A 1,033,692-nucleotide genomic window follows, 5' to 3' on the forward strand; every position below is an offset into this window, starting at 1 on the left:
TAAGGAAACTGCCCTTTGTAGCTCATGACTTAAGTCATCTTGGGGGAGGTGCTGATGTAGTTGCATTAAAATTGTACAGTACCTCATGAAAGGAACTTTCTTTTGGTCAGGGTAACTCATGAGTTACTATGAGGTTCAGCTGCCCCTTCTGGTCATGCATCAAGGTTACTAAATAGGTCACAGTGAAAAACAGTCAGAAGCAATGAGCTGAAAATTAAACTGCAGTTAGTGATTAATTTAGTTTTGTGATTAGAATAAATAATTGGCCCCTTGATTATTTACATTTATTGTTGCACAATCTCATTAAAAGAAGGAGCCATATGATATCAATTATTCTGCACAATAGCCCTTGTTAAAACAATATTATAAAGGAAGAAGAAAGGAAAAAGTGACTATTCCGCTAAATTAGATACCAAGCAGTGCCTCAGAGTAAACTATAGTAAAATTAATCAGCTTTTGATTTGAAGAAAGAAAACCATCTCAGAAAATGTATTTTTTAAAATTTATTTTAACAGACAAATCTCCCATGCTAAAAGGTATGTGAGATAAAGAAATAAAAGTGTAATGCAGGAGATAGAACAAAGATTTAAGAAAACAAGAAAACATTTTTCCCTGTCAGTGGAAGCAAAACCAACTTCACCAAACTATAAATGCAGGTCTGAAAACTGCTGTAGGCTTTGCAGGTCTAAAATTACAGCTTTAGAAGCAAGCTTGCTAGAACACAAAACCTAACATTTCTTAGGTGTATGTATTTCATTATTAACAATTAAAAGCACTCTTAGAAAACAGTTTTTAGCTTATATAATGAAGATGAGCAAATTTATTTTGTGATGTTTAAATTTAGAACCTTATCCTGAAAATCATTATTAAATGAGAACTCTTTACTCACATGAGTAACCCCATTGTCTTCAGTCAGAGCTACCTACATGATTAAGTATTACAAATAGGGCTATCGATTAATCACAGTTAATTCACGCGATTAACTCAAAAAAATGAATCACAATTTTAAAAAGTAATCATGATTAATCGCAGTTTTAATCTCACTGCTAAACAATAGAATATCAATTGAAATGTATTAAATATTTTGGATTTTTTTTTCATTTTCATATATATTGCGTTCTGTGTTGTAACTGAAATAAAAATGTATATTAGTTTTATTACAAATATTTGCACTGTGAAAATGATAAAAAATAGTATTTTTCAATTCACCTCATACAAGTACTGTAGTGCAATCTCTTTGCCATGAAAGTGCAACTTACAAATGTAGATTTTTTTTTGTTACATAACTGCACTCAAGAACAAAACAAAGTAAAACTTTAGAGCCTTCAAGTACACTCAGTCCTACTTCTTGTTCAGCCAATCACTAAGACAAACAAGTTTGTTTACATTTACAGGAGATAATGTTGCCCTCTTCATATTTATAGTGTCACCTAGAAGTGAGAACAGGCATTCACATGGCACTTTTGTAGGTGGCATTGCACGGTATTTATGTGACAGGTATGCTAACCATTCATATGCCCCTTTATCCTTCATCCACCATTCCAGAGGATATGCTTTGATGCTGATGACGCTCGTTTAAAAAGTTGTGTTAATTAAATTTGTGACTGAACTCCTTGGGGGAGAATTGTATGTCCCCTGCTCTGTTTTACCCACATTCTGCCATATATTTCATGTTATAGCAGTATTGGATGATGACCGATTTTAAGTATTTAAGAATACTTTCACTGCAGATTTGACAAAATGCAAAGAAGGTACCAATGTGAGATTTCTAAAGATAGCTACAGGACTCGTCCCAAGGTTAAGAATCTGAAGTGCCTTCTTAAAATCTGAGAGGGACTAGGTGTGGAGCATGCTTTCAGAAATCTTAAAAGAGCAACACTCCAATGTGGAAACTACAGAACCCAAACCACCAAAAAAGAAAATCAACCTTATGCTGGTGGCATCTGACTCAGATAATGAAAATGAACCTGTGTCAGTCTTCACTGCTTTGGATCATTATTGAGTAGAACCTGTCATCAGTATGGATGCATGTCCCCTGGAATGGTGGTTGAAGCATGAAGGCACATATGACTCTAGCACATCTGGCACGTAAATAACTTGTGACGTCAGCTATAACAGTGCCATGCAAATACCTGTTCTCACTTTCAAGTGACATTGTAAACAAGAAGTGGGCAGCTTTATCTCCTGCAAATGTAAACACACTTGATTGTCTGAGCAATTGGCTGAACAAGAAGTAGGACTGAGTGGACTTGCAGGCTCTAAAATTTTATATTGTTTTATTTTTTAATGCAGTTTTTTTGTACATAATTCTATATTTGTAAGTTCAACTTTCATGAAAAAGAGATTGCACTACAGTACCTGTATGAGGTGAATTAAAAATACTATTTATTTTGTTTTTTACAGTGCAAATACTTTAAATAAAAAATAAATATAAAGTGAGCAGTGTATATTTTTGTATTCTGTGTTGTAATTTAAATCAATATATTTGAAAATGTAGAAAACATCCAAAAATATTTAAATAGTATTCTAATATTAACAGTGTGATTAATCACACAATTAATTGCAATTAATATTTTTAATCGCACAACTAATTGTGATTTTTTTAATCACTTGACACCCTAATTACAAATTAGGGTTTGAGGCTGAGGGACCTGATCCTACAATCTACTCCTAACATTGAATTCAGAGGGAGTTTTTTCTGAGTAAGGGCTGATAGATTGAGCTCACATAGAAACTCAACTTTCTGTGTGTTTCCTTGATGAGACAAGTTAAAGGCCAGAGTCATTCAGTGTCATCCAATATCTGATGCCAATGTATTGTAGGTGTCTTCATTCTGCCAAAGCTTTTGTTTTTTAAAGACCAGAGGATTCTGTGCCCAGAATGTATTACATTTTAATTATAAGAAAATAGTGTGGGCAATGTGCATAGGTATTATCCCGTTATTAAAAATTGTTCATGCAATTAACCATGCTGCCTTCTGGCTCCATGTTCTTAAAAAGCTAAATAGTGACTTTTTTTTCAGCAAAACTTATCAGGGTAAGGATTGCAGGATTTAGTCCAGTATCTTTCTATTAAAGTTATTATCCATGTGGGTGGAACCAGATGAGTCATCACTGCTAGTTGTATTAATAGCTTTGTATTATTATCAAGTAATATGTTAATATAGACTTGTCTCATTTGGGGTATTTTTCCATACCCTTTAATATCACACAGGAATGACTGGAGAGTTTAGTACTGATTGTAAGTGCTATTGTTCCTGGTTCCCTTGCTCTGTATGCTAAACTACAGTTAAAGGGACACAACTACATTAAATACTTATATTTTTAACTGTTCATTCTCGTAACATAATTTTCAAAGTTGGAAAATATCCCTTTATTTGCTCCTGATTTTGGTCCTTATTTTGGTCATCAGGCAGTTTCCCCCCTACCCTCCACCAAGTAGGAAATGGTAGATAACATATCAGCCTTTTTTTCTGTTTCTGTAGCTGTAGCCTCCTCAGTGATGTGCTGGCCAGCAATATGCACAGCTCTAACCGTGTTTAATAGTTGACTGCATGCATAAGAATAGATGATATTTTAGGAAAAGGTCACCTGATGAACAAGGCTGACTTTGTACATGGACAAGAGCCTGTAACAAAAATCTCAATCTAAATACCCTCCTTAAAAATCTGAACATAGATGTGATTTTTTGTAAATGGCCCTTACCGTTATAATTGGCTAACTCAAAACCCTAGACTGAAGTTTGGAAGTGTTTTAAGTCTGAATCCAGATTAGGGTTGCCAACTTTGGTTGGACAAATTCCTGGAGATTTCATAACATGACATAATCTTTAACAACAGGTTCATCTTTAATTCCTGGAGACTCCAGGACAATCCTGGAGGATTGGCAACCTTAATTCAGATCCAGATTTTGTGTTTCAGGACCATCTTTAATTTTGAATAATCCTAAATCTACCTCCATGGTTGCTGTTTCACAGTAAACCAATATCTTTGGTTTAGAACCTGCTCCTGTCCGTAAACAAATATAGTTGCCTTTTGAATTTATTTACACTATTTGCTTAATTCACCATTCAAGATTCAAAAGCAGGATGCAGCAGTTTTTGTTCGGGGCCCAGCACAAGTTAGCGCAGCCTCATGGCGATTCTAATTTACACCAGCTAGTAATAACTCCTAAAGAACCATAACAGCAGCCTGGGATCACCAGAGCACAGAGGCAATACCCTGTAGCCTGGGGACTGTCTTAGGGATGGCATTGCCAGTCCTGTACCACCCAGTCATTCCTCCATGTAAGAGGAGTCCTCAGCTGGCCTCTGAGGGCAGCTTTATGGTCCCTTTGCACTGCTGGAACCCTCTTTTCCTCTTTGGGTCTGTTGCTAATGTTACCATCAGTAGAAATTTTACCATTCACTTCAGTGGGAGCAATACTGGTATGCTAATGTTTAAATTAGGTGCCTGTAACTGTTAAACAGAAGTGGTAGTTACATAAGAGATGGATTCTGCATGCTTGGGTTAATGCTGTGCAGTTTAATTTAAAAAACAAATTGAACAGTAAATATGGTATTCCCTTTTATGCCGCAACATACACATTCAAACCGTCAGATAAATATGCAGGGAATTGTTTAATTTTCATTGTTATTTGGGAGCCAGGTGAATGTCTGAATTTGACTCCAGCTAAAGGGCTTCCTTCAGCTGTAGTTCAAAGTAGATGGTATATAAATAAAGTTTAACTTGAAATAGTTAAATAGATCTGTGATAAATGAAGGGTGGGGGTAGCTCCCTTTTATGGACACCCAGCCAGCCAGTTAGCTATAAAATCCCTGTTAGTAGCTGTTCTCTACTTGCTTTACCTGTAAAGGGTTAAAAAGTCCATAGGTAAAATGAAGGGAGTGGGCACCTGACCAAAAGAACCAATGGGAAGGCTAGAACTTTTTAAAATTGGGGAAAAAACTTCCCCTTTGTCTGTCTGTGTTGTTCTCCCAGAGAGCAGAGACAGGGCTGGAACTATGCTGTAAAAAGTTTTGGGCCAGGTATGAAAATCATCAGATCATACCTAGAAACTACTCATTTGAAACCCCGGATATGTAAGTAGATCAGGAAATGCCTAGGAAGACACAATTAGGTTTATCTCTTTTATTTCTTTATGGCTTGTGGACTTCTCTGTGCTAACCCCAGATGCGTTTGTTTTGCTTGTAACCTTTAAGCTAGACCTCAAGAGAGCTACCTTGATGCTTAATCCTTATAAATGTATTTTTTTAAATCTAGCAAAAAGCGTAAGTTCCAAATGTATTTTCTTTCTTTTTGTTTTTAATAAAATGTACCTTTTTTTAAGAACAGGATTGAATTTTGTGTCCTAAGAGGTTTGTGCATATATTGTTTAATTAGCTGGTGGCAACAGCTGATTTCCTTCGTTTTCTTTCTCAGCTCTTCCCCAGAGGGGGAGTGAAAGGACCTGAGGGCACCCACTGCCCGCCCCCCAGGAAGGAATTCCCAAGTGCACCTTTCTGGATTCTCAAAGGGGTTTTTGCACTTGGTTGGTGACAGCATCTACCCATCCAAGGTCAGAGAGAAGCTGCAACCTTGGAAATTTAATACAAGCCTGGAGTGGCCAGTATTAATTTTTAGAATCCTTGCGGGCCCCCACCTTCTGCACTCGAAGTGCCAGAATGGGGAATCAGCCGTGGCAAGATCACATGAAATACCACTTGATCTTTCAAGGCCCAGACCTCTCCTCTCACCCCTGAGGCCTCTTATGGTTTCAGTGCCCTGCTATTCAGGCAGTTTTCTGCCAATGAAATTTACTAAACCTTCTACTTGTATGTCAGTGGGAAAGGAAGAAAGAGATTATTGTTGTTGGTTTTACTCTTGGAGATAGTCAAACACTGTAATGACGGGTGCCAATGTAAGAATCTACATAGATATTAGCATTCCTTGCTAATGTATATCCGTGCTTGCTTATAGAGACCATCATTGGTGCAGGAATGATTGGTCCAGGGCCTTTATGGGCTCCCTTTTCCATCCCATCACAGCTCCTTGTTTTCGTACCTATCCTCACTATGAAACACTTTCTCAATCTCCTTTATAAATCCCTTTCCTAATAACAAAAATTTATCTTAGATTACCTCAATGAGAATAACACCAACTCCTTTAACCCTCCCTCATAATTGAGATTCCTGAGAACTGGTATAATCTTTATTGTGCTAAACTGGAACCTCTCCCAGGCAAACATAAGGCCTTTCCTGAAGTGAAGTGCCCAAAACGTTACGCATTATTCCAGATGAGGCCCTAAAAAATGCCTTATACATTAACATACAGTCTTTTGTGTTTTCTGTCCTGCTAGTACACCCTAGACTGTTTGCCTTTTTAATTGCAGCTGGTTCCTGGTTTCAAGGTTGGGGGGGGGCGTTGTTTGTTTGTTTTTTACAGTAACCCCAAATCCTTTTCCTGATTGCTTTGCTGAATGACTGTTCTATGTAAGCACATATTTCCTAGCATGGTTCATTGCCCCCAGATTAATGATTTTATCTGTGTCTGTAGTGAACTACATTTGTGCTCCACTGACCCAGTCATCTAAATAAACAAAATCCTTATGAATATGGGTGCTATGTTTCTTTGCCTCCAGTTTAAGATTATAGGTAAAGCTGGAGATATTATTTTCAGTACTGTGTCCTAAATCCTCTCTATATATATAATGAATAAGAGAAGTACTTAAATCCCCTCCTCTGGGTTGGATATCTTCTTTCCAACTTGAAACGTTTCTATCTGCATTATAGAGACCACTGTCTTCTGTATTTGACAGTTTTCTGTATAGCTTCCTATTTTACTTCTTTTTCCGTGACTCTTTGATTTACTCCTTAATCACTGACATGAAACTTGGTTTCTGAAAATTTGGAATTCATTGAATTTCCCTCATATGTCAAGTCCATATCTATCTCGAAAGAGCAACAGCAGTTTAGTTAAACATTATTTCCTTTGTCTAAATTCATGTTGGTTGGCTGTAATCAAACAGCTTTTCCAGGTTATTTAATATTTTTCTTTTTAGTGTTTTACTGGTTTTCAGTGTGCTCCCTCACAGAGGGCTCCTAACTTGTCCCACATATATATATATATATATATATATATATATATATATATATATATATATATATATATATATATATATATATATATATATATATATATATATATATAGTGGCATCAGTAGAGTAGGTTATTTTTTGTTTTTTCCCACAAAGTGTTCAGATGGTTACAATAAGGACCCATGGTATAGAGATGATAGATATTTAGAATAAGAAATAATATTACCTACCAGATTGTATTTTTAAGATTGTCAAATTTGGAACCAAACATATTATAGAGACTTTTAAATCCTTTGTTTTGTTAAACTGTTCTCATTATGTTGCACTGAAATGCAAGCATTTCCAGGGCCACATGACAAGGTATCTAACTGTAAAATCAAAAGGTGGGTTACATAGTTCACAGAATTAGAAGCCAGAGTTTGTTTTTTAACATGGTATAATTAACATTCCTAAACAGATTCAGAGAACAATTTTTCTTTCTGAGATATTGGGGAACCATTCTGTGTATGTGTGTATAAACTCTTTGGGTCTGGGACAATATTATGCTTTGTGTTTGTACAGCGCCCAACTCAATGGGCCTCTGATCCTGATTGGTGCCGTTAGGGGTACTTCATTACAAGTAGTAAATAGTAATGTCTGTGTGTAAATATCCATTCTCTCATGTACATGCACACTCCTCATTCCTAGCATGACAAAGAACTCCTAGATATTGAAGTATTTTTATTTGTTCACATTTAAATGATACGTCATTAATAATCTCCTCCTTACAGTAACCTGTTTTGTAGAAATAGAGGCTGAAAATGAGATTATTTTCCAGAGCATATGGTCAGCCTTTGGAATTTACTGTCACATAAGTCATTGGGACAAAGCAGATGGGTTTTGTAAACTATTGGTAATTATGTGACTACTAGAACTAAGAACCCAATCCTGCAATCTTGGCAGAGTCAAAAACCCCTGTGCCAGATAATGCAATCCCATGCAGTATCTTTGGGGACCATTCTGTTAAATTTATGTATGATTGTGTTCTATTCCATGGGGAAGGGTTACCACAACTCCTCCAGAAATAAAGACAATTGTAGTGATTAAGCAAATCACTAAGACTGTAAATAATTCCAGGGAGGTACCAACCTTTGGGATGTCTTGCCTTTTACTAGTTCAAGCTGGGTTTTCCATCGTAATGGAATAAAAGAAAGGGCTTTTGGTGTAAGAGGATGAGAATGAGCTTGAACTGACACAGAGTCTTGTCTTGTCCATTTGCTGAATCAAAAACCTTCTGTCCAAGCAAGACCCCAACCCTTGAAGGTTTGGAAGGGATACTGGATATTGGCCCCATAAGGAAGCTGTGCGATGGGAACTTTTATTGTTTTTTATATGTTCTGTCTGTGATGCTTTGCTCCTAAAAATACATGTATTCTACTGAGAAAGAGCTGTGTGATAAGTTGTAAGTGCTGGCAATACATTTAGTTAATAGCTGTCAGAGAGAAGGCGATGCATAGGTGCTGCCCATTAGGCAGCCTACCTTGCTGGGAATCTCATCACAGTGGATGCTAGGGGGCTGTGCAGCCTTAAAACCCTGGTCAGAAGGGAATGGGACAAGGACGGGTCTCTACCCAGAGCAGGTGATGGCTGGAGACCTGAGACCTGACTGGAGTGGACCATGGGAGGGGGGATACAGGTGTAGTTACCCTGAAAGTGAGACACTCCCAATGAAATCAAAAGGATTGGTTTGAATGTGGAGTGACTGAAATATTGGCCCTAAACCTGATAATTAACAAATAAGAATAATTAAAAGTATGTCATGTTTCAGGGCATAAACAGATTTTCTGATAGGCAAGAAAGTTGGTGAACCCCCCCCCCACACACACACACCTTAGATACACACCCACATATGTATTCCACTGCACAGTTGGATATTATGGGCAATTTTGCCTTCTACAGAAATATCAGATATTGATCTGTCAGGAGCAGGACACTGGACTATATCTGATCTGGTATGGCAAATCTTCCGTTCAGAGGCCCGGCCTTTGACTCTGGTGAGAGCAGGTGTGCTGGAGCAATTTTTGTAGTGGGGGTACTGAGAGCCATTGAACCAAACTGTAAACCCTATATATAATAAATCCACTTCAAGACAGGGGGTGCAGTAGCACTCCTAGCACCCCTAGTTCCAGCACCTCTGGGTGGGAGTTTGAATGTGCAAGGAACAGAGGACTGAGCCCTCCTCTTTTTTTAATTTGGTGTTTATATGCATGGATACTGTGATGCTCTGTACTTTGGGGGAACACCCTGCACCCCCATGTTCATCCTTATAATATGATTGTGTGGTATCCAATGCAAAGTTTGTCATGTCGGGTGTCTTTGGAAGGCTCACTGAGCATTGTTGTTATAGTAATGTTATAGGTTGTAATTTCATGTATATAGTTATGAGGTTGAAAATGGGTCCTCATGGCTTAAAACAAGCCCAGACAAAACTCTCCAGTACAGAGGGGCAGTCACACCTCATCAGGGTATGTATGCGACAAACGCAGCCCAGTCTCACAGGAACAAAGTAACACTGGCCTAGGCAGCAACAAAGTGAGTCACTTCCCTTCCCTTGGTCAGTTTGGGACTACGATGAGGTAATTCTCACCTGACTCGGGGGGGCGGGGGCAAAGCCAAGAGGGAAGAAAGAACATGATACAAAGGAGAGACACTTGCCATGCTCTCTCTCTTCCACCTCCATCAATAGACACCACCACCAAGTGACTGAAGTGCTGTTCAAAGAGGAGAAGCTGACTGAAGGTCAACCAGCCAGCCTGTGATGAGAAACATCTCAGTTTGTAAGGGCACTGAATGTGTTAAGATCAGCTTAAAATGCATTTTGCTTTTGTTTAATTTGACCAAATCTGACTTCCTGTGGTTTGACTTATAATCACTTAAAAGCTATCTTTTGTAGTTAATAAATTTGTTTATTCTACCTGAAACAGTGCATTTGGGTTGAAGCGTGTCAGAGACTCCCCCTGGGATAACAAGCCTGGTATATATTGATTTCTTTGTTAAAGGGATGAACTCATATAAGCTTGCAGTGTCCAGCAGGTATAACTGGACACTGCAAAACAGAGGTTCCTAGGGTTATGTCTGGGGCTGGAGATATTGGCTAGTGTCATTTGGTTGCACAATCCAAGCAGCAGCTGGCCAAAAGTGCTCACTCACGTAGCTGGGAGCAGCTTACATGCTAGAGGCTGTGCATGAACAGCCCGGGAGTGGGGGTTCTCAAAGCAGAGCAGGGTAAGGCTGGCTCCCAGAGTCAAGGATTGGAATGACCTAGCAGATCACTGGTCCAGATAACACCAGGGGAACGTCACAGATACCAAGTCCTAGCATATGCAAGTCTGCAGCTATTTAAAGAAATTGACTTCCATTTGAAGTAAATTGTTTTATGTTGCCTATATAGTTTTTTGTTGAAGAGCAACTCAGTAAATGACTGCACTTGTAATGCAGAGACTAATACCTCACTGAGGTACAAAATAGATGTCGTGTACACAGCAAACAGAAATTAAAGTTAATTTTTTAATCAGTAGCGAAAGGAAGGATGCCAGTAAAAAAAGCGGATGAGAATTATATCTCAGCAAGGGGTCTTAGCTTTTAGCAATTAACTGGCCCGTATTGCACATTAACTTTAATTGATGCCTTCCAGTAGAAACTATCATTTCTGTCAATAGCAATTTGACAAAAGTTGGTAAATCAAAGAGTAATAAAATTGCCAACTCACAGTCTGCTGTGTGGGAGGCAAGTCCCTGTCCCCGTAGACTGAGTTTAACAAAAGAAGGAGACAAAGCTCTGATTTCTTGGAACCTGACAGTAATTGCTATTTAAATTTCATGAAGTGTGATTCTCTGGTTCATCTGTAGTGTGACACTGGAATAAATTGAATGACCTCATTCTGCCATTAAACCTGTTTTACTGAAAGAAAAGTCACTTAAAATGGGGAGGATATATATTCTCTCTCTGTGGTCTCTTGTGGCATGTTTATTAAGATATTTTCTTAAAAGAGCCATCTGCTGAGAAATACCAGTTTTAGTGCTATTGACTTAACACTGTACATCATTAAAATAATAATTCTGGAATTAGACATACTACAGTTTTCTGTTCTGTGGTTGAGATTCCAAAGGATGGGGTGCAAAGTGAATGAAAATACATCAATATTTTCTGAAATTATCTAATCCTGAACTACACAGGAAACTGTAAGGTATTTCCTTGTCAAACAAGATAGTGTGACATTCACATAGGGTGTAAATAATCACAGAATTGAGCTTTTCTTATTGTTTATTCTCAAAACAAAATGTCATTTTTATAAAAGGTGAATGTAAATAAATATGAATTAGTAAATTATAGTAGAACAGAAACAATGTAACTTCAAACAGCTGTGGCAAAAAAATCACACACTGCACTATTCTTCTCAAGTACAATGCTCCAGATGGTATACCCAAAGAGAAAGGAAAGTAATTGTACCTCAGCGATCTGAAAAAAGACATCACTTTTTAAATCGGACTTTAGTAAAATACAAACCTTGACAAACCATGATAAGAATATTTCTTCTGGGTTTTCTTCATATTTTTTCAGCTAGCCTTTTTCATTGTCACTAGATTCAATGCTCTCTCTTTTCTGGAGAAATCATACAATACACAGTCAAAGTTACTAAGAAATATCAGCCATAGCCTAAGTATCAGTTTAGTTAGACATCCTCTGGACAAAGGGCCAAGGTCTGGCAAAGCACTATATACAGACACAAAATGTTCTCAGTGTGGTGGATTGCCATGTAGGAGCTGACTGCTGCAATTCTGGCTCCCCTCAAAACATATCGCAAGGCTGCTCTTGAGGATGTGCAAAAAGAGCTGCAGAAGAGTATATTTTTTGGAGCAGGACTCAGTGATTAAGGGCTATGATCTACGTTTGTACATTTATGCTGCCTGATCAGACGACAGTCCTTATACACAGATTCCCCTTGCAGATTATTTATGCTCCTAACATGGGGTAAATAGGAGTCATTTCTGCCACCCACCAGAATATGGATAATACTGCTTTTGCAGTGTGTATGTGCACCCCTTTGATGGCCATTTGCACATATGAGCCAGAATTTGGCCTATAGTGTTGATGATTCCTGAGGTGGAACTCTTCTCTTTGAAAAAAAAAAAACAGGAGTATTTGTGGCACCTTAAAGACTAACAAATTTATTTAAGCATGAGCTTTCGTGAGCTACAGCTCACTTCTTCAGATGCATAGAATGGAACACACAGACAGGGGATATTTATACATACAGAGAACATGAAAAGGTGAAAGTATGCATACCAACAGGCAGAGTCTAATCAATTGAGATGAGCTATCGTTAGCAGGAGGAAAAAAACTTTTTGAAGTGATAATTAAGATGGCCCATAGAAGGTGTGAGGAGAACTTAACATAGGGAAATAGAGTCAATTGGTGTAATGACCCAACCATTCCCAGTCTTTGTTTAGGCCACAGTTAATAGTATCTAGTTTGCATATTAATTCAAGTTCAGCAGTTTCTCTTTGGAGTCTGTTTTTGAAGTTTTTTTGTTGCAAAATTGCCACCTTCAAGTCTGTCACTGAGCGGTTAGAGAGGTTGAAGTGTTCTCCCACTGGTTTTTGAATGTTATGATTCCTGATGTCAGATTTGTGTCCATTTATTCTTTTGCGTAGAGACTGTCCGGTTTGGCCAATGTACATGGCAGAGGGGCATTGCTGGCATATCACGTTGGTAGATGTGCAGGTGTACGAACCCCTGATGGCGTGTCTGATGTGATTAGGTCCTATGATGGTGTCACTTGAATGGATATGTGGACAGAGCTGGCATCGGGCTTTGTTGCAAGGATAGGTTCCTGGGTTAGTGTTTATGTTGTATGGTGTGTGGTTGCTGGTGAGTATTTGCTTCAGGTTGGGAGGCTGTCTATAAGCGAGGACTGGCTTGTCTCCCAAGATCTGTGAGAGTGAGGGATCATCTCTAAGGATAGGTTGTAAATCTTTGATGATGCGCTGGAGAGGTTTTAGTTGGGGGCTGTAGGTGATGGCTAGTGGTGTTCTGTTATTTTCTTTTTTAGGCCTGTCCTGTAGTAGGTGGCTTCTGGGTACTCTTCTGGCTCTGTCAAATCTGTTTTTTCACTTCAGCAGGTGGGTATTGTAGGTTTAAGAATGCTTGATAGAGATCTTATAGGTGTTTATCTCTGTCTGAGGGATTGGAGCAAATACGGTTGTATCTTAGAGCTTGGCTGTAGACAATGGATCGTGTGGTGTGTCCGGGATGGAAGCTGGAGGCATGTAAGTAAGTATAGCGGTCAGTGGGTTTCCGGTATAGGGTGGTATTTATGTGACCATTGTTTATTAGCACAGTAGTGTCTAGGAAATGGACCGCTTGTGTGGATTGGTCTAGGCTGAGGTTGATGGTGGGATGGAAATTGTTAAAATCTCGGTGGAATTCCTCGAGGGCTTCTTTTCCATGAGTCCAGATGATGAAGATGTCATCAATGTAGCACAAGTAGAGTAGGGGCGTTAGAACAACGCTTCCTTAACTCTCGTTCCCTAAGTCAGCCATAAAGATGTTGGCATACTGAGGGGCCATGCGGGTACCCATAACAGTGCCACTGAGTCATTACTTAACCATTGCCCTACCAGGTGAAGGTGGTTTCTTCACAAGGTTGGAGTTAATTAAATGATCCCCTTGATGAAGAACTATTAGACACCCACAACATCTTCACACCATAATTATTTAATTAAGTGTTGGACACACTGGAGAAAGAGGTCTAGAATTAGCACAAATAAAGTATCCATTAAGATTCACTAATTTTGATATTGTGTGTCAGTGTTTTCTTTTCTGTTATTCTATTCTGTCTTCTCCTTTCTTCCACTTGATTTAACTCAATTCTTTCTCTTTCCTAATTGTTTGCTTACTCTCTTTTATTTTATTACTTTTCCTCTTCTCCTGTGCCTACCTGTTCTGTCCCCCATCTACTTTCACCTTTTCCTCTATCTAAAAGTTTTCCTTTTCTCTTCTCTGCCTTCTCCCATCACTCGCTAATCTTTTCACATCTGGCCCACTTCTTCTGTCTCTTCCAACTGTTTATTTTCTTGAGCTTCTGCTTCCCCAATTGTTACCCTCTGGCCCTATTTTCTTCTTGAATTCACCTGATCTTGCAAGAAAAATCGTCACCAAACATTTTCCACAAAACTCATACTCCTGATATATCGGTATCAGAAGCACTACAGGGCTCTTTGGTAGTTCCTCTTAGACTAGTGAGGCCATATTATCACATCAGTTGTTTGTATGCAACTTCCTTAGAAGACACATTGTACAGTTTAGCAGAGTTTGTGATCAAGACAGTCTATGTTTCAAGTTTTAATAAACATGAAACCAGGAGTGTGCAATCTTGTTTCTGTAACTTTCCCTTCTTCTCCTGTTTGTCACTGTTGGCCAGTGAATATTTTCCTTTCTTACAATTAGGCCTGGTGTACACTATGAGTTTAGTCGAATTTAGCAGTGTTAAATTGAATTAACCCTGCACCTGTCCACGCAACTAAGCCATTTTTGTCAACATAAAGGGCTCTTAAAATAGATTTCTGTACTCCTCCCCAACGAAGGGAGTAGAGCTGAAATCGACACTGGCGGTTCGAATCAGGGTTAGTATGGACGCAATTCAACGGTATTGGCCTCCGGGAGCTATCCCACAGTGCACCATTGTGACCGCTCTGGACAGCAATCTGAACTCCGATGCACTGGCCAGGTAGACAGGAAAAGCCCCGCAAACTTTTGAATTTTATTTCCTGTTTGCCCAGTGTGGAGAGCTCATCAGCACAGGTGACCATGCAGTCCCAGAATCGCAAAAGAGCTCCAGCATGGACCGTATAGGAGGTACTGGATCTGATCGCTGTATGGGGTGACGAATCTGTGCTATCAGAAATCCGTTCCAAAAGACGGAATGCCAAAACATTTGAAAAAAATCTCCAAGGCCATGATGGACAGAGGCCACAACAGGGACTCAATACAGTGCTGCTTGAAACTTAAGGAGCTGAGACAAGCTCAATACAGTGCCGCTTGAAACTTAAGGAGCTGAGACAAGCATACCAGAAAGCCAAAGAATAAAGCGGCCACTCCAGGACAGAGCCACAGACATACCGCTTCTATGCTGAGCTGCAGGCAGTTCTATGGGGGCCGCCCCCACTACCCCACCCCTGTCTGTGGACTCAAATGATGGAGTACTCTTAGGCCTGGTCCACACTAGGACTTTAATTTGAATTTAGCAGCGTTAATTCGAATTAACAGCGCAGCCGTCCACACCAGGAAGCCATTTAATTTGACATAGAGGGCTCTTTAGTTCGAATTCTGTACTCCTCCCCGACGAGGGGAGTAGCGCTAAATTCAACATGGCTATGTCGAATTAGGCTAGGTGTGGATGCAAATCGAACTTAGTAGCTCCGGGAGCTATCCCACAGTGCACCACTCTGTTGACGCTCTGGACAGCAGTCCGAGCTTGGATGCTCTGACCAGCCACACAGGAAACGACCTGGGAAAATTTGAATTCCTTTTCCTGTCTGGGCACTTTGAATCTCATGTCCTGATTGGACATCAGGGTGAGCTCAGCAGCACCGGCAACGATGCAGAGCTCTCCAGCAGAGGAGTCCAGGCAATCCCAGAATAGAAAGAGGTCCCCAGCATGGACTGACCGGGAAGTCTTGGATCTGATCGGTGTGTGGGGCGATGAGTCTGTGCTTTCGGAGCTGCGCTCCAACAAACGGAATGCGAAGACCTACGAGAAGGTCTCCAAAGCCATGACAGACAGAGGATATAGCCAGGATGCAATGCAGTGCCGCATGAAAGTCAAGGAGCTGAGACAAGGCTACCATAAAATCAAAGCGGCAAACTGACGCTCCGGAGCCCAGCCCCAGACATGCCGCTTCTACGAGGCACTGCATGCCATTCTCGGTGGGTCTGCCACCACTGCCCCACCAGTGTGCGTGGACTCTGACGAAGGGATAGTGTCGACGGCCAGTTCCTAGTCGATGTTCGCAGATGGGGAAGATGAGGAAGGAGATGAGGAGGGGGAAACAGTCGACAGCGCTTCCAACGCTGATTTCCCCGACAGCCAGGATCTCTTCATCACCCTCACTGAGATCCCCTACCAACCCTCCGCAGCCGTTACCACAGACCCTGAATCGGGAGAAGGATCAGTGGGTAAGTGCTTTAAACATGTTAACATTTATTTCTTAAAAGAACAGGAAAATATAGACTAGGCGAACAGAAGGTCTATATACAGGGGAATGGAACAGGCATCTTCCACGGAGATCTCCAGGAAGCTCTCCTGGAGGTAGTCGAAAAGCCTATGGAGGAGGTTCCTGGGGAGAGCTGGCTTATTGGGTGCTCCGAGGTAGCACACTTTTCCGCGCCACGCTCTCAGCTGGTACTCCGGGACCAGTGCCTTGACGAGCATCGCAGCATAGGGCCCTGGCTTGTGCTGGCTTTCATTCAGCATGCGCTCTCTCTCTCTCTGTGACACCCTCCTCAGGGTGATCTCGCGCGCAGACTCCTGCATGTAAGTAGAGTAATTTGTGTACTATTAGTATTGGTAGTGCTTCACTGTTCCTTAGAACAACAAGAAGCGTCACTTTAGAGCCACGTGCTGGAGGCTACAGAGTGGCAGCATACAGGGATCTTTTCCAAGGGAAAACCGCGAGGGGGTGGAACAGGGGCAGAGTTTATGCTTTCAGGATTGCCTGCAGCAAGAGGACAGAGCTGGACATTGACTTTTAAGCAGCCAAAAGCCTTTGGCTTACCATGCCTGGCTGCTCCACGGATTAAGCTTTCCTGCCCTGCTCGTCTGGTCTGCAGTGCAATACCCCAGGCAATGAAAGCGAATGCAGAGAAATCGAACTTTCCCTGAGTGAGTGAGCATGAGATAGGTGCCGTCCTTGGTCTGGTTCACAGACAATGAGTAGACTGTTTCGTTTTTGAGGAAATTTATCTTTGTAAGCAATTCACTCCCTTTTCCCCATCACACAGCTTCAACAGTATCCCGACCTGCTCCACCATGCCCCTCACAGAGGCTGGCTCAGATTAGGCGGCGTAAGAAAAGAACACGGGACGAGAAGTTTGCTGAACTTATGGGCTGTTCCAGAGCAGAGGCAGACCAGCAGAGCCAGTGGAGGGAGAACCTCACACAGCAGCAGCGCTCACAAAGTGAACGGGAGGACAGATGGCGTCAGGAGGACCAGAAGGCGACTCAAACACTGCTTGGACTACTGAGGGAGCAAACGGACACGCTCAGGCGCCTTGTCTATGTTCTGCAGGACCGCAGGCAGGAGGACAGAGCCCCCCTGCACTGTGTCTGCAACCGCCCTCCCCCGCCACACACTCCAATACCCACCTCACCCAGAATAACAAGAAGGAGGGGCACCAAGGGCCGTGAAAACTGTCACTGCACCAAAGCGGACTGCTAAATTACCCAAAAGTTCACAGTCCCTACATTTTGAAAAGTTCTTACCTTTACTGTGTTGTCGAGTATTAAAAGTAGTTTGCTGTTAATTACTGTTTCTGTCATGTTTGTTTGCTGAAGACTTTCTGTGAAGGGGGGAGAGGGATTTGATAATTGCATAGGACATTCACCATGAACAGGGTACAGACATGGGGGCAGGATCAATAGCAGGTTACTCACTGAGTGCAGTCACTAGGCACCCTGGTCAGTCTGTGAGGTGTTTTTAATGTTCTGTTAATAGGCGGCAGGTGCCCTGCTCCAGGTATACTTGGAGGTGGGTCTCTCCCCCGGCTCTGCCTGGATCGGGCCCTGGCCCACGCGGGTCTCCCCCTGCCCCGTCAATTCCCTGCCTGGAGCAGGTCCCAGCGCCCACCTGCCACCCCTCCCCCGGCATGTCATCTTCCCCTCCCGCGCTGCGTCCCTACCTGACAGTAGAGCGGCTACCGGCAGAAATGCTGTCTGCTGCCCCAGGGTCCTAGTGCCTGCCATCCACAAATGGCAAGGCAGGTTGCCCTCACCCTGCCCTTCTACCATAGCCCTGAGCCTCTACAATGCCCCAAACCCTCAGCCCCAGCCACAGCACGCAACCCCCCTACGCCTCCTCCCCCTTCCCACACACCCCTCCCTACGCCCCCACCCCCAGCCCAGAGGCTGCACCCAAACTCCGTCCCAAAGCCTACACCCCTCACACCCCTCCCTGCACACTCACCTGTAACCGTCCTCCCCCAGAGACCGCTGTAGGAGCAGTAGCCTATCATTCCTAGAGTCTAGAAGCGGTCTCTACATCACTGCACACCCCACCCACCATAGTCTGCGTCCCTTTTTCAACCCTTTAACGTGAAATCATTGTTAAAGAAAAAGGTTTTTAAATAACAATGCTCCATTAACTTCATTTTTACACGTGTGTTGGAAGGGAGCAAACAGGGTGAACGGGGTATGAAACTGCAGAGGAGAGTCAGCAGTAACTGGGTAAAGAAACAAGGGCAGGTTCAGCTTCTCTGTAAAGCAACTGGACAGTCATAGGTTACGCTGCTCTCTGAGGAACCTAGCTTTCAAAGCCTCCCGGATGCACAGCACTTCCCGCTGGGCTCTTCTAATCGCACGGGTGTCTGGCTGAGCGTAATCAGCAGCCAGGCGATTTGCCTCAACCTCCCATCCCGCCAAAAAGGTCTCCCCCTTGCTCTCACAGAGATTGTGGAGCACACAGCAAGCTGCAATAACAATGGGGATATTGTTTTCACTGAGATCCGAGTGAGTCAGTAAGCTCCGCTATCTCCCCTTGAGACGTCCGAAAGCACACTCCACCACCATTCTGCACTTGCTCAACTGGTAGTTGAAGAGTTCCTTCTCACTGTTCAAGGCGCCTGTATAGGGCTTCATGAGCCAGGGCATTAGCGGGTAGGCTGGGTCCCCGAGGATCACTGTAGGCATCTGCACATCCCCAACAGTTATTTTGCGGTCCGGGAAGAAACTACCTGCCTGGAGGCATTTAAACAGATCAGAGTTCCTGAACACACGTGTGTCATGAACCTTGCCCGGCCACCCGACATTGATGTTGGTAAAGCGTCCCCTATGGTCCACCAGTGCTTGCAGCACCATTGAAAAGTAGCCCTTTCGGTTAATGTACTGGCTGGCCTGGTGGTCCGGTCCCAGGATAGGGATGCGAGTCCCATCTATAGCCCCACCGCAGTTTGGGAATCCCATCGCGGCGAAGCCAGCTATGATGACCTGGACGTTTTCCAGGGTCATTACCTTCGAGAGCAGGAGTTCAACGATTGCGTTGGCTACTTGCATCACAGCAACCCCCACGGTAGATTTGCCCATGCCAAAGTGGTTAGCTACTGACCGGTAGCTGTCTGGCGTTGCAAGTTTCCAGAGGGCTATGGCCACTCGCTTCTGCACAGTCAGGGCTGCTTGCATCCGGGTGTCCTTGCGCTTCAGGGCAGGGGACAGCAAGTCACAGAGTTCAAGGAAAGTGCCCTTACGCATCCTGAAGATTCGCAGCCACGGTGATTCATCCCAGACCTGCAGCACTATGCGGTCCCACCAGTCCGTGCTTGTTTCCCGGGCCCAGAATCGCCGTCCCATAGCATGAACATGACCCAGTGCCACCATGATCTCCACAGCACGGCGTCCTGTGCTTTCTGAGAGGTCTGTGCCAGTCTGAGACTTCATGTCCTCACCGCGCTGCCGTTGCCTCCTCGCCCGATTTCTCAGCATCTGACTGTTTGAAGAGGTGTACGATAAGGTGCGAGGAGTTGACAACGGCCATAAGTGCAGTGATGATCGCAGCGGGCTCCATGATCGCAGTGGAGTGCTGTGGCATCCGCGCTGTCACTTATAACAGGAAAAGTGTGCGAACTGATTTCTCTCCGGCGGGAGTGACGGTTGAATGCTGACAGTTACCAAGGACCACCCTCGACACAAACTCCACCAGAGAGGTCCTTTGGGGCCATCTGCCTGTCCCAAGTCAGGGTAAAGGAGGAGGGTTGGGCGTGGGGCTAGCAACTCCACCCTGTAAAAAATCAGCTTGCTACAGAAACGCCAACAATAGAGTTAACAGAGACTTTTAGCCTAGAAAAAGAAGGGTCTTCAACTAGAAGATGCATGACGCTGGGTGGTGAAAGCCGCGAGGAAGCCACTAAGCCGATCACCCTTCTTACAACCAGGAGGATTACCATCGGCACATGGAATGTGAGGACCATGTACGAGTCAGGAAAGATGGCACAGGTTGCAGCAGAGATGAGGAGCAACAACCTGACCCTACTAGGCATTAGCGAAACAAGATGGACGCAAGCTGGACAGAGACGACTGTTGACAGGAGAGCTGTTGCTGTATTCAGGACATGAAGAGAGCGACGCACCCCACACACAGGGAGTAGGCTTCATGATGTCCAAACAGGCACAGAGAGCACTGATTGGTTGGGAGGCACATGGTCCCAGGATCATCACAGCATCCTTCAGAACTAAAATGAAGAGGATTAAGATGAATGTTGTTCAGTGCTATGCTCCAACCAATGACAGTGAAGAGGAGGACAAAGACTACTTTTACAACAGACTCCAGAAAATATTAGAGACTCTCCCAGACAAAGACATTACCATCCTTATGGGAGACTTTAATGCCAAAATTGGACCTGATAACACAGGATACGAACAAGTCATGGGGACCCACGCTCTGGGAGAGATGAGTGAGAATGGAGAGAGATTTGTGGATCTGTGTGCACTTAACAACCTGGTCATAGGAGGCAGCATCTTTCCTCACAAGCGGATCCACAAGAGTACCTGGGTATCGCCAGCAGGCATGACAGAAAACCAGATCGACCATGTCTGCATTAGCAAGAAGTTCAGAAGATCCTTGCAGGACGTTAGAGTTAGAAGAGGAGCAGACGTGGCGTCCGACCATCACTTAGTGGTGGCCAGATTGAAGCTGAAGCTGAAGAAGAACTGGATAGACGCGTCAGACAGAAGAGCGAAGTACAACGTCAACCTTCTGAAGGACCATAAGACCAAGGAAGATTTTGGATTGACGCTGAAGAATAAGTTTTCAGTACTACAGGATCGGTCTGAGGAAGAGGAAGACAGTGTACACAACAGATGGCAGAAAGTGAGACACACACACTTAGGTCAGCATGCCAGGAAGTGCTTGGAATTAAGAAACACCAGCAGAAAGAGTGGATCACAGCAGAGTCCTTGACAAAGATAGAAGACAGAAAGAAGAATAAGGCAGCAGTCAACAGCAGGACTAGAGCAGCAAAGGCCAAAGCTCAAAAAGAGTATGCTGAAGCCCACAGAGCAGTGAAGAGGAATATTAGGAAGGACAAGAGAGATTATGTGGATGGACTGGCAGCAGAAGCAGAGCAGGCAGCATACAGCGGTAACATGAAACAGCTGTACGATACTACCAAGTGACTGTCTGGAAAGTTCAGCAAGCCAGAACGTCCCGTTAAAGACAAGCAGGGAAAGTCTATAACAGGAATAGAACTACAGATGAACAGATGGGCGGAGCACTTTGAGGAACTCCTGAACAGACCAGCACCACCAAATCCACCAGACATCGACACAGCCAACGAGGACCTCCCAATCAATTGCGATAAACCAACCAGAGACGAGATCAGAAAAGCCATCACCATGATGAAGAACAGGAAGGCGGCTGGACCTGACGATATCCCAGCAGAGGCCCTGAAAGCAGACCTGGATGCTTCAGTGGAAATGCTGTACCCCCTCTTTGAGAAAATATGGGAAGAAGAAGTGATTCCGGCTGACTGGAAAGAGGGCTATCTCATCAAAATCCCCAAGAAAGGAGACCTCAGCAACTGTGCCAACTATAGAGGAATCACACTCCTGTCGGTGCCAGGGAAGGTCTTCAACCGAGTCCTCTTAGAGAGAATGAAGGATGCCGTCGATCCACAGCTACGAGATGAACAGGCAGGTTTCCGGCAGAACAGATCATGCACGGACCAGATAGCAACGCTCCGCATCATAGTCGAGCAGTCTATGGAGTGGAACTCCTCGTTGTACATCAACTTTGTTGACTATGAGAAAGCATTCGATAGTGTGGATCAAGAGACCCTCTGGAAGCTCCTTCGGCACTATGGCATCCCAGCAAAGGTGGTCAACCTGATCAAGAATTCATACGACGGCATACACTGTAGAGTGATCCACGGAGGGCAGCTCACAAACAACTTCCAGGTGCGAACCGGAGTCAGACAAGGATGCTTGTTGTCACCACTTCTCTTTCTTCTCGTCATCGATTGGATTATGAAGACATCCACTTACAAGCGTAAGAATGGAATCCAATGGTCATTGTGGACCCAGCTTGATGACCTGGACTTTGCCGACGACCTTGCACTCCTTTCGCACAGTAAACAGCAGATGCAAGAGAAGACCAACGTAGTGGCAGCCACGTCATCACAGGTTGGCCTCAACATCCACAAGGACAAGACCAAGATCCTTAGGATCAATTCCATCAGCAACGACCCAGTCACACTGAATGGAAGCCCCCTGGAAGAAGTGCAGTCCTTCACCTACCTAGGTAGCATCATCGATCAGCAGGGTGGCACAGACGCAGACATCAAAGTAAGGATTGGTAAGGCAAGAGCAGCCTTCTTACAGCTCAAGAACATCTGGAGCTCCAGAGAGCTGTCTTTGGCAATAAAGATTCGACTGTTCAACTCCAACGTGAAATCAGTCTTACTGTATGGAGCTGAAACCTGGAGGACAACCAAAACAACCACCAGGAAGATCCAGACCTTCATTAATAGCTGCCTCAGAAGGATTCTCCAGATCCGCTGGCCAGACACCATCAGTAACATCCACCTCTTGGAGAGGACCCATCAACTCCCAGCAGAGGAAGAAATTAGAAGGAGAAGGTGGGGCTGGATAGGACATACACTACGCAAGCAGCCAACCAACATCACCAGACAGGCACTGCAGTGGAACCCCCAAGGCAAGCGGAAAAGAGGCCGCCCAAGAAATACCTGGCGACGCGACCTTCAGGTTGATAGCAAAAAAATGGGCTATACCTGGAACCAGCTAGAACGAATGGCCCAGGATAGAAGACTATGGAGATCTGTGGTTGGCGGCCCATACCCCGGTTGGGGTGACGGGCATGAATGAATGACCCTCGACACAGTTTTCCCCCCAGCAGGCATTGGGGGCTATACCCAGAATTCCAATGGGCAGCGGGGAGTGCGGGGACTGTGGGATAGCTTCCCACAGTGCACCGCTTCCAAAGTCGACGCTTGCTCCGTTACTGTGGACTCACAGTCGAATTAGTGTATTTAGTGTGGATACACAAATTTGACTTTGTAAGGTCAATTCCACAAATTCGACTTAAGTTGATTCGAAATAGTCTTGTAGTGTAGACATACCCTTAGTTGCCATGCCTGAGGATTTTGCGGATGGGGAAGATGATGAGGAGGAAGAGAACGAGGTTGAGGAGAGCACATAGCACACCATTCTCCCCTACAGCCAGGATCTTTCTCACCCTGACTGAAATACCCTCCCAAGGAGGTAACCCAGACCATGAAGCAGTAGAAGGGACCTCTGGTGAGTGTACCTTTGTAAATATAAGACATGGTTTAAAAACAAGCGTTTTTTAATGATTAATTTGCCCTGAGGACTTGGGATGCATTCGTGGCCAGTACAGCTACTGGAAAAGTCTGTTAACATGTCTGGGGATGGAGCGGAAATCCTCCAGGGACATCTCCATGAAGCTCTCCTGGAGGTACTCTTTGCAGAAGGTTTCTGGGGAAAGCAGCCTTATTCCATTCTTCCATGGTAGGACACTTTACCATGCCATGCTAGTAGCAAATAATTTGGTATCATTGCATGACAAACCCTCGCCGCGTATGGTCCTGGTGTTTGCTGGCATTCAAACAACATCTGTTCTTTATCTCTGTGTTATCCTCAGGAGAGTGATATCGTTCATGGTAACCTGGTTGAAATACGGGAATTTAATTAAGGGGACATTCATAAGTGGCCATTCCTACTGGGCTGTTTGCCCATGGCTGAAAAGAAAATCCTCCCCACAGTTAGCCAAGCGGGGCCAGGTGGGGGGGGGGGAAGGGGAGCCATTGCCACTGAACTGTTCACATTTGGCTAGCAGAGATCTTCCCTGATTCCCCCCACCACACCACGTGGCTGGTGAGTTAAAGTGGTCATCCCAGAGAAAAGGATGGGGGGGAGGGTAGTTTGGTTTCTGCTGCTGCACGTTAACATGAAAACCGCAGCCCTAAATGGACAACTCAGCAGGCTTTGCTTGGTATGGTAAAGGAGGGCACTGCTGTTATGTAGGCTGCAGAAGCCAAAAGACTATGGCTTACCATGGCCGCCTGCAAGCCAAATTCTGTTACCTGGCGTGTTTGATCTCTAATACCAAAGCCACAGGCACTCAATATAAGATGCAAAAATTACCTTGTACAAAAATCACAGGTGCTATGTAATGCAAATATTGGTGTTCACCGTGAAAGAGTATACCCATTGTTCTGTAAAATGTATCTTTTAAAATACCTCTCTCCCTTTTTTTTCCTCCCGCAGCTGCAAATGTTTTAAGCCTCCCTCCTCTGTCCCAAAGGCTATCTCAGATAAGGCAGCAAAAAAAAAAAAATGCATGTGCGATGAAATGTTCTCTGAGCTCATGCAGGCATCCTGCACTGAAAGAGCTCAACAGAAAGTGTGGAGGGACACAATAGCACAGAACAGGAAAGCAGCCAGTGAACGTGAGGAGAGGTGGTAGCAAGAAGATCAGAGGAGGCAGGATGCAACACTGGGGCTACTGTGGGAACAAACGGACGTGATCCAGCATCTGGTGGAGATTCAGGAACGTCAGCTGAAGAGACTGCCACTGCAGCCCCTGTTTAACTGCCCTCCCTCCTCCCCAAGTTCCATAGCCACCTCTTCACCCAGACGCCCAAGAACGCGGGGGTGGGAGGGGAGGCTCCGGGCACCCAACCACTCCACCCCAGTGGACAGAAGGCTGTCATTCAACAAGTTTTGAAGAGGCCTTTTCCTTCCCTCCTTCCCACCTCCCACACCCCACCCGGGCTACCTTGTGAGTTATCTCCCTATTTTTATAATCAATAAAGAATACATGGTTTTTAAACGATCGTGACTATTTCCAAGCTGTGATAGAAAGGGAGAGGGTGGTTGGCTTACAGGAAATTAGAGTCAACCAAGGGGGCGGGTTTTCATCAAGGAGAAACAAATAGAACTGTCACACAATACCCTGGCCAGTCATGAAACTGGTTTTCAAAGCTTCTCTGATGCGCAGACATTCCTGCTGTGCTCTTCTAATTGCCCCGGTGTCTGGCTGTGCGTAATCAGTGGCCAGACAATTTGCCTCAACCTCCCACCTCACCATAAATGTCTCCCCCTTACTCTCACAGAGATTGTGGAGCACACAGCAAGCAGCAATAACAACGGGGATATTGGTTTTGCTGAGGTCTGAGAGAGTCAGTAAACTCCGCCAGTGACCCTTCAAACGTCCAAATGCACTCTCTACCACCATTCTGCACTTGCTCAGCCTATAGTTGAACAGCTCCTTACTACTGTCTAGAGTGCCTGTGTATGGCTTCATGAGCCAGGGCATTAAGAGGTAGGCTGGATCCCCAAGGACAACATCCCCAACAGTTATTTTCGGGTCTGGGAAGTAAATCCCTTCCTGCAGCCATTTAAAAAGACCAGAGTTCCTGAAGACGCGAGCGTCATGAACCTTTCTCAGCCATCCCACGTTGATAAGAACATCTAGCCCAGTATCTGTCTACCGACAGTGGCCAATGCCAGGTGCCCCAGAGGGAGTGAACCTAACAGGCAATGATCAAGTGATCTCTCTCCTGCCATCCATCTCCATCCTCTGACGAACAGAGGCTAGGGACACCATTCTTACCCATCCTGGCTAATAGCTATTTATGGGCTTAGCCACCATGAATTTATCCAGTCCCCTTTTAAACATTGTTATAGTCCTAGCCTTCACAACCTCCTCAGGTAAGGAGTTCCACAAGTTGACTGTGCGCTGCGTGAAGAAGAACTTCCTTTTATTTGTTTTAAACCTGCTGCCTATTAATTTCATTTGGTGACCCCTAGTTCTTGTATTATGGGAATAAGTAAATAACTTTTCCTTATCCACTTTCTCCACATCACTCATGATTTTATATACCTCTATCATATCCCCCCTTAGTCTTCTCTTTTCCAAGCTGAAGAGTCCTAGTCTCTTTAATCTTTCCTCGTATGGGACCCTCTCCAAACCCCTAATCATTTTAGTTGCCCTTTTCTGAACCTTTTCTAGTGCTAGAACCTCTTTTTTGAGGCGAGGAGACCACATCTGTACACAGTATTCGAGATGTGGGTGTACCATGGATTTATATAAGGGCAATAATATATTCTCAGCCTTATTCTCTATCCCCTTTTTAGTGCCAGCCAGCATAGCTCTTCTACTAGCAGGCCCACAGGTGCAGCCAGTTCCAGAGGCCAGGCACCAGACTTCTCCCCAGCCCCAATCTATTTCTCCTGATTGGGGCTGGCTGAGCAGGGGCTAATTAGGTGCTTTTGCACCAGCACCCTGCTACACACCTCCCCCCCTTAAGCTGGTGCCGGGCCTGGTCTCCCTCGGCCTCACCTTCCGTGGCCAGGGATTTTCTTCTGAGGTTGGGCCTCCTGCCCAGCCGAGGGGTCCCCTGAAACAACCCCATGGGGCTTTGGCACTGTAGCCCTGAGGATTAATCTGTTGGTCTGTATAAAATGTCTTTTTGATAAAAGTGTGTAGGCTGCATAGATTAATAGAATTTGCAATAAGCTGTAATGCAAGATACCTAGAAGCTTCTATGCCAGACATCCTGGCCTATTTCCTCTGTGATGCTGAAAGCAACCTTTAAGACCCTTACTCAGAAAAGTAATAATAGGAGACAAACCTACGCAAATTGTCTAGGGACTTTTTGAATGTCTGCTAACCTTTCACCTAGTGAGGGTGAAAAGGAGGGTATTTCTGCCCACAAAATCTAACACGTACACCACAAGATACGTAGATAGTTGTCATCCATACGCACATAAAAGGTCAACCTATGAAAACAGGTACCCTCACCTTTCCATGGGGGAAAGACAAATTTGGGCATAGGAGGAAGGATTTCTCCCTATAAAAAGGTTGACAATCCTCCATTAGGTAGACGATACATCCAGCTATCTCCCATCGTCTCACCCCGTCTCCCCTTTTGAAGGCTGTCAACTACTGATGGTATTTCTTTTCACAGCTGTAAGTATAAAGTTCTAAGTTCTGCTTTGCTTTTAAAGCATCTAATCTTATAGACTTATACTCAGTCTTTTTATTATTTCCTTTTAAAATAACACCTACGTTCAGAGTGAATTAGAACTGTGTAATATCATATCATATCTCTTAAAGAACTGTGATATTTTGTAACTTTGTAATCTCATACTGCTTTTAACATTTTACATTTACTTCTTGTTTCATTGATTTTAAATAAAAGGTCTTGTTTGACTAATTCTGTCTCAGTATAGTTTTTCTGTCACATACCCCAATCTCCTTGTATAAATTCTGTGAAGCCTGATTCAAGACGAACTTTATCTTCTGATCACACATATTGGCGAGCCATACCCATATTATTAATATTTATCAATTATTATTAACATTCTTAATTAGAAAATTAATTAAATAAAACTAAATTAAGTGAATAAATTCCACTGTCCCTACTAACCCTCCCCAAATCAGGCTACAGCACTCCCCACCCACAAAAGGTACATTGCGTAGGGGGTGAGGCACCCCACAGGTCCACGCTTACCCAGAGGTCCTCACACCATTCAGAAGGCTGGGCCGGCCGCCCCAGAGGCTCCTCTTTCCTTTCCAGTGGGGGTGACGGCTCAGAGCTCACTGCCCCGAGTCGGCCCCCTGTCTCTGGTCCAGGTCCTCTGTCCCTTTGCTGTTGGGCCTCACTCTGCTGAACACCTTCTACCTCCCCGAGGGCTCCCTCCCCCAGGTGGTCCTGCCCCGGGAGCTCCCTGGGCTCCTCGGTCATTCCCTCCCGTTTACTTTCTTGGCTCTGTTGTCCAGAATGTTCTACTTCTCCCCCCGGAGGTTGTGGGGCCTTCTCTTGCTCCCGATCTGCCTCCCCCAGGGCCTTGCTCTCCCCTTTCAGGGTTCTTTTTCCCCTCGTTCTCGGTTGCTTCCCCCCAGCCGCCTTTCCCCTCAAAGGAAAGTGCCAGTCTTGCCCTAGGACCACGGGGTAAGCTAACCCTTCAGTTACCCCCACCCGCTTCCAGGTAAACCGCCCGTCTACTTCAAGAGGTACCTGGGCCACGGGACAACATTTCCTATCCCCGTGGATGCAGTCCACCCACATCCGTCCCCCGGGGATAAGCCAGTGCGGCTTCACCAAACGCCGCTGTACAAAGGAGCAGGCGGAGGCCGTGTCCACCAGACCCCTCTGGGGCCTTTTTTCTACCCGCACCGGGATGGTGGCCAACCCACGCCTCCTTTCCCCTGCTCCACTCCTAGTCCATCCACAAAAGTCCACCGCCCCACACTCCATCACTGGGCAGTCCCGACTTTTGTGTCCCAGCTGGCCACACCGCCAACACACGAACTGCCCCGGGCGGCTAGGGGTCCCCTTGGGCTCCTCTCGTCGCTTGTCTGGCGGCTTCACCCCGCCGTGCTCACGGGGTTTCCTGCCCCCCTCTGGGTCTCGCAGGACTCGATGCTCCCTCACTGGGAAGTCAGCCTCCGCATATTCCTCAGTCCGTTGTACAGCTGCTTCCAGAGTGGCCGGCTGGTGTCGCCGCACCCAAACCCGCACACTGTCAGAGAGGCCCTGTAGAAATTGCTCAAGGACCACTTGGTCCATTATCTGGCCCACCGTGTGGGCATCGGGCCTCAACTACCGGGTTGCCCAGTACGTTAACTTTTGTGCAAAGGCCCGGGGTCGCACACACCCTGTCCATCGGGCTGCCCGAAGCTTCTGGCGGTATTTCTCGGCCGACAACCCGAGGCGGTCAAAGATTGCCACCTTCACTGCATTGTAATCCCTGGCTTGGGTCTCCATCAGGGCCATATACGCGGCCTGCGCCTCCCCGGTGAGATAAGGGCCCAGCCGTAGGGCCCAGGTGGTACGATCCCAACCGTCTCCCAGGGCCACCCGCTCAAAGGTGCCTAAAAAGGCATCGGGGTCATCGGCGGGGGACATTTTACAAAGGCTGAGGCCTGGCGTTCGGGTCCCATCCCCCACAGCAGGACTCACCAATTTCTGCAGGAGCTGTTGCTGTACAGTTGACTGCTCTTTGATGAAATCCTGGAGGGCTTTCTGTTGCTCAGTTTGCCAGACGAGGAGAGCCTGCCACGCCACCTGGTGGGACTCCTGGAAAGACTGCAGCATCTTTTGCATTTCGGTTTGCTGCTCCACTAGCCATCGTAGGGTGTTCTCCATGCCCAGGCCACCACACTGCATCTATAGCACAGATCCCGGACAAGCCCCCCCATGTAACCAGGTCCTTTCCTGGGCCACCCCCTGCTGAGCTCTGTGCTCCCTCAATAAAGCACTGTGAGGCTTTTCTTGCTGCAGCACCCATGGCTTTTATTTACACACAGTTCCCACCACCAGCGAGACTATTTACAAACGTACAGGTCTTCCTATCTCCTCATTACAAGGAGTCTCCCTTCCCTGACCATTCCCTCTTTGCACTGGCTGCCAGCCAGCCTTTATAGCTCTTCTACTAGCAGGCCCACAGGTGCAGCCAGTTCCAGAGGCCAAGCACCAGACTTCTCCCCAGCCCCAATCTATTTCTCCTGATTGGGACTGGCTGAGCAGGGGCTAATTAGGTGCTTTTGCACCAGCACCCTGCTACATATAGACATGCCTTTAGACAGCAGCTCCAGGACATACCCTCTAAGGGGGGAGGAGGAGGAGGAGCTGGCGCTGGCAGCAGCAGCAGCAGCAGCAGCAGCAACAACAACAACAACAACAACAACAACAAAGAGTCTTGGTTGTATTACTTGTTGTATCTTCTCTTTCACTGAAACAGAATTGTTCAAACAGTCCTCCCCACATGCCAGCAACACCCTGTGAACTATTGTTTTGATTCCAGTGCTGCTACCTTTGAAGTGTTGCAGGTACCTCCCTTTGAATCACTTATTCCCAAAGTATGGCTCAGCTGGGCAAAAAACTGATTTCTGAGGTGACCAGATCATGTATGTAGAAACTTAGATTTCAGGAGGAATTAAAATGTAAGTTTATTAAACCTGAATACTGACTTTAATAATGAATTATTGTTCATGTTTTTTGGGTATATTAAAAAGTATTTCCTTCTGTAATAAGTGTATGTAATGTTGCTATTCCTAATTTATATTCATTGATGTGTTTAATTAGGCTGGAATTTTCAAGCTTTCCTGCCTAGAGCGAGGTTTGTACATCTGAATACAGGCACCTAAATATGACTGACTTGTTTTTCAAAGGTGTGTGCAGTTTCCACAAATTTCAGTACTGGTTTTCTCTGTACTTTGAAAATAAAGCCAGTTGTATTTATGTACCTATATATGGATTTAGGCGGATAACTTCAGGCACCCAAGTTTGAAAATTTCAGCCTTAATTTACAGTTTTGACCATTACATATCGTAATACACCTGTGTAGGTATTAAAGAGATGCAAAAATGAAAGTCCTGAGAGACAGTGAATTTCTAAAACCCCAGACATGTGAAAGCCTGAAAATTGTAAGTTAAGGTAAAACATTTAAAAACATCAAAAACTGGAACTTATGGAAACACAAAGCAAAGGTACTTTAAGCAGCCTGCAGAGATCAATGTTCTTCAAAGACTTTTTTCCCCCTTAAGTAATTCCCCCTTTACAGCCTTAACTCCAGTTAAATCCAGGTTCTTTTTTTGGGAATTGCCTTAGCTTTTTGATACTGTAAGTCACTGTTTTCTAATTATTAGAGCAGGGGACTGGGAATCAGGACTGTTGGATTCTATTCATAGTTTTGAGAGAATGATGTAATTAGATGACTGGGTATCTAAGCACTGTGAAGATCTCATTAAGACAAGATTTATGCTAAGGGGAGGCTATGGCATGTTTCTTCTATGTGGCCTGTGTTTAGGATTGCCAGGTGTCTGGTTTTTGACTGAAAAGTCCAGTTGAAAGGGACCCAGGCAGCTCCAGTCAGTGGGGCCAAGGAATACTCCCTGACTTCCCTGGCTCCACATAGCTCCCGAAGGCAGCTGGCATGCACAGCTCCTAGGGGCAGGGGAGCCCACACCCCCTCCTGCACTCCAACCCCCAGCCCTGGCCCCACACCAGAGCCCACACCTCCTCCTGCACCCCAACTCCCTGCTCTAGCCCTCACCCCCCTCCCATACTTCAAACCCCTTGGCCCTAGCCCAGAGCCCACTAATGCATCCCAAACCTCTATCCCTAGCCCCACCCTAGAGCCCACACCTCCAGCGAGAGTTCACCTCCCCCTCCTACATCCCAACCCCCTGCCTCAGCCCTGAGCCCCTTTCTGCACTCCAAACCCCTTGGCCCCAGCCCGGAGCCCCCTCCTGCACTCCAAAACCCTCATCTCTGGCCCCACCCCAGAGCCCGCACCCCCAGCTGGAGCCCTCACACCCTTCCACATCCCAACCCCCTGCCCCAGACTGGTGAAGGTGAGTGAGGCTGGGGGAGAGTGAGCAATGGAAGGATGGGGGATAGAGTGAGTGGGGGCAGGGCCTCAGAGAAGAGGCAAGGCCTCAGGGCAGGGCAAGGGTGTTTGGTTTTGTGTGATCAGAAAGTTGGGAACCCTAGACTGGACACCAAAAATCTGGTTACCACAGTAACCGTCATCAGCCTCTGCCACCAAGAGGGCGGGAAGAGCAGCTGCTGCTGGAGGAGGAGACAGAGTATGGCGCTTGAGGAGCGGGGCCAGCAGCTTGACTTGCTACCTGTGATGGCCCATCCCGCCTTCTCAGCCACCTGAGGCCCTGGCTCTCTCTGTCCCCTCGCTCCAGGGACAGACATACCCCTCCCGGCTGCACCTCAACTGAGCAGGCAGGCTCTGCATCAGTTCCTCCCACCCCAGTTCTGCAGGCGACAGGTGAGTCCCAGGGAGCGGGAGTAAGCAACAGTGGGGCCTGTAGTGTTTGGTTTTGAAAAAATATAAAGACGGCAACTCTACATGTATTGTAATTTCCTGTGTTCTCCTCAACACCAAGGAATTCCTCCAAAGGCTATCCCTTGAAACCACCAGTCAGACTTCCAAAGGAAAAATTCATGTAAACTAGTATATTAGTTTCCAGTGTAAATTACCCAGACTTCTTGTTGGTTTGTGTTATACTACAGCAGTTAGGATCAACTGCAGTGCTTGAGCTGGCAGTCCCATGTTTTAAACAACATCATCATAGTGTTAGATTTTGTTTATTCTGTATATGGAGCACGATTCTCTGAAGTGTTGTTTTACTCTGGAAAATTATGTTATAAAATAGTATCTATAACAACCTGTGTGGAACTTGGAAGGAGGAGCACTAGTTGCTGGAGGAAAGAGTTTGGAGGAGGCACTAGAAACTCAGTCTGGATCCACGTGGCTAGAATGCTAATTCAATCTGCAGCATCTCTGTAAATAGCTCTCTTAATAAAGAACTGGTTTAATTTTACCAGCAAAGAGTTCTTTTATGTTATTACCAATCATGTGCTACTTGAAACAGTACTTTCTTCTTTATTGGATCAGCTTCTTATGTGTGTTCAGTGTAGGGTTGCAAACTTTGTACTCGCACAAAACCGAACACCCTTGTCCCACCCTGCCCCTCCCATCCTCTGAGGCCCTGCCCTTTTCCCCGTCCCTTCTCTGAGGCCCCGCCCCCACTCACTCAATCCCCCCTTGCTCTGTCACTCGCTCTCCCCATCCTCACTCACTCATTTTCACTGGGCTGGGGCAGAGGATTGGGGTGCAGGGGTGTGAGGGCTCTGGCTGGGGGTGCAGACTCTGGGGTGGGGCTGGGGATGAGGGGTTTGGAGTGTAGGGGGGTGTTCTGGGTTGGATCGAGGGGTTCAGAGGATGCGAGGGGGATCAGGGCTGGGGCACGGGAGGGGGTCTGGGGTGCAGGCTCCAGGTGGCACTTACCTCAATCAGCTCTCAGAAGCAGCGGCATGTTCCTCCTCTGGCTCCTATGCGGCGGCGCAGCCAGGCGACTCTGTGTGGTGTCCCGTCTGCAGGTGCTGCCCCCGCAGCTCCCATTGCCCACAGTTCCCAATGGGAGCTGCGGGGGTGGCGCCTGGGGCAGGGGCAGCGTGCCGAGCCCCCTGGCTGTCCCTATGTGTAGGAGCCAGAGCGGGGACATGCCACTGCTTCCGGGAGCCGCATGGAGCCATGGCAGGTAGGGAGCCTGCCTTAGCCCCACTGCGCCGCCAGCCGGACTTTTAGTGGCCCAGTCACTGGTGCTGACTGGAGCCACCAGGGTACCTTTTCGACCGGGCATTCCTGTTGAAAACTGGACACCCAGCAACCCTAATTCAGTCGCTTATCTGCCAACTTTTATGACCAAAATAAGTTTTTTACAGCTTTTTACTGCTATTAGCCATGCAGAGCCAACATGGTCTAAGAAACTGGGCTGGATACTATTCCTTCTGGTGCATCATCAGCAGGATAATTTGCTAAGTTACTTGTGCTGACTCATTGATGGCACAGTTGAAAACCATTAAAGGCGCAAACCCAGCATAGATCATAATCTATGCTGCAACATAGACTGAGGCTGATGCACAAGAAAAAGAGGCTGTAGAACTGGCAGGTAGAAAAAATATTTTTCCTTGTAACCTGAGAACATTTGACATGCAAATCACTGAGACACAGTAAACATAGATTTCAATTTTTACAGAGCCTCTGTTCAGAATTGAACCACACTTTAAAGTTTGCAGAAGTAAAAGTGGCTGCCATCAGTCATGCTGTTTTATAAAACTAACAAGTCCTCTGAAGTGATATCTTAGTCCGTCTCTATAAGAATGTTTGCATCTGATTAGAGTTCTATCTCTTGCAAAAGAACCAATAAACTAAAGTCTATCTGTCATCTCATAACTTCCATCTGATGTGTGGTTGTCAGAGTATGTGTGGAATGGATAATTCCACTATGTGATGCCCAAAAATATGAAAATTCATCAGTTGTTGTCTTCTTTATTTCTAATTTCTTTCTGGCTTCCACCAATGATTGTTAATGATTGTGGGAGTGAATAGCTCCAAATTTGAGGGTCCTTCTTGGGATCCTCTGTTCAGGAGTTTGACTGGGAAGGTCTTTCTTTCTTTCATTCATTCATTCCTTTCTTTCTTGCAATGCCTTAGCTCCTTCATGGTGAATACTTTGCGTTACTGTTGAATTAATAAGTTTCTTCAGCAATCTTTCATACATCTTTAGGAGAGATTAGTGAGTTCCTGAAAGACAAGGTGGGTGAGGTTCCGGTAATATCTTTTATTGATATTCGTGAGAGAGACAAGCTTTTGAGACAAAATTCCCCTGAGAAATCACAGCTCAGTGGTGGAAATTTGCAGAGACACCAGCTTGAACATTTTTCAGTTCCTTCCTCCCCCCCCCCCCCGTCTTATCTAGTTTCAGGCATCCTTGGATAACAGAAGTTCAGTTCCTTTAGCTCAGTTCATGGCTGCATGCTGAAATCTCTGGCAGACATTTCTAATAGTTATTTATGTTTCTTACAAACAAAAGGGCATTTGTGCTATTCCTTCTGATATTGATTGTTGTTGGGCAGGTGAGAGCAACAGTGCTAACTGTGTTTTAAAATACATTTTACATTTATAATGTGCTTTTCATCCCAAAAGATATCACTTTACAGACTTTTATATGCACAGGACTCACTTGTGCTAAAACACTAAAATGCTGTGTCCTATCTCATCTTTAATCTTATCTTAAAACCCCAGTAGCAGTATCCCCAACTATTATTCAGTAGGATTCGTTCTGAAATAACAACTGAATTTGGAACTGATTTTGGATTCCAGATCCTTCGAAGGTCAGGATAATTAGTTCATGCCCATCTTTACACTTTATTTGCCTTTTCCCATGGCCTCGAACAAAGTGTTTCCTCTCTCTCAGCTTCATTTCCTTCATCTGTAAATTGCAGTTAATGCTACTTATCTTCCTTTGTAAAATGCTGTTATATATCTATATGTTTATTACTGAATTTATTAAGTGGTTATACTTAGAGTTGGGGGAAATTTTCCATGTGAATCACTTATTCATTGTAGAGTGCAAGTTCGGATCGACTGGTTGGGGGGAAAAATTCTAAATGCTGAAATAGTTTGTTTCTCTGAAGTTAACAAAATTTATACTTTGCTTTAAAGCAGCTAACAAGATAATGCTTATGAAATATCCTCTCTAAATACATCGTTAGATTGCCATAGTTGATCCAACAGCTTTGCCTACCATATGAAAACAGACCCATAACTGACCACTTCTGCATCTCCATTGGAGGTAGCAATAGTGGTAACTGTGGCGTAGACAGGACTCAGGCACGTTTTACCACAGAGTCATGTAATCCTCTGGGAGTAGTTACGTACCACAGTAGAAGAACACACTGGTACTACATAACAGCCATCACTATTGCTTTCTCTGGTGGAGCTGCAATTATGGTGAACTATGTATGGGTCCTAATTTTGCTGTTTAGAAACAGTCGGCGAGGTTATGGATCTGCAGGAATTTTTGTTCATCTCATGTACTCACTAAAATTAGGGAATTTCCATCCGAATTATCTTTTAGGGAAAACAGGGAGATCTAATGTTCAGTTTCATGGGGTGGGGTAGGGGAATTATCCAGAGGTGCCGACTTTCTACTTGCCGGGTGGTGCCTGCCCCAGGACCCACTCCATCCCCTTCCCCAAGACCCCACCTCTTCCCCAGCTCTTCCTGTCCCTGCTCTGCCTCCACCCTGCCTCTACCCACCCCTGCTCTGCCCCCACTCCACCTCCACCCCGCCTCTTCCCCCACCATTCTGCCCCTTCCCCTCCGAGCGCACGCTGCCCTCACTCCTTGCCCACCCCCCAGTGCCTCCTGCACACCACGGAACAGCTGATCTGCAGTGGGCAGGAGGCACTAGGGGGGAAAGGGAAATGCTGATGGGGGGGGGGCTGCTGGTGGGTGCTGAGCACCCACCATTTTTTCCCCGTGGGGTTTCCAGCCCTGGAGCAGCCACAGAGTCAGCACCTATGAAATTATCAAAGATGTATCTAGGGAGCTGTTGACAGGAATCAGAGTTTACAACAGAGCCAGTCTCCAGGCAACCTAACAAGCACAGCTTGTTGGCTGCCTAGTTGGCTACACCACCAGACTGGTTGACAGAGTCAGCAGACTGGCTCTTAAGATCAGCAGCAGCAATTCAGTGGCTGCCTCAAAGCATTTGCCCATGGCTAAGATAGCTCCTGTGCTGCCTTGTTCCAGTCCTGCTCCTGTGTTGGACTCAGCCTTGCCTCACTCCAGGTAACCTGGTTCGTGACTTCTGACTTGAGCTGTAGTCCTTGGCTCTGGCACCTGGCCTCCAACTCCAGCTCTGACCCTACCCTAGGCTCCAATTCCTAGCTATTGATGCCTACTCTAAGCACTAGGCACGAATTGTCCACATCCTAGTCACTGACAGCTGTTGTACAATTCAGACCTGACGCTGGGCAGAAATGAGTAAGTGGTTTGTTCTCTCAGACACAGCTCAAGTGCGAGAACTATCTCTTTTAAGTTTATCAGTATAATCTTCTCATGATCCAGTTCATTTATGCATTATAATTAACACAAGTTGCAAACTTTGGGAAGATTCTTCTAGTATAAAGAATCCAAAACAAATACAATCTTCAGACTAGTCACGTTGCAGCTTATACTAAGAAAAGAATAACTACCTGCATCATTTAAGGGCATATATATGGGGCTTGTGTCTTTAGTCCCTGAGCCATCAAAAATCCCATTAGGAACTGTGAAACCTGTTCCTATCCCCACTCACCAGAAAGAATTTAAAGCCTCACAGAGGGGGGCAAGAAGAATAGCCTTGAAATGCGATTAATACTCAAACTCCATGAGAAACTCAGGGGAATAACCATGCATATTCTGGGATGTCTGCAAGGAGAACCTGCCCCTTCCCTGGCAGAATGGATGCTGCTGATGGCTCCATCATAGGCAGGTGCACATCTACCCCCTTTTGAGGGGGATGAAAAGCCCAGGAAGGAAGTTAAAGCTGCTTGGAAATTCTCTGGCTCGTCTGCAGGGCAGCTCCACCCCACTCTGTACTAACAGATCCCCAGCCATGAAGTGTCTGCCCAGAGAGGCCTCCATAGGGTCCCAAAAAAAGTGGAGCAGATTGGTGGCTTTCAATCTGTGGTCTGAGGATCCCTGGGAGTCCACAGGCTATGTCTAAGGGGTCCGTAAAAAGTTGTTGTTACCACAGAACAATGGTTTTCAACAGGGGTCCGCAGACAACATCTAAGATTTCCAAAGGGATCTGTATCTCCATTTGAAACGGTTTAGGGGTCTGCAAAAGAAAAAAGGTTGAAAACCACTGCTCTGTGCAGATCAGCCTTGCTTCTGGTGGTTTGTGATCTGTTGTTTTAGTGAGTCTAAATTCTTGGGCACTTCCATCAGCAAACCCTTCCCTCTGGTTGAAAAACAAGAAGGAATCTTAATGAGTTTAGAGTTTCCACTTCCACACACAAATGACATCCACAGAGAGGAACATGGGGACCACAGTATGAACTGCACACGCAATGGGCCGAATGCAGAAATGATATGTAAGGTGGTGGAAGTTCTACTGTAGTAGGTGGGTGTGTGGGTATCTAGGTCTTGAACTAAATCCTGCTGTCAGCTATGCTGATGTAAACACAGAGTAACTATATTTACACCAATATAACTGAAAGCAGAATGTGTCCCACTGTCTTAAACTTAAACTTGCTACTCTTTTCCTGTTTGAGCTCCAATTTTTATATTTGTTCACTTTTCACTAAAATGTAGCCAAGTTCTTTTGACTCTCTACGTGTCATGATGCACTGTGGGAGTGCTCATGTGAAAAACAGAATAAATCCAGTGAAGCAAATCAAGTTGCAGCCAGCAACAAAAGTTGTTTATAAAAATTCTTGGCAGGGTTGGTTATTTGAAAGGGCAGCAGCATTAACTTCTGCATTTTTGTGACATTCATTCTAATTTGTAACACTTGTTTTACCGTTAATTTTAGGAATGTCTCTTTCTGACAACCCCACTTCTTTAATGTGCTTTGAAATTACACATCTATCTGAAGCATGTATATAGGAAAAATGTGTTAACTTTTTATGGGGAAAGAATGTTATGAATCTTTGGAAATACATTATTTTATTGAAAAAAAACATGTTTTTTTAAATTGTTTTTAATGTCAAAAACACTTGAATCTTTCTAAAATTACCCAAAAGCATGTTTATAAATTAAGAGCCAAATCTTATGAACCTTACTAATGTGAATAAACGTTACTATCCTGACTTTAGTAAGATTATAGATGTGCGTATGGGTTGCTCATTTGAGCTGGGCTCACAGGACCCTAAACCTGAAAGACATAGAATCATAGAACTGGAAGGGACCTCGAGAGGTCATCTAGTCCAGTCCCTTGCACTCAAGGCAGGACTAAGTATTATCTAGACCATCCCTGACAGGTGTTTATCCAACCTGCTCTTAAAAATCCCCAATGATGGAGATTCCACAACCTCCTTGGGCAATTTATTCCAGTGCTTAACCACTCTGACCATTAGAAAGTTTTTCCTAATGTCCAACCTAAACCGCTCTTGCTGCAGTTTAAGCCCATTGCTTCTTGTCCTAGCCTCAGAGGTTAAGAATAAAATGTTTTCTCTGTCTTCCTTGTAACAACCTTTTATGTGTAACCCTTCTGCCAGGTGAAGCCAGCAGCAACAAGGGTCAGATTCAGTATTGAGGGGTTCCTTTTCAACAATACAACACAAAACCGGCATGAGCCCCCACCCAGTGACCTGGGACAATTACACACCACCTCCTGGGCACCTCTAAGAGGCAGTATTTCCCCTTTTGCAAGCACAGAGTCTGACTGTAGCAAAAACTTTTAATAAAAGCAGGGAATTAACTCAGCATTAATTTGGGAAAACACTGCAACTAGGGCTCATAAACACAAACCATGAGCAAAAGACCCACTCCCAAGTAAGTTGGGCAGTGTCCTTTTCCCCTCAGGTTCTTAAGTCCATCAACATGCCCGTCCCTTCTCCATACCCCACTCACAGTTGCTGTCCTTGACCAGTGCAGCCCCAGAGTTCAGAGGTTCATCCGCAGAGTTCACCTCCCACCCTATGTGGAAGGTGAAGGGGGAGGGGGTAAGGAGGCACCTTACACACTGCACTGCTCAGACACTTGCTCATCACCCCAATGGCCAATTGCCACACCTCTGCGGGGCTCTGCTCTGGCCCTCTCCACCAGCCGCCCTGCTGATCATGCCTTTCCGCCAGCAGTCCTGCTAACCGCTTGCAATGCCTCTCCACCAGCCACCCTGCTAGCCACTTGCAATGTCTCTCCACCAGCCACCCTGCTGGTCACTTGCCACACCTCTCCACCAGCCACCCTGCTGTTCACACCTTTTCACTAGCCACCCTGCTAGCCACTTGCCAAGATGTCTTTAACCCTCCCCACCCCCAAGATTTCAGCTTTCAGTGATTCAGCTGTTAGTGGAGGATCCTCATTGCTTGTGTACCCTGGGCAGTCTCTTGCAATAGAGACACTGTCCCAAAGTAGATCTAATACTTAGACCCACTCGAGAGACCGGGTAGGAAGTAGCTGAGGAGTGGACAGTACGGTGAGTTGATGTTTGGCCAGCATGTTGCGGACGGATCCCCACTGACCCAGTGGTGGGACCCCCGCACCGTCACTGTCAGGGCCCTGGGCTGGAATGCAGTGGAGTCGGGTGGGCCTGTGTTCCCCTAGCTCTGCCACCCTGCCTCGGGGTGGCAGAACCCCATAAAGTGCTACAGATTCTTGCCGGAGCTCCCCTGCCTGAGGGGCGCGCCACGGACACTTGCCGGTGCTCCCCTGCCTGAGGGGTGCGCCACGGACACTTGCTGGCGCTCCCCTGCCTGAGGGGTGCGCCACGGACACTTGCTGGTACATCCATGTCACGCCAACTACGACGGCCCATCTCCCTCCGCTAACTCTCCATTGAGAGAGAGATGTGACCATGGCCTTTCAATGAAGCAGTAGCTCCCTGCCGCCCCCAGCAGCTCGGTGGAACAACTGAGAGCATGCTACACAGCCTCCCCCCAGTAGCTTTCTTCACCTTCTGAAATAAAAAATTGTCTCCGATACATTCCCCAAGAATTTGTTGGATAATCCGTGCCCTGCTGTGTTATTTTCCCAACAGATGTAGTTGAAGTCCCCCATCACCATCAAGTTCTGTTTTTGATGATTTTGTTAGTTGTTTAAAAAAGCCTCATCCATCTCTTCTTCCTGGTTTGGTGGTCTGTAGTCAGGGGCGGCTCCAGGCCTCAGCACGCCAAGCGCGTGCTTGGGGTGGCAAGCCGTGGGGTGCGCTCTGCCGGCGCCGCAAGGGCGGCAGGCAGGCTGCCTCCGGCGGCTTGCCTGCGGAGGGTGCGCTGGTCCCGCAGCTTCGGAGGACCCTCCGCAGGTAAACCGCTGGAGGCAGCCTGCCTGCCGTGCTTGGGGCGGCAAAATCCCTAGAGCCGCCCCGTCTGTAGTAGACATGTTTCAATGTCAGACAAAAGAATTATATGCTGGCTTTTTCTTCCTGGCTGAACTCTTAATGAAAGCAGAAACTGGTAATAGAATGAAACATGAAGAAGAAAATGAATGATTAACACATACTGCAAAGCACCAAAGAGCTTGCATTTTCATATAAGGATCATAAAGTCAATATTAGAAAATGCATATTATTTTGAACTGACATATATGTGACTAAATACAAAATAGAAGAAACTGCTTTCTTTCCACCTCACTTTCTTGTGACTCAATTCTGCAAGGAGCTGAGTGTTCATGGCTCTTATTGAAGCACCTTGGCAGTTGGCACCTTGCAGATTGGGTCCTTAAATATCAGCAAATGATGGAAGTTAGAAATGAAAAAGGCCTTTCAGCTCATAGTCCATCTCCTTGATATGTAGGATTGTTCCCTCTTTTACATTAACTAATGTTTTGTCATGTTCTTAAAGGTCCCAAGTAATGGGGCTTCCACCATTTTCTTTGGGAGATTTTTTCACTGTTCAAGAGGATGTCATTGTTTGGAAATATAGCCTGATATTCATCTTAAATCTTTCCTTTCTTAATTTCATCTAATTATTTTAGTTACATTCCTTTGTACTATCCATATCAATGAAACTTGATTAAAAACATTTCTTGCTTAAAACCATCATTGTAGTCTTTATATTTCATCTTTAAATTTTTTTTAATATAGTTCTTTGTATGTCTTCAGGTTGCTTAAAGACCTTGTAATTTAGGAATCTGGCAAGGAGGAGCTTCGATGAGCTCTAATTTCTGCATAAGGTATTCCTTTTTATTTATTTATTTATTTATATCACTTTCTTTTGTTAAAATTAAATGTGCAGTTTGGGACATACAAGCCTTTCATAGTGTGAACCCAAATAAATTCCGGATAATAAAACCAGATCTGTCACACATACTTATACAGACAGTAATTTTGGGTGCACTGGGGTTTCTATATTAAATTGAAAATGTATGAGGTTTCATATATCTGCAGTGAAAGGAAGCAGAAACATCAAATAAATGGCTATATAATAATGATAATAATAACAGAATTTCACAGGTGTTCATGATTTTTTAGCAGAAATTTATGAGGCTGCGAGAGATGAACTTGGTGGTGCCATTGAGTATAAACATAACAATTCCGCCTGCATTGCACATCTGCTTAGATGTGCATGAGGGTGAGATGCATATACATATGGGGGTCCAGAGAAAGGTGATAAGAATGATTAAAGACATGAAAAAACTTATATGGAGAGAGATTGAAAAGACTGGAATTGTTTACTTTAGAAAGAAGATTAATAAGAAGGGATGTGATAATAACATATAAAATTACATTTGAAAAAATAATGTTAAAAGGACATTAAGTTTGGGCACATTTTCATGGGGACAGCAAAAGACATATTCCTTACTCCAGGGTGACTACCAAATTTTAAAGCCAAAGCATGGATGCATTTGAGCTTCTCAATGAAATGGTTGTAAAACACTTTTTAACATTGAAAAAACAATGTATTTTTCCCTAACCTCATTTTTGAAAATGTCTGAACTACTTTAGCTGAAACGTTAAAACAAAACACAATACAAACAAACAAGCAGTTCAACAACAAGAATAAAAACAAACAAACACTCAACATGCAAAATTTCATCCTGAATGGTTTAAGCTTGACAAAGTTATAAGCAACTGAAAACAGGGTCTTACAATGGGAAGTTCCTGGGCAACTTTAGTTAGAGATATCACTACCTGCACTGTCTATATTAATGATAAATGATAGACAGAAGGTAGATTGGGAACATCTCTTCTCCCTATCTCATAACCCAAAACCAATGGGACATTAAATTAAAAACTTGCAAAATAAAAACTGGTAAAAGGAAATACATTTTCATATGGTATGTAATTATACTGTGGAACTCATTGCTACAGGATGTGTTTGAGGCCAATAATTTAGCAAGATTAAGAAAGGAAATGGACATTTATATGGATGACAAAAATATTCAAAGTTTTCATAATTAATTATAACACACATTTCGGAACACTGACCTTTCATAAGTCAGTCTCTAACTATTGGAGACCAGGATGAGAATTAATGTGGGGAACAGATTATTCCACATTTACCTAGTGCAGGTTTCTTATACCTTCCTCTGAAGCCTGTGGTGTAGCCACTGTCAGATAGACATCTAAATTGGACATAACTATTCTACTTCACTCCAAAGTCTCAAAGTTCTCAATCTCAACTCTGCACTTCTGGGGTCAAAACTGTGAAGAGGGTTCCAGGACACAGCATGCTCAGAGGATGTAATGAGTTCATTTTAGCACAGATTGTGCCTGATCTGGCTGTCCTGACCTCACACATTAGACCTGCATGGGCCAGGAATATGGAGGTGTGCTTTCCCAATGTTTGGGGGGATGTGTGCCGTTTATTTACTCTTGTATATGGATTGTGGGTTAATTAGATCAAAAACACTTTAAAATAGCAAGCAATGAACAATAAAATAGACACTGCAGTATGCTGTATCTGCTACAGCCACTAGGTGATGCTGTTTTTTATTGCATTTGTATTGTAACAATGTGAAAACTAGATATTACTCTGCATGTACAGGATTCACAAAATATTTAATCGATCAAATTGGCTGTAATATAGGCCTAATAGAGGAATAATTCAACTTTTTATTTTTGTTACCAGTGCTGTTCTCATTCTAACACACATCCTGAGGCAATGTGTGTCATGAATGACATTTCACTTCCTTCTATTTCAATAGAGTGCAGAGATGGAAAATAGATATACACAATATAAGGTACTGTATCAAATACAAGTTCAGCTCATTAGCAGTAACTCCCGGTGTTCCCAATTTATACTTTGGTACTGAAGTACTTTTATTATAAAACACTGTTCCTGCTGCCTCATGAACCAAATAACTACTTTTCTTGTTATTGTTGGGCTATCTTACCCTGCCTTTTCTGGCCAGATAACAAATGTTATCAATTAACTGATTTTGTTCTGATATTTTTGTTTTGTGCCAGACAGCAGTCTGACTCTAGGTGATTTTACAACTTTTTTTTCCTGGTTATTACATTTATATTTTTTAAACATTGATTTTGTTACTGTAATTGTAATTACAACAAAGCCAGCCATGAATCTGTAAACATTATTCACATGGCTCTCTGCCTTGCTTTTTGAAAAGTATTGAATTTGTTATTCATAATTACAATGGGTCCTTCAAAAACAGTTATTCAGGGAAGGGGAGTACCTGGGATGATTTACTAGAGTGAACAGTTCTGCCATTTCGCTGCTTTCAAAGGGCCAAGTCCTTAATTGAGCAAAATTCCCATTTCTGTTGATGGGCGTGTTGCTAGATTAAGGACTGTAGAATTTAATGCCAGCTAATGCCTGATAAGACATCTTCATTTCCCTGCAATTCATATGAAGGCCTGGGCTTCCACAACAGAGGCCTCAATTCGAACTTGACTTAAAAAAAAAATCTATTGAATGTATTCATTTTCCCTTTACCGTCAGCAGCAGTTACACCTTTTCAGCGATGAAACAACTCCAGATTTACCCTGGAAATCTGTCAGAAAAGAAGACGTGAGTATGTACTAAGTTGAAATCATGTCTATCTTCTTTTGTTGTCTATCATGTAATTTCTGAAAACATACAAAAGCATGTAAAAGCTGTTTTTTTAGGTTTGGCTTTACCAAACATTCCATGCAGCAAAAATCTCTTAATTGTTTGTTATAACCCTACTCATGTAAACATCCATTTGCATACTTCTAAGTCTATAGAACTGTAGATAGTTAACTTTGAAATAACCAGTTCTAAGCAGTAAGGCACACTAGAGGCCAGATATTACTGTAATTTAATTGCATTTCTTGCATGTGTTATAAAACCCAAAACTGGAAGTGCAAGCACAGCAGCTTTGTGCTAGGGCCTGAGAACCAGAACGTGAAATTGACCATTCTGTTTCACAGTCTTGTGGAGTTAAATGGAAAAAAAAAAAGGAACAGTGTAAACAGTGAAAAATAAATCTGATTTAAAAAGTTTTTTATTGTAGTAATAAAACATGTTAGTAACATAAGGCCAAATCCTGAGAGTTGCTGAACACCTACATCTCCAACTGACTTCAGTTTTTGGACTGCAGTCTTGGGTGCTCAGTATCTCTGAAGATTTGGCCAGAGGTATGGATATTTTTAAAAAAATGTATGTTTTGTATCTTGTATCCTGACAACTTCTTTCTAAACATATATATATATATATATATATATATAATCAGCTGCTTGAAATATTCCCTTGGTACTACACCTCTACCCCAATATAATGTGATCTGATATAACACGAATTCGGATATAACCTGATCAAGCAGTGCTCTGGGGGGGCGGGGCTGCACACTCCAGCGGATCAAAGCAAGTTTGATATAACGCAGTTTCACCTATAACGTGGTAAGATTTTTTTGGCTCCCGAGGACAGTGTTATATCGGGGTAGAGATGTATATGGTAGTCTGACCATATGTGGTAGGAGGCATTTTATCAATAAAAATGTTTTTATTTTTATACTTTGAGTTAAAACATCTAGGGTCCTTGTCTATGACTAGGACTCCTAGGGTTAAGAAAATACAAATTAATAATAATGATCCCTTTATAAGATAATTGTGTGTCAGAATCAGAGAATACCATTTCCCTATTTAACTAAGAGAAAGCCTTGAGGCTGGTATCTCTTTTCATATTTTAAATTAATAACTGATACATATATCATGGGATTGTATCAAAACCATCTAGGAAAATCTATGGAGCCTCTAATGGGCCATGCAGAGAAAGTGGCTTACCCAATCCCCAAAGAGGTGTACATTTACAATACACTGCACAGGCAGTGATAATGTTCACCTATATCTTGATGGTGAACAGCACCACACATCCCGCTCTCTGCTGCAGTCTATCTGAAATAAGAGTAAGAGGGATCTGAGCATAAACATGTGGAGCATGCCCCTTTGCTTCTAGGCAACACATCATCAAAATGTTCTTCCATGGCTCATGGGCACAGAGGGCATGCAGAGTGATTCCTCTGTAATGTGTCAAAAGGCCAGATCAAGTGAGCTTCTACTTCATGTTCTTGCTGCTGGCTGCAGGATTGCTGGTTCATGCCTTAGTCATTCTTATCACAAAGGCAAAATGAATATTGCAATATTAAATTTTAATAGGAAATTCAACCTTTATTCTGTTTCAACTAGAGTGTTTAGCAGTTTCATTGACAAACAAGCATCACATATCTGGTGTGTGGGCTTGCTCTTTAGGGCTCTTCCATGATAATGTGTCACTGGATCCAGCATTCTTTCAGTTTATCCCTGCATCTAATTACCGTCTCAGATAAACTTACAAACTAGAGACTCAAAGATAATCCTATTGCTTTCCAGTTGTTCAGCATTAGATTTGCATCACAGAAACTTCCTTTAGTCACCCTAATCTTAGTAAAGTCTTGAGCGCCATAGTGGCCCTTCTGCTAAGGACTATAAGGTGAATTTGCTCAAATTGATTCAGGAAAGTAAACAGAACACCTCTGTGTGCCTTCCTGGATCCTGCGACCCAGGGAGTATTCCCCTGAAGGAGAACAGAGTGTGGAACTGCTGCCTGACTTCCCTTGGGCAGCTATTATTTCTGCTGGAGACTGAGGCCTGGTCTACACTATGATTTTAGGTCGAATTTAGCAGCGTTACCTCAATTTAACCCTGCACCCATCCACACGATTAAGCCCTTTTTTTCAACTTAAAGGGCTCTTCAAATCAATTTCTTTACTCCACCCCCGATGAGGGGATTAGCACTGCAATTGGCCTTGACGGGTCGAATTTGGGGTAGTGTACGCAATTCGATGGTATTGGCCTCCGGGAGCTATCCCAGAGTGCTCCATTGTGACTGCTCTGGACAGCGCTCTCAACTCAGATGCACTGGCCAGGTAGACAGGAAAAGTCCTGCGAACTTTTGAATTTCATTTCCTGTTTGGCCAGCGTGGTGAGCTGATCAGCACGGGGTGACCATGCAGAGCTCATGTAACCAACCGCCCTCCTCCCCATGCTCCATAGCCTCCTCACCCAGACACCCAAGAACGTGGTGGGGGAGCCTCTGGCCACCCAGCCACTCCACCGCAGAGGATTGCCCAAGCAACAGAAGGCTGGCATTCAACAAGTTTTAAAGTTTTTAAGTTTTAAAGTGTAGTGTGGCCTTGTCCCTCCCTCCCTCCCCCACCCCTCCCGGGCTACCTTGGCAGTTATCCCCCTATTTGAGTGATGAATTAATAAAGAATGCATGAATGTGAAGGAACAATACTCTGCAAGCGGTGATCGAAGGGGGAGGGGAGGGTGGTTAGTTTACAGGGAAGTAGAGTGAACCAAGGGGGGGTGGTGTTCATCAAGGAAAAACAAACAGAACTTTCACACCGTAGTCTGGCCAGTCATGAAACTAGTTTTCAAAGTTTCTCTGATGCACAGCGTGCCCTCCTGTACTCTTCTAACTGCCCTGGTGTCTGGCTGCACATAATCAGCGGCCAGTCAATTTGCCTCAACCTCCCACCCCGCCATAAACGTCTCCCCCTTACTCTCACAGATAGTGTGGAGCGCACAGCAAGCGGTAATAACAATGGGAATATTGGTTTCGCTGAGGTCTATCTGAGTTAGTAAACTGCGCCAGCGTGCTTTTAAATGTCCAAATGCATATTCTACCACCATTCTGCACCTGCTCAGCCTATAGCTGAACAACTCCTGACTACTGTCCAAGCTGCCTGTGTATGGCTTCATGAGCCATGGCATTAAGGGGTAGGCTGGGTCACCAAAGATAACTATAGGCATTTCAACATCCCCAATGGTTATTTTCTGGTCTGGGAAGAAAGTCCCTTCCTGCAGCCATTTAAACAGACCAGAGTTCCTGAAGATGCAAGCGTCATGCACCTTTCCCGGGCATCCCACGTTGATGTTGGTGAAATGTCCCTTGTGATCCACCAGTGCTTGCAGCACCATTGAAAAGTACCCCTTTCAGTTTATGTACTCGCTGGCTTGGTGCTCCGGTGCCAAGATAGGGATATGGGTTCCGTCTATCACCCCACGACAGTTAGGGAATCCCATTGCAGCAAAGCCATCCACTATGACCGGCACATTTCCCAGAGTCACTACCCATGATAGCAGCAGCTCTTTGATTATGTTGACTACTTGGATCACAACAGCCCCCACAGTAGATTTGCCCACTCCAAATTGATGCCTGACTGAATGGTAGCTGTCTGGCGATGCAAGCTTCCACGGGGTTATTGCCACTCACTTCTCAACTGTGAGGGCTGCTCTCATCTTGGTATTCTTGCAGTTCAGGGCAGGGGAAATCAAGTCACAAAGTTCCATGAAAGTGCCCTTATGCACACGAAAGTTTCACAGCCACTGGGAATCGTCCGAGACCTGCAACACTATGCAGTCCCACCAGTCTGTGCTTGTTTCCTAGGCCCAGAATCAGTGTTCCACGCCATGAACCTGTCCCATTAACACTATGATGTGCACATTGCCGGGGCCCGAACTTTGTGAGAAGTCTATGTCCATGTCCTCAACACTCTCGTCACCGCGCTGCCGTCGCCTCCTCGCCTGGTTTCGCTTTTGCAGGTTCTGGTTCTGCATATCCTGCTGGATAATGCGTGTGGTGTTTACAGTGCTCATAATTGCCATGGTGATCTGAGCGTGCTCCGTGTTCCCAGTGCTATGGCGTCTGTGCTGAAAAAAGGTGCGAAACGATTGTCTGCCATTGCTTTGATGGAGGGAGGGGCAACTGATGACATGGCTTACAGGGTTGGCTTACAGGGGATTAAAATCAAGAAAGGGGGTGGCTTTGCATCAAGGAGAAACACAAACAACTGTCACACAGGATGGCCCCCTCAAGGATGGAACTCAAAACACTGGGTTTAGCAGGCCGTTGATTTCACGGAGGGAGGGAGAGGGGAGCAAATGAATACAAAACAAATCTGGTCTATTTCTTGTTTTGATCCATTCCATCTATCTTATACATCTTAGGCTGGCAGCAGATGGTGCATTACGATTGCTAGCCATCATCATCTCCTGGGTGCTCGCCAGAAGATGGTGCAGTATGATTGCTAGCCATCGTCATCTCCTGGCTGCTCATCAGAAGACGGTGCAGTACGACTGCCGGCAGGACTGAGTCTCCAAGAGATGAAACTTAAAAAGGGAATGACCTGGCTGAGTCACTCCTATGTCTGCCCAGGTGCCCCTCAATAGCCATTTCTGGGGCTATACTGACTTATGTCTTCCCTCCCTAGCAGACAAGACATTGTAGCTGTTGAGACTGTGCATTCCTCCAGCAAAAACTCAGATTGAATTCTGGCCTTGTGAGTTTTGTTAACCTTTCTGAGCACCACTCTTCAGATCAGTGCTACAGTGTGGCTCATTGCATCAGTTTACAACAGGTCATATTACAAGCAGATACTCAACTGAATGAGTCCATGCATATATAACAAGTACCATGAGCCGATCCTTTCCAACACTGCTCCTCCTAATGTCGAGAGACAAGTTGCCTTGCAGAATCTGCTCCTTAGCGTGCAAGACTTGCCATATCTATTCCTGTTTAAAGATGTGTTTACTCCACCAAACCACCATCTCAGCTCAAGTTTGGACAATTCCTTCAATATCACCTCCAGGTGGCATGCTAGGTGGCAAGAACAAGCTTCAGGCATAATCAATGGCTATCTTGTGTCAGATCCAACAGTGTAGCCCTCTGGTTTTGATCTTCCATGTTATCTTCGGGTAAAGCTCAATTGCTTCAGATGTGGAGTGATCAGACATGCTGCTAGTAACTATGAATGGGGTCTTCGTGATTCTACCTTTTGCTGCTGTGGCCAGTTGGAAGATTTAGGCCACATAGTTGCAGGCTACATCCATTGACAAGGGCTGCTTGTTCCCTTAATTTTGCATTTTAATTTGTACTTCGTCTTTTGGAGACAAATTAGTGGATGGATCAAAGGCTTTTGCTAACAAGGTTTTAAGGTTCCTTACAGAAGTGCATTGACAAATCATGACAGTAAAGAAAAAATAAATGAATTGATACAAATGTTTTTTTTTCTAACTTCAGGATAGTCACACAGGACTTTTACTGAAAAGGCAATTTAATCTTACCCTTCCCTTTGCTTTAACCATTAACAAGTCAAGGAAACAAACACTAGATTGTGTCTGTGTTAAGAGACAATAAAGTAAGGTGGATGAATGTTGCTATGAGCTAACAGTACAATGTTCAGGGCAAAACATCTACATAAGAAAAATTATCTTATCCCACAGGCAGCCAGAAAAACATTTTAATAACTTCTAAACAGGCACAAGCAATAATACCTTATTGTGATGTAAAAGTAATCTGTCTCCCAGTTTTATCTTAAACTGGAAAATCATAAGCAAGGTTACTACGTGACTGAAAACCTACACAATTATGAATAAGAAGTCCAATGATTAAGATAAAACCTCCATTTAATAATCACAGGTCACTCTCTTGGATTAAAATGATACAGCTAAATAATGTTGTAACATTCAAAAACTTGAGCTTGCTTAGCCATTAGTTCAGAAGCCTCATCCAAATTCCATTGACGTCCATGAGATTCTTCCCATGGATTTAGTGGATTTTAAATAAGGCCTCAGATGAACACTGGAGCAGCAAGCACTAATCATCACATCCACCCAAAGGATGCACTGCTGTAAAATAGTACATATCTGTCTGTCTATTCAGCCACCATTTAAAGCAGGGGTCTCAAACCTTATTTCCTGTGGCCCGCCATAGGCGCCGACTCCACCGGCAGCCAACCTCCCTTTCCCCCCTTCTCCCCCCGCCAGCACACCATGTTCCCGCTCCTCTGCCTACCTCCCAGTGCTTCTTGCCTCCTGTTTTGTGGTGCTTAGGACTTTCCAGGAGGGAGCAGGGATGCAGCATGCTCAGGGGAGGAGGCGGAGAAAAGGAGGGGCTGGAGCAGAAATTTGGGGAAGGGGTTGGCATAAGGGCAGGGAGGGGGCAGAGTTGTGGTGGGGACTTTGGGGAAGAGGTTGGAATGGGCATGGGGAAGGAGTGGGAAGAGGCGGGGCAGGGGCGGGGCCTCATGGACTAGATGAGCAGTCTGAGGTATGAAGTTCAGCATGTATGATTCTTTGCTGAGAGTAGCTGGGAAGAATGTTTGTTAAAAGTTGCAACGTATTTTGTATGAATAGTTACTTTAAAAAGTTCTTGCCATTACAGCTATGTTGATAGACTATTAGTGTAGATCATCATCAGTGTTACTGACCACATAAGGAATAGTTACAGGTGTTTATATTTTATTAAAACCCCTCTTCGCAATACAGTTTTAAAAATGTTAATACATTGACTTTTAATAGCATACTATATTACTCTTCATTTTTTTCATTTTTTACTATACTTTTGTATTGTTGTATGAAAAGGTTTCAGTGATGCGGCCCTCGGGCCAATGTACTAGTCCTCATGTGGCCCTCGTGGTGATTTGAGTTTGCGATCCCTGATTTAAAGTCAGCCACATCTGGGGTGAAGCATAGCAACAATGTGCAATATTTTAGGACAGTGAATAATACTGGATCCGTTTGCAACTAGAGAGAGACTTTGAGCAGAACGTTATTACCCAAGTTGGAATTTGGCCAGGATACAAGAGTTAATATGTATCTATGTATCTAAAAAATAGTATTATGGGCTCTTTTAATGATCGCAGCAAACAGGACCTCTGTTTTACATCTATGGATCAATCCTGTAAGGTTCTGAATATTCTGGCTCAATCCAGCAATGCACTCTAACCTGTGCTTAATTTTAAGCATGTGAATTAACCAGTTGCTTAAGTGGGATTACTAATAGCCTTCAAATTGAACATACATTTAAGTGCTCGTTGCATTGTGCCAGAATGCTCGGTATTTTGAAAGGCTGAGTTGTTAATCTGAAATGTAGCAAATGAAGCATACTGTAGCATTGGTTTAGTAGTGATTTAGAGAAAAGTGTCACTAACACCACTTCTTCAAGCGCTTGCACATGTCCATTCCAATGTAGGTGTGTGCATGCCGCGAGCACAGTGGCTGGAATTTTTTCCCTTAATGTTATCTATTGGATCAGCTCCAATGCCTACTGGTGCCACACACTCCTTCTTACCACCCGGGACAGTTGCTGGAACTTCCCTCATTGCTCAGGCAATTTCTCCCAATGTTTTTTCTTCTCTTTCTTATCTATATAGTTATTGTAGTTTACTTAGTTTGTTAGCTAGTAGTAGCTTTAGTAGTTAGGGGGGTTTGGACATCTCCACACTTAGTTGGAGAGGCTTGTCCTCACCCTGTGCCAAGGTATGCCTCGGTCACCAGGCTTCAAGTCCTGCACTTCCTGCAGCAAGGCAATACCTAGGAGCTCCCCACACTCGAGCTGTCTCAAGTGCTTAGAGGAAACTCATTGGAAAGACAATTGCCAGATCTGCAGGGACTTCAGACCCCGCACCAAGAAAAACCAGGAGGCGATGTTGAAGGTCCTCCTCATGGAGACAGACCTAAGACCAGAATCAGAGCTGTGCTCAGCCTAAGCACCAAGCACCTCAACTTCAGTGCAGAATGCTTCTTCCGCCAGTCAAGAGTCCTGGAACCAATCCGCCTCCCCGGTGCCTAAGAAGAAGCACCGTAAGCACCAGAAGAAGAGTCATTCTTCTTAGAAAAAAGAACAGGAGTACTTGTGGCACCTTAGAGACTAACAACTTTATTTCAGCATAAGCTTTCGTGAGCTACAGCTCACTTCTTCGGATGCACAGAATGGAACACACAGACAGGAGATATTTATACATACAGAGAACATACTTCCACCTTTTCATGTTCTCTGTATGTATAAATATCTCCTGTCTGTGTGTTCCATTCTATGCATCCAAAGAAGTGAGCTGTAGCTCACGAAAGCTTATGCTGAAATAAATTTGTTAGTCTCTAAGGTGCCACAAGTACTCCTGTTCTCTTTGCGGATACAGACTAACACGGCTGCTACTCTGAAACCTGTCATTCTTCTTTGAGTGCTTGCTCATACCGATTCCAATTAGGTGCGCGCGCACTGCGTGTAAGTTCATCAGAATGTTTTTCCCCTAGCAGCACCTGTCGGGTTGGCTATGGAGCCTCCTGGAGTCAGGCCTTCATGGCACCGCGTATAAGGCCCTGCTGACCCATCACCTCTCCAGTTCCTTTTTACTATCAGTGGCGGGCATTGGAACATTTTGTCTCTTATCTTCAGTGAGCAATCCGCTAGTGCAGGGGTTGGCAACCTATGGCACGCATGCCAAAGATGGCACGCAAGCCCATTTTTGTTGGCATGCGGGGCGGGCTGAGCCACTCAGCCCGTCCGCCCCGGCCCCAGCCCAGCCACTCAGCCCGCCGCCGCTCTGGGGTTCCCGCTGCTGGCCCCTTGCCAGCCGGGGTCCCACTGCCAGTCCCTCTCAGCGCCCGCTGCTGGGCTGGGTGAAGGAACCCCAGGCCGGCAGCGGGCTGTGACCAGGGTCCTCAGTGTGGGTGTGCAGTGCGCTGGCATTGGTCTGGGAGGTGCAATTGAAGGACTCTGGGTTCAGAGACCCTTGGCACTGGCATTCCCTGGCACCAACCGCAGTGCAGGATCAATCTCAGCACTGTTCACAGTCTCCTGTTCTGAAGAAGAAACACAGGAAAACTGATAGAGGGCACGCCCCTTCCCACCCAAGGGAATATGAACCCAAGGGAGGGAGACCGGGGCAAGACAGTACCTCCTCTCCAGCTCAACAGTCACCACCTTCGACTCGGGGCCCACAGGAGGGACCATTTAGTCCGGTGCCACTGGAGGAGACCCAGGTGAAGGATTTGAATCTCCCATCCAGACCCGAGACTTATGAGGCAGTATGGGACCTGATAACATTGACAGACCCACACTTCCCCGACCACAATGTCACAGCACCAGTCCTGAGTCCCCAAATGACTCACCGGTGAAGTCAGGGGCAAGCCAGCTATGACTCTGCAACAATCCACATCGCCCCCGCACTGATCCCCGGCAGCGATGGGCACAGCGCCACCATGGTCCCTGAGCACGGACTCATTGGCATCTGCAGCAGACACTGACCCTATATGTCCCGGAGAAGCCAACATCGTAGCCGCTGGCACTCCCAGTCAGCGGGGATGACCCAAACCTTTCCCCCAGTACCGTGGCCACCACAATGGCAGGTACTGGCTCAGATGCCAACCCAGTGGCCCTTCTGGACCCCATGTGCTTACCACCCGTCCCAGGGGTCTGCCTTGGTATGCTCCTTTTCTGTCATATCCGAGAGAGGTACTGCGTCTAGGGCCAGGGATTTCTCCTGGGCATCAGCCACCTCTACCACTGCCAGTGCCAGGATTGGTACCATGCCCGGCACCGACAACAGACTTGGCACCATACCTGGCACCATATCTGGCACTGTGGCTACACTTAGTACCACAGACAGTACCATGGCCGCCACCATGACCGGTGCTGGGGCCGGCTCTGAAGTAGACTCTGACTTGGGGAAAGAGCCACAGCGTTTTGAGGAGCCGGATGGGCAGGAGGGCCCCTCCTATATTCTGGGCTCCTCCTCATCGTCTCCAGATGAGACAGTGGCAGGGACAGCCTCGCCCCCGCTCCTTCCCAACAGCAAAGCCCACCTTGAACTTCTGAGGTGGGTCGCTCAGAACCTCGGGGTACAGATGGAGGAGATCACTGAGGCGTCAGACCCAATAGTAGGCATTTTATCCTTGACAGGACTCACCAGGGTGGCCCTTCTCCTCATAAAGATCATTCAGGAGAATACAAAAATCCTCTGGCAAACACCATCCTCTCAGGCTTCTACAGCTAAGGGAGTTGAGAGAAAGTACTTTGTGCCCTCCAAGGGCTATGAATAATTGTGTACCCATCCCACACCGGACTCATTGGTAGTGGTGGCTGTTAACACAAGGGAAAGGCAAGTGCAACAAGGACCTACCCCTTGAGCTAAGAATGCAAAGAAGCTGGACCTCTTCGGGAGGAAGATATACTCCACCTTTGGCAAACCAGCAGGCAATCCTTAACCGATATAACTTCAAGTCTTGGGACACAATGTCCAAATTCTTGGCCCTTGTCCCACCAGATTCTAAGCCGGAATTCTCGGCTCTCATGGACAAGGGCAGACTTAGACCTCAGACTTAGACCTCTCCAAGCTTGGCTGGCATCGGTGTATCAACCAAGCAGGCACAGTCTAGACATGATGGTTACCCTTCCACCAGACATTCTCAAGTCTCTTCACTGGTGGCTCGACCCGCACTTGGTGTGCGCAGGGGTCACTCTTTCCAAACCCCGTCCATCTCTACGTCTGACCACCAACGCCTCGGCCATGGAAGGGGGGGCACACCTTGGGTAGCACAGAACTCAGAGCCTCTGGTCTCAGGAGGAACTGATGCTTCACATCAACATAAGGGAGCTCAGGACAGTCTGGCTGGCATGTCTGGCCTTTCGGCCTCTCCTGGAGGGTAAGTGCATATTGGTCCTGACAGACAATACAACAGCAAAGTTTTTTATCAACAGACAGGGGGAAACACGCTCCTCTTCCCTGTGTCAGGAAGCCCCCAAGCTCTGGGAGTTCTGCATAGCACACTCCATATTTTTGGAAGTGTCCTATCTTCCAGGGTCACAGAATGAACTAGCAGATCATCTCAGCAAGTCTTTCCACAACCACACATGGTCTATATGCCCAGATGTGATAAACAATATCTTCCATTGGTGGGGAGTTCCCCAAATGATCTGTTCACCATAAGGGGCAACAGGAAGTGCCTACAATTCTGCTCCTTCCTGAACCACAGCCTGGGTTCGTTGGCAGAAGCATTTCTTCTCCCATGGAAGGACTACATCTTTTACATGTTCCCTCCTATACCGCTGGTTCACAAGGTCCTCCTCAAGATCCAGAGCAATGGAACCTCAGTGATCCTGGTGGCACCGGTCTGGCCACGTGAGCATTGGTACACCACACTACTGGAGCTATTGGTGGACACTACTGTCACTCTACCGCTAGTTCCGGACCTCATCTCTCAACATCACAGAAGGCTTTGACACTCCAATCTTGAGTCTCTCCACCTCACAGCTTGGAAGCTGCGTGGTTGAACCCGCTAGAGCTTATATGCTCAGACCCCATTAGGGAAGTTCTTCTGGGCAGGGCTGCCCAGAGGATTCAGGGGGCCTGGGGCAAAGCAATTTCGGGGGCCCCTTCCATAAAAAAAAGTTGTAATACTATAGAATACTATATTCTCGTGGGGGCCCCTGCAGGGCCTGGGGCAAATTGCCCCACTTCCCCCGCCCCCCCGGGCAGCCCTGCTTCTGGGTAGCAGAAAACCTTCAACCAGAGCGACTTACCTAGCCAAGTGGAAGAGAGTCGCGATTTGTCGCTCACAGAGGTGTATCCCTCTAACACAATCATTTGGTCCCCTTTATCTTGGACTACTTCCTAAAGTTGAAACAGCAGGTCTTGTCTCACTCCTCGATAAAGGTTCACCTGGCTTTCACCCAGGAGAGTGTGGACGCTCCATTTTCACTAATGAAATGATGCGGCAATTTCTCAAGGGATTAGACAGATTATATCCTCATATTTGCTGGCCCACTCCTGCTTGGGATCTTAACTTGGTATTCTTGAGGCTGACGGGGGCCCCCGTTCGAGGCCCTAGCTACGTGTTCACTCCTTAACTTTCCTACAAGGTGGCCTTTTTGGTTGCAATCACATCAGCCAGAAGGGTGTCCAAGTTCAAGGCTCTCACACCCGACCCTCTATATACCATTTTCTACAAAGATAAGGTGAAACTGCGACCCCACCCAGCTTTCCTCCTGAAGGTGGTCTTGAGTTTCCATGCCAATCAAGACATATTCCTTCCAGTCTTTTTCCCGAAACCCCATGCCAATAGCCGCGAGCAGAGGCTCCATTCCCTGGATGTGTGGCATGAATTGGCTTTTTATATTGAACGAACTAAGCCATTCAGTAAGTCAAACCAGCTGTTTGTTGCTGTGGCAGACAGGATGAAAGGCCTCCCAGTGTCCACGCAAAGGATATCATCGTGGATCACATCCTGTATTCTGGCTTGTTACGACCTCATCAAGGTTCCTGCCCCGGCTCTGACTGCACATTCCACCAGAGCCTTCCTGGCCCAGATACCGATCTAGGAGATATGCAGAGTGACTACGTGGTCTTCTGTCCACACCCTTCACTTCACGTTACGCCATCACCCAGCACACCATGGTGATGATGCAGTGTTTGGCAGGGCTATGCTTCAATCAGTGATTCCATAAACTCCGACCCCACCTCCTAGGTAAGGCTTGGAAGTATCTAATTGGAATCAATCTGAGAAAGCACTCGAAGAAGAAAAAATGGTTACTCACCTTCTCATAACTGTTGTTCTTCGAGATGTGTTGCTCATATCCATTCCAAACTCACCCACCTTCCCCTCTGTCGGAGTATCTGGAAAGAAGGAACTGGAGAGGCGGCGGGTCGGCAGGGTCCTATATGCGGTGCCATGAAGGCATGACTCCAGGGGGCTCCAGAGCCAACCCGATGGGTGCTGCTAGGGGAAAATCCTTCTGGTGAACTGTGCCCGCAGCACGCACACACCTAATTGGAATGGACATGAGCAACACATCTCGAAGAACAACTTACGAGAAGGTGAGTAACTGTTTTTCCCCTGGTGCGGAAAGGAAGCAGGCAAGGAGATCTGAATAGAGTGAGACCCATGTTGGGTAACTCTCCCTCTCTGGCGCTGCAGGAGCCACCTCCACTAGCTTTGGTGCCCCCACAAGCTGCGTTAAGTGCCATCTTGCAGCAGACAGTGTACCAGTGTGTTTGCAGTACCCCAGAGACATTTGTGGCTGCTAGAGACCCGCTCGCTCTCCTAGGGTCCCGGGAGATTCAGGACTTGGCACCACCAGTATTGATAAGGGCAGAGAGCCATCCCCCTGCTTTCACACCACCATGGCCACCCTCCAGGGGAAAACCCCCTATGGTAGCTTTGGCTCGGACTTCTCTGCGACACCATTTGCTGGCACTGAGAGGGTTGGCACCACCTTGGTCTCCAGGCCCCAGCTGATCTTCCTCATTGGACTCCAAACCAGGGTCCTACTCTCTCCACTGTCAGGACCACCGCACTATTCCTATCCTGCTGTGGCCTCATGCGCTATGGTGCCCCCGAATGCTTGGCCTCTGGGACCGTGGGGATTGGCACCCATGCAATGGCCTTTTTGGAACCTGTGTGGGTTTCCCCCAGGACAGGGCACTGTTTCGAGGCATTCATATTCTGTGGCCTCGAAAAGTAGGGCACCTCCAGCACCATGCCACGAGATCCCTGACCTGGACTCGGGTGCCGAGCCCAGTGCCGAACCTCGAGAGGGGGACCCACAGGTCTCGGTTGAGACAGAGGAAGGAACAGATGCTCTCAGCCACCTGAGCCTCTTCCCCAAATGAGGCAGTGGTGGCTACTGGTGTGTCCCCACCTCAAGATGACCACAGGTCTTACAAGCAGGGCTGGATTCACTTTTTGTGGGCCCAGCGCCAAACATATTTGTGGGCCCCCATAGGGCAAGGTGCAGGGGGGTTGAAGGGCAGTCTCCAGAGTGAAGGGCGGGCTGGGGGCAATGAGGCACAGCGCGATGGGAGCAGCCCAGCTTTGCGCAGCCCAGCAGGAGGGCTCTGTTTACAAACCTGCAGCTGCCAGATGCACACTGGCCTGCCCAGCCCTGTGCTGCCAGCATGTCCCTTCCCCTTGAGGGTGGGCCCACACCACACCACCCCCTGCCCAGTGTCCCACCCTTATGCCCAGTGCCCCCTCGCCCAGAGACCTCCACCGTAGATCTCTATGCCCAGCCCTCACCCCTCCCAGAGACCTCACCCACTGGCCTCCCACCACAACTGCATAGCACCCTGCACACCACACCACTGACCCAGTGCCCCCCCCATAGACCTCCCCACTTCCCACCATCTTCCTCACAGTCCCAACATCACAGCTGCACAGCACCCCATATTCCTGAGAGGATTCTGCACCAAAAAATTAAAAAGTCTGTATTTTAAAATTCTGCAAATTTTATTTGTCAATAAATAAATGTGGAGGCTACAACATGGCAGTGGGGAGCACAGGCCACTGGTTGCATGGAGGTGGGAGATCACCCTGCAGCCTCTCCCCACCCCACCCCTGGGACAGAGACTCGGCAGTGAGGCTGCACCCAACCCTGACACAGTTCAAAGTCCAGGTCTGTCCCAGAAACACCCTGGGGCCCAGCCCCCCTGTGCCAGGCGCACCAGATGTGGGTGAGCCGGCTCAGCCCGGCAGCAGGATCCAAGTGCAGAGGGACTTAGTGTGGGGGGATCCAGGTGGAGATAAGAGTGTTCTCTGTGGGGCAGTCTGGGTGCGGGCGGCTCAGTGGGAGACAGGGGCGGCTCTAAGCACCAGCAAAGCAAACACCTGCCTGGGGCAGCCCATTTGCAGGGGCGGCAGAACCAATAGGGGGCTCTGGGAGTTGTAGTTCCTTGGTTAGCTCCCTGCCTATAGAGCCAGCCCTAGAGCAGGGAAAGAACTACATTTCCCAGCATTCCCTTGGCCACTACCAACTGGAAAGGAAGGAGGGGGACCTCATGCGGCAGCGTGCTGTGAGTGCTGTGGAGGGTAGGGACACCATATTTTAACATTCAAAAAACAGGACACTCCACGGGGAGGGAGTGTAGCCCCACCCTGCCACCATCCACTCCCTCCGACTGTCCCCGACAGAAACCCCAACCCATCCAACCCCCCCCCCACTTCCTGTCCCCTGATCACCCCCTTCCGGGACCCCTGCCCCTAACTGCCCCCCAGAACCCCACCCCCTATCTAAGCGCTGCTGCTTCTCGTCCACTGATTGGTCCCCTGATTGCCCCCTCCTGGGACCCCTGCCCCTAACTAAGCCTCCCTTCTCCTTGTCCCCAGCTGCCCCCTCCTGAGACCCCCAACTTCCCACCAGGACCTCACCCCTACCTGTCCCCTGACAAACCCCTGGGACTCCCATGCCTATCCAACCGCTGCCTGTCCCCTGACTGCCCACCCGAACTCCTGACCCATCTAACCCCCGCTCCCTGTCCCTTGACTGCCCCCAAACCGCCTACCCCTTCTCCAACCCCCCAGCCCCCTTACCGTGCCACTCAGACGAGTGTGTCTGGCTCTGCGCAGCGCCAGACACACTGCTGCATATATGCTGCCATGCTCCCCCACAGAGCCCACAGCTCCCCCCCCACACACACACACCCAGCACCTGCCTTCCAGATTTGAACACCTCAAAATTCAGGAGTGCTCAAGCTCAGTTTGGGCAGCTGTTACTTCATTTCTCCCAAATCAAATATACTGATCCACTGTAACTTGCTGTAGAAAAAGTAGGATAAAATTGAGCAAGAAATGCTTCCCAGTGGTTATTAGGACTGGAATTGCTATTTTCAACAGCCATTGCCTTTTTTGTTTGTTTGTTTGTTTGTTTGTTTAAACGGAAGACAGTGATATTGCATTGGCAAATTCCTCATAGAAAGAAAGAGTGAAACAAAAGAATAATAAAGGCACCTCAACTTTTCCTCATTGATGTAGGACAGTCTTATAATATGCATCCAGATATCCTCCAGTCACACACGCTGAAAATTGTTCCACTTTACTGCAGTTCTGTAACCATATGGGAACCAATCCTGTCTGTGTTCTGTGCACATCTAAAATTCCTGCTGAATGACCCGCCCTGGGAGTGACTTACCAGTGACCTAGGGCTGCAGCGGAAGGAGGGTGCAGGTGTGGGCGGGGAGAGCCCCGGACTGGGGCGGCAGGAGGTGTGTGGGGGGCACTGGTAGGGGGGAGCCCAGGGCTGGGGTGGCAGGGAGGTGGCTGGAGGGTACTGGTGGGGGGAAGGGGGAAGCCCAGCTCTGGGGCGGCAGGGGGTGTGGATGGGGGGAAGAGCCCAGGGCTGGGGCAGCAGAGGAGTGTGGGGGGGAGCCCAGGGCTGGGATGGGGGGCAGCCAAAATTTTTTTGCTTGGGGTGGCAAAAAACCTAGAGCCAGCCCTGGTGGGAGATCTGGATGCACAGAAGCTCATTGCGGGGTTCCAGGTGCCGGGGCAATGGGACTCTGCAGGAGATCCAGGTGAAGGTGTTTGGGGCTCAGCAGGGGGGGTCTAGGTGCAGGGGAGGTGGGGTTCATTTGGTTGGAGGTTCAGGTGCAGGTGGTTGGGGCTCAGTGGGGAGGGTGTCTGGGGGGGCCTCATCGAGGTGGTACAGATACAGGGGAGGTGGTGCTTATCAGGGTGAGGGTTTGATGGGCCTTCTTAACAGGGAGGCTGAAGCTTCTTCCAAGGGGATGCCGTATGCTGGGCTCCAGCTTCCCCCCCTGCCCCTGCTTCCCCCAGCCCTTTCCCCACCGCTCCATCTCCTCCTCATCCCACCCCCTTCCTTCCCCACTGCCTGTTTCCTCCTTCCCCCGCCACTGCTTCCCCTGCCCCCTTCTCTTCCCCATCCCATGCCCCTTTCCCACTGCCCCATCTCCTCCCCACCCCCTTCGTCCCCACTGCCTCTTTCCCCTTCCCCCAACCCCCTCTTCCCCATCCCCTTCTCTTCCCCATCCTATGCCCCTTCCCCATGGCTTCATCTCCTCCCCACCCACCCCTTCCTTCCCCACTGCCTCTTGCCCTCTAGCCCCAGCCTGCCCCTTCCCTTCCCTTCCCCACCATAGGCACTCACTATTGTACAGAAAACAGGATGGCTCCCAGCACACAGAAGGGAAGTTCAACCAGCACTAGGACCCAGAAAGTGGCATCTTCTGAGCACATCCTCTTATTTCAGCCAGGCAGCTCTGCGCTTGCAGAAAGGGGGGAGGCAGTGGCATGTGACTCGGTGTGCCCCCACACCTCACCTCTGTTTGGGGGCACTGCCCCTCAAACTAAGCCCATAGGCGTTCTCAGCTGCCACCCCCTTCCCTTTGCTTCTTGGTCACTTTTGAAAGGGAAGCAAAGAAATCTGCAGGGGATCTGTTTTCATTCTCCCAGGAACACCCCACACAGAACCCCCACTGGCTAGTGCCCACCACAGACCCTCCAGAGATCCACTCCCCCACACCCTTCCTGCCCCCCAGCTACACTCACTGGCCTGCTGGAAGTGACTATGTCCATGCATGGGCTGAGCCTGCAGCACTGCTGGGTCTGGTCAGGGATCCCTCTGGCCCCTCGGAAGTGGCACAACCAGCCAGGAGAGAGCAGGAGCCCGGCCTGCCCCGGCCAGGCTCCCTCAGGACCCATATGCCTGGAGGGGCCCAGCCCATCACTCACACCCCAGGAGTTAGGCGGGAGAGAGGGGGGTGAAGAGGAGTGAGAGGTGGGTGGGGCCTCCACTGGGCAGAATCCAGGCAGAGTGGGTTGGAGAGGTGGGACCACAGTCCGGACACCAGAGCCCCTTCTGAGTGTGAGCCCGGCACCATGGAGCCACTAGCACCATGGTAAACCTGGTACTCCCTACCAGGACTTATTAAAGTGGGCGGCCTCAAACTTGCGTATCCAAGCTGAAGTGGTCAGAGCCAAAACATGGGTTACAGGACATTTTGTCATCAGTGGGTCCCTCAAGAGTGCCTCTACCCCTTAACGAGGCAATCATGGACCAGTTAGAGCACTCTGGCACACCCCCGCTTTCTTCCCTCCTCCAACCGAAAGAATGGAGTGCAAATACTTTGTACTAGCCAAAGGGTATGAATTTCTATTTTCACACCCTCCTCCAGGATCTCTAGTGGCGGTGGCCACCACCAATGAGAGGGAACATCAAGGTCAAGTGGACCCCATGCCATAGGAAAGGACCCCAAAGGCTGGATTTTTTTGGCCAAAAAGCCTAATGATGCTTGGGTTACAATTCTGAATAAGCAGCAAAGACTCCTGTGGCACCTTATAGACTAAAAGACGTATTGGAGCATGGGCTTTCGTGGGTGAATACCCACTTCGTCGGATGCATGTCTGAATAGCGAACCAGCAAGCTTTGCCAGGCAGCTATGTTTTAATATTCGGGAAGCGGTGCAAAAATGAAAGGACATGCTTCCTCAAGAGGCCAGATAGAAGTTGCTAGTTGAAGAAGGGAAGACAGTAGCCCAGGTCTCCCTGCAGGCAGGGGCGGCTCTAGCTTTTTTGCCGCCCCAACCATGGCAGGCAGGCTGCCTTCGTCGGCTTGCCTGCGGGAGGTCCCCAGTCCCACGGATTCAGCGGCTTGCCTGCAGGAGGTCCGCTCGCAGGGACTGGCAGGGCACCCCCCATGGTTTGCCGCCCCAAGCACGCGCCTGGAGCGCTGGTGCCTGGAGCCACTTCTGCCTGCCACAGAAGCCTTGGATGCCACTGATTCTGCGGCCAGATCGATGGCTACGGCTGTTTCCATGCACAGAAGCTTGTGGTTACAGTCTTCAGGGTTTCCCCAGGAAGTACAGCAAACCCTCCAGGATCTCCCATTTGAAGGGCCATGGCTCTTTTCAGAGCAAGCAGATGCCAGAGTCCATGGACTTAAGGACTCTAAGGCAACCCTAAAATCTCTGGGTCTGTATATACCAGCAGTGTCCAGAAAACACTACAGGCCTGAACAGACTGGATGCTATTTCATGAAGCCTGCCACCAGGACCAGCAAAAGAGGCAGAATAAAGGGTTTGGGCATAGACTCAGTGGTCTCAAGAAGAGCTCTCTTTTCATATCGGTATCAGGGAACTCAGGGTGGTCCGCCTAGCCTGCTAAGCATTCCTGCTCCACATTACAGACCCGGTGGTTTTGGTTCTCACGGACAATACTACTGCCATGTACTACATCAACAGTCACAACACAGCACCTTCTCTCCCCCCCCAGCATTTCAGGAGGCAATTTGTCTGTGGGAGTTCTGCATCACACACTCAGTTTATCTAAAAGCATCTTATCTGCCGGGTACATAGAACCAACGTGCAGCTCTTTCTCCACTCATCACAAATGGTCTCTTCGACCAAACTTTGCATGGGACATCTTTGTGTGTGTGTGTGTGTGTGACTCCCTGATAGACCTGTTTGTGAGAACAGAAAATGCAGTTATGCTCCCTGTGAGGCCACACCCCAGGGTCTCTTATGGATGCCTTCCTGTTAGCATGGACAACTCACCTGTATGATGCCTTTTCCCCACATTCAACTGATAAACAAGGTTTTTACAAAGATCAAGCAGGACCAAGCACAGGTCATCTTCATAGCCCCAGTGTGGCCCAGACAGCAATGGTTCACTACCCCATTAAGCCTTTTGGTAGAGACCCCAATCCAGCTTCTTCTACACTTGGACCTGGTTTCCTGAGACCACCATCAGCTGTTCCACCTGAACCTCTGCTCTCTTCATCATCTGACAACCTGGAACTGCCATGGCTGAATCCTGAAAAGCATGGAGCAGGTCAGTAAAATTCTATTAGACAGTTATAAATCCTCCATCAGGGCAACTTACCTGGTTAAGGGGAAGTGATTCTCCACCTGGTCTTCCCAGCATAGTGTTCCACCTCCACAGTCCTCATTGCAACTTATTTTGGAGTACCTTCTGCTCTTGAACCAGCAAGGCCTGGCCTTTTCTTCAGTCAAGGTCCACCTGGCAGCCATTTCAGCCTTCCATCCTAAGGTCGACAATAAGGTTGGTCTTTTTGCAAAAAATGGTAATCCGCTTTCTCAAAGGCCTGGAGAGGGTGTACTCTCTCAGGGAAAGGAGCCGATCCCTCCTTGGGACCTGAACGTCATCCTGTTAAAGCCTACAGACCCACCCTTTGAACCGCTAGCAACGTGCTCATTGTTCCACCTCTCCTGGAAAGTGGCCTTCTTAATGGCCAGAGAATTTCGGAGATCTGAGCCCTCACATCAGAACCCCCCTACATAATCTTCTTCAAAGATAAAGTACAACTGTGCCCACCTACAAAGTTCCTTTCAAAAGTGGTCGCAAAATTGCACTGCATCCAAGCAATTTTTCTACCAGTATTCTATCCTACACTGCATGTGAATAAGGAGGAACAGTGCCCACACTCTTTGGAAGTTAGATGGGCCCTGGCATTTTATATTCAAAGTACCAAACCGTTCCACAGGCCAACTCAGCTGTTCATAGTGATAGCAGAGAGAATTAAGCGACTCCCCATCTCTGCTCAGATGATTTAGTCTTGGATTACCTCATGTATACGCAGGGCCGGCTCTAGATTTTTTGCCACCCCAAGCAAAAAAAATTTTGGCTGCCCCCCATCCCAGCCCTGGGCTCCCCCCCACACTCCTCTGCTGCCCCAGCCCTGGGCTCTTCCCCCCATCCACACCCCCTGCCGCCCCAGTGCTGGGCTTCCCCCTTCTCTCCCACCAGTGCCCTCCCCCCCCCGCCACCCCAGCCCTGGGCTCCCCCCCACCCCCTCACCAGTGCCCCCCCCCACACACCTCCTGCCGCCCCAGTCCTGGGCACTCCCCCCCCCCCCCACATACCTGCACCCTCCTTCCGCCGCAGCCCTGGGTCACTGGTAACTCGCTCCCAGGGCAGGTCATTCAGCAGGAATTTTAGATGTGCACAGAACACGGACAGGATTGGTTCCCATATTGTTACAGAACTGCAGTAAAGTGGAGCAATTTTCAGCGTGTGTGATTGGAGGATATCTGGATGCATATTATAAGACTGTCCTACATCAATGAGGAAAAGTTGAGGTGCCTTTATTATTCTTTTGTTCCACTCTTTCTTTCTATGGGGAATTTGCCAATGCAATATCACTGTCTTCCTTTTAAACAAACAAACAAAAAAAAGGCAATGGCTGTTGAAAATAGCAATTCCAGTCCTAATAACCACTGGGAAGCATTTCTTGCTCAATTTTATTCTACTTTTTCTACAGCAAGTTACAGTGGATCAGTATATTTGATTTGGGAGAAATGAAGTAACAGCTGCCCAAACTGAGCTTGAGCACTCCTGAATTTTGAGGTGTTCAAATCTGGAAGGCAGGTGCTGGGAGTGTGTGTGGGGAGGAGCTGTGGGCTCTGCGGGGGAGCACAGCAGCATGTATGCAGCAGCGTGTCTGGCGCTGCGCAGAGCCAGACACGCTCGTCTGAGTGGCACGGTAAGGGGTCTGGGGTTTTGCAGAAGGGGTAGGCGGTTCTGGGGGGGCAGTCAAGGGACAGGGAGCAGGGGAAGTTAGATGGGTCAGGGGTTCTGGTGGGCAGTCAGGGGACAGGCAGCGGTTGGATAGGCATGGGAGTCCCAGGGGTTTGTCAGGGGACAGGTAGGGGGTGGGATCCTAGGGGGGAAGTTGAGGGGGTCTCAGGAGAGGGAAGTTGGGGACAAGGAGAAGGGAGGCTTAGTTAGGGGTAGGGGTCCCAGGAGGGGGCAATCAGGGGACAAGGAGCAGCAGTGCTTAGATAGGGGTGGGGATCCTGGGGGGCAGTTAGGGGCAGGGGTCCCAGGAGGGAGTAGTCAGGGGACAAGGAGCAACAGTGCTTAGATAGGGGTTGGGGTCCTGGGGGGCAGTTAGGGGCAGGGGTCCCAGGAGGGAGTAGTCAGGGGACAAGGAGCAGTGGTGCTTAGCTAGGGGGTGGGGTCCTGGGGGCAGTTAGGGGCAGGGGTCCCAGGAGGGGGCGATCAGGGGACAAGGAGCAGCGGTGCTTAGATAGGGGGTGGAGTCCTGGGGGGCAGTTAGGGGCAGGGGTCCCAGGAGGGGGTGATCAGGGGATAAGGAGCGGCGGTGCTTAGATAGGGGGTGCGGTCCTGGGGGGCAGTTGGGGCAGGGGTCCCAGAAGGCAGCAATCAGTGGACAAGGAGCAGCAGTGCTTAGATAGGGGGTGGGGTCCTGGGGGGCAGTTAGGGGCAGGGGTCCCGGGAGGGGGTGATCAGGCGACAGGGAGTGTGTGTGGGGGGGGCTTAGATAGGTTGGGGTTTCTGTCGGGGACAGTCGGAGGGAGTAGATGGTGGCAGGGTGGGGCTACCCTCGCTCCCCGTGGAGTGTCTTGTTTTTTGAATGTTAAAATATGGTGTCCCTACCATTCACAGCATTCACAGCACGCTGCCGCATGAGGTCCCCCTCCTTCCTTTCCAGTTGGTAGTGGCCAAGGGAATGCTGGGAAATGTAGTTCTTTCCCTGCTCCAGGGCTGGCTCTATAGGCAGGGAGCTAACCAAGGAACTACAACTCCCAGAGCCCCCTATTGGTTCTGCCGCCCCTGCAAATGGGCTGCCCCAAGCAGGTGCTTGCTTTGCTGGTGCCTAGAGCTGCTGGTGTATACGGGCATGATACAAACTTGCGGGAATCCTTCCTCTGGCTAACCTGAATGCTCATTCCACAAGATCTCAGGCCTCTTCCTAGCACAAATTCCTATTCAAGACAGCTGCAGGGCAGCAACCTGTTCCTCAGTGCACACATTCTCGGTGCACTTTGCCATTACCCAACAGGGCAGGGATGATGCCAACTTTGACCACACGGTCTTGCAGTCAGCTTTTACTTGAACTCCAAGCCCACCTCCTTTGCAACCTGCTTGTGAGTCACCTACATTGGAATGGACATGTGCAAGCACTCAAAGAAAAAAACCCAATAGTTGCTAACCTTTCTGTAACTTGTTCTTTGAGATGAGGTGCACATGTCCATTCCAAGACTGCCCTCTGTCTCCGACCCCTCTTATCCGAGGCAGTTGGTCCCCGCTCCAGTCGGTCCGGCCCGGCTTGTACCCCGTGGGTCCTTGCCGCGCAGGCTCCGTGGGGGCCGCTCCGGTGACCGTTGCTCTGTCTTTGCAGGGGGGACAATGGAGACTCTGCTGCAGCTGGCAAGATGGGGCCTCTTGGGCCGTAGCCTCTCCCTGGTCCAGACCGCGAGGAGCCTCCACTGTGGGGTCGCCAGCTGGATCCATGTGAAGTTGCCCCCTGAACCTAAAGAGGTTGATCGCTGGACAGAGAAACGAGCCTTATTTGGGGTCTCGTTTCTCTGTCAACCCCCAGAGCTCAACCCCCGGCTCTGCCCCAGGCCCCGCCCCCTTCACCCCTTTGGGAATTCTAGGAGACTTCCAGGTTCACCCCAAGGACTTGATCATAGGGCCCAGCTGGCTGCGAGGCTGGCGGGGAAATGAGCTACAGAGATGCATCCGCAAGAAGCAAATTGTAGGTCATCGAATGTTTGATCAGGATTACAAGAACCTTAACAAAAGGATCAGGTTCCTGTACAGACGCTTCAACCGCACTGGAAAGCACCGCTAGGAGCAGACCTGTGAGAACTCTCCATGTGCATCCTGGAAGGAATGGCATCCTGGGTGTAACAGGTTTAGCACCTGGAGCTGTGCACATATTGGGGTGTTGTAAAATCATAATAAACTGAGTTGCTCTTCTACAACTACCTTCTACCTTTGATCCTACTTGAAGCTCAGTTCCGACCTACAGACCCTCCTGCTTGTCCAGTCCTGAGCTACCTTTGCTGATTATTTCTTCACCACCATCACCCTTAAATTTATCTTCTTACTGCTTCTCTTAGTTTGGCTCCCCATATTGCTCTATTGCAACCCCTCCCTGTAGTATCTGGTTTCCAGCTTCATAGTTTGTCACACCAATCTTAATATTGAAATGACACAAAACATTAAATTATTTCAATTATCAGCACTCAGGAAAAAAAAAAAAAAGAATACAAGCACCGACTTTTCAAACTGCTGGGGGTGCTCAACCCCCCGGCTCTGCCCCAGGCCCCGCCCCCTTCTCCCAAGGCCCCAACCCACCCTGCCTCTTCCTGCCCCCGCCCTGTCCCTTGCCGCTCAGTTCTGCCCCCTCTCCCGAGCGTGCTGCATTCCTGCTCCTCCCCCTCCCTCCCAGCCTCCCTGAACTCGGCGAAACAGCTGTTTGCGGCAGCCAGGAGGCATGGGGACGGAGGGGGGAGGCTCTGATCCGCGGGGCCACCGGCGGGAGGGTGGTGCCGGGGGTGGGCAGGAGCTGATGGGGGGGGCTGCCCCGGAACACCCACACAGTCGGTGCCTATGGGTAAGAAGAAACTGAAGGTGCGTGGCAGAACTGTTTATACCAGTGCTCTGAGCGCATGGCACCAGAGGGTGCTGGAGCTGATGTGCCGGATACCACTGTGGGAAAAAATTCCAGCAACTGTGTTCAGGATGTGCACACACCTACATTGGAGTGCAACACATCTTGAAGAACAACAGTTACAGAAAGTTTAGTAACCATTTCCCTCCACATGTTGGTTTTTCTTTAAGATTTCAATTAAAGTATTAACAGCGCCCAATACTGCTTATTTTGTATGATCTGAGAAAATCACAATTTGAGGTGGTTAGGTTGTTTGGACTTTAATCAAGTATATGAAATTGTAAACAAAAATTGTTGAATCAATAAAAATAAATAACTGAGGCAGTGGTGTCATCTTTATAGGGATAAGGAAGTCAAGGCTTTTAAGTTTTTGGTGACATGGAGGTTACAAAAGGATAATTTATTGTTTTGTGTTATGTTGCCATAAAATAAATGATAAAACTACCAGATAATTTTCAATAAATATAATAATTCGATCTCTCAAAATTTGGAAACACAATACAATGGATTAAAAATAATTAACAGAATAATACATGTCCTAATTTCAATTTAGTATTCTCTATAAATTCTCAGACCCATTGATTTTAATCACAAATTTTTCACCCTGAGCTTTTTAAAGAAATCAATGTCTGTAGAACAAAATTTTCTAGTTGATGGCAAAAGATCTATTGGGAGATACTTACTAGTTTTAATAAATAATTAAATATTAGTCTCTATTTTACATCATCCTTTTTATCTTGAGAGAGGGTGGAGATGTTAACATATGCATACATCCCCTTGCCCTCCTCACAAACACATGCAATGTTTGTAGATCCAGTACAAAACAGAAATGTCTTTTGTTGCACTCAGAGCATGATATCATGACATTGGTTTTCAACTGTTAGAATACTGACTTCTTTCTCACCACAGGAAATGATTCACACCCCAATATCAATATGTGAGTTTAGCAAGAGGTCTGCGGCTGAAATTTTACCTCAGTAAATAAAATACTTTTGAACTCACGTCACAAAAATGTATTTACAGTTCAGCAAGGTTCCTGATAAACAGGGGTTAGTTGTGTAGCTCATTGTACATCATACCATCTAGTTTTGACACTGCTAGGGTATGAATAGGAAAATTATATGACCAAGAGTTTGATTCAAAGCCCATTGAAGTCAGTAGAGAAACTCCCATGGATTTCAGTGGGCTTTAGACTAGGCTCCAGGTGAGAATTAAGGCAGGATCAATGGGATCTTTGTCCCACTCTTTCAGGAGGGTGAAATGTAGCATTGAGTTAGTAAGAAGCAGAAAGAATAGCACAAACCTGGATAGCCACCTACTGCAGTCATAGGACTCAGGGAGGAGGAGATTCACCTTATGTCTATGGTTCTCTCCTTAATCCTTCATGTCATATCAAAATGAAATCTGTGGTGGCACTCCCTGGAAGCATGTGACTCAGACTTCTTCAGCATGGCTGGGACACACTGTCAACTCTGCAAGGGTACCCAATGTTTTAGTTGGGAACCAAGTTAGTAGCTAGGTCGAATGATGGAAGAATTCTACCATTGACTTAGCACTGTCTACACTGGGGCATAGGTCAGTCAGTTTAACTGTCTCTCAAGGGGTGTGAATTTTTCACACCTCTGAGTGACCTAGCAGGGTTGACCTAACTTTCTAGTGTAAACCAGCCCTTACATCTCTCCATGTGAGTTCAGTGTAAGCTTAAAAGTGTACAAAACTAAAAGTAGTTTTCATGGTGAAAATTTGTAAAGAAAATTATGGTGTAAAAGTAATGAGGAGCTATTAGTTTGCACAAGAACAGTCTCTACAAGTAGACTATTAGGAATACTATTTGGTTCTGTACTTTTTTCATTAAAACGTATCAATGGACATGTGTAATTTCCCCCAAGTTTAGTTTATTTTTAAATGAAGTATTACAGTTAACATGATTTTGTACTGAAAGTGAAACATCTGTATACAAAGTTTTCCTGATAAAATTATGGTAGTGCCAGATGCCACTATTTATAATTTTACATATTCATAAACAATCAACCAATATAGAAAAAATAAAGAAAATTTGGATAAAAGGAAAGCATAAATGAGGCAGAAATATAATTTAAACTTCCTATTCATAAGAAAGATATAGCACATTATTGTTTTATAAAAAAAGAACACTTCTTCTTTTCAGTGTTTCAGCGTATGTTGTTTTGCTTAATAAGAAAATCCTATATTTTTGTCAGTGCATATATTTTGACTAAATAAGGAGAGAAGCATAAGCCATTTTAACCACAATTCATTTGCGCAGTTAAAGTAAAATAGTGTTATAAAAAAATGAACCAGTCACACATACATATCTAACCCAAGATGTATAACAAGGGATCGGTGTCTCTTGTGGCAGAATTATACATGTTTTATTTTCAGCCTTCCAGGTGCAGCTTCTCTTTTCATTCACATAGAAAGTTTTGCTTTTTTATGAGACTGTTTAAAAGCCAAACTTGGAAACTATACAAATCATACAAATGTTCATTTATGCAAATAAGAATTTGTAAGCTCATGTCTACTTATGTGTCATCTTAACTGCTTTAATACCTTGAGTAGAGGGAAGAATTTTCGACAATAGAAAGGCAAAACTTCATAGACTACTTAATAAGAATGAAAAAAGCATAAAGAAAAATACTGGATTCTCTAAAGGGCCAAATTCAAAGGGTCAAAAGTGTTATTGTTTTTTTGTCAACTTCACTGGAAGTTTTGACTGAGTAAGGAGTTCAGGATTTTACCCTGTATTTTCAAAGAACAGTAATTTGTTTTGACTTTACTACATATTACAGGGGTGGCCAAACCGCGTCACTTTTTCAGTCAAAGTGTGGCTTGCGGAGCTTCCTATGCTTTCACTCCGTTCTCCACCTACCGGACTGGGATGAGGGGAGCTCGGGGCTTCTGCCCTGAGGCAGACTGGTGGGACTAGGTGCTTCTGCCCTGTGGGGAAAGGTCTCTTAGGGATCCAGCCCTGCGGGGCGTGCTTGCTGGGGCTTGGGGCTTCATCAGGAGTGGGGCTGAAGCCCTGAGACCTGGCAGGCACGCCTGGCTCTTGAATTTCTGAAGATTATTGCATGCAGCTAGGAGAGTCAGTAAGTTTGGCCACCCCTGGCATAGAATATATTTGAGTGTATATACATTAAATGTGTTGGCATAATATCAGACATCAGGATTTGTTAGACAATTTGTCCTTTGAGAAATTGTATTAAACCAAAGGGGAAACAAGAAAAAAATGTATTTTAAGGTGTTTGTATTGTAAAGCACTTCAAAAGCCTCACAACACCTCTGTAAGGTAGGTGATTACTCATTTAAAGATGAGTATCCTGAAGCATAGAGGTTACATGTCTTTCACACAGTGAAGAAGAGGAAACAAGAGGTTGTGGCTCCCTGACATCTGCTGTACCCATGAGGCAACAATATATGCAAAGAACAACTCCAATTATCTCCAATGTCTGTCTTAGAGGACATGTAGATAATCAGAGTATGTGATACATATAGTTTGACCACTGTAAACATTTTGTATTCAGAGAATATAAACACATTTTGTATAAATTAAAATTCAGATACTGGGAATTTATGTATTCCCCCCTTGTCTCAGAAGTATAAGGGTGTGTGGCTTCTAGTATTTGTAGTCCCAGCAGCAATAACAAATTTGCACTAATCACTCACTGTTTGCGGAGGGTGCAACTACCATTAAAAGAGCAGCTTTGTTTTTGATCTTGTGGTTATAGCTCTATATATGGGAAAAAAAATCAAACACAAAGAGATACCATGCTACTACTCCTAAGATATTTAAGTTTCTCATGGGGTTGTGTGTAACGCAGGCCCCCTGGCTGGCTCTCCAGGGGTGAAAACATGAATATGGACAGCCTCCTTATCAAACACAAACAGTATTGACAAGAAATGTGCTGGACCAGTAATAAAGTGAGCTTCCTGTTTAGGACATTCAGTTCCTCTTGAAAAGTGATTTGTGAGAAAATCAGCTTTCTTTTTCAAAAAACATGTATTTTTTGGCCCTTATGGTTTTGGAGAAAAACAAAAAAATATGGCTACAGTGCACTCTGAAGGCTCAAAAAGCAGAAGGCAAATAAAAAGAACCCCCAAAATATTTTTTAAAATATGATTTTAAAACCAACTATAGTTTTTTAAAGAGCCCTTGTGATTAGTTGTTTTTTTTTTAAGATTTGTGAGTGGTAATACTAGAAAGTTTCCCCTGACAGAGCTGCTGCTGTTTCACCGCAGTAGGAACGAGGACCGCTCACACGCTAGGGGTAGCCTTTCTTACATTGTGCTTCAGGGTTGTAGATTTAATATCACACAGCAATAGTCCTTGCTCCAATCAAGCACAGTCACGGGGGTGTTCTTTGTGACTCATTAAACAACGGAAGCGCAGAGCGGCCCACTTTGAAGCTTATGTGGAGCACCTTGCAAAATGTGTCCGTCCCTTTACACTGTGATCCAGAAGAGGTCACAGTGGGGGGCGTGGGGTAGCCCGCACGATGTGCCCCTCCTAGCTCTGTGTGACAAGCTGCCAGTGGGCGCATGCTAGAGGGTGCGCCATACCCTTGAGACTATGCCCGCCCATGGACTGACCCCCTCCTCCCCATGTCACCCAGGAAGTGCCCGTTCTGCTCGGATAGTCCGAGCTGCGGGGGGGCTGTGCTAAGGCGTCCCCCAGAGCCCAACGCTCCCCTTTAATTGTAGCCCCCACCCCCCACTTGCCCATGCTCATGTTCTGAACTCGACCCCCAGACTCCCGAGGGATGACAGATAGGAGCCCGCCCCTGCCCCCACTAAAGATGGCGAACAAACTAGATCAGCCCTATATCGAATCCTCTCAGTGAAAGTGGAACGACGGCGTCCCACTAGCCCAGCCTCTGCCCTAATCAAAGATGGCGTCTGGAGGCGCTGACCAAACCCAAGATGGCTGCCGACTGCCAACCAATCACGAGCCTCTGGGCTGCCGGCTCAGGCTAGAGTTGTGTGAGCTCCGGCCACCCCTTAACCTCACCGGCGCAGGGCGGGACTTCCTGTGGGAACCGGGCTGCCTGCGGGGGGGTGTGGGAGAGCGTGAACACCAGATGGTTGATTCGTGAGCGTTCGCTCAGAAGAACCACGGGGCCGGCGGGAGGGGGACGGAGACCTGCCCGTCGCCCGACGGGGACCGAGCGGGGGGCAGCCCGGGCGGGGGATGGACGCAGAGAAGATGGATGAGAATGAATGGAAATACCACGGGGAAGGGAACAAGAGCCTCGTCGTCTCCCACAGCCAGGTACGGGGGCGGGGCGGAACCCCTCTCCCGCTCGGGGGGCCTGGCCCCGGCTCGCGCCCCGCGCGGGGCTGGTAACGGCTGCCGGGGGTGGCGGCTTGGGCCGTTTCGCTGTCGCTGTTGCGCACGAGCTGCTCCGAGCCCCTCCGACACGCCAGGGGTCGGAGGGCGCAGGTCAGAGGCCATGGCCCCTACTGCTTAACGGGATCCCAGCTCAGAGGGCAGGGAAGCCGGGGGTGGAGTCCTACGGCCTGTCGCCCCGGGTGGAGCGGGAGCAGCGAAGCTTACGAGGGTGTGTGTGTGGGGTAATGTCCCCCACTGAGAGGGGTGGGGGATGGGGGAAGTAAAGCCCTAAATAAATTACTCTCTGCACCTTCGCCTGTAGAGGGGCAGCAAGGAGTGGGGGCTTCAGGGAATTTTACCCCTTCTTGTAATGGTAGACGGAGGTCTCCTCCCAATACACTCATCTGAGAAGGGGAGCTGTGGGATGAAATCCTAGGACAAGTCTCCCCTGCTGCCTCTCTTTCTCCCACAGATGTAGAGAACTAGGATTACTTTTGAAAAGTGATTTATTCCTTTGAGCTCATTCATGCCTTTAAAATATTCCAATTTTTTCCACACACAGTCCGCCCAGGTGGAGAGAGGGAGACTTTGCCTGGTGCTTTTTCTCATTTCCTGGACAGGTAGTTTCCCATTCTAATCATGCATCTAGGCTCCCATCTCCTGGTTTCCGTCCCCCGGGTGGGGTGTGGTCTGGAGTGGAACTTTGTCACAACTGTGGAAGGAGCTAGCATAGATTGTTTACCTGGCATTTAAACCTGCTGCCTTCCTTAAAGTCTGCACCTCCTTTTAAGGGGGAAAAGGACCTGATGAGTAGTCATTTAGTATATTTTTGGCGGGGAAATGTGGGGGAAAGCACCAGGGAAAGTCTGTTACCTTACACTGTGGGTGAGGGAAGGAGGGAGAATGAATAAAGATGTGGAAAAACATTTTAAGAGGTGACAGAGGAGCACTAGTAATAGCTCCTTCCCCCTCTCCACTAGAGAGAATTGAGTTTGTGGCTAAGGCAATGGACTAGGATTAAGGAGATTTGGGTTTTGCTTTTGGCTCTGTCATAGACTTCCTCTGTGAAGAAAAAAGCATGTCATTTAATCTCTGCCTCCGTTTTCCATCTGTAAAAAGGGAATAAATCCATACCTCATTGGGGAATTGTGAGAATAAATTACTTAACCTTATGTGCTCAGACGCTGGCGATGAACACCATAGAAAAGCTTATAAATACCTATGTGTATTCTATACTAGATTAAAAAGGTGTGCAGTCATTTTACTGCTGCCAGGATATTATTACTCGTCTTCACTTCTCTTTTGCTATGCATTTTCATTTATTGCAATTATTAGGCATCAGTACTTTATACATGCTTTTAAGACAAGTATATTAGTGGTTCTGGCAAGGTTTCTGTAGCTTGTATACTATTTCATTTGTAGCCTTGTATGCTAATTCCAGCATGGATATAAGTGGCTGTTATTTTCCAAGATATCTCTTATCTTCTGATACTGTTCATAGATTTAAAACAACCCTTTTTACTATTGGTAAGGCAGAGATGACCAAAGACAAGAGGAATTTGTGTAAGCATTTATGGTTTGAGCTGATAGTCCTTAAAACTTGCTCCACCTGTATTTTTACTGGTCCAGCACTGAATATATCAGGTTCTAAACCTCAGACCACTGCAATTGCTTTTTTCCTTGTAATGTATTAATCCGCTTAGCTAATGAGAATTCAAAACCATACATAAAAATGTGCTAAGGCTATTGTGGCACCTATTTTATTTTAGTTTGGAGACTTTTCCACTTTCGTCTCCGCTTATGTTGAAAATTTTCATAAATAAGTTACTGAGAGGGTTGAATATAGATTTGCTCCTTCTTTACAATGTTAAGGGGTTTTTTTGTGTGCATTTCTTCAAGGTGCAATTTTAAAAATACCAGTACAACATTCAGTAGTTGGATGGTTGGAATCTCGGAAACCGTGCTCCACTGTACTTAAGGGATTACTTATTCCAGGGCCATGATGCATTTTAAACATGTAGAAAGTGTAGAATCCTGCCTTAAATTCCATATAACTGTCAAATCTCTCTTCAACACCGCAAAAAAAGTTTGAGATGTTTGCAGCGCAAATGGGAGGATGCGTGTTGTTGCTCGAGTACAAACAGCATCATGCCAATTAATCTTGCTTCTTAATACTTAGGTTTGTGGGTCACTTATGAACTATTTTAATTTAAAAAAGTTAGAACATACAAAGTACTGTTTAAATATTAGTTTAGTTTTGTTGTTGACAATCATTAGTCCTATGTGCTGTTGTCATTCTAATAGTCTGTTGTCAGTCAGCCTAGGTGTGTGCTAATGGAAGAGTTGCATACGCAAAGTAGTGACTAAAGTTTCGTTCAGCCCAAGCATGTGTCACACTTTCTTGTATCTCAATTGTGCAACAGTTGTATCTATGCTTAAATGCAGTTCTTGCTTCGCAGTGGGTGATATGTGAATTAACCTAACTTGAGGCTGAAATGCTGCTAAAAAGTCCTTGTCTCTTAAACTTTTTAAACTTGAATGTTAGCATATGAGACATGTGTCTTGGGATCATTGTTTGGTTGCCCTAGAATACTTGACACATAACTTATTCATAAGCAAGATTGCTTCCATTGGTGTGTGCACAATTGCACCTATGTTTGGATTAGACTTGCTTAAGGCAAGCCTAATCACACTATGGTTTTCTCCTGTGCAGTACCATTGTGGTTAGGAATTGCAGGTATAGAAGGCCCTTCAGTGTGAATAGTCCCTTTATTGCTATCTCACATTTCACCAATCACTCCTTAGGTAGTCTGTCTAATATTTTTCCCAGGTGGTCTTTTGAAATCTCCCATAAGTTCGGAGCACTGTGCTGTGAATTGTGGAATATGTACCTAGAAGGCAATGCAGCTGCAACTATGCCGTGTAACACAAATGTGGATGTTGAGAAACGTTTCATCAGAAAGAGCAGGGTTAGTGTGGGTACCTTGCACCATTGATATCCGCACTGGTGCTATCCCATCAGTTCACTTGTCCTGTGGTTCAGCGCTTTAAAGGGCCTTAGCAAACCTGTTTTTCTTCCTCACTCCCACAATTGAGCCAGGAGAATGAGACTTGTAAGCAATTGCTGTAATAAAGGTTTTCTACATTGGAGAATGGTCTCCTTTTTGTGAGCCATGGATTTCTATCAAGTGGGGATGGTGTCTCACTTGTCAGAAGGGAGCTGCACATCTTTTGTATAGATTTGCATTTTTAACCAGTGTTTACCAGCAGAGATTCCTACACTAAAATTTGAGAGCAATTTTCTAAATTAGGCAATCCCTTCTTTAGAAATTCTGTATTTCAAACGGGGCTTGAAATTAGTGTTTTATATTTCTGCTATAAAAAGAGAGCTTATGAATTCTCTTTTTTTCCCCCTCAGTGTATATAATCTAGTATGTATGCTTTTCCTTTGGTTTATTGGAACTGATAACTTCTATTCATGTTTTTTGTGTGCATAGGTATACTCTGGTAACCTAATGTTTTGTTTAAAATTATAATTGTAAACAATTGGTTTGTGTTTCAAGGCACATGATGATTTAGAGTGGTCCAGAAAAAGAGGGATTTCTCTTACTAGCATGTTTTTGTGGGGGCTTAATAAACCAAAGGAGTAATTATTTTGGGAATCTGGGAGAAACAGGATTTTAAGTCCTGCTATGCTTTGATCAGTGTGTCTTTGATACCACAATGATAGATGTATAGTATGCAGAAAAAATACTTTGCTTTCAGTGTGGAGAAATCATTTTTTGTTGTTGTTTTTTCTGTGCTTATCTTGAAATCTCTTTCACTTCAGAGGAAAATATGCTTATGCTTTCTGGAGGTCTTGTTTGAGTTGCATGTAAAGATTATCATACGACTACTTTTTCTATGTGAAATATATAATATGGTCATCAATATCTTTTTATTAATTTAGGAATTAAAATGTCTTCACTGAGAGAACTGGACTTTTTGTCACTTTCATAATAAATGTATACTCACTGGGATTGTCATAGTTGCTGGGAGACAACTCTCCCAGTGCTCTAAAAAACCCACCTCCATGAGGAGCGTAACTACCAGAACTGGGAGCGCGGCTCCCAGCGCTGGTGCACTGTCTACACTGGTGCTTTACAGTGCTGAAACATGCAGCGCTCAGGGGGGTGTTTTTTTCACCTGAGCCAGAAAGTTGCAGCGCTGTAAATTGCCAGTGTAGACAAGCCCTAAGTTAGCTAGACAGCTTAGTTTGGTTTATGAATTAGATACAGCCTTTGCAGTTCAGTTTCCCATTTTTGGAGCGCAGGGACTAATACTATTTATTAATTGCCATCTCACTGAGAAACTCAATTTTGCAGATTTTTGTGGCATTTGGGGCATTAAATTGGGAATGGCTAGGAAGAACCTAAATAGCTACGTTTTGAGACTCTATGCCAACACAATTGTTTCACTGTATAATGTGCGTAAAATGGCCAGCTCCACAGAATTTATCAGTGGGGTTTAATGCCTTTAAGACTACAGGTCTCAGCATACAACACTCCCTCATGTTCAGAGCAAATTGCAATATGGCACATTGTATGCTGGAACTTGTCTTTATGTGGCATCTGTGATTCCATTTTCATGAGAATTCAGAGCAGCCCTCTGGTTCATGTCAAGTCATTAATGAAGCCCTCAGATGGACAAAGTCTGGTTATGTCTGAGTTAGAACACTTGTCACAAATGCAAAGGCTTACAAAATAATAAAATAGCAGATGCTATTAGGCATTTTTCTGTTGGCTTGAAAATCCTGGGGGCTTTGAATGTAATGTCAGCGTTAGAGGTGGAATTCTAAGGCCTGGTCTACACTAAGAAGGGGGGTCGAACTAGGGTACGCAAATTCAGCTACGTGAATAGCGTAGCTGAATTCGAAGTACCCTAGTTCGACCTACTCACCCGTCCAGACGCGGCGGGGTCGAACTCCGCGGCTCCCCCGTTGACTCCGCCACCGCCGTTTGCAGTGGTGGAGTACCGGAGTCGACCGCAGCGCTTCCGGAGTTCGAACTATCGCGCCTAGATCAGACGCGATAGTTCGAACTCCGAGAAGTCGAACTCACCGCGTCGACCTGGAAGGTAAGTGTAAACCTACCCTAAGATTTAAGAGAAATGATAACATATGTAATGCGATGCCTATGGCAGGTTGGTGCTCTTGTTAGTTTTTCCTTCAGCCAATATTGATGCTTTACTAATATTAACATTCATAGTAATGCTGTTAATTGAAGTTACGGGTTTTGTGTGTTTGGGAGGGGGTTATAATACAGTATATCATTAGTACTAATTGTTTGACAAACAGCATGCTAACGTGGTGCTAGCAGTAAGGGAAGAATGGGAGAAATAGCTCGGGTTGCATACATGCTATTCCAAAAGCGCTTTAGACCAGTGGGTCTCAATCTTTCCAGAATACTGTACCCCTTTCAGGAGTCTGATTTGTCTTGTATATCCTAAGTTTCACCTCATTTAAAAACTACTTACTTTCAAAATCAGACATAAAAATACAGACACATCACAGCACATTATTACTGGAAAAATTGCTTGCTTTCTCATTTTACCATATAATTATAAAATAAATCAATTGGAATATAAATATTGTTGTAACATTTCAGTGTATAGTATATAGAACAGTACAGTATAAACAAGGCATTGTCTGTATGGCATTTTAATTTGACTGACTTCACTAATGCTTTTTATGTAGCCTGTTGTAAAACTAGGCAAATATCTAGATGAATTGATGGTACCTCCTGGAAAACCTCTGCGTACTCCCAACGTACGTCTATTCCTGAGAACCACTGCTTTAGAGGAGAAAATACCACTGGTTGGTATGATGATCATTTTCTAAAGACTTCTGTTCTGAACCTGTTAGCTTGTTACAAGACTTGCACAAAAACTAGTAACATTATGACTAAAGTCTAAATGACTGATTACTCTGATGCTCAATGAAGAAGCTGCCGTGCTTTCAAACCAAAATAGTCTTCATATGTAAACTGTTGAAATACTAAGTTTATAAATGTTTTTAACAGCTGATGGTACCAGAGCACTTAAGATTTTTCAGAGGTATTGATAATGAAATAATATGAAGTTGGTGTGCTTTGTAGCTTGCTGAAACTTTTCTAAACAGTTAAGGTGAAGTTATAAATATATAGTATTGTTGCCTACAGGTTAACAGCAGATTTAATAACTAAATACATATTAATGTGTCTTTTTTGAGAGACTACTATGAAATAATTGACTTGTTAGTTACAGCTATGTTTATTCTTTTGAATGGAGTGTGATGTAGATTTGTTTCCTCTGTGTGCCTTTTAAGATCTTTAATTTGCCATGTTATAAGACATAACCCATGAAGATTTTCCAACCCGATCCTGTTCATCCCTGTGCACTTGTGCAGAATTGTCCTATTTATTAATATCTTGAATTTTGAAAACCTGTTTCCTTTTGGCTTATGGTCTCATATTTCTTCTGGTTGCTGTTTTGTGCATTACAGCCCTTTGCATTGAGTGTATTTGAGAAAGGAACTAGATCTTAGGGGAGCCGTGCTACAAAGCTATTTTTTGCATTGTCGGTTGGCTATTTAATCAAATGTGCAATGAATGCTGTCAATACCACCTTTTCTTTTCGGGGAGAGGAGGTTTAGCTGTTTTTATAGTGTGTTTTTTTTTATTATTTAAAGAACAACAAAATAAAGCTCTTGTTTCATGGCAGTTTGGAGTTTTCAAAGATGAGTGAAAGACTGAGATTTCTTATGAAAGGAAAAACATAAAGTGAACTCCAAATCTTTGATATAATATACAGCTCATTTCATAAGTGAAATGACTTCCAAATCTTCTGAATATTACTTTAGTATCAATACTTCAAAGAAATAGCACCAAAAATGCACAAAGAGTATAATTCATGTCAGACTGCAAGTTGAACATGTTTTTCCTGCTGAAGGAGCTGTGCGAAGTAATCTCAGGCTCCTGTGACTACATATGTACTAAGGCCTAGTCTGTTCTACATAGTTAGGCTGATGTGAGTTGCCTTGCTTCAACTGTGTGCATGTGTCTACACTCAAATTTCACTGTGATGAAGTGCCCTGTTACAGTGATGCAGTAAAACTACCCTCGCTGAGTAGCATAAAGTCATGGTCAACCTAGTGAGGCCCACAGAGTGAGTGTAGATACTACATGGCATATGCTGACCCTAACAGTCTTCCAGCAGTTGTCCCACAATGCCCCATTCTGTGCAACAGTGACCACTCTGGTCACAATTTTAAACTGCATTGGTCAGGGGTCACAGAGACTGGAAGCTGCTCGCTCCCTCCCTCCCTCCCTCAGAACCTTCTGCATGTTTAAGTGCTTTTTTTCCTGATTGCCCATTTTGGGAAGCACACCTAGCAGCTCACCCTTGTTGTGTGCAACTGACCAGGCAGGCTCTATGCACTAGACCAGGGGTTGGCAACCTTTCAAAGGAGAGCCATTTTTTTGTTTGTCCTTGTCTTTGACCAAAATATTTCAAGAGCTGCATCACACGCAAAGCTACTTGTAGAGTTAGAATTTATCTACTACTAATAATTGAATATATGAAAATTATTACTACTTACCAATACTTCTACTGTGACTTCTGCCATTTGAATATTAAACAGGAGAGGGCTCCAGGCTGGTGCAGGGGATTGGGGTGCAGGAGGGAGTGTGGGGTCTGGGAGGGAGTTTGGGTGCAGGGAGGGGGTTCTGACCTGGGGCAGTGGGTTGGGATGTGGGAGGGGGTGTGAGGTGCAGGCTCTGACCAGGAGGCGCTTACCAATGGGAGTTGCGGGTCGATGCTTACAGATGCGGACAGCGCACCGAGACCCACTGCCCCTTGCCCCAAGGGGTGCACAGAAATGTGCCACCAGCCAGTCGCTTATTATAATAATAATAATAATAATTGGAGATATACCAATCTCCTAGAACGGGAAAGGACCTTTAAAGGTCATTGAGTCCAGCCCCCTGCCTTCACTAGCAGGACCAAGTACTGATTTATGCCCCAGATCCCTAAGTGTCCCCCTCAAGGATTGAACTCACAACCCTGGGTTTAGCAGGCCAATGCTGAAACCACTGAGCTATCCCTCCCCCGCAGGAGCGGCGTGAGGCCAGAGCCCTTCTGTGCCACTGGCCAGAAGCTGCCTGTGGTAAGCACCTCCCAGCCAGAGTCTACACCTTGCACCCCCTCAAAAAACAGCTGCCTGCAAGGGGGCAGCCAAAGAGCCGCATGCGACTCCGGAGCCGCAGGTTGCCGCCCCCTGCATTAGAGACACTCCTTCCTGGTCAGTTGAACAGTTGCTTAGGAAGTACTGGATCTCCTGGGCCTGTGGGCAGAAGAGGCTATGAGAGCACAGTCACAAACCAGCTGTAGAAAAGTGGACTTTTATGAGGAGATTGGATGGGGGAATTCAGCTAAAGGGCTATGGCAGGGTTTAGCAGCAGTGGCGTGTGAAAGCGAAGGAACTTCACCTGGGATACCACAAGGCCAGGGAGTACAACAGTAGATCTGGTGCTGAGCTGCAAACTGCCACTTCTACAAGGAACTGCATGCCATAGTTGGTGGAGTTTTTAAACTAAGGGCTGGGGGAAAGCTGAGAGGTGCGGAGGAGCACATGGTTCGGATATCCCTTAGGGGAGGATCTATTAATACTGAATCTCTATGTCCTAGTGAGGACAAGAGGATGGAAAATGATAAAACACAGGCAGGGTCTGATCATAAACAGTCAAATAAAAAAAGAGTCCCATTCAGTTACATCATGTAATGGAAACAGCTAAAAGGAGACAAGTTTTTAAAGTGCTTATATACCAATGTTAGAAGTCTAAATAATAAAATGGGTAAACTAGAGTGCCTCATATTAAATGAGGATATTGATATAGTAGGCAACACAGAAATGTGGTGGAATGAGGATAATCAATGGGATACTGTAATACCAGGGTACAAAATATATCGGAAGGTCATGCTGGTGGGAGAGTGGCATTATATGTGAAAGAAAGCGTAGAATCAAATGAAGTAAAAATCATAAATGAATCAAACTGTATAGAATCCCTATGGATAGAAATTCCACGCTCTAATAATAAGAATATAGCGGTAGGGATATATTACCAACCACCTGACCAGGATGGTGATAGTGACTGTGAAATGCACAGGGAGATTAGAGAGGCTATTAAAAAAAAAACAAAAACCCCTCAATAATAATAATGGAGGATTTAAATTATCCCAATATTGACTGGGTATGTGTCACCTCAGGATAGGATGCAGACATAAAGTTTCTTGACACCTTAAATGACTGCTTCTTGGAGCATCTGTTCCTGGAATCCACCAGAGGGGAGAGGCAATTCTTGATTTAGTCCAAAGTGGAGCACAGGTTCTGGTCCAAGAGGTGAATATAGCTGGACCACTTGGTAATAGTGACCATAATATAATTAAATTTAATATTCCTGTGACAGGAAAAATACCACAGCAGCCCAACATTGTAGCATTTAATTTCAGAAAGGGGAGCTACGCAAAAATGAGGAGGTTAAACAGAAATTAAAGGGTACAGTGCCCAAAGTGAAATCTCTGCAAGCTGTGTGGAAGCTTTTTAAAGATACCATAATAGAGGGTCAACTTAGATGTAAACCCCAAATTAAAAAACATATGAAGGAACCAAAAAAGAGCCACCATAGCTAAACAACAAAGTAAGAGAAGCAGTGAGAGGCAAAAAGGCATCCTTTAAAAAGTAGAAGTTAAATCCTAGTGAAGAAAATAGAAAGGAGCATAAACACCGGTAAATGAAGTGTAAAAATACAATTAGGAAGGCCAAAAAAGAATTTGAGGAACAGTTAGCCAAAGACTCAAAAAGTAGTAGTAATTTTTTTTTAAGTACATCAGAAGCAGGAAGCCTGCTAAACAACCAGTGGGGCCACCGGATGATGGAGGTGCTAAAGGAGCACTCAAGGACAATAAGGCCATTGCGGACAAACTAAATTAATTCTTTGCATCAGTCTTCGTGCTGAGGATGTGAGGAGATTCCCAAACCTGAGCCATTCTTTTTAGGTGACAGATCTGAGGAACTGTCCCACATTGAGGTATCATTAGAGGAGGTTTTGGAACAAATTGATAAATTAAACAGCAATAAGTCACCAGGACCAGATGGTATTCACCCAAAAATTCTAAAGGAACCCAAATGTGAAACTGCAGAACTACTAACTGTAGTCTGTAACCTATCCTTTAAATCAGCTTCTGTACCAGATGACTGGAGGATAGCTAATGTGATACCAATTTTTAAAAAGGGCTCCAGAGGTGATCCCGGCAATTACAGGCCTGTAAGCCTGACTGCAGTACCGGGAAAACTGGTTGAAACCATAATAATGAACAAGATTATCAGACACATAAATGAACATAATTTGTTGAGGAAGAGTCATCATGGCTTTTGTAAAGGGAAATCATGCCTCACCAATTGACTAGAATTCTTTGTGGACCAAGGGGATCCAGTAGATATAGTGTACTTAGATTTTCAGAAAGTCTTTGACAAGGTCCCTCACCAAAGGCTCTTACGCAAAGTAAGCTGCCATGGGATATGAGGGAAGGTGCTCTCATGATTGGTAACTAGTTAAAAGAGATGAAACAAAGGGTAGGTATAAATGGTCAGTTTTCAGAATGGAGAGAGGTAAATAGTGGTGTCCCCCAAGGGTCTGTTCTGGGACCAGTCCTATTAAACATTTTCCAGATCATTTATGAATAAGGGGTGTAAACTGTGAGATGGCAAAGTTTGCAAATGATACAAACCTTCTCAAGATAGTTAAACCCCAGGCAGACTGCCAAGAGCTACAAAAGGATCTCTCAAAACTGGGTGACTGGACAACAAAATGGCAGATGAAATTTAATGTTGATAAAAGCAAAGTAATGCAAATTGGAAAACTTAATCCCAACTATGCATATAAAATGATGGGGTCTAAATTAACTGTTACCATTCAGTAAAGAGATCCTGCAGTCATTGTGGATAGTTCTCTGAAAACATCCACTCAAATGTGCAGCGACAGTCAAAAAAGCGAACTGAATGTTGGGAATCATTAAGCAAGAGATAGCTAATAAAATAGAAAATATCATATTGCCTCTGTATAAATCTATGGTACACCCACATCTTGAATACTGCAAGCAGATGTGGTCATCCCATCTCAAAAAAATGTATTGGAATTAGAAAAGGTTCAGAAAAGGGCAACAAAAATGATTAGGGGTATGGAATGGCTTCCGTATGAGGAGAGATTAATAAGACTGGGACTTTTCAGCTTGGAAAAGAGACGGCTCAGGGGAGATATGACTGAGGTCTAGAAAATCATGACTGGTGTAGAGAAAGTATATAAGGAAGTGTTGTTTACTCCTCATAACACACGAACTAGGGGTCACCAAATGAAATTAATAGGCAGCAGGTTTAAAATGAACAAAAGGAAGTATTTCTTTACACAAGGCACAGTTAACCTGTGGAACTCCTTGCCAGAGGATGTTGTGAAGGCCAAGACCATAACACGGTTTAAAAAAAGAACTAGATAAATTCATGGCGGATAGGTCCATCAATGGCTATTAGCAGAATGGGCAGGAATGGTGTCCCTAGCCTCTGTTTGCCAGAAGCTGGTAATGAGCGACAGGGCATGAATCACTTGATGATTACCCAGTCTGTTCATTCCCTTTGGGGCACCTGGCACTGGTCACTGCCAGAAGACAAGATCAGAGGCTAGATGGGCCATTCTTATGTGGAGACCACACCAACACCCCACAAGAACACTGTAGATACCTTGAAGGAGTCCAAGACAGAGACCCTTGCTGTGAACAGCAAGGAGGTAAAAGGAGGAGGGGAGAGATGTAGTTGGGGATCTTCAGCCATACCACAAGCCTGGACCTATTTGAGACTTTGCCACAGTCTAGCCAGTCCCTCCAGGTAAGCGCGAATGACACCGGTGAAGGCAAAGGAAACTCAGGTAAATGTGTGCATGCATTTTTTTCTTATAGTGCTTAATTATAAAGATGGCACCTGGCCCATCCCCAAGCTAACAGCACAAAGGTATTGACTTTCCGAACAGGTGCAACAAACATAGGTAGGGTTGGCATCCGCTTGTCAGACCCCTGTTGGGTTATGTGGTGGAGAGCGTTTGCAGGGCACTTTTTTTGGGTACATAGGATGTCCCTTGTATCCTTCTGAGAAATCCTGATGAACTTTAATGAAGACACTTTGCAATCCTTTCCTGAAGGTTTCTAGGGATGCCTGCTTTATTTCTGCCATGATCAGACAATTTCCCACATCACTCTGCAGTGAATTCGGCTGGCACCATTGCAGTAAACAGGCTAGTGGCATACTGGTCCAGGCAACTTGGGATGCCAGTAGCAGCTGTGTTTTCTGTGCTTTAGTGACCCTCAGGAGTGTGATCAGATAAAATCACTATTATCTATGGAAAATAGTGCCAATGTACAGTGCTATTGCCCTCTACTTCTATCCATGGAATAGGAACTGAAATTGTATAGATTCATGCAAAAGAAAATCCTTACTCTGGCAGATCATGGTCAGACTGTGGCAGGGACACAGAGTAGTGCTGAGATTGGGTGCTTCCAAAGCTGAAGTGTCAGTAAGCATTTCTTATTAAAAGTGTTTATGGCAGGGGTGGGCAAACTTTTTGGCCCGAGGGCCACATCAGGGTTGCACAACTGTATGGAGGGCCGGGTAGGGATGGCTGTGCCTCCCCAAACAGCCTGGCCACCGCCCCTATCTGCCCCCTCCCACTTCTTGCCCCCTGACTGCCCTCCTCAGATCCCCCAATCCATCGAACCCCCCCTGTTCCTTGTCCCCTGACCGCCCTCTCCCAGGACCCCCACCCCCATCCAACCTCCCTGTCCCCTGACTGCCTCGGCCTCTATCCACAGCCCCCCCGACTCCCACTCCCTATCCAATCGCCCTCTGCTCCTCATCCCCTGACCACTCCCTCCAGGACTGCCCCTGGGATCCTATTCCCTTATTCAACCCTCCCTGCTCCCTGACTGCCCTCCCAACCCCTATCTACACTCCCACCCCCTGACAAGCCCTCGGGACTCCCACTCCCAACCTTTCCTGTTTCCCATCCCCTGACCACCCCCCAGAACGTCTGCCCCATCCAACTGCTCCCTCCTCTCTGACTGCCCCCCAGGACTCCCCGCTCCCTTACCCAATCCCCCTGCTCCCCACCCCCTTACCAGCAGCAGGAGCTTGCAGCCGCGACACCTGGCTAGAGCTAGCTGTCTCCCCATGCTGCCCAATGGGAGCGGCGGGCCAGAGCACAGCCTGTGTGTGTGTGTGTGTGTGTGTGTGTGTGTGTGTGAGAGGACACAGCGGAGGAGGGGCCAGGAGCTCAGGGGCTTGGCACGATGGTCCCGCGGGCCGTAGTTTGCCCACGTCTGGTTTACGGGAATGAGAAAGGAAGTTGTGAAATTATCGCTTATATCAACAATCTGTAACCCGCCCCCCCTTTTTTTGGTCCTATGATTGCAGAGGTGTTAACTGGCCATTTTATCTTGAATGGTCTCTTACAATATGTATGAGGTGCTGTAGCTGGGTTGGTCCCAGGATATTAAAGACAGGTCCTGAAGAAGAGCTCTGTGTAAACTTGAAATCTTGTCTCTCACCAGCAGAAGTTAGTCAAATAAAATATATTATCTTACCCACCTTGTCTCTCTTTTATTATGTGTTAACTACTTATGCTAAACCATCTGTTCCAGTTTATGTTTAGCTGTGACACAGAGTACTTTTCCCAGACCTGAAAAGCTCTGTGTAGCTTGAAGCTTGGCTTCTCCACCAGAGGTTGGTTGAAAAAAGATATTGTCTCATCCACCTTGTTTCTCTAACATAAAAATGTAGCAACATATGTATATTTGTGTGTGTAAGTTCCAAAATGCTCCACACTGCCTATATTTTCCCCTTGAGGATAGGATGAGCACAAATGTACCGGATGCTAATTACATTGCTTACCCTACTATAGTGATGAGTGCAGTATAAGAACCAACCTAGAATAATTTACACCTATAAATTTAACTGAACCAGTCTCATCCTGTATAAGTAATATTGGAATCAAATCAAAACTATACAAACAGGGTGCATCTTCACTAGGAAAAAAGGCGTGCATTTAACTTGAGTTAGCTAGTGGTAACTAACAGGAAGTAAAATCCTAATGAAGGAAAAGCATTTAGTAGGTTGAGTTAAAGACTATGGCGAATCTAGGGTTTACCTTAATCTGCTAGTTTGTGTCAAAACTACAAAGTGTCCTGTATTACTTGCCATGTGTGTTGAATAACTTGAGTTACAAGCATATCTTTTTTTCCCCCGGTGACAAGGCCACAGAGTTTTGCATTGATTTAAAATCACACCAGTAAACCGGTACAGCTATATTAATAGAATCCAGAACTAGTTTAGCTATCATCTTCTTCCCTTTATATATTTTTTTGAATTTGACAAAGACTATCTCTTAACTACAAAAAAAGTTCTCAAATCGAGAGCTCTCTCGATCTAAAATCCTAGTGGAGACGAGAGAGAGAATTTTTGTCGCTATGTAGTTGAGATGAATCCTGTACCTCCCGATGGAGTTTACTTTGATTTAGCTACAACAAGATAAAAAATACTTGTGCCTGCTCCACTAAATTTCACATCAGGAGAGCTCACTTAATGTGAAAATAAAACAAAACAAAAGAACCACCCTTTTTTTTCCAAGTTGTCCTTTAAATCTTTACTTACAGTGTTAGCACCCAAACATTGCAGTGTGTACTAAAAGCATTGAAACTGAAAACAAAATGTTTTTTTTCGCAGAGAGAAATGGAAGCGAGAAACACTGAGAAGTACATTAGATGCTTGAAATTCTCCATTTTAATAATCTGAAATATTAGCATCATGAAAGAGAAGAGATTTAAAAAAAAATCCCAAATATGCCTTTCCTCTAGAGGCTGACCTTTGATCTGCCAGTGTTTGACATGATGGATGGAGGAAGGGCCCAACTTGCTGTCCTTGAAATAGCTTTTATGTTCCCTGTAGAACATGGGTTTCAATTTTTTTGTCTAGATTTTTTTTTTAAGGGTCCTATTGAGAACCCCAGGGATTCTAGGAAATGGCAACATGAGTGTGCAAAACTGAGGTTATCAAACTTCAGAAGTGTGTAAACGCCTCTGGACACTGTCTTGTTCCTTTTCATTCCTGCTTTGAACTTATGAAAGAGTGAATTACTTTCTGTAAGTAATGGAATCATCTCTCTGCTCTGAAGTACTCCTTTTTCTCGTCTCTTTTTTTCTGCGTAAGTGTGATAACTGCCATGAAGGAGTAATTCATAAACTTAGGGCTTGGCTACACTTGAGAGTTACAGTGCTGCTGGTGGCTTTACAGCGCTGCAATTCACTCTCTGTCCACACTGGCAAGGCACATACAGCGCTGTATCTCCCTGGCTACAGCGCTGGTTGTACTCCACCTCGATGAGAGGAATAAAGAGAACAGCGCTGCTCTTGCAGCGCTGGAGTGCCAGTGTAAACAGTGATTAATCTTACTACGCTGTAACTGACCTCCGGAACCTTCCCATAATGCTTTTAAGTAAGGATAACACTCTTCGTTTTGTTGTGATGCCTCTCTTTGGGTTTGGCTACACTTGCAGCTGTACAGCGCTGGGAGTTAAAGCTGTCTTCGTACAGCTGTGTAGGGAAAGCGCTGCAGTGTGGCCACATTTGCAGCATTTGCAGTGGTGTTGGGAGTGGTACATTATGGGCAGCTATCCCAGCGTTCAAGTGGCTGCAACGTGCTTTTCAAAAGAGGGGGGTGGGGTGGAGTGTGACAGGGAGCGTGGGGGAGACGGAGAGAGTGGATTTTTGGAGTCGACACTGTCAGCTCCCTTCCTTGCAAGTTCTAAGGACTTGAAGATACACAGAACCAACCTTCAATCATTTTAAAAGTTTCAACCCCTTTCCCCAACCCTCTCTCATTCACTAAATGCAAATAGCCTTCAGACCAGATAAGCAGCTGCTCCAAAACGGACCCCCCCCCCCCCGCTGCTTCTCCCCTCGAGCAAACACTAGCTGTGGACATTCATCCCCCTGCTTGCCTCATTCACTGCAAACAGGAGCTGTGTTTGTTTTTTAGATAAGCAGCTCTGGGAGCCCCCAGTTCACAACAAAACAAAGAGAGGCATCACAACAAAACAAAGAGTGTTATCTTTACTTAAAAAGCATTATGGGAAGGTTCCAGAGGTCAGTTACAGCGTAGTAAGATTAATCACTGTTTACACTGGCACCCCAGAGCTGCAAGAGCAGCGCTGTTCTCTTTATTCCTCTTGTTGAGGTGGAGTACAACCAGCACTGTAGCCAGGGAGATACAGCGCTGTAGGTGCTTTGCCAGTGTGGACGGGGAGTAAGTTACAGCGCTGTAAAGCCACCACCAGCGCAGTAACTCTCAAGTGTAGCCAAGCCCTTTGTTTTGTTGTGAACTTGGGGCTCCTGGAGCTGCTTATCTAAAAAACAAACACAGGTACTGTTTCCTCGAGCAGAGGCAGGCAGGGGGATGAATGTCCACAGCTAGTGTTTGCTTGAGGAGAGAAGCAGCCCGGGAGGGAGGGGTGTCCGTTTGGGAGCAGCTGCTTATCTGGTCTGTGAGGAAAAAAACAAAGAAGGCTATTTGCATTTAGTGAATGAGAGAGGGGTGGGGGAAGGGGTCGGAACTTTTTTTTTGGCAGTTTCACACTTTATTGGGGTTTTAAACAATGACGGATGATTTCAGATTCAACACTAAAGGGAGAGGACCCCACCTGCAGCTCCATGGGCTGAGCTCCACAACCCTGTCCCCGGGCTTGCAGAGTAGCCCTGCTTGTCTGGAGAGCCTTGCGTGCCCTCCACAGGCCCAGCCCCCTCGTCTTCGCAGTTCAAGCCCTGCACAGATCGCATGGGGGGACTGAGGCAGATGTAGGGTGACTGTCTTTACACAGGATGTCCCGCAGTCCCTCTTCCCCGTTACGAACGACACAGGTTTGAAGGACTATTCTTCCCTGAAATACTTGCATTTAAAATGAGCAGAGCTTGCAAGGCAGGGAGCTGACAGTGTCAGCTCCAAAAATCCTCTCTCTCCCCCCCACGCTCCCTGTCACACTCCATCCCACCCCCCTCTTTTGAAAAGCACCTTGCAGCCACTTGAACGCTGGGATAGCTGCCCATAATGCACCACTCCCAACACTGCTGCAAATGTGGCCACACTGCAGTGCTTTCCCTACACAGCTGTCCGAAGACAGCTTTAACTCCCAGCGCTGTATAGCGCTGCAAATGTAGCCAAACCCTTAAACTCTGCCTTCCTTCTCTCCACACTTGCCTTCCTTCAGTCTACTGGAGTAGCACTGTAAACAGGACTGAATACAATTTAAGCCCCTCCTTAGGTGTTCTCTGAAAAACTGTTTAGAATAGTACAGGTTCCTATTGAGAATGGAACACAACTCTTTAGAATTGAGTTGCTGTTTTGAATATTTTTCTGCCTGACAGTTTATGCTTTTGATGAATCCAGTTAATTTTCCAATGCAGTATGTAATTTTTTTTCATAATTTACTTCAGTTTTAGGGGTCTCAGGAGGACAAAAGCATAAATACAGACTTCTAACACTATTCAGTACTCATTTATTTCAAATTACAGTATGTTGAATACCTTTTTAGAATAGGTAAAAATTACTATTCTCAATATGGCATTTTGCAATATCCATAACATGTTATATTGTACTGCTACAAACCAAAGATTTGGGTGGCCTATGTAGCTAAAATAATACAGGATTCCAAAGGTATAGTGGAAATTGATGCAGTGGAGGGTGGTGTTAAAGTCAGATCTTTAGGACACTTTAGGGTGTGCACTGATGAAGTTTGAAATGTATAGGACAAAATCCAATTCTGTTTTCCTCTGCATTCTACTGCCTGAATTATGGTTTTCTTTACATAGTAATTGTTTGTATGAACATGTGGCTTTTGGACATAAGAGTATGCACCATACTTCTACGCTGTAGTGCTTAATACACTGGTATCTTAAAATATTCTCTTTAATAAAGAGAACTAATTTTTAAAGATCTGAGGGAGCTTTGGAGGAAGATGTAGCCTTTTGGGGTTTTGGCCAGATCCTGCACTCATTTGAAATCGGTTTCTTTTTATTGACTTTAGCGGGACCAAGATTGGGCACTTAATCATTAGTTGAAGAAAAAGATTCCAATCTTTTGTCTGAAATTATCACTGAAAAGCTTTGAGCCTGTATTTTGGGGGAGAAGAGATACTAGGATTTTTATTTGTTTGTAGGTGAGTAACTTATTTTTGAGCTAAAATTAATTGCAATCAGGGACAGCTTGAAACCAAAACAAGGGAAGAATATGACAACTGCTTTTTAGTACCCAGCAGGATGTATCTGCCATAAGCCATTGGGACAAAGTGAATGAGGTAATATCTTTTATGAACCAGCTTCTGGGTAAGGTTCTGTAGTATGTATAGCAGAGAACTCAATGCTACTTGATTTCTGAGAAGTAAGGCATATGTATTTAAAAAAAAAGCCCAACAACTTGCAACTGAACCTTCCTTTTCCTAATATATTGACATTTTTTCCTCCTCCCAATGTCAGCAATATCTGATGCATTGTTTATGGAGTGGTATTGTATTGGTCAGGTATGCTTTATTAGGTAAGATATTGACATTGGACTAAATTTGTGAAAGTTTTCTTCAATTAAATTATTAATCACTACAGATGCTTAACTCTTCTCACCTGGATAGTATTGTTCAATCTCTAGAATTGGGAACAGTGGAAGATCCAGTTTGTAATTCTTCTTTTCATAGATTCTTAGTTTAAGGCCAGAAGGGACCATCTGGGTATGTCTATATTGCAGTTAAACAGTTGGCCCATGTCAGCGGTTGGCCCATGTCAGCTGATTCAGGCCTTTGGGCTGCAAGACTGTAAAACTGAGGTGTAGATTTTTGGGCTCGGGCTGGAGCCTGGGCTCTGAGACCCTCCCCGCTCACAGGGTCCCAGAGCATGGGTTTCAGCCTGAGCCCAAAGGTCTGTACTGCAGTTTTACCGCCCTGCAACCTGAGCCTGAGTCAGGTGACACGGGCCAGCTGGGGTGTTTAATTGCAGTGTAGACATATCATTAGTGTGGTGATCTGTATATATATTTAAAAGTAACATGGAACATTGCATTCACTTTTCCCTCATATCACAAGAGGCATATAACTAAAGAGACCTGCATAGGAGGAAAAAAAATGGGTCTGTGCATTTTTTAAAATTTTTGCTTCTTTATGGTGTATAAAGGCCTGAAGGGTTCTTTCTCCCCCCCCCCCAAAAAGTTAGTTTTTTCTGCTTGGTTTTTACTTTAGGAATTTAGGTCTGTGTGACTTGAGAAACAGTGAAACAAAAACTTTACAAGAATGTATATCATAGGCCATTAAATTTCATCCAGTTACTCTTGTGCTGAGCCCAATAACTTGTCTAATGAAAACCGGTTATTCTTGAAAGTGTTAATGACTGTCATCAAGCCAGTCTTTGGTAGACAAATACTGACCTTGTTAGAGCTGATGGATGTGCCAAGCATTCTTCTTTCAGGCCAAATGGAAGGAATATTTAAATGCCCCCTTTATGTAGTGATAACTGAAACAATAGGAGGCTACCACCAATGGCAGTGGGCCACATGGTGGAGCTAAGCTATGTGGGCTGAAGGGGCTAGAGATTGATTTGTAGCAGCTGTGTGTGTGAGAGAAGCAGAAAGCCATGACAGAAATAGATGTGTCACCCTGGGAGGATGCCAAGAGATAGGGTTGCTTTTGGGTACAGTACTTGTTGGAAAAGCAGATGTGGGTTTCTGAATAAGAACTGTCTGTTTTTGTTTCTACTGTGTTCAGGGAAACAGGACTTCACATACATTTTTGCAAATAAAAAGGATTGTGCGATTTGCACCACAGAAATACCTGACTCGTATTACTTTTCTCCTCTTAATAGAAACAACTCAAAAAGGTTCCAAATATTGTTTAAAAGCCTGGGCCAACTGGGGCAACAGTATTGTCCAGAAAGGCATCCAGCCTTGATTTCAAGACCTAAAGTAATGGAGAATCTACTGCTTCCCTTGGCAGTTGGTTCCATGGTTAATCACCCTGGCTTAAAAAAAAAAAGTCTTATTTCTAAGTTGAATTTGTCTGGTTTTATCTTCCATAAACCCATGTTGATTGGGATTAGTTACATTACCCTTCTTTTAATATTTGAGTCCTGAATCAGCCATTCCAGTATATTGCCCAGATTCAATGTCAGACTGATAAGTTTTTAGTTATCCAGATCAGTTTATCTTTTTTTCAGATATGGGCACATTAGCTTTTTTCCATGTTGTAGAACTTCCTTGGTATTCTGAGACCTGCTGATTTTAAAATGTCTAACATCGTCTTTAAATACTAGTGGAATAGAAAGAGTATTATCATATGATATGACTACATCATTTGTTTTTTTCCAAAAACAGAATAGAAATATTTATTGAACAATTCTGCCTTTTCTGCATTATTATTGATAATTCTACCATTTCCATCTTGCAATGGACCAATACCATTGTTTAGATTTCTTTTTGGTCCTCATATACTAAGGACAAGAAGGAGGTGTGTGTTTTTGTTTTATTTTAACTCTGCTGGCCGGAGATTTCTATTTGTGTCCCTTTGTTTCCCTTATCAATGTTCTGCAATTCCTAGCTTCTAATTTATATTCATTACTGTCAACTTCCCCTTTCTTCCATTTCATTCATATATATAATTTTTTGTATAGCTGCCTTCACTTCCCATCTAAACCAGGTTGCTTTTTTTAACCAATACAGCCTCATTCTAACATGGGGAGAGAATGGGTGTCACTGGTCCAGAGGGAGGGAGATGTGGGACACGTGGTGGAGGGCAGAAGTGAACAGGGGTTATATGGTGCTCTTGGGATGCGGGAGAATGGGGGATAATGGTATGGGGCGGGAGGACAAGGGAGACAGAGCCCCTGCCATGGTGGGAAGGAGGAATGGGGCGGAGGCACACAAAAGCTTTTACATGAGGGAGTGAGTAAGTGGGGTTACAGGGATTCCCTGAAATCAAAGGGGTTTGGAGGGTTGCACGCAAGGAGTTTCTGGGGGGAGATGGAGGGATGCAAGGAGCCTCTGGCGTGCGCACTGAACTTGGCCCAAGTAACCCACAGTGTGCGCACTCTCTAGAGTGGCTCTTACGTAAATTAAGCTGTCATGGGATAAAAGGGAAGGTCCTTTCATGGATTGAGAACTGGTTAAAGGACAGGGAACAAAGGGTAGGAATTAATGGTAAATTCTCAGAATGGAGAGGGGTAACTAGTGGTGTTCCCCAAGGGTCAGTCCTCGGACCCATCCTATTCAATTTATTCATAAATGATCTGGAGAAAGGGGTAAACAGTGAGGTGGCCAAGTTTGCAGATGATACTAAACTTCTCAAGATAGTTAAGACCAAAGCAGATTGTGAAGAACTTCAAAAAGATCTCACAAAACTAAGTGATTGGGCAACAAAATGGCAAATGAAATTTAATGTGGATAAATGTCAAGTAATGCACATTGGAAAAAATAACCCCAACTATACATACAACATGATGGGGGCTAATTTAGCTACAACGAGTCAGGAAAAAGATCTTGGCGTCATCGTGGATAGTTCTCTGAAGATGTCCACGCAGTGTGCAGAGGCGGTCAAAAAGGCAAACAGGATGTTAGGAATCATTAAAAAGGGGATAGAGAATAAGACTGAGAATATATTATTGCCCTTATATAAATCCATGGTACGCCCACACCTCGAATACTGTGTACAGATGTGGTCTCCTCACCTCAAAAAAGATATTCTAGCACTAGAAAAGGTTCAGAAAAGGGCAACTAAAATGATTAGGAGTTTAGAGAGGGTCCCATATGAGGAAAGATTAAAGAGGCTAGGACTCTTCAGCTTGGAAAAGAGAAGACTAAGGGGGGACATGATAGAGGTATATAAAATCATGAGTGATGTTGAGAAAGTGGATAAGGAAAAGTTATTTACTTATTCCCACAATACAAGAACTAGGGGTCACCAAATGAAATTAATAGGCAGCAGGTTTAAAACAAATAAAAGGAAGTTCTTCTTCACACAGCGCACAGTCAACTTGTGGAACTCCTTACCTGAGGAGGTTGTGAAGGCTAGGACTATAACAATGTTTAAAAGGGGACTGGATAAATTCATGGTGGCTAAGTCCATAAATGGCTATTAGCCAGAATGGGTAAGAATGGTGTCCCTAGCCTCTGTTCGTCAGAGGATGGAGATGGATGGCAGGAGAGAGATCACTTGATCATTGCCTGTTAGATTCACTCCCTCTGGGGCACCTGGCATTGGCCACTGTCGGTAGACAGATACTGGGCTAGATGGACCTTTGGTCTGACCCGGTACGGCCTTTCTTATGTTCTTATCTGTTTAAAAAAATTGAATAGTGCCAGGACAAGTACTGATCCCTGTTGTATACCACTTGAAATGGACATTTGATGATTATTTCTCCGTTGACACAAGTTTCCTTAGATCAGTGGTTCCCAAACTTTAACAACCTGTGAACCTCTTTCACTAAAATGTCAAGTCTTGTGAACCCCCTAGTAAAAATGTATTTCCAGGGATTTTCTCCTTTACCTGAATATAAATTATAAAAGCAGTGATCCTGAAAATATAAAATTTGTCTTTGATATGCTTATTACACACTATTAATTATTAATCATTACAGTATTTTTATTACATTATGAAAATGGCAACACTCTTCCAAAATCTCACTTTCATAGCTTGTATCACTTTGAATAAGCCTGTTATAAGACAAGGCTCCTATGTTTCATCAAGGAGCATCAGATGTGAAACAGCATGAAGGTATTTAAGAAGCCAGCTCAAAGAGTTCTTCCTACACAAGCATTCAGATCTTGAGCAGTCCAGGCAAACAATGCACGTTACAACAAATCTTAAAGTTGTTCTTCGTAATAATTTTAAAAACAATACTAGCTGCCTATTTAATTTTAAAAACAGCAAACAATATCCACCTTCCTTTCCATTTCTTACAAGGAGTCTTGAAGTTTAAATCTCCTCAATGTAATAGATATGCTTGCTTTGATCTGCTTAGCTCTTGGAAGTCCAGGGGCTCCGTGCTGCTGGCCCGTGCTTCCTGTGGTCCCTAGGGACAGCTCTGTCCACCATTAAGGAATCTGTTCCCGAGAACCCCCTGTAACATTTTGCGAACCCCCCAGGGGTTCACCAACCCCAGTTTGGGAACCACTGCCTTAGACCTAGCAGTTAGCCATTTCTCGCAGGGTTTCAGATGTCAAGAGTGGATCCTGGCAAACTCGAGTAGTTCATGCTTTCTGCTTGTGCAAATGTCAAACTTCCTTGACATTGTCAAGAAAACATAGCTTTCCTCACTTTGTTTGAGGTACAATCTTACCCACTTCACGTGGTACAGAATTAACCAGGATGGAAAACAACATTTGGATACCTAAACAATACTGCTATGTGTGGCTTCTAGATGAAGTGCAAGATTGTCAGTGCTTTTAGTTCCGCTTTAATAATTTAAGAACTGACTTTTTTCTTCTTGTTCAGTTGATATGATTGTGGATGAAGAGAACTGTAGAAGCATGTTTAGCTCTGTAGATCATACCTGACAGGTTCGCTTTGACTGTGCAGTGCTTAACTACTTAGGGTATGCAGCTGGGTGGTGTAGTTCCCAGCTCAGGTAGACTAACTTGAACTAGCTTTGGTTGAGCTAGTGCACGAAACATAGGCAGTGGGGCTGTGGTGGCATGGGTATGGCTATATGGGAGACCTTACAGCAGTGCAGTTGCAGCAGTACAGCTCTGCCGCTGTAAGGTCTGTAGTGTAGACATAGCCTAAAGGAGAGGTGTAATATCACTTGAGTTTTGCAGGTATTAGCCTGAAACCTAACATAGTAGAGGGAGAGAAGAATACAGTGTCTGAAAGAGAAATGTTCCCAACAACTTTATTGATCTGTGGTTATCGGAGGATTATAAATATTAACTGGTTACAACTCTTAGTTCTGTGTTAGAACCATATTGGGCAGGGTGGGAGGGGGGAGTGAGGGCAGGTAAGGGGCAGAAGGGAGATAAGGACCCCTTGGTCCTGTTTGAAGATTTATAGAATTTACAGGTTGGTAGTGGCAATAAGATCAGAACTTTTACTGTAGACTCCTGTACTTAAATTAATATTTTCTACAGCTAATTGTACCAAGTGGTCTTGTATCCAAGAAAACACCAAATAGAAGACGTATTAATGGTCTCAGAGCATGTAACTAAGGAAATTGTTATTTCTTAGCAAGTATATCAGATATATAGGGCAGTGACAATGCAACATTTGATTTTTTTAAATAAGAAAATTCTTTTGTGAGTATATGATCATGTACAGAGCTTTGATGTAGTTTATTTTGGTGTGTGTTGCCTCTAGTTTAGTAAGACACATTTGAAATTGAAGTACTTTTGTGTATAATCCAAGGAGATAGCTAAATTAGATAAAATAATTGAAAGCAAGAGAAATGAGTGAAAGCATTTCACTGTTACCCACAACTGAAAACTATATAGGCAATTTCAGGAGTCTGGTATTTTCATACAGTTCTCTCTTCCCATACTGTCTCAAGATCCCTTCCAGATTAATACTGGCTTTCTTTCTCCAAATTGCATATATTTCCAGGTAATACAATACTAGTGGGATGCCTTCTGGAGTTGTCCTGTGAATCTAGCACATGCACAGTTGTATATTTTTAGACAAAAAACTTCATTAAATAGTAATTGAGATAGTAGGATAAATAAATATCTGCACAGTGCTTTGAATTTGTAAAGCACTCCATGAATGCTTTTTTATTAGTCATAACAGTAATAGGGGCTTTAAAAATGCTGTGTTAAAAGGAAATACTGATAATTCAGGAAGTTCTAAATTGACAGAAAATTTAAAGCAAAAGAAAAATTGCTGGAAAGCTTGGAAATGCAGAGTATAAGATTAGAGTCTGAAGTCTTGTCTGCCATGGGGAAATTGACCACAGTAGTTCTTCAGGGGACACTCTGGAAGTGGATTAAGCTAAACCAGAAACAGGCAGTCTTAAAGGGAATTATTCTGGGATAATTATTACGTATTAAATTCACGCCTACCTTATCCTGGAGTAACTTCTCTGTGTACACTAAAACTGTTTTCTGCTCCCTACTGCTTAGTACACATTCTATGTAAGAATGTCTCTTGTCACACATATTGCATGTATCTGACATCTTAAACTCTCTTCATACTCCAAAGATATGCATATTGGTTTTATTAAAAATGTGCCACAGTTATGATACTCATGGATTGGTCACTGGATAAAAAGATAGGAAACAAAGGGTAGGAATAAATGGTCAGTTTTCAGAATGGAGAGAGGTAAATAGTGGTGTCCCCCAGGGGCCCAGTCCTATTCAACGTATTCATAAATGATCTGGAAAAGGGGTAAACATTCAGATGGCAACATTTGCAAATGATACAAACCTTTTCAAGATAGTTAAATCCCAGGCAGACTGTGAGAGCTACAAAAGGATCTCTCAAAACTGGGTGATGAAATTCAGTGTTGATAAATGCAAAGTAATGCACATTGGAAAACATAATCCCAACTATGCATATAAAATGATGGGGTCTAAATTAGCTGTTACCACTCAAGAAAGAGATCTTGCAGTCATTGTGGATAGTTCTCTGAAAACATCCACTCAATGTGCAGCGGCAGTCAAAAAAGCGAACTGAATGTTGGGAATCATTAAGCAAGGGATAGCTAATAAAATAGAAAATATCATATTGCCTCTGTATAAATCTATGGTACCACCCACATCTTGAATACTTCATGCAGATGTGGTCATCCCATCTCAAAAAAGATGTATTGGAATTGGAAAAGGTTCAGAAAAGGGCAACAAAAATGATTAGGGGTATGGAATGGCTTCCATATGAGGAGAGATTAATAAGACTGGGACTTTTCAGCTTGGAAGAAACACAGCTAAGGTGAGATATGATTGAGGTCTACATAATCATGACTGGTGTAGAGAAAGTAAATAAGGAAGTGTTGTTTACTCCTTCTCATAACACACGAACTAGGGGTCACCAAATGAAATTAATAGGCAGCAGGTTTAAAATGAACAAAAGGAAGTATTTCTTTACACAGGGCACAGTCAACCTGTGGAACTCCTTGCCAGAGGATGTTGTGAAGGCCAAGACCATAACACGGTTAAAAAAAGAACTAGATAAATTCATGGAGAGTATGTCCATCAGTGGCTATTAGCAGGATGGGCAGGAATGGTGTCCCTAGTGTCTGTTTGCCAGAAGCTGGGAATGGGCGACAGGATGGATCACTTGATGATTACTGGTTCTGTTCATTCCCTCTGGGGCACCTGACATTGGCCACTGTCAGAAGACAGGATACTGGGCTAGGTGGACCTTTGCTCTCACCCAGTATGGCCATTCTTATGTACTTAGGTTGTATGGTGCAGTCCTCCTATGTTTATTTCGTATTAACAGTAACCTTAAAAAAGAAAAATGGGAACATCCATACACATTTTTGCTGCTTTCTGATGTGTAAAAAAAGTGCTAAAAGACATCTTCAGGAATTGGACCTTTTTTTCCAGCTTGATGTTTATGTTAGAAATTTAAGGGGCAATTTTCAAAGGCGCAAATGACTACTGGGGCTTGTTTTACAAAGAGTTTTCATACCACATGAGTTAAGTCCAAGACAAGCCCTTAAGATGCCCAACTCCCATTTGTGCCTATGAAAATTTCCACTTTATGGCTGGTCTATCAAGTCTTGAAGACACTGTGAGTGGTGAACTAGAAGAATGACATCAGAAGAGAGTGATTACTGGGAGAAGGAAATTACAGTTAAGAGTGCTTAAACTTCAGTTTTTGTTGGCAGTTAATAGCTAAGGACAACAAAATTATTAACACTTTTGGGAAAAGATGACTTTGTTAAAGATTTAACAACTTAGCTCTTAAAACTTAAGTGAAGGGACTAACAGTATCAGGAAGGATTTGATTTAAATCAAATCTATTTAAATCACTAGTCAGGAAGACTCAATTTAATTATGGATTTCTACATAAATGTGCATACTTGTTGGTTGGTATAACCTTAATACAACTCAGAGATAGATGAGACCCAAACTGGGTCTCTTTTATGGCCTGCTGCCATTATAAGTTTTCCCTTCTAGTGAGAGAATGGTATGGTAGATCTCATCAGTGAAGGCTACACTCAAAGACCTCAAGACTTCTGGAATATGCTGCTCAAACGGTTTCATTTTTGTTTCTACTGCCTGTCCCTCTCTTCTCACATTTATCTTCAGACTTCTTCTCCTTGTCTAAATCTATTCCACCCCCAACAATCTTTTATTCATTGAACTTTTTGAAACTTTGCACTTTTAGAGAGAGGTAAGGGATTGACTCTGTGTACACACAGACAATAAGGTTGAGGTCTGTTATTTCTCACATCCATATATTTATTTAAAAACATTTCTGCTGTTAGCAAGCATGTTATCTCTGGAGGCACAAATGTACAGTTTGAGAACTGGAAAACTAAGCGTCTCTGATGGTATCTTCTAGACCAGGGGTCTCAAACACGCGGCCTGCGGGTCACATGCGGCCCGCGGGGTGATTTTCTGCGGCCCGCAAGCTGTTCGAGGCCCCCCCACCCTGCCCCAGCTTTTATGTAGAGCGGCTCCAGCCCAATGCGGACCAGGGGAAGGGCAGGCTCCTTGCTTGCTCTGCCCCCGCGCCAGCCGGAATGTGAGGAAGGGAGGGGCACAGGGAGGGGGCAGAGTTGGGGTGGGGATTTCGGGGAAGGGGTGGGAAGAGGCAGGGGCGGGGCCTCATGTAAGGGGTGGAGTGGGGGCAGGGCTGAGGGCGGTGGGGGGAGGTGTCAGTAATGCAGCCCTCGGGCCAATGTACTAGTCCTCATGTGGCCCTCATGGTCATTTGAGTTTGAGACCCCTGTTCTAGACTGAGCACTGAGTCCCATTGGGTAGATAGAAAGATAATAATCTATATAATCTAATCTATATAATCTAAATAATATATACAGACGCCCCTGGGACCCCATAAAATTGGGTCCCTAATCCATGAACTATTGGAACTCATTTACAAAACTTTTCTTAAACATTACATGAATATATTGTCTCATAATATAGAATTAGAATTTATAATCCCTATTCCATGAGAGTTTTAATTAAGATATATCTTTAGATAAGTATTTTCCTCAAAAAGCATTTAATGAAAAAAAATTCAATTTAAATAAAAATCAATTTTTTTTTGAAAATCATTGATTTTTATCCACTCTGAAAAGTATACATCCTTTGAAAATCCCAACAGGTCCTCCAGCAGAAATAGACGAGACCAGATTTAACATTAATGGTATCTCAAAGGTAAATAAGCAGAAAAGAAACTCTAGCAACTTGTTTTATTTTAAATTTATACTACAGTACCCAAGTACTCAAATTTTATTTAATGCTTTGCTACTATATTTTGTTTTAAAGCGTACAATAACACTATGCTAGTAACTCAGGTTTATTTTATTCAAAATGTGACTGCTAGTTCAATTTCCCAGTGCAGCTAGGAACCAGCGACTTTCTGAAAAGAACTTCAGAGTTCTGCAATATTTCCAGTGCTCTTGATACAGAAACAAATTTAGTGCTTTTTCCTTAATATTAGGAAAATAGGTCAGTTGCTTCAGTCCTTTAACACTATGACAGTGTTCATAGCAAGAAATCCACAATTTCTGAATTCTGGTTGGCACCTTTGCTTTTTCAGTTATTGTTCAGTTTTAGCTCTATCACAGATGTGGGTTCTATTTTGTATTTATTCATACAAATGTGATATTTACATTCACAAGTCCTAGAATAGGAACAACCTCTGAGATCCTGAATAAACATGTTTTATTCTGCCATACCTGAAATATTTATTCTGTTTGTTCTTACATCCCTCGCATACAAGTGTATGGGCATGTCTACGCTACGAAATTAGGTTGATTTTATAGACGTCAATCTTTAGTAAGTGATTTTATGCAGTCGATTGTGCGTGTCCCCACTAAGCGCATTAGGTTGGCGGAGTGCGTCCTTGATTCTGTGGTTAGCATCGACTCACGAAGTGATGCACTGTGGGTAGCTATCCCACAGTCCCCGCAGCCCATTGGAATTCTGGGTTAAGCTCCCAATGCCTGATGGGACAAAAACATTGTCATGGGTGGTTTTGGGTACATGTAGTCAGTCTCCTCTCTCTCCTTGAAAACAGCAAACAATCATTTCACGCCTCTTTTTCTGGGTTATCTGTGCAGATGCCATAGCATGGAGCCCGCTCAGCTGCGCGCTGCTTTTGACAGCATTGTAAACACCTCGCGCATTATGCAGTATGTGCAGAGCCTGGCTAGGAGCCACCAGCTGTTTGGAAAGCTGCAAGAAGGGACTTTCTTCCCAGACCAGAAAAATAACCGTTGGGGATGTTGAATCATAGAATCATAGAATCTCAGGGTTGGAAGGGACCTCAGGAGGTCATCTAGTCCAACCCCCTGCTCAAAGCAGGACCAAACCCAACTAAATCATCCCAGCCAGGGCTTTGTCAAGCCTGACCTTAAAAACCTCTAAGGAAGGAGATTCCACCACCTCCCTAGGTAACCCATTCCAGTTCTTCACCACCCTACTAGTGAAAAAGTTTTTCCTAATGTCCAACCTAAACCTCCCCCTCTGCAACTTGAGACCATTACTCCTTGTTCTGTCATCTTCTACCACTGAGAACAGTCTAGATCCAGCCTCTTTGGAACCCCCTTTCAGGTAGTTGAAAGCAGCTATCAAATCCCCCCTCATTCTTCTCTTCTGCAGGCTAAACAATCCCAGTTCCCTCAGCCTCTCCTCATAAGTCATGTGCTCCAGCCCCCTAATCATTTTTGTTGCCCTCCACTGGACTCTCTCCAATTTATCCACATCCTTCTTGTAGTGTGGGGCCCAAAACTGGACACAGTACTCCAAATGAGGCCTCACCAGTGCTGAATAGAGGGGAATGATCACATCCCGCGATCTGCTGGAAATGCCCCTACTTATACAACCCAAAATGCCATTAGCCTTCTTGGCAACAAGGGCACACTGTTGACTCATATTCAGCTTTTCGTCCACCGTAACCCCTAGGTCCTTTTCTGCAGAACTGCTCTCCAGCCATTTGGTCCCTAGTCTGTAGCAGTGCATGGGATTCTTCTGTACTAAGTGCAGGACTCTGCACTTGTCCTTGTTGAACCTCCTCATATTTCTTTTGGCCCAATCTTCTAATTTGTCTAGGTCCCTCTGTATCCTATCCCTACCCTCCAGCGTATCAACCACTCCTCCCAGTTTAGTGTCATCTGCAAACTTGCTAAGGGTGCAGTCCACACCATCCTCCAGATCGTTAATGAAGATATTGAACAAAACCGGCCCCAGCACCGATCCTTGGGGCACTCCACTTGATACCGGCTGCCAACTAGACATGGAACCATTGATCACTACCCGTTGAGCCCGACCATCTAGCCAGTTTTCTATCCACCTTACCGTCCATTCATCCAGCCCATACTTCTTTAACTTGCTGGCAAGAATACTGTGGGAGACTGTATCAAAAGCTTTGCTAAAGTCCAGAAATAGCACATCCACTGCTTTCCCCTCATCCACAGAGCCGGTTATCTCATTGTAGAAGGCAATTAGGTTAGTCAGGCATGACTTGCCCTTGGTGAATCCATGCTGACTGTTCCTGATCACTTTCCCCTCCTCTAAGTGGTTTAGAATTGATTCCTTGAGGACCTGTTCCGTGATTTTTCCAGGGACTGAGGTGAGACTGACTGGCCTGTAGTTCGTTGGATCTTCCTTCTTCCCTTTTTTAAAGATGGGCACTACATTAGCTTTTTTCCAGTCATCCGGGACCTCCCCCGATCGCCATGAAATGCCAATAGTTATCCTTGGGGACCCAGCCTACCCCTTGCTCCCATGGCTCATGAAGCTGTATGTAGGCAGCCTGCACAGCATTAAGGAGCAGATGAACTATAGGCTGAGCAAGTGCAGAATGGTGGTAGAATGTGCCTTTGGATGTTTAAAGGGGTGTTGGCGCAGTTTGCTGAGTAGGTTAGACCTCAGCGAAAGCAATATTCTCATTGTTATTGCTGCTTGCTTTGTGCTCCACAATATCTATGAGAGTAAGGGGGAGAAGTTTTTATGGCAGGGTGGGAGGTTGAGGCAAATCGTCTGGTAACCAGTTTTGAACAGCCAGACACCAAGGCAATTAGAAGAGCACAGCAAGGCGTGCTGCACATCAGAGAGGCTTTGAAAAACAGTTTCATGACTGACCAGGCTGTGGTGTGACAGTTGTGTGTTTTTGTCCTTGATGCAAACCCGCCCCCTTTGGTGAATATACTTCCCTGTAATCCAATCCCCCTACCCTCCTTTGACCACAGCAGGCACAGGAAATAAAGTCCCTATTGTTCTGACTCCATTCATTCTTTATTTATTAAAAAAAACCTTGAGATCGCTGACTAGTAAAAGGTAGCCCAGGTGTACAAAGGGTTTGATAACGGGGTGGGGTGGGGGAGGAGGGAAGGACAAGGCCCCATTGCTTATTGTAGCCACACTATAAATCAAAGCTGTTTGAATGACAGCTTTCTGTTGCCCATCCCCTGGAGTTGAGTGGCAGGGTGCCAGGAGCCTGGGGGAGGAGGATATGGAACTTGATGAGGAGGGCAGACGGTTACACAATGGATGCAGTGGGAGTCTGTAGTCTAGTTGCCTTTCCTGCAGCTCTACCAGATGGATGGGGTTGTCAGGGAGGGGTAGTAACTCTGATAGGGGAGCAGTCATACTCCTAGGAGTAGTTCATCCACTTTGGTCCCCACTTGACACCCAGCTCTGACCTGTAGCTCCAAGTAGCTGTCAGCATGCGACAGCGGCCACACCCCGGAAACCGTCTTGACTGGCGGGTTAAACCAGGTGAGGGTAGCCGATGAGTCTGAGACCCTCGGTGAGTTAGGGCCTGTCTACCCATTGCATGCGAAGGCTGGATCCGGCTGACTGAGGAAACCTGGCTCAACGGTCAGGAAGGGCAGTGACAGCAAGCGTTGTGGATCGCTCAAGAGCACGACAAGACACGCAGGCGTCCTGGTCATCCACTGCACCCTGCCCTATCTCCAGCCATCTCGACTCTTGTCCTGCCACTGGATACAGATAGGAACTGGGAAAAGAGAGTGAGGTTGACGTCGCACAACTCTCCCTCACTTTAATCCAATTCATGCGCAAGTCTCGACATCATATCATATCAAGTCCTGTGGCGATGGGTGAGCGACGAAGCAGCAGGTGTGGATACACTGGGAGCTGTAGCTGCGGACCTGCACACAGGTGGCTCAGGTATAATGGTCGTTCCTCACTGACCGAAGCAGCAGTGGAGCTTGGTGTCTTCTTGAGCGACTGAGCAGCCCTATTCAGGATTGCACTGCTCACCTCCATAGAATGAGGGGGCTAGAAAAGGTGCCCTAAACATTGCCTGCTTCACCTTACTCTGGCCAGCATATACCGCAGCTGGCGGGGATCCCATAAAAGCGGTCAAACAAAAACAAAACTTAGAGTGACACCGATCACCATTGGCACATGGAATGTGCGCACGCTACTGGACAACATCACGGCAGACAGACCGGAGAGAAGAACAGCACTTGTCGCCAGAGAGCTCGCACGCTACAACATTGACATTGCAGCCCTTAGTGAAACTCGCCTTGCTAATGAAGGACAGCTGTCCGAGTCAGGCGGAGGCTATACATTCTTCTGGAGTGGCCGCAGCAGTGATGAGCATCGCGAATCTGGAGTTGGCTTTCCCATCAAGAATCATCTTGTTCAGAAACTTGTCGGTTCCCCCAAGGGTGTGAATGACCGACTCATGACAATGCAGCTTCCGCTTCAAAAAGGAAAACAAGCTACTTTGATCAGCGCATATGCTCCCACAATGACCAACCCAGAGGATGTAAAGGATAAATTCTACGAAGAACTAGATGCTGTGCTATCATCCTGAACTCTGATGGCACTGTGCTCCTTACAGAGAAGATGCAGATTCTCCACAGATGGGCTGAACATTTTGAAGCAGTTCTCAACTGCCCCTCAGTCATCAATGATGAGGCCATTGACAAGATTCCTCAGGTTGCAGTCAATGACTCCATGAATGCTTCCCCAGAAGAGGACGAAAGCCATCAACCAGCTGTCAAGTGGCAAAGCCCCAGGGTCAGATGCCATACCAGCAGAGGTGTACAAAGTCGGTGGACCCATGCTGCTACGGAAACTCACTGAGCTATTTGTCCTTTTGGAAGCAGGGATCCATTCCACAGGAATTTAGAGACGCGTCCATCGTGCACCTCTATAAGAGGAAGGGCAATTGCCAGGTATGTGACAATCACTGTGGAATCTCACCGCTCTCTACAGTGGGGAAAATTCTTGCATGGGTTCTGTTGAACCGATTGATCACTCACCTGGAGCAGGGCTTACTGCCAGATTCACAGTGTGGCTTCCGCAAGGGACGTGGGACTATTGACATGATCTTCGCTATGCGTCAGCTACAGGAGAAATGTCAAGAGCAGAATCGTGAACTCTACACAACTTTTGTGGACCTCACGAAAGCGTTCGACTCTGTCAGTCGCCAGGGCCTGTGGAGGATCATGTCGAAATTCGGCTGTCCAGACAGATTCATACGAATGGTACGTCAATTTCATCACGGTATGATGGCTCGTGTCCTGGATGACGGTGAAACATCTGAGGCCTTCCCAGTCACCAACGGCGTCAAGCAAGGGTGTGTTTTAGCACCCACTTTGTTCAGCATGATATTCTCTGCCACTCTGACTGATGCCTTTCAACACTGCACTGAAGGAGTAGGCCTGAAGTACAGAACTGACGGGAAACTATTCAATCTGAGGCAACTGCGTACCATCACCAAGGTGAAGGAAACTGTACTTTGAGACTTTCTCTTTGCCGATGATTGTGCTCTGAATGCTAGTACAGAGCCAGAAATGCAAGCCAGTATGGACAAGTTTTCATCTGCATGGAACAACTTTGGTCTCACCGTTAACATCAAGAAGACTGAGGTCATGCACCAGCCAGCTCCCCATGCTCCGTACTCGGAACCGTCCATCACTGTAAATGGATAGAGACTTCAGGCAGTGGACCACTTCACGTACCTGGGCAGTACCCTTTCCCGAGCAGTGTCAGTCGATGATGAAGTAAACTGCAGAATTGCTAAACGTTGAGGGATCAGCCTACCAACAAAGCTGAAGGTCTATCGAGCAGTGGTGCTTCCAACTCTGCTGTACGCCTGCGAGACATGGACTGTGTATCAGAGTCATGCACGAAGGCTCAATCACTTCCACATTTCCTGTCTGCAAAAGCTTCTAAAAATCAGATGGCAGGACAAAGTGCCCGATACTGAAGTCCTTATCAGAGCCAGTCTGCCGTCAGTTCACACACTGCTGATGAGAGCCCAGACCAGATGGGCCAGACATGTTGTGAGAATGTCAGACGAGTGCATTCCTAAACAGCTCTTCTATGGAGAACTCACCCAGGGAAAGTGCTCCCATGGAGGACAAAAGAAGCGGTTCAAGGACACGCTGAAGACCTCTCTGAAGTCCCTCGAGATCAACACCACTATATGAGAAACTCTCACACTGAACCGTCCAGCATGGCGCAGCCTCATTCACACAGGCAGTAATACCTCTGAGGCGAGGCGTACTGCTGAGGCTGAAAGAAAGCGTGAGCTGCGCAAGCCCAGAGCTGCCTGCACATCATTGACAGTGCCATCACATGTCTGTCTGACGTGTGACAGGACGTTCCACGCCCGAATTGGACTGATCAGTCATCTTCAGACGCACAGAGTCCGGTCATCGAACGAATGAGTTGTTGAGGTCTTCATTGACAACGATGGACGAACATCATCACCAGATGCCTCCTCATGTCCATTTGCTCTTCCATTAGCCTCCTCATCTCCTCCTGCGTGTTCCGATCATGCTCACTGTATGCTTTCCTGGCCTCCCCCACCAAATGCCTCCATGCATTCAGCTGTGCCCTATCAGTGCGGGAGGATTGCATGAGCTCTGAAAACATGTCATCTCGAGTGTGGGTTTTTTTTTTTCACTTTCTAATCTGCAATAACCTCAGGGATGGAGTAGATGCGGGGAGCATAGAAATACTTGCAGCTGGGGAGGGAAGGTAGATTTTTAAGAAGATACATTTCTGAGAACAAAAGGGAGACTCTTTCACAGTGAATCAAGCAGTTCACAGCAGACAGCACATGTGTTTTAGGTACCAGGTCGCATTTTGTCTTTTATATTGAGCACCTGCCGGTATGGTGACGCACGTGGCTGGTGTCTATGGAAAGTGGTGGGGTACTGGTAGGGTCTCCTCCCTCCCCACCCCCGAATGGCATGCAGCTGATCATAGAAGTGGCATGTCTGGGGGCTCTGACCCGGAGCAACTGTTTGCCTCCTTTGTCTTTTGGTAGGCTTGCCTGAGCTCCTTAATTTTCACGTGGCACTGCTGCATGTTCCTGGTGTAGCCTCTGTCTGCCATGCCCTGTGAGATTTTGACATTGTAATGGAGTGGACTCACCCCTGCAGCACCTCCTGCTGGTTGTCCATGGGAATTAGCTCTTCCAGCATCCTGGAGCGCCCCCTGCAGGCTGGTGATCGGCCTTACCGCTGACCCCCGTGTCCCTCCCAAGACTTCGGTGCCCCTTTCTCCAGGTTGCTGCCCCCCCTGGCAGTACCTCCACACTCTGGGTCTCCCCACCCTGGGGAACCCCCATCCACTAACCCCACCTTGCCTCAATGTTAAGGCTACTGCCAGTCACCATCTAGCCCCACTCCCTGGGGCAGACTGCAGTATATGCCACTCATCACTGGCAAGATTGGGTTGGACCTGCTGCCTCTCTCTATAGCTGAGCTGCCCCTCTGCAGCCCCGGTACTGGTCTTAGGCCCGCAGCCTCGGTGTTTTTCCGGGCTGGAGCTCCCCAGCTCCTCTAGCCTTTCCCCAGCCCTGCTCCACTCTCAGTACCCTGCTCAGCTCCCTAGAAGCCAGGCCCTTCTCTCTCTACAAGCAGAGAGAGACTCCTCAGCTTCTGGCTGCCCATGCCTCCTTATAAGACTCAGTTAGTCTGTTTGGGGCATGGCCCCAGCTGCAGCCACTTCCCTCAATCAGCCAGGGTTTTGCTCCCTGCCCCAGCCCTCTGCAGGGCTTTCCCAACGTCTTCAGGGCTGGAGCGGGTGCTTACCCTGCTACAGGCATATATAGCAGCATTTCTTCTGCTGGATCGGAGTTCTGCCTGCACAGATTCTTCTCCCCATACAGCAGTCAGATCCAGTGTCTCCCATTCGCTCCATGCTGGAGCTCGTTTGTGATTCTGGGACTGCATGGTAACCTGTTCTGCTGAGCTTGCCACACTGACCAAACAGGAAATGAAATTCAAAAGTTCCTGGTGCTTTTCCTGTGTATCTGGCTAGTGCATCGGAGAGTGGTCACATTGGAGCACTCTGGGATAGCTCCTGGAGGCCAATACCATCGAATTGCACAGTGCTGCGTCTACACTACCCCAAGTTTGACCCAGGAAGGTCGATTTTTGTTGTACTCCTCCCCGACGAAGGGAATACTGCTGTCGATTTTAAGAGCCCTTTAGGTTGGCGGAACGGGATTGGCTGTGTAGACGCATTCATTGTAAACTCGACCTAAAGTGGCTAAATTTGACCTAACCTCCTAGTGTAGACCAAGCCTATGTGTTCAGTGACAAACCCTTATATTTGATCCAGCTTCTTGTGTGCTGCCAAAGTATTCAGTGTGTAGACTGTTTGGCAGTTGGAAACCTTCCCATTAAAATGATTGGATGCTTTATCGGCATTATGTAAGCATTGTGTGGAGATCAGCAAGCGTCACTTGTTTCTGCTCTTTTTGATTACTTTAGTCTAGCTGTATAGAATCTCTCTTAAAACTTATCAGCTCCAGCTCAGGGAGGCTTGGCACCAGCTTATGTAAGTTTGGGGGTGTATGCATTTGTGTAGAAATACCAGGATAGTTGGGGTTTTTATCTTTAATAAGAGGGCTAATTTTATTACGGGATTGTTTTAGTTGTATGGTGTTCTCTGCCAGTGTAATCTCTCTGCACATCAGAGAGTAAGGCCGTGTCTACACTACACAATTAAGTCAACCTATGTTAGATCGATGTAAAGCCACTGCAGTAATTACTGCATTTTTTCATGTGCACAGTACTCTCCTTCTGCCGGTGGTGTGCGTCCTCACCAGGAGTGCTTGCACCAACTTAAGTGAGGCAGTGTAGGGGCTGACAGCCTAAGCTGTCATCCCTGCATGGAGCTCATAGCTATGAGCCCCGCTGCCAGGTGCTTACAGCCCAGGCTGTGGGCTCCACATGGAGCCCCGCTGACAGGCAATGTAAGTAACGCAGTGTCTGCACAAAGAGAACAGGAGTACTTGTGGCACCTTAGAGATTAACACATTTATTTCAGCATAAGCTTTTGTGGGCTACAGCTCACTTCTTCGGATGCATAGAATGGAACTCACAGACAGGAGATATTTATACATACAGAGAACATGAAAAGGTGGAAGTACCCATACCAACTGTAAGAGGCCAATCAATTGAGATGAGCTATCATCAGCAGGAGGAAAAAACCTTTGAAGTCATAATCGAGATGACCCATAGAAGGTGTGAGGAGAACTTAACATGGGGAAATAGAGTCAATTAGCGTAATGACCCAACCATTCCCAGTCTCTGTGTAGCTCTAACTACATCTACCTAAGTGCTATGCCTGTCATGGAGCTGGAGTTATTAGGTCGGTGTAGTGGGGGGACTTACATCGGTGAGAGCAACCCTGTAGTGTAGACGCTTACAGAGTTAGGTTGACCTAAGCTGCCTTATGTCGACCTAACTTTGTAGTATAGACCTGGCCTAAACAACCGAACAAAACAACCCTTTAAAGCCACTTTAGTCTGTCGTGGCTTGTGTTTCTCCTCTGTGTCAGCCCATAACTCACTTTCACTGCATAGATTCTTTTGTAACATCTTACTGGGTACACTCTTAGTCTTTCCTGAGAAGTCTTTCCTTTCAACATCCACTCTGGATAGTGCAAGCAAAAGGCAAAGCTATTCTTCAATCCACCTACTTCACTTAATGAGAGTGAGTAATCTCTGAATGTAAGAGCACACAGTACCAGAGACAAATAATTTCAGACTGACTGAAAGAGTAGGTATTTTTTATTTCTATTATATTACAGCACAGAAGGCCTAATTAGGTTTGAGGCCCTATTGTGCTACATACTGTACATACAGATAAGGCAAAATTGAGCCTCACCAAACTGGGTGTTCCAGGCATGAAGGGGACTCCTTGTATATAGAGTGAAAAGGGACTCACCCACCTCTTTAGCATAATCCCTATTCCATGTTCCCTTCTCCCTGAAATTAAAAAAAATTCTCCATATGGTCGGTGTGAATGAAGGGTGTGGGTTGTGCATGCATGGGGTGGGATACAGTTTGTCCTAATCCTCCCTGGTCTTGTGGAAATTTGTGTTTTTTTGTTTTTCTTTTTTAAATAAATAACATTTGGGACTGTCTTCCACAGAGTCCCCACCCCCTCCTTCTGCTTTCTGAGGGGAGACCTTGGTAACCTGTCTCCAATAGAGCCATGCAACTTGGAATAGGTGATGGCAACAGAGAGCTAGAGCTAGTAAAGGTTTAGAACCTCCATGCAAAACTCCAGGGATGAGCCAGGTTTGCTAGTGGGCCTCACAGCCCTTTCCACTCTCCCCTACAGCAGGATGTTATTGGGGAGTCTTTGTGAGGCAATCGTTATGGAGATTTGCTCCTTTCTAGACTTCTCCTGTGGGTTTTTTCATGTGATGGGATGCATTGGATTGTAGGAAGACATGGTCCCTAGCCTGAAGCTTTATCAGTTTTAAGACTAGACACAACAAGTGAATGTAGCTTTCCCTGTTTCTTATTAATTAAACAAACCCTACCTACATTTATCCTTATGTCTTCATTTTTTTAAATGACCAGACCACAGAATACTATTATTTCCCTAGTTACTTGTTATTCCTGGCTATGACCCTGCCCATGGTCCAGTTGCCACTTATTTCCCCTAATATCCCTGACCTTAACACCCCAAACTGAAAGTTATACCAACACAGCACCTATTATGGACACACACCTTGGTCCATGTATTGCCTTTTACCTGTGTAGCTTATTCCCTTTTCCATATGGGAATAGCTATGCTGATATAAACCACCTTTTATACCATTATTGCATCCACACTGGTGAAGTTGTATCACATTAAGTATACCTGTGTAGTAGTTATTAATGTGGTACAACTTCTCTGTGTGGAGAAGCCCCAAATTGTTTTGCTACCTCCTGCTGCTTGAAGGGGAGACCTGAGACGTTTTTATATATAGCACACTGCATTTACCTTTCTCATTGCATTTATCTTATTCTGGTCCCACATTTTGCTGTCTGTCTCTCTGACCTGGACATTTTAGTAAACAGAGTCCTTGGTCCTTTCATGAAAGGTCACTTTCTCTTATGTGCATGCATAGAAGGGTGTTACCTTTTAAGTACCATTTCCTTTGTAAGATGAATGCAGAGAAGAGGTTTTAGAAAAGAGTAATCTTGTTGACTTAGTGCTTGAAGTCCTGAAGAATAATCACTCCCACTTTCAAAATCTGTTTGCTACTTAGTTTAAGACTAGTCTGTTGTATCCAGATAAGTACACTGTCTCCGAGATTTCATTTTCAATATCCTTCTGGTTGAACATTCAAATCAGTTACAAGAATGGGTGCCACATACCAGTGGTGTCTCATCATCGCATTAGAGATTTCATCACATAGGTGACATTGTGCATACACCTAATCAGCACAAGTTTTCCTTTGTGCTCTACATCTAATCCTTCAAAAACCAGCACATTTTTCCTTTGCTGTAAACATTTTTGCATCTGTGTACTATCTGGTTTTACAAAAGGTAGATCGTGCCAAACCAACCTGACCTTCTTTGAGAAGGTAACATATTTTTTAGACAAAGGAAATGCAGTGGATCTAATTTACCTCTATTTCAGTAAGGCATTTGATACAGTTTGTGATATAGCATGGCCAGAGGGCAGTAGGAGAGTGATAGATAGGAGATATGCAAGCCCCAGAATGATGAGAGCCTTATTCCCTGTAGAGGGAAGAGAGGCTGCTACAGATTAGAGCATCTGAAACCAATTAAGCCAATTACAGTACCTGAAGCCAGTCACCTGATAAAACCCCCCTGCTTCAATTGGACAGTTGGAGGAGTTGAAGCAGAGTGGTTTGGTGTTGGAGCGGAGAGCACTTTGGAGGAGTGTGTGGTGGGCCAGAAGACCAAGACCCTAGGTAAAGGGAAACCTGGCTTGTGCAGAGCAGAGGGACTCTACAGACACAAGGGGTTGGGAGAAACTTGGCCCAAGCGGAGAGGGGGCAGGAAGCCCCACAAGCTGAAGGGCCGGAGAGGGAAGTAGCCCAGGGGAAGGAATCGCTAGTTCAAGTGGTTCACCGCTATCCCTAGGGCCCCTGGGCTGGAACCCAGAGTAGAGGGCGGGCCTGGGTCCCTCCCTCTCCACTCCCCTTTCTGGGACACTAGTGGGACAGTTGATACCTCAGTTCAGGGGTGAGAAATGGCCCCCTGAACCCCCACAAGAGGAGAAAGTGTGAGACCCATCATAATAGTGCCGGCAATTTGCCACAGGTTCCACATGGGGAATTATTATTTAAATTGGAAAAGATGGGGATCAATATGAAAATTGAAAGATGGATAAGGAACTGGTTAAAGGGGAGACTACGACGAGTCATACTGAAAGGTGAACTGTCAGGCTCATAGGAGGTTACTAGTGGAGTTCCTCAGGGATTGGTTTTGGGACCAATCTTATTTAATCTTTTTATTACTGACCTTGGCACAAAAAGTGGGAACGTGCTAATAAAGTTTGCGAATGACACAAAGCTGGGAGGTATTGCCAATACAGAGAGGGACCGGGAGATTCTACAGGAATATCTGGATGACCTTGTAAACTGGAGTAATAGAAATCGGATGAAATTTAATAGTGAAAAGTGCAAGGTCATGCATTTAGGGATTAATAACAAGAATTTTTGTTATAAACTGGGGACGCATCACTTGAAAGTTAACAGAGGAGGAGAAGGAGCTCGGAGTATTGGTTGATCACAGGATGACTATGAGCCACCAATGTGATATGGCTGTGGAAAAAAGCTAATGTGGTCTTGGGATGCATCAGGCAAGGTATTTCCAGTAGAGATAAGGAGGTGTTAGTACCGTTATCCAAGGAACTGGTGAGACCTCCTCTGGAATATTGTGTGCAGTTCTGGTCTCCCATGTTTAAGAAGGATGAATTCAAACTGGAACAGGTACAGAGAAGGGCTACTAGGATGATTGGATGGATGGAAAACCTGTCTTATGGAAGGAGACTCAAAGAGCTTGGCTTGTTTAGCCTAACCAAAATAAGGCTGAGGGGAGATGTGATTGCTCTCTATAAATATATTAGTGGGATAAATACCAGGGAGGGAGAGGAATTATTTAAGCTCAGTACCAATGTGGACACAAGAACAAATGGATATAAACTGGCCATCAGGAAGTTTAGACTTGAAATTAGACGAAGGTTTCTAACCATCAGAGGAGTGAAGTTCAGGAATAGCCTTCCAAGGGGAGCAGTGGAGGCAAAAGACATATCTGGCTTCAAGACTAAGCTTGATAAGTTTATGGAAGGGATAGTATAATGGGATAGCCTAATTTTGGCAATTAATTGATCTTTGACTATTAGCGGTAAATATGTCCAATGGCCTGTGATGAGATGTTCGGTGGGGTGAGATGAGTTAGTTACTTCCTTCTTTCCTTCTGTGTGTGTGTGTGGTCTGAGTTGCCCACATGCTCATGGTTTTTATTATTGATTTGGGGGGGGGGTTGAAGGAATTTTTTCCCCAGGGCAGATTGCAGGCCGTACAGGAGGTCAGACTAGAAGATCATAATGGTCTCTTCACTTTAAAGTCCATGAGTCTTGGAAGTTGCCTTCTTTAATTAAATATATTAAGTAAATAACAGGAAGGAAAACAATTGATCAACTCCGTGTTTTATTCCCCAGTTCCTTACACCTTCTTGTCAACTGCTGGAAATGGGCCATTTTGATTACCATTAAAAAGTTTGTTTTTTTTTCTCTCCTGCTGGTAATAGCTTACCTAAACTGATCACTCTTGTTACAGTGTGTATGGCAGGGGTAGGCAACCTATGGCATGCATGCCGGAGGCGGCACTCAAGCTGATTTTCAGTGGCACTCATACTGCCCGGGTCCTGGCCACCGGTCTGGGGGACTCTGCATTTTAATTTAATTTTTAAATGAAGCTTCTTAAACATTTTGAAAACATTATTTACTTTACATACAACAATAGTTTAATTATATATTATAGACTTATAGAAAGAGACCTAAAAATGTTAAAATGTATTACGGGCACAGGAAACCTTAAATTAGAGTGAATAAATGAAGACTCAGCACATTGCTTCTGAAAGGTTGCCGACCCCTGGTGTATGGTAACACCGATTGTTTTGTGTGTGTGTGTGTACCTACTGTATTTTCCACTGCATGCATCTGATGAAGTGGGTTTTAGCCCATGAAAGCTTATGCTAAAATAAATTTGTTAGTCTCTAAGGTGCCACAAGTACTCCCGTTTTCTTTGGTAATGTGTCTCATTGCTGAGACTGCATAGAATGAATGTAAGAAAACTTGTAGCTATTTATCATGAGATAATGATTTATCGAAATTAATTTTAAGGGGTTATTTGTTTTAAAGTTTGCCACTTTACCAGAACTGCATCTGTTATTTGTAAGAATGGAAGTTGCAAAACCTGAGTTCTAAACAGTTGTGTAGATGTTGCAATGTAAGTACAGTGACCTCAGATTGTCATCTCTCAAAGCTCAGTTACATTAAAGGGATGTTGCACTATCTTACTTCAAACTTGCTAAGAGGATTTTTTTTTTTAAATCAGGATATCTTTCCAAATTTATTTTATCCTATTTGCTTATCTGAGATGGATGCCGTAGAAGTATGTAAGATTTGAATTAAAGTTGCTGTGGGGAAACGGTCAGCATGTCACTTATCTGAATGTTTAAAACACGGAGGAAAATACTTATTTCAGTTGAAAAGTGTACATGGAAAGCACTCGTGTAATACTTCAGAATAAGCAGTATGCAAGTTCATGAATGTTGAACTCAAACCCAACATTTAAGCTATCAAGAAAAGTAATAGAACTATAGAAATGAGCAAATGCCATGCAGCAATTTTTGTCAATACAGTAGTCAAATGCAAGTTAATTTGTTTTAATACTAGATTTATTTACAACATTTTTTTATAGTGTAATGTTCAATCCAAAGCATTGGAACCCTTTCAGGATCAGTTAAATTGGAATTCAGAAGGGGTGTTTTCAGTTTAGTTATAATGTTGGTACCCAGACCTCACTTGTTAGTGTTTTGACATTGCCATCCCCATCTATCTTGCCTCCCTCCTGGTGCTCTTCCTTTTCACACTATTCATTAAAAATAGTTATTGCTCTTTCCCATTCAGCAATATGCAGTTAAAGCTTTCAATGCCCATATTCAGTTCTGTCTTGCCATGGTGCCACCGTTGAATTGGGCACATACAAGCACAGTAGACAAAAGTCTCTGGCTATGTTGCAAATAATTTCTCCACATACTCGCAGTTAACATAACAGAAAGATGCAAAATCAACAGTGTCTTCCCCAATTTGTGTTACGGGCATCTTTTCTGCTTTCAAGACACTTTAATCAATAGGAGCAAATGACACATGTAGTTCCTTTTTTGTCTCGTATAATATAGTTGGAACTTTTCTAAAAGTTAGGCAGCTAAGTGTTTAACACAGAAAACAAATGTTTCATTTTTTTCCCTACTGTGGCCCCCACAGTTGTGTAATAAAGGCTGTCTTCTAGGACGTCCTAGTTCCCTCAAACTAGGTGCCATTCTGGGACTTAACACATAAGAAAAGTAAATGCAGCTAAGGAAGTATTTGCAGATTGGCTACTTAGACTGTAAGCTCTTTGGGGCAGGACTGACTTTTGAGAGTGCAAGGATTCCTGAGGCGACTTCCCTTCTCCAAGGAAAGTGGTGTTTTATTAGACCTTTAATCAGCTATTTACAACTCAGTTTCTTACTAAATCTAACTTAGGCCAACAGTTGTTTGTTTCATCTTGGACTCTTAAAAATGAAAGTGGTCATCCGGGATAAGTGTGTTTTTACTTTCATTCAGTTTGCCTATGATTAACTTGTGAACTTCAGTGTTGGTTTCCTGTATAGAACTGAAAAAAAAAATGCTGCAGTAACGTCGCTTTGTGTCTTAAAAATCTTGACTTGTAGGAAACGTGGTTTCAGGGGGAGGGGCCCTATTAGAAATCTACAATATTTTGTCCAATATGTCACATATGACTTTTTAGTTGTAAAGCTGTGGCTCTTTTTTCCTTTATACCTGCTCACTTTCATAAACTTAGTGTTACCAGGTGGAATTTCATCACTGCAGCTATTTGGTAAGTGTTGTGAATAGACGTCTTTGGAAAATCTTGAAATCATGTATTGATTTTTCAGGCAACTAGGTCTCTAGCAGAACCATGCTAAGTCACGTGGAGCCAAAATTCATGGAGAAAATACTTGGTTTCATTTTGTTTTTTTGTTTTCTGTGGTGGTCAATGCCATAATATCTGAGCAATTTATCAGAACAGTCCTGTGAGGTATGGAAGTATTATCCTTAATTTACAGATGGTGAGTGGAAGCACTGAGTGAGTGCCATGTCCAAGAACACAGAACAAGAGGAAATCTGTCAAAGCTGGGAGTAGTACCTAGCTTGAATCTCGATTCAGTGCTTTAACCACAAGATCTCCTACCTTGCCGTTCTTTCATGTTTAAATGAATTGTTTAATAATTTTGTTTTTAGAAATTAAACTGCATAAACTAACATACTGTTTTTAGTGCTAATGTAACAATTTCCCCCCACCTCACTCTCTCCCTTCCTTAGCGTTGTGTGGTGCTGCGTTTTCTGAAGTTTTCCCCAAACCGCAATAAGGTAAGACACAACACACTCTTCTGACTTGTTAATGTTCACCCACTGTGTTAAGAAACTCTCCACTTCTATCCCATATTAATGCCCACTTTTATAATGGAGTCCGTTCTAGGGCCTATGCAATAAAGTTTTGGAGCCCACTGGGAAAAGCATTGTGCTGATTTGTTAATTTGGTGCTGCTCTTGGCAGTACAGATTCAGTAGTAGACACTGACAAGGAACTGTTAAGGGTTTTTTCAGTATAAGATACTTTAAAAAGCCCTAAGGAAGTGGGGTGGTGCTATCAGACAATTATAAATAGCTTCTACCCTGGCCTAGAGTTGAACAATTTAGTGGTAACCCACTACGTCAGCTACAAAACCAAATATTAATCTGACATGTCTTACAGTATCTTCAAGAGCTCATTCTTTTAGGGCTTTTCTACAGGAACACTTAGTTATCTAGCACTGTCCTGCCACGCACTGTGCACATGTGGACCTAATACTTTTTAGTGGACTTTGATCTACCATGCTTTGAAACTGGTTAGATAAATGCTCAGTATAGGATTTTTAGTGTGTGTCAGCAAGGTCCACACAGATACTTACTGTGCAGTGGGCTAGTGTGGGGTACATTTACTTCCTGGCTAGTAATGACCTACGTGTTTTTGTAAACAAGCACTAAGTCTGCTCTCACTTAAGGAAACTGAGAAGATGGATTATAAGCTTTTCAAGGCAAGGACTGAGTCCTTTTATGTGTTTATATACAGCCTCTTTCACATTGGGGTACCAAACATGACTAGGGCCTCTGGATGCTACCACATCATAAAATAATTGTAATTCCCTTTCTTGACCAGCAGTTCTGTTCCTATTGCTTACTTCAGAATTCTTCTCTCATTAATGCTTCTTGAGTCATTGGAGGCTGTTGCTCAAATATCTCAAATACTTTATTCTCAAGGTTAGAAATACTTTGAGAATGCCCCTTGCAAGATTACACTAGATATTATGTTAGGCCTTGGGGTTTTTTTCCTATCATCACTAAAGACCTGCTGACATCTTATGAAAAAATTGTCAAACTTCCTTTGTAGACAGTGCTGTTCATCTTCACCTTCCTTCTAATTCATAAAATCAGAATCTTTATTTAGTTCAGCCACTCTTGCTGTTCACTCCTCACTTGAAATCACAACTGCCTTGAGTTTTATACATCACACTAAGCCCTGCTTGCATTACAAGTACACCTCTACCCTGCTGTAACGCGACCTGACGTAATATGGGTTCGCATATAGCGCGGTAGCAGTGGGGCTCGGGCAGCGCTTTAAAGGGTCCGGGCTCCCCACAGCAGCTGGAGCCCCGGACCCTTTAAAGCGTCGCTGGAGTCCTGCTGCCGCTACTCCAGGGCTGCAGCAGCGGGGCTCTGCTGGTGATTTAAAGGGCCTGGGGCTCCCCGTGGCTGGAGCCCCAGGCTCTTTAAATCACTGCTGCAGCCCTGCCACCGCTACCCTGATATAACGGCATTTCACCTATAATGCGGTAGGGATTTTTGGCTCCCCACGACCGTGTTCTGTCCGGGTAGAGGTGTACAATAATTTTGTTGTTCATCTGGCCTGGTTCTAGCAAATGCAGTTGAGCTCTGTCTACACAGCAACAAATGAGTTGAGCTAAAGAATAAGCTTTAGCAATAGATAAACATGTAAGCAACAAAGAATTTTTTTAATGAATTGATTTAAAAAAACAAACCAAATCCTAAATGTACACTTTATATACTGCAGTCAGTGGATGGATCTCTGTCACAATTCTGGGAATACTGTACCTCTGACCCCTTCTTGGCCTCCTTGAGAGCACTCTTACACAGGTCTCAGGCCTCTAGCTCTCACCTCTTCAAGGCAGGAACTCCTGTCCCTCTCCCTCCAGGCTGGGGATTTAGGCTGCAATTTCCTTGCAATTCATTGTGATTATCACAGCAGGGGTGACTTTAGTCTAGTGCCTGCAGTTCTGCGCTCTCTCAGGGGCTATGGCTGTATTTACCAGTAGTCAGTCAGCCTTCACAAAGCAAAATATATTTAGTACAAAAGCATTACAGAAAAAACATTAAATAATAAATGGTGTACATGCTGTGACACATGGCAGTATCCTGCAATATCCTTGGGGGAAAAAGCCTTATTGAATTAAGTTTATGTATCTTTGAATCCATTGTATTAAATGTAAAGGTTATGCATTATTGTGGGCTGGGATTGTATGTAATCTCTCTACGGGGGAAATGGGATGTGAATCCCGGGAAGTGTTATGAACTTCAGAGGACTGTATTGAACAATGTATGAGACAAGAATGGACTTTTGGGACAGACAGTGTTAAGTGGTTTGCTCAGGGAATATCTAGGGGCAAATTCCCCACCTCTGGTTATGCAAAAACCCAGCCTTTTGAAGGAATGCCCTGAGGAGAGAACCATTGTCTGGTGGTTACTTGCTCTTAGGGTCTCAAGGTCAAAGGCCCAAGCTGTATAAAGAAAAGACTAACCCATTATTGGGGGTGTTCTGGACTAAAGCAGTTACAAACTTGTAACCACAGAAAAAACCCTTGTTGGAGTTGGAGAGAGATCTCCAGAAAGCTTGTTTGTATGTGTGTAGGTTCTTTTATTGTTTTTAATGTTTTTCTCAGTACTGGTTTAAGAATAAATGTCCTCGCTTATAAAGCGCTGTGATAAGTTGTAGCTACTGGCAGTTACAGCTGTTCATGGCTTTTGCAGAGAAAGCAAAGCACAGCTGCTTGGCCTGCTTAGGCAGTGTGGCTTGAAGAGACTATCACAATGCAGGCAGGGAACTGTGCATCCTGGGAAAATCCCTGGTCAGGAGGGAGACAGATGCAGATCTCTGCCCAAGAGAGATGAGTCCTGAGGAACCTAAAATGAGTGCCTTTGGTGGACTGTAGAGGGGGAATTACATGCTAAGCATACCAGGTGTTACCCAGCATCTACATGGGATACTGGTAGGTCTCTGTTCCTAGTTCCAGAGTTAGTCACCCTGAGTCAGCTCAGGCTGACCCTTTATACAGTTCCTAGTTATTTGTTTACTGGTCCTCCTGAGCCCAGTTAAAATCAGTATATGCAGTTTCCCCCAGGGGGTAGTATGTCTCAGAATTGTTCACCTGTCCAGGGATTTGCATTAGTTACTTCCAAGTGATTCCAGATTCCGCAGGAGAAACACCTAGCGAGCCAGGAACAAAAACATGCCTTGATACAAAAATATATGATTATTTTATGTACCCATAGCGACTGGCACATCTCAATATAATAGTCTTGAAAGTTTCCATGCTTCTGAGGTCTCACATCTGTCACATCTCCCCTGCTGGAAGATAAAGAAGTCAACCCCATGAATCCTTGGCAAGTAACAATACAAGGTGAGAGGGGAAACTGAGTCATGTATATTCTTTCATAAAAATACATCAGAAGTTTACCAGTTTTCCACATTTCTTAACTACACTGCTTCCTAAGTATCAGAGGCCCTACTTAAGATGTGCCATGCTAATGATATAATAAATAGTAGGCAACAACTGACACCGATATAGGTCTAGTTATGTGTCCAGTAGCGCCATAATCTCTGATATCTGGCTAGCTCTGAAAACTATATACTCTTATGTTAAAAGAAACAGAGCAAAATTATCTTCTACAGTGATTAGGACCTGGCCTGCTTAGTACTGGAAACTCCAAAAGCTATTTTTTCTACAGAATGTAGTGGAAAGTTGTGCAAAAATGAGATTTTCAAAATTTTCTAATGACTGAAGTGAGCATGAAGCTGTGCATCATGTTTGCTTGTGGCCCCTGTGAACAAACGTTCTGTTTCTAATTACTGGACAGAGCTAAGTCTTTGTCCCCATTGGTCTTATAAAGGAGCCTACAACTTTTGTTGTAGGATCAATTTTGTACATTACTGTCTTGTATCTAAGCCATCAAAAGTTAAACTGATTTTCATGCTCTCTTTCATACAAGTACCCTTCACTAAATTCCACTTGATTATCAATATGTTTGCAGTTGTTTCATCTGATTTTAGGTACAGAATACTTTAAAAGGTAAAATTTATTTCATTTTCCTGATTCAAAGTGGCTAGTTTGTTCCTTCCCCACTCCTTGGAGAAGTATAATGAGATAGTTTAGTTGACCTTGGTATACTTTTCAGCCATTATGTTATGGTTATATGCTGTCTGTATTCATTCATTCATTCATTCATGCCCGTCACCCCAACCGGGGTATGGGCCGCCAACCACAGATCTCCATAGTCTTCTATCCTGGGCCATTCGCTCTAGCTGGTTCCAGGTATAGCCCATTTTTTTGCTATCAACCTGAAGGTCGCGTCGCCAGGTATTTCTTGGGCGGCCTCTTTTCCGCTTGCCTTGGGGGTTCCACTGCAGTGCCTGTCTGGTGATGTTGGTTGGCTGCTTGCGTAGTGTATGTCCTATCCAGCCCCACCTTCTCCTTCTAATTTCTTCCTCTGCTGGGAGTTGATGGGTCCTCTCCAAGAGGTGGATGTTACTGATGGTGTCTGGCCAGCGGATCTGGAGAATCCTTCTGAGGCAGCTATTAATGAAGGTCTGGATCTTCCTGGTGGTTGTTTTGGTTGTCCTCCAGGTTTCAGCTCCATACAGTAAGACTGATTTCACGTTGGAGTTGAACAGTCGAATCTTTATTGCCAAAGACAGCTCTCTGGAGCTCCAGATGTTCTTGAGCTGTAAGAAGGCTGCTCTTGCCTTACCAATCCTTACTTTGATGTCTGCGTCTGTGCCACCCTGCTGGTCGATGATGCTACCTAGGTAGGTGAAGGACTGCACTTCTTCCAGGGGGCTTCCATTCAGTGTGACTGGGTCGTTGCTGATGGAATTGATCCTAAGGATCTTGGTCTTGTCCTTGTGGATGTTGAGGCCAACCTGTGATGACGTGGCTGCCACTACGTTGGTCTTCTCTTGCATCTGCTGTTTACTGTGCGAAAGGAGTGCAAGGTCGTCGGCAAAGTCCAGGTCATCAAGCTGGGTCCACAATGACCATTGGATTCCATTCCTACGCTTGTAAGTGGATGTCTTCATAATCCAATCGATGACGAGAAGAAAGAGAAGTGGTGACAACAAGCATCCTTGTCTGACTCCGGTTCGCACCTGGAAGCTGTTTGTGAGCTGCCCTCCATGGATCACTCTACAGTGTATGCCGTCGTATGAATTCTTGATCAGGTTGACCACCTTTGCTGGGATGCCATAGTGCCGAAGGAGCTTCTAGAGGGTCTCTCGATCCACGCTATCGAATGCTTTCTCATAGTCAACAAAGTTGATGTACAACGAGGAGTTCCACTCCATAGACTGCTCGACTATATGATGCGGAGCGTTGCTATCTGGTCCGTGCATGATCTGTTCTGCCGGAAACCTGCCTGTTCATCTCGTAGCTGTGGATCGACGGCATCCTTCATTCTCTCTAAGAGGACTCGGTTGAAGACCTTCCCTGGCACCGACAGGAGTGTGATTCTTCTATAGTTGGCACAGTTGCTGAGGTCTCCTTTCTTGGGGATTTTGATGAGATATCCCTCTTTCCAGTCAGCCGGAATCACTTCTTCTTCCCATATTTTCTCAGGGGGTACAGCATTTCCACTGAAGCATCCAGGTCTGCTTTCAGGGCCTCTGCTGGGATATCGTCAGGTCCAGCCGCCTTCCTGTTCTTCATCATGGTGATGGCTTTTCTGATCTCGTCTCTGGTTGGTTTATCGCAATTGATTGGGAGGTCCTCGTTGGCTGGGTCGATGTCTGGTGGATTTGGTGGTGCTGGTCTGTTCAGGAGTTCCTCAAAGTGCTCCGCCCATCTGTTCATCTGTAGTTCTATTCCTGTTATAGACTTTCCCTGCTTGTCTTTAACGGGACGTTCTGGCTTGCTGAACTTTCCAGACAGTCGTTTGGTAGTATCGTACAGCTGTTTCATGTTACCGCTGTATGCTGCCTGCTCTGCTTCTGCTGCCAGTCCATCCACATAATCTCTCTTGTCCTTCCTAATATTCCTCTTCACTGCTCTGTGGGCTTCAGCATACTCTTTTTGAGCTTTGGCCTTTGCTGCTCTAGTCCTGCTGTTGTTGACTGCTGCCTTCTTCTTCTTTCTGTCTTCTATCTTTGTCAAGGACTCTGCTGTGATCCACTCTTTCTGCTGGTGTTTCTTAATTCCAAGCACTTCCTGGCATGCTGACCTAAGTGTCTCTCTCACTTTCTGCCATCTGTTGAGTACACTGTCTTCCTCTTCTTCAGACCGATCCTGTAGTACTGAAAACTTATTCTTCAGCGTCAATCCAAAATCTTCCTTGGTCTTATGGTCCTTCAGAAGGTTGACGTTGTACTTCGCTCTTCTGTCTGACGCGTCTATCCAGTTCTTCTTCAGCTTCAGCTTCAATCTGGCCACCACTAAGTGATGGTTGGACGCCACGTCTGCTCCTCTTCTAACTCTAACGTCCTGCAAGGATCTTCTGAACTTCTTGCTAATGCAGACATGGTCGATCTGGTTTTGTGTCATGCCTGCTGGCGATACCCAGGTACTCTTGTGGATCCGCTTGTGAGGAAAGATGCTGCCTCCTATGACCAGGTTGTTAAGTGCACACAGATCCACAAATCTCTCTCCATTCTCACTCATCTCTCCCAGAGCATGGGTCCCCATGACTTGTTCGTATCCTGTGTTATCAGGTCCAATTTTGGCATTAAAGTCTCCCATAAGGATGGTAATGTCTTTGTCTGGGAGAGACTCTAATATTTTCTGGAGTCTGTTGTAAAAGTAGTCTTTGTCCTCCTCTTCACTGTCATTGGTTGGAGCGTAGCACTGAACAACATTCATCTTAATCCTCTTCATTTTAGTTCTGAAGGATGCTGTGATGATCCTGGGACCATGTGCCTCCCAACCAATCAGTGCTCTCTGTGCCTGCTTGGACAACATGAAGCCTACTCCCTGTGTGTGGTGTGCGTCGCTCTCTTCATGTCCTGAATACAGCAACAGCTCTCCTGTCAACAGTCGTCTCTGTCCAGCTTGCGTCCATCTTGTCTCGCTAATGCCTAGTAGGGTCAGGTTGTTGCTCCTCATCTCTGCTGCAACCTGCGCCGTCTTTCCTGACTCGTACATGGTCCTCACGTTCCATGTGCCGATGGTAATCCTCCTGGCTGCAAGAAGGGTGATCGGCTTAGTGGCTTCCTCGCGGCTTTCACCACCCAGCGTCATGCATCTTCGAGTTGAAGACCCTTCTTTTTCTAGGCTAAAAGTCTCTGTTAACTCTATTGTTGGCGTTTCTGTAGCAAGCTGATTTTTACAGGGTGGAGTTGCTAGCCCCACGCCCAACCCTCCTCCTTTACCCTGACTTGGGACAGGCAGATGGCCCCAAAGGACCTCTCTGGTGGAGTTGCTGTCTGTATTATTCAGAGAAAAACATCAGGTCTTGCAGTCTCAACGGAGCTACCTAGTGACAGTCCTCTTCTTTTTGGTTTACCATGGTGTTTAAGATAAACACTTCTAGGATGGCGTCTCAATCTCTTGGTGGGTGGGGATGGGGGATGAGATGGTTCTGGATCCAGACATCTGTACTGGTGCACCAACACTGAATGAAGTGAAGTGTGCCATCTCTAAACTGTAAAACAGACATGCAGCCAGTGCTGATGGCATCCCCTCAGAGCTGCTAAAATGTGCTATTGATCCTGTAGCAGAATCACTTCTCCACCCCAGACGAAAGATAGCCAGAACTGGAACCCCACCTACTGTCTGGAAGGACGGTATTGTGATCTCATTCTACAAGGGCAAGGGACTGTGCAGTGAATGTAAGAGCTACAGGCAGATCACCTTGCTTTCCGTTCCAGGGAAGGTGTTTGCGCATGTTTTCTGGCACACCTGGAGCCTTTGCTACATGGGAAGTGTCGTCCCCAACAGTCAGGCTCTGCGAGGAACAGGTCCACATTAGACGCCATTTTGGCCCTTCGCTTGTTTTCGGAGAGGCATCGCAAGTTCAGGAAGCCCCTGCATGTAGTATATGGAAGGCCTTAAAGGGCGCAGGTGTCCTTACCCCTCTGCTGGACTTGATTAGAGAGCTGCATAATGGAACCAGTGCCCGTGTTTGTCGGGGGAATTGGATGTCAGTGCCTTTTAAATCAGTATCTGGTGTTAGGCAGGGTTGCATTTTGGCCCCTTCACTCTTTTTTGTCGGGCAATTAATTTCATAATGCAGCATTCCGTCAGGTCCATAGGCATTGAGATCAGTGATCTCTCAGGGTATGTCTACACTACAGGATTATTCCGATTTTACAGAAATCGATTTTTGGAAACAGATTGTATAAAGTCGAGTGCACGCGGCCACACTAAGCACATTAATTCGGCAGTGTGTGTCCATGTACCGAGGCTAGTGTTGACTTCCGGAGCGTTGCATTGTGGGGAGCTATCCCATAGCTCCCGCAGTCTCCCCTGCCCATTGGAATTCTGGGTTGAGATCCCAGTGCCTGATGGGGCCAAAAATTTGTCGCGCGTGGTTATGGGTAAATGTCATCAGTCAATCCTCCCTCTGTGAAAGCAACGGCAGACAATCATTTCGCGCCCTTTTCCCTGGATTAGCACGGCAACCATGGAGCCCGTTCAGCCTTTTTTCACTGTCACCGTATGTCTACTGGATGCTGCTGACAGACGCGGTACTGCAGTGCTACACAGCAGCATCCCTGTGCCTTTTGCAAGTTAGCAAAGATGGTTTCCAGCCATACTGTACCGTGTGCTGCTTTGCAAGTTGGCAAAGACGGTTACCAGTCATACTGTATCGTCTGCTGCTGTCATGGGTGCTCCTGGCCGGCTTCTGAGGTCGGTCGGGGGCGCCTGGACAAAAATGGGAATGACTCCCCAGGTCATTCTCTTCTTTAAGTTTTGTCTAAAGGGAGAGTCAGTCCTGCCTAGAATATCAGGCAAGCCTACTGAAGAACCAGAGAGGCAAACGGTCGCTCTGGGTCAGAGCCCCAGACATCCCACAGAAATTATGAGCTGCATAACATTCTAAGGGGTGCCCCTACAACAACCCCACCCGTTGCTTCCCTCCTCCCCCACCCCTCCTGGGCTACCTTGGCAGTTATTCCCCCATTTGTGTGATGAAGTAATAAAGAATGCATACATTCGAAACAACACTGACTTTGATCTCTGCTTGCAGAGGCAATAAAGTGGGGAGGGGAGGGCAGTTGGCTTACAGCGAAGTAGAGTGAACCACCATTCTGCACTTGCTCAGCCTATAGCTGAAAATGGGAATCTGTGACAAGCAGTAGGATAGAAGCACAGGCAGGACTTTCCATTTGTGTGTGGGCCTTTGGTTGACACTGGTAAAATACAAAATGTCCCAGGATATGTATGTTGGGGGACATTCTAAATGGCAGCGTAATTTTTTTATTTGCAGCAAAATGTAGAGGTCTAAGTATCTGATTGTGAGCCCTGGTAGCAAGGAGTAGGCTGGGGTAGGCGCGACTGCGCGGTGCTGCTGACTGGGAGAGCAGCCTGAGGCAGAAGCCTCCAGCTGGCATGATATTCCAGGCAGGACTGAATCTCCATTACACAAAACTTAAAGAAGAGAATGACCTGGAGTCATTCCCATTTTTGCCCAGGTGCCCCCGGCCGACCTCATCAAGGCTAGCCAGGAGCTGACAGATACCAGTCATACTGCACCGTCTGCTGTCCGCAAGGCAAGGCAAGGGGATGCTGCTGTGTAGCGCTGCAACACCGCGTCTGCCAGCAGCATCCAGTAGACATACGGTGATGTTGAAAAAAGGCGAGAAAAGATTTTTTTTCCCTTTGCTTTCACGGGGGGGTGGGGGGGGGAGCTGATGACATAGACACTGAACCACCCGCGACAATGTTTTTGACCCTTCAGGCACTGGAACTCAAACCAGAATTCAAATGGTTTTCGGTGAGTGCGGGAACTGTGGGATAGCTACAGCTGTCAGTCGCCCCTCCCTCTGTGAGCATCCATTTGATTCTTTGGCTTTCTGGTACACTTGTCCCAGCTCCTTAAGTTTCACGCAGCACTGTGTTGAGTCCCTGTTGTGGCCTCTGTCCATCATGGCCTTGGAGATTTTTTTCAAATGTTTTGGCATTTCGTCTTTCGGAACGGAGTTCTGAAAGAACAGATTCATCTCCCCATACAGAGATCAGATTCAGTATCTCCTGTGCGGTCCATGCTGGGAGCTCTTTTTTGATTCTGGGACTGCATGGTCACCTGTGCTGATCAGCACTCCACACTGGGCAAACAGGAAATAAAACTCAAAAGTGAGCGGGGCTTTTCCTGTCTACCTGGCCAGTGCATCCAAGTTCAGATTGCACCATTGGGACTGCTCTGGACAGCACTGTGGGATAGCTCCTGGAGGCCAATAGCGTTGAATTGCGACCACACTTACCCTAATTCGAAATGGCAATGTCGATTTCAGCGCTACTCTCCTCGTTAGGGAGGAGTATAGAAATTTAGTTTAAGAGCCCTTTATGTCGACAAAAATGGCTTCGTTATGTGGACGGGTGCAGGGTTAATTTGATTTAACGCTGCTAAATTCGAGATAAACTCATAGTGTAGACCAGGCCTCACTCACAGTCCTTGACTACGCTGATGACATTGTTCTTTTAGTACAGAGCCCTGACAGGTTTCATGAGGCACTCCAGCATATGGAGGGGGAGTTAGGGAAGAATGGTCTCCATGTTTCATGGTCAAAGACAAAACTGCAAAATCTAGGACCCAGGTCCACCTGTGACTCCAATCACTTTGAACAACAAAACTGTCAAAACAGTTTCCAGCTTTTGCTATCTGGGTTTTATACTTACCAGCTTCTCCAGTTCTCACATGGAGATTCTCCGTCGGATTGGCATTGCAACATCTGTAATGGGCCATTTACAATGGATATGGAATCAACATCATCTTAGTATGACAACCAAGTTCAGGATTTATTCGAGCTGTACCCTTCCCATACTGTTGTACGGGTGCGAAACATGGACACTGTGCCACACATACTGGACAAAGCTGGAGGTTTTCCACACAAAATGTCAACATCATATATTGGGCATAAAGTGGAATGACTTCATCCGTAATGTGGATATTTATGGTTGTTTGAGTTTACAGACTACTGGGGCCATTGTCCGCAGGCAGCACCTTACGTGCTTTTTGGACACGTTGCAAGAATGCTGCAAGACGTTCCAGTGAACGCCATTCTCTGGGTGGCTTATAACATTCAGGATAAAATTCCACCAAATGAGGAATGGCGGTGGCCCAGAGGCAGATCTCCTATTACACTGGTACATCAGGTCTGTTCCGATGTTGGACTTTCAGGCTGTCAAGCTTTCGTGGTTGAACAGGAACGTACCAAATGGCAAATGATCTCTCTGGCCGACTGTTTGGCTAAGCGTAGAAGAAGAATGCTGTCCCAATTTATCACACAATACTCAGTACACTGCTTTGTTTCTAATCCATAAGAGAGTAATTTGCATAATACAAATACAAACAACCAAACCCAACTGCAGCTGATGGTAATATGCAGATATTAAAAGAAACCAACAAAAAAAAACCCTATTGGATTATGTGAAGACTGGCCAAATAGCCAAGAAGAAACTCATGTTTTTAATCTTTATATTGAGTGACCCTCCTGTTGGAGGCATTCAGCACTCAACCTTACAAATATTACACTTAAAGAAAAAGTATAAAAGGTCTCCTCTTAAAATTGCTGACGTCCTACTAATTACTTAAATGGAAAACTAACTTGGTCTTTCATTTTCTACCCTTTTTCCATTGTTTTTGGTTAGTCAGACAATACTCTTGTCAGCAGCTTCCTTTCATTGGTTCTTTATATTCAAGCCTGCAGTGTTGGCAGAAAGTTTATTTGCTGCTTTAAAATTCACATGGAGACCATACACTGCTTTTACCTCACCCCTTCTCTGCACATCACGAACAGTCATCCTTCTTAACACATCCCACTCTTATTTAAGACTACTGCTTATACTAAATGAATTACATTATATCCTTCTCCATATCTGTTTTTGTAAGGGAAGGTTTTTTCATAAAGTTAGTAGAATGATTAATTCTTAAATTAGTGGGCGTTGGAAATAACTTTGTCATGGGTAGTTCATTGACTCGATTTTTGTCAAGCTTAGTAAAATGTAAGCTGAAACCTACTCTCTGTAGTTTGAGAGAGTAAACCCCTCACATAGAATCTGTTGGAGTTGTTTATAGTTTGGCATGTTTGTAACTTCAGTTTCCAGTTCTATGATGTCCAGTTCAGCAATCCTAACAACCATCAGTTGAAAGTAAAACTTACTCCACTGCCCCTTGTTGAAAAACTTGCATATTAGCTGGGAGTTTTTTTGAAATAGAATACTAAAGGTATGGTGTTACTATGAGCCAAGGTGACAGCGTGGAAAATCACAAAAGACTAGGAAACAACGTGGTCACCATTATTTTTAAATTACTGTGCAAGTTCATCAATCCATAGATTACAAGGCTTGTGAGTAGGGGTGGGAACGATTGTGTTCATATAGTCTAATTTCTTGTATAACGCAGACCATGGGACTTTCCTGAATTAATTCCTGCTTGCCCAATAGCTGTGGATGAATAAGAGAATATCTTTCAGAAAAAAAAATCCCAAATCTTAATTTAAAAAAGGCCAGTATTGGAGACTCTACCATAATTCTTGGCAAGTTGTTTCAATGGTTAATTACTCTCCCTGTTGAAAATTTGTGCTTTATTTATCATCTGAGTTTGTCTTCCAGGCACTGGGTCTTGGTCTAACTCTGGTAGGTTGAGGAGCCTACTATCAAACTTTGGATCCCAATGTAGGTACTTAAAGACTGTGATCAAGTCACTCCTTAACTTTCTCTTTGTTAAATTAAATAAATTCAAGGAGCACCATCACTATAAGGCAAGTTTTCCAGTTCATCAGTCATTCTTGTGGTTCTTATCTAAACCCTTCTCAATTTATCAACATTCCTCTTGTATTGTGGACATCACTACTGGAATACTGTGTCCAGTTCTGATCACACTAGTGCAAAGGTGGGCAAACTACGGCCCGTGGGCCACATCTGGCCCATGGGACCCTCCTGCCCTGGGAGGCTAGCCCCCGGCCCCTTTCCTGCTGTTCCCCCTCCCCCACAAACTCAGTGCGCCCCGCCGCTGACGCAATGCTCTGGGCAGTGGGCTGTGAGCTTCTGGTGGCAGCGCAGCTGCACCCAGTGCTCTGTGCTGTGCAGCGTGGCTGTAGCACTGCCAGCCACTGGTGCTCCAGGCAGCGCGGTAAGGGGGCAGGGAGTGGGGGGGAGTTGGATAGAGGGAAGGGGAGTTTGGGGGGGGTTGGATAGGAATTGGGGTGGTCAGAGGGTGGGGAACGGGTTGAATGGGGCCAGGGATCCTGGGGGGCCAGTCAGGAAGGAGAGGGAATTGGATGGGGCATCGGGGGGTAGTTAGGGGCAGGGGTTCCGGGGGTGGTCATGGGACAGGGAGCGGGGTGTGTGTGGATGGGGCAGGGGTTCCGGGGGGGGGGGGCCCTGGGGGCGAGAAGCACGGGGGGGAAGAATGGGGGACCACGCCCCCCTCCCCTAACTGGCCCTCCATACAATTTCTGAAACCCAATGCGGCCCTCAGGCCAAAAAGTTTGCCCACCCCTGCACTAGTGCCAAATCCAGACATAATATAACCTCCCCACTCAACATTCCCCTCTATATTCATCTGTTATAACCTTGGGCTTCTTACACTCTCCAGGCTCGGGTAACTGTTGTCATCACCACGCTTTGACTTGGAAGTTTTACCCGTGTGTCATCCCTCACAGCTCCTTTATTCCCTGCCCTCAGGAGCAGAGTACTCAATAAAACGATGGTAGGTGCTCTTCTCAGGCCACTGCAGGAATACCCAGTCATCAAAGGTTCACTCCAGACTTGATTAGCAAATTCCATTAATTACAAGTAAACCCACAAATTAACTAAGTTACTGTTCATCTATAGTCTAGGCCCTGCGAAGGTGGCATTTATAGTCCCCAGTGAATTAATATCTGGTGCCTTGACAGTCTGTTCCTGGCAACTGCAGCCAGGTCCCAGCATAGCCCACCACTAGCCAGCAAATCTCAACTCTGCCTTCCAATGGTCCTCCCCCAACTACTGGAATTTGGACAACTTACCAGCCACAAGGCCTTTAACAAAGTCTTCAGATGTTACATTATTATCATGTCCACCCACAGATTTTACTTCCCCTACAAATTACATAAAATAATACTAACTGAACATTACTTAACATATTCCACAACATCCAAGGATCACATAGTGATTAGTCCTTTTGGTCACAGTACTGGGAACCCATGTTTAGCAGATTATCCACCATGGCCCCTGAGTTTTTTCAGTCACTGCTTTCCAGGATAGAGTACCTTATCCTCTAAATATGGCCTACATTCTTTGTTCCTAGATGTATATATTTACATTTCATACAGTGGATAACACTTCTACAAATACTGTTTTTCTGTGTAGCCAAAGCAAAGGGAATGGAGTTCTAGTATTCTGTCTTTATTATCCAGGCTCTTGTATAGCTTCTATCACAGTAATATCCATGTATGTTGTCAAGTTTTAATGACCTAGTTCATAATCATGACCTGGATATCATTCTATTGTAGTAGTTACTCCTGAGGGCCTCGTCTGAGTAATCATCACAGGCTTCAGTTTTTTGAAGGGTGTTACCAGTTTTACTCATTACTTTGGGTACATTCATTTACTAAGGTTACTTTTTGAGCTGCACTTTCACGCTGCCACCCTCCTATGCCCCTGGACTCAGCAGGCTGGGTCGAGCTGCAGTTTCATGTTACAATTGTACGGGCAGTAACCCACTTGATGAGCAAACCCCACCGGGTTCTGTAATTCTATCAATGTGCTGCTTGTGTCACTTGCATTTTCATACGGAGCTCTGCTTCTTCCTTCTGAAGGTTCTCTCCCAATGGAGCTATCTTGCAGGACCTAGGTCCCCCAGGGCTGCGTTCCTCTCACCCCAGAAACTAACTCACTCTCTCTCACACTTGTCTGAGCGAACCGGGTCAATCAGCACTTCTAAGCTGACCCCTTATATGATCCTGGACTCAACAGGCTGGGTTGAGCTGTACTTTCACATTACAAGTGTACTGGTAGTAACCTACTTGATGAGCAAACCCCACAGGATTTTTGGGTGTTACAGGGATCTTTAGCTTAGGTAAGAGGATTGTTGCTGCAGAGCAAATGAGGAACCAAAAACACAAAAGAGAGAGAGGGAAGGATCAGTCATTTTAACCATAAAAGTTATTTATTGCCATACAAGGAGAGCCAAACAAACAAAACAGACTATTAAATCTAGCTTAAATTTGAGTATAAAAGTCAGGTTTAGAAAACTATATCTGATCACACAAGTTAGGGTTAGAAAGCTATAGCTAGAGTAGGAAAAAAAAATAGAGAGAGGGTTGGGTTTCTCACCACTCCGTGAAGCTTGAACTGGTCGGGGTTCCCAGCTGGTAGTGGTAGCTGAGGGTCCAGAGAGCTGGAGACATGCAGAGCCCCCAGCACAGTCGGGAGAAGATGAAGTCCCAATGGAACTGATGAAGATTTTGGATCCAGGCATCAGAACCCTTACTTGAGCCTGGGTAGGGGTTTTTGTAGGGAAGAAACAATGGTTCAAGGGAGAGTACTAGATTTGTTTATAGGTAAACTGATGGCTCAAGGGAGTATACCAAAGATTCTTGCTTGCTTATGGGTCTGGACTCGATGATCTTTCGAGGTCCCTTCCAGTTCTAGGAGATTGGCATATCTCCAATTATTACCTTTATTACCTTTATATACCTGCCCCTGGAAATTTCCACTACATGCATCCGACGAAGTGGGTATTCACCCACGAAAGCTCGTGTTCCCAAACGTCTGTTAGTCTATAAGGTGCCACAAGACTCTTTGCTGCTTTTACAGATCCAGACTAACGCAGCTACCCCTCTGATACTTCAGTATTTTGGATACCAATAAAAGATTTATTACTAGAATTGGTCTGATCACGCCTGCACACACCCAGCTCAGTAGTTAACATCTGGAGCAGAAATCCCCCATCCTGCAGTGCTTCCCTGCTTTTCTGGTCCCAGAGTTCAGTGCGGTTCTTGCCTTGGAATCTGTTTTCCATTCTGTATGCTAAAGGAGATGCTTCCCTGTCCCATCTTTGATGCAGATGAGGCTAGGGCAGTTGCCTTAATCCTGTCACATCCTGTTCAGGTGTGTCTCCCACTGCCTTTTCATTGCTTTTTGTAAGTCTTTCTTCTGAATGGTTTTGGTTCAAGCAGGGGTGGGGGGTGGGGAAGGAATCTTTCATGAGTCAGACAGGCTGGATACACAGAGCTGACAGGTAACAAGGGCAGCTGCAAAACTTCAATTCAGAGTTGTCTAATCATCTTATAGACTTGTTCTTTTCCCCTCCTTTTCATAGTTGTTAATAGTAAGTTGCATACTGATGAACAGAGTATGTACTAGTTATCTGAAATGTGCTTTGGTATTTCAGTGAATAATATGGCAGCAGGAGTGATCGTGTGCATCATTTGTGCAAACACTGCTGTAGCATGTTATGGAATTGAGTTCTGAAGTGGAGCTGATTTTAGCTGGCTTCAGCATTCCATGTTTTGGCTGGCAGGCACTGTGATTGTCAGACGGTGGTTTGAAAATCATTTTTGTATTTTATATAGGATATTATATAATTTTAATGTTATGACATCCTATTCATATTTAGAAATGACTAGTTTTTCTTGGAACAGAACTGAAGACTTAATGTTTGACCCTGGAGGTGTTGTTTATCAACTTGAAGACCAAAGCTGTGTACCCAGCTGAGAAACGATGATTTTAGAAGCCCAGTAATTTGACAGCCATGGAAGTTAAGAGACAGCAAAGGCCTTCTAGGTCATTTGTCTGCAATGGAGGATTACTTTGTAGGTATCATCTGTCATAAACCTCTAAGCACAGAAATGTGGCCTCACCTAATGCAAAATATTTTAAGAAGAGGGTGCTGTAACAAAGGGTCTTCTTACACAGGTGGGAGGAATATGGCTGCCTTTAGGCAGCCTGTTTTCAGGTCTGTCAGCATGGTATCCTGCTGAGATTTGTTGCCTGCTGACCAACTTTTTTTTTTTTTTTTTTTTTTGGGTGAGGGCGAAAGTTCATGAGTCAAGAAACAAGAAATCAATTATCTATTGAGAGGTCATTGTTTTAGTACTGAATATTCACTATTGGCTTCTGGTTTTGGTACATTTTCAAGCAAAACAGAGAATATTCCTTTCCTTAAACTTTCCCCAGTCTCACTTGAACCTCCACAAAAGAACCTAAGGGAGAGTCAGCCTTACAGTTGGAAAAAACAAAATGCGAGGGATAATGCTACTTGAGTTAATTAAATAAGACAAATCTTAATTTTTCTAGAATGACAAAAATGCCACTTAAACGCTTTTTGCTTCTTTCTCTTCCTACTGGTTATGTAATAGTCTAGTATATAATCTTTTTTCATATTGGTAATCTTTTTTGGTTAACGAAAACCAGACTATGCTAATACAGATAAGTAAACTCAGGCAATGTCTACACTACAGAGTTTTGTCAACGAAAGTTATGCCGCTTTAATTAAAGCACTTTAATTAAACCTCTGTTGGATGTCCACACTATGCTCCTTGTGTCAGCAGAGCACATCCACACTAGCAGCTCTGGAACTGACAGAGCAGTACACTGTGGGTAGCTACCCCACTGTGCAACTGGTCACGGTGTTTTGGGAAGGGTTTGTAATGCCTCATGGGGCAGGTACAGTGTCATATGATTCTCAATCCTATCGTTCTATAGGCATCCTACTAGATCACCAGCCACTTTTCAACTGAAGTGTGTGGGGAGGTGGAGGGTGGGGAAGTGTGTGTGACAGGCAGTGTGTGTTTGTGTGTGGGGGAGACAGAAGCAGTGTGTGTTGGGGGAGAGTGTGTCGGCATGCCATCTCTAAGTTCAGACAGCAGCCTGAGCAACCAATCCTGAGGGAGGGGAAGGGGTTATCTCCTCCCCACCCCCTAAATTCCCTGTAAGCTGCACAGCAGCCTACTTAGTGCTGCACAGGTGCACAGGGAACCCGTCTGGGTGGCAACCTGCCGTGGCCAGAGGAGGGGTGCCCCTTCCCTGGCCCCCAACCCAGCCTGCAGTCCGGACTTGCTGCGGCCGGATCGGGCCTGGCCCCAGAGAGACTCCTATCCTGCTGAGACTGGCGGAAGGGTGCCTATTCTGCAGCCCCAGAACTCCTGTGGCAGGGAGAGGCACCTTTCCCTGCCAGCCGAGGTGCTGCTGCTGAGAGAGAGTGCTGGGGAGAGTCCTCTCTCCCCACTGTAGCCCTGGAGCACCCTCCTGCACCCCAAATCCCTCATTCCCAACCCCACCCCAGAGCCCTCACCCCCTGCACCCAACCCTCTGCCCCAGCCCTGAGCCCCTCATCCCTGGCCCCACCCCAGAGCCTGCACCCCAGCCCTGAGCCCCCTTCCGCACTCCAAACCCTCAGCCCTGCCCTCCACCACATGAATTTTGTTATGTGCAAAATTCATTCCTTACATAGGTGGGAAAAATTAGAGGGAACACTGTACTCTCCTTGTCCACATCATCCCCCAACTCTGCTACAGCACAGCGGTCTCCCTCACCCTCCTGCAGCAGCAGCCCACTCTGCCTGCCGCTGTGTTCCGAGTGCTGGGGAGAGCAGGATTCCACATTAATGGTTCTGTGATTCCCTTAGAGTTCTCCCACAGTCTCCACGGATACAAAGAGCAGCATCCTCAGGAGCTCCGTGAGCTCGCAATGCTGAGGAAGGTCAAAGCTTCCAGGAGTTTTGAAAGGGAAGGGATGCATGCCTGCGTAGCTAGGTGCAGGGCATCTGTGTTCAAAACAGTGAGCAGAGTGGTCGCAGTGGGGATTGTGGGACACTCGGGGAGGCCAGTTATGGTGACATAACAAATGACAGTGTCTACACTGATGCTTTAACTTTGCTGCGGAAATCTGTCTCTTGTCAAGGTGGTTTTATTTTGCCACCAAAAGCAGCTTTGTAGTGTATATGCCCCAACTGTTTTGTTGGCAAAAGGTAGTGTAGACGAGGCGTTGTAGTTGTGTAGTCCATATAAGTTATTTATTGGTTAAGAAGTTTCATTGTGGAAAAACTAAACTAACTAGGTAAACAGCATTAAATCATAAAGTTTGTCATCTTTAGAACTGTACATGGGTAAAAGCCTTTTAGTTTTTGCTTCAGAAGTGCTGAAAGCTCTCCCAGAATTAGGATCCTCAGACAGTTTTGAGATTATAAAATTAAACATATTATAGATAAAATGTTAATTCACACTTCACATTGCATTAAAGAAATGCACCAGCTACAGTGTCTGATTAATCAGTTAGTTCTCACACCAATAAGTGGGGTAAATTAAGTTTACCAGATCTTATTGAAAAATACCTGTATCGCTACAGCCCTAACAATCATGCACCCTTCAGTTTAAAAAATAAAATAAAATACACACCTGTGCACTGTTTATGTAATAAATCTAATCGTAACATGTTGTTAATCTGTTTCAGATTTAATACATTTCTGTATCTGTTTTTCTCTCTGTCTGATGGTATAGTCCCTTTTATCCTTTTCTCTTACTTTCCTTACATGTGTTCTCTAGCTTCTATTTGTTGTTGTCCCTCAGATTTTCACTCTTCTCTCTTCCACATCAGTGTAAAAATCCCCTTTTTCTCCCCACTCCTTACTCACAGCCACTCAGATACTTCCTCATCCATTTATGCCCACCATCTTGTACATAGGGTTTAAAACCCACAGAAGCCTAAATGACAATAAGGGGGTACATTGTCTAGGGCAACAACTAGGTAAAAGTCAGGTAAAATTAAAGGCTGCTCTCACTCTCAACCCCTCTGTCTGTGGGTGGGAAGGAATATAATCTCCCTGTTTAACCCCCATAGATCCTCCGGGCTGCTGCAAGAGTGGCAGTGACAGTAGAGAGGGATCTTGGCTAATCTACTCTTTCCCTGTCTCTTTTTTTTTTTTCTCTCAATCCTCTCATCTGCCTTTACAGCTTTTGCTCAGAAATTTCCTAAACATAAGTAGAGGGAAATTGATCTGATTCTTGAAAGTTTTACCCATAAGGTTTCAGATAGGAGCAGTGAAATTGATCATAGTACTGTGTGTGTCAATATGCAGTTTTTACCAAAGCTGTGAGCAGTGGCACAGGCACTCGTGCGGTTTGTCTGCAGACTTAACAAGGCATTGCTGCGTGGATTTACACTTGCTCCATGTTCGGAAACTTGTATTTGCAACTGTAAGGGCTAGAAACTTACTTTAATTTCAGTGACAGCTTTAGGATCTCCAGAAGTTGATGGCACTTGCCCCCAGTTTTTGGAAAATTTCCAAGACAAGTGGATATTTCAAGTGCTGTGTATTATTATTATTATTTTATTATTATTATTATTATTACTGCATATATTCACAAAATACTTATGACCATGTACTATTCTTTCTTTTTCAGGCACCAGAGGAAATCTTAAGCCACCTGCAAAACATAGTAGACTTCGGAAAACACGTCATGAAACAGTTTTTTGGGGAGAAATATGTTCATTATGGGGTAATCATTTTATCCTTTTAACTTGTATAGTTTAAGTGCTTATCCATTAGTCTTTTTAGAAACATTTTATAAGTGAAGTGATTTTGCTTGATGCAAGATATGCAGACCTTTTTGTGCATGTTGTCCATATGAGATGCACAGCTTTGACCAGAGCTCATGCTCTGCACTACATTGTGATCAGATCACTAGATTTTGCCCCAGAGACTGAGCCATTGAAGTTTTATCAGTTTGGAAGTGTTTGGTGGGGGTGGGAGTTTGGTAGCAGTTGGTGGGGGTGGGAGTGAAAGCTTTCATGCCTTAATTTGGTTCATATGTGGAAGACTCAGCCATCTGAGGTGGCTGTGTAGCATTTTGCCACCGATTTGGTGGGAGAAGAGAAGAGATCTGGTTTATAGCGGTTGCCCTGGATTACATGACAATGCGGGCTCTTGTTTCCTGGTGGGCCAGATCAAGGTGGCTTCTTAAGACCTCAGACATGAGTAAGACACAGGAGAGATTTATGAAGAAAATTAAATCTCTCATTCTGGAATGTTGGTTGTTGAAGTAAATATTTTTACCTCTGTAAATCTTCCATTTCAGTTGTGAAAGGATAGCATTAATTGACCGTCCTCAAGCACATGAGCTTGAGTTTAGAATACTCTACATCTTCATGTCAATAATTATATTAAAAATGAAGCCCCATTCTGTTTTAATAGGTTTTTATGGCATAGAAGTTATATCCATAAGTTTTTATGGTACCGGACTCAACCTGGTGCTACCTGTTTTCACTGTGGTTTTTGTTATTTTTTTTGATACTGTGTCATGAATTACTGGGACTGTGGCACATCCAGCTCACTGAAATGAGACGGGTCCTGTTGAAAAAATAGCATATGATCATATGTGAAAAATGCGGGAGACAGCTGTATCTTGAACTAATAATCCATATCTCTTTCTACATGATTATTATCATACTCTCTGCTACACTGGGGGAAAGAGTTAACTCAGTCCTGGGAGGTTTTACACATTACTAGGAAGCCAAACTGTGACTTGAATTCAATTGTTGATGCTCATAAAACGGCTGTTTGTGCAGTGGGGCGCACTGCCTTTGGGTCAAACTGAGAGGCAGGGACGCAGTCTGCCTCACTGGCAGTCCAAATGCCTGTGGCATCAGGGGCCCACCTAAACTTGCAAGGAGAGATACAGGTTTTGGTAAGATAACATGTATAGGCATTTTGAATTAATTGTTTCCCTCTTTGTTTCTATGGTTAAATAAATGGTAGTTTGTTTTGAGCAAACTGTTTGGTTACTGCATTTTCATACTGATCACAAATGCTGAAGGGAAGTCTACCACAGTGGCCATGACCCAACTGGGCCTGCTGAGGACATGGCTGCTGAGGAGGGGTGCTGTGAGCTTGCAACCTAGTCTAAAAGTGGGGTGAGTTAGAGGGATTCCACTGTAAGAGAAGTACAGGCCTGTCCCCTGGAAAGGGTATTCGTAGGGGATTGGTGACTGAATACACCCCTGTGTTCACATCCTAAACACAATTGTAATATGTAAAAATATGCTGTGTGCTATATCATTTGAAAACTAGTAACTCATTGGTCAATAATATCATGGTGAAATTTAATGTAGCAAGATTATATGTAAAGTTATGAACATAAGCTGAAGTTATGACTGAAATGTGTTTATCAGACAAATCTGGGGAGGAGGCAAACCAGTTTCTCGAAGACATAGGACAAGGCACTACCTCTAGCCAGGTGTCATGAAAGTTGATTGGCAGTCACTTTCAAGTGGCCATTCTTTGGCAGCAAAGGAGGGCAGAAACAGATGGCTTTATATTTTAACAAACAGCAGCATGGAACCTCTTTCACCTCAAGAGCCAATGTCTCCATCCTCACTGCTGGAAGGAACTTTATCTAGGGGCGACTCTCAGGAAAATGCATTTCAGAGGGTGACTGGACTATAAATGAGAGGGGTAAAAACACCCCAGGTATGCTCTCTCACTCTTTCACCTGAGAAGACAAAGGAAATAGTCCTTTGGGGACTGATCCTGACTTAAAATATTTGGTCAGCAGTGTTGCAGGGAACCTGTGGTAAGAATTTTACCTTGAACCAAGTCTAGTTTCTTTAGTTACTAGTTTTATTTTCTTTTCTCTTGTAACCATTTCTGACTTCAATGATTTATATTTGTACTCACTTAAAATCTGTGTCTTTGTAGTTAAATTTATTTTATTCTTTAATCAAAGCTAATCCAGTGTTGTGTTTAAACTGAACTGTTTTAGCTGAAGTAGCAAACTGTTGTACATTGACCCCTTTCAGGGGCTATGGCCCTCTAATAACTGAACTGCCCAGGAGAGGGCTGGACAGTGCGGAACACATGTTTTTGGGGAGAATCCGGGACTGGGAGCATGTTGGGGGTCACCCTGACAATAGTAACCAAGATTGATGGAAGCTAAGGTGTGGCTGGCAGGCGGCAGCTATACACAGATACTCGGGGTGTTACCTGTAGGCTGGAAGACTGTTTGTGAGCGGCACAGGTGGGAGCTACAGCAGCAAAGCATTTGTGAGGCACCCAGGGTTGCAGGGCAGGTGGTGACACAACCCCTCACTAGGCTGGATTGGATCTCGGAATGTCATAGGGTCAAAGGCACAGCTCGCCCTGAACCATAACACATGTAATTAAAGACTATCATAGTGCATATGTAAAAAGGAGACAAATTAAGGCAACATTAATTCTGGTACTTCCTAACTTTGGAGTGTTTGACGTTGCAACCTAAATAACATTATTTTAATGTAGCTTTGTTGTATGTAATGTCATATAGATTACGGGGAAACTATTTCACAAGCATTTTAATGGTGGCATCTTAACTATTTTATTGGGACCACTTTTTTTGTTCTGAATATAAAGTCTTAGTTACCATGAGCCTGAAAATGCAAAGCTTAGAAGGACCAATTTAAAATCTCTAAATATATTAAATAGCCTTTCTAGACACAAAATGATTCAATTTTAATGTCTCATGACCTTCTGGAGCCAGAAGTGAATGCTGTATGTCCAATTCTGAAGGGAGAAAGCTCCCATTTCTATCCTGCTAGGGTTATGAGTTCTGTTACTGTTATATAGGTAAATAATATCCTTTCTGGACCTTGACACAACTTTTGTTGTCAGGAAATTCTATATTTGAGGGCAGAGGAAGGTAAACACATTTTCTGGTAAGTTGATTTTAAAAAAACAAAACCAAACCCTGAAATTGCTTAGAATAAGTTCCAGTGTAAGAATATTAATGGTAGGGGGAAAAGTTTAGGTGAGGTAGGATAGTGGTTAAGATACTTGACTGAAATTCTGGAGATATGGGATAATTCCTCAGTTGGCTATAGACTAAGTGTTCTTGAGCAATTCACTTAATCTTGCTGCACCTCAGTTCAGTCTGTAAAATGCGGATGATACTTTCTACCTTACTAGGATATAATGAGGATAAATTTATTACCTTTTGCAAGGTGCTTAGATACTACAGTGACTGGAACAATAAAAATACCAAGATGGAAAAGGATATGATAAAATGACTTAAGACCTGATTCTTCAGTTAAGTCACCTGGGTATCATTTCTATGTAAGGGGGGGGGGCATGGGGATCCGGGGGGAGGGGAGCGGGGGAGAGAAGGGATATTGCCTCTACAGATTGGCATTGTCAACTTTATCTATGTTTATATGGATATACATTTAGAAAAAATTGTCTTTAAACATCATTATTGTTCCACTGGCAGCTTTATGCCTTAGATAAATATAGAAGGAAGTAGAACTACCTGTTTTCTTGGCTCTGTCTGTGAGTAAGCTGCTCATTTTTGTAAAATAAAAGCTCAGTGGAGCTTGCAGTATAAATAGGGCACTATTTTTACTTTTTATACTGCAGTAAAATCTTGGGTTTAATTAAAAAAGGCAGATTTGGAATATATCTATTGAACAACAACAGCGAAAAGCTAAAACATTTAACACAGCTAAGACACAAAAGACTAAAAGCTGTTGGCTTCTCTCATACCACATATAGCTAAATCAACTCCACAGTGGGGGCTGACTTGTGAACACTGGTAACATGATAGATACATTCCAAAATACAGTATTAAATGCCGCCCACACCTCAAGTCTACTTTTAATATATCCCAGTCTCTTTTGGTGTGGAAGAGGAGACACAAATGTAGTAAACCCTAAATCTAAACTGCCAAATTAGGGAAAATGTTGTATTTGAAACTTTATGTGGAATTACAATTCAAGTGGACTGTGCAAATGGTTTTAACACAAGCGTTTCAGTAAGATAAGAGAATACTATTACATTATGAGATAATGCACAAACTCCAGATTATAGCCATTCATGCAAAAGAATTAGAGTACCCCTCTGATCCTTATTAGCACAAGGTGAGAGATGCAATTATTTTTTTTATTATAATTGAGATCATGCAATTATGAATGGAATCCTGCCCGGCCCACGATACATCATTACTTAATCTATTGTCTTTGACTTCAAACTTGTTTTGTAAGCACGGACTGCCCAGCCTGTTTCTCAATGTGGCATGTTGGAGGAAGGGGTCTCTTCTTCACCCAGCCCTGCCCTCTCTTTCTAGGGAAGGATGGTTAACCTTCAAAATGTCTGGCTTCTTTTTGCTCTTTTTCTGGCTGATGAATTTAGCCTGGGAGAGCCTAATATTTTGAGACTTGTAATCCATTACCTCCTTATGTCAATTCTTTGATAGCTGAGTTGCTTCCCTGAGCGAGGAGATCAGATCTAGTTATACTACAATCTAGAAGTTCCTGGGCTCTATTTGGTTGCTGTATTAAATCCCTAAATACAAGAACTTTGCCAGTTTGTACTTATAAACTTATACTTATAAAGACAAACTGATTTTGTTACTTGAAGAAAATGCATAATGTTCCTGTAGTTGCATGAAACTGACAAACTGGCGAAGGGCTTTTTCTGTGTCTCGTGCCAGGATATGGTATTGCTTATCTGGTCTCCTCAGACACTCAGGGTAAGATGAAACTTGTACTGTTTTATAGGGTTGAATAACAAACAAAACTCTCAACCAAACCTTGAATTTATGTAAGGTTTTGACCTACTTTGTTGACACCCATCCAAAATTTTATGTATTTATGTATTTCCATGTAAAATTTTATTTTAAGATATTTCCTTTTAAAAGAACCTGTCTGTTAAAATATTAAAAATTTGTGTTTTAGGAAGTTGTTCAGCTACCTTTGGACTTTGTAAAACAGCTTTGTTTAAAGATCCAGTCTGAGAGGCCAGGTAAGGATCCCATTGCTATAATTAAGATTCTTGCATTCAGCTGTAAAATTTTCAGTTAAATTGCATGAGAAAAAATTAATTTATAAAATCTGATAAAGTTTTTTGATAAGTTACAATTTCATTTAATCATTGCTGTTGCCTAGTACTTAAAGGGACACAGTCAACTTGCAAATCAGACTGTTTGGAAATGTTGTATCTATGTAACTAAATTACTATCCATGGAAAAAAAACAGGGAGAAATTGTTTCAGTTTGTTTAACATGTGCATTTGTAAGCACTTTGTGTAGTCGGGTTTTTTTCTTTGCTAAAAAGACCTTTACAAATAGTAATGGGAACAGAAAACCCGTTTTCCATTTTTGTAATGGAATTAAAAAATAATGTGGACATGTAAAGGTAACTGTGCCTTGGGGTTGGTCAGTTTCAAAAATTGCAAGTAGATGTTTGGTTTTTAATATTTTCGTTTGAGGCTAGATACTGATAATATCTTAAGTATTTTTGTTTCTGCTTTACTAGTGAAAAAGTATTTTATGTAAAATGAACCAGAATGTGGAAGTTGACCTGTATCTGTTGTCACCCATAACTAAGCATTCATTTACTAAGAAGCTTGGGTTTTGAACCCTTTCTCTGTAGTCTGCATGAAAACTGAATCATAAGTGTTGTTCAGCTTCCTTGTTTCCACAATGAAATAGTATGACACTTGTGAAGTAGATTTTCCTAGAAAACTCACCATATGTCATATTCTAATCCCTACAGGGGAAAATTCAAAAAATATCCCTCTTCTTACTGATTCCTCTTAGGCTCTTGGGTGGTTAGTTGAACAAATTCACAGGTTTAAACTAGTGCAGTCCTCTGGGGAATGATATGGTACTAAAGTCTATGTAAGATACAACATTATACTTTATGGTGCCTTCAATCCAGAAGAACTGGAATTGCTTTACAGATTAAGTACAGGACTCTCTGTACTACGTTGCTGAAATAGATCCACCATTGGGGGTGGAATACAGAGCACAGTTTAACAGTGCCAGTAATACTACACAATAGTATTAATTAGCCTGGGAAATGAATAATTTAACTGAAATTACAGGAGAAATTATGGTAGACTGCATTAGTTACTAGAATTGGAATTTAGCCAGGATGATGGGACCTAATCCTCTCATTTCTAAGGGGGAGGGCCCCCCCCCACACTCAGAGCTCTCAGAATTTTCTTCAGAGTTCCTATTCTTGCACTGACTGATACTGAGGGCTTGTCTTCACTACTGGGGAAAGTGGACCTAAGTTACACTACTCCAGTTATATGAATATTGTAGCTGGAGTCGATGTAGCTTAGGTTGACTTATTCCAGTGTTTTCACTGTGCTGAGTTGAAAGGAGACGCTTTCCGGTCGACTTACCTTATTCTTCTCGGGGAGCTGGAGTACCAGAGTCGACCAGAGAGCACTCTGCTGTCGATATAGCAGGTTTTCACTAGACCCATTATATTGACACCATCTACATCTATTGCAGCAGCGTCGATCTCCCTGGTAGTGAAGACAAGCCCTGATTCTTAGTTATAAGACACTATCACATGCTATGGTTGTATGACAGCTTGATGAGGTCAAGTTCAGGTTGGGACAGAAGTTTTGTTTTTAACGGGGAAATATTTCCAGTCAAACCTCAATGGCTTTAGAGGTTTTTCATACAGTATATCTTTCTAAAAAGGCCACCTAATTTAGGTAGGAATCACTGATGCTTGAGATTTATGGGCCAGTGTCATCTGGCATGAGGTTTATACTCTCACGTTCTTCATATTAAAGCCAGTCAGAAAGGCAGTATGTTTCCTTGGATATACAAGGCTTGCTTTTTGACTCTCACCCATCCCAGCTGAGTATGCAACATCTGCTTGACTTGAAGCTAGTGAAATTGCCATTGCTGACTTTTTTATGTGTTCTGATGTATTTTAATGTACTCAAGTTGTCTTCTGTTTTCTTCTGATTGTGTATTTTTCCTTGAAATGGAGCCTGCACATGTTGTTCCACCAGTATTTTCTTTTTGATCTGCTTGCAACAAACCTTCAAACAATTTAGTGTTTGCTCATTAAAGTAATTAAGCTAATCTTTGTAGAATTTACTCCTTTGTCATCCTTCTCCTTTAAAGCGAAGGATTTTAGTAGTTTTTGCTGAAAGCTATATTTCAGTGGCTCTGCTTTCAGTTGGAAGAATCATAGGACTGGAAGGGACCTCGAGAGGTCATCTAGTCTGTAATGGAGATACAGGTCTGTTTCATCTTACGCTGGGGTTATGTTCCGTGGTCAGCGCGTAAAGTGAAAACCGTGTATAGTCAAAATTACATTGAGTGTAAGGGCGGGCGGATTCGCCGCACTACAGGAACAGTATTTAAATTATTTCTCTTTTGTGTTTTTGCTGACCGCGTAAAGCTGAATTTGCACATGTTAAATGTGCGTAAGATGTGACAGACCTGTATACCTATCTCATAGAACTGGAAGGGACCTTGAGAGGTCATCAAGTCTAGTCCCCTGCCTTTACAGCAGGACCAGGTACCCTCCCTGACAGATTTTTTGCCCCAGATCCCTAAATGGCCCCCCCTCAAGGATTGAGCTCTCAACCCTGGGTTTAGCAGGCCAATGCTCAAACCACTGAGCTATCCCTCCCCCGCACTGAGTATTAGTATAAGACTAAGTATTATCTAGACCAGTGGTCTCCAACCTTTTTACGTCCAGGATTACTTTTTGAATCTAAGGGCAACCCAGGATCTACCCCACCCCTTCCCCGAGACCCTGCCCCTTTTCCAAAGCCCTGCCCTGCTCACTCCATTCCCCCCTCTCTCCATCACTTGCTCTCCCCTACCCTCACTCACTTTCACTGGGCTGGGGCAGGGTTTGGGGTTCGGGAGAGAGTGTGGGCTCTGGGCTGGGGCCGAGGCGTTTGCAGTGTGGGAGGGGGCTCTGGGCTGAGCCTGGGGTGCAGGAGGGGAAACAGGGTATTGGCTCCAGGGAGGGGCGGGGTCAGGGCTGGGGCAGAGTGTTGGGGTGCAGGAGGGTATATGGGATACTGGAGGGTGCACAGGGATAAGGGTTAGGGTGCAGCCTCCCACTGGGCAGCGCTTACCTCTGGCGGCTCTAGGTCAGCGGCAGGCGCAGCGAGGCTAAGGCAGGGTCCCTACATACCAGGCCCCACACCACTCCTGGAAGGGCCCATTGTGCCCCTGCGGCCCCTGGGGGAGGCGGTGGAGAGCCCATGGCTCCCCGTCTCTGCAAGCACTGCCCCCACAGCTCTCATGGCCAATGGGAGCTGTGGGGGCAGTGCTTGCAGGCAGGAGCAGCATGTGGAGGGAGATCCCTGCCTGCGGGGCTGTGCTGCCTGCTTCCGTGAGTGGCATGGGGCTGGAGTAGGCAGGGAGTCTGCCTTAGCGGAAGCCAAACTTCACCCCCAGAGATCACAATCAATTGGGCGATCCTCTAGGATTGCCCAGTCGATCATGATTGACCAGTTGGTGACCACTCATCTAGACCATTCCTGACGAGTGTTTGTCTAACCTGCTCTTAAAAATCTCCAATGATGGAGATTCCACAACCTCCCTAAGCAATTTATTCCAGTGCTTAACCACCTTGACGGTTAGGAAGTTTTTCCTAATGTCCAACCTAAACCTCCCTTGCTGAAATTAAAGCCCATTGCTTCTTGTCCTATCTGTAGAGGTTAAGACCGCCTTTTTGCTGCTGCTGTTTTTGGTGGACTCTCAGCCTGGACTTCAAGGAGTTTCTGGTGCTTTAGAGAGGGCTTCTGTAGGAATTTACTGTTTGTTTTGGAAATGTGATGTCAGTGTGAATCCCACTCTATTTGCACGTGTGCAACATGCATGTGAGATCATAGTATTTTGGATGGCTATATCCATCAGGACAGTGCATGTCCCTTCTGCCTCCTCATTCGCCCATAGAAAGGCATTCTCCCTCGACCCTCCATTTGATCACTCCTACTGCCTATGGCAGCAAGACAGAACCTGCTATTCTTTAGTTACAGCGAAATTATTCAGAATTCTCTACTAGCTGTACGAAACTACAACAAAAGGAACTCAACCCATCTGAATTGATTTCTGATGGTCGGATTCTCCTGTATGGGGCGGCACAACCTCAGCTGCCCCTGGCAGACTCTGAGTATTTGAGCTTCAAACTCTGGTACTAAGAGTGCCATAATCTCAGTGCTGCCCTTACAGGAAATCTGTTCCTTCTCATCATTACCAGGACATACCTACCTCTATTCCTCATACTTTCTTTATCCCAAAAAGAAATGGAGTGGGGAGAACTTCATCCTCTCCTAGAGCTGAGGGAACTTAAGTATTTATGCCATCTCAGGTTGTGGATGGTAATGTTGGCCTCAATCTTGCCATCTCTTCAGGCTAAAGACTGATTCATGGTTCTCAACTTGCAGATCCATGCTTCCATGTAGCCATGCTTCCTGATCACAGGAAGTACTGCAGATTCACATTGGGTCTAACCACTATCAGTACACATTACTGCCATTCAGACTCCTTACAGCACCAAGAGTCTTCATGAAATGTCTAATGGTGGTAGCAGCACATTCAGAGACAGGGCATCCATGTCTGTCTGTACTTAGATGATTGGCTGATCAGAGGCAAGTCCCAGAAGGAGACTGCAACAGCCCTCGAGTACGTGCTCTCATTGTTCACCCAGCTAAGCTTCCTTGTGAACTAAGAGAAAATATCTCAACCCATTACAGATGATAGAGTTCACAGGGGCTATGATCAGCTCTCAACTGGCAAAAGTCTCCCGAGGACGTGTTCCAGTCCAGATGATTGATGATAGGTTACCCAAAGTGAAGTTCAGTTAAGATGGTACTTACTTATCTCAGGACTGCTAGGCTACATGTTGGTGTATATATGTGATGCCATTTGTCTAGCTTCACCTGTGGCTCCTATAACTTCATGTGGTGTAAGGACCTCAGCTGAAGAAGAGGATCACAGTCCCAGCTCAAGCAGGAACCTAGTTGGTGGTTATACTTCAAGAATGCCTGAAAGGAAATTTGATTCTCTGTACTCTCTCTGAAAATGACATTCTTCATGGATGCATTAGGAACTGGGTGGGGACCCCGTCTGAACCACTTGCACATGCAAGGCACCTGATCCCAGGACATCTTGAATCTCCACATAAACTTCCTGGAGCTCAGGCCCATGATATTGGCTTGTGTAGCACTCCTACCCATCCTACGGAACTCCATGGTGAAGATATTGACAGACAATACATCTGTCAATGAGCTACATAGACAAGCAGGGAGGAGTTGGTTCATCACCCCTCTGCCAGGAAGCAATCAAGCTATTGTTGTGGTGTCATCAACACAGAATAACCCCATAGGCTCTGCGCCTTCTGGGAGTCAGCAACAGCCTGGCATACTACTTCAGCAGGCATTTAGTAACCCAACCACTGGTGGTCACTGCAAAAGCCCATCATAGGGTCAATATTCTGTCAACAGGGGATTCCCACAATAGACATTTTTGCCACCAAATATCCAGGATTTGCTTCGGAGGAGGCATGAGCCTGGGTTTGTTGCCAGAGGCATTCCTGCTACAGTGCACTCAGGCCTCTTTTATATGTCATTCCACAGATTCCACCCCCCTCCCCAACCCCAGGGTAACATCCAAGGGCACAGTAATCCTTTTTTACTGGTTGAGGATAGTTATGTCTGTCAGACCTATTGCAGATTTGGCCTCACAACTATTTCCCAGCCTGTCTGAACATAGTATTCCAGGATTGTGGTCAGATACTGCACCTAGACCTGCAGTCATTGCACCTGAAAGATTGGATGGTGGTTGGTTGAGCAGTACTGCTAAGAATTTCATCTGTTAGGAGCAGTCTCCCAGAGCAGAAAGCCATCAACAAGGAAGACGTGTTCCTCATAATAGAAAAGATTCTTCATATGGACAGTGCAACAATCAATGTCCAGAAGAGGCACTGATACTGAGGATCCTTGACTACTTGCTGCCCTTGAAGCATGTTGATCTAGTGGGCAGCTTCCAAGGTCCACCTCACAGCAATATTGGCGAGTTTGCTCATTCTTCTCAGTTGTCTTACTTGACAGTATCCCATCGTACCTGTGCAATGTTCTTTCTGGTTACTGTCACTTTGGCAAGGTGGGTCAGTGAAATCCAAGCCCTCATGGTTGGACCTCCCTATAAATTCTTTCAGAGAGAGAGTTATGCTGTGATCACATTTCAAGTTCCACCATAAGGTGGTTGCAGAATTCCACCTGAGCTAGTCAATCTTCCTCTGTCTTCTTCCCAAATCTTCACGGGGGGGAAAAGAAATGACATACTCTGCATGTCTCCAGAGCCTTAGTCTATTACATTGACAAGATCAAGCCTTTTAGTTTCTCGTCATCTCTTTGTAACCATAATCTGACCCTTCAAAAGGCCAGGCCATCTAGTCACAGATTCTCTAAATGGATCACACGTATTTCCATTTTATCAGATAGCTACGGAATATCTCCCTCTGAATGTTGTGACCATCTCCGACAAAGCACAGACAGCATCTTCAGCCTGCTTCAGGACTGTTCAGTATCTGAGATCCGCAAGGCAGCAAAGTGGAGCCACCCAGTGACCTTAATCTAACATCATGCTCTAGACCTAGCAACTAGATCAGATGTCACATTTGGGAGATTAGTGCTTCGTTCATTATTTGACTAATGAAGCTGAAACTCCTCATTCCCACCATCCAGTGAGAAGACTGCTTTCCCGCCACCTACAGTAGGATCCATGCTGATGCATACTCAAAGAACGAATAGTTATGCTACAGCAGGGGTTTTCAAACTGGGGATCCGGACCCCCTCAGGGGGGTCATGAGGTTATTACATGCGGGGTTGTGAGCTGTCAGCCTCCACCCCAAACCTTGCTTCGCCTCTAGCATTTATAATGGTGTTAAATATTAGTGTTTTTAATTTATAAGGGGGGTTACACTCAGAGGCATGCTGTGTGAAAGGGGTCACCAGTACAAAAGTTTGAGAACCATTGCCCTACAGGAACTGTAGTGATTTGACTGTAGTTAGTATGGATTCCACAACTTGCCCTCTCCCCCCATTTTTCAGAGTCCTCCCAATTGCGGATTGCAAGGGAATGACAGAGGGTGTCAGTGGCTGCACCCTTTGTGCCCTCGCATAGGAGCACAAGGAGGTTCTGCCCCAATGAAAAGATTTAGATCTTGCACACACAGTGGGATCCACGGTTTACAATATCTCCATCATATTTACTCTGCAGAGTAAGTAATAGTTCAGTCTTTTACATGGATAAGGCATTAGCATGGTTGGGCATTAGGAAAAGCTTCTGAACTGTCAGGGTGGTCAAGCACTGGAATAAATTGCCTAGAGAGATTGTGGAATCTCTATCATTGGAGATTTTTAACAGCAGGTAGGCAAACACCTGTCAAGGATGGTCTAGATCAGGGAAGGGCAAACTACAGACTGCGGGCTGGATCTGGCCGTCAAGGCTTTCAATCTGGCCTGCAGGATTGCCTGCCCTGACTCTGCGCCGCTCCTGGAAGTGGCTGGCAACACGTTCCTGTGGCCCCTGCAGGGGGCTTGCAGAGAGCTCCATGCGCTGCCCTCGCCTGCAGGCACTGCCCCCTGCAGTAGGAATAGGGAACTGTGGCCAATGGGAGCTTCGGGGGTGGTATCCACAGGCAAGGGCAGCATGCAGCAGAGCTGCCTGCCGCACCCCACCCCCCGGAGCCAAACATGCTGGCCACTTCCAGGAGCAGAGCCAGGGCAGGCAAGGAGCCTGCCTTAGTCCCGCTGTGTGCTGCTACCACCCCAGAGCTGCTCGAGGTAAGTGGCGCTGGGCCAGAACCTGCACCCCACCCCCCGTCCCTGAGCCCCCTCCCGCACTCTGCACCCCACCCCCCTTCCCTGAGCCCCCTCCTGCACCCTGTAGCCCTCCTGCATCCCAACCCCTTGCCCTGAGCCCCTTCCTGCACACCACACCCCCTCCCACATCCCATCCTTCTGCCCCAACCCTACATTCATGGCCCTGTATCAATTTCCCCATCCAGATGTGGCCCTCAGGCCAAAAAGTTTGCCCACCCCGGTCTAGATAATACTTAGTCCTGCCATGAGTGCAGGGAACTGGACTAGATGACCTCTCGAGGTCCCTTCCAGCCCTATGATTCGATTCTATTATTCCTGTATAAACAATATGTACTTGACTGGGGTATGAAGACAGTGCTTCTGAAACAGAGATCTGCATAATCAATGAGTAGTAAGATAAATTTGTTAGTAATGGTATTAATCTATTGGCAGGCAATTAAATTCCAAGCAGTAAAAATTTCTTGCTAGGAATGTATAACTGGTCTAGATTTTTCTGTTCGCTTTCTTTACAAATTTACTACAAATCCATCTCCACTAATTTTAATAATGTTGGAAGCACTTTTGAAGAGATGTTTTAACTAGGGCTGTTGATTAATCTCAGAACTCACACGATTAACTCAAAAAAATTAAATGCGATTCAATTTTTTTTATCAAAATTAATCGCACTGTTAAACAAGAAAATACCAATTGATATTTATTAAATATTTTTGGATGTTTCAAATTTTCAAATATATTGATTTCTATTACAACACAGAATACAAAGTGTACAGTGCTTGCTTTATATTACAATTATTTACACTGTAAAAATGATGAGATAGTATTTTTCAGTTCACCTCATACAAGTACTGTAGTGCAATCTGTTTATCATGAAAGTGTAACTTACAAATGTAGATTTTTGTTTGTTACATAACTGCACTCGCAAACAAAACAATGTAAAACTTTAGAGCTTCCAGGTCCACTCAGTCCTCCTTCTTGTTTGGCCAATTGCTAAGACAAGTTTGTTTACATTTACGGGAGATACTGCTGACTGCTTCTTATTTACAATGTCACCTGAAAGTGAGAACAAGCATTCATGTGGCACTTTTGTAGCTGGTGTTGCAAGTATTTACATGCCAGATATGCTAAACATTCATATGCCCCTTCATGCTTCGGCCACCATTCCAGAGGCCATGCTTCCATGCTGATGATGCTTGTTAAAAAAATGTGTTAAATTTGTGACTGAACTCCTTGGGGGAGAACTGCATGTCTCCTGCTCTGTTTTACCCACATTCTGCCATATATTTCATGTTATAGTACTCTCGGATGATGGCCCAGCACATGCTTGTTTTAAGAACACTTTCACAGCACATTTGACAAAATGCAAAGAAGGTACCAATGTGAGATTTCTAAGGATAGATACAGCACTCGACCCAAGGTTTAAGAATCTGAAGTGCCTTCCAAAATCTGAGAGGGACAAGGAGTGGAGCATGCTTTCAGATGTCTTAAAAGAGCAACACTCTGAGGCGGAAACTACAGAATCCAAACCACCAAAAAAGAAAATCAGTCTTCTGCTGGTGGCATCTGACTCCTGATGAAAATGAACATGCGTTGTTCTACTCTGCTTTGGATTGTTGTCGAGCAGAGCCCATTATCAGCATGGACACATGTCTTCTGGAATGGTGGTTGAAGCATGAAGGGACATATGAATCTTTAGCGCATCTGGCATGTAAATATATTGTGATTCTGGCTACAACAGTGCCATGTGAACACCTGTTCTCACTTTCAGGTGATGTAAACAATACATGGGCAGCATTGTCTCCTGCAAATTGTAACCAATATTGTTTGTCTGAGTGATTGGCTGAAGTAGGACTGAGTGGACTTGTTGGTTCTAAAGTTTTACATTGTTTTATTTTTGAATTCAGTTATTTTTTGTACATAATTCTACATTTGTAAGTTCAACTTTCATGATAAAGAGATTGCGCTAAGTACTTGTATTAGGTGAATTGAAATGCTATTTCTTTTGTGTTTTACAGTGCAAATCAGGGTGGGTTTGATTTAAATGATTATTTAAATCACTAGTCAGGAAGACTTGATTTAATCCTGGATTTCTACATAAAAGTGCATTCTTGTTTGTTGTTATAACCTTAATACAACTCAGAGATAGATGAGACCCAAACTGGGTCTCTTTTATGGTCTGCTGCCATTATAGGTTTTCCCTTCTAGTGAGAGAATGGTATGGTAGATCTCAAATCAGTGAAGGCTACACCCAGAAAGACCTCAAGACTTCTGGAATATGCTGCTCAAACAGTTTCACTTTTGTTTCTACTGTCTGTCCCTCCCTTCTCACATTTATCTCCAGACTTCTTCTCCTTGTCCAGATCTAGTCCGCACCCAACCATCTTTTATTCATTGAACTTTTTGAAACTTTGCACTTTTAGAGAGAGGTAAGGGACTGCAGAGGGACAATAGGGTTGAGGTCTGTTATTTCTCATCTCTGTATATTTATTTAAAAACATTTCTGCTGTTAACAAGCATGTTATCTCTGGAGACACAAATCCACAGCTTGAGAACTGCAAAACTAAGCATCTCTGATGGTATCTTCTAGACTGAGCACTGAGTCCTATTAGGTAGATAGAAAGATTAACCTAGATAATCTATATAGAAGCCCTTGGAGCCCCATAAATTGGGTCCCTAATCCATGAACTATTGGAACTCATTTACAAAACTTTTCTTAAACATTACTTGACTATATTGTCTCATAATATAGAATTAGAATTTATAATCCCTATTCCATGATGAGATATCTTTGAGCTATAATGTATCTTAATTAAAATTATCTTTAGATAATTTTTTTCCTCAAAAAGCATTTAATGGAGAAGTTTTTTTAATCATTGATTTTTATCCATCTGGTTCAAATATTGTAATAAATATAAAGTGAGCACTGTACACTTTGTATTCTGTGTTGCAATTGAAATCAATATATTTGAAAATGTAGAAAACATCCAAAAATATTTAAATTGTACTCTTAGTGCAATTAATCACGATTAATTTTTTAAATCACTTGACAGTCCTAGTTTCAACCACTATAACATCTAATCAGTTACTCTTGAGGGCATTCTGCACCCAAAATTAAAAATTCTGCGCAAATAAATGTGGAGGCTCCAGCTTGACATTGAGGCGCACAGGCCACTGGCTGCACAGAGGTGGGAGATCACTGTGCAGCTCCCCCCCACCCCGGACACGGACTCAGTGGTGAGGCTGCACCCAACCGTGACACAGTGCAAGGACTTGGCCTGCCACAGAAACACGCCCCCCTCACGTCAGGTGCATCAGGTGTGGGCAGGCAGGCTCAGCAAAGCAGGATTCAAGTGTGGAGGGGTTTAGTGGGGGGGGAATCCAGGTGTGGGTTGAGAGGGTTCTGTGGGGGGCAGTCTGGGTGTGGGCAGGTCAGTGGGGGATCCGGGTGCTGGGGGGAATCTGGATGCACAAGGGCTTATTGGGGGTTCTGGGTGCAATTTTAGTGGGACTCTGCAGTGGGGGTCCAGGTGAAAGTGGTTGGGGTGCAGCGGGAGACTGAGTGAGGGGGGAATATAGAGCTTGGTGGAGGGTCTGGGTGTGGGAGGTTCGGGGGGGGGTCCAGATGCTGGGGGAGTGGGCTCTGATATTGGGATACAGGTGCGGCTGATTGGGGCTCAGTGGGGTGGGATCTGGGTGCAAGTATCTCGTCGAGGTGCAGGGGGAGTGGGGCTCATCGGGGGGGTTTTGAGTGTAGGGGGTGAGGATCAGTGGGAGAGTCTGGGTATGAAGAGGTCTGGATGCACGAGGGTTGGGTGGATGGAGGAGCAGCTCCCTGTACAGGGATCCCCCCCGGTGATTTGGAGTTACTTGAGAGAGAAGCAAAGGAGCAATTTTGCTTCAATCCCAAGCCAAGGAGATATGATTTCCAGCTTTTGAGAAAACAAAGCAAGTTTAATAGGTCCCCAAACAAGCTGCCCTTGGGAAGGTTCCTCTTCAGAGCTATATAACCAGTAGTACTGCACTATTCAGGAAGCAGAAGTTAGAAGCATAGGCCAGTGGAGAGAGACTATGGGCAAGAAGTGCAGCTCTGGGAGAAATCTGGGGATGGGTCTGAACCAGCAGGGGAAGAGGAATTCCTGTCCTCCCCTGCCCAGCCAGGGCTAGCAGCTGAGCCTGGCACAGGATTGGGAACAGGTCTTCCCCAACCTTGTCCCATTCCCCATAATGATCTTTCTGCTGGCTGCCCTGGGCACCCGAAACATCCTGCTGGGGTGGGTCGCATGACTGCTCTTGTGGCTTTCCTTTTCTTCCCTGTCAGTCATTTTTCTGTGGGGAAGCAAAGAAATCTGCAGAGGACATAAATTCTGCGCATATGCAGTGGCGCAGAATTCCCCCAGAAGTAAAATTCAGTAGACAAGTGGTAAAATAACTTTGCCCTGTCTGAGTGCTGCCACTAGGTCTACATCCTGTGAAACTGCAAAAGTTGGTAGTAAAATGATGGGAGATATCCCATTGATAGTGACTTAATTTTGAACTGACCAGTTTTGGTTTACCCTTCCAGTATAAAAAAGCCTAAGGAACTACATGGCAATCGTATACTTAGTACTCAACATGGAGTTAGGTTTGGTGGAAGAATCACCATTTTTAGTGATTTTGGAACAGCCCTGTTTTATTTTTGTATCCCTGACTTGATGAATATTTATTGATCAGCCCTCTAAAGCAATTTTCTTATCTATACCCTCAGAGACAAGTGAGGAAGAAGCTGGATTTTATGTAAACATGTAACAAAGAAATCATCATTGTCTCTTGGGTCCTAGCTACTGTTTATACACTGAATCCCATTTTCTGAATTTAGGAAGCTCTTCTGATGTGGTAAAATTCTGTCTAATTTCCCTCTTTCTCCATTTTTCTTTTTCTGGAACTCCTGCAGTCAGTATAATTGTCCCATAACTGCAGTGTTTTCCCTTCTCCACTAAGAATCCAGCTCTGAGAGATGTAATGGGTCAGTCCTAGGGACTGATGAGTGTGTGTCTGGGTGGGATGGGAAGAGATGATTAGTTAAAAATTCATTACACTTTATGTAAGTAAGCTACGCTCTGGGCCTTGTGTCATGATTCCCAGAACAGTCTTCAAACAGGAAGCGGACATTGTTTCTGAAACAGGAACTATGTCGTGGTTTATTAAGATCTGACCATTTTCATTTTGGGAAACAGTTGTGTGTGGCTTCACTTCAGAAGTGCCTCCTGTTTTGAAAAGGCTGGTGATGAGGAATGAATATACTGACTACATGGAAATAATATTAGGTAATTTATGAAGGATTAGGTTTTTGTTTCCATGTAATTTGTGATGACTTCTAGAAATAAAACTGAGTAAATTGGATGCTCCCAAGAGTGCAGTTGTATTCTGTTATGAATGTGGAACAAGTGTCTAATCCCCTCTTTCTTCAGTAGTTCTCTCTCCGAAAGTGTCCTTTCTTGTCAACTTCTGTAACGGTTCTGTTACAATATGTCATGCTGTTAGATTCTTCAGTAATAGAAGTGTGGCAGAATATGCTTCTCTTAAGAAAATTCAGAAATTATGCTTAGCGCTCAAGAAAATTCAGCTGTTCAAGCCCTGTCTTTCTGTTGATCACTATACACTAGTAGGGATGCTGCATTTGGTGAGCACCAAAGAGATAATTATTAAACACTGGAAGAATATCCTGTCTATGCTATGCCTTGTAATTATATTTGAAACGGTCTATTATAAACATGGTTATAGCCTGTCACATTTTTCATATAGTTTGTGTCAACACATTGTGGTTACCAATCACATTCAGAAACCATACTACAGACTAGCACAAACTTACTTGATCGCAGCCCCCCTTCTTTGTGTCTGTAGTAGTTTACGCCATCCCCTTTCCCCCACACCACACAAGTACATATCCCAAACTATCCAACACTGCTTAGGAAAGTTAGGAAGTATGGCAAGAGACCACCCTTGCTTAATGATCTTCAATGATCTAAAAATCAAAAAAGAGTCTGACAAAAAGTGGAAACTAGATCAAATTACAAAGGATGAATATAAACAAATAACACAAGTATGTGGGGACAAAATTAGAAAGGTCAAGGCACAAAACTAGCTAGAGACATAATGGGTAACAAGAAAACATTCTACAGATTCACTAGAAGCAAGAGGAAGACCAAGGACCGGGTGGGCCCATTACTCAACGAGTAGGGGGGAAATAACAGAAAATGTGGAAATGGCAGAGGTGCTTAATGACTTTGTTTCCGTTTTCACCGAGAAGGTTGGTGGTGATTGGCTGTCTAACATAGTGAATGCCAGTGAAAATGAGGTAGGATCAGAGGTTAAAATAGGGAAAAAAAACAAGTTAAAAATTACTTAGACAAATTAGATGTCTTCAAGTCACCAGGGCCTGATGAAATGCATCCTAGAATTCTCAGGGAGCTGACTGAGGAGATATCTGAGCCATTAGCAATTATCTTTGAAAAGTCGTGGAAGATGAGAGATTTCAGAAGACTAGAAAATGGCAAATATAGTGCCCATCTATAAAAAGGGAAATAAGGACAACCCAGGGAATTACAGACCAGTCAGCTTAACTTCTGTACCTAGAAATATAATGGAGCAAATAAGTAAGCAATCAATTTGCAAATGTCTAGAAGATAATAAGGTGATGAATAACAGCATGGATGTGTTAAAAACAAATTGTCAAACCAACCTGATAGCTTTCTTTGACAGAGTAACAAGACTTGTGGATGGGGGAAGCGGTAGACAGGGTATATCTTGACTTTAGTAAAGTTTTTGATACTGTCTCGCATGACTCTCATAAACAAACTAGAGAAATGCAACCTAGATGGAGCTACTATAAGGTGGGGGCAAAACTGTTTAGAAAATGGTTCCCAGAGAGTAATCATCAGTGGTTCACAGTCATGCTGGAAGGGCATAACGAGTGGGGTCCTGCAGGGATCAGTTCTGCATCAGGTTCTGTTCAATATCTTCATCAATGATTTAGGTAATGGTAGAGAGAGTACAGTTATAATGATCTGGACAAACTGGAGAAATGGTCTGAAGTAAATAAGATGAAATTAAGTAAGGACAAATGCAAAGTGCTCCATTTAGGAAGGAACAATCAGTTGCACACACATAAAAGGGGAAATGACTGCGTAGGAAGGAATACTGCAGAAAGGGATCTGGGGGTCATAGTGCACCACAACCTAAATATGAGTCAACTGTGTAACACTGTTGCAAAAAAAGCAAACATCATTCTGGGATGTATTAACAGGAGTGTTGTAAGCAAGCCACGAGAAGTAATTCTTCTGCTCTACTCCGCGCTGATTAGGCCTCAACTGGAGTATTGTTTCCAGTTCTGGGTGCCATATTTCAGGAAAGATGTAGACAAATTGAAGCAAGTCCAGAGAAGAGCAACAAAAATGATTAAAGGTCTAGAAAACATGACCTAAGATTTAAAAAATTGGGTTTCTTTAGTATGGAAAGAGAGGACTGAGAGGGAACATACCTTTTCAAGTACATAAAAGGTTGTTACAAGGAGGAGAGAGAAGAATTTTTGTTCTTAATCTCTGAGGATAGGACGAGAAGCAATAGGCTTAAATTGCAGCAAGGGAGGTTTAGGTTGGACATTAGGAAAAACTTCCTAACTGTCAGAGTGATTAAGCACTGGAATAAATTGCCTAGGGAGGTTGTGGAATCTCTATCTCTGGAAATATTTAAGAGCAGGTTGGTCTAGATAATACTTAATCCTGCCGTGAGTGCAGGGGTCTGGACTAGTTGACCTCTTGAGGTCCCTTCCAATACTGTGATTCTATATGCAGTAGCAGTGCTTCACTTGAATCCGTTTCAGCTTTTTGGTTGTAACGTTGAGGTTTTTTCCTGTGGCACTAATGAGCCGATGATTCATTGTAATCAGAGCGAAACCAAAACTGTGATTGTGGTCCATGCTCACAATTAAATGTGCACACCACATCATAGCAAATGGATTAATCTGTCAAAATGTACAGCGACATCTGGAGTCAAATGCACAGTGCCATCTGAGGACCTGATATGTCTGGAGGAATCATCTTTGCGAATTATTCATTGCTGTTAATAAAATGTGCACTGTAAGGTGGGTTTTTTTTTTTTGCAATCCTAAAGCTTCTCTTGCCCTCCTAGAATACGTTCCTTGCCCACCCAGGGGGGGTCCATTCTCTAGTTTGAGAACCTTTGCACTATCTGATAGTAAACTGTTGAAATCTGGAAGAAAAAAAAAATCTGTGTCCTTCTGGAGAGGAATGTTCTTTCTGAGACAGTGTCTGTAGAAGTGTAGATTGTATCAAAACGGGACCAACCCTCTTCCACTGATTTAAAAAAAAAAGGGGGGGGGGGAGAGGGGATGGGGGGAGCATGAAGTGACAGATGTGAGCAGGAGAGAACATCATTTACAAGTAAAGGGTAGGCTCCATTTCTTTCTTAGTTTTGGTCATTTCATTTGGCCTTACGTTATCACTGCTGCCATTTCTAATGCCCAAGCTGGGTTTTCTGGATGCAGTACTGCTTGTCAGTGACAGATGTGATTCTAGGAGAGGATAAGTTTTCTTTGTCTTCTGTATTTCTTCCTCTCAGTTGTCCATCTCCTCTTCCTTTCTTCCCCCCATCACTCTTCCTATGAGGCCTGGACTATATTTGTAAAGTTGCCCACTTTAACTAAATTGATTTGAAATCATCCTAGATAAATTGGTGCAAACCTGCTATGTAGACATAAACTGGTTTAATCCTTGCTTTTATTGGTTTAGTTTAATTCAGTGCAAGATCAAGTGATTTAAGCAAGAGTTAAACTGGCTTAAGTGCATCTACATGAAGATTTTGCACCAAAACTATATCTGGTCCAAATCTAGTCATTTAAACTGGTGCACCTTTTCTTGTATATACAAACCCTAAGAGACTGTGCACTGAAGCTGTGATATGTTCACTTGATCATATGCTAGGAGCAGGAGTAGGATTGCATCTGAGTTATCATCCCACGCTGAAATAAGGCCTAGCCGCTTACATGTCCTCATGAATCTCATAAGAAAATAGTCCCTGTCTCTTCCTAGCCCACTTCCAACTGAGGCTTTATTCAGGGTGATTTATACCATGATGCCTTGAGTTAGACTGGGAGGACAGCTAGTGCTGCGTCTTTGTCTTTACTTTAAAATCAGTGGTAAACAATGGCTGTGTCCTACATTTACCTTTCTTGATGGTCCCCCTTTTCTGCAGTGTAAAATAAACATGTACACAAACTGTTACTTTTCCCTATTTTTCCAGAGTCTCGCTGTGATAAAGACTTGGACACTCTTAGTGGCTATGCTATGTGCCTTCCTAACCTCACCAGGCTGCAGACCTATCATTTTGTGGAACACCGGCCAATCCTCTGTGTGGAGATCAAGGTGAATTTGTTAAATATGGGGAAAAAATAATTGCTCCTTCTGTGTTCTTGTAAAATAAAAGTATATGGTAACTATATATTTAGTTTGAAAAATTGTGCAGGTACTAGGTAGAGCAATAATCTTTGCCTTTTGCAAATGCTAGCTCAGGGGTGGCTAACTTGAGCCTGAGAAGGAGCCAGAATTTACCAGTGTACATTTGCCAAAGAGCCACAGTAATATGTCAGCAGCCCCACATCAGCTCCTGATTCCAGTGCCTCCCAGCAGCCCTGCCGATCAGCGCCGCCTCCTCCTCCCTCCCCGTGCCTCCCACCAACCACAGTCAGCTGTTTCATGGTGTGCAGGAGGCTCTAGGGGAGAAGGGGCGGGGGCAAGGGCAAGGCAGGCGTGGGGCAAGGGGCAGGAGCCTTGGGGGAAAGGGTGGAGTGGGGTTGAGCAGTGAGCACCCCTGGCACATTGAAAAGTTAGCGCCTGTAGCTCCAGCCCCAGAGTCGGCACCTCTGCAAGGAAAATATGAGCATCACCTATTAACCTTAGTAATAGATATTGCCTGCTCTCTATCTCTTTAAAGTCCTTTGATTAGATATATGATATATGAGAGAAGGAAAAGAATAGATTAAAAAAAAGGACATGTAAATAAATCTATTAAAATGCATTTTAAATGTTTGTTTCTTGCAGCCGAAATGTGGGTTCATTCCTTTCTCTAGCCATGTTTCGCAGGAGATAAAGCACAAGGTGTGTCGTTATTGCATGCATCAGCACCTAAAGGTAAATCTTTAAATATTCAGCCTGCTTTTCCTCTTACTGGCAGTGTGCTTAGTTTTATTATAAACATGCTACTGAAATCCTGCTTTCCTGTTGAAACATATACGTGTGTTGCTTATTTCCTTGATATTTAAAGAGGTAGGTATTTAAGTGTCACTGAATTGCTGGATGTGAGCATGAGAGGGAATATGAGTATATAGCTGGAGATGGAGAAACTTTGTGGGAATTTGGAAACAAACAAGGGTAATAGTAATCTTTGCTCAGCTTTGACAGTTTTAGTTGTCAGTGTGGTAAACTGCCATGTCAAATTAAGTTTCAAGTACTTTTCAGTAAACATGGTCCAGGAAGTCATGTAATGTCCGTGGGTGTCCAAAGAGCTCTGTGTTAGCTTTAAAGCTTTTCTCTCTGACCAACTGAAGTTGTTCCAATAAAAGATTACATCAGCCGCAGTGTGTAACAACAAACACTGAAATCATTCACTTAGCCATTAATATGTACATCATGTACTAATACCTTATTTAAATATTAGCGTTTGCGCCTAGAATGGGCCTCACTCCTAATGTGTGAGATTCCCCCTTTTAATGCTGTGGAGTTTAAATATGAAGAGAAGGTAGCCCTCTACTGGCCAGAAATAGTATGTCCAAAGGATTTAAATATTCTGAAGCTCCCTAAGACAAAACTGGTGTGTATTTCATAAACCAACTATTGTATTAACTGAGAGCATTCATAGTGATATGTGTTTCAACAGGTAGCAAATGGAAAATGGAAGCGATTGAGCAAATACTGTCCCCTAGATCTCTTCTCAGGGTAAGAAAATATTTACTTTAACTCCAGTGATTTGCTGACTGTGTGTGTCTGTATAGCTAATTGTCTTAAATTAGGTTGGATTTTGTCTTAGGTTAAGGAGCGCAAGTGCTGACAAATGTTTTGTGATTTATAGCAACAATATTTGTGCTTTTCCTGCATCTTTGTTTTTAAACCTCAAGAATTTAACTCAGTAGCTGTTAATTATTGTATGTGGTCCAGATGATAAAACATCAGACCTCACAAGAACTTGGATACTACTCAGATTTGTTTGCTCTTTTATGGTATGTTTCTTTGTACTGGCTTCATCTTGAGTAACGATATGGGAATATATTCAGCGTGGGTGATGAATGGTTGGCCTTTTGGGGTCCTACTGTTACTGTAACGGTAATATAATGAGACAAGTGTGTTTTGTTAAAATATTACATATGAATTTTTCTCTAGAAATAAACAGAGAATGCACTTTGCCTTGAAAAGCTTATTACAGGAGGCACAGAACAATTTAAAAATATTTAAGGTAAGATTGACTGAAATTGCTTGCATGTTTTTTATACTATCTTGTAAATTATTGGGTCCATTTAACTTAACATCTGAATATTCAAAACCCCACTAGATATCTAGTTGAGGATTTTCTGTATTCAAACTTTCTAATCGCAGTATGGAAAGATGTATGTAGATTTGATTTTATGGAAGGTAAATCAATACCTCACTTAATTTTTGTTGGAAAAGTCTTTAAGATATAATGAGGCTGATGGGACTGTATTACAGCATCCACAGGTAATACCATAACTACTGCATGCATGATTGGGTTTTTCCTTTTAATATAAGGTATTTTTCAAAATGTTGCAATTTTGAGTGCTCCTTAAAGGGTATATTTTTGCATATCGTTTCATAACTTGTGTGGAATATGTTGTACATCGTTTACTTAAGAGTATAGAGACATTTCTTCTCCGTAGAGGAAGTTAAATGTTACTTAATTGCCCACAACTGATGCAGCAAAAACATATAGCAATACATGAACGCTACTCTGTAGACTATGTAGATATCACATGCATATGTGTTAATTCTAGAAAACAAGCTCTCTCTCTGTCTGAGCTATTTCCAACATAAAACAAAGTAGCTCTCCAATATAAGCTATAACTCCAATTACATTATTTCAGCTGTGTTGAAGCATTGGTAATTTGATTTTTAAAAGTGGTGGTAATGGGGGGAAACCAAACCCATCAGTGCCACTCTAACTAAATTGTTATGGGCCTATTGTCCAAAGTCTATTGAAGTCAATGTAGTGGTTTTTTTAAATCTGTTTATGAAAAAAAATCTTAAGGCTTATGGTTAAACTTACGGGGCTGGGAGGAGTGTTCTGTGCAACTAATAAACCAATTTTATATTTCAATTTTGAACAATTTTAAACTTTATGAACCAAGTCACTTTTCCTTCTGGAGTCTGTTCAGTACCTGTGCCTTGTCTAGCAGCTAAGAACCTACTAGACAATTTACCCCAGCATGCAGTATTGCATTTGTGACTGATAAATGTCTAATTGATGCAGTTGTTCAACAATTTTAATTATTTCTTCTGAGAAACATGCATTGTAACCATCTTTGTTACATGATCAGACTCTCTGCTTGTATCCACTGAAACATGCCTCTTCAACTGTTAAATCTTGCACTTAATGAGTCTGTTCAGTGTTCTTTATAATTAAATATTCATATTTGGACTTTCTGAAATGCATAAGTATTTCTTTGCTCAATTACAGAATGGTGAACTAATTTATGGCTGTAAGGATGATCAGGACTCTCTCTCTGACTGGAATGAACTTGCTCGTCACTTAAAACCATTCTTCTTTCCTGCAAATGGGATGGTCAATGGACCACATTGTACAAGGACGATTATTAAAGAATTAATCCATGTAATAACAATGACTCTACTTAGTAGTACTGATTCCTGCAGGGCAGGTAACGTGAAGACGGTTCCCATTTCACGAGGAAGGAGCTACTGTGAAGCAAGTGCTTTCAGTAAGGAGTTGGTAAGAAATGGTAAGAATTGTTTCACAGTAATTAAATATATCGTAATACAATTCAGGGTACATAATACACTGATTCAGATCACTGCATTTTATTTTCTGTGTGCTACTTAGGGTGAGAGTTGAAGCAACAAGAGTGGGAGCTTTGTTACCTGTTTAAACACAAGAAAGTTAATGGGCTGAAAACCCACTGCTCTAAAATTCTTTTACATTCACTCTAGATAATTGATTTTGACTGAATTTAAATTTGAATTAATACTTTTTAGTATTGCATCTACTGATGAAGAAACTCCACTCATCAGTGCAAGCATGTAAAAGCAGTAATGGAGAAAAAGGAAAGAAAAAATGTGCTCCAACTGATTACAATACTGTGTCTAAAAACACTGTAGAGTTTCTTGCCTTAGCTGCTATTTTAACTTAGTTTAGTTTGGATTAATTTTTGTTTTTTCCCGCATGAGGTGGGTATTTAAAAGGGAAAAGGGTGTATATGTGTGAGAAATGGAAATAAGGATTGGGAGTTGGGGGGGGGGGGGCAGAGCGCATTACTTCCTCACTACTCTAGTCTTGCAAAAGTGCAATTGGTCTTCAAGATATTGCCGCTGGTTGGGATGCAGCTCCTATAGTGTACCACTATGTAATCATGGAACCATTTCTAAGCAGCAATTGGCATTCAGTGCGTGTGCTTGATCCTAACATTTCAGATGCTGCATTACATACCCATGTTAGTGTTTTGACTGAGATTTTTCTTTAAGTTGAACTCCTGAGTTGAATTTCTTGGGGGGGGGCTTTTTTTTTTTTTTTTTTAAGTCAGTACACTTTTCTACAATGTATAATAGCTACTCAGGATCTGAAATGCTATGACTTGATGTAATCTAGATTACCTTGTAAATTAGTCTGACTCTTCGGGGGGATATTTTCAAAAGCACAAAGTGGAGATGAGGCGTTGAACTGCCCCTTGTGTCTTTGACTATTTCTGGTGGTGTAAGACAGAGCATGGAAATGTGTGAGGGAGATTTTTTCCGTTTTGCCTTTTTTTTCCTTTGAATGTTTTGTCATGAAAGAAAGAAAATCTGATTCCATCCCATAAGATTCACTGCACAGTCAAACTCTAGTGTTATACATAATATAGTAGTTCAAAATGTGAAATGTTGAATGCCCATTTCTTAGGATTTTACTGTTTTAAACCTAAGAATTAGCCTGTAGCTTTTCCTTCAGCTGATGAAGCTGGGGAATAGTTGGGTCTATTATGTAAAAACAGTTTTTTTTTTTTTCAAACTACATAATTTGAAAATACTTTTTTTTCTAGGTAAAAATAAAATGGAGAGCTCTGGCTTACCACGGGGCTGTCTCCTTTATAAAACCCTTCAGGCTCAGATGCTGGACATGCTGGATATTGAGGGACTTTATCCTTTGTACAATAGAGTTGAACAGTACTTAGAGGAGTTTCCTGAGGAGAGGTAAGATTTCCAGCCTGTCTTCTGTATTGAGCTCAGGAAGGTATAACGTGATAATTTGCACTGCAGACTCTGGAAAGTTTCTGTCTGTATTTGTCTTCTGGTTTCGATACAAATTCAGGGTATCATAAAACTTGGCGGAATGGATGAGACCATTGGTTCACAGTATAGCATTATGCCTCTGGAGGTGACCCATACATAAAGCTATAGGGGAAGGATGAAAAATACCAGTGAAATGTATTATTAGCTTTATGTCTGGCCTTGTAAAATTGCGAATGTTAATGACCATTAAAATGTGCAGCTCTGTTTTAAAAAAGCATCAGCCTTAGTCTTTACATCTGGCAGAACAGTACTTCCTTTTTTTCTAATCACACTGCCCTTTAATTTCACCACTCATCCCCTTATTCTGATATGGGACTGGGTATTAAGGCGGTACTGAAAGTTTTCACGGTGATCTTTATGCAAGCCCCACCATACCATTTTCATGGACCTTTTTGGTGTCAGCTGTCTCTCTAAGAGGCAAAAAAACTGGACACCGCACTTCAGATGGTGATGGCATCATCAGCCACTGTCCGTATTTAGGAGCTTGGGTCTCCACTCTGCACTCTCTGCCTTCTTGCACCGTTTTTTTCTTGTGTAGTGTGTAGGCTCAGCAGTTCCTTGCGTATGGAGGTCTTTGTTCCACTTCTTGCCCATGGGCTCTCTCCACTGGCCTATGCTTCTAACTTCTGCTTCCTGAGTAGTGCACTACTGCTGGTTACATAGCTCTGAAGAGGAACCTTCCCAAGGGCAGCTTGTTTGGGGGCCTGTTAAACTTGCTTTGTTTCCTCCAAAACCTGGAAATCACATCTTCTTGGCTTGGGATTGAAGCAAAATTGCCCCTTTGCTTCTCTCTCAAGTAACTCCAAGTCACAGTGCAGATTTACCAATGTAGATGGATTTCCTCTTAATAGGGGTGAGGAGGGTGAAATTTTTCATAATCTTTCGCTATACCATGGTTGTAACAAAGTAATATCTGAAGTGTCTCAAACCTTAATGTATTTAGCTTGTCAAATGGAGGTATGGAAGTAGTATCCCCAGAAGGCGAAACTGAAGGACAGATGTTAAAGTAACTTGCTCAAATAGAACCCAGGTCTCCTGATTCCTTGTTTGTTGTTCTAACCTTGTCGCCATCATTCAGATTTGTGGATTCCTTGATACCATGGGACAGATTACTTTATTGTGCCTCACTCTGCTGTTGATACAGAAAGATACAGCCTAATTTTTGCAGGCTGGCCAGGTGTGTAGACACAATACAGCACTGTACAAAATCTATTTCAAATCCTGCTGTTCCTGAATCATCTTTGGTATCTAGAGACCCATTATGTTGCCTTGATCTTCATGCTTTTCATTTTAGCGTCTAGATATGGAACTTCTAACTTCACCGTTCATGTAACACAGCAGATAAACTTCTGCACAATCTAATTTGGGGGCAATTTTCTGGTTGATGTGAATATATTCCCATCTAGATTTCTTCTAGGAGAAATAACCAAGGCCCTGGGAATTGAAAAAGCAAGAAAGCTTGTTTTCCCTCTTCGAATCTATGAATAAAAAGTAGCTGTGAACAGATGAGATGTACTAGTTCTAAAATCTTAAAGGACGTGGTGACTGGAAACAGTTCAGTTCACTAACTACAGATGCTACTTATTTTGTTTAAAAAATCAGCTAGTTTTTAAATGCAAAATATGTTTTGATTTTTTTCTTGTCTAGCACTTTAAGGTAGTTTTATTTAATACAAAAATGCTTTTGTTCATTTTTTAATTGAATTTGAATTTTCATCGAAATAGAGATTGATACAAAATCACGAATAGTAAATAAGAAATGCACATTTAATGTAAGGGCTATATTTAGTTGGAAATCAACATGTTTTAATGCTTACCATCCAATGAGAATCACCTCCCCCACTTTTTAGGAAAAGAACTAAAAAGTACAAATGCAAAACATGATTAAAATTGATTACCTGTCCCACTTCCCCTTTGTTTACCTGAGCTCTTTTTGGCAGTAATTCATGTGATAAAAGGAATTATTTCACAGGCTGTGAAATTAGGCTGTGGAATTCATCACAGGATGACCTTAGCGCCAAGAATTTAGTGCATGTCAAAGAGGGATTTGACACTTGAATGAATAAGAGTATCCAAAGTAGTTATTTTTAAAGTTTTGGCAGGGATTTGAAACATAGTGCATTAAGATTTTTAAGCCAAATTCTAACTATTAGTATTTAAGATGAGACCACTAGGATGTGTGTATGGGAGTTAGTTTATTCCATATCTGCTTACTATTGGTTTTTCTTAAACCTGCTTCTGATGCATCTGGTGCTGGCCACTGTCAGATACAGGATGCTAGACAAGGTGGAATGTGATTCAGTGTGGTAGTTCCTATGTTAAACTCTTTCTAGTGGTTGTCGAGGTGAGCAAGCTTGCAGCAATGAATCCCTTGGTATTATTCAGCCAAGAAAGTTGACATGATTGTCTAATATTTCCTATCTCACGTCTAACACTTTTTGTCACTATTGAAACTTGTCCCCAGTTTATAATCTGATATAGAAAAATGTTTCCTCAAATTCTGCCTCGACTATACTGAAACAAGTGTCACTCCTCCTCCTTTGAAAGAGGCAAGGCATATTTTAAGGTTGTGGATCCCCTATTATCATGTTTTCTCCCTCACTCGATGGGCAAGTTTCTCAGTGTTTAGGTTTGTGGGAGTGAGACATTGATATGTTGATTACAAATTGATTTCTGATTGTATAGAAATAACTGGTAATGTACTCCAGTAGTAATAGCAATGGTCCAAAAGGACACATATTTACACGTTAATTACTTCAGTTAATTTAAGGCTCAGTTTTGTTTTTCTGTAAATATGGGAAATGTACTAGTGGAAAAGAAGAAAACAAGGACCCAGACAGAACGTATTAAGTCCTTATAGATAGTGATAGGTTCTGCTGCGCATCAGTCTAGTGGAGGAGAAATGGTCCATTACATATTGGAAACCAGTGAAGAAATAAAACAACAAAGTAAATTCTTAATTCCCCTGTTCCCATCCAGTTTGCAGGAGGTACATAAAGATGTGCTCATAACGTGAAATTCCAATATCTGTTCAGTTGCTCAGTGTAGTGCTTTTATAAGTGAGAACCTTCTGTGTTTGCATCACTGCTGCTTGCAGTGAAATAGATGAGAAAGTTTATGGAGTGTAGCTCTCATGTGAAATTATTCTAGTAAGACCCTTTCTGAAATAGAGATAGTGATGAAATACTATGTTAGTTTAGGCTGTAGAAATCCAAGATCAGTAGTTGTGAGTTTACCAGATTGCCATCATAAAATGGTGACCTATATAGCAGCTTGTATGGAATAAGTGCAGTAAATGCCTTCTGGTATCTGTTGTTGGGGAAATACTAAGCACTGAGGGTTAAACTGGTTTTACTTCAGATGGAAAATCAAGTCCAGTTTGTTTTTGTAGTAGAAGATCACTTTAAGGCGAGGCCCTCTTTCATTTTGTATTGTCCTTTGTATTCCTTAAAATGTAACCTCCTTGTGTAATTTAGACACTAACCACAAGAGGGTAATAGAGCTTCATTTGCAAAAGGTACGGTTTACTCTCTGAGCTGCTTCTGATATGTGGAAATCAACATTTTGATATAGAACTGAAATATTACATATATAGTGAGCAACCTTAATACTGAGTCCTGCTAATAAATAGTTGGCAATATAACACTATACTTTGGATTTCTTAAAAAGCATGGTAACATAAATTCAATCTTACATATTTTCTGATGTGTGCATAGATTAAGCATTTCATTTGTATTCTTTACCTGTATATATCTAGGGTGACCAGATGTCCCGATTTTATAGGGACAGTCCCGATTTTTGGGTCTTTCTTATATAGGCTCTTATTACCCCCCCATCCTCATCCCGATTTTTCACACTTGCTGTCTGGTCACCCTATATATATCCTTTCTAGCTGCTGTGCATTAGCACTAAACTAAAAACTTGTTCCCAGCTTGATATTATATATTAGCCGACTCATGCACTTATGGCTTCAGTTTCTTAGGAACTAAAAAGCATTTTATGCAACAAGTCTTCTAGTAAAAATGCTGCTGTTGGGAGCCTCTGCAAATTGTGGAGGAAGATCTGCTGTTTCTCCATTTTTACAACATTGCAATTCTTTCCCATCATAATGCTGTTTTACTTTTAGTAAAGGTTTACCCTCACCTGATGAAAACACCTTTTTTGAAAGGTTTGGGCCAGTAAAAATTGGAACTGGATCAGTAAAACTTCTTCCTGTTTTTTGTACTTATTAGAAGTACATCACAGATAGATGGACCTTACAATGAAGCATTTTATGAGAAACTTCTAGATCTTTCAACGGAAGATGATGGAACAGAAGCATTTGCGTTTACAAAGGTACCTTTCTTCAGCGTGGGTGCTTAAAGCTTATTTTATTCTGTCAGCTTCCATAAAGTATCTAATATATAATTAAGCTTGGCAGAATTTGATTTCTATTTTTTATAATTTTGATGGATATTTGATTTTTTTTAAAGCATTTTTAATCTATTTAAGCTTTCAGAGTTGTGGGAAATTTTGGGGAGGTCAGACACTTAATGACAGAAAACTCCCTTCAGAAAGTTAGATTTATAACCATTAAAACAAATTGTCAACATCAAGGTAGTAAATAACCTTAATTCAATCAGCATTTTTCTTCCTTTACTTATCTGTAAATTTCAATTACTGTCAATGGAAATATTTTTCATCGGTATGTGTGTTTACAGTGAAAATGACTACCGATAATCTAATCCTTCCAAGCTTGTGTATACTGTAACAATCAATGAGAGAGAAAATCCGGTGAGATGCTGAACAGTTAAAATTCCCATTGAAGTGCTCATCCCCTTTGAAAATCAGCTCATACTACCACTTTTTAACTAAACAAAGGAGCTAGCTATTCACAAATTCCTTACTTCTTTCTAAATCACATGGTACATTTAAATGAATAGCTATTTCCTATTAGTTTACCTAGTATCATAGAATAAATATGTACTCATGCCAAGCAGTCTGTGTGAAGAGTTAACCATTTGTAACATGTGACACAGAAAAAATGTTAGTGAATACAAAAAGTCTGAGGAGTAATGACCTCAGTATAATCTCCTCAACACCTGAAGTGATTATTACTTTACACTTTCATTGTGTACTTTGGTGTTGTGTCTGTGCCTGAGTCTAGAAATACTTATTCAAATGCTCTTATTGTGGAGATAACTCATTCTGTTTTTACCTTGTGTATAGGTTCAGCAGTACAGAGTAGCAATGACAGCTAAGGACTGCTCCATCATGATTTCCCTTTCACCTTGTCTACAGGATGAATGGTAAGGAATTCTGAAAGACAGTTCATTCAGACAGCCAAGATTAAAAAAAAAAAAAATTCTATAGTTGATTTGAGTCAAATAATCTTCAGGGTGTTTCACAGTTGGGTTGCCCATGTTGACAGTGGGAATACTAATCATGAAGTTCTGATTAAAATATTTAGAATAGGAGGCTCAACTTTTTTTTTTCTTTTTCTGTTTTAAAACACTGAAATTACTTACAGCAGTAGCTCTCAAACTTTTGTACTGATGACCCCTTTCACACAACAAGTCTCTGAGTGCAACCCCCCCGCCCCCGTATAAATTAAAAACACTTTTTTAACACTATTATAAATGCTGTAGGTGAAGCAGGGTTTGGGGTGGAGGGTGACAGCTCGCGACCCTCCCCCACGTAATCACCTTGTGACCTCCGAGGGGTCCCGACCCCCAGTTTGAGAATCCCTGATATAAGGCTTGTATTTGCTGCAACAGTTAGCTTGAATTACTGCACGCTAGCAGTGAGAGCAACCACACAGCAAAATAATACTGGAGTTGGATAGTGATTAGATTAACTGCTGATGAGTTTGTTGTAACTTGAACTGTTGCATTCGCACTGCATTACTAACTCATATGTCAGCGTCACTTGAGCTTCAATACCTTTTCTGACAAGCTACCTAGCTCCAGCTAGAGATTTTAATTTGGGCAACTCTCAAGTTATAATTTGAGCTAACTGCTATGACACACTCTTAATTTGGAGGCTGAAATCTGTTTCAAAGTCCTAATGTTGATGATATGCCTTTAAGGATAAACAAAAATGAATTACCTCAGTCACCATGGCAAAAGAGTTATGTTCTCATTCTTTATCACTGCACATCTTTTGATCCCTTTCTGGATATTAGGATTTATTCAATTTCTTATCATTAGTGCGATAGAGTATTGGATGGAAGACATACTTGGTAGTGGCTGTGTTCATTCTGGGCTTGTCCTCTGATTTGAGGTATGCAGGAAAGCTGCTTTTGAAAATAGACAGAGCCAACTTAACCCTTAAGTGACTGACCTGAAGTGTCAAGTATCTTGCTCTCATTCTGTCAAAACATCAAGAGGTGCAACTTTTGTTGCAACCACACAGCTTTAGTAACTTAGTATCCATGTTGACTTTTTTTGTCAACACAACCCTAGTCACCTCCTCAGACAGAAGCTAATTTTCCATGTGGATTAGTGCTGTTTGGAGGATGAACTCTGAAGAAGGTAATCTCTCTTCTCTAACCTATAGTACTTGAGAAAATAAGATAGAAAATTCTCCCATCCAAACCTTTTACTTAGATTTCGTAGGTCACTTCAGGGAGTTATTTTCTAATATTGTTTTAAGATGTACTCATAACACCTGAATGCTAGTTCTGATAGGCAGAAGGCAATTTTATTCACTCAGGCCAGGACAATAAGTTGAACAAAGTAAGTTTCATACAGTGGAAGAGGAGGCTATTACTTCAGTTTAGTATATAAAAAGGATATTTGTGAAATAGCATTAACACTACCTGCCTACCATTATGTCTGTGCAGGTGATGGTTGTTTCTGGCTGTAGAAGTTCAGTGCAGTACTTCTGACAAACTTTGCATTTATACAAGTAGCTCTTATTGCCAAAACTGCCAGTTGAGATTATTTCATTTAGCAGTGCTAGTGATAGAGCAATTTAGGGAGGTTTGGTTTAAATTGGTGTGGAAACTAACAGAAAAAGGATTGGCATGTGTAAATAAATGGTTTATTCATTCCTGTTCCCACATCATTTTGGACTGGAAAAACTAAACCTGAGTTAAGAATGAACCGTGGCTGCTTTTAAAAGCTACATCAGCTGAAGTCCCAGTTTTCTGGTTTACAATGCCTAATAAATGTGGAGACACTGGTAATGTGATCTTTACATGTAAAGCAGAGTTATTTGTGATAAAGCCTTAGATAGGCACTGGGCTTTGAATTTCCACTAAGAGCATAAGTGGTCTGTTTGCTTTAAACAAATTGTCTAGCAACATTCCATTGGTCTTCTTTTTCAGCTCTGCTCAAAGGCCTGTCGTTCTGGCATCCAAATCCAGATTTACCTTTTCAGTTTCTGTCCTGGACCTAGATCTTAAGCCATATGAAAGCATTCCACATCAGTACAAACTTGATGGCAAGATAGTAAACTATTATTTGAAGAATGTACAGGCCAAAGATGATCCAATGATGTCAAATCTGTTCAAGGAGAATGAAGACTGCACATTAGTTCTCCATAAAGTGTAACTGTTTCCTTAAGGTTATGGTTGAAAGTGAAGGGTTAATGAAATGTAGTTATGTTGATTTTCTATTATGTTCAGTGCATTTTTCAGCTGTGAATGTTTTTGCTTTAAGGAATATATTTTAATGGGTATGCCTTTCAAAGACATGGCATAGTACTTAAGAAACACCTTCCAATATATAAACTTAATCTGAAGGAATGTGTTCAATATTACAGAACAGATGTGTGCCATACCCTGCAACAACATGACAGATCAACTTGAGGTTTAAGTCCATGTTCTTAAAATTGAATGACTACTATGTGAAGCACCAAATGAAATGTTCTCGATTAATTCTCATTTATTCTTCAGTGCAGAGTTAGGAACTTCCAGATACGTTGCACTAATGCAGAAAGCCTGATCATAAACATGAGAATTACAGGATGGCCTTGCACCTTGTGCATTTTAACACTCAATATTTTAAAACAAAAGCAACCCCCCCACATTAATAAAACCAAATTCAAAATTAAGCCGCACTGAGCACATTAAAAATGCACTAAACTTAATACAAAATAAATTGCTGCCCATGTAATTTAATGTTTAAAAAACAAAACACACTACTGAATTGTATAATTGCTCTTTGGTGCTGGCTAGGTAGAGCTTGCCATGTTAGTGCAAATCTATTTTAAGCGGAGTGAGTGAAATTGAGAACTTCAGACTCTGCTTCCAAAAGTGTTGTGATCAGTCTGAAAAAGCTTTCTGTAAGGATTTGTATAAATGTAAGTAGAAATTCACAAAATAAGGGGTAAGGGTTAGGAATTTTACTAGGGAAGCAGCCTTGATTTTTAATTATTCGCTGGTTGAACATATCAGGCTTTGATCGAATGGTCCACACTGAGCTAGTCCTGCTAAATTAGTGAATCAGGAACTAGCTCTTTCCTAATTCAACTTTAGCTATAGGAATTGTATACTCAATTATTGTCCATGTGATTTTGGACTTAAATCAGATGTGTCTCAACTTTTTTTGTGCATTAAACAGCAGCTAGCAAAGGCTGTTCTGGAATCAGGCTGTGACTGCAATGACATTTTTTGAGAAAAGGGTTGACAGATGGTATCTGCTTTATCTTGTAAAGTTCATTGTAATCGTAGGTTGTGACTTTTCCTTGATGGTGGGTGTCAGTTAACTTTGTACCAACATTTAGCAGTGGCATTAGTTTGTGTGGTAACAAGTTAAACACATCTGCCAAGCTGGAGATGATTTGTGTGGATGAGGTGCTATTCCCTGATTCTTGTGAAGTTTAAAAGTGAAACAGGTTCAACTAGATCAAAAACAGTGGGATGAAACTATTAAGAAATGTGGGTATTGTGGTATAATAAACTACAGGTTCTCTTAGCTGTTGAAAAGCTTTCTTTACATTTCTTTGGGGCTCTCATACCCTAAGAATGTACAAGGAGATGTTATTCAAGCCCATCTTGAAATGCTGCTATCTGTATACAGTAGGTATGTAGTAGTAATAAGTTTGAAAATATGGAGGTTGTCTTAACAAGGACTTACCTCTCCTTATAAAGTAGTACAGTAGATTTATATTGGGAGCTTGAATCTAATGCCCTTTGTTTCATTGCATTTTATTTGAACTTCTTCAGAGTATTGGCTTTCATAAAAAATGGCGCCATGTTCATTGGCAGGACCCAATGTACAATTCTGTGAAACCAGGGCCCGTTTGACAGTTGGGCCCAGAGTGGTGATATTCCTAATGAAAACTTATTTATACAGCAGTATTGCTTAACACTTAAAAGTGAACCATGTTACTTTGATCCACTAAACCTACCACCAGTTAGTAATGTGCCTTTCTGGGGTGCAGTTGTTTGCTCTTTAGATTAGACTTGTTATATCCACAGCAATCTGACTTAGTTGTTGATTTATTGCAGTCTGTTGTGTGGCTAGCTGCAGTGTTGTAATAATACCACCCTCTGAGCAGAGAATTAAAAGATAAGTCACATTTAATTCAAAGGGGCTGGTCATCTTTAGTCAAAATGATGAACAGTTATCTACAGCAGGAAAAAAAAAACTTATTGTGGTCAGGTTTATGTTGTAATTTTCCACTCTTGGTGTATGTACACACCATAGTTCAGTTTCCATGTACATGCAGGAAGCATCTAACTAGTTTGCTGCCATATGTATTTTTAAAGAGGAAACTTGCTGGCACAAGAATCAAGATTACACAAAAATAGTGAAATGGCTGTAGTAGTATTAGTTAGTTCTGCCTGCTTAGCAGCAGAACCCCAAAAAAACCTTTTCTATGTTTGAATAAGAAGAAATTTGAAATAAACTGCAGTCTGGCAGCATTTAACGCCTACTCTTGCTCAGCCGCATGCTCGTTCTGTGTGGGTAGGAAGACTGAATCAAGCCACTCACATTGGTGCTTCAGTTATTCCTTGCCAGAACAGACTGAGTGACCAAATAGATGATTGATATTTTCTGGTATTGACTGACAAGCTTACTGTTTTAAAACAGGCAGGTCTAATCCAAGATCTACCAGCCTTACTCGGCTTTGTGTGTGCATGTAAATGTGTGTACACTGCTTGCTCCATCAAAACGTATGCCAGATCGTAGTTGTGTATGCATACTTACAGAATCATGCACTTGAGTTTGCAGAAGAACTCTTCATTGAAACTACTTAGCAAGAGAGTTCTCCGTTTACATATATTATAGCCTTTTTGGCCCCCTGAGCCCAGAAAAATATTTACTCCCAACATATATGCAAGTACACCATTTTTAAGGTACTAGGGATTAATTTTGAGCTTGCCTGCTGTGCTTTCCCAATGTTTAGAGGACTCCAAAAGTAAAACGAGGAGGTCACTTAACTATATGGAAACTGGCTGGCTATTGCAGTACTTTTAAAGCGCCAGTGCAAAATTGACTGTCTTCCCTTTGAGAAATGCTAGACATTTACAAGTGAGCTAATACTAAAATATCTGATGGGCATAATGAGGTTGCAAGAAATGTCTTGAAACTGCTTCATATTTGTTTATAGAATGCAACGTGTAAAGTATCAAGTTGACAATATGCCTCAATGATGGTGCAAGCTTTCAAACCAAACCATGATAAACAGTAATTGAAGTGCAACACTTTGTGAAAGTAGTAATGTCTATTCTACAGCCACATTAAAGAAGAAGCAGCATCTGTACTGTTTCACTACCATTCACAAAATTGATTTCTAACCACCTGACTATTCTTCACAAACTTAAATTTGGCTGTATTGGTCATTTATTTCTGTACTTCTATCTTAACTGAGTAGAAGGAATATTTAAATACAACTTTATTCTGCTTTCAGTGTCACTGTTCTCTGTTTTAAAATCACTGTACTTTTTGTATACAGCTGTGAAATGAAATGTCCAGTTTTTATTGACTTGAATTTGACAGCACATGTTCCTGTAACCCGTTCTAGAAAATGTTAAGGACAGAAGAACCACTCTGGTACATTAAGTCAGAAATTTAAATTTATAATGAAATTCACTCTAATTATTTTATTTGGCATTTTTGTATATTTAAATTGCTGTATTTATTTTTCATGTCATGACAATTTATATATAATGTGCCATAATTGTACAGATAGCATGCTTTATGGGTATGGTTTTTAAATGGAAAATAACTTAATGTTTATATTCAATAAAATTATAGACTGCATAACTCAATATCATAATTAAAAGAATTTCCAAATTTCTACCAGTTATAAGTTTTGTAAGTGGTATTCATTTCTTCATGCCAACTGATTTGATCAGACTTTCAATGGAGGCCTCAATCCCCAGCAAAAGGAGCATATTTCTGAAGCACTGGGGTCCATTTTCAACAGCTGCTTGCTTATCCTGCACAGCTGCAAGAAAAGAAAAGATTAAATACAAGTAAGTCCTAACTACAGCAGATGTCTTGTGCATAAAACCTAGTTAAGACGATGGTACTGGGTTCATGTGCCTTTTTAGGAAAAAGTGACTGGAATTATTTAACACCTCTGCCAAGCAGCTTGAGTTAGGAACAAGTTCCACACTTTGCCACTTAACCTAATCATTTGAATAAGGGGTTTGAAGCCTTTGCTTTATTTCTGTTAGACTAATGTACACAACTGGATACATAATTATTCCAAGCTTAATCCTGATGTTTGCCTCTGTCTTTAGAAAAGCAGACTGGTTATTCTCAAGCTTTAGAAAGCAGTAGAATGTAAACTAAAAATTGTTTGGTTAATACCCTTACAAGGAAAAAGGATTCTGAACTTCTTGCTTTTCGGTAAGGGGCCACATCTGAATAATTTTCATGTTTCATTAATTCATAGTGATAAAGCAATTTATTTTAACAGAATAAACATAGCTTTTGGAAGCTGCAGCATCTCCTCAGGCATCCTAGACACTCCTACAGAGCCTGACAAAGTAGTATTGTGGTTTCTGGACAACTATCACAAACCTTTCCTCTACCAAATGTGCTGCCATCAAACAGATTTCAGATAGCTTCTACCTGCTTAAGATCAGTCAATTTGGAAGCATGAGCTATGTACAATAGAGGCAGAGGAGGAAGTACTGTAACACATTAGTCACTGTATAAATAAACACCTAACAGTCAAAGGCAGTTAGATTTATAAACACAAAGCAGAACCATCAAATGTTTTTGGAAAGTGTCTTCAATGAGACAGACTCCAGAGGCACATAAAATAGGTAGCAGGGAAAACAGGCTGCTTCTCTTTGACTGACACTTCCACCATACCCTGCAATACATAATAATGCCACTAAACTTGTCAGGGGATCCTATATTTTTTTCTAATAAACTTGATATGAGAGAGCAAAACCTAATTAAAAAGCCCAAAGTTTGTTACCTGTCGGACAAGTTAAAGCAGCACAGCAAGGTAGATGGACCCCCGCCACCCCCCAAAACATTGAGCTTTGACAAGAATTTTTTTTGAAGGGGTCGGGGTGAAATGTTCAGATTCTAGGTTAACAAAAGTTGTTCTTGGCCTGAGCGGTCATTACTTTCAAAAAGCATTACCATTACATACCAAGCACATTTTTAAAACAGGGAACACTTAGTAGACATAGGTTTATGCCTATTAGGATGATAGGAATATTTTTGAAACTGAGGCACTGGTCTAATAAAATGCCAGCTCTTTCATGTCTGTAGCCATTCCTACAATACCAGTCAAAATAGGTTCTGCTAGATCTGCCACACATCACAAGTCAGAGCATGAGCAACGTGCTGTATTGAGAGTCCAGGACACAAACTATTTAAAGTCAGTAATAGGGAAACCACCTTTAAAATATACTACAGACACATTACCTTGCACTGGTATTCTAGGCAGAAGATCCAGGACAGGTGTAACTCTCCCTTCTTCATCCACATATATTTTCCAAACAATCATTAACTCAAACCTGTATCATGTATATTGGGAAGCACCTTTATTTAATAATAATGCACAAAAGTAGCTTGTATTTTTCTATGCTAAAGTTTTCTTCAATGCATAATATTTTTCCTGCAGAAAATAACTTGTCAGAAAGTTGCTGCAGTTACATCTTTTGCCCACCAGGGGCCACTGTGGTGCTAGAACAGAGCAGCTGCTTCTGGGCCATCCCCAGCTGCAATAGGGAAGGGAGTGCCAGGTCAGGATAGAGGGGGACAGACAGCACGGGGCTACTGCGGGGGGTCACAGAGTGGGGTTCATAAGAGCTACTAGGGGAGGACAGATTGGGGCAGTGGCTGAATGGGAGTGGAGGCACAGGGCTGGCTGAGTGGGAGTACAGACACATGAGGGCAGGGACACACAGGAGGGTGGCTGAGTGGGTGTCGGGGGGAGGGGTGCAGGGATACATGGGAACAGGGGCAGATGTGCCTGACTGTATGGAGGCAGCTCCCTAACAGTTGCTCCCACCCTCCCAAAAAACACCTGTTCCATACTTCACCCAACAACCCTCCAGATTCACTTCCAGGCTCCTCCCCTGTCCCTCAGCTCCTCTGTTACCCCTGACTCCCCCAAACCTTTGCACTGTTTCTGGGGGGTGGGTGGGAAATACGGTTATGTATTGTAGTTTAAATGCATTACTCAAAGTTCTGTATTTATATGCCTAGTAAGGAATCTATTTGTCAATGATCATTTTTCATTGTCTGTATTGTAACAGGCATAGTTGCTGACATATTTTGAAATAAATTACCAAAATAATTGAAACGTGTTATTTTGACAAATAAAATATGAGCAAGCACTCGAAGAACTAAAAATTCTGCACATGTTGATTCCAATTAGGTCTGTGCATGATCGTTGGAAGATTTTTACCCTAGCCAACCCAGCACCCCCTCAGTTCCTTCTTACCACCCGTGACGGTCGTTGAAACTGTGGAGCGCGGCTTTGATCGCCACTTCCCTAGCTCTTAGCTCGTTTATACCTGTAGATAGTTGTTATAAAGTAGTTGTCAGCAGTTTCTAGTTGTAGTTGATAGTAGTTAGTGCATATAGTAATTGGAGGTAAGGGATGTCTATCCTTCCCGGTACCTGGGCTCATGCCTAGGTCTCCAGGTTTCAAACTGTGCTCGGCCTGCCTCAACCCAATGCCTGTGGGAGACCCCCACGACTCCTGTCTGACGTGCCTGGGGGAATCACATCAATCAGATAAGTGCCACATTTGTAAGGCATTCAAGCCTTGGACAAAAAAGGAGTGGGACTTTTGTTTGAAGCAGCTCCTCATGGAAGCAGCACTTTCCTCGGCCCTGTGCTGCGAGTCTGAAGCGCACCTCCGGCACCAGAACAACCCGGCTCCGGCACTGCTACCAGCGCGGCACCCCTCACTGTCTCCGGGATCCAAGAGGCAGCACAAGCAACCCTGCTGCTCCTGTACAGTCACTGGCACTGCCTGGGCCCCCCTTGGAGCAGCGTCCTGCGCCAGACCACCCCGTGAAGGCTCCAAATCCGGCACCGCAAGTGCCATTGAATCCGGTGCACATAAGCTCCCCGGTGCATACCGTGGTCGAGCTCAGCCTCCCTTCCACCTTGGAGACTTTCTCCACTGCTCGCGAGCTGATTACGCTCACCGAGCTGGCACTGTCACCACCTTTGGTACCACCAGGGCGGGCTGTCCCTTGAAAGGGAAGCCCTCCATGATGCGCCCTCCATCTCAGAGTGAGATGGGTCGGCACCGATCTAGGTCCTGATCCAGGCGCTGGTCTCGTCCATGGCATCGCTCGCAGTCCCGGCACCGATCACCATCTCGGCGCTGGTCGCACTCACGGCTCGCTCTGCCTCACAAAGATCTTCTTCCCAGTACAGTCGGTACTGTTCCAGCTCCCAGAACCAATCTCGGTGCCAATCTACTCGGAGTCATTCCCGGCCCCGCTCCAGCCGTAGATCTTCATTGAGGTCCAGATCTGCCTCCCGGCACCGATATGACCGTCCGTCCTGGTCTAGGTTGCGATACCGCTCGAGACTGTGGCGCCAATCTCCATCTCCATGGCACGGGCCAACAACACAGGACAGTGCAACCCAGCATGAGCGATCGGCTCCACCTTGGCCGTCCCGCCCCCAACTCAAGGTTGTCCCAAGCGGAGAGTGGCTATCATGTCCATGACCAAGACACGGATGGTGCCAGCCAGCCAATGGGATGATGAAGGGCAGGATCCTGCTCAGGGACCCCCACAATGGTCCTTTTGGACCCCTTGGGCATACCATCAGGCCCAGGGCGCCCCCTCATGGCCTTCTTGCTCTGCCCACTCGGAGCCCTGGGTCCCAGAGGCCACTGTCAGTCATCCCCCCCCACCCCCTGGGGATCAGCAGGGCTGCTGGGGGGAGGGGGGCAAGTGGGGAAATTTGACCCAGGCCCCGGGTCCCCCAGGAGCCCTGTGAGCCCTGGCCCGGTGGCGGTCCAGGTCTTTGGCCGGCATTTTGGCACTGTGGGGCCCTTCAGTGCTGCTGAAGGGCCCCCTGCCGCCCAAGACTGGGACCGCCGCCGGGTGAGTACAAGCACTGCAGCTCCCCCGCTTTGCCCCAGGCCCCCTGAATCCTCTGGGCGACCCTGGGGATCGGAGGTGACAGCCCTACCCTCAGCTCAGGCCCATGCCCCTAGCATGGCAGATCTAGAACAGCTAGACCCCCCGCAGCATGACTTGCCAGGACCCATTAGTCCTGGGCATATCCTCATCTTCGCCTGATGAGGTGGTGGTGGGCACATCCTCCTCTGGCCCACCACCTATAGACCTCCGTGCGTACCAAGACTTACTTCGTAGGGTGGCACAAAACATGAACCACCAGGTGGAGGAGGTGGTGGAGGTCGAGGATCCGGTGGTGGACATTTTATCTGCTGATACCCTCACATGGATAGCCTTGCCATTTATTCAGACCATCCAGGCTAATTCCAATACAATGTGGCAGTCTCCGGCATCTATTCCTCCCACTGCCAAGGGGGTGGAGAGGAAGTACTTGGTCCCCTCCAAAGACTATGAGTACTTATACATTCACCCCCAACCGTGCTCCCTCGTTGTACAGTCCGTTAATGAGAGGGAAAGGCACGGTCAACAAGCTCCCACCTCTAAATCCAAGGACAACTAGATGCCTGGATTTATTCGGGCGCAAGATCTACTCTACTGGCAGCCTACAACTCAGGGTGGCTAACCAGCAGGCCCTCTTGAGTCGTTATAATTATAATACCTGGAATTTGATGGGGAAGTTTAAAGAGATGGTTCCTCAGGAGTCCAGGAAAGAGTTGGATGTCTTGCTGGAGGAGGGCAAGAAAGTAGCCAGGACATCCTTGCAGGCCTCAATAGATGCGGCAGTCTCGGCAGCTAGGACTCTAGCCTTGAGCATAGTTATGTGCCTCATTTCATGGCTGCTGGTGTCTGGTCTCCCACTGGAGCTGCAGCAAATGATTCAAGACTTGTTCTTTGATGGCCAGGGGCTATTTTCAGACAAAACTGACTCGACTCCAGAGTCTGAAGGATAAACGGGCCATCATGTGCTCACTGGGCATGCATACCCTAGTGACGCAATGTAGGCCCTTCCGACCCCAACTGCAGCGCATCTACCCTAACCCCTGGCTGAGACAGGACTTCTCTAGAAGACATGGCTGAGGTGGTAGGAGGTGGCGGCAATCTGATCCTCAGATGGGCCAGAACCAGGGCCCCCTCAAACCATCAGTGGGGCCCAAACAAAACTTTTGAAGGTGTGCCCAAGGGCGGAGCACCAGTCTCTTTACAGGATCCTTCCCCAACTTTTACCAACCGCCTCTCCTATTTCCTCCCTGCATGGTCCCGGATAATGTCAGACTGCTGGGTCCTACGCATGGTGGAAAGTGGATACCACCTTCAGTTTGTTTTTTCCGACCCTCCCTCCCTCCCCATCCCTCTTCAGGGACCCCTCACAAGCAACTCCTCCTACAGGAGGTGCAAACACTCCTAACTATTGGGGCTATAGAGGAGGTTCCACAGGAACTGAGGGGCAGGGGTTTTTACTCTCGTTACTTCCTAATCCCCAAGGGAAAGGGGTGGGGGGAGCTATAGCCCATTCCGGACCTGTGCAGACTCAACAAATTCATGGTAAAGTTGAGGTTCTGCACGGTTTCCCTGGGGACTATTATCCCTTCCCTGGATCCTGGAGATTGGTACACCACCCTTGACATGAAGGATGCGTACTTCCACATAGTGATTTACCCACCACACAGGTGCTTCCTTCGCTTTGTGGTCAACCAACGACACTTCCAATTTACTGTCCTCCCCTTAGGCCTATCCGTGGCACCAAGGGTCTTTACAAAGTGTATGGCTGTCGTAGCTGCCTCACTCCATCGACAGCGGATCCAAGTGTTTCCGTACCTCAACGACTGGCTCATTCGGGGTCACTCCGAGCTCCAGGTGCTATCTCATGTTCAGTTCACCATGAGCTTGTTCAGACAGCTGGGCCTGTGCTCAATGTCAAAAAGTCCACTTTGCAGCTGACACAAAGAATAGACTTAATCAGACCAGTCCTGGATTCAAATCTCGCCCAGGTGTGCCTACTGCATGCCTGCTTCCAGTCCATGGTGAGTATTATCCACGGCCTCCAAAGCTGCCTGACCTCGACAGCACACACGTGCCTAGGACTACTGGGACACATGGTGTCTTGCACCTTCATGACCAGACATGCCAGACTACGCCTCTGTCCACTTCAGGCCTGGCTCTCATCAGTGTACTGTCCAGGCCGGGACAATTTAGACACAGTGCTCACGGTACCGATGGAAGTCTTAACCTCTCTGGTTTGGTGGCTGAACCCCAACTCGGTATGCAGGGGGATGCCATTCCATGCCTCACAGCCCTCCATAGTCCTAACCACGGACGCATCATCTCTGGGCTGGGGCGCTCACCTTGCGGACCTTTGCACACAGGGCCTTTGGTCCATACAAGAGATAGTTCCCATACATTGATGTGCAGGGTTGAGAGCAGTGCGCCTGGCATGCCAGGTGTTCTGCAAATACCTTCAGGGCCATTGTGTCGCAGTCTTCACAGACAATACAACGGCCATGTTTTACATCAACAAGCAAGGGGGGAGCGCGATCATCCCCCCTCTGTCAGGAAGCCATTCACCTGTGGGAATTCTGCATAGCCCACTTGATCGTCCTGGTGGTGTCGTTTCTCCTGGGGGTGCAAAACACCTTGTCAGATCGCCTCAGCAGGTCCTTTCTGGCTCACGAGTGGTCAATTCGCCCGGACGTTATCCATTCAGTTTTCCGGAAGTGGGGCTTTCCCCACATAGACCTTTTTGCCTCTCGCGAGAATTGGAAGTGTCAGGTGTTCTGCTTTCTCCAGTGGTGCTCCCCAGGCTCCCTATCGGATGCCTTCCTGATGCCGTGGAAAGACCACCTGTTCTACGCCTTTCCTCCATTCCCGTTAGTCCACAAGGTCCTTCTCAAGTTGTTCAGAGACAAGGCCCACTTAATCTTGATTGCCCTGGTGTGGCCCAGGCAACATTGGTACACCACTCTCCTTGATCTGTTGGTGACCACACCAATTCCCCTCCCGTTGTGGCCGGACCTGATCACTCAAGAGCACGGCCAACTGTGTCATCCGGACCTGCAATTCCTCCATCTCACAGCATGGATGTTGCATGGCTAACTCAATCTGAGCTATGTTGCTGCCGCTCAGTGCAGCATGTACTCTTGGATAGCAGAAAGGCCTCTACTAGGTCCACGTATCTGGCCAAGTGGAAGCATTTCTCCTGCTGGTGTGCCCGGAGCAATACTGCCCCTCTGGAGGTGCCAGTACCTACCATCTTAGACTACCTCTTGTCCTTGAAACAGCAAGGCCTAGCGATTTCATCCATCAGAGTACACCGAGCAGCGATTTCAGCCTTCCACCCAGGCGAAAATGGGCGCTTGGTTTTCTCCAATCCCATGGTCAGCAGGTTCCTCAAGGGATTGGAATGTCTGTACCTGCAAATTCGGCATCCAACCCCTACGTGGGTCGTCAACCTGGTCCTATCCAGACTTATGGGTGCCCCGTTCGAGCCGATGTCCACTTGCTCGCTCCTGTACCTCTCCTGGAAAACAGTTTAGGCGAGACGTGTCGGAGCTTTGAGCCCTCATGTCAGACCCACTGTATATGGTGTTTCATAAGGACAAGGTACAGCTGTGACCACACCCCGCCTTCCTTCCTAAGGTGGTGTCTGACTTCCATATAAACCAAGACATCATCTTCCTTCCTGTCTTCTACCTAAAGCCACATGCTTCTCGACAAGAACAACAGCTGCATTCCCTAGACGTTTGCAGGGCCCTCGCCTTTTACATCAAACAAACAAAACCTTTTAGGACGACGACCCAGCTGTTCGTAGCTGTGGCAGACCGGATGAAGGGCCTCCCGGCCTCCACACAGTGCATCTCCGTCCTTAATTACATCATGCATCTGTGCGTGCTATGATTTGGCTAGTGTCCTAACTACGCATCTTACTGCCCATTCTACCCGGGCTCAAGCTTCGTTCTCTGCCTTCCTGGCTCATGTGCCCATACAGGAGATCTGTAGGGCAGCAACTTGGTCATTAGTACATACCTTCACTTCCTACTATGCGATAGTGCAGCAGTCCAGGGGTGATGCTGCATTTGATTCAGCGGTCCTTCACTCCGTGACATCTCACTCTGACCCCACCGCCTAGGTAAGGCTTGGGAGTCACCTAATTGGAATTGATATGAGCAAGCACTCGAAGATGAAAAGGCAGTTACTAACCTTCGTAACTGTTGTTCATCGAGATGTGTTGCTCATATCCATTCCAAACCCGCCCTCCTTCCCCTCTGTCGGAGTAGCTGTCAATAAGGAACTGAGGGGGTGCTAGGTCGGCAGCGGCATATATCCGGTGCCATAAGGGCACCACTCCAGGGGGCGCCTCAGCTGACCTACGAGTGTTGCTTGGGTAAAAATCTTCCAACGATCATGCACGCAGCACGTGCACACACCTAACTGGAATGGATATGAACAACACATCTCGAAGAACAACTAGTTACAAAGGTGAGTAACCGTCTTTTTTTCTGGCACAGAATTCCCCCAGGAGTAACTAATAAAGAAGACTGGGTAAATCTTGTAGTATAATGAGAGAGATTGGAGGACAGGGGGAAATGATCACCTCCAACTTAGTGTAGTTCCGGTTTCCCTGTATAAGTTAGCAAATTAATGCCTTATCACTTTCATAAACTGAGGGAAAAACTGGTTCAAATAATCTTAGTGACCATTATTTCTTTCTTTTGCATTAGAAGTAATAAACACACACACATCCTCTGAGGACCCTATCAATTATTCACTATTACAAAAGCAAAATGTAATTCAAGCAGCTTACCCCTCCTACTGAGCAACAGCACATATGAAATACTGATAACCCCACACATCACCCTGTACCTCAGACCCTCCTAACTCTTTGTGCATGAGGTGAAACAAACAGGCCCTGCAGCATGACATCGAAAATTGGCAAATCTGGACCGCTCAGACCAGGGTCAGGAAGACATTGCTGAATCCCAGGCCCTCGTGGAGAATTCCTGCCAACTGCCCCTGTCTGTTATATTGATAGGGATCTAGCCTCAGGATCTCTCCTGACCACAACTGTGGCAGAGTATCACGGGAGAGAATGAAGATGGAACAAACCTGCAACCTCTAATTTGAGACCCTTCCAATTTAAGGTATAATGTGTGGCAGGGACATGTTTTTTATTTGAATCCTAGGGTCCCAAACCTTTCATTTTGGGTTTGTTTGTGGGTCAGTCCCATAGTGGAAGATACCTACTTCCTGGTTTTGGATTGATGCAATTCAGCCTTGCAGGAATTTTGGACCAGATCATTAGAAATGTTACAAGAGCAGGTATTATGAGATTTCCAGTGTCTTGAGCTAAGATCTTAGGAGAACACCTTAGATTTTACCCAGCACTGAATCCAACTTTGAACTTGGGCTACAAAGAGATTTGAAACTGCTTCCTTAGCCCTTGACTTTTAGAGCTCTTAAATGTACAGATTTGGGGCCAAATCCTGCTCACCTTACTGACATGGCTCCACTGACTAAATTGAATTACTGTCATCAATGAGATGAGCAGGATTCAGCCCCTGGCTCACAAACAATAGTTGTAATGGAATACATTGCAAAAGAGATGTTTTCAACTATAACTGATTATGATGAAGTCTAATACTAGTATAACTTATTTAAAATGTGATTCAATATCTAAAATTCTACTGGAGCCTCCTACCATCTCTGTCTATCTCTTTTATGCTGTATATTTTTTAAAGGGCTCTATAAATTAGCAACATATAGTTGTCATTCCCAGAAAGGCCACAGTAAAATAGCTTGCACCATATGCTATTTGCTTCTTGTCTCCCAAGATTTTTGTATGTGCTGCATCTATGAAAAGCATCACACAACCCCCATGGTATACACTAGAGAAATAGGTGACTTTTCTTTATAAAATAAACAATGTAATTCTGAGATTAAACTACCTTTCAATGTGTAAAGGTGAAACTGAAAAACAGTTATTGCTGGATTTATCTCCAGCTCTAGAGACCATTAACTCAAATTTCAGGTTTTGTTCAATTCTTTTTATTAACATCTGTATTTAAGCATCTTGAAATTGTCTTACCCAGAAAGTTCAGGGCTCCTTATAACCAGGTAATCTCCAGACGGTCCTTCAGGAAGTGTTACAATATCAGGATATTTGGCCTGTTAATAAAAAGGGAAATAAGAATATAACCATGCAGTAAAGGTGGTAACTACACAAACTGGCTTCAGAATATATGTTTTTTCCAGTTACGATTGATCTTAAGAACTATTAAAGACAAAGACTAAAACATGCTAAATTTATACTGAAGTGTATTGCAAAGCTCTAACAATGTTTAGACAAAATCAGATGTATGTAAGAGCAAAATGTATATTAAATGTACAAAACAAAACCTTCATGAATATACTCAGTTTGTTAGCATTGTGGCATGTCCATCACAGCTCTTTTTTTTTTTCCAGTAGTGATTCTCCAAAAGAATGAAAACTCAACAAAATGTATTAATTTAGTTGTTGGTTACTCAGATCATTTGTTTATTAAACATGTGTTAATGTTTCATCTTTTCTTAATACTTACCTTAAAATGTGAGTGTCAACACAATAAAATGTAAATAACAGAATTTCTCTTCTAGAATGACAGGCCAAAACTGGAAGCTATTTCTCTCCTTGACATCAAAACATCTTAAATTGTGGGGAAGCTTGGTAACACTCCAGAGTCAGACTAAATTTGCACTTAAAAGAGGAGGTTATTATCTTTAACTGGAGGTTCTTCGTGATGTGCGGTCCTATCTGTATTCCATTGAGGGTTTACACCCCTGCACCATGCGTCTGGAGCCAGAGAATTTGAAAGTAGTGTCCATTAGTTCACGCATGCACCCCGGCTCGCTTCATGGTTTCATCCAAGGTGATAAAGGGCATCTGTAGTTCCTTTTCCACTGTATATCCAACAGATCTGTGCAGAGGAGGAAGAGGGCAGGAAGTAGAATACAGATAGGGACTACATATCTTTAAGAACCTCTGTTATAGGTAAGTAACCTCCTCCTCTTCTTCAAGGATGGTCCCTATTGTATTCCACTGAGGATGATTAACAAGCAGTATCTAAGTCAGAGGAGGATGCAAGGATGAAGATGGAAGGGTTGAGCAAAGGACAGTTGCACTGAAGAAGGCAGCTGCTGCTGAGTCCTACACCAAGGCATAATGTGTAGCAATGGTGTGCACTGATCTCCTTGTAGCTGCTCTACCTGTCCTAGAGTGGTACATCATGGAAGAAGGCCATATTCGAAGTCTGAGTTCTCATAAAATGGACCCATACCCCAGAGTGTGGAGACAGGCCAGATAATTGGGAGAGTGTAATGCACCCCAAAATCCACTTGGAGAGTCTGTGTGTGGAGAGTGCCTGACATTTAATTCTTTCAGGTATTCTAACAGTCGGGGGATTTCCTGATTGGTCTTGTCCCATAGAGGGAGTGGAGGAGTTGTCCTTCAGAGTTGTGCAGCTTTGGGAAGAAAACAAAGTGAATGGATTGATTAACATGAAACTGGGAGATGACCTTTGGCAAAAATTTGGGATGCAGGCACAAGGAGACTATCTGTATGGAAAGTCGTGAAAGGAGAAACCCATCATGGCCCCAAGTTCACCGACCCGTCTCGCCAAAGTGACAGCAATAGGGAAGGTGGCCTTTGTGGAAAAGAAGGCTATAAAGCACGATGCCAGTAGTTCGAAGGGCCGTTTCATTAGTACGGATAGAACTAGGTTGAGGTCCCACTGGGGAGTGATGGGTTGTATGGGTGGGAAGGTTCTGATGAGGCCTTTTCAAAATCTTGCAGTCAACAGGTGTATAAAGACAGAATGTCCTTCCACAGGCTGGTGGAAGGCACTAATTACCACTAGGTGGATCTTGAGAGAGTTGAGAGAGAGACCTGATGTCTTCAATGACAGGTGGTAGGCCCAGGAGGAGGGGAATCCCCACTGCTTCTCAGGGAAAGTCCCTTTTATTGGGCTCAGGAGGTGAAGCATTTCCACATGGCTCAGTAACAACACCTAGTGGATTCTTTCCTGCTGCTGGAGAGGATGTTTTGCATTTCTGAAGAACACACCCATTCTAAAGAAGATGCCCATCCAACTACCATGCTTTGAGGTGAAGCGCTGGTGGATTGGGATGTCTGATCTTGCCATCATGTTGTGTCAGTAGATTGGGGAATGTGGGGATGGGCGGACATACAAAGGAGGTTGGGAAACCAGAACTGTTTGGGCAAGTCGGAGGCAATCAGGATGACTCTTGCTCTGTCTCATCTGATCTTGTGGAGTACTCATCACCCTGAGAGTGGAGACCACCCACTGGAACAACATGTGCTGCATTTGCAGTTGATAGGGGAGGCAAAGAGGTCGCTGGTCAGATTCCCCCACTGGTCAAAGATGTCACGCACCATGAGTTCCCACTCATGATCGATCACAAACTGCCTAATCAGCAAGTCTGCAATCACATTCTGAATCCCCGGGAGATATGCTGCAGATAAGAGGATATGGTGTGTGATGCACCAATTCCAGAGGTTGATTTCTTCTAAACATAGAACGGTCGAGTTTGTGAACCCTTGTTTGTTGATGAAGCAAACAGTGGTGGCGACGTTGTCCAACATAATAAGGACGTGATGGGAATGGGTGAATGGGAGAAATGCTTGGCATGCCTTTCTTACAGCCTGCAGTTCCAGAATGTTGATGTGCATCCTGGAGTCCATGTTCCCTCCACCATGTAATTTGCCCATGTGCTTTCCCCAGCCTACAAGTAATGTGTTGGTGATGACTGTCTTGTCCAGTGAGGAGACGAGAATGGGAGAACCCCTACACAGACCTGGCATGGGTCCGTCCATCAGTGAAGGGAAAAGAGTACCCGGGGGGGAGGGACTGTCAGCATGAGGTTTGGGTGAGTAAACCACCTGGAGCCACATCTGAATGCAGCGAAGATGGAGCCAAGCGAAGATGGTGACGTACGTGCATGGGGCCACGTGGCCAAGGAGGGATAGTCAAGTCCTGGCTGGGACAGATGGATTGTTGATTATGTAGTTTATGAGCTCTTGCAGAGCCTGGAACCTGTCCCGCAGTAGGTAGGCTCTTGTGCTATGACCGCGTGGATGGAGGCCCCTCTGAAGTCTAGGGATTGTGTCAGTTCCAAGATTGATTTTTTGATGTTGATGCTGATTCCAAAGGAAGAAAGGTGACCATCTAACATGGAAGTTGAAGCTTGGGCTTCGCATCTGGATTGTGCCACCTGGAGCCAGTTGTCAATATATGGGAATATAAGGACCCCATGATGCCTGATGTAAGCAGCCACGATGGAGAAAACCCTGATGAAGACTTGGTGACCAGCACTGAGTCCAAATGGAAGAACCCTGTACGAAAATGATGTGAGCTGATTGTGAACCTCAGGAACCATGTGTGGGCCAGATGAATGTCCATGTGAAAGCAGGCATCTTGTAATGACGGGATGATCGTTGCTAGTGTGACCATACAAAATTTGGGCTTGCAGATGAAGTGATTGAGAATGTGGAGGTCCAGAATTGGCCTCCACCCGCCTTTCTTTTTGGGTATCAGGAAGTAAGTTGAATAGAACCCCATCCCTTGATATTCTGGAGGAACCTGCTCTATCACTCCTCTTTGTAGTAAGGAGTTTGCCTCTTGAGTGAGAATGCTGGCATGAAAGTGGTCCCCGAGGAGACATGGTGGGGGGACCTGTGGATGAGGTAGCATGCTGAACTCAACCATATAGACATGGTGGATGACATTTAGCACCCATTTGTCTGTTGTTATTGCAACTTCAAGCTGGAAAAAAAAAGAGTGCTAGATGACCCCCAAGGGGAGTGGGATGGTTGTATGGCAGTAGGCAAGGTGGTTGACAGTTCTCTAGAGTTTCTAAGAAATACTTTTTCTGTGAGAGCTGCATGTGGGAAGAGGAAGGCTGTGAAGGTGGACCCAGAGGGTGAGATCTTTGAATCTTTTGATGCTTCCATGGTGGTTTGTAAGGCATCTGATGTAAAATCTGGGATGTCCTGTAATGTTGTATGGATGGCAAGCGGTAGAATTTACACTTTTGCACAGGTGTGTAAATATCCAAGGAATGAGGTGTAGCTCTTGCATCCTTGAGGGTGTGGAGGGAATCATCTGTTTTCTGGTTTAAAAGCTATGATACATCGAAAGGGAGGTCTTCAATGGTATTTTGTACTTCCCTGGAGAAACCAGGGGCATGGAGCCACAATTCCCATGACAGAACTATGCCTGTAGCCATAGAGCAAGATGAAGTATCTGCCACATTGACAGCTGATTGAAGCGATGTCCTTGACACCAGTTTCCCTTTCTCTAAGATTGCCTGGAAGTGGGCCTGGTCTTGCTGCGGGAATTTTTCAACAAATTCCTCCAGTTTGCTGTAATTCGGGAAATCATATCTGGCAAGTAATGCCTGATCATTCGAAATCCTGAATTGAAGGCTGGCTGAGGAGAAGACCTTGTGACCCCAAATATCCAATGCTTGCCCTCCTTATCAGATGGAGTGGAGTATGGGTGTTGCTGTCTGGACTGTTCCTTTGCTCCCGGACCACAAGTGAATTGGGGGAGAGGGGTTGTGTGAGAAAAGAAGCTCAGACCTCCTTAGCTGGTATGTAGTAGCATTTTTCTGAACTCTTGGGGATAAGCGTACATATGACTGCTGTATGCCATTGCCAAATTATTGTAGCTGGCTTGAGGATAGCATCGTTGATTGGCAGAGCATCTCTACCCGGCGTTGAGTGAAGGTTGTCCAGGAGCTTATGCTGAGTGTCCTGAATCTCCTCCAGGGGAAGCTGTCTTGCCACTCTGTATCTCCTGGAACTGGTGGAAGTCATTTGGGGGAGAGGAGGATGCTAAAGTCGCTGCCACATCCGGTGAGGATGACGGGAATCTGCTCCAGTGGTACCATCAGAACTCGACTGAGTGGCTCTTCTTTCATCACCGGCTCCAAGCATCTACTTGAAGGTGCTTGAGATGGGGAGGCAGGTGAAGTTTCCCTCATGGAATGGGTGGGTTCTGAAGGTGGGGTATTGGGGCCTGGCCCCCCAATAGGGCCAGCATGATGGACCTGGAGGTGCTGCAGTGGGTCACATGGTGGGGAGACCAGTGGCTCCATGGCTGCAGGACTGGAAGATATTGCCATGACGTAGGTGGCCTCTTTGGGTACTCGTAGTGGCAGTAGGGGATGGGCGGTCCCTGCCCTTCATTCAATTCCTGTGAAGATGAAAATTTGGATACCGGTTCCATTGGTGGTACCATCAGAGCTGGTGGAAGTGTGTAGACAGTTGGAGCAGGGGATGAGGCGTGCCTCATCTGTGGCATGTCCTGAGTGCCAGATATCCTCTCCCAAGAAGTGGAAGGTCCCTGAAATTGTGGAGACCTCAGCTCTCCCAGGGCAAACACTTCCTGGGGATCTGGCACTTTTCCCTAGCTCCCTGGTGTTAAGGGTACTTTGTCTGTACCTGGAACCAGTATCAGATTGGTGGTCTTTCCTGGAGTGCACGAATCTTGTACTTTCTGGGGTGGCAATGTTGACGGTGTATGCGGTTTGGTACCTGGTACCAGCAGATCTGGCAGTTTGTGTGGCCTCTTCTTGTGTTTGTGCGCTTTATAGCGTGTGCTCCCTCCCCATGACTGGAACTCATGGAAGGAGCATCCCTTTTCTTAGGTTTGGAGGAAGACTTACTGCTATGCTTATGTGTATGCTTCCTTAACCACCAGCATGGGCTCCATAGAGGTGGTACTGCTGGTGCCAGACTAGGAAACCGTAGGCAGAGGTGCACTCCTGGTGGTCTCAGGCTGATGTTCAGGGGAGGTTCCCTGACATGGGTCCAAATGTCACATGGCAACTTCCATGAAGTGCTTCCAGAGGAGAGAGCCTGACCTTTTTGGATATGGCTGGGGAAGGACTGGCAGATACTGCATCTGGGTGTAATGTTGGCTTCTCCCAAGCAGTAGAGACAGCGTTGATGTCCATCGCTGACCGAGAAGGAACACAGGCAGGAGGCACAGATTTTAATGCCTGGGGTCTTTGGCATAGTTCAGTACCCACACATGGAATGGAGGTAGAAAGGAGAGGGTGTTTACAGGGAAACAAACTCCCAAAGTCCCAATTCCACTCCTAAAAACTATGAAAAGCAGTAAAAATAAACAAAAAATACTGTAAAACTAACTATATATAACTTTTCAAGGTGCATCAGATGCAAGAGGACACTAATAGTTCCAACCCAGACCATGCAGTGGTGAGAAGGAACTGGAGACATGTCGGTCTGCCCCACCCTTTATCACCTCAGATGAAACCATGAGGCGAGCATGGTGCATGCGCTGACCAACTGACACTACTTTCAGATTCTCTGGCTCTGGATGCATTGTGTGCATGTGTAAACCCTCAGTGGAATACAATAGGGACCATTACACAAAGAAAAATAAAAGCACGCTTTTAGTCAAGTATTTATTTCTTCAAATGTCAAACATAATAATAGGCACCCAGACCACAGAATGGATGCCCATCTTGTAAATAAACAACAACAGAAGGGAAGGACTGCCCATAAATAGATCCACCTCACCCATGCTATGCTCAACAGCCTTTAGAGAGAAAAAAGACAGGCTTTCCAGCATGTTTAGAAGATTAAAAAATCTGGGACCCGGTGGACCAAAATGAGAAGTGAGTACCAAATCTTGTCCAGTTCCCTCTAGTTTATATTGAGGGTGCAATAGCTTGAGCATCTCTACTGCTCTCCGTTGTGGAAGTATACCATGTGAAGAGAAAGAAGAAGGTGCATGAAAAGCTGTAAAAGTAAGGCTAAGGTGGGAAAAGGTGCAGCATCTCAAGCAGGGGAAGGATACTACCATGAGAGGAGCAGAGAGAGAGAAGACAGTAGGATGTGACAAAGGAAAAAGGATGTAACAAACTGATAAGTGGGTGGGACAAAGCTATGCAGCTCCTTTACTGGCTACAGAAATAGTTGTTAGCAATGTTGTTGTGGCCATATTGGTCCCAGGATATTAGAGATACAAGGTGGGAGAAGTGTTCTCTTTAATTGGACCAACTTCTGTTGGTGAAAGAGACAGCTTTTGAGCTACACTGCTCTTCTTCAAGTCTGGGCAAGGTACTCAGAGTGTCACAGGTAAATACAAAGTGGGAGAGATTGTTTAGTATAAGTAGTTAACACATTGTGACAGACTACACCCTTGTATTCACACCTTATACACTATTGTAATAATCTTTGAACAAAGTATGCCTCCTAAGGTATCATTTGAAAATTTACTGGTCAATATTGTCCTGATAAAGTATGTGTGGCAACACTGTATGTGAAGTTATAAAATTAATACATGTTCTAAAACCCACAGCCCTCCCCAAACAAAAGTTGGTAAACAATTCTGTTCTAAATAAAGGAATGTGTGCTCTGCTTAATTTTCATTAAAGCAGTAAACAAAGTTATTAAGCAGGAAGGGAAGGCAAAGGGAATTCAAACAGTTGAAAACACCAGTAGGGAATATCCTGCCATATAGACTCTTTTTGGATCCTGGTTCTCAGCTGGAAATGTTTTTCAAGAGGGGGACAGAAACTATAAAAAGGAGGGACAAACATCCCAAGGCACCCCACCTCTCTCTCCCTGCCCATTGCATTCACTGTGCCTGAAGAGACAAAGGAAGCAGTCATTGGACTCTGGGAGATGGTTCCTGGTCTGGGAGTTTGGCCAGTAATCTGCTGGAGCACATGGTGAAAAACTTTGCTTGAATGTAACAGAGTTTGTTAGGCATTAGTAAATATTTTACAACCACATCTGACTTTTATGCCTCATTAGTTGTACTCACTTAAAATCTCTCTCTGTAGTTATTATTATTTTACTGGTTTATCTAATCAAGTGTGTTTAAATTGAAGTGGCTGAATAACTGTTTGAGATAATAAACTGGCATATTATTCCCTTCAAAGTCTAACATTTAAAGTATTTTTATTGTTTACAAGAGGGTTGGGCAGTACAAGACATACATTTCTTGGGGGAAATCCAGGACTGGGGGCGGTGTTGGGATCACTGCAGTATGAGCAAGGCTGGTCAGAGCCAGGTGTAACCCAACTGTGGCTGGTATGCTGCAGTTTCTCTCTCACACACACACACAAATGTGGCTTGCTCGCTGGAAGGCTTTTGTGAGTGGCCTAGGTGGGAGGTACAAGGCATTGTAAGGCACTCAAGGTTGCAGGTCTGGACTGTGCTCTGGTATGTCACAGATATTCTAGGGGACTGTTCCAGGTGAAGTGGTCTGTTAACACCCCTGTAATCATCGGACAAAACAGGGAGGTTAGTGTTAAACCTAGACCATCCCTGATCAGTGTTTGTTTAACCTGTTCTTAAAAACCTACAGCAATTCCAGAGCTTAACAACCTTTATAGTTAGAATGTTTTTCCTAATGTCTGTCTAACCTTAATCTCTCTCTCTCACGCGCACTACAGATTAAGCCTATTATTCTTTGTCCTACCTCCAGTGGACACAGAGTACAACCGATCACAGTTCTCAAACATATTTGAGTCTTAAATATATTTGAAGACTTATCAGCTCCCCTCTGTCTTCTTTTCCTGTGACTAAACATGCCCAGTTTTTTTAACTTTTCCTCATTGGTCAGGTTTTCTAAACCTTTTATCATTTTTGGTGCTCTCCTCTGGATTCTCTCCAATTTGCCCACCTCTTTCCTAAAGTGTGGAGCCCAGAACTGTATACTCCAGCGGAGGCCTCTTATTGGCATCTTGTTTGGAAGTAACAAAGGGTACAATTTTCTGTTGCCAAATAAATTTTTCTCAAGTGTTGGAGAGGCTTCTTTAGTAAATTATGGACATGCGGAAACTTTACAGTGTGATCCTCTGATCTTGTGAGAAGTTCAGGTGGTTTGGATTAGAAACAGAATAGAAAGCATTAATATCTCAATAGCCCCTCAATAGAATCTTTCCCTGCCACCACAGCCCTGAGGACTGGGGTGGGTGGGGGAAGTGACGTCTCTCCCCACCGCTGCCCCAGGGCTGGGGCGGGAGAGTCGTCTCCTATTCCCCACCTCACCCCACAAATGCCAAAATCTAAAGGAAAAGGGCCTATTTCTCACTTCAGTTATATCCATGTAACCCAACTGAAATCATAAAGGTTGTCTGGTTATAAGTGAAAGTAGAACCTGGCCCAACAACTCAAATCATGACTTATTTAATCCCCACTTCCTGGAGTGACAATGAGAAGGAAGCAGGAAGTGAAAATCCTACCACATCCAGAATCAACGTCAAATGATGGCAATTTAGGAAAGAATAAACAGGAAATCTGCTAACACATAAGCCACCATAGCAATTATGGATATAAAATGTGATCACCTTACCAAGGAGATTAAAAAGTAGAAAATCTGGTGGATAAATTAAAACAATAGATTAACACTACATAAAAGGTGTAATAGTAAATTTAAGTATGGGGGACTAAGAACGGATGTGTCCCCCCACCCATTATGTAACTATTAAACAGACTGGATACACAGGAAAAAATATCTGAACTACCTTTGGTAATATAGAGGTTCTTAGAATTTTGGATTTAAATTTGAAAGAATAAGTCAAAAATTAGCTTGAAAACAAAAATCTTGAATAAGAACAAAATGCTTATTTTCTCAGATATGGGAATGAGCACAAAAGTGAAGAAATGGGAAATATGTCCCATAAGTAATCAGTCACCAACAGTAAATATTGAAACAATATTTTTTCTAGCACTTAGGACACAATAAAACGCTAAGCTACTACTTCTGGGATGCTGAAAGTACAAGTCTATTAGACAAGAAAAAGCAACTCAGGTGTGGCCTGGCCACCATGCTGTCCTGAGTGATTGGTGTTGGGACAAGATTCCATTGTTGCCGCTGCTGACATCATCACACCAGGCCAAGAATATTTTGAAATCCCTAACCTGATGAGTAATTCCCTCTGGTTACTCGGGAAGCTATGTTTTCACTCAATCAAACAAGCTGAGAAGTGACTGTTAAACAGAGGGTGCAAACTGCCAGGTAGTCTTCAAATTTTTTTTTGCTATACAAAGCTCTGCAGGAGTTACAGCTCTCTCATACATGTAGCGTTGCCCCTTTATATACAGTTTAGTATTTTATAATGGAAATCCTGGCGCACAATTAATCTGAGTGATATGAATGCTGCTATGGTCATTAAAGATTAGAATCAAAGCACCAAAAGTTTGAAATTTGACTACACAAGCTCTGTCCCACAACATTCAGTATAAGGTTTCCAGACTAATGGAACTACTGAATCAGCAAACAAAGGAATATATGAGAAAATCTGTAGAGACTGGGATTTTTTTTTTTTGCACTGGAAAGTACTGGATTAGATTTAAACCTCAAGGTCTTTTAAATTGAAATCATCTGAAACAAGAATATAAAAAATGAAGCATGAATGTTATAGTTTAAATGTAATTAACATAGTCAGCAACTTTATATACAGTCGATTTAGGGATTTGTTTAGTATAAGACACATGGTAAATGTTAAACACAAACAGGGAACATTTAAACAACACCGAGGTCTTGATCTGAAAGGAATGACTGACACACTCTTCCTTAACTAATGGTGTTGTTACAAAGAAAGTACATGCTAAAACTCAGGTTGACCTAGCCACGTTGTTCAAGGGTGTCTGTACCTAAGCCCAGGTATAGACACTGCTAGGTTGACAGAAGAATTCTTCTGTTGACCTAGCTACCACTTCTCGAGGGGGTGGATTTGCTACAGTGACAGAAAAACCCCTTCCTTCAATGTAGCAAGTGTCTATGTCGGTATAGCTTATGTCGCTCAGTGTGTGAATAAGCCACACCCATAAGAGATGTAAATTACACTGACCTAAGCACCAGTGCGAACAGCACTATGTTGGTGGGAGAGCTCCTGCCAACATAGCTACCGCCTTTTGTGGAGATGGTTTTATTATGCCGATGGGAGGGCTCTCTCCTGGTATAGAGCGTCTTCACCAGACGCGCTACAATGGTGCAGCTGCACCACTGCATCTATGCCACAGTAGTGCTTGCAGTGTAGACATAGGCTTAGCACAGGCAGTGTCCCAGCATAGCTTCCTGTTCCAAATTCACGTAATTATTAAGAAATAATATTTTGACCACTTTAAAAAGAAAACTGTACCTATATTTAGCACAGCTCATCTGTCTCACCTGGTAAGAACCAATTTTCACAAAGAAACTATAACACATTTGATTTTCACCATGAACATAAAATATTTGAACACAAGGGTTTTAATTATAACTAAGAGTACAGCAGATAACCTATATTAATTATAATTTTAATAAATTAAAAAATAAAGATCCCACAGACTTGTATAACAGAAACAGAGCACCATTTAGCATGCTGACAGGCACTAAGGTCTTACATTATGGAAGGGGGGCTAGATCCTACAGCTAATTGATTATACTGGGAGATGTTACCCACTTCTCTCCTTGCATCCTTACCAGCCAGTTTCACAATAAATTCAGAATTAATGCTGACAGTCATGGTATGACTACACTACCAAGCCCCTTCACCTCCTTTCCTGGGGAGGCTTGAGAATAATATACTAACCAAGTGCTTACAATGTGAGCACAGACCAAACTCCTTGGTTTTTAGGACACTGAAAATCAATCAGGTTCTTAAAAGAAGAATTTTATTTATAAAAATACCCAGGAGGGATTTTATGCTACCCTTACCTTTATGTATATGACAGACTTTGATTACAGAATCAGAGAACCATAGAATATGAGGGTTGGAAGGGACCTCGGGAGGTCATCTAGTCCAACCCCCTGCTCAAAGCAGGACATAATCCCCAACGAAATCATCCCAGCCAGGGCTTTGTCAAGCCTGACCTTAAAAAAACCTCTAAGGAAGGAGATTCCACCACCTCCCTAGGTAACCCATTCCAGTGCTTCACCACCCTCCTTGTGAAAAAGTTTTTCCTAATATCCAACCTAAACCTCCCGCACTGCAACTTGAGACCATTACTCCTGTTCTGTCATCTGGTACCACTGAGAACAGTCTAGATCCATCCTCTTTGGAACTCCCTTTCAGGTAGTTGAAAGCAGCTATCAGATCCCCCATCACTCTTCACTTCTGCAGACTAAACAATCTCAGTTCCCTCAGCCTCTCCTCATAAATCATGTGCTCCAGCCCCTAATCATTTTTGTTGCCCTCCGCTGGACTCTTTCCAATTTTTCCGCATCCTTCTTGTAGTGTGGGGCCCAAAAGTGGACACAGTACTCCAGATGAGGCCTCATCAATGTTGAATAGAGAGGAATGATCACGTCCCTCGTTCTGCTGGCAATGCCCCTACTTATATAGCCCAAAATGCCATTAGCCTTCTTGGCAACAAGGGCTTGCTGGCAAGCTGATACCCTGACTGATTTCAAGGTACAGCATTTAATAAAATAAAGAAAGTTTGAAATACATAATATAACCAGTTGGTTTACTATACCTATCTATTGCTTGGTAAGATTTGTAATGAAAAAATATTTATTGCTTACTGCTTACCTAATAATTTTCAGAAAGGAAAGATGGTCTTGTAGACTCAGGAGGTCTGGATTTAGTTCCTGATGTCCAAGTGACTAAATTTCTCAGTGCCTCATGATATTAAATGACAGTAACAGGTCCTTTCTCACACAATTTACCTGTCTTATTTATTTGGACTATAAGAAATTCAGACTGTTTATTACTATGTGTTTGTACAGCACCTAGCACAATGGGGACATGACCTAGTTACTTCGATTACTTAAAATACAGTAATAAGTAATAACACCTGTCAACAGGAATATAGATCTTAGACACTTTGAGGGGGAAACAAGATTTAAGTTTTCTTGTTACAACTTTTCTATACACACAACCATGTGGTGTGCCTGACAAAAATACTGCAAAATGAATAATTCATGCTTTTCTATTTTGGTAATTTAATCCCCAAGTACTGTTTAATATTTTGCTCAAAAAGGTTGAGAAATTTCTTGCCCCGCCAAAGGTATTCTGTCTGAGATGCAAACAGATCCATATATCACAGGTGTAGCCAGTTGCTTATGGAAAAACACCACAAAATTAATATTGTATAAAATATTGCTAACAAAGCTAACGTGTATTTTTTATAAAATAGATTAGGAGTAATTAATAAATATGGTAGATCTATGTATTATATTAATGTAAAAAAGCACTAGTTTTGTAATACAGATATTAAAGGCTTTTTATCCGCTGATCTCAAGTGCAAAAGTAAGTAGTAATATCCTCAGTTTACAGATTTGAAAACTGAACGGCATAGAAACTAGCTAACTTGCCCAATTATATCATGTGGAAAAATCTAGAATTTATTCAGTTCTCTTTACTCCCCCCCTTTACACAGTGCTATCATCTCCTCCTCCCAGACTTCCCCCCCAAAATATGAATACTACAATACAGAAACCCTTCAGGATTATAGGCAGTTTTTATAATTATATTCTAAACTATTCAATACTAATCTTAGTGGTCAAATCCATTTTCTCACCAAAATAAATTTGGTGAGCCATACTAATACACAAGGGTATGTCTACACTACAAGAGTAGTTCGATTTAACTTAGGTCGAATTTGTGGATTCGACCTTATGAAGTCGAATTTGTGTATCCACACTAAGGACACTAATTCGACTTTGTGAGTCCACACTAACGGGGCAAGCATCGACATTGGAAGTGGTGCATTCTGGGCAGCTATCCCACAGTTCCCACAGTCCCCGCTTCCCATTGGAATGCTGGGTAGAGCCCCCAATGCCTGCTGGGGGAAAAATGTGCCGAGGGTGGTTTTGGGTAACTGTCGTCATTCAACCGTCACTCCCGCCCTCCCTCCCTGAAAGCGCCGGCGGGCAATCTGTTCGCGCACTTTTCTGGTCAGTGACAGCGCAGACGCCACAGCACTGCGAGCATGGAGCCCGCTGCGATCATCGCTGCACTTATGGCCGTTGTCAACTCCTCGCACCTTATCGTCCACCTCTTCCACAGTCAGTTGCTGAGAAATCGGGCGAGGAGGCTCCAGCAGCACGGTGAGGACATGAAGTGTGAGAGTGGCACAGACCTCTCACAAAGCACGGGATCCCGCGCCGCGGAGATCATGGTGGCAATGGGTCAAGTTCATGCTGTGGAACGGCGATTCTGGGCCCGGGAAACAAGCACGGACTGGTGGGACCGCATAGTGCTGCAGGTCTGGGATGAATCACAGTGGCTGCGAAACGTCAGGATGCGTAAGTGCACTTTCCTTGAACTCTGTGACTTGCTGTCCCCTGCCCTGAAGCGCCAGGACACCCGGATGCGAGCAGCCCTGAGTGTGCAGAAGCGAGTGGCCATAGCCCTCTGGAAACTTGCAACGCCAGACAGCTACCGGTCAGTAGCGAACCACTTTGGCGTGGGCAAATCTACCGTGGGGGTTGCTGTGATGCAAGTAGCCAACGCAATCGTTGACCTACTGCTCACAAAGGTAGTGACCCTGGGAAACGTCCAGGTTGTCATAGATGGCTTCGCCGCAATGGGATTCCCAAACTGCGGTGGGGCTATAGATGGGACTCACATCTCTATCCTGGGACCAGCCCACCAGGCCAGCCAGTATATTAACAGAAAAGGCTACTTTTCAATGGTGCTGCAAGCACTGGTGGACCATAGGGGACGTTTTACCAACATCTACGTCGGGTGGCCGGGCAAGGTTCACGACGTGCGTGTTTTCAGGAACTCTTGTCTGTTTAGACGCCTGCAGGAAGGTAGTTTCTTCCCGGACCACAAAATAACTGTTGGGGATGTGGAGATGCCTACAGTGATCCTCGGGGACCCAGCCTACCCGCTAATGCCGTGGCTCATGAAGCCCTATACAGGCGCCCTGGACAGTGACAAAGAACTCTTCAACTACCGGCTGAGCAAGTGCAGAATGGTGGTGGAGTGTGCTTTCGGACGTCTCAAGGGGAGATGGAGGAGCTTACTGACTCGCTTGGATCTCAGCGAAACCAATATCCCCATTGTTATTGCAGCTTGCTGTGTGCTCCACAATCTCTGTGAGAGCAAGGGGGAGACCTTTATGGCGGGATGGGAGGTTGAGGCAAATCGCCTGGCTGCTGATTACGCTCAGCCAGACACCCGTGCGATTAGAAGAGCCCAGCGGGAAGCGCTGTGCATCCGGGAGGCTTTGAAAGCTAGGTTCCTCAGAGAGCAGATTTCTTTACAGAGAAGCTGAACCTGCCCCTGTTTCAGTTACTGTTGACTTTTTTCTGCGGTTACATATCCCGTTCACCAGGTTTCCCCCCTTCCAACAGACGTTTAAAAATAAAGTTAATGGAACATTGTTAATTAATAAAGTTTTCTTTACTAATGAATTCGCGTTAAAGGGTTCAAACAGGGACGCAGACTATGGTGGGTACGGTGTGCAGTGATGTACAGACCGCTTCTACACTCGAGGAATGACAGGCTCCTGCTCCTACAGCAGTCTCTGGGGGGAAGACGGTTTCAGGAGGATGTGCAGGAAGGGGTGGGTTTGCAGGAAGGGGTGAGGGGTGCCGTCTTTGGGACGGAGTTTGGATGCAGGCTCTGGGCTGGGGGTTGGGGCGTAGTAAGGGGTGAGGGGTGTGTGGGAAGGGTGAGTAGGTGTAGGGGGATGATGGCTCTGGCTGGGGCTCAGGGCATCGGAGAGGCTCATGGCTAGGGTGGAAGGGCATGGTAAGGGCAGCCTGCCTTGTCATTTGTGGATGGCAGGCACTAGGACCCTGGGGCAGCATACACCTCCCAGACTGACCTGGGACAGCAGACACCTCCCAGAGTGACCCGGGTGCCTACTGACTGCACTCTGTGTGTGACCTGCTGTTGATCCTGCCCCCATGTCTGTACCTTGGTAATGGTGGCTGTCCTATGCAATTAACAAACCCCTCCCCCCCTTCACACAAAGTCTTCTGCAAAGAAACATGATGGAAACAGTAATTAACAGCAAACTATTTTTAATACTCAACTACACAGTTGGGGGATGAAACTGGGATTTGGGATTGGGTGAGCCAGGAAGGGAAGCAATTCTCATACTTTAGGGAATGAGAGCTGTTTGGTACATGAGCGCTCTGCTGGGGTGGAGTGACAGTTTTCATGGCCCCTAGCGCCCCTCCTTCTTGTTATTTTGGGTGGGGGGGACAGGACTTTGTGGCGGGGGAGGGCGGTTGCAGATACAGTGCAGGGGGGCTCTCTCCTCCTGCCTGCGGTCCTGCAGAACATCCACAAGGCGCCGGAGCATGTCCGTTTGCTCCCTCATTAGGCCAAGCAGCGTTTGAGTCACCTGCTGGTCTTCCTGCCGACACCTGTCCTCCCGTTCGCTGTGTGAGCACTGGTACTAGGAGAGGGTCTCCCTCCACTGGCTCTGCTGGGCCGCCTCGGCTCTGGAGCAGGCCATCAGTTCAGCGAACATCTTGTCCCGAGTCTTTTTCTTTCGCCGCCTAATCTGCGCCAGCCTCTGTGAGGGGGATGCCGGGGCAGGTCGGGAAACAGCCGCAGCTGTGTGATGGGAAAAAGGAAGTGATTTCCTTGCAAAGATACATGTTTGCGAACATTGAACACAGTCTAGTCTGTCTCTGTGAACAAGACCATACACGGCACCTATCTCATGCGCTCTCAGGACAAGTTCGAATTTTCGGCCTTCACTTTCATTGCCTGGGGTCTTGCACTGGAGATCAGACAAGCGGGGCAGGACAGCAGAATCTGTGTAGCAGCCAGGCATGGTAAGCCGTAAACTTTAGGCTGCTTAAAAGTTAATGTATAGCAGTGCCCTCCTGCTGCAGGCAATCCGGAAAGCATAAACTCTGACCCTGTTCCACCCCCTCGCGGCTGTCCCTGGGAAAGATCCCTGTATGCTTCCCCTCTGCAGCCTCCACCACGTGGCTATTAAACGACGCTTATTGTTATGCAAAGGAAAAGTGAAGCATTCCCAATAGTAACATTACACTAATTCCCCTAATTAGATGCAGCAGTCGCCGAGCGAGATCACCCTGAGGCGGGTCACTAAGACAGACAGAGAGCGCATGCTGCGTGAAACCCTGCACAAACCAGGGCCCTATGCTGCCATGCTCGTGGAGGCAATGCTCCCACAGTACCTGAGGATAGCCTGGCGCGGAAGAGTGTGCTTCTACGGAGCACCCAATAAGGCACCTCTCCCCAGGAACCTCCTGTGGAGGCTTTTCGAGTACCTCTACGAGAACTTCGTGGAACTCTCCCAAGAGGATTTCTGTTCTATCCCCATATGCATTGACCTTCTTTTCATATAGTTTTTATTCCTGTTTTTAAAAAAATAAATGTTTACATGTTTATAGCACTTACCGACTGATCCTTCCCCTGATTCAGAGTCCGGGTTAACGGCCAGGGAGGGTTGGTAGGGGATCTCTGTGAGGGTGATGAAGAGATCCTGGCTGTCGGGGAAATCAGTATTGTAAGCGCTGTCGCCTGCCTCGTCCTCCACAAACCCTTCCTCATCTTCCCCATCCGCGAACATCGCCGAGAAACCGCCCGTCGACACTATCCCATCCTCAGAGTCCACGGTCACTGGTGGGGCAGTGGTGGCAAACCCACCGAGAATGGCATGCAGTGCCTCGTAGAAGCGGCATGTCTGGGGCTGGGCTCCGGAGCGTCCGTTTGCCGCTTTGATTTTTTGGTAGCCTTGTCTCGGGTCCTTGATTTTCACGTGGCACTGCGTTGCATCCCGGCTGTATCCTCTGAGTGCCATGGCTTTGGAGACCTTCTCGTAGATCTTGGCATTACGTTTGTTGGAGCGCAGCTCCGAAAGCACAGACTGATCGCCCCACACAGCGATCAGATCCAAGACTTCCCGGTCAGTCCATGCTGGGGCCCTCTTTCTACTCTGAGATTGCATGGACCCCTCTGCTGGAGAGCTCTGCATCGTTGCCGGTGCTGCTGAGCTCGCCCCGATGTCCAACCAGGAATTGAGATTCAAACTGGCCAGACAGGAAAAGGAATTCAAATTTTCCCGGGGCTTTTCCTGTATGGCTGGTCAGAACATCTGAGCTCGGACTGCTGTCCAGAGCGTCAACATAGTGGTGCACTGTGGGATAGCTCCCGGAGCTACTAAGGTCGATTTCCGTCCACACATAGGCTAACTCGACATAGCCATGTCGAATTTAGCGCTACTCCCCTCGTCGGGGTGGAATACCGAATTCGAACTAAAGAGCCCTCTAGGTCGAACTAATTAGCTTCCTGGTGTGGACGGTTGCACGGTTAAATCGAATTAACGCTCCTAAATTCGACATAAACTCCTAGTGTAGACCAGGCCCAAGACAGTTAACCTGTCTTAGTGTGATTAAAGAGGACAAATGCATACAAATTTACCAACTACACTTGAAATGGCTGCACAATTCAAGTGATTTGAATATTTTGTCCCACGGTAGTACTTTAACACAAATACTAATCCAGAAGTTAAGCAGGCGTAAATGTGTTTTAATCCTCACTAAGGACCACCACCAGAGGTTCTGTGCAGCATCAAAATTCAGCAGCTTCTTGTCCACTCAAGTGTTTGAAGTAACTTTCAAGAGCGTCACAAATAATATAATTGTAAAAAACACTGAAGATATGGTTCAGAGCACGTTGAGGCACAAGAGTTTTATTAACATAAAAAAATAATGAACAAACAATCAGTTATGGATTGTGGCATCATTTAGGCAGCTGCTATGCTGATGACTTCAGAGTTAAAGTATTGTTTTCTTCAATCTAGTCCTTTTTTGGAATTCTTTACTTAGAAAAAAAATAACTCTGACTCTACGGAGCTGCACTATAAACACTGGCTTGTTTTATTTTGTAGCCTTGAATTACCTTTGATAAAAACAAAAAGTACTCTGAAATTCACACACCCAAGGAGACAATTCTAAAACATTTTAGTAATTAAAAACAATCCTAGTTACTTTGAAATGTATGTAAATTCCTGGACTAAAAATCATACAGGGACTGCAATATTAAGAATGGTTACAGCATTAAAGAAGTAGCAAAACCTTTTTAAAAAGAAAATTTCCAACCCATAATGTACATATTACCATATACTCAAGTAATCTCATTTACATTATGAACAAATGTTGGCCAGACCCAACTGTTCTGTATATTTCCAAAATTTGTCCTTTCCTTTGTCCCCCACTACTAAAAACTCTATTCCATGCTGTAATAATTTCCCACCTTGGTTATTGGAAATTGCTTTCTGGTCTTCCCTTATTTGCCAAGAGTCCTCATTTTCCTACATCAATTCTTTCCTAATCCCCTGCCTCCCCATGTACTGTACAAGGACCACAAACAGTATGTTAACATCCTAGCACAATATCACTATGTACTTGGTGTGCTGATTGCAATATACCCATGCACACCTTCCACTGAAAATTATCTATGGATGGGACATTTTAATATTTATATACTAGTGTAGCATTATGCAGAGTGAAGGAAATTCTAAGATGAAACTGTAAAGTGATGCTTCATTTGCTTCTTTTATCCACGTATTCCAGGAGCCTGACATCAGTGGGTGACGATAAGTAAACCACACACTATACAGATTGCTACAAGAACCAAAACTGCTAAAAACTGATCACAAGTTAAAGATGAGTTGCAAGGTTAAGACACATGTTTAAGAAAGCATACCAGTTTTGTTGGAAAAATTATTTGCTATTTTATAGCAGTCACAATAATCTAAACTAGATGAAAACAACAAGAATATTTTACATACTTCTTAACTTCATGCCACTACCCATAAGGAAGGGCTGTGTGCAATTATAACATCCAAGGGCTGGATTTGCCTTTACACCAATTTTATATTTAGAATAACTGCATACATTCAAACCTGTATATCAGGGAGGAGAATCCAACCCCACGTCTCCTCCTCATCCCCATTCTCTCAAAGTAGCAGCCCAGGTAGAATATGTGACTTTATGCCAGTCCTGAAAAATCATGTTCCCCTTTATACAGGGATGATATTTCAGGCTTAATTTGGATTAACTCATTTGTCTGAACAATCAGTTGTGTGGCCCCACATGGGAAATAAAACATTCTAATCAAATAACCATTATTTGAGACATAATTTTCATGAACTCTTCACTTTCCTCTTTGCTCTATAATGCACTGTGACTGTGCTGTGTTTAAATACACAAACACATATTTTTTTTTTAAATTGGTCTGCTAAATTCATGCTGAATTAGACAGTTGTGTGGGGGGTCAGTTTCCATGGTTTTCAGCAGACTTTTGGTCTTCAGAAACAAGTGAAAATATTAATTAAATAAATCCCTAAGAAAAACAGATTACATCAATTAAAATAAAAAAAAATCAAAAGTGAGGTAACTTATAAAAAAATTAAAGATCTGATAGCCTTTGAAATGCCATATAATATTCAGTACATCACTACACTATAGACTGTAGTGGTACCGTACAGATTATAACTCTCCTAGTTATAATCTGAGGTAGCAAACACTGATTAGCTCATTTCAGCAGAAAGGTTGCTGGTGCCAAAGCAGATGGAACACTGGGTAAAAAGTGGATGAGGAGGTACTGTAGTCTTTATATTTCTGCCATGAGAAGAAGCAAAGTCTACTGTGATATTTAGCTAAGAGAATGAGACGCACAAGTCTCACTCTTCTCCACAGAGAGGTCAGATGCTATACAGTATAGACATAACTAATGATAACAAGTTAAGGACCTTTTCTGATCTCAGCTGTAACAAATTTTACATCTACTTAAATGTGAGGTGGCCAGCATCAGAAGGAGCAAATGATAACTCTTTTCTAAATATTTTTTCCTCAGCAAATTTAATTGTGATCCAAAACTGAAAAGTGTAGTAACTAAACCAAGAAGAATGCAAATAAAGAATATATAAACACATTTCTCAATGTTTAGATTACGGATACATTATAACTCCAACAAGCAGCCAGCAAATACCGGAAAGTGGCCAACACTCCTTTATCCAAAGATGTGAGGGCTTGGCACGCTAATATATATATATATATCTTTATTTCAGTTTAAATGCATCTCTTTATGATAGCCTGCAGATCAATATGTCATGAGACAGAATATACAACTCAGTTCTGATGCTCTGTGGAAGGCAGACATAATGAAGTACAATGCATTCAATTCTGATTTTCCAAGAGCACCCTGAATTTTATTTTTTGGTGCTTTATACAGAAAACCCATGTAAGACTCCATAAATACACAGCCATCACAAGGGGAATACATTCTTATAAAGGGAGTGACTTTAGATATCCTAGTTAATAATGCACTGGAAAACAATATTTGGAGACACTCAAGTGTCTCCAAATTATAGCACATGTGGTGCCAAGACTATACAATGATGTATCCATTATAAATGCATCTGACGAAGTGAGTATTCACCATGAAAGCTTATGCTCTAATACGTTAGTCTATAAGGTGCCACAGGACTCTTTGTCGCTTTTTACAGATCCAGACTAACACGGCTACCCCTCTGATACTTGACACCCATTATAAAGATATACATACAAATGTAACTGTTAAAATATACAAGGTGAGGCTGAAAATTAAGCTAATAACAAACACAGCATCTCCCTGATACTCTGTGTACAGAGTTCTTATATTCCCAGGGAGCAACTTTGGATTTAGTTATTTGCTCCTCCTTTCTGGTAGGAACATTCAAAACATTGGAAAGTTATTTTTATCCTTCCCTTTTAACATGTTTTTATTGTCCTTGTTTTTAACATTCTTGCAGTTTTAGGTGTTTTCATTAAGCTACCAGAAGGTAGTTTCTTCTTTCCACTGCATTTCTAATACACTGCATGTGTTTTCAATTATTCTTTGCAGTGTTCAACTATTCCTAACTTGAGTATGTTATTTGTGGTATACTGTGGATTTCAACTAATTTCTTTTGCTTCATAACGTTCCCTCTCATTTCTTCTATACTATTTCACATTAATTTATGCTATTTTCTGAAAGGGTCTAACAGTTATCAACTAATGATTAATTTCAAGAGAAATAAGAAATATATCATTTTGCTTTACTTCTGTATAGGTTTCCAATAGACAAATGATGAATATTAAAATCTGTCACAAAAATAATGTCTACTAGAGACAGATCTAAATTTTGCCATTTGGACAAATATTTTTTTTAATACTTATAATAAAAATAACAACAAACAATGCTATGGTTAGAGCAGGAGTCAAGCCAAGTGGTTAGTACAGGAATTGGTAGCCAGGAATAGGAGCGCAGGGTTGAGCCACAGTCAAGAGGCTGGATGCCAGAGCCAAGGGTCAGAGCTAGAGTCAGGGGTCAGAAATTGAAGCCAAGAATCTGATCCAGGTTATCTGGAGTGAGGCAAGGTGGGATCCAAGGCAGGAGCAAGGCTGGGTCCAAGGAAGGAGCAGGGCTGGAAAAGGCTGAAACAAGGCAGGAGCAGGACTGGAACAAAGTGGGAGCAAAGGCTAGGAACAATTAGGTGCAGAAACTATCGTAGCCATTGGCAAATGCTTTGAGCAGCCATCAAGCTGCTGCTGGGCTTAAGAGCTGCTCTGTTGACTCTTCCCACTAAGCGGGTTGGTGTAAACAATCAGGCAAGCTACTACAGGCTAGCTGCGCTCATTAGATTCCTGGAGACTGGCTGTGCTGCAGGCTCCGATTCCCGACATTCGTGACTGGAGATCGTAAACACCTGCTGCCATTCCAGTTCCTGGAAGATTCCACAGCCAAGAAGAAGGAGAGCCAGATGTGGAGTACCCACAGGGACAAAACATCTCTAAGAACTCAAGTTACTGCACAGGTAAGGAACCTCTTCATCTTCTTTGAGTATATGTCCTGATGTATACACCATCAAAGGAGAATCTCAAGCAATTTCTCAGTGTGGAGGCAGGTGCTGAGGCGGCAAATCCAAGACAGTTTGGAGGACCTCATCCTCCCTGATTGAACTAACCTCGTTATCTCCAGCCTGATTCTTGCTTGCATATATATACCTGCCTCTGGAAAATTCCACTACATGCATCTGACGAAGTGGGTATTCACCCATGAAAGCTCATGCTCCAATACGTCTGTAAGTCTATAAGGTGCCACAGGACTCTTTGCTGCTTTTACATCACCAAAGGCAGTGTCAATCTGGATGCACATGTGATGGCATCATGTTTTGCAAAAGTCCAATAGGTAATCTAGGATCATTGAGAGGGGAGCTTCTGAGGCTTGAAAAGAGTGGTGAGAACACCAGGAAGTGTTTCCAGTTTTGCGGGTAAGTCTCACAAGTAATAGGTTTTCTGTTAGACAAAAGGATTGACTGAACATTGGCTGAGCAGTTTAACTCTATGTCTGAGAACCATCTAGAAGCCAAGCCTTCAGGTTCAGAGATGAAAGGCTGGATGGATCAGGGTGCTTGAGCTCTGTGACAAGAGATTCTCCAAGAGGGGAAGGCAGAGAGGGATTGCCACAGAAAGATTAAATAGAACCACACTTGTCTCGGCCACAAGGGTGCTATCAGTAAAGCCCTTGCCCCTTCTTGTCTCAGTTTGAGCAAGGTCCTGAGGATTAGAGGTATAGGTTGGTAAGCATACAGTAAGGCAGAGGGGTAAAGGTACTAGTAAGACATCTTCCAAGGAACTTGGCCATATCCTCCTCTGGAGCAGAATAGGTGACATTTTTAATTGGTCAAAGTTGTACTGATCGAAGGTTTACTTTTGGGAGGCCCCGATTTGGAAAATGCCATGAAACAAATAGAGTCACTGAGCTCCCACGCATGGTCCTGATGGAAGTTCCTGGTCAGGGAGTCTGAAATTGCGTTGTGAAGGTCTGGCAGATAAATCACAGAGAATTCTATGTGATGGGAGGTATACCAATTCCACAGCGTTAGCAATTCTTCACATAAGGACTGGGATCCTTTCCCCATTGTCGGTTTATGTAGTAAGTATCTGCCCTGTTGTCCAACATTACCCCGACAGAGTGGTTCTCTATGTGATGAACAACATACTGACATGCATAATGGACTGCCTTTAGTTCCAGGATACTGATGTGGAGTGATATATTTTGTGAGGACCATTTGCCTGTGCCGTGACACCCCATAAAATGCACCTCCAAACCCAAGAGAGAGGTGCATCATGAGGATTTTCGAAGGTAGCAGATGTGAGAATGGGATTCCTCCACAGATCTTTGAAGGATCTTTCCACCATCTGTGAAAGTCTAGTACCTGTGGAGGCACAGTGATTCATTTGGAGAGACTGTGTTTGTTTTGGGTATATGTAGTCATTAGCCACACCTAAAGACACTGAGATGCAGTCTCGCATGTAGCCTAATGAATGTGGAGGCCAACAAGTGGCCCTGGAGTCGTAGTCAGGTCTTTGCAGTTGTTTGTGGGCTGTTGTAGAGTAAAGATATAGCACAAAGGAATAAAAAAAGAACACAAAGCCATTTTCCCCCTTTGCGAGTCATATTTAAGAACCTAAATCTATTCCCATGGAAGTTGCTGGCAGGATTCCTAGTGACTTCAATGAAAGTAGGATTTGGCTTCATATACCAAATACATTTTATCCCAGTTGTGTAAAAGAACCAAAACTTTAAAAACCGTCTCCTAGGTTCCTTTCCATTTTCAGTCTATTTTGAGTTTTGTACAGTAAAGTTATTGGGTAGTTGTGAAAAAAACACTAACAGAAGGTGTTATTAAAATTTCAAGTACAATATGTGAGATGAATATGTTAAGATGCAGACATAATCTTTTTAGTTTTTTTTAAAACCTCAATTGCCATGCCACACACATTACAAGATGGCTATAAAAGTCATTTTTGCCATTCTCTTGCAACCCACCCAAACAGATCGGCAGGAGGAGATGCCACTATCTGTAATGGGGAAAAAATGAAGCAATGGGGGAAAATAACTATGTTTTAGCTTTAAAAGGAAACCACAAACCGACTTTTTCTTTTTCCCTAAGTAGCTGGTTGAACATGCTGCCAGCAAACCGTTCCTTTTAACTAAAAAAAATTCATAATATTTATGTCATCAGTTTACAACTCCATCAGCAGACAGTCTCTTAGTGGAAAAGCATCTCATTACTGATTATTTCCTAGCTAATGTTAAAACCAACTAATGTGCAGACTTCTCAGACAACATAATAGACAGCAAGTGACATAAGAATCAGCTCATATGAACAACAGCAATCTGTCCTCCAGATGAGATGTCAAATCGAGGTCTCTTCTGCTTGTAACAGGTAGAAGTTAAGATCCTATGTTATTTTTCTAATTTAAGTTTTATTTGATATGATTTAAGGCAGTAACACAGTACATAAAGGAAAACAAAAATATGTACTTCTCAGAAAGAGTATCCTGGTCCAAAATACTCTTTTCCTCAATAAAACAAGTTCTCATGTTCAAGACTGTACATGAACAATTGTTGAGCACATAATAGTTGATATGTTTACCTACAAATTGACTGCACTACCAGTATAACGCATTACTATTAGGGTACATGAATATGAAAGGCCCATTAAAGTAACCATCATATTTTGATATTTCTATCTAACGCACCCTCCCCCCCAAATAGCTAAACACAAAACTAGTAATACCGATTTCTATCATTAAAAAACCAAACAACTTGCGCCTTAACTGTGGTATTGCATTTACATTCAAATCATTTTCCTGCAGACTCAGAGCTGTATCTTGCCATTAATCTAGATGAAAATTGCTCCACTTTACTGCAGTTCTGTAACAATATGGGAACCAATCCTGTCTGTGTTCTGTGCACATCTAAAATTCCTGCTGAATGACCTGCCCTGGGAGCGAGTTACCAGTGACCCAGGGCTGCGGCGGAAGGAGGGTGCAGGTATGTGGGGGGGGGGGGAGTGCCCAGGATTGGGGCGGCAGGAGGTGTGTGTGGGGGGCACTGGTGAGGGGGTGGGGGGGAGCCCAGGGCTGGGGTGGCAGGGGGGGGGAGGGCACTGGTGGGAGGGAAGGGGGAAGCCCAGCACTGGGGCGGCAGGGGGTGTGGATGGGGGGAAGAGCCCAGGGCTGGGGCAGCAGAGGAGTGTGGGGGGGAGCCCAGGGCTGGGATGGGGGGCAGCCAAAATTTTTTTGCTTGGGGCGGCAAAAAACCTAGAGCCGGCCCTGCGTATACATGAGGTAATCCAAGACTAAATCATCTGAGCAGAGATGGGGAGTCCCTTAATTCTCTCTGCTATCGCTATGAACAGCTGAGTTGGCCTGTGGAACGGTTTGGTACTTTGAATATAAAATGCCAGGGCCCATCTAACTTCCAAAGAGTGTGGGCACTGTTCCTCCTTATTCACATGCAGTGTGGGATAGAATACTGGTAGAAAAATTGCTTGGATGCAGTGCAATTTTGAGACCACTTTTGAAAGGAACTTTGGAGGTGGGCACAGCTGTACTTTATCTTTGAAGAAGATTATGTAGGGGGGTTCTGATGTGAGGGCTCAGATCTCTGAAATCCTCTGGCCATTAAGAAGGCCACTTTCCAGGAGAGGTGGAACAATGAGCACGTTGCTAGTGATTCAAAGGGTGGGTCTGTAGGCTTTAACAGGATGACGTTCAGGTCCCAAGGAGGGATCGGCTCCTTTGCCTGAGGCCTGGTCTACACTAGGACTTTAATTCGAATTTAGCAGCGTTAATTCGAATTAACCGTGCACCCGTCCACACCAGGAAGCCATTTAATTTGACCTAGAGGGCTCTTTAGTTCGAATTTGGTACTCCACCCCGACGAGGGGAGTAGCGCTAAATTCGACATGGCTGTGTCGAATTAGGCTAGGTGTGGATGCAAATCGAACTTACTAGCTCCGGGAGCTATCCCACACTGCACCACTCTGTTGACGCTCTGGACAGCAGTCCGAGCTTGGATGCTCTGACCAGCCACACAGGAAAAGTCCCGGGAAAATTTGAATTCCTTTTCCTGTGTGGACAGTTAGAATCTCATTTTGTGGTTGGACATCGGGGCGAGCTTAGCAGCACCGGCAGCGATGAAGAGCTCTCCAGCAGAGGAGTTCATGTAATCTCTGAATAGAAAGAGGGACCCAGCATGGACTGACCGGGAACTCTTGGATCTGATCGGTGTGTGGGGCGATGAGTCTGTGCTTTCGGAGCTGCGCTCCAAAAAACGGAATGCAAAGACCTATGAGAAGGTCTCCAAAGCCATGAGAGACAGAGGATACAGCCGGGATGCAACGCAGCGCCGCGTAAAAATCAAGGACCCCAGACAAGGCTACCAAAAAATCAAAGCGGCAAACGGACGCTACGGAGCCTGCCACCACTGCCCCACCAGTGACCATGGACTCTGACGATGGGACAGTGTCGACGGCCAGTTCCTCGGCGATGTTCGCCGACGGGGAAGATGAGGAAGCGTTTGTGGAGGACGAGGCAGGCGACAGCGCTTACAACGCTGGTTTCCCCGACAGCCAGGATGTCTTCATCACCGTCACGGAGATCCCCCACCAACCGTCCCCGGCCGTTAACCCGGACCCTGAATCAGGGGAAGGAGCAGTCGGTAAGTGCTTTAACCATGTAAACTTTTATTCTTAATATAACAGGAATCTGAAGTATGTGAAAAGGAGGTCTCTCTATATATGGGGATAGAACAGAAATCCTCCTGGGAGATCTCCACGAAGCTCTCCTGGAGGTAATCGAAAAGCCTCCGCAGGAGGTTCCTGGGGAGAGCTGCCTTATTGGGTGCTCCGTGGTAGCACACTTTTCCGCGCCAGGCTTTCATGAGGTACTCTGGGAGCATTGCCTCCCCGAGCACGGCTGCATAGGCCCCTGGTTTGTGCTGGCTTTCACGCAGCATGCGCTCTCTATCTCCTTCAGTGACCATCCTCAGGGTGATCTCGCTCGGAGACTCCTGTATCTAATTAGGGGAAGTACTGTAATGTTACGCCTGGTCCAAAGTATTTTTCAAAAAACTCCGGACAGACGGCATAGCACAGACTCAGCACGCTGCTGCGTGACGAGCGTAACGGAAAGCCAAAGAATCAAATGGACGCTCATGGAGGGAGGGGGGACTGAGGACGCAAGGTATCCCACAGTTCCTGCTGTCTCCGAAAAGCATTTGCATTCTTGGCTGAGATCCAAATGCTTCTAGGGTAAAACACAGTGTCCGTGGTGGGTCAGGGCATAGCTCGGCAATTTACGCACACACACACCCTCCCCCCCCCGAAGTGAAAGGGAAAACAATCCTCTGTTGACGCTTTTACATGTCACCGTATCTTTACTGAATGCTGAAGATAGACGGGATGCTGCAGCACTGAACACCAACATCCTCACTCCCCCCCGCCATGGGTGGCTGATGGTGCAATATGACTGATATCCATCGTCATCATCAGCCTATTGGCACATGGGGCAGTGCAAAAGGACTGGTAACCATGCGTACTAGCATCCGTCAGGTCGATCAAGGGCGCCTGGCCCTAATTTTTCCTGGTAGATGGTACAGAATGGCTGATAACCATCGTCGTCATAGCAACAGGGGGCTGAGCTTCATCAGCCCCCACCCTTCATGTGTAAAGAAAAGATTCAATTGCCCCTGGACTAGCAGCAGGATGCTGGGCTCCTCTCCTCCACACTCCTTAATGTCCTATCTGGACTATCATAGCAACTGGAGGCTGCCTTCCACTCATTTCTCACTAACAAGTCACTGTGTCTTATTCCTGCATTCTGTATTACTTCATCACACAAGTGGGGGGACAATGCTATGGTAGCCCAGGAAGGCTGGGGAAGAATGGAATGAACAGGTGGGGTTGTTGCAGGAGCACCCCCTGTGAATAGCATACAGCTCATAATCTATGCAGGATCTGACACAGAGCAGCTGTGCTCTCTGGTTCTCTGATACACTGGTTCTCTAGTACGCTTGCCCATATTCTAGGCAGGACTGATTCTATTTTTAGATACCAAAAAGGAGGGATTGACTCTGGGAGTCATTCCCAATTTTGGCTTTTGCGCCCCTGGCTAAGAGCAGCCAGGGGCACTTATGACAGCAGCAAATGGTGCAGTGCAAAAGGACTGGTAGCCATGCCCATCTTATTACCAATTTATGGTATGGTAGATGGTACAGTATGGCTGGTAACCATCTCTGCTGTCATGCAAAAGCAAGAGCATGCTGCTGTGTAGCACTGCTGGACCGCCTCTGTCAGCGGCATCTAGTACACATACGGTGACAGGCACAAAAGGCAAAACAGGCTCCATGGTTTCCACGCTGTGGCGTCTGCCAGGGCAATCCAGGGAAAACGGGCTTGAAATGATTGTTTGCTGTAGCTTTCCCGGAGGAAGGGATGACTGACGACATTTACCCAGAACCACCCGCGGAAATGGTTTTTGCCCCATCAGGCACTGGGATCTCAACCCAGAATTCACAGAGACAGACTACACTGTGTTCATTGTTCGCAAAAATTTATCTTTGCAAGGAATTCACTCCCTTTTTCCCATCACACAGCTTCGACTGTCTGCAGACCTGCCACAGCATCCCCCTCACAGAGGCTGGCAAAGATTAGGCGGCGAAAGAAAAAGACACGGGACGAGATGTTTGCTGAACTTATGGGGTGCTCCCGATACGAGGCAGACCAGCAGAGCCAGTGGAGGGAGACCCTCTCTCTGTACCAGCGCTCACACAGCGAACGGGAGGAGAGGTGGCGTGAGGAAGACAAGCAGGCGACTCAAACGCTGCTTGGACTAATGAGGGAGCAAACGGACATGCTCCTGCGCCTTGTGCATGTTCTGCAGGACCTCAGGCAGGAGGACAGAGCTCCCCTGCAGTGTATCTGCAACCGCCCTCCCCCGCCACAAAGTCCCATACCCCCCTCACCCAAAATAACCAGAAGGAGGGGCGCCAGAGGCCCTGTAAACTGTCACTGCACCCCAGCAGAGTGCTCAAGTACCCAAAAGCTCTCATACCCTAAATTTTGAGAAGTCCTTTCCTTCCCGCCTCACCCAAGCCCCCATCCCAGTTTCATCCCCTAACTGTCTAGTTGATAATAAAATATACTTTTCTGTTAATTACTGTTTCTGTCATGTTCTTTTGGAGGAGACTGTGTTTGAAGGGGGGGCAGGGGGTTGGTAATTTGACAGGACAATCACCTTTACCAGGATACAGACATGGGGGCAGGATCAGCAGCACGTCACACACACACTGCAGTCAGTACGCACCCTGGTCGGTATGGGAGGTGGTTTGCAGGTTCTGTGTGGGTGGGGTGGTACGTGACTTTGTAGCGGGGGAAGAGGGTTACAGATCTCATGCAACGGTCCCTGTCCTGGACCACAGAGCCACGCAGCAGAGGAATCTGTATCCGTCCTCCCCCGCCAAAAGGCCACATAGCCCCCGCACACAGAGTCCCAAAAAGGAGGGATGGCAGGCTCCGTTGAAACATCCAGTCCGGCACTGCAGACCGCTCTGGGAGCAGGAGCCTGTCATTCCTCGAGTTTACAGGCGGTCTTTACATCACTGCACACCCTACCCAGCACAGTCCGTGTCCCAGTTTCAACCCTGTAACGCAAAGTCATCAATAAAGAAACCTTTGTAAAGTTACAATGGAACATGTATTTTATTTTTAAACGTGTGTTGGAAGTTGGGGAAGCGGGGTGGGCGGGGTATGTAACTGCAGATGCTAGTCAACAGTCACTTGGTAAAGAAACAGGGGCAGGTTCAGCTTCTCTGTAAAGAAACTGAACAGTCACAGGTCACGCTGCTCACTGCTCGCTGGTACTTGAAGAGTTCCTTGTCGCTGTGCAAGGCGCCTGCACAGAGCTTCACGAGCCAGGGCATTAGCGGGTAGGCTGGGTCCCCGACGATCACTATAGGCATCTGCACATCCCCAAGAGTTATTTTGTGGTCCGGGAAGAAACTACCTTCCTGCAGGCGTCTAAACAGACCAGAATTCCTGAAAACACGCACGTCATTAACTTTGCCTGGCCACCCGACGTTGATGTTGGTAAAACGTCCCTCATGGTCCAGCAGTGCTTGCAGCACCATTGAAAAGTAGACCGATTTCTCAGCAGCTGACTGTGGAAGAGGTGGACGATAAGGTGCGAGGAGTTCACAACGGCCATAACTGTAGTGGGATCCATGCTCAAAGTGCTGTGGCGCCCGCGCTGTCACTGAGCAGAAAAGTGCACGAACAGATTGCCCGCAGGCGCTTTCAGGGAGGGAGGGAGGGAGGGCGTGATTGACGGTTCAATGATGACAGTTACCCAAAACCACCCTCGACACATTTTCCCCCCCAGCATGCATTGGGGGGAAATCCCAGAATTCAAATGGGCAGCGGGGAGTGCGGGAACTGTGGGATAGCTTCCCACAGTGCACCGCTTCCAAAGTCGACACTGGCCCCGTTACTGTGGACTCACAAAGTCGAATTAGTGTCCTTAGTGTGGATACACAAATTCGACTTCATAAGGTCGATTCCACAAATTCGAATTAAGTTAATTCGAAATAGTCTTGTAGTGTAGACGTACCCTGAGAGAGTACACCCTCTCCAGGCCTTTGAGAAAGCGGATTACCATTTTTTGCAAAAAGACCAACCTTATTGTCGACCTTAGGATGGAAGGCTGAAATGGCTGCCAGGTGGACCTTGACTGAAGAAAAGGCCAGGCCTTGCTTGTTCAAGAGCAGAAGGTACTCCAAAATAAGTTGCAATGAGGACTGTGGAGGTGGAACACTATGCTGGGAAGACCAAGTGGAGAATCACTTCCCCTTAACCAGGTAAGTTGCCCTGATGGAGGATTTATAACTGTCTAATAGAATTTTACTGACCTGCTCCATGCTCTTCAGGATTCAGCCATGGCAGTTCCAGGTTGTCAGATGATGAAGAGAGCAGAGGTTCGGGTGGAACAGCTGACGATGGTCTCAGGAAACCAGGTCCAAGTGTAGCAGAAGCTGGATTGGGATCTCTACCAAAAGGCTTAATGGGGTAGTGAACCATTGCTGTCTGGGCCACACTGGGGCTATGAAGATGACCTGTGCTTGGTCCTGCTTGATCTTTGTCAGAACCTTGTTTATCAATTGAATGTGGGGAAAGGCATCATACAGGTGAGTTGTCCATGCTAACAGGAAGGCATCCATAAGATATCCTGGGGTGTGGCCTCACAAAGAGCATAACTGCATTTTCTGTTGTCACAAACAGGTTTATCAGGGACACACACACACACACACACACACAGAGATGTCCCTTGCAAAGTTTGGTCGAAGAGACCATTTGTGAGGAGTGGAGAAATAGCTGCACGTTGGTTCTATGTATCCGGCAGGTAAGATGTTTCTAGATAAACTGAGTGTGTGATGCAGAACTCCCACAGACAAATTGCCTCCTGAAAAGGGGGGGGCGGGGAGAGAAGGTGCTGTGCTGTGACTGTTGATGTAGTACATGGCAGTAGTATTGTCCGTGAGAACCAAAACCACCGGGTCTGTAATGTGGAGCAGGAATGCTTAGCAGGCTAGGCGGACCACCCTGAGTTCCCTGATACCGATATGAAAAGAGAGCTCTTCTTGAGACCATTGAGTCTACGCCCAAACCCTTTATTCTGCCTCCTTTGCTGGTCCTGCCTGGCAGGCTGCATGAAATAGCATCCAGTCTGTTCAGGCCTGTAGTGTTTTCTGGACACTGCTGGTATATACAGACCCAGAGATTTTAGGGTTGCCTTAGAGTCCTTAAGTCCATGGACTCTGGCATCTGTTTGCTCTGAAAAGAGCGATGGCCCTTCAAATGGGAGATCCTGGAGAGTTTGCTGCACCTCCTGGGGAAACCCTGAAGACTGTAACCACAAGCTTCTGTGCATGGAAACAACCGTAGCCATCGATCTGGCCGCAGAATCAGTGGCATCCAAGGCTGCCTGCAGGTGGAAGTGGCTCCAGGCACCAGCGCTCCAAGCGCGTGCTTGGGGCGGCAAACCGTTGGGGGTGCCCTGCCAGTCCCTGTGAGCAGACCTCCTGCAGGCAAGCCGACGAAGGCAGCCTGCCTGCCATGCTTGGGGCGGCAAAAAAGCTAGAGCCGCCTCTGCTCGTGGTCCGGTGTTCTGGGTGCTGTCAGTATTGGGGCAGTTTTTGTGGTCGGGGTTCGCGTTTCTGGAGGCAAATCCTGGTGTGGTGAGGAGTGAGACCGCTTTTTTGTGGCTTTGTTAGGACCAGGGTCCTTAGCAGCCATTTTTGCAGAGGACCCCATATCAGAGGCAGCTACAGGTGAGGACTTGCAAGGAGATGTCCTGGACTGGGGGTCAGAGGTGGGTCGGAGGGATCTCGCCACCATTAAAGTTTTAATTGAAGGTCCCCGGCCTTTCTTGTCCGCGCTGTGAGTTTTGTACAGTGGGGACACTTTTGGGTAACGTGTGTCTCCCCCAAACAAAGGACACACTCTGAGTGGCTGTTTGTCCTGGTATTGAGAGTCTGCAGATCAGACAGCATTTGAAACCTGGAGAGCCAGGCATGTCTGAAAGACTAATTGAATGAAGAATGGGAATGCTGAAGAATGGGTCTTCAGCAACTGCCCAACTGAGGCGTGGAGAAAAACTGGAAAGTTTTTTTTTTAAATGTGAAAGTGAAAGAAAAATGAATGGAGAGAGAAACAATGAAAATTAACTGAGAAAAGGGCAGAAATCAAAGAAATATGAGAGTATAAGGGCGCTGATGTTGTTCCAACTGAAAGCAAGGGCGGTAGAGAAGGAACTGGGTGGCGGTTGGCTGCGCTCATGGGGTAGCTGCTCAGAGTGACGCGAGATCGCTGCCACATGTGTGCAGCCAACTGGGGCACTGCTATCACAAGTCTCTGACTAGAAGCACAGGGCATCAAGACACCTAAATTGGAGCACCCACAGGGACACTCCTCAAAGAATCACCTTTTGGTTAACTGTGAAATTGGTCAATCTCATTTTGCTTCTGCTAGGAAAATTGTGAGCAAAAACAGCAGAGGTGGGATGGAATCTCCACTGCATAAGTAGCACAAAGTGGACTTAGCGACTGGAGATAGCCAAAGGACACTTTTGCAACTTATGGCCTTCATTTCTATGTGACTTGGTATCTCATCTGTCAAATAGGGATAATACTACTAGATAATACTACTCCGCTATCTGACAGCAGTGTTGTGAAGATAAATTCAGTGATATTTGAGAGGTGCTACGATACTGTAGTAATGAACATCACAAGGAAATAAATAATTACTTATTCAGGGCATGCTTTGAATGGTATGCAATAATGAAGGTATAGGGCCACAGATTGAACGAGGAAGATTAAAAAAATATATGGAGCAGTTGAATCAATCATAGAACACTGTTCATCCTGTGCACTAAAGGAGATAGGGGTCTCATGGAAAAAATAGTATATGATCAGGTAATTGAAAACACTATCATAATATATACTATATGCACAAGAGAACCCACTTAAGGTTATATAAGCAACCTTAATTCTGACATACCCTAACTTCTGAGTGCGTTTTTGCAAGCAAAGCATTCTTTTAATAGTTTTGTTTTGATATTTAATGAATATTACCTGTACACACAAGAATATTATCTATACACACAACTGACATAATGCAAAGTTTGTTTTATCCTTAACTAGAGGGCTCAGCACTCCTCTCTAATGTAACTTGAGCACTTACAAAATAACAAAAATCTGTTTTTAATTTCTCTTTATGTCTCTCTGCAGAGTCAGCTTTTTTCCTCTGTTCTCCTATATTTTAGCTCTTTAAGGAAATTAGTGACCACTGATTACAAAAAGGAATGCAGTAACTGCTATAGGTTTCATACATGAAGTGTACTGCCAATCCCAACTCTTGGTCTCACATTTTGTGCTGGATTGTTATGGATTTGTTCTCCCTATAGGCATTTTCTCCAACAGGAAATTTTATTACCTCACACTTGGTAAAGCAACCCCCATCCTTTCATGTATTTATATCTGCTCCTGTATTTTTCACTTCATGCATCCAATGAAGTGGGTTCTATCCCACAAAAGCTTATGCCCAAATACATTTGTTAGTCTCTAAGGTGCTACAAGGACTCATCATTGTTTTTGCTGATACAGACTAACACAGCTACCACTCTGAAACCATTTAAAATCCAGTAATTTTCCAGGATTTACCACAGCTCAGGATTCCAGCTTCACCTGTGGTCCATATAGCTCCCAACTGCAATGATTAATCATGCCAACTAAGTGAAGAGCACTTTAAAGAATTCATTAGATTCACTTATTTTTTATAGGAGAAAAACATTATATTTAAAGTAGATTTTCAATACTACCTTTCTTGGCAAATCTGTGGAAGGAACAAAGAAAAACAAGTTCCAGCCAAAAACTGGCATAACAATTTAATTTCTTCAAATATTGAAACCATTGTGGTGACATTGTAATTACTAATGAAGTACACAAAATTCATTTAAAAAATATCTCTTACACATTGAAAAAACTTTGCATTCTAACTTTGCAAAATGTGCAGTACTGTTTGGAGAAAACAAAAGGAAGAACAAGTTCTTCCAGGGAAATGCATGCACTTTTGAAAGTTTTCCCCACTCTCCTTTTAGAATCTTTTTTGTGTTGCTAATATCTGGATAGACAGTCAGTGCTCATGCTGGTCTTCAAATGACTTTAGTAAAACTACTCACATGAGTAAGGGCTGCAGGACTGAGCTCTCAGCTGCTTTTTGAACAAAGATTGCTGCCTGTATTTGGAATGCATTTATCTGTACTGTTCTGTGAATAACTGTAAACCTTGGTGGAAGTATAATGAAGCTTTGTGGTTTACAGAGACAGTGAATAGAAGTGGGCAGGGAAAAACAATATTACATATCTACCTACACATCAAATCTGATACTGTACATCATCTGCATAAAAAGAATATCCTCTTCTGCATGTATTATGGGTTATTTGCCTGTAGCTATAGTAATTTCATGGGTTTATATTCTGGAGCAGCAATTTGAGGAGAGACCCATTCAGAAACAAATGGCTGATCCAACAATAATACAAACCCCTGTGATTGAGGATATTTTTTCATGTAAACTAGCAAAATACAATGTTCAATGACAAAGAAAAAAAACAGGATATGTAAAAGCAAAATCAGAACACGTCCACATTTCAGAAATAGATAAGTAATGGGTTCAGATAAAATCTCCCCCATCCACTTAAGGTCTCACACTAAACAGGAGACATAAGAGAATGAAGTACACTATGATAACATAACAAAGAAGTGTAAAACTAAGAATGATTATGGAATATTTCAATCTCAGGAGTGCATTCTGGCTGGTGTTATATGTAGATGCACGCCATAAAATGCATAGCTGGCAATAGGATAGGAGATCAGGAGATAGATGGCTGCCCCTGCCCTGCTGGCCTTTCCTCAATGTCACATAAAAACACATCACTTTCAGCCACAGAAGGGCATTACATGTTTGTGTGTGTGTGCACACTCCAGTTTCTAAACAAACATTATCATACAGCCCCCTCTGCACATTAGTCTTGCTCTTAATAGGCATGTCTCACTGAAGAATTAGCCCAGATGATTGGTGAGCATCGATGTTAGCCTAGCTCAGGTGTGAACAGCCACATTGCAAAATTCTACCAGAGATACTGTGCCTTCACTGGTGCCGTGATCCCCTATGTATGGGCTTGTCTATACTAGCGCTTAAGTCGATGTAAGTTACATTGCTTAGGAGTGTGAAAAAGCCACCCCCTGAGCGACGTAAGTTACATCAACTTAAAGCAGTGTCCACACTGTGCTATGTCGGCAGAAGACGCTCTCCCGCTGACATAGCTGCTACCTCTTGTTGATGTGGAGTAATTATGCCGACTGGAGAGCATTCTCCTGTCAGCATAGTGTGTCTTCACCAAAGGCGCTAAAGTGGCGCAGCTCTATCACTGCAGCTGGGCTGATGTAGCACGGTAGTGTAGACTAGCCCTATGTCACTAGGACTTCTGGGGGCATATTCCATACTCCTTCTGTGCTGAAATAAAGTGAGCTGCTCTATGACTCTTTCTCAGTGGATAGTGGGAGAACTTGTCTGTCCTTTTGGACACACAGGTAAAGGCATTACAAGATGGCATTACGAGATAGTCAACAATTAAGTGATTTAGCCTGCATAATCACTGTAACGTAGGTGAGCTTCCAACTCAAGTGACAGTGGAACCCAGGCTCTAACCCAAAGCCCCAACCATACCAGCTAGCCTGGGATAAAAGCAGCAGTTAACTTGGATTCACCACCTACATAACTTGACTGCAGTGGTAGAAGTGGAGTACATTCTATCTGTTTTCAGGAACCAGGTAGAACTTGACCCAACACACACAGGGTGAGATTTTTCAGAAATGCTCATTGTAGGCCAGTGCCCAAGGCTTTTGAAAATCTCACCCCTACCCTATACATTGTGACTGTATGAAGGTAGCAATGGTTTAAAAATAGTAAAATTGTCCTTGGAAGAGATGTTACTGACACTACGACAAAGTGTCTAAACTACTGACTTTCATCCTCAAAGGATCAAAAGGATATTTTAAACAGATAATGCTCAAGGAAAAAATTAAGTATTTGTTTCATGAATAAATGACCTTCAAAGGGCTTTAGAAAAATCCATGGCCTACAAACACAGCAAGTGCTCAGAATCTTACTTTCACCAAGTTTTTCTTTCAGATCTGTCTCTCAGAGCATTCAAACATACTATTCTCTTATTGCAGAGCCAGCTTTGTGCTCTAGCCAGATGAACATGCTCTAGCCAGACCCATGGGTAGATAAAGCTTTTCAGACAAGGCAGAATGTCCTTCTGCAGTAGAATGATAAGTCACTCTGGATGCTGAGGGAGTGAAGTTTCTTGTCTTCAGAAGAAATGTAGGGTTTCAGGAAAAATACAGGTAAGAGTATCATTTGATTGGCGTGGAACTCGGAAACAATCTTGGCAAGAAATTTGTGGTCTAAGTTGAAGAGAGACCCTTTCTTTGTGAAACACTGTAAAAGGAAGGTCTGCCATGATGGCTCTGAGCTTGCTGACCCTTGTAGCTACTAAGAACACCACCTTCATGGACTGGTGTGCCATGGTAGAAGTCATCATGGTTTTGAAAGATGGACTAGTGAGCTTGCACAGGACATGGAAAAAGTCTCATTGTGGGGTAGGTTTAAGTACTGGTGGAAATGTCCTGATCATTAATTGTACTGTAGCTGGGTGAATAAAGATGGACCATCCTTCCACCGGAAGGAGGAAGGTACTAATCACTGCTAGGCATACTTGTAGTGAACTAAAAGAGAAATCTGAAGTCTTTAGAAATAGGAGATAGCCTAGAACTGGAATACTTACAGCATCTGCAGTATGTTGGTGCCCAGGCTGAAAAGCATCTCCTTTTGGCTCAACAGCAGGTTCTAGTACACTCTTTTCTACTCTGGTTAAGGATCACCTAAATGGAGGCTGAACCTGAGCATGCTATTTCTGACACCATCCAAAAACCAGGCTATGAGATGGAGTGAGCCTGGATTGGGATGCTTGGTCTCACCCCTATTTTTGCCACTAGCTTCCCCTCATCTAAAAGAGACTGAAATGGGGTCCTGTCCTCTTTGGAAAGCTTGTCTGTGAAGTCTGCAAGCCTGTAATACGTATTAAAATCATATTTTGCTAGCACCACTTGGTAGTTAGCAACACAAAATTGCAGGCCTGTGGAGGAGGAGACCTTCCTCCCCAGGAGGTCTAGACTCAGAGCTTTTATCTACCAGGATGGGCTTTTGATAGTGCGACCTAGCCCTTTCAGCAGATTTCTGTACCACCAGCGAGTTGGGAGCAGGATGGAAGAATAAGAATTCAGCCCCTTTTGCAGGAACAAAATACTGTGTGTCTGACCTTTTTGATGTAGGGGCACAGGAAGCTGGAGTGTGCTATACTTCTCTAGTTGGTTCTAGTCTGACCTTATTGATGGGCAGAGCCACCTTACTCGGTCCCACCAGCTACAAGATGTCCAGGAGCCGGTGTTGAGGTCTTAGACCTCCTGTGATGGGATCTATAGGTCACTGGCTAATCTCTGTAACAGCTCCTGGTACTGGCAATGGTCATCAGGCAAAGAAGGAGTGACTGTTTCGTCTGGGGATGATGAAAAGCCACCTTTGAAACCATTGATACCTGCAGATCCAGTTCCACCTCCTCCTCCTTGAATACTGATGGAACCAGCTGGCGAGAGGGAGAGGAGCAGTACAACTCCTGAGAGGGGTCCAGATAACTGCCATAAGGATCCCACAGACCCCCAATAAGGCCAGAAAGAGGGATCTATTTGTTACAGGGAATCCAAGGGAATAGGTACCCATAGTCCCTGGTAGTTGGGTCAAACCCAGTGGAAGGGAAAGCATAACCTCTCAATAGTCCATTGGGGCACAATTGAGTCTATGAAGATACCAGTGCAGCCATCTCCTCTGATTCATCCAAGTCTGAGAATCCATCAGTAGTGGCAGTGCTGTCAGTACCGGGGCACTCCTGCTGGATGTTTGGATGTGTGATGGCTCCTGGGACAGTTATGTAGGCTCCTCCTCTGGAATAAGGAGGACTGGGCTGGAAAGAAGAGGAGACTGTGGATAAGGGAGGAATATATCCTACGATGTTATATAAGTCTCAATATCCCCTGGTGTCTGAGGGGTTCCTGCAGTTAAGTCTGATGGATCTGGTGCACCCACAGCGACTGGACAGTCTTTAGATGGACCAATGATAGGTCCAGACAGCACTCATAAATAGAGCTGGAGAGTATATACCCTAACGCTTGTACCGAGGTGGACCGACAGAACTGGCAGATCTTCCTTTTTACGTATCTTGCCCTCGGATCTGAGACTCTTCATCGGAACTGGTTCCTTAGGTTCCACTTGTGACGTCTCACCTAACCTGCACTTGCTCAGTGAGGATGCATGTTCCTTAAGATCAGTCCTCCATGGGGATCTGTCCTTGCGCCCATGAGTGCGCCCTCTACTCTCATTGGAGCCCTGGAAGAAGAGTCCTTGGATTTAGATGTTGACGGCTATGCTCCAAGGCACACTCTTGGAGGGGCACTGCTAGGCAGTTGAGGTTGATGTACGTGTGCAGGGGGCGGGATGTCTCCCTGGCCAAGATGCCTTCTCCACCAGGTGCTTCCACAGGCAAAGTTCACAGGCTTCTTGAGTTTTGGGTGGGAAGGAGCAACAGATACAGCACTTTGCAGAAACATGTACTTCATCCATAAAGTACAGGCAGTGCTGATGTTCATCACTGATAGACACGGATGAAGGGCAGGAGAGGCAATTTGTGAATGCCAGGACTCTGGGCATAGTCCCACAGCTGGGGAGAGGTTCCCCAAATGGGAAGAAAAAATACTCTACACTATACTATAAACTTTTTAATATTCACTACTAATCTAAGACTATTACTATTTACATATGTTTTCTATATATGTTATGCAATGAAGTGAAGGAGGACATGATTCAGACTCAGGCCATGAGGTGGTAAGAAGGAACTGTGGAGTTGTCAACCCGCATTACCCTTATACCGTTGGTCGGGAGCACGAGGAGAGCTACTTGACATGTGTGGGCCAACAAACACTACTTTGAAGAACTTCTGAACTCGGGGGTATAATGGGCATGCCTGCCCACATGTGGAACACATAGGGACCATAATTTAAAGAAGAAATGCCTCTTTTCCCTTTCAGAACCATTTGGGAGGTGGAAACACATCTCAGCACTGCTCCACATGAATAAGCATGGAGGCATGCAGTATGTGTATGTAAGGCAAGGGAGGGAAGTGAATGAAGGGACTTCCTTTACAAAAAGATACGTGACTTGAAAAGCAAAAAAACAATGTATTGATTTGTAAGCCCTGTAAACTAGCATCCTATGATGTCACAAAAGACATCAAGCTCCAACAAATATCACAGGGATTTGGGGGCCTTGAAGAAGGGAAACTGAAGTAGTGGATTAAGAGTGGAAATGATCTTTCACTTAGGTCATATACAAACTCAAAATTTTTAGATCATATTTTCTCAGGAACAATTTATAATCAAAGCAGGACACTTCATGGCTCATGTTGTGCAAGCAATATAATGCCTTCTCAAAGGATCACTGTGCAATGTGCCTGCCACAAAATGATCTCAGCATGGTGCACATATATGCTTAATTAAAGACATGGGTATGACATCACTCACAACTAACTCTGAGGGGCCATTTTACAATCAACAGTGGATGGAGTCTATGATGTAATCAATGTTAGTAGTTTTTATGCTGATCCAGAGGAATTTTCAAATACCATATACACTACAAAGATAGACAGACAGGAGTTGATTGCAAAAGAATTGCTGTAAATGTGCTCCCTATGGATACATACCAACAAAACTTATGGACTTACCCCTTACTAACATAAGTCTATAAAATTTACAGGCTTTGGCTCTTGGAGTCCCTATTTTGTTCAAACTGTATGCTCACAATTGGTACCACAAGCAAAATACAATTCAGTGCATTTCGTTTAATATCCTTTCTATCCAGTAAATCAACAAATTTCTCTATCTTACCCCAAGGTCACAGACACATATTAAAAATTTCATAAGACTGTATAAGGCATAATCCATTTGTTTTATACACACACTATTTAGAACATTGTATCTTGGCTTCACTAGAGTGGAGTCGGCCTTGCAGATAACCTTGGCTTCAAATTTTATTTAGAGATGTCAAAGCGGAGGACACTCAGAAGCTAATATGCCAACCTATTGTTGGCTCCAGTCTATTCTGCCTTTTGCCTGTCACATTTAAACATGTGGTATGAGTGAACCAGAAATGATAGACGTGATAAATAGTAACTGACAAGCAGTTTGAACCAGAGATTCAAATGACAAATAGAGGTAGGGTTGCCAACTTTCTAATCACACAAAACCAAACACCCTTGCCCCACCTGCTGCCTACCCCCTTCTCCAAGGCCCCATCCCCACTCAGTCCATCCCCCATCTCTTTGTTGCTGGCTCTCCCCAACTGTCACTCACTTGCTGATTTTCACCAGGCTGGGGCAGGAGCTTGGGGTGCGAGAAGGGGTGAGAGCTATGCCTGGGGGTGTGGGCTCCAAGGTAGAGCCAGAAATGAGGGGTTCAGGGTGTGGGAGGGGGCTCCGGGCAGGGGATTGGGATGCAGGGGATTGAGGTGGGGCCAGGGATGAGGGATTTGGGGAGGGAGCTCCAGGCTGGGGAGTGAAGCCAAGGGGTTCAGAATGTGGGAGGGGGCTCCAGACTGAGTTAGGGGCTTGAGATGCAGGGTGGGTGTGGGCTCCAGGAGGGAGTTTGAGTATGGGAGGGAGTGCAGGGCTGGGGCAAGGGTGTGGGCTCCGGCTGGGAGTGCGGGCTCTGGAGTCGGACTGGGGATGAGGGGCTTGGGGTGCAGGAGGGAGTGCGAGCTCCAGGAAGGAGTTTGGGTGTGGAAGGGGGCTCTTGGCTGAGGCAGGGGATTAGGGTGCAGGAGGGGGTGAGGGCTCAAGCTGGGGTTGTGGGCTCTGGGGTGGGACCGGGGATGAGAGATTTGGGGTGCAGGAGGGGGCTCAGGCCTGGGGCTGGGGTGCAGGAGGGTGTGTGGGGTGCAGGATCCGGGCAGCGCTTACCTCGGGGGGCTCCCTGGAATCGGCAACATGTCCCTCTGGCGGCCAGGCAGCTCTGCATTGTGTGTGCTCACTGCCTTTGCCCGCAGGCACCACCCCCACAGCTCCCATTGGCTGCAGTTCCCAACCAATGGGCGCGGAGGAACCAGTGCTGAGCCCCCTGGCCATCCCTCTGCTTAGAAGCCAAGAGATATGTCGCCGCTTCTGGGGAGCTGCATAGAGCCAGGAAGGGAGCCTGACAGCCAAGCCAACCAGACTTTTAACAGCCCGGTCAGCAGTGTTGACCAGAGCCGCCAGGGTCCCTTTTTGACCTGGCATTCCGGTCGAAAACCAGACACCTGGCAACCCTAAATAGAGGTCAAGCAAAATCTCAGTATTATCTAACTGCAGTCTTTTGATGTATATGAGGCTTTCTGAAACAAATCTATTAATTCACCAACACAGCAAATACATAACAAAAATTACATCTAAAATTGATATTATATATTAATTGTATTATAGTAGCACCCACAAATTCCAACCAATATCAAGGCCCTATTTATTGTAACTGCTATAAAAACAACCCTGATCCGGAACTGTTTGTTTATTAAGGAGGACTCACAGAGCTGAAAAAGCTGTGTTACATGACTGAGGGAAATATATCCTACTATTTCTTAATGTTTCTCATCAGTAAAAGAAGAGGTGATCAGTCTGATTATTTTAGTCAAAAATTATGCAGCTGATATTCTTACTCATCAGTTGGCGATAAATGAAGTATTCGGTCACATGTTACTGACTATGATCCCTAAGCAAAAGAGTTGCTCTACTGGGAGTTTCAAAGTTAGCCAAATTGATTTTATTTTATTTTTTTTAAAAAAAGAGAAAGAAATCAAAGACAAGATCAAATATGGAGAAGTGTCAGAGTCTTCAGAAAATGTATTTTTCGAAGGCTGGGGAGAAATAGTCTTTTAGAGTTTAGTATTTAATTATAACATTTTGGACTCAAAAAATCATTCATAAAATATTTGACTTGGAATCTTACACTTAATCTAACTATTAAAAAGATTACATCACCAGATCCCTGTTTTTTCTTTTATAAGAGTTTCATTAAAGATCAGAGACTAAGATCCTTTTATAAAGAACTAACAGATGCTTAGTTGAAAATATAAATGAAAGCACATTTCAGAGGCTCTCTAATCATTTTAAAAAAAAATGAGATCAGTAAAAAATAATTCTGTAACAATCATATTATCCTCAAAGCAACGCAGCAAACCATTCAGTGTCATAAAATGTTAAACACCTTCGCTGTTATTAACAAAGAATAAGAAAAGGGTACTGGAAAAAAGCATACATGATATAGTTCATCTGATACAATTCTTTTTAAAAGGGAAGTGAAACAGCAAGTAACATACTAAAATCCTTTTTTCCCAAAGCAATCTAAATTCATAGCCTGTAAGATTACAAGTGCAAAAACAGATGGGTTTGGACAAGGAATATATTTTCCTGGCTTTAGAAGCATAATATAAACTTACTGTATTTATATAAGGAAAATGTAGAGCGTTTTCACCTAGAAGTACACTAGTCTGTAATTAGTGAGTAAGCATGGAATCCTGACCAGGCCCTTTGACTACTAGTTTACAGGACACCTTAGCTGCATAAACTCACCAGAAGAAACTTATTCCTGCTGTAATTCCAATACTTTAAACAGATTTATACCAGGCATTACTTTGGTCAATTTATTATATTTAGCTGTATTTTTTTACTCTTAAACACAAGATTTTATAATAGGAAAAGAGCAAGCTGATAAAAGAGCGAACCCTGAATGATCTAAAACTGAGCCTAGGTTTGAGGTTGACTATATTCTGTGATCATGAAAGAAGAAAATTAAGTCAATTGGGAAATTCACTTCTATACTCAATACCCTCTCCCAAGCCACCATTTTCCCTTACTCTCACCAAGCCCTGCAAGCCCTTACTTAACTTTGCTTTTGTCAAGGGATTGAATCATAGGGCTGGAAGAGACTTCAAGAGGTCATCAAATCCAGTCCCCTGAGCTGAGGCAGGATTAAATATAGCTAGACCATATGTGACAGATGTTTGTCTAACTCGTTCTTAAAAACCTCCAGTGACAAGGATCCCACAACCTCCCTATGTAAGCTCTTCCACTGCTCAATACTTAGATTCCACCCCCCACATCTCACCTAAATCTCCCTTGCTGCAAACTAAGTGAATTACTTCTTTTTCTACCCTCAGTGGACATGGAGAACAACTGACAACCATCCTCTTTATAACAACCTTTTACATATTTGAAGACTTACATCTCCCATCAGCCTTCTCTTGTCTATACTAAACGTGACCAATTCTTTCAACCTTTCCTCATAGGTCAGAGTTTCTACTTCATATTTTTGTTGCTCTCCTCTAGACTCTCTCCAATTTGTTCACCTCTTTCTTAAAATATGGTACCCAAAACTGGACACAGTACTTCGGATGAGGACTCATCACTGCCAAAAAGAGTGAAACAATTAACTTGCCTCTCTTACATATAACACTCCTGTTAATACATCCTAGAATGACATTTACCTTTTTTGAAACATCACCACTTTGTTGATTCATATTCAATTTACAATTCACTATAATCCCCAGAGCCTTTTTCTAGAGTTCTGCTGCCAAGGCAGTCATTCTCCATTTTATACTTATATGATTTTTCCTTCCTATGTATAGCACTATGCAGTTGGTCTTTACTGAATTTAATCTTATTTATTTCAGACACATTCCTCAATTTATTGAGATCATTTTGAATCCTAATCCTGTCCTCCAAAGTGCTTGCAAACCTTCACCACTTGCTATCATACACAATTTTTCCCCTTTTAAAAAATGGGTACCATTCTTTGTAATTTTTTGGTGCCTAAGTACCATTAGTAATGCACAATTGCAATATAAATCACAATTGTAACATTAATTAAATGCTATTTTTGTATTTAATATAAAATATGCAGAAACATTAGTTAAATATGAAGTCAAGTAACATATGAGCTATACTTCAATTAGAGCTTAGAAAGCCAGTGCTGTCTATATTAACACTGCTGCTGGTGGTAACAGCAGTGGGAAATGTTAACAAAAAATCCTGGGTAATGTCAGTGCAGTGATGGAAATTTGCAAGTGCATTTTCTAAAAGTTTTTAGATGTACATGCAGAGATACTGTGTATTAGTAGAATGCCCTCAGCCATGGTATTCACTCCCTCTACTGGTATGGCAGAGCCCAAAGGCTTGTCTAAATGGTCCATTTATCTGCACCATAGAGAAAAGTAAATTCTAGCTCACACTAGTGTGTTGCACACTAACTGTCTCAGCTGAATCCTTCTGGAGCACACGAAAAGTTCTCTAGTGTGCATTAACTTAGTACTGTTTGAAACAGGACTACAACAATATCCACGAAGAAACTTTCAGTGTGTGCCAGCAGGGTCCAAAACAGGCCAGTTAGTGCATAACATGCTAGTGCACACTAAAATTCACACCCCTCTGGTGCAGACTAATGCGCTATGTAGTCGCCCAAGTCTGCTTTCAGTTTCTAAATGTGTGCACGGAAGACACTGGGCACATGAATAATATTAATACAAATTAAAGGTCACCAAAAAAAGATCCAATCCCCAAAGCACCTATGACTTCTCCATCCCCACCACCTCTCTATTCAACTCTACTTGTACAAAAGCCCAGGACTGGCTTGAAAGTCAACAAATTCAAGGTCTGGTAAACTGATTGCTAAATATGCTCACAGAAAATGCCCTTCCTCCAATTCCTTTATAATGAACCCAGGAGTCTGTTAACTCAGGCACATCAGCTGATTTCAACTGCTGTGGTATTAAACAAGTTAAAATTCCAGACTTTTCTTTGCAGTAGGATTAGAAAGGAATCTGATTTTTGCATACTATTCAGTACTGATGAGTATTAGGCAAGAGATTTAACTGCCGGCCACCACAGTCAGCATGAAGTATTTGTTAGGGTTTTTTAAATTATTAAACTATAATTTCTGTGCATTTTAAAATATTTTATTTTTAAAATATATTTAATGCCCATAGAAAAGTTGCTATGGCAATAGGCCCTGTCTAAATAAATAAATGTGCACAAAAGAGTCTGAATGGGTACATGTTTTTATAAACTAAAAATCCTCCAGAAACACATATCCAACTGTGTAGCTAAATTACTGGTAAATTAAAATAGCTTCTTAACTTCTAAAATTGAGTGTTTTATTCCACAGAGGATTAAAACCTGATAATACTGTAATCAGTGGCTCAAGATTTCAAAGGCTAGCATGTGTTACGCACATATCTCCTCCTCCCCTGAAATTTTTAACATGTATACACGTATACCACATGAGATGGGAAAACCCAAGGCATCATTACCAGTCCCCAAGAAGCCATCCCAACTGCAGCCACAGGCCCCAACACCTCATCCACGGAGTCCACACCCACTCAGCTGCCACTGGATTGGAGAGCAAGCCAACCCTGCACTCACCCGCCCATGAGTTTATGTCCTGCAGGGCTGAACCAAGCTTCCCGCTTCAGGTGTTGTGACCTGGCTTAGGCATTGTCCCAAGCCTCCTCCCCCCCACCTCCCAAGTGGCCCTGCTGCCAATCATGTACCCTGCACATAACAAGTGTATGGTTGTGGCAGCCACTGGTTATGCATACACTCAACTGAAATTTCATACTTTAGCCATATATTATATCTTAGCTGATTCCACAGAACTGTACCAAAACCCTTTAAAATGTGGATGCTGTACTTGTTATAGAAAAAAAATGAGTTTTATTTCTTCAGATGCTTTTTATGAGTGGGGTCACCAGCTCATCATCTGGAATTTTATTACAACTGCATGACTCATTTTGAAGGGGTAGTAAGTTATCTTCCTCCCTATTGTGGAAGCCATGTTATAAAAATCTAAGATTTAGCAAGATTTGAGTTTGTCAAATTTGGCAGTATCACTTTTAATTAAAAAATGTTAACATAGGAGCAGTGTCCCTGTCTCTCATGCAAGCATGCGGTAGGATGGGGAAGAGGGAAACAAGAAAAGCAGCTTCTGCCACCCATCATGAAATGTACAGGAAGGCCAGGTAGACTTTGCACTCTAGGAAGCACAGAGACTGCTGCTTCTACTCTCCTTCTAGGAACAGACAGTGGGAACTCTGGGAGGCATATTGCCTTACAGAGACAGAAAGTCTCTCAGTGCTCCAAACGGGTGGTCTGGTTTCACAATATCCTTTGCTATGGACTGTTCCTAACTGCGCAAATGAACCAATAGTTATTTATTTTACACAAAAAGCCAAACCAAGAACGCTATTCTAATGGGTCCAGATCAACAAAAGCCCTTATCCATGGAAACTTACTAAATAGTGAGTAAAGACTCAGATGCTGTGGTTCAACAACTGAAGGAGAAGAAAATGGAAAAAATACAGACTAAATATTTTCTTCTAAAGGAGCAAGAGTGCTTGACATTCAAAATTAGTCAATAACTTTGTATACATCAGTGTATACAAAAACCAAACTGTGTATTCTGAAACAAATGTGGAATAACTCTTTTATCTTTAAGGATTAGCTTTACGAAAGCAGAATCAAATACATTACAATCCTAGGATACATTTGCAATGTAGAGTACAGAGAATTAGCCAGGTCTCTAACAGTTTCTCTGTATACAAAATTATCTTTTCATAGTTATTTACAAAGAAAAAGGATTTGATTATTTGTTAGCAGTGTTGCCAACTTGTTATTTTATGATGAGTCTCATGGTATTTGGTATTTTTCTTGAAGCCCTGGCTCCTGGAATCAGGTAATTAGGTGAAAATTTCAGCTTCCATTAAATAAATAAATAAATTAAAGAAAAAAAAGGAGCTCTGCAACCAGGGGCAATAAAAAATTATTCATTTATTTCAATCTTGTGATTGTTCAGCATTTAGGGCTAGTAATATAGTATTTTAGGACAGTACTTTTCATGAGGAAATGTATCCAGATTATGCTTCAACCTAAAATGCCTCCACTATACATATGAAGTTAGTAAAATTTTCATTACTATGCCATGTAGGTTATTAAACAGAGTTAAATGATGCCTAAAGAACATTAATATTGCAAAGTGAAGCATCCCAAGGAAAATACTCAAGTTAAGATTGAACATGCTAGCTTTAACTCTGCCCTTGTAGCTCATGCATTATTACAGTCTTTAGTTACAGAATCACATGTTGTTTCCATAGGAGCCCTAATTTATTTAGTGTGGAGGATGGATGGTGCACCGTAAATGAGGCAATGTGTTTCGCTAGTCTTTAAGGTTGTGGTGAGGATTCCTTAAGCATAGCTCACTTTATGCTGACTGTTCCTGAAACGCACAAATGGATTGTTGTCAATAGTGGGCTGGAGAGCACTGCACTTCATCTGATCCTTAGTTGGTGGAGCAGTATTGCAGGCTGCTCCAAGTTATTCCAGGACCCATTTCAGTCCCCAATAGCTACAGGATATGGAGAAGCGGAAAAGTGACTTAGAGCCACTTCTTCACTCCCAGCTATACCAGTCATGAATTTTGTGCAGCATAGTATGTGGTCCTGAGAGCCTATAATACAGTGAAAGAGGATTTGTGTATGCATAAAAATATTACATTGAAGGAACCTTGCCTCATTCAATATGCTGCTAAAAAGTCTTATTAGATATATGCTTTTAAAGATGGTATTGAATGATGCCACCAGACTCCATAGGATTGATCGATCATGGGGCAGAGTAAAGAATTACTCACTTTAGTATGGCATTGGAGGACTGAACCCATAATTTGTAGTCTGTAAAGTGCCTTTGAAAATGGCAATATATTAAACTCAATAAATAATAAATCATCATCACAAGTAACAGAAATTTATACATAATGCTATCCTTACCAAAATGGCAGGGAACCAAAAGAGCATTTTCACCAACACATCAGGCAAAAAGGCAGAACTCACAATTTAGAGTAAAACTAAATCTATTACACATATAATTGTGTGTAGTGTAGAAACACCCAATAGATTACTAAATTCTGTTTTAAAATGTGTGCTGAAAGTACCAAGCTAGTACCCTGCTGGGAACCATTTACATTGATATTGATTTTTTTCATTTATTATAAAAACAAATTAAACAAAATAGTGTAAAAAAGGAAAAGAATAAGTCCTAGAATGTCTTAAGATGGAAGATTTGCTACTTCAATGTGGATTTCCTAGTTCTGGCAACTGAATTCTATTAATAATAAAATAAAAGAAATGAAGCAAGCTGACTAGCCTTAGGACATGGAGTCGTACAGCAGAAGGATCGCATATTAGGAAGAAAAGGATAGACAGTCTGTCCCAAAATTAGAGTATAAACATTTGATGTCTTCCAGAAGTGGAAAGATTTGAAATTTAAGCTACATATTCAGCACATTACATAAATATAGGAGCAGAATGAGAAAATTATTTCTAACTAAAGAGGGTCTTTAGTTTTGGCAGTTAAAAATATAGGAAAAAGAAAAAAACTTTGTTTAACCACTGAAAAGTTTTCACAACACACAATTTAAGTAGTCAAAGAATTTGTGAAGAAAAAACCACTATCCTATAAAAGTTCTCAAATATAGGACACCAAGAACAGTTGAGAAATGTTACATAAATCACAATGACTTATTTTTGTTAGTAGTTACAGTGAACTGTATAGCAGATATGGAGCATTAAGTTGTTAGACTGAGATTAGGAAGGAATCTTCATACCCAAATACAGTAACAGCAGCAGCAAGTTCCTATAGCATCCTGTCATAGAAACCATCTTGGAATGGCTACAAAAATATTAAAAAATGGTTTAATACATCATGCAAGGCTAATAATAATTTTAATAAATTAGAGAAAATAAGGATGTTTTGAGTTTAACCTTAAACAAGCAAATTATCATTTTTTAAATTTTAGAGTAAAAAGAATACTCATGAAAGGTGTTATAGACTATTTAACATGGTGACTGAAGTCCTTTGTTTATCCAATAAATAGGTACAGTTTTGTAGTGCAAGCTTCCTTCTACGCAGGCCCAGCATACCTAAACTCTGTCCCTAAGGAACTACCTCACGGAGTTAAAATAATAATTCTAACTCCATGCTCATTCGGTCTGTGGCTCTCTACTGAAACTGTCAGTGTCACTAATTGAGTATCTTTCCAGGACCTGAAGAAGAGCTCTGTGTAAGTTAGGCCTGGTCTACACTAGGACCTTAAATCGAATTTAGCAGCGTTAATTCGAACTAATCGCTCAACCGTCCACACCAGGAAGCCATTTAATTCGAACTAGGGGGCTCCTTAGTTCGAATTTGGTACGCCACCCCGACAGGTGGAGTAACGCTAAATTCGCACTTGCTAGCTCGAATTAGGCTAGGTGTGGATGCAAATCGAACTTAGTAGCTCCGGGAGCTATCCCACACTGCACCACTCTGTTGACGCTCTGGACAGCAGTCCGAGCTTGGATTCTCTGAGCAGCCACATAGGAAATGACCCGGGAAAATTTGAATTCCTTTTCCTGTCTGGACAGTTGGAATCTCATTTCTTGCTTTGACATCGGGGCGAGCTCCGCGGCACCTGCAACGATGCAGAGCTCTCCAGCAGAGGAGTCAGCCCAATGGAAGAATAGAAAGAGATCCCCAGCATGGACAGACCGGGAAGTCCAGGATCTGATCGCTGTGTGGGGCGAGGAGTCTGTGCTGTCGGAGCTGCGCTCCAACAAGCGTAATGCAAAGACCTTCGAGAAGGTCTCCCAAGCCATGACACAGAAAGGATACAGCTGGGATGCATTGCAGTGCCGCGTGAAAGTCAAGGACCTGAGACAAGGCTATCAAAAAGTCAGAGCGGCAAACGGACGCTCCGGAGCACAGCCCCAGACATGCCGCTTCTACGAGGCACTGCATGCCATTCTCGGTGGGTCTGCCACCACTGTCCCACCAGTGACCGTGGACTCAGTGGATGGCATAGTGAACCAGGACAGTTCCTACTCGATGTTCGCCAATGGGGAAGACGACGAAGGGTCCGTGGAGGAAGGCGCAGGCGACAGTGAACACAATGCCGCTTTCCCTGACAGCCAGGATCTCTTCCTCACCCTCACAGAGATCCCCTACCAACCCTCCCCGGCCGTTAACCCGGACTCAGAGTCAGGGGAAGGATCAGGCGGTAAGTCGTATAAACAAGAAAACATTTATTTGTATGAAAACATGTATACAAAAAATAGAAATTCTATATGTAAATACTATATCTAAAAGTTTTTAACGGGAAACTATACGAACAGTAGGTCCACACAGATTGGGATGGAACAATAGTCCTCCATGGACAATTCCACAAATGCGTCAAAAAGTTCCTCAAATACCCTCCGCAGGAGGTTTCTAGGAAGAGGTGCCTTATTTGGTCCTCCGGTGAAGCACACTCTTCCACGCCACGACATCCGTAGATACAGGGGAACCATCGCCTCAACCAGCATGGCCGCGTAGGGTCCCGGTCGGTGAAGTGCCTCCCTTAACATCCTGTCTTTCTGTACTTGAGAGACCCGCCTCAGGGTAATCTCGTTCATGAAGTGCTGCATCTTATTAGGGCAATTAGCGAATAGTTACTGTTCTTAATGGTTTACTTATACTTTGCATAACAAAGCCCCTCGCTTAGCAGCCACGTGCTGTAGGCCACAGAGGAAAAGCATACATTGATCTTTCCCCTGCAGTGTCGGGAGTGGCTGGAAAAGGGTCATAGTATCTGATTTCCAGATTGCCTTTAGCAGGAGGGCACAGCTATCCGTTAACTGATAAGCATAATCTACTGTAAGGCTTACCAGGACTGTCTGCTAGACGGATTCAGCTATCTCTCCCAACTTCTCCGCTCTCCTGTGCAATGCCGCAGCCAATCAGAGCGTAGCCCAAAATGTCGTGCTTGTCTTGAGACCACGTGAGACTTGTTGCCCGGTACAGTCTTGTTCATAGAAATTGACTAGACGGTGTTCACTGTCCGCAAAAATGTATCTGTTCAAGGAAATCACTAACTTTCCCCATCACACAGCTTCGGATCTTTCCCGGACTGCCCCGGCATCCCCCTCGCAGAGACTGGCAATGATTAGACGGCGAAAGAAGACGACTAGGGACGAGATGTTCGCTGAACTGATGGCCTGCTCCCGAGCAGAGGCTGCAGAGCAGAAACACTGGAGGGAGACCCTATGTGAGCAGCATCGCACACTCATGGAACGTGAGGATAGGTGGTGGCAGGAAGACCAGCAGACCACCCAAACGCTGCTTGGTCTCATGAAGGAACAACGGACACGCCGTCGCCTTGTTGATGTCCTGCAGGACCGCAGGCTGGAGGACAGGGCCCCCCTGCAGTGTCTCTGCAATCGCCCTCCCCCGCCAAGAAGTCCTGGCCCCCCCTCACCCAAAAGTACAAGACGGAGGGGCGCTAGGGGCCATGAGAACTGTCACTGAACCAGAACAGAGCGACCGTGTACCCCGCACTTCTCACGTTAGAAATTTGTAGAAGTGCTTCCCTTATAGGCTCAGCCAGTCCCAAATCCAAGTTTCATCCCCCCACTGTTTATTAGATTAATAAAAGATGTTTGCTGTTAATCACTGTTTCGGTCATGTCTTTCCTGTCAGAGGATTTTTCGGTGTATGGGGTGGACAGGGGTTTCATACTTGCACGGTATAGCCTACAGTACGAGGGTACAGACTTGGGGAAAGGATCAACTGCAGGGCACACACACACTGCAGTCAGTAGGCACCAGGGTCATTCTGTGTTGTTTATGCTGCCCCTGGTCATTCCGTAATGTGTATGCTTGTCCAGGGTCCTAGCGCCTGCCATGCCATTAATGTAAAGGCAGGCTGCCCTTTCCATGCACTTCCAACGGATCAACGAGCCTATCCGCTGCCCTGAGCCCCAACAAGAGCCCTCATCCACGGACAGATACTCACCCTTCTCCCACACCCATCGCCCCTTCCTACGCACAAACCCGCAGCCCACTGCCGTCATCCAAACCCTTATGCAAAGAAGGCACCACTCGCCCCTTCCTGCAAACCCTCCCCTTCATGCAGAACCACTTTCAGCCGTCCCCCACCCCAGAGACCTATGTAGGAGCAGGAGGATGTCAGTCCTCTATGGAGGAAGCGGTCTGTACGTCAGTGCACACCGTGCCCAGCACAGTATGCGTCCATGTTTCAACACCAGAATAGAAATGCAAAGTAAAACAAAGATTTATTAATAATGAGTGTAACAATTACTTTGCTTTAAAACGTGCTTTGGAAGTGGGGGAAACTTGGAGAACGCGGCATGTAGACGCAGATCGAAATCGACACAAACAGACACAGGCCCAGGGTCAGTTTCTCTTGAAAGCAAGTGGAGAGTCATAGGTTACCCTGATCTCCGAGGAAACTTGCTTTCAAAGCCTCCTGGATACACAGCGCTTCCCGCTGGGATATTCTCTCGGCACGGGTGTCTGGCTGAGCGTAAACTGCAGCCAGGCGATTTGCCTCAACCTCCCATCCGGACAAAAAAGGCCTCGCCCTTGCTCTCACACAGATTGTGCAGCACACAGCAAGCAGCAATAACTACGGGGATATTCTTTTAGCTGATGTCCGAGCGAGTCAGTAAGCTCCGCCATCTCCCCTTGAGACGTCCGAAAGCACACTCCACCACCATTCTGCACTTGCTCAGCCGGTAGTTGAAGAGTTCCTTCTCTCTGTCCAAGGCGCCTGTATAGGGCTTCATGAGCCAAGGCATTAGCAGGTAGGCTGGGTCCCCGAGGATCACTGTAGGCATCTGCACATCCCCAACCGTTATTTTGTGGTCCGGGAAGAAAGTACCTGCCTGGAGGAGTCTAAAGAGACCAGAGCTCCTGAACACACGTGCGTCATGAACCTTGCCCGCCCACCCGACGTTGATGTTGGTAAAACGTCCCCTATGGTCCACCAGTCCTTGCAGCACCATGGAAAAGTAGCCCTTTCGGTTAATGTACTCGCTGGCCTGGTGGGCTGGTGCCAGGATAGGGATGTGAGTCCCATCTATAGCCCCACCACAGTTTGGGAATCCCATCGCGGCAAAGCCGTCTATGATGACCTGAACGTTTCCCAGGTTCACTACCTTTGAGAGCAGTTGCTCAACGATTGCGTGGGCTACTTGAATCACAGCAACCCCCACGGTAGATTTGCCCACGCCAAAGTGGTTCGCTACTGACCGGTAGCTGTCTGGCGTGGCAAGTTTCCAGAGGGCTATGGCCACTCGCTTCTGCACACTCAGGGCTGCTCGCATCCGGGAGTCCTGGCGCTTCAGGGCAGGGGCCAGCAAGTCACAGAGTTCAAGGAAAGTGCCCTTACGCATCCTGAAGTTTTGCAGCCACTGTGATTCGTCCCAGACATGCAGCACTATGCGGTCCCACCAGTCCGTGCTTGTTTCCCGGGCCCAGAATCGCCGTCCCACACCATGAACTTGACCCATTGCCACCATGATCTCCACTGCGCGGTGTACCCTGCTTTGTGAGAGGCCTGCGCCACTCTCCTCACCGCGCTGCCGGAGCCTCCTCGCCCGATTTCTCAGCAGCTGGCTGTGGCAGAGGTGGACGATAAGGTGCGAGGAGTAGACAACGGCCATAAGTGCAGCGATGATCGCAGCGGGCTCCATGCTCGCAGTGCTGTGGCGTACGCGCTGAAACTGACAAGACAAGGGCACGAACAGATTTCCCGCCGGCGCTTTCAGGGAGGGAGGGCGGTTGTGAGTGACGGTTGAATGATGACAGTTACCCAAAACCACCCTCGACACATTTTTCCCCCAGCAGGCATTGCGAGCTCTACTCAGCATTCCAATGGGCAGCGGGGACTGCGGGAACTGTGGGATAGGTTCCCACAGTGCCCCGCTTCCAAAGTCGACGCTGGCCCCGTTACTGTGGACTCAGAAATTCGAATTAGTGTATTTAGTATGGATACACAAATTCGACTTCATAAGGTCGAATCCACAAATTCGAACTAAGTTGATTCGAAATAGTCTTGTAGTGTAGACAAGGCCTTAGAAAACTTGTCTCTTTCACCAAAAGAGGTTGGTTCAATAAAAGATATTACCTCACCCACCTTCTCTCTCTAATTAGTGCCACTTGTGATATGGATAACTACCCACTAGGAACTAAATTAAATTCTTCAGCTTATTTTTATAGAAGGTTATTCAGTGGAAATTAGAAAAGAACAATTTTGGGGTTATTACCAATGTTGGGTGGATCTGAGCTGGTGACCTAAAAGTGAATATCTCTGTATCCTATTCCCCTGAGCCGTCATGGTCCTAAGAAGAGGGCACAGTGAACAGACATTGGGTTCCACAAATGAGATGAACAGCTAAAAGAACAACAATTCACATAAGATGCTAGGAAACATGAATAAACTGAATTAAGCTAGCAACCAAGAAAACAGAGCGCTATTAACAATGGAAGAAAGCAAATGAAGGTTGGATACTTGTAACCGAAGTTCTTTGAGATGGACTCTGCATATTCATACTCTTTGGATGCGCTAACTGGTGTAGCTGAGACAATCAAACTTTCTCATAGCAGTTCCTGTTAGAATGCTCTCGCACCCCTGCTCCACCCACTATCAACATTAAAGTGTGTTCTGACACCATGGTGCCCACTGAGGTCCTTACACCACTAAAATGGGAATACCAAGTAATACTGAAATTAGGACTCCACGGGAGCAAGATAGGCAGGCAGGGTGTAAGAAAATGCTGAGTCCATCTTGAAGAATTCTGGTTACAAGTAAGTAACCTTCATTTTTTCAAGCATTATCTGCATATTCCCATTCTTGGGATAGTTTAGCAAGCAGTACAGAGAGATAGAGGAAGGGAGGCAGAGTCCTCATTAAACAATGATTAGAGCACCACTCTGCCAAACTTTGCATCAGACCTGGCTGACAGATCCAATGCATAATGTTTCGTAAAAGTGTGACTCAAATGACACATAGCCATTTTGCATATTTCAATAAGAAGAATATGTTTAATACAAATACAGTCACTGTTCTAGGGATCTAAGAGGAACAGAAGAAGATAGGTAAGCTCCTCTGTAACACTCTTCAATACATTGTCTAACCCATCTAGATAGAGACTGTGCTGGAAGGATCAGACCTTTAGAGTTATCCACATACAAGATAAATAACTTAGGCAAGGACATGAAGTTTTAAATTCAGATAACATCAGAGTGCTCTCTTTGTATTTAAGGAATGTAACCTAGATTTTCCCTTTATTTTACCAGGTTTTGGAAAGAATACTGGTAAATTAATACTTTGATTTACATGAAACTTTGAAATAATTTCAGGAAGGAGTTTAGGGTACTAAGAACCACCTTGTCCTCATAAAAAGTAGTATAAGGGAAGTCCACCATCAAGGCATCTAGTTCACTAACTCTTCTAGTCGAAGAGCTTGCTATTTATTAAAGCTATCTTTATTAAAGATGAAATAAGGTGTGGAAGCCAATCTGCCTTTGGTTTGCCTCTGTCTCTATTTTTCCACATCAGCTGAGGCTGAAAGCAGTTTTTCTTTGCACTTAGCATAGTCCGCACTGATTCTTGACCTTTAACACAAAACAACTTCTCCTTTATCTCAGGGCTAAGCTGAATTTCAAATTAACCCGTGCCTAGACAAATTGCTCACACTGTGTCAGAGGCTTTTCTTTGGTGATTAAAGGCCCCTCTGAGATATATGATCTTATCTAGATTGAAGGTACCTTCTAATGGGCATTGTTTAAATGAATTTTTCACGCATGTACAGATTCCAATCATTTAAATACCTGCAGGTTTTAGGACCATAATGTACGTACATGTAATATGCTGGGGTACCCTTAGGGGGTGAGGTGGAATGTTTAGACTGTCCCTTACCCATTTTCCACTTACACACACAGAGAGGGTGCCCTGTCCGCGCTAGCGGCTCAAAAACTAAGGATCTTTCCCTACAGGGCACTTACACAGGAGAGACTCACAAGGAAGACTACGACTCTCCTACACCTCCCTTCAGCAAAGAGCGTCGGCTAGTCTCTGGGAGACGGTGCCGCTTACTCTAATTGCATCCAGTGAGATGATCAGATTGTCAGTAGCCCACACAGAAGGGAAAGGGGAGGGAAGATGGGTTCACACACTCTTAGACCCAGGCAGTTTCCTCGCCGGACTATGCCAGGCTGAGTCAGCCCACCGTGGGTCGGATCTCCTAAAGATCCACTAGTTACCGGGCTTGCGTTAGAGCAGTCCTGATCATTAGCTTCCGCTTCACAGGGTACTCTGGACGTCTTCCGATAACGATCACTCACACTGGTGTACACACACACACACACACACCAAGGCCTCTTTTTTTTTCCTTTTTAACCTTTTTTTTTTCTTTACCTTTTTTTTTTTTATTAACCACGATGCATCTTTACCTGGTCCGGACCAATACCATGAGGCGGTATGACAACCCCTCTTGAGGCGGTAAAAACCCCTCAGCACCGGTGCATTCTAATGCATTTACCTATGCATTACCTTATGCGTATACCTTGTTGGCCAACTCAGCAGTTCCCTATACTGCTATAAACTAACCTTATTGGGGCCTTTCCCCAATACCACTCTGCATCTGATCCTGCTGCACAGTCAATAAGTTCAGATGGCGTGAGCCGAACAGAGACAGACGTCCTCACGGACAGTCCTCCTCCGATACCCCAACAGAGATTTCAAAAGGTCTCATACCTCTCATGTGGCGCCATGGGGTTCGAAGGGGAATGATCCGTAGTAGCCGTCTGTGGGTCCGTGGGCGTTGCCATCCCGGACGAGCCCCCAAATTGTCGGAGAAAAACTCAGTTCTCGCTTTTTGTTTGGGTGCAGCAAAATCAAATACTTTATTATTTCTCCAGTAATTACAATGGAGGGAGAGAGTGCCATAGGACACAGGGTCATCCCAGTCCCGGACAGGTCTCTCAACTGGTAAACAATTACATCAAGCCTTTATACCTTTGTTACAGACAATTTCTAGCAATAATACAGATGGTAAAAAGCAACAAATACATTTTGTTTATACATAAGCTTTTCTGCTATCTTATTTGTCTCACTACTAGAAAAAAGCAAGACTGCATATTGCAAGGTCGTAATAACTTTCACACAGTTCACTCTGTCTTACATTATCTTGCTTCTACAAATCTCACGTCATTAGGGTCACAGCTAGCCTAACTCATGCTAACTAACTAACATTCATTAAGATCTCTTCAAATTCTTGTTAATTATTAATTGGCTTCCACAAGGAGCAGCTCACTAGAGATTCAAATGGGGGAGAGGTAAGTTGTGCTCAAACTACATTTAAAGGGTCCTATACTGGTAGGTACAGATGCAATAAGCCCTTTAAAAGTTTTTCATCAACATATGAGAAAGTTACTCACCTTGCAGTAACTGAGATTCTTAGAGATGTGTGTCCCTGTGGGTGCTCCACTCTAGGTGATGGTGCGTCCTGGCACTGTAGATCAGAGATTTTCGGTAGCAGTGCCTGGTTGGGGTGCACGCACCCAGATGGTATCTCCTGTCTAGTTGGAATCTTCCTGAGTGCGTGCGCCCCACACCCTCCTCAGTTCCTTCTCTACCGTGGAGAGTCATCTCAGTACTCCAAAGTAGAGGGGAGGAGGGTGGGGAGTGGAGCACCCACAGGGACACACATCTTGAAGAACCTCAGTTACTGCAAGGTGAGTAACTTTCTCTTCTTCTTCGAGTGCTGTCCCTGTGGGTGCTCCACTCTAGGTGAATGTGTAGCAGTACCCACTACGGTTGGTGGGACTTTGGAGATACGGTAGGGAGTACTGAAGATAGTACTGTATGACCTACTATTGTGTCTACCGTGGTGTCTTGCATTAGAGCATAGTGTTTTGCAAACGTGTGTTCAGATGACCATGTAGCTGCTTTGCAGATATCAGGAATGGGAACGTCGTGTAGGAAGGCAATGGATGCTGATATGGCTCTAGTGGAATGAGTTCTAATGTCATCGGGCGGTTGAAGATTCTTCGCACGGTAACAGGATCTGATGCAGTCAGAGATCCACTTGGATAGACGTTGTTTAGAGATAGCCGTGCCTTTTGATCTTTCAGCAATGGAAACGAAGAGTCATGGAGACTTGCGAAATGATTTAGTCCTGTCTAAATAAAAGGCAATTGCTCGCCTGACGTCGAGAGTATGCAGGGTTGCGTCCTGTGGAGTTTTGTGAGGTTTGGGGTAGAAAGTAGGTAAATATATAGGTTGGTTGAGGTGGAAGGTTGATACCACCTTAGGAAGAAATTTAGGATGTGGTCTCAAAGTGACTTTATCTTTGGAGAAGATTGTGTATGGAGGGTGGGCCATCAGGGCACTCATTTCACCAACTCTCCTTGCTGATGTTATGGCAACTAGAAAAGCCACCTTCATGGACATATGGAGATCAGAGGAGGTAGCCAAGGGCTCAAATGGAGGTTTCATGAGAGCATGAAAAACGAGATTAAGATTCCATGTAGCCACTGTTGAGTGAATTTCAGGGTAGAGATTTTGCAGGCCAGAGAGAAAGCGTTTAATGGTGGGGTGTGTAAAGAGTGAGTACCCATCCAATAGTTCATGGAAGGTGGTAAGCGCCGCCAGGTGCACTTTGATGGAGCTGAGCGAAAGTCCGTCCTGTTTTAGTTTGAGGAGGTAATCTAGAATGTTAGGAAGGGTCACGTTGTTGGGTGCTAAATGTTTATGTGAGCACCAAAAAGCGAAGCGCCTCCATTTCTGAAGGTAGGTTTTACGAGTGGAGTCTCTCCTACTGTGCAAGAGGACATATAGGACTTGCTCGGAACAGGCTAGTTCATGGGTTTGGAACCATGAAGGAACCAGGCTGTGAGGTGGAGCTTCTGGCGCTGGGGGTGAAGGACTCGTCCGTTGTCCTGGTAAAGGAGGTTTGGCCTGTTGGGGACAGCCCATGGGTGACGGGAGGACATGCGGAGAAGGTAGGGGTACCACGTCTGTCTTGGCCAAGCCAGGGCAATAAGGATGACCTGGGCCTTGTCGTCCGCGATCTTCCGAATAACCCTGTGTAGTAGAGGGATAGGTGGGAAGGCGTACAGGAGGTAGCTGTTCCATGGGACGAGGAATGCATCCCCTAGGGATGCAGTCCCGAGTCCCGCCCTGGAGCAAAACAGGGAGCATTTTCGATTTCGGGTTGTGGTGAAGAGATCTATTGATGGGGTGCCCCAGTGGGAGAAAAGCTGTTGGAGTACTGCGGGGTGCAGTTCCCATTCGTGTTCTGTCGAGAAGTGCCTGCTGAGTGCATCGGCAGTAGTGTTGTGGCAGCCTGGTAGGTAGGAGGCGATGATCTGTATTCGATGTTGTATGCACCAATTCCATAGTTGAATGGCTTCCATGCAGAGGGAATGTGATCGGGCTCCCCCCTGTCTGTTTATGTAATACATACATGCTATGTTGTCTGTTAAATCTCGCAGGTATTTGTTCTTTATAAGGGGAAGAAAATGAAGGCATGCTCTCCTCACTGCTCTGAGCTCTAGGAGATTTATATGTAGATGCGTCTCTGATGGAGACCACCAGCCTTGTGCCCTGTGTTCCCCTAGATACGCTCCCCAACCTATCAGGGAAGCATCTATGGTGAGCATGAGCGTTGGGGATCGTTGCTGGAAGGGAACCCCTGCGCAGAGGTTTTGTGGACTTGTCCACCATTGTAGGGAAGTTATAACATTGGGAGGAGGAGTTAGCAGCATCCCTAATGGATGTCTGCTGGGTTTGAAACTGGAGTTGAGCCAGCCCTGGAGGCATCTCATATGTAGCCTGGCATGTTGAACCACGAAGGTGGTAGCTGCCATGTGACCAAGGAGCTGTAGGCAGATTCTTGCTTGTGTCCTGGGACGAATAGAGAGCGTGCGTATGAGCTGTGTGATAGCGAGGAATCTGTTGTATGGGAGCGAGGCCCTGCTCTGGGTTGAGTCGAGATGAGCTCCAATGAACTCTATCTGTTGAGTGGGTATCAGGGTGGATTTTTGGGTGTTTATTTGGAGACCTAGGCTGTGAAAGAGGGAGATGGCGAGATGCGTGGCTTGAAGTGTGTCGCCATAGGAGTTGCCCTTGATGAGGCAATCGTCCAGGTAGGGGAAAAGTGTGACTCCATGTTTGCAGAGGTGAGCCACAATGACGGCTAGGGTCTTGGAAAAAACTCTTGGAGCCGTGGAGAGTCCAAAAGGAAGAACTCTGTATTGGAAGTGATCCTGACCAATTGTGAATCGTAGGAAGCGTCTGTGAGCTAGATGAATTGATATGTGGAAGTAAGCATCTTGTAGGTCGAGGGCTATGAACCAGTCCCCTTGATCCAATGCGGGTATTATTGTGCCTAGTGTGACCATCTTGAATCTTTGTGTCCTCACGAATTTGTTCAGTCGGCGTAGGTCTAGTATAGACCTCCACGCTCAGGTCTTTTTCTGTGTTAGAAAGTAATGGGAGTAGAAACCTGTCCCCTGGTGTTGCATAGGCACAGGCTCCACTGCGCCTAGTTGCAGAAGGTGAGCCTCTTCTGTTTGAAGTAATTGCTCGTGAGACGGGTCCCTGAAGAGGGACGGGGAAGGGTAGGAGGGTAGGATATAAAAAGGGATGGAGTAACCAGTCTGAACTATTTCGAGGACCCAGTGGTCCTGTGTGATCCGCTGCCAGGCATGTTGCAAATACTGGAGGCGGTGGCCAAATGGACAAGTAAGTGGTGGAATCAAGGGGTGGTCGTGCAGACCCTCGATCAATGCTTCAGAACTGTTGTTTATTGCCCTGTGGATGGAAGGTGGTGGCTTGATTTTGTCTGCGTTTGGGAGGTCTAGTACGATTCCTAGTTGTGTCATACGGTCTGGATTGAGGGCGATAGTACTGATGTGTGCGTGGTCTTTGGTAGGGTTGGTATCGCTGTCTCATGAGATGGTGAATGCCCAGGGTGCGCAATGTCGCTCTGGAATTCTTCATGGTGTGGAGGAGTTCATCAGTTTTTTGGGAGAAGAGTTTGTCCTTATCAAAGGGGAGATCCTCCACCTTAGTCTGGAGTTCTTTAGGAATGCCGGATGCAGAGAGCCATGAGGTTCTGCGCATAACCACAGCAGTTGCAGTAGTATAGGCTACTGTGTCCGCCGTGTCTAAAGACGCCTGTAGGACCGTTCTGGAGATCAGTTGTCCCTCAGACAGGATTGATTTGAAGTCTGCTCTTCTGTCCTCTGGTATGTAGGAGGCAAATTCGAAAGCTTATTGTAATTATCAAAATCATAGCTGGCGAGGAGGGCAGAATAGTTAGCAATCCTGAACTGTAGTGTAGAGGATGTATAAACTGTGCGGCCCAGGACATCAAGGCTTCTAAGGTCTTTGTCTTGCGATGTGGGTCGATATTGTGACTGTTTGGTCCTCTGTGCAACTGCATCGATGACAAGAGAGTTCGGTGGTGGATGAGAAAATAGGAAGTCTGCGTCCCTTGCAGGAACGTAGTATTTACGTTCGGCCTTCTTGCAAGTTGGTACCTGAGAAGCTGGGGTTTGCCAGAGATTGTCAGCTGGCTCCATGAGTGCTTCATTTATAGGGAGCGCAATTTTTGAGAGCGCAGATGGTTGAAGGATTTTAAGGAGTTTGTGTTGCTTCTCCTGAACCTCTTCCAAGGGAATATCCTGGCTGAGCGCAACCCTCCTAAAAAGTTCTTGGAACTGTTTGCAGTCGTCCATGGTCTGTGGAGGTGAAGGGAGGATAGCTTCATCTGAGGCTGATGGAGAGTTAGGGTTAGGCGAGTCAGGATATGGTGCGTAGCTCCCCGGCTCAGGAGGGGGCTCAGGCACCGTGGAAGTGGATGGAGCAGGAGATTGAGGTACCGAAGGAAGATGATTGGTAGGAGGATTCTGCCACAGGTACCACTGAGGCCAAGGCATGGGGTAAGAGAACCCAGGCATCACCCATGGGGGGGGGGCAACATAGGGAAACTGAGGCTGCTGAGCTTGAGTCGTGACCTGAGGTGGTATGGGTGCCTGTGGAGGAGAAGCAGGAGGGGAGAACTCTGCTTGCTGCTGTAGCTCAAGGTCACCGTCGGTGACAGCCAGTTCAGGTGGAGAAAGTGGCAGGTCAAGAAAGGAGTCCTCTGTATCTAGGAGCGAGGCTCAGGTGGCACTAAAAGGTCACTTTGAGTGAGCAGCTGTTGTTCCTGGTCTCTAGGCTGAGCTAAGCCTGCTCTCTGCTCTAGCTCTTTACTAGGAGAGAGTGACAGAGAGTGTCCTGTTGTAATGGGCTTGGAGGTGCCCTGCAGGGGGTCTGCTGCTGGTGCGCGGGTAGCAGAGTGGCTGGGTGCCGACGCTCTTCTCGGTGCGGAGGCTGATCGCACTGTTGGCACCGCAGCTATTTTTGTTGCTGAGGCAGAGCGCGCTGGCGGGATCGCGGCCACTTTTAGCGCTGAAATTGACCAGGCTGAGAGTAGCGCGGCTGTTCTGGGTGTCGGTGCCGAATGCACTGCCGGCACCGCGGCCGTTGCTGGTGCCGAGGAAGTACGTGGTGCTGGTGCTGTAGCCTGTCTCAGTGCCGAAGAGGATCGAGGTGTCCGCGCCGCAGTCGTTTGCGGCGCTGAGGGGACCGAATGAACAAGTGCCTTCCCAGCGCGGGAGGTCTGGTCCCTGCCTCTCAGCTCTGTCGGAGCAGTAGCTGAGGCATCAGAAGAGGCTGAAGCAGCTGTACTTCGTGCTGTCGGCACAGGGGGTAGGGATCTCGCGGGGGACCCCTTACCCTTGTTAGAGTCTCGTTTGTGAGACTTTTGCGCTTCGTGCCTCTGCTCCAGGGAGGGTGAAGTGACGCTCCCCACCGGTTCTGATCTGGCTGGGGAGCGTGTGGGAGCGGGTTCCACTTTTCCCATCTCCAACAGTGGCTGCAGGGATTTCTCCATCATAATGATCTTGAGGCACAGATCCCTGTCACGACGAGCTCTTGATTTGAGGCTCGCACAGTGTTGGCACTTCGCGGGGATGTGGGTGTCCCCGAGGCACTTCACACACTGAGAGTGGCCATCTGACCGTGGCATGGAGTCCTGACAGGAGATGCATCTTTTGAAACCCGAAGCTCCTGGCATTATGAGTTAGAGATGGGCGAGGAAAGTGTCTCAATGGGAGACAAGCCTGAGGGTTTTTTTTTAAACTAAGTAACTAACTATGTAACTATATTAAAGGAAGGGAAACAGTTGGGAAGTAATTAATAATTATTTCTATGTTTCCTATAGAGATCAGGGAAGAGAAGGCAGCACTGCCCCGAGTCCCGTCTTCAGCCGAGGATGGTTGAGAAGGAACTGAGGAGGATGTGGGGCGCACGCACTCAGGAAGATTCCAACTAGACGGGAGATACCATCTGGGTGCGTGCGCCCCAACCAGGCACTGCTACCGAAAATCTCCGATCGACAGCGCTGGGACGCACCGTCACCTAGAGTGGAGCACCCACAGGGACAGCACTCAAAGAAGAAGCAAAAAACCCCAATTGATTTTCCATTAATGTGAGTATGGAATGCTGCTATGGCTGCTAAATGGAACTTTAAGAAAGAGAGAGACAATCCATTGCTTTTAAATGTAACAAATATTCTAAAATAAGTTACATAAGAGCTGAAACTGTGTCAACATTTTTATCACACACCCATAACACAAATCTTTTCCATTTAGATTGTAACTTTTTCTAGTAGATAGTTTCTAGCATTAATTAGTACTTGCTGCACTTCTATAGAGCACAATTTTTCTAAATCTGTCACTGGACTATTGCCCAGGTTGTCAGATGTAATGATTAGGAATCTGTGTAGAAGACCTTCCCTTCTTGCTGGGACAGTGAGACCATTGTTATTGGAAGCATCTTATATTTGCTGTTGGATAAAAGGATTAACTCAGTGTCCCCTGTTGCCTCACCCATGCGGGAACAATTAGAATCACCCTAGCTAAATCCTGTCTTATTTTCTTTAGGACTTTTTAAGGTAGGGGGGAAATGCATGCATCAGACCCATTTCTTTATCAAGGAGAAACACATATGTCAATTATTGACTTTCTGAATCCACTCTTGAGCAAAAGCAGGGGCATCTCATATTGGATAGGACAGTGAATAGATTTATGCCTGGAAACCCCCCAATGGTTGAAAATGTTCTGAATCATTGATTCCTTTAGAGACCACTCGTACATCTGTAAGGAATCCCTGCTCAGTTGATCTGCTATCTCATTGTGTTCTCCTGCTACACATAAGGCAATTGGGTAAATATTGTATAGGATATAACAGTCCCAAAGTTTTATCAACTCATTGCATGATTAAGACTAACAAGCTCCTCTCTGTTTGTGCAAATATTAGACATATTGTCTATGGCCACATGAATTACTGCATTCTGCACTTGTGGAAGAATACTTTGAGAGGCAGACAGTCCAGACCTAAGTTTTAACATGTTTATGTGCAGCAGATGTTCTCTGAAGCTTCAAAGACATTGAAAGAAAAGGTTGTGGAGATGTGCTCCCCTGCTCTTATCTTGGACGCATTTGTGGTAACTATTAATGTAGGGGGAACTGGGTTGAACAAAACTCCTTTGTGGACTTTGTGTGGCTTCAGCCATCACATTAGAGGCAGATGCATTTTTACCATATTGTCCATGCTAGGTGTGAAGCACCTTAATAGACAATGTTGAACTGGCCTCATTCTGAGCCTGGCATATCGAGTCACATACATTGTGGATACCAGAAGGCCTAAAAATATATATATTTAAGAAATTACCTTCTGTGAGGATTGTTGTATGGTGCTGCTTAGTTTCAAAACCTCTTTTCCAGAAGGAAAGCCCTCTCTCCTTTCTGGAGTTGAAGATTTCCCCAAAGAAAGAAATCCTTTGGGATGGAGACAGAAGGGACTTTCTTTTGTTTATGAGAAGATCCAACGTTCCAAATAGAGAACAAATGATCTCTTCTTCTGACGGAGCCCTTAGGAGCCAATTGTCTAAGTAAATGAAAATTAAAATCCCTTACCTCCCCAAATACGCTGCAGGCATGTGGTGAAAACTCTGGACACAGTAGAGAGGGCAAAGGGTAAAATGGTATATTGGAAATGGTCTGGACCAAGAGTAAAACAGATATTTACAATAAGAGGGTCTTATAGAAATACTAAAGTACACATCTTTGCGATAGAGAGCAGTGAACCAATCCAGAGTAGACTGGATTAGAGCCAGTTAGAGCCAGAGTTAGCATTCTGAAATGAAACTTCCTGAGGCATCTGTTTAAAGCTCTGATATCTAGAATTGGTCTGAGAATTCAATTGGGGGGATGGAAGGGGTGATTAGAAGGAACCCTTTGTTCTTCTATAGCTCCTGCTTGCAATAGGGTTTGCTGAACTGTTTTGTTTTATACAATATGCAAGATTCTTTGGGCAAGGATAATTTCTTCCTGTACATTTTGAACAACTCCAAACACACTGATAGAGTTTAATAATTGTTTTCCCTCTGTGATTGTATAGTAAAGGACAATATAACCTAAATAACTGTATGAAGAGGCAATATGTTTTCCTAGTATCTATTCATCACACACATGCTGACTAGCAATTATGGCAAACTAAATTGTTATACATTCCATAACTATCTTCTTAGAAATTTCTCATTGTGTGGCTTCAAACAAACAAAAAATGTTCAAAAGATTAAAAGGCCCTGGAAGTCTCTCAGTAAACTCCTTCTGGTAGATACATTTGTCATTTCTGAGACTAAGCAGACCCAAAGTCTCACCAAGCTGTGACAGTCTACAAAAACTCAAGCTGAGTGGGAAGGAATTAGCCTCACTGGCACACAAAGAACTTGTGGTAATGTACCATGTTCCTCCCCCCGCCCCCTCTTTCATGTTTGGGTTACTGTATTAACATCAATGCAGCTTCTTGGTAGCTGTGCTTCAGTGTCATATTTCAGGATGTAATTTACCCTTACAATAATAAAGAAAAGGAAAATGCTTCAGTCATTTATTTTCCATGTGCATGTTGCAGTTATGGTGAAATCAGTTGCTGTAAAAGGACAAAAGAAAAAAAAAAACATGGCAAGTTTTATGCTAAATCTTGAATGAAAAAGTTTGTTTCACGTAGATCTTAGTAGTCTACACAGGGAAGTGGGGATAAAAATGTGAATTCTGGAAAAACTAGATCTATGTTCAGAAATAAAGGTTATGCTTGGATAGGTATACAGTCTCTCTAAGCATAATAAATCTACAGTAAAATCATGTCACCTGGAAAATGATTAAAAACATTTGCAGTAGAATCAGAACTAAATAAACAGCAAATGTTTTCCAGTTCCCTTGAAAATAATGCACTTTCTTGTTACTTACATAAGCATATAATTTACGGAGAGCTTCCAGCTGAGCCTTGTCAGCCTAAGGACCAAATGCATTCTGCTGCTTTTCATTTTCCCCAAAGTGAGGTTTTTAGTTTTCTGAATAACTTATTAGATGATTCTCTGCACACAGAAGAGAGCAGCACTTTGTCCCCAGGGAAAGAAGCTATTTCAGACTTCATTAAGGAGTCGTCTAACATGTTTCAACAATCCCTACTGTTGCTCTCTTTGTTTTAAAGATATCAGTCTGATTTTGTTTCATTTGCAACTGGAGACTAAATGACACCAAGCAGAATCTACTGTTAGGTTAGATTACCAGGTAAAATACATTTTACATTTTCAATTATTGCTTACAGCATGACGTGGAATGGCTTAAACTACATGTTTAATAGTGTGGTGTTTAATACTTTGCAAATATGTTTAAAAGTTAAAAAGATTAGTTCTTTATAGCAAATACTATGTATAAAAGCGTTTCTAAATTAAGAAGGTATGCAGTATTGGGTGATCTGGGCTTCTTTGTTCCATATGAATGCTTGGGATAGCTAATCATAATTAATTTCTATGCAAATTAATTTCAATAACAGTATGTTAATGTTCAGAAATAATTTTAACCCTTATGCATTGTCAGAGAAAGTGATTAACTCAGAGATTTCTGAACTTACTGTGAATAGAGTCAGATAAAGAACGTATATAATACTCTCTAAGGAATGTTTATAAAGGATCATTTGTTTAGAAATTAACTATTTCCTATCACATAAGGCAAAACAACAGAAAGACTGAACACAGTAAGAAAGAAAAACAAAATAAGTGACAAACAATTAATTACACATTGTAATTGTAAGTGAACAGCAGAGAGGATGAAGAATCTTATATAAGCATGACCTAAACATTTCTGTAGAAAATATGTCCTATTAACCCAAATGATAAAGTATACACTATATCAGGGAAAACTATTGTTTAGTGTATTAAGCAACAATTACAAGAATATAATAATTTCAACATAAATCAATACTAGGTGCCCAAGTCACAGTGTTGGTGATATGCAATGATTTACAGTTATTTTAATTGTTCAAATCTATTTTTTTTAATTTTCATTTGATTAAAATTTGACAACACTATGTTAAATATTATTTTATGTTTGCTAATTTAGGAGTGTCAATAGTAGGTGCAAAGGGTAGTACCAGTTGATTCTGTGGCCTTTTCTTATCTTACAGGTCAAGGACACTAGCTGGAAAAAAAATGTAGCATTAAACTTTCAGCCAGCATTGAGAAATTAATGTTCTTTATGTTAAACCATAGCACTTGAGTTCACATGTATCAGTAGAAACTGATTATATAAACTAGTTTCACTTTACCTTATAGAAACTGTAGTTACAGGGTAGTTTTACTCTTTGATACTTGTAACTACTACTACATTCACACAACTGGATGGATAATTCCAAAGTTAATATAATGCAGTTGATAGATCTGAATTCTAAAAATACATGCATAAAGTATGGGAAATGTATAATAAGTATTTCTGTAATTTAGGCAAATCTCTGGTTAAATGAATGAGTGGTAATTAGCTATCAAAACAATCACTATTTATTTGCAGTGCAATTCTTGTGTAACTACAATGTAATTACAGTCACAATATTATTAAATATAACCTAAAGATTTAACTGTAAAGATGTCACTGAGTGCTTGAAAAAACATGCTCAAGGCTTCTCCTTACAATCAGCTCTTTCATCCAACCCTTTTGAAGTTTGGCCCATCTATTGTTCTGTAATCTATAGTTCTGTAATGTGCAGATTTATGAACAGTCAAAAGAATTCAAGTCAATTACAAATCACAAAGAAGATTAGGCCACTTGCCCTCGATCACATCTGCAATGTTAGGTATCAGGAAATAAGCAAGCTTTGAAAAAGGGACCAGTTAGGATATTTCTTGAGTTTCTGTGTGTTGGCATGTTCAGTAATATTTCTTTCTCGTAAGAAAAAGGTACCAACATTCAGTGTCACAGTGTATACAGCTTAATGAAGGGTGTAAATCTAGTAATTGAAGAAGGCATTTGGGTGCAATATAGCCTGGATTCTGTTCACAACTCTGCCACTAGTTCTGTATATGAGCTTGGGTGAGACATGTAACTGTACCTCAGTTTACCCATTTGTAAAATAGGAATAACGCATACCTACTTAATTAATGTTTGTTAAACTACTCGTTCATACTCAGATGAAAGTAGCTAAACAAAGATTATTATAAAGAGGTAAGTACAAATTTACTGTTCTAAAAATTATTTACTACTAACTTCCTGTACAAAAACCAAAATATGAAAATTCTGCTATGAGTGGCATGAAAAACATGGAAGCCACCATATGCTTTGCATCAAGAAAAGGAAATCTTGGAAAACCTGCAGTATGAAAAATGACCTGACATATTAGCAGAAAAAAAATCTGGTAATTAAAGAACTGTTTTGGGGGGGAGGGATAGCTCAGTGGTTTGAGCATTGGCCTGCTAAACCCAGGGTTGTGAGTTCAATCCTTGAGGAGGCCACTTAGGGATCTGGGGCAAAAATTGGTCCTGCTAGTGAAGGCAGGGGGCTGGACTTGATGACCTTTCAAGGTCCCTTCCAGTTCTAGGAGATTGGTATATCTCCAATTATTACCTTTATTACCTAACATCTTACAACTATCTATGCACGAATATAAAGGCATTATTTGAAAAGGGATGTGCTGACTTAATTTCACTAAATAACACCAACAGCTAATCTATTATTCATCTATCAAGGATGGTCAATCAGACTTAGTGACATCCTCTAACTCAGTATTATTTACAATTACACACATTATGTATACTTTCAACATAACGAACCAAAATCTAGTTTAAGACAAAGGACTATTAAAATAGCAGAAAATGTAGGTTTTTGTGGGTGCTTCATGTTATAAGAACTAGAGCATGAAAACTTAATGCCCATGCATTTGTACTGTAAATATGTGATTATGGCTTCCAGTATATACAGAAGTTTTTGTATCATAAAAAGATCTAAATTTCTCATGCTCTGACATTGACTCAAGATGTCATGCAAGAAATCTCATCACTATTACTGTGCAAACACAAAAAACACAGCAATTTCCTATAAATATTTTTTGATTAAATGGATAACTAAAAAGACATCAACTACTTAACTTTACCTTTCCTAATATTAAATGTACTAGATGTCTTCTACTTCAGCATTTTAAATGGATGCTGCTACTGAAACTGTAAATATTAAAAGGAACTTCATTTTTGCCACAGTTGTTGGGATCCCAAAATATTGCTATTTTGAATCCTGTTTTAAATGAATTATTCTAGCTCCTAGGGCAGAGGTCCCCAGACTACGGGGCATATCCCCCTTAGGGGGAACACAGAGGAATGCGGGGGGGTGGGGAGGGGGAGCACGGCGGGGCCCAGGACAGTCCTCACAGGGGCAAGAGAGGGAGCGCCACCCAGCCCTGCTCTGGCCCCGGCTCCTGGTCCCAGACTCAGCCCTACTCCCAGCCTTGGCCCCCAGCCATGTTCCGGCCAGGGCTTCCGCTTCTGGCTCTGATCCCAGACCTACTTCCTGCCTCGGCCCCTGGCCATGGCTCTGTTCCCGGCCCCAGCTGCGACCCCAGCCTCGGCCCCCAGACCCCTGTCCGCACTCCCCTCCCAGAGCAGCGGCCCTGCTCCTGCCCCTGTCTCCCAGTGGGGGGGTGTGCAGACAGGAGTAAGGGGGGGCACAATTGTGAAAAGTTTTAGGACCTCTGTCCTAGGGTGATACAACACTTATCTTAAGGCCATGACTAATATTCAAAAGACTCTGGACACTTAACAGAATTTAACTAAAAGTTTCATTTACAAGAACAAAAGGTCAGTATGACCAAGGAAAGCTAGTGCCAGAACAAAATTCCTAACAACGTCTCCCCCAAACACAAATAAAGCCCTACCGCACAACTATCATAATCTATTATTTGCCAAGCCCTAATGTGCTCAGTGGTTTACAAGGCACAAAGATAAATACAAACCCTGCTTGAAGAGCTTAAAAAAGAAAGGAAAGTAGTTGCTTTAAGCCTCTCTTGGAAGGATGCCACAGATTTAGTCTAGTCCAGGGGTCTCAAACTCAAATGACCACGAGGGCCACATGAGGGCTAGTTCATTGGCCCGAGGGCCACATCACTGACACACACACCCCCACTGCCACCAGCCCTGCCCTCACTCCACCCCTTCCATGAGGCCCCACCTCTTGCCACCACTTCCCTGCCCCGATTCCAATCCCTTTCCTGAAGTCCCCACCCCAACTCCGCCCCCCTCCAGAAGTGTGGCAGGGGCTCAGGGCAGGGAGTTGAAGTGCAGCAGGGGGTTGGGGTGCAGGCAGGGGGCTCAGGGTGCAGAAGGGGTGTAGGATGCAGAAGGGGGCTCAGGGCAGGGGGTTGGGGTGTGGGGTGCAGCAGGGGGCTCAGGGTAGGGGTTTGGGGGGCGGGGTGCAGGAGGGCTTTGGGCTCCGGGGTGGCAGCAGCGCACACCAGGCCAGGGCAGGCTGCCAGCCCCGGCCACGCTCTGCTCTGGGAAGTAGCTGGAACCATGTCTCTGCAGCCCCTGAGGGAGGGGGGACGCAGGACTCCGCATGCTGCTTGCCGCGCCTCCAGGTACCTCCCCCGAAACTCCCATTGGCCACGGTTCCCTGTCCCCAGCCAATGGGAGCTGGGGGGGGGCGGTGCCTGGAAGCCAGGGCAACACACGGACGGAGCCCTCTGCTTTCCCCCCCCCCCCCCCCCCGGCTGAAGGAACATGATGCTAGTCGCTTCAGGGAGCGGCACCAGGCTTGAGGGGGGCAATCCTGCAGCTGTAGTTTACCCACCCCTGGCCTGGAGGTAGGCTGGGGGGGGTGGGCGTGGGCCGCTTGTTTGAGCCCCTGGTCTAGTCTATAAAGATGGCAAGGTGTATTCCAAATCACAAGTCCCCATCAGAGAAGGCCCCATTTTCTCATCTTTGCAGGATAATAATGTTAGCATCTACAACAGGGATGGGCAAACTATGGCCCGGGGGCCGCATCCTGTCCTCCAGACGTTTTAATCCATCCATCGACCTCCTGCCGGGGAGCGGGGTCCAGGGCTTGCCCCACTCCGGTGCTCCAAGGGGCTCCACATGCTGCCCCTGCCCCCGCAGCTTCCATTGGCCACACCTGGCCATGCCTCTGCATAGGAGCCAGAGGGGGGACATGCCACTGCTTCTGGGAAGTGCTTGAGGTAAGCGCCACATGGAGCCTGCACCCCTGACCCCCTCCTGCACCCCGACCCCCTCCCGCTCTCCGAACCCCTTGGTCCCAGCCCAGAGCACCCTCCTGCATCCCCAACCCCTCATCCCCAGCCCCACCCCAGAGCCCGCACCCACAGCCGGAGCCTTCACCCCCTCCTGCACTCCAACCCCCAATTTCATGTGCATTCATGGCCCGCTATACAATTTCCATACTCAGATGTGGCCCTCGGGCCAAAAAGTTTGCCCACCCCTGATCTACAAGGTTGTCACAACAAGTCAGAAGACAAAAGCTGGTGAAATACTCGTCATAAGTACCTCTTTTTGGAGTGCATTCCACACTTGAAAAACAGCTGTGACATACTTGCTGCATTCCAGAAAATGCTGGAATCATGTCTAGTGGGTTTTTTTAACTCTGTTTGTTGGCAAGAGTAAACATAATTTGACGACTGGTTCAGCGTAGGAACTCCATGATCTTTAGCCATTTTGAGATGTGTTTTTAGTAGTGTAGGGGACAACTCAATATGGAACAATCCTTTTGGATTATTGTCCTTGTGTACTTCACTAAAGATGATTTGGGACACAACAGAAAAGAAGTGGATTTGCCAGTGTGTGAATAACCCAGTCATTCCTGAGATTAAGAGGTCCTGCAGCCATAAGCAATAGTGGTGATCAAGGGCTGGAGAAAGTATTCCTTCAATTACAGCCATCAATGAACTCTTATCTGCTTCCTGGGCTGGAGGCACGATTTGTATCTAACAGAAGACTAACAACTTTCTCTCTAACAATACAATGAACAACCACCATAAACTTAAACGTAGAACCAAATGTACAGCTAGTTACTTATTAGATGAGCAGTGAACATGTATTTGAGCAGTATGGATCTGGACATCTGTTCCATATTCAGGAAAGGATTTCCAGTTCCGTGCTGCCTGAACACAGTGCTTATCTGTTTAAAAATAAAAATAGCCCTGTATCCAGGGCTATATTTGAATTCAAGTGTACTGCTCAACTGTAGAGAGTCACAATTACAAGACTGGTTAGAGAGCTCTGTCACTACAGACTTTATCCAACAGATTAAATTGTCCATGCCAATCTGCCATTTTGGGATATGAGAGCAGTCCAGAGTGGATAAAAATCAATGATTAAAAAAAATAAAATAAAATAAAATAAATTGGATTTTTTTTTAAATCGGATTGTTTGATAAAATGCTTTTTGAGGAAAAAACCTATCTAAATTAAGATATATCTTTGAGCTATAGTGTCTCATCATGGAATAGGGATTATAAATTCTAATCCTATAGTATGAGACAATATATTTATGTAATGTTTAAGAAAAGTTTTGTAAATGAGTTCCAATAGTTCATGGATTAGGGACCCAATCTTATGGGGTTCCAGGGGCTTCTGTATAGATTATTTAGGTTAATCTTTCTTTCTACCCAATGGGCCTCAGTGTTCAGTCTACAAGATACCATCAGAGATGCTTAGTTTTGCAGTTCTCAGACTGTGGACTTGTGGCTCCAGAGATAACATGCCTTTAACAGCAAAAATGTTTTTAAATAAATAAATAAACAAACAAATAAATAAATAATATATAGAGGTGAGAAATAACAGACCTCAACACTATTGTTCCTCTGAAAATTTCTGTACACAAGTCAATCCCTTAACTCTCTCTAAAAGTTCAAAGTTTCAAAAAGTTCAATGAATAGAAGATTGTTGGGGGCAGAATAGATCTGGACAAGGAGAGAAGAAGTCTAGAGATAAATGTGAGAAGGGAGGGATAGGTAGTAGAAACAAAAGTGAAACTGTTTGAGTATCATATTCCAGAAGTCTTGAGGTCTTTCTGAGTGTAGCCTTCATTGATTTGAGATCTACCATACCATTCTCTCACTAGAAGGGAAAACCTATAATGGTAGCAGGCTGTAAAAGAGACCCAGTTTGGGAATAAGAACCATTCAAGAAATATATGTTTGCTGATGATATTTTAAAGAAAGTCAAACCAGTGAACTGGTGGAAGTCACTTAAGCACTTGGATTCAGAGACTGTTGAAGTGATAAAAGACAGTTACTCACCGTTGTAACTGTTGTTCTTCGAGATGTGTTGCTCATATCCATTCCAATTAAGTGTGCGCGCGCCGCATGCACGCTCGTTGGAAGATTTTTACCCTAGCAACACTCGGTGGGTCGGCTGGGTCGCCTCCTGGAGTGGTGCCGTTATGGCGCCCAATATATATCCCTGCCGACCCAACGGCCCTTCAGTTCCTTCTTGCCGGTTACTCCGACTGAGGGGAAGGAGGGCGGGTTTGGAATGGATATGAGCAACACATCTCGAAGAACAACAGTTACAAAGGTGAGTAACCATCTTTTCTTCTTCGAGTGCTTGCTCATATTGATTCCAATTAGCTGACTCCCAAGCCTTACCTAGGCGGTGGGGTCGGAGTGAGATGTTGCAGAATGCAAGACTGCTGAGCCAAATGCTGCATCATCTCTGGACTGTTGAACTAGTGCGTAATGCGAGGCAAAGGTGTGAACCGATGACCAAGTAGCTGCTCGACATATATCCTGGATGGGAACATGGGCCAGGAAGGCGACAGATGAAGCCTGAGCCCGAGTAGAATGGGCAGTGAGGTGGCTAGCCGGAACATGAGCCAAATCATAGCATGTACGGATGCAGGACATCACCCAAGATGAAATTCGTTGGGATGAGACCGGTAGGCCTTTCATCCAATCTGCCACAGCTACGAAGAGCTGAGGTGACCTTTGGAAGGGGTTTGTTCTCTCGATATAGAAGGCGAGAGCCCTGCGAACGTCTAGGGTGTGCAGCTCTTGTTCCCGTCGCAATGTGTGTGGCTTCGGGAAAAAGACTGGGAGGAAGATGTCTTGATTGACATGAAAGGAAGACACCACCTTAGGAAGGAAGGAGGGGTGTGGTCGCAGCTGTACCTTATTCTTATGGAATACCGTATACGGGGGCGGTCAAGGCCCGAAGCTCAGATACTCGTCGCGCCGAAGTAATAGTGACGAGGAAGGCTGTTTTCCAGGAAAGGTACAGTAGCGAGCAGGTGGCCAGTGGTTCGAAAAGGGCACCCATAAGCCTGGCTAAGACCAGGTTAAGATCCCAGGTAGGAGTCGGTCGTCTGACTTGAGGATACAAACGTTGTAAGCCCTTGAGGAACCTTGAGACTATGGGGTGAGAGAAGATCGATCGGCCATTTTCCCCTGGGTGGAAGGCGGAGATGGCTGCCAGATGGACCTTTATGGACGAGACCGCTAGGCTCTGTTCTTTCAGGGACCAGAGGTAGTCCAGAATAGTAGTGTAGTGAGGCGGCCTGGCTCCCGGCCGCACCTGAGAGAGAGGAACCAGAACAGCCACCCCAGTGGGCGGAGCCACCACCACCTGTTCCCGCCCCCCGGAAGTCAAGGGGCGGGACAGGAAGTATAAAAGCCCGGCCCCAGCGCTCAGTAGGGGCCCAGCGGCCGGAGAGGACAGACGCTCCTGCTCGGGCTCCCGCTGGACCGAGCCTCCCTCGAGCCAGGTACCCTGACCCGGACGGACCGAGCCTCCCTCGAGCCAGGTATCCCGACGTGGACCGCCCGAGCCTCCCTCGAGCCAGGTACCCCGAGGTGGACTGGCCGAGCCTGCCCCGAGCCCGGTACCCCGAGGAGCGTCCCGAGCGTCCCCCTGACCCGAGTCCAGAGGAGCGGCCCGACCTAGACAGCCCTCAGCACGCCGAGGAGCCCATGGTGTGGGACCCTGCTGCCGAGCCCAGCGATGAGCAGGTACCCATGGAGGGGGAGATGGGAAGTAGCCCGGGGGTAGCTGACCCCAGTCTGGCTATGACAGAGGAAGAGCCGATGTCGGTGTGTTGCGGTCAGGACCCCACCGACACAGCAGCAGACTGACTGCCGCTGTTAGGGCCCCGGGCTAGGACACAGTGGAGTGGGTGGGCCTGTGTCCCCCCTGCCACCCCACTCACGGGTGGCAGCCTCCCCTCCAACCAGCGCTCCGGCATCGTAGCCTGCACTTACTTGCTGTTGCTCAGCTCCTGCTACAAGGACCTGAGCCCTGACTTTGTTGTTGCTGTAGCCCAGCTCCTGCTACAAGGACCTGAGCCCTGAACTATTATTGTTGCTCAGCTCCTGCTACAAGGACCTGAGCCCTGAACTGTTATTGTTGCTCAGCTCCTGCTACAAGGACCTGAGCCCTGAACTGTTATTGTTGCTCAGCTCCTGCTACAAGGACCTGAGCCCTGAACTGTTATTGTTGCTCAGCTCCTGCTACAAGGACCTGAGCCCTGAACTGTTATTGTTGCTCAGCTCCTGCTACAAGGACCTGAGCCCTGAACTGTTATTGTTGCTCAGCTCCTGCTACAAGGACCTGAGCCCTGAACTATTGTTTGCTGCTCCGCCCTGACTGAGGGCCTGGGCTTCCTGACTTTGGTATTGCTCAGCTCCTGCTGCAAGGACCTGAGCCCCTTGAACTATTGTTTGCTGCCCCGCCCTGACTGAGGGCCTGGGTTTCTCTCATTGACTCTGTGCCGCTCAGCCCTGACGGAGGGTCTGAGCTTAGAACTGTTATTTGCTGCCCCGCCCTGACTGAGGGCGTGGGCTTTATTGACTGCTTGCCTTTTGTTCAGCCCCTGCCTGAGGGGCGGAACCCCTGGACCTTCGGAGACTGATCACTGATTTAGGCCGTGTAGTGAGGCGGCCTGGCTCCCGGCCGCACCTGAGGGGGCCGAGCCCCCGCACCGGACTGTTACAAGTAGGAACAGGCATCTGCGTGGGCACTAAGTTACACTGGGTGCACCAGCAGCAGAAACGCTTCCACTTGGACAGATATGTCATCCTAGTGGAAGGCTTCCTACTGCCCAAGAGCACCTGCTGGACCGAGGCAGAACAACGCAACTCAGACTGGCTCAACCATGCAGCAGCCACTCTGTGAGATGAAGAGACTGCAGGTTTGGATGGTGAAGCCTGCCCAAGTTCTGTGTTATCAGATCGGGCCAGAGTGGCAGAGGAATCGAGTCTGCCACTGCAAGGTCGAACAACATGGTGTACCAGTGCTGCCTCGGCCACACTGGAGCAATCAGGATCATGCGGGTGCTGTCCCTGCGGAGCTTGAGAAGGACTCTGTGGACGAGCGGGAACGGTGGGAAGGCATAGAATAGGTGCCTCTTCCACGGAATCAGGAACGCGTCCAAGAGGGAGCCCGGGGAGCGTCTCTGGAATGAGCAGAACACCTGGCATTTCCTGTTCTCTCGGGAGGCAAAGAGGTCGACATGGGGAAACCCCCACTTCCAGAAAACCGAATGGATGACGTCCGGGCGGATCGACCACTCATGAGACAGGAAGGATCTGCTGAGGTGATCTGCCAGAGTGTTCTGGACTCCGGGGAGAAAGGACGCTACCAAGTCGATCGAGTGGGCTATACAAAAGTCCCAGAGGCGAACGGCTTCTTGACAAAGGGGGGAGGAGCGTGCTCTGCCCTGCTTGTTTATGTAAAACATGGCCGTTGTGTTGTCCGTAAATACTGATACACAACGGCGTTGGAGATGGTCTCGAAACACTTGGCATGCTAGACGGACCGCCCTCAGCTCCCGCACATTGATGTGCAAAGCCAGCTCTTGAGATGACCAGAGACCCTGAGTGTGAAGGCCCTCGAGGTGGGCACCCCAACCCAGAGATGATGCGTCCGTGGTTAGAGCCATCGAGGGTTGCAGTGGGTGGAATGGCATCCCCGCACAAACTATAGTGGGGTTCAACCACCAGGTTAGGGAGTCCAGGACCTCCTGGGGAATGGTGAGTACGGAGTCCAGGCTGTCTCTGCGCGGCCTGTATATTGAAGCTAGCCAAGTTTGAATGGGGCGGAGGTGTAGCCTCGCGTGCTTGGTTACAAAGGTGCAGGAGGCCATGTGCCCTACCAGGCTGAGGTAGTTGCGTACCGACGTTGTCGGGAAGGTTTGGAGACCTCGAATAATGGAAGCCATCGCTTGAAAACGCGACTGTGGGAGGCAGGCTCTGGCCAGATTGGAGTCCAGAGTCGCTCCGATGAAGTCTAGTCTCTGTGTGGTTGTTAGAGTAGACTTCTCTGCGTTGATCATGAGGCCGAGGCTCCCGAAGAGGTCTTTGACTATGCGCAGGTGCTGCGACACTTGCGACTAGGAAGTCCCTCGAATGAGCCAATCGTTGAGGTACGGGTATACGTGTACCCGACGACGGCGGAGGGAGGCGGCGACTACGGCCATGCATTTCGTGAATATACGCGGAGCTGTAGAAAGGCCAAACGGGAGTGCAGTAAACTGAAAGTATTGAAGGCCAACCACAAAACGGAGGTACCGTCTGTGCGGCAGGTAAATTGCGACGTGGAAATACACGTCCTTCATATCGAGGGCGGCATACCAGTCTCCCGGATCCAGGGAGGGAATAATGGTCCCCAGGGTTACCATGCGGAACTTCAGCTTTATCATGAATTTGTTGAGTTCTCGCAGGTCTAAGATCGGTCGCAGACCTCCCTTTGCCTTGGGGATTAGGAAGTAGCGGGAGTAAAACCCCTTGCCCCTCATGTCTTTTGGTACCTCCTCTATGGCTCCTAGAGCTAGGAGCGACTGGACCTCTTGCAAGAGGAATTGCTCGTGAGAGGGGTCCCTGAAGAGGGATGGGGAGGGAGGGTGGGGTTGAAACAAACTGGAGGTGGTATCCCAATTCCACCGTGTGCCGGACCCAGCGGTTGGAAGTGAGCTGGGACCAGGCAGGGAGGAAATGAGAGAGACAGTTGAGAAACAGAGGAAAAAGATCCGGGAAAGTAACTGGTGGGCCGCCCTCGGGCGTCCCATCAAAAGTTTTGCTTGGGCCCTGCTGGTGGTTTAGGGGGGTGCCTGATTTTGGCCTCCTTGAGGGCCAGACTGCCTTCGACAATTGCCTCTGCCACGCCTTCTGCTAAAGTCCTGACACGGTCTAGGCGGGGCGTAAGGGCGGTGTGGCTGTGGCCGGAAGGTCCTGCGTTGGGTCACTGGTGTGTGCATACCCAGCGAGCGCATTATAATGCGATTATCTTTCAGACTTTGCAGTCTGGGGTCAGTCTTATCTGAAAACAGGTCTTGGCCTTCGAAGAGCAAATCCTGAATGGTTTGTTGCAATTCAGGGGGAAGGCCCTGATACTTGGAGCCAGGAGATGCACCTCATCATCACTCCTGACGCCAAGGTTCTGGCTGCCGAGTCCGCTGCATCCAGAGAAGCCTGGAGGGAGGTTCTCGCCACCTTTTTACCCTCCTCGAGGAGAGCGGTAAACTCCTGGAGGGACTCCTGCAGAAGAAGCTCCGTGAACTTCCCCATGGACACCCACGTGTTACAGTTATACCGACTTAGGAGGGCTTGTTGGTTTGCCACCCTAAGTTGGAGGCCCCCGGCAGAGTATATTTTACAGCCTAGGAGGTCCATGCGCCTAGCCTCCTTTGACTTTGGAGCTGGGGCGTGTTGGCCATGACGCTCCCGTTCATTCACCGATTGGACCACTAAAAAGCAAGGAGGTGGATGAATGTAGAGGTATTCGTACCCCTTTGAGGGGACCATATATTTCCTCTCAACCCCCCTTGCTGTAGGTGGAATTGAGGCCGGGGACTGCCAGATGGTATCCGCATTGGATTGTATGTTGCGGATAAATGGCAGGGCCACTCTAGTGGGTGCATCAACCAAGAGGATATCCACAACAGGGTCCTCTACTTCAGGGACCTCCTCCACTTGTAGGTTCATATTCAGAGCCACTCGTCGCAAGAGGTCCTGATGGGCCCTGAGATCAATCGGTGGAGGGCCTGAGGAGGATGTTCCCGCCAGCGCCTCGTCAGGCGAGGAGGAAGAGGAGAGGCCCGGGACCAAGGGGTCCTGTGGGGGTTCCTGTACTTGCAGAACGTTCTCTGCGTCAGGTGGAGTCTGGGTGTCCACAGCTGGGATCGGAGCCTCATCTGTGCCCGTAGGTGGAGGACGGCTTAGCGTCGCCTCTGGTGCCCGGTGTTCTGACGGGACCGACCATGGATCCACTGGCGGAGCACCTTGGGATTGGTGGTATGCCCACGGTGTCCAGAAAGACCAGTGATGAGGTCCTTGGTGGGGGATGTCAGAGTCACGTTCCTGCTGGCAGGATGCACAACCAGCCTGAGAGGACACCGATGTGTGTCTGGAAGGCCACAGCGGTGCCGAGAGATCCTGGGGGGGCGCCACAGATCTGGATGTGCGCTCCCGGGTCGGTAGCGGAGAGCGGTACCGTGAGCCATAACGGTACTGTGAGTGAGACCGGGACCTTCTACCGTAGCAGTGCCGGGAGGTCGACTGGTACCTTGAGTCCCTTTGTCTAGAGCAACTGCGGGAAACACGGTGCCAAGAGTCGGATCGGTACCGGGAGTACCTGGTCGGCGACCGAGATGTCGACCGGTGCTGCAAGTGCGACTGGTACCGCAATGGAGAGTGGTACTGGAACTGCGAGCGGCGCCGGGAGTGGGAATGGTGTGATCGAGAGCATCTGCAAGATCGTGATCTTGAACGATGACTCTCTGTTGGGGGCAACGGAAGGTGGCCTTACCAGGGCCGGTTTCCCGACGGATTTATAACCCGCACTGGCGGTGCTGGAGGTTGAGGCCGTGTTGACTCCATCATGGCAATGAGCTCCCGTGCCGTGGAGAAGGTCTCCGGTGTAGAAGGCAGGGCAAGCTCAACCACAGCATGAGCTGGGGAGCTGTCAGGCACCGGACTCAATGGCCCTTGTGGGACCGGAATCGACGGCGCCGAGCTCAGTGGAGTCGCAACTGGCGGTGCCACGACTGACGGTGCCATGGCAGAGGATGGTGCCGGGCAAGCCGTCTTCGAAGAGCACGCCTTCTGTTGAGCTGCAGCAGTTGGAGCGCTATGTTGCTTCCTGGGTTTCGGGGACAGGGAGCGGTGCTGAGCAGATGTCGGTGCCAGTAAAGGTCGGTGCCGGGGCTCCTTCTAGGTACCGGAGCGCTCCAGGGCCGAAGGGGCGCTCCTTACCGAAGCAGTCTGTTGGGTGCTCAGTACCGACGCTGCAGGACTAAGTGCCGACTCCATGAGGAGCTGCTTCAATCTAAAGTCCCGCTCCTTCTTCGTCCTTGGTTTAAAGGACTTGCAAATGCGGCACTTATCTGTAAGGTGGGATTCCCCTAGGCACTTGAGGCAGGAGTTGTGGGGATCCCCTATTGGCATCGGCTTTTGGCATGCCGAGCACGGTTTGAACCCCAGTGCCTTGGGCATGGGCCCGTACCGGGGCAGGGGAAAGGGGCTAATCCCCGATCCCCCCTTTTAACTATATACACTAACTATAAATACAACAACTAAAACTAACTATAACTACCAAAAACTCGAACTATAACACAATTAGCAGTACAGAACTACGAGTAGCTAGGGATGTGGAGATCAGCAAAGCCGCGCTTCACAGTTCCAACGACTGACATGGGCGGTAAGAAGGAACTGAAGGGCCGTTGGGTCAGCAGGGGTATATATTTGGTGCCATAACGGCGCCACTCCAGGGGGTGACCCAGCCGACCCACCGAGTGTTGCTAGAGTAAAAATCTTCCGACGAGCGTGCACGCGGCGCGCGCACACCTAATTGGAATCGATATGAGCAAGCACTCGAAGAAGAAGCTTACTTTTAACAGCAGTAACTTCTTCTGCTGGTGTAGAAAGAATATTTTCTTCCTTTGGACTAATTCATTCCAAATTGAGAAACCGTTTGGGACCTGAAAAAGCAGGAAAGTTTGTTTTTCTTTTCCAGATTATGAACAAACAGAAAAATGAAGGTGAAGATGACTGACTGCGGAAGCCAATATTTTAAGTTTCTCATGTTGACCTGGCCGACGTTGTCGATGTATTTTTTTTTAAAATATTTCATTTAACTATTTTAGTTAAAAACAATTTTAACAAAAACAACCCTGATTTTAAAAAACTTGAACGTTTAACTAAATTCAAAGATTTATATGCTTGTTTTGTTAAAATATTGTATGTTTGCTGTTGAAGAAAAAAATCTGGAATAATAACGTTGTTTTAGTTAAATAAAACAATTTAAATGTCTGTCTGGTGATGTTCTCCTCCTAATACAGCACGGCAAGAAAATCCTGCAAATATTAATGATTAACCTGTTGAATTGGAGATAGTTCACCTCCTAATGATTTCATAAATATCTGCTTCAATTACCTTTGGTAAATGAAATAACCAAACAATCATATAGCTGTAAAACTAATCTAAGTTTTCAAAATAAATCATTTTAAAAATGTATAGTGTGTACCTTCTAAAAATGAAACCTACATCTACCACTCAGCTATGAAGATTATGTATTAAGGTTTTAACAACCAACAAGAATGCACTTTTATGATGAAATCCATGATTAAATCGAGTCTTCCTGACTAGTGATTTAAATCAATTCCACCCTGGAGCAGTCTAAGTATTTTCTGATAACTGTGCTTTAAACTTGCATTAAATGACATATATTATAAAAAGCTGTATCTATATCTCACTTTTTCTTTTTTAGGACACTGCTTGTGAAGGGAAAAACATGCAGACTGCATCTTTGCTTTATTATTTCCTGCTTGCCTGTTGGTGTATTGATTTTGCTCAAAATCAAACAAATGAAATTCCTAGGAGGCAAAGAAGGAGAATGCGCTATAGAGGATCAAGAAAGGGCTCCTCAGTATACCACAGACGAAACAGACAACCACAGATTAAGACTTCAACTACTGTTGCTGTAGTACCAAGCATTCCCCTTATTAATATTGATGACGGCATTACAGAAGTATTTGACTCTCTTATAGGTTTGGGTGGACATGAATCCAGTTACAGTGTCTTACCAGGTAAGAAGAGAACAATGATGTTTTGCATTATACCGCTATACTTGTAAACCCTCCTCACTGTAGGCCACACTTTTCCTTTGCTTTAAAAGAAATTAATGCAACTGTAAATTTCAATTATTCACACACATTATATATATCTATATATAATCGGTCAATGGTAAAAAATTATGTGAATGAAGAGTTAAGGTTACTTGGTGGTATGTAGAGTTGAGCAAAACTCAAACTTAACTCTGCTCTCTTTCAGCAATGCCCCAATATGCCCCATTAATACACACACCTTTACTTTGCCAACCCCACAGCTGCTGAAATGTACAAGTGCTTTACCTCCTTTTACAACCCATTCACACTCATCCACAAGATCCTAACACTATTAAAGGATAAAAAGGTTGCCCACACATCTTCCCTCTACCTTCTTTAAGCAATGTCTCAATATGCACATACCCACACCAGCTCTTGGCACTACTAGATTTGGGAAGTTCCAGATCCTAGTATACACCCACACAATTAGCCAACTCCCCAGAAAGAATACCACATATATACAATTTTAAAACCATTTCACAGCCTTTTACAACAACTTTACACTTACTCACAGGACACCATCTCACTTTACCTTAACCATCACAGTTAAATCTGACATTAATCACACTCACTTTATCTGGAGTACATGAAGACAATAAAAGCTTAGACTACTCTCATATTATAGCTTGCTACTGTTAATACCCTTCGTAATAAAACCCCTGTGCCTTGCTAATTATAGAATGCACACAATTCTGCATTGAAATGATGTATAGTGGATCCTGAAGATATACAAGCAGCTCTTCCCTTTTCTAACACACACCAGAGGTTGCAAAAATAGATCTCATATAATAATCACAGCTGTCAGACACCACAAAGTAATCCACAAACATCCTCACCTCACAAACACACTTTTACCAAGCAGGCCCAACTACTGCCTCGAACATTTGGTGTAGGTACACCTAATACACTGACTGTACCTGGAGTGTATTCAAATAATTTCCAATGGTTATTAGCCAGCTCCAAGGGAACAGAGGGAAGGTGGGGTTTAATGGTGCACTGGAAGATCTGCAGGGTAAAGGATGGTTGGGGTTCAGTGGAAGAGCTGGGTGTCCAGAGGGGTTGGGATGCACTGGTAGGCCAAAAGGGACCATCATGATCATCTAGTCTGACCTTTGGCTCACTGCAGGCTGCAGAACCTCCCCATCCACTCTGGAAATTGGTCCATAACCTTTGGCTGAGTTACTGAAGTCCTCAGTGAATCCACCATTTATTCTAATTCAAACCAGCAAGTGACCCATACCCACTTTCCCCAGGGTCTCTGCCAAGCTGACCTGGGGGAAAATTCCTTTCTGACCTTAAATATGGCAGTTAGATCCTGAGCAAATGGGCAAAACCCACCAGCCAGACCCCTGGGAAAGAATTCTCTGTAGTAACTCGGAGCCTTTCCCATCTAATGTCCCACTTCTGGCCATTGGAGATATTTGCTAATAGCAACCACAGAGGGGTCATATGCCAGTGTAGGCAACCTGATCATACCATCCCTTCCATAAATTTATCAAACTCAGTCTTAAAACAAGTTAGATATTTTGCCCCCACCACTCCCTTCCCTTGGAAGGCTGTTCCAGAACTTCACCCATCTGAAGGTTAGAAACCTTCATCTAATTGGAAGTCTGAACTTGTTGATGGCCAGTTTATATCCCTTTGCTCTTGTGCCAACATTGGCTCTTAACTTAAATAACACTTCCTCTCTCTCCCTGGTGTTTATCCCTCTGATGAATTTATACAGAGCAATCATATCTCCCCTCACCCTTCGTTTTGTTAGGCTAACCAAGCCCAGCTCCTTAAGCCTCCTCTAATAAGGCAGGTCCTCCATTCCTCTGATGATCCTGGTAGCTGTTCTTTGCACCTGTTGGGGTGCACTGGCAGCACAGGGGGTGTAAGGAGGTTGAGGTTCAGGGTGGTTGGGGTTCATTGCAGGGCAGCTGGGGTGCACTGACAGAGCTGGGAAATGCAGGGGGATGGGGAAGCCAGTTTGGTGCGCACTAGCAGAGCTGTGGTGTGTAGGGTGGTTGGTGTGCACTGGCACACGTGGTGCAGGGTGGTTGGGGTGCACCGGAAGAGATGTGGGGTGCAGAGGGGTTGGAATGCACTGGCAGAGCTGGGGTGCAGGGATTTGTAGTGCACTGGCAGAACTGTGGGGGTCAGACAGGTTGGGGTGCACTGGAAAGCTGGTGCTGCAGTGTAGTTGCAGTGCAGGAAGGTTGAGGTGCATTGGCAGAGCTGATGATGCAGAGGGGTTGGAGTGCACTGTTAGAGCTGGGGGTACCATGCCTCCCTCACACCTGAGCCCCCAATCTCTCTTGCTTCCCCTACCATCCATCCCCATTTATCCCCCACCCCATAAGCTCCCTCCCCTTGCTACAGCCCCAAACCCCTCTTTCCTATTCCTCCAATCACCTTCTCCATTAACACACCTCCCCTCCCAGGAAGAATTCACATATCTATTTCCCCACTTGAAATACTTTGATTACATTCCCCCCAAAATAAAATCGCCACATGTGGACTCTCAAATGGCTGAATCCAGCCATTCAGTCCAAAACTTCTTTAGTCTTAGGAGGAGGTTTGTCATTAACTTATCCTTAGATATGTTGACGGAATGGTGAGATCAGAGCCCTCAAGAGGTCTGTTACTCATACAATCATTAATACTTCTCAGTTTAACAGTACAAAACACCAAAAGGAAACTTTTTTGGGGGGACCCTGTAACTTAGGAACCCATTGGTTAAATACCCCCAAATCTGGATCACTAACACCATATAATGTTCTCAGGAGGCACACCAAATTTCAAAGCAAGCCAATAAACAGTTCAGATTTTAGAGCACTTCCAAGATTTAAGCTTTTTTGGTACCAGCAGATGCGTAATATAAAAATGTACATTTTGTAATACCATTCTCAGTTTGGGGCCCTCAAAGATTTAGTGGTTGCCACACACTACCTTGGATAAAACTTGACAGATTGAGACCATTTTGACCTGCATCATAACAATGGTTTTATCTCTAACTTTGGGCAAAAAAAAAACCACCTAGAAATTTTTTTAAAACTTTTTTTCCCCTGAGCATATATCTTTGGAACCCTGACTCAAATGGCACCCTCCTGAGGCACACCAGTTTCAGAGAAATCCAGCTAAACATGACAATTTTAGAGGACTTAGAAAGCTTGATCTTTAAATAGATGTCATGAGCCAACCTTAACTATAGTGGCATCTATTTATATGCATATAAACCTTAATATTAGGCAATACTATCAACTCCACCTCTAATAGACACACCTACTTAAATAAAAAAATAAAAGTTTTATCATCCTAATTACTGCAGTACTTTTTTTTTTATAATTTACTGTGTTCAGTTAATGAAACTTGTTAATAACAATCATTTCTGCATGTCTATGTCTTTAAGAGTAATATTTTCTGTAATTTTCCACACACTGGCTGCACTTTACCTAATACATTTTTTCCCTTAGCCTGACTAATGTTTTCATAACCTCAAAATAGCTTTTAAGGTCATGCAATAATGTTCATAGCTCCTTTCTTAATATATCTGGTAAGTCAATTAATGGCTCACTGGCGCCCTAATGGCAATAGTATTAGTGATACTCAAGACAACTTCAGATATTTTCCCAAATGTTAAAAACCGTAATACTTAAAATATTCCTTGAACCAAGTGTTTTGGGTATACTCTGATTTGTTTTCTTAATAAAATAAATTAATATCTCTGAGATAATGGCTCTAAATCTCAAAAGAATATTAGAAATGAGACTCAATGTCAGATATGTTATCAGTGGAAAGACTGATCCTCACAAGCATACAAAACACACTCTTAAGAGACAAGATCACCAATCTCTGTCCATATTTATAATCTGGTGATATTTAAAAGAAGCTGAATATAATCACATAGGAAGAGACAAAATCTACTGATAGGGTATAAAAATAGTGCATGTTATTTCAGTGTCTACTTACTGACTCTTTAATCTAGTCATGCCTGTTTAGAAATTCTCCATACTAAAAATCATTTTGTAATTTGGGGCGGAGGGACTTGCTGCCTTAGGGTCCAATAATGGAGTATTTCACTTATGTTTGTTAAAATCAGACCCAAATCATAATAATCTGATGGTTGTTTGGTGGACTATGTGGACTAAATGAGTGGTCTCTATCCAAGTCCTAGTCAAACATCACAAAAATCACTACCACAGTTTGCATATCCAAAAAGCACTAGTTCACATTATGAAAATTTTCTGTGTGTTACAGGATGTGTTGCATACCCAGAGAACTTTTGAAACCATCTTGCGACTTAAATGGCAGAAAAAAAATTTATTCACATTTTCTAGAACAATTCACTTTTGGTCTGGAACTTCTTTCAGACTGAACTAACCATCTCAAAACAAGCTTGAAAATAGGAGGTTTTAATGGGAAGGCTGACAAAACTCTGACTGTAGTAATTTCAGTGGGTGCTAATATAATGCATTCATAATAGATACTATTTACATGAAACCTTTAATTTGAAAACATTCTTTAAATTAAATAGAAGAAAATACCACATAAATAGCATGTACTCTATTTAAGCCATTCTGATCTTTCTGTCAGAGACCATCAGTTATGCTGAAATAATGTGCGGTTTCCTTCACCCCCAGTTCTGTCCATTTTTGTTTATCTAGACTTTTACCCAAAAGTTGAGGTAAAGCCACTGGTCTTATTTTAGTCGTAACCCAATACTGGATTTGTACCAAATTTCCAAAGATTGAAAGTCCTGTGCTTATCTGCCAAAGATTTCAACCACAAGGTATTATTCAGTCTAGTTTTTAAAGTTCAAAATTTTAGTTAAGATCAGATTTGCAAGTGTCTATTAAATAATAGACCTGCTATCATTAATTCTGCTTCAGGAGTAGAAAAAAATCTTACATTTCTGTTGCTCCAAAGCACTCCCAGATCTTACTCTCCTAAATGATTACTCTACTCTCCTCACTCTTGCATAACTCCAATCAAAGACAATTTGTACAAGGCATGTGTATGAAAAGGAAAGGATACAAACAGAATATGAATTGTGTAAGATCATGTACACAGGGATGAAATAAGTAAGTAAAAAGTTTTGTTACTTGTAAGGCAACTTTCCAGTCTCTTTTTTCTTGTTTATGGGCTAGGTCCTGCCTGTAATGTAGATCAGTGTAATGAGAGGTACAGAGTTGCACTACTTAAGGGGGTGCAGCCTCTCCTACTCCTTGCATTGCTGGTCCTGTATGGTGTGTGGATAAGAGGGGCAGGGAGGGACATAGTTCAACTTCCTCTCTGCCCCCTATGGGATATCGTGAATCCCTGAGGAACTAAGGATGAGGTACAAGGACTGCAATTCTGCCTGGTCCTTATACAGGTCAAGCAAGAGGGGAAAAGTTACTTGCTCCCGTGTCATCACTCATCATCATCATTCATGCTCATGCAAATTGGCTAGGCGGGATTTTGTCCCTATATGTATAACCCCACCCTTTAAGAAATTTGAATTTAAATGGAAAGCAATATTAATAATTGAATATATACATCTGTAGAACAAAGCCAAATCCTGACTCATTTCTTACTCAGTCTTCATTCAGACAAGACTTTCCTTGACCTCAGATATGGTCAACAACAAAAACAAACCAGAAATTTTGAAGAAAAGCAGAGATATTTCCAGCTCAGATAAGATATATGCTACTCTGCAGCTGCTGGCTTTTTATTTTTATTTTTTTTAGGGGCAAGAAGGCTTAATCTTAGCCAGAAAAATGAAGACCTTATAGCCCTTAGATACAAGATAGGACTTTAAGGGAATTCCTACTCCACCTTCTTCACATACTCATAAACCAAATGAGGAAGAATTACACAGCAGTCAGGCAATTTTGCAAGGTTAAGGTCTTTGAGTTTGTGTATTTTTACTGTTGTATTTTCTAAAAGTATAAGCACCTATGAAGTTAAACCCCCATTTATATGTAATTCTTCAAAGTCTGGTGAACTGTCTGAGGTATCTCAAAATCTCAGCTTTAAAGACTTCTTTCTGTTTAGAGGATCTTAAAACCTCTTATAAAAGGTTTTAAGACTTTTTGCTTTCTCTTTTATTGCTGATTGTGAGCAATATCCTTCACCAGTCCCCTGGGCCAAACTCCTGAGAGAAAGGCGGGAAGGGGTCTGTAAGGGGGAGACTACATTACCGGCAGACTGAAAGGAAGGAAGGACTCTGTAGGCATGACTCCTGTGTGTTTCCATAAAGAAAAGGGTAGCCACTTTATGACTCTTGTGGGACTAGGGAGGCTGGATGGGAAGTGGAAATAGGTCCATCTCTCAGGGAGGAGGATGTTAATCACTTCAACCTAAACTACGCCGCTGCTTGGTCTGGATTGTGTGGGGACTGACCACAGAAAATAAAGTAGTGAGCCAGAGCCACTGGAGACAAACGGCTCATTGGAATCAGAAAGTTTTCACTTTTCATGGCAGAGGAAGCTGTGCAGATAAAACAACTTGTGGGAAGAGGGGATAACTTTGCAGCTTTCTCAAACATCTTAGCACAAACTTTGTCTACCTGCAGGCTAGGAGTATGAATTTCTTCCTGCTGGTTGCTAAGGGGGTGGGGATCTTTGCCTTTCCCCGAGATTGAGGAGTCTCCAGTCAAACTTTCCTGCTTGCTTTGCAAACTGTGGGAATAGGGGTCCCATGTTTGGTTAGAAAAAAACTTCCATGACACTGATTCTGGCTTGTCTCAACAAAAGGAGCTTTTGTGAGCTCGGCTCAACCATCCTGGGGTGGACCTTGCACACACTTTGGCCTGCTGTTTCTGTCTGACATTTCTGAGAAGGAGTGTACTTTCTTTCAAACCCTCAGGAACTCAAAATATTTTTTTTCACTTTAACTGTTTTGAGGAAAACAACCTCAAAGCCACTGAGGAAAAAGATACATTTAATTAAAAATCTTAAAAATCGTGTGAAAATTCTGCTGCAAAGGAAGGCCTTCAGTGTGCTACATGTGCTGTTTGGAGGCTAGGGTGGCCACTGCCACATCCCTAGAATACCTGACTTTCCAGTATTTCTGGGAATAGTGTGGGCACACCTTGACCAATGTGACATTGCACAATGCATGAGGCACATTGCATCGAGGACACGATTTTGAAGAGCTGTCACTCCACACCCACTGGCATGACTTCAGCTGGTGACACCAGCAGGTCTGGAGCAGCATGCTCTTGAAAATGCTGTTTCCCATCTGTGATACCAGATAAAACCAGTACTGGCCGGGGACAAAACCATAGAAAAAAATGTCTGTCTGGCTTAAAACCTGATGAACTGTCTATCTACTGGAGGCAGAGAATCTTGGAAAATTCTTCCTGAGGGGTGACCTGAAGCTCTGGTTCAGAGCAAAGTTCTGATCAGCCTTCTGTTGCCACAGACAAGGAACATCTCTCCATGAAGACTCTCAGACATGGAAGGGATTAAGAATAGAAATTATAACCAGTTCCCATCAGATTTCCATATCATAAAAGCCACCATCAGAATTGATGCTAATTGTCCCCTCTGTAGGCAGAGCAGGGAGGCCAAAGATTGAAAAGGACATGTATAATTAACTATACCATCCCATCTCCCACCTTAATGACCCTACCAGGTCAGGACTGAGGCACAGTGGCAGGGCAATGTGAGAGTAGCTGATATAGATTCTGCTCATGTTTAAACCATTTTTTAGAAAAAAGATTTTTATTTACAACTGTATGGCATGTTTTAATAAACACTAAACTCGCTTAAGGCTAAATCCTGATTCTGCTGTTGTAATTCTTCTTTTCACTCCAATGGGCAAGGATTTGGCCCTGTTCTGTTCAGGTTCTTATACCATGCTCATCACCTTAGAATCTGAATGCTTTCTACTCATGCGTTAAGCAACATGACTACACATCTGTTACATGTTGTTTGTTCTCTCATCCTTCCCCACAGGGAGATAGATGCATGTGCAGTGGAGTCTCATGGTTTGGAAGTGATGAGGTTTGTGAATGTCATTGTGATGCTCTTGCTTCCTAGAGAATATGGTGATGGATGCTTTAGAAATATATACTCAAAATAAATATTTTATGTTCTCTTCAGTTCATTATCAACTATTGAGGACTCAGATATCCAGAGTGAAATTGTAAGCTAAAGCATTTTACCTACATATTTGAAATATCCCCATTATATAAAAATGTCTGGTGTAATTTTTACAGAAAAGAACAATACGCACATTTAAGAATTCTTCCTCCATACTGTACTCAAGCACCAAACTAAGACTCTCCTACATAAATACATTCTGTAGAGAAATCATTCATTCACTTCCAGGTTAAGAGCAATAAAAGCATTTAACACCTGAAACATTAATTGGCTGAAAAGCATCTACTGAAGATCCAGTAAACTGAAATATTTGCCTTTAGCATTAGTCATATTCTCTGGCTTCCCCAACCAATTTACTATTAACATCAAGTATATCAAAGATCTAAACAATGAAACTGTATAATGTGTATTTCAGTTTAAGCTATCAAAGAATTATTATTTAATTCATCTCTTGCTTTTGACCTAATTCTTTTTCTTTTATTAGGAAAGAAAGGGCACTGTACAGCTAATGGGATGATTATGTACGATAAAGCTGTGTGGGCCCCCAAACCTTGCATTACTTGTCTTTGTTCAAAAGGAAAAGTGATTTGTGATGAAACTACATGCCCTTCTCTGACATGTCCCAAAACCATGATACCTGAAGGAGAGTGCTGCCCAGTTTGCTCTGATATTGGTACAGTACACCATACTATCTTCTTATCCATCATTTAATTTTCTATTTGTTATTTTTACTATTTTAAAACTACCTCAAACAAAACATTAAATGAAGGCAAAGGGTAAGTAATATAACCTATAAAATACAAGTAATGATTTATGCAATTTTATTATACATATTTAACTGTTTTTCTAAAATATATATTATAGAAACTATTTGAGGGAAATTCTATGGCCTGTGTTAACAGGAGGTCAGAACAGATGAACAAAATGGTCCCTTCTGGCCTTGGAATCTTTGAAACAAACAATTTTTTAAAATACAGAAAGTAGAAAAGTTCAAAATTATGTAATAACAGCAGCTGTACAGATCAACAGAATCAACAAAAATTATTCCATAATACAATTCAAAACGTATGTAAAACTCTATGTTGCTCCCAAATGGAAATATGCTCTGTCTGCAATGGGAAAAGGATCAGGGCCCCGCATTTTCTATTGATTTTTTCCCTTTTCTGTTTTCTCACCCCCTCACTATCATCCCTATGCTTTTTCAGCTAATGAAATAAAAGCATAAACTTTACTCCCTTATAGTACATACCAAAAAAAAAGTTTCCATTTATAAAGTGTTAATAAATTATTTCTATATGATATAAAAGCTCATTAGACACATGAGTAGTATGTGTTATAGATCATTATAAGCACATCAGAAGAAAGCAATGAAAAGTAGTAGTTACAAGCAGTCTATTAACCTGTTGGACAATAACATCCATGACAACTGATCAACCATTTATTAAAACCTCCGTTAATCATTTATTAACCCTGGATATATTACCTATAAAATTAACCCTAATAGAAGGTGTGACCAAATGTCCAAGTTATCCATCACTCCACACTGCAAAAACCCCACTAAACTTTTCACTATAGAAAAGCATCTTTTCTATTGTTAGAATGCTGCATTGTTTCCAGTGAAGCCAACAACAACTGAAGGTCCCCACCTAGCAGGATCAGACCCTAGCATTTCTTTTGCACTTAAACTTGATAGTGGAGAGTCTAGTTGTGCATTCAGGAAACAAGTACCAATATTGCTGATCAGACTTTAAAGTAACAAAGTGATAAAGATGTTCTAAATACCAGTTTATGTGTTTTAGTAAAACAAGTTTCCAAGGTTCAGTAAATATTTTCTCTTAAATAGGGTATACAATTTTTAAAACTATTGTTTTTGAGTAACACTAATTTCAAATTATCACTAGAATTTCTATTTTAAAATAAAGAATCAGAAAAAGTTATGAATGTAGTTGAGTCCGCCCTCCTTTTGGCAGATGGAACTCACAAACAAATACAATGGGTGGTGAGCGTATAAAAAGTGTACTGGCTCATGTTGACCAAGTGAGAGGAAGTAGTTAACATGGCAGAATATCAGTTAGAACATCCTCCAACCTTGTGGTTTCTGGCGATGAAAAGAAAGGAGAGAAACTGGATTGGTGACATTTGCATAGATAAAAGTATTATTTATCCCACAAGAATGCACACTATTTAACTTTTGTACTTATGGTGACAATAGTAGTGGTATTTTTTCTTTCTATATCTCTGCTGGGTTGAGCATGGGTGGAAAGTTGATTGTATAACTAGTAGCAAGATTGATGTAAAGAGCAACAATTATACTTGATTTATTCAAATTGGCATGGTTTGCATGTGCACATGCATATGTACATGCACAAATTGCACTGCAATCTTTCCACTATGGCTCTGAACTTCACAGGGATCTGTGAGAACAGCTGAATCAACATACCGGTATCTCTCCAGCCAACCTCCCCTCTCCAGACAGCTTTAACCAGAGCTGTACCAGCTAGCTGCTGCTCCTTCAGTGAGGGAAAAGGGTTCTGGGAACCTAGTGCTTACTGCAAACCCCCGTCCCATCTCCAGGCACACTTTTTTTCTATTTGGGACCTTGTGCCAGGCACATAACATTAACAAATGCAACAGTTCAAAAATGTACTACCAAATCAAGCCTATATTCAAATTCTTTTGGGACTTCTTTGATGCATTCCTATTTATCATATTAACACCTTTACAAAAAAGAATACAGATAACTATTCTATGTTGTAGCTGCTGTAAAGGCTTAACCATTGATTGTCATACTCACTTAAAATCTGGATTCTCCATTAACTAGCTGTGTTCAGTAAAATTAATCAGATGCTGGATTTGCATAATGATTGTAATATTATTATTCCCTCATAAAGGTATTATACTCTGACATTTGAATCATTTTTACATTAAGGATTCATCAAGAACCACAAAACAAACATTCAACATTTTAGTGTAACAAATTTATAATATATTATAATTAAGATTATAAATAAGAAATACATTTTTCATTCCTTAAAATCACATTCTCAGTGTGAGTTTATTTCTTCTATAGTTAGAATATTTATAATGTTTGGGGGGGGGCATAATAGTTACTAACACTAACTTCATTCTCATTTCCTCTTATACTGCCATTTTATTTTTTTCCCTCACTTTCACTACCATGGACACTCATTTTCAGTACAAAATATTTCACTGGATGACACACCTGAAATTTCTGGTGCTTCTCCAGAGCCCAATGACCCTAGTGACCCAATGCTATTGCAACCACTGCATACCCAGGCTGAAATGGATGAGTTACTCAGACGAGAGAAGGAAGAACTTGAAGGGAGAGAAAAGAAAATTCACAAAAAGGATGAAGAGAACAGGAAGAGAAAAGAAAAGAAAAGTCAGGAGGAGAAAAAAATACATGACTATGAAGCCCATCAGAAAGTAGAGGAGGAAATAAGCAGGAGAGAGGAAGAAAAAAGAAGAGCATATGAAGAGGAAGAGCTACAAATTGAAAAGGAAGAAGAAGAAAAAAGAAAGGAAAACAAACGTCCAGAGCAAGAAAGAAAACAACAACAAAGTGAAGTGGAAGAAGGGGAAGAGGAAGAGGATGAACATATTTTACGAGGTGATGTTTTCAGAATGCCCCCTCGATTCCCAATTCCTGTTCCTCCTGCAGAAATTCCTCCTTTGCCAACTGGATGTTCGATTTCTGACACCACAGTAAGCTGCATTAATGGCAAACTTACACAAATACCACCAATTACTGATCCAGAGCTAACAAGCTTAGAGCTTGAAGGTAAGAAAATAAGTTTGCTTTATATTATTTTCTTCACCAATTAAAATTTAGCCCTCCCCAAAACCCACAATTTTAATGTTAGCATATTATAATGTAAAATGCTTTATACTACTAGTTTCTTATCACAGAAAGAGATTTAAAGGCATTTTACAACTAAGCCTGAGAAGTTAGGCAACACTGTAAGCCTGAGAAACAAGCAACAACCGAGAAATTAAAGGTTTTATATTCCACTATGAGTGCCCTCAGAAGTTCAGGCCCATGTACTGCACATTAATTTATGATTTCTCTTATTACATTAGCTCTCCATCACTAACACTTTGGTGCTCCTGAAGATGGTTTTGTAATTGTAGTAATTTTAGATCTATGGTAATCTAATAAAAGACGTTAGTACCATGTTGCTACAATCTAACTTGCTTTTCAAAATTTAGATGCTACTAGTGTTGAGACACAGAGACATACAGTTGACTTTATTTCCATGAATACATTTGTACTTGTACATTACCTAGTTACCTGACTCAGACCATATAAGATGCAACACATTACTAAGATATATATATATATATTTAACTATCTGTCCTAGGGAACACCATCACTTCCATTCCAGATGAAGCATTCAATGGGATCCCTAATTTGGAAAGACTTGATCTAAGTAAAAATAATATCACTTCTCCAGGCATAGGTCCACAAGCGTTCAAAGTAAGCATGCATACTCTTTCTAACATCTCTGTCACTGATTTGTGCTTGAAGTAGATCTCGCAGAATACTATAGGGCAAATCATCAGCTAATGTAAATGGTTGTAGCTCCGCTGGAGTCAATGGAGCTATGACAATTTGCATTGGCTAGGGATCTACCCCTATGTAATGAATATATGATTAATCAAATTTTGCCATTTTCAACAAATCATTTTTGCAGTTTTCAGCCAGTTATATAGTTGGTCAAATACTATTCACTGAAAAAGTTATTTACTGAATTATTATTAATTATTATTAATATTTTTCTGGTATTTTACCAGCTTCAGTTTTGAGATTTTTAAAAATATTTTTTCCATCATCATAAAGTGCTTCATTTTTAGAAACCTCATAGTACTTGGACTCTCTTTTAAAGAAAAGTAGTATAGAAAGGGAAGCTTTTGAAGGGTGCTGGCTTGACAGCCCTGCACAGTGAAGTTCTTTATATGTCTAAAAACATAGACGTTGCCCCACCAGTGTGCCTCATTGTCTAACTTGGAATGACCACCTCTAATGTTCTTTCTTTAGAACTTGATCAGTCATTAGCCTGCTAACAAGGGTACCTGAACTGGCATCGGATACTGCAGTGTTTTTCTTTATGGTATTCATCTTGAAAGGTGCTGAGCACTCTATTTCCAATCTAGCGAAATACTTAAGCACGTGTTTAACTTTCAGCATATGATCAATGCCATTGCTGTCAAAGGGACTACTTATATGCTTAATTAAGGCCAGGGCCGGCTCTGGGGTTTTTGCCGCCCCAAGCGGGGGGAGGGAAGAGCCGCAATCGCGATCCGTGGCACTTCAGCAGCAGCTCCACTGCGCCGCTTTTTTCTTCGGCATCAATTCCGCAGCAGGTCCTTCCCATCGAGAGGGACCCGCTGCCGAATTGCTGCCGAAGAGCCCGACGTTCCGCTCCTTCCCCTTGGCTGCCTCAAGCACCTGCTTGCTGAGCTGGTGCCTGGAGCCGGCCCTGATTAAGGCACATATTTAAGTGTTTTGCTAGATCAGGGCCAGAATGCTCAGCATGTCACAGGATCAAGCTCTACAAGGACACCTGAGTTAGGACCCGGATGGTGACCATCAGCTCATTTCACACAGGCCATCTAACAGCCAATAAATGCTAAATACAAATCTGAGCTGGATTTCTAGCCAATAACCTAGAGAAGTAGAATTTTCTTCATAATTTACATGGAAAATGAGCTTTTGAAGTCTTCCAATACTAACTTTGCAAAAGATTGAATACCTGTGTTACTTATTTAATTAGCAATATGCACATATCAGAATTATTTATTAGTACTGCATTGATTGTCCATAATAAAAATCTTCTGATAGTAAGCTGTAGTCACAAAAAGTGTTTGGACCCTGATTTTGGCCTCAATCCAGAAAAGCATTAAATACGTACAGTATATAGTCCCATTGGTTTAAATGCCCTACCGAACAGTGTCCTTACACCCCCCACAATTGCACTTACGTCTCTGTTGTAGAATTTCAACTGTTAGGTGAAATAAAATAGGTCAGAATTATATTTCCCCCCTTTTTATTCTCTGAGATTTTTTCAAAAGATCAGATTTTATTATAAAATATTTTTATTTATACTTGTATTTTATAAAACATACAAAATTCTAAAAAACACACTAAAGAATAAAAGTGAGTCATAGACAAAAAAGGCTCATTTGAAACTGTACCCCCTTCAAAGTCCTGTCAATGGAAAATTTCCCCCAGCTATTGAAATGTTTACTGCCATATTTACTCTTTTGCCTGCAGGAAACTTTTGCCCCTTAGCTCCACAGGATAACTGAGGAGACAATGTTTAATGTCAGCCAGGGTAAGCGCTACCATACATAATGGTATCAAGGACTTTCCGATCATGCTTATGTAATCCTTGGATGTACATATAGTTTATCTGATTGATACACACAATATGAGAGACAATGTGGATGAGGTAATATCTTGTATTGAACCAACTTCTGTTGGTGAAAGAGAAGCTTTTGAGCTTACACACAGAGCTCTTCTTCCTAGAACACTGAAGCTTTACAACTTATACATCATTTTAACTCTCAACCTGCAAAAAGGCCACGTGCCTCTACTCCTAAGCCAAAAAGTCTACTGAACTGTAGTGGACCAGTAGCCCTAGAGGCGATTTACTGAAAAACATTGACTACTGTAGATTAAGTACATAATATGAAATGCTATAAAGGCTTGTAAGTATCTAAGAATTCCTAAATATTATGAAAAGGTTAGATAAGTGAGGTGATTGGATGAGTCAAGGATTAGTAACAGGACTGGGGTCCAGTATGGCTGGAATGGCGGCTGGCTGGCCCATGTAAAAGAGGCTGATGAACTAAGTCCAATTCTTGGGTGACAGATGTTCATATCACAAAACATACCCTCCCAACTGACACCCTTGTTGGTAGATTATACAGAAAGGCCAATGGTTCAAGTACTTAGAGAAAGAACTCCTTTCTTACCAAAACACTGGATATTCCACAACAGCATTGAGGCGCTACTGCTACCCAGTCTTTACCTGTTCTGTGTATATAATACTCAAGTCTCCATTTTATCAACTTTCTGCTTTTTATGAAACTTACCTAAGACAACCAACAGCAGCATCAGCAACAAAATTCACATGGTTAGTAAAATGGCAATTACAATTTTAGGTTATTTGACAATATAATTTTACATTTTGTTAACTGAATTCTGATTTCCCCCCAATTAAGATCCTGAAAAAGTTAAAACGTTTGTATATGGATGGAAACGCACTAGTACATATTCCTCCTGAATTACCATCAGCTTTAGAAGAACTTAAAATAAATGAAAACCATCTCCATGCTATTGATGAAGACAGTTTACAAGGTATTTAAGAAGTGAATATTGAATCAATGAAATTATATTTGAAACTCAAAATGCAGAATAGAATTTTGAGATCTTGCATATTAAGCAAAATCTGGATAATTTGAGACCAATTTTCATTTGCCATTGTAGATGGAAAAAATTAAAGTTAAATATGAGTAACAGACTCAGGGGCGGCTCTATGAATTCCGCCGCCCCAAGCAGGGCAGCGCGCTGTGCTGCTCACGCTGCCGGGTGCCGGTCCCGCGCCTCCGCGGGACCTCCCGCAAGACGTGCCGCTGGTCCCGCGCCTACAGTGGAGCTTCCGCAGTCATGCCTGCGGGAGGTCCGGTCGTCCCGTGGCTCCGTTGGACCTCCCACAGGCATGACTGCGGAAGGTCCGCCGGACCCGCCTGCCGCCCTCCAGTTAAAATGCTGCCCCACGCGCGCGCTTGGCGCGCTGGGGTCTGGAGCCGGCCCTGAACAGACTGATCCTGCAAAGACTTATACACATGCTGAACTTTACATTCATGAGTAAAGTTAAGCACATGCACACATCTTTGCCAGTCAGGATCTAAATGTATTTTTGTTGGTCATTGCCAATCAAGGCAGCATACTACTGCAAGATTCTAGGATCTTCTGTTTCTTTAGGAAGCAGAGACCTTGTGTTAAATATCAGAAACTTAATCATTAGATTGATAAATAGATGTGTTTTTCCAGGTGTCTGTACGGCAACAAAACCCAGAAGACCTGCATGAAACTTGAGTTTTTAAAATCTGAATTATCTTGTAATTCTGAGGAACGTCAGTGTTTTTCACAGCAAAGTCTGTGCTAATGCTCAAGTTCCCTAGGGAAACTGGACTGTGCACTGCACAGGGAGTATGTAGACCTACATCCCAGTGTTGCTGCATTACGTACAGTGGAACCAGTATGGATATTTTTATACTCATGGGACAGGGAACAGGTTTTGATCTCTGCGCATCAAGAAAGCAGAATAAAGCTTAGATGCAACTATTCAACATTTTTGTTTATGAACTTTAATATTTTGTAATTGAGAATGAAGACCTTTTTGTCATGAAATGATCATTTTTGTTTACATATAGTTGCCAACATTTAGTTCTTCTGAAATATATCTGGAAGATCAAGGTCTACAATACCCACTCCCTAGGAAGGGGGATACAGGACACTCCATGCAGAGTTCTCAACACATAGTAGTACACTGAGGTGGGGGAAGGACCTGTGAACCTACAAAAGGTGCAAGTAACATGACCACTAAACAAATGAATGACTGGAGAGCTGTGGGAGAATCCTACAGATATTTGGGCATCTGTGCAGAAGGTCAGCACCAATATATTGCTCCATGCACCCTCCTGAGGTCTTGAATGACTAAGGAGCTTGTGCTACCATTAGCTCCCTGCACCTGCCTTATTTTCCCATTCTGAAAGTACAATATTAAAATAACAATCCTATGCTGAAAATTGCACGGCTCTCCTGGAGGACAATAAAGAAGTTATATAATGGGCTGTAAACAAACTTTGTATTATCAATACATTTCAGTTGCATTTTTCATAATTTAACTATATTTACAGTATAGTTTTTGAACATGGTACAGTAATTGGCTGAAATTTTTTCAAATGATTGAAAATAAAAATAATTTACAACCTATGAATGCGAGTATAAAATTGTTTCCTGTGCTAAGACCCATTCAGGCAAATATGATATTTTCCCATACTTTTGAATGGATTTAAGTAATGTTAAAAATTGTTAGAACACATCTCATGTTTTAATAGGGTACAAGATTCTATAATACTTTATTAAAATTTATCACCAATTATTTTATTTTCTACAGAATTAAAGAACTTGGTGACCCTAGAATTAGAAGGCAATAAACTTAGTGAAGCAAATGTCAGTCCTTTAGCTTTCCGTCCTTTGAAAAGCCTGTCTTATTTGCGCCTTGGAAGAAATAAATTTAGAACTGTCCCACAAGGTCTTCCCACATCTATTGAGGTAAAAGACCAAAAATCTTTATTTTTCCAGATGTGTTCCTTTTCTTCTTTGTATGTACTCCACTACCACTGTAAAGCACAGATGATATTTTTACATCTTAATAATTTGTTTCAAGACATGTTGTCATTGGTTGCAAAGTCATTATTGCCAGAAATTTACTTATTTACTTATATTATACAAACTCTACTACAAATGGCATCCATCTAAATCTCTGGGCACTGGAAATCCTGTGTTTTGGCCAACTCTGTTCATATACCTCAACTAGTACCTCATGCAAGTTTGTCATGCCTTTCCTATATTAAATAAATATTTTTATTTCTCTTGGCAAATTTGTGTCCAGAAAACATTAATTATATGACAACAGTCTTAGCATTCAATACATCCACATACTCATTATGCAACAGCAAGCAAGATGCAAAGGTGTTTTAAAAATAATTATTATTCCATTAATCTGTCTTTCAAAGTAATTTGTTTCCACAAATGAAAAGTATATTAAATTTTGAAATACTGTGTGTTTTTTCCAAAATCAAATCACGCAATTACTACTACTGAGTTTATTATGCAGACGTGTTCAGGTAATTATTCTGATACCTGGAAAACAGTGATTTTAGCATGAGAGGCCAATAACACTTAAAAATGAACTTTTTAAGTCACAACAGGAAAAAAAATAAATATTGTTTTGCAAATTTTCTTTTTCAAATGTACTTGTAGGAACTATATCTGGAAAATAACCAAATAGAAGAAATTTCAGAAATTTGCTTTAACCATACCAGCAATATTAACATAATTGTGCTGAAACACAACAAATTAGAAGAAAATAGGATAGCACCTTTGGCTTGGATTAATCAAGAGTAAGTACCAATTTAAGATTTAATTGTTTTGTTATCCAGTACTACTAGAAAACCCTACTATGAAAGTAATATTTGTACCATGTAATGAGGCTCCTCTCATTTAAAAAAAAAACAAATCATACAAGCTCTGTTTTAAAAATCCATGGATACCATGATAATATCATCATTATGTTAACAAATTCAATTATCTTTTCATCCACATTATAATTTATCACAATCTAAGTAATATATAATATCACTTTTAAAATAACACTGTGATATCATGGGTCACTTCCACTCACAAACCAAGCTAACATTTCATTAAACCTCAAGTAGGAAGAATTGATATAAATCAAAGCTATTTAAATCACCAGTTTTAATCATGATGTATATCAGCACCCTGGACACCTCATTTTTTACTAATCTTATTTTAATCATGGTTTACATTTGTACTTTTAAAGTTTTTTAAAAAAGAAAGATGGGCTCTCACTGATTGGTAACTATTAACATATGTTGATTTGCAACTAAATGTACACTTTAAACTAAATTAAGTGCTTTTTTGTGGCTCACCAGGAGGATACACTATATCTACACACTTTTATATAGATTACCTTATACTTATTCAGATTCTTAATTTTAATATGTCATTATGCTCGAAAATGGCAAATAATGCATTTCTTATTTAATAGACTATGATTAATTTTGTAAATTGTGATTTGTCTCAATTTCTGTTTGGATAGAAGTTAAAATTCAATTAAATGCAAAAACAGTATTTTACTTTCCTTAATTAAATAAAAATTTCTTAAAAGTGAAGGATCTATAAGACAAAAACATTTACCAAAACTTTTTTATAGCATTTAAAACTAACTGATTTATTAAACAAAGCAAATGTTATGTGTAGATAATTAAGTGAACTGATTGTTTCTGTATCAGAGGGGTAGCCGTGTTAGTCTGGATCTGTAAAAGCAACAAAGAATCCTGTGGCACCTTATAGACTAACAGACGTTTTGCAGCATGAGCTTTCGTGGGTGAATACCCACTTCTTCGGATGCAAGTGGTGGAAATTTCCAAGGGCAGGTTTATATATGCAAGCAAGAAGCAAGCTAGAGATAACGAGGTTAGTTCAATCAGGGAGGATGAGGCCCTGTTCTAGCAGATGAGGTGTGAAAACCAAGGGAGGAGAAACTGGTTCTGTAATTGGCAAGCCATTCACAGTCTTTGTTTAATCCTGAGCTGATGGTGTCAAATTTGCAGATGAACTGGAGCTCAGCAGTTTCTCTTTGAAGTCTGGTCCTGAAGTTTTTTTGCTGCAGGATGGCCACCTTAAGATCTGCTATTGTGTGGCCAGGGAGGTTGAAGTGTTCTCCTACAGGTTTTTGTATATTGCCATTCCTAATATCTGATTTGTGTCCATTTATCCTTTTCCTTAGAGACTGTCCAGTTTGGCCGATGTACATAGCAGAGGGGCATTGCTGGCATATGATGGCATATATTACATTGGTGGACGTGCAGGTGAATGAACCGGTGATGGTGTGGCTGATCTGGTTAGGTCCTGTGATGGTGTTGCTGGTGTAGATATGTGGGCAGAGTTGGCATCGAGGTTTGTAGCATGGGTTGGTTCCTGAGCTAGAGTTACTATGGTGCAGTGTGCATTTACTGGTGAGAATATGCTTCAGGTTGGCAGGTTGTCTGTGGGCGAGGACTGGCCTGCCACCCAAGGCCTGTGAAAGTGTGGGATCATTCTCCAGGATGGGTTGTAGATCCCTGATGATGCGCTGGAGGGGTTTTAGCTGGGGACTGTATGTGATGGCCAGTGGAGTCCTGTTGGTTTCTTTCTTGGGTTTGTCTTGCAGTAGGAGGCTTCTGGGTACACGTCTGGCTCTGTTGATCTGTCTCCTTATTTCCTCGTGTGGGTACTGTAGTTTTGAGAATGCTTGGTGGAGATTTTGTAGGTGTTGGTCTCTGTCTGTGGGGTTAGAGCAGATGCGGTTGTACCTCAGTGCTTGGCTGTAGACAATGGATCTTGTGGTGTGCCCGGGATGGAAGCTGGAGGCATGAAGGTAGGCATAGCGGTCGGTAGGTTTTCGGTATAGGGTGGTGTTAATGTGACCATCAATTATTTGCACCGTAGTGTCTAGGAAGTGGACCTCCCGTGTAGATTGGTCCAGGCTGAGGTTGATGGTGGGGTGGAAGCTGTTGAGATCGTGGTGGAATTTTTCCAGAGTCTCCTTCCCATGGGTCCAGATGATGAAGATGTCATCAATGTAGCGTAGGTAGAGAAGGGGCGTGAGTGGACGGGAGCTGAGGAAGCGTTGTTCCAGGTCAGCCATAAAAATATTGGCATATTGTGGGGCCATGTGGGTGCCCATAGCGGTGCCACTGATCTGGAGATATATATTGTCATCAAATTTGAAATAGTTGTGTCTGAGGATAAAGGCACAGAGCTCAGCAACCAGTTGTGCTGTGGCATCATCAGGGATACTGTTCCTGACAGCTTGTATTCCATCAGCGTGTGGGATGTTGGTGTAGAGAGCCTCTACATCCATGGTGGCCAGGATGGTGTTTTCTGGAAGGTCACCAATGCATTGTAGTTTCCTCAGGAAATCAGTGGTGTCACGGAGATAGCTGGGAGTGCTGGTGGCATAGGGTCTGAGTAGAGAGTCCACATATCCAGACAGTCCTTCAGTGAGAGTTCCAATGCCCAAGATGATGGGGCGTCCAGGATTTCCAGGTTTGTGGATTTTGGGCAGTAGATAGAATAGCCCTGGTCGGGGCTCTAAGGGTATGTTGATTTGTTCCGGTGTTAGTGTAGGGAGTGTCCTGAGTAGATGGTTCAGTTCCTTAGTGGGATCTGAGGGAAGTGGCCTGTAGAATTTGGTGTTGGAGAGTTGTCTGGCAGCCTCCTTTTGGTAGTCAGACCTGTTCATGATGACAACAGCACCTCCTTTATCAGCCTCTTTGATTATAATGTCAGGATGGTTTCTGAGGCTGTGGATGGCATTGCGTTCTGCACGACTTAGGTTATGAGGCAAGCGATGTTGTTTTTCCACAATTTCTGCCTGTGCACGTCGGCGGAAGCATTCAATGTACAGGTCCAGACTGTCATTTCGGCCCTCAGGAGGAGTCCATGTGGAGTTCTTCTTTTTGTGCTGTTGGTGGGAGGGTAACTGTGTATCAGTGCGCTGTTCAGTGTTGTCCTGAAAGTATTCTTTGAGTCAGAGACGGCGAAAGTAGGCTTCCAGATCGCCGCAGAACTGTATCATGTTGGTGGGGGTGGCAGGGCAAAAAGAGAGTCCCCGAGATAGGACAGACGTTTCTTCTGGGCTGAGTGTGTGGTTGGATAGATTGACGATATTGCTGGGTGGGTTAGGGGTACCACGGTTGTGGCCCCATGTGGCAGGTAGGAGTTTAGACAGCTTACAGTCCTTTTTCCTTTGTAGAGAGGTGAAGTGAGTGATGTAGATCTCCTGTCTTATTTTAGTGAAGTCCGTTTGTATGGAAGTTTGGTTATTGATGAGAGTCTCCAGGTTGGAGAGCTCTTTTTTGATGTTTTCCTGTTTGCTGTATAGGAGGCTGATCAGGTGGTTCCTCAGTTTCTTTGATAGAGTATGGCATAATCTCATGATTGTTTCTGGTTACCATATCCTTCAAGATTTTAGATCTAGTAGATCTCATCCTCTCACATCTGGTTTTTATTCAAAGATTGGAAGAGAAAACAATCTTTCCTGCTTTTTAACCTACCAATTGGCTTCTTAACACTCAATTAGTCATTGAACTGAATTAGTTCAGTTAAAACTTAGTAGCGAACTTAACTGCTCAATATTTTTTAAATTTAATTTAAATTATTTTAATAGTGTATCCAGAGAGAAAGTGGGTGAGGTAATATATCTTTTATTGATCCAACTTCTGTTGGTGAGAGAGATAAGCTTTTGAGCCACACAGAACACTTCTTCATAGAACATTTAATAGCAAATAGTAAGTTTAGGTATTAACTAGGTCTGTCAATTAATCACAGTTAACTCACATGATTAATTAAAAAATAATTGTGATTAAAAAAATTAATATTGATTAATCACACTGTTAAACAATAGAATACCAATTGAAATTTATTAAATATTTTGTGATGTTTTCTACATTTTCAAATATATTGAGTTCAATTAAAACACAGAATACAAATTGTACAGTGCTCACTTTATATTTTTTATTACAAATATTTTTACAGGAAAAAACAAAAGAAATAGTATTTTTCAATTCACCTAATACAAGTACTGTACTGCAATCTCTTTATCATGAAAGTTGAACTTACAAATGTAGAATTATGTACAAAAAAAACCTGTGTCAGCTATACTAAATATTCATATGCCCCTTCATTCTTCAGACAGTATTCCAGAGGACATGCTTCTATGCTGATGATGCTCATTAAAAAAGTGTGTTAATTACATTTGTGACTGAACTCCTTGTGGGAGAATTGTACATCTCCTGTTCTGTTTTACCTGCATTCTGCCATATATTTCATGTCATAGCAATCTCAAAGGATGACCCAGCACATATTCATTTTAAGAACACTTTCACAGCAGATTTGACAAAATGCAAAGGTACTAATGTGAGATTTCTAAAAATAGCTACAGCTTGACTCAAGGTTTAAGAATCTGAAGTGCCATCGAAAATCTGAGAGGGACAAGGTGTGGAGCATGCTTTCGGAAGGCTTAAAAGAGCAACACTCAGATATGGAAACTACAGAACCAGAACCACCAAAAAAGAAATTTAACCTTCTGCTGGTGGCATCTGACTCATGATGATGAAAATGAACATGTATTGGTCTGCTCTGCTTTGGATCGTTATTGAGCATGGATGCATGTCCTTTGGAATGGTGGTTGTAAAATGAAGGGGCATATGAATCTTTAGCGCATCTGGCTCATAAATATCTTGCGGCACCTGCTACAACAGTGTCATGAGAATACCTGTTCTCACTTTCATGTAATATTGTAAACAAGAAGTGGGCAGCATTATCTGCTGCAAACTGTAACCAAACTTGTTTGTCTGAGCAGTTGGCTGAAGTAGGACTGAGTGGACGTGCAGGCTCTAAAATTTTACATTGTTTTATTTTTGTTTCAAGACATGTTGTCATTGGTTGCAAAGTCATTATTGCCAGAAATTTACTTATTTACTTATATTATACAAACTCCACTACAAATGGCATCCATCTAAATCTCTGGGCACTGGAAATTCTGTGTTTTGGCCAACTCTGTTCACATACCTCAATAGTACCTCATTCTTATTGCAAGTTTGTCTACATTTGTATGTTCAACTTTCATGATAAAGAGATTGCACTATAGTACTTGTATTAGGTGAACTGAAAAATACTATTTCTTTTGTTTTTTTACAGTGCAAATACTTGTAATCAAAAATAAATATAAAGTGAGCACTGTACACTTTGTATTCTGTGTTGTAATTGAAATCAATATATTTGAAAATATACAAAACATCCAAAAATATTTAAATAAATGGTATTCTATTATTGTTTACCAGTGCGATTAATCACAATTAATTTTTTTAATCGCTTGACAGCCCTGGTATTAACATACGTTGTCAATTTCAAATTTAATTTTCAATAGATTTATTCAAAAAAAATAAACCTGTACTTAATGTGAATAAAAATATACAATATCTTTTTTTTATCTACCCTGATCTCAAGGCTAAAGATTATGTTTTGTTCAGAGCCAAAATGAATACCAACAATAAAAAAGAAACTGTATATTACAAAGAAATACTGATATATTCTAGCCAAATTCCTTATTAGCTAAATAATCACAGGTGTTGATCACATCAGTCAGTCCACATTAAAAATGGTGATTAAAATAGAACTTTTCCTCTCCTCATCCCTGACAATAAAATTCTATCTGAAGCTGGGTTGCTATTTGCTGTCTACCAGCACCCCTACTTTGCCTTCAAAAAGAAACAGAAATCACAAGAACAACTAAGGGTACGTCTACACTATGGGATTATTCCAATTTTACATAAACCGGTTTAGTAAAACAAATTGTATAAAATCGAGTGCACGCGGCCACACTAAGCACATTAATTCGGTGGTGTGCGTCCACGGTCCGAGGCTAGCATCGATTTCTGGAGCGTTGCACTGTGGGTAGCTATTCCATAGCTATCCCATAGTTCCCGCAGTCTCCCCCGATCCTTGGAATTCTGGGTTGAGATCCCAGTGCCTGATGGGGCAAAAATCATTGTCGCGGGTGGTTCTGGGTAAATGTCATCACTCATTCCTTCCTCTGGGAAAGCAACGGCAGACAATCATTTCGCGCCCTTTTTCCCTGGATTGCCCTGGCAGACGCATGGAGCCTGTTTTGCCTCTTGTCACTGTCACCGTATGTGTAATAGATGCCGCTGACAGAGGCGATTCAGCAGCACTACACAGCAGCATTCATTTGCTTTTGCATGATAGCAGAGACGGTTATCAGCTGTTCTGTACCATCTACCATACCCTTGTAAATTGGCTATGAGAAGACGGTTACCAGTCCTTTTGTGCTGTATCCTCTGCTGCTGTCATAGGTGCCCCTGGCTGAGATTGGCCGGGGGCGCAAAAGACAAGCAGAGACAGTTACCAGTCATATTGCACCGTCTGCTGCTATCATGGGTGCCCCTGGCTGAGATCGGCTGGAGGCGCAAAAGACAAAAATGGGAATGACTTCCTCAGTCAATCCCTCCTTTATGGTATCTAAAAATAGAATCAGTCCTGCCTAGAATATGGGGCAAGTGTACTAGAGAAGCAGTGTATCAGAGAACCAGAGAGCACAGACCCTCCATGTCAGATCCCACCAAAATGATGAGCTGCATGCCATTCACAGGGGGTGCCTCTGCAACAACCCCACCTGTTGATTCCCTCCTCCCCCAGCCTTCCTGGGCTACCGTTGTAGTGTCCCCCCATTTGTGTGATGAAGTAATAAAGAATGCAGGAATAAGAAACAGTGACTTGTTAGTGAGATAAAATGAGGGGAAGGCAGCCTCCAGCTGCTATGATAGTCCAGACAGGACATTAAGCAGTGTGGGGGAGAGGAGCCCAGCATCCCGCTGCTATGATAGTCCAGGCAGTACAGAATCTTTTCTTTACACATGAAGGGCGGGGGCTGATGGAGCTCAGCCCCCTATTGCTACGATGAAGATGGTTACCAGCCGTTCTGTACCATCTACTGGGAATGACCAGGAGTTTTTTACCCAGGCGCCCCCGGCCAACCTCACCTGAGGCCAGCCAGGAGCACTCACGGGCTGATGATGAGGACAGGTACCAGTCCTATTGTGCAGCACCATCTGCCACAAGGATGATGATGAGGACGGTTACCAGTCATATTGCACCATCTACCACCAGTGAGGGGGAAAGAGGATACTGCAATTGAGTGCCGCAGCATCGCGTGTACCAACAACATTCAGTAGACATAGGGTGACATTTAGAAGAGTCAAGAGACAATTTTTTTCCCTTTTACTTCTGGGGGTGGGTGGGGGCTGTAAATTGACGAGCTATGCCCTGAACCACCATGACAATGTGTTTGACCCTACAGGCATTTGGAGCTCAGCCAAGAATGCAAATGCTTTTCGGAGACTGCAGGAACTGTGGGATAGCTTGAGTCCTCAGTCCCCCCTCCCTCCATGAGCGTCCATTTGATTCTTTGGCTTTCCGTTACGCTTGTCACGCAGCAGTGCGCTGAGTCCCTGCTATGGCGTCTGTCTGGAGATTTTTTAAAAATGCTTTGGAATTTCGTCTTCTGTAACGGAGCTCAGATTTGCCTGCCCACACAGCGATCACATCCGTACGGTCCATGCTGGAGCTCTTTTTGGATTTTGATTTCGGACTGCATCGCCACCCGGGCTGATCGGAGCTCCACGCTGGGCAAACAGTAAATGATATTCAAAAGTTCGTGGGGCTTTTCCTGTCTACCTGGCCACTGCATCCGAGTTCAGATTGCTGTCCAGAGCGGTCAGTGGTGCACTGTGGGATACCGCCCGGAGGCCAATACCGTCGATTTGCGGCCACACTAACCCTAAACCGATATGGTAATACCGATATTAGCGCTACTCCTCTCGTTAGGGAGGAGTACAGAAACCAGTTTAAAGAGCCCTTTATATCGATATAAAGGGCCTCTTAGTGTGGACGGGTGTGGCGTTAAATCGGTTTAACGCTCCTAAAACTGGTTTAAACGCGTAGTGTAGAGCAGGCCTAAGAGTTAACAGACAGGGTCATGACAATACATGGAAGATATACAGTAACTGGGTGATATTAATTTTTTAAGAAAAGATGCTTATCTTCAGGTACCTAGGTCTGATCCTGCAGCACTTATTCATATAAGCAGTCCCACTGAAGACAAACTTAAAATCAAACTTTATGTCAGTATCAATGGGACACTGAATTAAGTGAAGCAAATGGGACTACTCACATGTGTACGGGTTGCTGGATTAGGCCCATTTTAGTGCCACCTTGGCCAACAAGCATTAGTGGTAAAAAATGCAAACCATCTGGATAGGAGCCATGGGAAAAGAGCTGTTAACTGTAAAGAAAAAATGGTGTTTTCTAATATAGCATACTAGTCTATTGCAAATCTGAGATGCTTATCAAGCAAAAATTAGTCCCTGGGATTTCCTATCTCTGTACTCGTATTACTACAGATTTTCCCCCATCCCAACAAAAGCATAAGAATGGCTCCTGAATGAGAAGTTATGACTTACATTTTTGCTACTCTGATCTTTTTTCCAGAAATAATTATGTCTCTGCCCACACACTATAAAATGAATGTCTTTCTATTAACAGAAACCTCTCTCTCACAGAAAAAATATTTTCCCATACTTAAGCAGCTGGACTTCTTGCCACCAACTGAATGTTATTTTGTATGGAGTCCAATGTAAACTATATAGTATACTGTATCATTTACATGTCCCTTTTTGTTTCCTTTAATGCAGGAATTTGGAATCTATTGATCTTTCTTACAATAAGTTATATCACGTTCCCTCCTATCTGCCAAAATCCTTACTGCACCTCGTACTTATAGGAAACCAGATTGAGAGAATACCAGGATACGTGTTTGGTCACATGAAGCCAGGGCTGGAATATCTCTACCTTTCTTTTAACAAACTTAACAATGATGGAATAGATCCAGTGTCATTCTATGGAGCTTATCGGTCTTTGAGAGAGTTATTTTTGGATCACAATGAATTAAAGTTTGTACCATTTGGAATCACAGAAATGAAGGCATTAACCTTTCTGAGGCTGAACAACAACAAAATACGGTATTTACCAATTCTGCTGTGTTAACTGAGAATATAAAAAGGGATTTGATAAATACTACACTATACTTTAAAATATATTAACTTCCTACTCTACATTTTCCATGAACCATACATTTTAAATATTGTTAGAAGGGACTGAATCCTGAATTCCCTATTGCAATATTTTCCAAAACCATATACAAAAAAGAAGTGTGGTTTAAATCTCCCAATACTGTTTTAAAAAAGTGTACAACTCTGAGGTACCAGTATTCTCCAAGTACTCAGTTTGTTGAAGATTTGGAGTCAAATCCCCAGCTACAGCTGTGCTCTGCTTGCCACAGCAGAGGAAAGCAGGGGAAAAGGTGTCTCTAAGTCACCTTTTTGCTTTTCTGATCCTAAGGCTGACCGGAGGCCCAAACTAGCTGCTGACATAATTTGTAGCAGTCTAAGGGCTGGTCTAATTTATGCTGTGTGGAGCAGACTCCTGCTTATGCAACCATGGCTCACCAGAGTGCAGCACTTTCCAGAAACATCTCCTCCAGCCCTGTCACACTCCCTATGAAGCAGGTGATCTCAGAGTGGCTACACCAACTTTCTGTCACCTTTGCCAGGGGAATCCTCAAGTGCTCCTTTAGGGCACTTTTTCAGCTGGTTTGCATTGCCTGAACAGCACAAAGCAGCTTCATGGGCCAAGAATCTTGTCCATGTTGTCAAGACAAGAATTTATCTAATAACTAATGTATTCCAAGAATTTCTTAATAAAAGGTAAGTAATTATATTAAGAGGTAGCAATGTAAAAAGAAACATTCACACTGTGTTACAAAATACCATTTGTGACCTAAACTCATTTTTTAAATACACCAATTATGTCTACTTGAAGCTTCAATTAGCATACATCTACTAATTCAGACAATAACTGAAAGACTATCACTACAGTATAGAACTAAAAATAAAAATAACTACCTTTGGGGTAATTTATAACTATTTTTAATTGCTGATCAAGTCCAAACCTTTTTTTAGAAAAACCTTCTTAGTATCTCTAAAATGAACAACTTGTATGGAAGGAGCTTACTAGTACACTTTAGTAATAAGCCAAAATGTATCTTATAATTTCACAGGACAGTCCCTCCAGAACGCATCTGTAGAGCTATTGTCAATGATGACAATGTTGATGATGACAGTAATGATGATGAAGAGGAGGTTGAAGATTCACATTTGGAACATCTTCATCTTGAAAACAATTTTATCAATACAAGAGAGCTGTCACCATATGCATTTTCATGCATAAGATCCTATTCCAGTGTTGTTCTGAAACCACAGAAGATCAAATAACAAACACCATATATTTTCATTGCAAAACCCATTTTCTTACCTGAAGTGACATTATTTATTCTCCATCGGATACACAGATCAGCTGATCTCCTAGTTAAAAGATGTCTCAGCACTGTTCATATACCATTATTTTCCTAACGGTTTCAATTGATATATTAGTGTATCACCTAAAGACTGCTTGATTTGTTTAGTTTATACTGTTAAATATACATACAACACACACAATTTAATAAGGGACTTTTTCAAGTTCTATTAATAGCATGTCAACTTGAAAAAGAGACTAAGGCTAGGTCTACACTGGGCGGGGTTCGACCTAAGATACGCAACTTCAGCTACGTGAATAGCGTAGCTGAAGTCAGAGTATCTTAGGTCGATTTACTTGGCCGTGAGGATGGCGGTGAGTCGACCACTGCCGCTCCGCCGTCGACTCCGCTTCCGCCTCTCACCGCGGTGGAGTTCCGGAGTCAATGGCAGAGTGATCGGGGAGTGATTTAATTGCGTCTACACTAGACACGATAAATCGATCCCTGATAGATCGATCACTACCCGCTGATCCGGCGGGTAGTGTAAACTTACCCTAAGTGGGGATATGGTAGAGGTATATAAAATCATGATTGGTGTAGAGAAAGTACATAAGGAAGTATTGTTTACTCCTTCTCATAACACAAGAACTAGGGCTCACCAAATGAAATTAATAGGCAGCAGGTTTAAAACAAACAAAAGGAAGTATTTCTTCACACAATGCACAGTCAACCTGTGGAACTCCTTCCTAGAGGATGTTGAGAAGGCCAACATATTAACAGGGCTCAAAAAAGAACTAGATAAATTCATGGAGGATAGATCCATCAATCGCTATTAGCCAAGATGAACAGGGATGGTGTTCCTAGCCTCTGTTAGCCAGAAGCTAGGAATGGGTGATAGTGGATGGATCACTTGATGATTACCTGTTCTGTTCATTCCCTCTGAAGCACCTGGCTTTGGCCACTGTTGGAAGACAGTACTGGGCTAAATGGACATTTGGTCTGACCCAGTATGGCCATTTTTATGATGGCAGTAGGGAATGATTATAAAAGACTCACACCTTTTATTTTCCAGATAATTATTTTCAATAATCTATTGGCCTGCTCCTCTGAGGGATACTGTAAGAAACTGCCACTCTGTTTTACCAAACAAACTGGTGATCCCGAATGATCTTTACTTTTTCTGAATGGATGAAAGAGAAGATGGAACAGGTTAAATCAAGGGTTGCCCTTTAAAAATGGCCTCTATGTTGTAGTAGGCAGCACACAAAAGAGTCTGAAGTCACATGTGCACATCCAGGTTTTTACCCCTTCCTCTGGAGTTGAAATTATTCTGCAGTCGGGTCTAGTGATGCAGATGAAAATATGGATATTATTTCCCACTTTTACTATGCAAATTCACTATGTAAATTAATAGGATTCATACATAAACAGACAGTCAAGGACTAAGAGTTTTTTGTTTTTAAACTTAATATCAATAGCTATTATATACAGCATATACAGTGCACATACACACGGCAGATTACTCTGTTTTCTCTAAAATGAAACAACCACTAATGTATAGAAGATAGAATTCTGTTAATTTTCTTTTAATTTTTCTCTTATAAAATTAGATGACTATACATGACGCACAATTATATTCTGCCTGAATGCAAACCAAATTATGTAGAATTCACTGCTTGTAAAAATTGGCGTGGTATGTGGCCTTTTTTGTAAAAACAACTGCTTTGGTTATTTTGCTTGATTAAGTATGGTCATACAGGTATGAAGTACAGATTAACTTTTTTATGTTCTACTTTTCACAACTTTAATAATTAAAATATTTTTGCATTTCTATGCATTAAATCCTTTTCAATTTAAATTTTTTTTGAGAGGATGACTATATTATACTGTTAAATAAGGTCTAGACTTAAGAGAAAGTATATTAAAAAATTAAAAATCAAAACAGTGCTATTCAAGTTTTAAAAGGAAAAGAGAACACTGAAGTTGTTTTTCAGCACTGTTGAGAAGTTCTCGCTAAAAATGCAGCCCTAAAAAACATATTCAGAATACAAATCTACCCAAAGGAGAAGTTGCAGTAACCCAAGCCTCTTTATCACAGAGCTTTGGATATTGTTAAAACAACTGTAAGCAAAAGAGTGCATGGCAAATCTCACTTAATATATTGGGGCCAGAAACAGGAGTTTTAAAGATGTGAATTACTATAAATTATGGAAAGGTTTTTGAAATATCTGATCATTTTAGGTGGTAAAAAGTCCCTTATGTACGTCCATGCATTTTCTTACATACTGTGATAGGAGAGAAAGGGAGGAGTATTCTATATATTACATTTTAATAACTGGCTATTTTTCCTATTCTAATTCAACCTTTTAGGAAACATGTTCAAAAAGAGCAACTCCTTCTAATAGAGAGACCAATTGCAGAAACGGAATTGGTTGACACCACTAGAAATATAGTGGATAATTTTTTTTAAATAAAATTTTCATAAAGGACTGTCATTAATGCCAAAACTCCCATTGACTTAAAGAGGAACAGAATTGGACCCTGGAATATTAATGACTTAGGACCACCTGTCTGATTCCTCTAAATATTTCAATGTATATTGAGCATGGGCAAGTTAGACTCATTCATTCCTCAAGCCTTTGCTCTGTATTACCCAACCAGCTATGTCATTAGGGAAATTAAATAACAAGTGTATTCTTAGTTCTAACATCTAACTGTGGAATATGTCTGAACAACATCATAACATAATAAAACAAGAGAAGAAATATATATATATATATATATATATATATATATATATATATTTTGCAGAAGGGAAAAAGCTTCTCACATAGGAGAGGGTGGGAGAGGGGAAGAGGAGCAGGGGTATGTGAACACTGCTTCAGCTACTCCCAATTGAGAACTCTTCCTCCTTGACCCCAGGGAGAATATTTATTGCTCCCAGCCTCTCTCCCACTGCAAAGCTCCACTCTAGCTAGTGGGGGGAGAGTTCTCTCAGATACTCAGGAGTTCTTTGCATGATTTTGTAGAAACTGTCAGAAGTCATAGATAGTGGCATAAATGTTTTCAACCTTTTAGAAGTAGCAAGGCCATGCAAACATCACAAGAACATCTACTGAAATGGCTTACTTGTATCTAAGTATTCAAGTAACAACACACATTGTCAGCATCATATCTATTTTTGGTTGTGTGGAGGTTACTGCACACAGGGATTACTTTCAAAAACTTTATCACAAGTATCCAATACCAATTTCTTCAAAATTTCATTGCCATTCAGGAGAAAATGGCCAAAATTACAGTTCTGCATCTCAAATAATCATGTACACACTTTGCTATTCTATTTTCAATGGCCAAAACATTATACAAGAAACTTAACAAATTCATTTGAATCATTTTTTGAATTCTCTAAATTTTAATTAATATTATTTGTGTCCCTGTGCCACTTATAGGTCATTGGTAATGAATGCTATTGAAAGGTTTCACTTTTCATCCAAGCCAGGCAAAACTGTGCCTTAAAGGCCTGTAGCAGAGGATGGCACAGGGTACCCCCTCTCCCCCAAAAGGAAGCTCCTAGAGACACTGGATCAGATTTTCAAAAATATTTAAAATACTTAAAAATATTTAAGTGTCTAAAGACACAGATAGGCACCTACTGGGATTTTCAAAAGTGCCTAAGCAGGTGAGACACCTAATTCCCATTGGTTTCAATGGGAGTCAGGTACCTAACTTGCTTAGATGCTTTGCAAAATCCCACTAGATGCCTATCTGCCTTTTTAGATATCTAAAAACCTTTGAAAATCTGGCTTGTTGTGCCTGCTTGAGAAACAATGCCTCTTGGACAACAGGGGGAATCAGCCACTTTACAGGGTGCAGCATAACATTTATGTTTGGCTGGCAGAGCACTGCCCACATGAGTTATTAACAGTTGGGCATTGAGTCATGGGGGCCTCAGGTAAAATCCTGGACCTACTGAAGTCCATGGCTGGGCTGCATCATGCAATGTGTCTCTCTGCTGCTGCTGGGCTGGGTTTGGGCAGCGAGTCTCCCCACTGCTGCTGGGCTGGGCCTGGGCTGCGACTCTCCCCATTGCCAGTTGCAGTGATCTATCAGAAATGAAGGGATGGGACCACCATTCTCCCTGGCTGGTGCAACAGCACGGCCAACAGAAAAAAGCCAAGAAAGCCAGAACTCAGGGCCTGTAGCTCCCAACCTGGGACTGTGGGTTCTGAGGCCAATCAGAATCAGGGACAGCTGAGAGGGATGTGATTGTTTCAAAAACTATTTTGAAAAAGTACTTGCAGATAAAAAAGTTACTTATGCTTTAAATACCTTTAAAATGTGCTTAAATACAATTACAAAGTACAGAATGTTCAAAGTGACTGCGCACAAGTATGTACGGCACCTCAAAATACTTATATACGTAAATACAAATGTATTTAAATAGATGGGGACACTTGGCAAAACCCCCACTGACTTTATTGGGGCGTAAATTTCATCCCTCATGCTTGAAAGCTAAGGACTGTGTTTATATCTGGTCCCTGCACATGACTAAGGTCATGTCTACACTAGCGAGTTTACAGCAGCACCGCTGTAAGATAGCTCATGCAGCTGCTCTATGCTGACAGGAGAGAGCTCTCCTGTCCACTTAATTAAACCACCTACAAGGAGCAGTAGTAGCTATGTTGGGAGGATAAGCTCTGTCAGTGTAACTTATGTCTCTCAGAGGGGTGTTTTTTTCACACCCCTGAGTGATATAAGTGCTAGTGTAATAGCCTAAGGCTACACTACAGAGTTTGCTACTTCATTGCTGTAGCACTGCTAGTGCAGATGCTCTAAGCTGATGGGAGAGAGCTTGCAGGGGCTTAATTATTCCAGCCCCTGCAAGCAGCAGTAGCTATGTCAGCGAGAGAAGCTCTCCTGCCAACATAGCATTATCCACACAGGCGCTTAGGTCAGTGTAACTTACGTTGTTCAGGGGGGTGACTTATTCACACCCCTGAGTGACATAACTTAAACCAATGTAAGATATAGTGTGTACATAGCCTCAGTGAAGGAGGAAGAGTGGGAAGGGAAGAATGGCAGAGAATTGGGAAAAACCCAATCATCCTTGTTTGAAGCAGGCATGTATAGTACAGGGCAGGCCCCTTCCTGTCACAGGGCTGGGTTCCCTGGATTCTTACTGAAAACAGTCATCATGCACATCAGTGAGAAGTTCAGCACCAAGTGCTTTATTTACAATGGGCTTTATACAGGTTTGTTCCCCAGAGCATAAGTCTTTACAAACTACCAAGGCACAGGGCAGGAGTTGGGGAGAGATCTCACCTCTCTGAGACCTTAGGCTTCTCTGGCCCTTCCTTCTAGCCTTCCCCCTCAATAATGTCTCTTCCTGCCTCTCTTTTAACTGTTAGCTTCAGCAATGAGTTAATCACTTAGTACTTAAACTACTACCTCATCAATTTACTTCATGTGGGGACCCTTCCTAAAGGTACAGATTGGTGAGTCAGCTTTAGGTTACTAACACTCTTGCACACTTCTCTGGTACTAAGAACAATACTAAATTTGTCTTTGTATTTATGCTTACTCAGGTAAAAGATCCAGTAAAAGCAACTGTTAAATTAGCTATTACTTAAAATCATGAATAAGACTTATGTGCTCTTAAGTACAATCTCATGTATTGTGTAATTTCTTATTAAATTCAACAAAAGGCAGCTGAATTTTCAGATGATACAAACATTTTGCATTTTAAGCAATGTTTTTCAGTCAAGTATCTAAAACTGCCATTCAAAAATGAAGTGCTTGTCTGTGAGCTTTAATCTAGTCCAGAGGTTCTCAAACTGGGGGCCGGGACCCCTCAGGGGGTTGCGAGGTCATTACATGGGGGGTCACAAGCTGTCAACCTCCACCCCAAACCCCGCTTGCATCCAGCATTTATAATGGCGTTAAATATATTAAAAAGTGTGTTTAGTTTATTGCGGGGCAGTCACACTCAGAGGCTTGCGATGTGAATGGGGTCACCAGTAAAAAAGTTTGAGACCCACTGATCTAATCCTCTTTGACATGGAGCTAATCAAAGCACATAAATGAACTGTTAATATATGCCAGCAAGATGCACGTGGACAGTTAGTCTGCAGCAGCTAGTGCAGAGTAGATTCACACCCCAGTTTGCTGAGAATTAAATGTTGGGATAGACAAGCCCTCAATCTCACAATGTATTTGTGACAAATGTTGATTATATTTAACTTTCTGTAGCTAGTACAGCAACTATCACATATCATGGTGATGATAAAACTTTGAGAACCATGCCAGAGTTGCCTTTTTTGTATTGCTTTTTAATGTAGCATTCAAATCACATGCAATTGTCTGTAACACTTTTGTGAACCAGAAATAAATGTTATTGTCAAGTTTCGAATTTCAAGCCTTTTATAATTCTTCAGATAACTTCTAAAACAGCAGTATCTCCAACTCGATTGCTAACTAACAGTTTTTCATTACCATTCTTCAAACATCTCATTGTATACTCCCCAGTTTTAAACTGTACAGGAATCTTGGAAGAGGAACAATTAAATTGAGTCTTCTAATGTTCTACAGTTTTAAATTCCATGGTTACCAGTAAACTGTCTTTTTTATTGTGTTCGGTGAATCAAATGAACAATGCAAAGTGTTAAAACACAATTTCCACTAACAGCTGTCACTGGAAATTACCATAAGTTCAGCAGAAAAAGGAGTGCTAGTAAGCAATAAGCACAGACCAAAAGCAGAGTGGGGCAACTTGTCAAAGATCAAAGAAAAGGCCTGGAAAGTCCCTGCTGACATGACAAAGATATTTCTATAAATTTAATTAATGGAAAATAGAAGTTTAGCTCTGTGATGAACTGGGAAATTTGTGTGGTTGTTTTTTTTTTTTTTTTTTAAATAAATATCTCATACCCTCAGCTTATCTGGTTGATACAAACTTGCCTGACTCCCTGGAATTGAAAAGGGTTGATAAGGGGAGAAACCAACAGAAAACAAAACAGTAGCAAAAAGAAGTCTCCTTGAAGAGATTTCTCTTCAATGGGAGGAAACTACCTGGTTGGTGAGAGTAGTGATTAAAGGTGCTCCAAAAAACTCAGACTCTAGAAAAGGGAGAGGTTTTTGGATGAGCTAGGAGAAGCTGACAAGTTGGGAAGACGGAGAGAGAGAGACAAGGCAACACATACTCTGAGAGCAGGATGGGCTGGAGTTAGCTGGGATGAGGCCAACTTGCAAAGGTATAAGTAATACACATGTGTAAGCCTTTCACTGTTGTTACATTTTGCTTTAAATGCTTTCTATCTTTTAAGTAATGAAAAAATGACGCTTTGTTTTGAAGAAACAGTTTCTATATCATTGCAAATGTATACTGTCACAGGAATGCAAAGAAAAAGGGGTTGCTAGTGCCCAATACTGCTGGGCCTGCAGAAGAAGTCATGATTAATACGCAGAGGGCAGCAACAAAGGTCCTGGTCCAAGAGTGGGCAAATTGCAGAATTCCACAGGAGTGAAAAAGATCTGAGGTCTGACACCTATGGTGGAGAGACCTGAAGACGGGACAGCGGTGTAGCTAAATAAGTAGCCATGACAAGTTGTATCCATATGAAACATATTTTATATCATTTAATAGAAAATGTATTTGTAAACAGAATAATTTATTTAGTGGACTTTACTGTCATTTCACAATATACCTTTAAGCAGCTATAATCTTGCCATGACATACTAAAAACATCACAGTTATAAACTTCATGTAAAAACAGATGAGACCAAACATAATATCCTGTTTACCTATATACATTATAATTTAAATTATATTAAATTGTATTTAAATTACTCAAACTCTCTTTTCCTATTTTTCAACAAATATTTCACCAATGTGTAATTAAGTCCTATATTAAGATTATTTGTATGAAATATATTACATAAAATTTACTAGCATACAATGAGGCACTATCATAGGTAAAATTAAATAATCAAAATAATGTCATGCAGCATTGCTGCTACTAAACATATGTTTGCTCTTTCAGAGTGAAATTCACTTCAGGAGCATAAAGCCTGGGTAATCTTTTTAGCACTTGAAATGGAACAGTTACAGTAAGTGGTTCTTTGAGATATGCTGTCCATATATATTTCACTCTTGGCACCCCACTGTGCTTGAGATCAGAATCTTTTGGCCAGCAGTGTCTGTTGCCACTGAGAATCCTTGGGCCCCATACCGAGGGCATAAAGGGCAGAGCAAACCAAATTGCCACTCAGTTCCTTTTCCCATACAAAATCCATATGTTATAGGACTCCATTGCAGCAGGGAAGGAGGGTGGATTGTGCTCTATATATGGACAACACATCTAAAAGAACCACATTTGTTATAAGGTAAGTAAACATTTCTTCTTCTTCAAGTATTTGTCTGTATATATTCCACTCTTGGTGAAACATAAATAGTGATCTGATATAAAGAGGTCAGAGACAATTTAAATAAAGATTGCAATGCAGCTCTGTCAAAAGAAGCACCAGATCTGGGCACCTCTACCAAAAAAGTGTCTCGTAAAAGCAAGGACCAAACCCAATGCAGCTGCTCTACATGTTTCTGAGAGTATGTCTACCAGCAGCTGGAAGGCGTGATTCCTAGCTCAGGTAAATGTGCATGTGCTAGCTCTGCTCAAACTAGTGCACTAAAAATAACAGTGTGGCCAGGCGGCACAGGTGGTGGCTTAGGCTAGTCACCTGAGTATGTACTCAAAAGGGGTTGAACAGGATTGTACTTGGATGGCTAGCCTGAGCTGCTGCCCATGGTGCCACAGCCATACTTTATGCTAGCTTTGAGCAAAGCTAACGCATGTATGTCTACCTGAGCTGGGACTTACCTCCCAGCTTCTATACCCTGACACAGGTATTAAGGAAGCCACAGAAGCTGTCTGACCCCTAGTGGAGTGAGTTCTAATCAGCGCTGGACGAATCTAAAATGGCTATCTTGTAACCATTTAGAAAGTCTCTGGCCCTTCAGTCTATATACATGCAGCAAACAGTCTCAGGGAGACTTGGTTCTATGTATGAATGATAATGCCCTAAGAAGATCCAGAGTGTGTAGTCTGGCCTCTCCCTAATTGGAATGTGGTTTCAGGAAGAAAACTGGTAAATGGATCAAGTGAAAATCAGTTACTACCTTAGGTCAGAACTTGGAATGGGACCTAAGGGTAATCTTGTTCTTACAAAATACCATACATGAAGACTTACCTAGACTCAATCTCCTGTGCATAGTGGCACATTAAACAACCCACTCCTTCTACTGCTGTCTGTCCAGAGCAAGATGTTGAACTCCATCAAAAGCGGTCTCCATGAAGGGCCTTCTATAAAAACCTGCATTTCCCCGTTCTTCAGGCTGATATAATTACAACTAAGAAAGCTGTATTCATAGACAAATGGAATGGGGACCAAGTTGCCATGGGCTCTAAAGGATGTCCCATTACGCCTGTTAGGAGCACATAAAGATCCCAGGCTGGAGGAGGTTCCTTAACTCGGGGGAAAGCATGTATAAGGCCCTTTAGGCAGGGGGAGCTCTAGGCACCAGCAAAGCAAGCAGCTGCTTGGGGCAGCCCATTTGCAGGGGCGGCAGCTAGCAGGGATCGAGCCTGGGAGCTGAGAACCAACAGGGGGCCCTGGGAGTTGTAGTTCCTTGGTTAGCTCCCTGCCTAAAGAACCAGCCCTGGAGCAGGGAAAGAACTACATTTCCCAGCATTCCCTTGGCCACTACCAACTGGAAAGAGGGGGAGGGAGTATGGTAGCTGAAACCTCATGCTGCAGTTTGAGCTCGCTGCTAGAGCGGGATGGCACTGTGAATGGGGAATAAGTGTGCCCAAGGAGTAGAAGGCTTTGGCCCAGATATCCCCTTCAGAAGACATCCCCAGACTGGCTTAGGGATACTGGTGTGACCTCACCTTGCAGCCTCCAAAGAAGGAATTGTGTGGACTAAATGGACAGTGCCCCTCTCTATCTGAAGCCTAGCAAGGGAGGTATGTGGATCCCACTAGAATTTAAAATGAGAAGTAAGGGAGGGGAGGCTCTGGACCTGGGCAGCTTTAGATACAGTACCAGGCACGTAGGAGGATTTCCACTTCTGAACCATGGAAGCAGAAATTGACTTTTCCAGATTTAGCTAATATTCAGAAAGGGAATCTAGCACCTGTCTTCCAGATTTGAACACCTCAAAATTCAGGAGTGCTCAAGCTCAATTTGGGCAGCTGTTACTTCATTTTTCCCAAATCAAATATACTGATCCACTGTAACTTGCTGTAGAAAAAGTAGGATAAGAAATGAAGAAGCAAGAAATGCTTCCCAGTGGTTTTTAGGACTGGAATTGCTATTTACAAAAGCCATTGCTTTTTTTTCCCCCTCATTTATGGAGGACAGTTTTATAATATGCATCCACATATCCTCCAATCACACAAGCTGAAAATTGTTGCACTTTACTGCAGTTCTGTAACCATATGTGTTCTGTGCACATCCAAAATTCCTGCTGAATGACCTGCCCTGGGAGCAAGTCACCAGTGACCCAGGGCTGGGGCAGAAGGAGGGTGCAGGTTGGGGGGGGGGAAGAGCCCAGGGCTGGGGCAGCAGGGGGTGTGGGTGGAGGGGGCAGAGCCCAAGGCTGGGGTGGCGGGGGGGGGGGGTTACTGGGGAGGAAGGGGGGTGGCCAGAGCTGGTGCAGCATGGGGGGGGGGGTGGTGAGCCCAGGCCTGGGGTGCCAGGGGGTGCGGGTGGGGGGGGGAGATTAGGCTGAGGCAGCAGGGGGTGCGCGAAGGGGGAGGCCCAGAGCTGGGGAGACGGGGTGCAGGTGGGCGGGGAGAGCCCAGGGCTGGGGCAGCAGGAGGGTGCGGGGGGGAGCCTAGGGGTGGGGTGGGGGCAGCCAAATTTTATTTTGCTTGGGGCAGCAAAAAACCTAGAGCCGGCCCTGCCTTTAGGAATCTGGTCACAATTGGGAGGGAGAAGGCTATGTTCTGGATGGGAGGGCAATTTGAGGATATGGCTCCCAAGTGCACGCAGATAGACCTAAAAGAGAGTTCTGAACTCTTTAGAGACAGAAAATAGTTCAGAATAGTTGGAATCTGGAAGTCAGTAGGTGATAACTGACATTGTTCAGCCCCAACTTCTTTCATTTGGCTGCCAAAATTATTCTGGTGGAATCTTTTCTACTTGAGAGCAATAAATTTTGGACATCAGAAGAACATGATGTTCTCTCCATCTCCGTCAACCAATCAGTAATTAGGCTGAAAGGAGTAGGGTGGATGGAGGATGCTCCCATTGTCCTGAGATTTTAAGTCTGACAGGAGAGGTAAAGGTCTCAGTGGATGAGCTGATGGTAACTTCAAATCTGGGTACCAGAACTGCCTCGTCCAGGCTGGGTCTGGTCTGTCATGATAACTGTGATCCCATCCTGCCTGATCTTCCTTAATACTCTAAGAATCAGAGGGACAGGAGGCTAAGGATACATCATTCGTATTGAAGAAGAAATGCATCCAACAAGGATGCTGAACTTAGGCCTTCCCTGGAGCAGAATTTTAGATATTTCTTCTTCTCTATTGCAAATACGTCTATCAATGGAAGATGATTATTTCTCACTAGTTATCCATTAAGAATTGTCTGCTTAGACTATCTGCCACGGCATTTTTGCAGTCCTAGGAGGTCAGGCACTATGGAAGAAATTTTTTCTCTAATGCACTAACTCCAGAACCATACTGGCTTCCTGACATAGAGGGGAATGACAGGGCTTCTCCTTGTTTGAGTAAATAAAACATGGTTGTCGTGCTGTCAATCATAATTTCAGAAACTGAAGGATAGGTAAGAAAGCACATGCTCATTCAACTGAGCTCTAATACATTTATAGATTATAAGGTCAGAAGGAACCATTGCAATCATCCAGTCTGACCTCCTGTATAACACAGGCCACAGAATTCCCTGAATTAATTTGTTTGAACTAGAGCATATCTTTTAGAAAAACATCCAATCTTGATTTTAAAATTTCCAGTAATGGAGAATCCATCATAGCCCTTGGTAAGTTGTTCCAATGGTTAATTACCCTCACAGTTTAAAATGTGTACCATATATTTCTAGTCTGAATGTGTCTACCTTCGACTTCCATTGGCTCTTGTTATACCTTTGCTAGATTGAAGAGCTGATTATCCAAGTTATGTTTCCTATGAAGGCACTTACAGACTGTGATCCAGTCACCCATTAACCTTCTCTTTGTTAAACTAAATAAATTGAGTTTCTGGAGTCCATCTCTATAAAGCATGTTTTCTAATAATTTTCATGGCTCTTCTCTGAGCTCTCTCTCAATTTATCAACATCCTTCTTGAATTGTGCATACCAGAATTGGACACAATATTCCAACAGTGGTCACACCAGTACCAAATACACAGGTAATTTAACCTCCCTATTCCTACTTTCAATAATTGCATTAGCTTTTTTGGCCACATTATCACTCAGTGAGTTCATGTGCAACTGGTTAACTGCCAGGTAAGTCTACACAGAGAAAGTTAGTTAAACTGAAATTAAAAGGAGCAGTCACAAGGGTGAAATACCTGCAGGTTGCATGTAAACTATTTTAAAATACCATAATAAAGGCTCAAACTAAATGTGTACCTCAAAAAAGAAAAAACAGTAAGCGGACCCCTTCCCTGCGTCACCCCCCCCCAAAAAGCCACTATGGCTAAACAATAGAATAGAAGAGGCAGTCAGAGGCAAAAAGATATCCTTCAAATATTGGAAGAAAAACCTACTGAAGAAAATCGAAAAGACAAACTCTGAAAAGTCAAGTGTAAAAATATAATTAGGCAGGGCAAAAAAAATTTGAAGAGCAACTAGCAAAAGACACAAAAACTAAACAGCATTTTTTTTAAGTTCATCAAAAGCAGGAAGCCTACCAAGCAATCAGGGAGAAGCCAGACTACACTTGGGAATCATCTGTCTAAAGGGATTAAGGAAAAGGTTAGAAAGGGGAATTTGGGGATGTATTTACCTTGCTGTTCAGGGAAGAACAGAGAGAGTGGAGGTGGCAAATAGCCTTAAAAAAAGATGAGGACAAACCCTGGAGACCTAAGGTAACAAACAAATACTCTAACTTTTTGGCAGGCTTTCACGTTTACATGAGTATAATTTGTGTGAGGAGCCCCAAGAGGTATATTTCCATCCTCAAGTATGAGGACTTAATAGTGAGGGCTCATGCTACATGTGGTGGGTTAGCATGGTTAAGGCATAACAGAGAATTTAGATAGAGTGCAGTAGAGGAGCCTGATTTACCCTGGAGTAAAACAGACCAGGAACTTTGGCTGGAGATATGACTCCTTATCATCCCACCAGCTGGCACTCCCAGACAGCAGGTTGCCAGGGCCAAAACGTCACTTTCAAAATAAGGATATAAAAGCCAATGTGTACTTTGCATTAATGGTGGGAAATGTTTTCGTAATCAAGGAAGGCACAAACACTGCAGTAGGGCGTGAGGAGGTCAGCATAGCACAACCTCCTATTAGGGTGGTTTCAACAAGGCTGTAGGAAAGAGGGTCCACAAGGTCCCAGTGCTTCAGGAGATGTTACAGGGAGAGGCAGTAACCATGGAAAAGGCTCCTTCTCCAATTAAGATACAGAGTTATGGAATTTATTATTGGACCACTCAAGGAAAAAAAGATGCAGCTTATTTATGGAATGGATTTTTGGTTGGTTTTCAAATCCCATATGAGGGCTTGAGGTGCCACTCTTGGGCAGAGAACTTGAAGTATGTTAAAGGCTTCAAGCATATAGTAAGGGCAGAGATCATCTTGGAGATGACAGCAGGGAGAGTGGAAGGTCCTTTCCCATACATCCCAATGCCAGAATTGCAAATGTCTCTCCTGAGTGTGGTAGAAAAGAAGATGATAGGCTTATCCATCACCTGTCCTACCCCCGGGGCTCATTGGTAAAATGATTATACTGACCACCCGCTGTGTTCAGTGAGATACTCGTTATTTGATGCTGTGATGGCCACACTCCCTAACCATGGCTCTGGAGCAATGTCAGTAAAATGTGCCATCATCTCTGCATTCTGATTCCTTCCAGTGCATCCCAGGGACTTCAACTTGCTTGGATTTCAGGCTGCTACTATTATGATAAAGCCATGCCCATGGGGCACTCGGTATCATGTATCATTTTCTAAAGATGCAGCTCCATATCGCACCATGTGATACATGCCTGTCTTCTGCACAATTTCGACGTCTTTTTATGTGCAAGAAGATTAGGGATAGGTAATTGTGAGTACACACTTCACGCATTTCAGAACATAGCTGAAGTCCTCAGGGTCCACCTCATCACAGGCCCTACCCAAAGGGTAACATTCAACTGGACTCATTTCAGGCATTCAACTGGACTCATTTCGGGGTTTCTAGGGTACCTACAAAGAAGTTGGAATTGGTCATGGCACTGATATGGCTCTAAAAGGGGCAAAGAAAATTACTCTGAGGGAACTACAGGTGGTCTTGGGTCACCTAAACTTGACATTCCAGGGTTGTGGCTCCCAGTCAGGCATTTTGTGATAATCTGGCATCTGCCTCTTCTGCAGTGCGAAAACCCCACTGTTTTATCAGAATGACAAGGGAAATGAAGGAAGACTTTGAAGTGTGGGAAAGATTCCTGGAAGAGTTAATGGTTGTTTCAATATGGCATTCAGACTGGTTGCTCAAGACAGCTGCAGGTATAATCCAACGCCTTTGAAGGTATAGATTTTGGGGGTAACCTTCAAGGTGAGTGGTGTGCACAGAGGTGTCCAGAAAACATCACCTTCTTCAAGTTTTTTCTTATACTGGTGGAAGTCACTAGTTGGGGAGAAAAAAAAACCTTTCAGAACAAGAAAGTCCCTTTCTGGTGTGGCAACCAACTCATGGTCCATATTGTAAATACCCAGTCAAATAAGACTAATGAGGCTGGTGAGGGCCTTCATTTTATACTGCCTGTGGTTTAACATCCTTTTTATGTAGTGCATGTTCCATGAGTGGATAATGGTGTTACCAACACGCTCTTGATTTCAGGACAACAGATTCTGGGAACTCTCTGTCTAGTGGGCCTGTCCTCCTGGAGTAGGTTGGCAGGTTTCTCAATCCCATGTGGGCATTTCATAGTAAAGAAACTTTCAGAAAAGTGATCCAAGATGGGTGGGCGGGTAACAACAGGTTACCCCTAACATCGGAAAGCCTTAAAAAGCTGTCAAAGCTCTGTCTGGGGCTGCGGGAGGAAGGCCATGTTATTTAAGGTGGCATTTGTAGTTGCCTTCTTTGGCACTTTAAAAGTGAGCTGGTGTCTATGGCAGCTGCAGAATGGTCCCAGAATGGTCTGCAGGAGTGATATCCCTGTGCTTAAGGTACTCAAAAACAGACCAGGTTAAAGGCACTGGAAATCAAGGTAGCAAAGAGTTCTGTAGCACCTTATAGACTGACAAACATATTGGAGCATCAGCAAAGAATCCTGTGGCACCTTATAGACTAACAGATGTTTTGCAGCATGAGCTTTCGTGGGTGATTACTTCTTTTTGGAGCAGAGCAGTGTTTTCAGGGCAGCAGGGGCATATATAGCAAGCAAGCAACTTGTTTCTTGCTTGCTTGCTTGCACACTGCCACACTGCTTCCACTGCACTGAAGAATCAGAAGACTACCAACTCAAACTGCTCAAACTATAAGGTGCCTGCTACAGCTTTGCCTGCTGCTGCTGACCAGACTCTAACTGGCTGCCCTCTGATATTGGAGCATGAGATTTCTTGAGTGAATACCCACTTCGTTGGATGAATGTCAAGGTCAAGGAAATCAAGGTGTTACAGGACTTACGTCAGCACCAAGGAAAAGATGTCCGGGAATGGCAAAATGTAATTAACCCAATATGTATGTTTGTTTCAGAAGCTATCCAGAGCTACGCAAGGTTTGGATTTGTGTACACACCATAGTGCGTTGGGCCCACAAGAGGGCAGCCAGGATGTCAGCTGGATCTCAGCTGGGCTCCAGGACCAAAGTGGTTCGCATGCAGAAGAACTACGCAGTGGGATTAGCTCATGCCACTTCTGCACTCACTGACAGACAAGGGCTAGGAACAGACTCAGCCCAGGTGGAGAAGGCTAGGAAAAAAGTAAATAACGGGGTCAACAAGATATTCCTGGAGAAAGGGGATTCAGTGATAAAGCACAGGGACATTCATTACAATCGGCCAAAAGTCTTCAGGGATGATGGAATACATCTGCCAGATGGAGATGCTGACATACAGCTAAGGCATGTGTAGGCATGGACTGTGGTACCGGGTGGAGTGGTTGGATGTAAAGCAACCAAGTCGCTGGTGCCCTCCCCCTCCCCCCCCCTCCCCCCCCGTGGATGGCTTCCAGTGTGGTTAAAAGAATAAAATGAATGGTTCGCAGAGATAAAAGACCTGGCATTTTGGTGAAGGGCCTTGGGCTCATGTGATAAGGTGAGACCCTATGGCCCTCGTAGGATGATGTCAGACCTTGTGGCCCTTGCAAGCCAAGGTCCCTACCCTGCTGCACCCTCTGTCCCCCTCACAGGGTTGGGGAGGGTGCTAGGACTCAGAGAGAACTGAGTCCTGGGGTGTAGGCTGAGGTTATGGATTATATGAAAAGAAGCCCTGTAACCCTGGTGCTAGTTATGGGTTATATGGTAAGGAGCCCTGTAACACCTGCACTGGAACAAATTAAATGCCTGGTATAGGAGAGTATGGGTGATGGGCAGGTAGCGCCTCTCTGCTGTGTTCAAGTCTAATAAAAGTTGTGACCTGTTATTAATTCCACGCATGTGTCTGTCATCATTTTGCTGCTGTGTCCACATCAATTCTTCAAGGGAGTCAACAAGCATGAGGACAAGTATACAGTATACTTGGACTTTCAGAAAGTCTTTGGTCCCATGCCAAAGGTTCTTGACCAAAGTAAGCAGTCATGAGATAAGAGGGGAGGCCCTCTCAGGATCAGTAACTGGTTAAAAGATAGGAAACAAAGGGAAGGAATAAATGGTCACCATGCACCATGGAGAAAGATAAATAGTGTGGTTCCTCAAGGATCTGTACTAGAATTGTGCTGTTCAACTTATTCATAAATGATCTGGAAAAGGGGGTGAACAGTGAGGTGGCAAAGTTAGCAGATGATACAAAATTATTCAAGATAGTTAAATCAAGAGCAAAAAGGCTTGTGTTGGCCTTGGTGATAACATAGCAAGGTGAATTTCATACTATAGGTGTTAATTTACAAAATGTAATAGATAGTGTCATAGGTTTATTCCCCACTTTGAACTTTAGCATTCACAAGATGGGGACCTGCATGAGCTCCTCTAAACTAATCCTAGTCTAGATCTGGTCCTGCTGCCACCAGTTATGTTTAAAGTGGATAACACACTGCCTGTTCCCCCAAAACTCTCCCTGGGGAACACAGATTCAATTTCCCTGAATCTCAACACAAAGGGAAGCAGCCCACTTCCCCCCTCCCTCTCTCTCCTAGCCTACTCCGGAGAGATACACACCGATTCAACTCCGTGAATCAAACCCAGGAGGAACTCACTCTTCCCCCCTCCCCTTCCCCTGAATTTCCACATGAGAAGGAATTAACCAAGTCCAAAGAAAAGAAAAGAATTTATTAAAAGAACAAAAAGAAAGTACACTATCTCTGTAATACCAGGATGGAACAATACACAGAGTCTAACCTATAAACCTGGAGAGAATTCCCCCTCCCCATTTCTTTCTCAGTAAAAGCAAAGTAACAGCAATAGAAATAAAGAGATTCCTTCAGCAAAACACACAATTGCAAAATGTAGAAATAAACTTATAATACTAGTACGCCTTTCTAATACTCACTAGACTGAATAGATGAAAAGTACTGCAGAAACCTGGGAGGACTTGATTAAGATGCCTGGACTCCTTTAACTCCCAAGAGAGATTCAACTCAAAACAAAGAACACAGAAAAAAAACTTCCCTCCACAGAGATTTGAAATTATCTTGTCCCTGATTGGTCCTCTGGTCAGGTGTTCCTCAGGTACTGCTTGTTAACCCTTTACAGGTAAAAGAGACCTTAACCCTTAACTAACTGTTTATGACAGATAGTATACTTACAAACTTGAGAGAATTTGAGTTTTGATTCTCAGTCATATAGTATTTTCATGTATTGCAAATAAGATTGTTAAACAAGGAAAAGATCAGACAAGGGAAGTATGAGCACCTGCTTTCCTCTGCCAACAATATATTTCCCTTTTTATTTACAGACATGAATGAACTTCTAAAATGTGTTTTAAATGACAAATTTTTCCACATTGCTCTTTGGCAATTTATGCCATATGCAAATGTCATCTAATCAATTGAAACAGACATAAGAAAATACTCTTTCATAGTTGATGCAGTAAGAGAAGAATTTGCAATTTGTCAACAAAACCTTACACTGTATAAATGTTGACTTTCTATGTTAAGCAATTATTTTAAACAAACTAAATTATGAACAAATAAAACCTGCAGCTGACATTTCTGCTTCATTCACACTTGATTGCCAAGTACATTTCTCAACTGTCTAATATCTGACACAAAGAAAGTATGGCAAATTCTTAGATTTTGGTAAGATGGAGGTATTGAAAATTGGCTGTCAAAAATGTAAATAAAAAGATAAAATTCTTATAAAATATTTGTCAGTTTAAAGTAGGATCAAATCTTGATCATGTCTCAAGTGAAAAATGTATTCAGTGATCTCATTCTAGTTCCCATTTGTTCACATAACTAAAAACCATGAAGGAATTTTGTATAAATAGCACTCACTGTTAACAGAAGCTCAATACAGCAATATAATAAACATTGCACATCAAATAGTGGTGTATGAAAGGACTATGTTAATGAAGCATGAAAAGCATTTACCAGAAAATGGTGCAAGTTTCTTACACATCATCCTTTATGAGTGGAAGAGCGGGAAAAAGGAGATGGGGGCAGTGAGGGCCATGTCCCAGTGTGGACTGGTTGAGGGCATGATGTCAATAGGCCAGTACATATAGAGATGAAACACATGGAGGCATGCATAGTTCCCAGGATCATGGGGAACAAAAAAAAAGAGAAGGGCTGAACCTGTCAGCAGGATCTTTCATGAAGAAATGCTCATGGATTAGAAAGATGCTACAGATATTAGCTCTCTTCTAGCCCAGCTTCTAGTATGTACCCCTGCCACTCTGAAATTGTGAAATGCCAATTGTGAAATGCTATTGTTGTGCTTTTCCCCAACTTTTGGCTAGTTCTTGAACTCCCTTTTGCCTCGCACTTGATTCCTTCCCCTCCACAGATGCATCCCACTGGGATTATATGGCCCACCAAGGGTATTAGTTAAACACTTTAGATACCACCATATTTACTCACATATGTAACATCGAGGCTACACGTTTAAACACTAATTTTGCTGTTTTTTTCTGTGAAATTTAAATAAAAGTTGAAATTTCAGAAGTGGCAAAATTAGTGCTGTCAAGCTATTAAAAAATTACTTGCGAATAATCGTGCTTTTAAACAACAACAGAATACCATTTATTTTAAATATTTTTGGACGTTTTCTACATTTTCAAATATATTAATTTCAATTACAACACAAAATGCAAAGTGTACAGTGCTCACTTTATATTTACTTTTTATTACAAACATTTTCACTGTAAAAAACAAAAAAAAATTATTTTTCCATTCACCTTATACAAGTACTGCAGTGCAATCTCTTTATCATGAAAGTTGAACTTACAAATGTAGAATTATGTACAAAAAAAATGTAAAACTTTAGAGCCTAAAAGTCCACTCAGTCCTACTTCTTGGTCTGCTGTGAAAGTGTTCTTAAAATGAATGTGTGCTGGGTCATCATCCGAGACTGCTATGACATGAAATATATGCTGAATGCAGGTAAAACAGAGCAGGAGACATACAATTCTCCCCCCAAGGAGTACAGTCACAAATTTAATTGATGCATTTTTAACGAGCATCATCAGCATGGAAGCATGTCCTCTAGAATGTCCTCTGGTGGCCAAAGCATGAAGGGGCATAGGAATGTTTAGCAAATCTGGCATGTAAATACCTTGCAACGCTGGCTACAAAAGTGTCATGCCTGTTCTCATTTTCAGGTGACATTTTAAATAAGAAGCAGGCAGCAGTATCTCCCATAAATGTAAACAAACTTGTTTGTCTTAGCAATTGGCAGAACAAGTAGTAGGACTGAGTGGACCTGTAAGCTCTAAAAATTTTACACTGTTTTGTTTTTGAGTGCAGTTATGTAACCAAAAAATAGAATCTGCATTTGTAAGTTACACTTTCATGATAAAGAGATTGAACTACAGTACTTGTATGAGGTGAATTGAAAAATACTATTTCTTTTATCATTTTTACAGTACATATATTTGTAATAAAAAAAAAATATAAAGTGACCACTGTGCACTTTGCATTGTGTTGTAATTGAAATCAATATTGAAAATGTAGAAAAACATCCAAAAATATTCAATAAATTTCATTTAGTATTCTATTGTTATATTTTTTTAATTGTAATTAATTTTTTTGAGCTAATCGTGAGTTAACTACAATTAATTGACAGCCCTAGCCAAATTTGAAATATCTGTTTGAAAATCAAACAAAACCAAGCACTGATAATATACTTACCTGTCAGACTCTTTCCCAAACATGTACATTCCCATTTCCTTTCGACATGTGTTACACATCCTTGTGACCATTTCTTAAGTAACATTATCCTTCTATTGCAGCTAGCTAACAATAAATCCAATGCTCACTATCCCAAGGGTAAAAGTTGTGATTTTGTTTCCTTTGGCACCATCAAAACATTTTGAATGGGAAAAAAAACAGAGGATGTGTGAAATAAGATCTCTGGTTCAATGAGGTCAACAACTTCTGCAAGGCTCAAACTATTATAAAATATACTGGATCAAAATTTCTGCCTAGAAATAGTGAGGACATCAATCACAGAATTCTCATATTCAACAGATCTCTTTTTCCATCTAAGCAACAGGACATAGTATGTTAAAGTCTGATCAAAATGCATTTAGGTATATTAAACTTTTTATGTGTTCTACAAACATTAAATGAAGCTTTATTGCATCATTCTAAGCACCAAACAGCTTGCAAAGTTAAAATAGCAAGTATGGCTACAACCTCAATTGGGTTTAAGAAATTCAATGACAATGTTCTCCCTACATGTACATTCAAACATGGAGTGATTTTATATAAATCCAAGCAGAAGGCCCTCTTCACTACGTCCTTTCTTGATCACTGTGGACAACACCACCATCCTGTCTCTAACCTGGGCATCATGTCAATTTGGACTTTTCTATATGTCCTCACATGCAGACAGCAAACTGGAGGGAATTAAGGCTGAGAGAAAAGCCCTAATTAGGAGCTCACCTGTGCAGGAACAGGTGGGACTTCCATAAAGCCAGGGAGCAGACAGCAGAAAGGGGCTGCTGGGAAAGGTTGCAGTCACTCCCTGGAAAGGGGAGAAGTGTTTGAGGCTGCAGAGGCACATAGCCTGCAGTTACTCCCTGGGAGGAGGGAGTGGAGAAACTGGTAGACTCAGAGAAGGAGGGGAGAGCCAGAAGGTTAGGAAAGGGCTCAGAGAAATGCAGCAAGGTACACAGTACAACAGACCTTGACTGCTGACTAGAGAGCCCCTGAGCCTGAACCCAGAGTAAAGGATGGGCCCAGGATCCCCAACCAGCCACTGGAAAAGTGGCACCGGCAAGGCAGCAAGTAGGAAGACTGCCTGAACCTATTTGTGAGAAGAGACTTTCCACTTCCACCAGAAAGGGAAAACACAATAGTGATCTAGCTGGGGGGCTAGGTTACAAAGAGATGGCAGCAGCTTCTGGAGCGAGAGAGGGGCAGCTGACAGAGGCGCAGGAATGGTGTGCAACTGTAGGAAAAGGTGTCAACCTGGTGAACTATTCGCCAGAACAGCCAGAAGGAGATGTCAGTGAGTAGAGGCCCCATTACACAAAGCATGTCTGTTGTTAGTGCGTTTGGCCTACATTTGCTCCTGGATTGGAGCAAAACACCAACAAAAACACCAGCATGGGAGCAGTTAAAAGCAAACCTCTATCAAGTTTCTTTAAAAAAGGAAGCAGATAAATAAAAGAAAGACTAATTTAAAGGTGCACTTTCAGAATCTTTTTATTATATTGCCAATGTAAAAATAAAAATCATATTGACAGTGTCCCTTTAAATGCAGTGAAAGTTTTTAACGAAAGGGAACATGGGAGGCTAGAAAGTGAAAGTTGATGGGACAGACAACCCTAAGCTCTTGAAAAAACTGCTTTAAAAGAAATAAAGATAGAACAGATTTTTCTTGAACTAATGTATTATCTCTCCCTTTTCTATTTTAACAATGATGTTTTTGTTTTGCTCTAAAGTGCAATTGAATAGCCAATATTTCTACAGTTGTGGTCAGATATTAGTTCTCTGAGAAGACTCGTTTTGGAAAACACAAATCAGCTCTTATATATTTTCCCTATGAATTGCTTTCAGGTTCTTCAGCATGTGTGAAAAAAAGTTTCCACAGTGAAGTATAGATTTATTCTAGTGTTGTTACATACAAAGCCTACAGTTTTTTGTATGTGTACTCATTATGCTATTGGAATAAAAATACTTGCAGATTAATACCATTTTGTAGATTAACATTAAATATATCTAAGCAATTTTAAAGATTTTATAATTTTAAGAAATATAGAATTTTTTTTTCAAAATAGTCCATATTCTAAAAAAGCAGTATTACACAAAATGTACTCAAGAATAGGCATTTGAGGATAGAAATTAATATAAATTAAAATAGGTATTTGGACACTACAGTGTTGAGCACCATAGAAATGCCTATAAATTACTAAGATAAATGAATGAGTAAAATATAGATTTAATGTATTAAAATACAGTGTTATTAGATCCTAAGTTCAGAAGGCACTTGTAAAGAATCACTTTCACCCAAGTTCTGTAATTCAACTAGTAGACTGTTTAAACTGTGGCTTACAACTCTCCTTTCAGGTAAATGAAGTGAAGAAAGGAGGACTCCAGTATCTAATCTAAAAAAAATGGTGGACGGATACTAAAATACCAATATTTACACCTTTTTAGGTCAATTTCCCAACCCCTCACATATTAAATCCTCAATTATGAAATCTTGTGTGTAGATATGCGCAACTCCTATCCAGGTTACTAGTTACAGGTATAGACATTCTAACTCATTAATATGTTCATAAGCCCATTTACAATCCTAACCCCTTTTTTTCCCCTAGAATACTATTTCACAGACCCACATAATCATCCATTTTTATTCTCTTTTAAATATGGGAACTCACTTTTAAAATCATTTCCAAACTATTATAATCATTCCTAAATATACAACCAATATTGTACATACCGCAGCTTAGGCTAAATGTATCATGGGTATATAATAGTCATCACACTTCCTCACAGTTATGACAATTTCCACCTGCTCATGTGGTAGACACCTGTAGCTTGTATATCTGTGTACCTATAGCTGTAGTTTAGCAATTAACATTTGTGAGATACTCCTCTCCAACTCTTCAAACCCAGCCTAACAAAACCCAGTTCATCACTTTTTCACTGTGCTTCTTCACCTAGACACACAAAACCAAAGAAACACCTTCTTTTTGATGAAAAACAGAGCAGAAAAATACCATTCACAAGTCTTGAACCACCCTGTAATCTGGCTGGTTTTATAGTGCAACTGAGTATATCAAACAGGTTAGCAGAAATAAAAGACTCAATCATGAGTAGGATGGTCACTGACCACTGTGAATAACAAATACTTGATAGACTTGTAGAGATTTTTGCATTGTACAAGGAATTAAACAGATAAAAACTCCACCAGGACTGCAATAACAATCCACCTGGCATCTCAGAGAAACTATATATTTAATAGACAATTAAACAAGAAAATGTTGAGCACATGACAACTCCTCTTTTAACATAAGCACTTTAATATAGTGCAACAGCTGGTACTTTCATTTACATAAAGATTCATAAATCCATGAAAGAAATTCAATCAATCTTACTTTTTACAAAGAGGCAGTGTGGTCTGAACATAGACTAAGGGAACCAAAAACTCAAATTCTACTACCAGACCTGCCACTAACTGACTATATTGCTGTAGGTAAGTGAGTCAAACTCTTCACTAGTTAGTCTCCCCATCTATAAAGCAGAGATATTTATGTCCCTGATGTATCAGCAGATTCAGAGAAAATAACATGTAAATCAAATAATTTTACCATTGACAAGGAATCAAACATAGATAAAATGATGGCTTTTAAAGCAGGTCAGAACTTGATTAACTTAACAGAAGCAAATACCGGGCATTTACTTGGTTCCAATGTGACATTAACCAGCATTATGCCAACCAATTTTCAAGTATTGTTTCCTTTAGCCTAACCCTGAGGATTCAGCCTTCCCCACAATCCTCTCACCATCTGCCCATGAAGGGGAACAAAAATACACAAAGGGTTCTCAGTTCGTGAAGACTTAAGGTCTACCCTTCTTCCTTCAGACTAATAGAGTCCACTAGTTATCTCCCATGTCTCATGTTTAATCCCTCTGAGCCTCACATGCACACTGGACACCAGCTGCAAAAAAATTACCACTTATAAATGTACAGCTTTTAAATTCCTGTCCTTACTCCTCATTAAAACTAAAACTGGGCCTTCAGAATGCTACAAGGAAGGTGAAAAAAATCCACCATACTCCTTGCAATCTTGCCCCAAAGGAAAAGTTCCTCTTTGGTTATCAATTATTATCAATCAGACCCACAGGCTCTTGGAAACAATGGTGTATGAAACTAAACCTCCATTCGATTTCCGGGAAGCAAATACCACAGAAAGACTGCTGCATGACCACCTCTGATGATTTCATACATAGTGAAGGAGACAATCAACTCTCCCTTCCCTGCCATAGCCTAGTTAATGAGTGAAAGAGAGATGGAGAAATCTCCTCCGCAGCTCCAGCTTCCCAGTCAGGTGGGATCTCCATGTGTGATCTGGGCGATAGATGAGAGAAGGCGGCTCTGGAGCAGCTGAGCCTGCCCCTCTCTTCTGAGGACCCCAGGTGTAGAATTACTGGTTAAATTGGAAAAGATGGGGATCGAAATGAAAATCCAGAGGTGGATAAGGAGCTGGCTAAAGGGGAGACTGCAGAGGGTAGTATTGAAGGGGGAACTGTCAGGTTGGAGGGGGGTTACCAGTGGAGTTCCTCAAGGTTCGGTTTGGGTCCGATTTTATTCAATCTATTTATTGCTGACCTGGGAACCAAGAGTAGGAGTGGGCTGATAAAGTTTGCGAATGACACCAAGTTGGGAGGTATTGCCAATTCGGAAAAGGATCGGGATATCCTCCAGGGAGATTTGGATGACCTGGTAAACTGGAGTGTTAGTAACAGGATGAAATTCAATAGTGAGAAGTGTAAGGTAATGCATTTAGGGATGACTAACAAGAATTTTAGTTATAAGCTAGGGACGCACCAGTTGGAAGTAACAGAGGAAAGAAGGACCTAGGAGTCCTGGTTGATCGTAGGATGACTATGAGTAGGCAATGTGATGTGGCCGTTAAAAAAGCTAATGCGGTCTTGGGATGCATTAGGCGAGGTATTTCTAGTAGGGACAAGGAGGTGCTAGTCCCGTTATATAAGGCGCTGGTGAGACCTCATTTGGAGTATTGTGTGCAGTTTTGGTCTCCCATGTTTAAGAAGGATGAATTCAAACTGGAACGGGTACAAAGAAGGGCCACTAGAATGATCCGAGGAATGGAAGGTCTGTCGTATGAAAGGAGACTTGAGGAGCTCGGTTTGTTTTCCTTAACCAAAAGAAGGATAAGAGGAGATATGATTGCACTCTTTAAATATATCAGAGGGATAAATACCAGGGAAGGAGAGGAATTATTTCAGCTCAGTGCTAATGTGGACACGAGGACAAACGGATATAAGTTGTCAGTCAGGAAATTCAGGCTTGAAATTAGACGAAGGTTTCTAACCATCAGGGGAGTGCAATACTGGAACAGCCTACCGAGGGAAATAGTGGGGGCGAAGGACCTCCATGACTTTAAGATTAAGCTAGATAAGTTTATGGAGGAGATGGTATGATAGGATAACGGGCTTAGTCAATAGGTCAATTAAGTGCCACACTGGTAAATTGTACAATGGGTCAATGACATGATATAACCTTTTTCCAGAGGGTATGGCTGGAGAGTCTTGCCCGCATGCTCGGGGTTCAGCTGACCGCCATATTTGGGGTCGGGAAGGAATTTTCCTCCAGGGAAGATTGGCAGTGGCCCTGGAGGTTTTTCGCCTTCCTCCGAAGCATGGGGCAGGGGTCGCTAGCTAAAGGAGTGGGTGGATCGGCTTATGTGGCCTGCATCTTGCAGGAGGTCAGACTAGATGATCATAATGGTCCCTTCTGATCTTGAATTCTATGATTCTATGTGTCATCTACCCCATCCGGATCTGATCAAATATGTCCCACAATAAACCAGGAGGGGGAGGGCATTCTCTTTGATATCCACTGATTTGGTAGGCATTACTGCAAAAAGAAGGCAATGCTGTAGTGCACAAAGAAATGACATGCCAATAAACAGGTAGTTACTTGGGAAATCTTATAGAGGTTCTATGTGTGTCAGCCAGTGAAATCACCATAAACCTGACAGAATACATAGCACTATGATCAGCAGGGTGTAGACTGGACAATTTATAGGCTTGAGAAACAGGCAACTTAATCCACCTAATGACAGATGCTTAGGCCTGGTCCTAATCAAAATAACTAAATTTGTACAACTCCTATTGTGTTTATACGCAGTGAGTACTGGTAGGGGAAAAGAACCTTTATACTGGCATAACTATGTCCACACTAAGGGGTTGCACCACTTTAGCTATAAAGGTTTCAAATCAGTACAGTTCAGGTAGTAGAACAACTAGCCCTTTTATCTTATATCTTATCTTATATGTTGAAGTCATAATTAGTAATAATGTCTCATACTTGGAGGGGAAGTAGACTTCAAACTACAATCATAACTCGACTTGCAGTCATTGCTACATTTTAACATACTTTTAGATTTTAAAAAAATGAAACAAAACCTCTACACTTGCTTGTTCCTTTTCTCTTCAGTAAGCTCTGGGGTAGATTTAACACTATAATAAAATAAAGATGTGATATTCAAATGCATCTAAAACAGCTTAGAACTGACCACCTACTGAAAGTTAGCTGGAGTTGGGTGCTTAACTCCCTTAGGCATCTTGGGGGGGGGGGGGAGGGAGGGAATCTAAAGCATTTTCAGCATCTCTTGTAAGACACCACCATCATAATAAAATATAATTTATATCAGTAATATTGAACCCAATTGTTCAAAATCATAAGTTAGTTTCCATCCTATAAAAATGGTTTAATACATAGTATATTTAGGCACACATCACTTGTTATCTCCTGGCAATCACAAAACACTATTACCCAAATAAGCTTTGAGCACCAGAACACATGATTCTCTTCATAAATGCCCTACTCAATAAAAAGAATTCCACATCAATGCTGCAAAAGGCAAAAAATAACCATATATTTTCTTCTTCTTCATAGAACTAAGCATAATGTTGTTGCATCATTTAGCAGACATTTACTTTGAGTACTTGAGTTGCATTATTACTCAATAGCTTAAAAAGTGCATCTCAAATTTACTGTGTTAACAAATGTTATCCATCGGGGAACAATTACAGTCCCAGAAAATGGTCTGTTTAATCCATTGCTCTCTCACTTTCTGAGCAAAGGATATTTTATGATTTTATTTTATGTGGGGTGAAGAGACAGTTTATTACTCACAATATTTATAATGCATTTCACATTCATTATCCTGAAAACCATGATACAGTCTTACTGCAACAAGAATAATTTGTTCACATACTATAAAAGTGGTATAATTCGCTCACCTCTTCAGAGATTACTCATTGTACATATTCTTGCTGACCAATATCAAAACTGTTTAATATCACTGCTAGCAACCCAAATGGAAATTATCCCATCAGTAATATGTGCCATCAGCTTTCAAATAGTTTATATAAAACAACAAGGAATTTTATTTTCCAAACCATACACACATTTAATATGTAATCCTGAATTAATGTGTCTTTCAGGCTACATGAATGATGCCAATTGAGTGGTGAAAGTAACATATTATTTTGTGCATTTTTGTAAGTATGAAAATCCATTCAAAATTGCTCTAGCAAACTTTTATAGTGACCAAAATAGGGAAACCAAAAACTTAAAATACTGACATTAAAAAGTCTATAAAAATATACAAAGATCTCTAACAATCTATTTTCGCATTGTGTGTTACCTTTTATATAGGCCATTAAATCTAGACCTTTTTCTATATTCCCTTGTGACATTTTTCAAGCTTATAAACATGCTGGAATACAGCTGTAATTCAACATCCCATGGTGAGTCACTTGTAGTAAGGGATCGAACCTAGAATCCTCTGGATCTAAAATGACACGCCTCTATTACTTGAACTAAACAATTCATATCTGTTAAGGCTACAGTGGACTCAACCATTATTTTTTAAGCTGAAGAAAAATATTTTGGGAACGGATGGAGGAAGTGAATATATTTTACAGGTTTACCAGTTTCTTATGTACGGAAAGCCATAGTTTCAATCAAATAATTATACTATTATATGTGCTATCGTATAATTAATTCTGCAAGTTAGAGCTATCTGAATTAAATTTCTAGATTTGATCCTTTCTTCTTGCACTGATTTGTAGTTTTCCCATAAGACTCTGGCAGAAAGAGTATGTGTGTTGAAGATCATCAAAAGACCTTGTGTGGTACGTATGCGACAAAAGTAGTATTAATATGGAAATCTGAATGATTGACTATAGACTACTGTTTTTAGAAACATACACTATTAGGCTAAGACTATGATGGAATGAACTCATCACTTAAGCAAATGATCACGTCCCCTCCGTGCATAGAATCATAGAAGATTAGGGTTGGAAGAGACCTCAGGAGGTCATCTAGTCCCAGCCAGGACTTTGTTGGGCCTTAAAAACCTCGAAGAATGGAGATTCTACCACCTCCCTAGGTAACCCATTCCAGTCTTCACCACCCTCCTTTTCCTAATATCCAACCTAGACATCCCCCACTGCAACTTGAGATCATTGCTCCTTGTTCAGTCATCTGCCACCACTGGGAATAGCGTAGCTCCATCCTCTTTGGAACCCCCTTCAGGTAGTTAAAGGCTGCTATCAAATCCTCCCTCACTCTTCTTTTTTGCATACTAAATAAGCCCAAAAAGAATGAGGAGTATTTGTGGCATCTTAGAGACTAACAAATTTATTTGAACATAAGTTTTCTTGGGCTAAAACCCACTTCATCAGATGCATGCAGTGGAAAATACAGTAGGAAGATATATATACACAGAGAACATGAAAAATGGGTGTTGCCATAGCAACTATAGCAAGACTAATCAATTAAGGTGGGCTATTATCAGCAGGAGAAAAAAAAACTTTTGTAGTGATAATCAGGATGGCCCATTTCCAACAGTTGACAACCGTTGACATTTTTTCATGTTCTCTGTGTATATATATCTTCCTACTATATTTTCCACTGCATGCATCCGATGAAGTGGGTTTTAGCCCACGAAAGCTTATGCTCAAATAAATTTGTTAGTCTCTAAGGTGCCACAAGTACTCCTCATTCTTTTTGCTGATACAGACTAACACGGCTACCACTCTGAAATAAGCCCAATTCCCTCATCCTAGCCTCATAAGTCATGTGCCCCAGCCCCTAATTATTTTCGTTGTCCTCCACCGGACTCTCTCGAATTTGTCCACATCCTTTCTGTAGTGGGGGGCCCCAAACTGGACGCAATACTCCAGATGTGGCCTCACCAGTGCTGAATAGAGGGGAATAATCATTCCCTCGATCTGCTGGCAATGCTTCTACTAATGTAGCCCAATATGCTGCTAGCCTTCTTGGCAACAAGGGCACACCGTTAACTCATATCCAGCTTCTTGGCCACTGTAATCCCCGGGTCCTTTTCTGCAGAACTGCCACTTAGCCAGTCGGTCCCCAGCCTGTAGCAGTGCACGGGATTCTTCCTCCAATTTGTCTGTATGTATGCCAATAAAAGATTTAGGAATACCTTCTATGTCTTTCGGGAACTTGAGTTTTGAATTGCTCTTTTATTAATCTAGCAGATGTCAAACCAGAAGCACTAATCTTATGGAACTCTGTCACTTAGGCTGGTAGAATACTGCCGAAACTCTCTTCTTCATTTGTTCTCCATGACCAAGCATTTTATAATTTATTTTATTGTATCTGAGAACACGTACCTAAGTGAGAACATTCATACGCTTTGTAAAACAGAGTTCAGAGAATGAATTTAGTGAGGTAATTCCTTCCTGTGTATTATTAATATTTCTTGAAGTTATATGTAAACTTTTCCATAATAAGAACATGATCTTTCAACAAATTTGGTTTAGAAGAGATCCTACAAGTCAACCTACTAAATGTTACATGCTCACCTTCTGAAAGAAATGTAAAAACTCAGCTTCTTCAAAAACACGTAACAGGTTTGACAAAATTCATTAACCTGGAGACAAGCATGCAAGTTGCAATAAATGATGTTTACAACAATGCCAAGTTATAAGTCTGACATTTTGCTGTTTCTAAAAATAATTTTAATGACATTTCACACAAATGGAATGGAAACTATAACTATTTTAAGTTTAGAGATGCCAGCTTCTAACATACTAATTTATTTTTAAGAGGAAAAAAACGTAACACTCATTAAGAGACCATATAGTACCACCCCAAGCATCACCCTCACACTCCCCAGAATGAAAAACTGGTTGATGCCAAACAGAGAATTTATGCATCTCTTGTAGCTTGACGAACAAGTGTTTTTAACATTACTCTAAGCAAAGGCGTTGATCTATTTTATTGCTGTTGTACAATGAATCATGGAAGTATCTACAGGCTTGAATAGACATATTTTTTTCTTAAAACTTCCAAGCCAATTCAAATAAAAAATAGCTTTAAATATTGCCCTTAGAAGTAAAAGCAAGATGACTTTGTAGCAAAGACTCATGTAGACTGATCCATTGTCAACTACCCTGTCATATCATTGACGCAAAAAAAATATGGCAAGAACATCACACATATATTTAGAAAGTGAGAGTTTTACTTTTTAAATTAGTTTATTTTGTTAACAAGGAAGTACAGCGTTAGCTTGATTTTGTGTTTCAAAAGAGAAAACTTTTCCTAGAATCTAGTAACTGGAAGACTCAGTAGCTTGACACAGGTTGTGGAGCCTTTCAGCATTAAGTCGGTGGTTTGACTTCAGGCCAGGTCAAAAGATGTAGTTACTCAGGGCTTGTCGACAGGGTGCAGCAATGCACACTAATGGAATGTGATTTGTAAGATGCACTACTTGGTACTTTAGTATAGTACTGTTTCAAACTGTGCACGAGGGAACTATTAGTGTACACCAGCAGGGTCTACACAGACAAATTAGTGCGCCACATGTTAGTGCATTTTAGAAATCATAATCCTTTAGTGTGCATTGCTGTCCTATGTAGACATGATCTTTACAACTATTAGATTATCTGTGTGAGCATGATTGTGTTCTCAGTTCATTTATAGTGGACAAAAAATTCTCATAATGAGAAAGTTTGTAAGCAGTATCAGCAGACAGACCAGCAACTGATTAGGCATGGAGACTGAACTACACCTCTACCTCGATATAACGCTGTCCTTGGGAGCCAAAAAATCTTACCGCGTTATAGGTGAAATCTTGTTATATTGAACTTGCTTTGATCCACCGGTGTGCGCAGCCCCGCCCCCCCGGAGCACTGCTTTACCGCGTTATATCCAAATTCGTGTTATATCAGGTGGCGTTATATCGAGGTAGCAGTGTACTTACAGACCTCTGTATCTGGTCTCTCCAAGTTACAGTTGGGGACTGTTGACAATTTGCACTGCCACTGCTCATCCTGTACCTTTTGTAGAAGTAATAATACAAATATGCATTTACATAGTGCCTTTCACTAAAGGTTGTCAAAGCACTTTTAAAAGACCGATAGCTACATTTTACAGTTGGGGAATCTAAGATAGATTGCCAAAACCCACATGGGATGTCAACAGAAAAAACAGAACCCAGGTCTCTGGACTCCTATGTCCCTCTCTAACCAGTGGACCACACTCTGCAAAACTATCATTTGTCATTAACACTTAAAAATTAAAGAAGAAAACTTTTTTGTTCTGGTTAACTGTATGTCTGAAAATCATGTGGACACGTTACTGTATGCTTGAGTTTACAGCTCTTACATACATGCTCAAAAACACAATACACAGGCATATTTTAAGATACTAATCATACACTATTTAGTTTCAACATGTTGATAATTAAAGGCTTCAGGCTGTACAGTGAGACCACGTTTATTTTTGGTTTCAGATCTTTTAGTTGATAAGTCAGATGCTAAAACAACTTTTCAGAAAAAAGGTTTGAGTACATTAACACATACATAAAGTGTTGATGCAATAATTTTATGTTTGTTGTATACATAAAATTAAACAAACATAATTACTTTGCACATCAACACAGAGAGTGAAGAATCAAGATGAACCACAGAAGTGGAAGAATAAACTTTCCATATTCAAGTAGTGCAAAGAGTGTGGTCTAACTTGAGAAAGCTCAGAACTTAACTAAAACCAAAACATATGACTGCATTCAATATATATACTGACTTCTCAGCAAAAAAGGAATTTGTCATGTTATTAAAATGCCATGGCTAGTCTCCAAGAGAGAATCTGTACAGTCAGAGTTACATTAATCATTTTCATGTAAACCACCTTTATAAACAGTGGCCATTAATGAAAACTTATTTTGCCTTCCACTAAGACTTGTATACAAGCTTTGGAAAAAAAGACAAAATTCTCAACACTAGAAAGCTGTCTTTTGATTGCATTACATACTGGTCTTGGTTTGTGCTTCATCCAATCACAAGTTAGTCTATTCATAAAAGTAGCATTTGTTTTAAAGAATATACCAATTTTATATGAATAGACTATGTCATTAACTGAAATTAATAAATTAAGTTAATTGCTTAAGAACAAGCCAACCAACTGTCTGATAATCTCACTTGTGATTAAAAATATGGACTACATTTTGAGGCAGTATTAAAAAAAAATCATCCTTGATTAGGAAACTTCTAGGAGCCAGTTACTCTACACTAACTGTCTCTTCCATGTAACTTAATGTCATAGAGTCATAATAACTTTATCGGAGGTACTATTTTTTTCACATCTCTAGTTTTATACCAGGATATTTAAAAAAAAAATCCTTGTTCATAAAATGGATATTCAGCAATGTAATGAAATTTGATCCTCAGAAACAATTTACTTTAACTATTACATTAACAAAGTGCAATAAGATCACTTTTCACTTCAAGATTTCAACTCTTGCAGTTAAAAAGGTAGGTAACATTTTCTCTAAAGTTGTTAAATGACAACTATGGTTCAGGAAATCAACATTTATTTTGTACAATTAACATTATTTAGAGCTTCTGAGTTGTCAGGCAGAATATAAAACAGCTGAGTCAACATTTTTAAATTGCAGTACTAAATGAGAGGGGTAAGCTAATGGAAAAATGCCCACTGAATGTGAGTCTGCTTCCTTCAATACATAAAAGTAGAGATTAAGGAAACAGTAGGTAATTGAATTCAGATGTTAACAAGCTAGTAGAAAACTGGTATTTTACTGTAATTTTGTTTAGTCAGAAAAACTGAAACTTGTACATAGCAGGGAGATTAGTTGCTCATGAAGAACCAAGAAAATTTATTTACTGTATCTGAAACGTCTTGTGCAAGGTAAATAGCATCAATAAGTTATATCTACAAAGTCCTTTTGAACCACCGAACCATTACAGTCAACTGCTTTTACTATTCATTGTTAAGAAGTGAGTGATTCTGCTCTCTGCAGTATAAATAACATTCTTAGGCAGGTTGCTAAGAGATCTGTTGATGTGAACTGCAGCTGTAACTTAAAAATTCAGAGGTATGTTGAACATTATCAAGAAAATAAGTTCCTAATATCGACCCATAAATTTGGCTATTCAAGCTTGCATTCAAAACATTTATGCTGTCCTACATGCTGTGCTGGCTTATTACATGTCTTGTAAAACAAACCACAAAGTAAAGTAGAGACAGTGACCTTGCTGTAGAATTCTGTAATATTAGTTAGTTTTATAGTAAATTGTAAAAGATTTTGTGAATTTTTGAAAGAACATGATTAAGTTCCCAAAGCCTCGTTTGCCATATTGGGATTCCCAACTATCCAAACTACTACCTCCACAATGCTCCCTTTTACTATTAAAGAGACAAGACAGACTTCATTACAGCAATTTTATCCAAATTTGTTCAAGTAAATGGATGCAAACAAACTCATTCAATACACAGGCAACATATTTTCTTAGGAAGTTTGTTCTAATGCTGATAGCATTTTGAAATCTAGAACTACACATCTCAAATATTAAAAGCAGTATCTTTGACCTTTTGGCGTGGAACTTTGATTGTTAATGAAAGTAATTTCACTATTTGGGAAACACTGATCCATAATGGGTGTATAACTCATCTACTCTAGTCAACCTGGAACATACAAAAAAGAACAATGCAATGAGCAACACAAGCCTTATTTTCTTTAGAATAGTAACTTCAGATTGGAAATGTTAGTGTAGCATATCTGCTTCTTTTCCCCCTTAAAAATACAGTAGACAAAATAACTAGTGCTACTGAAACAAATCTGTAACCTTATCGACATGTCATCAACATGAACTTATAATTCCTTGCCATCCAAACATTTTATCAGGATGGAAAGGAACTAGAATTTTTAACATTTTTTCCCTCTTGCAAGATTATCGGAATTGTAACATAAAAAAGAGCTATTTGCATTAGTAATGACAAAGTAACATATATAAAACTGGATAAATGAAAATCCTGAATTTGTCCTAAACCTAGAGACATAAGCCATTAATTACACATTGACTATGCAAATTGCAGTATAGGCAACTCACATTAGTGTCATATCACTTTAAATAGACAATCTGATAAAGGTAAGGCGCATATAACCCTGCTTCTAACTATATTTTGTATGGATGCTGTAGTATGAATAATGTAAAACATTTCTATTTTTCACAGATCTAGCTTAAACTTATAGCTCCAATCATGATTATAACATATTGCAAACTAAAGACTGGACTTATGTTAACATAAGCAAGTTCCAGCAATAGGTATTTATTCCAATGTTCCCATTAATGACCATCATCCTTGCTAAAATTTTTTTACCGTTTTAAACAACTTTGTTCCTTGTATTTAGGGTGACCAGATAGCAACTGTGAAAAAAAGGGACAGGGGGTGGTGGGGTAATAAGTGCCTATATAAGAAAAAGTCCCCCAAAACAGGACTGTCCCTATAAAAATGGGACATCTGGTCACCCTACTTGTATTTAATAATATAATGTAGGCTTTTAATCAGAAAGTCTGGTGTACATTGGCCTGTTGCTAGGTATTTACTGTAAGTAAGATGTCTAATCTATATACAATTACAAAAAAGAATAAGCAGTGTATTAATTTTACAGCTTTAGTGTTTGAATAGGTTTGATAACTTGCTGATCCTCATCACTACTTATTCTTTGAATGAATGTGTGTTCACATTTTGGTAAATGCCACACTCTATAAGGAATGATGCACTGAAAAATTATTTTTAAAAAGTTTGTTCTCATATCAGGAATGGATTTGAATGGACTTCACTGTACTTCCAATGGCCAGGTGCCATCCATTATTAAACTTCAGGTTTTACCAAGTCTTCTACTAGACGTCTACAGTTAAGCTAGATGTTTTGGCTGTGATACAAGCAGTGATGAAAACCATATGAGTAGTAACAAGTCTTAATGCCTTTCTTCAGTACTAAAATGGGCTAATCTGTAGAAGCAGTTTACTCAAGTATCATCCAGGGTGCCAGGCAGATCAGGAACTTTTCAAGCTGAATTTTTCCTTGAAATGCCCACTCTCAATTTTACAGCACTCAACACAAGTTTGTTAATACTTACTTAAAATTTAAAAAATTGGAATAAATCTCTTAGGTGGATTATCACTGCTTTTGGAAGACCTGCCACATTTACCAGGTATGTTACATTTTTGTATCTATTCGCATTTAAACAGCAGTACAGAATTAAGCAACATATTTTCAATTACTATATGAAGATAACACTGTTAGGTAAATAAGTGCTTTGCAGTACTAAATGATTTCTAAAGTAAAAATATTTTTCATAATATACTTTGTAGTTCAAATATTTTCAAGTTTACTGAAATTTTAGAATCAAATAGATTAAAAGCAATAGTGCTCTAAATGAATAAGCAAACAATAATCAATCTTATAAAAAGAAGAGAAGGGATTTATTTTGTCATGTAAACATCTAAAGCAATATATGATAAATCTTTCCTTGTTATTTTAATCTATGCACAGCCCTGTTCTATAATCATTACTTACAATTAATATACTTCTAAAAGTTGTTTTAATGAAAAATTTATTTTATCAAGTATAACAGAAAACGATTTAAAAACAAAAATAAAGAAGTGAACAGAATAGACGTTTAAATAAGTGAAAACAGCAAAAATGCTCACAGATTAATGTTCATCTAACTTTCAAAGTACAAGTAAAGTAGACTCTATCCATATAAATAAATAAAATAAAATAAAATAAAAAACAATACCTCAGCTATTTTATTTAAGACTGCATTTCTTATAGTTGCACTGTGTATCTTTAACATAATGCTGTATTTTCCAGACCATGCCTTAGATGTTCTTATTCAGAAAGTTTCTTAGATGTTCTTATTCAGAAAGTTGTTTAATTTTATTTTTCTTAGGCATTAGTCCAAAGAAACACAAAGAGTTAGAATATAAAACCATTTATTTTTGGTAAGGAACAATGACTAATAGAATCCAAACTATTTTTAAATATAGTGGTCAAAGGAGCTATTATCTTGCTTTTCTTTGGATAAAAGCTCTGCACAGACTAATGATTTGTGATACTAATGAACACAAGGATTTTCCCTGCCTGTCTTTAGCAAAACCAGTGTTTTATTCCTGGCTCATTTAAACATTTCCTTTTCAGAAACAATACTCTAGGAAACTTGCCTCCCTTTATCAAACTACCTTAACAGCAGCTCTTTCTAAACATGGCTCTTAAAAGAACTAAATATTGACTACTCTCCTGTTAACTCCTTCAGTGTCATGACTTATAAGAAAACAATGATCACATGTTGCCATTTTCTGCTTCTGGAATCTAGCCATGGAGATTCAATGTTTTTCTTTGAATTTATGCATACTTACCAGGGCCTTCAAATAATCTTTATGCCCCCAAACTGATTTATTGTATTTTCTCTTGTAATGCACATTTACTATTTTAATATTATGAAGTTACTGTACTGTTACACAGGAATTTCGAATCCAAGTTTTATTACATCTGAACGGTGTTAGTCACATTAAAACAACATTAAGAATTTATCATAAACTTTATGTAATAATATAGAAATACCAAGTACTGTACCACACTAACAAATGCATAAAAAAGAAGAGTTAATCTCTTCTGTATGTTATCTGGCAACCTGAGGTTTGGGATAAAACAAACAACCTTTAGAATTCCAAATCATAGAGGCTAAACTGCGTTCCAAGGGGAGTTTGTAGAGGCACAATATCTTCTAGAGCTTCAGGGTGTGCAAGGAAAACATTACCATAGCAGTGTGTCTAAGTGCTGGGCATGCTTTCTGCACCCCATCAACTTCCTGCCTGGTGCTGGAGCACACAGCCACCTCTACTGCCCCACCCTTAAATTTTGGGTGGCTTGTGCTCCTGGAGGTGCTGCACAGGAGCACTGTCTGAAGTCAGGGAAGCACAGGGACTCTATGCAGTTGATGCAAGTAGAAGAAATGCTTCTTGTGCCCTTCCCCACCCCTGCTGTATCTGGGCTAAATCTCCCCCTCAGTGTTCTGGTCAATTAGTAAGTATGAAAACTGCTGAGGGTATACATTATCCTGACAACAGTAACCCATTTCACATACTTTATTACATAGTTACATATTTAAATATTTCATAAAATGTCTGGATTAAAACATTTGGAGCATTTATATTAATCTACTGGGATTTAAGCAGACACAAAAGTTAATAAAGACGTTAGAACTAAGCTAAAGAATTACAATGTTTTTGCAGAAAATGTTCAATACCTCTTCATTGTGAAATTCAGAATTTCACAACCACTAAAACATTTAAAATTTCAAATGGAAATGCGTGCTACTTCCCACTGACATTTCTGTCAGTTATACATCCATTTCAGAGGGAGAATAAGAATAGGTACCCCTGATACCCCGCTACTTTATAGCATAATAATTTTTATATTCCCTGGGATTTATGAAGTTACTTCCAGTATAATTAATGTAATGCTTAAAACACAGTTTCATAGAATCATAGAATATCAGGGTTGGAAGGGACCTCAGGAGGTCATCTAGTCCAACCCCCTGCTCAAAGCAGAACCAATCCCCAAATTGTCCCCTCAAGGATTGAACTCACAACCCTGGGTTTAGCATGCCAATGCTAAAAACCACTGAGCTATCCCTCACTCCCACCCAAAATTTAAAAAGCCAGGCCAGAGACACTAAGGCCCAGATCCACCATGAAATCAATTGGAGTTAATAGCCTAAGTGATATGCCCAAGATCACAGAGCAAGTTGTGGTAAAGCAGGGAATAGGACCAAAGCCTCCCATGTGCTAGGTTAGCACGTTAATCACTGGACCATCCTGCCTCAATAGTATTAAGAACAATGAGCCTGACACATACACACACACAACATTGGTCTCATATAAGTAAATAAAAAGCAACAATGCAAAACAACAAAAACACAAACTGGAATTTAGCATACAGGTGTGTTGCTTTGGCCTATAAGTGAGTGCACTCACTTTCCCAAAGCTAGAACCAGAAAATGACAGAAGTAACAGTGTCAAAGTGCCTGCATCAAAAGAATCTTTAGCCATAAATTGACAATTAAACATTTAATTTAACAATCAAACAAGGATCTACATCCACCCAACATTTCCCAAAAGAATTCTATGACATCCCAAAAAGAGATTATCTTATACACAGGATATGCATAACAAAGTTTACAGCAGCGCCTCTTGTGTTCTACATAGAATACAGTAGGATACACCCAGCTCCGCAAATTAAGTCTAAATATCCTAGGAAGTGGACAATTAGAGCAAAAATTGGGTCTCCTGAATCTCAGTACTGTGTTCTAAACAAGGAGACCATGCTGCCTTCTTCAGTTTCAAGTCAAAGCTATCTTTGCTCCTGGACTGGAGTACCTCTTTCCTAGATCCACCTAATCAGATTAGTGGACCCAGTTAGGTTTGAATTTTCTATGAGAGACTTACCATATATCTGTGGGCCACTCTATTAACAGCCTAGTGAGTAAATATGATTGTCTTTTGTCCCCTGAATTCCCCTACCTATATATACTATCTTCACAGATAATCTGAGGGGATGAGGGGTTTAGAGAGAGAGCAAGCATGTAAGGATGAAATCAGAGAGCCAGTGGTGAATATCATACTCTTGAGTCTGACTGATTGCAGCAGAGAGAGTTTTTTAAATCCTGTGCCATGGCTGAGATACAAGAGAAAAGCAATTTCTTCACCTCCACTGTAGCATCTAGAAAGCGTTGAACTGCAAAAAAATTCTAGGTGGCTGATTAAACCAGACAGTTTCTATTTGCAAAGAACTTTTGCTTCTTATTCAATGTGACTATATGAATATAACTGATTGGATTCTAACAACACTGGCTACATCCATGGTAGCTGATCCATGTTAGGAGGGGACAAATCAAATTTATCCCATATTCCATAATTGTCTAATATGAAGCATCTGGCAATGTATATTGTCAGAAGCAATTTCTATATTCCTAACTGACAATTCCTATATTCCTAACATAGTGTCTAATTTTTGCCAGTTTTGCTTGCAAGATTTCTAATGTGCTGGAGGAGCTTCAGTGACATATCTAGCAGATGGAACCATTTCCCCTGTTATTAATAAACTCTGATAAGGGGTTTTGGACCTACTGTTGACTGTTCATTAATGTTTTCTTTGGGAAAAGATATTAGCTCTCCTTAGGCAAGCAGTTTAGCCATGCTCAGGAAGTCATGTGGACAGTGACAATCTTGACAATTATTGTTTATGGACAGGTTATTAAGAAGACTGCAGAGAAACAATCTGGAACTCTCCAATTTCTCTGACCCAGGGTCAATATGATTTTCCTCTGGGCATGGAACTGAGACTGCACTTGCTTCAATGGTTGATTACTTTCTTCCAGTCTTGGAGAAAGGTCAGGTGTCCAGACTGATTCTTTTAGAGCTGTCTTCAGTCTGATACTATTGGCCACAATGTTTTGTTCATTTGCTTGCAGAATCTAACTGGTATAATTCAGTAGTTGCAATGTTACCTTAAATAGAATTATGAAAAGATATTGCTGAGCAATTGCTCATCAGTCTTACTGGCAATTTCACAGGGTTCTATTTGATCACCCAATGTGTGCAATTTATATGGTGTGCACTGGGGGAAACTGTCAGAGATCTGGATTGCATTGGTATTAATTCACAGATGATTCAAGGCTCAGGCCTGAATGGTGCAGACTCCCTGCTTTCCCAAGGATTAGTCATGGGGAGTGGATGAGAGCAATCTGGCACAAGGTAAACCCAGAAATTATTTATTGGATATTATTAACAGGCAACGTGAACTAACATCTCTCCCTGCTTTTGCAATGAGATACATGTATTTTGTTGAGATAGTCTGAAATTTGGGAGTGTATCTGGATTCCTAAATAGCCATAGTAATGTAAAAAATACTTTTTAATCTGCATATGTCTGACCATTCCTCTGATGTGGATATAACCCAACTGATCAACATCTCTGGGACCTCTGCACTGGATTACTACATGGGACTGCACTTGGATCAGCCATACATTACAACAATAAGTCTTATCTATTTAGATTGTAAACTTTTCAGGGCAGACTGTCTATGACTCTGTCCATGTAGTGCCCCAAGAACAATGGGGCCCTTATCTTGGGGTTTGGGCCTATAGGTGCTCCTGTAACACAAATAAAAATATTACTTCTGTTCCCAGTGATGGCCATTGGCTTACAGTTAATTTACAGGTACAATTTAAGTTTCTGATCTTAAACAATACAGACCTATACAATTTGGATCTTTGTCACATAAAAGATCGACTCTTTCCCTATATGCCATTGCAACAATAGTAATAAGTGCAGGGCTTTTACCAGGAATCTTTAGATCTGAATACCTAAGACAAGAGGCAAGTTGATCCAGAGTTTGAGAACTTACAACTGTAGATTTTTTTCCCCCCTCAAATTTGAGCACATGATCAGAGAATGTTCTGATGGATGCATTTTATACCTAATATAAATATTTACCACCCCCCTAAATGCAATAGGAACAGTAAATCAGTTTAAAACATACTGCAATTTAATGCTAACAGCCATCAGATGATTAATAAACTGGGATCATATCCTAAAAACTTGTACCAAGTTTTGCTACAAAACTCACATACAACATGTGTCTCATAAGTCTAGAGCCCACTGTACTACACTCAAACCCTATTTCAGTGTATTATCAAGTGACCTTTTAACTGAACTCAATAAACTCCTTCACTGTTGCATAAGCATCAACTATTCTGCAACTTCATTCTTATTTTTTGTAAGAATCATTTTTGGCTATGGCCAAAGAGTGTTACAAGAGATGAATTAAACTAGAAGTATAAAGAAGTTATTTGCAGTTCTACATTCTCTAACTTTGGCTATATTTTGTTCTTTTCCCCCCCCAGATTATTCTCCGTGAGAAGACATGAAAGAATATGTGTTGCTTCTCTTCTTGGGTTTGTGCTCTGCTAAACATTTCATTGGCCTTTCACACTTTACATTAAAGCATATGATGCTGCAAGATATGGAAGATGAAAATGATGATGATAACTCTTTATTTCCAACTAGAAGACCAATTCCGCCAGAAGTTCCTTTTGATATGTTTCCAGTATGTCCCTTTGGATGTCAGTGTTATATGAGAGTTGTCCACTGCTCTGACCTTGGTAAGAATAAATCTGCATGTCTGTTTATCATTGGAATTATTCTTTGGAAATTTTTTAAAGAACGTGAATTCTGCACTTCCATGAATTATGAACTTATGAAACAAAACATGTTTGAGGGACAAAGTAGTATTCATTTTCAAAGAGACTAATTTTTTTCTACTACATTGTTTCAGTCAGATATCCAAAGGATATCATCTATGAAATTCTCTCCCTGAGGCCTTGTCTACACACACAACTTATACTGATTTGTTCAAACCAGTTTAGAAACTGATGTAATTCAAATCAGTGCAACCTCCTTGTGTGAGGGTTGACTTGTATCAATGTAATTGAAGTTGGTAAGCAATTTAGACTACATAAAACTCATTTCCTTAGTTATAAAATGCTATTTTATTTAGACAAAGATTTGCTTTCCTATCTTTAAACAAGATTATTTCAATCCAACAATGAGAGAATAATGCCCACAAACATAAAACAATCTTATGTTCCTAAAATTTTCAGAGAGACACATTCTGCCTTCACATATTTCCTTTATTTCAATTGAAAATGTGCCAAAGTATATGAGGACAGAATATGACCTGTATCAAATGTGCGATGTCTTGTATTTGTATTAGACAAGTCCCTACTCCTCTCTCCCATAAAAGTTTATATCTAAAAAGTATTTGATTTGCAGAGCTGTAGATCACATGACGACAGAAAAGGATGACAAGAGACAAAGAAGCCACAAATCAGCCACAAGGAAATTATAATGCAAGAACATAGAAAGAATATCATTTTTTTGTTTAGGTTAAGACTGAATAGCATAACCATAATGATGACATTTTGACCAAAGGAAAATATGTTAATAACACTGTAAGATTCATAGATATATAATATAGTACATAAGGATCACAGTCTCTAAAATTAATGACTACAGTCTCTATCTGTGTAAGCGTTTGTTGTTAGGATTTACATAATTCGAGGATGCCAATGGGTTGTTTTAACCTGAGTTTATAACAAAATTGGGTATTCTTAAAGAAAAACCTTTTTCTTTTAAATCCCCACTCCACTGACTCCTTTTCCTCTTCCTTGTTACCCTCACCCCTCTATCATTCCCACCAGCTCTGCCTACTCTTCCGCTTTCCATCCTGATCTGCCCACTCCTCCTGCCAACACAAATCCTCCCGCATCTGGATCCCTCTCCTTATCTCTGGTGACATTTGCCTCACCCATGGACCTCCCTCCATTCTCACCATCTCCACCGCCTACACCCATGTCTACCATCACATCTGCTCTTCTCATGCCACAATTCTCAACCTCATGCCCATCCCCTTTCTTTCTCCCTTTTTCTTGCTTTCTCTGGAATGTCCATTCAGTCTCTAAAAAGATTACTGCCATCCACAACCTCTTCATATCTCGCTCCTTCCAGTTCTTGTCTCTCACAGAATCCAAATCCCTTCATATGACAATGCCTCTGCAGCTTGCCTCTATTATAAAGGCCTGTCCTCTCAAACTCCCTGTGCTGGATCAGACTGGGTGTGCTTCCTCCTCCCTTTTCCCACTCCTTCTCTTCATGAACAGCACTGTATCTGGCTCTCCTCTCTCCCTTCTCGTTGCTGTTATCTGCCTTGCACCCAACTCCTCCCCATCAGCCTTCCTCCTCTCTGATCTGTGCACTTTCTCTTTCTCTCTTCACAATTCCCCTCGGCCTTGGTGAAAGCAAGATTTTTTTTAAATTCCAGAATAAAAAACTTGTGTAAATCTCCTGATCGCATTCTTTTTCTCTAACACCTAATATGTTGTCTAGAGAATATGCTCTTACATTTTAAAAAAATAGTTTTATACATGAATTTCATCAAAAATTCTTTTAAGAATGATATTACTTCCACGAGCTATGAAACCTTTTTTCTTCTGGAATTGTTTAAAATTAAGGCAACTCATCTTTTTTTCTGCTTCCATTACAGTCCAATGGCAAAATTCCCATTCTTTTAGGTCCCAGTTCAGAAAGGTAACTATGTACATGAACAATCTTAAGAGCATGAATAATCCTTTGACTTCCATGGGAGTACTCATATGCTTACAGTTGAACAGACATTTAGATACCTTGCTGAAATGAGACCTACAATAGAAGCAGACACATGCTTAGTTTTTATTAAAACCATTAATGTTCTATCCTAGAACTGAATTCACACAAATATATAAATCAGAGCCAAAGAAATATTAATGAGGTTGTCACAGGGTGCTCTACTCACTGCTGGACGGCCCTGGGGATTAGCTCTGCTAGGCTGACATCTCTTCCAGTGATCACTCTCCATCACTCTGTCTCTTTCCTTCCCTGTGATCCCTCTCTCGTTCCAGGGACTGCAACCTCCTCTTTATGACTCGGCCCTCCAGCCAGGTCATTATATGGTTTCCCCTTCTGGGAGTATATCAAAATCCCTTCTCACTAGCAGTCTCAGGCAGTCTTCCCTTTCACTGTCCTATAGTGCCACTCCCTCAGGGTCTGGTATGGAAACCCAGGCCCACCTTCTAATCCAGGTTCCCAGCCCACGGACCCTACAACATGCAGCCAAGATCTGTTCAGTCCCTAATCTTGGTGTTTACTCCCTGGGCTGCTTCCTGCTTTGCATTCCTTCTAGATCCTGCTCACTTCAGGGTATGCCCTTCCCTCAGGGTGAGGGCCAGGCCTCCAAGGTCCTACTCTTTTCCTGGGTTCCCTACTTCCCTCTCTACTGAACAGAAGGTGACAACTGCCTGCCTCTCAGCAGCCTTTGCTACTGCCAGCTGCCTGGGTTTATACTAGCCCAGCCCACCCATGCTCAGGTGAGCTTCCTCTAATCAAAGCTTTCCACTCAGCCTATATCTCACTCATTTGCTGCTTAATGGCTGATTGGGCCTGCTTGGCCTAATCCAGATCTCGCAGAAGCAGTGTGCGCATGCACACACACACATCTTTCTGTACTGAAGTTTTTGTTGTTTTAAGATCTTAGCCTACATAATATCCATCTCCAAGGATAAGAGACACAAGCCTGTTCCCTTTGAAGGTCTATTCTTCTAAGAAGTATAACCCTACTTAACAATCATAAATGTGCTTGTCATTTCTCTTTAAGTTTATATTTATTTAACTGAAGAGTTCATTTAACAGGAAACATTCTAAAAATTTACAGTAAAATAAGACTAACACAATACTGATTTTCTAATCAACCCACTATTCATATATTTAGTGACCCAAGAGTAATACAAAATAAAAAATACCAAAAAACTAATAAAGATCCTTATGCTCAAAATAAAAACAGCACAGCAATTTCTTCCTAGGGGTCATAAAAAGTTATCAAAGCCATAGGATTTCTGCACAGGATATGGAGCAGAACATGCCACTTAAATAACAAATAGAATCTACCACTCTTTTAACTACAAGAGTAAAGAATAAACTAAATTAAATGTTCAACAACCATAAAAAACAGTATTGTTAGATCTAAGAGCTACATTCCAGTACATAAGAATGGCCATACTGGGTCAGACCAATGGTCCATCTAGCCCAGTATCCTGTCTTCTGACAGTGGACAATGCCAGGTGCTTCAGAGGGAATGAACAAAACAGAGTGATCTATCCCATGTTGTCCCTTTTCAGCTTCTGGCAAACAGAGGCTAGGGACACTCAAAGCATGGCTTTGCATTCCTGTCCATCCTGTCTAATAGCCACTGATGGACCTATCCTCCATGAACTTATCTAGTTCTTTTTTGATCCCTGTTATAGTCTTGGCCTTCATAACATCCTCTGGCAAAGAGTTCCACAGGGTGACTGTGCGTTGTGTGAAGAAATACTTCCTTTTGTACAGTAGCCCTGTATCAGCATATTTTCTACCAATAAGTGAAGCTCCTAATCTTCAAACCTGATCATTTGCAACACAAGCCCTCACAATGTGTGACATCTATGCTTTAGTTCATGTCAACTCATTATTGAAAGATTTTTTTAAAAAAGGGTATAACCTATTATTATGGATGTTTTCCTCATTATCTGAACAAAATAAACAACTTTTGCAATCTGTAACAGGGTAATTGTGGTTGGGGGCCCTGTTACAGGTTGCAAAGCTGTTTTATTAAATTCAAACATTTAGAAAAGATCCATAAAACAGATTTTATATTTAAAATAATTATACATTTGTCAATTATGGCACGTCATTAAACACAGGCCATTTGGAACCAGGTAGTAGGGTGAGCTCTTGTGGAATGCCACAACCTTTATTTCTGCCCTTTCTATATTAATTACACCTTCCTCCCCCAGAACAAGTACTGCTGTCTGGACTCTACCTTAGGACTGCTGTACCCTCTTCTTCCCCACTGCCTTCCTGAGGCCATGGTCTGAACTCTCTCCTATCTGGAATCTCCTGTCAGTTCCTGCTTAGTTTCCCATCCTTCCCTGATAGGCCTTTCTCCAACCCTGGATGGGAGGAAGTGGGGGAGAGACGAACAGAGGGTCCAGAGCTGCAAGCAGCAGCCTTTGTCTCATGTAATATATGTGCAATGGGATGGAGGCCGAACCATGTCTGACAGTGAGCTTTCTACAGAGGATAAGATTATATTTCCTATTGCATGCTCTTGTTCTAAACTTACATTTTATGTTTAATAAAGAAGTTTACATAGCTTAAGTTAATTTAAATTATTTTGGGATTCAAACTCAAGTTTAAAAAGGCACAGTTAGAAATCCTCAGAATTTGCCTATTCATGCCAGCTAGCAACCAAAGCTGAAGACAATAAGATCATTAACTGGAGCAGCAAAAAACAAAACTAAACCCTGAACTCCGGTATTTCCAAATACAAAAAGTGGGACTGATCCGATTTTTAAATGTGTTCTTTTTTAAAATTATAAATCTAAACATCCAAGGTGAAATTCATTGCAATGCAGAAGGCCCATGAAAAATCCCTCCATACCCCACTTTACTTCTCCTCAACGTAACTTCCACTCTGTATTTAAAGTCATATCTACTTACTTTATTGACAAATACACCTCTACCCCGATATAACGTGACCCGATATAACACGAATTCAGATATAACACGGTAAAACAGTGCTCCGGGGGGTTGGAGCTGCACAATCCGGTGGATCAAAGCAAGTTCAATATAACGTGGTTTCATGTATAACACAGTAAGATTTTTTTGGCTCCCGAGGACAGCGTTATATCGGGGTAGAAGTATAGTAGTTTTTACTCTTAATTCTGAAGAACACAAAGTAATATAGAAGAACACACCAGATTCAATTCTGCCTTATAAATCAATAGTTAGCAAAGAGAAATAAAGACCACATTTGAATTTCAGATCAAAGGTAGAGATTACATACTAATAGTTTTTAAAAATCATATTTTGACTTGTAAGCTGATCCTACATAATATGGATCCACTGAATTACTGAATACCACGAAGCCACTTTATTGTAACTTTTCTAACCATAACTATTTAGTTTAATAAGCAAACAGGATGTGTACATTTTATTTTGAGTAACCCTACCAAACTATTTTTTACTGAAAGTGCAAGTCAAGATAAATCTTGTTATTTTAAAATGTCCTGTATAGAAGAGTACCAGCATGGGAGTCAAGAGAGCTGGGCTCAGTTCTAACTCAGTGTGACCTCTCTGTTTCACAGTTTACCCATTTGTGAAATGGAGAAAAAATGTGTATCTGTTTTTCTAAAACACTTTGAGATCTATGAATTAGAAATGTGTTTACGTATTATTGTTTACTTTTTGTATTTTATGAAGCTTGGATATTGAAAATAGACTAGTCAGTTTAACTTTTTATTTTATACAGTCAGTTCCTACTCATTTTCACTTTCTGGTGCCTACACTTTAAAATGATGCTACAAACTTTTGGGGGAAACGACAGATGAATTTTATTCTTTTAAAAAGAAACTGTTTCAATGGAATACTGAAAACAATGGAATTGTGGGCTGATGTTGAGCTTTGTATAAATATGAAACTTTTTTTAAAAGCTAAAATTATAAGATGCTGACCTAACAACATATGTATTCAATGCAGAGCTAAAAACCACACATTTACATTCTCAGTGTGTTGTCCTGCTTAGCAGTTAATGGTTTACTGTATATCAACATAGTAGGTATTTATCTAATTTTTTGTTTATCATTAACACTAAATAGGTTTGACTTCAATACCAAGCAATATTCCACCTGATACTCGCATGATAGACCTTCAAAACAACAAAATTAAAGAGGTCAAGGAAAATGATCTCAAAGGACTCACATCACTTTATGTAAGTTTGTTATTTTCTGATTCAGTGTTATTTAGGCAACTCAGAGATTGTATTTATTTATATAAATTATGTCCTTCCTTCTACAACAATTGAGATTAATTAGAATAAAATATTTTGATGTCTTCAACTCTGGGTGCATACACATTACAGACTGCAATCTTGTCAGTTTACATGGAGCTCACAACATCCAGACACGTGCCGTGGGCAGGGAAAATACATTCAAGCTTTTAAGTACCCAGAGAGAAATTTCTCTCAGCTTTAACTGACTGTAAGACAAATTTCCCACTCTCCCCATCTAAGTACTGTAACCAACAGCCATAAACTTAATCCCACATGTGAAGGAGATGTCAGGGAGGAATTTTCAAAAGCACTCACCTAACTCTGCTTCCATTGAAGTGAATGGTAAAACTCCTATTAACTTCAAATGAAACAATGTAAGGCCAACACTGAGCTCCTTTGAACATCCTGTCTGCCTTATTAATTCTTTAAGATATAGACAAGCATACTAAATTAAAATAATATGAAAATGATTAAAAATTATGATGAGAAAATGACACTTTAAAACTAGAATATATCAATTTGACAGGATTGTACCTGATACTCCCTTCCAGAAGTGCAAGCAAAATAGGATGGGCTGGGGTGACTGGGAGGTCTAGATCAGGAAAATCTGTTATAAACAACTAAGGTAAACAAAAATAAAAATCACATGCCTTTTGCAAAATCCCTCCTATCTCACAAATATTTGAGATTTTTTCCCCATATCTTCTATCTCCTCACAGATCATGCAGCATATCTTGGTTTCTTTAATAGTCTCTTAATTCAGTTTTTAGACATAACAGACAGCCACCATACACAAAGAGAAAAGAAAAGAACAAATCCACACCTCAAGTCAAAGTAAAAAAGTCAAGTCAAGTCAAAGTCAACTGACCAACATAGAGTACCTTAAAAAGAGATCCTCAATGTCACGGTAATAAATAAAGGATAGAGAGGTTTGACTAATGGAAAAAATCCTTTCCGACAGCACTTGGTCTCTCAACAACAAATGAAAGTTTAGCAAATCTAATGTACTCCACAGTCTATCAGTAGAGCTTTTACTTATTGTGGATTCATTGGTAGTAGAGAAAATAGGTATTATACAATCTTAGTGGTTGCCACACTAAGTGTCTACTTGTCAAATGCCTTGCATCCAGATACAAAAATGTAATCAGTATGAACTTTACAGTAAGTTAACGAAGAACACACTATTTTTTTATTTAAGTGAACGCTAACTGATACTAACCTCCAGTGTCAGAACACAGAGATAAATCAGAAGCCATTACTAAGGCTGTGAGTCTGTCACAGAGGTCACAGAAGTCATGGATTCCATGACTTTCCGGGACCTCCACAGCTGCAGCTGCCGGTGTGGCTGACCTCAGGGCCGCCCGAGCAGCTGCTGGGGCAGATCCCAGGGTGAGACGTCCAGGCGGCTGCTAGGGAGGCCCCGGGGCTGGCTGCTGGAGCGGACCCTGAGGCTAGCAGTTGCTGAGGCAGCCCCGAGGGAAGCTGCACTGGATTCAGCCCCAGGAACTGCTACGTTTTTGTCAGGGATATTTACAGTAAAAGTCATGGACAGGTCACGGGCTGTGAATATTTGTTTATTGCCGTGACCTGTCCATGACTTTTACTAAAAATCCCCATGACTAAATCTTAGCCTTACTAATCACTTCTAGTTGTGACCTAATTGAAAGCTCATAATCTCTTGATAATAAAGAAGATTTGGTTTTTCAGGTCAGTTCATCTGAGACCATTTAGCAAGACCTACAGAGTTCTGATTGAGAACAAAGTTTGTTTTCTTTATGCCGCTTGTCAGAGCACTAGTTTCTTTAGCAAAGCCACAGATGACAGCAAATGATACTTTAAAAGCAGAATTTCCTTCCAAATCCCTCAATCTATTTCCTTATTTTGATGGGGAAAAGATCAAGTCTGATTTTCTCATAATTACTATGAAGTGACAATGTGACATTCTGTACCTGGGGGGAGCGCCCTGTAACCCCTATATTCCTCATTTATATATAGTTGTGATCTTGCATATAAAGCAGGCCATGTGAGGTATCATGAGAAAGGTTATGATCTGCTGAAAGTCATTTTTCTATTCATATATGTGTATCATCAATACATATGAAATTATAAGAATTGTGTTATATGATATCACTAAAACATGCTGTAAGTTGGGGAATCAGACAGATATTAGCCCCCCAGAGAAGGCAGCAAGGAAAGTAACCAACACCTGGGCAGGATGTCAAACAACCCATCAACAACCATTGTCCAGCAAGGGAGCTTTAATGCAATGACACACCTGCATGTGTTCAACTGTTTATCTTTACCAGGGAGTTTGCCTGAAGCGTTTGGTAATCTGCTCAGGTTTGCAGAGGCTAGTGTATATCCACTTTCCATTGATGAAGTGGTGAACCAATTAATAAATGTGCACTGCTCATCTTGAGCAGTGCAAGACGGTATATTCCTGAGGTACAGTGCTGGGAGCTCGGGGGATTTGGCTCTGGTGCCTTTCTCTGTGCGATTCATGGGTGGCTCTGGGAGCATTCATGCAATCTAGCTGGGTGTGGGTCTCCACATGTGGTTTCACAGAGCGGTGAACAGCACCTGGAGGGGTTTAATGCTGGGTCACTAGCAAGGCATTGTGAGAGAGAGCCCAGGCTAGAGAGAGTTAAGGGGGCACAGCAGCCCCACAGTCCCAGACTGCACCCCGGGGATCCCGTCACAAACAGTAATAACATTTCATCAGTACTCTCTGAAGCAATGTAAAGTAGAAACATGAACAGTCAAGACACTGAAATATAGAAGTATAATCTGACATGCAAAATAATCTCAGGTAACACAATGTATTGATCATACTCTGTCACATGGCAGGCCCTCAACTAGTGAGGCAATGATTTCTAAAAGAGCACAGAGAAAGCAAGATTAAGAGACCTGTCCAAAGTAGGGATATTTTGTTTAAATGAACAGAAAAATAATTTTAAGTACATCAGTGTTCAAAGATAATGGAAAGTAAGACAAATGAAATGTTTTTGTTGTTATATACAATTTACTCATTCCTTTTAATTCTGGCTGGGCAGATTTTCATTAATAAGCCATTTTGAATACATCAACCTCCTCTCCGGGAGCAGTACTGAGACAAAGACAATTAAAAGTCTTGAAAAGGACTGAGATCATGACAGTGGGGAGAAAATATTTTATTCCTCCTCTTTAGCATAATTCCTAATTTTCCCATATTGTACCTCATACAATTTATTTACTTGCTCTTTTTTCAGTTCTTGCAAGGTGCTGAGCACATTCAACATCCTTTGACTAAAACATGAGTAGATGACTCTCAGTACGTCACATGATTTAACCTTCAAATCTCTATAACATACTGCCTGTTTCCCTCTTTGTTTGTCTTTCCACGATACGCCCACCCTCCTTTCTCCACATTCACCAAGGGCACTTTTTGTCTCCCACAATAATCATGGGGAATTGAAAGCTGGTGTTGAAAGATAGCAATTTAAGTTGGGATTTTTGTTTTACAAAAAAACAAAAAATTAACATAAAAGAACAAAACAAATCTAGATGGAGACAGTCTGCCAGTCCAAGATGTGGGCACAGCACTTTTTGATGCCAATTGGAAAACAAATCTAATTCTTTCCTCATTATTTGGCCTTCCCAACTATATTTAGCTGTACTGGCTTATGGTCTTCAAAAATGTGACTACAGCATCACTGGTATGTTATGTTTGAAACAATGAATATAGAAAAAAGCAGAAATCATACAATTTATCCCCATGAGTAGACATGTCATTTTTTTGCTTACTACACTGAGCAGTAAACAATCAGCAAAAGGAGCAAAATATTTATTGCACAGCTTACTTTAACAATCATGAGAATATGAGATTAGCGTCTCTCTCGCAATCACTCACCTTTGGTGCATCCCAACAGCACTTTTCTCTTACTTCTTGTGGAAGCTTGAAGTTCTAGGTACATTTTTTTGAGTAATTCAATTTTTATGGATTTATGATTAAGTAAAACATACAACATGAAAGATGTTTTTAAACAAAAGCTATTTGAAATATGCATTTATGCATTCAATTATTAGTAAATAAGTTCTCATTTCCAAGTATGTTAAATTAGTAATCAGGAACTCTTTAATGACCTGAAAATCAAAAAAGAATCCTACAAAAAGTGGATGCATGGACAAATTGCTAAGGATGAGTACAAAAGAATAGTGCAAGCATGTAGGGACAAAATCAGAAAGGCTAAGACACAAAATGAATTACACCAAGCAAGGGACATAAAAGGCAATAAGAAGACATTATTTAAATACATTAGGAGCAAGGAAAATGTAGGTCATCCTCTGCCTCAGCAGGGAAGGAGAGCTAATAACATCAAAAAGGCTGAGGTGTTTAATACCTACTTTGCTTCAGTCTTCACTAAAAAGGTTAATAGTGACCAAATACTTAACATAATTTATAATAATATCCAGGAGAAAGGAACACAAGACAAAATAGGGAAGGAACAAGTTAAAGAATATTTAGATAAGTTAGATGTATTCGAGTAATCAGGGCTTGATGAAATTCACCCTAGGGTACTTAAGGAACTAGCTGAAGCAATTTTGGAACAGTTAGCAATTATCTTCAAGAACACATGGAGACAGGTGATGTCTCAAAGAACTGTCTTTAAAAAGGGAAACAAAGAGGATTGGCAGAATTATAGACCACTTAACCTAATTTCGATACCTGGAAGGATATTGGAACAAATCATTAAACAATCAATTTGTAAGCACCTAATAGATAATAGGGTTATAAGGAATAGCCAGTGTGGATCTCTCAAGAACAAATTATACCAAACCAACATAGTTTACTTTTTTGACAGGGTTACTGGCCTAGTAGATGTGGGAAGCTGTAGCTGTGATATATTTTGATTTTAGTAAGGCTTTGGACACACGTGACATTCTCATAAACAAGCTGAAATGTGGTCTATAATTACTATAAAGGGGTGCACAACTGATTAAAAGACCATATTCAAAGAGTAGTTCTCATTGGTTCACTGTCAAACTGGGTGGACACATCTAGTCCACCTAGGATCTTTCCTGTGTCTTGTTCTAGTCAATATTTTCACTAATGACTTGGATAATGGATTGGAGAGTATGCTATAAAAATCTGTGGATGACATCAAGCTGAGAGGGGTTGCAAGCACTTTGGAAGACAGAATCAGAATTCAAAACAACCTTGACAAATTAGATGATGGTCTGAAATCAACAAAATGAAATTCAATAAAGGCAAGTGCAAAGTATTACATGTAGGAAGGAAAAATCAAATGCACAACTACAAAATGGGGAATAACTGTCTAGGAAAGGATAGGAGGATTATAGTAGGATCAGAAGTTGAATGTGAGTCAACAGCGTGATGCAGTTGCAAAAAAGGCTAATATTCTGGGGTACACCAATAGGAGGGTTGCATCTAAATCATGGGAGTTAATTGTCCCGCTCTACTCAGCACTGGTGAGGCCTCAGTTGGAGTATTGTGTCCAGTTCTGGGCACCGCACTTTCAGAAAGAAATGGACAAACTGGAGAGAGTCCAGAGAAGAGCAACAAAATGATTAAAGGTTTAGAAAACCTGACTATGAGGAAAGGTTAAAAAAAAAGATATGTTTAGCCTGGGGAAAAAAGAATAGGGCAGGAGCTGATAATCTTCAAATACATTAAGGTCTGCTTAATAGCAGCTATAAAGAAACTGGTAAAAGGATGATGATCAATTGGTCTCCTTGTTACCGCAAATATAGGACAAGAAATAATGGGCTTAATCTTCAGCAAGGGAGATTTATGTTAGATCTTAAAAAAAAAACTTTCTAATGGCAAGGGTAGATAAGCTTGGGATAGGCTTTCAAGGGAGGTTGTGTAATCCCAGTCATTGGAAGTTTTTAAGAACAGGTAGGACAAACACCTGATAGCGGTGGTCTAGGTATACTTGGTCCTGCATCAGTGCACGAGGCTGGACACCTCTCAAGGTGTCTTCCAGCCCTACATTTCTACTACTCCATAAAATAATATGTAATTACCAAAAATATTTACCAATGTCCTCACAAATGCATGATTAGATATTGGATTTTAATACTGTTTTCTTACTTTTCACATTTTTCTTAGGCACTGGCTTTGAACAACAACAAAATATCTAAGATCCACCCAAAAGCCTTTCAATCAACAAAGAAGTTGCGACGGCTGTACTTGTCCCATAACCAGCTAACAGAGATCCCAGCAAATCTGCCAAAATATTTAGCAGAGCTACGGATTCATGATAATAAGGTTAAGAAAGTACAAAAGGAAGCATTTCAAGGAATGAAGGCTTTACATGTTTTGGGTATGTCCATCTTATTGGAACAGTATTAAAATGACTGCATGTCACCAGTTGACAAGAGTATTTCAGGACTGCATTAAGCAATATGGTGAACGTGCTAATAAATACAGTACAGACATCATAGCTATTTTACACACACAACTCCAAGAGCATGAGATTTCTATACAGAATGTCTGCATAATTGGGTCATAAATCACTATGGAAATATTATAGAAGTTTTATTAGCTTTTTTTAATAAAATGTTATTTTGCCTATTTCGCCAATTTTATAAACAGAAGTTGGTGAAAATGCTAAACTGCTACATGTTCTTGAAAAATAGCTTAATTCAGAAAGAAATTAATCTACATCCAAATATTAATGGTCTTGTGAGGCAGCTGGCCAAAACCTTGGGTTCAGCTAGAACCGCAAATGAGTAGGCTCCCTCACAGCTCAGCTTCTTTACATATTCTTTCTATGAAGGTTGATCACTGAATTTGAGATGTCACATTTCATGGACAACTGACTATGATGCCATGGATTTCACCACAGGAGAAAACAGAAAAGCTAACTCAGGGTCGGGGGGGGAAAAGGCTCAGATTCAAAAATGCAAAATCTGCAGTAGCAGCAAAGAATATACAGTTACTGGCAACTTTTGTTTCCTACATGTAGTTTCTGTTCAAATTTTCCTTATATAGAAGTTCCTCTTTAAAGCAAGATATCTATATTAGGGGAAATTTGACACACCATCATCAATTAAAGCATCTTTTATTTGCTTTACATAACTGAAATTCAGAGCTACCTAACTGTACCTGCTAAGTGGATCAGGTTTTGGTAACTTTGCAGGTCAAAACATGCAATCCTTACTCAGGCAAAACTGTGACATATAGCTCCCCAAAGAGGCCAACAGGCAGCATCCAGCTGCTCCTGCATAGCCAACAGGACTGTCATAACAGATAGTTAAGGGTTAACAAGCTCAGTAACCTGATGAACACCTGACCAGAGGACCAATCAAGGGACAAGATAATTTCAAATCTCTGGGGAGGGAAGGCTTTGTCTGTGTCCTTTGTTTGGATTGCCGTTCTCTTTTTGGATCTAAGAGGCCAGACATATCTTCAAGTTCTCCAAGTTTTCCTGAAGTATTTTCTTCTATTCAGTCTAGTGAGTATTAGAAAGGTGGACTAGTCTTCTAATTTAATTTCTGCATTTGCAATTGTGTGTTTGCTGAAGAAATATCTTTATTTCTGTTTGCTGTTATTTTGATTATTCTGAGAAAGGAGGTGGGGGAGAGCCTCTCCAGGTTTATAAGTTAGACACTGTATTTTTCCATCCTGGTATTACAGAGATAGTGTACTTCCTTTCTTTCTTTTTAATAAAATCTTTTCTTTTTAGAACTTGATTGATTTCTTCCCTTGTTTGGATTTTCAAGGGAAGGGGAGGGGGAAAAGTGAATCCCTCTTTGTTTGATTCAAGGAGTTTGAATCAAGGTATCTCTCCCAAGGACAAGGGGAGGGGGAAGAAGGTGGGGGAATGGATTATTTCCCTTTGTGTTGAGATTCAAGGTGTTTGGATCTGTGTTCCCCAGGGGAAGTTTTTGGGGGAACAGGGAGTGTGTCAGACACTTAAAACTTGACTGGTGGCAGCAAGAACCAGATGTAGATCTAAAATTTTAGTTTAGAGGAGTCCATGCAGGTCCCCATCTTATGAGTGCTAAAGTTCAAAGTGGGGAATAAACCTATGACAAGGACCACTTCAAAATTCCAATTATAATCCATGGTCATAGTGAGGTTATTCCATGGAACTCCAGACTGTTTTGCAATGTAGAATTCGGGAGCGGGGATTTGCCATTTAAAAAGAAGTGTGCACAAACTGCATAATCCCAGGACAATCTCCTCTGAATTATAGCACAGAAATTTTAAAACTCAGTGATGTAAAGCATGCTTTTTTTAAAATCAAATTACCAAAACAGTCATAATGATTACAAGTGAGGTGAAAGCAGAGTAGCTTTTAGTAAGCCTTGTATAATTAGACATACTAGAATTAACATGCAATGTGTATTAGTTTAATTATAAAATACTTGCTTTGGCAGAAATGAGCGCAAATCCTCTGGACAATGATGGAATAGAACCAGGTTCTTTTGAAGGCGTGACAGTCTACCACATCAGAATTGCAGAAGCTAAACTGACCTCAGTTCCCAAAGGTATGGGTTCTTTTTTCTAGTAAGGATATGTATGAATAATCTATAGGACTTTCAGATGTGTGCTATGTACAATAAGAATCTTCCCCCCACACCAATGGTCTCTTGAATAACCTGATTTCATACCTATTATTTGTCTTTAAATTTCTGAAGTACAACATTACAATATTCAAAATAATTATTTCCATCCAATGGGTTCTAAATTCGTTCCTCTCTCCACTCCATCACAAGCAGCTGCCCATCCTTCCCATCTGCCTTTTTCATCCTTGGCATGCTGTTCCTGAGCACTGGTAGACACTCTCTCTTGTTCTCAGTGATTGAGGAGATTCACTTCTCCCACTGTCCCACTCTGTCCAGATGGTGTGTGCCACCTTCATTAAGGTCTAGAAGCAGCAGAAACAGTAACAACAAACCAACAGCAAGGAGGGGCAATTCAGCCTAGCCCAGAGAACAAATTAGGCCAGGCATCCCAACAAATTACAACTCCCTCCTTTAACTTTCCTCTGGCAGCCTCTCCCAAACGCTTAAGAACCATGCAGGTCTAAAAATACCTGGGAATTAGCCAGTGTCATAACTGAAAACTGCCACAGATACTTAGTCAATCTGAAATAACAGTTATTTTCTTTTTTTATTCCTCTTCCAAGTAACCTACATAATGATCAACTTTCCAAGTAATACTTCCTTTCCATTCAAATTTTAACTTTTTTTTTTTTTTTTTGGTTAACAGAGATGCTTCTCAAGAAGTTGAAGCATTAAGAATCCAAGCTTTTGATTCCACATGGAGGACAATTACTGGATATGATTCCTCCTTGATCATGCCTCTTTGTGAGCACTTAACTTTTTAGATAGGCAAAACACAGAAACTTCTCCAAAACCACTTGTCCTTGCTATATTGAGTTATGCCTAGGTTTATGATTATGAGTCATAAGTGAACTTGCACTCTTGTGCCTAATAAAACATTTAATCCATGCTAGGCATGATTCTCCTCTGGTCTGGGAATCTGTAGATTATTCCCAAACCTGAACAGCAGCACAATCCAGTACCATCTATAGGCCTGATTCTTTCACCCTTATTTACAAGTAGATACATGGATTTCAATGAGATTATTCACGGAGTAAAGTATTACTCAACATCAGTGAAGGTGGCAGAGGTTGACCATATAAACAAAAATCCAACAAGAATAATTAAAAAGAAAGACAGCAGAAATCTAAAGATATTGGACACTATAATTAAAATACTTATAAAAATATCTAATCAATGTGCCAGAATATTTAACTAATCTAGGGTAAGATAAATATATTAATTTCTTTTAAAAACAGACAATGAATAATTAGTCAAAGTCCATTTATTGTTGATTTCATTATAAAATTTCAAAGAGAAAGCAAATATTCAGGTCAACAATTGTTCTGAACAACAAACCCTATCAATTTAAACTACAAATGAAGTCTAGAAAAATCAAAAACAGAACATACATTTATATTTTTTGATCCAGATAGCAAACCCAGCACCTTTCCAACCTTCCCCAAAATAAAAAGGGAGGAAGTCGTCAAGAATTTAATAAATATAAATATTTTAACCAATTAAATTGCATTGATTTTTCTTCCCTTTAGGGCTACCATCCTCTTTACTAGAGCTTCATCTAGATGACAACAAAATTACTGCAGTTGAACTTGAGGATTTTATTCGGTACAAAGATCTTCAAAGGTAAAATGCAATATGTAGAATGATTCCTCCAAGAAGCACTGCTTGGTGGAACGTCAAAATTTCGAGGACTTTCTCCATCACTTTAGGTAACCATTTTGGGGATAGGGTACGGTATAGTGAAATAGATTAAAACATTCATTTTGTAATTGCATTAGAACAATGATGTCCAAACTGTGGCCTCTTTAATGTGACTGGAAAACATGATAGAAGAAAATTTACATTTGCCATCTTTTGGAATGCTGTATGATACACCAGTCTTTGTCTTAACAGAGTGCCTAAGAGCATGCAAGGAGACACCAGGTTCAAGCAAGTACTCTAAGTGCTTCAGGTGCTCAGACTCTCGAGCCTCTAAATAGCTGGCTGGTTCAGTCTACTCCACCAACTAACTTCAAACCGCCTCCTCCCAGATCTCCACACTCCCTGCCTCCATGATCACTGCTCCCAACTTTCTCCTAACTGACATGATTATCTCCTCTGCTGGAAACCTATTGCCCTCCTGAGCAGTGTAGAGAAAAAGCAGCAGCAGACTCATCATATTGCTTTTTGCTGGCACATTTCTGCTCAGCAGATTCATCATAAATGTTTCCTGGTACTCTTTTCCCCTCTCAGGACGGGAGGGTGAGTGAAGAATAAAGCAGCCTCTGAGCTTCTGCTCCTTTAAGAGGTGGGGAGCAAGGTACTGAGAAAGTGGAGAGCTGGCTGGAGTCATGCAGTTCTTCACAAGGGAGGAAAAGGGGAAAAAGCAGTATCTAATACAGGAGGAACTAGGGCACCCAGCAGACAGTGCATGGGAAAACAGCAGGAGAGTATAAGTAGGAGAGTTCCTCTCCAAGGCCCAGCTGGTACTCTGAAAAAGTGGCTGAGTAACTTTGAATCTAGAATTTGCTCTTAGAAACTTAAGCTGGGAGCTGCTTGCAAGACTTCCAATTCAGTCTAAGAAACTAGAATAGAGGGGAGTGAAGAGAGCTTTACATTGTCCTTCCCTTCCTCAATTTTGTCCCCTTAACATTTTGAAACAATATTTTTAGCCCTGCAGCTTGTCACTGCCTGAGACTAAGTTAAAGTGTGACACAATTTATGTGAAGAGGAAATCTGAAAGTAGAAAATAAAAGTAAGGTACAGTAACTACTCCTGAGAATTTTGGGGATATGAAGAGTTACACTAAGCTGAAAATGATTAAATTTAGTTCTCTAAAAATTAATTTTTTCCTGATACTGTGTCTATATTATAACAATACAAAAATATTTTTCATTGTGCATAAACATATTGATTGGGTATACTATTTGTTTAAATGTGACAGGTTTCAGAGTGGTAGCCGTATTAGTCTGTATCAGCAAAAAGAATGAGGAGTGCTTGTGGCATCTTGGAGACTAATAAATTTATTTGGGCATAAGCTTTCATGGGCTAAAACCCACTTCATCAAATGCATGCAGTGGAAAATACAGTAGGAAGATATATAAACACAGAAAACATGAAAAAATGGGTGTTGCCATACCAACTCTAACAAGACTAATCAATTAAGGTGGGCTATTATGAGCAGGAGAAAAAAAACTTTTGTAGTGATAATCAGGATGGCCCCATTTCCAACAGTTGACAAGAAGGTGTGAGTAACAGCAGGGGAAAAATTAGCATAGGGAAATAGTTTTTACTTTGTTATGACCCATCCACTCCCAGTCTTTATTCAAGCCTAATTTAATGGTGTCCAGTTTGCAAATTAATTCCAATTCTGCAGTTTCTTGTTGGAGTGTTTTTTTTGTTGGAGAATTGTAACTTTTAGGTCTATAATCGAGTGACCCAGGAGGTTGAAGTGTTCTCCGACTGGTTTTTGAATGTTATAATTCTTGACGTCTGATTTGCGTCCATTTATTCTTTTGCGTAGAGACTGTCCGGTTTGGCCAATGTACATGACAAAGGGGCATTGCTGGCACATGATGGCATATATCACATTGGTAGATGTGCAGATGAATGAGCCTCTAATGGTGTGGCTGATGTGATTAGGTCCTATGATGGTGTCCATGTAAAGAGTATGGTTTATTTATACAAATATTGCTGATTTTTTGTTTTGTTTTAATGTTTGCTCCTGATGGAATAACTATTGCATACCAACTGAATAAATAATGTACAATTGACCAAATATTGTCCTTTAAGTGGAGCTAAATTGAGCAAATGTTCTGTTCCAGATTAGTTCCATAGACCAATGCTGATTTACTTTATAGCAAAATTAACATTTTTTTCTTTTCTGATTTTTAGTTTTCTCCTGTATTCTCCTGTGTGCAAAACTTGATTGAAAAGGATGCTCAGCAATGCTGTTATAAATCACCATGCATCAGCAGTTAAGCTTTCTTGTCTTATTTCTAGGTTGGGACTGGGAAACAATAAAATCAAAGATGTGGAAAATGGAAGTTTTTCCAGTATACCAAATGTACGAGAAATACATCTAGAAAACAACAAACTGAAAAAGGTTCCTCCTGGACTACCTGATCTGAAATATCTGCAGGTAATATACCACTACAAATGGTTTTATTTTTTGTTTTGTTATGCTGCTTAGGGAACAAATTACTTTAACAGTTACGTATCTTGGATACTGTCCTTACAACAGATACTCCTGGGGGAATTCTGTGCATCAGTGGACATGCAGAATTCATTTGTCTCAAATCATTTTGTATTTTCCTGCATAAAAAATATTTTGCCTAAGAAATGCTGCAGTTTCGCCTTTTGCCCGCCAGAGGCTGCCTTGGCGCCAGAACAGCCAGCTGCGTTCATACCAGCTGTTCTAGTGCCACAGCGGCCTCCGGTGGTCAAAAGGCGGAACTGCAGCACTTCTTAGACAAAATGTTTTTTATGCAGGAAAAATACAAAATTCTATGCCCAGTGCTGCAGAATTTCCCTAGCATCCTGCCCGCGGAGCCAGGTTAGGACAGAGTGGGGCACACAGGGCTGCTGCGGGGGGGGGGGTGTCACAGACTGGGGCTCAGAATGGCTAGTGTGGGGGACAGATCGAAGCATGTGCTCAGGAGCTAATGGGGTGACAGCTTTGAGCCTGGGGACGGGGGCTGCAGAGACCAATGGAGATGAGCGGTAAGGGGACAGGGGCAGATGTGCCTGACTGAATGGGAGAGGCTTGGGGTCAGCCAGGGTCTGCATCAGGGAGGCTTCCCAACACCTTCCCACCCCCCTCTAAAAAAACCCCAAAATCTCCCACCCACACCCTCCAGGTTCACTCCCAGGCTTTCTCTCCCGCTCAGTTCTTCCGTTACCCCTGACTGCCCCAAGCCTTTGCACTGTTTCTGACAAGTGCAGGAAATACAGTTCTGTATTATAATTTAAATGAATTACACAAAGTTCTGTATTACTATGCCTCGTAAGGAATCTATTAGTCAAAAAAAAAAATTACAGAATCTTTTTTTTTTTTGGTCTGTATTGTTACAGACATACTTGCTAACAGATATTTTGCAATAAATTACCAAAATAATTATAACTGACATGATTATATATTATTTTGACAAATAAAATATGCAAAAATTTGCAGAATTTTCAAATATTGTGTGCAGAATTTTTTGGGGGGCCTATTCTTTGGCCCAGAATTCCTCCATGAGTAAACAGACAAATGGGAAATAATGTATGTGTTTGAAGGGATAACCAAGTGCAAGTAGCAGAATCACTCAACATAAGCAATTCTTTGCAAAGAAACAACAGCCCAAAAGGTATTTTGTGTGGTAAAGTAATATCTAAGAAAACAATTGACCACTGGCCCACCAAAACAGGGCAAATAGGTAATAAGTAAATTTGTAACAGAGGCTTGTACACAGACAGGCCGGGACTGAAATATTTTCATCTCATGTTGAAAAACATTTATTTCCAAACCTACAAATTTATGAGATTACCTATTAAAATCAAGTTGAAACTGAAGAGTAGAGGGGGAAATCAAGGTGAAATGAATGATGCAGGTTTAAGGTTTGGCATTTAGGAACACACCAAGGTTAGAACAGGTCAGAATCCAAAATGCTTCCATATGCAATACAATATTGCATAAGTGGGAGGAGAAAAGCAAGCTGGCAATCAGAATGATGTAACTTTAAGGTCTAATATTTCACAATCTGCCATGTCCATTACTTTATTCTACTGCAAAGCCAATAATCTAAGTTTACAAATAGTTTAGAGTATTTGTTTCTAGCCCTGACAGCTAGCAAGACATAGTAAGGCTGTAAAATTATCACTAGCATTACTTTTTATTTATTTTTTTAAAGTATAGTAAGTCAGATACCTCAGACTGTTGATTTTTTTATTTCCCTTGTTAAGGCTGTGTGTTTACCAGAAACATGAACAAAAATAAAATCAAGAATGAGCCAAATCTGCTCATAAGGCAGAACAGTTAGAGCAGGGATTGGCAACCTTTGGCCCGCAGCCTGCCAGGGTAAGCCCCCTGGAGGGCCGGGCCGGTATGTTTATCTGACGTGTCCACAGGTTCGGCCAATTGAGGCTCCCACTGGCCACGGTTCACTGCTCCAGGCCAACGGGGGCTGTGGGAAGCGGCGGCCAGCACATTTAGTACAAATATTTGCACTGTAAAAGATAAACAAAAGAAATAGTATTTTTCAATTCACCTCATACAACAGGGGCTGGCAACCTTTCAGAAGCGGTTTGCCAAGACTTCATTTATTCACTCTAATTTAAGGTTTCACGTGCCAGTAATACATTTTAACGTTTTTAGAAGGTCTCTTTCTATAAGTCTATAATAAACTATTGTTGTATGTAAAGTAAATAAGGCTTTTAAAATGTTTAAGAAACTTCATTTAAAATGCAGAGCCCCACGGACCGGGTGGCAATGACCTGGGCAGTGTGAGTGCCACTGAAAATCAGCTCGAATGCCAAAGTTGCCTACCCCTGTCATACAAGAACTGTAGTGCAATCTCTTTGTCATGAAAGTACAACTTACACATGTAGATTTTTTTTTACATAACTGCACTCAATAACAAAACAATGTAAAACTTCAGTGCCTACAAGTCCACTCAGTCCTACTTCTTATTCAGCCAATCGCTAAGACAAACAAGTTGGTTTTACATTTACAGGAGATAATGCTGCCCTCTTCTTATTTATGTCACCAGAAAGTGAGAACAGCCATTTGCATGGCACTTTTGTAGCCGGCATTGCAAGGTTTTTACTTGCCAGATATACTAAACATTCGTATGCCCCTTCACGCTTTGGCCACCATTCCAGAGGACATGCTTCCATGCTGATGAAGCTCATTAAAAAACAACAACACATTAACTAAATCTGGGTCTGAAGAATTGTATGTCCCCTGCTCTGCCATATATTTCATGTTAAAGCAGTCTCCGATGATGACCCAGCACGCTGTTCATTTTAAGAACACTTTCACTGCAAATTTCACAAAATGCAAAGACGGTACCAATGTGAGATTTCTAAAGATAGCTACAGCACTTGACCCAAGATTTAAGAATCTGAAGTGACTTCCAAAATCTGAGAGGAGAAACTGCAGAAACTACAGAACCCGAACCACCAAAAAAGAAAATCAGCTGTGTTCTGGTAGCATCTGACTCATGATGATGAAAATGAACATGCATCGTTCTACTCTGCTTTGGATCATTATCGAGCAGAACCCATCATCAGCATGAACACGTCCCCTAGATGGTGGTTGAAGCATGAAGGGACATATGAATTTTTAGCACATCTGGCATGTAAATATCTTGACACATCGGCTACAACAGTGCCATGAGAACACCTGTTCTCACTATAAGGTGACATTGTAAACAAGAAGCGGGCAGCATTATCTCCTGCAAATGTAAACAAACTTGTTTGTCTGAGCGATTGGCTGAACAATAAGTAGGACTGAGTGGAATTGCAGGAGCTAAAATTTTATATTGTTTTATTTTTTAATGCAGTTTTCTTTGTACTTAATTCTATCTTTGTAAGTTCAACTTTCATGATAAAGAGATTGCACTACAGTACTTGATTTGGTGAATTGAATAATACTATTTATTTTGGTTTTTTTACAGTGCAAATACTTGCAATCAAATATAAATATAAAGTGAGCACTGTACACTTTGTATTCTGTGTTGTAATTGAAATCAATATATTTGAAAATGTAGAAAATATCCAAAATATTTACATAAATGGTATTCTGTTATTGTTTAACAATGTGATTAATTGTGACAAATTTTTTTAATCGCTTGACAACCCTACTAAGTATATTGAGCTGCTTGAGTTTATCACTTTAAAGCATGTTTTCTAATCCTTTAATCATGATCCTGGGCTCTTCTCTGAACCCTCTTCAATTTATTAACATCCTTCCTGAATTGAGGACACCACAACTGGACACAGTATTTCAACAGTGGTAGCATTAGTGCCAAATACAGACGTAAAATAACCTCTCTACACCTACTCAAGATTCCCCTGCTTATACATCCAATAGCAGCATTATCCTGTTGGCCAGAGAGATGCACCAAGATCTTATGTTCAGATGATTGCCTACCATGAACCCCAAATCTTTTCCAGAGTCATTGTTTCTCAGGATAGAGTCCCCCATTGTCTAGCATGGCCTTCATTCTTTGTTCCTAGATGTATACATTTACATTTAGCCATATCAAAACACATACTGTTTGCTTGCACCCATCTTACCAGGTGATCCAGATTGTTCTGTATCATTGACCTGTCCTCTTCATTATTTACCACTCTCCCAATTTTTGTTTCATTTACCAACTATATCACTGATTATTTTGTTTTCTTCCAGGTCATTAATAAAAATAAAAATGTTAAATAGAGTAAAGCCAAGAACCAATCCCTTCAGGACCCAACCAGAAAACACACCCATTCATTGACGATTCCCTGTTTACAAATACATTTTTGAAACCTATCAGTTAGCCAGCATAACTGTTCATTTCCTGGTTTTCAAAATTTTGAGTGTCACTATACTAAATGTTCTGGAAAGGAACAAGGTTAACTGTGTGTTAAAGTTTTTTGCAGGGTAGACTGATTTAAATCAAAGGAATTTAAATCACCAATTTTAATCATTTTTTTCTTTTTCTGAGGAAAGGTTTAACCTAATTGATTGACAACAATTAAAATATGTTGATTTGAAACCAAATATAGCCTTCACACTAAATTTGGTACTTCTTTTTGCTAACCAGGAGACTATACTATGTCTCTACACATTTATGTCACCAATTATATTGCTTAAATTGCTACTCAGATTATTAATTTTTTACTTTTTGCTATGTGAGAAAATTGGAAATAAAGCATTTCTTATTTACTAGATGATTCATTTTATTTGCAATTTGTATCAAGCTCCACTTGTATGGAAATTGGAATTGAACTGAAAATGCACAAAAACATCACTTTTAAAAATTTAAAGTGGAATAGCTATTCCTGATGAACAACCTGTGTGGATGACTGAACGCGATAAATCGATCCCCGCTAGATCGATCACTGCCCGCCGATCTGGCCGGTAGTGAAGTCATACCCTAAGGTGCCACAAGGACTCCTCGTTGTTATTCCAGAATAACTCACCACGTAGACAAGCGCATACAGATCTATGCAAATACATTTTTTGGTTTTCTGGCAATTCTGAAAAGCCAAGAAAAAAATAGTTTCAAGTTGAACCAAAACCAAAAATTTTTGTTATTTCTGGTGAATTGAAAAGTCGAAAAAATAATTTTGCGTCAAACAAAACCTTTATACTGACATTTCAAAATGAAATATTTTCATTTTGAACATTCTAAAGTTTTTTATTTAAAAAACAAAGGGAATTTGAAACAAAATGATGTTTCAAACTGAAAAAAACATTTTGTTTCAGAGATGCCAAAAGAAAGTGCTCTCACCTCAATGAATATGAAGTTTCCCAATGCAAGTACAATTTCCAGAGTACTTCCACTGCCTAGGAGGTTTAGACGGAGAGGTACATGTGGGTAAACTACTCAGCTGATGTACACCTTGGCACAGAGCGCAGAGCTTGGGAAGATGTGTTTAGGGAATGCTAGCACCACAGAGTTCACTTAACGCCTTTGGGTTCAAGTAGTGTGTTTTAAATAACTTCACTCCTGGGGGGCAAGGCTACCTTCAACTTACTCCTCTGAAATTCTTCAGGGCCAGGCTAGCTACTCAGGCTGGTAGTGTGAGAAACAGATTTAGGCCTAAGGCCAGGTCTACACTAGAAACTATGGCGGGGTGGTGTTTTTTGTGACATTACTGTACTGGCAAAAGCCCGAGTGTAGATCCAGTTATACCAGCATAGAAGTGGTTTTACTGGAATTACTTATTTCTTTTTATAAGCTGTGTTTATATTAAGAGGGTTTGCTGATATAGCTATACTTTTTCTAGCATAGAGCTGGCCTAAGTCTCTACGCTGTTTACAGTTAATACAATACACATACTAGTGAATGCACATGTTAAAGGAAAAGGTATATTGGTATGTTATGCATATAGTCAAAGCACTGTGATAACAGGATAATAAATTAAATCTGACAAAATTTTGCAAAATGATGGAAAAATCCCCTTTCTAGTGACCTATTACCACTTGACTTTCAACTGTTGATACTATAGGGTCTTACATCCAACTGCTCTACAGAAAATCCAAATTATAATTTTTGTTTTGTCAGTGACTGCATCAGTATGTTTTTCCCTACTTTCTCTACTAGAGGTTATTACATATTTTTCTCTTTCTTATTCCTACAGGTTGTCTTCCTTCACTCTAATAATATTGCAAAAGTGGGAGTAAATGATTTCTGTCCAACAGGAGGAAGCTTGAAGAAGACATTATACAGTGGCATTAGCTTATTCAACAACCCTGTGAAATACTGGGAAGTTCAACCTGCAACGTTCCGTTGTATTTTAGGCAGAAATAGCGTGCAGATTGGGAATTACTGAAAGTGATACAGAAGTTTGCATATTCCAAAACTATGTTTAAATAGACATGTTATGTTGCTGGTTTTACAATACTTGAAATCTATTGTAAAAGGGAAATTTTACACCCTTTAACCAGTTTACAAAATATTTACACTAATTTAGAGATTGTAAACTAGAAACACAATATACTTTAGCAGTCCTTTGTTTTATCTGATAATGTTAAACTTACATTTTTGAGTAAATTATGCAAAAACCTTGATTTTCAAGGAAAGGACGACTCTTGGAAACTGAACTGGAAACTGTACTTTGATGTTTCCTATTACAGATTTTAAATTGTTTACTTAAATCTACTTACTTTGTTTTTTCCAATACAGAAGCAATGAAAAGCATTAAGTAAAAAAAAAAAAATTCTATCATGACTTTTTTCAGTACTGAAAATATTTTATTTTAAAAAGTGTATATAGAATGCATACAAATGTGCAAACAAAAAATATCAGATGTAGTGTGTCAGATTTTTCACTGGTAAAATAAATTGACTAAGAGAAATTAAAAAGGTATGGTAATTCAAATTTGATGCTGCTCTAGTTCTTCTAATGTCACTAAACCAGATTATATTTAGTCTTTTTAGTTAAATGAAATTGGGTTTGATACCTTAGAATTAAGACCTTAAAAACTCTTAGCTTTTTAGTATTTATTGTTGCAACTCTTAACCATAAAATGTCCATCAGTGTTTTGCTACCAAAATAATTGTATGCTCTCTGAATACTAAAAGGCAGCATTCAAAATTTACCATCTGCTTCAAGCTTATTAGGAGCTGTTATTAAAACCTCTGTAGGGCAGCACAAAAATAGTAACATTTCATATATATATAAACTGTAATCATGTTCTTTACTTTAAATATGATTTTTTACATTTCTGACATCACATAAACCACATTAATAGTAATTAATTATCTAAAAGTTCTCCAACATTGCTGAATATAAGCAGTGTATAATGTAAATGTAATTGACATAACTGCTTATGTTGGATAACATGCAAAATATGAAATACTGACAGTACTGTATAAAATGGATATTTTATATATCTATTTAGTGTATATTTGTTACTCGTATTCATCATAAATTAAATGAACTTAAAGATTACCCTGAAATGTAAGTCTTTTAATAAAAAGGTTGGATTGAAACCAAATTATTTTGTCATGCTTTGGTCTATCCTGTCTGAGTGGAATATTGATAACATATACATCATCACTCACCACTCAGTTTATTATTTTTAAGCATTATTTTTGCAACATACTCCCAGCACACAATTATAAATATTGATACGTATAATTTCTGTAGGTATCTCAACGTAAACTCTTATAGTTCTTTTTAGGCTTTCCTTGTATTATTCTCTGTTCCAGTTCTGCACACACTGAAAATAATTTAATACTATATTTTCTTTTACTAAAGCACCAAGTTCCGTGTTTTCTTTATTTGAAGTTCTAGTGGAAAGTGATGAAGAAAGGTACTGTATGCAAGCAATATTGCAAGGAAATTCAACCGCCCTTTCCCTCTCACTTTTTTCTCTTAGATGATATTCAAAGAGATTATTCACTTTGTTATCTAGAAGTCTTTAGATAAAGTCTTCTAAACATTCTCCACTTAGCACAATTTCTTATTTTGACTTTAACCCCACAGTCTTTTCTGATTGTATTGCACAATTTTTGTGATCAGAAAAGTTTCTGGAATATGGGTCAAAACAAGAAGAAAAGAGAGTTTTTCAAGACAAATGGGAGAATTTATATTTTTTCACAAAGGTAAAAGATAAAATTCAAAGCCTTATTTGTCAGCAAACGATTGCTGTTCCCAAGGAGTATAACATGTATCGGCACTACGACACGATGCACCGTGAAAAATATGATGCATTCACTGGAAAAATCCAAGAGGAAAAAGTTCAGCAACTTAAAGCGGGATTTGCCAAGCAAAGAAATTTCTTTTCGGGGATTAACAAGACTATCGAAGATTCAGTAAGAGCAAGTTTTGTGATAAGCGAAATGATAGCTAAATCATCGCGACCTTTTACAGAAGGCTTATTCGTAAAAGAATGTCTTATGAAAGCGAGCGAAATTTTATGTCCTGATATGAAGAAAGTTTTTGAAGGCATAAGCTTGTCTGCCAATACAGTTGCCTGCAGGATAACGGATTTAGCTCATAATGTGCAAAAACAATTGATTCAAATGGCAAAAGACTTCAAAGCATTTTCAATTGCTCTTGATGAGAGTACAGATGTATCAGATACCGCACAGTGTGCAGTGTTCATTAGAGGTGTAGATTGCACTTTGAATATAACTGAAGAATTGCTAGACTTAATGCCACTAAAGGGTACCACAACGGGACGTGACATATTTCAAGGACTGGAAGAGTGCATTGAAAAAGCTGCACTGCCATGGAACAAACTTGTATCTTTGGCTACGGACGGTGCACCATCAGTGTGCTCTGAAAACGCTGGTGTGGTTGGATTATTGAAGACCAAACTGAACAGCCTCAATATACACCTCTACCTCGATATAACGCTGTCCTCAGGAGTCAAAAAATCTTACCGTGTTATAGGTGAAACCGCGTTATATTGAACTTGCTTTGATCCACCGGAGTGCGCAGCCCCCCGCCCTCCCCCCCCCGGAGCACTGCTTTACCGCGTTATATCCGAATTTGTGTTATATCGGGACACGTAACCTCAAGGTAGAGGTATATCAGGAATTAGCTTCACCAGTATACATTGTATTTTGCACCAAGAAGCCCTGTGTAGTAAAAGTCTACAAATGAAGGAAGTTATGGATGTAGTTTTTAAAACTGTTAATTTTATACGTGCACGAGGGCTGGATCACAGACAGTTCACTTCTTTTCTAGAAAGTAGGGACAGCGAATATGGGGAACTTCTGTATCACACTCAAGTTAGATGGCTGAGTCATGGAAATGTTTTGAAGTGTTTTTTTGCACTTAGAGAGGAGATTGATTCCTCCATGAAAATTAAAAACAAGGAGGTTCCACAGCTTGCTGAATCCACTTTTATCTGCAACCTTACCTTTCTAACAGATGTAACTGATCACCTGAATGCACTGAATTTGAAACTTCAGGGTAGAAAATAGGTGATAACACAGATGTATGACACTGTTAAGTCATTCAAAGTCAAGCTTACTTTGTGGGGGAAACAGCTGACTGCTGGCAATTTGGTTCATTTCTCGACTCTGAAATTCCTTAGGAAAAGTTGAACCCAAATCCTTGAAAGAATATGCAGAGATCATTTCTAACTTACACAAACAGTTTGATGTGCTGTTTAAAGATTTCAAGGTACTTGAACGACATTTTCAACTTTTTTCCACACCATTTGCTGTTGAAATTGACTATGTTGCAGAGGAAATGCAGATGGAGTTAGTGGAGCTTCAGTGTGACACCATTTTGAAGCAGAAGTCTACAGATGTTGAAATTCCAGAATTCTACAGGTTTGTTTCACAAGAAACATTTCCCATGTTATTCTCTGCTTCCGCAAGGATAATGGCAATGTTTGGAAGTACATATATATGTGAACAGTTTTTCTCTTCCATGAAGATTAACAGATCTGTGTTAAGGTCAAGGCTCACTGATGAACATTTGAAAGTTATACTGACATTGGTTTCGTCTCAGGATATCAAACCTAATATTGATGCTCTGGTTGATGCAAAACGCTGCCAGCTAAGTGGCCAAAAATGAAATGACTGTCAAAATTAACACTGACTTTTCACATTACAGTTAAAGAAGCTGTTAAAAAAGTTAATAAATTGACTTTTAATAGCATACTATATTTTAATACTATACTACATTACTCTTTTTCTTCTGCCTACCTCCAGGCGCTTCCCACCGCCAAGCCGCCAACGCTGTTGGTGGCGCTTAGCACTTTCCAGGAGGGAGGGAGGGAGAAGCGGGGAGCCGTGCACTCAGGGGAGGAGGTGGAGAAGAGATGGGGCAGGGGCGGGGCCTCATGGAAGGGGTGGAGTGGGAGTAGGGCCAGGGGCAGTGAGGGGGGTGTCAGTGATGCGGCCCTCCGGCCAATGCACTAGTCCTCATCTGGCCCCCGTGGTCATTTGAGTTTGAGACCCCTGGATTAGAGCATCCTGGGAATGCAACAGGGGGAAGAGAAACGCTGAAATAGCTGAACATTCTCCTATAGCACAATCCTAGCAGGATTTGTCTGAAGGCAAAATTACATCTCATATTCATTGTCACTGCCTAGCTGAAATCTTAATCCAGGCACAGCAGTGAGGGAAAGATTCGGAAGGAATACAAACGACACAGGGATTTTACCAAGGCTTCTAACCTTTCTTCACAGCCCTTAAGACTGGTTGATGCAAAACGCTGCCAGCTAAATGGCCAAAAATGAAAAGACTGACAAAATTAGCACTGACTTTTCACATTACAGTTTTTAAAAAGTTAATACATTGACTTTTAATAGCATACTATATTACTCTTCATTTTTTTCATTTTTGACTATACTTTTGTATTGTTGTATGTACTAGTCCTCATGTACTAGTACATACAACCAATGTACTAGTCCTCATGTGGCCCTCACAGTGATTTCAGTTTGAGATCCCTGACATAGACTTTTCTGCCTAATTCCCTTCTCCCCACATGCTTGACCTCTTCTGACCAATCCGCTCCAACCTGCCTCTGTTAGAGTTCTCTCTCTTCCTTACCCCTGGATCCTCATCCCAGTGTTCTTGCCCAGCAAATCCCAGTTCTCACCTCCACTCTGGTTTTTCATCAGATCTGTCTCTGCTCCTCCCCAACACCACTCCCCCTTGCTCCAAGTTCCTGTCACTTTGCCGAGGCAGCCCCAGTTTCCAACCCCAAGCTCCTCATCAAATCTCAGTCTCACTGCGCCCCCAACTCATAGGCCCTCGTTATCTTCCTCAGATCACAGCCCATCTCCCCCACATGCCAACTCCCATTTTCCCTCCCCCACACCAACTTCCAGTCCCAGGCTCTTTAATCCAATCTACTTCCCCTGTCCCTTGTCCCCTCTGGATATGAATCAGGCAGCTACCTCCTCCATGCTCCCTAGGTCCTGCAGAAGGTCATATCACAGAAGAGAGCGTTTCCCTACTTTCAGTTCTGGTTCCCAGACCTAGCCCTTGAACATCCCACAGCAATCCAGAGCTGCAAATACAGGGCAAGCCCTGCTCAGCCCTGGGCTGAAGCATGTCCACTGCAGACAGAATCTTCAGAGATTTTAGTTAAACTCTAAGAAGTCTCTGCTGAGCATGCACTAACTCTGATTTTTCAAAGGCTTACCACTTGGGAAAAATCAGAGTAGTTTTTTACAGGGAAGGCAGAGAATATATCCCTGACTAAAAGGGTGCCCACCCACCAAATTTCAAGCCCACTATAGCTTTTCAAATAAAAGGTCACTCTAACACAGGCAAACAATGAATTTTTCCCTATTGTTCTCTGAAACAGCGGAATGTTTTAGCTGAAAATCAATCAATCAATCAGCTTGAGGCAGACAGCCAGCATGGGATATTTTAGCCCAAGCCGTTACAATTGTGCAATGTTAGAAGCAACTGAAACCAGAGTCCTATAATGATATGTGTTAGGCAGCCTTAATAATAGGTGTTGCTACCAGCCCCACATATAATAATGAATGGTACAGAGAAGGTAGATGTGGGGCTTCTTTTCTCCCTGTTTCACAACACAAGAACAAGGGGACAGTCAAAGAAATTAAAGGGTGGGAAATTCAAAACCCACAAAAGGAAATACTTTTTTCTCATAAGGCGTAATTAATATGTGGAAATCATTACTAGAGGATGCTGCAAGGCCCAAAGTTTAGCAAGAAAGTTTAATAAGAAAATGGACATTTAAATGGATTACAGGAATATCCATAATTTTAAAAGTTAATGTTAAAAAATTGTGGAAGCAATATTAAACTTCAAACTTCAGGGAGTAAACCAATCTTCTATTTTATACTAAAGTAACTACTGGGGTTAGGAGGAAACATAATGTAGAGGGCAGATTATCCCACATCTGTTTTAAGCAAGTTTGTCTGCAACTTTTTCTTAAGTACCTCAACTAGATGGAACACAGGTCTGAATGAACTAGTATCAGAATTTCTGTTTCCTATTGTTAGTAGAAAGTTTCAAGTATATCTGAGTTAACATAACTCAATTATGTAACCTGTTTTTTGTAATTAGGCATAAGTCTCTATAAGGCAAAGCCTATTGAAGACCATGAAGTCTTACTCTTTGTTGTTACTATTGTTACTCTTCTAATAAATTACTGCTATAACCATTTTGACATTTTAAAATATTTAACCAATATGTGACAGTCAATTGACCAATTATTTTTGAATATGTCACATGCCCAGCCCTACTTCAACGAGATGTCAAACCCCTTTCCTGGGCATGGTAGCTGATTGAAATACACCATAATAATATTGGATATGTTTAAGTGCTTGTTCAGCACATGATACCAAATGGTGGACACAATACACTATGAAGGTTACAATAAAAAAAATGGAGTTCACAATTACACCCAGACTTATCCCACTCTGTTACAAACCTACATATGATAATTTGTTTATCTCTGCACATATAAGAAGAATCTCAAACCCAAAACTCAGTTGTGCCAAACACCTGCAATTATTAATTATTATTATTATTATTATATTAATTCCTGGAGGGCCAAGGGAATAAATTGCCTTTATGTATCACACTTCTAATTAGCAGCTTACTATACACTAGCCCATGAACTACTCAGGACCCAATTTACAAAACCAGCAATGTTTGAAACTAACCAATTCCTGACTAATCCCATCTAGAGCAAAGAAGAAAGATACAGAAAAGTGGGGAGGAAACTGCACTCCCAGCCTTTGTTTGCTCCACAGCTGTAAGCGCATGTGAAAAAGCCGAAGCATGCCTGATGCACATCCTTTTTATCTTTATTGATGCTATTCTGTTGGACCCTGCCAGCAGGGTATCTGTTTAAACACAGGAATCTCTCCCCCACCCACACTTTTATTTAAATATATTTCTGATAATCAGTTCTCCTCAGTCCCGTATTCACCAAACTCCATAAAATTTATCTTGTAGCACACATTTTCTACAAACAACTGTGTTCCTAAAACAGGCTTATAAAAGGACAATAGATCTTTTTCTTTGCTCTTTTTTCTTTGAATTTAACAATTCCTTACAGCACAACAGTTACCAAAATTCCACCAGAGGATGGCAGCCTAATCCCAGTATATCAAGTAAAGTAGTATTTCTGTAGAGAGTTAGAATAATAAGTGAATGCAGTAAAAACACCTATACTCAACTGTACTGTAGCAGTCAAAACAGTATATATCACTTAAAGGCTTTAAGGTCATTTGACAGTTTAGCGTAATCATTATAGAGTACTGGACCAGGATTTAGGAGGCCTAGATTCTATTCCCAGTTCTACCATTAGCCTGCTGGGTGACCTTGAGAAGTCATTTGGCCTCTGTGTCCCAGTTTCCCCGTCAGTAAAATGGGGATACAGATACTGATCAGCCTCCTTTGTAAAGAGCTTTGTGTTCTATTGATGTAAAATGCTATAGAAGAGCTAGGTATTATTATTAATCAAGTAACTACACATTTTTAATAAAACAATACACATTTTTAAAAACCTATTTCAAAATACTGTAAAGTCTTGATTCTAACCTACACAACCAGAGAAATACTGTACACTCAATTTGTATAAACCACATGTGTTATATACAAGTGACAAATATATTTTAAATATTTCAAATATATCTTAAAAGGTAGAACAAACACAAAGTAAATCTATACGTTTTGAAACCCAAACTCCTATGACTAAAACTAATTTATGCTTAAAAAAATAAAATCAAGACCTTTCAAAATTAAGACCAACTTCAGCCATGCCACTCCCTTTGTTCCTCATAAGTACTTGACTTCAGGATTAAAGGCACAGTCCGTTATGGAAAAATAACAGGTTTTTAAATTATATTATTTTACATACAGTGCCTGAGCACTTTTTTGGCAACAGGAGTTCTATATCTAAAGAAATAAGTTAAAAAAGCACGATTTAGCTGATAATACTGCATGGTTTTTGAAACACAGTGCTCTATGCCACATAAGGATAATGAAGCCAATTAGCCAGTGATTACAACAAAAGTAAAAGTAATATTCTCGGTTCTACATGTTATCTCTCAGTCGGGTTTGTACAGGGAGAGCTGCAATTCTGTCCCCTTTGTGAGGACAGCACACTTTCTCAGGCATTAAGTCTCATGTTTTTTACCTATCCTGGGGCAGAATGTCACAATTCTCCCACTCTTAGAAAAGGAGATGGGCTAGAGCAACCTGGGGTGTATCCATCATTATTAAGTTCGCAGGTTCAACTGATCTGAACACATTATTTCTTCCCTCCAGGAGTCTGTGACCAGTGGTGTATAGTGACAGAACATCCATCTTAAAACAAAAGCATTATTTATTTTGTAGTAAGAACAGAGGTCTTAGAAAAAAATGGATTTTAAAATAACTGCCTATATGACAAACATGTCCATCTTAACTAAAGATTTACCATCGCCTGATGGTAAACTGGGCATGCCTAACCTCTTCACAGACCCCCCCAGAGAGGTCCTGTCTCAGTTTGGTCCCCCCAAACACTTGCCACCCCTCTCTTGAGAGGGTCCCTTTTTATCCTGTCAGAGATCTTTTGACCTTCTGTATTATGGGTCCTAGCCATTCCTGGTCTAACTAGTTTTGTAGGCTGGCTGGAGACCAAGGATAGAATAATCAAAGCTAACAGTCTTGACATTGTCCCTTAACCACTCTTAAGTGTTTGCTGATAGGTGGTTATCTGGGGCCATTCTTCTCCTTCCTGCCTATATTTCAGACAGACTCCTACTGAGGTTAATCAATATATTCACTCAGTAATCATCAACTCAATTGTCAGACCAACTTAAAGTATTCACAAATTTACATGGCAGAGCCCTATCCATCAGAGATGGTTTTGTTGATAATTTGAAAATACTTTTTCATTTCATAAGCCACTGCCTCCTAAAGCATGAGAGAAAGGGGATGAAGACTAGCTGGGGTGGAAGTGGGGCAAGGACAACTCTCTCATTTGTTCTTCAGTCTCAGCTTTCAATTAAAAAAACTGTCTAATTATTCTAGTTCTGAAGAAAACCTTCAAAGTATGAAGTGTAACCAACACAGAGATGTCTGCCTGAGTTTGCAGAGAGCCTGAAACAGCAGCATTAATTTATTTAAATGGGAACTAACTTGTGCCAAAGATGATACTTTAGATATCAACAGAACTATTTAACTGCTAATCAAAGCATGTAAAGACATGCCTACACTGGCAGTGGTGTGTAGAGTATGCGTAGCTACATGCTGCAGTGAAAAGCCAGTTATGTCCACACTGCGGAGGCTGGAAGCTTTCCCCTATACTCCCGCTGCCAGACACTTTCTCTAAAGCGGGAAAAGGCTCAGGCAGCTCCCTGTGCAGGAGAAAGGCTACAGCAATGGGGAGTTGCCAGAGCTTTTTCCCCACTGTCTTCCCCATGCCAGAGCCTTTCCCTGCAGCAGAGAAAGGCTCCAGCAGCAAGACATTAAACTGCTACAAACAGCAGCATAAACATGGGAGGCACTGCTTGGGAGTCTCAAGAGCCATGTAGGGTACACACCCTAAGATTTCAGTGTGTCGTTACTTGACTACACAATGCCTCATTGTCTACACTGCTATTTATACCCATGCTAGAGGGGCATGCAGTATATAGTAAATGTACTTTACATGCAACCGTAAGTATAGACATAGTCTCAAAAAGTAGAAGTACCACCATATTATTAAGATATAAACCAACATTTCCCAAAGCGTGGCAGACGCCAAGGACTACCCAGGGGACTGGAAGACCTATAATTAAGATGTTCAGACTTCTAACAGTTCATAAAGATGGATGAGATTGGTTTCATAAAGGCTGTTCAGCTTTTGGATGTTTGGAAAATACTTCTGTAAACTACTACTGTTTTGTCTATATTCATTCTCCCTTAAACTAATCACTTAAAAAGCATTCTCCACAGACATGTTTGGTTAAAAAAAAGGTTCAGATCTGCCACATAGATCCTAAGAAGAAACTTCTCCCATCCACACATATACACAGTGATGAATTACTTTTCAGTTATGTGCTACTGAATTAAACAAAACAGCATTATTTGATATTCAGTAGTTAAATACTAGTCACAAATGTTATTCACTGTGAACAATACCAGCAATTATCTAGCAATAGTCTTGCATCTAGTCTGACCTAGGTCAGATTTGATGATTCGAGTGGATTTTTGACCCTACTACAATCTAGGAGTCTGTGAATATTTCATATTTAATTACAATCTCAGGTAACAGTGATGTCTTCTGGTATACTAAATTATTAAACAGATCTTCCACTTCAATCTTAAAAGACATACCTAATATTGTACTAAATAATTTTGCAACTGTTCTAAATTTAAACTATAAAAACTATGCAAGAGAGCTGGACTCCTTCCCTCCTATAATTCACCTGATTGGAGGCAATATCGAAGTAGCTTACTTAATTTTCTTAACAGAAGTTATGGGTGCTATTGGCTCATTGGCATCAGTAAAAGCTATTTTAAATGTCTAAGAGAAGGTGGGCCAGAAAACTAAAACTGAACAGTGGGCGTCTCGACATCCAGTATTCACTTACAAGTTTTGAGCCATGACCATTTATCCTTATTTTTCCTAATCTTCTTTTTTCCTTTCCAAAGTTTCTAAACACTTTTCAACTTGTCTATGGTTTACACAAATGTTATCCTTATAGTTTTTCCTTTAAAAAATGATTAGGAAGAAACCTCCCTTTTTGTAACAAAAGCATGAATTCTGATCAAAAGTTTTAACTGAAGAGATGGACTACAAGCCATCAGGAACAGTATCCCCAATAACATCACGGCAAACCTGGTGGTTGAACTTTGTACTCACCCACAACTATTTCAGATTTGGGGATAATTTATACCTTCAAGTCAGCGGCAATGCTATGAGTACTCGCATGACCCCACAGTATGCCAACATTTTTATGGCTGACTTAGAACAACGCTTCCTCAGTTCTCGTCCCCTAGCGCCCCTACTCTACTTGCCCTTTATTGATGACATCTTCTTCATCTGGACCCATTGGAAGGAGGCCCTTAAGGAATTCCACCATGTTTTCAACAATTTCCACCCCACCATCAACCTCAGTCTGGACCAGTCCACACAAGAGATCCACTTCCTGGACACTACAGTGCTAATAAGCAATGGTCACATAAACACCACCCTATACTGGAAACCTACTGACCGCTATACTTACCTACATGCCTCCAGCTTTCATCCAGACCACATCACACGATCCATTGTCTACAGCCAAGCTCTAAGATACAACCGCATTTGCTCCAATCCCTCAGACAGAAACAAACACCTATAAGATCTCTAGCAAGCATTCTTAAAACTACAATACCCACCTACTGAAGTGAAGAAACAGACTGACAGAGCCAGAAGGGTACCCAGAAATCACCTACTACAGGCCAGACCCAACAAAGAAAGTAACAGAATGCTACTAGCTGTCACCTACAGCCCCCAGCTAAAACCTCTCCAGCGCATCATCAAGGATCTACAACCTATCCTGAAGGACGATCCCTCACTCTCACAGACCTTGGGAGACAGGCCAGTCCCCGCTTACAGACAGCACCCCAACCTGAAGCAAATACTCACCAGCAACTACACACCACACAACAAAAACACTAACCCAGGAACCAATCCCTGCAACAAACCCCGTTGCCAGCTCTGTCAGTTTATCTATTCAAGGGACACCATCATAGGACCCAACCACATCATCAGGGGCTCGTTTACCTGCAGATCTACCAATGTGATCTATGCCATCGTGTGGCAGCAACGCTTCTTTGCCATATACATTGGCCAAACCAGACAGTCTCTACGCAAAAGAATAAATGGACACAAATCAGACATCAAAAATTGTCACATTCAAAAACCAGTAGGAGAACACGTCAATCTCCCTGTACATTCAATAACAGACTTAAAAGTGGCAATTCTTCAACAAAAAAACTTCAAAAACAGACTCCAATGACAAACCGCAGAATTTGAACTAATTTGCAAATTGGACACCATCAAATTAGGCCTGAATAAAAACTAGGACTGGATGGGTCACTACAAAAAGTAGTTTCCCTCTCTGCTGATACTCACACTTTCTTGTCAACTGTTGGAAATGGGCGACGTCCCTTGATTGCACTGGCCTCGTTAGCGCTACAAAAGTAATTTTCCTCCTTTGATACTCACCCCTTCTTGTCAACTGTTGAGAATAGGTCACTTCCACTTTAACTGAATTAGCCTGTTTAGCACTGATCCCCCACTTGGTAAGGCAACTCCCATCTTTTCATGTGCTGTAATATATATCTGCTTTCTGTATTTTTCACTCCATGCATCTGATGAAGTGGGTTTTAGCCCACGAAAGATTATACCCAAATAAATGTATTAGTCTCTAAGGTGTCACAAGGACTCCTCATTGTTTTTGCTGATACAGACTAACACAGCTACCACTCTGAAGACTGAAGAATGACATTTTATTTTAAATTAAAATACAATGTGGTATTTAGAGAGAGATACAAATAGAAACCACATCACAATTAGGAAAACACATAGGTGTGTGACAATTGTTACATACAGTTATGTAATGCTTCCCTTGTTATAACTTTAAAAAATGTATGACAATAAAAGTAATGATTACTTGAAATGAATGAAAGCATAATAGCACATACCATTTTTCGACATTTGTTTTGTTCAGAAAGGCTTAAAAAAATCTTTTTTTTTTTTTTGTTCCTTTCTGGAGAGACTTGAGGTTTAAAAATGAAGCTGCTAACAGGAAACATATGGAAAAGCTCTGCAGTAAATGAAAAGTTGGCTTGAACTCCATGTGCCACGTATCACATCCCAGTGTCTCAAATAATCTGGTAAGTTAATAACATTCACATTACATGCTCAATGAATCACTTGAGACTGATTATAGCATATGAAATTTAAGTATAAAAACAAGCAGAAAAGCTGATAAATTCTTTTAAAAAATTCCAAAAGTAGCAAACATTTTGAAAAAATATTATCCAGTGCTTCAACTCTCTTTAACTTGCTGGCTAACATAAGCCTTGAAAAACATCCCATAAAAGATTAGCTCAACAACATATGCTGCCAACAGACAGACTTGTTGCTGTTTGTTTATAAAATGTGAACAGTTCTGTACAAAATGTAATATTAAAATTATTAACTATTATGTTGCCAGAGAGATGAGAAGATGCAATGCTTTTATCCTGGAGAAAAGAAATATTCACCAGAGCAACTAAAGTTACTACTCTTCTCATTCTCCTTTTCATAGCATATTATTTACAGTATAAGCAGCAAAGAGTCCTGTGGCACCTTATAGACTAACAGACATATTGGAGCATGAGCTTTCATGGGTGAATACCCACTTTGTCAGATGCAAGAGTATTTACGGTATGTTCACCTACCATTATAAAATGCAAGGAAGTAATAACCTTACAGCTGTAACACCCCAGTTCAGTAAAACTTTTAAAACTTTTAAGTCTCGTTCGAGTCAATGAGATTTAAATACATGCTTAGAGTAAAACATGTTCTTAAGTGCTCTGCTGAACAGGGTTGGACTTGAGAATGTGCTTATTTGTTTTCTTGAATTGGGGCCTAATTTAATTAAGTTTTGTAATTCATTACCACTCCTGTTGTCCTAAACTGGCAAACAGGTGGTCCAGGGGTATGATGGCACCACACCTTAAGCTGGGGGTGGTTCATTGTCTGGCTTGCTGAGGGAAGGGGTATACTGCTTTAAAGGGAGGTAGACACACACAAACTTAGTTGCAGAAGCAGAGCAGATCAGTGTGGTGACACTGACTCATCCCCTAGGGGCCAGAAGAGAAGGGAGTGGATAAGGGGGCTTCTCCCACCAGGCTTGCCCTTTTCCCCCCAGACCAGATGGCAACTGCAGCGGCCTAGCTGGGTATGGGGGCTAGGGCTCTTCAGGCAATTGGGCTTTGGCATTTTGAAGCATACAGAATGTATGTGAGATCCCAGACGGGGAGTCATTGTTAATTTTACATTATATTTTCATTGCAGATGTGGGAGTACGGGCCACACAGACAGTGGTATGGATATGTGGGCACAGCATTATTTACTGGCCACATAGGTAGCGTCCAGGTTGTCTGAGGGTTCACAGCTGAGACTCAGTAATGAAGCAATCCTGAGCTGGCAGAGGAGGGACATGATATCGGACCAGCTGCTGCCCTTGTGTACACTCTGAGGGTCTGACAGTGGGTACCAGATATTGTGAAACAACTAGGAGTACTTGTGGCACTTTAGAGACTAAAAAATGTATTTGGGCATAAGCTTTTGTGGGCTAAAACCCACTTCATCATACGCATGAAGTGGGTTTTAGCCCATGAAAGCTTATGCCCAAATAAATTTGTTAGTCTTTAAGGTGCCACAAGTACTCCTTGTTCTTTTTGCTGATACAGTCTAACAGGGCTACCACTCTGAGATATAATTGTGGTGCACTTTGGGAAAAATGATTTGGGAAGGCGTAAAGGGGTAGCCTTAATGCTTATTGCTAAGAGGGACTTGAGGCAGATCCTGGAATTTTTTCCAGGAGTAAAAATGTTTTGGTTGGACATGCTGCAATGCAGGGTGTGGCAGGGAGCAATGAAGCACCCCCTGTGCCCAGGTTAACAAGGCTAGGAGGATATGAACAGGGAGGTGATCAAATTCATAGGGATCACAGAGGGGTTGGGTAACTTCAAATCCTGATATAGCATATGGGGCACCATTAGTATTCAGGGAGGATGGGGTTCATCTGTCAGACTTGGGCACAGACACATTTTTAGCTGATATTAAAGGAGGCATTAGGAGATGTCTGAGAACCCAGCTGGGTATGTGAGGGAAGAAGCTAAGCTAACTGCTGGAGCTCTTTGTGGTGGATGTCCAGTGCAGGTAGTCCATAGGGAGGGGATATAGTTATCAGATACATGGTTTGGTAAAGGATTTAAAAGGCGTGTTTGTTAAAGGAGTGGAACAGCGGGTGTTTGGGGCGCCTATGGCTGGTACAGCAGGGAGCCTACTCATCACTCCCTTATAACCCACCTTAACCCTCATTCAAGGGGGGGGTGGGGATGGTAAAGTCACAGCAGCGGGTTGGCTGGGGACAAGAATGGAAAAGGGGGGGGTGCTGACAGAAGCCCCCAGGTAGATATTGAAATAATCACAGAGATATTTGCACTGTACACTTGTGTCTGCCGGGTACTTCCAGACATCTAATAATAAAATTGCTGCCTAAGGCCTGGTCTACACTATGTGTTTAAACCGATTTTAGCAGTGTTAAACCGATTTAATGCTGCACCCGTCCACACAACTAGGCCCTTTATATTGATATAAAGGGCTCTTTAAACCGGTTTCTGTACTCCTCCCCGACGAGAGGAGTAGCGCTGAAATCGGTATTACCATATCGGATTAGGGTTAGTGTGGCCGCAAATCGACGGTATTGGCCTCCGGGCAGTATCCCACAGTGCACCATTGTGACTGCTCTGGACACCAATCTGAACTCAGATGCACTGGCCAGGTAGACAGGAAAAGCCCCGTGAACTTTTGAATTTCATTTCCTGTTTGGTCGGTGTGGAGAGCTCATCAGCACAGGTGACCACGCAGAGCTCATCAGCACAGGTAACAATGCAGTCTCCTGAGAATCGAAAAAGAGCTCCAGCATGGACTGCACGGGAGGTACTGGATCTGATTGCTGTATGGGGAGAGGATTCCGTGCTAACAGAACTCCGTTCCAAAAGACGAAATGAAAAAACATTTGAAAAAATTTCCAAGGCCATGATGCAGAGAGGCCACACCAGGGACTCAGTACAGTGCCATGTGAAAGTTAAAGAGCTCAGACAAGCCTACCAGAAAACCAAAGAAGCAAACGGAAGGTCCGGGGCAGGGCCGAAAACATGCCGCTTCTACGCTGAGCTGCATGCAATTCTTGGGGGGGGGGTCCGCCACCACTACCCCACCCCTGTCCGTGGATTCCGAGGTGGGGGTGGTAATCTCAACCATGGCTGAGGATTCTGCGGACGGGGAAGATGAGGAGGACAAGCTTGTAGAGAGCACACAGCACTCCGTTCTCCCCAACAGCCTTATTCCGTCCTCCATGGTAGGACACTTGACCACGCCATGCATGTAGCAAGTAATCTGGTATCATTGCATGACAAAGCCTAGCTGCGTATGGTCCCGGTATTTGCTGGCATTCAAGCAACATCTGCTCTTTATCTTGCTGTGTTATCCTCAGGAAAGTGATATCGTTCATGGTAACCTGGTTGAAATTCAGGAATTTAATTAAGGGGACAGAGATGGGCATTCCTACTGGGCTGTTTGCCTGTTGCTTAAAAGAAATCCTTCCTTGCAGGTAGCAAAGCAGGGGGAGGGGGCGGTGATTGGCGCTGAGCTTTTTCGCGTTTGGCTAGCAGGGATCTTCCCTGCTACCAGCCACAAGGTGCGGGGAGGGGTAAAGCAATCATCCCAGAGAATTGGATGGGGGGAGTGGTTGCTGCTGCTGCATGTTAACAGGAAAGAAGCAGCACTGAACAGGCTTTGCTTGCTATTTGGTAAAGGAGGGCGCTAGATATATGAAGAAGGCTGCAGAAGCCGAAAGACAATGGCTTACCATGACCGCATGCAAGCCGAATTCTGCTGCCCGGACCTGCGTCTGTGAGATCTCTAATACCAGAGCCGCAGGCACTCAATATTAAGATGTAAAATGCGACCTTGTAGTGAAATCACATGTGCTATAGTGAATAGTGATGTTCACCGTGAAAGAGTGTAAGCATTGTTCTGTAAAATGTATCTTTTTAAATACTTCTCTCCATTTTTTCCCTCCCTCATGCAGCTGTAAATTTTTCAAGCCTCCATACTCCATCCCGAAGGCTATCTCAGATAAGGAGGCGGAAAAAAAAAGACAAGAGAAGAAATGTTCTCGGAAATCATGGAAGTGACCCACAATGAAAGAGCTCATCTGAATGAGTGGAAGGACGTGGTATCAAATTACAGGAAAGATGCCAGTGAACGTGAGGACAGGAGGGAAGCTCGAGATGAGAGGTGGCGGCAGGAAGATCAGAGGAGGCATGATGCAACGCTGGGGCTGCTGTGTGATCAAACTGACATGCTCTGGCGTCTGGTGGAGCTTCAGGAAAGGCAGCAGGATCACAGAGTGCCGCTGCAGCCCCTGTATAACCACCCTCACCATGTTCCACATCCTCCTCACCCAGACGTGTAAGAACGCGTGGGGGGAGGCTCCGTGCACCCGCCCACTCCACCCCAGTGGACAGCCCAACCAAAAGGCTGTCATTATTGTGAAATTTTTTTAGTGGCCTTTTCCTTCCCTCCTATCCTCCTCCCAAACCACACCTGGGCTACCTTGTCAGTTCTCTCCCTCTTTTTATAATGAATTAATAAAGAATACATGATTTTTAAACGATGATGACTTTATTTCCTTAAGCAAGCTGTAATCGAAGCGGGAGGGTGGGTTGCTTACAGGGAATGAGTCAATCAAGGGGCGGGGGGCTCATCAAGGGGAAACAAACACAGCAGTCACACCGTACCCTGGCCAGTGCTGAAACTGGTTTTCAAAGCTTCTCTGATGAGCACCGCTTCCTGGTGTGCTCTTCTAATCACCCTGGTGTCTGGCTGCGCGTAATCAGCGGCCAGGTGATTTGCCTCAGCCTCCCACCCCGCCATAAAGGTCTCCCCCTTACTCTCACAGAGATTGTGGAGCACACAGCAAGCAGCAATAACAATGGGGACATTGGTTTGGCTGAGGTCTGAGCGAGTCAATAATGTGCACCGGCACGCCTTTAAACGGCCAAATGCACATCCTACCACCATTCTGCACTTGCTCAGCCTGTAGTTGAACAGCTCCTGACTACTGTCCAGGCTGCCTGTGTATGGCTTCATGAGCCATGGCATCAAGGGGTAGGCTGGGTCCCCCAGGATAACGACAGGCATTTCAGCATCCCCAACTGTTATTTTCTGGTCTGGGAAGTAATTCCTTTGCTGCAGCCGTTTAAACAGAGTAGTGTTCCTGAAGACGCGAGCGTCATGAACCCTTCCTGGCCATCCCACGTGGATGTTGGGGAAACGTCCCTTGTGATCCACCAGTGCTTGCAGCACCATTGCAAAGTACCCCTTGCGGTTTACATACTCTGTGGCCTGGTGCTCCAGTGCCAAGATAGGGATATGGGTTCCATCTATCGCCCCACCACAGTTAGGGAATCCCATTGCAGCAAAGCCATCCACTATGACCTGCACATTTCCCAGAGTCACTACCTTTCGTAGCAGCAGCTTAGAGATTGCTTTGGCTACTTGCATCACAGCAGTCCCCATAGTAGATTTGCCCACTCCAAATTGATTCCCGACTGACCAGTAGCTGTCTGGCGTTGCAAGCTTCCACAGGGCTATTGCCACTCGCTTCTCAGCTGTGAGGGCTGATCTCATCTTGGTATTCTGGCATTTCAGGGCAGGGGAAAGCAAGTCACAACGTTCCATGAAAGTGCCCTTAAGCATGCGAAAGTTTCTCAGCCACTGGGAATCGTCCCAAACCTGCAAAACTATGCAGTCCCACCAGTCTGTGCTTGTTTCCCGGGCCCAAAATCGGCGTTCAATGGCTAGAACCTGCCCCATTACCATCAGGCTCTCCAAAGCGCAGGGGCCCGCGGTTTGAGAGAATTCTGTGTCCATGTCCTCATCACTCTTGTCGCCGTGCTGCCGTAGCCGCCTCCTCCTCGCCTGGTTTTGCAGGTCCTGGTTCAGCATAGACTGCACAAGAATGCGTGAGGTGTTTACAATGTCCATGATTGCTGTCTTGAGCTGAGCAGGGTCCATGCTTGGCGTGCTGTGGCATTTGCACAGTTCACCCAGGAAAAAAGGCGCAAAACGGTTGGCTGCTGCTGCTTTCACGGAGGGAGGGGTGAGGCTGTACCCAGAACCACCCGCGACAATGTTTTTTGCCCCATCAGGCACTGGGATCTCAACCCAGAATTCCAAGGGGCAGGGGACACTGCGGGAACTATGGGATAGCTACGGGATAGCTACCCACAGTGCAATGCTCCGGAAATCGACGCTAGCCTCGGTACATGGACGCACACCGCCGAATTACTGTGCTTAGTGTGGCCGCATGCACTCGACTTTATACAATCTGTTTAAAAAAAATGGTTTCTGTAAAATCGGTATAATCCCGTAGTGTAGACGTACCCTAATTAAACCAGATCCAATGTATCCTGTCCTTTTTCCAGTATAGCCAAACAATGGACTTGACATTATCCGTTGATCACCCAGGGAAAATAAAGCTTCTGTTGCTTCAAAGGGGACACCCATTAACCTAGTTTCAAGAAAGGGATAACTCTTTGCAAAAGTTAGTGGCTGGAACCTGAAATCTTGTAAAGTGCTCCCAAAGAGATCACTACCTTTGAGTGCCCAGCCCATGTTATTTGTAACTCCCTGACTTACTTTTTTGAACTCAAGACCTCTTAAAACAATTTCTTTTCAATGACATCCTTCTTACTATTCCTCTTTGTTATAGTCCCTCTCTTGTTCCTTTCTTATGACATCCTATGAAATATCAGTGACCCAATTTTGACTCATTCCAATTTATGGAGGTAAGCAAAGAGGAGGAAAATATCCAACTATCCCAATACCTCTCCCCTTCTTCTCTTTCTGGATCACTGCCAATTTTGTTTAAGCTTTATTCCCCTATACTTCGGAAAACACAAGAAGACAGAATAATGTCTCCCTTTTCGTGAGACAAAGTGGGTGAGGTAATATCTGTTATTGGACCAGCTTCTACTGGGGATAAGAACAGGAATACTTGTGGCACCTTAGAGAGACTAACAAATTTATTTGAGCATAAGCTTTCGTGGGCTTCAGCTCACTTCTTCGGATGTATAGAATGGAACATATAGAGAGGAGATATATATACACATACAGAGAGCATGAAAAGGTGGGAGCTGTCTTACCAACTCTGAGGGGCCAATTAAGTAAGAGAAAAAACTTTTGAAGTGATAATCAAGATAGACTAGTACAGACAGTTTGATAAGAAGTGTGAGAATACTTACATGGGGAGATAGATTCAATGTTTGTAACAGCTCAGCCATTCCCAGTCTCTATTCAAGCCTAAGTTGATTGTATCTAATTTGCATATCAATTCGAGTTCAGCAGTTTCTCGTTGGAGTCTGTTTTTGAAGCTTTTCTGTTGCAAAATTGCCACCCTCAGGTCTGTTATTGAGTGACCAGACAGCTTAAAGTGTTCTCCTACTGGTATTTGAATGTTATGATTCCTGTTGTCAGATTTGTGTCCATTTATTCTTTTGCGTAGAGACTGTCTGGTTTGGCCAATGTATATGGCAAAGAGGCGTTGCTGCCACACGATGGCATAGATCACATTGGTAGATCTGCGGGTGAATGAGCCCCTGATGGCATGGCTGATGTGATTAGGTCCTATGATGATGTCACTTGAATAGATATGTGGACAGAGTTGGCATCGGGCTTTGTTGCAAGGATAGGTTCCTGGGTCCGCGTTTTTGTTCAGTGGTGTGTGGTTGCTGGTGAGTATTTGCTTCAGGTTGGGGGGTTGTCTGTAAGCGAGGACAGGTCTGTCTCCCAAGATCTGTGAGAGTGAGGGATCATCTTTCAGGATAGGTTGTAGATCTTTGATGATGCGCTGGAGAGGTTTTAGTTGGGGGCTGAAGGTGACAGCTAGTGGTGTTCTATTATTTTCTTTGTTATAAATATAATAATTGGAGATATACCTGTCTCCTAGTACTGGAAGGGACCTTGAAAGGTCATCGAGTCCAGCCCCCTGCCTTCACTAGCAGGACCAAGTACTGATTTTTGCCCCAGATTCCTAAGTGGCCCCCTCAAGGATTGAACTCACAAACCTAGGTTTAGCAGGCCAATGCTCAAACCACTGAGCTATCCCTCCCCCTGTTGGGCCTGTCTTGTAGGAGGTGACTTCTGGGTATTCGTCTGGCTCTGTCAATCTGTTTTTTCACTTCAGCAGGTGGGTATTTAGGGCTACAACAGTGGCTCTCAAACTTTTTACTAGTGACCCCTTTCACACAGCAAGTCTCTGAGTGCGACCCCCCTCCCATATAAATTAAAAACACTTCTAAATATATTTAACACCATTATAAATGCTGGAGGCAAAGTGGGGTTTGGGGCGGAGGTTGACAGATTGCGACCCCACATGTAATAACTTCGCAACCCCCTGAGGTGTCCCAACCCCCAGTCTGAGAACTCCTGGGCTACACAGAGCTCTTCCTCAGGTCTGGGAGAGGTATTCAGTGACACAGCTAAAAACAAGATGGAACAGATAGTTTAGCATAAGTAGTTAGCGCATATTCAAGGAACCATTCAAGGTGAAGGTGAATGTTCCATTAAATTATGTGCTAACTACATGTGCTAAACTCTGTGTTCCATCTTGTTTTTATCTGTGACACTTGGAGTACCTTTCCCAGACCTGAGGAAGAGTTCTGTGTAGCTCCAAAGCTTGTGTCTCTCACCAACAGGAGTTGGTCCAATAAAAGATATTACCTCACCCACCTTGTCTCTCTAATATGCTGGGACCAACATGGCTACAATAACACTCCCTTTTTGTAAGTCAGCGATATTACTAATTTAACTTTTTAGTTTGAAAAAAAAAAAGAGAAAACTGCTGGGGACAGACCATTTATATATTAATATGATCAGCAATTACTCTTAAAGATGACATTGCTATTGATCTGATAAACTGCAAGGGATATTACAATACAAGAAAAATGCATAAAGTGTTTTAGGCTTAATTGTCATTGACCAAAGCCATGCTTTCATACTTCCCTCACAGTGATATTTCCTTGTAGGGTAAGTATTGTTTGCTGAAGAGGAAGTTTTTCACAGTCAGTTACGAGATTTCCACACGGAAGGACTATGGAATAATTTCAAATGATAAACCCTGCCAATCTGTGAATAATTTAAAACAATATACCATGTAGTTTGTAAGTTGTCGGTCTACTAGCATTTAGCAGACAGAACTTTAGAATTTCACTATAATGTAGTTTGCTATTTTGAATACTGATGTTTTTAAATATTTACATCCTCAGCTGCTACATACAATTAAGAGTACAAGTATTTTTCCATATTTTTTCCTCTGATTACTCATATTTTTCCCTATTGTTCTTCCTCCTATTACCCTTAGCATCACAAAGTTTTTTGTAGCATAAAGGAGACACTGCATCTATAAAATTATTCTAACAAAATTGGAAAGGGAAGAAAGTAAATTTTTAATTAATAACTTTATAGTTATTTATTACACTAATGCATAAGCTAACGCAGAAACATAACACTTTGTTTCCCATATTTACTAACGGTATAACTTTTTCCTATCCCAGTGAAGAACAAAAGCATGTAATATGCTCACTGCTACTGAATGCAGTGGATCTTTGTCCAGAAGGCAGGAAAAAGGGGAGTGGGACAAGACGAAGGACCTACCTGAGCAGAGCAGAGCCAAGCCAAGGGGCAGGAATGGCCCAAAGTGGTTTGCTGCCCAAGGTGGAAAACATTTATGCAACCCTCCCCCTGGTCTAAGCAGCTAAGCGATGCATGCATGCATATATAAATAATAAAATAAAATAAACAGAAACAGAAACAGCCAGCTAACCAGCCTAGAAATGACCCAGCCAAAGGAGGAACAGAAAGTGCTCAAACAAGGTGGGGGACGTGGAGGTATTTATACATTGTGCATTCTGGAAGGAACGCTTTCATAAGTCAGCAGCACCCTCTAACACCCATGGATCAAAGGAAGACTACTTTTTTATGATCTGCAGTAGGCAATGCCCTAATTGCCTCTCGATTTAGTCCTGAGTGGAGCGCAGGATCTGGTCCAACAAGTAACTATAACAGGACCGCTTGGAAATAGTGACCATAATATAACATTTAACATTTCTGTGAAGAGGGAAGAACACCTCAGCAGCCCAACACTGTGGCATTTAATTTCAGAAAGGGGAACTATGCAAAAATGAGGAGGTTAGTTAAACAGAAATTAACAGGTATAGTAACTAGAGTGAAATCCCTGCAAGCTGCATGGACACTTTTCAAAGACACCATAATAAAGGCCCAACTTAAATGTATACCCCAAATTAAAAAACACAGTAAAAGAACTAAAAAAGAGCCACCATGGCTTAACAACCATGTAAAAGAAGCAGTGAGAGATAAAAAGGCATCTTTTAAAAAGTGGAAGTCAAATCCTAGCGAGGTAAATAGAAAGGAGCATAAACACTGTCAACCAAATTAAGTGTAAAAATATATTAAGAAAAGCCGAAAAGGAGTTTGAAGAACAGCTAGACAAAAACTCAAAAGGTAATAACAAAATGTTTTTTAAGTATATCAGAAGCAGGAAGCCTGCTAAACAACCAGTGGGGCCCCTGGACGATCGAGATACAAAAGGAGCACTTAAAGACGATAAAGTCATTGCAGAGAAACTAAATGAATTCTTTGCTTCAGTCTTCACGGCTGAGGATGTTAGGGAGATTCCCAAACCTGAGACATCCTTTGTAGGTGACAAATCTGAGGAATTGTCACAAATTGAAGGTCACTAGAGGAGGTTTTGGAATTAATTGATAAACTTAACAGTAACAAGTCACCGGGACCAGATGGCATTCACCCAAGAGTTCTGAAAGAACTCAAATGTGAAATTGCGGAACTAGTAACTATTGTTTGTGACCTGTCCTTTAAATCAGCTTCTGTACCCAATGACTGGAAGATAGCTAATGTAATGCCAATATTTAAAAAGGGCTCTAGAGGTGATCCCAGCAATTACACACTGGTAAGTTTAACGTCAGTACCAGGCAAATTAGTTGAAACAATAGTAAAGAATAAAATTGTCAGACACATAGAAGAACATAAATTGTTGGGCAAATGTCAACATGGTTTCTGTAAAAGGAAATCACGTCTTAATCTATTAGAGTTCTTTGAAGGGGTCAACAAACATGTGGACAAGGGGGATCAAGTGGACACAGCGTACTTAGATTTTCAGAAAGCCTTTGACAATGTCCCTCACCAAAGATTCTTACGTAAATTAAGTTGTCATGGGATAAGAGGGAAGATCCTTTCATGGACTGAGAACTGGTTAAAAGACAGGGAACAAAGGGTACGAATAAATGGTAAATTCTCAGAATGGAGAGGGGTAACTAGTGGTGTTCCCCAAGGGTCAGTCCTAGGACCAATCCTATTCAACTTATTCATAAATGATCTGGAGAAAGGGGTAAACAGTGAGGTGGCAAAGTTTGCAGATGATACTAAACTGCTCAAGATAGTTAAGACCAAAGCAGACTGTGAAGAACTTCAAAAACATCTCACAAAACTAAGTGATTGGGCAACAAAATGGCAAATGAAATTTAATGTGGATAAATGTAAAGTAATGCACATTGGAAAAAATAACCCCAACTATACATAAAATATGATGAGGGCTAATTTAGCTAAAACTAATGAGTAAAGAGATCTTGGCGTCATCATGGATAGTTCTCTGAAGACGTCCACGCAGTGTGCAGCGGCAGTCAAAAAAGCAAACAGGATGTTAGGAATCATTAAAAAAGGGATAGAGAATAAGACGGAGAATATCTTATTGCCCTTATATAAATCCATGGTACAACCACATCTTGAATACTGCGTACAGATGTGGTCTCCTCATCTCAAAAAAGATATACTGGCATCTGAAAAGGTTCAGAGAAGGTCAACTAAAATGTGCCTTTTGGAAAAAAGCTTCATCCTGAAACATGACTCTACCTCATTTTGTTTAATTTTGGGAAGAGTGCCAGCATTACCAGAGAAGGAAAAGGGATGTTTTAAAAAACTTTAATTATTCATAGGGGAGGCTGTCTGTAAACTGTGCAGTTTCACTAGTATACACATTTTATTTCTTAAATGGCCAATTTACTAGACTATGGAATGTCCATTTCCAGTTGGGGAATGTAAGAATTTAGGTTGATACTGGGCAAAGCTCTCAAATCACCACTCAATATTTAATTTCATGCAGGACAATGTTTTGTCATTGGCCTGTGTATTTATGAACAACTCATGATATCGAGTCCTATTTTTAATGCACTGCACCAGGGTTCTTCATCTTTTCAGGTTGGTGACCCCTTATTCAAATTCAAAAATTTTCATGACCTGCTTACATTCACTATAAAAGTAAGAATAAAATATGTATCTCTGATGATAATGATAAGTTTAAATAATGCAACTACTATTTCTACAACTAATGCATTTGAACTCAGAAACTTTGAAGGTTATGGCAACCCAAAAGTTATCCTAGAAATTTTATTTTATTTCTCTAAGAATTAAATTAAATTTTTCCAATACCTCACTACCCCATTTATTGTCTTTGTGCAGCCTACAGTTCAGAAGCACCACACTAGATTCTGAATTGCCTCTGAATCTATTTATCTGCAGCTATTTGTCTTTGGGCACTTTGGTTTGGCTAAGAATTTAATTTTTGCCATTTGAAATTTAAAATAATAATTTAAACTTCATATGAGACATCTCCATACATATCATAACACCCAGAGAGCTGATGAGATCAACAAAAATGCATCATACACTTCCAATGCAATAGTAACAAATCTGAAACATCTATGGACATATTAAACTATATCAGACAATTTTTAAATCACACTGTTTCAAGCTTAAATATCCTGTGCATATGGAGACTAGTCAAGCTTCAACAACTGTGCTTTAACCATGCTTTAACAAAAAATCTTTATGTCCAAGAAAACTAAATAAAAAAATTTCACTACTATGCTGTCTTTTAAAGCTCCTAACATGGAAATAAGTCCGTAGAAAACTAAAACAAAAACATCTGCTGTAAGATTGCTTTTTCAAAACCAGATGCTCATTGCTGCAAATTGGTACTGTCATTGCCAAAAAAGTTAAATCATCCCCACCCTTTCATTCAAACAGCTTCAATCTTGCATATTTTAACGTCTGCAAATCTGAAATTTAATCTTTGCCTGTGAAACAAAATGACTTATAAATTAAGAGAGCAAAAGCAAATGTTGAACAGTGAAACAATGTACATAATATACACTAACAGTTTCCTAAAGTTATTAATCCTAGACATATACCTATCTTCTAAATTGAACTCTGTTCTCAGAATTTAAGAAAGTGTTGTTTGTTAGGAAGGATGTGGTATAGCATGACCCCTTGGGGAACCAAAGCTCTCACAGAGAATTCTCTAAGTGTAGTTTTTTGTATTAGTGGTGTTACTGAGCTTCTATTCTTCATGAGCCTTTGTCCATTTTGGGATTAACTTTCTAGCTCTCAAATCTCAGTGCAGTTAGGCTTGCTATCAGCACACATACTGGAGAATTTACAAAATCCCTACATGTTAAAAGTTATAGTTTAAAAACAGATCTGGAAAAAACAAACCAAAACACAATCTATGAAAAGGATGGTAACAAATATCACACCTTACATTTAACATCTGGATAAAGCTGGACTTCACAGCTTCTTAAAAACATCAACTTTAGAAAGAATGGACCAGAGCAGGGACTGACTGGGAGTCTCAGCTCTGTACCAATCATTTCTCCAGCCAATTGGTGGTCTAATACAGGTCACGGATATGGGAGAACTTCCTCTAATGCTGCTACAAATGCTGCTCAAAATGGCTAATGGGAGAAGATGAATGTGCCGATCGAGGCCACATGAACTGAGCCCTCCCCGCAGGTCTGGGGCACCGTTTAGCCCTCCCTGCAGGTCTGAGACAGTGGGAGAAGCTTCAGACCCCACTTCTTTCCCCCTAGTCAGCCTGCAGTCGAACGAGATAACCCACTGAGCATGGGACTCCGCTCCAACCCTGCTCAATTCTTCAGCTAAGCAGCAGATGCAGTGTAAATACAAGTATCAGAGGGGTAGCCGTGTTAGTCTGGATCTGTAAAAGCAGCAAAGAGCCCTGTGGCACCTTATAGACTAACAGACGTATTGGAGCATGAGCTTTCGTGGGTGAATATCCACTTCGTTGGATGCATGTAGTGGAAATTTCCAGAGGCAGGTATAAATATGCAAGCAAGAGTGAGTCAGGCTAGAGATAACGAGGTTAGTTCAATCAGGGAGGATCAGGCCCTCTTCTAGTAGTTGAGGTGTGAACACCAAGGGAGGAGAAACTGCTTTTGTAGTTGGCTAGCCATTCACAGTCTTTGTTTAACTCTGAGCTGATGGTGTCAAATTTGCAGATGAACTGAAGCTCAGCAGTTTCTCTTTGAAAAGATAATGAGGTTAGTTCAATCAGGGAGGATGAGGCCCTCTTCTAGCAGTTGAGGTGTGAACACCAAGGGAGGAGAAACAGCTCAGAGCTTCAGTTCATCTGCAAATTTGACACCATCAGCTCAGGATTTGGCAGGTTGCAAAACTCCATCCAATAAAGGCAAAATAATGCTGCTTCTGGAGTATGAACCCAAGAGGTCCAAAACTGGGTGTGAAGTCTCCTCCACAGCTATTGATGGCATGGCTACAATCTGTTCTGTCAGTTGATGAAAAAGAACTATATCCTCTGAAGGGGACAGAACCATTGAGAACCTCACAATGCAATCTGCGAGGTCTGACCCTCAAACTCCAGGTGTGTTTCTTATGTATGTTCTATCAACATTGGTTTCTCCTCTTCTGACAATGTACCTGGAATATCAGGAGATCTATCTTTGTCTTACATCCTATCGTTCAATACAACATCTTTGGATCTGGAGGCTGAAACACCTCTCTTATGGTGATGGAGATAGGTTTTTTTTGGCTAGGCTTGTATGTCATGGGAGTGCCCTGCAGAGAGTCAATAAGGCCATTTTATCCACAGTGGAACCTGCCATTTTGGTCAGAATGCCTTATTCAGACCCTGGTGATAAAATTTTTGTTGATAAGGATCCTCCTCATACTGTCTCCTTATCAAAGGTCTTCCCTTATGGTGTGGTTCCTGATCTGGCTCTTGCTATAAAGTCTTTCCTCATGATCAGTTCCTTAAATTGTTCCAGAGGACATGGCATTAAGGAACACTTGCCCCATGGATTAGCTTTGGATACAGAGGCTTACAATATCAAGCAATCTCTGCTCTTGGTCTTGGGATCAATAGATTTCAGATTAGAGGTAGAAAGTTGGCACTGCAGGGAGTGGCATTATTTTCTCATAAGTATAAAGCAGGATCCCTTTAAGGCTGAAGGTTCAGAACTCTGTGGCTTGAAATTATTCTTCAGTCTTTCCCATACACAGATTCCAATGCCAAATTGGTAGAGGGGATGCCTTTCCTGTTCAAGTATGTTGATCCTTCCAAGAGAGTTCCCCATAGTATTACCCCCAACAGTTGTTTTATTTTGCCCCTTTCTGGGATCATGAGCTGCCTACCCATTCTTAGAAGATTCATTCCCATCTCTATACAGAAGCCCATTGCCTCTTCATATGAGCCATATATACTCTATAGAGAAGGGGAACTCCTGGGGCGTATATGCTCAGAATACAGGCTAGAGAAGGAAAATGGGTATAAATGGGTACAAGTAGTATCAAAGACATTCTTTTTGGGCTTACATCAAAATCAGGGCCCATCCCATCCCTGATTGATCTACCTTACTTCTTTAGGTAGTTATGATATCCAAGATATAGAGAAACAAGTTGTTCAATGAAGTTTCTCAGGGTGGTTATATGTGAGTATTTTGCAGAGTACAGACCTCTGCTGTGTCAAATCAGCAGTTTCTGAGTTCACAAAAAACTAAACAGTAAATAACCCCCAATACAATATGTAATACTAAAAAAGAACTTCTTTGTGTTTGAGAGTTCATATCAGAATACAGACTGAAAATCTAACCAACTCTCATGATTTGAATAGAGAAAGTCAATAAGTCCACATTTCATGTATTACAATCATTGTGACCTAAACTCAAGCCAAAGGTGATTTAGGAAAATAAGTCACCTTCAAGCCAACGCTAAGTTTCAGCTCGAAGTACATCGTTTTCTATTTCTTTGCAATCTGACTATAAAATAAATTAGTAATAAAAATTTTCATGGAATTGAAATTAATTGTAATAAAATTAGCAAATTTGTGTAGGAAACACTAGATTGCAGCCTAATTGTATTGGACTTTCCAAACAGTAAACAAACAGAAAAAAAGGGAAAGAAGTGTTCAGCATGATCACTGAAACAGCTTTCGGTACATGGTGTTAAATTTAATCCCCTCTTCACTCTTCATGTTAAGGAAATTCCTACCTCACCTCAAACCAAAAATAAAGAGAGAACAAGATCAAACCACATAAACTTGACCAGGGTCACAAAATATAGCCTTATTTGTATCCAAGATAGTTTGTGCAACAAAAAGGAACACACAATTTTAATCTACCCTGCAATCTTCTATAGCAAATTACACTTCAAGTGCAGTGCTTTACTACAATTCAAAACGACACAGTCCTTCCCCATTGTAGATTTTAAGAGCATCATATCAGATCTTGAGTATTTTATCTCTAGAGGATTTGCAACACGACCATTGTCTGGGAACTAGAGAAAAATTTTATCAGGTATGGAATTATAATTTAAATTGCATGCCTTCAAAGTAATTTGAATATATCTTTACATGGAGCGTGTTTCAAGTGTGCGTATGTGCTTCATTTGGCTTTGGTAATAAAGTGCAGCTACTCCATCAATCCATCATATTCATAGACTTGCATCAAAAACAAACTTTTAAACAACAAAAAACAATTTACAAACTGGATCAATAAAATATTTAAATTGAATTATTTTTTATTATTCACAAATTCAACCCCTCAGATTTTTTTTATAAGATTTGAAGTACCCATGTAGTTCACCATAATCTTTGGCAACTAATGTAGTACAGTGACTGTGCTTCTAATAGTTATAGCATATTTAATAATAAAGTACATAGGATTTATAATTTTTCTTCTTGCAAGCTTCCTTTTTCAGTTCAGTTTTTCTAATATACATAGCTTCTTTATGATATTTCCAGTGTTGATAACTTTCACGATTTTATCATGATTAAAAAAAAATAAAATTATGTAAGTCCCCAATAATGGAATCATGATAATGCATGAAAGCCTCATCTTAATTTTTTTTTTAAATGTCTACCCCTCTTGGTTGTAAAGAAAAGCTTGAAAACATGAAACAAGTGCACTCTAAAGGCTCAAAAGTCAGAAAGTAAGTAAAAATAACATTTAAAAAAATTTTTAAATGTTCATTATTTTGAAGTCAGTCTCATGATTTGGGGGCTAGAGTCATTTTTTGACTGCTTGGGGTTGGTAGTAATGTAGTTCTCTCATCAAACTAAAAGCAAAATGAAGTGCCTCATTAGAACTATCTAATGCAATAAAACAATTGCGGTGATTTATCCAGAACGACTTTCATCATTCACCCTAAAAAAAACAAAAAATAAAGTAACTAAGTGTGCCCCTTTCTTAAGGTGCACTTTTGGTTCATATCACAGTTATTATTATCTGCTTTGTCTAGATGAAATTAGAAATCAAATAATCATCAACTATCAGCAAAGAAAGATAATCTAACACTGTGATGTACCAATACTCAACCTGCCCATTTTCCATAAATAATACCTTCAGTTATCCAAAAGCAAGTGCTTATTTCTCAGCTTTTATCTGTTTCATAGAAATATTTTAGCTATTCTTACACAATGTATAAAAGTGTTTTTAAATTTTTTTTTAAATTGTTTTCAGCCTTAAAGGCACATTGTAAAGCTGGGTAAAATATCAGCTGAACACTGGAAGCACTTCATAGCAGGATGTTTTCTGTGTAAAGAAAACATACGAGTCATTCTAAGAAATCACTTAAACACTACAGGAGTAAAGATATGTGAGAGGCCCTCCTCATAACAGGAGAAAAGCTGAGGAAGGACAGAGAAAGGGATGTGGGATTAACTTTATTCCACCCAGCAGCTGCAGTGAGCGTAGAGAGAATGAACTAGACTTCCCTCCTCCTGAAGACCAGGCAGAAAAGGAAAAGGTAAAAAGACTGCCAGCAACTGATTTGGGTGAGAGGAGCACTAAAGAAAAAAGGCTAAATGTAACCAAATATTGTATTGGAAATCCTTAACATTAGTAAGTGGGGGGGGCGGAGAAGGAAGCAAAGACAGCATGCAGGTGGGTACAGAGTGGTGACTATTACACTGTCAGTAAGGTCTCATGAATGTAACCTGTCACCTCAAGACTGTGGGACTTTGTCTGGATTGGTGGGAAGAGAGTAGCGGGTGTTTAAGGGTCCCCTCTCCCAACTCCAAAAGGGACACGCTGAGAGGGGAGAAAGATATCATCTGAACTGGTGGGCAAGCTGGCAGGATTCAGGTAAGCCACTGAAAACTGTACATCAGGGAGAGGGTATATGAACCATACACCTCCAGCCTGAGACCCCTTTCACACCATGATCCCATCCAGGGATCAAAGAAGGACTAATTTTTTTTTGGTCTGCAGTGAGCACTGCTCTAGTTTCCTTTTTTGGTACCAGGAAGGAAATGTTCCATCGCATATGTTAGGATGGGGTGGGGTTTTTTGCCTTCCCCATAGCAGCGCAGGCTCCCAGTGGGGTAGGTCAGGAGGGAAGGTTCAAATTGTCACAATAAAGCATCAGGTGTCCAACGCAAGTACTCATTCTGTACATGGTCTGGTTCCCTGATAAACCAGAATTGGAAGTGGACTTCAGGGAAGGCATCCCCTAAAAAAGCTGTGGAATGGCGTTGAGGTTCCTAATGTCTGTTATAGCAAGAAAACAACCCCATTTCCACAGCCCCTTAACCCTCATACAAGAGAAGGGCAATGGGGTCCCAGTGATGGAAGAGCAGCCTTTCACTGGATCAAAATAATTAGGGAAGCAATCATAAACTGCAGTGTACTAATTATTGCTGGGTAGTTCCCAGATGAGTTAAGTAATAAAGTTGTAGCCTAATTAAACCATTATTCTTTCCACCTCTACAAGACAATCTCACTTTGGAAAAATCTGATTATCCCCATTACTGCTATCAAGAGAAGCAGAAAGACAAGAGCTTCAGGTATTTTCAGGTGGTCACATACCTAACTACTAAGCAGACCCAAACCTGTTAGCCTTTAAAAACACCACACATCAGGTATATTTAGAATGGAATGTCAATTCTCTTTCAAGCATCCATTCAATACCCCTTTAACTACGATTTGTCTCAATTTTGATAATTTATTCAACAATTGATTCATCTATATATCTGCAATATTATTGTTCAAGCAAGCACAAATGTTCATGAGTGTATGGGGTTCTCAAAATAATAGACTTTAAAGTAATTATTTGGATGCTTAGAATTTTCAAGTACTAGAGCACAGATTGAAATCTTTTAACCTGCAAGAATGTGACTTTAACTGGATAGTAGCACATTTTCTCAATTTTGAGAAGGCAACATTTTTTTCTTGACTCCACAACTTCAGCCTCCCAGGAATACGAAGAGCAACAAGAACTTTGGCTGACTTCACTACTGAAGATACAACTAACAACTAATGCCTTCTGCAACTTTTAGAAGTATCAGTTCTTCATTCTTTTTCAGACTCTGATAATACTGAATAAACCCTGAAATTATTATTGAAGTAATTATAATTATTATTAACTATGTCTGGGAAATCCTCATATTGGCTTGTGACATCAACAGTTTTTGTAACTGCTGATGTAGCTCAAAGCCTCTTTCCTGCCAAATTTATTTATTTTTTCTCTGCTTTGCCTTCCTTCCTTACTGTCAATAAAATATGGCCTAGACAAATCTTTTATTCCCGTGGTTATTTGTGTTACATTATTGCTCAGATGATTTCAGCAGGACAATAATTTATCACTATAAAAATTTAAATTAATCAACGGGAGGTAGGGAAGGACAGGAAAAAACTTTAAACTTCACAGGTGACTATACCTCAAAAAAGTAAAATCTCCTGGTAAACCGGAATAAAAATATGTTTAATTATAGTGTTTTGAGCAGTTAAATTCGTTTGGTGCATAGACTGTGGTATTTTCAGTTTTAACCAGGAATGGCATGCGATTCACCTGAGGTCGTTTTTACCAGGGCAAAATCATGGCTTCTACTGCTCTGTGAAAACCTAGTTAGTTCCAGTTCAAGACATTTTCTATTTTGAAAACTGTTTCATTAACACACTCCATATTATACTTTTTTAGTTATATATTCCAAGTGCGGTTACATAAGGCAATAGATTTAGAGATTAATTTAGGTTTGTACAAATAAAAAGTAAAACTGCAGTAGGTGTCATGCTAATATATGTAATATAATACTGAACATTGGAATGTCTGTATTAGGGCTGTTGATTAATTGCAGCTCACGCAATTAACTCAAAAATATTGCAGTTTTAATTGCGCTTTTAAACAATAGAATGCCAATTAAAATTTATTAAATATTTGTGGATGTTTTTCTACATTTTAAAATACATTGATTTAAATTACAACACAGAATACAGTGTACAGTGTTCACTTTATACTATTACAAATATTTTCACTGTAAAAATGATAAACAAAAGAAATAGTATTTTTTAACTCAACTCATACAAGTACTTAGTGCAATCTCTTTATCATGAAAGTGCAACTTACAAATGTTGAGGTTTTTTTAGTTACATAACTGCACACAAAAACAAAACAATCTATGACGTCAGAGCCTACAAGTCCATTCAGTCCTACTTCTTGTTTAGCCAGTCACTAAGACAAACAAGTTTGTTTATATTTATGGGAGATAATACTGCCCACCTCTTATTTACTGAAAGTGAGAACAGGTGTTCACATGGCACTTTTGTATCTGGCATGGCAAGGTATTTACATGCCAGATATGCTAAACATTCACATGCCCCTTCATACTTCAGCCACCATTCCAGAGAACATGCTTCTGTGCTGATGATGCTCGTTCAAAAAATAATGTGTTAATTAAATTTGTGACTGAACTCCTTGGGGGAGAATTGTATGTCTCCTGCTCTGTTTTACCTGCATTCTGCTATACATTTCATGTTACAGCTGTCTCAGATGATGACCCAGCAGATGTTGTTTGTTTTAAGAACACATTCACTGCAGATATGACAAAACGCAAAGACGGTACCAATGTGAGATTTCTAAAGACAGCTACAGCACTTGACCCAAGGTTTAAGAATCTGAAGTACCTTCCAAGATCTGGGAGGGACGAGGTGTGGGGTAGGCTTTCAGGAGTCTTAAAAGAGCAACCCTCTGATGCAGAAACTACAGAACCCAAACTACCAAAAAAAGAAAATCAACCTTCTGCTGGTAGCATCCGACTCAGATGATGACAATGAACATGCATCAGTCTGTACTGCTTTGGATCGTTATCGAGCAGATCCTGTCATCAGAATGAACACATATGCTCTGGAATGGTGGTTGAAGCATGAAGGGACATAAGAATCTTTAGAACATCTGGCATGTAAATATCTTGAGACGCCAGCTACAATAGTGCCATGTGAATGCCTGTTCTCACTTTCAGGTGACGTAAACAAGAAGCGGGCAGCATTATCTCCTGCAAATATGAACAAACTTGTTTTTCTGACCAATTGGCTGAACAAGAAGTAGGACTGAGTGGACCTGTAGGCTCTAAAGTTTTACATTGTTTTATTTTTGAATGCAGGGTTTTTTTGTACATAATTCTACATTTGTAAGTTGAACTTTCATGCTAAAGAGACTGCACTACAGTACTTCTATTAGGTGAATTGAAAAATACTATTTTGTTTTTACAGTGTAAATATTTGTAACAAAAAATAAAGTGAGCACTGTACACTTTGTATTCTGTGTTGTAATTGAAATCAATATATTTGAAAATATAGAAAACACCCCAAAATATTTAAATAAATGGTATTCTATTACTGTTTAACAGCACGATTAATCGTAATTTTTTTTAATCACCATTTTTTTAATTGCTTGACAGTCCTAGTCTGTAGCATCTGACTCTAATTAAGGCCACTCTGATGCTATAAAAGGGCTCACTCCAGTCAGGCCAAAGGAAGCAAGGGAGCCAGAGGAGAGGAAGTGCGTGCGAGGAACTGGGAGTAAGAGGCGTGCAAGAAGCTGAGTAGGCATACAGCTGGAGAAGCACAAGCATTATCAGACATCAGGAGGCAGGTCCGGTGGTGAGGACAAAAAGTGTTGGGAGGAGGCCATGGGGAAGTAGCCCAGGGAGTTGTAGCTCTCGTGCAACTGTACCAGGAGGCACTCTAGACTGCTTCAGTCCACGGGGCCCTGGGCTGGAACCCAGAGTAGAGGGCGAGGCCAGGTTCCCCCCAAACCTCCCAACTCCTGATCAAACACAGGAGGAATTGACCTGGACTGTGGCTTCTACCAGAGGGGAAGGTCTTTGGGCTGTTTCCCGACCCACAGGATGAATCTGTGAGGCAAGCAAATCCGCCAATAAGTGCAGGACCCACCAAGGTAGAGGAGGAACTTTGTCACAATATTCTAATAATAATTTTATTTTCCTCAGTTTCAAAGTTTAAACCCAAATTTACCAGTGCCCTTTCCTAAACTCCTTTTTCCTGGGAAATTGCCAACTCTGGTTTTAACCTTAAGATTTTGTTTTCAGTTGCTTATAAAATGTTGCAAGTTTTCCATCTTGGATGTCTTTTTGTTTTGTTTTGTTTTTGACTGAGGTCTTAAGGTTCAGCTGTTTCTGAGAATGAGGTTAGGGAAAGTATGTTATTTTTCCCAGGTTACATTTCTTACAACCATTTCACTAAGAAGCTATAGCAGTTCCATGCTTTGTGGGGGAGACTTGAAATTTGGAAAAGGATTGCCCTGGTGCTAGGAACATGCCTTTTGCCATCATTGTGAAAATCTGTCCAAATTTGGACAAATTTATAAACTTCTGAAGATTCTCAGCTCACACACGTGCAGTAGAAACTTTGGCAGCTACGTTTTCTTAAGATTCCATATGCACTGAGCATTCTTCATCCTCTCAGATCTTCTTCAGGAGGAATAAATGGCCAATGGCCTGAGCAGACCCCCTGCACTGCTGGAGGCAGAGCAAGACTTTCCCTCTAATTGCTCCTCCTAGCCACCGGGGTCACTGTGGTGCTGAGCACAGGAATGAGATTCCTATCCCCGTTGGAACCCAGGCAGCACAGGGAAGCAAGAAGCTGCATGATTTGAACACAGAGAGGTGAGGAACAGGGGATGGAGTGGAAGAAATGCAGAGAGTGGGGACAAGGGCAGGAAATAGAATCAGGAGGGGGGCAGAAGATTGGTCAAGTGGATAGGAACAAGAAAGGGAAAGAACAGCAAAGAGATGGGGAACCCTGGGCAGGAGCTGAGGACAAGGACAGGAGCAGGGGGGAGACTAGATAGAGGTAGGAGCCTGGTAAGATGGGACAGGAATAAACCAGAGGCATGAGGGGACAGTTGGGGGTGGGGAGCTGAGGGGACAGGAGATGGTAGGAAGATCAGAGCAGAAGGAGTCAGGGGCAAGAGTGTCTGTGACCACTAGAGCACAGAAACCTCCAAAACTCGGAATTTAACCCATTCATTTGCTGTTGGCAAAGTGTAAATCTCCCTCCCATACTAGTGGCACACCCACACAGACAGTAATGGCCTTCTACTGCTACAATTTACTCAAGTGGTACACAGTTCCACCGTTAATCTAAAGATGCCAGTCCTCCTGAGGACCCATGTTGAAGGTCAATATGATGACATTTTTGTTTTATCAGTTGTTAAGTTTCATTAAAAATTATGAAATTACATTAAAAATTACATTACAACATTAATATTTCAAAATCAACCACTTAAAAGTTAGGAGATGCCAGAAATAAGGCTGTGCATGCAATTGCCTCCCTTGTGCATATGTATTATGATGCAGCCTTTATTTATATGATCACATAACATTTTTTTCCACAGAACACGACCTCATTCAGTGCACAGAATGGATCATGCTCTGGAAATTAATAAGAGTTGTGGTGCGAATGAGGCTTTTGTCAGTAGAATCCCACCTCATTTTTTGCAGATGTTGGAAGGTGTGTAGTAAAGGACGCTGAGACTGCAGGAAAAGAGAGGATAGTTTTGTAGTAAAGGCAGTGTAATGCCACCCTGGAGAACTGTATTTTCTCCCTGTCCCTGCCAGAGCTATGCATCACAGGCAAGGCATGAAAATCAAAATTTTCACAGGTGGCCACTATGTGTTACTTGAAATTTGGGTATCTAACGTGAAACATCTGAAGTCTGATTTGCAGAAGTGAACAGCACTCACAGCTGCAACTGACATCAGTAGTTTGGCTCTGAATAGATCAAGTGTTATAAAATATTAAATACTCTGAAAAATCAAGCCAGGCACTTCCTAAATTGGACATGCAAAATTAGCTGACATTTTTGACAATTTTGGTTTGTAAAATGGCAATACCACCATCACCTCCCGGGGGCATTGTGATGATATATTAATGTCTGTGACGAACTAAGATACAATGAAAGCACCATAGAAAAGCCTAGGAGGAAATTAATAATTTTGTATTTGGTACAGAGTTTGGATGGCATCCAGTAAATAACACGTGGGGCCACATGATGAATGATTAGAATAGAAATAAACAGTGAATAGCTACCCATTTAGTGAGTATCACCCATCCTGTGCACTGAGTCAGGCAGAGGTTTTGTGGAAAACAGTTTATGACCATGAAATTAAAGACTATCATAATGCAGAAGCACAAAAGGGACAAATTAACCCAATCTTAATTCTGGCACTTACTAAGCTTTTAAATGCTTAATTTTCCATCTTGAACATTCTTTGGCATAGTTTTTTGGGATATAATCTACAGATTGACTATGTTTTAAACCTGTGGGTTGGCAGAAAACTCAGTTGTGCAACGCAGTAGTAACAACTGGATTTTTTTTTCCTTTTTGAAATGGGCGTTTAAGTACAAACATTACATTAATAGCAAAATAGAACTCAAAATGTCACCAAAAGCAGACAATATAAGCTCCTATCAATTTTTGCCTGCCACTTGTACATAAAGTATTTTTCATTACTTGCAGTGTCAAGAACTATTATACCTTCAGGGACAATGTTACACTCACATTTTTTCTGCAATTAACTCATTTCATTCACAATTTAAGATGCATTTCCAGTGCAGTATTATAACGTGTATTAATAACTCCAGCATATTGTACTATGTAAGTAATACGTAATATTTGTTCTTTGATACAGTGAGTTCAATTCATTAATGACAGTTCCCAAACAAACGGAAAATGTATAACCCATATATTTATAGTGTTACAAAAGCTGTGTCAACCAGCTCTTTGACAGAATAAAAATAGACTACCAGGAAAATCTTCCTGAGATCCTGTCAGATAAGGCTTAGGGATAGTTTTCTAAGTGGTGAAAAACCCTTAATTTAGGACTTTTGCAACTAGACTGGAGAGAACAGCAGGAACTGTGCCTTAGGAAACCATTCTGAATTTGTACAGAAATGGACTGGATGATTTAATACTATTTTCATCTCTAACTTTCATGATTTGTTTGAATCAACTGAAGGCATAAGAAATGTCTGCTACCACAATGCCTGGTAGCATCCAACATTAACCTCCAACTGTGGTCAGGATGGATTCGGCATTATACAGAATTCCAAGTTACCTGGAAATGATGCTATGGAACTTTTGCTGCATGTAATAATATGAAAAAGGTTCTGTATCTCATCCAGAAGCAGTACAGAATTGCAGCTAAAGACCTTGAGTAATTGTGCAGTGAGATGGTCACCAGGAAAGCTGTTTAAAGTCCTAGTCTTGACAAGTACTCAGCATCCTCATTTACCAATAGAAGATGCGGCTACTATTTAAATGTGTATATATGGAATCAGATAAGTTTGAATATTTTAACCATAGCTAATTGGAGGCAATGTGGTGAAGTGGATAGAGCACTGGACTGGAATTCAGAAGATCTGAGTTCTTTTCCTGACTCTAGCACTGGTCTACTAGGTGACTTTGGACAAGTCACTTCTCTTTGTTCCTCTTTGAGATGTATGGATGAAAAGTGCTATTTAAGAGCATAGTATTATTATTAGAATTAATTTATGCTGTGCTATATGTGAGGGGAGATATCCCTTCTTGACAGGTGGTCAGTTGATACCCAGAAGCAGTATCCTTCTAATATAGCTGTAAATGTTTTTCATAGCAATTAAGGTATATAGTCTTAAAATCTAGCCAATATTTGTCTCAAAACTGTCACAATGAATTGCACAGATTGACTGCTTATTCCATAAAGAAATGTACATTTAAAACAAATGTACTATCTTTCACGATCTTTGAGCATTCCTCAACCTATGAAAAGTTTCCTTTTTAAAAGTTAGCAGTTAGCTAAAAACTACCAAAATGGTATTAGACATAATTGTATTTTCTTAATTATTTATATCGCATGCCCTTTCCCTCATTCAGATTGTGGAGTAAAAACTGTCCACAGACTCCAACAAGCATAGGAAACCCAACAGTCTGTGGAACTAGTTAGAACATCAGGATGTTTACTGTACTCCATAGAAACTCCACCCACGTCACTTTAAAATAGAATTTTAGGGCTGTGCCTGTGCCTCCATTAGCAAATTCCCCCTCTTCACCTTGAAAAGAATGCAATGTCCATGGATTCCAGTGCAACTCTCAGGCTATATCGCCACTACCATGGTAAGTCGACCTAATTTACGCAACTCCAGCTACGTGAATAACGTAGCTGGAGTCGACATAGCTTAGGTTGCCTTACTGCAGTGTCTACACCGCACTGCATCGATGGGAGACACTCTCCCATCGACTTACCTTACTCTTCTTGTTCCGGGTGGCGTACTGTGGTCGATCGGAGAGCACTCTGCCATCGATTTAGTGGGTCTTCACTAGACCTGCTAAATCAACCCCTGGTACATCAATCTCCAGAGCATCGATCCGGCAGTAGTGCAGACATAGCCTGAGGCTGCAATAATGGCCCCTTTCCCCCCACACACTATGTCTGTGCAATCTGTAGAGTGAAAAAGAGGAGAATGAAAATTCCCTTTTTCCCACCCCCAATTGGTATAGAACCCTCTAGCATCACACTTGACCTGGGCTTTAGGATTTGGGCCCCAGAGAGGGAAAAAAATATGGAAAGATTGCAATTCACTTGTCTGAAGGCCACGTTAATAGGTGCCTTAGAAAATACAAAATTGAAAGAATAATAATTTTTGGTGGTAATTATACAAGCTAAATTTTTATGTTCCCTACAATAATTATTTTTTCCTAATTTAAAAAATAATTACACTTTTTTCTTATATTGGAATTTAAATATGGTTTCATCTATTTATGAATTTTGTTTCTTCTTCTCAACAGGGTACTACATGCAACCAAAAAAATGAGGTTTCTATGTCAACTATCAATTATCCCTCTTCTATTTGGAGCTATGGTCATTGGTCAGCATGAAGGTTATGATTTTGAGGATGAATATGACCAAGAGCCAGATGATGATTACCCACCTATTTTTCATTTTAATCCCAGTGTAGAATATGTAGTTCCTCATTTTCCTACTCCAGCCAAGTGTGCTCAAGAATGCTTTTGCCCACCAACTTTTCCATTATCAATGTACTGTGACCATCGGAAACTTAAGATGATACCACATATTCCTTCCCATATCCAACAACTCTATCTTCAGCATAATGACATTGAAGCTGTGACTGCAGAATCTTTTGTTAATGCCACTGCCTTGAGAGAAATTAACCTTAGCCATAACAAAATTAAATCTCATATGATTGATCATGGTGTTTTTGCCAAACTTTCAAATCTTGTGCAACTTCACTTAGAACACAATAAATTGGATGAATTTCCATTTCCTCTTCCCAGCTCTCTAGAACGACTCTTTCTCAGTTCCAATGAGATTTCCAGATTACCTGGAAATGCCCTGCAAGGGTTAGTAAATGTGACCATGCTTGATCTCTGCAATAACTATCTTGATGACTCCCTACTCAAAGGAAAATACTTTTCAAATATGAAAAATCTAATGCAGATCAACCTATGCAACAACAGATTACAGTCTATGCCTCCTGATCTCCCATTTTCACTTATATATCTGTCTCTCGAAAATAACTCAATTTCTTACATTCCAGAAAACTATTTCAATAGACTTCCAAAAATAACTGCTCTAAGAATGTCACACAACAACCTGCAGGAAGTCCCATATAATGTTTTTAACCTTTCCAACCTTGTAGAGCTCAATCTTGGACACAACAAGCTGAAGCAAGCATTCTATATTCCAAGAAGTCTGCAGCATTTGTATATCGAAGACAATGACATTGAATGTATGTTGATTATTATTAGTCCTTTATAAAAATGAGAGAGGTGTTTCTATATCTGTAACATTTTTTCTTTTGCATTACTTTTGCATAATTTTTCTGCTTATTACTCAAAGACTTACTGACTTTTAACCTAAACTCTACGCCAACACTACTGGGCTATATTCAGTCTTCCTAACACAAAGAGGTTTCTGCCTTGCTGTAATGCAGGTTACCTCGGCCTGCCCTTTTTGGAGGGTCCCATCAGTTGGGGCATAGGGCTCTATAGTAGCCCTAGTTCCACAGCTTGTCCAAGGAATGCTCTGAATTGTTAGTTATCTTGGACAATCAATGGAGGAAACACTGCAGAAGATTTGTACTTCTGCCATCTTCCTATCACCTCTGAGCAGGCTCTCTGTCAGACTCTGCTCCAGCGTCCTCTAATAAAAATCAACTAACAAGTCTAGCTTATTATTTAAAAATTGTTTGTAGTAAAGACATTTGATAAACATTTATATAGAAAGAGGCAACTATTAGTACATTTCCCTTACATTAAAATAATCTATTCTAGGTCATTTTAACACCACAAACCTTCCCCCTTCTGCTTGATCAAAAGCTATTTCTGTTACTGATTTTTCCATATATGGAACTCTAATTTAGAGGCAGAATAATAGCAATATTTTACATCAGTTGCATGGGTGGGTATTATTCCTGTTTCTAGCTATGAAAAAGTGGATTTTAAAGAAATCTGAGTTCTCTTAATATTTTCAGTGTTTAAACTAATATTTTTCACTCTTTTACAGTTATAAATATTACTTTGATGTGTCCTTCTATTGATCCAAGGAATATCAATCATTTAACCTATATTCGGATGGACCAAAATAAGCTTACAGCTCCAATAAGCACATATGCATTCTTCTGCTTTCCCCACATACGCATTATTTATTATGGTGAACAAAAAGGTAGTGTCAGTCAATCAACACAACTGAGAACTCCAGTTGTCCACAGATTTTTAACACCAGAAGAATATGATGAAGCAGAAGATGGTCATGAAACAGAAGATGGTCATGAAGAAGGAGAAAGAGAAGATGACTACTTTCATCCTTACTTTTAATGAAGTAATTATAAAGTACAAGGAAAGTATAAATAAAAGAGGTGAATAATTTGGGGCACTAAAAGAGAGTTATGAGCAATATGAACTGTGTAAACAATTTTTCTGTATCTGCTCAATAGTGGTTAAATCAGATTCCAAGTATATGCAACAGTGCTTTCTAAACTTTTCCCAGCAACTAATTATTAGGTGAGTGAACTAATCCTTGACTGTAGCAATCATTACCCTTTCCCTTTCACTCACATTCCAACTCAGAAGAGAACTTGTTTATGGTAGTTTTGCAATTTGGGCTAAACTTTTTGCATATATTTTTGTTGATTTAAAATTAAAATATATACTGAGTGGTTTTGGTTTAACACAACTGAAAGTATAAAATGCTCTTAATTTGAGAAAAACGTTTAGGACCTTAACTGTGAAACTGGTCTGCATCATTTGTGCAGTATCTGTATCATCTAAATTCAAAGGAAAATGCACAATGAGTAGTTTCTTAATAAAGTTTCAAGTTAGTGCAGTATTGCAACATTAGAATTAGAGAGAAGATTCATTAAATAGAAGTTGTCATATAAAACATAGCAACATTAAAAAGACATTAGAAAAAACAAAAATATTTTCTGATCTAGCTTGCACAATAACTATTGATATAGATTTTATTCCTTATTACTTTTTTTCCATAGATGAATAAGTTATGTTACTTTACTTCCTGTGCCATTATACATTCAAAAGCACATACTACTTATTTTGTTCTTTTAAACAGAGCTTGGATAAAACTGGTTTTTGTTTCATAAGAGAATGTATCCGGGGTGACATAGGAAATTTTCACAAATTATCCTTTAGAAAAGCAGCCCTGGTGGTTAAAATATAGAAAACTAACTAAATAAGAATAATGCTATGCTCATTAGACATAAAAAGGTGTTTACTTTCATCCCTGTTTAAACCATACAGCTGTGTTTTTATGCCTTTTTAATTTTTCAGACACCTCTCTGCTTTCATATGTCATATGTGTCTGTACTTTCATTTTCAACTGGATGCATAATAGACATATTTGTTTTAAAACTTTAGAAAATTTTAATCATAAGGTTTTTTTTGTTTTTTTTTACAATGCCCTATGAATTGTATAAAAATACACAATATATTTTGCTTGTAAATCTACCAGTGCATCTCCTTTATAAAAACAGGCTTCAGTTGATCAGTTATTGTGGGCATCAAGTGATTCAGTGTCCAGATCTTTGAGATATGTTTTTGGTTGTTATTTAACAAAACTCTATACATCAAAAATATTTATGTTCTACCTATCCATTATTTCAATTTAAATGGAATTAATCATTTCATGCTTTTTGTTGTATTTCAGGAAAACACTATGTAGCATGACTTTTCTCTTTTTCTGTAATACATTATAAATTTAGACTACTATTTTTAAAACATGAGTCTCAATTTAGGTAGCCATTTTTTAAATCTTGGTCACAGCTTTTAACGAACATTAAGACCACTTAAATATAGCATAGTTAGAAACATTGTACATGCTTCCTCAAACTGCTGACACTTTAAGACTAACGTAAAACTTAGTTTCAATTTTGTGTTTTATACCTACAGTTAATCCAGCAGTAAATATAAATTGATTTTTGGATATTAAAAAGTGTGCATAGCTGGATACTACAAATTCAAGAGATTGATTATTAACTTCAATAGCAATAACATGTTGACATGGCTTCTCAGTATTGGCATATGCTTCTTCTCTTGAGAATATATACACTTAAATATGTTCCCTATGACCACCTGCTAATTTTATTTGTCTTCACAAGTATTAAATTTGTAGTCCCTTCAAGCATTCTTCTTTTTTTCACTATATATTACACTAGATTTTGTGACAACCCAGTGACCTATCCAGCAACATGACATGTATAGTTAACAACCAGAAAAGATGACCAGGAAAGAAAAGCTTTTGTTTCCTCACAAATGACTGCAAAAGAAACGTCTAAAAGTAGTATTCAAACAGCTGACTTCTGCTGCTGATACAACATTTGTCTATAGTGTTTTAGTTTGTTCAGATAGTTATGTGAGTTTATTTAAAAAAAAAACACAAAAAAAACCAGCTAAAAATGAAAGTGTAAACAAAATCTGCATTACAATGCTACCTGTTATAACAGTCAACAAATAATAAAAGCCATCACAGGGCTTTTTCAAGAGGTTTCACTCTAGTAACTGAAGGAAGCTGTTGCATGATGTGGAGGATACATGCGACTAGGAACCAAGAGATCTGGGCTCTGCTTCTAGCTTTGGGCAGATTTATGCTTTATTCATTTCAATCACATGAGCGGGATAATGATACTTTCCCACCTTTGTAAAATACTTTAAGATTTATAATGGCTAGGTAGCCATTTTTTCATTATTATTCAACAGTACAGCAAGTTTGACTTTATTATGGCGTATTTTTAGAAAATGTTGATAACCTGTAGTCAGTTAAATGTACTGAACCAATTAAATCAAAAACATTAAATTTTCAAACAATGTTTTTACCAGAACAAAGTTCTTAAAACTAGAAGCAAAAATGACTAATATAGAAATTTTGCAACAATTCGTGAACACTGTTGCAGTAAAAAAAAAATTAACTTATTTTTTACAGTCTCCATTCTTTCCTTTAGTCATAAAAGCATTCAGATTCTTTTAAAGTCCTTCTAAAATGATTAAGCATTAGTTTTTGTGACATTTACTTCAATATCTTGATATATTAAAAAAGTAACATAGGAAAGAATTTCCTTCACATCCAACAGATGTTTTTTATTTCAACTTTTCTGATTGCTTTTAATATATTCACATTCCACTGAAATATGTAATAACTTGAATAAGTTTCCTTTTTATATTTGTTTTTAAATTGTACTCTGCAAGCAAATAAAGAAATTTCCTGCGCAAAGAACATGAAAGGAACCTGTAGTGAGTTTGTACCAGATTGAATCCCAAAGCTGCTTCCAAGCAGCTAACAACTTCTTTACATTACTAATGTGAGAACATTAACTTTGACACTTATGGAGATTTTACATATCTACACATACACACAAATATATGATAACGTGTGCATTTACCATTCTCTTCTCAAAAGTTATTGTACCAAATTTTTAAAACTCTAGTAACCTATGCAAGTTAGAAGGTAAATAAAAGGTAATATAAACTCTCAGTTCAGGGCATACATTCATGACCTAGAGGAAACACATGAAGCACTGCATAATTTTTTTTAAGAGCATTCTTGGATTTTTCCTCTTCCTCCAACTCATCAGACATGGGTCATACAAGACTCAGGAAGCCAGGCTAAATAGACAAGTAAAGCAAATCTTATATTCCTGTGACATCACCAGGACTAGTGACATTATTCCAACTTCATTTTTATTGTCAGTATATGGAAATACTGTAGCATCTCACATGTCAGGGTTGAGGATGTGGAAGGGAAATTATCCCTTTTCAAGCAAAGAAGAGACTGGGAAAAGAAAATATAGGGCAGGAGATGAAAAACAAAATGTAAGGAAAACACCAGATTGTATTCACCCAAGAGTTCTGAAGGAACTCAAATGTGAAATTGCAGAACTACTAACTGTAGTCTGTAACCTATCATTTAAATCAGCTTTTCTACCAAATAACTGGAGGATAGCTAATTTTTAAAAAGGGCCTCCAGAAGTGATCTCGGCAATTACACACCTGTAAACCTGACTTCAGTACCGGGCAAACTGATTGAAACTATAGTAAAGAACAAAATTGTCAGACACATAGATGAACATAATTTGTTGAGGAAGAGTCAATGTGGAAATCATGCCTCACCAATTTACTAGAATTCTTTGAGGGGGTCAACAAGTATGTGGACAAGGGGGATCCAGTGGATATAGTGTACTTATATTTTCAGAAAGCTTTTGACAAGGTCCCTCACCAAAGGCTCTTAAGCAAAGTAAGCTGTCATGGGATAAGAGGGAAGGTCCTCTCATGGATGAGTAACTGGTTAAAAGATAGAAAACAAAGGTTAGGAATAAATGGTCAGTTTTCAGAATGGAGAGAGGTAAATAGTGGTGTCCCCCAGTGGTCTGTACTGGGCCCAGTCCTATTCAACATATTCATAAATGAGCTGGAGAAAGCAGTAAAAAGTGAGGTGGAAAAATTTGCAGATAATACAAAACTACTCAAGATAGTTAATTCCCAGGAAGACTGTGAAGAGCTAAAAAAGAAATCTCTCAAAACTGGGTGAATGGGCAACAAAATGGCCGATGAAATTCAATGTTGATAAATGCAACATAATGCACATTGGAAAACATAATCTCAACTACACAAATAAAATGATGGGGTCTAATTTAGCTGTTGCCACTCAAGAAAGAGAACTTGGAGTCATTGTGAATAGTTCGCTGAAAACATCAACTCAATGTGCAGCAGCGGTCAAAAATGCGAACAGAATGTTGTGAATCATGAAGAAAGAGATAGATAATAAGACAGAAAATATATTGCCTCTGTATAAATACATGGTACGCCCACATCTTGAATACTGCATGCAAATGTGGTTGTCCCAGCTCAAAAAAGATATATTGGAATTGGAAAAAGTTCAGAAAAGGGCAACAAAAATGATTAGGGGTATGGAATGGCTTCCCTATGAAGAGAGATTAATAAGACTGGGACTTTTCAGCTTGGAAAAGAGATGACTAAGGGGGGATATGATTAAGGTCTATAAAATAATCATTGGTGTGGAGAAAGTAAATAAGGAAATGTTATTTACTCCTTCTCATAACACAAGAACTAGGGGTCACCAAATTAAATTAATAGGCAGCAGGTTTAAAACAAACAAAAGCAAGTATTTCTTCACACAACACACAGTCAACCTGTGGAACTCTTTGCCAGAGGATGTTGTGATGGCCAAGACTATACCAGGGTTCAAAAAAGAACTAGATAAATTCATGGAGGATAGGTCCATTAATCGCTATTAGCCAGGATGAGCGGAGATGATGTCCCTAGCCTCTGGTAGCCAGAATTTGGGAATGGTCAACAGGGATGGATCACTTGATGATTACCTGGTCTGTTCATTCCCTCTGGGACACCTGGCATTGGCCACTGTCGGAAGATAGGATACTGGGCTAGATGGACCTTTGGTCTGACCCAATATGGCGTCATATTGTTATGTTCTTATGTTCTTATGAATGAGACACTAAAGGCAACAAAGGAAAAGATGTCAAATTAATTTATGGTTATAAATAAGTGGAGTGAACACAGGAAGGAAACAAAGCTTTTCAGAGAAGAAAATTGTTAGTAATTTTTTTTTAAACTATTAAATAGACGGTTCATTGACATGACAATTACAAGTAAATTCAGAACATAACAACCAGTACAAAACTAGTTTATCCATTTAAAAGCATGTTTTGGGTGAGGGTCTGTAGGGAAATGGCAGAATATTGTTTTATTTCCGGCTATGTTGGGCTTGTAAGTATCAGATAATTTGATTCCTGATTATTATATGCTGTAGGAGCATCTAAGAGTAATGTATCTATTTGCAACATAAACAAAGTCAAGTTTTTTTTTCTTTTCTCGACATTCAATCAGTAATGTCTAGAGCTTTAAAAAAATCTGGAACCAGAAACTTTTGCAGGGTATTCACTCAGTCATGGGGCCTTGCTGCAGCTGCCTATCAGTTTCCAAACTTTTGGCCCTTGTGGTGACCCAAAACTATACTATTTCATTAAACCTTGGAAATATTTCCAACTTATCTGCTGAGAAGCTTACATATGTAACTCCTTTATTGTGTACCCTTATTTCTTGTAGATCTTTTTTAATCTTTTTCTGACTTCATTAAAAGACATAAATTATCTATTTGGGAGATCAGTTTATCATATCCCCTGGAACTTGTACTTTATAAGTTCCTCCTTAGCTCCTTCTGTGCCACTGACACATCAAGAAGTCCAGTTCCTCCAATGATTACAATCACAATAATTGTGGTACTTCTTCCCAGGTTATGCCAGTGAATTCAATACCCTCTGTCACTGTCTTCCACCAGTTCTTTCTTAGCCTTCCTCGCTTTCTCTTTCCTCCCTCCAGTACCTAATTCAATGCTTGGTCAGCTTGTCTCTCATCTTCCATACACTGAACATGTCCCAACCATCTGAGCCTTCTTTAATGATATCTTCTAATATGTCCTGCTCTGTGAGCTCCCTTACTCTTGCATTTGTTATTTTGTCTTTACATTGAATTTGTAATATCTTACTCAGCCTTCTGGGAGAGGCAGTCTTCAATTTCTTTTTGTTAACCACTCTCATTGGCCAAGCCTCTGCTCCATATAGTAGTATGCTCAGTACAATCAAATAGTATAATCTAGCCTTTAGTTTGAAGTGGAGACCTATGTTTGACCAGATGTTGTTAATCTTTCCAAAAGTGCTGTTTGCTTTTCCTAATCTTGTAGGAATATAAGATAATATAAATAAAGTCAGACATACAAGATAGAAATGCTAGGAAAAGGCTGCAGAGGCAAAAGCAGCAGCATAGAGGAGAGATTTCAACCAGCTCTACAGAATAGCAAATGATCTCACAGGAAAGACAGACTTTCACAGGTCTTGGGCCTTTCTAGGACTCTCATCGACAGATGTTAAAAATGCATGAAGAACATGCCAGACGATGAAAAGAACATTTCCACTCCATATTAAACTGTCCAGAGCTGACAATCATTCACAGATTCAAGAGAAGTGCCAATACCAAGTTAGAAATAGAAGATGGACCAATAACACCTGATGAAATTAAAGCAGCGATCAAAGCCCTAAAACACAGGAAAGTTCCTGGGGTTGACAGAATTCAAGTAGAGGTGTTAACAGTGGGAGGCCAAATTCTGATTGAGCGGCTAACAAAACTGTAACAAAATATGGTGAAAGTAGCGCCACAGCATTGGAAAGAAGGTATTATCATGGCATTGCCAAAAAAGGGTGTACTTAGTGCATTAACTGGAGGGATAGTACTGCTACCAGTCCTGGGCAAAGTATTGGCTACTGTTATGCTGAATAGAACGAAAAGGGCAATGGATGAAATATTACAAGAAAAACGGCTGGGTTCCATGGAGATAGATCATGTCGTGAACAGATAGTCACTCTGACAGATCACTGAAAAAGCTACTGTTTGGCAAAAACCCATCTTAATTAACATTTAGAAAGTGTTCAACAGTGTTCACAGAGAGACCCTGTGGAATATTGCTAGAAGCTATGGGATACCAGACAAGCTAGCAACATAATAAGGAGTTTATACAATGGAAATGCCTGGCTGAGTAGATGCCTGGCTGAGTGAGGTGAATGGTTCCATATTGTGCCTGGAGTTAGACAAAAGTGTGTGCTATTACCAATTCTCTTTGCATTAGTAATAGACTGGGTGATGAAGTGAGCGACAAAAGGCATCATGGATGGTGTAAAATGGGTTAGTGGAGACTAATTACACTACCTTGACTTTACCAATGACATTGCTTTACTAAGCACACCTCTACCCCGATATAACGTGACCTGATATAACATGAATTCGGATATAATGCAGTAAAGCAGCGCTTGGGGGTGGAGGGGCTGCATGCTCCAGCAGGTCAAAGCAAGTTTGATACAACGTGGTTTCACGTATAACGCGGTAAGATTTTTTGGCTCCCGAGGACAGCGTTATATCGGGATAAAGGTGTATACTGTAGAATGAAATGACTGCCCTTACATCAGAGGTAGAACAGGAAGCAGCAAAAACTAGATTTGAAGTAACTGCAGAGATTACAAAGGCAGGAAACTGGACAATATATGCAAAGATGTATCTAGATGGAAATCTAACAGGAAAGAGTTCTGCTGTCTGCAGACCGTGATGACACTTGAAGGTGCTGTGATAAAGCTTACCCTTAAACCATATAATATTCACTTTAGTTTAAATTTGCTTTCATCCAAGCAGATTTTACAAGGGAAGACACGCTTGTAGTCCCATAAGAACTGACAACAATTTTGGCTTTAAATAACCCTCAGAATCCTCTCTAAGCACTTTCATAATCTCTTGGTTGGAAAAGCCATAGGAAACATTCTCTAGAGAGCCTGTTTTATTCCTAATTGGCTTTTATCAACATAGGTGTCCTTTCTTTGTGCATTCAGCTCAACCATCCTATCTTCTTCTTCCACCAAACCCCATACTGCATGACTATTCCTCTCCATCTTTTTCCTCTGAGGGAAATTCATTCTTTAAAATACTCTAATGATGGCTTGAAACCAAAAATCTTCAACTGAATCAATGTACAGTAACTCCTCACTTAATGTTGTAGTTATGTTCCTGAAAAATGTGACTAAGTGAAACAATGTTAAGCAAATCCAATTTTCCCATAAGAATTAATGTAAATGGGGGGGTTAGGTTCCAGGGCATTTTTTCCCCAAACAAAAGTCTATATATATATATACACACACAGTATAAATTTTAAACAAATAATTTACTGTACACAGCAATGATGATTGTGAAGCTTGGTTGATGTGGTGAAGTCAGAGGGTGGGATATTTCCCAGGGAATGCCTTACTGCTAAATGATGATCTAGCAATTGGCTGAGTCCTCAAAGGTTAACTCGTTTTTACTGTAGCCTCACACGCTACAGGGCAGCACGAATGGAGGGAGGGGAGACAGCATGGCAGACAGAGAGAGAGACACACACCGTGTGTGTGTGAGAGAGAGAGATGTGCATTTGCCCTTTAAGTACACTGACCCCACTCTAAGTACACTGCCTTGTCAAGTTAATCAGCAAGCTGAGATGCAACTGCTGCCAGGAAGCACCCTCGGTCCTGAGTCCTGTCGTGTGTCCCCCCTGCTCTATAGAGATGGGGTAAGCAGGGTGCAGGAGCAGGGGGAAGGAGGACACCCTGACATTAGCCCCCTTCTCCCCTCCCCCCTCACAACAAGCAGGAGGCTCGGGGAGCAGCTCCAAGGCAGAGGGCAGGAGCAGCACATGGCAGTGGGGGGAGGGACAACTGAACTGCCAGCAGTTGGTAGCCTACTGGGCAGCTGCTGCACAGGAAACTTAGGGGAGAGGAGAGCTAATGGGGGGCTGCCGGTCCACCCTGGTTCCAAGCCCCCATCAGCTAGCTGCAACGGGCTGCTAGTCCTGCAAGTAGCAGACAAAGCAAGGCGGTTGCCAAACGACGTTAGAAGGGAGCATTGCGCAACTTTAAATGAGCATGTTCCCTAATTGATCAGCAACGTAACAACAAAACAACGTTAACTGAGATGACTAAGTGAGGAGTTACTGTATCTGGGCTGAGTCTTGACCTGGTGCTAGCCAGGCAAAGTGTGAGGGAAGTGAGACCCCACTACAAAGTAATAAAATCCAATCAACTGCTACAGCACTATACAGGAAGCGTTTAATTTCAAAACGTGTATAAACAGACCTTTTAAGTGTTACCACTAGTGGCAATGCTTTAGGAGCTCAATGGGAAGCTGTTCCTTCAGAAGAATGACAAAGGGTATGTCTACACTTCAATTTGACACCTGCGGTTGGCCCATGCCAGCTGACTCAGGTTCACAGGGCTAAGCCTAAGGGGATGTTGAACTGTGGTGTAGACGTACAGGCTCAGACTGCTGCCTAAGCTCTAGAACCCTCCCACCTCACAGGTTCCTAGAGCCTGGGCTGCAGCCTGAACTTGAACGTCTACACTATAATTAAACAGCCCCTTACCCCAAGCCTGAGCCAGCTGGTTGAGGCCAGACGCAGTTGTCTAATTGCAGTATAGACATACCTATACTTAATTAGCATTAATATTTATTTGGATTTACAAAATGTTAAAAAAAGATGCCTGCCTATATGCTCTAGGCACTGTAGCCATTACTTAAAAATACATCACAGATAGTACCCCAATATAACTTAGGTTCATCAGTATAATTCAACAAAATGTACAATCAGCAAGCCCAGCACCTTCGAATCTCAAATCACCCTGTCCTCCAACAATTCCCTCCCTTTCTCTGTGAATTCTCAAAATTGCTTTGTAAAAAGATGAGCTTCGCAGCATGCCCTGAAAGTCTTAGGCTCAGGCTACTTCAGACAAAGGGAGTAAGGGGGACTAGCATTCTAAAGGTATAGGGCCCCCACAGAAAACTTGACCTCTAGGTTCCCCATAATTTTTCATTATATTTATATTTGCCACCCATCTTCCTTTTCCAAGAAGAGGTTCCTTTTCCAAAGAAAAGTTCCTTTGTGATTGCTTTCTGAGGAGACATAGGCTATTGTTCCCACAGATTGTTTTGGTTATCCACTATATATGCTACTGTGCATATACACTTTTACAGACTATTTGTATGGTACATAACACTTTTCATATATTGTTTGATTGTCTTCCTTTATCTTCTATATAAACATTTCAGACTTCGAAGAAACTTTCACAAAACAAACCTGCATCTGAACATATATTGGTTTTGGGACCATCTATGCTGTTGTCCCATCCACATCTGTGCTGTTGTTCCAGTAATCTAACCATCCACAACCTTACTACCATCTTGTCAGCATTTTGGTAATAATTCAGACAACTAATGGTCCTTTACTAACTTGGTCCTAGTTTGTAAAGGGCTATGTAAATGAATAAAAAGACCTTATAATAAGCACAAAAACAAAATAACCAGCACAAATGGACTAAGCTGGTCCATATATATTCCAACATCTAATCTAATTAAAATTCTATCTGCTATATATTTTATCAACGTATTAATAAAAAAATTTGGAATGCCAATCAATAAACACTACAGTAGTGAATTTGAGAAGATTAAACTGTGCATCTGGAAAAAAAACTTACAAGCTGGGGTGGGGGGTTGGTTGGTAAATATTGCAATTTTGGTTTTTTTTCTTATGTGGTAGAAGGATAACTTCAGCATTACAGAGATTTGGAAATAAGAACTAAGGCTTGAACTAATCAGACCACCAACACTGTTAACGAGGGAAAAGCTGTATTTCAGAAGCAAAAAATAGAAAGGAATGAAGAAGCATGCTTAAGCTGATTTCTAAAAAACAACATTATGAGTTCAGTTCTAGCTACATTTAGCATCTTAATCTTCTGAAGTACTTGGGCATTTCATTGTTTATGTAATACTTCACACTAGTTATTCTGATTAAGTATAGTACTTATATCCAAAGCGTCTACTATTATATGCATTGCCGTTTCCAAACCGTATCACTGGCCAGCTGCTATGACAAAATCATGTTATTTTAATAACTTCTGCAATTACTCACAAAAATTCATATAAAAGGGCTGCTGAGTGAGGTTTAATGTTTTATGCCAAATGTATGAACTTAGTAAGGTGTCAAATTTCAGTGACCTGCTTCAACTAAATGATTTTGATACTATATGTTCCTAGGGCTATCCCACAAGTTTATGAGTGGATCTAACAGAATACAGTAGATTTATTTGTGTATGTATTGCATGAATGACTCACAGTGTCTATCAAGCACCAAGAAACTAAGTAATAATCTACACTTCTTCCTTCCAAGTACAATGTTGCTCTAACTGCAGTATTTGCCAATATTATCCTTTACAGAATGTGTACAAGATGAAAGCCAAGGTCTTTAAGCAGCTGGAAATTTTTTTTAAAAGAGTTCTAAGTGAAGTGCAACAAATCTTCTAATACATTGTTAAAAAACAGGAATAAATAATACCATAATATAAATCTAATAAACACACAAGTATACATGAGTCTGGGGTGGTTTTAGGATAAAATCCCCCTGTCCTCCTATATGCATTGCTGCCATCACTGGTGACATCACATGTTGGACCAAAACTTCAAAAAGGTCTGCTACAGTGGTGGGCTTCAAATATGAATTGGGATTAATAAATTGTTTAAAGGGAGAAATTATACAAGGTATCTGCTGTGGTCTTCTACCTACAGAAATTCTACATAGAACTAATCGATTCTGTTATCTCCTAAATGGAGATAGTTGGCCCTTTGACAGGAATCTGAGTCACTGAAGTAAAAGAACATTCCATGACTCCAATATTGCCAACCCCAAGCATTCAGAAAACATGAATCAGACCCCCTCAAAAATGTGACCAGTTTAAAAAATACATTGTGTGTGTGTGAGAGGTTTTGAGATTTTCGAAGAAAACTGCATACTCCCAATTTGTGAATAATTGTGACAGTTGGCAATTTAGACTTGCACAGGGTGGATTGATTTAAATAACCAATTTTTATCATGAATTAATTCAGTAAACAGGAATCCTTGACTTAAATAATTGATTTTAATTGTGTTTTGCATTTATACTACTTAGTTATTTTCCCAAAGAAAACCATTAAACCATTTTAATAACCATTAAAACATGTTGATTTCCAACTAAGTATAGGTTTTACACTAAATTGGGTGCTTTTTTTGTTTGTTTTGTTTTTTTCCGATTTCACTCTCACACTAAGTTTTTATTCATGGATTGGAAGAAGAAAACAAGCTTTCCTATTTTTTCAACTCCCAAGTTGGGTCTCTTAACTTTGAATAAACTAGTCATGGTACTGAATTAGCTCAATCAACTGAAATGAAGAAAATATTTTCTCTGCTGTCAAAAGCTGGTTTAGTACATCAAACTCTGGATCTAGGTACTTGACCTGTGACTTCCACCAGTTCAGTGGTTTGACTTTCTTGAAAACGTGGCAGCAATTATGTTCTTCTTAATATTGTTTTTTGTATTTAATTTAAAATATTGTGTTGACTTATTATAAGTTTAGACCTTAACACAGACTGTAGATTTCGAATTTAATTTTAAATATTTATTTTAACAATACCTGTACTTAACATAAATTTAAAAAAAAAATCTGATGTAAATAAAAAAATCTGGTTTTATTTTTAATTCTAAATCATTTAATTTTATCCACCTTGTATATAGCATAGCTTCTTAGTTACCTTCTGTAGATTTTCTTCAGAAAGCTTTGGTCAATTAGACAGCAATAATTAAGTTTGTTCAGATCTGCAGGAAGGAACCCACATTCTACTTTTATAACCAACTGTGTCCAGAGCAGAACAAATAACAACTGATCAAACAATTTACTAAGTCAGCTCTAATGAAGACCAGGTGAAAAAATTCTGAACTTGCAGATAAATGCAGAGTATTTATTGTTTCTTGTTGATTTTCCAGGTCTCCTTATACTACCATAGTATCCACAAGCAGCCCGCTTCTAAAGGCCCCTCACACAGTCATGTGGGAGGAGCCACTGGACCCAGGACTCAACTAAATATGGGGGACAACTAAGAAATAGCAGGGCAGGGAGTAAAGATCACAGGTTCAAAACTAGGAATCCAGAAGGGGACACTGAGCACAGAACCCCCGACAGCACCCACTGCACCTCAAAGCTGTCTAGGGAGCCAGCGAACGCCGCCCACAGGAACTCTGCCTGGAGACATGAGACAAGGGAGAAATCGAGATAGGCCCCATAGTCACAGAGCACCTCCCCATCAAACATCCTCCCCCCTGGGATTATAGATTGCCACTTTGGCTAGGGCCAGGATGAGGTTGATGAGGAGATCTCGCAACTTCATGGGGCCATGGACAGGCTGCGCAAATATGAAAAGGTCTGGGGAGAAGTGCAGCCAGAACCTCAACAGGAGGTTCTGGAAGAGCCAAAATAGGGGCTGCAACCTGGCGCATTCTAGATAGGCATGTACCAGGGTTTCCACTCACGCCACAAAAGGGGCAGGCATCAGGGATGGGGGTGAACCGCGCCAGGTAAACACTCGTGCTCACGGCTCCATTGAAGGAGTCGCCAACTGATATCCCCGGCAAGTCGTGGAACCAGGGTGGAATATAGGCTGGCCCACTGAGGTTCCTCACCCTCTGCAGGTGGTAGTAGGTCCCGCCACTTGGTATCGGGGTGGGAAACAAGGGTGAGAAAGTGAAACGTGTGGAGCACGAGTGTGTAAAGTTGTTCTCTTGGCACAGTTTGGAAACAAACTGGCTCCAGGGCATGCAGCCAGCTTGGGTTATGAACGGAAGGGGGTTGAGGGGGCTCGTGGGGCAGGGGCCCAATGAAAAAGTGTGAAGGGCCTGGGCTGAAGGGCAGGCGGGGAGCACCCTCTCACAGGACCCGCTCAAGGAAATCCCAAGAGGTGGGTGATAAGATAAAGCAGTGGACCCACGCTCCACCAAATGGCTTCAAGCACGGGTGGGAGAGAACTCATCTGCCACCCATCCCCAATCATCAGGCCAGAGTTCTTGACACAGTTGACCTGGGTGGAGGAGGCCACCGACTAGATCGCCGGGTAGGCCTCCCCCCTCACTAGGTCACCTGGAGCCTGGACCACGAGAAGTATGTCATCAGCGTACATTGACAGCATACAGCCGCAACTACAGCTCTCGAAGCACCAACTCTGTCAGCCTCCAGCGGAGGAGATAGAGGAAGGGCTCGATCGCTAGAGTATACAGCTGGCCTGACAGTGGACACCCCTGACGTACCCCTCGCCCAAAGCTGACTGGTTCAGTCAGGGTTCAGTTGAGCCTGACCAAACTCTCCACAGAGGCGTACAGCACCTGTCATCATGACAAATGATAAGTGATTAAATAAAATGTCAAAACTGCATCTTCAAATATACTGCATAGAGAGCTGTTCATGAGCATATTATGTCTATTTGGAGCAGCAAGTGAGAGCATACACAAGCAATTTTCTGCTCATCAACAGCCCCGAATTGCTACTCTAACTGTGGTCTTACTGATTACTGACCACTTGAATGGTATTCTGCAAAGGTCTGTTAAGATGTTCTAACATTAAAGAGCCTCCTCATGAGCATGGATTAGAAAGATGCCCAGAATCCTAGAAATTAAACAGCTTCCTGATCAGAGAAAATTAGAGCTTTCTTAGGCCAAGACCTCCACTTTAACATCTCTTCCTCATCTCCATATCTTCAATGAGATTGTTATGTAAATGAACACCCTGCATCTTTAAGCAGGAGGTATTTGGCTGGCTGGCGCAATGAAGAGAACAGTGCTTTACGGCTGGGGGAGGAGGGAGATGAAAACTGTTGCAAAGGGGACAACGTCGTCACTGACTAGGAATGCAGGGTTTAAGAGGGGCAGCCCTGCACCTGAAGCTTCCTTTTACACAGAGTAGTCTGATGCAGGACCCTCCTTCCCTTTATGTGGTAAAATACCAGGTTTGGTCAAGACCTGCTGTGGGCATTACGCTAGCCATCCATTTTTAGGGGGGTTGGAAAGGAATTTTTCCCTTACCACCGTATTGGTTTGGGTATACTAGGGGGGTTTTGCCTTCCCCACAGTGGGTTCAGGAAGAGCTCTCTACATACATGGCATGAAGGCAGTAGGTTATATGTCACAACTCCTTATTTAAGTGCAAGGCAGATATCCAGTGCAGGTACTCCTTAGAAAAGGTATACAGTGACTAGATAAATGGCTGGAAAAAGGACTTAAAAAGAGGTGTTCATTAAAGGAATGAATATGGGGGGTGGTTGGGGACTCCTATGATTGGTACAACGGGGAGCCAATCCCGCCCCCCCTCCATTCTTATAGCCCACCTTAACCCTCCTACGAGGGGGGTGGATGGTAAGGTCCCAGCAATAGATTTGCTGGAGGGACCTGGATGGAAAAAGAGGGGGAGCTGGTGGAAGCCCCGCTAGGTATGGTAAGATCCCGGCAATAAATTTGCTGGAGGGACCTGGATGGAAAAGGGGGGGCAGGGGAGCTGGTGGACTCCCTGCCAGGTATGGTACGGTCCTGGAAATAAATCTTCTGGAGAGACTTGAATGGAAAAAGGTAGTTACAGAATAAACATGGGGGTACCTGCATGGTACACTTTTATCTGCCGGGTAGTCCCAGACATCAAATAATAAAGTTGTGGCCTAATAAAACCCATGTCAAATGTCTTCTATCATTCTTTCGGTACAGCTAGACAATACATTCCCCCAAAAACCTCAGCATATCTAATCCCTGAACTGCCTACACTCTTAGCACTCCTAGAAATTTTTTCAGAGGGACACAGCGGCTATGTCTAATACTGATATCTAATACTTTGAGTTGAAGCCCTTAGCATACAGTATTTTACATCCTAGAACTCTTCCTCTGAACTGTTGCTGCTTGAGTTAGAGCGTAATGTGACATGAAAGTATGGATGGAACTCCAAGTTGCCACTCTGCAGATATATTGCAGTGGAAGCATGGGTTTTTTTGGAAAAATACAGGCAAGTGTGCTGACTGATTGATGTGGACCTCTGACACAATCTCAGAGAGGAATGTGGGGTGTAACCTAAGGGAAGCCTCCCTGTGAAATACTGTGTAAGGAGAGTCTGTCCTCATGGCTCCCAGCACACTGATCCTTTTCACTGAAGTGATGGCTACTAAGAATGTCACCTTCATGGACAGGTGGGTCATGGCACATTTCACCAGTAGTTCAAATGGTGGGCCTGTGAGTGTTGAAAGTACATGGTTATGGTGCCATTGAGGCATAAGTTTAATGACAGGTGGGAAGGTTCTGATCAAGCTCTTCATAAATCGAGCCATGGTTAGGAGTGTGAAGATACAACATCCTTCCATCGGGGAGAGGAAGGCACTAATTCCAGTTAAGTGTACTCACAGTGAACTGAGGGCAAAATCTGAGGTCTTTAAGAAGAGAAAACAGTCTAAGATAACTACAATGACCACGGTATCAAGTGCATGCTGGTAGCAATGCGCCCAGGCTGAAAAGCACTGCCATTTAGCTAGATAGCAGAGTCTAATAAAATCCTTCCTGCTTTGGGTCAGGATTTCCTGAACAGAGGTGGAGCATAAGCATTCTATGTCCATCACCCATCCAAACGCCAGGTCTTGAGGTGGAGTGGGCTTGGGTTGGGGTGCTTGACTTTCCCCCTGTCCTGAGTGGAGATCTGAAATACAAGACCTTGATAGGAGGGCATGTGGACATCGTTAGGGGTTCTGTGAAATGGAATTGTGTGAATAATATCATGCCAATTTTTTAAAAGGGCTCCAGAGGTGATCCCAGCAATCACAGGCTGGAAAGCCTGCCTTCAATACCAGGCAAATCGGTTGAAACTATAATAAAGAACAAAATTGTCAGACACATAGATGAACATAATTTGTTGGGGAAGAGTCAACATGGTTTTTGTAAAGGGAAATCATGCCTCACCAATCTACTAGAATTCTCTGAAGGGGTCAACAAGCATGTGGACAAGGGGGATCCAGTGGATATAGCGTACTTAGATTTTCAAGAATAAATGGTCAGTTTTCAGAATGTTTTCCCAGGGGCCCAGTCCTATTTAACATATTCATAAATGAGCTGGAGAAAGCGGTAAACAGTGAGGTGGCAAAACTTGCAGATACAAAACTATTCAAGATAGTTAAGTCCCAGGAAGACTATGAAGAGCTACAAAAGAATCTCTCAAAACTGGGTGACTGGGAAAAGTAACGCACATTGGAAAACATAAACCCGACTATACAAATAAAATGATGGGGTCTAAATTAGCTGTTATCCCTCAAGAAAAAGATCTTGGAGTCACTGTGGATAGCTCTCTGAAAACATCCACTCAATGTGCAGCAGCGGTTAAAAAAGCGAACAGACTGTTGTGAATCATTACGAAAAGGACAGACAATAAGATAGAAAATATCATATTGTCTCTATATAAATCCATGGTATGCCCACATCTTGAATTCAGTGTGTAGATGTGTTCGTCCCATCTCAAAAAAGATATATTGGAATTGGAAAAGGTTCAAAAAAGGGCAACAAAAATTATTAGAATTGTGGAACGGCTTCCGTCTGAGGAGAGATTAATAAAACTGGGACTTCTCAGCTAGGAAAAGAGACGAATAAGGGGGGATAAGATTGAGGTCTATAAAATAATGATTGGTGTAGAGAAAGTAAATAAGGAAGTAGTATTTGCTCCTTCTCATAATACAAGAACTAGGGGTCACCAAATGAAATTAATAGGCAGGAGGTCCCATAGTGGAGTTCCCCACTGTGCGAATATGGTGGTTAAGACTGTCATGGATCACCCATTCATAGTCTGCAGAGAAGCTCCTGCTTAGTAGGTCTGCCAGGAAGTTCTGAACATTTGGGAGGTATGTGGCCTGTATGGTGATATGATTTCTGATATACCAGTTCCAAAATCTGATTGCTTCAGGCAGAGGGGACGAGACCTCACTCCTCCCTGTTTGTTTGTTTGTTTATTTATATATATATATATATATATATATATCAATCACTGTGGTGATATTGTCTGACATTATCTGTCCGTGGAGTGAGTGTCTGAGAGAAGAAAGGCCTCACACGCCAGGCAGATTGCTTTTAGCTCCAGTAAGTTTATATGTAGCCTGGCCTCTTGGGGGCTCCATGTACCAGAGCAGTGTAGCAGTCCAAGTGAGCGCCCCATCTTGTACAGGAGGCATCCATCAAGATGGTTGCCCTCGGCATGGGAGGCTTAGTTTGGGTTGGCTCACCAAGTGAGAATTCTGGAGGGAATGGTGACTTTGGAGTCTACGATCCCTGCTCAGTCAGTAGTTCAAGTGGAACCAAATTTGTAAGCACCACAGGTGGAGCTGTGGGAAAGATGTCACAGAGGTACACGCGACTATGTGGCCTAAAAGGGAGAGGCACCGATGTCCCATGGTTTGAGGTTTGCAGGTGATGAGAGAGATCATGTGGGTCATCGCATAAAATCTGTTTTTGGAGAGGAATGCTCTCACAGACATTGAGTCCAGCAGTGCGCCTATAAAATTATTGTCTTTGTAGGTGACAAAACAGACTTGTCTTCATTTATGCAAACACTTAAGGTGGCAAGGAGTTGCTGAAGAAATTGTTGCTGATATAACCTCTTGGTGGGATTGGCCCACAAGGAGACAGTAATCCAAGGTATGGAAATTCTGTATATCCCTGACATCTAATCTGGGACTCTACCACAGCAAAACCTTTCAGGAATGCCCTATATGCTGTTGAGAATCCAAAATGAAGGATGTGGAACTGGTAATGCTGCTGGCCAACCATGAAATGTAGCACCTTCCTCTGTGATGGATGAATGTCCACAGGAAAATATGCATCCTTCATGTTGAGAGCTGCAAACTACACTTCCTCCTGAAGGGAGGGGATTATAGGTGCCAGTGTCACAGGCCCAAAGACTCCCTCCCTCAGGGAGTCCCCTGGGAAAGCAGATCAGCATTGTATGTTGCTAACACGGTTGTAAGCATCGCAAGGCATTTTAGGGAGGTGGGGGAAGATCAAAGGTATGAGTGCAGAATGGAAGATTCCCTTGCAGGGAGCGAGAGGCCAAGAGGCAGAAGGAAGAAAAAAGCAGAGAACGGGTTAACTCGACACTTCAGCTAGCTCCATGTGAAGATAAGACACTGGCCCCGGTCCAAGGTCATGAGCGCGACAAGCGGTGAGAAGAAGAGAACGAAGTTGAGCCATGCTGCAGAGACAGCAGTGAGAACAGGGAGAGCGAATGAAACAGTGAAAGCCAACAGGGTAGGTGGGGACAAAGTCTCTGGAGCCGGTGTGTTTTGGGAAGCTGAGGAGGCCACAGCGAGCTGGTTAGGACTGGTACAAAGAGCACCAGGAACAGAGGGCCATGGATGACAACACCCCGAAAGGCCCCCGGGACTTAAAAACCCTCCTGAAAGCCAAAGCAAGCCAGAGATTGCAGCGGACCCCAGACAACCTGGGCCCAGGGCAAGAACTCCCGTCCACCCCTCCCGCTCTTCTTCTTACATTACACCCAGGCTTGGCCAGCCTCGGGTCGTGTCTGTGTGAGTATGAAAGTGGGTTAGGGCTTGGGGCACTAATGCTTTCTTCCTTCCTCTGAGTGACGTGGGGAGCACCCATCACTCTCTGCTGTTATTTTATTTTATTATTAATAAAGCTTTAAAACTTAGACACTTGGTGTGTTTCGTCATCTCCTCCCCAAAAGATCCTGTGGGCCTCAGCCTAATCACCTGACGCCTCAGGCAGATTGGTAACAGAAATCTGTCACACCAGTGGTGTCATCATGAATTTCAACTTTTGGATAAAGACATTGAGCTGCCAAAGATTCAGGATGAGTCTCCGTCCTCCGTGCTTTTTGGTAATTGGGAAATATGGTGAGTAGAACCTTTCTCCTAGTACTGAGGTGGGATGCTCTCTATCGCCCCCTCAGAGTAACAGGGATTCTGCCTCCTACTGAAGAATCAATTAGTGAAAGGGATCCCCAAAGGGGAATCGGGAAGATGGTTTGTGAGGAGGGAAGGAGAGAAACTCTATGGAAATCTCTGATAGATAATCTCCAGAACCCAACTGGTGATCTTGTTCCAACTGTGGGCAAAGAAAGTAAGACAGCTTCCAAAGATGACAGGAGGCGCAGTAGGTGGCAGCGGTGGTGGTACATGGTTCTTGACATGTATATCAAAAATGTCCTCTGGGCTGTGGCTGGGAAAGGTTGGAGTGAGCGAGAAACAGGACCTCTGAATTCTCTGTCACTTATGAAGAGGTTCAGGTGGATGCTGGGAGTTTGAGCTACACAAAGGGGGTAGTCGTGGTTGAAAGGGCTGTTTACAGTATTTCCTCTAGGGGACTGGAGTTTAAATCCCCAGTGATCACAGGGTGGATCCTGAGTCTTTTAGAGTCTTTTCAGTCAGAGCTCATGGGCCTCTCCAGTTCTGGGTGGCAAGGATTTGCAGATACTGCACTTAGCAGAGTTATGTGCCTCCCCCAGACAGAAGAAGCATCAGTGATACTCATCACTGAAGGACAAGGAGCGAGAACAGGAGACACAGTGTTTGAATACCAGGACCCTGGGCATAGTCCCAGGACTGGGGCGTAGAGGAGAGGAGGGGGCGTTATTTAGTTATATACTAACTAAAATTCTTAAGATATACATTATTTCTAATTAAATTTTTACAAGTCCTGCAACAGAGACAGAGGACACAATTCCAACTCAGTAGTAAGGCAGTAGTAAGAAGGAACTGGAGACATGTCAACCAAAATGCCTTATACCCTAAGTTGGGCGCATGAGGAGAGCTGCTGCGCATATGCAGGTCAATGGACACTGCTTTGAAGAAAATTCTGGACTCAGGCACATGGTGCGCATGCTTACGCATGTGTGGAATACATACAGGGACTATTGCTTGAAGAAGAACTGGAAGTTCCACCCTTTAACACAGCTGGTGGGATGGAAATGAGAAAGAGTCACAGTGGTCCTGCCCCTTAATCCCTTAGTTGCAAGCATGAAGATGTAAAGGGCACATGCACCACCCCAATTGCATTGTTAGCAAAAGTCTCCAATTCAAGTGCACTGTGAGCACATAAACCTACAGTGGAATAAATGTTTTTTACTTTTAGTTGTTCCAATTCAGAGTCCCATTTCCACAGATTCTGTGTTTAGCTTCTGCCCATCATACTTTTTCTGTTACAGATCATCTGTATACCAAGGTGAACTGTGAAGGTGGAGTAAAGGGAGAGGGCATTTAAGAGTCACCATATTGATTACTGAAGACCTAACATTGTTATCTCCTACAGGGAAATCAGTGGAGTGGTCCACTAGCAGCAGTCTACCTTAGAATGCTAAGGACCCCAATCCGGCCCATTAACCTATGAGGTCAAGACAATATAACAAAGTCCACCAGGCACAAAGGGATTAAAGGTGATCCCTGACTTCAGCCTGAAAGTTATTTCAACTTTGTGTTATAACAGTGATTCTGATTCAAGATGCTCCGACTCCAGCCTATGTTTCATAACATACTAGGAATGTGATTATGGTATGACAACTGAGATCATAGCTAGGCCATTTTGCCTCATTTGCATATAGAAAGAAGTCAACAGACTTCTTTTTCAAAAATAAATCACATTTCTGAGTGGTGATGGCTATAAACTGCAGAAATTTAAAAGCAGCAGATGTTGCATATAAAAATATTCATTTCCTCAGTGAGAGCTTCAGGACAAACATCTGGTTTCTTAACAATAAAGTAATTACAAAAATGTGTCACCTCCATCCCTAACAGGTTCACCCTTTATGTTCAGTGGTATATTCTCAAGAGCTTCCAAGAAAACTGGTAGTCTAAATGAAAAGGGGAATATAACTTTATTTTGACAAATACGGGTTTTTTGCTGTATGTTTTTTTAAAGACTCGAAAAAGCAACTTTGTAAACTTTAAAGTCAGTCATCTGGTTCCCATTTATCTTGACTGCCAAAAATATATAAGAATTAAAAGGACAAAAGAAGATATATAGCAGACATTTAGAAAACTGGTGCTCCTACTTCATATCTAAATCATAAGTCTTGATGCAAATTACTAAAAATTCCTAAATTACTAACACAGAATTTTCCCCAAAACAAACATGCATTGTAAAAACATCTAACACGTTGTCTAAGACGTCACTGAAAATACATACCTCATTGAATTAACAGACTGCACTTTATAAGATATAGCATCCTAAAAACAAATAAGTTGTATATTTTTGTGTTTAACCCTAATATCACTAGGAGAAAGTAACAAAATCGATAGTACAGAAGAAGTCTGAATCTGCTAATGCTGACAAACTTGAATTTCATGCTTAAAACTTGGACTTTCTCTAAATACAAGTTGTAATGCAACATTTTACTGTTCATAAATGTGACTAATATAGAATACATATGTTTGGGCCTATCTTTGTCTCAATCAGAAAGCAGCTGCTTTGTCTCTTAGCTAAAATATTAGACAAAATGAAAAACACATGACTTGATATATAGGTCTTCATTTAATAAATTAATATTTTATTTACTAAAAAGAGGCGAAATGATTAGGCATGGTAGAGCAATACACATTGAATATGACCAGTTTTAGTACGTAATATTGCAAGTTAGAGGAACTAGACAGATTTACCACTTATTAAAATTAGTCTGAGTACAACCCCCTGCTCCAGAATATTACCTCTCACCCAGGGGAAGAATGCTAGCACAGCCTTCTTTACCTCATGGGAAGTGTTTTAAGGCTGACAAATCTCTGAAGTAGTATTCATTTCAGCATCTTGGAAATAAACCACAGCTTTATTCTCTTATTCAGCCGTGTGGGATTAATGCATAGATAACAATATCTATACTGAAGAAAATCACTGGAGAACTCAAACTCTGCTACAACGGTAGGTGTTCTTTTCTAAGAAAACATCTTAATCCACAGCTCATCTAAAACAGTTTTAACTAAAGTAACTACTATATCAATTTCATTGGGAAAGTACAATAGAAACCTTTCATGTTAACTTAGAAACTTATTACTTCTTGATTTTTTCAGTAAGGGTACAAACAATGAAGTCTTCTCAATTTAAAAAAAAAATATACGCATTTTTTCTTTTGTTCATTTTCAAATCCATTGTTTCCATAGACAAAAGACTACAAATTTCTTAATTTAAATTAGCTTTGAAAATCATTATTTTGAACTTCTAAATAAGACTTGGTCTTTTTGTTTTTAACAATTTAACCACATGCATGCCAAGTATTTCAAATACTGTTTAACAAAATTTTCTGGCTATCAAACAAAAATGAAAGAAATATGATATCTTGCTAAATGTAAGTGACTGCAATGAGGTTAGCATTGCCCTCATTATTTGGAAACTAGTAAGCTTTTATTTATTACTTCTTAATATATCTTTTGCTGTTAACTGCAGATTTTTATAAGGCTAACATCTAATTAAAGAATACTAAGAGTTAAAAGTTGATCCCTGTTTCTTATGCATTAGAAACCCCTGCCAACAAGTCCTCTAGGCTTTAAATATTGTTTTGACAGATTGCATTTTTATTTCCAGTCACAAAGAAAGTGTTCTCAATAGTCAACACTACCATTTCTTCTCCAGCTCAGAAAAAGCCAGACTCATTTTCTCTGCTAAAATGACGACTTTGCAGACCATTTTTTTTTTATTTTTCATTGCGCCTTTGGTGAAGTTAGTACCACCAATTCAACAAGAGTCACTCAGTCTTTATGAGTATGATACAGACATTTTTGAAGAACTGTTTAAACAAGATTATGAAGACAAATCCCAGGATGCAATAAAGAAAAAGGTATTTCATTTATATTATAAATTAGTTATATAATCTTTTAAAAACCTGACAAGCGTTATGAATGAATTAGTTGTCATATCCATGTATACACATTTTACAGAAAATTCTTGTAATGATAGGGAAAAGGCGGATCACTTAAAAATTGAAGCAAAACAAAAATAAAATCACAAAAGGATTCTTAACTATGGTTTTAATTAAGGGTCTGAGAAACCCAGAGAATATAGGCAATCACAAAATTGATGGCTGACACACCATTCTTAGATCCCTTACCCTGGTGTGCCCAGGTATTTCAGAGATCTCAAAAGAACATGTCATGTCCAACAGACAACAAGGTGAGCCAAAGATTGAAAATCAGCATGTAGTTAGTCTTAATTCAGGATTTGTGTTTGTTTGTTTTGATGTTATAGTAGTATTTGAAACACTTTCATGAAAGTATGTACCATACATGTAATATATCATAAACCATAGCAGTTCTTTTGAGCTGGCACACAACCAATTGTAATATAATAGAGCTTTTGTTTTTTAACTTATAGTCTGTAATAGCTCTGAGTGGTTGTATCCTACCAAGCAACAGTAGGGAATCATTGCAATATTAATACTCCGTTTGTATGGGCTGAGGAGAATAGAGAAGAAAGTGTGCATTACATCAATCCTCAGCACCTCCCTAATGACCAATTGTGCGTGATGCTGCTGTCAATCCTGATGCTCAGGAAGTCAGGTACTTAACAAGAAGGAAGATTTAGTGCAAAGTGTCAACCTAAAATACAAATCTCATAGCTCTGTTCAGACTACTCCTGCTTCCTGCAGCTCCCATTGGCCTGGAGCAGCGAACCGCGGCCACTGGGAGCTGCGATCACCCGAACCTGCGGACGCGTCAGGTAAACAAACCAACCCAGTCCACCAGTGGCTTTCCCTGAACAAGCAGCGGCTCTAGTTTGCGAACCACTGATGTAGACCATCCCTGTTTGGTGTTTGTCCAACCTGGTCTTAAAAACTTCCAGTGATGGGGATTTCACAACCTCCCTTGGAAACCTATTTCAGAACTTAACTACCCTTATAATTACCAAGTTTTTCCTAATAGCTAGCCTAAATCTCCCTTGCTGCAGATTAAGCCCATTACTGCTTTTCCTACCTTCAGGGGACATGGACAACAATTGATCACCATCCTGTATAACAGCCTTACTATATTTGAAGACTGTTATCAGGTCCCCCTTCAGTCTTCTTTTCTCAAGATTTTGTTTTGGTTTGGTTTTTTTTAAAACTTTTGCTCATAAGTCCAGTTTTCTAAACCTTTTATCATTTGTTGTTGTTATCTGGACATTCTCCAATTTATCCGCATCTTTCCTAAAGAGTGGTGCTAAGAACTGGACACAGTATTCCAACTGAAGCTTCCCCAGTGTTGAGTAGAATGAGAAAATTACCGCTCATGTCTTACATACAACTCTCTTGTTCATGCAGCACAGAATATTATGCACCACAGAATATTTTTGACAACTGCATCACACTGTTGACTCATGCAATTTGTGATCCACTATAACTCCCAGATCCTTTTCTACAGTACTACTACCCAGACAGTTATTCCCCATTTGATTTTTCCTTCCTTAGGGATGTATTTTGCACTTGTCTTTACTGAATTTTATCTTGTTGATTTCAGATCAATTGTCCAATTTGTCAAGATCATTTTAAATTCTAGCCCTTTCCTCTGAAGTGCTTGCAACCCCTCTGAGCATGGGGTTATAAAAGTATATTATTCACTCCATTATCCAAATCGTTAAAAGGAAAATATTGAATAGTACTATACAAGCACTCACCCCTACGAGATTGTACTAGATACACCCTCCCAGTTTGACAGCAAACTTTCAACCACTCATGCACCACCTTAAAGTAATTTTATCTAGACCATATTTCGCTAGATTACTTATGAAAATGTCATATGGAATTGTGTGGAAAGCCTAACTAAATTCAAGATATACATCTACTGCTTTCCCCCCGTTCACTAGGCCAGCAACCCTGTCAAAGAAGACAATTAGGTTGGTTTGGAATGATTTGTTTGTGACAAATCCCTGATAGCTATTCTTTATAACCCTATTATTCTCTAGGTGCTTACAAACTGATTGTTTAATAATTTGTTCCACTATATTTATTTCCAAGTGTCCAACTTAAGCTGACAGGTCTATAATTCTCCCGGTCCTTTTTGTTTCCCTTTTTAAAGATGGGTACTACGTTTGCCCTTCTCTAGTCCTCTGAGTTCTCAAAGATAATTGCTAATGTTTCCAAGATTACTTCAGTTAGTTCCTTAAGTACCTTCAGATGAATTTAATCTGTCCTGCCCAACTTGAATATATCTAACTTACCTAAATATTCTTTAACCTGTTCTTTCCATATTTTGGCTTGCACTTATGCCTTTAATATTGCCTTTTTGAGAAACTGCCAGATCTCCTGAACTCCTTCATCCCTTAGATTTTCTTCCCATGGGATTTTACCTGCCAGTTCTCTAAGTTTGTTAAGTCTGCTTTTTTGAAGTCCATTTTCTATTAATTCTACCTATGAATCTTTATTGTGCCACTTTCGCTTCTTCCTTTCCTTAGAATCATTAAATCCATTATTTCACGATCACTTTCACCCAAATTTACGCAAGCAGCCAACCAACATCACCAGACAGGCACTGCAGTGGAACCCCCAAGGCAAGCGGAAAAGAGGCCGCCCAAGAAATACCTGGTGACGCGACCTTCAGGTTGATAGCAAAAAAATGGGCTATACCTGGAACCAGCTAGAGCGAATGGCCCAGGATAGAAGACTATGGAGATCTGTGGTTGGCGGCCCATACCCCGGTTGGGGTGACGGGCATGAATGAATGAATGAATGAATTCACCCAAATTGCCTTCTACCTTCAGATGTGCAACCGATTCTTCCATGTTGGTCAGAATCAAGTCTAAAATGGCTGTTCCCCTGGTTATTTTGTCTGTTTTCTGAAACAATACATTCCAAAAACTTATTGGAAATTTTGTGTTTTGCCATATTACTTTTCCAACAGATGTCTCAATAGTTAAGTCCCCTGTTATTACCAGATCTTGTGTTTTGGATATTTCTGTTATTTGTGCTAGAAATGACTCATCTACCACCTCTAGTCAATCAGTATAAGTTATGGGTTGCAGCAATTATACAATCAAGTCTTATCTTACTTGTTTTTACATTAATTCCTCTCATTTCATCTTTCTTCAAATAGTTCAGCTGTTAACCTAAAGCATACAGATCTTTGCTTTATTCTAAATTTGTGTGAATAATTTCTATATCAGGTGTTTATTTGGTTACCATAGTAATGAAAGAATAGTTGTCTTTTTGCAATTAAAACACTGATTTACACAAACGAAAGGACTGGCGATCACTTAAACTAGATGTATGAACAACTGATAGCTACCTAAGAATTCAACATCCTTTACAAAATTACTGAAAAGACTAAAGCTTAATATAAGCAGGCAAAGCATCAGATGATATGTACTTTTAAAATTATTTTCATAAGCAGGAGACTACCGTACTTCATGACCAAAAAGCAAAATGAGAAGGCATATATGTAAATAGGGAAAATGTCAGTAGATATGTATTTGACTGATTCAAATGCTCAAATCAAAATCCATATAAACAGTGCATATAATTAAACTGAAAGTCTACTGTAGGCCACTCTGCATAGTAAAGTGTTAGGAATGTAGCTGGTCATTATTTCCATCAAAACAGTTTTCCACAGACAAATGTTTCCTTGCAACAAAAAAAATAAAATAGTTCCTTATGTGCTACAAGTACCTTTGGATACTTTCCTGTTTCTCTACATCCTTTCTATATATGAGTGACCAAAAATGGACACAATATTCCAATTGGGGCCAAACCAGAGCCAAGTAGAACAGTACTATCACCTCCCAAGGTGATTTGCATACTATGCCTCTGTTAGTGCAGCCTACAATTGCATTTGCACTTTTTTTTTTTCTTTCTTTCTTTTTTTTTGCAACAGCATTGCGTTGCTGACTCAGGTTGAGGTAATGATCCACCACAAATCTCTGATCCTTTTCAGCAGTGCTGCTGCCAAGATAGTTATCTGCCATTCTGTATTTGTGCATTTGGTTTTTCTTCCCTAAGTTTAGCACCTTTGTCTTTGTTAAATTTCATTTTGTCGTGTATAGCCCATTTCTTCAAGTTATCAAGATCCCTTTGAGTTTTAGCTCTATCTTCCAAAGTGTTGGCAATTCCCCCAAGCCTTGTGTCATCAGTGAATTTGATCAGTATGCTTTCTATTCTTACATCCAGCTCATTAATAAAGATGTTAAACACCAGACCCAGAAAAGATCCCTATGGAACATCACTTGAAACCTCCTGCCAACCTGCCATCATTCCATTAATCATTACTTTTTCTATGCAGTTGTTTAACCAGTTCTGTATCCACTTAAATGTATTCCCACTGAGCCCACATTTCTCCAGCTTACTTATCAAATGTCATGTGGGACTGTGTCAAAAGCCTTGCTGAAGTACAGGTATATTATGTCCACCGCATTCCCCCTATCCACCCCACCAATAACCCTGTCAAAGAAGGAAATCAAGCTGGTTTGGTATGATTTGTTCTTAGTAAATCCATGCTGGCTGCTAGTGATTACACTTCATCCTCCAGGTATTCACAAATGGAATGTTTTGTAACTTGCCCCAGTGTAAGAGGCCATAGAGCCTACTGCAGCCATTACAATAAACTGTCACCTGTACTGCTGTTTCACAGTTACTCTGTGGCCTGGTTGGGCAGTAACTGCTTGTCTTACATCATTTCAGCACTCTCTCCAACTACTTGTGCCAGTTGCTAAGTAAAAGATTTGCCCCATAAAGTTTTTTTTTTTTTAAGTATATGTAATTCAGACTTGATGTATCATAAAATCCCTGGAGCAATTCTACATTCTTATGTAGTTGCAAATTAACTAGTTATGTAGCAATGACTGTTCAAAGAAGAACACCCATATCTCTTAGATCAAGATCTATCACTACATTTACATTACTATGAAGGCAGCATTCCAAAAAACCCTTAGTTCAGGTACAACAGAGATCATGGAGTTCACACCTAATAAATCTGGGCAGAATGTCAAAGCAGCATCAATTTTAAATTTATGTTTGTTATATTATATTTCTAAATTCAATTTCCATCTGAACAGATTCTATCTACTGTTGATGCAATTTACACCTAAGTAAAATAAAACTGAAAGATTAAAGATAAAGCCTCTCTTCCACTTGCTTAATTTTGTGTATTTGACAGTATTTTGTATATAATCAGTTTCACTGTTTTGCTGATAAACTTCCTGTCTCCTGTGGAAACCACCAATGAGTTCTTCTTTGAAGGGAACTTACATGCACACTACAGCCGGGATCGACGCTCTGAGATCGGCTCACTGGCGGTCGATTTAGCGGGTCTAGTGAAGACCCACCAAATCTACAGATCGCTCTCCAGTTGACTCCTGTACTCTACCCCCAGTGAGAAGAATAAGATAAGTCGACAGGAGAGTTTCTCCTGTTGACCCCCACAGTGTAGACCCCGTGGTAACTCGACCTAAGGTACATCGACTCCAGCTACGTTATTCACATAGCTGGAGTTGCATAGCGTAGGTCGACTTACCGCAGTAGTGTAAGACATAGTCTTAGGCTCTGCAAGAGGTTACTTACCAGAAAACAGCAGCAGCAAGACTGAAACCGAGGCCTTGTCTACACTAGAAAGGGTTTGCTGGTATAGCTACATTGGCTAGTGGAGATAGAGTTTATATCAGCAAATGAGGTTTTTTTGCTCATGTAACTGCATTTACACTATGGCTTTTGCCAGCATAGCTTTGTCAGCTAGTGGTAGGATTTCCCCCCACACACACTCCTAATCAACATAAATATGCCAGCAAAACTTTTAACACTAGGTGGGTTTTGCTGGTATAATTAAACCAGCAAAACTATCTACTTTGGATGCAGTTTTATCAGTATAAAAGAAGAGCTGTTGATTAATCGCCATTAACTCACGCGATTAACTCAAAAAAAGTAATCACGATTAAAAAAATTAATCGTGATTAATCGCAGTTTAAATCACACTGTTAAACAATAGAAAACCAATTGAAATTTATTAAATATTTTGGATGTTTTTCTATATTTCCAATATTTGATTTCAATTTACAACACAGAATACAAAGGGTACAGTGTTCACTTTATATTACATATATTTGCACTGTAAAAATGATAAAAAAAGAAATAGCATTTTTCAATTCACCTCATACAAGTACTGTAGTGCAATCTCTTTATCATGAAAGTGGAACTTACAAATGTAGATTTTTTTATTACATAACTGCACTCAAAAACAAAACAATGTAAATCTTTAAAGGCTACAAGTCCACTCAGTCCTACTTCTTGTTCAGCCAATCACTCAGACAAACAAGTTTGTTTACATTTACAGGAGATAATGCTGCCTGCTTCATATTTACAATGACAATTTACAATGTCACCTGAAAATGAGAACAGGTGTTCACATGGCACTATTGAAGCTGGCATTGCTAGGTATTTACATGCCAGGTATGCTAAACATTCGTATACCCCTTCATGCTTCAGTCACAGACATGCTTCCATGCCGATGACGCTCATTAAAAAAGTAATGCATTAATTACATTTGTGACTGAACTCCTGGGGGAAAACTGTACATCTTCTGCTCTGTTTTACCCGCATTCTGCCATACATTTCATGTTATAGCAGTCTCTGATGGTAACTCAGCACATTGTTCATTTTAAGAACACTTTCACTGCAGATCTGACAAAATGCAAAGAAGGTACCAATGTGAGATTTCTAAAGATAGCTACAGCACTTGACCCAAGGTTTAAGAATCTGAAGTGTACAAACTGATTCACTGCCAGCGAAGGACCATCCTGTGAACTGAATAAGGCAGGAGTCTGGTAGAAAAACTAGTATGTGATCATATAATTAAAGACCGTATCATAATGCAAATACACAACAGGGCACAACTGATGTTTCATAGGCAACCTTAATATTAGCATTTCCTAACTTTTGGGTGCTTCATTCTGCAACCTTAATGTTCCTTTAGTATTGTATTTTGTGGTTTAATTTCCTACATTTTTAAAAAAGCAAAGGGAAAAACAAATTTAAGAATGGCTAGCCACACTGGGCCAAACTTTGGCCATCAGCAGAGTTAGAACCATTACATACAATACAAAGACCTCTACCACCTAAGCTAATGGAGTAACTAATAGCAATAATACATTGTCTTCCTCTATGTCAGCTAGTCATTATTGAGGGAATGACATACACTTAGCCACCAGGTTAAAGTACCTTGCTGAACTGGGGCAAATATCTGCAAGGGGATAGGTTTGGAAAGTAAAGTTTATATACACTTGATAAAAGATATTAGCATGTTCAATGTTTCAGGAGAAAAATTCTCACTGACATTTTATTCAGAAGTGTATTTTATTTTACTGAGACTATTTATGTATATAGACGGCCTCAGTGTATTAGGATTGTTACCTATTTGCAAATAGTCTTTTGAATGCTGATGCCAATTTGAAATCTAGTCAATTTCTAAGATTAAGTTAAGAGCAGTTTCAGGTATACTCCTGTTCCATATTCTCCTCCTACTCCTCATTATTTGTTGTTTTATAACATTTTCCTATTATTTAAGAAATACTTTTCTTTCTCCTCTCTGTGTGCGAAACCCACAAACAAAAGGGGAAACTGGGTATATATCAAATGCTGTCCAAATGCATGAAATAAACAATGTTTTTCTCTGATTCCTTTCAGTTAGAAGTATTCATTATAAGAATAGTAAGCAGCATATTTTAAACCGTAGTACAATATTTAAGTTTGCCTTTAATGGTTTGGTTTAATGGCTTGCCTTTAATGAACACTCCATTTTATTACCTTTGTTCTTACAGGGAAAAGATGGCATGATTGTTTCTCCTGACTCTAACATACAGCTGGAACTGCAGAGAGATGAGAGTGTACCTAAAGTACGACCAACCAAAGATACAAGTAAGTTATAGAAAAGTTACATTATTAAGCTTTCTAAAATAAAATATTTCACATTAAAAAAATAAGAGTTCAGTGAAAGACAACTGCATATAGCATTCATCTTTTCATTTATAAACAAGGTTTTCATGAGCTCGGTGGGATTTCTGCTAACTCTGGGGTGGAAATTTTAAAGAAGCTCCAGATACATTCTGAATACATGCAGACCAGTTTATCTGATGCTCCTATGACATCCTCTAAGCAAACACACATATTGAATGGCCAAATGAAAGCATAATAAAGCTAACAATATGGACTAGACAATCAGGAAAAAATAAGTCGACTAATTCATGTTGAAGTGAAATGCGCTCACCGCAGCCTGTATGTGGTGAGTCTTTGGCAGGATGGTGAGACGTAGAGGTATTACCCTTTAAGGGCTCTCTCTCAACAATAGGTGAGGGGGGGGACAGGGACAGGTCAGGGGAGGGGTCACTGCCCTTTCTGCAGACTGGAATGTAATGAGCGTGTTTAGAACCCACACAGCCCAGGAGAAGCTGTTTTTTTACCTGGATCAGGCTAGCAGCTCCCACTCACCCACCCATAACATTTGCAAAAGAATTGGATTTCTATACAGCCAGCCGTGGGCATTACTCTAGTAGCCCTTTTTCTAGGTGAACTGGAAAGGTATTTTTCCCTCATCACCAGGTTGGCCAAAACAGGGTGGGGTGAATTTTTTTGCCTTCCTCACAGTAGGTCTGGGACCCAGTAGGCTGTGTGTGTTTGAGTTTGGGGGTAGGGATTAGGTTATTATGTCACAACTTCATAAGTAATAATTGTGCCAGATATCCAGTGTAGATAATCATCATAGAACGGATACAGTTATTAGATAAAATGGTCTGGCAAAGAATTTGAAAGAAAGGATCCCTTAAGGGACCTGTGTAAGAGGGAATGTTGGGACTTCTACAACTGGAACAGCATGAAAATCCCTCTCCTTTTCTAGCCCCACAACAGGATGGTTGGGACCACGTTGTGGATTATGTGGAAGTGATTATGGAAATAATCATGACCTGCATTATACAATTTATTGCAGGGTTCTTTCAGATATCTTCAGTGAATAAATTTGCACTCTAATTACACCACATCTATTTCCTGCTATCTTTCTTATAGCATGGCCAGACAATGAGTGAAGTGAAAAAGTAGAGAGACTTCTATGGAGAGTGATCTGCTCTCAGCACCTCAACTTCAGAGAGGAGCAGAATATGTCTGTACTGTAGCTAAACAGAGCTTTATACGTTAAAATCAATACCTTGAAATGCATCCAGAAATTAAGTAGAAGCCAAATTAATTGGGCACAATACACTCCACAAAAGGATCATGGTTAAGGTTTCCACAGCTACATTCTCCACTAGCTCAAGTTTCCCAGTAGTTTTCAAGTGTATCCCCACAAACAGCTTTTCTGTAATTAACTATGGTGTGGTCCACATGTGAAAGGAAAAAAATAAATAAAATAAAAAATAATAAAACCTCCACCTCAAGCCCCCATCTTCTTGTCAAAAATAAATTAAATAAAACAAACCACTCTTGGGTACGACTGCTATCTAGAAAGCCAGGATCAAACAATGATTTAACAAGACCCTCAAGTTAAAAACATTTTAATCAAGGAACAATTATAGCCTCCACCATCTACAGACATTTCCCCAGCCAGCCAACATGCTCTGAAATGAATCATCTGCCAATTAGTTCTCATCCAACAGTGAGCAAAGCTAGTGCACCCTCCAACTCCAATGAAAGAATCATGCAATGTTGATGGTGTACTGATGACAATGATTCTCCAACCATTTCACTATTTCCTGTATTCACATACAAAATGAGCAATTGGAGTCTAATGGTAGAGATCTGAAATCACTGGCAAAAGACTGAATGCAAGGCTAATGAATGGGGTCCAGTATTAACCCCAGGAATCTCTCAATGGAAAGAAATAACTGAAGGCTTACCAATTCTCAGCTTGCCCATACCTAGCAGCCATTTCATCAAGACTTCATTAGTTATGGGTATCAAAAACTGCCAATTGTTCTAGAAACTGCCAATTGTTCTTTGTTAGGTGGATAGCAAAAAGACAAGTACCTCCTATGCACTATACCCAGATATATGTGGAAGATGACTAAAGGTTTCAATACCACAAAGAGTTAGAGATTAGAACAAACAGAAGTTTAAGCACAATTGAATTCAAAGCTGCAACATTAACTTTGAGGCAAGGCTTGAATATTCCATGATTTCATGAATGTGCAATTTGCCTTAGCATCCTTTGCTGCCTTCTGCCTTTGCTGCAGAATTGTGCTCCAGAATCCAAATATTGTCCTATTCTTGTGTGTCTTTCCCAGCCCTTGAAAACATGAAACAATTAGAAATTGATAGTTTTCATCCTGAGCCTGCAGTATATCTGAAACAAAAGGTCAAAGGCACAACCTGCCCCATTACATCAAATGAGATATCTGAAGCCTAAAAATAAAGTAAACACCAACATTAAGTATTTCACTGCTAATTATTTTAGCAGACACATTTGGACATTTCTCTCATTTCCCAAAATGTCTCCCAACAAGCCAAAAGCTCCAAGTATTTCCCTACTCAACCAACAAAACCTTCAACTTTCCCATACAAACTTCTAAAATGCAGTTATGTTAATATAAAAATCTTTGGCACAATGGAGATTAAATCAACAGTGACAAAGTAAAAACAATTAATAAACTATTGGAATATTAATTTCACTTTTTTCATTTAATAAATTAATTTATTGCCTATATTTTTCAATGTAAATCAAACTGGCCAGCAACTTCTAATCTGCCACAGGATCCAAGAAACTTGAAGTATTTATGTTCTGCTTACACAGAGCACACAGGCCATGCTCATAAGATGTAGGGTAATTTATGGTCTCACTCTCTGACTGGTTCACGTGAAAGCTTTTGCTTTTCTAAGATTTTTTTTCTAACGTAACTTCCACTTTGAAAGCAATCATTTTTAAGGAAGGCAAGTGACATTACAATCAGTTATACTGAATGCTTATACAGTTGTAGTCATTTCAAACCAATTCAATAACATAGTTGAGTAACTGTGATAAATGGTGCTTCAGGAATAGATTTTAAAAAGGAAGCTAGAATGTGTAAGTAGAAAAGTGCAATTCTCAATACAAGGGATGTCTAAGAGAAAGGATTTGATGACTATGATGTCTTTTTTGATCCTACCTTGAGAACAAATATATAAAATCCTGAAAGACAAACCTTAACTCAATGAAATTCTATTTTTTGTATTAGTTTAAAGATTGATTGCCAATCTTATAGCTTTGTACTGACACAAGACAATCAAATTCTTTGTTTGCAGATTTGCCCACTTGTCTGCTGTGTGTGTGTTTAAGTGGATCGGTATACTGTGAAGAAATTGATATTATTGCTATTCCCCCTCTGCCAAAGGAAACAGCCTATCTTTACGCACGATTCAACAAAATAAAGAGAGTGGCAGTCTCAGATTTTGCTGATATTCGTAAGCATATTTAGACTTTAATCTTTTTAATTAGGTGATATGTGCTTATAGTTTAAAGTTAAGTTCTTCCTTGCATATAGGGGAGGGAGGGAAGGGGGAAATACCAAAACAAGATACATTTCATATTCATTGTTGAATTCCACCATTGCCTTAATATGTGTTATATGTAACACCCTACTATTAGAAAGGAATTGTAAAAGCAAATCTGAAAACCTAGCTAAGCCCAACCTATGGCGTGCGGAGAGGAGGGGGACATAGTTGTACATATATTACAAAGCTTCCAGTCTTGATAATATCGGGATGTCTGGTTACCCTAACTCACAAATACCATGAACCACATAAGTAGTATTGTGTCTCAATCTGGGTTGTCTTAAAGAAACCAGAAAGTATCAAGAGGAATTCACAGAGGTAAAGAAAATATACACATTTATTACTTCAGACCTTTTTCTGTGCTGATTGCCCTGCTCTCCCTAACTAATTAGTAGGAACATACAGCAGAGAAACCTGGTCTTAACTAAAATTAAGCGTGTCACCGTTAATGCAATGCTAAATGTTTAAATTAAATACCAAGCTCTCAAAAGTAAAGAAATTCTACAAATTAAGATTTCTCTGACATTGTCAAGTCCATCTTTTTGTTCATATGCAGTATTATTTATTCTCTTCTTTGTTGAAAGTGACTTTAAAAGCATTTGTCTTAAGAACTGGGCTTGCTCCTTTTTGTGGTTCTTTCGGAAATATGAAGAAGGCCTGGAAAGTTTATTTTATTTATTATTTTTTCTTATGCTTATCTTTGACCGTAGAAATTTAAGTATGTTCTTGGCTGAAAGAGATAATGACTAGATAACTAATCAAATGGTGACAGTTCTAAGGCCAACAGTGTAGAGAGAAAAGAGAGGAGATTTTGTCAGACTTTAAAAACTGCTTTTGTTTTTATTTACCTATTTAACCTCAATGACTAATTAACATTTGGAAGGACATGTTTGTTGGAAGGACGTGTTTTACTTATATTCACCCTATCGGGAGATAGAATAAATCTCTTAGAATCTGTGTGTTCAAGTAAAGTGAACATACACATCAAGGGGACTGAATTAAAGTTACACAGGCAGCTACTATTATGGCATTTCCAAACTTTGAACGTTTAACTTGGCAACCTTACTATTCAGTTTTCTTCAATGTAATTTCCTAATTTTTTTAAAATAACAAACAGAAAAAACAGAAACTACATCAAGTGGCACCCTCCTGACCCCCCACATAGGTGGTCATCTGGAACAGGACCCTTAGATCCACCGCACAGACCTCTTATCACTTGAGCTAACCAGTAAAAATAGTAGGCTTTTATTCTCTGTGTGGATCAGTCACTAATTGTTAGCCTCTTTACAAACCTTTAGTGAATATATGTGAACTGAGAGTTTTTCAGATGCTTATATCTTGACCACATTTGGATGGATTTTCACAGGGACAAGAGGCACATCCCTAAAACCCGGGCAACTTCTGTGCCAAATTTCAAGTTTCCCTCTAAAAGATGGAGACACTAGAGCATTGGTAGGCAACCTATGGCACGCGTGCCGAAGGTGGCATGCGAGCTGATTTTCAGTGGCACTCACGCTGCCTGGGTACTGGCCACCGGTCCGGGGGGCTCTGTATTTTAATTTAACTTTAAATGAAGCTTCTTAAATCATTTTAAAAACCTTTTTTACTTTACATACAACAATAGTTTAGTTATATATTATAGACTTATAGAAAGAGACTTTCTAAAAACGTTAAAATGTATGACTGGCACGCGAAACCTTAAATTAGAGTGAATAAATTAAGACTCGGCGCACCACGTCTGAAAGGTTGCTGACCCCCTGCACTAGAGCTTCTCAATGAAATGGTTTGATGTACATAATTTTAACTGGGCAAAACTACTTATTTTTCCCTAGCCTTGCTCTTGGCTGAACTGTTTGTTTTGTTTTGTGTTTTTCAGCCTAAGGCATTTGTGGAGAATTTTAGCCCAAACAATTAAAGTTTTAAAAAGTTATAAGAAACTGAAAACAGGGACTTATAATGCAATCATATTTATAAGCATTTCTACAAGAGCCACTTATAATAGGAGTATATTATGCTTTAGTGCATTTTACACACCATGAAAAATAAATGTAATATTCGGGTTTTTGTTTCCTTTATATAAAGCTACGTTAAGAAGAATTGATTTAACTGGAAATATGATAGACGAAATTGAAGATGGTGCCTTTTCAAAGCTTCTGTTATTAGAAGAACTTTCACTTGCTGAAAATAAATTGATGAAACTTCCAGTTCTGCCCCCCAAGCTAATTACATTTAATGCAAACTACAACAGAATTAAGAGCAGAGGAATCAAAGCAAATGCTTTCAAGGTGAGTAACAGAGGTTATAAAAATTGGAGTAACTTACATAAAATTAGATAAATAACCATTATCATAGATGTAGTGTTTGTTAAATATTTGTAAACTTTACTGTAAGCCTCTGAGCATAGGTATAGGAGGTTTTTCAGATTTTTAAAACAGTATGCTATTTATTTAAGGTATATGGAACAACAGCAATGCTCTGTTAATGATGCAAATTAGTTTAATTTTAAATAAAATTTTGCCCCTCCTCACTTCTAAAATTCACATAAAAAAGTACATTTGGTCTCCAAATTGGTTGATATGGGGCCAAGGCAGAATTATTTTTTTTTTAAACACACCTAGGAAGTGAATTGGACAAGAACTTCCGAAATAAGACACTCTTAAAAGAGTTTTTATACTAAAAGATTTGAGGAGGACCAACAACCTCTCCAAGCCTTGTGATACTTCCTGCGGAAATGTCCTTCCTGCACACCTCAGATGAGCTACAGAAAGGAGGAAAATGACACTCTGGTTTCCCACAGCTACCTGTGTTCTTATTCAGTACCCCTCTCCTCCAGCATTATACATGTGAGTTCTGTAGAAAGAGGGTTTTGTAAGAAAATCTGATTATCTGCAACAGAGGACAATTTTCCGCTACCCCCATGACTCAGGAGGCCTATTAATCTTCAATGAGCTTCCACTGGTTCACCCCAGGCCTGAGTAGCTTATTTTGGTTTGCCTGGGACCTAGTCAACTACTAATACTGGGAATTCTGAGGAGTATCCTAAGAGTCTGGGAAATGCAGGTAGGAGAAGTGAGAACATGGAGCTAAGCATCTTCAGGCTTACTAGTAGGATCCTAACAATCCCAATAAGGCTTTTAGTGAAAAATACTTGTAGCCTTAACTTCACCTTAAATTTTTTGTATGGAAATAGTTCTGTAGCTATGGAGAGCTATTACATTGTTACATAATAAGCTGTGATTATGTAACTAAACTAAACAGGGCTTCATTTGGTTCTAATTGTGAATTTGTATGTCAAGTTGTTGGCACAGCAACCCAGAAAAACATGTTGATATATGGCAAAAAGAGATTACTCAAAATAGAAGAGTCACTGAAAGCACCATGACACCTGCTCACACCAGTCACGATCTAAAATTCTTCACCACAAGAAGGACGTAGCCCACCTTGGTATTCAGCTACAAATATGGTTATGGAAAGTGAGGGAAAACATTAACAGAACAACAACGAACAACAACAAAATATAATTACAATCACAAGAAAAGTTAACACTAGAGGATATTTTAATCACAGCCATATTCAAATACTCTTAAATAAAGCTATGGCATTAAAGCCTGAAGTTTAACAGAACTTGTTTTATTAAATTTTTCAATCTCTCAAAAATGTAACGAAACCTGTTCAAGCAATTTCTTAGTATGTTAGGGCAGTGGTTCTCAACCAGGGGTGCACGTACCCCAGGGGTACACAGAGGTCTTCCAGGGGGTACATCAACTCATCTAGATATTTGCCTAGTTTTACAACAGGCAACATAAAAAGCACTAGCTAAGCAAGTGCAAACTAAAATTTCATACAGACAATTACTTGTTTATACTGCTCTACATACTATACACTGAAACGTAAGTATTCAAATTGATTTATTTTATAATTATATGGTACAATTGAGAAAGTAAGCAATTTTTCAGTAATAGTTTGCTGTGACACTTGTATTTTTATGTCTGATGTTGTAAGCAAATAGTTTTGAAGTGAGGTGTAACTTGGGTACACAAGACAAATCAGACTCCTGAAAGGGGTACAGTCGTCTGGAAAAATGAGAGCCACTGTATTAGCATATTACATACAGTACTTCCAACAAAAGAGCATTTAAACAGGATGGCTTTATGGACATATATTAGCTAAGGTATGTATTCAGAAGAAAAATGCTGATATCTATTGTTAAACAGGCATGGGCCACAGGTGGAGCCCCTGGCTCTGTTCCCCCCGCGGCCAGAGACCTGAGTGCCCCTCTGAACGGAGGAGCCCCAGGTCAGCCTAAGCCCTGAGCTTCCCCTCACCCGCCCACTGCGACTCCCATCCACATACTCCAAGCCACCCCAGGGAAAAGCGTCTCATCCAGAAGAAGCTTTTGAAATGCCCCATGCAGGTTCTGGGGCGGTATGTGCTACTCAACTTGCTGGGTTCATCAGTAATCTCTCTGGAGTCCTGGGAGATTGCTGATGAACCCAGGAAGTTGAATACCACATACCGCCTCCTCAGCCAATCTGGAACCTGCATGAGGCATAATAAAGCAAAAACCTCTCCTGCCAAACCCCACAGGGGTCCAGCAGCAGCACCAGGAGAGAATGAGTCTCTCCTGGCCTATTATACCTGCTGCCCATGTAGACAGGCACAGGAGGGACTGAACTACTGACAGTGTAATCAAGGAAAATCAACACTAATTTTTTTTTCTCCTTTTTTCTACAGAAGCAGACCAATTTGTCATATCTCTATCTAGCACACAACACACTGGAATCTGTACCTCTTAACTTACCAGAGAGTCTGCGTGTTCTGCACCTTCAGGTCTCAAAGTATTTTTTTAATATTGTACAACAAAGGGCACAGATAATCATTTAGATAAAATAAGACCACTCTTGCTTTCTTTCATTATTCGTTTTCAATTTGGTTCACACAGTTGTTGTGTTACCATTGTCCAAAAACATTCCATTGAAAACTAAACATTAGTACAAACATGTACCTAAATATATTTAGCACCATAGCACATGTGCTCATCCTATCTTTGAAACATTAAAAAGCAATAAAGTAGTTGAGACTTCAAATAATTATTCAGAATAAAGTAAAATAGAAGGTCTCCTAGCCACAAAAGCTGTTTAGTGGCTGATTGTAAATGCAACACTGGAATTTGTCACTACTTTGTCTATAAACACTGTTTGTTTCTTTATTTCAAGGGCAGTCACCGGCCACAATGAGCAATAGAATAACTTTTGTCAACAAAATGTACTGGATTTCAGTACCAATGTAAAATTACTGGTTAATAACTGCACCCATAGAATAAACCCTTCAGAAGCCTTAAAAACAAACAAACTTAAGATTTAAACTCAAAAACAACAAAATAAAAAAACAAGAAAAAATGAGAGCCATAATTAATTATTGGTAAGAGTCAGATACTTTCATCTAGGTTTTGATGCTGAAGCATTTTCAAACTATCTTTGTTTTGTTTTGCTTTGCAGTTTAACAACATAACCTCAATCACAGATGACACATTCTGCAAATCCAACAACACGCGTTATATCCGTTCGCGTATGGATGAGATAAGAATGGAAGGCAACCCAATCATCTTGGCAAAGCATCCTAATGCTTTTTCTTGCTTGAAAACATTGCCTGTAGGAGCATATTATTAACCACTACCTATTAATTATACTAAAACTTAAGTATGGTAACAGATGATCATTCCTGTTCCTTTTTTAAATGACTATATCCTTTCCCTTTTAATTATGTTTTTCTATATACCTATTCTATGAACTTTTAATCAGGTTAAAAATGTAGTTCTAGTCTGAAAAATCACTATGTAAAAAAAACAGCATCTGCTCACTTGGCAGACCCAATACCACCTGTACTTTCAGATTCATGTGAGTTTATAACAGTGTCAAAAGTATGGGCTTAACCAGTGGTTTAATTGCAATACTCATATGAATAAGGATTGCAGGATCAGGCTGTAAGTTTTAATTACTTTATTCATACTAACACTGCAAAGCAAACACAGCTGTGAGAATGTTATTCTGGCTTGCACATCAGCAGAATTGCTAATTAAGTTCCAAGAGACAGCCACCCACCCACGCAACTCAATTGCAAGTTGGAGGCAATGGGGTTGCACTGGTGTAACTACAACCAGAATCTGGCTCAAATCATTTTAATTACTAATTAAAATCCATGACCTGTAAAAAGCACAGGTTCACTCTAAGTCTTTGCCTTGATCAGGAAAATCATTGAATTCAGATCAGGCTTCGAGCAGATGAACTTCGTTTTTCTTTTGGTAAACCAAGAAAGTTTCACTGGAACTCACTAAGAAAAAATAAAGATGGACTTTTACAATGTCACTTTTTAGAATAGGAGCCATAGTTCAATTACTGGAAAAATGTAAAAAACAGACACAGAAAACTTTAAAATGCTTAGGAATAAAATGCAAAGTTGGTTCTATCTTAAACTGTAAAACTGTGTGAAAAACTAATACAATTATATTACCAACATGGTTTTACCCTTTTAGCTTTTTTCAGATGCAAGCAATATAAAGGGACAATCTCATATTAATGGTGGGGGCTTCTGACTGACAGTTCAGATTAAATAAAGATAACTACACCTTAAAGATATTGATTCTGACTTAACACAAATACACGATTTCAGATTACTTCTCTTTTTCTGTTTTTGTTTGTTTCAATAGGAATTTGCACAGTCCTCATTTGGCTTAGCTGCTTCATAAATACAAATGTACAGAAAACCCTAATCACTAATACTAGACTTATTTTTCCTGGACAACTGGTAAATGAAAGGAGCTTGTTGAAATATGAAAAGTTCTCAACTTCATAGCTACTATTTTTTTTTATTTGTATAGTTATTTAAATTTCAAATACATAAAGGTATTTCACTTTGGAATCACTGTTTTTCCTTAGTAATAAGCCAGTTTACAGTAACAACTTTTTTTTAATTTCCAGTCTAATTAAACAATAATATGACAGTGCTTGACCTGAGCAACGAATGTAGTTGAATTGAATATTATTATGTGCGCATTAAAAGCCCGAGGTACTGTTAGTATGCACCTATGAAAATTGAAACCTAATAGGCTTTTTAATAATGTCAAAATCAAAAATTGTTTGGCTGGTTTTAATTTTCTTGGAGAAGAAAGTGATTATTTTATTATAATTATTTAAAAAATAAAAATAAGCCAGAAGATTTTTTTTATCTTGAATCCATAATTAAGAAAAATCACAATCAGACTTGCACCAGTATTGTTTCGTTTTTATTTCTTTTAAATCCCCTGACATTTTGAAAACTAAATCTATCACTCTTGTTGGGGTTGATGAATTCACTAGCAGCTAGAACACTTGATTTTCATTTTCCATTTAAAAAAAATTACTCGAGTCATGAAACTCCTATGCTTTAAAGTTTTTAATATAAAAATAAAAACATCCACCCCACAGCAGCCACGATTATATTCCAAGTTCAAGTCAAGCTGATGCCAAAAGGAAAGAAGAAAAACATTTCTTTGTCCTAGTAGTGGCCAATGTATAACAGGAAGAAAATTCATCTTAACAATAACCAGTATGAGTAATAATGTTGTACATGTAGCAGGTGCACTATATCTTGCTCTCATTCCAAACCTTGATTAGTAGAGAAAGCTCTTTCAATACGTAAATAGGACCAAAGAACAATGATTGAAGTTGGTTTAGGACTGCTTTCCTATGAAAACACAGGTTTTTATACATATTAGAAAGAATCACCAATATTTCTTAAAAACGCTCTTTAACGGTCATTATTAAAGATTTATTTATATATTGTACCACAAACTAGCAGGTAAATTAATTTAATCTCCTAATATTCTCTCAAAAAAGCTAAAATGCTACAAGACGACAAGGGATAGTCTCTGAAATATTAGTGTATGTAATTTTATATTGTTTAATTTATCATCCCCAACACAGTGTAGTTTAGCTCTCAAAAGCCTTACAGTAATATAGGAGATGGGCTGGGAAATTAAGGAATTTTTGAAAAGTCTATCATGTACTTGTTTCGCCTTCATTTCTAATAATCTCTTATGAAGCTGAATACAGATTTCTTAATCTACTGATTTTTTTTGACCAATCATTCTTTTGTAATCCACGGCTTTTTTTAATGAAACTTGAAAGTATTTTTTTCTTCTTTATTAGTCCAGCAGTATCAGTTAAGATACAGAACTCCTCATTTAACGTCCTCCCGCTTAAAGTTGTTTCAAAGTTATGTCACTGCTCCATTAGGGAACATACTTGTTTAAAGTTGTGCAATGCTCCCTTATAACATCGTTTGGCTGACTTTACAAGGGAGCATTACACAAGTTCCTCTTCTCCACTTCCTCCCCCTCCCTTTCTCCCTCCCTTCCAATGTTTCCCCCGTCCCCAAACGGCTGTTTGGTGGTGCTTAGGACTTTCTGTGATGGAGGGAGGGAGGCAGTGAGCAAGCGAGCGGGGAAGCTGCCTCCACACCCCCGGCAGGCAGGGCCACCCGGAATGCAGGGGCTGCAGGGATCTGAGCCCTGGCCTGCAGCTCTAAAGCCCCTTCCGGAAGCCAGCCAGAGAGAAGCAGCGCTTCGAAGGGGAAAGCGCCGCTTCTCTCCTGCCGCTGGCTGTGTGGCTGCCCCTGCTCCTCCTGAGTCCTCCGGCCTATGCTCGCAGGGCCACATTCCAAAAGAGGCTTTAGAGCTGCAGGCCAGGGCCCTGCAGCCCCTAAAGCCCCTGCATTCTGGGTAGCCCTGCCTGCCGGAGGGGGGAGGCAGCTCCCAGAATCGTGGCTATGGGGGCGGTGCCGCGCTATGCAGAGCCACCTGCACACCCCCTGCACCAAACAGGAGCTGCCCCAGGTAAGTGCTCTGCACCTCCTGCCTGCCCCAGCCCTGAGTCTCCTCCCACACCGCGACCCTGAGCGCCTTCCCGCACCCTAACTCCCTCCCAGACCCGGCACCCCACCCTGAGCACCCTCCCGCACCTTAACTCCCTCCCAGACCCTGCACCCCCAGCCCTGAGCCCCAGGGATAAGCCAGGGGCACCTCCCCACCACAGTACAGTACTGTACAGTATATAATGCCTTTTGTCTGCCCCCCAAAAATTTCCTTGGAACCTAACCCCCCGTATTTACATTAAATCTTCTGGGAAAATTGGATTTGTTAACATCGTTTCACTTAAAGTTGCATTTTTCAGGAACATAACTACAGCATTATGTGAGGAGATGTCACATAATGTATGTCAGTATGTCAGCATAGCTGAGTGCAGATCTTGTTACTTTGTATATCCTCTGTACCAGCAGCAGATGGCCTTGCCTATGTTAGGATTTTAGCCATTGATGTAGTGTCACCAGTGTAAACCCCTCGTGTAGATGCACTGGACTGGCGCAGTGAGTCTGTACTAGTGATGATACCGTGGTGTAGCTACACTGGTGACTAAAATCTAAGAGACAAGGGTTCACAAGACATTGTTTTTATCAAAATTCTACTTAAAGTAATTCCTCTTTCAGAGGTGGGAGTGATAGTTATATACTTTAAAATTTACATATTTAAAATCTGGAGGACCATCTCTATGAGATTACAACATTCTTATGTTAAGTTACATTTTGGAACTGTAATGTTTGACAGTGTCACTTTAAAACAACTGCATCTGCCTATTTATGTTATTAATTTATTCACACGCTATAAACTCGCTGAGAAGCCAACCAAGTATACTGCTCTGTACTTTCTTGTGATAATTACTGATTGCTTGCTTTAAAATCAGACACTGACTACATAACTCTCATTGGATTTTGTGTCAGTTTAACATTTTACTGCAATCATCAGTTCATATATCACTTAACAGTTTTAAATACAGTCCTACCAACTACATAACATCCATGTACTATACATTTTTTGCGTACAAAATTCAAACAAGCTTGATCTTCCAGTCTAGTAATACGAAATTATTATGGCTCTTAAAAGAGAAAGTTCTATAAATGAGCAACTAACAAAAACCACCTGTGACTGCTTCAAACCCCAAAGGAAATATTTGTACGGAGACTGTCACATATTTGCGGCATTTACTAAAAACAAACTGGTTACTTGTGGCAACCCAACCAGCTGACTGTCCCAAATTCCTTATCAGACGTTTGAAACAAATAAAAAACTGCCCTCCAAACCATTGTTTTAATGTCTCCCAGTTACTAATATTTTATTGCCCTCCAGCAAATCATCAAAACAAAAATCTCATCTTCAGAGTGGTCCTTCATACTACAATAAAACACACCATAAGCAACACTGTCATTATTTCCAAATATGAACCTGTAACAAAAGGCTTCAGTGTGATACTGTGCAAAGTCATCTGGTCATAACATTCATACAAAATCTAATACAACAGACAAAATGGTGATGCTGTATCAGGCCCATAGATTAAGATGTCTACTGTAAAGTGAATACTGTACCAATCTTTATTTTTAGTGTAGGTGTATCCTTTTTTATTTTCCGTACTAACAGTACTATTTTAACCACTGCTCACATGCCCCTAGGTGCATTAATAATAAAGCCAAAAAAAAAAAACCTTAGCAGTCAAATTATCATTTTTTCTGCTGACTGTTTGTGACACCTTTGAACCTCTTGCTGTCTCTCCTATCTCAGAAAACATTCCTTATACGTCTGGTAAAATTATCACAATGTTGTCAAGAACAAGTGGTCCTCTAAGTCTCTTAACAGGTCTATACTCATTAAGCATGCGTGGTAAAGAAAAAAAGGTCCCCAAAAAGTATGTTTTTCTTAATCCTCTTCTAGTAATTTTTTTCATAGAAAGGAAAGTAACTTTAGAATCATTACATTTGTCATACTGATGGATAAAGTGTTCAATTTGTTATGTTTACTACTTATTAGTTAACATTAATATTTTGCATCATAAACTCCAAGAATTGAAGCAAGAAAATCTTTTCTGTTCCTTATTATTCAAGATGTTCATTAATAAAGTATTTTGCATGTAATATTCAGGGACTAAGAGAAGTGAAAATGGCTTTCAAAAGGATTATGATCTGAGGTAGTATCTTAGTGAGATGTCAGGGTTTTTTAAAAGATTTTTTCCCAATTTTTTAATATGTATGTCTACTAGACTTCTAATGAACTATATGACTAAATATGAAAACTACAAAAACTTTTTAATGAACAATACATTTTTGGTCAAAAAAAGTATTTCTTCATATTCTGCTAATTCATTTGAACAAAATGGGTCAAATTAATCTGATCTAACTCCACTGAAGTCAATGCACTTATATCAGAGATGAAATTGGCTTAATAGGTCTGTCTTACATGTTTTACTAGTTTCTCTTAATTATCCATTTTAAAACTAATCTTTAATGAAAATATTCTTTCAAACAGAACTGTATGCTTTGGAAAAATACAAGAGTTAATTCACAAGGAAATTAATAATTATTTTGAAAGCTGGCTCCAAGAGGAATTGTAGGACCAACATTTCCATATGAACTTTGGATTTTTCATACATGAGGCATACTTTTTTTGTATCTACAAATTGTTTCTCCTGTCTTTAGAGGCATAATGGAAAAAATCTTACTTTCAGATGATAATATGTTCAACAGCTCAAAAATCTTTTGGGTAAAAGGCCATAGTCAATTTATATCATAACACTTAACATTAAAAAAATTGCAAATTAACAAAAAACAAAAACAAAACACAAACACAATTGTGCTCTCTTTGTATTTGACAACACTTTGTCAATAGTCAGTTTCACTATTTCCATGCACAGTCATTTAGTAAAGACAGAAAAAGTGTAACAGAAAAAGACGGGGAAAAAAGCAATAGTTACATTGTGCAAGGTGCTTTGTCAGGTAACAGAAATTTTTAAAAGTCAATTTTAAAATACATCATGTTGACAGTATCTCTTTAAATGTTAAGTTTTAAGCTTTAAAAATGATCAACTTAAAATAAGAATACATGCAGCTCTATCGTTATTCAAACACTGTTACAAAACATGGGAAGAGAAAAGTTCACTTTGCCAGTGTTTTTAAAAGAGTTGCATAATAGGTTGTAATTATCTTCAAACCTGCCCCCTTTTTAACTTCAAAATGGATTTTGGAATGACTGACATTTACTGTAGAAAGTTACTATATTCATGGAGTTTACACACTTAATGGCTGCTATCATGGAATTTACACACATGAACTATGGACCAATAAAGCATCATTGCAGCTCCTAGCATCGATGATCCATATGCCCTCATGTCTTCCCCTACCTCCTCCTTTCTGCTTCTTCGTATAAGACCCCAAAAAGGAACAGGAATAACTGTGTGTACAGTGATACTTGGGATTAGAGCACTTCAGGGTGGCATGATCACTCAGTTGCTAGATCAGTTAGTGATGGAAAAGATTTCTTTTTCATATCATAAAAGATTATATTAATGTTTACCCACCACATTCTTGCTCCAGGACACAGTTAGGAAATCTCCCTACACATCAGAAAATAATTGGGTTACAGATCGTCTCCATTGTTACATTACAGCTGAAAACAGAAAAGGGTAGAGTATTTCATGGTGGACAGAAGATATCTGAGCACAATAAAATTACCACAACATCACCAGGAGCAAATGGCCCACCATGCTAGCATGTGCAGTGCCACTCTTGCACGGTACCTCTGAGCGTACCTAGGAAGGGTTCTGCACTAGCTGGAAGAATACTAGCAAGGAACTTCCATGATAATACCAACAGCCTTTACGATACATAAAATGTTTAACTAGGGAGGCTAGATCATATTTTAGCCATGTGTGGTCAGTTAATTCTATTACTAAGAGACTGAATGATAGAATTTTGAGGTCAGGTTGATTTTTGGAGGAAAGTCAATGATTGAAAGCTTTCTTCATAACCCTGTTAACAGGAGTTAGAAAGAGCAACAAAAGCAAAGGAGTTGAGTATCACATGAGCAAAAACCTCTATGAATGTACTGGAGGAACAATACAGAACAGTAATATAAAAGTGTGTGTTTGTAATCATAAAAGAAGATATTAAAGGAGTAAAAGAATTATGCTACATGTACAAAAAAGTAATGGTACACAGCAGATTTTAGGTTGAACTGAGGTTAATTCAGAGAAAATGTTCAGGAAAGGAAGTAATAAGAAAGAGGTGGTAAAACTGATTTAGGGAAGTATTTAAGAAGGCAGGTAATGTTCTTTGTGTATAATTATTTTTATAGTTTAAAATTTTTACCATGTTATCTATTTGTCATCTTGGGGCTAAGAAAAAATGTTGATAAGTTAGTTAAACAAGCTTGGAATATGCCTACTGTAGTTGTGCATGTTGAAATAAAAAAACAAGGGAAAAGCACTGTGTGTTCATTCAAATGCCTAGCACACTTATGAACACTAATAAAAAATAAGAAAAATCAATTAGAAATACCTCTAAGAGGGTTCAGGCTATTTTCTAAGTCAAGAAAAAATATTCTCATGGCCTAAAAGCCATCACACAACTTTATTCAATGGCAGAACATCCTTTAAACAGTTAGAAACTTCAATTAAAACCTTACAGATAAAAAAATAAAGTAAAATTGTATTACCATGAAAGTTCCATGGCTTGTAAGAAAACTGTACAGGATCACAGTTCACTTTCACAATTCTGCTCAATGGCACCTCTTTCATAGCAAAGTCATAGCTATTCTTGGACCTTTTAATGAATTTAAGCCCCTACTCTCTCTTGAACCACATAATATCAAACTAGTGTTAACCTTACCATACACAAGCCCTCCTCAGGTACATTCTCCATTAATAAATCTTAATTTGCTATCTCTTCATTTAATGAATATGTTGTTTTTGTTTAGGTAAGTTCTTTTCTGTTTGCTTTTTCACTGGCATTACAGACAGATATTTGAATAGTTATCAAGCTATGCTATAACTATGCTATTACAACATTATGATGTATCTGCAAATACAGTACTTAACAGCATTAATAGGACCTCAGACCTTGAAATTACTGTTGTGACTTTCTGGTTTTTATTATTACTTATACTATATTTTTATTGTCTAAGACCTCTGAAAAATAAAAAATATTACAGAAACAAATTGGTTTATATTTTGCTACAGAACTACCCATGTTTTGATATCTTAAATTCTCAGCTGTGAACATGACTACAACATAATTTATCCTGCATTAACATATAAAAGTAGAATTGACAAAATCTGTAAGCATTCTGTCAGAATCCACAATCATTCCGCTGCTTTGCTGAGCTGATTTTTGCCTAAATACATGCTTATTCCACTTTCAAGACACATTTTAACATCACCTCCCAGGCTAGTAATCATGCATATATCAACAGCCATGTCATCCCAATACAAATATGTAAAATAAATTTTAAAATATCCATAAAAATGAGGAAAAGTTGAGTCAAATATTGCATTTTTTCTTAAATTTTCCATTGGCTTTTACTATGTTTTTTTTCAATAGACTACACATGGTCTGAAATCTTCCAGCTTTACCAAGGAGCAATGGGAGTTTTCTTGAGCAACGACAGAATGAAGATAGATCATTTGAATATCAGCTTCAGGGTTAAATTGTGCATAAACAACCATTTCAATTTGTAAGCATGTAAAATATCCTGTCAAAAAAGAGGAAGTTCCTGTGTCTGTTCTCAAGTTGTGTAGCTATATCTTTGGAATCTTCTTCTTTCCTGGACTACAATATCTGGTATGAAGAGGTTACTCAATTTTTTTCTTGTCTATTTCTTTATTTTATGGTTGGTTAGTTAAACCTTTATCCCTAATAATGCATTTTATTTTAAAAAAATATGCATTTTAGTAAAAAAAAAAGCCAACCATCACCACCACCAGCAAAACTGTAGCATGACATCTTATGCCATCACAGTTCTAATGGATTTGAACGGGTAAATCCCATGACATTTTTACATAAGGTCCACTACTGCAGAGTCACATCTTGAATAAAGCTTTTTTATTTTTATTTTTGGCTACAAGAGGTAACATTTGAAATTAATGTTTTTTTATAAAAATTTCAGGGAATAATAAATTTTATTACTTTGAGATGGTATGCTGAGTACATATTTTGCCAATTGATTTATTTTTTAAAACTTAAATCACTGTTCTTCCCAATAAAACTACAGAAGAATGAAAGAAACACCACTAAGGAACAAATTATTATTTACATGAAAAATTATACAAAACAATGACGAGAAGTAAACTAACTGAAGAACACTATAGTTTAAAGTTAATTGTATTCTCCAATTAAAATTAGGGGACAATTGCTCCCCTGCCTATATAAAACAGCTCCAAATGTGGTCTTCCGAGATATGAAAAGATTGAGAGGCTGAAATCCAAATTATTGCTCATCACTGAGAAGCAGTGTTTAGATGTGACATAGCCTACAAATGTTGCTTTATTTTGACATATTATTTTGCATTAGTTATTCTGAAAAGAAATCTCAGTTGTACTACCTACTAAAAGACTGGCTTATTTTCACCACTTGAAAACATCAGATGCCCTACATTTCAAAAAACACTGCAGATACATATATTATTTCCTATCTCTCTGATGTTTTTACAGTCATGCTGGCATCCTGATCCTGGTAAAGAGGGTCTACCATGTCTGCACGGAATATAAATATCACTCCCACCCCTTCCAGTCAGCAGGAAAGGCAATCCAGTGACCTTCTCCGGACCTGGCCCCAACTGCTTCCTGACCTTCTTGTCCATCCTAATAAATTTTCCCCCTTGTCCCCACCTGCTGCAAAAGGGCAACACCCCTTTTCTTCCAACTAGCCAGAGAAATACTCACTTACATGAAGGTCGCAGTCAGCACAGTATTTTAAATTTCACTGATGCATTTACACTTGATTTAATCAGACTGCAATTTGTCTGAACAAGAATATGAAAAATGCTATGACAAAATCAACTTAAATAACACATTAATAAATAATTTGTCTTTTGTACATATGGGACACAAAATAGCCAGTAAGTCTATAAACCTTTGGATAATGTTCTTTCTCCTCCAATTTCAAGTTCAATAGTAGTATAATTAAAAAGTGAGTTCTACTCAAAATTAAAATTGTTCTAGTATTCTGAAAAGTGCTATGGAGAGTAATACTTATGGTCAATTTGCCCTTTCATAATAAAACTCTTATTAATATCAACACTTAGGAATGATAAGGAATGAAATATACAGAATGTCTTGTCACACACTACCTTGAAATGTTTGAAGGTGCATTTGCGATGTTCACACCACTCAGCAAAGGATGAAAGGCTTCTGAAAAATAGCAAAAGGTTTCCTCGTTCTTCGGCACTGTAGAAAAAAAAAAGAACAATCTATGCAGTGACTTCAGGCAGCTCTGGTAAAAAGCATCTATGATGAGTATATATGACATGGGTTTTTTCTGCTAAATAATTTATAGCTAAATTCATTACATTTGTTTCTTAAGTCGAGAACTTGCAACAAGTTGCATAATAGAAGAACCCTCCACATACAAGCTAATTTAAGGCAATGGGTATCTCTGCAGTGCTCACTGGAGGATAGAGATGTTAGTTTTTAAAATTTCTGTAGTACTACTGCTAATAAGATGTAAACAGAAAATATGGGACTCAAGGAACATACTACCAAAATGAAAGATATAAAAACAAATAAGAAAGAAATGTATATAGTTTTAGCATTACATCATCTCTTTTAGGTATGGTCATTTTTTATTTTAATATATACTGGATTTCATATTTCTGAACCCAGACTCCTGCCCTCCGCACCCAGTGTTAGGGGCTTTAAGGATTCAAGTAAGATCTCTCTCCTCCTATACTCTCACACACATCTTTATAACAACAGAGACTCTTCTCACTTTCTTGGACCACCAGAATACAGTCTTCATGACTATAGTATATCTGAGCAATAATCAAGGGGTCATTAGGTCATTTTCAACACCATGACATTAGGCATGGCGATATCAATGCAACAATTTATTTTCAGCATCAGTATTTTCCAAGACTTTTAGAAAATACCACCCCCCACACCTTACTTTCTAGCCATATGGACCAATATTTAATCCCAAGACTACTATGATTTTCTCAACTATTAACTGGGCTTTGCACAACTCAACTACATCTTTGAGACACAATCAATATCAAGTTCTCAACCTATTCTATTAACCTATTCTATTAATCAAAACATGCATTTTAACTTAAAATAGAGATGTTCCTATATTTCTGGCATAGTTATATTAGCCTGAGCCTGTATTTCTTCACATGAAATAGTTCTGTTAAATCAATGGAACTTCTGTATGCAAAATGAATACAGGATTGAGCCCACTATTTTTGTTGTTAAGAATTTACATTATGCTAGTGCACAAAGCACTCAAGCACGATTAGGGCCGCACTATGCTGGCTTGAAAAAACAAAAAGTGACAAGGTTCTATCCCTTATTAAAGCCTCAAGAAACCAATGTTTAAACCATTTCCCCCAGAACTTTAGGCTTTTGAGTTCACATCTATAATTATGTTTTTAATAAAACTGCTCAAAATTTCTTAATTCCATAAAAAACATCAATGGAATATATATCTCAGTGTGACATTGGCAGACCAGGTGTCAGCCCATGCCAAGGCCCCAGGCCTCACTGAACACAGACAAATGCATATCTGGAAACCTGTCTGGCATATCTCTGTGTTAGCATTGTTAAAATAGATGTTCAGTTGATAAGAATGTGTTTAGATTTGATGAAATACTTGTAGAATGCTGCATGTATTGATCTTACCTATAACATCTGTAGCCCATGGTATAAAGTTTTACAATGCAAACATTTGATATACCTCTATAACTCTGGTTTCAGAGTAGCAGCCGTGTTAGTCTGTATCCGCAAAAAAAAACAACAGGAGTACTTGTGGCACCTTAAAGACTAACAAATTTATTTAAGCATGAGCTTTCGTGAGCTACACGAAAGCTCATACTTAAATAAATTTGTTAGTCTTTAAGGTGCCACAAGTACTCCTGTTGTTTTTTCTCTATAACTCTGTAACTCAAACAGGAAAGACGCATTAATTAGTATTAAGTGTTTGTCCTGCACCCAAGAAGGCTTATTGAAATCAAATGAGCCACTGTAAAGCATCAAAAAACTAAGACTTTGCTGACTGCCTGTGCACGTATACACAGAGGAGACAGGTGCCACACTTGTTTGAATGCTGCAGGGAAGGGAATAAAAATCCCTGACCAGAAGGAATGTCATCGCTATACTGCTTGAACTCTAACGCATGAAGATTTCTAAGCATAAGTCAGGAGTCCCCAGATGTTTAGCTTGGGATAGCCCTAAAGGAAATAGGTGAATGCACATCTGGTGAGTGCACATTTGTAACTACAGTACAGGGTTTAAAAGCAATAGTGTTTAATGTTTGATTTGCCCTGAAGACTTGGGATGCATTCGTGGCCAGTACAGCTACTGGAAAAGTCTGTTAAATTGTCTGGGGATGGAGTGGGAATCCTCCAAGGACATCTCCATGAAGCTCTCCTGGAGGTACTCTGAAAGCCTTTGCAGAAGGTTTTTAGGGAAGGCTGCCTTATTTCATCCTCCATGGTAGGACACTTTACCAAGCCAAGCCATTAGCAAATGGTCTGGAATCACTGCAGCACAAAGCATGGGAGCGAATGGTCCTGGGTTTTCACTGTATTCAAGCAATATCTGGTCTATATCTTTCTGTGTTAGCTTCAGGACAGTAATATCATTCATGGTCACCTGGCTGAAATAGGGAAATTTTTGTAAGGGAACAGTAAAAGGACGCTGTTTACGCTTGGCTAAAAGGGATCATCCCTGAGGAGGGTGAAGGGATCATCCCAAATAGCCAAGCGGAGGGATGGTGGGAGGTGTGTGCCACACATTCACCCGAAAACCACAGCCACTCCTTTTAAATGGCAAACCCAACCACAATTGCTTGCTATGGGAAAGGAGGGCACTGCAGTTTAAAAAGATTCCCACATTTTATCAAGGCGTTGGAAGCCAAACCGGCATACCCGTTGGCTTATTGTGGCTGCCTGGAAACCAAGTTCTGTTGCCCAGCCGTGTGTGGTGTGTTACCACACCGGTAGGCGCTCAAAATAAAAGGAAAAATGCGACCTTGTACCTAAAGCACATGTGCTGTCGGCTGTGAATTGCTTGATTCACTGTGAAAGAATCTCTCTTTTGTTCTCAGAAATGTATCATCTTAAATTTTACTCTCGCTTTTTATCCCTCCGCAGGTGCAAATGTTTCTATGCTCCCCCTACCATCTCCGTCCCTGAAGTTATCGCAGATTAGAAGGCGAAAAAACACACACTCGTGATGACACGTTTTCTGAGCTCATGCAGTCTTCCCGCACTGATAGGGCACAGCTGAATGCATTGAGGCATTCAGTGGCAGAGTCAAAGAAAGCATTAAGTGAGCGCAATGAGAAGAGGCAGGATGCAAAGCTGAGGCTAATGGGGAAGCAAACGGAAATGCTCAGGCGTCTGGTGGAGCTGCAGGAAAACCAACAAGAGCACAGACCACTGCTGCATCCACTGTACAACTGCCTGCCCTCCTCCCCATGTTCCATATCCTCCTCACCCAGACACCCAAGAACGCAGTGGGGGAAGGCTCCGGGCACCCAGCCACTGCACTCCAGATGATGGCCCAACCAACAGAAGGTTGTCATTCAAACAGTTGGCTTATAGGGAGTTAAAATCAACAAAAGGGGCGGGTTTGCATCAAGGAGAAACACACAAGTGTCAAACCGTAGCCTGGCCAGTCATGAAACTGGTTTTCAAAGCCTCTCCGATGCGCAGCACACCTACCTGTGCTCTTCTAATCGCCTTGGTGTCTGGCTGTTAAAAATTGGCAGCCAAGCAATTTGCCTAAACCTCCCACCCAGCCATAAACATCTCCCCCCTACTCTCACGGATATTATGGAGCACACAGAAAGCAGTAATAACAACAATGGGAATATTGGTTGCGCTGAGGTCTAATCTAATCACCAAACAGCACCTGCGAGCTATTAAACGTTCTACCACCATTCTGCACTTGCTCAGCCTATAGTTGAACTGCTCCTTACTACTGTCCAGACTGCCTGCGTATGGCTTCATGAGCCATGGGAGCAAGGGGTAGGCTGGCTCTCCAAGGATAACTATTGGCATTTCAACATCCCCAACAGTAATTTTCTGGTCTGGGAAGTAAATCCCTTTTTGCAGCTGCTCAAACAGTCTGGAGTTCCTAAAGATGCGAGTGTCATGCACCTTTCTTGGCCTCTCTACGTTGATGTCGGTGAAACATCCCTTGTGATCCACCGGGGCTTGCAGCGCTGTTGAGAAGTACCCCTTGCGGTTTACATACTGGTTGGCAAGGTGATCCGGTGCCAAGATAGGGATATGCGTTCCATCTATCGCCTCACCACAGTTAGGGAACCCCATTGCAGCAAAGCCATCCACTATGACCTGCACATTGCCCAGAGTCACTACCCTTGATAGCAGAACGTCAGTGATTGCACTGACTACTTGAATCACAGCAGTCCCAACAGTAGATTTGCCCACTCCAAATTGATTCCCAATTGACCAGTAGCAGTCGGCCGTTGCAAGCTTCCACAGTGCTATCGCCACTCGCTTCTCAACAGTCGGGGCAGCTCTCATCTTCATATTCCTGCGCTTCAGGGCGGAGGAAAGCTACTCACAGAGTTCCAGGAAAGTGGTCTTACACATGCAAAACTTTCACAGCCACTGGGAATCATCCCATACCTGCAACACTATGTGGTCCCACCAGTCTGTGCTTGTTTGCCGGGCCCAGAATCGGCGTTCCACTGTATCAACTAGCCCCACTGCCGCCATGATGGCCCAATTGCCAGAGCCCATGCTTTCGGGAACGTCAGTGTCCATGTCCTTATCACAATGGTCCTCATGCTGCCATCCCTTAGCCAGGTTCTGCACATAAAGCAGTATAACGCGCAAGGTGTTTACAATGCTCGCAACAGCAGCGGTGAGCTGAGCGGGCTCCATGCTTGCTGTGCTATGACGTCTGCATGGGTAACCCAGGCAAAAAGGCATAAAATGATTGTCTGCAGTTGCTTTCACAGAGAGAGTAAGGGAGGGGAGAGTGACAACATGTACCGCTGCTTGGGGTTCTCTTAAATTTCCTGTATCTTTCAACTTTAACTAGAATTTCTTTCAGACAGAATTATTCCCACTGAGAACAATAGGTGTAAAACAGCCAAATGAGATTATATAATATTTTGCTGCAAGGCCTGCAATCTTCTATTAGCAGTAAGCACAAGCTAGGTAAAAAATTTTGACAATGGAACACAGTGATAGATTACAAGATGCTCATCATGTTTCCAGTCTGGCTTAAACAACTGTTGACATGAAACCCTGAACTTTTGTAAAATATATATCTCAGTCATTATATGCAGATCTAAATGTATCTTGATTCTGACTAACATATTTAGGCTTGAAAGGATTTGATTTTTATGGGTAAATCTTAGTAAACGTTGATTTAACTACATGCCCACAAACAAATGAAAATATATTTCCATAGATAATACAGATTTATAAATCAGCAAAGTAAGAAAAACGCTGCTCAAAAACTTAGAGTTTAAGGATACTTATTTCGTAAATTTTGGCATGTGATGTAACTTTTTGAATCACAAGATCTACTGTCATTGCATAATGACCACCTACTGTCTGCCCCTTGTAATTTTGCAAAACGGCAAACATTCAAATTGAAAAAAATCTAGAACAAACTGCTTAAAAATAAACATTGATATTATCCATTGAAATTATTTTTAAAAAATCTAATTCTGCCAAGCCCACCTACATTATAAGCTGTATGTAGTGTTGTTCGTCTTGTCAGTCCCACAATATTAAAGAAACAAAGCAGGAGAGGTAATATCTTGTATTGAACCAACTTCTGTTGGTGAGAGAGACAAGTTTTTGAGCAGGGGTTCTCAAACTGGGGGTCAGGAGGTTATTAAATGGGGGGTCACGAACTGTCAACCTCCACCCCAAATCCCGCTTTGCCTCCAAAATTTATAATGGTGTAAAATATATAAAAAGTGTTTTTAATTTATAAGAGGGATCGCACTCAGAGGCTTGCTATGTGAAAGGGGTCACCAGTAAAAAAAAAGTTTAAGAGCCCCTGCTTTTGAGCTTACACAGGTCTGGGAAACATTCTCAGCATCATGGCTGAGGTGGAATGGATTGTTTAGCATATGTAGTTAATACACATGTGGTACCACGGTGGATAAAAATCAATATTAAAAAATTATTTAAATTGGATTTTTTTGAAAAAATGCTTTTTGAGGAAAAAATCTATCTAAAGATAAAGATATGTTATAGCTCAAAGCTATCTCATCATGGAATAGGATTATAAATTCTAATTCTATACTATGAGAATATATTCATGTAATGTTTAAGAAAAGTTTTGTAAATGAGTTCCAATAGTTCATGGACAGGGCTGGCTCCAGCTTCTTTGCCACCACAAGTGGTGAAGCGAAAGAGAAAAAAAAGATAAAGCCGCTTCTTTCTTCAGCAGTAGGTCCTTCGCTCCGAGAGGGATTGAGGGACTTGCCGCCCCTTTCCATTGGCTGCCCCAAGCACCTGCTTCCTGTGCTGGTGGCTGGAGTCGGCCCTGTTCATGGATTACGAACCGAATTTTATGGGGCTCCAGGTGCTTCTCTATAGATTATTTACACTAATCTTTCTATTTACCCAATGAGATTCAGTGCTCAGTCTAGAAGATACCATCAGACATGCTTAGTTTTGCAGTTCTCAAACTATGGATTTGTGGCTCCAGAGAGAACATGCCTGTTAACAGCAAAAATGTTTTTAAATAATTAAATAAATATATAGAGAGAGGTGAGAAATAACAGATCTATTATCCCTCTGCAAATTTGTGTACACAGAGTCAATCCCTTACCTCTCTCTAAAAGTGCAAAGTTTCAAAATCTTCAATGAACAGAAGATTGTTGGGGGCGGAATAGATGTGGACAAGAAGAAGAAGTCTGGCGATAAATGTGAGAAGGGAGGGACAGGCTGTAGAAACAAAAAAGTGACACTGTTTGAGCAGCATATTCCAGAAGTCTTGAGGTCTTTCTGAGTGTAGCCTTCATTGATTTGAGATCTACCATACCATTCTCTCACTAGAAGGGAAAACCTATAATGGCAGCAGGCCGTAAAAGAGACCCAGTTTGGGAATATTTTAATGAAGTGCCTCTACCTGTGGGTAAGACAGGCATGCATGTAAAATGAAAACAGTGCAACAAAGAAATGCAGGGCCTGGTTGACCGAATGAAACAATATAATGAGAAGTGTTCCTTCTCAGGAGGAAGCTGCGTTGAAGATGATGAAAGGAACATGTCTGAACATGCAGGATCTTCAAGTTGGTAAACTTTTTTATTTCATACTGCTTTCTTAAAGACTGCCTTTCTTCCTTCTGCACTATTCTTGAATTTTCATGATTGAGCAAAAAATATAGTTATTCTATAGTACTTCATTTTAGATGCAGTTGTGATAAAAAATTAATAGCCAGATCTTCCTTTTACAATTTCACCTTTAAAGTACTACTGGGTGTCAGTGAATGCAATGAGTAATACTAAATGAGCAGTATGGTAATAAGTAAATAACTGCACTGACTTATTTTGTTTAGGAGAATCCATCCTTAACCTACAGGATTCTGAAGACTATCTACCTTCAAGATCACCATCATCTTCTATAGTTTCATAGTTATCTGCCAATGATAGTGTTTCAGTCAGATCATGTATGTCACATAGCCACACTATATCACCTGTACCAAAAAGGAAAAAAAATCTCCATCATCCACAAACAACCATAAATAAGTTTGTGATAAGAATCAGCAGATAATAAAAAGAGGTAATTGATGAAAAAACTGCCCGGTTTGTTTATGCAACAAACTCTCCTTTCTGTGTGATTGAGAACCCACACTTCATTAACATGGTTCAGTCATTAAGACCAGGATACAGTCCACCCAATAGAGCAGATGTTGCAGGGAAATTGCTGGATAAAGTGTATGAAAGAGAAATTGAGCAGTGTGCAAAAGGTCTAGAGGGTAAAATTGTTAACCTGAGTCTTGATGGGTGGAACAATATCCACAATGATCCTGTTGTATGTGCTTGTGTGACAACAGAAGAAGAGAATGTCTTCCTTACAGAAACAATTGATACATCAGGAAATGCACACCCAGCAGAATACTTACAAGAAGTAGCAGTAAAAGCTATAACAAACTGTGAACAAAATTCAAATGTCTAGTACGCAACTTGGTCACAGACAATGCTACAAATGTATCCAAGATGAGAAGAAATTATTTAGAAGAGAGTGAAGAGAGACCCAGGCTAATAACATATGATTGCAGTGCTCACTTCATGCACTCCTAGCCAGAATTCAGTGTTCCAGAAATAAAGGCTAATGTTGTTGAAATTGCAAAATATTTCTGTAACAATCACTTTGCAGCAGCTGCTCTGAAAGAAGTGGGAGGAACGAAGCTAACTCTCCCACAAGACGTGTGACAGAATTCAGTAGTGGACTGTTTTGAGCACTATATCAAGAATTGGCCCAATCTGATGAGTTTGTGAACAAAATCGTGAAAAAATAGATGGCACGGTGACAGCCAAAGTTCTCAACATTGGGCTTAAGAGAAATGTTGAACTCATGCTGAGTACACCCCGAAGCCTATTTCCGTAGCCCTGAATAAAATGCAGGGAAATAGCTGTTTTATTGCTGACAGTGTTGAAATTTGGAAGGAACTGAGTGAGATCTTAAAAAGAGAAATATGCAATGTCAGAGTTAAATTACAAGCATTAAAAAAAACAAATGGGACAAGCACTATCTCCAGCTCATTTTCTTGCAAATATTCTCAATATTCGGTACCAGGCTCAAACCTTCACTGGCTATTACATGGACATCCAGGAATCATCCCTCCATAATGCCAACTATAATAAACTTCAGAGCTAAGGGTGAACCATTCAAGAAATATATGTTTGCTGATGATGTTTTAAAGAAAGTCACACTAGTGAACTGGTGGAAGTCACTTAAGCATTTTGATTCAGAGACTGTTGAAATGATAATCTCACTTTTAACAGCAGTAGCTTCTTCTGCCAGTGTAGAAAGAATATTTTCTTACTTTGGACTAATTCATTCCAAATTGAGAAATCGTTCGAGACCTGAAAAAGCAGGAAAGCTTGTTTTTCTTTTCCAGATGATGAAGAAACAGGAAAATGAAGGTGAAGACAACTGAGTTAGCTGCAGAAGCCAATATTTTAAGTTTCTCATGTTGATCTGGCTGACATAGTCGATTTAATTTTTTTTATATATTTTATTTAACTATTTTAGTTAAAAACAATTTTTACAAAAACAAACCTGATTTTAAAAAACTTGAATGTTTAACTACATTCAAAAATGCATATGCTTGTTTTGTTAAAATATTATGTCTGCTGTTGAAGAAAAATATCCAGAATACATAACGTTGTAGTTTTATTATATAAAACAATTTAAATGTCTGTCTGGTGATGTTCTCCTCCTAATACAGCATGGTAAGAAATCCTCCAAATATTAATGATTAACCTGTTGAACTGGAGATAGTTTACCTCCCAATAACTTTATAAATATCTGCTTCAATTATCTTTGGTAAATGAAATAACCAAACAATCATCCATTTTCTGATATAGCTGTAAAACGAATCTGAAAAGTTTTCAAAATAAATCACTTTAAAAATGTATAGTGTGTACCTTCTAAAAATGAAACCTACATCTATCTCTGAGTTGTGAAGAATATGCATTAAGGTTATAACAACCAACAAGAATGCACTTTTATGTAGAAATCCATGATTAAACCGAGTCTTCCTGATTAGTGATATAAATCATTAATTAAACCAAGTCCAACCTGTGTGGTACATACCTATTCCTCTTCTGAAGAGGTGAAAAAGCTTGTCTCTCTCACCAACAGAAGTGTTCCCAATAAAAGATATTACCTCACCCACCTTGTCTCATATAAGCCGGCATGTCACCAATGTTTTGGAAAGGAGTTCCTTCAACATCTCGAAAAAATAATAATTAAAACCTGTCACCATCTAGGTATACAGAAAGGAAAGCTTTGGTAATCTCGCTTTCTGGCACTTCTGAAAGCATCAGTATCAGGGAGTAGGAGTGTGAGAGAGGAAGAAATAAATTTCTTGAACTTTTGGCTTTGTTAGGTTGGCATTAGATAAGTAGCGGCAAGTAAACTTGATCGTGCTAAATAGCATTTACATACCCAAACTTTCAACATGGCTAAGTTTGTCATTCGGAAAGTATGTCCTGCAAATATGCATAATACAAGTGGAAGAGGACACAGCCAACAAGTTTTGCTCATACCAGCTAAATCAGAAGAGCTTTTTACTTCAGGATGTTAATACTCAAGACAAGTTAGAAACAAAAGCAACGTACAAAGGAAACAGATCCAGGGCAATACAAAATATAGTTTTACAATCAGAATATAGTGACGATTCTTGCCCTCAGTACATTTATATCTTATCAAAAGAAAACATGATGCCATTTAATCTTCAACAATGTTTAAGATGAATTATACAGACTACCTGGAAAAGCCACCAGAAGTTTTTCCAAAGGCTATTGCAAGAACTTAAAACGTAGATGTGTAATAACTACAACCACTTCCCAAAAGGTGCTTATACTTAATTACAGCAGCATTAAGAACACTCAGGAGTAAAGAAAAGCCACACAATTGAGAACAGTCTCTCCTGCTGCTGTGGAAAGGTGTGTAGAATTGTCAACAGCAAAGCAGCTGTGTAAGGGTCCGGTGTGGGGGCTCAGCCCTCTCAGGTGCAGCCGGGAGCCAGGCCGCCTCACTACACGGCCTAAATCAGTCATTCAGTCTCCGAAGGTCCAAGCCCTAGGTCAGGGCGGGCGACAAACAATAGTCTAAGGGCTCAGACCCTCAGGTAGGGGCTGAGCAAAATACACAGTCAGTGAGGCCCAAGCCCTCAGTCAGGGAGGGGCAACCAACAGTAGTTCAAGGGGCTCAGACCCTCAGGCAGGGGCTGAGCAAAATAAACAGTGATTTAAGCCCAAGCCCTCAGTCAGGGCGGGGCAACAAACAGTAGTTCAAGGGGGCTCAGACCCTCAGGCAGGGGCTGAGCAAAATAAACAGTAATTTAAGCCCAAGCCTTCAGTCAGGGCGGGGCAACAAACAGTAGTTCAAGGGGCTCAGGTCCTTGAAGCAGGAGCTGAGCAAAATAAACAGTAATTTAAGCCCAAGCCTTCAGTCAGGGTGGGCAACAAACAGTAGTTCAGGGGCTCAGGTCCTTGAGCAACAATAGTTCAGGGGCTCAGGTCCTTGAAGCAGGAGCTGAGCAGCAACAATAGGTGAGTCCAGACTTCTGTGTCTGAGCTCTGGTGTGAGGGGGAGACTGCCACCCGTGAGGGGGGTTGCAGGGGGGACACAGGCCCACCCACTCCACTGTGTCCCAGCCCGGGGCCCTAACAGCAGCAGTTAGTCTGCTGCTGTGTCGGTGGGGTCCTGACCACAACACACTGACATCGGCTCGAAATCTGCAGTAGCGAGACTGGGGTCAGCTACCCCCGGGCTACTTCCCATCTCCCCCTCCATGGGTACCTGCTCATCGCTGGCGTCCGCAGCGGGGTCCCATACCATGGGCTCCTCAGCATGCTGAGGGCTAGCTAGGTCGGGCTGCTCCTCAGGACACGGGTCGGGGGGACGCTCGGGCAGCTCCTCGGGATACGGAGCTCGGGGAAGGCTCGGCCAGTCTTCCTCAGGGTACCGGGCGCGGGGAAGGCTCGGCCAGTCCTCCTCAGGGTACCGGGCGCGGGGAAGGCTCGGCCAGTCCACCTCAGGGTACCGGGCTCGGGGAAGGCTCGGTCCAGCAGGAGCTCGGTCAGGAGCGTCTGTCCTCTCCGGCCGCCGGGCTGCAACTGAGCACTGGGGCCGGGCCTTTATACTTCCTGTCCCGCTCCTTGACTTCCGGGGGGCGGGGACAGGCGGTGGTGGCTCCGCCCACTGGGGGCGGCTGTTCTGGCTCCTCCCTCTCAGGTGCAGCCGGGAGCCAGGCCGCCTCACTACAAGCTGCCAACAACATACAGATGATCCCCCTATTGAATCACACAGTGAAATGTCTTATTGGAGATATGGTTGAAGCTAAAAACAGAATTACTTTATAAGATGCAAAATAGCACTGATTTCACAATCCAAGCTGACAAACTTACAGAAAAGACGGTTACTCACCGTTGTAACTGTTGTTCTTCGAGATGTGTTGCTCATATCCATTCCAGTTAGGTGTGCGCGCGCCGCGTGCACGCTCGTCGGAAGATTTTTACCCTAGCAACACTCGGTGGGTCAGCTGGGCGCCCCCTGGAGTGGTGCCGCTATAGCGCTAGATATATACCCCTGCCGACCCGTCCACTCCTCAGTTCCTTCTTGCCGGCTACCCCGGCAGTGGGGAAGGAGGGCGGGTCTGGAATGGATATGAGCAACACATCTCGAAGAACAACAGTTACAACGGTGAGTAACCGTCTTTTCTTCTTCGAGTGATTGCTCATATGCATTCCAGTTAGGTGATTCCCAAGCCTTACCTAGGCGGTGGGGTCGGAGTGAGACATGGCAGAATGTAAGACTGCTGTGCCAAAGGCTGCATCGTCTCTGGATTGTTGCACCAATGCGTAGTGGGAAGCAAAGGTGTGAACGGAAGACCAGGTAGCCGCCCAACAGATGTCCTGAATGGGGGCATGGGCCAGGAAGGCGGCAGAAGAGGCCTGTGCTCTTGTAGAGTGAGCGGTGAGATGGCTAGTCTGAACCTGAGCAAGCTCATAGCATGTCCTGATACATGACGTCACCCAGGACGAGATTCGCTGAGAAGAGACTGGCATGCCCTTCATGCGATCTGCTACCGCCACAAAGAGCTGGGGCGAACGCCGGAAGGGTTTCGTTCGCTATATACAGAAAGCGAGGGCCCTACGAACGTCCAGGCTATGAAGCTGTTGTTCCCGACGTGATGCGTGCGGTTTCAGGAAGAAAACCGGGAGGAAGATGTCCTGGTTTACATGAAAGGCCGACACCACCTTAGGAAGAAAGGCGGGGTGTGGCCGAAGCTGCACTTTGTCCTTGTGGAAGATCGTATACGGCGGGTCAGCCGTTAGAGCGCGAAGCTCAGAGACTCGTCTCGCTGAAGTAATACCGACGAGGAAGGCTGTTTTCCAGGACAAATAGAGAAGGGAACACGTGGCCAAGGGCTCAAAGGGGGCTCCCATAAGCTTCGCTAAGACCAAGTTCAAATCCCAGGTAGGGGTTGGGCGCCGCACCTGTGGGTACAAGCGTTCTAGCCCCTTAAGGAAGCGGGAAACCATTTGATTCAAGAAAATGGAACGTTCCCCTATGCTGGGCCGAAAAGCGGAAATGGCCGCCAGGTGCACCTTCAAGGAGGAGACCACGAGGCCTTGCTCCTTGAGGGACCAGAGATAGTCCAAGATCTTGGGAATAGGCACCAGGTGAGGATTGAGATCTTTCTGATCGCACCAGTTGCGAAACGTTTCCACTTGGCGAGGTAAGTCAACCGAGTGGAAGGCTTCCTGCTTTCCAGCAGCACCTGCTGCACTGCAGCAGAACAGTCACACTCCGCTCGGGTCAGCCACGCAGGAGCCAAGCTGTAAGGTGGAGGGACTGCAGGTCCGGGTGGCGAAGCCTGCCGAAGTCCTGCGTTATGAGGTCCGGCCATAACGGGAGGGGAATGGGATCCGCCACTGAGAGGTCGAACAGCAGGGTGTACCAGTGCTGTCTCGGCCACGCCGGAGCAATGAGAATGAGGCGGGCCCTGTCCCTCCGGAGCTTGAGCAGCACTCTGTGTATGAGGGGGAACGGAGGGAAGGCATACAGCAGGTGATCCGTCCACGGGAGGAGAAATGCATCCGAGAGGGAGCCCTGGGAGCGTCCCTGGTAAGAGCAGAACCGGTGGCATTTCCTGTTCTCTCTGGAGGCAAAGAGGTCTATTTGGGGAAAGCCCCATCTCTGGAAAACAGTGTGGACAACATCGGGACGAATCGACCACTCGTGGGAGAGGAATGACCTGCTGAGATGGTCTGCCAGCGTGTTCTGTGCTCCCGGGAGAACGATGCTACTAAATGTATGGAGTGGGCTATGCAAAAGTCCCACAGTTGCATCGCTTCCGTGCAAAGCAGGGAGGAACGTGCCCTGCCCTGCTTGTTTATGTAGAACATCCCTGTCGTGTTGTCTGTGAAGACAGACACGCAGCGGCCCTGGAGGTGGGAGCGAAAAGTCTGGCACGCCAAGCGAACCGCTCTCAGTTCCCTGACGTTGATATGCAGGGTCAGCTCATGGGGTGACCAGCGGCCCTGGGTGTGCAGGCTGTCGAGGTGCACACCCCACCCCAAGGCCGAGGCATCTGTGGTCAGTGTGATGGAGGGATGGGGTGGGGAGGGCAGAATGGGACTCTGGCACACACCACCTCTGGGTCCAACCACCAGTTGAGAGAGTCGAGGGCTGACCTCGGGATCGTGACCACCGTGTCTATAGAGTCCCTGTGCGGCCGGTATACGGACGCGAGCCAAGTTTGAAAGGTGCAAAGCTGGAGCTTTGCATACAGGGTCACGAAAGTGCACGATGCCATGTGGCCTAGGAGGCTGAGGCAGGTGCGCACCGTCGTTATCAGGAAGGACTGCAGGCTTCAAATAATGGAAGCCATGGACTGGAACCGAACCAGAGGGAGGCAGGCTCTGGCCAGACTGGAGTCCAGGACCGCACCGATGAATTCTATCCTCTGCGTTGGAGTCAAGGTAGACTTCTCGGTGTTGATCATAAGGCCTAACTTGTGAAAAAGGCCTGTGACCACAGACATGTGCTGCCTTACGAGTTGCTGGGACGTTCCGCGGACCAGCCAGTCGTCGAGATACGGGTAGACATGTATCCGACGACGGCGGAGGGCTGCGGCGACCACCGCCATACACTTGGTGAAGACCCTCGGTGCCGTGGAGAGGCCGAAGGGGAGCACCATGAACTGGTAGTGCTGGTGGTTGAAAACAAAACGAAGGTAGCATCGATGAAGAGGATAAATGGCAATATGGAAGTACACGTCCTTCATATCGAGGGCGGCAAACCAGTCTCCCAGATCCAGGGAGGGGATAATGGTCCCCAGGGTCACCATGCGGAACTTGAGCTTCACCATGAACCTGTTGAGCTCTCGGAGGTCTAGGATTGGACGCAGACCTCCCTTCGCCTTGGGGATTAGGAAATAGCGGGAGTAAAAACCTCTGCCCCTCATGCCTTCTGGCACCTCCTCTATGGCACCCAAACTCAAGAGAGTCTCAACCTCTTGCAAGAGGAATTGCTCGTGAGAGGGGTCCCTGAAGAGGGACGGGTAGGGTGGGTGGGATGGAGGGAGGGAGGGGGCGAAACAAATTGGAGGCGGTAACCAGATTCCACCGTGCGAAGTACCCAGCTGTCGGATGTTATCTGGGACCAAGCTGGTAGGAATTGGGAGAGACGGTTGGAAAATAACGGGGAAGGATCTGGTAACGAAACTGGTGGGCCGTCCTCGGGCGTCCCATCAAATGTTCTGCTTAGACCCTGAAGCAGGTTTCGAGGGCGGTTGGGACTGGTTCCCCTGATTGCCTGACTGTCTCCGCCGGTTCACCATGCCCCGGCGCCTGTTATCTGGTCTCGGCCTGGGCTGGTTGTAAGGGCGGTATGGTTGGGGCCGGAAGGACCTCCTCTGGGTCACCGGGGTGTACATGCCCAGGGAACGCATCGTGATGCGACCATCCTTAAGGCTCTGCAACCTCGGGTCAGTCTTCTCCGAGAAGAGACCTTGACCGTCGAAAGGCAAGTCCTGAATTGTCTGTTGTAATTCAGGCAGGAGCATCGAGGCTTGAAGCCACGAAATGCACCTCATGGTTATCCCAGAGGCCAAGGTCCTGGCTCCCGAGTCCGCCGAGTCCAGAGAGGCCTGGAGGGCCGACCGGGACGCTTTCTTACCCTCCTCCAAGAGGGCCGTGAACTCCGGACGGGATTCCTGTGGCACAAGCTCGGTGAACTTAGCCAGAGACACCAAGGTATTAAAGGTGTATCTGCAGAGAACTGCAAGTTGATTGGTGACCCATAACTGACCTTGCGGCCTAAAAGGTCCATGCGCCGCGCCTCCTTTGACTTAGGCACCGGCGCCTGCTGGCCATGGCGTTCACGCTCGTTGACTGATTGGACCACCAATGAGCAGGGTGAGTGTAGAGGTACTCATGGCCCTTGGACGGGACCATGTACTTCCTTTCCACTCCCCGGGCGGTGGGAGGGATGGAGGCCGGTGACTGCCATATGGTATCCGCATTCCGCTGAATAGTGCGGATAAACGGCAGGGCCACCCGAAGAGGCGCATCCGCTGATATTATATTCACGACCGGGTCGTCGTCTTCCGCCACCTCCTCAATCTGCAGGTTCATATTCTGAGCCACCCGCTTCAACAAGTCCTGATGGACCCGAAGGTCAATCGGAGGAGGGCCCGAGGCGGATGTTCCTGCAACCGCTTCATCCGGGGAGGAAGGAGGAGGACAGGCCCGGTACCAGAGTGTCCTGCGGAGGCTCAGAGAGCTGCTGTGGAGCCTCTTCAACAGGAGGAGGCTCAGCATCCTCGGACGCCAGTGGCACCTCTTCCACGGCAGTGGGAGGAGGCCTGCTGACCGTGGCCTCAGGCGCTCGGTGGTCGGAGGGCCTGGAGTGCCGAGTCGCAAAAGGGGCTCCTTGTGCCTAGTGGTATGCTCACGGAGTCCAGAAGGCCCACTGAGGAGGACCTTGGTCCTGGCCTTGAGGCTCAGTGTGCTGGTCAGCAGCACTGTCGGCGTGGGAGGAGACAGATGGTTGTCTCGAAAGCCAAAGCGGTGCCAAGAGGCTGTGCGACGGAGCCGCTGACGCTGCCGTTCTGTCCCTGGACGGTGCCGGGGAGCGGTGCCGCTCTTCACGGTGCCTGGAGTGAGACCGGGACCACCTACCGTGCCGGTGCCGGGAGGTCGACGGGGATCTCGAGTCCCGACGGTGAGAATGGCTGCGGGACGAGCGGTACCGAGAGCGGTACCGAGAGCCGGATCGGTGCCGATATCGCCTGTCCGGTGACCAGGACCGGGAGCGTCTCCGCGAGTATGACCGGTACCGTGAAGGAGAGCGGTACCGGGACTGCGAGCGGTGCTGAGATCGAGACCGGCCTGAACGGGAACGTCTCCGGGACCGAGACCTGGAGTGACGTCTGTCTTGCCGGTCAGGGGAAGGGGGCCTCATTATGGCCGGCTTGCCCGCTGATTTAATAACCCGCACCGGTGGCGCCGGGGGTTGAGGATGCGTTGGCTCCGTCAACGCAATAAGCTCTCTCGCCATCGAAAAAGTCTCAGGCATTGACGGGAGAGCGAGCTCGACCGCGGTGTGCACCGGGGAGCAAGGTGGAACCGGACTCGACGGCTCTTGTGGTGCCGCAGTCAACGGTACAGCGCTAGGTTGTTGTGCTGTCGGTGCCGGAGGCGGAGGTGCCGGTGCCGGTGCTGGAGGCCGGGTTGCAGGCCTAGGCGCGGAGACCTTCTTGGACGAGGTCGGTGCCGCCTTGCGTTTCCCCGAAGGAGAAAGGGAACGGTGCCGGGGAGCCGGTGCCGGCTGTTGTTTTCGCTGGACGTCAGTACCAGAACGAGCTGGAATCGCAGGTGCACTCTGCACCGAAGCTGACTGCGGGGCAGCTGGTGCCAGCGCCGCAGGGCTAAGTGCCGACTCCATTAGGAGCTGCTTCAAGCGAAAGTCCCGCTCCTTTTTTGTTCTTGGCTTGAAAGACTTGCAAATGCAGCACTTATCTGGAAGGTGAGACTCTCCTAAGCACCGCAGGCAAGAATCGTGAGGGTCTCCAACCGGCATCAGCTTCTGGCAGGCCGAGCACGGCTTAAAGCCCGGTGCCTTGGGCATGGGCCTGCACCGGGTTGGTGGAAAAGGGGTTAGCCCCCCAATTTCCCCGAGTAACTATATACTAACTACAACTAAAACTAGTAAACTAAATCTAACTATACTAAACTTTCGAACTATATACAACAACTAGGTAAAGAAACAAGTGAGAAGCTAGGGCTGTGGAGGACAGCAGTGCTGCACTCCACTGTTCCAACGACCGTCATGGGCGGTAAGAAGGAACTGAGGAGCGGACGGGTCGGCAGAGGTATATATCTAGCGCTATAGCGGCGCCACTCCAGGGGGCGCCCAGCTGACCCACCGAGTGTTGCTAGGATAAAAATCTTCCGACGAGTGTGCACGCGGCACGCGCACACCTAACTGGAATGCATATGAGCAATCACTCGAAGAAGAACTAACGGTGCTAAATTATTTGTGTGCCAAAGAAAAATTTTGTTGCAACAAACTGCATCACTGGTGAGGAGTGCTTCCAACTGATTAACAACTTCATGATATCAGAAGGTTTGTCTTGGAAAGATTGAACAGGAATATGTACAGATAGGGTCAATTACAATACAGGTAAGAAAAATGAACTTGCTTTTCTATCGAAACAATCAGCACCAACAGATAAATTCACTCATGTTATTCACGGTTTAGACCACAAACTGTTAGTACTGTCATCAACCAATTGTAGTCAAAGCAATAAATTTTGTTTAAAATAAAGCATTAAGTTTCCTTATACAGGGGGTCCCTGGTATACGTCTCCCTCTTATCTGTCATTTTCTGTATCCATTGCTCATCATTAGGGGAATGTATTCCGATTCACATGGTCCCGATACGTATATCCATCCCTTCACCTTTTGCGTGCCTTTTCTTTGGGTGCTTCCCACAGCGTTCAGGAGGTGCTGGGAGGGAGGGGGAGGAGCAGGGATGGGGCACACTCATAGAAGGCAGCGGAACTGGGACGGAAAAGGCAGGGCTGGGGTGGAGGCGGGTTATTATTTCTTGTGTGTAAAAATTCCCAGGTATCCATCATTTCAGTACTCGTCACCCTTTTCAGGAACACGACGTATACTGGGGACCCCCTGTAACAGGTCATTCAGGAAAACAATAGGGAAAGGAATAAAGCCAAGATACTTGGAAGCAGTGACATTTTAAAAAAATAGAGTATGATCAGAGTAAGACAAGTAAAAGAAAAGATCAGAATTCCTGGGGTGGAGACCAGTCCAGGCCATATATCTTCAGAATTCAAGAGCTGGTAGCAGTTTAATTAAAAAAAAACAACTCAGACTGCAGGGAACTGGCTCCCATTCTGTGTGGCTAGTGACACAGGTCAAGCACTGATAACCTACTGGGGCCGAGAGCATGTCTGGTCTCTTCACCCAAAGAGGAAACATAATTGTCTACCTTTCACTGTGGGGCATGACTGTGTTAAAAACAGGATGGACAGCAGAAGATATCTAGCTGAAGCAGTGACCTTTGCTGGGGTGCTGCCATTTTCCAGTGACGATGTCCTCCACTATCCTGATTAGAGCAGTGGTCTCCAACCTTTTTATGCCCCAAATCACTTTTTTAATTTAAGGGCAATCCAGGATCTACCCTGCCCCTTCCCAGAGGCCCCACCCCTTTCCCAAAGCCCCGCCCTGCTCACGCCATCACCCCTCTCCATCACTCGCTCTCCTCCACCCTCACTCACTTTCACCGGGCTGGGGCAAGGGGTTGGAGTTTGGGGGTGTGGCCTTTGGGCTGGGGCCAAGGGGTTTGCAGTGTGGGAGATGGCTCCAGGCTGAGCCTGGGGCAAGGGGTTGGGGTGAAAGAGGGGGCTCTGGGCTGGGTTCAGAGTGTTGGGGTGCTGGTGGGGGTACAGGGTGCTGGCTCTGGGGGGGGGGTCAGGGCTGACACAGGTGGGTGGGGTGCAGGAGGGAGGTATGGAGTGCAGGAGGGGATATAGGTGCTGGCTCCAGGAAGGGAATCAGGGCTGGGTCTTCTGGTATGGGGTGCTGGCTCCGAGAGGGGGTGTAAGAAATGAAGGGCGGGTAGCTCCCTTTTATGGACACCCAGCCAGCTAGCTATAAAATCCCTCTTAGTATCTGTTCTCTACTTTCTTTACCTGTAAAGGGTTAAAAGTCTCACTGCTATGCATAGGTAAAAGAAAGTGATTGGCACCTGACCAAAAGAGCCCATGGGAAGGCTAGAACTTTTAAAAATTGAGAAAAAACTTCCCCTTTGTCTGTCTCTGGTTGTGCTCCCAGGAAGAGGGGGACAGAGCAGCGACGGTAAAAAGCTTGGGCCAGGTATGAAAAAATCATCAATATCAAACCTAGAAACTACTTATTAAAACCCCAGATATTTAAGTAGATTAGGAAATGTCTAGGAAGACGCAAGTAGGTGTATCCCTTTTATTTCTTTATGGTTTGTGGATTCCTCTGTGCTAACCCCAGAGCTTTTGTTTTGCTTGTAACTTTTAAGCTGGACCTCAAGAAAACTATTCTTGGTGCTTAAACCTTGTAATTGCTCTTTTAAAATCTAGCAATAGCTGAGTTCCCAGATATATTTTCTTTCCTTTTTTTTTTTTAAATAAAATTTACCTTTTTTAAGAACAGAATTGGATTTGTGTGTCTTAAGAGGTTTGTGCACAGCTGATTTCCCCACAGGAAGGAATTCCCAAGTGAGCTTTTCTGGTATCTCAAAGGGGTTTTGCACTTGAGTGGTGGCAGCATCTACCAATTCAAGGTCAGAGAGAAGCTGTAACCTTTGGAGTTTAATACAAGTCTGGAGTGGCAAGTATTAATTTTTAGAGTCCTTGCAGAACCCACCTTCTGCACTCAAAGTGCTAGACTGTGGAATCAACCTTGACAGGGGGTATTGTGTGTGGGAGGAGGTACGGGGCGCTGGCTAAGGCGGAGGCTCAGGGCTGGGGCAGGGTCTTGGGGTGCATGAGGTGGTATGGGGTGCTGGCTCCGGGAAGGGGCTCAGGGCTGGGGCAGAAGTGCAGGAAGGGGCATGGGTGGCTGACGCCAGGAAGGGGTGGTACGGGATGCAGGAGAGGGTATGGGGTGCTGGCTCTGAGGGGGGACTCAGGGCTGGGGCTTTGGGTGCAGGAGGAGGTACAGGGGGCTGGCTCCGGGACGGGGTATGGAGTGCAAGAGGGGGTATGGGGCGCTGGCTCTGGGAGGGAGCTCAGGGCTGGGGCAGGAGCTTGGGGTGCAGGATGGGGTATCGGGGGCTGGCACCAGGACACTGCAGGTTGGGTGGTGGAAGAGAAATGCTGGTCCAGCTTGCTACTCTGGGTCTTAATGCTGCAGAGACATTCAGAACCTGCCCATCAAAGGGGGAGGCAGACCTGGCCCCACGCTGCTCCCAGAAGGGACCAACGCGGCGCGGCTCCACGCACTACCCCTCTCTGCAGCCCCTGCCCCTGCAGCTCCCATTGGCCACAGTTCCCTGTTCCTGGCCAATGGGAGCTACAGTGGCAGTACTTGGAGGCAGGAGCAGTGCGCGGAGACCCCTGCCCCTTAACCCCCGGCCATCAGAGTGGGGCAGGGCAGGCAGAGAGCCTGCCTTAGCAGCAGCCCCCCTGCACCACTGGAGATGTGATCTACTGGGAGAGTCTCCACAATCAACCTCGACCGGTTGGTGACCACTGGATTAGAGGCATGGATGAATCTTTATTGGATAAAGAAAAAAAGTATTTCCTATTTGGTTTGGCCTTCTCCAATTTTAATTCTGATTGTAAATCCAACACCGCAATGACCTCAGATCTGTCACCTAAAAAGAATGGCTCAGGTATGGGAATCTTCCTCACATCCTCTGCAGTGAAGACCAATGCAAAGAACTCATTTAGCTTCTCGGCAATGGCTTTGTCTTTCTTGAGTGCTCATTTAGCACCTTAATCATCCAGCGTCCCACTAATTTTTTGGTAGGCTTCCTGATTCTGATATACTTAAAAAAAAAATGTTAGTCTGCATCTTTTGCTAACTGCTCTTCAAATTCTTTTTTTGGCCAATTATATTTTTAACTTGACTTGCCAGAGTTTATGCTCGTTTTGATTTCCTCAGTTTAACTTCCAATTTTTAAAGGATGCCCTTTTGCCTTTAACCACCTCTTTTACTCTGCTGTTTAGCTATGGTGGCATTCTTTTGGTCTTGTTGCTTGTCAAATTGGAAATTTAGATTAAGGTTTCTAACTAAGAGGGGTGAAGTTCTCGAACAGCCTTCCAAGGGGAGCAGAGGGGGCAAAAAAATCTAACTTGTTTGAAGAATGAGCTTGATAAGTTTATGGAGGGGACGGTATGATGAGGTTGCCTACAATGTTACATGGCCCATCTGCATCTTCTATTAGCAAGTATTTCCAACGACTAGGGATGGGATGCAGAAGAGAAGAATGAGGGGGGATTTGATAGCTGCTTTCAACTACCTGAAAGGGGGTTCCAAAGAGGATGGATCTAGACTGTTCTCAGTGGTAGAAGATGACAGAACAAGGAGTAATGGTCTCAAGTTGCAGAGGGGGAGGTTTAGGTTGGATATTAGGATAAACTTTTTCACTAGTAGGGTGGTGAAGCACTGGAATGGGTTACCTAGGGAGGTGGTGGAATCTCCTTCCTTAGAGGTTTTTAAGGTCAGGCTTGACAAAGCCCTGGCTGGGATGATTTAGTTGGGTTTGGTCCTGCTTTGAGCAGGGGGTTGGACTAGATGATCTCCTGAGGTCCCTTCCAACCCTGAGAGTCTATGATTCTATGATTAGACATGGAGGGCTCTGAGTTACTACAGAGACTTCCTTCCCAGGTGTCTGTCTGATAAGTCTCACCCACGTGCTGAGGCTCTAACAGATTGCCCTATTCAAGGTTGGGAAGGAAATTTCCCTTGGATCACAATGGCAGAGACCATGGAGGGGTTTCATCTTCCTTTCTGTAGCATGGGACATGGGTCACTTGCTGATTTGAACTAGAGTAAATGCTGGAGTCTCTGTAACTTCAAGTCTTTAAATCAAGATTTGAAGACTTCAGCAATTCAGCCAGAGGTTATAGGTCTATTACAGGAATGAGTAGGTGAAGTCCCTTCAAGCCTTTAAGTCTATGAGTCCATGAGATGGTTGATCCACTGACAACAAACTGGTTAGCTTACTGACAGGTAGCAATCAAGAGTAGGGAGATTCCAAATGACGATGGCCAGGCTGAGGGCAGCTCTTATCTAGGTGTTCTGCTGCTGAGACTCTGGGGCAAACTCTGCACAGATTTCCAAGAAAGTGTCTTAGGACATTCTAAAGTTCTGCCACCACTGCTGGTCATCCTAGGTCTACAGCACTATCCTGTCCCACCCATCATTGCTAGAGCACAAAAAGCAGCATGTCACCAAGTGAAGTCGTTCCAGGAAAACATCAAGGAGATGTGTTGCTCGATTTCAGCCTCCTCCTAAGAGGCCCTGTTCCTTAAGTAATTGCACAAATTCAGGTATTTGTGCAACAACCTATTCATATTTACCACCATGAGGACAACAGTGCTTAGCAATGCCTCCTCCATGCTTCCAGACAGTTGAAAATGGCACTGGCTCACAAAATACAGATGGATGATGGGATGAAAGAAGAGCAGTCTTGGGAATTACTTAATTTGACCCCAAGTCCCAAAATTCCACTGCCTTCTAGTAGGTATCCCACAACAGATATGCAAAAAATCCCAAAATGCATAACTACAGTTGCAGAGCAATGCACCATGAGATGCTAGACCTGAATGCTAAGCACTTGTTTTCAACCACTTTGCTGTGTGGCAGCAATGATATAAGTCAAATTTACCTTAATCAAGGAGTAACATTGTGGTGCATATGCATTGCTCATGCAATACTTGTTAAGGGTCACTTAACATGTATGGACAAAACATGCAGCAAGTTTCAAGTGTAGACATGCCCAAGTATACACATATAGGTCAAGATGTAATGTTTGCTATATTGAGACAGTGAACCATATTACTGTACCAAATACAAAATGAGTATTGTCTTTGACGGTACAGATGTAATATAAGTGACTTTCTGCAGTGTCAGAGGGAGTGAAGGAAACAAGTACATAAAATCTAAATTTTTGAAGGGTAAGCAGGAGAATCTGAAGCAAAATATTTCAACTCTCAGACTCATTCAACTGTCAAGGTTTTCAGAAGTCTGAAAAACAATGGAAAGTCAATTATTTTCACAAGAAATAATTCACAGCACTGAAGTTAACTAGGTCTCCCCCAACCCTCCATTCCCACAGTTACTTTGTTCATTCATTTCAGAGAGTGAAATGCCACATTACAATCACTCATTTTTGCCAGTTTGGAAATTATTCTCAAAGTGTTCCTAACATTGTAGGAGACCCCTTCATATTACTTGGAGTTCTGATAGACCAACAATATAAACAACAATTTATTGGTTAGCTTAATAACGATGTGAAGTATTGGCACTACAGTGTTGTGTTTTTTTGTAATGGTAACTCCAAATCCTGTGTGTATCCTTAAGTACCAAGAACAATTTTCAAAGAAATAGCTAGATCTGTAAGAGAGCTCATATGATTTAAGACTGTTTTGGAAAGAATTTATCAGAAGAGAACCAGAGTGGATTAAAAAAAATTTCCATTAACTACAGAAAGAACTGGGCTCAAAAGCTATTGTGCATGTGACAGAGAAGTTATCCAAGAAACAGAAGACACATTTAACAACACAATAACTCCCTATCAGGCCACAATAAAATAGTACCTATCCAATTTCTATACTACTTTTACAAAAGTGTATTAATCAGTAAAAACAAAAAGTATGTAAGAAACAAAATCCATTATAAAAGAAACAGGATCCCTTAGCTACTTTCAAAGAAAAAAAATTAACTCAGCACAGTACTCATGACTTTTTGCACCAGATATAAAAACAAGAATTGACTCCTACAGCTGTGGTAAGAATGATTGTCTCATGGGGTTCCCCTTCTCTCTCTCACACACAAAACCACAACAGAACACCACCATCACACTACGCATCCACCCACACAACTAAAGCCCATGCAAAGTTTAATATAATACAGATGTGTTGTAGATAGAGCACAAAATGCTGCATTCTACTGACAGAGTCAAAGTTTAACTAGTTAGGAAATACAAAGCTGAAGCCATTCTCAAAGTGTCAAAAATAAAAACCCTGAAAGGGTAATTTATGCAATAAATTAGATTACTATTTCCTGTCATGTGGTCTACTCACTGCTAGAGGCAACTTCTCCTGGCCCCTCTGGGGTTAGCTGGGCCCTCCTCTAGCAGCCTCTCCACCCAAGGTCCTCTCTCTCTCCTGCCCCTCTAGCTCCAGGAGCTGCATATTTGTGACTGGGCCCCATGGCCAGGTCCCCAAAGTCCTCCCCTTACGTCCTCAAAGTCTTCTAAGGTGAACTGCCCCAGGCAGTCCACTTTCCATGTGTGGTCGGCACCACTTCCCCAGCGGCTGCTAGGGGAACCCAGGCCCACCCTCTACTCCAAGTTCCAGCTTAGGGGTCCTCACTTCAACAGCCAAGGTCTGCCCTATCCAATTCCTTGTTGCTTTTCCCGTGACCCTTGCCTACCTTTAATTAAGTAATGTTGATAAATTAATGTTGATAAATGCAAAGCAATGCACATTGGAAAACATAATCCTAACTATACGTATACAATGATGGGGTCTAAATTAGCTGTTACCACTCAAGAAAGAGATCTTGGTGTCATTGTGCATAGTTCTCTGAAATCATCCACTCAATGTACAGCGGCAGTCAAAAAAGCAAACAGAATGTTGGGAATCATTAAGAAAGGGATAGATAAGAAGACAGAAAATATCATAATGCCTCTATATAAATCCATGGTATTCCCACATCTTAATACTGCATGCAGATGTGGTCACCCCATCTCAAAAAAGATACGTTAGATTTGGAAAAGGTTCAGAAAAGGGCAACAAAAATTATTAGGGGTATAGAACGGCTTCCGTATGCGGAGAGATTAATAAGACTGGGACTTTTCAACTTGGAAAAGAGGCGACTGGGGGGGATATGATAGAGGTCTATAAAATCATGAGTGGTATAGAGAAAGTAAATAACGAAGTGTTATTAACTCCTTCTCATAATACAAGAACAAGGGGCCACCAAATGAAATTAATAAGTAGCAGGTTTAAAACAGACACAAGAAAGTATTTTTTCACGCAACGCACTGTCAACCTCTGGAACGCCTTGCCAGAGGGTGTTGTGAAGGCCAATACTATAATGGGATTCAAATGGGAGCTAGATACATTCATGGAAGAGCTAGATAGATTCAATAACTATTAGCCAGGATAGGCATGGTGTCCCTAGCCTCTGTTTGCCAGAAGCTGGGACTGGGTGACAGGGCACGGATCACTTGATGATAACCTGTCTGTTCATTCCCTTTGGGACACCTGCCATTGCCCACTGTCAGAGGACAGGTTATTGGGCTTGATGGACCTTTGGTCTGACCCAGTATGGCCGTTCTTATGTTCTTACCTTTCTGGCTCTCTCCTCTCCCAGGGAGTAACTGTAGACTACCCTCTATATAGTCCCAAACACACCTCTCTTCACCCAGGGAGTGACTCTAGACTACTTCCCTGCAGCCCCTAGCTGCTCTCAGTTCCTGGGATTTCTACAAGCCCCTTCTTTTCCCATCCGGCTGAGCCTCATCTAATTAATCCCTGCTCCCTGGCTCCTCCTCCAGGTGCAGCCTGGAGAATCAATTGGCTCCCCTGGCCACCTGAACCCCTTTCAAATCTTGTATGGGGTGACACACCATCACACAACAGTGCAAGAGCAGACATACTGAGCATCAGGACTGAGATAGCTTAATAAAGATGTGAGGAGAGTTTAGCCCAATGCTAGATTCATTACACTTATCTCTAACAAGAACTACTTACACTACACATTTTATCCCAGAGGTACTTTAAAGATAAACAAAATGGTTCTGATTTCTGTTCTAACCCCCTTGATCTCATGGCAGCTGTCTGTCTCTAAATACGATGGTGTAAGCACCAAAGCAGTTCAGTTACTGTGTGTCATACTGCAGCATTGCAATTGGCTACAGAGTCCACTTCTTGAGCAACAGTCCTTGCCACAAATAGTGCAGGTACATGGGACTGATCCAAATGAAGATGCTGGCTCACTACTAGTGCTTGAGACTTGCTGCACTTTCCTCTTTGCTCTCTTCACTTTTCTTTCCCTCAATACCCTTCTTCAGCCTCTTTGTCATCCTGGTCCAGCTGAGCCCACCATGTGGCCTGTTGCTAGCTGCATCTTTTCTGTTTACAGTGTTCATGTTGAATGCTTTCAAGTCCCTCTTGCAAACATTCATGAATCTGAGACTAGATTGGTCCAGTGGTGTCATAAACAGATAGTTAAGGGTTAAGGTCTCTTTACCTGTAAAGGGTTAACAAGTTCAGTAACCTGACGGACACCTGATCAGAGGACCAATCAAGGGACAAGATAATTTCAAATCTCTGTGGAGGGAAGTCTTTGTTTGTGTTCTTTGTTTGGGGGGTGTTCTCTCTTTGGATCTAAGAGGGGCCAGACATATCTCCAGGCTCTCCAAGTTTCCTGAAGTAGTTCTTCTATTCACTATAGTGAGTATTAGAAAGGCGGATTAGTCTTATAATTAATTTCTGTATTTGCAAATGTGTGTTGGCTGGAGAAATCTCTTTATTTCTGTTTGCTGTTACTTTTAATTATCCTAAGAAAAGGCGGGAGGGAAGTCTCTCCAGTTTTATAAGTTACACCGTGTAATCTTTTCATCCTGGTGTTACAGAGATAGTGTACTTTCTTTCTTTCTTTTAATAAAATCTTTTCTTTTTGGAACCTGATTGATTTCTTCCCTTGTTTGGAATCTCAGGGGAAGAGGAGGAGGAGGGGGGGGGGAAAGAGAATCCCTCTTTGTTTGAATCAAGGTGATCTCACCCGACGGATAATGGAGGGGGAGAGGGGGGAATGGGCTATTTCCCTTTCTGTTAAGACCCAAGGAGCTTGGATCTGTGTTCCCCAGGGAAAGTTTTGGGGGAACAGGGAGTGTGCTAGACACTGGAATTTCTAGCTGGTGGCAGCGTACCAAATCTGAACTAGGATTTTAGTTTAGAGGAGTCCATGCAGGTCCCCATCTTGTGGACGCTAAAGTTCATGTTCATGTTGAATGCTTTCAAGTCCCTCTTGCAAACATTCATGAATCTGAGACTAGATTGGTCCAGTGGCCTTGGAGCATCCACAAGTTCTCCATACAAGAGATCTTTTAGAACATGTCTATCGTCCATCCAGTACAATTGATCAAGCCCACAGAGACATCTGTGTTCAAAAACACAATTTTGCTTTCTCAAGTACTTCAGTGTCAGGAACTTTGGTTTCACACTTAATATTTAGAATAGGAGTAGGCAACCGATGACACGTGTGCCAAAGGTGGCACGCGAGCTGATTTTTAGTGGCACTCACCCTGCCTGGGTCCTGGCCACCAGTCCAGGGGGCTCTGCATTTTAATTTAATTTTTAATGAAGCTTCTTAAACATTTTAAAAGCCTCATTTACTTTACATACAACAATAGTTTAGTTATATATTATAGACCTATAGAAAGAGACCTTCTAAAAACGTTAAAATGTATTACTGGCACGCAAAACCTTAAATTAGAATGAATAAATGAAGACTCGGCACACCACTTCTGAAAGGTTGCCAACCCCTGATTTAGAACACGATGAAGACTGTGGGTGTAGTGTTTAGCGTTCTCTCATGCCTGCTGTAAGTGGTCCAGGTCTCACCACCATACAGCTGCATGCTCAGAACACAGTGTAGTAGGCACATATCTTGGTGTTCAAATGGTAGTTTCCTATTATCCCATACACATTTGGTCAGTTAGCCAAATGAGGTAGCTGCCTTTATGATGCAAGAATTAAGCTCAACATCTAGAGATAAGTTATCTGATACAGATAGTGACAAAGAGTCCTGTGGCACCTTATAGACATAAGTATTGGAGCATAAGCTTTCGTGGGTGAATACTCACTTCGTCATGCGTCTGACGAAGTGGGTATTCACCCACGAAAGCTTATGCTCCAATATTTCTTTTAGTCTATAAGGTGCCACAGGACTCTGTTGCTTTTTACAGATCCAGACTAACATGGCTACCCCTCTGATACTGATACAGATAGTAGAACTTGTGAACAACTTCTAACATGACATTAGCTATTGAAACGTCTGGTCCAGTCAACACATCTTGTGCCATAACCATTATTGTCTTTAGACTGAAACATAGTCCAAGTTAATCACAAACAAGCACAAAGCTATTGCAAACTTGCTAGAGCTCCTTTTCACTGTGTGCAATGAGCACTGCGCCATCACCGAAAAGAAGTTCTCTTCTTTGCTTTTTGATCTTAAACATGCAACGTTGAAGAGATTTCCATCTGATGTTGTGTGGAGATCTATATCCTCAGTGCTAGATGAGAAAACACAACAAGGCAGCACAGAGATATATCAAAAAGTGTCAGTTCCAAAACATCTTCCTGTTTGAAATCACTCTGGATTTCAAAGCTGCCAGATTGATCACCATCATAGTGGACTATAGCCTAAGTTTATGCAATCATGGAAGGATCAAATCAGACTGAAGAGAATTTGGGAGCAACAAATTCTCTCTAGCAATCGGAAATTCCCTTTCTGATGACCAGGTCAAAAACCTTTGTGAGATCTCTGAAGGCCACATAGAGAGGTTTCACTTTTTCTTGACACTTTTCTTGCAGTTGCTTTAGTGCAAGGACCACACTAACTCTTTGGATATATATATCCAGCAAAAAATTAGTCTTTTGAGAATGACTCATACGAGCACCTTGCCTGCCACACTAAGGACAGAAATTCCTGTAGTTGTTCCTCTATAGAATGCTCTGTAGTTTTTCAGTCACTCCAATCTCCTTTGTTTTCATACATTATGATGTTGGCATTGTTCATGTCTTCTGGTATCATTCCTTCCTTCCCACAGGTAAGCAAGATATTGTACAGCTGTTTCAGCTCACCTTGTCCTCCTTGTTTCAGTACTTCAGCTGGAATTCCATCTTTTCATGTAGCCTTTTCTGGTGCTAGGGAGGTAATTTCCTTTTCAAGCTCATTTACATATGATCCTATATTAAGTTCTTTGATGGTCTGGAGCCTGGAGACTGCATTTAGTGCTGCTTCAGAAATAGTGGTTACACATGGATAGAGTTTGTGATAATGTTCCACACAACATTGCATCTGTTTGTCTTAATAAGTATGTCTCCATTAAGAGATTTGAATGGGGTAGTCTTGTTAGCTGAAGGACCTATTGCGTTCTTGATTCCATCATACATACTTCTTAGATCTCAATTCTGAAAGAACATGTATTTTTTCCATACAGACTGAGACAGTATTATTGAGCTCATTGCCTCTCTCTTCACTGCAATGAGCTCTTGGCCACTCTGAGGTTAGAACATGTCCAGGACAATGGTTCATGTGTGATGGAGATATGCTGTGCACTTCGCTTCAATAACTGGAAGCATTTTTTCAGCATATGCTGCAAACCAATCTTTATCTTGTACATTCTTTTTACCAAAAGCAAAGATTGTAGCTATATTAAGTCTAAGTGTGTTCCACGCTGCATCAGCAATTAGGGGAGGTGAAATGCAGGACACAGCTTCCCGGAGATTTTTAGTGAGTTGAAAACATCCTCCTTGGTCTTTTGTGTTGTTGGTGTTAATGTGTGGGCAAACAGTTTTGTCTGGTATAATGGAATTTCCTTAGTGAAAACCTTATTTTGCAGCCTGGTCTGTGTCACAGTCTGAACTGTAAAACCTGTAAGTATGGAGAATATCCTGTAGGTGTTTTCTGTGAGTGACAATTAAATCCAGTTGGTGCCAGTGGCCAGATGTGGGATGTCTCCAGGAGACCTTCTGGCCATGACTACCCTGGAAGTAGTTATAGGAAATGCACAGTACTTCTGTAGTGTTTGCCCATTGTTATTCATTTTTCCTACTCCATGGTGGTGAGGGCATAGCAACCACATCTTGTGATGAGAGGCGACTCTAACATTGAAATATCCCAATAGATATAGTCACTCACCCAGTGGTAGTTTGCTGGTGACACTGTCTACCTGCTAATAGAACAAGTCCTTCTCTTGAAAGGTGGAATAAAGTGCTGGGGCAGAGGTAATGATGATGTTGGCAAAGCTGCCTATGGAAGATATTCTGAGAGATATAATACATCCTCATATTGCAGTGGGACATTCGAACCTGGGTGCTAAGAAGCTGACTGCAAAACCATCCCATGTTTGTGATAGTTGTTTGCTTTTTCCATGCTAAAAGAAGGCGTAACGCATCTCGCATAGAGAGCCTGCATCAACTAGTCTGACTTCAGAGAGTGTGGCTATGTCTATGTCAAGCTTCTCCAGCTCTCTGTCAATTATGGCAACCTTTCTAGGGTCATTGATCTCACTGAGGTCATCCTCACAGTGCAAACTGTCCTCACATTCCAGCAAGCAAGTTTGAAGAGTGCAACCAACATACCCAAACCTTTGGCAAATACACCTAGGCAGAAAAATAAGGAGGCAGAGGCTTGCCTTAGGACCAAATCCCCCCTCCTGGTAATACTGACTGGATCAAAAAGGCATGAAAGACCAAGATATTTGGAAGCCAGCACCAATGCAGGAGATGCTAGAGAGCAGAACTGAGTTGCAATGCCAACCACCTGACACTTTCTCCCCAGTGAATTCAGTTGAGTTTTCTCCCCTAGCTTTTGTTCAACCAAGAACTGTCTGCAAGGAGTCAACACCAGATGGAATTACTCCTTTGTGGATATTGTTTTTCATTCCAATGGGTATCTGGCAACCCCACCACTACCAATCGGTAAGTGGTGGGGTTTCCAGTTTAGTCACCAAGCACCTGATCCATGGCAGGTAGCACTAGATACCATGGCTTAGCTGGTTAAATAATTGTCTAGTAAACCTAGGATTGTGGGTTCAAATGCCAGTGGTGCCTCTGATTACGTCTCACCTCTCTGATTAGAGTGATAATTATGTAGTATACTTAACAAGTCACTTCAACAAAAAATATTAAACTTGTTTAAAAAAAAAAGACCATCGTAGGCAGGGCTGGTAGCATGACTGTGACGTACTGGGGTGCAATCCAACCAAGTGAGGGGCTGCTCTGCACCTTGGGCACCTTACAATGCCTTAGTGCAGTAGCTACCACCTGGACCACACTCAAGAAGCCTGCCAGCATGCAAATAACACCCTAAATGTCTGTATGTAACTGCAGCCTGCCAGCCACACTCTGGTCACACTCTGGCTTTTACCAGCCTGGGTTCTTTCTGCAGAGTGACCCCAACACACTACCAGTCCTGGATTTTCCCCAAAATATATGTATTGTACTGAGCAGCCCTCTCTTGGACAGTCTAGAGATATTAAATCTGTTGTACCTTTAAGGGAATAATACACAACAACTTGCCACCTTAAATAGTGTTACCCAGACAATTTAACTTAAACACACTGGATTAGTTTCAATTAAAGAATAAAACAAGTTTATTTAACTACAATGAGATTTTAAATGAGTACAAGCAATGAGGCATAAAAGTTAGAAATGGTTACAGGAAAAATAAAGTTAAAACACTTCCTAGGGCCTAACTTAAACTTGATTCAGAGTGAATTCTTACCACATCCTTCTAACAGAATTACTGACCAAACTTTACAGGGCGGGACCCCTCTCCCAAAGTCCAATGGCTGTTTATTTTGTCTTCTAGGGTACAAAGAAGGAGATGCACAGGGAGAGATATACCTTGGGGTGTTTGCCCCTCACTTTTATAGTTCAGCCCCCTCAAAGTTCTATCCAGCTGAGCAGAAGGAAACAGAGTCTAGTGAGGAAAGATGCTACATGCTGTTTTCTGTCACCTGTGTGTGCTGAGATGCAGATTTTCTTCATCTTCTTTCCTTTTCTCTCTTTCTGAAGACATTGTTTACAGCTTATATGCAAATTGAGATAACCACATATCCCTTTGTACAAGACTGCTTGACCAGTTGTCCCTTAACTAGCTAGGAATAAGAAACGGACTCCTATCCTTTATGAGGGTCAATCACCAAAGGGAGATGCAATCACACACATTTTGCCTATGTATAACTATGTTGGAACAGAAAAGCAGTCCATGAAAGGGTTTCTTACACATTAATTGAAATTAGTTAAATTATCTCTGGACTAAGCAATACAAAGGTTATAAAACACATTACAAGAAAAATATGTATTCCATTTTTAATATGGCTTCATAATTCATAATGGTACTTTTCTGGCCTTAAAAAAATCTATGATAATCTAATCTGCCCACCTGCCATGACAAAAGCCATAGAATTGCTTCTATTAATTCCTGAATAAAACCCAGTAATCTGAAGGTGTTTAAGAGCAAAGAAAATGACACCGCTTTTTCAGTAAATCCAAAGAATCAACCCACTCAATACTTTCTCTTGTACAATGAACCATATCAACCATACAAAAATAATTTATTTATCATAAACAAAAAACTTACCTAGACACAAACTTGCTTAAATCCGAATATTCACCACATTCCATTATAATGCTAAGGTCGGTAACAGCAGCAGATATGCTTTCATTACTCTAGATTGGAGAAATTATTAAGAAAAAATGCAGATTAATTTATAATTATACATAAACTTGCTAGTTACAGGAGATCCTTAAACACAGATTTTAAAGTGAGATCTACTTATATGAAAAATCTTTGATGATACACATAAATAGTACAAAGGTAACAACCTATTGGAATAATGCCTATGCTTCCTTGAAGAGAAATGGCAATTTTTAAGAAGTACAAGATGATGGTGCTTGTATGCTTCATAACATGGGGTTGCTTTCTGTTTAATCTATTACTGTCCCATTCTCCTCATCCCCCAGCATGACTTCAACAAGTAATATTAAAAAATAAACAGAACCCCACCATTGTGTAACACAGTGGTTTTCAATCAGAGGGGTCCGTGAGCAGGTTTCAGGGGGTCCCTCAAGCAGGGCCAGCTTTAAACTTGCTGGGGTCCATGTCTAGTAGTAGGATTTTATGTTTGTATTTTGTATGATTTAGAATGAAGGATAAAGAATAATGAGATAATAATGTAGCATGTATTAAATGTATTGGTGTCTGATTTGATTATATCCTGCCAGCCACCCTTTTTGAATAGCAGAAAGGAATGACCTAATGGTCCATTTGGTAAAGATGCATTAGCCGGAATCTGTGTCTGGGCTGATTTCAAGGCAGTAACAGATGGTTTTAAGGTCACTACTTTGTTGTAGGGTTAGGATTTTAAAATAAGTAAAAGAATGCCATGATTGCTTTCTTGTGCATTGCAACTTGATGTTCCTGTTTAAAATGTTCTGTGTAAATTATTTCTGTTTTGTGTGTGCATGAGGAATATATGTGTTAAGAAATACATGTGAAGGCCATTGCTGAACTAGATATACGAGGGAGGAACGAGGGACTGACACAAGGGCGCCATGAGGCTGTAACACACCCCTATTGAAATGTCAGAAGAGGGCAGATTGATGACTGTAAAAAATAAGACAGGCACCTATCAATGGGGACAGGATAGCTGTGATAAAGAATGAGAAGGACAATTTAAGAAAACAAGCACTTGTCAAACAACAATTGATTAAAGCATGAGAGTGCAAAACTCATTGGTCCCAATGAAGGAAAATCACTATATAAACAGGGTGCCTTGCCATGAAACTTCAGATTCATCCTGCCAAGACTTTCCTGGAGCATTGTGTCGTGACTGATGGAACCTGGCTCCCATAATCAACCTAGCTGGCCACTAGATTGATCCGGACTCTGGACTAGTAACTATAACATCGACTGGTGAGACAGAGTGTGGGGGGTGGGGGGGCGGTGATAGAATGCATATGCTAATTGTTGTATCTTCAGTAAACGCGGCATATTGCCTTTTCCCCTGAAAAAGATCCCATGTGCTTCTTATAAGCATAACACATGGCAGAAACCCAAAGCCCTGCCACTGGGGCTGAAGCCAAAGTCTGAGCAATGTAGCTTTGCAGGGGTCCCTGTGGTATGGGGCCCCAAGCAAATCCCCTGCTTGCTACCCCCTAATGCTGGCCCTGGCTTTTATATGCAGAAAACCAGTTATTGTAACACAGATAGGCCATGCAGTTTTTATAGGGGGGGTCAGAAAGAAAAAAGTTGAGAACCCCTGCTGTAACAAACAAAACTTTGTCATCCAACCACTCAATAAATAAAATAATGTAATGTGATCTAAAGAGAGGAATAAGAAAATCGTTTGCTCTATAGTTCTCCTTGTATTTTATTTCTTGAATTTGTTTCATATTTTATGACATCCATTTTGCCTTAATTTCATTTTACTTCACAAGAATATGTGTATACAAATATATCTGCAGAAATAAGTGTGATTAATGTGTATTCCAAATTAAAACCTCAAACAACATATGCAACTTTAGCTTTCACAAAGACAGAGTGAGAAAGTAGGCTCAAATAGAAAAAAATTAATTCTTTGTATTATATGTTTTAAAACATGCCAGAGCAGTTAGCTTGGAAAGGACGATGGAAAGTTTAGAAGTTAGAACACACCACTTGGAAAGACATCATGAAACAGGCAGCATTAATACTTCTCATTGCACTGGGGTATACAACACTGTTTTTCCTATTCCAGCTAGTATTAACTCATGGGAAGGTAAAGTAGAGAAAACAAATGTAATGGGAATGCTGGAGTCAAGTGAAAACATATCATGACATTCTGCAGCATTGCTTGGACAGGGACATTGCCAATGTTGCCATGACTAGAGTTGGAGGAGGAGGCTTGCCAAGATACTTTATAAAATTCAGGAAGTTGAATAAGCACCATAAGGCAAGAAAATCAATTAAAACATATAGCAAAATACTCAGATCTGGGCACAGAGCTGCAGACAAGCTGCTAGCACAGTTACTGGATGTAAGCAATTGTATCTTTACAAAAAACTGGCATCCCAGGAAACTGACACTACCATTTTATGCCCAGACGCCATCTTGTGGTCCACTGAAAAAGGTTTAAAGGGAAAAATGTCCTCTGGAAAAAGGCAATTTTTAATTACTTGACCACTCCCTCAATGTTCTTGAGATTTGACGTGGTAGAGTTTAAAGTTAGTATAAAGCATTTAAATACAATACAGCAGAATCTCACGGTATTTTTATGTCAAACTTCATCTTTCAGTAAAGGATCTCTGCTTTGGCACTTAGGACTCCATCTTTCATTGTTAATGACTTTTAGCACCAGTACAGGCCTTTTTAAAAAAAAAAAAAAAATCTAGAGACAGAAGTAAAAACCCTTTGCTGTGGTAAAACTTTCAGATTTCTGTCAAGAACCTGGGGAAACAAAAGAATTTAACTCATTAAGTTGCAAGATGAAAGGAATCAGATGAAATCTATGCTGTGGCCATTTTATATATCCCCAAAACAGGTGGAAGAAAAATAATCCTAACTTATCTTTCATCCAGTTCTGGTCTATTTGTTCCTAATTGGGCATTCCTCAAAAGGGGTTTGGGGGGAATAGTAGCAGGAGGATTAGAGCTATATTTTTATTCTAAGGGTCTCAGAATACTTTACACATATTAGTAAATCTGTGCCCCAACACCAATGTCCTAGGAAGTAAAACATTTATCATCCTAATTTTACAGGTGGAGAACCTAAGGAACAGAAGTTATGGTGAAATTTCCAAGTTTTAAAATTGTGGACTAAAGACCCAATCCTTCATTGAGAAATATGGGCAGACCCCTCCATCCATGCAGACCCCCAATGACTTCAGTGTTTTCATTGCAGGCTGGAGACCTGTCTTGGATAACATCACACAGGAAGTCTGTAGCAAAACCAGGATTATCCCCATCTCATAACTTCTAATCTTGTGTCTTAATCGCAAGACTACCATTATTTCACCATTAGTCTGAAAAACCCAAACAATTCCTTGTTTAAACAAATGTTGTTATGCACAAAAAAATTCACACACAGCCTCTCTTTTATGCTGCTGAGATAGCCAAATAGCAGTGTGTGAAATATTTTCCTAGAACGTCCAACATACCAAAAACACAAAAGGATATTTCCTTTAGTTGTGAAAAAAAAAGATTTTTTTTCGATTCCCCATTACATACAAAATTCTGAACTACACTTCTGGAAAAAAGTTACCGGTAATACACACATTAGTCACATACAAAAATCTGAACGTCATAGTAAGCATGCTGCACTGTCCATTTCTTTAAAAAAATAGAAATTAAAAGCAAAATATGTCCATTTGCTGTGTTCATGAAATGTTGTGTTGACATTTTACTACTATAGCTAAATAATTCATAGATATTCTCACAGTGAATGTAATCCAGTCACATTATAAATAAAATCTTCAAATTTAACACCATATATAGTAATACAGCGCATGCAAGGAAGCTGAATTATAATTGCTATGGAAACCACAACTTTAAATTTTGTGACTTGTGTATGTAAAATCTCCATCATATTACAAGGCCATACATTTGCGTTGTATTTAATGACTGTACAAGTAGATATGTGCTATACGCATTAGAATCTGTATGTGTAATTTGCTCTATGATAGCGGATGCTTATATAGCTCCATATTTTTAAAGGCATGAAATGTCAGAAACTTAAAATGTATAATGCAAAAGGGAGGGGAAAACAAAGCCAGAAAATTAATCTCTCTCTGCTAGCATTTTAAATTATAATTTTGACACAGATTTTTTTTTGGGGGGGGGGGGGGGTTGGGTTCCGGGAAATAACCAATCAACAAAACAAATTCACATAAAAATAACAATTTCTCTGATTTAAAAAAATTCATTTAAATTCAATAATCAGTCAGTAAATAGTGAAATACTGCCATCTAATGGCATAGATTTAAAGTGCACAATCAACATGGATTTTTGTTTATTAGCCTGAAATTTTGTTTATTAGACTATTAACATAAAATTCTGCATCTTCATTTCAATGTATTAACTTCACAATGCATTAAAAGAGGTCATGATTCTGTAAAAACAAACTAAGGTGAGTAGTCCCTTTGACTTCAGTGAATCTTTTTGCACAAATGATGACTGCTCAGCTGAGTATAGTTTTGTAGGATTCAGTCCTAAATTTAAGTCAATGGGTCTATAACTGTGAGTAAAGTTACACAAGTGATTTGGTGCTTGCAGGCTTAGGGTCACAATTATGGCTCAAGATTTGCTTATATCAGAAGTCTGAAGGGGGAGAACCAAACTGTTTTTGAACTAAGATGAAAATGTTAGAAAAGTAAAAAAAATTTAATCAGAATATTTTAATTATCTGTAGCTCAAGAACAATTAGATTCACTTTCTTAGATTCTGCAGAAACATTTTCCTTTGTTTTCAGGGTAAACAAGGCAATGCTCAGGCCAAGCCATAGCTTTAGGAGATTAATATAAGGCTTTATAATGGAAGCTGATTAGTAATGTCTCTCATTAATATGTAGGGTTCTTGTGCTACTAAAACCTGTTCACATTTTTCTTACATTTACCTTAAGATTTTATATATTATGAGACTTTTCTACCCATTAAGGCAACAAGTCATACCTATTTTTGTAGAGGGCCAAATTCCACGTGTAGTTAAACCAGTGTTGCCAACTTTTATGATTTTGTCACGAGTCTCATGATATTTCATTTCAGAGTGGTAGCCGTGTTAGTCTGTATCAGCAAAAATAACGAGGAGTCCTTGTGGCACCTTAGAGACTAACAAATTTATTTGGGCATAAGCTATCTGATGAAGTGGGTTCTAGCCCACGAAAGCTTATGCCCAAATAAATGTCTTAGTCTCTAAAGTGCTACAAGGACTCCTCAATGATATTTCGTGTTTTTCATAGAAATCCAACTCTTGGACTCCTGGGGTAAATGAAAATCTCCACTTTCTTTTAACTAAAGTTAAGCTTACAAGCATCATGGCTAAGGGGAAAAGCTTAAAAACATAACACAAGTTCACTCTAAAGATTAAAAAACAAAAAGACAAATAAAGAGAACCCAATTAAAAAAAAAAAATCATGACTCATCTATGAATTCTTGGGGTTGGCACTACTACAGTCTATACGCTGCTTCATAAATTTAGTCTTATACACTACCCTAAGTCCACAATCCACTGATATCAATAGAATGATTGATCAAAGATCAAAAGTAGAATATAGCCTTTACATGGCAATTCAACTTTCAGATATTATTTTGTTAAACTGCATTCACCATTGTTCAGTGGGAAAAAATTTTCAGCCCAGGACCACAGCTATTTCTGTCTTATATCTTTCCTTTTCCTATCCTCCTTTCCCTGTTTCTCTCTCTTTTCTCTTTCTTCACTCTTCCTTTTCATGCAACAACTCTAAATTCCTCCGTGTGCTTCATTCTCACCCACCACTTGCCTATCACAGCTGATAGAATAAACAGCAGTCAAATAGTTAATGATGACACGTAAAACATTACGAAGTGTGAGAAGTAATATTCTAATGAAATTAATGGGGGCAAGGAAGATCATGACTCAAAGCATCATAGTTTCACACTGTCTGCAAACTGAGGACACCACCAGTGTGTAACAGTTACACTCACTTAGCACTTGGAAAGTTACTATGAAAGCTAAACACTTAGTTATATTTTTTAAATGAAAGCTTTGGTTCTGCAGAATCTGAATATACCATGTTGGTTTCAAAAAAAGGACATCAAATGATACTACTTCATATAAGTATGCATCTGAAGGACTTTGTAAGAAACCATTTCCTCCCAACCTCATTCTAGCATGTTAATCACTCTTCACCTCACATCTGAGTGGCTAGTTTTCTCTTAATAAACTGACATTTTTTCTTCCAAGTTGTCAAAACTCAATTCCTGGTAGTTATTTTTGACCAAATCTTTCAAAACTAATTTGTCTCTCTCTTCAAGTAGACTTAATCCATTTTTCTTTTACATATTCATAAGTATGTTTATTGAATAACAATATCTGAGGGTAAGTATATCCTCCGCAAAAAATGAAGACATTGGCGCATCAGGAAAAGTACAACAGAAAAAAAACTTGCAAATAATTACCCCTTGTCTAATAACTGATGCGTACCGAAATTAACACACTAAGTTTTGTGTAATAAAAACAATGTATTAAAACAGTATAACTCCCTAAAGAGGACAATATAGTCTTTTTTTCTTGAAGCATGTGCTTATTTCTGATTAACGTTAATGGCACTTATATGCCCTGTTTAAGACAGTAACAGACTTAAAGATATAATATGCCAAATATTTGGAAAATAAATGTAGAGTCAGAAATGTAATCTTAGAAAGAACCACCAGATCATCTAGTTGATATTTTATTTATCACAAGCCATAACACAACCCAGCACCTGCATACTAAACCCAACAATCAAAATTAGACTCAATTATTACAGCCCACGGGAGACTAAACTATTACATGCCACAAGTAGAGAATAGAAGGTGCATCAACGCCCGAGGCCCCTGTAGTGGCAGCAAATTGATTAAGTGAGATATACTCAGATAATCCTGGCAATTAACTTGCACTCCAGGCTGCAGAAGAAGACGAAAAAAATCACAAGATCACTGCCAATTTGACCAAGAGGAAAATTCCTTCCCGACCCCACATATAGCGATCAGTATATGTAATATCGATCTATGACAGTCTGATAGTATGTCTGTCAAATAAATTTTTCATTAATAACATTTGTCATCTTTGGTGTTCATTACAACTTCCATTTTGTAGCAGGAATGGATTAAGTCTGGGAAGCTGACATAGGGCCATCAAGGGACAATCAACATTAAGGGCTTGTCTACACTGGCAATTTACAGAGCTGCAACTTTCTGGCTCAGGGGTGTGAAAAAACACACCCCGAGCGCAGCAAGTTGCAGTGCTGTAAAGCGCCAATGTAGGCAGTGCACCATTGCTTGTAGCCATGCTCCCAGCGCTGGTAGCTATGCCCCTCATGGTGCCTCAACCACAGAAGGCAGTGCTTTAACATTGCCAGCGTGGACTATCGCTAAGTAGCTCCACTCTAGTAGAGCAATTGGGTTGCTTTCAGTAGAATTGTTGACTTTTAACAAGAGTCTGCCCAGCAGCCAACAGGAAGGTTGGAGCAAGGAATATTCTCAGCAGGAGGACAGAAATAGAAAAGGTGTCAGAGACTGCTTTTAAAACAGATATGCTCTCCAAGCAAGCAAACCATCCCATCAATACAAACAGCCATCACAACTGGAGGAGTGGAGGCAGGAGAGGCTTTGCCTACCTCCAACAACACTGATCAAACCCAAGGACTCTCAGGAGTGGTAAGGACTCTAAGGGCAGGATTGCATTCAGGCATCTATTGTTTTGCATAGATCTGTAATTCTTTTATGCTAAGGGCATGTCCACATGAGGATAGTCAGGAAAATTAAGGCGAATCAGCTAAAAGGTATGAAATCAATGTGCATAAAATAAACGGTTCCACCACCACCACCCATGCACACACATCCCTGTCGATGGTTTCATTCAGGAGTAAAGTGGAATTAGTTTGCTGTACCTTAATCCAGTTTAAATCTGAATGTTCCTGGGCAGGCAGAGCACTAATAGTAAAATGTGTATTTTAAGTAGTTTCTTTGCAGAGCCTGTTTTCTTTGCTTGAACAACCATGTGGTCCCTGACAAAGAAACTGTAAACCAGAGCAACCACAGCTAGGTGGAACTCTGGAAGAATGTGCAAAGTGGCTGAAGAAGTTAGGACGTTCTTAACATTAATTTTGGGTCACATTGCAGTTGGACTGCAGAAACTCTCATACCAGTAAGGGTGCCAGACAAAAGGCCTAACCAGGAGAATGTCTTAGGAGACCTTCAAATGGAAGCAGTGACTAGACTCTGCAGATCCAGCTGGATTTGATGCATATAAGATTAAAAGGTGGACACAATTATAACAGACCAGTGGCTGTCCACCAGGGGGACTCAGCCAGGACTGACAGTAACTATTCCAAAAGTTCAGTTTTTCTTCTATCATGACAAATCCAAATAATTATGGTTTTGTACTCCCCCCCCCCCGCCAGAAATATCTTGTCATTACCTGTATTTCTAGAAGTTGAAATTCCATCTGAAAAGGCAGTGAATAGCAGTTTCCTGATAATCTGTGCTTCTGTATAGTTTTGTTTCCAGCTATAATGAAAGTGGGTTAAAATATTTTAGATTTCTGATCACATTCAATAATTATTGTCTCCCCATTAAGAAAAACAAAATTAAGCTATAAATTTGAAGAGTGGGCAATGTATTATACACAATATAAATCATGAAATTAACCATGTAAGTGAAAAAACTTTCCTACCAAACTGATTAGAAGTTCAAATTAGATCTTCAGTGTATCTCCAGCCATATATATATAGACAACATTCTGTCTTCAGTTATAACCTTGTAATGCCATTGAGTGTAAAACCAAGAATCATTTGGCAGTATGTATAACATCACAGAATGCCATTCACCAGCAATTACTGTGCTAGTGTTTTATCATTTCAACGCACAAGCTTTTCTGCAAATGTTGAATGCTGAGCCATAATCTGCAACTGCAAACAAATTGTAACAAAATGTTTGCAATAATGTTACTAATAGGCACACAAATGCTTACTTTTTTCCACTGTTTCCTTGGAGTAATTTGTGAACCAAATGCCAGTGAATTTCGTTAAAAAAGAGAGGTCAGACTCTAAACAATCAAGTTCAGCTTTCAGATCTGGCGGAGATTCATGTTGTGTAGATTCTCCTTGGAGTGATTTTCTAGAATTGAAAAGATCCATTAGCAGTCTAAAAAGAGTTGCTCTAACATGTAGACATGTGAAGGTGGTTTAGAAATTTATTATGATTTCAGTTATACTTTGAATTCAGTGGCACTACTCATGTAAGCTCTATTCCATGTAAATACTTTATGTTCCCTGCCATATACCAACAGGCTAGTGGTTATGGAAAGCACTCACATTGCCACAGGAGCATTCAGTAAAATGAGTTTTGGCAGCTTATCTGCATTTTTCCAGTTATGATAATCAAAGCAACCCCTTTTGCTTCGAGAAGATATATTTTACTTCGTTTTATAGATTTAAATCAGAGTCAAAGAATTAGCAGCTTGTCAGGATCCTGAAAGCCACATCAAATTTGATATAGCAAATCACTGCTATCCTCATTTTAATACAGAGGTGCAGCATGCAACACAGAGAAGGCAACAGAACAGTGCATGATAGAATCTGTGACCTCCACAGGTTGTACCTCATATTAAAGAGGGCAGCGAGAGGTCACATTGTAAACTTCTGAAGGCTACACTTTAGCCACCTCTACAATGCCAAGTGCATTTCTCAATACCTCTCATTCTTTTATTGCTAAAATGTTTACTTTATGAAACAATATTAATGGGGGTGGACATTTAAACCTAAAGAACAATGCTGAACATACATTCGTAAACCGAGATTAATCTGAAAATATAAAATGCATACATTGATATTTGTATCTCTTCATCGGAATAAAATGTAGATTCTTGTTTGTTTTCAAACTTCTGAGTTAACAGTTCAATTTCTTCTTCCAAAGAATGAATTTCATCTTCATAAACTTGATAAATGTCACTCTCCATTTCTCAGATTCAATGTTACTAAAATGAAATAAAATTTTGTAAATAAGTATATTCATTTTAACACTATTAATGTTTGAACCTATTTATTGATTCAAAAACTATGAAAATATGTAGAACAACATTACAGTTTCTCGCTCCCCTTTTTAAAAATTACATGATTCAGCTCACACAGCTTACCAATTCTGAAAACTAAATATTTTAGATACAAGGGTTTTTGACTAAGAAATACCTATTTGGCAAACTTTAATGGTAAACTAGCAACAGAATAATATTAAAATCAAAGGAATTGTAGACAATGAGCCATACATTGCCCTCTACTATGAGGTTTAGAGGAAAGCAAATGACTTGAGCCTTGCACAACTGAAATCAGTGGGAGTTTTGCCGTTGACTTCAAAAGGCACAGGATCAGGCCCATACTGAAGTGGAAAAATCTATTGTGCTATCAGAAATGGGAACAAACTGATTCCCCTAAGACTCCACAGAAACCCCTCTTGGAATCACTCTAAGATTGGGGATTGAAACATTCTGCGATTAGGGACACATCAAAGCATAATGTCTGCTCCTTCTAGGCTGCATGCTGTCATTAGGTGTTTGTTTTATAAGCAAAAAAACCAGATGGCAGTTAATCCTGCTGAAAGCATAATACATTCCCATACAACAGCTTCCAACTCCTATGCCACCCTATGAGTTGGGCTAACACAGAGTAACAAGGGAGTGGACAAGACGACAACCTGATGAAGGTTCTAACTTTGTGTGTTCTTTCCCCATACAGAATTTTTCATGAAAGGGGATAATAAAACCTAATGCAACAAATACACAACCCTGTAGGAAATAATTGGTAATTCCCTATGACCCTTTTAATTTCCACTGAATTTAATATTGGTCTCATTTAAATACACAGATGTCATGGTAGTTTCCAAGTCCAGGGGTGTAATCCTGGGTCTAACTGAAGTCAACTGAAGTTTTGTGATGGACTTCAACAGATCCAAGGTTTCACCCAGAAAGAGGGGAAGGGAGTGGGGGTTAAGCACAGTAAGTTGCTATACTGTGGCAAAATATTTCAATCAGCAGTAAGGACTCATAGAAGACCTAAATCAAATATGGCAACAATGCTGAGATTTGAACAGTTCACAGCTCTAAATAGTCTTAAATGAAGAAACTACTTCAGTATTTGACTCTTATGACAGCTTGTCCATCAAATCAGCAGCTGGCAACAAAGATACAATGGAAGTGTCCACGTACAAAAGCAATTTCAGTTTCTGAAAACTAAAGATTTTGTCAGCTTCTTACACACCAAATTCAGGATTTATAAATTTGAAAGATGGTTGTAGAGATTACAAAACTCAATATGGATAAAAATTGTTAATTTTATTCTTATTGGAATTTTTAATTGTTTTATCTCAATTGTGTTCTTTCAAACCTAGTCCTTTGTTGTTTACGTATGTTCCTGTTTGTACTGAATCCATATTAATAGTGCTGTTTACCAACAGTTTGTTTCCTATACACAGCACAACACTCTCTAAACCAAAACATTTCTGTTGCCTGCCAACTTGTGTTTGCTTCTCAGATGGGCTGCAAGGTCACCAGAAGTAACACACAGTGGGTGAATTAATTCTGATGTTAATGTAGTTACACACCAGAAATAAACTGGGCACATCATGCTTGAGAATACAAAACAGTTTAATGTTTACATTTTCCAGAAACAGATGTGTATGTTCTCTGCTTATGTTCAAACGACAGAAAGATTGTGTACAGCACACAATGTAGTTCAGATATAAGTATGCACTTTGGAGCCTATGTGATCACATTTCTTTAAAACAAAAGACTCAAAATGAGACTAAAACACAACGTACGTGTTTATCCTAAGAAAACTAACCACAATTAGTTTTTAAATGCCCAAGTTTCCAAATCATTAGCAGTATGTATGTTTATTAAGTCTAAATATTTGTCTTTCATGTACCATCTGATACAAATTCCTGAAGTAGAGTGTTTGCTCTCCAACACCTACACTTTCCTCCCTGCACAATTTCAAGGGGTGTGATCATAGAATGACCTACCACTCAAAATTCTGCAGGAAATATGATAATTGATTTTCAAGTGTTTTACTCTAAATGATTTGTAATGTTTAAGTCTAAAAACATTGCTCCTAGAATACACAGCACTCAAGACAGGCCAGGGCTGGTCATTTTCCTTTTTGATGTTAATCTACTATATATTCAGATAACTATCAGATATGAACAGATCATCAAAGGTAGGAGTCTCTTATCTTATAAACCCAAAAGAAAATATATATGTGCATAGCTCCCAGACTTAGGAGCCAAAACCACAAATGGCTGGGGGTGGGGAGGATACAGGCCCCAGAGTCTCAGGGAAATCCCGCAGACATTTCGCATGGGTTGCTTGTTTTCAGGGGGCCACACCGGTCTCCAAAGGGAAGAAACAGCAGACTCTTCTCCCGACCACTGCGCTTGGCTCCTGACAGTGGGACAGAGAAGGGTTCAGGTCTGTCCCTTGCTGAGCAGACTCTGCTTCCCCCTCAGGCACCAGGAGCCCTATATGACCAGGAGGGAGGAGGCACGTCCTCCCCAACTGTAAGATTCCTCATTGTGTGAGGGAGGAGCCGACTGTTAAAGACCCTGTTAGCCAGCGGTTAATTTGGGTCAGGACTGGCCTGGGCAGAGCTCCCAGCACCTCCGGGCTTGGCAGGCCAGAGCCCCAGCACCTCGGGGTTTACTGCATCAGTTACGAATGTAAAAAAACTGCTTGAGCTCCAGACACCTAATTGCTGCAGCCCCAGTGCCCCTTTCGCTACAGATGCGCCCCTGCAGCCCCAGTTCAACAACCCTTCCCCCCACGCCAGCCTCCGCGGGAGGACAGCGGGGACGACGCGACTCCTACCGGCAAGGAGCGTGATGACAACACCACAGGGGGCAGCCCAGCCTCACCTGCTACCCCGTCCCCTCAGGCCGCGGTAAGCTCGGAGCCCGCGCGGCCGCCGCTCTGGAGCCGGCGCTTCGAACCGCCCGCCCAAACGAACGCCCGCTGCGCTCCGGGCGATACCACCGGGCCGCCGGAGCAGCCCACGGCACCTTTCCCAGGCCACACGCACACAGCCGGCCAGGGCGCCAGTCACACGCCCGACTCGACTCTAACTCCGAGCCAGGAGCCCCGGCCTTTATTTTTGTTTGTTTTCCGGAAACTGCCCTGAGTGATCCCCCCGCGTTCTGGTCCCTGTGGGTGAGCCCGAGCACAGCTCTGCGCGAGCCGGAGACGTGTGCCAACTATACTCGGCCGGCCGGGAACAGTGAGCCGCTTGCGGTGCCGTATGCGAATGGGCTTTGACGGAAGTGGTGGGGGCTAGAGGCACTAGGAACCTTGTTTTCCAGTGTGTCCCGGAAGCGGGGGGGGGGCGAATAGAGACGTATCCAGAAAAGTGTGTGGGTGAGGAAGGAGTTTCCTGGCTGGACACGTGCGGTATGAGAACACGCTCAGCGTAGTCGCCCTCGGGAGGTCTCCTCGGCAGGTGGTCGAGTCCTTAGCTCGGAGGTCAGGGCTGCTGCGGTGGCCTGGTCAGGAGTCTGGGGCTCGCGCTGGGAGACTCCTTAGAGAAAAGTCCCGGTAGAGAAGCCACCGAGACCGAAAGGGGCTTGGGGGCCTTGTTTCGTTCTGGAACTATGGGGGGCCCCGTCTCTGTCTTTCCCTCTGCGCTCCTCCCTATTCTCGGGCTCAGGGGGCCGAGTCTCTGTCCTTTCCCCTCGCACTCCTCATTCCTAGACAGTTCACATTTGTCACAATGTAGTGGGGGTAATGCGGCGAAACTCGTACAGCTGAAGGTTGTGTTACCTCTGATGTTTGGATAGATGTGTAGTTCTCTCTCACACGCACACATACCTGTTTTTTCTGACACAAATGATGAAAAACTGAGTTTTTAATGTTGTAAGCCGCATGTGTCAACACTGAGCTGTCTGAATATAATGAACATTCCATGATATTGAATGGCAGCAAATCTAAAAACTCATAAAAGGAAAACAAGTTATTTGGTGTATTTATTAGCCTAACAGACTCTTTGAAATAAGTTGCAGGATTGGACATTTCTCCAGGGTGTTGAAAAAAGTAATAGAATATTTCTAGTAATAATGAGACCATCCTCCTGTATATGCGTGTGGGGGGTTTTAAGTGTAGTGTTTGGCAGGGACATTACTCTTCAGAGCACCATTCTCTAACCAAGGGTTGTGGAAAGAAACTTCTTCAATGGGCAGGATATTCAGTAATCAGTAATTGCTCGTCAGGGTTTCTTGCACCTTCTTTGAAGCATCTGGTGCTGGCCAGAGTCAGGTCTAGATTGACCATTATCTGATCCAATATGCTTATATTTAGGCACCTAAATACAAGCGGCCTTATTTCCAGAGGTGTTGAGTACCCACAAATACTATTGTAACTAATGTGGGGTTATCCATAAGTGCCCAGCATATGTGAAAATCAGCTCACTTTCGCTTAGGTGCCTAAATATGGATTTAGAACCTAATTTTAGTTACTCTAGTGCAGGGGTTGGCAACCTTTCGGAAGTGATGTGCCAAGTCTTCATTTATTTACTCTGATTTAAGGTTTCGCATGCCAGTAATACATTTTAACATTTTTAGAAGGTCTCTTTCTATAAGTCTATAATATATAGCTAAACTATCATTGTATGTCGAGTAAATAAGGTTTTTAAAATGTTTAAGAAGCTTCATTTAAAATTAAATTAAAATGCAGAGCCCCCCTCCTTCCCCCCGGACTGGTGGCCAGGACCCAGGCAGTGTGAGTGCCACTGAAAATCAGCTTGCGTGCCGTCTTTGGCATGCATGCCATAGGTTGCCTACCTCTGCTCTAGTGCTAATAAATTCATAGCAAAATAATCTAATAATAATGTGGACTTTTGTTGTTTTAACCTCATTCTCTCTACTTGACATATTCCGATTGTTAAATAAATCATATTCTGTTCTGTATAAGCTGCTTTTTACCATGGGTCACAACTCCCAGAGAAGATTTCCTAGCAGGGACCAAGTCCTGTTGGACTTGTTGAGTTAATATGGTTGGTGAAACAAGGGCTGGTAGTCATGTCAAAAAGTGGGCTGAATTGTAGGATTCCACTCTGAGAGAAGTGCAGGTTTAGGGCCATCACTTGGAAGTGCCCATCGAATGGCTGAGAAAGAGATCACAGGTGCAGCTCTCCCCAGAACCACAAAAACCATTAATACTGATTTTTTTGTTGTTTCCTTTTTACAGAAGGATAAAACGCACATCCTAAATGAAACAGTCTGACTTTTTAATATGGAGAAAAAACAAGTTTTAAAACGTTTATACGTTGGAGGACTTGGCCATACAGTTTCTGAGGCTGAACTGCAGGAAAGATTCAGCAAGTTTGGAAATGTTACAGATGCGGAAATTGTTATCAGGAAAGATGACCAGGGTAATATTTTCATTTCGCTCTTTAAAAGTGTAACTGTTCTTTACTTCAGCTAGTGATGAAAAACAACTTCCATTTCAAAACTACTACTTTTCCTTAAGCATCTGTAGAGAACACATGCTTCAATTTTAAAAATAAAAAATTACAGTTTTATATACAAAAGTAACCAAATGTTTCTAATTATTGACCAGGGAACCCTATGAAAACTTTTGCTTATATCAACATTAGCATTTCTGAAGCAGATCTTAAAAGATGTAAGTACACAAATTATATTTGTTGCAGTTTATTTTAATCCCTGTAAACTAACGATGTAACAAATACCTGAACCTGCACTTACCTGCTCAGACCGCCATTGAAGTAGAGGAGATAGCTTTTTTGTCTTCATCTATACCTCTTAATTTCCCTTTCCCATTTGCTATTTCATTCTTCAGTTCTATTTAGTTCAGTTATTTTAGGAATCAATGTTTATGGAAGATGCTCTTCAAAATAATGTATTTTATTGAAGTATCTGTGTTTTTATGTTATGGGTTGGAGGCAATGGTCTTATCAGAATAGCCTAGTGGGTTGGCGGAGAGGGTGAAATGCATATGTTAGCCCCTTAGTGAGAAGGTTTAGAAAATGAGTTTAAACATATTTTCTTCTCTTTGATACATTGATATTTGTGTATGACATTAGAATTGACTGAGACTAAAGGGAATAAAGAACAATGGGTTAAGCAAAGTTTATTTTCCTTAAGGAGGTCAATTTTAATGCTTTTAGAATGGAAATACAGTTTCCCAATCTTTTCTGGTAGGCAGATGAACATTACAAAACTTCAACTTCTGTGTAATCTGCAGTCAACCAGTTGAGATTATTTCAGCACAGTCATCTACACCTGAAGATGGGGGTTGATAATGTACCTTTGAAAAAGGACAAGGGAAACCTTCTTTTTAGGGATAGGCCATCTTATTTAAACATAATTAAGAATCAGCCTAAAACTTTGTGCTTTCCTTAATCTCTTTATATGGAATAATGACTTCCCTCCCAATCTCCATCTCCCAGTATTGCCAATGTGTCTGCCAGTGCTTGCAGGATCTGTTGAGAAGAAGAGAAAGTGTGAAAAACCTGGATAGAGTGGTGAAGGGAACCTAAGAATTATCTAAGTTGTATCTGAATTTTTGAATCCTTATTTGGAATGAGCTATTTAATCTTTTGAGTGTTTGTTTATTACTGGCTAACTTACTGTTAGTCAAAATAGGGTTTGGATGTTGAAAATATCTTGTCTTTTGCTTTCCATATTAGACCCTAAATTTGCTACCCATAATCAACAGAATAGTCTAATTAGGTGCAGGATCAGTCTCATAATGCTCCAAAATATATAATATTTAAGAAATGTTTTTAATCGTCTCTTTTTGCTGTATTTTACATGTGGGTAATAGTCATTTTCTGTCTAATGCTTGTTTCCTAGGTATGTCCATTTTAAATAAAGCAAGGTGGAAAGGTGGAACGCTACAAATTGAATTGGCCAAAGAAAGCTTTTTGCACAGGTAATGTTAATATACAAATGTATATTGTTGCTGTTGAACTACTTTGCCACACACTGTCAAATAAATATATATATAATATATATGGCTCTACCAAATTCATGGTCCATTATGGTCAATTTCACAGCCATAGGATTTGAAAATTGGTAAATTTCACATTTTCAGCTGTTTAAATCTGAAATGTGATGGTGTTGTAACCATGGTGATCCCGACCCAAAAGGGGATGAGGGTGGTGATGTCGCAGACCTGTTTGAGGGTGGTCATGGAATTGCCACCCTCACTTCTGTGCTTCCTTTAGAGCTGGACTCTGAGGGCAGCAACCACAGAGCTTCCTGCAGCCGTAGGATGTTCCCGGAGGTGTAGGTGGGTCTGATCATTTCCTCCCTCCCCACACCCCAAGCAGCTGTGCAGGGGAGGGACAAGTCCTGTCCCTCACGTGCCCAGCCAGAGCTAGAAGCCCCCTTTGCTGGGGCACTCATAGGAACAGGGGGACATCAGATTTCATGGAGAAAGGCTTATTTCAAGGTCCGCAACACTTTTTCACAGCCGTGAAATTGGTAGGGCCCTATATATATCATTTTGCTAGAATTGTGCAAAATACAAATGAACCAGTGTCTGAATAATTCATTCTACCAACTTTAAATGTATATGGCCTGAGTTTTTACCTTTATATTTGTCAAATACTGTATTAAGTAAACTTTTTGACTGCTTGTTTGTAAGAGGGTTCTAATTAAAGAATGCTCTTCTATAATGAACCTGCAAAAGCCACTGGATATTGCTTTCCCTTCAAATCCAAGTAAATGGGATTTTAACAGACTTAATAAAGAAATAACTTCTAAGAAGATAGTTTGGGTACTACAGTGTTTTGTATTTTTTATACTTGTTATTTTGCCCACTGTGCAGTTTTCCCTTACCCTTTTCCTATATGTTCTCCATTAGCTGCTTTAAATGTTCATTTATTTTTCATTGAAACTGATAGCGTGCTGGTACATTTGCAGCACACTTATCATACCTGCTATATTATTAAAAAGTTAGCCTGGGGGAAGCCTTGTTCCTGGTTTTAATGAGAATTGGCAAAACATATCTTTGATATGTTTCACATTGGCTCAGAGTGAATGGTTGTCCATTGTGTAAGAGATCCATCGCTAATGATGGCTTTACACAAAGATACTTTTTTGTTTGCTTTTATGTCATGGCAAGCTTAAACCATGCACTGCCTGATACAGATTGGCACAGGAGAGACAAGAAGCAAGGTTGAAGAAGGAAAAGCCACATACGGATGGCAAGGGAAATCTGTTGGAATCACTGAATAAAGCTGGAGTTGTGAATTTTCATATGAAAGCAGTGCCAGGAACAGAAGTACCGGATCATAAGGTATTGTGGGGTATCCGTTCTGCTGAGTTAAGAGAATTGCATCAGGCACCCTTTTATTTAGCTTTCTAATACGCTTCCTTCACATTAAGTTTACTTCAGATTTGTATATTTGATTACAGGAGACAATACATACAAGGTGACAGAGTAGCTGTGACTCGTACAAAATAAGCCTCAGTTTTATAAACCTTATAAAATATGAGCATAGATACCAGTTTGTTTTTTAGGAGGGGATAGAGCTGGCTATCTTTGCGTGTGTGTATTGTCATTTAAAGTTCATAGCAATGTCTAGAATTAGCTTTTATAAAACATGTAATTCTTGTATATGAGCTGCCTTATACACCACATTCATTTTGGGCCCTGTGATCAGTAGGACTATTCACAGTGCTTGGTGTTGAGTATGAGTATAAATTATTGCAGGGTTAGAGCCCATATTGTAGGGAGAGGATAAAGTTTAACTGAGACTACATCAAGATTTACGCAAGTAAAACAAGTATTCATTTAACTAGATGTTTCAAAGTTTCATTTTTAGTGTTCAGCTTGATCTTGGGGTTTTCTGTTTAGCTACTATGAGAGCAGAGTCAGTTAATGGTTGGTGTCTCTTCAGTTAAATCAGATCTTTTTTTGGTCTCTCTACGATACTGTCTATTGTGATAAACTCAGGACAGACAGTTGCAAGAGGGGGGGAGGAGTCAGTCCCAGAGTGTTAAAAGGCCCTCCTCCTTATCAACTGAGAGGCAGGTCAACCAGTCAACCAGTTCAGCTGAGTTAGGTGGTTTAGGTAGCAAATTAGAATCAGCTGAACGATAGTCTGTCTATAAACTGACAACGAGAATATAACATTTGAGATGTTCCCTCCTTTCTAGAAAGAAATTAGCATAGTGGTTTAATACAGAAATATGACACATAATAGAACAAAACGGCTAGATATGGGCAGATTCCTTTTACAGTAACTCCTCACTTAACGTTGTAGTTATGTTCCTGAAAAATACAACTTTAAGTGAAACAATGTTAAGTGAATCCAATTTCCCCATAAGAATTAATGTAAATGGGAGGGTTAGGTTCCAGGAAAAAAAATTTTCACCAGACAAAAATATACATACACACATACATTATAAGTTTTAAACAATTTAATACTGTATGCAGCAATGATGATTGTGAAGCTTGGTTGAGGTGGTGAAGTCAGAGGGTGGGCTATTTCCCAGGGAATGCCTTACTGCTAAATGATGATCTAGCATTCAGCTGAGCCCTCAAGGGTTAACACATTGTTATTGTAGCCTCACACTCTGCAAGGCAGCACAAATGGAGGGAGGGGAGGCAGCATGGCAGACAAAGAGAGAGAGAGACGCATTGCCCTTTAAGTATGCTGACACCATTCTAAGTACACCTCTACCCCGCTATAACGCGACCCGATATAACACGGGTTCGTGTATAGCGCAGTAGCAGCAGGGCTCCAGCAGTGTTTTAAAGGGTCCGGGGCGCTGGCTGCTGCGGGGAGCCCGGGCCCTTTAAAACACTGCCGGAGCCCTGCCGCTGCTACCCTGGGGCTGCGGCAGTGGGGCTCACCGGCGATTTAAAGAGTCCGGGCTCCCCACAGCGGCAGGAGCCCGGAGCTCTTTAAATCACCACTGGAGCCCTGCCGCCGCTACCTCGGGGCTGCAACAGCGGGCCTCCACCGGCGATTTAAAGGGCCTGGAGCTCCCCACAGCAGCTGGAGCCCGGAGCTCTTTAGATCACCGCCGGAGCCCTGCCGCCCCTGCTCCGATTATAATGGGGTTTCAGCTATAACGCGGTAGGGATTTTTGGCTCCCCACGACCGCGTTATAGCGGGGTAGAGGTGTACATTGCCTTTTTAAGTAGATCAGGAAGTTGAGACAGCAGCTGCGGCCAGCAAGCTCTCGCCATCCTGAGCCCTGTTGTGTTCCCACCCTGCCATATATGGAGAAAGGGTAAGCGGGGGACAGGAATGGGGGGAGGGGGACACCCTGACATTAGCCCCCCCTCCTCCCCTGCACAGCAAGCAGGAGGCTCCCGGGAGTAGCTCCAAGGCAGAGGGCAGGAGCAGCACATGGCAGGGCAGGGAGGGACAACTGAACTGCCGGCAATTGGTAGCCTGCTGGGAGACTGCCACACAGGAAACTTAGGGGAGCAGGGAGCTGATGGGAGGGTTGTTTTTTTTTTGGCAGTCCACCCTGCTTCCAAGCCCCCACCAGCTAGCTGCAACAGGCTGCTCTTCTTGCAAGCAGTGGACAAAGTAGGCGGCTGCCAAACAACGTTATAAGGGAGCATTGCACAACTTTAAACAAGCATGTTCCGTACTTCATCAGGAATGAAACAATGTTAACCGGGACGACTTTAAGTGAGGAGTTACTGTATTAGTATTCCTGTCATTCAGAATCCATTATGTTTTAGGACTACCTTATTTTTATTTACTGTGATACATTTAATCCCTATTTTTTTTTCATTCCAATATAATTTTTTTCACTCTGATATAATTGTATATTTTTCTTTCTTACAGGATTGGGTCGTTAGTAAATTTGGCAGAGTTTTACCCATCCTTCACCTTAAGGGTCGACACAAAAGCAAAATATCCTTTCCTACTGCTTGAGTAAACATTGAATGATTATAGAAACAGTTCCATTATTCTCTTCATTTGTTTACCATATATGCAAGGAGATATTTGCATAACAGTCTTCATATTACTGATACAAAATAAAGTGTAGTTACTGTCTCTTTCTTATGTGGAGGTAATTTAAAATGTTACGCTTGGCAAAGAATGGGTATATATTGGCTGATTGATTAGAATTCCAAATCTTTCTCTTGCCGTTATGGAAAGGATCAGAGTGCAAAAAACAAATGGACTCACCTTAAATATATTTTTGCTAAAAAAACAGAAAAATGTTCCTCCGGGGCTTTATTACTTGCAACAAACTTGCATCAGTTTGATGGATAGTTACAGGTGGTATGTAATTCACTTAAAAAGTTCAGAAAACATAGCTTTAAAAATAACCATCTGTGATGGATGTGGAGCTGCTATATAAATACTCAGATGTAATAATTTTATGAACAATGTATGTGACCTGGTCGGTAAAGTGAAGTTATTGTATACTGGGTTATAAGACTCATCTGCAGGAATGTATTGATCTAGCTTAATAGGGGGTTGCAGGGGGAAAAGCAAGGAAAGCAACACAACAGTTACAGATAACCTCCTAGCAAACACTGGAGGGCAACTGCATAATGTGGGACGCAGCGGGGAGTTATGAGCTTAGAGGATTCTATGTCTTGTCTCCAATGAAGATGCAAGCCTTGTTTTGACGGGCTGCGAGCCTGGAGATCAAAAGGACACTAAATAGTTAAAAGCCATTCTCAGGAGGCAAAGAGTGGGGTCAATACTCAGTGGCTGAGAGACAGGCTGACACACAGAGAGGCTTTCATAAGGAGTTGGGCCTTTCCCAGAGCCAGGGAATAGTAAGCCTTAGGGAGAGGCAGGCATGTGTATACACTGCTTTATTGTTCTAAGATATTTTTTAATGCTTTTGTTATAAAATATTATTTGCTTTACGAGGGCTAATGGTTAATTGACACCACTGTTGTTGCTCCCAAATGGAAGAAAACTACCAGGTGGTGAACATAAGATCTGTTCACATAGTCACGGTTGGTCACAGGGGACTGCATACTAAAACCTGGTCTGAGAGTCGGTGAATTGTGTGATTCCTCCCCTATAGGGGGGTGATGGGTGAAGCTTGAGATCTAAGGGAGCTGCACTCAAAGGAACCAGGAGGGTTGAGAGATGCAGTTAGTCCAGTAACTGAGACAACATCTATTGTCCTTGTCCCTATAACTTAGGTTGTTACTTGCTGAAAAGTGGAAGCCTCCTTGGTTTTATTTTTATTCCTTAACTCTAACTATAACATAATGAAATATGATCCATCAAAATATTGCCACAACCTTAGAAAGCTGGAGCAAGACTTGACTGACACAGTTCCCATATCCAAGCTCACTTGGCAGTTGGAAGGTGGAGATGACAGCATGAGCAAGAAACGACGAGGAGAGTTCCCTGAAATGAAAAAAACACCTAAAAAAATGAGGATACAGAGTAGTGAAGATTTAAATAAAACACCAGTTCGCCACTTGCAATCAAAAAAAGCAAACTTAACACAAACAAAATTAGTCCAAATGTCAAACTCCAAATCAACTGGTCTGTCTAAATTACTTCAGACTCCTAGTGTTAATAGTATTGACATGAAAGGGAAAGACTTATTTCTGGATAAGAACCTGGCATCTGGTGTTAAGCCTAACAGGAATACAAACAGCATTTCAGACACTGATATTGATTCTGAAGAAGAAATCAAGGCAATGATGGAGAAAGAAAAGGAAATACAGAAAGCTAAAACAAATGTTGAATCTGAAAGTGATCGTTTGGAAGTTGTGGGGGATAATTTTGAGCTAAAATACAACACTCACTGGTCTTTAACCAATCCAAATATTATGAAGAAACTGAGTAAGGGAGGTAACAGACAAGGAAAGACTATTGAAAATGACACGGATTATGATTCAGCAGATACAGATGAAATTATTGCTGTGACTAAAACTCCAGATAAAAACAATGTGAAAACTAAAATTCTAAAAGATTCTGAGCTGGTGAAAATGCAAAGGAAGGATAATGTTAGGAATGAAACTTTCAAAAACAACAAAAGCTTTGATTCTGCAAATGGTTCCTTTGTGTTGTCACCAGATAAGTTAAGAGAAAAAAATAACAAAAAAGCAGTGCATAACAAAACGGCAAAACCCCGGGCGTCTGAACTACAGGACAACAGAGTTGATAGCAAGTCTGGGTCTACTAGTTTTGATTCAGAGCCTGAAGCAAGTGAATCTGAAGCTGACTCTAATTATGAAGACATGATGCAAAACTGTTACCGCCTAGATCTTACGTTACCTGAGTTAGAAGCATTAGCCACTGCAAGTACTGAATCTTCACAAGGAGATATAGAAGTTAAGCAGAGGGATAGTCAGTGCAAAACTGAAGGTAATATTAGTAACACCAAGTATAGTAAAAAGACTTATGAAATTGCCTCTACAACTAAAACATCTATTAATCCTGAAGATATAGTTGCTGCCATTTTAGAGGGAGAGGAGAGTGCTGATGATGAGAAGCCAATGGAAAATACCTCCAGTTTGAAATTTCAGCCTTTCAGAGGAATAGGATCATTATGTGAAAATGAGAATTTTGAGGAGATGAGCAAGGAAGGTTTTTGCAACTGTAAAAGGAAATATAACCAGAATTCCTCAAGCCTTGTTGATTTGAAAAAGAAATCTTTAGAAGAGGTTTCAAAACCAAACTGTTCTTGTTATGAGAAACATTCAGCTCCCAGACAGTCTGGTTGTTCCATATTATGTTCACTTGAAGACAGAAGTGTGAAAAAGAAGCAAAATACTCTCAGCAACCAGCTCAAGAAGGTGTCAGATTCCCAATACGCAGAAGGTGGAAGTGAAAAGCCTATTTGGAAACCACCTTCATTACGAGAGAATAACTACTTGAATTCTCATGCAGAAGATCAAACAGAAAACAGAGGAGACCGTGAGGACTGCACCACAACTAGTATGAGTGGAAGTAAGGAGGAAAGCACTGACACAGATAGTGTTTTATCTGTTGCACAGAAACACATTAAATGTGAATTGGAAAGCCCTGAATCTCTTCCTGAGAAACCAAAGAAGGATGCAAGCAGTAAAGGTTCAGCCTCTAAATTTCAGAAAAGTGAGAACCATAAGAAAAGTCTTCACAAAAGTAAAGAAGAGTTTTGCATTCCTACTGCTATCTCAAGTGAGCCAGATGAAAAGGAGAAACAACTGCAGGATAATCAGAAGAGGCTGGCAGCTCTACAAGAGAGACAGAAAGAGAGAGAAATACAGAAGAAACTTATTCAAGGGGCTCTTCTGAACCTGGTAAGTATGCTTTCAACTTGTCTCTGAACAGTAAAACAGTACTGAAAGAATACTGGTTTAATAAGCATCTCCAGTATGTGTTCTCTAAGATGTTGCTGTGGTTTGAATCGTGTTTGAGAGCAACGCCTATCTTCTTTGCCAGATTGATTTTTAGGATATGTCCAAAAAAGTGTATACTGGGATGTCATGGGATTTTTTCCAGGAAACACAATAGGTGAATTAATTACATTCTCTACTGTTGTAAATGTGCCCAGCAGTAGTTCCCATAGTATATAACCAATATTTGACATGTTAAACTGAACAATGTCTCTCCTTTTCCAGGAAAGCCAGTCAGCAAGCAAACATAAGCACATTGTATTTGATTCAGATGGAGAAAGTGAAGCTGAAGTAGAAGAGAAGTCTCAGGAAGAAGCGACTATAGGAAATCTGCCTGGAAAAGTAAGTGGCTTAGAAACAAGTCCAGCCTAATTTCTGAGAGGGCATTCACCTACCCAATTTGCTAGTATGTATTGTACTGAAGAGCAACACCTACTCGTATTCAGAGTTTGGGATCAAATCTTGAATATTGTCCTTTGTACTAATGGATATAAAATAGATGACACAAAATAAGTGGTGCATATTCGTAACTCAAAGACAATGCAAATTTTGGAGAATCTTTTTGGAAACTGGAAAAATCAGGCACTCTACTGGATAAAATAACTTGTATAAATTGATTGCAGTGCAGTGTTCACACAATATCACAACTCTCAAACCGTAAGAGCAGTGGTCTCATGGAGAGGCTTATATGTGGTTATGCTAGAACTCCACTTTCCACTGTTTTCATTTATTACCTGTAAAGCGGAGGATAAATTTTAAATTGGCCCTCTTGGGTTTTAAAATGACGGATGGTGTAGAGTTTGAGTAAATTTTGAGAACTTCACTTAATCAGTATCTTTTGTAACACCACCTCTCTTCAGAGGTTCCACCATCATGTAGTAGGTCAGCAGCAGCTAATGATGCGTTTAATGGGAGGGAACTTCCTCTCCCTTGACATCTTTATTCTTTTCATCCACTTTTAAAGCCTAAACTGAAAGCTTCTTTCTTTTTTCAAAGGTGTTTTAAAATTAGGGCCACTGTCAATGTTCAATGTAAAACACCCTTTCTCCCTCCCATCCTTTTGTTTTCCTGACTTATATTTAGAGGTTAGTTTACTACATTGGGGTCCTTGCTCCACATTGTGAGTTGTTGTACAGTGGCCCAAACTCTGTGGTGGGGAACCATAATTATTCTGGAAGACTTGGCCGTGACATTCTTTGCTGCTGAGAGTGTCACTTATAACTGCATTACATTTCTTTTGATTTTTATCATTTCAATTATATTTATCAAGTAACTTCCATTGTATTGTAGATTTCATAAAGCAAAAGGCAGTCTGTGGAGTCTGTTACTTAAAAACTGGTTCTAAAACTCTTTCCTAGAATAACATTTTTCAAAATCCAAATTAACTTTTTTATGACAGCCTAACAACCACTGTGAAACCTAGAGAAAAGCAAGTTTAACTGAAATACTGCTTCATAATAAGTATCAAACTGTTTTTATTGAATATATGGATTTGAGAGGGTAAAGTCTCATGTGCATCACCAGTGAAACACCTTCATTAAAGGCATTTCACAAATACTAAGCAGATATGCAGTTGCAAGAATGTGAAGTGTGTAACTGTGACCATGGTGCCTGGAGGGGCTACACTGAGAATGTTTATTCAGGGCAAACTGCGAATAATAGGGCAGATGATCCCCAAAATTGGTGGTTTATTTTATAATGAGAGTTCACCAAGCCAGTAACCATATAGCATCCGTAATACCTTACTGGTTACCAAGAAGCCAAAATACAATCCCCTTTGGTTCCCATCCAGACAGCCAAGTCTAATATAGTGAGAATGTAAAAAGAAGAGTTGATGTGGTTAAAAATCAGTATACATAGAGATATGAACAAAGTTCTTAAATCAGTTTCATAGCAGAGATGGTGAGGCTGCTGGTTTGTAAAAATCCTTCTGTAATCAATTTAAAAGCCTATAGTCAAATAGGCAGTCCATGTGCAGAGTTTGTTCAAATGCTTCCATGAGACTTGCAGGGTTAATCGAGAGTAGACCTAGAGACCTCATTCTTGTAGGCTTAGACTTTCCCTGTCAAAATTTTAAACAGATCTGTGATAAAATAGGATCAGGCCCAACACTTTCTTTATAGCTGAAGTTAAGTGGATAAGCCTTTTGACAGCAAATGATCACAGCTGGCCTTCCTTGAATGAAGAACAGGTAATATACATTGTTGCTTTGAAGCTAATATGTGTTTCCTATACACCAGTACCTAGTTAGTTACAGGTAGTTTACTACAAATTTCAAAGAGAAATGTGGCCAATAACATTTATTATATCACAAGTCCTATCTAAATTATAATTTCCCCTTTTGATCTCTGAATCAATAGAATTCAGGTCTGAAACATAGACAGCTAAGTGATCACATTGTTAAACTTCTAACAAGATATAGTTAAACAGATAAATATGATTAATATGTATTCTTGATTCTCTAACAATATCAAGGATTCTAGTCAACTTGACATGGCTTTGATAACTATCTACAAGGACTGGCCATATTTACCATTTCAGTATTCTTCTAATATGTCCTTAAAAGTTGCTTTCAGGTCACCCAGCCTGCTGGTTGCTTAACTCTTGCTGGCTCAGCATCACAGTAACTTATAAAATAAAATCATACGGAAAAGTGCAGATACAGAAATGTGCTCCTGCCACACTTGAATGATCACAACTGTAAAATAAAATTACCAGAGAATTGTCTCAGAACATGTAAAGCAGCTATAACATCTTTTTACAAGGATTCATGGACATCAATAATTAGTAGAAGTAAATGCGATATCATGAAAGAGTGTTGGCTTCCAGCTGTATTGGGAAAGTAATACAAAACAAGTGGGTAGTAGTGTTCTTAGAACTACTTATTATAACTGTTTCCTCAGTTTGTTTTGCTTTTTTGTTATTAAACAATTAAGGAATTTACTAGTAAAATTTCTGGGAAGTTGTTTGAGAGCAGTGACGATGAGCAAGATGCTGCAGGTGAAGATGACAGATTCCAAATCAAACCCCAGTTTGAAGGCAAAGCTGGTGAGAAGGTTAGTGAACCTGTTTAATAATATCTGCAGTTACTTGAATAGGATGGTGTTGGCAAAGTTATAGTGATACCTGAGTTGGAAAAGTCCATTTAGATGTAGAGAAAATAATGTTTTCTCCATGATGTAACTGCTCTTTCCCACACCTCCCAAGCTGAAGTCAAATGGTATTTTCAAAGGAGATATATTAATGTTTCTCAGATGTGACCACCGTGGCCAAATGCAGCCACCAGGGACATTTCTTGTGGCCACAGCCTCCTGAGCTGGAAGGGCAGGGGCCAAGTAGCGGCTCCTCCCTGTTGCTCCTGGATGCCCCTCCTTGGTGTTGGTTACTGGGGCCACCAGCGGGGGTTGGGCCCTGCCCCCCCTTCCTTCCCCTGTGGAGACACCTAGGGCACAATGCTGGAGAAGCAGGCACCCAGTGAGTTTACCCGAATTCTCAGGGGGTGTTGGGCTCAGGTTTTGGGGTTTAGCCCTAGGGTGGCAGGCTCTGGCCACAGGGCTTCAGGCTTCAGGCTCCAGTCCCAGGCTTAGGCTGTGTGGCAGCAGGCCCCAGGCTCTGGCGGCAGGACTTCAGGCTTTAGCCCCCAACTGCCTCCCCTGGCCCCCCCATCCAGGGCTTAATTTGTCCCCAGACTTGCCAGGGCTGAGTAAGCCCATTGTGAAAAGTGACACTTGTATGTTTAATATCACTTTTCACAACAGACTTACTAGCTAGCAGTGAATAAATTACAGTGATTTGGATGTGTATACGTGCATATTTATTTGCTTTTCCTAAAGCTAATTAAGTATTTTAGGAAAAAATGTGAACTGTCACTAGCAAGAGTTGGTGGCCGCACTCTGAGGCCACTAAAAAATTTCTCCTGAGAACCTCTACAGTGAAAGCTTATGTTAACTCATGGCCATGATTGAAGTTAAAACTGTTACTGCTTGTCTGATTGTTATAAAGTTGCTGGACTGCATACATTTAATCTTAATTTTTTTTGTTTTGTTATCAATGTAGCTCATGCATTTACAATCACGCTTTGGCACAGATGAAAGATTTCGTATGGATGCTCGGTTCCTTGAAAGTGGCAGTGAAGAGGAAGGTAAACATTTTCTCTTATTTTCCAGGGCATGCTCTTCCATAGCAATTTGTAGTCACAACTAATTAGTAGTAATAGAGAGGCATGATGGGTGTAAGTTTTTGAATATTTAGAATTACTTATTACACATTTATCTTCTCTGGATTTAGCTTCATGGGAAGGTAGTGTAAAAGTAAGTAGTACTGGCATCTGTAATTTAGAGAACATATTTATAAAATGCCCCATTTAGCTACTGGAAACTCTAGTTTGGGGTGTATGTGGGAGTGTATTTCCTTGTTAGAAGGTCAACATTTTAAAAAAATTCTTTGTTATAGGATGATACCAAAATAAATGTATCTGCATCTTTCACAAGATAAGGGGATACCGTTAACCAGAGTAACCTTGCTTATATACTTGGATTTTATGTATCTTGCAGTACCATGCTATTCAATAACCACAAGGGGGAGTGTTGTCAATTGAGCTGGTTGAAAATTGCAAAAATATTTTCCTTAAAAGAAATTTTTTTGGCAAAAAACCAAAACAAATAAATTTCAAACAAACCAACCCTGTTTAAAAAAAACAAAAAAAACCTCAAATTTTCAGCCAGTCCTACTTCTGACTCCATTTTTGTCTATAACCCAAGAAATGTCCCTTAACAGCCTTAAATGACAATGACTGGGTAATGATTATAAAATAGAAGAAAATCATGGGACAGAAAATAATTAAACCTCTATCTTTCATGTTAAATTGATGCCCATACCTCCTCATAAACAAAGCTTGACCATAACTTGAGGAGAAAACAAAATGGATTGTTTAAAAAGTTTTAAAATAAGGAGGAATAGAGAACATGGCCCACACACTTTAATGTAAAACTCTGTGAGCTTCTTAACTAACTTCCTAGTGGTCTAAATATTGGAAGAATGCTTCAAGGAGTCATTTCATAGAGGTTTTTATATATTTTTCCTAGAAGAGGCAAAGAAAATGGAGACCGATGAGGAAGGAGAATTTGCTGCTGAGAAAAAGAAAAACCTGGAGATATTGGGAAGTCTCTTGGAGATCAACCTAGAACATCCTAAATCAAGCAAACTGGCAAGAAATACCAAAAAATTCAAGTATGGATCCTGCTTTAGCACCTTATCACGTGCATGGAAAGTCCCCTTTGAATTCAGGCTTCCCATCCCAGTATGACAATAGATATTATTGGTGATAATCATTATTTATATAGTGCCATTGCGCATGAGAATTTATGCGTTAATAAAATGATCTTCCTGCCCCCAAACAGCTTAAAATCTACTTGTGCTTCCTTATTTTCTTTTCCCCTCCAAAAAGAGACAAACTCAAAATGGCTAATTATACTGAAAGGTTGAATAGTGGGTTAATAGACTAGACTTTGATTTCTGGAGACTGCGATGGATGTTACTAGCAACACGCAATTGCCATTTCTGCTCTTCATCAACATCAAATTTATTCCTAGACAGAAGTGTTTGTAAAAACATAGATTCTCATTTATAGCCTGTCCTTACTACTGTTGGGATGTTTCTTCTGTGTGTTAGGAGTGGATTCTCTACTTCCATCCCACATGTTCTAACCTTCACTGTCCAAGGAAGCCACAATTTCTAGATACAATGCATTTAATATTACATTTCAAAAATCGAACTTTTATCTATATCTTTAATCCATACATTTGGCGGAGCAATTCATATGTGGGCTGAATTAGTACCAGAATGATTATTTTTAATGGTGGTGTGTTGAGGTATTTTGCAAATAGTATATTTTCAATTCCAACTTCCATTATTGGCATATAGCCCGGTTTGGTAGGCAACTGTGTCACAATGCTTATTTTACAACTGTATGAATCTTATAAAGATTTTTATGTATTTCCTAAAGATATTCTCAACAGATTCAATGGCCTCCTTTCCTGGTATTTTTCTTGACAGAAGTCACATCACCTGTTTTGGGTTAACTTCTGTGATAGCATAAATTAACAACTTTTAATTTCACAGGGCAAGAGAGGCCTGTGTGGGGAACAGAATATTTGGTTGAAGATTTTATATTGTCTTTAGGCTGGATGGAATATTGCAATCAGGCTATTTTCCTCTGAGCTAAAGTTTGGTCTTCATTAGCTAATTTCAATAACATTTTCAATTTTGAAAAAGAAAAAAATCTCCTTTTTTGGTATATTTGGAAGTTTAAGGAGAAATCAGAATCTCTGTATATAATAACCATAAACTCAGTTAATCGCCAAATGATAAAACATATCTGTGTATTAACTTTGTTTCCTAAAGAAAGATGGGCAGGTGTTTAATGTTGAATATTTTGATGTGACGAGTGCTACGTGGAATCCTTTTCTTCACAGTACAGACTGTACCACACACTGATCTGCTCTTATAATGCTAATAATTTTTTTACTGTATAAAAACAAAAGTAAGTTTCAATCTGCTTGTGAACACAAATAAGATGAGCCGAAAATGTCATTGCAATTGTCAAGTTATATTTTATTTTAGACATTTAGTTACAGTATTGCTAAATTCTTATTGTTCCTCTTATTCTTACAGAGATATTAATACCTTACGCTATGACCCCACAAGGCAAGACCATGTAGTTTTTGAAAGGAAAACAGATACTACAGAAAAAGAGAGGTAATATCTTCTCACCTCTTGATAGTTGTAAGACAAACTTTCTTCCCCTTGAGGGCTGATTTTCAAAGTATTTGGAGGCCACAAGCCTGTCATTCTCCTTGCTTACTCTGCTGTCCCCTTTGCAAGTCTCCCCACCCCTAGTAAAATGTAGGCTCTATAAAGATTCCTTTTAGTGGGGCTGGATAGGACATACACTACGCAAGCAGCCAACCAACATCACCAGACAGGCACTGCAGTGGAACCCCCAAGGCAAGCGGAAAAGAGGCCACCCAAGAAATACCTGGCGACGCGACCTTCAGGTTGATAGCAAAAAAATGGGCTATACCTGGAACCAGCTAGAGCGAATGGCCCAGGATAGAAGACTATGGAGATCTGTGGTTGGCGGCCCATACCCCGGTTGGGGTGATGGGCATGAATGATGATGATGAATGACTGATGTTGCTAGCAATAGCTCAGAATTGTCACCAGTCTCTTAAGGTTAAATGTGAATTTTTCCCTTCTGTAGGTTGTGTTTATCTGTATGATCTGGAGAGAGGAAATAGTTGAAAAATTAGCTCAAATAGATGAGACTGGGATATAATCCTTTAACTCTTAGGGCATCCTATTACCAGAAACTGAAATTACAAGAAAACAGTAATGCAGAAAAGCAAACTACTTGCTAGTGGATTCAAATATTTCCCTGGATAGGAGGTCTCCTGTAAGTAATACAAATAATCCTCAAAGATCAGCCAAAAGAAAACCCCATACCTTTCAAATGTTTGTCCAGTGCATAATTGTTTTTTTTTTAAATAAATATAATTCCAGTAAATCTAAAAGAAAGAAGAAAAGGGAGGAGGCAGAGAAATTGCCTGAAGTATCTAAAGAAATATACTATGATGTTGCTGTGGATTTAAAAGAGGTATTTGGATCAACAAAATGTGCAGCTGAAAAAAGTGAAATAATACCCTGGGACAAACATGATGCTGTGGAAGAATCAACTCTGGCTGACCAGCATATATTAAGACTTAATGTTGGGGGCAATGTAGAAGAAAAATCTAGTGGCTTCACGTTTTCCTTTTTTGGTGATGATGTGAACAAGTCAGCTGTGAAAGAAGGTAACATTACAAATTCTAGAACTTTTTTAATAGTTTGCTTTTACTGGCATTTATTTGTTTTAACATTTGAATCACTTAAGATTATATTTAATAAGATGACACACCAGGTTGTATGAAATCATCCTTTTGTCAAACAGATTAAACAAAACTCATGGACAGATCTGAGCAAAATTTAAAGCAAATTTTTACAATTCAGCAAAACTTGAATATTTCCAGTATCAGAGGGGTAGCCGTGTTAGTCTGGATCTGTAAAAGCAGCAAAGAGTCCTGTGGCACCTTATAGACTAACAGACGTATTGGAGCATGAGCTTTCGTGAGTGAATACCCACTTCGTCTTGCATCCGACGAAGTGGGTATTCACCCATTAAAGCTCATTCTCCAATACGTCTGTTAGTCTATAACGGATCAGCAACCAGTGGCACACGTGCCAATTTTTAATGGCACACGGCTGCCTGCTGGGACTACGTGTGCCATTAAAAATCCTGCCTGGCGCGGCAAGCCGTGGGGTCCGCGGTCCCGGGCTGGAGCACCGGGCCGAGTGCACCAAGCCGCCGGCCCCTCCCCCGCCTTCTCCCCTCCCCTGGAGCCCTGCCGCTGCGCACGCAGAGCTCTGGGGGCCGGGGCTGCGCGCTCCCGCGGGGCAGCATTTGGCTCCATGGGGAGGAAAAGACGCTCCTCGCTCTCCCAGAGCCCAGCTGCTGCGTGCGCAGCGCTCTGAGGGGCATGGCTGTTCGAGGTAATGTATCTGGCTCTGCTTGGAGCCTCAAGGTAAGGGGGTCTGGGGTTGGGGGATGGATAAGGGGTGGGGGCAGTCAGGGGACAGGGAGCAGGGTGGGCTGGATAGGGGTGGCTAGAGGCGGGGTTTCTGGAGGGGAAGTCAGGGAGCAGGGGTGGATGAGGCATGGGAGTTCTGGGGTCTGTTGGGGGCAGGGGTGGATAGGGGCAGGACAGTCAGGGGACAGGGAGCAAGGAGGGTCCTGGGGGTGCAGTTAGGGTGGGGATCTCTGGAGGGGTGGTCAGGAGCAAGGACCTGGGGTTGGATGAGTGGGACGTTCGGGGCGGGGGTGCTGTCAGGAGGCAGGGGTGTGGAGAGGGGTTGCGGCAGGCAGGGAGCAGGGGGAGGGGTTGTATGGGTCGGGAGTTCTGGGGGTCCTGTCGGGTTGGTTGGATGGGGCATGGGAGTCCCGGGAGTCTGTCTGGGGGTCGGGGTGTTGATAAGGGTTGGGGCAGTCAGGGGTCAGGTAGGGGGTAGGGTCCTAGGGGGGCAGTTAGGGAACAAGGAGCAGGGAGGCTTAGATAGGGGATGGGGTCCTGGGGGGCGGTTAGGGGCAGGGGTCCCAGGAGGGAGTAGACAGGGGACAAGGAGCGAGGGAGTTGGGGGTCCTGAGGGGGGCAGGCCCAGCCCTCTGCCATGAGCTCTAACCACGCACGCACGCACACACACACGCACACACACGCACACACACACACACACACCTCTGCCCTGAGCCCCGCACGCCCACACACCCCCAGGCCCCTGCCCTGGACCTCCCTCATACACACCCAGACCTCTGCTTGACTCCTTCACCCCCCCACGACCCCAGCCCTGACTCTGGCACCCCCACACATACCCCGCCCCCCCCCCCCCCCCCGCGCCCTGACTCTTGCACCCCCGCACATCCCCAGCCCGCCCACGCCCCAAATCCCCACTCTCACCCTGAGCACCAAACAGGAACTCCTGCACCCCCACATCCCCACCTGCACTCCTCACGTCATATGGGAGCTGCCCAGGTAAGTGCCCCACACCCAAACCTCCTGCCCCAACCCTGAGCCCCCTCCCTCATTCTAGCTCCTGGCCAGACCCTTCACCCCCAGCCCTGTGCTCAGTGCACTCCCACCCTCAGCTCAGTGCAGAGAGAGGAAGAGAATGGGCCAGAACCAGGGAGAAGGTAGGTATCCACTGTACGTGGGAAGGGCCAGGACCCCAGACTGGCAGCGAGGTGAGTGGATCTGGCAATCAGGATCCCGACTGGCAGGAGCCGGCAGATGGAACCCCTGAGCGGCAGTGAGCCGCTCAGCCCACTGCCGGTCTGGGGTCCCAGCAGCCTGCCCCGCACAGCCTGCGGCCAGTCTGGGGTTCTGGCTGCCGGACCCTTGCCAGCCGGGGTCCCGGCCCCAGGCCCTGCTCAGCCCGCTTCCGTCCTAGGTGAACAGAACCCCAGACCAGCAGCGGGCTGAGCAGGCCGGCGTCGTAAGATCAACATTTTAATTTAATTTTAAATGAAGCTTCTTAAACTTTTTGAAAACCTTGTTTATTTTACAATACAACAATAGTTTAGTTATATAATATATAGACTTATAGAGAGAAACCTTCTAAAAAATATTAAAATGTATTACCGGCATGCAAAACCTTAAATTAGAGTGAATAAATGAAGACTCGGCACACCACTTGTGAAAGGTTGCCGACCCCTGGTCTATAAGGTGCCACAGGACTCTTTGCTGCTTGAATATTTCCTTATAGCATGGTATACAGACATTACAAGTAAGATTAATACATGGAGCAACTTACAAGAATTGTATAGAATCTAAACATATTCTTGCAAATCTAACATCTATCTTGAACACTATTAACATACAAGTGAGCTGGTCTACCGGCATCACAATCTGCGTGTAAAGAATTGCTTTCTACTTGGAATTTTGTGCTGTTGGTTTTAGGTGGTGTGTTGTATCGTACAGGGAAAACAGTTGTATTCTTGTCCTTTTCTCTTCTTTGACAGATCGGCAAAGGCTGTGAATTCTACCTAGGCACTATGCTTATCCTCAGGATACTTAACAGCACTCTCCCTGGCCAATAAGGAGTAACATTGACTGGCTTCGGAGGAGATCTGCTGTTCTCTATTTAAGCCAAAATGATACTGACTAGATTTTGAGGATGGAAATATAAAACAGAGAAAGATAGGTGCCACTGGAGAAGATAAGGTGCCACTGGCCTCCTTGGTTTTATAGAAAGATAGGGAAAAATCTGCATATTCTTCTGAAAGCACAAAAAGGGTCCTTTACAAATCAGATATTTCACACTTATCTAAACACAAGTTTCACTTTGAAGTCTGGGGAATGATCAGTTTTTTTGGTGGTACTATTGCAGAGCCCTACGTAATTGAAACAATAAGACCTGCAAGAGTAACATGGCAAGAGGATCCTCGTTTCCAGGACAGCAGCTCAGAGGAAGATGATGAGCCAGAAGCCTCTGAAAGTGAAAATTGCAAAGAAATGTAAATCTGGTTTTATATTTTGTGGCTATTAAGTACTTAACAAATATCAGGATTTATGTGGCAGCTAGGAAAAAATCCTTTTATTTGGCACCCCACCCTCTCCCCCCCCAGCATAAGAAACCATCATCAAGTGATCCATCCCTTCACCCATCCCCAGCTTCTGGCAAACAGAGGCTAGGGATACCATTCCTACCCATCTTGGCTAATAGCGATTGATGGACCTATTCTTCATGAATGTATCTAGTTCTTTTTTGAACTTGGTAACAATCTTGGCCTTCACAACATTGTCTGGCAAAGAGTTCCACAGATTGACAGTGTGTTGTTAGACGAAATACTTCCTTTTGTTTGTTTTAAACCTGCTGCCTGTTAATTTCATGTGGTAACCTCTAGTTCTTCTGTTATGAGAAGGAGTAAATAACACTTCCTTATTTACTTTCTCCACACTAGTCAAGATTTTATAGACCTCTATCATATCCCCATTTAGTTGTCTCTTTTCCAAGCTAAAAAGTACCAGTTTTATTAATCTCTCCTCATATGGAAGCTGTTCCATACCCTTAATCATTTTTGTTGCCCTTTTCTGAACCTTTTCCAATTCCAATATATCTTTTTTGAGATGGGGCAACCACATCTGCATGCAGTATTCAAGATGTGGGCATACCATGATTTATATAGAGAAAATATGATATTTTCTGTCTTATTATCTATCCCTTTCTTAATGATTACCAACATTCTGTTCGCTTTTTTGACCACCGCTGCACATTGAGTGGATGTTTTCAGAGAACTATCCACTATGACTCCAAGATTTCTTCCTTGAGTGGTAACAGCTAATTTAGACCCCATCATTTTATATGCATAGTTGGGATTATGTTTTCCAATGTGCATTACTTTGCATTTATCAACATTGAATTTAATCTGCCATTCTGTTGCCCAGTTACCCAGTTTTGTGAGATCCATTTGTAGCTCTTCGCAGTCTGCTTGGGACTTAACTATCTTGAGTAGTTTTGTATCATCTGCAAATATTGCCACCTCTCTGTTTACCCCTTTTTCCAGATGATTTATGAATATGTTGAATAGTGCTTGTCCCAGACCCCTGGGAGACACCATTTACCTCTCTCCATTTTGAAAACCAGTTACCAATCGCTGAGAGGACCCTCCCTCTTATCCCATGACGGCTTACTTTGCTTAAGAGCCTTTGGTGAGGGACTTTGTCAAAGGCTTTCTGAAAATCTAAGTACACTATATCCACTGGATCCCCCTTATCTACATGCTTGTTGACCCCCTCAAAGTATTCTAGTAGATTGGTGAGGCATGATTTCTCTTTACAAAAATCATGTTGATTCTTCCCCAATAAATTATGTTCATCTACGTGTCTGACAACACTGTTATTTACTATAATTTCAACCAGTTTGCCCGGTAATGAAGTCAGGCTTACTGGCCTGTAATTGCCAGGATCACCTCTGGTGTCACATTAGCTATCCTCCAGTCATTTGGTAGACAAGCTGATTTAAATGATAGGTTACAAACCACAGTTAGTAGTTCTGCAATTTCACATTTGAGTTCCTTCAGAACTCTTGGGTGAATACCATCTGGTCCTGGTGACTTATTACTGTTTAATTTATCAATTTGTTGATAAACCTCTAATGACATCTCAATGTGGGACAGTTCCTCAGATTTGTCACCTAAAAAGAATAGCTCAGATTTGGGAATCTCCCTCACATCCTCAGACGTGAAGACGGATGCAAAGAATTAATTTAGTTTCTCCGCAATGGCCTTATCGTCCTTGAGTGCTCCTTTAGCATCTTGAATGTCCAGTGACTCCACTGGTTGCTTAGCAGGTCCTGCTTCTGATATACTTAAAAATTCCTTTGCTTTTTGAGTCTTTGGTTAGCTGTTTTTTAAATTCTTTTTTGGCCTTACTAATTATATTTTTACACTTCACTTGCCAGAGTTTATGATAGTTTGTATTTTCCTCACTAGGATTTAACTTCACTTTTTAAAGGATGACTTTTTGCCTCCCACTGCTTCTATTACTTTGTTGTTTAGCCATGGTGGCACTTTTTTGGTTCTCTGTTTTTTAATTTAGGGTATACATTTAAGTTGAGCCTCTATTATGGTGTCTTTAAAAAGTTGCCATGCACCTTGCAGGGATTTCACTTTTGGCAATATATCTTTTAATTTCTGTTTAACTAACTTCCTCTTTTTTGTGTAGTTCCCCTTTCTAAAATTAAATGCTGCTGTGTTGTGGTGTTTTCCCCAGCACAGGATGTTAAATTTAATTATATTATGGTTGCTATTACCAAGCGGTCCAGCTATAGTGACCTCTTGGACCAGGTGCTCCACTTCGGGCTAAATCAATAATTGCCTCCCCTCTTTAAAACACTTAAGTGTTTAGAAAATAATTTGCCTTTCATGGAGGATGATTTTTGGTACTTGGAATGGGAGAGTAGTTTTGTTCTTCCGCCTGAGACTAAAATTTCTTTATCTTTCCAGGTCTCAATCTTTACCACAGATGAAGACGAGTAGATTTTTCTTCTTTTCCAAAGATGATGAAAGATTAAGAGGTACAACTGAACTTATCCAAATTTTTCCTACAGGATGATGGAATTTAACAGAGGCATTGTAACAAATTATATTAGTATAATATTTAATTCATATGGGGTGGCATAAGGATTAATTAGAATGTTTCAGTATCTGGTCCTGGTGACTTATTACTGTTTAATTTATCAATTTGTTGAAAAACCTCTAATGTGGGACATCTCAATGTGGGACAGTTCCTCAGATTTGTCACCTAAAAAGAATTAAAGTCCTGTGTTAAAGCTATATTTTGAGAACCGTTCAGGCACTTTACGCTGTAAAACCAGCCATCTGCTTGAGGATCAATTGCAAGGCTCTCCTACTTACCCAAGCATTATTAGAGAAAGTGACTTAAGTTTGCTTTTTTGAAAGGATTGCATAGTGTGGAGTTTCCATTGTCTTGGGACATGTATGGGTTTTTTAAAAATGTATGGTTAATGCACCTACGTGGTTTGATAGGTGCATTATAAATAGACTGCTAGAAGCAGGGTTTAAGGTGAATCAATCTAAAAAAGAAGACACAAGTCCATATTTTCACCAATGGTTTGTTATTAAAATTTGAGCTAAAACAATGTGTCTCTTATACATTCAAAATAGCTTGTCCTGGTAACTTTCCATACACAAGTTCAAATGACCATATATACTCGTTCATTAGTCCGTTCCTTTATAAGTGCGCGCGTGCACACACACACACACACGATGATTAGGTAAAAATAGCAAAAACTGTATGACCCTTTCATAAGCCGACTCTATATTTCAGGGGTTGGCAAACTTTGGCTCCTGGCCCATTAGGGTAAGCCGCTAGTGGGCCTGGACATTTTGTTTACCTGGAGAATTCACAGGCACGGAGCCCCTCAGGTCCCAGTGTCCACGGTTTGCCGTTCCCAGCCAATGGGAGCTGCGGGAATCACTTGGCTGGGAACAGCGAACACGGCCACAGGGAGCCGAGGGGCTCCATGCCTGCAGATGCTCCAGGTAAACAAAACAACATTGTATTAGATATTCAATTTAATGATTCCATAGAGTGCCAAAATTTGATGATTTTAAATAGACCCATTTATAAGCCGAGCCCCATTCTATGCATCACTTTTTTACCAAAAATATTCGGCTTATGAACGAGCCTATACGGTAATTTATAATGTTACTACAACTTTTTCAAAGAAAAGCTTATAAGAAAGAAAACAGTTGAGTTGTGTTTAACCTGGCTCAAAGTTGTTATGATGCATCTCTTGTGTAGATGGTCCTAAGCTATTCTGCAGATCATCAAACCTCAATGAAGAAAAAGATAATTGGGAAAATAGACGTAGATTGTTACTTGAGGTGAGTGATTTAAAGCTGTAATTCAGTAACAATTGAGAGAGTTCATTATTTTGGGGTGGGGGGGAGTTGCTTGTGAAAAGAAGTGGCTTATTTTGTTCATTTTAATAAAAATGAATTATTTGGACTTTCAGAATGGCCTAATATCATACCAAGACCAGGGAATTTTGTAAAATAAAAATTAACTGTCTGTATAATATGTACAATTTGTGTTTGATGTCCACTTAAACTGTTAAGTATCAGAGGGGTAGCCGTGTTAGTCTGGATCTGTAAAAGCAACAAAGAATCCTGTGGCACCTTATAGACTAACAGACGTTCTGCAGCATGAGCTTTCGTGGGTGAATACCCACTTCTTCAGATGCAAGAAGTGGGTATTCACCCACGAAAGCTCATGCTGCAGAACGTCTGTTAGTCTATAAGGTGCCACAGGATTCTTTGTTGCTTTCACTTAAACTGTTGATTCCTTATATCTGCCAGAGCTGGCTAATTTCTGTTAAATATAAAAGCAAAGCAGATTTGAAAGAGCAATTTGTGAGTTTATAAACTATATTTAATGCCATTTAACATTTTAATATTTCCAGGAATGCCGGAAGAAACATAAGGATGCAAGAAGAAAAGTTAAAGCAAAACAATAAGTTTGACAGCGCTAGCCAGCAACGTTTTTTGATAAATGTGTATTGAATTACAACAAAATGAAAATGTCTGGCTTCAGACTTGTGGTCTTTCAAAGCTTTAACAGGGAAAAATATTGCAGCTGAACTGAAAATAAACTGTTAGAAACGTTTCAAGTTTTGAACAGCTGTCGAGATAACAGGTCTGTAAATGTGGCCATTTTTATCTGTACAGTTGCACTTTTATTGTTATGTGGGGATATCTGTTAATTCAAAATATATCTCTGTGTGTGTGTGTGTGTGTATATATATATATATATAAAATCTCTTTTTTGAAAATTGGTTCAAGTGTAATGTTGCTGCTTTATCGGATACTCTTAATGTTCAGTGCAATGTAGTTTGTATTTGGCTATATCTTTTATGTTCTCTGGGTCCAGTCCTAGAAGAGGCTGAGAATCTACAGCTGTGATTGAAATGGATGGGAGTTAAAAGCATTCAGCTCCTAACACAGAGGTGGTCAGCAACTTGTGGGATTGGCATTCTGAGTTTAGCAAGATACAGAGCCTTTAAGATTATTTTTTTTGCTAACATTCAAAATATTTACTGTAATTACCAAGGTAAAAAATTGTACAGGAAGTTCATGAAAATGTGTAAGTAACTGGAAAGGTTTATAAAATATGTACGGACTTCTAATCCTTTGCACAAAACCTGCCTTTCCATTTTTAAAATAAGTCTTACAGATTAATAAACCTTTAAGACAACTTTTGGTGGGGTTGTGTTTGCTCTTGAGTGATGATACATCACATACAATTATATAGAATATAGGCTTTTAAGAGTAGTGGCTGCTTTTCAGGAATTTCAAATACTATCAGGAATCTGACTCATTTAATATAGTGAAAATTGAGACATAGAGCATCCTTGTGCTCTGACTAGAGACAAATGCTTTGGTTTCAATTCCTAGCTTCTTTCTGGGCTGACAGAAGATAAGGGACAGCTGAAGGTCTGCGGCCTATTAGGCAGTGGCAGTGATAGACTAAAGGGAGAGCCAAGCAAGCTCATTCTGGCTGGAATGTTAGAGGCCAAGAAACAATCTGGCACTGGATGAGTTAAAGTAATAAAAATCAGAAGCATTGTCAGGTATGCCAAAGAACCCAAGCAGAGGGAAAGATACAACAACATTTCTCAAAGTCTACTTAAGTAATCTCCTATTCTGTGGTAGAAGGAAGAGTTATTTGTAGTGGTTTTTCCACTAAGGGAATGGATAAATCCCATGCTAGATTTAAATCACCTGATATACAAATATCTATTTCTAACTTCTATCTTGCATTGTTGTGCATTCTGGAAAGATAGCAATATAGACACTTTTTTCCAGAGTACAAATTACTTATAAAGATGGCAGGTAGGGTAAACCATCTTGGGATCTATTTCCAGAGTGGTGTAAAATGAGCTGCTCTGAGGACTGAATCGTGGCTCATAGTTACATGAGAATAAGGTATGTGAATAGGTTCCATGCCTGCTTTCAGAAATAAAAGCAAAATGTTCTTCTGATTTGGCTTCCCCTTAGTTTCTTCAAACACAACACAACACACCCAGTTGTATAAACAAATTAATAAAACCCTAGGAAGTAACCAAGCTATTTCTCTTACAGCTGGAAAGAAATGTTGTTTCTTTGTTTTTAACTATATGGTACACAGTACCTGGGAGGCAGTTTGATATTGCAATGCCTGGAGGTGGGGGCGTGTAAGTTCCTGAATAACTAGAATCAATAATGAACAAGTCAGGCATGTTGTGGTCACTGCATGGGAGTAGTCTACACATATGCCACATCAACAGTTTCAGAGTCCACAACTGGAGTTGGCTATCAAGAAAATTGTTAAGAAGGTGTGCAGCTTCTTTTACAATGAGCTGTGGAGAGCCAGGCTCTAGGCACCAGCACTCCAAGCATGTGCTTGGGGCGGCACTTTCCAAGGGGTGGCACTCCGGCTACTTTTTTTGTTTTGTTTTTTGCTTGCGGCACAAAAAGTTGGGAGCCAGCCCTGAGCGGAGGTGAGCTGCGGCGGTGGGGGGCACGGGGAGGTCTGCAGGAAGTAACCCGGGGTGGGGGGTGCAAAGGAACCTCTCCCCTCCCCCCCAGCTCACCTCCGCTCCATTGCCACCTGCTCCCCCGAGTGCACCACCGCTCCGCTTCTCCCCGCTCCCTCCCAGGCTTGCCGCGCGAATCAGCTGTTTTACGGCAAGCCTGGGAGGGAGGGGGGAGAAGCTTGGAGCGGCAAAAAACTTGGAGCCGGCCCTGTGGAGAGCTTCCCTGATTACCACAAAGTCAGAAACCACTGAGCAGGCATTTTACTTTGTTAGCCCCAGACACAGATGCTGCCTATTGCCTGAAAGGCAGCATGTTGGTCAGAGCAACTACAATGATGACTCTGATAGGTGGTTCCCTTCTCACAATGCTACTAGTACTTAGTGGACATGGAAACAGTTTAGGCCTTACTTGGGTTGGTTAGTTTGGGCGGGGGGCAGGGAGCTGTTTTGTTTTGCGAGGGTGTACTACTTGGACTTTACTACATCCTCCTTGCATCCCATTACAGAGAGGTGATTGTTACATTTGTTTAACTTGTAAATGGCATTATTTGCAAAAGGTAGAATCTGAACAAGTATAAATGGCAAGCTGGAAAGACAAAAAGTGGAATATGGACATTTTTGGTTTTGAGAAGCTATTTTTTCATCTTGTACTTTGATCTCTGGTGTTTCCAACTTTTACATCCTCTCAGTTGTTGGTACTGAATTATGGCTGTTTCTTATCCTTCAGGTGCCTTGTAAGGAGTGCATGGTAATGGTGTTCTCATCAGTTATCTCCATCAATCTTAATTGAAGTGTGACCCTGCTCACAGAGGAAACAGGACCACGCTTGCTACAAAGTTTAGACAGAAGCACAGAGAGAGCGTGCACAAGTCAGTGATAGAATCAGGATGAGAACCTAGGGCCCAGATTTTCAGAAGCACCTAGTGATTGTGGTGGACATCTAGAAACTGAGGCAAACATGACACCTTAAAGAATGGAAACTGTCCAAGTAATGAGCATCTGCTCTTCGAAAATTAAAGCCTATTAGAGTATCACAAGTTTGGCATTAAATTACAAGGCTAGATGTGAAGGAGATGAAATAGCTTTCTAATCTAATTTGAATCTGTGACTGAAAAGGGCAAAGCAAAACTTTAAGAGCAGATAAGTTTTAAAGGGAATAGGAAAAATACATCGTCTTTACAACATATGTCAATGTGTCTGTTTGGGGCTGGCCATGATGAGTAAGCATTGTTGAGAGCTCCCATGTTGAAGTTTTTATGAAAAATATTAAGTATTTGTCTGTTTTACCTGCTGTAATTCTCCTATCAACCTAGCGCGTCTACACAGGAGCTAGCTTGGTTTAACTGTGTCGCTATGGAGTGTGGATTTTTACACCCCTAAGCACCGTTATTATACTGACCTAATTTCTTAGTGTAGACCAGGCCTTAGTCATAGAGTTTAAGGCTAGAAGGCACCACCCAATCATGGAGTCTGACCTGTATTGCACAGGCCCTCAGCGCCATCCAGCACCTTCACACTAACCCAACAACTGAAATTAGACCAAAGTATTACAACCTACAGGAGACTAGACACTTATATGCCACAAGCTGAGAATAGGAGGGACTGAGGTGCATCAATGCCTGAGATCTCTGCAATGGCAGGGAAATTATATACCCAGATAATCCTGGCACGTAACCCATACTCAAACTTTGCAAAAAAAAAAAAAAAAAGTGAAAAGCCCTCAAGGTCACTGCCAATCTGACCTGGGGGGAAATGTCTTTTCAACCCCACAATCATTTAGCTGTGAGTCTGTTAGCAAGGAACTGCCAGTCAAGCACCCGAGAGAGAGAATTCTCAGTACTTAGTTTTCAAGCAAACGTATTAGAATAATACTAGAATATTAGAATAATACTGTCTTTTTGAATAATAGATGTGTAGGCCTGGAAGGGACCTCATGAGCTTATCTAGTCCATCTCACTGAAGCAGGACCAAGCATGCCTAGACCATCCTTGACTAGTATAATGCCAGAGGCATTCTTACTGCTTTATTTGAAGAACAGACAGATCTTTGCCATGCGGTGGTGAATGAGACATCATAGGAGGAGTGATGACATTGGGCAACAGGTGAGGGAATATTACATTTGTACAGTTGAGGTTTCTTGTTCCACTAGGTATCCATTGTTAGCTGTTTCTTAAACAATTACTACATTTTAATTAAGCCAAATCAAGAATTTTTTTCTAACTATAGCCAACCAGACACTCTGAAAAGTGGTCTGAAAGTCAAGATGGATTCTTTCTAGGTCTGCATCTTCACCAATAATAAATACTCTGCAGTGAGACTATAACCATACTCTGCAAAACTAACAAAAATTAAGTTTAAGTAAAAACTCTCCTTGTCACCATGATAAGCAGACTGTACATAGACTGAAGATGTCATAGACATGTTTTTCTGACCATAAGTGCATTGGTGGAGGGATGGGGGAGACATTGTTTATATTAAAAGTTCATCTGAGTCCATGTTCATTATAAAACATAACAACAACCCAAAAATTCAACTTAATTGACATCTACTTAAGTCCCAAAGGAAAGAATTACCTCAACAGAGTTAAAATAGTCTTAAAAAGAACCGTAGGTTGTCATCTTAACTTTACACTGAAAGACATGTTGCTCCAAGAGCGGATGTCAGGTGCAACAACACAAAGAACAAATTGAACCTTTAGAATTTAAGGAGTGAAGTCAAGGGGATTGTGCCTTCAAGCTATGATAAACTACACAAAAAAGCAACACATTTAAAAAGCAAGCCTACAGCATCTAACAGTTCTGCAAAGCATATGTGGCAAAGGAAAGATCTGCTTCTACTAGTACTATAAAACTAAGTTACACTTCAGTGCTTTATAGAAGACAAGCAAATTGGGAAATAAGATATTTTTTCTACCAAAATCTTTGATGCTATCAAATTTAGCTATATTACTTTCATACTCTTTTTCTGAACATAGGCCTCTCAAAATGAGAGGTGACATCCATGAGTGTCATATTTCTGTCTGGTTTCAGAGTAGCAGGATGATGCATCTGATGCATCCGGATGAAGTGGGCTGTAGCCCATGAAAGCTTATGCTCAAGTAAATGTGTTAGTCTCAAGGTGCCACAAGTACTCATTTCTGCCTGTAGTGACAGTTAGGAGAGTTACAGTAAATCAGCATTCCTCCTGCATAGACTCTGAGCAATTTTTGGCACTCAAAACAAAAGCCCTGGTAACTCTGTTTTAGCCACTTAAGGCCCCGTTGTCTTTGCTTTTTAAACTGACTGCAGGGTGAACCTCCTGTGGTGTGGCAGGGATGGGTATAAAGTTGCAGGGGGAGATAATCCAAGGCATAAATGGCAGTTAGGCACCTAACTTATTGACATGCAATAAGAATAAGATACCTAACTGCCATTTCTGCCTTTTCACTCATTAGCTTTTATTCTCTGTATTCATGCACTTAAAAGCAATGTTTCAAAATTAATTTCACAATTTAAAACCACTGCACTGTGTCTTGGAAGAAACAGGCTTCTCTCTTCCTACACATCTCATATTCATCGCTTTGGCTGCACAGCATCCACTATGTGCTAAACTCTAATAAAACTTTCCACTAATCGCACGGGGCTAAATCCTGCATCAGACAGTGACATTTAAGTGAGAGTTTTACCTGTGTAAGGACTTCAAAATTGGGTCCATTGTAATCAAAGGTGTGTGACCTAATACAACTTAGATTTACCAGGGAAAATAATGTACATAAAGAACAAAACTTTTTGGGGGGTCTAAAATAACAAGATGGAGGAACTATTGGACTGTGGGGAGGCTGCTGTGGCACCAGCACTGAAGGCAAGGAGCTTGTTTCTTTTCCTCTATTCTCCATGATCTCTCCCAACCCCAGAAATGCCCAGCTCGTGTGGACTGGCTGAGAATGGAGGAGGTGAGTGAGCGCAGCTGGCTGCCTCAGGGTCTGGCAGGCATGTGAGAAGGATAGAGTGGGGGAAAAGAGAACAGGCTTCAAGGCTGAGGAAAATAAAATGGGAGGGAGACGGACTAAAAAGGGAAACAGGTGAAGAGACAGAATGGAGGTGGGAAGGGGGGCAGAGGAAGAGGGCTCCCCTTGAGTCCAAGCCCCATTTTGTTCTTGTGCAGTCTTGTGGGTCATTCCAGGGTCAATTAGGATCAGGTTTTCCACATCTGGATAATCTACATTCACAAAAGGCATGATCATCCCCTTGAGACATTCCCTATACTTTAGAATTATATTTATGGTTGTCGATATAGCCAATAGTCTTTCTAGCATACATGGAGGTAGGGGCCTAAGCTCGCTTACTTTGAATAATGTGCGGCTTGATGGTAAAGCCATTGCTCTGAATTATGTTACTGCTTTCTTCCCAAAAGAGGTTGGCTGAGTGGGCAGACCCTTCTTTTCTAATGTTTGTGTAGAGCATGTGTGTGCTTATGGCTAATCAGATTAAAAACCAGGAGTTGGGCTCCACCTCTTTGCTGACAATGCAATCCAGTACTAGGACATCACTATACTATAAAGGTACTGTACTTTGGGTAAGAATTTATCTAGTAATAATTATATTAAAAAGGGGTGTGGGAGGGCAGTGACTAGGGTCCTTCAAACATTTACTACGGCACCTAGTGTCCTCTAGGACAGGTGAGCTCACTGTTTTCAATAAAACTACTCACAATAGTGAGCATTTCAGTCCAGAGTATGTGTTTTTATGGTCATGCCCTTATCTTAGTACATGTCCCTGCCCTTAAGAACTTTTACTTGAAGGCTCCAATCCAACAAACAGATCGGGATAGAGGATACCTGGAGAGAACCCCATTGACGTCAGTGTGGCTGTTTGTAAGTGCAAGCATCTGCGCCATGTGCATGCTGGTGCTGGATAACTTGAAGTTAGAAGAGAAATTCTTGGAAGGAATGAGAGTTAATAGGTGATTTGAGAGAGGATTTCATTTTCCGTTGGAGTGTCATATCTACCAGTTTCTGTTGGTTTACAGGAAAGAATGTAAAATCCCGTGGCACTTTGTGAAAAAAGGAGCAGCACACTCATCCCTTTCCCTGTAAATGCAGACGTTTATATACAGATCTGCATGAAAGTGATTACTGAGCACAAAATGGCTGCCTTCTCTACTAACACTGCCCTACTTGAATCTAACACCCAACTCATTAAGTTGTTTAGGTGTTTGAGATACTTCAGGCATGAAGTGTGCTGTACAGAACCACATACTAATAAAATCTGGTAACAGGAAAAAAGCCTGACCTAGCAAGTGTTAATGACACATTGGATGTAGGATTTGGCTTATTTTAAAATGAAGAAAAGGGCACAATTCAACATCTTAAACCACATATTGTATTTTTCACATGATAGTTTATGATACTTGAGCATTACAGACATGGCCTACGGATGTTCAGAGGCTTTATTTGGACACGTTCCCCTTTTTTATAATACTTCTCCCCTCTTTTCTTTTGATCATGTAGTTCCTTTTGCATTATTTTTAAGTCAAATGTATACTATATTACATGTGTTCACTTGTCTGATATGGGAACTTCAGATGTTTCATTAGGAACACCTCTTCTTTGTCAATATTAAGATATCAATCTTTTGTTTTTCTCCTCCTGAAAGCTGGAAGCATTTTACTTGATGGGAAGAAGTTGGTGGGGTGATGTACCAATTTCTCCCTCATGATGGCACCATTGAGCAGTTTTCACCATAGGAACGGTGATGCAGAAGGAAAACAGATGTTAAGAAAGCAGCAACCAGACTGGAAAAGCAGGAGGGGGGTGGGAGATAGCTACCAAACTGCTAGAAATAGTGAGCCTAGTATGATGCAGTACGCCATCAGCATTTCCACAGCCATAAATTCCAACTCCTAAAGCCAATTGTTTTTATTGATTTCTCAAAATTTGCCAGTCCCTGCAGGGATCAGACTGGAAATATGGAGGCACTAGCATGAAAAGATTCAGCTATGAGTGTTTCAGAGCTACTGTGCATAAGCATCTCTGTGCCTAGAGCCATCTAACACCATCTTGAGGATTTAACATGTTTTCAAGCAGCCTGTTTGATTTTCACTTTTAAATTGGCTTTATTGCATCTGAGCTCTGTGCACAAAGACAAATAGGCAATAGGCTAAATTTACAAGATTTCTATATTATTCCCTAAACCTGAGTCTAGTGACTATAAGTCAGGCAGTTAATGATAATAAAACTACCAAAACATTACAATAAAATCCTCCCATTATTAGTTCAGTCCATGTGATTTGTTGTACGGTTCCTAGGTTTTTAATCGCTGTACTGGAAGATGGAGAAAGGAGAAAACAAAACAGGGTAGGAGGTAGTATGTGACAGCTGAAGAGGGAGGGTCCAATTCTTGCTTGGACATAGCTTTTAGCTCCGTGTTATATAATAGTATTCTGAATCCCCCACTCCCATATCCCCACCACCCCCGTCCCTCACACACATTCTAAAGGATTTATAAATGAAGTGTCATTGTAAAATCAGTTGAAGAGCATACCCTCTTAGGAACTGCCTCATTATCTGTCTACCGAAGTTGCCAATATTCTCCTTTGGAAAGAAAGATATGTTTTTTTAACTTGGTATTTTAGTACTGCAGATTTATCAACATGCAGTTTAAACAACCCAGCAAATTATAAAGAATTTTATAACTATGACACTAGTAAATACATTATCCTCAGCAAAAATCCTCAGTGTGGTACAATGCCTTGTACTAAGAAGGAAGATGACGGCTGTAGTTTTGTCATCCGAGAAAGACTGTTCTTTTACTCTGTACTAAGAGAGCCTTCTGAAAGTGAGAAAAGTGAGGTTAGTTATTGTCAATTTTCTCATAAATTGTCATTAGGGGCTATAGCCATTCACTATGAAATTGGGTATCTTCACACTCCAACACATCCAGTGTGATGCAACTTACTGATGAGTTCCAGCAGGAGACTTCAGCTTTGACTTTTCTGCAAAAAAAGGTGTTTTTTAATATGTTAAAATCTTAACATAGACCAAGGCAGATGAAGTTTTAATGTGTTAGCTGGTCGATTTTAAACCCTGTGCTCATCCTTGGATTTTATCTCGAACAGTTCGTATGTTTGAACTACAACTGCCGCATCTACACTACAATTTTAACACACGAGCTAGCCTTTTTCTAATATAGAAATGGTCTTTGTGGGCAGTAGAAACATTGAGAATGGCAACATAAAGGTGAGAACTGGGGAGATATCTAGATACCTATTAAAAGAGACGAGAAGAGAAAAAAAATGCATTTATAGAATTACCCAAAATCTGTTACCTAAGTGAAGCTCCTTGAGAAATTCTGTAAGAATGTGAAATGAGTGAGGAAGGTGCCAATTTCTGTTCAAAGGCTGCAGTCACACAAGGGCAGCTATGTTTTATGTTATTTTCACACAGGTTTTTAAATTTGCCAACCAAAATGCTGGCACAGAGACAGAACTCCAGCTCCCAGATTTTCCTGCCTCATTTGTAACAGCACCAACTAATTAAACACAAACTGCACTTTGGAGCAAAACAAAATTGATTTGTTGCTTCCCACTGCCAGAAAAAAAGTTTGGCTAGAAGAGAGGCTGCTCAAGGGGCTTGTATTTGTTTTCTGAACTTCCTTCCCTTCTCGCTGGTGGCTGGTGTGTCAGTAACTCTCCTCCTTTTTCCATTGGATTCTGCATTTGCAGCTCATGGCCTGGCTTTGTGACAATTCAAGCACTTCCTTTTCCCCACACCCCCTGATCAGCCAATCAGGTGTACAGAACTAGCATCTGTCAGCTGCCTTAGAATCCAGTTTTACACATGCAGTGCCCCTGTTTATATTCAGGACCTTGTACTTAAGCAACTCATCATGCTTGCACCATAGTTCAGTGAAGGAAACCAATAGTGTTAAATCTCAGTGTTAAATCGGCTTAAATAATAATGGTGCTAGAGTGAATGCAGAATGGCTTGAAAATTAATAGGGTTAGCAAGTTTTGGAGCACAACATGCTGGTGGATAGATTATACTAAATGATTTATTTGTAAGAACAGGAGCCAAGTGATTTCCACTCCTACGAACAATGACTTCAATTATTTCTGTTTCCCAGCATGGAATGTTTAGTAACTTCCAGCCATGGCATGTATCTTCTTCTCCTCTATATATTTGTGGTTTGCATTTTCTGTTACTAGTTATTTTATGAACCAGTATAGCTGAGGCTGCAGCTGCTAAACCTTTTGTGTGCAACTTCCTTCTAGCCCCTGCCCCCCCAAGAATTCCGCTAGTCAATCACCACTTTGGCAAGTTTTTGGAATATTTCTGTTCTATAGAAATTCATTTCCCCAATGGCCACAGTCAGACTATTTATAATGGTTGTGAGTACTGGGATAATAAATCAGTATCAATCCCACATGCTGTAGTTTAGCAGAGGATTGGTTGCATTTTATCATTAGTATTTCCATTAATGCTGCATGATTTTTAAAGTGTCCTGCTCAATTGCATACATTTAAAAAATCTATTTATATTTGCTGGAGTGATATTCTTTAGCAAAACTTTTTAAGGTTCAGATAAATAATCTTCCTTCTGGTCTCAAAAGGTTTCCAGCTTCTGCAGGATTTTAACTGTGGACATCAGCAGGTCTGACTATCTATATTGCAATTAGCAGGCCTTCCTAGTGGTTAGGAAGGTAGCAGTGCAGCTGTAGATTCTTCTGATCTGCTGAACCCTAGTAGGGTTGCTGGGTGTCCGGTTTTCGACCGGAACGCAAGGTTGAAAAGGAACACTGGCGGCTCTGGTGTGCACCACTGACAGGGCCATTAAAAGTCCGGTCGGCGGCACAGTGAGGCTAAGGCAGGCTCCCTGCCTGCTGTGGCTCCGCATGGCTCCTGGAAGCAGTGGCATATCTCCCCTACGACTCCTACACATAGGGGCAGCCAGGGGGCTCTGCACACTGTGCCCACCCCAAGCGCCGGCGCCGCAACTCCCATTGGCTGAGAACCACGGCCAGTGGGAGCTGCGGCGGTGGTGCTTGCGGATGGGGCAGTGCGCAGAGCCACCTGGCCGCACCTCCACATAGGAGCCGGAGAGGGGGACATGCCGCTGCTTTCGGGAGCCGCCTGAGGTAAGTGCTGCCCCTGTGCCCCTGACACCCTACCAGGCCCCAACCCCCTGCCCCGCCCTGATCCTCCTCCTGACCTCTGAACCCCTCAGTCTCAACCTGGAGCACCCTCCTGCACCCTGAACCCCTCATCCCCAGCCCCCCACCCCAGAGTCTGCATCCCCAGCCCAGAGGTTTGAATAAGATTCCGTAGTTTGAGGAGGATTATCTGAATGTTCTGCAGTGTGCACAGCACTAGCATTTGTGCCATGTTACTGAGAAGAACCTAGTGTGACGTCTGAGTCTCCCATACGATATTTTGTTAACATGAATTATAAACGGAAGCTTTTTCCCCTTCTTTCACACAGATGGTACTTGTTAAACTTTTTTTCTTTTACCAGATCAAAGTAACTAAGAAGCAAGTAGAAAAAAATGTACAAAGAGGCATGTTTTCAATGCAGTTGTTAATGCAGGTTGAAGGGGTAGGGAAATATTAGGATAAGGCATTTAGCAGACTGAATGATAGCTGTTTCTGCCAGTACTGCATTGTGAGCATATCAATCCTAAGGTTAATGTTTAATTGGGTAACCTATTTATTTTACTTTATATATTCTGGCAAGTTGTACCAGAATATATAAACCCTCTCACAGTCAAGGACCTACAGGCTAGGAACAGGTAGCTTTACCATTTGTTTTAGTAATATGATATTATTTTATCATATTCAAGGCTATATCAACAGGCATAAGGCCCTTAAAGACTGCAAGCAGCTGAATGAAGATCATTTACAAAATCAATTTTAAAGACAGAAACAAGTTTCAAAGTCCTTCAAGAAATGTAGATAAGCAGCAGATCCTTATATGGTGCCTTTACCCAAACATTTGACCTATTGATTAAACAATATATACATTACAAATGCCATCTTTGGGGTAAAAGGAAACAGGTCTAACTCATATGTATCTCTTTAGTCAGTATCTATTTAGACGGCTGTTTGGCGGCACTTAGGATTTTCTGGGAGGGAGGGAGGAGGAGGACTGGAGACGCGGCGCTTTCCTGCTCCTCCCCCTCTCTCCCAGTGTTTCCCTGCCACCAAACAGCTGTTTGGCAGCACTTAGGACTTTCTGGGAGGGAGAGGGAGGAGTGGAGACACAGCGCTTCTCTGCTCCTCCCTCTCCCTCCCAGAAAGTTCTAAGCGCCGCCAAACAGCTGTTTGGCAGTGGGGGAAGCGCTGGGAGGGTGGGGGAGGAGGCGGAGAAGCGGAACTTGTGCAATGCTCCCTTGTAAAGTCGCTGCTCTTCCACAGACTCTTACAAGCAGGCAGCCAAACGACGTTAAAAGGGAGCATTGCACAACTTTAAAAGAGCATGTTCCCTAATTGAGCAGGGACGTAACATTGAAACAATGTTAAGCGGAACGACGTTAAATAAGGAGATACTGTACCTGATTTACAGGAGTTTAAGAGAGTCACAACTGTGTTTTTCCATGTCAGCTAGATAGAGAAAATATTTACAAAAGCTTTTAAGAGTAAACCCCAGGAACTGTGCCTAGTAGTCTGGTTTTGGTGAACTTTGGAGGAGAAAAATCCAGCCACTTTGCTTTACCATTTGTTTTTATGATGGCCTTTTCGTTGGCATTTCTGTATTATTGCTTTGGTAACAACATACTTAGCCTTTTGCAAGATGTAAAAGACAACATGTTTTTTATAATGTTAACAGGTACAAAATTATTTGAGAGCAAGCGTGACCCTATTAAGTCAATTGGGTTTTGCCACCTACTTCATCTGGTTCACAATTTGACCCTTTACACCCTGTAACTTCCCCATTACTCTACCAAAAAACCACAGTCATACAATGCCCTTACCGATTACCTAAATGTTGGGGCATGACAGCTCTCTGGCATCTCTCACAAGCAATTTAATTAGGGGCTGGTATTCACATGAAAACATTTCAGCTCCATTCATTGTGTTCTTTCCACAGGCAGGCCCTGGCCTGATAGATTGCAGCATACACTGGAGGGAGTTAAAGGTTATTTGCTAAGAAAATAACACTTTACTTTTGTTCATAACACTAGAAAAATTACTTACTCATACCTCCACCAGCACATCCCAAAGTTTGCAGGAACATACATAAAACTTATGATGGGTCTGAACTAACTTGAAAGTGTTAACAACAGTGCAGACAACATGAGGTTTGTGGGCAAATTGCTTCCTCCTGTGCAATGAGGCATCAGGGAGTACTGACCATCTAGTTCCACAATTATTGCTGTATTCTGCCCACAGAACCATATGGATTCCACTGGTTTCAAAGGGAGTCTCATGTACATGCAAGGGCAGAATTTGGCCCATCTAAAACACTATAGTATTGTACAATAATGGCCCCTGACACTATGACTTAAAATAGGGTTATTGAAGATTCAGTTGGGCAGTCCTTATCCAATTATATTTCCCAAGTAGAGTTAGCTCAGTGAGGAATTTTGCCTAAGTAAGGACTGCAGAATTTGGACTAGTAGTAACATTATTGAATGGAGAGTTTAAGTGCTTTATTTGCACATGCAGTTTCTTATTTTGTTGTTCTATATATGTGGGTTTTTTTCCCCCAGGTGCAGTACATGCATACTGGGTGCATCTTTCATATACTTGCTTTGTGTCGTGGGCCCCGGTGACTAAGCTACTTAGTGGCAGGCAGGTTACTACTCTTTTTAGGTTAAGGGTTGTGTGGAGAGTTTTTCTTTTGACTGCAATGGGACTCAGTGCTGAAGATCTTGATTCAATCCCCACTCATGACTGGTACCTGTATACATGCAATCATTGGTTGTCATACATACACTATGTTCTCACCTTTGAAAATTGACTCCCTAATGCTATTATGTTTGAAGTGTGGTGATTGATCATATTTATCCAGACATCCTTATTCATTTATTCCCTGGTTTCCATGTAGTTTGTCACATTGCCCAGGCTTAGTCACATGAATATTTTCCTCGTGTCAGATCAAAATACACCAGTGAGTCTCATGACCCTTCTGAAGGTTCATATAAACAGCCTCAGACATCTGTATTTCTCCTGATATACATTTAGTCCTCTTACTGGATCTTTATGTTGTTTGTCCAACAGTCAGACTCTCTGACTCTTACTTGATTAGGAGCAGAAGAGGAAGTGTGTTAGGTTTTCTATTTCATAGCTGAACCAACAGCAATGTGTCCCCTCCCCTCCCTAGCCCAGGCATACCCTTGACTTTCCGCAAATATAACAGACTAGGGGAAGCAGCAGCAATGTTAGGCACTCAGGTAACAATTGTACCAGTGCCAGTTTTATTATGTGTGTGTGTCACATGAGATAGGGTGAGTTGAAGTGCATTTGCTAAGCTACTTGCCTGTGTTTTGTCTGCTTGCTAATTTCAATTCAGAATGCTTGGAAATAGTCTTTTCTTGGCCTTGTCTTCTTTCTTTCCCTCTTCCAGTGATCAAGCAGCTTCAAAAGAATTTTATCTGATTATACATCAGCAGGTATTTGAAATGTATTCTTCTGTTGCTCTGGAAACATGAACTAAAGCAAGATCACTTTGAATGGTTTGACATAAAAGGTCCATACTTCAAGGGTTTTTCTTATAACATAGATAGAGCTTGAATTAATATATGAATGTGTTTTCAGGCAAATCTGTTTTTTAAAAATGTTTTTATCTATCAAGGAAGGAAACTAGTCACTGGGTAGTTCAAATCACGTAGAGTTTGCGACACTGCTGCTTTGTATAACAGAAAGGAAATAGGCATTTTAGTCAGCTAGAACGTGTGAGATTATTAGGTACTGCACAGAGACTGAGTTTGTCTGTGTAGCAACAGCTTTTCCAACCAATCAGCATGAAGTTAAAGTTGGAAGCATTTGTCTCACTTCCTTTTCCCCTTATAATCTGCCTATTTTTGTCCCCTCCTCCACTTCAACCTCAAGGAAATTAATTATGGTTAGAGGGTGTTTTGTGCTATAGAATTTAAGCACCATATAGAAAGCAGTGTCAACAATTCAAGCCAAACTTGTTTAGTCTTTCAGTTGTGGCCCATGATGTCTGCAAGGTGTAAGACTGTGTGTGACTTACCACGCCTGCCCTAAATTCCCATGCCCTGCAAGGGTCAGCAAAGTAATGTGCCTAGAATTTCATGCATGCATGTTTGTCAGAGGAGGTAGTGGATGAAGGTTTTGATGGCCCTCATTGGAGCTTCCCACTCTTCCTGATTTAACAAGGCTACAGTTAGGGGAGAGACAGCCTGACCCTCTATTGCAACCTGTTGAATCAGGAGATGTGGGAATTTATGTGCCACAAGAACAAACTCATGCCTCACACCATATGACAGTGGAGCATGAGCAGTGAACATACCACTAGCTTTAGTGGGGTGCCCCAACCACAGTGGCCCCTGCATCCGGAGGGTTAGTGCAATTGGCCCCTCACAGTTATCCTTGCATTGGAAGGAAGTGAGGCAATCTAGGAATTGAGAAATGCAAGTTCTAAATGTTTGTATTGGGAAGTTGTCTGTTCTTAGTGTCACGTGCCTTGTACTCAGGAATCACATAGACAGGCATATGCGCTCGAGAAGGCGACTAGAGGAACCCTGAGTCCCTTCACCCAACCACACTAGTTCTCAGACAGAGATAAAGTGACCCTTAGCTTCTAAAAAAATGTCAGTTGCTCTCAAAAATTCACCACATACACCCCTTCACTCCACCCCCACCTTAATTGTCAGAATCATTTGACAAGCAGCAGGTAGCAACTCTATTGATTCTTTGCTTCAGTAACAAAGTTCAACCTTGAGTAATAGCAGTTGACTTTTCAGAGAGGATCTCCATGTTATCTCTTGAAACAGACAAGTTGTTAAATAGATACCCCCCCTATGCTGCCCGTGTAACATGACCTGCTGTTTTTGGCAAGGGTTTCAGTTCAAGTTTGAGATCTCTTGCCCCACATATCCATTTGCATTTGTTTTAAAAAAAGTGATCTGTCCCAGAGATTAAAATGGCAGCGTGCTGCTCAGCCAGCCAGGCTTCAAAGTGGGTGAGAATAGCATGGTTGTGACTGAGCATAATGTGCTGCTCCTGATTTGTTTGTGAGAAGTGAACATTCCCCTTCTCTAAAGGGCATGTTAATTGAAGGTTATGAGCAATGTTTCTGGTGTTTAATTTTCTATTCAAATACGCTGTAGTAAGTCCTTGTGTTAATTTCCTTCAGTAATATGGGATGTTGCATCACTCTTTCAAAATTTCAATAGAAAGAGTAGCCTTTCTTTAAATGAGCAAATGAAATTAATCTTTCGTTGCTATCATCGTGGTAAAGGACAGGCACGTAGAATTTTTTTTACCTGGGCTTGCATGTGACATTTTTGCAAGGCTGCATTTATAGACACATTATTTCAAGCAAGGAAATAGGCTGACTTGCAGTAGTGACCTGTAATTTAGCATGATTGTTATTGAGAATACCATCTTGCATTTCCTTCATGTCAGAGTTCTCAATAATCAGCAAGGCCACTAGGTGAAGATGAACAGATATAACCACATGTGATATTACTGACATGCATGAAACCACACAGTACTAATGAAAAAGAAAATGGCCATTTTATATCCACAATGAACATTACATCCACAGATGTTATAAGCCAGACAAAATGCTATTAGTAACAAATGAACAATAATGTGAACTGAGTATCAGAGGCTGCAACATAACATAATATGCCAGGTTTAACTGTGTTACTTTAAGTGACGTGCACTCTCTAAAAGCAATTATTAATCTAGCATCAAGACTTTACATCATGGGGTCTAATATTTTGCTGGCATTTGACTGATGGGCTCAGTGATTGAAGATTAGATCTTTCAGTGTTTACAAACTGCAGTAGCATGATGTAAAGTCTTGATGCTAGCTCCACAATGAATCTCCTGCTCTGGCTGAAGCGTGTCTGGTTTTTTTCCAAAGGAAAACCAGTTCTGCCAAGGGACTCTTAAAGGAAGGTTGTTTTTAGCATTTTATTGTTTTGATGTTAGATTTTGAAAACTAGCACTAAAACCCCACCTGCATTGTTTAGATGATCCAGCAATAGCATTTATTCTCTTATATAGGGACCAGTCTCCTCCTCCCTGCGCCAACACAGTCCTGGGATGGGTAAAGCTTTTAACTCTTCTGGATGATCACAATCTGCTCCCTCTGTAGAAAAGTGTAGTATAATGGTGGTCAGACAGAAACAGTGATTGCTGCCAGAAAAAACATGTTGGTACAGAGATCTAGAGATCCACCTTGAAAACAGGTCAGAGTCTAATATCCATGAGACCTGGGAATCTGGAATATCTGCCTGCTCTCATACCCTCTGGGCAAGTGTCTCCCACTTCTCTATACTGGGGTTCCCATTCACCTTTCTCCATTAGAAACCTAGAACCATTCTTTGAAGAGGGGGGAATTTTTGTCCCTCCAGACAAACCTCTTCTTGTCAATGGGGGGGGGGTCTAGTTCCTGATTCCCCAGAAAGCCCTATTGTGACAGGGTGCTAAGCAGAAAACTGCTTAGCCAACCCTCTGTCACTCCAGCTCCAATTAAGGGAGGTGAATTGGCGCTGGGTAGACCACCTGGCCCTGATTGGGAAAGCTGGAACAGTGCTGCCTCATCAGGCTGGGGCTGGATAATAGCCCCAGGGGAAGAAAGCAAACAAGCAAGAGCTGCCCTCTCTTGCCTGCTGGTGGACTGTAAGAAGGGGACTATGTGTATGGTGGAAAGGTGGTGGGAGACTGCAAAGACCCTGTTACACCTGTCTCCCCCCCGCCCCATCCTCAATATGAATGTTAGCCACACTGCTGTTCCAAAAATCCTTGTCCCCTACTGATGGGCATCTTACTTCTCCACAAGGAAGTGGAGTTTCCAGCCAAAAAAAGGGGCCACCCCCCTCCAAATTCCTTTAAAAAAAATCAGACAATTTATACACCCTGTGCCTCGCTGAGGGTCAGCCAGCAAAACTGTTGCAGGTGTGTTTTAACTGGCTAGAGGATATACTGTTGTGGTTGATCTCCAGACTCCACTAGGTTGCTCCCCAGGCAACTATATCAGCCACACAGAAGCACACTAAAGCAGAATGTGTTAGTAGACCAAGTTTTGGAAAACATGGGAGGAGACCAGTCAGAGTCGTGACACTGGGCCAGTTCTCCAACATCCTCTTGTGACCCTCGCTACCCTGGGGAGCAGCGACAGAAGAAAGGAAGAACAGCTGCAGGAGGAGCCACACACGGATTGGCAACACTAATGCCCTTGGACAAATATGGAGGGCTAATTGCCAATATTTAACCGATTAGAGATGAGCAGCAGGAACAAAAATGCCAGTCGCAACAGACACTATTCAGGAGAGATCTCAGAGTAGGGAACATCAAGGAGAACTCTTGGGTGCTTGTAGGGACCACCATCTTGACCTAAAACGAGCAAGCAGCAGTGAAGTTGGAGCTTTAAAAGTAATTATATATTTTGATACCCTAGTCACATGAAACTTGGAATGACTGGAGCAGCTGGAACCTCATCATAAGAATATACATTAGTAATCTCTACATCAACTAAACAAACAGTAAGAGAGTGGAGGCTAGTAAATTGAAGCTTTATACATTGGTTCTCACCTATACTTCGGTAATCTTTTAACCCATCTGTTGTTGCTCTTAATTCCCCTTCTCTGCTTTAAATTTCAGAGGTCTTTTTAAAAAACCTCCCTTTCACTTTTCCTTCACTTAGTTTTTAGCTCTTCTGCCTCTTGTCTGTGTGCCAAGCACTGCCCTTAACTGCCACTGCAGATATCCCCTCCATTGTTTCATTGACAGAAAGGGGGTGCTTGGATCAGCTGCAGAAAGGGGGTGGTTTCACAAGTCAACCCAATGGAACTCTTCATTGTGTTTGTTAATGTCAGTCTAAGGTGGTAGTACACAATGCTGCTCCATACCCTTCGTTTAGATGAAAATGAGAGAATCCATAAGCAGCTGTTCTCATTACCCACTCTGCCCTAACATACCAATATAATATGAGTGCATCATTCACCCAATTTCATTCAACCTCATTCTAATAATCTTCATTAACAATTATTTGGACTTCCATTGAACTATGGTAGAGTAGATGTGTGGCAATTATGCAAAAAGGGCCATATTCTCAACCATACACACCCATATCATATATAATTTGAAAGCTATGTATGTTTGGATAAGGAATGATATGGAGCTATCAAGTGGTGACAGAAGCCTGTAGGCAAAATGAAATAATGGTACCCAAAAGAAGAAAATGTCAGTTTTTCGCCCTGTTCCAGAAAGACTGCAACATGACTATGACTACAGTTTTTATTAAGTTAATTTCAACACCTTAATGTGGTGTTTGCTAGTGAAAGCTACCAAACAATGACTAAAAAGATTTATTAATTTTGTATGGGCAAGATTTTCCTCCCAGAAATTATGAAGCTGTTTGGGGGGGGGGAGGCAAAAATGGCAAATATATTACAAAATGTTGATATGAAATGTTTCCAAATTGCATATTCTTATTGTAAAAGTAGCTCACAAGTGATAATAGTTTTCTATATTTTCGACTGAAATTTGTTGACCAGATCAGTCTCACACTGCACAAGTAGCAGTAGAGTGTGTATCACAGTTATACTGCATAGTGGATAGATATAAATGTTTGTGAATTTCAATGTAGCATCTGGTCTGCCTGGTAGAAGGTTTTAATTTGTAATTGCCTATGCATGCAGTAATAGCCTTTAAAATATTCTAGAAAGTAGTTTAATTCAGTGACACTTATGCACAGGTTAGTATTAGTGTTAGAGATGACAGTACACAGTTTCATATTATGAACAGGCAAAAGCTATGATAAAGAAGTGGCCTAGCAAGAAGTAGTGAAGACAAAGGACACAAACACGTCATTGCTTCTGCACTGAAGAGGGATGAAGAACATGTTACAGCTCTTTCCAACTATCAACATCAACAGGATGACAAATCCATTTGACCATGAGTCACATCCAGAGGTGCTTATGAACATCTCTGCTGGACTGCATGTAACAGACCTACAAGAGTCTCTACTGACAACAGCTGATGAACAAATGGAGAGGTTTGTGGGAGGGGCACTTTATTTGTGGACATGGCCAAGACGACAAAATTTAAATCTGGCAAGGCAGGGACAATCACAGCAACTATCAGTCCAGAAATTGTTTTCTGCAGACCCCTGTCCTTAGCAAGATTCAGAGGTGATGTTTCAGTGGCAACTGTTCTTATTCACCCAGGTAGGACCTGTAACTATGTCCCTCTTCCATGCTGATGGAACAATGGGAAGAACAGACAAAGCTGAATTAGGGCATCAGCTGAAAAACTCCATGAGCTAAGAGCACACAACAAAGAAAGCAGAGTATACATCAGAGATGCCACAGCTGTCTGTGAAGATAAGGATACCATTTCACTGAAGTCAGAGGCTGGCAGCTACCTGGCTGGCTGATTAGCCCTGCCCCCTGCACCTGGGAAAAGACCTACAGCTTAACTGGCTGATCCTCATAAAAGGAGGAGCAAGAAATGGAGGGGTTGGGGGGCTGCATTACCTACCAGAAGCTGGCGCAACTGCTTGGAGGAACTTCTCCAAGAAACAAATGGGTAGAAGAGAGACTGTGAGAAGCCCTATTATCACAAAGGTTCTGCGGTAAGAGCCAGGAACTTGTGGGTTGAGGAACTTATGGGTGTCAGGTTCAGACTTGTGGAAGTTTTGATCTTATTTTGTTGAGGGGACTTGAAATAAAAGAAAAAAAAACACAACAAACAACCATGCCGGAATTACCTTTCTTGGACACTGAGAAGGTTCCAGGCAGAATTCCCCCAGGAAGGGCCCTGGCTCAGCAAGAGCAAGCCTGAGCCCAACCAAATGAGGGTGCTATAAGACAGGCACCATTCCTTTACACGAGGGGTCTCAAACTTGTGGTCCATGGACCATCTGAGGCCCATGAACCTCCCCAATGTGGCCTGCGGGGCTCCAGCAGTTTTGGGGCTGGGTCTCTCACTTGGCCCCACCTGCTGCCCCCAGGTGCTCCCCCTGCCCAGGCAATTTTTTTTCAATGGCCCAGGGCCCTGGCAGTGCAGCAGAGCTGAGCTGTGTCTGCCTGCTTGCTCCACATGTCTGCCGGCTCCTCCCCGTGGCCCCGGGACGCGGCAGTGCTGTGCCTCTGCATGCTGTCCCTGCCCTGAGCCCTCTGTGGCCAATGAGAAGCTGCAGGGGCAGTGCCTTGGGGGCAGCAGCGTGCGGAGGTCCCCTGGCCCGCCCCACCTTGGAGCCCCAAGTAAATGCCACAAACCCCAACCCCCTCCCAGAGCCTGCACCCCCCATCCCTTCCCCACATACCCCCTCCTGCCCCAAAATTCCCTCTGAGCCTGCACCCCCTCCCCACACACCCTATCCCCCAAACTCCCTCCTGGAGCCTGCATCCCCTCCTGCTCCCTACACCCACCCCAGCCCCCAAACTCCCTCCAGAGCCTGCAATCCCACTCCTCCTCCTGCACCCCCATCTCCTGCCCCAGCCCAGAGCCTGCACCCCAAACCTAAACTCTGTCCCAGAACCTGCACCCCAGGCCCCATCCCCTACCCAAACTCTCTCCTAGAGCCTGCACCCCAATCCCCTACCTCAGACCTCCTCCCCCACCCAAACTCCCTCCCAGAGCCTTAGGCAGGTGAGGGGGTGGAGTTTTGGGGGTCGGGTTCTGGGCAGCATGAGTGACATTATTGGCCCACTGGGAGGATTTGAGGACTGGCAATGGCTCTAAGGTAAATTGAGTTTGAGACCCCTGTTTTACACTGTGATACAAATGATGGCTGGAGACAAATTCCACACATTTGATGAATTGGCTGCTGAGCACTTGAGGGAGGCCCTAAAAGGATTTGACAAAGCTAATTTGAAAAAGGCTAATGTAGTGCCCATCTTTAAAAAACGGGAGGAGGAGGATCTGGGGAACTACAGGCCAGTCAGCCTCACCTCATTCCCTGGAAAAATCATGGAGCAGGTTGCAATGGGATGAGACTCACCCCTGCAGCGCCTCCTGCTGGTCCAGTATGGGAATTAGCTTTTTTGACCCAGAGTGCCCTCTGCAGGCTGGTGCCTCACTACCGCTGGCCCCCATGTCCTTCCTGGACCCAGTGCCCCTTGTCCTTGGGCACTGCCCCCTGGCAGTACACCCGCTTTCAGGGTCTCCCCACCCACTATCCCCACCTCACCTCAGTCTTGGGCTACTGCCAGTCACCATCTAGCCCCCGCTCACTGGGGCAGATTGCAGTGTAAAAGCCACTCATCATAGGCAAGGAGGGTTTGGACCAGCTGCCTCTACCTACCCTGGGCTGCACCCTTGTACCTTTCTGGCCTTTGACAAGGCCACAGCCTGGGGCTTTTCCAGGCAGGAGCTCCCTTACCCTATTCCCCAGCCAGGGGCGGCTCTACAAATTTGGCCGCCCCAAGCAATCATGCCCGGGAGGCGCCCCTGAGCCGCGGGAGCAGCGGACCTGCCGCGGGCATGACTGCGGAGGGTCCGCTGGTCGGCGGCTCAGCTGGACCTCCCGCGGCTGCGGATGGTTCGCTGGTCCGGCGGCTCCGGTTGAGCTGCCGCAGTCATGCCTGCGGGAGGTCCAGCCGAGCCGCGGGACCAGCGAACCGTCCGCAGTCATGCCTGCGGCAGGTCCGGTCATCCCGGGGCTCCGGCGGACCTCCCGCAGGCATGACTGCGGCAGGTCCACCGGCCCAGCCTGCCGCCCCCCTGGGAAAGGGCCGCTCTAGGCGGGTGCTTGCCCCGCTGGGCTCTAGAGCCGCCCCTGTCCCCAGCCCTGCCCCACTCAGGTACCCTGTTCAGCTTCCCAGCAACCAGGCCCTTCTCCCTCTAGAGACAGACTGACTCAGCTCTTGGCCCACTGCCCTCTTATTAGGGCCAACTGAGCCTGCTTCCCCAATCAGCCTGGGAACTGCTTATTCCCAGCTACAGCCCTCTCCTGGGCTATTTTAAGCCCTTTAAGGCCTCAGCAGGTGACCACCCTGCTACACAGGTCCTCAAGGAATCAATTTTGAAGCACTTAGAGGAGAGGAAAGTGATCAGGAACAATCAGCATGGATTCACCAAGGGCAAGTCATGCCTAACTAACCTAATTGTCTTCTATGGTGAGATAACTGGGTTCTGTGGATGAGAGGAAAGCAGTGGACATGTTATTCTTTGACTTTAGCAAAGCTTTTGATGCTGGCAAGAATACTTTGGAGACTGTAAGTTAAAGAAGTATGGGCTCGATGAATGGACTGTAAGGTGGATAGAAGGCTGGCTAGATCATCAGGCTCAACGAGTAGCGATCAATGGTTCCATGTCCAGTTGGCAGCTGGTATTAAGCGGAGTGCCCCAAAGGGTCAGTCCTGGGGCCAGTTTTGTTCAGTGATCTGGAGGATGGTGTGGACTGCACGCTCAGTAAGTTTGTAGATGACACCAAACTGGGAGGAGTGGTAGATACACTGGAGGCAGGGGCGGCTCTAGACCCCAGCGCGCCAAGCAGGCGCTTGGGGCGGCCGTTTCCCGGGGGGGCGGCATTTGACTCCGGTTGAGCTCCCGCCGTCATGCCTGCGGCAGGTCCACCGGAGCCCGGGACAAGCGGACCTGCCGCAGGCATGACTGCGGCGGGTGCCGGCGTCCCGCTGCCCGGTTGAGCTCCCGCAGGCAACCGCGGCAGGTCCGCTGCCCGGCTCGTGGACCTGGCGCAAGCATGCCGGCCGGAGCTCAACCGGAGCCGCGGGAAGAGGGGACCCGCCGCGGGACCGGGGAAGGGCGGCGCAGCGCTCCGCGCTGCTTGGGGCAGCGTCATTTCTAGAGCCGCCCCTGACTGGAGGGTAGGGATAGGATACAGAGGGAACTAGACAAATTAGAGGATTGGGCCAAAAGAAATCTGATGAGGTTCAATAAGGACAAGTGCAGAGTCCTGCACTCCCATGCACTGCTACAGACTAGGGACCAAGTGGCTAGGCAGCAGTTCTGCAGAAAAGGACCTAGGGGTTACAGTGGACGAGAAGCTGGATATGAGTCAACAGTGTGCCCTTGTTGCCAAGAAGGCTAATGGCATTTTGGGCTGTATAAGTAGGAGCATTGCCAGCAGATCGAGGGACATGATCATTCTCCTCTATTCAGCATTGGTGAGGCCTCATCTGGAGTACTGTGTCCAGTTTTGGTCCCCACACTACAAGAAGGATGTGGAAAAATTGGAAAGAGTCCAAGAGGGCAACAAAAATTATTAGGGAGCTGGAACATGACTTATGAGGAGAGGCTGAGGGAACTGGGATTTAGTCTGCAGAAGAGATGAGAGGGGATTGGATAGCTGCTTTCAACTACCTGAAAGGGGGCTCCAAAGAGGATGGATCTAGACTGTTCTCAGTGATACCAGATGACAGAACAAGGAGTAATGGTCTCAAGTTGCAGTGGAGGAAGTTTAGCTGGATATTAGGAAAAAACTTTCACTAGGAGGGTGGTGAAGCACTGGAATGGGTTACCTAGGGAGGTGGTGGAATCTCCTTCCTTAGGTGTTTTTTTAAGGTCAGGCTTGACAAAGCCCTGGCTGGGATGATTTAGTTGGGGATCATGTCCTGCTTTGAGCGGGGGGTTGGACTAGATGACCTCCTGAGGTCCCTTCCAACCCTGATATTCTATGGTTCTATGATTCTATAATCAAAGTCTGTCATATACATACAGATAAGTGTAGCATAAAATCCCTCATGGGTATTTTTATAAATAAAATTCTTCTTTTAAGAACCTTATTGATTTTCAGTGTCCTAAAAACCAAGGGGTTTGGTCTGTGCTCACATTGTAAGCAATTGGTTAGTAAATTATTCTCAAGCCTCCTCAGGAAAGGAGGTGAAGGGGCTTGGGAGAATATTATTTGCGGGGGAATAGGGACTCCAAGTGACCCTTTTGCTGAAATTTTGTCTAAAATCAGTTGGTGGTGGTAGCAATACCATCCAAGGACAAGGAAAGGATTTGTGCCTTGGGGAAGATTTCTACCAGCTTAGGTTAAAAAAAGCTGAGGAGATCTTTCATGCAGGTCCCCACATCTGTACCCCAGAGTTCAGAGTGGGGAGGGAACCCTGACAAAGTCTTTGATAGATATGATAACAGTAACTGTCAAAACTTCAGAAAAACAGCACCAGGGAGATCTAAGGTTGGATGCAAGAAGTACAAGATGATTAGTGGATGCCCTGTGCCTCCATAGAAAATGTTTCTAAAAATGTCATCCAGCAAACAGTCACTTATAAAATTCCTCTGAATATATGGTTCAAAATGCACCTCATGTGTAGGTGCACACACAATACAAACACTTGTCCTTGATGGAGGCTTTTCCAGTGGTGAAGTAGTAAAGATGGTCACCAGCAGAGGTATTGAAGAAGAGCAAGGCTTGTACAGTACTCAAGAGAAAGTGGATACAAAGATGCTTCTGCACGCTCTATGTGCAAATATGATTTTTTGGGTCTCTTGGTGTCAAAGGAATCATAGTAATTAGGTCACCTGATACAGATGTTTTGGTCCTTGCTGTTCACTACTTTCCAAAAATTGAATGCATAGATAATGTGGATTGAAACAGGCACCATTACCAGCCCAACTGAGAAGGCTCACTTCATACCTGTGTGTGCAATTTGTGATGCACTTACTCCTGACCTCTGCAACATGCTTCTTGCTGCACATGCATTAACAAGACATCACTCTGTGTTATCCCTATTTGGTATTGGAGAAGAAAAATCTGCTTTTAATGTTGTCAAAACAAAGACAGTTTACTGCTTCAGAGATTTTGCCAAATTGGGAGAGAGTGACAGACAAGCTGCAATTTCTGCAGCAAGAAAGTTGGGAGCGGTACTGTATGACCAGAGCAAGAAAGAAAAGGAGATTGAGACACAATCTAGCCACCAAAATTACAAGTCACTGGCCAAACTCCCATCATGTGAGGACAGTTTTGAAGAGCATGTGAAAAGAGCATCCTGGCAAACAAAGGTTTGGATGTCTTTGCATATGGTCTTTGTAAACCATTGGATCACCATTGCAACATGGATGCAAAAATGTGGATGCTGAACTACTTCCTGTATTGTTCAAGGCCCTAATGGCATCTCAGCTTTTACAAAACCATAAATGTCCATGTACCAATAGGGGGTCACAGCACAATCAACTGTCTGCAGTCAGAACAATCTTCCCTGTGCAGAATTGTGCACATGCCAAGGCAATGAAGACTATGGCAACTGTGACAAGATGGCCAATGTAGTATGGTGGGTTCTGTGGTTTTCTTGGTGTGGGGCTAAGATGCCACTCCTTGCCCCTGCTCTTGAGGCACCAAGGGCCCCACTAGTGGCCCAGGAAGGTGGTAAAGGAGGGAAGCAGGGGAGGGGTCTGGGTTTGCTCCTTACTCTGAGCCCCAGCCCCTCTCAACCCCTGCAGGTTCTTACCCTCTTCCCTCTTAGGTAGGGTACCTTCAGTCCTTAAACACTGGGGGAGGAAGTCTCCCTCCTCTGCTGGGGCAGGGTCTTCTTTACTCCAGTTTTCTGATCTTCCAAGTCTCACAGCACAACTCCAAGCTCTAGACCTCTCTCTTTCTCCCCTGATTGCCTGAAGCAGGGAGTTTTATTAGGTTGCTAACAGGGCCTTAACTGACTACAGGTGCTCCAATTAACCTGTAGCAACCCTCCCTAGTCTACAGGGAACCTCACCTTAATTAACCTAGGGCTTATATACTTCCCCTCAACCACTCTCCTACTGCTCCCCGGACCTCCTGTATCACACAACCTACGCACTCTTGACAGAGATCATGGTGATGAACAAGACGATGTGGGTATTCACCCACGAAAGCTCATGCTCCAAAACGTCTGTTAGTCTATAAGGTGCCTGTCATAGGTCTCTGTTTATGACAGTGTCACAGGATTCTTTGCTGCTTTTACAGATCCTGACTAACATGGCTACCCCTCTGATATAAGACGATAATAGTGATGTTGATTAGAAATGTCACCAGCCTTATTATATTTCAGTGATACATGTACAAATTTATTATTAGATTTTTGTTATACACTTTAGGTTTTTGTCATGCTTTGAGGTCACAAAAAACCCCAATTTTATGTCTTAAAATAATACATAGAGTCATTAAACTAACAGAAACTAATGTAAATATTTCCAGTGATCATTTTAACATGTTCATGGTGTGGTTGTTTATCCCCATCTCTACGGTAACAGCACCACTTAACAGGTCCATATCATACCTCATCTTAAAGTAGATATAATAAGCTTTTATATGTGTATGTTTAGAAAGGGTACATTAAGTCAACTGCATCAGTGGTTTCTGCCACTCACCTAGCATATTGCTTATTAAAGTTTTTTTAAATACTTCCTCCCCGCCCAATATTGCCAAAACCAAGCAGCCAGAAATCATTATCAGGCCCTAATAAATAATGAAATTGATTTTAAAACAATGATTTAATAAATAAAATTTGGGTTCCTTATGTAAATAGATTAGATTAATAGATTTTTCCTTCTGGAGTTCAAGCTTTTCTCTGAAACTAGGAGGGTTAGACTTTTTCGTGTTTTTAATGGAAAGCTGAGATTCTCATATAGTCATATGATTCTTGGAGCTGGGACTTTAAAGAAACCACTACATCTAGAGTTGGCAACACTGTGCTGGGTGCTCAGCACTTTGGAAAATTGGGCCACTTATTTAGGTGCCTAAATATGTTCTTGGGGGAAGCCTTCCTTTCCCTTTCTTGGAGACTACTCCTATGCATTTATGTTTGTGGTTTCCTGTTTCTCAGTTTATTGAGATCACTCAACGGTGGTTAATCTGGTGTCTGGTGTCACTGCATTCTGCTTTTTCCTGGCAGTGCAGCGGAGAGAGAGCTGCAGAAAGACAAGCTAAGAGTTAGCTTCTGCACACACTTGAGCCCTCTTTTACATCCACAACAGTCACAGCCTCTGAAAAGATGTCAAGGTACAGTTATGGGGAGCACTGAGCTATCTTATCTAAAAACAGCCACAGATCATTTAAGTGACTAACTTTAGTTAAAGAAACAGGTTGTTAAAAATAGTTTTCTAAAGTTCCAGAAGTGCAGATAGCAGGGATAAGCAGCCACACAGATCAGGATATCATCTATGAGTTACAAACATTTTATAAAACCAGTGTGACACTTAAAGAAATGCAGTTACCTGTATGATATACCCAATGTGTTAGGTGACTGAAGGGACATGGCCTTTGTCCTTGTGTCTTTCACGTGTACTCTTGTGTGTTTATATAGGATGGCCACTTACACTTGCTTGTCTGGGTTTAGTCCCTTGGGCTTACCTGTCCACTGCTGCACAGTTTCTGGGCATACAATACAAAGTTTTCCCCTCAATTCTGCCTTTAAATGATTTTACCACTGGTGATGCAGCATCTTTTTTACCACACAAATCTGATCCCATAACAGATATCCAGTATGTAAGGGATTATTTCAGTGGGTTCATTTACCCTGTATTTCATACAGGGATATTTATAATAGTGTTGCTTTGTTTATGACTCCAGAAATAACAGGACATAACACATTATGTGTCTTAAAAATGCCCTGCCTTAGCCAGCTTGCATATGGGCTATGAATACAGACAAGTAGTGAACTGCAGTAATTGCAAGGGAAGAGAGCGTAACAGAGCAGCTATTGAGCAGAGGGCCTCTGTTTAGGGAATATCTCAACAGGGCTATTTTGTGTGTGACATTTAATTTTATCAGAGAAGTTTGCAGGTGCAGTCTGAAAGAGCAAATATCTTAATGCTCTCCAGATCTAGCCTTCAGCTGAACTTTGAATTGAACAATAAATTAAAGCCTTGATCCTGCAGCCCTTATTTAAGAAAGGTCTTAAAAGGTATAAATGAGGCAAAATTTGACCCACTTTCTCTAATTGAAAGCAACTCATCCTTTAGATTTTTTTTTATTTAAACCTCACCAGTTTATTTGATATTCACGTTACATTATTCATTAGACACAATAGCCATTAATCCTGCTGTCGCATGTTCTCCTCATGTGTGTGTATGTGTGGTTTGTAAGGTCTGTCAGAAATAGGCAAACTAATTCCCAAAGATGTTCTTTTCTACTCCTTTGATCCAGACCACAACTGTGGATCAAGCATTCCCTCATATTCTGCCATTCCATTAGGAATGTACCAAATATCCAAGTCCATACTGTGTGTGTTTATGTTATACGTCACATATGTAGCGTCAAGCCAAAAGGAAGCACTTTGTGTAACATGCTGTGGTAGCAAAAAATAAGAAAGTGAAACCTGTATTCTGGTCATTGTCTTTTTTTAATTGTGAGGGGAATTAGGAAATAATTCTATTACTTGGATTTGACATCGCTGTAATTAACACCAAATACCAGCATTTGGTGTGTTAGCAGATTAAAACTGTTGGATATAGTAAAAAAAATTTTGATAATCAAGGTTACCTTCGAAGGTGTGACATTTCTGAAAGAGGGTTACATTGTTGTCTGGGCAATGACCAATAACTAGGAGAGAGAGGGTAGAAGAGTCAGAGGACATGTTCATGTATACCAGGGGTCGGCAGCCTTTCAGAAGTGCTGTGCCGAGTCTTCATTTATCACTCTAATTTAAGGTTCTGCGTGCCAGTAATACATTTTAATGTTTTTAGAAAGTCACTTTCTAGAAGTCTATAATATATAACTAAACTATTGTTGTATGTAAAGTTAATAAGGTTTCAAAATGTTTAAGCTTCATTTCAAATTAAATTAAAATGCAGAGCCCCCCGACTGGTAGCCAGGACCTGGGCAGTGTGAGTGCCATTGAAAATCAGCTCGTGTGCTGCCTTCGGCACCTGTGCCATAGGTTGCCTATCCCTGATGTATACTAACAGACATTGCTCTATAAGTCTTGATTATAAAAATGTTAAAATTTAAAACCTGTTAGCTCACACAGATCAACAAACATCTGTACATGGTTATGATCTTATCTGGCAAGCTATATGAGAAAATATACTTTAAAAACCTCTCATTTTAGACTGATGCTTTGTTTTAACTTTATTTTAAAGGCCAATTTCCTCTTTTTTGAGTAGTAGCCTAAAAGAATAAGCACTGTCCTAGTTCTCTTTAAGCCCTATCGTCTATGAGAAATAGTTTCTGATCAGCTGGGACTAATGATTTCCTGCAGGGCTATGAAAGTATTTAGAGGGGTTATGCCCTCCAAAGACAGTAATTTAAACACCCAGATACCTGTGTATTGCAGTTCAGTCTGAATTCTCCAGTGAAGAATATGAAATCTTAAAGCTTTCACACTGTCATCAGCTGAAACATGCACCAAGAATTCACCTAAGGCTCTTCTAAGGATTTTGCAAAATAACTACTGTGTTTAGCTCTAGCTAAGTCTCTCTAGGCAAAATAAATTCCTTCAGTCCTCTGCAAACTTGCTGAAAACCACGCCTCATATAGCAATGTATACACCATTTGTCAAAATGTCTTCTGTGCTGTTGAAAGCTTCATCTTTTGAATAAGAGAGAAAATCAAACACCTGTCCATATGTGGTCATTAAAGATCCCGTGGCACTTTTTGTAGGACTTCATCCAGGACACATTGTTAGCCACTTCTTCTGACCTAATTTCCCTCTGCATTTTGAATTGGATATGATTTTCCTCTTTGTTTTCTGTCCTACATTTTGTATGTAGTGTTGCTGCATAATGTTGAACAGTTTCAATGTTTCCCGTTGCACAGGTAGCTGTATTTTAGAGATTGTTGAAAATATTTCTGTATACATATACAGGGTGTATAATTCTGACCCCTCTGAAATCCAGTAGGAATGTTGCCATTGAAATCACTGGGAGCAGCCCTGGATCCATAATTTGTGAGGTGGCTTGAAAGCCCTTGGGATGACATGTGCTATAGAAATGCTAGTTGTTTCCCCTCCACCCACCCCCAAAGAGAATGGGAAAAGTGTAGGGCAAGCTGAGAAAGTAAGAGGGGGCAAAAAGGGGGGGGGACAAGATTTTTTTTTAGATTTTAGTATATAAGACAGTCACCAACTATTTCTTCATTATTTTGTTACTTGCTACACAGTAGAGTTAGAGCAGTGATAACTCTTACATGGTTGTCATCAAGACATCATGCTATGCCAACAAAGGAAAAGGGATTTCCCACCCCCCTGAAAACTGTACTGCCAAGCTATGTGATAGACTGCCTCCTCCCCCGCCATCTCACCCGCCTCTCTTGGTAGTATATACCACTGTTTTAAAGTATAGTCGTATGACAAACATAAATCTCTTCCATGATTCTGGTATTCTTGAATCCTGATGGCATCAAGCACTAGTAGCTAAAATGGTTCTGATACCAGTGTCTCTCTCAGGAAGCAGTTTTAGGGGTGTGCGTGTGTGGGAGACCTATTTTGTCTTGGCTGGTTTTGTTTAAGGATATGCTATTTTCCTTACCCTTATTAAACGCTGTCTACACAAGATATTTTTCTGAAAAGCTTTCCACACGTGGTATCAGCACGAGCCACCAGCATTTTATTTTCTCCACAGTGTTGTATGGGGGACTTTGAGTAGAGTTAGACCACATGGCTAAAACACAGGGGCTGTGCAAACACTAGTACTGCCCCAGAGGCAAAATGTGGTATAGCTGCCCCAGTGTTAGCCAAGGTGGGAGGCAATTTTTTTAGAAAGAAGGCCAGGGTGCAGACAGCCTAACTTGATGACTAATTGCAACCTTGCTTGCCGTTCTTAAAATGTTACTTACTCTGTCCTGTCTCCTTTGTGGTGTTCCTCTTGTTCAGTTAAAAAAAGTTATATTTAGAAAGCTGTACTAAATAACTTACTGTTGTAAGAAACCCATTACAACAGCAAGCAAATTAATGGATTAAGCACAATACAAAACCTCTTTTAATTACCTGTCTGCACCTGTTTGCAATGTATTAGTCTGAATTGTGAACTGTGCATTTATTTGTTTTAGTCTCATCCTTCATATATATATATATTTTTACAGATTTTGTAATATGAATATTTATTCTAACAACTTCCAACAGATCTCAGTGCATGAGGAATAGAGTGTGCTAAACTAATACTGTAGATCAGCGGTTCTCAACCAGGGCTTTGGGGCTCCCTGGGTGGTTGCGAGCATGTTTCAGGGGGTCTGCCAAACAGGGTCAGCATTAGACTCGCAGGGTCCCAGGGCAGAAAGCTGAAGTCCCACTGCATGGGGCTGAAGCTTGGGGCCTTGAGCCCTGCCACCTGTGGTGGAAGCCGAAGCCTGAGCAATGTAGCTTTGCGGAAGCCCCTATGGCATGGGGCCATGGGCAGTGGCCCTGCTTGGTACCTCCTAATGCCGGCCCTGGCTTTTATATGTAGAAAAACAGTTGTTGTGACACAGGTGGGCCATGGAGTTTTTATAGCATGGAGGGGGGGCGCGGCGAGCAGGTTCTCAAAAGAAAAAGGTTGAGAATCCCTACTGTAGGTTGTGGTTACTGTAGAGCAATATCCTAAAACTCTGCTTTGTTTCATGCTTTCAGTTCATAATGGAAAATGAAATTATTAGGTAACTAGTGGGAGAAAGTGAAAAGCTAGTCACATGAGATTAATTAAAGAGAGAACATGGAAAGAGCCTATGCAAACCACAAAAATATAAGAACGTATCTCGTGTCCTCAGCCTATGTTGTTACTCCAGTTATGCATGGACAAACTTGATTTGCATAATTCCAAACCTAATGGAATAGGGTGGGTTGGAAATTTAACTGTATCTGACTTTTGTTCTCAGTAGGAGAGACTGGGGGGAAAAAAGAAGTGGAGAGGAAGCAAAATAAAATATACTAATTGATGTAATCTGTGTATTTATTCCATATAGCATATATATGGCACCCGTTGTACCAACCTAGCTCTTGGGAAGGGTCTTGTCCATAATACATAGCACAGACTTCTCGTTTGGTATGAAACCCCTTTTAATTTAAATGGATTTTCCATTTAAAAACAGAGATGCTTAAAGCAGAGGAAAAAATATGATGAATTCTAATTATTTTTTTGCAAACTCTTGAACCCTCTGCCCCGCACAAATATATTTTGAAGGCCTTACTCACCTTTTAACTCCATGAGGCTCAGCCATCCCCAAGCTCAGTATTTAAACCAATACTAAATTGCAACAACAGGAAAGGAGAAGCTTCTGTGTCTAGTTCCATATTTATTTATTTAGGTAATTCTTTAAGTTTCCTTTGCTTTTCTTAAGTAAAACAACCTACTTTGTAGGTACTATAAACAATGATAGTTCCATAAAGAATCAACCCTTCTATTCTTGACCACAGTGGTTTCTAGAGTTGATCAGACGGAATGTAGCTTTACTTCTACACTTTAGGGCCTTTTCGACACTACAAAATTATATTGACCTAAATTAGGTTGACATTCAGTCACTGCAGTAATTATAGTACTGCCGTGGTTCATGTCCACACTACATCCTCTCTGTCAGTGGTGCACATCCTCACCAGGAGCACTTCCACCGACTTAACTGTGTGGGGCACTGACAGCTGGAGCCCCCTCCTTTCCCCCCCGGGGCTGTGGCTCCAGCTGTGCACCCTGCGCGGGGCTGACAGCCAAAAGGTTACGTAAGTAACACAGCATCTACACAGACACTCCATCGCCCTAACTACATCGACCTAAGCGTTATGCCTCTTGCAGAAGTGGAGTTATTAGGTCAGTGTTGTGGGTGACTTACATCAGTGGGAGCAACCTAACTCTGTAAGGTAGACCAAGAATAGATGTAAACAGTCAAAAAGTGGGGCCTTATAACAGCAACAGACATACAAATGTAAATCCTTCATCTACAGTAGTGATTTAAATGCAAAAGGTTACAGGACTTTTGGAAAAGGCGTCTTACAAAAGGTGTTGTTTACTATATAAGGGAAAGAACAGCTCATTAGCATCTGTCACACAGGATGGAATTTACTTCATTAAAAAATAAACTTTAACTAGACATATAAGGTTAACTCTGAAAAATGGTAATACTTGAGTACAATGGGACTACTCAAAGGCATAAGGGTAGTTAGGTATGTGTTTGCAGAACAGGGGCCATACCGATTTCTTACATTACAATAAATGTATTAGACATGAGTCTGGAGTTACTAGTATTTTATGGTCAGCGGAGATATATTTTGTAGTGGTTACAATCCTGTTTTACCCTAGTTACATTCTTAAGATATATTCAGGTTTTTTAAATTTTTAACAAAAGTATGCAACCCCTTATTTAGAAACTTAAAATACGTATGGTCAACATGTTTAAAATTCTGACTCTAACTCAAAACAAACTTGTAGCTTATCCTTCCCAATCACTATGAGAGGAATCTGCTTTTCCTTCTCTTCCAAAGAGTAGGAGGAATGAGTGAGAACAACCACTGAGCTGCACTATTGGTAATTTTATAACACAAAGGAAGATTTAGGGCTTAATCCTGCTCCCACTGAAGATAATGGAAGCAAAAACAGGCTCATATTCTGTGTACTGGCTGCATGTACAGTACATTAATGTACTGGGTAAGATAGTGAGGCCTTGAGTGATTACCTGAATTAGGGTTTGGAGCCTGGAGGGAGCTCTGCAACAGAAATTACTCCCAGGCCAATTAGGATGGTTTAGTCTTAACTTACTTCCTCATATTGTACTTCAACAATACAAACTCACTGTGCAAAAACAAGACAGAACAAAGCTGGATAGAGAAATACATGTTGTGGGGATATATTTTGTATAAATTTCAGGATATGTAGCATTTTGAAACGGGTGCCTCAAAAGTTCAGCAGTGCATTTTAAAAAAGTCATGTCAAGTCAGGGAAAACAAACAACCACATTCAAAATGTACACATTTAATACCTGTCAGGGCTGGTCTGACGCTCTAAGAGATAAATCTGTGGCCCACACCCTTTTGGGAAACAGATTAAACAGAGCTCTGTAGAAATGTAATAAGATTGAATAGAGATTACTATACTGTACCTACTGAATTGACAGTCATATCCTTTCTACAGTTTTTTTAAATTCCAATGGAATTTGGTAGGGATTAAACCAGTAGGGCTCTGTAAAATAACATTGCATAGAGATTACTTTACCAACAGAGTTTAATGGAAAATATCTTTATGTAGTTTTTTAAAAAATCCTATAGAATTCCGTAACAGTGATTGATATTTTTTCTATATTTTTTACCAGCCCACAGAAATTAATAAAAAATTCTCTCCCTTCTGTACAATTTTTCCATTACTTAAGGCGGTGCAGCATTTCAATGTTCATTTCATTCTCAGAGAGGGCATCAGAATGTAAGGAGATTACGTAAGAGACAGTTCTTTGCCATATCCCTTGGTAGCAGTTGACAGTAAGATACAAAGGAGAAGGCTGCACCAGTGAGTGCAGGCCCGGCCCTGCTGCAGTCCTTAGGGGAGGGGCTGGGGCAGAGCAGGGACGGGAAGAGGCGGGGATGGGGTGGAGCAGGGGAGGGGCAGAGCAGGGTGGAGGCTTTGGGGAAGGGGTGGAGTGGGGGTGGAGCAGGGGTAAGAAAAGGCGGGGCTGGGGCTGGAGCAGCATGCTGCTGCGCAGGGCACCGGGAAATTTGGTGCCCCATGCAGCTGCGTACTTTATGTATGGGTAGTGTCGGCCCTGGGTCCATGCTTCTGTCAGAGATGGCAATGATGAGGCTTGCATGGGTTCATGGGATTTCTAAAAAAAGCACAAAAAATATGGGATCGAGCTGACATTATGGGATGGAGATAGTTTCATACTGGAAAGTTGACCCCTTGCTCCCAATCACCCCTGCACAACTCATTTCTATTTAACCATGGATTGCCAAAACACTCCAAAAGACAGTGCATTCGATGGTGGTAGGTTGTACCTGGGGATACCTACCCATGGTGTACCATACTGGGCATAAACATAAGCACTACTGCTGAGTACAGGTTTCAGTTCAGATTCTAGTAGATAGGGGAAGAAGGAGGGTGTAGTGCTAATATTGTCTCATTGGAGCTTGTGCTGTGCTTCTCTGCCTTTTTCTTGGTCCACCTGTGGTCTGCTGTCTTATTCTTAGATTATAAACTCTTTGGAGCAGCGAGAACCATCTTTTTGTTCTGAATTTGTATAGCACCTAACACAATGGGGGTCTATGACTGGGGCTTCTACATAATTCAAACAAATAATAGTGGCTAGAACACTAGACTGGTACTCCGATCAGGGTTCAAATCCTGGGTCAGCCATATACTTCCTGGATTCCTTTGGACAAGTCATTTAAAATACCCAGTCCCTCAGTTCTCCATCTGTAAAATGAGGATAATCCTTATCTTCATTACCAAGGTGTTCTGAGCATAAACATTAACAGTTGTGAGATGTGACAATGATGAGAGCCATAGATCTATCTAGATAGATAGGGGTCCACATCCCAAAAGTCACCCCATAATGGATAACTAACTACGTAGCTGTAGCAGAGGACAGAGTGGTCTGGAGACTGAGCTCCCCTCTCTCCCCAACAGTCAATCTCAAGAGAGAAGTACTGAGTAAACTTTCACTACTATTGCCTATACTATATCTAGTCCATCGGAATCAGAACTCCAATATCTAAAACTATTAATCTTATACCAGCACCAAATTCACAAAATAATAAATAGACGTTGACCATGAGTCCAGGAATTTTGTATGGCTGTAAAACTGGAAGGTTATATGCTGAGCTAGAGGGCATGCTGCAAAGCCTGTCTTTTTGGACCGACATTTGGAAAGAACAGAAGCAGATGGGTTATGAAGAAGGTTGTGGAGACTTCAGGGATGGGGATCTTAGATATGCTTTCTTCAGATGGGCTCTGTTTTGTGGGATCTGGTGTTTTCTAGATTTTTTGAAATGGTTATTTCTGTCATGACTTGTATTTTTAATATTTTGTCAAGGTGCCTAGATCCTGGGATAAGAGTCTTTTTGCATATAAAAATAGATGGATGAGTAAATAACATAAATATTAGCAGGAAAAATGTATTTCCAAAGCCAAAATTTGGGCAGATTTTGGCCTTATATTTAAGAAGTTGTTGATGATTTTGTTTAGTTTTTGTTAGTTACGCTTGCATATCCCTGAGGAACTGGATATTTGACTGAAGGAGACAAGTTTCAGTTGTACACCAGGGATGAGGAGGAGATGGGAACCCAGATGTAAACAGGTCAGAGGAATGGATTTGCTCAATGCAGCATGCTTGAAACTCTGTAGCATTTGTTTAAAAATACCTGATTTTTGAATAATGTATTTGCACTATTCTGTGCTTCTTCACTAATGCATTAGAAGCTCAAAAAAAGGAAATACCTGATTTTAGAATAATGTATTTGCACTATTCTGTGCTTCACCAGGGGCAGCTCTAGCCATTTCGCCGCCCCAAGCACGGCGGCATGCCGCGGGCAGCGCTCTGCCGGTTGTCAGTCCCGCAGCTCCGGTGGACCTCCCGCAGACGTGCCTGCGGGAGGTCCACCGGAGCTGCCTGCCACCCTCGCGGTGACCGGCAGAGCGCCCCCCGTGGCGTGCCGCCCCAAGCACGCACTTGGTGTGCTGGGGCCTGGAGCCACCCCTGTTCTTCACTAATGCATTAGAAGCTCAAAAAAAGGAAATTATCAGAACAAATGGAAATGGAAATGGCATTGGGGAGGATATGTTACCCGTACCTGCTTCAGAACCAAGATTTATATTGTATTCAGACTCAAAGGGAAGAAGTGAGAAGTGCAAGATACAAGTCTGCACCTTGTCTTAAGAACTAAGGGTAGGTCTTTGCCATGAAGACAGAACAAGGACAATCTGAATTATTCTCATTGAAACTGCAGGTTATATAGTGTGTGTGTGGGGGGGAGAGAGATTACTTAACCATAATGAAGGTTATACTGTCCGCATTTTGCTTCTGAATCCTGTGTATTCAGATGAAAATGCAAGACACATTTTTTGATAAAGTGTGTTAATGTACAATTTGCTCTGTCTACAGTAGGAGTTTAAAACATGTTAGTTAAAATGTATTAGCTAATATATAAAATACACCATTTAGCCTACGGTGGACAGGTGTTCACTTTTGGACAATACTCTCAAGAGCACTTTATAATTCCAGAAACAGACACAAAGGAAAGCTCTTATAAATACATAACATAATCAACTTAATTGTCAGTCACTTAAACAGGACACTTGGGATGTTTGCTGGAGAATGGGTTTAAATACTGCTATCCTGTAAGGTTATTTGGTTAATTGGCATGGGTTTTTTTCCTAATTACCCTCTTATCTAGCACAATTGCTTAGCTAGATTTTCTCCATCTGCAGATATGTGCCAAGAAAAACAGATTCAACTGTATGTTCCCATTAAATTTGGTATTACTGCTCGGTGATTGCTGATAAATTCACAGCTGGAATTTTGGCATGCCATGGATTAGAAAACTCCTTCGTTTAAATGTGTGTGTTCTAATGAAAATTTTCAATATTTTGGCCAAAGGACTTAATTTGATATAAACAGGTTATTTGATGTAGTGATGCAGCACTTATTACTGGGTACAAACGGTAACAATATATTCTATTTAGCACTGACTTCCAGTGCAGTCTAGCAATATCATGCTGTGACTACGATTATTAGTAGCAGGCAGATAAAGTTCCTTGCTTTGTTACAATGAATGAAAAACAATCCAGGTACAGATTTCCTTCCTTCACTGCCCCACTGAAAAAAGTCAAAGGATGGGGACAAGAGGGGCCAGAAAAATTAAATTTAACAATGCAAAGTTCCCTGGCCCACATTTCCATAGAAGCAGCTGGGGGTTTTTTTGAGACAGGGTGTGGAGTCCCAACTCCTGGATCCTATGTGAGCTGAGGATTCTGTCTCCCTGCGCCACTGCGGCACACTTCCTTCTGTTGTTTTATTTTATTAAAAACTGGGGGGTTCTCTTATTACCCATTTGAGAGTGACTCTTTGTAAAATACCAAGCTAGTGTGTACAGTATAAATACTTCCTCTTGAATATCCATGTGATAGTAATTCTGCATACAAAAAAGCCCCCATACTGTATTTCCCTAAATCCTCAAAGAGGGCTAGGATCTGATAAGCCACTCTCTTGGTTCCTCAAACATTAATTCTACTCTGTTTTTCCCTTCACTTTCCCCATCATCAAGGCTTCACCCAACATTATGAATTATTATTTATACTCTGCCAAGTCAGATGTTGTTCTTTAAGGACAAAGTACAAAGACAAAATACAACAGGAATTGGTACAATAAAAGATATTACCTCACCTATCTTGTCTCTCTAATATCCTGGGACCAACAGGGCTATAACAACACTGCATAGTCAGTAATAACTCATTTAACCCATTTCCATCAGTCTATTGAATATCTTTGGACTGCAAATCTGTGATCCAATACACACTAACTCCATAGATAATGACCAAAGCTAGTTATTCAAATGCCTTCTAGCTGACTGTCAAGACATATTTAGAATTTTAAGGGTCCTAGACATTTCTATGTTCAAATTCAAAATGTCACCAATTAAGACCAGGATTGGGTCCTGTCTGTAACTCATGGAACTACTGGCTTGGTAGCATATCATTCTGGCTAATCCCTGTCCCCATCCCAGAGGCAAAGTTTCCACGATTGGTCTGTTGTCCTGTGGGGCAAAAAGTAACGTTAGGACTTATCATATATTTTTAAACATCCTGAAAACTGGCCTTGCAACCTGTAGGCTGGACTAGACAAAACTGGGTAGTACTGCAAACTTTGGAAAGCGTAGGAATCCTTAATGATGGGTCAGCGAGGTATTCAAGGATATTTATTGTATTAATCTGCTTTCTTTAACTTGTTTATATTCACACAAGTTAATTTCTAAAGTCCTGTCTCAGCATGCAGTGGGCCCAATATATAACTTGGGACAGACAGTTTAGGAAGGGCTTCTTCTTCTTGGGTTATGTCTCGATTAGAAACATGGACGGAATCTTCCCAGAGATTTCCTGTTACATATTTTAAATATGGAAATCGTAGACTCAGTTACTTCTCTACTACACATCTACAACATTAGTAATGGGTTATGGAGCTGTGCCTATAATTGAGACCAGGTTGGTAATGACTGAAAGTTGTAGGCTTTTTGACCTAGGTAAATAAGATGGTTCTCTCAGTCTAGTTTCTATTGGAGCAGTGTCCACAACACAAACACATTGTTTCATTTGGCACCCTTTTTAGCAGTCTCAACAGAAGCCAAGTACTCATTTGTCTTAGAGAATAAAAAGGGTCATCGCCCTGCTAACCCCCTACAGATGATCCCTTTAGTTCATAGTTAATAAGTGTGCTGGGACACTGTGGCGAAGCTTATACTACCACTACCTGTGATGGGGATAGCTAAGGGCTTTTACTCCTTAGTTGCTGTCAATCTGGTATCTTTCATCAGCTCTGAAAGAAAAAAGGGGAAAAGTTATTTGATTTAATACTTTTCTTTGTTATAAAAAAAAAAAAAGCCTTTACTGACCTGTTACTTTTCCTTCTTAAGGCCATGTCTACGCTACCAGCCAAATCGGCACTGCTGCGATCGATGCAGTAATGTTGATTTAGCAGGTCTGGTGAAGACATACTAAATCGATGGGAGAGCGCTCTCCCATCGATGTCTGTACTCCACCTTCCCAAGAGATGGAAGCTATGTTGGGAGAGTGTATGTAACTGAACTAGCATAACTTAGATCGACTTACAGCACTAGTATAGACTAGCTCTACGTCTTGTGCTGACCAGAAAGCTCTAATAAACTTTTCTGTTTCAGATGCTGGTTATGCTGCTGTTTTAACTCATTGTTAACATATTAGGTTTCACAAATCCTCCCACTTAGCTGACCAAACACAGGAAAATGTCTATGTCATCAAAGGATCCATGGCTGCCAATAGAATTAATTAATAGAGCAATAATTAGGCAAATAGTAGTGTCCAAATGGTTCTAGTAGAAAAATGTTGCATTGTTTGTGATGAGCCATGCCTGTTACATTACCATAAAGGCTAGGCAAATGAGGAAGGATCTCAGTGGGGTGCCAACTTGGGACTGAAGCAGAGACAATAGAAAGTTTTAAATTGTCCAACCTCGTTATCATCAAGTCATGGCAGCAGCCTGAGTATCAGCTTAAAACCCTCCCTTGATCGGATGAGCCATTCACATTGAAATAGGTAGAAGAGGCAGACAAATTCAGTTCAGAGCTAATTATAGAGGCACTGATATTTGTATGAAACAGACTTAGAATAGTCTGTTATACCAAAGCGATAACCAAATGCAAAGTGTTACAGAAGCTAAGCCTTTTTTAAAAGCTCTCAGTTGACTTCAGCCGTTCATTGGTTTAAATAATAATACAAGTTTTATAGACTGCATTATCCATACTTTCCATGTTAATGTTTATAATATGATGGCACCAAGGAAAACCCACCTAGAGATATCTTATCTCCATTTTTTAAATGCTTAATATGCTATAAACCTGCTTTCAGATTAAACCTAAAATGTGTAGAAACACCAAATTTTTCAAGCTATACTATAGAGAGGTATCAATGCAGATTCCTAAGGAAGTGCTCAGCTTTGATTTTTGCAATACTATTTTACAGGGACTAGAGCTGACCCTAAGTGGCATGATTCCCTTTTTCTCTTACCTCTTCAAAACCCATTTTCCTGAACAACATGGTTGAGATTCTCTGGCTATGGGATGTATGAGTGGGTAGGGATAGTACCGTAGAAGAGTTTGTCTCTGCAGCATCATCAATTGGCAAACCTATAGTGGCCCCTTTAGTAGTGATTCCTGTTGGTTCCTACTCTGGATTCAAACCCCAGAGGAGAGATAAGATGGGAGGGCCTGGAGACACTGCTGCACCTAGGCATATTCATGGCTGGAGGTCCCTGCTCTCCATGGAGGCTAACTCGAGCCATCATGACTATACGAATCTTTGAGAGCTTGGAGCTTTTCCAATAACATTAGCCTTCCTGTAGTATTTCTATGGGGTATTTCTGGCCCTGAGTTTGTAATGGAATGGCAACCAGTGTGCAGTATTTTTACACTAGGGATAGCTGTACAACACAGACCTGATTCTCCTCTCTCATACAGTGGTGTAAATCAGGAGGAATTCCACTGAAGACAGTGGCGTCACATCAATGTGAGAATACTCATACTCAAAGAATCGAGCAGTGAGTGAACATTTTGTGGTATAGTAAGAACTGTACGTATAAGACCTGATTTTAAAGTGTTTTGTGTCTGCTTAATTGCCACTTACTCACAGTTGCTACTGTAATGGTAAACTAATTTAAAACTTCAGCAGTTATTGCCAATGGTGCAAAATGGGTACATAAGTGGAAAGTACCCCTTATGGTAAATACAGATGTGAAAGTGTTACGTGGATACCTCTGCCTTTCCATGGAAAAAAGCACAATCTGCCTTTAGAGGATATGGATTATTCCAATGTAAAGCTGAAACCTTTTCCTCCTTAACAGTGTGATACAGTCGTGTCAAACCCTCCCTTTTTTCTCACTGTCTTATTTTTGGCATTTGGTCACATTCTGTTGGTCAGTAGTAGGAACAGTCAGGAAACTGGATGGTTCAAGTGGGATATATTGAGCCTTTTACCTTGAGTTTTAAGTGTAGGTCAAGTTCTTCAGCAGCATATAGTGAATTGAGTTGATGGGTCTTAGCCCAGCTCCTTGTAGACAGATGCTCACATCTCAAAACACCATTACAATTGGCAGTGTCAGCAGAGAGAGCATAGACTAACTAGGCATAGAGGTAGAATTAGAGGTTCCTTTTGCACCCCTAGAGATGCAAACCCTTCAGGCCAGGCTGGAGGCACATTGGCAAGGCAATGCTTCAGAAGCTTACAATGCTGCTTCCTGTCCTGATCCAGATAACAGCCAAAAGAAGAGCTTGGTTTCAAGGACTGTCCACGTTAGGGTGATGGGAAATTGAGTGAGATGGAGGATACCATGCTCGCAAGAAATACATTAATTTTTTTTAATGCATTCTTCCTGTGACAATGTTGGTGATCAGGGTGGAAACTAGTCTCTTCCATTCCTCTCTGTCTTTTGCTGCTACTTCCATCTGCTCTTTGATGTTGAGAATGACTCTTCTGCCCTCCCTGCTAAGAGTTCTTTGTGAGTTTTCTCTTGGGTGCCCTTGTTTCCTCGCACCAGTTGATTTCCATGTAGGAATCTGTGTGTTGGCATTCGGAAAACATGTCCCAGATATGTTGAGTGCTTCCTTCTGATTCAGGTGGAAGCAAGCTGTTGGTTGGTGAATTCTCAGCTCTCTGTTGGTAATGAAGTTTTTCCAACCAATGTCCAGAATGTTTAATAGACACTGATGTGTTAATTTAGATGTAATAAAGGTGTTAACATGACACTGTCACTGTTCATCATTAGTACTGTGCTTAATACTATGGCAAACACATTATTAAAAATCTTTTTAACCTTTTACTAAAAGAAACAGGAATAAAAGAAAAACAATTAAAGCATTTGAAATGTAAAATATTAAGTAAGGGTTTCATTTTAACAACATTCCTTGTTCCCTTTCCCTTTAGTCAGAGGGAGCCTGTAGAAGGAAAATTCCCCTTGTTTGATGGTCTTTTAGATGGCAATAATTGTCCTTTTCGGGAAAAGAAAAGTAGTTAGTTGAAACGGGCTGGAGCTGCCTTTACTGTTTCTTCCTGTTTCCTAGAAGAAAAAACAAGACAAACAAGACAAAAAAGGGGAAAGCAAACAATAAAAAATGAAGCTTCTGTCTCTAGTGTTGACTCACTTGAAACCTCACTGCTGGAAATATACAGGCATAGCACATGGTCCTATCAGCCATTCTGAGACCTGGCAAACCTGTAATCAGTATCAGGCTGCTTAGGGCTGCCTTTATGGCAACTGGCTTATAGCAATATAGTAAAATATGCAGTCTTGGCGGGCTAAGCCAGGCTCTTATTAGACAGAAGAAAGAAGGAGAGAAATAGGAACAAGAAGAAATAAGGTGGGGAAGGAAAAAGATACATTGCCAGGCAGCTCTGGCAGAGCCTTCCCAAAAGTGGGGGGCCAGGACCCCCACCCCTTCCACCCAAAGCCCTGCCCCCAGCTAAGCCAGACGCCGGAGCAGGCTGGGAGCTGCGGACCCTCCACCAGCCTGGGATGGGGTGGGGGGGCTGAGAGCAGCCCTGGGCCTGTGTCCCTGCCCTGTGGGCCCTCTCTCCGGGGCAGGTGGAGGGTTTGCAGCTCCCCACAGCTGCTCATGTGGCTCTTATCGCAACCTGGCTCCGGCTGGGGAATGGGGCCTCAGAGCCACAGCCTGGCCATGGTAAGAGCTGCGGACCCTCCACCTGCCCTGGGCGGGGACATGGGCTAGGGCTGCTCTCAGCCCTCCCACTCCTGGCAGGTGGAGGGTCCACAGTGTGGTGCCCTTCATTGCCTGGGCTCCCTGGCCTGGCTCCAGCTGCGGGCCTGGCCTTGGAGGAAAGAGATGGGGCAGGGGCGGGGGGCAAAAACAGGCAAGTCCACTTTCAAAACGTTGGAGAGCCATGGCAACCCTATCTCACAACCCAGTTGATGTTTAGGATTTAGCTGAAGCCAGGGGAAGAACTGGTGTTTCTGGGTCTCTCTCTCTCTCTGTCCCAGTCTGGTTAGGACATCTCTCAGGATCCAGGACAAAGAAGGCACAATAGTGTCAAACTGGATCATGGGGTTCCTGGAATTGGGATTGTTTAGTCTGGAGAAGAGAAGAATGAGGGGCGGGATTTGATAGTTCCTTTCAACTACCTGAAAGGGGGTTCCAAAGAGGATGGATCTAGACTGTTCTCAGTGGTACCTGATGACAAAACAAGGAGTAATGGTCTCAAGTTGCAGTGGGGGAGCTTTAGGTTGGATATTAGGAAAAACTTTTTCACTCAAAGAGTGGTGAAGCACTGGAATGGGTTACCTAGAGAGGTGGTGGAATCTCCTTCCTTAAAAGTTTTTAAGGACAGGCTTGACAAAGCCCTGGCTGGGATGATTTAGTTGGGAATTGGTCCTGCTTTGAGCAAGGGGTTGGACTAGATGACCTCCTGAGGTCCCTTCCAACCCTGATATTGTATGATTCTATGAAATGGTGGGGTGGCAGCCATGATGGGGAAGCTCACACCTTCCCTTTTTCTTGTCTTTCAGCCAGCTAGGGTTGCGGTAGCCAACTTTCCCCCTAAAAGTCATTTTTAAGTACCCCCAAAAGAAGTGATGGGCGTAATAGCCCATCTTTTTTATTATCTTGTCCATCATTTAGGCCTAATTTCCAGCACACCAGTTTGGGTTAATTAATTACTGGTTCCACACTTCTCTGGTTTACCAGGCATGAGTTTTACACAGTTCTTAAGTTTTATTAGTGGGCTTTTTTTTTTTAAGCTAATCTAGTCTTTTTTTTGTTTTCCTTTTGCACCTTTTCCCATTAACGCTTACTGGTATTGTTTATTGTGACACTTTATAAACTTTCTTACAGTTAAGCTTACAATTCAGGTGTACTTGTAGGCCCAATTATTACAACAGCACTTATTTTCAAAGGCATCTTATTTTCCTTAACACTGTTTTGTAGATCTCCAGCTTTCACAGCTGTATGCTAGCAGTGAGGTTATGTAATGTTTGCATTGAAAATTCTCAGCTTTTTTTCTGATGCTATTTATCTTTGATTTCCATAAATTATGAAGTTAAGTAAATGCTGTGGATGCCTTTCCCATCCTTGATGTCACTTCCTTTTTGAGGTCTCTGTTTGCCAATGTAGAGCTGGCTAGGTAGATGAACTGTATTATTTTCTTGATATTTTCGCCTGCTAATGTGATGTAATAGCTTGATTTCTTGGTTTCAAGTATATTTATTTTAATATAAGTTATACAGTGATTTTTTTAATGGCCAAAAAGATCAGGAGGGGGATGGAAGCAAAGCCCAGATATTTTGGAAATAAAAGTTATTCATGGTGACATTAGTGGGAAGCTAATGAGGCCAGATCTACACTACAAAATTGTGTTGACCTAACTTATGTCAGCATACAGCGACTGTAGTTATAAAATCGCTTGTGTGTGCGCATGCTTGGCGATGCTCAGCCTCACCAGGCGTGCTTGTATCGATTGTTTTGTCAGTGTGGGGCATTGTGGGATGGCTCCTGAAAGGCACTGACACTGCATCAGCCTAATTATATCAACTGTGACTCTGCACTGCTCGGGGAGGTAGTGTTACTAAATCGGCATAGAGAGGCATTTACGTCAATGGGAGCAAAATTTAAGTGAAGACACTTCCACAGCTAGATTGACGAAAGACAGCTTACTACCTAACTTGTAGTGTAGACCAGGCCTCTGTTTGTGAACCAAAGTAACATGATGTAGGAGGTTCTGAAGAGCTGTATTAGTCAGCACCAAGAGAAGACACTACTTCAAAATATGTTATGAAAAATATCTTCCTCACCATGTGAAGTACTGTAAGCGGAGTATGGAGGTTAATTAGTTTTGACCAAGATCACATACATGGAGGAACCAGGAATACAATTCACATCTCTTGACTCCCTGTCCTGTTCCTTAACTATATGGCTCTTCTTGAGGGATAAGGCTCTGGACTTAATGGTGCACTGTTCCAAATGCATAACATGACTTTTAAATCCAGGACTGTGATGGGGCGCCTGCTCCACACTGGGATCTCCCAGGGGTTCATAGAGCCCTAGGGAGGCTGTGCAGGAGGCAGCCAATCAGGGTCAGGCAGGCCCATATAAGAACAGGTGCAGTACAGAGCAGCTTCAGTCATTCCCTGGAGCTTAAGGAGGGAGGTGCACAGGTTGCCCCTTGCAGGCTGAAGGCAGCAAGCACCCTGGACAGAGCAGTGCTGCAGGCAGAGACCTGGGGAGCTAAAGGCAGTTCCTGGTGGGCTGCAGGGAGCTGCAGGCTGAGGCCCTGAGGCAAGGGCAAAGAGAGTGCTGGGGCCATAGAGAAGTGGCCCAGGGAAATCTACTGAGGAGTCAGAGGGGGGTGTTGCAGACAGTGGCCATCTACAGGACCTGGAGTAGTGGGTGGGCCTGGGTTCCCCGGCCCCCACTTGCCACTGAGGAAGGACTAAGGGACTGTGACATTACCCCCAGAAGTGGGGAGCACAGAGTGCAGCACACATGGAGGCTGTGTCATTGAAGAGGACACTGCAGTCCTGGGAGTGACATGGGTCCCTGGAGCAAAAGTGATGATGGTGAGACATCACCAGAAGAGGGTGCACTGACATACAGAACTAATCCCCAGGACAGCCAGCAGGAGGCGTCACAGTGGTGAGTCGAACCCCATCACAAGGACATTATCTGAAGGTTGTGTGTATTCAAAAAAGTAATCTGAAATACTAAAGAACTATGACAACTAAGGAAACTATGTTTTTGGCATGTTAGGAGATTTACCATGTGGTAACTTGGTCCCCCAGCTCAGCTTTTATAGCATAGATGAGGACATACAGGGCTGTCCCTACCCATATGCAAAGTACGCAGCTGTGTAGAGTACCAGGAAATGTGGGGCACCAAACTTCCTGGTGCCCTATGCAGCTGCATGCTGCTCCAGCCCCAACTCTGCCTCTCCACCTTCACCCCCGCCCCTGCTCTGCCCCTGCCCCTGCTCTGCCCCTGCCCCTGCCCCAGCCCCACTCCACCCATTCCCCAAAGCCCCTGCCCCGCCCCCACCCCGCCTCTTTCTGCCCCTGCTCTGCCCCAGCCCTGCCCCCCTGCATCAGGGGTCGGGCCTGCACTCACCGGCGGAGATAGATGGAGCAACCCGGCCCCAGCCCGCTCTGCACCACTGGTGAGTGCTGGGGGGCAGTTCCCCCTGCCCCCCAAGGCTGGGAGCCAGGGGAGCAGAGTGGAGCGGGTTGGGGCCAATTCACTAGACTTCCCGCTGCTCTGTGAGTGTGGGGTTGGGTCTGCCCAGCACTCACCGGGTGGCAGGAAGGGGAGCAACCCGGCCCCAACCCGCTCCACTCTGCCGGCTCATGCCGGGGGGCGGTTTCCCCCCTGCCCCTCAAGCCAGCCTCTCCTCCCGCAGAGGCCTGGAGCCAGACCCCCTCTCACCCCGCAGAGGCCTGCCCCCTCCTCCACGGGGGCGGGGGGGGAGGGAGGCAGGCTGCATAAGGCACCAAAATGGCTATGGGCGGCCCTGGGCCCATAGTTGCAATCGGTTTGTTCATTGTGGTTTTCACTGGCAACAAAGTCAGGATTTCTACAAGTAAAGTTTATCCTTTTTAAAACAGTGTTTTTAAACATCCCAAATAATTAATACAAAATGTAATAATTTAAAAATGTAACCCTGACTGAGGTAGCTGAAGTTCTGCTGGCTCATTGTGGCAGGAATGGCTTATTAATTCCACCTTTGATATAAAAGAGATGATAGTGGCTCTTGAGGAAGAGGGAACTAGGGAGCTAACAGTGGAGTGGAACTTTGTCTGGGTTTACTTTTCAAAGAATACATTTCACAGGTTTTCTGGATTGTAAAAAGAAAGAAAGAGAACCCCTTAGTTAGCCATCACTTAGGGGACAAGGTGAACAGTACACTCTGATTATGTGAAAGGTGAATCCTCCTACTTGAAGGGCTGGAGTTGCTGATAATTTGATGTAAGTGAGGAACTATTTTAGGCAAAGAAATAATTCTAGCAAGCTACGTGTTATGCACTAGAAGACGTTATTGTTACTTTATTTGTAACATACCTGTCTCTTTTTCTCCTCCTTAGTATTACTTTAATTTATTAATAAACTTATAGTTAGTTTTACTATAAACCAACTATGAGTATTAAGGTAAATAGAGTGTCCTCAGCTGGACTAACAGGGTAGTTTGTGTGTGCTGTCTCTTTGGGGACAGTGGATTTAATTTCTGTGACAGTCAAGTCAGAGGGAGTAGACACTACAGAGAGGTGTATCTCAGAAACTTGGGAACTGGGGTTCACTGAATATTATCTGCAAGGCAAGGTTTAGCACGGCAGAATCTCAAGGAGTTTGCTGGTGAGCTGAGCAGACTAGTGTGGCAGGGAGTTGATACAGTCTAAGCTCCAGCAAAGCTCTCTCTTGCTGACACAAAGGGATAACACAATGGCTTACAGTTCTGGGTGTGTGGAGAGCATGTCAAAGAGGCTTTGGTCAGTCTATTTTTAAAAGTTTCATCTTTACAAGGAGAGATCAATTCTGAGATCAGATTGGTGTGTATTATATCCCATTACCTACTGTGATTGTGCACAAATGTACAGTAGCTGGTTTTCATCAGATAAACAAGAATGATTATGTGGTCCCATATGCATCCGAAATATGAACACTGTAACTAGCCCACCTTTGCGAGCACCTTTTAACACTTATAGCTAGTCCACTTTGCTAGCACTTTAAGGGGCCTTATTCCCACCGCCATCCCCAACCTCCCAGCATACAAGTAACTCCCAATGAATTCAGTAGAAGTTACTTGTTTCCTGCTGGAGGAGAATTCTGGCCTCAGGTATTGACAAACTATTACAATAGTAAAAATGTAGTGGTGGTGACATTTCTTCTTTTTCTATTTTCCCTGCATTTATTCCACTACTTCCTTGACAGAGTCGTTTCAGACTCTCAGTAGATTGCAAACATCTACATCAGAAAGTAGTTTGGTTCAAAGTTCTGTTCTCTGTGCACATACTGCAGTACGTCCTGCACAGTTGTGCTGCCCTAAAAATAGGTAAGTGCTCATGCCAGATTGTATGTCAGACTCTATCTTTCTCTGTTACAGATGATGGAAGTGTTGTGTTATGCATTTAAACCATGCCCAGCAGAGGTTACATTTGGGCGTATGATCATTTTTGCCTCTTTAGTATTTGAAAGCAAAGCACAGCTATCATTGAAATATCAAAATTATTGAAACTGAACCTTCCTTACCTCTAAAATTGATTACACAAATATCTATTCTGTAGTCCCAATAGCAATTAAAGATTTAATTGTGCTATTCAATATAAATTCATTTAACACAAATTAGCTCATTTAACAAGAGACTTCTTATTATAAATAAAAATGAGCTGGTTTGAGCAGCCATTTTAAAATTAATATTTGTCAGAGAAACATTGGATTTTGCTGTACCAGATCATATCATTGGCTCAGCTTGTCTGGTATTATGATGCCAAAAATAGCCAGTACCGGTTACTGCATCCACCTTTCCTTTGTCACGCCACCCTTACATAATGCAGTAAGTCAACTGTGAAATGTTGTATGTGGGATGGAGTGATTAGTGATTAATTCCAGATTACTGTAGTTATCATTTTACTTTGTGAGGAATAAATCAAGAAAAAATAATTAGTGTAAGCATCAGTTTATTCTCAGAAGGAAACATTTTCCTGCCCAGATCTGTTTCTAAGTCTCCACCTTGAGCTATCAGCTTCCTAACACTCCCAGTTATTTTCACTCCACTGAGATGTGGCAAAGAGCTGAATGGCCAGGCCAATCCAAAATGGGAGTGGTATAGACAACTGCTGTGCAAACCTCTAAGATACAAGCTTTTTGTAGTTTATTTAATAAATACTCCTCCATCAACATCCCTCTGCCAAAAAACCCCACAAAAAAACAGTGTAGGATTTTGGGAAATACAGACGAAGGAAAGCCCCAGGCATAAAGTCAGCCCTGACATGTGCATACACAGCTCCTATTGATTTCAGTGGGAGTTGCATTTGTGCCAAGGTTGAATTTGGTCCAAAGTGGTGTTGTATGGAGGTGGAAGCACTAGTGCAGGCCTGCTTTGTTCAAGGTTAGACTACGGAGTAATAGTTAAGCCTGTTCTTGGTTCTATCAGAGTTTTTGCATGGATGGATACTAAACTAGCTGTGGGAGAACTGGTAACAGTTCTCAATGTGACAGTGTTGCCAACTCTCTCGCAATTTTTATTTCAAGGCTAGTGATTTTGAGATGTGTTTTACCTGTCTCGTGAAAATGCAATGAAAAGCTACCAACTCATTAATTTTCTCTTATTCCAAATGGCCACTATGTCTATTTACTGGCAATTGGGCTGAAGCCAGCAAGATGGCTGCTATTTCTCTATGTTCAGTATGGCAGCCCTACCATTTCCAGCTGTTTTCAGTGAGACCAAAGCCATACCCGCAGGCCAGATGGCTGCCACTGTGTGCTTGCAGGGCTAGACAAGACACTATTAGGACACAGACTGTGAGGAGCACTGGAGACACTGAAGGTGGATGCGGAAACTGAGGCTATGTCTACACTGGCACTTTTGTCGGTATAACTTATGTCACTCATGGGTGAGAAAAAACATCCCTTTGAGCGACATAAAATTACACTGACAGAAGTGCCAGTTTGGACAGCTCTATATCCATAGCTACCGCCGCTCATTGGAGGTGGGTTAATTATGGCATAGAGCAGCTACATGAGTGATCGTAAAGTGGCACAGCTGCATCGGTACAGTTGCCACTGTAAGCTCGCTGGTATAGACATGGCCTAAGAGGGGAAGCAGGAAGTTGATATAAAGGTTGCAGGGGAATGGGAGGGCAGGGAGATGTGCAGGGCAGGAGGAGACTAAGGAGAATGGTAGGTTTGCCAACTTTCTAATCGCACAAAACTGAACACCCTAGCCCCGCCCCTTCCCTGAGGTCCCACCTCCTGCCCCACACCTTCCCTGAGGCCCTGCCCCCGCTCACTACATTCCCCCTCCCTTGGTGGCTCATTTTCCCCCACCCTCACTCACTTTCACTGGGCTGGGGCAGGGGTTGGGGTGCTGGAGGGGGTGAGGGCTCTAACCCGGGGTGCAGGCTCCGGGGTGAATCATAGACTATCAGGATTGGAAGGGACCTCAGGAGATCATCTAGTCCAATCCCCTGCTCAAAGCAGGACCAATCCCCATTCTGGGTGGGGCCAGAAATGCGGGGTTCAGGGTGCGGGAGGGGGCTCTGGGCTGGGGCAGGGGGTTGGGGTGTGGGAGGGTGTAGGAGGGGGCGGGGCTGGAACACAGCTGGGAGTGGGGCTGGGTGGCACTCCCACCCCACCCCCTGTGGGGACTGGCCTGGGCCCTGCTGCATCTCCCCAAATGATCCTCCCTGCCGCCAGTGGGGGGCTGCACCCCACAGTTCGGGGACCTCTGATCTAGCTACATTAAACTGAAATTGTGAAGTCTAAGCAGCATAATAGTCATCATATTTTATGGCTAACAGGAAGTTTTGTCTGTAATGTTTGTCCATGCTTTTCATATCCTATTTATGACTTTTACATTTACAAATTTCACACTATAGATTTGAACAATATGCAGGTGTGGAATTTACTTGGAATTTTGGTGGGGGTAAGGAAAGGGATCTGAATTCCTACTTTTCACCTGACCTTTAGCAACCTGAGATTCATGATCCTCTGGCACCACCTTGGTTAGAAGAAGAATCATCCTAGAGTAATCTTGTATCTGGTCTCACATACTTGATTCACTTCTGCCCCCATCCCAGGCTTAGGGCCGGGAGTTGCAGAAAAAACTATCCTGGGCCCTGTCTTTATTATTAAAATTAACACAGGTGTAACTAGTACATTTATTACTTCTGTGAAACCCCCTGAGGTAGACATGCTGCACTGAAATAAAGTGACAGGTTTCAGAGTAGCAGCCGTGTTAGTCTGTATCCACAAATAGAACAGAGTACTTGTGGCACCTTAGAGACTAACAAATTTATTTCAGCATAAGCTTTCGTGGGCTACAGCTCACTTCTTCGGATGCATAGAATGGAACACACAGACAGAAGATACTTATACATACAGAGAACATGAAAAGGTGGAAGTATTTCAGAGTAGCAGCCATGTTAGTCTTCCACCTTTTCATGTTCTCTGTATGTATAAATATCTTCTGTCTGTGTGTTCCATTCTATGCATCCAAAGAAGTGAGCTGTAGCCCACGAAAGCTTATGCTGAAATAAATTTGTTCGTCTCAAAGGCCTGGTCTACACTACGCGTTTAAACCGAATTTAGCAGCGTTAAACCGATTTAACCCTGCACCCGTCCACACAATGAGGCCCTTTATATCGATATAAAGGGCTCTTTAAACCGATTTCTGTACACCTCCCCGACAAGAGGAGTAGCGCTGAAATCGGTATTGCCATGTCGAATTAGGGTTAGTGTGGCCGCAAATCGACGGTATTGGCCTCTGGGCGGTATCCCACAGTGCACCATTGTGACCGCTCTGGAAAGCAATCTGAACTCGGATGCACTGGCCAGGTAGACAGGAAAAGCCCCGCGAACTTTTGAATTTCATTTCCTGTTTGCCCAGCGTGGAGCTCTGATCAGCACGGATGGCGATGCAGTCCCAAATCCAAAAAAGAGCTCCAGCATGGACCGTACGGGAGATACTGGATCTGATCGCTGTATGGGGAGACAAATCTGTTCTATCAGAGCTCCGTTACAGAAGACGAAATGACAAAGCATTTGAAAAAATCTCCAGGCTATGATAGATGGAGGCCACAGCAGGGACTCAGCACAGTGCTGCGTGAGAAGCGTAACGGAAAGCCAAAGAATCAAATGGACGCTCATGGAGGGAGGGAGGGGGTACTGAGGACTCCAGCTATCCCACAGTCCCCGCAGTCTCCGAAAAGCATTTTTATTCTTGGCTGAGCTCCAAATGCCTGAAGGGTCAAAAACATTTTCCCGGGTCTTTCAGGGTGTATGTCGTCAACTTACACCCTTCCCCCCCTCCCCGAAAGAAAAGGAAAAAAAATCGTTTCTCACCCTTTTTCTATATCACCCTATGTCTACTGCATGCTGCTGGTAGACAGGGTGCTGCAGCGCTGAACACCAGCATCCCCTTCCTGGTGGCAGACGGTACAATATGACTGCTATCCATCGTCATCATCAGCCCGTGAGTGCTCCTGGCTGGCCTCGGTGAGGTTGGCCGGGGGCGCCTGGGTAAAAATGGGAATGACTCCCGGTCATTCTCGGCAGATGGTACAAAAGGATTGGTAACCATCCTCATCATAGCAACTGGGGGCTGAGCTCCATCAGCCCCCCCACCTTCATGTCTAAAGAAAAGATTCTGTACTGCCTGGACTATCATAGCAGCGGGAGGCTGCCTCCCCTTCATTTTATCTCACTAAAAGTCAGTGTTTCTTATTCCTGCATTCTTTATTACTTCATCACACAAATGGGGGGTCACTGCCACGGTAGCCCAGGAGGGTTGGGGGAGGAGGGAAGCAACGGGTGGGGTTGTTGCAGGGGCACCCCCTAGAATGGCATGCAGCTCATCATTTCTGCGGGATCTCTGGGGCTCTGACACGGAGCGGCTGTGCTCTCTGGTTCTCTAGTACACTTGCCCCATATTCTAGGCAGGACTGACTCTATTTTTAGACAAAACATAAAGAAGGGAATGACCCAGGGAGTCATTCCCATTTTTGTCCATGCACCCCCAGCCGACCTCAGCGAGGCCAGCCAGGAGCACCCATGACAACAGCAGACAGTACAAAAGGATTAATAACCGTCATTGCCAATTTCCAAATGCAAACGGTGCAAAATGACTGATAACCATCATCTCATCGCCAATTTACAATGGCAGACGGTGCAGTAGGGATGGTAACCATCTCTGCTACCTTGCAAAGGCAAATGAATGCTGCTGTGTAGCACTGCAGTACCGCCTCTGTCAGCAGCAGCCAGTACACATACGGTGACAGTGACAAAAGGCAAAACAGGCTCCATGGTTGCCATGCTATGGCGTCTGCCAGGGCAATCCAGGTGAAAAAGGGCGTGAAATGATTGTCTGCCATTGCTTTCACGGAGGAAGGATTGAGTGACGACATTTACCCAGAATCACCCGTGACACTGTTTTTGCCCCATCATGCATTGGGATCTCAACCCAGACTTCCAATGGGCGGGGGAGACTGCGGGAACTACGGGATAGCTACCCACAGTGCAACGCTCCAGAAATTGATGCTAGCCTTGGTATATGGACGCACACCGCTGAATTAATGTGCTTAGTGTGGCTGCGTGCACTCGACTTTATACAATCCATTTTAAAAAAATGGTTTCTGTAAAATCGGAATAATCCCGTAGTGTAGTCATACCCTAAGGTTCCACAAGTACTCCTGAAATAAAGTGGGAGTTAAACTGGTGTGGCCTACTCTAGTGATTCAGACTAGGTCTAGAATTAAAAAAAAAAATAAAGTTTAAGCTTTTGTTAGCTACCATGTTTTACCTAATATTTTTGAACACTAGTGGAGACAGCTTTTAACACTTCTAAAGATGTGTAAACTGGTCATGGTCAACTTAGGCTCTTTTAATATTTTTTAGAATTGAAGGCTTTCTGTTCTCAGTGAAGAATATTTTTAGGAACAAGGTGAGGTTTGATTGATAGAGCTAGTTATTTAAGTATTTGTCCTTACGTCATAATTCATTATTGATCTATTTGAAATGTAAAAACTAGGGCTGCCAAGCGATTAAAAAAATTAATTGCGATTAAAAATATTAATCGCAATTAATCATGCTGTTAACAACAATAGAATACCATTTATTTTAAATATTTGTGGATGTTTACAACATTTTCAAATATATTAATTTCAGTTACAACTCAGAATACAAAATGTATGGTGTTCACTTTATATTTATTTTTTATTACAAATATTTGCATGGTAAAAAACAAAAATATTGAATTTTTCAGTTCACCTAATACAGGTACTGTAGTGCAGTCTCTTTATCATGAAAGTTGAACTTACAAATGTAGAATTATGTACAAAAAATGCATTCAAAAATAAAACAATGTAAAACTTTAGAGCCTACAAGTCCACTTAGTCCTACTTCTTAGTCAGCCAGTCACTCAGACAAACAAGGTTGGTTACAATTTGCAGGAGATAATGCTGCCTGCTTCTTGTTTACAAAGTCACCTGAAAGTGAGAACACGCATTTGCATGGCACTGTTGTAGCTGGCGTTGCAAGATATTTACGTGCCAGATGTGCTAAAGGCCTGGTCTGTTACTAACACTAGTCTGTTATTTTGGAATTAGCCGAGTTAATTTAAAAAAAAATGATTCTGTCCACAAGACCAAACTGTTTTTTTGATTTAAAGGGTTCTTTAATCTGATTTCTGTACTCCAGCTTGGCAAGTGGAGTAGCGCTTAAATTGAGATCGCAATCCTGGATTAAAGGTATTGTGGATGCAATTCGACATTATTGGCCTCCGGGAGCTATCCCAGAATGCTCCGTTGTGACCGCTCTGGACAACACTCGCAACTCCGGTGCACTAGCCAGGTGGGCAGGAAAAGCCCCAGGAACTTTTGAATTTCATTTCCTGTTTGGTCACTATCAGCACAGGTGACCATCAGCACAGTCCACCATCATAGGCGACGATGCAGAGTCCACCATCACAAGAGATCATGCAGTCCTGGATTCGCAGACGAGCTCCAGCATGGTCCAAACGGGAGGTACTGTTTCTCATTGCATGTTGGGGAAACGAATCTGTTATGGCAGAACTACGTTCCAAAAAAAGGAACGCAAATACGTACACTAAAGTCTCCAGGGCCATGACGGAAAGAGGCTACTCCAGGGACAGAGATCAGTATTGTACAAAAATCAAGGAGCTCAGGCAAGCGTACCAAAAAGCCAGGGAGGAGAACGGGTGCTCTGGGTCACAGCCCCATACATTCCGCTTCTACCGTGAGCTGCATGCAATTACGGGGGGTGACGCCACCACTACCCCACCACTTTCCGTGGACACCTACAAGGGGGGAGTTGCATGGAGCGAGGAGGAAGAGTTATTGGAGGACGAAGAGGAAGAGGAGGAGGACAGTGCACAGGCAGCACAGTGGGGAATCCGTTTCCCCCCCTAGCCAGGAACTATTCTTAATGCTGGAGCCAATAGCCTCCCCCCACTCCTAAGGAGGGCTCCTGGACCATGACCTTGGAGAAGGTACTTCTGGTGAGTGAGAGCCTGATCGGAGCCACACAGTGGGGCGGGGCAAACCTAGCTGTGCTGGGCTGTTTGCATTTAGTTTAAAGGGCTCATCCCTGCTCAGAGCCTCATCGGAGCCACACGGTGGGTGCGGGGTGTGTGTGTGAAGCGATCATCCCAGAGAGCCTGCAGGCTCTCCTTTTATATGGCAAACCCACCAGGCATTGCTTGCTATGGGAAAGAGGGCCCAGCAGTTTGAAAGCATTGAAATGAATGTAGAAGAAGCAGAACCCCGCGTGCCCCTAGGCTGCCTGCAAGCTGAATTCTGTTGCCCAGCCGTGTGTGATGGCTTACTCATACCAAAGTGTCCTCTTTGTTCTCTGAAATGTATCTTTTAAAATACTACCTTCCCTTTTTCTCCTCCCATAGGTGCAAATGTTTCAACGCGGCCCCTATCTACTCCATCCCAGAGGCTGGTCCAGATTAGAAGGCGGAAAAAATGAACTCGGGTTGACATGTTCACCGAGCTCATGCAGTCCTCCCTCACTGATAGGGCCCAGCTGAATGCATGGAGGCAAACAATTGCAGTGTCCCGTAAAGCAGTACAGGAACACGAAGAGAGAAGGGATGGGTGCGATGAGAGCAGGCAGGACGCTATGGTCAAGCTCATGGAGGAGAAAACTGACATGCTCCACTGTATGGTGGATCTAATGCGGGAAAGGCAGCAAGACCACAGACTGCTGCTGCAGCCCCTGTATAACCGCTTTCCCTCCTCCCCAAGTTCCATAGCCTCCTCACCCAGATGCCCAAGAACACGAGGGGGGAGGCTACGGGGACCCACACACTCAGCCCCAGAGGATTGCCCAAGCAGCAGAAAGCTGGCATATGTGAACTTTTGATTTGGTTTCTGGACTTGTCCTTCCCTCCTCCTCCACCCCCCAACCCAATTCCCGCCCCCCCCCCCCGCCGTCTACCTTCTGATTTCTCTCAATGTGTTGTGCAACAAATAATAAAGAACAGTTTTTAAACAATTTTGACTTTATTTCCTTTCATATATATATAGGGGGCGGGTAACTTCAAGAGAAACAAACACAACTGTCATACTGTACCCTGGCCAGTCATGAAACTGGCTTTCAAAGCTTCTCTGATGCGCAGCATGTCCTGCTGCACTCTTCTAATCGCCCTGTTTGGCTGTGCGAAATTGGCCACCAGGCAAGTTGCCTTAACCTCCCACCCCGCCATAAACATCTCCCCCTTACTCTTACAGAGATTGTGGAGCACACAACAAGAAGCAATTACAATTGGAATATTGCTTGTGCTGAGATCTAACCGAGTCAGTAACTGCACCAGTGCACTTTCAAACGTCCAAAAGCACATTCTACAACCATTCTGCACTTGCTCAGCCTATAGTTGAACTGCTCCTTACTACTGTCTAGGGTGCCTGTGTATGGCTTCATGAGCCATGGCATTAAGGGGTAGGCTGGGTCCCCAAGGATAACTATAGGCAGCCGCATTTCAACAATCCCAACAGTAATTTTCTGGTCTGAGAAGTAAGTCCCTTCCTGCAGCTGTTCAAACAGACCAGAGTTCCTGAAGATGCAAACGTCATGCACCTTTCCCAGCCATCCCACGGTGATGGTGAAACGTCCCTTGTGATCCATCAGTGCTTGCAGCACCATGGAAAAGTACCCCTTGGGGTTTATGTACTGGTTCCCTCAGTGTGCCAGGGCCAAGATAGGGATATGCATTCCATCTATCGCCCTGCCGCAATTAGGGAACCCCAGCGCATTAAAGACATCCACAATGGTCTACACATTCCCCAAAGTCACTACCCTCGATAGCAGTTGGTCAATGATTTTGTTGGCTACTTGCAGCACAGCAGCCCCAACAGTAGATTTGCCCACTCCAAACTGATTCCCGACAGACCGGTAGCTGTTGGGTGTTGCAAGCTTCCAGAGTGCAATGGTCACTCGCTTCTCAACTGTGAGGGCTGCTCTCATTTTGGTGTCTTTGCGCTTCAGGGCAAGGGACAGCAAGTCACAAAGTTCCATGAAAGTGGCCCTATGCATACAAAAGTTTTGGAGCCACTGGGAATCATCCCAGACCTGCAACACTATGCGGTCCCATCAGTCTGTGCTTGTTTCCCGGGCCCAGAATCGGCGTTCCATGGCATGAACCTGGCCCAACGCCACCATGATCTCCCAATCGCCACATGCCGTGCTTCTAGGAATGTCTGTGTCCATGTCCTCATCAGTATAGTAATCGCACTGTCGTCGCTTCCTCGCCCGGTTTTGCAGCTACTGTACATACTGCTGGATAATGTGCGAGGTATTTACAATGGTCAAAACTGCAGCGGAGATCTGAACATGCTTGCCGCACTATGGCGCCTGCATGGGTAATCCTGGAAAAAGGGTGTGAAACGTAGGAGAGCTGTTTGGTTCAAGATGGCTGATAAAAGGCGGTAAATGCTTGTCTTCTGTAGCTTTCATGGAGTCGGGAAGCTTGCTAGAGCTGCAAGAGCAGGAGAGCAGAGTTTGCGGTGGAAGCATGAGCAGAGTTTGTGGCGGAAGCTGTGCAGCTTAGTTCACGATGGCCAAAAAATGGCAGGGAATTGTTGCCTTCTGTAGCTTCCATGAGAGCCCAGGACAGACAATGTAAACAAACTTGTTTGTCTTAGTGACTGGCAGAATAAGAAGTAGGACTGAGTGGACTTGTAGGCACTAAACTTTTGCACTGTTTTGTTTTTAAGTGCAGTTATGTAACCAAAAAATATCTGCCTGTGTAAGTTACACTTTCTTGATAAAGCGATTGCACTGCAGTACTTATATGCAATGTATTGAAAAATACAATTTATTTTGTTTATCATTTTACAGTGCATATATTTGTAACCAAAAATAATAATATGAAGTGAGCACTGTGCACTTTGTAGTCTGTGTTGTAATTGAAATCAATATTGAAAATGTAGGAAAACATTCAAAATATTTAATAAATTTAAATTGGTATTCTATTGTTATAAATGTGATTAATCGCAATTATTTTTTTTGAGTTAATTGCGTGAGTTAACTGTGATTAATTGACAGCCCTAGTAATAACTAATGAGATACTGATGTCCTAACATTTCCCATTAGAACTGTTCGAATTAAGTGGGTTTTTAAAAAATGTAATACGTGTATATCATCTTAATTTTTTGGGAAGAGGAGTAGAAGGAATTTAACTTAGTCTATATAAATTAAAAACAGGGTCTGTTTGATATTAATGCAGCAGCAACATATGGTTTTTCATAAGGTTGAATTTTAATAGTACTGTAGATATAAAGGAAGTCCTTTTTAATATAAACTACATTGTAACATATTGTGTGTTTCAATAAAATTTTAAATTTGAATTTTTTTGGATTAATCTATAGGCTTGTAAAGGTCAGGTATGGGGCTCGTCCTTCTCAGGCGCGGCGGGGAGCCAGGGCGCCTCCCTACAGGCAGCAGTCCGCCTCGGGCTCAGACCCCTCTACAAGGGCTGAGCAAACAGAGTCTATAAGCCCGGCCCTGGCTCAGGGCGGGGCAACAAACACAGGTAAGGCTCAGACCCTTAGGCAGGGGCTGAGCAGCGAACTAAACAATAGCAAAGGCCTCCTCAGGCCAGGGGGAGGGGGAGTCTGCCACCCTGGGAAGGGTGGAAGGGGAGACGCAGGCCCTCCCGCTCCACTGCGTTCCAGCCCAGGGCCCTAGCAGCGGCAAAGACTCGCTGCTGTCAGTGGGGATCCTGACCGCAACACACTGACATAGGTTCAGGTATATCTGCAGCCTGACTGGGGTCGGCTACCCCCAGGCCACTTCCAGCTCAGGCGACTCCTCCGGATACCGGGCGGAGGGGAGCTCAGGCAACTCCTCCGGATACCGGGCGTAGGGGAGCTCAGGCGACTCCTCCGGATACCGGGCGTAGGGGAGCTCAGGCGACTCCTCCGGATACCGGGCGTAGGGGAGCTCAGGCGACTCCTCCGGATACCGGGCGTAGGGGAGCTCAGGCGACTCCTCCGGATACCGGGCGTAGGGGAGCTCAGGCGACTCCTCCGGATACCGGGCGTAGGGGAGCTCAGGCGACTCCTCTGGATACCGGGCGTAGGGGAGTTCTGGCAGCTCCTCCGGATACTGGGCACGGGGATGCTCAGGTAGCTCCTCTGGGTACCGGGCCCAAGGAAGGTCAGGCCAGCGCTCCTCTGGATACCAGGCATGGGGAAGGCTGGCCCCGGTGGGAGCTCAAGCACCGACGTCTGTCCTCTCCGGCAGCCTCCGCCTAACTGAGCGCTGGGGCCTGGCTTTTATACTTCCTGTCCCGCCCCTTGACTTCCGGGGGGCGGGGACAGGCGGCGGTGGCTCTGCCCACTCCAGCCCTGGTCTGGCTCGTCCTTCTCAGGCACGGCAGGGAGCCAGGGCGCCTCCCTACAAGGCTATTGATATGTTCAGAAAATTTTGAAATTCATATATTTTTGTGGTACATGCATTTTTTAAATTACTTTTTTGAGCTAAATATTTATTACATTTCTTGCACAATATGAGATTGTGCTGATGTTGTTACCTTAATTTGGGTGGGAAATGTTGAACTTTTCTGCTGAGATGATTTGAGCAATTACAAGTAATATTATTTCTGCATTTATAATGGATTGAATATAGTAGTAGTGTATTCTTTTATCCCTCTCCTTTTCTTCTTGCAATTTGAATTAATGCTTAAGGAAGTTGAAGCTCTATCCATTCTGCCTGGACTGAGCAGGTCCCCAACCATCCCTGTATAGTAGCGGGTAAGGAGAGTGAAGTTTGCAAGCCACAATTGAGCCCTTAATGTTTTAGCATATCATCATCGATGTAGGGGTCAGACTTTGCTCCCATTTTGCCATTGAATACAATGGGTGCATAAGGTTCGTATTAGGCATATAGATATTTTACAATGAACTCCCAAGTATAGTCTTTGCAAAATTCCACATTCCTGTGATATTTTTAATTGGCATTCAAAATGGTGAAGCCCATAATGTCTTCTGTTCAAAAACAAAATCATGTTCAGGAGCACTATAATAAAGCTCATGTGTGCTTGGAACCTGAATATTTAAAAAAATTAGCAATGCAGTGGCATTGAAAAATGGGAATGAGGAAGTGAGTCTGGATATTTAACTTGCCATCTTTAATGCCTTTCTCACCAATTAACAAATTTGATTTTCTGATCATACAGAAAATCCCCCAAACTATTATTTTTCAAAGCTGTTAAAACGTATTCATTTAGTTTAAGTGGTACTTTAACAATGCCTGTACTTGTGCTTGTATAACACTCATTGTGTGAGTCACAAGAGGAACACTTTCCCAGCATTTGTCCATAATGTTAGGACTAAAAATGTCATTTTAATCTTACGGAAAACTTGGTGAAATACTAAAATAATCAAACCAGTTATCAAGAGGAAGAATATCAGAGCAAAATACATGTCCTAGTAAAAGTACAGTGATTAAAGACTGAAACAAGCTGAAACTTGTCTATTCAGACTCAAAAGTGCCTGTATGCGTGCTACATCTTATAAAACTTGTCAGTAGTTTTATGATTTACCTTAACATTTTGCCTCTAAATTTGTGTATGAGAGGAAGAAAACTGGGAAGAGGCACAACAACTAGGTAATGATACATACTGAAATAATGTGGTCAAGAAGTTTGTGAATGTGGGTGGGACTGCTGATTTTATGAGGTAAGAACTTCTGGTTTCTATTCCCAGTTTTACCAGTAACTCACTGTGTGACTTGCTGAATTTCAGCCTGTAAAGTACTTTCAAACCTTAAGATTAAAGGTTATTTGTGGTAGCCTCGCACCCAATACATGCTGGGGGAAATTCAACAGAAGCACATGGTTTGGACAGAGACTTCCCTTAGAGGAGGGTCTATTAACGGGGAGTCTCTGTCTTAGTAAAGAGGAAAGGATAGAAGTTGATAAAGTACATATAGGAACTGAAGAGTAACAGTCAAATGAAAAAGACTCCCATTCAATTATATCACATGAAGGCAGACAGCTAAAAAGTGACAAATTTTATAAGTGCTTGTATACAAATGCTAGAAGTCTAAATACTAAGATGGGTAAATTTGAGTGCCTAGTATTAAATGAGGATATTGATATAATAGGCATCACAGAAACTTGGTGGAACAATTATAATCAATGGGACACAGTAAAGCCAGGGTACCAAATATATAGGAATGACAGAGTAGATCGTGCTGGTGGGAGAGTGGCACTATATATGAAAGAAAGCATAAAGTCAAATAAAGTACAAATTGTAAATGAATCTAACAGTACCACAGAATCTCTATGGACAGAAATTCCATGCTTAAATAATAAGAATATAGCAGTAGGAATATACTACCGATCACCTGACCAAGATGGTGATTGTGAAATGCTCTGGGGAATCAAAGGGGCTATAAAAATAGAAAACTTGATACTAACGGGGGATTACAACTATCCCCATATTGACTGGGTACATGTCACCTCAGAATGGGATGCAGAGATAAAGTTTCTAGACATCATAATTAACTGCTTCTTGGAGAAGCTAATCCTGGAATCCACAAGGAGAGAGGCAATTCTTGTTTTAGTCTTAAGTGGAGTACAGAATTTGGTCCAAGAAGTGAATATAGCTGAACCGCTTGTTAATAGCAACCATAATATAATTAAATTTAACATACTCGTCGCAGGATGTGAGGGGTGGGTGGGAAATACCAAAGAAGCCCACAACAGTGGAATGTAATTTCAGGAAGGGGAACTGCCCAGAAATGAGGAAGCTAGTTAAACAGAAATTTAAAATGAACAGTCACAAGAATAAAATGCCTGCAAGCTGCATGGAAACTTTTTAAAAACACCATAATAGAGGCTCAGATTAAATGTATACCCCAAATTAAAAAGAATGGTAAGAGGACCAAAAAAATGCCACAATGGCTAAACAAGAAAGTAGAAGAAGCAGTTAGAGACAAAAGGGCATCCTTTAGAAATTGGGAGTAAAATCCTACTTAGGAAAATAGAAAGGAGCATAAACTTTGACAAGTCAGTTATAAAAAGTATAATTAGGCAGGCCAAAGAAAGAATTTGAAGAGCAACTAGCAAAAGACTCAAACTAACTGCAATTTTTTTAAGTACATCAGAAGCAAGAAGTCTGCCAAACAATTATTGGGGCCACTGGACGATCAAGGTGCCCAAGGAGCACTCAAGGAAGACAACGCGTTTGTGGAGAAGCTAAATGAATTCTTTGGAGGCAGCGGGTTTCAAAAAATATATAAGAAAGTACTTCTTCACACAAAGCACAGTCAACCTGTAGAACTTGTTGCCAAAGAATGTTGTGAAGGCCAAAACTATAACCGGATTAAAAAAAGAATTAGCTAAATTCATGAAGGATAGGTCCATTAATGACTAATAGCTATTAGCCAAAATGGTCAGGGATGCTACCCCGTACTCTGGTATTCCTAGGCCTCTGACTGCCAGAAGCTGGGAGTGGATGATGGGGAATAGATCTCTTTATGATTGCCTTGTTCTGTTCATTCCCTTTGAAGCAGGGATGGTGTCCCTTGCCTCAGTTTTGCCCAGAAGCTGGGAATGGGTGACAGGGGATGAACTACTTAATGATTACCTGTTCTGCTCATTCCCTCTGAAGCACCTGGCACTGGCCACTGTTGAAAGACAAGGTAGGATATTGGGGTGACCCAGTATGGCCATTTTTATGTTTCTTATGTAGGTACTTTCTAAACACACCAGCCCCTGCTTCCAGCAACTAAGGACTGACCAGAAAAGTGGTTTGAAGAAAAACAGGCAATATACATACAAGTCAGCTCAATTCAGTGTAAGTGAATAGGTTTAGAGGCCATACTAAGGAGGTCACTGAGGATGCAACTTGCATGGGGAGCTGCCTGAAAGAAGGCATGGAGGTGATTGTATAAGAAACTGAGAAGGCTATGTGCAAAGATATCTAATTTAAAGCATTGTTATTAGTTTTGTTATTTAGCTATTTATTTTTACTCCTGCCTGGAGCTGATGTTTGGAGTCCGCGATTAAGAGATAACAAGAAGGAGTGACAGAGGTTTAAGGTGAAAAGCAAGCTCCCACTTAACATTTGAAATTTCAAATTGGAACTGGAATGGATCCTACATGGCATGTTCCATTGATAGTGATGGGAACACAGAGAGCCTCTTATATTAATGTGAATCCACCTCTGTAATTCTGGCAGGCAATATGTGGCCTGTAATTATTTCTTTACACTGTTCTACTAATTTGCATTCCAAACATACTTTGTTTTCAATAGATAAAAACTGCAATATGAAACATAAATATAATTTACATTGATTATTTTGCCACCCTATAAAACAATAATAGAGCAAACCTTCATGTAAATATTACTAGTGAGCTTTCATCATACCATTTAAATGTCAAGTTGGAAAAACCATACATCAAATCATTCGTTTGAACATGTTGCTGCAGTTCTGGATTAGCCAATAAAATATAAACTTTCTGAAGAGCAAGTCTGTTCATGCCACTAATTTCTTTTGATGCAAATTGCAGGTTGATTTGTCTACACTAGAGATTTGCATTGGTGCAACTACAATGGTGACTGACCACTCATGTTTGAAGGGGGACAAATGTCCACTGTAGGCAAGGTCTTATTGCAAACCTCCCATTATCAGTTAGACCTGTGATTTGGATCAAGAGGTTGACTGTATATGGCCCTTACAGCCACAGCCATGCTTCATTTAAAAAAAAAAAATCAAGTAATTTTGGGCCTCCTGAAATTAGACAGCCCTGCTTTGGAATGGAAAACTGAAATAACTTTTCTCATTTGCTGGGTGTCTACATTTCTGAAGTGTGCAGAGATCCTTAAAGTATCTTTCTAGGCATTTCTATCACCGTAGTATCTAGCAGAGTAGGACTAAAAGCCTGCTATCAAGCACTTAAGGCAGGCATGATAATGCTTTAATTATATAGAGTACAAAAAAATTACACTGTGGTGCTAAAGTTAATCAGTAGCTCATGCCCAATGTGCCACTATGCTATGATTGCCCTCTTTAAAATTAAGGGGATAATAAAAAGCTTCAGAATCAATGGCGACACTGTTTACCTTTGCTGCTGTGTTTCTACTGAACATTCTTGCCTGCACACTGAGCCTTGCACTGAGCTGTGCAATGCCAAGGAAGAACTCAGGAAAAGCTTTCCAAACCTCCTGGAGTTTTGATCTCCAGTAACATGTAGAATTGACTAATCTATTTTTTCTCCTCTCCCCCCACCAAAACTTTGTAGATGCCACTGTCTTCCATGTTATTCTTGTAGAAGGCCAGCATTCCTTCTTGATTTGCTTTCTTATTTTCTTAACTTCCAACTGCACTGTTAATTAAACGTTTTATCCTTAAGGAGCCAGAAAACAAGATGAGGGCTGGTGTGTGGGTAAAAATTTCCCTTTTTGTGTTTAGATGTAAAAAGGGTCTAGACAAGCAATATTTATTAATCATAAAAATCCAGTACTATTTCTGTTTAGAGTCCCCATTTGCTGCTGGTGCTTATTATATTTGTAATAGCTGCAAATGGACTGGGGTATGACAGATCCTGTCTGACATGTGGGCTCGTCTTTTCTCTGTCATATTAAAATATGTCTCACATCTGATCCCATGTGTGAGAATGGGGAAGAGGGGATGTGTAGACATTCATTCCTCCCTACTATTCATGGCTGGAATTTGAGAGTGCAAAGATATGTATCGCTTTATTTTCCCTGGCCCCATGTTACCATCAGTCCTACTCACCCTGGCTCATGATGTAAATAAGATCAATAAGGTTTCTGGTCTGGTTCTGTGGTTCATTCTCACAGTAAAATGCCTATTGACCATTTCACATTCAGTATGATTAAGGCTACGAGTCTGTCATGGAGGTCACGGATTCTGTGATTTTTTTGGTGACCTCTGCAACTTCAGAGCTTTGAGTGTCAGTCCTAGGCGATGGAACTAGGGCTGTCAGCGGGTGGCAGGGTGAACCCTGGGTGGTGAAGGCTTACCACCTGGTCATTTTTTTTATGGATTTGCCAGTTGCTAGAAAAATAATTTAATCTGTTGGATTTTTTTTATGTGGCTCTAAAGATTTGCATTATTATCACAATACACTTGGATATCTAATGTTAAAGGTTTCTGTGTCCAGTTAAAGATGGGCAGTGTTCCCACTTCTGCAGTTTTAAGTAAGAAAAATGATGTTATCAGTTTTATCTCTGTGTTCTTTCTCTAATTACTGTAAGTGGCTGTCAAAGCGCAGGCTGTGGAGTTGCCTTGTGGTTGGGTTCCATCAGACTTGCCTTGTGTGTGGGGGTGGGTGCCTTTTCTTTCCATTTCAAAGGTGGTAACCCTAGATTGGTGGGGCTCTCACTGTCAGCCCCTCTCCTGGGCAGCAGGATGAGCTCTGAGCAGTGGAGATGTGGCTGTCAGCTCCCTCCACCCGGGTGGCAGGGCTTGGGCTGTCAGTCCATCCTGGGCAGCGGGGCTTGATCTGTCATCTCCCACTGGTGGCATGCTGGGGCAGGGGGGTTGAGGTTTTGGAGGGGGTGGGGACTCTGGGCTGGGGCTGAGGGGTTTGGAGTGTGCGAGGGAGTTCCAGGCTGGGCCTGGGGTAAGGGTGCAGGAGGGCAGTGCGGGCTCTGGGAGGGAGTTTGGGTGTGGGAGGGACTCAGAGCTGAGCCTGGGACAGGGAGTTGGTGGGGGAGAGTGTGAGGGGTGCAGGCTCCAGGAGGGAGTTTTGCTGCAGGAGGTGGCTCAGGGCTAAAGTGCAGGAGGGGGCTTGGGGTGCAAGCTCCAGCCAGGCAGGGCTTACCTTTGGTGGCTCCCAGACAGGGGCGGCTCTAGGCACCAGCAAAACAAGCTGGTGCCTAGGGCGGCAAAATCTAGGGGGCGTCCCCTGCCGCCGGGGGCAGGAGGCTGGGCCGGCGGACCTGCCGCAGTCTTGCCTGCGGGAGGTCCACCGGAGTCCCGGGATGACTGGACCTGCCGCAGGCATGACTGCGGACGGGGCGCTCGTCCCGCGGCTCAGCTGGACCTCCCGCAGGCATGACTGCGGCAGCTCAAGCGGAGCCGCCGGACCCGTGAACCGTCCGCAGCCGCGGGAGGTTCAGCCGAGCCACGCGGGACCAGCGGTCCCTCTGCAGTCATGCCCGCGGGAGGTCCGCTGCTCCCGTGGCGCCTCCCGTGCATGACTGCTTGGGGCGGCCAAAAACGTAGAGCCGCCCCTGCTCCCAGAAATGGCAGTATGTCCGACAGTGGCTCCTAGTCTCAGGGGTGACCAGGTGAATGTGCACCAGCCCTGCCTGCAGGCACCACCCCTGCAGCTCCTATTGACCGTGGTTCCTCGTTCCCGGCCAATGAGAGCTGCGGAGTGGGTGCTCAGGGCGGGGACAGTGCATGGAGACTCCCTGGCTGTGCCTTCAATGAGGGGCTGCAGGGACATGCTGGCTGTTTCCGGGAGCGGCGTGGAGCCAGGGCAGGTAAGGAGCCTGCCTTAGCCCTGTTGCGCTGCCAGACTTTTAGCAGCCTAAAATTTTCTGGATTGGCTTCAGCAGCCTCCCGGAGATAGAGCCCAATTCTGGGAGACTCCCAGCCAAACTGGGAGGGTTGGCAATGCTACAGGCAGTGGGGCTTGGGTTGCTAGTCCGCCCTGGGCGGCGGGGCTTTGGCTGTCAGCTCCCCCCACCCAGGCGGCAGAGCTCAGGTTATCAGTCTGCCCTAGATGGTGAGGCTCAGGTTGCCAGTCTGCTCTAGGCAGCTGGGCTCTGGCTAGCAGCTTCCCCCTCCAGGCAGTGGAGCTCAGGCTATCAGCTTCCCCACCCCCTCCTAGCGGCAGGGTGAGCCGTAGGTGGTGGGGCTCAGGCCATAGATGCCAACTTTTCCCAGCATCAGTGGGTGCTCACGCCCACCTGCCCTGACTCCACCCCTGCCCCCCCCACCCCCCCATTCCAACCCCTTCACCAAAGTCCCCACCCCAACTCTGCCCCCGCCCTGCCCCTATTGGATCCTTCCCCAAATCTCTGCCCCAGCTCCACCTCTTCCCCCAAGCGTGCTGCATTCCCCCTCCTCCCAGCGCTGGTCCCTGCAAAACCTGTTTTGCAACTCAAGGGCTGGGAGCCAGGGGGAAAAGCAGGCATGCAGCGTGCTCAGGGGAAGAGGCGGAGCAGAGGCGAGGTGGGGTGGTCTGCACCCACCAATTTTTCCCTATGGATGCTCTAGCCCCAGAGCACCCGCGGAGTCGGCACTTATGGCTCAGGCTGTCCTGGGCAGTGGAGCATCGGCTTTCAGCTCTCCCCCCACCAGTGGCGGGGTAAAGCCCTTGGTGGCAGGGCTGCAGTCAGTCCATCCTGGGCAGCAGGGCTCAGGCTGTGAGTTTCCCCCAACCCTGTGTACTGCTTTTTCCTAAAAATAACGGACAAAATCTTAACCTTAAGTATGATGAATGTGATTATTGTAGCCATGCTCATATTCCCATGGACTCACTCTGCACCCTCCACAGGCTCCCTCTTGGTGGCTACTAGGCACGGTCCTCCGCACTGTGGCCCACCCCTTGCACTGAGCTGGGAGCGGATTACGTCCTCTGGCCCAGCCCACCTCTAGCTCTTCGCTGAAGCAAGCCAAGGAGTGTGTTTTGTGCTACTGCTGCCAACAGGAGGAGAAACAAACCGCTGCTGCGGTGGCTTCTCGGCCTTTGCGCTAAACCAGCGCACGCCCATCCTGCCCGCCGCCCTTGCACTAGACGCGCTCCTCCTCCCCCGTCTTCCTTCCGCTAGGCGCACACGCCGCGCCCCCACGCAGGAGCCACCCTCCTCCCACAGACGCATTTTCCCAGCTAGCGCACAAACACTTCGCACAGTCGATTTGTTTTAATTTACAAAAGTTCCTTTTATTTACAATCCGGAGCGTGGTTTTTTTTTTTTTTTTTTAATATAAAGTGACCAGGCCCTGCTTGACAACAACGCAAAGGGGTGGCGGTAAAATAAATAAAGCGCTCCAACAAACAAGGCCTAGTATGTAAGCCCATATCCCTTTCCCCCGGGGGACAAAATGCCCCGCCACTTCCTCCCCTCCCCGGGCTGGAGGGTTCAAATGCCAATAGGTGGACTTAACGTTGGGAAAACCATTTACTCATGAGAATCCACATACCCAGCCCGACCAGATCCAGCTGTGCCCCGGAGATACGATCGCTCGCATAACCCAGCCCAGTATAAAACACAACGGGAGGAAGGGGGTAATTGTATCAATAGGTGCCCCCCCAATTCAGGCAATCCTGCTACAGAACTCGTGGAAGTCCCTCTCCATGAATGTCTCGCTCTCGATCACATCGTCCTCGGAGGGGAAGTACTGCAAGCTCTCCTCCTGGTGCACGTCCGCCAAGCCGCCACCGAAAAACCGCAGCTGCTGCTGCTGCTGCGAAGAGGGCTCAGAGTCAGTGGCGGCCGAGGAAGCGGGCGGAGACCAGGAGGAGGAGCGAGAGTCCTCGGCAAAGTCCATCAGCGCCCCCCGGGAGTTCTCCAGCACCCCCAGGTAAGAGTCCATGTCCAGCGGGTCCATCTCACTGTCCGACCCGCCGCTCTCGGTGCCCACTGAGTCTGAGCGCAGGTGCATGAGCTGGTACTTCTCCCGCATCAGGAACTGGTTGGTGTTGCGGGGGGCCCGCATGCCCGGGGCTCGCTTGCCCATCATGTTGACGGGGCGCAGAGAGAGCAGCACCCTGGGGCGGGTGGGCCGGTAGCACCGCTGGGAGTAATGCTGCTGCTGGTGGTGGTAATGGGCGTGCGTCCTACTGCCCAAAAGCTTCCTGGAGAAGGTGGGGGTCCTTCCACGCCAGCTGTGGTGCCAGCGAGCTCTGCTGCAGCCCCTCCGGGGCGCTCCCTCCTTCAGCTGCTGCTGGTAGGCCTCCGGGACCTCTTCCTCCTTCCCAGCCCTGGCAGGCTCCCAGGGGGCACCCCTGGCTCCTGTGCCACATGTGATCAGCTCTTCTCTTCTCAACATAGTAACCCTCTCACATACTCTTTGCAGCCCTGGACAGCTGCCAACAACCACCAAAGAAGCAAATTCAATGTCGTCGTCTTCTTCTTGGCGTTTTCCCCCCTTCTGGGTTGGCTTGTTCGTTGCTGGTTTGTAAAGCACTGCGGTTTCCCCCAGCCGAAGGGGCTTTCCTGCTGCCTTTACCTTTTCACAATCCGCTCTGTTTTTTTCTTGACCAGAGCCCTTTTACAGTGCATAGCCTGGCTGAGCTGCTGCAGGCTGGGGGGCAGCTTGACCAGCTTTAGGCTGCTGCCTAGAAGAGATTATCTCGCCTCCTTCTGTAGCGGATTGTTATCCCGGTGCAAACCGCCACAGAATAACAACTGCCTAGGACAGTGGGTGTGTTTGACAAAAGGAGAAGGGGAGAAGCAGGGAGGTCGCGTCGGACGCTCTTTGCCGCTGTCTAGTTGCACAGCCCTGAGAAAACAAACACACACCACCCTCCGGGTTTTGCTTGCTGACTCTTTTTAGTGCTTCTCCAGTCCACACCCCCTTATGTACAGGACATGGAGCAGTCCAAAAGCAGCCACTGTGGAGGGGGTGTGTGCATCAACGAATATTTTTTCCTTCTCAAACCCTTGCATCGACATGCAAAACCAACATGCTGCATGCCAGGCAAGGAGGAACTCGTCGGCATGGGGTGTCGTTTTTTGTTTCTCCCCCTACATGTTTTGCATTTACACAATATTGGTTTGGCCCAACTCCAGGCGAGTTATTCTGTCTGATTACCATGCACAACCCGCACCTACGCCCGGATTTTTTTGCGCAGCTCCCTCCATCTCGAGCTTGCCTAGGTTGCAGCGGATACGTAAAGTGCTTAACGGCCGGTGGAAGCACAAACAAGCGCTTGAGTGGCGTGTTGCTAAGAGGAAAACAGGGTGGTGCCTGGGCAAGTGAATGCCTAGGAACTGGCAGGAGAGACAGCTAGCAGGGGATCCCTGGGTCTAGCTGCACACTGCAGCTGTGTTTGCAAATGATTAATATGCTGGAGGTGTAGTGTGTGTGAACTCTTTTCAGCCTTCCCCACTCCTTGTAACTCCTTGCATGTCCGGTCTGGGTGGCACACCAGCAATAATTGGAGATAGGGGAAGCGGCCATCCTACCGCTGAAAGCTGAGAAAATAGGGGTGGGGTGGGTGATCGATCGTGGGCATTTTAGTTGTGGGTTCTTGTTTGTTTTTATTGGTGGACGTCCAAGACGTCCTCCTTCCCCCAACATCAGCTGTTTGGACGCTGGCAAATCCCTACATATTGCTCACGGAAGCTATTCGTTCTCTTCCCACCAGAACCATTCTAACAAATCCTGTGCGTTTTACATCTCAGAAAAAGGCAAATGATTTTCAAAAATATCCCGAGGGCAAGTCTGTCTAACACCCTCTAGCGGGCCCGACTCGGAGTTTGGCTTAATAGCTGTAGAGAAATGATCAGGCAGACCCGTCCTCATTTCGAAATGTCCAGAATAAAATTGCATATTCGCATTTAGACAAAGAACACGAACACAAGATTGAACCTCGTTGACGAAACGGCAGTAGCAAGGGGAGTGTGGTGGGAGTGAAGGGAGGAGTTGCAGGAGCCTGGTGCAGCAACTGTCCATACACGTTCAAGTTCTATTTGACTACAAGCGGGCGGAGTGGAGGACTGGGGAGAATCCGTTCGCAAGGGACGTGCTGGACTTGTTCTACAGCCCTTGTTTACAGCCATCAGGTTTAGCTACCCCGCCTGCTCTCCCCCCTTGGCCTGTAGGCAGACACAGACACCCTCCCCCCTTCTCATCGGCTTTTGGGGGAGGAGGTTAGGGAGGAGGAGGATTTAAGGTCGGTGTAAACAAACTGTCATCTCAAGAACTCTGCTGGAGTGTTGAAATAGTTAACTATTTGCATGTTGTTCCTTAATGCAGTTTAGTAACCTAGTGTATTAATTAAAATACTTATAGATTATGCCACGTGGATCTGCCAATAGCTAGAGTGCGCAAAATGTTCCTATTAGCCATGTTTGCACCTTTTGGCCAACCTTTGAATTTTTTTTTTTTTTGCGTAGATATTACTGGCCTGATTTTTAGGGAGTGCTGAGCAACTATTTACTTCAGGAGGAATAGTGGGTGTTTAACATTTGAAAATCAGGTCACTTAATTTAGGAGCTTAAATATGCATTTAGATGCTTAATTTTAGGCACATAAATTTGAAAGCCTTGGGCTTTGTATTTATGAGTAGATTGTTGCCTTTATTTAGACAACTTCAAACAGCCATGTGATTGTTGGAGCATTTTGAACTTTAGTTCCAGAGTGTGGTGTAAGGGCTGTTTAAACAGTTAGCATTTAACTTTGTCTTCTTATACATGACAGTGACTTCTCTATTCTCCCCCGTCTTGAAGATACATTACTTACCACAAAAATAACTACCATGTACTTAGTCCAGCAGTCAAAATAATTTTCATTAGCATGTGGGCATGAATAAGGACAATAAGATTGGGGTGCTTATATATGTTGACTGTAGCTGTGGTGAGGGGAAAGAGGAGTATAAACTATACAAGACTAAGAGAGGAGGGGGAGAAAGATAAAAAAGACAGAGAATGAACAAGGGTAAGCCAAAGGTACTTGTGGGAGAAGAAATGGAGTTGAGCAACAGGAATAGAAGATGAGGGTAGAATTGACCAGACACATGCTATGTTCTATCAAAGTTGACAAATATAATTTATTAATATTGCTTGAGTACATATTATTTTAACTAGTAATTAGTTTTTAAATTATTTTAAAACAGGAGCTAATAGTTTACTTTAACATAAGTGCTTAAGTTATGTTTGTCAACTGTGAGTTAAAGAAACTAGGACTGTCAATCAGTTAATTCGCAAATTAACTCAAATACATAGTAATTAAAAATTAATTGTGATTAATCACACTGTTAAACAATAGAACACCAATTGAAATGTATTAAATATTTTTGGATGTTTTTCTACATTTTCAAAAATAGTGATTTCTATTACAACACAGAATACAGAATGTACAGTGCTCACATTTTTTATTACAAATATTTGCACTAAAAAGGTCAACAAAAGAATAGTATTTTTCAATTCACCTCATACAAGTACTGTAGTGCAATCTCTTTATTGTGAAAGTGTAACTTACAAATGTAGACTTTTTTTGTTACATAACTGCACTCAAAAGAAAATGTAAAACTTTAGAACCTACAAATCCACTCAGTCCTACTTCTTGTTCAGCCAATCACTAAGACAAACAAGTCAGTTTACATTTACAGGACATACTGCTGCCTTTTTATTTACAATGTCATCTGAAAGTGAGAACAGGCACTCAGATGGCACTTTTGTAGCTGGTGTTGCAAGATATTTACATGCCAGATATGCTAAACATTTGTATGCCCTTTCATGCTTTGGCCACCATTCCAGATTACATGCTTCTGTGTTGATGATGCTTCTTAAAAAAATGTGTTAATTAAATTTGTGACTGATCTCCTTGGGGGAGAACTGTATGTCCTCTGTTCTGTTTTACCTGCATTCCGCCATATATTTTATGTTATAGCAGTCTTCGATGATAACCCAAACAAAAGTTTGTACACAAAGAAGGTACCAATGTGAGATTTCTAAAAATAGCTACAGCACTCAACCCAAGGTTTAAGAATCTGAAGTGCCGTCCAAAATCTGAGAAGGATGAGGGCTGGAGCATGGCTTCAGAAGTCTTAAAAGAGCAATACTCAGTTGCGGAAACTACAGAACCTGAACCACCAAAATAGAAAATCAACCTTGTGCTGGTGGCATCTGACTCAGATAATGAAAATGAACCTGGGTTGGTCTGCTCTGCTTTGGATCGTTATTGAGAAGAACCCATCATCAGCATGGAAGCATGTCCTCTGGAATAGTGGTTGAAGCATGAAGGGACATATGACTTCTTAGCACATCTGGCACATAAATATCTTGCAACACCGGCTACAACAGAGCCATGCAAACGCCTGTTCTCATTTTCAGGTGACATTGTAAAGAAGAAGTGGGCAGCATTGTCTCCTGCAAATTGTAACCAAACTTGTTTGTCTGAGTGATTGGATGAAGTAGGATTGAGTGGACTTGTAGGTTTTAAAGTTTTACATTGTTTTATTTTTGAATGCAGTTTTTTTTTTTTGGGTATACAGTTCTTCATTTGTAAGTTCAACTTTCATGATAAAGAGATTGCACTGTATTTGTATTAGGTGAATTGAAAAATACTATTTTGTTTTTTACAGTGCAAATATTTGTAATACAAATAAATGCAAAAGTGAGCACTGTACACTTTGTAATCTGTTTTGTAATTGAAATCAATATATTTGAAAATGTAGAAAACATCCAAAAATATTTAAATAAATTGTATTCTATTATTGTTTAACTGCACAATTAATTTTTTTAATTACTTGACAGCCCTAAAAGAAACCCATTTCTAAAGGCATACACCATTTAGAAGCGAAAACTAATGTAAGTAAAAGTCATAGTTGGTCATATTTATCTAAAAATGCAACTTCTGTAATTACACACTTAAGACAGAAGAATGTTATGGTAACATTTAGGCTTTGATTGATTTCTAAGGGCTTGGCTACACTTGAGAGTTACAGCGCTGGTGGTGGCTTTACAGCACTGTAACTTACTCCTCGTCCACACTGGCAAGGCACATACAGCGCTGTATTTCCCTGGCTACGGCGCTGCATGTACTCCACCTCGATGAGAGGAATAAAGAGAACAGCGCTGCTGTTGCAGCTCTGGGGTGCCAGTGTAAACAGTGATTAATCTTACTACGCTGTAACTGACCTCCGGAACCTTCCCATAATGCTTTTAAGTAAAGATAACACTCTTTGTTTTGTTGTGAACTCGGGGCTCCCGGAGCTGCTTATCTAAAAAACAAACACAGCTCCTGTTTGCAGTGAATGAGCAGAGGCAGGCAGGGGGATCCCTTTGGAATGTCCACAGCTAGTGTTTGCTTGAGGAGAGAAGCAGCATGGCGGGCGGGGGAGGGGGTTCCGTTTCGGAGCAGCTGCTTATCTGGTCTGTGAGGAAAAAAACAAAGAAGGCTATTTGCATTTAGTGAATGAGAGAGGGGTGGGGGAAGGGGTTGGAACTTGCAAGGCAGGGAGCTGACACAGTGTCAGCTCCAAAAATCCACTCTCTCTGTCTCCCCCACGCTCCCTGTCACACTCCACCCCACCCCTCTTTTGAAAAGAATGTTGCAGCCATTTGAACGCTGGAATAGCTGCCCATAATGCACCACTCCTAACACCGCTGCAAATGTGGCCACACTGCAGCACTTTCCCTACACAGCTGTACGAAGACAACTTTAACTCCCAGTGCTGTACAGCTGCAAGTGTAGCCAAACCCTAAAAGTTCACTTATTACATGCGTGTCTGGTCATATATATGTGTTTTAAAAAATAAAATTAGTCCATGGATAGCATTTGAGAAGAGACTAAATCCAGATTACCTTTCCTAATTGAATAGTCCCACTAAAGTCAATGAGTCTATTTGAATGAGCGAAGTAAGAATGATTTTGCCCAATGTCTTTAAAGCAGGAGTGGGCAAACTTTTTGGCCCGAGGGCCACATTGGGGTTGCAAAACTGTATGGAGGGCCAGGTAGGGAAGGCTGTGCCTCCCCAAACAGCCTGGCCCCCACCCTCTATCCGCCCCCTCCCACTTCCCACCCCGACTGCCCCCCTCAGAACCTCCAACCCATCCAACCCCCCCCGTCCTTGTCCCCTAACTGTCCTCTCCCAGGACCCCCCTGCTCCAACCGTCCCCCGTGACCCCACCCCCATCCAACCCCCCTGCTCCCATCCCCAACACCTATCCACACCCCCACCCTCTGGCAGGCCTCCGGAAAACCCAAGCCTATCCAACTCCCCATTCCCCGTCTCCTGACCCCAATCCACACCTCCACCCCCTGGCAGGCCCCCCGGGACTCCCAAACTTATGCAACCCGCCGATCCCCGTCCCCTGATATCCCCCCCAACCCCCGCCCCATCCAACTGCCCCCTGCTCTCTGTCCCCTGACTTCCCACCGGGACCCCCCACCCCTTATCCAAGCTCCCGGGCCTGGCCCCCTTACCATGCTGCTCAGAGCAGCATGTCTGGCAGCCGCGCCTCCCAGCTGGAGCTAGACACACTGCCGCTCTGCTCCACAGGAGCGCGCAACCCCGCAGCCCAGAGTGCTGCCCATGCGGCGGCGTTGCTGTGGGGGAGGGAGAAAGCAGGGTGGGGCCGGGGGCAAGCCTCCCTGGCCGGGAGCTCAAGGGCTGGGCAGGACAGTCCCACAGGCCGGATGTGGCTTGTGGGCCGTAGTTTGTCCACCTCTGCTTTAAAGCACTGCACAGATGTTAGCTAACTACACCTCTACCCTGATATAACACAACCCGATATAACACGGGTTCGCATACAATGTGGTAAAGCTCTGACACTGCTCTGAGCAGCGTGTTAAGGGTGCCAGGCCGGGGTCAGGGCCAAGGGGTTGGATAAGGGGCAGAGGGTCTCGGGGGCAGTCAGGGGCTCCCCTCCAAGGTCTAGGAGGCAAGAGCTGTGTGGGGGGGCCAATTTTGGGGGCCCCGCAGTCCCAGAGTGGCCCGGGGGATTAGCAGGGGGCAAGGAGCAGCCCACTCTGCTTCCCTCGCCCCGGCCCCAGCAGTGTCGCTCGGGGGAGGGAGCTTGGGGGAAGGGATCCCCCCTGCACTCACCGGCAGCAGCGGAAGCAGAGCAGCCCGGCCCCAGCCCGCTCCACTCCACCAGCCCCCAGCCGCAGTGCTCCGCTTCCCGCCGCTGGTGAGTGCGGGACCTTTCCGCAACCCCTCCCCAGCGACACGGCTGGGGCTGGGGCTGGGGCTGGGGCTGGGGCAAGGAAAGCGGAACAGGCTAGAGCCGCATCGCTCTGCTTCCCGCCACCAGTGACTGCGGAGGGCGTCCTTTCCTCAACCTCCCTGCACTCACCGGCGGCGAGTAGTGGAGCAGCCCAGCCCCAGCCCGCTCTACTCCACCAGCTCCCAGCCACAGCGCTCCGCTTCCCGCTGCAGGTGAGTACGAGGGGGCATCCTTTCCCCAACCTCCCCGCACTCACCGGCGGTGGGAAGTGGAGCGCTGCGGCTGGGAGGTGGCAGAGTGGAGTGGGCTGGGGCCGCATTGCTCTGCTTCCTGCCACAGGTGAGTGTGGAGGGCATCCTTTCCCCAAGCTCCCTGCACTCACCGGCAGTGGGAAGCGGAGCAGCCCGGCCCCAGCCCGCTCTACTCCTCCAGCTCCCAACCGCGTCACTCTGCTTCCCGCCGCAGGTGAGTGTGGGATCTTTCCCTAACCCGCCCCCCAACCCCGCAGCGACACGGCTGGGGCTGGGGCAGTGGCAAGGAAAGTGGAACGGGCTGGGGCCGCATCGCTCTGCTTCCCGCTGCAGGTGAGTGCGGGGGGGCATCCTTTCCTCAAACTCCCCACACTCACCAGCAGCGGGAAGCAGAGCGCCGTGGCTGGGAGGTGGTGGAGTGGAGCAGGCTGGGGCCACGTTGCTCCGCTTCCCGCCGCTGCCGTGAGTGCCTGTCAGGGGGCGGGTGTGTGGGTAGGGGTCAGATCAGTCAGGGGACAGGGAGCAGGGGGGTTGGGTAGGGGATGGGGTCCTGGGGGTGATTAGGGACAGGGGTCTCTGGAGGGGGCGGTCAGAGGACGGGGCAGGGGGGCAAAGCAAGTTCGATATAATGCGGTCTCACCTATAACATGATAAGATTTTTTTGTCTCCTGAGGACCGCGTTATATTGGGGTAGAGTGTAGTTATTTCAACAAGTACAATAAGTATTGTAAGTGTATATTACTCTAATTTTCCTCAAATGAGGAAGCTGATGCACAGAGATAAAGTGCCTTCCTTAGGCCAAACACAATTCAGTTTGAGGGTGAGGATAACTAAAAAGTTTGTGACTCAAACATGTACTCATGCCCTCCAAACTGTCCTGCTTCTCATTTGGTTGACAAATGTAAAATATAATAGATAAAATAGATTTGACCTCAGATTTCAAATTCAAGGCAGAAGAGACCCACCATCACTGCCTCAGGCAAAAACTTGTCTGAACTGATGGGCTTTGCACCAGGCCTTGAAGGTCGAGATAAATAGGAAGAACAAATTTCAGAGAGAAAGGGCCATTGATGAAAACTTCCTATTCCTAGTCTCAAATCTAGGGAACAAAAGTGAAAAACAGAATGTAAACATGTTGGTGATAGTTGAAAACAGCTTGATTTCACATTTAAGTGCACATAGGTATGCACAACCATTAACAGCCTTACAAAGCATTATGTAATCATTCCCTCATCATTGTGGAGATACAGTGCTTCCTAGTGGTTTTTAAAACATTAGCAATGTGCCCTGCTGCAAATGAGTTTTGAGTATATGTTTCTATCGTATAGGTATTAAATGTGTAAATAAAGAGCACTTTCCACTTTTTTTTTCTCTTTAGTGCAACATTTTCTCATACTTCACAATCAGTGGATGATGCCAATATTATAACATCCGTTGGTGAGTGGAGAGGAGTGGTGACTATTTAGATAGAGAAATTACAATTCTCAAGAGTATTAAAAACCAAAAACTCTGGTTAGATAGATGGAGCCTGAGGTAGGGTGGGAACTGGAATACAGTGAGAGAGAAGTTAGTGGTAACCTGGAAGGGAGCTGGAAGTAGCTGAAACATAGTCACTATAACTATAACACAGTCAGCTGAAACTAAGGGACACGTCAAGTGGATTTGGCAGGGTAGATTGTTAGGAACAGAGTTGAGGGAGGAAAGAGTAGAGTGGGTACAACCTGGGAGAAGTGGGCTAGGGAACTGGTAGAGAGACCACCAGGCCAAGAAGGAGCAGCCCACAAAGAGATAGAATATAGGGCTGTGATAGGTAATGTAAGGTGGCATAGACTTGGAAGGATGGCCAGGAATAGTGAAGAAGGGTTGCTGTGGTTGCACTGCTGCGAGCAGCAGCGCAGACGTAAGGGTAGCAGTACCACAACCCCCTTTATAGTAACCATGTAACCCCCCCCATTCCTTTTTGGGTCAGGATCCCTACAATTACAGCACCATGAAATTTCAGATTTAAATAGCTGAAATCATGAAATTTACTATTTTTAAAACCCTATGCCCATGAAATTGACCAAAATGGACTGTAAATTTGGTAGGGCCCTATTTATTATATATAGTGGAACAGTAATTTCTTACATAGTCATTGACACCAACAATGGAGAAGCCATCCCAATACATCACAGAACGAATTGCACAGGTAGCTAGCAGCAATTTACTTCTAATTACAGGAAACATTTTAATAATTAGCCTCATCAATATTATAAAGCTAATGAAATCCAATGTAGTATTTCAAATGTTAGTGTCTGTATTGCTTTGTTGTGAGCTGTAAGGACAAGATTGTGGATCTTACAACAAAATCACCAAGAGGCCATATTAAACACTTTTACCCTTACATTACTTGGTTCTTCTTTACAAATTCTGACAATTGCAATGTGCTTGCCTCACAGTTACTAGCTCAGGGATCAGCAGCCTTTCAGAAGTGGTGTGCTGTCTTCATTTATTCACTCTGATTTAAGGTTTCATGTGCCAGTAATACATTTTAACATTTTTAGAAGGTCTCTTTCTATAAGTCTAAAATATATAACTAAACTATTGTTGTATGTAAAGTAAATAAGGTTTTTTAAATGTTTACAAAGCTTCACTTAAAATTAAATTAAAATGCAGAGCCCTCCAGACTGGTGGCCAGGACATGGGCAGTGTGAGTGCCACTGAAAAACAGCTCACATGCCACCTTTGGCACAGGTGCCATAGGTTGCCTACCCCTGTATTAGTTTAACTACATCTCTGACCCCTCCTGGTCTATTTGTGCCTCAGGCTGTCACTTCCATCTTGGGTGGAATTGCATGACTTTCCCACTGTCAGAGTGGGCAGTTGCTAGTGGGTTGAAGTTCCCTAGTACAAACTGTGATTACTTCAGCAGACATCGTTTGGCAAAGACCATGTAGCTTTGTTCCTTCCAAGAGCAATGACAGAGGTATATACAGTGACCAGACAGCCTCTTTAAAGCAAAGTATTACATTTTTTAGAACAAAGCATTTCTGAGAAAACATTTTAAAAATAATAACAGACTATAGTCATATCTATATTTTCCCTAAGGCTTAATATTCCCTGGAACTAGGAAGGCCCAACTTCTTTAGAGAGACTGACTACCTATAGTCTCTCTATATCAACTTGTCTCCCTAGATAGCTTCTAACAAGCGACCCCATAGCTCTCCAGAGAACTGCTTTTTATCTGGTTTCAGAGTGGTAGCTGTGTTAGTCTGTATCAGCAAAAAGAACAACTACTTGTGGCACCTTAGAGACTAACAAATTTATTTGAGCATAAGCTTTTGTGGGCTAAAAACCACTTCATTGGACGTGCATCTGATGAAGTGGTTTTTAGCCCACAAAAGCTTATGCTCAGGGCCAGCTCCAGGCACCAGCCCAGCAAGCAGGTGCTTGGGGCAGCCAGCGGAGAGGGGCGGCAGCTCCGGCTCTTCAGCAGCGGGTCCCTCACTCCTTCTGGGAGCGAAGAACCAGCCACTGAATTGCTGCCGAAGAAGACTGAACCAGCGGTGGTAGTGCCACAGATTGTGATTGTAGCTTCCCCCCCCCCCCAACCTCCTTTTTGCTGCTTGGGGTGGCAAAAATCCTGGAGCCGGCCCTGCTTATGCTCAAATAAATTTGTTAATCTATAAGGTGCCACAAGTACTCCTCGTTCTTTTTGCTTTTTAACTGTTCCTTTGATCTCCAGGTCCTAGCTTTTGCAATTTGTCAGAGACAGGATCCTTGAAACTAACAGCTTGACGCATAATCTTTCTAGTGAGTGCTGGTAAGTCCTCACTTAGATCTGTTATGTTGCTTTCCTATTTGTTCCTCCCATGGACCCCTATTCAGTTTGATCAATTCAATCAAACAGGCAATTCTAATAACACACCATACAGTAAGGATATCTCACCAACCAATACACTTTCAGTGTGAATAAAATTATTGCACCTCATTATTTTTAGATTATTCCTAGCACTATTCCATCACAACTCACCATTGAAAAAAACTGTTCATGCTTCACCCATTTGCCAATTATTTGGTGGCTTTGAGGAGTGCTGATCTCCATTCACCTAGTATCAATACTGAGAAAAAAAAATAAAATTAAGAGGCACTCTTGTAGGGAATCTTAAGAAACCTCCAAAGTCACAAGTGATTTGCATGTAGGCAGGGAAGCTAGGGAAGCTTCCACTCTAAATCGGCATTCTGCGACTCAACATCCAGTTTTCCAAATAACGCTTGTATTTTATTGTATTCTGTATCTCTGTGGCTTGTCTGACCATTTGCTAAATAGCAAGCTTGTCTAAGAAACTGGTTCTTGCACACACTCCTTGTGCTCTAGCCAGGCCAATTCAGTGTACGTGTAGGAGTCATACAAAAAAAACAGGATGGAGAGAGCAAAATTCGGATGAAAAGTACAGTAACGAGCAAAACAACAAAGAGAGATTGGAGATGGGGCAGAGGGAAAAAGGGAAGCAGAGAAGGATGGAAATAAATCAATTGCAACTATATCGTATTCCTCGGGTGCCTCTTATGCCAGCCTAGCTTTTGCGGGTACACACTGTATGTGTGCGGGGGGGCTGTCCCCCCTGCAGAGCAGAGCCCTCTGCTGAATTAGACCTGTCGTTTAACATGGAATCCGTGTCTGAAGCTGCGGAGCGCGCGGTTTGCAGCTGCAGAGAGCCCCAGCCAGCAAATGCTCAAGCTCAGCGCTGCTGCGCCGAACCCACGCGCGGTGTGTCAGAGCTGGGGCTGTCAACACGACTCGGGTGCAGCACCGAGCACCAGCCTATTTCCCTCTGTCACGCGTGGGGCCTCCCAGGAAACGCCCCTACAAAACCCAGGCGTGGTTCCAAGGCCACTCACGTCACTTCTACCCTCCTTCCTTTTCCTCGCCCTATCCACAGCGTCACATCCCCCATGATTTACAGTTACCAAGAGATGCGCTTGGCCAATCAGAGGCTGCCTTGTTGCGGCCTGTGTATGGAGTGCGGTGATTGGCTACAGCAGCGAGGCGTGTCCCTTTGCTTCCTGTCATGCTGTCTTTTGGTTGCATCATTTCTAGCCGGCCGGTTGGCGGGGCAGTGGAGGGCGAGGTGACTGGTGAGTGCAGGGAGAAGGGAGCAGGGTGAGCGAGCGGGTTACCCGGAGGCGGGGTGGAGCGGCTATGTGCAGGGGGGCTCAGCTGCCCATTCACTCGCAGGGATTTGGTGCAGTGACCCCCCCCCCAGTGGTACAGGCTGTTGGGGTGGGGACTGAGCATGAGGGGGATTGTGCCTAGGAGGTGAGGGGAGCGCTGGGCCTTAGCAGTGACTGGAGGGAGGGGTGTGAGCGTGGGAGGGGACATGTGCCAGCTCTTGAGGGGTTAACGGGTTGTGTGGGCCCCACGCAGGACCCTGTAGGGGGCTGCGAGTGCCTGGCTCTTAAGGGGTTCTTGGTTTGTGGTAGTAATGGAAGGAAGGTTGGGCAGGGGTGTGTCTGTGCCCAGTTCTTGAGGGGCTAGATGGTTAAATCCAAAGCAGACTGTGAAGAGTTACAGAGGGCTCTAGCAAACCTGGGTGACAGGGCAAAAAATGGCAGCTGAAATTCAGTGTTGATAAATGCAAAGTAATGCACATTGGAAAACATAATTTCAAGTATATATGCTAAATGATGGGGTTTAAATTAGCTGTTACCACTCAACAGAGAAATCATGGAGTTATCCTGGATAGTTTTCTGAAAACATCTGCTCAATGTGCAGTAACAATCAAAAAAAGCTAACAAAATGTTAGGAGCCATTAGGAAAAGGATAGATAAGATGGAAAATATAATGCCACTATATAAATCCATGGTACAGCCAGCCATCACCTTGAATACTACACGCAGTTCTTGTCATCCCATCTCAAAAAAGATATATTTGAAATGGAAAAGGTACACAAAAGGCAACAAAAATGATTAAGGGTATAGAACAGCTTCTGTATGAGAAGAGACCAAAAAGACTGGAACTATTCAGCTTGGAAAAGAGATGACTAATAGAGGTCTATAAAATTGTGAATGGTGTGAATAAGGAAATGTTATTTACTCCTTCACAGACCCAAAGAACCTGGGGTCATCCAATAAAATTAATAGGCAGTTTAAAACAAACAAGGGGAAGTACTGCACACAGTCAATTTGTGGAACTTGTTGCCAGGTGATGAGGTGAAGGCCAGAACTATAACTGGGTTCAAAAAAAGAATTAGAGACCTTAATGCAGGATAGGTCCATTAATGGCTATTAGCCAAGATGTCCAGGATACAAGTCCATGCTCTGGGTGTTCTTAAGCTTCTTACTGACAGGTGCTAGGACTGGATGACAGGGGATGGCTCACTTGATTGTCCTCTTCTGTTTGTTCCCCTTTGAAGCAGCTGGCTTTGGCTACTGTCAGAAGACAGGATACAGGGCTAGATAGGCCATTGGTCTGATCCAGTATGGCTATCTTATGTTCTTAACCTTTATCCCTGAGAGTAAAGGGAAACTGCTAATAATGAATACAGTCGTCCAAATATTGCATTATAAGGAAATATGCATTGTAATAACTTTTAAGTTATTAAAACTAATATTTTAGAAAGTCCAATTTTGTCCTTATTATAATTGCTATGTGCTTTATATGTTTCTCTCATCTTGGAAAGTGAAAATCAGTGAAGCCAGTTTCTTTTTGAGGTTCCCAAAACTGCAATGTTCAAGTGGCAAACAATGCATGGATGGTAAAGATATCTGTTTAATATATGGGAATTTTAAATTGTCAATGCCGTCTTAATTTTAGAAATATGAGCTCTTAATATGCCTCATGTTTTACTAAACTTCCATGAATTTGATATTTATTCTTTACTTACTGGTATTTTTAAAGATCCATAGAATGTAGTTACCTGTTTCCCTATCACCAAGTAAGCAACAAGTCAAGGAATTAACCAAAGGATTCTAGATAGAAAAAACTTTTTCTTCTGCAAAAGTTGAGTAAAGCATTCTAATTCTTCTTGCAAGTTTAGTTAGAATATACTCTATAAGAAGAGGTTAACTGAACTTTAACTGCTTTAACTGATACACCACCTTCCCCCTTTCCCTAGGAAAAGTGCCCCCCCCTCTGGAATAATCTTTCATCTTTAAGATACTGTGTCAGACCACCAACCAAGGTCCCAGTATCCTCTCCTCTTCTCTTCAAACAGTGGAGCCAATGCCAGCCCCAGAGGAAATGAACAGAACAGATAATCAAGTCATCCATCATTTCTCCCCTATTCCCAGCTTTCTGCAAAGAGAGGCTAGGATACCATTCTGCCCATCCTGGCTAATAGCCCCATTGAACCACCATTCCTCCAATTTATTTATTTCTTTTTTAGCCCTGTTATTTTCTTCCTAGTCTTCTCACAAGACTCTAACAAGACAAGGAGTTTGATTGATTGTTGTGTGTGAAGAAATACTTTTTTTTGTTTGTTTTTTTGCCTGTTTGTTTCATTTTTTGACCCTGTTAGTTGAGTAGTGTAAGGAGGAGGAGTAAACACTTCTCCACACCAATCACGATTTTATTTTTATTTTCTCCCTATATATATTAGTCCTCCTTTTTTCTCTCCCAAAAGCCAGTCCCAGTCTTTCTTCTCTCACTCATCATCCATCAGATGCTCCATTTTTTTATTTTTTTTTGTTTGGCCCCTTTTTTTTTCTTTTCCATATATTTATTTTTTTTTTGGGGCACAGTCCACATCTGTACACAGTATTCAGATGGCAGGCGTAAAGGATTTATATATGATATTATGATCTTTTCTGTCTTATTATCTATCCCTTTCTTAATGATTCCCAACATTCTTTTTTTTTTTTGACTGCCTCTGCCGTAGAACGTTGATGTTTCCAGAGAAGAATGACTCAATACAATGATCTGATCTTTCTCTTTGGTAATAGCTAATTTAGACCTTTTATTTTTATTTTATTTATTTTTTTTTGTTTTTTCTTTTTTTTTTGTGTTTGACATGGATGAGATGTATTGTCATGTGGTGATGGATGCTCATATATGCTATATCATATAATAATATCATAAGAACTAATCTCATATCTATTTTTTTTTTCTTGTTTTTTATGTTTTTCTCAGTGTCACTAAGTCACTGCAGAGCTGTCAGTCCCTTCTCTCTTTTTTCTCTTTGTTTGTTGTTTGTTGTATAAAGCAGAAAAAATTAAAAAAAAGAAAATTATTGAATGTAAAGGATGAAGAGATAAGAGATTGTAACAGTGACATTTTTGTAAGGGTTTAGGTAAGGTAGGTTTTTTTTTTTACATTTTTCTTTATTATCATTTTTTTTTTCTTTAGTTTGGTCTTTTCTGGTCTGATTTGTTTATTATTTCTGGAAGGAATGTGGCTGTAGTTATTTTGTGTGTGTTTGTTAGATGTGTGATGTCTTACTTGTTCTTCTTCTTTGTCTTTTTTTTCTTTCTTCCAATTCCTTTCTTCCTCTCTTTCTTCTTCTTTTCTTTCAATCATTCAAAATTTTTTTCAATTTCCCAGAATCGAAATAAAAATAATAAATTTAATTGTAAAATAAGTTTAACAATAGCTTGGCTATTTAAAGTGCTAGAGTGCTATTATCCCTAATTTATCACTCCTGCTGTTTCATTGGGAGTTGCATCGTTATAAGCTTTAGACAAGGTTTAGGCATATCTACCACCACATGATCTACCTATGCTGTAAGTAGAGTGAAAAGGTCCACATCCTATACTACAGTCTCCACCATTGCTACCACCAGCCAAGCTGTTTTGAGGAAGGATTGTTTGCCAGTCTTTCCTAGTGTAGGTGCAACCTAAATATGTTGGAGTATCACACAGTTTCTGGGTGGCTATCTGGAAAGTTCTAGTGTGGGAAGAAAAATCATTTATGGAAAACTTTCTACAAGGTTAATCTTTAATTAGCAGCTATGTTATGAGTTGTGTACAGTGCTACTTAGAATGGAACAGAATAACTCAGCCAGAAGAGATGGGTTTTATGGTCTAAGCATAAGATTTGAAATACATGCTGGAACTGCATGTTGAGAGCCTGGTATGGCTGGCTGAGTCCTTCATCTTGATGACACAGATACATTGTATCGTATTGTTTTATTCTCCACTTGACCCTTTAGTATAAGACATTTAAAAGCAAGTTGGCTGTGTGGCAATCAAAGATCCTATGATATCCTTTGCTGTTGGACAAATTCCCTCTCCATATGCACATGTTAAATTGTGTTGTTCACAGGTTGTCCACCTGGCTCTTACCCTCAATTCTAGCAGTGGTGGATTTTCAGTGTTGAGATGTGATAGAATTCCATTTTCTTAACTCAGAGAATGTGCTCAGCACTGTGATTCAAAGAGTTTTCAGCCTAAAAGAGAGAAAATGGGAAATGCTGGGTATCCAGTCTTGTGGTTTTTTTAAGTAATTTACTCATATGTCAATCTTCAGGAGGTGTTTGTATAAGGGGAAGGTGGAGATTTGAACTAGCCTGGGGAGGGAATTTCATACATGCGGAATCAGGCATGGAATAGAGAGTGGGAGAAGATGAATAGAGCATGAATGATCACATTATGACATAGGAAGGTGATGTGGAACTTGACTCCAAGATAGCTGAAGTCAGTGGGATCAGACCTATAGTTAGGGTTCTGTAGGACTTTAGAAACTAACTGATAGTGATAAAAATGTACATAAAGTATTTTGATTGTAATATTTTACTTTTTCCTAATTTTACATACTTTGGGTTGCAGCTATAGCAAAAAGTGATTCGTAATCTTTTTTAGTTCGCAACCCACACAATGGCTGAAATATGTTAAATCCACTATTCTAAATTATTTGAATTGTATTAATTTATGGTATAATTAAATTATTGATATATTTTAAATAGAATTTTAGTAGGCTCCTGATTTTAATGCTTATGTAATTATATTTCCCTGTTCTAGGTAAGAAGGCTGCTATTTGTCTGCTAGCTCTAGCACCATCAGTACAGATTGAAGAACGCCATTCCCACTGAATGTTGTCTCCTTTTAAAAAAGTATGTTAAAAATTTATTTCTTAGTAGTATGGTGTTTACATTTAATTTGTTACTATTCAGTAATAGCACTAAATAGTGAAGTTAAGAAGACACGAGAGACAGCAAAATCATAGTACTCGTACACATGTATGTATATTATTTATTTTTATATATATATATAATCAAAATCTTATTTCTTTCTTAAATAATTAACGCATAGCTTAGTGTTTCATTCTGTGTGGAAATGTTGTCTCACCAAAAGTAGGTATAGAGAAATTTCCACAATAAAATACTCTCACATCACTAGCAAAAACAATAATTTCTGCCTGCAAAATTACATCAGTAGACTCAGAAAGTAATCATGTCATTTTTTTTGCTTTGTATATATCTTTTTGGTTGCTTGGGGTTTTCTGTCCTGAGCCATTTTATCATATCAATGCCTGACTTGTATTGTTAAAATGCCATCAATCTCCTATATCTCTTTTTACTTATATGATTTTAGCAGCATCAGTAGTGGGTGGCAGTTGGTATCAGTTCTGAAAGATCCAGTGTACACTGCTTTTAAAACATTTTTGGAGACAGAAGTAACCTTTTTGAAAAGAACTTCTCGTTTAGGAAGTCAGTTAAACTCTGAAAAATTCAGCTTGCTTGGTTTCATGCTTTCATGCCAGCAGAATGAGAGATGCACCTCTACCTCGATTTAATGCTGTCCTCGGGAGCCAAAAAAATCTTACTGCGTTATAGGTGAAACCACGTTTTATCGAATTTGCTTTGATCCACCTGAGTGCGCAGCCCTGCCTCCCTGGAGCACTGCTTTACCACGTTGTATCCGAATTCGTATTATATTGGGGTAGAGGTGTATTAAAAACAAAAACTGTTTTGACCAGTAAATGTAGAGCCAAAATCCATACAGCTTTTATCATCACTCTGGTTAAGACACTTGTTACAGACCCTGGGGTACAATCTGGACTTGTGAGACCACTGTGCCCCCTTAACTCTGCAGTCTGGGCTGGGCTGTCTCTTAAAATGCTATGTTAATGACAAGCTGCAAACTCCTCCAGGTGTTGTGATCACGCAGCCAACAATATGCGGAGACACACCCAGCCAAATTGCATGAATGTTCTCTAAGCAACTCATGAACTGCACACAGGGAGAGACCAGCAAACTCCCCCCTCTCGCCCCCTGACCCAGCCTTGCACCTCAGAAATGTACCATCTCACACTGCTCAAGACCTTCTCTTGAACAATGCAAACTCATTAATTAGTTTGAAACTTCATCAAAGGATAGTGGACATGCACCAGCCTTTGTAATCTGAGCAGATCCTCCAAGCATTTAGGACAAACTCACTGTTTATGGTTAAACATCAAAATAAGTTAATTAACTGCAGAAAGATAGATTTTAAGTGATTATAAGTGGTAGGCAGAGAGGTTGGGGTTGGTTATATAAGAAATACAAGATAAAATTACAGTCTAAGTCCTAAACCAGGAGTAGGCAACATATGGCACGGGTGCCGAAGCACGCAAGCTGATTTTCAGTGGCACTCTCACTGGCCACCGTGCTGGGGGCTCTGCATTTTAATTTAATTTTAAATGAAGCTGCTTAAACATTTTAAAAACCTTATTTACTTTACATACATAACTAAACTATTGTTGTATTATAGACTTATAGAAAGAGACCTTCTAAAAACGTTAAAATGTATTACTGGCACACAAAACCTTAAATTAGAGTGAATAAATTAAGACTTGGAACATTACTTCTGAAAGGTTGCAACCCCTGTCCTAAACTTTATTAGACCAAGCAAGATTTGAATCAAGCAGTTTTTCTCACCCTACTGGATTTTGCAGGCTGCTTACAGTTCTTAGTACACAGGCTGAATTCCCTTTTCAACCTGGGAACAATCTCCCCAGTTCAAAGTATTTTTCTTCCCAAGGTTCTTGTTGCCTTCATAGCAGGTGGGAGAGGAGAGCGGTCAAGTGGTGATGGCATTGCCTCTTCATTTTAAACTCTCTTCCAGGTGCTGGAAAGATCCTTGCTGCTCATGGGGGCTAGACAGACCTCATTGTGTTCTCTCAGGGGTCTTTGAGAGGGGCCCACTGAGAGAGTAGATTGTCCTTAGTGGGCCATAAACACATAGCAGGCTAGTCCTGATATAAATCTGTGTTGGGGTTGTTAGTTGCTCCTTTGTTGCCACTAAAAGGCTAGCTGTGGGCATCTCCTGGAATTTCAACATATTTCAGTAACAAGCATGCAGCAAAACTTCATAACTTCAGAGGATAGTAATGTTAAACAGATCATGACTTCTCGAATAATATCTCACAAGGCATACTTTACACAAAACATATCATAATTAGGGCTGTCGAGCAATTAAAATCATGATTAATTGCACGATTAAAAAAATTGCGATTAATCACACTGTTAATAATAATATAATACCATTTATTTAAATATTTTTGGATGTTTTTCTAAATTTTTCAAAAATATTGATTTCTATTACAACACAGAATACCAAATGTACAGTGCTCACTTTATACTTATTTTTGATTGCTAATATTTGCACTGTAAAAAACAAAAGAAATAGTATATTTCAATTCACCTAATACAAGTACTGTAGTGCAATCTCTTTATAATGAAAGTTGAACTTACAAATGTAGAATTATGTACAAAAAATAACTGCGTTCAAAAATAAAACAATGTAAAACTTTAGAATCTACATGTCCACTCGGTCCTACTTCAGCCAATTGCTCAGACAAACAAGTTTGGTGACAGTTTGCAGGAGCTAATACTGTCCACGTCTTGTTTAAAGTATCACCTGAAAGTGAGAACAGGAGTTTGCATGGCTCCGTTGTAGCCAGCATCGCAAGATATTTATGTGCCAGATGGGCTAAAGATTCATATGTTCCTTCATGCTTCAGTCACCATTCCAGAAGACAGGCGTCCATGCTGATGACGGGTTCTGCTTGATAACGATCCAAAGCAGAGCGGACTGATGCATGTTCGTTTTCCTCATCTGAGTCAGATGCTACCAGCAGAAAGTTGATTTTCTTTTTTGGTGGTTTGGGTTCTGTAGTTTCCACATCAGAGTGTTGTTCTTTTAAGACTTTTGAAAGCATGCTCCACACCTCGTCTCTCTCAAATTATGGAAGGCACTTCAGATTCTTAAACCTTGGGTCGAGTGCTGTATCTATCCTTAGAAATCTCACATTGGTACTGTCTTTGCGTTTTGTCAAATCTGCTGTGAAAGTGTTCTTAAAACAAACATGTGCTGGGTCATCGTCCGAGACTGCTATAATATGAAATATATGGCAGAATGCAGGTAAAACGGAACAGGAGACATACAGTTCTCCTTCAAGGAGTTCAGTCACTAATTTAATTAATTAACATTTTTTTTTAGCAAGCAAGAAATGTGTGTTTAAAAAAAAAAAAAAGTAGGACTGAATGGACTTGTAAGTGCTAAAGTTTACATTGTTTTGTTTTTTGAGTGCAGTTATGTAATGAAAAATATCTAATTTGTAAGTTACACTTTCATGATAGAGATTGCACTACAGTATTTGTATGAGGTGAATAGAAAAATACTGTTTCTCTTGTTTATCATTTTTACAGTGCAAATATTTGTAATAAAAATAATATAAAGTGAGCAGTGTATACTTTGATTTCTATTACAACACAGAATACAATATTTTTGAACATGTAGAAAAAATCCAAAAATATTTAGTACATTTCAGTTGGTATTCTATTGTTTAGCAGTGCGATTAATCAAGATTAATTTTTTTGTCCTGCAGACTGAGAAAACTGACCTGTAATGAGGAGTTACTATATCACTGATCTTGCCCATTAAATGGTTTTTCTACACAGCTCTGAAACATTAGACTTCCATCAATTCAGGTAAAATATCTTTGTGCTGTTAAAAATAGAAAGTCTCTTTGCTATGCAGGTGAATATGTGCCCTGTGGTTACTGGAAACTGTTGTGTTGGTACAGTGCTCCAGTTAGTAAAAATGGGCCAAAAGTAATACTGTGGTTTATGCATGGAGTCTGTGATATCTTAGCAGCCTCCATAGCCCGGTTACAGTTACATTTTATTAGTATCTTGTGAACAAAAAATGTTTAAAAATATTTATTATAGTGAGTCATGAGGAATTGATGACTTCATTCAGAGAAGATCACCATGGTAGATACTGAGTAAACTTATGGTTTTGAAAGACTGGATTTCCTGGTGTTAACAATATGTGCAGATGCCTATGGGGTTTGTATTTGCTGCCAATGAGAGGAAACCATTGTGTTTGAGAGAGTGTGTGTAGCGGTTAAGACAGACGGCTTTGCATTTGGGAAATACTTGTTTTATTTTCACTTCAGCCACTAAATGGCTGTGTGATCTTGGGGCTGTGAGGAAAACATAATGATCCTTTCCTCCAATAGTGACATGGAGCTAATTAATATTTGTAAAGCACTCCAACATTATAGGGTGGAAACTGTTGCAGAAGTGTGAAGTATTGTTTATATTAAGTCTTAACATCTAGGCAAGGGGTTCTCACAACAATTTTTTTGGTGGCCTCAAAGCGTGGCCACCAACTCTTGCTGGTAACCGCTCAGACAATTTTTCATAAAATACTTAACTTACTTTAGAAAAAAAGAAATATGCACATTTATATGTTCAAATCATAGTAATTTATTTATGTAGGTTTTTTTTTTTTTTTGCAGGCTCAATAATAAAAGTAACGTACAGTTGTCTCTATTCTTTAGTGGACCTAAACAGAATAGAAACACAAATAAGGTGCTCTGCATGTTCTTGTCTTTTTTTATTTATTGTTTCTCTTGCTTTTTTTGCTTGCATTTTTTTAGACTTGCTAGCTAGTAAGTCTGCTTCTATGAAAAGTGATATTTGTATGTTTTGTTAATATCATTTTTCACAGCAGCAGACTTGTTAGCTAGCTGGGAAGCCTAAAAAGTGATATTAACAAATATCACTTTTTGCAGTAGACTTACTTAGCTCTGGCAAGCTGGGGAACAAATTAAGCCTTGGATGGGGAGCTGGGAGGCAGCAGTGGCAATGAGCGGGCTAGTGAGCCCAGGGATTGAGTCCTGTGGCCGAGGGATGGAGCCCAGCGCTGAGTAACCAAAGCCCCGCGGTCATAGTCCGTGGCAGGAGCATGCAGCCAGAGCCTGCTGCCCGCCACACCAGGGCTGAAGTCAGAAGCCTGAGCCCCACTGCCCTGGGAAGGTGGGCAGCTCACACCAGCTGTCTGCGTCTCCGGTGTTTGTGGCTCCAAAGGGGGGCAAGGCCCAACCCCTCCTAGCAGCCCCAGAGGAGGGGCTGCTGCTTTGCTCCTCCCTTCCCCAAATCCCCACTCGAGACTGTGGCCACAAGAAAAGCCCCTGGTGGCCGCATGCGGCCACGGTTGCAACATTTGGGAAATGCTGATCTAGGGTTATTGCTAGTCTTGTTAAAATACACAAAAGCATTGCCTTGTTCAAGGCTCCTTATAATCATCAGCTAGTGGTTTCCCTGGTGAGCTATGTACCAGAAGATGACTTTGTGCTACAGCAATAACCAGGGTTAAATTGTGGCATTAAGCCATGTACTGGAGATGGTGCAGAGTCGTGCTGTCCCAAGAAACATTTTTCTCTAAGGAGGTACTTCCTGGAATGCACAGCTACTACACCAAGGTTCTGTGGCTCTTTCTGTCAGTTGTCAACTGGCTCGACTGGCTGGCCTTGTTGGGGCGTAGATGTGCCTCCTTTGCACAGAAAAACACTTTCATCATCTCCAGCTCCGTGGAATCTTTGCACTCTGAGCACAGGGACTCCCTTTATATATCATTGGGTGCTTTACCTCCCTCCAATATGTGCACAGGGGTCAGAAACAGTCTGGCCCCAAACATGTGAAAGATAGGTGGCATATCTCCTCCTAAAAGGGCCATTTGTTTCTGAGGAAATACGATTATTATTGAGGAAAATGAGCCACCCTTACTGTTACAAATATAGTTCAAATCAGGGATTGAAAAATTCACCTATCACCTCACTTAGGTGAGTGGTTCTTGGATGTGTTTTGAGAACGATGGGTGGACAGGCTAAGCTGTCATTTTCTGCAGCATTTAAACTTTCACGTTTTTAAAAAAAAATGAAACTTCTGGATTTTATAGCAGTAAAAATAACCCTTTTGATCATGAATTGGTGCTGTCTTCCTGAGTAGTGCTTCTGAGGCTTCTCATTGCTGGTACTTGACAAGACTAAATACAAATAACAAGGCTCTGTCTTTTCAGTTCTGTGATTCACAAACTTGGGGCAACAGTGAAAACAAAGACTCTGACTGTTTCATTTTTGCTGTGGGTTGGGAAACCCAGAGCAGAAGCAGCAGATATTGGAATTATTTGGGGTGAGGCGGTGGGAGGACTAAAAGAATAGAGACAGGTAAAAAAGGAAAGAAGCTTTCATCTATCTCCACAGCCACTTAAGCAGACAGGATTTCTCCTGAATATCCCTGTGTGATTGGTACCAGTATGTTCCATAAGCACAGGTTCCACCCCAGTACTCACTACAAATTTACGTAGATGTTTTGTGAAATCTTTTGTGTTCAGACCTGAGTGTCTCACAGTCACATACTCATGTATTTCTGATGGTCAAATATTCTAGCACTATTGCATCTTCATATGCTGGAGAAGTCTTGTTTGTGAGTGAGAAATAATTGCCCTTGTAGTGAGTCATTGACTCAGTCAGAATTAGAGTACAGCTTTGGGCTCTGACTTTTACATTTGGCTGTTTTTTAGTTCTTCAGGGAACTGTCAGGAATAAGCAAGAATGGGCTGTTGGCTGAAAACTTTGGCTTGATTTTTCTGTGGGCAGAGAACTCTACCTCTGAAAATTAGGCAAACGGGTTGATTAGAACTTGTCAGAGCCATTCACCAACTCCCAAGGTGCATAGTGGAGGTCTTACCACCAAATAATGGGGAGCAAAAGGAGAAAAGTAATGAACAAGGGCAGGAGGATGTTACTGAACAGCTCTGGCTGCAAAGGCAGATAGAAATTGTTGCTCTCCACTTTTCTTTCGTACCACTGATCTAATTCCCTGTCTCCTTGTCCAGACCCTTCCATCCTCATCCTTCACCAAAATCTATTGTACTCTCTTTTACATTGCCATGTTAGTTTAAATGCTGATTTGGGAGCCAGCTCGGATCTCTAAATTTAAAGTGTTGAATTTGATCTGCTTTATGATGCCGGGAAGAACCACAACCTGACTAGAGGGGGAAAGCACAATTTCGTAAGTTTTGCATGGAAGTATTCCTTCAAATCTGGAAGAAAAATTGAAAAGGCATTTAGTTTTCAGTAGCCAAGGAAACCCAGGGGAAGCCAACAATGAACATAACAAAGAGTAAATAGAGAACCACTTCCTCATACTATTGTATCAACATGAAACATGAAAATACTTCATAGTGTATTCAGACTGCTACCTTAGTGACTATTTTGAAACAAGCTCCTAAGCTGTGATCAAGAATCATACTGTGATACGGTGGTATATACTATGAGATTCTTTTCTAATGGCATAGTGTACTGTATTGAGAAGCTATTTATCCTTGCTTATTCTGTCTCGAAAATCAATACTTATTTTCTACGTGATATTGTTTGATCCTTATAGGAGAAAGAATGGTTCAGCAAGTTGCAGAAAACATAAATTTTCCTCAGGAGGAAGAGAAGATACTGAACCTCTGGAACACGCTTGATTGTTTTCAGGAATGCCTGAGACAGTCAAAAAACAGACCAAGGTAAAAAGCGGCATAAAAGATAACAACTAGTATGCATGAAAATAAAGAACTCTTCTCCCTTCTGCTTGTCCACTCATACTACAGCTGCTGCCTCTTTTAGAACTCTATCTAAGCCAGCACCACTTTCCATGTTATTACCTTTTCTTTTTTTTTCTTCCTGAAGAAGGTAGGTAGGGGTGTGTGTTTATTTATATCTATAAAATAGGGAGAGAGAAGGAGAGGGGGGAACAAACAAACAACAACAGGCAGAGTTCACATCAGTTTTAGCTCTGGTGCTGGTATTGTATAACCCTCAGAATTACAAAAACCACAGAGATGAACTGACCATTCAACCACATACTCATTTGGAACCAGAAGTACACAATCAGGCAGCAGCAGAGACAAAAAAAAAATACAGTACAGTACTGTTAATTTTTTTTAGTAGTTTACATTGAAAGAGCAGCATTTTTCGTCTGTACAGTAAAGTTTCAAAGCTGTATTAAATCAGTGTTCAGTTGTAAACTTTTGAAAGAACAACCATAATGTTTTGTTCAGAGTTACGAACATTACAGAGTTGTGAACAACCTCCATTCCTAAGGTGCTCATAACTATGAGGTTCTACTACACCTCTACCCCATTATAACGCGACCCGTTATAACATGAATTCGGATATAACGCTCTAAAGCAGCACTCCGGGGGGGGGGGGGCGGGCCTGCACACTCGGGTGGATGAAAGCAAGTTCGATATAACATGGTTTCACCTATAACACGGTAAGATTTTTTTGGCACCCGAGGACAGCGTTATATCGAGGTAGAGGTGTATACAACTTGTGGAGCCATATAAGCAGGAGCAGCACAAGCACAGAGGAATGGTCTTCCTGTTTTGTGAGAGCTAATTTTGAACTAATCATTTCTATTGCCTATTGTTTCACAGATTTACTTTCTATGATGGCCCTCCATTTGCAACTGGGCTTCCACACTATGGCCACATTCTTGCAGGAACCATTAAAGATATAGTAACCAGATTTGCTCACCAGAGTGGCTTTTATGTTGACAGAAGATTTGGATGGGATTGTCATGGTTTACCTGTGGTACGTGCAATAAGCGATCCTGCGGATATTTTTGCTATCTTGATCTTTGCATATGGTTATCTGTGCATCTGAATAATTTGTTACGTCCTCTTCCCTGCCCTCCTCTATTAACCCCCAGAATTCCTCTAAAACAGCGATCCCCAAACTTTTGAGGGTCTTGCCACCGCTCGCCCCTCCCACCTCTCTGGAGCCGGGCCTGGGAGCAGGGCCATGGCTGGGAGGTGTGGAGATGTGGACTGGGATAAGGGGGCTGCAGCTGGGGTAGGGTCTGGGGCCAGGAGCTAGGCCACAGTCAGGGGCAGCAGCAGAGCTGCAGCTGGGCTGTGGTGGGGGCCGTCAGCCAGGCCCACGGCCAGGTGCAGCTCTGCTCCTGGCCTTTTCCCCCAGCCTTAGCCCAGGAACAGAGCCGTGGCTGAGGCTGGGGCCAGGAGTGCACGGGCCTAGGAGCCAGGAATATGGATGGGGTTGGGACTGGAGCAGAGCTTGGGGTGGCGAGGGGCTGGATGACGCTCCCTCCCTGCCCCTGTAGGGGCCGGCCTGGGCCCTACCGTGCTTCCCCCACACGGTCCTCCATGTCACCGCAGCGGGGGTGCACCCCACACTTTGGAGACCTCTGCTCTAAAACCTTGATGGAGACCTCCGTTTGAGTCCTTTTTTCTTTTGTTACCCATGAGGATTTGGTTAGCTTGGGAGCCCATCAGTCACTTATAATGGAGCTGAATGTTCTGCTTTGTTCATGACTCTTACATTATGCTGAAATATCTAAATTCCCCTCCTTGTGTAGTGGTTTTGAATTGTCCATGAAAAGGTGCTATAGAACCAAAAGCGGTTCCTATCATCTCCTTTGTACATGGAGTACCTTTACATGGTATGTATCTTTTGTTTGGCCCCTGCATCCAAAATTTGATCCTGGGAAACTGAATGAGTTAATGCCTAATAATAACTTTAGTGGACTAGCATGTCATTTAGAAATTTGGAATCTTCTAAAGCAAATTATTCAATAAACTGTAAATTTGCTGTGCAAAGTACAAGTAGCTATGCAAGTCTATTGTTAGTAGTTACCATGCAAAGGATGACCGTTATTGACTTAGTATGTTTATGACAGCCCTTATTTCTGAAGGACAGACTCATCCATTACTGGTGTTATTGTGTATGTGAGTACAGGTAATAGTTGTGGGAGGAGAAAACCTTGTACATGCAAAATAGCTCAATGTACATGCTTTTTTGCATGAGAAACTTAAACATGCAGATTTGACTCTGGGCTTTGGATGTATTTGTATAGCCATAGGGCTGGGACAAAAATTAATGAACTGGAAAATCCTGAAGATTTCACATTGCAATATGTATTGATTTCCCCCCTCTCCTTCCTTCTCCTCTCCAGGAGTATGAAATTGACAAAACACTAGGAATCAAAGGGCCAGAGGATGTGGCCAAAATGGGTATTGCAGAATATAACAATCAGTGCAGGGGGATTGTGATGAGATACTCTACAGAATGGAGGGTAAGTAGAATGTCAGTATTAACTCTGCCTGTGTGTCTAAAATTGCATGCAATTCTTATGCAATTCAGTAGGACGTTGTGGAACTACTTTTGCTGCTCCTGAGGAAGAATAGAGTAGCGCTAACAGTGGTCACTGATGACAGCAGCACTCCCAACTCTGCCTTCTGAGATAAAGTACTTAAGCTGCCAGAGTCCCTACTCCCCAGGAGGTGGGTCCTAGCATCTGCATTTCAGAATGAGTCATAAGGAATTGAGGCAAGGGGTTGTGAAATGGCATGGAATTGTCTTGATGCACTATTAAATCGCAATGTCTGGATGTTACTGTGTTGTGACGTCAAAGGGAATTTAGAGAGAGAGCAAACTCTCAAATTGAGATCCACGGTTTCAATGTGAAAATCTTAGTTCTTTTCAGATTTAACTTTTTTATTAACTTTGATAAAACATTGACCAAGAACATTGGGTGTACATCACAAATTTTGGTCAGTTTGTACTCACAAAACTTGTCAGAATTTTTTGTGCATGTAGCTTAATTGTTATGGTGAATCTTTATAGATGTGCATCTACTTGATTGCAGGAATAAATGTAGTCTGACTCTTACTGCACCAGCATATATCAATATCAGGAAAGGTCTATCCTGTTTTTGATCACGTTTCAAAGTTGGCAGATCGCATAGCTACCCACCCAACAAAAGGATATCACTTATCAAAGTGAAGCATAATGTATATGTAACTTACACATTAATTGACTTATGTGCTCTGTGTGAGTAGATATGAAGCAAAGACTTGTCAGAGTCCTTGTGGCTTTAGAATGTGGCTTCCAAGTATAGGGAGGCCAGAGGAGGCAGCTGGTCCTGAAATAATTTTGTACAGTGTTTACACCAGGGGTCGGCAGCCTTTCGGAAGTGCTGTGCCGAGTCTTCATTTATTCAATCTAATTTAAGGTTTTGCGTGCCAGTAATACATTTTAAGATTTTTAGAAGGTCTCTTTCTATAAGTCTATAATATATAACTAAACTATTGTTGTATGTAAAGTAAATAAGGTTTTAAAAATATTTAAGAAGCTTCGTTTAAAACTAAATTAAAATGCAGAGCCCTCCGGACCAGTGGCCGGGACCCAGGCAGTGTGAGTGCCACTGAAAATCAGCTTGTGTGCCGCCTTCGGCACCCATGCCATAGGTTGCCTACCCCTGGTCTACACAATGCCTTTTCCAGCTCTGATTTAGATAAATATTCAGAGCTCTCAGACTATAACTCTGTAGAAATGGAGAGAACTGTGAAGCTCTCTGTTCTTCTCCCCATTTTGACTATCGCCATAACAGGTACATGGTTATGATCAAAAACAAAACTAGTACAGCCAAAGCCAAGTTTCTGGTGAATCTTTTGGCAGTATGCTGAGCAAAGGTCTGACCCACCAGCTACAATACACTCTCAATCTCTAAGTTTAGTTGCAGTGAGTAGATGCTTCTGTATTGCATGGCTTTGGATTTAAGGAAAGTCCTGTATTCATGACCTTTTCTTGGCATACTCCATGCTAGATAAAGTACTCTACCCTGAACCATTGTCAGGCTTGACTGTTTTGTGGGCTTGGTTCACTGATAAGGGTAGAACATGTTGCTTTTTAAACAAGCTATTACAAAGAGATAAATCTGGGAAATGTACTATGATCTTTGTTTTAAGCTGCCTTTCATGCTGTATGTTCATATTTTAACAGATTAGCATTACCAGACTGGGACGCTGGATCGACTTTGACAATGACTATAAAACTCTATATCCTGAGTTCATGGAGACCGTCTGGTAAGTAGTCTTAGCATTCTGTTGATGCTGTTAGAAATTATCTCTTTTTGAAATGCTCTGGTTATTAAAATTGTATAGTGAGATGTGATTATTTTTTTTTTCATAAAGGAGCATGTTTCCTACATTTCTCAAGCAATTTTTTTTTCACTACTGAGTCAGAAGTATGGAAAATAGGCGAGATGCTTAAACCGGACCATTATTTCTCTTGGAGCTTATTTCCATATACAATGTGAAAATGTGTCAGGCAAGAGACTTAATGATCTGCCTGTTCTTTGTTCACTTGAATAGAGTTTTTGAAAGAAAAATATAAGTGGTCAATAATAGAAGAAGTGGTCATTGCTAGTCTGGCTCTGAAGTCTCATCCCTGATCTACTCCATTCAAACTTAGTAGGTCTGCAGAATGACCTTGAAGATTTTCTGTGTCTCTTAAACATGTAAGAGTATCTAGCCCAGAAAAAAATTCCCTTCTTGATGTTTTCAAGAGGACAAACAATTCAAACTCTGGATAGCTGTAGCTAAAACCCTTTTGTTAGGTTGAATTCAGATGCTGGGAATCTAGTGCTCTTTCAGTTTTGTTTTTGTGGCTCTGGGGTTTGGCAGCTTCTTGTGACTTCCCTGGAAAATCACTAGGATGGCTCATCAGCCCTCTGGTGGAATGCCAAGGCTAGTTACTAGATTTCTGAAGGAGAGAAAAAAGATATTACCTCACCTGATTTATCTATCTAAGGAGAGAAATCCTGCATGGCAGAGGATTCCCAAATTCAGCGAACACCGTGGACAAAATCATATTGGCCTTCAGGTGTTAAACTCACAAGTGGATTTATATAGCTAAGTTTAAACTCATTATGAATGATGATGTCTTACATTTCTCATGGGTTTTTATAGAATTTTTCTGTTGTTTCAACGTTTTCTCTTGCATGAAAAAGTAAAAGCTATTTAGAGTCAAATTAAGTGGGTAAAATAAATTGCAGATTACTAATTTCTGCTTTGACTTTAAGAATGAACCGCAGCTAATTCTCTTGAGGTGCTCTGACCTGACTGTGGGAGGAAAATATGGCTCCTATGCCCTACAGGACGAGATGCCAGTATGTTAATATTGGTAACGAATGCACTGACTCACTGTCCCTAGTCCTTCAGTTAAATACACTTAAGGATTTTTGGCATTAGTTTCTTAATTTTTCTACCTATTTCAGTGACTCTTCTCTTCCAGCTTTTCCCAAGACACAAGTTCCTGGGGACTGATCAAACAGCATTTCTAATAGTTACCCATGGTGTGATTGATTGGCGATCCCTCGATTTGAGGATGATCTCTACCATGGATTTACATATGGATCCTGAGATGACTCAGGAGTCTGATCCTGGAACCGCAAATCCACCTGCAGTAGGTACAGACATTTTGTGGCAGGCCAGAGGGCTGCTGAGAGAAAGTTATTCCTTTTTCCTTCCTCCTCTTTCTCTCTCTTTTCAGCTTCAAGGGCAAGGCACTTCTTCTTGAAGTGGGCCCACTGCCTGATGGAGGATATGGAGCCATTGCTCTTCCCAGCTTGATATTCACATCAGTTTTCTTAAAATACACTTTCAGTGTGTCTTTGTAGCGTTTTCCCTGACCACCACAGGATCTCTGACCAGGGGTGAGTTGAGAGTAGAGGATTTCTTTTGGAAGGCGAGAGTCTGGCATCCACAAACAATGTCCGGCCCAGCGAAGTTGGTGCATGAGGATCATTGCTTCAATGCTGGTGACATTGGCTTCAGTGAGAATGCTGGTGTTAATGCGGCGATCTTGCCACTTGACACAAAGGATCTTCCGGAGTCATTGTTGGGGATATATCTCCAAACTCTTGAGGTGCTGTCGATAGGTCACCCAAGTTTCACATCCATAGAGGAGTGTTGGAATAACAGTTGTCTTATAGACCTGGATCTTGGTGTCCTGCTGCAGGTCATGGTCTGTGAAACGTGTTGGAGCAATTTCCCAAAGGAAGCACTTGCACACTGGATCCTGTGCTGCATCTCACTGTCGATTTTTGCATTTTCAGAAAGTTGACTACCGAAGTAGCAAAAGTGCTCAACTGTCTCCAAAATCTCAATGGTGATTTGTGGTGGGTCATGTGTAAGGCCTGAAGCAGGTTGATAGAGCACATTAGTCTTCTCAATATTGAGTGAGAGTCCTAGGCTTTGTTAAGCTTGTGCAAGAAAATCCAGTATGGACTGAAGGTCATTCTCTGTGTGCGTGAGGATGACACAGTTATCAACATACTGAAAGTCAGTAATGGACGCCCTGAAGACTTTAGACTTCGAGCTGAGACGTTGAATATTAAGGAGCGCACATCCATTCTGTATTGAATGTCTACTTCATTGGGGAGATGATCTTTAATGAGTACACCTCCCCATAGCTGGCCCAACTGGCGAGGCACAGGAGTTTGCGACAGACAAGGAGGCAGGAGCGGTGATCAGGTTGGGTCTCCAGATTTGAGTGTCTTAGATGAATTTCTGTTCCAAAATGTGTATGCTAGTGAACTGTGAACTAGTGTCCAGGTTGATTTAGGACAAAGCAGGACACTGAGGCCTCGAATGTGAACATTAACATTTCTCAGTGCAAATATCATGATTCTAACGATCGTTTCTATCCCTTTGAGTCTGCTCTCACACAGAGCTATTTCAGCATTTGTCCATGTTAAATCTGTGGCTTCCTTTCTGCATTTTAACAGAGCTGTCATAGACCAGGGGTAGTGAGTGGGGGAAGCAGGGCTGAGGCAGGGAGAATTTTATTAGAGATGGGCTTTGCTGAATGGCTGAATAGTAACCTGAATATTAAAACAGGACCACATCATGCCACTGATTCAGTCCATTGATTTAATCTAGGAGTTCTGCAGTGGTACAAATACAGCAGTATGGTCCGGTATGCCGTACCAGTCAGCTATTTATAGTCAGTACACTGTACCAGAAAGATATAGGAGGAGCAGAATGCCGGCAGCTCCTTTGGTGCGGGTGTACTACCCCCCAGCCCTTCCATGCAGCTGCGTCTAGTGTCTCCTGTCTGGGATCTGTAGGCAGCCTCGCTGGAGGAGCTGCTGGCATGGGGTTCATGGGAGAACCTGCGGCTCAGGGCTTTCTTGGGAACCACAGTGGCGAAAGGAGCAGAACACCATGCTGGCAGCTTCTCTGGCACAGCTGTACCACCCCTAGCCTCGCCCCCCCAACCGTGTACAGCAGCCCTGCTGGAGGACAGACCCCGGACAGGATGCAGAAGATGCAGCTGTGTGGAAGGGCTGGGGGCAATACAGCCATGCTGGAGGGGCAACAATGCATCCTTGCTTAACCCCAGTTTTGATGATGAAAGGTTCCATCTCAAGGCGATTAAAGAGAACTGTGGCAGTCATTTGATCATGGGGAAGCCTTAGGACCTTGATAAATTTTGGAGGGCAGCCAAATCTGGCCAGCACCTTCTACAGGGCTTCACCAAGATTTTTCCTGGATTTGGCAGGCAACGAAGAGCATGTCAGTTATTCCGAGGGATGATTTAAAACCGCACTGAGATTTCGGCAATATTTCCTCAGCAAGGAGAAGTAATCGGTTTAAGAGGATGCGGGCAAGAATTTTCCCTGCTGTAGAGGGCAAGGCAGTGCCTTGATAGTTTCCACACTCTGACTTATTGCCTTTCTTAAAGATTGTAACAATGTTAGTGTTTCTCAAGTCTTCAGGAATCTTCTCATTATACCAGATATGAAGAAAAAGTTTGTGGAGCTTCCCTACCAGTTCTTCACCTCCAAACGTGTAGACTTCACCTGGTATGCCATCTGGCCTTGCTGCCTTTTTGTTCTTAGTTTGTATAATGGCTCACGTTACTTATTCAAGGGTGGGTGGGGCAGGAGGGATAAGCAAGAGATTCTCTTTTTCATGTTGTTGAGGTATAGATTTGATACTGGCATCAGAGACAGTTGACTCATGGCTCAGGAGTAGCTCTAAATGCTCCTTACATCTGGCTTTGATGGCTTCGCTGTCCTTAAAATACATTGACCCGTCTTGGGCTCAGAGTGGTGTGGGTGCATGGACCGTAAATGGCCCTTATTGCCTGAAAGAAACTCCTCATGTCATGTTTATCAGCATAAAGCTCAAACTCCTTGGCATTTTCTCGACACCATTTATTTTTGATGCCACAGATTTTCCTTTGGGCTTCAGCATTGAATTGCTTGTATGACTATTTCTTCTGCTGGTGTAATATGTCATTTTGCCACAAGCAATGAGTTTTTCTTTTCTGGTTGAGGAGGCCCTGAGTCTCAGCATCGTTCTCATCAAACCAATCTTGGTGATAGCTGGTGACGTAGCCAATGGACTCAGCATGTGCCGAGAGAGTGGCCGTCTTTAATCCCTTCCAGAGATTTTTTTTTTATCATCAGATGTAGGCATAGCGGCAAGCTTCTTTTGGAGACACTGCTGAAGTTTCTCCTGAGTCACTATATCTTCAAGGGACTTGACGTTGAATTTCTTTTGTGTTGATTTTGTGTGCTTGCGATGCCTTGAGGTGATCTGGAAATTCATGATTGAGCTAACAGGGCAATGGTCTGTCCAACAGTCATCAGTTCCATGCATGGCCCTCATGATGCAGACATCCTTCTGATCTCGAGCTCTAATAATAACATAGTCAAGAAGGTGCCAATGCCAGGAGCGTGGGTGTCTCTAGTTGGTCTTATACGTCACACTTTTGTCTAAAGAGGGTGTTCGTGATGACCAAGCAATATTCTATGCATTTGCTCAGGAGGGAGATGCCATTGGAGTTAGCCTTTCCTACTCCTCCTTTTCCGATTCCACAGATCTGACTCCTATGGTGTTCTGAAGTAGTGGAAGCCTAGAAACCATCTGTAAGCATTAAAACAAACTTAAGTCCCAGTGGTAACTGGTGAATGAGCATCCAAATGCTCTGCATATTTGTTATAGGTTAGGGCTGTGGTTCTTAACCACAGGTCTTCTGGGGGGTACATCAACTCATCTCGATATTTGCTTAGTTTTACAATAGACTACATAAAAAGCACTAGCAAAGTCAGTACAAACTAAATTTTCATACAATAACTTGTTTATGCTGCTCTCTCTATATAAATTGAAATTTAAGTATAATATTTATATTACAGTTGATTTATTTTATAATTATATGGTAAAATTGAGAAAGTAAGCAATTTTTCAGTAATAGTGTGCTGTGACATTTTTGTATTTTTATATATTTAATTTTTACTTTTTTGTAAGCAAGTAGTTTTTGAGTGAGGCGAAACTCGGGGGTATGCAAGACAAATCAGACACCTGAAGGGCGTACAGTGGTCTGGAAAGGTTGAGAGTGACTGGGATAGGTCATACTTGCTGAAGTAAGCCAAGCATACTTTTTGCTGGAATTGGCTTATCTTGTAGTGGGGGCTTGAATACTGTGTTTTATCTGTGTTAGGGAAGTATCTACTGAACTTGTCCTACAGTGGCTGAATTTATTAAATATTACAAGTGACATAAACCTTTAGTGCCTTGTCCAATTTAGAGCATGCTGTCTCTGTCCTTGCCTAGGAACAAATATCTATGGTTAAAGAACCAATTTATTTAAAATATGGTTCCATTCTTCCTGCTGACCCTACTGAGAAAAGGCAGTTAGGCTTTCTTTCTGTGACTGAATAGTACTAAATTAGCCTACTTCACTCTGATTCCTATGTCAGGGTTCCCTCCCCACTCTGAACTCTGGGGTACAGATGTGGGGACCTGCATGAAAGGCCCCCTAAGCTTATTTCTACCAATTTAGGTTAAAAACTTCCGCAAGGCACAAATTCTTCCTTGTCCTTGGAAGGTATTGCTGCCACCACCAAGTGAGTTAGACAAAGATTCAGGAAGAGGACCACTTGGATAGTTCCCCAAAATATCCCCCAATCCCCTTCACCCCCTTTCCTGGGGAGGCTTGAGAATAATATACCAACCAAATAGGCAAACAAGGTGAGCACAGACCTTGGGGTTTTAGGACACTAAAAACTAATCTGGTTCTTAAAAGCAGAACTTTATTATGAAGAAAAAAAAGTAAAAGAAGCACCTCTGTAAAATGAGAATGGAAGGTAATTTTACAGGGTAATAAGATTTAAAACACAGAGGATTCCCCTCTAGGCAAAACTTCAAAGTTAAAAAAACAGGAATAAACCTCCCTCTAAGCACAGGAAAAATTCACAAGCTAAAACAGAAGATAATCTAACTAATTTCCTTGCTATTACTTACAATTTGTAATCTTAGATGCTTATTTCAGGTAGGGGTTTTAGGAGGTGTGTTTTTCCTGCCCTAGTCTCTCTCTGTCCCGGGGAGAACATCAAAGAGAGCACAAACAAAACCTCTCTTTTTCCCCACCCCCATTTGAAAGTATCTTCTTCCCTTATTGGTCCTTTTGGTCTGGTGCCAACCAGGTTATCTGAGCTTCTTAACCCCTTATAGTAAAGGAGGGGTTTTATGCTACCCGTAGCTGTATGTTTATGACAGGCTATAATTATGTTACCTCCTGTAACAATACATACATGTTTCAAAGAGAGATTCTAATAAAATTCCTTCTGCTGCTAGCAGATGAGGAATGGAAAATTAGGGGAGAGACTCTAAAAGACCTGGAGGGGAAGAGGAGCTGGTGCCAAACAGGATCAGTGTCAAATACAAACCCTGTAAATTTCAGGTGTGCCAGCTAGATGTGAATTTCTCTTTTCTTCTGTGTATCCCATACAGGGGTGGTTGAATGGTTTCTCTACACCATTAATGGGGGGCTTTGTTTCTTGGTCACTTTTCTAAGAATTGTCTTGATTCAAGAGAAGGACAGAAAAGCATATCATGAAGAGATGGAGGTTTAGTGTGAAATCTGCTAATTGATTTTAAGCACATTTCCTCTGAGCTACATTAAATAGAAGTTACATTAAATAGAAGACTGTTTTCTGCAAAATTAGTCTTTAGGGACACAAGCCTTCTTTTAAAAATAAATTAAATTAACTCCCTCCAAAAACAACAACAAAACCTCCCCTTCCCCCCCCCCCCCCCCAAACCCTTTGGTTGTGGCTTTACTTCATCCTTGTATGGATGAGGAATGGCTGAGATCTGCAGGAATCACATGCGGGTAGAGTTGCTTTTATACAGCTTTGTTAAAGCTTTCCATTCTGATCTTATAGCGGAGCCTGTTTTACAGTTGTGAATCCCTCTCTGAGCTTATAATACTAGATGTGCCAAACTGCATAGTGCATTTAAGATTGAATATGCTTGAGAAGGAAATTGGGGTGAGTCCCCAAACTGATTTTCATTTGCAAACCAGGAAGGATTTTGTGTCCAGGTCTGCATGAGTGGAAGGCTAGTGTGTCAAGCATTGCACCAGCTAATGTCCCTGGGCATACAATCTTTATATAAATAAAGGCCCTTAATGAAATGTCTGTTCTGTGCTTGACAAAGTTTTGTGTCTGTATTGGCATTTCATGCTGCTTGGTGGTGATGGTGGTGGCAGATGACTATTTGTTAAAGGTGAAACAGGCATTTCCAGTTGGGTGACTTTTACTTTTGAACAGAACTTCATCTTTTTTAATATTAAAAACGGAAACACTTTGGCAGAATCTTTAAAGGAGTCATACGTGTTACTGTTGAGTAGTATTACTTAAATATTAGTTTTGTGCTCTGTTAAGAGAGTTCTGTGAGGGTTTCTGATGAGAAGGTACAGTCAGACCTCCAAGTCTTTTAAAAATACTTTTATTCATACTTGTGTGGAATTTTTAGGTTTTGTTTTTTTCAGTGCACGGTTGATTCAGGAGGTAACTGTGTTTATTGCCCAAAATAGTGTTGAGAGCACACCATCCCGAGCTATTGAAACAAGTTCTGGCATACAGCATACTTTATCTTCTGAGCCAAACAGAGCTGCATTGAGTCAAAGTGAAAACAATTTTACTGACCTGAGAGACCTGCAGGAAGTGTCTCAGAAAGGGGTAACGGTGATAAACATACATGTGCCAATGAAAGACAGTATGGATTTTTAACACAACTATTGGTGTAACTTTCCAGATAGTGCTGTGGTCAGTTGAGTCCTGGATCTGAAACAGAATTTTCCCTGGTCAATGGGTAAAGGCCTGAAATAAAGTTGAGTTAAGGAAATAGTACTCTGCTCATAGCTGAGCTATTTGGTGTCATGTTGAGAAGTGTTAGCAGAAAAAATAACTTAATTGTTTCACTTATAATAACGATCAAATATCTGAATGCTTGCTAGGAAGACATAATGTGCCATTGTCTATTCTCTGCTGGCTTATAAGAATGGAGGCAGTATGAAAATTAGAAAGAGAGAATATCCCGATACACCTGTTTGACACCACCCTATTTATCAGCAAGGATTTTAAGTGTGTTTGTGGCTCTTGTATTAAAATCTGTTTTGTATTCCAACATGTTCTGATCTTTTCTTAAATATCAGAAGGAGGATATATTTTGGGGCCTGTTGACCTTGAATGTTTCTCAGTGTTTATGTGCATCGGTGCTTTTTTCAAATAGTCTAATAGCACCACCTAGTGTCTAATTCTGAAAGCTTCAGTCCTGAATATGGCTGCATTTAAAAACAGTCTGTGGCAGTGCTTCTGAAAGTCAGGCTGCCGCTTGTTCAGGGAAAGCCCCTGGCTGTCTGGGCCGGTTTGTTTACCTGCCATGTCCACAAGTTTGGCCAATCGCGGCTCCTTTGGGCCGCAGTTTGCTGCTCCAGGCCAGAGGGGCTGCAGGAAGGGCAGCCAGCACATCCCTCAGCCTGCGTCTCTTCCCGCAGCCCCCATTGGCCTGGAGGGGTGAACCGCAGCCAGTGTGAGCCGCGATCGGCCGAACCTGCGGACACAGCAGGTAGGTAAACCGGCCCGGACCTGCAGGCGCTTTCCCTGAACAAGCGGCGGGCCGGTTTTGAGAAGCATGGTCTATGGGCTTGTCTACATGAGCACTCAGTTTGTGGTAAGTTGGGCTGTAAATTTACCCTGCACTAGCCTGCTCCACACTAAATGTCTGTGTAGACCCTAATGTCGCACTCTAAAAGACTTTACTTAAAAAAAAAAAAAAAAAGCTCTAATCATCCTGAGTTGCTTTTTCTATGGCTAATGACAGTGCTGGACTCCTTGCCTAAGCTTTATTTTTTAACCCTGTTTAACAGGAAAGTCCTTGTTGCCTTAAAAACACAACTGCAAACCCCGCTTCCCCCTGGCTATAATGTTGGCTTGTGATGATTTTGAGAGTCTTGTTTCCCAAACTACCTTGAATAGTGGAAGGGATTGCTTTCCCTTTTCTTGAGAGCAAAGAATCCTAAATGGTTTCAGATCTCTGACTGCTGATCCAGGATAGGCAAGATGCTAAACCTGCAACTGGACAAATCCCTAAAGCAATGGGCTTGAGAATAACTCCACAAGGACCCTGTAGATATTAAACTCCCTGTCAGAGTGGTCCACTGAGCTACTTCCCTGTCGTGGGGTGTAAGTGTGTATGCAGGACAACTTTGTTGCATCTGGGAGGTATGTTGAAGGATGTACTGCATGGTAGGTGACCTGCTGGTTGTATGAGAATTGGGGAAATCTTTGCTTTCAGGATAACAGGCTTCAGGCTCCTCTGAAGCACAGATTTGTGACAGTTTTCTTGGTACACAGACTAAGGTTAAATGTGATCTCAACTACCCAAAACTATAATGCCAAACCCCATTGTGGGTTGTGTTTTGTGATGTGTTGTGGGGGTGGATTGTTGTTTTGTGTGTGGGGTTTTTTGTTTTGTTTTTGTTTTTTATTTGTGACTATAGTGCTTATCAGAGTATGGGGCTCAGGGCCAGACCCCAAGAGATGCTCAGCACCTGCAAATCCCATTGTTTGGTACGAGTTCAATGTGCCTTTGAGAATTAGGTTGTCAGTTTGCGGATGCTTAAGATGGCGATTAGAAGTGTGGGTTCACCTAATATCGTTTATAGAGTGAAATTCAAGGGAATAGATTTTTCTGTTTTAATTTCTTTTTTTTGAGTAACCTATTTCCTTTGCACACAGAAGTGACCTGTAGCGCAAGAAGTTTCTGCATGCTTCCCTGTAGTATTGCTGACCTTCCAGAAAGGGCTGCTGTTTCTCTATGCCAGGATCACAAGCCTAATGCCTTTTTCAAACTAGCCATCAAATATATCTTGCTTAATTTAGGCACATAAAAATTAATTAAAGGACTGTCCACTTGCAAGTAGTAACTGGCTTTTATTTTTTTTAGATCTAAGCAAAACTTGCTGATGCTTAGTGTGCTGGTTTGGGGTAGGAAATGCTGCTAGCAACAAAAGTTATATCCTGTCTACTTTGTTGTCTCCTAGTGACTGATATTTTATTGATAGAAAGAAAATTATGTATAGCTCAGAGATGACTAATATATTTTGTCATGGTGGTAACACAGGCAGTTGCATCAAGCAACGATTTGTTTTTATGACCCTATAGCAGTGGCTCTCAAACTTTTTTACTGGTGACCCCTTTCACACAGCAAGTCTGAGTGCGACACCCCCTCCCCCAATTAAAAACACTTCTAAATATATTTAACACCATTATAAATGCTGGAGGCAAAGCGGGGCTTGGGGTGGAGGTTGACTGATCGCGACCCCCCCATGTAATAACCTCGCGACTCCCTGAGGGGTCCCTACCCCCGGTTTGAGAACCCCTGCCCTATAGTGTAGTCTGCTCTGAATACAAATGACTATATCTTTTGACAATGGAAATTTAAAAACAATTTTTTAGTGTGAGATGTAGTACCTTCTGTTTAGAGATCTCTGAATGGGAATGCCTTCTGAAAGCTAAATACTGTCTACCTGGCAGTGGAAAAAATTGAAGCTCTTAAACTGCAGTTGAATAAAATTACTACAAGAGGAGGCTGTTCATTTGTATTTGAATTTTGTAGTTCCATCTAGTGGGCCCCCTCCTCCTCTGATTTTTGTTAAGGTTACAAGTACATCTCAGCAGTCATTAAATGTTCATAGATGTGGCACTGAACTGTTTTTCTCTGTGGGATTAGTAGGCTATGTCCCTTCAACGGGGGCAGGGAGGAAAGTAAATTAGATCTTTTGTGTATCTAAAAATATATATAAAATATTCTAATCAACACTTTTCAGAAGGCAAATTCAAGAATATTGAAGAATAAATCCAAAATCAGTGACTTGTCACAACTAAGTCATTTAATATAGCCTAAGTTGATAAAACATAAAATGAAAATATATACTTTTGCTCAGTTGCAACAGAGCTTTCCTAGTTACGATACTGAAATACCTATGCTTGAAAGTGCATATCAATAAAAAATTTCTCTCTCTACACTTTGGAGATATTATTGCTTGAATGGTTGGTAGCTTTAAATTAAATCCTAGTAATGAGGCTCTTTTCATAAACTTAGCAGGTATATCTCCTTTCTTAGGAGTAATGATCAAATTGTAAAATGAATGCATAGAACAAAACATATAGGTAGGCACTGTCAAGGTGGTCAACTATTTGGCTTCCTCACATTCAGAGCACCTTTATTCCAGACCAGAATCATGTTTTCTGGCAGGGGAAAGAATGTGTCTCAATGTGCACTTGAATAGTTCTTTGAATTTGGGTGAGAGTGGGGGAATATATGCCTAGGGATCAAATTCCGTGTGGGTAAATAGTACTACTCTTCAGCTCCCTCTAGAAACTGAGCCCTACCAGTTTGAGAAGGTACCCTCAATGGATTGTGCAGATGTTCATGATAAGATCCTGCAAGCTTTGCTCAACTACTTGGTTTTTGGCTCCCCTTGGTTGTGGCTGGATGCCCCTCCGGGCTTCTGAGACTTGATTCCTCTTGGTGGTGCTTGGATGCTGCACTTTGCTCCCTGGAGTGGATTAAAGTCCTCACTGAACTTTTGGTCTCCTACTGCTGGGTTATGGATGCCACTTTCAGTAGATTGTGTAGATCTTCATAATGAGGTCTCTAGTTTCTCCTGTCCGCAGTGGAGTAGTTGACATTTCTGATTTATTAGGTTATCATTAGGCTTCAGTGTCAATAGGCCAGTTCATATCTCTCAGTGCTGTTGATTCAGGCTGCAGACTGATATCACTGTAGCTGTTGGAATTGATTTCCCATGTTGAATGGTTATCCTAAACATAAGAGCAAAAGATTTTTGTTTAAATGAATGCATAGATTTTGAAGCACAAAAAGATGGTGTACAGAAAAAAGGACCAATTGACAAAACAGCATGACCCAGCGCAATTTGGTCTCATAAACATACTGTTTAACAAGACCGCTCTGTGTTTGCTTGCATGTTAATAAGATGTTCATCTGGAAGGAAACACAGAAAATGTTAATACTTTGAAAACATAGCTTGGGTGGGAGAGTTCAAGAGTTTTTAAAGTCAGTAGCAATTGCTGAATAGTCTGATCATCCAACTACAAAATAACTAGACTCCCCAGGACCACAGGGCCAGATTCCGGTGTGATAATTTGAGCCCTTGGAGAACTGTGTCACTGAATATGCAGGCCTCTTGAACGAGGCTTTACAAATAAAGGTGTACAGTGTAGACGGGGAAGATCTTTGCCTACTATTTGAAGAGCCATCATTCACCTGGGTTGCCAAAAATCCACTATTTTCTCCTCTGCCAGTGATGCGTGGTGCCATACCTACAGCTGGTGAAGCAAGGGTCTTTTGGGATGGAAAGTGTTATACAACGATTCATTAATGTAAATCATGGAATCACAAAACTTCTTGTTCTCTAACCAGACCTAGTTGCCTAGATGTGGCCTCTTGAGGAAAGCATCTTGTGTTAATCACTGAAATTTAAGTTTTATGGTCCCCAAGCAGGCAGTTGGGGAAAGATTCAACTGTTAAAATGATTCATATCTCATCTGAATAGTGCCATGTGTTGTGCATGGAAGGCAGAGCTGGCAGGATGACCCAAAGCTGAATTTAACTGAAAGAATAAAAATGCTGTAATGGCACTAAGTATTTATATTGTTTCAAGATACGACTTGTATATGTATGTGCAGATGCTTTGAGTTCTGGTGTTTCAAGTAGTAAGTAAATATTTTCTATAGTTCGAAAATTATTTGAACTTTTCAGAATACCTTCCGTACTGCATCATAATCCTACGCTACAGGTGCTTTTAGTTTGAATCTTAAACTATTAAGCTATTATATGTTCCTTATTTACTTTTAGGTGGGTTTTCAAACAGCTGTACGACAAAGGATTGGTTTACAGAGGCGTTAAGGTTATGCCTTTCTCCACAGCATGTAACACTCCCCTTTCGAATTTTGAGGCTCATCAGAACTACAAGGTATGTCATTGTCTATATGTATGTATAATAATCTGACCCCTGTAATGGCTCTGTCACATTGGAGTGAGTGTCTGTTCAGGACTGGAAAGCTTAAATACTTCAGTATTGACATACTCAAAACTGATAGAATAGTGGTAGTAAAGAGCTGGCCTAGTCATGTATATGTCCTGCTATGATTTTTCTGACAGTTCCTTTGGTCATTTGTTGCCTCTTTCACCATTCTCTCAGTCTTTGATCTGGGAAATTGCTCCACTCTACCTCACATATTTTTTGAGTACCTCACTGTGTTGGGTTTCTACAGTGAATATTTTATACTGCACCTTTCCTGCTCACCCCAGCAGAGGATTCTCTGTATATTGAATCTGATCTTCTGGGTTGATCAAGCTGGCAGCTCAGCAGCCACACCTGTAACTTACCAAAGTTAGCAGATGAGTTGTGGGAGGAGAATTGAATTCTATGATCTGAGATCCAGTGTTGCAGTTTAAATACCACTTGTTGCTCCTCTGCTTTCTCTTGTGCCCAGGGCTGGCTCTAGGTTTTTTGCCACCCCAAGCACGCGCACAAAAACCAAAAAAACCCCAAACCCTCAGAGAGCACAACTGTCGAAGCATGGAAAAAAAACCCAACCCACAACCTGGAATGCCGCCCCCGGAATTCTGCCACCCCAAGCACATGCTTGGTTTGCTGGTGCCTAGAGCTGGTCCTGCTTGTGTCATTAGTAAAGCTACTCCTTAGCCCTTGTTTCAGGAAACAATGGAAGGAAATGGAATCATGAACTTCTGCAATAAAGCAGGATATTATTAGTACAGTAACTCCTCACTTAATCATCCTGGTTAACGTTGTTTCGTTGTTACGTTGCTGATCAATTAGGGAATGTGCTCGTTTAAAGTTGTGCAGTGCTTCCTTCTAAAGTCGTTTGGCAGCTGCCTGCTTTGTCCACTGCTTGCAGGAAGGGCAGCCCGTTGCAGCTAGCTGGTGGGGGCTTGGAACTAGGGTGGACTGGCAGCCCCCCTATCAGCTCTCCACTCCCCTAAGTTCCCTGTGCTGCAGCCACCCAGCAGGCTATCAATTGCTGGCAGTTCAGCTGTCCCTCCCCCCACTACCATGTGCTGCTCCTGCCCTCTACCTTGGAGCTGCTCCCAGAGACTCCTGCTTGCTGTGGGGGAGGGGGGAGGGAGGGGCTAATGTCAGGGTGTCCCCCTCCCCCCTGCTCCTGCACCCCACTTACCCCTTCTCCATATAGAGCAGGGAGGGGACACCGATGGAGAGAGACATAGAGAGCTTGGGGCAGCAGCTGCTGTCTCAACTTCCCGATTCACTTAAAAAGACAATGCACTTAAGAGTGGGTCAGCTTACTTAAAGAGGCAGTGTGCATCTCTCTCTCTCCCACACACAAGGTGTGTATCTGTCTCTGTCTGCTATGCTGTCTCCCCTCCCTCGTGTTCATGCTGCCTTATGTGAGAGGCTACATTAACAATGTGTTAACCCTTGAGGGCTCAGCCAAGTGCTAGTTTATCATTTAGCAGCAAGACATTCCCTGGGAAATATCCCTCTCTCTTCCACCCTTTAACTTCACCACCTCAGCCAAGCTTCACAATCATCATAGCTGTGAACAGTATTAAATTGTTTAAAATGTATACTGTGTGTATATCTATATAATATATATTTTTTTTGTCTGGTGAAAAAAATTTCCCTGGAACCTAACCTCCCCCCCCCATTTACATTAATTCTTATGGGGAAATTGGATTCGCTTAGCATAGTTTTGCTTAAAGTCGCATTTTTCAGGAACATAACTACAACGTTAAGCGAGGAGTTACTGTATAGTATAAAAACCCATTTTAGTGTGTAACAGAAACCATAAGTGTGCTTAGAGGAAGCCCCCATGTAGCAAACTTTCACAATTTAAAAAATAAATAAAATCCCAGTTATGTTGTGTCTGAGTAAAGAAAAGTATATTGTTAAGGAAACAGAGATAACTCAAATAGAGAAATACTAAGCAATTATTTTATTTGTAAATGTAACAAGATTCATCTTTCAAAATGGCAGGATTTTGTTGAGTTGCTTGGCATGTTTAGTACTTTGTGAAACATTAGAACAAACTGGTTAGAAACATCATAGTCTTTGTCTAACAATTGGTAGAGACTAAATTTTATTGATAGCATAGTCTTCACTGCGCATTGCTCATAATCCAAGCATTACATAACTGTTTGAGTCTGACTGTTGCCTGCCCCACATGCTTATAGAAAGAATTCCTTCTGGAGCAGCCCTTAGCTTTGACGTAAATAGCTTCCCATTCCATAATGGAATTACCTATTCTGAGCTGTGTTGTTGGAGAGGAGCCAGGGATGCTTTCAGTGCACAAATGGCAATGTCACATCTGTTTGAGTGTTCCTGGTTTATGCATATGATGTTAATTTGTTAGGTGTTGTAAAAATGCCCTAAGAAAGCTTTTTAATGCAGCTTGGAGCTTTTCGCTTTGGAAAGCTTTGCATATTTTGCTAAATTTAATGATTTCATAGCACACAAACTAAAGAGAGATTGTACAGCATAGTACACCAAAGGATCAGCTTTCTTGCCATGGAAGTGATATCCCTTTATGGGTGGAATGCAGGAGCCAATTATTTTTAGGAGGGAAAGTGAAGAATAAATTGTTCACTTGAAACTCCAGGGAGATTTTAGGCAGGCAGAACATTGCCCATGTACCTTTTTGTCAGGAACTTTACAGATAACACACCACCTCTTGCAAACAAAAGAGGTCGTGTCTTCAGGTTTTCATATTTCATTTACCAGGTGGCACCTCTAACGTTACAGGGCCGACTAGTACCATGTTGCAGTGGGGGCTGTTGTTTCACCAACAATTCAGAAAGAAAGTGCTGTCTACTTACTTGAACAACTTCAGATATCCATCTAAGTTTCACCTGAAGGTTTTTTATTAGAGCAGTGACCTTTCCAACCCTGTTTAGTTTGCTATCTATTTAGATCAGAGCACTAATTGAAGACTTGTGCTTTCTAATTGTAGTATTTGTTTGCCAAGTTGTGCAAGCATTAAGTTATTCACACAACACCCCTGTGAAGTAGTTAGGAAAGATAAATGGACGCAGTTTGAGGTTTATAAAGATAATCAAACTCCACATTAAAAATCTACCATGGAGCCTGATAATGCTGTTATTTTAGTTACAAAAATAGCAAACTTGTTCTTTAGTTCTATAACAAAAATAGCAAACTTGTTCTTTAGTTCTATAACAAAAATGTTACCATTCCTGCAGGCTGCCGTTAGGTAACAAGCTCTACAGAGCTATGGTAGGTCTGTATTGCCACTTAGATTCTAGCCATAAAACTGATGTTACTTCAAAAGATTTGGGGTTTGAGTAACACTTGCTCTTTAAATTTGCCTGTTGGAAATATTCCTTACACAATTCTGTAAAATATTAATTCTTTAAGACTTTGGGCTCTTCGTCAGGATATAACTTCATATAAGGTCTTCCACAGTCCAATAGTATTGATAATACAGAAACTATAACTTGTGCAAGTGCTTCACTCTCTCCAGTGGTGCGAGGAGATTTTAATTCTCACCAGTACGCATAGGCAAGTCATGGGATGGACACAAAGGGGGGCATGAGCTAAAGAGGGGGCACGTGACCCCCCCCAGCCTGGGGCCCCCATGCTCTCCCTGTCCTCTCCCCATCCCATGTTACCTGAGGGCCAGGCAGGGGGAGCTCTGTCCTCCCGCTGCACCAGATACTGATTTTGGACCCACGGGGCTCTCCTGGGAACCGCAGCGGCCAAAGGAGCAGAACGTGGGGCCGCCTGGTGGCACCACGCCAGCAGCTCTGGGCTGTACTGCCCCCAGCCCTTCCATGCAGCTGCGTCTCTTGTCTGGGGTCTGTACAGCCTCACCAAAGGACAGGGCTGGGGGAGGGGCTGAGGGCAGTACTGTTAGAGCTGCACCAGAGGAGCTGCCGGTGTGGGCTACTGGGAGTGGCAGTCCCACGTTCTGCTCCTTTTGCTGCTGCAGTTCATGGGAGTGCCCTGCGTTTCTGAAAATGTCTTGCCAGTACACTGTACTGGCAAGACAATAAATATCTTTATGGTATGGTGTATCTGACCGTACCTGCTTATTTGCAGCACTGACTCTCTCTAATGTGTCTGAGAGAACTTCTTTTAGAGTAACACTGATATTATTAATACAAAGGGATTCCTTTGACTTGATTGAAGGCAGTACTCGTTGAGGCTGAGGTAGAAAACCATCTGCCAGCTGTGCATTATGTTTTAAACATCCATGTACTTTTATGTGTAAGGACATATAGTTTATGTTCCTTGGTTAAAAATAATTGTCTGCCAGGAGAAAATTTTCTCAAGTATAGCTTGTCCTCCCAACTCCTGGTCCCCTGGGACAAACTAGGTGAATGTTGAACTCCAGGTTTCAGCAGCTGAAAAATTATTAAACTATGAAGGAAACCTTTAACCAGTTATGATCTTGGATTATTTTTGCATAACCTTAAATTGGGATTATCAAAGGCATCTGAAGGAGTCAGGCACCCAACTCTCAGCCATTAGAAATAAACTCTGACGATGTTGAGGCAGTTGTGTCCCTCGTGATTTGGTCAAGTAGCCTACATGGGGGAGGTGGAGAGACATGCTTAAATTGGTTCTCATCTGCATTCACTCTTACTGAGTTTTTTGACAAGCCAGATTGCAGGGCACTAAAGGAACCAGGTAACTGAGTGACAACAGCTGTCACTGCTTTTCCTTGGAATGTGTGTTCTCGCCAACTCACAAGAAACCTTTCATATCCCTCTCCCTATCGCTGTTTCATTTAAGGATGTTCAAGATCCTTCGGTGATTGTGAGCTTCCCATTGGATGAAGATGAAAACATCTCTCTTGTTGCTTGGACAACTACCCCCTGGACCCTGCCTAGTAATTTGGCCCTCTGTGTTAACCCAGAATTGCAATATGTGAAACTAAAAGGCAAGTGCTAACTTGATATGAAATACCGTGAAAATGTAGTTCCATTGAACTCCTGCATGTGTATAGCAGTTTCTGTGATAGACAATTCTGTTTGACTTTCAACATGTAGCATTTCACTGGAGTTGACTGTATGCTGAAGGATGAGTCAAATTTACCATGTTGCTAAAATCTCCATTAATTTTGTACTCTTTAATTGCATTGGAGCTATATTACATGAGTACTAAAGGACTAGCAGTTACATAATAAATGCTCCTACTACATTACTACATAGTGAGCAAGAGCAGGTATGCAATATGGGTGTTAGTTATCTCACCAGTTAATCCCCCATCACTCCCCAAAGAGTCTCACACCAAATGATCCTAACTCTTCCCTTGTCTGACAATTTCTGTGCTTTGCCCCACTTCCCAACCACTTCAGACTAAACTGTCTCATTGCCTTTGGTGAGGAGAATCAGAATGTAGTAGGCTAGTTCAAGTCAGTGTGTAAGGTAGCCTGTTCCTCAAGGGCCCTGATACATCGGGAGATGCACTGCAGCACATTCCTATGGTTAAAAAGGGAATTCATGTATAACAGGTGGGTAGGATATATGAACAAAATAGATTAACTTTACTTGCTAGTTCTCCCACTATCTTTCAGAGGTTTACAGCTCCAGCTTCTCAGCAGCCAGAGGAATGTTATCTTCATCCTTTGTTCCTTGTATCATTTTCAGAAAGGATTTTTTTTTACCTGAGTGTCATGCAATATCCATACAAGAAATGCAGTTCCTCCTAATGATTCCCTGTTCTGATAAATTTCTTCTAATGTATATTTTAATATTTATTGTAGTTAGACTATGTAATACACTAAGATCATGTTCACTGATTTTGGACATAAGCAGTCAGTTTTGCATTGAACTTTTCAGATTTTCCAAAACTGCTGACCTTTTCTAAATTGGCAGCATACGTAACCAAATACAGTGATTCAGATTACCTCTGGCATTTTTTTTAACGCAGATGAAATGGCATAGTTAGAGTTTTCACTTTAACATAGATTTTAAAATTTAATTTATGCATGTCTAAGGTAGTGGCACATGTAAAATACGGGGAGACAAATCAACCATTTCCTAAGACACACAGGCTTTTGGGTAAATTCATATTTGTTCCTTAAGTCTTCATTCCTGACCACTTCTTCAAGTATTAAGACACACTATCATCTTGAAACCTATGCAGCTCAAAAAGAGTTAAGTTTCAGGCATAACACCTACCTTCTACCAATTATTTTGCAATCACATTTCCCTGTTGTCTAAACTTTCTTACCTGTTGCTTACTGACTATACTAGAAGAATAGTGACACCGACTACACATAATGTGCTGTCAAATGCACTAAGTACGCTAGAAAAAAGTCCCCCCCCCATGCTTCTAAGCCCTTTTAAACAGCTGTGTGTACAAAATTAATTTAACCCAAAGATCACATTGTCTCCATAAGATGTATGGCATTAACTCATTCTTCAGGAACATCTAGTTCAGGAAATATTGGTTCATTATTATAACTAGAAACCAAGCGAACTTGTCCTCAGTTAGAATAGTCTTCCACGGAACACTAAAAACAAACAAACTGTTTGGAACTTAAATTCCTAAAATGAATGAGCACTAGGAAAACGTTTGGCTTTCAGATGTCACTTTTTCCACAGACTGTTCTTAAAGCACATCTAGCTGAACTTGGCCATAGCCTCTGCCATAATGGGAAAACATTGGTTGATCTTCAAGAGTAGGTGCTTACTGCTAGTTTCTTCCCAGTCCAGGACTTCAAGGAATTCCACAGGCATCTTCAAATTAATAAATTAACCTATGTGAAGGCAACATGGCCTACTGGATAGGGCAGGTCCTGGACTGGGAGTCAGACCTGTTTTCTATTCCTGGCTCTGCTACTGATCTTTTGTTTGACAGTGGAAAAATCACCTTTGTGTTTGTGTCCCTGTCTGTAAAATGGGAATAAAGATACTTACCTGGGGATGAAAAGTGCTATATAAGAGCTTATTATTTATGAAAAAAAACCTCATTGCCTCCTGCATGGCAGCATCATGGCTGATTTTGGTGTTGGGTAATAATTAAACCAGTACAGAGTATTAGACCTCTGCTAATTTGGGGAGAATCCTAAATTGATTGTCAAACTATAACTACACCTTTAAAGGTAGCTGGGGTGAGGAAGAATAGCAATCTGCCTTAGTAGTGAAAATATTCCATGTTGATATAAGGGTATGGGAGTTAGTGGTGGGGAGGAATGACGCTATTCTTGATTAAAGGTTCAACTTTGATTATCTAAAGCAGGGGTCTCAAACACGCGGCGCATGGGCCGCATTATTTCCTGCAGCCTGCCAAGCTCCCCTATCTCCTGCCCCTCCCCCAGCATGCCGTGTCCCCGCTCCCCCGCCTACATCCCTGTGCTTAGGGCTTTCCAGAAGGGAGGGGGGAGGAGCAGGGATGCAGCATGCTCAGGGGAGGAGGCGGAGAAGAGGCGAGGCTGTGGTGGGGATTTTGGGAAGAGGTTGGAATAGGGGCAGGGAGGGGGTGGAGTTGGGGCGGGGACTTTGGGGAAGGGGTTGGAATGGGGGTGGGGAAGAGGTGGGGCTGGGGTGGGGCCTCATGGAAGGGGTGGAGTGGGGGCAGGGCTGGGGGCAGAGTGGGGAGCTTTAACAGAAGTAATTCTAAAAGTAAATGCGTGTGTTGTCCTTGGAGTGAGGTGCATCACTGAGTGTTTATATTTTATTAAAACCCCTCGGAAATGACTTTGTCAAAAAAAACACTCATGGAAGAAAAGAGTTTTCCAAGACAAATGGAAGAATTTATATTTTTTCACAGAGGTAAAAGATAAAATTCAATGCCTTATTTGTCAGCAAACGATTGCTGTTCCAAAGGAGTATAACATGCGTCAGCACTACGACACGATGCACCTTGAAAAATATGATGCATTCACTGGAAAAATCTGAGAGGAAAAAGTTCGGCAACTTAAAGCAGCATTTGCCAAGCAAAGAAATTTCTTTTCGGGGATTAAAAAGTCTAGCGAAGATTCAGTAAGAGCAAGTTTTGTGATAAATTAAATGATAGCTAAATCATCATGGCCTTTTACAGAAGGCCTATTCGTAAGAGAATCTCTTGTGAAGGCCAGTGAAATTTTATGTCCTGACAGGAAGAAAGTTTTTGAAGGCATAAGCTTGTCTGCCAATACAGTTGCCTGCAGGATAACGGATTTAGCAGATAATGTGCAAAAACAATTGATTCAAATGGCAAAAGACTTTGAAGCATTGCCCTTGATGAGAGTACAGATATATCAGATATCACACATTGTGCAGTGTTCATTAGAGGTGTGGATTGTAATTTGAATATTACTGAAGAATTGCTAGACTTAATGCCACTGAAGGGACGTAACACATTTCAAGGACTGGAAGAGTGCATTGAAAAAGCTGCGCTGCCATGGAACAAACTCATATCTTTAGCTATGGACGGTGTGCCATCAATGTGCACTGAAAACATTGGTGTGGTTGGATTATTGAAGACTAAACTGAACAGCCTCAATATACCAAGAATTAGCTCCACCAGTATACATTGCATTTTGCTCCAAGAAGCCCTGTGTAGTAAAAGTCTACAAATGAAGGAAGTTATGGATGTAGTTGTTAAAACCGTCAATTTTATATGTCCATGAGAGCTGAATCGCAGACAGTTCACTTCTTTTCTAGCAAGTATGGACAGCGAATATGGGGAACTTCTGTATCACACTCAAGTTAGATGGCTGAGTTGTGGAAATGTTTTGAAGTGTTTTTTTGGACTTAAGGAGGAGATTGAAAAAAAGGAGGCTCCACAGTTTGCTGATTCCACTTTTATCTGGAACCATGCTTTTCTAACAGATGTAACTGATCACCTGAATGCACTGAACTTGAAGCTTCAGGGTAGAAAACAGGTGATAACACAGATGTATGACAGTGTTAAGTCGTTCAAAATCAAGCTTACTTTGTGGGAGAAACAGTTGACTGCTGGCAATTTGGTCCATTTCTCACCTCTGAATTCCTTAGGAAAAGTTGAACCCAAGTCCTTGAAAGAATATGCAGAGATCATTTCTAACTTACACAAACAGTTTGATATGCGATTTAAAGATTTCAAGGCACTTGAACCACATTTTTAACTTTTTTCCCCACCATTTGCTGTGGAAATTGACAATGTTGCAGAGGAAATGCAGATGGAGGTAGTGGAGCTTCAGTGTGATACCATTTTGAAGGAGAAGTATACAGATGTTAGAATTCCAGAATTCTACCGGTTTCTTTCACAAGAAAGATTTCCCATGTTATTCTCTGTGTCCGCAAGGGTAATAGCAATGTTTGGAAGTACATGTATATGTGAACAGTTTTTCTCTTCCATGAAGATTAATAAATCTGTGTTAAGGTCAAGGCTCACTGATAAACATTTGAAAGCAACACTGAGATTGGTTTCGTCTCAGGATATCAAACCTAATATTGACGCTTGGCTTGATGCAAAACGCTGCCATCTAAGTGGCCAAAAAGGAAATGACTGTCAAGTAGCACTGACTTTTCGCATTACAGTTTTTAAAAAGTTTATACATTGACTTTTAATAGCATACTATATTACTCTTCATTTTGTTTCATTTTTTACTATACTTTTGTATTGTTGTATGAAAAGGTTTCAGTGATGCGGCCCTCGGGCCAATGTACCAGTCCTCATGTGCCCCTTGTGGTGGTTTGAGTTTGAAATCCCTGATCTAAAGCTTCCCATTTACCTTCATTTTTTTAAATCCAAGAAAAAGGGAGCAAAGAGTAATTTCATGTTGTTGTTGTTATAATAAATCTCAGAAACACTGCTAAATGGGATAGAGTGTGATTGTTATGTAAAGCATTGACCCACTAATTCTTGCAGCTCCTGTTTAATTTATTATAGTTTAGCTAATTATTTTGCCCTCTGTTTTACCTGCCTGGGCTGCACCTATCTGGTTGCCTTCCCTTGCTAGAAAGAACAGTGGGAAAACTATCTGTTAAGACAGCCAGGGCATTTCAATGCAAAGGCTGCTAAAAGTCAATTCAGCGGAGCAGGTCCTGAAAGCATCAGCTCTGCAATTTGGGGAGTCTGTGCTAATGCTGATGTCAAGAGGGTGTTGTCTAAATTTTAGCTCTTTGCAATGCATTTATGTCAAATGGGTATAAATAGATCTTTGTGGGAAAATAAAAATTTGAGTCTAAGCTGAATTATTCTGGGTAGTTTTAGACCTGATGCCTTATTGCTCTTGTGTAAAATGGAAACTTTTGTAATGGTGCAAAAGTAGAGTATTCATTTATGGTTTGTTTTGTTTGTTTTTCCCCCTTTTAGATAGTGCCACAGGGAAGATTTATATTTTGATGGAAGCCAGGCTGGTAGCACTGTACAAATCTGAAAGTGAATATGTGATACTTGACAGGCAAGTACATGAATTATTGCACACTTTTGAACTTCCATTTTTTATAAATAAGTAATGAACTGCTGCAAGAAGTTACATAACTGCAGAATCCAAGAGTGCTTTCTTAGGAGGGTGGTTTAACACATGAGTGCCTTTTTTATGTACATCCTGCTACAGCCTGTCAAGGGGTTTGAGATCTGTCTCTGCAAATTATGCTTGAATGGAAGTTTTTGTCAGAATAGAAGCTGCATCTGGGTTTATTGCATCTAAGGAAATGGTTGTAAACACAATATATTTGAAAGCCAGAGTAGGAAAAAAATTGTCTTTTTGGCATCCCAGTATCCTTCCCATATGGTAGTCTACCTCTTCCGCTTGTCAAGCTAGTGTCAGCACACATTTGTAAGGACTTTTTATTTGTTTTATTCATCCCAATACAGTTTAGAATAGCAAATAAAACCTCATAATTCAAATGCTGCTGTAAAGAGATTTACCTTTTTTATCACTCTTCAATAGAAAACATAATTTTTATAAAAGGCATACAGTATGACTGAAACATTTATGCTCTCTCCCCTTCCCGCCCATCCTTACCTTTCCTTTTGCAGTGATACCCTACCCACTCTTGGGTATCTTCCAAGAATTGGAAACTTCCTGCACCTAAAAAAACAAGTTATTTTACCCCTTTTTTACAAAACAATTGCATTTTTTATAACATTAACATCTTTTTGAGAATGAAAATACATTTAAAACAGAAGTGGAATATACGTAAATTGTTTTCCTGCTGTTCTCTAGAAAAACCTTAAGAAAGTTATGCATCTGTCTCTCGTATATTGGCTCTCTAGTATTGCTGGATTATTTTTTTAATAGTGGAAGATCTATTAGTTTTCCAGATTTTCCTCCCTGTGTTATACTGCTCTTCACCTGTATAGTTCACAACTTCATGTTTTCTGTGCTGTTTTTTCCAGGATGTTAAAAAATATTTTCTGTCTCGGAACTAATCATCTCTTTGAAGCTTGGGACATGAATTGTTTCAGTCCTTGTTTAGAGCTCTAAGTTCTCATCCTTTTCTGGTGTTGTCAGGAGACTACATTACTCAGCTTGGAGTTCTAGACTTTTCTACAGTTCTAGATGTTTCTACATTTCTCTAGCTTAGAGTTAGTAATTTTGGGCCAGTGTTTACTTAGTTTTATTCATTCTTGTAAATACCAGAAGACACTCTGCTTATACTACAGAGCTCCACTATAACCAGTTTATTTTTTTATTTCCCGAAGGTCCTATCATAACTTCTTATGAAGTGGATTACTGATTTATGCTTTGCTCCTGCATTAATTTGTAAATGTGAACTTTATTGTGGGATAATGAATTTATACTAGTGGCAAATAGTTAACAAATATCTCAGCTTTCATTTAGTGTTAAAGTTGACAAAGGTAGAAGTAGGAAGCAAACTATTTGGAAAACAAGTGCTTTTCCTCATATCAGATTTCAGTATGAAAAAATATTTAAAAAGAGAAAAATAGTACTTCTAGATTTAGTCTTTATAAGACAGCTAGTGCAATTTACAGTGTGTTAATGTGTGTACATATAAATCTTTTTCTACATAGGTTTCCTGGCATTACTCTTAAAGGCAAGAAATATAAACCACTATTTGAATATTTTATTAAGGTAAGATAAGTCCGTCTTGTGTTTAGACACAGAACCAAATGACAATGTTAAAACCAAGAGACTCCATTTTAAATAGTTGTACGTTTTTGATCAATATTTCCCCTTGATATGATGGCAAAATGAATATTGTGCTTTCTTAAGAATTTGCTTTCATTTATTTTAAGACCCATACTTTGACTGGATTTACTGATAATCCTGGCTATATGTTAAAATAAAATCCCAACTGTCAAGGTGTCATGGGGAAAATAGGTAAAATACCAAGCAAGTGAAATCTCAGGCCTCCATTTCCCAAAATAAACTCATTGTCCCACATTACATTAACATGGCTATACTCTCATTTCATGCTTTGCAACAGAGAGAACTATCACTTTGCCAGAAAGTTGGCTGCTTCTGTTTTTACCTTTCTTTCTTATGTCCTTTATGTTTATACTTCATATAAGTACACACCCTGGTGGTGATGAAGGTTGAGAGTAGGGATGACAATAGGTTTTTAGAGGACTCTTTATTGAACAGTCAGTATTCCCCGGTGTCTATGAGCTAGCTCCATTCAGTTGAAGCCAGCATCCTTGTTCTCTGCCTTCTACCACTATAAATTCCATATTCAGAAGCAGAATTATGACAACATTGAAATTGGAGGTTCTTTGTGCGTTTTCATTTGAAGTATTAAGACCTTATATTGCTGTAACTGTTCACATTTTCGCATTTCCAGTCTTTATGGATGTCTTATGTTGCACTTAAAGCAGCAGTACCTATTTTACTGTACTGAGAATATAGTTTAATACACATCATGGGAATGAGTTATGGAGAATAGAATAGGCGTATGAACATTTTGATAGAACTTGACTGAATGATACTGTAGAGGTGGGGACTTACCCCTGTGGCGCCTCCTGCTGGTCTCTCAGGGAATTAGCTCGATTTCCAGCCCAGAGCACCCTCTGCAGGCCGGTGATCTGCCTCACTGCTTGCTGTTGGCCCCCCGTGTCCCTCCCTGGACCCGGTGCCCCTCTTACCTGGGGTGCTGCCCCCTGGCAGTAACCCCTTTCTCTCAGGGTCTCCCCCTCCCAGGGGAACCCCCACCCGCTATCCCCACCCGCCTCAGTATAAGGCTACTGCCAGTCCTCATCTAGCCCCACTCCCTGGGGCAGACTGCAGTATCAGCCTACTCATCACTGGCAAGGTTGGGTTTGGACCTGCTGCCTTGGCCTACCCCTGGACTGCCCTCTGCAACCCCCAGTACCTGTTGGCCTTGTGCTAGGCCACAGCCTGGGACTTTCCAGGCTGGAGCTCCCCAGCCCTGCTCCACTCAGGTACCCTGTCTCTAGCTCCCTGCAGCCAGGCCCTTCTCCCTCTACAGGCAGAGGGAGACTGCTGAGCTCCTGGCTCCCAGCCTTTTTATAAAGGCCAGCTGTGGCCTGATTGGGGCATGGCCCAGCTGCAGCCACTTCCCAATCAGCCCAGCTTAGCAGCTCCCAGCCACAACCTTTACCCAGAGCTGTTTTAAGATAAAACTTAATACAGTACTGTGACAAATCATTGCTTCAGTTGTGATCACCAGGATAGTTCATTTTAAGTTACTTTTAAATTATGTGAGGGATACAAAAATGGCTCATTACTCTTAATTATCAGCTTGCTGAACAGATGGCAGATAATTGGTTCCGTTATCCTTTACGGTTTTCATCCACCATTAAAGTTAAAACTTAATGTTAAATGTCATTCCAAACTTTTACCTTCATGCTTTCCTTTGTGCTTATCACCCTGTAAGTTGTCTTAAAATAATTAGTAGCAAACCCCCCTAATTTTATGGTGATAAGAAACAATGGCCACGTGGAAGCTGCTTTATTTATAAATTATTATATGTATGTGTGTATATATAGGTCTATAAATGGCTGGAGACTTCTTATGTATCTTTTTTTTTATAGGATCCTATTAATTTGTAGTCTCAAGCATGAGATTGCATCAGTGCGAGAATATGTATTAGTCAATTTTATGAAGTTGTCAACAGAAGTCTTAGATTTAGTCTTACACTCTTAGTGCTCAGTAAAAAGAATGGATTGGCTTGGCATTTTAGCTGAGATAAGTGGTTAAAAATATCAAATAATTTATTATTCCTATGTATAAAGCAAACTAAAATATAGTTCTAGCTATTCCAGCTTTTTGACTTAAAGGTTGATCTGTTAAATGTACATTTTCCAATCATTTTGAAAAAAGCTACTTTCCTGTATGTCTGAAAAAGAATATAATACTTCAATATTTTGTGTGTTGCAGTGTAAAAACAATGGTGCTTTTACTGTGGTCACAGACAACTATGTGAAGGAGGAAGAAGGTACAGGGGTTGTACATCAGGCTCCTTACTTTGGAGCTGTAAGTAAAAACTAACTTTTATTATATGTTTGGTCTGGAGCATGTTCCCATGGCCTCCAAGGGCCCTTTCAGATGTACAATGCTGACTCTGCAGGCCAAGAGGGGTAATGAGCTGCTTTTAAAACATTGCGTTCTGTTGAATGCTCAAACTTCTCTTTGTAGATGCAGTTGCCCTTTACTTGCACACCAGTGGGGAGTTTAGATGTCCATTACTGTCATCTTTACTATTCATAAAACGTCTATCCCTGTAACATCTGAGTGCTCTAGCTCCTTGTCTTCCCTGAAGATCGAGAAATGCCAGCTTCATCACAAAGAAGAATTGAGTACTCTACTGCTAAGTAGGAACCAGCTGTTCTAATTCATAAATTGGACAAATATCAGGACTGTTGTTCAGCATGCTATGCCTTTCAACATTTTACCATTTGTTAGTTTATATGTGTTGAGCATATAAAATGACTTAACATGTTTCTGTACCTTCTCTATGTTCCTTTGGGCTAAAAGGATTTTTTGTACAATGGTCTTTTTTTTTTTTTTAAAGGATGTTTTATTTCCTTTTCCTTTTCCCAATTTGCTTGAGATATTGAAAACTAGAAAAGTTGGACAAATTCTCTTAAGAGTTAATCAGCTGGCCTTTATAAACCCAGGAATTACCATACTAGATCAGACCCATGCACTGCTTAATCTGCTATCCTGTCTTATTGGCAAGCAACAGATGCATCCAAGGAATATATGAGACATTTCCTAACCTCTGGTAGTTAGAAATTGGTTTAATTCCTGAAGCATTAAATATATGCTCTCTTGCAAATTGTATGTTGGCATGAACTACTGCCACTCAGGATGTTCTTGTTATCCATCTAAATGTCCAATCCCTTTTTTAATCTTCTTTTTTTTCTTTTTTTTTGCCTCAGTGATATCCTATTTACTTGTCTCCTTTTGAAGAATGTGTATATTCCTATGCTTTATTTCATGTTATCAAGATGAAAATTCTTATCCAAATATTACACAGGAAAACATCCTGCTTTTTACTTTTAATTACATAAGTAGAATATACTGGTTAGAGAGGCACAGAAGGTTCACAGTTGCCTTAATTTAACAATTGCCTCACCATATCTACAAATAAAAGCAGACTCAGGGTCAAGTGTTAACTGAAAAGTGATGAACCCACACAGGGAGTGTTAGTGTGATAAAGGAAGTTTGAAAATTTCACAGAACCTGTTACAGTTGTTAGTACACAAGGACTAAGCAGTAAAATGTAAATTAACTTAGAGAAAAAAGCTGTCTGCTATGAAATAATTAGCAGTCTGTTAGTATCTCTTAAAAACTTTGATTTTATCAGTTTAATGCATAGCAAATAGTGCATATGTTGTTGTATGGCTCTAACTCCACAGACCACATTTTCTGTTACTTGCCTGTAGAGTAGACAACTTCATGATACAGCAAATTGCTATCTGAATCCATGGATATTTTATCTTCAGAAGGAATTATTTCAGGACATATTTAAATAACACATTTGATTTGAATGTTGAAACATTTTCTTCTTTGGCATCTCTGCATCTCACCTCATCCTCTCCAGTTAGTTAAAAAAAGCACTAGGTCCCAAAGGCTGCTGCTAGGATCAGGGCTCCAAAGAGCTAAGTGCTGTTCAAACGCAAAGGAGAAACATGATCCTTGTCCTGAAAACGCTTTCAGTTTAATTTAAAGAGAAAAACAGGTAGAGGAGAGAGAAGAGAGATACAGCCTAAAAGCCATGTGACCGTGGTTCTGATGAGCACATTTTGTAGTTCAGTTTCCTCTCTATCACTTCATTTACTTTTTTTTGTATTAGGAAATTAAGTGAATGGCGTCGGGGTTGGGGTGCGGGAGAAGAAGGGGTATATAAGTAGCAACAAGGGAGGGAAAAGAGAAAAGTGGAGGTGTGGGAGGAGCTGAGGAGAATCACACCTTCCATGAAATATTTAAATATCTTAACCGCTCATTTGCTTGTTCTGTTATCTGGTGTACTGTCTATGAATAAAGAGAAGTCCCTTGAGGGAAGGATACATAATGATGTGAAATGTGGCTTCAGTATGAACCCTTGGTATTATATAGATGTGTTCTGCACCGTGAGAGCTCAGAAATCCATCCTCCATGTAGTTCTGTGAAAAGGATTCTTAACCAAAATTTAAAGGGGGGGGGGGAAGATGCAGTTAGTTCTAGAACACTTCTTAATCCAAGACGAGTTTGTGGTACAGTCTTTCCCCCAACTTGAGCTAGTATGTCACCAAATAGCTCACAGTTATCCAGCTCATGAAACTAAATATCACACAATTCAAAAAGAACATAGATCAGAAAACAAGACCAGCCTGCAAAAACCTTGCATTAAATTTCTGATCTTTATCTGAAACTACATACTACTAAAATTCAGCAGCCTGAACAGTTCTTCATCTACAGAAACATGCAGTGGTTTTGAGTTTTGTTTTTTTTGCTAGCTATATAGCAGATCTTTTGCGTCTTATAACCAGAGTTTGCCCCCATCCAGCTGTTTATCATGTAAGTGTTAATACCAGCCCCATACCTGGTTCCATGCTTTGAATGGCAGACTCTACTTTGCTGCTAAATGGCTAGCCACTGAATGATATGGGCTTGAGGTGGTATAGAATCATTATTGAGATGGTACAGAATCATGGTTGTTGCATCACAACCTTTACTTTAGTTGAATTTTAGCTTTTAGTCCTAAGTTTTCCATAACTTGTTTTCCCAGTTATTTTCTTCATCATTTTTTTCCAAAGAAGGAAACAACTGTTGGGAGAGACTTACTTTCATATAGACCCCCCCCCCCCCCAGACTTCTGTTTAATTTTGGTTTTTTAATCTTTCTGTATGTCTCAGTGTCCCAAGTGCGGACATAAAGATATCCGTCATGGACATACATGATCACTGCCTTCTTGGTTTTTTTAATGGAGCTTGCTATCATTGCAACTCTAATATCTGTGCCTTAATTCAGGCATGCTCACCCAGGCAATTCACTAATCAAATGGTAGATCATTCTGGAAAGCTTCAAGTCTGAGTTGTTCAGAGTCAAGGCACCCACCAGTTGAAACTGGAGTAATTAGGTCATTATCTATTTTGTGGGCTGTGTTGTGGATGCAAATACCACAGTGCCACCTCTTGGCCCAGATCCTATAATGCTGAGGGGTCATAGTCATATATAGGACAGATGTCAGTATGCTAGGCTTTGATGTGCTCTGCATTGGCTCTTTCTCTAAAGCCTTTTACAGTTCATGATATTAGCCCTATTGGGGTAACTCCAGTTCTTGCTTTGTTTTTTTCATCTGATTTACACTAACACCGCAGTCTGCCTGCTACATGTAATGATAATGGATGATGGAAGACTAACCAAGGCATTGGTCTAATAACCAAATGAGCTAAATGACACAGATGGGTCCAGGTAGATACTGTACACGTAGTAGGCTGAGGAGGAGAAAGTCAGTAGTGTCTTTAGAGCCAATTGATCGCTGCAGCCTGTGGGTGTTTTTTTACATGCAAAGCTTTAGTCCTTGTAACAGTTGATTTTTTGTGCTCAAGTCCAGTAGGAAAGCAACACTTAGCTTTTAATTTGGTGTGACAGTTTCAGGTTTGGCTGCTGTTTGGGATGAATACTCTAACTGTCCTGTCCCCCTCTTTCTCCTTCTCCCCCCCCCATTTAAAGCATGAAAGTATTTGATGTGTCTGCTGCTTAGTTTTATTGATAAAAATGTTTAAAAGGCTTGAGAACTGAGGCGTTGGGGGAAATCATATCAGTTAAATGTGGAGAGCATGGACCTAGGAGTAGAGAGCTCTTTAGAAACTACATGCCTTCTGAGAAATAGACTTACAGGCATGTGCTTTAAGGAGATACTACAACTTCAGTGTACCCTCTTAATTCATACAATAGCATGAAATGTATTTCCTCAGCCCTTTATTTTGAAATGATGGGCAGAGGCTGTAAAATAGAGCAAATTTGTTCCCTTCCCTAGGAAACTCGCACAACCCTAAGTTTTAGGGAACAAGTGTGCCCTCCTCCATCCTTTTCATCTTGATGGATGAAGTATATTGCTTAAAAATGCTTTCAAAAGTGTTTTTGGGATTATTTGACTATTTTTTGTATAAGTATGAAATAGCTTTATATTACGTTTTTTTAATCCCTCTTCCTAGGTCTTGACTATTGAAAGCTACATTTAGAAATAATATATTTTATACTTCTCTTTTAGGATGACTACAGAGTCTGCATGGATTTTAATATTATTCAGAAAGATTCAGTTCCAGTTTGTCCTGTTGATGCTTCAGGCTACTTCACAGCAGAAGTGACGGACTTTGCTGGACAATATGTGAAGGTTGGTGGACTTGGGGAAATAGTAAATTTTTTTTTTTTTTAAATTTGATCTAGCATTTTCATGTGGTAGAAACTCATTTTTCTTTCTCCAGATGGTTTTGTCTTCAGTATGTTTTTGACAGCTATGTTACAAAGACTCGTATTAAAAAAGGTTATCCGTCTCCAGTTGGGACTACAACAGAGAAATATGGATTTCTTTGTACTGTCACTTCACAAAATGTTAATTACACTATTAGGCAAATAAGTAACTTGATGCGTTAACAATGATGTAAGTTCTAGAAAAAGGAAAGGAGAGTGTACTCTAGTGCCTACTCTATATGCCTGTCATGTGAAGAATCAATTTTTTGATAAGTAACATTGATGCTAAACACTTTTTTTTCTTTTTTTTTTAAAAAGGGAAAATGGTATGAAAACTGTGAAGCTGAAACCCATGATGCGCCTACAGAATGATGCACACAAATTCAAATATTTTTTCAGTTACCAGCTTATATGTATAAGGCAGTAAGGATAATAGGAAATATTGAGGAGCCCATGTTTAGGATACTGGTTCTGTAAGCCAGAGTTAAATGCTCTTAAAAAAAGTTTTCATGATATTGAATTGTCTTTTCACCATGGGAGCACTGTTCTATCAAACTTCCTAGCACATTTTTTTAATCAAAGGAATATTTTGTAGCAATTAACTAGTCCAGCAGCCTTTCTTTGAATATCAGTTACTGCTCTGACTTTGGGCCTGAATTAAATACAACCGTTCAATCTAATAATAAAGGTTCAGTTGGTGAGGTATTATAAAAGATGAAATGTCTTTTATTGGTTTCTAGGCCTTCACATCTAAATTTATAGCGTGAAATTTATGTGGAATGATTCTAAAGTAGTGCAAATTTAGTGAAGAGGTTCAGAGATCCAATTTGAAGCAATTGCACAGATATGTGCCAAAAGACTTAATGTTATGGTATCAAAACAGCGTAGCTGAAAACATAACTGAATTTGTGTCTGGCTGGTGTTGGGTATGCATAAATATTTGTGACTTTATTTAAAAGTTATATTGTACACAAAAAAAAATAAGGTGAAGTTAGAATTGCAGGTATGCATCTCAGTTTGGGGATCATGTTCTCTTTCAAGAATGTTAAACTAGTTGCTATGGCACCTCCACACTAGATGCACATCATTGAAAATTTACAGATTCTGCAACCATAACTTTATTGTTTCACATCATAGCATGTAAATACTGATTTTTATTTTTTTATTTTTAATTGAGGACCCAACCTTGAATGAATATTCCCTATAATAATTAAAAGTTCTGTTCAGAAAACTTTTTTTCTCTTTAGGATGCAGATAAGAACATCATCAAATCTCTAAAAGAACAAGGTAGACTGGTTCACACCAGTACTTTCAAGCACAATTACCCTTTCTGCTGGAGGTAAGAAGAGAAATACATTTGACTTTCAGATTGATAGAGAAATGCGAGGGTTATAACTAATAATTTCTTAAGTGAGGTGGTTTTTTTTGCTTTTTTTGTTTTTTGGCAAGGATAGTGAAAGTACAAGAAATAAAGTACAGCTGAATTGCAATTAACTTGTGGCACTGAATTAAATCTGAAAATGTAATTTAGTTCTAGAAGTGATTTTTTTTTTTTTTAAGCATTTAAAACACATGGTCATTTAATTCCAAAATTGAGAGTAGATGCCTGATCTCCTTCCAAATGACAGCAAACCTTGGAAGGGTACTAAGTGTCCAAGTGGTTTGCCCTTGCAGTTCTTTGCTCCAGATTTGAGTGGACACGTACGTGGAACGTGTTCATTCATAGCTTTACTGAATCTGCAAAACTTCTGCCCAACTTCTGTCTGAAAATGCTACGTCAGAAGTGGTGCTTTGGCAGAATCATGCTGGAAAACTTGCTCAACATGAGCTTGCAGTATGTCTTGTGCTAGGCTATGCTGCTGGTTGCTCACTTTAATGGACTTCATTGTTAGATTTTTTTTGTTTGTTTGTTTATTTAACTAACATCAAAGGGATTTCTGCCTTGAGAACTTTAAAAGTTGACTGGATGACATTCTTAGTGGAGGCTCTTTGAACGTTTTCTTGACAGGTATATTTTCAAAGTGGCTTAAACTGTATTTTTATGTTTAACCTTTCAGTTTGTTGGATTAAACAGTTTTTTCTATCTCTACTATAATTACTATCTTTATCTCATTTAAATTGCACAGATTTCCTCAGCTTTTTAGAATCCCATGAAACTATTAACATAACATAAGAACGGCCGTCCCGGGTCAGACCAAAGGTCCATCTAGCCCAGTATCTGTCTACCGACAGTGGCCAATGCCAGGTGCCCCAGAGGGAGTGAACCTAACAGGCAATGATCAAGCGATCTCTCTCCTGCCATCCATCTCCATCTTCTGACGAACAGAGGCTAGGGACACCATTCCTTACCCATCCTGGCTAATAGCCATTTATGGACTTAACCACCATGAATTTATCCAGTTCTCTTTTAAACGCTGTTATAGTCCTAGCCTTCACAACCTCCTCAGGTAAGGAGTTCCACAAGTTGATTGTGCGCTGCGTGAAGAACTTCTTCCTTTTATTTGTTTTAAACCTGCTGCCTATTAATTTCATTTGGTGACCCCTAGTTCTTGTATTATGGGAATAAGTAAATAACTTTTCCTTATCCACTTTCTCCACATCACTCATGATTTTATATACCTCTATCATATCCCCCCTTAGTCTCCTCTTTTTTCCAAGCTGAAGAGTCCTAGCCTCTTTAATCTTTCCTTATATGGGACCCTCTCCAAACCCCTAATCATTTTAGTTGCCCTTTTCTGAACCTTTTCTAGTGCCTGTATATCTTTTCTGAGGTGAGGAGACCACATCTGTACACAGTATTCGAAATGTGGGCGTACCATGGATTTATATAAGGGCAGTAATATAGTCTCAGTCTTATTCTCTATCCCCTTTTTAATGATTCCCAACATCCTGTTTGCTTTTCTGACTGCCTCTGCACACTGCGTGGACATCTTCAGAGAACTGTCCACAATGACTCCAAGATCTTTTTCCTGACTCGTTGTAGCTAAATTAGCCCCCATCATATTGTATGTATAGTTGGGGTTATTTTTTCCAATGCGCACTGCTTTACATTTATCCACATTAAATTTCATTTGCCATTTTGTTGCCCAGTCACTTAGTTTTGTGAGATCTTTTTGAAGTTCTTCACAGTCTGCTTTGGTCTTAACTAGCTTGAGCAATGTAGTATCATCTGCAAACTTTGCCACCTCACTGTTTACCCCTTTCTCCAGATCATTTATGAATACATTGAATAGGATTGGTCCTAGGACTGACCCTTGGGGAACACCACTAGTTACCCCTCTCCATTCTGAGAATTTACCATTAATTCCTACCCTTTGTTCCCTGTCTATTAACCAGTTCTCAGTCCATGAAAGGACCTTCCCTTTTATCCCATGACAGCTTAATTTACATAACAGCCTTTGGTGAGGGACCTTGTCAAAGGCTTTCTGGAAATCTAAGTATACTATGTCCACTGGATCCCCCTTGTCCACATGTTTGTTGACCCCTTCAAAGAACTCTAATAGATTAGTAAGACACGATTTCCCTTTACAGAAACCATGTTGACTATTGCGCAACAGTTTGTTTTTCTATGTGTCTGACAATTTTATTCTTAACTATTGTTTCGACTAATTTGCCCGGTACCGACGTTAGACTTACTGGTCTGTAATTACCGGGATCACCTCTAGAGCCCTTTTTAAATATTGGCGTTACATTAGCTAACTTCCAGTCATTGGGTACGGAAGCCGATTTAAAGGACAGATTACAAATCTTAGTTAATAGTTCCGTAATTTCACATTCGAGTTCTTTCAGAACTCTTGGGTGAATGCCATCTGGTCCTGGTGACTTGTTAATGTTAAGTTTATTAATTAATTCCAAAACCTCCTCTAGTGACACTTCAATCTGTGACAGTTCCTCAGATTTGTCACCTACAAAAGCCAGCTCAGGTTTGGGAATCTCCCTAACATCCTCAGCCGTGAAGACTGAAGCAAAGAATCCATTTAGTTTCTCTGCAATGACTTTATCATCTTTAAGCGCTCCTTTTGTATCTCGATTGTCAAGGGGCCCCACTGGTTGTTAACAGGCTTCCTGCTTCTGATGTACTTAAACATTTTGTTATTACCGTTGGAGTTTTTGGCTAGCTGTTCTTCAAACTCCTCTTTGGCTTTTCTTATTATACTCTTGCACTTAATTTGGCAGTGTTTATGCTCCTTTCTATTTACCTCACTAGGATTTAACTTCCACTTTTTAAAAGATGCCTTTTTATCTCTCACTGCTTGTTTTACATGGTTGTTAAGCCACGGTGGCTCTTTTTTAGTTCTTTTACTGTGTTTCTTCATTTGGGGTATACATTGAAGTTGGGCCTCTATTATGGTGTCTATGAAAAGCGCCCATGCAGCTTGCAGGGATTTCACTTTAGTCACTGTACCTTTTAACTTCTGTTTAACTAACCCCCTCATTTTTGCATAGTTCCCCCTTTTGAAATTAAATGCCACAGTGTCGGGCTGTTGAGATGTTCTTCCCACCACAGGGATGTTGAATGCTATTGTATTATGGTCACTATTTCCAAGCAGTCCTGCTATAGTTACCTCTTGGACCAGCTCCTGCGCTCCACTCAGGATTAAATCTAAAGTTCCCCTTGTGGGTTCCTGTACCAGCTGCTCCATGAAGCCGTCATTTAAAGTATCGAGAAATTTTATCTCTGCATTTTGTCCTGAAGTGAAATGTTTCCAGTCAATATGGGGATAATTGAAATCCCCCACTATTATTGGGTTCTTAATTTTGATAGCCTCTCTAATTTCCCTTATCATTTCATCATCACTATCACTGTCCTGGTCAGGTGGTTGATAATAGATCCCTAATGTTATATTTTTATTAGAGCATGAAATTTCTATCCATAGAGATTCTATGGAACATGTGGATTCACTTAAGATTTTTACGTCATTTGAATCTACATTTTCTTTCACATATAGCGCCACTCCCCGCCCCGCACGACCTGTTCTGTCCTTCCGATATATTTTGTACCCCGGAATGATTGTATCCCATTGATTGCTCTCAGTCCACCAGGTTTCTGTGATGCCTTTTATATCAATATCCTCCTTTATCACAAGGCACTGTAGTTCACCCATCTTATTATTTAGACTTCTAGCATTTGTGTACATGCACTTTAAAAACTTGTCCCTGTTTATTTGTCTGCCCTTTTCAGATGTGCCAGATTCTTTTTTATGTGACTGTTTATCATCTGATCTGGCCCTTACATTATCCTCTTCCATCCTCTGCTCCTGACTATAACCTGGAGATTCACTATCATTAGACTCTCCCCTAAGAGAAGTCTGTGTCTGATCCACATGCTCCTCTGCAGCAGTCGGCTTTCCCCCATCTCCTAATTTAAAAACTGCTCTACAACCTTTTTAATGTTTAGTGCCAGCAGTCTGGTTCCACTTTGGTTTAGGTGGAGCCCATCTCTCCTGTATAGGCTCACCCCATCCAAAAAGTTTCCCCAGTTCCTAATGAACATAAACCCCTCCTCTCTACACCATCGTCTCATCCACGCATTGAGACTCTGAAGCTCTGCCTGCCTACCTGGCCCTGCGCGTGGAACTGGGAGCATTTCTGAGAATGCCACCATAGAGGTCCTGGATTTCAGTCTCTTCCCTAGCAGCCTAAATTTGGCTTCCAGGACATCTCGTCTACCATTCCCTATGTCATTGGTACCTACATGTACCACGACCACCGGCTCCTCCCCAGCACTACACATAAGTCTCGAGAGATCTGCAACCTTCGCACCAGGCAGGCAAGTCACCATACAGTTCTCCCGGTCATCACAAACCCAGCTATCTATGTTTCTAATGATCGAATCTCCCATTACTAACATCTGCTTTTTCCTAGCAACTGGAGTTCCCTCCCCTGGAGAGGTAACCTCAGTGCGAGAGGCAACCCCAGCACCATCTGGAAGGAGGGTCCCAACTATGGGAAGGTTTCCCTCTGCTTCCATTGACTGCTCTGCTTCCCTGGGCCTTTCATCCTCTTCAACAGTGCAGGGGCTGTCTTACCGGAAGTGGGACAATTCTACAGTGTCCCGGAAAGCCTCATCAACATACCTCTCTGCCTCTCTTAGTTCCTCCAGTTCCGTCACCCTGGCCTCCAAAGTCCGTACGTGGTCTCTGAGGGCCAGGAGCTCCTTGCACTGACTGCACACATACGCCACATTCCCACAGGGCAGGTAATCATACATGCTACACTCAGTGCAATAAACTGGATAGGCCCACTCTGCAGCTGGGCTTCTGCCTGCCTTGTCTCCTAGGTAATGGAAGGGTTGTTTAAAGCAAGAAGTTTTGAATGTAGTTTGGTTTATAGGTTTTAAGGGGACTAAAGGGGCACAGATAGGACCGACCAGGGACCCCCGCTCCCTTTCCAAACTACCTTGCGAAACTCCTTATCAGCCCCTGTTCACAAAGCTTGTTACTTAGTATCTTCAAACTGAGGCATTGTACTCCTACTAGATATTGTTGATAAAAAATAAAGCTGGTAAGTCAATCCACATAAATGTTAGCATATTGTATGAATGGATTTTACTACAGTAGATGATCATTAGTAGTGACATATCGGAGCCCTCTTGCTATGTTGCTCCTAAGTAGCTGTTCCTGTTATGGGAAGTGTACCCTGACCAGCCTGCTTTTTCTGATACGTAAAACAGCATAGTACACCAAAGCCAGTGCACCCCATTGATGCTCAGCACCTCTTCCCTTATAGAGCCAGCTGCAAAAGCCTTCACCGCACCCCCCAAATCAAGCCAAAGCTTCAAGTCCCCTCCTCCCCCCGTTACCATAAGCAAGGTCCCCCTGACCTCTGCACCGCAGGTGTGCTGGTGGGGGTGTGGCTGTGGTCCCTTGGTGTTGCCCATCACTGGTAGCAGGCATGTCACATTCCACTCAGCCCTGGGACTGCCACAGTGCAAGCTCAGCCCACAGGGCCCAGTTCTCCTGCAGCAGGTGGGAGAATACCCTCTGCAGCTGGGGAGAGATTTGGAGGGGGCAGAGAAGGAGAACGAGCCTGTTATCCCAGTCAGAGCAGGGGTTCAGTCCCAGACAGGGCCGGCTCCAGGCACCAGCCCAGCAAGCAGGTGCTTGGGGCAGCCACGGGAAAGGGGTGGCACGTCCGGCTCTTCGGCGGCGGGCCCCTCACTCCCTCTCCGAGCGAAGGACCTGCTGCTGAATTGCTGCTGAAGACTGAAGCGGCGGCGGTAGAGCTCCCGCAGATCGTGATCGCGGCTTTTTCTTTTTTCTTTTTTTTCCCCACTGCTTGGGGCGGCAAAAACCCTGGAGCCGGCCCTGGTCCCAGAGAACCCAAGTCCTGGCTCTGGGGCAGAGGCGTGAGTGGGTTGACACTGAGACCAGTTTGGTTCAAGATGGCTCATGAGGTGGTGAAAGGGGTGGAGTGGGCTGTGGTATATGAAGAGGTAAGGGTGTTGGAAGGGATGGGATAGCCATGTTGGGGTGACTGGGTCAGGGGATGCTCCCACTGGCAGCTTCATGGTCCACCCTGGTGAGGGCTAGCTGGCTGGGGAGGGCACTGTGCACAGCCTGCAGTGGAGGGGAGTTATGTCTCCTAGAATGGACAGCGGAGACAGAGGGGAGAAGGGAACAGGTCAGTGGCCTGGGGAAGGGGGTTGCCCAACCTCCTACTGCAAAAGAGCACACCCACACCCTGCTGCCAGCAGCTGAGATACTCCTCACTCTAAAATAGCAACTCCCTCAGCTGCCCCCTGCAAGCCAGATGCTGAGGAAGGGAGGAAGAAACATTCCAGCTGCGCCTCTGTTGCTTTCTCCACCCCATCTCTCCCCTCCCCCAAAAAATCCCTCTTCCAGACCCTCTCCCCAAACTCCCTCCTACACATGCTTTCCACACAGGCTGTCAGGCAGGGCAAGTGGACTGCGTTGTGCACCCTGGAGCTGCGCTGAAGGCCAGGGTTGGGAGGGGAGTGGGATGATGCAGTTTGGGGAGGCCATGCCCCTATATGCCCCCTGTCCCCCAAACTCTGCCCCTGGTGTGGTGTCACAAATCTTGGTCGTATGTGGCAGTTATGTTGTTGTTACTGAGGGGACAATTCTCGGTAGGGAAAGTGTTCCCAGGAGAAATGTTGCTCTTAAGTGGTGATTGCTCTTACAAGCTGTTGCTGCAGACAAGCGTCTACTGTACTCTATCACCCATTGCTGGAATTCTGCTGGATAAAGGCAGTGGTGAGCTGGAGCCGGTTCACAGGAACTGGTTGTTAAATTTAGAAGCGGTTTTAGAACCGCTTGTTAACTGGCTTCCCTGCGAGGGAAGCCAGTTAATGGGCTCCAGCCGGGAAGCATGTAATTCCTCCTCCCGGCTGCCAGGGGGCGCTGTGCTGAGGGAGTCATGGGCTGCCTCCTGGCCCTGGTCCTGCTGCTCCTCGGACCTCTGGCCTTGGGGCTCCCGCTGCTGTCTGGTGGGTCCCCAGCTGCTCTGCTGGGGCTGGGCTGCGTCCTGCTGCTCGGGCTGCTCCGAGCCGCTCTCCCCGTGAGTACCCGCCACCCTGCCCGCAGCCAGCCCCTGCCTGCAGCCAGCCCCACACCCCCTGCCTGCAGCCAGCCCCTGCTGCACCCCTTGTCCTGCCCACACCAGCCCCGCACCCACTGCCCTGCCTGCAACCAGCCCTTGCTGCACCACGCTGCCCGCAGCCAGCCCCTGCCCGCAGCCGGCCCCTGCCCCACCACGCTGCCCGCAGCCGGCCCCTGCCCCACCACGCTGCCCGCAGCCGGCCCCTGCCCGCAGCCAGCCCCTGCTGCACCACCCTGCCCACAGCCCCTGCCCGCAGCCCCTGCCCACAGCCAGCCCCTGCTGCACCACGCTGCCCACAGCCAGCCCCTGCCCACAGCCAGCCCGTGTCGCACCCCCTGCCTCCAGCTAGCCCTGCCCCAAACCCCTGTCTGCAGCCAGCCCCATGTCCACTAGTGCCCTGCAGTTCTCAGGGCACTTACCCTGCACACCTGCTTCAATGAGGGGGGCAGGGAGCAGCTGGGACCCACACATGTGCACACCCTAGGGTGACCAGACAGCAAGTGTGGAAAATCGGGATGGGGGTGGAGGGTAATAGGAGCCTATATAAGAAAAAGACCCAAAAATCGAGATTGTCCCTATAAAATCAGGACATCTGATCACCCTAGCACACCCCCAGGGAGTGGTGGGGACCCACACATGTGAAACGGAGCTCATTTCTAGTTCAGGCCCATCTTTTTAAAAAAGAACTTTAGGTAGGGTTAACATACATCTGTATTTTCCTAGAGATGTCAGGCTTTTTGGTTCTTAAATCGCTGTCCGGGCAGCATTTTTAAAATTTAAAAATTCCTCCCGGGAAAATACGGACATATGGTAACCCTATTGGTACAAAAAATACATACTGTGGCACATCCCTTAAATCAGAACTTTTTATAGGGAACCGGTTGTTAAGATTTTAGCAGCTCATCACTGTATTGGTGGTTACATCATTTACCAAAAACTGCAAATAATGTGATTTTAAGATTTACATTAGCCCCCAAAAATGCACATTTTGATCAATGTTAACAAAAGGGTACAGCATCAATTTGTCACTTAAAAGCGGAGATACTCGGCAGTTGTTCAAATTAATTGAAGCTCAAGTTGCCTGTAAGTTTTACTCACCTTTTGAAAGCGTGAATGTGATAACCAGACTTTTTTGTACAGTTAAGGACCTTTAGATAAGCATCATTAATCTAATGTATGTAAATATGACCTCTCCCAGACTAAAATGACACTAATATTTAAAAAAAAAAAAAAAAAAAAAAAAAAAGGGTGGGTGGATGGGGATACGTTAGCTAAGCATTTCGGGGTGGATTGTTCACCTGTTCAACATGGTGGTGTTTTGCTACCCTTACTTTTTGGCATGAATTATCATCTCCTTAGAGGGATTGGAGAAGAAGTTCATCACACCTGGGGAAACCCCATCTTTCCAGCTGTTAGTGTTGACTAGGTCTGGGGAGAGCTACAATTCTTGGCTGGAGGAAAGATCTTGCTTATTGAGGATGGCTGGTGGGCAGAAGTAAATAAGTTATGGGTTTTTTTTTCTTCTCCCTAAAACTTTTTGATACCCAAAATATATAAATTGAACTGCAGAGCCAACTGCAATTCTAACTGAGCTGCATTTGTGTGTTTGTATAGAATATATATTACCCAACTCAACACATAGTTTCCATCCTTTATTCCAGTTTATTCCTATTTGAAAAAGAGGGGTTGGTGGAGGGATATTGTGGGAGGAAACATGAGTTAGAAGCTTTGGAGGGGGCTAAAATTAAGACTTTGATATCTCTGTTCTGTTTAGGTTTGTGCTAAATTTGGAGTGAGTAAAAGCAACAAAAAACAAATCCACTTGAAAAATCTATTACTTTTTCACATATAGAATTAAATATGTGAGGCCAGTCATGTTTTCCTTTTATGGTGAGGCTGTATACTGGTAATCATGCAAAGGTGAACTGTGGACAAGTTTTCATATTCATATCGTTACCTTCGAGTTGCTTAGTGTGGAAATGAGTGCGCTGCCATAGATAAGTATCATTACATTTTATGAAATGAGAAATACTTACTGTATTTCTAACCATATTTTTAAAAAGTTAGTTTTTGGGAGTCCTAATGATGACTAGGAGTTTTTGGTTTTTTTTTTTGAAGGCTGTAGCATATACAGTAACTCCTCACATAACAGCAAAGAATCCTGTGGCACCTTATAGACTAACAGACGTTTTGCAGCATGAGCTTTCGTGGGTGAATACCCACTTCTTCGGTTGCAAGCACATAACGTTATCCCGGTTAACGTTGTTTCATTGTTACGTTGCTGATCAATTAGGTAACGTCTATACTTACCGTCCGGGTCGGCGGCTAGCGTTCGACTTCTCGGAGTTCGATATATCGCGTCTAATCTAGACGCGATATATCGAACTCCGAACGCACTCCCGTCGACTCCGGAACTCCTCCACCGCGAACGGTGGTGGCGGAGTTGACGGGGGAGCCGCGGACTTCGATCCCGCGGCGTCTGGACGGGTGAGTACTTCAAACTAAGGTAGTTCGAGTTCAGCTACGCTATTCGCGTAGCTGAACTTGCGTACCTTAGTTCGACCCCCCCCCTTAGTGTAGACCAGGCCTTAGAGAACATGCTCGTTTAAAGTTATGCAATGTTTTCTTATAACGCCCACTTTGTTCACTGCTTGCAGAAAGAGCAGCTTGTTGGAGCTAGCTGGTGGAGGCTTGGAACCAGGATGGCCCGGCAGCCCCACTATCAGCTCCCGACTCCCCTAAGTTCCCTGTGTGGCAGCCACCCAGCAGATTATCAATTGCCGGGCAGTTCAGCTGTCCCTCTCCCCACTGTTGTGTGCTGCTCCTGCCCTCTGCCTTGGAGCTGCTCCCACGAGCCTCCCGCTTGCTATGCGGGGCGGCGGGGAAGAGGAGTGCTAATGTCATGGTGTTCTCCCTCCCCCGGCTCCTTTACCCCATCTCCACAGAGCTGGAGGGGACATGACAGGGCTCAGGGTGGAGGGAGCTTGCTGGCAGTAGCTGCTGTCTCAACTTGCTGATCTACTTAAAAAGGCAGTGTACGTAGAGTGGGGTCAGCGTACTTAAAGGTGCAATACATGACTCTCTCTCTCTCTCTCTCTCAGTGCCATGCTGTCTCCCCTCCCTCCATTTGTGCTGCCTTGTAGAGTGTGAGGCTACACTAAGAAAAATGTGTTAACCCTTGAGGGCTCAGCCGAGTGCTAGTTCATCATTTAGCAGTAAGGCATTCCCTGGGAGGTATCTCACCCTCTGATTTCACCACCTCAGCAAGCTTCACAATCATCATTGCTGTGTACAGTATTAAATTGTTTAAAACGTATACTGCGTGTATGTATGTGTATTGTCTGGTGGCGGGAAAAAAAATTTCCCTCGAACCTTACCCCCTCTATTTACATTAATTCTTATGGGGAAATTGGATTTGCTTAACATAGTTTTGCTTAAAGTAGCATTTTTCAGGAACATAACTACAACGTTAAGCAAAGAGTTACTGTATTGGGTTTCCTCTATGCATTTTTAAGCACTTCATTAAATATTTGGTATGGAAGAGAAATAAACTGAAGGAGAATAAATTACATTAATTGGTGTTAAATGATGTCTTCAGAGTCTGTCTTGATGTGAGATCCACTGAATGCTTTTTTCAGTTTGCTAAGTTTTTTTTAGTTCTGTCTCCTCACATGGAGACTATAAAGATTGGCATATCTCTGATAACATTGCCTGTTTTATTCACTGTGATTATTAATCTAGTAGTGTCAATGGCTGTGATTCTTCAACCTCTAGAATTGTGTTTGTAGTTAAATCATAGTCAGTCTTGAGTTAAAGAATTTTTCTACCTCAGCGGCTTTCGTCCAATGGCCTGTGGACCTCTTGGTGGTCACACAGTGCCGGCTGTCTTCCTAATTTCATGTTGTTAAATCACATTAGAAGTAACTAAAAATATTTATCCATGTCATAAATTTTTGTAGCTGCTACAGGGATATTATGCAACTGTGAATGGGAGGATAGTAGATGGCTATCACAGATGGGAGGGGTGCATTTAAACAACTGCAGGCCAGACTTGGGAAGAGTCTTGAGAACCCTTGTGCTGTGATCACTGTGTGAAGCCTTTCTTTTAAAGGTGTCTGAAATCTGCTTTTTCTTAGATTTGTTACGTAAGGCAATAATTACCTCTTACTGTTAGCTATACAAAGTTGGAAGGCTTTCTCTAAAGCAGTGGTTTTCAACCTATTTACCCTTGTGGGCCACATCCAGTACTACCTGTATGGTCCTGAGGATATCACATGGGCTGCAGCTCTGTCCTGACTGGGCCACAGGTTGAGAACCACTGAGCTAAAGGGACATCTTTGTGCTTTGCCACTGAGTTGTAAATTGTCCAGAAGAATATGAATATTGAGCTACCAATTATAGTGCTGATCAGCTAGTGAAAGTAAGTTGGTTACAAGCCTCTAGCTGTTTATAAGCAAACCCCCTGGATCATGAGGGCAGAGTAGAAGTCTAGGCAAGGGGCTCATCCCATCACATGGCTTCTTCCACCCCTGCTAAGTCTGCTTCCTCCTACCCAATACCAGAAAAGCTCCCGACCCTGTCAAAACAATGATCAGCTCCAGGGCCGGGGAGATACTGCTTCACTGAGCTCCTAAAAGGGGAGGGAGAAGCACTTCCAGCTGCCCAGCTCCATCACATTAGTTCACTCTCTGGTGACTCCAACAGCCTCCCATTCAGATCGTCTCATGACCTGAATCTCTCAATGCTTTGTGACTGTGAAAAAGCAACAACAAACAAACACAAATTTTTTAGATAAAAATCTGAGAACCACTGCTTTATTGTAATCCACCGTGCAGACCTCTAAAATGTGCTGACGGTTAGTTCCTTGCCCAGCTCAGCCTAATATAAAGCTAAAGACTTCAAGTCCTAATGCATCCAAAAATCTGCTGACAAATATGACCTTCTGTTTTCTTCCGAAAGACTACATATTTGAATGCATTGGCGTGAGGAATAAAATATAGGGGAAAATTGCATTATATGAAGTTTATACACAGGATTGTTTGCGTTCAACCACTTGAGAGAGTCAGACATCTAAATCACTGAGTTAGATTTGATCTGCTCGTATAATATCGAGAAAACCCTAGACCAGGGGTTTTCAACCTTTTTTCTTTTTGAGCCCCACCCCCAACATGCTAAAAATCTGTAGCCCACCTGTGCCACAACAACTGTTTTTCTGCATATAAAAGCCAGGGCCGGCATTAGGGGGTAGCCAGCAGGGATATTGCCTGGGGCTCTGCGAAGCTAAATTGCTCAGGCTTTGGCTTCAGCCCCAGGTGGCCGGCCTCAGGACCCTGGGCTTCAGTTCCATGCGGTGGGGCTTTGGCTTTCTGCCTTGGGGCCCAGCAAGTCTAATGCTGGACCTGCTTGGTGGACCCCCTGAAACCTGCTCACAGCCCCAGAGGGTCCTGGACCCCTGATTGAGAACTACTGCCCTAGACCAGTAGAAATTTATCAATTATGTGAAATGTTGGGAGCCCAAAAATGCAGCTAAGTGAACAAAAACCAGTACATAAAAATGACTCAACGCTATGCATTTCTCAGATGGACAATGAAAAAGTAAATAGAGACCTTAAACAATGAATAACAAAGTTAGGTTTTTAAAAATTTAGTTTAGTAATCTGGTAAGAATATTTGGTTTTAAACTGTTTTTAATCCAAGTCTCTCTTTAAGAAGGAGCACATTTTTAATGCTGTTTCATTTCTAAAAAAGCTTTAAAATTGTACTAATCCTACTCAACACATTTTGGCAGCAGCATTGATATAAGGACTAGATAAATCTAGATACATAGAAAAGTACAGACTTCTTTTAATGCCACTAGGTGGAATCCTTGGGAAATGAGCATTTCTTTTGCTCTGTATGAAGGATAACCTTTAATTCTCCTTGAACAACATCATTAGCTTATCTAGGTTGGGATTACCCTGGGAGAAGGGAAAAATGCCCTTCATGTATTGTTACCCTGATGAGTTGGCAAATCACTGTGTCTGGGAGAATTTATACTAATAACTAATGTGATCTAATTTTTCTGATCTAGCAAACTTTACAGTGCTGGACGTTAAGCCAAACCAATATTACAGGGCCTTAAACGAGACAGAAATACTACTACAGTCTGCATTTGCTTTTCTACTGATGATAGTAAGTTGCAAGCAATACTTAAAGGCAGACACTTGGTTGGAAGAAAGCAATAACAGATTTCAGTCACTTATAAACTTCATTTCAGTGCCAACAGAAGCAAAAACCATAGTTGGGATGTGTGCTAAGTAGAGGAATACATTCTTGATTTTTTTTTTTCTCCCAGAGTTTCATAGTAGGTTTGGTTTGAGAAATACAGGGTAACATAGCTGAGGCTGAGCTGCTTTACTGAAGGCATGTTATCCAGATTTTTGTGTTAAGTTACTTAACTATTCTTCATCCTTCTCCCTGAAAGTGGGCGGTTCTGAATTCCCTAACAGATCAAGCAAAGGTGAATAAAAATTGATATTAAAAAAAAAAACAAACCCCAAACTTTACAAGTTTTTATTTAAATCAGATACTTTAATTTAAATAAAAAATTAAATCAAATATGGTTTTACTTCAAAAAATAAACCTGTTTGAAATGATGACAGCCTTTGTTAAGGCCTACATTTACTCTAGGGTAGATTTGATTTAAATCAAATTGATTTAATTAATGATTTAAATCACTAGTCAGGAAGACACGATTTAATCATGGTTTTCTGCATACAAGTGCTTTCTTGTTGGTTGTTATAACCTTAATACATATTCTTTACAACTCAGAGGTAGATTTAGGTTTTATTTTTAGAAGGTACACACTATACATTTTTAAAGTGATTTATTTTGAAAACTTTTCAGATTAGTTTTACAGCTATATTGGAAAATGAATGATTGGTTATTTCATTTACCAAAGGTAAGTGAAGCAGATATTTATTAAGTCATTTGGAGGTGCAGCTAACTCAGTCATCTTCACCTTCATTTACCTGTTTGTTCATCATCTGGAAAAGAAAAACAAGCTTTCCTGCTTTTTCAGGTCCAAAACGATTTCTCAATTTGTAATTAATTAGTCCAAAGGAAGAAAATATTCTTTCTACACCGGCAGAAGAAGCTACTGCTGTTAAAAGTGAGATTATCACTTACTCATAGACTTTAAGGTCAGAAGGGACCATTATGATCATCTAGTCTGACCTCCTGTACAATGCAGGCCACAGAATCATAGAATCATAGAATTCAAGATCAGAAGGGACCATTATGATCATCTAGTCTGACCTCCTGCAAGATGCAGGCCACATAAGCCGATCCACCCACTCCTTAGCAAGTGAACCCTGCCCCATGCTTCGGAGGAAGGCGAAAAACCTCCAGGGCCATAGCCAATCTTCCCTGGAGGAAAATTCCTTCCCGACCCCAAATATGGCGGTCAGCTGAACCCCGAGCATGCGGGCAAGACTCTCCAGCCAAACCCTCTGGAAAAGGTTATATCATACCAGGCACATAATTGACCTAATGACTAAGCCCGTTATCCTATCATACTATCCCCTCCATAAACTTATCTAGCTTAATCTTAAAGTCATGGAGGTCCTTCGCCCCCACTGTTTCCCTCGGTAGACTGTTCCAGTATTGCACTCCCCTGATGGTTAGAAACCTTCGTCTAATTTCAAGCCTGAATTTCCTGACTGACAGTTTATATCCGTTCGTCCTCGTGTCCACATTAGCACTGAGCTGAAATAATTCTTCTCCTTCCCTGGTATTTATCCCTCTGATATATTTAAAGAGTGTAATCATATCTCCTCTCATCCTTCTTTTGGTTAAGGAAAACAAACCGAGCTCCTCAAGTCTCCTTTCATACGAAAGGCCTTCCATTCCTCGGATCATTCTAGTGGCCCTTCTTTGTACCTGCTCTAGTTTGAATTCATCCTTCTTAAACATGGGAGACCAAAACTGCACACAATACTCCAAATGAGGTCTCACCAGCGCCTTATATAACGGGACTAGCACCTCCTTATCCCTACTAGAAATACCTCGCCTAATGCAACCCAAGACCGCATTAGCTTTTTAACGGCCACATCACATTGCCTACTCATAGTCATCTTGCGATCAACCAGGACTCCTAGGTCCTTCTCCTCCTCCGTTACTTCCAACTGGTGCGTCCCAGCTTATAACTAAAGTTCTTGTTAGACATCCCTAAATGCATAACCTTACACTTCTCACTATTGAATTTCATCCTGTTACTAATACTCCAGTTTACAAGGTCATCTAAATCTCCCTGGAGAATATCCCGATCCTCTTCCGAATTGACAATACCCCCCAACTTGGTGTCATCCGCAAACTTTATCAGCCCACTCCTACTCTTGGTTCCCAGGTCAGCAATAAATAGATTGAATAAAATCGGACCCAAAACCGAGCCTTGAGGAACTCCACTGCTAACCTCCAACCGGACAGTTCCCCTTCAATACTACCCTCTGCAGTCTCCCTTTAACCAGCTCCTTATCCACCTCTGGATTTTCACTTGATCCCCATCTTTTCCAATTTAACCTGTAATACTTCATTCGGTACCGTATCAAACGCCTTACTGAAATCCAGATATATGAGATCCACCGCATTTCCCTTGTCTAAAAATCTGTTACTCTCTCAAAGAAGGAGATCAAGTTGGTTTGGCACGATCTACCTTTCGTAAATCCAAGCAGAAATCCATCCCACACGCCACCGGCCCCATCCTCCGGAACCACACTCTCTACTCAGAATATTTCCATGACTTTGCATACTACAGATGTTAGACTAACAGGCCTATAATTCCCCGGGTCACTTTTTTTCCCCTTCTTGAATATAGGAACTACATTAGCTAATCTCCAGTCAGTCGGTACAATCCCCGAATTTAGGGATTTATTAAAGATTATCGCTAACGGGCTAGCAATATCCTCGCCAATTCCTTAATATTCTAGGATGAAGATTATCCGGGCCCCCGATTTACTTCCGTTAAGCTGTTCCAGTTTGGCTTCTACCTCAGCTACCGTAATGTCTACCCCATATCTTCATTCCCATCGGTCCCTCTATCACTATTCCTTAGCCCTTCATTAGCCTCATTAAAGACCGAGGCAAAGTATTCGTTCAGATATTGTGCCATTCCAAGATTATCCCTAATCTCCACTCCATTTAAAGTTTTAAGCGGTCCCACTTCTTCTTTCTTGGTTTTCTTCCTATTTATATGGCTAAAAAACCGTTTGCTATTGGTTTTAATCCCCTTCGCTAGATCCATCTCCACTCGTCGCTTTGCCTTTCTCACAGCTTCCCTGCATCCTCTGACCTCAATAAGGTAGGTTTCCTTGCTGATCTCTCCCATTTTCCACTCCTGGTACGCTTTCTACTTTTTCTTAATGACCCCTCTAAGACGCTTGCTCATCCAGCTCGGTCTAAAACTGCTACCTACGAGCCGTTTCCCCCTTCTCGGGATACATGCCTCTGACAACTCCTGCAACTTCAACTTGAAGTAACCCCAGGCGTCATCTGCCCTTAGATCCCTAAATATGTTAGCCCAGTCCACTTCCCTAACTAGTCGCCTTAATTTAGTAAAATTAGCCCTTTTGAAATCATACACCCTAGTCTCAGATGCACTATTGATTATCCTCCCATTTATTTGGAAACGAATTAGCTCATGATCACTCGAGCCAAGGTTGTCCCCTACAACAATGTCCTCAACAAGGTCCTCGTTACTCACCAAAATCAAATCTAAAATGGCATCCCCCCTCGTCGGTTCAGCAACCACTTGATGAAGGAATTCATTAGCTATCACGTCTAGGAAAAGCTGAGCCCTATTATTATTACTAGCATTTGTTTCCCAATCTATATCCGGGAAGTTAAAGTCCCCCATGATCAAGCAGTTCCTATTAGTGTTTACCTCCTTAAAAACATTAAAGAGCTCTCTATCCATCTCTAAGCTAGATCCCGGCGGTCTATAGCACACCCCAATCACTATCGTGGATGAGGCTCTGGTAGTTTTCTTCCCCAATGTGACCATTGCCCAAACAGACTCTGTATTGTCCATTGCAGCGCTAGTTATCTCATTACATTTCACCTCATTATTGATATACAGTGCTACTCCCCCACCTTTACCTTTGCATCGGTCTTTCCTAAACAGCACATACCCTTCCATACCTGTACTCCAGTCATGGCTACTGCTCCACCATGTTTCTGTTATTCCTACGATATCCGGTTTCAAGTCCCGGACCAGGAGCTCCAGTTCCTCCATTTTGTTGCCTAAGCTTCTCGCATTGGTGAACAAACATCCTAATTTTTCCTGTTGGGCTCCTCTCACTGTTTTCACCCAACTCGGTAGGGACACAGTACTTCCAGTATGACTTGTAGATCTAAAATCTGTCCCCCCCCCCTCTTCCTTACACGTAACCGCCCCCCTCTGGCTATATCTGTTGTTATCTTGTTGTCCTCACTCCCAATATGAAAATTTGGCGTGGAGAGCACTAGGACCTCTCCCGACCGTCTCTCCCCAGTGTCTAGTTTAAAGCTCTTTTAATCAGATGAGCCAGCCTCCCTCCTAGAAGTCTACTTCCTTCCCTACTTAGGTGGAGCCCATCCCTTGAGAACAGTTGTCTGTCCCCAAAAGCCTCCCAGTGCCCATACATCCCAAAGCCCTCCTTGTAACACCACTCCCTCAGCCAACTATTAATCATCACGATCCTCTCACCCCTTTGGCGCCCTTCCCTAGGGACAGGTAGAATCCCACTGAAGATCACCTGAGCCTCAATTTCCTTGAGCGTCTTACCCAACCTGGCATAGTCTCCTTGATCCTCTCTAGCGAGAATCTAGCCGTGTCATTCGTTCCCATGAAGGATGATCAAAGGGTTCTTACCCGCTCCTCTTAGGATCCTTTTCAACCTCAGGTCCACATCCCGTATTTTAGCACCCGGTAGACAGCACACCCTTCTGTTCTCCGGATCGGCCCTGGTCACAGGCCTGTCCAACCTTCGCAGTATGGAATCCCCAATCACGTAGACCTGCCTTCGCCTGGGGACAGCACGGTCCTCTAACCTATCCCCGTTCCCCTGGTTGCAAGCTCCTTCCATTCCTATCATCCCTTGTGGTTCCCCTTAAGCCATCCTGTATCTTCCCTGGGCCCAAACTTGGTGCTACTTCCATCGACTCCTCCCCTTTATCTATGGGGCTGGCCGCTCGCCTCTTTTTCTTTGGCCTCTCACTGTCAGCTACCACTTGCTGTACCCCTTCCTCATTCTCCAAACCTTCAAACCTGTTCCTTAGCTCAATTTCCCCCTCACTGGCTCTCCTTTTCCTTGGCCTGCTTCTCACGGTCACATGCTTCCACCGCCCATCTTCCTCCTCCGGTGGTCCCCCTTCCTTGGCCTCAGCCCCTGCTCCCCCCTGTGCCCCTGGGCGTTCCCCCTCAGTTACTGCTTGCCATTGCTCCATCAGCCTCTCAAACCCCCTTCTATTCTCTATCAGGGTTTCCACCTGCAGCTCTAGGCCCTGGATCTTTTCCTCCAGCAGCTCTATTAGGCGACACTTCATGCATATATAATACTGTTCAGGGTCCCCCACTAGGACCAGGTACATACCGCAGCTGCTGCATGCTCTCATCCTCGGTGTGTCCTCTGCTGCTTGGCTCATGGCTGCTGGCTGCTGCTGTCTTGGCTCCGCTTGGTGTTCTTCCCTGGGGGTGCAGGGCCTCCCCTTCCAACTCCCACGCTAACTCCCCTGTTTGCTGCCTCCTGTGCCGCTGCTCGCAGCTGTGCCGCTGCCTGGCTGGGCGGCCGCTTTTATAGGCCCCTCCTAGCCTGGCTCCTCCCCCTACTCAGGGCTCAGCCAATCCTGGCTCAGCTGCCCCTTCAGCAGCCTGCCCCTCTGGGCCTCTACAGCGAGATACAAACACTACACAAACAGACGCAAAGACACTCACCTGCTCCTCCAATGGCAACTCCCACGCTAACTCCCCTGTTGGCAGCCCTGTTTGCTGCCTCCTGTGCCGCTGCACAGGAGGCAGCATCCTCCTCCCATCCACTTCTCACCCATCCACTTCTACAATAACTCAGACATAGGCTAGGGGTTTGTTAAAGTCCCCAAGTGACTTCCACAAGTTCACTAGTGTGACTTTCTTTAAAACATCAGCAAACATATATTTTTTGAATGGTTTATCCTTAGCTTTGAAGTTTATTATAGTTGGCATTATGGAGGGATGATTGCTGGATGTCCGTGTAATAGCCAGTGAAGGTTTGATCCTGGTACAGAGTATTGAGAATATCTGCAAGAAAATGAGCTGGAGATGATGCTTGTCCCATTCGTTTTTTTAATGCTTGTAATTTAACTCTATCATTGCATATTTCTCTTTTTAAGATCTCACTCAGTTCTTTCCAGATTTCAACAGCATCAGCAATAAAACAGCTATTTCCCTGCATTTTGTTCAAGGCTACAGAAATAGGCTTCAGGGTACTCAGCATGTGTTCAATATTTCTCTTAAGCCCAATGTTGAGAACTTTGGCTGTGACCGTGCCATCTATTTTTTCACGATTTTGCTCACAAACTGCCATCAGATTAGGCTACTTCTTGATATAGTGCTCAAAACAGTGCACTACTGAGTTTCATTGCACGTCTTGTGGGAGAGTTAGCTTGGTTCCTCCCACTTTTTTTCAGAGCAGCTGCTGCAAAGTGATTGTTATGGAAGTATTTTGCAATTCAGCAACATTAGCCTTTATTTCTGGAACACTGAAGTCTTTGGCTAGGAGGTGTATCAAATGAGCACTGCAGCCGTATGTTGTTAGCTTGGGACTCTCTTCACTCCCTTAATAATTTCTTCTCATCTTGGATACATTTGCAACATTGTCTGTGACCAAGCTGCATACTAGACATTTCAGTTTTTTCCCCACAGTTTGTTAAAGCTTTTACTGCTACTTCTTGTAAGTATTCTGTGTGTGCATTTCCTGATGTATTAATTGTTTCTGTAAGGAAGACATTCCCTTCTTCTGTTTCAGAGTAGCAGCTGTGTTAGTCTGTATCCGCAAAAAGAACAGGAGTACTTGTGGCACCTTAGAGACTAACAAATTTATTTCAGCATAAGCTTTCATGGGCCACAGCTCACTTCTTCGAATGCATAGAATGGAACATACAGACAGAAGATATTTATACATAGAGAGAACATGAAAAGGTGGAAGTACGCATACCAACTGGAAGAGTCCAGTCAATTGAGATGAGCTATCAGCAGCAGGAGAAAAAAACCTTTGAAGTGATAATTGAGATGACCCATAGAAGGTGTGAGGAGAACTTAACATAGGGAAATAGATTCAATTAGTGTAATGACCCAACCATTCCCAGTCTCTGTTTAAACCTAAGTTAATTGTATCTAATTTGCATATTAATTGGAGTGCAAAAACAGACGCCGAAGAGAGACTGCTGATTTTTTTTTGTTCCAAAATTGCCACCTTCAAGTCTGTCATTGAGTGGTTAGAGAGGTTGAAGTGTTCTCCCACTGGTTTTTGAATGTTATGATTACTGATGTCCGATTTGTGTCCATTTATTCTTTTGCGTAGAGACTGTCTGGTTTGGCCAATGTACATGGCAGAGGGGCATTGCTGGCACATGATGGCATATATCACTATACTAATTGAATCTATTTTTGGTACAGGTGATACAGTGTGGCTATGTGATGTACATGATGTGACTGAAACACTATCATTGGCAGATAACTCTGAAACTATAGAAAAGGATGGTGATCTTGAAGGTGGATAGTCTTCAGAATCCTGTATTTGAGGAGGGATTCTCCTAAACAAAATAAGTCAATGCAGTTATTTAATTATTACCATACTGCTCATTTAGTATTACTCATTGCATTCACTGACACTCAGTAGTACTTTAAAGGTGAAATTGTAAAAGGAAGATCTGGCTATTTCAGTTATTTATTTATTTTTTATCACAACTGCATCTAAAATGATAGTACCATAGAGTAACAACTCCGGTATATTTTTTTTTTTTTGCTCAAACATGAGAATTCAAGAATAGTGCAGAAGGAAGACAGACAGCCCTTAAGAAAGAAGTATGAAATAAAAAAGTTTACCAACCTGAAGTTTCTGCATGTTCAGACATGTTCTTTTCATCATCTTTAACACAGCTTCCTTCTGAGAAGGAACACTTCTCATGATGTAGTTTCATTCGGGCCACGCATTTTGCCTTGCATTTCTTTGTTGCACTGTTTGCATTTTCCATGCATGCCTGTCTTACCCACAGGTAGAGGCACTTCATTAAAATACTCCAAAACTGGGTCTCTTTTACGGCCTGCTGCCATTATTGGTTTTCCCTTCTAGTGAGAGAATGGTATGGCAGATCTCAAATCAATGAAGGCTACACTCAGAAAGACCTCAAGACTTCTGGAATATGCTGCTCAGACAGTTTCACTTTTGTTTCTACTGCGTGTCCCTCCTTTCTCACATTGATCTCCAGACTTCTTCTCCCTGTCTAGATCTATTCTGCTTCCAACAATCTTCTATTCATTGAACTTTTTGAAACTTTGCACTTTTAGAGAGAGGTAAGGGATTGACTCTGTGTACTCAAATTTGCAGAGGGACAATAGGGTTGAGGTCTGTTATTTCTCACCTCTCTATATATTTATTTAAAAATATTTTTGCTGTTAACAGGCATGTTATCTTTGGAGAGACAAATTCACAATTTGAGAACTGCAAAACTAAGCATCTTTGATGGTATCTTCTAGACTGAGCACTGAGTCCCATTGGGTAGATAGAAATATTAACCTAAGTAATCTATACAGAAGCCTCTGGAACCCCGTAAGATTGGGTCCCTCATGCATGAACTGTTGGAACTCATTTAAAAATCTTTTCTTAAACATTACATGGATATATTGTTTCATACTATAGAATTAGAATTTATAGTCCTACTCCATGATATATCTTTGAGCTATAATGTATCTTAATTAAAACTATCTTTAGATAGGTTTTTCCCCTCAAAAAAGCATTTTATAAAAAAAATCCATTTAAAATAAAAACATCTGATTTTTTTTTAAATCATTGATTTTTATCCACCCTGATATTAAGCAGTACATGCCTGCTGCTGAAATTTTGAAGAAAGTCAAACCACTGAACCAGAATTAGCTGAAGTTCTAAACACGCTTTTGACAGCAGTAGCCTCTTCTGTAGGTGCAGAGAGAATATTTTCTTCATTTCAGTTTATTCAGCTAGTTCAGGTCACTAACTTAGTTTATTCAAAACTGAGGAACCAAATAGGAAGTTTTAAAAAGAAACAAAAATGGCTTCCCTCTTCCAATCTATAAATAAAACCTAGCTGTGAGAGGAGATAAGATCTACTAGTTCTAAAAACCTGAAGCACATGGCAACTAGATACAATGAGTTAAATTCACTAAATAGAGGCTTTTTAAAATCAATTTAAATATAAATTTAAAGTGCAAAACATGTTATGATAAAGATTCTGCTAATAAAAGTTTATGCAACTAGTATATTTAAGATTTTTCAATAAGTTAAAACTATTTTAAAATCCTATTTTTGTTAATTTTTAATTAAATTTGAATTTCTGCACAAATAGGACTTGTAAATTACAAATAAAAAATTATAAAGCAAATAAACATTCACCATTTTCTAACATAATAAATGTAAAAATTAAGAATTTGACTAAATTAGCTATAGAATTGCTTAGGTAAATGTATATAGTTGTAGTGTATCTTTGTGGTTAGCAGAAAGAAATTCCAAATGTAGTGTAAAAGCTATATTTAGTTGCAAATCAACATTTGAATGTTATCAGCTAATTTGCATCAAGCTTTTTTTAGGAATATAGCTAAAAAGTACAAATGCAAAACACAAACTCAATTATTTAAATCAAGGTTTACTGCTTGCTGATGTCAAGAGTTGTTCTTCCTTTAATACATGATCAGAACTAGGGTCCTTTGTATGTTGTCATGCTACTGCTATGATGCACATTCAGATAAGTCTTAAAAGCAAATCACAAACAATAGGGGAAAATGCTGACAGCTTGGAAAGTGCATAGAAAATGGAGCCTTGCAAAGTGCCCTTAACTGACATTGTGACAAACTGGATCACAGAAACCCCCTTGGGAACTGCCAATTGATGTGCCAAGACTACTTCTACCCCTGCTTTCCCTGCCAGCTTGGGACCCCAGCACCCTGTCTTGTTGAGCCAAACACGCCAGTCTGCTCCAGCACAGACCCAGGGTCTGAACCATGTGCCCCAAAGCTGCAGACTTAACTGAAAGCAACTTACAGAAGTGTTCCTGTCTTTAACACTCAGATGCCCAACTCCCAATGGGGTCTAAACCCTAAATAAATCTGTTTTACGCTGTATATACAGGGTAAACTCATAAATTGTTTGCCCTCTATAACACTGATAGAGAGAGTTGCACAGCTGTTTGCCCCCCAGGTATTAATACACACTCTGAGTTAATTAGTAAAAAGTGGTTTTATTAAATACAGAAAGTAAGATTTAAGTGGTTCCAAGTAGTAACAGAAAAAACAAAGTGAATTACCAAGTGAAATAAAACAAAACATGCAAATCTAAACCTAATACAGTAATACAACTGAGTACAGATAATATCTCAACCTGAGAGATGTTTCAGTAAGTTTCTTTCACAGACTGGATGCCTTCCTAATCTGGGCACAGTCCTTTCCCCTGATACAGGCCTGGTTGCAGCTCAGGCGGTAGCTAGGGGATTTCTCATGATGGCTGCCTCCCTTTGTTCTGTTCCACCCACTTATATATCTTTTTCATAAGGCAGGAATCCTTTGTCCCTCTCTGGGTTCCCACCCCCTCCTTCTCAATGGAAAAGCACCAGGTTAAAGATAGATTCCAGCTCAGGTGACCTGATAACATGTCATTGGGTATGGCTACACTTACAAATCTGCAGCGCTGGTAGTTGCAGCGCTGGTCGTCCAGCTATGCAGGGCCAGCGCTGGTGTGTGGCCACACTCACAGCTACCAGCGCTCTAGTGTGGCCACATTTGCAGCATTGCAGCGCTGTTGGGAGTGATGAATTATGGGCAGCTATCCCAGCATTCAAGTGGCAGCAACGTGCTTTTCAAAAGGGGGGTGTGGGGCAGTGTGACAGGGACTGGGGGGGGGAAGAGAGAGTGGATTTTTGGAACTGACACTGTGCAAAATCAGAAAATTTTCCCACCCCCTTACTGTTAACTGCAAACAGCCTGCATTCAACATACTCTCTTTCCCCCCTCTGTCCCCTCCTCCCGTTTCTCTCAAGCAAAGCAAACACTCAACCCCTGTGAATGACTCCTTTTCTCGCTGCTGGTCAAGCAAAACGCAAACACTCAACCCCTGTGAATCACGCAGGGAGGAGGATCTCATTTGATTGTTCACAGATTGATCACAGCAAACAGGAGCTGATAAGCAGCTCCGGTAGAGCAGCTCCGGTAGCAATGGAGCTCCGGAGGTTCACAACAAAACAAAGAGAGGCTGCATAACAAAACAAAGGGAGTAATTTAGTTAAAAGCATTCTGGGATACACCCTTGTACCCTGGAGGCCAATAACAGCGCTGGTGTGTAGCCACACTTGATGACCAGCGCTGCAGCACCAGCGCTGCAATCCTTATTCCTCATGCTGAGTGAGGGGTACGGCCAGCGCTGCAGCCAGGGAGTTGCAGCGCTGGAAGTGCCCCGCAGGTGTGGCCACTTACTAATTGCAGCGCTGGAAAGCCTCCACCAGCGCTGCAACTCGCAAGTGTAGCCATACCCTAAACTGTAAGACCTCATTACCCCCTTGCCAGCACACAGGTATACGGGAAGACTTACAGGTAAAACAGAGCCATCTGCAGTCAATTGTCCTGGCTTATGGGAGCCATCAAGATTCCAAGCCACCATTAATGGCCCACATTTTGCATAATTACAATAGGCCCTCAGAGTTATATTTCGTATTTCTAGTTTAAGAAACGAGTGATACGTTTATACAAATAGGATGACCACACTCAGTAAACGATAAGCTTTGTAACGATACCTTACAAGAGACCTTTTGCATGAAGCATATTTCAGTTACATTATATTCAAACTCAGTAGCATATTTTCATAAAATCATATAGAGTGCAACGTCACAGACTTTAGTGACAAATGTGACCCCACATTAACTTGATATCCTAGTATCAACAGTACTCAACTTGATAAAAGTGTCAGTAACAGGCAATCTAAGAACTGTGAAAGATAAGAGAGAGAAGGAAGTGTGACATCTGAAGTCTGCAATGTCAGTAATTCCAGCCTTTCTATGCATGTCTATAGCTGTAGCAACATCAAGAACCTATAGCTGTTGGTTGTATATTTTGTGTCATCAGCCACAGTGAAAGCAAAGGTAGAAAGCTTAAGGGATGATGGGTTAGAAATCAATTTCTTAATTTAAATTATTTCAGGTTTATTAAAATGGGAAGAGTGACAGATGGGTGAGGTAATATCTTTTATTGGACCAATTTCTGTTGGTGAGAGAAATGAGCTTTTGAGTTTACACAGAGCTCTTCTTTAGCTCTGGGAAATATACTCAGGCTTTGTCTACACTACCTTGCTTTTAGTGACATGGGTGTGCCGCCATAGCCATGCTGCTAAAAGGCACACAGTATAGCAGCGGCTTTGTTGGCAGGAGAGCGCTCCTGCCGACAAAGCGCTGTTCACACCGGTGCTTTTAGTTGGTAAAACTTTTGTCACTCAGGGTGTGTGGTTTTTTTTTAACACTCCTGAACGACAAAATTTTGCTGACAAAGTTCCAGTGCAGATGAAGTCTTAGTGTCACAGCTAAATACAAGGTGGAACAGATAGTTCAACATAATAGTTAATGCATTTGGAGCGACCATTCAAGGTGAAGTGTTCAGTTAATACTGATCCAGTCATGAGGAAGGGGGGAATGTAGAGAGAGTTACAGATTGTTCTAATAAGCCATAAATCCAGGGTGTCTATTCAGTCCATGATTTTTAGTGTTTAGCAAAGTTATGAGTTAAAAATTTTGAGCTCCCAGGCTCGTCTTTTGAATGTGTTGTGCGGGTTTCCCTTGCGGATAAGGCCTGAGAGGTCAGATATAGAGTAATTGCTTTGGGAAAAGTTTTCTCCCACAGGTGATAATAGCTACAATAACATTGCATAAAAGAAAATGGAAAAATAGTAAGGATATCCAGAATTAAATATAGACAGCCAAGTTAAAAGTATTGTAGCCATGTTGGTTCCAGGATATAGGAGAGACAAATATCTGATCTGAAGAAGAGCTCTGGGTAGCTCGAAAGTTTGTCTCTTTCACCAACAGAAGTTGGTCCAATAAAAGATATGACCTTACTCACATTGTCTCAGCCAAATTAAAATGCGGTCCAAAAACATACATTAGAAAAGTGGTTCTCAACCAGGGGTACACAAATATCTTCCAGGGGGTACATTAACTCATCTAGATATTTGCCCAGTTTTACAACAGTCTACATAAAAAGCACCAGTGAAGTCAGTCCAAACTAAAATTTCATACAGACTGACTTGTTTATATAGCACTATACATTGAAATGTAAATACAATATTTATATTCCAGTTGATTTATTTTATAATTACACGGTAAAAAGGAGAAAGTGAGCAATTTTTCAGTAATAGTGGTTCTGACACTTTTGTGTTTGTCTGATTTTGTAAGCAAGTAGTTTTTGAGTGAGGTGAATCTTGGGGGGGGGGTACACATGACAAATCAGACTTCTGAAAGGGGTACAGTAGTCTGGTAAGGTTGAGAACCACTGCATTAGAAAATTACTGGAAATATGTATTGGACACACAGCAGTCCATTACTGATGCAGAGAGGCAGTTTTTCCAGCCTTCTTCTCCTTATGTACAAAAAGATCTTATGGATTTGAGGGGATGCTCATTCCAGTTTAAAGCTAAGTGATGTGTAGCTTCTATTTCTCTAACATGCTGAAATAGAGGAATTTTAAAGAGAGAGTACATTTTGTAAGTGTCCAGAGAGCGTTCCCATTATCGCTTCTACAAAAGAATTACTGGTGCTGAACATCAACAGTAATCTACAGTTATTGCTCCTTTTAGATTTTTCTTAAAATGTTTATATAGCTTAGATATGTTTTGACATTTGATACATGGCTCTGTCAGGCATTAGCATGTGCAGAGAAAGTTTTCAGCAAAGCAGAATAACAAATATTTTAAATGACTGAAATAAAGTTGATTTTTTACTTTTGAATTAAGTTTGGTTTAATAATAATAGCTTCAGGATGGTACCTTGTTACTTCTGAATCACCCTAGAGTTTTGCCTGAGCTGTTTTACTGTGTGATTTTTTTTCTTTACACATTAACTCTGTTGTTAGCTCTACATTGCTGTAAGATATTCAATTGATGTTTCACTTTGTAGAAACTCCAAGGATTCCAAGTGGAGAAGGTATTTCCTGAAATTTTAACTATTATCAGACAGAAAGGAGTAATCCCAGCTGATATTGATTTGGGTGTACAATTCTTGGTGGGGTTTAGTAGAGGGAATAGTAAAGGCCTTATTCTTTTCAGTGTAAGATTATACAATATTATGTAGAATATCAAGCTCTACCATTGAAATCCTAGAATAAGATTTCGTCCCCATTAAATCTCCATTAATGCAAGCTTTGGTGCTTGATCATACCCTTGCCCCTGTTTGAAACCAGGTGCCTGCTCCTGGAATACCCCTTAGCGGCCTGAAGTTTCAGAAGAGTTTCTTTTTTTCAGTAGTGCTCCTGCTGCCACAAGGGTTGCCCTGGTGGGGGGAGGGTTCCCCTTGCAGATGTGACATAGCTGAGGCCAGCGGTCAAACCTAGGTGGTGAAGTTTTCTAAGGTAACATAAATGTTCCTATACTTTCTCTTCCCTCCAATAAAGAATATTGCAAGAACATTACCGCCCAAGGCTCTTGATCTTCCCCATAAAGTGAAAGTCATAGATATTGTAACTCTTAATTGCACAATTAAGTTTATAACCTGGGATTAAAGGGAAATAGAGACCAAGATACAGTATCGAAGAAGAAAAGTGATGTGACTTCCATTATCAGGAATCATGAAGCATACTCCCACTTCTCAGCTTTAACAAGTTTTGCTGGTAGATTTTCCTTTCCTTTCTTCTGTGACTCAGGAACACTCACCTCTAGGCACAGTATTCTCACGACAATTGAGCTACCTCTTAATTTTCATCAGTATTCTGTAAATTTCACGCTAATCCTTGATGTGAAGTAGTTCAGTGGATATAGGCAAGATGTTCGAGTGTTTTAAGTTTGGGTTGTTGACAGTAATGGCTGCATTTGGGAAATAGTAGCTGGTCATTCTTCAGGATATTTGCTTACAAATGTCTGTCAAACATGCATTCCAAGTACAGAAGATAGGGATAGGGACCTTGCTCATTTATGCAGACTGCAGTGTTTGTTTTTAAGAAGAGATAATGCTGTGCCTAAACTCTAGCCTAAACCTGTTGTATAACCTTGGGCATGTCACTTTCCTTTTGTGCCAGTTTCCCCATCCAAGACTGGGATAATGGTAGACTATTGTAAAGTACTTGGGGATCTGTTGATAGTGCTTTATGTAAGAGTTTAGTATTAGTGATCACTATTGCCACCAACATTTAGGATACCAGAATGGCCCTTTTGCAAGGTTTCACTGGTTATTTTTGCTTCAGCGGCAGAGTCTGTTGGCTCTTTCAGCTACAAAGACATTTGACCAGGTTATTGTAGGTGGTCAGCTTCAGTGTAAACACCCTTGTGATGTGAAAGTACTGATCCCTGGAGGACAAATACACTGATGACATTGTCTTGTTGGTTCAGACTGGTGAATAGCTGCAGCTGATGGTCATCTGACTGGATAAGAAGCAACACGTATTGATCTGGTTACTAATTCAGGTAAAGCTAAGTCCCTGGCCATCACCATCAAGCAGTCTCCAGCTCCAGATTACAATCTGCTCAGTATTAACCTGCCTGGAAAGAGCATCAAGCAGGTGGCAGCAATAAGCTTTTGAGAGGTGACTGAAAACTATAATTTTTCATGCAAAAATTCCATTCATTGATTTTTTTTTTAATTGGGCAAAATTGTTTTGCTTGTGAGATCCTAAGTCTATGAAAATTGTGTGTGTGTGATTGGTACCCATTTTAAATATTGTCTAATTGGCACCCCTTCATAGAGAGCCTTTTGTTTAGTTTTCCTAATGAAGATTCAGAGTTATAATAGACTACAATGTACATATAGTCCTACAACTGGTTTGTGTCCTATTTCTGGTCAGTATTGTACACAGTAGAAGAAAATAAATACTGAGGAATTGGTTTGTAGTTGCATGCAAACATACACTGCTGTTTGCATCTTAGTGGGATGCCTTTAAGGTGTAACAAGTGAATGGCTAGAATTAATATGACCTACTTTGTACCTGTATCCTGGTTTAACCCATGTTTGTCAAATAAGTGAGGAAAAAATACCCAGTCACTGCTAAGTGAAATACCTGTTGATATTGTATATGAAAAGGATAGAGATCGGTGTGTGGAAGAGACTGCAGTGGGAATCTTACCTTTATATTTCTGGTCATTTTTTGGATCTGGTTCTGCTTTTGGTTAGGTCAAACAGCATAAGTGGATACACTTCTAATTTATGAGGGTGTAGGAGAATCAAAACCTATATTGAAATCTTATCTTTTCTGTTTCACTTATGGAATTTATTTTCATTTACTAAAAATGAGATTTTAAATACAGCAGTGAAGAAAATCTACTAATTTACATGCAGGCACTTGCAGGAATTACTGGAAAGAAAAGGTCCACAGATGTCTTAACTTGGATAGCAAGTTTCTACAGAGCTCTCTGTCAATCAGCTAAGCAGCATTTGTGGTATTTGTAATGTAAAATTGCACTAAGATAGTTAAAACTCGTTACTTCTCTAATATCACTTTTCCATGTGTATAATTCCTGTGCATGCCAGAGATGTTGAATGCCCATAAATGGCGATGGGGGGGGATGATCCCTAAAACAGTTTCTATTAAAATGTGGTCCATGCTGTGGACAAACATTAAAGAGCCCTATTCTAGTTCTTAAGAAAATCCCCACTAAATAAAGATAGTGGTAGAAGATCAAGTGAAGAATCATATACAGTATTGAACACAGACAAAATTCAGAAAATGTTATGCTCCTTTTACTCATTGAAGTTCTCCTGCTAGGGAAGTATTTATATATTGAACCTATATTGCTTTAGGCCAAGGTTTTCTAAAGTGCCCTGGTGACTTTTGGATGTCTCAATTTTTCTGTTCTACTCATTAAAAGGTTCTGACTTTTTTATGATTGCTGAGCACCTATTCTCTGAAAGTCAGGTTCTTCAGAACTAGCACTAGTCTCTTCAGAAAATCTTGGCTCTAACCTTCAGTTTCAGAATATTGGAATAAGTATTCCACTCTTAAAATAAGAAATCTTTAGCTCGGGCATGATTGAACCCCTAGTGTTCATTAAAACTGCAAACGGACTAAAATATGATCCTGTACAACCAAACCTGGGTTTTTTGTTAATGAAACAAACATTTTAAACAATTTTTTTTATAAAGTTGGGGTCTGAGTTAATAGTGCAAACTATATAGAAACAAGGATTAGAGAGTAGGAATAGGGAGGTATTTTAGTCTCTGAATATATGGCATTGTTGAGACCAATATATATATTGGAATATTGAGTACAGTTCTGGTGTTCACATTTTAAAGTTAAAAATTACAGAGGATGTGCAGAAAAGAGCTAGAAAAATGATTCAAGGACTGGAAAGAGTAAATGCCCTACAGTGAGAAATTTAACATAAACAGATGAAATGCTTTATCAAAAAGAAGCACGAAAAATTACTTGATTATAGTGTGGAAATTCCTTCCCTGGCAAAAGATACTAGGTATTAAAATCTACTGAAGAAAGACATAATATGAACTAGTAGTTGGAAGCTGAAGTCAGACAAATTCAGACCAGAAATAAGGCATACATTTTTAAAAGGTGATCAACCATTGGAACAAACTACTAAAAGAAGTGGTGGATTCTCCATTTTGAAGTCTTCAAGACTGGATACATTTCTGAAAGATCTCCTTCACTCAAACACAATTACTGGGCTTAGTACAAGGGTAACCGTGTGAAATTTAATGGCTTGTGATATACAGAACGTCAGACTGGTCTTAAACTTTATGAATCCGAGTGTTCATTTTTAAAATTTTCTTTATTAATTCTTTGTAGTATTTTTAACTGCAAGTTGAAACATGCCTAAATGAATTTGTTTCTTTAATAACATTTCAGGTTGATTTTATATGTGGTGAGAAGTGCTACAACATAAACTCAGTTGGAAGGCTTAAGAATTTGACTTGTTTTACATTAAAATCAGCATTGATATACATCAGTCAGATGTAAAATAAGGTGTAGGAATATAAAATTAACCCCCCACAAATACAGTTTCTCTTGTTTATTTTCAAGATCAAAAATAACTAAATTTGCTACATTTTGTTGTGGATTTTAAAAATATGGAACTGTTACAAAAATAGACTAAGTACAATAATTCCTAAGAAGTGTGTGTTTTTGTGTGCAGAAATTCATCTGTCAGTACATTAACTAAATATTGATTATTGAAGTGTTTGGTTGTGGAGAGAGGAAGTTGGCATCATAACAATATATTGTTTGCTAGGTAAGAAGATATTCAAAATATTTAAAATATATCTATGTCAACCTGTTTGTGCACTCTTTTCTTACAGGTCAGATACCCCTCTAATTTACAAAGCTGTACCAAGCTGGTTTGTAAGAGTAGAGCACATGGTGGAGAAGCTGTTGGAGAATAATGGTCAATGCTACTGGTACTGTATCTTGAATATATTTATTATTTCACTTCTGCTTAGTAATACACTGTGATTACTGGCTTGTTTCCATTCTACCCTTCTGGAGTAAAGTTAGTGAGATGGTGCTAGTGACCAAATCTCCAGGAGTAACTAACCACCTCCAATAATAAAAGAGGCTTCAAATTGGATCATAAGATTGAGGCAGTGCTCAATAAATAACTTGTTTCTTTGGACAGAATGAAACTCCACATAAATACATGTAGTCTCACAGTTGTCTGAAATACCCATATGTCTTTACCCACATATACATTTCGAGAGAAAAACTAGTTTTAGATGAATTTTTAAGGTTGAGTACCGATCAGTAATTTTGGATAAAATGTGTTATAGAGATACTGCAATTATCCCCAAACCAAGGAAAACCAGAGTAAACGTTAAGCTTAAAAGAAATCTGAACATGTTAAGATGTGGAAATGCACCATTAAGGCATAACCTTAGCTTTGTCCTTAGAGACACTATGCAGTAGCCTATGATTATGATTAAGTGATTATCTTTATGGTTCCAAATCAGATTAAATTAGTTTTTGTACAGTTGCCTGCATGTTGTCATTACATTGCAGAGTTAGTTGTTTGTCTTAACTGTGCAGTTCAAAAATTTTAACAAGAAACAAAATGACAACTCTGTGATTTTATTTATATAAAAATAAAATCACAGAGTTGTCATTTTGTTTCTTAAAATTTTATATAATATATATATAATATAAAAATAAAAAAATAAAAAACACACCGAAGTAATCATAGGATTGGAAGGGACCTCGAGACATCATCTAGTCTAGTCCCTGCACTCATGGCAGGACTAAGTATTATCTAGACCATCCCTGACAGGTGTTTGTCTAACCTGCTCTTAAAAATCTCCAATAATGGAGATTCCACAACCTTCCTAGGCAATTTATTCCAGTGCTTAACCACCCTGACAGGAAGTTTTTCCTAATGTAAACCTAAACCTCCCTTGCTACAATTTAAGCCCATTGCTTCTTGTCCTGTCTTCAGAGGTTAAGAAGAACAATTCTCCCTCCTCCTCGTAACAACCTTTTATGTACTTGAAAACTGTAGTCATATCCCCTTTCAGTCTTCTCTTTTCCAGACTACACAAACCCAGTTTTTTCAATCTTCCCTCATAAGTTATGTTTTCTAGAACTTTAATAGTTTTTGTTGCTCTTCTCTGGACTTTCTCCAATTGTCCACATCTTCCCTGAAATGTGGCACTCAGAACTGGACACAATACTCTAGTTGAGGCCTAATCAGCGTGGAGTAGAGCGGAAGGATTACTTCTCGTGTCTTGTTTACAACACTTCTACTAATACATCACAGAATGATGTTTGCTTTTTTTTTTTTTTGCAACGGTGCTACACTGACTCATATTTAGCTTGTGGTCCACTATGACCCCGAGATTCCTTTCTGCAGTATTCCTTCCTAGGCAGTCATTTCCCATTTTGTATGTGTGCAACTGATTGTTTCTTCCTAAATGGAGTACTTTGCATTTGTCCTTAGAGTTTCATCTTATTTACTTCAGACCATTTCTTCAGTTTGTCCAGATCATTTTGAATTATAATCCTATCCTTCAAAGCACTTGCAACCCCTCCCAGCTTGGTATCATCTGCAAACTTTATAAGTGTACACTCTATGCCATTATCTAAATAATTGATGAAGATATTGAACAGAACCAGACCCAGAACTGATCCCCGTGGGACCCCACTTGTTATGCCCTTCCAGCATTACTGTGAACCACTGATAACTACTCTCTGGGAATGGTTTTCCAACCAGTTTTGCACCCATCTTATAGTAGCTACTCATAGGTTGCATTTCCGTAGTTTGTTTATGAGAAGGTCATGTGAGACAGTATCAAAAGCTTTACTAAAGTCAAGATATACCACGTCTACGGCTTCCCCCCATCCACAAGGCTTGTTACCCTGTCAAAGAAAGCTATCGGTTTGGTTTGACACCATTTTTCTTGGCAAATCCATGCTGACCGTTCCTTATCTTATTATCTTCTAGGTGTTTGCTAATTGATTGTTTAATTATTTGCTCCATTATCTTTCTGGGTACAGAAGTTAAGCTGACTGGTCTGTAATTCCCCAGGTTGTCCTTATTTGACTTTTTATAAATTGGCATTATATTTCTCCTTTTCTAGTCTTCTGGAATCTCTCCCATCTTCCTTGACTTTTTCAAAGATAATCACTAATAGCTCAGATATCTCCACTCCTTGAGTATTCTAGGATGCATTTTATCAGGCCCTGGTGACTTGAAGACATCTAATTTGTCTAAGTAATTTTCAACTTGTTCTTTTCTTCTTTTACCCTCTGATCCTACCCCAGACAAACAAAAAAGTCATTAAGCACCTCTGCCATTTCCACATTTTCTGTTCTTATTCCCCCCCTCCCCCCCTTAGTAACAGGCCTACCCTGTCCTTGGTCTTCCTCTTGCTTCTAATGTATCTGTAGAATGTATTCTTATTATCCTTCATATCTCTAGCTAGTTTGATCTTGTTTTGTGCCTTGGCCTTTCTAATTTTGTCCCTACATACTTATTTGTTTATATTCATCTTTTGTAATTTGACCTAGTTTCCACTTTTTTGTAGAACTCTTTTGAGTGTCAGATGATTGAAGATCTCCTGGTTAAGCCAGGGTGGTCTCTTGCCATACTTCTATCTTTCCTATGCAGTGGGATAGTTTTGCTCTTCTGCCCTTAATAATGTCTCTTTGAAAAACTGCCACCGGTCTTTTACTGTTTTTCCCCTTAGACTTGTTTCCCATGAGATCTTACCTACCAACTCCCTGAGTTTGCTAAAGTCTGCCTTCTTGAAATCCATCCTTTTTTTTGCTGTTCTCCCTCCTAACTCCTTACCCTACCTTTTTCATGATCACTTTCACCCAAGCTGCCTTCCACTTTCAAATTCTCAACCAGTTCCTCTCTGTTTGTCAAAATCAAATCTAGGACAGCCTCTCCTCTTTTTGAAATAAAAAATCGTCTCCAATACATTCCAAGAACTTGTTGGATAAGCTGTGCCCTGCTGTGTTATTTTCCCAGCAGATGCCTGGGTAGTTGAAGTCCCCCATGACCACCAAGTCCTATGCGTTGGATGATTTTGTTAGTTGTATATAAAAAGCCTCATCTACCTCTTCTTCATGGTTAGGCGGTCTGTAATAAACCTCTACCATGACATCACACTTTTTTTTTTACCCCTTTTATCCTTATCCAGAGACTTTCAACAAGTCCGTCTCCTATTTCCATCTCAGCCTCAGTCCAAGTGTATACATTTTTGATATACAAGGTAACACCTCCGCCCTTTTTCCCCCGGCTGTATTTCCTGAGCAAGCTGTACCCTTATATACCAATATTCAGTCACGCGTATTATCCCACCAAGTCAGACTGTGATGCCAACTATGTCATAATTGTGTTTATTTACTAGCATTTTGAGTTCTTCCTGCTTATTCCCCATACTTCTCACATCAGTATTCAGAGATCTAAGATACTGATTTGATTTCTCTCTCTCCCCCACCAGTTTTGTCTTGTCTCTCCTTTATACCTGCTGTAACAACCCATGTTCCCCCCAAAGTGACCACGTTTTTGACTTACCTGTGGGCTTTGGTCACCTGCCCCCTTCGAACCTAGTTTAAAGCCCTCCTCACTGGGTTAGCCAGTCTGTATCCAAATATGCTCTTCCCCTTCCTCAATGGGTGGACCCCATCTCTGCTTAGCAGTCCTTCTCCTGGAACAGCATTCCGTGGTCAAGGAAGCCGAAACCCTCCTGGCAACACCTCCAGGATGCATCTCTCTCTGCTTGGGCCCCTACCCTTGACTGGAAGGATCAAAGAGAACACCACCTGCGCTCCCAGCTCCTTCACCCTTACTCCAGAGCCCTGTAGTCACTTCTGATCTGCCAAGGGTCATATTTTGCAGTATTATTAGTGTCTACATGGCTGAGTAGCATGGGGTAGTAGTGAGAGGGCCGGATGATGTTCGACAAACCCTACATAATGTCTCAGATACGGGCCCCTGGCAGGCAGCATACCTCCCAGGATGCCATGCCATGGTGACAGATAGATGCCTCAGTCTCCCTCAGAAGAGAATCACCAGCCACCACTACCTGACATTTCCTCTTGGGAGTGGTGGCTGTGATCCTCCCAGCCTTGAGGGGTATGTGGCTTCTCCTTCTCCTTCACCTTTGGGGGTGATTTCTCATTGCTCACTTCCAGGGCAGCATAGCGGTTTTCCTTCACCACGGTGGGTGGCTTGGGAGTAGGGATGGAGCATGGCCTGCTGCCAGAAGTAACCAGCAGCCAGTGTCCTCCGTATGAGAGCGCTATATCCTCCTCCCCCGGTGGCATGACAGCAGTCCTCTGTAGCTGAATAGCTTCCTCAGCCTTGGAAGTCTCCATATGAATACTATCAATGAATTCCTTGTGGGCTCGGATGCTCCTCAGCCTAGCCACCTCCTCCTATAGCTCTCCCACCTGCTTCCTGAGATTCCACCAGCAGGCACCTTTCACACTAGATGTCTTCCTCCCCGCAGCCTGGCTCTGTGAGTGGGAAATGCAGGCCACAGTCTCTGCAATACTGCAAGTACACACCAGGATCTGGATAGAGGCATCCATGGTTAGGTTGTCTGTCTGGATACAGGTGGAGGAGACAGGAGCAGTGTTGGCACTGGTGATGCGGCCCTTCCTAACCATAGCGATTATATTATGACTCCCTCCCAAACTCCCTTGTTTGTCGTCCCTTTGGTCGCTTAGCCTCAGGCTTTTAAGGCCTTCCCTCCTACGTCAGCCCTACCCACTTGTTAATCACACAGGAGGGTGATCACAAGGCTGATTGAGGCTGATCAAAGATTATCAAGGATGATCCAGGGAACAAAGGCTCAAACAATCCCCAGACACACAATCCCAACTGACTCAGTAACTGAAATAACCTGAAAGAGAGAGGAAAAACAAATAGCGGAGCAAACTCACTCATCCCAAAGTTAGTACTTGCACCTTGTTTATTCAGCAGGGAGATCTTTGGTTAAAAATGGGTATCCATGGCAAATAAACCAAATAATACTTTTAATATATAAAATGATGCCTTATGTGGAAAAAATATTAAATATCCATGTACTATAAGTAACTAAGGCTTTACTGAAGGGGTAACATAAGAGGTAATTATTGGAGATGGCAGCCATTTTGAGAGACTCAGGCTTTGTGACTCAGCTGTGTGCTGACAGCACTCAGGTCTGTCATTCTGCCCACTGATACAGCATTTATTGTTCCAAAGATTGTTGTCGTGCCTTCCTTCCTTCCATTTTCCTATCAACCTTTTTATCATGGACTCGTATTGGGATGGGAGAAGGAAGAGAAGACGAAAATGTACCCTCACAAATCGGGGGAGGGAAGAGGAGAAGAATAGAGAACCTTTTGGGTGTACACAGTGCTACTTCACTGGTTTTCCAGTGTTTAAATACCCTGGTGATAAGACAGCTCAGAGTGAAGGCTTTAGTGCTGTATACTTGGGGACTCTCAAACTGTAGCCAAGTTTGAGGGGCGACTTGAATTAATTTCTGCCATCCCTGCGCTCCTTTTTAGCAGGTGGATAGTAATTAAGGTCTCCCTAAATAGCTCTTATGAAACTCGGCTTGCATGGAAGTTTTTTTTAAAGGGATATGCCTGCTGTGAATATTAATTGACATGAGAGAAATTAAGCATCTCCTTGTTGTAGATTATCCAAAATGCTTCAGAGGTGGCTCATTAAGTGTGCGGTAAGAAAATGAACAGCTTGGATTTATAAGGTGGTTTTATACTTAATGTTGCTTTCAGTGTTTAGTAGCAGTGCATACTGCTGTTCTACTTTTGGGAAAAATAATGGAAGGAGGGGGTAAAAGAGTTTTGCCCTCTGCTTGAATTAGCTTTTACAAGAAGTTTTTACTGTTCTGATGACTGAGAATGAGTATACACGTTGATTTGCCTGATGTCAATGTGAAAACTACAGTTGTTTGTTCATGAATAAGGAAAAGGAGTATTCCAATAGTAAAAACAATATCCGTCTAATAGCCTTTTAATCTTGATATGGGGAGGACATATAGTGGTAGAACTTGAAGGTATATCCACCAAGGGCAACATTCATCCTGATTCAGGGGATCTCCACTTGAATTCTACTTCCTCATCATGTTGAGGATTTAAGTGATGTCTACAGCCGTATGTACTACATTTGCACTGGAGATAAACTTGACCCCAAATGTTGACAGCTGTCGTAGAAAAGATAGGCTTATACTAATAGTATAAGATACTGATGAAAAGTATGACAGTAATTTTAAAAAAATGTACACTTCCTCCATCCAATGATTTTGTTAATTGACAATATTCATAACGCTTAATAATGAAAAGAAAGTAGTTTGTCTTATTTTGGAAAAAATTGCCTATTCAGATGACACACATGCCATGACTTAACTGAATGCCTTATTTTTTTTTAAAGGCATCGTGTAAAAGCAATGATGTCTTATGGATTGGTATAATCTCATTTTTGTGGCTTCACTGACATAGGGAAGCTTGTGCTTTTATAAATGTCTTGTAAAATTATGCTGATTTCTCTAGCATGTGATTTCATAAAAAAAAATTTAAAGGCATCCAGGATATAGTATTTAAAAAAAAAAAATCCTTATGTAGCAAAAACAATGCGAGTCTGACTCTCTCAAAAAAGGCTGCTCACTGAAAACATTTCCCTTCTGTGTACCATAAGTCTCACTTACGTGTACCACAGCCTTGGGGCTTGATTTCAGAGGTGCTACGGTCATTTCCCGCTGACTTCGGTTGTAGGTATTCAGCATGTCTCAAAATCGGGAGTTTTGTGTTGGAGGGATTTGGCCATTTTGATACGGTCTTGGGAGTAGGACCTAACTTTTTAAATTCTGATTTGGGTTTTTGAGGGCTTCAGCATCTCCTGAAAACTGGAGATGAATGCTTTTTGGGCTGTATTAACCTTTGCAAATGAGTTTTATGACTACCTTGCTTTTTTAATTAAAAAAAAAAAAGACTGTTAAGAATATTGTCCCTTAAGAATACTCTCTTCTTATAGATGTTGCTTTTGACAAAATAGATTAAATTTTAAACATAGTTTGTCAAACTTTATAACCTAATTGAATTCCTAATTAGTTTTTTAATGAGTTAACTTACCATTAATAAATTTTTGAACAGGCATGGCTTTAAAGCTAGCAACTGTCTTCATTTTGAAAAATGAGATAGTAATATCTTGAAAGAATGCATGAGCAAATGGAACAGTAATACTTCAAAGTTAAGTAGGAGCTCAGAGCTTTACAAAAACGCTTCTCAATCTCCTATGACTGAAGTTGGTTGTCTACCCATTTTACAGCTAGGGAGGTGGAAGTACAGACATTGTGTCACTTGCCAAATGTATTGGAGCAAGTGTGGTAAAACTGGTAAACAAAACTCAAGAGCCCTGATCCCCAGTGCCAATAAGCCACGGTCCCTTACCGAAGACTCTGCTGCATGAACTTTTCCCCTATGTTCCAATACAAGGTTAGAATTGTTGGAATTACACTTCATGTTGTAACCTTGGCCAAATCACTTAATCTTCTTGCTTCAGTTTCCCCATCTATAAAAGGGGGATAATACTTCCCTACCTCACACTGGAGTCGGAAGTCTGTGTAATTTATATTTGAGTTGATGAGGACTGTAGAAAAGTGTGGAAATAAACAGAAGAGATATGCTGAGTCAGCTGTTGCATGTAAATTTCAGTTTTTAAAAGGTCTCCCTTTTCTCACCCTCTGTCATCTACTGTACTACTGTGTTTAAGTTTGGCCAAAGGGTCCCCATATGACTAGTTATCAAAAACTCTACCTTCAGGCAGGACCCACCAACTTCCAGATCAGGCATTCTTTGTATCTAAAGTAAAAGCCCCATCACAGAGGGGAAAGGAAGAATGATGGAATGGGAGACAGACAGGTGCAAAAGACAATAAGTGACTTCATTTTATTTTGAAAACCTGTTACATTTCCCACCTGCAGGAGGCTTGATTGCACAAAGCATTAGATCAGGGGTCGGCATTGTTTTCAAAGAGGGAAAAAATATGACCAATGGGAGTGGTGGCCAGCACATCCCTGTGGCCTGTGGCCCCCTGCAGCTCCCATTGACTGGGAAGGGCAAACCATGGCTATTGGGAGCTGCAGGAGGCCGTGCCTGCGGATGGTCAACGTAAACAAAATGTATTGTGGCCTACCAGTGGATCACCCTGGTGGGTCACGTGGCGAAGGTTGCTGACTCCTGCATTAGATAATGGGAAATTCTGAGAGAAGACTGGTCAGCTAGTTCTTACCTTTTCTCCATCTTGTCCCCAACTAGAAGCAAGGTCCCAAGGCGATATTTTTTTCTCTTTGAAAACAGTCCCAATATCTATTAAATCTAGTGCAAAAATCTATATTGATAATTTTGCAACAGTAAAAGCAGAAAGTCAGAAAATGTTAAGGTTCTAACAATAATTGCTTTTCATGCTTATAATGCATACCTAATATTTTTGATAATTAGTGATTAAGTTGTATATAAATGTAATTACTGTAATAATCAAACATACTATGGACCAGATCACTAGCTAGTACAAATGTAGTCTGGACTCACTTGCACTAGCTGAGGATCTGGCCTCCTGAATGTGATGGAATGTTGCTGTAACTATATACTGGTTTTGCGCTTTTTGACTTGTGAAATTTGCAAATTCACTTGTTGCATTGAATTTAACTTTCAATGTCAATTTGATGTTTAATACTTGAAAAGATAGCAGTTTGTTTTTATGGATGAGAAAGCTAAACCTGGGGATTTAACTTGTTTTAACCCATTTATTTTAACTTGAAGGTTTTACTACACCTCTTTCAACTTCTAGCATAAAATTAATTCCTTAAGTCCCTTTTTTTGCTGTCCATCAGTGAAGCTTTAGTTAAGAATAACAAATGGATATTTTTCCCCATGTAAGCTGTTTAATTTTAAATGTGAAAGTTATATTTCTTTTATTTGGCACAAGTAGAGACTTTTTTAACCAAACACCTGTAACTTCCTACTTTTTTTTAATATGATGATAGAATTGTCAGTTTGTGTCTGTATGACCAAATATATCTCGTGGTTCATGTAATCCAAATGCCAGTTAAGTTTCCTTTAAGGCATCCACAATTGCCTAAGCATATAGCAAAGTCCAACACTAGATGGTAGCATTTACTGGGGAGAACGTAAACTTCCTTCTGTCATCTAGGCTGGGATACAAAATAAAACAACTGCAAAAGTAACTCAATGTATGTGTTATTTTAGCACAATGTAAGTAAGAGGGCATTGTCATTGGTAAAAATCAGATTTAGTGTTGGTTAGAGTAATTTAAGGTCTTTTCTAGCAATCCTGACATGCACCTGGATTCTGATTCAATATATCTGCTATTCCTGCTCAAGGACTCTAGAGCAGAGATTACCAGTTGTGACAATCTGTGACAAATGTTCTTTCTCCCTAATGAAGTGGCCACAAAAAAATTCCATGTCACTTGCCAATTAAAGGATTATTTGAAATAAGGACTTCAGATCTGGAAGGCTAATTGACTAACCTACTTTTAACACCAAGTCTTTAGAGAATTTACTAAATTATCAGTAAATACATTATGTTGAATGTCTGTCCTTTTATGTCTGTAAAATATTAATGTATATGTGTTGAAACAGGCTAATTAATTTGTACTCCAGTGTAACATACTTTTGCATGCAAAGGTCAAAACATTTTAAAGAAAATGGTGTGGAAAGAGTAGAGTGAAGGCTTTATTTCAGTAAGTGCATTTTCAAGCGCAACCTTTCAAATTTTTCAACATCATTGGCCAGATTAGGATGTTAAGAGTAATTAGCATAGTGTCTGCATCATGCCACAACTGGTTTTCTGCATATAAAGGCCAGGGCTGGCATTGGGGAGTAGAAAGCAGGGCAATTACCTGGGGCCCCACACCACAGAGGTCCCCACAAAGCTAAGTTGCTCAGGCTTCAACTTCAGCCCCAGGTGGCAGAGCTCAGAGCCCCAGGCTTCAGGTCTGCACAACGAGGCTTTGGCTTTCTGACCTGGACTCCAGTGAGTCGAACACTGGCCCTCCTTGGTGGACCTCCTGAAACTGCTTGGACCCCTGGTTGAGAACTGCTGCTCTAAAGTGTTTTTTGCTACAAGAAACAGGGTAAGAGAGCAAAGGAAAAGATTACCATACAAAAAAAGACTGAAAATACTAATAACTTCAAAAATGAGTAGGGCATATATGGAAAGAATACAGTTTCCTTTTACTGAGGTGACTCTAACTCTTTGTGTAGGGTAGATGGCATGTGCACTATTGTAATAAATTTCCATGAGTTGGAGGGGAGAGATTCTTTTCTTGAAAATTCTGCATGTCTTTGCAAACTGTTGATTTTTTTTGTCACTATTAATCCCCTTGCTAGCAAGTTAAATTAGGTCTATGATATAGAATTGGAGCTAATTAGTGTCAGAATGGCATGAGAATTCACTTACTTTTCTCCTTGAATTAAAACAATTAAAAATTAATTTGAGGCACATTGAGAGTCAGTTATTGTAGGATAAATTAACATAAAGGAGGTTTTAGATTCTAGAGTTTTTGAGGTCTAGATGCCTGTTTAAAAAGGCAGTGACTGTAAATGTTATACTAAATTCAAACTATCTTTTTCAACCAAAATGTGTTTAGATTTTGAGGAAACCTTGGTGTTTGAAATCAAGGGACTAGTGCCATTTATTAGATTCTACTTACCCTTCCATTAATACAGCTTACTTGTGATGTGCAGCAACCACATTGGGTTGTTCTGGTGTTATGATTTGCTTAAAGAGAGAATTCCCATTATGCCAAAGGGCAGATTAGTTTTGGGCCCCAGATAAGATTAAACAAATTGACATTTGAGACCTAAGATAGGATTTGAGCTTGTAGAAGAGGAAGAAAACTAGTGCAGTAGCTTACTCCTCCATCATACCATCTTTCTTATACTAGTTAAGGTAATTCGCTTTTTTTTCCCTCTAACTCTTAAAATAGTGGATGGTTAAATGTTCGGCTGCTGCACTAAATTTCAGGATGTTAAAAATGTATGTATAAAATAGCTCATAGCCCAAGAAGATTCTTTTAATCATTAGAAATTTATCAAGTGAAACTTGATTAACTATAGCTAAGTTACTGTGGCTTTCAGAAGAATGTAGTGAATAAAAATAGTTGATGGATGAAAAAGAATTGATTTAAACTCATTAAATATTTAATGTATTTAAAGCTATATAATCAGACGTATAATTTCAGCTAACAGTTAAAGTTGTTTTGGTGATAAAGTAAGTGACATTTCTGCTATAGCAGTATTTGACAGTGCTATTTACTTAAATATTTACACTGTTGTCTTCAGCAAGACATGGAAATAATAGTGATGAGACAGTAGTCCTATATCTACTGCTGGGAGGAAGCCATGGAGAAAGGCGTGGCAACTCATTTAGTGCTGCAGTGCACGTATGAGCTCTGGAGTAGAATGAGTTTAAATCAATATTTAGAATTACAGTATGAGCACTGTAGAAACATTTCAAAGTAGGCTTGTGAAAAAGGAACAGCTGTCTTAGTCTTTCCTTTCAATCATTTTTATTTTATCATGTACAGGAACTCCTCACTTAACCTTGTGTTAAAATACAGGTTATTCAAATGAGCCCACCTTACCAAGCAGTCCAAGGGTGGTCTGTATCCAACACTCTTTACCACTCCACCAATTTCTTTGTCACTTCCAGTAATTATCTTGGGGTTTTTTTTGGTGACTGAAAAATATACTGAATAGTATTGTGTCAATAACTGATCCTTGGGAGACCCCACTAGAAACACTTACACTGGATGACCATTACCTATTCACAAGTACTCTGAGATCTATCTGTCAATGTTTTGAATCTATTTAATATGGGCTCCATTGGAGGGTTTTTTTGGGTGGGGGTGGAGGGGGAAGGGGAGGATAATTCAGATTTTATGGGAATGTCAGGGTTAAGTCAGATACCTTACACAAATCTATTATTTTAACAGAGTTACCTTTTTTAACCAGACATTTGATCTCATCAAAAAAGTTATCAAGTTTGTGTGTTTTACAAGACCTATCTTCCATAAAACCATGTTGATTGGCATTACTTATGCTACTGTCCTTTAATTCTTTATGGCTTGCCCACTAAGTTCTCGCACCTGTGGTTCTTCAGTTTGGGAATCTGTGATCAGTGGTATACAATGATCAGGCAGCCTTCTTAAAACAAGAATTGTTGGGTCATAGTAGGAACAAAGTGTTAGAGACTCTCAGCAGGTCCCTATATCTGTCTGGTTCCCCATAACAGCTACTGTCCCTTTCTCTTTAAACCCTGATATAGTTCTTTTGTTCTTCTGGTCAAAACCAGTCCAGTAGGAGGTCTAGCCAGAATCTGTAGGGCCAGTAGTTCTGTGTGTTAACAGCTGAGGAGTGGCTTAGCTTGAGTTGTGTTCCTTCTTACCTGTTTTTCAAGGCAGACCCTTGCTGAGAGAAACCAATATAATCATATAGAAAATATCTCAGTAACAAGGTCAATATACAGTATCATAATTTATCACAAGATGGCTCCCAATCAGTCAACCTGATACACATTTAAAGAATTCCTTCTTACTGTCCTTAACCCTGCTGGCCATAGGTTTTTTAATTGATACTTTTAGCTTCCCTTATCAATTGTCAGAGTTTCCTAACTGTTAACTTATACTAGTTGCGATCAGCTTCTTAGTTTTTCCATTTGTTAATTAAATTTTTTTTATTGCTGCTTTCACCTCACCATTAATTGAGATGCCTTTTTAACCAGTGGAGCCTTCTTTAGTGTTTACAGAAATATTTTTTGGAATCTAGCACAGCATATTTAGACAGACACACCCTCAGATATTATGGTGTTGAGTACTATAGAAAATCCCAACATGATTGCTTGAAGGATGTCTCTGGAAGAGTTTCTGCTTGAATCACTGGCTGGATAGGCAGGTAAGAATTAGGAAATTCACAGTACTGCTGGGTTGCATACATCTGCATTACACCTGGCTACCTATCATATATTGGACCATATTTGTATCACCAAACTGATCAATGTTCATAGTCTTTGGCAAATTACTCATTTTGAATTGAGTTGAATTTCATTAAATATTTTGAGACTCATCAGTATTGCAACTTGAATTTAATTAATTTTATTTTAGTGTTTTGCTTTTCTTGAATTAGTAGACTTCAGAGTTGCATTTTTCCATACCATTTTGCATACTTGCATGCAAGTACTTTTGAGAGTATGGCTACTTCAAATCTTAGAAAAATCAGTCAATAAAATGTTCCTATGGCTAAGTCAGATTATTTTTACCCACTTTCAGTTTTAAATAGTTGGGTGAGGTTTGGGGAGTGGAGTTAGGGGAATATCAACACTGGTGCTATGAGGGATGTAGGTAAAGTCTGTGAGGATAAATATTTCAAAAGCACCCAAGTCCCATTGATGCTTTACAACTTGAGACTTAGACTCTATGATCACATGGGTGCTTTTGACATTTTAAATCTCTGAATGTCTTTTTGAAAGTCAAAAATAATTCTGGATATTTTTCCCTTAAATTTTGTACACTCTTATTTGTGTATCTGTGACATTGACTGAAAGCAATATATTGCCAGCTCAGTAATGCTTATAAGCCTATGGCAATACGGGGTCTGAAAATGTTGTAGTGCCTTGATGTTCAGTGAAACTTCAAAAAAAAATGCATTGACTTCCTAAGGAATATGCATAATGAATTTTCAGTTTCCAGGGCTGCTTCCTACAACCCACCACTTCTTTTATGTTCTGTGACTTTTAAAATGTTTCTTTAGGCATGAAAGTAATATTCTGTTGACCTCAAAAGTTACCACTTTTTCTAGTACATTGTATAGTCACTGAATTGAATTAAACAGTTATGTCTTAACATTCTCTTCAGCTGTAACTATGTGTATATGAGCTGTAAAGCCCCAAATGAGTTATGCAAATGAATCCCATAATTCACAAAAAAGTTCTCTCTAGGCCTGAAAGGTTGTCTTTATATCAAGCTTTAGCATGCAACTCTTTTTATTTTTGTATAGGTGCTTCTATCAGTTACAAATAATTTTTTTTAAAGTTTTTTTTCCCCTAAAGAACTGTAAAATGCACAAGTTCTTCTTTGAGTGATAGCATATGCCCATTTCCAGTGTAGGTGTGCACACACCTACAGCAGAATGGACTTGTGCAACACAGTTCAAAGAACAACTGTTACAAGAAGGTAACTAACTGAGGTTTGGGTTTGTTTGGTTTTTTAACAAATGCAGCAGGCTGTGGTCTGTGACTATGTAGAGAATGTGAATAATCAATTGCTAACCAAACTATCAGATTAATTAGTCTTGACAGGGTATAATCCTCAACATTATCTTTGATCTTCAAGAGATTTCATATATGCTCAGATCTCAAAGCCCATTTAGCTAAAAATGAAGTCTTCAAAGAGTGCTGCCATTGACTATATTTTTTTTTTTTAAATTTGAGACCCATAAACAGTTTTAGTAAGAATAGGGCAAGAGCCATCACCTTGTGGGAGAGTGAGTGGATCTGGAACTTTGTTTATTCTCAAGGATCCATGCTCTGGAATAGTCTCTTGTGCAATGTGCAATGTTGATAGAAGTGATATCCATGGAGCAAAGGCTGGTGATAGGTGCAAAACAGCTGCCCACAGTGCCAACTTAGCCTAGTCAACTGAACTTTTAATTGTTGTCTTACAACCCCGTTATAAGATTTTCATGCATTAGCCAAAAATGGGTGGGTGGGTAGAAGCCTGCAATATCAGAATCCTCAGTTAATGTCAAAAAAGATTGTTTCCTTAAGAACTGTTTTTGTAAGATAGTGATAATGTGAATTTTTCTAAATCTTTGTCTCAACTTTTAGTAGTAATTTTCTAAAAAAAGGTATCCCAATGAAGCATGAACATCATTATTACCTTTTGTATGGGTATAATATGCATCCATGGGCACATTGTAGATATTTGTCTAATCTAACACAGATGTTGATTGAATTACTTTGAGAATGAACAATAAAACATAATGTCAAGTATCAGAGGGGTAGCCGTGTTAGTCTGGTTCTGTAGAAGCAGCAAAGAATCCTGTGGCACCTTATAGACTAACAGACGTTTTGCAGCATGAGCTTTCGTGGGTGAATACCCACTTCTTCGGATGCAATAAAACATAATATTCTTGCACTTGCATAGCACATTTGAAGATCTGTAGGAGTCAGAAGAAGCAATACTATTATTTTTTTCTCCAAAGGTCATACAAGTAGTAAACGCAGCAAAGAGTCTTGTGGCACCTTATAGACTAACAGACGTAAGAAATGCAATTCCTAGCAAATGGCCAACACAGTAACCTGAAACTAGACCAATTAATGCAAATATCAGAAAATAAATCACTTTTGTTGTGATATGGCGGTATGAATGTAATGTTAACCTTTCAGTCATCTGATAGGCATAGTTTGCAGATAATAATGTAATTGCTTTTAACTTTTGTACAGGGTTCCTGACTTTGTGAGAGAGAAACGTTTTGGAAACTGGCTGAAAGATGCACATGACTGGGCTATTTCCAGGAACCGATACTGGGGAACACCTATCCCTTTGTGGGTCAGCAGTGATTTTGAAGAGGTACGTAAGAAAACAGAAATCTCCAGTAGTTGACAGAAGAAACCCTGCTATGTTACAAAGTTGGTTTGCTTGGTTTCCTAGAGCACAGAACTGTCTTAGTGCTTTGCAGTTTGAAGTGTTCTGCTAATAGTTCTTAAAACTGCCATGCTAGTAAAGGACAAAAAGTAGTGCTTTTTTTCTTTATCTCGCTAATGTAAAATTTCAGGTGTATTTTTCTTGTTTGTTTTTTATATTTTAAATTAAGCTCTATCCTGGAAGAATCCACAGCGTCGGGAAAACTAGTGAAACTATAACATCATAAGATAAAACTGAGAAGAGAAGGATTTTTTTTTTAGTCACTATTTTTCAGCTCTTGATTTAATTTTTAACACTCGAGAAAACGTCTGTGTATAACTGGTAGATCCAAACTGCCTAAGATTTTCTCTTGCACATTAAGCCTACATTAGTAGAAAAGCTGATATATAAATATATGGTATTGGACTGGGTGAGTTGTAAGGTGTCTCAGCATTAGTAGCATGAAGTAAATGTACAAAACTATATACTGAGGTAATTGGCAGTGCCCAAGTTCCTGGTCTCATAAAACACCCAGATGTTCAATTTCTTTAAAGGTAAAATACTGCTACTCTAGGGATCAGCTTGATTAGTCAATTCTGATAACACAAGTAGATGGAAAAAGAAAACAAGTGAAGTTGTCAGGATGCCCATATAAGCCTGAATGGTGGTGATAGCATTCTGAAGCTTCTTTTCCTTTCTACCCCCCTTGCTAATAAGGAGATAACACATATTATCACTCTGGACTGAAGCAGGATAACAGAGAATATTATATGTAGGTAAAAAGTAACTTTTGTGCCTCACACACTTTACCTGTTCTTATGTTTAAAAACATTTCTACTGCCCAACAGAGCAAGATCAAGTTATTTCTACCTTGACCCACTGTTTACTTTTTTATAAACAAAAAGGTGTATTTTCCATAAAAATTGACACAGATATTGCTGTATTGTCCAGATATGTTGGCAGTCTCTGCTGTCTTACTGTACTATAAAATCTTAAATTTGAGAAGCTACCATTTATATTAATCTATCTTGCTTTCCTGCTTAGAGATGCTTTAGGCCAGGGGTCTCAAACTCAAATGACCCCGAGGGCCGCATGAGGACTAGTGCATTGGGCCGCCCCCCGGCCACATCACGCCCCCTTGCTGCCCCCCCCCCCCCACCCCCACCCCCCCTTCCCACCCCCCCCCTGCCCTGCTCTGTCTCCTGACTCTGGCTCAGGGCAGGCAGGCAGAAGGGCCTGCCCTGGCCCCTGCCCTGGGGCCTAGTGAAGGGGGCAGGTGCAGCAGCAGTGTGAGCAGGTGCAGAGCAGAGCAGGAGAGGCTCCCTCCTGAGGGGGCTCCCGGGGCGGCGAGGGGCTCGGGGGGGGGCGGGGGGGGGGGGGGGGGGTGGGGGGGGGGTGGGGTGTGGGGCCAGGGGAGGGCCCCATTGGGACATTTGGGAGCGGGCGCAGCGAGGGGCACGGGGGAAAAAAGGGGGGGGGGAGGGGGGGGGGAGGCGGGGCGGGCAGGGGACAGGAAGGGGGGCCGGGAGGCCAGGCCGCCCAGGGGGGCGGGGCCCGGGGGCGGGGGCGGGCCCGGCCCGACCCGCCCGGGACCCCCGCGCGCGCCGCGGCGTTTGCGGCGGGGGCACGGGGGGCCCGGTGCTGGGCCGCGCGGCGGCCGGCCCCCGCCCCCGCGGCGGGCTCGGCGCGGCGGCGCCGCGGGCCCCCCCCCCCCCCCCCCGGCCCCCCCGGCCCCCCCCCCCCCCCCCCCCCCCCCCCCCGGCCCCCGGCCCCCCCCCCCCCCCCCCCCCCCCCCCCCCCCCCGGCCCCCCCCCCCCCGGCCCCCCCCCCCCCCGCGCCCCCTTTTACCCCCGCGCCTCCCGGCTCGGCGCCTGAGAGCTGTCGCGCCCAGAGCCGGCGGTGGGGCGCGGCTGGCGCTCGCCAGCCCCCACAGCAGCCCCGCCCCAGCTCAGCCCCCCCCCCCCCTCCCGCACTCGCCGATCGGGGCGGCTCAGGCGCGCGGACTCGGGCGCCGAGCTCCGGGAGGCTCGGGGAGGGGGAGGCGGGGGCCCGGCGGGGCCGCCTCTGGGGGGCGGGCCCCTGGGCCTGGGCCCCCCCCCTGGCCCCCTCTCTCCCCCCCGGCGGGCCGAGCCGGCTGGGCCGGAGGGCCTTTGAGATGCTTAGGCTCCTATTATGGTGTTTTGCTGATTTTGACATGATATTCCTAAGGCCACTGAAGAGGGAGGTCTCATCAAATGAAGAGAGGTTTTATACAGGAGGGAGGTGGTGGAAACTCTTAGGCTAAGTGAATCCTGACCTGCATCTAACAGCTGTATATTATCCTTCCCTTGCAGTATTATGTCCTTCATGACCCTTGGAAAAACTAGGACACAGATTCTCAAACTGTGATCCCTGGACTATTTGTTGGTGGTCCATGGAGAGTTGATTGGTTCCTTTATGCTAACGATGTCTCCCTGCAGCAGATGCTATACTGCATTAAGATGGCTAAAAATAAAACAAACATTTTCTTATATTACTCTTCCTTGGAAGCAATTGCTGTAACTCTCTGAGTGGCCCACCTGTGGATTAAAATCCACTTCCATGACTGACAGTTTTGTACCTAATGGGTACAGAATGGCCAAGTCAAAATGAAAATACTCTATACTGACTAGTAAGGGTTTTAGTATTAGTACTAGTAAAGGTTCAGTACTGTATTATGCTAAAATATTTCAGGTTTGGTCCTGCAGCTGAAAAAGACTGGACAAAAGACTATACTATCCATATTTGCTTCTGCTAATGCTCCTTACACTCTCTGTCCCTCTTTTACTGATGAAATCTTTACAATTCCTTTTCTAATTTGGAAGATTGAACTTCATGTCCATGCAGTTTAGTGTAAATAGCCTCCAGGGATCAGACATTGGGGAAGAAATGGTCTAATGCATACAGACATCTTGCATTTCTCCTGGGGCGGAATGTACCCACAGGCTAGAAAGCAAATATTGAGGTTTGGTAATCTGGTATGGCCACTGGGCCACAGTAAAATTCAAACGGAGTGTGTCTATGTTCACTCATATTTTATATGAAAGGGGATGTTTAAAAATTAATATAAAAGATATGCAGGTGGGAATCTTCTGTTCTCTTCTCATAACACAAGGACAAGGGAAACTGGCTCACCATTAATATAATATAAAATCGAGGTTAACATTGGAACACTCAGGACTTTTTAATTTTACTGTGGTCCAGTAGCCATACCAGACTACTGAACCTCAACAATGTGCCCTTCAAAAAGGAACACTCCATGCATGCAATTATATTTTGCATGTTAAAATCAGAAAACAATTGTGGATTTATTATTTAATATATAGAAAGGTTACTAATTGCTAGTAAGTGAAATGTAGTACAAATCAATATCTAGTCTCCCACAGTTTTATTTTAGCTGCACTAATTTTTGGCATAATTATAAGGTAGTAGAAACACATAGTGGAAGGTGAGCTTTGAAACTTGTGCTTTTTATTACTCTGTGAAAATCATTGATTTGAGAGCTTAAACCTACAAGTTTCTGAAGAAAGGACTAAGCAGAAAATCCCATTTCAACTAGATATAAAATCTTTTAACACAGCATGACCAGGTTTATAAAGCAGGAAGATGATAAAATATTTAAGTTCTAGAGAACTGGCATGCAGTTTAATTGAAGTTGCTGAATATTTAGTGAAGATGTGGTTCAGATGCTTTAGTGTGGCTTGGAGCTCCTGTCACTCAACTGAGGCATTTGACCAACTAGTTTTATTGCCAGTAGTCTTGTATAACAGCACTAACCACAGGAAATCCCGGGCTATGCTGTTTTTAGTCTGTGAAGAAATCTTTTCTATGTCCCGTGCCCAGTCTGTTTTGTTTCCGCTTGTCCAGTTGCTGCTAGGCTGCCACCTATATCTCATCTTGTCAAGCGTTCTTCATATAAATCATTCCCTGTACGTTTCTTTTAAAACTCCTAGGTGGTTTGCTTGGTACTGATATGCAGGTGGGAATCTTCTGTTCTCTCTTCTCATAACACAAGGACAAGGGAAACTGGCCCACCATTAAATGTAATTGCCAATCTGGGTTCCCCGCCTTTGTCTACTCTGTGAATCTGTTCTAGCTGCAGCAATTCCATGGAAGGTTCTCCTGGAGGTTTGGTTGTGCAGATGTGAGTTTTCTTCTGGGTGCAGGATGTTTTAAGAACATAAATTTTTCCTCCTTGATAGGTTACTCTGATTTTCACTTTAAATAAGCTATGTCTCACTTAACTCTTTCCAGGACCCAAAAATCCCAATTGAGCCAGATGGTAAATTATTCCCTCATGGTAGTCCTAGCAATTTAGTATAGTCAGACTTTTTTATGAGCATGAATTGTTTCCATCCCAGGAGCTGTCAATGGTTGGTAACTCAGAGCAAGTTTAAGATAGATGAGGCCATGTATTAAAGGAGGCGTGAAAGCCTCTGAAAATCTGCCTGCCTTGACAGTCAGAAGTCATTTTGGGTGGGGGGCAATTGCCTCTTTCTTGGTTACCTCAAAGCTGGTCAAGACACTTTTTGAGTCACTTCCTTTTCATCTGCTATACCTTGAACAAATGTGATGTGGAGTGTCCAACTTCTACTGAAGCAAACATTAGTAGAAGGATTGAGGCAGTTCCAGTCCATGGATAGGTATGTTAAAAAGCCCCTTTACTGCTTTTCTATATGGAGTCAAAACACTACTTGTATATTGAAATACCAACCTCTAAAAGCACTAATAAATAGGGAGCATTTTATCTAGACACAATATTTAAAAGTCTGATAAAATGCTAATTGTTGCTAATCTGAAGTGCTAAATCCCATTTTTATTAGACATGTGAAAAGGATGTTGTCAACTCTCAGGCAGGGACAGAGAATGACCCTATAGCCTGGTAGTTAGGGCACTCACTTAGAATGTTGGAGACCCAAGTTCAGGTTCCTGCTCCAGTGACTATTTAAGCATTTATACACAGTGGAACAGCTTCAGTAGGAGAGACTGTTCCAGAATATCCCATACCCCAGTCATTAGTGCATTTTCCTGCAAGGTAGGAAATACAAATTCAAATTTCTGCTCCACATCAGGCAGAGGGGGGAATTGAACCCACATCCCAGATGAGTGAACCACTGGGCTAAAGGTGATCACTTATACGTTTTTAACTCTACTTTTATATAGTAAATATTGGGTGTTGTGGAAAGTTTGACTTAGAAGGTGTCACCACCTTAAAAAGTTTGGGAAATACTGATTTAGAACATGAATGTCACTTCTGGATCTTAGCCAGTTCCCGTCTAACCATTTTGCTAATGGTTCTAGTTTAAATGGTTAATGACATCATGCAGCAGTTCTTCTTCGAGTGATTGCTCATATGCATTCCAGTTAGGTGTGCGCGCGCCGCGTGAACGCTCGTCGGAAGATTTTTACCCTAGTAACACTCGGTGGGTCGGCTGGGAGCCCCCTGGAGTGGCGCCGCTATAGCGCCAGATATATACCCCTGCCGACCCGTCCGCTTCTCAGTTCCTTCTTACTGCCCGTGACGGTCGTTGGAACAGTGGAGCGCGGCATCGCTGTCCTCCACAACCCTAGCTTCTCGCTCGTGTTTTTTACTTGTTGTTGTATATAGTTCAATTTCACTATAGTTAGAGTTAGTAACTAGTTTAGTTGTAGTTAGTGTATAGTTTACTGGGGAATTGGGGGGCTAGCCCCTTTTTTCCCCAACCCGGTGCGGGCTCATGCCCAAGGCACCGGGGTTTAAGCCGTGCTCGGCCTGCCAGAAGCCGATGCCGGTTGGAAATCCTCATGAATCTTGCCTGAAGTGCTTAGGAGTCTCATCTTCCCGATAAGTTCCGCATTTGCAAGTCTTTCAAGCCTCGAACAAAAAAGGAGCGGGACTTTCGCTTAAAGCAGCTCCTAATGGAGTTGGCACTTAGCCCTGCGGCGCCGGCACCGACCGCCCTGCAGTCCGCTTTGGTGAGGAGCACGCCTTCGGCACCAGCTCAATCCGGTACCGACGCCCGGCACAGACAGCAGCCGGCACCGGCTCCCTGGCACCGTTCCCTTTCCCCTTCGGGGAAACGCAAGGCGGCACCGACATCGTCCAAAAAGGACACTATGTCCAGGCCTGCAGGCCGAACTCCGGCACCTACGCCGGCACCACCAATTCCGGCACCGCAAGCGCAAGCTCCTAGTGCGGCACCGTTGACTCCAGCACCACAAGGGCCGTCGAGTCCGGTTCCACTCTGCTCCCCGGTGCACACTGCGGTCGAGCTCGCTCTCCCGTCGACGTCTGAGACCTTTTCGACGGCAAGAGAGCTGATTGCGTTGACGGAGCCAATGCAGCCTCAACTCCCAGCACCGCTGGTGCAGGTTATCAAGTCAGTGGGCAAGCCGGCCATAATGAGGCCCCCTTCCCCTGACCAGCAGGAGAAATGTCACTCCAGATCCCGGTCTTGGAGACGTTCCCGCTCACGTCGATCTTGATCCCGGCACCGCTCGCAGTCCCGGTACCACTCTCCATCGCGGTACCGGTCGTACTCGTGGAGACGCTCCTGATCCCGGTCGCCCAACAGACGATATCGGCACCGGTCCGGATCTCGGTACCTCTCGTCCCGCAGCCGGTCTCACCAGCGTGACTCGAGATCCCGGTCGACCTCCCGGCACCGGCACGGTAGATGGTCCCAATCTCACTCCCGGCACCGACAAGACCGGCACCGTTCTCCGGTACCGTCCCGGGACAGAACGGCTGGATCGGCGACACCGTGGCATAGTCTTTCAGCACCACCATGGCCTTCGAGACAGCCATCTGTCTCCTCGCACGCCGACAGCGCTGCTTACCAGCAGACCGAGCTTCAAGGCCAGGACCAAGCCCCCCCTCAATGGGCTTTCTGGACCCCGTGGGCGTACCACGAGGCACAAGGTGCCCCATTTGTGACTCAGCACTCGAGGCCCTCCGACCATCGAGCTCCAGAAGCCACGGTCAGCAGGCCTCCTCCCACTGAGGTGGAAGAGGCGCCACTGGCATCTGAAGACCCTGAGCCTCCTCTTGCTGCAGAGGCTCCTCAGCCGCTCACTGACCCTCCACAGGACCCTCTGGTGCCGGGCCTGTCCTCCTCCTCCTCCCTTGATGAGGCAGTTGCAGGAACATCCTCCTCGGGCCCCCCTCCTATTGACCTTCGGGCACATCAGGACTTATTGAGGAGGGTAGCCCAGAATATGAACCTGACGGTTGAGGAGGTAGCGGAAGTTGAGGACCCGGTGGTGGACATATTAACGGCGGATGCGCCCCTTCGTGTGACCCTGCCATTTATCTGCACTATTCAGAGCAATGCAGATACCATATGGCAGTCACCGGCCTCCATCCCACCAACTGCTCGGGGAGTGGAAAGAAAGTACATGGTCCCGTCAAAGGGCTATGAGTATCTGTACACTCACCCTGCTCCCTGCTCACTGGTAGTTCAGTCAGTCAACGAGTGTGAACGGCATGGCCAGCAGGCGCCGGCGCCTAAGTCAAAGGAGGCGAGGCGCATGGACCTGTTAGGCCGCAAGGTCTATTCGGCTGGCAGTCTTCAGTTGAGAGTGGCCAACCAGCAGGCCCTTTTGAGCAGATACACCTTTAATACATTGGTGTCCATAGCCAAGTTCACCGAGCTTCTGCCACAAGACTCCCGTCCAGAGTTCACGGCCCTCTTGGAGGAGGATAAGAAAGTGTCCAGATTGACCCTCCAGGCCTCCTTGGACTCGGCAGACTCGGTGGCCAGAACCTTGGCCTCTGGTATAACGATGAGGCACATATCGTGGCTTCAAGCTTCGACTCTCCCACCTGAGTTACAACAAACAATTCAGGATCTGCCTTTCGATGGTCAAGGTCTCTTTTCGGAGAAAACTGACCCAAGGCTGCAGAGTCTCAAGGACAGCCGCATTACGATGCGCTCCTTGGGTATGCACACCCCGGTGACCCAGCGTAGGCCTTACCGGCCGCAGCCGTACCGCCCATAAAATCAGCCCAGGCCGCGACCAGACAACAGGCGTCGTGGAAGGGTGAATCGGCGGAGACAGTCGGGCAACCAGGGGAGCCAACCCCAGCCACCCCCGAAACCTGCTTCGGGGTCGAAGCAGAACATTTGATGGGACGCCCGAGGGCGGCCCATCAGTTTCGCTACTGGATCCTTCCCCATTTTTTTCAAACCGTCTCTCCCATTTCCTCCCGGCTTGGTCCCAGATAACATCCGATAGCTGGGTACTTCGCAGGGTGGAAACAGGTTACCACCTCCAATTTGTTTCGCCCCCTCCCTCCCACCAACCCTACCCGTCCCTCTTCAGGGACCCCTCTCACGAGCAATTCCTCTTGCAAGAGATCAAGACTCTGTTGAGCTTGGGTGCCTTAGAGGAGGTGCCAGAAGGCATGAGGGGCAGGGGTTTTTTACTCCCGTTATTTCCTAATCGCCAAGGCGAAGGGAGGTCTGTGACTGATCCTAGACCTCCGAGAGCTCAAGAGGTTCATGGTGAAGCTCAAGTTCCGCATGGTATCCCTGGGGACCATTATTCCTACATTGGATCCGGGAGACTGGTATGCCGCCCTCGATATGAAGGACGCGTACTTCCATATCGCCATTTACCCGCCTCATCAATGCTACCTTCGTTTTGTAGTCAATCACCAGCACTACCAGTTCACGGTGCTCCCCTTCGGCCTCTCTACGGCACCGAGGGTCTTCACCAAGTGCATGGCGGTGGTCGCTGCAGCCCTCCGCCGTTGTCGGATACACATTTACCCGTATCTTGACGATTGGCTGGTTTGTGGGACGTCCCAACAGCGGGTGTCTCAACACATGACCGTGGTCACAGACCTCTTTCGCAGGCTAGGCCTTATGGTCAATACCGAGAAGTCTACCTTGACTCCAACGCAGAGGATAGAATTCATCGGCGCGGTCCTAGACTCCAATCTTGCCAGAGCCTGCCTCTCTCTGCCTCGGTTCCACACCATGGCTTCCATTATTCGAAGCTTCCAGTCCTTCCCGACTACGTCGGTGCGCACCTGCCTCAGCCTACTAGGCCACATGGCCTCATGCACTTTCGTGACCCTGTATGCGAAGCTCAGGCTTCGAGGTTTCCAAACATGGCTCGCGTCCATATACCGCCCGCACAGGGACACTATAGACATGACATGGTGGTCACGATCCCGGGGTCGGTCCTCGAATCCCTCATCTGGTGGCTGGACCCAGCGGTAGTGTGCGCCGGGGTCCCTTTCAACCCTCCCCAACCCTCCATTGCGCTGACCACGGATGCCTCGGCCTTGGGGTGGGGTGCACACCTCGGCAGCCTACACACTCAGGGCCGCTGGTCACCCCACGAGCTGGCCCTGCATATCAACATCAGGGAGCTGAGGGCGGTTCGCCTGGCGTGCCAGAATTTTCGAGTCCATCTACAAGGACGCTGCGTGTCCGTCTTCACAGACAACACGACAACAATGTTCTACATAAACAGGCAGGGCGGGGTGCGTTCCTCCCTGCTTTGCCAGGAAGCCATACAACTGTGGGACTTCTGCATAGCCCACTCTATACATTTAGTAGCGTCTTTTCTCCCGGGAGTACAGAACACGCCGGCGGACCGTCTCAGCAGGTCATTCCTGTCTCACGAGTGGTCAATCTGTCCCGACGTCATTCACACAGTTTTCCAGAGGTGGGGCTTTCCCCAAATAGACTTCTTTGTTTCCAAGGAGAACAGGAAATGCCACCGGTTCTGCTCCTACCAGGTACGCTCCCCGGGCTCCCTTTCAGACGCATTTCTCCTCCCGTGGACGGGTCACCTGCTGTATGCCTTCCCTCCGTTTCCCCCTCATTCACAGAGTGCTGCTCAAGCTCCGGAGGGACAGGGCCCACCTTATTCTCATTGCTCCGGCATGGCCGAGACAGCACTGGTACACCCTGCTGTTCGACCTATCAGTGGCGGATCCCATTCCCCTACCGACATGGCCGGATCTCATAACGCTGGACTTCAGCAGGCTTCACCACCCGGACCTGCAGTCCCTTCGCCTCACAGCTTGGCTCCTGCGTGGCTGACCCATGCGGAGCGGAACTGTTCTGCTGCAGTACAGCAGGTGCTTCTCGGGAGCAGGAAGCCTTCCACTAGGTCGACTTACCTCGCCAAGTGGAAGCGTTTCGCCCACTGGTGCGATCAGAGCGACCTCGATCCTCACCTGGTGTCTATTCCAAAGATATTGGACTACCTCTGGTCCCTCAAGGAGCAGGGCCTCGCGATCTCCTCCTTAAAGGTGCACCTGGCAGCCATTTCAGCCTTCCGGCCCAGCGAGGGTGGGCGTTCTGTTTTTTCTAATCAGATGGTTTCCCGCTTCCTTAAGGGGCTAGAACGATTGTACCCACAGGTCCGGCGCCCGGCCCCTACCTGGGATTTAAACCTGGTCTTAGCCAAACTCATGGGGGCCCCTTTCAAGCCTATGGCCATGTGTTCCCTTTTATATTTGTCCTGGAAAACGGCCTTGCTCGTCGCTATCACTTCGGCGAGATGAGTCTCTGAACTTCGTGCCCTGGCGGCTGACCCACCGTATACAGCCTTCCACAAAGACAAGGTGCACCTTCGGCCACACCCCTCCTTCCTCCCCAAGGTGGTGTCTGCCTTTCATGTAAACCAGGACATCTTCCTCCCTGTGTGTTTCCCGAAACCGCATGCATCGCGCCAGGAACAACAGCTTCATACCCTAGACGTTCGTAGGGCTCTAGCTTTTTATATAGAGTGAATGAAACCCTTCCGGCGTTCGCCCCAGCTCTTTGTGGCAGTAGCAGACCACATGAAGGGCATGCCAGTCTCTTCTCAGTGGATCTTGTCTTGGGTGACATCATGTATCAAGACATGCTACGAGCTTGCTCAGGTTCAGCCTAGCCATCTCACTGCTCACTCTACGAGGGCACAGGCCTCTTCTGCCGCCTTCCTGGCCCATGTCCCCATCCAGGAAATCTGTCGGGCGGCTACCTGGTCTTCCGTTCACACCTTTGCTTTCCACTACGCATTGGTGCAACAATCCAGAGATGATGCAGCCTTTGCCACAGCAGTCTTACATTCTGCCACGTCTCACTCCGACCCCACCGCCTAGGTAAGGCTTGGGAATCACCTAACTGGAATGCATATGAGCAATCACTCGAAGAAAAGACGGTTACTCACCGTTGTAACTGTTCTTCGAGATGCGTTGCTCATATCCATTCCAGACCTGCCCTCCTTCCCCACTGTCGGAGTAGCCGGCAAGAAGGAACTGAGAAGCGGACGGGTCGGCAGGGGTATATATCTGGCGCTATAGCGGCGCCACTCCAGGGGGCGCCCAGCTGACCCACCGAGTGTTGCTAGGGTAAAAATCTTCCGACGAGCGTGCACGCGGCGCGCGCACACCTAACTGGAATGGATATGAGCAACACATCTCGAAGAACAACAGTTACAACGGTGAGTAACCGTCTTTTCATGTTTGTAGATAAAGACTATTTTGACTCCCTTGGAAAGCAGAATTTTCTGGTGGTCAGAGCAGGAGACTAAGCATCAGCATATCTGGGTTCTGTGCCAAATTTTACCACTGTTCAACTCTGTGATTAGGCAAATTATTTAACCTCTTTGGCCTCTTTTTCTAAATATAAAATGAAATCATCAGCTTTGTAAAGAGATTCAAGATCTTTGGATGGAAGGTGCTGTTGAAGTGCTAAGTATTGGGTGTTTTATGTAAATATTGGAGTTTGGATTTAAATAATTTTTTCCCTTACACAAAGTGAAAACATAACTATAAAATGTTGCAGGGTTTCTGTGTAAAAGGGTAAATGTAACTTATAGTTTGTAGCTCTGTGTTGTACTTCAAAGTGATACATAATAGCACAGTATTATGGAATATCTCTTAAAATATCCATTGAATTGGTTCTAAAGTATTTTACTATCTTTTAACAGGTGGTTTGCATTGGGTCAGTGGCAGAACTGGAAGAGCTGTCAGGAGTTAAAGTCACTGATCTCCACAGAGAAAGGTCAGTCACTGAGAACATGTACTAGCATGAACTGCTCCTATAGTTAATTAGCAACTGTTAGGCAGTAGCACACAGAAATGTTAGTTATTATTGTCTTAACCCTGAATAACCATTTAGGTTTTAGGAGCATATGGAGGAAACTAGAATGGCTTTATGTATACTGTATTAAGTATACAAATGTTTCTTTCTTGGAAATTAATAGGCAGCAGGTTTAAAACAAACATAAGGAAGTGCTTCTTCACATTAGCGCACAGTCAACTGTTGGAACTTGTAGCCAGGGGATGTGATGAAGGCCAAAAGAATAACTGGGTTCAAAAAAGTATTAGATAAATTAATGGAGCTTAGCTCTATCAGTGGTTATTAGCCAAGATGGTCAGGGATGCAACCCCATGATCTGGCTGTCCCTAAACCTCTGACTGCTGGAATCTGGGACTGGATTACGGGATGGATAACTCGATAAATTGTCCTGTTCTGTTTATTCCCTCTGAAGCATCTGGCATCGGCTGTTGTCAGAAGACAGGATATTGGGATAGATGGACCATAGGTTTGGCCTAGTATGGTCATTGTTATGTTCTTATCGAACTTCAGTTTGAGATTGATACTAAAATTTACAAAGCCATTTTAAACAAGTTTTATATGAAATCTTGGCCTGTTGGAAATCACAGTGAAACTGGGTTTTTTTTTGTTCCCTATCTAATGCATAAGCATAATATGGATTAAGTTCTATTATATTCTATTATACCAAAGTTCTTAGTATTTTGATTAGTCTTTGTCCATCTTTTTCTCTTACAGCATTGATCATCTAACCATCCCTTCACGCTGTGGAAAAGGAATGTTGCACCGTGTTTCTGAAGTCTTCGATTGTTGGTTTGAGAGTGGGAGCATGCCTTACGCACAAGTCCATTATCCATTTGAGAACAGAAAAGAATTTGAAGATGCTTTTCCTGCTGACTTCATTGCTGAAGGCATTGACCAAACCAGAGGATGGTAATATACTCTGTTCCAGATTTTAGAGAGAGAGAGAGAGAGAGAGAGAGAGAGAGTGTGTGTGTGCACTTAACAACATATGAACCATCCCTATGTGATGTGCAAACTATAATCATACAGCTTTCATTAAAATGCAGCTACATCTGTGGTGGGAGGGAAGTAGTCAGCAAATACCAGGGCAATCTCTTATTCTTTCTGAGACTTGTCATTGGATATTCTCATTGAGAAATTTGTCACAAAGTAAACTGCGCAGAATTCAGTTCATTTACCATAAAAAGAGGAAAGACCGAGTTTACTGAGCTGAGACAAAAACTGTTCTGGTGATGGTAGGTATTTCATACCTGATGAGTAAGCCAGTAGACCCCATGCACTAGATGTGATTTAACTTTTCTGTGTTAGTTTGGGAAAGGGCCAAAAGTGTAACTAAGTCAATCCTTGTGCGACTAGTAGAAGATGCACCTTTTAAAAAATATAAACTTCTAGACTTAAATTTCCTTCCACAATGTTGTGAACTGCTCCATTAACTATATTTCCTTGGCCAAACAAACCTTTCCTGATGTAAAGCGAAATCTTTCTCTAATCTCAGGTTTGTCCCTGGTAATTCCTTATGTATAATATTTAGTTTTTTGTCTTTTTGGCCCGTTAAGGAATGTCTGTTATAATTATGTGTCCTTGAAGTCTTAGTTTTGAGGTTGACTATGCTTAGTTTAACAAACCTTTCTTAACTAGACTTTCTTTCCATTGTCCCAAATTAGTGTAGTTCACTATATTGAAGTGATACTTGCACAGTAAACAGAGCTGTTACGTTTCTAAGTCAGTCAGGGCTAAGTGAGCTAAATTCGGGATTTTGTATATAATAGACTTTTTTATTCAATTCCAGTCATTTGTATTTTTGCAAATCTCTGAGATTAGAGAAAATGATTTAGGTTTAGTTTCCGAAAGGCAGTGGAACAGGTATAATTGAGGGCATGATATGAATACAGAAAAGTTGCATAGATATAAATGAAGGCCTAATTTAATCTTGCAATACTTTATTTCTGGTGGTGATGTGTGAGATGGAAAGAACCAAACTTGATTCCCAAAGTCCAGGTTGTGCTTTGAAGGCTGGCAATTAAAACAAGCAAACAAAAACCAACATATTTTATTTGCCAATTGAGTATACTTAACACAAAATCACTGAGAAACCAGAACCTTCACAGAATTTTGGTTCCTTTGCAGAGTAGAACTGTACGCTTTGAACTCTGTGGGACTTTACCCCACTTCCACCCAACTTGTACATGAACGTTTTACCATCGTTGCCGTTCATAACAGCCAATAGACAGCCATGTTTTTAATTGGTTTATAGATGTGCATATCAAAAGCATCTTATAAATGTAAATCTTAAACCCACCAAGTACAGACTATAAAGCAAATCAAACCACAGAATGATCATGAATAGGAATATGTAGATGATATGTTGAAATGACTACAGTGGTTGTCATTAAAATCATAACATTTACTACTGCAAGTAATTAGTATTAGCGCAATATTCCCAACATTACACACCAGGCATGTTTCAGTTAATTCCAGATACACTATTGTGGGTATTTTTCTGTTCATCTTTTTAAGAAACTGAACTATCTAACTTAATGTCCCTGGAGAATTTTCTTAAGTCACTAAAAATATCTGCATGTGCCACCTCAGAGTGTGTAACCCTCATATACCAGTCTCCTATTAAAAAGCAACAACAAAAACACTGAAGCCCCTTCTAGTCAAAGTCCGTTTTTGCTTTTAAAATAGAAATGCCTTACAGGCCTGGTCTACAGTGGGGTGGGGGGGATTGATCTAAGTTATGCAACTTCAACTACGTACACCATGGTAGGTCGTCTGCTGACACTCCCCTGTCGACTCTGCCTATGTTTCTCACTCTACTGGAGTACCGGAGTCGATGGGAGAGCGCTCAGCAGTCGATTTATCGTGTCTTCACTAGATGTGATAAATTCCCCCCTCCCCGGATCGATCACTCTGGAGGTAAGTGTAGACATGCCCACAGTGTTGTCATCATTCCATGATAAGTGCTGCTGTTGGGATCAGTTTGTTGTTTGTTTTGCATGTATATTTACATGCCATAACCCATGACTGTTTTGTCAGTTGGGTATTCATACTAGCTGAGGGAAGAATCAGCTAGTATGCAGTCTCTTTAGTTTTGATTTTCCTTGGTCATATGGGCAAAAGCTCAGGATTGAGGTTTTTTTTCTTTTGAAGACTGAAGATGAGGGAGGAAAAAAGAGTGGGAGTGGGATGTAATGGGGAGGGTAGAGAATTATGGACAAGGAATAAAGAATGGGAAAGTAGCTTAAAATGGCAAAGATTTTTATTCTACTTTTTGTGTATGTGTGAATGTTTGATAAAGGTTTGTAAGTTACATTGTAATTTACTTGGTTAAGAGGTTTTACAGCCCAGAGGGGTGTGCACCCTGAGATGATAATGTGAGTTGAAAGCCTCTCTAGGGAATAAGAATCACAGCTTTCAATCTAAGCTGCTTTATAAATGTAATAATGCACCCAAGCAACATTTACCAAGTCTTGGATACTCAAGTGCCACAGATGTGTTTTCTATTCTATGCAGCTTTTTGAGATCTAGCCACTTCAGAGGATACAAATGAACCTTTCTTTCAGCAGAGAATTTCTTCTCTAAATCTTATGCTAATAAACAGTTTTGAAGCATAACCTTCTGTGGCTTGGTCTGAGTCAATTTTCATAAAATCATCTTTCATTTAAAGGTTGTGTTAGCTTTAGCTCTATAGATTGCTGATTATTTGATATTCTCCCTTAGCTAACAAGGCTGTGCCACACTTTCAACTTATTTAAAAATAAAAAGAGTTGCACAAGCCCATGCCTCTGACACGAATCCTATTTGTGGATTAGTGTGCTGTTCAGAGGTGTGTTGGAAATATTCCTTGAGTCGGAGATGTCAAAAGTAGGATTCCAAGTCACTGCAAAACTGTATAATGTTCTTGGGAGTGCAGGGGCAGAAGGAGAGGCCCCGAGATAGGACAGACTCTTCTTCCAGGCTAAGAGTATAGCTGGATAGATGAACAATATTGTTGGGTGAGTTAAGGGAACCACTGTTGTGGCCCCTTGTGGCATGTAGTAGTTTAGATAGTTTAGTGTCCTTTTCCTTTGTCCCCACCCACAACTATTGCACATTTGGGGACAACATATACCTTCAAGTCAGCGGCACTGCTATGGGTACCTGCATGGCCCCACAGCATGCCAACATTTTTATGGCTGACTTAGAACAACACTTCCTCAGCTCTCGTCCCCTAACGCCCCTACTTTACTTGTGCTACGTTGATGACATCATCATCTGGACCCATAGAAAAGAAGCCCTTGGGGAATTCCACCATGACTTCAACAATTTCCATCCGACCATCAACCTCAGCCTGGACTAGTCCACACAAGAGATTCACTTTGGACACTACAAGTGATGGTCTAATAAGCGATGGTCACATAAACACCACCCTATACCAGAAACCTTCTGACCGCTCTACTTACCTACATGCCTCCAGCTTTCATCCAGACGACATCACACGATCCATTGTCTACAGCCAAGCTCTACAATACATTTGCTCCAACCCCTCAGACAGAGACAAACACCTGCAAGATCTCTATCAATCATTCTTAAAACTACAATACCCACCCGCTGAAGTGAAGAAACAGATTGACAGAGCCAGAAGAATACCCAGAAGTCACCTACTCCAGGACAGGCCCAACAAAGAAAGTGACAGAAACCACTAGCCGTCACCTTCAGCCCCCAACTAAAACCTCTCCAGCGCATCAAGGATCTACAACCTCTCCTGAAGGACGATCCATCACTCTCACAGATCTTGGGAAACAGGCCAGTCCTCGCTTACAGGCAGCCCCCAAACCTGAAGCAAATACTCAGCAGCAATCACAGACCACACAACAAAAACACTAACCCAGGAACCTATCCTTGTAACAAAGCCCATTGCCAACTCTGTCCACATATCTATTCAAGGGATACCATCATAGGACCTAATCACATCAGCTGCACCATCAGAGGCTTGTTCACCTGCACATCTACCAATGTGATATATGCCATCATTTGCCAGCAATGCCCCTCTGCCATGTACATTGGCCAAACCAGACAGTCTCTACACAAACAAATAAATGGATACAGATTTATAACATTCAATTATAACATTCAAAAACCAGTTGGAGAACACTTCAACCTCCTGGTCACTCGATTACAGACCTAAAAGTTGCAATTCTCCAACAAAAAAACCTTCAAAAACAGACTCCAACGAGAAACTGCAGAATTGGAATTAATTTGCAAACCGGACACCGTTAAATTAGGCTTGAGTAAAGACTGGAAGTGGATGGGTCATTACACAAAGTAAAAACGATTTCCCCATACTAATTCCCCTCCCCCCCCGCCCCGTTACTCACACCTTCTTGTCAACTGTTGGAAATGGGCCATCCTGATTATCACTACAAAAGTTTTTTTTTCCTCCTGCTGATAATAGCCCACCTTAATTGATTAGTCTTGTTAGAGTTGGTATGGCAACACCCATTTTTTCATGTTCTCTGTGTATATATATCTTCCTACTGTATTTTCCACTGCATGAATCCAGTGAAGTGGGTTTTAGCCCACGAAAGCTTATGCTCAAATAAAATTTGTTAGTCTCCAAGGTGCCACAGGTACTCCTTGTTGTTTTTCTTTATATTTTTTTTGGTGGATTTTAAAAATCTATTAAAGGGGAAGTTCTCTATCGTCCTGTCTCCCAACCTTGCTAATTATTCTCAACATGTTTCACTGTCATTTATTAGTATTCTAGTACTTATGTGTAATATTTGGAGAAATAATAGTGTATATACTGCACAGCAAGAAAACAACTGTACAATAAGCTTATTTTAATGGATCTTTTCCAGTTATATGTCCACTCAGATGTTAATTCTAATGTGCTAGAGTGAATAAATCCAGCTTAATTGAAATTTGATTTGTAATTGACAGCATGGTGCTTTTTAGCATAACGTGCCTAGAATATGGTTTGAACTGTCTGATAACAAATTTACCACTTTTTTGTTTTCAGGTTTTATACTCTCCTGGTGCTATCCACAGCTCTTTTTGGGAAGCCTCCTTTCAAGAATGTAATTGTAAATGGGCTGGTTCTTGCTAGGTTAGTATATTTATTTTCTTTACTGAACAGCTTTTTATTGTCACCTAGTTGTAATAGGTTCAGGTATGTTACTCTAAATCACAAGTGAGACATTTTGGTAGCCTAGGAGTACATAGTGGTTATAGTTAGGTCAGTTTTGGCTACCAATGAGAGAGAAACTTGTCGCAAAGTAGCAACGTTACAGAAGATGAATTTAACTGCCCATCAGAGAGGGACATTTGTGTCTCCTATCCGGGAATTATGCCTAGTTCTTCACAGGAATATTTGCCCTTACTTATCAGCCACAAAGCTAATTAAATCTGGATAGAATTGAGGAAAGAAATGATATGCCATTGTGCAGAAGGAAGGGTATCCCCTGTTATTTAAAAGCTACATGTTGATTTGGAGGTTTATATGTTTTTTATAACAGTAAATATATTTTTCAGTGTCACAACTTGCCACATCTTCAGGATGATGATACTGATGCAAAGCAAATATTTTGTTTTTATCCTCTTGCACCTTATAATAATAGGAGAAATACCTATCTCCTAGAATTGGAATGGACCGTGAAAGGTCATCGAGTCCAGCCTCCTGCCTTCACTAGCAGGACCAAGTACTGATTTTTGCCCTAGATCCCTAATTCGCCCCCTCAAGGATTGAACTCACAACCCTGGGTTTAGTAGGCCAATGCTCAAACCACTGAGCTATCCTTATGTGCCTTAATTTTTCAGAGGAAGTTGGAATCTTCTAATTGAGTCTGTAATTTAGGAGCCTATTGCTTCCAGGTTTTCTCAGTGCTCTGGAATTGTCCATCTTGCTGAAATAGTGTGCTGAGTGCATGACAGTGGCTTGGGTAACTGTAAACATATTGTGACAATGAGATTTGAGTTTTAATCAATTATTTGGAAAGGAAGCTGGATGTAAAGGGCTACTCGGTTAGCAAATCTTGTGTTGTCAAAGTCCTAAGAACTCATTCCCCACACTTGGCATTTTTTTTTTTTAAGTGATGGCCAAAAAATGAGCAAACGCAAGAAGAACTATCCTGATCCAGTGACCATTGTAAATGGTTATGGAGCTGATGCACTAAGGTAGGAACTGGCAATTCTGTCTTTTTTTTTTAATGTAGATACCTAATACTTCAAATTCCTATGAATGGTTATATCACACATGTATACCAGAAGGAGTGTAATGGGTTTTGACAGATAGCAATAGGAAGGAACTTCAGTTTAGAGTATTTCAGAACTCTGTGGCAAGGAAATAGTTGTGGGAAGGGATGACCCAAGGGATTGGTAATGGGTTATGGAGCCTTGAACTTCTAAAACATTGGTTCCGATCCTAACGAGGCTGATAATGACTGAAGCTAATTGCTATTTGATGGCTTTTTGGTTAGGAAATGAGTTTTGTCCAGTTCCTATTATATAATATGTCAATTTAAGCTGACACTAATTGGTATCATTGCCGGCTTTATAAGCATAGGGGCCAAGTATTTGAATGGTCATGAAAACGATGATCAACTCTTCCTCAGAGCTAGTTACTCTAGAATGGCATATCTGCCCACATGCTGCATGGTGGAGGGAAGCTTGTGCAGTCACTGCTTGTGCAGTCACTACCTGTGCTATATCCTGCCTATGGAGAAAAGATTTAGTCTATATTGCTGTTTAATGCAGCATCTTTCATAAGCACTATATTCAGTTAAAATTGAGACAAAAGTGAAGGGGCAGATCAGAATATATTCATGTACAAAAAGCACCTTACTGATCAAACCATCTAGGTCTTTGTGCAATTTAAGTTGTTTCATTAAAATAACACAAATGCTCAAGTATAAGAGACATTTAATTTGCTGGGTGCAATAAAATCTCTTCATAACCTAAAGGTGGAATATGTACATTGAATATCTGAATTAATATCTTATTTATGGTTGTAAAGAGCCATTTGAATGTTGTGTTATTCAAGTTTTTATAATATGTCACCAGGCATCATGATTGCATGCTGAGACTATGGCAGTACAAATAAGTATGTGTGTCTGTTGAAAACTTTCCATTTGCCATAACTGAAACTTGCTCTAAAATTAACATTTATTTTAAGAAGACTAGACTCGTGTTTGACTACCTTGAAAAATGGAGCAGAGGTCTCTACTTTGATACAACTTTAAAATTTAAGCTACTCCCCCTCCTCCCCCCTTCACCCTCCCCCCCACACTTCAGAAACATTGAAATCCCCTTTTGGTAAATACCTTATATGTTGTCAGTTCAGGAAGACATTGGCATAAAAGAACTAGATTTACTGTGAAGGCTTGAATAGAGTTCTTAAGTTGATCAACAAGATCAAACTCTTTCTTTTAAAATAGTCTAACCATGGTCAGCAGAATATGAAGAAGCAGGGAATTGGTAGATGAAGCAGCATGACTGCAGAGATTCCTAGTTGTTATCGAGGCTTTTAAACTCAATGTTGTTTTTTCCCTAATTTTTTTCTACCTTAAAAAAACCAAAACCAAAATGCTAAAAGGTACAATTCCATTATTTCCCCATTTTTGTTTAATAAAAAGCTAATTCATTTTTCTGCCTGACATACCCTGTCTAATGTCATATTTATTTATACAGACACCCACACACAGAGTAGAAAGCAGTACAGACTAGGTTCATTTAAGGAAAGACCTCTGTGATTCAGTTGTTTGTGCTTATCCACTGAAGCACTTCTTGTATACTGTTTATAGAATAAGCTACTTTAGATTTTCTTGTCGTTTTGGCACTGCTTCTAATCAGAGTTACTTTAGCTTCTGTGAAGGAAGTTCTCCCCTCCCCCTCAGGAGAATCTTTATGAACGGTAGCTTCAAATTAGTCTCAGCACTGCAGTATGTTAGTAAATACAGCATCCACAGCAGTTACACACATAAGCTGCTTAAATGTATAATAGGATGAGAACTCCCAGATGGAAGGAATAGCTAGGTAGCACAGAGAGTTAGCATACTGGTCTCTGACTTTTAGAGTCTTTAATTCCAGTGTTCTTTGAATCATATGTGAAACCATTCAGTGTCTAAGAGCTTGTTTACACGATGCAGCAATGTACAGTTGTAGAGCACCTTAAAGTGTTGAGCTCTAACTGCCATGTTGACCCAACTGATGCACTCTTAAAATATGTGTTAATGTTGTATTGTTTTCAAACAGGACTACATTCATGCACAATAGGAACCTTTTAGAGCACATCAGTGGGGTCAACACAAACCTGTTCGAGTTCAACACTTCAAAGCCCTCTACAATTTTACACCCTTTCTGGTGTGCATTGTTGCACTGTGTAGACAAGTCCTAAATGTTAAAGCTACCATCACACTTGGGCAGTCTTGGCAACCTTGACTCAGATGGGCTGTAAGCCAAAGATGAAGTTGTGCAGTGAGGGGAATAAGTGTGGTGGTCTCTCTTTCTCCCCATTTAATTTCCTTTCACTTCCATGAGCTCCAGAGAAGGTCCTCACATTAAAGGGAAGGTATTTGTGCTATACTCTCCACTCTGCCTGCTTTGTATTTCCGAAAGCAGGGCAACAAAAACTGTGGCGGGGACTGCAGGAAAGGATGGGGTCAGTGGGGAGAGGAGGGAAATACTTATTTCTATGGGCGTCACATAATTTTTTTGAACCAGTTTAACTGTTTTGGTTAGGAGTGTAATATTTCTGCCAAAAGCTATACCAGTACAGCTCCTAATGTTGACATAGTTACATTGGTACAGCCTATTTCTCCTTCCCCTATCTTGGTATAGGCATCTTTATACTAGATTAACTGTGCCCACACTAGGGGGACTGCACTGACTTAACTACAGCAGCATAGTTAATGCAGTACAATTTGTGTGTAGATGAGCATTTGAACTTGGCAGTTTTTTCTTGCTCAACATGCTAAAAACCTATCCTATGAGGACTTCTATGCTTCATGTGCTACAGTTAATATTTCTGCTGTGCTGGTCTGGATTAAAAATTGCAACTTCAGTAAAAATAATTTCCAAATATCAGTTGGTGATTGAGTTTTCTCTGCACCTTTTTGGAAGGAATGTACATGTAGACTTTGCCCTTCTTGCCATGTCAATACATTTGTGATGGGGAATTGACTGATGTAAAAACACCTGTACACAACATTAAATACCAAATACATCTGAAGCAAGTCAAATAATGTTCTGCTTCAGTAAACACAGGCCACATTATGATTTTGAGGTAAAGCTATTATTGCGAGCTGAGCAGGCTCAGTATAAATTGCTTTAAAAAGGCGTTTGACCATAAGCAAATGTCCTTAATGACTGAAAATAAAATAAACTCTTTTTTGTGCTAGTTTCTTTTCTTTACATTCAGAAGCATTTTATTCTGACTAGCTTTAAAAACAAATTTCATTTGAAGATACATTTAGTCTATAACAGTCCATGCTTCTGGTATTATAAATAATTTATTTACTGTGTCTTCAGTGTCTTGTAATTACACAGCTGCCAGTACACAAGGACACCAGATAAAACCAAGAGAAGTGCATGTTTTCTGAAGCCTGCAGACAGTAGTGTTTGTTACTTTCCTAAGTTTATTTACAGGCCATTTGCTGTTGTGGTAACCTTGGAACACAGTGGGTAAAGATTTAAAATGACATTTATGTAAAATAAATTTGGAAAATTTAGAGACGACAGTATTATTGGTTTGCAGTGTCTGTGGTATACATTATTGCCAGCCCTGAAAGTTCAAAAATCTCTAGTCAGACACTTATAAATCACGTGAGACTGGCTCACAAATTATGAGATTAAAAATTATGTAGTGTTTTTGGTCTGTTTGAAGATTTTTGTATTTCCCCTCCCCACCTCCAGTGTATGTGAGACAATTAGTGTTGTAAACTCTGCCCGATTTATTGAGTAAGGTGGCCTGGATCTTCCAGCTTATCCCCCATTCTAATGAATTAATTTTTGTGTCGTACCCACCTCCCCGGCCCTCATGTCAATTCTGCCAGGCCTGGGTGGGCAGCTGCATGAGGTCCTCTTCACTCCCTTCATAATGCTGGTCCCTGTGGGTACTCACTGTGGGTGTGCATGTGCTCCATGCCCCTCAGACTGGAAACTTTTCATTAGCAGTGTCTGTTGGTCCATGCCTGCTCCCTTTGCCGCCTTGTGCTCCCAACCAAGGGTATAAGGGGCAGCACGCAGGGGCGGCTCCAGGTCCCAACATGCCAAGCGCATGCTTGGGGTGGCATGCCGCGGGGGGCGCTCTGCCGGTCGCCGGGAGGGTGACAGGCAGGCTGCCTTCAGCGGCATGCCTGTGGAGGGTCCGCTGGTCCGGCGGCTCCGGTGGACCTCCCGCAGGCGTGCCTGCGGAGGGTCCTCTGGTCCACCAGAGCCACCGGACCAGAGACCAGCAGAGCGCCCCCCGCGGCATGACACTATGCTTGGGGTGGCGAAATGTCTAGAGCCGCCCCTGGCAGCATGGACCAACCACCTTGCTCCAGTTCCTTCTCTAATGTGAATAGAAGGTGGTCTGAGCTGCTCTTCCCCAGGAGGCAGGAAAGTGGGTGACTGGGCTAAAGTTTGTGAGGGGGTTGGAGCTTCTGGTATCATTTTGAGACTGGTTCCAGATCCAGCCAAAATCCTGTGACTTGAGAACAAATCGCAAGAGTCAGTGACAGCATGTACAAAGGCTTGTACAATGAGATTTGCTATACCAATAAATAAATAAATAAATAAATGGAGTCCAAATTGCTGTTTCATTTACATATTTATTTAGTAATTAGACATAATACGGAACTATTTTACATTGCCACATATTGGTCATCCGCCCGCAACACGCCGCGGGGTACTGCAGCTTAAGGCTGTCAGTTTTAAGTCAGACTGAGCAGACCTGCAGGCTTTATACTGGTCTGCCAGTTGGAGCATGGTCATCTAAATTCAAAAGAAAGTTTCTTCTATTTTTAAACATGTATTGAAGTCCGGCTTTTAGAGTTGAATGTTAAATTCAAAGTTTTGAATTTACATTCCTGTAATGCTGACTTTCATGCTTTACCATCTATTTGCCCTAACAGCTGTATTTTATGTATTATGTTTATGTGAGAAGGTCTTTCAAGAAGAATTCATGGTCTAGTATTTTTGAATGTATTCTGTCAGCCCAAGTTAGGGTTTTCAAGTGCCCTAAAGGAAATCTCTGTATAGATTCATTAGTTTAGAAATTTGTGTTCTAAAAAGTTTATAAAACATGACCAATTGAGTTCTGAAATAAATCTGTTACTGACAACGTTGAAATCTTAAAAAGAAAAGATTTTTGGCAAGTTGAATGAAGTACTACATACATCTTTATTTTAAATAATTGTATAGGTTGTTAGCTAAATGAGACACTAGTTCTGACCTACAGTAGTCTGTTATACTTTAGTAGAAACCACGTTGTCTTTGTAGTTTAAAATACTAGCTTAGGCAGTGCAGATATAAGGTTTTAAAAGATAAACTTTTTGCAAACTGAAGTGGATACATATTATGATACACCTGAAAAAAGATAAGTGAATATGGTTCTCATTATTACCGCCAAAAATATATATATTTGTGTGAACTACTCTTCTCCTTTGCAGCGGATTTACATGCTACAGACTTTAAATCTCATTCTACATTATTTCAGAATTCACTGCTTACTTGTTGACGTGTAGTAATTTTTAACCAACACAGAAGAGACATTATGCATTATTCTAGGTACCAGTGTTTTTATTGGGCACTTTAAAAATAAATAAATACATTTTGGCACACTATGTGCCTGGTGGAAGAAATTGACTTGTTTCCTTCAGTAAGGACACCTTAAGTTTTTTTATTGTTGGCTCTAGTGGGGTAACTGGTTAAGTGGAATAATGGCTCAATTTGACTTCATGTGGCTATGGAAAAGGGTACTCCAAAAACAAGCACCCACTATCCTGTCCTTAAAATGAGATAAGGCGGGGGGGAAAGGCAGAAAGTAAAAATCCCTTGTCTAAGCCAATGTTAAAACCTCTTATTTACTCTTCATGCAGTATGGGAAAATCTCAATTGGCAGCTCTTAAAGTTGTCTATTCTGACCGGTAGAGTTGAGCAAATAGTGGAAAGATATTTTCCTATCAGTTATGTTCTCCTTAATGACTTTGCATCTCTTGAGCCACACTGTAGGAGTTGTGAGCCTGCCCATGTGGGCCCTGAATCTTTTTGTGCAGTACTGGCATTTAGCCAACATGTGCATAACATCCCTCAAGACCAATATTCTATTCAATCAGGTTGTAAATACCTGGTTTCCACCAGGTCTCCATTCCTTTCTAACCACTAGCTAGTGCAGTCATGGCATGTTACTCCCTCTCCTTCTATGTGGGAAAGTTAGCTTTTTGTTACAAACCTTTCAGTTTAGTTATAGGATTAGTACAGGGAAAGTTGTTTAAAATTTTCTTTTTGTATTTTCCCTCCTTGTTATCTGGCTAAGATATACTGGGGGCTTTGTCTATTGTGGTGGAGGCAGAGAAAAAGGCAGGGATCAGTTTCCCTTCCAAAACATCAGTTGGATGTTTGCATGGCTAATGGTTCTCAGTGCTTTTGGGAAGGGTGCTCCTGCAGGGGATATGCTATTTGTGAAGTCATCTCTCCCAAGATATTTCTAATTCAGGAGAAACTGATCTGAGACAGTGCTTCCTGGACCAAGTAGATCAAATTTGAAACCTTCCTTGGTATTGAAGTTGGGATCCTTTGGACCCCATGCTGTTAGAGGAAGCCCTAAAAACAAACTGTCCATATAAGTAGTATCCATTGCTAAAGTACGTAAGACTTTCAGATTGTGCCAGAGAAGAGCCTTGTCTTAACATGGATTCTTGAAACCTAGAACAGTCAAGAGACACTTTCTGAAGGATCCAGCAATTGACACTGGCCTCAAGGCAGCCAGCCTCCTTGGATTCCAGGTGCAAGCAGGAGCGATTCTGAGAAAGGAGTGGCCTTCCTTCTTGCTGAGCTGATCGGATCACTCCTCAGCATCAGGACAGCTTTTGTATAAGTCACAACAGCAAGAGCACTTCTCCCTTATGGACTTTGAGGAGAAGATATATTAGTATTCTGATTCGTATTTGGTTCTTAGGCCTGACTGTTTTCCTTCTGAGTTCCACCATGTCAATACTGGTAATATTCTAGCTGGAACAAGAATATGACTAGGGTACAAACCTTCATATCTTCGACATGCTGTACCTACTTATGATTTTGTCTTTTTATAGATTTTCTTTTCTGTGAATCCATCCCCTCTAGTGTTTTTCTATCACTGTGGCACAATGTTTGGTATTTGCTATGAGTTGTAAAACATTTTGATAAGTATTTGCAGGTAAGCTTTTAGAGAATGTAATATTTTTTTTTTAAATGACAAGCTTTCTAATACGAGTAATAGAGACCATAGGGGAAATGCCATTAAACTTCTTCCTAGTTGACCCTATTGCAATGTATCTCTGCAGGCTGTACCTCATCAATTCTCCTGTGGTAAGAGCAGAAAACTTGCGGTTTAAGGAGGAAGGAGTAAGAGATGTGCTGAAGGATGTCTTCCTGCCCTGGTACAATGCATATCGCTTTCTCATTCAAAATATTGTGATCCTGCAACATAAGGTATGAAGTTTTGAGACAGTGAGAAGGCAAAGGCTAGTTTGTACACCTGGCACTATTTCTTGGTGGATTATGGTGTGTTAATAACATATCCTCTTGCCACAAACCTAACTCCACCCCGTTAGTCTCCTTTTGTTCTCAGTACCTTCTCTTGCTGAGCTCCTTAAGCCTGGAGTATGGTTCTCTGACCCAGTCCACCATGCTTCCATCCTGTGCTCCAAGAGCATGATCCAAAGTCCACTGAAGTCAATACAAGTCATTTGCATTGACTTCAACTCGTTTTGGATCAGGCCTCAAATGCTACAAATGCTAATCATCCCTTCTAAGCCGTAATGAGTGCATGTATGTGTATATCAAAGAAAATAGAAGGTACAGAGGAAGGGTAAGGATAAAAAATGAGGTTAACTCTCAAGTTGCATGCATCAGCAGCCAGAGTTAACTTACTGCTGTAGCTCTTTAGTCCTATTCTTCCCACTCCGTATGGCTTGGCTACATCCCTGTCATAAATTACATTGTAAACATTATTTTTAGTTGTCTGTAAAACACTGTGTAGGTTTATGATATTATAGAAATAGTAGGAGGTGGAAGTTTACCGACGTCTGTAGTATGTTAGCTTCCTTGCTTTTACAAATATAATTCCCTTTCAAGATACAAACATTTCTTACAGTACAAAGGTGCTTTTACTTGGTTTTGAAATACACTGTGTGCCATAGCAAGGTTATAGTGTTGGAACTGGAATAGAAAAATTGAGCTGTGGAGTAAACCTTGTGCAGTACATGCTCATTTTAAGCCTGGCTTCAAATCAGATCAGTGCTGCTAGCATCACATTTTGACGAGGAGTAAGTTCACCAACCAAACACTAACTACTGAGGACACCAGAGTTAACACTTGTGAAAAAGGTTACATGAAGTCTGTTGGTTCTTTCAGAGCAGATTTCTGTTTTTCCTTCAGCTAACTTTTCTTCCGTTTCTTTCCTTGGAAGGAACTGGCTCACACTACACCAAAACCAGAACTTCATAGCTCAAAACTAGGTAATAAGAAAGCAGGGTTTGAAGCTTTGACTCTCTCATCTTGATGACCTTTGACTTAAGTTTGGAGTGATAATTTCTCAGATCAAATATCTCTCGATAGCATACGTACCAAAAAAATCAATGATGTCACCAATAAATAATTTAAAAAATTACAGAGAGTAGTCTAATCCAGAGAAGATTAGACTACTGTAAGAACTCTCATGCTGGGTCAGACCAAAGGTCCATCTAGCCCAGTATACTGTAAATCAGTAATACTGAATAAAGAAATTCATCATTCCTAAAAAAGTCACATGTGCCACCTAAGATAACTGCATTCACTGTAGATTTGCATAAAAATGTTGGTAGTCAAGAATACTTGATACTAGACATTCATGTACATAAAACGTTATTACAAGGAGGACGGAGAAAAATTGTTTTTCTTAATCTCCAAGAATAGGACAAGAACCAATGGGTTTAAATTGCAGCAAGGGCAGTTTAGTTTGTACATTAGGAAAAAATTCCTAACTGTCAGGGTGGTTAAGCACTGGAATAAATTGCCTACGGAGGTTGTGGAATCTCTGTCAATGAAGATTTTTTTAAGAGCAGATTAGACAAAGACCTGTCAAGGATGGTCTAGATCAGTGGTCTCCAAACTTTTTTGATCACGCACCCCTATCAGTAAAAAAAGTTTTGAGCACGCACCTCCAATATATGTATATTTATTTATGTATAAATTATATACATGGACTACTATACTAATATATTATGTACATTATAAAACATACAAAAAAAAAGAAATTAAAAAAGGATGAGAGATTAAATAAACAATATTTTAAAAATTTTTATTGTATTTTATTTATTAATGGTACAAAACCCTTTTTGGTCTCTCAAAAATATTATTAATATTTTTTAGTGAGAGCAATGTGATTGAATATGCTTCATTATTTCTGAAAATCTTGGTTTAACACTTTGATACAGGGATTTGAAGGTCTGGATTAGGGTTAGGGTGCGGGAGGGGACTTAGGGTGGGGTGTGAGGTCTGGGAGGGAGCTAGAGTGTGGGAGGGCGCTCAGGGTGGGGCTGTGAGAGCAGGCTCAGGGCTGGGGCAGGCAGGAGGTGCAGAGCACTTACCTGGGGAAGCTTCTGTTTGGTGCAGGGGGTGTGCAGGTGGCTCTGCGCAGCACCGCCCCCATGGCCACGATTCTGGGAGCTGCCCCGCCCCCCCCCCCCGCAGGGCCACCCGGAATGCAGGGGCTTTAGGGGCTGCAGGGCCCTGGGCTAAGCGGCCCTGCGAGCACGGGCTGGAGGACTCAGGAGGAGCAGGGGCAGCCGCACAGCCAGGGGCTGGAGAGAAGCAGCCGCTTCTCTCCAGCTGCCTTTGAAGGGGAAAGCGCTGCTTCTTTCCGGCCGCTGGCTGTGCGGCTGCCCCTGCTCCTCCACGGGCCGGAGGATGCAGGGCCGCATTCCGAAAGGGGCTTTAGAGCTGCAGGCAGGGCCCCAGGGCCCCCTTATCCCAGGGCCCTAAAGCCCCTGCATTCCGGGTGGCCCTTCGGGGGAGTGGGGGGAGGGAGGGGAGAACTTCCTCGCTCGTTCCCTCCCTCCTCCAGCCACCCTTCCCACCACCCCCCGACTCCACTCCGGCAGTGCTCCTCCTGCTGCGCCCCACCTTGGAGACCACTGGTCTAGGTAATACTTAGTCCTGCCATAAGTATGGGGGACTGAAGTAAATGACCTCTCAAGATCCCTTTCAGTCCTATGATTCTATGAATCACCTTAGCACTAGCAAGAGGACAGCACCACATATAAGCTATATTGCATCTTTGTAAAATAGTTACTATTAGCAATAGGTCTTTGAATGTAACCAGTAAATGTCAAGAGCTAATGAAAGACACTGGAGTAAGTGATATGTGTGCTGAACACTTCCTGTTAATCCACAAAAAAGATCAAAATGTCTTTCCTCAGCAACACTATTATTTTGCCAGATGTTGAAATTTTTACATATGTGGGATCCTTTGAAAGCAATTTCTTCCTTTCAAGAAAGTCATCCTATAACAAGTTACCACTTATTAGTGAAGACATTTCTAATAGGCTGGAAACTAAGCAAAAGCTAAGCAAAAAGTTCAGACCTTGTAGTACTCTTGAAATTATGGTAACCATTTAATCACTTTGAAAGCCTGCCATTTGAAGTGATAGTGGCAGCAGACTTCAATAAATAGTTGTACAAACTGTTTTGTCTTTTTAGTAGTAATCTTTTCAAGGAAAGTTTGATAACTACCTTATAATTAACAAGACTTTTCTGAGGATCCTCACAGCCTTCATAAGAAATTTCTCACACATTCAATTTTTTTTTCACCTGTGACCATGGAATTAGCTGAAATGAGCTTTGCAGCCAACCATTTTGTGCTGTCATCCCATTAGATTTTGCAAGATCAGCAGAGTTGGGGATAGGAGACGCACGTGGAAAACCTGGACCCTTCAGCAAATAATTTTTTGATTCAGCAAATGTAATTTTTCTTTATGAATCAGTAATGAAACAATGCCTCAGCATAGAAGTAGAAGATAATATGTTGCTGAAGGTGTTATTTTTTGGGTAAGACCTAATATAGAGGCTCTGGCCACTTGTTAGTTTCATTATACTTCCTGTAAGAGAGAAATAGCTAATCCCAGTGTCCTGGCTGAAATCTGGTAATTACATACTGCCCCTTAAAATTGCCGTTGCAGTTACAGATGGGTAAATTAGTGTTCACTTTCCCCACCCTGAGTTGTTGTGTAATCTTGTTGTGCACCATTAAGCAGCTGGCACTTTGCACCACAGAGGTGGTTGCATGAATAGTGGACAAAGAGATCCATATGTAGTTTCACTTGTCAGGGCAATCAGTGGAAGCCCAGTTCAAAGATGAGCTCCTCAGCTGAGGGTATGCCTACACTACAGCTAGACACCCGCGGCTGGCCTGCACCATTGACTCAGGCTTGTGGGGCTCGGGCAAAGGAGCTTTTTAATTGCAGTGTAGATGTTTGGACTCAGGATGGAGCCAGGGCTCTGGGGTCCCAAGCCTGAACTTTTACACTGCAATTAATCAGCCCCTTAGCCTAAGTCAGCTGGGACAGGCCAGCCGTGGGTTTTTAATTGCAATGTAGAGAGGCCTATGGCCAGATGTGGTGTACCGACTTAAATTCTAATGGCTTTTGCTTTCCAGCCTTTAACAGCCTTGATATGGTATAGGTTGAGACTGTGGCCACACAATATTGCTTTAAGTTTGCAAGAGAGAAAAGGTGGGTGAGGTAATGTATTCAGCTGTAACATTCTGAATATTATTTAGATTATTTAGTGTAAGTAGCTAACACATTTCAAGGGACAGTGACCCATTAAAATTCCAGCAGTCATAGGGGGAAAAGGGACGGGGGGGAGGGGGGGGAAGCCAGGAGCAGTGGATTAAGTGGGTTACAGATAGTTGTAATAAAGCATTCATCCAGTGACTCTATTCAGTCCATGATTTTTTGTGTCTAGCTAAGTTATAAAATTAAGATCCCAGGCTTGTCTTGTGAAGATGTAGTACAGGATTTCCTTGAGGATGAGGACTGAGAGGTCAGACCTAGAGTGACAATTGTTCACCCACAGGTGATATGGTGTTTTTATCTTATTTTTCTGTGAGAGTTCATTCGAGAGCATAGTGATTGTCTGGTTTCATCCACATAGTTATTATTGGGGCATTTTGTGTACCTTGTCCAGTGCACCACATGCAGTGATAAGCATGTGTAGGATCTCTGGATCTTGAAAGGTGTGTTGCGGGGGGGCGTGTTGATCATCAGCAGTGGAGAGATGTCTGCAGGTTTTGCATCTGTTCTCCTGGCAGGGTCTGGTGTTGCTTTGAGTTGGTGTGCCCTGGTCTGTGGGGAGCTTGCTTGGGAGGGGAGGGATAGTGCATTGGCCTGCTAAACCCAGAGTTGTGAGTTTAATCCTTGAGGGAGCCACTTAGAGATCTGGGGCAAAAATCTGTCTGGGGATTGGTCCTGCTTTGAGCAGGGGGTTGGACTAGATGACCTCCTAAAGTCCCTTCCAATCCTGATATTCTATGTTTCTATGCTTCTGATGATGAGGTTGCAGGGTTCTTTAAAGGCCAGAAGAGAGCATTCAGGAAAGATTTCTTTCGGGGTGTGCTCCCTATCAAGTATGGGTTGTAATTATTTGTTTGATACCTACCACCTCACACTGGAAACCCATACTGGGTAACAGCTAGTGGTGATGGAGTTTTATTTCTGTATTGAAGCAGGTTCTTTTGGACTATTTGTGTGGCCTGTTCCTTGATGCAATCTGCTTCTCTGGTGGAGTGTCCTTGTTTAGTGATGGTGCTTTTAAGCATGTTAAGGTGTACATCACAGACTTTCTCCTCAGAGCATATTCTATGGTATCTGAGTACCTGGCTGTAGCTAAGATTTCTTGGTGTGTTTGAGGTGATAACTGGATCTGTGAAGGTAGATATTTTAATCCATGTGTTTCATGTGATAATTGTTTTAAGTTTGCAAAGCAGTTTGGGATCTTTTTGGATGGAAGATGCTATACGTGAGATACTATTTCTTTACGATACCATTACAAGAAACCTTATGACAAAGGCAAGCCTCCTATATAGAAGAAATGTATTTCAGTGGCATTTGGAAAAAAAACAGTTCTTATTATTGGGAAGCCTACTGTAATTACTTTCAACAAATAACTGAAGACTTCCTATTTCAAAACATATTTTCTAAACAAGATGCACTTGCTTAAAGGTCACATAAAAACACATATGTCTTACCATATCTCCTGCTAATTCTATGGTTGGATAAGTGTGTCTGCAAATTAGTGCAACACATTCTTGTCCATTTTTTCCTTGTCTTCAGACCTAACCCCTCTCAAACCGTGATTATTTTTTTTTTAAATTAGATTTTTCAAGGATGAAAATCCCCACTACAGGGATAGCAGGCCTTTAGAGAGAACCTGTAGGGAGTGTTATAGGAGATTCATTAGGGATCTCCACTGATCACTGTTTAAAAACTGTGCAGTTAGAAGTCAATGTGATATTCTCCCTCCCTCCCTGAAAGAGCAAAGGGAATGGATAGATTACCAATTTAGCACATATACTTCTAGCCTTTTCCCACGTTCTCTTTTGCAGTGTATAATACATTAGAGTCCTGTGTTCAGGGGCAGTGGACAGTGCTGCCTCTCATGAAATGCTAAATATGTACAGTAATGACATGATGCCTGCCTAAAATTCCTCTGGCAGTTCCAGTTGGGTTTGCTATCCTTTCCACCCACCCTTAACAATTCTTTTGGGGCGCCATGTGCAGTTGAACAATTGCTGCATTTCAAAATGAAAGTTATTTATATACAGTACATGTCCTATATCTATCTATCTATAATTTTCACTTATATTTAACTGTGTGTGTGTGTGTGTGTGTGTGTGTGCGCACACACGCACACACACACCTCAGAGTCAGTAAAATTTGTTAAATGCTTTAGATTCCGACTGGATGAAGGGGATGTAAAATAGTATCATTAGCCTGTGTTTGTAAATTGTGATTAGACTACATGCAAAAGGTGTGAACATGGGATTATTGAATTCCCTTCTGTACTGTACTATTATTTCTGTGTTCTAATAAATACAAAAAACTGGTCCCTTTTGTAGTTTACATTGTTGTGTAATGAAACAGGGATCAGTGCAAGTCAGTTTATCCTGGCTTTTGTTAATGTGTCTCAAGAACAAATGTGTATCTGACACTGAATACTTTTACTAACCAATGTAATGGAGAAGAGCCTGGACAGGAGGCTTTTGTCAATGGATAACAAATGGGCTTTTAAGAGGAAGGATGGTCCAGTCGTTAGGGCACTAGTTTAGGACATGGGAGACTTGGATTCAGTTCCCTGCTTCACCACAGACTCTGATCTTGGGCAAGACACTAAAGCCTGGTCTACAGTGGGAGGCGGGATCGATGTAAGTTACGCAACTTCAGCTATGTGAATAACGTAGCTGAAGTCAATGTACTTAGATCGACTTACCCAGGGCCGGCTCCAGACCCCAGCGCGCCAAGCGCATGCTTGGGGCGACGTTTTGCCGGGAGGGCGGCAGGCGGCTCCGGCGGACCTCCCGCAGGCATGACTGTGGAGGGTCCGCTGGTCCCACGGCTCCGGTGGCGCATCCGCAGGCACGTCTGCAAGAGGTCCCCCGGAGCCACGGGACCGGTGACCGCCAGAGCGCGCCCTGTGGCGCGCCGCCCTGCTTGGGGCGGCGGAATTCCTAGAGCCGCCCCGGACTTACCGTAGTGTCTTCACTCCGGTAAGTCGACTGCTGCTGCTCCCCTGTTGACTCCGCCTGCGCCTCTCATGGCGGTGGAGTACAGGCGTCGATGGAAGAGCACTCGGGGGTCAATTTATCGCGTCTAGACTAGACGCAATAAATCGACCTCCGCTGCATTGATCACTGCCTGCCGAGCCGGTGGGTAGTGTAGACATACCCTTATTCTCTGTCTCAGTTCCCCATCTGTAAAATGAGGTTAAAATGGCACTGACCTAACTCACAGAGGTGTTGTGAGATAAACACATTAAAAGATTGTGAAGTGCTTTGAGATCTGCTGCTGATGGATATTATTGTATAGGATTTAATGTGTTCAAGCGTTGACATGCTATACTACTATTCATTTTTCCAATGATGTTTATAGGAAGATGGAAAGGAATTCCTGTACAATGAGAATACGATGAAAGAGAGCAACAACATCATGGATAAGTGGATTCTTTCCTTCACGCAGTCACTCATTCAGTTCTTCAAGGCTGAAATGGCAGGTATGTGCATCTTTTGCTTTTTGTTTCAGTTCAGAAAAAGATTTCATTTGAGTAATTTTCACTGACTGGTGACTAGGGTGGGGCTTGCACAAAGGATGCATTTATCCAGGGATTTTCAGATTTCAGATCAGACTGCATGAAAGGGGCAAAAAAATCTTAAAACAATAACACAGGGAAATGTGCAGCTACAGAATATTAATCTAATTGATGTACATACCATTCTTGCTGTTATAAGAACTTAGTTATGATGATACTGTGGCCTTCAGCCTGGAGTAACTTCTCCCACAACGAAGCCTGTAAGATGACCACGGTTTTTGAAGTACTAACATACATTTCACAGTGCTGTTGAACTCACCTGTCTGGGCTCAGTAATAAAGGTTTATTGAGTTTACTTGGTGCGTTAGAACCTTTCAGAGATTTAGGGCAATTAACAAACCTATTATGAAATAGTAATGAATCTGGAACTAGTAATTGAACAACAGTCTTAAACAAAAATGAGTTCCTCCTCCTCCCCCAAAAAATCGAGAGTTGTGAGAAAGATCGAAATGGTAAAAAATAATTTCAGCCAAACAAAATAATCTTGAGAAATAACCGTACTGGGTAAATTTCATCCCACACTGGGCAAATTTCTTGACATTGTTTCTTAGGTCAATAACCCTCTTGGATATGTTGAAGAGAATGGATTTCTCTAGTTTCTTCTTAAATCACAGCACCATGAACACATTAAAAATATAGTATTTATAATTTTTATGGTTTATTTATATAAAATATCTGTTTTATGCTGTCAGATCTCTCCATATGCTCATGTTGTATTGGTGTGCCATTTAAATGTAGGAGGAAGGTGCAGGAACCCACTGAAGCAAGTAGTCTGGTGCAATGAACTATATACCCATGAGTCAAAGCATATTTTAAAGGGCACTGGACACTTAGGCTATGTCTACACTGCCCTGTAGTTGGGACTACAGAGTTGTGAATAGCAGTGCGCACCGAAGTGCTGCGCTGTGGGCTCAGACTAAAAGGTTCCTAATTCCTATTAAATATAGTCCTGTTTGAAGAGGATTCCGTTAATGCGAACTAGGAATATTTCAATTGTGCCCACAGCACTCACACGCAGAAGTTACAGCATAGCGCTTTGTTGAATACTTCTATTAGCAGCCCTTTAGTCCAAACTGTGTGTCAGTGTAGACAAGCCCTAAGAGATATCTGCAAAGGATGTTGGCTTTCACCATCATAGCACTTGTTAAATCCCAAGAACCTCAGCATAGATGGGAAGCCTATGAATTCTTCAGTTGTCCAAGAAAGTATTGTAGAAATCCTCTACTGAATTATTGAGGCTGCTCTTATCGGAGTTGCTCACTGAATTAATTCGGATTACGGTAGCAGTAAAGATGTTTAGGGTGTGGCACAGATTGCACTTGAGGGAATCTGGTACACAACTATTCCATTTATTAGAAATCTGCTGTAAAGCTCTTCAGAGGCTTTCCTCTGCTTCTATAGCTTCATTAACTCCCTCAGGTGGAACCTTGACTGCCACTAGGATAGCTGTAATGAATTTGTTCCCTTTGCCATGGTAAAGCAATTATTTCATCATTGCCATGATGAAATAGACTTATTGGTTGAATACCAAGTTCTGAAATTGTGACCAGAATGGGAACAAGCCTCATGTTTCAGAGCTCTGTGAGTACGGATCAGGTTAAAAAAGAGGAAAGGCCCCCCAGGGCCATCCTTTCCTTGATATGTAAGGAAAGAATGCAGATATCGGGGAGAAGCATAGAAAAGTACGTTTTTTTTCTTTGTATGGTATCGTATTTGTGCACACATTGAATAGGAATTGGTTAGAGTTCTAAAGAGAAGAGTGTTGACAGAAAAAAGAAAAATGCGGGGGAAGAGATCTCTTATGCATCAGATCTCTCCACTTTGGGTTCTTAATGGGGAAAAAAATCTAGCAAAGATGAGAGAAGTCTTATCGGCTGGCTTTATAAAAAAGAAAAGTGTGTATTTTGCCAAGAAGAAGAAAAACTTTCACTTAAAAGAAAAACATAAGAAAAAGGAAGTCAAGAAGCTGCTCTGCTGTAGCAATATATTGATGTTAGATGCTAATGTTTATTTTTAGGCTAGATGAAAGTGTGTTACATTCCCCTAATGAGTATCGCATCCCATGTTGAGGTGAAAGATGATGAATGTAACATTTTTATTTATACTTCTGCATAAAACATCTGAATCCATTTAATTTGCAAATACATTACTGGATTTCACCAGTTTTACCTTGTCATAATCTGCTGTATTTTTCAAAAAATTAATATCAGCTTGGTTTTTTGATGAATTTTCACATTTATACTTTCATATAATAAATTAGATCAAAGAGGTGAGTCTTCGAAAATAATGAACAAATAGACATGGTAGCATTTATAGTTTAAGAGTGACTGGAACTAAACTTGGCAATAAATGCTACGTGACTTCACTACCTGGGTAAGAATAACAGAACACAGAGAAACCAAAATCAAACCAATTACAATGGAATCCTTGTCAGTACTTAAAAAACTGTGTTGAGCAACATAAAGAGGCTATTTTGTGTGTGTGTGTGAAACATTTTAAAAGGGCACGAAATACTGCACTGAATGAAAAGGTAATTCAGTGCAGTTCAGCTTAATTTCTCTTTTGGCAATTTCTGTATTCAGAGTGTAGCTAAATTTCATATCAGTTGTCCACCTATAGTACAGTATCTACTTGTAGTCGTAAAGCACCAGTTTACCCCTTGATAACAGCTGAATCTGTCCACATTTTTAACCAGCAGTTTAGGTAGCCAGCATCTAGGCTAAATTTGATTCAATGATGGTTGTCCCTATTTTGTGTCCTACTTAAATTGGCATTGGAGAAAAGGGAAGAGAATAAGAACACTCCAACTTCTGGGTGATTGGGGAGCCTAGAAAGAGTTATGGAAAGTTTTATAGGATAAGAAGAAAGTTGACTGAAAGTCCCCTGACATGGGAGCACTCCTACAGACCTGTTTAGAAGTGGCGCAAACAAGTTCATTAAAATGTGGTGGTGTTTTTTTCAGTGACTTAGAGCAAACTTAAGTCACTGGAAATATTTGAAATAGCTTCAACTTTTTATTTTATTTTATTTTATTTATTTTTAAGGGAGAAAATCATGCAAGTGCTCTTATCTTAAAAAGTAGATCAGTCTGGTTCCATCTTATTTGTGTGAACATGACACATTTTTAGAAAAAATGGGAATGACTTGTATAACTGCTAATGCTTTAAAAACAAACTATTTCCACTCTTAGAGTGGGAGCCATTTTTACCACCTGCAGGAGTTGAACTTATTGTAGTATTTCCCAGTATATACCTTGGTAAAAGAAATATTGTGGTAAATGTTTTATTGACTCCCAGTGAATACTCCCACTCCTAGTTGCTCACCAGGGTGCTGTGCTGAACCAAAACTTGGTTCCCACATGCTCTTGACTTCCTGGAGCTACATAGAGTTTAGGCACTGTCTCTCTGGCTCTGGGACTCTAGGCACACACTCCATATCCAGACCCCATGTCTGGCACTCCTGATGGCAGTGGGGACCCTCCAATCCAAATGCCTAGGCCCTGAAACTAATCTCTCCCAAGTTTGTTGAGAAGCTGCTGCATTCGCCTAGAGTTCCACAGCCAGGATCTGTAACACAGGTAACCAAACAGTATATATTGTTGTAGGTATAATATAGCTATCAGCGCTATATAATATTGTTTGTTTTTAATGAACTTACGAATTTTAAACTGAGTAGTACCAAACAACTGGCCACATTACTTAACAAATGCCAAATTAACAGATTTTTATGGCATCCTTTTAAAAGAATTTATTTCACACACATTTTACATAAATCTTTCTACCTCCATGACAGGTAGGTAAGATTACCAATGAGTGATCGTAGGTTTGGCAGGTTCCAGGAACTCTCCGATGGTTTACGAAATACATAGCTACAATGCCTTTGTGAGCAACTAAGCTTTTGTCATCATTTGATAAATAGAGGTTCCTTCTTTTGGTCCTTTGAGATGTACTCATTTGACCATTTATTTGTATCATTATTTAATTTAGTCTCCTGGACTCTTAACACATTACTTTGGTGGAAGTGTCCCTTCCACAATTTCTCTGTTAAAGGCTTTCAACACACTTTCCTTAATCCTCCTACAGGGAGTATCTGTGGTTCTCTCCCTCATTGACCCTTTTTAACAGGGAGCACCTTACAGTGCCTCTCCCTACTTTGACCGGTTAACAACCTAAAAGGAGGGCCAGCAACCAAGGGACTCCATACAATACCCTTGATCTTCCATCGGTGTCACAGTCCAGAGGAGTTTGGGGGATAATCAGGGTTAGCTCGTCTGAGCCTTTCAACCTACTAATGGGTTGAATTGTTTATTAGCTCCCTCTACCATTTACACTGAGACCTCTGATTCATAAGTGGGTGCATTTAAAATGTAGTAGTATGCATTTAATAGCTAGCTGAAACATTTTTGGTTGAAGCATAGTTAATATAATCTGTAACAAATGTACTTAATCGTTTTACTGTCCAGTTGGATACTGGATGTACCACTGCTCTGTAGTTCATGCTCCATTATTTTAATTTACTGTAGCTAGCAAGCAAGCAGTGAGTCAGTGGCTAAAAATAGGTTGGTTTTAAAATCCGAAATGTGAATTTGCTGGTATTCAGGTATAGCCTGGCAAGTCACAACAGCAACATAAATGTCATGGACAAGCATTGATGCTTGTGTCTGATGTCTTAAAAAGCTACAAAGCAAATAATAAAAAGAATTTACCCATCAGAGAGCACAATTTCAAATGTTGCTTCCATAGCTCAGCTCCTAATACCTAATCACTATATTGTAGAAAGGAATATTCCATTGGGTTCTCTCTGTTGCTCCTACAAAACCAGCCAGAGAATTGCTGAAAACTTTTCCAATCTGGTATAAGTAGGTACAGTGTTATAGAAAATAAGTAGTTAGCATGACCTTACTTTAAAATACAGTAGCATATGCAGTAGAAAGAGAATTGGTTTCAGTTTTGTATTTGCTGGATTTTGTTGATTGTGTCACAATCTAAATTCTTTCTTTAAGCATAGATTTCCCCCCACCCCCCCACTTCTATCTCTGCTCATTAGAGGTGCAGAACTTGAAAAATGGACATGAATGGCCACTATTTGAAAAACAAAACGAAAAAACCAACCAAACAAACCCAAAGTTGTTAGTTCTGTGGGGGAAGTTTATACAGGACCCCTTTGCTAGAGCTGGCTTCCATTTATTAACACTAAATTGTAGCCACCAAAATAAAATATTAGCAGGTAGACCTTAGCATCATTTATTTATCCTATTAAGTCATAAGGTTTTAAAGGTGACAATCTTGGCTCAGATTTTCATATTCTTTTTCATTTGAGCACTTAGTACTTCAGTGAATGAAATTTTAAATATCTAGACTGTGACAGTTAATAAAGCCATTTAAGGTTGAAAGAAAAATTGAACTGGAAGTTGGAAATGTAGTAAGTAATTCTTCATGGGTTTAGTGAAGTGAAATTCCCTATCTAGAAACAGTAACTTTTACCATAGTGCATTTGGTGCTTGAATAGTGCCTATGTACAATATACAAGAGGATAAATTACAAATTGTTGTTTCTCATGCTGGTTAAACTTGAGTGAATGGCTTAGTGCAGTGGTGTCCAAACTTCTCCGCCCCCAGCCCTCCCCTGCATTTATGGAATCTGTCACATCTCCCCTCCATTACTGCACAGCCAAGGCTTCCTCAGCAGAGGCGTTGGGCTGAAGTTAGAGCTGGGGACAGAACCGGGGATGGGGAAGGAGCTGGGTTAGAGGCAGAGCTGGTATTGGGGTGGAGAGGGAATGAGGGTTGAGCTGGGCTGGGGGTGGCGTGGAGTGGGGCTGGAGCTGGGCTGGGGGCAGAGCATGGGGCAGAGTGGAGCTGGGGTCAGAGCAGGGCTGGGTGGCGCTCCCTCCCCATCCCCTCTGGGGACTGGCCCAGGCTCTGCCAGGCACCCATTTCCGAATGTTTCTCTGCAGCCCCTAGGGGAGTACGTCCCACAGTTTGGGAACCACTGACTTAGTGTTTTTCTTTTTTCCCTTCTGTCAGCTCAAAGTATAATATCATGGTACAGGTTATAACTGTAGATTCTGGGCTATTAAAAGTGAATGAAATGTAGTTTCAAAACAAACAGATATCTCAGTGTAAAATACATAAGTACATTGGCAAGCTTTTCTTGTTGTGCATCATAGTTACTTTTCAAGCAGGGTTAGTAGTGGGATCTCTATCAGAACATAAAACCCCATAAATATTTTTGTTTTACTTGACACATGACTCCAGAAAGTTTCCTTTGTAGGTTGAAATATCTAGTGCTCTGTCTTTGAAAGATATTACTAGCTTGTGAAATGCAGTTGTAAAACGTGTGCTGAGGAACTCTCAAAGGAAAGGTGTATAATTCAATAGCTGTTTAATTAATAAAATAAATCCTGGAAGCAAAAGACTATGCTATTCATAGCAGCTCCTTATTTTTAACCAAGCTGTCTGCAAGTTAATAACTTTTGTTTAAAAGGGCTAGTTTATCTAATCTTTCTAGAAAACAATTTTTTGTGTACCAAAAACGTTTGAGCAATTAAAGTCATGTTTCCCTCTGGTTGGACTTGGATGTTTGTTTGAACCTCTTATTTGTGTTAGCAGTTCTTCATGCATTTGAATTACATAGAACATAAGAAAATGGCTGTGCCTATCTTTTTATTTTGTTAATATTATTCATGAGATTAAAATCTGTTTGCATGAATGACTTTACAGCCTTTAGTCTTCTCTATTATTTAGAAGAACTGTACAAGAAACTCTCCAGGGGAAAAAAAGTTAAATTAAAAAAAGTTGCAATACAAATTAAAATGGTTCCTGAATTGGGTAATTACATCTCCATTCATGTTTCTCCCACAATTTTTGGTGAATTTAAGTACTCAGCAATTTCTTTTAGCAGTATGTTCAAATTTAGGAATTGCCAAACCATAATAGATCAATGGTCCATCTTGTCCATTATCCTCTTTCAGTATGCTTCAGATTAAGGCATAAAATGGCCATAATGCACCTCTGTGCAGTACTAGACTATGGGTGACAATTTATTTCTGACCTTCAGCTGGTGACGTGCTTATGTCCTGAAGCATGAGAATTGATTGTTTGTAATTTTAATTTTATGATATAGTTTAAGGGCAGATTATATTAATACTAGTGTGTGTCTAATCAATTTTTTTAATCTTATGAAGGTATTTGCTTCTGTAAAGTCATGAGTGTTAAATTGTCAAGGCTTTATATTATTGTGTGATTCTTTAAGTGAGGAATTTGATGCAGAAGGCAAGTGTTTTGTACAGTAATAAATTATTTTTCCTCCTAGCCTACAGACTATACACTGTAGTCCCTCGACTAGTTAAGTTTGTTGATGTACTGACCAACTGGTACGTTAGAATGAATCGCAGAAGATTAAAGGTAGGTGCTATTTCTGTTGCTAACTTCTTACTGTAGATAGAGCCCAATGTAATTTAAATAGATTAATTAAGCTAATAAAATCCTTATAGAATCTTTGTGTTATATAAAACTGTGCAGCTTCAGCTGAATAGCTGAAAGTGCAAATAAATATGATGTTCCCTTTTTACTCCATTTATGTTTTTGCCCCTTGTTTCTTCATAGGGCAAGTAAAAATACACAGTAGCCCATAATTTTTGTTTTGTTGGGTAGGATTGAACTGTAATTGTGGATCTTGGAAAGCTAGCATTTATTGGGTGAAGGAGTAAAATCATGTATTACAGTGTGAGAATGTAGTTCATGATTTAAAAAGTATAGATGTTTTTCTAATCCTTTTCCTTTCTCCATGGATACTTTGAATAGGGTGAAAATGGGAATGAGGACTGCATTATGGCCTTGGAAACCTTGTTCAGTGTTCTGTATGCAATGTGCAGACTCATGGTAAGGGTTTTACACTCAACTGTAATTTTTATTTAAAGTATCAAACTAGATTCCCCTGCAAGCCTGGGTGCATGCTTCTCATTGTTACCGTTGCCCCTAGAAGTAACAGACCAGAGTCTGAAAATGGGGAAAACTGCTACTGCATTTTATCATTGTATTGTATAGTACTGCATTTTCTCTGCATGTTTACTTGCACTAAGAACTGGTATTATAAAAGGCAGACATCAACTGAGATTATAAAGAGATCTGAATAATAATGGGTTAAATGCAAATGGAAGGTGGACAGCTGGCATCAATTTAATTTGTTCATCATGGCCTATTCCTTGAATTCGTGTTATACTTTGTAGTGTTAAAACGCAAAGTAAATATTCCATTTTTGCAAAGCTGTCTGTTGGACAGTATAATCCTGTACCATAAGGATTCCTGATTAATAGGAAAAAAGGAACACACACAAAAACTTGTGTTTTGATAATGATGAAGGTAATTGGTTGAAAATATAGAGGATACAATTCAGTAAGAGAATGCATTCATGAATAATAATATATAAAATATTGCAGGCACCTTATACTCCCTTTATCACTGAAATGATGTACCAGAATCTGAAGACCCTTATTGATCCGGCCTCAGTTCAGGAGAAGAACAGTGATAGCATTCACTATCTCATGCTTCCTCAAGTGAGGTAAGAAACAGTCTCTATTGGTGACAGTGGGCAGGGTTCTCTTTCCTGTAGTTACAGAGAGAAGTTCTTCATACCTTATTCACATGTTTAAACAAAGCAAAAATACCAGTCTTGGGCATTTACAAGCATGCAAGGAACACATTTTTTGATACAAAGGATCCCTTTTGCAACCAGAAAATGATCTTGCAGCTGTGCTTATTTTTTTTAAACACTTCTGTTTTCCTTAGGTAGGCAAAATATGTAATTGAAGTGTTTATGAAACTATTTTACTCCTGTATACTACTTTGCCTTAGGGCAGTGTTTCCGTTTAGTCTTTAACACACTTGCCATTGCTGAGGTGTGTTACCCTGACAGGACTGGCTGGGGCAGTATGTGGAGGAAAGGTGCAGAGTTAGCACTCTTTTTCTAGATCCTATCTCTCCCCTTCAGCAAAAAAGCTGGCTACAGACCTGGGTGTCTCTGCATACCGAGAAAGTAGGGGTATACAGCTTGCTGGGGCAAGAGAAGAGTGGTCACAGAGCTATATTGTTCCCCATTTCTCATTGGCATGAAGTGTCTCTTTCAAGATGGATGCTTAATTGGAGGCTGCAGTGCCTGCCTTCTCCAAAGAGACCCCCAAAGGATCATAAAACTCTGTGCTGGAGCCTTTTCATGTCTGAATATGTCTGGCCATAAGCCTTCCTCAGGACCAGTCTGGTGTTAAATCTCAGGCTGAAAGAGGTTGTTGCCTTGAACGGGCTCCGTAAGGAACTGTGAAATGATTTCCACTGGCTAAGGGTCTGTGTTCTTCAGATGGAGCCAAGGAAAGCTCCTCTTTACAAGAGGATACGTGGTAAGAAAGATAAGGATCCTGTCACTGAATCTGCTTGGATTTTGGTGTGATCAGAGTCCTGTAACTGAGGGGTCCCCAAAAGGTTTTTCTTGGATCCAAGTTGATCACATCAGTCTGCCTCATCAGGTCACCCATTATATCAGTCTGACTATATATGAGGAGTCAACAGCTTTTGAAGGCTATGCAGAGATTTTTCTCTGAAACTATCTTCCCCCTAGCACCATGAAGATGAGCCCATAGAACCATGGCGGCCCCTGTTCTAAAGTAAGCTCATGTCATTTGCAAATCCATGGGGTCCTTGGTTCCTGCAGATCCAAGTTTGGTACTGGGGACTTCTCAGAAATGAGAAGAAAAAAGGTTCTTTCCTGTTGTACTGCAGCTCAGCCTCACAACACAGCAAGAACAACACAGGAACATATTTTAGACCTCAGATGTCAGCTTAGGCCACCCAGAGTTTAAATCTTACCTAGGTCTTTCTTTTTATGCATATTGTGCCTTTTGGTCTCTGACCAAGCAAGAGAGCTACTAGTTGTGTTCCTTCTGATGGTTATACAGTATACACTAATTGTGGAAAGTATTGTTACAAGAAACCTACTGAGATTCATTTAGCAATGCTGCTGATTTTATGTATTCTAGAAGTGTTCTTATCAGTTTCACATTATGTGTCATAGAAAAGTTGTCATTAGGAATGCCCTTGAACTGGTGGTGTATCTGAACAAATAGAAGGAAATTCAGTTATTCATGGCAACTTAATTTGTGTAACTTATTGGGTCCCATGTGCATTCCTGTTCACTTCTACTAATCAACTCAAAGATAGATGTGTTTTTAAAACTAAATTACACTTGAGGTTTTATAGTGGCTAAAAATCAGGCAGTAATTTTTCTTCTTTGGTGCCTTTTTTGTCTTAGTGTTATGTTAAATTAAGCTTTGATTGTGATAGTTAAATCTGTAATGAGCTAGCTTTTCCAAGGGCAGTAGCACACATAGCAACAGAGACATCATCTTTTTTTGTGGCAATTGTAGAATATGGTGCTGTGTGGTGTGTACTTCCACAGCAGTATGATAGGCTTATACAAAAAAAGCTATATGGCAAATATCATGGTTTTCAGATTAAACTGACTGTGTCGTTTTCAGGGTTAGACATAAATTTGTATCCAGCTTTTAAAACTGCATGTGTGTAAGAGAATGAATTGGTTCTGTGACACTTAAACAATATATTGATATATACAACTAATGGGTAATAGCTCTGAGTTCTTCGGAGTCCCCAAAAATGTGATTTCATTCCCTTTAAGTGCTATTCTGATTAGTGATTTAGGAAAATTCTGACAACCTTCAAGACGGCCACCAAGATGCAAGAGGTTAATACAAAATCTTTTGCCCTGCCTTGACTCCCAGAATTCTGAGCTCCAGCTGTAGCTCTTATTTCCTGTTCTTGGTTTAATTGCACAGTCTCCTGATACATTGCTTGTTGCAGACTTTTATATACCTTTGAAATCCAATAAGTTAATATTTTTTACAGAAACAGTTGAACAAGAGTTGCTGTAATAGATCTGTACTTCGGTTACAGTTAAATAAACAATAGATCTGTAAACTCTGACCCTGAAATATTGGGATTTTTTTAGCAATGATTTATGTTTCAGGCCCTTTGTTTTCAGTTTTTACTGATACTTTTTTTTAAACAAAAAATCCTGGGTTTTAAAAAAGCTACTATTTGGTTTTCTATTGTTTTTTTCCCTACCTGAATTTTGGACCATGCAATACATGAAAATACTGATGATGATAAGAAAATCCAGGACATTACATGAAATAGATATGTTTATTTTAATAATAAATTAGTCTAATTGTAAATATGAGGCTGTCTGCTCAAGTAAGGCAGAGTAGTGGAATGAACAAACACACACGCATGTGCACATATGTATGTACTGTTAATGTGCAGTTCATGAAATAAACCACACCATTAAACTGCTTTTACTTCTAGTACTCTTACTTTTCTATACTTGTTGCTTTTTTTTCCTGTCCTCCCTTCTCCCAATATTTACCCAGAAAACTGCTCAATTATTTTTTTTTTGCACCAATTTTTACCTATTCTAAAATTTTTGTAATAAACATTGATAAATTCCCAGGAAATTTTCAAACAAAGAAATAACTGAAAATGAAGGCCTTACTTATGTTGTATGCTAACTAGATTCTTCTCTGTCCAAAGTAACAGGTAAAATCAGAAACTTTGTTTTTGTAATACTTCATTGAGTTTTATAATAAACCACAAATCTATCAAAAATATTCTCACAATGGAGTTTCACAATAACACTTTAAAGTCTTAGTGGAAAGTAATATTTCTTACTATGAACATTTTATGAATGAAAACAAGAAAACTTTATACTGCAATAAAGTACAAATTTAAACTTTTTTTTTTTTAAAGTCCTTCCCTGGGAAATTGGTTTGAAGAAGCACAGAAACTTAGAAATAGCCAATAACTTTAATCCAAAACTTCCTGGTACCACAGATTAGGGCATGACAAGTCTTAAATCTAGCTCCACGGATTCTTCTCCCTTCTGGTAAACTTTCCAGACCACTCTGTTTTAAACCAAGAATGTTTCCACTTAAAATGAAATAATTAGCAACTTCACATCCATAGTATACTTTTCCTTTGTTCACAGCTTTTCTGACACAAATCAATACCAAAATAGTAATGACTCTGTGCTTCACTTGAAAATGTATGTAGTTTTGAAGGAGCTGCCTGAATTTCAGATACATTCAAACAGTCAACAAAGAATAAGAACTGGCATCACTCATAGAACTGATGATTGCTTTTACATTTGAAACAAGTGTTGACTCTGTGCTTAACCTGAAAATCAAGCTGTCTGGAAACAGAGAGGTGTTGGGGGAGCTTGTTGTCAAGCCACAGAGAAAAGCAAAAGGTTTGAAATACATAAGCTTTCTGGAAAATACAGGTCTGAATTCTGGGAAAATGCACGTGGCCCATCATCCTTTTATAACCCACACTTTCAAGATAAAAAAATATGGAGATCACACCAGTTCACTGTGTGTGGGTATTTCAATAGTAATATAACTATTTCATTTGTTATGTATTGCTGGATATTCCATTATATAAAAAATGTAAATCCTGCTCTTCATTGGATACTTGTAAAATGAATAGTCTTGATAACTATTTCACATCAGTCAGTCATGTGAAAGCTATTAATGACAGCTAATAAGAATAATTCTTCAAACAAACAAACAAACCCCCACACAAAATTGCTTCTTAGCATTGCCAGTAAATGGATATGACCAAATCTGCTATGGGAAATTTTTGAAGATGTGACGATGGGTTAAAGGTTCACTTAAATAAATCTAAAGACATGAAAACATTAAATTGTTTCTTCCTAATCTAGGGAGGATCTGATTGACAAAAAAATTGAAAATGCCGTTTCCTGGATGCAATCTGTTGTTGAGCTTGGCCGGGTAATCCGAGACAGAAAAACCATTCCAGTAAAGGTTAGAAGCTCTTAATATCTTTTACATCAATATTCCATGAACACATAGCAGCTCTGTAACTTTTGGAGAAGTGACTAAATCTGTGCTAGCAAGCAGAATTAAACAGAAAGAAATTTAGTTTAAAATGACCAAAATAATACTTTCTGTGCCCTTTATTTCTTCTCTCAGACTGAACCTCTATTGATTTTTGTTGCAGTATCCACTGAAAGAAGTAGTGGTTATCCATCAGGACCCAGAGGCTCTGGAAAACATCAGGTCTTTGGAGAAGTATATACTTGAGGTAAGAACATAATCAACAGAGGAAATTAATGGAGTTTTACTGTGCAAGTCAGTTTCAAAGAAGCTCTTCTATATCATAGTTAAGTTACATATACTGCTCTTTTGGGCCACATTCCATATTTGGTCAGTATGCAAATTTGTGAGTCATATAAATAGCTGTGTACAAAGGGTGGATTCTGACCCTAAATCTACAGACTACATTTGTGAGAAACACTTAATCTCTGAAAGTGTCTGACCACACAGCATGACTTTGATAATATACAAGTCATTCAGAGAACTTTAGAAATATACTTTTTCATGATCATTGTGGGGCAGAAATGTAGTTTGAATGAAAATGAGGCATGCTAAATCAATCAGGAGTGCCAAAGTATACTGTAGCCAAATCTTGGAGGTGAAATTGTAGGGGAAATCATTATTTATCAATAAATAATTCAAGGATATTAAAATGCAATGACTAGAGTATATGATGAAGGGTTAAGGAAGTATGCAGATCCATAGCTTAGTTACATGGAAAGTTCTGTGAAAAGTAAGAGCAGAAAACAATTGAGTATGTTCCAAAAGTTCTCAAAGCTTAACCTGTTTTTCCAAAGTTCTGTAGAAAATAAAATGTCAAATAGATAAGATTTTATGGTCTATATAATTTCTTGCAATTATCTTGAGCATCCCCTGTGATATGCCTTTGTAGTACTCTCTCTTTAAGGCAGGTCCATTAGAGAAAATGCACTCTGCCCTCCTTTAATACTTTACTAGGATAAAAACCCTGCTTTTCAAAATAAATTAACCTTTTTGGTATTTGACATATTTGAGTTAACTGTCAAATTGTCTGGGCATCCTGCTTTCAGCCAGTCATCTAAAAATTAGTAGTTTCAAGATGTTCTTGAAGCTTTTAATCTCTGTACCAAATTCAAGAAGTTGGGGTGGGGAAACAAACATTTCTATTTATCTTTAAATGCTGGTTGTGGAGCTGTTACCCATTGTCTCTTGAATTCAATTAAATGCTATTACAAACAGCTCATTTTAAAGTGTGTATTCTTTCACTTCAAAGATATCCTGCAGTAGAAAAATCAAGTGTGTGGGTAGAAGGGCAGGAAGGTAACATTTGTTAAGGAAGACAGTTTTTCAGCTGGAGTGGCTAGTTTATTTGAGCTGTTTTACAGAGTTTTTAGAAGATAAACTACTTTTTTTGGAATCGAGGTTTAGGGGTACTTTGAACTCTTACCAAGGTAGATAACATGAATATAAAGGATGACATGGAGAGTGCCAGGTATTTAGACTTAATTAAGCAATATACAGTTGAATTGTTTAGCTTGATGATTTAGGTGGATTGTCACGTGAAGTCTATAGGAAAATGTGTGCAATGTGAAAATCTGACTAGTGTTGTTATAAAATAAATATCCAAATTAAAGCACAAAAATTGCACGGGATCTTCATTGATCATGTGATGAAATCTTCCATAGGGAACTGTAACTGCACATAAACATTGAATGTAGTAGTTCCTTCATCCAGTCTCCTTTGCATGAACTTGATTGTTTTGTTGTAATATAACTTCATGTTGTGCATTATCTTGGTAATATTCACTAAAGAAATACAGATTAAAATGTACTTGAAAAAATCCTTTTGTTTTTACCAGATAACAAGGGAGATGGTTCAAGATGGGAAAAGATTTAAAAAACTAATTTAACTTTTCTTTTCTGTTTAATACTTGTTTCTCTTAGATTAAGCAATATAAATGGACTAATCAATTTCACTTTCAGGTTCATATCCACTAGCAGAATTCTTCCAAGTTTGGGCTACAAGCACTGCAATAAAAGTTTGTTTATAAAAAGTGCTCTCATTAGAATTTTGTTTAGTGATAAAATAGAAAATAAAATTATAGAAACACTTCTACCAGTGCTTGATTTGGTACACTCTAGGCCAATTTTGACTGGTCTCTTTAAATGTGAAAATATAAATTCTTCCACGTAGCATTGCACAGTCTGGTTAGGTGTACTGAGAGTGTTTCACTTTTTCTAGCTCCATCAGGCACTGACTGATACCAAACTAGACTCCAGAGGACTGATAAAGTATCTTAACTAGGAATCTTCTATGTCCTTCATGGCCATACAAAGACAGCCTCCCATTCTGGCTCTTGGAGAGGTAGTATGTGTTGAATAGCCACCCCATCTTTGATAATATCTTCTCTCCAATTCTTGGCAGTTGGAGATTGTGTGGTTCAGTGGTATGAGCATTGGGCTGGGAGCCAACAACTCCTGAGTTCTAATGCTGGTTTTGTTAGCACTGACTCTCTCTCTTGTCTTCAGCAAGTCATTTAGCCTCTCTGCCTCATCTACCTTTCTTCATCTGTAAACCTAGGAGTAATACTCAAGGCACAAGGGAGTTATGAGGATTGTTGTAAAGCACTAAAAGTATTGGTTTATTTACATTTGTATAATATAGTATTAACTTGCATTGGTTTTTGGGAACACAGACAGTTGTGTAAAGGTAAGGCTTGATTTACCTCTCAAATTAAACATAGGGACGTTTGTAATAAATGGTGTTAAGGAGGACTAATTAAAGTTCCGAACCTATGACAAAAATAAAGGACATCGTTTTTCTTATAGACATCAGGCAACACACTCAATAAGACACGTTTTAGGGTGTGTTAATTTGCCCCTGGGTTAGAGTTGTGCTGTGTAAATCAGTCTTTCAGGTTGATACCAAAACCCAATATCTGTTTTGCTACTTATAGAAAGTTTTCAAGTTAGTTACTGGAAAGGAGAGCACAGACCTAGAGCTATCCATGAACTCAGCCAATTTGCTCCATTTTGATTATACTTCTCAGCTTTGTTGTTCATCAAACTTGATAATGTAATCAGAGTATTTGACTTTTATTTTTTATTCTTTAGCATTAATGCCAGAAATGATTTTTGGTAACTTTTATAAAGTGGGATTTCTCTTGTGATTTACCTCTGTGATGTCATTTAGAGTGTAAGCTTTTAGTACAACTCCTGACAAAAGAAATTGAGAAGTGCAGGACATGTCAATTTTTGTAAAGCCTCATTTATCAGACCAGCTTTCTTCGGAGAGCTCTATTTTAAATTGACTTGTTTTGTGAACTGCATTCTTTGATTCTTTATTATGAAAATTAAGCAATTATTTTAAACAAATGAAACTTAAGACTAATGGTAGGGCTGGCTAGACTAGGAAATCGATCCCTTGCCAAAAATGGTTTAAGTGCTAGTGTACAAAGGACCAAGATCAAGCTCACAAGAGAAACAAGTCTTAAGAAAGCTTTTAGTAACAGTGCCAAAAATGGGTTTGTCTTGTCAGCACTAGCAATTAAGCCATTTCCAGCACTGGTTTGTGGGACCTGTTGTAAACCCCTTTCAGTGACAGATCAGTGTCCTAACAAGGTTTTACAGTTTTGAAATTCATCAGCTAGCTCAACATAGTGTATCAAACTTTTTAATAGCTTTATACCGCAAAAAAGAAATGTGCAACTCTTCACCCTACATATCAACATGGAATATAATCTATTCAATATGGGCCATATCCAGGATCTCCCATGGTTCCATATTAATTGTGATGCCACAGCGTAGTGCATGATGGAGCATTAGATTGCCAAAGGAGTTGGCTAGCTAAAACTGATTTGGATATTCTTCGAGCGCTTGCTCATATCGATTCCAATTAGGTGTGCGCGCGCCGCGTGCACGTTCGTTGAAAGATTTTTACCCTAGCAACACTCGGTGGGTCGGCTGGGTCGCCCCCTAGAGTGGCGCTGCCATGGCGCCGGATATATACTCCTGCCGACCCAACGGCCCTTCAGTTCCTTCTTACCGCCCATGTCGGTCGTTGGAACAGTGGAGCGCGGCTTAGCTGATCTCCATTTCCCTAGCTACTCGTAGTTCTCTCGTTAATTCTTGTGTATATCGTTAAAAATTATATAATAGTAGTTAATTTACTTGTTTTATAATATAGTTAGTGTATATAGTTAAGAGGGGTTCGGGGATTAGCCCCTTCCCTGCACCCGGTACCGGGGCCCATGCCCGGTTCACCGGGCTTCAAACAGTGCTCGGCCTGCCACAAGCCGATGCCAACGGGAGATCCCCACGACTCCTGTCTTAAGTGCCTCGGGGAATCCCATCTCGCCGATAAGTGCCGGATCTGCAAGGCCTTTAAGCCAAGGACGAAGAAAGAGCAGGACTTTCGTCTCAAGCAGCTCCTGATGGAGGCAGCTCTTACTCCTCGGCACCGAGCGCTGGACAGTCGGCACCAGGCAGAAGCGCTTCTTCGGCACCGGATCGCACCGGTACTGCTAAGGCCCCTCGGCACTGACCGTCGCCGGCACCGATGTCTGCTCAGCACCGTTCCCTCTCCCCGCGGGTGAAGAGACATAAGATTCCCGCTGCTTCCGTGCCTCCTGCACCGCAGCCGGAGCACCCAACTAAGTCGGACCACCCGGCACCAACACCTGCCGTGGCACCAACAACTTCGGCACTGTTGATTCCAGTCCCGCAAGGGCCATCAAGTCCGGTGCCTGAAAGCTCTCCGGTGCTCGCCGTGGTTGAGCTCACTGTTCCCTCCACGCCAGAGATATTTTCCACAGCGAGGGATCTGATCGCGATGACAGAGTCTGCGGGTAATACAATCTATTGGCAAGCCTGCCCTGATGAGACCATCCTCTGTCGGCACCGCAGAGCGGCACGGTTCACAATCACGGTCCCACCAGCGCTCTCGGTCCCATCACTGATCCCGGTCCCGACGCTGCTCACAGTCCCGGCACCGCTCCCCATCTTGGTACCGGTCGCACTCGCGGCACCGATCAGCGTCCCGTTCGCCGGCCCAGTACTTTCGACACCGATCCAGCTCCCGGCACCGTTCCAGTTGCCGCGACTCTCGCAGCCGCTCCAGACGTCGAGCTTCAAGATCCCGGTCGACCTCCCGGCACCGATCTGGTCGCAGGTCCCGGTCTCGTTCCCGGTACCAGTATGGCTCCCAGTACCGATCCCCGGTGTCGTGCAGAGCAAGATCAACTAGAGAGGGAGATTCTTCCCAGGGCTTTTCTGCACCTCCTTGGCCATCTCGACACACATCTGTGTCATCTCATGTGGACAGTGCTTCCTATGCACAGGACTGTGACTCAGATGTGCCCAAACAAGTCTTCCAGGAGACCCAGGCCCAAGATCAAGGCCCCCATCAGTGGTCATTCTGGACACCTTGGGCATATCACCAAGCCCAAGGTGTGCCTCCAGTGCCTTCTCGCTCTGTACCATCGGAGCACCGGGTGCCGGAGGCGACTGTCAGTCGCCCCCCTCCTACCGGTACAGAGGAAGCTCCCGTTCAGCCAGCAGACTCCCAGATCCCACCGGAGCCTGACGTCGCCCAAGAACAGGAGCCCAAGCAGGACCTCTTCTCCCTGGCCTTTCCTCTTCCTCCTCCCTAGATGAGGCAGTGGCGGGGACATCCTCCTCGGGCCCTCAGGTCAATTGGAGGAGGGCCCGATCAGGACCTCCTGAGACGGGTGGCACTGAATATGAGTCTTCAGGTGGAGGAGGTCCCAGAGATAGAGGATCCTGTGGTGGATATTCTGTCGGCTGACGCCCCCACAAGAGTGGCCTTGCCATTCATCCGCACGATCCAGGCTAACGCTGATACCATCTGGCAGTCTCCAGCCTCTATTCTGCCCACTGCCAGGGGAGTTGAGCGGAAGTACATGGTACCCTCTAAGGGGTACGAGTACCTATACATGCACCCTCCTCCCTGCTCCCTCGTTGTACAGTCAGTCAACGAGAGGGAGCACCATGGCCAGCAAGCTCCGGCTCCAAAATCAAAGGAGGCGAGGCGCATGGACTTACTGGGCCACAAGGTATACTCTGCTGGGGCCATCCAACTCAGGGTGGCAAACCAGCAAGCCCTGCTGAGCCGCTACAACTATAACACCTGGGCGGCGGTGGGCAAGTTTACGGAGTTAGTTCCTCAAGACTCCCGCCAAGAGTTTTCTGCCCTCTTGGAGGAGGGGAAGAAAGTGGCGAAAGCTTCTCTCCAGGCCTCGCTGGACGCAGCCAACTCCGCAGCCAGGACTCTGGCTTCGAGAGTCGCCATGAGGCGCATATCGTGGCTTCAGGTGTCAAGCCTCCCGCCTGAGTTACAACACACCATACAGGACTTGCCCTTCGATGGTCAAGGCATATTTTCTGAAAAGACTGACCCTAGGCTGCAACGCCTAAAGGACAACAGGGTCATCATGCGCTCGCTTTCCGTCCCCAGCCTCACCGCCCTTACCCCCCGCCAAGGCCGAGACAGGACTTTGGCAGAAGGTGTGTCCGAGGCAGTCGCAGACGGCAGTCTGGACCCCAAGCGGGCCAAAATCAGGGTCCCTCCAAACCACCAGTGGGACCAAAGCCAAACTTTTGAAGGCGCGCCCGAGGACGGCGTACCAGTCGCTTCCCAGGATCCTTTCCCTCCCTTTTTCAACTGCCTCTCCTTTTTCCTCCCTGCGTGGACCCAACTAACTTCGGATTGTTGGGTCCTACGCATGGTAGAATTTGGGTACCACCTCCAGTTTATTTCGCCCCTCCCTCCCACCCCTCATCCTCGTCCCTCTTCAGGGACCCCTCTCATGAGCAATTCCTCTTGCAAGAGGTGCGGTCGCTCCTCGCAAAGGACTCGAGGGGCAAGGGGTTCTGTTCCTGCTATTTCCTAATCCCCAAGGCGAAGGAAGGTCTCAGACCTATCCTAGACCTGTGAGGACTCAACAATTTCATGATAAAGTTGAAGTTCTGCATGGTATCCCTGAGGACCATCATCCCGTCCTTGGATCCCGGAGACTGGTATGCCACCCTCGATATGAAGGATGCGTATTTTCACATTGCCATTTACCCTCCACACAGACAGTACCTCCGGTTTGTGGCCAACCGTCAACATTTCCAGTTTACGGTCGTTCCCTTTGGCCTCTCTACAGCCCCAAGAGTGTATACAAAGTGCATGGCTGTAGTCGCCGCCTCCCTCCATCGCCGTCGGATACACGTCTTTCCGTATCTCGACGATTGGCTCATTTGAGGGACCTCCGAGACCCAAGTCACCTGTCGTGTGGGCATCGTCAAGGACCTATTCAAGCGTCTAGGCCTGATGATCAATATAGAGAAATCCACTCTGGTTCCCACGCAGAGAATAGAATTCACTGAGGCCATCCTGGACTCCAATCTCGCCAGGGCCTGCTTACCACAGCTTCGTTTTCAGGCAATGGTATCAATTATACAAGGCCTGCAAAACTTCCCGACAACTTCCGCTCACACGTTTCTCGGCCTACTAGGTCACATGGCGGCATGCACGTTCGTGACCAAACACTCCAGACTGCGGCTCCGTCCCCTTCAAACTTGGCTATCCTCGGTATACCACCCGGGCAGAGACAGTCTAGACACAATCGTCACGATCCCCCCGAGCATCCTAGGCTCCCTAGACTGGTGGTTGACGCTCTCCCTGGTATGCGCAGGGATGCCATTCCATCCGCCTCAGCCTTCAATGACCCTGACAACGGACGCGTCATCTCTAGGCTGGGGTGCCCACCTCGGGCATCTCCTCACTCAAGGCCTTTGGTCAGCTCGGGAGCTGGGCTTGCACATCAATGTGCGGGAGCTGAGAGCAGTCCGCCTCGCATGCCAGGTGTTTCAAGAGCATTTACAAGGCCGTTGTGTCTCAGTGTTCACGGACAACACAACGGCTATGTTTTACATAAACAAATGGGGGAGCGTGTTCCTCCCCCCTTTGTCAGGAAGCTATCCAGCTCTGGGACTTCTGCATAGCCCACTTGATAGACCTGGTGGCGTCTTTTCTCCCGGGGGTTCGGAACACTCTGGCAGATCACCTCAGCAGATCCTTCCTGTCTCACGAGTGGTCGATTCATCCATGTTATCCAGGTCGTCGATGTTATCCATTCTGTTTTCCGGAAGTGGGGCTTTCCCCGCATAGACCTCTTCGCTTCATAGAATCATAGAATCTCAGGGTTGGTAGGGACCTCAGGAGGTCATTTAGTCCAACCCCCTGCTCAAAGCAGGACCAAACCCAACTAAATCATCCCAGCCAGGGCTTTGTCAAGCCTGACCTTAAAAACCTCTAAGGAAGGAGATTCCACCACCTCCCTAGGTAACCCATTCCAGTTCTTCACCACCCTACTAGTGAAAAAGTTTTTCCTAATGTCCAACCTAAACCTCCCCCTCTGCAACTTGAGACCATGACTCCTTGTTCTGTCATCTTCTACCACTGAGAACAGTCTAGATCCATCCTCTTTGGAACCCCCTTTCAGGTAGTTGAAAGCAGCTATCAAATCCCCCCTCATTCTTCTCTTCTGCAGGCTAAACAATCTCAGTTCCCTCAGCCTCTCCTCATAAGTCATGTGCTCCAGCCCCCTAATCATTTTTGTTGTCCTCCTCTGGACTCTCTCCAATTTATCCACATCCTTCTTGTAGTGTGGGGCCCAAAACTGGACACAGTACTCCAAATGAGGCCTCACCAGTGCTGAATAGAGGGGAATGATCACATTCCTCGATCTGCTGGAAATGCCCCTACTTATACAACCCAAAATGCCATTAGCCTTCTTGGCAACAAGGGCACACTGTTGACTCATATTCAGCTTTTCGTCCACCGTAATCCCTAGGTCCTTTTCTGCAGAACTGCTACCCAGCCATTCAGTCCCTAGTCTGTAGCAGTGCATGGGATTCTTCCGTCCTAAGTGCAGGACTCTGCACTTGTCCTTGTTGAACCTCATCATATTTCTTTTGGCCCAATCCTCTAATTTGTCTAGGTCCCTCTGTATCCTATCCCTACCCTCCAGCATATCAACCACTCCTCCCAGTTTAGTGTCATCTGCAAACTTGCTAAGGGTGCAGTCCACACCATCCTCCAGATCGTTAATGAAGATATTGAACAAAGCCGGCCCCAGCACCGACCCTTGAGGCACTCCACTTGATACCGGCTGCCAACTAGACATGGAACCATTGATCACTACCCGTTGAGCCCGACCATCTAGCCAGTTTTCTATCCACCTTACCGTCCATTCATCCAGCCCATACTTCTTTAACTTGCTGGCAAGAATACTGTGGGAGACTGTATCAAAAGCTTTGCTAAAGTCCAGAAATAGCACATCCACTGCTTTCCCCTCATCCACAGAGCCGGTTATCTCATCATAGAAGGCAATTAGGTTAGTCAGGCATGACTTATCCTTGGTGAATCCATGCTGACTGTTCTGATCACTTTCCCCTCCTTTAAGTGGTTCAGAATTGATTCCTTGAGGACCTGTTCCATGATTTTTCCAGGGACTGAGGTGAGACTGACTGGCCTGTAGTTCCCTGGATCTTCCGTCTTCCCTCTTTTAAAGATGGGCACTACATTAGGTTTTTTCCAGTCATCCGGGACCTCCCCTGATCGCCATGATTTTTCAAAGATAATGGCCAATGGCTCTGCAATCTCATCGGCCAACTCCTTTAGCACCCTCAGATGCAGCGCATCCGGCCCCATGGACTTGTGCTCGTCCAGCTTTTCTAAATAGTCCTGAACTACTTCTTTCTCCACAGAGAGCTGGTCACCTCCTCCCCATACCATGCTGCAGAGTGCAGCTGTCTGGGAGCTGACCTTGTCTGTGAAGACAGAGGCAAAAAAAGCATTGAGTACACTAGCTTTCTCCACATCCTCTGTCACTAGGTTCCCTCCCTCATTCAGCAAGGGGCCCACACTTTCCTTGACTTTCTTCTTGTTGCTAACATACCTGAAGAAACCCTTCTTGTTACTCCTAACATCTCCGGCTAGCTGCAACTCCAAGTGTGATTTGGCCTTCCTAATTTCACTCCTGCATGCCTGAGCAATACTTTTATACCCCTCCCTGGTTATTTGTCCAATCTTCCACTTCTTGTAAGCTGTTTTTTTGTGTTTAAGACGAGCAAGGATTTCACTGTTAAGCCAAGCTGGTCGCCTGCCATATTTACTTTTCTTCCTACACATCGGGATGGTTTGTTCCTGCAACCTCAATAAGGATTCTTTAAAATACAGCCAGCTTTCCTCGACTCCTTTCCCCGTCATGTTATTCTCCCAGGGGACCTTGCCTATCAGTTCCCTGAGGGAGTCGAAGTCTGCTTTTCTGAAGTCCAGGGTCTCTGTTCTACTGCTCTCCTTTCTTCCTTGTGTCAGGATCCTGAACTCAACCATCTCATGGTCACTGCCTCCCAGGTTCCCATCCACTATTGCTTCCTCTACTATTTCTTCCCTGTTTGTGAGTAGCAGGTCAAGAAGAGCTTTTCCCCTAGTTGGTTCCTCCAGCACTTGCACCAGGAAATTGTCCCCTACACTTTCCAGAAACTTCCTGGATTGTCTGTGCACTGCTGTATTGCTCTCCCAGCAGATATCGGGGTGATTAAAGTCACCCATGAGAACCAGGGCCTGTGATCTAGCAACTTCTGTTAGTTGCTGGAAGAAAGCCTCGTCCCTCTGGTCTGGTGATCTGTAGCAGACTCCCACCACGACATTACCCTTGTTGTTCATACTTCTAAATTTAATCCAGAGACTCTCAGGTTTTTCTGCAGTTTCATACTGGAGCTCTGAGCTGTCATACTGCTCTCTTACATACAACGCAACTCCCCCACCTTTTCTGCCCTGCCTATCCTTCCTGAACACAAGTGGTCGATTCATCCATGTTATCCAGGTCGTGGATGTTATCCATTCTGTTTTCCGGAAGTGGGGCTTTCCCCGCATAGACCTCTTCGCTTCCCGCGAGAACAGGAAATGCCAGACGTTCTGCTCCTTCCAAGGTCTCTCCCCGGGATCGATCTCGGACGCATTTCTACTGCCATGGACGACCCATCTGCTTTACGCCTTCCCACCATTCCTGCTGGTTCACAGGGTCCTGCTCAAGCTCCGCAGGGACAGAGCCCACCTGATCATGATCGCTCCAGAGTGGCCGAGGCAGCACTGATACACCATGTTGCTCGACCTGTCGATAGCCAACCCAGTCCCCCTACCTCTTTACCCGGACCTTATAACTCAGGACCACGGCAGACTTCACCACCCAGAGCTGCAGTCTCTTCACTTCACAACATGGTTGCTGCATGTTTGAGCCAGTCCGAGTTACGTTGCTCGGCCTTGGTGCAACAGGTGCTCTTGGGTAGTAGGAAACCTTCCACTAGGTTAACACATCTGGCTAAGTGGAAGCGTTTCTCCCGCTGGTGCGACCAACATGATGTTATTCCCACCGAGGTATCGGTCCCTACCATCTTGGACAACCTCTGGTTCCTCAAACAGCAGGGCCTAGCGGTATCATCATTGAAGGTACACTTGGCGGCCATCTCTACCTTCCACCCAGGGGAGAGTGAACGCTCCGTATTCTCTCACCCTATGGTTTCTAGGTTCCTCAAGGGCTTGGAGCGTTTATATCCCCCAAGTACGCCGCCCTGCCCCAACTTGGGACCTCAACCTAGTTCTAACCAAACTTATGACTGCCCCTTTCGAGCCGCTAGCGACCTGCTCGCTGCTGTACCTGTCCTGGAAGACAGCTTTCCTCGTAGCCATTACATCGGCGAGACGAGTTTCTGAGCTTTGGGCTCTCACAGTGGATCCACCATAAACCGTGTTTCACAAGGACAAGGTACAGCTGTGACCACATCCGGCCTTCCTACCTAAAGTGGTATCGGCATTTCATATCAACCAGGATATCTTCCTTCCAGTCTTCTTCCCGAAGCCACACTCATCATGTCGGGAGCAGCAACTGCACTCCCTAGATGTCTGTAGGGCGCTCGCATTTTATATTGAGCGAACAAAGCCCTTTCGTAAAACACCCCAACTCTTCGTCGCAGTGGCAGACCCAATGAAGGGCCGACCTGTCTCCTCCCAGAGGATTTCATCTTGGGTGACATCGTGCATCCGCACCTGCTATGACTTTGGCTCATTTTCCGATGAGCCACCTTACCGCACATACCACCAGGGCTCAGGCTTCATCTGCCGCCTTCCTGGCTCATGTACCCATCCAGTAGATATGTCGGGCAGCTACCTGGTCCTTCGTCCACACCTTTGCCTCACATTACGCATTGGTTCAACAGTCTAGAGATGATGCAACATTTGGCTCAGCTGTTTTGTATTCTGCAACATCTCACTCCAACCCCACTGCCTAGATAAGGCTTGGGAATCACCTAATTGGAATCGATATGAGCAAGCACTCGAAGAAGAAAAGACGGTTACTCACCTTTGTAACTGTTGTTCTTCGAGATGTGTTGCTCATATCCATTCCAAACCCGCCCTCCTTTCCCTCCGTCGGAGTAGCTGGCAAGAAGGAACTGAAGGGCCGTTGGGTCGGCAGGGGTATATATCCGGCGCCATGGCGGCGCCACTCTATGGGGCGACCCAGCCAACCCACCGAGTGTTGCTAGGGTAGAAATCTTCCGATGAACGTGCACGCGGTGCGTGCACACCTAATTGGAATCGATATGAGCAACACATCTCGAAGAACAACAGTTACAAAGATGAGTAACTGTCTTTTATGGTCTTAATTATTTTTTTCTTCCAGTGTAATATGCTGAATACTCATCTTACTTTAGTTATTGGGAGAATTCAGTCCACATTTAATCAGTACACAACTTACTACAAGTATCATAGAAGTGTAGGTCTGGAAGGGACTTCAGAGTCCTCAAATCCAGCCTCTTGCCCTGGGGTAGAACCAAGTAAACCTAGACCATCCCTGACAGGTGTTTGTCCAACCTGTTCTTAAAAACCTCAATGATGGGGATTCCACAAACTCCCTTGGAAGCCTATTTCAGAATTTAACTACCCTTACAGTTAGAAAGATTTTCCTAATTTCTAATCTAAATCTCCTTTCCTGAAGATTAAGCTCATTACTGTTTGTTCTACCTCCAATTGACAAGGAGAACAATTTATCACTGTCTTCTTTATAATGACCCTTAACATATTTGAAGACTGTTATTAGGTCCCCACTCAGTCTTCTTTTCTCAGGACTAAACTTGTCCAATTTTTTAACTTTTCCTCATAATTCAGGTTTTCTAAAACTTCTGTCAGTTTTGTTGCTGTCCTCTGGACTCTCCATTTTATCCACATGTTTCTCGAAGTGGTGCCCAGAATTGGACACAATATTGCAGCTGAGGCCCCACTATCACCAAGTAGAATGGGATGATTACCACCCCCTGTCTTACATACAGCGTTCCTGCTAATAGATCCTAGAACAATATTTACCTTTGTTGCTGCTCATCACATTATTCACTCACATTCAATTTGTGATCTTCTATAACCCCCAGATCCTTTTCAGCACTACCACCACCTTGCCAGTTATTCCCCATTTTGTAGTTGTGCATTAATTTTTTTTCTTTCTAGCTGGGAATGGACGAAGGGATGGATCACTTGATGATTGCCTATTCTGTTAATTCCCTCTGAAGCACCTGGCATTGGCCACTGTCAGATGACAGGATACTGGGATAGATGGACCTTTGGTCTGACCCAGTCTGGCCATTCTTATGTCCTCCTCTAGTTCTCAAAGATAATTGCTAACAGTTCTGAGATTGCTTCAGCTAGTTCCTTAAATAGCCTAGGATGAATTTCATCAGGCCTTGGAGTTGTGTGCAAGTTTGTCACAGAGGTAATCTAATTGATGTTAGATAGGGTGTCAGTTGTATTATGTGAGGGAATCCTATTGGTTAATCCCTGATGCAGGATTTATCAGATTAAATATGCTTAACAAAACAAAAATTACATAAATAGTTATCAGAATAAAAAAACACACTCCGTTTCTATAGGAGCGTTTACAGTTTTTGCTACATGGAGGAAGAAGTAAAATGCTTTATAAATACTCCAGCAGCAGACATCCACCCTTTCAAAAAAATATGTTCATGTTCTGCTAGCTCTAGCTGTAATTCTGTTATTGTAAGATGTCCGTAGAGCTGCCACCTGAAATGACAGCACACAGCCACTAATCCATAAATTTAAAAGGCAAGACTGAAAATAAAGTCCATTATGCATTCATGTTATACTATTTTCCTGGTAAATTAAATATTTTAGTTAATTTAATATTTATTTATTTTGGTGTAAGTTACTTAAATTTACTTTAAATAAACAATTTTTTTAAAACTAGAGCTTTTACTTTGTGGCTTTACTTTGTGTATTGTAGATTGTTAAAGTATTGAGATGCAAGTATTTAAAATAATTGTAGTACAGATACACATTGTAACATTACACGGTGTATAGGTATCTTTGTGTATAATTGTAAAGATATAATTACATGTTCATGCACGCAGTATAATGCCTTAATTTTATATTGAGAAAATTAAGGATGTCCTAGTTGCAAAGTCAAATAAACCAACTGTTTTTTTCTAATCAAAACAATATGTTGAGACTAATACACAATTAAACCTATGCGATCCTGCTACTTGATTGCACAGGCAACTCTGCTTAAATAATACTAGTATTATCACTAACACTATATGCAAAAAACTAGTTTTTACTCTGATTATTCTTGAACATTGATTGGCTAGTATGGCTAGTTTTTGGATTTACCTTGTTAAAACTCAGGCAGTGATGTTCTATAAACTTGAGCTGTGTCATTTGTTACGTCTGTCATTTGTCACTTTCCATATGGGTTTGTGTCTAACAGCACAGAGTTAAAACTTAATTACCTCTGAAACATTTAATTCCAATTCAATTTTCTTTCCTAAGCAAGTTTGTTAAATGGGACAGTGTGTTAAATGTGTATTCTTCTGAGCTGTTCTCTTCAACAGGATTTTCTTAGAGATGAGTCTATGGGGTAGAGAGAATATTTAGTCATCATAACCCCAATCTAACTATTTCAGCTGTCGGTCCTTTCATACTGACATGGGTGGTATTTTTCTAGCTTCCACATCTTACACAAAATAGATTGCTTATTAAATGCATTAGGTGATTCTGTCGCAACTTGTGTGAACTCTGTTAACCTATCAGGTACTAAAAACAACGTGTAGGTTATTCAACAAACTCAAATATAGGCAGTCTTGGTAAGTGAATAGAATTTTACAACCAGCAATGTCAATAAAAGAGTTAATGTATGGTATGCTGGGGGCAGAAGTTGTAAAGCACTGTTACAAACAAAAAATGAAAGAAGATTGAGGAAGACTCTGCCTTAAGCTCCAATTTTAGATACAAAATTGTGTGTCTTGAGTGTGACAGTCTTCTTTAATTTTATGAAGTAGACAGAATAACCACAGGCTTTCTATAAGACTCAGAGCACTTTTAGTGTAGTCTAAATCTAGATACAGTGTTTTCCTCTTTAGAAGGAAATTCCTCAAACCTACAGAAATTGCAAGTGGTGCATGTGGCGATCTCTGGTTTTCAATAGAGTTGAATGTAGAGTACAAAAGTCTACAATGGTTCTTGAAAATCTGCAACACTTCAGGCCAAAATATGTAAAAAGGATAAAAGTTCAGAGGCAACTTTTAATTTAATTAAATGATGAGGAAAACATCTGTAGTTCTGCATCATCAGAATTTTCTGGAAGAATTCCAGAACCACAGGCCATTAATTTAACTTGTTCAAAATGCATCCACATACAGTGAGGATGTAGGAAAACCAGAAAAGGAAAAAGGCAAAATGAGGTACTCGTACTCAGGTTGATGTTTGGTCCACTGAAGAACTAAAACTTATAGTAGTCTGTTGGCTACAAATAAACTGCAGCCAACATCTTAACACAATCCTGAATATGTTATGCATCCTTTTGAGTCAATGTCTGGCAATATAATTTATTGGACACACAAAGATCCTTCAGTCCTGTCTCTTCACATAGTAGAAAAGCATCAGAGAAGGCTAGTCTGATTTGAGGTTAGAGCGGCACAGAATCTTTAGATTGTAGTGAAATCTTTACCCAGTAGGCCAAATGGACTGCAGCTGTAATATGGGAGTGGGATCTGTGCCTGAAGAATAATCTACATGTCACTGTTTTGTTTATACATTGTCACACAGGTGTAGCAGATTAATCCTTTTATTTATAAGGACGTCTAGATAGAAAACTCTTTGCGTGCATGCTATAATCCTCCTCCCATCCCTTTTCCCTATTTTTCCAAGTATAGTATTATTTTTGTGATAGTTGTTGTTTTGCTTATATGTTTGTTTTCTTTTGGCAAATTTATACAGGAACTTAACGTACGTCAGGTGACATTGTCTACTGATAAAGATAAGTACGGAATCCGTCTAAGAGCGGAACCAGATCATATGGTGCTCGGGAAGCGTCTGAAAGGTGCCTTTAAAGCTGTTATGACAGCCATCAAGGAGCTGAAGAGTGAGCAGCTGGAAGAATTCCAAAAGACAGGTGCATAGTGGGACTGTATGCATTGATCAGCAGTTGATGGTCATGATCTTGGAAAGAAGAGCCAAAGGATTTCAGGCCTCTCAGGCTCAAGCCATCGCTTTTAGTTTACATTTATAATAATCAGTTTAACACATTTTTTGGGGAAAAAAAAACACCAAATAAAAACAAACCATAAATACATTGTTACATCAAAATGCAAGAGATTTTAAAGGCCCAACCCCCAGCTAACATTCCAGGCAAACTAGTGAACTTTCTAAGTGAATAAAAGGAAGCTGCGAATTGATACCTTGAACCTACTTGTCTAGAGTAGAAACAAATGGCTTTATGTGCTTAATATACACGATGCTTCTATGTACTATGGTGAAAAGTATTATGTAGAACAGAGTAGACTGATAGATTCTTGTATAGAGTACAAGAACCGGATTGTTCCATGACTCTTAAATTCGTATATGAAGTAAACATCTAGCTGAAACTTTTTTTTAAGTATTTGTTTAATAGTTTCCGGTGGGTGGGATTTTTCCAAACATCTTTACTCTGTCTTGTTTGTTTAACTTTTATTCAGCTTTAATAATAGACAGCTATTGATTCCAAATGGTCTGCACCTGTGGTGGTGCTTGAGCTTAAATTCTGCTGCTTGTAGTGACTTTACTTTGGAAAGTCTACATTTGGAGTTGTTTTAGTGTTCCTGAGAATTGCTTAGTAATGTTGGCCAGCAGTGCTGGACTTCAAATAACATAGCTCAGGATTTCTATCAATTTAGTTGCTTATAATCAGAGTTTACCTGTATTAACATGATGAGGAAACTGTCTTCCTGTTGAAAGAAATGTCACAATGTGATATATTTCTTATATTTGAAGTTTGATATTAAATGTATACTTAGTTCAAGAATCAGAGGGGTAGCCGTGTTAGTCTGGATCTGTAAAAGCAGCAAAGAATCCTGTGGCACCTTATAGACTAATAGACGTTTTGCAGCATGAGCTTTTGTGGGTGAATACCCACTTCGTCGGATGCAAGTCAAGAGTTAACTGTAGGATGCTCACTGACATGACTAAGAGAGAAAGTCTTTGAAATAAGCTAGTGTAAATAATTGTCTTATTAATTATATAGGTACCATTGTTGTGGAAGGCCATGAATTACATGAGGAGGATCTCCGTCTCATGTACACCTTCGATCAGGTCATGGGCGCATCTGCCCAGTATGAGGCACATTCTGATGCTCAGGTATTAATTGTAGTAATTATTTCTCTGCTTTAAGCAAAGTGTTTCCCTAGAAAGTAAGTATTTAAATATTTAAGTGAAGTAATTGTAGCACAGTGAGTGATTGCACTAGCCGTTCACTTCAGGATACTTAGGTTCAAATCATATTTAGTACACAACTAGAAATGAGTGCTGTCATCTTAACCTAGTTATTACCAGACACTCATCTATGTCAGTAGAAATGCCAGTACTCAGGATAGCTCACTCTCCTCTAGCAGTATTGACTGTTCGTTTGCAACAGGAATAACAGCAGGTAAAGGCTGATCTTTGTCACTAAAGAAGCTGTGACTTTGAATCCATATGTGGAACTGATCTGTTGAACATGAACACACCTTATTAAATCTGTCTCCTCACCATAACCAACCTTAAGTGAACAGCATTATAAAAATGTAACGGTGTATATTAATGCAATAACTGGTGTGTTTTACTAATGCTTCTGCTGTGCATTCTTTCAGGTTTTAGTTCTCCTAGATGTCACCCCAGATCAATCCATGGTTGACGAAGGAGTTGCTCGTGAAGTGATTAATCGCATCCAAAAACTTCGCAAAAAGGTTAGTAAGTGATGGAATGTGATATCATTTTGAAAAATCAGTTTTATATATTATACCGAGGATGTTAAAGTTTCCAAATTGATTTAAAGTTCAGCTCCATGTACTTTAATATTGCATGGTTAGCTGTAGAAATGTTCGCAGCCTACAGGTCAAGACATAAGTGGAAATAAGCTATGTTGGTCACTCCTTCTTGGTCTCATAGCAGCTGGCAGTCTAACCAGACCTCATATTGCTTGCATGCCTACATCATTTATAGTGAAGATGCATCTTCCAGAAGTGGAGCAAATACAGCTTATGCCAAATCTTCTGATTTCTTTCCCCACCCACTAGCATCAATTCATTCTTATCTGGTTTGAACCTCAGCCTGCTAACCCTCATCCATGCCCCCGTTTCTACCAGACAGTGAGTGTGAGATCTCTGCCCCAGTTTGGGTGAGTTAGACTGCATCAGCTGGGTCAGTGACAGGGAGATGAGCTGGCTGTGATCATCATACTTGAAGACACCACAACTTGTATGTCTTCATTCACACAAGGAAATGTGTTTTTTACCAAAATGTGCAAGGAAATGTCTGACAACATTGTGTTGACAGAGGTATTTTGCCGACTTATTTCTCTCTTCCTGGTTGCATGAAACATTGTTTTTGGCCTAGTTTCCCAAACCACAGCCCTGTCTACGTTAAGGCAGTTTGAACCAGTATAACTATGTTAATATAATTAGCGTGGTGCCACGCCCCTAAGGTATATGCACTGTCTCCACTCAATGGAAACTCCACTTTGCACCAATGTACATTAGGCATATGCATCAGTGTGACTACCCTGGTTCAGATTTTCTTAATGTGGACAGGACCTATAGTACTGTATAGCTCATGCAAGAAAATATAATGGCTTCAAAATCCACAAGTAAAAACTAATAACTCCACAGCCATTGTGGCCAGATTGTACACATATCTACACCGACTCCCATTTGGAGTCTTGCCTGAGTGTAGGATTGAGATTCTGTTATTCATGGGATAGGTTCTGGGGAATCAATCTGTCTGATATGTTTAGAGTTAATTCTTTAGAGAGCATCCATAAATATTGACACACTGATATCAGTGATGGTACATAATAAAAATAGGAAAGAATACAGGCAAGAAAATTACCCTTTAACAGAAGCTATTGCAAAAGGTAAATTTACTATCAGAATGATCTAGGGTCATACATTCTTCCCATCTGGTCACTAAACCCCATATTTATATATATATAAAATCTCCATTATAACTGCCAATGCTTAAAAAAAATCCTAAAATTTCATTCCTGTTCCGTTCGTGAAAGTCTGGTGGTTTTTCCTAATGAATTATTTAGAAATATCCTAAGCTTTCAAAATACATATTGCAGTATGATGTAGCAAGAGTGGTACTGTTCAGAGGCTTGGGGAGTTTGAGTCCCCACCCCAACAAATTGTAACTCATAATTCATGTGAGGTACTGGTCCGAAACACTGATGTGCATCCAGCACTATGTGTGCAGGTTACTGCCAAATGTTTTAAGATATCTATATATAAATTTCAGTGCTTGATTGTGACAGCTGCAGAATCACTCAGAGTTTAACTTGTTAAAAGCTTTGGTCTGAGACGAACATGTTATTTTAATCCTATCTGAATTATTTAGCATCATGAAGAACTGAATATCTATAAACTAGTTCATTTGATTCAGAAACATACTGTGTTTGTTTGTATTCATTCAGTTGACTGGAAGGATACTTTCTGTTTCTGTCAAAAGAATACCCTTCTTTTCAGTTTTCAAGAAAAACTTTTAGTCCATATTAACAGAAATATGACTGATATTTTTCTAAAATACTTTTAAAAAAGTTTTAACTTGCATGTTTCTTACAGAAGTTTGTATATGTACGTATAAACTTGCTGAACTGAAATTCTGGATTTTTGTTTCAGCGCAATCTAGTTCCTACAGATGAGATTACTGTATATTATAGATCACATCCTGAAGGTGACTACCTGGATTCTGTTGTTAAGGAGCATACAGATTTCATTTTTGCAACAATAAAAGCTGCCCTGAAGCCATACCCTGTGCCTACTTCAAGAGAAGTGCTCATTCAAGAGAAAACCCAAGTAAGAATGATACATTGAGCTACATGCTTGAAAGTATTTTTTGTTCAGATTAAACTGAATGATACATTGCACTATAGATGATGGCCTACATGTTGACATTACGTGTTCATTTTATCAGTTGGGTGTAACCATTTCAGACCTGCAGATTGCCGTAGCTAGCATTTTAAGTACAAAATATCAAGGGGCTCTGCTTGGGTGTTCAGTATCTTTGAAAATCCGGCCACTTAGGGTGTATCTACACTACAGTAAAACATCTCTAGCTGGCTGTGTCGGCTGACTTGGGCTGTGGGTCTAAAATTGCAGTGCAGATGTTTGGGCTCAGGCTCCAGAGCTGTGAATGAAAACTGGGTAATAATGATTTCTTCAGGCCTTATAGAGGATCTTATGCAACAGTACTCTACTTTAACTGAAGTTACCCAAACAGTTCAGTTTAAACAAAACACTGGATTAGCTCTGATTTTAAATAAAAGTTTATTCAACTACAGAGAGAGAGTTTAAGGGAGTACAAGTATAAGACATTAAAGTTGGAAATGATTACAAGAGAAATAAAAGAAAAAACACTTTCTGGTAGTTAAAATTTAACAAGCTAGACTTTGTTCAAGAAAAAATCCTTACAACAGGTTCCCAGCAGCACTGTGTGACCAAATTCTCAAGTCAGGAACTTCCCAAAAGTTAAAGGGTTGGTTCCTTTATCTTCTTAAATGAGAGCGAGAGAGCAAGCTTGGGTGTTTTTACCCCTCGCTTTTATAGTTCAGTCACCCTTTGAAATGCATTTTCCTGAGAGTTACCCCTAGACAAAGTTCCTTCCTGATGTGAGGACAGAGATGGAGTCTCATGAAAGAGGTTCCATGTTGTTGCTTACTAAAATGCAGATCGATCTGTTCCTGGCCCCCTTCATTACCAAAGAATGGCCACTTGACAAGTGATTGCTAATCAACTTTGACACTTGGCTAGAGGCATCAGCTTGTCCTTTGTCTTTGAGAAACCAGTTTACCCCCTCTCCAGACTTGTCTGGTAAACACATTATGGTCATAATTTCAGCTTATGTTCATAACTCTTAATGCATATTTTGTATATACATTACACAAAAATATTGATGATCTATGTGGTGTTAGTTTTTAAATGATACCTCACTAGAGGTTTTTTGCACAAATATATTATAATAGAGTGTGAATCCAGGGGTGCTTTCAGTCACAAATACCCTTTTTAAAGGGCTGTATTTTGCCCTTGCATGTGTGATAAAGATGGTATTACATTAAAATCAAGTCTAATTTTTATTAAGATTCTCTATAAGGCTTGAAAAAAGCATTTTAACCCAGTTTTTAATGATAGTTTTGGAGTTTAGCCTTGCATGATAAGACAGAGCAGGAATTTGGAATCTTTTGCTAGGTGGCTTACATTTTTCAGCACCAAAGTCGAGCTGCTTCCTTTGCTTTAGTAGATATTTGGCCTCCTTGGACCTAACCTTTATCTCACTATTCTGCTCAGAATGTGCTTGTGTGTCACATTAAACAAGAGTGATAAGCCCACATGATGGAAGAGTCTAGACATAAAATAACTTACTGATTTGCTCTGCAGAATGATTTATGCCCTGGAATATCTACCTCTTCGTTTTCAGATATTCCGTGAATCATTTTTGACCCTGTACTGATACTGTCATAGGTTTTCTCCCCCACTTGGAGCTTTTGGGTTCCAAGATGGGGACCTGCATGAGCTCCTCTAAACTAATCCTAGACTAGATCTGGTCTTGCTGCCACCAGTTACGTTTAAAGTGGATAACACACTGCCTGTTCCCCCAAAACTCTCCCTGGGGAACACAGATTCAATCTCCCTGAATCTCAATACAAAGGGAAGCAGCCCACTTCCCCCCTCCCTCTCTCTCCTAGCCTACTCCGGAGAGAGACACACCAATTCAACTCCGTGAATCAAACCCAGGAGGAACTCACTCTTGCCCCCTCCCCTTCCCCTGAATTTCCACAAGAGAAGGAATTAACCAAGTCCAAAGAAAAGAAAAGAATTTATTAAAAGAACAAAAAGAAAGTACACTATCTCTGTAATACCAGGATGGAACAATACACAGAGTCTAACCTATAAACCTGGAGAGAATTCCCCCTCCCCCTTTCTTTCTCAGTAAAAGCAAAATAACAGCAATAGAAATAAAGAGATTCCTTCAGCAAAACACACAATTGCAAATGTAGAAATAAACTTATAATACTAGTACGCCTTTCTTTCTTTAATAAAATCTTTTCTTTTTAGAACTTGATTGATTTCTTCCCTTGTTTGGATTTTCAAGGGAAGCGGAGGGGGAAAAGTGAATCCCTCTTTGTTTGATTCAAGGAGTTTGAATCAAGGTATTTTTCCCAAGGACAAGGGGGAGGGGGAAGAAGGGGAAGGGGAAAAGTGAATCCCTCTTTGTTTGATTCAAGGAATTTGAATCCAGGTATCTCTCCTAAGTACTAGGAGAGGGGAGGAGGGAAATGGATTATTTCCCTTTGGGTTGAGATTCAAGGTGTTTGGATCTGTGTTCCCCAGGGGAAGTTTTTGGGGGAACAGGCAGTGTGTTATCCACTTTAAACGTAACTGGTGGCAGCAGGACCAGATCTAGACTAGGATTAGTTTAGAGGAGCTCATGCAGGTCCCCATCTTGGAACCCAAAAAGCTCCAAGTGGGGGAGAAAACCTATGACAGATACAAAGGACATATTTGTTCTCATGAATGAACTTGTAATGTCAGAAGAGTTTCAAACAAGGCGATCTCTTGTCTTTGTTCAACATAGTTAGTTGTCTCTTGACAAAGGCATTGGGAAATATTTGACTGAAAATTAGAGAACATGCTGATGTAAGAGTTGGTGAGAACACAGTAAAAGACTGAGAACTGGCAAGTAGTTTGTCATATTCCTGTTAGATATTTGCTTGTTTGTGATGAATATGGAGCTAGATGCTGCTTGACTGGAGATGTGACCTTAGAAAGTTGAGTCCAAATCTGAGCGCAAACACTGTAGAATGTAGGACAGCTAGAAATAGTGAATTTAGTGTGAATGAAATTGTATTCTTAGTAGACTATGTGCAGATGGTTTGTGAAAATGGGATGAATGAGGCACATTATTCTAAAATGCTTTCCATAAGAGCTGATTTTCAAGGCCTCATGGATAGTCCATCTATTTGCTCAGGCTTTTGCCTGAGGGTATGATTGTGGGGCACATTTGTATTTACGGCACAACTGCAATGTTGAGTACTGTATTTAGTTTAATATTGGTCAACTTATTTTGTTGACTTTTGTGCATGTGTGAATATGAAAAACCAGAGAAACTTACCTATCCATCTAAAGAAGAAAAGATGTATCGTAGATTATCTAAGGATGAGCACGAGAGTAGTTTTCAATTTTCTCTATCTATGTGATGTTGAGAGCTGATCCTGGCAGAAAGTGCTGGTTTCTTTGTAGCTGTACTGTGTTGAACATGTTCTGCAGATAGCAGAAAGAACAGTCAGCTATTTTGAAATTAACAGCTAGTTAGTTAGAGAGCACATATGACATGGTTATGTTGGGTAGGGCTCGTCATGTGAAGATGATGAAAATATATCAGACTAAAAAAACTGAAGAATTGTAGCAGAGAGAAAATTTTTATATGGGAAAAATTGAGTGACTATTGCAAATGGTGAATGGGCCAATGGAAGCACACACAAAAATCTTGATCTTTGTTGAACTGAGTTTTGACAACTGTTGTTGACTTAAAATATACAGGCATTGTAGGTCACTCATAAACATTGGCTAAGAATTGATGCAAGTTTCAAATTGATTCACTGAAAAAGCTATTTCATAGTAAACATTTAAAAAATGCAAACTTTTTAATAAAAGAAAATATCAGAGTAATAAACAGACAATCTTTAACAAATGAAGCACAGTGAAGTTAATCTGTTTTTAATTTCCCTAGATGTATGGATGTTCTATATATTTAAGTTGTTAGTCTGTGTTTGGTTACCATTTAAATTAGGGCTGTCAAGCGATTAAAAAAATTAATTGTGTGATCTTTTTAAGTGCACGATTGATCTTTTTAAGCATGTGATTAAATAATAATAGAATACCATTTATTTAAATATTTTTGGATGTTTTCTACATTTTCAAATATATTGATTTCAGTTACAACACAGAATACAAGGTGTACAGTGCTCACTTTATATTTATTTTTTATTACAAATATTTGCACTGTGAAAAATACTATTTCTTCTGTTTTTTAATTCACCTCATACAAGTACTGTAGTACAATCTCTTTATCATGAAAGTTGAACTTAGAAATATAGAAACAATGTAAAATTTTAGCGCCTACAAGTCCACTCAGTCCTACTTCTTGTTCAGAGAAACAAGTTTGTTTACATTTGCAGAAGATAATGCTGCCTGCTTCTTGTTTACAGTGTCACCTGAAAGTGAGAACAGGCGTTTGCATGGCACTGTTGTAGCTGGCATCGCAAGATATTTACATGCCAGATGTGCTAAAGGTTTACATGTCCCTTGATGCTTCACCTTCCTTTCCAGAGGACATGTGTCCATGCTGATGATGGTTCTGCTCGATAACAAGCCAAAGCAGAGCGGACCAACACACGTTCATTTTCATTATCTGAGTCAGCTGCCACCGGGAGATGGTTGGTTTTCTTTTTTGGTGGTTTGGGGTCTGTAGTTTCTGCATCAGAGTTTTGCTCTTTTAAGACTTCTGAAAGCATGCTCCACATCTCATCCCTCTCAGATTTTTGGAAGGCACTTCAGGACGCCTGTTCTCACTTTCAGGTGACATTGTAATTAAGAATGGGCAGCATTATCTCCCATAAATGTAAACAAACTTGTTTCTCTTAGTGATTGGCTGAACAAGAAGTAGGACTTTTAACATAGTACTGTGCCATATTTGCACCTTTTTTAAATCTGTTGCTGCCTGATTGTGTACTTCTGGTTCCAAGTTTGCTGTGTGGTTGACCAGTCAGAGTTTGTAACTCTGGTGTTCATAACTCTTAAGTTCTACTGTGTTTGCATTTTGCTGTAGCTGTTTGGTCCTCTGAACTGTCAAATATCAGTAACTACTTTAAAAAAAAAAAGTTGAAATCCTTTCATTGTAGAATGTGACCTTAAGGGGCATGGTGGTTATAGATGCATGTTTAGTTTCGGTTTCACATTTTAAAAGTTACTGTATATTAGAAAAAGTAATGCCAAAGTCTTCATGATATTTTGGGGTTACAACTCATAATTTCTGAAAAAATGAGTTGTTTTTTTAAAGTAGTAAATGTTGGCTTCCTTTTATGTTGGTTTTTCAGTTTGAGCCTTGCTGCATTTTACATTGAGCAGAAAAATCCAGCTTCTAGCTAAATTTAATGATTTTCTTCACACGAGGAGCATACCCACTGACATAGTTCTGTGTGTGGAATTCTCATTATAGTCTCTGGAAGATTTTAAGGGGGAGGAAAAGTAGCTTAATTTCACTTAATTTTTTTTTTTAAAACCATGCTGCTCAACACTGAAAATTAAATAATCTCATGTGAATTCCAATGAAAACTAATTGCGAAGAGAATTTAAAAATTGATAACACTCCAATGCTTTCTCTTTAGTTTAGATTTTGAACTCCAATCACAGTAATGATTTTATTTAGAGAAAAAAATATGGCTCCAATCTAGTCCCCATTAACATTGTGAAGTTTCCTGCTTCTGGAGTACACGGTGGTAAGGAGAGGTTGGAGACCTTTTATAAATTAAAGAGAAATTGTTAGCTGTGCCCTAAATGAAAGAGTACCTTGGCATTCGTTGCATGTTAAAGCTTTTACTGTAGATGTGCACAACTGTATAGTACCTTTCTTTTCACAAGTTACTGTTCTGTGTGTGTGTGTGTAAATTCTGTTACACAAACTTCTACCTACCACAACCTGTATTCAGCAATATTTTCAAATGTAGTTTTCTGCACAATATATACCCCTAATTTATACTTATATTTTTGTGCATACAGCAGTTAAGTGGATCAATACAGAGGTGTTAGCAAATCAGGTCCAATATGAATTTGAAACTGTTTTATACATAGCCTTTCTTGTGTGTTTGTTGAACTCACTAAGTGCTTTTCATGTCAACACTGATATAGAATAAGATTATATAATTTTAAAATGCTTTAAGTGGAAAAAGCAGATCAGTTTTAAAGAACAAGGTGCATATAGATCCCCAAAGCACCTGCAGATGAATTTAAAGCTAGCAGGTTGGTTTTTACCAAATTTATGAACACTTGAGTGCAATTTGTTGTTAAGCCAACAGTTTTGTATGAACTTGAACTTCTATGCAGACTCAAGATGAAATCAAGCTTAACCTCTTTTTGTTGAAAGTATTTTGTTTGAACTAACCTCATCCCTTCTCTGATGTTCACACTGATCGTTAGCTCTTTATGTAGGCCCTCAACCTCACATCTCATAGCAAGCTGTCTTCCAAAAGGCTTGTTCTAACAAATGGCAAAATTTAATATCCTTATTGTGGAAAATACTATGGGAAGGACAAGTACCTGATTCAGTGTATTGATTCTTTAATTGCTAATAGGAGAGAGCCGTCCTCAAGAGCTCCTCCTCCTGCTTTCATGACTGACAGCCTCTAGACTCAAAATGGACTAGAAGCCTTCCAGATGAATTTTGTTCCCTTCCTTGGGCCTCTAATCATCTAATCAAAATGTTCCTCCTCAAAACACATCCCTGTGCTTCTTATCAGAAAGGCAGTTAAGTTAGGTTCTCATACCTCCTATATTAGAACCCAGCTCTTTGAAAAGAGAAGCCATCACGTAAATGGTAGTTCCATGTTTGTCTCTATTTCCAGATTATATTTGTTTCCAAATAAAAGGATCTCTCCAGAGCATCCTCCATCAGCATGAATTTGAACACAGTCTGTGTTAAGAATTGAAAATTTCACCCAGCATGGCCTTGCTATAATTATGAGAACAGCATTGTTCACAATGATGAAAACAACCCCGGTTGCAATACCTTGGATGATAATCCATCCTTTCAATCCAATTTCCTCCCAGGAAGAATCTAAAAGGTAATAAAAGGTAATAATTGGAGATATACCAATCTCCTAGAGACCTTGAAGGGTCATTGAGTCCAGCCCCCTGCCTTCACTAGCAGGACCAATTTTTGCCCGAGATCCCTAAGTGGCCTCCTCAAGGATTGAACTCACAACCCTGGGTTTAGCAGGCCAATGCTCAAACCACTGAGCTATCCCTCCCCCTCTACTTCTTGGCCTTCCCGATCTAATAACTGGACAACTGCTTGTTTAGCCTTATCCACGTCATTTGTTATTTGGATAAGGTGGGTTTCCTTTCGGGATACCAATTGTTTTAATTGTAATCCCAGAGGGGCAATATGTACCAAAAATGTTGAGGTATGTGGGATAGTCAAATCCTGATAGGAGGGATCAGATTCAACAATAATTGTGTTTTCAAAGGGAGGAATAGGTGAAATTACTTGATTTCCCATTGAGGTAAACTGCTTCGGAGTAAAATAGAAGTTTGGATCTGTGACCTGACACTCCAAGGAGCCATATAGGAAACTTTCCTGGTTGGTTACTACGCAAAATTGGCCATTTTTGGCCAGCATAGGTCACCCTCTCTGTAGGTGTCTTCCATCTGGTTAGTTGGACCATACACTCTAACAATGATTGATTCTAGAGCTCTCCCTGCAGTCCACACAAGATAGTATTTGCCTCGAACACAGTACATCTGCAGATATACTGAGGCCCTTTTTTAGAGTAACAGGCCATCTGCGGAACTTTCCATGTTTGGGTTGCAGTGTGATAGACTACCAAGGGAGGCACATTGACACATTCCTTGTAGGTGCTGTCTTCGAGGTGATCTATCGACTGTACTGCAGCCAACTACTTATACACATCCTTGTCTGAGTCAAACACAGTTTAAGAGACTTTGAATGAAACATACAAGGATCGAGCTACAACACAATTTTGAGAAGATAAACAACTGTCTCGGTTGGGATGTGGTGTCTCAGACCCCATTTGTCTCATAATTCCAATGGATACATACGGACATGCATTCAAACATACAGATCTTTCCCCTTCAGGTCTTTCAAAACATTTAGGGCAATACCAATTTAATAATTGCTCATCTTTGATTAGATTGGGGATCCTTCCCAATTCTAGGGATTGTAATGCCTCAGTGATAACATAGTCCCCATATGCAGAACAAATAATTTCCTTTCGTAATGATTGGTCCTTTTGCTGATCATTATTATGAGCAATTAGTTGGTTAATTTTGGATTGAGTGTCATTGAATAGTTGTGCTATGTCATGCATGTTATAAATAGTAAAACGTTCCTCTTGTGATAGCCCTTTTATGCCTTGCAACATTGGATTCATTGCTTGATTAGCTTCCTCTTGTAACACATAATTTATGTGTTTGCGGATTTTCCAAACATCTATACGGTTCCACATTGACATCCCTGAACCAAATAGTCCTGATATGGATCCCAGAACTCCCAGCGGGTTTAAGCTACATTTTTGCCTGGAGTTATATGATTTTGTTTTATCATCTACCCCCAACATTAATACATCTTGTGCTTGTTGCTGATAAGTTACAATCTTATCCACAAGGAGTACTGAGAAAAAGGAAGCTACTTTGGTATGTTTGCAGTATTCAAACTCCCCTAGATGCTAGTTGGACAAGTTTAACACCACAGGAATATGAACAAATCAAACTTGATTAATTAATACACCAAACATGGGCATTGTGGTGAGACCACTGGCTGGTCCTGGGTTTGTTGCTGGACAAATCAATTTATCACCAATGGTGTTGTCATAGTCAATTATTGGGTTGTGGACCTTAAGTTAAGAAATACATATTGAATATGACTTTTGATCTCCCAGTTGAGTTTGAAATGTAGCTGTAAAACAGACTTCATGTAGCCCTTCATCTTCATCTTCTACTTTGTGTAAGGTTAGACTTCCTTGGTTACAGAGTTTTCACAATTAGCCTTGTGTTTCCAATCCCGATAGGGAATTCCATGTCTGAGGGATGTGGAATTGGTTAATGTGAAGATATAGGTGTTACATCCTCCCCGCTTTGAATCCTCATCTAATGGCTGATTTTATTATTCCAGCCACTTGATGGCAGAGATGTCATCCCTGTTAATTGATACTTAAGGGTGACTTCTTCCCCTCTAATTCCTGTAACATACTGGATTGGATGGTTGCTGAATTCAGGATGGAGATCCAAATTTACAATTTCTGGAAACTCATTTACGTGCGATGGTTGAACAATTAATTAGTACGGCTCTACCAAATGCAATTATTAGGCAATGGTTGGAGAATTGTACAAATTCCTGCTCTATATCTGTCGGACATATATGTGGGTACATTGTGTATTTTTAATATTGTATCATTAGTCCAGGAGGATAGTTTGGTCCGCCGTTTTATCCCTGTGACCAATATTCCCTGATTTTGTTTGTATTGCCAACTTATGATTACCTCATATCCTTTTGACTTTGAATCATGTGAAGGTGAAAATCTAGTCTCCTCTTTCCAACCCCAAACAATATTCATCATTGCATCAGCACTTAAGATGTTTACAAGATGTGGGAATGAGTCCGTAGAGCCATTTGCCAGCAAATTGGCATATAGCTTTAAAGTAAGTTCATTGCCTTGGTTGGTGATAATGGTTCGTTCAGTCTCTGGTGGTGGTGTGATACATTTCAAATGTTCAAACACCGGAGTGTGGAGGCGTCGTTGGGTAGTATGGTCCTGAGCAGTCTTAATTTCTGGCTTAGTCCTACCCTCAGGGCAAAGATGAATGAGTAGCAGATCAGAAATCTCAATGTCCATTTCATGACTGCAATCTTCTGAACTCTGATTACGGGGGGTTTTAGGAGATGATTCAGCTAGCTCCTGGGAAGCAAGCTGCTCCTGGGACCTAGATGATTGATACAGCTTTAACTGATTAGCATGGTAGATTTTATCGTTAGTACGCTTGCCTCCTGTTACTCTAATCTTGTACACTGCTGAACTGAGTTTATCGATGATTCAGAAAGGTCCAATCCACCTATTACACAGCCTACGCTCTGGTGCTTTGTAGGATAACAGTATTACTAGATCACTAACCTCCCAAGTATTCTCTCTTTGGGTTTTATTGAAGTAGGCCTTAGTCTTGGATTTTGATTTCCCCAATTTTGCGACTACCTGCAGATGGACCTGATTTAAATGTTCCTGCAGATTTTGTAGGTAGAATCCACACTCTGGCATTACCACTAGTGGGCAACCCAACTCCTGTCCTACAGTAAGACACGACGACTGATTAGCCAAATCAATAATGCGTTCCTGCCTATCTAGGAAATCAGACCCCAACAGATTACTTTTTGGGTCTGACAGTGTGAGCAACGCAAAGACATGGGTCTTGCGCAGGTGACCAATTTGTACTTCGATAGGTTTAGATAGCATGGCAATAACTTGGTAGTTTACAAATGTTGATAACGTCTTTGTTTTCCCAGATGCCAAAACAGAGGATCTAGGATCCTTCACATGAACGATACTGATGGCTGCTCTGGTATCTACAACAAAATTTAGGTGGTGGCCCCCTACCACTAAAGATACTGTGGGTCTTCCACTTGCGTCTCTTCCCAGAGAGGTTGTGACGCTCCTTGGGGCTGACTGGCATCATGTGGAGTAATCTATGGATAGATAGGCGGGTAGCCTTTATGCTCTTCCATCTCCAACTCATCAGGGGTAGCCAACCCTGCTTGAGACTATCAGGAGGAGGAGTTGAGTCCACAGAGGCCACTGGTTGGTTTAAAGGATTTGGACGTTGATCTCCCAACACCCACTTGTTCAGATGTGTCCGGAGTTCTCAGATATCCTGGCTGCACTGCCGTGAACATTGACACCATTGAGAGGTGGTCCTCCTGATGAGGCGGTGGTGATCTAGAGCCCTGAGGATAAGAAGAGTTCTACACAGCACCTGCAAAAAAAAAAAAAAAAAAAAGGAACATGATCTTGAGGCCCCCTTCGGGGTCCAAATGCAAACCCTTGTCGATTGTTTCATGAATTGTAATTATTGGCCCTGCGCTGAGATTGAGGGGACCTAGGATTCGTCTGGTTCTGCTCTTGAGGTGTCCTTGTAGGACCCTCAATCCTTACTATAGGAGTAGCCTGTGGCCCTTGTAGGGTTGCAACTGGGGCTCCACATTGACCTGATTTAGGGTTTCCCTGGATATGGCCCATGGCCAGCAAATCCATGGCCGCCTCCAGAGAGGTCCATCATGGATAAGCATGTTAACCATTTCCCTTAAGTAGAGAAGAAAATTATTAACCAAGAAGCTAACATACTATGTATCCTCTTTTATGTGACTGCGCCAGGCTACACTTAACCAAAGATGAAATTGGTGGGGAGACTCATTTGGCTTTTGCTTCAAAATAAACAGGATAGCCACTCCAGCTTGTCCAGGATGCTGATTACACTCAAGCACCGCCACTGTTTCTGAAAAAAGACTTTTCGCCCTTCCTAAACTCCAGGAGCAAAGTACTCCATAAGGCTCAATTTACTGTAAGCGGTAAGATTTTAACCCAGTCATCACTTGGCAAACCAAATATTTGTGCTGTTTCCTAAATCTACTGCAGCAGAAGAATCCTCCATCATTCCTACTTGTTTAGCTACCAAATCCAGAGTTTTAATATCTGTAACCACTGCTACGGGACAGTCAGGAGTTACTGGAGAGTTTGGTCAACTCCCACTGGAATCAGTATCTGAAGTGTCTCCCCCAAAACCTTGAGGCCTTCTCCTACCTGAGTCAGTACTTCCTTCATCAGAACTGTCAGATATTTCCCGTGAGTGGAACCTGGGAACTATATGGTTAGTGTAGTGTTCTGGATAACTCTCTTATGTCAGGTACTCTCCTACCATACTGACACTTCCACTGGTTCACGTGGTGACGTTAACACATACCATGGAGTGGGAGTTTCCAGGTATTCCATGAACCTGGGTGGTGCCGGTGACTGGCCTGGTTGCTAGGGCAAAGGACCTCCCCCCCACGAGGGAATCCTGAAAAACCTCCTATACTGGATGGTGGCACCACATTGGGGGGGAGGGGGAGGGGAATGACATCCCTAGGCCGCTCGTGCTCGCATGCTCGCTCTCTCTCTCTCTCTCTCTCTCCTGAATCCTGGTGATGACTGTATCACACACATTAGATACTTGAACTACTTCTGATACAGCATGCTCCATTTCCTGAGCAATTTGAACCTCCAAAGGCGCTTCTCCTGCTCTGCTAAGAGCTGAGACAGTCTTTTCCTCAGAATCGCCTTCTCTCTCTCTCTCCCTCTGCAACATCTACTTGCTTTTCTAAGATGATACTTTCTGATTCACTTAACTCCTCGGGCACTGTGGCCGGAGGACTTCCCTTTTCTGCTGGCGCACTGGCTCCCATCACTTCACTGTCAACTTCCTCTTCTAACTCACCAGGTTGTTCCTCTGTGTTAGCGGCTTCAGAAGCCATCTTCGCACTAGCTAGTTCTCTCGCTCTCCTGTCTGAACCCACGTGCTTACGGTTACAGACGCTCCTGTGGTCTCTCCCATACACCTTGCCTTATCCTTTCTGAGTGAATCACAGCTGCCTTCTAACTTTCTGATCAGATCCAATAACCGACCATGCTCTAGTTTATAACATCCCAGTGACTTTAAACTGGCAGCTGCTCGTTTCTGCCATCCGTACACTTCCTCACACAACTCATGGTCATGATGCTGTTCTAACTTTCTTTCCAACTCTTTTCCTTTACAGAAAAGAGAAAACCGCTCTTCAGAGGCAATGTAAAACTGCTCCTTTAACCCCTGAATTTCCCTATCCTCGTTCTCTACAACTTTCTGTGCCTTATTGAGCAGCTCCATTTTTGCATTTAACTTCCATCCTAAAAGACCACACGCTGTCACAAACACTCCATTGCAATCCCTTTCATTTCACTGTCTTTTCTTTTCTTTCTCTCAGTTTCAATTTCAAATACCCAACTCACGAGACCCCACGGGTTACTATGCTTGGAGAGAACCTCTCTATCTTCCCATTGCTCCAATCCTCCTCCAATTTCCCTTATGTATCTTCTGACAAAAATTTCTAAGGCTATATCACAGGCAGCCTCTACAGGCTCTGCCGCCTTTCTCTCACTCATTTTTGCTTTTACAGTGAATATACTTAACTTTAAAATAACAAGGGGGGAGACTTAACACTATGACTTAACTCTAAATCTAAATTAAGAAATCTAAAGGCGCCTTACAAGACCAATAATAGTAATAAAAAATATACGCCAGACCGGTCCAACAATACTTTAAACAAGTCCCAAAAGAAAGGATGGAGGTAGGATCCTTCTCTTCCCTCGATGGCCAGTGTGTAGTAGCAGATCAAGAGGTAAAACCCCTGGCGGTACCTACTGAACAGAGGGGCAAATACTTATCAGACACAGCTCAAGGGGGGCAATCCAGGGGAATTGAGGAGACTACCAAGGGGGTAACTGGAACCGTATAAGTTCTGAGCTAATCACGTTAATCAACTCTGCCACCACCATGAGTGTGGGTCATTGGGCCCAGTGGAATTGCCTAATCAATACTCAAAAAACAAACATCCTTTATCACAGGTACACTACCATTACTCCTAATATTTGGCCACATAAAACAAACAGACATAAAACAGTTAAACCATTTAACCCACAAGCTGCAAGGAGAAAAAAAAAAGGAAGTAGTATAAGTTCTGTGGGATCGATGCCCAGAATTTGTCTGTTACAAAGGAAACTGTTACCAGTCTATGCCCAGTGATTAGGTCACACAGAGATTTGCTTTTTAACCTCTTAAGTAAGTGTTTGCCACACACACCTTGAGACTCCTGGCTGGCTCACCAATCTGTTGACCTGAATTTGATGGGTTAGTTGTTATGGCTTGCCACTGATTGCATCTGACCAGAAGATTTATAGGTTCTTGTCCAATTCAGACTACAGAGTTCAAGAACTCAGAGAGTTCTATATCGGGGGAGGACTCTCGTGGCTTGGCAAGAACATGTACACTGAGGACAATACCAAATTGATAAAACCTTTATTGAGATTAACATAAAAATAAGAAATTCAATGAAACTTATAACTGCAAAACATTAAAAGAATTCCAAAACTCCTGGTGGTAACATATGTATTATAAATACCTTAACCTAACATACTCACACCCTTTCTTGAGCACCCGGTAATAGGAGGTGGAGGACCAGCCTCATTCCTGGCATGCCTGATTACGCGATGGGGCTGGCTTTCCCAATGGTTAGGAATGTTGAGTAGTTGTACTATACTGCACAAACTGAGCTGGTAGCGTGATACAACATAGAATAGATAGATAGATGAAAAAATAGTCTCTAGAGTATAGGAGAACTGGAAAAAGCACTCCAAGAAACCGAAGATTCAGGAGTTGGAAGAGCCTAGAACTAGAACTTAGAAAACCTCTCTTACAAGTTATTTTATAGGATCCTGACCTATGTAATTCAGGCCCAACCTACTATACCCAAATTTTATTTCCGTATCCTAAGAATTTCCTAAGAAATTTATGGGTACCCTTCTCCTATAGGTTAGTGGATTAAGACACTTACTTTCAAAATATATGAATAAGGATTATCTCACTCCAAAACTGCCAACCTAGGCTCTCTTGATGACCTTCGAGTTGTGGTGTACCATGCGGTTACCCAACCGGAGGTAGATGCCAGGTAGATAAACCTGTGATGTGATGTGGATAGTTCCTCCCTTTGGTTCCCCAAAGTTCAGGGACTATTCTTATCCGTGCCAAAGGTTGCCAGTTTTTATGCTGACATATTCATAACTGATTATACTTTTTGCTATATAGCAGTTTTTACCGGATCTTACAGGCCGGTAGGCTTCTTGCATTTCAGCAAAACTTATTATTAGGAAACACATGCCTCAACACATCCTAAAGTCCAAGGAATTAATATTGATAAAATATAAGAATAAAACGGATTAATCTCAGAAAAAAATAATTAAATTAATTAATTAAATAATTAAACTGCTGGCTGGATTAGTAGGATCTAATAGCTAGCAGAATAATCCTATGGGCTACAACTATAACTTTCGTGAAAGTTAATGTTTGACTGAAACTACAAACTACATTTTGTTTTTCCAGCGCTGTCACAGACTTCCTGTATGATGATGGGCAAGTCACCTAATTTCTCTATCCCTCAGTTCCCCATCTGCAAAATGAAAATACTATTATTTCCATTTCTCACAGGGATGATGCAAGAGCGAATTAATGTTTCTGGGGTAGTCAGATACCACTGTGAGTGCCATAGAAAAAAGTTGGCTTGTAACGAAAACCTTAGCTCTTTTCGAATGTATGCATTAAAATATTGTTGATTTACATGATCCCATACTAGTTCTCAAATAATATAATGTATATTATTGCATGGTTATTTTTATACCTGCTATAGGATATCAGTTATATTTTCTCAGTTATTGTCAGACGTATCTGAATAAATTTCAGATGTGGGGGAGTAGGTCTGGGAATTGTTAAAATAAGGTGCTTCCAATAACCATAAGGTTCTGTATACCCCAAAGAACACACACCTGCCTTCTTTTTTTTACCCTGTCCACTTCTGCATATTTTAATGTGGAAGAATCCTGAACTGAATAGGAATAAAGAAAAAACAAAGCTTTAAGCATGTGAAGAATCCATTAACAGGAAATGCTGACTTTTCTGCTGTCAAGAAGAGAATGCTCTGCTTCATTGCTAGGCATTACTTAAATAGCATAGTCCATGATTAAGGTGTTTTTGCTTGCTTAGAACTTACTTTCTGACTAATTGCAGAGTGTTTCTGATTTTAGGTTGTTGGGGGAAGAAGCAGGAGAACAAAACCAGCCTACAGTTCATTTGTGTCTCTCCATATTCCAGGGGGTTTAGGAAGTTTTTACATAGCACTTCACAACAAGGTGGAAAGTGGGGTTAGGTGTAGGCTTGTGGTTTGGACATGGGACTGAAATTCAGGAGATGGAAGTTTTTCTCAGCTCTGCCTCTGTCTTGTTGTTTGACCTTGGGCAAATCATTTATGATTTCATTTTCAAAGGTGTTTGAGCACTTGCGGTCCCCATTGACTTCATTGCATTGTGGCCCAATGCATATCAGAAAATTAGGGCATTCGAGCTCTGTCTGCTCCAGTTCTCTCTCCGCTCCCCCCTTTAGCTCATAGGCATCGTAAGGGTGAATTTATTCATATTCACAACTCTCTCTCAGATCCTCAGAGAGAGAGAACACTATAGAATTTACCATTGTATTATGTTCTCATGTAATTATTTTTTAATATAACGATCCATAGAAATGTCCTAATGTGCTTATTTTGAGGCGTATGTTTTGTTTTTGTTTTCTATTTTAATAGAGTGCTATTGAAGAAAAAATAATACTCTTGTTTTGTTTTGGTTTTTTTTAGCTGAAGGGGTCAGAACTAGAAATCACACTGGTCAGAGGAGGCTTACATCATCGCGTTGAGCCAGCCTGTGCTTATGTCAATCTCAACACTTGTATTAATGGTACAGAGCAAGGTAGGAGATTTTTGTTTAATGTTTCAGAATCATCACCACATAAGATGAATTAAGAAATAATATGATAGATAACAGAACAAAGAGGTTATGTGCACAAGGTGGTGCTGACTTCCTTTACGTAGTAGTTGTAAATAGTATTTGATAAAGGATTATTGAGGAAGTCTAACTTTTACTGTTATAACGAAGTCTTTAAATGAAAGATGACACTCAACTGGGTGAAAGAAAATAGTGTGTATAGTGCTTTTTAATTTATGTATATAATACTGCATGCACAAACAACGAAGAGTGTTCCCCCCCCCCCCGCCCCAGTTATGAATTGCACAAACTGGGTTTAGAATTAAAAAAAAAACAAAAACAACAAGTTTATTAACTACAAAAGGTAAATTTTAAGTGATTGTAAGAGATAGCAAACAGGACAAAGCAGATTACTGAGCAAATAAAACAAGACATGCAAACTATGCTTACTACATTAAAGAAATTTGGCTACAAATAGTAAGATCTCACCCTAAATGTTGTTTGATGCAGATTGCAGTGTTTCTTGAAGGTAAACTGCAGAAGGTAAATCTCCAGGGATTCCTTTTACAGGCTGGCCTTCTCACCTGGGCTCAGCCCCTGGCTCCCCTCATCTTAGTTCCTTTGTTTCTTCAGGTGTTTTCAACAGCCTTTCTTCTTGGGCGGGGAGGCAATGGAGAAGAGCCAAGATTAACTCACTCCCCAGCCTTAAATAGGATTTGCATATGTCAGGAATTCTATTTCCCATCCTGTGGAAAAATACCAGCATTTTAAGATAGTATCCAGTACCAGGTGACATGATCACACGACCCTGCAGTGTCAAAGCAGCATCCCAAGAAACTTCTCAGGAGGGTGGGAGATTAGTATCTTCAAAGTGCTATTGTCCTTCCTAAAGGCCCATCCAGGCTGATTGCATATTGTCTGGTGGGCGATCCCCAAGTACACACAAGTTGTAATTGTTACATAGTCAATATTTCTAACTCCAGATACAGAAATGATACATGCGTACAAATTGGTTAATCACATTCAGTAAATCATAACCTTTCTAATGATAATTCACCTGACCCATCTGGCATAAAACATATCTTAGTTATGCTATATTCATATCATGACAATATTTCTATGAAGAATATGGGATGTAAGGTCAGAACCGGTTACAAAAGTGCCATGCGAACAGCTGTGTTCACTTTCAGGTGACACTGTAAATAAGAAGCGGGCAGGATTATCTCCCATAAATATAAACAAACTTGTTTGTTTTAGTGAATGGCTTAACAAGTAGGACTGAATGTACTTGCACGAGCTAATGTTTTACATTGTTTTGGTTTTGAGTGCAGTTATGTAAAAAAAAAAAAATTGTACATTTGTAAGTTGTACTTTGACAATAAAGAAATTGCACTACAGTATTTGTATGAGGTGAATTGGAAAATACTATTTTTGTTAAAAGAACAGGTGTACTTGTGGCATCTTAGAGACTAAAATTTATTTGAGCATAAGTTTTCATGGGCTAAAACCCACTTCATCGGATGCATGCAGTGGAAAATACGGTAGGAAGATATATATATATAATCTGATATATATATAATACGGTAGGAAGATTATATATATATATATATATATATATATATATATATATATATATAAAATAATCTTCCTACCGTATTTTCCACTGCATGCATCCGATGAAGTGGGTTTTAGCCCATGAAAACTTATGCTCAAATAAATTTTAGTCTCTAAGGTGCCACAAGTACTCCTGTGTGTGTGTGTGTGTGTGTGTGTGTGTGTACAGACAAACACACACACACACACACACACACACACACACACGAACATGAAACAATGGGTGTTGTTATCAGTTAAGGTGAGCTATTACCAGCAGGAGAGAAAAAAAAACTTTTTGTAGCGGTAATCAAAATGGCCCATTTCCAGTAATTGACAAGAAGGTGTGAGGAACCATAGGGGGAAAAATAAACATGGAGAAATAGTTTTACTTTGTGTAATGAGCCATCCACTCCCAGTCTTTATTCAAGCCTAAGTTAATGGTGTCCAAATTACAAATTAATTCCAATTCAGCAGTCTGTTTTTGAAGGGTTTTTTGTTGTAATATTGCGACTTTTAGGTCTGTAATCGAGTGATCAGGGAGATTGAAGTGTTCTCCAACTGTTTTTTTAACGTTATAATTCTTGACATCTGATTTGTGTCCATTTATTATTTTACGTAGATAATGTCCGGTTTGGCCAATGTACATGGCAGAGGGGCATTGCTGGCACATGATGGCATATATCACATTGGTAGATGTGCGGGTGAACGAGCCTCTGATAGTGTGGTTGATGTGATTAGGTCCTATGATGGTGTCCCCTGAATAGATATGCGGACAGAGTTGGCAACAGGCTTTGTTGCAGGGATAGGTTCTTGGGTTAGTGTTTTTGTTGTGTAGTGTGTGGTTGCTGGTGAGTATTTGCTTCAGGTTTGGGGGCTGTCTGTAAGCAAGGACCGGCCTGTCTCCCAAGATCTGTGAGAGTGATGGATTGCATCACTAGCAATCACCTTCAGCTCCTTGATGATGTGCTGAAGAGGTTTTAGTTGGGATCTACAACCTATCCTGAAGGACGATCCATCACTCTCACAGATCTTGGGAGACAGGCCAGTCCTTGCTTACATGGGACACCATCATAGGACCTAATCACATCAGCCACGCTATCAGAGACTCGTTCACCCGCACATCTAACAATGTGATATACGCCATCATGTGCCAGCAGTGCCTCTCTGCCATGTACATTGGCCAAACCGGACATTATCTACGTAAAAGAATAAATGGACACAAATCAGACATCAAGAATTACAACATTCAAAAACCAGTTGGAGAACACTTCAATCTCCCTGGTCACTCGATTACAGACCTAAAAGTCGCAATATTACAACAAAAAAACTTCAAAAACAGACTCCAACGAGAGTGCTGAATTGGAATTAATTTGCAATTTGGACACCATTAAATTAGGCTTGCATAAAGACTGGGAGTGGATGGGTCATTACACAAAGTATAACTATTTCCCCCCTACGGTTCCTCACACCTTCTCGTCAACTGCTGTAAATGGGCCATTTTGATTGCCACTACAAAAAGTTTTTTTTTTCCCTCTCCTGCTGGTAATGCTCACCTTAACTGATCACTCTTGTTATAGTGTGTATAACACCCATTGTTTCATGTTCTGTGTGTGTGTGTGTGTGTGTGTGTGTGTGTGTGTGTGTGTGTGTATATATATATATATATATATATATATATATATATATATATATATATATTCCTACTGTATTTTCCACTGCATGCATTCGATGAAGTGGGTTTTAGCCCACAAAAGCTTATGCTCCAATAAATTTGTTGTTTACTCCTTTTCTTTTTGCGGATACAGACTAACATGGCTTCTACTCAGAAACCTATTTTTGTTGATCTTTTTAACTGTGCAATTATTTGTGATAAAAATAATATAAAGGGAGCACTGTACACTTTGTATTCTATGTTGTAATTGAAATCAATATATTTTAAAATGTAGAAAAACATCTAAAATATTTATGATAAATTTCAATTGGTATTCTGTTGTTTAACAGTGTGATTAAAACTGCAATTAATCACCATTAATTTTTTTAATGTTGTTTGAGTTAACGGTGATTAATTGACAGTCCTGGAAATAATGGTTTCACAACTATCTGGTGGTGGTCTAGTGCTCAGATTTGGTTTTATTCAGTGATATCACCCATAGCAGTGAAATATATGTTCCTTCAGGCTACCAGAACCTAAGCTGTGGTACTCACTTGACTGATGCCTGATAGAGAAGTACACTAATAAATCCAATACAAGATTAAACATTGTTTTTTGAAGACTTCCGTTCTTTGAAGTGTATAAGATTTTTCTGTGTTCAAATATGATGTCAGTCTCCAAGGGACGCAGAGATTCACCCTGAGAGGAGCAAACCCCAAATGCCAGCAGGGATATTGCAGCTCCCATAAGATACTGAAAATAATTGGATTTTGGGTATTGGACTATTTTGTTTTTGAAATGATGGCAGTATTTTAAGGTGATATGTTTATTATGAATATCAAAATGATTGCTTAAATCTCCTTTTAAAGGCCTCTGAGAGGGTCTTTTGTGTTTTAATTGAACTTGAATGCTCAATTTGTGATGGAACACCGATTTAACTTTTACTGTATTCATGTTGACACTTTCTTAATAGAAATCTGTAGCATAAAACAGTGTCTGTCTACAGGGCAAAATACTGTATGTCTATAGATCATCACTATTTAGGACTTTACCCTGTATGTGCTTAGAAGAGTGATCAAGCTGCCAGTTAATTGTAAACCACTCCTGCATTTGGCACATCAGTTACTTTCACTTAATTTCAAATATACTGCACCGTGCCATCATTGAATAGATACATAAATACTTGATTTGATTATAGTCTCTTTATTTAATTTTCATGTATGTACATCCCCCGGTAGATTAATATGCAAACCAATGTCCTGCATGTGCTAGATTTTAATGCGTGCATATTGCATTTAATATACACCTCTACCTCAATATAACGCTACCCGATATAACACGAATTCGTATATAACTTGATAAAGCAGCGCTCCGGGGGGGGGGGGGGGGGCGGCGCACTCTGGTGGATCAGAGCAAGTTTGATATAGCACGGTTTCACCTATAACATGGTAAGATTTTTTGGCTCCCAGGGACAGTGCTATATCAAGATAGAGGTGTACATTCAATTTATATTTTTGAGTTGTATATTGATTTATCCAATACAATATAAAACATTTGCACGCAGGATTTTGATGTAGCAAAGGAGAACATTTGTATTTACATTTTTCAAGAAATACCCACGTTGTCTACATCGCATACAAATAAGTATGTCTCTTTGCTGTTATTTTGTTACTAAGATGGCATCATGCATAAATATTTGCTTCCTTTAAGATTTAAATTTCTGTCAAAATGTATAGAATTATTGCAGCTGATTAAAGCTACTGAAAGACACCCACACAAATTATTCCATGGAGATTAGATTTCTTTTAACTAAACCTATCCAGAAACAGGGTTTTTTCCCCCTCTTATAATGGGCTTAATTTAAGAAAAGAGGAGACCCATAGTTCATATTCCTGGGATAAAGAAATGTGAGACCTTTTTTTCATTCACTATAATCAGTACTGGTTTTACATAATATAGCAAACCAATTCTAAGTAGTTCATCATTACAACATACAAACTCATTTATTAAATTACATTTTAATTCTTGATTTTTGTTTTTATTTTTAGATGGTGTGTTGCTGTTGGAAAATCCAAAAGGAGATAATAAATTAAACTATACTAAACTTGTAGATGCTGTGTCCTGCATTTTTGGCCTTAAAAATTCAAAGCTGTCAGTTTTCAATGGAAAATCAGGTACATGGTGTTTGAGGATGAAAGCTGAGAGAGTGCATGCAGTAGCAATTCAGTTGATTTTTCAAAGAATGTCATTGGCAGCTTGTATCATTTATTGTATCATTTTCTCACATTGTGTGTATGAAGTTTCTAAAAAAGAGCTCCTGGGATGTATGCCCAGTATTCTAGGGCTGATTTTTACTAAGCATATGAGAATGTGTTTATAGATTGTTTATAACTGTAAACAATCTAAATGGTTTTAAAAGTTCCTGTTAAGTGGTGTTCATCACTTTTGTTATGCTATCCATTTCCAATTTGTATTTCTTTTTCAGTTCTCATTAGGATGAAATTTCATCCATTTCAGAAAGCATTTTCATCAGTTTAGTACTGTACCATGAGTTGGCAAGCTGCCATGAAATATAGTTGCATGATTTTGCAAATACACTAATAGATGGAGTTAGAACTTAAATTGAGTACAAACTGATTTTCCTTTTTAGTCAAATTCTTTGCTGTTTCCATATTTTTGTATTTTACAGCAGAGCAGTTTGAAGATCTCCAGACTTCTTCTGTTAGAGAACAGTTTATTTTGAAAATATTTTTGTAGGATTGAATTTGTGCTCCGACTTGGTAAACAAATGAAAATGTAAAGTGCACTTTATGGGTTATGTTCAGAGCACACATAATTTAGCAAGCATAACAGAGATAAAGTGGCTGATACAACAGAAACTAAACACTGAAAAATGTTGCAATTCGTGACCATGAGACCTTAGCAAACAAACTAGCTTTATTTTCTTGTCTCTGAGATCAAGATTCTGTTTTATGATAAGATTACATTTTCTTTTCTGTTGTATTAGAATTAAGGGACAGTTGATTGGCTGGTAGGGTAAAGACCCTAAGTAACCAAACCCCTCCATGAATAAATCAAAAAAGAGAAAAGAATTGGCTGCAGCAAAGTAAAAACTTTGATTCGCAAAAATTGGAAATTTATTTTTATAGTATATTAGTGAGTTCTTTATAGACATGTCACCTTGAATAGTGTTGCTCTAGAGAGTTTTAAAAACTGAAGCATTTAAAGTTAATATGGATTCTGCAAATTAGACAATTCAGGGTTCAACAGGCGTGGATATAAAGGAAACTTGAAGACTGTTTGCAAAATTGACAGAGGTCAATAGTTATGGAAAGTTTATTTTGTATCTTTAAAATTACTTAATCCTGAAGAATAGCTAAAATTAAGGGTAAGGGGGAGATGGAGTTAATAATTTGATCATTATGAATGGAAAGTGTGAACAGTTGCCCTTAAATTCCTACAGGGCTATTAGGAGCAGAAGTTTGTATCCATACATTACATCACTGGACCAGTAACTTGCCATAGACCTGTATCCTCACCATTTTTTTCTTACATTTTTGCCTTTCCTGTTTCTCATTTCCTGAAAAAATATTTTTATCTTCATATCTTTAGTAGAATGTCTTTGGGGTACCCTCACTGAGCCTCTCTATCTGACACATTCCTTTTACCTTATTCAGCTTGATAATAGCCAGGATGCTTAAAGCGGTTGATTGGTAGAAATATTCCACTTGGTTCTGTGCATATGAAAAGAGTACTCTGCTGTTCAGGATTGCTTAACATAGATAAGATAAGTAGTCGGTAGAACCATAGTTTACCAGAATGCGCTCCCCCCTGCGTCACATCCTATAGTCTGAGGTGGTTGTGTGGGCTTTGTCTGGGTAGGCAGATGAAGGAAAACCTTTGGCTCCTTCAAGAATTGTGCCTCCCTCTGGGCTTGAGGAGTGGGGCTCTGTGGCTGATTGGTTGGACAGAAGGATGCAGCATCCTATTTGCTCCCAGGGAGAGGATTTATAAGCCCTTCCCCTTGTCCAAGGATACCATTCTGCTCAGGAAAGATACCCTCTCCCCATCTCTCCATGATATTAAGGTAGGGCTGGGTTTTGTGGCATTGCTCTGAGCATCGTGCTAACTGTCTTTTTGGTGCTCGGAAGGAATTTTCCCCTCACTGCCAGATTGGTCTGGATAGGGTGGGTTTTCTTGCCTTCCCGTCAGGGACTCGGTGGTAGGTTAGACTGTAAAATTCATTTCGTTGCTACTTGACAGGAGTCCAGTTAAGGTGATTGTTCAGTGAGGGGTCTGGTATCTCCTAAAGAAGGTGGGGAATGGGGTTGGGGCACCTTATGTCTTGTACAGCGAGGACACAGTCCTCTCTTCCCCAGACACATAACCCTTGTATGAGGCGAGGGTGAGCCCTAGGACAATGCTGGGATTGAGTAGGGTGAGGCTCTAACAGCAGCCTTCAACCAGATGGAATAGGTTACAAAGAAAGGATAACCTGAACTGGACAAGTTATTGCTGGATAATTCTCAAATGTGTTCCTTAATGAAGCTGTGGCCTAGTTAAATCACATTCCTGATGTCTAGTCTTCCTTCCTGTGGTGTCCAGGACAAAGGTTCTCAGCAGAAAATAAATGAAGCTGACAGCCATTTAAAATGAAGAGTATTTTTTTTAAAACAGTTAAGATAAAATGTACACATTGTGCAGTTGTGGATAGGCTAAATTTTTGCCCCTTGGGGCGTGGTTTGGCCTAGAATTACTGCCAGTCCCAGTTGAATGGCTGTGCTTTCCTACTACAAACCTCCACTCCCAGGCTGAACTGAAGGTTATTTAAAAGCTTTAATATTGATGTACATTGATGCTTTGTGATTTTTCACACTTTTTCACAAGTATGTGAAAATATTGGATTCCATCTACTCTGAAAGACAAAAAAAAAAAACGTAAATAGTGACAATATTGCAGATGGAAAGTTGTCTCTGTGTTGACATGGCAACGGCCCTGTGATGCAAAATACTAGTTACTTGAAAGATAAATCACAATTTCTGTCACTCATGCTTGTCCACCTCGTACCTGGATTATTCTAGCTAACCAGTATTACTGTGAGCTCCTTGGGCCATGTCTCTTGTTCTGTAAAACACCTTGCACATTTAAGGTGCTATATAATTAATACATAGTAATCATGGGTTTAGTGCATGGCAGTGCTAGGCACAGCTGCTCTAGTTTCATGCAGCTTAAAAATAACTGCTACTAGGTCTCTCTGCGTTATAAATTCTTCTCACTAAGTATTGTGCATTCGTGACTTGGGGTTTTTTTTCCTGCTTTGTTTGAAAATAACAGTTAACCCTCTAGAGACAGCAGACACATACACATGTAAACACATCCTCTTCAGCATTCAGTTTGCTGGAATATGCGAACATAAAATTTAAGTTTAGCTTTAATCTGGCCCTTTATTTCTGAAATCTGCCAGTTTCATGAGAAACCATTTCTTTATTGCCTAATGATCTTGTAGAATATTTTGTTTCCTTATATACTTGCTGTTGCATCAAATATTCTCCCTGATCTTTGGAGTAAGGTGTACCATACCATTAGTTCCACATTAAAATGAAATGAAATGAACCAACAGAAGCAATACACTTGTCAGAACATATTAACCAAGAGGAATACAGCTGAAGGTGCTGTGTCATCACCAAGTGGTGAGGGTCATTGGTAAGGTTTGTCATTGTCTGATTCAGCATTTTGAAGGGAAAACTTAGCCATATCAGCTTTAGTGAAGTCCACTGACATAGTGTTCTGAATTATTTATCTCTTCTGTGGTCTCATTTTACCAGTGTCAGGACGTTTTAGTATCTTAAAATCTTTGGTTTTTCGGTTAATGGCTTAGTTGGGAGAATACTTTTTTGTTCCAAGTGTTATACCCACAAGCTTAGATATTCACTGTGAGTAGCTGAAAGCCCATGCTGTCTCATAGGTGTAATTTGTAAAGTTGTATGTGATATTTTTAAAGCCAAAAATGGCCGAGAACTTTAAATAATTGGATAGTAACAGACCATGAATCCCAGTGATGATTGAACCTCGTGATGTTCTAAGCAAAAAGAGCTCACAACCACGCTTATAGCTCAAGGATTCTCCTTTTTTTTTTCTGAGCCCCTCCCCTCAATCTCCCCCTCCCCTCAACATGCAATAAAAATTCCATGGCCCACCTGTGCCACAACAGCTGTTTTTCACTAGATTAAAAGCCAGGACTCGCATTAGGGGGTAGCAAACAGAGGAAATGCCCAGGGCCCCATGCCACAGGGGGCCCCATGAAGCTAGGTTGCTCGGGCTTTGGCTTCAGCTCTGAGGAGCATGGCTTGGGATTCAGCTTTCTTCCTTGGGCCCTCGTGAGTCTAACACTGGCCCTGCTGTCTGGTTTATTTTGGTGGACCCCCTGAAACCTGCTTGCCGCCTCCCAAGTGACCTCAGACCCCGGTTGAGAACTGTTGTTGTGGCTGTTTCCATCCACTTCACACCAATTCAGCAGACATTCTGGGCTTCAGAGTGATGTTTAGGGTCATTGTTTTGCTGATTGTGTTCATGTGTGGGTGGCTGTGTTTGATTTATGTCTCAGAGGTTTGTGTTGATTTATGTGGGTGGCTAAAGTTGGGCCAAGTAATCCGCTGTTTGTGCAGTACTTCCTCATACAACTTATGAAAGTTTTGCATGCAACTTAACTCAACCAATCACCACCTTCACTCTACAGTTATCTCTGATATCATAATAGTTTAGCACTCTTGGCATGTCATAGATTCTTGTCTTACAGTATCTGTACACTGCATGAGTGTAATTCATTGAATCAAAATGGCTGAGAACTAAAAAATTGGAGGGCAGCAGAAAAGAAAACACAGGGATAATTCAGCCTGGTGATATTCTGCACAAAGGGAGTTCTCAGCCATGCTTGTAGCTGCTTCCATCATTTCACACTGACACAACAGACATTTTAAGCTTCAGAGTGACATGCCTGGAATCTTATTATATAGATATGTATGTGGGCTTGTCTACATGGAAACAATGCACGGCATGCTAGTATACTGTTGATTTACAGCCCGACTTTGCTACACACTGAGTCTCCATGTAGTCAAGCTCTGCTTGTTGAAAGCTTGAGTGACATGTGAGTCACTTCTCTCCGAGAGATGCCAGCTCCATCTCTCCAGGCCATATGCTTATCAAAAAGGGGGCATGAGAAAGTAAGCATTTTAGTTGTTGCTTTTTTACTCTGTTTTGGGTATTACATGCAAATACCAAGGGCTTCATACACGATCAAATCATTTTATTAGCCACTGCCTTTGCATTAATTGGCACCTGGAGCATCAGAAAAATATCTTGAATAAACCATTGTCTAAAACGTGTTCTGTGATGCTTCAGCTAACAAAACTGAGATAGAAGTAAAGACTTAAAAGTTTTAATTTGATTATTTGGAAATGGCTGGTGCAAAGGAATCATTGCTGGCTTATTATAAACTATCAAGCAAAATTTTTATTTATTATGTGTATATATAGTTATGATTCTAGAAATTGACCTGCCGAGTGGGTGAATTTCCTGGCTTTCCTGTACTAGGGCTGCACTTCTAAGTGACATCATCTTAACTTCCCAGCCTCTTATACAATCTTTGAAGTTTTTTGCACTATAGTGCTGTTGTGCATTCTGAGCCCATTATGCTTGACATGCTAATTTCCATAGCAGATGAGAGAGTTTGTTTTATGATACAAAGTATCTCTTAACTCACTGCACAAGTTCACTTACGCTTTTCAGAATGAAGAAATATATCTCTCGTGAGAAAGGAAATCATTTCTGTAATGGAAACAGTAGCTAGAAATACTCTGTCAGTTAATCAGATGAGAGCTAGATGTTAGTTAGCCTTTAATGGCCTGACTGGTCTCATTTTTCATTTCAGAACTGTTGAGCAACACTGACTTACTGAGTCTCAGTGGAAAGACTCTTCATGTGACATCAGGGTCAGCCCCTGCTTTGATCAATACCCATGATACCCTCCTCTGCCAGTATATCAATTTACAGCTAGTGAATGCAAAACCACAAGGTACTGTATGTAAGATATTTCTCATTTCAGTTACCGGTTTTATCTGCTGTAATTTAAGTTTTGGACAACACTGTTCACATGAGATCTATACATGTGTTTGAGTTGGTAGTTGGTGTGTTCCACTTATTGTATCCCATATAATAGAAACTTTCTAATGTACAAAGTGGACGTTGAGTTTTAGCTTTTCAGAATTCTTCTCCTGTTTCTAACTATTGGTTTGCATATGCAAAACTTGTTCTAAAAGGCTAAAAGTCTAAAATTGACTTGAAAAGGCCAGCTTCTCTTGTAATGGGATTGTCACTGAATGCATGATGCAGGAATCAAAACCATTGCTTGTATGCGGATTTAAGATCTAGGGGAATTATTTCATTATCAATCTAGAGATCAAGATGTGTGTATAATTTGGTTTCTTGCTCATTAAACCATTGTACGCTCATTACTTTGCCTCCCCTCCCTCATTACTTTGCCTCCAAAGGACTTGCCTTTCCAGTGAAGGGTTTGTTTTAGGCCTGGATTCTGTGCAAAGAACTGCCCTTATTCCTGCATGGACTCCTTTTAAAGTCCCTGGAAATCGGCGTGGGCTGACCCTGGACAGAAAATAGGACCATGATCAGCAATATATTTGGTGTTTTTCCTTGAGCATTTATGATCTGTACTTCTGTTAAAGAGTAGATCACCTGTGTCATACTGAAATATTTGTTTTCCATAACCCCTCTTCAGCTACTGTGGCCTGCCCATTTTAGGGGAGCTAGTGATTTCCTTTCATTTTTTGATGTGCTCACAGAGTTCAGTGCTTATGGATTTATAGCTCAAAAAGACAACTTTCCAGCGATGACTCTGTGATAGATATTTGTAGTTGTGTTTTAGCTTAGACATGGGTAAGTGAATGCTATTAAGGAATGCTGTTGAGGAAATAGGTGAATTGAAGGAACAAGTCCTAAGCTTATGGGTCAAGACAAATGCATTTGTATAGTATGAGGCAATTTTCCCCACTCAGATTGCAATAATCTACAATTTGTTTCCTTAGAGTGTCTGAAAGGAGTGGTGGGAACTCTTCTAATGGAAAACCCAGTTGGTCAGAATGGACTAACATATCAAGGTCTTCTCTATGAAACAGCAAAAGTGTTTGGACTCAGGAGCAGGAGGCTAAAATTGTTCCTAGATGAAGCACAAACACAGGGTAAGTTACTTAATGCCTGAGTATACTGTGGATTTTTTTGCTTGTGTACTTTGTTTTTTCTCTTCAACAACAGTGACATATCCTTTTAATTGGATTCCAGTGGATTAACTTAGTTGCCTACAGTCTACATTTCTTTCTAATTATCTTGTGTTAATCAGACTTGAGTGCATCTGATCTCGGGTCTCAAACCTATATTTAATCAGTGTTAAATTTATTTTATCCAAAGTACGTCATATACATACCAACAGAGAGTACTTTTCATGTAGTAAAATTTTGCATGAGTAGTGCAATTGCATGCATTGGCTGAAATGGCTAAGAACGGTTCTCTAGGAGCCTCTTTAGTTGAAATTGAAAGGTCAGTCAGTAATGAAAATGTTACGTATGTACTGATGTGATGAGTAAATTTAAAAAGAAGTCTCTGCTTAGAGGGAAAAAAATAATTTTAAAAAGTAGCAGATCAGATTTTGAGAATCTGTTCTGCAGTAAACTGCACATTGTTGTAGGACTGTCTTGATTTTTTTTTCTTTTGGCGAAAGGGAATGGAGGAAAGGAGTGTATCAGTATGGATCAGAGCAGGCATTTCAGAATTGTTGCATAGATTGGAATCTGAGCAAGTGATACTTTTTTACCTGTTGTTTTTCATTTTGAACAATTGATTCAGCATTACCCAGTTTAATTCCACCAGCCTGTGCTTTCACAATCATGAAGCACTTCTACTGAGTTCATCTATGAATTGCTCACGCTAATGTTCAAAGTAGTCCATTTGAGTCTGTGTTCAGTGTTAATATGTGCTAGTCTTCAAATATTATGAATGCTTTCATTGTATTGAGGTAAGTGTTTAATTGTATTTGTGCACTTCAGAATCTGTTCTGGGGGAGACCATAACCCCAGAATTGTCTACCTGATGGGTTCTAGTCACTCCAAAATTATCATCTGAGCCAAGACTCAGGATCAGGAACATGATGGGCTTTAGTACTAGGTCATACTAGGTCTTGTTTCATGTGAACCACAAATACTGGTTATCCAAAAGATCTTTTCTTAAGTGAGATGGTTGTGAAATGTTGTGACTGTCCAATGCTAGTTTGAACTTATGCTAATGATAATTTGCAGATTGATGTTAATGAATATAGAGGAATGAAAATTACCATCATTAAAGCATTGCAGAAGACATAGGAACAGAATATACCCTGAACAGTTTTAATTTGTGTAAATGTAGCTGTATGTGAAATCTTGCTGACTAGAGAGAACGCTGTCATTTGGCAGCAGTTGATGTTACACTTCATTGTTAAAACCTCATCAGTTGTTAGTTTCTTTCAATGTTATTGCAGGGCAGAAAGATCTCAGTGCAACGAATTATCAGTGTAGCTGCTCAAATAATTATCACAGAGAAAATACTGGCTTGAAATAGTAAAATAAATGAGAAAAACAATGTAATGTACAGTTATCTGGTATTGGAGGGAAAAAAATGAGGAATGTCTTTAGACTTTTTTTCTCTGCAGCAAAATATACCAGTACAGTAGCTAGTACATTTTTATAGTATAATTCCTACACAAATGAAAATGGATAGATTTACTCTTAAGGTTAAATAAAGTATAAATTGAGTTAAGGAAAGTCATACCATCCATCCATGGGTAAACCATAATTTTTACATAACATGTAAATTTAAAATGTGCTGCAGTTTCTGTAAATACCCTTCTTTAAAGGCTAAAAGCCCTGATTGGAATATTCTCTAAATCATACCTGAGCCCCAAGAAGCATAGTACTTTCATTTGGTTTACAGGCTGATTTGTGTAGCTAACACACTATGTGTGTAATGGTTACAATTCTATTGTCTCAATTCAAATTCTCACTTTCCTTTTCCCTATTAATATGATGCAATATAGGAAGTGATTTGGCAACACTTTTTATAGTATAAATACACAGATTGAGTTATATTACTCTAATTCTTTTTTATGACATCATTACATTAAATTATCTGCCACAATGAGCCAAGATCAATATCTAGCCTGTATTTTTAGAGAAAATAATTATTTTGGAGTAAATTATATTTTGGGGCTTCTGTAACATTTTTTAGTACAATTAATGGGACTGCATATTTTCTGCAATTTTACTTATTTTTTTTAACCATCTATCATTATAGCCACAACTCCAGAAAATGTTTAAAACTTTGAAATGGCAAACAGCAGCTCTGGTATTTCATAGTCTTGGAGAGTCTATTTTTTTTATTAACTCTTTAGGGCTACTTCTAATACAAAATAATAATTTACTCATTGGTAAATAGTTAAAGAACTTGATAAAATATCAGCTGGAATTGTAAAACTGCTGGTGCCAGGTGTTGGAATGTTTCTCACAGGCTGAACTGAGTTTTGAAAGGCTTTTTTTTTTTTTAATGTTTTTGTGTCAAAGAAAGAAACTGCATGCCCTCAGTTCTATAATTTTTTCGTTATGGAACTCCTGGAAAAATCTCTCAGAAATAAATGTTAGAATGGTAAATTTTGCCTAAATAAGGCTGTCAGGTTACACTGCTAGGCAAAGTATCTGAGACCTTAGAATTTCAACAGAGCTAGGAAAAGATTACCGTTAACAGTTACAGTAAATCCTAATTGAAATATATTTGGTTTAGAACACAAGCCCTATCTAGTGTATTTTTATTTCATAGTCCAAATTAAAACTGTCTTACAATAATAAAGGGGAAGTTTTTTGACTATTTCTTAATGAGGTTATGCATAGAGTAAGGTTACAGTGTACCTTTAACCATGTGATGGTGATGATAAACCCATCTCAAGCAGGTATTTATATAATCAATCATGTTTAAAAATAATTTAAAAAAAACTTTGGGACCAAGTTCACAATTTGAGTGTCTCAGCAGTGAATTTGGCTTTACTCTGCTTCAGAATAATTTATTTTAAATTATTTTCTTAATGAGAGAATCTTTTTTGGGGGGGGAGGGGTGTAAGGGAGCTATTGAGGGGAAGAAGTGTTAATTGCTGAAATGAATTAGTGCCCTGACCCTATACCTTTTGTAATTTGGGTTTAAAATACTTAAAATGGAAGTCTGCTCTGAAAAGAGACTGTAAAAACGTCATCATGAAGGTCCATGATTTGTCTTGTTAATTCCATACAAAACTGGCTCAATTTACAAATAAAACATTTTTAAATGACAGCCCTGCAGAGTCATCCTGGGCTCCGAGTGTTGAGCTTGGTTCTTTTTCTTCCTGTGTGTCACCACTGGTAAAATAGAATCGGTATATTAGCTGCTCTGGTGCAACCCAATTTGAAGGCTAATTGTGTTGAGAAATGCTCCCCCCTCGAAGGCTAATAGTTCCCCAGGTGCACATCTAATTTGACCTGTGGCACCTGTATTACTGAAGGTGATGCGTGAGAAGGAAAGAGTCCAGTTTGACTTTCAGCTCCCCGGGCAGTTATCTAAGAAAAAAGTAATTTTTAGTTGTAAAAGAAGTGCATTTGATGTAGACCAAGTGAGAGGGACAAACTGAAAACCCCACAATCACCAACAGAATTGAGGTACCTGTGGAGAATAACTGCCTGGAAAAGGATGGAAATTAGTCTTAAAATCAATTCAGAGACTATAGTTAATATTTACAGGAACATAAAGCAATCCTGTTTCATAGATGTAGCAGAGATATTTGACAGGCTTGGCAATGTTTGTGAAACATCTGGCAAGATCTTACCATTCTGCTATCTGAAAGAGCTATCCTTAGGTCAGGTAATGTGCCTACTATCTCCAACCCTCCCCTACACTTGGGCCATAGCAAGCCACCACAATGGAAGAGCAGCTCTGAATTGATTTTTAAGACTAATTTCCATCCTTTTCCAGGCAGTTATTCTCCACAAGTGCATTACTTCTGTTAATGACATATATCCTCCTATTGTTCTCTGATAACAAGCACTTCTTACCATGGAATTTTGAAACATGTCCTCCTATCTGTGGAACAGTCATCACCAAATAATCCTTAGAACTCCATGTACATTGGTAATTTAAATCTTTCCAGAACAATCTGGCACAGTATGGAATACATTATTATATTTAACAAGACAGCTACACTAATCTATTTTGGCAATTGTTACCATAATCCCTGCCTTTAGGGCTGGTCTACACTGGGGGGTGATAGATCTAAGATACGCAACTTCAGCTACTCTATTCGCGTAGCTGAAGTTGAAGTATCTTAGTTCAACTTACCTGGCCATCCTCACAGCAGCGAGTCGACTGCCGCGGCTCCCCCATCGATGCTGCTTACTTCTCCTGCCGAGGTGGAGTATGGGTGTCGATTTGCAGATCGATTTATCGCGATAGATTGATTACTACCTTCTGATCTGGCGGATAGTATAGACGTACCCTAAGTGTAAAACTCAGCTCTGAGTTAGCTGTGGAGTCATGGTCCGGGAGTGCATAATAAGGCACTTAATTTCATTTGGTGCACTTGGTTTTTCATGGAAACCACCAACCTAGTGCAAAAGTTTGGTGGTTTTCAGTCAGCTTTGGTAATGGGGACCATCCCTGCACTAATATTTTTTGACACCATTTTTAACTGGTCCTAAAAAACTTCCAAATGTTAACTCTCTAGGCATGTCATCATGTAATGCCATGCTTCATGAAAAATGGTGTAAAAAAGTACTGCTGCAGAAGATACATATGGGGTGTGATGTCACAGTAATCTGAATCAGGAGGCTCAATGTTATTTTTTCACATCAGAATGGTCTTAGATTCTTTTTCAAACAGGTAAAAATAGCCACTGATTAGTCAGGTGATACTGAGAGAAAGTGATGTTCATCCAGGTAGCAGGACAGTGAACACTAAACATGTATAAAATACAGAATATGAATCAAGCTGATTTCATCACTGTAGTTTTGCCCAGTTGTTGCGTGTAACTTATATTAAGTGTATATTATATATTCTTAATCATTCAGAATATTAAATTGCTGCAGATTTTAGTGTGGGCATTCCTTCTAATGTTCCAGAATTGAAAGCTGTTTAGCTCAGCTATCTCCTATGCTGAGGAGAATTGTTGTGGTGCGTTTGACTCTAGATGTGGCCTCACTTCACTGCTGCAATACATTCCCTATATGCTCCTGCAAAAGAGGCCCTCTGCCTGTGCAGAGTCCCACTGAGCTTTATAGAACTCCACAGAGAAAAAATGGTCCTGCTGTAATGAAGCCAACTCTGATGGGACACTACTGAGAGTATCAATTCAGAACAAATTGCTTAGAGCAGGGAAGTCAGAGCCAAAACCTGGGTGTCCTTTATTACTAAGGTAGTATAGAAGAAATTAATCCATCAGACTGCCACGAGACTTTTTTTTTTCCTTAGTTTTGGTCACACTAATCCGCTTCTCAAGTGCAGAGAGTTAAATAAAATGACTTTTTCATTCTTTGTTCTGTGCTGCTTTTGTTTTCACTTCATCTTACAAAAGGAAATGGAAGACAGTGTACCAGTAGCATCTGGCTTATTTAGGTATACTTCACCACATGTATTTATAACTGACTCTTCTATTATTTGTTAAACTCTTTGTTTTTAAATCTGTAGCATGTATTATTTAATGGAAGGAGACTAAAATAAACATCTAAATGTGCTCACTTTCACTGACTACAGATTTTTTTTTTCCCTCCTAGTTTTCTTCCACCCCTTTTCTCTTTTTCTGAATGTTGTGTTCTTAGTAGCACTGAGCTTAGATAACGCTTCTTGGAGCAGGCAGCGATGTGGAGGAATGAATGAATGTAAACAATTGTCAGAATATTATGTCTATTGAAAACTTCCCAAATATCCTTGAACACTTTATGCTGCTCAGATAATTTTATTTGGAAGACATCTAGCACGAGAGGTGACTTTCTATCACGACAAAGTGAAAAATCTGTACTTCACATGCAGCCCAGTATGCTAATAATATTCTCTGTTTACATTAGTATCTATGGAGTTGGGAGTCAGGATTTCTTGTTCTTCCACTGAATGCCACAACCAGCACAGTTCAGAATCTTTAATGCTGCAGAAAGATAAGATGAAGAGAAAAGCATTTGTGTACCAAAGTCTGAGAGTCATGGTCGATGAGGTAATATCTTTTACTGGCCCAACTTCTGTTGGTGAAAGAGACAAGTTTTTGAGCTACACAGTTCTAGCTCATAAGTGATGAGAGACTAAGAAGAAATAGAAAATAGGGACTTTGGTACCATTTAAGGAATCCTACAATTTCATCATGTTGTACTGTTAACTTTTTCATAGTGGACTCCTGATCTCATATTATTGCAATGTAACATCTTCTTCCGGTCATCGTTGTCATCATCCACATAACACTGAGGCCTTGAAACTGCTGAGGGCTTTGTCCCAGAACATATTTTGGGATGTGTGTGTCCTTCAATCTTAAACTGCATGTTAGCTTTGTTGAAATCATACTAGTACCTTGAAAATGTTGATGAGTGGCAAGCTTAATGTATGCTGATCTCTCCTTTTACTTTATTGCATTATCATGACAGGCTCTGATTTCAGATGAGGATTTCCTGTACAAGCATCATTTTGGCTGATATAAAGAGAACTGGATTATTATTTCAGAATATGGAAATAAGAGTGTTGACAGTTTTCTGTTGTATAGAGATTGCTAATTCTGTTCCATCTTTTCTCTTGCCTTTTGTTCAGAGATTACAAAGGACACCTCCATGAAGACCTTGAATACGAAGACTCTGTATGTTCATGTTATACCAACAACAGCTGAATGCTGAGGATTCCATTTTTATTAATAAGCCCACGTAAACTTTTTTTTTCACAGAAGAGAGATCTGATTCTGATTAGTATGCTTTTTAATGAACATCCAAGTTGTGTACTGTATTTTCAACATCAGCAATTGTACACCGATGATGTTTTCTACCAGTGCATGTGTAATATGCTGCTTTCGGTTTCAAATACAATGTATTTTCGTTGTTATTATAAGATACTATAAAGACTATTCAGAGTAATGTCAGATCTTAAGCCTAGATATCTATGCAGTAATTTACCTGAAAGAAATGGACTCATACCTCAGTGATGCCGTTCTCTGCCTGTCCTTTATGCAGAGGCCATCTTTAATTTTCTAAGCCGTGTCTCCAAGGGTGTGTTGTTACAGCTTTGAAACTAATTAGGGAAGAGTTACCCAGTTCTGTGGATTCACACTAGTTGGGTTTTAATGAAGTGCAGTGTTGATGAAAATACTTCCTAATTTCCATACTTTGGAACAATAAATTTTCTTTATCTCCAAAACAGTGTCTTCCTGATTTGGTGGTAATTCACTTCCCTACATCCTTAAAGAAGATCGTACTTTGTTTCCTTGGGGAGCAGCAAAATCTAAAGAAAACATGAAACTTGTACAGTTTGTCTAAGTGGATGTTATGGATGTTAGATTGTAAAATTTGCAAAACATTTTTGTTTTTAGTTTTGTTTACAGTATTTCGCTGGATAACCCAACAACTAAAAACCTTAATTCATGAACTTTCCTAGGGTCCAAAGAGGGAAGAGAACAAATAAATCAGACTATTTGCTCTTATGAAATTGACACTTGATTTGATATAGGTTCCTTTTAGAGATGTGATATGGTATTGGGAGTCTGTACTCACTATGAAATACTGGCATAAAAGTTACCTTCACTGTTTTACCTCTCTTAGTTTTTGAAGAAAGCTATGTAAATTGGAAACAGGAATGATTATAGTAAAAGACATCTTATTAGAGTAACCAGCACTTAGTTAAAAAATTCCTCTCCATTGCTCTACATGCTTATGCTCATGCTAAATGTAGGTATAAAACAAAATTGAATGGTGTTTTCCACAGTATAGTCTATCCATGGGAAGTATAAATATCGTTTTTATTATGCTTGCTTACTGTTCTTCAGTGGGATACACACAGTTCACTTGAAGTGGAGCAAGTTTCTAGCATATAGCTACATACGTGTATTTGCCTGTAATGTGGTGAAGCCCTTTCTGAAAATCTGTGTCTCCTGAAATACTGGGAATGCACAGTTCTAGAAGTATTGGACAGTGCCAAGTTATTTTCCCGTAAACCATGCTTATCTCTTGATTTAGTCACATGAAAATGAAATAAGGCTTCATCTATTGCCATCTTTCCTTGCACTTGAAGTAATGTGTTCAGGATTATACTTTCTGTGAAGATGAAACTGTTGATCTACAGCTAATGACTTTGGTTTGCACTTTTACAGAAAGTAAATAAAAGCAGAGTAAAAACTGAAATAAAAATCGTATTAATGAGACGAGAAATCCATTTTAATGAGGATATTGAAACATAGGACACAGTTATCTGCATTTTAGAGTTGCTTGGGATTTAGTCACACAAATCTTATTAGTGGATGATGGATGGCTACGTCCTGCACATCTCTTCAAAAAACCTGGGATATGAATTGAAGTCAGAATCTGAGTTACCAGTAGAAAAAAGTCAAAATCTCTCTCAGAATCTTTACCCTTTCTCAAAGTATGCACAATGCTGCTTCATGCCAAAAATGCAATCCACCCTGCAGCAAAGGACTACCTTCTATGGGGCTAAGTCTGATGATCTCCCAATTGTATCCAGTAAAATGTACCCAAAATAGGCTTCCTAGATAAGCTGCTGGTATATTCTGCAGATTAAAATAAAACAGCTGCTTTCCCCTTCATTAAATACCAGTCTTCACTACAAAGGCTATTTGCAAAAGTACAGTACCTATGTTACACTGTTAAAAGTAATGCTTGTTGATACTCCAGTTTAAAAAAAAATGTTTGGAGATAAATAGTTTGGGTAAGTTATTTACTCTATAGGGATGAAAGGGGAATGTTGACATGTCTTTGTATTAAAACATGAATCATCTGCACGTGTCTATTACATATTTTTACAAGAATGTTTACTGCAGAAAGCATGTACCCTGACTGACTGTCACAGCAGTAGCTGAAAGCTAAGTTAGTAATGACAGACCTCTCTCAATGTGCATCTCAATATGTGCTTCCATTGAAGTCAAAGAAGAACTCTCATTGACTTCAATGGGAGAAAAGTCAGGCTAAAGTTGAGCACTTCTAGAAAAATCCACTCTTAATGCTTCCCCGCTTCCACCTCCTTTCCTGTGAGGCACAGGAAAGCCATTTCTCCATTAGTGAGGACAAATTGGGAGGGAGGTTCTGGAACACATTTGATTTTTTTTCCTCACATAAATAGTAATATTTGCACTTTGTGTTATCAAATTGCTGTACAAATATTACCTGATCGTGTTCAGTGCTCCTGCATGATGTATTGGGCCTGCTTACAGACAAGTTTACTGAGCTAGAGAGAGAGAGAGAGAGCAACTGCTTTGCTTAATAGTGTCCAAAGCAGGACTGGAACACAGCAATAAAACCCTGATGTTAGGCTACAAATCAAGAAGAGGAGCCTCTATGGGTCCTCAGAAGCAGAGTCTGACCAGAATGTGGTTAGAGAAGATGGTCCAAGAAAGCAGAGAATCTGAGCAGTGCCTGTATTTGTGTATATTAATTGCATTTTCAGGTGGCACTAAAGTGGGAGGCATTGCAAATATGCTTGAGAACAGAGAAATGAAACAAATAGCCCTAAAGAAATTAGAAACATAGTCAGGAAATAATAAAAATGAGACTGAACATGGAATAATACAACCTACCGTCTGGAAAAATAATCTAAAATCCAGATCTATGAGAGAGGGAAGAAGCAGGAAAGCAGTTACTCTGAGAGAAGTGGACAGTGTTAGATGTAAGATGATAATAGTTATCCTGTTTCCAGTAGCATCTCAATGTGCTGTACAGACATAAGAAAACATTCCTTCCCTAAGAGTTGGTTGTCTAAAATTTAACAAACAGGACAAGGCAATTTTGAACTGCTTATGTAGAGGCAACACAATACAACGTTGGTGTGACTGAACCTGGAATTAAACCTTTTTTTTTTTTCCTGGACACATGATTAAAAGAAAGATATTGACAAACTGAAGGCAATGCAGTGATGAGCAAAAAATTTATTCATTTTGTTCTATTTTCATAAGGGATATAAACCCTCATTATTCAGGGTGTAAATAAACCACTAATTGTGGTGAGGAAGAAATTTCCCCTATGGCAAATTATTACATAATTGCCTGCTATGGGGTTTCTTGTTCCTTTCTCTAAAGAAATTTGATGCTGGTCGCTGTCAGAGACCGAATTGGAGCGGGTGGGCCGTTTGTCTGATCCAATATAGAGATTGCTGTGTACCTGGAAGCTCACAAATGGTACGAGGCAAATTACGTACAACTAGATGAAATTTAAATAAGAAATATGGCTTGAATATTGGGAAAACTTCTTGACAGAGATGTATTATGCTAAAGAACAATTCCTCAATGAGAATTTGTAGAAATACCCCTCAATTGACTCTTTCTTTTGACTTCTGTAAGCTTTGATTCGGACCCTAGAGGCAATTAAAACTGGACAAGACAAATTACTAGAAGAAGCTAAGTCCTACGTTGGCAGGGAGATATGCTGGAGAGATGTTTCCCTCTGTCTGGTTTAGTTGTGTTTAAAATGAAAATTACTTTTTCCCCTCCCAGCTTTTGGTTTGTCTTAACATGGTGTTACCTAGTCTATTTTTTCCCTTTATTATAATGCATTATGTAATCTCAAATAATGTGTGTTTGAAGTAAATGTTATCACCCTTCGAATGGCATGAGACGGTACTTCTAGTTTCTGTCACTATGCTAATTGGGATCACTGAAAGTCTGAGTGTCTCTTGTTTCAAGTGGCAGCATGGCACAACGGCTCGTCTTTCAAGCAAGTACAAGTCTGTTCTCCATGTCAAGGAGATTCAACTAACAATTTGAGTTTTGCCTTTAGATAAGTTGCCTGCATAACTCCTTCACTGCACTCTGCTGTTCTCCATATAAAGGTTGTGCTTAAATATAAAAGAAGGGCTGTGCTGAAAAGAACCAAAGTTAAAGCTGCAATTTCCTCAAATAATTTGCTTCCATTGAGCTTTTTTAAAGTACTGATCTTCCAAAGAGAACTGTGGGTGGGCTTTGCATGGGTGCAGAGCTCCACCCATGTGGTTCTTTTTCCAGGACTGGTGTCTTAATTTGCACAGTGCATTGAATATAATAGTAGTCCCTACCTTCTCCCCCCTTTTCTCTCTCTTTATTCATTTTCTCCATTGTATCACCAGCATATTCTTCCCTTTCTCTCTGTTTATTGCATCCTTCCCCACTAGTCCTTTTAGTGGCTCACCCATGTTCTCATATCTGTATCCTTTCCTCCTCCGGAGCTGTGATTGGATGGAAGAGAAACTGTGGTCTCTCCAGCTACAGCTGATTTTGTCCTTAAATGCAGTTGTCGTGGTTCAGTCAGGATCAGTCATCGTTCACAGTGGGACACACCCACCACCCAGGGCAGGTAGTCAGTGCAAGAATAAGACAATGGACTAAGCCTGAGTTTTTTCACATGGCACTATTGCGCATGATTACTAGATCCCCAGATTACTTTGGCCTCCCTTTTTTATGCATATTAGTGGTGTGTAATTAACAAATGAAGATTAGTATACAAGTTCAACTTTTGGCTGCTGCAGTGTTAGCTCATCAAGTTCCCATATCTATAAAACTTACTGTAAGAAATCATTGGAAACAAGCAATGACCCTTTGGGTTGAACTCTTTTTATTTCCCTTTCCATTTTTAGTCATCATTCCCCCCAGGGTACTCTCTAATTATTTCTTCAGTGATCTTGTCTCATGGGCTTTCATGAAATGTGGAAAGTTTCCTACTTACTTTTTTTTAAAATTAGTTTTTCTTTCATTTTTGTGCCTGCTGTCTTGCTGTTTCATCTAGATTAAGCTAAAAATAGTTGCTTGACTTGATGTGATACTCTTTAGGATTTATGTACTTCAATTGACTTCCCCCTTAACTGTCTTTTGTTGTATAATTTAGGTCCTGGGCCAATTTGATATAATGCTAAGAGGCATCTGCAGAAGCCTATTTTAAGTGCTGAGCATGTCCTTACTTTAAGAGTTTATATCTTCCAGTCCTGGCAACAATCCCCTGACTTCTCTCTCTCACTTTTTAACTGATGACAGTAATACAGCATCCCATCTTACTCATCTCACTGAAATATAAGTTCCTTTCAGCAATCTGCAAGAGCTGATCTCTGCTGAGCAAGCCCTTTATTGCTGGGGAGCTTTAGGTAGTGTAACAACATAGATTAATCATTGCAACTGTGTCCAGTATCATGGTAATGTGGTTTAAACAAGTGAAAGGGTGGACACTTTTAAAATATGTCAATATTTTTCTTATATACAACTTCCTCTTCCTTGATCTGATGGTCACTGTGTACCTAATGGCTCACGCTAACTCCTCTTGCAGTCAGTGGGAGTTGGATTGGGTCATAAGAGTGGGTTGTATCCAAACAATTCCTACCAGAGAGGTGTCTCCTCCACAAAATCCACCACAATTGGCACCCTTGCTGGCACACACAGCAGAAGGGCCAACAACTGAATGCACAGACAGCTACAGTGGCACAGGAGCCAGAAAACAGAGCTGTAAACAGAGGAGTTTGAGTGGGAGTTTGCAAGGGGAGTTTGGGGGAAGACTAGGAGAGGTAGGCAGAGGAACAGACAGGCTAGTGAAGGGAGTGTGTGGTATTCTGGCAGTGTTTTGGTGCTTGTTGGGGGTTTGTTTTGCTGTGTGTGGTGGTGTTTTGGTTTGGTTTATGTTTCTCAGACTTACAGGGTTTAGGTAGGAAGGCTATGACAGATACAGAGGCAGCAGTGGTTGTGACCCAAGCAGTGGAAGACACAATGAAGATGACTGGATGTGCAAGCTGCGGCATGTACATGATCCTGGAGGGGGTACCTGAAAAGAGTTTTGTCTGCATTAAGTGCCGCCTGATAGAGCTGATGGAAGAAAAGATCCAAGGATTGGAGATGCAGGTGGAAACTCTGGTTGAGTTTAGAAGGGGGTTTGAGCAGATGATGGAGCAAAGATATGAGGAGGCTGAAGGGAAAAGTTCAGACTTGCAGATGGAAGCAGGACCAAAGAACTTTGAGGGGAGACTGCTGGGTGAGGAAAGTGGACAGTGGAGGCATGTGACTAAAAAAACCAGGCAGAGGAAAAGACAGGCTAGTGAAGGAGAAATAGAGCTCAGAACAGGTTTGCGGAGTTGGAAAATGAAGGGGCACAGCAGGTGGTCACTGAAGGTGAGAGGGCAAGGAAGAAGAGAAGAGCAGCTAGTCCTATAGGAAGAGGGGAAGAGTCGATGGAGACAACACCAAATATGAGCCCTAGGAGGATACAGGATGGGTTGCAGAGGATTGCAAGGGAGAATAGGAATCGAGAGAACCTGCAGCCAGAGGGAACAGGGGATAGACTGGAGGATCACACCATCACCAGGAAAAGGCAGGTCTACATGATTGGGGACTCCTTACTGAGAAGAACAGACATGCCTGTAACCAGAGCTGATCCAGGGAACAGAAGAGTGTGCTGTCTTCCAGGTGCTAAGATATGGGATGTGGACCTGAGGCTGAAGAGGATCCTAACGGGAGCAGGAAACAATCCACTGATTGTCCTTCATGTGGAAACAAACGATACGGCTAGATTCTCACTGGAACATATCAAGGGAGACTATGCCAGGCTGGGGAAGACAAGGATCAAGTGATCTTCAGTGGGATTCTACCTGTTCCTAGAGAAGGGCAACAAAGGGTACGTCTTCACTACCGGCCGGATCGGCTGGTAGCAATCGATTTCTCGGGGATCGATATATCGCGTCTCATCTAGACGCGATATATCGATCCCCGAACGCGCTCCTGTCGACTCCGGAACTCCACCAACGCGAACGGCGGTAGCGGAGTCGACATGGGGAGCCGCGGACGTCGATCCCGCTCCATGAGGATGGTAAGTAATTCGATCTAAGGTACTTCGACTTCAGCTACGCTATTCATGTAGCTGAAGTTGCGTATCTTAGATCGATCCCCCCCCCCCAGTGTAGACCTGCCCAAAGATGTGACAAGATGACGATCAACAGATGGCTCAGGCAGTGGTGCTATAAGGAGGGCTTTGGGATGTATGGCCACTGGGAGGCATTCATGGACAGAGGACTGTTCTCTCGGGAGTAGGGAGGGATGGAGGCTGGCACAACTGATTAAGAGAGCTTTAAACTAGAAATTTGGGGGAGATGGTTGGGAGATGTCCAGGTTATCTCCACGCCAGATTTTAACATTGAGATGGAAGAAAACGAAGTAAGAAAGGAAACAGCCATGGGTAGGAGAATGCACATAAGGCGGAAGGATAGTGTAGATAGGTGATACTGGCAGTAGACTGTCTTTGCCTAATCGGGTAAAGAATGTGAGCGAAGTCAAACAGCAGAAATGAAGATGTTTGTACACAAATGCAAGGAGCCTAGGTAACAAAATGGAGGCGCTAGCGTTACTGGTGCAGGAAGTGAACCCAGATATTATAGCGATAACATAAACATGGTGGAATAGTAGTCGTCATTGGAGTACAGGTACTGAAGGGTATGTGCTGTTTAGAAAAGATAGAAATAAAGCAAAGGTAGTGGAATAGCATTGTATATCAATGATGAAGCAGACTGTAAAGAAATAAGAAGTGATGGAATGGATAAGACAGAGTCTGAGCAAAAATCACATTGGGGAAGAAAGCTACTAGAGCCTCCTCTGAGATAGTGCTTGGGGTGTGCTATAGACCACCGGGATCTGATTTGGATATGGATAGAGACCTCTTCAATGTTTTTAATGAAGTAAATACTAATGGGAATTGTGTGATCATGGGAGACTTTAACTTCCTAAATATACACTGGAGGACAAGTGCTAGTAATAATAATAGGGCTCAGATTTTCCTGGATGTGATAGCTGATGGATTCCTTCAAGTAGTTGCTGAACCAACAAGAGGGAATGCCATTTTAGATTTGGTTTTGGTGAGTAGTGAAGACCTCATAGAAGAAATGGTTGTAGGAGACAACCTTGGTTCGAGCGATCATGAGCTAATTCAGTTCAAACTAAATGGAAGGATAAACAGACATAGATCTGTGACTAGGGTTTTTGATTTCAAAAGGGCTAACAAAAAAATTAAGGAAATTAGTTAGGGAAGTGGATTGGACTGAAGAACTTGTGGATCTAAAGGTGGAGGAGGCCTGGAATTACTTCAAATCAAAGTTGCGGAAACTATCAGAAGCCTGCATCCCAAGAAAGGGGGAAAAAATTCATAGGCAGGAATTGTAGACCAAGCTGGACAAGCAAGCATCTCAGAGGTGATTAAGAAAAAGCAGAAAGCTTACAAGGAATGGAAGATGGGAGTGATCAGCAAGAAAAGCTACCTTATTGAGGTCAGAACATGTAGGGAAAAGGTAAGAAAGGCCAAAAGCCATGTAGAGTTGGACTTTGCAAAGGGAATTAAAACCAATATTAAAAAGTTCTATAGCCATATAAATAAGAAGAAAACAAAGAAAGAAGTGTGACCGCTAAACACTGAGGATGGAGTGGAGGTTTAGAATAATCTAGGCATGGCCCAATATCTAAACAAATGCTTTGCCTCAGTCTTTCATGAGGCTAATGAGAAGCTTAGGGATAATGGTAGGATGACAAATGGGAATGAGGATAAGGAGGTAGATATTACCACATCCGAGATAGAAGCCAAACTTGAACAGCTCAATGGGACTAAATTGGGGGGCCCAGATAATCTTTATCCAAGAGTATTAAAGGAACTGGCACATGAAATTGCAAGCCCATTAGCAAAATTTTTAATGAATCTGTAAACTCAGGGGTTGTACCGTATGACTGGAGAATTGCTAACATAGTTCCTATTTTAAGAAAGGGAAAAAAAGTGATCTGGGTAACTACAGGCCTGTTAGTTTGACATCTGTAGTATGCAAGGTCTCCTTCAAAAATTTTTCCAAGAAAGTAGTTAAGGACGTTGAGGTCAATGGTAATTGGGACAAAATACAACATGGTTTTACAAAAGGTAGCTCGTGCCAAACCAACATGATCTCTTTCTTTGAGAAGGTAACAGATTTCTTAGACAAAGGAAACACAGTGGATCTAATTTACCGTGATTTCAGTGAGGCATTTGATACGGTTCCACATGGGGAATTATTAGTTAAATTGGAAAAGGTGGGGATCAATATGAAAATTGAAAGATGGATAAGGAACTGGTTAAAGAGGAGACTACAACGGGTCATACTGAAAGGTGAAGTGTCAGGCTGGAGGGAGGTTACTAGTGGAGTCCCACAGGGATCAGTTTTGGGACCAATCGTATTTAATCTTTTAATTACTGACCTTGGCACAAAAAGTGGGAATGTGCTAATAAAGTTTGCAGATGACACAAAGCTGGGAGGTATTGCCAATACAGAAAAGGACTGGGATATCATACAGGAAGATCTGGATGACTGTGTAAACTGGAGTGATAGGGTGAAATTTAATAGTGAAAAGTGCAAGGTCATGCATCTAGGGATTAATAAGAATTTTTGTTATAAGCTGGGGACACATCAGTTGGAAGTAACAGAGGAGGAGAAGGACTTCGGAGTATTGGTTGATCACAGGATGACTATGAGCCGCCAACATGATATGGCTGTGAAGAAAGCTAATGGGGTCTTGGGATGCATCAGGCAAGGTATTCCAGTAGAGATAAGGAGGTGTTAGTACCGTTATACAAGGCACTGGTGAGACCTCATCTGGAATACTGTGTGCAGTTCTGGTCTCCCATGTTTAAGAAGGATGAATTCAAACTGGAACAGGAACAGAGAAGGAATACTAGAATGATCCAAGGAATGGAAAACCTGTCTTATGAAAAGTTTCAGAGTGGTAGTCGTGTTAGTCTGGATCTGTAAAAAGCGACAAAGAGTCCTGTGGCACCTTATAGATTAACAAACGTATTGGAGCATAAGCTTTCGTGGGTGAATACGTCAGATGTGACAAAGTGAGTATTCACCCACGAGAGCTTATGCTCCAATACATCTGTTAGTCTATAAGGTGCCACAGTACTCTGTCTTATGAAAGGAGACTCAAAGAGCTTGGCTTGTTTAGCCTAACAAAAGAAGGCTGAGGGGAGATGTGATTGCTCTCTATAAATGTATCAGAGGGATAAATAACAGGGAGGGAGAGGAATTACTTAAGCTCAGTACCAATGTGGACACAAGAACAAATGGATATAAACTGGCCATCAGGAAGTTTAGACTTGAAATTAGACGAAGGTTTCTAACCACCAGAGGAGTGAAGTTGTGGAATAGCCTTCCCAGGGGAGCAGTGGGAGCAAAAGACATATCTGGCTTCAAGACTAAGCTTGATAAGTTTATGGAAGGGATAGTATGATGGGATAGCCTAATTTTGGCAATTAATTGATCTTTGACTGTTAGTGGTAAATATGCCCAATAGCCTGTGATGGGATGTTCAATGGGTTGGGATCTGAGTTACAACAGATAATTCTTTCCTGGGTATCTGTCTGGTGATTCTTGCCCACATGCTCAGCTGATCGCCATACTTGGGGTTGGGAAGGAATTTTCCTCCAGGGCAGATTGGCAGAGACCCTGGGGAGTTTTTGAATTCCTCTGCAGCATGGGGCATGTGTCACTTGCTGGAGGATTCTCTGCACCTTGAAGTCTTTAAACCACGATTTGAGGACTTCAATAACTCAGACATAGGTTAGGAGTTTGATACAGGAGTGGGTGGGTGAGATTCTGTGGCCTGCGTTATGCAGGAGGTCAGACTAGACAATCATAATGGTCCCGTCTGATCTTAAAGTCTGATTCTATCCTCACCCTTAGAGTTGATCTCTCCAGGTGAATAGTAAGATACATTGGCAAGGCAGTGTAGGGGAACATGGTTCTGCTACTCCTGGTACTGCACCTATTATGCAGCTCAACAGAGAGGATTTCAGGGTCTAGCTCTGTCAATCCAGATTCCCCCCAGATTGTAATTCAGACTGAAGTGGTGGATCTGTATAGTCATGTTACAAGGTGTTAATTTAGTTTTTCTAAATGAATGTATAGTGCAAAGAACTTGTGTTTTGTGCATTGTTGATGCGCACTCAATAAAATATTAAAGATAAAATCTTCATGGCAATTATCATCATGGCCCGTCTTATGGTTAACTTCTTTTCAGTGAAGGTATAGATTCCTCTAGGCTTTTTTTAAGTTTTTCTTCCCATCAAAATTTTATCCACAATCTTTTTTTTTTCATAGCAACTGAGTTTTGTTTGCCGATTGCATCAAATGTGATCACACTGTAGCCACTTTGCCATTGTGAATCTTTCTAATTTCCTCTTTCCTTCATCATTCTTGAGGGTTGTCTAGACCGCCTTGTCACATTGGTTAAGCAGGAAGCAATTGTTCTTTTTTTAGTAGTTATTTATATGATTTTCCATGGTATCAGCTCATGACATCAACAAAACAGCTAAAGAAAAGCTTGTGCATTAGTGTAGACTAACTTGATAAATGTTCCCCAAGGTTTTCCTTTATTAAAAAAAAAAGAAGAAAAAAAGGAAATGTCCGTTCTGTAGACATATGGAAGCAGCTTACAGCATGAAGCTCTATTTGTTGAGTTAATGTTATTTTTTTGATGTGCTTTGAGTGGTGGTTGGCTGGGGCTGGGGCAGTGTGCACCTCCGGTTATCTAACTTTTTTTCCACAGTTAAAATGCTTATATAACCAATGTAATCATAGCTTTTATGGAATTGCAAAAAAGTCTCTCCTATTTCAATATGTTTGAATATTTAAGCTATTTTGCTGTCCCTGTCTGTAAAGAGTTCTAATGATGGGTCACTCAGCTCCTCAGAAGATAGATTAAAAAAAAAATTCTTGTAGGTGCACTTAGTGCTCAAATAAAACCATCCATAAATACGTATTGGTATTACATTTTAAGGGCTTCTTGGTTTGGACATAAGGGAATTCTTTGGAAATTACCCTCATTTTGCAATTTGTTCCCAATTCTCTTCAGTGATTAAAACACTGACACACACATCTCTGATAAATTGCCAGGGTACCCAATGCTTATAAATTGCTGTATTTGATAGAATATGACAATTAGACATCTGTGCATAAGGTACTTCCATGGAATATCATCTTCACCTACATTTGAAGGACAAATTATTTTCTTTACTTTGCAGAATTGGTAATTTGCAAAGGAAAAATAATCAGAACTGAGAATTATACCATGTGTTTTATGACTAATCCTGCATCCAAATGCCTTTATATTTTATCTTTTTTAAGCTCTTTTGGGCTATACTGATTACTAATTATATATGAAGTGAGCTCTGCCAATGAGTGTAACTCAAGGAAGTTAGAGGAAGGTCTAAGAATTAGTGGAGAAATCTAGTTTAGGATACTTGATTCTGCAATCTATGCTTATGTGAGTATAGTAGAACCTCAGAGTTTATGAATATCTCTGGAATGGAGGTTGTAACACTGAAATGTTTGTAACTCTGAACAAAAAGTTACGGTGGTTCTTTCAAAAGTTTAAAACTGAATATTGACTTAATACAGCTTTGAAACTTTGAAGAAAAACATGCTGCTTTCCTTTTTTTTAGTAGTTTAACACTGTACTGTGTGTGCTTTTTTATTTATTTTGTTTTTGGGTCTCTGCTGCTGCCTGATTGTGTACTTTCAGTTCCAAATGAGGTGTATGGCTGACTGATCAGTTCGTAACTCTGGTGTTGGTAATTCTGAGGTTCTACTGTATTTCCATCAACTTTTATAATAGCATGAAATAGTCCAGCCAGACTTGAGGCTGATGAAATACAGCATATTATTCCTGTAACAGGATCAACTTGGCTGAAGCTTTAGTACAGAAGGAATAAAAAAGTAGCTATATTAAAGATATAGTACAGAGAGTGTGCAAAAATTTACATTATATAGGCATTTCTGTACCCAAGTGGTGGTAAGATCAGTTGTGTGTGCGTAGTGGGTAATCAGTGGGATGTAAACTACAGTTTAAGGGAATAATCCAAGTCATTTTATGTTATACTGAGGCTGTTAGAACTGGAAACAACACATTCCCAATCTTGATGCCCTAGAGCAGAGGTGGGCAAACTGCGGGCTGGATCCGGCCCGCGGGATTGCCACCCCATGGCGTTGTGGGGATAAGGCAGGCTCCCTGCCTGCCCTGAGCCCGCGCCACTCCCGGAATCGGCTGGCACCAAATCCCTGAGGTTGGGGGCAGAGGGCTCCGCGCACTGCCCTTGCCTTCAGGCACCATCCCCCGCAGCTCCTGTTGGCCGGGATTGGGGAACTGCAGCCAATGGGAGCTTTGGGATGTACCCACAGGCGAGGGCAGCACACAGAGCCCTCTGCCCCTCAGGGGCCACAGGGATGTGGTGCCGGCCGCTTCTGGGAGCGGCACAGGGCCAGGGCAGGCAGGGAGCCCTCCTTAGCCCCACTGTGCACCACTGCCACTCTGGAGCTGCTCAAGGTAAGCGGCACTGGGCCAGAGCCTGCACCCCGAATCCCTCCTGCACCCCAACCCTCTGCCCGGAGACCCCTGCTGCACCCCACACTCCCTCCTGCACCTCAACCCCCTGCCTCACATTCATGGGCCTGCATGCAATGCCCAGATGTGGCCCTCGGGCCAAAAAGTTTGCCCACCTCTGCCCTAGACCAGCTGCCATGGGAAGTAGTTCATCTTGGGTTCTGTCTTACCACGTTCTTTGTGGCCTGTTCCTTGTTCAGCGTCATCCTCTATTTCCTACCAGCCCTAAAACTATGTTAAATAGGTCATCTTTAGGGGCAGATGACCATGATGTTCCCCAAATCAGTTTTTTTTCTCCCCCATTCAGGGTGTGCCAAAAATGTTTTCCACAGTGGGCAACAAAACTCTTAGAGCCAGCCCTGCTATTAACCCCTCTCTCTGGTGTCTGCTATATCATCATGTCAGTGACATAGAATTTATCTAAACTTTACAGTTAAAAATTAACAAAACAGATTGACTGGTAACTAGCCATACAACAGTGGCTCTCAAAGTATTGTACTGGTGACCTCTTTCACATAGCAAGCCCCTGAGTGTGATGTCCCCTTATAAATTAAAAAACTTGTTTATATATTTAATACCATTATAAATGCTGGCAGCAAAGTGGGATTTGGGGTGGAGGCTGACAGCTCGCGACCCCCCGTGTGATAATCTCATGACTCCCTGAGAGGTCCCGACCTCCAGTTTGAGATCCCTGCCATAGAAGTTAAGCATTAAGTAGAAATTGCTGGAAACTATTTTCAATACAGTTTAAGGGGAAAATAATTTGTGTTGTGATGTCATTTTCCTTAGTTACTGTATTATGTGATGCTCTTTTTACTGGCTATGTAATGTTTCAATCTTCTGTGTTTCTTATCTCAGGTAGCCATATTGATCAGCACTGCAAGATAAAATATCTTAACGTGGTAGGAAGGAAGTCCTTTCTGACTGTTGGTTTTTCTTTCTTTCAGCTGTGTAAGGCTGAGATCCAAATTGCAATGTTCCTGATAGGCATTAAGTCTTTTCTCCTTCTGAGCTGAGTTTTTTACTTCAGCCAGTGTCAGGTGAATTTGTGGTTCTGATTTTATTTGTTTTATTGAGTCTATTTCAGCCTATAAACATAAAAAGAATGTCTGTTCCAGACTTCAGGTGCCCTTAACAGCTAATCAATCAAATTAAGACAAAAATATCAGTAGTCAACCAGCAACCTTCTTCCACACAAAAGAAACCAATATACAAAACCAAAAATTTCCCACCTCCTCTTCACAAACTCTAATCCCTTCAGAATACTGTTCTGTTGCCACAGATGCAGACAGCTCAGTCTGGAGCTGAGTGAGGTTTTAGGATGGTTATCATCAGTACAGAAAATATAAAGTCAGAAGCACAGAATGTGAATCAAGAGGACTGACAAAGCTAATCAAATAGTGAGCCCTGACCTTTATTATTGTGAAATATGCAATTCTCAGTTGACAATATATTATAACTCAGATAGACAACTGGCCTTCAACAGCTATATTTCCCATGTGGTAACATAGACCCTGGTGGGCTATTGTCTGGTCCTAACACTGCTTTCAACATTCTGAATTAGTGTGTGTTTCACATAATTACAAAATGAATTTTTCATTCCTGAATTTCTTTCAGTCCCTTTCCTCGGTATGTATTCAGGGTTATTAATGTTACTGTGATAGAGACTGGCATGCCCCTGAGCTGAATCTGAAAAACTTGCACTCAGGTGACTGCTGCCTGCAGCCCTAATCCAACACCTTCTGAAATCGGTGGGTGTCTTTTCAACCTGCACTATTGTTGTTGTTCATGCAGTTTAGGTGCCTATGTGTAGAGTAAATTACTGAGCATAGGCAGTAGACAGTGCAAAGCGGGAAGTTTAATAAGTACATTAATTTGGAAACCTTCCTTAGATTTATCAAGAACAGTGGCACCTCAGGTGACTGTGAATGCCTTGACCGTTTTTCCTGTGACTTGGGCTATGTCTATACTGCACTATAACGACACGGCTGTGCTGCTGCAGCTTCACTGTTGTAAGGTGCGTGGGGTAGTCACACTCTGTTGCCGGAAGAGAGCTCTCCCAGCGACAAAATAAAACCACCAAGAACAAGGGGCGGCAGCTTCATTGAGGAGAGAGCGGCTCCAGCCAATGAAGCGCTGTCCACATTGGCACTTTTCGTCATTAAAGCTTTTGTCATTTGGGGGGCTGGGGGTTTCACATCCCTGAGTGACAAAAGTTTTAGAAATGAAAGTGCAGTGTAGACATGGCCTGAGTGAGGTTAAGAGTTGGAGACAATCCTTCCTTTTTTTTCCACTCTCATTTTATTGAGTGCTTTATTCACTCCCAAGATACTATTCTTTAGGCATAATGTATGGGTATGGTAATACCTTGTTATTGTCTTAAAGTTATAAACGACAGTTCATTACTGTTTTTAAAAATATTAAGGGCCTCTTTGAAAACTTGATTCTTAGCCTGCGGTGTTACTTCACTTAACTCCAAGTCTGATTGCTTTCAGATTACTTTTATGATGTGTCTGAATTGCCAAGTCCGAGTTGCAAAATGAAACCATGGCTTTACTGATTGTTACCTTACAATTGTGACATGAACAAAAGAGTTGCCAAAAAAAGAAACAAATTAAATCAGTGCTCTGTTATGGAGCTAAGAAATAGTCTGATTACTCCTCATGTTTGCATTTTTAAAAATTTAGTATGTCAGCTTATGGTTTATCCTTATCTGGTTTCCCATGTAACTCAGTGGCAAAACTCCCACTAACCCAGACCTTAGAATGCATCTGCCCCTGCTGGTGCTTTTCCACCCAAATTCAGTCATCAGTCTGACATCATAGTAATCTTCATAGCAGCTGGTTGTGATGTTAGCGTGAGAAATAGACCCTAGCCTCAGACTAATCAGGAACAAATTATTTTTAAATAGTTTCCATCATATGAAAAGGGGACAGAAGAAAGATAGTGTGGTCAGAATGACCTAGAACATGTTTTCATGCCAATGTGCATATTTTGGGGGGAAAAAGGACAAAGGAGTGTTTAGGGACATAAGAGAAATACAAACTATGTTCAGTCTACTGCAAAATTGTCGTCTCAAATGAATATTTTTCAGAAGGTGTTGGAGTTGCAAGAGGTCAAGGTACTTTCTATGGGGTAATAAAATACCAAATAGGTTTTATGTACCTTTGTAATAGTCTTCCTAAAATATTGCCAATTTAAAACTATTTTTACAAGAAATAAAAATCACTTTGAAAAAAAAGTCTTCTTCCCCTCCAAAGGGTCATTAAGATATTTTATAGTGGGGGCCAGCAGTAACTCTGTGGTTAGGGATCTGTCTGCATTTTCCTCTTATACATGATTTAATTAATGAGAGAGGCTTGAGCATTTTTATGAATTTCACAGTGAGTATAAAACAAGCACAATAATAAACCAGGCTTGAACACACAGAGTAACACAGAGAGTGATGGGGGAAACCACAAAGATTCCGGATTTGACCTCTAAAGGACACTGTTGAGCTACAAGGTTAACAAAACCTTGTAGTTCACCTGCTGTTGTAAATATTTACATGATAGTGCTCTGGAATATGATCAGAGGCTTTTCCAAGATTACCATTTATGTCCCCTAGGTTAGAGAGACTAACACAGTAATGCAGCATCTATCCTTGAAATAATTTTTTTGGACTTCTATCAGGAGTGAAAGACCATTTCAGTCTTCATAGGTGCTGCAGCTAGAGGTGCTGCCACACCCCCTGGCTTGACGTGGTTTCCATTATATACAGGGTTTACAGTTTGGTTCAATGGCTCTCAGCACCCACGCTATAAAAATTGTTCCAGCATCCCTGTCAGTCTTGGTGACTTTAGCTTTATCAATGTTCCATAATGCCAGAATTTGGGGCATGATTGGTAGAGAAAATAGACCCTAAGAAGAAAGATGGTGCCAATAAAGCTAACAGGTGATACTGGCAGTAGAATGACTGTACCTAACCGGGTGAGGAATCTGGGTGAAGCCAAGCAGAAACAATGAAGATGTTTGTATACCAATGCAAGGAGCGCAGGTAACAAAATGGAGGAACTAGAACTACTGGTGCAAGAAGTGAAATCAGATACAATAGGGATAACAGAAACATGGTGGAATGACGGGAGTACAAAGATTGAAGGGTATATGCTGTTCAAGGAGGACAGAAATAAAGGTGTAGGTGGTAGATAGCATTGTATATTAATGATGAGGTAGACTGTAAAGAAATTAGAAGTGAAGCAGTGGATAAAAGAGTCTGTTTGGGTCAAAATCACTTTAGGGAAGAAAGCTACAAGATGCTCCCCGGGGATAGTGGTTGTGGTATTTTACAGATTCTTCAGGATCTGATTTGGATATGGGTAGAGACCTCTTTAATATTTTTAATGGAATAAATACTGCTGGGAATTGCATGACTGTGGGATACATTAACTTCCCTGATATAGATTGGAAGACAACTGCTACTAATAATAATAGGGCCCAGATTTTCCTGGATGTCATAGCTGACAGATTTTTTTCACCTAATAGTCACTGAACCTACAAGAGGTGATGCCATTTTAGATTTGGTATTGGTGATTAGTGAGGACCTCATAGAACTGGTTGTAGGGGACAACTTGGTTTGAGTAGTGATAAGCTAATTCAGTTCTAACTAACGGGAAGGATAAACAAAAATATATCTGTAACTAAGATCCTTGATTTAGAAGGGGGAAAGTTTCCCCCAGTTTCTTTAAATTAGTTAGGGAACCGGAGTGCACTGAAGAATCAAGGATCTGAATGTGGAGGAGGCTTGGAATTACTTTTAAGTTAATGTTGTAGAAACTATCTGAAGCTTGCATCCCAAGAAATGGGGGAAAATTGTAGGGAACTGTTGTAATCCAATTAAGAGACAGCAGAAAGCCTACAAGGAATGGAAGATGGGATGGATCTGCAAGGCAGGCTACCTCTTGGAGGTCAAAAAACAGGTTGGTGGGGGAGAGAACTGCCAGAAGCCAAGCAGACTTGGACCTTGCTATGAAAATAAAACCAAGAGTAAAAGGTTCTGTAGCCATGTAAATTAAAAACAAAACAAGGGAAAAAGAAGTGGGACTGCTAAACACTGAGGATGGGGTGGAGATTAATGATAATCTAAGCATGGCCCAACACCTGAATAAACACTTTGCCTCAGTTTTTAATAAAAGTAATGAGTTTAAGGATGGTGGCAGGGTGGCTAAGGGAAATGCGGACATGAAAGTAGAAATTATCACATCAGAAGTGGAAGTCAAATTCAAACCACTTAATTGGACACAATGGCGGGTGACTGGATAATCTCCATCTAACAATATTAAACGAACTGGCACATGAAATCACAAGCCCAAGAGCAAGAATTTTTAACGAATCTGTAAACTCAGGGGCCGTACCGCATGACTAGAGAATTGCTAATATAGTACCTATTAAGAAAGGGAATAAAAGTGATCCAGGAAACTACAGGCTTGTTAGGGTATGTCTACATAGCAATGCAACCTCCTTTACACCCACACACCAATTGTGTTAACCTAGGACTCAAACCTAGAGTCCCAGGATACTGCAGGGCTGGAGGGTCCAAGGCCATGTTAAGTTGGGACCTACTGTTTGAGCCCTATTGTTTTCCTGCTGCACGTGGCCCTTGCTTGACTTGGGACCTGGAAGTCCTCTGGATATATCCCAGAGTTCCTTGGAGCAACTCCCTTAGTCCTCTCTGTGCTGACAGTCTGTGGTGCAGTCTATTGCACACTACTGCAAATGGAAGCCACACCTCCCTTTGCAAATGGCAGCAGCTCAGGTCAGCATTAAGCCACCTCTGCTAAGCACTGGTCTGCAAGCACGCTATCAGAGAGCCTGCAGGGTTTTCCATGGAGACTGCTCAGATGAAACTTTTTGCAAAGGGAGCTGCTTCCTGGTCACAAGAACACAGCCAGATTTTGGCACGCTGCCTGTGCGCCCCTGCACATACAGCCCCAGGGGTCCAGCCCCAGGGACAAAGCAGCTGCCTTGCAGGGATGGGGAGAAGCACTGCCCCTGACTCAGCACAGATGGGGAAGGATGACCCCTAGTACTCTGGCCACTTCCTCTTCCTCAGGGCTGTTGCTTAGTCCCTGCTCCACTGTGTGGCTCCCCTCTGTTCTCCCTGGGGCTGCATGTGCAGAGGTGCTTGAGCAGCATGCACTGTCAGGGCGTTGAGTGGGAGCCAGCCCCAAAACCTGTAGCCTCCTGCGGCTCCAACCCCAGATCCTCCTTTCCTGCTGTGCAGAGCTTGCCTGAAGCAGGGAGCAAAGCTGACAGGCAGGAGGCGGCACCTCTCTGCTAGGATGTTGGGGGTCATTCCACCCCCGGCTGTGCTGAGCTGGGTGCTCTGCCACTCTCCCTCTCTGCAGGGCAGCCACTTGGTCCCACTCCTCTTTCCGTCCCTCGCTTCTGCCCTCTCCCCCTTCGCCCTCTCTGACGCTTCGTGTGCAGAGGTGCCTGGGCATCGTGCACTGTGAGTGTGGTGAGTGAGAGCCCCACAGCCTCCTGGGGGTCTCTTGGCCCTGCCTCCCAGAGTGCGGCGGGGGGCAGGGATAAGGCATCTGGGGCGGTGCTGGAGCACATGCACCCCAAGCCCTGGGAATGCACTTCACCACTCCACAGCTGACAGCAGCCAGGCTGTGGGGGTGTGTGTGTGTTTTTTCTTCTGAACCCTATACACTATGTCAAGCTTCAAAACAAATAGACATAAATAAATAAACAAAAACACCTTCAGTGACCATCCTGTGCTAAAAATTAAGAATGGCGAAGTTTCATTTTAATTGTTTGACAGCCCTGGAGACTGATATCCTAATTATCATCAGAACAGGTGCACATGGATAGTTTCCTGCCCAGGTGATTGAGCCTAGAGGTGGAGAGCCCAATTCTCAGATTAGATGATAGTTCAGTATAAAGTTTCAGACCTGAGTCCCAGCAATAGCATGTCACAGTTAGGAAACAGGGTGGGCAGTAGAGTTCTCCCACAGTGCAACACATTCATAGAGCTAGAGTGTCGACACTGGAGAGGGAATGGATGCTAAGCATTTGGGGATAGGGTTTCTTTGGCTCAGGTCTGTGCAGTACACTGTGGACACCAGAGCCCTAGATTTGAGCAAGGGTCAGAAAATCCTAAACCCAGTGTTAAAATGTAGTGTAGAAGCTCAACCCCAGGGTTCCCTGACATGCGTCAGCTGATTCGAGTCCCACTGACTGTAGGCTTACATTGTTGTGTAGACATACCCTTAGTTTGGCCTCGATTGTATGCAAGGTCTTAGAACAAATTTTGAAAGAGAAAGTAGTTAAGGACATAGAGGTAAATGGTAAGTAGGATAAAATACTACATGGTTTTACAATAGTAGGTCATGCCAGAGCAATCTCGTCTCTTTCTTTGAGAAGATAACTAAAATGCAGTTAGAGCTAATCTACCTGTTTCTACAGTTTCACATGGGAAATGATTAGTTACATTGGAGAAGATGGGGATTAATACGAGAACTGAAAGGTGGTTAAGGAGCTTGTTAAAGGGGGAACTACAATGGGTCATACTGAAAGGTGAACTGTCAGGCTGAATGGAGGTTACTATTGGAGTTCCTTATGGATTGGTCTTGAGACCAATCTTATTTAACATTTTTTTAATGACCGTGGCACAAAAAGTGGAAGTGTGCTAATAAAATTTGCGGATGACACAAAGTTGGGAGGTATTGCTATATGGAGGAGGATCAGAATATCATACAAGAAGATCTGGCTGACCTTGAAAACTGGAATAATAGAAATGGGATGAAATTTAATAATGTGAAGTACAGTGTCATGTACTTAGGGACTAACAACAAGAATTTTTGCTATAAGCTGAGGACGTATCAGTTGGAAGTGACAGAAGAGGAGAAGGACCTGAATGTATTTATTGAGCACATGACTACGAGTCAGCAGTATGATGTAGCCATGAAAAAGGCTAATGCGAGGTATTTCCTGTAGAGATAGAGAAGTGTTAGTATCATTATGCAAGGCACTGGTGAGACCTCTTCTGGAATACTATGTCGAATTCTCGTCTCCCATGTTTAAGAACGATTAATTGAAACTGGAACAGGTGCAGAGAAGGACTACTGGGTGATCCGAGGAATGGAAAACCTACCTTATGAGAGGAGACTTAGAGCTTGGCTTCTTTAGCCTAACCAAAAGAAGGCTGAGGGGAGATATGATTGCTTTTTATTAATACATCAGAGGAATAAATACCAGGGAGAGAGAGTGAGAGGAATTATTTACGTTAAGCGTCAACACTGACACAAGAACAAATGGATATAAAACTGACCATCAGCAAGTTTAGGCTTGTAATTAGATGAAGGTTTCTAACCATCAGAGGAGGGAAGTTCTGGAACAGCCACCCAAAGGGAGCAGTGCAAGGAAAAAAACCTAACTGGCTTCAAGACTGAGCTTGACAAGTTTATGGAGGGGATGGTATGATGAATCTGCCTACAATGGCATGTAGGTGATCTGCGACTGCTAGTAGCAAATATTTCCAATGGCCGGTGATGAGACACTAGATGGGGAGGGCTCTGAATTACTACAGAAAATTATTTCCTAGGTGTCTGGCTGTTGGGTCTTGCCAGGGTCCAATTGACCACCATATTTAGGGTGAGTAAGGAATTTTTCCTAGGTCAGATTGGCAGAGACCTGTGGGGGTTTCACCTTCCTCCACGGCTTTAAACTACAGTAAATGGTGAATTCTGTGTAACTTGGTCTTTAAACCATGATATGAGGACTTCAGTAGCTCAGTTAGAGGTTATGGATCTGTTACAGGAGTGGGTGGGTGAGGTTCTGTGGCCTGCAATATATAGGAAGTCAGACTAGGTGATCATGATGGTCCCTTCTAGCTTTAAAGTCTGAGTATACGTCGTAAAAATGCTATCACTGGTCAGTAGTACTGATAATGGTGAAGCAGTTGTCTGAGCAGGATTTTGCTACATGTAGTATATCTGTGTTTATTTTAATTTTGATTTCAGCATCATAAGACCTGTAGCCAAAGCTGTAGGTGCTTTGCCATTCAATAAAAATACAATCCATAACCAGAACTAAGACAAAACAACACACCAGCAACATAAAAGATCCAGACAGCAAAAAATCGCTACAAATCAGAAATCTACCACCCTGATTCCCAAATACATAAGCTAAACAGCAGCCACCCCAGCCCTGTCAAAATGGTGGCTTTTTGCAGTGTGTCCTGCAAGTCAATCACTCTGAGCTATTTTGGATCAAAGAAGTTGGAGGGGAGTGAGTTTCCAAGCTGGAGTAGACTTCATGGAGAATACCCTGCCAGCAGCTGCACTCTTACACCAAACCAGCATCTTTCTATCTCACATGGAGAGTGATGGGGATGGGGGCAGTTTCTAAGGCCTTGGGTCATTTAGGGCTTTATATGGCAAATGAAAAAAAAGCAATGTTTTACATTCCCTGTAGAACCCAGTAGACAGCTGGTGCAAATCATGATGCATTGCGGTCATGTGCTTTTGATGAGATGCTCCATTTAGTGTAGAATGTGGCAGCTCGATGGTTAACTTCAGCTTCCAGGTAGATGTATCCCCATGGGAGAGTGCATTGCATTAGACCAGTCTAGAGGTGACAAAAGCATGGATCATGATAGCAAGGTCTGCATATGAGAGAAACTCTTGCAACCTCTGGCTCAGGCAAAGGTGACCACACAGAGAGCTTACCCTCTGGACTTTAGATGTGACACAGGTGAGAATGAATACAAAGGAAAGGACTTGTTGGCCTGAGGCGGGGATCCACAAATAAGATTAATATGATCTAAATTTTGGCATAAACAAAATTATTTCTATAATTTTATTACTCATCTTCTTGAGGACTTTGTGGCAGATGATGCGTCTTTAGCAGGGATTTGAATAAGGCAAAAATAGTGGCTTGCGAATAGGTTCGGAGACAGCCTGGGTGCTGGATAAGCTGTTTCCAGTGCATATTATATTTTGTCTAATGAGTCAAAAGTGAGTTTAAATATTACTTGCCACATCTCATTTGCATTTCCGATTTTGAGATACACTCATGTAGTATCCTTTATCTTACCTATTCTTTTGATAAAGCTGTTCATAAATAAGACATTGGTCTTTGTTTTTTCAACATCTGATACTGCTGCAACCCACTTCACAGAGGAGAAGGAACAAGTTTATAATTCACTGTGTTCATTTTTTTTAATCTCTCCTTTCCCAACCTTCAGAGTTTGATGGGACAATTCACATGAAGCTGAAATGTAGTAAAAGTTCACAGCACAGGCAAGAGTTACTTTAATAAAATGCAGCTTTATGCTTACATAGTATATGCCATCTGCTGTCTTTAGAACTCTTTAAAATATTGAATCTTTTCATTTCTGTGAAGTATTGTCTCCGTTTTTATAAATAAGTAAACGAGAGCACCTGGAAGTATATTGACTTGCTTAAAGGCACGGTGAGTCAATAGAGAACAGAACCCAGGAGTCCTAACTTCCAGTGCTCCACTCAAAGTACAAGACAATACTCCTTCCCACAATGTGAAGTCAAATTGTTTCACTATGGAGTGAAGAATGCTCAGTCATATCAAGATAAAGCTCCCTCACCATCCTTAAGTTGCCTACATTTTGCTGCATATATGGAAATACATATATAATCTAACCTCAATGCCTGGATTAGCCGTCATGGGATTTAAATGAGTGTTTTATAATATCTAGGCAAAGCAATTTCAATCAAGCAGAAAACTAGGTGAAATACATTTAATGTGCCTGCTATTTGAAATTCTCTCACCACCACCTTATTCACTGATGTTGACCACTGTGCGTTGTAACCATCACATTATGCTACCTAAATATTGCACATACAGGGGAGAAAGTGCATGGAGGAGGTGGTGCCCAGGACAAGAATTGACACCTGTCCAGCACTTAGCTTTCCAAGCTCATATTCAAATCACAGTGCAGGGCTCTTATGTCTGATAATCCTTGTAAGGGTAAATTAACATTTTTTGTGCCTTATTTAACCTGACCTTTAAACAGCAAACCCTTTTCTAAGTTGGATCTCTGTACAGCTCTCTCATCTCTGTATGTTTGAACTATTTTTGTGCACTCATGATGATTCGGTAAGGTTATCTTCCTTGCATTTGCAGTACCTTCCAATCTATTCCTCATGTTCATTACTACTTTGCTTGGAAGGGTTGTTCCTGAGTGCCTCACTGACTTCTAATTGCCTATTAATAATTTATCTTTTTAAAGTTGCCTCCCTTCTCAGTGCATTATACAGTAATAGAATACAATATTGTGATGCAGATGTTGTAGGAACCATTACTGATCTGACGTTAATGGGGTACTCATTATATAAGGTACTACTCAGCATGAGTAAGGATGTCACAATCTGGTCCTATATGTTACAAAACTAGATGATCAAAAAGAGGGGAAGGAAAAGTAATAAATAAGGAGCCAGCAATGCTCATTCCAAACAAACCAGGGAGCAGTGAAAAACGTAGAGATGTTTCTTTAAAGGGGGGGAGAAACAACTGGAATACATTAAAGGAGATTCTGTGTGAGCATTGGCATTTGGCTCCCACAGCTCAGGAACAGGGCCTAAATTAAGACAAGAGTAGTGAGTGATGGTAAATGCTAGGTGTTGAGTTGAGGAATGGGGCTACAGCTGTAGGTTTAAGGGGATCTGGAGCTTCGGCACATGTTTCAAGGGTTTTTCTTTTTCACTCACAACCCTCCAAGATATATTTACTAAATCATAAAATGTTTCAGGACTATAATATTTATTTAAGATCTGCAAAATTTTGTATGAGGACATGTGATCCTATGAAGTCCATATAGGTCGCATTCACTGTGATATAAAACACATTTTATCTGAGGTTGCAGATTGAAGATCTAGCCTCTCAGCATCTGAAGACCAATTTTCCCCAATAAAAGAAGTGTTCCTTGCTTTTAACTATTTTAAAGTTGAGTCATTTCCTATAAATACACTGAGCATAATAAGGATTTAGGCATGAAACAGTCTGTGCCAGCATTTTAAAAAACAGTTTTACATTGTTGTTTTTGTACACTTGAAATACATGCCAGGCTAATCTTAGAATGCCTTTTAAAGTTTAGCAAGGTCAGTGAGTGTTTTGTACAGATCTTACATATAAGTTGTATTTAACATTTCTATTTAAGTTTTCTGCGTGCTCAAAAATATGCATAATTAATCTCTGCTGTTTTTATTGTAAGCATATGATAAATAAACAGAAAAAAAATTATGAGAAATTGGTGAAGGTTTGTCATGTCTGCCTGCTCCTGGGAAGCCAGTAAATCTGCACATTCAAAAAGTTTGTCACAGTATAGCTTCATTTTTATTCAGATCCCAATGATTTGTATAATTAAAGGAATATTAATCTGTACTAAGTACATCTACTTGAAAACGCCCCTTATAATTGTGGAACTTTGTAATGGTGTAACTTTAGCTTAGAATATCTGATTAATGTATGCCATTGCAGCTCATTAAAAGTAAGTAATGTGCATATACAATCTTAGAGATGTTTCAAAGAATGGTTGATGTTTTGCTTGTATATTTTTGCTGTTACAAAATTGAGTTTCTTTTCCCTTATGGATACAATGCTGTCCTGTGCAATAAATCAACCTTTATTCCCAATATTGTATCCAGCAAGAATGCTTCACAGCTGGGGTTTGTTTTCTTGGGTTTTACATAACTGTACATACACTTAAATCCATCTCCTCTGTTTGTCTGCAGTTTACAAGGTCCCTGGGAAGCTTCTGCCACTGCACAGGGTTCTATTAGACTCCACCACACTCATCTCAGACTTCAGATTGTTCTGCCTTTAGTGCAGGAATTTCTGGACTTGTCCTTATGTTTTTATGTTCACATAAAATTGTATCAAAGAATAGATTTTTTTAAAAATAAGACTTTTTAATTGCTGCAGGCAAAAATGGTGAAATGTTTGCTGTATGCAGAGCATTTCAGAACACACACACAGAGTAACAAAAAACTGCAGTTGTTACTACACAAAACCCAACAACATTAGACAGCAGTAGTCCACAGTACAGGGTACCATTGATAGTCCTTTGCCCGTGTGTCTTCGGGCTGTCAATCCTGGGCAGCTCCCATCCCACTCTAACCTACTTGGTTGCTTTCTATACCTCTGGAAGAAGAAGGAAACCTCTACGTAACAACAGAGTATTATTGGATGTAGAAAAAATGGTTTAATGGGACCTCTATTTCTACAATCTCTAACTGGGAAGAGCAGAACTAAAGAGGGGCCCAAGACACACAATATGGATCCAGATCTAATTTCCCCAAAGTGTGCATAGATTATAAGCCCAGAGGGGTCCACTGTGGTCATCTACTCTGACCGCACATATCACAGGGGCCACAAGACTCCCTTGAATTAATTCCTGTTTGAATTATAGCATATCTTTCAGAAAAAACATCTAATCTTGATTTTAAAATATCCAGTGATGGAGAATCCACCACAAATCCTTGGTAGGTTGTTAATTAAACTCACTGTTAAAAAAAAATTATGCCTTATTTCTAGCTTGAATTTATCTAGCTTCAAAAACCAACCAGCGAATCTGTTTTCCAGAAACCCATGTTTAGGTCAATTGATTAACTCCTGTTTGCCACTCCTATTCACCTGCTCAGAAGTTTGCCTAGCAGCTGTTTTATATACTAAGCTTTGCTACTCAGCTCCACCCTCCCATTAACGGGGAGGGATTAGATATTGAGGAGTGTTTGAAGTCTCTGAATAGTTCAAACTCTCTTCAAACACCAGGTCTGATAAAAGACTCAAGTGTCCTAGCCATATGGCTTACACCAAGACACAAACTAGGGTGACCAGATGTCCCGATTTTATAGGGACAGTCCTGATTTGGGGGGCTTTTTCTTATATAAGCACCTATTACCCCCCCCCATCCCCATCCCGATTTTTCACACTTGCCCTCTGGTCACCCTAAAACAAACAGATGCTTCCAGAGGAGCCCACAGCCTAGCTCTACAATCCTTATGGAAAACAGAGGGATAGACGAAACCAGTAATTAATCCCCTCTACCTCCCAGCACAGAGTCCACAGCTATGCCCTCCCATTTGCTGGGTCTGTTCGCCTGTTGAGATCCATGTTTTCTAAGCAGAATTAGGACAGCTAGTTGTCTAGTAAATTGTTTAGTTGGTTTAAGAGTTAAGGTGAATTTGAATGGCTGTAATACCACACGTTAGCAGTACTGTAAGCACTATAGATTTCCTAATATAAAACTGCGCAGGGGCTTGTCTTCTACTTTGAAGAACACCTGCTCCATTGGGAAGGTAGATGATAGTGTTTTATCTGTAACTCTTTAGATGCAGCAAAACAGTTTGTGAATGTGGAGAGAGGAAAAAGTCAGCACTGACCAACAGCTACCAGTGCTAAGACTAAAAGTGAAATGTTATTTTTTTCATAGGGTGTTTCCAGAGCCTAAAATATGAAAGTAAATTCCATGTTCAAATAATAGTTTCTCACTTTCTCTAATGACTTGTTAGGGATGGGATAACTGGTTCGTGCAAAATAGGAATCAACTTAAACCTTCCCAGACTTCTATAGATCCTGATCCCTTTACTGAGTTTTGAAAAAAGTTCACTTAACTTTTTTTTTCTTTATTTTTAGGCAATATACTGAAACACTGTGACAAAAGCTTGCCAGCAGTATTTCTGATCCTTGAGATATTTCTGGTCCACCAGGAACTACTGGAAATAGCATAATAATCCAATATGTTTGGAAAAGTTCAGATCAACTCCAGAAAAGCTTTTGGAAATGGAATTTCCAAACATTTTGATGGGTTCATACAGAAAAATTTGTTACAACCCATATAGGTCAAGGATACTGTGATTAGGATACTCTTTATTTTAGGTCAAATTTATGAGTCTAATTTTGTATCTAAAAGTTCTGAACAGTACAACCAATGTGTTGTTGACATGCTAGTTGGGCACATGGTATAAGTAGCAAGGAAAGTTCAAGGTTTGTGCTGTACAATTCTTCAGAGCACATTTGTACTTATGTACATATTTTGGTTTTTCAAAATATTTGCATTCATATCTGAAACACCATATGTTTAAGATCCTTGGTGGGTTAGCCAAATGAATGCACCTAATGTAAAAGCACCAAGAATCGGATTTTTTCAAGGTATTTAGGTGCCTAAGTGATCTTTGTTGTACTTTCAATACATTGGCAAGTCCCTTTATAAAAGTCTAAAAATTCCAAGCCTGAATTTTTAAAGAAGTTAAGCATGCAACTGGGCACACACATGCAAAGTCCATGATTGTACATACCTTTTGGATAATTGCATACATAAAGGGAATGGCTAAATATTGTTATTTATACATCCAATTAGCCATGTGCAATACTGGTAATGTGGGGCCAAATTAGCCATGTGTTTAGTTGTACAGTTATGTGCCCAATTTAAAAATAAATCTGCCCCTTAACCTTTTTGTTTGATAATAATTAGCAGAGAATGCAGGCTAATACCAAATCCTGTACATAAGTAGGGAAGTCCTCCCATACCTGGAGATACCCGAACCTTTGTGTGTAACAGGAATGTTTACAACCTTACCAACATCATCAGGACACTAGGAAGTTTTACATCTGGTTGGCTAAAAAGCCAGTTTTAGGGCTCAGTAAAAGAAACTGAGAAACTTTTTACGATATGTTGTAAGAAATTAGAGTTTTATCTTAAACAGCAGCTTTTGGCCAAAGGTTGGAAAAGTGAGAAAACAAGAACCAATATTAATCTAAAAGCAAAGCAGTTTATTAGCATTAACTTTCTTTTACAGTGACATGGATTCCTCTGAGTGGAACCTAATGGCTTTCAAATTAGTTTCCTTGACAACCATTATTCTGAACTAAAGATTTTACCTGCAGACCACTTACTTTCCATACATATATACAAATAAATCTTGCTGTAAACCATGTTTTTGGGCAACTTGGCCTTGCCTTTGTGATGTTTGATTTTGTTATGTGTGCCTTAGGCTAGCAGTACTAATGTACAGGATAAGTGAGCATCCCAGCAAAACAGCATAAATGTTGCTGGCATTTTTCACTGTAAATAAGATATTTCAAAACTCTCTCATCAACAAAATAAGAGCGGTCTTCTTAACCAAACAGCAGCAAGCTAAGTATGATATTTATATTATGACCATTGGAACCATTTCTGTGTCATATGTTTCAACTTGCTAAATCCATCTTGATTTGTGACAGGACTTCTGTAGTATTGATAAATATTTTGCTTTAGAATTTTTCCATGTTTGCACAGTAAATTTTTGCCAGGACCGGTGATGACAACTAGCACTTACATCAATTATTCCTTTTTTCCCCTGGGAAAATATTGTAGAAAGCAAAATATTTACTTGTAAAAATAGTGGACTGTTCTGTTGAATCAAGCATGTCAATAATCACAGAAAATTCTTATCAATATTGACCTTTCGCAGTTGCCTTGTGCTTTATCTACTTCAAAGTTAAACTTCTTGCCTGACTTCTACCTTGCCTCTGAGATGTCCCCAACCCGGGTCCAAGAATTTAATCATCAACCAAATTCAAAATGTAGCAATTCTTTGTCACTTTGACCATGTCTCCAAGAGTCTGAAACACAATCCACCCAGATTACTTTATCAGTACTTTACTGAATACAAACCACGTAGCTAGAAGAAAAATTAGGAGGAGTCTTGTTAGAAGTAGATTTGTGGCGATGTCCAGCTCCCCAAAATAATATCTGAAGTAGCCTTATATCTGAATTGTAAGTTAGCGCTTACTGTAATGTAATGCTCGCGACAAAATTGAATTGTGTGGTGTTGACTTGTGTTCGTGGAGGGACGGATGAGGACAAGCCAGACAAAGGTGACAGTGGTGACTTTTTCCTCAATAAGTAGACTTCTGCAAATGATATGAATGTTTATAAAAGGATCCATTCATCCTTTCTAAAAATCCTGCTAAATTACTTGTCATGATGGCCTCTGTATAGAGTAATGCATAGCATTTTGTTTTTAAAAGTCAAAGGCCACTGCCTAATAAACCTGTCCAGTAACATAATAGAGCTATCAGAGAATTTTTGTAAAATTCTAAAACACCTCTTCTGTTGTACTGAAATCAGTTGTTTATAATAATCTCTTAAAAGCTAAAAACCAGACTGTTTCCTTTCAAATTTTAGTCCATTTTGCACATGAACTGTTTTATCCTGGTGTGATTGCTAATGAGTTCTGGAGTGCTTTTAAAAAAAATCAAACATGCACCTCCTCCATCCCCATTTATATGAACATGCATTTGACAAACTAATTTAAGAGCAAAAAGCAAGACAAATTATGCATGTGCCAGTGTTGGCTGTAGCCCTTTAATAAAATAAACACACATAGAGACATTTAGTATTCTCTGGGCTCTGATCTATATCATGCCTGTTTGCTGTATGTGTCCAACAACAGCTTTTTAAGATTGTGTGTACTAGACATTTCCACCAAATACTAACCTCCAAAGGAACTCTCCTTTCACTTAGTTTCTGAACAAGTGCTTTTCAGTGCAAGTTCATCAACTTTGATGTCAGGTTTAACATATTGCTTAACTGTGAGAATGCTTTCCAGGCAGGTGTCAGATTTACTTTAGAAAGAAATCAATCAGTAATTTTTAGTTGCTCTTCTCTGTAACCGGGGTCAGTCCAGAAAGGTCAACAATTTGGGCACTGTTTAGATTGTGATGTCTGGGCTACAAAGTTGCTTTTCACACCAAATGATGGTTAAGTCCATCTAACAGGGAAATTTAGGCCATTCCAAGGGCATCATAGCTAGGTACACACAGTACTATACATTCTCTGCTGTGACACCAGGCTCCAGCTGCATCTCTTTTGCTTTGGTGCTGAATCAGAGGTGATATAGAATGGAAAGGGAGACCAATGAAATATTAGCAGCACAGTACTGTATTCTAGTATATTTAAGAATCTTGAAGTCAGACATCACGTCTCTCCAAATGAAAGTCAGATTTTTTTAAGCCAATTTCTCCCAATCTCTTTCTGTAATGCATGCCATATTCAAACTTTATATATGAGAAGATGCTTCCTCCTGGGGAACATTAACTTAATTTGTTTGGTATAAATCTTCCTGGACAAACTTTGAGGCTGTTACAGCCATCATCTTAAATGATGACTGTTTTAGCTCTTAAAATCTAGGCAGAATTAGGAATGATCTGTTTTTGGATGGGAGACTTCCAAGGAAATACCAGATTACTGCAGGAAATTGTGCTGGTAATTCAGTAGGTGGCATTCCTCTCCCTAGGTCAGTGACCTAGCTTCATATTAGGGGGCACTGTGCTGCTGGCAGCTAAGTGTTTCAGAAGAGATCTGAAACTGTAATATTGACCAATTCTGATAATTAAATATCTCACTTACTTATAAAAGGATGGGAGGCTGACCCTGCTAGCCTTGCCAGATTCCATTTTGGTTATAACTGCATTTTACCTATTTAATTCCCAGACACGCTTTCAGTTCCGCCCTTCCTCTCTTACATAGTTGCTCATTCTAGCAGCAGCTGCATTTTAATAGTAGGCGAAATGACTGCTGTGTGTACACGGTGGGTAAGATGCATTGGGATTCTTGGGGATGGAAGGTGTAATATACTATATAAATATAACTAGCGGTAGTTATGTTGTACACTTGTTTTAGGAATTTCAGAAGGGACCTCAAAATTTAAGAAATAGGGCTGTTCGATTCCGATGTTATTGGTTAACAAACTGGCTGGCGCAGCAGAACATTGTATTGGCATCAGTTAGAGCCTCGCTTCATAAGTGTTCTTGAAATTAATCTTCTATTTGTTGAGTTGTGGAGATTAAGTTGTAGATGGTGAAGATGTTCCACTTGTCAGTTAAATGGATTGGGAGCATGGGGAGAACTGTGTGAGAACCATACGTCTAGATATTTCAACCACAAGGAAGTGCTGTAATGGCAAGAGGGTTCTGTGGTTGTCATGCTCTCTGCTGCTTCCCATGCTGTGGACTAAGTAGATCATCTTTGTGACATTTCACTCCATATTCTTTATGAAAATATGCTATGATATGAATATGACATAACTGAGATACTTTATGCAAGATGGGTCTTGTAAAGTATCATTGGAAAGGTTGTGATTTATTGAATGTGATTATCCAATTTGTATGCATGTATCATTTCTGTATCTAAAGTTAGAAATATGGACTATGTAACAATTACAACTGTGTGTGTATTGGGAAGACACCCACCAGACGACAGGCCATCAAATTTGATGAGCCATCAGGAAGGAACAACAAAACCATGAAGATACTAATCTCTCTCCCTCCTGGGAGGTGTCCGGGGAAGTAACTGTGGGTATATCTATGTGACGAACTGGGAATGTTCTTAATGTGTTCTTTAAATGATGAGTGGGGAGTGTTGGCCTGGGAATGTTGCAGGGGAGTTTTGCTGGGACTGTCTGCATTGGGGATGGGAGACTTTTCTTGAGGGAGGATACCTGAGCACGTAACATGAGAACCCAGGAAGAGGGTTGAAGGCCAGGTGACACCTCTGCCCGGGAAACTGGACAAAGGGTGGGAGAGGAGCCGGGGGGAGGCTCAGTGAGACGGCTGGAGGGAGTTTCAGTTTGGAGCTGGCTGGGAGAATGGAGGGGAGCCCAGATGGGGCTCTGGTCTCCCAATGTGGCTCTGGCCTCCCTGGCACCCTAGATGGACCTAACTGAGGGGGTCCTGTTGTCTGTCCCTGCAAGGCTTGTCTTGGACTGTGTTCCTGTTGTCTAAATAAACCTTCTGTTTTACTAGCTGGCTGAGAGTCATGGTGAATTGCACGGAGTGTGGGGATGCAAGGCCTTGATTCCCCCCAATCACTGATTCCGTGACAGTCTACACTGGCAAAGTTACAGCGCTGGCAGTTACAGCACCGCTCAGAGACCACTGAAGGGAAACTGCTGTTGTGTGTTCACACTGTCAGCTGCCTGCATAATAGCATGTTCACACTTGCAGCGGTATTCGGAGCAGTGCATTCTGGGCAGCTATCCCACAGAGCATCTCTTTCTCTTCTGCCACTAAGAGTTGTGGGAAGATGGAAGGGGTTGTGGGGCATCCTGGGTCCTGTCCCAATGGCCTGTGATGCAATGCTTCGCGTCCCAGAAATCCCTGTGTTTCCATCCGCGTTTGGTGCCTTCTTTCAGTGGTTTGTGTACTGTGTGCTCTGCCTCCTGAGTCTGCCGGAATGGATCCTGAACTGCTGATCAGTATGCTGCTCGCTCTGACCAACACGTCACAAGTGGCAGTGCAACATTGATCTCGCCACACATAGCAGCTACAACATGAGATTGCTTGTGGCATTCATGGGGGTGCTGACCACAGTGGAACGCTGCTTTTGGGATTGGGAAACAAGCACTGAATGGTGGGATCACATCATCATGCACGTCTGGGATGATAAGCAGTGGCTGCAGAACTTTTGGATGAGGAAAGCCACATTCACGGGACTGTCATGAGCTCGCCTTAGCCCTGCGGTGCAAGGACATGAGAATGAGAGCTGCCCTGTCACTGGAGAAGCGCGTGGCAATTGTACTGTGGAAGCTGGCTACTTCAGACTGCTTCCGATCGGTCGCTAACCAGTTCGGAATGGGAAAATTGACCATTGGACTCATCTTGATGGAAGTGTGCAGGGCCATTAATCGCATCCTGCTCTGAAAGACCATGACTCTGGGCAATGTGCATGACATTGTGGATGGTTTTGCACAAATGGGCTTCCCTAAATGCAGAGGGGCGATAGATGGCACTCATATTCCAATTCTGGAACCAGACCACCTAGCCACTGCATACATTAATTGCAAGGGGTATTTCTCAATGGTTCTCCAGGCACTTGTGGATCACCGTGGGCGTTTCACAGACATTAATGCAGGCTGGGCTAGAACATGCATTAGAACATGCTAGAACACTGACCTGTTTAAGAAGCTGCAAGCAGGGACTTTCTTCCCGGACCAGAAGATCACCATAGGGAAAGTCAAAATGTCCATTGTGATCCTTGGAGACCCCACCTACCCCTTAATGCTGTGGCCGTACACAGGGCACCTTGAGAGCAGCAGGGAGCGGTTCAACAACAGGCTGAGCAAGTGCAAAATGACTATTGAGTGTGCTTTTGGCCCTTTAAAGGCCCACTGGCGCTGCCTATATAGGAAGTTGGACATGGCCGATGACAATATTCCTATGCTTATAGGGGCGTGCTGTACGCTCCATAATATTTGTGAAGGGAAGGGTGAAAGCTTCACTCTGGGCTGGGCCGCAGAAGCTCAGCGCCTGGAGGCTGAATTTGAACAGCCAGAGAGCAGGCCTATTAGAGGGGCGCAGTGTGGGGCCATAAGGATCAGAGATGCCTTGAGGCAGCAATTTGAAGCTGAAAGCCACTAATATTTGTTGCTATGCTTGGGACTGCAGTGCTTGTAATGCTAAGAGGTGATTGTGATTGGTGCAGACGATGCAATATGAAGGTTTAACAATTGTCTGTTGCTTTGCAGGGCTCTGTTCGCTTTCAATTAATAGAATAAAAATTGCTTTCAAACTAACACAATTATTTTATTAAAAAACAACAACCGGAGGAGAGAGTCAAACAAAAAAACACATCGGCACTGAGGGGGCTGGGCAAAGGGAAGATCCCAGGTGGAGGTGGGGTCCTGGGATGGCTAAAGATTTGTGTATGTCCAGGGATCATATCCAGACTTCTCCTTTGGAGTTCAATGCAGCGGGTACTGTACTTCAGCAGGGCCAAACTGCAGAGGGGATGGGTGTGGAGTGCAGTCAGTACTGGGATTCCGCAGTGCTGGACTGTGAGGAGGGAGGAGTGGATGTCTGTGGGTAGAGAGTGGAGCCAGGAGGTTGATAACAGTGTGTTGGCGGTGTCTGGGGAGCGCATGGGAAAGAGTTTTGCAACAGCAGCTGCAGGGGAGGGCGGGCGCGGAGCTGCTCAGTTTGAAGAGCTCGTATCGCCTGGATCATGTCTGCTTGGTGTGCCATAACCTTTAAGAGCCACTCCGTGACTCCATTCTGGCATGCAGCATTCTCCTTTCGGTCCCTCTTCTTGCTGTCCTGCTACTCTCTCATGTTTAGGGTGAGAATTTACATTTTGTAACCTGTTTCTTAAGTATATGGAGCTTAGCTTGTGTATTTTGCTTTATTTGGTCAGTAATCTGCTCTGTTCTGTCTGTTATCTCATAGTCACTTAAAATTCACCTTTTGTAGTTAATAATTGTATTTCTTGTTTATAACATAACCCTGTGTGTACAATTTATAATTGGGGAGGGGGGAGAAGTAAGAGGCTGTGCGTACCTTCTGTCACGGAGTGTGGGGAAGTCAGGGCCCTGCACCCCTCTTCCTGAGATTCACCGTGACTCTCAGCCAGCCAGCAAAACAGAAGGTTTATTAGATGACAGGAACACAGTCCCAAGAGGAGCGTGTAGGTACAACCATAACCCCTCAATCAAGTCCTTCTGGGGGGTTCAGGGAGCTTAGACCTCAGCTTGGGGTTCCCTGCATTGCACCACCCAGCCCAAGACTGAAAACAAAAACTCCTCCAGCAGCTCTCTTCCCCCTCCCCCTTGCTCCTCCTCTCCTTTGTTCAGTCTCCCAAGCAGAAGGTGTCACTTCTCCCAACCCCCCTCCTGGCTCAGGTTACAGCTCAGGTAGCTTCCTTCAAGGAAAGTTCCCCATCCCCAATGTAACTCCCCTGCAACATTCCCATGTCAAATCCGCCCTGCTTCCTGCTCCGTTACACCTTCCTCCACATTGAAGGAGGAAGTGGATTTCATAATATATATTTGGGTCTGCACCCCAACGGAGGTGGACATCTGAGTGCTGGGGCAAGTCCCTGAAGCTGAGCCTTCCCAGAACTAATCTCAGTGTCTGTTTCATTCTGCAGTTGGGTGTGGTCCTGCCTGTGGGTGCGCTGGAGGAGGCGTAATAGAGTAGCTTGGCTCAGCAAGACAGGTAAAAAGGGTACCCAGACTGGCATAATAGACAGGCTCAATGGTATCTCAGCACATCAGGTGGCATCCTAAAGGGGGCAACCCATCACAGTTTTCATCCTCATTAACCTAGAAAAATAGGCAAGGAGTTTCCAGGATTTCCCTGAATATCCAGGCCTGAGAAGTGTGGGTCTAGAAAATCCTATGGGAAAGGTCTCAGGCTCCAAAACAAATGGGGAGATGTTGGATATTTTCAGATTTCCCAAAGGTGGAGGAGGAGCAGCCATCTACTCCTAAGGCTGGAAGGATCGCAGCCACCATGCCCAGGAGAAAACGTTGGGTAGTGGTGGTTGGTGACTCTCTTCTGAGGGGGACGGAGGCATTCATCTGTTACCCTGACATGGCATCCTGGGAGGTATGCTGCTTGCCAGGGGCCCATATCAAAGATGTTATGGAGGCATTTCCGAGGATCATCTGGCCCTCTGACTACTACCCCATGCTTCTCATCCATGTGGGCACTAATAATACTGCAAGGTATGACCCTCAGCAGATCAGAAGTGACTACAGGACTCTGGGAGTAAGGGTGAAGGAGTTGGGGGTGCAGGTGGTGTTCTCTTTGATCCTTCTGGTCAAGGGTAAGGGCCCACTCAGAAACAGATGCATCCTGGAGGTGAATGCCTGGCTGCGAGGATGGTGTCACCAGGAGGGCTTCGGCTTCCTTGACCACCAGATGCTGTTCCAGGAAGCAGGACTGCTAAGCAGAGATCGGGTCCACCTATTGAGGAAGGGGAAGACCATATGTGGATGCAGACTGGCTAACCTAGTGAGGAAGGCTTTAAACTAGGTTTGAAGGGGGCAGGTGACCAAAGCCTAGAGGTAAATAAAAAACATGGAGACCTGAGAAAAGGGTCGGAGTCTGGGGGGGGGGGGGGAGGATGTTATAGCAGGGATAAGGGAGAGACAAGACAGAACTGAAGGATGGGAGGAATCAAATCAGTATCTTAGATGTCTGTATACTAATACAAGAATTATGGGGAATAAGCAGGAAGAACTCGAAATGCTAGTAAATAAACACAGCTATGACATATCACAGAGACTTGGTGGGATAATATGCATGACTGGAATATTGGTATAGAAGGGTACAGCTTGGTCAGGAAGGACAGGCAGGGAAAAAAGGAGGAGGTGTTGCTTTGTATAATAAAAATGTCTACACTTGAACGGAGGAAATAGGAGACAGACATGTTGAAAGTCTCTGGGTAAAGATAAAAGGGGTAAAAATAAGGGTGATGTCATGGGAAGGGTCTACTACAGACCACCCTAACCAGGAAGAAGAGGTGGGTGAGGCTTTTTTCAAGCAACTATGAAAATCATCCAAAGCACAGGACTTGGTGGTGATGGGGGACTTCAACTACCCAGGCATCTGTTGGGAAAATAACACAGCAGGGCATGGATTATCTAATAAATTCTTGGAATGTATTAGAGACATTTTTTTATTTCAAAAGGTGGAGAAAGCTACTGGGGAGCGGTTGTTCTAGATTTGATATTGACAAATAGGAAGGAACTGGTTGAGATTTTGGAAGTGGAAGGCAGCTTGGGTGAAAGTGATCATGAAATGGTAAAGTTCATGATTTTAAGGAATGGTAGGACGGAGAACAGCAAAATAAAGACAATGGATTTCAAGAAGACAGACTTTAGCAAACTCAGACAGTTGGTAGGTAAGATCCCAAGGGAAGCAAGTCTAAGGGGAAAAACAATTGAAGACAGTTGACAGTTTTTCAAAGAGACAATATTAAGGGCACAAGAGCAAACTATCCCACTGCATAGGAAAGATAGGAAGTATAGTAGTTATCAGTGGTTCACAGTCATGTTGGAAGGGCATAATGAGTGGGGTCCCGTAGGGATCAGTGCTGGGTCCAGTTCTGTTCAATATCTTCATCAGTGACTTAGATAATGGCATAAAGAGTACACTTATAAAGTTTGCGGACAATACCAAGCTGGGAGGGGTTGCAAGTGCTTTGGAGGATAGGATTAAAATTCAAAATGATCTAGACAAACTGGATAAATGGTGTGAAGTAAATAGGATGAAATTCAGTACGGACAAATGCAAAGTACTCCACTTGGGAAGGAACAATCAGTTGCACACATACAAAATGGGAAATGACTGCCTAGGAAGGAATACTGTGGAAAGGGATCTGGGGGTCATAGTGGACCACAAGCTAAATATGAGTCAACAGTGTAACACTGTTGCAAAAAAAGCAAATATCATTCTGGGATGTATTAGCAGGAGTGTTGTAAGCAAGACACAAGAAGTAATTCTACTCCGTGCTGATTAGACCTTAACTGGAGTATTGTGTCTAGTTCTGGGTGCCACATTTCAGGAAAGATGTGAACAAATTGGAGAAAGTCCAGAGAAGAGCAACAAAAATGATTAAACATCTAGAAAACATGACCTATGAGGGAAGATTGAAAAAATTGGGTTTGTTTAGTCTGGAAAAGAGAAGACTGAGAGGGGACATGATAACAGTTTTTAAGTACATAAAAGGTTGTTACGAGGAGGTGGGAGAAAAATTGTTGTTCTTAACCTCCTGAGGATAGGACAAGAAGCAATGGGCTTAAATTGCAGCAAGGGAGGTTTAGGTTGAACATTAGGAAAAACTTCCCGTTAGGGTGGTTAAGCACTGGAATAAATTGCCTAGGGAGGTTGTGGAATCTCCATCATTGGAGATGTTTAAGAGTAGGTTACACAAACAACTGTCAGGGATGGTCTAGATCATTGGTGGGCAACCTGCGGCCAGTCAGGGTAATCCACTAGCTATACTGTAGTTAAAAGAAAGGACAAAAAAAGTAGGACAGTTGCAAGCATCAGGAATGGTAAGGGTTGATTTAATAGGCCCTCAGAGACTACAGTGATGTGCCCCATATAAGAAACCTGAATAGGATAAATTCCAGAATCTTAGGAAACTTAAAGAATTGTTACATGCTTGTTTTAAATTGGATAGATTTTCATAGGCAGGTGTAGCTAAAATGGGTAAAGTGCATCCTGGATCCTAGGTGTATCTTACCATCACACGTTTTAAAGAGCTGTGAATTTATGCTGTTTTGTAACAATATATAATGCCAGTCTGAGGAAGGAAGGAGCAAGGATCTGAGACCAAGAGAAGGGAAGAAAAAGGATGAATTGCTAGTATTCCCTCTGCTTTGTTTACCAGTCCTACTTCATGTTAAAGTAAGAGACTTGCTGTAGGGACTGTGGTGTGCTCCAGTCATACACTCAACTACTATCCTACTATCATACATACAAAAGAAAGAATGCACACTTAATGCTTTTCAGTTTGTATCCCAACCATCTGCTCTAAATGGTTAATAAGCACAAGCTGAAAATAGCACAGATTTACTTAATGCCTGCATGATTATTTTTTGTTTTGTTTTGTAAACATTTTAATTCTGTTTTTTTTCTGGAGTCAATTTAAACATTGTCAAAACAGAGATGCTGCTATTTTTATTAGGTTTTCCCAGTTTATTTGCTCTTCATGTTTACACAGGTATGAGATGTAGCTGGGGAAAGGATTGGAAAATGTTATTTCTCAACTGATTGTACCTTTGTTGTTGAGGATAAAATGAGGAACCTTAACTGGATGTTATCAAGTATTCTAATCTTTTAAAACTTGGTAATCAGACTTTGCACAAATAGCCTAATTCTATATTGCTAACTAGCTTGTGCTGAAAGTACCGCAGAAATATAATAGATGTGACTTTGAAAAATAGCCACAAGGTGTCTCAGATGGCGCCAGAGGCAGTGGGGAAGGCCTGTGGAGAGCCAGAGAGAGATAATGAATTAATGGATTTATTGCCATCTCTATCCCTTTAGGAGTATCTGGCTTAGGACAGTACTTCTGCATGACTGGTAAGACCACATTATTTTTGAGACCAAGGAGGAACAATAGTGGGTGTAGGACTTCCGGGTGAGACTTTTTTTTGTACCTCTGTGGTATATTAGTCCCAATATTGCAGTAGTCAGATCATGAGGATTAGAACTGAACTCAGTATGGAAAATTGATGGGAAATTGCCTTAGGGAAGCTGGCTATCCAGACAGATTCTAGTCAGCTGGGCAGAGCTTTGGGTTGAGAAGTCCATAGTGGGAGCAGTTTCCATGGCATTACAAACCATACTGCAGGAGAACTGTGATCGGAGTGGACTATATACCTGAGGTTGAAGTGGAATTTCAAAAAATGGCTTCCTGATCTATGCTGGAGCTATAGATGTAATCCATGCATCCATTCTGTACCTCCACCCCCAAGAAGGCCAGCATTACACCAACAGAAAGGTGTACTAATTAATGGTGATGCAAGACATAGAGGATCATTATGGCAGGTACCTTGATCATCCCGTAGACATAGGCGTGGACTCCGTGGGTGCTCCAGGGCTGGAGCACCCACGGGGAAAAATTAGTGGGTGCTCTGCACCCACCTGCAGCCAAGCTCTCCCCTCCTCGCCACCTCCTCTCCCACCCAGGAGAGCACTGAGTCCCCACTCCTCACCCTCCCTCCCAGCGCTTCCCGCTGCCCTGCCACGTAACAGCTGTTTAGTGGTGCTTAAGACTTTCCAGGAGGGAGGGGGAGGAGCAGGGATGCAGCATGGTCAGGGGAGATGGTGGAGAAGAAGCAGGGACTTGGGGGAAGTGGGCAGGGCAGGGGCAGAGACAGGGGGGTTGAGTACCCACTAGGAAGAGGGGAAGTTGGTGCCTATCTCCATAGGTCAAAGTACACAATGTCAGAGTTTTCAAAAACTTTGGACTTTTCAAGAGCAGTCAGAGAAGAAATTCTTCCACCACCATCATCATCATCAACAACACTGAGGATGTTTCCATATCCACAGTCATTCACAGTATATCCATTGGCTTATGAAACTATGGCCTTGAGTATGTAAACTCAGCCTACTCTCAGCAAGCGCAGGATGGTGGTGGAGTGTGCTTTTGGCAAACTGAAAGCAAGATGGAGACATAAGTTGACTTTCAATGACTGGTCCTTTACTATTTAATTATGTATTAAATACATTAATAATTATTTATTATTTATTTCTGTTACAATATTTGCCTGTTGCGTTTTATCTAATATAAAATAGTGCAGTACTCCAGACGCTGTGAAGGGAGAAGGCAGAAAGACTTGCTGCAAATTAATCCCAGTTAGACAAACAAACTGTTGCCCCTGCATGTAGGCTCTAACTTATTTTAGCACAGCCTGCAGAAGGTGTACCAGCCAAATTAGAAATGTTGCTATAGGACTGGGATATATCATGCAGATCATGAAGTAGCACTTAGCAATTGTTGCTAGTACAGTGAATTGTTTGTTCTCTTGGCAGATAGATTTTCAAGCAACTGACTCAAGTTGTGGTATGATAGCCTCAGCACCGCTGGGCACGGGGGGAGGGAGAGGGGGGGGGGAAGAGAGAGAGAGAGAGAGAGTAAAACCCACACACCTCCTGGGTGTGGTGTTCTGTCCCATCTAGTGGCACTGAGACCATTTAGAGAGAAAGAGCTTGCATCTGCTCTACAGCCTTAGCTAAGAGGCAGTTGGCTTTTAGCTCATTGATAGAGGCTCATGCACTAAGCTCCACAGGCCCAATGTTTGATCCTGCCCGCTGACGATCAGGGTCTGTTGGTGTTACGTATACGTGGGCACATGTGGACAGATAAGAGCAGGGGTGTTGGAAAAGTTTTTATAGTGGGGAGTGCTGGGAGCCATTGAACCAAACTGTAAACCCTGTATGTAATGGAAACCACTTCATGCCAAAGAGTGTGGCAGCACCTCCAAAACTCGTAATTCCATACCTATGGATAAGGGAGCTGCTGGGTGCTGAAAATTTAGCCACCAGGGTGTTACAAGCATGCTACAGGGACCAAAGAATGGTCAGCACACCAAATTTCTCTAGCATAGACAAGGCCTTAGAGATTGAAGAGTCCTCAAATATCCAGTCAGTTTATCATGGATTGTAAATACAGATCCTCAGTTAGGCTATTAAAAGAAATAGTTTAATACATATTGGGGGAAAAGATAAATGCTACAGTACAGTTTTTACCAGGGAAGCTTGGTTAAATCACCAAACATTAACAGAGCTGGTTGAAAAATGGGTCATATTTTTGAGAAAACATTCAGAGAAAATTCATCTTGTTCTTATCAAAATTCAAAATGTGGATTCAAAATGCAAATTTTTAATGTTTTTGACCAGCTCTAATTGACATGTAGTCTGTGCTGGTGGGAAATGTCTGGCACACTCTCTTTCACACACATCCCTCCCCCTTGCAATATATATTACAAATAACTGTACTTATATCTCAGGATGCCTTGGATACAGTACCATGTTATTTAGAATATGCCCAAGTCTGTTGTCTTAAGGCCTGATCCATCACCCCTTGAAGTTTAATGGGGTTCTTCCCACTGATCTGTATGGACATTGAGTCAGGCCCTTATTAGGCATGGAAATGACAGGAAAACTTCCATTGATGGTAGTGATAACTACACAATTAAATCCCCTCTTGCATGGATGGAAGTAGTGCTCCAAAGGTCAAAGTTTGATATGATTATTTTCTGTCGGCTACTGTAAAAAATCTATTTGTGATAAAACCACCTAAAGCACAGATGTGAGAAGTTAAAATTGTGAGGCAGTACCCATATATTGTATGGTAACAATTAAAGATGTCACAAGGTTCCCCTTCCACAGTCCGCTTTATTGGTTGTGTTTCTTTGCTCCATATGCTGATATTGCGGTGAAGTGAAAACAAATAGCGTCCCAGTCTCAGAAGTACCCTGACTCGGCCTGTGGGATTGACGTGTTAACATCAGAAGCCTACCTGACTAGGTGACCTACTGAATGGAGCATCAGAAAAGAGGAGTTAGAGCAGGGTCCAGGTTAAATGGGGGAATCCAGCTGGGCAGGAGTACTCCCCATTCCTCCAGCTCTGGCCCCTGCCCTCTAATTCTGTCCTAAACAAGAAAATGATTGGATGCATTCAAGTCCTAACAGCCCTTAGATAATAATGATTAACACTGTTCCCCTTGCAGGCTGGACACCCAGCCTCCCTCTTATCCCAGGGGTGGTGATCCCCTCCCCCTTCCCTATGGTACACATCCTCTCCCTTCTGGGGAGGGAAATGGACTCCTGCTGTCCACTTCCCATCTCCAGTAGCATCCAAGGCAGCTCCCCCTTCACCTCTTCGGGGAAGCTCTGTGCCAATGGGAGCAGTGGGTAGTGAGTGGCAATTAGAGTCCCCGTTCTTTAGCCACCCCTTCTCCCTGGCACCAGGCCTGCCGGGCGTTTCCTTGCCTGCCATGGGGCAGGGCTGGAACCTTCTGCGGAGGGCGGAGGATCTGTTTGTCCTGCAGGGCTCCCCCTTCACGTGTGGCCAGCCAAAGTTGGGCTGAGGCTGGCGGTGGAATGCCAGAGCGCAGCAGCAGGGCGCAGCAGGATGGTGCAGCAGCAGCAGGAGGCGTCGTGCAGCCGAGGAATCCCCGGGCGCCGCCGCGAGCTGCTGGGGATGCTGGTGCTTTGAGCGGACCCTTGTTCAGCCGCCTGTGTGACTTAGCAACAGCTGCAGCAGCAGCAGCAGCAGCAGCAGCATCCGCGCGCCCGCCCCAGCCGGCCGGCCAGCAGCTGCACTTCTGAGGCGCGCGCTCCGCAGTCCCCAGCCCAGGTAAGCGAAGGAACTTTCCGTTCCGGCTCCGAGCCTGCAGCACTGGCGGGCCGGGCAGGGGCAGCGGGGTATCAGGCGCCAACTCCCGCCACCCCCTGTGCCAAGCAGGGGATCCCGCCTGCGGCAGGTGTTTCTGACCAGCGGCTTTGCAGCAGGCTCCCCCTTCCAGGTGCTGCCGGCTTTGTCATTAGGTGACCTTGAGCTGCTCCCCGGGGGTGGGGGAATGGGAGAGACGGGGCGATTTGGTGGGTCCGTGCTGGGGGGGTTCCGCAGCGCGGGGAGGTTCTTGGCGGGCTGCAGGGAGCGCCGAAGGGGTCCTGCGCGTTCTGGGGCCGGGGGAGGGGGGTCGGTGCAGCTGGCCAGAGATGGAGGGAGGTTGGCAGACGAATGTGGGAACCATCCGCGGAGCGAGGCTGGACTGGTGCAAAGGTCCCGGCCCCGCTGGGTAGCGGCGGTAGGAGACAAGGCTTGGACCTGTGGAGATGGGGCGGAGATGGAGATAGTCATTGTGATTGTCCCAAGTGCGTGTGTGTGTGTCCCAGCCGCAGTAGTTCCCAACCTGCTGTGCTTGGAGCATAGCTAGGGAGAGACGAGGCTTGGCTCGGCAGCAAGGAACTCTGGAAGTCCGGGGCTGGAGGCAGAGGGGGAAGTTGTCCCTGTGAAAATGCCCAGCCTAGGCGGCTGAACCTGGCTCTGTTTACAATAGCCATCATGCAGCGGATTGTACAATTCCATTCAGGGGGTTTCCATATTGTAAAATAGAAACACAAGGCTGACGCATCTTGGGCTATGTTTTAGAGTGCTGTTACTTTAAGATAATCCATGAGTCTGGCACAGAAGGGCATGCTCAGAACTTTAACTGGACTAGCTGATTTAACAGAGCTTGAGTAAAACCATTTTATAAAATAGCGGCTTGGTTTCAGTGTAGGAAGACTGGCATTACTTAATGCATGGATTGAAAAGACAGAAGTAAACAGTTAATGAAACTTGCTGTTTTCACTCTTGTTTACCAGTTCAAGAAGCAAAAGTAAATGCTGTCATGGAAATATACCCACCCTTCCATTCTAGTTTGCAGCACAGCGGTTCACACTAAACAAAGTTACTCTCTATTCATTAAGGCACAAAATAGTTTGTTTTAAAATCTGTGACTATTTTAATTTTAAGGAAAAGTGAACAAAATTATTCTTTTTTGTAGTGGGCTTCAGTGTGTCAATGATGTAAAACAAAACTTTCCTTTTTTGGAGAGTTCCAAAAAGGTTTATAGTTTACAGTCTGATTCCTTAAATTGCTTTTGTTTGAACCAGGTGAATAAAACAAATGAAAAAAGAGAATCTTCAGAGCAACTAACCTCACTTCTCCATATGTTGGATGCACATTTGTGTGACTAGAAGTAGACTATTGTAACAATTAGCTATTGTAGAGAATTTTCTTTTATTTGGGGGATCTATTTATTTGGGGGATCAAGTATTAGTACAAATACTAATTAACCCAACTTCACAACACTTTACTGAGGTAGGATTTGTATTATGGTTATTTAAATTCATAGCTAAACTGTGGCAAAGAGAGAGGGTGACTTGCCTGAAGTCACACAGTAAATCCGCAGCAGAGCTGTAAATGCTGTAACCCCAAACTCCAGGCTGTCTCCACAACTTCAGAATGCTGCTGACATTATTAGCAATTATTATATTAGTTATTAATTATAGGAACCCATGACTGTTTGTAGTGGCGTAGTGACTTGATATGAGAATATATTGCAGCTAGTTTATTGCTCTGTATGGTTCTAATGTGTATGACAAACATCTTTGAAAAGTTGATTGATTTTTATATGGAGGAATCTTATCTTTCATTTTTATTTGACATTTCTAATGAGAAATGTGGGTTTTCTCTGTACTTTTTTGTTTGCATTTTCTTTACATTAATGTAAAAATATTATAGCTACATTTTTCGATAACACTGTGGATTGTACCTGCACAATTTAGTTGTTATAAAATAACTTTTTTATGCACAATACTCATTTTGTATTACAATTTATCTAAAATTAGTATGGATGTTATTTTATGAGCTAGCATATTTTTTAATAAAAGCTATACAAACTATTAGTTAGCAATAGTATAGTTCAGGAATTTCTAAAGTAGTAAAACATAATTTTATATGTAGTATAAGAGTTGAGGCAGCTATCACCTATTTCCAAGAAAAAAAATTCTGAGGAAATTCATAATTATCTGCAGCAGAACCTTTTAAAGAATGGTAATATCTGAGAGATGAATATAGCAACTCATTAGTCATGTAAGCAGTCCTTTCTAATTCAGTGGGACTGCTTGCATTTGAAATGGTAGCGTTCACAGGATCAAGCTCTTGGCATCAGAGCCTGCAGTACTACTCGTGAGTAACTTTAGCAGGACTATTCTCAAGAATGTAGCTACTTATGTGTATAACTGTTCACAGGATTCATATTTATGACTAATGGCTTGCAGGGCTTGTGTACCTGTGTCTCATTCTGTGAATAAAGTGGTACAGTATTGTTCACTGGGGCTTGTGATTTGATGTACAGTTTCATCCTCTAACTGCACAATGCTGTGAAGAAAAATAGCTTCTTAATACTTTTTTCATCTTTTTCTTATGAAAGAATTATTTTGTCTTATTTAACTCTATCATTGAGTATATGAATGTTATTTCATTTTTAAAGGAGCTTTAAGTACTCTATGCTACCTTTGGCTCACATTATTTCTTTACTCAAATCCTCACTTTCTCAATGCTGAACTCCAGTATAGTAATCTTCCAGTTATCCAGTCTCCTCTACTCTGAAACTCATCCAAATTTTGGTTATATACCTCAATATGAATCACATAGCTAACCAATACTCTGAATTCCTGCTCATCCAAATATTTTTCATGTGCCTGAAACTTTTCATAGTAACTGAACTTTGATACTTGTGATGCTGTCACCTCAGTATTAATGAGGTTCATTTTATCAGAACGTAATGAAAAAAATCATATTGAGATGGTGCTTGGTGTGCCTCTGTGCTGCCTATTCATTGTTATTGATTAAGGAGCCAATCCTGCAAAAAATTAACACACATGAGTAACTTCACTGATGTGTATAGCCTGCTTGAAGCCAATAGGACTGCTTGCCTTAATACAGTTACTCACATGAATAGATGCTTGCTAGTTTGGGGCCTATCTGAATGAATCAAAGCAACATTTTGTCCTCTCTGATAGTTTTGCCCGTAAATTGCAAATGACCCTTTAAGTTGGAGTAGGCAAACCAGAAATTAAAATTTCTAAAACCTGAGCACTCACCATATTATTTGATTTGCATTAAAAATTCAAGATAGATAAGGATTTGATGAAAACACTGTGGAGTTTTTTTTTTCTCCAAGCTTATCTAAATTTTCTATTAGGGAAAATCCATTAGTTAACTGGATTGCAATACAAGTGAGTCAGTGGAAGTTCATTCCTTAGGAATGAAAGAAGAAAACATGTTTAAATAATGTTACATAAAATCGAGATCAGTTTAAAAAAAGAAATCAGAATTTTTGAGTTAAGTCCAGATGTTTAGTAAAAGTTTGCTATTAGAATGAGTTCTAAGGTGTAATATTTTTAAGGGTTTTAGGCAACAACAGAAGCACTGTAGGCAATGTTGCAAAAATATTTGTAATTCATAAAAATCAAAGTACAAAAATGAATAATATCTTTAAAAGGCAAAATAAACTATAAACTTGCCAAAGCAATGCAAAGTATAAATATACAGTATATCTTGCATGAATCAAAGTTGCCAATGCTATAATATCAAAAAGGGTGGAAATGTATTCTAATTAGCTGACAAGGCTATTATAAGACTGGTCTCTAAGAGAATTCTGGCAAAAATGAAATGCAGAATAGGTAATACATAGGAGAAAGTAGCAAACCCATTGAAGTCAATAAAAAGTTCCCATTTATTTTAATAGGCTTTGGATCAGACCTGTAATATCAGGTCCAGTGCCGGTGTCCTCCAAACATTGGGAGCCAAATCTGTAAAGTTTTAGATAACTTCCTGTGAGGCAATAGTCTGCACATATTTAATGCTTGCTATGGAAAGAAGATTCTTGGGGGTTATAGAGTCACAGAATCATAGGACTGGAAGGGACCTCGAGAGGTCATCTAGTCCAGTCCCCTGCACTCATAGCAGGATTAAGTGTAGGAATAATATATCATTTCTGAAAAGTCAGAGGTTTTTCTGTCTAGTTGGACCTGTTAGCCTGACTCAGATGAGAAGTCTAGTTGAAGTCTGTCAAGTCAAGCTGGATCTGATGTTTAATTCTGTAGGATTTCTAAGGACTAACTTTTTCTTCTATACTTTTAACTTATGCTACTTGAATCTGGAGCGCGTAGGAGCTGGAGGGGGACGATGATGCAGCTTCCGGGAGTTGCGTGGGGCGGCCCCTGACCCTGTGCCCAGCTGGAGCTCTGGAGTGGGGCAAGCCCCAGACCCCGTCGGTTTAAAACTGCTGGCGGGTAAGATCAGGCCCCTGGGGCGTAGTTTGCTCACCCCTGACCTAGAGGCTTACTACTAAAATCTTCTAACACTTCATCTGCACTGAGCATGTTGCAACTTCATAGAACCTTTCTGATGCCACCTGCAATGATCATGTGTGCATCCCTTCAGGCTCTGCTGGACTTCTCACATGGGATGCGCAGAACTATATCCTGGGTTCGGGGAATTGAGCAGCCAATCCCCCACCTTTTGGCCTAGGGAATTTGTACTGGATTGGGAGCCAGGAGAGGACTACAAAGCCTACTGCAGACCCCAGGCAGAGCTAATTCTAGTAAGCATTTTATTCACTTGAGCCAAACAGAAGCTGCTATCTTCAGAATGCCAAATGCTAATGAAACAGTTACATTATGTGATCATTGTACTATAGCCTAGAGACTGATCCTGCTATCATTACTCGTGAATATTTTTTATTTATGCAAATAGTTCTGTTGCTATCAATGGGACAACTCATGTGAAAAAGAGTTTCTGACTCTCCCTAGGGGTACCCCAGGTTGTGAGGCACCTCACCTTCACCTTTCCTTTGCATTAGGAAGTTTTGTCTGTGCCTGCTGTGAAACCACCACCCACAGGCAACACAAGCACTGTCTTCCAGGCTTCCGCAGGCCTTGCTCTCTCTCTGTACAGGTCGTGGTAGGAGCTGACCAGCCCCTGAGCTCTCTGAGACTTCCCTGTAATATCCAGTCCCTTATCCACTGAACACTCTCAGAATTACCAGACCTGCTGTTCCCAAATGAAATGAACAGTACATACCCGTTTGTAAGATTCAACTCAGTATAATCACTTTGCCCAACAGAACACTTACATACATTTATAGTGAAAACAAGAATAAATTTATTATCAAAGAACAGTCAAGTGATAGTGAGTAAGAATATTGGAAACAAAAGTGTAGCTATAAAACAAAATAAAAATCTTCTTTCTAGAGACTAAATTTAACTACCAAATTACCCTCTTGTCTAAAGAAGCTCATTTCACCCAAAGTTCTCTCCAGTGTTTTCAGCCACGCCTGTCTGAAACCCCTCTTTCATGAAGCAAACTTGCTGTCCATTTATTTCCTAGGTGAAGGATGAGAAGGTGTCCCCCAAATATACTAGAGCAACCTTTGATATAGACTTCAGGATAGGGTCTCCTCCCCTACCCATCCCCACTGTTTACTTTTTCCTGTTACTTTTCTCTCTTTGAAGTTTTCACAATCCTTCATTATCAGTTGGTTCAGACTGATGAGAGGAGACCCATTGTGAACCATACAATACTTAACAGGTGCACAACCAGTTCAATAAACATTTAGAATATTTTTCATAATTTTCAGTATATATACATAACTCCTTATATAACATCCATGCATGTGTTTTGTGTTGATATAGATGACCAGTGTGACACCAGCTTTTATTTGAAACCACACATGACACTCTTTGGTAAACTAGGAGGTTTACCAGACCCAGGAGATCCCTGTAACCCATAGGCACCCCCTCTGTGCCCTAGTCAGTTGGCACTATTAATTACCAACTTAATTGGAACTATTAAAAATGTATTATTGTAATTCAGTGTTATAGATGGGGCAGAATTCAGAGTTGAAAAACTGAACATCCCTTTCTCCAACAAACTTGGTGACGAGTAGGATTTGGATGTGAACTTCATGGCTTGGATCTCTTTCTTTGCAGTATCTATCCTATATTCAGGAACCCACCCCTGTTCATGACAGCATGTAAGCACATGATTCTAAAATGAATAAACCCATTCATTGTAGGACATTTTGGCATTACCTTTGACCTAATTTCTCTATCAAAGTGCCTAAAATAACTCACATTAAACAAACAGTAAAATTATGTTTTAGGAACATGTAAAAATCTCAGATGCAAAATCAGTCGGACATCTTGAGAAATGAAACTGGCTGTGGGTGTCACAACTACAGTGGATCAGGTGCTCTGCTTTAAGGTCATGTCATATGAAACCACTCTCCAAATCTTTTAAGAACATAAGTTGTGTAAAAGAGACACTTTTCAAATGCCCATGTAGTTTCACCATGTGGTGAGTGGTGATTTTACCCCAAGCATATCTGGTCTTGAGATATATTTAATAATGTTTTTTGAATGGGGGCTCCTCTCCATCAATGGTGGTGGTTCCAAAGTTAGGACGTTTCCCATCACAGCAGATATGACTGCATTCACCAGGGGATACAAAGTATGCCTACGAAGCACTAAGGCATAAATATATTTGCAGTACAGATGAAACTGACACACTTGTATGTAATATGTTTGCATATTTATTTTCAATGCATTATAAAATAAAAAGATTGTTTTCTCATGTGTACATAAGTTAGTAATGATTCTTTAAAATAATTATTGAAAAGAGACAAATTATTTAAAAATAATCTTTTCAGTACTCTATGAGTGTGGATTGAAATATCCTGTTCATTATGAAGTTAATTTTTGGATATTTTTTATATTACTGAAATTGGAAATGAACTAGAAGTGAGAAAAGTGGTTCTTTGGCAGTATTCCAATGGTGAGAGCCTTGGGATATTTTTAATTAGGATTACCATAGGTGAAGGCTAAAGATAATCAATTGTATCTCAAAGTTTCTTTTGGTACTGTCATGTTACTTAGAACATATATTGAGAGCGACCCTCAAAGCATATTCAACTCCCTCTGTCTCATAGTTGTGGATTTTTGTCACTTTAGGGAACTGAGCTGTGAATTCACATGTTGGCACAGCAGCAATAAAAGTTAAAATGCAGATAACAATCTTCCAAGAAGGGAAATATGCAGAAAAGCAAATCAAATTAATGGTGACATTAGCACATGTGTATATACCTATATCTATTCTGTGTATTCCCTTGAAATTCTATTCTTTAGTGCAAAAGTACTAATGCATTGTTGGTACTGCTATCATTGTTCTACAAAATCATGTTTATCCATATTTTGCTAAACAATGCAATATTTATCTCAAAATATAACTTAAAGGAGACATTTTCCCAAATTCTTAAAAAGAATAAAACACTGAGAAATATACCTTAATTTTATATGTAACAGTTAAGGTAAAATAGCAAAACATTGTATAAATATCTGAAAAATTAATCTGTTCCTCTTATTGAAGGTGGTCCTTATTTATTAGATAAAGTAATTATTACAGTAGTGAACAAAAGATGCCAATCAGAATTGAGGTTTCATGCTCTGTCCTATATGTACATAGATGAAGTGAAAATTGATAATGATTCCACATTTTTTCTTTTTAAAATGATAGAACTAGCCTGACTACACAATTAAATACTGGTGTTAAGAACCTGGGGTGTAAACTTTTCCCATCCAATTCTATCCATTTTAAAAAGTATCAAACATAAAAGAACTTGAGGGTAATGGAAACAAGAATATGGAATAAAAGCCATTAAGACTCTTTGTTGATACATTGTTTCCTAGAGAAGATACAGTATCCTGTTCCTTTTGCCTGACCCTATAGTATTCATCTCATATATTTTGCTTGGCATGTCATTGCTACTAGTTATTGCCTCCTGGCTGAAAATGATGATGAGGTAGAGGTGCATTTTTTTGTGACTTTCCTCATTCTTTTGACTTCATAGTCTGAGATTTTGCTCCTCACAGAAAAGAACTGGAGGAAAAAAATGATAATTGCAACACTTTATGTTGCATGCTTTATTATTATTCCTTTCTTTGTCTGTGTTCTACAATTGTTCAACCTATACTCCTAGCTGAAATATTTAATCTTTGAACTGTGTTGCATTTCTTTGTCCTAGATGAACATACAACAATAGTTTTCATATCTATAAAGAAGTCAGTGTTTCTCTCCTCCACTCACCCCGCATCCTGAAAAAAAAAGGGTGTTTGTGTGGTTTTCTAGATTACTGCAATATGAGAGAAAAAATTTGGTGTTTGTTCTACCATTGTAGCCAGACTTTGTGCCTTATTTATACTGCACACTTGTTAGTCAAATCAGTAGCACAGTAGAAAGGCTAAGTATACAGTAGATGGAGCATAGGACTCCTGGGTTTTATTACTTGCTCTTTCACTGATTCTTTCGACTTTTGACAAGTCACTTAAGCTTACTGTGCCTCAGATTTCTTGTAAAACAGTTATAGTATGTACCGAGCACACATTCATTATTAATATTACAAAATGAATAGCCTTGGAAGAATTGGATTTTTATTGGTAAATGTCAATTTAAGTGTACATGCACAAACTGATGAAAAGATATATTACCATAGATGATGATAAAAGTTTACAGATAGGTACCATTTTTCTTACTTTGCCTCAACATTTATTAGAGTCAAAATCCAGTGATTTAGACAATTGTAGCAGGCTTGTTACAAATGGACTAATTAATGAATGGTAAAAACAGGTATGATTTGTTTATTTAAGGATATTTACTTTGTCTATTTTGACATATGTTTTAATGGTTGTAAAGCTTTAACTTTTTGAATCTGAATGGCTACTGTAATTAAATAATTGTCTGACCTTCCATAATTTCCCACAATGGAGAAAATCTAAATAGATAAAAATAGAAAAAATGGTTAAAGCCCATAATTTCATGCATTGGTGAAAATATCAAAATATTTTTAAAATGCTTAAAACTAAATATCTGTCTAAATTATATAATATTTTCTGTCTAAATTCTATTAAAAAATCAAATTCTGCCAAGCCTAAGAATGTACTAATGCAGCTAAATATCAGAATATATATCAACATTTATACTTTCTGCTACCTCCAAAACTGTTGAAAGTTTTTTGTCACAGATGGCTGCTTTTACTTCATCAGTGACAGTCCACAATAATTGCTCTTGTGCCACCAGAACAAAGTTTTTCATAGCTCCCTTCAGCCTCTGCCCCTAATTTTTTCATATAATTACACATCTTATGCACATATTCCACGTAAGTAACATTGTCAATTTTAAGATTTCTGTAATTCAATCGATAGGACCAGGAGTAATCTTAAACATTTTCAATACATTTTCTTTAAATTTCTTGTGCACCTTAGCATCACCTTCCTCTATATCATTAAAAACTTGTCTGGCTTTCTCAGTCAAAATGGTTAAGAGAACAGGCATCCGTTTATCCTCTGGAATCTTATGGATCCCACATAGTCTCTCAAATGTGGACAGGAGCTCCTCAGCACAGTCAGACTCTTGATAAATTGAACAGGCTTTCTCCCACGCCCAGCTGTTGAAAGAGGATGTACTCACACTCTGAGGCTGCTTCTTTTGTTGCTCCAGGACTTTGAGCTGCAGTGCGTGATTTTTTTCTTAGATGCTAGCTACTTCTTGTGTCTTTGGTGAGTTTCCTTCTCAATTCCAGCAGTTTCTTTCTTTTCCTGTATTTGGAGTTCCACCATCAGTATCTGGTGTTCATGTTCTTTCTGGGCTCCAAGGAGCTTCAGCTGAACCAGTTCTGCTGCAGTGGTCTCTGTGGCATCTGGTGCTCAGACCCTGCTCTTTGGTCAAAGTCTATGAGCAAAGCCTCAGTTCCTGGTCTGAAGCTCTCTTTTTTATGGGATATTGGCCTATTTTTTTACATAATTTGTCAAGGTCTTTTGTGTCAAGACCCTCATACGAGTGTGATTCACTCATTGTAATTAAGTTTTAACCCTTAAAATGCTCAATATCAAATATAAACTTTTAACAGCATTGAGTTTTGCTCTTTAAGCCCAATTAGCATGTGAATCATATCATGACTATGTAACGCCAACAGACCCTGGTCATCGGCAAGCGAGATCGAACCCAGGGGCCTCTGGAGCTTAGTGCATGAGCTAAAAGCCAACTGGCTGTTAGCTAAGGTAGTAGAGCAAACTCATTAATCTCTCTAGGTGGTCTCAGTGCCACTAGATGGGACAGAACACCACACCAGGAGGTGTGGGTTACATCCTTCCCCTAGCTGAGGAAGTGTGTCCTGAGTTTCAGAGATTTCCCAGTTGAAATCCTGGAGGAGCCCCCACTTGTAACTGGCTTAGTGAAACTTAGTGTAACTGGCTTAGCAGACAGACCCTTGTTGTCGGTGTGCAGGATTGAACCTGGGACCTCTGGAGCTTAGTGCGTGAGCCTCTACTGCATTAGCTAAAAGCCAAACTCATCTCTCTCTCTAAGTGGTCTTGGTGCCACTAGATGGGACAGAACACCACACTCAGGAGGTGTGGGTTACAACTACACCAATTGTCATGCTGTTTGGAGTAGCTCATGACCGTGAGTGCCTACCTCAGGGCAGACTGTCAGAAAGAAGGGCTAACACCCCAAGCAGGTGGTGTGTTCTATAATTAGATTTCACTAAGCCAGTAACAAATGTGAACTCCTGGATCACTATAGTCTTACCATGGAGTCACAGACAGTCCCCTTAGACTCTCCAGTGTGTTTTGCTACCCAGACAAACTGGACTTTGAGATAAAAGGTCACTTACACCCAAAATCACATCATATGCAGGTTGCTTCCAGCCCCAAGAGAACAGTCACTTACCAGATCAATTGGTACCCTAGATCTTACACCAAAGACGACGCTGACCGTCAATTCTATAGTAAACTAATTAAAGGTTTATTAGCTAACGAAAACAGTTTATACATTGGCAAAGGAATTTCGTTTACAGCTTGGTGAATTCTGTTTGGTTTATCATGGCAATGATGAGTGATCTTAATTAAGTCCAATGAAACCAAAGAAAAATTTTAACTCAGTGACTTAAAAGAGGCCATTCAAGGAATGGTCTTGAGACAGGAAAATTAATGAATATTAAATCCCACCATTTCTGTCTTTACCAAGGTTAGTTTATGTCTCCTCTCCAGAAGTACACAGCCCAAACAATCTGGTGTTTAACAGGAAAAGCTGTTAGTAACTTAAATTACAGTCTCCCATTGAAATTATTATAAGAAAAAATTAAATGTAATCCTTTTAGCAGTGTGTTTGCACACTCCCTCTCACCATGATGCTGAAGTCTTGGTTATGTCATCATATTGCAGATTTGGTGCTGGACTAGAAGGTTGTTTCTGCTGCAGTGTTATGGCTTCTTTCTTAGCTGTCTGATTGCTACTGTTTGCTTGCTTATGAAGATGAGATGTATAGACTGAGATAAGACCTGAGTGTTAAAGCATGTAGTGTATAGAGTATAAGGGTTTAGGAGTTTAAGTGTAATAAGAGCGAGAGAGCATATAAACATAAGAGTGGTTATCTCAGTTCAGAGGAATTTATACTGTTTTTCCACAGTCTCACTGAACGTGGAAGGCTCACCTCTTTCAGAGCCTTCGCTAGATTCATATAAGCCACGGTCACCTTTCATTGGTTCAGAATCTTAATTGGATGGTCTTTGTAGCATTTTCAGCTCATAAATATGCAATCTCCTAATGCACATACAGCAGAGTTGCAATTCTTCAATTTTACGGTTATGTTGCTTTTGTCTTTGCGGTGAGAAATTCTCAGCATATCTGTAAACTAGTTTTAATTCTTTCTTTTATTCAGTACATTTTCTGTTTATATATATATATATATATGTTCAGTTCCATTAAGGTTTAATAGGAGTTGAAATTCCATTTCAAATGAGTCCAAACACTCCTCCTTATATGAAAGCCCTTTAGCACTCCAATTTTGTATATAAAAAGCCTTTCTGTTCTGAAAATAGGGTTTTTAAACTTAGATGATTTTTAAAGAAAGTCCTTAAGCTTAAATGGTCATCAGAGAAGTTATTGTATTTTCTTTTTATCAGTTCTCGTAGCGGTTCTCCCGTCTTTCTTCAGGCATGGCTAGACAAGTGGCAGAGGATGTAGCTTAATTAGGCCACAACTTTATTCACTTAAAATATCTGGGAGTACTTGGCATTAAATTGTATGGTGCAGATCATCAACTTTTCCTTAATAATTTCAAATAATCCCCAACCAGATATCAGGTATCTTGCTGCTGGGACCCTACTGCCTTCCCCTCATCTGAGGTGAAATGGTCCTATCAGAGGAAGGGGTTGGCTCTCCACTGTTTCACATGTAGGAACCCAAAACCTTGTTCCTCAGCAGTCTTAAAGGGTGCTAGATAAAGGAGGGAGATCGGCTCCTGCTGTATGAGGTGCAGAAATCCCAAACCTTCCTTCCTCAGCTCCTTAAGGGATGCTTTTCTTCAAATCCTTTTCTAATCCATTTTATTCGATAACCATATCCCTTCAATACAGAGTACCTGCACTGGACATATACAAGTTTTAGGTACTAAGTTGCAATGCTATGACCTAACCTCCATACTCCAACCTAGGGTGACCAGACAGCAAGTGTGAAAAATCGGGATGGGAGTGGGTGGTAATAAGAGACTATATAAGAAAAAGACCCAAAAATCGGGACTGTCCCTATAAAATTGGGACACCTGGTCACCCTACTCCAACCCCAACAGGTCCCAGACCTGCTGTGGGGAAGGCAAAAACAAAAAAACCCATCCCAGCTTGGCCAATCTGGCAGTGAGGGGAAAATTCCTTTTCATCCCCCCAAGGAAAAGGGCAATCTAATGCTCTCAGTGGGTCAAGAGGGAATCTAGTCCTTTTGCCATGCTCATGGGTGATTAGGTGCTGCCACCCAATCCTAGTAAGGGCCTCTCCAGGGCTGCATGGGTGATGAATACATCCCCACTCTTCCCATCAGCAGAAATGACAGTGCAGTGACCTTCCCCTGATCTGGCCCTAAAAGCTTCCTGTCCATCCCTGAAAACTCTCCCCCTTCTTCTCTCTATTGCAAGGGAGCCTTTAAAGAGGGAACACATCTTTTCTTTCAGTTAGCCAGACAAAGACATCTCCCCCACACACTTAGATAAAGATTGAGGTGGGCAGAGTCTTCCTACGTTTAGTAATGAAGTTGCTTAAGCATTGCCAAATACGTAATTAATTCCCCAGTGAATATAAATGTTTTTATATTGAAATGGCTCTTATATTAGTAACTAGTTACAACATCGAATGACCTTGCTATATTTGTACGTACATCTTATTGTCACATAACAATAGTTTCAGATAGTTATTATGTGAAGGCTTGCGTTTAGATACAAACTTTATTGCAATTATACATCTCAAAAGAAGCTTATACCATCTTAAGCATTTCAACAAAGGTTTTCACCATTAAGAGGAAACATGAGTTAGAAGTAACCAACATCTTTTGCAAAACATTCCCCTGTCATAAATGTGTTCTCCTTGAAGTTGAAAGAACACAGACTTTTGAGTGTTTATAGAATAAATATGTTTCAATAAGGACATTTCTAGGATTCTTTGTGGGGGTTTAAAAACAAGGTGTTTTTTCTTTGCAAAGAGGGATAAAGACTTGTTTATGACTTGGGTTATAGCTCTGATAACACATCGTAAGCACCACTCCTCTTTGTGATATCCTGAATAAAGAACATACATTATTTTATATAGTCAGGTCTCTTTCCAAACCATAAATATCTTAGAGTTTGTTTTCTTGTGATAAAGGTCATGTCTATACCAAATTGGTCTCTTGTAGAAGGAGGAGGTGCCCTGTTCTCTAAGAAGACACTTTTGTTGGTTTGTCTTTTTAAGCAAACGGTTCCTAGTTTTACTACCTACCATTTCTAGTACATTTGCAATTTAAGAGTCCTATCAAATATTCTGTACAAAGTATGAATCAAGATAATTAACACTTATATACATCTTTCAAAACAGAGCATAAAAGAAAATAGAAATTTTCTGCATTCCATAGTCTGTGTTAACACACAGGTAATAGATATGGTGTTATGGCTAAGGAGGTGTCATCCCTTTTAACACCTGGAGTCTGTCACTGGTTGTCAAAAAGCAGAGATTTCCTACTAATTTCCTTAATTAGCTGGAATATTTAATTTCATTAAATAAATAAGCAAAAATCCAAGCATGTGATTCTCCAAGTATGAAAATAATTGTGTCTCCTAAAATTCAGTAAAGGCAAAATCAAGATTGTAATAACCAAAAATAATGAGTAAATACAAAACATTACTTAAAATTATCATCAATATTGAGGTCTATCCTACACATACAAGTTTTATACATACAAGTTAAGCAACTTTTAAGTTGTCATGCTCAAAATATTATGTTTGGTTTTTGCTCCTCTTTCACCACTGCCAGAGTTTCATAATGGGTTTAAATGATGTATAGATGATTGCTTCCCTCAGAATAACCAGGGACATGAAGAAACATTAATTCAGATGGTTCATCCTAGGCTTAGAAATATAATTAGTGTTATTTTTTATATCAAACACAAGTCAAAATAAATTATATTCACTCTGCATTTTTCACTCCTCCACCCCATCTCTTAAACTGGAGCTAGCATAAAAGTGCAATCATTTATGGGAGCCCTGGGCCTGCTCTTGTCTTATTCATCTAGGCTGTACAGAGGAGCATGTAGGATGCAAAGCTATGGCTCCCCGCCCCCATATGTACTGACTATGGGGTGATGGGGAGATGAGCACACTACAAACCATGAAGGAGTGTAGCGATGTTTGCACTTCCTGTGTAACCCAGACAATGCCAGGATACATGCTGCAATTATGCAGTTGGCACAATGTAGCACCGCTATAGTCTCATTGGAGCAGATAAAAAATTAGCATCTACTTTTTATTGATTACTTTTTTTGTAAAATGGAAAATTTCACTGAAACTTTTGGAGTCTTTGTTGAAATGAAAATGTTTCAGTAGAAAATAAAATATTTTTTCTGACCAGCTTTAATTCTCCCTGATGTCTCATAGTTCATATTTTTTTTAAATCAGAAAAAAATTGAGATGAGCCGGATTCAGTTGTGCACATAAAAGAGGTACAGAAGAAGTGAAGTCTGGACATTCTATGACAAGATAACCGGCTCTGTGGATGAGGGGAAAGCAGTGGATGTACTATTTCTGGATTTTAGCAAAGCTTTTGATACAGTCTCCCACAGTATTCTTGCCAGCAAGTTAAAGAAGTCTAGGCTGGATGAATGGACGGTAAGGTGGATAGAAAACTGGCTAGATGGTCGGGCTCAACGGGTAGTGATCAATGGTTCCATGTCTAGTTGGCAGCCGGTATCAAGTGGAGTGCCCCAAGGGTCGGTGCTGGGGCCGGTTTTGTTCAATATCTTCATTAACAATCTGGAGGATGGTGTGGACTGCACCCTTAGCAAGTTTGCAGATGACACTAAACTGGGAGGAGTGGTTGATACACTGGAGGGTAGGGATAGGATACAGAGGGACCTAGACAAATTAGAGGATTGGGCCAAAAGAAATATGATGAGGTTCAACAAGGACAAGTGCAGAGTCCTGCACTTAGGACGGAAGAATCCCATGCACTGCTACAGACTAGGGACCGAATGGCTGGGTAGCAGTTCTGCAGAAAAGGACCTAGGGGTTACGGTGGACGAAAAGCTGAATATGAGTCAACAGTGTGCCCTTGTTGCCAAGAAGGCTAATGGCATTTTGGGTTGTATAAGTAGGGGCATTTCCAGCAGATCAAGGGATGTGATCATTCCCCTCTACTCAGCACTGGTGAGGCCTCATTTGGAGTACTGTGTCCAGTTTTGGGCCCCACACTACAAGAAGGATGTGGATAAATTGGAGAGAGTCCAGCGGAGGGCAACAAAAATGATTAGGGGCTGGAGCACATGACTTATGAGGAGAGGCTGAGGGAACTGGGATTGTTTAGTCTGCAGAAGAGAAGAATGAGGGGGGATTTGATAGCTGCTTTCAACTACCTGAAAGGGGGTTCCAAAGAGGATGGATCTAGACTGTTCTCAGTGGTAGAAGATGACAGAACAAGGAGTAATGGTCTCAAGTTGCAGAGGGGGAGGTTTAGGTTGGATATTAGGAAAAACTTTTTCACTAGTAGGGTGGTGAAGAACTGGAATGGGTTACCTAGGGAGGTAGTGGAATCTCCTTCCTTAGAGGTTTTTAAGGTCAGGCTTGACAAAGCCCTGGCTGGGATGATTTAGTTGGGTTTGGTCCTGCTTTGAGCAGGGGGTTGGACTAGATGACCTCCTGAGGTCCCTTCCAACCCTGAGATTCTATGATTCTATGACATTATAGGAAGTTTCCAGAGCTTAATGTCAAGACTGGGGAATTTGATGTCTGCACAGGATACAGTGCCTGGATTAGATTTAATGTTCTGGGTTTCTTGGTGAAAGTTTATCTTATTAACATCCTCATTGTTACAACTCTCACAATATTTTCTGTTTTTCTGAAACCCACAGCTCCAGGAGTCAAGTGATTATGTATGATTCTTGGTAGCCTTTTAAAAAAAGTATCTATTCCTCATGGTTTCAGAGAAAAGACTTAAAATGTACTTAACAGGTACATTGGAAAGTAAATAAAAAGCACCCAAAATACATTTTAAAAAAAACCTTCATGGTTTTAAAGATTTTTTTAAAACCCATGATTTTTAATGCATCTTTTGAGATAAAACTACTTGCATGGCTCTCTATGTGTTGTGGAGGCCAAGTTGTTCTTCTGTCATTGTAAACTCTCTAAGGCAACTGCTCTAATCTAGGTCCAGGACATATCTTTGAGAAATGGCATACAGCCTGAAAGACTGTTTGAAACTATGAAAATTCTTCTACTAGCAATGATAAGCAGAAAATAGTTCTTATTTATGTGGCTTAAGTAATTGAGCAGAATGACTCAAAATAAAGAAAATCATATTAACTTTAGGAATTAAAGGTAGCATGTGGCCATTTAATTTTTCAATCCTAAAGAAAAAGAATACAGACTCGACAAAGTGAATAGATAAGTGGTCCAGCAAAAGAGGAACAGTGGTGCTGCAGGCTGATTTTCTCCCACCTATATACTATATTAAAATCTAATGCAGTTGCAGGCATTAGTATGTGATCATATAGTTAAAGACAGTATCATAATGCATACACACAAGAGTGCTGAACTAATGTTGCACAGGCAACTACAATTCTGGCATTTCCTAATTTTTGAGTGCTTGACTTTATAATCTTCATGATGTTCTTTTAATGCAGCTTTTTGGTGTAATTTCCTAGGTTTATAAAAAAAGCAGATGGGAAAAAACAGAAATTCCATCACGTGTCATCATATTTACACCTACATGGTTTATTAGCAGGGTTGGTGCCTTTAGATCCATCATACAGACCTTTGCCTCTTGAACTAATGGAGTAACTGATAGCAGTAGTAAGTTGTCATCCTCTGTGAGGCCCAGCACAAGAAGGGGATGGGACTGTTTGCCAGTGGGTTTCACAAATATTTGCTGACAGCAGAGGAATGGTGAGACTCAGGAATCCCAGGTGCCATTCTAAGCCCTGGAGAGATACTTCTGCCCATTCTCCCCAAATTCGACTCCTATGCTATCCTCCCCAAGGTGCCCCTATCTCTTTCCTACCCCGGCTCCTCATCCCAGTGTCCCATTCTCCTTCCTAGTCAGTCTCAGTCTCCACACTTCAGGCTTCTCATTCCAGTCTTGTTTCCAAGCACATCCTGTTCAAATCTGTCTAGACTCAAAGCTCTGGTCTCCTTGCCATTTACTTTCTCAGTGCCTCACCTCGCCCCACACTCCTTGTCTCGAGTCTCCTTGTCTAGCCAGTCCCAGTTCCCCAACTCCCAACCCACTATCTGAGCTGTCTCTCTCCCCACTGACTCCTGGTCTCCTTCCCCACCCGGTCCCAGAATCCTACCCACTCTCAACCTAATTTGCAGTCCCAGTTTTCCTCTCCAGTCCCTGTCAGCTTCCAGGCCCAGTTTTCCCTTCAGGCTCCTTCAGGTCCTTCGGGTTCCTATCTATTCCTCCATCCCTCCCAGTCCTACCCCTGATCTGGTTCTTGAGCCATTTGCTTTTGAATCAGGCAGCTTCCTCCTACAAGCTAAGTGGGCTCAGCAGTGGGGTCATTGTGAGCACAGGAGAGACTGTCTCCCTGCTTTGCGTTCCAGTGCTTAGACCCAGCCTGGGCTTGTAGCTGTCCCAGAGTGGCAATTTCAGGGAAAGCACTGCTCAGATCTGGCCTGGAACATGGTCAGTATGGATGGAATCTTCGGAGAATTCAGCTGCTAAACTCTAGCATAGGGGCAGGCAAACTTTTTGGCCTGAGGGCCGCATCGGGTTTTGGAAATTGTATGGAGGGCTGGTTGTGGGGGCGTGCCCCCCCGCTTCTCGCCCCCGATGGCCCACCCCCGGGACTCCTGCCCCATCCAACCCTCCGTTCCCTGTCCCCTGACTGCCCCCGGAACTCCTGCCCCTGACTGCCCCCTGCCACCCCATCCAACCCCCCATTCCTGACTGCCCCCCAGACCCCTGCCCCAGTCAACCTCCCTGTTCCCCACCCTCTGACCGCCCCGACCCCTATCCACACCCCCGACCCCTGACTACCACCACAAACTTCCCTGCCCTCTGTCCAACCCCCTCTTCTCCCTGCCCCCTTACTGTGCTACCTGGAGCACCAGTGGCTGGTAGCGCTACAGCCACGCTCTGTGCAGCACAGAGCACCGGGTCAGGCTGGGCTTTGCAGCAGCGCTGCCCCAGGAGCTTGCAGCCCTGTCGCCTAGAGCATTGTGCCAATGGCGGGGCGTGCTGAGGCTGTGGTGGAGGGGGAACAGAAGGGGAGGGGCCATTAGTCAGGAGCCTGGGGGCCAGGCAGGAGGGTCCAGTAGGCCAGATGTGGCCCATGGGCCGTAGTTTGCTCACTTCTGCTCTAGCAAGTCTCTCCTGCAAATTGATTTTTTTCAAAGACTTACAAGTTAGCCAGATTTGCACAGGGAAAACAGTCACATCCTTGACACAAAGGCCAGCCCCCTTTCCCGATTTCAAGATCCTGCTCTAATGTAGGGGGTGGGGGACATAGAGGGTCTAAAATAAATGTTATCTCAATTTTTAAACCTAGGCTAAACCATTTTTCCCCTAGCTACCTTCTTAGAAATTGACTGAAATTAAAAATAAAATAAAAAATTCAGACTGATATTCACCTGGCATGGCATATTTCAGCTCAAACCTTTGAAGTATCCCCGGTGGAACTGCAAAGTTTGTCTTCTCGGTGAGACTCGTATTTTAATTTTTCAGAGTTTAGGAAGGTAAAATCACTCTGTGTATGTGAAATGTGCGAAGTTGCCGTCCTATAATTAAAACACTTGTTAGGCACTTTCAAAGTACAAGATGAATTGGGGGGCAGGGGGATCTGAATACTTTACCCATAATTTTTTGAAAACTTCTTCAAGAGGTCAAGTATCTTGCCCTTTAAAACCAAGAATTTACAGCATAGAAAGATTTGACAAAAAGGCAGGGGGGTAAATTAAGAGCCAAAGAGCTATAGGCCATTTGAGTCCCTCCAGATCTGTGCCTCTCCAGGTCTGTGCATTCCTCTTCTTTGCATATATCCCCTCCTGCTTTTCAGTTGTGCTGCCAGGGAGACAGTGGGAGGGATCAAGGGGCTGGAGCTGGTTCAAAGGTCCTGGATTCCTGCATTTTCTCCCCAGGATACACCTGGTTTGGGAGTAGGCCTAATCAGGACAGGGGGTGGGGTGTAATAGGTGCCTATAGAAGAAAATGCCCAAAATATTGGGACTGTCCCTATAAAATAGGGACATCTGGTTACCCTAATCTGGTCCCATGTTTTAAGTACATATATGCAAGATGACAGGGAAAATTGTTAAACCTAAACATAATGTCCTAAACCTGATGTATCATGTTCTTTTAGAGCTGGCCTGTACATTTGTTTAACTGTAATGGGGATTTAAATAAATTCAGTTAAACTAGTGCAAACCAAACCCAGTATTAACACACTGATTGGTTTACAAATGGCTTATATTAATTGAACTGACTTAACATAAATTAATGTAAGCCTGCTGTAAGCTGATTTAAGTGGGTCCAAAAAAGTATTGGCACTGGAAGGCGCTCCCTGTAAACATCCACAAAGCTTTCTTATTATTCACCTTGAAATCCCTCTTCAACATTCTCCTTTGCCATGATGCCTACAAAAAACTTGACAATGGTTAGGTTGCTGGTGTGCTGTGATGATGCCTATCCGCCAATATTGTCCCATTGTTTCCTTGTGCTCCCCCATCTGTCTGTATCCATCTGTTATCTCTTCTTGCGTACTTAGAGCAAACACTCAAAGTGTTAGGCTTTAAGACAACCCCCTGTACAGGAATAAATTAAACCCACTCTTTATTGGTTTGTTATACGATTGAAGCAAGGATGAGTTTAAAGAACTCAGTGCTTCCAAAGATCCTCATGCTGAACTTTTAAATCCTGACAAATTTTGGAAAATACTTGTAATGCAGAATCTTTGCAGGTTGCTGTGCTCAAGAATCCTAGCAGAAAAGCCATACAACTAGAATAGTGCGGTTTTCGCTTCAGTTTTGACTCTGTTCCCTGAAACCTATAAATGAGCTGCTCCACAGAACGTCTATGAGAAAAACTGCAAGCAGGATCTAGGAACAAGGGGGGTCAACATTTGTATATTTTTGCCTTTAAACTTCCTTAACTAGCCACACCCGTTAGAAGTAGCCACTCAGCTTATTCCTGCTTCTGTCAAGAACTTATTTGGGATAATGTGTATTGGTGAGGCTGCTGCCAGACATAATACAGGCAGTTAATAACATTGCTTCTATATCAGAAGGCATGCTTACGTTGCAAAATTTCATTAATGAGCCTGAATTTGGCCTTGCATCTTCTTTTCTAAAAACTTTATAATTCTGTTCCATTTGAGCTATTTTGGCAAGTCTAATAGCTTGCTTACGCTAAGTACATCAGCAGTAGCCATGAACTAATAGGGACAGAAAGTGCATGATATATTATTGATAATGTTTAGTTAAAACTCCCACTTTGTTGTTATCCCATCTCAGATAATGTAAAATGCATGTAGATAAATGTAATGCACAAAAGAGTTAAAACCTAAATATATTATGTGGAAAAGAATAATCTATAAATGAAGCACTGTCTACCAGGAGTTATAATGTTGTTAAACAGAGACACCAGCAGATTGTGTCAGAAAACTAATTTAAATTTCAGATGGGATTTGAGAAACATCAGTGTGCTACCATTCTTGTAGCATTTTTTTCAACTGGTGACATGCCTTTTGGTAGTCCTGCATAAAATAAGTGTAGATAACATTTATTCAAGAATAAGAAGGTGCAACCAGAAGGAATTAAGACTCTGAATGCATTTATAACCTACTGTTTATAAAAAATGAAACTTGTAATGGGGCCAGAATTGACAATTGATCTTTGCTTACTTTATAGAATGTGTTTAGCATAACTTTATAGTAGGGCAATTCTATGCTTTTTTCAATACTGCACTAATATATAGTAATTGTCAGAAAAAAATGTGTTCCAGTAGTTGATCAGACTTATGTTACCTTTAACAAATTAAAATGCATTTATGTGAAATAAAAACAAAAAAATCAGGTTGTTCTTATCACTGGAGAATAGACTGTACTTTTTAATTGTTCTGATGCACAAAAACAAGGCAGTTAAGTAACTAATACAATTGGACAACTTACACAGGACTATTTAGGTGCGAGACAGAGAAGCCTATAAACAAGGCAGGTGGTTGTTTATATTCTCCTTCCTTAAACAGAGAAACAAGCAAAAAAACCCACCCCAACTTTTATTCAACTGCTTTGAAAGAAACACTATAAACATTCACAAATTGTCGTTATACAGTCATCTCACTTATCAATGTTATGTGGAACTGGAAACAAGAATTGTCAACAGAGAGACTCAGTTGTGTGTGTGAATTATAAAAAGTTCATTTTCTGCTGAGTAACTATTTTTAACTGGCTCAAAAGGGCAACTAATAAAAATAAGCATAGCTTTACAGATGTCTATATAAATCTATCAATGACCTTTAATAAAAAATTATAACCTTAATAATCTTGTTCAGCACAACTCTAGTCACACTGCTATCCACAGGTCAATAATCTGTAAAGCTTTACGCTTTAGAGAGAGACTAATGGAGAAATGCCAAACTTTGATATAAGTGTTGTATATGGGGTGGATAATTATTTAATCTGAACAGAGAATATGAATTTTTGAAATTGATCAAACAGGTAAAAATCCTGTAAAATACAGTAGCTAGTTGTACTTATAGGATAAAATGTCTATGCATAATTGTTAATTTCCTTCAGAAACCAGTTGGAAAAATTTAAATAGTTGAATTTGGTGTCTTTTTATAGCAGACCTCCTTATCTGATCTTCTATAAAATCTTCTTTGGAATATAATTGAACTGATTTGGCCAAGTTTATATTTTTATTTTTTGCCCATGGCAATTAAATTTTTTGACTCAGTGAGTTACCATCTGAAGAGCATTGTTTTCCCATTATCCCAGTGACAGAGAAAGAGCGTTCTATTTTCTGTTCATAGGGTCAGGAGTTAGAGCTACTGATAAAAATGTAGTTTAATTTTTTTTCTCTGGGAAATGTGATTTTATATTTGGTAACAGAATAGTGAACATAAATACAGCACAAGGTACTGCAAGAGTTAGAAATATACAGCACCTCCTTCAATATTAGAAAAATTTTGTATTATGCAAAATCACATGAAATCTGTCTTGTAAATCATTCCAGCATCTTACTAATATACTGAACATTTACATATATGTTGCTAGATAATATACAGCACCTCCTTCAATATTAGAAAAATTTTGTATTATGCAAAATCACATGAAATCTGTCTTGTAAATCATTCCAGCATCTTACTAATATACTGAACATTTACATATATGTTGCTAGATAATTCTAGCAAATTGATTCCAGCCTTTACATTTTTTAACCGCAGAGCGTATAGAAATGTGGGGTGGGTGTGCACGTGGGCATGTGCATGCACATGTGTTGGTACTGGTTTCTTCAGATGTCCCTTGTGCTCTCAAGAGATTTCTTTTCTTAGCAAAACTGGTGAGATCAAGAATGTCTTCTAGTTTATATGAATCAAGTAATACAAGTCTGTTGTATTAAGGAATTTTTTTTTAATTATAAAACCTTCATTTTTTTTGCCAACATCCATTTTGTTCTCAGAATATATTAGAAGACCATGTTTGGTTACTTTATTTAACAGTAAAAGATTTAAAATACCAAGTGTGTAAAGGCTGCCTTTCAGAGCATAGACTGTTTGTAGTAAACTGGCCTGTTTACAGAAGCTTGGGATGTTATGCTTAAAAATGGTATTGTGTTGTAAAAATGTTTTAGCTATTTATGCATCTCAACAACCTTTTGAATATGCAGTTAGAAAAAAAAACATTACATGCACTTAAAATTTTAACTTAAAAAATATAGCTTTAAGTTCAGCTAAATATAGCTTTAAGTTTAATATTCAGCTAAAGTACCTGTTAAAAAGAAGATACTAATAACTGGCCTCTGGATTGAGAGATGTTTTTATCTTCTGTGTAGCAAATCCACAAAAAAAGAGAAAAAACAAGCAAATAAATAAATAGCTCACGGGATTGGTAATATGATATAATATTTCGCTTAGGCTGCTCCAGCCCAGATAGGAACTGACATTAGCCCTGTCTAATTGTTGTTTGGTGGGCTTTTGAAATAAATTTAGAAGTTTCAGTAATGTTCCCAGTGGACAGATATCAAGAACACAAAAAGCCTCCAAAACCCAGTACAGTGATCACTAACTGGCAAGGTGATCAGGCAGGCTCAGCAAAGATGCCAAGAATTGGATAGGCCATAGAGACTGAATAGGTAATAATTGGAGATATACCAATCTCCTAGAGCTGGAAGGGACCTTGAAAGGTCATCAAGTCCAGCCCCCTGCCTTCACTAGCAGGACCAATTTTTGCCCCAGATCCCTAAGTGGCCCCCTCAAGGATTGAACTCACAACCCTGGGTTTAGCAGGCCAATGCTCAAACCACTGAGCTATCCCTCTCCCCCTAAGTACTGAGCTTGTACAGTGCCTAGGTGCTACTGTAATACAAATTAAATATAATTAAATATTCTAGGACAGTAATATATTAATATATATAATTAATAATATATATAGGGCCATTGATTTATACCCATTTATCAGCACTAAAATATTCATTACTTTTAAAATGTCAGACTAGAAACAAAGAAGTTAATGTACAAATGCTAATTGTTGGAGTAGGAATGAGGCTTTGTACATGAAGAGCTATGAAGATGTTTTAGAGGAAGTGAACTTGTACTGATTTCAATGATTTTCAGTTTCCCTCTTAACTCTTCTTATGGGCCATGTTTTTCTGTAGACTAGATGGAGAGGCAATTTCCTGTTGATGAAACAGAAATGGGGGAACCAAGTTTCCACTTTTCCCTATAAGGATCTATACTGTCTTTCCCCTGTGGCTCTTTTAAATATTAGTGCTTGTGAAAGATGCCAGATTGAAAGTACAGGAAATTGAAGTCTTCTATTTACAGAGCACAGTACAGCACAGACATGGTAAAGTTACCCACTTGACTTGGATGGGACCACTTCTGAGAGTGAGAAGATAGTAGGTCTGTTAGCTGAGGATGCTGCAAGGTTGCCCATTAGTGGCAAATGTCATGGTATTTCTTGTGAAATGGACACCTGCCCTATAAGAACTGGTAACAAGTAATCTTCCAAAACCCCTATTGAACTAGACTCTTTGAATCAGCACTCTAGAAGTGACACCTGGTATCTCATCACCTTGTGCCATCTAACTTACTCTCTTTACCCACCTTAACATCTTGTTCTGTTGGGGGATGATTTATAATTCAGTATATTCCCTGTGTGTCTAGTAAACTCTAATCTGCCTATTCCCCACTTACTTCTGGGATGGCTGGGTGAGGAACATCTCAGGCACAGCCCCTGAGTTCCCCTAAATGCCAGGAACTGCAAACCAGGAAGTCCTTACATGACAGCTTAAAAGCCCCAACTGCCCAGCTACTCTGGGGCTAGTCACATGCTAGTCCTAAGCACTTTCCAAAAGACTAAACCACTTTATTTGTAGACTCTTCTAGAAATACGTACATACATAATTCATAATAGACTTAAGTGGAACCATTCTCCTTTCCCAAGAGTCTCTGCTAATAATACATTTAGCCATTCATCAAAGGAATTTCCTACCATCTCCAAGGTCCGATTATTAGAATAGTATATGGCTGTCAATACAAGGTCTAAAAGCTTTTTATTTTGTTTGTTTAGTTTCTTGTTATAGGTTCTGGACGTTAGCCCAGCAGAGCCAGTTAAGGTGATTTAACTTCTGTAGGAACTAGTTCATGAACCATCATTGAAACTGAATTACAAAGAGGGAAGATCTCTGCGTGGAGGGTGGGAAATGATGCAATAATAATAACATTGTTATTACAGTGGTACATTATGTGCACCAGTGATTGTGCAGCTCAGTGACATCTCTTGGAGTCTGCTGAGATGACTTCTGCATAGATGTTAATAATCACTTCTGGTTTAAATACAGAATCTTCCGGCTTTGATCTCCTGTAACTATTGCATCCCTGCCTGCCAAAGCTGCTAAATAGAGACTTTTCTGAGGCCAGACAAATTTATGTCAAAGATCCAGAGAAACTGCCTGGCCATAAACTTCAGCATATGCCAAACTCACTTCTTGACTTCTCTATTTTCAAATTTTTGCCATGAGATTTTTTATGCCTGGAAATGAGGCAAGCTCACTGCAGCACTTCTTCTTTTTCTCCATTTCTTTTCAAGAAGAATCATCTGCATAAATCATTGAAATTGGATCATTCATTGTCACAATGCTATAATGTAATCTGAAATGTAACAATGATTCATCCTTGGATCTGCTCAAAGCCAGCAAAATATAAATAAAAAGAAAAATAAAATTAATTATTTAGATTCTGCAGAGGTTTTGATGAGGACACCAAACACTGCCTGCTAAATTACTGTGTAAATGCTTTGCAATCCTCTTTCCGTATCACAGCATATATCCATGTAAGCAATGCGGAGAGGCCCTGTTCTTGCAGTGAGCTCCATGTGGATACAGAGACGGAAGTTTCCTGATTGACGTGCAGAAAACCCTGGAATTATATTATTCCCAATAGCCACAAAAGAAAAAGGGATTAATGCTTATTTTAAAAAGGATTTTAAATTACTTTCCAGGAATCCCTGTAACCACAACACAGTCATTGTTACACCACATATACAGTACCTCCAAAGACATGGAAAAAGTAGCTCCTATCCATCTTTGGGGAACGCCATAAAATGACATGACAAAACACTAACAAGAGTGACTAACTCCCCCGTTAGAAGGTGTCAACCAACCAGATGAATGAGACCATGGTTTCCATCACAAGGACTGTGTACTCTGGGCAATCCTTCTAGTGGAATAACAGGGATATGATGGTCAGCATCAAAACATGTTGGCAGAGCTATGTAGGGACATTAGCACAGTGCTTGCCCAAACTAAAGTATGGTTAGCTCTAGCAAATGCTATTAGATTTTCAGTTTCATAAGCATTAAAATTAACCCCAGAATGTATTAAACTGATTGAATTCATTTCTAAAACATCCCAGCTAAAAAGACTGACTTAAAGGCTTAAAATTCTCAAACCATAATGATTTTTAACAGACATTTACTACTGCACTATTTTAAAAAATGTAAACGTATTTCTCAGCACTGCTCTGCATACTGATTGAAAGGAATCCAAACTTGCTCACTGGCAAAGAAGAGGGAGAAAGAAACTGGATCTGAGGCAAACAAATATGTTTTGGTGAAATAGGATTAGTTCTTAAATCTCAAAAAAGCTTGTGGAGTCATGCAAAACAGAAAAGAGAGGTTTAGCCTGCATAGAAACAGAATCACATGAGTGAAATATCATTCAGACTTTCACTCATGTGACGCTTGGTTGTTGTTGGAGACAAATCTTTGGGAAGAAAAAGTACAGTAGTTTTTATGGCTAAGGAGCTCAATTTCCTTAGAGTTTTGTGGTGCATGAAATGTAATTATTGCAAAGGGGAAATATGGGAAATACTCCTGGGAGAACTGCACGTGTGATTCTCTTAAACCATGCATCATTCTCAGGAAAATTATGAGGTTAGCAGGCTGTAAAACTGGGTGAATGGTATGTCAAGGCTAGCACTTCAGAAATGGTAACGTAAGGTCATGGAGGGCAAATTTTTAGGCTTCTCCTAGTGAAGACGCATCTAAAAAGAGGATGCTAGAGTAGTCACCTAAGAAGAATAAGAGATTCATTTGTATGCTTATATTAATCAGGCAGCCTCTTAGCTTTTCTTTTGGTGTCATTTCCACCTACACAACAGTTCTGTTTTTTTCTGAGTCATGATGAATGGTACAGTGTGTTACAAGTGGTCCTGTTTTAGCTTAGACTCAGACTTTTGTGAAAGGAAGAAACTCAGTGCCAGATGGGTCTTCTTTACCTACTCTGATTACCTTGGGGACAGAAGTAACTGAGAAATGCAGGACCAGTGGAGAAATAAGTGAGCTATTGTAAGCTTAAAACAGTAAATTTAAATTTAATCAGCATTGCATCACAGAGTGCTTCCACAGGCCAACTTTAATGACTGGGGAAAAGATGCTTACACTTTTCTGTACGTGTAGTTTTCATTTATTAAGATTTAGTTTCTTGGTGTCTGTGATGGAGTTCACTCACCAGAGCAGCATCTCCTGCTGGCTGTCTCAGGAATTAGCTCTCTCAGCCCTTGTCTTGTGCACCCTCTCCTAGTGGTACCTCTCTCGCCCTCATGTCTGCTTGCAGACCTACCTCAGTCCAGGAACCACAGCATCTTTTTCATGACTCAGCCCATCCGTGTTTTCCCCTGCCAGAGGGCAAGTATCTCTCAGTTCTATAGTCCAGCCACTTCCCTAGTGATGAGTGGGAGGGACTCGAACCTGCCCACTACTTCAGGTCCCAACCCAGGGACCTGGTAGATAGCAGCCTCCTGCTGCACCTCTAACTTCCATCTCTGCTGCTTCACTTCCATGCAGCCCCAACACCTTCTTTGCCCTCTTCTCAGAGCCTTGAAGCAGCTAGTCCTAGCAGCTAGCTAGGAGCTCCCTCTTGCTTCCCTGGTCCCTGCTAGCAGCTGCTCTGTCCAAGGTACTTCATATTCTCTCAGCCTCTCAGGGTCACAATCCTCACTCCCTGAGTGCCCAGCAGCCACTGACCCTGCTCTGCCTTGCAGGTCCCTTTTATGTGAGCCCGCTGGACCCTGATTGGCTGCTCTGTGGAGCCTCCCTCCAATTGGACGCTTCCTGCACAGCATCCCTAGGCTGCATGGAGGATTCATCTCCACTGCTCCTCTTTGGGATAGGATATGGCCAGTCCATGTGGCCTCCATTAACCCCTTCCTCTCCGGTGTGGGGTGAACACCCCATCACAGTGTCCATGTATTTTAACCTCTTCTGCTTATTGATTCTTCCTCAAACCAGAGATAAAGTAAAAGCTTTTGCAAATCACATTGACATTCCAATCCCCTTTATGTGTTTGCATAACATGTGGAACACAATTGGCCCTTGGCAGGGGCGGCTCTAGGAATCCCACCGCCCCAAGCAGGGCGGCGCGCCGCAGGGCGTGCTCTGGCGGTCACCGGTCCCGCAGCTCCGGGGGACCTCTTGCAGACATGCCTGTGGAAGTTCTGCTGGCATGCCTGCGGGAGGTCCACCCGAGCCGTGGTACCAGTGGACCCTCCGCAGTCATGCCTGCGGGAGGTCCACTGGTCCCGCGGCTCCGGTGGACCTCCCGCAGGCATGACTGCGGAAGGTCCGCCAGAGCCGGCTGCCGCCCTACCGGCAAAATGCCGCCCCAAGCGCGCACTTGGCGCGCTGGGGTCTGGAGCCGGTCCTGGCCCTTGGTAACTCCTCCCTTGTCTGTCTGCTGATTCACTTACTAGCAACTTAGTTCTTAAGGTTCTCTCATTTCTCTGAGAAGTGAGGCAAAAGGATAAGTTTCCTGTCAACTCTAGGTTCAAACATGTTTGGTGTCTCAGTCCATTTCCAACTGGAGAAAAGTCTACATCAGAAACACTATCAAACTGTGCACTAATTAGTCCCCTTGATGGCAGTCTCAATAAACAAGGGCAAAAAAGGAAGTGATGGGGCTGCTTACTCTCTAGAATAAGTCCCTCCAATACTGGGTTAAGGCATGTTGTACGGGGCAGTGTTTTGCAGCTTGGATTATTTCTTATTTTTTTAAACACAGGATTTGTCTCCAGGTACCTTCAGTCCAGCACTTTTCATGGGTACTAAATTAGCTATTTTCCTTCAGTAGTACGCTCTACTGCTACTGATAACTTTGCTAGGGTTGGATATGGTAAGTACTGTACCTAATGCTCAGAGACTTGTCAGTAGGTCATTGCAACAGCCTCAGAAGCACTGTGCATGAGGCTTCATAATATGACAGATTCTTGACTATCTATTTGACAATATCTTCTCACGTAGTGATTGAGTGGTTTTTATGAATTAGAACATTTCAATAAGAAATTCTGAAACTCTTTGGACCAGGGCCGCCCAGAGGATTCAGGGGGCCTGGGGTCTTCGGCGGAGGGGGGCTCCTGCCGCCGAACTGCCGCCGAAGACCTGGCACTTTGGTGGCGGGTTCCGGAGTGGAAGGACCCCCCCCCCACCGCCGAATTGCCGCCGAAGACCTGGCACTGTGGCAGGGTGTCCTTCTGCCCTGGGACCCGCTGCCGCGGGTCTTTGGGGCACTTCAGCGATGGGTTCCGGAGTGGAAGGACCCCCCGCTGCCGACTTGCTGCAGAGGATGCTTCGGGGGCCTGGGTTTTCCGAGGTTCCGATGATTTTCGAGAGTTTTCTGGGGCCCCCAGAGCGAGTGAAGGACCCTGCTCCAGGGGCCCCAAAAAACTCTCGTGGGGGCCCCTGTGGGGCCTGGGGCAAATTGCCCCACTTGCCCCCCCCTCACCGGGCGGCCCTGCTTTGGACAACAGGCAGCAGCAGTCCTCAAAGTTGCTGTTAAGTGTTTATCAGATGCCTAAATTACTATATATCTACATGTGATATATTTTTAAACGTCTAAAAAGAGAAGCAGTGGTGTTGGGGGTTTGGAGGAACGCTCTGATGAGTGAATTCACTTGCACTGCAATATGGGACTTGCAAGCTCCACAAGAAACTTTTTATTATCTTTTCTAGACATATTTTGGTAACATTGATGTAGACGGAATAACTGTAATTTGGTACAGAGATCTAAATATGTGGCCTCCTTTATAGCATATAAGCATCCCAGGCTCTCTGTTTCCAGGAACTGCTCTGGCTCACTGTCTGTTGAGACTGTACAACTCCACAGACAAAATGATTTTTATGAGCTAGCGTTAAAAAAGTTGTCAAACTAAGGAAATTTCCAAACAAAATTTAAGATAGAGATAGAGAGAAGTTTAAAGACAGACAATCCATTTCCAGCATTATTACACATGATATTTTAAAAAGGAAACAATAAAACAAACAGAAAAGGCCTAGTCCCCATACAGCAGCCAGGAGGCCCATGGTGAGGGTTGCTGGAGGAGCAGCTTTTTCCCAGCAGCTGTGAAGAGAGGTTATATTAGATGCCTACTACCCAGAGTGATATAAAAGAAGGTGCAGAGCTCAAGGGCAGCAAGCTGGTTAGAATCTCAGCACCCTTGTATTTTCCCAGCAGGAGGCAGTGGATGCTGGACTTTCCAACATGGGGTGTTGCCCCTGGACCTTTTTTGGTGCCCCCCAACCCTCAGTCAACTATCATATCAGCCTCCAAATAGTATGTTTTTTTCTCTGGCTAATAGGTCTCCAGTAAATGTTCATTTTGTGTTGCATTTAGTATTGTGATCTGATTGAATAAACATCCATTTATGATGAGGAAAAAGTACTCTGAAGGTCTGTATTTTTAGCCATCACACTGTACCGTCTTCAGTTTTAAGCTGAATAAACCCCATCCTACAAGTCATTACATTTTTCTCATCTTTCTTCATACCCTCTAAACTCTCCTTCCTGCGTTTTATGGCCACCATTGTGGTATTTGTCCGATGGGTGGATGGAAAGTAATGCCTTCTCCGACATAGCTCCCTGCTGCTCTATAAGTCTGTTGCTAAAGGCTATGCAAGTTAATGGTCATTGCTCTCTCCCAGGCATGCCTTAGATCCATGCTAAGTAGCTTTATTTATTGAATGCATTGCTGAGTATTTCTTCCCAATGTATCCCATCAGTACATTGCTTATGAGTTTGAAGAGAGAAGCACTTACTAACTCATGGTAACTTTTTTCAGTGCAGTAATATTTCTTTTGCTAGCATAATTTATGTTCAAAGATGTTTTTCACTGTAATTATTTTTTAGGAGGGATGATTTTGGTTCTGATTTATTAATAGATTGAGTAGGTGCAGTGAGAGAGCAGGTAAAAAAATCTTATTAGTAAGATCATTCAGACTCTGAGGTTAGGTTTAGGAAAATCAGTATTGTACTATAAAATAGTTATTTGACTAAGGTGATGTTTGCAGCTATAAATCACTTCATGAATCAACCTTGAATATTTTCCTTTCTGGATAGACATGACTTGCTTCTAAGGCCAAGAATGGTTTATTTGCACTGATTCTACTACGTTCATAATTTCAGATAAGTGCAATTGGCTTTGAGGCTAATAAATTAACATGAATTTAATATGAGTGACATAGCTTTTATTTTTTTTAAAAACCCTATCAATATTTATTCTTTTCTCCTTTTCACTAGCTAAGAACAACTGAGTCACCTGCCCTTGTTATGGCTAATAAGCAGAAGCTCTGATTAACCTGTCTGTGGTGTTTGGTCTTGGGGACTCTTGGCCTTACCTTCTCTTTTCCATTTCCCATGGTCTAATCTGAGGGGATGTTAAAAAGAACTATAATAAAAACACCATAAAATAATGTCAGTTTCTACATTTATTAACTGAGGGTGGGTGAGAGTGGGGAACTAATATTAACAGTAAAACATCAGGAAGGGAAGGATCAGGTAAAAATATTTCTGCCGTCTCCTGTACACCAGTCTGGAACTGTTGGGATCTGTCTAGCATCCCCTTACAGAGAGAAAATAGGATGTGATGGCATGCGAACAATCACTCTTAGCACTCCATAGATGGCTGTTGAGGCTGTATCAGTCTGGTGAAATCTGGCTAAGGGAACATAAGAGAGACCAGACAACAGACTTGTACACCAAGGCCTCCCATCTCTCCACCATGATGTGGCACAACAATATGAGTGGCCCATGATATTGAGGACAAGGTGCCACTAAATGGCTGTACATAATAGCAGCCTTAATCCAGCAACTTTTAGAGGCATCTGTCCCATAGATAAATAATTGGGCAACAGACAGGAAGGCCAATATTTCAAAAAATATGAGCCTAAGGTGAAATGTGGCAATTACCAACAGGACACAAACATTCATAAGAACCATATTTGTTGACTTTAGCTCTTAGAGTGGGATTAATCCACTAATAAACATTACTGCAAGTTGTTTGTATCAGTTGCAAGTTGTACAAGTTGTTGCAGCAGATTTCTGCTGCAAGGGACATAGCTTGCTGGGATATGGATGTGAAAAATCACTGTTGTCAACTACTAGAATCGTCCAAAACTACATCTGCTTGAAAGACGAGAATGAGGAAAAGAGGCTGTCACCTGAGTGAGCTGAAATGACAGGTGTCTTTTGAAATGAAGCTCTCATTTTTTGCTTGCTAGGGGTAAAGTACTAACCCCACTGAAGTCAAGGACAACTACCATTGACTTCAGTGGGATTAGTATTTCATCATAGGTAACATTTTGATTTTTGTTTTTCTCTTTTTCCCCTCCCTTATGGATTTTGAGCTATTCTGGAATTAACAGGCACCTCCAAGAGCCAAAGAACTAGGTGGATCCATTGTAAAACTCAGCATAGCATCTGCAAGATTTGTCTTCCTGTTTTTAGCTTCATATTACCCACGGAGAAAGGAAATTAGAATCTTCAAGTGGTTTTGGGCTTGTTTAAAAAGAGCTCACAAAACTTCTGTAGTGTGATATTCAAAGAATATACCCTGCACAAGAGGTATGAGAGTCTTGTTCATGGCTATGAATGGCAGGAAAGAAGACTGTGCAGATGCTTCATTCTGTGTAGAAGAGAAGTAGAAAAACAACAGCAGGAAGAGTTGACTCAGTGGAATTGCAACAAGTCTCCATTTTATTTATTTATTTATTTCTAGTTGAGTCTCTTCTGTTTATGAACAGATCTGTCTTTTCTTATGATTTATTTCATGGTACCTTCATTGTTTCCCTCTTCTGGTTTATGCTGAAGTTTCAGACTGCTCACATAGTATATTCAATATATTTCAATCAGTGGATTTTAGCTAAGATAATTAGTTGCCCATGTAGAATGCTAGTGGACAAGATTAATACTGGGAATTATTGTGTGAAATAAGGTTTAGGCTTCTCATTTTGGCTAGATAGTGGTAAGCTATACATTATTTTTCTCCTTTCTCTTGCTTCAGGTTGAAGATTTCAGTTGGGTTTGGGGCTGGAAGGCACAGATATCTTTACTGGGCATATGTAGAATAGGAGAAAGCCATGCTAAAATTTTTCATATTACTGGTTAATTTTTTTGTAATAAATGTCTGTGTAGTTTTTGGTTTTGGACTGATGTGACATTCACTAAATATTTTAATCTGGGATTCTTGCAGCCATTTTGTGGAATCTGTACTGCCATCAGAATTGTGATTAAAGAACTATCACCACATTTAGATAGGTTTCGTGGTAGCCGTGTTAGTCTGTATCAGCAAAAAAAACAAGGAGTCCTTGTGGCACATTAGAAACAAATACATTTGTTAGTCTCTAAGGTACCACAAGGACTCCTTGTAACATTTAGATAGTGAACTGGGATGGTATTTAGAAAGTGAACAGGGATATTTATCATGTTTTTCAGTTGCGTGCTGCAATTCAGTTAAACAAAAATGCTGTTAAAAACCCTTCTATGGCACCTCATATTTTGCTTCAATATTGCACCTGGAGAGTAAAATTCATACTTGGAATAAATGGGTGGAATTCCACTGAAATCAGTAGCATTGCACTCAGGTTACATTTGGCCCAGTTTTTGTAACATTAATTAAAAAAAAATTGTCAGCATTTTTGTATCAACAGAAGTCATAGTTTAGCAGTAAGTAAAGTGAAAATGCGGTGGAACCAGAAGAAGCATACGGATGAACCTGTCTGATGAAATACAATGAAAATTCCCACTTGTTTCTACTTCTAGATTTCATTATAGGGCTGAGGTTTTCCAATGTATTCTTGCAGCAGAAGACTGCACTTCCAGTTATAGTGAATCTCTGTTTATAGTTAAGTGGTTCTTAGAGAAAAATTGACTTCAATGTAAGAGAGCCTCATTGTGTTTGAAGAGGTTGTGATTTTTTAAAATCACTTGTATATTGGATGAGAGTGATGATCTTCACAAATGCTTTTTGTTCCATACGGTGTCATGGATTATTTCGTTAGCTAGTCAGAAAATGCAGTGTGCTTAAAAAATAGCATGCTAATTTAACATGCTTTTTTAAATGCTTACTGATGTCCAGTTGTGAGAAAGATGATTCACTGAGTCTTTTTGAAAGTACCTTGAATTCTATACCAAGAAACTATGATGCTGGCTACAAGATGCAATGACACAGTGGCAAATCTTTGCTTCAGAAAGGAGTTACATTATATTCCCTTATTTTCTTGATTACATGTTTTAAATCAGACTTTGTATATGCTGAACTGCCCTGGCTTCTAAAATGTGTGCAAAATTTGAAATTACTGTACATAGATATGCTGGAACAAAGCACAGCAGATCTTCTGGGTTTTGTTTAAAAAAGAGTACTCCGCAGCACAATTAAATTCTCAAAGAACACAATCTGCAGAACATGTTCTATCTGATTTTTACTTACAAATACAATAGCACAGAAAGGATTAAGGGGGAGAATTTCAAAGGCACAAAAGGGCAGGAAGGTGCCAATGAAAGTCAATAGGAATGCCTTTGAAAATCTCTCTCTCAATATCCTTTTTTAATTCTCTGTATGATGGCCATATTTTGTTTGATTGTGTTTCACCAGTGCTTCTCTTTGAATACTGGGCAAAAGCAAGAGAAATGGCAACTGAGCTATAGTTGAAAAGTTTGTCAGAGCATTGCTTGTACATAATAGGGGTTTCCAAATCATTGAGACTAGACTCATTGTATGCATGGCTTGATAGAACATTTTGTGATTTTTGTTGTCAGCTTTTCAATAAAGTAGATGTTTTGCAGATTAAACTACAGATTGGGGGTTTACAACAGTTTTTGTTACTATCCTCTGCCTGTTTCAGAAAGTTACTCAATAAGTCAGTTATGATGCCAAGGGCTGCTATGGGCCAAGATACTGAATCAACTGCTTCTTCAGCAAATACAAAAGTAGTCTGAAGATGAGGGAGAGCTTACATGTGGTTTGAATATAAATATTATTTAACTCTATTGGAATAATTCATATTGGAAACATTGGCAATTATGTTTATACAATTGCATTTATACTAGTGACCAATACCCCATCCCACACTGAACCTATGACAAAACAAAGTATATTAAGAATTGGATATTTTAACTTTAGCTCTAACCGTCCAGCATTATTAATTCTTTCTAAGCAAGAAAAAATATGGTGTGAACAATGTCGTTATGGAGTTCATTGCCAGTGCGGGAGGCATACTTCCATTTCATGTGGATGTTAGTATAAAATATTTATTGGTGGTGACTGTACGCAGAGATTAGAATCACAGTAGAAGTGGCTGGTATTACAGCATATATCACAGAAATTGCTTACATACATGCACAGAATTGACAGTCAACTAAAATGTTTATATAGTCAAGGCTGAGAGGCACCCTTTGCATCCAAATTTCAACTGGAAACCATATCTGTCCAGCTGTCATTCTCTATGGTGTCTGGGAACTTGGACCATGCTTGTTCTGAAGCAGGAGTCCTGGGCCATTAAGTAGTCACACTCTGCTTCCTTGCTGTTAAACCACCCATATTTCTCTAGGCCATGTAGCATCTCAAATTGTCCATATTACTCATCTCTACAGCAGAAAATGGTCCTTCTGCTAGCCTATTCCTACTAGTAATACTAATGTGCACTTTCCCTATTTTGGCATACTTTATGCAACATATTTCCTCTGTGGGTAACCACTGGGTTGTGTTAATTTGCAAACTCAACCTTTCTCTGCATTTCTAAACCATAGTGATCCAAAGCAAAGCTAATTCATATAACCTGTATTTCATGTTATTGAATTTTACAAAGATTTGACCTGTATTGCCAAACTATAGTTCAAATCCTTTTGGTCAGTGACATCCCAGTCTTGGCATTTCTCTTCCAACCTTCACTTGTCATTAAAAGAATGAGTCGGTTCATTATAACACTTAATCGTTGGGCAGGGTGCGCTTGAGTTTTCCTGTCCTGTATTTGTCTTCTCTGTAGTCTTTCCAACATCAGCTAAGTGCTTTCACAAGCTTGACAAGTTCCTGTCTGAGCTCCATAGTTGTCATTTTCCTGCCAGACACTTATCTTTCTAGAATTGCAAGTCTTTTATTTTTCTCAGTAAAGAAGTCTTTCTCACAGTACCAAATCCCTGTTTTTTCAAACCTACTCCATAGAGAGTCTGGGCAGTTCTACATTAGATACTGACAATGGGCAGTTTATTTTATGGTCTTTCAACTTCCTTTCTTGGAATAGTAGAAAAGGGCATTCATTTGGGTAAAAAAATGCTTGACCGTATCTCTTTGTGTGCACAGTATTTACAGTGCAGGTATCTTTACCTGGACCCAAAAGATCTGTTCAAGATGGTATAATCTCCCCTGTCAAAATTAGAATGAAACGTTCTTTGAATCCTGTTCTGTTCAGTAATTTTTGGTGTATTGATGAAGATAAAGTGTCCATGTTAATTCTCTCCCTTCTGTCAGGAATCTTTGATACCATTGACCATGGAGATGTGGTTTGACATACTGCAGATCATAGCAATGATCAAGGAACTTCTCTAATGTGACTTTGCTCTTTAATTTTGGAGTGGATCCAGAGGGTGGTATTGCTGTCATGCCCTGAGGGCTGTCATCTGTGGGGTTCCATTGTCAGCCTTCTTGTTGAACAGATATATGTGGTTATAAGAGATGGTGGTATGGTGTTATGGGCTGGGAAGCCTTCAGTATGAAGATAACATACACCTGTACACCCCTCTCTTTTACTGAACCTAGACAATCAGGGCTGTCCCTAGGGGGGTGCGGGACCCGCGGCGGAAGTGACAGATTAATCTCTTCTGGTATCAACCACACCGGCCAATCGCACCGGCCCACAGGGCCCCCCAAAGTGCAGGGCCCGGAGCAGTCGTCCCGTTTCACCCTACCCAAGGGACGGCTCTGTAGATAGTTTAGTTGACCAGCTTTTCTAGTGCCTGAGATAGATATCCAAATAGGAGCTTAGCCGGCTCCAAGTCAGTATGGATAACACAGTTTGTTAGATTCTGGGGAACAGCTGAAGGGAATGGCAGAGATGATATTGGTGCTTTCGGCTGAAGGGAACTAGCCTGCTTTTGTTACTCATGTTCACAGCTTGAGGATCTCTTTGGATCCTTGGCTGCATGCCCCAATAGTAGCAGTTATAAAGAGAATGTTCTTCCATCTACTCTTGGCAAGAAGGTGGTGCAATCCTATCTTTCAGATGTGGGTCTCACCACTGTTATCCATGTGTCTCCTTGAGACTGGATTTCTGCAGTGCGCTGTACAAGGTGCTGCATCTGAAGACCATTCCGAAACTTCATCTAGTTCAGAATGCAGTGGCAGTGCTACTCTCAGGCAGGGCCGGCTTTAGGAAGTGTGGGGCCCAATTTGAACAGTTTCGACAGGGCCCCGGCAGGGATGATTAAAAAAAAACAACACATGTAAAAAAACACATGGGGCTTGTACTCACCGGGCGGTGCTCCAAGTCTTCGGTGGCACTTCAGCGGCAGGTCCTTCACTCGCTCCAGGTCTTTGGCGACACTGAAGGACCCACCACCAAAGTGCCGCTGAAGACCCGGAGTGAGCGAAGGACCTGCCACCGAAGTGCCGCTGAAGACCTGGAGCGCCGCCAGGTGAGTAAAAATTAAAAAGGCGCCTCTAGCCAGGGAAGGGATTCTCACTGGGCGCGGGGCCTTCTTAGGCGCGGGGCCCAGTTCGGGGGAATTGGTGGAATAGGCCTAAAGCTGGCCCTGCTCTCAGGGAGCACTGTCTCTCCTGATCTGCACTGCCCTCTGATTCATTTTCATGGTTTTCCTTTTGACCTATACAGCCCTAAGTGGCCTCTGACCAACTCCTTTTGAGATTACATTTCTCCTTGTGAGATGTCAGTTTCAACCAGGGAAGGACTTTCAACTCTGGGCAATGCAACATATTCTGGGATGCATTAGGGAATTAAGGTGGCCTCTTCAGATGACTGATTGTAAGCGGGAGCTGCTTTCTGAAGGAGGAAATAAAACATAGGGAATTATCTGGGGTTGCTAAAGATAAGTGAAGGAGGGCTACAGTGAGTGAGCGACTGAGGTCATGAGAGAGCATGTACCAATGGACCTATAGCTTGGATCTGGGCAATTCCACTGAATTGGTTTTGCTGTTCTTTGAGTTTGCCACCAGGGGGTGCAGGAGATCAATGCAGACTGAATCTTATCTTTTGAAGAGAGCTAATTAACTGAATAAAATTCTTGTGACTATTTCCCAGTCAGTTTCTTTTATATAGCAGAGAATAAGGTTAAGATTGTAAAAAATTGCCAATTTGGATTTACCTGTGGTTTGGTTCTCTATGAAGATTGCTGTACGTTCTTTGTTTGTATGGCCTAGAAAACTTAAAGCAAACTGGGAAAACTGTTTCCCCCCTCATGAAACTGTTTTTCATTGTTTACCTGAAGGTCTCCTCTGGGGATAGGAGTTTATTACAATAGCCTCTTCTCCCAAAAGTCCTTGGGGCCAGTCAGCCTGTATAGAATCTTGGCAGTGGTTGGCTCCTAAGTCTGCTGCTCCATGTCCAAGTCCTCCATTAACATCATCAGGGCAGTGAATGACTGTCCTCCTCTCCCACCTCACATCTGAGAAATGCTGCTGCAGTCCCTGTGCTGCTTTATAAAGGTCTTTCACCTTCCTCAGGAAGCTTTGACCCAGAATGCCCCATCTGATAATAGTAATTTCGCATACTTGGGTTTAAAGTGAACCCACATAGTGTTCAGTTATTCCCTCTTTCTGTTTTGCATTTGTATTGAGTGTCTAATTGAAACTGGGGTGTAGTGATAATACAGAAATATTAAATATTGGTGAACTGAATATAAGAAATGTATACATTGATATTTTATAGTTATTTTTTGCAAGTTCATTCACTAGTTCTGAATTAAATTAAAATGTTGCATGCTATCATTTGCACTTAAATCTCTTTTTAAAAAAAATCCAAAATCAATATTGAGCCAGTATTCAGGGATGGAATTTCTGCCTTAACAATACAAAAATGTGTCTGGGGCAAGAGACATTGCTCTTCAAAGAACGACTTTAAAAAGAAGCAGAAATCAAACAAGAAATTTGAAGATAACCCCTCCTTCCCTTAAATCTTTTTGGCACCATCTTAATAGTGTTTTGTGTTCATAATCTTTAGGTTCTCGGATACCCTGTTTTCATGGCATGTAGTCAAAGCACTTAGAGCTGAGTGAATAGCTGCTTTTTTTTTTTTTTAGAATGCAGATGATCTTCTGAAGTCCCTTCCAACCTTGATATTCTATGATATTTAATAAACACACAAGACTTCTACAAACTGTGTGAATTTGGCATAAGCTACAAGTGGATGCAGTTAATTACATCAAGTCTAATTATAATTTATAATAGCATTATAGAACCCCTTTTTGTATTCTTTCAATGCCATGCTTTTAAAGAGACAGGTAGGTGAGGTAATATCTTTTATTGGACCAACTTCTGTTTGAGGAAGGTACAGGCTTTTGAGCTACATAGAGCTCTTTTTCAGGTCTGGGAAAGTAAGCACAGTGTCTGAGCTAAATGCAAGTTGGGAAAGATTGTTAAGCAGAAGAGTAACGCCTGTTGAAGGTGATCACTTGAAATAAAGTGGGCAATTGACAAAAAAAAATACACCTCCAATAAGAGGCAGTAGCTTTATCGTCGGGAGAGCGCTGTTCACACTGGTGCTTTTCGTTGTAAAACTTTCGTTGTTTGGAGGCGTGGTTTTTTGTGTGAATGACAAAAGTTTTACCAATGAAAGTGCGGTGTAGACAAAGCCTTTGTGTCTAGAAGAGTTATGAATTTAAGTTCCCAAGCTTGCCTTTTGAAGGTGTTGTGCAGGTTCCCCTTGAGGATAAGTATTGAACTATCAGATTTACCATTTTTCTGTCTGAGTTCATTTGAGAGCATAGTGTTTATCTGGTTTCACCCACAGAATTATTATTGGGGGCATTTTGTGCACTGGATGAGGTACATCACACATTGTGATAAAGTTGTGTAGGATACATGAATCTTGAAAGATGTACTGTGGGTGGTATTGATTGTTGTAGAAGTGGAGCTATGTTTGCAGATTTTGCATCTCTTGTTTTAGCAGGGTCTGGTGCCACTTTGAGTTGGTGGGTCCTGGTCTGTGGGGAGCTTTCTTCTGTTGATGAGCTTGGAAAGGTTGGGGAGTTATTTGAAGGCCAGAAGAAGGGGTTCAGGAAAGATTTCTTTCAGGGTGCGGTTCTCATCAAATAAGGGTTGTAATTGTTTGATGATATCCTGTGTAGGGTCCATTGTGGGGTGGGAAGTGACAATTAGGCATGTGGGGTCAATAGTTTTTTTTCCCCTGTATTGAACCAGGTTCTCCCAAGATTTTTGGGTGGCTGCTGTGGGGGTGTTCTAGAGAGTGTTTGGATGGATGGATGGTGGTTTTTTGAAAGTGTTGTGGAAATTTATGAGGGAGTTTAGATCTGTCCAGAGGATGAAAATATCATTGATATACCTCAGATATCTCATTGGTTTCATTATGGTTTTGTACAGAAATTCTTCCTTGAGGTGGTCCATGAAGAGGCTGACATATTTTGGACCCATCCTACTAGCTGTGGCTGTTTCAATAGTTTAGACAAAGTGTTTGTTGTTAAATGTGAAGTTGTTGTGAGTGAGGATGAAATGGGTGAATTTGAAGTGGTTTGGGTGAATTTCTGAGTGTTGTACATTATCTTGTATGTATTTGATGTAGGCAGCGATGTTGTCATGGTGAAGGATATTGTTGTACAGGCAGGTGGCATCCGTTGTGGCAAGGATGGGGTTTTGAGGGAGGTTGTTAATGTTGCAGAGTTTTTGGAGGAAGTTGGTAGTGTTGTGGAGGAATGGTTTCTATGAGTCCTGATATGATGGTCTGCCTTGATTCCCTTGTTTGGGAAGTGTGTAGAAGATTCCTCGGATAGGTCCATGGAGGATCAGGTTGTAGAGTTTTTCTTGGAGAACTTTGGGGAAGGATTTGATGCTATCTTTAAATGCCTGTGTGAATTGTGGTGAGGGGTCATCTTTGAGTTATTTGTAGTAGGTGGTGTCAGAGAGTTGTCTGTTGGGCTTGTGAAATAATTCCTTGAGGCAGAGTCTGCGAAAAAAATACTTCTAGCTCTCAGCATTATTATAATATCTGGTTCTGTTGTGAGGCAGAAATTCTGTCCCTTGGAGAGTACAGATCAGTTCCAGTTAGGGGTAGTCTTGATAGGTTGATAATGTTAGAGTGTCATGTAGTGTCCATGTGGTGGGCCATGATGCCTTGGTTTCTCCTGGAGGTGGTGTTCTGTTGATTGTGGATTGTTGTAGTTGGTTCCATTTTTTGTTTTTATGTTGGATGGTTGTCATCAGGTTTTTTTGATAGTTGCTTTGGATTTGCCCTGTAATCTCTAGGTAGGTTTTCTGAATTTTTTTTCTTCCAGTGTGTGGGAGCATATGATGATTTTTTGTTTAAGATGGTCCCTTTTGGACTATGTAAGGCGGAGGATATGGTTCTTCAGTTTTTCTGAAGTCTTTCTTCAGAGCTGTTCAGCATATTTGGAGTTGTACGTAGTGGCCAGAGGGTTATAGATGGCAAATCCTCTGGGGGTGATGTAGTTTCTTGCATTTGCTGAGGAAGTAGATGTCACTGTTTAGTCTGGCTTCCTTCTTCATGTTGTGAAGTTTCCATTTTAAACTGCAAAATTTGATAGATTGTCTCTCCCATATCTTCACTGTGACAAACATGGCTACAACAATACTGCCAACATGCTTTTAAGGCACCTTTATGGTAAAGCAACCATCAAGCAATTAGCACTTAGAACTTTAAAAATGTATGATATGACATCAAACTTGGTTCCAATATTTTAAATTATTCTAATTTATGGGTTACACTGTAGCATTCTCTGCTGTTTATTATGATATTTAGGTTTACACCAACAATCCTCTTACAGTAAAATGTGTAATTATTTATTTATATTTTTGAAATACAAAACTAATATTGAAAGACAGGTGACAATTTAATTCTCTGAATTAAAATATCATTATTACACTGCAGCAAACTTTAAAATGAATATATTAAAACACTTGATTAAAAAGTAAAATATTTTAAAATATGTTTTCTTGCTTGGAATTAAGATGTTTAAGCTTTCTACTCAACCTGCTGCTCCTGCCTTTGTAATTAATACTGCAGTCCTGTGCTCGAAACATCAGACTCAGTTCCATGGTCATCAACTTCTGAGGTCACAAGCACTGGATGGTGTTTGCTGGCAATGTGTATTTTGAATATGAATAATTTGTATGACCTAGTTCCATAGTTTACCATACTGTTATGGTAAATACTATGACAGTGGGAGTGGGAGGAATGGGAAATTCTGATAAACCTGTAGATTGAGCTGAAAAACTTCTGAGACAAACATTGTGGCCAACATTTAAAAAATAGATTAGAGAGTTTGCATTACTCAATTTTGGGTGCCCAGGTTGAGGCACTGTAAGTGGCTTTATTTTCAGAGGGTGGGTGCTCAGTATTTCCTGTAATCAGGCCTCTTTTGAGGTATCTCAAGTTGGGCACTCAAAGTCACTGCTCACTTTTGAAATTCTTGTGTTTGCGAGTATCAGTCTTCGTAACATTTCAGCTGTGGTAGTTCTATTACACACACTTATGGCATGTCTACTCTATACTCCAGCTGTAGCACTGTCATGCTGACACTCCCTACATCGATGGAAGGGGTTTTTCTATCCATGTAGGTAATCTACCTCCTTGAGCGGCAGTATCTAGGGTGATGGAAGAGTTCTTTTGTCGACCTAACTGCGTCTACATCAGGGTTAGGCTGGCTTAACTGTGACACTCGAGAGTGTGAATTTTTCAAACCCCTGAGTAACATATCTGATCTAAATTTTAAGTGTAGACAAGGGCTTAGTTTAAGAGGCATAAAACTAAAGAGCTATTTATATATTTATTGGCCAAATATATACACACATGCCTCAATGTACTATTTATAATATTAATACTCATCAGTAATGTGTCAGTTCCAGACTCATGTCAATGAAATCATTCCACACCAGTAAGCATTCTTTATATATTTTAGATACACCATTTACATAAATTCATTTGAAAAGAAACAAGCCTTGTTCACATTTAATTTGTATTGGTGCAGCTAAGATGTATGGATATAAATGAGAGGAGAATTTGACCAAAATTATGTAAGGTATGCAACTGTAACACCCCCCCCCCCAAACCTCTCCTCTTTAGCTGTAAAGTATTTGCACCGTATTATGTAAGAAAAATGGAAGAGCTTGCAGGCAGACAGCAGAGTAGGAGAGACAGAAGGAGAGGAACAAAAAATGTGCTAAGATTAGAGTGGGAAATTAGAACAGACAGGCAAAAACTGGGTGGAACAGGGTAGAAAATCCAGAGAAGGCATTGGAAAGAGATTTACTGTTTTCCCGCACCTGCCCTTTTACTTTAATATAACCCGTTTTCTTCTTAAAAGGAGGAAAGCTGGCTGGGAAGAGGTAGAGAGAATCCTCTGCTGAGCTACTCCAACTACAGAGACAGATATTCTGATATTTCACACTAAATGTCTTGTTGTCTCAAGATGCTCCTTAGGGACAATGTAATCTGATGCTATCCCAGGGAATAGTGGCTAAAATCCAGCTGCTCTACTGTGCTAGTGTCCCCCGCTTAGCCTGGAAATTTCCATGTGGAAATCCCATTGGGAGGCAATGTTGCTTGAATACCTGGACAGTCCTGTCCACGGTTGCTAGTGAGCTCCCTCTAGGGGGCTCAGTCAATATCGCTCACAGAAATGTGTTGCCAAGATGGAGAAGGATGGTTTCAGCCTCTGTGGTGGGTCTGAAGCTACTTGTGGAACTGCCAAGCCCTTCCGATTTGATTTAATACTTCAAAAAAGACTCCATCAGGGGTAACCTCATGTAGATTCTTGGGCCCCTCATGGGTTTTTCCCCCCCTCGCGGCAGGGCAATCTGTCCCTAAATCTTTGGAAATGAAAGAATGTAACAGATTCCTTTTGGGGCAGGGACAGTTGGCTTTATCGATTGCAAAGCAGGCATTGGAAGTGCTTTTTCTTATTGATTCTGAGCATCTTGGTGGCTTATAAATAATTTATTGGGACAGTTTAAAGCTTTTTTTCCACACAGGTGTACATAAAGCTTTTTTGTAATTCTCTTAATTTTGCCTTAAAATTCTAAATCCTTATGTGAGGCAACTGAAAAGGGATGGAGAGATGCAAATGTAATGCATTCATTACGTTCTTATCTTATGCTGCTTTGCAATCTGCTGCTTTGAGCTCATTGGCCAATCAAATTGAGGTCTACGACTCAACTCAGTGGCATTTCTGTTTGCATTAATATGTGAGCAACAAATTCACACTGGGGAAAAACTGTGATCCTTATCTTATATTCAAAGTACATGCTGATGAAAATGAAAAGAAACTATCACAAGTGCAAAGTTTAGTGGGAACTCAGCTTGCAGAATAATTCCTTCAACCCTGAGGTTTTTTTTTTTTTTAAAGATGCTTCTGAAAATGCACAGAGAATTTGTCATGCAAATGAGCTCCTCTTTAGGAATTAATATTTTTAGCATACTCCAAGAAAACACACTTCTTTCTTCTAAAGGCTTTCTACACATATCAAGCCATTTTATAAAAAAAGGAAAATTTAGCTGGTCATGCTTGCCTTATTGTGAGACAAATGTTTTCCCAGATCAGCTAATGTAGTTCTAAATTTTAAGCTGTTACACAAGCTGCCTTCCTCATTCCTGCACAACATTATTTATGCTTATAGGGCCTAATTATTATGTCCTAAATATATCCCCCTCTATTCACAATAATGTGTGTCTGTTGTTGGGCCTATAATGCACTGCACCACAGTATCTACGTGCCCTTCTTTAATACTTTGTCAAAAGAGTAAGTATTGTTTGATCAGCATTTGATTCTAGTGATTTACAAGGAATCAGTGACTCTGTGATGCTCATATAAGAGAAGATACTGCAGAGTTTAATGAGAGGGGGAAAAAGGATTTTATTATTCTCTGGTAATCTTTAAATCCCCCATTCAGCACTGCACATAAGCATGTACTTAAGTTCAGACCTTTTCAGCAAAGCACTTGCTATATGTGGTTAACTTCCAGTGGAAGGGATTTAAGCATGTGCTTAAAGTGATTTATTGGATGGGGATGGATTTCAGTGGTGCATGCTTATGTGCTTTGCTGAACCAGTGCTTAAACGGTTGGTCAAGCAAATTAGGCCTAATACTTAACGTGATGGTATTTCTCTATTTGTCTGTCTTTCTGTATAGCAATAATTCTTGAAGAGCATGTCCAATCAATACCAAGATTTTAGGGAATATTCTAAGCATCAGTGGGCAGAACCTTATTGATTATGGTGGCAGTAGGAAAATTGGAATACTGGAAAAGCCTAATTTTCACAGGATGCCCATTTGGTGCTGCAGGCAGAGGAGCATTGCGACATCAGAGATAACTCAGCCAGTCATCAATCACTTCCTCCAGTTCATTTGCATACTTCAATCCCATTGCTTGAAATGAGTCAGCAAATGAAAATATTGGTCAGGACTGAGGTGCTTTGACAGAATTTGTGTAGAGTTGTGCTCAGGCCACACTCACTTTTGAATATGCTTAGAAGTCTGCAGTTCTTTTGTGAGTCCTACTCTATTCATGAATAGAACATCCAATGTAAAGAAGAGAAGGAATCCGAAAAGTCATGTATATTTTATGAGCATAATTTTTAAATGTAAAATTACCATCAACAAGCTTCAAACAGAATGCTATAACCTCACCTTATGTTCTAATGTAGCTGGAGCTGAGATCTGACTTCAGGCTGGAGTTTCTCAACATGCAAAGGGAATCAGAAACTGCAAAGTGTAACTGCTGTTCTGCCATCTTACCTTAGAAGTCAGAGAAGTTGTCACTAAGCTTGTCCTATCTTCCAGGAACTATAAAAATACAACAACTCAGTGATGCAACTCAGTGATAATGCATAAAGTATTTAAAACTGGTTGGAATATACTGTTATACTGGGGATTGGGTGAAATAGCCTTGAAGCTGATGGGCATAATATTCAGAAAAAGTGTAAGAAACAATTAAGCTTTTTTAATGGAATGAGATAACTGAAGTCATAGGAGCCACCATGTAAAACACAGGCCACATGCAATGCCAGTTGGGCATCTGAGTTATGTGGATGGAGGGGTTTCACTGTGAGCTGAATGCAAATGCAGGCAAGCTGGCTATTGTTTTTGGTGGAGCTGTGCATCTGTGAAGAAAAAAGCAGAAATACTAGAGAAACTGACAAAGCAGCAGCAGAAAGGCAAGGAGACAGTCAGAACAAGCATTGGGAAAAAGAGCCTAGAGAGAGAGCTCTTAGGGTAGAGTTCTGGCTGAACAAGGCATGGTAGTGTGAGCAAAGAACCTGTCTCCTTGTTTGATTCCTACTGTATGCAGAGAAACAGGACTTTATGTCACTCTTTGTAAATAAACAGGATTGTATCAAAGAAATACCAGATTCCATCAATTTCTCCTCCTAATGGAAACAACCTACAAAACCCCGAACACTGACTAACTGCTCAGGTCAAAAGGGGCAACAGTATTTATAGCAGTTGGCAGATGCAAATGGAAATGATGTCATCCAGACTGGAAGAGCAAATTATAAGATTAAGACCATTCCTTTCATTTTGAAGAAAAACATTGGCTAACATTTCTGTTTAGGCAATTGGTGAGTGTTTTATGAAATTTAAATATAATACATACCTGTATTTGGGGCCCTAAATGCAAATAATAATTGTATGTAGTACTGGGTATATACAAATTCTATTAAAGTCACTAGTACTAGTTATAATACTACCCTAGGCAAGTGTAGAGAGAAGATCAGGGATGGGAACAGGAAGAGGATATTATAAAGCATAGACAGATGATGTAGACCTGTATAAACAATAGCATAGTAAGGTGTAATAAGCACCTTCCTTCATGAGGTTTCTCGGACATTGTAGCACTCTAGCTTGCAGTCTATAGAGTACAGTTTGTGCAGGACAGTGTTACTACATAGAGTCTGTCTAAGCTGTGATGTGAATTACATCAGCATGAAATGGATTGCTAAATACAATGCAAAGATTATTAATGATTTTGCATTAAAATCCAGAGGCCCTGCATGCCCTGGTTACAACCTGGGACATGGATTTGCCCTGCTGTGCCAGTTCTATTACCAGCTGCGTGCACCACACTGTAACATGATTTTCAAGGTTCTGGTCTCTGAGTTCCAGGTCATCCCAGGCTACTTGTGGGAAACAGCTATCTGTGGCCTTGTCTACACGAGAGAGAGGTGGTGTACTACTGACTGTGTGGACCAGTTGTGAAGATTCATCTCTGGTGCAGCTATTCCAAAAGAGAAAAAACAAAAGCATACACCCCCCCTCTCGCTGCATCGTGAGAAGGAAGAAGAAAGAACGAAGGCTATCTTACTGCTCAATGAGATGATTGTTCTGTAAGCCGCTCAGATATTATGAGGATGAATGCACTATAAAAGTCTAGAAAGATTTTATTGTGGCACCAGTTAACTTTATTAAACAGACTTTTATGAAGTTAGCTTAGGAGGCACCAGCGCTGCCTTGTTTAACTTCACTAATCAGAGAGCTCTCCATTGCATCACAGTTGCTGAATTATGCAGGACAGAAGCAGGTTTCCTAGTAGAGCTGGTGCATTTCTTCACAGCTATGGCAACTGCTTTCTAAACACAGCCGGTTGGCTGTCGGAGGGCATTTCCATGCCTTTCAGGCAGGGCACCTGGCCTAGAATTTGTATTCAGGAACTACAGAGGGAAAGATGCACTGGGGCCTGACCGCTGAATCACCCATCTAATGGTTTAATAGCGGTAGCACATGTCTGCTGTATTCAGGATTCAGAAGAATCGTCAAGGGAGTATCAAGATTATGCAGGCAAATTGGATATCTGCATGTAAATGATCAGTTTCATATCTAATTGGCTATTTGCATTAACAAATATCCATTTGTTCATGCATTCATGATAACCATGCATGCCAGTTTAGGCACACTATCGACCATGAGTTTTCCAAAATCAGGCTCTGAATGTTTGAGTGAGCTGTGTGTGTGTGTGTGTGTGTGTGTGTGTGTGTGTGTGTGTGTGAACAAATTTTCAGTTTAAAAATAAGGACTTGGCAAGGTTTGGCTAAAATAAAGAGACCTGAAAATTTGCTCCATGTTTATTTGAGCCAACTCTTTCAAAAATTCATCAAAATTATCTGGTATCCCCACAGCTTTCCTTCTGAAACATCACAGCCCTTCCTGGGTTGGGGTAGTACTACAAGAAGACATGCAAAAATACCTCAAAAAAGAGCCTGTTTTTTGGGTTTACTACTGCAGCCATAAATCAGAAGTACCAGAAATATCTCAAACATTTACATGAATTTATGATGAATTGTGCAGCCCTGTGAACTACAAATAGTCCAGATACACATCTGAACTTTTGATGCTTACCCAAATTAAAACTCTGAATTGTCTAAGGCTCACCCAGCACTAGTTCATAATGTATCTTTTGACGCTTCCTTGCTTTGTTATTAATAGTACTGTAAATTAAGTTAAAAATCGTCTTTGCCTTCAAACCTAGGAAAAGAAAGTCTTATGAAAGCACAGCAGCATACTAAGCAACTACATATGTGAGAGTATTTCAGGCAGCATGAAGCCTACTGGGTCAACTTGGGGATGGGGCAAAGTGCAAAAGTCTTTCAGTGAAATTCGATTAGGGCAGCTACTTACCAGCTCTCTCAAGCATTGCGCTTGGGAACTCAGATTATACTGCATTTCACACTGTCACTTCCAATTCATAGACTAGTAGCACTTTGTATAACAATCCCAAAAAAGGTAAAAGCATACATGCAGAATGAGGCTCGTCCACCAAACAAATTTCAGAGGTTGTGTCCTACTCGTTAGCTGAGATTCACGCTGCTGCCTCTGAGGGCATGTCTACACTTGCATTTTTAGTAATCTTTTAACATACTTGTAAATTCTGATGTAAACACTGCACACATTTGCTGCTAGTTGTATTTAACCACCAGGAACAAACATTTGTGTCCTGCCTACGCTAGCATTTACAATTGTCTTAGTAAACACATGTTAATATGTGTTAAAACACAACTAAAACACAATTAAAAATTAAATCTTAGTAGGGCAGACTTGCAGGTGTTCCCACGTGCATACCTAACTTTCTCATAGCTGAGCATTATTGAATTCTGGTACCAAAATTAATCTGGGAAGTTGGCATTTTTTATATAATTGAGGCAGATTTCCCATGACCCTCTAATAAAACAGCATTTTTATTTATATGGGCCATTTCTTTGAACATTTTTTATTAGTCTTTTAAGACCTTTAAAAAAAAGAAAAAAAAGAAACAAATTAGTTCTTCCCCTTTGTTTCTCCTCTCTCACCCCATCCTTCTCCATTCTGTTAAATGAACCAGAGACTTCAAGATGGGGCTGAGCACATCAATACTGGAATTACTGCATTCAAGAGCTGAGGTGCTGTAACTAGGGTTGCCAATCCTCCAGGATTCTCCTGGAGTCTCCAAGAATTAAGTAAAGATTATGTCATGTGATTAAACTTCCAGGAATACGTCCAACCAAAACTGACAACCCTAGCTTAGAACATCTCCGTTTACTCTAACTACAGGGAAGAAGCAATGAGCAAACAACCTGAAGGATAAGAATTTGCAGGGCCACAACTGAAAAAGGTAATTACAAATGTAATCATTCACATTCTGCTTCCAATATACCAGCTTTGCTACATGCTACTTCTAAATTCCTGGTTCTTGTTGCTAAAGAGATGAATAATTTAAACATAGTTGTCAAAAGGGAAAGGGAGAAGACCCTACACTTCCAGTGATCTATATCATTTGTTATTTGACAACTATCGATGTGCTTGGTGTACTGTACAAACATTTAAAACACAGACCAGCCTCAGGGAGCTTTAGTTGAAATCACATAACAACAATGCACACGTGGTTACTTAGACTGAAGGTACAGTCCTAAAATGGGGTGGATCTTTCTCAATCATTTATCTTGGATGCATTTTTATTGAAAAGATTCACTTCCAACCTTTTAAAAATACTCAGAATTGGCTTGTGCTGGTGAGCTAGTTTTTCCTAAATTCCAGTGTCTAGCTTCATTCTGCAAGCTCAAAGATCCATTATGGTAGACATGTAGTGGAATGTCACGTGTATTCCTGAAGAGGAGTCGCAAAGAAGGGCATGCAGTGAGAGTTTACTGAGCTGTTAGCAGAAAAAGCTAACCAAGTGCTAAGGAAAAAAGTGTGAGAAAAATCAAAGGCTGAAAAGCAATACAAACTGTTTTGTTTTTTAAAGAAAAAAAGCCACTGAAATGTAACCATTGAAATGTACCAAATCAGTATATGACATGTGCACTGAGGCCACACCTACCATCAGCAAGGGACCCTTGCTCAGGTTCTAAGTGGTACAGAAAGTAAATAAAAAGAGACTTGATGACCAGACATAAGAGATTGGAAAGCTCCATGACTTGGCTGGAGGAAAATTTCAAATCATGCAGCTAGAACTTGTAAGTTGAAGACACAGTTTCAAGTTCTGTAAATAAAACTAGTTGTTATGGAGGACAATAACCAAGACCTGAAGCGGGGGAGAAAGACAAATCAAAAGGAGTAGGTGGCACACACCAGGCTGCTTCTAAAAGAACCCCAATAATGGAGAAGGAAATAGAGCAACTTGATAACCAAGTCATACCATGAGATATGTTAATACTCAAGCTCCTCTTTGCCTATAGGAACGGTGAGTTGGTTGTGTTATAAAGCAGCTAATTGTGGACTTGCTCAAATTGGATGCTAAAGTGATGGGGGGTATTGTTAGAGAGTCCCAACAGTAGAATAATGTGGAAAGAAATGGCCTGTAGGGGTTCATTAGTGAATGGAGATAAAAAAATTTAAAAATGCCTGAAGGTCAGATTTTCAAAGGTTTTCATGTGCCTAAAGAGCCAGTTAGGCAAATCCAATTGATTTTAAATGGGAGTTTGCACTTTTGAAAACAGACACCTGTCTGTATACTTAGGCTTCTATGTGCCTAAATCTCTTTTCAAAATGGGACTTAAGCCAGTTCTCAGATGTATGTAGGCCTAAGTCTAATCAATGGGACTTAGACTCCTCAGTCACTTAGGCACTTTTTGAAAATGCTACCCCTCATCTAAGGAAGTTTTATAGGAGACTGGAGGAGCGACTGAAGTGCCTGTGCTCTGGCTGTCCTCAGATGCTGTATAGTCCCTTGGGGAGCACAGCCAACTAGAGCAAGTTAAAACAGCTTCCAGGCTCCTCCAATCCAGGCTGTGGCCAAGAACAAGGGAGGCAAAAATGGTTGTTGGTTCTCAGTTTCCCTCTTCTACTATCCTGAGATGCTCTAGATGATTGTGTGGGGGAGAGGACCCATTCTTTTTTAGGCGCTCACAGAGCCAGTTGTGTTCCTATGTTGCTCTCCCTTGGCCTCCCACAGTTTGGTAGGGAAGCAGGAATAGGAGCAGCCAGAGCTACCTTTTCCTTTCCCTGTGATGCAGCAAGAGGCCAGCAGGGGAGGGACAAAGTGTTCCCAGCTCTCACCAGAGCTGCTTCTTGGGCTGTAGGTGAACTAGTGATTTCTTCTGTAGTGCAGGAGCTGATTCAAGCTTTTCTGTTAAATACAATGCAGGGAACACATTCTAAATTCAAATTCAAGTAATAAGAAAATCTGTAACCCAGTCACACTTGAGGGCCACATTCAGCCCCAGGCCAGAGTTTGGACATTACAGTTAAACAGTTTTGTTTTGTTTGCTAGCAAAGCATTTTCCTCTTTGTGTTTCCTAGTCTGTACTCAGTTTAGCCAGTGTTTGATAATACTGATTGCTTTGTGACTGAACTGATTTGTTTCAGTGCTTGTGTAGCGCAATTAAATTGGATGTGCAAGGAATGAAATTCAGGGGAAAGAGATATTTTTAAACAATTCTGGGTTAAAATTAAAGGGAGTGATTTCTCTTAAACTACATTTTTCTTATACCTAATACATGATGGAAGACAGCAAATTTACTGCTGCTGGATTTTGGCCAGGAGGTAAATTTTTACCTCGGGTTTGGGGGGTATTACCCATTTAATTTGTTGTATTAAACTGGTGGATTTTCCTAGTCTGAACTGAAACTGTCTATCCAAATTTTGGGTCTGGTATGACAACCAGATTGAGGGTCATATGTTATCATACTCAGTATTAAAAACAAATAGTCAACACAGCCTACCAAGGGAAACACTGAATCACAAGATAAAGTCCCCAGCTAATTTTTGACACGCTGCATAATAAAGGGTACAAAGGAGCTATTATGTCACCAGTTTAGTGGAGTCCCTTGAGTACATAGGCACTGTTTCTTCCCTGCATTATGACTGATTTGTACTATGCCGCTGGCACAAAGAAGCCCTAAAGCTGATGAAGGCAGATTCAGGAGGATGGTGCCAGTATAAGGAGGATCCTTCAGTGGCACAGTGCTAAGGTTCCTATTCCAATCTCCCTCCTTGAAGCTAATGTATGGGGCACAGTAAAGGGAAACAGGATATAAACAAGGCTTATTGGGGCCACTGGAAACCAGCAAAAAGTTAGAATAGCCCCCAGGCTACTCTAAATTGTGCCAGGGGACTGGCCCATTACACAACCAGCCCAGAGAGGGGGAGTGCGGTGATGTTTAAAAGCCAGTTTGTACATCTTTAAATTAATCCACAGCTAAGAATCTGGGCCATAACTTCATGATAGTCATGGTCTGTCCGTTCATTAATGTGTATGCTGAAGAATCAGTTAAAATGCATCCAGTTATATACACTGAAAATCAGTTACACTGTAGTGGAGTTTGATACACTGCAATGGCTACTTTCCACCATTTATTGCATTAATGCTTCACAAACAGAGATTCAGAAATTCCTTAATATTCACTGACTAGCAGTGGGTCTCACACTTCCCCTAGGATTGAAGTGAATAGTAAAACAATAGGTCTCCTAAATGAGATATATTTATTTCAAAGCAAAAGGACAGTAAAAACACACACATACTGAAAACAACCACTAATGGATTTTAAGAGTGACAAATACTAAACGTTTAAATTGATTTTTGGGGGAGGAGGGGCTGGTTAGTTTTGCCATAGTACCTAGATCAGCCATAAAAGGAGAGAGTATAGGTTGACTTCCTAACCTGCAGTATATACTTCAGTGTATATTTATGTGTGTGTGTGTATGTATACAAATATATATAGTATATACTTTGTGTAAGTGAGTAGGTGCCTCCTGCGGTGCCTCCTGCTAGTTGTCTCAGGAATTAGCTCTCCAGCTGTTGGAGTGCCCTCTGCAGGCCAGTGTCCCGCTGCTGCTTGGCCCCCATGTCCCTCCCGGACCCAGTGCCTCATTATCTGGGGTGCTGCCCCTTGGCAGTAACCTCTTTGTCTCAGGGTCTCCCCTCCTCAGGGAGCTTCCACCCACTATCCCCACCTCACCTCAGTATCCTGCTACTGCCAGTAATTGTCTAGCCCCCACACCCTGGGGAAAACTGCAGTATCAGCCTACTCATCACTGGAAAGGTTGGGTTTGGACCTGCTGCCTTGGCCTACCCCTGGACTGCCCTCTGCAACCCCCAGTACCTATTAGCCCAATGCTAGGCCACAGCCTGGGGCTTTCCAGGCTGGAGCTCCTCTGCCTTTCCCCAGCCCTACTTCACTCAGATACCCTGTCTCTAGCTCCCTGCAGCCAGGCCCTCCTCCCTCTACAGGCAGAGAGAGGCTCCTGGCTCCCAGCCTTTTTATACAGGTCAGCTGTGGCCTGATTGGGGTATGGCCAGCTGCGGCCGCTTCCCCAATCAGCCCAGCTTTTAGAGCTGCAGCCCTCCCAGGCAGGAGCGGGGGACCACCCCGCTACACTTTGGTATATATCTGAGCCTTGACTCAGCATATACTAGCTTTTGGGTATTTAAATCAGATTCTCATTGTTCGAATGCAGGCACAAGGGCTCATAATGGGACTGCTGAAGTATTTAAAGTTAAGGAAATGCAAAGTATTTGCAGGACTGGGGCTTTAATTTGGAGTACATTGCTTGTCCACAAAGCATTTTGTTGATCCAGTTAAAGGACAGCATACTATTTGGTCTGCTTTAATTTTCTGTTGTCTAAGTGGATTTCTGGCTTTATTTTTGTAATACAAATTATGCATTCTATTATTCTGAAAGAATGGAGGGAGTCCCTGGTTAGGGATGTCAAAACTGCTTTGTTATGAAAAATGTATCTGTTGCATGTCATGCTATGATGAATCACTGATAAATGTTTGCCATTTTATTAATTTTTATTTTGTTTTGATTCATCAATTACTCAAAGAGCTTTTCAAAAAGTAATATTAACCATGACATTTACTTGCAACAAGGGCTGTGATAAATAAGTACAGTTAATGGAGCTGAAATGCTTTGTATTTTGGTTCAAAGCCATCAGTTCTCAACCAAATTACAGGTTTTGTTTTCTTTTGCCATTCTGTAGGTTAGTTATATTCCAAGGGCAAATCATCCAAAGTACAATTATGAAATATAACTCTTGGGGAAATGCACAGCCTCAAAACATTTTAAAATATTAGTATATAGAACCAGATTTGTCTCTTACAAAAGTTACCAGCTACATTTTGAATAATGATTTAAAAATAGTCTTTCTACCATAGCAATTTTTTTTTGATAGGTGGATTTAAAGATATTTGTTCACTTTCTTTTTAGGTAATAAAATTTGTGTAGCCCTTGTTTATAGCAAATTTATATTTATTTGAAAAATAATATTTAGTAATTATTAAAATGGCATCACAGAAGCTGCCTTTGCTGTCAGTTAACTTGCTCTTCGAAGATTTTTGTTTTCTGACAGACGTTTGCTTTCCCTCACTTGAGGCTAGAGGAAAGTTCATTTTGTTCTGATGGGGTGATGGGTTATTTGCTTGATCTGTCACCTTCTCAGAAGAAAATGAGGCAATGAAGGATAGTCAGTTTGAAGCAGGAGGAAAATTAAAATGGTGCCATATCTCAGACAGTTTTTTCTGTATTGCTCTGTATAAAGTATCTATAAACTTAAAATGAAAGTTGTTTGTGGTTTGATCTAAAGTCCTTTGAAATTAACAGAAAGTCTCTACCATGGTATTGGTAAATAGCATGCTGGCAGTGATCATTTAATGATGCTTCTAAGAGGGCACGTGATCACAGAGTATAGAATGTCTCTCTCCAAAATTTGGTGTTATGTTGAAGGCATGTCATGCAATTTATTATGCTTTCTTCTCCATTATTATATGGCTGTTTGAATGCTGGCATCCATGGTGCTGCATTTCAATTGGTGCATTAAAAGGTCCTTCATTTCATTAGTATCAAGAACAACTCCATTAAAAATGTTGTATTTTCAAAGGAGTCTATGTCCATGAAGATGAACAATACTTTCATAAAACTTTTCCCAGTAGGAACAATGACTGCATTCTGTGACTCCAAGGTTTTGCTTGGGCTAAGTGGTGCTGGACAAAAAAAATTTCCCCTTAAATTCAGTGTTGCATCACTAGTTAAAATATCTACAGTAATTCTTGTATCAGTCTCATTTCTGAATTGGGTCCTTAACTTAAACGATCATTATCTGAATATTGAAGTATTGGTGAATCAACCTCTATGGCTGAAGCATTTCAAACTGATATTATCCTTTTTGGTCCAACTAAGTTCAATGTTGTTTAAATATAGAGTTTTCAGACGTCATTAAAGCTGTGACTCCATGAAATTTTAACAGATGTGATACTTGAGAGGCTTTGTAGTGGTAAGCGATCATTTATCACACAATACTTTGAGGCCTGGGTTATTCTTCAGTAATTAAAAATTCACAGGGGTGAAAAGATATCTTGTAAATATTTTATTCCCTTTTTTCCCCTAGAAGAATTTTGAAGATATTAATACTTCTTAAATAAGATTAGAATTGCCTTATGGATAACTTTATGGTAAATACAGCTTTGTGTGGATATTACTTATGCAGCTCTAACAGATACCAGGAGACATTAGCATTATTTTTAAACTCAGAGTCTATATCTGTTGGTGTTTTAAAGAAGGTAAATATTCACAAGTTCTTGATGGAAATGGACAGTGGATGTTTAAAATAAGCGAGCTGTTTTTTTATTGTGATGATCTGTAGTCTGGGAAAGTTAGATTGGAATAAAGCTGAACTCCAATATACAAAATTATTAAAATATAATGTATACAAAACAGGTAAAATATACAACCATGACCTAAAAATGTCTTAAGTCAAAGTGCTGTTAGTAAAACAAAAGTTTTGCTATAGAGAGATTATATTGTTAGTGTATTTTCTGTTTTGCCTAAATTCTAATTGTTTCATTGGAGAACATTGGATATTCCTCAAATTTTTGCAATATTTAAATGATTTTTTAAAATTTCTTCTTTCCTCTTTTGTGCTACCTTCAATTTTTTTGTGCTAATTTGTTTAATGTGCTGCTTTATATCTTCTTCTTTCAGGAGGGTGAAGCAGGGGGTTTGGATACACCTTGTGTTTTCTTTTGGTAACAGTATTCAGCCAGTGGCAATGGTATCCTGAACGGAAAGAAAACATCTCTGTCCACCTTGGAGTACAGAACTAGAATCCCAGTCACAGATTAGCAAATTTCCATCTGGAATTGCATCCTTCATTGCACTGTTCCACTGAAGCAGTAGTATCAGCTTTCTTTTTTAGGAGCTTAACTGCTTCTATTTTAGCTTCATCATGTCTTCTTTGATATCTGATATTTACCTCTCTAGGTCTGTACTGCATTTGATATATTAAGGACCAGGTCAAATTCTAGACTGAAGCCTCTTCCAATTAAGAATTTTCTCTCATAAGCACATTTATTTAAAAAATAAATTCTGGTTTGGAGTTGATCAGGTGCATATGCTAAACCATGCACAAACTGGAGAATGTGTAGGAGTGCTCATATTAACATTTATTCACTCTTAATCTCATCTTGTCTGGCAAAGAGCACCTACTAATCAGTTGATAGAACTGTGGTCCCCTTTTATACTGCTGTGAAATGGATCCTCAGTTTTCTCTTTACATCAGTAGGAGTCAGCTTCTATGTCTGGAAAAATTCTTCCAAGGCAGAGTAAGGCTAACTGGGGCTAGAATCTGGAAAACATTGGGGACCCCTCAGATAATTCTTCCTATTTTAGACATCCTCTCCCCCAACCCCCTCAAAAAAAGAGATTCCTGCCCCCATATAGTCTTGTCTCTCTCCTGACCTGGAATCTTAATTCTTCTTCCCAACATCCCTCCACTTCATGATTATCCCAGCATCTGGCTGATGGGCAGCAGTCAGCTCTTATATTAACAAATGCTGCATCTAGGCTCCATTCTGATCTCTTTTCCTGGATCCTAAAAAATCTTCCATAATCTGCTCCTGATCTTAATATATTATGATCATATCTTTTTAAGATGAGTATAGAAACAATGACTCAAAGAAAAGGCCACAAATTTGTGCAGTGTGAGATACCTTTCAAGCCAGTTACAGTGGGATCACTCTGCATAGGAACTCTTCAGCAATGTCCTCCCCAAGTGGGATGTAACTATATGTAAATAATCTCAGGACCCCTTATTTGCAGAGGCAATTTAGCTGTTTGTGAAGAAAATAGACCAAAAATGAGTCAGAGGAAGCCTAGGACTCTGATTTAAATGATGGAACATAAACTGCACCGGCATAGTGGTTTTCAACCTTTTTTTCATTTGTGGACCCCTAAAAATTTTTGAATGTAGGTGTGGACCCCTTTGGAAACCTTAGTCATAGACTGTGGTCCCCCGGGGTCTGCAGACCACAGGTTAAAAACCACTGTTCTATAGTAACAATAACCTTTCAAGGACCCCTTAGGCATAGTCTGCGGACCCCTAGGAGTTCTGGGACCACAGGTTGAAAACTGCTGCACTAGAGCATATTGTTATACCTTCGGGAGCTTTCTCTGTTACTATGCACCCAGCAAGCCAGAATGCATGCAATGCATGGCCCATGTTGTGGAAAGTGACAGGCGCTGCCCCAGCATGAATCTGGAGGATTTCAGGCTTATTTAGGTAGACATCTTGCTGTGGCTGCTGAAGGGAGGGCATTCTGGTGATGGAGCTCTGCCACCCTTTGAAAGAGAGCAAGGTCTCCTCTGCTCACCCATGTGGGGCCATTGCCTTTGGTGAGTGAGGTGGGGACAGGACAAGGCAATAGTCCTATCTTCCTAGGGCTTTGGGGATGGTGAGCAGCAGCATTAACCTGGAGTAGTCTTTGCTCAGGAAGTGTATAAGGTCTCTCTATGATTGGGCGTGGCCCCAACATAAGAAGACTTTGTGGGGAAGGCTCTATGTGCTCCTTACCAGGCACTGTCTGGATCAGATTTTGCACTGATTTCAAACAAACACTCCCTGGTGGTGAGCTGCAACCTTTAGCTCTCTCTCCTTGAAAGCTCTTGTGGAGGACATAGATACTTTCTGTGCTGGATAAAAGCTTCTGTGAAGGAACTCAGAGTTCAATAGAGAAGCATTGTTTTTCAGAGGCAGGCGAATGCCCTTTCAGAATCCCCCAGGGAAAACCACTGAGCTTATAAAAGCCTCCAGAAAATTTACAGGAAAAGATACAGCAAATCTATCCAGATTACCAGTTAAAAATCTTAGTTAGATCCTTCCACATTCTACAAACATTAGAATGAGAATAAAAGACTTCCTTAAACATGAAGGGAAAGGGGTGGAAGGAAAGAACTTAAACTGCAGCAGCCCAGTGAACAGTGGAGGGTGTAATGTTTAAAGAGTGTTAGGACACATTTCATCCATGAAGAGGCTTTAGCCTTCATGGAAGGGAGTAACATTTTCATAGGAAGGAGCTGCCTGGCCTTCATTTGAGACATTACAGCAAAGACATCTTTCAAAGAGCTGATGCAGCTTTCAGATTTCTTTCTGCAAATGTGGACATTCATTTTAATTTGTACATTTTTGCCTGATACTTATTTTTTCCTCTTTGTCCTAGAATTACTGATATAAATACTTTAAGGGATGACAGGAAGGGAGTACCTTATATAAAAATAATTTTCTTTGATACTACGTATATTTTAGCTAGAATATTTGAATACTGGGCTTATATTACCTTTTGGAAATATGTGCATATTAAAAATGTTGATAAAATGAAGAGGAGCTGGGTATGTTTTGGAGCTGTTGTTCATTCTGAATGATAATTTCCCAGCTTGGACAGTGTCCCTGGGAATAGTACTTCTAAAGTTGACAGGTAAAGTAAATGTTAGTGAACCATGGCTTCCTACTTATTCAAACCATGTTAGTTTTATGGTTGCATATTGTGTTCAGGAAGTGCTGGGGGCCAACTCCAGCACGGTGGCTGAGAATCTGTCTGTGCTGGAGCCCTAGATGGTCAATTATTTTACACATCAAGAACACATCTGAGTTACATGGCATATCTATGCTTGACGGCCACTCTTGAAGGCAGTTGCAGCAAGGATGTTTGGTGCTGCATGCATTGAAGGCTGCTGTGAGGCGGAACAAGTATGAAGTGGCAGGGGGCCCAGGCTGGTGAGCAAGTTAGGGTATTTTCTAATGCTACTGCTCACGTGTATATGTGGCTCTCTGCATTCATCAGAGCAGCAAAGTGGGACCCCAGAGATTCATGTGGAGGAGGGCATCAAGCTCAGAAACTTGAAATGCTGAGAGGAATCCTACCAACTAGCTCACTTCTGCACATTAAGAAACTTCCCCTTTGGCTTGCTTTGAGCAGGATGCAGCTACCCTCTGAGGCTTCCAGATCCTCGCTACTTTGGATTCTCCTCTCCTTTTCTGGTGGGGACAGGAAAACAGTGTACCCAGAGTGAACAGGAAAAGCTTGAGGTGGGACATGTGTGGTAGTAGATAAAGGGAGAAGATTATGAAGGATGAGAGAGAGGATATTATAAAGGAAAGAGGATGATAGAATGATAGAAGGAAATAAGAGACCACAACACAAGGAAAGGGGAGAGAATACTATGTTAAGCAACTTTAGAGAAAAAATAGACCTAGAGATAGTACAGTAAAAAGGAGAGAAGAAAGTGGGAGAACTTGTTTGACCAGACATAATCAGTAAAATCCTCCAGCTCCTTCCATGTATAAGTTATGAAGGGAAAGCAAAAGGAGTCCTTGCACACTCCAGTAAGCTCTAATAGAAGGGAAGCACAAAATAAAATCGAGACCTGAATGCCTCAGTTTCTGCCCAGTGGAGTGTTAAATAGATTTTCATCAGAGTTGGGCTGATTCCCCTTCCTTGCTAGCCCTTCACAAACTACAGTTAACTTAATTAGATGTTACATATAATTGAAATATTCCCCCACCCCAGTTCTCACTGTTACTTCCATATTGGACCATCCCACCTTAAGAACAACAAAACCCAGTGCTACAGGCATTTTTTTTTGTTTAAAATCTTTGAAACTCCCCACAGGGATAAAATATACATGGAGAGGAGAACTCAGCAAGATACATGGGTAAACTGTTTGAACATGTAAGCTGAAAACATATTTGACCTTGATTGGATCCAGGTGAAGTAATCACCACCATCACCCCAGTATCTGGGTATACATTATACTGAGGACTTCACATTACACCTCTCCAGTGGTGAATACATAAAGGAATTTTTGTTCCTAGAATGGATTTGAATCGCTATGAGAGAAAATTTACTGGATTGTCTGCATTGTGCCTTCACTCCTCAGAACCCTATTTATGTTGCAGGAAAAAAAAGGCTGTATTGTGAGTGCTGAACACTTTTATGCCAACATAACATTTGAAAAGGTTAATCACAGTCGTTTGTTCTGATTTGTTGTTTTCATTTTGTGTGTCTGCAATTTAGGTCTTTATTATGAAGCAGTATGGAATATAAAACATTTTCTGTAAAGAGAAAAAATGCCAAAATATATCTGAACCTAAAGCAAAAACAGAATTGATTTTGGTTAGCTGGAATATTCTTGTATGCACAGTTCATACTGTGTTTGTTGATGGACTATTGTGTGCCACTGCTGATCTGACTGAGCCTGTCATTCTTGAAAACTAAACTTATTCCAATCTTGTCATGTATGTGTCTATATATATATATAATATATATATATATATATATTATGACATCTCCTTTCTCTCCAAAGTATATTTCATACAAAATACAGTGAGATTTTTATCTCTGTTGCTATGGTTCATTCATCTAAGTTAACAATACTACCCCTGGTTTTTCTGCTGACCCCAACTATTACTTACATAACACTTTAATGACAAGCTATGAAACCTTCTGGACAGCACACCCTCAGAAATATTGCTTACTTCAAAACACTTGGCTAAAAGGCAGAAGGCATAACTCTAAGACTGAACTACTAAAAGATACCTTGGCAACATTTCTCACACATTCAGTTCTTTACTATTACCCCTCTCCCCAAAAATAATGAACTGATAATTAGAAATATTTACCTATGAATCTCAAGAAGAAATACTATATCCTAATTGTTGTTCTTAATTGATGTTCTGAGGGAACGTTAATGGTTTAAGACACAACACTTGATTAACATTAACAATTATAGACTATTCGGTAAACTTAGATATATGAAACCAGTATTCTTTTTGTAAAGATGATGTAGATATCTATGCGGACTGTAATATTATTGTTAAAAAGCAATAAAATAGTTAAACCATGAGGACTGGCAAGACTGCCTTTTATAAATTCTTTCCTATAACAAAAAATTGACTCATAGCCTATGATTTTAGTAGGAATCATTCAATTTGAGGAGTTGTTTTTAAATGCAATATATTAGAACAGATGACTCCAAGCCAATCTCCCAAACACCTAGTATAGTATAGTATATTTTACTTTTAACACATACATGCGTATGAAACTGCCTGTAAAGAAATTTTGAACAAATGAAGCTTTGGCTTTACAGATTTTTCTTTTATTCTATATGCACTAATGTCCAATTAGGCACATAAAAAACATCTGCTCTAATACCTCTCCATTTAATTTATTGTTTGCGAAAGGTTAGAGATTTTTATCCTTGGTGGTCAAAATCTTCCAGATACCTACAGAATAAATACAGTATGGTCAGAAGGGGCAGGGCAAATTTCCTCACCTTGTTGCATCAGTGAACTTTAGTTTTGATTGGGATATGAAAGGGTAATGAAGTCTCCATGCAGGTTCAGTCCTTGGACTCTATGCAGAAATTGAAACTGCTACCAAGGGTACCAGTGCCCATAATAGTTGAAGATATCAGTAGCATTTATCTTACACTGGTGAATAACATTTTATTGAAATGACTGTGGCCTTATATAGTTGAACTGAATTAGTGCCAGTCACAGGCCATACAAAACCATAGATTTTTCTTGTGCTGGCAAAGGCTTTCAACTTGGACATTTGCTAGGAAGAAAACAAGACAGTTGCTAGTTGGCCACATTCAAATCCCCGCTCTCAGTCCTACGGAAGTCCCCATAGCTTACATCCAGCAAAACCAAATTACATTTTTTGTAAAACAAAAAACCAAACCAAAACACGCATGCACACACCCCGCCTCCCAAACATGTTAAAGAAATTTTTAAAAATTAGTTTATCCAATGCTGTATTATTTCATTATATAAACCACAGTCCAACAAAGCACTTAGGCACATGCTTACCCTTAAGCACGTGAATAGTTTCATTGAAGTGACACATATACTTAAGTGCTTTGCTAGATCATGGCCAGAGTGACCAGCTGTGACACTTCCAATGGTACTCCAGGTTGTGAGGCACCTCACCACCACCTGCCCTTACCATGAGGAAGTCTTGTCTGTGCCTGTTGTGGATCAGCTCGCTGAAAGCACCACACTCTGGCAATGCAAGCACTGCCTTCCAGGCCTCTGCAGGGCTTGCTCTCTAACTAGGTTAGCGATAAATACTCACCAATCCGCGAGTCCTCTGAATGTCCCTCTGCAGTGCTTAGCCCCTGTTCCAATGAACACTCCCAGAACTCTCTACTTTGCTAAATATAATGCAGAATTCACCTCTTACATATAAACAGGGATTTTGGAGAATCTAGGTGGCGGGAGGGGGTTTAATGCTTACAAGCTCTCCTCAGGAGTTCATCATAATCTATAGTGGAATTCTAGAACAATGGGCCAACAGTTTAAGATTTTCTGATAAATGTCATTTTATATTGTGGCATTATAAACGCTCATTTTTGTTCATTTTATTTTCCAATGTTGAGCTTTTTTTTCATAATATAAAAATGAAATACATCACTAATTCTGACTGAAATAGATTCTTCAGCTTCAGATGGGGTGATGTTAAAGCTCACGTCCAGTGCAAGAATGCCAAAAATTACAAAATATATTGGTTTCTTTGAGTCAAGTTATGCTATAAAAGGAAGAAATCCTTTGAAAAATAGTCTGGATGTAGTTCATAACAGGAACATTTCATACTGATTAATCGTTTGTAGTTTTCCTGTAGTAATTACTTCTAGGTGATCAAAACCATTCATTATATTTTAATGAAAAAAGTCAAAGATTAAGGATGGAAAAATGTTTTGTCATTTTGCCCATCTCAAACTTCTCCTAGCAACTGCAGGATCTCTAGATAGATACACTGGAAAGTAAGGACAATGAAGATTCAACAAGGGATTTTGATGGCACTAGAATATCTGTTAGACATAAGCCAAAGGCATTACTGTACAACCAATTGTTTCCAGATGTGGTAATATATCACAGGCCTGGTCTACACTACACGTTTAAACCAAATTTAGCAGCGTTAAACTGATTTAACCCTGCATCCGTCCACACAATGAGGCCCTTTATATCGATATAAAGGGCTCTTTAAACCGGTTTCTGTACTCCTCCCAGACGAGAGGAGTAGCGCTGAAATTGGTATTGCCATGTCGGATTAGGGTTAGTGTGGCCGCAAATCGACGGTATTGGCCTCCGGGAGCTATCCCACAGTTCACCATTGTGACCGCTCTGGAAAGCCATCTGAACTCGGATGCACTGGCCAGGTAGACAGGAAAAGCCCCGCGAACTTTTGAATTTCATTTCCTGTTTGCCCAGCGTGGAGCTCTGATCAGCACGGGTGGCGATGCAGTCTCAAATCCAAAACGAACTCCAGCATGGACCATACGGGAGATACTGGATCTGATCGCTGTATGGGGAGACAAATCTGTTGTATCAGAGCTCCGTTACAGAAGATGAAATGACAAAGCATTTGAAAAAATCTCCAGGCTATGGTAGACAGAGGCCACAGCAGGGACTCAGCACAGTGCTGCGTGAGAAGCGTAACGAAAAGCCAAAGAATCAAATGGACACTCATGGAGGGAGGGATGGCGGACTGAGGACTCCAGCTATCCCACAGTTCCTGCAGTCTCTGAAAAACATTTGCATTCTTGGCTGAGCTCCAAATGCCTGAAGGGTCAAAAACATTTTCCCGGGTGTTTCAGGGTGTATGTCATCAATTTACACCCTTCCCCCGCCCCCCTAAAGAAAAGGGAAAAAAATAGTTTCTCGCCTTTTTTCAATGTCACCCTATGTCTACTGCATGCTGCTGGTAGACGGGGTGCTGGAGCGCTAAACAGCAGCATCCTCTCCTCTCCCCTCCCCTGTGGCAGACGGTACAGTGCAGAAGGACTGGTATACGTCCGCGTCATCAGCCCGTGAGTGCTCCTGGCTGGCCTCAGTGAGGTCGGCTGGGGGCACCTGGGTAAAAATAGGAATGACTCCTGGTCATTCCCAGCAGATGGTACAGAATGGCTGGTAACCGTCCTCATCATAGCAACTGGGGGCTGAGCTCTATCAGCCCCCCCCATCACGTCTAAAGAAAAGATTCTGTACTGCCTGGACTGTCATAGCAGCGGAAGGCTGGTCTCCTCTCCCCCGCTACCCATTAATGTCCTGCCTGGACTATCATAGCAGCTGGAGGCTTCCTCCCCCTCATTTTATCTCACTAAAAAGTCTGTGTTTCTTCATTCCTGCATTCTTTATTACTTCATCACACAAATGGGGGGACACTGCCACAGTAGCCCAGGAGGGTTGGGGGAGGAGGGAAGCAACGTGTGGGGTTGTTGCAGGGGCACCCCCTAGAATGGCATGCAGCTCATCATTTCTGCGGGATCTCTGGGGCTCTGACATGGAGCGGCTGTGCTCTCTGGTTCTCTAGTACACTTGCCCCATATTCTATGCTGGACTGACTCTATTTTTAGACAAAACATAGGAAGGGAATGACCCAGGGAGTCATTCCCATTTTTGCTTATGTGCCCCCGGCCGGCCTCAGCGAGGCCAGCCAGGAGCACCCATGATAGTAGCAGACGGTACAGAACGACTGATAACCATCATCTCATCGCCAATTTACAATGGCAGACGGTGCAATATGACTGGTAACCGTCTCTGCTATCTTGCAAAGGCAAATGAATGCTGCTGTGTAGCAGTGCAGTACCGCGTCTGTCAGCAGCATCCAGTACACATATGGTGACAGTGACAAAAGGCAAAACGGGCTCCATGATTGCCATGCTATGGCGTCTGCCAGGGCAATCCAGGGAAAAAGGGCACAAAATGATTGTCTGCCGTTGCTTTCCCGGAGGAAGGATTGAGTGACGACATTTACCCAGAATCACCCGCGACACTGTTTTTGGATTGGGATCTCAACCCAGAATTCCAATGGGCAGGGGAGACTGCGGGAACTATGGGATAGCTATGGGATACGTACCCACAGTGCAACGCTCCGGAAATCGACACTAGCCTCGGTACATGGATGCACACCGCCGAATTAATGTGCTTAGTGTGGCCGCGTGCACTCGACTTTATACAATCTGTTTTACAAAACTGGTTTCTGTAAAATCGGAATAATCCTGTAGTGTAGACATAGCCACAGTCTAACAGTTTCTTTCAGGGCCGCCCAGAGGGGGGGCAAGAGGGGCAATTTGCCCCGCGCCCCACAGGGGCCCCCACCAGAGTTTTTCAGGGCCCCTAGAGCGGGGTCCTTCACTTGCTCCGGGGGGCCCGGAAAACTCTTGCGGGGCTGGGCGCAGGAGCTTCTTCTGCTCCCAGTCTTCGCCGGCGGGGGGTCCTTCTGCTCCAGGGCGGAAGGACCCCCCGCTGGCGAATTACCGCCGAAGACGGAGCGGGACCCGCCGCCGAAGTTCAGCTCGGTCTTCGGTGGTAATTCGGCGGCGGGGGGCTGTTCGCTTCCGGGACCCGCCGCCGAAGTGCCCCGAAGACCCGCGGCGGGGGCCCCCCTCCGCCGAAGACCGGGCTGCACTTCGGCAGCAGGTCCGGCTTCTGCGGTAATTCGGCGGCGGGAGGGCCCCGCCGCGGGTCTTTGGGGCACTTCGGCGGCGGTCCCGGAACGGAAGGGCCCCCAACCACCGAAGACCCCGGGCCCCCGGAATCCTCTGGGCGGCACTGGTTTCTTTACAGTGATCTAGCGTTAATGATTTTATATTTTACAAAGCTACATGGTAATTTAAATATCTTTTTCAATATTTGCCAAGTAAATTACACTAAAAAGGCTGACAAGAAGACTGAAAAAGGGAAATGAATAAAAATTAGAAGATACTATAATAATCTTATTACTGGGAAAATGGCAACATGTTCAGCCAAGAAACTTACCAAAATGCAGAAGAATCTGATATCTCAAGCAATTACATTTGAATATTCAGTATTTTCATAATTTCATTGACTTATTTATATAGCTGGTTCTTTGATTTTACAACTTTTTACATGAATGGATTTTTATTTGGTCATGTTTTGCCTATGGTTAGATTTGAAGAATTTTATTGCACATATTGAAAATGAAGGACTTTCCTGTAAAGACCCATAGGGCTGGAGGGCATACCATGCCTTCTTGGTAGTCATTCATCCCACAGCAGAGGAACTCAGTTATGGCAAGTCAACTTCATGGGGTTTCCAGGCCAACTTATACTCCTTGAGGGTATTTCCCTGGAGGGTAAAATTTAACTGTATGGTATTAACGTGAGAAGTAATGCCAAAGAATGTAAATGTACATGAGAAATTGAAAACTGTAATGTTAGATCTCTTGACTTCTGTGCAGTTAATGCAACAATTATACTTTAGTATTTTAACATAGCTATTTGAATTTAATATTACATAACTTGATAAGAAATGTTTGATAATATGCAGTGGATTTTACCCTCAGGTCTATTATATATTATCATGAATTAAAACACTCACCAGTAAGATCATCAAAACTCATGGAATGGGATTTTTTAAATAGTGTATTAAGCCTATATTCAACAGAAGAAAAGGTGCAGTGCAGATGAAGGCTAAATAGCAATGCTCACAGAACATACCTCTTTTTTGGGGACTGGTGGGATTGGAAGTTGATTGTATCCCTTCAGGTGTCAAAATGTTTATCATTTGAGCACATCTTTATTTTTCAGTCTGTATTTAATTTTAGTTGGCATTCTTGGAATAGCAGTTTGGCTGACTAGTAATCAGCTGTAGTTGGTAAGTTTCTGTAGTTTTGAGTGTGGATGTATTGAGCCAGGGGCCTTGTCTGTACATTGGATTGTTAGCTACTGATGTAGCTGATGTAACTGGTGAAAAACATTAATGTAGTTACTATTTACACAAGTACAGCTAAATTTTTTCAGTGTAGCTTAAGCCCACTTGTAAGTGGGGTAGGTTCCAGCAGTACAAATCACATTGCACTGGTGAAAATCATGTCTGTACTACATATTAAGGTCTGGATTGGGAAGCAATTCTATGCACCAAAGGGATGTAAGGCAGCACCTACCCTGAGATCGATTCTGTGGGTGGAAGGATCAACAATCTATGGTGCATTTAGGTTGATGCAGCATACCTTTTGCTGTACCCACCCTGTTCACAGCAAGAGCTGTGAAGAGGCATGTCAGAGTCACCAGGGCTGCCTCTAGGTCTTTTGCCACCCCAAGCAAAACGATTTTTGGCTGCCCCCCCACCCCAGCCCTGGGCTCTCACCCCCTGTCCCCCCAGCCCTGGGCTCTCTCTTGCCCCCCCATATCCCCGGCCGTCCGAGCCCTGGGCTCCCCCACCCACTTGCACCCCCTGCCACCCCAGCCCTGGGCTCCCCCACACCAGTGCTGACTTCACCCACTCCCCCCTCGCTTCCAGCCGATCTGGCGCTGGCAGAGTTGGGCTAAGCAGTGGGGCTCCCAAGCCACGCCTCAGCCCAGGGTCCCTCCAGCCGGGGCTCCCGCTCCCAGGACCGTCAGGGCCCTGGGAGGGCAGAGCCAGGGGGACCGCCCCAGCAGAGGGCTGAGGAGCTCGGGCAGGGGAGCCCCAGAGGGAGTGGAGCCCCGGAGAACAGGATGCGGGCCCCGCATGGTAGTGCCCTGCCCACTGTGGTCCCGCTGCTGCTGCTGGCCACCGTGCTGCAGCCCCTGGGAGGCTCAGGCCACTTTGCCCAGCCCCGGCTGTGGCGCTGGAGGGTGGCCACCCTGCAGCACCTGCAGGCGGCTCCGTGCGCCCCGGGGCGGCCCCCAGCCCTAGTGTCCCCCACTCGGAGCCTGCCCAGCCCAGCCACAAGGTGCAGGCACTGCTCCCTTGCGGTGCGAACCGCAGTGGCCTCAGGGCTCCCCCCGCACATGATGCGCTGCTGCCAGGGCCGGCTCTAGGCTTTTGCTGCTCGAAGCAAAAAAAAAAAAAAAAAAAGATGGCCGGAATGTTGCCCCTGAAAATGTGCCGCCCCAAGCACATGCTTGTTTTGCTGGTGCCTAGAGCCAGCCCTGAGAGTCACAGTTCTTTCAGGAGCTCACCCACTCTTGGCACTGTTTTGCACTCTACTTGTAGGCCTGAACATAAAGTCTCAATCTAGCTTGGCTAAGCTTCTAGCCTTGAGGAGGTATAGTCTGAACTATCTTGTCCTGGGAGATAAGATTAACTTTAGAGGCATTTGGCTTTAGCTAATCTCCATCATCTCATGTTGTATCCCCCTCCCATTGTTTTTTTTTTTTAAACCATACAACCCTCTATCACCTTAGTCTCATCTGGTCACCAGGAAATAAGAGGTAACCCACATCAGGCACAAAATCCTTAAAAGTAACATTCTGCAGTTTCCCATTTTAAATTCTACTGAGAAGCTGACGTACAGGAGAGGTGGGTCAATCTACAGCTGCCAATGAAGAAATATACGACAGTTTTCAATGCATGAGATATGAAATCTCATCCCTTTTCTTCATTATGGTCAGCTGATTATTTAACATAGTGTTTTTTGTAAGTCCTAGCATTTTTAAATTGTGTGTGTGTGTATAAAAATGTCCTGTCCCCATGGAAAAGTAAGTAGATTCACATTACACTACACTGTAATACTGAAAAGAAAATACAAACAGAATTCATAATATCTTCATATACAATGATTTGTGGATGCATTGTCTAGGGAGGGGCTACTGAGTGTTCAGCACTTTTGAGAATCAGAACACCTATTTAGGTGCACAAATTTGCACTTAAGAGTGTAACTTTTGTCACCCATTTTAAAATCTTAGCTCAATTCTGTATTTTTACAGCTTCGGTTTAAAGCTTTGGTGACACAGATTTTAATAATCCCATTAACTAATCACAAAAGTGTATTTATTGGTCATTAAATGAGTTGCACCTATTTTACATTGCCAAACAGGTGTTTTTATACCCCAAGAACTATTCTATTAGAGAACATTTGGGGTAAGTAGCTGCAAAATCTTAGAAGCTTCACTTTTGATATGCCTGCAATTCATGTATTGTCAGGCTAATGATTTTGTGTTTATTATTATTATAACTACATACATCTATAAACAAAACAATTTCCCTGAGCCCGGATGGCTAAAATAACAGAACTTGCCAGACAAGGAAATCTAACCTTTTTATTTCTTCTGAGTGGGTATTCACCTTACAATCATCATACTAACAACAGAAAAATAAATTCGTCTTAGTTCATATAAGAAAGGGAATATGATCATCCTCAGCATTTCAAACACCAGCTTTCAGTTAGTTGAAAATTCAGCAGTGGGAGCTGATAAGCAGTTCTGGAGACATGCCAGCAAAATGATCTCTCAGATTTTTTCCACGGCCTGTATTGCATACTGTATCTATGCTAGATAAAAGCCTTTTTTTCCCCTTCCACAGATCAATTATCTTCAACCCTGGAGAGAAGCAACCAAATCCATTAATTATTCCTGTTTCTTATGTCAATGAAAGCAAGTGTGGTAGTCAGAAAAGCAATCTATTTTAAAATTTTGATAATCTCATCCATCAAATTATTTTAAAAGCTTGTTTACTTATGGTTTCATTTGTTCCAAAATGACTTCTTTAATATTGGCTCCTTTTGAAACAAATCTAATGGTATTTATTTTTAGTAACTGGATTACATTCAGCAGCATATTGTCTTCCCTTAGTGTGCACTTACAAGTTTAAATATTTTTAACCACATGAAGATCTTCATGTCTGATGCAGTATGATGACATTGGTATGGGTCATATAAGACATATTGCCAAAATGATATGAATCTCCTAGTTCTAGATTTGAAAAAAAATCCAGGACTGATGTTTGGCCATCTTCTTTCTTCTTCTTCTTCTTCGTCTTCATGATGACTTGAGTTATTCAACACAGTTGTGAAAAGTAACATAGTGAATGAAAGCAATGTTGTTGATTGCTGTGTTCATCTGGCATCAATCATAGAATCATAGAATTCAAGATCAGAAGGGACCATTATGATCATCTAGTCTGACCTCCTGCAAGATGCAGGCCACATAAGCCGATCCACCCACTCCTTAAGCAAGCGACTCCTGCCCCATGCTTCGGAGGAAGGCGAAAAACCTCCAGGGCCACTGCCAATCTACCCTGGAGGAAAATTCCTTCCCAACCCCAAATATGGCGGTCAGCTGAACCCCGAGCACGCGGGCAAGACTCTCCAGCCATACCCTCTGGAAAAAGGCTAACAATATCCTATCATTGACCCATTGTACTAATTACCAGTGTGGCACTTAATTGACCTATTGACTAAGCCCGTTATCCTATCATACTATCTCCTCCATAAACTTATCTAGCTTAATCTTAAAGTCATGGAGGTCCTTCGCCCCCACTGTTTCCTTCGGAAGGCTGTTCCAGAATTGCACTCCTCTGATGGTTAGAAACCTTCGTCTAATTTCAAGCCTAAATTTCCTGACTGACAATTTATATCCGTTTGTCCTCGTGTCCACATTAGCACTGAGCTGAAATAATTCCTCTCCTTCCCTGGTATTTATCCCTCTGATATATTTAGAGTGCAATCATATCTCCTCTCATCCTTCTTTTGGTTAAGGAAAACAAACCGAGCTCCTCAAGTCTCCTTTCATACAATAGGCTTTCCATTCCTTGGATCACTCTAGTGGCCCTTCTTTGTACCCGTTCCAGTTTGAATTCATCCTTCTTAAACATGGGAGACCAAAACTGCACACAATACTCCAAATGAGGTCTTACCAATGCCTTATATAACGGGACTAGCACCTCCTTATCCCTATTAGAAATACCTCGCCTAATGCATCCCAAGACTGCATTAGCTTTTTTAACGGCACATCACATTGCCTACTCATAGTCATCCTACGATCAACCAGGACTCCTAGGTCCTTCTCCTCCTCCGTTACTTCCAACTGGTGCGTCCCCAGCTTATAACTAAAGTTCTTGTTAGTCATCCCTAAATGCATAACTTTACACTTCTCACTATTAAATTTCATCCTGTTACTAATACTCCAGGTTACAAGGTCATCCAAATCTCCCTGGAGGATATCCCGATCCTTTTCTGAATTTGCAATACCTCCCAACTTGGTGTCATCCACAAACTTTATCAGCCCACTCCTACTCTTGGTTTCCAGGTCAGCAATAAATAGATTGAATAAAATCGGACCCAAAACCGAACCTTGAGGAACTCCACTGGTAACCCCCCTCCAACCCGACAGTTCCCCCTTCAATACGACCCTCTGCAGTCTCCCCTTTAACCAGCTCCTTAACCACCTCTGGATTTTCATTTCGATCCCCATCTTTTCCAATTTAACCAGTAATTCCTCATGCGGTACCGTATCAAACGCCTTACTGAAATCAAGATATATTAGATCCACCGCATTTCCCTTGTCTAAAAAATCTGTTACTTTCTCAAAGAAGGAGATCAGGTTGGTTTGGCACGATCTACCTTTCGTAAATCCATGCTGAAATTTGTCCCAGTTGCCATCTGCCTCAAGGTCCGTAACCACTCTCTCCTTTAAAAATTTTTCCATGACTTTGCATACTACAGATGTTAAACTAACAGGCCTGTAGTTACCCGGGTCACTTTTTTTCCCCTTCTTGAAGATAGGAACTATATTAGCTAATCTCCAGTCAAACGGTACAACCCCGGAGTTTAGAGATTTATTAAAAATCATCGCTAACGGGCTTGCAATTTCACTCGCCAATTCCCTTAATATTCTAAGATGTAGATTGTCCGGGCCCCCCGATTTACTTCTGTTTAGCTGTTCAAGTTTGGCTTCTACCTCAGATACCGTAATGTCTACCCCCATATCTTCATTCCCATCAGTCCCTCTATCACTATTCCTTAGCCCTTCATTAGCCTCATTAATAACCGAGGCAAAATATTCGTTCAGATATTGTGCCATTCCAAGATTATCCCTAATCTCCACTCTGTTTAAAGTTTTAAGCGGTCCCACTTCTTCCTTCTTGGTTTTCTTCCTATTTATGTGGCTAAAAAACCTTTTGCTATTGGTTTTAATCCCCTTCGCTAGGTCCATCTCCACCCGGCTCTTTGCCTTTCTCACTGCTTCCCTACACCCTCTGACCTCAATAAGGTAGGTTTCTTTGCTGATCCCTCCCATTTTCCAGTCCTTGTACGCTTTCTGTTTTTTCTTAATCACCCCTCTGAGACGCTTGCTCATCCAGCTCGGTCTAAAACTGCTACCTACAAGCCGTTTTCCCTTTCTCGGGATACATGCCTCTGACAACTCCTGCAACTTCAACCTGAAGTAACCCCAGGCATCATCTGCCTTTAGATCCCTAATTATGTTAGTCCAATCCACTTCCCTAACTAGTCGCCTTAATTTAGTAAAGTTAGCCCTTTTGAAATTGTATACCTTAGTCTCAGATGCAATTTTGATTATCCTCCCATTTATTTTGAAACGAATTAGCTCATGATCACTCGAGCCAAGGTTGTCCCTTACAACTATTTCCTCAACAAGTTCCTTGTTACTCACCAAAATCAGATCTAAAATGGCATCCCCCCTCGTCAGTTCAGCAACTACTTGATGAAGGAATTCATCAGCTATCACGCCTAGGAAAAGCTGAGCCCTATTATTATTACTAGCATTTGTTTCCCAATCTATATCCGGGAAGTTAAAGTCCCCCATGATCAAACAGTTCCTATTAGTATTTACCTCCTTAAAAACATTAAAGAGCTCTCTATCCATATCCAGGCTAGATCCCGGCGGTCTATAGCACACCCCAATCACTATCCCAGGGGAGGCTCTAGTAGTTTTCTTCCCCAATGTGACCATTGCCCAAACAGACTCCGTATTATCCATTGCATTGCTAGTTATTTCGTTACATTTCACCTCATTATTGATATACAATGCTACTCCCCCACCTTTACCTTTGCATCGGTCTTTCCTAAACAGCACATACCCTTCCATACCTGTACTCCAGTCATGGCTACCGTTCCACCATGTTCCGGTTATTCCTACGATATCCGGTTTCAATTCCTGGACCAGGAGCTCCAGTTCCTCCATTTTGTTACCTAAGCTTCTTGCATTGGTGAACAAACATCCTAATTTTTGCTGTTTGGCTCCTCTCACCCTTTTCACCCAACTCGGTAGGGACACAGTACTACCAGTATGACCTGTCGATCTAGTATCCGTCCCCCCCCCTCTTCCTTACACCTAACCGTCCCCCTCTGGCTATATCTGTTGTTATCCTGTTGTTCTCACTCCCAATGTATAAATTTGGCGTGGAGAGCACCTGGACCTCTCCCAACCGTCTCCCCCCAGTGTCTAGTTTAAAGCTCTTTTAATCAGATGAGCCAGCCTCCCTCCTAGAAGTCTACTTCCTTCCCTACTTAGGTGGAGCCCATCCCGTGAGAACAGTTGTCTGTCCCCAAAAGCCTCCCAGTGCCCATACATCCCAAAGCCCTCATTGTAACACCACTCCCTCAGCCAACTATTAATCATCACGATCCTGTCACCCTTCCCTAGGGACAGGTAGGATCCCACTGAAGATCACCTGAGCCTCAATTTCCTTGAGCGTCTTACCCAACCTGGCATAGTCTCCCTTGATCCTCTCTAGCGAGAATCTAGCCTTGTCATTCGTTCCTACATGAAGGATGATCAAAGGGTTCTTACCCGCTCCTCTTAGGATCCTTTTCAACCTCAGGTCCACATCCCGTATTTTAGCACCCGGTAGACAGCACACCCTTCTGTTCTCCGGATCGGCCCTGGTCACAGGCCTGTCCAACCTTCTCAGTATGGAATCCCCAATCACGTAGACCTGCCTTTGCCTGGGGACAGTGCGGTCCTCTAACCTATCCTCCGTCCCCCCTGGTTGCAAGCTCCTTCCATTCCTATCATTCCTTGTGGTTCCCGTTAAGCCATCCTGTATCCTCCCTTGGCCCACACTTGGTGCTGCCTCCATAGACTCCTCCCCTCTTTCTATTGGACTAGCCGCTCTTCTCTTTTTCCTTGGCCTCCCACCGTCAGCTACCACCTGCTTTACCCCTTCCTCATTCTCCAGACCTTCGAACCTGTTCCTTAGCTCTATTTCTCCCTCACTGGCTCTCCTTTTTCTCGGCCTGCTTCTCACGGTCACATGCTTCCACCACCCATCTTCCTCATCCGGCGGTCCCCCCTCACTGGCCTTATCCCCTGCTTCCCCCTGTACCCCTGGGCATTCCCCTTCGGTCACTGCTTGCCATTGCTCCATCAGCTGCTCAAACCCCCTTCTATGCTCTACCAGGGTTTCTACCTGCAGCTCTAGGCCTTGGATCTTTTCCTCCAGCAGCTCTATTAGGCGGCACTTCATGCATACATAGTACTGTTCTGGGTCCCCCGCTAGAACCATGTACATACCGCAGCTGCTGCATGCTCTCATCCTCGGTGTATCCTCCGCTGCTTGGCTCATGGCTGCTGCTGTCTCAGCCTTGCTCGACGTTCCTACCTGGAGAACTCGGGGGACACGGCGCCGCCCCCTTCAAACTCCCACTCAAACTCCCCTGTTAGCAGCCCTGTTGGCCGGCTCCTGGGCCGCTGCGATCAGCTGGGCCGCTACCTGGCTGAGCGGCCGCTTTTATAGGCCCCCTCCTCCGCCTAGCTCCGCCCCCTAATCAGGGCTCAGCAGTCTGCCCCGACAGAGAGAGACACAAGCACCCCAAAGACAGACGCAAACACAAAATACCTGGCTCCTCCAATGGGAACTCCCAATGTATATCCAAAGTCTTTTTTCCTGGTGAGAATTCAGAGTCCCTTTTTAGGACTGTTTCTTTTCTTTCTTAGAACAACCCCTTTGCCCCACATTATATTTCAGTGACATTAAACTTCACCATTAAGCAGAAATGCAGATCAGTAAAGTATAAAATGCACTATGTATGATATTTTTCCTAATATGGTTTAGTTTAGACAGTTATAGTAGTCATAAAGGAAGTCAACTGTCTCTAACTGTAGGGAAAAAAACTGTGATATTTAAAAAAACAACAACGAGGAGTCCTTGTGGCACCTTAGAGCAGGGGTCGGCAACCTTTCAGAAGTGGTGTGCCAAGTCTTCATTTATTCACTCTAATTTAAGGTTTCGCGTGCCAGTAATACATTTTAACATTTTTAGAAGTTCTCTTTCTATAAGTCTATAATATATAACTAAATTATTGTTGTATGTAAAGTAAATAAGGTTTTAAAAATGTTTAAGAAGCTTCATTTAAAATTAAATTAAAATGCAGAGCCCCCCGCCCCGGACCGGTGGCCAGGACCTAGGTAGCGTGAGTGCCACTGAAAATCAGCTTGCGTGCTGCCTTTGGCACGTGTGCCATAGGTTGCCTACCCCTTCTTTAAAGACTAACACATTTATTTGGGCATAAGCTTTTGTGGGCTAAAACCCACTTCATCAGATGCATGGAGTGAAAAATACAGTAAGCTGTATAAATATTACAGCACATGAAAAGATGGGAGTTGCCTTACTCAGTGCTAATGAGGCCAGTTCAATTAAGGTGGAAGTGGCCTATTCTCAACAGTTGACAACAAGGGGTGAATATGAAGACAGGGAAAATTACTTTCGTAGTGCTATCGAGGCCAATGCAATCAAGGTGGGTGTCGCTCATTTCCAACAGTTGACAAGAAGGTGTGAGTATCAGCCGAGGGAAAACTACTTTTTGTGGTGACCCATCCACTCCCAGTCTTTATTCAGGCCTAATTTGATAGTGTCCAGTTTGAAAATTAATTCCAGTTCTGCAGTTTCTCGTTGAAGTCTGTTTTTGAAGTTTTTTTGTTGAAGAATTGCCACTTTTAAATCTGTTATTGAGTGTGAGGGAAATTGAAGTGCTCTCCTAGTGGTTTTTGAATGTTACAATTCTTTGACATTTGATTTGTGTCCATTTATTCTTTTGTGTAGAGACTGTCTGGTTTGGCCAATGTACATGGCAGAGGGGCATTGCTGGTACATGATGGCATCTATCACATTGGTAGATGTGCAGGTGAATGAGCCCCTGATGGTGTGGCTGATGTGGTTACGTCCTATGATGGTGTCCCTTGAATAGATATGCAGACAGAGTTGGCAACAGGGTTTGTTGCAGGGATTGGTTCCTGGGTTAGTATTTTTGTTGTGTGATGTGTAGTTGCTGGTGAGTATTTGCTTCAGGTTGTGGCGCTGTCTGTAAGCGAGGACTGGCCTCTCTCCCCAGGTCTATGAGAGTGAGGGATCATCCTTCAGGATAGGTTGTAGATCCTTGATGATGTGCTGGAGAGGTTTTAGTTGAGGGCTACAGGTGATGGCTAGTGGCAGTCTGTTATTTTCTTGTTTGGCCTGGCCTGTAGTAGGTGACTTCTGGGTACTCTTCTGGCTCTGTCAATCTGTTTTTTCACTTCAGCAGGTGGGTATTGTAGTTTTAAGACAATGGATCATGTGATGTGGGTTGGATGAAAGCTGGAGGCATGTAGGTAAGTATAGTGGTCAGTAGGTTTCCGGTATAGGGCATTGTTTATGTGACCATTGTTTATTAGCACTGTAGTGTCCAGGAAGTGGATCTCTTGTGTGGACTGATCCAGGCTGAGGTTGATGGTGGGGTGGAAATTGTTGAAATCATGGTGGAATTCCTCAAGGGCTTCTTTTCCATGAGTCGAGATGATGAAGATATAATCAATGTAGTGCAAGTAGAGTAGGCGTGCTAGGTGACAAGAGCTGAGGAAGCGTTGTTCTAAGTCAGCCATAAAAATGTTGGCATGCTGTGGGGCCATGCGGGTACCCGTAGCAGTGTCGCTGATTTGAAGGTATATGTTGTCCCCAAATGTGAAATAGTTATGGGTGAGGACAAAGTCACAAAGTTCTGCCACCAGGTTTGCCGTGACATTATCAGGGATACTGTTCCTGATGGCTTGTAGTCCATCTGTGTGTGGAATGTTGGTGTAGAAGGTTTCTACATCCATAGTGGCTAGGATGGTGTTTTCAGGAAGATCACCAATGGATTGTAGTTTCTTCAGGAAGTCAGTGGTGTCTCAAAGATAGCTGGGAGTGCTGATAGCATAGAGCCTGAGGAGAGAGTCCACATAGCCAGACAATCCTGCTGTCAGGGTGCCAGTGCCTGAGATGATGGGGCGTCCAGGATTCCCAGGTTTATGGATCTTGGGTAGCAGATAGAATACCCCTGGTTGGGGCTCTAGGGGTGTGTCTTTGTAGATTTGTTCCTGTGCTTCTTCAGGGAGTTTCCTGAGCAGATGGTATAGTTTCTTTTGGTAACCCTCAGTGGGATCAGAGGGTAATGGTCTGTAGAATGTGGTTTCAGAGAGTTGCCTAGCAGCCTTTCATTCATATTCCGACCTATTCATAATAGTCCTCGCTTACAGACAGCCCCCCAACCTGAAGCAAATACTCACTAGCAACTACACACCACACAACAAAAACACTTACTCAGGAACCTATCCCTGCAACAAACCCTGTTGTCAACTCTGTCTGCATATCTATTCAAGGGACACCATCATAGGACCTAACCACATCAGCTACACCATCAGGGGCTCGTTCACCTGCATATCTACCAATCTAATATATGTCATCATGTACCAGCAATGCCCCTCTGCCATGTACATTGGCCAAACCGGACAGTCTCTACGCAAAAGAATAAATGGACACAAATCAGACATCAAGAATTGTAACATTCAAAAACTAGTAGGAGAACATTTCAATTTCCCTGGACACTCAATAACAGATTTAAAAGTGGCAATTCTTCAACAACAAAAATTCAAAAACAGACTTCAACGAGAAACTGTAGAACTGGAATTAATTTTCAAACTGGACACCATCAAATTAAGCCTGAATAAAGACTGGGAGTGGATGGGTCACCACAAAAAGTAGTTTTCCCTCTGCTGATACTCACACCTTCTTGTCAACAGTTGGAAACGGGCGACATCCACCTTGATTGCATTGGCCTCGTTAGCACTACAAAAGTAATTTTCCCTCTCTTCATATTCACCCCTTGTTGTCAGCTGTTGAGAATAGGTCACTTCCACCTTAATTGAATTGGCCTCATTAGCAATGACCTCACACTTGGTAAGGCAACTCCCATCTTTTCATGTGCTGTAATATATATACAGCTTACTGTATTTTCACTCCATGCATCTGATGAAGTGGGTTTTAGCCCATAAGAGCTTATGCCCAAATAAATTTGTTAGTCTCTAAGGTGCCACAAGGACTCCTCGTTGTTTTGCTGATACAGACTAACATGGCTACCACTCTGAAACCTGTGGTATTTCAGGCACCATAATTTGGTAACTATTATTGACTGCTAGTGACTACTGTACCATCAAACCTCTTTTCATGAGCAGTTGAAGCACCAAAAATGTTTTGAAGTAGCAAGATCAGTTGATGCTGAGAATCTTTAAACTGCTGCCAACACTACAGTTCAAGTAGATGGGGCTGCAGAGCTATGCAGTTAAAAAAAAAAAAGAAGACAATGAAGAAAGGAAAGAAACATTTGTCATTCTTTCAGGAAATGAAAAGCTCACTCCACCCCTACCAATCATCTCCAGTTTCTTTGTCCAATAACCCCCCAATACCCACACTCTGATGACACTGTTATCCGGTGGTGAACCATTGTAAACAAAAAGCTATTTGTATTTTGACGTGCATTCTGAGACATGGCAGTATGCCATATGCAATTTATTACTGTATTGCAGAGACAAATTAAAATCTGTTCACGTGGTATTTCCTAGCTGAACAGATATTAGTGAGGTCACCTGCATCTTGCCAAAAACAGCATCCTAATCACTCAGTCACATTTAACAGATTAGATTTACCCCAGCAGAGAACAGTTTTATAGATATATAGGGGCAACAACTGATGATACTACAAATAATACAATGAAAGCTGAATAGGTTGAGCCTCAGATGGTGGTGCCAACAGTTCCATGTGCTAGTTTAGTGGCTAATAATATTGTTGCCATTGCCCATTTAATTTCTGGGATTACAAAAGTTTTTGGCGGTAAATCCAATAATTCTGACTAATCTCTGGAATTTGCAAGCTATGAAACCACAGCTCAGGCAGAATTGGAATAGAGAACATGATCTTGGCTCTTAGTGATGCCCTGCAGCAGTTTTGACAGACTTGTCATGGGCTGGTGATGGGTTAAGGAAGATGTTTCCAAAACCCATGAGAAACTGAGCTATGTCAAATATTGCAAGAACTGCCAAAATGTGCACTAACAGTTGCATAGATCAAGGGTTCTCAACCTTTTTCCTTCTGAGGCCCCCACAACATGCTATAATAACTCCATGGCCCACTTGTGCTGCACTGTTTTTCTGCATATAAAAGCCAGGACCAGCGTTAGTGGGTAGCAAGTAGGGCAACTGCCCAGGATCCCACACCACAGGGGGGCCTGTGAAGCTAAGTTGCTCAGGCATCAGCTGCAGCCCTGCATGGCAGGTCTTGGAGCCGTGGCTTCAGCCCCATGCGGTGGGGCTTCGGCTTTCTGCTCTAGGTCCCAGAAAATCTAATGCTGGCCCAACTTGGTGGACCCCCTGAAACCTGCTTGTGGCCCCCAAGGGGGTCCCGAACTCCTGGTTGAGAACCACTGGCATAGATTTTTTAAAAAATGTATATATTTTCCATATTACAGAGACAAGGTGGGTGATGTAATATCTTTTATTGGACCAACTTCTGTTGGTGAGAAAGCTTTTGAGCTACTTGAAGAGCTCTTCAGCAGGTTTGGGAAATGTACTCAGGGTCACAGCCTAAATACAAGGTGGAAAAGATTGTTTAGTATAAATAGTTAACACATATTTCAAGGCACCATTCAAGGTTAAGAGGCCTGTTAACACCTCTCCAGCCATGCAGGAAGGGGAAGCGGGGGAGATGTGTGTGTGGGTGTTAAGTGGGTTATAGATTGTTGTAATAAACCATAAATCCAGTGTCTCTATTCAGTCCATGATTTTTAATATCTAACAAAGTTATGAATGTAAACAAGGACACTCCACCAGAGAAGTAGATTGTATCATGAAATGGGCCACCCAAATCCCTGCTTCAGTGCAGAAATAAGACCCTCTCCAACCTCATACCTCTAGTTGTCACCTCCCATCGCACGGTGGAGCCCATATGGGTTATCATCAAACAATTACAACCAATATTTGATGGGGAACATATCCTGAAAGAAATCTTCTCTGAACCCCTTCTTCTGGCATTCAAACAACCCCCCAACCTCTCTCTGCCCATTATCAGAAGCAAGCTTCCCACAGATTAGGACACACCAAGTCAATTTCATTTGCATTAAGAAACTAAGACCTCTTGGATTTACTTCTGTCTTTAGCTTGAGTGGTAAAAGGTGGGAACTACTGAGCAAGGGCAGCATCTAAAATAATTATATGGAAAATATATACTGCAATTCAAATCTTCCTGTCATAAAGAACAAGTTTAATATTATTTGCACAGTGTTAGGGCCAAGAGGCCCCATGCTGGACTGTGTAAGGTTCTTTACCTACCTTTATATAGATAAAGTCCCTGCCCCAAAGAATTTAGATGAATATCAAACATCTACAGAGATATATAGCTTTTGCTACTTTACTATGATTATTCCCCTTTTATGTTGCTATGGGAGCATATGGGGGAGGGAAGGACAGTGGGACTCATAATGAGGCAGTAGTCTGAAAACATAACTGCTTCTCTCGATGGCTGGGATGCCACAACTGAAAGTGCCCAGCACAGAAGGGTACACCAGAAGCAAGTGGAACTGCTGTACTCTGCACCAGCCTCTGGGGAGCTGCCCAAGATGTGTGTAAATTAGAGGTGTCCTAGGCTGCTCTGTTTTACCAGAGTAGGAGCCAAGTAGGCCCCTGTGCAGCCTCAGAATGCAGGAATGTGCATCATGTATAAAATCACAACCATCATGTTGATTTGTTAACTCTTTACATAAGTGAGTGCTAGGGTAGGCATGTGTGGAGTTCTGGTATTATTTACACTAAGTATTGTGTGCTCTGGAATATTGTGTAGAGGCTGTGTGGTCTTACTGAACTGAGCATGGGGCTTAGACTCAGGATTTTCTGAATTCTGTTCCTCACTCTAACTCCTTGTGTTACCCTAGGTAAATCTTTAACTTCTGTGTGTTTGTTAAATCACCCATAAAATGCAACTGATTCTTGCCTGCCTCACAGAAGTAGTGAATATTAGTCAATATTTCTTCAGGGCTTTAACAATACAGCACAATATGAATGATATATTTAAATAACCCTGTATAATATTTAATGAATAACTTTGGGTTTGAGTAGATAGGGTATGTTTCTCTTGTCTCTGCCTTTTTGGGGGGACTGTTTTGAACTATTTTTTTATTTTCTGCTTCTGTTTTTCTTTCTTTGAAGGAAGGGTACATATTGTACTGACTTCTGTGTTCAGAAAAACAGGCGAGTGGGAACGCCTGAGCTCTTGCTGCCTACACAGCCTTTCATTTTCATTAAAATTCAGTTGACTCTCTGCTTTTTGTATGATTTGTATAAATGACTGACTTTAATTTGACCTCCTGGAATGCGAGGGGAATTTAGACTTCAGTTAAATGGTAAAAGATGCTATCATTAATGGAGTGTATGGGGAGTGGGAATTGATGAAGCATTTCTATTGGAGAAACACCTGTTTGAGCTCAAACATAGCAAGCTGAGATAGAACAGGGCATGACAGGTTTCTCTGCCTTCTCCTCTATGAAGCATAAAATGAAAATAATGGTAGATTTATAATAGTTATTGGGAGCTATCTGGCATGAAGACAGCCGTTTATTATACTCCTAATAATTATAACCCTGAACTTTGATATAATTTTAGCAATATACCCTCCTTGATTTGATTCTCAGAATGTGTTCTCTGGAGACAAGTGCTTCATTTTTTAAAAAACTTTGTTAGATATTATTTTCAGTGTTCATCCTTCATTGGGAAATTTTAAAGATTTATCCCTCATAGACCATAGTCACCTTGACCCTGGAGAAGAAAGGCTATCGTGAAATGCCAACTCTGCAAGGAAAGAAATAGAATCCTAATAAGGAATGTAGTTTGAGTGGGAATTCATAGATGCAGAGTGACCAATGAAAGTGACAGCTGAAAACAATAATTAAAGTTAGCAAGCAGGAAGAGGAGATTGATTTTATTTGTATTAAGGGCTTTAGGGAAGCAAGGGCAGAATCTGCACTTAGAGCAATGAATGAATAGCTCGTTGGGGAGCAGAGTCTTCTTAGAACTCTTGAACGTGGTTTGTTTTGAAGGCAAATGAGGATTTACTAGTGAATGTAAATAAGGGAACAGAGCTGAGATTGTTGTAGCCTTGGCCCATGAAATCTAGCAAGCTGCAAAATTTCCTGTTGAAGCTCTTGGGAGTGGGGAGGAAGAGATTTTCAAAACACTGATAGGCTCTGAAAAGAGAAGGAGACCACTAGAAAAACCAGCCCCATCATCCCTTAGAATGTTGGATAGCTATTGAAGAGACCTAATTAGTTTGAGCGGGAAGAGGAGACTAACAGGACACATTTCTATTGCTATATGGAAGGACTGTGTTCTGTAAGTAGGAACTATAGATGAAGGAACTTTGTGTATATGACAACATTCCGTTTCTGTCTGAAGGAGAGTAGGCCCACACATAGTCATGGAATGCAAGCTAGTTCCCACTGAGGGAAAGGTATGGGGGCATCAAAATCATCTGAGAACATGTGGGGAATTGAGTAAGATCAAGAAGGGGGCTACAAGATGGATTGAGGTGAAAGGTAGAGATTCTGGTTTGTATGTCTGTATGTGAAGGATGAATTCATCTGGAAGAAGGGAAAACTCATATGAGGATATTCATCCTAGGTACTAGCAAAATATATTCCATCCAGGTCATGCATTATTGGATAACCAAACTGAGAAGAGTCTGAGGGCACATGGTGGCCTAAACAGTGACTTTGAAAAGGAGCCACCAGAGAGAGGGAGAGTAGGAGGTCATGATTTTAATGTGTCACCTAAAAGTAGAGTTGGTTGAAAAATTCAAATTTAGGTGTTTTCCACAAAAGAAAATGACAAATGTTCACAAAAAAATTATCTTGTTTTTCAACCAGCCATAGAGTGGTTCAATTTTTTTTTTGAATTTTAAAGTGCGATGGAATGCAGCGAAGATAAGTTTTCCCACCAGCTCAACTCGGAAGTGAATAACATGGCCTAGGCTCTCTCCATCTTACTCAGAGAACAGCAGAGTAGGTTGCAATTCCTTCCACGTGTCCTTACATCTAGGTGACTGGGCAGAGATATTGCAAGAAGAGTGAAAAATATTGAGAAAGTAGGCTCATTATTGTTTGTATGGGAATCAGTTACAATAAGAATTAGAGGCAACTTCATTGATCTCAGAAGAAAACTGAAGGTAAGATTGATATAGATGGTATTTTCTGAGATCCTTCTGCTGACAAGAGTAAGTAAAGAAAGAAAATATTGGATATCGAATATTGGAGGATCATAGAATTGTAGAAACATAGGACTGAAAGCGACGTCGAGAAGTCATTATGTCCATCCCTGTGCGCTTAGGCAGGACCAAGTAAACCTAGACCATCCCCGACAGGTGTTTCTCCAACCTGTTATTAAAAACCTCTCATGATGGAGATTGCACACTCTCCGTTGGAAGCCTGTTCCAGGGTTTAGAGACCCTTGTAGTTAGAAAGTTTTTCTTAATATCTAACCTAATTCTCCGTGCTGCAAATTAAGCCCATTACTTCTTGTCCCACCTTCAGTAGACGTGAAGAATGATTGATCTCCATTCTCTTTATAGTAGCCTTTAACATATTTGAAGACTGTTATCAGGTCCTCTCCTCAGTCTTTTCTCCAGATTAAAAATGCATAATTTTTTAGAGGTCATGTTTTCTAAACCTTTGATCATTTTTGTTGCTCTCCTGAACATCTTTATCCCTTAGATTTTCTTCCCAGGGGACACTGCCTACCAGTTCTCTGAGTTTGTTACAATCTGCTTTTTTGAAGTCCATTGTTCTTATTCTGCTGCTCTCACTCCTTCCTTTCTCTAGAACAGTGGCTCTCAAAGCCGGTCTGCTGCTTCTTCAGGGAAAGCCCCTGGCGGGCCGGGCTGGTTTGTTTACCTGCCGTGTCTGCAGGTTCGGCCAATCGCGGCTCCCACTGGCTGTGATTCGCCACTCCAGGCCAATGGGAGCTTTGGGAAGCAGCGTGGGCCAAGGGATGTGCTGGCCGCCCTTCCCGCAGCCCCCATGGGCCTGGAGTGGCGAACCGCAGCCAGTGGGAGCCGCGATCAGTCGAACTTGCGGACGCGGCAGGTAAACAAACCGGCTTGGCCTGCCAGGGGCTTTCCCTGAACAAGCAGCGGACTAGCTTTGAGAACCACTGCTCTAGAATAATGAAATATAAATTCTCTGATCACTTTCTCCAAAGTGCCCTTTCACTTTCAGAATCACAACCAATTATTCCCTGTTGGTCAGAATCAAGTCCTCCTGGTTACTCCCTGCACTTTCTGAAACAAAAAGTTATCCCAATACATTCCAAGAATGTATTGGAAATTTTATGTTTTGCTGTATTACTTTTCCAATAGATTTCTGGGAACTTAAAATCCCCCATTACTACCAGGTCTTGTGTTTTGGATATTTGTTATTTGTGCTAGCAATGCCTCATTTACCTCCTCTGTGAATGTGCAAATGGTGTAGAAAAGAGGGTTTTGGACTCATGAAACATGAATCTTTATGGCATGAAATCACTTTAATTTAAGCCCATTGGGTATCAAATTGCAGATTTTAAAATGGATGTGGATTTCATAGGAGGCTATGAAGGGGAGGTTCTTCTGCTTCATTATAAACATATGACATACGTGGAGCACAAATAACAAAGTAAGTCCAAACAGAGGGGTGCTAGTTCCTCTTTACTTGGCATTGGTGAGACCGCACTTAGGAAACGATGTAGATTTCTGAGCACCTCAATACTAGAAATGTCATGTTGTAGGGAATTCAGTTACAGTCTAGCCTGAAATATGTCCAGTGCAGACAAACAATGACTAATGGGTAACAGCTATCTACAAATATTTGGAGGAATTAAAACAAAGATAGCTAGGAATTGTTCTGTGAGTAGGCCTAAGAATAGTGGGCTGAATTGATCTAATGAAAGTTTCGGCTGAACACAGTAGTAAGTAACATTTCCCAGCAGTGATGTCTATTAGACTGAAATACTCTCCCCAGGGAAATGGTGGATGCCTCTTTGCATGAGTCACTTAAAAATAAAATAAACAAAGCACATAAGACTAGAAATGTGACAAATATTCCATTTATGTTCACTTGGTATATATTTGCTGAGAGTTTGCCATAAGGTTTATGTGAGGGAACTTGGGAAAATAGACAATGAAGATGGAATATGCTGTACCATTAAAACAGTACTCTGGGGCTTCCCTGATGTTAAGCGCTCCCAAGGTCAGCCTCAGTAGAATCAAATACGGGTCTTCTCCAGTTTGACACAACCCCCCCATTAGTGCTTCCTGCTGCCTTTTCACTCATGCAAAGCATGACCTAATAGTTCTCTTCCATCTCTAAATTCTCGGTTTCTGTGATAGACATTTGATAGTAATGTGTTTAGGCAATTGACCTCTGTGAGGCAACTCAGAATTTAATGCATGATTTCTATCTTCAGAAATGTACCAGTGGTAACTATCTGTATAACTGTTGGGACTTCCGTGAGGTAACTTTTTGTTTGTGTGGAGAGCACTGTGTTATCCAGATGATGCAAACTGTATTTAAATTTATGTCTCTTCTAACTCATGTAGTCTTAGATGACTGTCTGACAATGTATTGTTATTTTTGACAGAGGTGAGGAAAGTCAACACCAGGTTTCCTAGTACTTAAACCAAGAATCTATTATATCATCATCTGGCAAATGGGAATACTTCAGTGAATGATTTAGTCAAACATATTGCAGTGAATTAGCCAGTGTGTACCAATGTCTTCTGCTGGATAGAAACATAATGGTTTAGTTGTGTACTTTATTCCCTGTTTTGCTAACTAGACCTGCTTTAATAATTTATTTATTAAAATAACATACTCAAATGTGATGGCACGTTTTATATAAAATATTGAATATATAATTGTTTTCATTACTCACCCAGCTGAACAGCTGTATGCTAAGGGAGAATGTGATTTTGGAGCAGGAGGATTTGATTTCCATCCCTGTTATCACCATTAATTTCTCAGTGGCCCAGGTATAGATTATAGTGACAACCATGCAGTCCTAAGTGGTCACAAATTTGTTATAATATTATTGTGTGTCCCTCCTGGATTTCATATTGAATTGTAAATGTCTAGTGTCTTGAAGTGATCAATAGCCAGCATGCAGTATTTTGCAGGTATACTTGTAAGTTAGCAAATTTAAATATTGTTTTTAATCTACTACAGCATCCTAGGTGTGCATGGTGAGCATTATCACAACTAATAAAACCTTATAATAAGGAATCCAGATACATAAATGACACATTAAAAACTATTCAGATACTTTTTGGGCTTAAAAACCACCTGAGTCTATACAGCACATTTTATCTTTTGAATACCTCTTTAGATTTTGTCAGGGGCAAATTCACATAAACTTGTTGCATTAGTATGAATATTGAGTCTGATAACCATGCTTTACTTTTGGTTGATTTGCTTGGTTCTAAACCCTTTTCTTCCAGTACTGCATTTGGTAAAAGGTTAGTTGGAATCTGATCCAATGTCCATACATAGCACTGAGGTTAATTTTTTTCAGTCTAGACAATCCTTCCCATTGGGGAAAGTTGGAGTGAGTGATTCAGATGATACGTGTAAAATATTTAAAATAATGTGGAAGGAAATGTCACTTTTGTGCCCCTGGCTATTTCCTTTTGGGTTTGTCCTTTGCACCTACAATAAGATAGGTCACCTTCAGCTCCACAGCATTTGGCCTTGCAAGTGTTCTTTCATTACTCCTAGACTGCTTAACACTTAATCACATACATAATCCTATATTAATTAAGGACATCTAAAATGAATAACTTGGGAGTAGCCTACATTTAGGTAGACTTCTTTTTCTTATTTCCACAAACTTTTTTTCATAATTTTTTTGTTTGTTGGAGAATGATATATCCTTTCATATCTTTTTCTACTTGTTGTTCAGGGACTTCTGTTGTACTACGGGTAGTTTTGAAGATCAGGAAGGTTGTTATAATCCACTCTTCTCTAAAATCAAGAGAATACTCTTAAAGTCCTCTCTGCATGGTTTATACTATGTCCTGGAATATCAGTAGCTTCTCTGTTATACAGAAAAACTGTAAGTGAACCTGTATTTCCTCACTTCCTCAGTATAGGAAAACACTTGCATTTATTCTCGATTAAAGCCTATTTAATTAACTGGTTTTATTAATTTCCATTAGAAACATTGTTTCCATTAGAAACAGTCAGCTTTCTCGGGTTATTACCATTTTAGCTATGTATTTATCATAACATGGGGGTATTGGTGCATGTATAGACTCTGTTGACGTTGTTTACTTTAACATTGTAAATGCATCTCAAAAGTTGTAGTGTCCTCTTCAAGATTTAATGCTAGTGTCCGTATGCTGAAAAAGCTCTGTGTTAATAGCAGAGTGCAGAAGCATTACCAATATGTTAGATTTTGACAGAGTGAGCAATGGCGGGGTTAGAGGTGTTTGATGGTGATTGCTCTTCTGTGAACGATAAAGAAAATGATGCTCCTGACTGTAAAGAAACTGACATGGACATTATTTCTACACCTTCCATTCTTATTTTCAATTGCATTTAAGAACAAATTTAAATATTCCCAATCAGGGTACATTATGGAATTCATTTATTTTCATTCGTGTTTGGTTCTCTAGCTTTAATTCCTTTAAAAATCTCATTTTTCCACATATGTATTAAATCTCAATGTATTAATCTTGTAAAAGTCATTTAGTTCAAACGATATCCTAGTATTGCATAGATGTCTATTCTACTTGACTTATTAGGAAAACCTATTTTCAGCATTGTCCTTGCTTGGCAAAATCTTCTTCCCCGTGACATGATGCAGCTTTGAACTGCAAAGGTTCCTTTAATGTTGATTGTTTTGTTCTTCTAAAAACTAAGAACTGTGATATTATTTTGAGCCTAGGAGATGTGTGAAAACCAAACTCTTACTGTACAGGTGGGAGTAAGAAGTGCTTCTAATACTCCCGGTGTTTCTTCATTTTGTATATACTATGGTAGCGCCCAAATGCCTTAGTCAGGAACAAGATTCCCCTTGCATAAGGCACTGTACAAAGAAGTAGGTCCCTTCCTCAAAGGGACCTGTACATGGTCCCTTCCTCAAAGAACTTGCTGTTTTAGAATCCAGGGAAAGGAGTATTGAGGGCCTGATCCAAAATCAATTTAAGTCCCATTGATTGAGCTTGGATCAAGCCCTATGTTTGTAACCAGGCAAAAGCTGAAAATAGACTGTGGCCATTGTAAGATCCTGAGATGAACCAAAAAATCCCAAACAACCAACAGCCCCCTCTCTGCCCCCAAAACAAAACAAAAAAAACCAAACTTGGGATGGCTCCAAGCATTGGAGCTTTGGTCAGCTTAATAAAAATTCACAAGCAATCCTGATATATGCAAAAAAAGTGGTGAAATGCCTTGTGGGGAAAAGATGTGGAGGTTATGGATATAAGCACTCTAATCAAAGGGAGCAAGGAGGTTCCCTAGTAGAGCTGTGCAAATTATTGTGTGTTAAACTCCCCCTCCCCCCCCAAATATGTGAATTTGGGTGGATTTCAGCAAATTTTTTGGTAGAATTTTTTTTTCTGGAAACGTCTAAATGGTGTATTTTGGCATTTCCAAAGTGAAACATTTTGATTTTTTGTTTTGGAAATATATTTTATTTTGGATTTTCTCTTCATTTCATTTTTAAAATGTTTAAAAATGTGCTAAAATCCTCAAAACTAAAACAAAACTTTCCCCAACATTACAACTTGCTGAAAATTGTGAAACTTTTTCATTTTGGGTCTAATTTTTTTTTTAACCTGCATCTGAATCGAACATTCAGTTGTCTGCACAGTGCTATTCTTTGCTCCACTTATCTCTGTCATACTGGGAAGACACAGCTCAGTTAAGAGCTTTAACCTGGGATGAATTATTAAGTATACTCCTTTTACTTTATACTGAAAGCCGTGCTACTATAAAACCAGTGAGAAAATATGTTAATGCTATAATGGAAAGCTTTTCTTAATGAGAATTGTTGACTTCAATGAGAGCAATAGAGCTGGGTGACTTTTTTACGAGTTTCCCATTGAAAAATACCGTTTAATCAAAACTGAAACTTTTTGTGGGAACATGTTGATTTTTGACTGCATTTTCTGCAGGAAAATTTCTCGTTTCATTTGATAGTGTCAAAACATTTAGATAAGGTAAAAGCATTTCATTTAAACTATCATTTTGATTCATTTCATTTAGACTTTGATATTAAATAAAATATTTTATTATATTAAATTTATATAGTCTATTTAACTTTTTATATTATATGATGTTTTGCAATTATCAAAATGAAATTTTTCAACTTTTTTTTAACTTTCAACATTATTAGTTTTGTATCTACATTTTTCAGAATTTTCATTTCACTGGACATTTCAGCATTTCATTCTAATTCAAAACAAAAACAAATTTCAAAATGTCAGAATTTTCCATGGAGTAAAAATTCCATTTTCTGACCAGCTATAGGGAATAGAGTCAATAAGTGCTTTTAAAAATCTCACCCCAAAAAGCCTCCTCTGAAACCTAATACTTAGACTTGAGTCATATAATACATTTTGCTTAAGTATCTACTTATTAAATGTCTGATTGAAAGTTGGCATTCAGTTTGGTTGGAAGCTGAAGGTTGAATATGTATATCATTCAAAGCTTCAATTTTTGTCTCATATCTGCTCTTTGTGCATTGTTTTAGTGAAAACAGCTCCATCTTCATGTGCCATAAAGCAGAACTGTAAGTGCTGTTATGATATGTGAAGTAATTTTAACTGCAAAGAGTTAACTAGGGTTGGGGTCTTTCTCCATATTTTCAGTATATATTTATTGTCCATCCTGAGGGTCAGACAGAAGGCTGTAATTCACTATTGAGGATGTTGTGAAAATATCTTTGCACATTCTGTTATTCTAGCTGTTGCTGACAGTAGAATTTTTTGGGGAATAATTTCCTTGCATTTAACTGTCAGGTGTTTGTGTATGTAGAGCTAGAATTTTATTAGGGAACATACCTACTCATGTTAATCTTATTCTTAGTAATCACCATTCCCATGTCATGCTAATATTGGTATTCCATTGATATTCCATCTTTTTAAAAATGAAAGTAATTTGTTCTTTTTTCTTCCTTCAGTAGGTTGCAGTTGAGATCAAGGTCCCATTTTGTTAAGCACTGTACATACATTATAAGGTATTTGGAGGCAGACACTGTCTCTTACTATCTAGACAAGACAGACAAAGGAAGTATTACTGTCCTAATTAGACAGACTGTGCTTCAGTGCCCCTGAGATTATGACTCGCCCAAAGTCATACAAGGAGGCTGTAGCAGAAGCAGAAAATGAACACAGTTCTCTAGAGTCCTTTGTGAATGCATTCACTTCAAGACCTTCCTCTCTGTAATAGTATCCCATTGTAATGCCATGAAATTGCATGCGATGCTATCAGCAAGATGTGAGTATAGGACTGGAAGATATTGAGATGTAATGTGGTATTTAGTATTTGCTAGTGATTAATGGTAAATTAGCAATATTTACTACCTGGGTGGTAAATTTCAAGCAGTCTGTCTACTGTCTCACTTTAAGCAGGAAAGCATACAGTCTGTAATTTGGACTGTAATACAGCTAACTAATTTGCAGCATAATTAGACTGGAAACATGGTATTTAAAAAAGGAAATGTAATGCAACTATCCCACTAAATAACCAAAAACACAACAGTGAGAATCATTGGATAATGAGCTCACTTAAAAATGCCTTTTACTGTTATACTGATCAATTATCAGTGGACTAATCTGCTGTACTTGATTAATTCAGACGCTATCAGCTGGAATTCTAAATTGCCCGCTTGGGTGGGGAGCTAGTCTAAAGCCAAGAGAATTTGTATGTTTTATCACACTAGGCATGGCTACTCAGGTGATTTATACCATTAAGCTATAATTCATGACCCAAGCCTGTCATTGTAAGCTTTTTTCAACATCTTTTAAATATTTGAGCTATATGTTGATGTACAATAATGGAATAGTTTCAATGAAGCTTAACAGAATGTGACGGTGCATGGTGTCCGCCATGTATTGTGCCCCTGGACTGTTTTATAATTTCATGAGAATGTGGCTTTTCTTTTTCTTTTTATTTTAGTTTTATTTTATTTACTTTTCTTTTTATTTTAGGCATCTGCATATTTGTGTAGTCTATTACCTATTCAGGTGATCTTGTTCCAGTTACTTTTATCCAAGTACTTTAGATTTGCTACATCAATGCTGTAGAGATAAGCAAGAGAGACTCATTGCTAGGAAAGGAATGATGTTTCTTTTGTTTGCCATTACTGGTGAATACCAGAAACTTAAACTATAATTCCAAAGTTACTTAAAACTAAGGAAGTTGTGATTAAGTTGGCTACTGTGAACATTTATCTTCCTTTCCCATTTGGTACAACTTCAGCACAATTCGTTCTATATTTTATATTACTGCAGTTAGCCATTTACTTGTGCAACAAATCTTGTTATCAAAAGACAGATACTCATGTTGCTTATTTTCTTTCCCTTATAAAGTGGATAATTATGCCCATGAAACTGATCTATTGGAAGACAGAACTTCACTCTCCCTATGTGGGTTTTAAGAAACTGCAGTTCAGTCACCAAACTTTTATTCCATCCCATAAAGTATATTTTCTAATGTCTCTTAGAAATTCCTATATTTACTCTAACTGATTGTCTTTTCAGACTTCTTAAAAATTGGCCAGCACATCATGTGTTCCCACCTAATGACTAGCATAGCAGTGTTTCTGAACAATTCCTTAAAAGACAGTTAATTGCTGAAAGATATTAGTATTTCATTTCTGTAGTTTTGTTCCCACCTAAATCAAACCTCAGTTATGCAAAGTCTTATCCAGCGCCTTGGACCCTACATGTCTCCCCACACGTTGCCTCTGCCCTTGGAAGATAAAGTAGCTGTTAGCGCAGTGGTCCCCAATGTGGTGCCCGTAGGTGCCATGGTGCCCGCCGGGGCATTTATGTGCACCTGCCTAGTGCCCAGAAGGGGAGAGAAGCCATGGCCCCGCACCTGCCGGGGACAGAGAACTCCAGAGCTGCTTGGGGCGGCAAAAAGTCGGGAGCCGGCCCTGGCCAGAGCCCTGCCCCTGGAGAGCCAGAGCATCGTTCCCTGGAGCCGAGCCCGGGCTGCAACGGCGAGAGGGGCTCTTGGAGTGTATGAGGAGCCAAGGAGGGAGGGAAGTGGGGCCCAGGATGCCGGGAGGGAGGAGGGGTTCTGCTGCCGCCAGTGCTACCGCCACTGCTACTGCTCTGAGTCTCCCCAGGGCGGCGCAGCATTTCCTCGTCCGAGTGGGCTGTGCAGGGCACCGCCAGGCTGGGCAGGGGGCGTGGATCCCGGCTCACGGGCTGATGGGGCGAGTGGCTGGGCAGCCTGAGCTGCCAAGGAGCTGCTGCTGCCCCCTCCTGCCCTCGGACCTAGCCTGCCGCGCACCTCCCCCGCCTCAGCCCCACGCTGCCTGCCTCAGGCCCCCACAGCGCCAGGGGTGGGGAGAGGCAGAGCCCGGCTCTGAGTGGGGCAGTGGGGGACACTGCCCTGCTGGGGGGACCCCCGCAGCTCGGGCACGTGGGGGTCAGTGTCCATCCTCTTGGCTCTGCCTGCATGGGGCTGGGGAAACAGCTGTCAGCGCCTGCCCCTCTCAGCCCATTGCTCCTTCACTGCACCTCTTACCCTTGTAGTCTCCCTTCACCCGCACCTCTCCCCTTGTACCCTCCCGCAACCCCTCTCCTCCTCCACGAGTACATCACATTCTGCTTTTCTGCCAGTGTAGAGCCCCCAAGCACCCCCACACCCGCTCCTCTGCCTGAACCCTCTTTACTAGATCCCCATCCCTTTCTGGGTACAAGGTTTAGGGGTTAGTCCCTGTGCCTTCCATGTGCATTTGGGTGCATATGGGGGAGAGCCCAGGGCTGGGGTAAGTGGCAGCCAACATTTTTTTTGCTTGGGGTGGCCCGCGTAGTGCCCAGCAGGGGAGAGAAGCTGAAGCCCAGCGCCTGCTGGGGACAGAGTACTCCGGGGCTGCGGGTGCCGGTGTTCTCTGTCCTCGCGGCTTCTCTCTGGCTTCTCTCTTCTCTCTGGATTCTTATATTATGTAATATTAAATATGATGTGTTTCATATTATTTAATGTACAAATACAAAATAAGCCTTGAAAAATTGTTGGTGCCCACCATACTCTTCTGAAAACATGAATGTGCTACTGGCCACAAAAAGGTTGGGGACCACTGTGTTAGCTGATCCCTTGATTGGGTCTGGAGTCATTGGCAGGGATTGCCCTAATTTTCTTCAAATCCTTCTAGCACAATCTCCAGAAGGTTGCACATGAAGTATAATTATATTAGGCAAATTAGGTGTCTTCTCCATTTTGGAAAATAGCATTTCCCTAAAGTGTGCCCTGGAAAAAGAAAGGAATTAAAGGGCTACATGAGGGCTCATGAGGCCTGTCACAGATCTAGTTGAGCTGCCTCCACTTGGACACTCACTGGACTGCTGTGAGGGGATCCAGTTGCTGATTCCAGAAATGTTTTCTAACTCGCTCTTCCCCGGGGGAGTCTTTGAGGGACCAGTCTGAGTTAAGCGAGGCTGCCAAACATGGTTGAAGACACTGAATAGATCAGCTCCTGCCCTTTCATAATCTTCCAGTCCCTCTGTCAGATGACTCCTAGAATAGCCTTCTGAGGGTGACTCAAGGTCAGGACTCCAGGTGGCTTTGTTGCCAGGTGGCCTCTCCCCTGGCAAACCAGTTCTTCTGGGTGGGAGTCAGTCTATTGTCTAGGACAGGGGTGGACAAGCTTTTTGGCCTGAGGGCCACATCTGGGTATGCAAATTGTATGGTGGGCCATGAATGCTCACGAAAATGTGGTTGGGCTGTGGAAAGGGGTGCGGGCTCTGGGGTGGGGCCAGAAAGGAGGAGTTCAGGGTGCGGGAGGCGGCTACAGCCTGGGGCAGGTAGGGGAGGGGAGGTGAGGGCTCCAGCTGGGGATGCAGGCTTTGGGGTGGGGCTGGAGATGAGTGGTTTGGGGTGTAGGAGGGTGCTCCAGGCTGGGAACGAGGGTTTCGGAGGGTGGGAGGGGGATCAGAGGTGGGGCAGGGGGTTGGGGCACACAAGGGTGGCTCAGGGGTACAGGCTCCAGGCAGCGCTTACCTCAAGTGGCTCCCGGAAGCAGTGGCATGTCTCCCCTCTGGCTCCTATGCAGATGCATGGCCAGGCGGCTCGACTGCGTGCTGCCTCGTCCGCAGACGCTGCCCCGGCAGCTCCAATTGGCTGCAGTTCCTGGCCAATGGGCACTGCGGGGGTGGTGCTTGGGGCAAGGGCAGCGTACAGAGCTGAGCCCCCTGGCTGTCCCTATGTGTCGGAGCTGGAGTGGGGACATGCTGCTGCTTCTGGAGCCACGCGGAGCGGCCCCCGACCCTACTAGGATGTTGGTATTTGAATAGAGGACCATCCCAATTTAATGACCCTCTTTGTCAGCCCTGTATCATGCCCCCCCCCTTGCCATTTCAGGCCAACATGGAAGTAAAGAGACAAGAGAGAAGGCTTCTAGCCCCCACATTCAAAATGGAGTTTGCAGTGTGGTAAAGATACATAGAGAGAGTTGAGTTCATAATCTCACACAGAATTCTTAGATTGTATGGACAGATTCCCCAAATTGTCACAAGGCCACAATAAGTATTGTAATTACCATGACTGTCTTATTAATTGTTGCTCCACTAATGCCAAGTCATTTGGCCAAAGCCATCCTTGAGTGGCTAAAAGTATTTATAAAAGATGATTTTTTCAGGGTGACATATACAAATTTATTTTGTTTAGCTAGTATTGGAGCAAACACTTGTTTTCCAGAAAACTTCGTAATGAATATACTGTCCTTGGTGACCATATTCAGAATATCACTACAATTTTATAGGGAAGCCAGACTGATTCTGTATTCCTCCCCACTCCAATCAACTACAGCAGTAGGAATTTCTAAATGTTGTTAGAGAGACATCAGTGAGAATGGTAACTATTGTATGCAGCATCTCATGGAGATTCCCTTCAAATCAAACTAAAATACATATACACAGCATGGGATACAAGGTAGTAGCTTCAAACAGCAATTTTGATGTTTTTGAGAAAGGGCGAAGGTGGATAGCTTATGTCAAGGCACTACTTGTAACGTTTTAAGTTCCCCACATTAAGCTGTTTGCCCACCCCTTGACTGTCAGGCAGTGGCGCAGGTAGGAGTGGAAATTTGGGTGGGCCCAGATAGTGCTAGCTCAGCTTCTTCCCTGACGTCCCCTCCCACTCCCTTGGCTTCATTTGCTGAGCTGGGCACATGCATGGGGCAGCTCAGAAAATGGCAAGGCAAAGCTGCCGAAGCGTAGATTTCTGAAGGGTGGGGGCATAGCTCTGTCCTGAATTTCAGTGCCCGAGTGACACTCCCAGGCAAGGGAGCTGTAAATGAGGAACTGGTGCCTCTGACAGATTCTGATAGCTCTGAGCGTGGAACCCCTGGTATTTTCCATAGCAGGGGGTGGGAGGTAGATCACATGCCCTTTTCCAAAGGGAGACACTTACAAGGAAACTCCATGAATGGAAACTTGCAGATTTTTCGCTCTTCCTACACAGGTATTAGAGTATTGGGCCCTAAGTTATGATTGACCTGCTATGCATAAACATTCATTTACTTGTACCTTTTTCTCCTTCGTGGTCAGGGGAAAACATAGAACTCCTTGTTTTTTACAGGTTTTGTTTTTAGCTTTTTCCATTTAGCAGCTTGTCATTTCAGTAGGTCAGATCTTTCTGCAGAATTGTGTACCATGTTTGGCTGCGGTAGCAGAGTTTATATAATTCGTGCTTGGCTTTTTGCCAGTATCAAATAATATGCAATCTAAACTAGAGCTGAAGAATGACTTCTTTTTCTCTGCTTGATGCATTGTTAAAATTCCAGATCATCTTCTGTCATTCACTTTGTTTTTTGGACTGTCAAGAGGTACCAAGATTCAGTATCAAAGAGTATCAGATGTTTTGTGTTCCACTGCTGCAGCATCTTAAACTAATAACTATGTGTTGATAGCGACCTGGCATCTAGCCTATGCTTGACCTGTTGGGTTCCAGGAGGAAGGAAGGCTGCTTTATAGAGAAGCAGGTTATTGCATTTTTATTAGGGCTGTCAATTAATTGCAGTTAACTCACGCAATTAACTAAAAAAAAATTAATCACGATTAATTGTAGTTTTAATTGCGCTGTTAAACAATAGAATACCAATTGATATTTATTAACTATTTTGGATGTTTTTCTACATTTTCATATAGTATTCTGTGTTGCAACTGAAATCTAAGTGTATGCTATTTTTTATTATAAATATTTGCACTGTAAAAATGATAAACAAAAGAAAGTATTTTTCAGTTCTCCTCATACAAGAAGTGTAGCACAATCTCTTTGTTGTGAAAGTGCAACTTACAAATATAGATTTTTTTATTACATAACTGCACTCAAAAACAATGTAAAACTTCAGACCCTACAAGTCCACTCAGTTCTACTTCTTGTTCAGCTAATTGCTAAGACAAACAAGTTTGTTTACATTTACAGGAGATAATGCTGCCCTCTTTTTATTTACAATGTCACCGGAAAGTAAGAACTGGCATTCGCAAGGCACTTTTGTAGCCGGTGTTGCAAGGTATTTACATGCCAGATATGCTAAACATTCATATGTCCCTTCATGCTTCAGCCACCATTCCAGAGGACATGCTTCTATGATGATTACGCTTGTTAAAAAAAATGTGTTAATTAAATTTGTGACTGAACTCCTTGGTGGGAGAATTGCATATCTCCTGCTCTGTTTTACCTGCATTCTGCCATATATATTTCTTGTTATAGCCGTCTCGGATGATGACCCAGCACATGTTCATTTTAAGAACACTTTCACTGCAGATTTGACAAAACGCAAAGAAGGTACCAATGTGAGGTTTAAGAATCTGAAATACCTTCCAAAATCTGAGAAGGACGAGGTGTGGAGCATGCTTTCAGATGTCTTAAAAAAGCAACACTCCAATGCGGAAACTACAGAATCCGAACCACTGAAAAAGAAAACCAACTTTCTGCTGTTGGCATCCGACTAGAAAAATGAAAATGAACATGCACTGCTTTGGATTGTTATTGAGTAGAACCCATCATCAGCATGGACACATGTCCTCTGGAATAGTGGTTGAAGCATGAAGGGACATATGAATCTTTAGCACATCTGGCATATAAACATCTTGTGACTCTGGCTACAACACTGCCATGTGAACGCCTGTTCTCACTTTCAGGTGACATTGTAAACAAGAAGCAGGCAGCATTATCTTCTGCAAAGGTAACCAACCTTGTTTGTCTGAGCGATTGGTTGAACAAGAAGTAGGACTGAGTGGACTTGTAGGTGCTAAAATTTTACATTGTTTTATTTTTGAATGAATGCAGGTTTTTTCTACATAATTCTACATTTGAAAGTTCAACTTTCATGATAAAGAGGTTGCATTACAGTACTTGTATTAGGTGAATTGAAAAATACTATTTTGTTTTTTTACAATGCACATATATAAATATAAAGTGAAGACTTTGTATTCTGTGTTTTAATTGAAATCCATATATCTAAAAATGTAGAAAACATCCAAAAATAGTTAAATAAATGATATTCTATTATTGTTCAATAGTGCAATTAATCGCAATTAATTTTTTTAATCAGGTGATTAATCACAATTTTTGTAATACCTTGATAGACATAATTTTTATTCATGTAAAAACGAACACATGTTAAGATTCCGCCTGGTGGTAACTGAGTGTCAACTTTGTTGTCTTGCTGACTGTTGCTTTGTTTACTGTCATGATGAAATATAGGTCATGCAGTCAATGATGTGGATTTTCACACATGTGACTGGAGGAATAAGGCTGGATAGGTGAGCTAGGATATCAGTTTAGTTGTTCCTTTGAGGCATCTAATTCTGGATCTTGGAGAAAGGGGATGGAACTGTTACAAAAAGGGAGCAGCCTAGCAACCTTCCCACTCCATTTAGGGCTAAATCCTCTTGTTACATTAATTCAAATTTACAGCAAGCACTTACATTTTTGTAACTGAATGTCACTCATAAACAATACATTTGTGTCCTCCACTTCTGTTTAACTTAATTGGCATTGAGGGTAATCAGCACCTTGCAGGATGAAGCCCCATGAGGGGAAAGACAGACAGAGAGAGATTCAATCCCAAATCATGTAAGAACATCAGGAATAGGAAGTCTCAGCATTTATATTGCATCATGTTATTCCTAGAAGTCATGGATGATGCAATCATAATGAAGATTACATCACTCTGCTGAACAAATTGCCCTATATCAGCTCTAGAAATCATACAGTGTCGTGCTCTCTTATTTGTCAGTGTTTGATTTTGCAAAGGGACACATTTCTGTTTAGCCAAAGTGAGCAGAGATGCCTCGTACTTGTGTGAACAGTGCAGATAACTTCTGCTATGTTTGTGGTGAAGTGACTTTTGCATCACAAAAGCGCAGTATAACCACTATGGTTAAGAAAGCCTATCACCTTTATTTTGGCTGCAAAATTGGAGATCAGGACAAGAGGTGGGCCCCACACATATGCTGCAACACTCGTGCAACAAATCTTCGCCAGTGGTTGAACGGGAAAAGGAAATCTATGCCTTTTGCAGTGCCAATGATTTGGAGAGAGCCAACAGATCATACCAGCAATTGTTACTTCTGCATGGTGCCTCCAGTTCGGAAAGGTGTGTCAAAGAAGAAAAAGTGGACTGTGCATTATCCAAACATTCCATCAGCTATACGCCCAGTACCCCACGGAGAAGGACTGCCGGTTCCTGATGCACCAGAATCATTCTCACTTGAGTCAGACGAGGAAGAGGAAGAGGATGAAACTTCTGATCCTGAACCATCAATGTCACAGGACCCACATTTTCTCCCATCCTCCTCCTCTGAACCACACCTCATAACACAAGGTGAACTGAATGACCTTGTCAGGGATTTGGAACTACCCAAGAGTAAGGCAGAGCTGTTGGGCTCCAGACTACAGCAGTGGAATCTCCTGGCAGGTGAAGTTAGGGTTTCCATGTTCCGTGACTGTCAAAAGGATCATGTCCCATTCTTCTTCATGGAAGGTGATCTTGTAGCCTGCAACAACATCGATGGTGTGATGGCAGCCCTCAACATCGTTCACGATCCAGATGAGTGGAGACTGTTAATTGATTCATTGAAGACGAGTCTTAAAGCTGTTTTACTGCATAATGGCAATGTTTTGCCATCAATTCCAGTTGGTCATGCAGTCCATATGAAGGAAACCTATGACAACATGAAACAACTTTTGAGGTGCATAAACTATGACCAACATCAGTGGCAGCTTTGTGGCGATTTGAAGGTTGTTGCTCTCTTGCTTGGTCTGCAGATTGGATACACAAAGTACTGCTGTTTTCTCTGCGAATGGGATAGTCGTGCAAGAGATTCCCACTACATCAAGAAAGATTGGCCACTCCGACAGTCACTGGAGGCTGGGAGGAAAAGTGTTCATCATCCACCACTTGTTGAATCAAGGAAGATTTTGTTACCACCCTTACACATCAAGCTGGGTCTGATGAAGAACTTTGTCAAGGCCATTGACAAAACACAAGCAGCTTTCAAGTACCTCCGTGGAAAATTTCAAAGGTTAAGTGAAGCTAAGATAAAGGAAGGTGTCTTTGTTGGTCCTCAGATTTGTGAACTTCTTCGAGATGATGCATTTGACCATGCACTGCGTGGCAAGGAAAAGACGGCATGGAAAGCCTTCCAGTTAGTGGCAATAAATTTTCTCGGAAACAACAAGGCAGACAACTACAGGTTGTTGGTGGAAAACCTCCTCAAGGCATACAAAAGCCTTGGTTGCAACATGTCACTAAAGATACATTTTTTGCACTCTCATCTAGATTTTTTTCCACCGAACTGCGGAGCAGTGAGCGAGGAGCACGGCGAGCGATTTCACCAGGACATTGCAACAATGGAGAAATGCTATCAGGGCAAATGGAACCCATCAATGTTTGCAGACTATTGCTGGACAGTGACAAGAGATCCTCCATTTAATGAATACAAGAGACAAACCAAGAAGCGCCGAGTAGACAATAGGACTAAACTATGTACATAATAGTTTTTTGCCTTTTGTTTCATAATAAATTTTATTTATATAACCCTTTTGCTGATTTTTAAAGTGTTACATAAACAGGACAGGTGAAATATTATCATGTAAAGCAACCATAAACACATGAAAAGGCCTAGGTTTACAATTTATGATTAAAACTCTACTATCTACACAATATACATAGACATAAAATGTAAAAACTTAAATATATTAGAAACAGTAGCCAATCAGTTGTTTTAATTGTCATATTTGAATTCAGCACATCAAAATACATAATAAATAGTACATTTTATCTCTGAAGCAGACGACTTCTCAAAAATTGTAGACCAGTGTTATATAGAAATATCTATTTTGAGTTTTCCATGTGACTTATCCTCAGACTGTTTTAATAAAGTTTGAGTATTACTTTTTCAAAGCACTGGATGTACTTTCCTTGAAGAGAGTGAGAATTTATGTAGAGTTCATATAGAAAATTGGTTTCTAATTGGACAAGAACATAGATGTTTCTGTTACAGAAGTGGAAAACAATAAGCCACCCCATTTTACACATATCCATACAAAGTGGAGATCAGACCAGTTACATGAGATGTATGCTGATCTAGTGAAGACAACTTTGATGTGATATTTCAGCGATTTGGGTTCACTTGCAGCCTTGCCATACAAACTTCCTATCTCATCTTGGGCAGGTCACTTAGCTACTTTGTTCCTTAGCTACCCTATCTATAAAATGGGGGACAATATTTGCTTACTTCTTAGGGCACTGCTGTGAGTCTAAAATAAGGTTTTTCAAGTATTGAGTATTAACACTAATCAGGGGAAGAGGTTGAAATAGAACTTTGCTTCCTGCTTCCCAGCCCCGTGCTCATTCTGTAGTGCTTGAGTGGTGGGGAAGCAGCAAGAGGGAAAAGAAAAGTATCTCTTTTTATTAAATCCTGGACATTCAGAAAGCTGTTGGGACCTGTGTAGAGCAGTACAGGGGCCAAGGTGTTGCACTACAACTCTTTTCAATGATTTGCATACTAAGGTTTTTACATAATATATTTTTTAAAGGTTCTACTCTGTATGACCAAGTGGATTTTCAAACATTCCTAACTCCTTTTACACCCAAGTGCCCTGGACTTACCAAAGCCCGTGCTACGCCTCAAAGACTACATACATATCAAATTTAATGTTTAAAGGCTCAGTCTATTTTCATGGATTTTTAATGCCAGAATAGAAAACTATAATCAACCTACTCTTACCTTCTGCACAGCATAACTCCTAGATCTTCATTCACTATTTATTTCAGTAGCAGGGAACCCCACCATGGCAGGAATAAATGGTTCAATAGAGCATCCCTTAGAGAGAGAGTCAGTCCTTATAATTTAAGGACTTCAAGTAATGACAAATTATTTATTTATCTTGGTAATCTGTTCCTATGGTTGATAATGTTGCAGTTAAAAGTCTACCTACCTTATTTCCACTTTGAACTTTTCAAACATGCCATTACCCTCTGAAAAAAGTTGCTGTATTTTTTTTAAAGAAGAAAAAATCCACTCTTCTCGTTCAGTAACAGCCAGTGGGATTTTGTTTAAACTTGAAAAAATACAAAATAAAAAACCACCTGTAAGATAGATACATGGGATGAAAAATATGCCCAAATGGTGAAACTTGCTGAAATCAGGTTTTAATAGAAACTCTTCCTCAGGTTTTACTGTAGCAGTTTGTGCCCGGTCCAGCCCCAATAAAATCAACTATTAAATTGGCAAAAACAAATTATGCGGTAGCCTGTGCCCATTAGGTAAAGCAATCTAGGCAGGGCTGAATTAAGATGATACCTCAGTAGTAGCAGCAATGGTACAGGCTCTTGCTTTAAAACCTTTTTTTTCCAGCCTGGAAAACAGATGGAAATAATGTGTGTATTGTGAAGATGAATGCAATTCTTAATCCCCTTCTGCCCGCCCCCCATATTGTGATACTGAACTTAGTATCATTTCTTCAAATCTCTAGAACTTGCAGTATCATGTCAACTTAGCTCTAAGAGAACAACGTACTAAAATAGTCTATCAGTTTGACAATCTGTAAGTGAGTAGGCTCTATTTAGACTAACTGTTAAACTTATACATAAAGGCATTGGAACATGGTGTCACACACTGCCTTTCCCCCCCAGGTCTTCAGTCACAAGCATAAGTGCTGGAACTAGGGGTGCTGAGGGGGCTGCTTTAAGTGGTTTCTGTCATATATAGGGTTTACAGTTAGGTTTCATGGCTCTCAGCACCTCCACAAATTGGTCTAGCACCGCTGGTCACAAGTCTTAAAAGCTCAAGGAAATGTAACATGCCTACCCAAAAAACCAATACATAGGAAACTTAAGCAGGTGGTTATACTGCGGTGTGTTGCTGTGAGTTAGTCAATATATATCATTTTCCTCCTGAGAGGATGGATGCATTTTACAGGTGAGTCAAGTGACTCCAGTTTATATTATTTGTAAAACTTGCCGGTATGTAAAGCCTCATCACAAAGACAAGATTTTATCATTAGGTACCATATATTAAATGATAAAGTTTTCATTTTGTGTAGATGAGGGGTTTTTTTAATTAATGTAAATAAAAGCCAAATGCAAAGTAGTTATTTTAAAATGTCTGAAACCCAGATTAATTACAGTTAATCTGATGTTCCATAATCATATGCAAGTAAACTATTATTTCTTCAATAATGCAGTTTCCCAATCCAGGGTTCAAGAGTCATTTTGGAAGGTCCACATGGTCACCTGTGAATTGGGTCCTTGCCCCTTGTTGATGGTAAGATCGAGTAGGGAGTAAATGCACCTGCAATTGCTGAGGCTTGTTAATGCCTTCTGAGGGATGGCCAGCTGTCAGCCACCCTCAAGCACATGGCAGTCTGGCTGCATTTGAGAGAGCGTTTGGCCAAGTGATCGCTTGGTCTTTAAACTCCCTTTTCTAGGACTGAGGTGATGATAGAAATTGACATCTGAATTTTTTTGTTATCAGTCAGGTTTCAGAGCAGGACACAGTACATAAATGTCCTGAGTCTCAATGGTCTGATTTCATAAGTGTAGTGGAGAGACATAATATGTCCTGCTTAGGAAGGAGTATTGCGGAAAGCGATTGGGGAGTCAAAGTGGATCACAAACTAAATGCATCTCTACCCCGCTGTAACACAACCTGATATAACATGGGTTCGCATATAGCGCGGTAGCAGTGGGGCTCCGACGGTGCTTTAAAGGGTCTGGGGCTCCGGCTGCTGCGGCGAGCCCCGGGCCCTTTAAATCACCGCAGGAACCCTGCTGCCGCTACCCCGGGGTTGCGGCAGCGGGGCTCGGCCGGCGATTTAAAGAGCCCAGGCTCCCCGCAGCAGCCGGAGCCCGGGGCACTTTAAATCACTGCCGGAGCCCTGCCGCTGCTACCCCAGGGCTGCGGCAGTGGGGCTCCACCAGTGATTTAAAGGGCCTGGGGCTCCCCATGGCCAGGGAGCCGTGCCACGGCTACCCTGCCCTGCCCCCGTTATCCTGATATAATGGCATTTCAGCTATAACGAGATAGGGATTTTTGGCTCCCCACGACCGCGTTATATCGGGGTAGAGGTGTATGAGTCAACAGTGTAACACTGTTGCAAAAAAAGCGAACATCATTCTGGGATGTATTAGCAGGAGTGTTGTAAGCAAGACACGAGAAGTAATTCTTCTGCTCTACTCTGCGCTGATTAGGCCTCAACTGGAGTATTGTTCAGGAAATATGTGGACAATTGGAGAAAGTCCAGAGAAGAGCAATAGAAATGATTAAAGGTCTAGAAAACGTGACCTATGAGGGAAGATTGAAAAAATTGGGTTTATTTAGTCTGGAAAAGAGAAGACTGAGAGGGGACATGATGACAGTTTTCGAGTACATAAAAGGTTGTTACAAGGCCGAGGGAGAAAAATTGTTCTTCTTAACCTTTTGTTTAGGTTGGACATTAGGAAAAACTTCCTAACTGTCAGGGTGGTTAAGCACTGGAATAAGTTGCCTAGGGTTGTAGAATCTCCATCACTGGAGATTTTTAGGAGCAGGTTAGAAAAACACCTGTCAGGAATGGTCTAGATAATACTTAGTCCTACCATTAGTGCAAGGGACTAGACTAGATGACCTCTCGAGGTCCCTTACAGAACTATGATTCTTATCTGAGATCCTTTTGGTGGTGAGATTTGATTCAGTTAATTAGGAAATGCCAATGTTTATTGCACTTGAGAGGGAGAAGAATTGTTTTAAGTGGTTCTACTTGATCCTGTCTGAAAGGTCTTTGAAGCTACTGGGGGTGGGGAGATTGTAAGGTAGTGTAAGCTCTAGGGTTACCCATAAACAAATGAAATTCCTCTGAAGGTCTTTTCAGAGCCATTCTTCTTTCATAGATTCTGGAAGGGACAGGGACCTAGACTACCGAGCACTCCTTAGACAAGAGAAAATGTCTTGAGGAACATAATCTAACTGCCCCATAGGTTGAAGGGATCTGCTTACCCCATGTCAAAGTGGTCCCTCTTTTTCAGGTTTTACTGTTCTGCGTTTACAGATAGCAAGAAAGGAGAACCCTCTTTTCCTCTGATTCACTTCAGGCATCCATGCTTTTGTGACTTCTTGTTTATGTTACTGCACTGTGCTCTTAGTGAGACTGATACTAAGGCACCAGAATCTTTAGTTAACATGGAACCTTGCTTGCTCACCTGCCATCCATCCAGGATGGATCCTGAGAAAATATTGCACTTCTGCTCAGCACTGGCTGCCAGTAAATGTGTGTAATATATGGTGCAGGTGTTACTATCTATAAAGTCTGTCATGGGTTGGGAATTAATAGTCTCTGACTCTGGCCCACACCACCGTCTGCAATGTTCTAGGACATTTAAGGTTAACCATCCCAAAGAATGGAGCCCAAACAAATCAGAAGCAGGGCCATTCTCAGAAATGGACCATTGCCTCTGGACTTTGCTGTTGCCAAGATTGGCTTTAAGCCAAGCCTGGTCCCAATCGGAATGCACTGGAAGATGCATGACTTTCTGTAGATTTCTCAATATATTGTGACAATAATTTCCATTGTCTTTTAATCCAGTGGTTCCGAATGAGGGGTATGTGTACCCCTGGTGGTACGCAGAAGACTTCCAGGGGGTACATCAACTCACTTAAATATTTGCCTAGTTTTACAACAGGCTACATAAAAAGCACTAGCAAAGTCAGTATGAACTAAAATGTCATACAGACAATGACTTGTTTATACTGCTCTATATACTATACGCTGAAATGTAAGTACAATATTTATATTCCCGTTGATTTATTTTATAATTATAAAAAATGAGAAAGTAAGCAATTTTTCCGTAATAGTGTGCTGTGACACGTTTGTATTTTTATGTGTGAGTAATTTATGTGAGGTGTAACTTGGGGACACGCCAGACAAATCAGACTCCTGAAAGGGGTACAGTAGTCCGGAAAGGTTGAGAACAACTGTTTTAATCCATATAGCTATCTTCCTCATCTCTGTCCTTACAAAGTGCTGAATAATGTTTTAACTTTTTACATAGGAGGTGTTTTTCCCTTGCTTGTTGTGAATGTGGATTCTACAGTGATGGTTACCAATTAAATATTTATTATAAATAGTGGACTCCCTCTCTTCTTGGATGCCTCACTAACTAGATACAGACCTACAGAAACGGTAACACATTTGTAGTTTTTTAGTTGGTTTGCTTTTCTTATTAAATGCTGGCTGATGTTATGGGTCTGAATTTGTATTCTCCATACACTCAAACGCTCAGTGATGTTGGTGGCCATTTGTGGGTGTACAATGAATGCAGGATTGGACACAAAAATGTTGGAAGGTGTTTTAGCTTTTAAATGTTTAAACAAAAGCACTAGTATGTAGGATATTACACGAGCTCTCAAGTTTCATGCAGTAAAGAAGTCCAGCATTTGAGGTAGATTGTGGGCTTGTGGTATTCATTGTAAATCAACTGGAAGTAGTTACTGTGCTTGTTTAGCTAATTTGTAATTATTAATAGGGGAGTTTTGATCACTTAAGAGAGAGACCAAAAACAATCACTTTAAAAAATGCTTGAATCCTCTCAATAAACTGATTTTGGTGGCCACAAGCAAGTATTATATGTATCCACGTTAAAATTAAATGTGTTTTTACAAGTTTTAAAAATCTGTAAAACATTTTTGCTTGCAGGCTCATTGAATGCTAAGTATTATCTCACTGTGATATGTAATGACAGGTCTCTTTTTACAGAATTACAGATATAATAGAAGCTAAATTTTTAATGCACAGGAACATCTATCTTATTGCATAATGTGAGAAAAGCAATTCAAAGTAGATTAGGTTCAGGACCTAATCATCTAAATAAAATATCACTGGGCTACATTTAATAAATGCTCCATATTTTTGTGCTTGTGGTGTGCAATGAAGTTTATTAACATTGGCTGTAAATAATTTGAAAACAACTTCTAAGCATCAATAGTTATATATATACACACGCTGAACAATAGCTCAATGGACTGTTCAGAACAAAAGTTTTTATTTCCCAAACGTGTCATAAAACATGATTTTTTTTAGTTTTAGTGACACTTCAAAACTCAAGAGGAGCTAAACATTTTAGCCATGTTTAATGGGGAAAAATGCATTCTGAAAGACACACTATGTTTCAGCTCATTCAGGTTAAAGTAGTTTCCAAGCAGAGAATAATGAAAGTGACTATCTGAAGCGCATTGGTCAAAGGAAAATTAGTTGATATTTCAATCTAAATAGGTAGATGAGATCACAACCACAGCATTTCACAGACACCTTTGTCTTCAGTCTAATTGGAGACTAGAAGTTTAAAAATCATGGTTTTAGCTATATGCCCCTTCTAGATGTAGATTGAGTGTGAAGTTCATCAGTAGGAATAGAAGTGCTGTACTTTCTCCTGAAAGTAGAAGACTTCAGTCTCCAATGATGTATTAATCTGGCACCTTTCAACAGCACTAAATTCACTTCCTGACATTTAAAAAAAGGCCTCAGAGGACTAATAAATCTAACTTGCATAATTCAAAACAATTCAGATGATGCATTAAGCCATCTGCAGCTAATGCAGTGGAAGAGGTAAACAAGGCTAACAGGATATTTAAAATTCTGAAACAGAGCTGTCTGAAAAAGGGAATCCATTTCTGGGGGGAAAAATCATCTTTTTGAAACATCAGACGTGAAATTTGTCATGGAAAGGGTTTCGAAGACAAATGCCAGTTGAGGGAGAATCAAAATGGAATTTTTTGGCTTTGCAGCTGCCTACCAGAAAGGTTCTTGGCAGACTTGGAGCCAGAGAGGCAGAGAGCCCACGCCTTCAGTCTCCCTGCTAAACCCACAGCTCCAGACCAGCAGAGAGTTGGGGCACCTTTGCCTTTGAGGTTCCTTTGCCTCATGGCGCTGATGTGGCGGTGCAGAAGCAGAGCATCTGAGTTCTGTCTCTCCCCATTCCCCAGAACTCTGCTTCAGCAGCCCTCCAGGAAAGCTTTTGCCCATTTCACTGGCAGAAAATGAACTTGACAAGAGCCTTTTGGGCAGGCAGCCAAGGAGCCATCATTTTGATTTTCTGCAACAAAATGTTGGTTTTGCAAAAAGGGCATTCTCCATCAGAAAATGAATCAAATGGAAATTTTTTTGACTAGCTTGATTCAGGAATCAGAGTCTCCTTTTTTGGCACATGTCTGTCTTCATGGGGCTGCAGCATAATACCAAGCTTTTAGAGATAAATCCACTGCCTGGTGATAAGGCAAAGTCAACAGGCTTGGGGAAAGGAGTCAGCAACAGGGATGAGTGTATATAGGGAAATTCACTCCTCCCATTTAGGCCATAGAGCTGCAGTAAAAACAATTGATAACTACTGTTGCAGCCTCAGGGCTGTTTGACATCTACAGCTATTGACCCCGTTTTGGAGGGGAAGGTAATGGAAGAGTTTGGCTAGTAGACCTACATAATCTGACAGACCTCACATTCATTGTATGGGCCAACTATCCTTGATTGATAAATTGCACTGGATTTCCTCTCTATTAGGACATTTACTTGTGCAAGGAAGTGGGTAGGTGTTGGAATTGCCCATAACTAAGGGCTTGTCTTCACTATGGAGCTAAATTGGCACTGCTGCAATTGATGCAGCAGCATCGATTTAGTGGGTCTTGTGAAGACATGCTCAGTGAATGGGAGAGCACTGTCCCATTGATTTCTGTACTCCACCTCAATGAGATTTGGAAGCAATGTCGGCGGGAGAGAGTCTCCCGTCGACATAGCTTAGTGTGGACCCCACAGTAAATAGATTTAAGCTACGTCGACTTGAGTATGGTACTAACGTAACTCAAATTGCGTAGCTTAGATCGACCAGCAGCAGTAGTGTAGACCAGGCCTAAGTGTGATTCAGTTTCATTCAGTTGAGACCAATAATAGGGAAAGGTGGTGAGAAATTAAGGATTTACCCAGACAGTTGCCCCATGTGAATCTAAAGTGAACTTTATGTGAGATTTGATAGTGTTAGATTAATTGTCTCAATCTCAAACTTTTATAAGCCCCTGTTTACAAGCAGAACTGCAAAAGGAGATGCCGGATTGCTGTGGGCGAGCAATCACTTAAGTTTGTTCTTATGAAATTTCTAGCCCAGCTTTGTAGTCAAGAAATTATTGGGACAATCTAGAGAACTATTTAAATATTATGGTGTTGAAGCATCCAGACTGTTGGGGGCTTACCCAGCACTACCTGCTACAGAAGCAGAATATCCTATTCGCAAAACAAAAAACAACCCCCCCCCCAAAAAAAACAGGGAGTGGCAGGTCTGGAGGAAGAGACATGACCCAAATTTGAATAAAAATATAGTATAATCTTAATTTTCAGTATTTGACAGAAGGCAAAAAGGTAACATATTAGAGACACCTCACTCAGATTTGTTCTGAGTTACATAAAAGCTCATTTGCAAAAGTAGATTCAGCACTTTTAGCCTTTCATAATTCTGATACTAGAGGTCAGTGAACTACAGAAAATTGTCCTCCCTTCTATTAAAAAATGGGCATAGTGATGGTATATATATTTATTGAGGCTTTGCCTGAGAACATGGCTGCATTATGGCTGGCTGGCCAAACCAGAATTATTGCTATCCTAAGGGCTGCAAATTAGGCTGTGCAAAGTTGACAAGTCACTCTTGTTGTAACAACTATTTGCAACTATTGCTATTTTGCATAGTTAACAACTGGCAAGTTGCTATTCACAATTTGTGCCTTACAGCTGATCGCCTAAGCCTCGTGGTGGTGTTGTGATTGCCCAACTGGATGATCTAGGCATTATATAAAGGAGAAAATTACCTGCAAGCAATTGTAATTGTTAGATAATGTGAATAATAATAATTATTAATAAAAAAATTCAAAATGGCCCCCAGAGCACTTCCAGTAAAAACATTCTTGTGAATATTAATTTTGGCTAGTATTAGCAATGGTTTAGTTTTCACTCTATGTTCTGGTGCATAAAAGCTCACTCACACAAATGTCAGGGAATAAAAGGAGATAGACATCCTCACAAAACTAATCAATTTATATTCTAGAGTACTTTTTTTTTTGGTCACCTGAATGCATTCCAAAACTGCAATATAGCTCTGCAGTATTCCTCCACTTTTCCAATATATTATAGTAGGCGTGCCCTTTCCTACTTTATCTTTACATGTTCCTAAGTCTTTATAGCAGTGCTATCAGCAGTCACCCTCCTGGGAGAGCTGGGTCTAAGTTAGGGGTTATTTAAGTTCTTCAGAGAGGAGGATCCCATTAGCTGAGGTATGCCTACAAATATAGTGATTACACACACACACACACACACACACACTCTCTCTCCAGGCCTATCAGGTCAGCCAGCCAGCCAGTTACACTTCCAGTCAGGATGTTTTACTATGATTTGTGCTCACTCTGAGGGGAAGACTCCTATGCACACTTGCAACATTTGTACAGTGTTGTCCTACTTTAGTAGGCCACAAACATTGCTGACAGGATATATTTTTATATGAGCTCAACAATTTTCTAATTCCAAAGAAAGTTAGAGTTTACATTTGGTACAATGCAAAGTTCCTTACCTCCAAGCAGGAAGTTTTTACTCTAAACCAAGCAGGGTTGGATTTTTTAAAAAACTAACAGGTAGGCTTTGGGGTTGCCTTGAGGCTCTGTTATTACACTGCATGTGCCAGAATAGCAGTTGCTGGCACTCATAGCCCTCAATATGTGTGGTATTATGTGAGGTAAGTGAAGATCCTGTGATTCTCCCTTTATGACTCTTTCTGCTCATGGAATATCAGTGCAGGAATTTAAATAGTGTGGAGGGTAATACAAAATGATGGGGTCTAAATTAGCTATTACTACTCAAGAAAGCGATCTTGGAGTCACTGAGGATAGTTCTCTGAAAACATCTGATCAATGTGCAGCAACAATCTAAAAAGGTAACAGAATGTTACCAACCATTAGGAAAGGAATAGATAATAAGACAGTAAATATCATAATGCCTCTTGTCAAGGTTCCTCCCCCACTTTGAACTTTAGGATACAGATGTGGGGACCTGCATAAACACTTCTAAGCTTAACTACCAGCTTAGATCTGGTTTCGCTGCCACCATCCAGATTCCTCAGTGTCTGGAACACCCTCTTTCCTCCCAGAACCTTCCCCTCCCTGGGTAGCCTTGAGAGACTTTTTCACCAAGTTCCCGGTGAACACCGTTCCAACCCCTTGGATCTTAACACAAGGAGAATTTAACCATCCTCCCTCCTTTCCCCCACCAATTCCTGGTGAGTCCAGATCCAATCCCCTTGGATCTTAAAACAAGGAAAAATCAATCAGGTTCTTAAAAAGAAAGCTTTTAATTAAAGAAAGAAAGGTAAAAATCATCTCTGTAAAATCAGGATGGAAAATACTGTACAGGGTAATCAGATTCATATAGCCCAGAGGAACCCCCTCTAGCCTTAGGTTCAAAGTTACAGCAAACAGAGGTAAAATCCCCTCAGCAAAAAGGAACATTTACAAGTTGAGAAAACAAAAATAAAAACTAACACAGCTTGCCTGGCTGTTACTTACAAGTTTGAAATATGAGAGACTGGTTCAGGAAGATTTGGAGAGCCTGGATTGATGTCTGGTCCCTCTTAGTCCCAAGAGCGAACAACCCCCCAAAACAAAGAGCACACACAACAGACTTCCCCCCACCAAGATTTGAAAGTATTTTGTCCCCTTATTGGTCCTTTGGGTCAGGTGTCAGCCAGGTTTCCTGAACTTTTTAACCCTTCATAGATAAAAGGATTTTGGTGTCTCTGGCCATGAGGGATTTTATAGTATTGTACACAGGAGGGCTGTTCCCTTCCCTTTATTGTTATGACACGCCCCCCCAAATCACAGATAGTGTTGGACAGCCGGTTCCACACTGGCTGTGATTTCTTCCTGGAGCTCTAGGAGAAAACAGAGTTAATACATGCACCTTTAGACATACTACTGATAATATAAAAACTAACAATATGTCCCACATTCCAAGAACAATTTTTAACCAGTTGATTCTGGGAAGCTTTCATGGGAGAGGGCATCAGCCACTTTGTTAGAAGCTCCTGAAATGTGTTGTATTTCAAAATCAAAATCTTGGAGAGCTAAACTCCACCAAAGAAGTTTTTTGTTATTTCCCTTGGCGATATGAAGCCACTTTAGCGCAGCATGGTCGGTTTGTAGTTGGAAAAGCCATCCCCAAACATATGGGCGTAGCTTTTCCAGAGCGTACACAATGGCGTAGCATTCCTTTTCATTGATTGACCAGTGGCTTTCCCTTTCAGACAATTTTTGGCTGAGAAACACGACAGGATGGAATTCTTGATCCGGTCCTTTCTGCATTAAAACTGCTCCCACACCATGCTCGGACGCATCTGTGGTTACTAGGAATGGTTTGTCGAAGTCTGGGGTCCTTAGCACAGGGTCAGACATGAGTGTTGCCTTAAACTGGTTAAAGGCCTTTTGACACTCATCAGTCCACTTAGCTACATTTGGCTGCATTTTTTTGGTCAGGTCTGTCAGTGGGGCAGCGATTTGGCTGTTGTCTGGTACAAATTGCCTGTAATATCCGGCCAAGCCTAAGAACGATTGGACCTGTTTCTTTGACTTTGGGATAGGCCACTTTTGGATAGCATCCACTTTGGCTTGTAGGGGGTTGATAGTTCCTTGACCCACCTGGTGTCCAAGATAAGTCACTCTGTTTTGGCCTGTTTGACACTTTTTAGCCTTAACAGTTAGTCCTGCTTGCCTGATGCGCTGGAAGACTGTTTCCAGGTGCTCCAGGTGTTCTACCCATGAATCGGAAAAAATGGCCACATCATCAAGGTAGGCAACTGCAGATTCTCCCAATCCTGCTAGGAGACCATCTACAAGTCTTTGGAAGGTGGCGGGTGCATTTTGCAGCCCGAAAGGAAGCACATTAAATTCATACACCCCTGCATGGGTGATGAAGGCTGACCTTTCCTTGGCGGGTTCATCTAGCGGTACTTGCCAGTACCCCTTGGTTAAGTCTAATGTAGAGATGAACTGGGCACATCCCAATTTCTCCAATAGCTCATTGGTGCGTGGCATTGGATAGTTGTCGGGACGAGTTACAGCATTTAGCTTACGGTAGTCCACACAAAAGCGTATTTCCCCATCTGGTTTGGGAACTAGAACCACTGGAGATGCCCATGCACTGTTAGGGGGCAGATTATACCCATCTGTAGCATGTTTTGGATCTCCCGTTTTATAGCAGCTTGGGCTTGAGGAGACACCCAGTAGGGTGAGGTTCTAATTGGGTGAGCATTACCTGTGTCAATGGAGTGGTATGCCCGTTCAGTCCGTCCTGGGGTGGCTGAGAACATTGGTGCGAAGCTAGTGCACAGCTCCTTGATCTGTTGCCGCTGCAGACGTTGCAGGGTTGTGGAGAGGTTCACTTCTTCCACGCCACCGTCACTTTTTCCTTCGTAGTAGACACCTTCAGGCCACTCAGCGTCATCTCCTCCCTGGGCTGTAAACTGACAAACCTTTAATTCTCTGGAATAAAAGGGCTTTAGAGAATTAACATGGTACACTTTAGGCTTTAGGGTTGAGGTGGGGAATGCTATGAGATAGTTAACAGCTCTCAGGCGCTCTTGGACCGTGAATGGCCCTTCCCATGACGCTTCCATCTTATGGGCCTGGAGCGCCTTTAAGACCATAACTTGGTCCCCTACTTTGAAGGAACGCTCTCTGGTATGTTTATCATAGCAGGCCTTTTGCTCTTCCTGAGCATCCTTTAGGTTTTCTTTAGCAAGGGCTAAAGACTGTCAGAGGGTGCTTTGTAGGTTGCTTACAAAGTCTAGAATGTTAGTTCCTAGAGAAGGCGTAAACCCCTCCCATTGCTGCTTCACCAACTGTAATGGCCCCTTAACCTCATGGCCATACACAAGTTCAAATGGTGAAAACCCTAAACTGGGATGTGGTACAGCCCTGTAGGCAAAAAGCAACTGCTGCAACACTAGGTCCCAATCATTGGAGTGTTTATTTACGAATTTACGTATCATGGCCCCCAAAGTTCCATTAAACCTCTCCACCAGGCCATTGGTTTGATGGTGGTAAGGGGTGGCAACCAAGTGATTCACCCCATGAGCTTCCCACAGGTTTTTCATTGTCCCTGCCAGGAAATTAGTTCCTGAATCTGTAAGGATGTCAGAGGGCCAACCTACCCTGGCAAAAATGTCTGCTAAGGCCTGGCACACACTTGTAGCCCTGGTGTTGCTTAGAGCTACTGCTTCCGGCCATCGGTTAGCAAAATCCATGAAAGTCAGTATGTACTGCTTTCCTCTGGGGGTCTTCTTTGGGAAAGGACCCAGAATATCCACAGCTACTCGCTGAAATGGGACCTCAATTATGGGGAGTGGCTGGAGAGGGGCTTTTACCTGGTCTTGGGGCTTTCCCACTCGTTGGCACACCTCACAAGACTGGACATAATTAGCAACGTCCTTGCCCATTCCCTCCCAGTGGAAGGAATTCCCCAAACGGTCTTTGGTTCTGTTCACCCCAGAATGGCCACTGGGATGATCATGAGCTAAGGTCAAGAGCTTTACCCGGTACTTAGTTGGAACTACCAACTGTCTTTGAGGATGCCAGTTTTCCTGGTGTCCACCAGAAAGAGTTTCCTTGTATAAAAGTCCTTGTTCTACAACAAACCGGGATCGGTTAGAAGAGCTGAGAGGTGGTGGGGTGCTCCGTGCCGCCACCCAAGCTTTCTGAAGGCTGTCATCTGCTTTCTGCTCAGCCTGGAACTGTTACCTTGATGCTGGAGACATCAGTTCCTCCTTGGACTGTGGACTTGGGCTTGGTCCCTCTGGAAGCAATGTAGGCGATGGGGTTGTTTTCATTGATTGTGAACCGCTCTCCTCTGGTGCACTATATGATATTTCAGGCTCTGGTTGAGCCTCTTGGGTAGGGTTATCTGCTGCTTCTGCCAGTTCAGGCCCGCTGGTGCCCTCTGGCGTTGGAGTTGTAGATGGGTTTGCAAGCGCTGGAGTCAGTCCTGGCAATGGTTCTGGTGCTGGTTGCTTTGCCAGTTCCGGTTTTGGGACTGGATTCACTATGGCTGTAGCATTCATGGGTAGAAGATTTGGTTCCACCACCTCTGTCTGGGTCTCTGGTAACACAGACGGGGCCCTGGTGGACGGCTCAGGAACAGGGATGGGTGTGGAAGTTTGCTTAGCCTGGCTGCGTGTGACCATTCCCACCCTCTTGGCTAGCTTCACATGGTTGGCCAAGTCTTCCCCCAGTAGCATGGGGGATGGGATAATTGTCATAGACTGCAAAAGTCCACATTCCAGACCAGCCCTTGTACTGGACAGGCAACTCAGCTGTAGGCAAGTTTAACGATTTTGACATGAATGGGTGAATTGTCACTTGGGCCTCTGGGTTGATGAATTGGGGATCCACTAAGGATTGGTGGATAGCTGACACTTGTGCCCCAGTGTCCCTCCACGCGATAACCTTTTTTCCACCCACTCTCAAGGTTTCCCTTCACTCCGAGGGTATTTGAGAGGCATCTGGGCCTGGGGATCTTTGGTGTGATCGTGTTGTAATGAACTGTAATCGGTTGGGGTTCTTGGGGCAGTGGGCCTTTATATGTCCCAGTTCATTACATTTAAAACATCGCCCAGCTGACTGGTCACTGGGCCGAGGTGGGTTGCTGGAGACTAGTGAGGTGGGACAATAAGGTGTCTGGGGCTTTCCTTGGGTTGTAGGTGGGGCCTTGGGTTGCCCTCGGTGATAGGGTTTGGTTTCAGTTTGCCCCCTCTGATATTCGCTCCAATTGCTAGTAGTTTTTTTCTTTTCTGCCACTTCCACCCATTTGGCTCCAATCTCCCCCGCCTCGGTTACAGTTTTGGGCTTCCCATCTAGGATGTACCTTTCTATTTCCTCAGGTACACCCTCTAAGAACTGCTCCATTTGCATTAGAAAGGACAGAGCTTCCAGAGATTCAGCACTTGCTCCTGATATCCAGGTATCCCAATTCCTTCCAATGTGGTAGGCGTCTCGGGTAAATGACGCATCTGGTTTCCACCTTAGGGTTCGGAACCGCCAACGGGCATGCTCAGGTGTTAGCCCCATTCTGATTCTGGCCTTGCTTTGAAAAAGTTTATAATCGTTCATGCATTCCTTAGGCATTTCAGCTGCCACCTCTGCTAAGGGTCCACTGAGCTGTGGCCTCAGCTCTATCATGTACTGGTCTGTAGAGATGCTGTACCCAAGGCAGGCCCTTTTGAAATTTTCTAAGAAGGCCTCAGTATCATCACCTGCCTTGTAGGTGGGGAATTTTCTGGGATGGGAAGCAGTACCTGGAGAAGGGTTGTTAGGGTTGGCTGGTACATCCTGCTTAGCCCTTGCTAATTCCAGTTCATGCTTTCTCTCTCTTTCCCTCTCCTCCATCTCTTTTTCTTTCTCCTCCATAGCTCTCTTGTGGGCAGTTTCTTCCCTGGTTATTTCTGCATTAATTTCTAATTGTTTTAGTTCTATCCGTCTCTTATGTTCGTTTTCTTTCTCTGTTGCTTCCAGCCTAGCCAGTTCTAGTTTGTTAGTTGCTTCACTGGTAGTCATTTTCCTGCTTTCTTGTGCTGGCCACACCCCTCTGCAGTTCACTGAAACTGGGATGCACTCAGCTCAGGGCTGCTTGGTTAACAGAGACTTTCTAACTAGCTATACCCGAGAGGTAGAAAGAAAGAAAAACAATTCAGCTTGTAAATTCCTTTTGCTGGCTGCTTGCTCACAGCTTGAAGCCTTCTCTTAACAAAGACTCTTGTTAGAAAAACTTAACACCTCTGCCTTCAGGCTGCTTTCTAAGCAGCTAGAAAGGAGAAAAAAAATCCTACTGGCTTTTGATTTAAAATGATCCCACCGCTCTGCCACCATGTCAAGGTTCCTCCCCCACTCTGAACTTTAGGGTATAGATGTGGGGACCTGCATAAACACTTCTAAGCTTAACTACCAGCTTAGATCTGGTTTCGCTGCCACCATCCAGATTCCTCAGTGTCTGGAACACCCTCTTTCCTCCCAAAACCTTCCCCTCCCTGGGTAGCCTCGAGAGACTTTTTCACCAAGTTCCCGGTGAACACCGTTCCAACCCCTTGGATCTTAACACAAGGAGAATTTAACCATCCTCCCTCCTTTCCCCCACCAATTCCTGGTGAGTCCAGATCCAATCCCCTTGGATCTTAAAACAAGGAAAAATCAATCAGGTTCTTAAAAAGAAAGCTTTTAATTAAAGAAAGAAAGGTAAAAATCATCTCTGTAAAATCAGGATGGAAAATACTGTACAGGGTAATCAGATTCATATAGCCCAGAGGAACCCCCTCTAGCCTTAGGTTCAAAGTTACAGCAAACAGAGGTAAAATCCTCTCAGCAAAAAGGAACATTTACAAGTTGAGAAAACAAAAATAAAAACTAACACAGCTTGCCTGGCTGTTACTTACAAGTTTGAAATATGAGAGACTGGTTCAGGAAGATTTGGAGAGCCTGGATTGATGTTTGGTCCCTCTTAGTCCCAAGAGCGAACAACCCCCCAAAACAAAGAGCACACACAACAGACTTCCCCCCACCAAGATTTGAAAGTATCTTGTCCCCTTATTGGTCCTTTGGGTCAGGTGTCAGCCAGGTTTCCTGAACTTTTTAACCCTTCATAGATAAAAGGATTTTGGTGTCTCTGGCCATGAGGGATTTTATAGTATTGTACACAGGAGGGCTGTTCCCTTCCCTTTATAGTTATGACACCTCTATATAAATCTATATTGTGCACACACCTTGAGTACTGTGTGCATTTCTGGTCACCCCATCTCAAAAAGATATATTAAAATTGGACAAAGTACAGAGAAGGGCAACAAAGATTAGGACCATAGAACAGCTTCCATATGAGGAAAGATTAAAAAGACTGGAACTGTTCAGCAGGGAAAAGAGATGACTAAGGGGGGATCTGACAGAGGTCTAAAAAAATCCAGAATGGTGTGCAGAGAATAAATAAGGAAGTGTTATTTACTCCTTCACATAACACAAGAACCGGGGATCACCCAATGAAATTAATAGGCAGCAAGTTTAAAACAAACATAAGGAAGTACTTCTTCACACAATGCTCAGTCAACCTGTGGATCTCGTTGTCAGGAGATGTTGTGAAGGCCAAAAGCATAATGGGTTTCAAAAAAGAATACGTTCATGAAGAATACGTCCATCTGTGGCTATTAGCCAAGATGTGTCCCTAAACCTCTGATTGTCAGAAGCTGGGAATGGATGACAGAGGATGGATCACACAAAAATTGCCTTGTCATGCTGATTCCCTCTCAAGACTCTGGCATTGGCCACTGTCGAAAGACAGGATATTGGGCTAGATAGACAATTGGTCTGACCCGCTATGGACATTCTTATGTTCCATCAGTTTACTAAGCATAAAAAGAGTTTCTGTTGATCTCAGAAAATATGGTCACAATCTTTGCATGTGCTAATACCTACAGTAAAGACAAAGACATTCTCATCAGTTTTGGTTAGTTCATAATATCTATTTTTCACTGTTTCATGAAGTGCTATTGTTATGCCATATTTTATTAATTGTCTCTCTCGTATTAAACACTATAATATGAGCTAATGCAGTGTGAGGGTGTACCAACATGGGCACCTATCTTTCCATGATATTTTAAGGTTGAAAGAGAGAGAAGAGAACTGGTCCAATGGGTCTCTGCATGAGCACTGAAAGTGGGAAGTGTAGAGATTATGGTTACGTTGAATGCGAGATGTCTTTATTTCCCATTTACACGGACCCTTACCTCTTTGCTATGTGCACCCTAGTGGCTACCATGAATAGTGGCTCTAAATATTTACAACTAACACTACAAAAGGAGTTCACAAATTTCAAGGAAATAAATACTCAAGATTGTTTTGGTATACTCTTCAATTTAAAGCGATGGATGGAATAGTGCCTGAAGGTAGGAAATGGAATAGAGCCACCAACCTTCAGAGCTTTGGGGTTAATCTGATCCTAGCATCAAAAAGCTTAGTAACTTCACATAAGTTTTAAGCTAAGGTTCACATAACTGCATACTTTTCTAAAGCTTAAATAATTATTTGAAGCTGTCAGAAAGATGAGTGATTTATGATGTGCAGAGGGGGAAAAAGTGTAATTATGTTCCACTTAACAGAACCAAAAAGTGTTACACAGCATCAAAGGAAACAGTAATATATCTAATTCAGTTATGAAAATTAGCTAACTGTCTTTGTAATGAAAAATGCTTATATATAAAAGCAAGTTGAAGGAGTTATTTTAATGCAAGCCTAATCTCTTTAGAACTCAAAAGAGCAGTGTTAACAGCTTATAATAAAAGTTTTATAATTGGTGCTGATTTTACCACAGATTGCAAAAGGAATAGCACTAAATAAAATAGCAAAGCAAGTCTTAAAATTGCTTATTTAGCTAAAAGCTGTGCATTTCCCTTTTTTCCCTTCACTTATTCAGCAGTGTTCATCTAAATAAAAATAGTTTTTTTTCCACTAGCCCCTGTTCATATATTTGTTCGCTGCCCACTGGAATGTACAAGCCAACTAATAAAAATTATTTTCCATGTCAAACTTAACACACATTAGACATCTTAAAGCCCCAAAGTAAACTATTTATTTCATGTTACCTTTTAGTTTATTACTCTTGCATTTTGAAGCTTTTATTTGTCTGTGACAGTCAGAGATAGGGCTTTTACATGGTTCGCCTTTGGAACTATTTAGGTGAATGATACTCTGGGACAAGCTTTTAATGTATATTTTCAACTATCTAGTTAGAGGAACAGGCTTATTTTTAATTTGTTCATAGACAGGAAAGGATTTGTGAATGTAAAAAACAAACATCAAAGAACCTAAGATGCCTTTGGCTAATGTACTACCAATATTTTTGTTATATTTTAAGGATTTCACTCATGGGTGAACAAAAAGTGTTAATAAATGATTGACAGCAGTTTTAATATGTAACAAATCAATTATAATGGAGCCAAAGAGGTTGCTAATAACTCACTATTCATGCCTGTAACATGCTTACAACAGAGGTCCCCAAAAATTTTCCAACCCCCCATCCCCATTCAGAGATTAATGTTACATACATGTCACCCTCTGTCTAAAAACAGTATTTCCACAGATGTCTGTGGTCCAGGAGCCAGCAGGAGCTGGAGACTCAGCTAGAAACTAGAAAACAAGTAACAAGAAAAATTCTTAACCCATCTGGTCCTTGCACTCCCCTGATAACTTTTGCATTCCCCACAGTTTGAGGCTTATAACATTTGTTTAATCCTTCAGCAATTTACAAATGTACCCTTCATAAAAGGTGTTACCTATATTTCAACTGAGACTTGGCAAGGCTGTGACAATATCTACACTACAGACAAAGTGCAGCTCTTGAGATGGGAAGCAGCAATACCACCCATTAAGATTGACTTTTTGCACCTTGAGGCCATGTGACGTTTGAGCCAGTTCTGCTTCACTAGAGACAGTTACAACAACTCCTTAAAGAAAATAGTCTGTCAGCTTGTGTCTTTGATTTAAGTCTTTGAGAAGAGTCTAGGAAAGCAAGAAAAATGCTGGGAACACAGAGGATGTAATGTTAGCCTTAGGTTTCATAGATGACTGGTTATATTGAGAGTCACTAGTTTAACCTCGAGAAATGAAGAGGATTTTTGTTTGTATATAAATACTAGATTTCCTTATGTGCTCTCCTCTTCTAATTTCAAATTCTCTGGAGCAGGAATCTTGCTGACCCACTTATTCCTCCCTCCCCCAGCTCTGCAGGGAAATGAAACCTCCCCCCCTCTCCTCCAACCTTGCCCTGTGTTAGAGGCTTACCCATATTTTAGAATTTTAATGAAATTTTAGAATTTAATTTATAAATTTAATTAACTTTATAATTTTAATGAAATGAAGTTAAATTGTGTTAAAATGTGTCCTTAACTTTTTTTGGGTAGATCTTCATGATATCGATGGATAGAAACCATCCTTTCTTATATGCTTTGAACAATGAAAGGGTTAAGGTTGATCTTTAAAAGTACCATTGGCCCCTGAATTAACACCTATTGAAATTAATGGGGAAAGTCATCTCTCAAAGATACTGTGCTCTTTGCAAAATCAGGCAGACAATGTTACATGAGTTACACTTGTGTCACATTTTGAAGTTGGAAGCTATTTTTTTTTCATAAAAGCCAAGACTCTGGAGGACAATTGAGAGTTTTATCTGCACACCCATGCTCCCAAGCTTTGGGAAATACTGCTGTCGAGAGAGACCGTACTCAGTCCTTTCAACCTGTCTGTGGTTATAGAAAATTCCAGCAAGTTTTCCAAAGGAGCACTTGCTCCTACTCCCTGCTGTTAACTGCCAGCCTCCTCTTTCCCTATTATTGATAGCCATCACGCTTTGTGAGGCATGAATGGAGAAACCTACAGACCATCTACTCAAAGACTGTGCTTTGGATTAGTTTGGTTATAATAGAGGCTGTCATTGTTTGTTCACCTTCCTTTGCTTCCCAGGAAAGACATTGTCATTGTCACCAAACCAAAAGTGAGTCATTTTCACACTCCATTTCAATTGTGTCAATCAGATGAGCTGCCAGTTTTGAGAGAGAATCATAGACAGAATCTGTGCTTCATGTCTTAAAGAGGCTCTATGGATCCTAACTCTGAAATGATTTGAACAGCAGTTTGTGATTGAGAGGCGCATTAAAATGCAATTCATCCATCAGTCTGGATGGCTACCTTGAAAGTGAAGGCTCATTGAGGCTTAAAGACAATGTTGAAATTAAAGGTTTGATAATACAGTGCATCATGAACTTGGCGAACCCACTGCCACTGGAAATCAGAGAGATTAGGGTTCAAAAGAAGATTATCATTTTGTGTAGCCAGTTTTAGAAGGATTTAAATAGATGCTAATAATAGAATTAAGTATCCCATCCCTTGTGCTTCAGGCCACGAAATACTTGCCAAATAAAGGAATTTGTTTCCTGCACTACTCTTCCTTTGCCCTTTGGCTTAGCCACAGCTCTAGAAGTCTTCACCAAGGTAGTGCCAAGATCACAGCATCAGCCCGCAGAAGATAGAACCTCAAGTGTGGCAGGTTGTATTTGGGCATCACTACAACAGGCTGCTCCTCAGTCAGTTTGCTTCACTGGAACTACTTGCAGTAGTAAGGATAATCATGTGTATTTCCAGGACTGGACACTAAGTAGGCAAAAGATTTTGTGGGGAGAAAGGACACCATCCCAAACATGCAGGATACATAGATGAGGAAAAGCCAGAGGGAGACTTGTTTCCCTGCAACACTATGTTCTATTTCTAGTAGATCATTCCCATTTCCTAGATCCAGAAGTATCTTCCATTCCAAAGAAGAATTAGGTGGGTATGGCTTTCCTCTGTTTACATAATGTACACATTTATCAGGAAAACAAGGAAGGGCAGCTCCTGACTTAACTGCTGATAGCAGATTTATGGGTTTTGACATGTAGATATCAGCAGACAGACACATGCTGTTCCCAATCTGCAAGAATAGGCCACCTCATCTATGGGTAGATATCGCAAGCTTTTAGCTTTAGCTGTCTGATTGCAGCTCAAGAAAATGCAATAGGCGTAGAGTGTTCTGGAACAGAGACACTTTACTGTCATTTATATTCTAAGATATACTGTGGTTTTTGAGATTTATTTTAAAAGTTTTGTTGTAAAAAGAGGGACTGTTTAATACCCTCAACTTCTTTGGGAAAGATGGGAGAATGCTAACAGAGTTGTCACCTATTTTTATGTATTTGGACCAATTCTGCTAATTATAATATCAAACTGGTTTTGGAGAGCTCCTGTCTAAGTCTTGCATAACTCCTATATACCTCATTTAGTTCAGTTGTCTTCAAATCCGCAAGAAATAGCCATTTCTCCAACATTTTGTGCTCCTGCACTAGGCACTGATTGTTACTCATGTCACACAACATAATTGCTGAGCTTATTAAACGACTGCTGTGTGTTTGGGTGTATCTTTCAGTTGAAAAATTCTTATTACACTGAAAACAGATTTTGTCACTTTGTTCCATAAATATCATTAGTAGCCAATAGCAAGTTGTCCTTTTGCTCACCTGATAATCCTGCTGCTACAAACCATGAAGTACTAGTTTGAGACTAGAATAGATTGATAAGCATGCTACACACACACATTACATCTCAGCCATGTAACAGGGGACTAATAGACTGTGTCCAGTTGGAGAATTTGATCACAAGGTACAGTGATAACTATTATTATCCCACAAAGTGGAAGCACTTTTTGTTTTTGACAGATTTGCAGTTTGAGAGGATAAAGCCACAAACTGTGCATCCTCTTTTGCAGAGTGTCTTCTTTGTTGAATGAATATATTTAAGTGTGATCCATTGAGGATGTTCATTTAGATGAATTCATTATTTCATACTTTTTCAGGAACCCACTAGAGAAAATCTTGTCTCTAAGATTAGTATTTCTAGGTGTTTGCAATACATGTACGTCTAAAATTAATTATTCAGTTTCCATTTTCTCTTGTATAATATACAAGTTCTTAGGTAACATCTAAAGTGCTCAAAATTGAAGTTTTAGGGCCAAATAAGTTCATGTTTGCAGCAACACCTTGCATCTCCTGGAGCCTCTTTGATGTCATTGGGATCTGCCCATGCAAGAGCTTGCAATTCAAGGCCTTAGGCTACAAGCTTTTCAGTGTAGGGCCTGTTTTACCTCTGTTTTTGTACAGTGCTTAACCTACTGCAATGCCCATCTTGATGTGCCTCTTAGCACATCATATAAATATTTAAACAAAAGCTGTTGTATAATCATAAATTTCTAAACATTGTATTATGTATGTTTTCCATCCTTTCGAAAGGGGAAAGATCTAATAGAGACATTTATGCTGTTAATTTTTTTGGTAAGAGTTTCAGACATCTATGTTCTGTATTAGTTAGGAGTACAAATTGGAATTGCAAACAATCACAGTGCTATTTAGGCTCATATGATGTCAGCCTGAATCAGACTCAGAACATTGCTGCACAAAAGAAACAGCCAAAGGCAGCAATTACAATCTCTGGGACTGATGTTTTAGAATGCAGTTGTGTGCTGTCTCTTCCTTCAGCCTCTCCTTTTTGACAGACTGGTTCAGTGAAACATATGCTGCAGTTTCACAGGGATATGAGTGTGAACAGGCTACACTGGACTTACTTGCAGTTTGCACAGTAGAACTAGTGCATTTGTTCATTGCACTTTACAATTGCCTGATGTGACAAGGGACAGGAGGATCTCAGAATCTAGGCTCCAGCACAAGCTCAAACATAACACTGCAATTTTTAGCTCTGCAGCCTGAGCCTCTCCAGCCCAAGTCAGTTGACTAAGGCTCTGACTTGGTGCTGCATGTTTTTTATCACAGTGTAGGCATACTCTTAGAGGTTATCTCCCCCTCCGCCCTCCCAGAATTCTTCTTCTGCTGCTGAGGCAGCACCAAGACTAGATTGTCCAAACAGGTGTTTGTCTAATTGTGCTTAAAAACCTCCAGTAATGGAGATTCCATAACCTCCCTTGGTAAACTATTCTGGTGCTTAATCATCTTTATAATTACAAAGCTTTTCCTAATGGCTAACCTAAATCTCCCTTCCTGCAAATTAAGCTGACTACTTTTTGTTCTATTTTCAGTGGACGTGGAGAACAATTGATCACTGTCCTCCTTATAACAGCCCTTAACATATTTAGACTGTTATCAGGTCCCTCCTCAGTCTTCTTTTCTCAAGACTAAGCATACCAGTTTTTCTAAACTTTCTTCATAGGTCAGGTTTTCTAAACCTTTTATAACTTCTAAGAAAAGAACAGGAGTACTTGTGGCACCTTAGAGACTAACAAACTTATTTGAGCATAAGCTTTTGTGGGCTACAGCCCACTTCATCAGATGTTTTGCTCCACTGGACTCTTTCCAGTTTGACCACATCTTTCTTAAAGTGTGGTGCCCAATAATCTAGTTAAGACTCACCAAGCCCAAGTAGAATGGAAAAAACTACCTCCTGCATCTTAGATATGACACTTCTGGTTGTTTTGAATTTCTAATCCTGTCCTCCAAAGAGCTTGCAACCTCTCACAGCTTGGAGTCATCTACATATTTAATAAGCATAATCTCTATGTCATTATCCAAGTAGCTAATAAAAATATTGAATAATACTGGACCCAAGACTGACACTCAAGGGACCCCATGAGATACATCTTCCCAGTTTCTCAGTGAACCATTGATAACTGCTCTTTGAGTGTGATCTTTCAAACAGTTTTGCCCCTACCTTAGAGTGGTTTAAGCTAGACCACATTTCCTTAGTTTGCCTATGATAATGTCTTGCTGGGACTGTGTCAACAACTTTACTAAAATCAAGGTACATCATGTCTACTGCGTCCTCTCCCTCCATCCACTAGGCCAGTAATCTTATCAAAGAAGGAAATTAGGTTGGTTTGGCATGATTTGTTCTCGACAAGTCTATGTTGGCTGCTACTTATCACCCTATTATACTCTAGAGCAGTGTTTTTCAATCCATGGGTTGTGACCCAGTACTGGGTCGCGGCATGTAAGGTGCTGGGTTGCCTTGCTCTGGTCAGCACCACTGAGCAGGACATTAAAAGTCCCGTCAGTAGTGCTGCCCAGCTAAGGCAGGCTAGTGCCTACCTGTTCCAACACCGTGCTACTCCCTGGAAGTGGGCAGCAGCAGTCGAGCTTCTAGGCATGGGGGCCTTGGGGCTCCGTGCGCTGCCCCTGCCCCGAGCACTGGCTGGGAACTGGCCAATGGGAACTGGGAGGTGGGGGCGGTGCCTGTGGGCAAGAGTCGCGTGAAGCTGCTTGCGTGCCTCCGTCTATGAGCTGGACCTGCTGCTGGCTGCTTCCAGGGTGTAGCGCAGTCTGTGGTGCACCCCGACTGCACTGCTGAGCCGCCGAAGGTAAGGCTGTGCCTGTGCCCCAATCCCCTGCCCCAGCCCTGAGCCCCCACAACCCAGAGCCCCTCCTGCACCCCAACCCCCCCAGCCCAGAGCCCTGACTCCTGTCCACACCCCAAAGCCCTGCCCAACCCTGAGCCTCCCCAAACCCAGAGCTCCTCCTGCACCCCAAGCCCCTCATCCCCAGCCCAGAGTCCTGACCCCCTCCCACATCCCTACCCCAGCCCAGAGCCCCTTCCAACACCCTGAACCCTTCATTACTGCCCCCCCACAGCCTGCACCCTAACCCTCTGCCCTGAGCCTCTCCCATACTCCAAACCCCTCATCCCCCATCAGGGGCGGCTCTAGAAAGTAGGCTGCCCCAAGCAGCACGGAGCGCTGTGCCGCCCTTCCCTGGTCCCGCGGCGGGTCCCCTCTTCCCGCGGCTCCGGTTGAGCTCCTGCCGACGTGCCTGCGGCAGGTCCACCGGATCCCGGGACAAGCGGACCTGCCGCAGTCATGCCTTCGGGAGCTCAACCGGAGCCGCGGGAAGAGGGGACCCGCCGCAGTCATGCCTGCGGCAGGTCCGCTCGTCCCGGGCTCCGGTGGACCTGCCGCAGGCATGCCGGCGGGAGCTCCACCGGAGCCAAATGCCGCCCCCCCCGGGAAACGGCCGCCCCAAGCGCCTGCTTGGCGCGCTGGGGTCTAGAGCCGCCCCTGTCCCCCATCCCCAGCTCCATTGTGTCGCAGGCATCAACAATTTTCTTCAACTGGGTCCCCAGAAAACGTTTGAAAACCACTACTCTAGAGACTTACAAATTAATTGTTTCATAATTTGTTCCAGTATCTTTCTAAGTATCAGAGTTAGGCTGACTGGTCTATAATTCCTCAGGTCTTTGTTCCCCCTTTTAGAGATAGGTACTATGTTTGCACTTCCCTAGTCCTCTGCATCCTCACCCATCCTCAAGGAGTTCTCAAAGATAATTGCTAATGGTTCCAAAATTGTTTCAGCTAGTTCCTTAAATAACCAAGGGTGAATTGTGTCAGGCCCTGATGATTTGAATACATCTATCTTATCTACATTTCCTTTAACCTGTTTTTTTCCCTTTCACTTTCTTTGAAGTTCACTTCCACCTTCAGATTCACAATGAATTCCTCTCTATTTTATTACTGCCAATGAATAGGTAGTTAGTAATTGTATTAACAATATCTGTAAGGCTAGGCAGGAACAGTTTGTATTCTGTGACTGCTTCCTAACCTAAGTGCTTGTCTTGGTTTCTACTTCATTGAAAATTCAGTTTAAGGCTGCAAGAATTGTTGCATATGTCAGTACTTTAGAATAGTAAAAGAAGGTGTGTGTCAAAGCGTGGGTAATTTGGTCAAACTGTGCCTGTCTGCTATTGGTTATCTGATAACCAATTACTATTTAATTACTTATACTTAGTGGAACAGCTTCAACAGGAGAGAGAGACCCCATCTTAGAATATCCAGTAGCCGAGTGGCTAGAGCACTCTCCTGAAATATAGGAGACCCAAATTAAAATCCCTTCTGCACTTCAGGTAGAGGGGAAAATGAACCCCAGTGTCCCACATCCTAGGTGAGTACTCTAACCAGAGGGCTAAAAGAAATAAGGAGGGTGCCACCACCACTACCTCCACTGGTGCTTAAGTTCCTCCAATTTGTTTTGTCCTGTCTGAAACTATTGTTTCCTAAAGAAGGGTTAGGAGGTATCCCATACAAAAAATGAAAAAGGAACCCAAGTTATCTAGACAGAGTTTCATAGCGTGACCTAAATTTCAAAATTTGGGAATAGTTTAAGAATGTGACTTCATGAGAACTACTCAGAAAATGGGGAAGAAATATTTTTGTCCTATAACTTTGGAAAGTATAAATAATCTTTTCTTATTAATAAATTAAGTATAACAACTTGAATTCCTTGGCAGAGGGAAGTATTATTAATGAAGTTGTTAGCTTCTGAGGGTTTTTATAAGACTCTATTAAAGACTGAAATGGACTGACTTTCTACTCAGCTGCCACAAATATTTTCTTCAACAAGCAGGAGTTCATACTCAAAAGTATGACTTGTGTTTTTTCCTTCCTGTGATAGATAGGCAGAGGATCTTCAGGAATGGCACCAAAATCAGTAAGATACCCAGTTTTACTGTGGAACTGAGATTTGACATAGCAACTCCCAGATTAAGTTTTACTAAAGTAATTCAGACTCAGCTCGGGTTCTGAACATGATGGGTTCGTTTCTTCTCACACATCAATTCATAAATATTCAGCATGTCAAATTATTCTTTCTGAGGTTGCACAGGCATCACAAGTCTTCACTGTGGTTACGAGACTATGACCTCAGGAAGAATTTGGCCTCCATGATCTTTCCTTCATACACATCACCATCTATAAATCAGATTCCAGCTTGACTTTCTGTTCCTAGACTGAATATGCAGGGTTGGCAATTAGTCGTATTTGTATTTAAAAATAAATATTTACAAATAAATGTTCATTGTTTACATATTTATTTATTTAGTTCATCTGAAAGCCATTAAGGGGTAATGAAATGGTACCCCACGATATCATTCCTAGAAATTCACATTTCAGAGAGAAACTGTACTTGAAGGCAAGCTGGCTAACTCTAGATAAAGAATCATGTGTCTGGCTTCGATGGAAGTAGCCTTCAGTCCTAAGAGCAGGTGGGGTGAAGGGGCAGGGAACCTGCTATTGTGTTATTTTAGAGCTCTTGTTTAATGTATCTAAAAGCAGTAAAAAACAATCATATGGAAAGGGGTCCATGTCACTCTGTTACAGAGAGTGAACAGAGTGACAGCACCACGGAGATGAGAAAACTGGACAAACCCTGGTTTGGAAGAAGTCTGAATTGCTATATCAAATTAGCTGAAATGCAATTTACTGACTAGCAATTAATTTCCATTTTTGGTCTTTTGATTATGACAATTAAGTTTTAGAAGTAGAAGTCTGATGGCTGAGCAAGTATTGACGTTCTCTCTTTGGGTGCCACTTGACATTATATTTATCCCCTTAAGAATTTAGTCATGAAAAGTGAATGAGTTCCTGCAGAGAACATTGTTTTATCTTAGCATCTCACAAAGTTACTAAAAATGCATTCAGTGCCCAATGGTCTTGTTAAAGGCTGAAGCAGATTAATCAATGCCAGGTTGTCTTTATGGATACCCAAAAGTTAAAGAAACCTTTACAAGTGAAATAATGACATGTTTTTGAAGATGAAGATGTTCAAGTACATTATAGAAGTGTAGAGACAGAGGAGTTCACTCAGCTTGCATTTTATGTCATACCAAGAGTATCTGAAAAAGAAAACAAGGTACCTTCTATCACTTGTGGTCGCACAAAGTAGCCATATACATTTTTCCTGGGTTTCTCTAGGTAACTGCATCAGGTTTTTACTATACTTACACAAAAAACACTAGGCTTTGTATCATTCTGTGTTGCTACACCCATAATTTACTTCAAAAGCCAGAAAAGAAAAAAATAATTTGTTTCACAGTATATTACCCTTTTCTTCCATGCAGTGATGCACCTTACTGCATGCACAGCCACTAAACCCCCATGTGCATACACTACAGCCTCATCCCTATTGAGACAGAGTTGCCAACCTTTTTGCACTCTGTTCTCCAGAGTCTTACCTCCTGTTACCTATCAAACAAATCAGATTCCTCCCAGGCCATACTGTCCCATCAGTCTGGGACCATACTGATTCAAGTTTGGGGAAGGAACTACTGGGAGGCAAGCATTCCTATTATGGCAGTGTTAAGATTGTGAACCAGTGTCTGTATTATAGAGTCCTTGTATTGAGGTGTGTGGCACTGGGTAGATGAGGAGAGGGTGTGTGCAGTTAGATGGCTTCACTTTTCATTTCTTTTTGAGGTTTTGTCTGGCAGGGTGTGTGCAGCAGTCTTGTCTGATAGACGGACATTGTGTTATGTGTACTTCCTTTGGACCATTTTGTATTTTTAGAAAGGATCTCAAAGTGGCTTTTTACACTTCCACATAGAGCAGGAGTTTCAAGATTATTTTTGTAAAACTAGTCACCAAATATAATATTGTCCATATTTTCAAGATTTTTCACATAATTAGGAGAGCTAGATTTTTTTTAACTGCCATGACCAATATTATCAAACCAAAAGATAACACAATAACCTGCTGAAAATCTACATGTGAAACAACTTTCAAATAGCCACCTCTGTTTCTCCCTTTTTCCTCTCACCCCTCCCACTTTCCAGGAGGTTATTGAAATAAGAGATTTAAAAGTAAAGTTTCTAAAAGTGTTCATTTAATGAATTTTATCTTAAAGTAATTAACAAATTTACTTGGAAATCATCAGAAAAATCAGTCTTCACTTATAGATTATATGTTGTAAGTTTAGGGGAGAGAATACTATTCTCAATGCAAAACAAAGGTCTAATTGTCAAATTAGACCTTTAACTGAAAAACTGAACTCAGGCTTCACTGTAGAACCACAGCTGGTGCCTTCATAATACTTAATAGTAGTAGCTGTGATCTTTGTAGCCTAACTTTATTTTTGAATTTGTTTTATTGCAATAGAAAGAATAAAAGACCAATATTCAGTCCATCAGATTTACAGGTAGGATGATTATTTAAACTTTTTTTTATTTTATATGTGTGCTTTCTGTCAAAGGACATTGTTGGGTCAGGCCCATATTCCTGAACCAGTCATGTTTTTGTGCATAAAACATAGTGATATTCTGGTCAATTCAGATAACTGTATAGGATTAAGTCTGCTGGAGATTTCTTGACAGTACTGGACTGGTATCATTTTTGAAAAATTGAACAGTGTGAGAATAAGACCCAATACTGCATCTAATGTAACAACATATAGAGAAAGTTAAAGTTTGGCAACATTTCTTTTCTTTGAAGTATATTAGCTTAGGGGCAGATGAAGCACGTACCAACATTATCTCCCCACAAACTCCTATGGTACAATTAGCAGAAAGCTTAAGTTCCTTGTTTTAGCATTCCTAGGAGACTTGATATCTGAGACAATAGACTTTCATGGGAGTTGTTGGGGAGTGAGTGAGTGGATAAGTACTGAAATAACTCAGCCAAATCAGAAGACAAAGAAGTTACTTCAAGTGACTGAGAATTGGTGTGGCGGCAGGACCCAGTGGGGCATTCAGTAGTAATGAAGTAGGTCAATTTCTAGTGCCTGTTTGAAACAGAAAGAGTGAGGAGAAAGAGATCTAATTTTACATCTGTAGTTAAGGAAGAATCCATTGGACTTGCACTTGGAGGAGAGATCTTTAGAGACCCAAAGCAGCCCTCCTGCTGATCTCTTGGGAATTCTTATTCAGATGGAGGAGATGGCAGAAGGGGATGCATCAGCATCAGCAATTAAAATGATTGTGGAGTGGAGCAGTCTAAGGAAATCTCAGATTTATCATGCCTTTAGTTTATTTTATATGTGTGCTTTCTGTCAAAGGACATTGTTGGGTCAGGCCCATATTCCTGAACCAGTCATGTTTTTGTGCATAAAACATAGTGATATTCTGGTCAATTCAGATAACTGTATAGGATTAAGTCTGCTGGAGATTTCTTGACAGTACTGGACTGGTATCATTTTTGAAAAATTGAACAGTGTGAGAATAAGACCCAATACTGCATCTAATGTAACAACATATAGAGAAAGTTAAAGTTTGGCAACATTTCTTTTCTTTGAAGTATATTAGCTTAGGGGCAGATGAAGCACGTACCAACATTATCTCCCCACAAACTCCTATGGTACAATTAGCAGAAAGCTTAAGTTCCTTGTTTTAGCATTCCTAGGAGACTTGATATCTGAGACAATAGACTTTCATGGGAGTTGTTGGGGAGTGAGTGAGTGGATAAGTACTGAAATAACTCAGCCAAATCAGAAGACAAAGAAGTTACTTCAAGTGACTGAGAATTGGTGTGGCGGCAGGACCCAGTGGGGCATTCAGTAGTAATGAAGTAGGTCAATTTCTAGTGCCTGTTTGAAACAGAAAGAGTGAGGGGAGAAAGAGATCTAATTTTACATCTGTAGTTAAGGAAGAATCCATTGGACTTGCACTTGGAGGGGAGAGATCTTTAGAGACCCAAAAGCAGCCCTCCTGCTGATCTCTTGGGAATTCTTATTCAGATGGAGGAGATGGCAGAAGGGGATGCATCAGCATCAGCAATTAAAATGATTGTGGAGTGGAGCAGTCTAAGGAAATCTCAGATTTATCATGCCTTTAGTTTCTTTTGTGGGGTTTTATGTGGCAGGAGATAACTGGACCCATTTTATTCCATGTATTTTGTGTTCCCAGCTGTTTTACAAAGGGACCTGAAACATTTTAACTTACATTCAAATTAAAGATGCACAGTCCATCCAGCACACCAGCTCTTAGTTCAGTCCTGTAAAGAGTTACAACTCTTGTTGAATTCATTAGAACCGAGTCAGTCATTACTCTTACTAGCATATTTCATCCCAAATAATCAGCCTGCTTTGCTAACTTTACAATATTCCTGTTTACCTGGCTTGTGAAGTGCAGTCATCTCTGGTGTAGAATGTTCCACCTGTTTAACAATGCACAGGAAAGCTATACAACTGTTTGCATCAAGGGAAAAATACACCGTGCTCTAGCCCATGGCTGCAGTAATGAAGGAACATTGTCAGTAGAAATGATATTATATAGAGTTCATGATAACAATATAGTTAACTTAAATGTAGGTCAGAGCATTGGATGGGGCATTGGACTCATGAGACACAGATTCTATTCCTAGCTGTACCACAAATCTGATGTGGGACCCTGAGCACGTTAGTTCAATTTTCTGTGCTCTTGTTTCCCTTCCTATCTTTTGTCAGTCTTGTCTGTTTAGATTATAAGCTCTTTAAGGCAGAGACTGTTGATATTACAGCAACATATAGAGGCTCAACCAAAATTAGAGCCCCATTGCATTAGCTGCTGAATATGCACATAGCAACAAATAATGAGGATTAACTATTAAATGTTTAAAAAATTATTCTAGATTCTTGTTATTCCGTATTATATAGCATTCTCTACAATGAAAATTCTCATTTTTCTTGATCTGTCCGTGGTTTCTTAAGACCATAGGGAAATGTTACTGTATATATTTAATTTGCTTCTGTTCTTTGTGTTTCTCATTAAAGATATAAAGAAGTTATTTGTTCTCTTTGGTCTCTGATTCTTAGTAAGGAATTTCTGAATTTGGTCAAGTGTTTATCAGTGAATAATCTGATTCATTGCTGCCTAATTTTGAATAGTGCCTATAGCTTTTTGTAAAGTAAGTTGATTTATGCCTGTGAGTGAAATATTGATGTAATTGGTCAAAAAAACAAGGAAAATCCACTAACATTTAGTGATGTTGCACTCCATACGTTTTATGGAAATATGTTTATACGTTTGAATATAATGTAACTGGAAAATGCTTTATGCAAAAGGTCTCTTGTAAGGTATCATTACAAAGCTTATAATCTACTGAGTGTGTTCATTCGATTTGTATGCATTTATCCTTCTTGTATCTGAAGCTAGAAATATAAAGTATAACTCTAAGGTTCTATTGTAACTATGCAAAGTGTGGGCCATTAATGGTGGTTTGGAAGCTTGATGGCTCCCATTGCCTAGGACAATTGGTTGTAAATGGCTCTGTTTAGTTGCAAACCTCCTTGGGTATGTGGGTCAGCCCTGGAAGAATGAAGAATGAGGTCTCACAGGACATGTGACCATGTCACAGGATACCGGAATCCATCTTAAACCTGGTGCTTTTCCATTTAGAAAGAGGGGTGGGGATTCAGAGAGACAAAGGGTTCCTTCCTTGGGCCAAAGCTATACAAGGGGGTGGAGCAGAACAAGGGGGGCTGCCAGTCATGAGAAATCCCCTAGTTACCACCTGAACTGGAACTAACAAGGACCGTACTGGGGAAAGGATTGGGGCCATACTAGGAAGGAGTCTAGTCTGTGAAAGAAGCTTATTGGAACATCTCTGAGAGTGAGATTTTACCTGTAAACAGATTCTTAATGTATTAGAGTTAGACTTGCGTGTTTTTGCTTTATTTTACTTGCTAACTTACTTTGTTCTCTCTGTTATTACTTGAAACCACTTAAATCCTACTTTTTATAATTAATAAAATCACTTTTGTTTATTAATTAACCCAGAGTAAGTGATTAATACCTGGGGGAGCAAACACCAGTGCATATCTCTCTATCAGTGTTATAGAGGGTGGACAATTTATGAGTTTACTCTGTATAAGCTTTATACAGAGTAAAACTGATTTATTTGGGGTTTGGATCCCATTGAGATCTGGGTGTCTGGGTGCAGGAGATAGGTGACCTGCTGAGCAGTTTTTGGTTAAAATCTGCAGCTTTGGGGGGTGGACCAGACCTGGGTCTGTATTGCAGGAGGCTCGCATATCTGGCTCAACAAGGCAGGGTTCTGAAGTGCCAAGGTGGCAGGGAAAACGGGCTCAGAGGTAATCTCAGCATGTCAGGTGACAGTCTCAAGGGGGTCTCTGTGACCGAAGCCATCATACATTTAATCAAAAAATTTTTGCTTAATTTTCAAATTATGAAATTTGAAGTTGTTTAAATTTGGAAATTAAAGTTTAATTTTGACTAGCTGTTATATATTTTTTTAAAATATTGTTTTGGTTTTAACCTTAAGGTCCTGTCCAAAACTGCAGTCAGTAGAAAGATTGCCCGTTTAATTCAATGGGATTTACATCAGGCCTTAGAAACCTGACATTCATGTGTATCTATTTATGCTTTAGGATAAATTGAGGGCTTTTCTGGTTGGGAACAGTGTCATTAAAAAGTTTCTTATCAACAGATTTTACACTGTAACAAAGCTTAGACCCCATGGGCTCTTCAGTGGGTTTTTATAGTGGAACTGTCCCTGACTAGTTGGTTGTATTAGCATTTCCATTGCAAAGATCTTTCTCTCACTGAGCTGCATTTGAGAGACTGGTACCGCCATGGGAGAAAGTCAAGTAATTGAAGGGATCCCTGAAAAAGAAGTTTGTGCCATATTTTTACAAAATGTGGGTTGATGATAGGAGGCTGTTTTATCATTTGTCAAGGTAATTTCATCATTTGAGAATTTCTCAAGGAACTTTGTTTGAAGCCCAAGGAAAGAAAAGGACTCATTCATTTTGTTATGGAATCACTGTGTTAAATACAATTGGAACCTCAGAATTTATGTTTTCATATTCTCCATGTAGCATTCAAGATTTATCTGCAATTATGTATGAGTGGGAGGAAGAAATGAGCCCCAACCCTTCTATTTTCAGGGTGTTTGGGGAAATACCAATTTTGTCATCAAGTAAGGTATAATCCAGAACAGAGGTCATTTTGTCCTAATCAGATTAGGATTGAAGAGGTGGCACTTGTTCTTCATCAGAGGTACTTTTACTTTGTGCGAATACTTTCTCTCTGCTATAGCTAAGATAAAAAGCACATTTTGCCTGGAAAGTATTGACATACAACACCGTAGCAGGAATGTTAGGGGAAAAAGCAAATTCACTTGAACAAATTTTTTTTTTTTTAGTTTAGTGATTTTTTATTTAAATTAATCTACAGTGAAGTCTCTCTCCATACAGTGAAATATCTGCAGAAATGTAATACTTTCAGGACTGCTTAAGATATGAAAGATCAAATTTAAAAGGCGGAAGAGAATGCTTTTAGGAAATAAAGAGGGGAACTTATGTATGCTTTGGAAAATAAAGAAGCCCCCTAAATTTAGCTCACACAAGCAGATTCCACTTATTTTGAGCCACACTGTGTGGGATATTTCCAACCTTGCATGAAAGAGGGCATGGGAAGATTTGATTTCTATGTGGGCCTTCCAATAAATAAATAAAAAAAAAATAAAGCCAACAGACAGCTATCTTGCTATTTATGCTTGTATTTTAATTCTCTGATGTTAGCATTCTGTAAATATGAGAGAATAATTATTTTATTAAAAATATTACAGCACCAGCTAACACTTCTGCTGTAGAAAGAAATTTTGCTTTAGCAGTAAAAACGTAGCCCATTTGCAAAAGTAACTTATTTCCTTTTCTACTGGACAGTTCGTTGGATGCAAGAACTTTAGGAAACTTTATTTTATCAGAAGCAGTACTGTGTGTGTATATATATCTCTATATATTGCTCCCTGGTCCTGGCAACATAGAATTTTTTTAAAAAGTGTCATGGCTCAGTATTTTTCTGCTTTCCCCTGCTTTCAATTGAATGTCTTCATTAACCCCTTTACAGCTGCTGTACTGCACTGCATGTCCTCTGGATGCAGTTTACTGAACAATGTAGATTAGAAATAAATTGATTATTAAGATGCACCAGAAAGATCTGTCTCTTCAAGTGTTATTCCCTAGAGTCTGCATTAATCTTTCAGAATAACATCTTGTGACACTAGAGAAATTATACATTAGAATAATGGAAGGAATCTAGAGAAGTCTATATTTTGCCTTTGTCTGCAGACTATTGAATAGGCAAAGAAATATTTCAGCTGTATGATTGCATGAAAGAAAATGCAGCGTAATCAGCCAATTTCTTTTATAGGAAGCACTCCCTAGAACTGGCACTTAATCATGTACCAAATCTACAGTGAAAATGAATTGATATCTTTCAATACATTTATAACTTTCTCAAGTTACATAAACAATTATTCCTGTGTAAAGGATGTTGGAGTCTCTCTGTAATCCTTTATAGGCATTTCTATGGTGTCCAAGCCCATAGTTTCTCCTAATTTAGGGGTTTCATCTCAGTTTTCCCCTGTGTAAAATGGGGACTTACTCACTGTTGTAAAGCATGTTGAGATACATAAAAACATTATGGTATATGAGTAAGTGCTGAGCTAGTTGTGTTTAATAAAACTATGAGTATTTCTCTATTGTCTCCTTGTAATGTTACAATTTGTTTTGGCAGATAGATTTTTCTGATTAAAGTATTCATAGAAAATATTTTAAGGAGGTCACCACTGAAAGTCTAATTCTCTTACTTGTAGGTGACAATCCATACTTTATTTGAAGTCAATTCTTGACCTTTGGAGTATCTGATTTTACAACAGAACTACCAAAGGTTGATTCATGTTTATTCAGAAGTAGAATCCCATGGAAACGTATTGGCAAACATGGTGTGCTGCTTACCTTAATCCTTAACATTCCTGAGCATACGGAGGGCACAAGTTTAACAAGCTTTATTCTGAACCAGGCTTTGAGCTTTTTAAGTTCATGAAGTAGCTACATTAGACAGGAGTAAGCTTAAATTTTCCTTCAGTTGTGTAGATGTAAACTTGACAAAAGTCTCAGGAAAAATCCAATATATATTTTGACAGCATTGTTGACCACACAGCATTCTTTTTAATATCTTAAATATTATCAATAAATCTGAAGTCTTTAAATTTATGCAGCCTGATAAGAATTTTCTGAACCATTATACTAAAAAATGTTGTGACAGCCCCTGACAACTGTAGATGCTGCACAAAATACAAATTCTCAGTATTACAAATAAATAGTTTCTCTTTCTGGTGAGCACTTTTATGCAAGAGAACTATTCTCATAGGCATTCTCCCCTCACAAGTTCTAGTTGTGAGTTGGTTCCTGCAAGACACACAATGGAAAGCTGCATAGATTAGTCAGGAAACCACTGCAACAATTTAAAATCACCATAGCATATTAAAGCTAGAAATCCTTCATAAGACACTAAAGTTAAAATATCAGAAGAGAGTAGAAATATTGTAGGGAAAAAGGGGAACGTTTAACTGTTTTTTCATAAGTCGGATGTGATTGACTCTGGCAGATGAATGTAGGCAATTCGAGATCCTTTTGCATTTCTTAATAATGCTGGACGAGAAACACCGAAACTAAGTAAATCTGTATTTCCAAACACTTTTTGACTTGCAGGTCTGAAGGTGAGGAAATGACTATTAAATTTTAATGCCTGTGAAAACAGGGACTGCTATCCAAAGTCCTAGTGTCAAGAGGCATTATTATGAAAACTTTTCCACCCTGGCTTCTGGAGATAGTCACTTTTACTGAGCAGACACAATGTTGCTTTGTTCATTTCAAATGTTTAGTTAACAGTGTGAGATCCTGCTGAGATGACCGACAAAGTAAAATAGGTTACCTAACTTGTGCAGGGTACAGTGCTATCATTTTGAAAGGGGAATTCTGTGGCTGCAGCATGACTGTTGAAAGAGCTGCAAGAGTTTATCAAATAGATCTTTGCCATCTCAAATTAACAGCCCACTTTTGTCAGGAGAGGGCAGAAAGCATATTCATGCATAGGCAAATGTCAACATTTCAATATACTTTACAGCTACATCATTTTCCTTAATAAGAATTCTCCAGGGCATGCTGAAAGCAAGAGACAGTTCCAATCATGGTGGAATTAAGGCAGATCTTAATGCAGAGGTGGGTATTTCTAGCTTCTCCATAGCACTACACTGTTGAAAAACAGGGTAAGACTACTATGTAACTGATCTTAAGTCTATTTACTGCTTTTTTCTACAGTACTTGTCACACTAGTATTTGTAATGCTACTACAAATATGAATATATTTTGCCTCAACAGTAGTATGAGGAAGGGAAATGTTCCTGTTTTAGGAAGGGAAAATGAGGCACAGAATAAATAAGGGAATTGCCTGTGGGAGATCTTTGGGACAGGTACTTTTGTAGTGTGTCTGTACAGTGCCTACCAGGGGCCCTGTGCCACAACTGAGACCAATCGGGGCTTCCATAATACAATAAATTGTAAAAATGAGATTGCTGCTATCTTGTTTCCCAGTCTAGTGCCATCTAAAACTGTAGGCCAGTTGAAATTTTTCATCAAAAATGTATGAAAAATGACTTATCAAAGAATACAAAGAATTTTGTATCGTTTAAAAATATCTGAATTTTCAGCAAAACTATTAAAAATATTTTCCTGATCTAATACAATTCAAACAAATTGTTTGAGTTTGTTTCCCCCATTGCTCTTTTTTGTAGTGCACATAAATAAATACATACATACATAAAATAAGGGGGGGGAAGGGGGAAGGGGAAAAAGCCAAAATGTTTTTAGATTGCATTCAATTCCTGATTTTTCAATGGAATAATTCCTACTGAATAAAACATTTGTTTCATGTAAAGTTTCCAATCAAATGAAAATCATTTTGTTCAAAACTTTTGATGGAAAATAATTCTCATTTTTTGGCTAGCTGTACATAAGTCCCTGTCTTCCTCACATCATGCTGTCCAATTAGAAAAGAGAAATATTTGCAGGAACCAGCATCCTTAGAAAAGTTTTGACAAAAAGAGGGAAAAATAGCAAACTATGCACATTGTATGTAAGCAGCAGAATCTGTAACACGAAGCCACAGAATATGTAAAAGCGCTGTGAACTTTTCCCTCAAGCCTCTTGCCGTCTGAGATGAAGCCAACATACCTCCACTGGTTGCAGAAATTGCATGGATGCTAAGACATTCACTGAAACATGCTTCAGGCCACAATTTTTTTTGTTTTGTTTTGTTTTGGTTTTGGAGTTGGAAGATATTTTGTGTATGTTTCCTGGGACCATTTTAGTAGAATTGTTATGACAGCATATAAAGTAGGAGATTTTAGTTTCTTTATAGAATTTAGCAAGCTGCTAAACTTCTTAGCACATAAGCTACGGGAACATATGCTATCATCCTTAGGGCTCAGCCATTTTCAGAAAACTGCCATTTATGCTTAAACATACGAGATGGCATGGTGAAAACCACCAAGATCATTTTTACTAATATCTTGAGTCAGGTTTTGAACCCAAACTTCTAGAGCTTGGATCAGTGCATAAAGCTTAATTAATACTGCTATATGCTACCTAGCTTCCCCTTGCCCCTCCCCAAAGAATGGCATTTTGGATTAGCAAGAGGGAAGTTAGGCTAAATGTCAAGAAGCTTCCTAAGAGGGCAATTTTTCAGACTGGAATAGTTTCCTTAAGAGAAATTATGTAAACATTACTACTAGGCTAATTTAAAATTGTAATTGAGTCTTGAATCACTAAGGAATGACCATGTGCAGTTTTGGACATAGTAGTGATCAGTTTTCTTTATTTGGATGGCTAACTAAATTGAAACTGTTGCTTGTCAATATTTTTTAAAAATTAGAATTCCCTCTTTTCCCCTCTCAAAGTGTTATTTTGCCCTCATGGTGAAATTTAGAAGTCAGTTCTTCTGAAACACTTCACTGAGGGAGAAAAAAGATGGAGGGAGCATTAACTCAAACTTTGCAGATGTATATGACCAGATATCCCTTCTTAGGGAGCTACTGACTTTTTAAAGACTGTTTTTTCAAGCTTTTGACTATTTAAAGAGTAAGGTCAAAATTTACAGCCCAAACAAATTTCTATTTGGACAGACTCCAGTTGACTTCAATGAAGGATGGATCCAACCTTTAATGTGGGACTGAATACACTGGACTTGACTGATAGCATACCTGTGTATATCAGAAACAATGCCATTGAAGGTGTTAAATTAACATTAGTGAGAATCAGACCCATTGTTTTCTAATCTTAACTTCACAGAAATGGAGTTGTGCCATGATCTTTTGCTTCCTTCCACGCCCTCCCCGCCCCAACTCTGTAAGGTAGGAGAAGCCATTAGAAATAAAAATAAATATTTTGGGAAAGGCAGGATAATGCTTTTCTTTGAAGAAATCTTCAATGAGCTCTCTCTTATCTGCAGTCCTTTTTGAGATAAGGAGGGAATAAGTAAGGGGCAGTAGGAGGAGGATATTTTTGACAGGGAAGCTGTAGTACAAATATATGAGCCTAGTTTATAAGAATGCACAATCTGCAAACACTCTGCTTCCGCCATTCTAAGGATGTATTCAATCTTCAAAGGGTAAACGTTAGCCAATCTACTTCCAATGCAGCAAACTTTTGAGACATTGGTTACCAACAACTGCTTCAGCTGATGTTGTAAGAGTTGATTATTACTGCAAAAATGTAATCAATAGTTTGTATTAATGACAGTCATGATTTTGCTTCTGAAGTGAAGTTAGCAAATATCTCTAGCTGCAAGAGGATGATTTATTAGAAAAAAGTTATTTTCTGGCAACAGCATTTCATCTGCTGAATCTGGAATGGAGAAATATGAGTATATAATTTCTAGACTAGAAATAGTATATTCTTACATAGCTTCATCCTGTGGGTATGGTGAAAAATCAAGGGAACTGGAGTGCTGCTGAGCAGAAATGTCAATAGGTCACTGATAGTACATACTTCATCTTTTAATCATAAGACTGCTATTGAGTAAAAAGCAATTCTAATAGGGTTTTTATGATTCAGAATATTTGATAATGTCACAGTGTGAGAGAACATTAAGTTCCAATACTGACAGTACAGTAGTCTAAGGACTTTTTATGTACTGAGTGTTATTTAGCATGTTATACATTCAAAGTATAGTTCCTCCGAGCACTTCTGCAAGTCAGATCCCAGAGTCTCAAATCAGACCCCCAAAACGAGGAACACCCACTTAACCATTTCTGAAAAGTCTGATATTTGTGACTTACCTAGTATCACATAGGAACTCTGTGGTAGAGGCGGGAATAGAATCTAGTTCTGCAAGGCAGCATTCATCCGCCTTAAACATAAGTAGGGCCCTACCAAATTCACGGCCATGAAAAACCTGTCACGGACCCGTGAAATCCAGTCTCCCCCCGTGAAATCTGGTCTATAATGTGCATTTACCCTACACAGAAGTAAGGGTAGCAGTACCACAAGCCCCCCATACAATAACCTTGTGACTCCTACAATTACAACACTGTGAAATTTCAGATTTAAATAGCTGAAATCATGAAAATTATTATTTTTAAAATCCTGTAACTATGAAATTGACCAAAATGGACCATGAATTTGGTATGGCCCTAACCATAATACCATTCCTCTCTTCCTGCAATCTCCTGCCTCTACACTACATATCGTCCAACAAATGAGGCAGGATTCCACAGGAAGTGGCCTCTTGGGTAAGTCTATACAGCATTTTGGATTGAGCGGGAAGTTGTAGTTAATTATGAAGACACTGTGGTTCATAGGCGACTAGTAGTAAGGGGTCACAATTTAAAGATTATGGTGGTATGCAGCAGGGTTCAAGGCAGGTACTCATGAGACAAAGGAGTTTTGGTTTCTAGCACTACTTTTGATGTCATGTTTTACGATACTATGTAATAGCAGATGGAAATTGTTCTAAAAGAGAGCTACACATGAAGAAAACCATGACTGTATGTTTCATATGTGCATTAAAAGTCTTAAGAAAGTTGTCCTAATATGTGACTAGTATTAAGGCCAATTTGTACGTTGCTGGCTCTGACATTTGAGATTCTTAAAAAAGAGAGTGCTCGCAGAAATTCTTATGCATTTTGTCATTTTTCTTTGGTGTGCTCACTGCCACCTTAGAATAAACACAATGCCAACACAATGCCAACACAACTGCATACAGCTTTATAATTACAACCAAATTAAGTGAGGTTTTGATAGAAAAATAATCCATCTTTATTTTAATAAAAACATTGTTTGGAGTGAAGTCCTATCTCTTGTTCACATTCCCAAGCACTAAGATAACAAATTATTTATATTAGCACCAGGGGCGGCTCTACAAAGTAGGCTGCCCCAAGCAGCGCGGAGCGCTGCGCCGCCCTTCCCCAGTCCCGCGGCGGGTCCCCTCTTCCCGCGGCTCCGGCATCCTGGGGAGGGCGGCATTTGGCTCCGGTGGAGCTCCCGCCGGCATGCCTGCGGCAGGTCCACCGGAGCCCGGGACGAGCGGACCTGCCGCAGGCATGAGTGCGGGAGCTCAACCGGAGCCGCGGGAAGACGGGACCCGACGCAGTCATGCCTGCGGCAGGTCCGCTCGTCCCGGGCTCCGGTGGACCTGCCGCAGGCATGCCGGCGGGAGCTCCACCGGAGCCAAATGCCGCCCTCCCCAGAATGCCGCCCCAAGCGGGCGCTTGGCCTGCTGGTGCCTAGAGCCGCCCCTGATTAGCACACTTGATGCATATTAATTTCATAGGCAATGTGAAGGAATTTTCCTGATTCTAACGGCAAAGATGCAAGCAGACCTTTAAACCGCATGGAATGCAAGCATTGCCATTGGGGTGAAAGCTCGGCATAATAGGAGCAGCTTAGCCCTCCAACAAGTTTACATTTCCCAGAAAAATTCCTGCAGCTGCTCAGAGATGCGGTCATTCTACCTGCACTTTGTGGTTTAGAGAAATTCAATAGAAGATAAAACAATGAGGAGTCTTGTGGCACCTTAAAGACTAACAAATTTATTAGAGCATAAGCTTTTGTGGGCTATGACTCACTTTTTCAGATGTATGGAGTGAAAATTACAGTAGGCAGGCATAAATATACAGCACAAGAAAAGATGGGAGTTGCCTTACCAAGTGGGGGGTCAATGATTCAATCAGGGTGGATGTGTCCCATTCCCAACATTTGATAAGAAGGTGTGAATTGTCAACAGAGTAAAAATTACTTTTTGTAGTGCTAACGAGGCCAGTTCCAGCAGGATGGATGGCCCATACCCAACAGTTGATGGGAGATTACTTCTTGTAGTGACCCAGCCATTCTCAGTCTTTATTCAGGCCTAATTTGATGGTGTCAAGTTTGCAAATTAATTCCAGCTCCGCAGTTTCTCATTGAAGTCTGTTTTTGAAGTTTTTTTGTTGAAGCGTGGCCACTTTTAAGTCTGAAAATGAGTGTCCATGGAGATTAAAATGCTCTCCCACTGGTTTTTGAATGTTATAATTCTTGATGTCTGCTTTGTGTCCATTTGTGTCCATAGAAGATGGCTGCCAAGAGACATACACTGTCTCGCAGCGTGCAAGCAGGCAGCAAAGTACCGTGCTAGGCAGAGTTTGTCTGGGGAGAGCGCCCAGCAAATTGGGCAATAGAATGGGGACTTACAAGCAAATTAGTAAGGTCTTGCTCAGATGGAGCACAAAAATGTGTCATTGATTTGCTATCTAGCTGGCTTTGAACCCTGCTAAAGTGAATGAGAATGTTATGCCCTTGAGCTGCTATATCCCAATCAAACCAATGAGACAGCTGAGACACCTTTACTTCTGTATTACTTATTTAAAAAGACCAGCCATGGGCTAAAAATGTAAGAGACTGTTTTCCTGTGACAACAGCTGTATAAATGGAGATACCAGGCCAAGACGCTTATTTCAGTGATCCTTTACTCTGGTCTATTTCAGAGATTTGGGCTTAATTCTCCACTGTGCCCAAGTGGAAAGATCCCCCAAGGACCTTAAATCAGCTGAGAACTGAGTATATCAGAGCCTAACTCTGCCTCCTCCCCTTCCCTCACATGCTCTGTCTCCTTCCCTCTGAGAAACCTTTGCTTTCCCTTATGCCATGAAGTGGGTTCCAGCACAGTAGATGACAGATGAGGAAGGCAGCAGAATGATCACTGCCACTGGGGAGATTCCTTTGGCTGTTTCAAGTTCACTTTGTGCTGCATAAACAGAGAGCTGTCCCTTAGGTCTGTATTACCAGGGACAGATAATGGTGTGATCATCTTGGATCAGGTTTACCTCCTCTATCACCACCACCTCTATCACCTGCTACTTTCTGTTTGGCTTTGGGACCAGAGCAGAACTATTACATCTCTCCACCAGACACCAGGTTCTCCTTAGCAGCCCAGCTTTTGGACACCTATTGCATTGCTTAGTCATTTCAATTATACATTTGACCTGCTGGCTTTATGGCTTAAGCCTTAAATTTCTCTTTTCATTTTATTTTTTGTTACATGAAAGTGCAAGGCACAAACAATAACTAACTGTATGTTTGCTGAGAATTTCTGGAACAATGTAAGCCATAACATATTTTTGCAGCAGTACAGAAAAAGAATTAAATCTACTAAACCAATTTTACTCCTGGTGTAATTTCACTGGAGTCAGTGGAATTACAACAGATTAATTGTACCCCTAGCTTTCAAAGTGCAACAATATGTCATTCCTTTCAGTACCTCACTATATACAATACAGTATAGCATACCTTCCAATACCACACTGTACACAATATGCCATACCTTCCAACCCACCACTATATACAATACAGCATACCTTCCAATACCCCACTCTGTATACAGTATTTTCAGAGCTTGTAATTTATAAGCCCTTATTAGGTAACCACGTATTGTAATAGAAATAATATTGAAGTATGTATCTATGTAACACTCAGCCACTGCAGGGATGGGTGCAGTAAAGTGACACTCAGGATCGCTACACACCTGTTGTGTACTTTGCACCTCGTGGGAGAGAACAGCTAACAACACTTTGTCCTTATCCTTTCTTGGCAAACTCTTTGCAGTGAAGTATCAGGGGGTAGCGGTGTTAGTCTGTATCCACAAAGACAACAAGGAGTCCGGTGGCACCTTAAAGACTAACAGATTTATTTGGACATAAGCTTTTGTGGGTAAAAAACCTCACTTCTTCAGATGCATGGAGTGAAAATTACAGATGCAGGTAATTTTCACTCCATGCATCTGAAGAAGTGAGTTTTTTTACCCATGAAAGCTTATGCCCAAATAAATATTATTTCTTAAGGTGCTACCCGAGTACTTGTTGTCTTTGCAGTGAAAACATTCCGATTAATGCTACTTTCTGTATTTCCTGTGTGAGCTGGAAGTGGCTTTCTTGTTACATAGCAAGACCACCAAAATGCTACTATGGGAATAGGGCACATATGCTGTAGACCTACAGAAACTAGAGTGCTAATGCAAATAAACCTCCTGACCTGTCCAAACTTCTTCAATCAAAAGACTTTACATAAGAAATGAGGTGCCACCTCGGAATGTTTCAGAGTAGCAGCCGTGTTAGTCTGTATCCGCAGAAAGAACAGGAGTCCTTGTGGCACCTTAGAGACTAACAAATTTATTTGAGCATAATATGTATACACAGAGAACATGAAACAATGGGTGTTACCATACACACTGTAATGAGAATGATCAGTTAAGGTGAGCTATTACCAGCAGGAGAGAAAAAAAACTTTTTGTAGTGGAATCAAAATGGTCCATTTGTAGCTGTTAACAAGAAGTTGTGAGGAATGAGGTGGGAATAAACATGGGGAAATAGTTTTACTTTGTGTAATGACCCATCCACTCCCAGTCTTTATTTAAGCCTAATGTAATGGTGTCCATTTTGCAAATTAATTCCAATTCAGCAGTCTCTGGAGTCTTTTTTGAAGATTTTTTGTTGTAATAGTGCAACTTTTAGGTCTGTAATTGAGTGACCAGGGAGATTGAAGTGTTCTCCGACTGGTTTTTGAATGTTATAATTCTTGATGTTTGATTTGTGTCCATTCTTTTATGTAGAGACTGTCTGGTTTGGCCATTGTACATGGCAGAGGGACATTGCTGGCACATGATGGCATATATCACATTGGTAGATGTGCAGGTGAACGAGCCTCTGATAGTGTGGCTGATGTGATTAGGTCCTAACCCCTCAGACAGAGACAAACACCTACAAGATCTCTATCAGGTGTTCTTACAACTACAATATCCACCTGCTGAAGTGAAGAAACAGATTGACAGAGCCAGAAGAGTACCCAGAAGTCATCTACTACAGGACAGACCCAACAAAGAAAGTAGCAGAACGCCACTAGCTGTCACCTACAGCCCCCAACTAAAACCTCTCCAGCACATCATCAAGGATCTATAACCTATCCTCAAGGATGATCCCTCACTCTCACAGATCTTGGGAGACAGGCCAGTACTTGCTTACAGACAGCCCCCCACCCTAAAGCAAATACTCACCCGCAACTACACATCACACAACAAAAACACTAACCCAGGAAGCTATCCTAGCAACAAAGCCCGTTGCCAACTCTGTCCACATATCTATTCAGGGGATACCATCATAGGACCTAATCACATCAGCCACACGATCAGAGGCTTGTTCACCTGCACATGTACCAATGTGATATATGTCATCATGTGCCAGCAACAAGGAAGGGGCACTGGGCATGTTAGAACGTCCCAGTTCAAACCATGTGAGCATCCAACCAGAGAGCTCAAGCACCCCAGCCCAGAGAACTCAGCTGGCCCATGGCCTTGAGCTGCTCTTGTCAACCCCAATAGTAGGGGCCTTAGCAAGGTGAGGTTCACTTGTCGGCACACACGATGGCATGAACAGAAAATCCCTGGGAATTGTGGTCCTACCATAAGTAATCCTAAAGGATTCATCATGTGAGAGAGGAAATCCAGAGTATTTTAATTCTGACCTGGGATTCTGGGAGGGCAATGAGTGAGCAAGCATTCATCCCTGGGCTACCACTACATACACAGACTCTACCCCAATCTTTTCCTACAAGCCAGAGAGATGCTCAGTGCTTCTCTTTGTTTCAGTCTTAAAAAAAAAAAATCAAACGCCCATCCAGCCAGGCCACATGGCTGTTTCCTTGCTGTGGCCACCATCCTGCAGCCCTGGCCTATGCTGCCCCCTCGTTCCCCATCCCATGATCCCCATGATCATCCCCAGTGTCCCCAGTGTCCCCCTCTTCCTCCTTCCCTGAGCCCTCCCATCCCCCATGGGTTTATTTCTCTCCCAAATATACACCCCCTTTGCTAGCCCCTGGCCCTGATGCCACCTCACCCTCCCAGATGCCATTCATCCAGGCCACATGGCTGTTTCCTTGCTGCAGCCACCCCCCCCACCCCCAGAGCCCCAGCCCTGGCCTATGCTGCCCCCTGTTCTCCCTGCCATGATCCCCACGATCATCCCCAGTGTCCCCAGCAGCCCCCCCTTCCTCCCTGCTCTCTCTCCCTTCCTCTCTCCCCTGACCCCTGCCATTTTGTCCCATCACTGCAAGAAAGAAGCTCACCAGGGCTGGGCAAGCAGCCTCAGAGCACAGGCAAGGTACTCTCCTGACCCTCAGGCACGTACGTGAGCACAGCTGTAACTCCCTGCCCCCTTTGGGATGTGCCCCCCCCAGGCATCTGGGGAGGGGAATGTGACCATTCCTGCCCCTCACTAGTGTCGCCCCCATTGTGGTTTAACACAGAACTATTGATTACTATAATCACGCTATCTGGAGTGGCTCACGACCTTGTCTGCCAGCCTCAGGGCAGATTGCCAAAAGTAGGGCAGATATCCCCAATTGGTGGTATGTTCTATGATTAGATTTCACCAACCCAGTAACAAATATGAACTTCTGAAGCCCTATACCAGTCTTACCATGGCGTCACAGACAGTCCCCTTTGGCACTCCAGTTATTTTGCCACCCAGGCAAGATGGACCTAGTGATAAATGGTCACTTCCACCAAAAATCTCAAAGTATTCTGGTTGCTTCCAGTCCCCAGAGACCAGTCACTTACCCCAGGTCAATTTGTCCCTCAAATCTCACTATAAAGATGATGCTGGTAGCCAATTTTATTGTAAACTAAGGATTTATTAACTAAGAAAAAAATTTGAGAGTTATTTACATGTTAAAGCAGACAACATATATGCACAAATGAGTTACAGTCTATGGTTCCAAAAGGTTACAGAGATCTTGTAAACTGTCAATTCAAAATGTCTTTCAGGCAGGACCTTTGGGGGAATCCTTAGGATTTCTGCTTCAGTTTAGTGTCTCTAGGCCTGAGAGAGTTCCAATAGCAAAGAGAGAACTATTTCTTCTTGTGAGCATCTTTAGCTGCCCTTCCCCCAGAGTTCAAATCGATGGCACAAGTACTCCTGCACAGGGCCGCCCAGAAGATTCCGGGGCCCCGGGGTCTTAGGCGGCAGGGGGCCCTTCTGTTCCGGGACCCGCCACCGAAGTGCCCCGAAGACCCGCGGTGGGGACCCCCCCGCCGCCGAATTACCGCCGAAGCAGGACCCGCTGCCGAAGTGCAACCCAGTCTTCGGCGGCGGGGGGCCCCCGCCCCGGGTCTTCGGGGCACTTCGGCGGTGGGTCCCGGAACGGAAGGACCCCCCGCTGCCGAATTACCGCCGAAGACCGAGCTGAACTTCGGCGGCGGGTCCCGCTCCGTCTTTGGCGGTAATTCGCCAGCGGGGGGTCCTTCCGCCCCGGAGCGGAAGGACCCCCGCCGGCGAAGACCAGGAGTGAAGAAGCTCCTGCGCCCGGCCCCGCAAGAGTTTTCCGGGCCCCCCGGAGCGAGTGAGGGACCCCGCTCCAGGGGCCCTGAAAAACTCTCATGGGGGCCCCTGTGGGGCTCGGGGCCTGGGGCAAATTGCCCTTCTTGCCCCCCCCTCTGGGCGGCCCTGCTCCTGCATGTAACTTCTTCACAGAAGGATGGCACAATCAACAAAGCTCTTGTCCGGCAGTGGCCCATTTAGTTTTGATAGTCCTTGATAGCCAGGGAAACCACATTTCCTGCCTAGGTTCACAAGTTCAGTGCAGACACTTTTACAGTACTAAGGCAAACTTATATTTTATCTTGTATCATTGGATACAGACATTACAAATAAGATGAATGCATGCAGCAACTTACCAACATGTTATAGAGACTGAACACATTCTTACAAATCTAACACCAATCTTTAGGGTGACCAGATGTCCTCTTTTTAAAAGGACAGCTCCATATTTAAGCCCTCCTGCAGGTGTCCCGACTTTTTCTTAAAAATGGGCAAATTGTCCTGTATTTTCTGTCTCCCCCACCATCAGTACTGGCGGGTCCTACTGCTGGCCAGATCCTTGCAAGCCAGCTGCCTGTCCACCAGTGGTGAGTGGGGGGATCCAGTGGCTGATGATGGAGGTGGGTGTGCAAGGCTACTGGCTGGGCAAAAAAGCAGCATGCGGGGCTGGCCGCTCCCCCTGTTGGTCCATCAGCAAAGCCCCTGCTGCGTACTGGATCTTGGCCAGCGGGACCCCATCCTCCATCCTGTTTCTGGCCCGCTCTGGCTGTGAGCTCCAGTGGCTGGTGAGTGCAGGCCGGTGCTAGCCCCACTGCTCCTCCATATCCCACTTGGCGGGGCACATCCTGCATCCTGTGGTCTGCAGAGAACCAGCCCCTGGTTGGAGTGCTCAGCTGACCAACAGCTTGGCCAGCAGGTTCCTTCTTTTCCCCCACTGCCTCTGGCTTGGCTGGCACCCTGGGAAAGCCCAAGACTCTCTGGCCCAGGAGTAGGAGCTGAGCCCTGTGTGTGCCAGAGCCCTGCACAGCACTGGCACGGGGAAGCATCTCTGCCCCTCAGCTAAGCTCTGGAGTGGTGGAAGGGGAGTGATTTCCAGCTTGTTCGTGCCCTGACCCTGCAGGCTCCACAGCAGCCCCCTGGGCAGGGGCTTAGCACTGTCTTTTTCCTCCTCCCCCACCCTGGGTCCTGCCATCTGAGAGTGCAGGGCTGTTCCATCCCCCAGGCACCCTCCCCTGCTGAGCCACCTCGCCGACTGGGGTCACTGAAGCGCCTGCAGTCAGGTTCCTGGGCCCTGGTGCACACTGCATCCTTAGGCCTTAACCCAGGGGTGGGCAAACTATGGCCCGGGGGCTGCATCCGGCCCTTCATATGTTTTAATCCGGCTCTTGAGCTCCTGTCCGGGAGTGGGGTCCAGGGCTTGCCCTGCTCCAGTGCTCCAGCCAGGGAGCAGGGTTGGGGGCTTGCCCCACTCCACACGTGCCATGGCTCTGTGTGGCTCCTGGAAGCAGCAGCATGTCCCCCCTCTGGCTCCTACACACAGCTCCTGGCTGCACCTCTGCATAGGAGCTGGAAGGGGGACTTGCCGCTGCTTCTGGGAGCTCCTTGAGGTAAGCGCTGCCTGGATCCTACGCTCCTGATCCCCTTCCACGCCCCAACCTCCTCCCCCAGCCCTGATCCCTCTCCTGCCCTTTGAACCCCTCGGTCCCAGCCCAGAGCACCCCCCACCTCCCCAACCCCCAATTTCATGAGCATTCATGGCCCGTCATACAATTTCCATACCTAGATGTGGCCCTCAGGCCAAAAAGTTTGCCCACCCCGGCTTAACCCCTTCCTGCCTGTGCTGTAGCCGGGGACAGGAGAAGGCTGGGTTATGTCAGCGGCCAGCAGCAGCCTGGAGGTGTTAGCTGCCTTTCAACACTATGCGGGCAGGAAGGGACAAGCTGCTTCCAGCCACAGGGGAGTGAGGGTTAGGGGGGAAGAGATGAGCTGTGCAAAGACATGGGCCACGTCATCCCTCCCCCTCTCCCTTGTGGCTGGAAACAGCACCCGTCCCCCACCTCCCACCCAGGGCCGAAAGGCTACTGCTGGCTATGTTCTGGTCTGAGCCCTTGCAGAAATCTGAAGGGGGGGGCATGTGAACCTGCATTCCCCCGACGTGTTGCCTCGGGAACACGCAGCACCAGGTACCAGGAGAGACGTGTCCGTCCCAGGGGCCCAGCCAGGTCTGAAGGGCAGAGAGCACTGGGCAGGGAGGATTGGGTTGGCTGGTCACCCCCACCCCCTGTGTGAGAGAGTATGGGAGTGTGGGTATGTCTCTCCCCAGGGGGGGTGTATGTCACCCATCCCCGTGTGAACCCTGAAGCCTTAAAGATAAGGTAAATAAAAAGAATCCAACTATGCAGTATTTCTTTTTAATGGGCTCAGTCAACTTGATGTTAATTTGAATGTTTGTACTGCATAGTTCTGATTGATTGCCGTTGAACTCGCTTGAATGCGAGTAATTTTACCAGGTGTCCCATATTCAGCATAGGGAAATACAGTCACCCTATCTATCTTGAACAATACTAATATATAGGTGAACTGGTCTGGCTTCCAGCTATGAATTTGTCAGTGCTCAGCTGACACTTACAGTCTTGGCCTGAGCTGAGAATTGATCCGCCAACAATACAACTATATCCATTCAACCTAAATATAGGCTACAGGGAGCAAGCTTCCCAGCCCAGGCTGACAGATTTGGGCTAGTGGGACTTGTAATACCACTCTAAAAAATAGCTCTATAGACAGCACTTTGAAGTTGCAGCTTGGGTTATTTTTAGAGGGCTAGTGTGAGTCCCACTAGCCCAAGTCTGTTTACCTGGACTGGGAGGCTCACTTCCACTCTCTCCAAAATGCTATGTAGGGATACCCCTTTACTATGAAATCCTGATTCATCGCCTAAAGCAGGTCTAGCCTGTGAACTGAACGAGGCCGGAGTCCTGTGGAAAATACTGTATGTGATAATGTAATTAAAGACTTTATGCTAATTTATGCACACAAGGGTGGCCATTGAAAGTTGCATGGGCAATCTTAATTTTGGCATTTCCTAACTTTAGAGTACTTGACTTTGCAACCTTAACGTTAATTTAATCTAGTTTTATGTATGTAATTTACTAAGTTTTTTATAAAAGCAAACTGGAAAAGAAAAACCCAGAAATTCCATCTTGTTCAAACAATTTTGACATCACATAAATCACAAGAATATGGACAGTCCGATCCTTTGGGCTTTCTTGCTTGGGTTTGCCTTCTGCTTAGTTCAAATGTCAAGAGATTATTTACCAAAGAAGACTGTGTGGAAATGTGTGTGGAGATTGGGATGGAGGAAGGGGGGTTACTTAAAATACATTAGTTATTGAAAACATATCAACCTGAACATCCTGGACCTAGAAGATGTTAACAGCATAAATAAATGCCAAAGCCACACTATTTAGTTTTGTGGGGACTATGCTTGTTAGTCACATTGTAATCTAGATTTTGCACTATACATACATAGGAGGATGTTAGGCAGATGATGTATAGATATCATTGATCCTTGGGTAATATATTTCTGTAATGTTTGGTGTGTCTATGCTATCCAAGTAGTCATCCACTGAAGGCATTCGCTGCCTACTGCTAGTCTAATTTTATCTAACATCAGATTCAATGCAGCAGAGTAAACTTCACTGCTCTGAATATTTTATGTTGTGACTGGAAAAGTCCCAGCTGGAAAAGTGCTTATTGATAGTTTGCAGTCAGACTTTTCAGAAAAAAAAAAAAAGAGACATGCAAGGGTGAAATTTTGACTAATGCAAGAAGCTGACAAAAATGATAGAATATGAACTGCTATACAGCTTCTGGCCATTTTCAGTATTCTAAGTATTATAGTTTTGGGTTTTTTTTTTAAAAAGTATGTTCAAGAAAGCAGTAGTTGACTACAGTGGTGAGTAGCTTTATTAATTACATATAAAATATACTTTTATGCCATTTATTGCATATAGAGTATTTCATGTATATGGCAGAAAAAAAGAGCCAATGCGGTTTTGAGATGCATATGCAGAGGTTTCATAGTATGGAGGACAACTGTCATTGACTTCAGTGGAGTTAGGATTTCAACCCTGGTTTTCTGCATTCCTTTCTGGGCATCACATTGCAAGCTAGTTATTGGCAAACTGGAGTGAGTTCAGAAAAGAATTATATAAATTTTAGGGTTGAAGGGAAAAATTAAAGAGAGCCAGAGATATGTTAGATACAGTGCCTAATGGTGATGAAGATGCAAAGTGATCACAGTTTTCTGAAAATATTTGGTGGGTGTAAATATCAAGGATGGAGAGGAATTTAGTATGATTCATGGAGTCATAAGTATCAGGGGATATTTGAGATCCCAAAGCTTCTGGATAGTCATATATTTAAACAGCAGAGAAGTCCCTGAATGAAAGTTGAAGGCCTCTTTGCATGAGACATTTCAGATTATATTAGACCATACACTAGTAAGTGAATCTGTAAAACTGTGAATAGTTCTGAACTCAGCGATCATGTGTCTTTTCCACTTCTAATTTATGATTCCATGAGTTTGCAGATCTGTGTACTGTAAGCTGTCATTTTTATATGCATCAATCCTGATAATATTTTTAGATTTTATTTTGGACTGAGTTCCTTCTGGATTATTTTAGATAATGTGCTACTAGAGTTCTGACATGAAATTGTAGCCCAGTGAAGTCAATGGGAGTTTTCTCACTGAACTAATTGGATCAAGGTTTTCATCCCTGGAGTATTCTTCAACTCATCTGTATCAGAGGATAGAATTTTGCACAATATGTTAATTGCCTTTCAATATTTTATTAGTTTTTAAAACTTTATTACTACTTGTTCTGGCAAAGCAGAGGGACTAATTTCTCCAGAATGATCATGGTATGCTCAATTATTAGGTCTATTTATGTATGTTAGTACAGACCAAAAAGGATGCAGAGTCCAAAAAAATCAATGTTTGTGTCTTAATCATACTCCACTAATGCTCAACTTGGAAAGTCCCTTCTTGGTGACTCAACTGTTTTAAAAAAGCCTTTCTTGTCTTCATCAGATAAGTATGTCTAAGACAGCTGTTCTAAAATGCTGATTAATCTATCAAGAAAGAAACATAAAGAAACAAACACCTCATAAAAGCAGAATCACCCTACCAAACTGGAATAATACTTTGATGGATAAATTTTGGTTGTATAACAATTCAGTATCAAATTCCAAATTCCTTTTCCACTCACAAAGCTAAAGGCATGTGTGTATACATATGTCGTACAGATGTACTGTATGCAGGACAAAAAGGACTGATTCAATGTACAGATTATAACCCAGCAAAAGAGTCAGAAAGTCCACACAGTAGACACATTTTTCTTAGAACTACCCTTGTCCTGTACAACAGCAGAAGGACTTTAAACTTGCCAGTTAAGCTTTATTTTCAACAAGTTCTTTCAAGGTTTAATAAAATGCATCAGGATATTTCATGTCTACAACATCAAGACTGCATTGTCTCCATAGGTCCCCTCTGGGTACCTCTCTGTTCATAGTGGAGGTGGTGAGGAGAACTCTTGATTCATCCAGGAAAGCTACCTCTTAGTCCAACTCTCCAATGAAGCCTTAATTCGTTTCCATGGGGAGGATGGTCCAAGACTTCCCTTTGCATTTCAGCTGGTATTCATACAGAAACACCGAGAATCCTTTCATTTTTAGATGTGTTTTCAACTAAGTTCAAGCTCATGTTCATGCCACATAAGATATTGTTTTTCACGTTCCCAAGAAATGTTCCTTCTTCTCATGGCAGAATTTTTGCTGTTTTTCCTTCTATAATAGTCCAGGCAGATAACTTTCATTGGAGAAAGTCATTGTTTAATATGCACTTTCATGCTAAGTTTATACTATCATAACTCCATACATTTCATTGGAATAACTTCTGATTTACAACCATGTAAGAGTGAAGCGATCCTTTGTGCTTAGATCAGAGGAGGTTCATCAGTTGCTTTACTGAGCAGTGTTCCAGGGTTTTTAGTAGCTCTAGATTTCTTATACTCCCCAGGAGTGCTGTTCCCAAGTCCAAGTTTCACTGAAACACTTGCAAAGCATCCAGCTAACTGTTAATCCCTGGTCAGCCGAGTAAAATCACAGGTAATTACTTTATTTACTTCACTGTACCCCAAAAGTCATGAGGAAGAAACCTATCTTAAACTTAAAGTGTTAAAAATATTTGTCACCATTGCAAATTCTAACTGGTATCTGTTCAGACAGCCTAGCTAACTGTCTGGCATCGGTGGACTTTCAACATGGTTATCGCTGCATGCTGACAGCAGTTCAGCACCAGAAATTCTGCCTAAGCAGGGACTTGGCATACAATTTTATGCCCTTCTGCTCTGTTTGAAGTCAACTGACATTTTCACAAAGCTGAGGGTCGAGGAGTGTTTAGGATCATCCCTATTGGAGATAAATCAGTAGCTCAACTGAACCTGGAACTTTTTCACCTTTTTCCACCTAACCTGGTGGAGAATGATTCTTATCTCCAACTCAGGATCTCATGCATCTTGTGGTCAGCATCAGGATGAGCATGGCAATCTCTTCCTGCCTGGGGAGAGTAGGTAAAGCAAATAAATACACCCCACCCCAGACATTGTTCTGTGATCCTTAAAGCCCTTTCACTGTCATTATTCAAAAGGTGAAGCACATATTGATAGCCCCCCAAATACCCTGTCTTGCGACTGTGTCCTGTTCTTAAGTTATTCAGCTGTTTCTACAGCAACTCTCTGGCATTCATGCATCGAACACTTCATAATGGTTGTTTGTGTAGCTGCTAATGGACCTGTCAGGACCCAACTACTGCAAAGGGACTGCAGATGATTGTCTGAGGCAGAACATGAACTGGTAGTGCTAAGGCCCAAATCCCCAAAGGTATCTAGGTGCCCAACTTCCACTGATTTTCAGTAGGAGTTAGGCACTTAAATACCTTTGAGCACCTTTGAGGGGAAATGATTCTTTCTACTATTTTGAACCCTAATGCCCAGATCCTCAAAGATGTATAAGTACATTGGTCTATATATTTGAATTCAAGTCCATGAGGTGGGAGCTGTTACCACTGAGAAATCCCTAATAAGGAAATTGCTAATATTTAAGACAGACAACGCACAACCATGTGCTCATGTAATAGATTTTGTCCATATAAATCCTCAAGTGTAGAGGATATCTCAAGTCTTCATCCACTTGGCCAGTGTCTCTCTTTTCCATCTGTGCCTACAGACATTTCTTTGTTACAGGTTTGAAATTACAGCCCAAACTCCCTACAACTTCTGTTTAATTTAGGCATAGTATTTATTATAAAAAACTCACTCTGTTTTCCCAAGCTCATCAGAATCAGGGATACTCCGAAGACTAAACTATATTGTAAATTCTCATTCTCTTGGGAGAAATGGAAGTGTTTGTTTTCATTACTCTCTTTGAGAAGATGCCCTTCCCAGTAGAAAAATACCCAACTTCTGTCAGTAAGACAGACATAAAATCCATGAAATTTCCAGTCTTTCCCTAGCTCTTTTAAGCCTGCTGGGATATTAATTCTGTGTGTCAATGGGATTGGACAGGCTATAAATCGCTACAGATTTTAGCTCTTTCAACGCTACAGTATTTGTAGGAACAGGTCATTTTGTTTAATTTTTAAATGATTTTCACATTGTACCTCCAGGAAAAGTAAATAGTCTCAGTTTCCATGTATTAAAAGTTACACAGAAAGGACTAAGTGCTATTAAACTATGGTGTGATAATCAAGTTACCTTTGACCAGCTACTAGATTACCATGTATTAGATTGTTACTTTTGCTTTATTGGCTTTATTTTGTATTGGTCCCTTGTACATTGCTTGAAAATAAATACAACTTGATTCTCATTTGCAATTATAGTTAAGCACTACATAGAAGCCTGTTTATTTTAACTGAAGTTTTGCAAGCTAAGGACATTCACATTTACTGACTGCACATTTGTAAGACACCGTTACTAAAACCATATTACAAAATATGGGTTTTAATCTTTTAAAATAAGTTCACATGTTGGTGATCTAGTTTGCTGCTTGTGTAAAGCACTGGCTGAAGAGTTCTGAAGCCCTCTCTTTAACCACAAAAGAGTTTCAGGATGGACATCAATAGTACAAGCCTCCTTATGTTGCCCTACTAATGCTTGCCCTCAGTGCTCAGCTGGAGGGACCATTTCCATTGATGAGGGAGTTGGGGGAATTCCATTACCAGTGGCCCATGCAACACTCGTCTTCTCTTTTGGGACTGCCAATGATGCAAGAATTAATGCCAATATGTAGATGCCTTTTACCTGAGAACTGGGCTGAGACCATTAATTAGTCTGTTGAACAATCAGATGGTAGCAACTTTTGTCCTTACTTACCTGGGATGGATTTCATCCACAGCCAGGAGGTGAAAAGCTCTATGTCCTATTACCCATTTCCTGAGCCATGCAATTCTCCTGGAAGCTTTAATCTTAATAAAACTACTTATATGAAAACTAGCCACATCAGTAAATACGTAATGCAGGCTAACTTTAAATTGGAAAAATGGTTAGAGTCACACTAAGAGGATAGGGGATTGTTACTGTAATCCCGTGCTTTTTAGTTCTGGTTCAGATCAAATGTAGCTCAATAGCAACTGGAAACTATCATGTGAAAGTTGATTATTTTTGCAGTGCTGTGTTTGTGTGGCTTTTGAGTACCAGTGCATTAAGAGTTGGTAATGTCAGCTCAGTTCCTATAAGAAAGATATCCACTGCATACATAGCTCCTCTGTGATAAGCATAAGTTAAATGATTTCTTGGCATTTTTGGCAAACAAAACAGAATGACTGGATTGGCTCGGAGACTTAATGTCCTTTCTCACACCCATGTTGTGGGTATTCCCATGGCCGTAACAATATACTGATGGGAAACCAGGCATAAATTAGCTATATAACTGAAGTGCCCCTTCACAAGCCCTGCCCCTTTTGAAACCCATCCACACATTCCATTCATATCACCTACTTTTTCCTTCCTCCTCACTTCTTGGCAGCTCTGCTCTTGCCTGACGTCATCACACCCAAGTCCCTGCTGCTTCTACCCCCCATCCTAACCCTTGTTGTGTCTGTCCCTTACTCAATACTCTTTTGCTGTCTGCTTCTACTCTAGACAGGTGACTTCCTTCCTATGTGTTGCTCCTGGGTCTACCTATAGTTGGAGCAAGCGGGAGGCAGGCAAGCAGCAGAATAAACATCTGACAGTGGAAGCTTTTCCCTCTCCACTGCAGGGAGTGGGCAGGACAGCTCTAGGAACCTAGAAGCACTACTAGCAGGATTTTTGTCTATGGTTGCAATCCATCAGGGTTGAGGCACATTGCTATGGCAGCATGGGGAAGGTTCACTACTACCACTATCTCTTCTACCCTTGTTTTTAGGTAAAAAGGAGTTTCAACTGTTGTTGGTACAGCACCTGGCATTAAATGGTTGGTTGTTTTTTTGAAAAGTGTATGTATTAAGCATAAAACCTGCAAACAGCTATAAGAAAGCTTGATGTATCCTGTGTAGTAGGAAAGAAAACATGTACCATGTATTTTTAAAATTAAGAGTTTGGGCAGTGGGATGTCCTGGGATATCTCTCAAATCAGCCTGAGAAATTAGGACATTTCTTTGACCTGGCTGGGTAGACAAGAGAGTTCTGTAAACCTCACCTCTGAATGCTGATAATAACACTTGGAACTGAGGATTTGCAGACAAGTGTGAGCCTTGCCAGAGGCTATCCCTGAAGTTTAGAAGTGGTCTCCCAGTGATATTTGGCCTGTGATGGTGCTACTCACCACAAATATCCCTCTCTTCTCTAATAGAAGTAAGATTTATACAAGGATAAAAATATAGTAAAATACAGGGACCGCTGATTAAAAGGGGCTTAGAATAATGCCTTGGACTTAAACCCAAACAAGGAGCATATTGTAGGAATAAGCTACTCTGCAGAAGATTGATCAGAACTGTCAATTAGAAGTGTCAAAGTAGGAAAGAGTGGAGATTTCCAATGGAAAAATTAATAACTGGAGTGTAATGATGCATAGACACTTGTATTCAACATTAAAAACTCTCTCATCTGACAAATTGTAAAAAGCAAACACCCACACAATTGGTGTGGGCTTGCTCTGAAAGGTGACTTTATAAAATAGCATTTTGGAGTTCCATGCTTGTGTCCCAGTTTTGATATGGAATGTGCTGGGTTAAAACTTTTGTTGATATTAAATAAGCTGCCAGCTCCATCAACTCTGTTTGGGCTCTAGAAATTGATCTGGGTACTTTCCTTTTTCACACACTGTTGTCTGTAGTTGAGATATTGCATGCCAAATTCTGCCTCCTAGGCTACACGTGTGCTAACGTGTTGCCTTTGCTGGATTTTCACTGATGCTATTGAATATCACTAACTCTTAAATAATTTTGATAATGCAGAAGGTGGAATAGAAGCTAGCTCATTCTCTTATTAATTGTTGGCTCTATAGTGCTAAAGCAGTAAATAATGGTAAAAGCTGGTTTTAGTTCCTGGAGTAAATTCAGAAACTCTGGATACATATAGGAAAAATGTCTGAGCATGATGGGGCCATTTTGGTTTATTTTAAAAAAGATTCTCTTAGAAGCACACTTTAAGATGTCCGCCTCAGCAATTATTATGATTCCATGCACCTTTTACTTATATTAGTCATATTCAGGATATCCTTCAATTAATCTCTAAATGGTATTGTCACCAGCATTGTGTCCCTGCTCTAACTGCTTCCATGAGTGACAAATAAGATTGAACATGCTCTTCCAGGACTACAGAAGCTCTAAGTCAGCAGTGCTTTTAAGTCCCATTGAAGTAAATGAGATTTAAGTATGTGGTTAGGTGCTCCTGTGAGCAGGAATGGATTGCTGAATTGAGTCCTTAAAAATGACATGGAAGAAAATGAAGTTAGGACTGGTAACCAGGCTATCAACCATGGTAGAGAATCACACAATCTTTTGCTTAGGTGTTAGTCAATCAATTTTATTTAATGTTTTATAACTAGGGATTCTTTTCTGTCCATAATTTATAGAACTGTGTATTATAAAGTTAACTTGAACTCACTTAACAGGGATTGTCATTGGTGCTACAATCGTGTTTTGCAAAGATATAGAATAGTTAATAGAAAAAGTGTGAAAGCAGAATGGCTACTTTAATTACATGGCTGTATTGTTAATTAGACATGAATTATGTTCAAGAATATCAGTATGAAAGTCTTTATTTGAGGACTTTGGATGCAAATTGTTTACTTGTAAATGAGCTGCCTGTCTTACACGGGAAACCCAATCAGTAAAGACAAGTGGATCTGAATCAAAGAAAGCAAATGCCTCAATAAGAAATTATTATTTCAATGTGCCCACTTCTTGAACAAGTCATTTTAGCGTATTCTTCTCTTCAAAATAATGATGTTTTGTTTAATCTGGAACTGTACTAAATGCTTAAAATCACATTGGGGAAGAAAGCTACTAGAGCCTCCCCTGGGATAGTGCTTGGGGTGTGATTTGGATAGATATGGACAGAGACCTCTTTAATGTTTTTAATGAAGTAAATACTAATGGAAATTGTGTGATTATGGGAGACTTTAACTTCCCAGATATAGACTGGAGGACAAGTGCTAGTAATAATAATAGGGCTCAGATTTTCCTGGATGCGATAGCTGATGGACTCCTTCACCAAGCAGTTGCTGAACCAACAAGAGGGGATGCCATTTTAGATTTGGTTTTGGTGAGTAGTGAAAACTTCATAGAAGAAATGGTTGTAGCGGACAAACTTGGTTCAAGCGATCATGAGCTAATTCAGTTCAAACTAAATGGAAGGATGAACAAAAATAGATCTGTGACTAGGGTTTTTTATTTCAAAAGGGCTAACTTTAAAAATTAAGGAAATTAGTTAGGGAAGTGGATTGGACTGAAGAACTTGTGGATCTAAAGGCAGAGGAGGCCAGGAATTACTTCAAGTCAAAGTTGCAGAAACTATCAGAAGCCTGCATCCCAAGAAAGGGGAAAAAAATTCATAGGTAGGAGTTGTAGACTAACCTGGATGAGCAGGCATCTCAGAGAGGTGATTAAGAAAAAGCAGAAGGCCCACAAGGAGTGGAAGATGGGAGTGATCAGCAAGGAAAGCTACCTTATGGGGGTCAGAACATGTAGGGATAAAGTGAGAAAGGCCAAAAGCCAGGTAGAGTTGGACCTTGCAAAGGGAATTAAAACCAATAGTAAAAGGTTCTATAGCCATATAAATAAGAAGAAAACAAAGAAAGAAGAAGTGGGACCTCTAAACACTGAGGATAGAGTGGAGGTTAAGGATAATCTAGGCATGGCCCAATATCTAAACAAATACTTTGCCTCAGTCTTTAATGAAGCTGATGAGGAGTTTAGGGATAATGGCAGGATGACAAATGGGAATGAAGATATGGAGGTAGATATTACCACATCTGAAGTAGAAACCAAACTTGAACAGCTTAATGGGACTAAATTGGGGGGCCCAGATAATCTTCATCCAAGAATATTAAAGGAACTGGCACATGAAATTGCAAGCCCATTAGCAAGAATTTTTAATGAATCTATAAACTCAGGAGTTGTACTGTATGACTGGAGAATTGCTAACATAGTTCCTATTTTTAAGAAAGGAAAAAAAGGTGATCCGGGTAACTACAGGCCTGTCAGTTTGACATCTGTAGTATGCAAGGTCTTGGAAAATTTTTTGAAGGAGAAAGTAGTTAAGGACATTGAGGTCAATGGTAATTGGGTCAAAATACAACATGGTTTTACAAAAGGTAGATCGTGCCAAACCAACATGATGTCCTTCTTTGAGAAGGTAACAGATTTTTTAGATAAAGGAAACACATGGAATCTAATTTACCTTGATTTCAGTAAGGCATTTGATGTGGTTCCACATGGGGAATTAATAGTTAAATTGGAAAAGATGGGGATCAATATGAAAATTGAAAGGTGGATAAGGAACTGGTTAAAGGGGAGACTACAATGGGCCATATTGAAAGGTGAACTGTCAGGCTGGAGGGAGATTACTAGTGGAGTTCCTCAGGGATTCGTTTGGGACCAATCTTATTTAATCTTTTTATTACTGACCTTGGCACAAAAAGTGAGAATGTGCTAATAAAGTTTGCAGATGACACAAAGCTGGGAGGCATTGCCAATACAGAGAAGGACCGGGATATCATACGGGAAGATCTGGATGACCTTGTAAACTGGAGTAATAGTAATAGGATGAATTTAATAGTGAAAAGTGCAAGGTCATGCATTTAGGGATTAATAACAAGATTTTTTGTTATAAGCTGGGGACTCATCAGAAGTAACAGAGGAGGAGAAGGACCTCGATTACAGGGTGACTATGAGCTGCCAATGTGATATGGTTGTGAAAAAAGCTAATGCAGTGTTGGGATGCATTAGGCGAGGTATTTCCAGTAAAGATAAAGAGGTGTTAGTACTGTTATACAAGGCACTGGTGAGAACTCATCTGGAATACTGTGTGCAGTTCTGGTCTCCCTTGTTTAAGAAGGATGAATTCAAACTGAAACAGGGACAGAGAAGGGCTACTAGGATGATCCAAGGAATGGAAAACCTGTCTTATGAAAGGAGACTCAAAGAACTCAGCTTGTTTAGCCTAACCAAAAGAAGGCTGAGGGGAGATATGATTGCTCTCTATAAATATATCAGAGGGAGAGGAATACCAAGGAGGGTATATATAAATACCAAGGAGGGAGAGGAATTATTTAAGCTTACTACCAATGTGGACACAAGAACAAATGGATATAAACTGGCCATCAGGAAGTTTAGACTTGAAATTAGACAAAGGTTTCTAACCATCAGAGGAGTGAAGTTGTGGAACAGCCTTCCAAGGGGAGCAGTGGGGGCAAAAGACATATGTGGCTTCAAGACTAAGCTTGATAAATTTATGGAGGGGATGGTATGATGGGATAGCTTAATTTTGGCAATTAATTGATATTTGACTATTACTGGTAAATATGCCCAATGGTCTGTGATGGGATGTTCGATTGGGTGGGATCTGAGTTACTACAGAGAATTCTTTCCTGGGTGCTGGCTGGTGATTCTTGCCCACATGTTCAGGGTTTAGCTGATCGCACTATTTGGGGTCGGGAAGGAATTTTCCTCCAGGGCAGATTGGCAGAGGCCCTAGAGTTTTTTCGCCTTCCTCTGCAGCATGGGGCACGGGTCACTTGCTTGCGGCCTGCGTTGTGCAGGAGGTCAGACTAGATGATCGTATTGGTCTCTTGTGACCTTAAAGTCTATGACTCTATGCCTAACTCCAAAGAGTGGAAGTTTGTAGTGCTTCTGTATAATTTCCATTGAAATTTGTCAGTAGGGGTGTGTAATTCAAGTGAGGTCTGATATGTTCTTGCAATATCTAGATAAACACAAATTCCAGTGCAGCCTTTTGTGGGTGCATTTTCAAGTTTCAAAGTAGGTTAACTGAGTTTTTTCATATGGCTTTTTCCCCCTTAGTTCTCTGATTGGCTGAACATACCTCTATATGCACAGTGCATCAGGGAGATCATTGCCCTTTCCTGCTTCTCTTCTGACCTTGCTAAATACTGCTAAGATCCTCCTCATCCCCCTCCACCTTTCTGTCGGGGTTCCATAGGGCTCAGTCTTTGGTCACCATCTCTTCTGCTGCTAACCCTTATCTCTGGGTAATCTCATCTGCAAACACAAATTCAACTATCTATGTAGACTACTGATAGATCTACCTTTCTACTCCAGACCCATTTTCTTCTGTCCAAACCAAAATCTTGGCCTTTCTATGACATCTCCTTGTGGATGTCTAACCATCATTTCAAGTTGATGATGGTTACTTTCCACTAATCCTTCTCCTCTCCTTACTCAACGTATCTCTAGGTTCTCACATCCAGGCTATGTCTATGAAGCCCATGAGTGATGATAGGCAGTAGCAGGAGGGCAATGATCAAATGTGATAACCTGCTCTTAATAGTCAGGACGAGGCAGTAGGCAGAGGGAAATTCCCAGTGTACCTCATTGGGGCATATGCCTCCTTTTCAGAGCAGCAGTATGATACACATGCAAATGCTACTAGACCTTCAGGCAATGCTGAACAGTCACCTTCTGAAAACCAGACCCCTTTACAGGCAACTCAAAGTGTGCACTATTGCATAGAAGCTTGTATTCTAAATTATTCAAAGTTAAAAAGAATACTCCAGCTCAGCCTGTTACACAAAATTTGTGACAGTGGGAAAAGTTGGAGACAAGTATGAGTATCAACTGTGTTAAGGGCTATTCAAGTTTCCTGCTGAAGTCCTAAATTGGCATAACAATGAGTTAAATGATTATAGAAATGGGAGGAAAGAATTGTAGTTGAAGTCATCAAAATATGTTTTGATTGGTTAATTTTATTAGGGCAAGGTTGGGCATTATGTATTTGGGGTCACCCATTGGGACAGAGGGATGAGTGGACTGGAAGGACCAAGCTTCACCATTATGGCTGCTGCTTCCCGTGCACGCTGAGATGCACTGTGACACTGCTGGGTCCTTATTTTACTGATCCAGAAATATGTTCTGTCCAGATCTGATCAGAAGGAGGGGGCTATGTGATACCACCTCCACTGGCCTCAGATAAATCCCGAACACTACATAGGAGTCAGAATTTGATCTTCTGGTTCCTGCTGCCACCCCCTTCCTAATGTGTCTTTTGCATTCCTTGCTTTATTTCTCCTCTCTCCTTTTGCTTTCTGACCTGTCAGAATCTGACTTATTTATTCAAGACAACCTGGTAGCTCAGTTGTGAGCCTCTGACCAGCAAGGCAAGGTATGCCTTCAGTCTGACACTGGTCAAAGTTTGCCAGGTCTCAGAGGGTACGTTTACACAGCAATTAAATGCCTCTGTCTGGCCCTGGTCAGCTGACTCAGGCTTGCAGGGCTTGAGCTGCGATGCGGTATAACTGCTATGTAAACATCAGGGCTTGGGTTGGAGCCCAAGTTCTGGGACCAGATTCCAGCCTGAGCCCGAATGTCTACCCAGTAATTTTTAGCTCTGCAAGCCTGCATCAGCAGACCTGTGCCAGTGTTGATGTACCCAGAGTGGCTGATAAGAGAGTGTGCTGTGACTATATTTCTCCAGCAAGGTTGCAAGAGAAAACAAGTGCCAGAGACAGAAGCTGGATTATCTGTTGTTGCTATTCTTTTCTCTCCCCTTCTGTCTGAGTTTGTCTT

At 42.0% G+C, this 1,033,692-nt stretch overlaps 9 protein-coding genes, 1 long non-coding RNA gene and 1 other non-coding gene across 27 annotated transcripts; 9 read left to right on the forward strand and 2 right to left on the reverse strand.

Moving 5' to 3' along the window:
- The first annotated feature begins 67,475 nt into the window (after positions 1-67,475).
- On the forward strand, positions 67,476-68,206 carry LOC120369038 (39S ribosomal protein L51, mitochondrial-like). Its single transcript, XM_039481923.1, has 2 exons — positions 67,476-67,712; positions 67,750-68,206. Exons 1-2 carry the CDS (start codon positions 67,532-67,534, stop codon positions 67,977-67,979), a joined length of 411 nt encoding a protein of 136 aa, XP_039337857.1. The 5' UTR covers positions 67,476-67,531; the 3' UTR covers positions 67,980-68,206.
- Positions 68,207-73,857: 5,651 nt separating this feature from the next.
- IPPK (inositol-pentakisphosphate 2-kinase) lies at positions 73,858-178,857 on the forward strand. Of its 8 annotated transcripts, XM_039480847.1 has the most exons (15): positions 73,999-74,091; positions 119,296-119,343; positions 122,580-122,707; positions 136,084-136,254; positions 139,843-139,938; positions 145,142-145,208; positions 162,363-162,484; positions 163,160-163,249; positions 163,995-164,053; positions 164,495-164,567; positions 165,804-166,083; positions 167,377-167,527; positions 171,858-171,960; positions 172,834-172,913; positions 174,935-178,857. In XM_039480847.1, exons 4-15 carry the CDS (start codon positions 136,240-136,242, stop codon positions 175,158-175,160), a joined length of 1,362 nt encoding a protein of 453 aa, XP_039336781.1. In that variant the 5' UTR covers positions 73,999-74,091; positions 119,296-119,343; positions 122,580-122,707; positions 136,084-136,239; the 3' UTR covers positions 175,161-178,857. The 8 variants fall into 8 exon arrangements, with proteins under 8 accessions (XP_039336778.1, XP_039336779.1, XP_039336781.1 ...); XM_039480852.1 differs by lacking the exon at positions 136,084-136,254; XM_039480849.1 differs by lacking the exon at positions 122,580-122,707 and having other exon boundaries at positions 74,008-74,091.
- Positions 178,855-510,533, reverse strand: LOC120368618 (centromere protein P). Of its 2 annotated transcripts, none has more exons than XM_039480860.1 (9): positions 510,151-510,533; positions 507,072-507,223; positions 506,219-506,364; positions 505,667-505,755; positions 497,115-497,203; positions 463,891-463,987; positions 189,222-189,301; positions 180,453-180,544; positions 178,855-179,007 (listed from the first exon to the last, which is right to left on the reverse strand). In XM_039480860.1, exons 2-9 carry the CDS (start codon positions 507,203-507,205, stop codon positions 178,886-178,888), a joined length of 849 nt encoding a protein of 282 aa, XP_039336794.1. In that variant the 5' UTR covers positions 507,206-507,223; positions 510,151-510,533; the 3' UTR covers positions 178,855-178,885. The 2 variants fall into 2 exon arrangements, with proteins under 2 accessions (XP_039336794.1, XP_039336793.1); XM_039480859.1 differs by having other exon boundaries at positions 510,104-510,533.
- Positions 257,076-302,550, forward strand: ECM2 (extracellular matrix protein 2). 2 transcript variants are annotated; one of them, XM_039480842.1, is made up of 10 exons: positions 257,076-257,287; positions 272,748-273,066; positions 281,704-281,892; positions 284,416-285,021; positions 285,602-285,717; positions 288,468-288,603; positions 290,429-290,586; positions 291,298-291,437; positions 300,375-300,701; positions 301,799-302,550. In XM_039480842.1, exons 2-10 carry the CDS (start codon positions 272,772-272,774, stop codon positions 302,010-302,012), a joined length of 2,181 nt encoding a protein of 726 aa, XP_039336776.1. In that variant the 5' UTR covers positions 257,076-257,287; positions 272,748-272,771; the 3' UTR covers positions 302,013-302,550. The 2 variants fall into 2 exon arrangements, with proteins under 2 accessions (XP_039336776.1, XP_039336777.1); XM_039480843.1 differs by having other exon boundaries at positions 281,797-281,892.
- On the forward strand, positions 338,107-370,713 carry ASPN (asporin). Its single transcript, XM_039480854.1, has 8 exons — positions 338,107-338,275; positions 344,033-344,290; positions 350,414-350,526; positions 356,699-356,912; positions 358,975-359,085; positions 360,693-360,786; positions 363,145-363,283; positions 369,475-370,713. The coding sequence occupies exons 2-8, from the start codon at positions 344,053-344,055 to the stop codon at positions 369,664-369,666; spliced, it is 1,101 nt and encodes a 366-aa protein (XP_039336788.1). The 5' UTR covers positions 338,107-338,275; positions 344,033-344,052; the 3' UTR covers positions 369,667-370,713.
- OMD (osteomodulin) lies at positions 405,858-412,311 on the forward strand. Its single transcript, XM_039480853.1, has 3 exons — positions 405,858-405,900; positions 410,064-411,025; positions 411,802-412,311. Exons 2-3 carry the CDS (start codon positions 410,086-410,088, stop codon positions 412,110-412,112), a joined length of 1,251 nt encoding a protein of 416 aa, XP_039336787.1. The 5' UTR covers positions 405,858-405,900; positions 410,064-410,085; the 3' UTR covers positions 412,113-412,311.
- Positions 434,981-454,802, forward strand: OGN (osteoglycin). Of its 3 annotated transcripts, none has more exons than XM_039480856.1 (7): positions 434,981-435,142; positions 435,784-436,055; positions 443,990-444,086; positions 447,438-447,596; positions 449,769-449,971; positions 452,421-452,516; positions 453,185-454,802. In XM_039480856.1, the coding sequence occupies exons 2-7, from the start codon at positions 435,885-435,887 to the stop codon at positions 453,353-453,355; spliced, it is 897 nt and encodes a 298-aa protein (XP_039336790.1). In that variant the 5' UTR covers positions 434,981-435,142; positions 435,784-435,884; the 3' UTR covers positions 453,356-454,802. The 3 variants fall into 3 exon arrangements, with proteins under 3 accessions (XP_039336790.1, XP_039336789.1, XP_039336791.1); XM_039480855.1 differs by having other exon boundaries at positions 435,803-436,055; XM_039480857.1 differs by having other exon boundaries at positions 435,851-436,055.
- A 47-nt stretch (positions 510,534-510,580) lies between the features above and the next one.
- Positions 510,581-537,948, forward strand: NOL8 (nucleolar protein 8). Of its 4 annotated transcripts, none has more exons than XM_039480839.1 (17): positions 510,581-510,679; positions 512,471-512,654; positions 512,843-512,905; positions 514,099-514,177; positions 515,401-515,548; positions 518,064-518,132; positions 519,458-521,488; positions 521,810-521,926; positions 524,521-524,640; positions 525,641-525,725; positions 526,669-526,813; positions 528,257-528,340; positions 529,145-529,434; positions 532,559-532,685; positions 535,176-535,246; positions 536,497-536,579; positions 537,158-537,948. In XM_039480839.1, the coding sequence occupies exons 2-17, from the start codon at positions 512,516-512,518 to the stop codon at positions 537,209-537,211; spliced, it is 3,705 nt and encodes a 1,234-aa protein (XP_039336773.1). In that variant the 5' UTR covers positions 510,581-510,679; positions 512,471-512,515; the 3' UTR covers positions 537,212-537,948. The 4 variants fall into 4 exon arrangements, with proteins under 4 accessions (XP_039336773.1, XP_039336771.1, XP_039336775.1 ...); XM_039480837.1 differs by having other exon boundaries at positions 510,633-510,751; XM_039480840.1 differs by lacking the exon at positions 510,581-510,679 and adding an exon at positions 510,802-510,823.
- A 13,777-nt stretch (positions 537,949-551,725) lies between these two features.
- On the reverse strand, positions 551,726-620,212 carry LOC120368619. Of its 2 annotated transcripts, XR_005582695.1 has the most exons (5): positions 620,161-620,212; positions 619,292-619,379; positions 577,683-577,748; positions 554,400-554,531; positions 551,726-551,821 (listed from the first exon to the last, which is right to left on the reverse strand). It is a non-coding gene; the product is annotated as an uncharacterized LOC120368619 (long non-coding RNA). The 2 variants fall into 2 exon arrangements; XR_005582694.1 differs by lacking the exons at positions 551,726-551,821; positions 554,400-554,531 and having other exon boundaries at positions 577,154-577,748.
- Positions 620,213-620,285: 73 nt separating this feature from the next.
- IARS1 (isoleucyl-tRNA synthetase 1) lies at positions 620,286-823,004 on the forward strand. 2 transcript variants are annotated; one of them, XM_039481310.1, is made up of 36 exons: positions 620,286-620,397; positions 625,216-625,307; positions 629,066-629,168; positions 632,916-633,042; positions 633,955-634,111; positions 635,493-635,612; positions 637,322-637,404; positions 650,560-650,677; positions 655,499-655,646; positions 660,995-661,082; positions 662,660-662,720; positions 664,986-665,081; positions 669,310-669,432; positions 670,757-670,848; positions 702,804-702,902; positions 718,477-718,603; positions 730,595-730,668; positions 731,461-731,655; positions 736,751-736,837; positions 737,821-737,904; positions 745,251-745,398; positions 753,096-753,216; positions 760,626-760,717; positions 761,117-761,194; positions 761,752-761,873; positions 766,098-766,200; positions 766,397-766,480; positions 782,602-782,776; positions 783,884-783,996; positions 784,488-784,583; positions 786,513-786,689; positions 803,137-803,248; positions 808,559-808,684; positions 814,438-814,581; positions 815,609-815,761; positions 822,408-823,004. In XM_039481310.1, the coding sequence occupies exons 4-36, from the start codon at positions 632,924-632,926 to the stop codon at positions 822,488-822,490; spliced, it is 3,798 nt and encodes a 1,265-aa protein (XP_039337244.1). In that variant the 5' UTR covers positions 620,286-620,397; positions 625,216-625,307; positions 629,066-629,168; positions 632,916-632,923; the 3' UTR covers positions 822,491-823,004. The 2 variants fall into 2 exon arrangements, with proteins under 2 accessions (XP_039337244.1, XP_039337243.1); XM_039481309.1 differs by lacking the exon at positions 822,408-823,004 and adding an exon at positions 821,684-822,334.
- LOC120369599 lies at positions 629,228-629,362 on the forward strand. The gene has a single exon (XR_005583271.1). It is a non-coding gene; the product is annotated as a small nucleolar RNA SNORA84 (small nucleolar RNA).
- Positions 823,005-1,033,692: the final 210,688 nt, after the last annotated feature.

Source organism: Mauremys reevesii, linkage group 7, assembly GCF_016161935.1.
Source record: "Mauremys reevesii isolate NIE-2019 linkage group 7, ASM1616193v1, whole genome shotgun sequence".
NCBI classification, from domain to species: Eukaryota; Metazoa; Chordata; order Testudines; family Geoemydidae; genus Mauremys; species Mauremys reevesii.

What these genes read in the sequence shown, in the direction of transcription:
- ECM2 (XM_039480842.1), top strand. Translation starts at nt 272,772, where the DNA reads ATGCAGACTGCATCTTTGCTTTATTATTTCCTGCTTGCCTGTTGGTGT. An exon ending in CCCAGTTTGCTCTGATATTG is followed by an intron (nt 281,893 to 284,415) that starts GTACAGTACACC and finishes ACTCATTTTCAG; the next exon opens with TACAAAATATTTCACTGGAT. An exon ending in TTGGCTTGGATTAATCAAGA is followed by an intron (nt 291,438 to 300,374) that starts GTAAGTACCAAT and finishes CCTTTAATGCAG; the next exon opens with GAATTTGGAATCTATTGATC.
- NOL8 (XM_039480839.1), top strand. Translation starts at nt 512,516, where the DNA reads ATGGAGAAAAAACAAGTTTTAAAACGTTTATACGTTGGAGGACTTGGC. An exon ending in GATACTACAGAAAAAGAGAG is followed by an intron (nt 528,341 to 529,144) that starts GTAATATCTTCT and finishes ATATAATTCCAG; the next exon opens with TAAATCTAAAAGAAAGAAGA. An exon ending in CAAGTCAGCTGTGAAAGAAG is followed by an intron (nt 529,435 to 532,558) that starts GTAACATTACAA and finishes GTACTATTGCAG; the next exon opens with AGCCCTACGTAATTGAAACA.
- OMD (XM_039480853.1), top strand. Translation starts at nt 410,086, where the DNA reads ATGAGGTTTCTATGTCAACTATCAATTATCCCTCTTCTATTTGGAGCT. An exon ending in CGAAGACAATGACATTGAAT is followed by an intron (nt 411,026 to 411,801) that starts GTATGTTGATTA and finishes ACTCTTTTACAG; the next exon opens with TTATAAATATTACTTTGATG.
- ASPN (XM_039480854.1), top strand. Translation starts at nt 344,053, where the DNA reads ATGAAAGAATATGTGTTGCTTCTCTTCTTGGGTTTGTGCTCTGCTAAA. An exon ending in TGTCCACTGCTCTGACCTTG is followed by an intron (nt 344,291 to 350,413) that starts GTAAGAATAAAT and finishes AACACTAAATAG; the next exon opens with GTTTGACTTCAATACCAAGC. An exon ending in AAGGACTCACATCACTTTAT is followed by an intron (nt 350,527 to 356,698) that starts GTAAGTTTGTTA and finishes CATTTTTCTTAG; the next exon opens with GCACTGGCTTTGAACAACAA.
- OGN (XM_039480856.1), top strand. Translation starts at nt 435,885, where the DNA reads ATGACGACTTTGCAGACCATTTTTTTTTTATTTTTCATTGCGCCTTTG. An exon ending in AGGATGCAATAAAGAAAAAG is followed by an intron (nt 436,056 to 443,989) that starts GTATTTCATTTA and finishes TTGTTCTTACAG; the next exon opens with GGAAAAGATGGCATGATTGT. An exon ending in TGCGTGTTCTGCACCTTCAG is followed by an intron (nt 452,517 to 453,184) that starts GTCTCAAAGTAT and finishes TTTGCTTTGCAG; the next exon opens with TTTAACAACATAACCTCAAT.
- LOC120369038 (XM_039481923.1), top strand. Translation starts at nt 67,532, where the DNA reads ATGGAGACTCTGCTGCAGCTGGCAAGATGGGGCCTCTTGGGCCGTAGC. An exon ending in ATTTGGGGTCTCGTTTCTCT is followed by an intron (nt 67,713 to 67,749) that starts GTCAACCCCCAG and finishes GCTCTGCCCCAG; the next exon opens with GCCCCGCCCCCTTCACCCCT.
- IARS1 (XM_039481309.1), top strand. Translation starts at nt 632,924, where the DNA reads ATGGTTCAGCAAGTTGCAGAAAACATAAATTTTCCTCAGGAGGAAGAG. An exon ending in TATGGAGCTGATGCACTAAG is followed by an intron (nt 737,905 to 745,250) that starts GTAGGAACTGGC and finishes GTATCTCTGCAG; the next exon opens with GCTGTACCTCATCAATTCTC. An exon ending in GAAAAACCATTCCAGTAAAG is followed by an intron (nt 766,201 to 766,396) that starts GTTAGAAGCTCT and finishes TTTTTGTTGCAG; the next exon opens with TATCCACTGAAAGAAGTAGT.
- LOC120368618 (XM_039480860.1), bottom strand. Translation starts at nt 507,205, where the DNA reads ATGGAGAGTGACATTTATCAAGTTTATGAAGATGAAATTCATTCTTTG. An exon ending in CAAGGAAACAGTGGAAAAAA is followed by an intron (nt 505,756 to 506,218) that starts GTAAGCATTTGT and finishes CTTTCATTATAG; the next exon opens with CTGGAAACAAAACTATACAG. An exon ending in TTCAACTTCTAGAAATACAG is followed by an intron (nt 497,204 to 505,666) that starts GTAATGACAAGA and finishes TCTCCAATCTAG; the next exon opens with AGTAATGAAAGCATATCTGC.
- IPPK (XM_039480844.1), top strand. Translation starts at nt 74,011, where the DNA reads ATGGACGCAGAGAAGATGGATGAGAATGAATGGAAATACCACGGGGAA. An exon ending in TAAGGAGTTGGTAAGAAATG is followed by an intron (nt 166,084 to 167,376) that starts GTAAGAATTGTT and finishes TTTTTTTTCTAG; the next exon opens with GTAAAAATAAAATGGAGAGC. An exon ending in AAGCATTTGCGTTTACAAAG is followed by an intron (nt 171,961 to 172,833) that starts GTACCTTTCTTC and finishes CCTTGTGTATAG; the next exon opens with GTTCAGCAGTACAGAGTAGC.